Source organism: Aedes aegypti, chromosome 1 (assembly GCF_002204515.2).
Source record: "Aedes aegypti strain LVP_AGWG chromosome 1, AaegL5.0 Primary Assembly, whole genome shotgun sequence".
In the NCBI taxonomy this organism is placed as follows: Eukaryota; Metazoa; Arthropoda; class Insecta; order Diptera; family Culicidae; genus Aedes; species Aedes aegypti.
The window spans coordinates 2079126-3232558 of NC_035107.1; the positions used below are offsets into that span (position 1 = coordinate 2079126).

General features: G+C 38.6%; 7 protein-coding genes, 3 long non-coding RNA genes and 1 other non-coding gene across 16 annotated transcripts; 4 read left to right on the top strand and 7 right to left on the bottom strand.

Annotated features, from left to right (window-relative positions):
- Positions 1–181168: 181168 nt before the first annotated feature.
- Positions 181169–944691, top strand: LOC5571578 (tRNA dimethylallyltransferase, mitochondrial). Its single transcript, XM_021838779.1, has 7 exons — positions 181169–181439; positions 245390–245527; positions 420730–421271; positions 932639–932777; positions 943607–943710; positions 943810–944068; positions 944308–944691. The coding sequence occupies exons 1-7, from the start codon at positions 181302–181304 to the stop codon at positions 944611–944613; spliced, it is 1626 nt and encodes a 541-aa protein (XP_021694471.1). The 5' UTR covers positions 181169–181301; the 3' UTR covers positions 944614–944691.
- Positions 394231–394302, bottom strand: Trnaa-agc. Its single transcript has one exon. It is a non-coding gene; the product is annotated as a tRNA-Ala (tRNA).
- LOC110674719 lies at positions 927980–929008 on the bottom strand. Its single transcript, XR_002499125.1, has 2 exons — positions 928146–929008; positions 927980–928064 (listed from the first exon to the last, which is right to left on the bottom strand). It is a non-coding gene; the product is annotated as an uncharacterized LOC110674719 (long non-coding RNA).
- A 19506-nt stretch (positions 944692–964197) lies between the features above and the next one.
- Positions 964198–992331, bottom strand: LOC5566218 (sodium-dependent neutral amino acid transporter B(0)AT3). Of its 2 annotated transcripts, none has more exons than XM_021838781.1 (10): positions 991702–992331; positions 967678–967741; positions 966921–967201; positions 966259–966863; positions 965956–966203; positions 965791–965895; positions 965347–965550; positions 965124–965281; positions 964806–965069; positions 964198–964743 (listed from the first exon to the last, which is right to left on the bottom strand). In XM_021838781.1, the coding sequence occupies exons 3-10, from the start codon at positions 967103–967105 to the stop codon at positions 964542–964544; spliced, it is 1971 nt and encodes a 656-aa protein (XP_021694473.1). In that variant the 5' UTR covers positions 967106–967201; positions 967678–967741; positions 991702–992331; the 3' UTR covers positions 964198–964541. The 2 variants fall into 2 exon arrangements, with proteins under 2 accessions (XP_021694473.1, XP_001650621.2); XM_001650571.2 differs by having other exon boundaries at positions 967678–968171.
- An 8164-nt stretch (positions 992332–1000495) lies between these two features.
- LOC5566217 (methionyl-tRNA formyltransferase, mitochondrial) lies at positions 1000496–1001938 on the bottom strand. The gene is made up of 5 exons (XM_001650570.2): positions 1001632–1001938; positions 1001364–1001570; positions 1001165–1001303; positions 1000941–1001103; positions 1000496–1000880 (listed from the first exon to the last, which is right to left on the bottom strand). Exons 1-5 carry the CDS (start codon positions 1001811–1001813, stop codon positions 1000528–1000530), a joined length of 1044 nt encoding a protein of 347 aa, XP_001650620.1. The 5' UTR covers positions 1001814–1001938; the 3' UTR covers positions 1000496–1000527.
- A 14520-nt stretch (positions 1001939–1016458) lies between these two features.
- LOC5566213 lies at positions 1016459–1030862 on the top strand. 2 transcript variants are annotated; one of them, XM_021838782.1, is made up of 5 exons: positions 1016459–1016778; positions 1016986–1017103; positions 1017173–1018087; positions 1029124–1029768; positions 1029860–1030001. In XM_021838782.1, exons 1-5 carry the CDS (start codon positions 1016681–1016683, stop codon positions 1029866–1029868), a joined length of 1785 nt encoding a protein of 594 aa, XP_021694474.1. In that variant the 5' UTR covers positions 1016459–1016680; the 3' UTR covers positions 1029869–1030001. The 2 variants fall into 2 exon arrangements, with proteins under 2 accessions (XP_021694474.1, XP_001650619.1); XM_001650569.2 differs by having other exon boundaries at positions 1029124–1030862.
- Positions 1030863–1040044: 9182 nt separating this feature from the next.
- On the bottom strand, positions 1040045–1123072 carry LOC5566229 (rab11 family-interacting protein 5). 2 transcript variants are annotated; one of them, XM_021838783.1, is made up of 5 exons: positions 1121943–1123072; positions 1071338–1071482; positions 1055738–1057309; positions 1041201–1041237; positions 1040045–1040992 (listed from the first exon to the last, which is right to left on the bottom strand). In XM_021838783.1, the coding sequence occupies exons 1-4, from the start codon at positions 1121971–1121973 to the stop codon at positions 1041207–1041209; spliced, it is 1779 nt and encodes a 592-aa protein (XP_021694475.1). In that variant the 5' UTR covers positions 1121974–1123072; the 3' UTR covers positions 1040045–1040992; positions 1041201–1041206. The 2 variants fall into 2 exon arrangements, with proteins under 2 accessions (XP_021694475.1, XP_021694476.1); XM_021838784.1 differs by lacking the exon at positions 1041201–1041237.
- Positions 1123073–1123703: 631 nt separating this feature from the next.
- On the top strand, positions 1123704–1124468 carry LOC110674349. 2 transcript variants are annotated; one of them, XR_002498780.1, is made up of 3 exons: positions 1123704–1123947; positions 1124005–1124329; positions 1124427–1124468. It is a non-coding gene; the product is annotated as an uncharacterized LOC110674349 (long non-coding RNA). The 2 variants fall into 2 exon arrangements; XR_002498779.1 differs by having other exon boundaries at positions 1123705–1123947; positions 1124024–1124329.
- Positions 1124469–1131417: 6949 nt separating this feature from the next.
- Positions 1131418–1132215, bottom strand: LOC110674350. Its single transcript, XR_002498781.1, has 2 exons — positions 1131956–1132215; positions 1131418–1131892 (listed from the first exon to the last, which is right to left on the bottom strand). It is a non-coding gene; the product is annotated as an uncharacterized LOC110674350 (long non-coding RNA).
- Positions 1132216–1132500: 285 nt separating this feature from the next.
- On the top strand, positions 1132501–1138573 carry LOC5566228 (40S ribosomal protein S14). Of its 2 annotated transcripts, none has more exons than XM_001650566.2 (3): positions 1132501–1132630; positions 1132932–1133176; positions 1138179–1138573. In XM_001650566.2, the coding sequence occupies exons 2-3, from the start codon at positions 1132940–1132942 to the stop codon at positions 1138395–1138397; spliced, it is 456 nt and encodes a 151-aa protein (XP_001650616.1). In that variant the 5' UTR covers positions 1132501–1132630; positions 1132932–1132939; the 3' UTR covers positions 1138398–1138573. The 2 variants fall into 2 exon arrangements, with proteins under 2 accessions (XP_001650616.1, XP_001650617.1); XM_001650567.2 differs by having other exon boundaries at positions 1132612–1132706.
- Positions 1138446–1150617, bottom strand: LOC5566227 (dynactin subunit 4). The gene is made up of 3 exons (XM_001650564.2): positions 1150362–1150617; positions 1149094–1150301; positions 1138446–1138941 (listed from the first exon to the last, which is right to left on the bottom strand). Exons 1-3 carry the CDS (start codon positions 1150488–1150490, stop codon positions 1138713–1138715), a joined length of 1566 nt encoding a protein of 521 aa, XP_001650614.1. The 5' UTR covers positions 1150491–1150617; the 3' UTR covers positions 1138446–1138712.
- Between the last annotated feature and the right edge of the window lie 2816 nt (positions 1150618–1153433).

A 1153433-nucleotide genomic window follows, 5' to 3' on the forward strand; every position in this document is an offset into this window, starting at 1 on the left:
AAGATAACTCCAGCTTGCCAACAACAATCAAGGCAGGCTTGGGGAAAATCGCTAGTTTTCTTTTGTTGTGTACTTTCGATCTTTCCTGACAAACATGGAAAAAGGGCCACAGTTTACTATGCACCAAATATTAATTTTCCAATAAGTAAAACCATGCGTTTTTCAATGCTTTATATTCAATCAGTTGAAAGGTGCTCACGTGACATTACTTGCATTATGTGCATAAATTGATTTTCATTCAATTTTTGTCACTTTTGATGAAATGCGAAAATGTGTTTTAATCAGTTACGCGCTTTTTCCATGTTAGTCCAATGTTTGAGATCTGGGCTCACAGTGACAGTTCGTGACAGCGGAATCCCGGCTCACTATGACGTACAGAAATTTTGTATTGGTTTCTCCCTCCCAGGTTCAGACCTGGGAGGGAGAAACCAATACAAAATTTCTGTGCGTCATAGTGAGCCGAGATTCCGCTGTCACGAACTGTCACTGTGAGCCCAGATCTCAAACATTAGACTAACATGGAAAAAGCGCGTAACAGATTAAAACACATTTTCGCATTTCATCATAAGTGACAAAAATTGAATGAAAATCAATTCATGCACATAATGCAAGTAATGCCACGTGAGTACCTTTCAAATGATAGAATTTTAAGCATTGAAAAACGCATCGTTTTACTTTTTCCAATGAAAATTAATATTTATTGCATAGAAAACTGTGGCCCTTTTTCCATGATTGTCAGGAAAGATCGAAAGTACACAACAAAAGAAAACTAGCGATTTTCCCCAAGCCTGCCTTGATTGTTGTTGGCAAGCTGGAGTTATCTTGCAGGTCAAACAAACGTTGTTATATATTTCGTGTGTAGTATCGGTGCCTCCCTCCCAGGTTCAGACTATAGCTGTTGTTATGTATAGGCTACAGGCTATATTATATAGGCTCTTTTGATATCAGAAACCTTACATCTAGTTTTCACTGGAAAAAAGAACTATGACGTTTGATATCAAGATAGCTTATATTAAATTATATCAGCTCTAGTTTGAACGTTGATTTTGATGTTTTTGACATAAAACCAACTCTCCGTAGCTCGTTATTGAAGGGACCGTCGAGGTAGAGATAGCCATGAAAACCATCTTTTACTATGGTTCTATAACTCGATATTGAGATACCGAACATCGAGTAAGGGAGTAATAGTTCATTTAATTCGAATCAAATGACCCTGTTGTAACAAAGAACTTTGGAGAAGACACCAAATGTCGGAAATGCTTCGGTACGAAGTTATTAATTTTGTCCCGCTAGAGTACGTCCCTGGCTCATAGTGGCTTGAGAACACTCCCAAGGTCAATTTCAGTGATCCTTGCAGAGGTTCCAAAACTTCCCACTGTCACCAACTGGAATTGAAGTTGAAACATTAGGCAGGGATAAATTATTCAAGGGGTTCTTCAAAGTAATTTTCCTTAAATAGTTGCTGGATACTATCCTAGGAATGTTTCCAGAAATTGGCTTTTCAGCTTTGACAAAATTAAAAACTGTCATTTTTGGACAAAATAAAAAAAAACCTTTTAATTTTGTTAAGCCATCAACAAGAAACTACAGTCGATCAACCAACGATGTTTCCAGAAATACTTTTTGAGTTTTTTCGATGAAGTTTGCAGAATACCTCCAATAATTGGAATTTGCTCATTATTTTACATGTACCTATATTTCTACTAACATTCCTTCCAGAATTATTCTAGGAATTACTCCGGGTACGACATATTGACGGAGGAGAAAGTAATCCAAGAGAGGCTTTCAATGTTAGATTAGGCGTTTAGAAAAGTTTAGCGAGTATCATCCATGAACTTCTGAAATAGTTCCTGAAAAATATTTATAGCGATTTCGGAAGCATTCAAGAGTTCTTTCTGAAAAATCATCCAAAATTTAACCAGAATTACCTCGTTAGTTTTGATTTGCTACGGAAATTGATTTGTACTAGAGTGATTTCTGTGACTTTGCTAGTCTAGTGATTTTATCCGGATTCTTATGAACATTCCAACAGGAATTCTTTCAACGATGCTTTGGACTTTAATATTAAAGATTTTTTAAGGACTTTAACTAATGTTTCGTCAAGTTTATCACTTCTTGGATATCACAAGGTTCTACAGGGTATATGCTTAGAAAAAACCTGAACAATCCCTTGGAGGATTTCTTGAAAGATTCTGAGGGAATTTTAGAAGCTTCTGTAAAAGATATTGTTGAGAAAAAAATCTGGGAAATTCCTTGGAGCATTTCCTGGAAGAATTTCTGGAAAGTTTTAAGAAAGGATTTAAGCATAAGCATAAGCATTGACGACCGTACAATTCGTAGTTGCTACTCCGTGATCGACCAGAATAATCTAAGTTGTACAAAGAACCAAGAGATGTAGATTTGGAGTAACTTTCTATCTTCAATGTAGACTTTCGAGAATTTCAAACATCAAAAAGTCAATAACGGCGCCGGCCACGTCCTTACGGTCATCGGAGAAGGGAAAGAATGTTAGTGTGGCATCTATTGCTACTAGAGACCGAGATCTCTAAAAACAACGTGAATATATTGTAAGTCGACACTTTTATCGTCGATCCATCCAGAGTTTATTTATTATAATGATAAAATCATGTAAAAGGAAAGGTATGGGGGTTTTAATGTTAATGTGTGACAAGTAGTAGCTCAGAGGGGAGCTTTCCTGAGACTACCGGAAACATAACTTCTGGGTCGACATACTTACTCTTTGCAGTTTTCCGCGAGGCAGGGAATGACCGCACTGTCGAACATAAAAACTCACGCCACACAACTTTCAACACATTTTACATTTATTCCGTGACTTTTCCGGCCTTTACTTGATGATGGGATGGCGACGACGGCTCCTTTGGACCTTGTCCGTTCCCCGGGATTCCGAGTATGGTGACGGACTCGGTCAACGACGTATTTTGCCGGAACATCCCAGCACCAATGGGGGGGAGGGGGCTTGGACGTCCAGAACCGAGTTTTATCCAAAACAGCGGGGCTTCAGGAATTCAGAAATTCGCCATTAGATTCTAGATTCTACAATTCTACAACACTGCTTTAGCTTATTCAAGTAAACCTTATCGGTTGATGGTTGCTCGGTAAGTGAAATGATCTGTCCTTTTAGTCCAGGCCAGTGACCCAAACCATTCGGGTCGACTCCGTGAGATCATCGTGCCCGTTAGACCGTCCATCTTGGTTACTGTCTCTCTGCCCTTTTTGACTACCAATCGACTCTGCGTATCCCTCTAGTGGTGGGTGGAGGAAACTACCATATGTTGGATGGCTAATGGTGACACTCTATAGTAGGCTACTATCACAGAACAGATAGCCATCTTAGAACAAAAAGCAATTTTCGGCTAGAATACGAGGAAATACGTAGAAGAGTAGGCGAATAAAACATTGTTTGCCCCATCGGAATTTAGAGTGCAGGATATTGACGTTAATTTCGTCTAAAATGGTTTCCTTCGCTCGTATAATTTGTTTGACGTTATACAGTCGCCTCTCCAAATCTCGATATCGAAGGGACCATCGAGATAGAGACAGATCGAGGCAAAGAACAAATTTTGGATGAATACTTGATGGAAAAACACTCAGTTGCCAAGAAAGTAATACACAAACAGACGTCATTTCGCGCTCCTAGTTTGTTTTGAATCCCAAAACTTTGGTCTAGTAACCATCGATATTGGTCATATCGACATACGGAGAGAAAATTGAGAACGAAAAATCAACAGAAGCACATCGAGATATGGAGATATCGAGATAAGGAGGATATCGAGATATGGAGAGTGAAAATGTATGCAGACTGAAGGGACTTATGAAATCATCGACATAGGGAGAGATATCGAGATGTAGAACATCGAGATGTGGAGAGTCGACTGTATAAACATTATTGATCTGCCATCACAGTAAGCCTTGAACCTAAATCGGAACATTTGTCAACAAAGGCCCGAAACTTTAAGCATTACAAATATAAACAGTTTTCCCTGATAATTGGCTTTCATATCCTTTTGGATTGGGAAAGTGTAGAAACATGGTATGGCAACTGGTTACATGCTATATGTGGGACCAGAGTTTTTGACATGAACCAACAACTACCAACCTTCTTCAGCCCCTTGCATCGTGTAATGCTCAAGCATCAACCATTCAAGCATGAGCAATCATCAAACAAAATTTCGTTCGAATTAAAGCCAATTCTCATGGAAATCTATGAACGCATTTCAAATTTCATGTGTACCCAAGTAACCATAAGCACTAATAATAAGCCCTTAATCAGCATCATAGATGCGTACATGCATTATAATAGCACCACAAATGCTGACACACCTTATAACAGCACTTCCGCTGCATAGAAACCATATTACAGCATCATTAATGCTTCTAAGCCTGATGCATACAGGCATTAAATAAGCACTATATTGGCTTTATATTCGAATACAGGGCTTGTTTAAATGCCATCCAGTGTTTTGACAGATATACCACGTGCTTTGTGTTTGCATATAGTGGTAAGAGGGAGTCAAACATAAATCTTCTCACTACTACAATTACAGGTTTTATAACGGGGAAAAGTGATAGTTTAAATTGGTCACTTTTCTTTCCAATACTATTCATCTTATGTGGCCGAAGGAGCAAAGGAGCAGGACTTCAACAACTCAACAATACGGGTGTCGCAGGTTCGAGACGCAAAATGAGGAATTTCATCATCATAAAACGAGGATCAAAATGTGGCAATTGCAAGTCCTCAAAAGGGTGAAAACTACCAAAACGAATATGTCTGATACGGAGAAGTACTATCTGTATCATTTTATTACATTTTTTGCATACTATTAGAGGTTTCCGTTTTCATTCATTCATTTATTTACCTCGTGTACCAGTTGCTTGGCTGCGTACGCGAAAGCACAAAATATTCGCCCCAAAAACCTGGCGAAAACAACTGACGTTTCTCACGTGGCCTTATATCAGCATTAGTGGTGCAGAGAAGCACGGTTATATCTTGGCACTATAATGGCACGCTATTTCGCCTTTTCTGGCATTATAATAGCATTATATGCGTATATAAAACTGACATGCATCAAATGATTACCCTATATGCGCATATAATGCTGTTACCGTGCCGCATTATCGTGCTTATTGGTTACTTGGGTAGTGCAATGAAACACGCAGCGGCTCTTCCATCACGATCGCATTAACACTCTCGTGAAGGATGTGGTAGACATTAGTCATTCATTCCTATGAGTTGAGTTTTCTTTATTGTTTTCCACCAAAGGCTTGCTATGATGTAAGTAAAGCAGAAAATATATCTGTCAGTCTGTTGTGCAAGTTTTTAGACGAGTGCAAGATTGATTAATTTATCGTGGTGTTTTGTTATCATATTTCATTGATATAAATGAATATAATTTTATTTTGCACAGGCACCATTAGTTTGAAATGCATGAAAAAGATTTTTCTCCAAATTCTCAGACCGCCTGTCATGGCACGTTATATAGCGCATCAGATTTGCTATCCAGAGGACAATTGATGGCTGACTTTTGATTCATAGCCAGTGAGGAGAAACGATTACCTAATTCTGGTATTCTACCAGATTGCGTTCTCCAAAATTAAAAACAAATAGTGCATTTATTAGTTGTTGTCTCTGGAATTTATGCTAATCGTTGGTAATTTATCTCCACGAATTTCTTAAAAAATGTGGGTCGAAGTGCGGAATTATATCGAACCGATTAGGCGTCTTAAGCTAAGTATGCTGTTTCGCTCAAGAAAAGTAAAGAAATTCCCTGACTGAATGGGTCAAGAAATTGTCTACAGGGAGCCCCCTTTGAAATGACATTTCTTTTCTCAATTGCGTATTGGGATCAAAAATGTGATTTTCTTGACCATTTCTGGGGAAAAAATTTTTCACGCATCGAAATATGCGATTCCTTTTCTTGTCAGTAGGAAACCAGCCTTTAACCGCAATGTTGAGCGTGGATACCAAACTAATCCGATATTTCTAATATGATTTGTGGTTGTATCATAATGGTCGCCAACTCTAAAACTAACTCCACTTCATTGTTTTTTTTTCTCAATATGTACAGAATAATTATTGTTTGTATAACTGATATTAACATGGATGAACATGTGCCTAGTTCAGTCAAAATGTTTCGAGTCAAGAGACAATATAAGAAAAGTATCACTATATTAACCGAATAACTACTCTACATATTCAAATAGGCGAATTAAAAATCAATAGACCTGATGAAGAGAAGTTTTTTTTTGTTTAAAATCCTCTGAATCGCAAAAAAAAATCTGGAGACTCTTGAACAAATACACCAAGCGTTTAGGTCACCTACCATTTATTAAATTTAAAAAATGTAAGTTGTAAAGAAATCTTCCTTTACTCTCTTCTTAGTCGGATCATCAAAGAAAAGAAAGACCCGAAAAAGTTGAGGAAATGTTATCGAATATTATATTCAAATTGTAAAATAACTTACTACACATATTGTTTTATAAGAAAAATAAATTCAAAATCTGGAATATTGTGTGAAATTTGCATGGTATTATTTTCTTAATACAATACTACACAATTGTCAAGTTTGAAGACTAGTGCTTCGTTTGACTTGAAGTTTTCACCACAGCTTATAAATAACTTGACAATCGCGCAGTTGGAAATTTACTCACAAAAAAAACTTTTGAGTTATAACAAAAAACAAATTAAGACGAAAATGCCAATAAATCCTCCTCTGCAAATATGATACATTTGTTGATAATTACAAGTTTGGTAATAAAATTTTACAGTAAAATTGCTTGTTTTCAAAAAATTATATGCCGTTTTTGCTAAATGTTATATTTGCAATAACTGAACAACAATGTGTGTAAAAATAGTGAATTTTATTTCAGGAAAAGTTATGTCTGAGCTACGATTAAAATTTCAAGTTAATCGGAGCACTAGAAGCCGAGGTCTATGCTTCCAAACTTGACCATTTTGTGTTCAGTAACTGTAATTTAAATTTCCGGAAAAATTGCAGATTAACGTTCAAGGCTCCGTCATCGAAATCTTCGCCATCATCGAAACTTCAAAAGCAGTTTTTCTGTTAAAAACTAAAAATTATTCGATGAAAATGTGTTCACTGTATTTCGGTTAGAGAATAAAATACAGTGAACACATTTTCCTGATAATTTTCTTGATTTAAGCCTGATTTGCTACTGAAAAGGAATCGCTAAAGAAATTTCTCGCCGATTCCTTGAAGAAATTTTTCCACAGCAATTCCCATTTGAATACGGCATGAAAATTAACAAGGCAGACTCTTTACTGATGTAAATATCAAGTTTGATTGTAAACATGTGACGTCACTCCTATCGTACCATATACCTTCCGGACCACTAGATCATTTTTTTAAGAAATTTGTTCGTCGTGGATAGGAATGACGTCGTCATGGAGCTGTCAGTTTTCGGAATATATCACCTTCTTAATGTTTGTACATCGTGCATTTGAACTGACATTTCTTTTCAACTGCGTACTGCGATCAGAAAAAAGCGCATTCTTGATCGATTCCATGCAGAATTTTTCCATGCATCAAGATAGACCGAGAAATTACTTGTAAGCAGCAAATCAGGCTTAAGAACGAAAAAACTGCTTTTGAAAATTCCGAAATCAATGACGGATCCTGCCCACTTAAATTAAAGGTAATGGTATTCCTGAAAGATGTAAAAAATGATTTTAACGAACATTTATCTCATTCGTATTTAAATTCAATTCTATAAACTATTGTACGATCTTATTACTAAAACAGGGAGGAAATTCAAAACCATCTATCGTTAGACTTAGACTTAGACTAAATGAAAACATTCCACTTTTTCTGGAGATTACCTTTCTTTTACAACAACCTTGGAGTAGAATTCTCAAAAAATATTTAGACGAGTTTTCTTGTCTAATTCAGTACATTTTTCGAAAACTTTACAGTGTAAAAAGCTTGCCCGCCGCCACCAGGTGCGCTAGTGTTCGCGTATATTTGGGCAGCTGTTTTTGTTATCATCTTTCCCATCTGTTCTGTGCTACTATACTACGGACTAACATGAGATTTATTGACGGAGAAACTGCACGACAATTACAAACACTACCTGCCACTACTTCCACAAATTTTCGATTCAAATTTAAACAAAATCTCAAAAACACTCTACACTGAACTGCGAACAGTTACAAATGTACTAAAAATTATGTCGACTCTTGCAGTGACTCATATTTTGTTAAATTAATTCATTTAAGTAACATTCCTACCGTTGTCCTAATAAAATCACGTTCAATACGTTTGTTTATTTAAAATTAAAGCAAGAAACAAGCTCACCAAATTGATCATCCAGCCTTGATTGAGCAGCTGTAATTACTTTAATCAGCAGACTCATTTCACAAAAGCAAAACATCGCTCCGGCAACGCGACGACACAAAAAAAAAGATCCTCTGGTGAAGATGAAATGAAGCCAAAACTCAAACCCTCTAGAGCACACATCTAGAGAACCAGACAGCGGTTCAAGCCGAAAACCTGATCGATTGGTCCCTTCAGCTCGGTCCGCTGTCCAGCTCTCCAAATCCGTGATCCTAAAAATTTGAGGTTTGTCTTCGATGCATCTTCACTTTCTGCTTGGGCTTTAACGAAGCACTGCCCAGCAGAACGTGTGCATAATAAACCATTTTATTTCCGCTATAGACACTTTTTTTTTCAAAAACTGCAAGAGCCGTTTCACAAGAGGAATCTAATGATTTATGGAGACGATAAAAACGTATTTCTGGAGTACAGGTCGGACTCGATTATCCGGAGCATCGATTTTTTTTTCACTCCGGATAATCGAATCCTCCGGAATCGGATAATGTTTTATTTATATGATGCGGTGGCGTAGCCAGAAATTATCTCTAGGAACAGTAGGGGTCTTTACAAAAAAAAAAAAACAATTTTTTTAGCAGCATATACAAAAACCACTTTTTCAAACCCCCCTGTTCCTAAATACGTTCAAAACTGCAAAACCATTCATGTTGCATATTACAATACCAAATTATCTCAGATTTATGCATAAGAAATGAAAAACAAGAACATCAAAAATCAAATTCCGGATAATCAAGTCTAAAATTCCTGATAATCGAATCCCGGATAATCGAGTCCCCGGATAATCGAGTATCCGGATAATCGAGTCCGACCTGTATTTTTAAAAAGAACTTCATAAAAAACTCCGGCTTAATTTTGAAGCATTTTTTTGGCTGGATCTTTGAATGAAATTCTAGGGGAATTGCTTTAAATAATACCTCAAAGAATTCGAAGTTCCTGAGATTTTTTTGATATTCTTTTGGAGTAGTTTTCATAGGAATTAATAGATTATTGATGCCATTGTTGGTGTTGTTTTTAGAAGAAAATCTATGAATGTTTCTGTAGTTAGTACTGTAAAATTTTTTGGAGTTTTTCTCAGAAATGTTTTTTTTTTATAAAATCTTTGTGTTAATTCCATTGAGAATCTTCTCAGGAAAGAGATCGATGGATCCATATTAGAACTCATGCAAAATTTATCGCAGAGTGACAAAAAAACTACCATGATGTCTGAAGAAATATCTTGAGAATAAATATCTCAAGAAAAAAATTTGGAACAATTTTTTTTGATAAAAATCACATGAAATTCGTGAATGCACTTTTGAGGTTGCTCGCCTTCTCTGATGGAAATCCTGGCTACGCCCATTGAAGGCTGGGTTAACATGCATGAATGCATGCGTGCTTCCGCGCCTCCTGCCAAATCGAATGGACAAACTCGATACATATTATCTCATTTTTTTTAACGAACGGTAAGAAATAACCTGTTTGGAAAGCAATTTTCGCCGTGATGATCACCAGCGGCCACCTCGCGATCGCAACACGCACGCATATTTTCGGGGCCGGCCGCGAGCCCGCAGGCGCAATTGTTGCACTTGTTCCCGTGCCGAACAACAGGTCGAAACCCCTCACCACAGATCGAACATGGCAATCGGCAGCGGACCGCTTTTGAACGGAGCCCTGCCTGCACAGGTGAAAGGAGTTGAGTCACTTTTCCAAAATCGCGATCAGGATTCGGAAGTTCAACGATCTGCGCGAAACTGACTGACTGACTGCCGGATTCGAGTTGGGAAAGTGCATGGACGGTTTAAATCCCTACATGGTTTTATGGGCCAACTAATAACTACCGGCGCACTTCAAAGCGAGATTGGGAAAGGACCCTTGAAGATATGTTAAAGACGTGGATATGAAACATAACGGGAGATAATTGGCGAGTGAGAATTGGATATCATTATTAAGAGCAAATTGGATATCTAGACTGGACATGAACTCAGTTTTACTAAAATATTGGGTTTGGAATGTCATAATTACAGTGTACAGGTTGAGAAATAGTTCTTCTTAATTCGAGTTACAAAAAGGTCAGTGTTTTAGCAAGACCACCACTCGAGCATATAAAGAACTAGGTTAAAAAAGTGATAAGGCCGGAAAGGTCGTTATGAATCGTTATTAAATTCACGACGCGAGCGATGTGCCGTGAAAATGATATGTGCTATAATTTATTTTCTGGAATAAATTTCTGAGATAGAATAAACACTGTTGTAGAAATTCGCTCTTGCCAATTGTATCAAAACAATTCCAGCGAAAATTGGATTATTATCTCGCACGTCTAATGCCCTATCTAGCGCCGAATTTGAATTAGCGCGGCGTGCTGCAAATGGACCACATATTTTATAACACTGACACTAATCCTTTTCAAATTGGTATAAGAAGGAAAAGAAACAACAGTGGTCCTATCTCGAAAAAAAACCTATTCCATGATGAATGATTCCGAACCCAACCTGGAGGAGATAGGTAGCACAAGAACAAGAAAAGAAAACTACACGCAAGACTGCCGGAATCAGGACAAAACAAAACATAAAATTTGAATTTGAATAGGCAACGTTCGATGTTTTTCTTATGCAAAAAGGTACGGGGCTTTAGTTCCGCATCTTTCCGAGTTCTTTTCACGGCATATTTCTTTTTTTTTCGGGGGTAGGATTTCTGCATAATGGCCGAAAGCCGAGAGCCTGCTCCTTGTGGGAACATCTATCTATATTTGGTGAGACGTCGTCGTCGACCATGAAATGGAAAAAAATATCCTGCGTGGAGGCACCTGGTTCGCAGTTTTAAAATTCACTTAGCAACCAACCACACACAACGCAGTGTGCCATGAGAAGAAGCAGAAGAAAACCTTTCATTGCGTCCGTATAGGAAGATGTGTGTCGTACAAGCCGGAGGCCAAACAGCAATAATACAATTACCTCAAGGAGATCGTAGCAGGCTACGATTCCGTCCGCAGGGAAGTACAAGGATAGGGTGGTAGGCCCTGTTCTCCCTCCGGAGTGCTTTCCCCTTTGCCGAATCAGGACAATAGAGAGGACACATACGCTTTCGAGCTATTGAATGATGAAAAGAAAATTTGAGCTGTTTTTGTGTGCTCTGTCTGGGACAAAACAAGAACGGAGCTTGTTTAAGTTTTTAAGATGTTTTGAAAGTGGGGGAAATTTCCGGAAATGATAATCTGGATCGTATTGTTGTTTGTATTTCTCGAGCAGGAGAAATCTGTCGCTGGTGTTGACTTTGGAACACCTTCATAACTTCCGGTAACCTTGAAATGGTGGTTGGTGCACAATAATCCATAAAAAAAGAGACTTGAATTGCGTTATTATTGAGAATAATAATGAAACATACATTTGCTGATAAATCTGTATCAAAATATTATCCCGCGAATATTAGTCGTCATATTTTAGTGGAACTATAACATAAATCGCTTTTTGTTCTCACTATTGCCATTGACGTAGCTAGAATTTTTTTCTGGAGGGGGGCTTGGGGGGCCTAGCAAAAACTTGTTTTACAAAGGTAATGTCAATAGCAATAATCACGATTTTCACAAATTTTGATTTGTGTCATAGATTTGTATTGATTTTATTTATTTGTTATTTTGTTTAATTTCGCGGCACATCAGTGATATTTGTAAATTTCAATTTTCACTACGGAAAAGATTTACCATTTTTGTAATCCAGTCAAAAATCCTTCAAGAATTCAAGATAAAAATGCGATTCTTCCACGAACTTTTCAGGTATTAAAATATGTGCTTTGAAGAGATTCCTCTGAGAATTCCTAATGGGACTGTTTCATGAATACAAAACTACGAACATATAGTTTTCAATGCTTTCCTCAAGAACTTACTTTCCAGTTTTCACTGAGTTCGTTCTGGGATTCCCACGGAAAATTATTCCTAGACTTCCTGATCTCACCAGAAAATTTTTCGAAGAATCTCGAATTGCTTAAAGAAATTTTCTCGAAGAATTCCGCCAGACAATGCATTATAAATTCTTTTAATGATTTCTCCAGGAAGGTCCTCTACGCGTTTATTACACATAAATTTCAAATGTAAGCGTAAATAATCCTCCAGTAGTTCATTAATAATTTGTTTATGGTTTTCAGGAATAACTGAGGATTTCTCCAAAAAATAGTACATAGGACCCTAGGAGTTTCACCAAAAACGTCTTCAAGATCTATGAAGTTCCTAGCGGAATACATTCAACTGTTCTTTCATCTTCCGCGAAAATTCTCAAAGATTTCCTTAAAATTTTCTTTAACGAATCGGAATTTTTTATAGAAATTTTTCATCAGAGTTACAGTTCCATCAAGTATTCCTTCGGGCTCCAAAAATAACTCCAATTTTTTCCGAATGATAATCTCAAGATTCCTCCATGAATGACATTTATAAATGCATCCACTCTCCATTTTTTGTTCAAAAACTACTCCAGGCAAATCTCAATATTTTTTAGAGATTGTTTTACAAACTCCTCTACGGATCGCTCTATAAAAATATATAAAACAATTGAAAGAACTTTATTAATTCTTCTTTTGAGTTTCGCTATTGGAATAAATTTTTGCACTGAAGATTTCGATGTACACTGATAGGCAAAATAAAGTGCCCACCTCACCAGCCAAGAAGACCAAGTCTTTCTTTCGGTCTTGTCGGATTAAACCGCTGGAATGGCCTCCACAAAGCCCAGACCACAACCCCATCGAGAATTTGTGGGCGATTCTCGATGCCAGGGTTGACAAAACTGGTGTTACCAACAAAAATAATTATTTTGAGGCCTTGGAGCGCGCCTGGGAAGAACTAGAACCACAACACCTACAAAACCTGGTGAAAAGCATGTCGAAGCGCCTCCAGCAAGTTGTTAAGGCCAAAAGAGGACACATTAACTATTAAATTGCTTTTTATTTTTCTTAAATCATCTTTTCTGGGATCAAGAAGGAAGTGGGCACTTTATTTTGTCACTATGTTTTTTTTCAATACAAATTGATTTTATTTTTCTTTAAGTAAAACTCTTTTTTTTATCAAATTTTCGTAAGTGCAACTTTAAAAGAATATCAAAAATAAAATATCAAAAAAATTTAAGTATGTTAACTTTAATTTGAACCAAATCAATGAGAGAAAATCGAAAACTGGTAAGGTGAGCACTTTATTTTGCCTGTCAGTGTATTTAGCACAAATTTACCCTTACTTCTTGAAACATTGGATGTTCTTTTTAAATATGAGATCACTATAACAATAGGTATAAAAGATATTGATTTAAAATTTAAATAAATTTCAGCATCTTTTATACATAGGCTGTTCTTTGGAGCTATATTTTTTGATATTTTTTTTCTAGCTGATATGGGGGCGGAAATTGATAACATTGATCTGCTCAAGTTTTCAGCGAAAAGAAAAATCGATAACTGCAGTTATTTCGATGGATTGTGCTGCTTTTCCCTGAACGCTAGTTCTCCGAATGCCAGTTCCCCGAATATTCCGTTTCCCCGATTAACTCACTTCTCCGGATTTTTTTTAGCACTCATAATTGTCGTATCTTCATACATTTCAGGGTGGTGAACGAACTGCCCATCTAATATGCATCCTTCTTTATTTAATTGGCGATTCTTTCGAGTTTTATCGTCCTCAGCTTTTTTGCCAATATGTGTATAGCTGAGAATGACAGAATACTTCCTTCTTTTGATTGCATATCGTTCTTTCTCGTTCACTATCCAGCCACTTAAGACTATTATAGCACCTATTTAAACTGCACCACTTTTGGGGAAACCGGTCATTCGGAGAAATGGATTTCGGGGAAAATTAATTTTTATCAAGTGTTACGTCCAAACTGGGACAAAGCTTGATCTGCAGTGAAATATTCTATGAGCGTTCCCTTTATTATTAACTGCGAACTTTCTTTGTCAATTTACTATTTTCAAATATGTATATCGCAACAAGCTCAAGGATACTCTATGCAGAGCCGTAGCGTGGTCTCATGGCGCCCTTGGCGAACCGACATTTGAGCGCCCCTTGTTTGAAGCTCAAGTTGTTTTTAAATATATTAAGAAAGCATTATATTACCTATAATACGCGAAATTCTAGCGCGACTTATGTAAAAATGGTTCATCAAAATTCTCAAGGATTATGATATTGCTGTTTAGTAAAACTTTGTATACAAACATTCAATGATGGGATAAATTTCTGTAAGAAGTCACACACAGTATACCAAATTTTATTCTCAGAAGGACTATCTGATAGCCCGGAAGTTATTGAATTTTCTAATACATTTCCTGTTAAAATCACTGGGATCTATTGAAATATCAGTATAGTGTATATTCCCTAAGAAATGCTTGTTGCTTTAAGTTTCTAAATTCTTGTCCAATTACTCTATTGTACTTAGTGTTACTTAGTATTATGGCTTTTCACTACTGTTCTCATTTCAATGTCAAATAATTTTTTAATAACTTGATTCGGAATGTTGTGAGAATTGTTCTGAATATTCGATCTGATTCTTGAATAAGATGCTATTCGATTCAGAATCACGTGAGAACGCCCTCCAAAGCTGACTAGGGATCCTACTTAAAATTTTGTCAAAAACTCGCATGGTATTCTATCAAAGTCCCACATACATGCAGGCCCGGATTTGGGGGGGTGCCGAGGGGGCAAATGCCCCGGGCCCCCCGATCAAGGGGGGCCCCGAGAAGGGAAAAAAGTGAAACACAAATCAATGAAATATTTTCTACATCAATGATTTTAAATTTAAAGACATATCGAAAAGGATTTGTAACAGATGTATTATGACATGAAATTATTGTAAAGTAAGTAGTAAATTAAATCGCATGTAACTGAATTTTTCAGTTTCAACGAAAACATTGCAATTCTCTGATGAAAATCATCGAAGTTATATCGAAAACTTTAAAACTCTTTTTGGTTTATTATACAGCAAAATGTCACAGTTTTCTGGAAAGATACTGTCATAATTACAGTACTTTATGTCCTGGAATGATCATTAAAAGACTAAGATACTAAGTAATTCACATTTTTTGTATTTGATTACCAGAGTACTGAAGCTGTTATTATATCAAAAACATTCAAAATTCAAACGGTAACACTATATTTCTTTATTCTACTGTACTCTTGTGATATATTTATAATTTTGTTCTAATATTTTCATAGTTTTGTTTAAATATATCTATATATACCAAAGCCCAGAATTTGCCAAAATGTTTGACCCAAATCTACATTATTTGAATTTAGTTATATATTTAGTTATATATTTTCCCTGATCCCCAAATTACTAGCCCAAGGTGATTTGGATATGGTGTTTGTAAAACTTCCGCTCGAGGACTTTTTACAGAGATTATAACTGTTGTCAACATCTGGGCCATAAAAATTATAAACGTGCCTTTTGAGCCGGCCTTCTGAAGACATGAGCCTTGGGGAAGGCTCAAATAGCTAATTCTGAAAGTTGTTAGTTGACCGAAAGTGTGCTTTTCTGAAAGCAATTGCTTCCTGTCCCCAAATACTAGTTGTATATCTGATTAAAGCAACGCTAGTCAATCGTTTGTTCCTTTACCGTTACAAAAATAAAATTGATTTTTGAAGCGTATAGTTCAATCCAGTCGTGATAGGATCATATTTTTATAATAGTGATGGTGGGAAATCAGAAATTTTCTACACAATAAAATAAAATAGCTTATCGATTTTCTCATTGCTTCAAAAACGATTGTCTTTCAAGTTCAATAAATGAAAATATCGACATCAAAATTGTTTGATTGAGAACGATTCAGCCAATATTCAATCATGATTTATCATGTACACTTTTCAAGTATTTTATGCTGATGATTCATTTTGCGCAACCTAAACGAAGTGAAACTTGCCTATACTAATCGTTTCCTGCTCATTTTGTGTCAAGAGCCCCCTTCAAGAGATCTGAATGTATACCTACGTGGATATTTTAGAAGAGATTTTTTAATGGACATTATGTCCTGGTTTGTGTGATAATATGAGTAATAATTATGTGGAATCCTACTGCTTCAATGTGAATCAGTTCAGAATCCAATTATTGTCGAAATCTATTTACCCCAATTACCGTTTTAAAGGCACTTTACTGAATAAATAGTAAATTAATTGACCAAACTTTTTTTTTCTGCTAGTGCACAAAATACTTAAATTAGAATTTCACTGTTGTTCGCGGCTTCTTTCAAAAGATTTGTGCCTTTAAGGTGAAACAGTTTGGAATCAACTTCTAAGATTGCACTGAAACTTCAAAGGCACAAATCTCGCAAAAAAAGCATCCAATAACAGTGAACTTATTATTTTGGCTTTGTGCACTAGCAGAAAGCTTTAAATAAGAAGATCAGAAACGTTTACCAACTATTTCTCCAGTTTTGTGCCTTTGAAAACGCGAGTAGGGGTACAAGTCCACCATTGTGACGGCTATTTTTGGATTCCGAGATGTTTCACCTTAAGGTGATTATAAAACGAAGCCAAACTTTGAATTTTCAAGTGCACAAGACTGGAGAATCTGACAACAGTTCGCATTGAAAATCAATCAAATAACTTGCTTGCTGGTGGTGACCAATGGGATAAATTTTCAACGCGGAGCTCTGTATGGTTCTCAAGTCTCGTGCTCTTGAAAATTTGAGGTATGGCTTCGTTCTATAATCACCTTAAAGTTTTGATTCAATATTTCATTTGTCTTCTTAACTGTTTCGCCTTGACTTTGAATTTTTGTGTCGAGATCTCCAAATCATTGCTGGAATTGGAAAGTTATTATTTAATGTACATTGATAAGTCTGAGATTTGTCACAGGAGTTTTAAATTAACTATATTTTTAATTTTTCTGCATTTTTTCAAGATTCTTCAAAAATATCAAAATCAATAGAGTAACACTTTTTTCAATTTCTCATATTTCACCTTGTTTTTCTGGTGTTACGTCTTAACTGGGACAGAGCATGCTTTTCAGATAAATGGTGGATGTATGGTGACTCGTTCTTTGTGAGAGGAATGGTTTATTGGAATGAGCAACCAATAAAGGCAAAAAATCCTTTGGAAGAATGTAGAAAATGTCTTCACTAGAATATTTTATCAGAGACTAGTTTTATTGCTAAAAAATCTTTAGGTCATGTTCCAATAAAACTAAACTAAGTGGTGTTCTTATGAGCACTTCCGCAGTATTTACTGAAAGCTATACTTGCCAATTGACCATTTTTTGCATTTGGATTGGATATCGTGTGGCAAGCACGAATATACTGTATGCCCAGGAGAATATAGGTTTTGAACTAACAACCCTCATTGTAGCTGCGCGTTTTTCGCTAGGACTATCTAGGTCCCATAATTTGCATTGTCATGTTTAGAGTTTTTTTTAACTGTCTCTTTGAGAGACCTCCTAATGAAATATGTCTCTTCTAAAATTTTACAAATTATGGCACGCATTTTGGCGCCCCCTAAAGGCTGGCGCCCTTGGCGGGTGCCAACCTGGCCAATAGCACGCTACGGCACTGACTCTATGTTCTGGGATGTAGAGAACCTATTTTTTTCCAAAAAGATCTTCCTACAGACCCGTCACGAGTTCTATTTAGTAATGCTCTCTAACATCACAGCAATTTTTGACATTCATGGGTTGGAAAATCTCTGAACAAACGCCACGCTTGTTGAGAACCTATCAAAAGTTTTTGCTATGAGCTCGGTGGTGTTGATCTCGGTAAAGGCTTCAAAAATGCCGATATTCCTTCTAAGTCAATTATTATGCCAAACGGCCATTATGCAAAACGACCATTATGCAAAACAACTTTATGTCAAACGGCTTTATGCCAAACGACCTTATGCCAAACGGGGTATAATCGAATTTCTGTAACATTTTAATAATGTACCTCAGAGAAAAGCTTTAGTGGTTTCCGAGATGAGCCAGCCTCGGGCTGCAAATCTCGTTAATAAAGATAATACAGTCGCCCCTCCACATCTCGATATCGAAGGGACCATCGAAATAGGGAGAGATCGAGACAAAAAAGATTAACTTAATGAACACTAGATTGAAAATCATTCCGTTACTAGAAAAATAATAAACAAACAAACTTCATTTCGAGTTTTCAAATTGTTCTGAACCTCTTAAATCTAGTCTAGTAGCCTTTGATTATGTTCATATCGACATATGGAGCGAAAATTGGGAACATGAAATCAACAGGAACACATCGAGATATGGAGATATCGTGATAAGGAGGATATCGAGATATGGAGAGAGAAATCGTATGCAGAATGAAGGGACCGAAGCAATCATCGACATAGGGAGAGATATCGAGATGTGGAGAGTCAACTGTAATAATAAAGAAGAAAAATAAGCAAGAATTTTTGTAGTGAATCCTACATGGACCACTTACCATGTAGGATTCACTACAAAAATTCTTGCTTATTTTCCTTCGTCTTTTTAATAGAAAATATTTGGTGTAAAAATGGTTGGAACTTTTACTTTGTAAATAAAATCTAAGATAATATTTTGTATGAACTCGACAGTTTCATGATACTTTGGTACACATATTAATGTATAACGCATTTTCCTACCCTTAAAAATTTTGAAGGGTCTATTATCAATTATTTCGTAGTATTACGGTTGTTAAGAAAATTTTCCGGTTTGCGGTAGCCGCAGAGTTCTACCGTAGCTGTCAAAGTTTTACCGCAGGCTTCGAAATCACTCCATCATTGAAGCAAACAATTTAATCACAGTATGCTTGAAAGAGAAAACGCTATGAAAAATAGCAACAAACAACGATCATCAAGACGGTATCCAAGGTATCATTGAAGCCTACTGATGATTTACCAGTGCAAATCAGTGATGTAACAGCTGCGGTAGCTTTTCGTTGAACCGTAAAACGGAAAGTTTTCCCTTAAATTGTAATACTGTATAAGTTTAACACGAAAATATTGCTAGTATTTTTCAAGAACATTACGGAAGATATATTGTGGTAAAATTTGTAATGTGGGATTTTAATAAATTTAAATCTTAGGAAAGTTTTGCATTACTTTGAATATTTATTGAGGAATTTCTGGTGGACTTTCAGAAATCAAAAACGATTCGTATAAGAATTCTGCATTTTTTCAAAACTATTATAATTCACCTTTTTATAGATTCTTTGAAATACGAAGAAAGGAGCAACAACAAAATGTTAAAGCAGGTAGAGCAATAGATGGACAATGGTACAATGAAAGTTAAGTGATTATTTATAACCTAGATAACCTCTAGAGGTAAATTACAGGATAGTTAAAACCTCTCTAATGAATATACAAATAAAACTAGTTTTTCAAGAAGTTCCATCAGAATCTTCCTTAGAAACTGTTCTTGAAATCTATCCTTCCTTGTCTTCTGGTTTTCTGAAATTCTGCCAAAAGCCTTTAAAATTTCTGCCCTCATATCGCACAAAAATTCAAACCAAGAATATGGATTCTGCCAATAATTTGTAAAATTTCTTTATGAATATCCTAATAAATCCCTTCTCCCTTCCCTGTTATTTTGTTACATGTTTCTCCACAGATTAATTTATGCTTATTTTGGAAGCAAAAGTTTTCCTGGGATTTTTCAACAAATTTTCTCTGAAGATTCGAAGGCACGAGACATTTCAAAAATGATTTCCTTTTCAATTCTTGAATAATCCGGGGATTTGAAGTAAAATTTCTAAAAAAGAAAACAGAAGAATTTTCGACGCAATTTATGTATGTATTTTAGAAATATTTCATAAGAGCTTTTGATAAACTACGCGGATGAATTCGTAATCAAATTTTTGGGAAAACTATTAAAAGGAATTCACAGAAGAATTTCTTGCAGAGCTTTCAGCGAAATTTAGGAATTGACAGAATCAATTATTTTTTTTTTTTTTTTGAGGAATTGCGAGGGAGAACTAAACTTTTGAAAGATTAAGTAACATTTTTTAGGTAAATCCGGGAACATATTTGATCTGCTAATTAAATGTAGACATTGAAGGAATGGTTGTCTATCAGAAGCATTTTGCTTTGAAAGTATGAACAAGTTCCACAATATTACTTGACTAATTTTCAAGAGATTTTCAAAAGTTCTGAAGCCACCCTTCAATATTTCTTGAAGAATTTTATCACACTTAAATTTTATAAAGAATATCGAAAAGGTTTTTGGAAAATTTTGCAACAATTCTGTTAAAAATTAATCAAATAATTTATAAAATAAAACGTTCTTTGGAAAGATATAGTTAAAGAAATAAATGATTCATGCGAAAACACTATGGTCGATTTTGTTACATTATTTCACACCAGGTTAAAATTCTGTCATTCATTTGAAGAAAACTTGACCATGCCGGAATTGTTTGAACGTCAAGCCTTATTTGTCGACAAAAATTCCCGCTTTGTACTGTCTGAGAAATTCCTTTAGTAATTTTATCTATTTATTCAATTATTTTTATTCGGACATTAAAGGTACAAGTTGAAGTTATAATGTATTTTGTGAATTCATCACCGGACACCTCGAGCAGGGTATCCTTCAACATAAATTAGAATGCAGTGAATATGCTGCTTTATGCTGAAACATTATTTGGAGTGGGGTGCAGACCCACTTGGGCACTTCCATGATTCACTTTGGCATGGGGGATTTTTACCGACAGAATTACCTGAACCTTTGCACTGAGAAGCACATAAGTACGACGCATATTGTGAGCTCTGTAGCTTTCAAAAAACCCCACTGCCGAAATGAATCTAAAGTGCCAAGAATAGTATCCGGCTCCCTATTCAGAAAAAAAAAACTTATTTTGGAAATCCAATTTCCAGGATATTGACGCTTTTTTCTACAACGGTATTTTTTATAACGAACGTGTCGAAAAATTGCGCTCATTGCATACAACAAGAAGCTAGTTCTAACAAATAACCATTTGATCGACGGACGGATGGTTAAGCTTTCGGTTGTCGTGCGATTCACCGAAGTCAGAACCGCCACGCTGATGCTGTGTAGGACAAGCGAGGTTTTCTCACTATAGCAACATAAAATAACGTAACTACTGAAAAGATTTTTGTCAATAACAAGAGTTATGTACATCGAATCAAAAGATTTTGCTTAATGTTAAAAAGTTTTTATTTGAATTTTTATTTTTATTATCATCAAAATTCCTGTGGAGGGCCTGGATGATTCTGGAGGGGGCCAGGCCCCCTGGCCCCCCTGTTCCTACGCCAATGACTATTGCTATAATTGGTACCAATGTTGGTACTGATCTCTAGTCAGTCAGATCCCTAGTCAGAAGTTTGGATTGCGCTAACATATGACGACATTTTATAAAATTCACCTGATGTCCTTGGCATCAATCAAGACCAATATAAAGTTTCTATTTGCTTTTGGAAAAAGCACTTAGGGACCGTATACCTTGATACCTTGAATTCATCACATCATAGACAGTAGGCCTTGAAAACCGTGCCATTTTTTATTTCGCGATTGCTTCGATTTTGATGGTACCTTTTTGCCGGATCACAGTACAGCAAATCTCCTTGGATACGCGCCATCGAAAAACGTTGAAATTATGCTGCTCAGCAGATTCAATTACGATCTCTTCATTGTGATTCCATTATTTTTTGGACCGCTTGTACATCATAGCTTAGTTTAGAGATCAGCTAAACTGTAATTTTTCGCAACAACCAGTGCGATACTTTTGCGCATAAAACACCAAGTAAAAACAGAAATGGAATTACCCTTGATTTTGCACCAATTTTGCACGAAATTAATTTTAGCTGCTCGGCATGAATGGTGTGAAATGCAGTCCACAGTCATAGCCAATAAAAAAAATCAAACCGTCCAAAACCCCTAGTGAAAATCCGTTCATCGATCTAATTTTTTGGGCTAGTAAACTTTTACAGTCCGAAGAAAACAACGAGAAAGCGATCCATTACGGAAGATTTAGTGGTTCCATTGTGAGGAGCGGTGCATTCGGTAGTCATCCATCTTTTGCTTCGGCATGTGCGCTCTTTAAATATACATTTTTTATTATTGATCCATCCAAGTGTGGAATTTATGACAACAAAGCAATCAACAAATGAACAGACAACAAAAAAAAAACTGCTATCAAAGCAGGTGACGCCGGTTTTGGGATTCGGGTTCAATTGCCAAGGAAAATCGGTGGCCGTTGAAAAATTTACCAGCTTGCTGAAAAATAATGACTCCTAGGCGTCTGCGAGCATAATGGCCTAACCTCAATCATCGATTTCTCTTTATCGAACTTTTCGCGTCGAAATCTAACCGTATGAACCGGATAAACCGAATTCTCAAGGTTTTCGTCATAGCGTATGGCAGCAAAGCGTTCAATTAGCATGCGTGCCATGGGGAAAACAATTGCTCTCTCGCGCTCGCTGGGAGTCTCAATTGAAGTTACGCCCTAATGATTTGGATTGATTATGAACGGCTAGGTTGATTGGGGCTCCTCGTGGCTCGTGAGGCGTCAATGGCTGCTACGATGGCCAACGGGCATAGAATTTTATTTACGTCGAACAGTTGTAACTGAATACCCATCATCGTTGGCGCATTGCTGCTGATGATACATTTTTTTTCCATTAACGTCACACATTCTTTCCGATGCAGAGCATGGCGAAAACGTTTGATGTGCGATTTTTATGCGTTCTGTAAATGTATTCTAGTTCTGCCAAGCTGAAATAGGCAATCAGTTCTAAATAGCTCGAACGCACTAATAGGTAAATGATCATAAACAAACAGTTGTTGGATAGTTTTATGACGGAGCTCCATAGATCTTGAATGGACCTAGCAAGGCGCTTCGAATGTGCTGTCAGAACTTTACCGAGGCCTTAAAGACAAAAGATTTTAAGATTCTTCAACATTCCCTTTGTAGCTGCAGCTCCGATTTATGGCCTACTTATCCTGTTCCACTGTTCAAAGCAGTAACATCTGCGATGCCTACTGCGATAGTTTTGTGCTTCGAAGGTGATGGAAAATTTCAATTTTATTTGTCGGTCATTAAGAGTGCAGAGTGGATTCGGCCTTCGAAGCGACATGAAAGATAAGTTGGTTCATGGTGTGAATTCCACAACTACCGCCAAGTTCATGAACATTGCCGTTTTTCCTTTCATTTATTTACAAAAAAAAAAAAACATTGACATTAATCTGTGGTTTAGGACTGAAGCAGGATTTCATCAAAAGTAAGATAATTGAAGATTGCCGATTACAGATAATACAAACTTCTTCTATTTTAATTATATCGGGAAAACATACTTCAAGCATTCGAAATAACAAAATTTTTGCATTAAAGCCTGTCCACGATAAATTTCGGACACGGATGGCGGGTGTACCACAGAAAGTTCGAGAATTTTACAGAAAGAAGGATTAACATCCTTGTCAACTGTTTATTTTGTAGATATAACTCTTTTATTCTGAAATAAACAATTGTTTTTGTTGAATTATGAGTAACTTTTTTTTGCTGCCATTATTTGGGTGTCCGAAATTTAACGTGGACAGGCTTTATTTACTGAAATGCAGCACACAGACGACTCAGACTGTTTAACAAACATTGCTTTCGACCCCAAGTTGGGGCTCATTTTGGCGCTATGTTTGATCGTGTGTGAGCTGCTTGACAAACCAATTTTACAGTTTGTGAAACCGATTTCACGATTGGCAAATCGGTTGGATGAAATCAAACGAGTTCGATGTAGCTCACCGGTAGGCGTTTCCCACAATCTCCAATCGATTGTTTTTAGCAAATTAACCAGGGATTTTTTGAAAAAATCCTCAACGAATTTCACCAAAATTATATTCAGAGAATCCACCTGCAGATCTACCATTTATTTCATCAAAAGTTCAAGGAAATCTTGCAGGGATTGTACCAAAAATTTCTACAGGGATTCCTCCAGGCAATGCGCCAGGAATTTCTTTAGAAAAACTATTAAAATTCTTTCATAGATTTCATACGTAATTCTTGCCTTGATTCCATCAGGATTAGGAGTTATTTTAGGGATTTAATCACGAGTTCGTTCAGCAATTCCATCAGGAGTGCTTTAAATATTCTATCATGACTTCCAAGAAGAATTCCATCAGGAGTATCTCTGCGGATTCCATCAGAAGTTCCTTCGAGGATTCCATCTGGAATTCCTCCAGAGATTCCATCAGGAGTCCCCTAGGGATTCAATCAGAAGTTCTTCTAAGGGTTTCCTCTGGAGTTTCTCCTGGGATTCCATCAAGATTTTTTTCAGAAACTCCACCTGGAATTGCTTCAGCAGTTATATCAGGAGTTCCGTAAGAAAAAATATCAAGAATTCCTCAAAGAATTCAGTCAGGATTTCCTCTAGTGAAATCATAAGGAGTTCCTTGAAAAAATCCTCAATGAATTTCATTAAAATTATCGGCAGAGAATCCACCAGCAACTCTACCTGTGATTCCATCAAAAGTTCATAAATTCCTGCAGGGATTGTACCAGGAATTACTACACGGATTCTATCAGGAATTTCAACAGGAAGTGGTGCAGTAATTTCTTTAGAAATTCTACATCGATGGAGTTAAGTTAATTCTCGACAAAAAGCAGTACCACTTCTTCGGCCTGAGCGAGACCAAACTTAAAGTCAGCGCACCCGTCGGACCGATAAAGATTCCAGACTACAACTTTATTCTTATCGGTCTGCAACGACTGCATAAGGCCCCATTCACAAATTTCATAACGCTGAAGGGGGGGAGGGTGGCTGTCTTCAAAATGTTCTTCATTCCTGTGTCTTCAAGACATCTACTAGTAACTTCATTTCTGATCACGATATTGTCTATCTTATCGCCGATACGTAATGCAGCCCACAGACGCTCAGACGGTATGACCAACATTGACTCCGCCCCCAAGTTCGTCAAACCGACTTATGTTGATACAACCGTTTGACGGGCTGTCAAGGTTGGTTGCAGCAACACGATATTTCTTCGCATGTTTTTAGACTTGCCGAGAGTCTAGTGAATATGTGATTATTATTTTTCGAATGCTGTGGCTGTGAGGGAGAATCTTTTCGCGATTTTCTGGCAATAATCGCATTAAGGGAGAGAAGAACTTTCAACATTTAAGTACCGTAATCCGGGGTAACATTGATCATTTTTTTGACTATTTCTTAAATATTTCGTTTGAAAATGCAAATGTTGCCGATTTTATATTTTTGAAACAAGTACTGCCACCCATAGCTCGTGACTATATACTGTATTTTGTTTTTAGAAAGATTTGAGCATGTTTAAAAAAATGTTTTGAGTGACTATTTGATTTAGATGATATGGGGTAACATTGATCATCCATGTAAACAACGTTCGGTAATGTTGAAAATGTCGTTACTTACTTAAATCATGGCTCCTGAAGCCGAATATGAAGGCCAAACGCTTACAAGTAATTTACTTTTTGAGTTATTTTAAAATAAAAAAAAACTTCTCGAACCACAGAATACGCCTAAAGGTAGGCAATTGCATATGGGAATTCTAGAACAGTAATTCGTTAATGTTACCTAATTGAGCATACTTATCAAAGTTTCGACAACGGAATCGTTTTTGGCGATGCCGTTTTTAGTGGGAACCGCATTTCCCTTTTTCATATCGTTTGCAGAACTTATGTGAGACATTAATCTTCGGTCGTGTCATCCTTAACAATTGAAAACATTGTTTCGAAAAGTTGATAAATTTACGCATAAGGTAAACGCAATTTTTTCAAAAATCTTCACATTCATTAGCTTATGAATATGAGAAAGAGGAACACCATTCATGATTTGGAAATGTTCCATCAATAAATGATAATACGATATTGTTATGAGATGAGTCATTGCGATCAATGTTTCCCCGCTGATCAATGATACCCCGGATTACGGTACCGGAAGAAATAAATATTTAGGAGGAATTCCAGTTATAATTCGTCCGAAATATTCCGGTAAAACTCAGAAATCATGACGGGTCTCTTTTGGGAAATATTCTGAGCAGTCATTGATATGGGGATGGCCAAGGGATTTTCTTTTCAAACATTCTATCCAGAATCTTTTAGTCGTTTCCTCTAGTTATTCTGCTTTGAAGTTTTTCCAGGAATCCATAAGCTATACTAATGATTCTACCAAAAGCTCTTCCTGGGATTCTACCACGAATTTTATAAATAATTCCTTTAGAAATTTATCCACAGATTCGACCAGAAGTTTCTCCGGGAAACATTCTTCAGGCATACCTTCAGGTGGAATTTTTCCAAGGATTCCTAAATTATTATGGATTTCAACCACTGATTCCTTCAAAGATCTGTCCAAAAAAATCCCAAGAAATTTCTTCAGAGCTAACTCCAAGGCTGCCTCCTAGAATTCCTCCAGGTTGTTATAACATTTTTTTCAAAGATTTCTCCAGAAATTTCTCTAGAAGTTAGTTCCAAGGATTCCATCACGCGTTATCCAGGAATCGCATCACGAATTCTTTCAGATACTTTTAATCATCACCAGAAATTCCCCCAAGGATTTCACCAGGACTTTTTTAAGGGCTTGCTCCTAGGACTCCTCCTCAAATTCTTCAAGGAGTTACATCAGAAAATCCCCCAGGAATTTCTTTAGCGATTCTTTCTAGCAATTTTTCAACAGATTTTTCCAGGGATCTATACAAATACTTCCCAATGGATTTCTCCAGTGGTTCATCCAATGCTTCCTTCAAGAATTCCACCAAAAAATCCTCCAAAGATTCATTTAAGAATTCCTCCAGCGAATCTTCAAGCATTTCTATACAGATACTACCCACAATTTATCCAAGGATTCATCAAGTTCCTCCAGGGAACCAACAATTCCTCCAATAATTCCATCAGAAAGCCTTTACAGATTTCAAGAGAAATACTGCAAAAAAGTTCATCAAAACTTGATCAGCAGGAATTCCTTTAGAGATTCCACTTGTAAATTTTTGAGAGGATCCCCCAGGTTATCCGGTATTCCTCTAGAGAGAATCTTCAATAAATTCTATTATAAACTCCACCAGTGTTTCCTCCAAAGATTCTTCCTTGCATCTCTGAAGGGACCCTACGAGGCATTCATCTTGGGATTTCTGCAGGAATTACTTCAATAATCTAATATAAATTTCTCCGAAGATTCCTAAAGGAATTTATCCATCAATTGCATCCAGCATTTCTTGAAGGATGTTTTTCCAAGGAATCTACCAGGAATTACCTTAGAGAATCTTTAAGAAACTCCTTCAGGGATTGCTTAAAAAGTTCTTCCTGAAATATACTAAGGAATCTCACCAGGAAACTCTCTAGGAATAAATCTATTGTTTTTTTGGTGATACCTCCAAGAATTTCTAAAAATATATCTCCATGGATTTTTTTTCAGAAATGAAAAAAAATCTTTTAGGTCTACTTTAGGGATTCATCCTGAGGCATTTAGGGGAATGTGTTTTTTGAAACTCTGAGTAAATATCAGTTAACTCCCTGGAGGAATTTATGATAATCTTGAAGCACAATCCTAGTAACATCTTTGAAGTATTTTATGGTTGAACTTCTGGCGAAACTCTGGTAGATTTTTTTGGTGGTAATTCTAGCGAAACTCTGGTGATATTCCCAGTGTTAACGCTAGAGGAACTCCTTGTGAAATTCCTTAAAAAACTTCTCTCGAAAAATTACAGGTGATATAAATAGGGAAAACACTGTTGAAGTATCTGAAGGAATTACTAGAGGAATCTTTATAGGAAATTGTGGTCAAATCGCATAGGAAATTCGTTATTCGCATCCCCGAAGAAACCTTCCAGAGGAATTGCTGAAGGAATTCCTGTTTTGAATCCCAGGAGGAATTCCTGATGGAGTCACTGGATGATATACTGGTAGATTCCCAAATCAAAGGTAAAACTATTATAATAAATTTCTGGTAATATCGCTGGATGGTTCCTGAAAACCCCCAAAAATCCCTGGAGTTACTCCACGAGAAATTCCTTGAAAAATCCGGAGAAATCCCTTAAGGATTTCCGGGACTGATACCTTAAGTATTTTCTAGAAGTTCGGGTAGTATCTCCTCATAAATTTCGAAAAGAATTCATAATAAATTAAACCAGAATTACTCTAGAGGGATTCCTGAAGGAACATTTAGAAGAATTCCTGAAAGAATCCCTGACAGAACTTCTGATGGAATCCCAATAATGAAGTCTTAGAAGTTTTTCTAATGAAATCTATGAAAGAACTTTCGATGGAATCCCTGCAGAAATTTCCAATAAAATCTATTGAAGAACTCCTTCAGATGGAATCCTTGGAAAAACTTGTGATGTAATCCCTGGAGTAATTCCTAATAGAATCATTAGAGAAACTCTTGATAGAATACCTGTAGAAATTGCTTGGTGGAATCTCTGAAGGAACTCCTAAAGGAACCCCTAGAGGAACTCCTGATAAAATCCTTAGAAGAACTCCTGATAAAGTCCTTAGAAGAACTCCTTATGGAATCCCTTGGAAACTCGTGATGAAATGCCAAAAACGACTTCTGTTGTTTTGCCCTGTAGGAATTCCTAATCAAATCCCTATTGAAACTCCTGATAAAATCCTTAGAAGAACTCCTGATGGAAATCCTTGGGAACGCCTATTGAAGGGGAACTCCTGATGGAATCCCTATAGAAACTCTTGATAGAATCCCAGCTGGAATTCCAAGTGGAATGTCTAAAGAAAATGCTTATGAAACCCCTGAAGGAACTCTTCTTGAAATCCCCAGAAGAACTCCTGATGTAATTCCCCGAAGAGATCCTGATGTTATCCCTAGAAGAAACTTCTGATGTAATCCCTCGAGGATCCAGGTGAAATCTCTGAAGAAACTTCTGATACAATCTCTAGAGAACTCCTGATGAAATCTCTAAGGGAATTCCTGTTAAAATTTCTGAAGAATTTAATGATGATTTCTGAAAGAATTCCTGACGGAATCCGGAGGAATTCCTGATGGAACCCTTGTACGGATTCCTAAAGATATTCTTGCACGAACTCCAGATGAAATCATTGGAGGAACTCCTGACGAAATCCCTTGAAGAATCCCCTTTGGAATCACTATAGGAACTCTTGATGAAATCCCTGGAGGAATTCTTGATAAAATTCCTGATGGAACTCCTGATAGAATGCCTGGAGGAACTCCTGATGGATTCCTTGGAGTAATATAAAGATATTGTTGCAGGATATATAGAGGAAATCCTGATAGAATCTCTTGAGGAATTTCGGGTGAAATCTAAGAAGAATCTCTTTATGGCATCCTTGGAGGAACTCCTGATGAAACACTTGGAGGAAATCCTAAATATATTGTTGAAGGAGTTCCTGATGGAATCAATGGAAGAATTTCTGATGAAATTCATAGAATAACTAGTGATGGATTCTCTTGAGAAACCCCTGATAGAATCTCTGAAGGAACTGCTGATGTAATCGCTGGAGAAACTTCTAATGGAATTGCTAGAGGTATTCCTGCTGGAATCCCTGGAGAAGTTCCAGTTGCTATCGCTGTAGGAACTCCTGATGGAATCCCTGGAGGAATTTCTGATGGAACTCCTGTAAGAATCCCTAGAAGAATTCCCTATGATAACCCTATAAGGAGTCTTGATGAAATTCCCCAAGGAATTCCTGATATGATCTATGGAGGAAATCCTGATTGAATCTTTGGAGGCAATTCATGAAATCTCTGAAAGAACTCTGGAGGAACTCCTGATGCAATCCCCAGAAGAACTTTAATAGAAGCCCTAAGGTATTCCAGATAGTATCCCTATAGGAACTCCTGATGGAATCCTTGGAAGAACTCCTATCTATAGATATTCTTGAAGGAACTCCTAATCCTCCTGCAACTGCAACGACGACATGCCAACCGCCAACTCGGTGGTATTTGCATTCCTCTCCAAATGTGGTCCGTGAGACCATCACCAGGATCGCAAACTGGAACGCTTGTTACCTCCGGAACAAAGCTATCGAGCTCGTCGACTTTCTCGAAGAGAAAAGCGTCGACATCGCCATCATCACGGAGACGCACCTCAAGCCTGAGCTGAGCGTCTCCATTCCCAACGAACCTCAACGACGGGTCGGCAACGGCCCTACGACAGGACATCACCAAGCTAACTCGGCGGCACGGGCGGTACATCATCGCTGGCGACCTCAACGCGAAACACGGATCCTGGGGGAACCCCCCAAAAAATCGAAACGGAGTCATCCTGCAGCAAGGCTTGGAGGAGGGCAACTTCAACATCTTGGGCCCGGATACTCCCACCCGGTTGAGCAGATCGGGAGCCCATGCCATCATCGACCTGTTCATCACCAACATGGTAAGCATCTCCCAACCGGTTGTCTACCAAGAACTCAGCTCGGACCACTATCCGGTGGTGGTGGAAGTTGGGTCCTCGGTCAACCAGCATCTCAAGACCCGGCGCAACTATCATCGTGTCTACTGGGACCAGTGTGTCGACACCCACGTCGACTACGAGGTGCGACCCGAGCCAACCGATGACGTTGATCAGCAGCTGCAGGCTATCGAAGAAGCGATCTCCCAGGCCAGGGAACATCACGTGCCGGCAACCCGGCAGGTGAGCAACAACATACCAATCGATAGACTTACTAAAGATTTGATCAGACTTCGCAACACAGGTAGTATCAGCGAACTGGGTTGCCTGCTGAGAAGGCAGCTGATATATGTCGACATTTCGTCAGCTCACATAATCTTGGACGCGACATCATCAGTCCGCATGAAGCTGCCGTAAATGAGCATGCGAACAACTACCATCGGATTCCAAACGACTTCTCGGAGGAGTTGGAGATCACAGCTGACGAACTCTCGACCTATTTAAAACACTCCAAAAACATGAAGGCCTCAGGTTTCGATATTACCATGAACTTGTAACTCAAGCACTTGAGTGTCCAGTTCTACGATCACCTCGTGGTGATCTTCAACCAGTGACTCCGGCTTAGCTACTTCCCATCGTCCTGGAAGTCGTCTTCATCAGGAAACCTGGCAAAGATCCTTCCTCCCAAAAGATAGCTACCTGGTGAAAATAGTGCATAACTATCTGTCAGCGAGGACATTCCGGGCTCACTAAACGGAGCAATTTCCGATGCGCACGACATCATCGCAGGCCCAGGGTCCCCCAGGGTAGTATCCTTGGGCCCCTGCTATTCAACCTGTTCACCTCCGATATGCCCCTACTCCCAGAAGGCGGCGCACTGTCTCCGTTCGCAGATGACACCTCCATCGTCTACAGTGGTAGAGTGATCAGTGCGCTCACGGCAAAACTCCAACGAGGCCTGGATGTCCTGACAGAATACCTCACCAGCTGGAAGATATGTATTAACGCGGCGAACACCCAGGTCATTTTTGGGGTCCACTTTACGTTAATACTTTCAATTATGTTTTTCGGCTACGCAGTCTTAATTTTTACAACGGCTTATTTATTTGCCCGACGTTTCGACACGGGAATTGTGTCTTCCTCAGGGGGTAAGACACAATTCCCGTGTCGAAACGTCGGGCAAATAAATAAGCCGTTGTAAAAATTAAGACTGCGTAGCCGAAAAACATAATTGATTACAACTATACAGTCGATTCCCCACCAGTTAATACTTTCAAAATCAATTTACTTAGCTCAAATGAAGAGTTAGATCAAAAGTGTCTCCGAAAAAGTTGTTCAAAATAGCATTTGATGAGAGTTTGCCGAAGAACGCAGCTACAAATTTCATCAAAGAAAAAAGTTTGAGTCAAAATTTAAACTCAAATAAGAGCCACCCTATTCAATTTTTTTTTCTTAGGAGATGCACAACTCAATTACGAATAACTTCTCTGAAGACATCGAACGTCTAAAATCGACGAGAACAGAGAAAATACTTTTTTCCAGCTAAAATTTCGATTCGGAGCATTATACAATGGTTTGAGTGGGAACAGTCAAGAATTACAATTTTTTTCAATCCTGTTCATTCATGGAAGTTCTGAGGATTAAGCCTAAAATATCATAATAATACCCCATTGTTACCGCTTCAAACAGTAATAATTTTGTTTTCAACTTTGTGCAGAAAAAAAAAACATTTAATTCTGGGGAGATAAAATTAGGCTTATAACCTCCAATTGTCAGAATAGCATTACAAGTATTCCTTTAGTAATTGTGTCAAAGTCATTCGATTAAATATTTGAAATATCTAACATCTGTACCCCATTAACAATGATCCCTTGCCAAACAAACGAGGTGAAGGATTCCTCACATCCCTTTTTTACAATGGACCAATGAACGAGTTCACGAATCTGACGTTTGAGCGGTGCCGAATTCACTGGTTTCCATGGTCACGTAAATAACACGGCACCGCTCAAACGTCAAATAGTGAACTCGTGCATCGGTCCATTGCTTCGCGGACCCCCTGAGTGTAGTATTGTGCTATTGGATTAGATTAGAGTAGGCTATGCTTGAGCATTGTGACAGGAAGGTTCAGAATAAAACATTGTAATTCATCACTCTGAAGACGGAAGAAGTGTTTTCACTTTGCTACATTGGCGACGATTGTTGGAACGGATCCCATTTTGTGCACAAGAATCTTTAAAATTGGCTGTATGCTGTTCGGAGGAACGCCTGACGAAATGGCGGAAAAGGGTAACAGAAAAATCATTGCGATACAGATTTTGTGCTGCGTATGATCGGAACGTATGTCAATTTCAAAACATTCAGAAAGATTATTTTGAATGATTTTCCTGTCGTGATTCGCAATCCCAATTACAGTTAATTTCGTCAATTGAACTAAAAAAATAGTCCAGGTTTGTTTAAGGAAGTTTTATTCAATGTATCACGATGTTATCCAATTCAAAATTTACAATTTTAAAAAGTGAAGGGAGAGAGAAGAGAATATTAACAATATATACAATTTGTCAATCGTTTTCTAGTTCTAATTTTTATGAAAAGTTACTTGATTATTCTTCGTTGTTGGGTTTCTTCTATTAATAAAGACAAACAATTGGGTTTATGTACTTTTTTAACCTTGAAATCTGGCAAATTTAATTATTAATTGAAAAAAAAAAATGTACAAGCAACATTTGTGTGGCTTTGAAATAGATAAACTAAAGCCATCGAGAATGGCGTATAATAGCCATTAATCAAAGTGATAAAATCAAATACTCGATGTGTTCATTAATAAGTTAAAAATGTAAAATGAATCAATTCGATAAACAAACAAAGAAGGAGGTTTCTGTAGTATGATACGTGGAAAACACTTGAATGGTTTTGTTATGAACATGAAAGTAATGAAAAGGCATCAGTTTCATTTAAACGTTACTTCTTCTGCGACGATATACTCATGTGGGCTTCGTAGCCGTGCGGTTAGCGGCGTCAGTCGTTTGGGCGTATTGTGCTACGGAGTGTGGGTTCGATTCCCGCCCCAGTCGGAGAAAACTTTTCGTCAAACGAAAAATTCTTCATTGGTCCACTGGTCGTTGCGTGTGTCCGTTGTCTAATGTTAGTTATGTTCAGTCTGTGCAGCCTCTGGTTGAAGACGGTGTAAATTGTCTTATAAATAACAAAAGAACATTTTCAATGTGCGATTTATGATTTTGCATCATAGGATAGATGTCCTGACAATTTGAAGCATTCCTAATGGAAGTTGTTCATGAAACAGAGTTTTTGCATAGTAAACATTATTGCGTGTTTTGGCGTCACTTATATGGTTTTTACAACGAAGGCAGAAAAGGAGTATTTATATATTTTATCAATTTAAAGCAATGTAATTTACATTCAATCATGAGTTTTATTAATATTTCATTCAAATTATTGTGTGTTTTGAAGAGAATTTTAGTTGTTATAAAAATATGCATCTGGAATTACATCAGAATATAAGAAAACAACAGGACTAAGTTTATTGAAACATTTAAACATTTAAACATTTGCATTTAAAAGCAAATGGAGCAGTAGAAAAAACAAATAGTCTGGTTGCCAGTAACAGCACTTCTGTAAAAAAAATCTGTCGACTAAGAAAAATATCAAAATAAGAAAGGCACCAAAACGATCAGTTCAACGGCATTTTTATATAATGAACAATATATTTATTTAACGTTCTAAAACTAAATAGCGGCTTTCTAACGTTTACAATCTTTTTGTAATTGTTTAATTCTAAAGTTAGAAAACATTCAATGTATAGTAGTAGTGGTGTTATAAATTAATGTATTGTACGTTTTGTTGACGAATAGGTTTTCGAGAAAATTTGCAACGTGGAAAAAATATATATTCACACGTCTTTTTATATGGAAGTTTAGCAGAAGCACGCACCTTGCATTCAATGCACAATCCAACAGTGTGCGTTACAAATGCGTTACATGTTTATTTTGGTAGCTACGGTGCCATCCAATATATGGCTAACATGGTATGATAATATTTTGATGAGACAAAATTATTTAGATGTGAGTCTATTGGAGGGCAAAACCCTCAATAGCTTTCATAATATTACTCTTGCGTTATTCAAGGAGGGAAAGTTTAATTTAAAAAAAGGCTTACAATTTTTATCAAATCTTCTGAAGGTATCAATTTGGACCATAAGTGAAATAAACTTAAAAGATATTATCAGACATGTGCATGACTCAATCATGTGATTATAAATAGTTCGTAAACTCGTGAATACGTTAAGAAGGTGCATAAGGCTATCAAGTACAAATTTAAATTAGGAATTTAAAGAAAGTTGAATTCCTAAAATTTAAAAGAAATTTGACTCGCCGATTGGCGTAATAAATAATGTGAATTAGCCTGCGAATAAAGAGCATAACAAAACAGATGTAAAATAGCTTGACAAATGAATAATTATACTGTCTATGGTCAAACAATAATATAGTTCAAGACTACATATATATTAGAAAATAAGTCCATTTTGCAAACGAAATGAAAGATTGGAAGAAAATATTCGTTCTATTTCAAGAATAAAATGAAGGAGGTTTAATACACGAGCAAGTTATTTATGTTGATAAGCAGAGAGTAAAGGGAATATATTAAGTAATTCCGGTCTACGTGTCCTTATGAAACGAAGAGGATAAACCTGGTCCGTTTCTGTAACAAGAACGGAGGGAAATTCGGCCCATTTCTGAAAAGTAATGCAGGAATAAAACAAATCATCCGGTCCGCTCTTGGAGAGTAAATAGAACATTTTGAATGATTCTGGTATACTTCTCCATAAGAAATGAAGAGGATAAAATAATCCTGGTCCGCTTCCGGTAAAAGAACGCAGGGAGGTCGTGAAAATTTGGCCCTGTTCGAAAGAGAACAGTAAAAATGAAACGTATCATCTTTATAAAGGAAACGATTAAAATAATATAAAAGTATGTTAAATACCAAATAAACGAAGGATTTCAGCCTGCAATTTAAAAGATCCATCTCAGTCCTTTTGGCAGTCCGGTCTATTATGAGATGTAGGAAATATTTTTTCAGTACATCTATGATAAAGGGACATGCAATGAAAATAAAAGTACTACTAGTAGTACAGTTTGTTATTTGACAAATGAAGTTTATTTATATTGTATATCTAGCATTACTAATTCATATAAAATGTGTTCATTTATCTATTTTTGTTAGCATTTTTCGTAGTTTCAAAAGTCTAGTGCGGCATGGATTGTTTAAAGCATTTTAAGCGAACCTCTTTTACAACAATCAAGAACGGATAATGGACAAGATCAAGCATGCTTTGCATAATTGCAGAAATTGAAACGGTAATGTAAAATAAATAATTTAGCAATAAAAGAAAAGAAACAAGTGACTCAATGCAGCTAAGTATACTTTCAGTTTTGACTTATTGATGCTACCGTACACCCCCGTTAATTTGAACGGTACCTCATGCAAACCATCGGGGTTCATTTTTAATTTGAACATCTAGTCACCCTAGAAACGGGTGTCTGGTTACCCCTTTGGCTGTTTTGTTTTGATTCTGCGTTCCGTTTCGCAGAGTTTGAACCATTTTTAATCTGAACGATGTGCAAATTAGCGGGGTACAAATTAAAAAGTGTTCAGATTAAATGTGGTCAAACCAATGGGGGTACCCGGTATATGAAACGCCAAACAATTTTTCGACTGGTCGGTTTCTTATCGGTGTAATTTTTCATGAAAAATATCATCCATTCCGACTTATACTTCATTAAAACCAATCCCATATCTTTTTTTCAGATGTTTTAATTTGCAATTGCTTTGATAAAAAATCTTTGTTTTTCCGATGCTTCGATTGAAATATGGGTTTTCAAAGAAAATGCTTATATGGTCATTTTCCACAAAATTGGCCATAACTCAAAAAAGAAAAAAAAGTACATTAAAAAAATTTCAGCGATATAGCTTATTCATATATTGATGAGCCCTGCCTGTGGAAAAAGTTTCATGAAAATCTGAGACCCTTCGGCCCACTTTGTACGGAAATAAAAAAAAATCCCCTACTTTCAAACATTGTTTGCTTTCCTTGTCCCGATTAATAGTTTTATAACTAACAGGATACGGTACGTTGAATAAATAACAATTGCAAATTACAAAAAAAAAATGGATATGAAGGTGTACTGACCTGAATAATAGGGTAACGACTGTTTATTTTGTTCATAACCGCTAACAGTTGGCGCCAGCGTCAAAAAGTACGGACAACAACCTTTCGAACATTCAGTTCCTCGCACTGGCCGGCGAGCAGCGACACTGATGTTTGTATTCCACTCACTGATCGCGCTACGCTGGATTCTCAAATTTCTCAAACTTCCAACACAAGCGCATGGAAAAATGGTAGCCGAGAGCTGTCAAAAGGTATGGAAAATGATGAAAAACGTAAATTTCTAGCAATAAGGAAACTGTATCGAAAAAGTAGTGATTAGAAATCAAGCGTAATGTGTATAGATAAATTTTTGAACTTAGTTCATCTTCCATGGTGCTTTTTTTGCTTCAAGATTTCGTTTTTACTACCACTGAAAAAGAGCCATCTATTGCCTTTCGCCCTATTCGAATAAGATGTTAGTCAGCCCTAAACCACCACTGTTTGCCTTCCGAATGATCTTGATTTTCTGAACAACTTTGCCGAATACTCCAACTCTCTATCTGATGTGGATCACAAGATAGTACTTTCTTAAAATGCTCAATTTAACATACTGACTAGCGCCACCTAGCGGCAAAATTTCGAACCAAACTGTTCTTTTTATTCATTTTCTGCAATACTCTCATCATCGTAGCGATCCCTAGCATTCAACGAGTATGTCACCCTTCTCTCAAAACATGTTAGCAGACAATTTTACGAGCTGCTTAAGGAATTTGCTCGATATCAGTTTGATTTGATATTCAAATTAGGTACTTATTTTTTTCGATTTCACCACACCCCCACTTTGCCTCTCTTCTCATCCGTCGTGGCGTGTCGTTCGTCTTCGGTGCGATTGCCCTTTCTTTCCCAAATAGCCTTGTGGCGTTTCAAACAGCGATTGCTCTATCAACCCGCCCGCGTCGTTTACTTTTACTACTTTGGGTGATTGCGTTTGAAGTTCTGCGTTTGTCCTTTTTTTTCTCATATGTCCTGCCGGGGCATTGACTTTCTGATGTGCTTTAGGTTGTGATATTCGGGGTCAAATATATGAAACATATCTCTGTGCTTCCAACTGGAGGTCGTAACTTCTGGAATCAAAATTGCGATAGAACAAACTTCAATTATTGGACTTAAATTGCAGACAAACAAAATTGTTATTGGATTACGTTTCTCTATTGGATCTAAATGCATTTCTAAACATTTTGAATTGCAATGCTCATCCTTTGAATGGCAAAGAGGACGAGCTATTTGTACTGCGTTAGTGGCAGTATATGTAACACAAATAATAGTCCTTCTAGCTCATTACTTTAAATTGAGCATAAGAGATCGAAATCTTTTAAAGTTTCATTTACACAAGTCGCTTTATACTTCGGAAAAAAATAACTTTTTCTGTAAGATATTCTCTCAGAGTACTCGCTGTTATGTCCTATTTAGGAGGCTTGTTTCGTGTTAGCTATTTTCTCAGGGTTCTAGTTTTTTTTTACAGTGGATATTTCTGAAAACTCACTTTGTCACCTATCAATTCAGGTATTCGCATTATTTCTGTTATCTTTTCACAAGTCTCCCTTATTTCACTTCCCATTCGAGAAACTCACTTTATCTCAATTCAGGAAGTATCATATTTGAAACCGTAAATCATTTCTTTATGTTATCAGCAAATAGCAATTTAAATACTTGTAAGTCAAGTAACAGTCCGATAACTTCAGGTTTTCCTGTCATTTAACCCGTATCCGACCGGGTTAAGAAAAAAAATTCAAAAAAACCTCGTGAAGCTATTTTCTATCCGATTTGCAAACTTTTTTCACTATATGAAATCCAAACTCTTCTATTTTCCTATGCTGGAGAAAGTGGTCACAAATTTTGCCTGTGGCCGGAGTTATTCCGGTGTCCTCCTGGGTCAAGTCGGGTAAAAATTTGATCAACTTCCTTTCCCGAACAGTTTTATAATACTAAACTGTCATTTAACAACTCAAGTTTTATAGAAACAGTCAATCTTGCAACATGAAACATATTCAAGTGATTTAAGGAGTCACTTTCATGGAAGTTTCCTTGAAAAACTGAAATATGCCTTCCAGAAGATCCGGAACATCCGTAAAAGTGGTCATATCGTTAAAAAAGACTTGGAAAGCCGCGATTTTTTTCATTCTTACTAGTTTTCCACATATATGGACATAACCAATGCTTTGAGTGCTTAAGACCCTATATGGCCATTGGGGGGCTCACCGGAAGATCCGGAACATCCGTAAAAGTGGTCAAATCGTTAAAATTGACTTGGAAAGCCGCGGTTTTTTTTTTCAATCTCACTAGTTTTCAACAAACATGGACATAATCAATGCTTTGAGTGCTTAAGACCCTATATGGCCATTGGGGGGCTCACCGGAAGATCCGGAACATCCGTAAAAGTGGTCAAATCGTTAAAAATGACTTGGAAAGCCGCGATTTTTTTCATTCTCACTAGTTTTCCACATACATGGACATAACCAATGCTTTGAGTGCTTAAGACCCTATATGGCCATTGGGGGGCTCACCGGAAGATCCGGAACATCCGTAAAAGTGGTCAAATCGTTAAAATTGACTTGGAAAGCCGCGTTTTTTTTTTTCAATCTCACTAGTTTTTCACATATATGGACATAATCAATGCTTTGAGTGCATAAGACCCTATATGGCCATTGGGGGGCTCACCGGAAGATCCGGAACATCCGTAAAAGTGATAAATTCGTTGAAAATGACTTGGAAAATAGCGGTTTTTTTTCAATCTCACTAGTTTTCCACATACATGGACATAATCAATGCTTTGAGTGCATAAAACCATATATGGCCATTATGGGCTCATCGGAAGATCCAAATATTTGGAAAAGTAGACAATTCACGTGACTTACCCTACAGCACCACAATTTTTGAAAATTCACTGTTTTCACGTGCCATAAACAGTATCAGGATTTAGGCCACCATGTGACTCTAGTTGACAACTGAGTGGTCCCCTGAACGATCCGGAACGTCCGTAAAACTGGCCTTATCATGGAAGATGTCTTGGAAATTCTCGTGATTTTTTTATTTCACTAGTTTTCTACAATCAAGGACGAAACTAATATTTCAAACGCTTTATGATCAGCTATGGCCACTTGGGGGTTTACCGCAAGATCCGGAACATCCGGAAAAGTAGACAATTCGAAAGTAGAAAAGTAGACGTTCCGGAACATCCGTGAAAAGAAGTAAACATAAAAGACGTCCTGTAAAGTCACGCTTCCTCAAATTTTACTTATTTTTCTATATCTCAGGACGTAGTCAATATTGCCAACATTGTATGACTAGCTATGGGTACTCGAGAGCTCATCGGAAGATGCGGAACATCCGGAAAAGTAGACAATTCACGTGAATCATCCCAGAAAACCGCATTTTTTTGGAGACTCGCTATTTTTGTGCGCTGATAACAGTATCAGTTTCGAACACACCGTGTGACCCTAGTAGCCTAGTAGGATACTACGTAATCCTGGAGACAATCCGGGACATTCCTAAAAGTGGCTTTATCATAAAATCGTCATGGAAAGACTTTTAAAGCATTTTATTTTTAAATTTTGCTAGTTTTCTTTAGTCTAGGACGAAACCAATATTGCAAACACTTCAAGACTAGCTATTGGCACTTGGAGGCTGATCGAAAATTCAGATCATTCGAAAAAGTGGACTATTCGTATAAGTTATATTAGAAAACTCATTTTTTCTATAAACTGATTGTTCTCACGCACATAAACCAGTATCGGCTTCAAGTGCACCTTGATTAGTTCGGACAATCTGGAACATATGCAAAAAATGCAACCGAGATAGTTGAAAACAATTTGAAAAACTTTTTTATTTTCAATAGAAACTAGATTTTATTTCAGTTAAAACTTATATCTTTGCAAATTATGTTTTACAAGATCTTGTATTACTCTTAATGTTCTTAAATTTAAATGCACCGTTTCATTGATTGATTTACACACAATTAATTTTCTCTCCACTGTACATTTGTAACAGATATGTAGTTCGTAGTTGCAGCATCTTCGTTGAGTTTTTCTGTATATTGAGCATCTCGATTCGTGCACCTATTGAGATCAATTCAACCACCTCTAACAGATGCGAGTTGGTGTCGAGGTAAGATGCACGACTTACACTCCGAAGATGGAAGTTCAAATCTGAGTCGGGCGGAAACGTTTATTTTGACTTTTACATAACTTTCAAAATATAAAACTGATCTATTGATATTGTCAATATTGAACAGTAGTGCAAATTTAAGAGCAGAACTATTGATATCAACGTGCTGTTATCTACTGTGAGATCAAAAATAATCATAAACCGCAGAATCGATAGTGTTTGAAAGAGATGTTTTCTTAGTTTTAATACCCTTTGTTATATGAACGATGGAACTTTCAGATTATTCCGATGGGCTGCTTATTGGCCACACAGAGTGCCATCGTGCGTGGTGGCATTGGTTAGAAAAGGGTACTTCGAGCTACTATATTTGCAGCAAATAATACCAGAATAATGAAAACAATGCGGCAAGCTTCGTGAGTACATTCTCAATAGCTTCTAGATGATCATAGATCAGTTTTAGGCGTTCATGCATAAAAAAAGATGGTCACGCCCAAGGTCCAATGTTATCCCGAACGGCAATAATAATAAAGCATTTCAGCTCTATAATAGCACTATATTAACAAGCAGAATGAATGAAAGTGCTTTTTGATTTCTTTGGTGATACTACCTTTCAAAAAATAGTAATTTTCTAGAATGAGTCACTTGCATTGTTTACGTTTCTGGATGTTCCGCATCTTCCGATGAGCTCTAAAGTACCCATACGTCCTGGGATATAAAAAGAAACAAGCAAAATTTGAGGAAGCGTGACGTGATAGGACGTCTTTTATGTTTACTCCATTTTTACGGATGTTCTGGATTGTTCGGGGGACCACTCAGTAACAAACTAAGGCCATATGGTAGACTCGATACTGATGCTGTTTTTAGTGCGCAAAATTAACAAGTTTTAGATAGATTGCAAGTTTTTAGAATGAGTTACGCGAATTGTCCACTTTTCCGCATGTTCCGGATCTTCCGGTAAACCCTCAAGTGGCCATAGCTGATCATAAAGCGTTTGAAATGTTAGAGTTTCGTCCTTGAATGTAGAAAACTAGTGAAATAAAAATATCACGAGAATTTTCAAGACATCTTCCATGATAAGATTGTCCACTTTTCCGGATATTCCGGATCTTCCGGATGGCCATATGTGGTCTTATGCATTCAAAGCATTGATTATGTCTCTGTATGTTGAAAACTAGTGTGATGAAAAAAAACCGCTGCTCTCCAAGTCATTTTCAACAATTTCACCACTTTTACGGATGTTCCGGATCTTCCGATGAGCCCCCCAACGGCCATATTTGGTCTTATGCACTCAAAGCATTGATTATGTCCATGTATGTTAAAAACTAGTGAGATTGAAAAAAACCGCGGCTTTCCAAGTCAATTTTAATGATTTGACCACTTTTACGGTTGTTCCGGATCTTCCGGTGAGCCCCCCAATGGCCATATAGGGTCTTAAGCACTCAAAGCATTGGTTAGGTCCATGTATGTGGAAAACTAGTAAGAATGAAAAAAATCGCGGCTTTCCAAGTCATTTTTTACGATTTGACCACTTTTACGGATATTCCGGATCTTCCGGTGAGCCCCCAAATGGCCATTTATGGTCTTATGCACTCAAAGCATAGGTTATGTTCATGTATGTGGAAAACTAGTAAGAATGAAAAAAATCGCGGCTTTCCAAGTCATTTTTAACGATTCGACCACTTTTACGGATGTTCCGGATCTTCCGGTGAGCCCCCCAATGGCCATATATAGCCTTATGCACTCAAAGAATTGGTTTTGTCCATGTTTGTTAAAAACTTGTGAGAATGAAAAAAACCGCGGCTTTCCAAGTCAATTTTAACGATTTGACCACTTTTACGGATGTTCCGGATCTTCCGGTGAGCCCCCCAATGGCCATATAAGGTCTTAAGCACTCAAAGCATTGGTTATGTCCTTGTATGTGGAAAAATAGTAAGAAAGAAAAAAATCGCGGCTTTTCAAGTCATTTTTTACGATTTGACCACTTTTACGGATGTTCCGGATCTTCCGGAAGGCATATTTCAGTTTTTCAAGGAAACTTCCATGAAAGTGACTCCTTAAATCACTTGAATATGTTTCATGTTGCAAGATTGACTGTTTCTATAAAACTTGAGTTGTTAAATGACAGTTTAGTATTATAAAACTGTTCGGGAAAGGAAGTTGATCAAATTTTTACCCGACTTGACCCAGGAGGACACCGGAATAACTCCGGCCACAGGCAAAATTTTTGACCACTTTCTCCAGCATAGGAAAATAGAAGAGTTTGGATTTCATATAGTGAAAGAAGTTTGCAAATCGGATAGAAAATAGCTTCATGAGAATTTTTTGAATTTTTTTTCTTAACCCGGTCGGATACGGGTTAATCACTCAGGGGACTCACTTTCTGTTAGCTACCCTCTCAGGGGACTCGCTTTTCTAGCTCTCTTGTTTATTTTTTGTAACTTACCCTCTCAGGGGACTTGATATTTTCGTAGCTTATCCTCTCAGGGGACTTGCTTTTTCTGTCGTTTACACTCTCATGGGACTCACTTTCTGTTAGCTACCCTCTCAGGGGACTCGATTTTCTAGCTCTTTTGCTCTTTAGTAACTTACCCTCTCAGGGGACTTGATATTTTCGTAGCTTACCCTCTCAGGAAACTTGATATTTTCTTAGCTTACCCTCTCAGGGGACTTGCTTTTTCTGTCGTTTACCCTCTCAGGGGACTCACTTTCTGTTAGCTACCCTCTCAGGGGACTCGATTTTCTAGCTCTTTTGCTCTTTAGTAACTTACCCTCTCAGGGGACTTGATATTTTCGTAGCTTACCCTCTCAGGGGACTTGCTTTTTCTGTCGTTTACCCTCTCAGGGGACTCACTTTTCTAGCTCTCTTGCTCTTTCGTAACTTACCCTCTCAGGGGACTTGATGTTTTCGTAGCTTACCCTCTCAGGGCACTTGCTTTTTATGTCGTTTACCCTCTCAGGGGACTCACTTTCTGTTACCTACCCTCTCAGCGGACTCGCTATTCTAGCTCTCTTGCTCTTTCGTAACTTACCCTCTCAGGGAACTTGATATTTTCGTAGCTTACCCTCTCAGGGGACTTGCTTTTTCTGTCGTTGACACTCTCAGGGGACTCACTTTCTGTTAGCTACCCTCTCAGGGGACTTGCTTTTCTAGCTCTTTTGCTCTTTTGTAACTAACCCTCTCAAGGGACTTGACATTTTCGTAGCTTACCCTCTCAGGGGACTTGCTTTTTCTGTCGTTTACCCTCTCAGGGGACTCACTTTCTGTTAGCTACCCTCTCAGAGGATTTGCTTTTCTAGCTCTCTTGTTTATTTTTTGTAACTTACCCTCTCAGGGGACTTGATATTTTCGTAGCTTACCCTCTCAGGGGACTTGCTTTTTCTGTCGTTTACCCTCTCAGGGGACTCACTTTTCTAGCTCTCTTGCTCTTTCGTAACTTACCCTCTCAGGGGACTTGATGTTTTCGTAGCTTACCCTCTCAGGGCACTTGCTTTTTATGTCGTTTACCCTCTCAGGGGACTCACTTTCTGTTACCTACCCTCTCAGCGGACTCGCTATTCTAGCTCTCTTGCTCTTTCGTAACTTACCCTCTCAGGGAACTTGATATTTTCGTAGCTTACCCTCTCAGGGGACTTGCTTTTTCTGTCTTTTACCCTCTCAGGGGACTCACTTTCTGTTACCTACCCTCTCAGCGGACTCGCTTTTCTAGCTCTCTTGCTCTTTCGTAACTTACCCTCTCAGGGGACTTGACATTTTCGTAGCTTACCCTCTCAGGGGACTTGCTTTTTCTGTCGTTTACCCTCTCAGGGGACTCACTTTTTATTAGCTACCCTCTCAGGGGACTCGCTTTTCTAGCTCTCTTGCTCTTTCGTAACTTACCCTCTCAGGGGACTTGATATTTTCGTAGCTTACCCTCTCAGGGGACTTGCTTTTTCTGTCGTTTACTCCCTCAGGGGACTCACTTTCTGTTAGCTACCCTCTCAGGGGACTCGCTTTTCTAGCTCTCTTGTTTTTTTGGAATTACCCTCTCAGGGGACTTGATATTTTCTTAGCTAACCCTCTCAGGGTACTTGCTTTTTCTGTTGTTTACCCTCTCAGGGGACTCACTTTCTGTTAGCTACCCTCTCAGGGGACTTGCTTTTTCTGTCGTTTACCCTCTCTGGAATTTTACTTTTTGTTAACCACCCTCTCAGGGGACTCACTTTTCTAGCTCTCTTACTCCTTTGTTATTTACCCTTTCAAAAAACTTGATATTTTTCTAGCTTACCCTATCAGGGGACTTGCAGTTTTGTCGTTTACCTTTCAGGGGACTCTTTTCCTGTTAGCTACCCTCTCATGGAACTCGTTTTCTGTTGGCAACCCTCTCAGGGGATTCGCTTTTCTAGTTCACTTGCTCTGTTGTAACTTACCCTCTCAGGTGACTTGATTTTTTTTGTAGCTTACCCTCTTAAAGAAATAGTTTTTTTTTATAGTTTATCTTCACAAATAACTCGCACTCTGTTAGATTTCCTCTCGAGGAACCCGCACATCCATAGCATACTTTCTTAGAGGACTCGTTTTAATTTAGCTATTCTTTTAGTTGACTTTTTCAGAACAGTCAAACTACTTTTTATTTATCATATTCAATTGATTTATTACCTTTTTGATTTTTTTAACTTCACTCAGATTTAACCTGACAAAGCAAATTAAAAAACTTCTATGTATAAGCATAGAGTATAGATTGATTTTGTTTAATTTTCTAAACAATAAAGCCTTTTAGCTTCTATTTTCTATATCTAATTTCAAGGTTTATAACATCAATGTGAGCATAAGAGATTGAAATCTTCTGAAATTTAAGAACCACCAAGTGCTTTACACCTTCTAATTCTATATTACTGGTTACTGTTACTGGGTACTACTTAAAAATAGTGTTTTTTACGATCTTTACCCTATCCTGATTCTGTGTTACTGGCTATATATGTTACGAAAATACTACTGTGGAAAAAGTGTTCCATGCTCATAACTTTAAAGTGAGTGTAAGAGATCGAAATATTCTAAAGTTTCAATAGCATAAATCACTTCGTACATTCTAATCATATTTTTATGATTATCAATTTGTTTTTGACATGCTACTTCGGAAAAAAAATAAACTTGCTCTCTGTAAGATATTTTCTCAGAGTACCCGCTGTTTAGGTTTACTTACTTCTAAGAATTGTTTTGTGATAGCCATTCCATCACTCTCGCTTTAACAGTGACTATGTCAGAAAACCTTCTTTAGCACCTAACAATTCGGGTATTCGCATTATTTATGCTACCTTTTTTACAAGTCTCGCTTTTCTCCACTTCTCTTTCAGGATACTCACTTTATCTTAATTGCCCTTTCATTATATACAAATTTTGTTAGCTGTATTTTATGTAGCTTATAGTCTCTTTAAAGTTTGTGTTAACTATCCTCTCAAACTACACGCTTTATTTATTTATATATTTGATCTTTTAATTGCTTTTCATAGTAACCCTTTAAAAAAATCTATTTTGCCAGTTACCCTCTCAGGGGACTTACTTTTATCAGATTCTTTCCCAGGAAACTCGCTTTGAACAAAAACAGCCCTCTCGGGGAACTCGCTTGTTGGCTTACCCTCTCAGGGGATTTGCTTCTTCTTTGTAGCTGACTCTTTCTGGGGACTTTTGTTTCGTAGCTTATCCTCTCAATTGATTTCGTTTTTCTAGTGTAACTTGCCCTCTCAGGTGTCTCGCTTTCAGTGAGTTACCCTTTTAGGTAAACGCTCTTTTAGCTTACCCTTTCAGGGTTCATGGTTTGTGTTGACCACCTTCTCATTAGACTATTTTCCTTTTATCTTACCCTCAGAGGGGGCTCATCTAATTTCTGCTACCCTAGGGGACTCTCTATGTATTTCTTGCTACTTTCAACTTTAAATTTATATATTGGTTACATTTTTATTTCTTACTACCCAGATATTTATACATGCTTTTATACTTAAGTGGGTATAGAAAACATTATAAAAATGATTAAAACTAGCATCGTATATTCATAGATTTTTATTTCTTTCAATCCATATCTAAACCATCTCAATTCAAAAAATGTCATATTTGAAACCGTAAATCATTTCTTATTTTTATCAGCAAATAGCAATTCAAATACTTGTAAGTCACGTAACAGTCCGCTTACTTCAGGCTCAAATATATCCCGTATAGATAAATTACATTTTCTCTACTTTCCTTCCGAATGATGTATTGATTATGCATTTTTATATTAATACTAGTTGTCCCGCAAAACGGTATTTGTCTATGGTTTATAAGTCAAGCAGTAGGCCATGCCAAGATACTTTAAGAATTGTGTTTTTTTTACCCTTTTTACAAATGGTTTTCACCAGAGAGCTGAAACAAAACCACGTCGCAGCCCTAATCCATCCCAACAGTGAAAGAATGATATCACCACGTTGAATCGTTTTAAGCTAACTCGTGACAATTCAAATAACATTCCATAGTTATATACATGAATTAATTTATATAATACATATGTGTATCAAAAATCATTTTTTATTAATGTTATCTTGAGATAAATAATTATTTTTGATGAAATCTTGATACCCTGTGAATGTATCTGATTATCATAATTAAATTTCTACAGTGCATAGCTACAAGCTGATATAGAAAGCGTCACATAACAGGTTTTTGAAAAGCGAATATTTAAATCACGGTTTATTTACCATTTGTGAATGCAAATGTCCTAGAGTTGATTGACGATTTCAATCAAATCTGCATAGAATAGTACTATATTACTGCACACAAAATTGACAAAGATCTTTGTCTTTTCTAGAAAACATTGATTCAAACGCGTTTATATAATTATTTAATAACCGTTTCTTTATTTATACTTACAACTTTTAAGAATATATTTTGAATAACTTTCAAATATATTCATATTTTTAAAAATATCTTTTATGATTAAATTATGCTTTCTAAAACTCTAACAATTCCAAAGTTGCAAACGTTTCGAAAAGCTCACAACGCTGCTCGCATTGACAGAATACAGTTGGTAATTAAGAGAGCGGCAGTTATTTGTCCAATCATTGTTGGGTTGTTTTGGTCAACTAGTGTCAGGAATCAAACATTTGTACCTTTTTCATTAACATAGTAGACCAGTGAGTGTCACCATATTCAGTGGTTGCCATGGTCACACGGCACCGCTAAAACTTCAAAGAGAGAACGCTTGCATTGGTCCATTTTGTATAAAATCCTCATTATCTTTACTAATTATTTAAGCGCACACATTATCGAAGTGTTTTTTTTTTATAACACCTACCTTAGACAAACAGGATATAATAAACGGTTGCAAGCATTCGGTTTTTCGTCACTCACGTGTATGCTCGTGAAAAACAATCCTCGGAGTCAATCTTTTAAAAGCACGTGTTACCTTCTTCATTGGGTATATTCATTACCGACACGATCATCTGAGGCAAATAACACTGAAAACTGTTCATTGTAACGGATACTTTCAGGATCCATTTCATTTTCAAATCCTCACAAATTAACAAGAAAAATCGACAAACGGACATTTCCTAACAGGTCCTCAGCTTTGCACGCGTTATTTCCCTCACCTCTGGGAGCAGATGCGCCATGTAGTGACTGGACCTTTTTAAGTAGCCGAATTTAGACACGCTTCCCTTAGAATTTCAATCGAGTTAGACTAAATAATTAACACTTCTTCATCATTATAAAAGCACGTTTATTCTTCCCAAAACACATCAACAAACTAATTCCTCTTTTTCTTACGTAAACCTATGCCTACTATGATCTGATTTGATTTCATTTTCAGTACTAGTTAAACAGTTCATTGGTTCACGAACATATTTTGTTTTAACTATACTCTGCTTCTAACCTCTCATAATCCCTACACTATTCAATTTTCTAACAACTGGTAGCTTACATATTGCAGTTACTGCTGAAACTTATTTGAATCCTGGATCCAAACTCAAAAGAGATCCAAATTTTTTGTTTATCGTAATGATCGATTTGATGGGGCATGTTGGGAAGTTGCAGTCATCATTCATAGGCGTATAAAACATCAACTTTTTTCATCATTTGAAAATTTGGATATGCTTTCTTCGTACTTGCAAACTTGCAACTATGTATTGAGTTCCATCGAATATCCATGTTGAATAAAAGGTAAAACAATACAAACTCTGTTCTACTAAATTTTGATAGAATATCGGTAAGTAATTGGTATTGCATTCTCCATAAAAAAGGTATTCGATCCACTAAGAACGATGAACTCGCACTAAAACGTTTGCCTCGTCATCGCCTTTTTCTCTTTCCGCAATGATGCAGACCAAGCCTAGGCTACATACTGTGACGCACCGGCCATGTCGTCCGTTGCTCCGTCGTGTATTGAACCGCAGTCGATCTTGAAATTCGAGACGATCCACTGTTGATTCAAGCCCGTTCGCACCCCGGCCTACTGCGCCAACGTCTGTCCACTGTCTGCTACACCAGCGTCGATTGCTTCATGTGATTTGATAAACCCGATCACTTTTCTCGCCTGCTCCGTTTATGATCCAAGGAACCCAGTTTCGGTTACACCCAAAAAAAGACGATAGCCCAATTTTTATTACCTTCTGGAACGGACTTTTTCTTTCTCCTCCCGAGGTATCAGTGGCCAGATTCCGGTGTTAATCATAAAACTCAATTAAACTGTTGATTTTAGATAATGTAGCACGTCTCTTCGATTGCTTGGGCCGAAAACGTTCGAACCGAACCGAAGTTAGAAATGGGAACGCTGACGGAGGAATGGGAAAGGGGGAACGATGGGTACCATAAGTCAATAACTGATTCCGGTCACGCTTTTCTGGCCTTCTGGCTGCTTCCTTGTGGATCACGCACGTCTACCACTTCGCCTGGAGTCGTCGTTACAGGTGAGTGAGTTACAGAGCACTTGTTCGCTTCGCAGTTTACTTCGATGGTTCGTTTGCAACAAAGGGCGCCTCCGAGTTTTAAGGTGTCTAGTGCCAATCTTCGCCGAAGACATCGCCAAACGATCGCCGGAATATTTATTCTACCGCACGCAACCAGTTTGCAAATGATGAAAGGATAACGACTCTCAGACGATCAACGGTTTTTTTTTTTCGAAACCCCATCCAAGTAGTCGCCGACACATGCCTATCATAATTCCCGTCATCGACGGGCGTTTCTTATCATCGTCCTGCTCGAAAGAACGATTCTCACTTGATAATGACCGACTTGACTGACTGACTGACTGATGAGTTGATGGGGAGAGAGAGAGAATGAGGGCGAAACGCACCTCTAAACCTTGTTAGACGAAGAGGCCAGCCTCCTCTCGTCACTTGAACGAAAGAAAAAAAAACGATTTTTTTTTTCGGATTTATCAAGATTCCTTTCAATCATTTTCTCGCAATTCGTATCGCGTCTGTACTGCTGCATAGCTTCAGGCAAGCGTCGTCTCTATGGCAATGGCCACGGGGTCAGCCAGACACACCACAGCCTACTAATTGGACAAGTGTCGAACCGTGCCGCTGCCTACGATTCGGAAGAACCCGTAGAGAATCGAAAATGTTGAATGAACTTTGAAGCATATTTTATGCTTCAATGCATGATTTATCTTTTTTAACGTGAACGTTTGCTTCCAGAGTTATTATTTTGTGAATTTTGAATTAATGTAATGGCATTTAGTGATGTGATTTCAAAGGAAAGTTTTGACAAAAATCTCTTAATAATTTTTAGAGGACTAACTAGGAGGAGTTTCTGACAGGAAATATCATTGCACAGTTAATTAATGATCAGGTTGTAGGCAATTCCCATTAATTAACTGTGCAATTTATATGAGCAACGGTCTCTCTCTGCAGTAATCAAAAACACCACTTCAACGTTATAAAAAATTATCTACTAGATGATTTAGATATTCGGGCATCCCTCTCCATTCCCACAACATGATGAAATACAGTGATGACCCGATTTTGTCAGCCCCTCGATGAATTTTAGGCTGACAAAATGGGGAACCTGACAAAATTGGGTAATTTTATTATGTTCCTGTTTTTCAAATTTTGACGCGTTACATGGCTACATGGACTTCTAAGGGGGGAATGGACATTAGTGTGGGACAAAATTTAGATTCTCGCTCCAGTCCTTTTTTTGGGTTGCATTTAGGTCCCATAACAACTGTGCAAAATTTCAGCTCGATCGGTGAAACTATGTTTTAGCGCCAGCCGTTCAAATTTTGTATGGGATTTACTATGGGAAAACTTACTTTTACAAAGAAAAATTGCCAGAGGTCGCCCATTGACCTCTATAAAAATTCTAAACACTCGATCTCGATAGGTATTTTTACGATGAAGAATATTGCCGAAGACCGCGAAACAATCCGACATTTGTGAAAAAAGTGATTCAATGAAAACCTATTGGCAAGGCGACGTTGATTAACACGTAAAGGAATAACAATAATAACAAAATCGGGCAAAATTTCCGAATAGTCAATGCTTAATAACATTTTTCACAAGCATCGGATTGTTTTGCGGTCTTCGGCAATGTTGTTCATTAAAGAAATATCTATCGAGATCTGTGTTCAGAACTTTTGAAGAGGACAATGGGCGACCTCTGGCGATTTTTCTTTGCAAAAGTAAGTTTCCCCATAGTAAATCCCATACAAACTTTGAACGGCTAGCGCTAAAATATAGTTTCACCGATCGAGCTGAAATTTGCACAGTTGTTATGGGACCTAAATGCAATCTAAAAAGTGGACTGGAGCGAGAATCTAAATTTTTTATATAACCGAGTCCCATGCTAAATTGGACATAGCCTAGTTTTTTTTATCAGGGACTCCCACTTCTTATATTGGCAATATGGACTCTTAACACATCATTCACGATTTTCACGCCAAAACGATCATTATACACTACCTTTGCACTGTTTTTGCATGAAACATAAAAGTATGCAATATATCCACCCTATTTTTTTCATAGTAAGCAAAGTGAAGTCCTAAACGCGTCTTGTTTCAATGTTCAGTGACGGGTAATTTGAAGTCATGGAGATTTCCAAGACAACTAAAATGTACGTATAACGAAATCACCTGGAGGCTTTATATGTGCAACATTTCACTTATAAGATGTCGTGAAAAGGCCTTCTACGTACAAAAGTGGAGGCGATATGCGTGCATACATTATGTGATGAATAATAATATACAATGCGAGTGTATAAATTTTCTACCGAACTAACCTGTGATCTTATCCGACTTAACTTATGATAACAAATGTTGATTTGACAGCTGCTACGGAATGATCCGATTTTGTTTGTACGAGTGTACGAGACGAAACAAAATGTACAAATGAACTCAGAAAAGAAGTGTTTTATGCGAAGAAGGTCATCAATCTGACGAGTTTATCCACGGTGTTTTGCGGGTTTGATGTAATTAGTATGAATAAACGAGTTGTAACGTGAACTTTCATGCGATTTCTGGTTGTCTGGGTTACCTATTAAAAATTCTGAAGATTCGATTCGTTGTGGTCCCATTGATATGCAATTTTACTCTGACCAGTAAGACAAACGGAATCAACCTGAGTTCCTAGTTATACATGATCGTTAAATTATCTATGAATTACTCCCAGAACACCAAAATTCTTGAAGAGCTTCATATTGAAATTCCTCTATTTTATTTAGAAACTCCTTCGAAATGGCATAAATAATTGCTTCGATCGAAGCTCTTCTTGGAATAAATATAAACATTATAAATAAAAAAAAACAAAAATTGAGAATCGAACCACGAACCTTTCGATTAAGAGTCCTGTATCATACCACACTACCACTGCACAGTGAGAAAATCGGGCCCCAAAACGCGACTAAATGCAATATCTCAGCTGGGTAACGGTTCCAGGAAATGATTTTGGCCATTCTAGATCGGAAAAAGGCTGCTGAATCGATTGGTGGCGGTCCCATTGACCGGAGACTTCGCCCTGGCCACCTAGAGCCCTGGAATCATCCTGAGTTCCTTACAGCAAGTAGAATTAATGGAACTGAAATAAACTGTCATGATTACGTTTTGCTGCGAAGCCGCACACGAAAATATTCTTACATGGGAGATTTAGTGAAATTAGTGATTGACCGTTATGGCCATTTTATGGTTCCGGAGCAAACCCGGAACATCCGTAAAATTGGAAATATTAAAAAAATATATTCTGATAGTTCCTTTGTCTCCTGTTTGTTAGAAATAAGTATTCTTACAATTCGTATTTAATAATCTGAATGTTTGCCCATTACGGCCATTTTATGGTTCCGGAACTAACCCGGAACATCCGAAAAAATGGAAATACTGAAAAAAAAAATATTTTCTGATAGTTCCTTTGTCTCTTGTTTGTTAGAAAGAAGTACTCTTACAATTCGTATTTAGTAATCTGAATGTTTGACCATTACGGCCATTTTATGGTTCCGGAACTAACCCGGATCTGTAAAATTTTCCATATTGAAAAAAAAGATAATTCATATGTTCCTTGTTGATTAAAATTAAGTATTCTAACATATTGGATTTAGTGATATGAATGTTTGATCACTTTGACCATCTTATGGTTCCGTAATTGACCCGGAACATCCGTAAAATTGAAAAAATGTTCTGATAGTTTCAATGTTCCATGTTAGTTTAAATTAAGTATTCTTAAATGTCGAATTAAGTTATATGAATGTTTGACCATTATGGTTGTTAGATATTAAATTGAACTACCACTGTATCTGAAATCTTACCCAGACTGAAATATTTCAGCCGTCGCACTTCTTTCTATTATTCATTTATGCCATTGAAATACAGTTTAGTTTAGAGCAGAGTACTGATCACATGTGCAAAGTCTCCGTGGTTTATCCGAAAATCGTCATTTTGCCAGCAATTCTCCCATCCCGAAGATTACCACGGCCGAATAGAATTGTCGTTGTCGGTTTATGTGATAGTGCCAAAATACGTCGATCTGCTAGATTGAAGCGATATTCTCCCAACCGTTTGCCCTTCCGCGACCCATTGTCGCTGAGGTTGATGTGAACCTGTATCGAGCAAACGGCCGCATCCCACCCCGTAAGAACCCGTTCCCGTCCTCGCTGTGGCTCCCAAAACATCAAAGTCACTTAGCCACCCGTCCATTGCCCATCATCTGGTGCCGTGACCAGGATTTCTGGTCCTCCCGTTCCCGAACACGTGCACAACATAACCTCCTTTCGATTTCGCTCTCCGTCATAAATCTCTCCGGAGGCTGTAGCTGATTCCTGATTATAAATATACAAGGCCTCTTAAAGAGAGGTACCAGGTGAGTACCTCTCCAACCTGTTTACCCCCAGTTGTGCGGTACTTCCTGGATATTTTTGATCTTTCAGCCCGTCTATCGATCAGCGACTTCGGAACGAGACTCAGCAATGGTCGACGAAAAGCGCTTGAAGGTCAAGGAGGTTAAGCGGCGGAACGCGATCGATGTCTTCGAGCGGATGGACATATTTCTCGCCAGCTATGTTCCTGAGCAACACCAGCGTGAGATTGCTCCTCGTTTGGACCGCTTGGAAAAGGTATGGGAGATTTTTGAAGCCGTGCAGGACGAATGTGAAGAGCTGGATGAAGCGGAAGAATCCGTGCAGAAGAATTTGGAATTACGTGGTCAAGTAGAGGCATTATACTTTCGCGTTAAAGCTGGTCTTGTTGCAAAACTGCCACCAGCACCTGTTCCAGCAGTACCAGGACCTTCATCGGCGCCGATTACTCCGTCGCCACTCGCCAACGTCAAGTTACCCACCTTATCGCTCCCCGAATTCGATGGCGATTTCAATACCTGGCTGACTTTCCACGACACCTTTTTGTCAATGATTCATTCATCGACAGAAATTTCCCAGGTGCAGAAATTTCATTATCTGCGTGCTGCTTTAAAGGGTGAAGCGGCCAGTTCGATCCAGTCGATCACGATCACAGCCAACAATTACGCCGTTGCTTGGGACACGTTGGTCAACCGGTACTCCAACAAGGCCATTCTACGAAAGAAACATATAAGGGCCTTGCTCAAGTACCCCAAGATCCCAAACAACAATGTGGAGGCGCTTCACAAGGTCGTCGATGAATTTCAGCGCCACACCAAAGTGCTAGAGCAGCTAGGTGAGCCAGTGGACTATTTCAGCTCTATTTTGATCGAGTTGCTGGAGGATAAATTGGATGATGCTTCGCTAACAGCTTGGGAGGAGTCGATTGCCAATGATGCACATCTTACCTATGACAAGATGGTCGACTTTCTGCTAAAACGAGCCCGCATTTTGGAGACAATCGCCATAAATCGTCCGCAGCATTCTGTCGCCAAGCCGGCGGCTCATAATTCCGCATCGAAAAAGCCAAATCAACCCCGTATAAGCACTATGGCAGCTGCTGAAATCCCACCGAAGACGTTCCCGATTTGCCCAGCATGTGACAAGCACAAGCACTCAATATTCGACTGCTCTGTCTTCAACGGCTTGGACACAAAAGGCCGTTTAAAGGTGGTTACCGACAAAAAGCTTTGCAGCAATTGCTTCCGCAGCGACCATTTTGCCCGCAACTGTCGCTCCAAATATTCCTGCAAACACTGCTCCAAGCGACACCATTCCATGATCCACCCGGGACCATTCGAGATTGCTTCCGAAGGAAATTTTTCGCCCAATATCGACGCTACGCTGCCCAGCACTTCCAGTGTTACCACCGCAGTGGTAGCAGCACCCGTACCAGAGATTGTGACCACGGCTAAATCATCCAGCACTAATGTTCTCCTCACGACCGTCGTGCTGATCATCGTTGATGTCTACGGCCAAGAGCATATCGCTCGCGCTTTGTTGGACACAGGCTCGCAACCCAATGCAATCAGTGAGCGATTGTGTCAGCAGCTTCATCTCCCCCGAAAGGTTGTCAACGTGCCGATTGCTGGAGTGCACAGTATCGTCACTAATGCGAAACACGAAATTCGGGCAGAAATTCGCTCTCGAATTGCTAATTTTAACGAATCTCTAGATTTCCTTGTTCTGCGAAAAGTGACCCATGATTCGCCATCCATGTCGTTTTCCACGTCACAATGGAGACTTCCCGATAATCTTCCGCTAGCTGATCCCGACTTTCATACTTCCCGAAAGGTGGACATGATTATTGGCGCCGGTCATTTTTACTCGTTCCTGCGGGATGGAAGGTTCCGCTTGCACAACAATGGTCCGTTACTCGTCGAAACGGTATTTGGTTGGATAGTATCCGGGAAATTTGAGGCTATTAGTGATAGCAATTCTCAATTTACAGTTATGTGTCATGCGGCGACCGTAACTTCTATAAGCGATCAGTTAGAAAGGTCTGGTCATCCGATTTCGAAAATTTGCGATCGCTTTGGTGGCTGACATCGAGAAGATGTACCGCCAGATTGTGATGCACGAACAAGATCGTCCGTTGCAAAGAATTTTGTGGCGCTTCGACAGTACGCTTCCGGTTCAAGAGTTTGAATTGAGCACCGTTACTTACGGTTTGGCTCCATCTTCGTTCCTCGCCACACGAACGCTCCTGCAACTTGTCGAGGACGAAGGCACCCCGTTCCTGCATGCAAGCACAGTCATCAAGAAAAACACTTACATCGACGATCTACTCGCTGGAGCCGACAGTATTGATGACGCAATCCAGCTCCGTGAAGAACTCTCTAATCTGCTACAAAAGGGAGGTTTTCGTCTACGCAAATGGTGTTCGAATTCGCTCCCGGTCCTATCCGGACTTCCCTCTGAGCTGCTTGGGACACAGTCGTCTGTGAGGTTCGATGCCGGTGAAATAGTCAAGACCTTGGGAATACGGTGGGACCTTGAAGCAGATGTATTTCGTTTCGATGTGTCTCCCATGGTGAAGAACCAACCTGCTACCAAGCGCAATATTTTATCAGCAATTGCGCAATTATTTGACCCGCTTGGTATCATCGCTCCCGTTGTAGTGCAAGCAAAAATACTAATGCAGCATTTGTGGTTACTGGCTTTAGATTGGGACGACGAAGTATCGCCTGACTTGCAAAGAAAATGGCACCAATTCTGCGAGCAACTTCCACATCTCTCCAACTTCAGCATCGACAGATTTGCGTTTGTTCACGGCTATTGCTCTGCGGAACTGCACTGTTTTGCTGATGCGTCGGAAGTCGGTTATGGCGCCTGCATGTACATCCGCTCCGAGGACCATGAAGGACGTGTACATGTGAGCTTGCTCGCTTCCAAATCGAAGGTAGCCCCTCTAAAACCGTTGAGCATCCCTCGTTTGGAACTGTGTGCCGCTCTGCTCGCCGCCCGCTTATATGAAAAGGTCATCTCTGCGTTAGATATGAAGTTCTCTAGGAGCTTCTTCTGGTCGGACTCAACAATCGTTATTCAGTGGTTGAAAGCCCCCCCGCGGACGTGGCAGACGTTTGTGGCTAATCGTGTCGCCGAAATTCAGGCTCTTTCTCACGGTTCACACTGGAACCATATTTCTGGAAACGAAAACCCTGCGGATTTAATATCACGAGGAATGTCCGCCGATGATCTGGTGAACAGTGAACTGTGGAAATGTGGCCCCAAGTGGCTACGCGAAGAACGGTCGCAGTGGCCCGTTCCAGATATTCAGGAAAAGCGTTTCACTGTTGAAGAATTGGAGATGAAAAAGAATCGCATCTTGACCACCCAAATACTGCAGCCGAACCCGCTATTTGAAAGATTTTCGTCATACCAAACTCTTCTTGGTGTTGTCGGATACTGCTTCCGATTCTGCAACTATGCTCGTAATAAAACTAAGAAGTGTTCCAGCAAAGTCCTCTCCGTCATCGAGTTGCAGAATGCCAAACTAGCGCTTGCAAAGCTAGTTCAACGTGAGGTTTTCCCCGAGGATCTACAACGGTTAGAAAAGGGACAAATGATTTCAAACAAATCCTGCCTTCGCCTGCTGAACCCTTTCATTGACGCCGATGGATTGATTCGCGTCGGTGGCCGATTGAGGCTGTCCAACGAATCTTTCAATGTGAAACATCAGATTGTCATTCCTGGATTCCACCCCTTCACGCAACTACTTTTGAACCACCACCATTGCAAGCTCATTCATGGAGGAGTTACGATGACTTTGTCGGTCGTTCGTGACGAGTTCTGGCCGCTAAATGGCCGGAGAGCAGTTCGGAGTGCCATCCGAAAATGCTACAGGTGCAGCAGATCGAATCCCCAACCCATCCAGCAACCGATTGGCCAGCTACCCGTTGCCCGTGTCACCGCCAACGAAGCCTTTGCGTGCACCGGTGTTGATTACTGCGGTCCCATTTTCCTCAAGCCAGTTCACCGCAAGGCCGCTGCTCGCAAATCTTACATTTGCGTCTTCGTTTGTTTGAGTACAAAAGCGGTCCATTTGGAGTTGGTGAGTGACCTAAGTACGGCTGCATTCCTAATGGCACTTGACCGTTTCGTTTGGCGGCGGAACAAGCCTCAGCATTTGTACTCAGACAACGGTACGAATTTTGTTGGGGCGAAAAATGAACTGCACGCACTCTACACTATGCTTCAATCCGGTCCCGACAACGATAAGATCGCCAAGCATCTCGCCGAAGACAACATCCAATGGCACATGATACCTCCTCGCGCTCCTAATTTTGGTGGCCTCTGGGAAGCGGCAGTCAAGGTTGCCAAGACTCACCTCGTGCGTCAGCTTGGCTCTGCTCTTCTGTCTTTTGAAGAACTGTGTACGGTGCTCATCAAAATTGAAGGATGCATGAACTCTCGACCGCTGTTGCCGCTATCGAGTGACCCGAATGATCTAGGTGCCCTTACCCCAGCGCACTTCCTGGTGAAGAATATGATCCGCCCTCTCCCCGAAGTCGACGTTCGAGATGTGCCATTCAACCGTCTCGGTCAATATCAGGTTCTTCAGAAGTTTTCCCAACTTTTTTGGCATCGGTGGCGAAACGAATATTTGAAGCAGCTGAACTCACTGTACAGGACCAACCCGAAAGGCTACCAGTTAAACGTCGGAGACCTCGTTATCGTGAAAGATGAATGCTATCCCCCTGCCCGCTGGCCGTTGGCCCGCATCATTGAACTTCATCCAGGACCCGATGGAGTGACACGAGTTGTGAGTCTTCGTACGCCGTCCGGAGTTCTTAAGAGAGCCGTTTGCAAAATTTGCCCAATGGAATGTGCTATGGAAGAGTGAGATGTACATTATATTTTTATGGACAATATGTTTGAGTTACGTTTAGTTTAATTTCGCAAATAATTTGCAAAGGTGGCCGGTATTATGTTAGATATTAAATTGAACTACCACTGTATCTGAAATCTTACCCAGACTGAAATATTTCAGCCGTCGCACTACTTTCTATTATTCATTTATGCCATTGAAATACAGTTTAGTTTAGAGCAGAGTACTGATCACATGTGCAAAGTCTCCGTGGTTTATCCGAAAATCGTCATTTTGCCAGCAATTCTCCCATCCCGAAGATTACCACGGCCGAATAGAATTGTCGTTGTCGGTTTATGTGATAGTGCCAAAATACGTCGATCTGCTAGATTGAAGCGATATTCTCCCAACCGTTTGCCCTTCCGCGACCCATTGTCGCTGAGGTTGATGTGAACCTGTATCGAGCAAACGGCCGCATCCCACCCCGTAAGAACCCGTTCCCGTCCTCGCTGTGGCTCCCAAAACATCAAAGTCACTTAGCCACCCGTCCATTGCCCATCAATGGTAATTTTATGATTCCTAAACTAACCCGGAACAACCGTAAATACTCCATATTGGAAAAAAAAATCTGATAGTTCAGGAAGAATGCTAAGAGAAATCTTTGAAAGAACTCCTGGAAGTATTCCTGGAATAAATTCCTGAAGAAACTTCAGAAGAATCCCTGAAGGAAATCCTAGAAAAACAACTGGAGAAATCCAAAGAGTAAAATCTCTGGAGGAACTTGAAGAAATCCTTTAAGGGATTCAAGGAAGAATTCCTGGAAGAACTCCTATGGGATCTCTAGCGGAACTCCTTTAAGAATCTCTCGTGAAACGCTTGGAGGAATCTCTGGAGAAGCTCCTGGAGGAAATTCTTAAGGGACTCCTGAAGTAATTCCCGAAGTAAATCCTGAAGGAAAATAACTCTGAAGGAATTCCCAAAGGAACTCCTGGAGGAATATTTGGAGTAATATTCAAAAGAATACTTGGAGGAACTCCTGGAGTAATTCCCGAAGAACCTCCTGGAGAAATTTCCGAAGAACCTCCTGGAGGAATTCCTGAACGAACTCCAGGAGGAATTCCTGAAGGAACTCCTAGAGAAATTCTTGAAAGAATTTCTGGAGGTATTACTGAAGGAATTCCTGGACAAAATCATGGAGATACTCCTGGAGGAAACTCCAGAAGGAACTCTAGAAAAAAAACCTGAAGGAACTTCTGAGGGAATTTCTTGAGGAACTGGATGAATTCCTGAAAGAACTCTTGGAATAATTCCTGAAGGATATATTTATATTTTTTTTTTTTGATTTGAACTCCTGGAGGAATTCCTTAAGGATCTCTTGGACGTATTACCGGAGGAACACCTGGAGGAATTCCTTAAAGAACTCTTGGTAAAATTCCTGAAGGAACTCCTGAAACCCTGTAGAAATCTCGTGGAGGAATTTCTGAATGCACTCTTAAAGAAATTCCTGAAGGATTATCTTGAAGGAGCTGCTGAAGTAATTCCTGAAGAAACTCCTGGAGGAATCCCATAAGGGTTTCCTAGTGGAACTCTTGTAGGAATTCCTGAAGGAACTTCTAGAATAATTCCTAAAGGAACTCCTGGAAAAATTCCTGAAAGAACCCCTGCAGAAATTCCTGTGAAATACCTGAAGAAACTCAAGTAGAAATTCCTGAAGCTACTATGAGAGGAATTCCTGAAATAACCATGAAGGAATTCCCGAAGGAACTCCTGCAGGAATATTTGGAGTAAAATTTGAAGGAATATCTGGAAGAACTCCTGGAGGAATTTCCGAACAACCTCCAGACGGAATTCCTGAAAGAACTCCTGGAAAAATCCTGAAGAATTTCTGGAGGAATCCCTATGAAACTTCCGGAGGAATTCCCGAAGGGTTTCCTACAGGAAGTCTTGGAGGAATTCTTGAAGGAACTCCCTGATGGAATACGTGTAGGATGTCCTGAAGTAAATCAGTTGCCCGAGCAGTCGTCAGTTGTTTTCCCTCTAGGGTGGTGCGCCTATTTTCTCTAAGTGGTTTTATATAGCCGAGCAAACGAGTGAAGCTGGAAGTTGGATTGTTGCTGCTCAAGGATGACGGATCAATTGGTGAGCTCGTTTCATGCTACTTCTTCTAATCTACAAAATATGTATGACTGCACCTTTAATCGTTACAACGGTGAGACGTAATACGATTTTTCAACAAAATATGAATGATTCTTCACTGTGAGTGTCGACATAAACTCTGATTCATAAATTATTTATGTCTAAATTTTTTTTTCAAAACACCTTTTTCTTTTTACCTTTATTTTTGTAATTAAAAAAGCTTTGAATGGTTCGACACTACGAGTGTAGACTTGGGAAAGGTTCACTTTATTCAACAAACTTTAAAAGGTTCGTCACGTCAAGTGTCGGTATAATTTTTCTCTACATAGACATTGTTCATATCAAATGAAAATATTATATTTACATATAAGCATGTTTATATCTCACCAATAATTATTTATCATGGTCTAATCGCTTATCAAAGTGAATCCTGTGACCTAACGATCCTCCCCATTAACAAACATCCCTCCCAGTAACCTTTGTGGAGATACAGAGGCAAACACGGTCTCCAAATAGAAAAGGTTACACACTAACACATCCTCCAATCCCACCTGACTGCAAGGACGTGGCCGGCGCCGTTATTGACCCTGTGTAAATAGAGGCACTGAATTATGCACATTGAAGAAGATAATGGCCAATCCCAGCCGAACTTCTAGTTGATTCTTTGTGCATTTTCACTGACTTCGGTCAATCACGGAATAACAACCATTGATATGTGTAGTCAGTCTAAGCTAAGCTAAGCTAAGCTCACTGCTAGGTGGATTGATCACAAATTTTTTTTCGTCAAAAGTTGCGTATACCAAGAAACTTCTCCGAACAAACTATATAGCTAAAATCAACGGTTTGGGCGCTATTCAAAAAGCGCATGAAATCGAGAAAAAAAAGAAAAAAAAAGTAAAAAGTAAAAGTTCCATGCCCACTAGTGCCATCTTGGGGTCAAAATCCGAAATAAACGAGGTACTGTAAACAAAAACTGTTGAGTATTGATCTTAAGAAGATTCTTGAGGGATACTTTTTGGTTTGGTGTCGATAGATACAAAATCATAGCACAAATGTTATACAAAGTACAACAGCGCGACAGCCCGAAAGTTAATAAATCTTGTAAAAAACGCCTGAATTATGATAATAAATCCTTGAGCTCGTTAGTGACATAAATGCTTGTTTAGCTTAACCACGTGAGATAGTGCCATAAGATTTTCGGCAACTTCAAGGAACATTGATGTCTATATTTAGTATTTGTTATCTTGATGAACTCTTCTATTTTGTTCGTAAGGATTATCAAACAGCATATAATTTGACTGATGCAGATATGGTTACTCGATGACTTATGTCCAGTAGATCTGTGCACAGAATTAAGAGCATCTCCAGCAGCGTTACAAATTATTTGATGAATTAGAAAAAGTTTATAACAATGCTGGTGATACTGTAAGAGAATAGGAATTTTCTGATTTCAATGTCATTCTAGTCTCAACAATTTACTTATACAGCCATTCCATGAAAAACCGATCTAGTGGGTCTCCGAATTCCGTGAAAATTTGCTATTTTGTTTCTTATCCGAAATAAGGATACACGTATTTTTGGATTTTTTGATTAGGGTGACCATTTCCAAAATAGGGTGACCAGAAAAATCGCGATTTTGCCAAATTTTTATTTTTAAAAAAATTATAACTTTTGAACCGTTTGACCGATTTTCTTTTTGGACGAAATGAAGGCTACAGATTTTGACTTTTCAGGAAAAATATAAAATTTCACAAAAATTGTGTTTTTTACATGAAAAAACTCAATAGTTTTCGTTTTTTCGTGTTTTGAAGGCTTCGGGACCAAAGGGATCGCTGTTCTCATTTTTTCTTGAAAGTTCAGAAAATTTTACGTATACTGTCCAATTTTCAGCGATGTATGTTGTTTAGTTTATGAGATATATTTTTTTGAAAATAAAAAATCAGTAATTTTTTATCGGCACACACTGTAGGTCTCAGCGCATTAGATTTGTAATGTTTAAAAAAAATCATAACTTTTGAACAGCTCAACTGATTTCCAATCTTTTTTTATGAAATGAGAGCTTAAGGTCTCAACTATTCAGAAAAAATAGAAAAAAAATAGAAAACTTTGAAAAAAAAATGTTTACATTACAATATATGAAAATTTCGAAAAAAAAACTAGAAATTTTTATATTTTTTCACGTTTAAATAAATTTTTATCAGATTTTTCAATTTTGTCTGAATAGTTGAAATTTTAAGCTTTCATTCCATACAAAAAGATTGGAAATACATCACTTTAAACTGAAGTACTGACACTTGAATTAAAATAAACCTTAATAATTGAATAACGAGATGAAACAATCCTGAATAATTATACTCTGGGGTGTATGAAACCTGAATCAATTGAATATGAAGTAACTCAGACACAATTCACTTGAATATGAAGATGAATCTTGATATCAGATGAATCGATATGGATTTAATTATCCCTGAAACATTTGAATATGAAGTAAATATGAAGTAAACCCTTGAATATGAATGATTTGATAGATGTGAATCACTTGAATATAAGCTTATCAAACTGAAACATTTGCAAATGAATTGAATCTGACTTGAATCACTTAAATATAAAATGAATCAGTACTGCATTTTTCAAAAATGAAGTGTCACATGACATGAATCATTTGAATACAAAGCGAATCATATCTGAATAAATTGAACAAGAAGTTAATCGGTCCTGAAATACTTGTATATGAAGTTAATCTCACCTGAAACACTTGAATATAAAGTGAGTTGGACATGAGTCACTTGGATATTGAACTAATCAATCCTAAGACATGCACATAAAGTGATTCAAGCATGAATCACGTGAAAATGAAGTAAATCAGCCCTAACCTGCTTGAACATGAAATCATACCTGAAAAAGTGGAAAAGGCACCTACATTCTAGAGGAATCAAACCTGAAGCATTTGAATATCAAGTAATTAAGTACTTGAAATAAGTGAATATGGAGTGATTCAGACCTGCAGCACTTGAATATAAAGCAAATCAAATCTGAATCACTTGGATATGAAGAGAATCAAACATAAATCACTTTAAATAAATCCTAAATCTCTTGAATATGAAATCAATTAGACCTGAATCACTTGTACATAAAGTGAATCAAACTTGAAACATTTGAAAATTAAGTAAATCAAGCATGAATCACTTGACATCATTTGAACATTAAGTGAATCAAACCTGAAACAGTCGAATATGAGTGAATCAGATACGAATCACTAGGCTATGGAGCGAACTGAATCACTTGAATATGAAATAAATCAATTCTGAATCACTTAATAATAAAGTGAATCTAACGTGAAACACTTGCGGGTATGGAGTGAATTTGACATGATTTTATTTTGACTCCATATTCAAGTCAAAAGTAAATTACTTGTGTTGGGAAAATTTTCGGACCTTCTAGTAGAATCGCACGGTTGATGTCCTTGTGCCGAGTTCTTTAAGCTAAGGAGAATTTTTATCAGTAATTGAGAGAGGTTAGGTTTAACTAGTTACTTACAAACTGGTCTCCTGAGTTCTTCTATCCCAACAATATGCTTCCAGTGGTACTCCAGTGGTATAAAACCCTATAGAACAACATACGTAACTATCTTGGCATTAAGGGTAGAATAACTATTAACTTACAACCGATATAATAATCACCAGCAAACGTGAAATTCACTTTATAACAGACTGGTTCTGATTGTGCTAACCTATGCGAAAACAATTCATTTGTATTTCAGGACTGGATTCAATAATTAATAATCTACTACAACTTACAGTACAAAACCCGGGTATTTTAGTCCAATAAAATGCAGAACGATCCAAATACTTTTGTAAGCTTACTATTAACTTCGAGAAACAAATTTAGTTTCAATAAAATATTCCTTCACCTATGACTTGCGAAAAAACATCTTATCTTCCTCATTCCCTGGCATTGATGTATGTCACGCATAGAGACTTACGCATGACTCGAGACATTTCTGTGATGTCAGTTGGTGCGCACACTGCGTGATCGAGGGGTATCACGGTCGGATATTGTATTCAAATCCGCAGTGCTGCTAGCGTTGGCAACATCCCCCGACTCGTAACGCTCCTGTAACTCCGCTTCTGGTTTTGCGTTACCATCACCTTGCACCTGGAGCACTGCCAACTTGGTCGCCGGGCGACGGAACAATCCTCCAGCCAGTGTCGTAAAAATTCAGCCGAATGATACCCGATCAGTGCGAAAACGAACAAAAACAAACTCCGCTATCAAGAAGCCAATCTGACTTCGAGTGCGAATGCGACGACAAAGAGAGTGGGTGCAACACACGCACACATTCAGTTTCACCCACTGTTGGTGTCATTTCAAAATTCAGTTTCACCTAGAGGCACTGAAATTGAAAATTGAATATAACAAATTACAAATGAATTTTATATTACTGGTGTAAGAAAACGGCAATGTGATGCCTCCAGTTGATGAATCATGATTGTCTTTTAATAAAAAAATACAACTTTTGCAATTTGCGGATGTTTTGTGGGGTATTCTGACGGAAATGATTTTTTTCACTAGTGAAACTGAATTTGAATGTCAGTAGTGGATGAGAATTAGTGTAGCAAAAGTAATTGAAAAACTGAATGCACGTTCTACCAGATTCGTGCATGTATTGTCAAACAAACATTCACACAAAGAAGAATTCAACGATGACGGAGCCTACTGAGGATCGGCGTTGTTGACTGTATATTGAAATATGCAGACACTGCCTCCAGCTGTCTGAACCATCGCTTGACGAATGCGACCGTCACTTCCTGGAATGACCGCTACCACCCGGCCTTTTGCCTATCCGTTGCGTTGACCTTCATCCACGATCAGCACAAGGTCGTTCACCCTGAGTTTCTCGGCTTCGTTGAACCATTTGCTTCTGATGGCGATCGTCGGAAGATACTCTTTGATCCACCGCCGCCAGAATTGATCCAGGAGCTGCCTTGCCATGTTCCAATTCGTACGAGTGACCTTCATTGTCTCCACCAACATCGTAGGAGGTTGAGCGATGCCATTTGAGCTCAACAAGATGAAGTGGTTTGGCGTCAAGGCCTCCAGACTCTGGAGTTAACTATAGCTTCAGCTTCCGAAATGACAGTCAGCAAGGTCTCATCGTCCGGATGCCGATCGCTACATAATGAACCGAGTGCCACCTTGATGGATCTCACGAGTCGCTCCCAAGAGCCACCGAAGTGTGGTGCCGATGGAGGATTGAAGACTCATTTTGTATTGGTTTTCGTGAAGCTTTCCGCCAGTTTTTGCTCGATCGCTGATAACTGCTCTCGTAGTTCCCGACTGGCCCCCTGGAAATTTGTGCTGTTATCTGAGTGGATTTCGATGGGCGATCCACGTCGCGCTACAAACCGACGTACTGCCATCTTGCACGATTCCGTTGAGAGTGAATGAGCCACCTCCAGGTGCACGGCTCTCACTGTAAGGCACGTAAACAAAGCCACCCAGCGTTTAACGCAGCTGCGTCTAATCCGGACCAGGACAGGTCCAAGGTAATCGAGCCCCACGTAGGAGAACGGCCGCACCATGGCCGCTAGACGAGACTCTGATAGGGGCGCCATCCTTGGTATCACCGGAACAGCTTTGTCGACCTTGCAAGTCTGGCATTCCTTCGCAACTTGCCTTATTACGGTACGCAGATTGGAGATGTGAAATCGTTGACGAACTTCGTTTAGTACCGTCGCATGATTAGCGTGAAGATATCGGCGATGATACCAGTCAACAATCAGCTTAGTGAGGTGATGATGGCGAGGCAGGATAATTGGAAACTTGAAGTCGTACGTGACATATGGAACTGCGCCAATACGACTATCCACCCGCATCACGCCATGCTCATCCAAGAAGGGTGACAGCTTGTAAACGGTACTTGTCCTTTCAATATGTTTCTTCGGGTTCCCTTCCTTTTGTCTCAGCACGGTTACTTCATCCGGATATGCAGACGCCCGCACGGAGCACCATAGGCTGTTCTCTGCACTCTGTAGTTCTTCTTGGCACAGATATCCCGTCGCTAACTCCTAGGGTGGGTGTACGGCTGTCAACTACAAACAAAGCTCGCCTAACAATCATCTCTCGGGCGGGCCGTCCCAAACAGCGTCATCTCTCATGCGGGCCGACCCAAACAGCACAGGTCGAAACGCGGGCCATGCCAGACAGCAAATGCTGATGCATTTCAACACTCAAACAGCGGGATGCCTAGCAGCGTTGTGAGCTAAACGAATACACCCACAAAACATGAACGGTAGGCGAACCTCGTTGCGTATACTCCCCTGCTAACTCCTGCTTTTTGCTTCTGCGATAACAGTTCATGATGTAACGATGGACGTAAGCCACTGCTCTTAACAAACGTTCCCCCTTGGAAAACTTGCTGATCTGGTAGACATCTTCGACAAGGTGTTCCTGGTGCACCATGCAGGGCCGCAATTCTTCATCCGTCTCCCAAGACTGCGTCGACCTTTGCTCCGGCCATTCTGTTTCAGGCCTGTGAAGAAAGTCAGGTCCACGGAACCATCGAGATGTTACGTCTACGCTGGGACCTTTTCCCCACTTGGTGGCGTCGTCGGCCGGATTATGTTGCGTGGGAACGTATCTCCATTCAGTGATTTCCGTTTTACTTAAAATTTCTCCCACGCGGAACGCCACGAACTGTCGGTAGCGACGATGTTGCGATTGGACCCATGCCAAAGTGGTTTTTGAGTCTGTCCACAATATACGGCGAGCTATCGGGGGCGTATGGTACTCCTTCACCGCTTTAGTTAGCCTCGCTCCCAGCAAAGCGCCCATCAACTCAAGACGTGGAACCGATAAAGATTTCAATGGTGCTACTTTCGCCTTGGCCATCACCAGCGTAACGTGCACCCTTCCCATTATCGTGGCTCGAAAGTAGGCTGCGCAAGCAAACGCTTCCTCATTGGCATCCGTGAAAACATGAAGCTCAACAACTTGAATATACAGTGAATCAAACTCGAAAGACATGAATATAAAGAGAATCAGACATCAATCACTTGGATATGAAGTCAATCAAACTTGAACAACTTGTTTATGAAGGGATTCTAACTTGAATAATTTGAATATGATGAATCATTCGCACATAGGGAGACTTACGGCTTCGGCACCATTCGACTATTATCGGCAACCAAATTTCAAACGCCAAATATACAGTATTTTTATATCAAAACACATCAGTGGAAAATTTCAGATGATTCTTCGCTCTGCCCGCTTCCCGCTGGTGAGATTTCCGAGACTAAACAAACGATATCGCCGGAGATGTCATCAATTCAAATGAGCACGTCACAAAATGGGACTGATTTGGAGCTGCCGAAGAGATTCACCAGCAGTTGTTATGGGAAAGTTGCCGAAGAGATTGAGGCTGCCGACAATAGTCACACTGACAAGGGATGTTCGCAGCGTTGTAAAAACGTTTCCAAAAGCATTTTGACAAGTCTGTCGATGTGAATCGATAGAGGATTGAGTACCGTCAAACGGGGTATCTTGCAACAGGGGTGAAACTTGCAACACTTCGACATATAACCGAATTGATGTTTGTTTTAGCATTTAGTTAAATTATCATAATTTATTCCGCCGTTTATTGACCTTAGATATCCAACAGAAGATTTTGGCGAAGGTTTGGATATTGTTTCTTTTTTCGTTGGTTTGCTTAAGGTGAAAATCATATTACGCATTGGATTGTATGATGTTAATGCTGAAAAACGTTCTTCGTACCACACAAACGGTAGAAATATGTCATTCGAGGCATTTGCTATCAGTTATAGTATTTAGTAGTGAACAAATAGACAATATAAAAATTTTGATATTTTGTCTCTTAAACACTATGAAAATTCAAAAACGTTTTTGACTACCCTAGTGGGGTAACTTGCAACAGCAATTTTGATCTCAATTGTTTGATATTCCTTGTCGTTTGTCTTCGAAAACACATGAATAGGCAAAATTGAACATATATTTGTTCAGCAACATTGAAATTATTGTATCTCAACCAATTCAATACACGTTTGGTACTAAATATAAGAAAATTTACATAAATCTATTGTTATTAGATTAAGTTTGATTTTCTTCATGAAAATAATGGAAAAAATTTCAAATCTGTGTAAGAATCAACTTGCAGATCTGCCATTTAGAACTGTCTGCATGATATATGATGAAAGTTATGTAAAAACACCAATAGTGACCTTTTCAAGACAAATATTTCAATATGTGATACGTTGCTTCGATTTAAATGTGTATAAAAAACAAGTTATGTTAAATAAAACCTAAAATACCATTGTATTAGTACAAAAGTTGCATTAAAACGCATTAATGGCTTTCCAATAACTGCCAAGGCTTATGATATGCTAGAATTTTCCCGTGTGGCCACCCTATGCAATGCAAATGGAGTTTTTAATTGAATTGGTTTAATACTCGTTATTCAATCAATAATAATTTGTTTTATAAGAGTAGAGTAATCTGTTTCTGATTATTGTCATGCTTTTACTGCAGAACATTATTAAATGTTCATAATAACACGATATTGGATACATTTTCAATAGTGTACTTTAGGTAGCACTGTGTGTTGCATGTAACCCCACATCAGGGGTAGCATTAAAAATGCATATTTTTCGTCTCTCCTAATCCCAGAAAACCAAATATTGATAAAATTAATATCGCGTGGCATTTTTTACATGGCGATTAGGGTACCAAATGGTTTTTGTCACACCTGAATCGTCAAATTTTTCATCTATATAGCTTTGAAGTTGAAAATTGTTGCAAGTTACCCCGTTTGACGGTAACGCATAAATGTAAATAGACAAACACGGAATTTGTCTGCTGATGTCCGAGAAAATTACAAAGGAAGCACGGCATTGGCTTAAGCTGTCGAGAATACGTAAGTTCCCCTACCAGAATAAATAGAATATGAGTCAGATCTGATACACTTGAATATACAATTGATCAGACCTGAATCACTTTGACTTAATATGATTCCGTCCCTTAGTCCGTCACTTTCTGAACGGCATTCTGGAGATTCTATCTTATCAAGTTCATAAGGTTTAGGTATCGCTCCAGAACTAGAGTAGAAGTTGGTTTTCATGGCTAGTTTGGAGCGTAGTAAATTCAAGAGATAGAGCTAGTATAAAGTACTCATTTAAACATGATGGCAAAATTATAATTCAAACTGTTTCCTGAATGCCCTTGACTTTCCGAACAACTTTGCCGAAGGCTCAAACTTTTTATGTCATCTGGCTCAAAAGATAGAATTTGTTTCATATATTTAATTAAATATGCGTACTAGTGCAACCTAGTGGCAAAATTAGGAAACAAACGGTTTGCAATTCGGATGTTCTTTACTTTCTGCACGACTTTACCGAAGACTCGAAATTTCTATCTCTTGTGGATCACCAGCTAGAACTAGTTTAAAACTGGGGGATGCGAACAGAAAATCAACAAGCAGCCAGGCTGCTGTCAAACTGAAATTTCCATAAACATGATCAGAGTACGCCTAGAAATGTACACGGAGAAAATGAAGTACTCAAAAGTGAGTTCATTCCACTCAATTCCGGGGGTTCGTGCGTTAACCTAATTTTGGGTTGACGGGGTAGAAGTTGTTTTCATTTGCAGCCGTGCGAAAAAATACATACTGGCTAAGTTCTTTTCACTCAATCGGTAGATCAAATAACTCAACTTCCAGTACTGTGCCACTTACTCAAATTTGAGGTAACGCACTAAGGTTCGGTTTTTGGGTTGTTTTGCTCTTCGCTCTCTGACAACAATAGAAGGAGCGAATGAAATGGGGAGAGAAAAATAACTCAAAAGTAAGTTAAAAAATACTCAAATATGGGTTTTCCGTTTTCTCCGTGTACGGTCGTGGTTTCGACACGCTAACAATTGTTGTACAATTTATGCAACACAAACACCCGCAACTGTTAAAGAATTGTTGTGTTTGGTCCAAATTATGCATAAGTCTTGTACAACCGCTCACAATATGTTTTAAACTAACATACGGCCAGAAACTTTCCGATTAAGTCTATTCATTGGATTCATTTCCTGCATTGAACTGATGGAGCTTTGTGTGAAGTTTTTTAAGTGTGCATTTTGAATGTGGTTTCCTACGAGACAAGCAAACACACAACGGTTAGCACTCGTGGAAAAGATTGTGCTCAATTTGAACAACCTAAATCTTTGAGTCCGCACCCCCTAGGTTTATAATGCTCAATTTTATATGCTCACAAGCGTCACCTGGCGGCAAAATCGCGAACCAAACTATTTTCTTCCCGGATGTCCTTGATCCCCTGAACAACTTTGCTGAAGATCGCTTCTTTGCCAGTCGTAAGGATCTCGTGATATAGCAATGTAAATTTACCTGTTTTGAGGTGATGCTAAATTTTTTGGGGAGTGATTCAATATTCAGCTGAGTGTTGCAATACTTATTTTAGTGAGTCCGTATTTATGACGGATAGTGTATCTAAAATAAGATTTATCTATGAATTATAACCCGATCTGTAAATTAAGTCACAATTATCTACTCGTTGAGAGATTCCCACATCTTGGCGGCAGTATACGAGTCCAACTCTTGCATCTGAATCATGAGTCAGAAGCATGGCTTGCTACGGTGACATATAAACCGTCATCGTATAAGGTAAAAATGTCAAATTATGTACGACTTAATGCACTTGGACTGGTCGGCGTCTAAAATGCATTCGGAGCAAAAGCAGCCACATCGACCAAACCAGTAGTAGTAGCCTAGAAGGTACTGCTCTTCCATCCGATCCAAATGGGCGAATAAATCAACCACAAACAGTTCGTTCCATTACGGTTTCCATACAAAAGCCCAAAAAGCGCCATAACCTTCCCCGACCAGACGTCTAAATTGGAAAATTATTTAAACTATTTTGGCACATTCGCCACTACTGCTCCACGATTTAGATAGGAATACTACCTAAGAGCAAGGCAGGCCAACTTGGATCCAGAGGGTAGGGTGTGCCGTCGTCGGCTTGTAGGAAGGTGTAGTCAGGTACTTAAAGGAGCCATACTTCGCCTAAAAGTGGTAGCCAGCTTCCTCCCAGACAACGACCGTGGCGGCGATGACGACGATTAAGATTAAAAAGTCGTAAAGATAATAGCGTAGCAGTAAAATAAATGAATGTGTAATAGCCATATGTTATTTTTTGTTCACTTCAATGTTTATATGCCGAACATTCTTTCGGTTTGATTGTGCAAATGAAGCATTCGGTTGAAGGTGTACTTTCTCCTTCGAGAAGCAGTAAATTCCTGGAAGCATGTGCAATGCTTCAAGAAGCATTTATATGTTACTCAAGCAATCAGTCAACGATATTTCCTTGCGAAGTTTTTCTTGACACCTTTTAGTATGGTGGAAAAAATGTCATTTAGGTATGTGGTAAATTTATTCACTACATTAGACGCTATATCAATCTCGCATTTGCGCAGCTAAATGACAGGCTGCCCTCAGACCAGTGGTTCCAAATCTTTTTGAAGCTGCGATCCCCTTTGATGTTCTACGAACATCACGAGGATCTCTCGCACTACCGCTTGGGAAACCCTGCCTTAGACTATTCGATGCTTGGGGAAGATCTCTCCAACATTCAACTATAGTCACAGCGCAGTCCGGTTTTCTTCGGACCTTTCTGCACGCTGCACTTTCTTGTTACATGATTCAAGAAAACATGCATTTTAAAAAGGCCCCTTGTTGGTAAATCGCGATCCAACTCGCGGACGCGCGTGCACCCGTAATGTAAGTAACAATATGATCATAGGTTAGGTCTGACAAGATATACACCTTAACCTAACACGGGGCAAAAAGGGAATCTGAAACCCAGGGAAGCGTGATTGCTTTCGCGGAAAAACACAGCACGCGACGAAGAAATTCGCGTTTCCTGGCACAAACACACACCGCACGTGGCCTACTGAGAAAAGCTCTGCCGCGCGCGTCACGCTGCCGAAGGGTTGAGGGAGAAAAAAAAAGCGGTTGCCCTGATATCCCACAACTGGCTGGACTGGCGACGGCTACTGCGATCTGAAGAAGAAAAATAAATGAACGCAAGTGCAATTAATTTGCACTCGAATGTTGATCGTTTTATTAGTGCACCCGTGCGGGAATTGCATCACGCGTAACTATACCTCTGGCTACAAGTGTGTCCACAAGCCGATCGAAGCAGGTCGCGGCTGCAGGCGAACCCCTCTGCACACTGGGGCAGCTCGCTGGTTTAGACGACCAAAACTTACCACTAGCATTCAATAGGAAAATTATCGTATTTACGCAGAATATATCTGCTATGTTGATCCTAAAAACACAAAATTTTCAGTAAAGACTGATCATTGTGGACATCATTATTTTTATATTTTTTGGAATTGGAACTGGAATTGGTTTTCTGTGCATCGTTCTACTACTAACAAAAATCCTCATTTTTTAAACAAATTGTATGTTGCTATACCGATCTCTAGCACAAGGTTAGTGTAGCGATTTATCCATTTATGATCTAATTAGCTAGAATACAATGTTTTCATTTCCAGCAAAAAAGTTAAGTGTAAGGCGTGTTGAAAATTGGTTGAGATTACTAACAGAAAAATTCTAATCTGCGATAAAAGAGCTTAAATATTATCGTTGTTTTATTTACATGATGCAGTGGCGTAGCCAGAAATTATATCTAGAAACATTAGGGGTCTTGAGAAGAAAAATTAACTTTTGACCGGCATACACAAAAAAACCCTTTTTCGAACCCTCCTTCTCTTACCTACGTCCAAAACTACTAAACCAAAATATTGTATATTGCAATACTAAATTATCTCAAAATTATGCATAAAAACTAAAAAACAAGTATATAAAAAATACATTCCGGATAATCGAGTCTAAAATTCCAGATAATCGAGTCTCCGGATAATCGAGTCCGATCTGTAACTCTTTATGGTCGTTTTATTGAAAAATCCCATACTTTTTAAATCATGTTTGCGTATTTACCGATCTACAGCAATTTGTAAACGTTTTTCGATCGGTAATATCAGAATAACATCTTATGAAAATAATACATGGAAAATAAAATCGATATAATTACAGCAGTGTTGCCAGTTTATCGATTAAAATTCAATATGGCGTGGTACTGAATAAGTAACTCTATGAAGGTGTTAGTTATTTTTCATATGAAGAAATATTTAACCTAAGCCTAAAAAATCTACAGAAAGAGTGAAATGGAAAAAAGAGCAGAGGATGATCAGCGCTACCGGTAATTTGCGAAAGATTGATAAATCCAAGGAGATTGGGTAATTTTATTTGAAAAGTATTAGAGAAATGTTTGAATCGCAGCAACAATATTTCGATGATATGCTGGAGACATTCCAAGAGAACCTAATGAGGAATCCTATGCCAAATTTATCAAGGTATTCTCGAGGAAAGTATATAATATTAATAATATATCATCGATTAATGCCTGACGGATTTTTTGAACAATTCCTGAATGCAATAGTGGATGAATATTTGAAAAAAAAAAACCTTATCAAAATTCCTGGACTCAATCGGCTTAGGAATTATTGTAGGATTTTGTGGAAAAATGTCGAAACGATTTTTTTTAAAAACTCTGTAATAAACATTTGTGGAGGCGTTGGAGTGCTCTAGAATTTTTGGACCCGATTCTGAGGAAATTCCTCTAAGCAGCCATTGAAAAATCGCTGGTAGTATCTCTGGAGTCATTTCTGAAAGTATTCAACAAGAAACCACTGAAGAAATTACTAGAATTACTGAAACATTATTCGCGAGATCTAAGAAAAATATCATAAAAAAAACTTGTGGACAAGTTGCCTTATATTTTTTGTAGGTTTTTTTTGGATCCTTTAGAATTTTGCATCAGAATTCACTACAAGAAAATTAAAAAATGACTTTAAAGATAATTTTTATTGAAATAGAGACTTTAAGGACCATAACTAAAAATGAAGACTTGCATTACAACAGTGATCAAGACTTTAAGGTGAAGATAAATCGAAGCCAAATTTCAAATTTTCAAGAGCACGAATCTGGAGAACCGAACACCCGTTTGAGCTGAAAACTTAATCGATTGGTCATTACCAGCTCATGACCAATCGATTTAGTTTTCAGCTTAAACGGATGTTCGGTTCTCCAGATTCGTGCTCTTGAAAATTTGAGGTTTGGCTTCGATTTATTTTCATCTTAAAAGAAAATTTACCTACTTGAGAAATATACTATGTTTCGTGCCTGTTGTCATGTTTGCTCATTTCCTACAAAGTTTATTATTTTTCTATAACAATTTTGTTAAATTTTTTGATTGTTTTTAACTTATCAACTGCTTATGAACGACTCCTAATTGGAGCTGTACTTGCCTTCACCAATTTGGCAATCTTAAGATTCCTGGTCGAAACATGTGTTATGCTGAGTAATTAAAAATCGTTGAGAGGAACATGTCAAATAGCGTTTTGATAGCGGCGCAGCCGAAAATTTTTTGATTGATGAGATTTTGTGTCACAAAACTGACATATTCTACCATCTATTAATGTTTCTAAATAATTTCCCTGAGTATATCCAAAATTCCCTGATAATTCCAGGTTTTTCCAGGTTGAATAAAATTCCCTGATGATTCCAGGTTTTCCAGGTTTTTCCAGGTAGTAGACACCCTGTAGATGGAGTACCGTGTACCTTTCAATTCCGCTCCTAAGTGCTTATCTTTGACAGATACGCGTATTTCGACTACCACTTGCAGTCTTCTTCAGTGTCAGTTACTCGTATCCAGTGAAGAAGACTGCAAGTGGTAGTCGAGACACGCGTATCTGTCAAAGATAAGCATTTAGGAGCGGAATTAAAATGTACACGGTACTCCATCTACTTTCAAGATTCTCTATTGAGATTCTGCCCAGAGGATTCGAACATTAATAAGAATCAATGCATAGGCTCTGTATATTCTTCAAATCATAATTGTTATCTCTACAATATCTCACATTTGTCTTTGACAACTTTTTCTTTGAGCATTCTTAGAATCAGAAATATTATTTTTTTAATGAATAAATTTTTTGAATCGAACAAATGTTGCTTGTAAGCGAATATATCGCCATGTAATAACACAATTGAACAGGTTTCAATAGGTTTTGACCTGGGAGGGAGGCACCGATGTTCCACACGAAATATGATACAAAGTTATTTAGAATTGCAAGAAAACTCCAGCTTGCCAACGACACTCAAGGCAGACTTGATGAGAATCGCTAGTTTTCTTTTGTTGTGTTCCTTCGATCGTTCTGGACAAACATGCAAAAAGGGCCAAAGTTTTCTGTGCATTTAATTTTCGTTTTTATTGGAAAAAGTAGAATAATGCGTATTTGAACACTCTATATTCAATCAGGATAAAAGGTTCTTTTGAGACATTACTTTTGAATAAGCATGAATAGCTTTTCAATCGATTTTTTGTCACATTTGATAAAATGCAAAAATACGTTTTAATCAATTACGCGCTTTTATCATGTTTGTCCATTGTTTTAGATCTGGGCTCACAGTGACAGTTCGTGACAGCAGAATCTTGGCTCACCTTGACGTACATAAATTTCGTATTGATTTCTCTCTCCCAGGTTTTGACTAAAATATACCCTAAACGATCACAAATCACTTCAAAACGTTTTCCAATAGTTTTGAATAGCAGAAACAACATGTTTGTAACGAAAAACTTTAAACAAGTAAGAGTAGAATATTTCTAATGGAAGAAAACAATAAGTGAACTGCACCAGAAATAAATTTTCATGACTATGATTTCATCGAAACAGCTTTCCAAATGATTTCTGATCAATGAGTCGATATTTCTATGAGTAGATTATTTCTTCAATATCATCTCATAGAGGTTTCACAGCTGTTTTTTTTTGTGAATTTGATTATTCTCTGGTTCGAAAAGCAGATAAAGTTATGATTCTCCTATTTTCAAATAACTTTCTATTCAGAATTTGTTCAAATTGTACCACGAGTTCCCACTTTCCTATCTTTGCGACCAGCAACGGTTGTCTTATTAGATGGCTGCAAACGTACGCTTCGCGTAATTCTCTGTCACTCTCGTCTATACCTTCTGCTGGGTTGTTCGTCCAATCTTCATCGTTGCTGTAGAGAAAAGCGGGCCCTATGAACCAGCGACTTTCTACGTTGTACGTTGAACCTTTGCCCTACTTGGTGGCTTCATCGGCAACGTTCACCTTCGTTGAAATCCATCGCCATTCGTCGACAGATGAGAGGCTCAATATCTCGTCGACCCTGAAAGCGACGAACTGGCTGTATCGCCGCGTGTCCGACTTGATCCATGAGCAAACGGTCGATGAATCACTCCAAACAAGCGCGACTCTGATCTGTCCCCGATCTATGATGCGGAAGTATGCCACTGCTGCAAATGCTTGAGCACTCGCGTCCACGAACACGTGTAGTTCCAGGTTTTTAAAACTTTCTGGATCATAGCCCGGAAAATAGCACCGAGGAATACGCTACCCGTCCATCTTCTTGAGTACCTATATCCACTCGGTCCAGCGAGGCGCTATTTCTAATGGGATCTGGCAGTCCCAATCTGTTTCCGTACGCCATACTTCTTGGATGAGGATTTTTCCTTGGATGACGAACGATGCTACTAACCCTAAAGGGTCGTAAATACTCATCACCAATCGAAGCAGTTCCCTTTTCGTGGGAATCTGACTACTTTCCAGTAAGGCTTGCACTTTTTCACAAAACTTCAACGAAAAGGTAAAGACGTCCTCTCGAAGCTTCTCCAGTACACTTTTGTCACTCGACATCCAATTCCGAATGTAGAATCCTGCTCGCCGATGCACCTCGATTACTTCTTTTGCCACTTCAAATGCTTCTTCCGACGTATCGAAACTGTCTACGTAATCGTCTACATAGTGCTTCTTTTTAACTGCAGCGGAACCTCGTGGAATCTCTACTTCATGTTCTGTAGCGTTTAAATTCTTTATGTACTGCGAGTGTGCTGGCGAGCATGCTGCGACAAAAATCGCCACATCAGACACCATGACACTCATCGGCAGTTGCGGGGATTCCCTATAAGGGAATAGCAAAGCGCTACGGTCCTGCTGACGAATCAAAATTTGCAGAAACATCTCTTTGATGTCTGCCGACACAGCCACCTGACGTTCTCGGTATGGAAACAGTACAGACAGCAGTGGAGTAAGCAAATCGGGGCCTTTCAGCAACATTGAGTTCAACCAAAGACAAATTAAAGACCTCCATGTCCCTTGCAGTTGCACAAAATTTTATGGCTCATAAGGTAATCTAGAATGCCGTGAAAAGTGTACTACGATCTGTCAAACTTGGGTACTTTTTGCACTACCGAGGGACCAAATGCAGTACTAGAAGTGGTACCCAATCTGAGCCCGAGTGTGACGGACCTGGTTCAACGAAACGTCGTCAACTTTCGCGGCAGCATCCCAAATAACTCTAACCTTTCCTGGCTTCTTCTTAATCACGACGACTCCAATCGGCAAAAACCAGGTTCGCCGCAAGTCGAATCCTTCCATTTCTGTTGCTGTCGCTTCGTGGATATATCCTTTGACCTTGAAGTCTGCTATTTGACGACGAACGCTGTTCATAAAGGTCTTGTTTCTGGGCTAAACGTTTTTCCAGGCATTTGAAACGTCGTTCTGCCATCGGCCAGCTGTCTGGAAACTCCACATAATCATGCTTCCAGAGCAAGCCCATCTCGAACTTATCACCAGGTAATCGTCGTGTAGTCGCTTCAAGAATGTGCAGCGCCCGTTGTTCCTCTGTGCCTATCACGGCTGGCACAATTGCTACGCCTAAGCTTTCGATGTCGAAAAAGCGGCGGACATACTCGTGCAGATCCCCTAGTGTTGGCTCTGCGATGTGAAGCTGCCTGTGCGTCGTATTTGATTGTGCCTTTCGCAGGCTACCACAAACAGCCAATCCAATTCTCGTCTTTGTAGCAATCGGCTCGTCCAGTTTTCCCTCGCGCAACTTCAATGTAGCTAACAGATGAGAGTTGCTCTGTCCGATCAGGATTCCGGGTTCAGCAGATCTGAAACTTTTCACTGGCAGCTTCTTGAGATGGACACACCTTGCTGCAAGCTCTATGTAGTCTGTAGTCTACCTTGGTAAACCGAGATTGTCTACAGTGTACACCTCTGACAACTTATAGCGCTTGTTTCCTCCGGCTTCGGATATTTCCATCGCTACGACTTCGGCTCCTGCAATTGTCTTGTTGATACCGCCGGTCCATTCAATATGTAACGTTTCTATCTCTCCGTTGACTCCAATAGCCTCCGCGATCGATCGTTCGACGAGTGTCACTGACGATCCGTCGTCGAGGAAACGCGAACGTGTCCACCTTCCCGTTTCTCCCGAACAACGTGACTGGCAGAATGCGGAAAAGCGTTGATGAAGGCAATTGACGATGTACCGTTACCACTGCATTGGTAGCCTTGGCCACCGCTGGCGGCTCAAAGTAGAGCAAACGATGATGTCGCTTCGGGCAGTCGTTGATACCGCAAACTTCACCTTTGCAAAGCCAACGGGCATGGGAAGTGAGGCATCGAGCACAAAGTTTATTCGCCTTCACTGCCTTCCACCTGCCATCCAAATCCAGGCTTTTGAAAGATGTGCAATGCTCAATCTGGTGGCTCCCTGCGTTGCACATCGAGCACGATTTGACATTGATATTGCCAGCATCTCTTTTGTTCTGCTTTCCGTTGTTTGTTTCGGATTTATTGACCTCTTCTCTTCGATTCGCTTTTGGTTGATTCATTGAGATGTGTGTGTGTTCACAAACGATCGCTCTTTCTGACGACTTCGCTCATCTTTTGGAGCTTTCTGCGGGAAGCTCGCAAGCTGGGTGACGCCACTAGCCGCTGAGGATATCTTCGCCATGTATTCGTTGAACACATTTAAGTCCACCATTGGGACTTGTTCCTGATAGAGTGCCCAGCTGAATTTTACTGTAGCCGGCAGCTTATCGACCAATTCTTGTAGCAGAATCGGGTTTGCAAGATGTCTTTCTAGGCCAACCGCCTTCAAATGCCCACAAAGGTTTTGGACTACCAAGCCGAAACTAACAAGCGTCTCCAAACGATCAGGCTTCGGTGGAGGTGTTGCACGAACCTTAGCAATCATATTGTTAACGATCTGTTCCGGTCGTCCATAAACTGTTGTAGGGTGGACAAAACTTGTGGTACCGTCGACGGATGAAGTGAGAAGCTACTGACGAAGTCTTTCGCACTACCCCTTATACTGCGCTGTAGCCGCAGAAGATTTTCCGAATTAGTGTACCCACATGTATCCGTTGAGTGCTGATAACTGCTAATAAACAGCGGCCAATCAATTGGATCCCCGGAGAAGACCGGAAGCTCTTGGTGACCTTGTCTAGCGGCAATTTGTTGAGGCGATGGTGGGGGACACTGATTGCTTACATATGGAGGCACTAGATGGGGGGTTGCTAGTTGCGGGTGAACCTCGGGATGAACGGTGGTGGAAGCGAATGGAATTGGAGCAGGAATATTGATTCTTTCACCAAAGGCTCCAACATTTGCGGTGGTTTCTCGTCGATCGTAAGGTAAACCATCATCAACACAAATTGGAGTAGGAGGAGGAGAAGAAGTATTTGTATTGGACGCGTTCATGGATTCAAACCACGACAACGGAGGGGGTGGTAACGGAGGAGAACAATCGCCGCTTGTTGAATGATCTTCGTTTCGATTGATGATCTGTTGAACATCGTCGTGTAGGTCCCAGTATTCTTTTTCTGCTACACGCCGCAGACGGATGGCTTCGTTTTCACTCTGACAACTCGAATCAATTTGAGATTGTAGCTGCAGCTCCGCCTCACGCAGGCACTGGATTTCACTCTCCAGTTCTGCCACCTGAAGCCGAAGAGCTTCGCATTCTCTCTTGCTTTCCATAAGCTGATCGTGCAAATCTTTTTCCGAAGTGCACATTTGCTCCTTTTCCTCGACAAGCCGCTTCTCGAGAATTTGAATTTGGTTCTTCAAATCTATCCTTTCACTGTCTCGCTTGTTCAGCTGAATACGTAATCCTTCCTCCGAATTCCGAACTAGCTTCAACTCGGCGTTATGTTGCAACTGCAAACTTTTGATCCGATGCACCAGATCGACTTCTCTTTGCCGTCTTTTGTCGATGTCAACCTGATGTTTCACTACAAGTTCCTGCACTACCCGGCGTTCCGCTTCCGTGTGCTGTTGCTGCTGTAACGCAATCTGACTTCGGCCCAGTTGAACGCTCCAACGCTTGTAGCAATGGGAGCCGAAACGATTAATCCTCGGATCTACGCCGGCTGGCGGTAATTCTTCAACCTTCAACTGATCAGTGTAGGGCTGCAGATCAACGAAAGGCAAATTGGATGGTCCTTTGTCTTCATTGTCCGCATCTCCTCCAACGGCGCCTTCCAGAGACACTTCTGATTCATCTCCAATCGTAATGCTTCCGAGCGTGCGTGCGATCGATTTTGCCTCTGATCCTGTTCTTGCAGAGCTCGCTCCATCTCGATTCTTTCACGACTCAAATCCTCCATAAGCTTCTTTTCCTCGTCCAGACGTTTCAGTTCACGATCGATTCTGGCCCTGCGTGCACTAGATGAGCTAGAAATTCCACTTGCTACGCTCACCGTTCTCGCTGGGACAAGCGGATCACCGCTTGGTCTACATTTCTCACACTCGAAAGTAGTCATACGTACCGTAGCCGTGCTGACATTCGCACAGAAGAAATGGTACCACAGAGTACACTTCTGACATTGTACCATGTATTTTTCTGCGTTGTTCGGCCGATCACAACCGACACAACACCGTAACTCACCTCCATCGTTGTCTACCATGGATGGAACGAACGAAACATCCGACGACGCATTCGACACCTTATCGTCTTCACCCGGCGGAGTAGGGTTAGCATTCTCCTGCTGGAAAGCCCTCGTTCTCGACCGAGTCTGCCGCACGTTACTCTGGAGGTTCATTATGATCCGGTTAAATCTTGAATCTGTGCGAACGGATTCTTTCGGAGGTCTAGCAGCAGAACACTCGTTTTAGGAGTAGATTAAGCTCAAAGCTGTAAATAGTAATTTTATTGGCAATCAATTCAACTCTCTTGACTTATATTACGACTCACATTTTAGTCTCCGATTTAACTGTGTCACTACCAATTCGCAAACAGATGATAAATTTAGCTTCAAAAAATGCTATAATAAAAATGTACTATTTAATACTACTTACAATTCAGTTTAATTTCAAACCTTTGTACCTTATTAATTCAGATAATTTCACAATCGATCAAATTAGATTTCTCAATGCAAATAATCTCCTACGCATTCAATTTAAATTGTCATTCCTGAAGATCTCATACTGTCTGTTGACTTTTAGGTAGCTCACCATGGTTCTCAGTAGGGGTGTTCGATACGAGGGGCTGTTGCGGCGAACAGTATCCTCGTACCTGGCCACACGATAAACGAATGCGAAAATGGCATCTTTGACAAAGAAAGCTCTTAGTTAATAACTGTGGAAGTGCTCATTGAACACAACGGTTTACAATATTAAGAAGGTTATATAACCAGCTTTCTACGCTGGCTTACTATAAACTTTGAATCACCCCTTTCTGACATTTCTTGTCAACACTATAATTTTTATGGTTGGATCTAAGTAAGCATTTTTAAGGTGAAGATAAATCGAAACCAAAACACTGATTTTCAAAAGTCCAAATTCAGAGAACCAGATAACGGATCAAGCAGAAAAGATAATCAATTCGCTCACCACCAGCTGGTGAACAATCTATTAAGTTTGCAGCCTGAACCACTGTTCAGTTCTCTAGATTTGTGCTCTAGAAAGTTTAAGGTTTGGCTTGGATTCATCTTCACCTTAAAGTTGAAATTTTTCTGTTGACAATAAAGCAATGTCAAAAATTTGCAGTTCTGATTTTAGCAAATGGATATCTATAAACTTTACATTTCCTATTTTATACTAATGCTTTGATCATTTCAGGTTGAAAAACATAAGTAGCAGAGTTAATGGTTCGGATTGTTGTTGGAGAGAAGAACTGGCATTTCCAACAGTGTTGTGAAGTTGAAATAAATATGGAAATTATTTATCCACAGATCCATACCATTTTAATCCATTTAAGCTTCTACTGGAAGAACTACGTGAACCAGTAAACTAATTCAAAATTTGGAGGATCCTCAAAAAGATCCCAAAAGTTTTATAGCTAGCGTAAAAAGCTGGATTCCGAAAACTGACAGCTAGTTATTCCCTGAGACGAGACTCGCGAAGACGGTCTTCTTTTTCTGTGATTGCTGAGTTTTTTCTTATTCCACTTTGTGTTTATACCAATCATACGCAAACCGTTCAAACCTTCACATGAACCTCCCAGCAAAAAATGATTACGTTTGCATCACACCGAATCATAAATAGCCTTTTGAGTGAAATTTCATGCTAGAAAACGTAGCAGACATTAGAAATAATCAATCTTGTGTTTAGATTTTTCAGCAACTTTCGAAAAAACTGCTCCACCGACTGAGGTTTTTACTAACAGTTTATTTTGAATACAATACTTTTCACTTTTGCAGCCATTAAAACGGTGGGCTGCATTTGACGTTTCGTGAGAGGGGAATCTGGGCTGCATATGACGTTGATATTTTTCCTCTTCGCGAGTCTCTCTCAGCTTCTAACCACTCGTACATAGTGTTGAACTAACAATACTAATCGCAAATTTTGACTACTTTTGGTCACTAGACCTAATAAAAAAAAATACAAAACGGAGCTTGAGCTTTTGTTTAGTTTGTTTACCGGCAAATCGGTCAGTTTTGCTCAAAGTAATAGGGAGCAAGGAGAAGAAAGCAATGAAAACTAGATGGATAGGTACCGTAAGGGAACGGCGAGAGAAATTGGATTGGATGGTGAAGAGTCGCGCACTTGCTACTCTCTAGCGTGTTCTCAACGGACTAAATTTTGTAGTGCTAGCATGCCAAACATCTACCGCAAATCATAAGAATCCTAACAAACCCGAGCTTGTCAGATATTTACTTTATTCGTGTTTTATGAGTTACGCCACTCCTTGCCTATGGATAGTACTAAAGAACTCGGGGCTGAGTGCATGCCGATGTTCAAACCGCTGTTAACAAATTTTCCGAGGCGAGAGTGAGGTACCGCAGGATGATTTAGTTCATTTCACGGCGAAATTCTCTCTCTTTCGCCCTTCAAGAAAATTTTAAAACAATGGTGCCAGTTCCTGTCAATTAGTATTGGCACCGTTGTTTCCCCAGTTTTCCCATAAAAGCGATTATCTGGATGACGTCACCGTGCAATGGGCAATCGGAAGTGGGAGAGTGAGAGATTAGCCCTTTCACGTGAGCATAATATACAGGGCCGCATTCAGGTGAACAATAAAAACTCTTGTGATGGAGTCACAAGCCCAAATTAGGAACCATCGGTTACAAGGATTCTACCGTAGTTATTGAGGGAGTTCCTTTCGAAGCTCCACCGGGAATTCCTTCGGATTTCAATCATGAATTCTCCAGGAATTCTTTCAGAATTCCTCCAGAAATTTCTCGGAGCATCTCCAGGAATTCCTTTGGAGATCCCCAAGTATTTTCTACAGTGTTCCTCCAACATTTTTGCCGGAGCTCTTCTAAAAAATATTACGCAATTCCTTCGGGGTCGCTGCAGGAATCGCTTTGGAGATTCTTTAAGATTTTCTTCAGAGTTCCTCATGGTATTTTTTAGGAGTTTCTCAGGAAATTCCTTCATATAACTGTGGAGGTTGATTCCTCTCCATCGATAATCCGAACTCCACAGTCAGTCGTCGAATTTTATTCAGTGTGTACAAATAATATTACAGATTTGTCTAGGGAACAGGATATACAAAATCTCTCATACCTATAAGTAGATGAAAAACTATAAGGGTACATCCCTATGGGGTTGTACGAACTGGTGACGTAGGACCACGATGGTTAATTTAACTGAATTTGATGTCGTTCTTGTTGCTCGTTTTGACTTCATATTGTTTTCAGTGCTCGAAACTTTCGTGAATATTTATGCATATAACGATTTGCAGCCAAGTGTACGTTTAATCATGTCCCAAATATACATTATCTCTATCCGATGAATTCGTCATATTTATCTATGAAAATGTGAAATTTCACTTCAGGTTGTATGATCATTTTGAAATTATATTAGTAACCTCCTATGAAATATATGATAGCATTGGAAAGAAGTAAGGATTATAATGAAAGCTTTAGTCATCGCTTTGTTGATCTTATGGTTTGAGAGAAATATTATTCATTGCTTGGCAATGTGATAAATAAAGTCGGAAGTCTGTTAACTCTCTTACACACATTTGGTGGCACTGAAAAGAGCCAAAGACTTTGTTAGCTCGGATGCTGTCATAGATGAATCGCACTACAGGATGTTATCAGTTGATTGCCATGGTTAAACGAAGAATCCCCAACGCAAGTGTAGAAATTTGTATAAGTTCTCTGCTTATACGACGAACCAGTTGAATGTTTCGTGGTGTGGATGGCACACATCAGCAACAGGTATTAGATCAAACGGCTGAAGTCGAAATCTGAAAACGTAGCTTAAGTTTGAAATCTTGAGCGACTTGCCTAACGGGCTTGATTCTTGACTGCACCACAGATGAGTTTATCACGAGCCGAAATATCATAAACTAGATGCTGAGGAGCTCTTACCAGCTCGAAAGCGAAAATGGAATGAAACCGAATCCGGCGAAGGAAGCATGCTTTAAACGCTTAGATAAGCAGATGATGCTCCTCCCATTCGTGCTCTTCTCTTCTTGTCGACCAATCTGGAAAATGGGTTTGTGCCAATAATGTGTTGGGCTTAGAATTACTTGAAAATTGCGAAAAATGATAATGCGTGAGAAATTGATCAAACATGAATAGTTGGAATTCTTGACATTTACTAAATATTCTATAGATAGCTATTGATAATCAATAGTTTTCCTTAGTATGAAGGTGAATTTTTGATTAATGCGTGCCAAAATGATGAAAATTGTTCTATCAGAATTTCTCTTCAAAACCATTCTAAATATGACGCAATTTTGTTACATGTGATAATTTTCATAATCGAAATGCTCCCATAAAATATGGCAAATCAAAGACACTGTTGGAAATGCCACTCTAGTTTACATTCGTTGTAAAATGTTGAGCACTCACCTCGACGGCACAGCAAGGCGTCCAAGAATAGTCTCAAATTGTCGTGCCATCAATTATTCATGATAAATTAAATTTTGTACGAAACTGTGAGATTGATTGAGGAATATAAGATGTAATAAGGTCGGGAATATTATTCTTTCAACTCTTTTCCACAAATTTAATGGCCCTGACAAGGGCCGATGGCTTTCTTAGCCTCGATACGGTCACAGATAAATAGCACTCCGGGATTGATCAGTTGATTGCCATGGTCCTTGGATGGCGCACAACAGCAACGGGTAGTGGATTACCGGGCACAAGGCAAAATCTGGAAACGATGCTCATTCTTGAAATCTTGAGCGATTCATAAGTCCGACGCTTGATTTGCTGCTCTTTCCTCTTCGGATCAGCTTCTGGAATTTAACTCCTAACGGGCTTGCTTCTTGACCACCGACCACCAGACGCTGGATTGCTAGCTTGAAGGACGTCGCTGCGCAGGAACGGAGGAGCTCTTGCCAGCTCGGAAGTCGAAACGGAATGAAACCGTATCCAACGAAGGAAGCATGCTATATACCCTTAGATTAGCAGATTATGCTCCTCCCATTCGTGCTTTTCTCTTTCTAATCGACCAATCTGGGAAGTACATATGTGCCAATAATGAGTTGGACTTAGAATTACTTGATAATTGCGAAAAATGATAATGCGTGAGAAATTGGTCGAACATGAATGAAAGGGTTGACAATTACTAAATATTCAATAGTTCGCTATTGATAATCCATAGTTTTCTTTAATATGAAGGTAAATTTCTGATCCATGATGCCAAAATGATGAAAATTGTTCTATCAGAATTTCTTTTCAAATGCATTCTAAACATGTCGCAATTTTGTTACATGTGATCATTTTCGAAATCGAAGTGTTCTCATATAATACGGCAAATCAAAGACACTGTTGGAAATGCCACTCTAGTTTACAATCGTTGTGAAATGTTGATCACTCACCCCGACGGCACTGCAGCAGCGTCCACGAATAGTCTCAAATTGACGTGCCATCAATTATTCATAACAAATTAAATTTTGTATGAAGCTGCGAAATTGATTGAGAAATATAAGATCTAATAAGGTCGGAAATATTATTCCTTCAACTCTTTTCCACAAATTTGATGGTCCTAACAAGGTCCGATGGTAGATATATAGCACTGCGGGAAGTTATCACTTGATTGCCATGGTCAAACGGGAAATCCTCAACGCAAACAGCAACAGCAACGGGTAGTGGATCCACGGGCACGTGTCGAAATCTGGAAACTCGAGCGATTCCGATGCTCGATTAGCAGCAGCTCCTCGGATCAGCAACTCTGGGGGCTTCTGGTATCTGGTTTCTATCGGGCTTGCTTCTTGACCACCGATGCTGAATTTATCACGGGTCGAAATCTGGGAGCGCAGATAAATTTGCGGCGGCGACGACGATGGCTTGGACGCTTCTCCGAGCAGCAGTAGTTTGCCGCTCGGAGAAGCGCCCAAGCCATCGTCATCGCCGCCGCAAATCAATCTTGCGTCTTCCTCTTCCGACGACACAAATTGGACTGTGACGCGGGTGCAAAAGCAAAGCGAGAATGACTCGCCAGATCATGTTCACAGTCCGACCGCAAAAAGAAGACTGAGGGAAGAAGCAGGGACCCGTTTGCTTTTATAGTGGGAAGCGACACCGTCGAAAAGTGCTCGAACGTGATTGGTTGGATAAGAAAGGGGTCAACATTTATCAAATTTTCAATAGTTTAACAACAAAATTCACTTATCGGATATATTACAAACGATGCGTAGATACATTTCTGAGCGAATGATACTAAAATCGTAATAATTGGTTCATAAACAACTGAGTTATTAACGTTCAAAATCTCCCCTAATTTCGTTACATGTCTCATTTTCCGTACTTTTAAAGTGCACCCCAATATAGAAAACAAAGACGTAGTCCTACGTCAAAAACCGAATTTAGTACTATACCATTTAATTCCACTAGAGTTTGTATCCTTTGACAGATACGCGTATTTCGACCTCAACTGTAAGGCCGTTTTCAGGTCGTCTTCAGGTTGAGGTCGAAATACGCGTATCTGTCAATGGATACAAACTCTAGTGGAATTAAATGGTATAGTACTAAATTCGGTTTTTTCATCTACTTATAGGTATTCTACTAAACAGCTCGAAGATTTATTAACTCTCATACCTGTCATTTTCAATATCTTCATAGTTCGTAAAAATCGAACTGTAGAAATGCAGTGTATTTTGATGCATTCAAATGCATTTTCGTCTCACGTAACTTTGAGGGAATTCAACGCTCTATAACTTTATTAAATATGTATATCCTTGATTAAAAGAAATTCTGGTCATGATCTTCGCTCTTTTGAACGATTTTTTTTTTCAAAGTTTAAAAACCATGAAATAAAAACAATGCCGTGAACATCTCAGCATTAAAACCTTTGTTGGTTCGTGCAATGTTGGACATACATTGTCATCAAGTAATACCCAAGGTCTCAAACAAAACAGACCCAGTATAAATTGGATGATCTGTTTTGAAATGAATCAATTTAATAACAAAAACGACCTCTATGAAAAACATAGATAGCGCCACCGCAGTCTTGTGTGTATGACAGAACAAATGTCGCCATGTAATATCCCAAATGAACTAATCTACGATGACGTCACGCTGCAACTTCCAGCGGGAAGAAACCTTTTACTGCGGGCCGTGTTAACGAAAAATGAACGATTTCGCTGCGCATTCATCCACTCAATGGACCGATGCACGAGTTCACTAATCTGACGATTGAGCGGTGCCAAGTTCACTCGTTCCTATGGTCACGTAAATAACACGGCACCACTAAAACGTCAACGGGTGAACTTGTGCACTGGTCCATGTTCATCCGATGAACATTCCTTCACTGGATGTTGGTCCGGATATCATTTTATGTAAACACGGCCCCCATTTACAGCGGACAAGAAAAAGACCGTGGATAAGTCCATACGTGGTGTCTCTTGTTTGATGCGGTGAGTGCCAAAAAAAAAAAAACATACCTTCAATAATGCATTATGCACGGTCAAACATTTATCGTTCATTTTTATGTACATTGATAGCAATCTATTCCAATATTTTATTTTGTATTATGGAGGACATTCAACGCATTTATGATTTTTGCCAATCCTCGAAAGTTCATTGCCATCAAAATATCTCTTATTATAGACAAAATAACGCTTATACATGAGTGGAAATGTTTCCTCCAAAGGACTTTGCTCAATCATCAGAATATCAATTCTTGCCAAACAAAAGTCTTGATTCGAAAGTTCTTGAATATTTCCTCATGACAAATCATACGCTGTAAACTTTCCTGGACATTGCCGGAGATCATCTTCTTCCACGGCAAACAATTCGCTTGAATTTTCCGACAGCGCAGTGCTGTAAACATTCGACACTTTGCGCGACATTCGTTTCGTTGCCATGGTCAGCAAAAAAGTGTCAATTGAATGTCGATGACATTTGCATAAATCATAAGTTTTGCATAGAATTCAGACATCGGAACAAAACAACATGGTTAGTTTGATCTTGCCTGTTAGGGTCAATTCAAATATTACGTAACGCAAAATTAGCCAATTTTAGACCCCCTCCCTCCCCCACGTAACAGTTTTTGTATGAAAAGTTCTGAATTTTTGTATGGACCGTAACATCATGTAAGACCCCCTCCCTCCCCCTGCTGCGTTACGTAATATTTGAACGATCCCTTATGTCGAATGTAGCACACATACAGTGAAAGCAGAACAAAAACAAACAAAACCGTAATGTTTCCTAGCGAAGCTATCGTGGTCAGTGGCATTCGATTGACATTTTTCTTTTCGACATTCGTTTGATCGCTCGTGTTGTGCATGTTTAAGGGAAGCGCTGCCGAATATCAGCGAAAACGTGTGGACTACCGTGATTGCTTACAACACTGGACAGCGGATATTGCCGGGTACCATTTTTCCCCACGGCAAACAATTCGCTGGAATCTTCCGGAAGCGGACATTGCCGGGAGACCATCTTCTCCCACGGCAAACAACTCGCTGAAACTTTCCGGCAGCGGAAAGTATATGTGGCAGCCCTGGCCGGATGTGCGCGAATGCAGACTTGTCAAAATGACATACACTGAAAAAAAAAAATCAAGGAGTGTTGCTCTCTACAGGGGGTTAGGACTGTGCACTCAAGGTTGCTACACAGTTCAAATTTAAAAAATTCAATATAATGGAGAAGCTGAAATTAGATGAAGAGTTGTGTAAGGAAGGAGGTAGCGGAAAGTGGACACACAGGTAACCACCAAAATCACAATTTCTATTACCAACCATTTGAAACCATTTTCCATTCCATCAGGACCCCGCCGTCGATTTAGTGTAGAACCACCGTTTAACCACCGAATTTCTATGACTGCCCTACGCCGTCATAGAGTCATATTCGGGTAGATTCCGGTATGGTCGTTGGCCGAAGACCGATCCGCCGAAGTCCTCCAAACCGACCCGAAGAGAGTGTAACCAGACGTGGCCGAAGCATTCAAGTGCGATAGGAGGACGCCGAATGTCGTTAGCAAGTCATAAGGAAGCAGCGGACAGATGGTGTATCTGTCAGAAGAAGGGGCCCCGAATCAAGTGAATAGCTAGAAGAAGTTTGTAGCCCAAATAAAACTGTTAGAGCGAAAGCAAAAGAGTAGGAGTTTTAAATAGTGAAATGCTTGTGGGTTTTCCTGTAATTCTGGCCACGGTAAATTTAGGTGAGCGTGCCGACCCTGAGGAAGTTGAGTCGGGAAGTCTCTAAGACGTTTCCGATTTACTGACCGATACCGTAGTTCTTTCAGGAATTTCTCCAGAGTTTTTTCTTCAGATTTCCTTTCCTTCCGTCAAAATTATAATATTGAACGGTACTTTTAGTAAACAGCGAAACTATTGATTCACAAAGTCCTGAATAACTCATGGAGCCTAGTTTACTGCTGAAAAGGAAAAGCCCAAGAAATTTTCCGCCGTTTCCTTGCAGAAATTTTCTCCAGCGACTCCAATTTGAACAGATATTCCTTTTCAACTGCGTACTGTGATCAGAAAAAAGCGCTTTCTTGAGCGATTCTTTGTCGAAATTTAGGCCAAGAAATGCCTTATCAGCAGGAAACCAGGCTTACAGCGCGCTGCAGCGGCTAGTGACGGCAGCTAAATGTTTGTCCGTGACTGGTCAAGAAATTTTTTGCTGCAACAATTTCAGGTTCTGAAGAAAAAAAGTTATTTCAGAATAAGAAAATTCATCATTTAAATAATAGTTTGCGAAGACACCAAACCACTAGCACGCATATCCTGAATACTAAAGGGTTTTGACCGTCGAAACCACCAATCTGCCCCAGTGTGCCAGTGTTGCGGCGCGATTGAGTGATTCTACGCGTAGTTTCGCGTCGCTTTTCATACATTTTTATGAGGGTGTTTTTGCGCGCACGCAATTGCCTGTTGTCTGACGCTAGGTACCTGGAAACGATTTACTGTGATCGATGAAAAACTGACCCGACCAATCGAAGGAGGCTAGCTCGAAGAACGGTTTTTTTGTTCTGTATTATTTGTAAAATCGATGTTTAATTCAAATGAAAATTCTCTTTTAATTTGCTTTGAAATTATTTTCTATTTCCCGTATTACAACATTCGAATCATAGTTTACTGCGTAGGCATTTTGTCTGTTTGCTTGGATGATTGTGCATCACTCTATCCTAACACTCGATGCAAACGTGTCAAAGCAAAGTGTGTTGCATTCTGTGCAACATATCAAATTTCAAGGACGAAAGAAATATTCCACTGGGCGACATTACCACGCCAAGGCAAGGCGACCGGTAGAAAGTGTCAAATTCTGTCTACTCCCCCTGTGAAAAATTTCGCTGTGTCAGCGTGTGAACTGAATCGCTAGGATGGTGTTGGGTGGGATTTGTTTTGAAGTTAGGAATCAGCTGTAAAGACGTAGCTGGAACTAGTTTTTGGATTCCTGTTATTGTTTTGACGATGTTTTTTGTGGGGTTTATCTTTTCGATCAAACCTGTCGTTCTTGCACCGTTTGACAAAACAAACTCAAGTAGGCCATGACGACATTGGCGTAGCTAGGATTTTTTTCTGGAGGGGGCCTAGGGGTGGCCTAGCAAATACTTGTTTTCGTATCGTATTCGTATTGATTTCATATGATTGTACCCCGTCTGGCATAAAGTAGTTTGGCATAAGGCCGTTTGGCATAATGAGTGACTTAGAATGAATATCAGCATTTTAAAGCAAAATAAAATGTTAGGTTTTCAACAAGCGTGGTGTTCGTTTAGAGATTTTCCAAGCTATGGATGTCAAACATTGTTGTGACATTAGAGAGCATAAATAAAACTCGTAACGGGTCTGGTGAAAGATCTTTTCGAAATAATAATTATATCTACTTCCCAGAACATAGATTATCTTTGAGCTTGTTGTGATATACATATTTGAAAATAGTAAATTGTCAAAGAAAGTTCGCAGTTAATAATAAAGGGGATGCTCATAGAACATTTTCGCTTGATCGCATGCTCTGTCCCAGTTGAAACGTAACACATGATGGAACTTACTTGGTAAAAGATGGGAAAATTCATTTGCAAAAATTGAAAGCTCTAATCCAAGGTTCTATTATTGCAGCATAATGCAAAAATAGCCTTTATACGAGAGCAGATTATTTTTTGCTTAAAATGTTTAAGGTCTAAACGCAAAAAAAAAAATCTTCTCACTCAAATATACAACACATTTGTAAAGGAAAATATTTGTGGCAAAACTTTCGAACGATTCGATAGTAATTGTAATTTTGGAAATGTACGTCAAAAACACCGTCTATTATCTAAAAAAAAGAAAAAAAATTGATTGAAATAATATTTTTGCAGCATATCTCGAAATCATCAAGACCGTGTGTTTGCTTTTATAATATGTAGGAATATAAGCAGGTTCTAAAGTTATGATAATTCTAATAGCACGGCTTGCAAGAATTGATAAAACGGCATAATATAAAAATGGGTGACAGTTAGCTTTACTAAACTTTATCTTATAACAGTATAAATATAAAGAACAGCCTATTATTAAAAGAAGGCAAAATTTATCACTAAAACTATTTAAAAAAATATTGCGGCGTACTAAAACGAAAAGATATGAAAAATTGCGTTCAGAATTATCGAAGTAACTACAGTACCGTAATCCGGGGTATCATTGATCAGCGGGGTAAAATTGATCGAAATGACTCATCTCGTAAAAAGTTCGTATTACCATTTATTGATGGTACATTTCCGAATCATGAATGGTACTTCTCTTTCTTATATTCATGAGCTAATAAAAATGAAGATTTATGAGAAGATTGCGTTTACCTTATGCATAAATTTGCATGCACAACTTTTCGAAACAGTGATTTTAATGGTTAAGGATGACACTAGGACATGCCCCATATAAGTTCTGTAATCGATATGAGCAAGGAAAATGCTGTTCTTACTAAAAATGGCCGAAAACGATTCCGTTGTCAAAACTATCAAAAGTATGCTAAATTAGGCAACATTGCCGAATTACTGTTAAGAATGTAAAATTCCCTAAGGAAATTGCCTAGGCGTATTCCGTGGTTCGAGGTGTGTTTAATTTTAAAATAACTCAAAAAGTAAATGACTTGTAAGCGTTTGGCCTTCATATTCGGCTTCAGGGGCCATGATTTAAGTAAGTAACGACATTTTCAATATTATCGAATGTTGTTTACATAGGTGATCAATGTTACCCCATTTTAGCTTAATAAAAAAACCGCTTTAAACATTTTTGTAAACATGCTTAAATCTTTCTAAAAACAAAATACAGTATATAGCCACGAGCCATGGCAGTACTTGTTTTAAAAATATTAAATTTGCAACATTTACATTTTCAAACGATATATTAAAGAAATATTCTAAAAAATAATCAATGTTACCCTGGATTACGGTAATCGATTTCTCTTTTCACTGATAATTTGAGCAGATCAATATTATCGATTGACACCCTCATATCAGTTGGAAACAAAAAAATATCTAAAAATATAGCTCCAAAGAACAGCCTATGCAGGTGAAATGTATTTAAATTTAAAATTAACAGTTTTTATACTTATTATTATAGCAACTTCATATTTAGAAAGAACAGCCAATATTTGAAAGAAAGGCAAATTTGTGCTAAATATATCAAAATCTTCAGTGCAAAAATCTATTCCAATAGCGAAACTCAAAAGAAGAATTAATATTTGGAGGAAGGGTAATTTATAAATAAATGGTAAAATGCTATAGGCACCAGCTTTCCTGCTTTAGTTTATTCAAGAGCATATGTTTGTTGAATAAACTGTCATTTTGTATCAATTGACTCCAAAATAAGCCTGATGTTGTCAGAGGAATTCAATAGAAACGTAAAATCGAGTGTCATCTTAAGAAATCCTTGGTTTCAGACTCATTATACCAAAACGACTATTATGACAAACGACCATTATGCCAAACGGCTTTATGCCAAATAACCTACCATCAAATGACCTACCACCTTTCATATATTTCTTATTTCAACAATCTTTCAAGAATTCTAACAAAAAACTTACAAGGAATGTTCTTTGTATTTCTTCCTAGATCTTTCCAGTTATTCAATCATGTGCTTTGAAAAGATCTCTCTGAGAATTCCTACGGGAATTTCTTCATTAATTATATTCGTACTTTTCAGTACTTTCTTCAAGAACTCATTTACTAGTTTTCACTGAGTTCGTCCTGAGATTACCATGGAAAATTATTTGCAGAATTTCTGAAAATTTCTTGAGCAATCTCTATCGATTTGCCTTAAAAACCTCTTGAAGAATTAGATATTACTTCAATTATTTCTCATGGAAGGTTCTCTAGGTACTTATTGCATATAAATTCCAATTGTTAGTTTAAAGTATCCTCCCTTGTTTATTAATAATTTGTTTTGGATTTTCAGGAATTTCTAAGAATTTCTCCAATAAATTCTAGGATTCTCAACTAAAACATCTTCAAAATCACCAAGCAAGGATTCATTCCATGAATTCTTCAGAGAGTTCGCCTACAGTTTTTTGAACTTTGCTTTAGAAATTCTTTCTAAAGTTTCTCTACAGGATTGTTTGAAAAAATCGCAGCAAAAAAATTAAATGGTTGTTCCAGGGGTGTCACTTCAAGAATTCCTCGTAATATGCCACAAGAATTTCATGAGCAATTAAAAAGAATTCAATTGGGAAAATGTTATTCATGATTTCTCAGAGAAGTTCTCCGCAAATCTACCTGGATTTTTTCACAGATAATTTTTTTATAGATTAAATCAAGAAGCAACATCTCGCATTCCTTCAAAACTCCCTCGAATTTTTTTTTATTTTTTTCAAAAATAGCAAATTAAGAAATGTTTTAAGAATTCCAACATTTCTATAAAGTTTCTAGCGGATCCCAAAGATTTCTTAGAGAATTAAATTATTGTTTCCCTAAGATTCTTCCGAAAAAAAAATACCAAAGATTCATCTAAGCATTAACCAGATTTTTTTTTACTTTAAACCGCACTAACGATGTTTTAGATTTTTCTTAAGAAGTTTTTCACCTAATTTACTAAGATTTGGCAATGTATTCTCGAACTTCTAAAAAAGAAATCTCCAGAAGTTCCATCAAGTATTCTTTCAGGTTCTAATAACTCCATTAGGGGGGTCTGTAGCCTTGAGGTTACGCTTCCGCTTCATAAGCGGAAGGTCATGGGTTCAATTCCCAGCCCCTCCACAAAAAAAACCCGTCCAGCCACCAGAAGGACGCCTCACGGAGGATCGTGCTTTGGGGAGCACATCCATCCTCCGTCAGTATCAGATGGTGACTGAGACAAACTGACCCTCTTCACAGGCAGCTAGCCTCGCTAACAGCAGAGCACTCTCCGTGTGAGAGTAAAAGAGTAGGAGAGAGTGAAAAGCAGATGTAAATATAGATAAGTTAAAAATAGATCTGTATCGATAAAGAAGCTACAGATCAAATGATTCCGGGACAGTAGTGGCCACGAGCACAGAGTGCCTTAAAAAAATTATAATAATAACTCCTTTTTTTTTTGAAAATGATAATCCAAGAATTCTATGTTTGAATAATTGCAGCTTAAATAATTCGGAAAAATTTACTAAATTCCTGTCGTAAAATTCACGAATTAAAGCGCAGAATTTCTGAAACTCATTGACAGTGTACCTCACAGAAAAGCTGAAGAAATCCTTGTAGGACTTACTAAAAAAATTCTTGTTCTTTTTTCTACGTCTTTCATAATAGAAAATGATTGGTGTTAAAACGGATGGATTTTTTACTGGAATTATTAGTTACTAAAATCTTACATAATATTTTGTATGAACTCCGAGGTTTCCTGATACAATGGTGAACATATTGATGTTGAACCCATTTTTCCTACCTCTGGAAATCCCAAACAAACTTTTTTGAAGGGTCTATTATAAACTATTTTGTAGTACTGTAGAAGTTTAACGCGAAAATGTAAGATTTTTATGAATTTAAATCTTAGTGGAAACATTTGCATGGACAATAGATGGGTAATGATAAAATGAAAGATAATTTATATTTTTTCTCTAGAGGTAAATTACAGGATTAACACCTTTCTAATGAATTTAAAAATAAAACTCAATTTCTCAAGAAGGTCCATCAGAATCTTCTTCACAAATTTATTATTTTGGAAATACTTCTTAATGACTTTTGATGAACTTCGCGGAAGAATTTGTAATAATATTTCTAGGGAAACTAATAAAAGAAATTCACAGAAGAATTTATAATAGAACTCTCAGTGAATATCTCTGTGTTAGATTTGACAGAGTTAATGATTTTTTGAAGGAATTGCGAGGAGAAACTGAACTTTTGAAAGATAAAGTATGATTTTTCAGGTAAATCCGGGAATATTTTCCGGAATCAATTTGCTAATGAAAAGTAGACATTGGATGTCCACCAGGAATTCGCTTTGAAAGTATGAACAAGTCTTACAATATTATTTGACTAATTTCGAAAAGATTTGCAAAAGTTCTGAAGCCACCCTTGAATATTTCTTGAGGAACTTGTTTTAACTAAATTCTATGAAAAAAATCGTAAAGGTTTTTCGAACAATTTTGCTACCAATCCGTTGAAAATTAATCAAATAATTTATGGATTAATAAGTTTTAATGGAAAATATAGTTTAAGCAATAAATTTATTAATGCGAAAATACTTAAAACAGGTAATCAAAGTCAAAGAGAGCTGGAATAAAACACTGTGATCGATTTTGTTACATTTTTCACACCAGGTTAAATTTCATCTGAAAAAAAACTTGGGCGATGCGAAATTCCTTGAAAGTTAATTTTTTCGACAAAACTTCCCGCTATTTATTGTCTGAGAAATTCCTTCAGTAATTTTGTCCTCTTTTCATTTTTTTTCGGACATTATACGAGTTAATGTACGAGTTAATGAAGTTAATGTATGCATTTCTAGTGAAATCTCATAAGGGAAATCATTATTATCACCACACATTATTTGGATTATTAAAAAAACGAATTTTTAGAAACAAACTTCCGATTTTTTGTACCACGGTGTTTTGAGCAACGGAGATGTCGAAAAATTATACTTATCGCATACAACAAGAAACTAGTTCTAACAGTAACCAATCGATCGACAGCCGGACGGTTAAGCTTTCGGTTGTCGCGCGAGTCTCCAAAGTCAGAACAGCCACTTTGATGCTGTATAAAACAAGCGAGGTTTTCTCACTATAGTGTTGTACAATAGAAAATAACGAAACTACTGAAGAAATTTTTGTCAATAACAAGAGTCATGTACGATTCAGAAGATGTTGCTTTATGTTAAATTTTTTGTTTTTCTTTATTATCATCAAAAATTCTGGGTGGGGCCTGGACGATTCTGGAGGGGGCCAGGCCCCCCTGGCCTCCCCTGTTCCTACGCCAATGCATGACGAAAGTAGTGCTGCTACAATCTGAACCTGAATGTGTTGATATCGACTGTTGCAACAGTCATGAAAATAGAATTTCGATTTGAATTTATACTTCGATTACATGTACTGGGAAAATGATGAAAGGTAAATGCCATGACATAGATATCCAGTCCAATCAAATCAACACCCTTTTGAAGGTTGATTTTGCATTCAAACTTTTCTTCCTCCATCTGCGTACTCGTTAAAAATACACGCGATAATGGCTTAATTAATTGCGACTGGAATAAAATATTTTAATTTCGGCCCATTTAACCGTCTAACGAATTAGGCTTACTACACCGGACTGATCCGAAGAGTTGCAGCTAAAGAAGCTTTCGTGTTCTTTACATTTCACACGATTGTGTACCTCCCCTCCACTGCTGCCCAGCTACTCCCACCCTTCCGAGATGCCTATCGTCTTTAATTAATATGAGCCATATTTTTTCTTAATTGGTCAATACAGCTGTTTTAATTATGCACGCTATAACCTGCCGCACGGAGAAGGGAAGGAATCATCCGCCAGCCGAACTGCTCTGATCATTATCGGGCACGATCGACTCCACTTGGCTTCAGTCCGCCGTCCACCGTCTGAGGGAGCAAACTTTGCAACATTTTTGCCCATTTTCGGACATCTTCAAATCGGTTGGACGGTGGACCATCTCTCTCTCTCTAAGCCCATCAAAATCAATTAAAATTCTTCGCCATCTATGGCCAATGCAGAAACGCACGCGGCAGGAGGCAACCGAACCGGTTCGATGATCACAATATTTCGATACCACCATCCAAATCGTCAAATGCAGAAATTCTCGTTTTTCTACCCTCCTCTAACAACTCATCCAATCGCCATCGCAGCAGCGTATATACCGAAAATTATCACAACCTCATAAATCTCTTGGTTTTAAAAAGGAAAAGTCCTGTTCCGTTGTAACGATCGAAGGAACCTGTTGCACCGTTCAAATTTGCCCAAAACTTCCCCGGAGCGGATTTTCATGTGTGTAGCTGTATCGGGATGAGTAGGCTGTGCGAAACGGAGTCGGCATTGTTCACGCCATAAATTTGAACCAACCACTCTTATTCGGTTGCTATGCGCAACATTTCTGCAGCGAGTCAACCTCGAGATGACGATCGTTTTCAATGGTCCACCTCAGATGATCAGACGAAGTAGGCGGGCGATTGGCGGTTCGCTCCTATTATAACCCACTCTCGCCGTCGTCGTTTCCATTCCGATCTGCGCCAACAGCTTTTTTTCGGACACATTACACAGGGCAACATTTTCCAGGTCATCGAATGCAAACGGAGCTCTGTCTTCAGAACCAGGAAGTGCAGACCCATACTAGCAAAACCCTATTTTGGTTTTTAAAAATATGTTCGAAGTTTGGAGTTACGCCCTTTCCAATTTTCCAAATCTTCAGAATTTTTTTTTTGCATTTGAAAAAAAATGAAGGCTTTAATTTTTGTGTGTATTGTGTTGTAAAGGTTTCATGAAAAAACCGATTGAATAAAATTAAAATCTCGCGGAACATTACTAAAGGACCTATGTACAAATGAGAGATTCTCTCGTTCTCTTTCGATTATAACAGTGGAATACTAAAGATTTTGGGAAGTTTTTCACTATAGATCGAAAGTCAATTTCCTTGACTAGCGTTTCATACAAAAAACGCAACAGAAGAGGTTAATGTGACTCAGTTATTAATGAAAGAGAAAGTAAACAAAGAGAGCCTCTCAATGTTAGATAGGTTTTGACCAGGTGAAACGGTTTTTTTCTCTGCTTGTCATTTTTTTCACATTTCAGATTCAAATTACTTCCGAGCTTTGGCTTTCGATTCCGTGGATTTGATTGGAGTATTTCACTGAGTGTTTGTTTCAAGTGTTGCTGTTCTTTCATCCATTCAAGAGTTTTACCTGTATTTCAAGTTCGCCGTAGAAGTTTGGTTGTTCAAGTTCTTTCTGAAGCTTCGTTTGTTGGGAAATCAATAAGTATACGTTTTATATTCCATTCCTTTATTTTACTTTATATATTCCATTTTCGAACAAATATTTTTATCCCTCGTTGAGTTTCTGTTATGGACACTGATGAGGGTGAGGGGGGGTCAAAAGATGGGGATCAATCAAATGAAACCACTTCATTGAATAAACCTTTTAGAGTGAAGGTTTATCCTTCCACTTTTCCTGGACCATTCGTGGTTTATTTTCGTAAAAGAGAAAAACCGATCAACGTTTTATTGATTTCATCCGAAATTTATAAAAAATACAAATCGGTTAAAGAAATTAAAAAAATTTCTCTCGACAAGTTGAGAGTAATTTTTGGATCGAGAGACGATGCCAACTCTCTTTTGGAATCCAAATTATTTTTTAATTCCTATCGTGTGTATGCGCCTTGCGATGCATGCGAAATTAATGGAATAATTTATGATGAATTTTTGGATTGTGAAGATGTAAGGAACCATGGTTCAGGAATTTTCAGGAACAAATTCCTTTCTCCTGTCGGAGTTTTGGATTGTGTTCGTTTATCGAAACAGTTTTTTAATGGAAATGACTCCAAGTATATCCATTCAAATTGTATCAAAATTACGTTTTGTGGTTCAGTCCTTCCAGACTTCGTAATGATTGATAATGTAAAATTTCGCGTGAGACTTTACTATCCAAAGCTCATGCATTGTGACAATTGTCTTTTATTTGGGTACACTTCAAGTTTTTGCTCCAATAAGCAAAAATGTTCGAAATGTGGAGAGCAACATTCTTCGTCTGAGTGTAATAAACACTCGGACCTTTGTATTTATTGTAAACAAAAACACAATTCTTTGAAAGATTGTGTTGTTTATATTGATCAACAAACTAAATTTAATCAAAAGTTAAAAAATAAAAATGTTTTGTCGTATGCTGAAGTAATGAAATCCTCAGATAACATTTCTTCACCTAATGCTTTTGATGTTCTACCGGATGATGATGGAGTTGAATCATTTGAACAATCATTGAACAACAAGCAAAATAATATTTTTGATGAACCTCAGCCATCAACTTCTTTTGACACGAATTTTCCTCCTATTAAGGCAACTGTTTCTCACAAAAATATTCCAGGTTTTCAAAGAATTGATTCTGATCCCTTATCCAGGACTAATGATCATAAATCAAACAATATTTCAAATGAACAAAACAACGAAAATTCAAATAATTCAATTTTGAAAATTTTGGAGGAACTTGTTGATTTTTTGGAATTGAGCGACTTTTGGAAAAAATTATCAAAATGATTTTACCATTTCTGGCCTCTATTTTGGATAAGTTGAATTCATTTGTTCCCCTCATTGCCTCATTATTCTCATCCTAATGGCTTCAGAGGTTTCCAACAGTTTGAATATTTTACAATGGAATTGCCGTAGTGTTATTCCCAAAATTGATAGATTAAAAGCATTAATATCAAATTTCAATGTAGATATTTTTTGTTTAAATGAAACATGGCTAGGCACATCAAAATTTTTCCGTGTTCCAAATTTTAACATATTAAGAAAAGATAGGGATTCATCATTTGGAGGAGTTTTAATTGGAATTCGTGAGAATCTTGAATTTAAATATTTAGATTTATCTCTTCAATCGCAAGTAGAATATCTTGCTGTTTCTATAAGAAAAGATAATTATGAGTTTTCTATTATTTGTTTTTATCAACCCCCCCGCGAAGTGACAAATAACGCAATTTTCACGTACCTACTTGCAACGTAAACAATGGGGCCATCCACCGCTGCCGGCACAATTTTTCACTAAGGCAGATCGGAATTTTGTTTCGTTGTTGACGGGTGCAAAACAACGAATGGAATGAAATGAAATAAGGGCGAGTCTGATATTTTCGTCTGCCAATGGAAATAAATTTAATAAAATCATCAAGTTTAAGCACCGAATGAACTTAGGGGTCATTCAAATATGACGTCCATAAAGTGTGACAGTCAGTGTCTGCATATTTCAATATACAGTCAACAACGCCGATCCGCAGTAGGCTCCGTCATCGTTGAATTCTTCTTTGTGTGAATGTTTGTTTGACAATACATGCACGAATCTGCATTCAGTTTTTCAATTACTTTTGCTACACTAATTCTCATCCACTACTGACATTCAAATTCAATTTCACTAGTGAAAAAAATCATTTCCGTCAGAATACCCCACAAAACATCCGCAAATTGCAAAAGTTGTATTTTTTTTATTAAAAGACAATCATGATTCATCAACTGGAGGCATCACATTGCCGTTTTCTTACTGGTGTAAAATTCATTTGTAATTTTTTATATTCAATTTTCAATTTCAGTGCCTGAATGTGTACGTGTGTTGCATCCACTCTCTTTCTCGTCGCATTCGCATTCGAAGTCAGATTGGCTTCTTGCTAGCGGAGTTTGTTTTTGTTCGTTTTCGCACTGATCGGGTATCATTCGGCTGAATTTTTACGACACTGGTGACAGTACGTGTATAAGGTATTGGAAAAATCATGACAGATGGGGGAGGGGGTCTAGAAATCCCGAAAAACGATGGACGTCAGATTTGAATCGTCCCTTAAGAGCGCACCAATTCGTTCGGTGAACAGATTAAATGACCTGTTAGTGCTTTGTTTTGCGGGAAAGTAATCCATAATAAATTACTTACAATACAGCCTAACTGATTTTGTGGGTCGCTTTTAGCGCTGGCCGTAACATAAAATAAAATAAAATATCGTGGGCCTCGTGGCCGTGCGGTTAGGGTCGTCAGGCATTCAAGCGCATCGTGTCATGGGGTGTGGGTTCGATTCTCGATTCAGCCATTGAAACTTTTCGTCAGGAATGTTTCTCGGCTTCCAGCGAGAAGAAAACCTTTACTGCGGGCGATGTATACAGAAAAATAAACGATAAACGCACATTCATCCACGCATTGTCCATCTGGTGAACATTCGTGTTGGTGCGGATGTCATTTTATGTAAACATATTTAGATCGGAAAAAAATCGACTAGAAAAGAAGACCTTGGTCCGGTCAATCCAGCTTTTTACGAGCGGTAATGGCTGCTACAAATATGCTCGCTTTCTGGTAGAGATTAAACGATTTGACGTTTAGCTTGGGTCCGTTCAATAGAAAACGACCCAAGCCAAACGACAAATGGACATGTCCCTACCAGAAAACGAGCCTGTTTTCGGTAGCCTTTAGCGCTTTTAAACACCTGGATTGACTTGTCCACCGGTGTGATAAATTTACTCGGTTCAAGAATTTTGACACTTTAGCGGGTCACGCTTTTTAATGATCCCCACGTGTTTCGGTCAAGTGTCAAAATTCTTGGACTGAGTTAATTTAGTGCACCGGTGGGTAAGTCCATATCAAGCGATCCAAGTCAAACGTCAGATCACTAGATCGTTTTTTTGTAAAACTTTTCGTAAAAAGCTGGATAGTTCACCCAATAAGCTTATCTGATTGAAACTTAGACATCTGGTGGTGAGTATAAGAAAAAAAGTGTTCAAAAAGAAAATGTACTGCGAGTTTAAAGCTGGATATGATCTCAGTTTGAATTCAAACTTATAACTACCGTCAAATTCCCATAAATTAATGAACATCGTAAGGGATGATTCAAATATTACGTTATGACGACATTTGCCAATTTAAACCCCCTCCCTCTCTGAAGTTACAGATTTTGTAAGGAAAATTTCAATTTATTGTATGGACCGTAACACTACAAAATACCCATCAACTCCCCCTGTTGTGTTACGTAATATTGCTGTTCGCGTTTGACGTGCAAACCTTGGCTAACTGAGCTTCAAATGCGGTAACACAAAGCAATCAAAGGATACTTAGCAACCATGATCCATATCACCGCCAACCTAGCAAAAAAAAATCAAACTTTGACTTCGCCTTCCTTGTGAAAAATCTTACCGCATTTGGTGTTCCCGCATTTCATAGTTGCATTTCAAACGCACACAGCAATATTTGAACGATCCCTAACAAATTCGTCTTGCTTTGAATTGCCAAGTGGTCAAAAAATAATTTCGTAAACAAAGGATCGGCTACTATAAGCAACTTACATCATGCAGACTACGTCACACCACTATTCAAAACTCGCTCGTGGGCCATACAAAATCTTCCCGATAACCGTACAACTCCTTTCAGAGAATCGCTATTTGGTGATCACTCGGTTATAATGATATTAGAAATGCCAAACAAAAATTGTAAAACTTTTTTTATGTCCATCAAGAATAATTCTAGTTTACGCCCTATTTTGAGCATACTCCATGATTTCATTGAGTTTGACAGTACCACGGACCAAAATTTTTCGGTACACTGACATTGTACTGCAGCTGTCATGATGCTCCCGGGTTGGTTTTTATATTCCTCCAAATGTTAGTTTTTCTCTTCCTCAAATTAAATGTATTATAAACGAAATTCCTTCCCCATTTTATATTTTAGGTGATTTCAATGCACATAATTTTACCTGGGGTAGTGAGAAAACTGATGGTAGAGGTTCTTTAATTATGGACTTAATCGATGATTTTAATTTGAATATTTTGAATGATGGATCAATTACTAGGATTGCTGTTCCTCCTAATAATCATTCATGTGTTGATTTATCCCTGTGTTCAAACAATTTATCAATGCAATCTACATGGAAAATTATAAATGATCCTAATGGTAGTGATCATTTACCTATTATAATTGGAATACAAATTGCTGAACTCAATAATGTATTTCATGAACCATGTGTTCCTGATCTTTGTAAAAATGTAAATTGGTCGAAATTTTCCGATCTTACATATAGTTCATTAATTAACATTGTACATTCTGATTCTCCTATCGAAAATTATAATATTTTCACAAAATTATTGATTGATTGTTAACGGATTTCTCAGAATAGAAAATTTGTTTCTGCCACTACTAAAATAAAACGTCCTTCGTTTTGGTGGGATGATGAGTGTTCCATTTCTTTAAGAAAAAAATCAGATGCATTCAAATTATTTCGCAGATCTGGCTCCAGAAATCATTATTTATTATACTGTAAAGCTGAAGCACAGTTCACAAGAGTTATAAAATTCAAAAAGATAAATTATTGGAAAAATTTTGTTGAAAATCTTGATAAAGAAACTTCATTATCCAAATTATGGTCTGTAGCTCGAAATTTAAGAAATTATAAATCTCCTCTTTCTACGGTTTTGGAATATTCGGAAAAATGGATTGACGACTTTTCTTCAAAAATATGTCCAGATTTTGTTCCTCGTTCTGTAAATTTCAAAACAAATTCTTTTAATTACTTTCCGGAACTTTTTCGTTGGCTGAATTTAATATGGCTTTATCAATTACCAAAAATACTTCTCCTGGTATTGATAACATTAAATTTATTGTGTTGAAAAATTTGCCTGATGAAGGAAAACTTCATTTGCTTTCAATTTATAATTCTTTCTTATGTCAAAACATCATTCCTCTTGAATGGCGATACATTAAAGTTATAAGTATTGTGAAGCCTGATAGAGATCCTTCTTTTGCAGATAGTAGAAGACCAATCAGTTTGTTATCATGTTTTCGTAAACTATTTGAACGAATGATTTTAAATCGGCTTGAATTATGGGCTGAAAATAACAACATTTTTCCATCTTCTCAATTTGGTTTTAGAAGAGGTCGTGGTACTCGTGACTGTGTTTCACTTTTGGCTTCACAAATTCAGCTTTCCTTCAATAAAAAGCAGGATGTTGTTTCAACTTTCCTAGATGTTTCTGGAGCATATGATTCTGTTTTGATTGATTTATTGTTCAATAAAATGAATAATTTAAAAATTCCAAATTTGATTTCAAATTTTTTATACAATTTATTTTCTTTCAAAATTATGAATTTTTTTCATAATGGATGTTCCAAAACTATTCGTTATAGTTATTTTGGTCTTCCACAAGGATCTTGCCTAAGTCCTTTTTTGTACAATTTATTCACAAGTGATATTGCTTCCGTTATACCTAATGGCTGTTATTTGCTTCAGTTTGCTGATGATAATATGATTTCTATTAGCGGCAAAAACAGAGAGATTATTAGACATTTCATGCAATGTGCTTTAGACAATATTGATATGTGGGCGCATGAGAATGGTTTTTCTTTTTCTGTCCAAAAAACTAAATTTATTGTTTTTACAAGAAAACATTCTTCCACAAGAATAAATTTATATCTCAACGGTCTTGAAATTGAAGAAGTTGATGTATATAAATATCTTGGCATATGGTTTGATTCGAAGTTGAATTGGAACACTCACATTATACACATTCAAAAAGTTTGTGCAAAAAGAATTAATTTTCTTCGAACAATCACAGGTACTTGGTGGGGAGCAGATCCTTCTGATTTAATAACACTTTACAAAACTACTATTCGTTCAGTAATGGAATATGGTTGTTTTACATTTGGTAGTGCTGTACAAACATATTTTGTCAAACTTGAAAAAATACAATTTCGTTGCTTGAGAATTTGTTTAAAACTTATGAATTCAACTCATACTCAATCAATTGAAGTTTTGGCAGGTGTCATTCCACTTAAAATTCGTTTTCAAGAATTGAACTGTAAATTTATGATGAATTGTTTTTCTAACAATCATCCGATTATTAATATTTCAAGGTCTTTATTTGAAATTAATCCCACGAGCAAAATATTAGACTCCTTTAATCATTGTTCAGTTGAAAACATTGTTACAATTCCTTGGAATACATTTTATAATTCTAATATCAACATTCATACTTATCAACCATTAATCGACTTGTCTCTATTTTACGAATTGAAACAAGTTCCAAAAATTCATCATTCTAATATTTCAAAATTTTTATTTGAGCGGAAATTTACTGGAATCACTCCTGCACAATTTTATTATACAGATGGTTCTTTGATTCATGATGATGCTGGCTTCGGTGTGTACAATTTATTTTCAGCTCACTTTTTTAAATTACAATCTCCCTGTTCTATTTTCATAGCAGAACTGATTGCCTTATATTTTACGTGCATCTTGATCAAAGATTGCACTCCAAATATATATATTGTTTGTTCTGATAGTTTGACCTGTCTTCATGCATTGAATACAATCAATTTTAATTTAAAACTCATCATGTAATTTTTATGATTAAAAAAATACTATTTGATCTCAACTCTCAAGGATTCGTCATAAAATTCGTATGGGTCCCGGCTCATTGTAATATTTATGGAAATGAACAGGCTGATTCTTTAGCTAAATTAGGTGTGAATCGTGGCGTAATTTTCAATCGTAATATTTCCCCTTCTGAATATTATTCAAAATTTAAAAAAATATCTCTTTCCAATTGGCAAAATTGTTGGAACTCTAGTGATAAAGGACGTTGGTGCCATTCGATTTGTCCTAAAGCAACTCACATTCCATGGTTTAAAAATATGTCAGTTAATAGAAATTTTATTTGTTCATTTTCGAGGTTAATGTCAAATCATTATACTTGCAACAGCCATTTGTATCGTATCAACATCACAGATTCCAATTTGTGCGACTGTGGGAAATCCTATGAAGACATATAGTATTTCATTGCGACAAATATATTTCTCCAAGAAACAAATTAATGAACAGCATAACTAATTTTGGTCTCTCAGTTCCTGTGTCTGTGCGTGACATACTAGGTGCAAAATGTTATCCAATTTTAAAATTATTGTTCAATTTCTTGAATGAAATCTCATATTTTGTTTGATACTTCGTTGTTGCTTTTTTTCTTTTCAATTTATTTTCAGATATCAAAAAGGTTGTTCTTCGTTCCCTGACTGGTTTTTATTCGACTGAATTGACTGAATTGATGCCCTAATTCCATACCTAATTGATGTCCCTTTCAAGACAATGGCTCTGTTATGGTTCGTTACCGTGTGAGCCTTTAGTTTTAAGTGTGTTTTATAACGTTTTGTGAAAAGATAAAGAGGTTTTGTGCCTCTTTGAGAAAGATTTCATAAAAGAAATCACTCAAAGGGGTTTTTCCCTCTTTCAAAATTTTTGTTTAAAATAAATATATAAATAAATGTTAGATAGGTCCTTTAGTAATGTTCCACGAGAAATAAATAAACTTCCTATGTATAAACGGTTGATGCAAGTACGAAATAGTCCTATCTTTCCAAATGACTTGCGAATTAAGTTGGTCTTTCGATTTGAACTAGGAATTTTGAAGGAAAATGGCCCTAGAGCTTAGGAATAGTCTGCCGCCTTCAGTGTATAATTTCGAGAATTCCATATATTATAAAGTCAATTACGGCGCCGGCCACGTCCTTACGGTCATCGTGGAAGGGAAGGAATGTTAGTGTAACATCCATGGATACTAAAGATCGAGTATACCTCTGTATCTGAGAGAGAGAGAGAGAGGAAACAGCTGCGAGCTTTCAAAAGTTATAACGAACCTGTCACCAAATGTCATCGAAAACCTCACATTGGATGGGCAGAGTGCGAAATTTGGCAAATATTAAAATTACTGTAATTGAAATTTCATTTTAAACTGTTGAATACTTACATGCAAATGGGTGTTGCCAAACTGCTGTTGGAATCTTTTGTTTTAAGGTTTTTTTTCATAGTGAAGGAGAGGTGAACTTGATTATAACCTAGATCATATTTATTTAACCGTCGTGCACAACCCAGGAATTGAAGAAAGAAATCAAAGAAGCAAACTGTCAGTGAGCTGTCTCCTCTCTCTCAGCTCTGCATCTTCATTGTTGTCATGGATTCATAAGCTACAAAACCTTGGTAAGTGTGTAACGTCAAACTGTAGCTTGGAAATCACCCATCACGCGGACAACGCTCTGTATCTCTTCTATAACTAATGCAGTTTGGCCACCAAATTTCATGGCTGTCATCTGTCCTCAAAACTCAATCCTTCCAAAATCAGATATAAACCTACAACGCAAAAAGCATCGCGCAGCTCTAGACTGGCTACCAATCCATTTATTGACTTCACAGCCCCAAACTGTAATCACGATTTTTAGGTGATGCAAAGTCCTCTGTTGCAACGCCAACGACAAAGTCAAAATATTAGCAAGGCGGCTGTAAAGACTTTCACTGACGTAAATAAACTCATACACCATGTCCACAATCACAAACTAAAAAAAAATGCTATGCAACTGAGGCGTGACCTTTACACCACATCACACTTCAGTTGTTCTAATTTCACTAATCATCAATTACTATCAGTAGCACTTCACTCTGACAAGGAACATAAGTTTCCATATGGCGGTCCTCAAAACGCGCATTCACCTATTTTTACAATATACATAAAAGATGGCGGTTTTCACAGCACGCATTCCGGTCTCAGCGGTCCTCACAGCTCGCTATTAATCAATTTACAATCGGTCCTCCAAACTCGCTATTAAGGAATTTTCAAGCAGTCCTCACAACTCGCTATTAGTCAAAGGTGGCGGTCCTCACAATGCGCACTTACCCTTTTTTCCGATCTCAGCGGTCCTCTTAACTCGCTATTAATCAAGTTACAAGCGGTTCTCTCAACTCGCTATTATTCCAAGGTGGCGATCCTCACAACGCGCTCTTACCCTATTTACTGATTTTTGCGATCCCTTTAACTTGCTACCGCTCTACAATAAAAGTGAAAGCTGGCAATCCTAACAACGCGCACTTACCTTATTTTTTATGTCAGAAGTTTTCTCGACTCGCTATTATTCAAAGGTGGCGGTTCTCACAACGCGCTCTTACCCTATTTGATGATTTCTGCGGCCCTCTCAACCCACTACAAATCTCTTCAAAAGCGGTACTCTCAAATCGCTCTGCAATATAAATAAAAGGTGGCGGTCCGCATAACGCGCATTTACCCTATTTTCAGATCGCGCACACACCTATTTTTACAATATACATAAAAGGTGGCGGTTTTCACAGCACGCATTCCGGCCTCAGCGGTCCTCCCAACTCGCTATTAATCAATTTACAATCGGTTCTCCAAACTCGCTATTATTCAAAGGTCCTCCAATGCGTTCTTACCCTATTTACCGATTTCTGCGGTCCTCTCAACTCGCTAAAAACCTCTTCAAAAGTGGTCTTCTCAACTCGCTCTACAATATAAGTAAAAAGTAGCGGTCTTCACAACACGCACTTACCCTATTTTCCGATCTCAGCGGCCCTCTTAACTCGCTTTTAATCAAGTTACAAGCGGTCCTCTCATCTCGCTTTTAGTCAAAGATGGCGGTTTTCACAACGCGCTCTTACCCTATTTACTGATTTTTGCGGTCCTTTTAACTTGCTACCGCTCTACAATATAAATGAAAGCTGGCAACCCTAACAACGCGCAATTACCTTATTTTTTATGTTGACAATTATCTCGACTCGTCATTAATCAAGGTACAAGCGGTCCTCCCAACTCGCTATTATCCAAAGGTGGCGGTTCTCACAACGCGCTCTTACCCTATTTGATGATTTCTGCGGCCCTCTCAACCCGGTACAAATCTCTTCAAAAGCGGTCCTCTCAAATCACTCTATAATATAAGCAAAAAATGGCGGCCCTCACAACGCGCATTTACCGTATTTTCAGATCTCAGCGCACAGTGGGACGGATTGAGGTTTTGGGAGGAAAGATGGAGCTCACACCTTCAATTGTGATTTTACGTGAAATTGATGTTCTACAAAGTTTTTCCTATTTTAAAAACAATGTTTTTGGTCGGAACGTAAATTAGGGTGGCCCCTTGTGAAAAAAGATGATCATCGAAACTTTTTTATTTCAAAGAATGTTGGTATAGTTTGTTCTACAAATTTGAAGATCAAAAAGTTTTAGGCTGATTTGACTTAAAAACTTTTTTTCAATTTACGTAAAATCACAATTGAAGGTGTGAGTTCCATCTTTCCTCCTAAAACCTCAATCCGTCCCACTGTGCAGCGGTCCTCACAATTCACTATTGATCAATTTCTGGAAACTTCCTACTCTGAATACTGAAAGGGTCCCACTCTGAACCGTGGAAGGATTTCATTCTGAATTCTGGCTGGCTTCCACTTTGAACCTGGAAGGATTCCACTCTAAATCTTGAAAGGATCCAAATCTAAATGCTAGTAGGGTTCCTCTTTGAACCATGGGAGGATTCGTCTCTGAATTCTGTAATGGAAAAGAGGAAAAAATAGAGATGGAGAGAGAGAGAGAGAGAGAGAGAGAGAGAGAGAGAGAGAGAGAGAGAGAGAGAGAGAGAGAGAGAGAGAGAGAGAGAGAGAGAGAGAGAGAGAGAGAGAGAGAGAGAGAGAGAGAGAGGAGAGAGAGAGAGAGAGAGAGAGAGAAGAGAGAGAGAGGAGAGAGAGAGAGAGAGAGAGAGAGAGAGAGAGAGAGAGAGAGAGAGAGAGAGAGAGGAGAGAGAGAGAGAGAAGAGAGAGAGAGAGAGAGAAGAGGAGAAGAGAGAGAGAGAGAGAGAGAGAGAAGAGAAGACGAGAGAGAGAGAGAGAGAAGAGAGAGAGAGAGAGAGAAGAGATAGAGATGGAGCAGAGAGAGACGAGGAGAAGAGAGGAGAGAGGAGAGAGAAGCAGAAGAGAGAGAGGAGAGAGAGAGAGAGAGAGAGAGAGAGAGAGAGGACGAAGAGAGAGAGAGAGGAAGAGGAGAAGGAGAGAGAGAGAGAAGAGAGAGGAGAGAGAGAAGAGAGAGAAGAGAGAGGAGAGAGAGACGAGAGAGAGAGAGAGAGAGAAGAGAGAGAGAGAAGAGAGAAGAGAGAGAGAGAGAGAGGAGAGAGAGAGAGAAAGAGAGACAGGAGAAGAGAGAGAGTTTATTTTTAATTTCCAAAAATTTCTCCCACATTTTTATCAGTTTTCAGTATACAATCGCCTATTAACGCAAATTTATTGAAAATCATCAATCCATGAAATCACATTCATTGATTTGAGGCCTTTTTGAATTGAAAAGTGTCCTTGGCTAGCGATTTATACAAAAACCGCAACGGAAGATGTGATTATGTGATTGTGGCTAAAATGTTGATTGATGAGAAAGTGATCAGAGAGATTCTCTTAATGCTACTTAGGTCGTTTGAAAAAGTTCATCGAGAACTTTGTTAAGCATGAACACTGAAGTGTTAATGACCATAACAATAAGAAGAATTGTTCGTATGTAATCAAAAATTACAGCAAAGTTACTTGTGTCATTATAGAGCATAGCATGTGATTTTTTTCAAGTTTTGAATGTAGTCATGTTAAAATATTTACGGTTCACAAATCATGACCAAAAATATGAAAAATTACAATTTTTTCGGTGTTTTTGCATTAAAACACTACGGGTAAGTGAGAATAAAGTTACCAAATGTTCACAATAGATGTGCGTTTCATCGTGAAGAGCATTTCGTCCGAAGGTCGCATTGAGAAAAATCTATGAGTTTATTAGATATAGCCGTCCAAAGAAAAAACAAGCTGGAAAATGAAAAGGACGTAACTTCAAATTTCGAACTAATCTTTCTAAACCCGAATAAGGTTTGACAAGCACAAATGTGTACTCTCAAGAACTGCAGTCAGAATTTTGTTCACCTGTGTTATTATCCTTACACTGTGAATCAGCCCAGCAACTGAAAACCGAGCGGAAGGGTTGGTTTGGGACATTATTTATGTTTTATTAAAAGACTCGAAATTGGTCCAGTCGTTAGGTCCAGTTTGGTGGCGACCGCGCGCAGCGCACCAGGAATTTCGCTTCTCCGGTTTCATCCGAGATGCGTTTTTTTTTTTGTTGCTCCTGTCGTCGTTGTCGTCGTCGTTGTTTAAGATGTTAGGAATTCCAAGAGTTTGGCCCACCGGCTTTGTTAATGAGATTTTTGCTCTTTCCTCGTCGTAGCGATTCCGCGAACCTGGATGTTGGTCACTGGGATGTTTCTTTTTCTTGGTATTTGGTTGTCCTGAACGGCGGTGGCAAGCCAATTTTTTCGGCGACACATCATCAAATGCAGAGCGGCTATCCTTTTCGGCGGTTCGACTGCTTTGCGTCGATAAATCTCAGCAAGCGTTGAAAAGTGGAGAGTGAGTGCATAATGTGATTCTTTGCTGCTATTTTGGATGATATATTTTTTGTTTTCGCTCATATTTCTTCGGTCCAATCATTGAAGATTATCATTACCCGCCTAATTTATGTGTGCTTAGTTTGAGTATATTTGCTGGTTTTTGTGTCTCTAAAATTTATCGACTAATACAGAGGAAGGTCGACTAATACGACACTGAAGACAGCCTTGCAGTTGAGATCGAAATACGCGTATATGTCGAATGATACGAACTCTAGTGGAATTAAATGGTATATTACTCAATTCGGGTTTCATTTATTTATAGGTATTGCACCAAATAGCTCAAAGATATACAGTAATGACCCGATTTTGTCAGCCCCCGATTTTGTCTACCCCCGATTTTATCTACCCCAGATTTTAGCACCCTTTTTGACCCGATTTTATCTACCCCCGATTTTAACATCCTTTTTTCCCGAATTTTTCAGCCTTAAATTTATATTTATTTTAATTAGACTAAACACATCTAACTGGCAATATTGGGGGCATAAAGTCAATTATGATCTTGGCCACGTCCATACAATCATCTAAGGATCGAATTTTTGAAATTTGAAATTCCTAATAATTATCCAAGAAACTTATCAATGTTACCTTGGATTACGGTATATAGAAAATGTAAGTAAAAAAATAATGTTTATATTGACAAAATCATAAAACTAAGTCCTTAAGTTAAAATAAAACTTGAAACCAGTCGAAAATTTTTATCCCTATTTTAGCTCTTACCCGATTTTGTCAACCCTAAATGCAGCATGAGGCTGACAAAATCGGGACATTACTGTATTATCATCGTTTTTAAGTTATATATGTTTAAATTAAAAGAATTCTCTTCTCTAAGAGGCAATTTTCATAACCTAGTCTAGGAAATTTAGAAAATTTAGTTGCTGTTGTTTGAAAGGGGCTTTAACCCGAAGGTCATCGTGCCTTTAAAAGAAAATATAGTAGGGTAAATGATGGCTTCGGCACCCTGAGGGTATTTTCGGCAGCACTAACTTATCGTCCTTGTCAACATTTATCTACGGAACAAGAGTTGACTTCAATGTACTCAACATATTCCTTGAACATCTTCCTTGTGAATCTCATCTTTCACATAAATATTATATAACATGGGTTTAATCATTAAATGAAATAAATGCATACGAAATTATCGTCATTCGTGAGCTGCCGAATAAAACAACACAAGAACTGCTGAAGAAAAACTCACGACTTTAAACGGTCCAATTCTCCGCTCCAATCCCATTTTTTTCACAAAAACTACACACCGATCACTTATGCATTATTGAACTTTCGATTTGTATATAAAGAACTCGAAAACACTTAATTTCAATGCTTCAAATCACAAATTAAAATTAATGCACTTTGATTTCCTCGGCAATCACTTTTTATTACTGGACAAGGTTGCCAGGAAACCATATTCAATTGCGGTGTATTTATTATTCACAATTTAAATTCATAGAAAAAGTCAAACACAACTCATTAATTTATTGGAATTAGGCAACAAAGCATGCATTGGTAATAATTGAGCCTTTCAATACTTTCCTTATCTGCGTATTGTAGCGCATAAACATCAATATACTGAGAAACATATGAAACATACGTCTTTTAATAGGTTAACTATTTTGGCAACACTCCTGTTGTTCTACAGGCAATTCGCGACTACGAAGCAAAAAGAGATTTTACAAAGCCCTCGCACCAAAGGAAAACCTCGTAAGGAACTGTCATCGTGTACGTGAAAAAAAGATAAAAACATCTCTCCTTGTTTTTCTCACATAAAACCGAAGAAAACATCAGCAGCTTCGTAGTCGCGAATCAGAGGATGATGTTTATGCGTCAAGTCATAAGTGAATTGATTTGCAAAGGGTCTATTCTGATTCTCTCATACACTGAGAATAATATGAACGCAAATAAATTTCAATTGTAAAGTTTGGATTTTGATCCGAATAAGCCGATCGAACAATATTCAGATAGTGCTAATCATAAACCAACAAAAAATCGTGAAACATCGCAACCGATTTTTTTTATGTTACCATTCACTCTCTCGGTAATAACATGGTGATAGAGCATTCAAGAGCAGCAACCTTTACAGACCACAACCATATCGAGCCATTCAGCGAATAGTTCAATTCACGGTGAAATTATTTACCTTTTGCATTTAAAGAAATTTAAAAAAACTGCGCAAGTACCGTCGTTGGGGGTGAGATTTGGCCAAAAATGTGTAAGTCCTCATTTATTTCTAAACAACTTTCGCAATTTGCATGATATGTTCGGCTAAATAAGAGAATACTTTGCCAATGCTGAACAAATGATTGAAATTCGATTATTTTCCTCTAAATAGGAAACGTACGAAAATTTGCCCAAACTCACCCCTTCGAGGGGATGACCATTTGGCCAAACAAACAACACTCAGGAAAGTGAACTATCGATAAACATAGGAACCCCTTATGAAAATTCGCCACAAGACATCGGATTGAAATTCATAAATTTACGTCATAAAACCGAAATTTGAAAACGACAATAGTTTTCGCGGCATCGTGGAATCGAACCAAGAACCTTGCGATCAATAGGCTCGTGCGCACTCCTCTTTTCTATCGACGCCTTAATGTGGGGTGATGCTAAAACGATACATACAGCTTTCGTATTGCAATAATCGTTCCATCATTCTTAAGGCAAAATATATGAATTTATATCGTCCAGTTCGCTGCATTCTACACGCAGATACGCAATAAGAACAAATCAAGAGAATCGTGTTCCTTTCAAATTTTATAGAGCTTTCCAATATGATGGATGATATGATGGACAGGAATGTGAGATTTCTAAATAGTATTCGTCCAACTAAAAGCGAGATTATCTGTGAAGCCTTAAAAGTGACAATTTAAAAAGGCCTTTTTCAAGCTTCTTTCGATGATTTATTAAAAATAAACTACTAGTTCTATGAATCTAATATTTCGATGGTACAGTTAACATTCATTCGTTGCGCTAAACCTGTAGCCAACTTAGTGCAAGACTTTGACTAATCGGGCTGAGTTTCGAGTTGTCAAATAACATAAAACAAACAAACGAAGCTATACACATTGATAAATTGCGTCTTATGTCAGAAAATGACGTTTGCCTTCGTTTTAGGTGGGCTATAGCCCAACTAACGGGAGCCCAATTGAAACGTAGCCCACTTAAAGATAATGCGACGAACGAATTTCGACTGTAGTTGTAGATAAGTTCAAGGATTACCACGGTTACTATTTTGAGAAGGTGATATATTCCGAAAACTGACAGCTACTTGATGACGTCATTTTATCCATCTCGAACAAATTTGTGAAAAAATGATCTAGTGATCCTGATGGTATATAGTACGAAAGAAGTGAAACCAGTGTGTAGCAAGTGGTGAGTTACAGTCGTCGGCACCTGAGAGAGACTCGCGAAGAGGAAAAATATCAACTTCATATGCAGCCCAGATTCCGCTGTCACGAAACGTCAAATGCAGCCCATCGTTTTTATGGCTGAAAAAGTGAAAAGTATCGTATTCAAAATAAACTATTATTAAAAAGCTCAGCCAGCGGAGCAGTTTTTCCAAAGATGCTGATAAATCTAAACATAAGACTAGTTATTTATAATGTCTGCACCGTTTCCTGGCATGAAATTTCACTCAAAATGCCGTTTTTGCTTCGGTGTGATGCATACGCAATTGTTTTTTTTTTTTTTTTTTTTTTGCTGAGATTGTCACGTGAAAGCTTGAACGGCTTGCGCAAGATTGATGTACACACTGAGTGGAATAAGAAAAAAAAACTCAGCAATCGCATAAAAAGAAGACCGACTCCGCGAGTCTCGTCTCAGGTCGGCACTAACCAGAGGACGGTGTGTCCATCTTTTTCTCTTTTGTGATTTCTTCTTTTCGTAACGACAAAAGTCATGCGTGTTGTTTGAATGCGGACGGATGGTGTGGATCAGGAGCGAATAAAAGGGATAATATTCCGGCGCTCATTTTAAATCAACATCCAGCGGTGGCAGTAACGCGCAGACAGTATTACGCGCAATTCAAACGCTATTCTGAAATACAAATTATCCAATAATTGCGTTCCGTAGATTTTCCTTGCGGAGCACAATATTATGAACCAATTAACAATGACGTCACGCTGCACGTTTTTGGTTAGTTGGTTGGTTCTTGGTTAGAATCGCACCTGCTGCAAGTTTACAACCATGGCATGTCAATTTTCACAGCCGAAATGCTGCCACAGTAAAGCTAAGTATGCTGTTTCGCTCAAGAAAAGTAAAGAAATTCCATGACTGAAAGGGTCAAGAAATTTCCTACAGAGTGCCCCCTTTGAAGTGACATTTCTTCTCAACTGCGTACTGCGATCAGAAAAAAGTGATTTTCTTGACCATTTCTTGGGATAAATTTTCCACGTATCGAGATAGGCGATTCCTTTTCTTGTCAGTAGTAAAACCGGCCTTAAGACTTGATACAAAAAATATTCGATGAAGTAAATGAAAACGAAATTAGGCTGCGTCCATTTATAACGTAACGCTAAACTGTTCAATTTTCTACCCTCTTCCCCTCCGTAACGGCCTTTGTATGAAAAAAAAATGTATGAGCCGCAACATTTGAGCTTACTTCCCACCCCGCTACAGCGTTACGTAATTTGTGGACGGCGCCTTAGTCTGCACAAATTAAGTGGCGTTGTGCATTCAATTTGATTATTTGTTACTGTATTCATAACTGCAACGCTGTTTTCAGTGTAGTCTGTATTTTTCTGCATTGGCCTTTTCAGCGAGTAGAACATATTTAATTTCAGTCATTGTCAACACATGCGAAAAGTAACCAATACATAAGCTTGTTTTTGCACAGTTTTGGATTGCCGAAGTGAACATTTTTGTTGCCGACAATAGTAATTGCATTGCCGATAATAGAACAAGTGCCTCGTGACTTTGGCGAGGAAAAACAGATGATTTAGAGAATAAAAAAGTGTTATGTGTATAATAACCAATGAATAAAGAGTGCTCAAGTGTATTTCAGGTGTCTCCTGCTAATTCCTGTGCTTAATGGTTGTGTATAATTGCCTTTTTCAAAGTCCAGCTGCTTAGATTGCCGAGAATACGTAAGTTCCCCTACCTCTAATTCCCCTACCTAATCTAATTGTGGTATCCTGATGTGCGAGTGTGAGAGAGCAAACGAGTTAGTCTATAGGAGACCGGTAAACTAAGGAGTAGCACATAGTAGCTGCCGTATGAGAAAATGTATTTTAAAGTGTTCAGTGCATATATCATGAGGCCTAAATAATGTATAAGAAAGGATATCACACTAATGATCTGTGTAATCTAGTTTCAGCAATCTCTCATTTTGGAATTCTTCACATTCAATGTCTTCTTTCTTCAGCACAGCATTCTCCGGGAGATATTGCTTCTTGTCCAGGACATGCTGGACGTTAGGACTCTGTTGGCATGAGTATTCAACATTTGGCGTCGATTGTTAACGGTACATGGAGCCACAAATCAACCCACTTTGACTTCTTTTGACGCAATACGGCTGTTCCGTGTGATAACCCAAATTTGGGTAAACTGGAATATACCTATCGTTAGGTAGTTCTCCTTTGACAGCAGCGAAAAAAACAACCCAGTGCCAAACAAAAATTACCCAGCGTTAGCTTTCGAAGTCTCCGTAATGGGTTGAAACAGCCCTGGAACCAGCCTCGTCAGGCCTGATACGCCTGCCAGGAGCTTGCGTTCGTTGGCAATTACAGCAGAGCTGTCATCGATCATTACCCCAAAATGCCAGCAATCACCTACCGAGATAAGCGCCCGTTGCTCGGACTTACGGTTTTTGCCCACCACCACCTCTTGTGATGAAACAGTCCTAGTTTTCTAGACTTCATCCATTCCTCAACTATGGAGATAGAGTGCGCTGCTGGCAACTCTACTTCCTCCATCGATTTTCCATAGACCACTAGGGTGATGTCGTCGGCAATGCCAACAATCTTAACACCCGTCGGAAGGGGCAGCTTCAGTACGTCATCGTACATCATATTCCATAATATCGGGCTCAGGTAACGGATGCTGCTCATTTTATGCTTGATTGTCACCTCAGCTGTCTGAATGACTGACTGGATAGTGTCCAGAGTAGATTTACTTTTCCGAAATCCAAACTGGTTGTTGGACAGGACGTTCGCACCTTCCGTATACGGATTAGCCTCTCCAACAACTTGCCCGTTGTATCTAGTAGACAGATAGGTCTATACGCCGACGGGTTGATGATTTCACAACTTCTGCCAGCAGTGCGCATCGTACCTTCGTGCTGTGCGTACACGAATTCTCTCTGCTCTTGGAAGTTTTCTTAAAAACTACCAAAAGCAATAAATCAGTACTTTTCAGTGCTACATAAACAGTACTTTTCAGTGCTAAAATTAAAAACGGTACTTTTCAGTGCTACTAAAACAGTACTTTTCAGTACTATTTTTCTACTATTGATCCCTTTACGATCCTTGTTTGGACCCGTGCCTTCGATTTTTCGTTGGACCCGTTGGCGAAAGCTAGCGGTGGTAATCCTTCTTGGACACCGTCTCGGGAAAAAACCTCTCGAAGGTCACGTCTTCTTTCGTTTATTAACTAAACATGGTATCAACAACTAACAAAAGGAAGGGTGAATCTCTGAATTCACTACTTCCTTCCAAAAAAGTGGGTTTTAAAACTGTCACTACACGTGGCAAGAATGGAAGAAAGGACGCTTCCCCGGAATGCGAAGTTTCTTCCAAGGGTGAAATGAATAATTGTATCGAAATGAGCAATCAGTTCGATGCTCTAGACAAATTTTCCGAACACCAAATCGAAGCAGCCTCTAGCCCAGGCTCTTTGATTCAAGTGAGGAAGCAAAGAGTGCCGCCTATCGTGGTCAGTTGTTCCGAATTTGCGGGATTTAGGCAGGAGATCTTGAACTCCATTAGGGGAATCAAGGTTTCCTTCCAAATCGCAAAGAAAGGAGACTGTCGCGATTTGCCAGAAACTCTTAAAGATCGTGAACTTCTTCTCAGACATCTTGAAGAGAAGAAGCACAAATTTTTTACTTATGACGACAAAACTGAACGTTTGTTCAAAGTTGTCTTAAAAGGTCTCTCAAGTGACTATAAGTCACCTGAAGAGATCAAAAATGAAATAAATGATTTACTTGGATTTTCCCCAGTCCAAGTAATCATTATGAAAAAGAGAACCCAATCTGGTATTGTACGGAAAGGGCTTTCTCAAGAATATTATTTAGTTCACTTTAACAAAAAAGAACTAAATAATATCAAAGCTTTAGAAAAAGCTAAACTTATGTTCGATGTCCGTGTGACATGGGAACATTTCCAGAAACCTGGAGGAAATTACCAGAACCCCACTCAGTGCCGTCGGTGCCAAAAATGGGGTCATGGTACAAAAAATTGTCGCATGGATGCTAAATGCATGATTTGCGGAGGTTCTTCTCACGCTAAGGACGTCTGTCCAGTGAAGGAAGATACCACCAAATTCATATGCTGTAATTGCGGGGCTAACCATAAGTCCATTTTTTGGAATTGTCCTTCACGCAAAAGGGTCATTGAGGCTCGTGCCAGTCAGATGAAAGATAATATCCGTTACGATAACGGTCGTTTCCGGAATTTGCCTGGTAGAGTATCGAACAATGCTCATTTTTCAGTTAACGATCGCTTGATCATGAATCATACCCATCAGGAAGATCATAATCATGCTCATTCACAAACTAATTTCAATCCGTCGGGTAGCCGTTCGAATCTTTCAATTTCGAATGTATCTACCCACGGTAAATCCTTTGCCGATATCGTAGCAGGAAATTTGAACTCCTCCCCTGTTCGATCCATGGGTACCCATTCTACTTGTTTCAAATCAAATGGAAAAAACCCTATCGCCACAGGTAATTCCGCTTCTTCGTCTACCGGAAATTCTAATGGGAAATCACATGACATGTCTGCCTCTGATTTTAATTTTCTAACTGAACAATTGAATCTAATGATTGATGCAATGTTCAAAGCCACCACTATGACTGAAGCAGTCCAAGTAGGTGTAAAATTTACAAATCAAATTGTTATTGGATTACGTTTTTCTAATGGATCCAAATAATAATTTAAATATTTTAAATTGGAATGCTCGTTCTCTGAATGGTAAAGAGGACGAGCTGTTTAATTTTCTTACGGTTAATAACGTGCATATAGCAGTTATTACCGAAACGTATTTAAAACCTGGATCTAAACTCAAAAAAGATCCTAACTTTTTTGTTTATCGTAATGATCGACTTGATGGGGCATGTGGGGGAGTTGCAATCATCATTCATAGGCGTATAAAACATCAACTGTTTTCATCATTTGAAACTAAAGTTTTTGAAACTTTAGGCGTTTCTGTTGAAACACAGTTTGGTAAATATACTTTCATAGCTGCCTATTTGCCTTTTCAATGCTCTGGACAGCAAGTTAATTTGCTCCAAACTGACTTGCGTAAATTGACTCGCAATAAGTCAAAATTTTTTGTCATTGGTGACTTTAATGCCAAACATCGGTCATGGAATAATTCTCAAAGTAATTCCAACGGCAGAATTTTATTTGATGAGTGCTCTTCAGGATATTTCTCAATTCAATACCCTGATAGCCCTACATGTTTTTCCTCTTCTAGAAATCCATCTACGATTGATTTGGTCTTAACCGACTCTAGTCATCTTTGTAGCCAATTAGTTACTCATGCTGATTTTGATTCTGATCATGTCCCTGTTACATTTCAAATATCCCAAGAAGCGATTCTTAATCCTATCAGCTCCACTTTCAATTATTTACGAGCCGACTGGAATATATATGAAACGTATGTTGACTCTAATCTTGATGTTAACATTTCTTTAGAAACTAAACTTGATATTGACAATGCTCTTGAAACTTTAACAAATTCCATTGTTGAAGCCAGAAGCATTGCAATTCCAAAATGTGAAGTAAAATTTGAATCCGTGATTATAGACGATGATCTTAAACTCTTGATCCGTCTTAAAAACGTGAAGAGAAGGCAATTTCAACGCACTCGCGATCCTGCTATGAAAATTATATGGCAGAATTTGCAGAAAGAAATCAAAAAGCGTTTTGCTCAATTAAGAAACAAAAATTTTGAAAATAAAATTTCTCAATTGGACCCTGGCTCTAAGCCCTTTTGGAAATTATCTAAAATCTTGAAAAAACCTCAGAAGCCAATACCGGCATTGAAAGAGGAAAACAAATTATTACTAACTAATTGCGAAAAAGCTCAAAAACTTGCTATGCAGTTTGAAAGTGCGCACAATTTTAATTTAGGACTTACTAGTCCAATTGAAAATGAAGTTACTCAGGAGTTCGAAAATATTCTCAATCAAGAGAACGTTTTCGAAAATGCCTGGGAGACTGATTTGGATGAAGTGAGAACTATTATTAAAAAATTCAAAAATATGAAAGCTCCTGGCGATGATGGAATTTTCTACATCCTCATCAAGAAACTTCCAGAAAGTAGCTTATCATTTCTAGTTGATATATTTAACAAATGTTTTCAATTAGCATATTTTCCTGACAAATGGAAAAATGCTAAGGTTGTTCCAATTTTAAAACCAGACAAAAATCCTGCAGAAGCTTCTAGCTATCGTCCAATCAGTTTGCTTTCCTCCATCAGTAAACTTTTTGAAAAGGTTATTTTGAACAGAATGATGGCCCACATCAACGAAAATTCAATTTTTGCCAATGAACAGTTCGGATTCCGCCATGGACATTCGACCACTCATCAACTTTTACGTGTAACAAATTTGATCCGTTCCAACAAATCTGAAGGCTATTCTACTGGTCTTGCTCTTCTAGACATAGAAAAAGCTTTCGACAGTGTTTGGCATGAAGGTTTGATTGTAAAATTAAAAAACTTTAATTTTCCAACATACATTGTTAGAATAATTCAAAGTTATCTGACAAATCGTACACTTCAGGTTAATTATCAGAACTCCAGATCTGAAAGACTTCCTGTAAGAGCTGGTGTTCCCCAAGGCAGCATTTTGGGACCAATATTATACAATATTTTCACATCTGACTTACCTGAGTTACCTCAGGGATGTCAAAAATCTTTGTTTGCGGATGACACAGGCCTCTCCGCCAAAGGTCGAAGCCTGCGTGTCATCTGTAGTCGATTGCAAAAAAGTTTGGATATTTTTTCTTCATACTTGCAAAAATGGAAGATTTCTCCTAATGCTTCCAAAACTCAACTAATAATATTCCCACATAAACCAAAAGCTCTTTATTTGAAACCTTCAAGTAGACATGTTGTCACGATGAGAGGGGTTCCAATAAATTGGTCAGATGAAGTTAAGTATCTAGGGCTCATGCTTGATAAGAATTTAACTTTCAAAAATCACATTGAGGGCATTCAAGCCAAATGTAATAAATATGTAAAATGTCTTTATCCCCTTATTAAAAGAAAATCAAAACTTTGTGTTAAGAACAAGCTTTTGATATTCAAACAAATTTTCCGGCCAGCCATGTTGTATGCTGTACCAATATGGACTAGCTGTTGTAATACCAGAAAGAAAGCTCTGCAGAGAATTCAAAATAAAATTTTGAAAATGATTCTGAGGCTTCCTCCCTGGTATAGTACCAATGAGTTACATAGAATATCCAATGTTGAAACATTGGAACAAATGTCAAATAAAATAATAAATAATTTCAGGCAAAAATCGTTACAATCTTCTATTGCCACGATTAATGCGTTATATGTTTAGGTTAAGTTAGGTTAAGTATATTTAAAGCGTTTTTTTCTCTTATAAGCAGGTGAAATCAACTCACCTGTAAAAAATCTGAACTGCTACGGCAAATGAAATGTTATATGTTGTTAACAAAATGTTAATAAAATCTTAAATTTGTTTTACCAAATTAGGATGATAGTGTTGTCTAATAACACAGAACACCTAGATATAAGAAATGAATGTAATGTTTGGAATGATACTAATAAAGAAATTAAAAAAAAAAAAAAAAAAAAAATAAAAAAAAAATTTCTGCCAGCTCTTCTTTTGTCACCGTCGCCACTTCTTCTCCATCATCTGCCGTAAACGGCGCTGGAGGCCATGGGCTTGTGGAAATAAAGGTATTTTTTTAATTATTTTTAGTTGGGTACAAAAAAGCTTCAAAAGCCTGGCCTGTTGTGTGTTGGAACGATGTGGGACTCACGTTAATCATGCTTAACCACTAAAACACTTTCCCTACTGTGCCTCGATCCCCCCCGGAACTACATCAGGCAACTTCATTGGGGGAGGAGTGTGCTCATGCACTTAGTCAATCTCACCATCTAGCTGTTCGATTAGTTTATTTATTCAATTTCCTTTCCTAGGCTGAGTCCTTGTACATTTCTCTTAGCACTGCTCATGAGATCTTGGGCGAGGCTTTGCCCATCCTTCTTACATAATTTCTCCCAGCTTTTCTTCAAAGCTTCATCGGTTTTTGTGTGGTACTGAATGAACATTGTCATAGATCTTGTCTTCCAACCCTGTTATGATGGCTGACAATCAAAAGCCTGTTAAAAGATATCCGAGAATGTAGCAGCGGATTGAACATCAAACGATCTAGTAGGCATGGCACAACTTTGACGCCTCACTCCTATAGTAACGTCAGAATGGAATGAAAGGTTTTTCGTGGGGCTCCCGCTTGCCAACATCGATTCAGAGCTTCACAGTTTTGAATGTTTTTCCGCATTTCTTCAACTTCTTCTTCATTATTGCCCAAAACTTTTCGATCGGATGAAGCTCTGGTGTATTTGGCGGGTTCTGCGAGCATTCCTCTCGCTAAATCTGCCCGTTTATGGTGCCGATTGTAACGAACAGCTTGCTGTACCGTCCGCACTCGCAGATCGCCTATCACAGCAGGCACTTCTTTGCGAATTTGTCCATCTTTCTCTTCCGGAACTGTTCCGGAACCTCCATACGGGACGTACCGACAAAAAAATCGAGGCTGGTTATTTGTTGAGTGTCCGCCTTGATATACATCGTCCATGACGAGACAGCCTGGCTTGACTAGCTACTCACGGTACAGCTTCCGCACACGCAATTTGGCCACCGTGTTTAGCTTGTCAGTCCGGTTTTGCGCCTTCTTGACCTTAAAAACATGTAGCTCAGCCCGCTCCATGGTCTGCTGGACAAACCACTTCGACGAATTGACCTTTTTTGTCACGTCTCGGGTGGAAAGGTTCGGGTAATTCTTACAGTACTGCCTTATGTTCCACGCCTTCTCTGGGTATCCGGTTTCTGTTTTCGCCCGCTTCCGGTGCGCCGCTCGATGGTCTTCGTCTCCTAGAACATCTTCACAACGCGGGACACGGCGGAATGGTCGATTCCAAGCCTTTTGCCGATTCATCTTTGCGACTGACCAGGATTATCGATCACCGCGCTCAAGATTTGCTGGCGTATCTCTTCTTGTTTCGAATGCATCATAAAAACTACTTGACAGATCGCGATAAAACTTTACACACATAAACATAATAACACTCTGAACTAGTATTACCCAAAATTTCATTAATTTTTACTCACGCGATAAAAAGTTACACCCAAAACAAAGCGTTGAATTTTTTTCCGAATCCAATCTTTATCTATCTATTCCTCGCACTGTAATTCTTGTAGATAGAAAGAAGGTCAATATCTAATAGACAAGTTACTGGAGGGTGACAAAAGAAAAGAAAGATGCCATTGGGCTACACGAATACTACTACGTAAAACAATGATGGTTGACAATTTTCTTAACTAAATACCGGTTAGATAATGTAGGAGTACATTTGACACTAAAAAACCACGTGTGCAGTATACAGTACGAGTCGGATTATGGCAGAAATGGTCTGGACCTAGAGGGCCATTGATTTAAACACATTAAATCTTAAAACTATGTACATGTTACTGATAAGTTCCAATGATCATCTCAATTCACCTTTAACGCTTTGTTTGTTTCTGATGATGTTGTTTATAGAGGTTGAGCTGATAGCTTTATTGAACTCTTTGTAAAATCCTTTCAAGAGTAATATGTTGTTTAACAAAATAATTACAGTCAGTTCTCTTATTAGAAACCACCCATATTCCTCCCACGACAGTTTCTCAGTTCATAATCAGCGAATAAAGATGATTATATCGGTTACAAGAAAAAAATCATCCAATTGAAAAATTGTGGCTGATACAATGTGGGTGGCAAAGCTATCGTCACATCATTCGTGTTTCAATATAAACTTTACGGAGCTTATAAAAATAACACATTTTGTTGAAAATGTTGTGCAAAATATGAAGTTGGTGTAGTCGTTTATTGACAAATAAAGGCTTAACAGTCTCTATCCAGCTTTTTACGCTAGCTATAAAACAGAAAGGGGTGATTCAGATTTGACACTTTTTGCCAACAGATTTTATAGTTTGGTCTTAGTAGGCAATATTTTGCGTTTGTTGATTGAAATGTCAAAATTTTTCATTCCTATGTTGTGATGTGTTTTTCGTAATTTGATGTTTATATACTTATTAAATAACAAAATAGCTTTATAAACAAGCTTTTCAAAAAAATGTTGTGAAAAGATCATATTGACTAGACACATTCTTACTGAAACTAACGAGAGGGAGGATAGAATTCATAAAATCCTGAGCATGAACCTACCTCAATACTGAGAGCAATCCTTGAAAAGGAGGAAGAAGTCTTGCAATATCTTGGGCAGGATTTTTACGCAAAAATAGGCAGAATTCTATGACAATATAGGACAGGAGTCTTTGTAGCACCGACATTCGACACAAATATCAAGTAAAAAATCTAGATCTTACCAAATTTTGCGCTGAACTTTTACAAAACTCCAGATTTATGTAGTTCTACGAAGATGTTGAAAAAGCAGAATTGCTCATACACTCAATTTGTTTACCCATCCGACAACATTCTTCTAAAGTTTTGCCTGCGATTCAAAAACGTTTGGCAGGCTTGTCCTGGCTACTTACTGAAGCGGATTTTGCGAAGTTCAAGGCTAATTATGCCATTTGAAGGACATTGTAACATTGTAATGGCTAAATGATGTCGCTAGCTTTGCATTGAGTTGCTGAGGGGTCTACTGCCCAGTGAAATCTTAAACTGAAATCAATTACTTTATTTGTCTTCATCTAATTCCAGTTTAGTTCGGCGTTTCAGTTAGTTAGGCACTTATTCCCCCAACCACCCCCCCCCCCACCCCCTAAAATAGGTAGAAAAATCATTAGAAACATTAATAGTTATTTTGGTTTTCAGGCAACAAGAGTAGAAAAACTCTGACATCACATCGTCAATATTAGAAATTTTCATTTTCGCGTAGCTTACTGAGATTGAGCTATAAAAATTATAGTGTATGCTAGACATGTCAAAAGGGGGTGTTTCAAATATTATAGCAAGCAAGCGTAAAAAGCTGGATACAAACTTTCTAGCTTTTTACGCTAGCTTGCCATAAATTTTGAATTAACCTTTTCTGACATTTCTTGCCGACACTATATTAAATCAAGCTTTGTGTTTGAGTCTAATGTTTACGATTCATTTATTATCAAAAATTTTCAATTAGTATCAGGTGATAAACACGAGAAAGTAATTTTAATTTTTTATAATGTTTTGCCTTTTTCTGGTTGATAATTTATGAGTTCAAAATAGCTAACCAAGCCAAATAATGTCTGACTTCATGACTAACATGTTTGTATAACAGTGGAAAGATGCCACTGGACTCAACAATACGGAGCTATTGGAAAAAAATGTGCCCAAATTTATTGAAGAACATTTGAAATGTTATAATTTACCTACTTCAAGTGTGTGCTCATTAAAGTCTTCTCTATTGATGTGGCTCTATGACTTACGACGTCGTTTGAATATATGATTTGTGATGGACGGTTAAACGTATACCTACATTTGAAAACCGTTTGAATGAAGGAAAATTAATATTCAAATAGCAAGCTAATGATGACCTTATTATTTGGTCTTGTGTATGCACTAGTTTAATTCTGATACAAATTATCGGCGCATCTTTAGCACGGTTCAAACTCCTTTCACTTTGATCTATTTTTCTTTTTTACACAAATCTAGCTTCAAATAATCCTTAAAATCATAAACGAGAATCCAACTCCTTTATTGTGCATTTTAATTTAACTTTAGAATGAACATCGTAAGTTCATCATCGGTGATCTAATGGTTGGTTATCGGACAATAGAAGACATCGTGTATCAACGAAGCTCAAATTAAAATACTGACGATAAACTTTTCCTATATTATGCGACAATGGATAAGCAGTGACGGGACTGCATCTTAAAAGATTCTGCTGATTTATATTTCAAGGATTAGCAGCAGCATTGTTCTGTTATAGGTTAAAACATCAAGGAATTTCTTCAATTTTATCACCTAAACATAAAAAGATATGTATTCAAGTTAATTTTTAAACATTTGAATACGAAAAAATGCAAAACAAGTGAAAATTGTTGACAGTTGAATCAACAAACTGTTGGCAAGAAATGTCAAAATCGAATCACCCCTTGCTGTTTTAAAGCTAGCGTAAAAATCTGAATAGAAGCAAAATGAGTTATCTGTGCGACTATTCCAAATGAATATAGCATGCAAAAATGTACTAGAAAATAATAAACATTTTTATGGACCAATTCACGAGTTCACTAATTTGACGTTTGAGCGGTGCCGAATTCATTCGTTGCCATGGCCACGTAAATAACAAGGCACCGCTCAAACGTCAAATAGTAGACTCGTGCATCGGTCCATAGGAAGACAACATGAAACTTTGAGCGCTATTTTCTCAATGCCTACTGTTTGCGCACATAAGAGCGTCTGCGTGGTAGTCGGAATCCGTCGGACACCTTTCACTCATGGTCGCGGTAATAAGGGAACCTGTGGCAGAATTTATACTCTTCTGACTGTATTTGAACTGTTGAACGGTTATTAACTGTAATGCACTCAATTTTGACCTTTTATGTGATCTTGCTGTATTGACAAAATGTTCAGAACTATTCTTAAGGCAATTGTAGAGCGGTCAATCAACTTTTACTGGAAGTTTTTGTACATAATACTAAGTTTTGGCGGTAACAGTACTGAGTGACTGAGTGCATAACAATTTCATTAGATTTAGTTATGGTTACAGTTCAAAACGAATAGAGCACAACAAAATCTGCTATAATTAATAACCATTTCTAAATATATAAATAAAACTAACAATGTTTATTGAGATAATCAAACCATAGATAACAGCCAAAACAAGAAGGAGAACCTGTGCGAATTCATTTCTTTAGAACGAAACGCAAGTCATGCATTTAATTCGTGAGCCATGGTGCATCTCCCACAAAATTGCACCAGCTACATTGTTGATATTGTGAACAGTGAACCTTCGTATGAGTGAGCTCTGCTCTCGTTCTATAAGAGACAACAAAGAGCGATCAGCCTAGCAGACCCTTATATAGCGCGGTAATAAAATACTGCGGATCGTGAATATATCATGGATCGCTTCAACAACAGATTAAATGACTACTAAATCCTTACCCTATCCCAGTAATCCAATATTCTTCTCATAACAACTGTGGAGATGCAGAGGTATACTCGGTCTATAGTAAAAACGTGTGTCCAATATTCCTTCCATCAAGGAAGATGACCGAAACTGAATCAGATAGCATCGTGCTTGGGAATATCGAGTTAGAGAAGTATCGACTAACAGAGAAATCAAAGTATACTAGATTGAGAGGACTGCGCATTTCATGGAGTTAGGAGAAATAGCGAGATTTTGTCCCCATATTTTAAGTTACAGTTAAGATGGGTGTGACCAGAAATAACGGTATTTAAGCTTTCACTTTTTTTTGTTCAAAAATGCTTCAAGGTTTACCACTAGCTTGAAAGCAGTCTAGATGAGACTGCTAAAAAACGATATACATATCCAACCTACGAATCATACCTTAACTACGTTAACATTATACCACTCTAGAATACCTGAGGAATTCCAAAAACATAGCTTTAAAATTGTCTCAAGCCTGAGGCCCTGCCTGCCTCTGTATCATCACAGAAACCACATAGGAAGTGATTTGATCAGCAAGAAGTTAACTTCCATAAGTGATGTTATTCAATAAACTATTGTCGATTTACATTCCAACAACAATCAAAATCGAATACTTTTGAGAAAATATATAGAGGTTTTTATTTGAACTCCAATAGCAATATCCATAAACCTTTCATAAATGTTTCGATTGTTCCGTGTTTGACATTTATGAACGAACAGCTAACAACGATCTGGCCTACTAGATCCCCGTGAAAACCCATTAGCAACGGAAGATGCTCCATAAAAATTACCATCTGAATAAAAAGACACCCATTCAGGCTGTCATCGAGCGCCGCCGCAGCAATCATAACACTTGTTCAATCCATTTGGATCTGCTTGTAGATAGTCGCTCCCCATAGTTTTTTCTTTGACGGATACATGCTTCATACAATACCGTCGTTTCTGATCCGACAAATATCAATAATATCTCCGACTTTGTATCCCGATCGATTAAGCTTTACGGAAACTACATATAGGTACTAGCCTATGGGCATATGCCTTCAAAAAAAAACGAACTAACAGAAATTCTTAAGAGGACTGTTACGGCATTATAATGACTTACATATTTATTACATACACAAACATGATACACAGGGAAGCAATTCAGTTGTTGGCAGCATAAATTCCAAGCGCACGTTCTCGATGTTTACCCAGAGTTTTATGATCCATTCATTCAAATCAACTTTTTTTCCCCATTCTGAGGCTGAGTGGTTTGTTTATTTATTATCATAATGACTGTTATTTGTTAGGATAAATAGAAGAAGATATGACCCTTCAACCACCAGAAACCATCAGGGGCTTCACTTCTTCCATCTTTGGCACTGTCTGGTGACCCCTCGCCTCAACCAATCGAGCGTTAGTGAGTGATACATTTACGGACGAACTTGATAGCTAAATTTTATCCGGCCATCGAATAATCTATCCAACAACATAGAAGCATAAAATTCACCAGCAGTCGCATAATTAGATGCTCAGCGAATCGTTCGACATGGCCTACTCGTTTTATCATAGACCATGGTCAGTGACTGACGAATGAAAGTCAAAACGTCGCCTTCTTCGCCGCCGCCGCCGAATTCGGTGGAATGGAAAAATGCGAACGACGAAAAAACGGCCTGCTTATCGCATACCCTCCAGCGGAGAATGTAATAAAATAAAGATTTATGTTGAACATCAGCAGCAGCAGCAGCAGCAAGCCAGGCAGGCCAAGCGTGAGAAGGATTCCAAACACTCCGTGCCCGTTGTCATCGTCTTCGTCGTCGTGATAAAATTATCCGGAAAGACTCCTTTCTCCAAGTTTTTGGTTTGTCGGTACAAGTTTTTTTTTTTCGATGTTGAGTGATAAGGTCAGAAAAGGATTTGTTGCCATGCCACCAAACACAGATGTGTGTTCTGGTTTGCTTGTTTTTGTTGGTACGGTTCCCAGATGCCAATCGTGAACAGTTCGAGAAAGGCGGTCCGAAATCCGGTTTCGGCTAGATTCATAAAACGCATATTATTCGAAAAATTCAAGTTTTTGGTCATCAATTTGAGAGCTATGTTGAAAAACAACTTAATCTGCATGTTTTGATATTTACGAAAAAGATATTGATTTCAAATTGAGTTTTTGGAATCTCTAAAGAATTTAGAGATAAAATGGCAAAAAACGGTTAAATGTCCTTTAAGAAGGGCCAAAAACAGTAGGCATATAAACACTTACGCGACGTTTTTTGCTTTTCTACATAACATTTTTTGCTTTTCTACATCGAAAAACAAATGTTATGTATTCTACCCGGAAGTAGACTTTGAAATTATCTTAAATAAGTGTCCTCGACAAACTTTGTCTTGCCATCAAGTAGGCTGTTAGAAAGCGTCATGTAATCTCCCATACAAAATAACACATTATTCTTCCCATTTTTTTTTTCAATTGCTCCGGAGACTTTTCTTTACTTTTTCCTCGCACGAACACAACGGTGAAACAAATATTTCAATCCGTAGCCCCGTTCTCAAACAATTTCGTGATATACACACATCATTCAAGTTTCTAGTCAATTTCAGCAACTATAGAATTCGTCAAACAATTTCTTTGCACAAAACTCCACTTATTTCTCCAGGAATTACTTTTGTATTCCTCTTTTTATTCACATCAATATTTTTTGAAAATTCTTCAAGGAGTTTCTCTAATAATTCCCCAAGGGATTTTTCTATAAGTCGTTTTGGGTGTACCTCAAAGTTGTGTATATTGTTTTTGAATGCCTTTTAATAATCTCTCAGAAGTTCTTGGAGAATTTCTCTCAAGACTACTCAAAACTTTGTCTACGGAATTCTAATGGAGCTTCAAAAACACTATAATTAATTGTCCAAAGAATTCTAGCGGCGAACATAATAGGAAGTTTATAGGGATTCGTTCAAGTATTCGTCTAAAATTAAGATGATAGTCTAAAATTAGGATGATAATCTTTATTATTTTTAATACACATTCTTTCAGATTTGTTTTCGTGCATTCCATCTTGAAGTCGTTCAGGAATTACACTGCGAAACAAGTTTTTTTCTCAAGCACCGAAATGCAGCTCTTTATTTAATTTTTGGTCGCTGAACTCATTGTCGTTTCCAAAAATGTCATAGCAGATATTCATACACTAAAAATATTCTGCACTAGATTTTCACTAATTGTAAAACATATCAATCGACTGTGTAAAACCAGTCACTTCTAACAATTCAAAATCAAATGTACAAACAATCGAAAACTTTGCTCTAGCATTTTTGAGCGACTGGGTAGCAAGAGAGGAGAGAGTCTCTCATTGTTACTTAGGTCATTCTCACGCGAGTTACGCGAGAAATGTGTGTCCTTGTCATGATAGGCAAACCAGTTCTACTAGTGATTCTACTAGTCAATCCTTAACAGAATTACAGGTTTCACACGTCATGTCACCTTGCCAATCGACACGACAGATTCATGTTGAAAAGAATGTGGATCGCCCGAGTGGATTATGTTCAGTGTATTTGGTGCATTATTTATCGATTGACTTGCACTTGCACGCAACTTCCAGGTTGTATAAGCCATTTTACGAGACGTTTCGGAACAGCTGATCGCCGAAACGGCGTCAATTGACAGGAGACCTGGGATTAAATCCAGCGTGATTTTTAACAACGCCTCATCTTACCAAACGAGGACATGGAGAAAATGACAAAAATGAGATCCAAAAATATTCGTTACTGCAACATTACACCTAGTTATTGTATCAGCTACCTCTTTGTTACCCATATTGCACATAAAAAAGCACTTTTGTGATCAGAAATATTTTAATAATTTTTCTCCATTTAAGTTTTCGCCTGGATGAAAAGCTACGCTAGAAATGCGCACAGTCATCAACTAGTGATCCTTTATAGAGAGATAAGCGGAAGTAAAATGGAATGATTTGGCAACAGACCAGCAGTGCTCCGCACCAAGAATAATATTGTAACACGGACAATGACTTCCTCATTGCTATAAAGTGTATTTTGTTTCGTTATAGATCTTTGAGCTACATATTAAAACTAATAAACAGCCGAAAAAATCAAAAACTAAAAATAGCATTGACAAAAATTCAAAAAAGTAAAACATTTCATATTTTTGCTTCATGCAAAATTACTTTTACCGAAATAATTTCAAGCGGATTACATTACTCTTCAAGAAAAGTTCAAAACAAACACAACGCATGTTCGTTTGGCTCACACTTTGACAGCTCTCGCTGCTCGATTGGCTCACACTTTGACAGAAATGCCAGCTTCCGCGAATCTCTCTTATAAAGGATTTCTATCATCAACCATCATCATCGCGAAAACTGACGCCGATGATTGAAAAATCCCAGGTCTCCTGTCATTTGACCAGGCTTCGTAAAATGGCTTATGATGCATTATTTTTCGATTACTTTTTCGAATCGACGTAAGTAACTTTCATACGATTCTGAGAAAATTAATTAAAAAGAACATACAATCAGCTCGCGTTCAAAAACTAGATGGTTTCTATATTTTCCCACAAAAAAAATATAACAAAATTATAAGCCGTTTCATTCAGTTACTTTCGACGTTTTTGTATCAGTGTTAAATCGGCTCAAGTAGTGTTTTGTTTTGATTCGTGGTTAAGTCACTTTTCTCTCCAAACAACGGAGCGGTGAAAGTAGCGGTTGGGTTGCGAATGTTTAAATTCTTACTTACGCCGTTTTGTAATTCCGGAATTGAACGTTCTAAGAGAGAAAAATCTAGTTGGGTAAGAGCGGAACGTGTGGAGTTTCATCTGCGAAACACGTAGGATCGGTAAAGTAAGTTTGTTCAGTTTTCTGACTCTTCAGCGAACTGACACCCGCAGGGTTAAATGAATGGAAAAACTTTCCCGCCTAAATTGGAAGTACGTGGTTTTCGCTGAATAACAGCACTGTATCTGTGTATTAGTGATATATATCAGGAGTCATTGAACACGATGAGTGTGCTTGATGTCTAGCCCATGTACTGTGTTTCGAAGTTGAAGGTTCTGTATGATCAGCGACCGCAGCGCTTATATTTGGAGACATGGGCAGATAATCGCGATAATTGAATTTATATTGAGACAGACAATAAATACAGAAATACATTTTTAGGTTACTAAAGAATATGAATCAACGAAGTGTGTATTACTTCAGTTACTTTTTGATGATTTGGAAAAGTATTTATTGTATCTGACCTTAAAAAAATCATGACGAATCTTGTATGTAGTCTTGATGCCCAAAAATTTGATGACAGCGCTATCAATCCGGGAAATTCTAATCAATTTACGTGTCAGTTATGGAAAGTTGACTGTAGATTGAAAGACAATGTCCTTGGCTAGCGTTTCATACAAAATAAATGCAACAGAATAGTTTAATGTGACTTAGTTCATGTTTAAATAGAAAGAGAGCATATCAATGAAACCAGCATTTTATACAGCTTTGAATTAGAGTTTAAAGGTATTTGCTCGCCTTGCAAGTGATTTTAGTATTTTATCTTTTTTTTTTGTAAAAGTGAAGTGTTAAAGTTTGTAGTTTTAAACATACTCTAATAATCCCTCCCCTAAATTTAATATAAAAAGTGTAGCTTTGAAAACCTGGAGCAGAAAATCAAGACGTGCTGAAACGTTTCTGAGTATGGCATCAGATTCAGCAATTCTCAATTTATTGGAGACAAATAATTTGATCTTTGAGACACACGAACACATTATTTTTGTTCTGCTGGTTTTATATTTTTAGGAAACCATTTCAATAATTGTCGGTAGTGCTTCGTGAAGCCCATGCAGGACAGTTCGGTTTTGCGTCGTCCGATAGATTTTGCTCACGGTTTCGCGCGTGTTTTCGTCGCCAGAGATTTTTTTTCTTGTTTCGAAGCGTCTTGCTGGGTAGTGCTTCGTGAAGCCCAAGCAGGACAGTCCGGTTTTACGTCGTCCAATAGATTTTGCTCACGAATTTGCGCGTGTTTTCGTCGCCGGAGATTTTTTTTCCTGTTTCGGAGCGTCTTGCTGGGTAGTGTTTCGTGAAGCCCAAGCAGGACAGTTCGGTTTTACGTCGTCCGATAGATTTTGCTCACGGTTTCGCGCGTGTTTTCGTCGCCGGAGATTTTTTTTCCTGTTTCGGAGCGTCTTGCTGGATAGTGTTTCGTGAAGCCCAAGCAGGACAGTTCGGTTTTACGTCGTCCGATAGATTTTGCTCACGGTTTCGCGCGTGTTTTCGTCGCCTGAGATTTTTTTTCTTGTTTCGAAGCGTCTTGCTGGGTAGTGCTTCGTGAAGCCCAAGCAGGACAGTCCGGTTTTACGTCGTCCAATAGATTTTGCTCACGAATTTGCGCGTGTTTTCGTCGCCGGAGATTTTTTTTCCTGTTTCGGAGCGTCTTGCTGGGTAGTGTTTCGTGAAGCCCAAGCAGGACAGTTCGGTTTTACGTCGTCCGATAGATTTTGCTCACGGTTTCGCGCGTGTTTTCGTCGCCGGAGATTTTTTTTCCTGTTTCGGAGCGTCTTGCTGGATAGTGTTTCGTGAAGCCCAAGCAGGACAGTTCGGTTTTACGTCGTCCGATAGATTTTGCTCACGGTTTCGCGCGTGTTTTCGTCGCCTGAGATTTTTTTTCTTGTTTCGAAGCGTCTTGCTGGGTAGTGCTTCGTGAAGCCCAAGCAGGACAGTCCGGTTTTACGTCGTCCAATAGATTTTGCTCACGAATTTGCGCGTGTTTTCGTCGCCGGAGATTTTTTTTCCTGTTTCGGAGCGTCTTGCTGGATAGTGTTTCGTGAAGCCCAAGCAGGACAGTTCGGTTTTACGTCGTCCGATAGATTTTGCTCACGGTTTCGCGCGTGTTTTCGTCGCCTGAGATTTTTTTTCTTGTTTCGAAGCGTCTTGCTGGGTAGTGCTTCGTGAAGCCCAAGCAGGACAGTTCGGTTTTACGTCGTCCGATAGATTTAGCTCACGGTTTTGCGCGTGTTTTCGTCGCCGGATATTTTTTTTTCCTGTTTCAGAGCGTCTTGCTGGGTAGTGCTTCGTGAAGCCCAAGCAGGACAGTTCGGTTTTACGTCGTCCGATAGATTTAGCTCACGGTTTTGCGCGTGTTTTCGTCGCCGGATATTTTTTTTTCCTGTTTCAGAGCGTCTTGCTGGGTAGTGCTTCGTGAAGCCCAAGCAGGACAGTTCGGTTTTACGTCGTCCGATAGATTTTGCTCACGGTTTCGCGCGTGTTTTCGTCGCCGGAGATTTTTTTTCCTGTTTCGGAGCGTCTTGCTGGGTAGTGTTTCGTGAAGCCCAAGCAGGACAGTTCAGTTTTACGTCGTCCGATAGATTTTGCTCACGGTTTCGCGCGTGTTTTCGTCGCCGGAGATTTTTTTTCTTGTTTCGAAGCGTCTTGCTGGGTAGTGCTTCGTGAAGCCCAAGCAGGACAGTCCGGTTTTACGTCGTCCAATAGATTTTGCTCACGAATTTGCGCGTGTTTTCGTCGCCGGAGATTTTTTTTCCTGTTTCGGAGCGTCTTGCTGGATAGTGTTTCGTGAAGCCCAAGCAGGACAGTTCGGTTTTACGTCGTCCGATAGATTTTGCTCACGGTTTCGCGCGTGTTTTCGTCGCCTGAGATTTTTTTTCTTGTTTCGAAGCGTCTTGCTGGGTAGTGCTTCGTGAAGCCCAAGCAGGACAGTCCGGTTTTACGTCGTCCAATAGATTTTGCTCACGAATTTGCGCGTGTTTTCGTCGCCGGAGATTTTTTTTCCTGTTTCGGAGCGTCTTGCTGGGTAGTGTTTCGTGAAGCCCAAGCAGGACAGTTCGGTTTTACGTCGTCCGATAGATTTTGCTCACGGTTTCGCGCGTGTTTTCGTCGCCGGAGATTTTTTTTCCTGTTTCGGAGCGTCTTGCTGGATAGTGTTTCGTGAAGCCCAAGCAGGACAGTTCGGTTTTACGTCGTCCGATAGATTTTGCTCACGGTTTCGCGCGTGTTTTCGTCGCCTGAGATTTTTTTTCTTGTTTCGAAGCGTCTTGCTGGGTAGTGCTTCGTGAAGCCCAAGCAGGACAGTCCGGTTTTACGTCGTCCAATAGATTTTGCTCACGAATTTGCGCGTGTTTTCGTCGCCGGAGATTTTTTTTCCTGTTTCGGAGCGTCTTGCTGGATAGTGTTTCGTGAAGCCCAAGCAGGACAGTTCGGTTTTACGTCGTCCGATAGATTTTGCTCACGGTTTCGCGCGTGTTTTCGTCGCCTGAGATTTTTTTTCTTGTTTCGAAGCGTCTTGCTGGGTAGTGCTTCGTGAAGCCCAAGCAGGACAGTTCGGTTTTACGTCGTCCGATAGATTTAGCTCACGGTTTTGCGCGTGTTTTCGTCGCCGGATATTTTTTTTTCCTGTTTCAGAGCGTCTTGCTGGGTAGTGCTTCGTGAAGCCCAAGCAGGACAGTTCGGTTTTACGTCGTCCGATAGATTTAGCTCACGGTTTTGCGCGTGTTTTCGTCGCCGGATATTTTTTTTTCCTGTTTCAGAGCGTCTTGCTGGGTAGTGCTTCGTGAAGCCCAAGCAGGACAGTTCGGTTTTACGTCGTCCGATAGATTTTGCTCACGGTTTCGCGCGTGTTTTCGTCGCCGGAGATTTTTTTTCCTGTTTCGGAGCGTCTTGCTGGGTAGTGTTTCGTGAAGCCCAAGCAGGACAGTTCAGTTTTACGTCGTCCGATAGATTTTGCTCACGGTTTCGCGCGTGTTTTCGTCGCCGGAGATTTTTTTTCTTGTTTCGAAGCGTCTTGCTGGGTAGTGCTTCGTGAAGCCCAAGCAGGACAGTCCGGTTTTACGTCGTCCAATAGATTTTGCTCACGAATTTGCGCGTGTTTTCGTCGCCGGAGATTTTTTTTCCTGTTTCGGAGCGTCTTGCTGGATAGTGTTTCGTGAAGCCCAAGCAGGACAGTTCGGTTTTACGTCGTCCGATAGATTTTGCTCACGGTTTCGCGCGTGTTTTCGTCGCCTGAGATTTTTTTTCTTGTTTCGAAGCGTCTTGCTGGGTAGTGCTTCGTGAAGCCCAAGCAGGACAGTTCGGTTTTACGTCGTCCGATAGATTTTGCTCACGGTTTCGCGCGTGTTTTCGTCGCCGGAGATTTTTTTTCTTGTTTCGAAGCGTCTTGCTGGGTAGTGCTTCGTGAAGCCCAAGCAGGACAGTTCGGTTTTGCGTCGTCCGATAGATTTTGCTCACGGTTTTGCGCGTGTTTTCGTCGCCGGAGATTTTTTTTTTCTTGTTTCAAAGCGTCTTGCTGGGTAGTGCTTCGTGAAGCCCAAGCAGGACAGTTCGGTTTTGCGTCGTCTGATAGATTTTGCTCACGGTTTTGCGCGTGTTTTCGTCGCCGGAGATTTTTTTTTTCCTGTTTCGGAGCGTCTTGCTGGGTAGTGCTTCGTGAAGCCCAAGCAGGACAGTTCGGTTTTGCGTCGTCCGATAGATTTTGCTCACGGTTTTGCGCGTGTTTTCGTCGTCGGAGATTTTTTTCTTGTTTCGAAGCGTCTTGCTGGGTAGTGCTTCGTGAAGCCCAAGCAGGACAGTTCGGTTTTACGTCGTCCGATAGATTTAGCTCACGGTTTTGCGCGTGTTTTCGTCGCCGGATATTTTTTTTCCTGTTTCAGAGCGTCTTGCTGGGTAGTGCTTCGTGAAGCCCAAGCAGGACAGTTCGGTTTTTGCGTCGTCCGATAGATTTTGCTAACGGTTTCGCGCGTGTTTTCGTCTCCAAAGATTTTTTTTATGTTTTCCTGGGTAGGTATTTGGAAGGCACAAGCAAGACGGTTTGTTTTCGGGACGCCAAGAAGTTTTGCTGTCAGTGTCAGTTTTGTGTTCAGTCGAGGATGGATTACCAACTGGTGAGTTCGTTTCATGCTTGTGATAAGACACATTCTCTTGAAAGCGTAACTTTTAAGTAATTTTAAAACAAACTTTGTATGGTTCGTCACTATAAGTGTCGGCATTATGCTTTTTTCTTATTCAATTACAATATACATATATTTTTCTCTTCTTGACATTATTAAAAATTATCTTTTGAATTGTTCGACATTGTGAATGTTGACGTATTTTTTAAAACTTCTACCATATCGAGACAAAATGCACAGTAATACTCATATGTAATTTTTAAACAAACTATGCATAGTTCGTCACTACAAGTGTCGGCATTATTCCTGTTTCATATAATTTAAAAAATATACATGTAATTTTCAGTTTTCGTCATTAATAAAAACATCTTTTGAATTGTTCGACATTATAGATGTTGACGTATTTTTTAAAGCTTCTACCAAAAACTTCTCGAGACAAAAATACAAAACTAGCTTTAAATATAAGTCGTATATTTCCCCCTTGTCCATGGATCGCATCATCGACCAGAGGTGATTCCCAGATCTTTTCCTCCCTCACTAATAAACACCCTTTCCGTGGTGATTGTGGAGATGCAGAGGTATTCTCGGTCTCTAGAAGCAACAATCATTACACCCTAACATTCCTTCCCCATCCCAACTGACTGTAAGGACTTGGCCGGCGCCGTTATTGATCAATTATATTAGATCTGCTAAAATTGCACTTCGAGAGTAAGCGGAAACTCCCATCCCTTATTCATTTGGATCGTAGTGCAATTCTTACCAGTTCCGATCAATCACGGAGTAGCAACCATTGACATGTACAGTCAGTCTATGCTATGCTATGCTATGCTTAGGAAACCATTTTAATAATTGTCTTATTTTATGCCTGGTTAAATTCATCCATGAATTACTATAAATTATCTATTCGATAAATCCCTCCAAAAAAAATTTTTCTAGAAATTTACTCAGGAAATTCTAATGAAATGCAAACTTAGGAAATTCAGGTTTGGATTTTTTTCTGAAAGTTGTCAAACTTCGTTTCCAAATGGTAGAGCTTAAAGTTTTCTGAGCACAACAGATCCACAGTTTTTGCCCGTTTAAATCACGAAAAATTAAAAATTTAAACGAAAGTTAAAAATCGCAGAAATAAAATATCGCTCATTGACAGACGGATGAACTAATGACAGTTCCTATTTGTCGAAACTATGAGTGGTTTCGGTTTATCGTGCGCAGTTAGTTTACGAATGGCACAGGAAACCATGGTGCGAGGATGAACACTAGGTTGCCCGAATTAACATGGTGCAGTTTGTCAATGCCATGTTGTCTAGATACAATTTTTCTTCAAAATGATCAAATATTTTTTGAAAAAAGCTCCAGGGCTCAAAACGTCTTACAAATTTGGTTTTGACGTCAATTTTTAACGACACATCTGCAAATAAAATAACCTCAACATCCCTTAAAAGGCCATTTTTTTCTTCAATAGTATTCGAATATTATCCATGTTATTTTCTCCGCGATGCTATCTGGAAGTTTGCAGAATAACTCAGGTAAATTGAAATTTAAGGATTTTTCCTAAATATTTATCCAAGCCTTCTCGGGATATGCTAGGCATTTCTCAAGGCAGAATATTTAAAATCCTACAACGATTTTAACAACATTTTTTCCAGGCAATTCTCTGAAATTTGAGTTGATGCTTTTAACCCCAGTGATCCATTTTGTGATCAGTTATTTTTATGAAGACAGTTAAGGTGAAACAGTTTGGAATCAACTTCTAAGATTGCACTAAAACTTCAAAGGCACAAATCTCGCGAAGAAAGCATCCCACAACAGTGCACTTTTTATTTTGGCTTTGTGCACTAGCAGAAAGCTTAAAATAAGAAGATCAGGAACGTTTGCCAACTATTTCAACTATTTCCAATGTGAATACTAGAATTTAACTAGAATCCAGGGTGGATCCAGGGCCTACAGTGTAATTCCTGATATTCTAGTGTGGATCTTAGAATTGTTGTGGGGATCATTGCATTACACTGCATCCTGGTATTTTAGTGTGGATCTTAAATGTCTTGAGGAATTCAGTGTGAATCATGATACTGTTAAGTAGATCACAGAATTTCAGAGAGGATCCTGGGGTTCCAGTGTAGATCCTGGGTTTTCAGTATGGATCTTTGGATTCCAGTGTCGATTCTGGATTCAAGTATGGGCCCTGGGATTCCAGCATAGATCTTGATATTCCAGTGTTTATCCTGCGACTCCAGTATGGATACTGAGATTCCTGTGTGAATCTTGAGATTTCAGTGTGGAGCCTGATATTCCAGTGTAGTGAGATCTTATATGGATCTTGGAATGCTACAATATCAGAGTAATAGGAATTCTGGGTTGCAACGGTATTCCAGTGAGGATTTAAGTATTTCAGCATGGATCCTTGGATTCCAGTGTGGATCATGGGATTTCAATGTAAATCCTGGTATGTCAAAGCAGATCATAGGATTTCAGTATGGATGCTAGACTCCCCGGGCGGATCTTTTACTACAGTATGGATTCTAGGATTCCAGTGTAAATGGTGTTTTTTTCAGTGTGGATCCTAAGATTCCAATTTGAATATTAGTATTCCAGTGCAGATTATAGTATTTCAGTGTGGATACTGGGACTGTAGCATGGATCGTGGAATTCCAATGTGGATGCTGGTATTTCAGTGAGAATTCTGACCTTACAGCGGGAAGGATAAAGCAGGAATCACATTACTCCTATGAGAATCTTGGGCTTTTAGTGGCTTTACTGTGGGACTTATGTAGAAATACTGTGAAAATGTTGTGTAGATACTGCGGAAATAGTGAGCAAATCGTTTGAAAATACACTGAGAATCTTAGTGGAATTCTGAGATTCTTCTCCTGTGGAAATTCAATGGAAATTCTGAGGGAATCCTGTATGAATACTGTTGAAATCCTGTAAGAGTTATGTGGGAAACAATTGGAATTCCCGAAAGAATCCGGTGGAAATACTTTGGGAATCATGTAAGTCTTCTATAAGAGTCATGAAGAAATAGAAAAAAATACCAAATTCCGGTCATGGGACTAATCAAATCATATTTCAGAAAATGTTGGTAGTATTATCGATAAATAATAGACATCTGCTTACACAACTGACGACCAAAATCCATGTCCCGAAGGAAGTGGCAAATAAAAAAAAATACCGCGTTTTCATAGTGTAAATTAAGAACAATGGGCAACAAATGGGTGTAAGAACTTAACCAATTTGAATAGATAAATCTCGATTACTTTTTTAAATCTACGTAAGCAACTTTCATACGGTTTAGAGAAAATTAATTAAGAATAATCAAAACTTTTCCTCAAAAACAGTTTTGAAACGAATCTCATTTCTAACATTTTTTCGTCGTGTACATCGCTCGCGGTCAAAAGTCAGGATTTTTTTTTACAATTCAAAATGATTACAAAAGCTTTAGTATTTGCACTGTTATAATCGAAAGAGAGTGAGAGAGGAAAGAATCTCTCATTGCTACATAGGTCTTTAAGTACTTTAGAACTTTAGTAAATTTAAAGTTTAAATTTAGTGATCGATTATTTTGCAACACATTGCTTGCTCTCTTGTCATCAGGTGGTCTCAGTTGACTCAGTTGACATTCATTACCGACGCTATAGGCCTACGGAGCTATGTGCGTCGGCCACGTCAACACAGAGAGAATAATAATGATTCAGTACTAATTCCCCGGCACCCCATTGACATAACATCAACGCTTTCGTGGAGAAACATTTGAAACCCAAATTCCAAGTAGTTGGAAAATTATTTTACGGCGACAAGTTTTTGTGTTCCATCTTCCAGTTAGCTGAAGTGTTTAATCCTTCTGGAACACTCTCGGTCGAAATCGGTCGTTCGGTTGGTTTGGTTGAATGACGCCATCAAAGTGGAGCAAATTCTTTACGACCGCACTGCTACGTGGTACCCGAAGAACTTAAGGCCGATTTGAATTTCTGCCGTCTCGCTTACTCCCGTCCGATTTCAAGGAGGGGAAAAGGTACGGAGAGGGGGCTCATTAAAAGCACCGGCAAACCAGAGGAGAATCGAAACGGCCAAACTTTTCCTTATTCCCGGACTTTGGATGGAACACGACGTGAACACCGAGTAGCAACCCGAGCAGGGAATGAGAACTTGTTGGAAACTATCTAACTAACTCGATCCGAGTTTATAAACAGAATAATTACACATTTTGATAGCACTGTAAAAAATTGAAATAGTTTTTCAGTTATTCGATGTTGCGACAATCCAAAAACAAAATCAAAATTAGTTATCATTATTGGATAGTGATTGTTAAATAATTGTACTTGCAATTCCCGCAACAAAGAAAATAATGTGGCTCATTTGTTGATTAAAGAGAAAGTAAACATAGAGAGCCTCTCAATTTTAGATAGGTCGTTTTGAAAAGTTACGCGAGATTTAATTTGGTAACATTTGGAAATCAGCTTCCGTTCGGGACGCTTCCAGCAAGCAGAATGCAGAAAGAGAGTTTGGCCATGGCCGCGAGTAGGTAGGTACCTGCCGGCAGAGGGTCGATGGTTGTTGGTGCTGCTGCCTTTCGTAGGTATGAAGTATGAAGCGCGTTCGCCCGCGAGTAAGAAACTGCAAATACGAAGAGGTATACGAACTGTTTCAAGGTTATGTGTGCCGAAAATTTTTCGCATTGTTTTGCACTCTGCGGTCGTTCTTACGTTCGCTCTGGGGAGTGGATCGTTTGTTCCAGAGTTGCCAGGGATGGATCGATGGGATCGGTTCCCGGGGTAGAGGTTCTTGGTGCATTCACCGTCACGCAAAACATTTGTCCAATTTCAGATAAATTTGGAATTTATTGCATTAATACAAAATTTTATACAAAAAAAAAAAATATTTTTTTCGCACAGAGGAGAAAATGTAGTTGCGTAAGTGTTTATAATGCAACTGTTTTTGGCCCTTCACAAGGAAGCCTCAAACGACCTATCGCTGTACTCAGTCAACTTTACCTTACTCGATATTGCGTATTTCGATATCGAGTTAGAGAACTATAGAAAAAGTTGGTTTTCATGGCTACCTCGATGATCCCTTGAATCGCATTTGCACTGGTTTTGTGTTCACCATCACCAAATAGATTCCTGGAGATTTTCTTGTTTCATTCCAGTATTCGTATAGAATAAGTACAAGATTCTCGGAGCATTCTAATTACTGGGAACATAAAATGAAAACAAAGATTTTTCAAATACAATCACACCACACTTTTAAGGTCATTAATCACAAGATTCTTATAGAAATTCAGGCAAAACCCTTTTCAAAAAGCTTCTGGTTCACGGGTATCAAATTTAAGTCATATTCTCGGTTTATTTGACAAATCAATTCAGGTATATCTTAATTTTCATTCGGTTTTGGAAAACTATTGATGACAAGTTTTACTAGGGGCCGCGAAACATTTGCAAAATCTCAAAAAGGGCTGCACCTCTGAAAACATTTTTTTTTAATTGTTCCTTCGAAGAATCCGTCTTCCAGGATTTTTTCCAGCTTTTCCTCCGACTGCTTTGCACACTTCTAGAGCTTTTCTCAGAAATTCCCATTTGTATTCTATCAAATGTATTGGATTTACAAGAATCTGTCGAGCAAGCAATAAGATCAGGATCGACTCGGTTTGTCTCAAGTTCGTTGACAATCTATGCAGCTCTGAAGATGCAATGGGAAATAAAGAGAGGTATCTTCCGGAGATTACTGTTGAAACAAATTATTTATTCAGCAGGTCTTACATAAATTTGTCAAAAAATAAACTTATCAGCCAAAAGTCGCTAATAACAATGGGTGTGGCTCATGTCGCATAAAGAAGTTTGGCATAAGGACATTTCGTATAAATCAGTATATCAGTATAGATACCATCGAAGAACAGGCATCATTTTAAGGGCATATAATTCTCGTTATGCCGAATGTCCATTATGACAAACATCCGTATGTGAAATGTCCAACCCCCAATAACAATGGGCACGGATTTTCACCAGACATGTCTCATAGAATCCAAGCAAAAAAAATCAGAATTTTCGACGGTTTTGTCTACGGAATATTCACCTGAAACATTTTAGAATGTTAACCAAGAATCCACACCTTTTTAGTTCTTTGATTTCCAAATCAAGCTAAATGTTAGTCATCGGATCACAAAAATAATGGCTTTTGTGACCATTATTTTTTTTTTTAAAGTTGCTTAACCCCTCTACCGGCAGCTTCATTTTTACCGCCAAAAAAATATTCAAATCACGATAACTTTTTTGTTTCTCGATATTTTTGCACCATTTTTTCACAAGCTCTCAAAAAACTCTTCTAGTTTTAGAATATGTGCCAATATTGCTCATTGGTCATCTGGATCCGAAGATATTCCAAAATTCTTTGGGGGACCGATGCGTAGCCATAACTCACGTAAATATATCAGGATACAGAATTTTTATCGTATTCGGATATTCACTACTCGGAATGATTCATTAATGCGAGTATGTTGTGAAAAAATGAAGCAATTTGGTGCAGCCGTCTTCGAGTAAGGAGTATTTATGATCCTGGTACCACCTGGACAAATAAAGATTTTGAAAACTCTAAAAAACCTCGTATCGTAATTTTCAGATTTCTTCAAGAATACTGAACCGATTTATATGATTTTTTCAGAGTAGCTCCTCATTACCTGGCATTGTATAGTACACATTTTATTTTTTGACAAATTGACCAAAAACAAAATGGCCGCCAAAGACATTTTACATGAGGAACATCGGAATATCTTCAAAACTAGATCAATAATGATTAATATCGACACGGGTCCTTAAACAAGAAGAGTTTTTTGAGGTCTTGTGAAAAAGTGGTGCAAAAATATTGAGAAACAAAAAAGTTATTGCGATGTGAATATTTTTTTTGGTGGTAAAAATGAAGCTAGTAGCAGTGATTTTTTATTGCCAATAGAAGTATTTCGCGCCATCTCGAACAGATGTTAGCAAACCCTCTCAGATTTCGATGATATTTTCTGGATGTGTGGAACTTGACAAAATAGGCCACTTTGCAAAATGTATGTGGACTATCATTTGAAAAGGGCCAAACTTTTTTTTTATTTATTCTCTAACTTTTTGGGTAATAGTTGTCTTCACGGCAAATTGTTACGTTATGGTTTTCTAAATTCTAATTCTAATAGAAGTATATTGCCGGAAGCTAGACTGTAAGTCGCAGACGAAATAGGCCTATCTGTCAAGATAAGCAACACATATTAGAGTATAAAGGTATTTGCTTGCTTTACTAGTGATTTTGGTATTTTATTTTTTGGAAGGGAAGTCCTACAGTTCAATTAGTAGTTTTGAGCATACTCTAATAATCCCTCCCCTGAATTTAATAAAAAAGTGTAGTGAGATATTTACTGATAGGTGGAAGAGCTGCTGCTGTGGAAGAATTTATAGAAGAACTTTATAGCAATCCCCGTTGAACTCCGGTGGTACTTTCGAGGAATTGCTGGATGAAATCCAGGAGAATTTCAGGAAGAAAGGAACTCCTGGAGGAACTCCGGAGGGATTCCGGGAGAAACTCTTAAGGAATTCCGGAGATATTTTAGGACTTTTGAAAAACTCACGGAGGAGCTCTGGAGTGGAGGATTTAGGAAAATTCTCGGAGTTACTCCAGAAGAATTCCCAGGGAACTCAGAAGTATTTCTGAGTAATTACTGAAGGAAATCTGAAGAATTCCTGGAGAAACTCCGATAAAATTCCTGGAGAAACAATGGCGGAATTTTGAAAGAATCACCAGTGGAGCTCCGAATGAATTTTTGGAAGAAATCTGAAGGGATTCCCGGAGGAACTTGGAAGAAAATCCATGTGGAACTCTGAAGAAATTCTTGTAGGAGTTTTAAACAAAATTTGGGGGAATTCCGAAGGATTTGCTCGAGGAACTGCTGAACTTTTTTGAAGAAACGCCGGAGTAATTTCTGAAAGAACTATGCAGAAATTTCTGGAGCATATTCAAAAGAACTCCTGGAGGAACTCCGAGGAACGTCTAAAGGAACTCCAAGGAATTTTTGGAGGAACTCCGAAGAATTCTTGCAGGATCTATGGAATTCCTGACAAAAGTTTTGGAAGAAGTCCTTCCTGAAGCAATTTTTAGAGGTATACCGAAGGAATTTCTGAAAAAAACTCCGAAAGTATTCCTAGAGAAACTTCGAAGGAATTCCTTGAAGAAACTCCGAAGCAAATCTTGGAAGAATGCCTGGAGGAATGCCCAGAGTAACTCTAAAGGAACTCTGATAGGATTCCCGGTAGAGCTCTGGAGAATTTCCCAGAGGAAGTCTGAAAGAATTCCTGGAGAAACTCTAAAAATATTCTCCCGAGGCAACTCTGAATGAACTCCAGGAGGAACTCTTAGTGATTTTCTGGAAAACTCTCAGAATTCTGGATAAATTGCTGAAGAAACTCCGAAAGAATTGCTGGAATAATTTCGGAGGAATTCATGGGGAAAATTCGTAAAAAGTTCCCGGTGGAGCTCTGGAGGAACTTCGGAGGAAATGCTAGATAAAAAGCAGAAAGAACTCCGAAGGAATTTCGGGAGCAACTCAGGAGGAATTACCGGTGACTCTCCGAGTGAATTCCCGGAGGAGCTTTGAACGAATTCCTGGAGGAACTCTGTACAAAATCCTAGAAAAAAAAAATTAAAAGAATTCCAGAAGGAATATAGGAGCAATTCTCCGGATGCGTTGCTGGAAGAACTCCGGAGGCGTTTCTGGAAAAAAAAACTCCGGGGTTATTGCTTGAAGAATTCCAGAGAAATTCCTGGAGAAACTATGGAGGATATTCGAACGAATCCCTGATGGAACTCCAGAAGAACTTTCCAGGAATTATTGGATGAAATCTAGAGCAACCGCTTGAAGAACTCCGGATGAATTTTTGGAATAGCTCTGGTGGAAATTCAGAAGAAGTTACGAGGAATTGCTGGATGCAATCCAGAGGAACTGCCGGAGTAAATCAGGAAGAATTTCTGGAAGAACTTAAGAATAATCCTAGAGGAACTCAGGAGGAAGTCTAGGGGAAATTTCCAGAGAAGCTTTTGAGAATAGAGGATTGAGATTTTTTTTAGAAAATACCCGGAGAAGTTCTTGAAACAAACCACCAGAGGAATGGAATAAATACCCTAAGGAATTTCTGGAGAAGATGCTTGAAATCCTCGAAGGTATTCCTGTGCAAAACCCCTAGAGCAATTCCTGGAGGGAAACTATGAAGGAATTCCGGGTGAAAATCCTAAAAAGGTTTTCTGGAGGATTTCCCGGAGTAAATCCAGGGAGGAATTTCTGAAGAAAATACATGCCCGAAGGGATTCTCGGACGAATGTCTGAAAGAAATCCCCAGAGCAACTCCTAGAGGAAATTGAATGAGGAATTCCTGGTGAAAATTCTGGTACACACTCAAAAAGAGTTCTCGAAAACGTGAACTGTCAAAAATACACCGTTCCCGGAACTAGACAACGAGTTCATATAAAAATGATCTAGTTCACGGCAAGATTTATTGAAGGGAGGTTCAACAATCTAAGCAGTCAGTGGGTGCGAAGTGAGGTCAGCTGCAGGGGAAGTGGAAGTGACAGCTGATTAGCTGGTGGGTTTGTGTACTCTGTTTTTCAATCTACCGTTTCTATGGAATTATTAGGGGTTGTTTTCTGCTAGTAACAGCAGTTGAGTGATAATTTTCTCGCGCGTCCATGAGCCCCATTGACGCAACCAAAACAAAGTCGCCAGCTGTCATTTGTTGATTCAAAATGTCGGAATGAAGAATCTGGCAGATTGTATTTTTGCTTGTTGACGAGTTCATGACTGCTGTTCGCGGATACGAAAACGGTTTTTTTTTTCTGTGTAGGCTATTCGCAGCAACTTCGGTAGAATCCCTGGAAGAGCTCCTGGAGATTTTTTAAGCGGACTTACCTGGAGAAATAATCAAATGATTCCTGGAGGTGTGTTGTATGAATTCCTGGAAAACAATCTTCCCACCTTCCCTCTTGAATCACTCTTTTTTACTTCGTAGAGAAAAAAACCCAAACTGAATTACAAACATAAGTCAAACCAGATTTGGAACAGCTCAAATCTTGATCCAAATCCGACCAAAAATGGACCAAGAAGTTAGCCTGTTCAAAAAAAATAGACCAGAAAACTGGTCTAAAATAAAACTGGAACATCATTTGTAACATCGATGCAAGCTCCAACCAGCGATGTAGATCACCGGTGAAGTTGCCCTTACATTGCAATTTTAGTTCCATTACATGCTCCACTTCCATTTTTGTAGTAGCGTAGCTAGGGGGATTACGCTGTGTGCGGTCCGTACCGGGCCCCGAGTTCATAAGGGGCACCCAAAACGTGATAAATAGGTCATTTAATATTATGAATTTGATTTCCAGAAAACTAACACGTTAGCAAGCACATAAAAATCAGTTTGAAGGTGTCCTTGATCGGCACTGTGTAGGGGCCCCATAATCAATGATATTGATGATTACATGAGCTTAAATACCTATTCAAAATTCATTAATTTTGTAAATCAGACGAAATCTAAATATGCGGGGCCAATAATCATATCTAGAATTGATTTAGAGGTATATTACGGATCATATTCTTAAATAAGCCGATTTTCATTTCAATTATAATTGAAAAAAAAAATCAGTTACCATCTTCGGGAAGTGGTTTGCACATCTTCAAGGATGGTAGCAGATCTCTTTTTAGAGACTTAGTCTCGTTTTTTAACGGAACGGAATCCTGCTTCAAGAGGTTCCCGAGAGACCTTACGAGACTATCATACGATTTTTGTACAGGGTCTTCAAGAATTTCTTTCCAGATTCTTCAAGAAAAAACTTCAGGAATTCTCCTAGTTATTTCTGCAGGTGTACTTCTAGGATCTCCTTCAGAAATTTCTCTGTTTATTCCATCACCAAGTCTCCCAAAAAATCTTCTAGCGTTTCAAGGAATGGTTAGAGGAAATTCGTCGTAATTTGCTCCAGGAAATCCCCAGTTGAAACTTTAGGAGATCTTCAAAAATTTCCTACAGAAATTCTTTCAAGAAAAAAATAACATTCTACAGGGGATTTTCCAGGAAGATATACGAAAATTCTTATGCATGTTCGTTCAGTTATCCTCTCATGATTTTTTTATGTAGATTCCTTCAAGGATTAATCCACATTTACCCTACGAATCGCTCCTAAAATTTCTCCAGGGATTATCCGAGGAAATGAATTTAATACTCTTCCAGAAATTCCTCTTCAAATTCGATCTGGATTCCTCATGAAGCGCCTTTAGAAATTTATCTAAAAATTTCTCAAACAGTTCATACGAAATTACTCTTGCAGTTCATTCAAATAATGTCTCGAATATTTTTTCAAGTACAATCCTCATGGCTTCTACAAAAGTTCATCAGAGGTTCCACATCTGCTAATACCACAGTAAACATTCTAGCAATGATGATTGGATCCAACCAATTTCTCTACGAAATCCTTCAAAACTTTCTCAAGAGCCCGGGAGTTCGTTCAGAGAACAATGTGGAAGTTCATCAAAGGTTACTTTCAAACTTTAATCAAGATTCATTAGATGTTACTATGTGGTTTCCTTCTGAAGTATCTCCCAGATTTTTTAAAAATTCCTCCAAAAATGTCTGAAAAAGGTTGTTGCTCTTTTCTGGAGATATTCTTGGGGGAATGTGTGAAGAAATTCTTTGATGACGTCTTTAGGAAATGTTTCTAAGAACTTCTAGAATAAGTCCTGAAGGAATCTTTAAAAGAATCTCAGGAATAATTTCTGAAGGTTTTTTCTGGACGAAATCTGAACAATAATTTTGAAGGAAATCCTAGAAAACCCGTGGAGAAAATGCTAGGTGATATCTTTTTTAAGACATTTTATCGGGATCGGGTTTAAGATCGGGATTTATCGGTTAATCCGGATTTTGATAAAAGTTTTAAGAAAACGATAGTGAAATAATCCTGGAGTTACTTGGAAAATATCTGAAAAAAGTCATGATGGAATCTCTGAGGTAACTTCTATGGTTATCTTTAGAAAATTTCTACGTTTACTTTTTGAAGGTATCCAAAACGAAATTCTTACGAAATTCGTGTAAATTACAAAATTAATTCCTGGCGAAATCTTAGGAGTTCATTTTGTAATTAAGGCTTTTCCATGTCTATTTTTTACTAGAATATCCAATAAAAGTTGTATATCATTGCTTTCTAGAACTACTTCGCTAGTTAATATTTCAATTTCCATGTCAATTCAAAAAGTCCTCCCCATAATTCTTAGTAAACTAATATATTTCTGAACAAGAATTTAGAAAAGAAGAAATGTAGGCTCATTTATAGTCCTAATTTCGGTACCAAACGCTTAAGTTTAGGCGTTTACTAAAATTTTAAATATTTTTTATTGATTGAAGTCTCAAAAACCTTTTTTTACGGTTTTTTGAGATTTTGTCACACCCCTTGGTTTAAACTCATGTTTTGGGAATATTTTGTTTTCCGTGTCCCTTCCGAAATGTCAGATAGGAACAACCCCACACTGAACGAAATCTCCCGCCATGAATTGAAAGATTTTTGCCTCATACGAGCCCCAAACCTATTATCCGACACAAATAGAATGATTTTCATTGTCTCCAAAATCATTTGTTTACAAATCACACCGAATGAAAATCATCCAGCCTGTAACCGTTCGTCGAATCGTCTAAGAGAAATGCCGCAAACGCAGTGGCTTACGCGCCACTGCACAGTGGTTCGATCTAGAACAAATGTCGGCCAAAACCTCAAACTCTCTTTAAAATAGCAGAAATCATGTAGGGTAGGTGTACCAGTTATGGCCATAGTGGTTCCCTATTCCGCCATACGTGATATCTTGAATGCCTTCACATTTTGAAAAATCTTTTGTGTTTTAGCAGTAAAATAAAGGATAAATCTTGATGTTAAAACATTCAAAAAGATAAAAAGTGTAAAAGTTATCTATATTTTGCATATGGCCAAATAGGGAACCACTATGGCCATAACTGGTACAGTTTCCCTATTTGACATATTTTATGCCATATTGAACTATTATGGACTTTTATATTCGATTTTTTGTTGTTTTGGACTGATAATTAGAATATTCAGGTTTGGACAACACATTTTCAACTTTTTCAATCTTCCCTACAAAATGATCAACTTGGGCAGGCTGGTTCGCAATTATTTATTGAAATTAAATTTTCACAGCATGCCAGGCATGACTTGAATTTCAACATATATATTTGAGTAATTTTTCCATGCACAACTCCAATAGTAAAAGCAACTGGACTAAAGAGCAATGTTTGACAAAAAAAAATATAAACTGTTCATTTAAAGATATGGAAGCTCTACACAAAAACCATCATAAGTAAATATGTTCATCTCGTCTCAATGTCCACTTAATGCCAATTTTTCAAATTGAAAGAAATCCTTACAATGAACTCGTGATTGGGAAAATCACTCAAAAATATATGTCTGAAAAAAAATCTGTGAAAATTTCATGCACATTTGTCCATAAATATCTCAGATCTAATCATGCCTCTATGCAAGTATCATCCATTGAATCAGTTTGAGCATGATTGTCATGTCTATAGCTTCAGTCTGTTATCATACTTGTTTAAAGAGCGTAGGGAATTTTTTTTCCTATTTGTTTTATTTTATCTGGAGGCTGCATATCGAAGGAAATAGTTTCGTTCAACCATCTTAATAAGCCGAGAAAATTTGTGTTATTTTATTTAGTGACAGCTCAAAGTTAAATTCAAGGTAGTTTAATGTCCTATTAACCCTCTAATACCCAAATTTTTATTTTCAATCTAAATATCATTTTTCGTTATCAAAAATCGTTCTAAACACGTTTTGGGCAATGATTTATTTTTATTGGCAAATTTATGAATTTCTATTTTTGATTTTTATAATTTTTATTTTTGAGCATCCCTATTCTTTTTCATTTTTTCTTGAAACCTCTCCTGATTACTGATTTTTGGCAATAATAAAAAATCACATTTTTACGGTACTTTTGAAAATATATATTTTTTTATTTTTTTCTGGAGCATATTTTATTTTCCGTGTAACTAACGGAAAAACAGGTTTGAAATTATTTCAATACCATCAGGCTCTTCTTCCATGATAGGTTGATTGTAGAAAAATATTAGAGATACGATTTTTTATATTACACGTTAAATTAACCCCAGGCATTTGTAGGTTATAGAAGAATACATTTTTTCAAACATTTTTCAAAAATACAAAAAAGTTTAAAAAGTCATAAAAAACTTCTCTTATATGCGTGTTATGAGCCGAGGTTTAAACCAAAAATAAAATCATTTTGATTTCCGAGCTAAAAAAAAAAAATACACAAAATTGCAAAGTGTACCCCGTCTAAAGGCGGGGTTGGGTATTAGAGGGTTAACACTGGGGTTTTTCCTATCTGACATTTCGGAAGGGACACGGAAAGCAAAATACACCCAAAATTTGAGTTTAAGTCAAGAAGTGTGACAAAATCTAAAAAAAAAAATGTTTTTTGGACTTAAATAAAAGAAAAACATTAAAAAATTGAGTAAACATGTGTTTTTGACCTAAACTTAAGCATTTGGCATTAAAATTGGAACAGGCCTCTAGGACCCTATTATCGACGGATTTGTCTGCGGATCACCTGAAACAGTTTTAGAATGTTAATCAAGAAACCACACCTTTTTAGTTCTTTGATTTCCAAATCAAGCTAAAAATTTGTCATCGGATCACGAAAATAATGACTTTAGTGACCATTTTTATGACAAAAAAAAAGTGACTGTAGTGTTTTTTCATTGCCAATAGACGCATTTCGCGCCATTTCGAACAGATGTTGGCAAACCTTCTCAGATTTTGATGAAATTTTCTGGATGTGTAGAACTTGATAAAAATCTGGACTATCATATGAAAAGGGCCAAACTTTTTTTACTTAGTGGTTGCTTTTTGGATTGTCTTCACGACCACGTTATGGATTTCTTAACGCTAATTCTGAAGTATATTGCCGGAAGCTAGAAATTTTCACCATATATTTACTGATAGTTGGAAGAGCTGCTGCTGTGAAACAATTTATGGAAGAACTCCGGAGCAATTCCCGGTTGAACTCCCCGGCAACTTTCGAGAAATTGCCGGATGAAATCTAGAAAAAATGCCGGATGAAATCCAGGAGAATTTCGGGAAGAAAGGAATTCCTGGAGGAACTCTGAAAGAATTCCGGAGATATTTTAGGACTCTTGAAAAATTCCCGGAGGAACTCTGGAGGATTTCTCGGAGGATCTAGGAAAATTCTCGGATTAGCTCCAGAAGAATTCCCAGGGAACTCCGGAGTATACCTAAGGAATTACTGGAAGATCTCTGAAGAATTTCTGGAGAAACTCCGATAAAACTCCTGGAGAAACAATGGCGGAACTTTGAAGGAATGCCGATGGAGCTCCAAATGAATTTTCGGAGGAACTCCAAAGAAAATTCACGTGGAACTCTTAAGAAATTCCTGTAGGAGCTCCAATTTCAAAGGATTTGCTGGATGAATTTCTGAATATATATATATATTTTTTTTTTAGAAACGCCGGAAAAATTTCTGAAGGAACTATGGAGGAAACCCCGGAGGAACTCTGCAGATATTTCTAGCGCATGTTCATAGGAACTCCTAGGAATTCCGATGAATTTCTGAAGGAATCCCAAAAAAAAAAATCTGGAAAAATTCCGAAGAATTCCTGCAGGTTCTATAGAATTCCATATTTCTTTCAAATGATTTGAAAGAATTCGTGGAGCAACTTTTGAAGGTATACCGAAAGAATTTCTGGAAAAACTCCGAAAGTTTTCCTGGAAAAACTCCGAAGGAATTCCTGCAGAAACTCCGAAGAAAATCTTGGTAGAATTCCGAAAAAAAATCATGGAGGAATGCACGGAGTAACTCTGAAGGGATTCTCGCAGGAACTCTGAAGAAATTCCCGTCAGAGGTCTGGAGGATTTCCCAGAGAAAGTCTAAAAGAATTCCTGGAGGAACTCCAACAAGATTTTCCGAGGAATGAATTTTTGGAGCAACTCCTGAAAAATTGCTGAAGGAACTCCGGAAGAATTGCTGGAGGAAATCATGGGGAAACCTGGAAAAAAAATCCTGTTGCAATTCTTGAGCAATTTCTGAAAGAACTACGGAAAAAATCCAAAAGCAACTATGAAGGAAATCCAAAGGGATTCCCAATGGAAGTCTGGAGAAAGAACTCCGGAGGAATTTTGGGAGCAACTCAGGATGAATTGAAGCTCTGAAAGAATTTCCGGAGGAACTCTGAAGGAGTTTTGAAGGAATTCCTGGAGGAGATCTGTACAATTAGCTGGAGGAACTGCTGGATATTTTTTTTTCTTTTAGAAACGTCGGAGAAATTCCTGAGCGAACTATGAAGGACATCCTGGAGGAACTCTGCAGAAATTTCTAGAGTATATTCAAAGGAACTGCGAGGAATTTCTGAAGAAACTCCAAGGAATTTCTGAAGGAACTCCGAAGAATTCCTGGAATTCCGACAAAAGTTTTGAAAAAAATCCAGGAGTAACTTTTGGGGAATTTTTGGAAAAACTATTCCTGGAAAAACTTAATATTTTTGTTATGAACCTCTAGTCGAGATTACTGAAGAAACTCCGAAGTAAATCTTGGAGTAATGCCCGGTGAAATTCTTGGAGGAATGCCCGGAGTAACTCTGAAGGAATTCCTGGTAGATATCTGGAGGATTTCCCAGAGGAAGTCTGAAAGAATTCCTGGAGGAACTCTGAAGATATCCTCCCGAGGCACCCCTGTTGGAACTCTGGAGCAATTCCTCAAAGAACTACGGAAAAAATCCAAAAGCAACTATGAAGGAAATCTAAAGGGATTCCCGATGGAACTCTGGAGAAAATTCGGAGGAAATGGTAGACAAAAACCAGAAGAATTGCTGAAAGAAAACCGGAGGAATTTCTGGAGCAACTCAGGAGGAATTACCGGTGGAGCTCCGAAAGAATTCTCGGAGGAACTCTGAAGGAATTACCGGAGGATTTTTGAATGAATTCCTGGAGGAACTCTGTACAAAATCCTAGAAAAATTGCAAAGGAATTTCTGGAGCAATTCTTGGAGAAACACTGAGGCGTTCCTGAAGAAACTTCAGATGCGTTTCTGAAAGAACTTCAGAGGCGTTTCTGGAAGAACTCCGGAGAAATTCCTGGAGAAACTATTAAGGATATTCGAAAGAATTCCCGATGGAACTCCGATAGAACTTTGCAGGAATAACTGGATGATATCTTTTGAGAATTGAGAATTGAATTTTTTTTTTTAGGAAATCCCCGGATGAGTTCTTGGAACAAATCTCCAGAGGGATTGAATAAATCCCCGAAAAAATTCCTGTGCGAAACCCCAGAGGAATTCCTGGAGGGAATCCCCGGAGAAACTCCTAAATGAAATCCACGAAGGAATTCCTGGTGGAAATCATAAAAAGATTTTCTGAAGGAAATCCTAAGAGGAATTCTCAAAGCAAATTCACGGAGGCATTTCTGAAGAAAATACATGCCCGAAGGAATTCCTAGAGCAAATCCCAAGACGAATATCTGGAAGAAATCACCAGAGCAACTCCTGGAGGAAATCGAAGGAAGAATTCATGGTGTAAATCCTGGAAGGGCACATCGGAGTAACTTCGGTAGAATTCCTAGAACTTCCCCAGAGAATTCTCCGGAGAAATAATCTGACGATTCCTGGAGATGTGTTATATAAATTCCTGAAATTCGCCCGTCTTCCTTTTAAACTCACTCTTCTTCATTTCGTAGACTATCAAGCTACCCTCAGCTTGGCTGTTTCATGGAGAAAACCTCGAACTGATAAACAAACATGTGTCAAACCAGATTTGGAACAGCTCAAATCTTGGTCCAAATCTGACCAAAAATAGGCAGTTAGCCTGTTCGGAAAAAATAGACCAGAAAACTGGTAAAAAAAAAAATTGGAACTGTTGGCGCGTTAACCGAGGCCAACTCCGGTCGCGTCGGGTGGACTGTATATTTCGGAATGAAGGGAATTGACACCACTGATTCTACTAGTCACTTCTCCTTATTTCACTACACTACATTGTTTACACTGTTCACTTCACTTGGGCTTTTACTTTTGGAACACTTCACTTCGATGTATAACTCGCGGCGTTTGAAACAAAACTGACTCACTACGCGAAGGTGCCGCGTATTTATAGCATCGCGCCACGTGTTCTAGAAGCACGTGGAAAAGTCACGATCCGCGTAGCTCGGTCACTCACTCGTAGTAATGGATCTCACGAGTGGTCACTCGGTCACTCACAGAGTTCATTCACTCACTATGGGAACTCTCGACCACAGAGGCGTCGGCGGGGTGGGTCGTGTTGGAGGCTGCACTCGGGTGAGTGCCACGAGTCAAGAATAGAAAGTGGTGTGTGTTTTGCGACGAACTGGAAACGGCATGGATGATTTCAGTCTCACTCTTTCACGGCTCGTTCCGTACGGAACAGGAACATCATTTGCAACACCGGTGCAAGCTCCAATTTATAACATGGTCCTAAAATTTGGACCAAACCAGCGATTTGGACCACCGGTGAAGTTGCCCTCACATTGCAATTTTGAGTTTTATTACATGGTCTACTAAGTAATCATTAAACATTTTCATTAAATTTGTTTAACATCCGAAATAGGTTGCTGAACTTTGTGTAAATTATAGAATCGAGTCCATAGATAGGGTTCAGGGCACTTCCATGGTTCACTTTGGCATAGAGGGTTTTTCTCGGCCGAAATGTTCGAAACTTTGCAAGAAGAAGCACTTCAATACAACGCATATTGTAGCCAAATTAGTAGCTTTCGGCTCCCTATCGGTTATCGTTTCCATTTAGGATTTACTTAGATTATGTTTTGATTAAAATGTTTAAAGCTCTAACGCAAAATATCTTTTCACAACATAATTCAAATGAACAACACATTTTTGAAGGAAAATATTTGTGGCCAAACTTTTGAATGATTCAATATAAATTTTACTTTTGAAAGTGTACATCAAAAACACTGTCTATTATCGAAAGGAGGGAAAATTTGTGATTGAAATAATATTTTTCCAGCATATCTCGAAAGGAGATCTTGTTTTTGCAAAAAAAAAAAACAAATATATGTTGAATATTGACAGGCTCTAAAGTAATTAGTATTCTAACAGCACATCTTGCAAGAATTGATAAAATAGCGAAATATAAAAATGGTTAACATTTAGCTTGACTAAATAATAAAATTAAAAACAGTATGATTATAAACAACAGCCTATTTTTAAAAGAAGGCAAAATTTATGATTAAACCAATAGAAGATTGGACGCCAAAAATTATTGCGGCATAATAAAACGAAAAGACATAAAAAAATGCGTTCAAAATCATAGCTGCTACTTTTCCACGAATGTCAGTTCCCCGAATGACCCTTTTCTCCGAATGCCATTTCTCAGAATGATTCGTTTCCCCGAAAAGTGGTGCAGTTTAAAAAGGTGCTATAATAGTCTTTAGTCGATGGATGGTGAACGAGCAAGAACGATAAGCAATCAAAAGAAGGATTTATTCTGTCATTCTCGGCTATACACATGTTGGCAAAAATGCTGATGACGGTTAAACTCAAAAGAACCGCCAATTAAATAAAGAATGGTGCATATCAGATGGCCAGTTCGTTCACCACCCTGAAATGTTTAAAGTTACGACGAGTATAAGTGCCACAAACTTTTCGGGGAAACGGGATATTCGAGGAACTGGCGTTCGGGGTAACGACATTCGGGGAACTGACATTCCGGGAAAAGTAGCACATTTCTCTTTTCGCTGATAACATGAGCATAACAATGCTATCGATTGCCACCCTTTTGTCAGTAGGAAACAAAAAAATATCTAAAAAATAATGCTTCAAAGAACAGCCTATGTATAAAAGAAGGGTAAATTTGCTTAAATTTCAAATCAACAGTTTTTATGCCTATGATTATAGTTACATCATATTAAAAAAAAAAAACATCCGATGTTCGAAAGAAGGGTAAATAGGTGCTAAATGTATAAAAACCTTCAGTGCAAAAATTTATTCCAATAGCGGAACTCAAAAGAAGAAGGGTAATTTCTGCATATGCTTTAGTTTATTCAAGAGCATATGATTGTAGAATAAAGGACATTTTGTATCAATTGGTCGGTGTTCAGACATACCGGACTAGATTATAGTTTCGTGCTCTAAAGATACGTGAAGAACTCCATCAATTATTAATTCTCCGATGTCTTTTTTGATGCAGATGTATCATCAAATAGATAAGTTTCATTTTAACAGCAAATAATAGAAATATTTTAATATTTCGAATGTCTACGGTACGTTTTACTTATTACTTTTACTTTTTATGACAAACGACTATTATGCCCAACGACCATTATGCCAAACGACCGTTATGCCAAATGACTTTATGCCAAATGACCATTATGCCAAACGACTTTATGCCAAACGGCTTTATGCCAAACGACTTTATGCCAACTGACCTACCACCATTCCATAGTAATTCTTTCGGGGATTTCGATCCAGGACTTTCTCTGGGAATATCAATCACGAATTTCTCCAGGGATTTCATTAAGAAATTCCTTCGGATATTTTCTCCCAAAACTCCTTCGAGGGGTTTTTTTCAGACAATGTATTTGGAGATTTGCTCCAGGAATTCCTCTGGAGATTTGAACCATGAATTACTTCGGAGATGACTTCAGAATTTCTTCGTAGTTTGTCTAGGATTAGCTTTGCTGTTTATCTAGGAATTGCTTCGGAATTCCCCTTTAAATTCCTCCGGATTTCCCTTTGGATTTTTTTTCAGAATACTTGCCGGAAATTCCTTCAGAGCTCCATCTTTCCCCTGGGACTTCCTCAGGAGATCTCCTCCAGGGATTTACCCTAGAGCTCTTCAGTGGTTTTTTTTCAATAGCATTTTCTACGATGATTTCGTCCAATATTTCCTCTGAGGATTTTTCCATGAATTTCTTCAGGGTTTTCCCCGAAGAATCCCTTCGGCGGTTTCCTCCAGGATTTTTTTTTCGGGAATTTACACCAGGGATTCCCCCGGAGATTTTTTTCAAGAATTCCTCAAGGGACTCCCCGAGAAAACTTTCAGGGAAGAAGAATTTCTCTGGGGATTTTGTGCAGACATTCTTTCAGGGATTTCCTCCGGGGATTTAACTGGGAAATTCCTCCTGGATTTTCTCCAGAAATTCTTTCTGGGATGTTTTCCGAGAATTCATCCGGAGTTTTCGTCCGGGAATTTCGCTGGGGATTTACACCACGAATTTCTCCGAAGATTTTTTCCAAGAATTCTTCCGGCGATTTCAACGATTCCTCCGAATGAATCCTCAAGCACTTCTCTGGGGATTTTCGCCAGGAATTCCAAAAGCAAATTCTTTCGAATATTTCAAGGATTTCTCCGAAGATATCTCCAAGAACTCCTCCGGTGATTTTCTCCAAATAATCCGCAAGGGATTTCCAACAGTAATTCTTTCGAGCATTTAGTCCAGGAATTCCTCAGGAAATTCCATTAAGAAATTCCTTCTGTATTTCCTCCAGGAATTTCTTCGGAAATTTTAAGAATTTCTCCGAAGATATCCCCCACGAACTCTTTCGGACATTTTCTCCAGGAATTTTTCAGGGGAATTCCAGTAGCAATACCTCCTGGGATTTCGTTCAGGACTCCGCCTGGAATTCCTTCGGAACTTCACCGAGAATGCCTCGAAATTTCTCCATTCGGGAATAAGTGGGAGCTCCACTGGAAATTCACCAGAAGCTCCGGAGTTTTTTTCCGTAGTTCCTCCATGAATTCAACCGTACTTCCTTCCGGAATTTCCCTGCGAGTTACTCCAAGAAACCCGCTGGCAGTTTTCTACCGAATTCTACCCAGGAGTTCTTCAAAAATTCTTATCGGGAGTTCCATCAATAATTCCTAAGTCTGTCTCCTAGGTTATAGTTCCTCTGGAAATTATTCGATAAGTTCCACTACACAAAACGCCAAGAATCCCAGGATGGATGAACTCTGAATTTCACTTTTTTCAATCATCACCAACATGTTTGTTTTTGTGATCACGTTCGAAATGGATTGGAAAAAAATACAACACCAATGCATGCTCGTGTGGTTTGGTCTATTTTTACTGGTCTTATTAATTTTGACAGGTCCATTTTTGGAATATATTTGGAACAAAAATAGACCACCGGTGAAGTTGCCCTAAGTATTGTCAGGAGGCAGTGTCGTAGCGTGTGAAAGTAACAGCAATATCATCAGTGTTGCCATTTCGTAAAATGTACTATGCAAAGTGGTTTATTTTGTCAAAGTCTACACTTCAAGAAAGTTTTATAGAAATCTGAGAGGATACTGCCAGCTCGGAATACCATTTGTCGCGAAATGAGTCTATGTTAAAATAGGGTCCTAAAGCCCTGTCCCAATTTTAGTGCCAAACGCTTAAGTTTAGGCCAAAAACACATGTTTACTCAATTTTCTAATGTTTTCCGTTGGTTTAAGCCCAAAAAACATTTTTTTAGATTTTGTCGAAGTGTCAGATAGGAACAAACCCAGTGGTCGAGCTAAAACCCCTGTGGTGTTTTTGTCGACTAAGCGAACGTCAAACATGATCAAAAGTGTCAAGGTTCATTTATGCACCTAATTTTTAAATTAAAGTTTAAACATGATATAGCTATTATTTGAGCGGGAAAAATTGCTAAAGTAGTTACAGTAACATGCTTTTTCGTGTTATTAAATAAAAACAAGATTTCATTAAAAATTTTAGGACCCCATTCAAGTTATGTCTGAAGAACTGTACAAATTTCAATAAAATCGGTCCATAAATAACTCAGATCTAACTTATCGCTTTTTAATCGTTTTATTTGTTTTGAAAATATACAGTGAAATCTCAATAAATAGACATTCCTCAGCTTGATATTGTTAATGGATAGTTAAACCATAGTAAATGTAGGTTTTCATGGCTAACCTGATGATCCCTTGAACCGCAATTGAACTGATTTTTAACTTAACTTAACAAACTTAAATTTGTTGAAACAAGAAAATTGAAGTCATGCGAATCACTTCCTGTCGACTGATTCCACATCAGCAGGAATCGCCATTCAAAAACACTAACTTCTTGTTAGAAGACTTTTAATTTATTTATCCCGAAGGTTCTGGATAGCACAGCGTATAGCCTTTGCGGAAGTTTTTTTTTTGCGCATTTTCCATACTCTCTTTCTCGCCGCAAAAAAAAAAACTGTCACACAACATTTAACCAGCATTCATCTTTTTTCTTCCGAGAACTAAGCGGTGAATGGGATGGGAACGATCCTTTCGATCAATGCGTGAACAAAACACCGAAAAAAAGGAGAACGCACAAAAGCATTCCAAACACCACAATTTTGCATGAACTAACGTGTTCTTTCTTGTTCGACTGAATGAAAGGAGAGAGCAGAAAAAAATATGTTTGTCTCATCAGGAATAAGCGGAAGCTCCTCTTATTAGATATCACATTGCGCATTTCATTCATTATTAACGAAGCTTGAATAATCCACCCGGGTGGTGGCATGAGCATTCTCTCAAGCTACGATTTTTATGCAGAGAAAATTGGCATAGATATTAGCAAAATTGAAATCGAGATGTTTCTCGCGTAACTATTCAAAATTCTAACATTAAGAGGGTCTCTTTATTCAATCTATGGTGAAAAACTTCCTAAAAAATAGTATTGCACTGTTATAATCGACAGAAAGCGAGAGAGGGGAGAATCTCTCATTTTTACATAGGTCATTTTGGAAAGTTACGATAGATCTATTTTCTTATAATTGTTAGATTTCAAATTATCCGTTGGCCAATCGGTGAATCAAGACATGCAAGAAGAGTAAAAAGGTTCCCTTTCTCACACTTTCGATTTGAATCCCGGGTGTTAGAATGAAACTACAAGGGCACGAAAAGAATAACGAATAAAATGTTTACTGCTAATCAGTAGCTGGCGTGGCGCAATTCGATCGTAGCAACCCGCTCATATTGGGTTGCTTTGGTTTTATTCGTAGATCTTTGAACATGCCGACTACTGTGATGGACTATCCTTCTCCAATGAACTACCGTATGAAATTTAATCACAATTTCCTGCAAAAGGTAGATAGTATGGTTTGCCAGTCTATCATTTAATATTATATCATAGTTCACCTAGTATTATTACACAGAATTAATCAACGTATTAAGAAAAGAATAACATGCATAGATCTTTTTGAAAACAAGCATGTTAATATCAATTAAAGTAGATTTTTATTCAAATATTTAACTAAACGTAGTTCACGCTTCGGAACATGAACTACATAAATAGGAAGACCGTGCACGAGATTTATAGCATCAAATATTCACAATCACGTTCAAGTCATACAAAGAAGGGGACATTTTCTGACAAGTGATAACCTCACGAAAAACCACAAAGTCTATCAACGCCAACATATGAGCGTGTTTTACTGGAGCAGTACCTACAGTCAAACCTCCATGAAGTCGATGTTCCATTAACCGATATCGACTCATGGAATCAAACTAAAAACATAAAAATCTAGGTTACTATGATGGTCCCTTCGAACCGCTTCCCGAAGAATGTCCATTCCATGGTTCGACATTTCCATGAATCAATGGTCCCTTCAGATATCGACTCACGGCGGTTTGACTGTACTTCGATTGACCGACTGCTCGGAGCATCGGAGAGCATTGGTGGCCCAACACGAAGCCTGTGTCCCAAACAAATATACCGATAACGGACAGGGCAAAAGCCATAAACAATATACCAACTAATCATAAAAGTAAACATAGTTCCCATGCATTATTTATATGTACACCACATGCCACACACGCCTGCCATGATCGTTTTAATGGCTTCGACCTTTTTTTTTTCTTCAACCAACCACATTTTTCACACCGTTGTTGTCGTCGGAGTAGGCTGGCTGCACAGATATCTCGGTCAAATTATATGCACCTTTTCATTCACTCCCAGTCAGTCGCAGCAAACAATGTATCGATATTGTGCACACATTGCATTACCAAGTGAATGGGGTTTCAGTATTTCACTCTTCACTGGGTTTGCATTCGGTAATCAGTACCTTTCTCTACACCTATATAGGTATATCAGACCGACAGTTAATGGCGTGGTTAATGAAATTGATACTACGGTAATTACATGCCTATCACTCTGAGCTAGTAACACCTCAACCCATTCGATCCGGCGTCTCTGCTACCTGGTTACGATCTTCTGGCACTCTGAAGAAGTAGATAAAAGACTGATGGTAATGCAAACAAGCATTTCCGGAAGAGGTTCATCCCTTTTAGCGAACCCTGCATTCCTGCTCCTTTGGTAAACGACACCTTTTGTTACCGGAAAATTTTGGCAGATAACACTGCATTATTAATGATCTTACTTCATGGGCCACAGTTATTTCCTATTGAAACCTTCTTTCCTTAACTAGGCCCTGGGACAATCACTTCCAGTCGCTATGAACGATAACTGGTGCGTAGTCCTGGGGATTTTTTTTCCGTACGGGTTTGGGCCGAAAGGTCTCAGATTTTCATGAAACTTTTTCCACAAGCGGGGTTCATCAATATATGAATAAAAAAAATTGAGAAACATGACACTACTGACACTACTTACTTTGAAAAATCATAACTCAAGAACGAAGCATCGTAAAAACAAAGTTTTTTTTTTATGAAAATGAAAGCAAATTTTCTCAGGAATAAAAAGAAATATTAACTGGAAAAAGTTTTCCACAAAATTTTCCACCGTTGAGAAAATTCGTAAAGAAAAGCCGGAAAAACTATGCTCCAACTCGTGGAAAATTTTCAAAAAGATATTTTTGAGAAGATAATTTTATAAGCTTTGTTTTTTGAAGCTAAATTTTTGAAATGTACTTTTTTTTCGTTTTTGAGTTATGGCCAATTTTGTAAAAAATGTGCAAATGTGCCATTTTGAGCCTTTTCTTTGAAAAATCATAACTCAAGAAAGAAGCATCGTAGAAACAAAGTTTTTTTTATGAACATGAAAGCAAATTTTCTTAGGAATTAAAAAAAAATACTGGAAACAATTTTCCACAACATTTTCCACCGTTGAGAAAATTCGTAAAGAAAAGCCGGAAAAACTATGTTCCAATAAGTGGAAAACTTTCAAAAATATATTTTTGAGAAGGTAATTTCATAAGCTTTAATCGCTGAAATTTTTGAAATGTACTTTTTTTTCGTTTTCGAGTTATGGCCAATTTTGTGGATAATGACCATATAAGCCTTTTCTTTGAAAACCCATATTTCAATCGAAACATCGGAAAAACAAAGATTTTTTTATCAAAGCAATTGCAAATTTTCTAAAACATCTGAAAAAAAAAATATGGGATTGGTTTTAATGAAGTATAAGTCGGAATGGATGATGTTTTTCATGAAAAATTACACCGCTAAGAAAAACTGAAAAAAACTGTTTCTGCCTCAATTTTTCATTACACTGAAAAGGGATTCTTTCTTTTCTATGGAACAAATAAGATTTTTATTATTATTATTTTTAATTAAGTTATATACTGAATAATTGAATAAATAACAATTATTCAGTATATAACTTACATTTCCATCTTAATACTATCTATTTTTTCAACCGGGAAGATTGTCTTTGGTTGCTACCACCAGAAGATTTTCGTTTCTTTGTATTATTAAGAACAAAGCATGCTGTATTTTCTTGGTTTTCATGTGCATCTGAGAATTCACTAGCAATAATGCTTCGTTCGTCTTTTGGTATAAATGAATGATATTTTTTTGTTCCAGGAATTGGAACAAGGTTAGAAAATCTTTCCTGAAGAAATTTTTCAGCCTCTGAATAAACATTTTCAGTTTTTTTTTTTATTGGCCGCCCGTGGATGCACTTCAGTATCGCCAGATCAGCTGCACTTGGGCACAAGCGGAGTATCAAAGCAGCCAAAACGGAAGTAACACAGTTAAATTTAAACCACTGCGATGCATCCCAGCAGCTGCTTTGGCAGTCAGTCTCGGAAACCAAGACTGACGTGGTGTTACTATCGGACCCATACCGAATACCAGCCAACAACGGGAACTGGGTGGCGGATAGGTCTCAACAGTTAGCAGCTATAGGGACGACAGGACGATACCCAATCCAAGAAGTAGTCTCTAGCTCAAATGACGGTTTTGCGATAGCAAAAATCAACGGCGTGTTCTATTGCAGTTGTTACGCGCCCCCAAGGTGGTCGATTGAGGAATTTTCCCACATGGTCGACAGGATGATAGCCGAACTAGCTAATCGGCAGCCAGTAGTGATAGCTGGCGACTTTAATGCATGGGCAGTGGAGTGGGGTAGCCGCTGCACCAATCAAAGAGGCCAACTATTGCTGGAATCCCTGGCCGCTTTAAATGTAGAGCTGGCAAAGGTGGGTACAGTGAGTACCTTCCGCAGAAATGGTGCAGAATCGATTATCGACGTGACGTTTTGTAGTCCTAACCTTTTAGGTACCATGAACTGGCGCGTTGATGACGGTTATACTCATAGCGATCATCAATCGATTCGCTATAGTATAATACCAGGCGGGCGGAAGGCAGCGCGATGTAACTCGACCCATGCCCGAGGATGGAAAACAGCGCGCTTCGACGGCGAAGTATTCACTGAAGCCCTGAGGCGCGAACGGAACACTCTGGACCTAAACGGTGAAGAGCTAGTTGCTGTGATATCACGAGCGTGTGATGCTTCCATGCCGAGAAAAGCCCCTCCTAGAGAGAACAGGCCGCCGGTGTATTGGTGGTGCGAATCAATTGCAAATCTTCGAGCAATCTGCCTTCGGGCTAGACGAAGAATGCAACGCGCACGCACAGAAGCACAAAAAGAGGAACGCGGTGCAGCATTCAGAGAGGCAAAGTTGGCTCTCAAAAAGGAAATCAAGAGTCGAAAACGGGCATGCTTTGAAAGTCTATGCGAGAGTGCCAATTCTAGTCCATGGGGTGACGCCTACAGAGTGGTAATGGCTAAGACCAAAGGAGCCATAGCGCCCCAAGAGAAATCGCCCGAGTTGCTGCGATCGATAATCGATGCACTTTTCCCGCACCATCCCATAAGCCCATGGCCCCCAGCGCCGTATGCGGCAGATGAAGAAGAAGAAGTGGCGAGAGTGAAGAACGAAGAGCTGGCAGAAGTCGTGAAATCATTCGCGTCAAACAAGGCACCGGGACCCGATGGTATCCCGAATGTTGCCTTAAAAGCGGCAGTGAACACGGATCCGGACATGTTCAGAACCACGATGCAACGCTGCATTGATCAAGGAATCTTCCCGGATGTATGGAAGCGACAGAAATTGGTGCTACTACCAAAGGCGGGGAAACCACCAGGTGACCCGTCGGCGTATAGACCTATCTGTCTACTAGATACGACGGGCAAGTTATTGGAGAGGTTGATTCTCAACAGACTAGTACCGTATACGGAGAGTGCGGACGGCCTGTCCAACAACCAGTTTGGATTCAGAAAAGGTAAATCTACTCTGGACGCCATCCAGTCGGTCGTTCAAACAGCTGAGGTGGCAATCGAGCATAAAAGGAGCGGCATCCGTTACTGCGCGGTTGTCACTCTGGATGTGAAGAATGCGTTCAACAGCGCAAGCTGGGAAGCAATAGCACACGCGCTTCACCGCCTCAAGGTACCGGTGCAGTTGTGTAAGCTTCTAGAAAGCTATTTTGATGGTAGGATTCTACTGTATGACACAGAGGAGGGGCAGAAAAGCGTTCGAATTACCGCGGGAGTACCTCAAGGTTCAATCCTGGGCCCGCTGTTATGGAATGCGATGTACGATGACGTACTGAGGCTGCCCCTTCCGACGGGTGTTAAGATTGTTGGCTTCGCCGACGATATCACCCTAGTGGTCTATGGTGAATCGATGGAGGAAGTAGAGTTGACAGCAGCGCACTCTATTTCCCTGGTTGAGGAATGGATGAAGTCTAGGAAACTAGGACTGGCCCGTCACAAGACTGAGGTGGTGGTGGTCAACAACCGCAAGTCCGAGCAACGGGCGCTTATCTCGGTAGGTGATTGCACCATAGAGTCCAAGCGATCCCTTAGGCATCTTGGGGTAATGATCGATGACAAGCTGAGCTTCGCTAGCCACGTTGAATATGCCTGTAAAAGGGCATCTACGGCTATAGCGGCGCTTTCGAGGATGATGTCTAACAGCTCTGCTGTAATTGCCAGCAAACGCAAGCTGCTGGCAAGCGTGGCGCTATCCATACTAAGGTATGGAGGACCAATCTGGTCAAAAGCGCTTATAACGAGAAGAAACCTAAAGCGGTTGGAAAGCACGTACAGGATAATGTGCTTAAGAGTAGCAAGTGCATACCGGACGGTATCTAAAGAGGCCGTGTGCATCATAGCCGGGATGACGCCCATCGGGCTCATCATCAAGGAAGATGCTCAATGCTTCAACCAAAGGGGTACCAGAGGAGTCCGCGACACGTGTAAAGAGGAAACGCTCAGAAGCTGGCAGCAGGAATGGGATAACTCCACTAAGGGTAGATGGACCCATCGGCTAATACCAAATGTGTCAGATTGGTATGGTAGAAGCCATGGGGAAGTGAACTTCCACCTGACGCAGTTTCTGTCAGGACATGGTTGCTATAGACAGTACCTGTATAGGTTCGGGCACTCAGAATCTCCTGCGTGCCCCAATTGTGCTGGTGTAGAGGAAACAGCGGAGCATGTCGTGTTCGATTGCCCCCGTTTCATTGTTGTGAGAGGTCGCATGCTCACTACATGCGGAGGGGACACGTCCCCCGACAATATTATAGAGAGAATGTGTGCGGATGCCGAGTGCTGGAATGCAGTAACTACGGCTGTCACTCACATTATGTTAGAATTGCAGCGTCTATGGCGCGCCGACCAAGCAGTCATTCGGTTGGTTCCTTGTGTAAGTGCAGCTGATCTTTTTTTTTTTTGTTTTTTTTTGTTTTTTACAAGGGGAAAATCTGCAAACAGATCCCCTGAGAAGATAACTCAGGGAATGCGGGGATGACGCACCAACGACGACCCGCTAAAACCAGCCTATGCACTGTGCTTGAGCAATTCATTTAGAATTGCTCAAGTGGTGAACAGTGCATCGACATGACCCTTGGACTCAGACCCTCATCTCCCCGGAACCACCTTACGGTATTTCTTCGGGAAGGGACCAGTGCATATAGCACAACACGTGTAGCAGAAGTAGCCTAGGCAAACTGCTTCTCCTAGCCGACTTAAACAATGTTACAAGGGACCAGCCTCGGCAGGGCTAATCCTCTGCAGCCAACTCTTGGTCGGCGCGCCATAGACGCTGCAATTCTAACATAATGTGAGTGACAGCCGTAGTTACTGCATTCCAGCACTCGGCATCCGCACACATTCTCTCTATAATATTGTCGGGGGACGTGTCCCCTCCGCATGTAGTGAGCATGCGACCTCTCACAACAATGAAACGGGGGCAATCGAACACGGTTCTATCCCGTTAGGCCGAATATCTTTAGGCCGAAGTCCATTAAGCCGAATGCCGTTAGGCCGAAAGGGTCATTAGGCCGAAAATGGCCGAAAGCTCTAATGAACCGTAAGGTCGAATGGGTAACTAACAGGGACAGGTCAGGACAATTTGCATTACCTAGAAGCCGCCTAATGAATGTTCAGGTCGAGTGTTAGCCAAAAAGTAGTAAATGATCAAGTGTTATTTCAGCCTAACGACCCTTTCGGCCTAACGGCATTCGGCATTACAGTATTCGGCCTAACAACTTGCACCCGCTAAGGTAACTGAAAAAGACATTCGATTCGGACAGAATCCTTGAAAAACATTATTCATGAATGATTGGAGCAATAGCTATAATAATTTTTGTACAGTACTGACCCGATTTTGTTAGCTTTTTGACCCGATTTTGTCACCCTATTTAAAATTTGTCAAAAAATAGTTACCGTCATGTTTTACCACGTTTACATTAAAATTGTTGATGATGTTTGATGTCATGCACGCATGGGCGCCAGAGGGGGCAATGGCAATGCCTTTTATTAAGTGTTCAAAATCGATACTACCAATAGAAGTGAGGGGGGAACCTCAGATAAAAAAAACTGGCTACGCCTATGTCCATCGTCCTCTTAAAAGTCCATGTAACCATGTAACATGTCAACACTTGAAAAACAAGAACAATTTTGTCAGTCTAAAATTCATCGAGGGGCTGACAAAATCGGGTCATTACTGTATTAATAACTGGTGTGGAACGGTGGTGTTTGTATGTTACGAAATGGCTTGAGAACGGATGAACGGATTAACTTAAACTTTTCACAGTTGCACTCGACTCCCTGATAATTCCAATTTTTCCAGATAATAGACATATTTGATATTTGGAAAGAATGTACTAATATTCCTCCGAACCATTGTTCAATAGAAAGCTTAAATATATCAAAACGTAGAATAATAGAAAAATAAGAAACTATTACTCACAAACATTGACATAATGAAAAATTGAAATGAGATAACTTTGTCTATAAACGACTCTGAAATCTGGAAGTGTTGGCAATTTACGAGGCATACTGGAGAGGTATTTTTATTGAATCAAGAACAATTATATGAGATTCAAAAGATTCCTCCATGACTTTTGTTCAAAGATTTCTCATGAAAATCGCCCATGATGCAGTACGGAATTTAATAATACATTGATAATGACCTAGCTCTAAATCTACCAAAATATTTTTTTTAAATAATTTTCCATGTTTTTGGATGTTTTTCAGAATTGTTGAATATCTTAGCTTTTTTTAAATTCTTCCAATGGTCTGCAAATATGATCGAAATTGCCATTTTTTTTTTTAAACCATGATATAAATTGTTTATAATTAGTTTTTATAAAATTAATTATTCTCTTCAATTATATATCTGTAGATTTTTCAACTGAAGAATTTTTCAAGATAGTTAAGACACGGAAATTCTTGAGGTTTTGTATGGGAGGACGATCCGCAATATATCTTTAGATGAATCTATCAAAAATGTAATATGGAACTCAAAACTTGTATGCCAAGGATTTATCAAGATAATCATCCAGGAAGAAATTTTGATATATTTTCATATTGTTCTCCTTTCGATTCTTCAAGTAATTCCTTCAATATTATTTTTAGTTTTACGAACGAGATTTTTAACTCTAGGGTAGTTCATCTCGGCATCAACGGTTTTACTTCCAGAAACCGTTTCTCACAGTACACAATGGTCGGAAAAAAAAATAAATTTGGCCAAAACTAGTTTTATTGCCATTATCCATGAAATATGTAAACTTAATATGTTATTTGGCGTTTTTATTGTTTCAGCAGGGGTTATTCACATATTACGTAACATTTAAAAAAAAGTTTTTTTTTTTATTAAAAATTTTATCAAACTGGGCTGAAAGCACAATTTTTGTTTGTATTTGACCGAGTTTGATCAAAATGTGTACGAACAGTGGTCAAATATATTTTAAATAAACTTTGTATGAAAAATATCGTCAAAATATATGAAAATATTGAATTATTCAAATAGATCTAACTTGCAAATCGGCAAGTTTCTGCAAAAAAATTAAACGTTTTTTGTAAGATCTAAGGATGTTTTTTGATGTGCAATATTCGAAATGGAGGCGACATGACGCTACAAGAGTTGTTTTTCAAGTTTAAAATCATCAAAATTACTAAAGTGTAATATTGAATAGTATTAGAACTTCAACCAAATATTTTTTTCCATCTTTATGCTCGATAAACGTGTTGAACCATAACCTTTCAGATAGTGCGTCTCTTTGGGTAAATATTGCATTCCTAAATTATAAATTTTGTACTTTATTTTATTGTAAAATTTTTCAATTTTTTGACTTCAGCCAGTTTGACGTCATAAAAGTCATAGAAATTTAAATTTTAGTTCAATTTCAATTCAGGATCATAATAATATAATACATGAGGTATATTCTAGAATGATAAAAAACATAAAAATCTACAAAAAAAAAATTATGGTAGTTTTGGACGCCCCTTGATATGGAGCCCGAGCATTGTGCAGTACCTCAAATTACCCCAACAAGTCGCCATCAGTACCTCAAGGTATTTTTTAGAATGCATCTGAATCCTGCCAGATATTTTTGCACAACACAAGGAATTGCTTCATCAATAGTTTCAAGAGTTCTAGCAAAGATCTTACTGAGGAGTTCACAGGGATTCCTCCAAGTTTTCGTCTAAGATGGCACCTTCGGGAATACGTTTGAAGAAGTTTTTTCACGTACTCTCCCTTTAACTCGGTCAGGACTTACACTTGGAATTCCGCTCTAGGAATTTTAAGTGCATTTTTGAGTTTTCTATTTTATTCTTGGTAAAACTTGTTCACTTTTTTAAGTTAACTATTTCTCAAGATATTCTTTCTTTAGAAATAGTTTTTGATACTGATAACTCTCTTCTTCAAGAATTCCTAAAATAATACATTTTCCTGACATATTCTCTGAGAATTCCTTCAAAAATTCTTTCATAGATTCTTATAGTAATTCCTCAAATTTTCAATCTGTTATTTTTACAGAATTTACACCTAATTCAAATCTTTATAACATTTTCAGAAGTTCCACCAGAAACCAGATTACCGAAGAATTCCTACAGGAATGTTTCAAGGATTCTATCAGGAATTCCTCTAGGATCCTCTCCAAGCATTGCCTTGGACAGGTATTCCCCAAGTAATTACTCCAGGGATTCTTCAAGGTAATTTGCTTTAATAGCTTCTGATATTGTCCTAGAAATACTTTTTGAGCATATTTAAAGAAGATAACAGAATACCTCCGATGGTTCAAATCTGTTAAGAAATTTCCCCTGTTAATTTTGGAGCTGTTCTTCCCCCTACACTCCTACACATAACTCCAGGACTTTATCATAGATTTTTCTCATAGATCCTAAAGTTTCCCAAAAAAAAAAAAAACAATTACAGATGTTTCGGAAGAATTTAACAAGAAGTACTGCATGTGATACGCATAATTTGAATTCATACAGATATTATATCTTGAACGTATAGAATTTAATTGAATTTAATCCTGTGACGTAAGACAAAGTTTTATGATCTTCGATCAGGAATAATATTAATGATGTATTAGGAATAATTTCGAAGCTTTTGGGACTTCCTTTAACGCTTATTTTTTTTTTTATCGAAAACATCTGAATTCGAAGGGAATTTCTCAACATATTACATCTTAGATTACATAAATTTCCGCGAGGGATATTTTTTTTGGTGAAATGGTGGTGATCTGAGAGAAATTGTTATGTTGTTGGTATAGTTTCTGTAGGTAATTTTGAAAGAATTACAGAAGGTATGCCATAAGAAATATCTGTAAAAATACTTTAAGGATTGAAATCTCTGAAAAATGTTAGATAAAATCCTTGAATAAATTTCATAAAGAATTTACCGAGAAATTCATCGAAGAAAAGATCGATGGAAATTAAAGGAAAATTTATGATATATCCCTTATAAATTAATGTCTAAAGAAATATCTCAAGAAAAAAAAATAGAATAAATTTGAAAGAATTCATTGAAAAAAAAATCTTGTATTGATTCCTAAAAACAATTTGACAGTAAATATCCCTAAATCATCGAGTTATAGAACACAAAATCAATGCAAATGCGATCCAAGGGACTATCGCGGCAGCCACGAAAAAAATAATATGGTTCTTTAGCTCGATATATTTGACTGTATTTTGCAATTTAGAACAATTTATTGCGGCGCTCATTTCAAATCCACATCCAGCGGCGGCGGTAACGCGCAGAAGATATGCGCGCAATTCAATCGCAACGTCAAAATTCAAGAAGGCTTGGATTTTTTCATTCATCAAGGACGCAAATGTTTCAAATTTACTAAATCTGAAACATTTGGTGATTTTCATTATCACTGCGACGGTATATCGACATTTTCAGATAATCGTATTACGTGGATTTATCTTGCAGAGCACAATATGTGTAATGTTTAATTACGCAGCTAAACAAGTTCGGTAATGAAAGAGGGTTGCATAATAATTATTACGCAATTGGATTCAGTTCCATAATACCTAACTATTACAGGTATGTTCCGTTTTTATCATGTTCCGATTTTGTCACGTTCCGATTTCGTCAACAAATTATTCCGTTTTTATCAACACACAAAAATTGATTTTTTTTAATTAGCAAAATGTTTAGAATGTTTACTAACAACTTATTTTGAAGCAATTTGAATATTTTTCAATAGCCTCAGAGTTGAATTTTAAAAATTATGTTAATGTTAAGCACCTACGATACATGGTAGGTGTCAAGTCATATACGATTCAATAAGGTTTGACTCCTTCTTATCCACTAATCAATTGCAGTTTTCAAACTTAGCATGGTCTGTTGGACAAGATTAACCTATCCTTCAACAATCGAGAGTTGCTCTGGCCACGTCCTAGCAACAACTGGAATTTGTGATTAGTTGAATACGTACCTAAGAGAGTTGCAGATAACTCTCCTTTCTCCGATTTATCTTTTCTATAAAAAAATGATAGACATTGGAGCGGTCCTTTAATTACAAAAGACAATTTTGGGCGGTTTTTTGATGATTTTTGATTTTTGGTATGCTTTATGTATGAAAAAAAAAACATAATGTGTATGGCACGTAAGAAATCTTAAACCCATTCTTCCCCTATAACCTTTACGTGATTAACCCCTTTACGTGATTAACCCCTCTTCCGGCAGCTTCATTTTTTACCATCAACAAAATATTCAAATCGGTATAACTTTTATCGATATTTTTGCACCATTTTTTTCACAAGTTCTCAAAAAGCTCTTCTAGTATTAGGATCTGTGTCAAAATTTATCATTGGTCATCTGGATCCGGAGATACTCCAAAATCCCTTGGGGGACCGACGCGTTAATCATAACCTACGTTAATTTCTCAGGCTACAGAATTTCTATCATATTCGGATATTCACTCCTCGGAATGATACATTAATGCGAGTATGTTGTGAAAAAATGAAGCAATTTGGTGCAGCCGTATTTGAGTAATGAGCATTAATGTTTCTGGTACCACGCTGGACAAATAAAGATCTTGAAAACTCTAATAAACCTCATATCGTAATTTTCAGATTTCTCCAAGAATACTGAACCGATTTGTATGATTTTTTCAGAGTAGCTCCTTATTGCCTGGCATTTTATAGTACATTTTATTTTTTTTGATAAATTGGCCAGAAACAAAATGGCCGTCAAAGAGATTTTATATGGAGAATGTCGGTCCCCCAAGGAACATCGGAATATCTTTAAAACTAGATCGCCAATGATTAATATCGACATGGATTCCTAAACTAGAAGAGTTTTTTTTTAAGATCTTGTAAAAATATGGTGCAAAAATATCGGGAAACAAAAAAGTTATCGCGATTTCAATTTTTTTTAACGGTAAAAAATGAAGCTGCCGGTAGAGGGTTTAATGGACGATCTCATATATTTTCAGTTCTTTTTTATGAGGGATGCACTTGGGAATGAACTCAAGAATCGTTCGAGTCGTTTGAGCAACGACTAGAGACATGATCGAGTTTATTTTATTTTTGATAAGACTGTCGACCCCGTCATATTTTGGACATTATGTTCTATGTCTTAAACTTGATAGCATTGCACAAATTATAGCAAACAGCCATTGACTAGATCTTGTTCAACGAGTAGTGGAGGGGTCTAGCAAAACTAAGCAATCTATAGAACATTTTGGAATTTTCATATAATAAGTTTGCATCGAGATAGAGGGTAAAGGGCTGAAATGGCTGACAATTTGAGAAACTGTTGATACTGGACGTTCCTACGTCACGGACGTTACCATCCCAAATTTACTGGGATCATGATCTTTGAGCAGACATGACATACGCTTATTCATAAAAGGGTCTCTTACCAAAAAGTTCAGATTTCGTGATGCTTGTTCTAGAGTTTTTACACTTTTGGAATTGTGTTTGTATGGCACGAAATTGCACAAGAACGGGCTAATAGACTTATATGATTATTTCACTGTTGCATTGGTGAAGTTTTTTGACGTGTTTGAGTGAAGGAAACAATTTGAAAAATTATCTGAAATATTTGGAAGAACAACTGAAAATTAATGTATCGTTTTGAATGGGAGATTGCATGCCATTTTTCAGCAGCCTACTTGAAGACAAAACGTTTAACGTGAACACTAGTATTTAATATTATTTTTACTCAACAAAATAAAAATAAGAACTTTAGGCTAGTATATTGCCGGTCTCTTCATGTTCTAACGTTAGCTAGATGCTTTACGTTAGAAGCTAACTGTTCTAGATTGGCGATTAGTGCATCCCTGTTGAAGTTGGGAGTGATAACTTAAGAATAAAGATCCTCACAATCATTTTTGATAACATTTTGGCAATTCAAAGCACATTGAACAATAAAAATTCATTTTTTTGCAAAACTCCATAACTGCACATTTAATCGAAAATCGGGTGTGGCCAAAAATGCAAAAAAATTAACCTTGGCAAAAAAGCTCTCAGTTGATAACTGCGGAAGTGTTTACAAGAACACTCAGCTAAGAAGATTACTCTCTTTTAGTTGAGATATAATTCCAAAAAGAAGAAGAAGCAGAAGGATGAGAACGAACAGTGGAAAAAGAAGTTGTTTCTCGTATAATATTTCTTGAAAAAAAAAAAAACAATGATCAACTTGACCCACTTCCTTGTAGTTATTTTTACAAATATGACGCACGTTATGATACAAAGGACATTTATGTGATTATCGTTTTAGTATTCTATATTACATTTATTGAAGTTCTAACCAAGAAAACTACAACTATTAATGATTTATTACAAATTTATATTGATTGATAGGAGTCTTCAATCAACTTTCATTACGAACCTATAGGAATAAACAATCTAAATGCTCCGCACAGCTCCTTAACATCAATACTTTGCATTTATATGATGTAAATGTCTATAATCTTGACAAAAATGCAATTTTATTTACAAATTTGAAAAATATGTTGTCTAAGAAAATTATTCCGTTTTTGTCACGGTTCCGTTTTAATCAACTGAGATTTGCCGATCGTGTTTGTTCGGATTGTATGCAGAAACGGCACTTATTTTCTGTAGCAGTCTATTTAGAGCATTTCAAACTGAAATCAATAATTACATTTGTCATACGAATTTACATAAATTTTTATCTGTGACTTACAAATTTAGTTTCACTGCTAGCCTCGTGGAACAATTTCGCTGAACGGATCCAATTTTGCGCAGAAAACGGTTTAACACTAGCCTAGTAAATTAATATTTTAGTATATTCATTTATAATTTTAGATCTAGAGTACTCACTTTGAATTTTTTGCTAACTTACAAACGGTTTTATCTTGCAGTTGCCAAACTTTAGTAGATAGTTTTTATCAAAAATAGTAGTCGTAACCACGTCGTAGTTCACCTAAGCACAAACCATCATTTGAGTATGTATTTTATAACTTTAGCCTTCAAATTCATGAACAACAACTTACTTAATAAATGCCCGTAGATTACCACCAAATTTTAGTTTTTAATTCAATAATTTTCGTCTCAAATTCAACAATTTCCAATAGTTTCATAAAGCACAATTCACATTCAATCTACACACCAAATTTTTATTGCTGTAAACCAGCAAATTTTTGCTGATTTTTTTTGTGCTGTAAATTCAGCAATCGATCCAGCAAAATAAAATTTGCTGATCTGATCAGCAATGCAAATTCTCCTACACACCAAATTTTTATTGCTGTAAACCAGCAAATTTTTGCTGATTTTTTTTGTGCTGTAAATTCAGCAATCGATCCAGCAAAATAAAATTTGCTGATCTGATCAGCAATGCAAATTCTCCTACAAATGACAGCTGGTTTACTGACCATTCAGCAATGTAAATTTCAATTTGCTGAATAATCAGCATTTGGTTATTTGTTATTCTCGTGGGATTCCTTGCTGGTTTCCAGCAATTTCGGGTCGCCAGCTCCCGGTCAATGAATATTTTTAGGTGATATCTGTTAACGATGCCATAAAAACAATGGAAAATGCGAATGTCTTGTATGTAATAAACATTTATTTTTACAAAAAATAAACACAATATTCTGCGCTTTGGGGAGAGGCAAAGCACCGTCTACCGTAACGGCATTGTCACCACCTAGAAATGAACATTTTAATGCTTATCATACAATCAATATCACACTGAATATTTAGTACTTACCATATACGATGTTCCGAAAAATGTACATTAAACATTAATGTTCGAGTAAACATTTTTAAGCTCCATGATGATATGGTAAGTGAGTAAGTGAATTTTTTTCTAGTTTTGAATTTATCGGTTGACAGATAAAACTGTTTGCTGACTCTCGGCAATAAAAATTGCTGATACGAGTTCAGTAATTATGTTTACTGGTTTACAGCAAAATTTCAAATGGATTGCTGGTTATCAATCAAGTGTCATATGAATTACTGAAAACCAGTAAAACTGATGGTGATGACAAGTATCCAGCAAGTTAGATTGCTGAATTCCAGTAAAAAAAATCAGAAATGCTGTACATCAGTAAAATACACACAGTGTGTACACACCAAATTTTCGATCAATCTTCCAGCAATTTCGTTTGCTGAAACCCATCCAGCAATATACTATTTTACTGATGTACAGCATTTCTGATTTTTTTTACTGGAATTCAGCAATCTAACTTGCTGGATACTTGTCATCACCATCAGTTTTACTGGTTTTCAGTAATTCATATGACACTTGATTGATAACCAGCAATCCATTTGAAATTTTGCTGTAAACCAGTAAACATAATTACTGAACTCGTATCAGCAATTTTTATTGCCGAGAGTCAGCAAACAGTTTTATCTGTCAACCGATAAATTCAAAACTAGAAAAAAATTCACTTACTCACTTACCATATCATCATGGAGCTTAAAAATGTTTACTCGAACATTAATGTTTAATGTACATTTTTCGGAACATCGTATATGGTAAGTACTAAATATTCAGTGTGATATTGATTGTATGATAAGCATTAAAATGTTCATTTCTAGGTGGTGACAATGCCGTTACGGTAGACGGTGCTTTGCCTCTCCCCAAAGCGCAGAATATTGTGTTTATTTTTTGTAAAAATAAATGTTTATTACATACAAGACATTCGCATTTTCCATTGTTTTTATGGCATCGTTAACAGATATCACCTAAAAATATTCATTGACCGGGAGCTGGCGACCCGAAATTGCTGGAAACCAGCAAGGAATCCCACGAGAATAACAAATAACCAAATGCTGATTATTCAGCAAATTGAAATTTACATTGCTGAATGGTCAGTAAACCAGCTGTCATTTGTAGGAGAATTTGCATTGCTGATCAGATCAGCAAATTTTATTTTGCTGGATCGATTGCTGAATTTACAGCACAAAAAAAATCAGCAAAAATTTGCTGGTTTACAGCAATAAAAATTTGGTGTGTAGGTTTTGTTTTTGTTTTCCCATTATCTTATCTCTAATCCGATTTGTAGACTGGCGCATTCTCGTCATCCCAGTGGTGTTGACAGTGTTGATAAAAACGGAACATACCTGTACGACATTGCACACACTCAGTGCAGGAAAGAAGGCCGTTTCATGATAGATTGGCGAGATAGAAAAAAAAACAGCCTACTACGACCATAAATCGTAGAACAGTAGTTACAATTTTTTTTTTTTCAAATTTCAGGCACGGCATAAACATTAAAAAGGCAGGCTCTTTACTGATGTAAACATCGAATTTGGTTGTACACATGTGACATCACTCCTATCGTACCATATATCATCCGGAACACTTTTTTCACATTTTTTTTCACAAATTTGTTCGAGATGGATAGGAAAGTCATCGTCAAGTAGCTGTCAGTTTCCGGAATATATCACCTTCTCAATAAAGTACACCGTGATTTTAAGTAAATTTAGCACGGCGGCAAAATTTAAATTAAGTTCATTTTTAGGGGCGAAAGTGTTGTAAAATTTATGAAGGGTAGGTTTATAGATATGCAACTTACCGAAGATCCACGACTTCTTTCAGCGGTTGTAATCACATTTAAATTTTCACTTAGTTTAAAAAGTTTTGAACAATTATATCCTATTATTTCAACACTTTAATCTATTTTCATCTAATGACCCCTGATTGACAAAATTAACTCAAATCCGACGACGGAAACGCGATAAAAAATTCAATTGCCGAACCGTTTTACTTCCCTATCGATAAATTCCTTGACAAAACCGACAAAACAGTGACCGTGGCCTACTGTACCGATTCACAACAAATCCACGTGCATTTTTCGCACTGTTTTGTTTTGATTCCGCGCTTGTGTGACGCTCTCTATACCTATCTCTCCCCGGCTACCCAGAGTCGCTCTCGCTCATTCCACCACGCGACGCCGGCCTACTGCTTTGCGTGTGCACTTGTGATGGTGGTTGTGCGATGTGATGATGGCTTGCTTTGCCGGCCGGCCGCCTCGTCGATTTGACAGTTCTCGTCGCGTGCTTCGTTCGTAGTTGCCGTGGTGATTTTTTCGATTTGAATTTCCCGCAGTCGCGTGTGATTTTTCCGGTGTTTTCCGTCTCGAAAATGGCCACCATGGCCGCGGTTACGCGTGTGAAACCCCTGGTAGTGATTCTCGGCTCGACCGGCACCGGGAAGACGAAACTTTCGATCGAGCTGGCCCGGCGCTTCGGCGGGGAAATCATCAGCGCCGATTCAATGCAAGTGAGTGTTGTTTACTGTTTTTGTTTTTTTTTTTCGCTTGTCCGTTCAACGGGGTGGAATCATCTGTTGGACTAGGAAGCAGCTGGTGAGCCGGCATAGTATCAGCACAGACTGTCTGTGGTATCAGGGTGGTTTGAAGAAGAGGTTTTCTGGGTTTCTGATATATTGCGTAATTGATAGGGTAGATGAATCAGATTTGGTCATTCATCTCCAGTAGGGCAGAGTCTTCTTTGCTCAATGAGAATTTCTTTGGCATAGTGATGCCTACTGTTATGTTATTTTTTTGCCCAAAGTCCAAATGTATGGTAAACTACAATACTGACTACAATTCCCGTAAAATGTATCGTGTTTTTATCCCTATTTTTATTTCGTGAGAACTAATCATACACGCAGCGAACATTTTGCCATACATTTTGCCTTATGAAAGGTGGAGCGATTATTGCAATACGAACGCTTTATGTATCGTAGGCGTCGATAGGCGCGTGGTGTACGCTCGGGCCTATCGATCGCAAGGTTCTTGGTTTGATTCCAGGTTTCCGCAAAAACGTTTTTTGTTTCCAAATTCTGGTTTCTTGTGGCGAATTTTCATAAGGAGTTCTTATGTTTATCGATAGTCCATTTGCCTGAGTGTACGAAACATAGCCGGTACAAAACGAATAAACCGTTCTAAAGTTATGCGCTATCAAACATTTGGCGTCCATTTTTATAGTCAACTATATATATGGATTTACTATGGTAAAACTCGTTTTGCGAGGAAAAATCGCCTGATGTCACCTATAAAAATATGATTGCAGATTTTGATAGGCAATTTTATGATGAATTATATGTTTAGGCAATTTTATGGTGAATTATAAACTTTTTAAAGGCCCAGATAGCCGTAGCGGTAAACGCGCAGCTATTCAGCAAGACCAAGCTGAGGGTCGTGGGCTCGAATCCCACCAGTCGAGGATCTTTTCGGGTTGGAAATTTTCTCGATTTCCCAGGGCATAGAGTATCTTCATACCTGCCACACGATATACGCATGCAAAAATGGTCATTGGCATAGTAAGCTCTCAGTTAATAACTGTGGAACTGCTCATAAGAACACTAAGCTGAGAAGCAGGCTTTGTCCCAGTGGGGACGTAACGCCAGAAAGAATAAGAAGGAAGAACTTTTTATAGTTTATGTCGGCATTTATAAAATCTTATTGAATAAATACATAAAAGTAACATTTCCGTAGTCACGATAAAATGTGTAACATAAAATATCATACATTTAAAATAAAAGCGTTAAACGAGCTCACCAAATTCATCATCCATCCTTGACTGACCAGTCACAAACTACTTGATATCAAACAGACGAGGTTGATAGTCCTATGACTATAGCTTCTGTTTCCCAAGCAGGAGATAGTGGGTTCAATCTCATTGGCATCCCTTTATCCTTATTGTAACATACCTCCTTATAGCTCTTTCTCTCTCTCTGCATCGTCCTTGGTAATTTGATGTAATTATTGAATTGAATTCATTGAAAATCATGAATTGGCTTGATTAGGGGTATCCAAACCCGGCAACATCGCGAACTTTCGGCTCGCCGAAGTTGGCATTGCACAACTACGACATTAAATCTGAAGTTATCACAAATTCTAATTTGATGTTTCGACCATGCCTACTAGGTATTTTGTCATGAAACGGATTGCTGTTTTCTGTTTGACAAAAGTTGAGCGTCACGAAAAAGTCGACTATGCGCAAGTGCCAACAATGATAAATGTGGTTCTACATGTAGACTCAGATCCGTATCCGGTTTGTCCGAAGCGGAGAAGAGTAGCTTCTGTAGGACTTGATGTGGATAACCAGCCAGCGTATGCCGAGAATGAAACTGAATTGAAAAAAAAAAACCGGTACTGTTCATCCAATCAGACCTTGATGATTTGATGAAGGATTTGAATTTTTCAAAGGAGAAATCGGAATTGTTGGAACCACGCTTGAAGGAACGGAACATGGTATCGCCTGAAGTAAACATTCCTGCATAGAGGAGTCGTCATGAAAAATTTGAAAAATACTTCTCTACTGTTTCTGCCACGACATCAATGGTATTTTGGATGAATTTGGTTGGGCGTATAATCCAGCTGAATGGCGTTTGTTCATCGATAGCAGCAAGTTGAGTTAGAAAGCGACAAACAGCCCATTCCGCTGGTTCACGCCGTAAATGTGAAGGAGACGTATGAATCAAAGGCGTTGTTACTCGAACTGATCAATTATAATCAACATATTTGGAAAATCTGCTCCGATTTGAAAGTTGAGCTCGCAAAGAGCACTACGTTCGAACTGATTGGCCAAAACGGATATGGATAAAATTATACTTCCTCCGCAGCACATAAAATGGGACTCTTCACAAATTTTGTGAAGGCTTCGCAGAAAGAGGAGGTCCGGGATCAGTGAAATCGGTGATTCCAAACCTGTCGGATGCGAAGTTAAAAAAGGCGTTTTCGTAAGCCTTCAAATTAAGAAACTGATGAATGATCCTGCGTTCAATATAGTTTTGACGTCGAATGAATCAAGAGCGTAAAAATCTTTTCAGTACGTAGTAAGCAACTTTTTGGGGAACATCGATGTTACGAGGACATGATTCAAAATTTGCTTGAAAATTATGCAGAACTTTGAAAACATTCTAAATATAACATTGGCTTCATCTTTTGCTTAGGCTGGCTTCTATGGTGCTTTTACCCTACTTTAACAGAAATCTTATGTTCTAATGTATGATAGCAAATTTGTTTAGCCGTCATTTCATGCTAAAAGATTAAAAATTGGAGCTATGCACAGCCAAAGTTATCAGAATTTTAGTAATAAAGGTTTTTATTAAACTTAATCTATCTATCTATATAAATAAAAATGGAATGTTGTTTGTATGTCACGAAATGGCTTACGAACGGGTCAATAGATTTGAATGATTCTACCTCCATTTTGTTCGTCAAGGGTTCCGACGTGTTTGTGTGTATGAAAATTCCAAGATATTCACCGGGAAAGTTGGAAAAACGTGTGTGAACGGAACTGTCATTTCGTATGGGACGATCAATATCGTTTTTCAACAGCCTACTTGATGGCTAAACGAAGTTTGCCGGGACCACTAGTATAATAATACAAGTGTATTTCGAAAACGGTTCTACTTTCTAAACTTTCTACATCTTGGACCTCTTTTGGAACCAGCGTACAATTTTACATCAAAAATATAGGTCGGATGGTAAAGTTCATTCAATTTGTTGTATTTTGTAAACTGGTGTTACAATACTCTAAGCAAGCTTAGAATTCGCGAACTTCTCATTGATAGCATTTACAACTTTCTATGAATCTTAGCCAAACATCCCTTCACTCAATACTTCTATTTTTATTGCTAAAGGTATGTTTTTGGCATCCTTAGAAATGAACTTATACCAAAGTTAACCTAACTTTTTAAATATATTTCTTCTCACTTGATATTTTCTTCTGATCGAGAAATGTATGACAATTGATAAGCTTGTTTCAAAGTCAACCAAGACTGTGTGTCCATTTAGAATTAAAACTTTGATTTATCCTAAGATCCAGTCATACAGACAATGGTCAACTTATTTTAGCACTTAAACGACCAACAATAAAATATCGTTTCATAGGCAGGCCCACAAAATTGAACAGGAATTTGGTGTACGTACTTGAAGTCGTTTCAAATGGTACAAAGTCATAATTGACTTATTTTTAGCTTATATTTAAACCGAAAACCTTTTTGAAATATGGGGAAAGAATGGGAGATAACCTGTAATTTAAAGTGGGATTCTCACTGCCCACCCTAATTTTTTTTTTCAAAAGTCACTATTTTAATTCTCCTTTCTGTGAATTTTGATTCTAATATTAGAAATTTTCCAACATGCTACACCAGGATTTCCTTCATAGATTTTTTCATCAATTCCAATTGTCCACCGGTTTTGTCAGTGGTTGCTCTAGCAGATGTTTCAAATATTCCTACGCGAGTTCTTCCAAGAAAATGACCTAGGATGTATTACAGAGTTTTTGAAGAAACTCGTCTAAGGGTTTCCAGGAACCTATTTCTCCAGCCATTTCCGTGTGAATTGCTTCGTGAATTCAGTACTAATAGATTCAATCAGGGGTCTTCCTAAGCCAAGTAGTTAGAATCCGCGGCCACAAAACAAAGTCATGTTGAAGGGTCGATTTCCGATCGGTCCAGGATCTTTTCGTAATGGAAATTTCCTTGATTTCCCTGGGCATAAAATATCATCGTACCTGCCACACGATATACGAATGCGAAAATGGTAACTTTGGCAAAAAAAGCTCTCAGTTAATAACCGTGGAAGACCTCATAGAACACTAAGCTGAGAAGCAGATTTTGCCCCGGGAGGACGTAAAGCCAAGCCATTAAGTTGCTCCAGAAATGTATGTAGGATTTTCTCCAACATTTCAACCATGAATTAATCCAGCAGTTCTTTCAAACATATCTCGAGTAATTTTCAAAGTAAAATCTATAGATTCTTCAAAGTTTCATTCGAGGGTTTACACCAGAAAATACTACAGCAATTATTCCGAACAATTCTTTGCAAGTTTTTTCCTCAAATTCGGGTCAATACTTTTCAAGGAATACCTCCAAAAAAACCTTCAATAGTTTTCTAAGCCATTCATCTACACACTTAAATTATTTTACAGGAATCCGTGAATTTCACCGTAATCTCAATAGCTGAAAAGTACGGTGAAATAATTAACGGAGTACGGTAATTTTTTACAGTTTTCGGTAAAATTTCACCGGAATCCTTTGGATTTCGCGGGAATTACGGTGTTTTATTTTACCGAACTGTTCAGCTGTTGAGATTACGGTGAAATTTAAGTGACAGTTAAGCTTTTATAGAAAGTGCATTGCAGTGAAAAACATTTCCATGGTAAATTATTTAGTTCAAAACTAACTGAAATTTCAGCTTCACATATCATTGGTTTTGTTTTTTTTTGCCATGTACGGATTAAGATTCAAATTAATATTCTGAATCAAAATCCGTACTGCACAAAAATCCCCTCAAACAGTAATTGTGCTGTTCAGAAGCTGCATTTACTCGCTCAGAATATCAAATACTTGCAATCCATTACATCGTGACTAACAGGTGGTTTAAAAATATGTACAAATTTCACTATCAATATGTTGAAAACTATATCCTGTCTTGTTAGCAAATCACTAAGAGTGCCCACAAACTAAATCTCACAAAAATAGGCAATAAAATTTTGAATTTTTCAATTTCAAAATCAAAATTTTTCATTTTGAATTTTTCAGTTTTCAATAAACTTATATTTTGTTAGCATGAACAATAATTTATTACTTATTGTAATGAGATGTGTAATTTTAAAATTGCATAATGAAAAATTAACCAAGTGTTCGGATTTCGATGCTGTACGGATTTCAGTCCCACATGGTAAGTACCTGACAATATTTTGAAAAAAAAAATCTTCGGTGGAATCTTTATACATTCTATAAAATCTTCGAAATCTTCTGAAAATCTTTTGTGATTATTCCCGACAAAAACTTCAACAAATTCTTTTGAGTACTTTTGACCAGTTCTGTTAAACGTCAAAACTTTGAAAAAATTGAATTGCTTATTGCATCAGCAAATATGTCCTGCCAATATTAATTCAGAAATGTCACTAGGGAAAACATTTTCCAATGACTTTTTCCACGGGAATGGAAGATGTTCACAATTTTTAATTGTCAAGGTCACTGCTTCTGATGAATGGTTGAAAGATTTTTGTTAGAATCTTCCAAAGGATGAAAAGTTTTTGTTGATTTTTAGCAAGATGCTTTTTGGAGGTTCGGCATTTGACTTTTTTTTAAAGATAATAAATGTTTTCCAAGAAGATCAATTTTCAGGGGTCCGCGGGATAGTTTAAGAACTTCAAAGGGGCTGCAGCTTCAAAAAGGTTGGGAAGCACTGGTTTAGATGCACATACATTAGCGTTCAATCACTCTTTGCCTGTGCTATTCTTTAAACATATTTTCAAGTTTTTGAACGAAAATAATGATCTTTCAGCGCATTAAGTTACAGTAAGAAGAATTGTAATTATGATAAGCAGTTGACCGAAGGCAAATCAGCATTGCAGATATTAAAGCATTTTGCAGCTTGTAGACGAATATTTGTGATTTTCAGTTTAATAACGAAACCACCAAATTCCCAAATATTGCCTAGCATTTTCATTTGTTATTCAGGGTGTCTACTACCTGGAAAAACCTGGAATTCTCAGGGATTTTCGGCTACACTCAGGGAAATTATTTTGAAACAATAATAAATGGTAGAATATGTCGTTTTTGTGACAAAACATTTCCTGAATCAAAAATTTTTTCGGCTGCGCCGCTATCAAAACAATAGTTGATTTGATCAGTCCTTATAACGGTTTTTTATTAATCAGCATAAACAATGTTTTGACAAGTAATCAGAACTTAAGATTGCCAAACTGGTAGAGGCAAGTACAGTTCAGTTGGGTGTCGTTCATGAGCAGTTGATAAGTTGAAAACACTGAAAAAATACATTTCTCAGAAGCAATTTTTTTTAGAGTCTTAATCATCATTTTAATGCAAAACTCCAGTTTGGTAATGGTCTCTAAAGCCTATATTGTAATAAAAATTATCTCTTAAGTCACTTTTTTGATCTGCTTGCAGTGAATCCTGGTGCAAAATGCTAGAGGTTACAGAGCAACCTATTAGGCGACTATTCCACAAGTTCTTAATGATATTTTTGTCAGATCTCGAGGAGTGCTTCAGGAATTCTAGTAATTTCTCCAGTAATTTCTTCTTGAATGTTCTCAGAAATTTCTCCAGGGAGGCTAACAGCGATTTTGCTATGGATAGGTACAGGAATTTCCTCAGAATTCGGTACAAAAATTCTAGAGCACTCTAAAGCTTCCACAAAAGATTATTCAAATTTTTGTGGATAAAATCGTTTCGACATTTTCCACAAATTCCTTCATATATTTCAGGCATTTTCATAAGTATTTTTTCAATTAATCATCCACGATTACTCTTAGAGTGCGTCGAGAACGCCCGAGAAGTCGTCAGTTTTTTTTTTCTCGGGTTGCGCTTTCTTTGGAGTGTATGGTAAAAGCCCGAGTAATTTTAGTTTGGTTTTTCCTCGGGTCGCGTGCCCTTTTTTTCTGAGTGCTTCTGAGGCCGAGCAAACGAGTGAAGCTGAAAGTGGATTGTAGCTGCTCAATCAAGGATGAAGGATCAATTGGTGAGCTCGTTTCATGCTTTTTTCAAATCTGTAATGTATGACCGCACACTTAATCGTTACATAAATATGATTTTTCAACAAACTATGAATGTTTCGTCACTGTAAGTATCGGCATAAAGTCTTATTCATAACTTTTTTGTTTTATATTTTTTATATAAAATCCCTTACCTATATTTTTATAAATAAAAACAGCTTTGAATGGTTCGGTCTGTTTGTCTGTGCTTCTACACTTCTAGACTTGCAAAACTTTCATTTTATTCAAAAAACTTTGAATGGTTCGCCACTGTAATTGTCGGCATAAGAATATTATGTGATGGTCAAGCCAATCGATTTTTTTTTCAATTTGAGTAAAATATCCTAACAGCTGTAGGAATGTTGCTTTTAGCTACTTGTTCAACAAACTTTGAATGGTTCGTCACTTCAAGTAATGACATTATTTTCTCATATTTGAAAATTGTCCATGTAAATTGAAAATATTACATTCCTAAGTATGTTTATATCTTACAAATAATCGTTTATCATGGTCTAATCGCTTATCAAAGTGAATCCTGTGACCTAACGATCCTCCCCATTAACAACCATCCCTCTCAGTAACCTTTGTGTAGAGGAAAAGACGGTTTCCAAATAGCAAAGGTTACACACTAACATTCCTCCCCTCAATCCCACCTGACTGCAGTCTAAGCTAAGCTATTCTTCCACGATTACTCTTAGGACCTGCTCCAAAAATCCGTCGGGAATTATTCGATTAAATCTATTATGAAGAAGATCTTGATAAATTTAATTCCAGGATTGCTCATTAGGTTCCTACAGTAATTTCTCTTGGAATGTCTCCAGCATATCTTCAAAATATTGTTGCTGTGGTTCAAACATTTATCTAACAATTTTTCAAATTAAATTGCCCAATCTCTGTGGATTATTCAAAACTTTATTCAAAGTTCAGGAATTCTGTCCTAATTTCTCCAAGCAATTTCTTTCAAAACGTCTTGTAGAAAATTATATTAGAGATTCTATTTTTTTATATTTTAGGAAGAATTTCATAAAAAATTTAGCAGGTCTTTCTGGTAAAGATACATCGAAGCACAGCCACGAATTTTCAAGAGTACAAGTCTAGAGAACCAGACAGCCGTTTGTGCTGAAAATTTAACTCACTGGTCACTCGCTGGAGGTGACCCATCGATCAAATTTTCAGTGTGAATGGTTGTCAGGTTCTCTAGTTTTGTGTTCTTGAAAATTCAAGATTTGTCTTGGATGCATCTTCACCTTCAGAGATCCTGTTAGGAATTCAACAAGGCGTACTTAGAACTCACACAAGTTTCATCTTAGGTTACTCCAGGATTGTCTTTCGAAATTCAACGCCGCAGATTTTTTTTATTTCTCCAGAACAATCTAAAAATTTCCTTGAAATTTCGCCGGATTGATGACTTGAAAAAATATTTAATGATTTTATTGAGAAATTTTTCCAAAAAATAAAATTGTAGGAATTCCTGAAGGAATAATTATTATTGTCTTTATTAACGAGACTTTCAACCCTTGGCTGGTTCGTCCCAACTTCCTGAAGGAATTTTGAATTCTTGACGATGCTTTAAACGGGAATGCTGGAGGTAGTCCTAGAGAAATTAATGGAATAATTTGTGGATGGATGATTCTTGATGTGGTTATCTTTAGAAAAAAATCCAGATTGAATTAATGAAGAAGTATAAAACGGAATTCTTGGAAGAATTATTTAGAAAGTTCGTGCAAAATCTCAAAACAAACTCTTAAAGAAATCAGCGGAGTAATATGTTAAAAAAGCTAAAGCAAATCGAGCTGCTATACTTGTCGTAATGTCATAAGAAATTCAAAAAAAAAAAAATGGCATTAGAAATATACTTCGAAAAACGTGTGTTCAACTTTGAAATCAAACTCTCATCTCGTGTTTCCTGATAGGTTTTTTTAGTGTTCACAATTCATTCATTATTTTTTTTAAGCAAGAGGCCATTAAAATTATTATTTGCAATACGATCATACTACCTGCACATACCATACCATACCAGCACTGATTTCCCCAAAGCAAAAAATGCAAAACGCTTTCTAGAAAAAAAAATATTGCAGGTCTATCGCTGATGTCCATACATCTGAATCCAATTTTAAGGGAAAGGATTTTTTTCTTAATTGATTTTCGTGTCAATTAAATAAAAACCACAAAATTATTTGATTTTTTTTCATATGCTTACACGTTAAGAACAAAAAATGTTATTGTTTTATTGAAGCGAAAAATATTTTGTTAAATAAATTTATTTCGCCTTTCATTTGAAAAAAGTTTTTAATCACCATCAAATTAACTACAGTGATACCTCCATGAGTCGATGTTCCATGACTCGATGTTGACTCATGGAACCATACTAAAAACAAAATTTCATGGTTACTATGATGGTCCCTATAAGCAGGTTTGCAAAGGATTGCTGTTCCATGACTCGATATTTCCATGAGTCGATGGTCCTTTCAATATCGACTCATGGAGGTTTCACTGTATTCACATATTTTGGAGAATTTCTTTAACCTGGAATTATTTTTTGAAACCTGGAAATCCCAGGGAAATTCATTTCTGTAAATGAGTAGACACCCTGTTATTAATAAAAACTGAGGAATTGCTTCTCCAGAATTTCACGTGCTCTCTGAGGGTAAATACGGTTGAATACTAAGCCTACACAAAGTTTTGAAGCATCGGATGTTGCATCAATCATCTGTTCAGCGGTCTCATTATGCATGTATATCTACTTGTATGTTTGACAAACTTCCCATCCGAAACTAACTGTTTATTTTTCAGAAGCGGGGAATTTTCAAAACTCTTCGGGAGTCCCAAAATTAGAAAAAAAAACATAATTGTTAAAACAACTTACTGCTCAGGTGTAAGTGGATTGTAGTAATAATAACGAGATGAGGATCATTAAAGAACTTGTTGAGTAACTAGTGGCGGATAAAGGCAATGCGGTCGTCATCATGGAATAGATAAAAAAAAAGATAAACGAAGGCCCACCGACATTTGAGGCAACCCGGACTCATCAGGCCTACGGACAAAACTCTGAACGACTGCAAGGCGACCATTGGTGAGGCTCGTTTGAAAAAGGCAAACCTCATTCTTCCACGAATCAAAGGACCTCTGAAAATTCACAAATCAGGAAAAGAGATGCGAGAAATCTTTTCGGCAGATGAATCTTTTCACCCATAAACTAGCGAAATGGTTAGTCGAAGAACTCTAGAGTATGCCGAATCCCTTGCTCACTAGGTCAGTTAAAACACCCAAAAGTTTTCTCAGAAACTATAAGAGTCAGGAAACATCAAAGATGACGAGTGTTAAGAATAGATAAAATAATGAATCACCCTAATGTATAACATTTAACACCATTGCATATCTCTCTTATCACCTATCCGTCTGATAGTGTGAGCGAAACCAATCAATAGGATCTCTTTTGTATTCCCAATCGGGTCCTGAACGTATTGTATAACTAGTATAGAATAGTCAGTCGAATAAAAATCGCCAAACGAAGAACATCGTTTCTTATCGCCTAACAAACCCTCTATTTCCAAATCCGATACCGAGCCAATCTTGTTCACATTTCGTACATATAAAGTTGGTCCTTCGAGCCGGATCGATTGGCCTCGGTATATTCGTAGTTTTCGGTTCGCGTCAGTGCTTAGTGCTTGTCGTGAAATAAGCAGATCGTGAGTGTCACGCGTTTCAGTGGTAGAAGAAGTTTCGCGTCGGTCTTTCTGTGACGTTATCGGTGGTGATCGTACGGTGCCGTTCGAGCGCGCCGTGAACGCTAAGCGAGCAAAGTAATCGTGATTAGTGTCGAATACGAACGTTCTTGATACAAACGGAACGCCAAAAGAAATCGTGCAAAAGTGATAACCACTTCGATCGGAAATCAGAAGATCAAAAAGTGCACCAAGTGAGTGTGGCGCTAACACGTGGTGTGAGTCGACCGCGTGCTCAGCAGATAGCGTGGCTTTGGTCCGCATAATAGCATCGAAGATAATAGCCGTAGCAACAAAGGCCGATCCCCGCCGGCCGGTCGCCGCACCTTCCGCCGATTGAAGAGGTAAGCGAGTAGAAGCATGCGACTAACCCTTCTCCCAAATTGATTATCATCGTATTGGACAGAGCAGAATTAGAGCATTTTTTCGAGATTTGAGTGCAGTGGTATTGCGAACCATATTAACACGAGGTGGTGGTTAAATATTTCGCGTGAGCAAGTAAAGCTGTTGGTGGTTTGAGAACTACATATTTCGAGAACTATCTGCGACACATATTGCGATATTTCTGCACAATTTCGAACGCTTTCTTTTGTTCTTTTGAAGTGGAACAATGGCTCCGGACTTGCGAGCATTGACAAAGCAAGAACGTTTTTGCTTCGATACGTTGAACAACGTGGCTAAATTTATTGATGGCTATGATGAAGCGCGGGATAGGGGTCGGATCGCGGGTTGGATGGATCGTTTGGAGGGAATTTTCGAAAACTTTTTGAAGATTCGTCTTGAAATAGACTTGCTGCAGGATGAAGATTCACCTACGGCGGAAGAGGAAGATAAGATCAGTCGAGCCTCACGTGATCAATTCGAAAAGATCTACGTGCATGTGAAGGGTTTCCTCGTCAATGCGGAACGAAATGCGAAAGCGATACCATCCACCAGTGCGGGCGAAGGTTTCAGTGGTTCGATTGCCAATCGCACGAACCAAATGGCTCGGATTAAGCTTCCTGAAGTCAAGCTTCCGTCTTTCGATGGCTCAGTAACGGAGTGGCTGACCTTTAGAGACACGTTCAAGAGTCTCATTGATTCTAATCCGAATCTTTCTGACGTGGACAAATTTTCCTATCTTGTCGCATCACTGACAAAGGAAGCTAAGCGGGTGGTCGAATCTATCGACATCACAGATGCCAACTATGCTGTCGCTTGGCAGTCTTTGACAAAGCGTTTCGATAACAAAAAGTTAGTGGTGAAAACATACTTAGATTCGCTTCTTTCCGTGGAACCTTTGAAGCGGGAATGTTATGAATCCCTCTCTCGTCTTATCGACGACTTCGAACGTAACCTCCAGATGATTGAGAAGATGAATATCGACACCAAGGGTTGGAGTGTCTTACTTGCTCACATCGTGTGTTCTCGACTAGACACAGCAACGCTGAAACAATGGGAGAATCATCACAAATCGACAGACGTTCCCAAATATGAGCAGCTGATTGAATTTCTTCGTTCCCATTGCATGGTGCTTCAGTCAATCGCGCCTGGGAAACCGCGCGCCTCTGATCCTCCCCGATCTGATCCAACTAGAGTGCAAAAGTTCAAGGTCAGCAGCGTGCACTCCATAGTCAGTTCTTCCTCGAAACCATGCTGTTTATGTAGTCAGTCTGCCCACTCTCCGTTCAAATGCGATGCGTTCCGCAAGCTTTCCGTGTCTGAACGATACGATTTGGTGAAGAAAAAGTCTCTCTGCATAAATTGCCTGTCCGCTGATCACCAAGTGCGAAACTGTTCATCTGGTGCCTGCCGTGTCTGTAGTCAAAAGCATCACACGATGCTCCACCAACAAGCTCCCAATCGCAATCCTCCCCAACCACAGGTTTCCAAACCGAATCCAAGCCAACCCACCACAAATCAAACTCAATCTCAGATCGCTCCAACTATATCTTCAAACGCAAATCAGACTTCCTCGCAATCAACCCTCGCTGTCGATCCTACGCCTTCCACAAGTTCACTCAGCCATTGCTCTACCTCCTTGGTTGCCAACGTCCGCCATATCCCATCAACCGTGTTGCTACAGACGGCGCTCGTGAAGGTCATCGATTCTGCGAAGAACATCATCTGGGCTAGAGCTTTGCTTGATCCTGCATCGCAGCTGAACATCATCTCCGAAAGTTTGGCTCAACGATTGCAGGTGCAGAAGGTCAAGGAAAATCACAGCGTCGGTGGTATTGGACAATCCTCTACCACTTCCACCCATTTCATTGTGGTCCACATCCAGTCCCATTGTTGCAGTTACCGTACTCCATTGAAGTTTCACGTGTTAAAGGCTGTCACACGGGAACTTCCTTCGAACAATATTGACGTTGCTGATTGGAATTGGCCCACGGATGTTATACTGGCTGATCCCAAATTCAATCATCCCGCACCAGTAGACATGATTATTGGAGTGGATGCTTACTATGATTTGCTTCTCGATGGTCTCATCCGTCTTGGCCCCGGCAGACCGGTGCTGCAAAATACCTTGCTCGGTTGGGTTGTTTCCGGTAGGGTCGGAAATAGTCGACCAGACCCAGAAATTGTTAGCGTCGTCCACGTTTGCAGTGCGCAGAGTCTCGATGAACAGCTGTCCAGATTTTGGGAACTGGAATCCTGTCGGTCTTCCAGCACTATGTCGGTGGAAGAATCGAATTGCGAGGCTCACTTTGTAGCTACCACCACGAGAACTGACTCCGGTCGGTTTGTAGTCGAACTTCCAAAGAAATTGTCCGTCCTATCGTTAATGGGAGATTCGTATGAAATTGCAAAACGCCGCTTCCTCTCCGTTGAACGCCGTTTGCAAGCCAAACCCCAACTGAAGGCTGCTTACTCCGCTTTCATCGAGGAGTACCAATCGTTGGGGCATATGAAGGAAGTAATAGATGTCAGTCAACCCACACCATATCGCCCATATTATCTGCCACACCATTGCATAGAGCGTCCCGATAGCGTCTCCACCAAACTTCGCGTGGTTTTCGACGCGTCCTGCGTCACGGACACCAGCATTTCTTTGAACAACGCCCTAATGGTGGGTCCTGTGGTGCAAGGCGACCTATTCTCGCTGATTCTGCGATGGCGAACTCATCGGTACGTTATTATTGCGGACATTGAAAAAATGTAACGCTAGATCCAGATACATCCCTCGGATCAATGTCTTCAGCGAATTCTTTGGGGAGAAGATCCGTCAGAGCCAATCCGCATTTTTGAACTCTCGACGGTGACTTATGGCACCTCCTCGGCGCCATATCTAGCCACCCGATGTCTTCAAGAACTATCAAAACTGGGTCGCCATTCCTACCCCCTTGCTGCGGAAGTCGTTGGAGAAGACTTCTATATGGACGATCTTATGACTGGAAGCAACGACATCGAATCTGGCAAGCAGTTATGTACACAACTTCAACAGCTGCTGGACTCTGCTGGGTTTCCGCTACGCAAATGGTCGTCCAACTCCCCGGAGATGCTTTCCCATATTCCCGAAGCACTGCGAAGTGAACGGACCGTTTTGGGACTCGATCCCGGTGCTTCTATCAAAACGCTTGGTTCGAAATGGGAACCAGCATCCGATAGTTTTGGTTTCCACGTTCCAAAATGGAAACAGGACATCTGTGTATCCAAGCGGCAGGTTGTTTCGGATTCTTCAAGCCTGTTTGATCCTCTAGGCTTCATAGGACCGGTGATAGTAGTTGCCAAAATATTCGTACAGGAACTCTGGCGAAGCAAACGTTCCTGGGACGAGCCTCTTGAAGACGAACTCCAACAAAACTGGCTGCAGTTTCGATGCGAACTAGCAGTTATCGAGACGATCAACGTTCCTCGTTGGGTTGTTCCAAGCATCGATCCGACTGTCATCGAATTACACGGTTTTTGTGATGCCTCCGAGAAGGCATATGGGACCTGCATCTACATCCGTGCCGTGTCCCCCAGCGGAGAAATATCCGTTCGCTTATTAACCTCTAAATCGAAGCTAGCACCTCTCGGAAACAGCAAAAAGCAAAACAAGATCTGTCTGCCTCGGCTGGAACTTTCTTCGGCGTTATTACTCAGCCACCTGTTTCAGAAGGTCCAAGAAGCACTGAAACTCCAAACGAAGTGTTTTTTCTGGACCGATTCGATGATAGTACTCCAGTGGATCTCATCAACTCCATCTCGCTGGAAAACCTTTGTGGCGAATAGGGTGTCAGAAATACAACATCTGACGGAATGTGGGCTTTGGGCGCACGTGCCCGGAGTTGAAAATCCGGCGGACACCATCTCCCGCGGAATGCTGCCAGCGGAACTCAAGGATTGTGCTGCGTGGTGGAATGGTCCACCGTGGCTCAGTCAACCGAACAGATTCTGGCCTCCCCTAGTCCGCCCAACATTGGAAGACTTCGCTGTAGACGAATTAGAGGAAAAGGTTGTAGCACTACCGATCCAAGCCCAGACGCCCAACCCCATCTTTAGTCTGCGTTCGTCGTATACTGGATTAGTTTCTTTGACGGCGTATATTTTGAGATTTTCCCACAACTGCAAACAACGGAGTCCATCTAATCGGCGAACCGGTTTTCTCCTGGCCGCCGAGTATAAGGAAGCTCTCAGTGTTCTAGTTCGTGTATCCCAGCACGAGTCGTTGAAGGAAGATATACAAGCCATAGCCGCTAAGGGAGAGGTCAAACCTAACTCCAAATTAAAAACCCTTGCACCGATCTTGGAGGATGGAATCCTGAAGGTCGGGGGTCGTCTACGCAACGCACCAGTCTCTGAAACACGCAAACACCCAATGATCTTGTCTTCACACCACCCTTTCACGAAGATGGTAGTTGTCTACTATCATCAGAAGCTTCTTCACGCTGGCCCGCAACTAATGATCGCCAACTTGCGGGAACGGTTTTGGCCACTAAGAGTACGCAACTTGGCGCGTAAGGTGGTGCAAGATTGCATTAGATGCTACCGCTGCAAACCCACGGTTCAGGAGCAACTAATGGGGGATCTCCCCACCGATCGGGTGACTCCCACCTATCCGTTTCTGAAAACCGGCGTTGATCTTTGCGGACCATTATTCTACCGCCATTATGGTCGTAAGTCCCCTCCGGTGAAATGCTACGTCGCCATTTTCGTGTGTCTAGTCACCAAGGCGGTACATATCGAATTGGTGGCGGATCTAACAACGGATGCCTTCATCTCGGCCCTAAAACGGTTCATTGCCCGACGCTCCAAACCGGCCGTCATCGAATGCGACAACGCGAAAAACTTTCAAGGCGCATCCCGCGCGTTAGCCGAGCTTTAAAAGCAATTCAAGTCGCAGCAGCATCAACATTCCGTCAGTTCCTTTTGTGTGGCAGAAGGAATTGATTTCAAGTTTATACCGCCCCGCTCGCCAAACTTCGGAGGCCTATGGGAAGCCGCCGTTAAGTCGTTTAAGAAGCACCTAAAAGCGACCATCGGAACCACCGTTCTCTTCAAGGACGATCTTGAAACCCTGCTCGTCCAGATTGAGAGTTGCCTGAATTCCAGGCCACTCACACAGCTGTCCACTGATCCCGAGGACCTGGAGGTACTTACACCGGGTCATTTTTTGGTCCACCGACCTTTGGTTGCTGCCGCCGTACCTTCGTATGAAGAAGTTCCACAGAATCGACTTAGTCGCTATCAGTCGACGCAAGAATTTGTTCGACGAATTTGGAAGCGCTGGAGTACGGATTATTTGTCCGGACTGCACCCGCGCACCAAATGGACCCGCCAGCGCGACAATATTGCTGTCGGAACCCTAGTACTCCTGAAGGATGAAAAATTACCACCCCTCCGGTGGTGCCTCGGTCGTGTGACACGACTCTACCATGGTGACGACGGGAACGTCCGCGTCGTCTCAGTGAGGACAAAGGATGGAGAATTCAACCGTGCAATAAGCAAGGTCTGCGTTCTTCCTGTTCAACAGTCAGCAACCGCTGAAGATGATGAAGTTCTCGCCAACATGTAACGTTGCTCAATCCCAACAGCGTTTAGGCGCTTATTTGTCTGTACCGTCCGTTTGTTGAACGTAAACTAATGCTTTCTGTCATTTCATGCTGCGCAACTGGGCCCCTTTGTCGAGATTCACCGCTCGGCTGTGTGGTCATCCGATCACACTGGACGTTGTTGTCGAATCCAGACTACGACATCGATGAACTGGCCCCAACATTCCATAGTCAACCGTGTGAACCCTCACCAGGAACACAGAACGGAATCCCTCATCACTTCCGGTGCAACAAATTAGGTTCGAAGGTTCAACGAAGTCGAAGACCAACATCAATTGATCGACCAATCAGAAAATCAAACCCAGTGAACTAGTATTAATTAGCAGATTTGAGCGCCTCGTTAAAATTTGAATTTGTAGTAGTTAAAAATTATTGAAAACCATACACTTTTCAACGGAGGCCGGCTATGTTAAGAATAGATAAAATAATGAATCACCCTAATGTATAACATTTAACACCATTGCATATCTCTCTTATCACCTATCCGTCTGATAGTGTGAGCGAAACCAATCAATAGGATCTCTTTTGTATTCCCAATCGGGTCCTGAACGTATTGTATAACTAGTATAGAATAGTCAGTCGAATAAAAATCGCCAAACGAAGAACAGTGTTTCTCCTCGCTAACCAAACCCTAATTTTCTTATCCGATACCGAGCCAATCTAGTTCACATTTCGTACAACGAGATTATGGTGTATTTCGACGAAGCGGCTCTTTTTCCCAGCATTCCCTAAATCTTCTCGAGGTTTGGTTATTACCCTAAATGACGCATGCAGCATGGAAAGAAAAGGTCAGGACATACAGGAGGTTGCCAAGCTTGTGTATGGACGAGAACAACCTTCAATTTCAAGGAAATTTCTACAAGCAGGCGAAAGGAGTCTCCATGGGAAACCGTCGCTCTCCGTTTTTGTGCGAACTATTTCATGCCGGGTCTTGAGGAAAATGAGATACGCAGCGAGATACGTCGACGACATTTTCAGCGTTATCAAGCGGTACGATCTAGCTAGAATTTTGTATACAATCAACAGCGTACACAAGGATATTGATCTTGATACAGACAGAAACTACTGTTTTTGGATCTACTTGGAAAGTTCATCGTTGAACTTCGAAATCTATAGGAAGCCTACAAACACCCAGCGAGTCATCCCCTACACATCGAAGCATTCATAGAATGCAGACTTTACCCCTAAGTGAGGACGGAAAACTAAGGAACTGGAATATATTTTCGCGACGGCAAGGATCAACGGGTAGAAGAAGAGGTACATAGATAAAAGCCATCATCGACCAAAAGGAAAGACAGTAGAAAAATGTTAGATTCAAGGAACACTTAGCGGAAATGGGAAAAGTTCGGAAGACGAAAGACAAAGGCGATTACTCACGATTTCAAATCTAAGGTGACAGAACATGTCTTTGCAGAAGGGTAATTTAATCATGGACTATGTTGTTAACGTCATTCAGATGTTTATCCAATTACTGCACTCACATTTCAGTCTCTTTATGTCCGTTCGGCTAAGTGCTCTCTCCATATTATCTCAACACTTATCGGTTTGTCTTGTGAGGGATGCGTTGAACTTCCGATCAAACATGACTGCTGCTCTAACATTCAGCTAGGTGGTATTTCAACTTCGGAAAATACGGAAAAGAAAAATCTTGTGGAAGTTTACAGATACAAAAAATGCTATCAAACCGTCTAGAATAGATGAGATGACCATAATCTACAATTGAACAAACAAGATACCACCTTATTTCTAATCAGACTAACAGATGGAACTTAAGGTTACAGTGTAATACTTTATACATACATAATATTATAAATGTTCTCATCAATAAAAGATTGGAATGCAGAGCAAGAAAACGTTCGGTCACAGATCATTTCGGCAGAAATACTGATGTTTTTCGAAAATCGTGTCCCACAGCAGTCCACGCAAGCCACTCGATACCAGCGCATAATGACCGACGCCTTAAATCAATATTTCAATAACCATAAAAAATCTCATATCTTTTTCGAGCGACGAGAGTGCGAAGCTCATCATAAAGCAATAAGAATCACATAAATTTCCACAAAGAAAAATCATAACTGCCGAAGAAAGAAAAGAGTTCCAGGAGGTCCCAGAATTCCCATCATATGAGGCCCACCATTCACCGTAATCGAAACTCATATTCATAAACTACGCCGGCCAAACGGGGAATTACCTGTGAGCCGTGAGAACCGCCCGTTTATGTGTCGAATCAAACTGCCATGCCAGAATAGAATCATAGGTGGCGGTAACGATTAATAGGATTTTAATTTTCAATTTCCCGCGCCTACTCTGATGCCGGAGTGTCAACGGAAAAACGTTGTTTATAAACACAAAAGGTGACTTACCGACCGTCGGCCGTAATGTTCATGTGAACCTTGCGGTTTTATCATTTCGGTTGCAACTGGTTGGTCTGCGGGTCTGGCTGTTTTTTTTATCATTCCATTCCATTAGTGGACAAAAGTCTATGTGTCATTCTTCCCCGCCACCGACCGGTGGTTTTCCGTATGATAATGGGTTATTAAATTGCACTTTCCGCGCGACCGCGCGGTAACAGTAACCCACTTTCTGAAAATTACAACTGTTGGTAAACGGAAGGAAATTATGAATTAAACGATATAATTGACAGGTATGAGAGGCAGTTCGGCGTGAGGGCAAAACGATCGAATTAAGGTCACAACACACTCACATTATGCAACGATGATGGAGGTTGCCACCCAAAACATGGTTGAGAAATCAAGAATCATTTTAGTCGAAGTCATCCCGTCGTCGTGGTGGCGTTATTGCCGGCGAGGATCCAAAATCAGATTCCAAACGTTAACGCATTAACGCAAGGCAGAGGCCAGTCGCGATAGTAATCATCTCATTTCCATGGCTACCATGATTGATAGGCCATTCATTTCGGGAAGGGGATCCATTAGTAGAGGGCCATCACCTAGGGGGCACCCATGTCGATTTAACCAGAATAGTATGCGGAAAATTTTCCCATACTTTTGGATGCGTCCCACTCATATGTGGCATAGTGTATGAAGATACCTTACGCTATTGTTATACAATTTCGATCAAGTCCGGTACATGTAGACCGTACGATAGACGATTTCCGATTCAAATATTTTGTTACATTTCGAGTCCTTCTACATTCAAACGGAACAACGGTTGTTTTTGATTACTGGAACGACCTCCGAAGTAACCCTTTTTTAGGACAATTCAGTTTGAGCTCTGAATTGGGGCATTTGATAGTTTAATTTTCATGATAGAATAGGGAGCCGGATCCTATTCTTGGCACTTTTGATTCGCTTCAGCAGTGGTTTTTTTTTTTTGAAAGCTACTGAGCTCATATTTAGCCACAATATGTGTCGTATTGAAGTGCCCAAGTAGCTCTGCACCCTTCTTGTTATAATTTTAGTTTAACCCCTCTACTAGCAGCATCAAATTTTAACTACAAGAAAATATTCAAATCACGATAACCTTTTTGTTTTTCAATATTTTGTTTATAAGTTTTTAAAAAATTCTTCTTGTTCAAGTTTAAGAATCTGCGTTGATTTTGATTATTGATCATCTGGATCCGGAGATATTCTGAAATCGCTTGGGGGGCCGACGCGTAGTCACAACCCACGTAAATATATCAGCCTTGTAATATCTATACATTCAAACCTCCATGAGTCGACTCATAGAAATATCGAATCATGGAACAGGTATTCTTTGTAAAGCTGTTTCAAGGGACCATCATAGTAACCATGATTTCCAGCTTTTAGTATGGTTCCATGAGTCGATATCGAGTAATGGAACATCGACTAATGGAGGTTTGACTGTATTTATATATTCTTTATACACAAGGCTGGTAGCGAGTCACTTTTTAGTGACTTGGTCACTTTTTTGAGGCCAGTCACTTTAAAGTCTCTCTTTTGAAGCCATTTCAACTAAAGTCACTTTTTTCGTCAAATTTCTGTTTACGCAAGTTCAGATGAAATCAATGAATTCAGATTAGAATAGTCAGACTGTAGTGTAACCGTAACTAAATCTCATGGAATTGTTATGCACTCAGTCACTCAGTACTGTTACCGCCAAAACTTAGTATTATGTGCAACACACTTCCAGTAAAAGGTGATTGACCGCTCTATAATTGCTTTTAGAAATAGTTCAGAACAATTAGTCTGTACAGCAAGATCATATAAAAGACCAAAGTTGAGTACATTACAGTTAATAACCGATCAACAGTTTATGTAGTTAGTCCGTACGCGTCCAGTTTGTAATCGTCCAGATATACAGTGATCGTTCAAAGTCAAGTGAACAGTTTACAGTACAGAACAGTCAATCGAAATACAGTCAGAATACTAGTTGAAGCTAAGTTTTCAATAAATAGCCGTATTAATACAGAAGACATTGTGTGCCAGTTCTCCGTCAAATAAACGTTATTTTGTAGTTCAGTAATTTCGTGTAGTCAATATTGCCACAGTTCCCATTATCACCGCGACCATGAATGAAAAGTGTCCGACAAGATTCCGACCACCACACATACGCTCTTATGTGCGCAAACAAAGTCACTTTTTTCAACTATTTTGAGCTAATTTTCGGGAGAAAATTGTGAATCGGCCTTCTTAATTTAGGCTAAGTTTTAAGTTAACAGGGTGTCTACTACTTGAAAAATCCTGGAAAACCTGGAATTATCAGGGAATTTTATTCAACCTCGAAAAAACCTGGAATTATTATAGGATTTCGGCTATACGCAGGGAAAATACTTCGAACCAGTAATTATTATGGCAGAATGTGTCCTTTTTGTAACACAAAATTTCTTTAATCAAAAAAATTTCGGCTGCGCCGCTGTTATAACTTGACTATTCAGTCAATTCATTTTAAGTTATTTTTAATATTCCGAATAAAATTTGTTTAAATAAGGAAGTAGGACTTAGGATTGCTAAAATGGGAAAGGCAAGTACGATTTCCAGTTCTAGTTGGGTATCTTTCATAAGCATATGAAATAAATAATATTTGTAGGAAAAGATTAAGGCTTACAACAGGTACGAAAAATTGCATATTTTCAGGTAAGCAGATCTTTTTTAAAGGCTTGTATACTATTTAAATGCATATTTCTTAAAAGTGTTTTTTTTTTTTTAGTTAAGGTCTCTTAAGACATAATCAATGTGGTATCTAAAGTCACTTTTTTGCCTTAACCCTCTCATTCCCATGGTAGCTCCAGACTTACTATGGTTCTGAAACTCGATATCGAGATATGAAATATCGAGTAAGGGAGAGTTAACTGTAGATTATGATTCTATACTTATCAGATTAATCTAAAAGTCAACTAATGTTTTAAATAGTAAAAACTATTGGTAAGCAATCAGTTTACTATTGTGAAACATCCAACAAATTTTTGAACTGATTTTGCAAAAAATTGACCCTTTGAAATATTGTTTTTTGAATTACTTTTTATAAAAACGCTTTTTCATAAAGAAACTGTCGATTAAAGTCATCGGAAATAGATGGTTAATCTGCTTGCAATGAATTCTGGTGCAACATTCTAGAGGCTCCAGACAAACCTTCAGATACTATTACGTAACTATTTATCCAGAGATTCCTTCTAGAATACTTTCAAGAACTCCACCAGGAATGCCACCAGCAATTTTTCAATAGAAGCTTAGAGGAATTTCTTTTTAGAGCGTTCCTACCCTACTACCTCCAGTAATTTGCACAGAGATTACTCTGAAGAAAAAATTTCATTATTTCCTCCAGATTACTGATTCTTTTACAGATTTCTTCAATCGCTACTTCTAGGATTATTCCCGCAGGTTCTACAGAAGTTTTTCTCAAAGGTTTAGTACAGAGTTTTCGAAAAAAATCGACATTTTTACAAGAAACCCTACAATAATTCCTACGCCTTTTTTCATTTAATCCAGGCTTTTTCATAAGGATTCTCTCAAAAATTCATCCATAATTACTCTCCGGAATTGCTCAAAACTTACTTAAGGTATTATTGGATAAAATCTTTTGCAAGAATTGCTCGATGAATTGCATCTGGGATTCCTCATTAGATTCCTCTAGAAATTTCTCCAGCATTTCTTCAAAATATTATTTCTGCGGCTCAAACACTTCACACTCCATAGATTCTTTTAAATTTCATTCAAGCTTATACACTAGTTAATACTACAGCAATTATTACAGTTATTGCTCCGACCATTGATGGATAAATATGTTTTTATTATCATAGCGATTTATCAAGAAATATATTCATCAAGAATTCGAGAGATCTTTCAGTGATCCTCGTAGGCATCATCATTATATCTTACACAAGTTTCATCAGAAATTACACTAGGTTTTTTTTTTAGAAACTCCACGCGGATTTTTCAAATTTTTTCACAAAAAAATATGAAATTTTTTCTTGAAGATGAAGATTCCCTGAAGACAACCCGACCAGTGGATTACAAAAGGGTTAGTTTTCGCATTTTCTCTAACAAATATGTTATAATTTTGGCGGGTTGTAGTTAAAATAACAAAAATTAGAACTATACAAAATTGAAACAAAATCTGTCATAATTCAAGCAAAAATATTACACATTATGTTTCAAATCAAATAGAAATATAACTTGTTTTGTTATACAGTTAAACCTCCATGAGTCGATGTTCCATTACTCGATATCGACTCATGGATCCATAATAAAAATCCAATTTCATGGTTACTATGATGGTCCCCTCAAACGGTTCTCCATAGCATTGCTGTTCCATGACTCGATATTTCCATGAGTCGATTGTCCCTTCAATATCGACTCATGGAGGGTTGACTGTATTCCATTACTGAATTATAACAAAATTTGTTATTTTCTTTCCTATCATTTTTTTTATAACAAATTGTGGATTAATTCAGTTTTAAATTAAAACAGCTTTTGTGATTATAACTGATTTTGTTTTAATTGTGTTATAATTTCCTCCATCAACTCAAAGTGCTTCTACCAACAAAAAAAAAAATATTTGTAACAAATCTTGATATAATTTTGTTTTTATCCACTGGTCGGGAATCCAGGATAAGTAACTGGAAAAATTCTTTGAAGATTTCCTAGGGAAATCAATGAAAGAATCAATTGATAAATTTCCGGGGAACTTGGGACTTCCTTGGAAAATGTCTGAAACGATCTTTGGAGCAGTTCTTAATGGAATCATCGAAGTAATTTTTTCACCATGATAAAGAACCAACCAATATAATGATCTTTTGAGCTAAAACCATGGCTCGCATTAAGAAAATTGTAGAAAACCATCCGTGATAAATGTAGGAGAGTATTTTAATGAAACAACGTGGTCTTTCTTAAAAAAAAACAGATTGAATTCATGAAGGTATTTAAACGATTCTTAGAAGAATTACATAAACAGTTCGTAAAAATCACAAAACAAACTCCTGAAGATGTCTTTGGAGCAATAAGAAATTTACGGCGAAACGAAAAGTTACTTGTCGTTATTTCACGAGGAAGTCTTAGAATGTGAATACCTTTCATTAAAATTTACTGATGGAAAATTTCTTCCTTATTCGGCGTTTAAAGGATGCGGTTTAAGCAGTATTTCAATCAAATTCGTCATCATTTTTTATTTGAAATATTGATTAGTCGAAAAAAAAAACGATCAACTGATGGAACATACACTTCATAGTTGCTATTCCGTGATCAATCAGGATAGTGATATTGCACAGAGAACCACTCAGATGAAGCTTGGGTTTTAGCTTATTCTCCATCTTCAATGTACAACAACACTACCATTGATATTTCTCGATTGATAACGGCGCCGGCCACGTCCTTATGTCCATCGGGGAGAGGAAGGAATGTTAATTAGTTAGCCGTTGTTACTAGAAAACCGGAGAATCTCCTGCATTTCCCACAGCTACCTTGGGAGTAGGATTTTTTTGTTAGTGATGGATGAGGTATTCGACCGTATGGATACCACTGTGGTAAGCGATTAAGTCGATATATTTCAATTCTAGCGATAGCTAGAACTGATGATATTTGCCCCATAATGACGCAGAACGATAGAGAAAGATAGCTATTAGGAATAGTGTTACAAATGTGTGAAAGGGACGGGCCTGGGATTAAACCCACGACCTTCTGCTTGCAAAGCAGAAGCGATAGCCATTAGACCACAAACCCCGTCATTTTTTATTTGAAATATTGATTAGTGCATAAAAATGTTGACCTTATTAGGTAGGAGAGCTGGAATTTAAATGGAAACGTGAAATGACAAAAATTTCAATTTTACAAATGTTCCAAATTCTTATTGAAATTTACAATATAAAATACTTTGGTAATATAAAAGACACAAAATTTTTAAAAGATTGAAAATCTACTAAAAAAGGATTATTTACGTAAATATAAACTACCCTGTTTGAAAAAATTCTAGGCGATATCTTGTAATTTTGGAAGCACAATAAAAATGTTCAAATATGGTACTCAACTAGACCTACTATCAGCAGAAGATCGTATGGAATATTCCCAATCATAATTGATATTGATCGTAAAACAGTATACTAGAATTGAAATAAAATTGATTACGGCTTGCTTTTCATGTCACTTTTAGTCACTTTTTCAAGAATCGAAAGTCACTTTTTAGTCACTTATTTCTCAAATTTGGTCACTAAAATAACTTTTTTCGGAACCAATTCTTGCTACCAGCCCTGAATTTATACATTATTTTATATTGTTTCTCATCTTCAATTATTCGATTTTCAAAACAATAATTCAATAAGAGTCTGTTGTGAAAAATGAAGGGATTTGTTGTAACCGTTTTTTAGAAACGCCATTATGTTTGGGATACCACTCTAGCCGTATAAGAATCTTGAAAACATCATATCGTAATTTTTAGATATATCCAAGAATATTTTACCGATTTTGATTTTTTCATTAAATTTTGTATGGGGAATGTCGGTCACCCAAGGAAAATCGAAATATCTCCAAAACCAGATGACGAATGATCAATACCGATGCAGATTCTGAAAACAGAAGAACTTATAAAAAATGGTACAAAATATCGATAGACAAAAAAGTTATCACGATTCGTTTTTTGGTAAAATTGAAGCTTCTGGTAGAGGGGTTAAACTAGTTGTATCGGCAAACGTTGTACGCTGTTACCTCAGTTTTCGAACCAGATCGGAAGTTCGTAAATTGAATCAGTTCGTAAAATGAGCTTTTGCCTTTTGGAGCCTTCGTAAGAAATTCATCGTAAATATTTCAGGAAAATTTGCTTCCTAAGAACATGCTAGTCATATTATTGATTTTTGTGGATCTTTGGATCCTTGTACTACCCCTAAGCATATGCTGTACGGATGAACTCGCATTCATCTGTCGTGTAACGCTCATGTCATTCGTGGCAAAAATCACCAAAGAACACGTAGAAGACCACGTCTCTGCCTCTTTCCCTCATCGGACGGCACACATGATGGACGCGAGCTCTTGCACAGCGATGCTCCGAGCAACTTATTGTTGGAGATCGAAGCCCGCACAAACAGTGATTTTCTAATACTCCAAAGGCACCTAACCATTCATGTGAGTAAACGATGGATTGTAATAGACGAAGTAATGTATTGAGTTGTGTCGATGTTCTTGGACTTCCAAGGATTTCACGGAATATAGGCCTTAGGATCTACAAACAACAGTTGATATTAGGTTATGGCATGGAATCTTAACACTTTATATAAGTATATGGATCAATGTGCTTACCTGTACGGATATTCTTGGTTCTTTGAGGACTCCATGTAATACAGTCTTTAAGATCTACAAGTGTACCCAGTGCTCTAGTAATAGTTTTCAGCTATGTTATATAATATTGATAAGTAAATGTAGTATTGTAATAATAGATAACCATGTTCAGGGCCCCTCAAAAATTTCACGAAATATAGGCCTTAGGATCTACAAGCGTAAGCAGTTGTATATTGATAGTATTTAGTTATGGCATATAATCTCAACTTTTCATATAAGTAAACGGAGTATTGTTTTGATTTATACTGATGTTCTTGGTTCTTCAATGATTTCATGTATTGCAGGCTTTAGCTTCTACAAGGTTCTAGTATTGCAATTTCAAAGATAACTTTCCGTTCTATGGTTGAACAGAAAGTTACCGCAGCAATCACATTGCTGAATTTCTCAAAGCTCCATCGATCAGCTGCTATAATACCTTGGAAACACCTCTAATGGCTGCTGGCTTCTGTTGTTTTCCAAAGCATTGGATTCTACTTTGGTTTCATTCAATGGTACAATGATTTTCAAGCCTGCGGTAGGACTCGGCGGAAAATTTTCAGAAGAACCGTAAAATTATTTTTTAGTTATGAAATATAATCTTAACCTTTCGAAACAAGTTACATTAATTGATTTTTTTGTAAAAATTGACTTCGTTCTAGGTAAGGTTTAAGTATAATTTACTGATCGGGAAGAGCACCCGTTGAACACATCATTTCATCCAGCGTAATAATATGAGTCTACTGGACGTATACGGTTTATCAAACAATCAGTTATTATGCTGGTAGATCTTGTAAATCTTAAGGCATATCCTTCGGGAAGTTTTTGTATAACTTAAACTACCGTTGTGATCATCAATACTCGCAGTAAAATTTTTAAAACTTTTCTGAGCATGTACCAATATTAAAATTCTTCAATATTTAATCAATTGATTACGAATCAAGCCTTCAAACTGTATAGACCATTCTCTCCTAATAAACGTTTTTTAGTTGTTTTGCATCTGCGGTCCATGCGGAAATTGAAGGATCCCTTCGTAATCGATGTAGCCAAGAATGATGTGACACTAGTCGGGAAGTTTGCAGGAGATATAAAAGGATTGTCCCATAAAGGAATTGAATTTCAGATAAAGAATATTGTGCTCCTGCCGGAGAAAACCTGCTCTCAGTGAAAAAGCTCTCGCAGGCTGGAATCGATGTTCTATTTACTGGTCGTGGATGTCAAGATTGTACGGAGTTCAAGAAAAATTGAGAGCTGTCGGCGTGGGATACCTTCCCGGCAACTTGTACCAACTGGTATTGGATGTCGGATCTGTAGCTAATGAAATGGCCACGGGGTTTGCGAAGAAGCTTGAAACAAATGGATTTTTCGATACATGCGTGATGCCCAATCAGTGACGGGAATCGTGCCTCACGTCCGTTGGAACGAGTTCATTCAGACGTGTGTGGCCCTATTGACCCACCGGCCTGGGACGGATCGCGGTACTCCGTATCGTTCATAGACGACTGGACGCATTTCGCTGTAATCTATCCAATCAAGCGCGTCAAGGAGTATGAAGAGATGGCTGCAATTACAAGAAGCGAGGCATTCAGGTACAACCCACAGTAGCTTATTCCCCTCAGAAAAATGGATTAGCTGAATGGTTCAACCGAACTTTGGTAGAGAAGGTAAGAGCGATGCTCATTGATTCAAAAGCTCCAAAGAACCTGTGGTCAGAGTCGGCACTGACTGCGACGTACCTTCTGAACCATTGTCCGACAATGGCAGTGCCTGAAAATGTTACCCCTGCAGAAAGATGGACGAATGCAAAACCGGACCTTGACAAGATAAGGATTTTCGGATGCAAGGCCATGACGTGGATCCCGACTCAACAAAGGAAAAGGAGCCATAATGGGACGAATCCAGATATTGCGGGAAACTCCTGGTCAAAGGCTCTGAAAAGGACGTCCAGCATTGCTGTGGATCATCATCGAGCCATATGTTAAGCGAGATAGACGTCGTTAGGAAAAGGAGAAAGTGTCATGAAACCTTAAAGTTGTGAAAGTAGAAAAGAAGCTTAGCCGTGTGGATTAACCGGAATCATCCAGGTAACAGACCGTCGACGAGAGCCCCAATTGTCCCTACCGCCATTAAAATCCCTATTTGATCCCGAAATGCCTACAGGACGCTTGGCTGTTGTTTGACCGTCCTTGGCGTAGAGCGTAGGCCTCGAAATACGCTGCAGTGCTCCTACGTTACTCTCGAGACTGCGAACGAAGTAGCGTTTTGTGCTGTGGGCCGCGTCTGCAAGCACCATTTTGCCAGCAGCAACGCAACATCGTCAAGCCAAGTCCTGGAAAGGTGAAGACAGGAAGAATAAAGCAGCGAGAGAGGGTCGCGATCGCCGTCCGTCTGTAGAAATGAGTGAACCGGTGGCGTTATAGGAAGGATGAAGGTGTGGTAGCGGAACGAAGAAGGGGCCTCGCCACCAGCAGAATGAAGATGAGAGAGAGTGGAAGGTAGGAGATAGGCAGTAAGAGTTTAAGTGTCGCAAAACTGATGTTCAGATGTTTTCTTGGTCGTGGTTGATCAAGCGCATATGCCGACCCTGAGGCAGTGTAGAAGGTTGTCCCATTGATATCCGGCATCAGTGGGCAATTCATTGGACTCAACACTCAACCTTCCAAAACCTCTGGTGGGTGAAATCAAGCACGGCGTCAGAAGAAAACAACTGGCAGGATACTGGTCATACCACAGAAAGTCCAACCAAAGTTTTTTTTCGATGGTGTAGGGTGGGTCTGAACCAAGAGAACACGCTTCATGTCGATGTGGAGATCCCAGAGTACTTCACCGCTGATAATCGTGTTTGGAACATAGAACTGCGGATCGGCTAGTTCGACCTTCGAAATGCTAATGACAAATTGACGGTGGAATGGTCTTTAACGAGGAATAGCGAGCAGATTGGTCAGCTCCGTCGATATGAAGTTTGACATCGAACTGGAATTCATCAAAGCTCTGCCTTCGAAGGCCTGACTATTTACTACATCGATGTCATGGAGTGTGAATGTCTGTAGTAGAACCATGCTGACCTGGAGTTGGAATGACATGCATTGCTGACTTGGATGTAAAAGATGGTCCTAGTGTTGCCAACGTGGAGCAGGCAACGCTTCATAGAGTTATGACGTTACAACAGGGAGAATAAGCTCTTATTGACTTGGGATAGATCGTGGAGAGATGTGTAGTGCCGATTGCGACACGTTCAGCAGAAGACGGGTGACTTCTGGTTTGGTGACCGTTTCGGAGGCAGTACCAGTACAGCTCCCTTGAGAAATAAGCACTCTTTTATGGCTGATGGACATCTTGGTCTTCTACTCGGTGTCATACGCAACGGCACTAGTGACGAATTTGAGCCTGAGTTTGATCTTGATTGGCTGCCCATGGTTACTACTCCAATATATCCAGATCAGCTGCACTTACAGAAGGATCCAACCAGATAACTGCTTGGGACTTGGGTGATCTTCCATTTTAGACAACAATGACGCCTGTCACGTCAGAATACAGACCAATGAGTGGAAGCGGGAGGAATGATGTTGCATTTAAAACTGGCCCATTGTAGACTGAATGTACCCCTGCATCTACGCCAGTTTTAAACGGAAAGGTATAGGGGTAAGGTGAGCTAGGAGGAGGAGTTCAGACCGACGATTTAAAAGTTTAGCGCCCACCGGCTGACGAACGGGAACGCCTCCAAGAATATGGTCATTCTTAGTATCTACTTCCAGCACAGCCTTCCATATCGATACACCTGGAGATCACCACTGCAGACAGAACAACAAATCCACCACGTTCTGATTGATGAACGGCACTTCTCCGACATTATCGACGTCAGGACCTATCGTGGCGCTAACATCGACTCTGACCACTATCTGGTGATGGTTAAAATGCGCCCAAAACTCTCCGACATTAACAACGTACGATACCGACGGCCGCCCTGTTATGACCTAGAGCGGCTTAAGCAACCGGATGTCGCAACTGCGTACGCGCAGAACCTCGAGGCTGTATTACCGGAAGAGGATGAGCTGGATGAAGTCCCTCTTGAGGACTGCTGGAGAACAGTGAAAGCAGCCATCAACGATGCAGCTGAGGGCAACGTCGGGTACGTGGATCGGAGTCGACGGAACGATTGGTTCGACGAGGAATGTAGGCAGATTCTGGAGGAGAAGAATGCAGAGCGGGCGGTCATGCTGCAGCAAGGGACCCGGCAGAAAGTGGAACGTTATAGACGGATACGGCAGCAGCAGACCTGCCTCTTTCGGGAGAAAAAACGCAGCCTGCGAGGAGATGGAACAGCTGTGCCGGTCTCAACAAACACGCCAGTTCTATCAGAAGCTCAACACATCCCGCAACGGCTTCGTGCCGCGAGCCGAGATGCGCAGGGATAAGGATGGGAGCATTTTGACGGTCGAGCGTGAGGTGATCAAAAGGTGGAACCAGCACTTCGACGAACACCTGAATGGCGCACAGGCAATGACGGTTGAGACAACGGAGGAAATGCTTTCGTCAGTACTGTGGACGATGGAAACCAACCAGCACGTACTTAGGGGGAGGTTAAGGATGAAATTCACCAACTCAAGAGTAATAAAATTGCTGGTATGGACGGTATCGGAGCTGAACTCATAAAGATGGACCCAGAGAGGCTGGCCATTTGTTTGTATCGGCTGATAGGCACAATCTGGGAATCAGATTGGCAAGTTAGATTGTGGGAATTCCCATTGCGGCCTATAAACTTATATCCCAGATCATCTTCCGTACTGTACGGCAAATCCTCTAAAAAATGTCGTGAATACCAGGTCCCAACGCATCACCTTTTCACCGATTTGAAAGCGGCATACGATAGTATCGACCGCGTAGAGCTATGGAAAATTATGAACGAGAACAGCTTTCCCGAGAAGCTCACAAGATTGATACGAGCAATGATGGAAGGTAAGCAAAAGCCTGGATACGATTTTCACGAAATCCACTCAATTTGTTTGCTTCGCTGATGGTATGGACGTTGTCGGCAGAACATTTGAAAAGGTTGCAGACCTGTACACCCGCCTCAAACGCGAGGAATTCGAAGTTGAACTGGTGGTGAATGCATCCACGACAAAGTACATGTTAGTAAGTGGAGCCGAGCGCGACAGGGCTAGCAGAGTTACGATAGACGGGGATACGTTCGAGGCGGTCGACAAGTTCGTCTACCTTGGATGTTTGCTGACGGCTGATAATAACGTTAGTCGTGAAATACGGAGACACATCATCAGTGGAAGTCCGGCCTACTATGGCCTCCACAAGAAGCTGCGGTCAAAAAAGATTCACCCCTGCACCAGATGTACCATGTACAAAACGCTCATAAGACCGGTAGTCCTCTACGGGCATGGAACGTGGACGATGCTCGAGGAGGACCTGCAATCACTTGGGGTCTTCGAACGTCGGGTGCTTAGGACGATCTTCGGCGGTGTGCATGAGAACGGTGTGTGGCGGCGAAGGATGAACCACGAGCTCGCCCAACGCCCAACTCTATGGCGAACCCAGTATCCAGAAGGTGGCTAAAGCTGGAAGGATACGATGGGCAGGACATGTTGCAAGAATGCCGGACAGCAACCCTACAAAAATGGTGTTCGCTTCGAATTCGGTTGGTACAAGAAGGCGTGGAGTGAGAATTAGGTTATACCGTTAGAGTGTAGAACTAGGGCCTTAAAATTTCCCAGATTGCTTTGTTCCACAAAAGACCCTGGTTACTGTGATCAACCTTGCAACTTATAAGACATTGAGATCAGGGGTCGTTTCTCAAAACAATTGCGCATTGTAAAATCCTAATTGAGTTCAGGGATTGGGCCTAACGTTAAGGTGCAACTGGTAGCTCTTTCTCCAAAAAATTTGTCGATATTTGACCAACACAGAATAGTTCCACAATTATAATTTCGATGTTAAGCAAAAGCATGCATCTTTTTGAGCGTTATATAATCGACTAATCGCAAATAACAGGCAATCAAAAATCACCACATCAGAACCCCGTTCCTACGTGATCATTTCCGCGGATGAAACCCATCCGTCAATTATAGTTTTTCCCTCAACCCGATCATTACCACGAATCTCGCCGCGGCCGACTGCAATCCCAACTAGAAAAGGTAGATCAAATTGATTAAAAATTGCAGCCATCATCGATTATTGCGCGCTTTCCGCGCGTTTGCGGGTTCCTATTCCGGATTTGGGATCCGATCGATGTGAAAATCGGAGAAATTCCCACCAAAACGATCGGTATGGAACAAGATATTAATAAATTTATGGTTTTTACTTCTCAATAGGTGAGACCGGCGATTGATTCCCCAACAATAAAAAAAAAAAACTCGATTGCTTCCGCCGGGATCGGCCAGAACACTCAGCGCCCCCAGTTTGTTCCCATCGTCGTCTTTCGGTCGTCGTCGCCGGCCGTCATCGCCTTATGGGAAGTAAAATTAACTGAAACGAATCTCCCAATCAAGTTCTAATCAAACGTATTAAGCTCAATTTAGTCTCCTGCTCGCGTCTTCTTCTTCTTTTTTGTTGTTGAATCTAGTCGGAGATATATGGACACATTTCTCGCAAGATTGAGGTTAAGTGTGTGAATGTGTTGGGAGAACAAGACCCAAGTGCGCGCGCAACGCGGATTCGATTGGCCCTGTTTAGTTCCGAAATCCGATCAAGGCAGGCTTATGGAAGCGCGTTGCTATAGCAACAGCCGTGCCACCAGATTTCATAAACGATTCCACCAGATTGATGAGGCATGGCAGGGCTGGTAGCTGGTCTCGTTTTAAAGACTTGGTCACTTTTTATATGCAAGTCTCTGAAAAGTCTTAATTTTAAATAGAAGCTCTCTAAAGCAGTGGCGCGGGAAGTGGGGAGGACAGGTAGGACATGTACTACGCACGAAAACACCTGGGTAGGACAGTCAAAGGATTGTCCTACCCACGATTCGACAGCAGAAGGGTTGAAAAATAAATTAAACAATTTATCATTTGTTCAATATACATCCAAACTTGATCAACGTCGTAAGACACGATAAGGTATTTGATGGAGTTTCTGCGTGATGAAACATTTGTCAAGCATCTTCAGTTTCTCCTGAAAACTTTTGCGATTAGGGTCACTTCTTTGCAAAGAAAAACAAACTACACAAATTGGCACAATTTTTGGTGTTTATCCATTTGTTATCTACAAACAGATGAGGAAACCAGAATAACCTCTTTGGTTATAGAGGCAAGAAGTTTGGCCTATTTTTGTCAAATTTGTTTAAAAAAGATATGAAAATAAAGGATGTTTATTTTATTTTCATTCATTTACACAAGTTTCTTTTAAGAGATTTGGTCTCTATTTTAATGCAAGTCTCTAAGAAATCTCTATTTTTAATAGAAGGTCTCTAAACTATCTATTTTAACCAAAATGGTGTCTAAAGTCTCTTTTTCCTTATTCTGCTTGCAATGAATCCTGATGCGAAATTGTACAAGCTCCAAGTAACCATCGGAGACTATAACGTGTTCAACAGGCTCTTCAAGAATTTCGTCTCAGATTCCCCGAAGAAAAGCTTTAGGAATTATCATATTGATTCAGTATACTTTCAGGGTCTCCTACAGGGATCTCTCCAGAAAACTTCTAGCAATTTCTCAACTGATTCTCCCAATTTTTTTCCAATGATTTTCCAAAGAATGCTTAGAAAAAATCCTTTAGATGTTGATCCAGGAAGTCCATGAGAACTCCAAAACTACTACCTCCAGTAATTTCCTCAAGTATTACTTTGATTACCAAAACTATCCTAGAATTTCTTATGGATTTTTTTTCACTAATACTTTAACGGAATCCTCCACTTGTTACTCTAGGAGATCTCCCAAAGATTCTTACAGAATTTCTTTTTAGGAAATTCATAATGGTTTAATGCAGAGTGTTTGAAAACAATAGCTCAAAGGATTTTTTTATTTTTAAGAAACCCTGCAAGAGTTTCTTCGCCTGTTCATGTGGATTCCACCAAGAATTCATTCACGTTTTTTCTCAGAAACTGAAAATTCCTAGAGTGATTCTTCAAACAACCAGTTTTACTAAGCATTTATTGAATAGTTTGTCAAAAAAAATCCATGCGATCTTCAAATTTAATTTAAGTTTTTTTTTCTAAATTTCCTTCAAATATTGCTTAAGAAATTTCTATAGAGCTGTTTTTCAAGAAATTTCTTAAGAAAATCCTAAGAAATACTACTCCGAGATTAGAGCGATTTTTAATCAGAGAGCTATTTCAGAGAACCTAGTCCATTATGGGTGACTTAAACAAGTTTTGTAAGAGGTTTATCTAGGATTTCTTTAAAAATTCCTCACGTATTTATTTTTCAGAAAATTTTCTGGTTTTTTCCCAGGAGACATTCCTGGAAGAAAACTTTCAAGATTTATGCTTAATTTCCTGTTTGTTTCAAGAAAAGCAAAAAATCTTTTTACTGAATGGGTCAAGTAATTTCCTACAGGGAGGTCCATTTGATATGACACTTCTTCTTCTCAAAGAATTCATTTTTTGTAGAAATCTCAGATGTGATCTCTGGAGCAATTGCCGAAAGTAAATTTGAAGAAATCTCAAGTTGAAATCTTGCATAAATCCTGAAAATCAAATTTTACAGGAAATCCTTTGGAATTTCTGATGAAGTTATTGATTGAATTAAAGAAAACGTTTGGTCGGGAATATTGGAGGATGTGCCAGAAAAATCGATGGATGAATCACTGGATAAAATCGTGGGTGTATGAACTTCTTGAAAGATCGCTACCAGCTTTGTTAAGACGAAAAGCATTCTAAGTCTTGTGGTAAAGAATCGCATGAAAGTGAGGGGTTAGAAGCAATAAGGGGGGCAGGGACAAATACATTGTTTTAAGAGAATCTATTTAATAGTTTTTTTTACGCATTTTTTTATTCTATACAAGTAGTATGGGAATCAGAAAAAACAGTCTTCTAAGAATGATGTTTCTTTTTCTGCTGAGCGAAAAAATCACCTGAAAATATCGTTAGAACGAATCGTTCAGAATCAAAATGTCACTTACACGCTTTGCGTTTGAGCCTCTAAAATATATATACTTAAAATTTCCAGTCAAGGGTCAACATTTTTCTTTGCTACATTTGCCAATGTTTGTCCTACCCATGGTTTCGAACGTGGACGCGCCTCTGCTCTAAAGTATCTTTTATTAAACCAAAATGGTCTCTAAAATCACTATTTTCCTCATTTTGGTGGATTCTGAGACCCCTATGCGATTGTGCGATATTTGCCAGAAAACCATTCACCAGAAAACTATTCGCCAGAATGACATCTGCCAGAAAACCATTCGCCAGAATGTACCATTTACCAGAATACCATTTGCCAGAAAGTACCATTCCCCATTATTTTTCTTGACGATTTTGATCATGAAATATCTCGGGATACAAGGATGGCCGTCACAATATTGTGCCACTTTTCACATGTTCAAAAGCACTAAATTGAACAAATAGTACGGTAACTATCTCGTTCTTCTGATTTTAAGCTTTCTGCTAGTGCACAGAGCGCAGACAATATAACACTGTTATTCTACATCTCTTGCGAGATTTTTGGCTATGAGGTTTTAATACAATATTCTAAGCTATTTTACCTAGTTTTAAGAAAATTTAATTTCCTGTCACCGCGAGCTGGTCTTCATCAAAATAATGTATTGTACAGAATTTCTCGTACAACTACCAGATTTATTTTGCTTTTCAATGGACAGTTGTGCTACTTTCTCCCAAATATCGATACTTCGAATGTCGTTTCCCTGAATACCCCGTTTTCTCAAATGGCCTATTTCCTCGAAAATGTTTTGACACTCATAATTATCAGAACTTATTGATTATTTCAGGGTGATGAACGTTTCATATGAAATGCACCCTTCTTTTTTGATCAGCGGTTCTTTAAAGTTTCTCCGAACTCAGCATTTTTTATTGTTTTCTTTATCGTTCTAGTTCTAGTTCACCACTTTGTCTTTGAAGATTGTTTCTTATCCATTTTGAACTGCATCTGTTTTGGGGCCGTCCATGAACCACGAGGTCGTTCAAGAGGGAGTAGAAGTGGATGGTTCTATCATAATACCACGATCCATACAAAGTTTGGGTCATTCGGAAGAATGGATTGCAGGGAAACGTGTCATTCGGGTATCTGGCGTTCGGGGAAATGGTATTCGAGGGAACAACATTCGGGTAAAAATAGATCAACATGTTTTTAGTAATAATGGTCACCTAAATTTCAGTACATGAAAAAGTATTCAAAAAAGAGTATTTCCTTACCGCTACTTGACATGGTTTTTGGCGAATAAGAATTCTCCATTCTCCATATATAGGATGTTGTTATAAATTTTACAACTGTAACTTTGGTTTGCGAGTGCAGGCATTCATTACTTTATCGAACGGACGGCACAAATAGTTGTAACATATATCGAAATCTTGTAAATATCCAATGAACTAGCCCTTAAGAAGCAACAAAACTTGTAAGAACAGCTTATAATGAAAAGAAGGGAGCACCACTTGTGAAATACCGTAATTTCGGGTGAAATTGATCATTTTTCACGGTTTTTCTTATCCGTTTTCTATAATGTTGACAATGCCAAACAATTGAATGCAGGAAAACAAGTACGAAGGTGAGTCTCGTTGACTCATGTACCGAAATTTTCTAACAAATGTCATTTTAGTGCTAAGAAATATCTCTAAAATAAAAATCGAGAAATCTCATTTCGGGGTGAAATTGATCACCTGTCAATGCGATTATTGTTAGTTTTCAAACCAACTCTATATAATAAATTTAAGGTCCCTGAATCCGAATATGCTTGCTAAATTCTTAACAATACAATAATTATAGAAATAATGAATAGTTAAATTTCAAGAATTACGCGAAAAACGCCTAAATGTATGCAATTTCCTAAGGAATTTCTCGATACCTAACAGAAATTCAATTATTTCCACCGAATGACCGAATTGGTACGAGTTTTGGTTATGAAATCTGGTTTGGGGATATATCTCAAGCATCCTCACAAACTTTCAGGTTTATACCATGTTCAAATCCTTGTTTAGAACTAGAAGTTTATGGATGATCGTCAATAGTGCACCGCACATGATATTGGAATTTTAAATTATTTTCATAGAAATAAACATTCTTTAACGCAAAACACTTAACAACACACAATTCAACAATAGTTACGACAAACAACGTTTATTCACTGAAGGTTACATTGATATTTGTGCTCCATTAGGAAGAAATAAAATCGAGTGACACGATGATCAATTTCACCCTACTGATCAATTTCACCCGAATTTACGGTATTCCAAACCATAATTCCCTGTAAAACTTAATAATTTAAAATAAAAAACATTCAATTGAAACTGAAAAAAAAAACAGAAAGATGGAATTTAATAATTATAAAATAGCATTATCTCATGCTATAACATCTGTAGAACGATAGTAGCAACGTATATTGAAATCTCGTAAATACTAAATGAATTAGTCCATAAGAAGCAACCAAACTTTGAAGAACAGCTTATGCTGAAAAGAAGGGCGAATCTCTTGTGAAGCCTTTCAAACCATAATACCATTTTACAGAAACAACATATATTAAAAAAAAACTTACTTTACTATCCGTCATGCTAAATATTAAACCTTTACATCAGTAAGCAGTATCCTTTAAACATAGTAAAGCAGCTCTTAATGAATGCAATTGTTATTCTTTTGTATATTTTCTTCTTTCTAGTTCCACGGTCCCTCAGTATTAAGTGTTGCCTTTTCAATTCATATTTATAAAACTTCAAATATAGATGTTGATCGTTGAAAGCTCGAGAAATCGATATTTTTATAATATGTACCTAGTCCAACAATTAGAAAATGGATATTCGAAGCTGGCTCACTTAGTCAACGGTAGATTGTGTCCAAAAGACCCAGTACTTTTTTGAGTATTTTAACCAAAATAATCTCACACATTTTTTAAGGATCTACAATTGCAAACTTGATTCACCTGAACAAAAAATAATAATAAAAATTCTAGGGAATGGTCAATTCTGGGGAATGGTACTTTCTGGCAAATGGTTTTCTGGCAAATATCGCACAATCCCCTATGCGATTATTCTATAAGAATTTATCCTTAGATTTCTCGAGGAAGAGCTTCAGGTATTCTTATAGTTATTTCTCATTGATTTCTTCTGGAATACTTTCAAGTACTTCTCTAGATTTTTTTTCCCGTTAACTCGTTTAGAGTTTTTTTTAGGGTAGTTAGAGGAATATCCTCAGAATTCTTCCACCAATTAATCTAGTAATTACCTTAGCAGATTTTCGAAAGATTATTTAAAGGTTTATTTCAGAGCTTTTAGAATCAATTGTTATGGGATATTTCTGAGAAACTCTTCAAAAATTCCTTCAGAAGTTCCTGTGCCAATTTTTCCAGTTATTCTTCCAGTCATTTTAGATGGATTTGCCTAAGAAAATACTCCAAAGATTATTCCTGGAAATCTATTGATAATCCTTCCAGGGATGGAATGCCTGAGCATAATTGAGACCTTATAAGTTCCCATTTTTCAGACACTCAGTCGCTACCAACCCTGGCCATAAGGTGGTGGCGCTCGACACTGGAAGAACCCATCCGTAATCCGCTCTGGCCGCCCGTCCGGCCGGCGATGATGACGTATGCAGTTTCATGCCTTGCACCTGTTGGCGAGAAATTTTCAAGGGTTGCTTGGATGCTGGAACTCGACCGTTTTTTTTTTTCTTCGCTCACTGCTGCTGCTCGTTCTCTGGCCGGTCCGGCAATGGCTGATGAACTCTTTTGCTTGCGCGCATTTGGATGCCATCTGTTGTTCTTCAATTGGTAATGGGATTCCCAGGGACTCTGCGGGGTCAACTATGTGGCTGCAGTCTGGGACGGGGGATGTAAAATGGTACGTAATTGTTTGATTTTTTTGTACAGTGTCAAAGTACGTCAGCACTTAGATCGGTCAATGTCCAGAACGTGAGAAATGATCGATAAAAATGGTGTTCTAATCTACTTTTGATGAGGGTTCTCTCCGCCTTCCTCCTCTGCTCAGCCATTTCTTCTAATGGGTCGAACAATTTAAGCTAACCAGCGAGCATATTCAAATGAGCTTCTTTCTCTCTGTGACTTCTCTTTCTGAAAAAGATTCTATTCACATTTCGGCTTACCGCGTCTTGCCAGTTGGAAATTCTCCCAACGTCCCAGCCGTACTAAATTCCTCGTAATTATCTCGTTATCGATATCCACAGGTGCAGTCGCGACCCAGCAGTCCCACAAATCCCCGCTGTATTTATTGATAAATTAATTTAGATGAATGGAGAGAAAATTAGATACGCTTGGATGCGGTTTGACTATCTAACAATCTAACGTGCCTGCGCCAACGTGCGAAGAAGATTTTTCTTACAGTGCACGATCCCGGCAGGCCATGAATTTTTAATCAAATAGCCCTAAAAATCAACCTGCCATTCGCTAGTTCGATGCCGCCGATCAATGTGACGCGATTAACAATTCTCGTGGCATTCTTTTCCACCCAGAACAGAGCTCTAAGCAGAGGCCCTATTAAGCCGGACAGTTTGGACACGGTCCGGTCGATCGTCATCATTATTGAGGCGTTCAACTCGTCACTATCATCATCTATCCCTTTCCGAATTTGCTTCGTGCAGCAGCCAGCGATGCCTACTTCGCAGGGATGCCAGTTGTGGTGATCTTTCTTCATTTTGAAGATATTTGGCATTGGTTCGAGTGAAAATAAAATGCTCAAATCTACATTGTTTATTCTCTGAGCGGTTCCACAGAAAATGACAACTTTTTTTCCCAAATTTCATTTTTATATTTTTTGATTTGGATGAAATTTTGCACATGCTTTCTTTATGCCCAAAAATGCCTTTTTGCATCATTGGCTCGCCATTTTGACTCTAGCCTTACTTTTGAGAAGGGCCTAAGAAAAAAATCCCTAATAATTTTCAAAAAATTATAACTTAGAAACGGTTTGTCCGATCAGTTTGGTGCCTTCCGCAAAGTTTTAGGTTATTTTTGGGACTATCTGGAAAAAAAATACACCGTAAAAAAAATGTTGTAATGCAGAAAATAAAGCTTAAAAATCAATTTTCTCAAAAATCATATTTTTGATTTTTTTTATTTTTTCATATGTTAAAGTAGACAAAAAATGAAGTCTTTTGCACAGTGGGTCAAGATGGAGAAATCATGGACAAAAAAGTTATGATTTTTTGAAAAAAGGTGAATTTTTTAAAATGGTCATAATAAACTTTTTAAATATTTTTAAACTCTATTTTATGAAAGTACGCAAAATTTACAACAAAAAAGGTTTGCGGAAAAATCAGGCTAACTTTTACCATTTTAAAGATACAGCGATTTTAATACAAAATTATGATATAATTTTCAATTTTCGGTCATTATAATATAACTTAGAAACGGTTTGTCCGATCAGTTTGGAGTCTTCCGCAAAGTTTTAGGTTATTGTTGGGACTATCTGGAAAAAATATACACTGTAAAAAAAATATGTTGTAATATTTTATATATCGAAAATAAAGCTTAAAAATCAATTTTCTCAAAAATCGTATTTGTGATTTTTTTTTTTTTTTATATGTTAAAGTAGACAAAAAATGAAGTCCTTCGCACAGTGGGTCAAGATGGAGAAATCATGGACAAAAAAGTTATGATTTTTTTAAAAAAAGGTTGATTTTTCAATATGGTCTAAATAAACTTTTTGAATGCTTTTCGACCCAATTTTATGAAAGTACGCAAAATTTTCAACAAAAAAAGGTATATGAGAAAATTTTGCTAATTGCTACCGAAACATTTGAAACGTTTATTATGACCATTTTCAACAAATTCACCTTATTTTTTAAATCATAACTTTTTTGTCCATGATTTCTCCATCTTGACCCACTGTGCAAAAGACTTCATTTTTTGTCTACTTCAACATATAAAAAAAAAAAATCAAAAATACGATTTTTGAGAAAATTGAATTTCAAGCTGTATTTTCGATACAGTAATACCTCGATATAACGTAACCTCGATATAACGTAACCTCTTTATAACGTAACTCGATATAACGTAACTTTTACCTCGATATAACGTAACTTTTTTTTTGACTCCCTTTTATTTTTCCATTTCTTCATTAAAACATAAATTATAAAGTACAATAAACATTCTTCAAGATTCAAACACCAACCAATATTGAATCAGAGCAGTGCAAGCACTAAATACAGTCATACATCGATATCGACTGAGATGTAATATCAATGTGAAAACCAACATTTTGTCATTGCTGTACATTTGTATACATCATACTTCTTTATTTTTGTTGCATTTGTGCTCCCACTGGAATCAAGCCTGCTACTCATTTCAATTTTCTATGTAAACTTTGATAATTATTGATTTAGACTTTGCATTCAAGAAGACTAAATCAAACTCGGATTGAACTTGTGTGTTGACGGGCCACGCTGCCATCGCCAATCCGTATATTTGATTTTATTATTTTTTTTTTTAAATGCCTTAGGAAATATTTAGCTAATGCTTTAGGAGTTGCTACAGATATTCTTTAAAAGATTTCTTTAAAAAATGATGTTTTTCCTGGAATTTCGTCACGGATTTTGACTAGAATCATTCCGAGGATGTCTCCAGAGATTCCTTCAATAATTTCTCCATGGACTCATCTTAAACCCTTCTGATAAGTCATGTATAAAACTTGAAACATTTTGGTTCAATAATGCCGATAGGGATCCACAAAAGTTCCACCAGTTACCCCTCATGATATGCATGTATAAATACTTCTGAAATTTTCTTCAGAAGTTATTCCAGGGATTCTATTTTTTAAAGCGTCCTCAAGGATTCCTCCAAGAGTTTTTAGGGACATTTGATCAGTATTGACCTAACGGATTGGAAAAATCTCATTGAATTCCACCAGTAAATGGTTCAAATATTCCTCCAGGAATTTATCTAGAATATGTCCAAGGGATTGTGGATTCTAGGAATTTTTAAATCAAAGATTATGAATTTCTCCAATAGTTTTTTTTTTAAATATATGTATATAATCTACTGTGTCTTTGATCAAGAATTTCACCAAATAATTTCTCCAAGATATAAAGTGGATTCTACTTCTTCCAAACATTGCGCCTACGATACTTTTTTTTTCTCCGGAGGCTAGAGATGCATAAATTATTCCAGAAATTTTTCCATCGGCCTAAAGTACAATCCAATAATATTCCTGGAATGCTTACTCCAAAAAATCGTACAGGTTTTCGTCTGAGAACCTGAAAACAATCTTCTCGAAATATCTCCAGCAATTTCATTATGAGTTTCTGTAGATTTTTTTTTTTCAAATATTTATGCAAGAACCATTCTATGTACCACTTAAGTTTCTTCAAGGATTCTATGTGGAACGAAATCCTCCATTGATTCTATCAGGAATAGCTTAAGAAAGATCTCTGTTTTTAGTGGGTTCTCTGAGTAATTCTTAAAGTATTCGTCTAGGAATTTTCTTTTGGATTTTTTTTATTTCGAAAATATATTCTGGAATTCGTTCAAAAACTGATCAAGTTTTCCAGATCCACAATAAAGTTCTCCTAGAATACTGCCGATAATCTCACCACGTATTGGTTCAGAATCTTTTCATGGAAAATCCCTCAAGTATAGTTCTTGTTTTTAATGAAGTTTTCTATTGATCTCTTCATGAAATCTCTTATTCGTTTATAGAAGTTTTTTTGGGAAATTTATTCTAAAATTCTGTCAAGAAATTATGAAAGGATTTGTTTTAAGAGTTTTACCACGAGTTCCACAAAACTGCGCAAAACATTTTTAGAGATTTCATATAAATTTAATTCATGAATTTCATTTAAGGTTTCTGAGTGTTCAAGGATTCCTCCAAAGATTTTTCCGGATTACATTTTTTAAAGCATTACTGCAATAGAGACGTAAAAATAAAAAAAATGAAAATGAATAGACAAAAAATAAACACGGAACAATATAGAAATATGTAAGGACTGCAGTGGTGGAAAGAATCATGCCGTTTACGCAAAATGAACCAATATTAAGCAGGATCCACGCTCACACGCTCACGAACCAATAGCGACCGATTTGGTCACAGATTTTTGCATCGGAGAACCAGAACAAAACAAATGTAAAAAGAGCGTGATTGCTGGATGAGCAGAGTCTGCTCACAGCCGTTCTTTTTTCCGTTCCTAGCTATTTATGTAAATAATTGGATGGATTATGATTATAATAGATAGATTACAAACTAATGTACGACAGTATTGAGAAAATTGACCGATATGTGGTGTTATTGTAGAAATATCACAGGGAATCGGATGCGTGATTGCATGTCAAAATAAAATGATGCGATGCCCTTTACAGTATGTGTTCGGGCGATCGTGAGCAAAGAAAGCAAGAACGCAATCGCACAAAATGAACCACTGATGCGGTAGCATTTTTCTGGTGTGCATGAACAGACTCTGTTCACCGTTTTACAGCACTGAAGGACTGTTCATTTAAGGAAGTGGACACGTATTTTTTAAAGCAAACTGTTTATTTTCGAACAAATTCATGAGTTGTTTTGAAATATATGGAAATCAAAGTAATCTCGACCAAATTCACATAAGTTTGATCATTTATTGAGCATTCCTGGATAATGATCTGACTTTTCTCTTGATGCCTCCCATCGAATTCTGCACAACTTTCTTCGTAACTTTTCTTTGTGTTGCTTACCACATTTTCTTGAAAAAATCCATGGAACTTGCTTATCTCCCTTCTTTCTTAAGATGTTGTTTGATTATTGCCCAATATTTCCAAATGGGGCATAGTTATGGGCAATTCGGTAGAATCTGCCATGTTTTAAGAAATTCGACTTTTTCCTTCTTGAACATCTCCAAAGTAGCTGAAGCATAGTGAGCCGATGCCAGCCCTGGCCAAAACAATGGAGGCTTGTTATACTTTCGGTAGATGGGCAGAAGACGTTTTTAAATGCATTCAGTTCTGTAATTTTCGCCGTTGATTGAACCCGTTGTGAAAAATGCAGTACTTTTCATACCACAGGAGCAAATTGCTTGCCATAAGAGTTGTATTTGATCCTTCGACCTTGACGCTTGCTCCTGCGGGGGCGGGCGATGAGGGCAGGATCAAACATGTCGCGCGTCGGTCGGGTGAAGTGAAAAGTGGCGTGATCCGTTAGTTGTGTTTGATCTATTGATCGTATCGCTTGCTCTTGCGAGGGCGAGTGATGAACACTTGTCCGGCGTCCAATGCGATTATCGAATTATTTCGCGAATTCGGTTAGGCGTAATTATATCATGGATCGCATCACCTACCATTGGTGACTTCCAGATCTATACCTTACCCACTAACCCATTATCCTTTCCATGACAACCGTGGAGATGCAGAGGTGATCTCGGTCTCTAGTAACAACGGTAGTCACACTAACATTCCTTCCCTTCCCCGATGACCGTAGGGACGTGGCCGGCGCCGTTAATGACTTTTAAAATTTGAGCTCTCGATTTGTGCACATTGAAGAATGGTAAGCTGATCCCAAGCCCCATTCATTAATTCCCTGTGCAACTTCGATTGTTCTGGTCAATCACGGAGTAGCAACTACGAATTGTACGGTCATCTATGCTTATGCTTATGCTTATGCTTATGCACAGGAGCAAATTGCTTGCCATAAAAAAACTTTTTTCCCAATTTTTTCTGTTCGGATGTATTGCACGTCGTCATAAGCATCTGTTTTCGATACAGTGTTGAAAAATTGGAATTTGGACACTTCGTGATTTAAGCCAAACTTCGGAACGACAGCTTTTCTGAACACCATTTGTGCAGAATAAATCTGCGTGTCGCCATGTTAAACCGACCTATCGCTTGGAGTTTACAACTTTTCGATGTCAACTTTCTTCTGCTGTCAAAATAAACACTTGAGTACACACTGAAACAAAATTTGAATTGTTTCCTTGGAATTTTCACACCAAAATGTTAACAATCGTGTCCACTTTCTTTGATTAACAGTCCTTAAGAGAGACTGAAAATGTCTGCTAGGTCAATAACACCAATTTAAGATCAATTTTCTCATCAAACAATACATGTTGAACGAAATTTAGAAAAGAAAATATTTTGCTTCGATATAACGTAACCTCGATATAACGTAACGGAAATAAAAATCGAGTTACGTTATATCGAGGTATTACTGTATATAAAAAATTACAACATTTATTTTACAGTGTATATTAGACAGTTTCACAAAAATCAAAATGTCTGGGATTTAACCAGTCACCCCCAAGTCCTATTTGCAATACTAAAACAAACTACCAGACAAATTTTCATCCAATTTGGAGAAGAATAGGAGGTGCCTCAAGTCGAATTTGTGTTTTTTGGCTATTTTTTACATATAAAAAATTCTAACGAGAATTTGGAAACACGAAAATCAAAATAAATACCACTAGTTGAACGTATTATTAGTACTTTACAACTTTTGAGAACACTGTATGTCGATTAGAGATGGTTTTGACCTCATAAAATTGATTTCTGTCCATTAAAGTACCTGTAAAACATACATTTCTCTACAGTTTTTGTTCTACGAGATTCTTAACCTCATGCCTAATCATAAAAGTTCAATCGTAGTATTATTCCTTTGTCATTTCTGAACATTATTGTAGTACATCATTTTTGTATCCGAATTACAGATAAATTGTAAAAAATCATCGGAAATACGACATTCCTCATTCCCCTGCATTTAGAGCTGCTGCCAAATGGCGCAATTGCTGACATGTTACAGAACTGAACATAGTAGCTTTGCTTTTTCAATGATGGATGATGATTGAAGAAAACAGCTATCAAATGTCGTCAACGCAGTCGTGTTTCAAACAACATTTGCATTTGATGCCAAGCAATTACAAATGTGCTATAGTCCCGAGGTCAAGCTTCTCGACTACCGATCTTGAGGATCGGAGTTCAATTATGATTATTTTTTTTTTTCGAGTGTAACCAATGTTTATTAATGCAGCAGAGAAAAAGTACTAAAGGTGCAAATCACTACTTGAGCATTTCTATTCATTCACTTAGGAGTGGGAGATTTTTGTGAGTCCTATTGATTAAGACTCAGCCACAAGATGCACTTTTGAACAACGAATCGTGATTAAATTTTTTGGCCTCAAGTCATTTGGTCGGCAAAAAACAACACTCTTAATGAACTCCCGTAATCAAACTCTGATCCTCAAGATCGGTAGTCGAGAAGCTTGACCTCGGGACTATAGCACATTTGTAATTGCTTGGCATCAAATGCAAATGTTGTTTGAAACACGACTGCGTTGACGACATTTGATAGCTGTTTTCTTCAATCATCATCCATCATTGAAAAAGCAAAGCTACTATGTTCAGTTTTGTAACATGTCAGCAATTGCGCCATTTGGCAGCAGCTCTAAATGCAGGGGAATGAGGAATGTCGTATTTCCGATGATTTTTTACAATTTATCTGTAATTCGGATACAAAAATGATGTACTACAATAATTTTCAGAAATGACAAAGGAATAATACTACGATTGAACTTTTATGATTAGGCATGAGGTTTAGAATCTCGTAGAACAAAAACTGTAGAGAAATGTATGTTTTACAGGTACTTTAATGGACAGAAATCAATTTTATGAGGTCAAAACCATCTCTAATCGACATACAGTGTTCTCAAAAGTTGTAAAGTACTAATAATACGTTCAACTAGTGGTATTTATTTTGATTTTCGTGTTTCCAAATTCTCGTTAGAATTTTTTATATGTAAAAAATATCCAAAAAACACAAATTCGACTTGAGGCACCTCCTATTCTTCTCCAAATTGGATGAAAATTTGTCTGGTAGTTTGTTTTAGTATTGCAAATAGGACTTGGGGGTGACTGGTTAAATCCCAGACATTTTGATTTTTGTGAAACTGTCTAGTGTATATTTTGTTCTAGATAGTCCCAACAATAACCTAAAACTTTGCGGAAGACACCAAACTGATCGGACAAACCGTTTCTAAGTTACAGTCATCTCTCCCTTACTCGATATTGAAGGGACCATCGAGTTAGGGAGGTATCGAGTTACAGAACACAAAAGCAGTGCAACTGCGATCCAAGGGACCATCGAGTTAGCCATGAAAACCAATTTTTTACTATGGTTCTCTAACTCGATATCGAGATACGGAATATCGAGTAAGGGAGAGTTAACTGTATATTATAATGACCGAAAATTGAAAATTATATCATAATTTTGTATTAAAATCGCTGTATCTTTAAAACGGTAAAAGTTAGCCTGATTTTTCCGTGTACCTTTTTTGTTGTAAATTTTGCGTAATTTCATAAAATCGAGTTGAAAAATATTTAAAAAGTTTATTATGACAATTTTCAAAAATTCACCTTTTTTTCAAAAAATCATAACTTTTTTGTCCATGATTTCTCCATCTTGACCCACTGTGCAAAAGACTCCATTTTTTGTCTACTTTAACATATAAAAAAATAAAAAAAAATCAAGGAAACGATTTTTGTGAAAATGGATTTTTAAGCTTTATTTTCGAAATAACAAAAAAATACATTTTATTTTTTTTTTTACTTTGTATATTTTTTTCCAGATAGTTCCAACAATAACCTAAAACTTTGCGGAAGACACCAAACCGATCAGACAAATAGTTTCTAAGTTTTAATTTTTTGAAAATTGTTAAGGCTTTTTTTCTTAGGCCCTTCTCAAAAGTAACGCTAGGGTAAAAATGGCAAACCGATGATGCAAATAGGCATTTTTGGGTATAAAGAAAGCATATGCCAAATTTCAGCCAAATTAAAAAATACAACAGTAAACCGACATTCGAATTCAAATGGAACCGCTCCTCTGTATCCTCTTTTGTTCTGTGAATGGAGATTTAACTTCTTCCTTTTAAAAACTAGCATTGAATATTATAAAATGAACATAGTTCAATGCAAAAACATTGATGGTATGTAAGCCAAATGTAAGGGCAACTTCACATTTGGCCCAATTTACAACTTTGGTCCAAATTTTTGGACTCTGTTGAAAATTGGAGCTTGCACCGGTGTTCTAAGTGATGTCTTAATTTTATTTTATACCAGTATTCTGGTCTATTTTTTGGAGCTTGGGCTTTTGGGCTTTTTCGAAGGATTCATCCGGAGATTTCCCTCAGGAAATTCTCCGGGAATTTTTTCCAGGAATTCCTCCGGAAATTCAAAGATTTTTCCGGGGATATCCCTGAAGAGGTCTCGTCCCAGAATTCATCCAGAAACTCCTCTGGCGGTTTGCTCCAGGAATTCCTCTGAGTATTCCCCAAGAACTCCGGGGATTTTCTCCAGGAGTCCATCCGGCGATTGGTTCCAGAAATTTAGCAGGGGGTTTTCAATAGAAGTTCCCCTGGGGATTTCGTCCAGAAATTCTTCCGGGAATTACTTCCAAGAATTGTTCCGGAAATTTCCTTAAGTAGCACCTCCGGAGATTGCTTCCCGAAAATCCACCTGAGATTTCCTCCGGGGATTTTATCGGGGATAATTTCAGAGAAATCATCCGGGGATTTCATCCAGGAAGTTTTTGAGGATTTGCACCAGGAATTTCTCCGGGGATTTCGAGGATTCCTTCGGGGATATCCCCCAAGAACTGCTCCGGGATTCAACGAATCCCTCCCCAAGAACTACACAACAAATTCCTCAGAGAATTCCCAATAGCAATTCCTCCGGGTGTTTCCTTCAGGAATTCCTCCAGAAAATTTTCCGTAGATTTTCCTCTGGACATTTGCTCCAGTAATTCCTCTAGGGATTTCATCCAGTTATTCCTCCGGGATTTTTTTCCATAAATTTCTGCAGGGAGTTTTAATAGATATTCCTTCGGGAATCTCTCCAGGAATTGCTCCAGGAATTCATCCGGGGATTTCCTCCAGGAATTGCTGTGGGAATTTTCTCTAGAAATCCCTTCGGGATTTCGTAGGCTCACCTCCAATAATTGCTCTGGGGATTTCCTTCGGGAATTTTCTCCAGGAATTTATCTGGGGAATTCTCCCAACAACTCCTATTAAGGTTATCACAATGGTTTCCTTAGGGGTCGAGGATTTCCTTCAGGAATATCCTCCAGAAATGCCTTCGAAGAAATTCCTCTTTTTTTCCGAGAATTTATTCGCATTTTCTCCAGAGTTCCTCAAATAATTCCACTACGAATTCTTCTGAAGCTACATTCCCTACATTCCCTCCAAGATTTCCTCCAGAGTTCCCCAGGAAATGTCTCAAGAGTTTCTCCGAGAATTCCTCTATACTTCCTCCGGAAATTCCTCCAGAGTTCCTCGTGAAATTCTTCCGAAGTTCCTCCAGGATTTTTTTAGGTCCTATTAGAAATTGTTCCAGATTGCCTCAAGCAATTCCTCTGGATTTCAACCAGCGATTCCTCGCGATTTCCACCGGAAATTCTTCCAGAGTTCTTTCAAAAAATCCTTTGGGTTTTCGCTAGCGATTCCTCTGGATTTTACCCAGTAATTCCTGAAAATGTTCCTCTGGAGCTGCATCGGGAATTCCTTCGGATTTCCCCCTTAGTTTTTCCAGGAATTTCTCCGGAGTTCGTCAAGTAATTTTCCCGGAGATCCTCTAGAAACGGCTTCGAACTTGCTCCAGAAACACATCCGGAGTTCTTCCAGGCGCTGCTCCGTAGGTGCTTTGCAGATTCTCTAGGAATTCCTTCAGAGTTCCTCCGAGAATTCTTTCGTAGCGTCACCGGTAATTCCTCCAGAAGTTGCTCCAGGAATTCCTGCGGAGTTGTTTCAGTGATTCTTCAGGATTTTATCCAGCATATCCTCCGGAGTTTCTCCAGGGCTCCTCAGGAAATTCCTTTGGATTTCCTTCATAGCTCCTTTTGGAATTATTTCGTAGTTCTGTCAGAAATTCGTCCAGGATTTTTTCAGGATTTCCCTCATGTACTCCTCAGCAGATCCTCCAGTAATTCTTCCGGAGTTCCTACAGCAATTTCTCCGGAGTTTCTTCAGGAATTGTTTAAGAGTTCCTCCAGGAATTCTTTCGGAATTTCCCCAGGGATCCTTTCAGAGTTTGTCAAGGAATTTCTTCGTAGTTTCTCTAGAAATTTCTCCAAGAATTCTTTTACATTTTTTCGCCGAAAATTCCTTCATGGATTCTCCAGGGGCCTTCCTTAGCCGAGTGGTTAGAGTCCGCAGCTACAAAGCAAAGTCATGCTGTAGGTGTCTGGGTTTGATTCCCGGTCGGTCCAGAATCTTTTCGTAATGGAAATTTCCTTGGCTTCCCTGGGCATAGAGTATAATCGTACCAGCCGCACGATATACGAATGCGAAAATGGCAGCTTTGGCAAAGACAGCTCTCAGTTGATAACTGTGGAAGTGCTTATAAGAATACTAAGCTGAGAAGCGAGCTCTGTCCCAGTGAGGACGTTAATGCCAAGGAGAAGAAGTTTCCTCAGCAGATCCTCCAGCAATTCTTCCAGAGTTCTTTCAGCGATTTCTCCGGAGTTCCCCCAACAATTTATTCGGGGTTCCTCCAGGAATTATTTAAGAGTTCCTCCAGGAATTCCTTTAGAGTCTCCTCAAGAAATTCCTTCAGAATTGCTTCAGGCTTTTCTCAAGAAACTTCAGGAATTCTTTCGGAATTTCTCCAGAAATTCTTTCGGAGTTTCTCAACGAATTCCTTCGTAGTTTCTCCAGAAATTTCTTCAAGATTTTTTTTTTAATTTTTTGCCAAAAATTCCTTTATGGATCCTCCAGCAATTCTTTCGGAGTTTCTCTAGAAATTCCTCAGAGTTCTTCCAGGAATTCTTTTGGACATCCTCCAGACATTTTCAGAAAGTTTCTTCCGGAATTTCTTCGAAGTATCTCTAGAAAATATTCCGCCAGCAATTCTTTTGGAGGTCCTCCAAAAATTTCGTTAGAATTCCCGTTAGAATTTTTGTTTCAGAGTTCCTCCAGCAGTTCCTTCAGATTTCCTACGGAAATGCCTATGGAGTTCCCGGGATTTTTTCGGATTTCCGCCATAGTTTCTCCAGGAATTCTTTAGAGTTCCTTCAGTAATTCCTAGGAAATCTTCCGGAGTTCCACTTGGAATTCATCTAGATTTTTACCGCGAAATCCTCCAGATTTCCTACGCGAATTTCTCAAGAGTTTCTCCTAGAATTCCTCCGGAGTTCCTCCAACAATTCCCCGGAAGTTCCTCCAGGGATTGCTCCAAAGTTCTTGCATCGATTCTTCCGGAGTTCCTCAAGTAATTCCTCTGGATTTGATCCAGCAACTCCCCGGATAGAAGTTCCTGAGAAATAGTATCTGTTTAAGTAGTAGAGTCGTAGTGAAGTATCCGAGATAATGTCTGGTAAAATTGCTGAGGGAATTCGTGTTGGAATTTCTCACGGAATTTATGGAGGCATATCCTGGACAAAATTACCTAGAATAGTTCATCATCAATTTTCCGGGGAAATGGCCAGTAAGAATTTCAAAACATTGTAAATCTTGAACACTGGAAGAAATAAGCTGAGTATTTTTGGAAGAATTTTCAGTAAATTTTGATTGCACGTAGCGCCCAGGAAAATGTATGATGAGGATCCCGAGTAGATTCTTATATGAACTGAATAACCCACAATAACTCGAAGTTGAATCCGGAAAAGATTCAAAAGTTTATTTAAAGTATAGTTTTCTGGAAAATCTTGAGAAGAATATGGAAAATGATCTAATTTACAAATTCGATGATTTATTCGATTGAAGATCTGAAAAGAATTTTGTGAATAGTACGTTAATTAATAGTAGAGAATAAGAAGATGGTTTCGAAAAAAACTTGAAGCGAAAACAGAAGAGTCTAAAAACCTGTGCATGATTCTGTGAAAAAAAACTGCAAGATAATTAAGACAAGAATTAGAACCTTAAAAATTAGAACGAAAAACCTTGAAATACAATAAACGATTCTAAAAATAAGAAAGAGTTTAGAGGATTCTTTAGAGTTTTTTTTAGAGATTCGATGGAAAATTCATAGAGTTTAATTCTGAACAAATTCTGAAAACTCTGACTAGAAGAAAACTCTGGCGAAAATTGTCAGTTGATGTGTAATTTAAATCTTGATAGACTTCTGACAGAAATAACCAGTCCGTTTGGATGAAATCTGATGACCGTCCAGTAGGAATTCTTTGAAGAAATTTTGAAACGATTTCTCGTAGAATCTTGTAAGATTTTTTGATGATTGTGAGAATTCCAAAAAAACATTGTTGAGAATTTCGGGCTGAATTCGAGCATTCTGAACTGATTCTGATTAGAACTCCATGGATCTTGTGCCATAATATGATATTAACAAGTATTTCCATAGAATATCTGTTGTTCAGAAGATTCTGTGCAATTCGTATGATTGAGATTCTGAAGATAGTCATCAGTGAGACGGAGCTGATCTAACGATAATTTTGACCCGTTCCATGGTGGATTCTGAGGAGAATTTTTATTTTAGCGTAAACCTCCGAAAATAATTATGGGAATCTTAACAAAATTTTGCATAAAAAGGAGCTTACGTATTTTCGGCTGGTTTATGGTCTTCGTCATGGGGTTTCTCGGCCAAATTTTGGTGTTTATTCTAATAATATTGATGCAAATTTCGATCCCAATACCTTTTAGACATCCATAGCGTCATAATACAAAAAACAAGCGGACAATTCTGTATCAGCACCGAGGAGGCAGCCCCTCTAGCACGATGTAGGCAGCGCAACCCTGGTTAGGTGGCCTATCGAAGACTCTTCACCAACCAAGAATGCAAAAGTAGAGCAAGCCGATACGAATAAAGGACAACGATTGGAAAGTTGGATCGTGGAACGTGAGAACTTTGCATGAACCCGTGCGTGTTGGGCTCCTGGCGCGCGAATTGCGGAATGCCGGCGTGAACGTGGCAGCTATCCAGGAAATACGCTGGCCGAGAACCGGAGAACGTGAATTCCGAGCGGTGGATCGCCAACACTTCATTCAAGTATCAGATCTAATACAGCGGCGTGGAGTTAGCTCCATAGTGATTGGGAAGCAGATAAAGCGAGTTATTCGGTGGAAACCGACCGAATCTTTGTGTTAAGAATGAGAGGCAAGTTCTTTAACTACAGCTTCATTAGAATATATGCGCTAACGAACAAAAAGCCCGATGGGTTGAAGGATGAGTTCTATGAAACCCTAGAAAAGGCCTACGGAGAGTGCCCAAAACAAGGTGTCAAAATAGTCATCGACGACGCAAATGTGCAGATCGGGAAAGAAGACTTCTTCCGATCCATCATTGGAACGTGAAGCCTCCATTTTGTTCCCAGTGATAATAGACTGGGGCTTGTAACCTTCGCTGCTGCTAGTGAAATGGCAATCAGCAATGCCTGCTTCGCACGCAAGAATATCCGCAAACAAACGTGGCGACCCCTGGTTTCAAATAGACCACATGCTGGTTGATGGGCGACATTTATCAGATGTCATGGATATCAGGACCTCTCGAGGCCCTAATATCGACTAGGATCATAATCTCATTGTAGCTAAAGTTGGATCATGTGTGTACGAGGGAGAAGAATAAGTATGCGATTCGCTGCTACTATGTCTGCACAAGGATGGAGACGGACATGTCTGGGTGATCAGGGATGCTGGAGATGTTCAACGAGCGATTCCCTCGCTTTGCGCGCCAGCTTGACTTGAACAAGCTGTACACACGGCAGCGTGCAATTATGTCTCATAATATGCTCATCACTGCAGAACTGCAGAACATCAAGCTGGAAGTGCAGAGGGAAATAGGAGAGGAGAGGGCAAGATCGAGGGATACGTCGAGAAGGAGTACTGTTGGGCTGGATGCATCGATCGCGAGTGAGAGTCGCGATTGCACTGCACTAGGACCGACAGCGGATATGCAACGACAGCAATTACGAGACGAACTAGCGCTCCATATGGGCACAGCAGTAACGCAGTTTCGTGAGACAGACGCCATGTTCCGGCACCGGATACCAAAGCTGCGGTATTCCCACCGGCTGACGCGTGCAGTACGCATCATAAATCAGAATATTCTGCCACAGTACTTGGAAGCCGTGGAGAACCTTTGGGATCTGCAGTTTATCGTGTATTCAGCTGCAGTAGCTGTAGTTACGACGTTGGGATTGCGAACGTGCCCGCAAGGAGAAGATTGCACACGCCCCAACGTACAGAAGCCCGCGCCTTGAGAGTCGGATCGCCACACTGCGGTCATAGGTTGATCAATTAACATAGTACAAGCAGGGGAATCGATCAACGAGTATCAACGTAGTTCGTCATATTGCTGAAATTGTTAGGTCCGCAGAGCACCTAGATCTCAGAGAAATCGACATTACTGAGATCTTGTACACCCATGTACAGCGGTTGAGTGCTTTTGCAAAACGATTGCGACGTTATGGAGAATGTTCGAAGCGGAAGGAACCAAACCAGATGTTCAACATAAACATGAAGGAGTTCTATAACCGCATCCGAAATGACAAGGTCGACTTTGGCGAGGGACTTCCGGGGATTGGCGTGTAACCGCTCAGGATATACGTGAAGCTACCCGGTATTCCAGGAATTTAGCTGCACCAGGACCTGATTTTGTGCACAATTTTTGGTATTAAACATCACAACTATCCATGAACGGATGGCAGAATGCTTCAATACGGGACTAGGAGACCCCACGCTGCTACCGGAATTCATTACCAGGGGTGTCACATTTCTTCTGCCAAAGGATTAAAACACAGCTGACCCAGCGAAGTACAGACCATTAACGCGCCTTCCGAGCCTGTACAAAGTGTTATCGTCGGCAATAGCGAGGAAGGTGCAAAACCATTGCGACGCCAACAACGTGATGACAGAGGAACAGAAAGGGCGTCGCAGAAACACTTAATGCTGCAAAGATCAGGTCATCGTACATGCAGTAATTGTAGGGCAAGCTACCGCGTCAACGAGCAGGAGAAGATTGGGAATATGGTTGAAGGCGAAACGTATAAATACCGCGGATTCTTGCAACTTAGAGGTATTCGCCACACGATGATCAAGAAGGAGCTGCAGGAAAAGTTTTTGTCACGTGTCAACTGTATTCTAAAGAGCTTTCTGTCTGCTGGCAACTAAGTGAAGCCCCTGTTGACGTATAGTTTCAGGGTGGTAAAGTGGACCAAGACTGACGTGGAGGCGATCGAACGAGCAGTAAGAGTGACGTTCACCAAGCACCGAATGCGCCACCCAAAATCGCCCATTGAGAGAGTATTTTATTTATTTATTGTCGTCAATCATGTTTGTAGACCGTTACATAGAATTTCTTATGTGCTAGTTTCACTAATACCTTCAATTTTCCTACTTAAGATAGTGTGTGTAAGTTTTGTTTTAGCTTTGCATTGGACCAAGTGCAACAGGAGGAAGAGGCGTCACCGATATCCAGGAACTATGTGTCTCCCAGATCCGGCAGCTGCGGGCCTATTTCGTAGAAAGCCAGAACCGCCACGAAATTCACGCCCTGCATCTGGTGTACTGCTGAACTGCGACATCAAAACCGTCGATGGGATGATCGCAACGTGGAAGCAGAAGTAGTTGCATGGAACGCACCCCTATCAACTGGAGCTCGAGCACATCGATAAAGTGGCGTTAAACACGTGACTGGTGCAGGGTGACCTCTTCTCCGAAACAGATGGTTTCAGACGTGGAGTGACAGTTCGTGACAGCAGAATCTCGGCTCATCTTGACGTACATAAATCTCGTATTGGTTTCTCCCTCCCAGGGGTAGACTATCGAGTATGTCATTGCCGGCTGTTCAGTACTAGCTGGATCAGCCTATCTCGATCGTCACAACAAAGTTGCCAAAATTGCGCACCAACAGCTTGCTTTTAAGCACGACTTGCTTGACCCGGTTCAGGAAAATAGTTCCCTGGCCACGATCACAGGGTTTGACGGTGCCAAAGTAGAAGGTGCACCATAATAATACCCGTCTGTGAAACATATCACCTTCCCAATACTTTGGCACACCTCCAACGGTTCATGATTCATCATGAAACGGCTGCATTCAGGCGGAGGATCTGTTAATATGTTTCGGCATATTATCAGGTCCTCTTCGAACGGAGGGACCGCCAGAGCTCATTAGTTACTTATAAACCAGTGCTGGTTGTTTGATGTTTCAATTCGTTTACACGAGCTGTAGCATCCTTTGTACTAATCAGCAAAGGTGGTTAAGTTTCGAAGCCAACGTGTGATCAATCGTTTTATAATGCAACATAAGAATGGGTGTTTGGTGGAACTGTGCGTTACACTCGTCGTTATTAAATTTAGTGATTGTGAAGGTGCTAATAGTGATTTTATAATTAAATATATAGTGATGAAAATTTGAAAATTAAGGTGAAGTGATTCTGATAGTTTTGTTAAAAATATAATAATAATGATGTGAACTCTACTAATTTAATAATGGCCATAATACATTGTGCAATCATTTTTCTGAATATAAACTTAATTGCCTAGTTCTTCAAACGTGCATGATAAAAGTATTAATACATAATGACAGCGAGTGCATAAGAATGGATCGAATTGATTTTTTTTTAATGTAACTTTCTTGATCATAGTGCTAAATCGTAGTTTGAATAGTAATGACTCTACAGCAACAAAAATAATGATACATTTAAATTGAATATTTTTAAATTACTTAGTAATGCTAACAGATGGTAATGCTAACAGATTTATATGAAAATGGTGTGATGTGAAAAGTGATATAATAGAAAGTATATCTGAAGTGTATTACGAAAGTTGATGAGTGATAATCGGTGATATACGTGATAGTGTCGAAAATAAAAGTGACGATAGTGAGTGATGAAATGAAATGGGGAATGAGGACCTTTTAATAAAACTATTTCGTTCTTCACTTTAACCACTCTAGTAGCATTTCAGGCCTTATCATAGTTTGATAGTATTTTGAACTACTAGACTGCAAAACTACGGCAAGGGCTGATTGCTGCTAGCGTACACAGTGACCATTTGAGAAACATTGCTTAGGAACGTCTGTGTGATGAACGCAATAGAGGCTTATAAAAGCAAATGCTGGGAAGGAGCTTTTTTTTTTTTTTTTTTTTTTTTTCTTCTAAGCAATGGGGGGATAATCTGCTCAACAGACGCCGTGTGGGGTTAGGGACCATTTACTACATGCAAGCAGTAAACAGGACTACACCCCCGACCCACTAAACCATTTCCATTGCCGCCAAACCCTTCGTCTCTCCGGGACCACCAAGAAGGCATTGCTTCGGGGAGGGGCTATTGCACATCGCATCCTCCAGGTTAGCTGCGTAGCCATGCAGCAACGAACATCGATGACACGCTTAGGGGGGTCCACCAAGGTAGCATGCTGGCGCTTTGCCAGCTTCCCAGGTGGTCCTCACCTCCCGTTGTCCGCTGAAAGCGGGCAGGGTCGACCACTAAGCCCGCGCCCAGCTGCACCGCAGGTATCAAGAACTGATACTGCGGGCTTCGCAATTTGACCTACTGAAGGCTCAGGCCCTATCAGCTAGCACCAGCTGGGATTGCTGACGAAGGGGCCTCCACCTGCCCCGAACAACCAGAGGCTCGTATCCACCCAGTAGGCCGGCGCCACGACAGCAGCGCTACCAGGATGTTCTCCCCGCGGCCACTTAATCGCTGTAAGGGTCGATTTCGACCGTAGGGCACCGGTATGACCTACGTAGCCGACTGCGAACCCTTGGACCACCTGTTGTTTAGCGTCTGCACTAGCCACTCCTCGAGTCCACTCGCCACCTCCTTTGCAGTTCCGAGACGATGTGGGTGATAGCCGATGAAACGGCATTCCAGCCAAACTCGTCTTCACACATCCTCTGGACCAAATTGTCCGGAGTCGTGTCCCGACCGCATGTGGCTAACATGCGGTCACGCATTGTGCGGAAACGCGGGCACACGAACAAAACGTGTTCCGCCGTTTCCTCTAAACCTGCACAAACTGGACATTCGGGAGAACCCGCATGACCGAAACGGTGTAGATACTGTCTAAAGCAACCATGGCCCGAAAGGACCTGTGTCAGGTGGAATGTTAGTTCCCCATGGCGCCTATTGACCCAGATATCTAACCTCGGAATCAACCTGTGAGTCCACACTCCCTTGGTGGAACTGTCCCACGCACGCTGCCATTTGACCATGGAGGCCAGTCTGGCAGTCCTGCGTATGCCTCTTGTGCCGCGCATTTCGAAGCACTCTATGTCTTCCATGATAAGGATACCAATAGGCACCACACCGGTGATGACGCAGAGTGCATCGTGTGACACGGTACGGTACGCGCTCGCAACCCTCAGGCACATTAGCCTATAAGTACTCTCTAGCTTGCTACGGTAGCTCTTGGTACTTAAGGCCGTGCCCCAAGCCGGGCCACCATACCTCAGTATGGACGAGGCGACACTGGCCAGAAGCTTTCGCTTGCTGGCGTACACCGCAGAGCTATTGGACATCATCCGGGACAGTGCCACAATAGCTGTGGAGGCTCTCTTGCAGGCATAATCGACGTGGCTACCGAAGGTAAGCTTATCGTCGATCATCACCCCCAAGTGTTTGACGGAGCGCTTCGAAGTGATCGTGCAGTCGCCTACACTGATCACCGCTTGCTGCACCGACTTTCGGTTGTTGACAACAACCGCCTCAGTTTTGTGGTGAGCCAATTCCAGTTTCCTGGAGCTCATCCACTCCTCCACAATTGCGATCGAGTGGGCTGCAGTCAATTCCACTTCTTCGATCGATTCACCGTAGACCTCCAGCGTAATATCGTCGGCAAAGCCAACGATGACCACACCCGCCGGGAATTTTAATCTCAACACCTCGTCGTACATGACATTCCATAACACCGGGCCCAGGATGGAACCTTGCGGGACTCCTGAGGTTATGTGAAAGCACTTCCGACCCACCTCTGTGTCGTAGACTAATACCCGATTCTGGAAATAACTTCCGAGAATCTTGTACAGGTACTCGGGTATCCCCAGACGCAGGAGCGCATCGGCAATAGCCGCCCAACTGGCACTATTAAATGCGTTCCTTACATCCAGAGTCACTACTGCGCAGTAGCGAATCCCCCTCCTCTTACGCTGGAGTGCTATCTCAGCGGTTTTCTTAACCGTCAGAATAGCGTCTACGGTGGACTTCCCTTTCCGGAAGCCGAACTGGTTGCTTGAGAGACCATTTACACTCTCAGTGTACCTCAACAGTCTGTTGAGGATGATCTTCTCGAGCACCTTCCCCGCCGTGTCAATCAAGCATATTGGTCTATACGCCGACGGGTCACCAGGTGGTTTCCCCGCCTTTGGCAATAGTACCAGGCTCTGCCTCTTCCACGCATCTGGAAATACTCCCTCGTCCAGGCATATCTGCATAGCAGATCTGAACATACCGGGAGCCTCCAAGATTGCGACTTTGAGGGCCAGGTTTGGAACTCCGTCCGGACCTGGTGCCTTCCCCATGCTTAGGGATTTTGCAATCCCTACAAGTTCTTGTTTTAATTATGAATCGTAGTTTACGGCCAACCAGCCGAGTGGAAGTTTAACAACTACCGAAAAGCTAAACATTACATATAATTTGCAATTGGATTAGATGGACAAATTGATGTGAAGATTTGCGAAAAAGTTACACGTCTTCTCAGTGAGAATCGAACTCACGACTCCCCGATCTCTAGTTGGGGCGCGTTAACCACTACGCCATGAGAGGACTCATGAACGCAGCAGTTAACCTGAATTCGATTTCAGCTCAATAATCACGTGGTCCTCTTTCGCAAAGTGCACCTCTTTCGGAAGAATTAGATGCCCATCCAAACACAACGCTTTCTATATATATCCAATGCCTAGCCCGAGAGCGCATTGTTTTTTAGATATAGGAATAGCACACTACACTAGCCAGCAACTGCGCTGGCTGAGGTTTCTATTGTGTGGGCTTCCAATGGGTCGCGACGTTCTCAAACGACCGGTTACGGAACATGAGTCCGTTGCTCGATAAGAGGACCACGTGATTATTGAGCTGAAATCGAATTCAGGCAGGGTTGCGATGGATCTTCTTCGTGAACAATGATCGACGCATCTTCGCGATCCAACATTCGCCAAAATTCATTTTTCATTTTTGCATCACGAAGATCATCGCAAAAAGCGAACGGATGCAACACCGAAGAAGCAAAATGAACACACCGATAAGTGGTTCGCAAAGCATTTTCACTCGTAGGATTAATTTATCCACGCGCTGTTCATTCTCGTGCTTCATTGCAAGGTTGCTTCTTCTCGTAAAGTCAAGCAAACACTCCACGCTAAGCCAGCTCCACGCAGCGCATGTGTTAAAACTACACAGAATGAGTCAACCAATACAGAACTGACTGACTGAGTGAAAATTCTGAGTAGGTCGCACTCATACTGTTAGTTGCCGACGTTTTGGCCTTCGGCTGTCCGGGATCGATGGAAACGGAACTGTCAATGATATCTCGCGTGGCAGCAAACAGTTGGCCGTTGGTAAGATGGGGAGTTTTCTGAGATGTTTTCTAGCGAAAAGCCGGAAGATGGTCGCAAATGCGAATGCTTTTTCCCCATTTGCTTCCGCTTCGGCTATTCAGATGAAAAAATCTCTTAAAATCTTTAAAATTGGAATGTTTTCAGAAGCAAAACAAAAATGGAAACGAATTCCGCATTCCAAGCGTTCCTCCTCTGTGCGCAATTCACTCATTCAGTTTTGTTTACCACCGTTTGCACAAAACTGTGTACAGCCCCTTTGCACAGAATCTGTGCTGCATGAAAAGAGGCCAATTTTGTGCGCTCGGCACTCATTTTTGAGCGGAGCAAGTTTAGCGTGATTGTTGCAAGCCCGCATGAAGATGATCGATATGAATATTTTCCTGTTCTTCGCGAAGAGCAGGCAGCGTGGATCGTATCGTTCACATTATCGAGCGATGGAAAATCACCCGATGATAGCGTCGGGAGAAACAGCGATCCGAAAATGAAACACGAACGAATGAAGCGCCCGAACGGTTGTTTGGGTTTATTCGCAGATTCTGTTTTGATGCCTACGAAAATTCATCGTGCCTCGCGTTTCTGATCGTTGTTCAGCAACATTGAATTCAGGTTAACTGCTGCGTTCATGAGTCCTCTCATGGCGTAGTGGTTAACGCGCCCCAACTAGAGATCGGGGAGTCGTGAGTTCGATTCTCACTGAGAAGACGTGTAACTTTTTCGCAAATCTTCACATCAATTTGTCCATCTAATCCAATTGCAAATTATATGTAATGTTTAGCTTTTCGGTAGTTGTTACCCTACAAGTTCCTCATCGGTTACTCTATCCTCATCGCCAGCTCCAATCCCCGGCTGTCCTACAAATGGAGGCCATGGGCTAGGGTTGTGGCGCGGAAAAAGCCCCTCGATGATCCCCTCCAGCATCTGTGGAGATTGCTCCGTAGGAGCAATTGCACCTCTTGTCTTCGCCATAACGATCCTGTAGGCATCACCCCACGGGTTCACGTTGGCACTCTGACAGAGTCTCTCAAAGCAGGCCTTTTTGCTTGCCCTTATCTCGGACTTCAGCGCGACTTTGGCAGCGGTGAACACCGCCCGTCGTTCTTCACGCTCCTGCTCGGTACGTGCTCGCTGCATCCGCCTCCTGGCCCGTAGGCAGACACGGCGCAGGTTCGCAATTGCTTGAGTCCACCAGTACGTCGGTGGTCTCCCATTTCTAGGGTGGACTTTCCTAGGCATGGTCGCATCGCACGCACGCGAAAGCACCGCTACCAGTTCGTCCCCGCTTAGGCCGAGTAGGTTACGCTCACGATGGAGCGCCTCCCTAAGTACTGGGAAGGAGCTTAGGGCAGATTAAGAGTGCCAGTACTACCCCTATCGCTACCGACAAAAAAAAAAAAAGAGACTTGCTTGACCCGGTTCAGGAAAATAGTTGCATAAAGCTGTATTGGGATCGCGAGATCATAACGGACGTCCTCATCCGTGCCAACCGTCCCGACATTGTAATCTACGACAAAAGGATGAAACGAATTACACTCATCGACATCGCTGTACCGCTGGACCACAATGTTGAATCAACGTTCTCCAACAAGATAGCAAAGTACCACGACTTGGCGGAGGAATTGAAGCAGATGTGGCACCTAGAGGACGTCCGTATAGATCCGGTAGTCTTCTCAGCGAGCGGAATTGTCCCGAAAGCTCTGCTAAGGTCCCTATACTAGCTGGAATTGAAAAAGGACCTATAAAGCATCCAAAAAGCGTTTATTCTTGAAACCTGCAGTATAGTGAGACGGTTTCTGAATCACCACAACGGAGAAGCTCATCCAGCAGACTCATTGGGATAAGTTAAATCGACAAATGAGATCCACAGAGCCTAATACCCTTTGGCCTACAGATTGCCCAGGCTAAGTGAAAGTTTCCAGCATTTTTTGCTGAGAAGTGCCAAAACTCTATAATAATAAGATTTACTACCCAAAAATATTTGCCGTAATACCTACCGAACAATTGGCATTGTTCTGACAGTGCTGCTTCTTAAAAATCGTTTGAATTTAAAGCAAATGATCCATATGACCGTCGAGGAATCAGTTTCGGTCTCAAACATTCCGATCCTTCAGAATCAAAACATCGAGACATGCCAGAAGTTGTACCAGAATATCTCTACCCAGATTTACGAAAAAGATTGATAAAGGCTTATTTTTCTTTGTCAATGTATAATGTTTATTTGGCACTTTTTATTTAATTCATAAAGATAACTAAAGTTCTATCGATGAAACATGATTGAAGAAAATTCCGTAACGTTTCATATCGTCTAATTCAATCCTACAAATACAAATATCGAGAATGACGTTAGGCGTGAATATAGCATAGATCATCACCAACCATAGATGACTCCTACATCCTTACTCTATCGCACTAACCCAATATCCGTTCCATGAAAACTGTGGAGAAGCAGAGGTATAGTCTCTAGTTACAATGGATGTCTAACTAACATTCCTTCCCTTCTTCGAGGCCGTGAAAAACATTGAACCGTTGAACTACGTCAATTATTGTTAATCAAAAGTAAAAACATTTTATCTAGTTTCACAAAGCCATTTGAAGTTGGCAACCCTGCTCCCTGCGATGCGCGACACTGAAACCGAAAACAATGATTATTTAACGATCCGGAATGATTCGTTCGGTAATCGTTCTTCTTGGAAGCATTATAATAATTCTTATTCATCGTCCATTTCCCATTTCTTTTCCTCCCCGACGGACAGGTTTACCGTGATCTGGACATTGTGACGGCGAAAGCGACCAAAGAAGAGCAATCGCAGGCCCCCCATCACCTGCTGGATGTTGCCACGCCGGATCAGGCCTTTACGGTGATCCACTTCCGAGAGCGAGCACTGCCAATTGTATCCTTTTCCAAAGCCTCCCATACTAGATGGGTGTGTAATCGGTTTTTATTCGCGTAAAACAGCGGAAAATGAGCAACGTTTCAGCTCATTCATGAACGAAGCGGACCAGGCAGGGCCGGGACTTTTCGCGTGCCGGGCAGCAATATAAGGTACGTGTGTGGTCAGTAGCCGGTGGTGGGCCGTTTGCAAGGTAGGTAAAAGTTTAATTTCAAGCGTTACCGGCTGCATTTGCCTGCTCGAAAAAACTTCATCTGCTCCGACTTCTTTCTTCTGGGAGTGCTTAAGATATGCCCGGAATAGGGTTGCATATCAGCAGGTTTTCGTTTCCTCTGAATGGGTTCCCAAACGAAACTTCATTTACAACCCTATCGCTCCCATTCTGACTCTGCTCCAACCGATGCGAAACGAATCTCGTTAAATGAAATTGAAATTTTTCAAGGAAAGTGAGTACTCAAGACTTCAAGAGGTTCTACACCCTTCCCTACCGACCGATATGCTCGCTATCAGGGAGTGCACAAGGTGGAGGGCGGGCAAAATTTATTTGCATAATCCATTAAACAGTGCATTAACAGCAGCGCTTCGTCACTGGGCGACCGACCGACACTTCGACCATCCCAGAAGGAGTCATCCAGATCGGGGGTTATGTAGTTATGTAGTTGGCCTTGCCAAAAGAAAATTTATCGATGCTTTCGTTGCATAACGTTGCGGCGTGAGATGCGCCTACTGGGTGCGTGTGTTCCTTCGTTCTTGCCTGTCGCACACAGTTGGCGATGATGACAAATGCCTGATGCCGCATCTTTGCGCGAAAGAGAAGTTTTCCGAGCTGAGCGAGTTTCATTTTATCGTTTCCAATTTACATCTCGTTTTGAATGATGGTTTGAGGAGTCATGCAGGGTTATAAAAGGTGATACTTGAGGAAACATTTTACAGTAAGCCTTTAGAAGTTGAGTTGTAAATCTTGCAATTACCATAACTTACAATTCTTTGGGATACGTTTTATATCCGTTGGGAACGGTGAAGCTAAACTCCAGGATCATGCTTAAGGAGCTGGAATTAATTCAAATTCTTAATTCAAATTGGTCATGTAATGAACTAGCAATGTCAAGACACTGGAATTCCCGTGATCAATTGCTTTTTAACTCGACCAACGAAACCTCAGCGAACTTGTAAGCGTTTTCCACAACATTTTTCAAGTTGTCTTACCCTTACCATGAGAAAGCCGCAGTCAAACCCCTCGCAAATACTGTGGCTTCATACCGTGACAAACCACGATCATAAATTTGGCGGTAGTTATCGTCCGCGTTCTTACATTATAATGCCAGATAAAAAAATTAACAAGTAGCACATAATGAGGAACACTCAGCGCTACATGTGGTTCTTCCGCCAAACCCCACCACAATCAGAGATCATCATTACCAGCCAGCCAGAGCTCCGATGATGTACCGAAATGAAACTAGATTAGCTGTCGTCCTAGCGCGGTGCGGCCACTAAACCCAAAGGCCATAAATCACCAAAAACAAGATTGATACCATATGCTGCTTCGCAGCAAGCACTGACTCAGTAGTAGGCCGTGCCGTTCTAGTGCTTGATTCGCAAATCTACTCGGACAGCACCACGGACTGCTTGGATTTCAGTTAATGCAAACGCCAAAGGGGAATGGGCAAATCGCGAAACGTCTATCGCGAAAAGAAGTACCTCGCAAATCGCACTCGAAGAAGTGCTGCGCGGTGAAAGAGTGGCGAAAATGTGCCAAAGCGAAATCACCGATAAAAGACAGCTTCGCAACGGCGGCGGTTGGGGAATTCCGAAAATATTTCACCATCGAGACGGGCGGTCGGTCAATCCGTTCGCGAATCAATCGCGCGGGAGGAAAAATGAGAAAGGACGGAACGCGATCGGCCTCGGAGAGACAGGTTGGTGATTCGCGAGCAAGCTCACGCGAAAGAAAGGAATTTGAATTCCATCGGCAGCAGTCGCAGCACTTCGGTGACTGCGGGAATCGAAGGAATGTCCGAGTCCAGTCACCCGCTTTTTGATGACTCGATGGCACCACTTTATGTAGGGGGAGATGGGAGTAATTGGAACATTGTGGGCAAAATGCACCATCCTCGATTTGGAAGAATGTTGTGTTTTGGAACGAATTTTTCACCCGAAGTAATAGAACATGTATATGAACGCTTATATATGTACAGTAAACTCTCCATAATTCGATATAGATGGGATCATCGAGTTATAGAACACACATCAAGTGATAATGCGATCCAAAGGAACATAGATGTAGCCATGAAAACCAACTTTCACTATTGTTCTCTAACTGGATATCGAGTAAGGAGGAATTGTGTGTACTTTCTAGGTGCTTTTCAGAGAAAATTCGTAAATAATACTAAAAAAACATTTTCCCACTATTTTCGTTGCAATTTCGTGTGATTTTCTGGATGATTTTTCAAGTCGATGAATAACCGAAATTCTGAAATAATAACCGAGGTACACCTTGTACTCTGCCATAGTTTGTACTTTATGTAATAAAAGTGTTAAATTTGTCCTTAGAAAGCTTACTGAAGGACCTTACATTTAATCAACAAAGAGTAAACTTACAATGTAAGTGTTATCAGATTTTTTTATAATGGGTTACATGCATGTCCTGATTCGCTACTCGCCACATAGTAACGCACTTGCGCTAGTGTCTATGCACGAAAAATCGCTAAAAGGTTACGCGAAAAATATATATATGGCGAAATGCATCTAACGAATTATTTCTCAAAATTGGGAACTATACCGGTTGTACGTAATGGTAATGACTATCACGCCTACCAAATATTTTTTCGATTAGTACAGTTAGTGAAGTTAGAAGCTTTTCCCCATACAAAATGAAATGAGAAAACTTCTGCTGATCAACTGTGGGCAAGAGCAAAGCAGGTAATCCATTGAACGGTCACTCCGATAGCGAAACGTCAAAAGCTCATAGATAAAAAAAATGCAGTTGTCGTTGATTGGTCTAATAAACAATAACACCTGATCATACGCTCTGATGTACAACGTACACACTTAATTTAGAAAACCAAATCTATATTAATTTCCACAGCCGAATAGTCGGCAAAGAAATGTCATGAGATCTTACGAAACAAAAGCAAAGTATCAGCTATTAATGCTTCGTTATTAAAAAATATCTGGGTACATGCTTGGTGTAGCAGTTAGAACCAGGCTTGATAGAAACTCTTCTGCGATGTAAAGAGGAGTCGATTTTGTCGATTTTCTGAGGAGTATAAACTTAACTCAAAATTTTCAACACAGATCCTCAAGCGATTCGAGTGAGAGTGCAAGAAAATGCAAAGAATTTTTCAGGTACTCTTTTTCTCTTTTGTTGCGGTGCTCACCTTTACTCACACTTCAAAAGGGGGGAGGGACGTTTCGCATAAAGACGTTTCGTATAAGGACGTTTCGCAACTTTATGGGTGGACGTTTCGCATAATGGACATTTGGCATAAAGAGAATTATATGCCTTCTTTAAAATGCTACCTGTTCTTATATGAAACTGCTTTATGCGAAACGTCCATTATGCCAAACGTCCGTATGCGAAACATCCTTATGCGAAATGGGTCACCCCCCTTCAAAAGAACTCTTGAGTGTTCCGCCCGAACAAGATAGTCCTCGCGGAGTTGTGATGGCACTCTGTTATGATAGAATTTTGCTCTATTGTGTTTTGTGCTGCATCTTCCTCGCTTGGTTTTCGTTACCTCTCTGCTTAGCATTTTTTCGCTCCCTCGCAAAGAGGAAAAGGCAGCACGCTGCTCTAGAGTCTGTCACCGAACTCTGATGATGTTGAGGAGTATTATCAACCCTAGTTAGAACACATTCCTCTCAAACCGTGGACCTAGTCACTCATGATTGGAAAGTTATATTGGTTGCTTCCTTCGAAAGAGAAGTAAAGTCGTTGGTTCGGAGATGAACAAGCTTAGGGTTAGCCCTGTCCATCATCTCGTAAATATAGATAAGAAACTGACAATATGTTAGCTCAATATCAGTTAAATTTGAAAGACCGAGCTCAACAAATTTCAGCAAATAACAATTTGGTGTGTGAATTTACAGTATGGTAAGGTCCAAATAAAAATAAAAATGCAAATAAGCACACTTTTTTTGAAAATTGATCTATTGAACGACTGTTTATTTGATAAAAACATACTTGTCTATCTGATCATGATTAAGAAGAGCATATAGCAGAATCATGCACTTACGGATCGCTAACAATTATAGATTATTTTGACGTTCAGCTACCGTAAAATAATAATATTTTTGGCATAACTGTCGTAAATTTGGCTTGTCGGGCAATAAACGCGCACCCACTTCATGTTCAACACATCCGACATCGCGTAAATCCGTTTCAAAACTGATCACAGATTCCGCACACACACACATTGGTTCACGTGTTCATTGTCAGTTTTTACACACTCGCTCAAAACCACTGATTATTAAAGTTTTTTACAGTCCAAATTAATTTACTTCCTCAAGTTTATCTATTCTGTACATTCTCCTGCTCAAAAGCAGCAAAATCAGAAAAAAAAATTCAACAACTATCTCGAAATATGTCAATTTACATGATAAAATTACTATTAAATCTAGGAACTTTTATCCGATTCCGGCCATAGACCGCAAAGCAAAATTTCGGAAACCGGCCTTCGATCGAAAATGGACACTTTTATTCAGGCACTCGCGATGATACTTCGGGTAATAAAAAAAAAACGCCCGGATTAAAGGGCGAACACGAAATTATTGCGACACATTCAACAGGGCATAACTTTTCTATCATTGGATAAAAATCAACCAAATTTTGCACACTTTCTCATTGATGTGTATTGTTTACATGCTGTCAAACTCGAAGTCGTGTTTTTCGATTAAACGAAAATGGAGGTAAACCAACGCGAGTGGAGAGAACAAATTATTTCCAAACACCTGGAATTTCCTGACCTGTCGCACCGGCAGTTGGGAAAAATGTTGAACAGTCACCATTCAACTGTCTCCAGAGTGTTGAAGTGGTTCCAGGAGCGGTTGACGTTAGACTACGGCAAAGGAGCTGGAAGAAAACCGGGACCGGAGAACAAAAAGACGGAGGGAATGGCGAAGCGGATGATTAAAGCAAATCCTAACGTCTCAAGCCGTGATTTGGCTAAAAAGATCGGAATGTCGCAGAGCTACGTCCAGAATGCAAAGAAGAGAGCTGAACTATATACATACAAGGTACAGAACTTCACAAACCGCGATGAGCGGCAACAATCAACGGCTAAAACTCGGGCACGGAAGCTCTACGAGAAGATGCTGACAAAATATGGCTGCTATGTGATGGATGACGAAACGTATGTAAAAACCGATTTTAAGCAAATTCCGAGGTTGGAGTTTTTCACCGGCAAGAGCGAGTTCGATGTGGACGATAAATTTAAGAAGATGTAAATGTCGAAGTTCGCCTCCAAATATCTCATTTGGCAGGCCATCTGCTCTTGCCTTTTGCCGTCTTGCAGCAGCACGACGAAGCTCCGCTATTTTGGCCAGATTTGGCATCATGCCACTATTCTAAAAGTGTCCTGGAGTGGTATGAGGCCAATTCTGTCCATTTTGTTCCAAAGGGCGTGAATCCGCCAAACTGTCCGGAGCTGCGCCCGGTGAAGCTGTACTGGGCAATAATGAAGCGGGAACTTCGGAAGAGCAAGGAGACAGTCAAAGACAAGAAGGACATGTTAAGAAAATGGAAAAAATAAACTGAGGAACTGGTACCGGATGACACTGTAAAGACGACTTTGACGATTTGGCATCAAGCGGAAATGCCTTCAATTTTTCACTCAAGGCTCCATTAAGTTTTCTTTTTTTTTAATAAATATATGTATAAAACTACCGTAAAATTTTGATTAGATTCTAAACATTATAAGAAAATTGGCATGACATTTTCGGTGTCGCAAGAAATTCGTGTTCGCCCTTTATTATTTCAGTTCTGTGCGTTTCACATTCATTCTTTCATGTGTGTTAGTGACAAAGGTTTGAATGAAAATCAAAAAGAATACAATTCAAAAAGGGGGGGGGGGTTAACATCAAATTAAGGTGTTTCATAAAATACAAAATCAAATAGTTATCTCTTCTGTCAGTTAACAATTACTAATAACTAATAACTCTGTCTTCTAACTTTTGCTACTTTGGATTGAGCTTATCAGGCTTGTACTGCCGTGAATCGCAAGTCAGTCCCATCTGCATTTTCGTCAAAATTGAGTTGAGTTAAGTTTTCAACATCTTTTCTAATGCTCTTTCTGCTGCACTAATAAAATAACATGATTTGTTCGGAAAAATTAGGAAAAAACAGCAAGTCAAATTGTCCCATAATGAAAAGTAATCGCATATCAGTCCCACTACAGACTTTCACACCGTGGGACACAAAAATGTAACTTGTTTTGATCATCTTTATATTTTTCTCGGAAAGATGTCGTAGTGAAAAGAAAGTTGTGAAAGTTTCATTAAGATTGGAACATGTTTCAATCCTCTGGAATTTTTTTAATATTCGTATGGAAAACGAGTTTGAAAACTTCACAGCCCATTTTCTCAATGCCTACTTTTTACAGATGGGACTGACTTGCGATTCACGGCAGTGTAGCAAAATCGGAAAAACATTCAACAACTATGTCAAAGCATATCAATTACTTTAATATAATGGTTCACAAATAACTCTATCTGGCTTTAGTCCTGCTATTTCGGATTGAGCTTATCAAACTCAAACATCCCATAAGCAGCAATATCATAAAAACATTCAGGAACTATCTTGAATCAGCTCAATTAACTCGTTTTAACGCATTATAAAACAAATCTTTCTGACCTTAGTCCTGCTTTTTGCATTGAGCTTACCAAGCTCAAAGCGTCTGATAAGCAGCAAAATCAGAAAAAAAATCAACTAGGTATTCTTCAACCGATTTCTACAGTTTTTCCAAGAAATCCTAAGGTTTATTCCTGAGCTCTTGAAGAAATTCGTTTAGGAATTTCAGCGAAACAAAAACCCTACAAGAATTAGTACGTTAATTTTTCGTTATTCTGACAGCCATTTCCATATGGTTTCCTTCTAGAATTTATCCACGATTACAATCAGGCAAGGCTGGCAGCAGCAAAGAAACATTCAAAGACTATTTCACTGATTCTGAATTTTTTCTCAAATTTCTCAAGGAAACGCTTCAAGAATTCTGCTAGTAACTTCTACTCCCTACAATAACTATCATTATATACTCGTTTTTTTTTGTAACAAGCAGCATTCACAAGCTTTCTAAGGTGATAAAACTCAAATGTGAAATGTTATAGCTTAGTCATTGCTCGTTCGCTTAGATTCAGTATAGATTCATCGCTGGAAAACATTTTTCATGAATGTTGATTCTGAATACTGAATATTAGCAGTTCCAACTAGTGATCCATAATATGGACCAGTAACTGATTGTTTGCAACAATTATGGATCACCTCAAAACAAAATTCTGCCATTTTAAGCATTGGATTCAAATATGTAAAATATCTGAAAAGCGCCTTCAGGTATTATTTGTTGATCTATTCCAAATTCCTTTCCCTACTGTTCATAAAAGATGTTTTACCTTGTTTCTTGCTCCGAAACTGTTGAAATCAAAGCAACTCAGCAATATTTGAATTTGTATATGGGGCTCTGCACAAAAATCTTTCTGTCTCTTTCACTCTAACTTGAACTTTGTAAACAACAAGGCCAGTAAACGTCAAAATCCCATACCAAATCAAAACAGTGCAATGACCTATAACTGTTTATGTACAGTTAGTTACCATATTGCTATGACCGTTACTGAATAGCAACCATTCCGATATAAATATCCCCTTTTCACCAGCACAAAATTCAGTTCCTAATAGACCACCAGTTTGATAGTGTTACCATGTATTTCTCTTCAGGATATCGGCCTAGTCACGTCATACGCCAAAAAAGTTATTTCGGAGCCAGTGAAAAGTTCTCGAAGTCGTTTCAGCCCCAAGGTATCCAGTGCGAAGAAAGCAGTTTGCCAGTAAAGGCTAAAACCCGTGGAAGTAGAGACCCAGCTTTCGGCGCATACAGTGAAGGAAACCATCACGGAGGACACCCCGGCGGAGGAACCAGCGAGGACCGCTTTCTTGTAGAAGGACGAAAAAGCGAAAGCGCTTCTGGTGGCATAAGTTGCGGACAGCCATCTAGAATACATTCGCGACAAGCAAACCGCAAAAGAGATGTGGACATCGTTGGCAAATACCTACGCTAGAAAAGGTTTTGCAGCTCGATGGATGGATGAAGGAACCCCCCTGGTGGACCATTTCCGTCGGTTTGATGAGCTGGAAGGACAGCTGAAGAACGCCGGTGTCACGGTTACGCAGCTCGACCTGGTGAGCCAGCTGTTTATTTCGTTGCCAGCTAGTTACGATGTGGTCACCACGGTAATACTGCCTTCATACAGGTCACGGCACCCGGAACTGCCACCTGAAGAGCAGTTGCAATTGCTGCGAGGAACACCACGACATCGACAAGTGCCCGACAAAGGAAACCGCGGCGTAGCGATGTGCCAACTGCGGCAGAAACCACCCGGCTACGGACCGTAGCTGCCCCGAGTACACCCGTATTCGACTTATGAACACGGAGGCATTCCCTGCGCTGCTCAACAGCCTGGCAGCCGCCGGATCATTAATCGCTGCTGACAGCCAGCTGGCATCTAACACCGGGAACTACCCACGCCGCATCGATCCCTCATCCGAGGGAAACAAAGAGGTCCTCTACAGTTCTGCCGAGCTGTGGAGTATCTTAACGTAGTTCCGTGGCCGGCTGCTCCGATGCAGAAATCGATTGGATCAAGTTAACGTCCTCAGCTATATGATGTGCAAATATGGGGTCAATTGAGCCCCGAATCCGTATAGCCAACTGGAATGCTCGCTCTATAAGGGCCCCTTGCCCAATACAACATCGATGTGGGTGTGATCACTGAGACCCGGCTTAACGCATCGATCAACTTCTCGCTCCTGGCACACACCATAGTCCGACTCGATCGGCGTATCCCAAGTGGCGGAGGCGGAGTGGCTGTCCGGATCGAGCAGGGCATCCGCTACGAAATTTGTCATCGAGGCAATCGGGATGAAAATCCATGCAGGCAGTGGTGACATCGTACTGTATGCTGTCTACGTTCCTCGACAGTGTACATATTCAATTCTCGGAGGACCTCGAGAAGCTCACCAGCGGAACCGGCTTTGTGGTAGCCGGAGACCTCAACGCTCGTCATACCCTGAGTCGAAACCACACCGGCAACAGAAACGGCAATGTCCTTGCCGACCACCTCACCTCGGGTTCACGACGAAACGGCCAACTGCAGTACCACCCCTGCAGGATGACGTCGGTGGTATTCTCGTATCTCCGCCGGAAAAGGCTGACGCTATCCCCGGCAAACTCGTGCAAGGGCACAATCTCGGTGCGAAAATAGTTAGCCCGCACGAAGCCACGGTGCGGCGAACCATCATTCGACTGGACGAAGTCGATGGCGCTTCGTTCACCGTTCACCGGTCAAGTCAACGAAGACAAAGTACGCTCAGCAGTGGAGCGAGGAAAGAACATGAAGGAAATGGCGGCATCTTCAACCTGGCTTTGAAGAAACTATCAGGCAAGGCGTTCCGTTTTCTAGCGGCAATCTTCACGAGGTGCTTCCAACTGAACCATTTCCCGGCCAGGTGGAAGGTAGGGAAGTTCATCCCTATTTTGAAACCCGGCTAGGACCCAACAGCCCCCACGAGCTACCGGTTGTTGTTGTTGTTGTCGGCAGTCAGCAAACTCTTCGAGCGTCTTTCTCCATCGATTGATGGCACACATCGATGAGCATCAAATCATCGTCCCCGAACAGTTAGGTGTCCGAAAAGGACACCTCACCGTCCACCAGCTAGTCCGAGTGGAGAATATCATCCATTGGAACATGGCGCTTTCCAACAACACGGCCATGGTCCTCCTGGATGTTTAAAAGGTCTTCAACAACGTCTGGCACGACGGTCTCATCCATAAGCTGGTGCAGGAAAACGTCCCAGACCACCTAACTAGGATGGTAAGAAGCTACCTTACTAACAGATCGTTTAGAATCCATCTGGCAGGTGCCTTGTCAACTCACCGAGTATCAACTCACCCCACTCACTACCGGTCCCGGCTTCAGCAAGGTGTGACGGTGTACATAGCGTACCTCACCGCCTGCAAAGTTAAGGTCAACGAGTCGCAGTGCCAAGCCATCCTGTTTCGACACCGTCCCTCGCCCAAACTGCTTCCGTCGCATTATTGCTCCATTCGAGTGAACGGTTGCCCCATCAAATGGTCCGATGAGGTCAACTATCTCGGCCTAACGATGGACTACAAGCGACTGTACCGTGCACATTAGAGTGATGCAAATTTCGAAATTTTTGCTCCCCTATGTTTAAACGATTTATGTGATGGTAACAAGCATCCTCCCAAAATTTTAAATGATTTGAAAGAAATTTGACTGTGTACACGTCATTTGAAGTTTATATGGAGATTACTATGGAAAACTTTTGTGTTCAGCCCTATATCTCTTTGTTATAATATTTTATGGAAAAGTGAACACACTCTTCTCATGCGATATTCTTCCAGCTACAACTTTGCCGAAGACCACATTTTGATTGGACGTCAGGAAAAATTGTAATTCATCATCATAAAGTGGGTTTGCCTTCAGTAAGCTTCACCAACTATTCGGCAGGCAACAGTGGTGCTCCTGGCGGGAAGAATAGATCAAAGTAATCCAGGCTACTATGTTCTACAGCAAAAAAGCAGTGTTGCTCTGAAAGTAGTTAAATGATCATCTCAGCATGGTTTAGACTTTGGAATCAAGAATAACAAATTATCCTTACGTCCCAACAAAATGTGGTCTTCGGCAAAGTTGTAGCTGGAAGAATATCGCATGAGAAGAGGGTGTTTGCTTTTTCATATATTATTATGACGAGCAGATAGAGGACTGAACACAAAAGGTTTGGTTTTTCCATAGTAATTTCCATATAAACTTCAAATGGCGTGTGCACAACCAAATTTCTTCCAAATCACTTCAAATTTTGGGAGAATGATTTTCATCATATTTGACACCGTTTAAGCATAGGGGAGCAAAAAACTTCAGAATTTGCATCAGTCTAGTGCACATACCGACAAATTGAAGAACAGGTGCATCGGGCTCCTGAAATCGCTCTTTCCGTTAATATCCGGGAAGTCCCGGCTGTCCCAACGAAACAAGTTGGCTGTCTGCAAGGCAATCATCACGCCGGTGGTCAACTACGCAATGCCAGTGTGGAGAACGTGCGCCGAAATCCACAAGAAGAAGCTACAGGTGGTCCAGAACCGGCTGCAGCGGATGATACTAGATCAAATCATCGAAATCATCAACGAGCGCGTCGAAGAAACGATTGACAGCTTAATAGCAAATGCCGCTGCTTCAGGTTAAGCAGGTTACAAAATTGAAATCAAACATGATGTACTAAATTATATCAACAGACACACATAAACAGAAAACAAGTACAGGTACGTTCCGTTTTTATCAACACGACGGCTAGCGAGAGAAACTGAATGTTCGAAAGGTTGTCTGTACTTTATGCCGCTGGTGCCAACTGTTAGCGTTTAAGATCAAAATAAACAGTCGTAACCCTATTGGTATATGCTGCTAATTAAACTTTTGGTTTGATACAAACCTTTTTCCATATCCTTGCAACAGGACCTAATCAATGGCTGTTGCTATAATCTGTGCAATGTTATTCGTGATCAAACGTCAACATCCCACCGCAAAATCGCTAGTGTTTGAAGGTGATTTTAACCTCCAAGTTAGTTCTAATACCCTCCGTTGTATAAATTATGGTGGCGCGTCGATCGTCGCAAGTTTCTCGTTAAACAGTCAATACAGTTTGAGAGATAAAAAATAGGTAATGTATCAAATATGACGGGGTCGATTGTCTTATCAAAAATAAAATGTACTCGAATATGTCCCTTGCCATTACTAAAATATTCTTGTTCTCATTCTCAGTTACATCCCTTATAACAAAGAACTGATAACTCATTGATATCTGTCTATCACATTCACATCGAAAATTCTATTATGCCATGTTAAGAAGAAGGAGAGATCTCTACAACTCTCTTAAGTACACCCAAAAGTTGAAACCGTCATTAAAGGCGTTTTCTGCGTCTTTTGATGGCGGAAAAGTGTTCTTCTGAGCGACATGACGTTTTTGAGCGTCTATTGATAGGCAGATAATCCGGTCATTGAGTCGAGCAGTTTTTACGGTACTAATGGGGAAGTACAACTTGATATGCTTTTTGCACCACGCATACCAACAAGCGGGTTTAGTGCTGTGGTATAGTATTTGGTTCTCACGCTCATGACCATGGATCGATCCTGGTTGATGTCGCATGTGTATTTTTTTTTTCATGTGCGTGCATCACCAACACATGTATTAAAAAATAAAACTTCCACACATATGTCTTTTAAGTGCATGTATTGTAAGTATGGAAATACGCAAAAACCGAAACGGTGCAAACCAGATTCGAACCATAATCATCGGATCGACTAGCACATTATGTATCTACTGCTCCAAACTCACTACTGAATTGATGTGTAACCAAAGTCGATGTGGTTTTACGTTTCATATGCATGATTGCTCATGCTATTGATAAACATGTGAACATGTGTTATCCCCAGCAAAATAAAGATATACAGTCAAGTCTCCTGTAAAGCGTTAATCATCGTATGTTGAACAAGTTTAATGTATATTCATAATAATTTATCACCTACCAGAGTAGCCACATTCTCTATTGTAGAACTTACTTAAGGACTGTTCATTATATAAAGTGGACACCTTGTACATGCTATATCTTTATAATGTATCAATAGAATCGTAATCGGTTTTCTGTGTACAGTATCGTTCGACTATTATATTATTGCACGATGGTGTTATAACAAAAAAGCCATCAAAATAATTATAATTCACACGAGTAAGGAACAATGTTTAGAATGGTCAAAGATTGGTAGGTCTGGAGCCAAGTATAATAATTGAGTATACCAAAACACAATTCATTCATAAAAATTCGGATTTTTGGTATGTGAAAAATATTGTTTAAGTTTGAAGACCAGGAAGTTTTTGTCGAAACTTCTTTGTTCTTCTTTGTAAGATCTTATATTTCCATATAAGAGGAAAATAATAGTATTACGATGCACAGAAAACCGATTATGATTTCATTGATAAACTAGCTAACCCAGCGTGGCTAGTCACGTTCCATAAGAATTTTCAAGCCAAAACCTCTTTCAAAGATTAATAATGTTTATGTTCAATTGCAAAATGATAATATGGACAGAGAGATTTCTCTGTTGATAAATATGCCATTGGTGTATAAATAATAAGCTGAGACACGCATGATATTTATGAACGCAAAATCGCCCAAATATATGCTCTAACCATACTCCATTGTTATAGTGTCGTTATTCTGATCTGAAATAATTACAGCCTTAAATGCTGTTGTGAAATATTTCAAAAGTTCCAGAAGCTTCTATAAATTAGAGAGAAGAATCTGACTGAAAATTCTAGAATATTCTATTGAATCCCGATTAACCAGTGCTACAATTTCTGTATAGATCTTTGTGCTGCGATGGCGATCGTCAACGATTTAAAACGAATCGAATTGTAATTAAGGGACTATCGACTAATGAATATATCGAGTTATCGAACAGGAATGCTTTGGAAAGCTCTTTTAGGGGACCGTTATAGTTACCATAAAAAAATATTTTATTTTGCCTTCATAAGTCGATATCGAACCGTGGAACATCGACTCAGGAAGGTTGTGTAAATAAAAAAACAGGAATATTCGGCCCACAATCATGTTTATCTTTCCTTTGCATGTATCTTATTTGTTTTTGAACCTTATATTGAAATGACGAAACCCGTAATGAATCACATTTTCAACTTGCATCGGAATTTAAGTGCGGTCGAACAGCATAAAGTTGGTTTGTTTACATTTTGATTACCGTCCAAGTTCATAAAACCGAAAAACTACAATGATAAAAAGATCGTGACTTCTATACGAATTAGGAAGGACAAAGCTCCGGAAAACTCTAGAACACCCTGTGCAATAGCTGTTATAGTGCTCCACAATTTGCAATAGGGTCCTAAAATGGTTATTGAAATCTTGTTTTCATTTAATAACACGAAAGATCATATTACTGCAACTAATTTAGCAATTTTTCTCGCTCAAATAACGGATATATCATATTAAAACTTTAATTTCTAAATTGGATCCATAAATGAACCTTGACACTTGAGATCATGTTGACACAGGGGTTTTAGTTTTAACACTGGGGTTGTTCCTATCTGACATTTCGGAAGGGACACGGAAAACAAAATACACCCAAAATTTGAGTTCAAATCAAGGAGTGTGACAAAATCTATAAAAACATAAAAAAATGTTTTTTGTACTTAAACAAATGAAAAACATTAAAAAATTGAGTAAACATGTGTTTTTGGCCTGAACGTAAGCGATTGGCACTAAATTTGGGACAGGGCTTTAGGACCCTATTGTAATGTTGTAACATTCAAATGGACTTTTGTAGTGCTCTTAATTTGACTGTTGTTGTGCTCTTAAATTGCTGTTGTATGCTGCTCAATGAAATCTTTCAAAGCGTTACTGACAGACAGAAAACTCTGGGATTTTATATACATGAAAAAAAGATATAGCATAAACAAGGTGTCCTCTTTATAAAATGAATAGTCTTTAAAACATGAAAACTCTGTGGAATCTTTTGCTGGTGCTATTCAAAGAAAACAAGATCACGGTTCTACTTTCACATTGATAAAAAAATATCGATCCAATGCTGATGAATGCTACCCAGAATGAGCCGATTATAAGAAACCGTGCCCCATTTATGGGATTAAATTTTAACCATGGTTTTAGTATAATAGTAAAAGAGTTTTCTATAGATGAATCGATCATTTTGACTCAAGAACAACTTCTGCAAATTGGCTATTAGTTTTTGCAAGCAATTTATTTTAAGAATTATTGCACCGATATGTTGATTTTAGAACAGAACGTTCAGTGGGGAGATTGTAGTAAACCGTTTGGAGAAGTCAAGAGAACATATATACTGATTTTTTTTATCATGAAAAATATGAAAACTAAATTTCATTTTTATATAACGCAATAATCTTTTTTTATCATTTTTAATTTTGACTATCTATGAATTGTGATAGGAATTAGTTGTTCAGGACAAAATTTCATGATGGAGACATTTTCGATAAGAAAGTTTTTCTAAGAACAACTCATGCTGCCCATAAAGGCCCATATTGAAAAAATTAGGCACTGAGAAAATAGCGCTCAAACTTTGAAGTTTTTCTTTCATACAAATGTTTATAATTTTCTATTAGGGGCCGTCCATAAATAACGTAGCATTTTTCACTGATTTTTTACACCCCCCTCCCCTCTCGTACTGTTTCGTCACAAATGCTGATATTTCCCCTTAGAAAATACGTAGCATATCAAGCACCCCCCCCCCTTCTTCTTCTTCTTGGCATTGACGTCCTCACTGGGACAGAGCCTGCTTCTCAACTTAGTGTTCTTATGAGCACTTACACAGTTATTAACTGAGAGCTTACGATGATACTCTATGCCCAGGGAAGTCCAGAAAATTTCCTTCACGAAAAGATCCTGGACCGACCGGGAATCGAACCCAGACACCCTCAGCATGGTTTTGCTTTGTAGCCGCGGACTCTAACTACTCGGCTAAGGAAGGCCCCCCTTTATATTTTTTATTAATTTTCCTCAGTGATAGGGTTGAAACAAAAAATTAAAATTCAGAAGTTCAATACAAAATTTGATATTAATTACTGACTAAAATGTAATGATAATCTAATCTAACAGTATGATATACAGTAGCGCTCGAAAGTAATTTGGAAAACAGTTTCAAATAAACACAGTTCCTGTTACATAATTTTGGTATCTAGTTTCATATAGGCTAAATTGTATTACTTTTGTTGTTGTTACCAAGACAAACAAGTTTACTATTCTTCTTCTTTCTGGCGTTACGTCCCCACTGGGACAGAGCTTGCTTCTCAGCTTAGTGTTCTTATGAGCACTTCCACAGTTATTAACTGAGAGCTTTCTATGCCAATGACCATATTTGCATGTGTATATCGTGTGGCAGGTACGAAGATACTCTATGCCCTGGGAAGTCGAGAAAATTTCCAACCCGAAGAAAAGATCCTCGACCGGTGGGATTCGAACCCACGACCCTCAGCTTGGTCTTGCTGAATAACTGCGCGTTTACCGCTACGGCTATCTCGGTACTATTGCACATACACCGGTTTGCAAATTCCCATAAAACTTAATAAAGTTAGTCAGTTTCTACGTTCAACTACAACGAATATTGGTTTCCGAATGTTTCCAATTTCAACTCGACTAACAGGAGTAATAAAAGTAGATGGCGAACAGTTTTTGTGAGAAATTTGGAAAGAAATATTGTCTAAAACCGAATACTGATGATGTTCCACATCAGTTTGCCGACCCGCCAGCTTGCTGCAGCTGCGAAAATCCGAATCTCTCAATTTCCAACATGTTTAGTGATTCGGAAACAGTATGACGTATCTGCTGATTAAAATGTTATGTTTTGATTCTGCATATAGGTCGCTTTACTATGAGCATAAATACAGTGTATTTGCTAGCATGAAAAATGTTGACAGATGAATCGCTTAGCAATCGTGTATGTAGCCAAATTAAAAACACTGAGTAAAGTGCACATAGAGCAGAATTAAAATTTATTTCAAAAAAATCAAATAAATTGATTTGAAAATATTTTTTAAGACTTAATATGTAGATTATGCGTTTGTCAAGCCCATGCAAAGCAAATCTCGATTTGTTTAGTTTTACAGATACGTCAGATTGAAGAATTACGCTTGAATTCTTTAAAATTTTAATCTCAGATTTCTCGAGGAAAACCTTCAGGAATAATCCTAGTTGTTTCTCCGGAGATTTCCTCTGGGATACTTCCAGGGATTCCTATCAGGATATCTCCAGAAATTCTTCTAGAGACTCCTCTGCCAATTCTCTTAGATATTCTCCCAGAGAAGATAGAAGATCTTGAGTTATTTATCCAGAATTTGCTCCAGGAAACACTATATGAGGACTTTCTCTAGATATGTTGCCATTAATCCTTCAACCGAATTTTGTAGTTGTTACTCTAGGAGATCTTCTAAGAATGTTTACTGTATTTTTTCCAAGAAGAACCGTAACATCAATTTCACAGTTTTTGAAAGAAATTGTTCAGAGGTTTCCCCTCAAACTCGACCCTGTGTTTCATCATAGAGTTCTTCTAGACTTCTCCAGCTCTGTTGTTAGTGAGGCTAGCTGCCTGCGAAGAGGGTCAGTTTGTCTCAGTCACCATCTGATACTGACGGAGGATGGATGTGCTCCCCCAAAGCACAGTCCTCCGTGAGGAGTCTTCTGGTGGTTGCACGGGGTTTTTTGTGGAGGAGCTGGGAATCGAACCCATGACCTTCCGCTTATGAAGCGAAAGCGTAACCTCAAGGCTACAGACCCCCCTATGATATGTCATGTAAACTTCAATTATATGTCATGTAATCGAGCAGGATCCTGAGTGATTACACGACATATAACACATTTTTACATGATTTCAAACTGAAATTTACATGGCATTATGTTTACATCACATAAATGAAGGTTACATGACGTGTAATCTTCATTATTTTTAACTGTGTAGTGGAATTAAATGGTATAGTACTTAATTCGGTTTTTCATTCACTTACAACTGCAGTTCTTCAAAACATTTCTCATAAAATCCCATGGAACTTACAAAAGTGAGAAAAGTTTAAGTTTCCATACTGATTAACACTGTAGCATTTTACCAGAAAATTATACACGTATTTTTTGCTTTTTGTTCAATTATCCCAACAATTTAACAAGCAAATCTTCTAAAAATTCTTCAAGGGTCTATGAGTTCTTCTAGTAAACGGGTGACTTAAAAACTTACACAAGTTTCATCAGAGTTTGCTTTAAAATTTGCTTTAGAAAAGCCTCACAAATTGAACATTTTCTCAAATTTCTGAAAAATTGCATTCACATTTTCAGGCAGAAAAGCCTAAAAAATCCTGGAAGTATACTTGGATAAGTCTTTAAAGACTTCCTTGAGAAATCTTTAAAGGATTACTGTAGGAATTCCTAAAGAAATCTGAGTAATTCCAGGAGTCATCCTTAGAAAAATTTGAAGTTAAAATACTAAAGAAATTATGAAGGACAATTTTTAAGAAACCCCTAGATGCACCTTTGGAGAAACTTTTGGTTGAATTTTTGAAGAAGCTCTAAACGGAAGTCTTAGAGGATGTCCTAGGAAAATCGATGGAAGAATCACTGGATAAAATCTTGGAGGACTCAGGTCTTTCTTGGAAAACATCCGAAAGAATCAGTAAAGACATTGCTGACGATCTCTGACTTAATTTCTGTGGTTATAAATGGCAAAAACCAGGTCGTGTTTTTGAGATATCTAAAACAAAATTCTTTTACGAATTCCTTAGACAAATTCTCGAAGGGATTCCATGGGAAATAATCACTACATGCTTGACCCATAACGCGGGTAGATCACCTTTTCGTGGTGCGTTATGGGGTAAAGATCTACCAGTGAACACTAGTCCTGACTGCTTCAAACGAAGAGAACAGGATGTTACAGTAATCAAAGGAACACTTTTAGTCCTTGTTACATTTTAAACCTTGTTGAAAGTGACAAGTCTCGGTTTTCCCAGTTGCCGAGAATGATTTTGAGACTAGGAAAAAATGAGCCGAATTCAACAATTTGTTTTCTAATCTTTTATTTATTTCGTTCTCTAGTTTGAAGAAGTAAGGACTAGGATTCTGATGCATGGACAATATCGGTGTAATTCCTTGGCTTTATCGAGGGATCCGATTTTGCCTGATAAAGGGGCGCGCCTGTGGAGAGTGCATGCACCACTCTCTTCGAAGGGTGAGAACCTTTCAGTTAGAATCCTTTCCTGTGATCAAGTTAGGAATTACAACTGTAAGAAAACCGAATGCTTTATCACTTCTCGATAGTGACAAAGTAAAACGACATGCACTACACAAAGGACACTGGATATACTACAATAGATCAAATATTGCTCGCAGTGGTTTATGTTCCGAACAGAAAAAAAATCACTTCATGAACTCCTGGAGACATTTAAGACGTGAGCTAGCCTAGTGGTGCAAATTTCACAAATAAAGAAATCCATCCATCTATCCTAGACTGAGTAAATCTTCGGAGTAACATCTGGATCTTTGGGCAAATACTTGAATTAATGTCTGGTGAAATTCCTTTAGAAAATAATTGAAATATTTATCGAAAAACATGTTTTACGACATGTAATTTGAATTGTGAAATATTGTCACAAACATTTGTAAGTATTGTTTATTTCGCCCATTTAGCTGTCTTAAGTATCCACACTGCCCATGGATACCTTTTGAGATTTCTTCACTGAACGTGGGCCAAAAATGAATAGTGCATTATCTGTTCTTGCACAAGTACGCTGTAATCAATAAACTTGAAGGGTTAAGCATACTGTATCACTTGAAGGTTCCGTTTAGTTTACAATGATGATCAGAGCTCTCACAAACGATATAAAAATGAGTCTTCTTATCAAATACAATCAAGGCTTTGTATCAAATACAATTCAGTTGACAAAAACTTAAGCTTTGAAATTGTTCCACCTGTAAATAGCTTTGACATGCATTAAAAAAATGGAAGCTTGAAACGAATTGAAGCAAATTATTTTTTCAATAACTTTTTGTATGTCTGAAATTGGAGTATTTCTTAAACTTTGAATTATTTTGTAGAACCTGAAAAAAACCTGGAAATATCAGGGAATTTCATTTATGTAAACAAGTGGACACCCTGAATAAGAAAATAAATATTGATTTCAATAATTTTTAAAAAAAGAACCGAATTTAGTTCCTAATAAACCATCAGTTTGATAGTGTTACTACGCATTTCTCTTTAGAAACTGATATTCTGTGCAAAATCAACTGCAATACAAATGCATTGAGTTGAAAATCTCTCGAAATTGCACACTGATCCATAATATGTCTCAATTTGATCCATAACATGAAAATTGATACATAATATTGCAGTTATTTTGAAAAGTTTCCATTTTGAGGTAGCCGCCAAGTTCTACCGCAGGCTTGAGAATCATTGTATCATTGAACGGAAACATGTAATCAAAGTATGCTTGTAGAGTCCAAAGCTTTGGAAAACAGCAGAAAACAACAATCATTAGCGTGGTTTCCAAGGTATCATCGAAGCCGGTCGGAACGGAAAGTTATCTCTGAAATCGCAATAATGTTTTCAGAAATCAATAGAATTGTTAAATTTTATGCAATTTTAAAATTCACACACTGCTTTTATATGAATTTTTTATGTTTTCTATGTTGTTTTATTTAATTTAATAGGTTGGATTTGACATTAATTGATCCATAGCTGTGGGTCATAGTAATACTGTTCCATACTGGTAAAATCGCTGTTATACCCTTAGTTCTCCCATCGAACGAACGATCTGCGAATGATTTTTGTTAGTGTTTACTTAGCACTTTTCTCCGCAGAAAAATCAGAGCCATCTATGATCGGCTGCATTTGCACGGTAGGTAATTGGTGCATTTTCCCTCGATTGCTGCGCACTCATCATCCGGCTCTCGTCCGGCGGGTTCGTCACTTAGAATGATTGAACAGTTTCTCTCTCCTGGCTGGCGCAGAGCAGAGACCATTAATCGGTCTGTGATCTCGTTTTGTGTGCCGACGAAGACAAGAAAATTCCCGAATAATGATCACCACTTACTCACTCAGCCGTGCCTAAATCGACAATGATGATTAGCAACTTTTGTGATTTGCCGTTGTTTTCGGTGGTTGTGTTGGTTGCTCATCGCCGCTCGGTCGGTCCAAGAAGTGTAGAGAAAATACGCGAAAATTAGCCCAAATTGGGTTGTTTAGCACACGTTCGGCTTCCTACGTACCTTTTAAAACTGTGTTTTACTGCCTCTGCTCCGCCTACTGCGGAAAATTGACGATTTCATTGATTCGCCCGAAGGGAAAAGTCCGAATCACGGCCACCAAAGTAAGCGTCTGTTAAGGCCATTAACTTAAATTAAAACGTTGAAATATTAAATTCTAACCGGTTTACTGCGATTGGTTAAACAAGTTTCTAAAAAGTGCGCGTCCGACTCATCGACTCGGGAGTCGGGAGTGCGAATCGGCAAATTTCGCAATTAATTGCGTAGAGCTCCGTGATCAATCATCTTATTCGGATGTTCTCCCCCCGATTCTCCGCGATTGAACTGGATACAGTCATACGCAATCCAAAAATAGAACCCCACCCGTCCTCCCTTTTCCACCGCGTTTCCAGGCAGTTGGTTTCCGATTTTTACAACGATTTTTTTTTTCGCGAACCGCGATGCAGTGGGTATCTGTACTGTTGAATCGTTTTTGCTCTTTCTTTTTAAATAAACTGCGAGAGGTCGTTGCACTGGCGTGCCAAAAATTCGCGAAGCCGGCCGGCTTCTGCTCGACTGTGGTGCGAGAAATTGGAATGAACAAATGAGCGAATACTCACTCGCCCAGTTACAAGCTGAACAATCCACTTGGTGGTGAGCTTCTGGTACATTTCAAGTGTAAAACGCAATAGCGGCTAACTAGATCATCTTCAATACCGAATGGTTCTATAGATATAAATTCGAACAAAATCTAGTAACATATATGAGTAATTATGAAAAATGTGCATACATCAAAATAGTCCTAGAAACTTAAGAAACTTGAAAACTAGATCTCGAAGTGAAACTAAAACCTTTCGGAACATCTACCAAGTCGCACACTACGACTACGAGCGATACAGGAAAAAAAAGACGGAAACCCAAATCATGAACAATGAAGAACCAAAACCCCAAAAAAGCGACGACTAAATTAATTTCAGCATTTTGTTAATTGTTTCACGTGTAGATTTAATTTTCAATTTTCTCCATATCCGACTTGCGAGGTAGTCAATAGAGGTTATGTTGCGAAGCTAGGAGGCCGGTAAGTGAAAAACTTGCACAATTTCCGCGTGGATCATTTAGCCAAACAATCTCCAATCGTAATGGCTTCCTGTTTCTTTGGGGGGGGAGAAGCGAGCCACGAACATCTTAATTTAATAACAACACTAGAGCAGTTTTATTCTTTTTTTTTGGTTGGCGAATTTGTTCTATGCTTCTAACACAGTTTCCTCAGTGAATTTCATTGATTTCTATTTTGGTTTTTCATAGCTCGGTTCGAATTAAAAATGTTTACCTTTGTTTAGCATGTTTGGTCATTTCCAGCTAGCTTCTATCCTAAGGTATCTTGGAATCCAAATTCAACAATATACGAATCTCGCGAAAAAAGGCATCACACGACAGTGCAATTTCAATATATGCTTTGTATACTAGCAGAAAGTTTAAAATAAGATCGATTTCGTACGTTCAATATTTCTGCATATTGAAATCGTGGGTAGGGACACAAGTCGGCCATTGTGATAGCCATGTTTGGAGTCCGATATGTTTTACCTGAATGCAGTGTTGAGAAACTCGTGCTCGCGAGTAAAAAAATACTCACTCTCGTACTCGTTTGCGAGTAATACTCACGCTGTGAGTCACTCATTCGTTACTCTAACTCACGCGAGAGTATGACGTCGTAACTCACTGCGAGTATTACTCACGTAAAGAGTAATACTCACAGTGAGTATGACGTCATTACTCTCGGTGAGTGAGCAAGTTACTCTTTGTGAGTATGGTGAGTAACCAATTTCCATAGCAAAATAAAATTGTACATAAGTATGTTCTAATCTAGGTAGAAGACTGTAAATGTAAATAATTCAAAAGGTTTACAGCTGCTGTCGACTTCAGTGTGTATTGTAATATGCAGTTTTATAGTATGGTTGTTTAAACTTTACCGAATTCAGAGCCAGTTTATCAGAATGGATAAACAAGTTATATTGGCGAAAATCCGGTTGTGTTCAAATACTTTCCAGACCAATTTATTTCGTTTAGTGGCATAATATGAATACTTTTTCTGAACGCGTTTATGTTAAATTGAAGTATTAGTAAAAATGGAATAAGGTACCGTGGGGCAAGTGGGTAATGGAAATCGTATAGTTGAGATTCTTTAAATTCTAAAGACTTTAAATTGAAATAAATGAGGTCGTCTTTATTTTTTAACTTGACTCCCACCAAATATAAACAGTATGTTGTCAGAAAACCGGAAAAAAATAAAATTGAAAAGCTAGTGCTGAAGTTGTCGCAAAAAAATATTGCTGGCAACGCTGTTTGGCAGACCAATCAGCGGCTTATTAGTTTTGGCACGAAACTCAGATACGTTTTGTCGAGTCTCTGTCTCAGGTTTTTATTATTGCAGTAGTGCTGCATACCGTAAAATAGAGAATAAAAAAAGTCAATTGGCAAATAAATAAAGCTCATAGTTGATAAATGTGGAAATGCTCATATCATAAGTCGTAAGTCATAAGAATCTGGCCCAGTAGAGGTGTAACGTCAGAAGAAAAGAGCATTTACGATGCAACATGCGCAGCGAAACACCAAACATAAATTACAGCTTCTGATAAGAATAACGTTTTGCGTGCATCAAATAATTTTCAGAATAAAATTTTCATGTTATCATTTGGATAAGGTCACCCCAAGAATAGCCTTACTTATTACTTATTATTTATTTGAGCCATTCGCAAGCTTTTAGAATATTTACAATATTTCAAGTGAGTAAAATTACTCACGAGTGAGTAAATGTTAGTTGAAAACTCACTCACGAGTATGAGCTGTACAACTGAAACTCACGACTGAGTATACTCACGCGAGAATTCAAGCTGTACAACTCATACTCGCGAGTGAGTTTGCAGTTTTCAGTGAGTACTCACGAGTTTCCCAACACTGCCTTAAGGTGTACCGCTTTTAAAGTAAATTGTAATTGTAATTTTTACCTCTTTTAATGTTTGGAATTCTCTGAGCAGAATCTTAATAGAGAAACACCTTGTACCATTTAATTCCGCCTTAATTGCTTATCTTTGACAGATACGCGTATTTCGACTACCACTTGCAGCACTTGCAGTGTCAGTTACTCGTATCCACTCGTCCAAGTATCCAAACTTATTTCAACAATTTGAATGTAATTTTGCCCGGAAGTCATGACGCGAGTGATTTGTGGTAAAAAAACAGAATTTCTACCGTTTTTTTTAATTAGTTCGTTTATTCGCGGCTCAATCGCGTTCAATGCTTTACGGAGCCGGAAATCATTTTTTTACATCATTTACAATTTATTTACTTTTCAATATCAAAATTGGTACGGGAGTACTCATGACAACTCCAGGTTAAAGGCCAACATTTTTGGAAGGAAGGACATGGTAAGGATTGGGTTTAGGGTTCTCTGCAGCTCGACTGTTGACATTTCACGGGATCTCCGTGCAGTTTCTTAGATTGAATTTATGAAAACCATCTGCACGACACAGTAACTTTTTACCGACCCCGAGTTCACTCGCTGGAACTCGCGGACCGGCCTTCGATGCTCAAGGTGGACTGGAACAAACGGCAGACACAGAGACTGGGGGACATCAGCACACGCGGGATTTCGGATTCGTACTAGATTCGTTGTACACTAGGTGGTAGGTTTAACAAGACTGATCTATTTCAGGGATTGGGATCAGCTTTTATAAGGAGACATATTCGAGTGTTAGTAAGGCTAAGTAGCCCGTCATTCGTTTTGGGAACAATGATGACTTTTCAGCTTGTATTTTAAAGTGATAAAACTCAGTCTTGATAGTTTATATTGACTTGAAAAAGTATCACTGTACGCGCTAACATACATAAAGTATTCTGATACTTTTTCAGCTGTGTCAGTACAAAACCAACTGATTTTCTTTGATTCGAAATCGTGAGATGAATTAAGAACAATCATCAACGACGCGTACAAATTTCAATGACGGCCTACTTCGCCGTAAGGTAGTTTATTTTAGGAGTACATTAGTATTACCATAGCACATAGAGAAGTATATAAAGCAAGGAACAATTAAATTTAAGATTTCAAGGATTTGCTTTCTCTTTTGGAAGCTGTATGAATTTACCGTTAGGTGTAACTAAATGGTAGATTTAAGCCTGAGCACAAATTAGAATTCATTTTGATTTGTTTGATATTCAACACCATCCATTTGAGCTGAAAACTCGATCGATTGGTCACTTGCCGGTGATGACTGGTGGTGATGTTCGGTTCTGCAGATCTGTGCTCTTGAAATTTTGGGATTTGGCTTCGATGCACCTTCACCTTAATAAGCAAACACATATTCAATCTCTAATAAGAGAATGTTCACTTAGTAGTAGTGGGTCGCTTTTTAGTGACTTCGTCTTTTTTTCCGACCAGTAGGCGAATTCCGGCGCGTATTTTCTTCGAAGAAAAGAAAATTTTCTTGCTGGTCAGTTATGGAAGAAAATTTCTTCTCTTCGAAGAAAATGTGCGCCGGAATTCACCTACTGGTCTCTAAAGTCACTGAAGTCACTTTTTCAGAAAAATGGTCACTAACTTCACTATTTTCGTGATCTAATCACTATAAAATTAAGGGCTGTGTTAGATTTTCAAACTCAAAAAGCAAGAAATAGATATTTGTCATCTTATGAACAAATATAGTGTGATTTTAAAGTGTCAAGAAAGATAGGGATTCTCAGGCTAACTTTGTGGAAGAATTCAAATGAATATTTCGTATACATCTCCAACGGAAAATCTAAAGAAAAATCTAGGAAAAGAGAATATTCTGGCAAAGCTTAGGAAGCGACTTTTGGATTATTTTCTTGTTGATATATTTGAATAAATTTTGGTGAAAACCAGGACCAATATCTGGCAGACCTGCTGAATTAATTATTAGTAAACTTTCTGCTGCAATAGAAGCAATTTTTAGCCTGCCTTCTGGAAGAACCTCATCAAAACTCCTCCGGAAGGTAAACCAGAGGCGATTAGGAATAACTACCAAAAACATTCAAAGAATTTGTCAGAAACGAGTACTAGTTTCGCTAGAAATCATTTCAGAAATTATATTTTTCCATGATTGGTACTGTTTTTTTCCACGACTTAGATCAACTACTTCTATACAAAAACACATTTCTATAATCAATGCTTGAACAATAATAACTAATCATAAGTGATATCAGAGCCGATTCCCCAAGGTCAAATCCCCCTGTGTAACAAATATGCATATAATAAATAGAGATTCCTTAAAAACGACGGTTTTAGTTATAATCTACGTATTCAAAATTATTCATTTTTAGGATAACAAGTAAAACGTGAGGTTATGAGTCATCACTGAGTGATATAATTGTTTTCAATAATTCATTTACTGAAATGCTTGTTTGAAATGTAGATTTTTTTTAAATATGTATGGCATCATTTTCTTATTACTGACAACATTCATCTCAGAGACGTCCACAAATTACGTAACGCCTCAAGGGGGACGGTATGCTCAAGCGTCCGGACCAGTGATGGAAATGTTTGCATCACAAAGCTCCTCACGAGTGTAAACCAGTCTCGCGAACAGGCATAGTGTGAGTAAATTCGCACTCGCCTGCTCGGAAGAGCATACCAAAAGAACTAGCAGAAAGTTCGCGAACATTTACTCGCGAGTAAACGAACAAGGTGTGATTTATTGTGGTTTTGACTGACGTATCAATTGTATATCCATAAAATCGACAATTAACTACCAGTTTGTATCAGAAATCTCGGAGGGGAAATAGCTTTCTTTCCCAAAAGCACAATTGACTCTGAACACGTTCACGAATCACTTTAGCTTCGTTTACTCGCGAGCACTACATAAGCGGGTAAATCAACATTCTAATGCTCGCGAGCATTTTGTTTTGTTACGACTCATAAAAAATTTGAAAAAAAAAAAAGAATCACTAAAAAGCGTTATGGAAGGGTTAACAATTTCCAAATTTGGCATTATGTAGTAAAGTGTGGCAGCCTAATTCATTTTTTTCATGTTGCCAATCGTGTTCTGGAGTTCCTGTTCATGTGGAAGTAAGGGTTAAATTTTATAGAAATTCTTTAGCTTGAGTTTGTATTTATTGCTTGTCCTTGAATGTTGGATTCTTCCAGGATTTGTTCAGAATGTTCCGAAATTCATCCATAATTTTTCTATAAATTTGCCATAACGTTTTGAAATGTATTTTAACTAGTAAGTTCCTCATAAACAGGAATTTCTCTAAAAATACAATCACGTTATTTTTTTCCGGATTTTATGGATATGATAAACTACGAGTGGAAGGGATCCGGATCCTATTGTGGCACTTTTGATTCACTTCGGCAGTGGGGTTTTGCAAGCTACAAAGCTCATATTTGGCTAAGAGTACCTCTGAACTCTCGCTCAACAATGTTGACAGATTCACACTCAAATCTCAATCAATGAGCTCTCCCGCGAGAGCAAACTCATTAGAGTTCTGCATCGAAAATCTCATGCTTGATTTTTTCGTACAAAATTACTCAATCCGCCACAAATGATTCAGTCATAGAGCCTGTCAAAAACTCGTAAAACCGGTTGTTGTCGTTTACTTCAGAAAGGATTACTATAATTCTGCCAGACTAACAAAAAATAATGCTTTGTGAGAATATACTGTGGAAATATGCGACAATGAGTCAATCAAATGAGCAAACTTATGCGTGAGTTTTTGACTGCTGACTTGCGTGATTGACAACTCACGCTTTAAAAATTTTAATCGTGAGTTATGAGACTTTGAGTTTTTCACAACACTGTCTTTCAGTACCTATAAACTTTAGCTTTAGAAGTTGCTCTCATAAATTGAATTTGTGGGATCAAATAAGACGGATTTCACGCCAACTCGACACGCGATTGGCAGCACCCCTTCAGAATTCAATGAAACTTTCTGGGTGTGAAGACTATGTGAAACTAAGATACTTTGCATACTTTGTTTTTTCAAAATCGGTCTAGACTAACATTTGGAAAGGGTCAAAGTTTTTTTTAACTTTTTTTATAAACCCGTATAACTCGAAAACGTTAAGACCTACAAAAAAGTGTTGTATGAGGGACTGTCGTGAAATTTCCTGACGTTTTAGAGAAAAATATTAAAAAAATAAAAACACATTTTCTACACTGAAAAAAAAAATATTCAAAACTTCAAAGTCGATTTAAAAAAAAAACGGCCACTTCAGATTTTGATCATCCTTAAGCAAAAAGTGTCGTAATTAAATTTACTAAAAGTCGCCCATACATTGCAAATTGGGCATATTTTAGAGAAAAAAGTTTTTCTAACATCGAATTTTTTAAGTCCCAAAGTTTTTTTTTTTACTTATTTTTTATAAACTCGTATAACTCGAAAATGGCAAGACCTACAAAAAAGTGTTGTATGGGGGACTGTCGTGAAATTTCCTGAAGTTTGAGAAAAAAATATTGAAAAAATAAAAACACATTTTCTACACCGAAAAAAAAAATCAAAGCTTTAAAGTTGATTTAAAAAAAACTGCCATTTCAGATTTTGATTAGCCTTGAGCAAAAAGTTTCGTAAATAAATTTACTAAAAGTCGTCCATACATTGCAAATTGGGCAAATTTTAGGGAAAATGTTTTTCTAACTTCGAACTTTTTAAGTCCAAGTTTTTTTTCAAAGATTTTGTTTTAAACCGTCAAATATGATCATGTTTTCAAGTGATAAATGAGTTTGAATCAGAAAATAGATTGTATTTTTTATTGAGAATAGTTAAAAAACGGAATTATACAGTGATTATGTTTTTTAAATGAAGGCAATCAATGGACTTCGCCTCTGCCTATGAGGAAATCAACTCCGTCTAACAATCCGACGGATTTTTATGGTTCTAAAGGTATCACAACAGTATTGCAAACATTGAAAAGTTACAACCTTATCCATATCCCATTAAATTCTCTTCTAGAAAAAGTTTTGTGAAAAATAACTTACTAAACGTACCTGCGTTAAACGCCAGATGAATAAGAAATAATGAATATGTTTGTATTGTTATCTACCTAAAAAAGTTGATAAGCTCATAACTCATGATTTTATTTGCAAATAACAGTCTTCTTTTTTACGAAACAAAAAAGACTCCTTAAAACAAGGTTAAATACTGGTAATTAGCGACTTTTCTGAAAATTATAACGCTGCTCAAGGATATCACTTGAATAATTCCCAATTCTAAATTTATCATAAAAAAGATAATAAATTGGAAAATGTTAGTTTTATGATAATATCAGACCCATCACACAGTAGCAGTTCAGCTATTTATTTCAAAATTGATAAATTTTGTTAAACAAATCAAAAGTTTTTTTTAAGTCAGATGGAGCTGCAGCTCATTATACAATAAAAAAAAATTGTCAGCTTATGTAATTTCAAGAAAATACATGGATTGGAAGCAGAGTGGCACTTTTTGCCACATCCCACGGCAAAGGCCCCTGTGACGCTATTGGTGGCACTCTCAAGCGAATGGCAAAAAAAGCAAGTCTTGCAAAATACTATGGAAACACAATCGCAACTCCGCGAGAACTATTCGACTGGGCAGTGAAACAAACTGATACATGTATCACCAAATTAAATTTCTGTTATATATCTAATGAACAATATGTTAAAATGTCAGAGGAATTGGTGGAATTGTTTGATAAGGTTAAAACTGTCCCTGGTACCCAAAAATATCATGGTTTTATGCCTACTAGTGATACACAAATTGCAGGCAAACGGTATACCAATTCAGAGGATGAACCAAAAATATTCAATTTATTCAGTAAAGCCCAAAAATAATGTAAATATTCATGTGCAGATACTACGTTTTAGGATGTATAGCAATAATAAAAATAATGATGCATGATAAAAAAAACCACGACTTTTTTTTATAAGCATAATATTGACCCTTTCCAGACACCTGTTAAGATTGGATTTGACCAAATATGAAATTAAATATTATTGTGATATCTTTCCAACCATTAAAAACCCATCGGATTGTTAGACGGAGTTCATTTTCTCATAAGCGGTTTGGTGCGAGATCAATTGTATTTAATTAAAAAAAAAACTTTAAAATTCCGTTTTATTTCTTTTAACTACTCCCAATAAAACAAATATAATCTATTTTGTGATTAAAACTCATTTATCACTTCAAAATATGAGCATACTAGACTATTTAAAGCGAAATAAAAAAAAATAAAAAAAAAAAAATTTTGGACTAAAAAAATTTGTTGCTAGAAAAACTTTTTTCCCTAAAATATGCCCAATTTGCAATGTTTGGACGACTTTTAGTAAATTTAATTACGAAACTTTTTGCTTAAGGATGATCAAAATCTGAAACGGCCGTTTTTTTTAATCGACTTTAAAGTTTTGAATCATTGTTTTTTCGGTGTAGAAAATGTTTTTTTTTTATTTTTTCAATATTTTTTTTTACAACTTCAGGAAATTTCACGACAGTCCCCCATACAACACTTTTTTGTAGGTCTTACCGTTTTCGAGTTATACGGGTTTATAAAAAAAGTAAAAAAAAACTTTGACCCTTTTCAAATGTTAGTCTAGATCGATTTTGAAAATACAAAATATGCAAAGTATCTTAGTTTCACATACTTTTGACATCCAGAAAGTTTCATTGAATTCTGAAGGGGTGCTGCCAATCGCGTGTCGAGTTGGCGTGAAGTCCGTCCTCTGTAAAACAAAAATTAGCTAGGCCCCTACAAGCAATACAAGCAAGTAAAAAAGTTGTTATCCAACTTCGTCCAATGTTTATCATACCCATAATTAGTTTCTCATCGTTATAATACGGTGCCATTTCAAAAGAAAATGATTTCAAAAACTATTAGTTGTGGAGCTTCTTCAATAACATAAAAAATAGTGTAATTTTCGGCACTATGGGGCAAAACTGCCACCGAACAAACATCGCATGAAATACTACGTGTAATCAAAATTTATTTATTTCCTATTTATATTACGTACAAAGCAGAGGCTAATTTTGAAGTTTACCGTCATAATGGGATGCTTTATATATAGCAAAACAAAATAACGGTAAAATCTTTATGTAGTTGCCTATCTACAGTACTTATAAATTTGAACTATACCTCTTCTGCACTCCAGAAACCACTACCGGTGCCTCGTTTTAGTGGAATATTATGATTTTGTAGATGATGTTTACATTTTCATAAATTTTACTCAATCATTTTTCGTTTACCAAATAGGTGGAACACTTGCCCCAATCAAACTGGATATCGTATATAAAACTAAATACTTTTTTCGTTCAAATGCCACAACATTTTACACATTTAAATAGTTTGATGATGTACAATGGATTAGAAAAATCTGTTTATAATGTATCTTATACCATGCTTTTTAAATAAAAAATTAATAAAAATCCACTGGAGTTTGGTTGTCTATACAAAAGTACATGAAAATATGTAAAATATAGAGTAATTTTTATCATATTTTGATTATTATATTAAGAATTATAAGGGAACTTGTTGTTAAACTGAAAGAGAAAATATATTTTATCGATTTTTTGAAAAGCAGCGGACTTTTGCACACTTGTCCCAACGATCCTTCTACATAGTTTATTGGCACTTTCGGCCTTCTTCTTATCTTTTTTTTTTTTTTTGTATATCGGTCTTTTCAGCATAGCGATCTCTTTAGTCTTTCGGCTATGTCGGCTTTACGATCCTTTTAAGTCTACTGACCCTTTTAGCCTAACATTTTTGTCTAGCCGGCAGGATATTTATAACTAAGGACCATCCTTTTAAATTTTTTTTTTTTTTGAAGCCTCTTCTAGTTATAGGTTTTTGGTTTGAAATTAATTTTTTTGCAATTCCGTTGCAAATCAATCAACTTTTCATTGAGAAGTTGATCAACATAACGGCCTACTTTTCCTACCTAATAAAACTGTGCTGAAAAGTTCTACTTTTCAGCACTCTTTTCGGTGCTGAAAAGTAGCACTTTTCAATACTGTTTTGGTAGGCGTCAACCGAATAACCCAGTGTCCCAGTCTCTTCATGCCATGCTTATTCTGCGCGGCGTGTGAGCCGAGACGAGTCGTTCTCACCTCGGTTGACGTGATGCGACTAATGTTAATCAAATGGAAGCGAGTCGACTCCTCACTGACTCGTCTTGCCTTACATGCCGCACAGAAAAAGTACAATTGCATCTGATTCTTGAGTTTGTTCTATGTCTGGGGTGAGGTGAGAATTGTCGGTGTCCTATATTGGGGATTTTGCCCTCCAATAGACTCACACCTAAAAAATATTGCCCCACCAAAATATTCTCCCACCATGTTTGCCATATATTGGATGGCGTCGTAGTTAACAAAACCAACATGTAACACACATGTAACGTACAGTGTTGGATTGTGTATTGCATGCAAGGTGCGTGCTTCAGCTAAATTGCCATACAAACAGACGTTTGAGTAATTATTTCCCCACGTTGAAAATTTGTACGACAATCTATTCGTCAACAAAACGAACAATAGCGAGGTGACAATTCTCAACTCGAGCGAAGTGACTTTCCATTTGGTTTACACGGCGAGTCACTTCGCTAGAGTCTACATCCATTGTGCGATCAGGCTCCGACATTCATGGGTACTACTGTGTCACAGCCTACGTGATTGAAAAATACTGAATTGAAACTACGCATGACTATATGCCCATGTGGGTTCTCTTGCAGTGTTTGTTTGTGCTTTTAGAGTTCATCGAGTTGAAACGGCATTTTTTCGAAATAGCAAAAAATGTTGTATGCAACTCGTTGCAAAACTCGATTTTTCAGCACTCGTACAACTCGTGCTGAAAAGATCATCATTTTGCAACTTGTTGATTGTAGAAAAATATAAAAGGTACGATTTTTTATATTACCCGTTAAATGAACCCCAGGCATTTGTAGGTTATATGAGAAAACAATGTTTCAAACAATTTTCAAAAATACATAAAACTTTAAGAAGTCATAAAAAACTTTTCTTATATGCGTGTTTAAGCCAAAACTAAAATCATATTTTCCGAGTTACGAAAAAATACACAAAATTCCAAAATGTACACCGTCTAAAGGCGGGGTTGGGTATTAGAGGGTTAAGTTGTATCTGTCGAATTAAATGCTCTTCAATGGCTATGTTAGGCCCATCTATAATATTACATGTTTAAAGTTAGCTTATCATTCAAATAACGTATAAAGGCTGTATAACGGGAACGGCTTACGATTATTTTACTTTGGGACTCCATGAATTTTATCATTCATAGCACTTATTTCCAACTTAGTCTCTCGTGCCAGTACCGCTAAAGCTATCAATTTAACTACGTTTTGATCATTAGACGCATCCCCGACATTGTCGATATCAGAGCTTGTCGTTGTGCTAACATTGCCTCCGACCACTACCTGTTAATGGTTGAACTGCACCCTAAACGCTTCGCCTTAAACAACCTACGGTACCGATGCTAGCTTCAGTATAACTTTGAGCGATTGAAGCTGCCGTATGTCGTTCAGTGCAACATAAGGCTGCATGTCCGAAAGTGGGAGCAGACATCAACGATGCAGCTCAGAACAGCATTGAGTAACATTAGACAGAATTAACATCAATGATTGGTTCAAAGAGGAGTTCAAACAAATACTCAAAGAGCCGGACTATGCTGCGCGGGCGGTCATGTTACAGCAATGAAATAGTAGATCCGGGAGGAAAAAAAAACGGCTAATGGAAGAAGTGGAGTATTTGGACGGACGAACGTGAGGTGATTGAAGCAACTCATTAATGAAAACATGAACGGTGCTTAGAACACAGGCAATGGGGTCCAAAACAACGGAGGAACTGTCCACGTAGATACTGCGGACGACGGAAACAAGCATGGCTTCACTTTGAGGGAGGTTAAGGATGCCAAGGATGTCTCAAGAAGATCTCCACCGCACACTGGGGCAGAATCGAAAAAAACGCGGATACAACCTGTAGTTCTTCGGAATGAAGATATAGAGGTTTGGTATCTTCAGCGAAAATGGTCCTTTCAATGAAACCGATTTTTTGACATTAAGTCATATATTTTTGTATTATTCGCATAAATGGCTCATATGCCATTTCGGCCAAATGACATTTTAGGTGTATGGTTTCTTCGGCAAAGTTGTTCATTGTTTTATGCTGAAAATTATTGCTGAAGACGTCAAATTTCCAAGGCCTACTATTTTTAAAATATAGACAATTTTTGAGAAAATGGTGCTCAAAAACGTAATATTTGAGTTTTGCATGTATTTTTTCAATTACAATGTCATATATCGCCTATGACTATGTCATTTAGTGGCATAAAGTAGGTCTGGTAAAATTGAATGTTAAAAATAATTTTTTTTTTGATTTTTCAAAGAATATTTCCAAAAAACAGGGATATTGCGTATAGGCCATTCTTGCGATCGGGCAAGCTCGGGCAGTTATTTTCATCATCATCCACTTACGAAAGGTCAGAGCATTATTGTCTATTATTTTCTAGGATATGATATTTAATATATTTTTCTATGCGATCTGAAAGTATGCTAAGCTTATAAAAAGGTTAAAAATTATTCTACATCACAATGAAGCAGTTTTCCAATGAAAACAAAATTTCAAAATAATAATTAACATTCTTGCGGTTCACTGGTAGCTAAATTCACTCAAATATGTGTTATATACATTGCCTTTACATTGCTCTATTAGCAAAAATGACCTAAGCGCCAGACTCATATCAAACCATTCCGGTCGAATGACAATTAAGGTATGTATATGATTTCTTCGGCAAATTTGATCGTTATTTTATGAAATTAATTGCTAAAGTTGTAAAATTTCCAAAGCCCACTATTTTTGAAAAACTGATAAAATTGTTTTGAGTACTATACTCGGTTTCTCCGTACTACGCTCAGTACCGAAGTTTGGCAAACTTGTGTTACACTTGCACTCGTTTGTTTGTTACACTCTCAGTATTTTATATGTTTGAATATTACCTAACCTGTCATCAAATTTAAGGCAAATGGAAGCGAAATGATCGTCTTCATTTCGTCTTTGATCAGAGTGAATGCATCTGTGCATTGCGATAAGTTTTCGTTTTGAAATCATTGGTCAAAATCCAATATGCTACGAGTACTTCATGCACGCGGTATGAATAACTGTCCAACATAGAAAAGCTGTGCAAGGTTTGACATAGTTAACCGCAAGAATATTCATCATTATTTGGAGCTTTTTTAATTGGAAAACTTCTACTTCAAGCATGTTTATAGCTTAGTCAACTTCCAGATAGCATTGAAAAAATATATTAAACATTATGCCCTTGGCAAAAATGGATAAACGGATAGCGATAAAAACACCGGCCCGAACTTGACTGATCGCAAGAATAGCCTATACACAATGACCCTGTTTTTTATTGAAACTTCCGTAAAATAATCAAACAAACAAACAGCTCTATTTCATGCCAAGAAATGACATATGCCTAGATGATATATGGTATTAAAACTGAAAAATAACAAGCAAAACAATAAATATTTTGTACAAAATTTCTTAAAATTTTGTCTGTTTGTCAAAAATAGTAGGCTTCGGAAATTCGACATCTTTAGCAATTATTTTCAGGATAAAATAACGATAAACTTTTCAGAAAAAAAATATAGCTACCTATATATCGAATCGAACGACATTGTTTGACGTAATGAATCTGGCGCTTATGGCATTTTTGCGAATAGAAAATACATAATCAAAGTATGTAATAAATATTTAAGTAAATGTAACCACCAGTAAACCGCAAAGATGTTAATTATTATTATCAACTTTTGTTTTCATTGGCAAACTGCTATAATAATTTTGAAACTTTTTATAAGCTTAGCATACTTCCAGATCGCTTAGAAAAAATATATCGAATATCATATCCTAGAAAATAATAGACAATAATGCTCTGACCTTTCGTAAGTGGATGGCGACGAAAACACTTGCCCGAAATTGCCCGATCGCTAGAATGGCCTATTCGCAATATCTCTGTTTTTTGGAAATATTCTTTGAAAAATCAAACAAAATTTTATTTTTACCATCAAATTTGTACCAGACCTGCTTTATGTCAATACATTTCATAGTCATAGGCGATATATGGCATTTTAATTGAAAAAATACAAATAAAACTCAAATATTACGGTTTTCAGAAAAAATGTCTATATTTTAAAAATAGTAGGCCTTGGAAATTTGACGTCTTCAGCAATAATTTTCAGCATAAAACAATGAACAACTTTGCCGAAGAAACCATACACCTAAAATGCCATTTGACCGAAATGGCATATGAGCCATTTATGCGAATAATACAAAAATATATGACTTAATCTCAAAAAATCGGTCTCATTAAAAGGACCATTTTCGCTGAAGACACCAAACGTTTATCTCTTCATTCCGAAGAATTACAGGTTATTTCCGCGTTTTTCCGATTCTGCCCCAGTGTGCACTGGCTGAAAGGCACGAAACCGAAGGATGGAATGAAGAAATGAATCCTATTCCCTATCTACAAGAATGGCGACGTTTTGATATGTGAGAACTTCCACAACTTCTGCCCACAAACTGTTATCCCAGATATCTTCCGTTGTCTGTCACCTACAATATACCAGTTCGTCGAAAGTTATTAAGTCGACACTACAATTCGTCCGATTTCCGTCAGGAATTATGGAATGGTGTATAGTCTTTTGTGCCTACTGATCAACATTGCGCTAGAAGTTTTTATAGCGGAGGAACAAGTTTCAACAAATCCCGTCAATCTGTTTGCTTCGTGGATGGTATGGACCTAATCGGTGGGGGTGTCCCATAATCATCAAAGTGCAAGAATCTCAAGTTCTTTTGCTGGCGTTACGCCCAAATTGGAACAAAACCTGCTTTTCAGTCTAGCTTTTTAGAGAAGTGTCAATATTCAACCCGAAAAACATCCTCGTCCGTCGGGATTCAAAACCACGATCCTCAGCAAGGTCTTTCCCGCAGCGGTTTTCTTTGTTGCAATTGATTAACACACTTAGAGATATGGACAGACATCCATCGTAGATTAGCCTGCCTGATTTGATGATTGTTATAAGACCTTCTGAGTATTACTATTGGAATTTAGCTGGTATGCTACTTTCACCATATAGAAAAGATAAAGAGGCCTTCCTTAGCCGAGTGGTTAGAATCTGCGGCTACAAAATAAAGCCATGTTGAAGGTGTCTGATTTCGGTCGGTCCAGGATTTTTCGTGATGGAAATTTCCTTGACTTCCCTGAGCATAGATTATCATCGTACCGTAATCCGGGGTAACATTGATCATTTTTTTAGTTTTTCTTAAATTTTTCATTTCATAATACAAATGTTACAAGTTTCATATTTTTAAAACAAGTACTGGCACCCACCGCTCCTAGCTATGTACTTTATTTTGTTTTTCGAAGGATTTAAACATGTTTACATAAATGTTTTAAGTGATTTTTTGATTCAGCTGATATGGGGTAACATTGATCACCCAAGTAAACAACGTTCGCTAATATTAGAAATGTCGTTACTTACTAAAATCAGGGCCCCTGAAGCCGAATATGAAGACCAAACTCTTACAAGTCATTTACTTTTTGAGTTATTTAAAAATTAAAAACACCTTGAACCGCGTAATACTCCTAAAAGTAGGCAATTTCCTCAGGAAATTCTTCATTCGTAATAGTATTTAGTTAATGTTGCCTAAATGAATAAACTTATGAAAAATTTGACAACGGAATCGTTTTCGGCGATGCCATTTTTAGTAACACCCGCATTTTCCTTGATCACATCGTCTTCAGAACTCATGTGAGACATGAATTTTCGGTAGTGTCAGTGAAAATGATAGAAATCATTGTTTCAAAAAGTTGACAAATTTGCGCATGAACTAAACGCAATTTTGGCAAAAACCTTAATTATCATTAGCTTATGAATATACGAAAGAGAGGCACCATTCATGGTTCGAAAATGCTTCATCAATAAATCATTATTTGAACGTTTAACAAGATGAGTCATCCCGATCAATGTTACCCCGCTGATCAATGTTACCCCGGTTTACGGTACCTGTCACACGATATACGAATGCGTAAATGGCAATTTTGGCAAAGAAAGTTCTCAATTAAAAACTGTGGAATTGCTCATTGCTCAGAAGCAGGTACTGTCCCACTGAGAACGTAATGCCAAGAAGAAGACAAAAGACAAATATTAACATAAAAATATATACAAACCACCAAGCTTTAGCATGACCTTCTCCACGTCACCAAATCATCCTAATTCGTCTAAGCAAAATTCAAATTTTATGCATCACTGATCTATCTCCATTCCGGTCGTATTGATCGCCTTCGATTCCCATTATTTTAGTGCTGGTGGTGGGAAAAAGCATCAACTTGAACACAGCAGTGCAAACACCACCCAAAATCTGGGCAACTCGGAAAGCGATAATTGAATTCCGAGAATGAATTTGCGTAATACTTTGTCGCCGTGCACTCTCTCGAATCGTTTTGAGGTAAGAAGCGAGGCCGTTGACATCGGTCCATTCCCAGTAGTTGTGGAATGTGTGGGCCAGAGGGGGTGGGAATTGACCGCCGCTCGCACGCGGGTAAGTGTCTTTATGGATTATGCTAATATATTGATTTTTTTTTCGTTCGTCGAATTCCTATACGACAGGTTTAACGCCTCGCTGGTCCCCTTTTCCTAGGCCGCGGCCGTCTATCTTCTAACAGTGGTTGCCGACTTTATTGAAGTCGTGGTCCCTTTTCAAATTTTACAAACATCTCGAGGACCCCTAGAAATGCATGATCTTGAAAATAAATGGAAATAATCAATTTGTCCGAAGTTTTAATGACAAAGGCTCAATTCTAAATTATTCGATGATGGAAATGTACTAAACCCTTCTTCTTTAAAAATCGTTACAGCTCCCTAAGGATCCGTGTACCACCGATTAGGGAACCACTGCCCTACGCATACCGCTGCGCGATGTGGTGCGATGCGATTGATTGGGTGCGTGATGGGCGGGCGAGCTTAGCCCATAGCAGCGGTCGAACAGAAATTGTCAACTCGCGTTGACAAGTCCCGTGGGGACTCTCGTGGGGAAGAACGGGAATAAATTCCATCGCGATCAATCATTAATCATGTGGTTGTCGAAACAAACGAAATCAAAATCTGGTTCGGGATGGATGGTTCAGCGGGGACACTGTATAGTAGGCCACGATTTTGGATTTCGATAGGAGCGCTGGGGAAAAGGTCGAGGTCAGTCATGGCCTACTCTTCACGTACAGAGGAGGCAGCTGTGTTTGACTTTGTTGTCACCATCAGCATTACAATCGTTTCCATTGTGACCAGTCATGCCGCGAAATGTAAAATTTCTCGCTGATAAGAAGCTTAACTTCCGCGAAAGATTTACGCACAATGAGACGCAATCATAAATTTGACTGGTTCGAACCAGTTTTCGTCTTTTTGAAGCCAGGATTACCGGAAATTGAGGCAGAGCCAGACACAAGAATTGCGTTCGCTACTTGCTAGGGGAACTCAGCCGTGGAAGACATTGTTAAATCGTTATGCATTCATGAAACGGATCACTTTCCAAATCGATTTTTTTACGACAACTGGATCACACTTGTGAATGTCGGTATTATATCCATATATTCGGAGCAAGCACGAACGCTGCGCTGTCATTATGAATACCGTAATTATTCGTGGGTTCTTCGAGCCGCCTTTGCTGCTGCGACCGACGGCTTACTGCGACCGCCGTATAGGGCCAACGCAACGCGCATACATATTTCAAGCGTATAATTAGGGCGGCGGCGACTCTCCATGGTGACAGAGTGCCAATGTTTTACTCCACAAGATCGCACTTTTTTTTTGTTGGTTCATTTGGATTTTGTCTTGCGCGCGGCGACTGCGGCTTACTTGCGACACGTCGGCGTTCGAGTTTGGTAAAAGATATATGTATGGTCACGAGGTGAACTACTTCGGCGGGGGAGGGTTGCGGCAGAAAAGATTGGCATGACAACTTTCGCCTGACGACGGTCTCTGCTGACTGGTTCCTGGTTCGAAGTGGTCTGAGCCGTGTCCCGGAATGAGTACTGCGACCGAAAATGAGGATTAATCCGACGATTCGGACATTGAGAAGGTTATTTGCGGATTCTCTATTAGTAGATGTCGTGACGCAGGTCCTAACTCAATCGAAGCCGAGCTCTTGTTCATGAAAGTGATATTCGTCTACACTCAGTTAAAGCTGTCTATGAATTCCATTGAAAACCCTTAAGAATTTTTGCTTTAACGAAAATATAATAACATCACTAGGTCATGAAAAATGATTATGAAGACTATGATTAATTTCATACGATCGCCGGAGTAAATACAAGTGTACGCTTGAGAGTACCACTAGAAATAAGCATAGGGAAACATTACTGGAGGAATTCATGGTAAACATCTTCAAGGGTTTTCTGGAGGAATCATTGGAAGAATTACTTAATATGGTGAAGTATCTGTTGTATCCCGTTTGGCATAAAATCGTTTGGCATAAGGTCATTTGGCATAAAGCCGTTTGGCATAAAGTCGTTTGACATAATGGCCGTTTGGCATAATGGTCGTTTGGCATAATGGCCGTTTGGCATAATGATTGACTTGGAATGAATATCGGCATTTTCGAACAACCTATCTCATAGCCAAAAATTTTTGTTGGTTCTCAACAAGCGTGGTGTTCGTTCAGAGATTTTCCAAGCTGTGAATGTCAAAATTGTTGTGACATTAGAGAGCATAACTAAATAATACTCGTGACACATCCCAGAACGAAGAGTACTTGTTGCTATATACAGTAGCTATATAGAGTAGCTTGTTGCTATATACATATTTGAAAATAGTAAATTGGCAAAGAATTTTCGCAGTTATTAATAAAGGGAACCCTCAAAGAATTTATTTTTCTATCTTTATTAATAAGATTTTTAGCCCTAGGGCTGGTTCATCTCGGGACCAACGGCTATACTTCCCTTCCGAAGGAAGTCGTCACTGATTTTTTTTAAGTGACTATCTCGGAGATGGGATTCGATCCCAGTTCCTCGGCGTGAGAGGCGTATGTTCTGCACAAAGAATATTTCGCCTGCAGATCAAGCTCTGTCCCAGTTTGGACGTTACACTTGATCAAAATTACTTGGTGAGAAAAGTGAAGATGAAGATCATGCTTTTGCAAAAAGAAATAGTTGAATACTGGCAGGTTCTAAAGTAATTATCATTCTAATAGCATGTCTTCCAAAAATTGACAAAACAGCAAAATAGAGAAATGGTTTACATTTAAAATTTAAACAGTAAAAAAATAAAGAACAGTCTATTTTTGAAAGGAGGCAAAATTTATGATTTAATCAATAGAAGATTAGGCGCCAAAAATTATTGCGGCATAATAAAACGAATAGACATCATCAATTGCGCTCAGAGTCAAGGAAGTGATTGTGCTACTTTTTCCCAAATGTCGTTTCTTTGAATGTCGATTCTCCGAATGATTCTTTTCCCTGAAAGCCATTTCCCCGAATGAACCGTTTCCCCGAAAAGTGGTGCAGTTTAAATAGGTGCTATAATAGTCTTCAGTGGTTGGATGGTGAACAAGAAAGAACGACAAGCAATCGAAAGAAGGATATTTTCTGTCATTCTTGGCTATACACATGTTGGCAAAAATGCTGAGGACGGTAAAACTCGAAAGAACCGCCAATTAAATAAAGAAGGATGCATATTAGATGGCCAGTTCGTTCACCACCCTGAAATTTAAAATGTTACGGCAATTATGAGTGCCAAAAACATTTCGGGGAAACGGGATATACTGGGAACATGCATTCGGGGAACTGACGTTCGGTGAAACGACATTCGAGGAACCTACATTCGGGAAACTCACATTCGGGAAACCTACATTCGGGGAAAAGTAGCACAACCCATATGCAGTAATCGACATCATTTTTCGTTGATATCTTGAGCAGATCAATGTTATCGATTGCCGCCCTTTTGTCAGTTGGAAAAATGTCTCAAAAATATGGCTCCAATGAACAGCCTATGTATAAAAAACGGTGAAATTTATTTAAATTTTAAATCAACAGTTTTAAGACCTATAATTACATCATATTTAGAAAAAAAAAATAAAATGTTTAAAAGAAACGTAAATTTGTGCTAAATATATCAACAACTTCAGTGCAAAAAACTATTCCAATAGCAAAACTCTTCTTCTCTTCTCTCTGGCGTTACATCCCCACTGGGACAGAGCCTGCTTCTCAGCTTAGTGTTCTTATCAGCACTTCCACAGTTATTGACTGAGAGCTTATAATGCCAATGACCATTTTGCATGCGTATATCGTGTGGCAGGTACGGAGATACTCTATGCCCTGGGAAGTCGAGAAAATTTTCAACCCGAAAAGATCCTCGACCGGTGGGATTCGAACCCACGACCCTCAGCTTGGTCATGCTGAATAGCTGTGCGTTTACCGCTACGGCTATCTGGGCCCCAATAGCAAAACTCAAAAGAGGAATTAATATTAGGAAGAACGGTAATTTCGGGATAAATAAAAAAATACCATTGACAATAACTATCCTTATATGAGTCAGTTTATTGAAGAACATATGGTTGTTGAATAAGGTGTCATTTTGTATCAATTGACTCCAAAACAAGCCTGATGTCATTAGAAAAATGCAATAGAAACGTATAGACGAATGTCATCTTTAAAAATACTTGATTTCAGACTCATGATGCCAAACGACTATTATGCCAAACGACCATTATGCCAAACGACCATTATGCCAAACGACCATTATGCCAAACGGCTTTATGCCAAACGACTTTATGCCAAATGACCTACCACCGCCTGGAGATGTCTTAGGGAAGATTTGAAACAGTTCCGTAGGAATTTCTTGTGAAAATCCTGAAAAAAATTCTCCAAATTCCTTGAGGAAACTGATTGGGTTAATAATTGCAATCCGAATTTAGTATTATAGCATTTAATTTCAATTGCAATTTGTATCCTTTGACAGATACGCGTATCAACTGTAAGGCCGTATTTAGTGTCGTGTACTAGACGGTTTTATTTACTCACAGATATTGCACTGAACAGATCGAAGATTTATTACCATATAAGTTTTTCTTGAGCAGTCTTGACAGACTCAAACTCAAATCTCAATCAATGAGCTCTTCCGCGAGAGCAAACTCATTAGTGATCTGCTTCGAAAATTTCATGCGTGTGTTTTTCATGCAAAATCACTCAATCACACTCAAGCCGTCAACAATGATTCAGTCGTAAGTAAAGCCTGTCAAAAACTCGAGAAAATTTAAATGTTGTTTACTTTAGAAAGGGTTACTATAATTCTACCAAACTAACAAGAAATCATTGCCTTGTGTGAGTAAACTGTGGACAATATTTCAAACAGATGAGCAGTGATTTTTTGACTGCTGAGTTGCGTGATGGACAGCTCAAGCATGAAACATTTCAATCGTGAGTTATGAGAATTTGAGTTTCTCACAACACTGTTCTTGTGGAATTTCTGGAAGGTCTTCTGGAACTACTACTGTTGAAATTGGAGGACGAATTTCTCGAAGAATCTTTGAAGGTGCCATAGCTAATTTTGGGAACAATTTCCGTGGAAATCTTCGCAGTAATCAAAGTAGAAACTCCTGAAGGATTTTTTAAAGGATTTTCTCCAAAATTACCCGAAAATTACCAGAGTAATACTTCAAACCATGTCTGAATGACCTGTGGTTGAGTTTTGGTAAAGAATTAATGGTAGATTCTGAAGTAGTTCTTACAAAAATGCTTTCGAGGGACCTGTGCTGAATTTTCTGTGAGAATATCTGGTGATGTTTAAAAATCCTTCAAGAAACACATCAAGATATACTGCAATGATTCCTGCAGAAGTTTTTTTTTCCGAAATTCCATTGAATTCTTTGTGGGTTTTTGGAAGATTTACGGTAGGCAACCTTAAAATATATTTTCTAGGAATTTCTTGGGCAGTATGCTTACTGGAACAATCACTGAAAGAATTGATTGAAAGAACAGCTGGTGCAATCTCTCTATGAATTTCTTGGGAGACACACAGTGCCGCATGGCCGGTCAAAACCTCAATAACTCAAGTTCTCCGAATCATCTGTCCATATTTTTCATAGACTTCTGTGCCATTGAGTGATGATTTCCCTAAATTTGAGATTGATCTGTTGTATCTGATTGTATTCGATTATTGGCAACATCGTAAGTGTAGAAAAGGTAGCAATTTACCTTAAATTTTTCGACTATATTATCTGAATGAAATCATTAACGATTTGAGCTCAACAGGCTTTATTTGAAAACAGTCTTCAGCTTGAGATTTGACGATAACTACCAAATTTCTAATTAAATAAGTTGTTACTGCTAAAAAAATATATTCTACAATTTTTCACAAATTTTTGGTTAAATTTTAAAATTTCATTCGATTTATGTTTGACGTCAAGTGTTTGGTAAATCGAATTAGTCACTAATAAGCAGCAAATGGTCCATACTTTCAGACGTACAACAGTTTTTCTTGCCCCTAAAGGTGAAAATTTCTTCTCCATATTTAAATATAATTTATGTTTTGGACAGTTATTTTATTGTCATGATCTAGGCAATTCCAGCCTAAGGAATTTTGCTGTTGTAAGGTTTTGAAGTTTTCATGAACACGACGAAACACGTGTCAGATGTACAAATTGAAATTGAAACTGCGAAAAAAAAAACACTTGCTACGGTGGGGATCGAACCCACGACTCCCTGTTCGCTAGATGGGCGCTTCAACCTAAAAGCTGTGGAGCCCCTTGAGAGACCTCGACACATACATCGTCGTGTACATGTAGACATCAAAGCAAGAGAGTTGTTATTTTTAGACATCGGCATCGTGCCACAACGTTCGGGGTCTCTCAAGGGGATCCGCAACTTGTAGGTTGAAGCGCCCATCTAGCGAATAGGATGTCGAGGGTTCGATCCCCACCGGAGCACATGATTTCTTTTCGCATTTTCAATGTGTACATTTGACACGTGTTTCGTCGTGTTCATGTAAACTTCACAACATCAAAATCTTATAACAGTATGATTTATGTATGTCATCATTCAAATTTACATCATGCTTTACAATGTTTTATGCAATAAAAGCGCCGGCCTCGTCCTTACGGGGAAGGAAAGGAATGTTAGTGTGACATCAATTGTTACTAAAGACCGAGTATACCTCTGCATCTTCATGGTTGTCATGGGAAGGTGTTTTTGTTAGTGGGAAAGAAGCTTTCACCTATATAAGTGATGCTATTCATGTAACCTCAATTGATATAATATATATCGATATCTATAGTGACGAATCATTCAAAGATTTTGTAAATACAAAAACATCCATGTGTGTTCTGTTTTTCATGTTACGGTCGTTAGGAAAAGAAAGGGATGTTTGTGATATTCATTGTTATTGGAGACTGAGTATACCTCTCCATCTCCATGATTATCCTCTTTTATTAGGGAGGACCCACAAGTTCCAACATATAGTTTTAATAGATAGCCCTCTATCAGTAAAAGAAAATATCGACACTCTTAGTATCGAACCTCTGATTTTTTGTAATTACTTGTAAGCACTTGTAGTGTCACTCATTATTTTGGGTTTTGTGCAACGTAAGAACTATATCAGAATCAAACGACGCGACGCGAAACAGGACTTATCTCTTTAGTTACACGACACTCTTATTTGAATATTTTTGAAATATAAACCTTCTTCATAACGATAATTCAATCCCATAAAAAAACTTTTCTCCCGATTTCTACATATATATAAAATCTAGAAACTCTCGGCTCGAATAATGTTAGCCCTTGTGATACTGAGCAACTTTGCCGAAGACGCTATCTTTCTAAGAGGTCAGGCTACTGAGCTATGTGCAAAACAAAAAGTCCATGCTCACTAGCGCCGCCTATTAGCAAAATTTCGAAACTTTCGGCTCAAATAATGTTAGCCCTTGTGAAACTGAACAACTTTGCCGAAGACGCCATCTTTCTAAGTGGTCAGGCTACTGAGCTATCCGCGAAACAAAAATTCCTTGCTCACTAGCGCCGCCTAGTGGCAAAATTTTGAAACTTTCGGCTCAAATAATGTTAGTACTTGAGATACTGTGCAACTTTGCCGAAGACGCCATCTTTCTAAGTGGTCAGGCAACTGAGCTATGCGCAAAACAAAAATTCCATGCCCACTAGCGCCGCCTGGTGGCGTAATTCAGTATCAGAATGACCACCGCATGTCAGCCTTTGAGCCACTGAACAACTCTTCCGAAGACACCAACCTTCCAAAACATCAGGATCTAGAGATATCATATGTTACAAAATTGTGCATTCTTATCCCTCATGGTTCATATAGTGCAAATCAGAAAAAGCGCCCCTACCGGCCAAGTTCTCAAATAAAAGGATGATCCTCAACTCCTAAAAGTAGATCGTACTTAGCACTGAAACTTCGCCGAAGACAGTACTGTGCTATCTCTTTTGGCATGCGAGATATTCAACAACACCCCCAAAGCCCTGGGTCTCCTATAACGCAGAGTCCTATTACGCCCCCAACCATGTGTCTAATAGGAGACCTGACTGTACAACTTAAATATATGTAAGAATTATCAATATCTAGCCATAATTCTAAGAGTTACAAATGCTCAAAGTTGAAGAATGTGGAAATATTGTCAAAAGAAGCCCCGTTTGACGGTATGTGCAACTCTTTTAAAATAGAAGCATGAAACGAGCTCACCAATCGATAATCCAGCGTTGATAGGGCAGTTGCACATCACTCTCAATTCCATCACCAGCACCCTCAACACACGAATTAGCTATATTTCTTTCGCGCTCGCACAACGCGAACCGGAAAAGATTGATCTTTATTCCGTTGCTTGTTCCGCAGGAATTGAGAGGAAAATCTCCTCAAAGATTTTCTAGCGGAAATACTTTATGTATCCCATGGGCAACTTGCGAAACTATCTTAGTGAAAAGTACTTAAAGACTTAGGGTAGCAACTGCTGAAAAGAATAAATCAAGAATTTCTGGAGAACTAACAAAAATAATTGCTTGAAAACACTGGAAGCATCCCTGAGAGACTGGGAGAATTCATGGAGGAATTCCTGAAGAAGCATGTTAGAAGTTCTCTTCTAAAACCGGCCCATTTTTTACATTTGGTGATCCAAAATGTTCAAGTTTGTGTACGTTCAAAAGCTTCCGTCGAGGTCCTGCATTCGAATGGTCAAACTGATGGACCCCTCGGTAGGCTTACCAGATGAAAATTTATGAAAGGAGGACATTTAGTGTGATTGGCTTTGAAAAAGGAGGACATTGATTTTTTTTTACAAAATTGAGAAATGCTTTGGCTACGTCCTTGCAACAACGTTTTTTTTCTGTAAAATATGGTCATTGGATTGAAATCATGGCCTTCTGTTTAGTAAGCTGACGCAGATGCCATTGATTCTTCTGCAATATCCCAAATCCTAGCAAACCGTATAAAATCAGATATTATCGCACCCAACTGATTCCAGAATTGACTTTAATCCCAAATGATTCACTAGCCATATATTTTTACAGAAATTCAGGATAAGAGTACTCTCGGGGTTTTAACATTCTGGGTAACGATACAGTAAGGGTAACCGTATTAGGTGTGCTTGAGTTCGACGTTATAAAGTATAAGCATATCAACAATACTCCGAAAACAATTCAAAAGTAGTGTAATCTTACAAAAATAAAAACAAAATAAAAAAATCTGAAAACATCTCGCTTTTCAATAAGAACAACAGCGATTTGAATAATAGAAGAATTTAAAAACTTGAAAACTATTGTTTGACCCAATTTTTTTCAAATTGCATCTTCAACAAAGTTTATTCAAGACAGAAATATTGAAAAAAATTAACAAATACAGAAGGAAAAGATGTGAATGGCTATCAAATATTATATTTGCTCACTTTAAAAAAGGAGGACATTTTCAGTCTAAGGGAGGACGGGAGGACACATGATCAAAAAGGAGGACATGTCCTCCCAAGGGATACCATCTAGTAAGCCTACCCCTCGGTAGTTATTGTTGAGGACTCCTCCAGTTTTGACCATGCATGGCAACCAACCTTCAACATTGATATGTTTTTGACAGCCCCTTCACAATGATGGAAAGCGGGGTTGAAGCTTCATTTACAAACATAAAAAATATTGGTGGCCTTATTGGATTTAAGCGGAAAAACTGAATGTTGATGGTGTTCGCAACCTGTGGTGAAAATGTTCACATCACGAAGCACCTCACGAGTGTGAACGAATGCAAAACAAACATGACAGAATCGCGAACAGGCTGGGTATGAGTAAGTTCGCACCCGCCTGCTCCGGATAACATACCAAAAGATATAGCAAAATGTTCGCAAACATTCACTCGCGAGTAACCGTGCAAGGAGTGATTAATTCGGGCATCAGACTGTATAGCCATCATCTACCAGTTCATAATCAAAAACTCTTGAAAACTAGAAATCTCATTTCAGTTTCATTTACTCGCGAGCACGACAGATGCGAGTAAATCAGCACTCCGATGCTCGCGAACTTTTTTGTTCCGGTTCAGCCGAAATGTTCGCCACTTTCCATTTCTGGTTCGTAACCAACAATTTTTAAAGTTATTGGCATCATTGGAAAGCGGATACGATTTTGTGAAACATTTCTTTGACAACTTTTGACTGACAAAATATGCATCTCCGATTTTTACACATTTTATGCAAAGCAGCTTGGCTTTCTAATGATGTAAAAATTTGAAAAAATCGATAGTTACGAACACAATGGAAATTCAGGTTTTACGATGAGCCAAGAATTGTCAAAAGTGGAGGGGTCCTCAAAAAGAGGTTCAATCATAACTACCGAGAGGTCCATCAATTTGATCAACCGGATGCAGTTTTTTTACCTACTCGACATATGCATTTGAACGAGCATAAATTTGAACATTTTGGAAGACTGGGTGTAAATAGTGGGCTGGTTTCAGTGAGAATTACACATGTGCAAACATTGATCTTTAAGGAGTAACATAAAACTTTTCCACAAGGATTTCTTCGGAAGTTCCTGCAGAAAATATATAAGGAAAGACTTCAACATTTTTTCAAGAATTCTTCATGGGATACTTATGGGATTTCGACAAGATCCATCGCAGCGATTTTTTTCGTATTTTAGGATCTTTTGGGTTTGCTCCAGCTAATTTTTCAACAAGAATTTCTTCAAAAATTCACTCCATACGGCTATTCTACAGAAATTTTCGGAGCAATCGCCATAAGAAGTCCTGGAGGTTTATTCAAACATTTCGAGATAAATATCTGATAAGAATCTCTCGAACAGGCTCGTACTGAGCGGTTCCACAGAAAATGACGACTTTTTTTCCCAAATTTCATTTTTATATTTTTTGATTTGGATGAAATTTTGCACATGCTTTCTTCATGCCCAAAAATGCCTTTTTGCATCATCGGCTCGCCATTTTGACTCTAGCCTTACTTTTGAGAAGGGCCTAAGAAAAAAATCCTTAATAATTTTCAAAAAATTATAACTTAGAAACGGTTTGTCCGATCAGTTTGGTGCCTTCCGCAAAGTTTTAGGTTATTGTTGGGACTATCTGGAAAAAAAATTGTAATTTTTTATATATCGAAAATAAAGCTTAAAAATCAGTTTTCTCAAAAATCGTATTTTTGATTTTTTTTATTATTTTATTTGTTAAAGTAGACAAAAAATGAAGTCTTTTGCACTGTGGGTCAAGATGGAGAAATCATGGACAAAAAAGTTATGATTTTTTTAAAAAAGGTTGGTTTTTCAATATGGTCTAAATAAACTTTTTGAATGCTTTTCGACCCGATTTTATGAAAGTACGCAAAATTTTCAACAAAAAAGGTTGTTGGTAGCACAGATGAACGGTGGACGGTTACACTGAGAACCACTGGCAGGCCAAGGAAATCGCGGCCAAGTTGATCGCACTTTGGTATTTAGTCCTTTCTTCTACAGCATTCGCAATAAATTCGTTTCACCTTCAGTCCACTTTATTACTCGAATTAATTCAAATGTTCACTTATACCTTAATTTTTATTTCATGCAAGCTACAATAAATTCACTTTTATTAGAGTTCACTTAAAATTTTCTAATTCACTGCATTTTAATTTTCCGTGTGGATGAACGTCGATGATAGCTCCATGTATCGTCGTAGAGGGATGAAAGAAGAGGATGATGACGTCTCTCGAGGCCTTTTATATACAAGGGATCGGAAGTCTGTTTTTCTCCATCTTGGCATTTCCGAAGGGGCTATTGTCATTAGCTTTCATCCTTGTCGGAGTAATGTTCTCGCACGAGGGAATCGCCACACGTCGCAGTACACAGATGGAAGGAACAGACAAAGTTCTTTCGTGGTGCACGAACAAAGGTATATGAGAAATTTTTACTAATTGCTACCGAAACATTTGAAAAGTTTATTATGACCATTTTCAGCAAATTCACCTTTTTTTAAAAAAATCATAACTTTTTTGTCCATGATTTCTCCATTTTGACCCACTGTGCAAAAGACTTCATTTTTTGTCTACTTCAACATATAAAAAAATAAAAAAAAATCAAAAATACGATTTTTGAGAAAATTGATTTTTAAGCTTTATTTTCGATATATAAAAAATTACAACATTTTTTTTTACAGTGTATATTTTTTTCCAGATAGTCCCAACAATAACCTAAAACTTTGCGGAAGACACCAAACGGATCGGACAAACCGTTTCTATGTTACATTATAATGACCGAAAATTGAAAATTATATCATAATTTTGTATTAAAATCGCTGTATCTTTAAAACGGTAAAAGTTAGCCTGATTTTTCCTTACACCTTTTTTGTTGTAAATTTTGCGTACTTTCATAAAATCGAGTTGAAAATATTTAAAAAGTTTATTATGACCATTTTCAAAAATTCACCTATTTTCAAAAAATCATAACTTTTTTGTCCATGATTTCTCCATCTTGACACACTGTGCAAAAGACTTTATTTTTTGTCTACTTTAACATATAAAAAAAAATCAAAAATACGATTTTTGAGATAATTGATTTTTAAGCTTTATTTTCGATATAAAAAAAATTACAACATTTTTTTTTTTACAGTGTATAATTTTTTCAGATAGTCCCAACAATAACCTAATACTTTGCGGAAGGCACCAAACAAACCGTTTCTAAGTTATAATTTTTTGAAAATTATTAAGGGTTTTTTTCTTAGGCCCTTCTCAAAAGTAAGGCTAGAGTCAAAATGGCGAGCCGATGATGCAAAAAGGCATTTTTGGGCATAAAGAAAGCATGTGCAAAATTTCATCCAAATCAAAAAATATAAAAGTAAACCGACATTCGAATTCAAATGGAACCGCTCTACTACAATGAATAAAAATAGCTTTTGATCCTCTGACTAGCAAAAGTGAAACCTACGATCAATGCGTTTGCTGCACAATCGACTCAGCAGACTTTTCCTTACGAAGCTTAACCTTTGAACAGTCGAGAAATTGTGCAAGAAGGACACCATAGACTTATTCAATACAATTTTTAATCAAATTCAGGCATTGCAGAATTCGTTCTCAATTGATTTCAAAGCACGCTCAAAGCAAACGAAGAAAAACATCGCATCTGTATCGGTCCATGATCGGCAATATTGAAAAAGCTTGATGATGGCAGCTTGATAAATAGCGGCAGCGAAGAAGAGCCCCAAAGAGAGAGTAATGATAAAACCTATCTGTTATCCTCCAGATATAATCAGAGCTGTAGCAGTAGAAGATAAACAGACTCTCATGACTTGTTGCGGATCATCATTGTTACAGAGAGCGATAAGTGAGATATACTCTCAATTTTCTCAGAATTCCCTGAGCATAATCATACAAAACGCTATCGATGCAGATGCAGATTTCATTTGAGATCCTTTTCTGAGTCTTTGAAACTCTTCCATGTTTATTTATTTATTTATTCATTCATTTTAATTAAATATCTAGAAAGAGAGATGGGTCTTGGGTGATTATATTTTCGAATCGTTCTCAAAAAGGCATAAAACCTCACATCTTTTCAAATAACGTTATAAATTAAGTTAGCGTCATTAATCCATTGCAGATCCAAAATCTTCTAGAAAGACCAGGGCTGCTAATCTATCTCATATCGTCAGAAAGTAAGTCGGTTGGCGAATTAAAAAAAAAGTTTTGCAGAAACAGGTCGAAACATCTAGGAGGATAAGACAAATTATTGCGGTTAAATCTTAACATGATCAGAAATTCAGAGATCGCTGTCAAATTTTTGCTTAGTATTAGTTTTGAGTTCTTGCATGCTTCAGGATTCGAAGTGGTTTTACCATTGGACACAGGAAATGACTATTACTAAAGTAAGTTTTAATCGAAAGTGATAATCAATCCGACTGTTCTCATTGGAAAAGTCTTTGTGGAATCTTTTCTATTAGATCTTGTGACGCAATTCCCAAACTCAATCAAATCCAAACTCTTGATCATGGGAGCAGTTTTTACCACTGCCGTGCTAATTAAGTCCATTTTATCAAATTGAAAAATGAAGTGTGTAGCTAATAGTTGAATCGTCGAAATTAAGCATGCTTAGAGAGCCATCAGCAATATTTAAAAATTATTCTCATTTAATACGCTACAATCAGCCGCCGCCGATCGAAGAAGGCTGACTCCCCTTCCCCGCCTCATACAAATCGTTTCGCAACCGGAGAATCGATACAAAGTAAAATTGCAACAAAATGCTTCTCTTTCTCGACGGCTTCCCTCTAATGGAAGTTCCGTTTTTGGCAAACTTGCGTACAGTAGAATGCGTGGCTAAGGGAAGGAAACGAACGACGGGGCAGAAAGGTTCGATTCAAAGTGTAATCGTTTCCCCGGGGGCACGCCGCGGCCAACCCAAACCCCAACCCACTCTCCCGCTGTACCCCTCGGGTCCATGGATCGTAAAACGTTTCCTGTCTAAATTTCAAACTCTGCGCGCATCGCTTGCTGTGGCGTTGTAACGATCTTCGAATCGAATCGATCATTTTTTCTTCTCTGCTTCTCGGGAGCTAAACAAAGAAGCTGAAAAAAAACGATCTCTTTTTTCGGGAAGGAAAGCCTACTTTGTTGGATTTAACACTTTTTTTTTGCTCCACCTGTATAAGAAGCTCTCGATTCAGTATACGGGGGATGGTGGTTCATGAAATCATATCGATCTGAGACGCGCTTAAGCCAGAATCCGAAACAGATGAGAGTAATGCTCTCCGTCCGATCGATGGTTTCGATCCCGTAATTATCGCAGTTTTTCCCTAATTTCAAAACTTCGGACGCGTGGTTCCATAGCTCATGGCCAACCTGATTGGTCAATCGATTCGAAATGGAAATCTGGCGTTTAGCGTGGGTATTTACCAGGGGGGTGAGATCCGTAAAGTAAAACTAAACGTTTTTCGGCTCCGGCCGCAACGAATCAACAAGTGTGAACTCCACAGTACAGTGTTCGCCTTTTTCGTGTGGGAATCGTTTTGGGAAGCTGAAGTTCCGGAATTTGCTGGAGAATTCGGGAACAAGTTGCAGCAACCGTTGTACCGTCATCTGGCACTGAGCTGATTCATTGCGACAGGCAGAAGAAGAATCTGCCATTCATATGTGGGGTGTCGTCGTCGTCGTCGCGCCGTGTCGTGGGAAATTGCTGCGAATTTATTCGTTAATTACACGTTTCCCCACACACTGACATTTTCGAACGCCCGTTTCATTCCATTCAAGAAACGCAATAATGCTTGTCGTCGCGCAGAAAGGAGTAAGGAATCGCAGTCGGCGGCGACGACGACGACGAAGACGATTGTCTGTTCCTTCCGCGAAGAGCTCTTTCACCACTCACTCACTCGAGCCTACTACAGGGCTGGTAGCTGGTCGCTTTTTAGGGACTTGGTCAATATTTTAATGCAAGTGTCCAATTTTTATTCACGGTCTCTAAAGTCCCTTTTTTTACAGTGCAAAATTCTAGAGACTTCAGAGACGCTTACTCTATCATCTTAATACAGTGGGATTCCGTTTTTGGCAACAAAGTTTAAATTTTCAGTTGCCAAAAACAGAACCGTGCCAAAATCGGAACCCATATTTCAAATTTTATTTTTCTATTATTGGTTTTGAAAACATCATTACAATGTTAATACATCATTTTTATGGAATCATAAGGCTTTGAGACCTCGAAAAGGTTCACTTTGAAGTATTTTTCCGAAGGGTTATACTATGCCAGCTTTTTACGCTGACTATAAAACAACAAGGGGTGATTCTGTGTTGACATTCCTTGGCCACAGTTTTTATAGTTCAGTCTTAGTAGGCAGTGATTCTGATTTATTTATTCAAGTGTCAAGAATTTTCACACATTTCAGATTTTTACGTATTTTTATTTATAATAATAACTTGACTATATTTCATTTAATTACGCTCTATTTATATGATTTTAGGTACCCTCCTTGCGTTCATTCACTGGACATCTAAAATATGACAAATCACCGGTGCTACATTAGAATTCCTGGAGACAGACATCGTTTGTTGATACAGCCACTCAGAGCATAATTTTTGTACCGTAACTTTGGAAAGGTTTGGTATCGGAATAAAAGATTTTGGGAGCATTGAGCTTCATCGACACAAAACAAATCGTTGACAAAGTTAAAATAATAGTGGAATAATATTTGTGATTCGATATAGGCTCTTAGAGATATATGCACTATTAAACGCACGGTCTGTCTTAATTTATTTAAGGATCGATCACTTTGAATCGGTTTTAAACATAGAAACAAACCGATGTAAAGGAAAACTGGTCGTATTAAGTCTCCGTATATGGTTAATAAGCACCGTATTATTGCGCGCTACTTGATGTCCTTGGCCTGTTTTCTGTTATATGTTCTCAAGAAAACAGTGATGTCGTATTTTGCTTATCGGATATACCACGAGTGAGGGCGAGAAATGTCGGTCTCGTATAGCGCCGTGCAAATCAAATCGAGAGTCACTTCACTTGACACGAGAATTGTCACCTCGCTATACGAGACAGACAATTCTTACTCGTACAATAAGCCAAAATAAATTGATTCTGCTAGGCGTGCAGCAATATGTTACACTTTCGTTTTGTTTAAAATCATCATTTTTTGCTTTTGAGCGGAATACTGGAACTTAAGGACATTATAAAGCAAAGCCAAATCTGGCGCCTGATATGGCACCTACCGCACCTCTTCGCACTTTCACCCCCTTTACCACGCAACTGGATCGGGCGATCGAGTGCAAGCATATTATGCGAAATAAATTCTCCTTACCTACCTGGTTGTGGCACAAAATTGCTAAAGCTGGCTCGTGCATATACATTGTACCTGCTGAGCCTCCGTTTTTTCATTTAATTCCATTGCTAACAGAGAATTCTTGCGTTTTTAGCACCTTGCTAAAATATGTTTCTTCCAACTTCTGGTTTTATTCTTCTTCGCACCAATCACGTTACACATTTCTATATGGTATATTAACACTCTATAACAAAAGATTCACCGATGAAAATATAATCACTTGAATCGTTGATTTATCAATTTTCCATCACTACAGTTAAATTCACTGCTCAAAACTTAAAATCGCTAGGAAGTGCTTAAACATTTTTACTTCCAATTTCACTCCTACAAAATGTAAACATTCACGACGGCGACTGCTTGCTATCGTGTTGTTTTGTAGTATTGGTGGCTTTCTTAGTAGCGACAGTATGGTTTTACAATTGTATTCATGATATGCTTTCTCCCTCACCAACATTATCACTGTTTGAAAAAAGTGGTTGTTTAACAAATACTTATGCAGTAGTCTACATGGCTTCCTTTTATAATGTCCTTAAGCAGATACTGATACACTAGTCCATTGAGTCCATTCGTACTTCCTTTTTGGCTGAGATGATTACTTTAAATTGCTTGATTATTGACCTAAAAATAGAAGAAAAGCATGAAAGAATTGCAAAATACTATTCCGGAAAACAAGAGTGAAAACGTTCGACAGCAAGTTCATTGTCAACATTGAAACTTATTCACAAAGCTTGCTTTGATTAGGCTATAAAAAATTATAGGTGGGCAATCCAGCTTTTTACGCTAGCTATAAAACAACCAGGGATGATTCGACTTTGAAGTCTCTTGTGTACAGGTTTTATGGCTGGATCTTAGTGGGCCGTGATTCTAGTTTGTTGATAGAATTGTCAAATTGTGTATCAATATTTGTTTCGGATCTTTTCATATCTCAAATCTTATATTCTCATTTCTAATCTTATAAATCATTGCTAATAATTTTTCTTCCAGAAGTTTATAGGCGTCACATGTCGAAATATGCTTCGGTACTATAGATGGATTTGTGAATCAAATGGAACATGTACCTACCAGATTGTTGTGAAATCATCAATATACCACCGTTTCAGGCCACACGCTTTTGATTGTCGTGACCTTCCATAGTCATTATTCATTTTCTCCGCATTAGTGCGACTTCTAACTCTTCAAGAGTTCATAAAAAAAGTCCATGACCTTGTACCATAGAATTCTTTAAATACTTGTTTAATTACTTTTAAATTTTACAAGACGGAGATGGGTGCTGGAATCAGAGAAAGATTGGCAACAATCAATTTGAGTTTAGTCTATGTCAGTATCAGTAGTCCTCTTAGGTTATTTTGTATATGAAATTTTCAACCCTAGGCTGCATCTCAGGATCAACAGCTTTACTTTCCTTCCGAAGGAAAGCGTCAGTATAATCTTAAGGTCATAAGTGACTATCTTAAGGATGATATTTGATCCCGGGTCCTCGGCGTAAGAGGTCCTCTTAGGTATCCTGAGTGGAACTAGGGAATGAAGCACTGCAATAATATTTAGTAGCTATCTGGATAGGTTCACTGTGAGAGAAGGTAGCTGCAGTACGCAAAAGTCGAGTGTATTCAAATTAATTTAAGTTTTTTGGTCTTCGACTGGTGCATTCATCAGATATCTCGGCAATGCACATGACCTTCTTTGGATGTAGCCACCTGATCTGAAAATATTGTAAATTATTAATACAGGTATGTTCTGTTTTTATCACGTTCCGATTTTGTCACGTTCCGATTTCGTCAAAAAATTATTCCGTTTTTGTCAACACACATTTTTTTTTTATTTTCAAAATGTTTAGAATATGAATTAAATACTTATTTTGAAGCAATTTAAATGCTTTTCAATAGCCTCATTGTTGAATTTTCGACATTATGCTAATGTTGAGCACCTACGATACATGGTAGGTGTCAAGTCATATACGCTTCCTATCCACTAATCAATTGGAGTTTTTAAACTTAGCATGGTCTGTTGGACAAGATTGATCCATCCTTTAACAATCGAGAGTTGCTCTGGCCACGTCCTAGCAGCAACTGGAATTTATGATTGGTTGAAAACGTTCTTCAGAGAATTGCAGAGACCTCCTTTTTCCACATGGCATCAAATAATTTTCTATATGAATTTGATAGACATAGGGGCTGTCCATTAATTACATAAGATAGATTTTTGTATGAAAATTAAAAAAATAACTTGTATGGCACGTAAAATATCTCAAATCTCCGTCCCCCCATAACCCCTTACGTGATTAATGGACGATCCCATATTTGTTCAGTTCTTTTGATAATGGATACGCTTGGGAATAAACTCAATAATGTTTGGGCAACGGCAAAAGACATGATCGAGTCTATTTTATTTTTGATAAGACTGTCGACCCCGTCATATCTTGGATATTATCTTCTATCTCTCAAACTCCTTTGATTAGATTCTGTTCAAAGGGGTAGGGGAAGAGATCCAGCAAAACTTAGCAATCTATAGACAATTTTGGAATATCCATATAATAAGTTTGCATCGAGGAATAGGGTAAAGGGCTAAAATGGCTAACAATTTGAGAAACTGTTGATACTTGACGTTCCCAAATTTGCTGGGATCTTGATCTTTGAGCAGACATGAACCCCTTCCCCGTATGGAGACTAAAAAGTTAATTAGGAGTCTTATACCAACCGCCACAAGCTTTTTAATAAAACTTTACTAAAGAGTGTCTTACCAAAACGTTCTAATTTGGTGATGCTTGTTCAAGAGTTTGTACACTTTTGTGTTTTTGATGAACTTCTTTATAAATAAAAATGGAATGGTGTTTGTATGTCACGCCTTAAGAACGGGTTAAAAGACTTACCTACTGTGGTGACCTCCCATGGTTTTACTGGCAAACGGCCAACAAATAGACTCGATGAGCTAGCGGACAGGATTATCGGAACTTAAACGACGAACTGCAACTACGACGGATCTTGACGAACGGACAGGCAAACTGTTTGACTGGACTACGGTGAGATTTTACCAAACTTCAGATGCTCGTCAGCAACGTGGACGGAACTTGATTAACGGTTGGACAACGACAGGACTGATCGGACTTCAGACGGCAGTTAGCGACAGGAACGAACTTCAAACAGGAACTGAAATGAATCTTGATGACGGGACAAACGGACAAAATTATAGAATGAGAACAACGAGTTTTCGTGCTTTCTCTCCAAGATCTCTGTTAAGACTGATTTATTAAATTTCGTTTCCTATACTCGACTCCTAAGATCATCTTTCTTTTCCGCGATTGCTGTGATCAATTATAAATTGTTCAATAGCCATTAATTATATTCCCTACATTCGCCTAATTATCTACTCTCTGTTTAAAAACTCTTCTGAAACTCTATAAAAAAAAATTATACAAAACTATATTCAAAAACTGTTACAATTCTATTCAAAAACTCTATACAAAAACATATCTTTATATTTGGTTGGCTTGCGAATATTTCTCTTCGGTCTTTCCATTCTTTCTTAGTGGCGTTCTTCATCAGATTCCATTGATTGGTCATTCAGCAGCCTTCCACGGTCGTTGATTCGCAACACTAAACTCTTCAATTGATGGAAAATTGTCAAATTCGTTCCTGGCCTGTTTTATATCTTGATTAATCGAATCTTGTCCTGTTTATAAAAGGAAAATATTATTCGTAAAGGCAAAATATGAATTACGCTAAATGATACAAATTTATACCCATTGCTGCATCGAAACTTATCCCTAGTGAACAACCCGTCAATTCTGCTTCATTTGTTTTCGGTTTGTTCATCTCGTATGGCACTAAATTAACATCTTGAATTTTTCTTACATATTGTACTCCGCGTTCGGAGCGAATGACTAGTTTTCCACCTTCTCTGGATAGTACTGTATATCTGTCTTGAGAAAAAGTTGGATCCGTTTTGTTCTTCTTCTGTATTGCTACGATAACTTTATCCCCAACCTTAATTTCTGACTCCCTGGCTCCTCTATGATGGTCCGCATACTGTTTGCTGATTAATTTTGCAACAGCATCTCTATCTTTGATCTCTTCTCTGTCTATTCTCTTCGTTTTTGCCTCCCATAAAGCAGGGAAAATTCCTCTATATTTCCATCCTACTAGGAGTTCAAACGGCGTTACTCCTAATCTTGAGTGTTGCTTAACGGTATTATGTATATGAACGTAATTTTCAAGTGCATTTTTCCAGTTTTCTGCTTCCTGTCTCGCAGCAGCAACCGCTTTAATCAAACCCTGATTTTGACGTTCAACGGCACCGTTTGACTGCGGACAAAGTGGGATCGATTTTCTTACTAGAACCCCTTTGTTTTGCCAATATTCAATAAACTGCTTGCTCTGGAAAGGTGGGCCATTGTCACTTTGAAGAACTAATGGCAGTCCCCAAGTGAAACATATTCTAGTAAGAGCCTGGTTTGTGCTGGCAGCATCAGTCGATTTCATTTCCACTACTGACAAATATCTTGAATATGTATCAACTAATACTAAGAATTCTCCGGACCCACAAGAAGGAATAGACAAAAAGTCCACCTGCAAATTTATCATTATTAGCTTCATTGAAACAAAACAACTTTCATATAAAACTGTTCCATTTTTTTCCAACCTGTAATATTTCCCAGGGTCCTTCTGGAAGCTGTCGACTAACTAATGGAATTGGAGGATTTTTTCTTGAAATAATAAGACATGTTTCGCAGCTTTTTACAAATTTTTCAACATCATTACTCATTCCTGGCCACCAGAAAAATTCGCGCATTATGCGTTTCATTGCTGCTATACCTATGTGACCACGATGAGCGGTCTGCAGCGCTTTTATTCGTAATAAATTGGGCAAAATAATTTTATCGTCTCTGAAAACCTTTGAACCCAATACTCGGAGGTCTTTGGCATGAGCTTCATATTTCTTCAAATTTTCTGGCCAACAGTTACTGTTTAATGCGAGACAAACTGCAACCAATTCCTTGTCATCTTCAGAAAATTGTTCAATATCTCTCCATGTAATATCCAATGTTCCTGCTTCCAATGCGAATAAAATATGCTTATCATTTTCTTCATCAAATGGTTCGTCATGTTGTGAACTCTTAATTAGACGTGATAACGCATCCGCAACATTAGAGTGTCCTGGAATATGTTCTACGTCAAAATCATAATTTTGCAGTCTGAGAGCCCATGCTTCCGCACGAGATACTGCTCGTTTTCCAATTTTGATCCTATTTCCGAAAATAAACTCGTTCGCTTCAGAATCAGTCCTAATGGTGAAAAATTTGCTCATGAGGTAAAAAGAAAATCTTTCAACGGCCCACACCATTGCTAATGATTCTTTTTGTGTTTGTGGATATTTCTTTTCTGATTCTGATAAAGACTTCGATGCACATGAAATCACTCTTGGGACATTGTTTGTATCATATTGGACTAATACTGCCCCTAATCCAACAGGAGAAGCGTCCACAAATAATTCAGTCCTATCTTCAATGCGGAAATATCCTAGTTTCTGTATCATTTTCAAAGCTTGTGTTTTTAGATAGACAAATTCCTTTTCCTCGTTATGACTCCAAAAAAACTTATCAGCCTTGGCCAGATTCCTCAGATGTTCTGTTCATTCGGCTCGCTTGAAGACAAATCTTTCCATGAAATTCATCAATCCCAAAAAACTTTTAACCTCAGACTGATTTTCAGGTCTTCGGAAATCTTCAATAGCTCTCAAATTTTCTTTGTCTGCTCTTAAATCATCATCAGATACTGAGAACCCAAGAAACTGCACACTTTGCTTACCAAAAGCACATTTTGCCTCATTTATACTAACTCCATGTTGGTTGAGACAACGAAGAACTTCCTATATGTTAAAAAAATGTGAAATAATTACAAATTTTGCATTTAAAACAATTATTTTTTTTTTTAACAACCTTGAGATTCTCATCATGTTCAAATTTCGTTCTTCCAAATACAAAGATATCGTCCAAATAGTTTCGACAACCCTTGCATCCTCTCAATACAACGGTTTGTAGAGTTTTTTGAAAAATATCGGGCGCGTTACATAAACCGAAAGGAAGCCGTTTATATCGATAAGTTGCGTTCCCGGCGAAAAAATTGGTCAGGTGTCTTGAGTTCTCATGTAGTTCAACATGGAAGAACGCACTTGTAAGATCGATAGTTGAAAAATATTTTGCACCATTCAAATCTGATAAGATACTTTCCAATGTATATATATTTCTTGATGGAGGCCTGCTCTTGTCGTAAGACAACTGAACGGGTGGTATGTTAAACTTTGGAAACTCTCCTGAACATTTCAATGCTCGAATCTCTCCCGGTTGCAATTTATATTGATCATCTGATGTATTTGAAGGGATGATTGGAACATTCAAACCGATTTTCAGAACACTGTATCGAATTGCAGTGTTTCTTCCTAATAAAGATCTTCCATTTTGAACGACATAAAACTTCTCCATGAACCGAGGACGATCATCAGATATGAACAATTCCGCTACAAACGTTGCAACCACGGGAATCTCACCATCTAATGCATAAGCTTTCAGTTGTTTATCGGAGCCAGATTTCAAGCAATACATGGAATCAGAACATTTTTCTTTTAGGCCAATAAAAGTTTGCTTGTCAACGGTATTAACTTCTGCACCTGAATCGATCAGAAATATGACTTGCAAACCTGCTATAAATCCAATTACTTCTCCTCTGCTAGAGCTTTGTACATATTTTTCCACGCGACAAACACGCTGCTGTAAGCAACGAAAAAGAGAACATTAAAGAATCAAAACTAGAGTATGTTTATTTGCTATGTATATTGAACAAAAACGACATAACATAAAATCTATTCCGTAACAAGGTCACTTACAGCCTCATCTTCGTTACCATCATCCTCATATTCTCGTTTGGAAATCATTGCGATCTTTCGTACTTTTGATTCAGGAACTCCGTTGGACTCACGATAAACACGCTTGGCTGGTTTCACTGATCGACATGCACGTCGAATGTGCCCTTTAATCTGACAATTCCGGCAAATCTTTTCGATGGCATGACATTTCGATGCTACGTAGTAGGTACTCGTGCATCTCCAACAAGCTTTACGATCGGTATAATTTCTGAATGTACTGTTTCGCAAATATCCTGTATCCCGGGTGCTCTGTCTATCTTCACTTGAACGATATTCTTGTTGGGATCCTTGTATACGGTATTGTGGCTTTGAAAAGTGCTGAGGGTTGTCCCTTCTATCCTCCTGATAAGAAACAGCCGCAATCGCCTTAATATGTTGGTGATTTTTCGCGTACATTTCCTCGTTGACTTTCTCTATTTCGATAGCTCTTACTTTGTCCAAAAAATAAGCAACAGACTCGCCTTTCCTTAAAACTTTCCTACTAATTGCTCTTATCTTCAAATTGACCGCGTGTGACTGAATAGTCAACGCAACATTTTCTGCTAATTGGTCGTCAATGAAATCACATAATGTTGCAGCTTCTATAACGCGCTTAACGTAGGAAGTGTCGGATTCTTCTGAATTTTGTGCCAAAGAACGAAGTTTTTGTCGTTGCATCAAGGTGTAGCTACGTGAACCAAAGTAGTTATCTAATCGCTTGATTGCATTAGAAAACGGGTTAGTGATATCGTTAGGCAAATCGTCCATATTAGAAGTTGCACTCAATATATCTAGCAATTTTGGACCGGCTTTGATTTTGAAAATACTCATCTTAATATGTTCTTCAGTAACACCAACCAAATTCATCGATGCTTCCAAAAGATCCTTCCATTGCTCGAATGATTTTTTATCAATATCCTCCTCGCCAGCAACAGGCTTAAATTCCGATACATTCAATGAAGCAAACGATAAATTGTTCATTGAAGTCTGTAATGCTCATTCATCTAATCTGGACTTATTTTCTTGCATCGTAGAGTGCCTTAATTCCATTTCCTGTTGATTATCAAACAGTGATAATTCTGAACAGACTTCGCTATTTTTGTTGACTTGCTTTAATTTTTTGAGAAAAGAGCATTACGTTTCTTTTCCGCTATCAATGCATTCTTCAGAAGCCTTATTTTCTGTTTAGCAGCAACCATTTTTTTTCTACAAAAAGCCAAAACAAAATCGAATAGGAAACCGTCGGTCAACATTGGTTTAACAAATGTATTCCAAATTTTTCATTCACACAAAATTTGTCAAAAACTATTATCGCAACAAATTGTATCACATATTTAGAATCCATTTTGAATTACAAACCAATCAGATATTGATGCATTGTTGAGTCCAAACCCGCTCTGAGGTTTTAGGAAGAATTCGTAAATAGACTTCATACAACCCACACAGAGGTTTGATAGTGAACCATTCATTGAGTCCTTGAGTCCTCATCCACCTACGCAGAGGTTGATGCAGTATTGAGTCCAAACCCGCTCAGAGGTTTTATAATGAATCCGATTGGGGACTTAAAATGTAACTTTATAACCCACTCAGAGGTTTAATAATGAAACATCTATTGAGTCCTTGAGGCCTATCAACCCACGCAGAGGTTGATTATTGAGTCCAATATAGAGTCCAAACCCACACAGAGGTTGATGATTGAGTCCAATATAGAGTCCGAACCCACTCAGAGGTTTTATAATGTATCCGTTAGGAAATTTCAAATGTGACTATATAATCCACGCAGAGATAACGAAACATTAATTGAGTTCTAGCTTCCATCTAATGAACCCACCCAAAGGTTGAAAACATAATCACGAATGAATATTTGAGATTTTACCAAGAGCAATTCAATAAATTAAATTTGAAAAACTACATTTGATTTCCTATTTTGTAAAAAAAAAATATATGTCTAAGCTCCTTTCCAAATTCAAAATATGCTACAAACGTATCACTGCCCAGTGTATTATGATACCACTTGCTTTAACATAATAATACTTTTTATCACAATGACAAACTTTTTCATTTTTTCTTTGCAAATTTTAAACGAAATTATGGTAAATCTTTAATTACTTTATCTTTTCTTTCGTTTGAATTTTGTTCCAAAAATCATAATTTGGTTGGAAAAAAAAATCGTGCTACCACGCTACTATAGTAACTACAAACAGTTGGTTTCCAACCAAACATGTTTTCCATGACAACTGATCACTAATTTTGCATCTTTTCAAAACAAAATTGAAAAAAAAATCGAAAATTTCTTTAAAAACAATATTTTGCAGTTACCTTACACTCGCGTGAAGAAAAATCAGTTTTACTCACTTTTTTTTGAACTTTGACTGCGCCAATGTGGTGACCTCCCATGGTTTTACTGGCAAACGGCCAACAAATAGACTCGATGAGCTAGCGGACAGGATTATCGGAACTTAAACGACGAACTGCAACTACGACGGATCTTGACGAACGGACAGGCAAACTGTTTGACTGGACTACGGTGAGATTTTACCAAACTTCAGATGCTCGTCAGCAACGTGGACGGAACTTGATTAACGGTTGGACAACGACAGGACTGATCGGACTTCAGACGGCAGTTAGCGACAGGAACGAACTTCAAACAGGAACTGAAATGAATCTTGATGACGGGACAAACGGACAAAATTATAGAATGAGAACAACGAGTTTTCGTGCTTTCTCTCCAAGATCTCTGTTAAGACTGATTTATTAAATTTCGTTTCCTATACTCGACTCCTAAGATCATCTTTCTTTTCCGCGATTGCTGTGATCAATTATAAATTGTTCAATAGCCATTAATTATATTCCCTACACCTACATGATTATTTCACTGTTCGTTCTCTGGAATAACTGGAAAAACAACTGAAAACTAATCCGTCGTTTTGTATGGGAGATCGATGCTATTTTTTTAGCAGCCTTCTTGATGACAAAACGAATTTTGACGGGATCATTGTTAAATATTATTTTGACTTAACAAAAAACTAAAACTTTAGGTTAGTTTATTGCCAATCTCTTCGTGATCTAACGTAAAGCTAGAGGCCATGGTGGCGTTCTTCTAGATTGGCGATTAGTGCATCTCTATCGAAGTTTATAGTAATAACTGCAGAAGAAAGATCACCACAATAATTTTATTGATAAAATTTTGGCAATTCAAAGCACAGGAAACCATAGATATTCATTTTAGTTTGGAAAAAACTTCCATAAATGCCATAAAGAAGAAAAAGAAGCAGAAGGATGAGGTTAAACAGTAGAAAAATAAGTTGTTTTATATCTGTCTTGAAAAAAAAAAAAACAATAATCAGTTTGACCCGCATCCTTGTAGTTATTTTTACAAATATGATGCACCTTATGATGCAAAGGACATTTATGTGATTATCGTTTAATATTCTATACTACACTTATCGAAATTCTTACCATGAAAACTAAAACTATTAATGATATATTACAAAACTATATTGATTGATAGGAGTCTGCCTACAATTTTCATTACGAACCAATAGGGATGAACAATATCAATGCTCCTCACAGCTCCTAAACATCAATACTGTGCATTTATATGATGAAAATTGGTATTATCCTAACAAAACTGCAATTTTCTTTTCAAATTTGTAAAATATTTTGTCTAACAAAATTGTTCCGTTTTTGTCACGGTTCCGTTTTTGTCAACTGAAAATTGCCGACCGTGTTGATAAAAACGGAATGTACCTGTATAAATTTTTATTTAAATAAATGCAAAATATGAAGCCCATAGCAGATTATCTAGAATATGACAGCTTAACGTAAACATTTTTTTTTCATCATTCAAGGATTACTGAGATCTAACCATAAATTTTATAGTGAAGGCAAGAAATGTCAAGCGGGGGTGAATCAAAATTTTATAGCGGCCCAGCGTAAAAAGCTGCTAAAAAGCCAGAAGCGGGTGATTCAAAATTTATAGCAAGCTAGCGTAAAAAGCTGGATAGCCCCGTAATGTTAAATCTGGCAAACGTTTTTCTGGTGGCGCCTCAACGTCTTTAATTGTATTTAGAAGCTTTATTTAATTTTTGTATAAAAGGGCCTTGTAAAACCAATAATAGCATAAGTGACCTTTATTCAACTAGACATTTTCTTAAAACTATGAAAGAACACGAAAAAAATATTTTTGTTTTCTTATAAAGACGTATTTACGAATCAAAAGCGCTGGGTATTGCAAAACGGCATTAGTTTTTTTTTAATTGAATGAATATTTAAAATCAGTTTAACTTTTGGACTTAAGCGTAAAATTTGAAAAATTCGGTAAGTTTAGAATTGCTCTTTTAATTTATGTTTCTGATAAAGTAAAGCATTTTATAATGAACGGTTGACTGCAATCAAAATGGCAAACATAAAGATGAGATGATGCATAAATGTGACTTGTAATTCTGTAGAATTTAATTTTTACAAAACTTCTCTAGTTGTTTCGCCATGTTCGTTGCCAATCCTTTGATAGAAGTTGATATTGTCAGTTTGCGCCATCTTATGTAGTATACTGATGCTTTCGACTGATTATAGTTAACACCGGGGGATTTTTCGGCTTTCAGTATAGTGATAGCGATTAAAACGTAATGTTTTTTCTACGCCCGACGTTTCAATGGGCTATGCCATCTTTTTCAAGGGTTCTAAAAAGGTTGAACAAGGCTGAATTTAAAATTACAAATGCACAAATGGAAACATTAACAACTTACAGAAAAATACGTTCTTTGTCTGGTGGTCTATACATTAATTGAAATAATTTTCCATTGAGCTTGATATATGTTTTACACCTACCTTATGAAATCAACTGAAATTTACAGGATCCTGTTATGAAACCTCAAGAACCTTATAGGAATCTTCAGGTTCTTATAAGAAATATACAGAAAAATGCTTGAGCTCTGAAGCATCTTGCCAAGCATCCGCAGGATCTTGCATAGAGTTCTCAGGATCTTGCTAAGGATTTTGCTAGGAGTTAATATCTTGGAATTCCGCTGCGATTTTGCTGAAAATTCTCAAGTCTCCGATGAAAAAACATTTTAAGTTTATTATGATTAGGCTACCACCTCAAATTCCTCTGGGAACCTTTTCAAAACCCCCAAGCTTTCGCCGGAAATATTAAAAAAAAGCCACTATAAATTCACATTATCCCGCTTAAAATTTACAGGACGTCCTAGTGTTTATTAGGAATTACCAGATTTTGGACATAATTCCCCATAACCATTTATACACTTTATAGGATCCCTCAAGAAGCCCTCAGTGTCCAATTGGAATCTGCAGATATCCTCATGAATTCGTTAAAATTTCTGGAAAGTCCCACAAGAACCAAGAACCCCTAAGGATTCTCCAGGGTACAGTTAGGAATCTCATAGACTCAGCTCGTAAGGAACATTTTGATGATGTTGAGACCCGTATCCTTGATTAACAATCTTGTACAGAACTCTGGATCGTCTCTTTACAAATCTAACGCCTTATAGAGTCTATAGAAAAGAGAGAACGTAGCTTTAAATAGATGACGCAGAAAGATCAATATACACACCAATACTGCCGTGAATCGCAAGTCAGTCCCATCTGTAAAAAGTAGGCATTGAGAAAATGAGCTGTGAAGTTTTCAAACTCGTTTTCCATACTAATATTCAAAAAAAAAAAACCAGAGAGTTGGAACATGCTCAAATCTCAGTGAAACTTTCACAACTTGCTTTTCACTACGATATCTTTCCGAGAAAAATATAAATATGATTAAAAATTATTTCATTTTTGTGTTACACGGTGCGGAGATCTGTAGTGGGACTGATATGCGGTTACTTTTCATTATGGGACAATTTGACTTGCTGTTTTTTTTTCTGAATTTTTCCGAGCAAATCATATTATTTCATTAGTGCAGCTGAAATATCATTAGAAGATATGTTGAAAACTGAACTCAACACGACAGAATACCACAGACAACACTCTCATTATTGAAAATAAATTGTAGTTTGGACTGTATTCGCATTTGTCGTGTTATTTAATGAAATTAAAAAAAAAGTTATGATACACGACATTTTGCTGTACTTATTTGTATCTATTATCGCGATGTGTTTTTACATACGCAATGTTTATAAATCCATAATAATAAAGACAGCGAGACAAAATTTATGATTCTAACTCTATGTGAGTCATAGATTTTTCGTTGCTCTTATGTCGGTGCCGGTGCTTTGTTCGAACAAGCTGTTCCAAATCTGAAGCACAGTGTTTTTTTTTTATTGTATCACCTACTGGCAGACTCAAGTGGGCTGGTCATTCAATATGAATGCCTATGAAAAAAGAATGGTCTTAAGTTGAGATACTGGTGGAGATTATTGGTCTCATGAAACGTTGCCTATGTATGACCAATGACCATTCTGAAGTAAATAAGCGCTTAGTCGGCTGTTTGGGCACGTCAGGAGTTAATCATCAATGTTAACTTCCTTTTCCCGAACAGCCTAGATAGCCGTGTAGTGTCGGTAGCGGTTGTTTCAATTGGCTAAGAATTAACACTACGGACTGCCTGTTCCGGTGGTAAAAGCCCATCTCACAGGTGACCCCTAATTCATGTCGCTTTAAGCTTACCGTGCCTAAGAATGAATGGTTAGGGGGGTCTAAAAAAACCTAACCGTAAACGGAGCCTGTGGAGTACCAGGGCGCCCTCTACAGTATTGTGCCCTTCCTGTGCTACCCGGAGCAATGGTGCAGGTGACCTTGTGTTTCTCCGAGACAATCGGCTTCTCTTCTTCAGTCTCAAACCTGAGGCTAAATAAGGGTGGGATTATAAGGATGTTGTAAATTAGTTTAAATTTTTCACCCTTATGGCTTCGCATTAAGCGTTTTTTTTTTTGTTGGGGCAGCAGGGACGACAGTCCAGGGGCTTAACGGACCCCCCCCCCCAGGACCTCTGCGAGTTGGGGAGCTGCCCAGGATGTGGTGAAGTTCGCAGTGGGCTCTGATGAACCTTCATAAAAACCACAAAAATCCGAATGCAACTCTGTCACAGCGACCGGTGCCGCTTAAAGTACCCTAGCCCAAACTAACAGGAGTGCCAACCGGCACATCAGGATTGATACCAGTGAGATCCTGATTATGGCATACTGGTCGCGATACAAACGGACAAGGCATGGAATTACGAGTAGGAGTGCTTCGAGCACATTGGGACCAACGCCAGTACGGCCCCAATTATGTATACTGGCAGCGCACGACAAAGGACAAGTAACGGTATATGTACTGGATAATATGCTTTGAGGCTGACAGCGGCGACATTCTACTCCCTTAGTAGGGTCGGGTGACACTGGCCCGAAACGGCGAGTGGGTTAATGGCGCAGGCTGCCCCCGTCCCGTAAAACCGTGGCAGGCCTTAGAGTACGTTCCAAATCCGTCGCCTGGTTGTTCCAACTGGGCGGGAGTAGGCTCAGATGCCATTACCTGACCTGCGCCGATCTGGCTCTGAACATAGTACCTCATAAAGGACTATGTCAACACTAGCATGGCCTCCCTGCTTGCATAGATAACCATGGGATCATAAAGGCGACTATTCCAGCGGAGATGGATAGCGGCTCTTAGGGGGACCCATAAGAGATGATCAACCAAAACAAACAACCAGCGGAATGTGAAGGAGAGGCTTCTGGACCTATCAGTAACCGGCTAAGGTTCCCGCCAAGGAAGGAGGCGACCAACTTTATTGAAAACAGTGTGGGCAAAAGCCTAGATACTGTGACGACGGCAGGCACTGGCCGCTCCAGTGCAACATGTGTGGTGACCGATGGCCCGGGACTAATCGAGGCCATGGATCGCAATAGGGAGTACCTCCCTAAAATGCAGGTAGCTGCTGAGCAACTTGATGTCATCATCGAGTATGTTAAGAGCAAAACAAATATCAGCAAAGACTTGAAAACAAGTCTACTGAAATTGCGACAATCAGTCCTAGCTGCAAAGCAGGACTACGAGAAAGCCAAGGAACAACTTGGCAAGGTAGAAGGCCAAAAAGACACTAGGTCGTGTCAGACCGAAGTGTTTTCCTTCACAGGCAACGCGAATATATCTGATGATATTATTCGATATGCGATGCGGAAGAGGGAAGCTTCCGGGGATGAATACGTGGCGAAAAGACGTATGGTTGCTAAGGGAAAAGTGACCTACGCGGCCGTCCTCCAGAGCGGAAAAGCTGGCACGAGCCAAGCACCGCGATCAAGAGGACATGGCAACAAAGGAGAGGCCAACACCAAGCCTAAGGCCAAGAAAGCCAAGAAAAAGGAGCCACGGGTTAACCGGAACCAGGCAGTGCATCCACAGGAACCACGGGCGCAAGGCAACAGCAACCCGTGGATACGAGTTGGAAATAAGAAAAAACAGAGGAAACCGAAAACGGAGCCCAAGGAGAGCGCTAAACCGAAAACAGCGAAACGAAGGAATTTAGGCGAAGCCCTCGTTATCAAAACGGAGGAAGCAAAATACGCCGAGGTTCTGAAGGCGATGCGAAGCACAGAGAAGCTATCGCCATTGGGCGCAGACGTGCGAAGCATAAGGCGAACTAGGATTGGTGAAATGATCCTAGTCTTAAAGAAGGACGCCAAGGAAAAGGGTGCAGTCTATAAGCAACTGGCACAAGAAGTACTTGGTGACGAGGTTGATGTAAGATCCCTTACTGCTGAAGCGACTCTCCAGTGTAAAAATCTGGATGAGGTCACCGATGCAGCGGAGGTCTCGGCTGCCCTCAAAGAGCAGTGTGACATCGACATAGCCAGTAAGGCCATCCACCTTAGAAAAGGCCCGCAGGGCACCCAGGTGGCGGCGATCAGGCTGCCGGTCGCAGAGGCCAACAAAGCGAAGAACTTGGGCATACTCAAGGTAGGCTGGTCGGTTTGCCGGCTGAGCATACAACAGCCTCCTGAAGTTTGCTTCAAGTGTTTCGGGAAGGGCCATAAGTCGTGGAATTGCAATGGTCCCGACAGAAGTAAGATGTGCAGAAAATGCGGCGCTGAAGGCCATAGGGCAAGCGATTGTAAGCAAATCGCTAAGTGCCTAATATGTGTCGACAGAGCAGACAACGGACACTTAACGGGCGGACCCAAATGTCCGGGCACAAGCGGAGTATCAAAGCAGTCAAAACGGAAGTAACACAGTTAAATTTAAACCACTGTGATGCAGCCCAGCAGCTGCTTTGGCAGTCAGTCTCGGAAACCAAGACTGACGTGGTGTTACTATCGGACCCATACCGCATACCAGCCAACAACGGGAACTGGGTGGCGGATAGGTCTCAACAGTTAGCAGCTATAGGGACGACAGGACGATACCCAATCCAAGAAGTAGTCTCTAGCTCAAATGACGGTTTTGCGATAGCAAAAATCAACGGCGTGTTCTATTGCAGTTGTTACGCGCCCCCAAGGTGGTCGATTGAGGAATTTTCCCACATGGTCGACAGGATGATAGCCGAACTAGCTAATCGGCAGCCAGTAGTGATAGCTGGCGACTTTAATGCATGGGCAGTGGAGTGGGGTAGCCGCTGCACCAATCAAAGAGGCCAGCTATTGTTGGAATCCCTGGCCGCATTAAATGTAGAGCTGGCAAATGTGGGTACAGTGAGTACCTTCCGCAGAAATGGTGCAGAATCGATCATCGACGTGACGTTTTGTAGTCCTAACCTTTTAGGTACCATGAACTGGCGCGTTGATGACGGTTATACTCATAGCGATCATCAATCGATTCGCTATAGTATAATACCAGGCGGGCGGAAGGCAGCGCGATGTAACTCGACCCAAGCCCGAGGATGGAAAACAGCGCGCTTCGACGGCGAAGTATTCTCTGAAGCCCTGAGGCGCGAACGGAACACTCTGGACCTAAACGGTGAAGAGCTAGTTGCTGTGATATCACGAGCGTGTGATGCTTCCATGCCGAGAAAAGCCCCTCCTAGAGAGAACAGGCCGCCGGTGTATTGGTGGTGCGAATCAATTGCAAATCTTCGAGCAATCTGCCTTCGGGCTAGACGAAGAATGCAACGCGCACGCACAGAAGCACAAAGAGAGGAACGCGGTGCAGCATTCAGAGAGGCAAAGTTGGCTCTCAAAAAGGAAATCAAGAGTCGGAAACGGGCATGCTTTGAAAGCCTATGCGAGAGTGCCAATTCTAGTCCATGGGGTGACGCCTACAGAGTGGTAATGGCTAAGACCAAAGGAGCCATAGCGCCCCAAGAGAAATCGCCCGAGTTGCTGCGATCGATAATCGATGTACTCTTCCCGCACCATCCCATAAGCCCATGGCCCCCAGCGCCGTATGCGGCAGATGAAGAAGAAGAAGTGGCGAGAGTGACGAACGAAGAGCTGGCAGAAGTCGTGAAATCATTCGCGTCAAACAAGGCACCGGGACCCGATGGTATCCCGAATGTTGCCTTAAAAGCGGCAGTGAACACGGATCCGGACATGTTCAGAACCACGATGCAACGCTGCATTGATCAAGGAATCTTCCCGGATGTATGGAAACGACAGAAATTGGTGCTACTACCAAAGGCGGGGAAACCACCAGGTGACCCGTCGGCGTATAGACCTATCTGTCTACTAGATACGACGGGCGAGTTATTGGAGAGGTTGATTCTCAACAGACTAGTACCGTATACGGAAAGTGCGGACGGCCTGTCCAACAACCAGTTTGGATTCAGAAAAGGTAAATCTACTCTGGACGCCATCCAGTCGGTCGTTCAAACAGCTGAGGTGGCAATCGAGCATAAAAGGAGCGGCATCCGTTACTGCGCGGTTGTCACTCTGGATGTGAAGAATGCGTTCAACAGCGCAAGCTGGGAAGCAATAGCACACGCGCTTCACCGCCTCAAGGTACCGGTGCAGTTGTGTAAGCTTCTAGAAAGCTATTTTGATGGTAGGATTCTACTGTATGACACAGAGGAGGGGCAGAAAAGCGTTCGAATTACCGCGGGAGTACCTCAAGGTTCAATCCTGGGCCCGCTGTTATGGAATGCGATGTACGATGACGTACTGAGGCTGCCCCTTCCGACGGGTGTTAAGATTGTTGGCTTCGCCGACGATATCACCCTAGTGGTCTATGGTGAATCGATGGAGGAAGTAGAGTTGACAGCAGCGCACTCTATTTCCCTGGTTGAGGAATGGATGAAGTCTAGGAAACTAGGACTGGCCCGTCACAAGACTGAGGTGGTGGTGGTCAACAACCGCAAGTCCGAGCAACGGGCGCTTATCTCGGTAGGTGATTGCACCATAGAGTCCAAACGATCCCTTAGGCATCTTGGGGTAATGATTGATGACAAGCTGAGCTTCGCTAGCCACGTTGAATATGCCTGTAAAAGGGCATCTACGGCTATAGCGGCGCTTTCGAGGATGATGTCTAACAGCTCTGCTGTAATTGCCAGCAAACGCAAGCTGCTGGCAAGCGTGGCGCTATCCATACTAAGGTATGGAGGACCAATCTGGTCAAAAGCGCTTATAACGAGAAGAAACCTAAAGCGGTTGGAAAGCACGTACAGGATAATGTGCTTAAGAGTAGCAAGTGCATACCGGACGGTATCTAAAGAGGCCGTGTGCATCATAGCCGGGATGACGCCCATCGGGCTCATCATCAAGGAAGATGCTCAATGCTTCAACCAAAGGGGTACCAGAGGAGTCCGCGACACGTGTAAAGAGGAAACGCTCAGAAGCTGGCAGCAGGAATGGGATAACTCCACTAAGGGTAGATGGACCCATCGGCTAATACCAAATGTGTCAGATTGGTATGGTAGAAGCCATGGGGAAGTGAACTTCCACCTGACGCAGTTTCTGTCAGGACATGGTTGCTATAGACAGTACCTGCATAGGTTCGGGCACTCAGAATCTCCTGCGTGCCCCAATTGTGCTGGTGTAGAGGAAACAGCGGAGCATGTCGTGTTCGATTGCCCCCGTTTCATTGTTGTGAGAGGTCGCATGCTCACTACATGCGGAGGGGACACGTCCCCCGACAATATTATAGAGAGAATGTGTGCGGATGCCGAGTGCTGGAATGCAGTAACTACGGCTGTCACTCACATTATGTTAGAATTGCAGCGTCTATGGCGCGCCGACCAAGAGTTGGCTGCAGAGGATTAGCCCTGCCGAGGCTGGTCCCTTGTAACATTGTTTAAGTCGGCTAGGAGAAGCAGTTTGCCTAGGCTACTTCTGCTACACGTGCTGTGCTATATGCACTGGTCCCTTCCCGAAGAAATACCGTAAGGTGGTTCCGGGGAGATGAGGGTCTGAGTCCAAGGGTCATGTCGATGCACTGTTCACCACTTGAGCAATTCTAAATGAATTGCTCATGCACAGTGCATAGGCTGGTTTTAGCGGGTCGTCGTTGGTGCGTCATCCCCGCATTCCCTGAGTTATCTTCTCAGGGGATCTGTTTGCAGATTTCCCCCTTGTAAAAAACAAAAAAAAAAAAAGTAAATAAGCGCGTACGTGAGTCCTTAGTAGTTGGTGAGATTTGGGGAAACATCGACGAAAATGGAGATCTGGAATGTAATCGGTGTGGAGTTGACATGCTTTTCAAGTGACTAAAGCAACAGACACGATAATATTTACAAAAATTTACAATTTTTAATGGTATTGAAAAATGTTGCCAAAAACGGATCCATTTTGTTGCCAAAATCGGGGGGTGCCAAAATCGGAGCATGCCGAAAACGGAATCAGACTGTACTAAGAAATTGCTTTAGTATAGATATAATTCTATTTTTATTCTGGCTGCAATCACCTTCATCTTCTCCCAAAATAGAAAAAAAATGCAAATTGAGATAAAAAACAAATTAATTTCCTGAACACCAGTAAATTTTTTTAAATAAACAATTGAAATTTTCATCATTTAAAAAATTGCTTCGATTAAGCTATAAAACTTATGGTCGGCGTTAAGTCAGAGTGGACCAAGTGACATTTTTCAAGTCTAACGCCTTGTAATTTTAAGCCCCGTTAAAATTTTTGTTCAATATTTCTACACATCTTTGTGTTACTTTCAAACAAAATAATGTGAAGTGGTAAGCATGATAAATCATAATCCAAACCTCTGATAGAACGATTTTTTGATGGGCTATGTGCACTTGGTCCACTCTGACTGGACTCAAGATCACCGTTCAGTGAGTTGGTTCACTCTGACTGAACAATTTCTAGGAAAATAACAATCATCCAACGGTTGCATGGTCAAACTGGGTGCATATCTCAAAGACAAACAAATTATCAAGACCCTTCGACATCAGTATCGTAAATTCTTCAATAACCCATATCTTCTATCAGTGGCATTACGATAGCTTGAAAATTAAGGTTTTGAAGGGTCAGGGCATTGAAGACCAGAAATATTCAAATGTGCGTTCAGTCAGAGTGGATCAAGTGAAAATCGTGTGTACCGACCAATATATACAGGTCCAATAAGCGCCATTCTAGGACACTCCATAGATACACCATAGAACTACCATAAACTTCTATCGGACTCTGAAATTGTCTCAAAAAATGCAATAACTAATCAGTTTATTGCTTTTTGACACTTGGTCCGCTCTGTCTGCACAGAAATTGTTGCAGTTTCCGACCACCCATTCAAATATAGTAAATGGTCAAGAATCAAAATCAAATGCATCGAATTAAGTAATATTTCTGAATTCCTATTGATGGATGAGTAAAAGAATCATTCGATGTTGAATAACCTTTCAAATCTCTTGAAATGTCTTTCATTTCCTTGCATTGCTCAGCGCGCTGATCATTTTCGCTGTTATGGTAATAAGCACTTGGTCCACTCTGACTGCATACTTTTATCGATTTTTATTGACCATCCAAAGTAAATTTGTTACATATCTCTCGCAATTTATAGCGTTTATCAATTCTGATCAAAGTGAAATGGAGGTTAGGTAATTTCACGTCTAACGAAAGAATAATCCAATTTTACCAAATTTTGTACTTGGTCCCCCCTGACTTAACGCCGACCATATAGTGAAGGCAAGAAATGTCAAAAAGGGGTGATTCTCAATTTATAGCATGCTAGCGTAAAAACCTGGATTGCTGGAGGTGAAAAGTCTTGTGAAGAGCATCGAGGAAACCATTAACGAGAAAGATTACGCTGAACTGGAAGCTCGATCGCACGTGCAAAGGCCTGATCGTCCGCCGCGTCACCGATAGCCACTTGGAATTCGTTATGGAAAGGAAAACTGCGAAAAAATGTTGGGATAACCTTCAAAGAACTTTCGACAACCTACTGCGATTGCTAAAGTTGGCTGTGCTAAAGTTGCGAAGTGCTTCGTGAAGTACGATTGTCTCGATGAAGACAGAATTTCGAAACGGAGTTTGCTGGAAAAACTTTTTCGTTCAACTGCTAAAGCTATGGAAAGACAGGGCACAAGCGTTGAGCAGAATTGACGGAAGACAACGAAAGAAAGTATTCTGGAGCTAGTGTAGAATCGCGAAACATTGCGAAATACAAGGTATTTATTTACTTGTACCACCAACAGGCTTCAAAGCCCCAATGATGTCATCTTAAAACTAAACATATTAAAAATTGTCATTCTTACGATCTATCAAAAAACGAACTGAATCTTCGTCGAAGTAGTTGGTGAGACAAGTTGCAATCAAAGAGAGCAGCAACTCTAAAAAGCCTCTGCAGACCATAAGTAACGCCAAACATGTTATGATTAGTTCGTCGAAGGGTAATCTCAGCGTCACGTTATTCCGAAGGGCTCGGGGCTGCACATTTATGTTGACTTGCTCCAACAGGGCAGGGCAATCTATGTGTCCTTGCAGAATAACGGCAATAAACAAAACTCTAGCTGTATCTCTGCGGACGAACAGGAGTTCCAAGCGAATAAGTCTTCAACGGCTTTCATAGCTTGGCAGCCGATAGGGATCCGACCACGGTAGTCTTCGTAATGCAAATCTCAAAAACCTTCTTTGAACGGATTCAACTCTCTCAACTCCATTGTTGTAGTGAGGCGTCCAAACTACAAAGCAGAACTCTAAGACGGAGCGAGACAAGCAACAGTAGAGGGATTTAAGACAGTAAATATCCGAGAAATGTTTAGAAATTCTAAAGATAAACCCTAAAAATGTGGAAGCTTTGTCAACGACGAACGAGATGTGCTGCTTAAAGAAGAGTTGGATATCCAAGATAACTCCCAGGTCCTTAACTTGGTTAACACGCTCTATGTCTTTAAATGAAAGAAATCTGCTGTCATCAGTTGAGCGGATTCGAAGAAAGAGCTTCAGGTCATCTGCGTAAGAAAGCCGTGGTTCTTTGATCACCAGTTTGACATCGTTGAAGTAAATCGGGAATAACAGAGGTCCCAGGTGGTGCTTCCTTCAAAGGGCAAATCGTCCACTGGAAGCATTGATGTGTCGGTGTCTTTTTTTAACATGTTTCCATTGATCAACCCTTGACACTGTTTTTTACACGAATTTGGTCAACTATTTCCAAACAAAACAACATGTTTCTATAATGAATTATAGAACATTTTTGGACGATAATAATTAATCAATAGTGTTATCAGTGGCTATTCTCTAACCCAAAATCCACCTGTTCATGAATTTCAGCAACAAATATGTGCTTTCTATCGTTTACTGTTTACTTTATAATTTAAATTTGCAAAATTAGTCATTTCAGGGTCGTAGATCAGATGAAACGTGAGGTTACGAGTCGCCACTGATTAATGTGATTATTTTCAATAATTCATTTATTGAAATGCTAATGAAATTCTTATTCTTTATGCACGACATTCAACTAATTTATTCTCGAATACGTTAATAATCAATTGTGTTCTGGAGTTATTGTTTATTTGGATTCTTTATTTTACAGAAATTCTGCCACAAATTTAGCATGCGTTTCTATTTTTCGTTTGTTTTTGAACTTTGAATTCTGTCAAGATATTTTTTTCAAAATGTTCTGAAATTTATTCTCAATTTTCGCCACAACCAAACCTTTTTCCTCGATTCATTCCACAGCTACTTCAAAATCTTGCCAGAAAGTTCATCATGTACAGAAGTTTTGTTAAGAATTCTATCACGAGTTTGTTTACCAAAGTTCATGTATTAAATTGTCTATGTTTAACTGAAATCAGAAATATAACCTAGTAACCTTATTTTAAGCTAATATTCGTCTCGTAAATAATGATAAATTAAATCTCGAAAAAAGTTATCTTTTTGACGGTTTATGACAATCAAGTCTTATCTTGGACAGATAACTGTTACGAAAGATTTGAAATTGCTGCAGTTCTCTACATTCTAAACTCGCCTAATATGTAGAGTGATTAATATTCACATTGACCATATTGTCTTTTTTAGTCACTACAATGACTTGTAGTTTTCAAGTCACTTTTAGGCCACTTTTTGGTCACTATTTGGTCACTTTTTTGATCATTTTGGTCACTAAAGTCACTATTATTTTGCTGTCTGACTGCTACCAGCCCTGCTTTCGGAATTTCGTTTGAAGCTTACTTCCAAATTTGTTATAGAGTTTCCTCGGAATTTCCTTTGGAATAACCTGTGGAATTTCCTATGGAGATTTCGGAATTTTATTTAGAAGTTTTGATTGGAATTTTTTACGAAATTTTCCTTTGGGCTGTTTTACGTAATTTCCATCAGAATTTCCGTTGAAATTTTTCGGAATTTACTTTGGAATTTCCTTCGAATTGTTTTTTCGGAATTTTCTTTGGAGTATCCTTTAAAATTCCTTTGTATTCTTCGTAACTTCATATCTCATTTACTTCAGAATTTCCCTTGGAATTTCTTCATGAATTTCTTTCAGTAAGTTGCTTCAGGAAGTTATTTTGGATTTCTTTGGAATTATTTTCGGAATTTCCTTCTTCAGTTCTTCCAAATTTTCTTCGGCGTTTCCTTTGGAATTTCTTTCGGAATTTCTTCTGGAATTGCCTTCGGAATTTCCTTTGGAATTCGCTCAGGAATTTCTTTCCGAATTTTCTCTGGAATTTCCTTCAGAATTTTCTCTAGAATTTCCTTCGAAATTCCCTCTAGAATTACCTGCGAAATTTCCTCTGGAATTTCCTGAGAAATTTCGTCTGGAATTTCTTTCGGAATTTCCTTCAGAATTTCCACTGGAATTTCCTTCGAAATTCCCTCTGGAATTTCCGTTGGAATTCCCTTCGGTATTTCTTTCAGAATTTTCTCTGGAATTTCCTTCGGAACTTGCAAAACTAAATTGGAAAGGTCACTGAGGCTCAATGCTTGATCTCTGAGATGAGTGCATCTGAAATCACGAAGTAGCAAGCGGATTTTGTATGAGACGAGGACTCCGAACTGGTTCAGCTTAGTGAAGTGTTGCATTCCGAATGAAAATCACGCAAAACTTTTCATAAGGACCTTTCTAACAATGAGAGGCTTTCTAGAAAACTCTTTTGTTGTTAACTAAGTTACCTTTACATTTTTCGTCGAACATTACGCAAATATTATGTAGTACCCGACAAACATTTTTACTGAATAAGAGCTGAATAAAACACTCTTAAGCTTATTTCAGCTTAATAAACGATTGTTCAGCTACTAATGTTACTTGGGTAGTCCACACCATAATCTTTCGGTCTGTAGATATTAAGGTTGAAATTTTTACAATGACACCATAATTAAGGAAAGTGGACGAGACTTTTGCGAGAAATCATGGTTTCATACTGTACGAAAAATGATGCACCCTAATGGAAAATGAGAGAAACTCCCTAATGAAATATGTTAACAGTGTCCTACGATGATGTCGCATATCAAATGGAACTAGAGGCGCATGAATTCAGAGGAATTTAAAGCCTCTCTAAACAAAAATGAAGACAATGGCCTACGATTATAAAAGAGGTGTTAAAATACTAAAAGGATCAAATTCAAAATTTCTTGATTTTTTTTAATTTTCGGCAAACACCAATGGAAAATAAGTGAGCCACCCTAATAAAATTTCACGAATCTAAGAAGGAAATGCCCTACGATGATGAAAGAGGTGATAATATACTATTGTTTTTAATATCCCATTCAAATTATGATTTTTCGACAGAAAGGCCCCCCCTAATGGAAAATAAGTCAACCACCCTAATAAAATACCACATATTAAATGTAGGAAATGGCTTACGATAATGTGAGAGATGTTCCAATTCAATATTCAATTAATTTTTTTTTTAAACAAAAAGGACCACCCTAATGGAAAGTAAATGAACCACCCTAATGAAATATCACATATAATATGCTTCCAGTGACCAACAATGATATAGGATATGTTTCAATACTATTGCCTTGAATTTCTCAGCAATTAAATTCAAATCGTTCATTTCAAATTCAATTCACTCCCCCAACTCAAAAATTTACTAAGTCCCAAAAGGTCGATTTTTTTCAAAAAAAAAAAAAAATCCAAATAACACCAGATCTCAACGTTTCATGCATTTCTAAGACATCTGGCATCAAAAAAAAAATCGATTTCGGAAATTTCATGTACCCCCCCTTTTGAGAGATTTTTCATGGGTCAGAAAAGCCAAACTTTGACCGCTTTGGGGGTCCACTTTATGGAGTCCGATTGAGCTCAAATTTTGCATGGGGACTTGGTTTCGAGGAGACAAAACTTTTGAGCACTACCATTTTTTGAAATTCGAAAAATCGATTTTCATTGGCACCCTAATATACAGCTCCGTATGCACGTATAGATATAGATAATGTGAGAGCCGAAATGCTGCAGAGGAAAACTTGAGAGAAACAACATGGCTGGATATGCCACAAACGGATACAGAGTCCCCGTAAGAAGAAACTTTATGAGGGTAGAGATGTCGTTTTTGATGAAAAAACAATCAGCAGAAAATCTTCGACATGTTCAAGAGAATTCGAAGATGAAGTGAAAAACGAAGAATCGCACGCCAATAAAGAACTTTGTTTAGACCCGATGGATTTCGGACCACTTCAATGTGACTTTCCGTTTTGAACATAATTCGGTACCGACGCCCGCAACGGTACAATCTGGAACAACTCAAGCTCCCCGAAGTCGCAACTGATTACGTGGAGAGCCTTGACAGGGTGTCTACTACCTGGAAAAACCTGGAAAACCTGGAATTATCAGGGAATTTTATTCAACCTGGAAAAAACCTGGAATTCTCAGGGAATTTTGATCAAAATCAGGGAAATTACTTTGAGGCAGTAATTCATGATAGAATATGTTAACGACAATGGATTTTTGCGTCATGATCCAGAGCTACCATTATTTGACAGAAAACTCTCTTCACTCGAAAAAAAATTTCGGCTGCGCCGCTCTCATGAGCACTATATGAGCTATTCAATGAAGATCCTTTTAAGTATGAATTTTTATCAGCTTACCAAAACATGATTGATGTTTTTAATGTATCTTTATTTATTTAGTGAAAGATCAACATATCAAGGGCTGGTAGCAGGTTTATTTTAGATACCATTTTTATGCAAGTCTCTAAAAAGTCTTTATTTTTGATAAAAGGAGTCTGAAGTCTCTATTTTAACCAAAATAGTCTCTAAAGTCTCTTTTTTCCATTATCTTGCTTGCAGATAATTAAGATACAAAATTTCTTCTCATATTTCTCGAGAACAGTTTCAGGAATTATAATTGTGGTTGCTCCAGAGATCATCATTCCTCTACCAATTTCTTCAGCAATTTTTCGTAGGATGCTTACAAGAATTTCTCCAGAAATTGCTTCAGGATTGAGCATTTCAACGTTACTACCTTTGGTAATTTTCTCAGGGTATTCCCTGTGAACAAAGTCTATCCTTGGACTTCTTCCAGATACTTTTTCACTAACTTTTCAACCGAATTCTACTAGTGATCCTTTATAGAGAGATAAGCGGAAGTAAAATGGAATGATCTGGCAACAGACCAGCAGTGCTGATTTTGCTCGGCGTCGAGAATAATATTGTAACACGGACATGACTTCCTCATTGCTAAAAAGTGTATTTTGTTTCGTTATAGATCTTTGAGCTACATATCAAAACTAATAAACAGCCAAAAAAATCAAAAACTAAAAATCGCATTAACAAAAACTCAAAAAAGTAAAACATTTCATTTTTTTGCTTCATGCAAAATTACTTTTACCGAAATAATTTCAAGCGGATTACATTACTCCTCAAGACAGTTCAAAACAAACATAACGCATGTTCGTTTGGCTCACACTTTGACAGCTCTCGCTGCTCGATTGGCTCACACTTTGACAGAAATGTCAGCTTCCGCGAATCTCTCTTATAAAGGATTACTAAATTCTACAGTCGTTAATCTAAGAGATATCCAAAGTTTCCCACAGAATTTCTTCCAAGAAAACCCGACAAGAATTTCAACGCCATTTCATCTACGGTTATTCCAAAGAATAGCTCCAAAGTTCCTCGAGGGGTTATTCGAATGAATCTATTAAGAACATTACAAATAATTCCTTATATTCGACCTGTTTTCATTATTAAGTTTCTTTAGATTTTTTTCTAGAAATTTCTCCAGCGTTTTTTCCAAGGAATTTTGGAGTTCATCCAAACGTTTTGAATGAATTCTCAAAAAATCCCCATGGGATATTGAAAAGTTCATTTAAGGTTCCACACCAGTTAACACTCCAACATTTTTTTTTTAAGAATTTCGTCCTGTTTTTTCAGGAGTTCCTTCACAATATCCTGCGAGATTTGATTTTTTCTTTTATATTTTTCAATTATCTTAGCAATAATTTAGCAATAATCTTGGAAATCTTCTAATAGTTCTTCAAGAGTGACTCTTTCTAAAAACCTTTTCCATCAAAGGTGACCTAAGAAATTACATAAGTAACTGTAACAGAAGGTACCCTAAAATTTTCTTTAGGAATACGTCACGAATTTTTCTCAACAATTTCTCAGCATACTGGAAAATTTCATTCAAATTTCCACGAAGAAAACTCCTGGAAGAATGTTCGAGAAAGTTGCGAAAACTTCCTTGAGAAATCTTTTAGAATTAATGGAGGAATTTCCGAAGAAATCTTAGGAGCAATCTCTGGAGTAATTCCTGAAGGTATCCTCAGAGAAATTTGCTGTTAAAATCTTTAAACAAAAATCTAAAGAACAATGTTGTAGAAATTCTTGAGAATTTGGAATCATCTGGAGAAGTTTCTAGCTGAATATTATAACATGTTTTAAACGTGAGTCTTGAAGGATGTTTGTAGAAAAACTGATTGGAGAATCACCGGATAAAATCCTAGAGGACTAAAGGCTTTTTGAAAAATATCTGAAATAATGGAAATAATTATAGGAATTTCTGAAGGAAGCCCTGAAGTATTGTATGTGATATTTTTTTGGAAAAATCTTGATTCTCTTTTGAGATACCCAAAACAAAATATTTGGAGGAATTCCTTAGGAAATTCTTGGAGAGTGAAAATCTCAAAAAAAATATCAATCAATCCCCATCGTAATGTCGTCATAATATATGTTTGTCATTTACTGGCATGTACCAGATTTGTTGGTATGTCGTAGTAATGTCACGAGAAATTTGAAAAAAAAGTTTAAAATATTCTCAGAGAAAAATGTGGTCTGATCAAACTATTCTATCCTGGTTCCTGTTAGGTCTCGTTTTGCTTTTTGATTACTGTTTCGTCTCTTTTTGATTAATTTTTAGTGTCTTTTTTTCTGGAAAGAGGTTTCCAAATTTCCTGTTTTCGAGAAACTCAGTCACCACCAGCCCTGCTTCATGCACAATTTTTAAAATTATTGGAAAATATTCGGTTTCAGAACAAACGATTTTCGAAAAGAATTCTGGAATTTGTACAACTTCAACCTTCTAGTCGTCGCGCGGTTTGCCACCGTCAGAACCACCGTGCTGCTGTTGTGAACGAAAAGCGAGGTTCTTTCAGCGGTGTTGTACAAAATACAACAGCGCGACGACAGAAGTGTTAAATTGAAAATTTCGTAACAATCATGAATAATTTAGAACTTTTCCGAAGGAAATGCGAAAATTCAACATTTATTTTAATTACCACAGTGATATGTTATACGGTCGAACGCGATTACCCAGGGGCTTGATAATTCGTATTTCTATTTCCGAAAAAAATGGATCGGGATCCAAAAGTTTTACGGATTATTTGTATTAATTTAGATGGGTATATGTATATCTACTTAAATATGTAGCAGATGACCGTGTTAATGTTAAGATATTTTAAAGAATTTGGCTTTTATGCAGATCAGAACTGTATGATTGCTTGCTAATACATCGATGAACTTAGTATTTATTTTAAAATATTACCACAAATCCAAATAAAGTTTTACTTTTGCGCCCAGGAAGTTGTCTTAGTTATCTAAACGACCGATGGAAATGATATGTACCATTCATCTGTACTAAAAATACTTTCAAGAAGTAGCATACTGATGCACTTGAAAGTTTCGTTCAGTTCACGGAGCTCCAACAAACGAAATATAATACATCATCATTGGAAAATACAATTCATTTGAATAACATTTAAGCTTTAGTATTGTTAGCATGTTCATATTGTAATATTGGATATTGGAATCGCATCAGCATGCTTTAAATAATGTTCAGAAGTGTATAAATAGCTATTAAATTGAAAATATTTTAAAATTTGTCATTTGTTTGTTTTAGGGCCCTTTTCTTCACCTTCACTTAAGCCATAAACCACGTTAAACCCATATAATTAAACTAGATTTAAGACCTAAGTGGGGGTGAAAAAAATCAAGACAAATAAAATTAGAGTATTTCTGGAACCTGGATTTTTTTGTAAAACCTGGAAATATCAGGGAATTTCATTTCGGTAAACGAGTAGACACCCTGCTTGAAGCAGCAGCGTTGTCGGATGAGGGAGAGCTCACCGAAGCCTCTCTTGAGGAATGCTAGAGTAGAGTCAAAGAGCCATTAAGTTCGAGGAAGGGAGTCAACGGAACGGTTGGTTCAAGGAGGATTGTTAGACGGTTTTGGACGAGAAGAATGAAGCGCGGGCGATAATGCTGCAGCAAGGCACCCGTCAAAACGTAGAACGATACAAACAGAAGTGAAGACAGCAAACCCATCTATTCCGAGATAAAAAGCGCCGCCAAGAAGAGTTGGAGTGCGAAGAGATGGAGCAGCTATATCGTTCTAAAAAAACGCGTATAAGTTCTACAAGAAACTCAAATGCATCTCGCAAAGGCTGTGCTGCGAGCCGAAATGTGCGGGGATAAGGATGGAGGTTTCTTGACGAACGAACATGAGGTGATTGAAAGGTGGAAACAGCACTACGATGAACACCTCAATGGCGTAGAGAACTTATTCAAATGGGTTTGGACAGTTTGGCTACTTGTCTCCATCGATTGATAGCCAGGATCTGGGATACAGAACAGCTAGACCGGAGGAGTGGAAGGAGACTGAATAGACTGATTAAGACAACGATGGATAGTGTACAGTGTTGTGTGAAGATATCGGGTGTGTTATCGGACCCGTTTGAAACACGCAAAGGACTTCGACAAGGCGATGGTTTTTCCTGCCTCCTGTTCAATGTTGCGCTAGAAGGTGTTATAAAACATGCGAGACTCGACCTTCAATAAATCCAACCAGTTTATTTGTTTCGCTGACGACGTGGACATTGTCGGAAGAACGTTCCAGGTGGTTCCTGAACAGTATACCAGGCTGAAACGTAAAGCAGGACGGGTTGGATTGAAGGTAAATACTTCTAAAACGAAATATCTGCTGGCTGGAGGAATCGAAGGCGATAGAAATGATCGACGGAGATAAGTTCGAGGTGGTGGACGAATTTGTCTACCTCGCATCATTGGTAACGTCGGATAACAACTGTAGCAAAGGAGTTCAAAGTCGTATCATTGCCGGAAATCGTGCTTACCACGGACTCCACAAGACCTCAGGTAACCTTAACCTCCGTACTAAGTGCACTATTTAAGTTGCACGACGCTGATAAAACCTGTAGTCCTCTATGGGCATGAGACGTGGACAATGCTCGAAGAGGACCTGCAAGCGCAATGTGAGATTAGCGTGTGTACGCAACTCTACGGTGAACCCAGTATCCAGAAAGTCGTCAAAGCTGGAAAGTTACGATGGGCGGGGCGATGTGAGAATGCCGGACAACAATCCCGCGAAAATGGAACCCTCGAAACCGGCCGGTCCAAGGCGAAGAGGAGCGCAACGAGCTAGGTGGTTTGACCAAATGGAGCAGGATCTGTGGGGCGTGTAGGGCGATCGAGAAACTGGAGGCGAGTAGCCATGGACCGAGTTTTTTGGCAAAACTTTGTGGCTCATGTCATGTCTTGAAGGACGTAGCGCCATCAAAAGTAAAGTAAGTTAGACCCGATGGAGGAAGCGATCGAAAACGAGTTGCACAGTTTGAAAGAAAACGAAACCTGGACTTTGCATACGGAGCCAAAAGAGAATGACAACGGCAACATTGAAAGGTATGAAGCAAGGCTTGGATATTCGCCGAAGAAAAATCATCATAAAATACCGCCGCAGATGCAGATTGGAGAAACGATGGTGTGGACAGGCAATCTATTTCTGGCTTTACATTTCAGGAAACAGAATACAGTAGCTTTCTCATCGACAGAAGCCGAACAAGTCCCTGATATATTTATCAAGGGGCTTCTTTCTCTCCTTCATTCTTTTTCCAACTTATTGGAACATAAACCAAACCACTTCGGAAGTCGAGAACATTTGCAACTCGAAAAGATCTTCGACTGGTGGAAATCAAACCTACGTCCTTCAGCCCAGACAGACCTTCAGGTGCCCAGAGATCGTACAGTTCCGATTCCCCACTGGAGCCGGGCCAGTGTTTTAAGCCTAAGATGCTGCTGAAAAGGAATCGCTAAAGGCATTTCTCGACGATTTCTTGCAGAAATTTTCTTTAGCGACTTCCGTTTAAACTGACATTTCTTTTGAACTACGAACTGCTTTAAAAAGCGCTTTCTTGATCAATTCCTGACAGGAACATCAGGTGCACCAAGATAGGAAAAATTTATTTTCAGCAGAGAATCAGGTTCAACCAGAAATGATCCCAGTATTTCCTCCGATCATTCTTTTGTAAATTTCATCTTATTTATATCGACGTTTTTCGAGGAATTTCTCCAGAAAATCCCGCAGAATATTATTCAGGCTTTCTCGAGAATATAAATTAAGAAATCTTAAAAGCACTTTCAAAAGAAACTCCTTGTAAAGTTTTCGTGATTCTTTTTTTCAGGCATGAAGCAGGCAGGTTGTTTCTATTTTAAAACACCCAGTCGCTACCAGCCCTGCTACTAGGATGCCGAGAGGTTCTTCTGGAAGACCCTTTCATTTGAATCATTTTTATTTATTTTTTTGCTGCCTGCACCGAGTAACCTAGTCGCAGAACTGGTTCAGAACAGTTCCTCGTTCCCCCCAGTAATCCAGCAGACAAATCGCTCGAGGGCCCTTGCGTAAGCCGGCGAAAATTGGCTTAACGAAGAAACGAGACTGAATGAAGAGCGGACCATCTCCACACCACCACTTACCACTTGACACTGGCTGCCAGAATGGGTTTTTTATGCAAATGTGCCCCGCGGAACCAGAATTTCTTGGATCTGCCGTTGCTGTCGACGTCGTAGAGCTACGCCGAAGAATTCCTTTTTGTCAACCCCAACGTAACGCGGACGGGGGGGACCAGAAGAAGATATCGCACCACCGACCGACCGTCGTGAACACATGTTTGAATATTAATACGAGATGACAGAACAAAAAAAAAACGCACACAGTATGCCATGGATGGAACGCTGTTTGCTGTGTTGCTAGGCGACTGAAGTTTGGGCTGGCTAATGGGCATTTAGTAGCGGAATATTACGCGGAATAAAAGAGCAATTAATAAATCTGGCTGCGGTAGGACGGAGTATCGGATTTCGGACGTAATTTTCTAAATATTTGTTGTTCGCTCGAACAGGTATTGGCCGCGAAGGTTGATACGGAGCGGCGTGTGAAAGAAGGTGCGTCACGATTGAAAAACTTCTGAAGGGGAGATAAATCAAGAGTTTGGGGTTGTCAAGGAATTTTTTGTGATGTGTTGTTTTATCCATCATGATCAAAGCAGCTTTTTTGTGTGAATGTCTGCCGTTTGCGAAATATAATACTTCAAAAGCATAGTTTTGAGTAAATAGCAACGCAATTTTATTTGGTAGCTAGCAGGCATGACATGTTGAGGATAGAATTACTCTATGAAGGAGATTAGCCATCAAACGCGTGATAGATTTGAGCAAGGAATCGTCTTTTGCATTCAATCTTCTATCATAATAGAACGCCTTACCGCGCGGCTTTTGCCTTGACGATTCGCTAATCGAAGCAATCATGTGCCATTAACTAAATACATTCAATTCTCCATGACTCGATATTAAAGGGAGTATCGGGTTAGGGAGGTATTGTGTTGTAGAACACGAAACCAGTGCAAATGCGATCCAAGGGACTATCGAAGTAACCATGAAAACCACTTTTTACTATGGTTCTCTAACTAGATATCGGAATACCAAATATCGTCGAGTAAGAAAGAATTGATTGTACTTTCAATTTATATGCAATCCACATGACCTTGCGTAAATGTAGTGGATTACGTGGATTTCAGTAGGCTAGCGAATGCAACATCGATCTCTACACCTTCTCTTCTTTATTCAGCATTCTGACGGGACAGGTGCCATTATTAGCTAGAAACCCATACGTACTTTTCACACGACCTTACAATAATCCTGTAGAGGTTATGCCTTCTACTAGAAAGAAAGTACAGTTAACTCTCCCTTACTCGATATTCCGTATCTCGATATCGAGTTAGAGAACCATAGTAAAAGTTGGTTTTCATGGCTAACTCGATGGTCCCTTGGATCGCAGTTGCATTGGTTTTGTGTTCTGTAACTCGATACCTCCCTAACTCGATGGTCCCTTCAATATCGAGTAAGGGAGAGATGACTGTAGTATTCAATCGCCATAAATAAATTTAAAAGTTTGTTCTAGGAAGTTCGTAAAAAAATCATGTCGTTTTGTCACACTCGGTCCATATCCATATATTTTACTCTTCAGTAGTCGTTGTGTTTTGTATTTTGTAGAGCCAGAAAGAGAGTTAAATATCCAGTTGACGGAAGGGATTAAAGAGATGCCGAAAGGAAACATAAAGAAACCGGGAAAACGGCCAAAAATGTTTAACAAAACTAAGATCCCGCTAATCTACAAAAACGCCTCAGAGAAAAGAATCAAGTGCTAGAAAAGAGATGTACAGAAGACATAGAGAATATAAATCAGGGAAGAAGCCAGAATGAAAGCCAAAAACAGAGAAGCCAATCTATGACAAAATTATGAAAGTCAAAAAGTCGAAAAAACCTAAAATTTTGCTTCATACACACTTAAATTATTTTACCGGAATCGGTGAATTTCACCGTAATCTCAACAGCTGAAAAGTTCGGTGAAATAAATTAACGGAGTACGGTAAATTATTACAGCTTTCGGTAATATTTCACCGGAATCCGTTAAATTTCGACGGATTGGCGGTGTTTTATTCTACCGAACTGTTCAGCTGTTGAAATTACGGTGAAATTCACAGATTCTGGTAAAATAATTTAAGTGTGTGCGAAGGAAAATTTTAGGTTTTTTCGACTTTTTGACTTTCATAATTTTGTCATAGATTGGCTTCTCTGTTTTTGGCTTTCATTCTGGCTTCTTCTCTGATTTATATTCTCTATGTCTTCTCTATATCAATTTTTTAGCACTTGATTCTTTTCTCTGAAGCGTTTTTTTGTAGATTAGCTGGATCTTAGTTGAGAGGCTCTGTTCAATTTCTCTTCAATCAATAATTGAGCCATATTATCCTCTTCTTTGAGTTTTTCGTACGAAACGTTATCCAAGATATGTATAGTGGATCTAACATGAATAACTTCCAAAAAGTTACTCGAGATATGTTTCAGTCGAGAGTCTAAAAAAGAGTCCTGCATAGAACAAATAAAAACCCTAGAAAATCTGGAATTTTATTCAACTTGTGAAAAAAAACTTGAATTCTCAGGGAAATTAATTTTCATTAGGTGGAATATATCCTTTTTGCGACACAATTTTGGTTGCGCTGCTCACAAAACGCTCCTTGCAATGTTCCGTCCTTTAATTTTTCAATCATTTTTTATTTATTCAGCATACAGCGTTTTTAGATTAGTAGAACTTAAGATTGCCAAATTTATAAAGGCAAGTACAGTTCCCAGTTCCATTTCGGTGGCGTTCATGGGCATATAAAACATGATTGAGAACATTACAATTTTTATTTTTCAAAATTTTTTATTTTTCTCGTCTATTCTACAAAAAAAATACACCTTGTAGGGAAGCGCAAACATTACAACAGATACGTAGAAAAATAGATTGCTCAGGCAAGAAAGTCTGTTTTTAGAGTCTTGGTCACTAACTTGGCAAGTGTCTAAAAGGTTTTTTTTTTTTGATGTTAGGTCTCTTAAGTCTTTTTTTTGCCTTAATTAGCTTGCAGTGAATCCTGGTACAACATTCTAGAGGCTCCAGTTAAGCCTTCAGAGACTATTGCACGACTACTCCACAAGTTCTTAATGATATTTTCCTCAGATTCCGGGGAATGCTGCATGAATTCTAGAGATTCCTCCAGATATGCCTTCTGTAATGGAATACTTTCAGGTACTCCTCCAGAGATGCTTGAAGGAATTTTTTTCAGCTTTTAGTCCAGAAAATCCCAGAACACTCCATTCGCTACTGCCTCCAGTAGTTTTCACAGAGATAACTTTGAAGAATATGAGATTAACCAACCTAGCGCTGAAAATCTGAACAATAAATAAAAAATACTCTGAAGTAATCCTAGCGATTATTCCAGGATTTCCTTCACATGTTTTTTTTTTCACTGGTTCTTTCACTGAGTTTTCCATTTATTACTTCTACTAGATTTTCCACAGATTCTGCAGGAGTTTTTCCACAAAAGTTTATTCCAGAGCAGAGTGTTGTTTGATCCTTCGACCTTGACGCTTTCTCCTGCGGTGGCGGGCGATGAGGGCCGGATTAATCGTGTTGCGCGCTGCTCGCGTAGCACGGTGGAATAGTGTCGTGGATCGTAGAACGCGTTAGTAGTGTTTGATCCTTTGATCTTGTCGCTTGCTCCCATGGGGGCGAGTGACGAACACTTGTTCGATGATCAAAGCGTTTATCGAGTAATATCGCGCATCCGGTTAGGCGCATTCATTTCGAATTATATTTTTATCGTTTTCCAAAACGAATCCGTCCCCCATGTACAAACACCCAGTGTTTACTTGTGGAAGTGCAGAGGACTCCTCGGCTTCCATAAAGCAGGTAATACGTCAACATTTCCCTCCCATCCCCCAACTGACCTGCAGTCGGACGCAGCCGGCGCCGTTATTGTTTGTTATAATAATGAGAGCACCAGTACTTACACATTGAGGATGCTACTGATCCCGAGTAGCGTCTGTTGGTTACCTGTGTAAGTACAGCTGTTCTTGCAATAACTTTCATCAGAAATTACGATAGGATTGCTTATAGATTTATTCAGAAATTAAAAAAAAAAATCTTCGGAAAATTCTTAAATATGTCCTTGGCAATTCCATGGAGATACCCCTTGTGAAATTTCTCAAAGAATATCTAAAATACCTAGAAAGAAATAATACTTGAAGGTATTCCTGGTTGAAATAAAAAAAAAATCTCGTACGACAATTTTATAGGAAAACCGAAAAAAATAGTTGTGGCATCATATTCCTGAAGGAAGTTTGCAAAAGAATCACTAAACAAACTTCTGAAGAACTCTTGGCAGTAATACCTAGAGAAATTATTTACTTGTTAAATTCCTTGAGCTTGATTGGCCGCCCGTAGTTGCTTCTCCAGTATCGCCAGATCAGCTGCACTTACACAAGGAGCCATCCAGATGACTGCTTCGGACTAACAGACACCCTCAGTGAATAGGTGCTGGTGATCTTCTATTTTAGGCAAGTTGCGGACCAATGAGGGGAAGGAATTGATGTTGCATTAAAACTTGCCAACTGTAGATCGGCTATACCCCTGCATCTACGCCAGTTCATACGAGAGGATATGGGTATTGGGTGTAAGGCAATTTTATGGCAGAGAGGTTTGTTTTTAGTTAGCAGACTAGACTGCCTGTGAATCAGGCGTAAGGAAAGGCGTGCTATAATGATAAAAGAGTGGTAGCATAGGGAAACGGTTTCTTGTCCTTCTCTGGTTCTAGTTTCGAAAGAATAGATTAAGAGTGAAAGATTGATAGAAGTGAAAGATGTAACTACAATGTACGAGGAAAGGAAGGGCCTGGGACTGAACCCATGACCTTCCGATTATGAAACAGATGCGATAGCCTCTAGACAACCAACTTCGTGAAATTAATTTCCGATTGAATTGAATTTCTGTAATAAAATACATAATAAGTAATACTTTTCGTTTTGTTACAAGTAATGCTTGTCATTATTAAAAAAAATCTGGTTCCTATTTGAAATGTTTGTCTTTTCTTGGTTCATGTTCGATGTTTCTTGTCCCTTCTAGCTCTATAATAATCCTGGCTACAATGATCGATTTGTTCAAGCCTATTTCTGAATTTGCAACTCTTTTTGAAACAGAACGCCAGAACAACTGTAGGAGTTATTCCCTGGGCAAAGGCACAACCTTGTGACCAGCTAGATTGCTGTCAGGTCTCGGAGCTTAAATGTATCTTTACTCTGAAGAGAAAGATGCACACTAGTGGTGCCAATGGTGATGATAATCAAAAGTGTTTATAATTAACACTATTGATTAACATCGCCGTGAACCGATACTTTACATGGTCTATTATGAAGCGGTCCCTTGTTTGTTTTTTCTATACGTATTTTATTTATACTTCCAGACACTCTTCCGGAGCATTATTTTATTATTTTAATGTGCATTAAAACCTCCTAACATTGAAGAAATTGTGCGGCACAGGAACACGAAAGAAGTTATGTGCTGGTAAAACGAATGCCGTCAGACGGCCACTGTCTGTTCTCAGCGCTGATATGTCAATTCTACCGAACGGAATTCGACAATGGAGCATATGCAAAAAGTCATGCAGCTTCGCAGACAAGTTGTGGAACATATCAGAGCAAACATGGACACCTTCTACGAATCATTGGTAGACACTGTCAGCGCATTAGATCATCTTCTTGCAACCGACGTCGTAGATAGAATCGAAGAACTGCTTACGAGGTTGGCAGACACCAATGAATGGGGAGGTCAAGAGTCAATATCAGCAGCTGCCAACTTATTGAACAGGAGAATTGACGTATATTGCGAAGATGGAGACATCATTAGATTCAACAGAAGCGCTACAGCTTACGGGACACTACGAATAGCATATCGAGCAGCGATCGTAAGAAGAAACAGGAGAGGTGGGAGAATCGATCGAGTGCATTACGATAGTGTGGTACAAAGACTACGGCAACTGATCCTGATCCTGAAGCAGATAGTAGGACAGTCGAGGGCACGAATGGTGAAGGAAACTTCACTCCACCTAACACTCAAATTCACAACTTCCAACGGAACGTTATCGAGAACGCATCGCAAATAATTCATAATTCCGAAAACGGCTTCATAGATGTACCGGGAGAAGCCGGCCACAAGCAGCAGCCAATCTTCTTGAGTTGGAATGTCCGAGGATGCTCAGATGGAACCAAAAGAGAAGAAATGGACAGATTATTCGCGCAAAAGAAATACAAATTAATTGCGCTCCAAGAAACACGAATAGCGGAATGCTCCTTGGAAACTAACAACTATTATTGGTTCAATGTCAACATCAGAGGCGAGAAAAATAGAATAGGGGGAGGAACAGCCATCCTCGTTCAAAAAGCATTGCTACAAGAAAACAGGTTTCAGAAAATCGGCGACAATTCGTGTGCGCTAATCGTTGACATATTCGGGTACGAAACCGTTTTCATCTCCTGCTACATTAGAAGTGAGACCAACTACGGCCATCGAAAATTTGGAGCGCTGTCCCGATATATCATTTCATTACCTTAGCAGCTTAAGAAGAATGTCATCATAGCTGGAGATATGAATGCACATATTGGCATTCACGATCAAACTGAAGCTGACAAAACAATAATAGGAAGGAACCTATCGCATCAACACTGCAACGCAAACGGCTTTGAACTGAAAACCTTTCTCCACGGGACTAGAATGAAAAACTATCTTTCATTTAAGCCACTCTCCCTCAGTGACGATTACGTGGACGAATGGAAGTAGCTCCTCTCAGTTGGATCACATTTTAATGACGGTGATGAGCTTCACGAAGTTGCCTCGCATAAGAGCCTTCTACGATGCTACACTTCGTAGTGATCATAAAATGGTAGAGTGTGTGATGGCATATAAGACTTCGGATCAAGAAACATCACAAACTCAGAAAACTATCAACCCCGTAAAGCGAGCAAAATTTAACCTAGAACTGCTGAAAAATGAAGATGAAAGAATGAAATACCAACAGCGCATGGACAGAGCACACCGAAATACCGAAAACATACCTTCGAATCCGGAACAGAAATGGATTGCAATTGAATCGACTGTAATGAAAGCAGCAGAAGCAGTACTCCAAGCATCTAGGTCACCTCCAACACCACGACGAAAGCAAGCACATACGAACCTTTGCCTTGCGAAACAGAAACTAATGGCGAATAGAAATGATCAAAATTTGAAAAATGCGGCAAGACAGGCAGAAAAGGAAAAAAGGCTGGCCTATCAACAACATTTCGAGGAAAAAGTAGATAAGTTTCTTAGAGAGATTGAAAACGAAAACTCTTTGGAACAGATGACGAAAACTTTTCGATTAATAAAATCACACCGGCGGCAACGCGAAAGCAAAAAGCGAAAATATATAAACATTCAGCAATGGGAACAGAAATTATCATCATACACTAATCGAAATGGGGAGCTTAATCTACTTCCTGAAGATGACGGAAGAAGCCCAGGAGCGGAACCGAAGTGGCAAGAAATTCAAGAAATTCTATGGTCGACCAGAAACAATAGCGCTCCGGGGGTGGACAACATGAACAACGAGCCGTTGAAATACGCATCAGAAAATGTCAAGGATGATTTAACGCATCTAATCAAAGAAGTCTTCAGAACAAATGATGTTCCAAAAGCATGGACGAAAACAGTTCAAGTTCCAATATCTAAAGTACCTAATGCCGCAACTGTAGATGACTACAGATGCATCACGCTGTGTCCAGCGGCATATAAAATTTACGCTAAAATTCTCCTCAAGCGTCTAAGAGAGAATATAGATCCATTGCCAAGCTATCAGATGGCATTCCAATCGAAAAGAAGTGCTGCTGACCAGATATTTGTGCTCCGAAGGATCTTCGACGAAAGATGGAGAAAAGGTGTCAAAACAATCATTGTTTCAATTGACTTGAAATAAGCTTTTGACAGAATCGATACCTCAAAGGTGGCAGAAATACTGGACAAACTGGGAGTCCCTCGAGCTCTTATCAATCGCATCATTAAAGCGTCGTCGATTCAATGGTTTAGACAGCGCACTACCACCAGAAGCAAACACAGGGGTATAAAGCAGGGATGTTCGCTGAGCCCAGAACTATTCATTCTGATGTTGCACTACGTATTGAAAGAGCTACAAGGAAGCTGGCCGGAAATTAGACTAGACCATGGAGGCAATATGCGACTTCCATGTATCCTTTGCTATGCTGATGACATTCTATTCCTATGCAATAATGAAGAAAACGTAGAACGCTTATTAGATCTAGTCATTCCACTTCTGGAATCAATAGGATTAGAGATCAATACGAAAAAAACAAAAGTGTTATTGCGTGATCTGTTTGACACTACCAACGTAGCTCCTGATACTACCAGAAAATTTGGAAAATATGATCTGTTGGTCGTCACTATGATGAAATACCTTGGTATTTACGTTACAAGCAGCCTATCAAGAGCAGCAACAACTTCAGAGAGGATCACCAAAGCTTATAAAGCATTCCTTCACCTATGTTCTTTTTCACGGAAGCATAAACTGAAATGGACAACAGTCAAACGTCTATACCATTGCTTAATCACACCGGTGGCTACGAAGACTTCACTATATGAAAAAGAAACAAAAACTCCTTAAGAAGTATGGAGAATGATATGATTCTTACCTTGAAAGAACTTAGCAAAAGAGAAAACGATGGTAATACTGGTCAGGAGACATCGCAAATCCATGCAGAGCCAAATGAAGGAGAAGAGAGACGCACAACTGGACATGACGAGAATCAAGCCAATATCCTAATTCATGGAAACTCACAAGAGACAAGCATAGACCAAGAAAACGAGAACCCACATATTGCTCCAAATTGGTTAAACAACAGAACCATCAACAACAAGATAAGAACGGCGAGGCTCAATTTCTTCGGCCACATAATTGTTGATGATGAAAGCAACACAGTGAACATAGTAGATCCATAGTAGATCCACAGTGAACATAGTAGATCCTTACACTGTTAGTTGACGTTGTGAAATTTGTTAGACAATTAGTTCATTCCCGAAATACACCTTAATCAGTATAGACGTGTTTTACTGCCCTCACTATTCATCAACCAATAGGTTATTGGCCCAGAAAAAAACTCTTAAGAAATAGTCTTGGTGAAAGTTCGGAAAATCGTTATCGGGGGAGTTCCAACAAGATGGGTGATCTGAAGACGTCCTTCGAGAAACTTGGTGATACTAACTACGCGGTGTGGAAATTTCGTATGGAGCTTCTGTTGATTCAAGATGATCTGCTGAGCGTCGTTACTGTAAGGGGAAAAGAGACGGACGACGAGTGATGAACTGATCCAAGAGAGATAGGAAGTACAGTGTTCCGCGAGATATTAAAGCAACCGGACGAACTTCAGTGTTGCTCCGCGTGAAGTGTAATATTTGACGGAAATCCCGTATTATTTCAATATTATTAATAAAAAGTTAATCATTAAAACTTGTTTCAATATCACATGGGGGCTCAACCGGGATTTCCCTCATGTTTTGAGTCGATTTGAGTGTGAAATTAGTGGTGTATGCTTAAATTTGCAAATTTCTGCAAATGGCGTCCGAAAATCTTCGCTTAGATCGAGAGCGGTCATAGCGTCAGAGTCTGTGTGAGGTGTCGGGGACAGAGAAAAGTTCCCTCACCAAAGAGAACGTGGTTTCCGTGAGATTGGAGAATACTCTCCACAGTGCTTTGTGCGGAAGAGTGTGCCTCTGTGTTGGTGAACTGAGGAAGTATACTTTTCATCGAGTGAAAAAACGATCGTTATGTTTGTGCGCGAAGTGCTAACGAGGCTAACAAACCCGCAGCTCCGCGAGTTTTGTTCTGCGAGAAATTTGCCAACGTCCGGCAAAAAAGAGAAATTGATCCGGCGCTTATTGAGTTTCAGTGAAAACAGTCAAGAGGAAACAGTTCTCCATACTGCTAAAGGAATCGTTACATCAACTCCGAAGGCCGACGAAAAGGAATCGGAGTCAGAGATGTCGAGTGAAGATGAAAGTGTGGGTTCGCGAGGCAGTGTGCGTGCGCCTCAATTTACGTTCAATGATATTGGTGACTCCCTCGAACGATTTTCTGGTGAGCGCACCGACAGAGATGTCCACGACTGGCTGGACGAATTTGAGGAAACAAGTGAAAACTTTGGCTGGAGTGATGCGCACAAATTTGTGTACAGCCGCCGACTATTGAAGGGTACGGCAAAGTTATTTGTGAACAGCTCGAGTGGTTTGAACAGTTGGAAAAAGTTAAAAGCTGCCCTCCAAGAAGAGTTTGGTGGCAAAGTGTCCAGTGCTGAGATCCACGAACTTCTCCGGAACAGGAAGAAAAAGAGCGATGAGTCGTTTTTGCAGTACATTTACCATATGCAAAATATTGCAAAACGAGGCCGTATTGAAGAAGAAGCCGTGTGTGAATATGTGGCGAACGGAGTGAACGACATTTCGGTAAACAAGGTGTGCCTGTATGGCGCGAAAACCGTTGCCGAATTGAAGGAACGTGTGAAACAGTATGAAAAAATGAAAATTCAAATGTGTGAACTGAGTAGCCAAGCAGTGAAAAACACAAACACAGGTGGCCGTCAGAAGGAGAAAATGGAATCAAAGTCGAGTGTGAAAGATTCCACTGGCACAGCCAACGTGAGTGACAGTGTGCGTTGCTATAATTGTGGTAGACGCGGCCACTACGCGAATGACTGTGACGGTGAGGCCATAGTAACGCGTCTGCGTCCGCGAACGCGATGCGATCAAAGGATTTCCTGTTGTTGATATTCTGCTTTGCGGGCTCGCACACGCGGACGCGTCGCTCGACGCGTTTACTATGGCAGCGCCCTGATACAAAATCGCAAGGCCCGAAATGCTTCGGTTGTGGAGAGCACGGTCATCGAGCGAAAGACTGTGAGCGGGAGAAAAAGAAAGCCGAAGTAAATGCGCTCTCCGACGGCATGCCGGTGTGTGAGATTCAAGCTGGTGGTTCTGCTCTTCGCACATTATTCGATACGGGAAGCCGACACAACTTGCTGTGTGAGAGTGTGTACGTGAAAGTGGGAAAACCAAATCTGCACCCCACCATGATGAGCTTCAGTGGGTTTGGTGCGGCAAAAACACCAGCTCGTGGTACGGTGGACGTCGATGTGTGTGTTGGTGTGGATAAATTTCCGTCGATGACGTTTTACGTCGTCCCGCCGGGTTGTATGAAATACGACGCCATACTCGGCATGAGTGCACTACAACACATGGATGTGGAAGTGAACCAGAACGGAGTAAACATTAAGAAGAAAGTGGTGGAAAATGACGCTGTAGAAGAGAGTGACATGATGCAGATTTTGAGTGCGTGCGAGCGGGAAAACCTTGATGTGGACCCCCAGTACGCTGATGTGGTGAAAAAGATGATCGCGAACTACCACCCGAAAAGTGAAGTGTGCAGCCGGGTAGAAACGAAGATCATTTTGACCGATGACGAACCTGTTCATTCGGCTCCGCGGCGATTTGCACCAAAGGAGAAAGAAGTGTTGGAGAAAACCATCGACGAGTGGCTGGAATCGGGAATCGTGCGCGAAAGTGTTAGTGAATATACCAGTCCGGTGACACTGGTTCCGAAGAAAAACGGTTCATTGCGCGTGTGTGTTGATTACCGGCAACTCAACCGTAAAATAGTGAAAGATTGTTTCCCAATGCGGAACATAGAGGACCAAATTGATAAGTTGAAAAGTGCGAAAGTGTTTACCACTCTAGACTTGACGAATTCATTCTTCCACGTACCGGTTGAGGCTTCCAGCCAAAAATACACGAGTTTTGTGACGCATATGGGACAATACGAGTTCCTCAAAACGCCGTTCGGGTTGTGTAACAGCCCTGCGAGTTTTAGTCGATTCGTGGTGGATGTGTTTCGTGATTTGATTCGAAGTGGAGTGTTGATCATATACGTTGACGATGCGATTATTGCGACCGACACGCCGGAAGAGAATGTCGCGGCGTTGCGACAAGTGCTGAAGGTCGCGAGTGAAAACGGGCTTCAATTTAACTGGGAAAAGTCGCAGTTCCTGAAAAGAGAGGTCGAGTACTTGGGATACCTGATTAGTGAAGGGAAATACCGGATGTCTCCTGAAAAAATCCGGGCTGTGAAGAATTTCCGTGTTCCGAGTAACGAGAAAGAACTGCAACGGTTTCTGGGACTAACCAGTTACTTTCGGAAGTTTGTGCCGGGCTATGCGGTCATTGCGAAACCGCTGACCGATCTTTTGAAAAAAGACGTGCCGTTCGTGTTCGGTGAAAATCAAAGAAGCAGTTTCGAGCAGCTGAAAGACAGTTTGGTGTCGGATCCTGTGCTAAAAATTTATGATGCTGCTGCTGAGACGGAGGTGCACACCGACGCGAGTAAGGAAGGGTATGGTGCAGTGTTGCTACAACGGGATCACGATGGAAGATTCCATCCCGTTTATTATATGAGCCAGAAAACGAAGTGCGCAGAGAAAAACTACAGTGCTTTTCACTTGGAAGTGCTCGCGGTGGTGAATGCAGTGCAACGTTTTCGGGTCTACTTGCTCGGAATACCTTTCAAAATTGTGACCGACTGTGCTGCTTTCCAGCATACGCTAAAAGGGAAGCATCTTAGTCCGAGAGTGGCCAGATGGGCATTGTTGTTAGAGGAGTACACTTACACCGTGGAACATCGAGCGGGAAACCGCATGCAACACGTCGATGCATTGAGTCGCGCGCCGGTGATGGTTACGACAGGCGACCCTCTAGTGGAAGTGATTAAATCCGCCCAAGGGCGTGACGAAAGACTACGCGCGATCTGTGAGTTGCTGAAATCCCAACCTTTCGAGGATTACGTGGTGACAAGTGATATGCTGATGAAAATTGTGGACGGACGTGAAGTAGTCGTTGTACCGACTGAACTACAGTGTGAAGTGATACGACGTGCACATGAAAATGGACATTTTGGTGCGAAAAAACTGGAAGACATAATCAAGCGGGACTACTACATTCCGCATATCAGTGCAAAAATCAAGAGGCAGATCGAGTGCTGCGTGAAGTGCATCATGGCTGAGCGGAAAAGAGGAAAAACGGAAGGACTTCTTTCGCCGATCCCAAAAGGCGATGTTCCTTTCGATACCTATCACGTAGACCATGTAGGACCCATGGACGCTACCGAGAAGCTCTACAAGTATTTGTTCGTGGTAGTAGATGCTTTCACGAAGTATGTGTGGATTTATCCAACCAAAACGACGAATGCGGCAGAGGTGATTCAACGATTGCGACTTCAGAGTGAGTTATTCGGAAACCCGAGGCGCATAGTAAGCGACAAAGGAACCGCATTCACGTCCCATGATTTCAAGGAGTATTGTGGGGAACAGAATGTGGAGCACATCGAGATTACCACAGGAGTTCCCAGAGGAAATGGCCAAGTCGAACGCGTCAACCAAGTGATTTTGGCCATGTTGACAAAGCTGTGTGTTGACGATAAAACCAAATGGTACAAACATGTCGGCAACATCCAACGCTGGATAAACGGCAGTGTTCATCAGAGTACGAGTGTGTCGCCATTTGAAGCAATGTTCGGCGTTCAAATCCGACATGAAGGCGATATTCGACTGAGCGAGCTACTTGACGAGATAAAGATGGCCCAATTCAACGACCAACGATGCGAGATCCGGAAGAAGGCAAGAGCTGCTATCGAAAAGGCGCAAGATGAACAGCGGCATGCGTACAATCTCCGTGCGAAGCCAGCGACAAACTACGCAGCGGGAGACATTGTGGCCATCAAGCGTACCCAATTCGGACCTGGAAAGAAGTATGCATCCGAGTTTCTAGGACCGTACAAGATCGTGGCTGTTAAGGCGAATAATCGATACGATGTAGAGAAGGTAAGCGGCGAGGGACCAAAGCGGACAACAACTGCAGCGTCCCATATGAAGCTGTATCGGGTCTGGAGTCCAGATCCCTCTCAGGATGACCGAGATGTAAGGGGAAAAGAGACGGACGACGAGTGATGAACTGATCCAAGAGAGATAGGAAGTACAGTGTTCCGCGAGATATTAAAGCAACCGGACGAACTTCAGTGTTGCTCCGCGTGAAGTGTAATATTTGACGGAAATCCCGTATTATTTCAATATTATTAATAAAAAGTTAATCATTAAAACTTGTTTCAATATCACATTACTGAAGAGAAGCCTGAAGATCCACCGGCAGCTTGGACCACGAAAGATGCCAAAGCACGATCGCTGACTGGACTCAACGTTAAAGACAGTCAACTTTCACATATAATTCGAGCGAAAACGAGTAAGCAGATGTGGGACGCGTTACGAACATACCACGAACGGTCATCTTTGGCGAGCAAGGTCCATGTTCTTCGGAAGCTGTGTTCCCAGAGATTGTTGGAAGGAGGAAGCATGTCCGATCATTTGGACGAGATAACTTGCCTAACTAACCGACTAATCGCGATGGGAGAAGAGCTGAAAGATCACTGGATAGTGGCCATGGTTTTATCAAGCTTACCGGAATCGTACGGAAGTCTTATTACGGCGTTGGAGAGTCGGCCTGAAGCGGATTTAACACTCGAATTTGTGAAAGGAAAACTACTTGATGAATGGAGGCGACGCGAAGAAAATCAATCCTTTGAAAAGGTGTTACGAACTGGCGGTGATGAATCAAGAAAATCATCGATGAAGCAGAAGATAACATGCCATTACTGTGGATTGGAAGGTCATTTTCGTCGGGATTGCAGGAAGTTTGCGAGTGACAAGAAAAAGCAGCAGAAACCCAGAGAGCAAAAGGTGAAGTTGGCAGCTAACGATGAAATGGAGATGTGCCTGGCGGCCGGTGAGCAATCTGGTGGCGATCTGTGGCTATTGGACTCTGGAGAAACTTCCCATATGACGAACGATGTGCGTTTCCTGAACAGTTTGGATGTCTCACGAAAAACCGGAATTAGTTTGGCGGATGGAAAGAAAGTCGAAGGATGCGGTGTTGGTACCGGCGTGTTCCGAGGTATGAATGATCAAGGTACAGCAGTCAAGGTCAAACTTTCCGAAGTCTACCATGTACCCACGCTGACCGGACGTCTGCTGAGTGTTAGCAAGATAACGGATGAAGGTTATGAAGTTGTATTCAACAAAACGATGTGCAAGATTGTGAAGGATGACGTAATCTATTTGATTGGAGAACGACGAGGCAGTTTGTACCACCTGAAGGCAGGACCAGAGAGAATTTTGGTGACTGTGGCTGACCATTCCCAGCAGTGTATTCATTTGTGGCATCGCCGATTGGGACACCGGAACTCTGATGCGATTATGCGAATAGTGCGTGAAGAAATGGGAACTGGTATGGCTGTGCAGAGATGCGGAGTTCAATCCATCTGTGGTACGTGCTGCGAGGGGAAACAGAGCCGAGCCTCATTTCCAAAGGAGTCAGAGAGCAGAACAGTGGCAGTTGGTGATCTTATTCATATGGACCTGTGCGGACCGTTTGAGCAGCGTACACCAAGTGGAAATCGATTTTGCCTGGTGATCATCGACGACTATTCTCGCTATACCGAAGTTTACCTGATGCGATGCAAATCGGAAGCAATCCTCAAGATCCAACAGTACGTTAACTTGATGGCAAACCAATTCGGAAGAAAACCCTGAATAATGCGATCGGATGGCGGAGGAGAATTTATCAACGGAAAATTGCAACAGTTCTGTCATGATAATGAAATCCGAGTGCAACAGTCAGCTCCCTACAGCCCAAAGCAGAATGGAGTAGCGGAAAGAAAAAATCGTTATCTGGTTGAAATGATGAGATGTATGCTAGCAGAATCGAAGCTTGAGAAGAAATTTTGGGGAGAGGCCATAGCAACGGCAAACTATATTCAAAACCGTTTGCCGACATCATCGTCAAGCAAAACTCCTTACGAGCTTTACCATGGAAAGAAGCCGTCGTATACCCACTTCCGGATCTTCGGATCAACAGCTTACGTGCACATTCCAAAGCAGAAACGCAGGAAGCTCGACAAGAAGGCAGAAAAGTTGACGTTTGTTGGTTACGCCGAAGGATGTAAAGCATACCGCTTCCTGAATCGAGTGGAATCGAGTAGATTGTTCAGATGCAAAATTCGATGAAACCTTCAATGAGGAACCTGAAGTGATAGAGCATGTCGATGATGACGTAGTAGTGATTTTGAAGAATGATAATCCTATACCTGTCATTGTAGAAGTAGAACCTGAGCAAACTAAGCCAATCGTTAATGATGATGAAGCCGAGCATCCCGAGGAGCTTCAAGATGATGAACCTGAGGGTGAACCCAACTGTGATGCTACCACGCCCAGACGATCATCGAGGCCGAATAAAGGTGTTCCCCCGAAATGGTACGAGCGGATATTTGCAGCTACAGAATGTCAGGAGGAGCCAACGAATTTCGCTGCAGCAATGTCAAGTGACCATAAGGAGGAATGGAAGCTGGCCATGGAGGAAGAAATTGAATCCATCGAAGATAACAAAACGTGGAAGTTAGTTGATTTGCCAGCTGGAAGAAAAGCAATTGGTGCCAAATGGGTCTACAAAATAAAACGAGATGCTAACGGAGAAATTTCAAGATTCAAGGCAAGACTGGTAGCCAAAGGATACAGTCAACAATACGGCGTTGATTACGACGAAATATTTGCTCCTGTAGTACGTCAAGCAACATTTAGAACACTACTAGCTGTTGCTGCTAAGAAAGGTATGTCTGTACGCCAATACGATATCAAGACTGCGTTTTTACACGGCACTCTTGAGGAGGAGATTTATATGCAGCAACCTCCTGGATTTGTGGTCAAAGGAAGTGAACAAAAAGTGTATCGACTGTACAAAAGCCTCTATGGATTAAAGCAAGCAGCCAAAGCATGGAACCAGCGGCTCAATGCGGAACTGGAACGGCAAGGATTTAGACGCTGTGAATCTGATCCGTGTTTGTATGTGAAGCTGGAAAATGGAAAGCACAGCTACGTTCTGGTCTATGTCGACGACATTTTGGTTGCAAGCGAGGACAACAATCTGTTCACAAAGACTGAGAAAGCATAACGAAGAAGTTTTACGCTAACCTCGTTAGGAGAAGTCCACTGGTATCTAGGAATGGAAGTTAAGCGAAATGAAAAGGGAGATTTCTTTCTGAGTCAAGAACGATATATTGAGCAAGTCGCGAAGTCAACTGGTCTGGCAGAAACTAAACCATCAAGAATACCTTTGGATCCAGGATACCACAAGCACGAAGCGAGTGAGCGTCTTCCTGATAACAAGGACTATCAAAAGCTGATGGGTCAATTTCTGTACGTATCCGTGAATACCAGACCAGATATTTCTGCTGCAGTATCCATTTTAAGCAGAAAGACAAGTTGTCCAACGAAAGGTGATTGGGTTGAGCTGAAACGAGTAGCCCGATACCTCATGACGACCAAGAACTTATGCCTGCGGCTAAGTAACACGGAAGCGAACGAAGGACTTCTGGGATTCTGCGATGCTGATTGGGCTGAGTGTCGAGATGATAGAAAATCCAACAGCGGATTCCTGATGAAGTACAACGGAGGGACGATTAGCTGGGCATGTCGTAAGCAAACGTGCGTATCGCTGTCAACGGCTGAAGCAGAGTTTGTAGCACTATCTGAATCAGTTCAAGAGATGATGTGGTTGAAGCGATTACTCTGTGATCTTGATGAACAACTCACCGTACCCACCATTTACGAAGATAACCAAAGCGCCCTTAAGATGCTGGACAGTGAGAAATTCAGCAACCGGACTAAACATATTGATACAAGATTTCATTTTGCACGAGATATGAAGACGAAGCGAGAAGTTGATTTTGTCTATTGCTGTTCCGAAGATATGGTCGCAGATTTACTCACGAAGCCTCTAGGAGCAGTTCGTTTGGGAAAACTGAGGACGATGTCTGGAATCGAGATCATGTGTTGAGGAGAAGTGTTGATGATGAAAGCAACACAGTGATCATAGTAGCCAAGATCCTTACACTGTTAGTTGACGTTGTGAAATTTGTTAGACAATTAGTTCATTCCCGAAATACACTCTAATCAGTATAGACGTGTTTTACTGCCCTCACTATTCATCAACCAATAATAATTAGGAGCACTAATAACGGAATCCTCAAAACGGCATTGGAATATAAAAGTCCGGCGCCGAAAAAAGTAGTCAGGCCAGCATACACCTGGCGAAATTGCATCTGGCAAGACATCGACCGTAGTGGAATCCCTATTGAAGAATGGCATGAAACAGCCACTGACAAATCCAAACTTAAAACAGTAACTAAATCTCTTTACGAGAAAATTGTGGAATCCGAATATGAAGTAAGCGATGAGTCAGAAGGAAATAGCACGGATAGCTCATTACTTCCTTCCGACTTTGCCGGATTTAGCGATGATGATGAGGCATTCATGAGTTCAGACTAATCAATATATATAACATATTAAACAATCATCATTCGTCTTCCAAATTTAGGTAATAAGCTGAATATTGCAGAGTAAGATATAAACAATTTATCATACATCCAAATATACTAAAAACATTCATTTTTGAGTGAAACTTGTGACTAATCTCTATTTATAGGTACCCGTAACTGCAAATAGGAATAATAACTCATGAGAAACAAACTAGGACATAAGTGAGTAGGAACTAATCACTAACACCCCCAACAATGAAAAGGTAAGCACATATACTAGTCCATTACTCTAAAACACTTCTACAAAGGAACAAAATTACCAGAGATTACATAGCTATCAACGAAAATCTACTGCCATTAAAAACTACTAAATTTTAATAATCTGATAGTGTCGGTTAAAGTTTGCAAACAACGTCAAAAACAAATTTCTCTTAATAACAGATCCTAGTAATGACATATTATCGGCGCGATAAAAAGTTAGAAACAGTTTGTTCGTCGAGGTTGGATTTTTCTCTGTTCTAACTACTGACCACCGACCCACAATATCCACCAACAGTGATTTTCGTCCCCTAAATAATATTGCTTAATTTTCTATATAATGGAAGTCAATCTGACGCGTGTTATCTCCGGTCGTTCTTCCGTGGATAAGCTTAAAAACAATTAACAAACAAATTCAAAACTAAATCTGATCAAGGACTATTATCTAGGACGCGTATTCGAAAGTAGTTTCAGCGGTAACAGGTAGCCCAGTGTAAGTGATTAATATGATCTGTACTTGTGAGTGCGGTGTGATGCGCTTCATCGTAGTGCAAAGACTAAGTCTTTTTTTTGTTCTCATTATTATTGCGGTCTTCAGCCCTCGGAGGGATCACCTCAAGAAGACATATGAATAATTCCGTTACTGGTTATGATAATGTTACTAAGAGAGACAGATCGCAACAGTGTCTTCTTGGAAGCCATCTTTCCGTGCACGTCTGGTGAACTGCTTCAGAAGGATTACGTCCCCTTTACTATCTAAAGCAGTGCTTCCCAAACTTTTTGACTTTCGCCCCCTTGAGGGCAGTATTTTTTGGAATCACCCCCCTGAAATATAATTAGAATGTTTGTATTAAACGCTATACTTTGCTGATCTTATCAAAATTGTACCGAAATAGGTCCAATCAAATTGGCGTAATCATAAAACAATAATAATTCTGTTAAAAATATGTCAAAATATATGCATCAAAATAGACATAGTATTATATTCACTGATTTTCTTGTATCAACAAATCTATCCGATGACATATTGTGAATTTCTGATTCACCTTTTCATCCAATGTAAAAATTCATACAATTTTCCAACTACTTTTTACAGCAATATAAAATGAAAAAGTCTTTTTTTGTAATCTATGAGGACTATCATATGTTTTGAAGATCTGAAGGTTTCAATACGATGGTACTCACATATTTCTTCAAGTTTATTTTTTGAAAAGTTATTCACATCATCGGCTATAAGTGTGTTTTTCGTGGGCGCTCGGCTTTGCTGATAAAATTTCCAAAATTTGTATATAAAATATTTTTTTGCTCAAAAAAGTGGTGTTAAAATACAATGTTATAATAAGTAGTGTCGAAAATTTAATAGTGACAACAATTCACACATCACTTGTCCAGTCCTGAAGTTCTGCTAAAAATACTCAAAATTTCATTGTCACATATTTTTTGCATTTAAAATAATTGCAATGTTATCTGTGATTAGTCATTAATCTATAGTTTGGGAATTCGTGTTTAAATTCATATGATGTGAACAATGGAATCCACACATTTAGTTTTTCGCAATTATAAAGTTGTGTATGTCATGCTTCAAAATGCTTATTTTAAAAGCATGACAGATAAAAGGCTCAAAATCACAAACCAGAAAATGTGGAATGGTATAGAGAAGAAAAAATATTTTTCAAATGTATTGAATTATAATCTTCACATAAATTGAGTGTTTCCTTCAAACGTAATTAGTCCTTGTTTCAAATTTACCCCATAGCAACTTGTATTATCGCCCCCTTTGTAGACTTTTCGCCCCCCAAATTCAATTGTACAAAGTTTCGCCCGCCTGGACGTGAAAATCGCCCCCAGGGGGGCGAATTCGCCCGCTTTGGGAATCACTGATCTAAAGTCTAGTTTAGAGCTTGGGACAGTATTCACTGTATGGCTAGCAACATACAAAAAAAAAATAAAAAGAACGCCAGAACAACTGTAGGAGTTATTGAAAGAAGCATCTTTATTACGTCTAGTTTAATTAACTAGAAACTGAACTTAGTTTAGTGGTAACGCCAACGTCTCCAAAGCAAAGCCATGTTAACCCCTTTACTGGCAGCTTCATTTTTTACCGCCAAAATAATCTTCAAGTCGCGTTAACTTATTTGTTTCTCGATATTTTTGCACAATTTTTTTTCACAAATTCTCAAAAAACTCTGCTAGTTTAAGAATCCGTGTCGATATTGATCATTGACGATCTGATTTTGCAGATATACCGATGTTCCTTGCGGGACCGACATTCTGTCTTTGACGGTCATTTTGTTTCACGACAATTCAAAAAAAAAAAAACAAATATGTGCTATATAATACTAATTAATAAAGAGCTACTCTGAAAAAATCATACGAATCGGTTGAGTATTAAGTATTGGAATTATCTGAATAGTACGATACGATATTTTTTTCAGTTTCCAAGATTTTTATTTGGCCGGCATGGTACCAGACACATAAACTCTCATAAGGGGTCATGCACAAATTACGTCACGCTCCAAGGGGGGGGAGGGGGTCAAGCCAAGTGTGACAAGCCTTACAAAATTTTCAGATGACTCATACAAATAATGTGACAAAGGGGGGGGGGAGGTGGTCGAAAAAGTCGAAATTTAGCGTGACATAATTTGTGTACCATCCCTAAGCTCATTCGTCAAAAACGGCTGCACCAAATTGCTTCATTTTTTTACTTATTCTCAATTATTTACTGTTTCGAAGAGTGAATATCCGAATACGATAAAAATTCTTTATTTATTTACGTGAATTATGGCTACGCGTCGGTCCCCAAGGAATTTCGGAATATCTCCGGATCCAGATGATCAATTATCAATATCGACACAGATTCTAAAACTAGAAGTGATTTTTGAGCTCTTGTGAAAAAATGGTGCAAACATATCAAAAAACAAAACTTTGAATATGTTTTTAACGGTAAAAAATAAAGCTGCTGGTAGAGGGGTTAATGGTGTTTGAATTCGATTCCCGGACGAATCGGGATCTTCTTAAGCAGGAACTTTAATTGACTTCTATCGAATAAAAAAAAATAAATAAAACTAATTTATTTGTCTTCACTGGACACAAAGTACCTACCGCACAATATAGGAATGCTTTAAAATGACATAATTGGTCTTTGACAAAGAAAGATTTCAGTAAAAGGTCTCATTGAATACTTAGCTCAGAGGCAGGCTCCATCCCAGTGAGAACGTGAAGCCAAACGAAATTGCGAATAGCATGTCAAGTTTTTGGCCTGAATACTCATACATAGAAACGGTGGTTTCCAAGGCAACCGCATCAAACAAAATCAAAGTTCCATTTAATCACAACTCAACTTTGATCGATCGCAGCAGCCTTTGAATACGTACGCTTCCCGCCAAAATTCGGCTTCCACTTCACTGGAAAAAAATAATAATAATAAACATAAAACATAATGCCTCTTTGTTTGCGGAAGTACGATTCATTCCGTTTGCGAATGAATGAAAATACGCCCAACAAAATCACCACAGGAAAGAACGAAGATCCAATAAGAAAGCCCACCCGAAAAGAGAACTCCAAAACAACTCAATTTCTGGCGAAATAAAGCGCTTCTACAGTTGCTGCTTCTGATGATCGAGCGGAAAAAAAAACTCGAGAGAAGAGCAACAGGTGCCCGAGTGTGAGTATGAGTGTCCCGATCGGAAGTGCAGGACAGAATTATAACAACCTTAAACGGACTTGCGATCCTTCTATGAAAATTATATGGCGTTTTTCTCAATTAAGAAACAACAATTTTGAAAATATTTTTTTTAAGTAGGGTCTTCAAAGCCCTTTTGAAACTATTTAAAATTTTGAAAAAACCTCAGGAGCCAATTCCGGCATTAAACGAGGATAACATATTATTATTAACGGAAAACTAATTACTGCGGAAAAGCTCAAAACTTGCTATGCAGATTGAGAGTTTTGTCGATGTCGAGTCAATGTCGAGTTATATCCATCCTATGTCGACTGTAGATGTAAATCTATGTTATTATTATGTTATAATGAAATGTTCGCAGAACACGTCATAACTAAGACAAACCTTGGTATCAATATCAACAGTTGATATAATTTTAATTTAGTTATCCCTTCCCGATCGGGCATGCGTCGATGATTGCTGCTGTCGAACTAATGGCTCACGAACACCGCTTGGTACGAATTCTAGGTAACCGCACCGTGAAGAACTTCCAGAAGTTCCAGTGCGCGCACTGACTGTTGTTGGAATTTGAATTTCGGCGATTTTGGATTACGACGGCGGTTCTAATTCTCATTCTGAAGGCGCTTCGCTTCTAGCCACGGCGACGGCGAAGACGGTCGGAGCTTGGGTTTCGTTTCGATGGGTAAGAATATTTTAAAATTTTGATAACCTTGACAGAAGTCATTTGCCCGAGAGCTGCTCGCCGTTTTCGCGCTCGCGAGTTTATTGAAATTCTTGTTGGTTGGTTCGGAGGGGAACGGAACGGGAGGCAGGTTGTAACCAAGAAAAGACGTAAATTATTTCGCGGGAAGTTATAGGTGTAGGTTCTGGGTTAAATTGATACACCGAGGAAGCGGTTGGAGAATTTTCTTGTATAGAAAACTCGGTGCAAAGGAAATCGAAATAGATGGAAGCGTAACCTCCTGTTGGAAATTGGATGATTTGATTTGAATTCTAATTGGTTCCTATAGGAAACGAGTTCGTTCTAGATTTGAATACGGGCCCCGGGCGGTTTAAATCCATTAACTCACGGCAGGCGAATGATAGGCAATGATACACACCGAATAGTCTAATCGTTTTTTTGTTTAAGGTCCATCTCGTGTGCTCCACATATAATCGACATGGGCAGTCATAAAGCGTGAATTTGCATTTTACGAGCCCTGCTCAAGTGTCAAAGCGAGATCGTTTGTAGTCTAAGGGAGAACGAAAGCGAAGGACACCGATCGACCCGACGTTGCTTCCTTATGGCTAATTTATTGGCGTTCCAGAAGGCCGGCTGAGATCTTTACTGGTTCTATGGGTTCTGAGTGACGAGAACTGATTGATCAATTCATCTTTAGTGCTATTAAACTTTTCGGTATCTATCTTTGAATTTTACTGATAAGCTAACTTCATTGATAGAGTTTAACCTGCCTGCGGTTTATTAAACGTGTAATATAAAAAGTCGTACCTTTTATATTTTTCTACTATTAACCTATAGCAGGAGAAGAGCTTTGTAGCATTAAAATAATTTCAAACCTGTTTTTCCATTAATTACACGGAATATAGAAATATTCAAAATTTATTATTTTTTAAAGTACCGTAAAAACTCGAATTTTCATTAGGGTTTTGTTCTACTTCGTCGTAAGCGTTACTATTCGTCGTATCAAACTTTAAATGTTCCACTACGGCGGATATTCAAACTTACCTGCAACATAGATTCATTATCCAAGTGTAATTTTGTGAAAGCTGTTATGGTTTGTACACTTGTACACGAAAAATGCAATAAAACTACTGTATTTTGGTAAATAACTTCAGTTTAATTATCCACTTTGCAATTTTTCACCGAAATCGCATGGACGAACACGATTTAAGAGAACTGCTTAGCGATCGACTGAGCCACACCACTTTCCAACACAAGTTTCTTCCCGCCCCCGTGGGTGACTTACTTCGCCGGGCACTTTCAGGGTGTCTACTACCTGGAAAAACCTGGAAAACCTGGAATTATCAGGGAATTTTATTCAACCTGGAAAAAACCTGGAATTCTCAGGGAATTTTGATCACAATCAGGGAAATTACTTTGAGGCAGTAATTCATGATAGAATATGTTAACGACAATGGATTTTTGCGTCATAATCCAGAGCTACCATTATTTGCCAGAAAACTCTTCATTCGTAAAAAAAATTTCGGCTGCACCGCTCTCATGAGCACTATATGAGCTGAAGATCCTTTTAAGTATGAATTTTTATCAGCTCACCAAAACATGATTGATGTTTTTAATGTCTCTTTATTTATTTAGTGAAAGATTAACATATCAAGGGCTGGTAGCAGGTTTATTTTAGATACCATTTTTATGCAAGTAAAAACAGTCTTTATTTTCCATAAGAGGGGTCTGAAGTCTCTATTTTAACCAGAATAGTCTCTAACGTCTCTTTTTTCCATTATCTTGCTTGCAGATAATTAAGATACAAAATTTCTTCTCATATTTCTCGAGAACTGTTTCAGGAATTATCCTTGTGGTTGCTCCAGAGATTTCATCATTCCTCTACCAATTTCTTCAGCGATTTTTCGTAGGATGCTTACAGGAATTTCTCCAGAAATTGCTTCAGGATTGAACATTTCAACGTTACTACCTCTAGTAATTTTCTGTGAACAAAGTCTATCCTAGGACTTCTTCCAGATACTTTTTCACTAACTTTTCAACCGAATTCTACAGTCGTTAATCTAAGAGATATCCAAAGTTTCCCACAGAATTTCTTCCAAGAAAACCCGACAAGAATTTCAACGCCATTTCATCTACGGTTATTCCAAAGACTAGCTCCAAAGTTCCTCGAGGGGTTATTCGAATGAATCTATTTAGAACATTACAAATAATTCCTTATATTCGACCTGTTTTCATTATTAAGTTTCTTTAGATTTTTTTCTAGAAATTTCTCCAGCGTTTTTTCCAAGGAATTTTGGAGTTCATCCAAACGTTTTGAATGAATTCTCAAAAAATCCCCATAGAATATTGAAAAGTTCATTTAAGGTTCCACACCAGTTAACACTCCAACATTTTTTCATGAGATCCTACGATTGTAGTAAGGAATTTCGTCCTGTTTTTTCAGGAGTTCCTTCACAATATCCTGCGAGATTTGATTTTTTCTGTTATGTTTTTCAATTATCTTAGCAATAATTTAGCAATAATCTTGGAAATCTTCTAATAGTTCTTCAAGAATGACTCTTTCTAAAAACCTGTTCCATCAAAGGTGACCTAAGAAATTACATAAGTAACTGTAACAGAAGGTACCCTAAAATTGCTTTAGGAATACGTCACGAATTTTTCTCAACAATTTCTCAGCATACTGGAAAATTTCATTCAAATTTCCACGAAGAAAACTCCTGGAAGAATGTTCGAGAAAAAAGTTGCGGAAACTTCCTTGAGAAATCTTTTAGTATTAATGGAGGAATTTCCGAAGAAATCTTAGGAGTAATTCCTGAAGGTATCCTCAGAAAAATTTGCTGATAAAATCTTTAAACAAAAATCTAAAGAACAATGTTGTATAAATTCTTGAGAATTTGGAATCATCTGGAGAAGTTTCTAGCTGAATATTATAACATGTTTTAAACGAGAGTCTTGAAGGATGTTTGTAGAAAAACTGATTGGAGAATCACCGGATAAAATCCTAGAGGACTAAAGGCTTTTCGAAAAATATCTGAAATAATGGAAAAAAATATAGGAATTTCTGATGGAAGCTCTGAGGTATTGTATGTGATATTTTTTTGGAAAAATCTTGATTCTATTTTGAGATACCCAAAACAAAATAATTCCTTAGGAAATCCTTGGAAAGTGAAAATCTCAAAAAAAGATATCAATCAATCCCCATCGTAATGTCGTCATAATACATGTTTGTCATTTACTGGCATATGCCAGATTTGTTGGTATGTCGTCGTAATGTCACGAGAAATTTGAAAAAAAAACAGTTTGAAATATTCTCAGAGAAATATGTGATCTGATCAAACTATTCTATCCTGGTTCCTGTTAGGTCTCGTTTTGCTTTTTGATTTCTATTTCGCCTCTTTTTGATTACTTTTTAGTGTCTTTTTTCTGGAAAGAGGTTTCTAAATTTCCTGTTTTCAAGAAACTCAGTCACCACCAGCCCTGCTTCATTTTAGAACAAACGATTTTCGAAAAGAATTTTGGAATTTGTACAACTTTAACCTTCCAGTCGTCGCGCGGTTTGCCACGGTCAGAACCACCGTGCTGCTGTTGTGAACGAAAAGCGAGGTTTTTTCAGCGGTGTTGTACAAAATACAACAGCGCGACGACTGAAGTGTTAAATTGAAAATTTCGTAACAATCATGAATAATTTAGAACTTTTCCGAAGGAAATGTGAAAATTCAACATTTATTTTAATTACCACAGTGATATGTTATACGGTCGAACGCGATTACCCAGGGGCTTGATAATTCGTGTTTCTATTTCCGAAAAAATGGATCGGGATCCAAAAGTTTTACGGATTATTTGTATTAATTTAGATGGGTATATGTATATCTACTTAAATATGTAGCAGATGACCGTGTTAATGTTAAGATATTTTAAAGAATTTGGCTTTCATGCAGATCAGAACTGTATGATTGCTTGCTAATACATCGATAAACTTAGTATTTATTTTAAAATATTACCACAAATCCTAATAAAGTTTTACTTTTGCACCCATGAAGTTGTCTTAGTTATCTAAACGACCGATGGTAATGATATGTACCATTCATCTGTACTAAAAATACTTTCAAGAAGTAGCATACTGATGTACTTGAAAGTTTCGTTCAGTTCACGAAGCTCTAACAAACAAAAATACAATTCATTTGAATAAAATTTAAGCTTTGGTATTGTTAGCATGTTCATATTGTAATATTGAATATTGGAATCGCATCAGCATTCTTTAAATAATGTTCAGAAGTGTATAAATAGCTATTAAATTAAAAATATTTTAAAATTTGTCATTTGTTTGTTTTAGGGCCCTTTTCTTCACCTTCGCTTAAGCCGTAAACCACGTTAAACCCATATAATAAAACTAGATTCAAGACCTAAGTGGGGGTAAAAAACATCATAGACATATAAAATTAGAGTATTTCTGGAACCTGGATTTTTTTTTGTAAAACCTGGAAAAACCTGGAAATATCAGGGAATTTCATTTCGGTAAACGAGTAGACACCCTGATTTTCACTATGGAAAACCTTCGTACTTCTTCACTGAAGGATTTCATTACAATCACACGCCGTAAAACTTCAGTGAATCACCAAATTTTACGAAATTCCGTCAACCGCCGCGTATAATTGAGAATGTAAACAAAGTTCAATCCGTCGTACTGAGAAAAAAAAGCTTGTGCGCATCAATGTGTGCGCGACGCTCGACGTACAAATACGGTTCCTTTGATTGTGTTGTTTTCCCTGTCACAGTACAGGGAAAAAAAAAATGCCATAATAATACAGGGAAAAAAAAATGCCATAATTTTACGGTCAAAAGTAATTGTGTTCATATGTTTGGGCTGAATTTTGATGGCGAACAAATAATTTTAAAGGAAATTAGTATATTCCATCATGCTGAAGGAATGGAGGGAGATGCCCGTGGATCTATACATTCTAGTAAAACATTTTATTATAGCGTTGATATGTTGTGTTTTAACCATTCAATACACACAGTGAGCCGTAAGTTGTGAGACGAATCTGGAAATTGATTGCGACGGAGTTGAAAACGATACGACGGACTGAGAATATGGTAAGAGGCAATTTCTTTGCATTATTTCCAAAAAGAGATCAAGATTTATCGAAATGTTATTGTACAATGCTAAAGCCGTTTTGAGAAAGAATTGTTTGGCATCGGTTTGTATCAGGGGATTTTTTTTTATTATCGTACAAATTGGGCCGAAGGGTCTCAGATTTTCATGAAACTTTTTCCACAGGCAGGACTCATGGATGTATTAATAAAAAAAAATTGAGAAAAATTCAGGGTCGCCTATTTTTCCGGAAAACTCAGGTGGAAATTTTTTGTTTTCCCTTGACACTACTTACTTTGAAAAATCATAACTCAAGAACGAAGCATCGTAGAAACAAAGTTTTTATATGAAAATTTAAGCAAATTTTCTCAAAAATCCAAAAAAAAATATGAACTGGAAAAAGTTTTCCACAAAATTTTCCACCGTTGGGAAAATTCGTAAAGAAAAGCCGGAAAAACTATGCCCGAACTCGTGGAAAATTTTCAAAAAAATATTTTCGAGAAGGTAATTTTATAAGCTTTAATCACTGAAATTTTTGCAATGCACTTTTTTTCGTTTTTGAGTTATGGCCAATTTTGTGAAAAATGTCCAGATGTGCCATATAAGACTTTTCTTTGAAAAATCATAACTCAAGAACGAAACATTGTAGAAACAAAGTTTTTATATGAAAATTTAAGCAAATTTTCTCAGAAATCCAAAAAAAATATGAACTGGAAAAAGTTTTCCACAAAATTTTCCACCGTTTGGGAAATTCATAAAGAAAAACTGGAAAATCTATGCCCGAACTCGCGGAAATTTTTTATTAAAATATTTTTGAGAAGGAAACTTTATAAACTTCAATTCTAGTAACTTTTAGGATGTACTTTTTTTTTGTTCCTGAGTTATGGTCAATTATGTGAAAAATGACCATATTAGCCTTTTCTTTGAAAACAAATCTTTGCATTTTTTACAAAATTGACCATAGATCAGATTGGCATAGACGCAATAATATCTCGGATGTGATCCAACGGACATTCTGCGTCATTGATAGAATTGATGCCCATTTCAAATAATTAAATTCGAAGTGGACATTAATACTATTGGTGACGTTCAGTTTGCCTTTTGCTAACCAGAATGATCCGTAGCCACTCTTACTATTAGCTAGCTAGACACATCGTTATCATATACGACGTAGGGAATACTTAGGAACTCTTAGGAAAATGACTAGTAGATTCACTGAGTAGAAATAAGTGGCGACAATCTTATTTTAATATGGTTTTTACATTGCCATAATAAGAAATACCTCTTTTGTAACAGCGGTATAAATAATCTAATTCCAGCTTCATTTTCGCAAAATTTACAAGTAGAAAGTAGGCGTAGTGAAGCATTGCATTTGCCACCGAAAAGTGAATCTTGTAGGAGACTGTAATAGAAGCCTAAGGTAACTTTACTCTTCAATATTCACTATAAAAATGACTATGGAAAGTAAGACGCTGAGATCGATCATTAGGGTACACTTGCTAGTTTCAAAAAATTGTTGAACAGACAAGGAAAGCGACTTTTTTCTTTAAGGATATATGAACGTAATGACCAATAAATACTTTTAACAACAAAAAATGAAATTAACTAGAACTTCTACTAAACAGCCTAATTTTGTTAAGACTTGACGACACTTGACATTTAAGACTCTAATCTTACGTAAAAGACAATAGTAATGAGAATAGCACTTGAATGACAAATTATTCAAAACCATTTCGACTAGACACTACTATTTCAAACAAATTCTACACTACTATTTCAAACAAATTCTAATGGAGCTGCTGATTTTCATAATGCTTCCTTTTCTCAGAAGCAAGGGAATATGGGTACTTTTCAAAAACTACCACGTCACAATACTAATAAAAAACAGTGTTCATGTGGGCGCCATTGACTAGTCCGTCTGAGTATTGGGTATTGGTGATGGTAGAGGGGAAACTTGGCAAAAGCCAGACCGAGGGTTCAGCCTTGACAAGTTAAGCTGTCAGGCAGCTCCAACAGAATACCATACAAAAAAAAAATAAAAAAAAAAAAATGGAATATTAAAATGGACTAATTATGGATGAAATAATGAATAAAAATTCACTTCCTCAAGTGGAATTGGAACCCACGACTCTTGTATGCTAGACGAGCGCTGCACCAACTAAAATGGCTCACTATGATTCAATAACTCTGAAGGTTACAAGTTTCGACAAAGGATATGTCGTTTTTGAAGCTTCCAGGTAATGTAATGTTTGTAAAGATTTCGCCAGGAGTTCTATTTGATATTTTTTTCAGAGCGACGACTCTGAAAACCGTGAAAACTTCAGGATGGTTTAAGGCATTTTCCAGATATTCCTGCAGGCATTTCTCATTAATACCTCGTGGAATTCCATTACAGATTCGTTATGATGATATTCTTTCGAAAATTGCTTGAGAAATTTCTACAATAATTTTAAAATAGATTCATTTAAAAAGTATTTTCAAGAATGATTCTATGAGAAATCCAGCTTTTTACGCTAGCTATAAAACAACGAGGGGTGATTCGACTTTGACATTTGTTGCCCACTGATTTTATAGTTTAATCTTAGTAGGCAAAAATTTGAGATCGTTTATTGAAATGTCAATAATTTTCACTTGAATTGTTTTGCAGCAGCTTTTATTTTTGTGTAGTAATATCTACCTTATTTTTTACCTAATTTTATTCTTTTCATTTGCGGCATAAGTGGACCTTAATTTCACACAAAGAAAGCGTTTCTGTTCAATAATCAATAACATCACTAAACCCTAGCGAGCTCGGCCGTAAGATTTTCGATAAATCTCGTACAAAGTCGTGGATAAATGGGAAAAATAAAGCATATTCAAAAGGCTACAAGACATAATCTGAGTTGTTCAAATGTTGATCGTCGTCAAGGTCCTTGTGTCATTTATGAACAGTACTTTGATATTGCATGACTTGAATCATTCCCGATGGCCGAGGAATTAGCTTTTTTCAGTACTATGATTGGCATTTGTGAGGGACAGTCAATGAGGCTATGCATGCCATAAAACGTTTGACTTTTACTGTGCGTCCTGTTTTCAAGTTGCCCGTAAGAGAGAGCGAGACAACACCAACACACGGCGCACAGTAAAAGTCAAAAGAACAAAAGAATTTATGGCATGTACAGAGGCTCATGTGTTGGATGTAAAAAAGAACATCACAAAGGGCGGAGGAGAGGCAAAGATTGTTTTACTTCCTCTGCAGTCCACACCAACCTAACGAAAAAGGTGTTTTGAATCGTTTCACCCACGCTAGTCTTAGATAGTCTGTGTTGCAGAGAAAGCTCAAAAAATTTCATTAGTATTTAACCTCTAGATATATCCAATTTGTCATCGACGTTTTGTTTAAAACACTCTTGCGTGTAGCTCCATCGGATGATTGATTAGCAGCATTAACCTAAAATGGCAAATGATAAATATTAAGCAGACAATTAGGAAAAAAGTTTTAAAATTCCCATGCCCTTTAACCACGAACTTTGACGCTTCTTTTATAACAACATGAATAAAATCTACATAGCAAAGTTTGCTTTGATGAAACCATAAAAATATTATAGTGTAGGCAAGAAACGTCAAAGAGGAGGGATTCAAAGTTTATAGCGAACTAGCGTAAAAAGCTAGATACATGAGCCTCTGTACGTGCCATAAATTCTTTTGTTCTCATGACTTTTACTGTGCGCCGTGTGTTGGTGCTGTCTCGCTCTCTCTCACGGGCAACTTGAAAACAGGGCGCACAGTAAAAGTCAAATTTTTTATGGCATGCATAGCCTCATTGCCGTTCTACGCAAAATTGTCCTGCGGTCCAATAGGTTTACATAGAATATGGGACAAGAAGGCGTTGAAGGGCAGTACACCCGATTCTGTTTTTTTTTTGTACGGGGGATGCGTACCTTGCAGAAAAAGTTTTTAGTTCAAAATTTCAAAAACCGTGCAAAAAAAAAAGTAACACCATTTCTCGAAGTTTCATGCAAAAGTAAGGTTTTGGCGAAAAAAAATGTATGGCAACTTTTTTTGCACGAAATGACGTTTAGAGGTTGCTCCATCGAGATTCAAAAATATTCTTTCTTTCGTAAAGCCCATAGGTTTTTTATATTTTGCAGGTCCATTGGGGTCCAAAATAATTAACTTGTATGTTTTACACGAAAATTTTGCACACTAACTTTTGGAATGTTTGAAAATCATATTTTTTGTGACATATTTATTTTACTTTAGTTTTTTTTTTTGTATCGTCAAATGTCAAAAGCTAGGGTAGGTGTACCAGTTATGGCCATAGTGGTTCCCTATTTCGCCATACGTGATAATTTGAATGTCTCAACATTTTGAAAATCTTTTTTGTGTTTTAGCAGTAAGATATAGGATATATCTTGATGTTAAAACATTCAAAAAGATGAAAAATGTGAAAGCTATCCGAATTTCGCATATGGCCAAATAGGGAACCACTATGTTCATAACTGGTACACTTTCCCTACATTCAGGGAAATTATTTTGAAACAGTAATAGATGATAGAATATGTGGTTTTTCTGACAGACGATCTTCTTAACCATATTTTTTCGGCTGTATCGCTATTAAAACGCTAGTTGACATGTTCAGTCCCTTTAACGATTTTTAATGAATCAGCATAAACCATGTTTAGACAAGGAATCAGAACTTTTTTCAATATGCTTGCAGTGAATCCTGGTGCAAAATTCTAGAGGCTCCAGAGAAACCTACAAAACCTTTTAGGCGACTATTCCACAAGTTCTTAATGATATTTTTCTCAGATCTCGAAGAATGCTTCAGGAATTCTAGTAATTTCTCCAGTGATTTCTTCCAGTAAAAGTATTCAATTTCAGATATTTCTTCAGATTTTTCAAAAATCCTAGAGCACTCTAAGGCTTCCACAAAAGTTGACTCCAGAGTTTTCGGGAAAAAAATCGTTTCGACATTTTTCTACGAAATCCTACAATAATTCCTTAGCCTAATTTTTCATATATTCCAGGAATTTTCATAAGTATTTTTTTAAATATTTATCCACGATTACTTTCAGGAATTGCTCCAAAAATCCTTCAGGCATTATTCGATGATATCGATTATAAACTTTTCAAAGAATTCTGTGAGGAATTTGATTCCTCATTAAGTTCCTCCAGAAATCTTTCTTTGAATGTCTCCAGCAAAATATTGTTGCTGCGGTTCAAACAATTATTTAACAATTTTCCTAAAAAAAAGTGCTCAATCTCCATGGATTCTTTTAAACTTTATTCAAGGTTCAGGGATTCGGTCCGATTTTCTCCAATTATTTTCTTCAAAACGTCTTGTAGGACATTATTTTGAGATTCCCATATTTTTTCTTTATATTTTAGGGAAACTTTCATCAAACATTTAGGATGTCTTTCAGAGATCCTCGAAGGAATTCAACAAGGCGTACTTGGAACTCACATAAGTTTAATCTGAGGTTACTCCAAGACTTTTTTTTCGAAATTCAGCGCAGATTTTTTTTTTATTTTCTCCAAAACAATCTAAAAATTTTCCATGAAATTTGTATAAATGGCTAGAAAATACATTTAAAGACTTCTTAAAGAAATTTTTCAAATAGAAATAAATGGGATTCCCAAAGGAATTTTGAATTCTTGAAGATACTCTAAACGTGATTGTTGAAGGAAGTCCTAGAGAAATCAATGAAATATGTATAAATGACTTTTTTTTTCAATGGATGATTCCTGATGTGATTGCCCTTAGAAAAATTCAAGATTGAAATAATAAAGGTATATAAAACGAAATTTTGGAAGAAGTACTTAGAAAGTTCGTGAAAAATCTTTGAAATTGTGTGAAAAAAATCTATAATAAATCGAGCTGTTATACTTGTCGTAATGTCATGAGAAATTCCAAAAAGGGCCTTAGAATCTCTTAGTATGTACTTAATATTAACTAACCACTACCAGCCTTGATTTTCCCAATGAAAAAAGGCAAAACACTCTCCAGAAGTCCATACATCTGAATCCCATATTAAGGGAAAGGTATTTTTTTCAAGATCGCATCGACTATTTTTTTTCATATCTCACTTCGATGACTGTAGGCCACTTCAGATCATTTGATAACATTGTGGATTTTGGTGGCAAATAACCAAAAATCACCATATTTTTTATTGTTTTTTTTCTCCTAGATAAATTTATTTTTGAAGATACCTTTCACTTGAAAGAAAAAATGTTTTTAGTCATCTTGAATTCGTTTATTTTGGGGAATTTCTTTAAAACCTGGAAAACCTGGAAGTTTCATTTCTGTAAATGAGTAGACTGCCCATAACTGCATATTTGGCACCAGTGGCGCGGGAAGTGGGTAGGACAGGTAGGACATGTACTACGCACAAAAATACCTGGGTAGGACAGTCAAAGGATTGTCCTACCCACGATTCAACAAAAAAAAACTTTAGTGCAAAGAATTTCACAGAATGTTTGCTGCTCATCCATTTCACGGTGCTCCAATTACCGTTATTATCAAAAAAAATATACCATTCAAGCGGCAGTCAGCAGTTGATTCCTAACGTTGTTCTGCACCTCTGGCCCGATTTTGAAAAAAATCCTTAGGCAGAATTTTGAAATACGCCCTTTTGAAGTTTATATGATAGAAATCACTGAAAATATGCCATTTTTACTTGTTTTTAACAAAGAGATTATACAAAAAATGTAGTTTTGATTTTTTATCTGGTTTGATATATTAAAAAACATTTTCATAAAAAAATCTAGACCGACATTTGGAAAGGGCCAATGCTATGATAAGTTATTACTTATCAACCAATACACGAACAATTATATCTAACAATCTAACGTCTGATAGTGATTTAAGGAAATTGTCCAAAGCATTCAAATATGAATGAATAATTCTTGGACAGGATATGCAGATACGCCCTTTTGAAGTGTATGGAAATAATATTGCATGGTGAATCCCGTTTCATCTATAATCAACGGTTAGGTGCATACATAATCATTATACCTCTGCGGTTGTTCTTATTTCTTTCAATTTAGCAAGTTGCACAAAATTTACACGTACATATATTGTCTAGATTGACATTAGAAAAGGGCCAAAGTATAATTGAAATATATACACATCAATAGCTGAACATCAAAGTTGATCGCAACATTCGAACATTACATATCTGTATCTACATAATTCTATATTCTATATTCTATTCAATTCTATTTAATTCTCTTCTATTCTATTCAATTTTACTCTACTTAAATTTATTCTATTCTGATCCACCCTACTTGTTCTTATACATATTTTTACAAATGCCAATGTTGTAATCAAAAACTGCGCGCAAAAGAATTGAATGATACACTTTCGATGTTTGTTCGACTTTGTAGCGCAGACAGGTCTGTGAAACAGCGTTATCTGACGCCAGCTCATTATGTCAGCCTAGTCCTCGACCAGATGCATTGCAGAAGTCTTTTACATTAAACATGGTGATATGATATTTCGAAGATTTTGTCAGACTCTGCTCTTCCCAACTCTCGACAAACTTGTTCAAATTACCTTTAAAACGAGGATCTAGCTCAAATGAAAAGCATTTAATTCAAAAAGCTTAAATTCCTTAAAATACATAAAAACTATCATATATAAGTAGAAACCCTTGTGAAATAATAATTCAAATCTTCATTTTTATGGATCATATGAGAAGCACGCATTAGGAGTCAGAATCTGTGCAAAGCATTTTTTTTACAGAGCTGGGAGCGCTAAAAAGCCGTACAAATATCGAAAGAGTACCGTTCAAATCTTTTGCGCGCAGTTGGTAATTTTTACAGTGTCTATCTGTAAAAATATGTATAAGAACAAGTAGGGTTGATCAGAGTAGAATAAATTTAAGTAGAGTATAATTGAATTGAATAGAGTATAACAGATTAGAATAGAAGTATGTATGTATGAATATATAATATAGATAAAGATAAGGGATTTTCGAGTGTTCCGGTCAACTTTGATACAGTCGTTGTTCAGCTATATTGAAATGTGTATATTTCAATTATACTTTGATCCTTTTTCAATGTCAGTATAGACAACATGTGTACGTGTAAATTTGGAATCGTTCAAATGTTACGTAACGAGGAGGTTCGGTAGTGTTACGGTTCATACATTTTCCATACAAAAGCTGTAACGTGGGGGAGGAAAGGGGGTCTCAAATTGGAGAATTCTGCGTTACATTTGAAAACAATTTGAATCATTCCTTCTATGCAACTTGCTATATTGAATGAAATAAGAACAACCACAAAAGTGTAATGATTATGTATGCACCTAGCTAACCGTTGATTACAGATGGAGCAGAATCCACCATATCCCATATTCCATATTCCTTCCATACATTTCAAAACGGCGTATCTGCATATCCTGTCCAAGAATTTTTCATACAAATTTGAATGCTTTGGACAATTTCCTAAAATCACTAACAGGCGTTAATATGGTAGATATCATTTTTCGTGTATTGGCTTATTAGTAATAATCAAACAAAGCATTGGCCCTTTTCAAATGTCGGTCGAGAAAAATTTTAGAAAAATGTATTTTTCAATATCTAAAACCATATAAAAAATTAAAACTACAAAATTTTATTATAATCTTTTTGTTTAAACAAGTTAAAGTGGCATATTTCGTGTGATTTCTATCATACAAACTTCAAAAGGGCGTAACTCAAAATTCTGCCTAAGGATTTTTTTAAAAATCGGCCCAGAGGTGCAGAACAACGTCAGGAATCAACTGCTGACTGCCGTTTGAATGGTATATTTTATTTGATAATAACGGTAATTGGAGCACCGTGCATTTGTTACCTAAAAATATATGAGGAAATTAGAACAACCTCACTGGTTGTAAAGGCAAGCTTTTTGGCCTATTTTTGTCAAATTTGTTCTATAAAATTGGCATAAAAAGGATTTAAATAAATATTTTTTAATATGAATAATAACAAAACATGATTGGTAGTAGGTTTATTTACAGAGACTTGGTCTCTAATTCAATGCAAGTTTCTAAAAAGTTTATATTTTTTTATTTTTTTTTTGTCAAAATGGTCTTTAAAATCTTGTTTTCCCTTATTCTGCTTGAATGGGATCCTGACGCAAAATTGTACAGGCTCCAAATAAACCTTCAGAGAATATAATGGGTTCAAGAGCCTCTTCATGAAATTCGTCTCAGATTCCACGAGGAAAAGCTTCAGGAATTATCATAGTGATTTTATTTGATATACTTTCTCCTACAGGGTTCTCTTCAGGAATTCTGGTAAAGATTTTTCTAAAAATTCCCCCTAAAATTCTACCAGCGATTTTTCAAAGGATACTTAGAAGAATTCCTCCAAATTTCGCTCCAATAATCTTTGAAACCTCCAAAGCTTACTTTCAGTAATTTCCTCATTTAAAATTTGTTTTCCAAACTATCCTAGAATTTCCTCCAGATATTTTTCACTAATCCTTAAACCAAATTCTCCAGTAACAACTCATGGAGATCTTCAAAAAACTTCTACAAAATTTCTTCCTAGGAAATTCACAAAGGTTTATTCCAGAGTGTTTTGAAAAAACTAGCTTAAGAGTTTTTTTTTACAAGGAACCCTGCGAGAATTTCTTCAAATGTTCATGTGGATTCCATCAAGAATCCGTCCACGTTTCCTCCCAGAAATCCAAAATTCCTTGAGGGGTTCTTCGGACAAATCTATTTTTTCAAGGGATTCTCCTGCAGTTTTACCAAACATTTCTTAAAAAGTATCTCAAAAAATTCGCATGTAATCTTCAAAAGCTTATACTACAGATTTTTTTCCAGTAAATCCTCCGATCATTCCTACACAATTTTCTAAAGAGATTTTTTCCAATGTTTTTCGAGAAATTCCTATAGAAATTCTGTGGAATACAATCCCGAAATTCGATTGATTTGGTTATCTTTGCAAATTATCTAGAATTTTTTTTAAACCTACCACGAAAGGGTGACTTTAAAACTTACCCTAGTTTCATCAAAGGGTACTCTAGGATTTTCTTTAGAAATATCTCACGGATTTATTTTAAGAAAAAAAATCTTGGCATTTCCCTGGAGAAATTCCTGGAAGAATTTCGGATTTTCTATTTATTTAAGACTTATTTGAGAAAATCTCAAAAAACTACTAGAGAAATCTCTGAAGAATTCTTAGAAGGAATCTCTGGATCAATTGCTGGAGATATCTTTAGTGAAATCCCTAGTAAAAATGCCTAGAATTTGCTGGAGAAATTATTGATTAAATTTTAGAAGACGTTTTGGTCGGGAGCCTTGAAGCGATGAGGAGCCTTAAGATGGGAAAATTTTCTCAAATAATTTTCGATGGAATTAAGATGGTTTCTGAAACAATCTTTGGAGAAATTCCATTTCTGTGGTTTTACTTGGGAAAATTCAGGTTGAATTTTAGGTATCCTAATAAACATCTTGAAGAAATTCATTTGGAAATAATCACTAAATGAATTTTTTTGGAAATTTCCGAAGCAATATCTGAATATTTGTCCTTCCCATGGTTTCGAACGTGGCCGCGCCTCTGTTTGGCACATTCGACAATTTGGACATTTTCGAGTTAATACCGGGGAGAGTCATCAAACTTTCGATCAACATAACAGTCACATTGAGATTATACATGAGCCTCGTAACGTAGTAGCAGCGATATTTCTACCAGAATTATTTTCTGATTATTCACCCAGTATGTGATATGAGTTGTACTAAACTTCAGCCTCAAATAAGCATTTTTGAGTTCTTGGTAATTTTTAGAAACTTTGGTTTCCTCCCATACCGCCATAAAAAGTACACTTGGTATTCCATTTACTCAATGTCTACTTTTGTCGAATGTTACAAATACGCAGTTATGGGCAGTAGACACCCTGGACAAGGTTCTTGGCGAGATTTTTGTTAGATTTCTATTCAAATTCATGGCAAATTTATAATGATATCTTTGCTGTAATCCTAAAGAGAATGAATACTATAATAGATTTCTTGAAAGATCTTTCTGAGAGATCACTGAAATTGTTATTGGTAGATTTATAATAAAGTTTTTAGTGGATTCTAGAAATGATCGTTGGCAGATTCTGCTTGAAATTGTTCGAGGTTGTTGAAAATCTGAGCGAGAAAATAAAAAAAGACCTATTTTTATGGCGATCTTCTGAAATCCTAAACAGATTCATGGGATTAATCATAAAATGGATTCTTGATCAAGCCTTTTCTATATTATGTACTTTCTTGACTATGGTAAAGTTCTTATGAGTCCCCTGACGAGATTTTGTATGGATTTCGGCAGATTAACAACGAATTCTTCCCATCATTTTCATTCAAGCACGACACTAGACAACGGACTAGCATGAATTCTAGGGAGTTAGATACTTCAACAAATATTTTAAAGCTTTATGTCCAAAACTCTTCCAAAATTCATACCTTTTTGAGCTCACATTATTTCATAAATTTAATTAAAAATAATTCATCAATAAGTTAGACCAAGTTCTCCAAATATGTTCACATTTTATGCAATTCGCAGAATTGTCATTCGTAATTTAATTTTTCGGGTTACACGGGAAAAATCCTGGAATTGGCAAACTGATTTTGAATGGACACTCTAACGTTCTCATGTAAAATATGTCAATTCTAAACGGGTCACCCTCACACTGTTCCCATTGTTCCGAATACTTTGGAAATAATTTTACAGCTACTGTACAGCAGAGAGGATAGAGGCTTACGCAATAATTATTCAAAACCTCAATTTTGAACTTCATAGGTTAAAATTAAATGTAGTAAATGCGGTTTTCTTCCGAAGTGAACCAAAAATTCAAATGGTTTTGGTTGATCTATAATAATGTTATGAAATTTTGTGCTATCAGCATAACTACAATTTTGGAAAAATCGGCCATGTAGTGAGTGCAATGAGTAAGAAAAATAATCAAAATAGCTAGAAATTGTAAACCAAATTCCCGTCTTAACAACAATTAAATGTGCCACTAATTTTCCTTCGGTATATGGGAACAAATGTTGGAAGTTGGATTACATTTGTATGATATTCTGCAAAAAATATACCAAATAAGTTGCGTTTCTGTCCGCGGTTAATCTCGAATAACTCGAAAACTCATAAAATGATGTCTTTGGCAAATTTGTTTCTTACAGAATTTCCCATCTTTCAATAAGTTAAGAACAATTCTAGCTATAAGTTTGATACGAGCTCTGATTAAATCTGGGGAATAACAGTGCATGATAAAACCCATCTTAATAAACTTCAACCCTTGGGGACTCTATTGCTCACAGATATTTGGGGATCGTTTATCATGCCAGTAAAATACAACACCTACCCTAATGGTAAATTGACGCGAAATATTGTTTTCTAACACTCTCTGGTGTTTCGAAATCAAATGAGAACAAATTCTGCAATCCCTTCCCATCCAAAAAAAAAAAACAAATTGAAAAGAATTTGAGGATTCTTTTTTAGATGAATCCCTCTGGAATTAAACTTTAACTTTAATAATGCACCAAGTCATTGAAGCCAAGAATCTCACAAGAAAAAAAATAATAAAATCTATCAGAAATACCTGAAAATATTTGAAGGAATTCATAAAACATTTTTTTTTTTGCAAAAATCCTGGATATATAGAAAAGCTCTTGAAAAAACCTTAGAAAATTATTGGAATTTTTTGAAAAATATTTTCAGAGTGATCAATGTATAGACTTCACGAGAATCCTTCACTTTAAAACAATTCTTGGATAAAAATCTTTCAAAGTTTTTATCCAAGAATTATTCCAACGAATTGTCAAATGAATAATAAAATCTATGGGAAATTCCTGAAGGAAGTTTTGAAGAAATTATTGTAAAACATATAGGAACTTCTAAGATTTTCTTGGGGGCATCTCTGTAATTTTAAGAAAAGGCTAACAATAGTATTTTCCTGCACTGAATTGTGCAATGCGGTAATAATCATTATACAACTGAAACCAGTGGTGTAATGATTCATTACGCAACGCTTTCTCACTACACAACTGTTTTGAGAGGCGTAATCATAACACAACAATTTTTTCAGAAATTGTTAAATAATGAATGCATTCCGATATGATTTCTGATACCCTCCAGTGGTTTTCTAAGAAATTTCAAAAAATGTTGCGGAACTCGTTTTTACAGCACTCGTCGTTATTATTCAACTCGGCAAGCCTCGTTGGATAAATTCACGACTCGTGCTGTAAATATCATCATTCTGCAACTTGTTGCGCAAACTACTATTATCTACTATTCAGTCGAAATTATAAATTTTTGTTCGCTATTCCATTTAATTGAATGGGCTACCCTTTTTCAATTTCCAGAAAGATGTCAGAGAGACAGAAAATGCACATGGATAAATTCTAAAAAATTCGTGGATGCAAGATTTCTTGGAAAAGGAACTTCTGAGATGGTTCTATAGGAAGTCCCGGACAAATCCTTGGAGATTTTAAAAAAATATCATGAATTTACGCAACAAGGTACGAAATGAGCCATTATGCAACTGACTTGACTGGTCTAGTAAACTTCCATTGCGTAATGAAGCATTCTTCTACTTTTTCTTCTTGGCATTAACGTCCTCACTGGGACAGAGCCTGCTTCTCAGCTTAGTGTTTTAATGAGCACTTCCACAGTTATTAACAGAGCTTTCTTTGCCAAAGTTGTCATTTTCGCATTCGTATATCATGTGGCAGGTACGATGATACTCTATGCCCAGAGAAGTCAAGGAAAATTTCATTACGAAAAGATCATGTACCGACCGGGAATCGAAACCAGACACCTTCAGCATGGCTTTGCTTTGTAGCCGCAGACTCTAACCAGGCTAAGGAAGGCCCCTCCGTAATGAAACATTACGCAACTCAAACAAGTTACGTAATGAACTCACACTACAGTGATGAAAAACAGCCTATTACGATGAGCAACCGCAGAAATCATTTTTCAACGATTCGCATAGCCCTTCTTGGAGCCAACAAAAGCTTCTGCACAGAAGTCTCATATTCACCTGATCACTTTGCGCCCATTTTCGATTCCCGTGCCTACAGGTGAATAAATAATCATAATCACTCTACACTGGCCTGCTACACTTATTATCAGAAGTGCTGCCCTCCGCCCCACGATCCGTTTCGTTTCGTTTCGTATGACCACCACTGCGCCGCTGTCCATGCCGTAGTTAACCCAAACATCGCATCGGGGCCTAATGTTTACATAAGCACCTTTTAGCCGCTTCCTCCTCATCCCTCATCACCGCCCCTCTGAACTTCTTGTGCCTACTTGTTTCTGCTGCGGCCAACGCGCCTACTCGGATGGATAGGAGGCGCCCCACTTTGAATCGAGTGCGCCATGGATAGCCCACTCCAGGAAAGCAAAACAACCATTATGGAACCCGAGCCAAAGAAGCCTCTGGACGCTTTTTTTTCTTCTTATTTTCAAGAGCAAAACGAAACAGGAAGCCATTTTCCCTTCCTTGGTAGTTGGCTCTTCTTCCAGCGTTGCGTCATCGTTGGTTTGCTTTTCTTTTGTAATATGTATGCTTCCTTCCCTTTTTGTGCCGAAGCGGATGTTTCTGCGTATTTTTCGCGAATTTCTTGGCCTAGTCTGACCATTCTATACCGAGAGTAAAAAAACGCTAGAAACAGTAAAGTTGTTTTGATTTTGCGATGCTACGCACACTTATTCGCTCAAAAAGAATGAATGGCAGCTTCCAGTAAATTATTCAAGATCCGATTAGAATCCCGTTGGAAACGATCGCCCGAAAAAAAAACTAGAAAAGGCACAAAAAGTGAAAGGAAATAGGTCGCGAACAGTTTTATTTCCGACATGAAAGCTTCTAAATGGCAATGAAGGTGCGCGATGCGATGAAAGTAGCGAAAGATCCTAATCGCAGATGGTTAGGGGTAAAAAAAAATCAATTACATTTGCGTGTGGCGTTGAAATGTGTCCACGTAATTTGTGCGATACAGAAAAAAGCCTATTCATCAAGATGTCACTTGTAACTTTGAACGCGCGGAAAAAGTTGCGTGAAATATGAGTACATAGAAGGCTTTTTTACGGGATTAGCCGTTTCGCATTATCGAAAGACGAAATCTTTCTCATGCCATCTCACCATCACTAATGGGACGACAAAAAAGCTTCATTTATACTCAACTTTCTATTGAAATGGCCATTCTATTGAGGTTGAAAAAGCCCATCGCAGTAGCCACGAAAACCCATGCTTACTATGATCCTTCACATCTCAACATAGAAGTGCGAAGTGCTGCAACGGAAATTCTTTATTCGACCATAGTTGAAAGAAAACTGCGACGAAGACAAATCAATCACTGCGCCTAACATCGCGAAAACTTTACCTCTTTTGCCAACGAACGCTTCTTTTTCTCGCGTTTTGCTTCTAATGACACAGTGGGCAAAAATGAACCCAACATGGCAGCTTTTGTTCTATCTTTATTAACGAGATTTTTAGCCCTTGGCTAGTTCATCTCGGGACCAACGGCTTTACTTCCCTTCCGAAGGAAGTCGTCACTATAACCTTTACGTCATAAGTGACTGTCGGGGATGGGGTTCGATCCCAGGTGCTCGGCGTGTCTTTTCTGGAAATATCTTAGAAGATCATGATGGAATGACTTCTGATTTTCTACAAGAATGAATTGATATACCCTCTCAGGGGAATTGATGTACCCTCTTGGGGAAATCGATTTACCCTCTCGGGGTAACCCATTGTGATTTACCTTCACAATGTAATTGATTTAAGTTTTTCGAAGGATTTCGCCAGTGGAACTCTTACAGAAATCCGTGAATCAAGTTAGGTACCTGAAACGACAGCAGTGTAATTCTTTCAATAATGAAAATCTTTCATCCTTTCTATAAGGTACCGTGGGGTAAGTGGATACAGAAAAATCAATAGTCAACTTCATTATTATGTACAGCTAACGTTAATAATGTAATTCAAACTTTTTTCTGTGCATGGCAAATGAGGGACTATTATACTTCAAATCGTCAATTATTTTGATTTTTCTGATGTTAAACTATTGAGCATGAGGGACTTGAAAATTTGCGCCAAATGATCCACTTGCCCCACCATGGTGGGGTAAGTGGATCACCTATAAAAAAACTCTTTTCTAAAAACAAATGTGATGTAATCATGTATAGTATGAATAATATTACTGTCATTCTTGTTATACGTGCTATGTTATATATTTTGATAGCTTTAAAATAAAAAAATCTTTTTTTTTATCAAAATATTATGAAAAATATTTGTACATTAGTTTACACTTATTCGAACAAAAATAAACAGAGTAACTAGAATATTTTGGAGAAAATTCATCCATTTTATACACCTGAGTTATACAAAAGAATTGAGGATTATTCCTAACGATGTTTTCGAAAGACACTCTTAGTTTAAACTATTAATTACATATACTTTTTTTAACATACTGAAATCTTTTTATTCTATTTATGGTAATATTTATATCATCTGCCTAGAACAATCGAAATGGTCAAAAAACGTATGATAATATGCTTTCAGGTGGAGAATTTGTATAATTTGCTCTTTTGCATTTCAGCTTAGAAAAACCAAGAATTTTTCAATTTTCATTTTTTTGTACTAGATTGTACAACACTTTTAGGTGGATTAATTGAAATTTTCTCAGGTCAATTTGGCAAATTCAAGCTAGGAATGAAAAATATAAAAGGAAAACAACACTTGATGACACTAAAGCTTATTCAAACCCGCGTAAGTAGTCTGCCAATATTTGATAACAATAGTTGATCCACTTACCCCATCCCATTACAAAGTGCGGGTAAGTGTACCATGACCAATATGTCTGTATTTATTTACAAAAAATTACATTTTTTTCATTGTGATTCATACAATTAGAACTGAAAAGTCTACCATGTGTTGAAAAAACTAATAGTATTCGATTTTAGGCAGAGATACAATGGATTTTTTATCGACAGAAAACAACTTTAAAATGAATTGATTTTTGCAGTCAACAAGTTTGCTTGTGTTAGTGCACGTGTAGTATCAGTTTTGCAGTAGTATCAGTGTGTACGTGAGAATATAACCTAAAATGAAGCAAAGGTGTGAAAACATTCGGAATATTAATGTATTTATTCTTATTACGGACGAATGATCCACTTACCCCACTGCTACACTTCCCCCACGGTACCTTAATTAGTTTTTACAAAATTAGGGAGAAATCACTATAAATCAATGTTCCATGACTCAGTGTCAAGTGAAGCAAATCGAAACAATCTTAAACCAAGGCTTACTATGATGGTCTAACTTTAATAAGGGTTACTTCTTAAAAACCATAAAATGTCCCTGTTGCGGGAACACAGAGGCACTTTTGCCGAATTCTTTATAGCAGCTCGCAAACTCCGGGTTTTGGGTGCGAATCAGCTTTAAGCTGTAGAAATTTATTTCATTAGATTTAGGATTTACTAATACTTAATACTACTTACAATTTTCGGTTTGACGCATGTTCGAATGGTATTGTTGCCTCTATGCTCTTGATACATAATTCACAACCTGTATTAAAGTTTTAGGTTAGGTAAATGTGTATTTAGATTAAGAAAACAACTGTGATAACTTTTAGCTAACTTACTGTGATAATAATTAGGTTTAGTTCAAATGGAATTCCTCGTGTATGTTCAATACTTTATATCTATTTAACTTTAGGTTTAAGTAAGACTTTTACACTCTTTTGCCTACATTTCAGCATGAGCTGCACTTTATCACCTCAATCAAGTCACAATTCTATCTGTTCTGATCATGGATAGAACTATAGGAGAACAATAATAATATCGCATACAATGATGCAAAATGGTCAGTGCTACCAGCAACAACGAGCTTGAAGAGATTCTGCCAGGAATTCTTCAAGCTGTTACTTCTATGATCCTGTAGAAGTTTCTTTCAGCCATTCTAAAGGTATATTTACATATCCGTGAGTGAAATTATGGATGTTTTATTGCAGAATTTTTCTATTGGAACCCGGGATACCCTGAAGATACTCAAGAAAAAAATGTTAAAAATACCTGGAGGAATCGTGAAAATAAACAAACTTACAGGAAAAGTTCAAATTCTATTCCAAGATCTCATAAAAATTCATTTAAAACATAAAGAATAAGAATTGGTTCAAAGCATTTTAAAGTTATTGAAACTCTATGTGTACCTTCCCTAGTATTTCCCGGAGGAAATTAGAAGGAATTCTCAGAGAAACTCCTGGAGGAAACTTTGAAGAATTCTTGGAGGGACTCCCGTGGAATTATTGGAGGAAAATCTAAAGGTAAAGCTCCGAAGGACTTCCCGGAGGAACTTTGAACGAATTTGAGGACCTCCAAAGGAATTCCTGGAAGAACTACGCAGGATTTGTTGGAAACTCCGGAATTCCTCAAAAAAATCATAGAGGAACTTCGGAGGATTCGGTGAGGGAATACTCCTCTAATAATCGCTCCGGATGCGTTCCTGTGGGAATTCCGATGTAATTGCTTGAGCAAAGGGATGCTTGGGAAAAAAAATCTCCGAAGGAATTTCTGGAGCAAATCCCCGGCAAAATGTTTGGAGGTAATCTACGGAGCAATTTTTCAAGGAATTCCGGGAGAAAAGCCCCGGAATAATTTCTGGAGAAAATCCCCGGAAAAGTTTTTGGGGGATATCTCTGGAAGAATCATTGAAATCCCCAGTGAAATACCTGGAAGAAGTAGTTCTTGGGGGAAATTCACGGAGGAATGCTTGAAATTTCCGGAGGAAGTTCTCTGATCAATTCCTGGAGGAAATCTCTGGATGGATTCTCTGAAAAATCCCCGGGAGGGAATCCTCGGAGGAAATCTCAGAAGGAACTCCTTATGCAAATCCCCAGAGAAATTCCTGTAGGAAATCTCCAAACGAATTCCCTGAAAAAAATTCCCGGAGAATTTCTGGACGAAATTCATACTGGAATTGCTTTTGGAAATCCCCAGAGAAATTCCTGGAGAAAATACCAGGACGAGTTTTTGCGGGATATCCCAGATGAATCAATGGAATTTCTGGAGGAATCCCTTTAGCAAATCTGGTGCAAATCCACAAAGAAATTTCTGGAAGAAATCTCCGGATAAATTCTCTGGAAAAATTCCCGAAGGAATTTATGGAGAAAATCCACGGAATTGAATTTTTGGACAAAATCTCCAAAATAATTCCTGGACGAAATTTCCGGAGGAATTCTCTGAAATCCCCCAAAAAATCCTGGATAAAATCCTAAGAGGAGATCTTGGGGGAAAATCCCTAGAGAAATTCTTGGAAAAAACTCTTCGGAAAAATTTCTAGAGAAAATCCCAGGAGGATTTTTTGGAGACAATCCTCAGAGGAATTCCTAGAGCAAATTTCCAGCAAGAATTCCCGGGTAAATTCTGTGAAAATATTCCCGAAGGAATTTCTGGAGAAATAGTCTGAAGGAATTTCATAATTAAATCCCTGGAGGAATTCCTGGATGAAATCCAAGGAGAAGTTCTTGGCGGAAATCCTGTTTGACACAACAAGAAAATTTTTGCACCCTCACTTCCTAGACTACCAAGCTCACGGAGAAAAATCCGAACTGGTAAACAGACGTGTGTCAAATCAAATTTAAAACAGCTCAAATCTTGTTCAAAATCCGACCTAAGCAATATATATTATATCCCTTTCGGGACGGATCATATTTGAGTGATTATTTCAAAATTTACCTTATAAACTCATCATCTCGTAGAACAAAACATTCTTTATTTTGGCTATTCTATCACTCCATGAACTTTTTGGGGTCAAATTCAGACCAGCACAATTGTGCTGGTCCGTCCCCAAGGCGGTCGATGTTCGAAAAAAAATAATTTTTTTTTTAATTTTTTTAGAAAACTGTTCAAGTCATGCCTTTTTAAAAAAATTTTGGACCCGTATTTTTTTATTTCGTCATTAGGGTGCTCTTTCGTGAGATAGGGTGACCCAAAATTTCAGAAATATTATGTTTTTTTTTAATGTACATTGAAATTAAAAATAAATAATTTGTATGATTTTTTTTTATAAATGGAACGAAAACAATGTACGAGAGATAAAAATACTTCATATTCTCTCTAAGATTCAAAGCATCACGTTTATCGAGATTATTTAAGAACTAGTCTACGTCATATAAAAATGGGTAAACATACATGTGTGAATAACTTGAAAACTAATTGTCTCAATCAAAACGTCTTGGTTTTGCTATGTTTGTTTATATCCTCCTTAATTATGTGGGATTTTTCCTCAAACATAATTATGCAATAAAAATAAAAATTGAAAATAATAATAAACCTTCGAATTGTTTAGTGGTAAACCTATAAATAAATGAACACCGAATTGAGAACTATATTATTTTATTCCACTACAGTTTGTATCCTTTGACTGTTACGCATTATTCGACCTCCACTAAAAGGCCGTTGTCAGAGTCGTGTACTAGACTCGAAAATTAAATAATTTTTTTAGAGACTCCCTCCAACCTCTTTCACTTACATTACCTAACATATACACTATCACTTTTGAAATCACATAGCCCTCCTTCAAATGATGCTTGAGAGATGTTTTTGTTAAGGTTGGTAACATGGAACTAATTTATTTTAAATAACTGGAATCATTCATTTTATTCCTAGAGCTAAAATGGAAACGTCAAAATATTCAGTCTGCGTAAGAAGCTTCCCTAAAAATTCATGTAAATTTACGTCATATGTGCCCGACAGCTTGGACGCTAATTAACAAGAATGGCGCATTTTTAAGTGCAAATAATTAAAAAAATTTCTTCTTCTTTCTGACGCTAAAGAAGCCTGCTTCTCAACTTCTAATGAGCACTTCCACAGATATTAACTAACAGCTCTCTTTGTCAATCGACCAATGTTGCATGTGTATATCGTGTGACAGGTACGATCATACTCTACGCTCAGGGAAGTCGAGAAAATTCCCTTTACGAAAAGATGCTCGACCGGCTTGACTCTAACCTACGACCCTCAGCATGAGCTTGCTAGGTATCTGCACGTTTACCGTTATGGCTATCTGGCTCCCAATATCAAATTTAATTTATTTTATTTTTTACATCGGGTTTTTTTTGCTTAAAATGGAATTTAAGTCATTGTAATACAGTAGAGACCCGATTTTGTCAGCACCCCGATGAATTTTAGGCTGACAAAATGGGGAACCTGAGATAATCGGGACATATTTTTTGTTTCTGTTTTTCAAATTTTAACGTGTTAATATTTGCTTATGAACTACGTTTACGACCTACCTTTAAAGGGGGCGAGGGACATGGGCGCAGTCAGTTTTTTTTTTGTTTATCAGGGAGAGAAAAGCGGCCCTCACAATTTCATTCTCAAATTTCGCGCCAAAGGATCCCTTTGATCGGCAATTTTGCTCTGGCCTAAGACAACCGGCATCAATCTGAATCTTATTTCTACCTAACCGTTGAATTATCTAAGAATTTTTTTTAGGACACCGGAATTCCTAAGAAAAATCAAACGAAAATTTCTTAAGTTTTTTTTTCCAGAATTTCTTTTAAAATGATGGCATCAGTAATTAACTCGAAGCTCTTATTGCAATTCCTTTAAGTTGATTCATAGAATATTTCGACTGGAGATTTCTATGTAAATCTTAAAACATTTTTAAATTCATCCAGAACTGTATTTAAGATTTTTATAGAATTATTTTAAAAGTTTCGCAGGAATTTTATCAAGAATTTGACCTGGAATTGTTGTAAAAAATTGTTTCCAGTATGAAAATTAAAAAATAATATTTTTAGAAACTTTCTTTAGTTTGCGATTTTATTTTGTGTTCTTAGAGGTATTCATAAATGACATTCAATAAAGTCGTGAATAAATATCTGAAATTGTTTCTATACCTATGGGATGATTTAATACTTGAAAGAGGTCTTTGTGAAATTCCTGGTCGAATTATTGAAAAATCTCGTGAGATGATTCCAATCAGAATCCTTCATAATCTTAGCAATTTTGCAAAAAAAACAAATAGAAGTGAAATTAGAGGAATTTCTGAAGGAATCTCTAAGACAGTTTTAAGAGGAGTTTTTGAAACTATTGATGAGTCCTAGGCCAAACTACATTAAGAATACTGTGAGCAAATTTCATCAAAATGTAGTTTTGAAGGGAAACTTTCAAGAGCTTATAGAGTTATTCAAGGCAGAAAACCAATAAAACATTAGAAGCAAATTTTAAAGGAAATCTTCGAGATATTATTTAAAAAAACCCTGAAAGAATGTAACAAAATGTGACGCATGATTTGTGCTCTTGAAAATTCGAGCTTTGGCTTCGATGCATCTTAACCTTTAGTCAAATTCTTAGAGAAATTCATGAATGAACCTACATACCAAATTTCTTTTTCGTGAACTCGGCTGTGTTTTTCGGTTTTTCATTTTTAACAAATGTCATTCATTTGTCGACTACTCAGCTGTGCATACCTCGGAGCATATTGCGGACTGTTGATAAAACCTTCGAACAATTTCAGGCAAGATGTTTTCAAAAAGTCTGATGTTTGGTAGACTTTTTAAGTTTTATAATCTACCATGACGTAACTACTGTATAAATACGAGTGCTAGAGACAATCTTTGAAGAATTCAAACACAAGATTAATTCTCATAGTAAAATTGTTCTTTTGTACAGAGGGAAGGAGGATTGCCATTGCCCTCTCTGGCTACGCCCATGCGTGCATGACATCGAACATCATCATCAGTATTAATGTAAACGGGTACCACATGACGAAGACAATTTTTTGATATATTCAAGATAGGCTGACAAAATCGGGGGCAGACAGAATCGGGGGCTGACAAAATCGGATCAGTACTGTATTAGTTTTTTGTAGTGTGTAGGATTGAATGAACTATGACGGATAGCTTACGTATAACAGGAAATTCAAAAACCCATTTAAAAAGGATTGACAAAATCAGGTAAATAACCATATTAAAGAATGAATTTGATTTTTGAAAATGTTACATACATATGTTCCAGCTAATTTAAAAATTACATAGAACAATCATTTTTTTAAATGTATTTAAATATTTGAAAACTACCAGATTTGAAAATAAAGACACTCACAATGCTTCTAATAAGACAATACAGAAGACAGCTGCAAACAGTAGACTTTTTGGTTTGCCATGAGCTTTTGAAGTTTCGCAATCGGTGTGACCGTTAGATTACTAAGGAAAATGTAAAGCTCGACCATACTCGTAAGTTTTGTTTTCCCTTTCGTTTCGGTTGCATGTACATTTTTAGCTGTCAATTCTACCGTGGAAAGTTTCCTGGAAAGCATTATGTACAATTATAGCCTATAAAGGGAGCATCACACAAATCAACGGACTAGCATGCAACGCCAAATGGCACAATCGTAATACGTATCTGACGAAAAAAAATACTGCAGCGGAAATTGAACCTAAACTTCTTTGATCGATACTGCTAGTTACTTTGCAACACTATACGCACGGCAATAAAGTACAGATTTTTATTTTTAATATATCAGCTTATCTAAGTTTCAAAATTCAAGATTTGGACAATATGTTTTTAAACGTAAAAGGAATGAAACGATATTTTTTATATGAGCGGATAACTTCATACACTGTTTAATAGTTAAGTAGAGTATTTCAAACGCATTTCATACATCATCGAGGATCGAGGATCTTTTCGGGTTGGAAATTTTCTCGACTTCCCAGGGCATAGAGTATTTTCGTACCTGCCACACGATATACGCATGCAAAAATGGTCATTGGCACAGTAAGCTCTCAGTTAATAATTGTGGAAGTGCTCATAAGAACACTAAGCTGAGAAGCAGGCTTTGTCCCAGTGGGGACGTAACGCCAGAAAGAAGAAGAAGAAACAACATATGTGCGAGTAATACCAGCAGGGGCCTTCCTTAGCCGAGTGGTTAGAGTCCATGACTAAAAAGCAAAGCCATGCTGAAGGTGTCTGGGATCGATTCCCGGTCAGTCCAGGATCTTTTCGAAATCTTGGAAATTTCTCTGACTTCCCTGGGCATAGAGTTTCATCGTACTTGCCACATAATTTACGAATGTGAAAATGGCAACTTTGGCAATGCAAGCTCTCAGGTAATAACTATGGAACTGCTCATTGAACACTAAGCTGAGAAGCAGACTCTGTCCTAGTGAGGATGTAATGCCAAGAAGAAGAAGAAGACCAGCATGGGCTGTATACATCAATAGTATGCCATTTAAAGGACTCTGTGGTTTGGAAGCAAATAGTTAGTAAAGGTTTTCAGCTTCAGTTGTCAAATTTCATAAATATGATGGCAGATATTGAACCGGCATACATTGTAGAACACCAAAATGGATTATCGCGTCAACATGGTATTGATCGATTATCAAAGCAAGGGGAAATTCAAAAATTACGTCCATTGTTTTTAAGTCAATCTCAATTCTCCCCATGTTCACTATCACGCTTTTTCTCACATGCACTGTCGCAATTTCATACACCTCCACTCCCCTAAATGATTGTCGTAATTTTTGAACGTTCCCCTAAACTTTTACTTTGTCTTAAACTTTGCTATAGGAGATTTAAAACATTAAATGTGATTCCAAATCTATTTCAAATATGGACGTATAAAAAATACAAGTTTTTAAACCAAAGCTTTGAGTTTCTGTTACATAGTTTTTGAACGGTACATCATCCTTATGATTCGTATGAAATCACTCATTCATGTTTTAATGCAATATTATGCACTATTGTGGACATTAGAACCAGATTCAGTCACTTAATTCGATCAAAATACTGAAAATGAAAATTGGTAGTCTACAACGAACATCGACCGGGTAAGTGCCGGCACCAGCACAATTGTGCTGGTTCCACATTGTCCCTCCAGAAATATTTGCTGTGTGAATCGATTCTCATTTGGTCTTCACCATTTCAAAGAATGACTCTATCACTCTCGATTCGTATCTGTGCATACCTAGAAAAAACGAATAGTTGAAAAGTTGCGACAGATAAAACTTTTTCAATTCTTACGGTGTTTGTTTACATTTTGTTTACCCTGAGCTGGTGTTTTCTATTTACGATGTAAACAAAATCTGTTGTGCTTAATCACAAGTAGCAATGATAATTCAATAATCGAAATCAAAAAAGTTTAGTAAAACAATGATTTATTGGCTAAAAGAATCATTCAATGTGATGGGTGCCGAACAGCACAATTGTGCTGGTTCGTCCCGAAAGGGATATAGGGCTATAGAATACTTACGATAGAGCTAGCTAATCCCTCAAAGGAAAAATCAAATAATATTCTATTTTCGATTACAATTAAATTACAATTTTCACGTCTGAAAACAGCACATCACTATATTTTTTTTAATTCTAAATCCATTTCTATGATATTTGGAGTGAAAGTTCCTTACCTGAATAGCGTTGGGACCAATATAACATTTATAATAATTGTTTTTGAACTGTGGGGGAAATCTTAAAAAAAAAATTTGCCGCACTCGACCTTTTACCCCATTTTATTGAAAACGATCCCGTTTTTAGCCAACGGTTCCTAAAAGTTGCCGTTCTAGGGTCCGTTTTTGCCCACTGTGCAATGGTTGCAATTTTTCTAACCAAATCTCACCCAAAACGCCCTAAGCACTTGCCAACCCAAGCTGACGCCAGGCAGAGCCACCTCAAGTGACCCAATCGCACGCGGGAGGAAAAATCCGTTGAGTCATAATCACTCAGCTCCAGCAGAGTCCCCTCCACTGCCTCCTCCTTTTGGGTCGTGTTGGTTTGGTTGTGAGTAAGTTCTTCGATGACTCTTCTCTCCAAAGTAGGCTAGGCAAGAAGGGAATCAACAAGTGGGAACATTTTCTTCTTCGATTGGCTTCCACAACCCAAGGCAAAGCAAGCGCCTTGAATAAACGGTCTCCCGAGCAGAAGAAAATTGCTTCTGATAACCAATATAACTTATTCAGAACGAATGAGCCCTATATGAGAGCTAAAGATAAGAATAAGATCAGGTATTGCAATACCTTGATACAGTTAATTTTCCCGTACTAGATATTCCGTATATCGAAATCGAGTTAGAGAACCATAGTAAAAATTGATTTTCATAGCTACTTTGATGGTCCTATAGATCGTAAAGTGGCATGTAAAGTTATGTGCAAGTTATTCCTTTCTGCTCGGGCTCCTCCACTTGGGCTTCCATAAACCGTGGAGGAACGTGCGAACCATCATACTCCCAGTCGGTAACAGCCAGAGGACACGATAGGGGAGCTGGACCAGTTCATCGATTCCGCGCCCCCTTAATATGGCCAGCGGAGAACCCCAACTCTGCAGCAACCACGGCGCGTTTTGGATTTCGATGGTAATCAAGTTTGATGAGCACTGGACCCCAAAGAGCAAGCAAGCAGCGGTCCAGCAGCAGAGGCCACTTGAATGGAGTGTGGTCAGAAGCGAACGGGGAGCTGCAAGCAGAAGAGAATTCGGTGGTCCGCGAAGCGACTCCCATGAATGAATGAACTTTGCAATCGAGCGCCTTGGCCTTGAACGATTCCAACGGGCGCCCATAGAGAGCTACGGAAGGAGGAGTAGGCGGTGGCGAGATGATTCAGCGGGGATGAACGGGGGAGCCTTTGAAAAGGGGACGTTGAAAGTCGGTACTGTAGGAACTGTTGCTGCCAACACTGCTCCGCAAAGTAAGCCAATGACGTTTCGACAAAATGTTTTATAGCGATATGTCAGCAGAGTAGTTAATCTTGATCATCAACTCGTAGCAGTACAGTGAAATAGCAGACAAGTATAATTTGAAGATTTTATGCCTTACATTTGAATATTTGCCTAAACTCAAATTTTACTTACAGCTAACAGTTAAAATTAAATAGCCAAATAGTACTAATTAGCTATCACAGAATTGAGCACAGTAAGTCTGAGAAGTTCATGCAAATCATTGTTCTAACCTTAAACCTATTACAGGTATGTTCCGTTTTTATCACGTTCCGATTTCGTCAACAAATTATTCCGTTTTTATCAACACACAAAAATTGTTTTTTTTTTTTATTTTTTAAATCTTTAGAGTATAAACTAAATACTTATCTTTAAGCTATTTAAATGCTTTTCAATAGCCTCAGAGATGATTTTTCGACATTATGTTAATGTTGAGCACCTACGATACATGGTAGGTGTCAAGTTATATACGATTCAACAAGGTTTGCCTCCTTCTTATGCACTAATCAATTGGAGTTTTCAAACTTAGCATGGTCTGTTGGACAAGATTAACCCGACAACAATCGGGCTTGGCTTCAACAATTGAGAGTATCTCTGGCCACGTCCTAGCAACAACTGGAATTTGTGATTAGTTGAAAACGTACCTAAGAGAGTTGCAGAGACCTCTCCTTTCTCTAATTTTTTTTTCTATGAAAATTTGATAGACATAGGGGCTATTCTTTAATTACGTAAGACAATTTTAGCGGTTTTTCGACCCCTTCTTTTATGATTTTTTGTATGAAAATTAAACAAAAATTGTATGGCACGTAAGATATATCAAACTCTCTCCTCCCCATAACCCTTATGTTCAGTTCTTTTTTATAAGGGATGCACATGAGAATGAACTCAAGAATGTTTGAGCAATGACAAGAGACATGATGGAGCTTATTTTATTTTGGATAAGACTGTCGACCCCGTCATACACCCGATTCTGTTTTTGCACGGGGGATGCGTACCGTGTAAAAAAAATACCGTGCAAAAAAAATCCGTGTTATTTCGAGAAACCGTGCAAAAAAAATCCGTGCTATTTCGAGAAACCGTGCAAAAAAAATCCGTGTTATTTTGAGAAACCGTGCAAAAAAAGTTCCATAGGGATTGTTGGAGTTCCGAAGAGATTCTTGGAAATCGATGGAAATCCATGCAATATGGGTATTTTTGGAACGCGGCCGACGCGTAGATGCCGGAAATCGATGTCCGGTGTCAATTGGGAATCCAAGATGGCGACTTCCGGTTTGGGAAAATCATTTGGAATCCATGCAATATGGGTATTTTTGGAACGGGACCGATGAGTAGATGCCGGAAATAGTTGTCCAGTGCCAATTGGAAACCCAAGATGGCGACTTCCGGTTTGGGAAAATCACTTGTAACCCATGCAATATGGGTATTTTTGGAACGGGGCTGACACGTAGATGCCGGAAATCGATGTCCGGTGCCAATTGGGAATCCAAGATGGCGACTTCCGGTTTGGGAAAATCACTTGTAACCCATGCAATATGGGTATTTTTGGAACGGGGCTGACACGTAGATGCCGGAAATCGATGTCCGGTGCCAATTGGGAATCCAAGATGACAACTTCCGGTTTGGGAAAATCACTTGGAATCCATGCAATATGGGTATTTTTGGAACGGGACCGACGAGTAGATGCCGGAAATAGTTGTCCAGTGCCAATTGGAAATCCAAGATGGCGACTTCCGGTTTGGGAAAATCACTTGTAACCCATGCAATATGGGTATTTTTGGAACGGGGCTGACGCGTAGATGCCGGAAATCGATGTCCGGTGCCAATTGGGAATCAAAGATGGCGACTTCCGGTTTGGGAAAATCACTTGTAACCCATGCAATATGGGTATTTTTGGAACGGGGCTGACACGTAGATGCCGGAAATCGATGTCCGGTGCCAATTGGGAATCCAAGATGGCGACTTCCGGTTTGGGAAAATCACTTGTAACCCATGCAATATGGGTATTTTTGGAACGGGGCTGACACGTAGATGCCGGAAATCGATGTCCGGTGCCAATTGGGAATCCAAGATGACAACTTCCGGTTTGGGAAAATCACTTGGAATCCATGCAATATGGGTATTTTTGGAACGGGACCGACGAGTAGATGCCGGAAATAGTTGTCCAGTGCCAATTGGAAACCCAAGATGGCGACTTCCGGTTTGGGAAAATCACTTGTAACCCATGCAATATGGGTATTTTTGGAACGGGGCTGACGCGTAGATGCCGGAAATCGATGTCCGGTGCCAATTGGGAATCAAAGATGGCGACTTCCGGTTTGGGAAAATCACTTGTAACCCATGCAATATGGGTATTTTTGGAACGGGGCTGACACGTAGATGCCGGAAATCGATGTCCGGTGCCAATTGGGAATCCAAGATGGCGACTTCCGGTTTGGGAAAATCACTTGTAACCCATGCAATATGGGTATTTTTGGAACGGGGCTGACACGTAGATGCCGGAAATCGATGTCCGGTGCCAATTGGGAATCCAAGATGACAACTTCCGGTTTGGGAAAATCACTTGGAATCCATGCAATATGGGTATTTTTGGAACGGGACCGACGAGTAGATGCCGGAAATAGTTGTCCAGTGCCAATTGGAAACCCAAGATGGCGACTTCCGGTTTGGGAAAATCACTTGTAACCCATGCAATATGGGTATTTTTGGAACGGGGCTGACGCGTAGATGCCGGAAATCGATGTCCGGTGCCAATTGGGAATCCAAGATGGCGACTTCCGGTTTGGGAAAATCACTTGTAACCCATGCAATATGGGTATTTTTGGAACGGGGCTGACACGTAGATGCCGGAAATCGATGTCCGGTGCCAATTGGGAATCCAAGATGACAACTTCCGGTTTGGGAAAATCACTTGTAACCCATGCAATATGGGTATTTTTGGAACGGGGCTGACGCGTAGATGCCGGAAATCGATGTCCGGTGCCAATTGGGAATCAAAGATGGCGACTTCCGGTTTGGGAAAATCACTTGTAACCCATGCAATATGGGTATTTTTGGAACGGGGCTGACACGTAGATGCCGGAAATCGATGTCCGGTGCCAATTGGGAATCCAAGATGGCGACTTCCGGTTTGGGAAAATCACTTGTAACCCATGCAATATGGGTATTTTTGGAACGGGGCTGACACGTAGATGCCGGAAATCGATGTCCGGTGCCAATTGGGAATCCAAGATGGCGACTTCCGGTTTGGGAAAATCACTTGGAATCCATGCAATATGGGTATTTTTGGAACGGGACCGACGAGTAGATGCCGGAAATAGTTGTCCAGTGCCAATTGGAAACCCAAGATGGCGACTTCCGGTTTGGGAAAATCACTTGTAACCCATGCAATATGGGTATTTTTGGAACGGGGCTGACGCGTAGATGCCGGAAATCGATGTCCGGTGCCAATTGGGAATCAAAGATGGCGACTTCCGGTTTGGGAAAATCACTTGTAACCCATGCAATATGGGTATTTTTGGAACGGGGCTGACACGTAGATGCCGGAAATCGATGTCCGGTGCCAATTGGGAATCCAAGATGGCGACTTCCGGTTTGGGAAAATCACTTGTAACCCATGCAATATGGGTATTTTTGGAACGGGGCTGACACGTAGATGCCGGAAATCGATGTCCGGTGCCAATTGGGAATCAAAGATGGCGACTTCCGGTTTGGGAAAATCACTTGGAATCCATGCAATATGGGTATTTTTGGAACGGGACCGACGAGTAGATGCCGGAAATAGTTGTCCAGTGCCAATTGGAAACCCAAGATGGCGACTTCCGGTTTGGGAAAATCACTTGTAACCCATGCAATATGGGTATTTTTGGAACGGGGCTGACGCGTAGATGCCGGAAATCGATGTCCGGTGCCAATTGGGAATCAAAGATGGCGACTTCCGGTTTGGAAGAATCACTTGGAGCCCATGCAATATGGGTATTTTTGGAACGGGACCGACGAGTAGATGCCGGGAATAGTTGTCCAGTGCCAATTGGAAATCCAAGATGGCGACTTTCGGTTTGGGAAAATCACTTGGAACCCATGCAATATTGGTATTTTCGGAACAGGCCGACGAGTAGATGCCGGAAATCGTTGTCCGGTGCCAATTGGAAATCCAAGATGGCGACTTCCGGTTTGGGAAAATCACCTCGAATCCATGCAATATGGGTATTTTTGGAGCGGGACCCAGCGTTGCCTACCTTCCAGGTTTGTCTGGAATATTCCAGATTTTTTAGGCCCCATTTTACAAAAATCTGGAAGATCCAGATAAAATTTGAAACGAATATGTAAGGTTTTGTAAATAAGGTTCTCCATATGCGAGATAAGCGATCCAAACTTTTCCAGACGAATTTTTAAAAACTTCCAGATTTTTGAAAAATTGACTTGGTATCCCTAACGGGACCGCCGAGTAGATGCCGGAAATAGATGTCCAGTGCCATTTGGGAATCCAAGATGGCGACTTCCGTTTCGGAAAAATTAATACATCAAACAAACTTGAATCTCTCATAATATGATCTCGCCCTAAAATCCATTTGTTACAGAGTATGTTGCTCATTATTTTTAAGGAAATGCATGAACATAGGAAAATACTATCACTATTGTGAGATAGAGGAGGATTATTTCTTCATTAGACTATTTTTAAGAAACGCTTAAATCTATCCGTCTGCTCAGTAACAACAAGCAACTCAGTTCGTTGCCAATGGCATTTAGGGTGAGATTATAAATAAAGTGAGAATTCCTTTAATGATTAGAAAACTAGCAATTTCAAAAAATTTAAGGTTTTTCACACTAGCATCACATGACTCCTGACATCAGTAATTGTACTATGTATGGCAGTTCATAATGTGCCTTACAGTCATCTATATGACGAGTAGGACTCTGCACCCAGTACTGGCTAATGTTATCCGTGTTTCCAAAACATACACTTATTGCAAATAATATTTTTTCAGATTTTGATCAGCTTGAAAAAAAAAACATAAGCAACAAAAAAGTCTAATACTCACAAAAAGTTCCAACAAATAATTTCGTCCCGTAGCTTCCTATCACATTCTTTTTTTGTTTCTGAATAACATGCATTTAATATTCCCCAAAATTGCACCAACTGCTAGTATTACCATACGCGCCTATTTACTTATAAATGGTCGTGTGTTTGCAACGTTTCATAAAGTCATTTTTCTCTATGAGTATCTCAACTAGAGTTTCAATATCTTTTCTCAGGCATTCACGTTGTATGACCAGCCCAGTTAAGTATGCCGGTAGGTGATACACATTTTTCTTCGAATTTGGAAAAGATCATTTGAACTGTTCCTTTTATACCGGGAACCCCCGTTGGTTTGACCACATTTATTCTGAACACTTTTTTAATTTGTACCCCGCTAATTTGCACATAGTTCAAATTAAAAATGGTTCAAACGTCATTTAGCTCATGGAACGGAGTAAAGTGAAATGGAACGCTGTGGATCGGAACAAAACATAACAGTCAAAGGGGTAACCAGAAGTACGATTTTTTGTTATTCGTAGGGTGACTAGAAGTTCAAATTAAAAATGAACCTCTATGGTTTGCATGAGGTACCGTTCAAATTAGCGGGGTTGCATGGTAGTGGAATTACATACATAACGTATTTAAAAGCATACCATAACAATAGAAGCAAACCAAGCCAAATGTCGGGTCTTTTATCTTTTATGGATTCCACAAAATAAATTGCGTATTTGAAGCAAATTTCTATACAAGTGAATTTCATAAGTGTCACATATAATCCGTAAATTTGACAATACCTTGATAAATAAATGATTCACAAGCTGTTTCTATACGCTGTTTCGCCACCATGACAATTGCAAACACAGTAGTAACTAGACTTTATTTTCAATAATGTTTGGCATTAGAAGAAACGATCCAATGTTGCTTAGGCTGGAGTATAATGAGTGCAACATCAAGATTTCAATTAAGCATGAATCAAAATGTTCCTTACGATATCCTGGTGATCCTTATCTAGATCTTGGAGTCTTCTAACTGTATTCTGGAGAATCTTTACAGGATTCTATGTTCCTAATGAGCTTCTAGGAATTTCCAGTAGATTCTTGAAAAACCTGAACGAAATCTGGTTATTTCTTTCAGACATTAGGGGTTTCTTGAGGTATTCTGAAGAGATATAATTAAATTAATTAACTCATTACGCGTGGTAAGGATGGACAAATTATGAGTGAAATTATGAAAAAAATCCACGTACTCGGCTGGGATTTGAACCCAGGACTCTAGTATGCTAGACTAGCGCTTTACCAACTAAGCTACCGAGCCTTTTGGTGAACCAATAACTGAGTTGGTTACGAGTTCTTAGAATTCAAATCCCCACAGACCACGCAGACCCGTTTCATAACCCATATCCATCCATCTCATGTTACTACACACGCTGGCAGAGCGGGAGTCAATTAGTTTAATAACCATGCGGATTGGATTACCGAGCAGCTCAATAGCAGCGTCAATTTAGATATAATTGGTTATTAGAGATGTTTTGCAAAATCTGTCGATTGGAGATTGCTATTGATAGTCTGGCAAGTCCTTAAGAACTTTTGAGAATTTTCAGCAATATCGCAGCGAAACCTTAGAAATCTAAGCAATTTCCTCGAAATTTTTAGCAAGCTCTTGGGTAGACTACTTCAAAGTTGTAGCGGATTTCTGTGGATTGTTAACGGACACCTGAAGATTCTTATCGGGATGTTAAAGTTTCGTAGCGGGATCCTGTGAATATCTTGGATTCCCTATTTCCGGCATCTACTCGTCGGTCCCGTTCCAAAAATACCCATATTGCATGGGTTCTAAGTGATTTTTTCAAACCGGAAGTCGCCATCTTGGATTCCCAATTGGCACCGGACATTTATTTCCGGCATCTACTCGTCGGCCCCGTTCCAAAAATACCCATATTGTTTGGGTTCTAAGTGATTTTACCAAACCGGAAGTCGCCATCTTGGATTCCCAATTGGCACCGAACATCTATTTCCGGCATCTACTCGTCGGTCCCGTTCCAAAAATACCCATATTGCATGGGTTCCAAGTGATTTTCCCAAACCGGAAGTCGCCATCTTGGATTCCCAATTGGCACCGGACATCTATTTCCGGCATCTACTCGTCGGTCCCGTTCCAAAAATACCCATATTGCATGGGTTCCAAGTGATTTTCCCAAACCGGAAGTCGCCATCTTGGATTCCCAATTGGCACCGGACATCTATTTCCGGCATCTACTCGTCGGCCCCGTTCCAAAAATACCCATATTGTTTGGGTTCCAAGCGATTTTTCCAAACCGGAAGTCGCCATCTTGGATTTCCAATTTGGCACCGGACATCTACTTCCGGCATCTACGCGTCGGCCCCGTTCCAAAAATACCCATATTGCATGGGTTCCAAGTGATTTTCCCAAACCGGAAGTCGCCATCTTGGATTCCCATTTGGCACCGGACATTTATTTCCGGCATCTACTCGTCGGCCCCGTTCCAAAAATACCCATATTGTTTGGGTTCCAAGCGATTTTTCCAAACCGGAAGTCGCCATCTTGGATTTCCAATTGGCACCGGACATCTACTTCCGGCATCTACGCGTCGGCCCCGTTCCAAAAATACCCATATTGCATGGGTTCCAAGTGATTTTCCCAAACCGGAAGTCGCCATCTTGGATTCCCAATTGGCACCGAACATCTATTTCCGGCATCTACTCGTCGGTCCCGTTCCAAAAATACCCATATTGCATGGGTTCCAAGTGATTTTTTCAAACCGGAAGTCGCCATCTTGGATTCCCAATTGGCACCGGACATCTATTTCCGGCATCTACTCGTCGGTCCCGTTCCAAAAATACCCATATTGCATGGGTTCCAAGTGATTTTCCCAAACCGGAAGTCGCCATCTTGGATTCCCATTTGGCACCGGACATCTATTTCCGGCATCTACTCGTCGGCCCCGTTCCAAAAATACCCATATTGTTTGGGTTCTAAGTGATTTTACCAAACCGGAAGTCGCCATCTTGGATTCCCAATTGGCACCGAACATCTATTTCCGGCATCTACTCGTCGGTCCCGTTCCAAAAATACCCATATTGCATGGGTTCCAAGTGATTTTCCCAAACCGGAAGTCGCCATCTTGGATTCCCAATTGGCACCGGACATCTATTTCCGGCATCTACTCGTCGGCCCCGTTCCAAAAATACCCATATTGTTTGGGTTCCAAGCGATTTTTCCAAACCGGAAGTCGCCATCTTGGATTTCCAATTTGGCACCGGACATCTACTTCCGGCATCTACGCGTCGGCCCCGTTCCAAAAATACCCATATTGCATGGGTTCCAAGTGATTTTCCCAAACCGGAAGTCGCCATCTTGGATTCCCAATTGGCACCGGACATCTATTTCCGGCATCTACTCGTCGGCCCCGTTCCAAAAATACCCATATTGTTTGGGTTCCAAGCGATTTTTCCAAACCGGAAGTCGCCATCTTGGATTTCCAATTTGGCACCGGACATCTACTTCCGGCATCTACGCGTCGGCCCCGTTCCAAAAATACCCATATTGCATGGGTTCCAAGTGATTTTCCCAAACCGGAAGTCGCCATCTTGGATTCCCAATTGGCACCGGACATCTATTTCCGGCATCTACTCGTCGGCCCCGTTCCAAAAATACCCATATTGTTTGGGTTCCAAGCGATTTTTCCAAACCGGAAGTCGCCATCTTGGATTTCCAATTTGGCACCGGACATCTACTTCCGGCATCTACGCGTCGGCCCCGTTCCAAAAATACCCATATTGCATGGGTTCCAAGTGATTTTCCCAAACCGGAAGTCGCCATCTTGGATTCCCAATTGGCACCGGACATCTATTTCCGGCATCTACTCGTCGGCCCCGTTCCAAAAATACCCATATTGTTTGGGTTCCAAGCGATTTTTCCAAACCGGAAGTCGCCATCTTGGATTTCCAATTGGCACCGGACATCTACTTCCGGCATCTACGCGTCGGCCCCGTTCCAAAAATACCCATATTGCATGGGTTCCAAGTGATTTTCCCAAACCGGAAGTCGCCATCTTGGATTCCCAATTGGCACCGAACATCTATTTCCGGCATCTACTCGTCGGTCCCGTTCCAAAAATACCCATATTGCATGGGTTCCAAGTGATTTTTTCAAACCGGAAGTCGCCATCTTGGATTCCCAATTGGCACCGGACATCTATTTCCGGCATCTACTCGTCGGTCCCGTTCCAAAAATACCCATATTGCATGGGTTCCAAGTGATTTTCCCAAACCGGAAGTCGCCATCTTGGATTCCCATTTGGCACCGGACATTTATTTCCGGCATCTACTCGTCGGCCCCGTTCCAAAAATACCCATATTGTTTGGGTTCCAAGCGATTTTTCCAAACCGGAAGTCGCCATCTTGGATTTCCAATTGGCACCGGACATCTACTTCCGGCATCTACGCGTCGGCCCCGTTCCAAAAATACCCATATTGCATGGGTTCCAAGTGATTTTCCCAAACCGGAAGTCGCCATCTTGGATTCCCAATTGGCACCGGACATCTATTTCCGGCATCTACTCGTCGGTCCCGTTCCAAAAATACCCATATTGCATGGGTTCCAAGTGATTTTCCCAAACCGGAAGTCGCCATCTTGGATTCCCATTTGGCACCGGACATTTATTTCCGGCATCTACTCGTCGGCCCCGTTCCAAAAATACCCATATTGTTTGGGTTCTAAGTGATTTTACCAAACCGGAAGTCGCCATCTTGGATTCCCAATTGGCACCGAACATCTATTTCCGGCATCTACTCGTCGGTCCCGTTCCAAAAATACCCATATTGCATGGGTTCCAAGTGATTTTCCCAAACCGGAAGTCGCCATCTTGGATTCCCAATTGGCACCGGACATCTATTTCCGGCATCTACTCGTCGGTCCCGTTCCAAAAATACCCATATTGCATGGGTTCCAAGTGATTTTTTCAAACCGGAAGTCGCCATCTTGGATTCCCAATTGGCACCGGACATCTATTTCCGGCATCTACTCGTCGGTCCCGTTCCAAAAATACCCATATTGCATGGGTTCCAAGTGATTTTCCCAAACCGGAAGTCGCCATCTTGGATTCCCAATTGGCACCGGACATCTATTTCCGGCATCTACTCGTCGGCCCCGTTCCAAAAATACCCATATTGTTTGGGTTCTAAGTGATTTTACCAAACCGGAAGTCGCCATCTTGGATTCCCAATTGGCACCGAACATCTATTTCCGGCATCTACTCGTCGGTCCCGTTCCAAAAATACCCATATTGCATGGGTTCCAAGTGATTTTCCCAAACCGGAAGTCGCCATCTTGGATTCCCAATTGGCACCGGACATCTATTTCCGGCATCTACTCGTCGGCCCCGTTCCAAAAATACCCATATTGTTTGGGTTCCAAGCGATTTTTCCAAACCGGAAGTCGCCATCTTGGATTTCCAATTTGGCACCGGACATCTACTTCCGGCATCTACGCGTCGGCCCCGTTCCAAAAATACCCATATTGCATGGGTTCCAAGTGATTTTCCCAAACCGGAAGTCGCCATCTTGGATTCCCAATTGGCACCGGACATTTATTTCCGGCATCTACTCGTCGGCCCCGTTCCAAAAATACCCATATTGTTTGGGTTCTAAGTGATTTTCCCAAACCGGAAGTCGCCATCTTGGATTCCCAATTGGCACCGGACATCTATTTCCGGCATCTACTCGTCGGCCCCGTTCCAAAAATACCCATATTGTTTGGGTTCCAAGCGATTTTTCCAAACCGGAAGTCGCCATCTTGGATTTCCAATTTGGCACCGGACATCTACTTCCGGCATCTACGCGTCGGCCCCGTTCCAAAAATACCCATATTGCATGGGTTCCAAGTGATTTTCCCAAACCGGAAGTCGCCATCTTGGATTCCCAATTGGCACCGGACATCTATTTCCGGCATCTACTCGTCGGCCCCGTTCCAAAAATACCCATATTGTTTGGGTTCCAAGCGATTTTTCCAAACCGGAAGTCGCCATCTTGGATTTCCAATTTGGCACCGGACATCTACTTCCGGCATCTACGCGTCGGCCCCGTTCCAAAAATACCCATATTGCATGGGTTCCAAGTGATTTTCCCAAACCGGAAGTCGCCATCTTGGATTCCCAATTGGCACCGGACATCTATTTCCGGCATCTACTCGTCGGCCCCGTTCCAAAAATACCCATATTGTTTGGGTTCCAAGCGATTTTTCCAAACCGGAAGTCGCCATCTTGGATTTCCAATTGGCACCGGACATCTACTTCCGGCATCTACGCGTCGGCCCCGTTCCAAAAATACCCATATTGCATGGGTTCCAAGTGATTTTCCCAAACCGGAAGTCGCCATCTTGGATTCCCAATTGGCACCGGACATTTATTTCCGGCATCTACTCGTCGGCCCCGTTCCAAAAATACCCATATTGTTTGGGTTCTAAGTGATTTTCCCAAACCGGAAGTCGCCATCTTGGATTCCCAATTGGCACCGGACATCTATTTCCGGCATCTACTCGTCGGCCCCGTTCCAAAAATACCCATATTGTTTGGGTTCCAAGCGATTTTTCCAAACCGGAAGTCGCCATCTTGGATTTCCAATTTGGCACCGGACATCTACTTCCGGCATCTACGCGTCGGCCCCGTTCCAAAAATACCCATATTGCATGGGTTCCAAGTGATTTTCCCAAACCGGAAGTCGCCATCTTGGATTCCCAATTGGCACCGGACATCTATTTCCGGCATCTACTCGTCGGCCCCGTTCCAAAAATACCCATATTGTTTGGGTTCCAAGCGATTTTTCCAAACCGGAAGTCGCCATCTTGGATTTCCAATTTGGCACCGGACATCTACTTCCGGCATCTACGCGTCGGCCCCGTTCCAAAAATACCCATATTGCATGGGTTCCAAGTGATTTTCCCAAACCGGAAGTCGCCATCTTGGATTCCCAATTGGCACCGGACATCTATTTCCGGCATCTACTCGTCGGCCCCGTTCCAAAAATACCCATATTGTTTGGGTTCCAAGCGATTTTTCCAAACCGGAAGTCGCCATCTTGGATTTCCAATTGGCACCGGACATCTACTTCCGGCATCTACGCGTCGGCCCCGTTCCAAAAATACCCATATTGCATGGGTTCCAAGTGATTTTCCCAAACCGGAAGTCGCCATCTTGGATTCCCAATTGGCACCGAACATCTATTTCCGGCATCTACTCGTCGGTCCCGTTCCAAAAATACCCATATTGCATGGGTTCCAAGTGATTTTCCCAAACCGGAAGTCGCCATCTTGGATTTCCAATTTGGCACCGGACATCTATTTCCGGCATCTACTCGTCGGCCCCGTTCCAAAAATACCCATATTGTTTGGGTTCTAAGTGATTTTCCCAAACCGGAAGTCGCCATCTTGGATTTCCAATTGGCACCGGACATCTACTTCCGGCATCTACGCGTCGGCCCCGTTCCAAAAATACCCATATTGCATGGGTTCCAAGTGATTTTCCCAAACCGGAAGTCGCCATCTTGGATTCCCAATTGGCACCGGACATCTATTTCCGGCATCTACTCGTCGGCCCCGTTCCAAAAATACCCATATTGTTTGGGTTCCAAGCGATTTTTCCAAACCGGAAGTCGCCATCTTGGATTTCCAATTGGCACCGGACATCTACTTCCGGCATCTACGCGTCGGCCCCGTTCCAAAAATACCCATATTGCATGGGTTCCAAGTGATTTTTCCAAACCGGAAGTCGCCATCTTGGATTCCCAATTGGCACCGAACATCTATTTCCGGCATCTACTCGTCGGTCCCGTTCCAAAAATACCCATATTGCATGGGTTCCAAGTGATTTTCCCAAACCGGAAGTCGCCATCTTGGATTTCCAATTGGCACCGGACATCTATTTCCGGCATCTACGCGTCGGCCCCGTTCCAAAAATACCCATATTGCATGGGTTCCAAGTGATTTTTCCAAACCGGAAGTCGCCATCTTGGATTCCCAATTGGCACCGGACATCTATTTCCGGCATCTACGCGTCGGCCCCGTTCCAAAAATACCCATATTGCATGGGTTCCAAGTGATTTTCCCAAACCGGAAGTCGCCATCTTGGATTTCCAATTGGCACCGGACATCTATTTCCGGCATCTACGCGTCGGCCCCGTTCCAAAAATACCCATATTGCATGGGTTCCAAGTGATTTTCCCAAACCGGAAGTCGCCATCTTGGATTCCCAATTGGCACCGGACATCTATTTCCGGCATCTACTCGTCGGCCCCGTTCCAAAAATACCCATATTGTTTGGGTTCCAAGCGATTTTTCCAAACCGGAAGTCGCCATCTTGGATTTCCAATTGGCACCGGACATCTACTTCCGGCATCTACGCGTCGGCCCCGTTCCAAAAATACCCATATTGCATGGGTTCCAAGTGATTTTCCCAAACCGGAAGTCGCCATCTTGGATTCCCAATTGGCACCGAACATCTATTTCCGGCATCTACGCGTCGGCCCCGTTCCAAAAATACCCATATTGCATGGGTTCCAAGTGATTTTCCCAAACCGGAAGTCGCCATCTTGGATTCCCAATTGGCACCGGACATCTATTTCCGGCATCTACTCGTCGGCCCCGTTCCAAAAATACCCATATTGTTTGGGTTCCAAGCGATTTTTCCAAACCGGAAGTCGCCATCTTGGATTTCCAATTGGCACCGGACATCTACTTCCGGCATCTACGCGTCGGCCCCGTTCCAAAAATACCCATATTGCATGGGTTCCAAGTGATTTTCCCAAACCGGAAGTCGCCATCTTGGATTCCCAATTGGCACCGAACATCTATTTCCGGCATCTACTCGTCGGTCCCGTTCCAAAAATACCCATATTGCATGGGTTCCAAGTGATTTTCCCAAACCGGAAGTCGCCATCTTGGATTTCCAATTTGGCACCGGACATCTATTTCCGGCATCTACTCGTCGGCCCCGTTCCAAAAATACCCATATTGTTTGGGTTCTAAGTGATTTTCCCAAACCGGAAGTCGCCATCTTGGATTCCCAATTGGCACCGGACATCTATTTCCGGCATCTACTCGTCGGCCCCGTTCCAAAAATACCCATATTGTTTGGGTTCCAAGCGATTTTTCCAAACCGGAAGTCGCCATCTTGGATTTCCAATTGGCACCGGACATCTACTTCCGGCATCTACGCGTCGGCCCCGTTCCAAAAATACCCATATTGCATGGGTTCCAAGTGATTTTTTCAAAACCGGAAGTCGCCATCTTGGATTCCCAATTGGCACCGGACATCTATTTCCGGCATCTACTCGTCGGCCCCGTTCCAAAAATACCCATATTGTTTGGGTTCCAAGCGATTTTTCCAAACCGGAAGTCGCCATCTTGGATTTCCAATTGGCACCGGACATCTACTTCCGGCATCTACGCGTCGGCCCCGTTCCAAAAATACCCATATTGCATGGGTTCCAAGTGATTTTCCCAAACCGGAAGTCGCCATCTTGGATTTCCAATTTGGCACCGAACATCTATTTCCGGCATCTACTCGTCGGTCCCGTTCCAAAAATACCCATATTGCATGGGTTCCAAGTGATTTTCCCAAACCGGAAGTCGCCATCTTGGATTCCCAATTGGCACCGGACATCTATTTCCGGCATCTACTCGTCGGCCCCGTTCCAAAAATACCCATATTGTTTGGGTTCCAAGCGATTTTTCCAAACCGGAAGTCGCCATCTTGGATTTCCAATTTGGCACCGGACATCTACTTCCGGCATCTACGCGTCGGCCCCGTTCCAAAAATACCCATATTGCATGGGTTCCAAGTGATTTTCCCAAACCGGAAGTCGCCATCTTGGATTCCCAATTGGCACCGGACATTTATTTCCGGCATCTACTCGTCGGCCCCGTTCCAAAAATACCCATATTGTTTGGGTTCTAAGTGATTTTCCCAAACCGGAAGTCGCCATCTTGGATTCCCAATTGGCACCGGACATCTATTTCCGGCATCTACTCGTCGGCCCCGTTCCAAAAATACCCATATTGTTTGGGTTCCAAGCGATTTTTCCAAACCGGAAGTCGCCATCTTGGATTTCCAATTTGGCACCGGACATCTACTTCCGGCATCTACGCGTCGGCCCCGTTCCAAAAATACCCATATTGCATGGGTTCCAAGTGATTTTCCCAAACCGGAAGTCGCCATCTTGGATTTCCAATTTGGCACCGGACATCTACTTCCGGCATCTACGCGTCGGCCCCGTTCCAAAAATACCCATATTGCATGGGTTCCAAGTGATTTTCCCAAACCGGAAGTCGCCATCTTGGATTCCCAATTGGCACCGGACATCTATTTCCGGCATCTACTCGTCGGCCCCGTTCCAAAAATACCCATATTGTTTGGGTTCCAAGCGATTTTTCCAAACCGGAAGTCGCCATCTTGGATTTCCAATTTGGCACCGGACATCTACTTCCGGCATCTACGCGTCGGCCCCGTTCCAAAAATACCCATATTGCATGGGTTCCAAGTGATTTTCCCAAACCGGAAGTCGCCATCTTGGATTCCCAATTGGCACCGGACATCTATTTCCGGCATCTACTCGTCGGCCCCGTTCCAAAAATACCCATATTGTTTGGGTTCCAAGCGATTTTTCCAAACCGGAAGTCGCCATCTTGGATTTCCAATTGGCACCGGACATCTACTTCCGGCATCTACGCGTCGGCCCCGTTCCAAAAATACCCATATTGCATGGGTTCCAAGTGATTTTCCCAAACCGGAAGTCGCCATCTTGGATTTCCAATTTGGCACCGGACATCTACTTCCGGCATCTACGCGTCGGCCCCGTTCCAAAAATACCCATATTGCATGGGTTCCAAGTGATTTTCCCAAACCGGAAGTCGCCATCTTGGATTCCCAATTGGCACCGGACATCTATTTCCGGCATCTACTCGTCGGCCCCGTTCCAAAAATACCCATATTGTTTGGGTTCCAAGCGATTTTTCCAAACCGGAAGTCGCCATCTTGGATTTCCAATTGGCACCGGACATCTACTTCCGGCATCTACGCGTCGGCCCCGTTCCAAAAATACCCATATTGCATGGGTTCCAAGTGATTTTCCCAAACCGGAAGTCGCCATCTTGGATTCCCAATTGGCACCGAACATCTATTTCCGGCATCTACTCGTCGGTCCCGTTCCAAAAATACCCATATTGCATGGGTTCCAAGTGATTTTCCCAAACCGGAAGTCGCCATCTTGGATTTCCAATTTGGCACCGGACATCTATTTCCGGCATCTACTCGTCGGCCCCGTTCCAAAAATACCCATATTGTTTGGGTTCTAAGTGATTTTCCCAAACCGGAAGTCGCCATCTTGGATTCCCAATTGGCACCGGACATCTATTTCCGGCATCTACTCGTCGGCCCCGTTCCAAAAATACCCATATTGTTTGGGTTCCAAGCGATTTTTCCAAACCGGAAGTCGCCATCTTGGATTTCCAATTGGCACCGGACATCTACTTCCGGCATCTACGCGTCGGCCCCGTTCCAAAAATACCCATATTGCATGGGTTCCAAGTGATTTTTTCAAACCGGAAGTCGCCATCTTGGATTCCCAATTGGCACCGGACATCTATTTCCGGCATCTACTCGTCGGCCCCGTTCCAAAAATACCCATATTGTTTGGGTTCCAAGCGATTTTTCCAAACCGGAAGTCGCCATCTTGGATTTCCAATTGGCACCGGACATCTACTTCCGGCATCTACGCGTCGGCCCCGTTCCAAAAATACCCATATTGCATGGGTTCCAAGTGATTTTCCCAAACCGGAAGTCGCCATCTTGGATTTCCAATTTGGCACCGAACATCTATTTCCGGCATCTACTCGTCGGTCCCGTTCCAAAAATACCCATATTGCATGGGTTCCAAGTGATTTTCCCAAACCGGAAGTCGCCATCTTGGATTCCCAATTGGCACCGGACATCTATTTCCGGCATCTACTCGTCGGCCCCGTTCCAAAAATACCCATATTGTTTGGGTTCCAAGCGATTTTTCCAAACCGGAAGTCGCCATCTTGGATTTCCAATTTGGCACCGGACATCTACTTCCGGCATCTACGCGTCGGCCCCGTTCCAAAAATACCCATATTGCATGGGTTCCAAGTGATTTTCCCAAACCGGAAGTCGCCATCTTGGATTCCCAATTGGCACCGGACATTTATTTCCGGCATCTACTCGTCGGCCCCGTTCCAAAAATACCCATATTGTTTGGGTTCTAAGTGATTTTCCCAAACCGGAAGTCGCCATCTTGGATTCCCAATTGGCACCGGACATCTATTTCCGGCATCTACTCGTCGGCCCCGTTCCAAAAATACCCATATTGTTTGGGTTCCAAGCGATTTTTCCAAACCGGAAGTCGCCATCTTGGATTTCCAATTTGGCACCGGACATCTACTTCCGGCATCTACGCGTCGGCCCCGTTCCAAAAATACCCATATTGCATGGGTTCCAAGTGATTTTCCCAAACCGGAAGTCGCCATCTTGGATTTCCAATTTGGCACCGGACATCTACTTCCGGCATCTACGCGTCGGCCCCGTTCCAAAAATACCCATATTGCATGGGTTCCAAGTGATTTTCCCAAACCGGAAGTCGCCATCTTGGATTCCCAATTGGCACCGGACATCTATTTCCGGCATCTACTCGTCGGCCCCGTTCCAAAAATACCCATATTGTTTGGGTTCCAAGCGATTTTTCCAAACCGGAAGTCGCCATCTTGGATTTCCAATTTGGCACCGGACATCTACTTCCGGCATCTACGCGTCGGCCCCGTTCCAAAAATACCCATATTGCATGGGTTCCAAGTGATTTTCCCAAACCGGAAGTCGCCATCTTGGATTCCCAATTGGCACCGGACATTTATTTCCGGCATCTACTCGTCGGCCCCGTTCCAAAAATACCCATATTGTTTGGGTTCTAAGTGATTTTCCCAAACCGGAAGTCGCCATCTTGGATTCCCAATTGGCACCGGACATCTATTTCCGGCATCTACTCGTCGGCCCCGTTCCAAAAATACCCATATTGTTTGGGTTCCAAGCGATTTTTCCAAACCGGAAGTCGCCATCTTGGATTTCCAATTGGCACCGGACATCTACTTCCGGCATCTACGCGTCGGCCCCGTTCCAAAAATACCCATATTGCATGGGTTCCAAGTGATTTTCCCAAACCGGAAGTCGCCATCTTGGATTCCCAATTGGCACCGAACATCTATTTCCGGCATCTACTCGTCGGTCCCGTTCCAAAAATACCCATATTGCATGGGTTCCAAGTGATTTTCCCAAACCGGAAGTCGCCATCTTGGATTTCCAATTTGGCACCGGACATCTATTTCCGGCATCTACTCGTCGGCCCCGTTCCAAAAATACCCATATTGTTTGGGTTCTAAGTGATTTTCCCAAACCGGAAGTCGCCATCTTGGATTTCCAATTGGCACCGGACATCTACTTCCGGCATCTACGCGTCGGCCCCGTTCCAAAAATACCCATATTGCATGGGTTCCAAGTGATTTTCCCAAACCGGAAGTCGCCATCTTGGATTCCCAATTGGCACCGGACATCTATTTCCGGCATCTACTCGTCGGCCCCGTTCCAAAAATACCCATATTGTTTGGGTTCCAAGCGATTTTTCCAAACCGGAAGTCGCCATCTTGGATTTCCAATTGGCACCGGACATCTACTTCCGGCATCTACGCGTCGGCCCCGTTCCAAAAATACCCATATTGCATGGGTTCCAAGTGATTTTTCCAAACCGGAAGTCGCCATCTTGGATTCCCAATTGGCACCGAACATCTATTTCCGGCATCTACTCGTCGGTCCCGTTCCAAAAATACCCATATTGCATGGGTTCCAAGTGATTTTCCCAAACCGGAAGTCGCCATCTTGGATTTCCAATTGGCACCGGACATCTATTTCCGGCATCTACGCGTCGGCCCCGTTCCAAAAATACCCATATTGCATGGGTTCCAAGTGATTTTCCCAAACCGGAAGTCGCCATCTTGGATTTCCAATTGGCACCGGACATCTATTTCCGGCATCTACGCGTCGGCCCCGTTCCAAAAATACCCATATTGCATGGGTTCCAAGTGATTTTCCCAAACCGGAAGTCGCCATCTTGGATTTCCAATTGGCACCGGACATCTACTTCCGGCATCTACGCGTCGGCCCCGTTCCAAAAATACCCATATTGTTTGGGTTCCAAGCGATTTTTCCAAACCGGAAGTCGCCATCTTGGATTTCCAATTGGCACCGGACATCTACTTCCGGCATCTACGCGTCGGCCCCGTTCCAAAAATACCCATATTGCATGGGTTCCAAGTGATTTTCCCAAACCGGAAGTCGCCATCTTGGATTCCCAATTGGCACCGAACATCTATTTCCGGCATCTACTCGTCGGTCCCGTTCCAAAAATACCCATATTGCATGGGTTCCAAGTGATTTTCCCAAACCGGAAGTCGCCATCTTGGATTTCCAATTGGCACCGGACATCTATTTCCGGCATCTACGCGTCGGCCCCGTTCCAAAAATACCCATATTGCATGGGTTCCAAGTGATTTTCCCAAACCGGAAGTCGCCATCTTGGATTCCCAATTGGCACCGGACATCTATTTCCGGCATCTACTCGTCGGCCCCGTTCCAAAAATACCCATATTGTTTGGGTTCCAAGCGATTTTTCCAAACCGGAAGTCGCCATCTTGGATTTCCAATTGGCACCGGACATCTACTTCCGGCATCTACGCGTCGGCCCCGTTCCAAAAATACCCATATTGCATGGGTTCCAAGTGATTTTCCCAAACCGGAAGTCGCCATCTTGGATTCCCAATTGGCACCGAACATCTATTTCCGGCATCTACTCGTCGGTCCCGTTCCAAAAATACCCATATTGCATGGGTTCCAAGTGATTTTCCCAAACCGGAAGTCGCCATCTTGGATTTCCAATTTGGCACCGGACATCTATTTCCGGCATCTACTCGTCGGCCCCGTTCCAAAAATACCCATATTGTTTGGGTTCTAAGTGATTTTCCCAAACCGGAAGTCGCCATCTTGGATTCCCAATTGGCACCGGACATCTATTTCCGGCATCTACTCGTCGGCCCCGTTCCAAAAATACCCATATTGTTTGGGTTCCAAGCGATTTTTCCAAACCGGAAGTCGCCATCTTGGATTTCCAATTGGCACCGGACATCTACTTCCGGCATCTACGCGTCGGCCCCGTTCCAAAAATACCCATATTGCATGGGTTCCAAGTGATTTTTCCAAACCGGAAGTCGCCATCTTGGATTCCCAATTGGCACCGAACATCTATTTCCGGCATCTACTCGTCGGTCCCGTTCCAAAAATACCCATATTGCATGGGTTCCAAGTGATTTTCCCAAACCGGAAGTCGCCATCTTGGATTTCCAATTGGCACCGGACATCTATTTCCGGCATCTACGCGTCGGCCCCGTTCCAAAAATACCCATATTGCATGGGTTCCAAGTGATTTTCCCAAACCGGAAGTCGCCATCTTGGATTCCCAATTAGCACCGGACATCTACTTCCGGTATCTACTCGTCGGCCCAGTTCCGAAAATACCCATATTGCATGAGTTCCAAGTGATTTTCACAAACCGGAAGTCGCCATCTTGGATTCCCAATTGGCACCGGACATCTATTTCCGGCATCTACTCGTCGGCACCGTTACAAAAATCCGGTCAGAATCCCACGAATGCATATGGAAGTTCAAGAATTACTTTACGAACAACCGTGTTATTTCAAGAAACCGTGCAAAAAAAATCCGTGTTATTTCGAGAAACCGTGCAAAAAAAATCCGTGTTATTTCGAGAAACCGTGCAAAAAAAATCCGTGTTATTTCGAGAAACCGTGCAAAAAAAATCCGTGTTATTTCGAGAAACCGTGCAAAAAAAGCCGTGTAAAAAAAATCCGTGCAAAAATAATCCGTGCAAAAACAGAATCGGGTGTATCTTGGACATTATCTTCTATCTCTTGAAATCGATAGCATTGCCCAAATTATAGCAAACAGCCATTGATTAGATCCTGTTTAAGGGGTACAGGAACGGGCCCAGCAAAACTAAGCAATCTATAGAACATTTTGAAGTCTCCATATACTTGATAAGTTTGCATCGAGGAAGAGGATGAAGGGCTGAAATGGCTGAAATTTGAGAAACTGTTGATACTGGACGTTCCCACATTACGCACGTTACCATCCCAATATGGTCCTAAAATGTTTAATGAAATCTTGTTTTTATTCCAGGCTATCGACATGATGAATACACTATCTTCTATGGTGACAGAGGGCTCGATTGGCTTGTCAGATAGATCGGGCCCAGGACATCCTGTCTACTGCAAATCGCTGCAGTTGATATACTGCCCATACTCGCAATACAGTCCCATTAGGAAAATCATCATGTCGAGAAAAACGCTTCTAAACATAATACAAAACGTTTTCGTATCACCGTTGCTGACAGTAGCAAATTGTGGTGGGATTACTCAACACATTAACATTGTAGTATTATAAAACCTTCAAGAACTACAATATAGTTAAAGTGGTTGCTTTACATATCTTAATCTAAGATTCAATCCAATGGGACTCGTTATCCGAGTATTTTTCTTGAGAAACATAAATATACCCGCATACCAGTCCCATTACGGGGGACTGGCTTACTATGTTTTTACGCAACTTGACATAATCGTTTTCAAGTTTACAGTAGATCTCACGCTAAATCCCAAGGAATGTAACTGCTAAATCCCAAGGAATGTAACTGTTAATACTAGTAAATGTGGATTAAAAATGTCTTTCAAAGTTATTGTACTATTCGGTGGCAACAGTGATCATGCTGAAGACTCTCCTGGATTTTATTTAACTGCAGAACGTGTTCCGGTCGGCCAATCTAGAAAGTTTATTGAATCCACCACGGGGATGTTGGCTTCAAGCAATGCAACAAAGCAATTTTCGGTCAGCATGAAGACGGCAAAGCTATTGAAGATTCTTTAGATATATGTGGATTGTCCTGCTGTATGCCATGAACCACCTTACTTCTTGGTTTTAGAAGTCGCATGTACCTACTTAGGGTGACTGTGGAATCTCTGGCTAGCCAAAAAAATCAACCCAATTTCATGCAATAACAAGTTAAGCCTACCGGAGAGTCCGGTGATCATTGGCCGGAGTATAATAGTAGAGAGAGCAGCAGCATTGACTTAAAGGGAAGCTATTTTGACTGTTTTTGGTTTAGAAGCTCGAAAGCACACATTTCGAATTGCGGTTCTAGAACATCGCAGCAGAAATCATTCTGGGAAAACTTTAATATCACGTAATAATAGATACTTTACATGAATAAACATGATTTGAGAAATTGAAATTTGTATTATTTCTCCTTTTAATAAAAACAAAATACGATGCAAGATTACAAAACTTATAACAGGGCCAGGTTTGCTTCAACTTCTTTGTAATTCACTAATGGGACTATTATGCGGGTACTTTCAATATGGGACGCACATGATTTGGTATTTTTTTCGCATTTTGTCCATACAAAAATGCAATTTTAAGCATGATTTCATAAAGTACGCTAAAAATAAACACCATTCATGAAGTTAACTAAAAAATGGTTAAAATCCATATGGGACTGTTATGCGAGTATGGCCAGTATAGGGCATGTCCATTAGGGTGCGGCTTATTTTTCAAAAGTTCTCAAAACCAAAAATTCGTGTGCTCTACTGAGTTCAAATCACATTAAAAGAGAAACCTCAAAATCTGAGCCAAAAATATTAACATTTAGAGGTGGAGCAAGCGTCTTGAAGTTGAATTTTCAGGTTATAAATAATGACCTTCAGTGAAGTACACATAACTTTGTTATTTTTCAACCGATTTCAAAACTTTTAGCATCAATACCTTCAAAATTGAATTTGTAAAAACTTTGTTGAACACCAAATTTGTCTAAAATCAAAACAAGTTTTAGTTAAAAGTAATTCATTTCAAATTTTTCCTCATTTTACTAAAAAAATTCAACTTTGCTTGAACTTAACTTCATGATTACTCAACCGATTCCAAATCTTTTTACATGCTTTTAAAGCTAATTTAATTGTTTTCAAACCTTTCATATATCACATTTCACTAGAAAAATGTCTTGACCAAGTTATTCAGCAAAAACAGCACAAAAACATTATTTTTTAACGAAAAATGCCAGTTCTGTCAAATCATTGGCAGTAAAATATTGTCTCTTAAGCTGAAACTGATTTTTCTCATTTGTCAAACCTTTGGGAAGGACTTTGCAACAATTTTTAAATAATTTTGAAACAAAATTATGTGTGCATATGTTAAAAAATATATGCACTATTCAACTCGTAATTAAGGCAAGATGCTTTGAATGTTTAAGTTTAATAAAAAAAAAATGCTATTTTCGGCAAAAAAAAACTTAAATAATCCAAAGAAATTTGATTTTTTCATTGGAAAATCTTGTTTTTGGGTAGTTTTTGTTGAATACTTAAGTCAAAAATATTTTTTAGAAAAAAATGTTGTATGTACTGTTTAAAAACAAATAAATTTGCTTCAAAAGTATGTGAAAAGATTTGGAATCGATTGAGTTTTAATAAAGTTATGGTCAAACAAAAATGATTTTTTTAGCAAAATGAGGATAAAAGTATTTTTAACTAAGACAAGTTTTGATTTAAGACAAATTTGATGTTCTACAAAATTTTTATAAATTTAATTTGAAAGAAAATGGTGCTAAAAGTTTTGAAATCGGTTGAAAAATAACAAAATTATGTTTACTTAACTGCAGGTCGTTTTTTATAACTTGAAAATTCACCATCAACACGCTTGCGCCACCTCTAAATGTTAATATTTTTGGCTCAGATTTTGAGGTTTCTCTTTTAATGTGATTTGAATTCAGTAGAGCACACGAATTTTTGGTTTTGAGAACTTTTGAATAATAAGCCGCACCCTAATGTCCATTGCCTGTTTTATTCAATACATGAATACATGAATACATGAAAGAGCATGTTACTGCAACTACTTTAGCAATTTTTCCCGCTCAAATAACGGCTAAGTCATATTTAAACTTTAATTTTAAAATTGGGTCCATAAATGAACCTTGACACTTTTGATCATGTTTGACGTTCGCTTAGTCGACAAAAACACCACAGGAGTTTTAGTTTTAACACTGGGGTTGTTCCTATCTGGCATTTCGGAAGAGACACGGAAAACAAAATACATCCAAAAATTGAGTTTAAGCCAAGGGGTGTGACAAAATCTAAAAGAACATAAAAATATGTTTTTTTCGTCTTGAACAAACGAAAAACATAAAAAAAAATGAGTAAACATGTGTTTTTGGCCTTAACTTGAGCGTTTGGCACTAAAATTTGGACAAGGCTTTAGGACTCTATTTTACTGGGATCTTGATCTTTGAGCAGACATGAACCCCTTCCCCAGATGGAGACTAAAATGTTAATTAGGAGTCTCATACCAACAGCCATACGCTTATTCATAAAACTTTACAAAAGGGTTTTTTACCAAAAAGTTCTAATTTGGTGATGCTTGTTCTAGAGTTTATACACTTTTGTGTTTTTTAGGATCTTCTTTATATATATATATATATAAGAAATGGAATGGTGCTTGTATGTCACGAAATATCTGAAGAAAGGGCTTATAGTCTTCCATGATTATTTCACTGTTGCATTGGTCAAAAATTCTGACGTGTTTGAGTGAAGAAAACAATTTGGAAAATTCTCTGGAATAACTGAAAAAAACAACTGAAAACTAATCTCTCGTGTTTATGGGGGATTGCATGCCATTTTTCAACCTACTTGATGACAAAATGAAGTTTGCCGGTTTGACGGGGCCACTAGTATTTAATATTATTTTTACTTAACAAAAAACTAGAACTTTAGCTTTATTTATTGCCAGTCTCTTCGTGTTCTAACGTAAAACTAAAAAGCGTAACTAACGTAAAGCTAAAAAGATGACGCTGTTCCAAATTGGCAACTAGTGCATCCCTGTCGAAGTTGGTAGCATGTAATAAAAAAATCAAAAAATCAATAAAATAAACATCCCCACAATCATTTTACTGATAACATTTTGGCAATTCAAACCACATTAAACCGTAAATATTCATTTCAGTTTGCAAAACTTTCGTAACATATTAAATCACCAATCGGGTGTGGCCAAAAATGCAAAAAAATGTACCTTGGCAGATCTCAGTTGATAACTGCGGAAGTGTTTATAAGAACACAAAAAGAAAAAGCAGAAGGATGAGGATGAACAGTGGAAAGAGAAGTTGTTTCTTGTATATATATATATTTGTGTAAAACTAAAACTATTAATTATTTATTACATTATAATGATTGATAGGAGTCTGCAATCAACTTTCATTACCAACCTAAAGGAATAAACAATCTATATGCTCTTCACAACTCCTAAACATCAATACTGTGCATTTATATGATGCAAATGTGTATTATCCTGACAAAGTGCAATTTTATTTTCAAATTTGTAAAATATTTTGCCTAAGAAAATTATTCCGTTTTTGTCAACTGAAAATTACCGATCGTGTTGATAAAAACGGAACATACCTGTATCACAGATGTACAAAAGAAATGTTACGGACGATGTTGAAATTGTTCTAAAGGAAGCTTATACCGATTTATGTAAGTACTTAAGATTTATAATTTGATGAACTAAAGTGAACTAAATTAATAAAATTACAGCTTAAAGCTGTCTCGCATCCAGAGAAACGGAGTTTGCGATATGCTGTATAGAAGTCGACAAAGAGCCCCTAAAAACCCCATTTATCGCCGTAACACTCGTAATATCATCATTTATTTCTCGTTCATTAATTTTTCTAATAATTTCTTTGCGGGTTTTTTTCCAGTTCTCCAGGGGTTTATCAAAAATTTTCTCCAAAAATATCTTTAATGACTCTTGCCATCCATTCATCTTAGGACTCCTGTAGGAGTTATACAAGAAAACATCCACGCATTCTTGCACTGATCGCTCCTTATGCAGTAATTATCTCCAGAATCACTGCAGGGAATCATTCAAGAATTGCTCTTATAATTCTCCTACGAGTTCTCCAAGAGAAGCAGTCTCGAAGGTTTTCCAAAGGAAATTTGTATAAAAATATATGTACGAATGTCTGAAAGAGTTTCCTGTGTAGTCTCTCAGAATGCGCTATCATTATAAATAGACAAATTCCTAGAAAAAGAATCTTCAAAAATGTTTTAAAACATTATTGAAATACCTGGATGCAAATCCTTGGATGAAACGTTGGAAGAATCCAAGGAGTAATTCTTGTAGAAATATCGGAAGGAAAATCTGGATAATTATTTATTCCCAATGAAAGAAATTCTACCATAAAAATGGATACCTTTAAGAAATCATAAAGTTATGCTCAGATAAATCACTGAAGGAATTTTCAAAAGAATCTCAAGAAAATTTTTTCTGAGAATTCCTGACAGATTTCCTAAACATATTCCAAGAGGAAGAACTGTATCAAACCCAGGAGGAAATCCTGGATAAATTTCTTGAAGACTACAATAAGTTGGGAAATTCCCGAAGAATTGCCTAGAGGTATTAATTAATTCAAAACTAGTTTTTGGAGAAATCCTTGAAGCTACTTTTGAAGGAATCTCAGGAACGTAGAAACTTCCGAAGGATTATGGAGGTAGAGGTGAGCTTGAAGATTTCCTAGCAGAATCTTTTAAGTGTAACATCTGGTATGGATTGGGGTTCTAAACGGTAATTAAAGATTAATAGCCGAGACGGGCGTCTGCTTGGGTATGTAGTCTGTAGTTTAGAAAGCTGTTGAAGAAATCATGATGGATTGCCATGAGGAAGCTGGACGGATTCCTGGAAAAATCCCAGGAGGAATATCTAACACTTGAGAAGTCCTTGGAAGAACACATAGAACGTTTTCTGAAGGAATCTACAGTTTATGGAGAAATGTTTGGTGTAAATCCTGGTATAATCCCATGAATATTGCCTGGAGAAATCTCTTGAAAATTAATATAGGAATCCCTGAAGGAAATTCAGATAGACGTTCTGAAGGTATCGCTGGAAGTATTACTGAAGGAATTCGTGGAGTAGTTCCTGGAGAATCTAAAGACAAATCACTGAAAAAGTCCATAGAAGATATCCAGGAGCGGTATCTGGAGGGGTTTTTTTTGTAGAAACCCTTGGAAGCACTTTTGGTGAAATTTCTGAAGAAATTCTTGACAGAATTACTGAAGGAAACCTTGGCGAAATTCTTGGAAAATATCTTATGGAATCCTTGGTGGAATTTTAAGAGCAATATCTGGTAAAATTTTTGCAGTAACTTCTGGGGGAATCTCTGGTACAATCGATAGTGAAATCTTCATGTGAATTGCTGTAGGAATCCTTGATTGACTTCCTGGAAGAATATCTTGTGGGATTCCTGGAAAAATCTCTGACGTTTTAACTGGAAAAAATCCTGCAGGAATAACTGGTAGAACTTCTCGAGGAATACCGGAGGAATTTTTGGCGACATTTCCGGAGAAATCACTGACGAAATTTTTGAAGGAACTACTGGCAGAAATAATGGAGGTATTGATGGTGAGAAGTTCCCCAGGTGTAATTTCTGGAAGAATCCATGATGAAATTGCTGGGAAAATTTCTGTTGGCGTTCCTGAGGTTAGTGGTGAAGTTACTGAAGTTATCACTGGTGGGTTAGACACAAGACTACGTTTCATACTAGTTCATACAATTCTCAGCAGAATTCTATGACGAGATACTAGTGGAATTCCGAAAATAATTTCTGATGAAATTCTTGGACAAAAAATTGAAGGAATTCTTTTAGGGATTCCTGAAAAGAAAAAAACATTGAGAAACTCTGAGGCAGACCGTTCTGTGGAGGAATCATTAAAGGATTTTTCTGGAGAAATTGCGGAGTGTTTACCTAGGAATCCTTGGTGAAATTACTTGTGAAATACTGGAAAAAAATCCCAGGGGTAGTTCTCGGAGGAGTCTGGAAAAGATCTGAATTTCTTTCTTGGTGAAATCTTTGAAGAAATGCCTGAAATAAATACTGGAATCCATGTAGAAATTCTCGAAAATATCTCTTATTCCTTGTCGAAATGGTCTTAGAGAAATACCTTAAGTAGCTTATGGATAAATTGCTGAGAGAATCCTTGGGAATTTCAGAGAATTCCTCCGAGAAGAGTCGCCGGAGGAATCCACTATGGGCGGTTGCCATACAGACTGGCGGCCAAAAATATTTTTACCATCTCATGTCGTATTTATGAGTTTTATGATACAAATTTGATGTTTTATTTTCAAGAACAAGTTTTCGAGACTAACTTTTGAATAGGGCCTAAATATTAAACTTTGTTACTTATAATGCATATAAGCCATTTATGCGTTTAACGTTGTGCAAACCATTATAAATATTAAAACTTACATAGAAATGATGATATGAATGATTCAGCGAAATTCAGTTATTTTCTAAATTAGTTTTTAGCTGTTTTCAATAGAAAATGGTTAAAAATATTGGAAAAATTCAAAAAAGGTTTTAAAATTAAAAAAGTGCAAATTTGTGCAGCTAAATTCCTCACAATCCTTTAGTTTACATCTCAAAGTACCCTTGGAACTGAATTTAAGCCTGGGACAACTTGGGACAAAAAAGTACTCGATGTGTTAACTATAAGCTTATTCGATTTTTTTAACCGCTTTATAAAAAAACATCATAAAAGCCACTATTTTGAATCTTTTTTTTATTTTTTTATTGTTTATAGGAAGCTTTTGTTGTAAGCTGGTGTAAAAACATTTTACGTAAGTATTATAGAAAAAAAGTTATATTCATTTGAGTAAACTAGTTTTTGTAAATAAAAACAAGTATTTCTCCATAGGCTCAACTTTGGCACCTCATATCTGAGTGTGCAATGCAAATCATGCCCTAATATTTTGGGGATTTTTTAGCAGACATGTTTACAATGGAATGGCGAACAAGAATTGAAGCCATAGTGGAATCCTTGAAGAAATTTCTGGAAAATTTCAAGATGAAATTTATGGAGGAATTACTGAAATTCCTGCAACATTTTTCGAAGAAAATCTCCTAATTATTTAGCGGTGGAATTTTCCTAGAGCAATTTCTTGAAAAATTCTGGAACAAGAAATCCTTAAAAAAAAATGCTGGAGTCCCTTTGGGGTGTGTTGGAAGAATCCCTGGAAAATTTCTGGAATAGTCCCAGGTGTACCCTTTTCGAAAATATCTGAAACATTTCATGGTGAAATTGCATGCTCTGAACGAGTTTCCGAAAACCATTAAATCATTTCCTGTTGAAATGTTCCTGAAGAAATTCGTTGAGAACTCCCTAAAGGAGCTTCTGGAGTAATTCATTTGCAAATCCTAGGATAAATTTCTAAAATAATGGATCATTGAAGGTAGTTTTTGTCAGTGCTCACCGCATCGAAACAAAAGCGCCACTGCATATGGGATTCAACATTGTGACAGCATTGCTGTTCTTTCAAACGCACAAGGCTACGGTGGCGCTATCTATGCTTTTCATAGCGGCCGTTTCGGTTATTTGCAGAAAGAATTCCTGGAGTAACTCTGAAGGAATTCAGAGAATACCTCGAGGATTCTCGGAGGAATCTCTGGAGGTATTTCTGAAAATTGAATACATATATCTGTTCTGGTGAAATCTTCGAAGGAATTACTGAAAGGCCTGAATTATTTCGAGAAATGCGCGTAGGAAATCTGTGAAGGAATCCTTCTGAGAATTCTTTAACGAAATCTTTGGGAGAATTACTGGAGGTTTCTCCAAAAAATTTCTGGGAAATATTTTTTAAGAAGAAATGAAGAAATCTTTTAAGGAAACTCTTGGAGAAAGTACTTTAATGCCTGGAGAAGTTTTTGTTAAAATCTCTTAAATTAAATTCTCCTTACCAGGAGAAACGTTACTAGAGAAATACGTTAAGAATTATCTCAAGGAGCTCTGGAGGAATTTCCCAAGGATTCCCTTGGGCAAATTCCTAGAGGAATCATTTTGAGAGATTCTTTGGAGAAGTCTCTAGAAGTAGAAATGTATTTATGTTTAGGAAAATTTTTTGAAAGATTCACTTAAATCCTTGGAGGAGTTTTCGTGGTGAAATTGCCCTAGAGACTTGTTTTGAGAAATCTCTGAAAGATTTTCTTCAGGAATACTGTGGAGGTATCTCTGGAGACATTTGCATAAGACATTCCTGGAGGACGCCTTGGGTAATGCCTAGAGAAATCTCCCAGGGATTTTTCGGATGAATCCCTGGATGAATCTTTGGTAGAATTTCTGGAGTATTCTCTGGAGACATTCCGGTGGGTAAAATTTAAACTTATTTTTTTCAAGAAAACCTTGAAGGAATTTCTGGAATACCCTGGAAGGAAATTCTGGAATATATTTCCTGGCAAAATGATCTTAGAAAAAAATGCTGGATTTTGGAGAAAGTCCTGAGAAATTCACTGCAAAAACTCCAGGAGAAATCGCTGGAAGATCCTCTTTAGGAATTCCTGAACAAATTGAAGGAGTATATCTTGGAAGAATCCCTGGAGGAATTCCTGATGAACTTCTAGAGGAATTTCTGGGAGAATTTTCGAAAGAATCATTGGAGAAATTTCAGGAAAATATCTGAATTTTGTTGAGGTGATATCTAGGAAGGAATAACTGAAATTCCTGGAGGAGTTTTCGAAACAATCTATGAGTTATTAAGCGATGAAATTTTCCTAGAGAAATTTCTTGAATAATCGCTGAAGGAGTCTCTAGACGAACTCCTGAAGCCCTTGAATTCCTTCAGGAGTTCGTCTAGAGACTCCTTCAGCGATTAAATCCCTCGAGAAATTGCAGGACTCCCTGATGGAACCCTGGAGAAGTCCTTTTGGGATTTCTTGGAAGAATCTATGGAGAAATCTGTAGAAGGATTCTTAAAAGGAATCTTTGGAGAAATTTGAAAAGTATCTGAATTATGTATATTGGGCAGCCATCCTCGATCATTTTTTTTGTGTATACTGTGATTATGAAAAACTAAAACAGCTCGAAGATTTTTTTAATCAGCAATGTACTAATGTATAACTGTATTTGGCAATAAATAAGTGGCAGCAAACCAAACTATATTATGCGTGACGATTGGGGGTCATGTTAATGAAATTATAACCATTATCCTTTACTTCTAATATTACGTCTCTACTAGGTCTGCTTCTCAGCTCTCTCTCTTCTCTATTCATACACGATTTGCATATTTATAAGCAGGGAAATTTATTTTTCCTTGTTATCATTTTGCAGTTGAACATAGACATTATCAATCTTAGAAAGTTTATACATTGCTTTTCGCTTTAAAATTCTAGAGGTAAGCTAGTCTTACATAATTTCGTGACGGTCTCAACATTTTAGATTTTCAATTGACACCCAGTATATTACCGTAAGACGTAGTTAACGTCAAAATGAGTAGACAGAAAGGCAGTAATCAGGAAAACAACAAAAAGAAAGTTTGCATAAGTATCAAAAAAGAAATATGAAGAATGGAATACAACATAAATGGTAAACCGAGTAATGTGAAAAATGGGACAGGATATAGGAAGATATCTAACATAAATTCCTAAAAATACGAAGAAATTGACACAGGAAGCAGTCAAACCGAGATAAAAGGGACAGAAAACATATGGACATGGAACAAAAAGATAGCAACTAGAAAAGCAGAATCGACAGAAAGACAGACAATGAAGAGACCGTATAATTAAGATGAAGGTGCATCAAAGCTATATCTCAAATTTTCAAAACCGCAAATCTGGAGAACCAAACATCCGTTTAAGCTGAAAACTTGATCGATTGATCACTTGCTGGTAATGACCAATCGATCCAGTTTACGGCTCAAACGGATGTTTGGTTCTCCAGATTTGCGATTTTGAAAATTTGAGGTTTGGCTTCGATTTATCTTCGCCTTAAAGATCCAGTGTTTCTCAGAGACAAATTCTTGGTGGATTTCTTTCTAAATCTTGTTCAAAATGTTCCTTGACAAACTCATTGCAGATTGTCTTAGTCTCCATAACATTCAAGAATCCAACAATTGCGTAGAACAATATTGAATACACATTTTGGGAACTTGGGAAACATTTGACATCACTGACGTAGAGCATTTTGACCAGTCCTGCAGTTTCAACCAGAATGTTTAAAATTTTAGTAACCTCATCGAAATCTGACTGAAAAAATATCATAACTCTAATAATCTACATGGACATCATAACTTCTTTGGAATCATAAAAATCATATCAATATTTCAAAAAAATCACAAGAACTTCAAAAATGTTTAGAGAGAGATGATTCTCAACTAATTCTACAGTAAATTATCTATTACTCGATATTCCGCATCTCGATGGCGAGTTAGAGATTATCAAGTGTAAAAGTGGGTTTTCGTGGCTTACTCGAAAATCCCTTGTAACTCGATACCTCCCCGACTCGATAGTCCCTTCAATATCTAGCTGTGGAGAGTTGATTGTACTTGATTGATACTGTTCTCTTTGTTATATTAATTTGTTATATTATATATATTTAAATATATATATTGAGATTGTTGAATGATATTCGATAGCTATAACTATTTTATTCACATTATTTCAGATTAACAGTTCACATTATTTCAGTTTCCCATCATTTTTCTGTAATGATCCTTAACCAAAAAACCTTAACTACTAGATCGATCGTCTGTTGGCCGAAAACCGGATGCCCATCATAGTAGGCGGAACCAACTACTACATCGAGAGCGTCCTCTGGCAGGTTCTGGTCGGAAGTGGCATCCGTCAGGAGCGCGTCCGGCGTCGTCGCGCGTCTGACGAACTCCAGGTGACAACTTCCGCCGGTGAAGAAGAACCCGAGAAAAAACCAAAACTGACCCGCGATGATACGCCTTCGACCAGTGGAACAGCAGCTGCTGGTCGGCCGGAAGAAAGCAAAAGTGATGACTCTGAGAACGAAAGCGAATCGAAGCGGATCGCGAAGAAAGTGCGTACAAAAGAAAAAGAAGAACGCGAAAGTGAAATTGGTGAAGGTGGTGAAGATTCGAGCCGAAAACCTGAAGCTGCCGCGATAGCAGCAGCTGATCAGGCGGAAAAAGTGTTGCTAATGACAACGGAACAAATGGAACAACTCGAGTCGACGCTTTTGCACGGCGTACTGCGACGGGTGGATCCAGTCACTGCCGATCGTCTGCATCCCAACAACAAGCGCAAAATTGTCAGGTGAGTGGATTGTGATCTTACTGTTGACTTTTACGTCGGTATTTGAATGTCAAATAAGCCGAGAATGCCGGAAAAAAAAGTTGCGAAACTGGTCGTCCATCTTCACAGAATTCCAGAGGCATTTGTTCGCACATCTCCTCCTCCTCCGATTGCGAAGATTCAATTCCATTATAGCAATAACATTGCATTTCTCAAACACCACTCAAACGCCGAGAAGACGCGTCTTGCCTACTACGATCATTCTTATGCGCGACAACCTAATAATAATAATGCTTCTTCCTGTGGCCACCTTTGCCATGGCGACGACAATTTGCTGCCACCAGCTGCCATAGCCTTCTACGGTGCGGCGGGGGAATCCTGTACCTACTATTGCATTAAAATGTTTCCCGTCTGTCGCTCTCGGGTCTCTGCATCGCATGCCAAGAGAGAAGTTGAACCTTCGCCGACTTTTTTTTGTTTCTAGTTCAGTCGGTTCAGTGCTGAGAAATTCCATCTGACAAACCACTTTTGAAATTCATAACATCACCTCCGCTCTGGTCGCCAGGTCTCTCGGTCTACTGGCAGGTTTGGGGTTGCATGGCTTGCGACAGTGGTTCTCAAACATTCAAACCTCGATTCGATTTCGATTCGATTTCGATTCGATTTCGATTCGATTTCGATTCGATTTCGATTCGATTTCGATTCGATTTCGATTCGATTTCGATTCGATTTCGATTCGATTCGATTTCGATTCGATTTCGATTCGATTTCGATTCGATTTCGATTCGATTTCGATTCGATTTCGATTCGATTTCGATTCGATTTCGATTCGATTTCGATTCGATTTCGATTCGATTTCGATTCGATTTCGATTCGATTTCGATTCGATTCGATTTCGATTCGATTTCGATTCGATTTCGATTCGATTTCGATTCGATTTCGATTCGATTTCGATTCGATTTCGATTCGATTTCGATTCGATTCGATTCGATTCGATTTCGATTCGATTTCGATTCGATTTCGATTCGATTTCGATTCGATTTCGATTCGATTTCGATTCGATTTCGATTCGATTTCGATTCGATTTCGATTCGATTTCGATTCGATTTCGATTCGATTTCGATTCGATTTCGATTCGATTTCGATTCGATTTCGATTCGATTTCGATTCGATTTCGATTCGATTTCGATTCGATTTCGATTCGATTTCGATTCGATTTCGATTCGATTTCGATTCGATTTCGATTCGATTTCGATTCGATTTCGATTCGATTTCGATTCGATTTCGATTCGATTTCGATTCGATTTCGATTCGATTTCGATTCGATTTCGATTCGATTTCGATTCGATTTCGATTCGATTTCGATTCGATTTCGATTCGATTTCGATTCGATTTCGATTCGATTTCGATTCGATTTCGATTCGATTTCGATTCGATTTCGATTCGATTTCGATTCGATTTCGATTCGATTTCGATTCGATTTCGATTCGATTTCGATTCGATTTCGATTCGATTTCGATTCGATTTCGATTCGATTTCGATTCGATTTCGATTCGATTTCGATTCGATTTCGATTCGATTTCGATTCGATTTCGATTCGATTTCGATTCGATTTCGATTCGATTTCGATTCGATTTCGATTCGATTTCGATTCGATTTCGATTCGATTTCGATTCGATTTCGATTCGATTTCGATTCGATTTCGATTCGATTTCGATTCGATTTCGATTCGATTTCGATTCGATTTCGATTCGATTTCGATTCGATTTCGATTCGATTTCGATTCGATTTCGATTCGATTTCGATTCGATTTCGATTCGATTTCGATTCGATTTCGATTCGATTTCGATTCGATTTCGATTCGATTTCGATTCGATTTCGATTCGATTTCGATTCGATTTCGATTCGATTTCGATTCGATTTCGATTCGATTTCGATTCGATTTCGATTCGATTTCGATTCGATTTCGATTCGATTTCGATTCGATTTCGATTCGATTCGATTCGATTTCGATTCGATTTCGATTCGATTCGATTTCGATTCGATTTCGATTCGATTTCGATTCGATTTCGATTCGATTTCGATTCGATTTCGATTCGATTTCGATTCGATTTCGATTCGATTTCGATTCGATTTCGATTCGATTTCGATTCGATTTCGATTCGATTTCGATTCGATTTCGATTCGATTTCGATTCGATTTCGATTCGATTTCGATTCGATTTCGATTCGATTTCGATTCGATTTCGATTCGATTTCGATTCGATTTCGATTCGATTTCGATTCGATTTCGATTCGATTTCGATTCGATTCGATTTCGATTCGATTTCGATTCGATTTCGATTCGATTTCGATTCGATTTCGATTCGATTTCGATTCGATTTCGATTCGATTTCGATTCGATTTCGATTCGATTTCGATTCGATTTCGATTCGATTTCGATTCGATTTCGATTCGATTTCGATTCGATTTCGATTCGATTTCGATTCGATTTCGATTCGATTTCGATTCGATTTCGATTCGATTTCGATTCGATTTCGATTCGATTTCGATTCGATTTCGATTCGATTTCGATTCGATTTCGATTCGATTTCGATTCGATTTCGATTCGATTTCGATTCGATTCGATTCGATTCGATTCGATTTCGATTCGATTTCGATTCGATTTCGATTCGATTTCGATTCGATTTCGATTCGATTTCGATTCGATTTCGATTCGATTTCGATTCGATTTCGATTCGATTTCGATTCGATTTCGATTCGATTTCGATTCGATTTCGATTCGATTTCGATTCGATTTCGATTCGATTTCGATTCGATTTCGATTCGATTTCGATTCGATTTCGATTCGATTTCGATTCGATTTCGATTCGATTTCGATTCGATTTCGATTCGATTTCGATTCGATTTCGATTCGATTTCGATTCGATTTCGATTCGATTTCGATTCGATTTCGATTCGATTTCGATTCGATTTCGATTCGATTTCGATTCGATTTCGATTCGATTTCGATTCGATTTCGATTCGATTTCGATTCGATTTCGATTCGATTTCGATTCGATTTCGATTCGATTTCGATTCGATTTCGATTCGATTTCGATTCGATTTCGATTCGATTTCGATTCGATTTCGATTCGATTTCGATTCGATTTCGATTCGATTTCGATTCGATTTCGATTCGATTTCGATTCGATTTCGATTCGATTTCGATTCGATTTCGATTCGATTTCGATTCGATTTCGATTCGATTTCGATTCGATTTCGATTCGATTTCGATTCGATTTCGATTCGATTTCGATTCGATTTCGATTCGATTTCGATTCGATTTCGATTCGATTTCGATTCGATTTCGATTCGATTTCGATTCGATTTCGATTCGATTTCGATTCGATTTCGATTCGATTTCGATTCGATTTCGATTCGATTTCGATTCGATTTCGATTCGATTTCGATTCGATTTCGATTCGATTTCGATTCGATTTCGATTCGATTTCGATTCGATTTCGATTCGATTTCGATTCGATTTCGATTCGATTTCGATTCGATTTCGATTCGATTTCGATTCGATTCGATTCGATTTCGATTCGATTTCGATTCGATTTCGATTCGATTTCGATTCGATTTCGATTCGATTTCGATTCGATTTCGATTCGATTTCGATTCGATTTCGATTCGATTTCGATTCGATTTCGATTCGATTCGATTCGATTTCGATTCGATTTCGATTCGATTTCGATTCGATTTCGATTCGATTTCGATTCGATTTCGATTCGATTTCGATTCGATTTCGATTCGATTTCGATTCGATTTCGATTCGATTTCGATTCGATTTCGATTCGATTTCGATTCGATTTCGATTCGATTTCGATTCGATTTCGATTCGATTTCGATTCGATTTCGATTCGATTTCGATTCGATTTCGATTCGATTTCGATTCGATTTCGATTCGATTTCGATTCGATTTCGATTCGATTTCGATTCGATTTCGATTCGATTTCGATTCGATTTCGATTCGATTTCGATTCGATTTCGATTCGATTTCGATTCGATTTCGATTCGATTTCGATTCGATTTCGATTCGATTTCGATTCGATTCGATTTCGATTCGATTTCGATTCGATTTCGATTCGATTTCGATTCGATTTCGATTCGATTTCGATTCGATTTCGATTCGATTTCGATTCGATTTCGATTCGATTTCGATTCGATTTCGATTCGATTTCGATTCGATTTCGATTCGATTTCGATTCGATTTCGATTCGATTTCGATTCGATTTCGATTCGATTTCGATTCGATTTCGATTCGATTTCGATTCGATTTCGATTCGATTTCGATTCGATTTCGATTCGATTTCGATTCGATTTCGATTCGATTTCGATTCGATTTCGATTCGATTTCGATTCGATTTCGATTCGATTTCGATTCGATTTCGATTCGATTTCGATTCGATTTCGATTCGATTTCGATTCGATTTCGATTCGATTTCGATTCGATTTCGATTCGATTTCGATTCGATTTCGATTCGATTTCGATTCGATTTCGATTCGATTTCGATTCGATTTCGATTCGATTTCGATTCGATTTCGATTCGATTTCGATTTCGATTCGATTTCGATTCGATTTCGATTCGATTTCGATTCGATTTCGATTCGATTTCGATTCGATTTCGATTCGATTTCGATTCGATTTCGATTCGATTTCGATTCGATTTCGATTCGATTTCGATTCGATTTCGATTCGATTTCGATTCGATTTCGATTCGATTTCGATTCGATTTCGATTCGATTTCGATTCGATTTCGATTCGATTTCGATTCGATTTCGATTCGATTTCGATTCGATTTCGATTCGATTTCGATTCGATTTCGATTCGATTTCGATTCGATTTCGATTCGATTTCGATTCGATTTCGATTCGATTCGATTCGATTTCGATTCGATTTCGATTCGATTTCGATTCGATTTCGATTCGATTTCGATTCGATTTCGATTCGATTTCGATTCGATTTCGATTCGATTTCGATTCGATTTCGATTCGATTTTCGATTCGATTTCGATTCGATTTCGATTCGATTTCGATGATTCGATTTCGATTCGATTTCGATTCGATTTCGATTCGATTTCGATTCGATTTCGATTCGATTTCGATTCGATTTCGATTCGATTTCGATTCGATTTCGATTCGATTTCGATTCGATTTCGATTCGATTTCGATTCGATTTCGATTCGATTTCGATTCGATTTCGATTCGATTTCGATTCGATTTCGATTCGATTTCGATTCGATTTCGATTCGATTTCGATTCGATTTCGATTCGATTTCGATTCGATTTCGATTCGATTTCGATTCGATTTCGATTCGATTTCGATTCGATTTCGATTCGATTTCGATTCGATTTCGATTCGATTTCGATTCGATTTCGATTCGATTTCGATTCGATTTCGATTCGATTTCGATTCGATTTCGATTCGATTTCGATTCGATTTCGATTCGATTTCGATTCGATTTCGATTCGATTTCGATTCGATTTCGATTCGATTTCGATTCGATTTCGATTCGATTTCGATTCGATTTCGATTCGATTTCGATTCGATTCGATTTCGATTCGATTTCGATTCGATTTCGATTCGATTTCGATTCGATTTCGATTCGATTTCGATTCGATTTCGATTCGATTTCGATTCGATTTCGATTCGATTTCGATTCGATTTCGATCGATTCGATTCGATTCGATTTCGATTCGATTTCGATTCGATTTCGATTCGATTTCGATTCGATTTCGATTCGATTTCGATTCGATTTCGATTCGATTTCGATTCGATTTCGATTCGATTTCGATTCGATTTCGATTCGATTTCGATTCGATTTCGATTCGATTTCGATTCGATTTCGATTCGATTCGATTCGATTTCGATTCGATTTCGATTCGATTTCGATTCGATTTCGATTCGATTTCGATTCGATTTCGATTCGATTTCGATTCGATTTCGATTCGATTTCGATTCGATTTCGATTCGATTTCGATTCGATTTCGATTCGATTTCGATTCGATTTCGATTCGATTTCGATTCGATTTCGATTCGATTTCGATTCGATTTCGATTCGATTTCGATTCGATTTCGATTCGATTTCGATTCGATTTCGATTCGATTTCGATTCGATTTCGATTCGATTTCGATTCGATTTCGATTCGATTTCGATTCGATTTCGATTCGATTTCGATTCGATTTCGATTCGATTTCGATTCGATTTCGATTCGATTTCGATTCGATTTCGATTCGATTTCGATTCGATTTCGATTCGATTTCGATTCGATTTCGATTCGATTTCGATTCGATTTCGATTCGATTTCGATTCGATTTCGATTCGATTTCGATTCGATTTCGATTCGATTTCGATTCGATTTCGATTCGATTTCGATTCGATTTCGATTCGATTTCGATTCGATTTCGATTCGATTTCGATTCGATTTCGATTCGATTTCGATCGATTTCGATTCGATTTCGATTCGATTTCGATTCGATTTCGATTCGATTTCGATTCGATTTCGATTCGATTTCGATTCGATTTCGATTCGATTTCGATTCGATTTCGATTCGATTTCGATTCGATTTCGATTCGATTTCGATTCGATTCGATTCGATTTCGATTCGATTTCGATTCGATTTCGATTCGATTTCGATTCGATTTCGATTCGATTTCGATTCGATTTCGATTCGATTCGATTCGATTTCGATTCGATTTCGATTCGATTTCGATTCGATTTCGATTCGATTTCGATTCGATTTCGATTCGATTTCGATTCGATTTCGATTCGATTTCTATTTCGTTTGGGAACCCCTGGCACGCGTCGTCTTCGTCACCATCGAGGGAGACTCCACCTACACATTGCCATTCCCGGCCCCGGAATGATCCGTAAAGATGGGAAAAGACTGAAAGTGGTGTATGCTGCTGGCTGTACCCTACCTGCCGGCCATCTCTACCTTCTATCCTCTAGTAGTCTATGCTATGGCATACGAGGCGACGTCGGTGGGTGGCATCAAGCGGAAAAAATGCAGTGCAGCGTCGTCGGTCGTCGGTGAAATGTGCATGAACGATCGCCCACCTCTGCAATATGTCGGATGCTGCACTAAGTTCGCACTGTGGGAGATTCTGCGGCACGAAATCGGTCAAAATACAATGTTAGTATGCGTTTCCCTTAGGATGAATCTCAAAATTAAGAAATTCAAGGTTTGCTTTGATCCAAGCGGAAATGCTTCAGACCCATCGCAGTAGGCCGCAGTGTGCGCGCGTGCTCCCGAGAGGGATAAGAAACGCATAAAAATGCTATTCACTGCATCGCCATAAAGTCATTCCTCGGGACAGCGACACCCGGACAGTGGGATTGCATTCGGGACCGGACCCGGAGTTCACCCGCCGGGACAGACAGAGGGAGCCGCGTGTGTCTGAAATGGTTATTTTGCTCCCGTTTGAGCTCTCGGGTCTGGAAGGAGAGTTTTCTTCCCGGGTGTAGAGTTTTACGTTCCGGAAAGGTTAATAGCATTTTCCTGTTGAGTGTTTGTCCCTTCTTTTTCACTTTTTGGGGGCGCTCTGGTGGAAAAGGTGCATTTTGTCGGACAAGACGAAGGAATCTTGACGTCGCTGGCTGTAGACGCGGCAGTCGTTGTCGTTTTTCCGCATCGTCGTCGTCGTCGACGTCTAGCGATGGAGACTGCGCTAAAACTGAACTGGACAGTCAGACACTCTGAAGTGAGTGTGAATCGTTCGTTATTGCACTTTACTGCTGGGCTGGCATCGGGGAAATATATTCATATTAATGTACAACTTTCCGGATGATTTATGTGGTGCTATGCTGAATAGGGCAATCGATTATTAAAGCAAAGGGCCAAGGATGGATAGGATTGGACGGGTTCGAGTTATTTCAGCTTGAACTTGCAAATGGACGGAGGCAGTTTTATTGCCTCGCATTCATTATCGACGCCTGCTATGTTTTTTTTTTCTTTTCTGAGTACCCCTTACGTTTTTGACCTTTGAGCAGGTCTTGGATCAGGTCAATATTTCATTGACAAATGTATTTTGTAGTTCCAAAGGCCGATTTTAGAATCAGGTTCTGCAAATAGCAAAAATTAATTAATACGTAATTTTAGCTTCACATCAGTTTATTTGCAAACATGGTGCACAATAAGGTACGACTGCTGAAAATTTAGATCTATCATTCAGCATCCGCATACACTCAATCTCCGAATTGCAACTTGAAGCAATATCGAGTGGAGATTCAAGTTTTTGAGCATTTCATAAATCCAATTTGTAGTCCTTGTAAGTAGCTTATGATTCCGTGCAGCTACCAATATAAAAACGATTAAAAACGATCAACTGATGGAACATACACTTCGTAGTCGCTACTCCGTGATCAATCAGGATAGTGATATTGCACAGAGAACCACTCAAGATGAAGCTTGGGTTTTAGCTTTTTTCCATCTTCAATGTACAATCACACTACCCTTGATATTTATAGATTGATAACGGCGCCGGCCACGTTCTTATGTCCATCGGGGAGAGGAAGGAATGTTGATTAGTTAGCCGTTGTTACTAGAAAACCGGAGAATCTCCTGCATTTCCCACAGCTATCTTGGAGGTAGGAGTGTTTTGTTAGTGATGGATGAGGTATTCGACCGTACACGCAAAATAAAAATCTCTTACAAAAATTGCAAGGCCCCACCTAATACAATCTCTGCATAAGAACAATACAATAATTGTATTGTGCCTACCGGCAGCATTTTGTATTATAACGTTTTACTTCATTTTATCCAACACATGCAAACATCCCCCTTCAAACTTAAACGCACGAATCCATGTCTAAAAATAACTTCGATTCTCTTTTGAACGAAGTGGGATAGCATTATGTGATACATCAGCTCCTTCTTATGCTTTCCTTCTTTCGTGTCCAGTTGACATTCGAATACAGTCTCCAATTAGGCGCACTACTACTACGCGAACATTAGAACTTATGAGAATTCATTTTTTGAGGTATTATTGAATATCTCGTATGTGCTAAAAGATAGCTCAATGCTGTCTTCGACGAAGTTTCAGTACTCTTTAGATCTATCTTAAAGAGTTAATGATCATCCTTTTAGTTGAGAACTTGGCCAGTGTTTCCAACATAATTTATATAACTATAATATATATGTATGGGGCCTTCCTTAACCAAGTGATAAAGTCCGCAGCTACCAATTAAAGCCAAGTTGATGGTATCTGGGATGGATTCTCGGTCGGTCCAGGATATTTTCGCAATGGAAATTTCCTCAACTTCCCTGTGCATAGAGTATCACCGTACCTTGCCACACGATATGCGAATGCGAAAAGGGCAACTTTGGCAAAAAAAAGCTCTCACTTAATAACTGTGAAAGTGCTCATACGAACGCTAAGCTGAGAAATTGGCTATGTCCCAGTGGGGACGTAATGGCAGCAAAGAAAGAAAGAAAGGAACATGTACACGCAAGTGGGTAATGGAGTTACCGTTTGAACAATACATTAAAATACCTACCTTGATACCTTGATGGCTACAGCGTAGCATCACGCCATTGCCGGGCGTATTGTAGAGCTCCATCTTCGTCGGTCTTGGGCGAAACTTCTCCAGTTGCCCCGAACGTTTAGGGTCGCCAGGTTCCACTGCGTTCAGCCAGCGTATTCGTGGTCTTCTCCGAAGCCGCCGACCTCTACCTGGTTCCCTGCTGAATATTATTTTCGCAATTCTTTCTTCTGACATTCGCAGTGACCAGCCCACTGAAGTCTGCCGTATTTTACACGCTTGATAATATTCGCATATTTGTACACTTGATACAACTCGTGATTCATGCGTCTGCGCCACACACCATTTTCGAGTTTCCCACCGAGTATTGTCCGCAGCACTTTACGCTCGAAAACACCGAGAGTTTTCCGGTCTGACTCTTTTAACGTCCACGCTTCGTGCCCGTAGAGAGCCACCGAAAGAATCAATGTTTTATACAGGGCGAATTTTGTTTCGGTTTGCAAGCTGCGGGACCTAAGCTGGTTACGTAGTCCGTAAAAGGCCCTATTCGCAGCCGCAACACGTATTTTCACTTCGCGAGAAACGTCATTGTCACATGTCACAAGTGTTCCAAGGTAAACAAATTCTTCAAACACATCCCCATCAAACACTACCTCAGCACTTACACCACCATGCCTGACTCTATCTCTACCTGTAATCATATACTTCGTTTTGGTAGAATTGATGGTCAGGTCTATCCTCGCTGTCTCCCTCTTCAGAGGCACGAAGGCCTCTTCCACTGGCCTGCGATCGATTCCAATCAGGTCTATATCGTCCGCAAAGCCAAGGAGCATGTGCGACCTTGTGATAATAGTGTCATTTCTTTGCACGCCAGATCTCCTAATAGCACCCTCAAGTACAATGTTGAACAGTAAATTCGAAAGTGCGTCGCCCTGCTTCAATCCGTCTAATGTCACGAACGAGGTTGACATCTCGTCTGCGATACGAACACTTGATTTCGAACCATCCAGCGTAGCACGTATCAGCCTAATTAGTTTCGCCGGAAAACCATTTTCAGACATTATCTGCCAAAGCTTATCTGCCATTTCTTTTCACTGAGTCGTACGCCGCCTTGAAATCAATAAACAGATGGTGAGTCTGCAAGTTATACTCCCGAAATTTGTCTAGGATCATTCGCAAGCTAAACATCTAGTCCGTTGTCGAACGTCGTGATTAACGAACATTAAAATACTAACAGTTATATTTACGATTTCTATCAACTTAAGCAGTCCCAAATGAACAATAACATTGATAATATGTGAATAAAAATGTTATGTAATGTTATTCTTGTCAGTCAAGTTTTCTTCTGTTTAATTATGTTCGTTTGAATGATTCGACAACAATATAAATACAACAATTTCAATGTTAAATCTTACATCATGAAACAGCAATTGCATTCCTGCTCTGTACATTTATTATTTATCTGTTATTTGTGTTTACGAAAGTTGGAGATAACGTCGGATAACTTTTTGGAAGAAATCGTTTCTTCGTTTCTTGGAACGGAACCATTAAATAAAGTACTTAGAACCTTTTTCTATGTTAATAACAGGCTTCCCGAAATCTCACGACCGCACCGATGAGACCGTGAGCAATGCGATCGGCTGTCGCATTTCTCTTTGTATTATGGACAGCGACACAAACAGAGCATACACAACTAAACTGTTATGAGTGCGACAAATCGCATGCTCTTAATATTCCAATGTGTCTCACGAAGTTAAATCTCATAGCAACATTGTCGCAATGTGTACACGAGCTTGACTGCACATGTGCTGTTTCATGCGCTATCCGATATGTGACATGTCTCATGCGCTGTTCATGTGATAGGTACTGGTTTCAAAGCTCCAAAAACTTAGCGCGTTATTTTTGTTTTACAACGATTTGAACTGTATGGGGCTCTGCACTGTTTGATTTTGTATGTCATTTTGACTTTTACTGGCCTTGTTGTTTACTTTTTTCATGAAGGAGCGAAGGAGAGCGAATAATTGTTGTGCAGAGCCCTATTGTACGAGACGTTCCATAGTGCGTTGAATGCAAGGAGATGCGAGATAAAAATTAAATCTGTAAAATCAAGCCATTTTAGCAAAGTTGTTCTTAACTAAAAGAGCTGTAATTGACATAAACGACATATTATATAAACATAATCGCAAAACTGTCTCAAGCACCAATTTCATTATTTTCCATGAACAACCCTGTAAGATGTACTTAAATTGCTCATAAAGACGCAAGCAATTATTTGCAAACATGTCACTTTTATTTTTACGCCTATATGCTCAAAAATCGTATATATCCAGTTTTCAATATAAAAATTGAATAAAATCTTGGGAACTACACATATTATTTTATATCATTTTTAACACAAATTTGCTCTGGTGTAGAGTCTGGTAGCCGATACAACATAGAATTAGAAGATTTTATGTTTTTTTTTATTGCATAAAACCCATGTTTATACTTGTGCTGGGTAATGACTGTGCTGCAAATATTCAAAAATCTTCAAAAGTTGCAGTTATGTAGTTGCAACTGTATCTTTCAGACCCCTCAAAGAACACACTTAGAAACAAGTCCCGAACAAAGCTTGAGATCATTTTGATGTTGTAATGTCGCGGATTTTGATAACTCAGTTGGTTGTCATTTTGGTCGTTTTAACGGTTGAAATATCAAAACGGAGAGCAGAAATATGTTCCCGTGAAATCAAATTGAAAACTGTTTTTGCTATCAGTAACAGCCAATTGAAAACAGTTTTGCTATCATTGAGGACAAATTGAGAACGTACTGAGTTATTAATATTATTGTTTGATACCAAAACAAGCCTTCAAAAAGATGAATGCATTATATAGTATATTATCATAGCTTTTAAAGATGAAACAGTAATAATATAAACTGTCACATAAAAAAAAAGATAACAAAACCAAAACAAAATATGATATCGAATATAATAATGTTAAATTGATATCAAATTTTGACATAAACTTGATGCTGAAAACAGGATATGTTTGTATGTTGGATATGTTGAATCGATAATTCAATTACACGTTAGTTTTTCATAACAAAATCAACGTGCTGATTCTTCAGATTCAAATACAAATTATGGTGTTCTTGTCTCATAAAATATATTTACTAACCTTCAGCAACTTCAACTAAACTAACCTTCATGTTTACTTACAGGGATTGAATCCTGAGAAAATTGAGAGAATCTCTCACGTATCGCTCTCTGTAACTATCATAACATGCTGCACATTATGAGAGACTGTTTATCGTATACTGCTACAACTTTGATCAGATTGGGGGGATAGTAGTGCATGATAAAACCCCTCTAAACATGCTCCAAGCCTGGGGGACACTATTGCTATTGGAAGTTCGTGGATTGTTTATCGTGTCAGTAAAGAAAAACGCCTATCCCCAACGGTAAACAAGCGAGAAAAATGGATTTTATCATCGCTCTCTCGTTGGGGCTCTCGCTCGCTGCTTCCATTTATCAGACTTGTTACACCTTGCGATACAATGACGATCGTGGACCGCAACAGATGGGATGTTTTTCTTTGCTTGCTTTGATCGTGCTTCATTCTCAAATGAGAGCGAATTCTGCAACGCCTGTTTACTTAAGATTTTAGTTGAATAGATTGGGACAACAACAATTGAAGTACGTTTCGTCTTCCAAGATTGTTCCGTTTTTTGTTATTCTTTTGTCCCGTTTTTATCCGATTTGCTTATGATCAGCTTAGTCACAGTTTCGTTACTCGAGAAATTTGATGTTAGATGCTTTTCTCCATACAAAATAAAATTAATTTACTTTACAACTGTGGACATGAAAGAAAAATGCAATCCATTGATGAAATCCCATAAGACAAACTGCGGGCCAAATCGCAGAAACAATTTTGTGTAGCGAGCTACTTTTTTAAGTGCACAAATGTTCGCATGAATTCTGATAAAAGTTAATAAATCAAATTCTTGAAATTTGATAAATTTGATTTTTTATTAATAGAAAAAAAATGCTGCTAAATATTTTGACGCTGGATATTTCAAAAGTCCCTTTCGAAATAATGTAACAATCTCTCCAAGAAAATTTTGAAGGGTTCATCGTAATTTTTTGTAGACTGTGAGAATGATTCCTAAAATAAAAAAAAACATTTTCAGAATCCGACTTAGTATTATTCAAAATCCAGCTTAGGATGTTGGAGAGCATGACTCAAAATTTATGAAAATTGTCAACAATCTTCTGCGATTATCCTACTTTGAAAAGATTAAAGAAGGCTTTTCAGTGTGTATTTTAAAATAAATCTGCTAAAATATCTATCATTTAAGATTCTATCGAAATCTTGAATAAGATTACAATCTTGCATAGGATTATAAAAAAAAAAAACCTGTTCGAATCCCACCTGAAGACGTGGATTTTTTTCATGATCTCACTCATAATTTATCCATAAAAATCCACGCGTAATGAGCTTCTTCTTCTTCTTGGCATTAACGCCCTCACTGGGACAGAGCGTGCTTCTCAGCATAGTGTTCTTATGAGCACTTCCCCAGTTATTAACTGAGAACTTTCTTTGGCAAATTTGCCATTTTTCGCATTCGTACATATATCGTGTGACAGGTACGATGATACTCTATGCCCAGGAAAGTCAAAGAAATTTCCTTTACGAAAATATCCTGGACCTACCGGATGTTCCGGATACCCCCAAGTGGCCATAGCTGATCATAAAGCGTTCGAAATATTAGTTTCGTTCTTGAATGTAGAAAACCAGTGAAATAAAAAAAAACAACGATCATTTCCAAGACATCTTCCATGATAAGGCCAGTTTTAAGGACGTTCCGGATCGTTCGGGGGACCATACAGTAGAGTCACATGGTGGCCTAAATACTGATACTGTTCATGGCAAGTGAAAACAAAGAATTTTCAAAAATTGCGGTGTTGTGGATGTTCCGGATCTTCCGGAAGGCATATTTCAGTTTTTCAAGGAAGCTTCCATAAAAGTGACTCCTTTAATCACTTGAATATCTTTCATGTTGCACAATTGCTTCCTACAAAACTTGAGTTGTTAAATGACAGTTTAGTATTATAAAACTGTTCGGGAAAGGAAGTTGATCAATTTTTTACCCGACTTGACCCAGGAGGACACCGGAATAACTCCGGCCACATGCAAAATTTTGGACCACTTTCCCCAGCATAGGAAAATAGAAGAGTATGGATTTCATATAGTGAAAGAAGTTTGCAAATCGAAAAGAAAATAACCCGGTCGGATACGGGTTAAAATCATAAATATTTGATTCGAAAAAAATAGTGTAAAACTAAACTTAAAACTAAAACAGATTGGAAGAATAGTGAACGGGTCAAACATAAGAAAAGTGTTTAAGTTGTGGGTTAGACGCGGCCCGCAAGCCAAACATTGGGCAGTAGCGTGCGACAAAATTCAGATTATCGCTTCAGTTCACTTTTTGGATTGCATTAGGGTCCCATAATAACTGTGCAAAATTTCAACTCGACCAGTGAAACTATAATTTAACGCGAGCCGTTCAAAGTTTATAAGGGATTTATTTTGGGAAAACTAACGTTTACTAAGAAAAAAACGTCAGAAGTCGCAAATTGTCCTCTATTAAAATTCTAGAAATAGCCCTCGATAGGTACTTTTACGATGAAAAACATTGCCGAAGTCCGCGAAACAATCCGACACTTGTGAAAAAAGTTATTCAAGGAAAACCAGTTGTCAAGGTGACGTTGATTATATAATAACAAAATTAGGCAAATTTTCAAATAGTAAATGCTTGATAACTTTTTTCACAAGGATAGGATTACTTTGCGGTGTACTCTTATTGTCAATGTTCTCGGTGATATCGACAACATTCCAGTTCCGAAAATGCTCCTAGAGTACCGATCGGCAGTCGCTCTCCGTATTCTACACATTTGCGCAGCTGCCTCGTACATATGGAAGCCTCATGAGCTAAGTCTCATGAGACGATACATGCGCTACAGTGGCATGCGGTTCACACATTGCTAAATGCGACAAACGATGCAGTCGCACAGCGCTCGGGTTTCCTATGTACGTGCGATGCGACAAACACGAAAAGAGAGAGAAGAGAGAAGTCTCATTTCAAGCGCACATCAAAACGATGATCGTGTGCTTCTTTTCGGTGTGTCTCACAAACAAAGTCTCACGCACTTGAAGCCTGGTTGATAGACCTATACCACATTTTCATGTTTTGAAATGGCTTTACGGGATTTCCATGTGTTCTTCTATATTGGATCTTTTCAATCAACGTCTTCCTTTCATTTGGCTGCCCGTAGAAGACACATTAATATCGTAATGTTTCGCAATCTCTTTTAGAGAAGTTCCATTATTTCTTAAAGCTTTTAAGGCTTTGAGTAAAGTATTCCTTAATTCAGCACGTCCTTTTTTCCTACGATAATTGCAAACTATGTTTACTTACAGCTACCTAAATGATAAACTTTTCACTTGCCCCACGTGATTAAAAAATTGACGGGGTGTCAATCTAGTTATTTTTAGTTCAAGGTCAAATTAATTCTAAAACTTTTTTTATTTCAGTTTAAAACTTTCAGAGAGGACAACTTAAAAATGGTACAATAAATTATTTTCCGTGACTATTTTCCACTGAAAATATAAAAATAAGATAGCACGATGTCAACTTATTACGGAATGATAGTTGACAGGTTGACAATCTTTCCGTCTATTATGCAATAATGGTTGAACAAACTCAGGAAACACTTACCCATCGTAATGATATGAATGGCCTCAAAGGTCTACTCATGTTTTTAAAACGGTAATTCACATATTCAGTAAAATATTCATATTATTTTCACTTACCCCACGCTTCCTTACAAAAGATGCATGGTTCTACCTACTACAATCCTTGCATAAGAATTGTATTGTGGCCGCCGGTAGCTCATCGTATTTGAACGTTTTATACTATTTTTTTTTTCAATACATGCATCCATTCCCTTACAGTGTGTAACGCACGAATCCATATCTAAAAATAACTCCGAATCAGTCGCGTCTCCCATTGAACGCATTCTTAAGACGCGAACTTTAAAACCAGTGAATATGGGATTTCATTGTTTCGGAGGTTTTCAGAGGTTTCATTATCCAATAACTCGTATGTGATAAAAGATAGCACAGTTTCAATAATCAGTACGTTCTATCTTTAAGAATGAAGATCATCCTTTAACCCTCTAATACCCAAATTTTTGTTTTAGATCTAAATATTATTTTTCGTTATCTAAAATCATTCTAAACACGGTTTGGGCAATGAATTATTTTTCTTCGCAAATTTATGAATTTTGATTTTTATTATTTTTATTTTTGAACATCCCTATCCTTTTAAATTTTTTCTTGAAGTCTCTTCTGGTTACTGATTTTGACAATAATAAAAATTTAAATAATAATTTTCAGTAATCTCTCTACCCCCTTCTTCAAATCGAGTTTAGTCAACTATTTTTAGGAGAGGCATGTAAGATTCCAGTAGGGGTGTCAGTGGAGTCAGAATTGATTACTCACTTTTCTGTAACCCTTCTACATCCCCATGATTTTCTGCCTTGTAGGGGTTCCTGTTTGTTGAAAAATTTTCCCATTTGTTTTTTTCTACCTATTATGGTATTTTTGGCCTAGGTAATTTCCGCATTTTGGTATTTCCGCCTTTTGATTTCTTATGATGTTTGAAAATCTGAAAAATTGTATTACATAATTAATGGACAACTCCAAAGGAAATCATATGTTACATATTTGTGGGAGCCCAGATAGCTGTAGCGGTAAATGCGCAGCTATTCAGCAAGACTAAACTGAGGGTCGTGGGTGCAAATCCCACCGGTCGAGGTTCTTTTCGGGTTGGACATTTTCTCGACTTGCAAAGGCATGGAGTATCTTCGTACATGCCACCGATATAGACATGCAAAAATGGTCAAATGGCGAGGACAGCTCTTAGTTAATAACTTTCTCGGGGATACGACTGTGATGATTATGTTTAAATGTGTCCAAAACGTCGGATGAAAACCTTAAATCGATAACCTACAACTTAGTTAATAACTGTAAAAGTGCTCAAAAGAACACTATGCTGAAAAGCAGGCTCTCTCACAGTTGGGATGTCACGCCATACAAAAGAAGAAAATACTTCTGTAAGGTTCATATTGATCTATTTAGAAGCAGCACTCTTACTGGCCAAGTTTTCAGCTAAAAGGATAATCTTCAACTCTTCAAGGTAGGTCGTATCGTGTACTAAAACATGGCCAAAGACAGTACTGAACTATCTTCTAATACATATCAGATATTCTGGGAATATTGTCGAAGATGAAATCCCATATATAACGCTGATATTTATTACGCTCCTCAACCGTGTGACTAATTGGAGACCTGACTGTAGTTACTTCCACTCTCCGGCTTCGCCAACAGCAGCCGGGTGTTGTTTATAATTGTCTTCAAACATGTTCTCATTAAGAGACTGATATAGCCGTGATGGATGGCGCGTCATATGATGGATGATTAGACTAAGACTCCTGGTTCGAATCCCGACCGCGACGGCACAGTCTTTTTGTAATAATTTAAACTCATTACACCTCATGGTTGCGTAATGACGCAGCCAACCTGTTTCTCATGCATCTCGAACTCGGCGCGAACACAAGCGTATTTTTCCGATTTCTTTCGCTTCTTTCCATGTTCTTTGTTATACATTGCCTTGTATTGTCGACCATTACAATTTCTGTATATGCAACGATCTAATACAATTTCTGTATTAGAATCATGCAGAATTGTAATGAAATCTTACAGGCCTGGGTTGCGTGTATGGATACCACTGTGGTAAGCGGTTAAGTCGATTAATTCAATTCTAGCGATAGATAGAACTGATGATGTTTGCGCCATAATGACGCAAAGAGATAGAGAAAGACAGCTATTAGAAAAAGTGTTACAAATATGTGAAAGGGACGGGCCCGGGATTGAACCCACGACCTTCTGCTGGCAAAGCAGAAGCGATAGCCATTAGACTACCAACACCGTCTGGAAACATCAATCGCTCTTCGATGAGCACAAATTTCTTTGACAACTAATGAGATACTACATAACCTAATACTGGTAATTGAATTTTTATAAGAGTAGAGTATTTCACTGTCAGTGCTTCTGAAAATGATGCTATTGTTGAAAAACAAGAAAAAGTGTAAGCACCATCAAAAGCAGTGATAAGTAAGGATATCGGTAATCGCGCTGTTTTTTCTCTTTTGAATGTAAAATTAAATTATATGGAGAATGCTGAAAATGCTTTCAAACATATTGATGCCAAATATGGAATAGCAAAAGATAATTACGATAATTTAAAAGATAAGTTATTTAATTTGGAGTGTAAATTTGTAACGAAGTGGAAGGAAGCTTATCATATTGAAAGGTTGCATAATATTCTGATAGCAATCAACTGTCAAGAGCTGATAAACCCAGAAAAAAATGATGAGTATTGTAAAGCTACTTACCAACAATATTTCAATGTGTATAGAGTAAGGTGGGGCAAAAGTTTGACCTTAGTGGTATAATCAAAGTTTCCAGGAAAACAATAGCAGTTAAAACAAAACAAATACCATACAGTGAACCTTCAACATATTGGCTATAATTTTGCTGAACAAACTTGTGTCCAAATATTTACCTACTTTTAGTTATAACAGTTTCAAAATGTATTGTCTTATTCGAACTTTTGCCCCACCGATGGGGCAAGAGTTCGAATCTAGTGTGGGGCAAAAGTTCGCTGGCTAAAACACAAAATATCGATCCTTTTATGACAGGCATACTTTACACCAGCCGTAAACTTAAGTTTGCCGAAAAATACACACTAAAATTTCATCAAAAAATTGCCCAAAACCGGGTTAATTGTAATATACTCAAAAATAGCAGTTTTTCGCAAAAGTAAGTGGAAATGTAAAATTTTGGTCACAGTTTTCACACGATCAGACAAATTTAACTAAATTTGAAGATAATATGTGGATTTTAGGCAATTTGCAAATTTTTCCGTGTTTTTATACATAGGTCGAACTTTTGCCCCGCTGATTCGAACTTTTGCCCCACTATGGGCCAAAAATTGTTTTCAAGCATTTATGCAAAAACTAATACACCTCAAAGCAACCTTATGATAGGCCTAGAAACGCCCTTACATAAAATATTGAAAAAGATTTTATCTTCAATTGGTTCCATGCAACGAAAGTTTGACCAAAAATTACAATATTAATGCTAAATCTAATTCTTCCAATGAAAAGGATGCACACAGTTCAGGGAAGTAATTATATTTTTGATTATTTTTAAAATTTATAGCTCGAGGAACAAATCTGGACAAATTTTAGATGCAAATTTATCGATCCAATCGTCAGAATATTCTAAAATATTAGAAGGAGAATAATCATAATTTCTAAAATTTCTAGCAAATGGCTCGTTAGGTATATGACCACAATTAGAACAAGAAATTTCGATCAAAATAGGTAAATGATCACCACCATTAGGATCATTGATAATTATCCAAGAAAAAATAAATGACAAAGAATTGGAACAAAGAGATAAATCAATACATGAATGACGGGCAGGGGGAACACCAATTCTAGTGAATGAGCCATCATTAAGTATATTCAAATTAAGTTCATCTACTAATTCCATAATCAAATTTCCTCTCCCGTCAGTGGTGTCCCTGCCCCAAGCTATATTGTGTGCATTAAAATCTCCTAATATGTAAAATGGAGAAGGAATTCTATCCAAAATATTTCTTATTTGTGGTAAAGAAAAAATAGTATTGGGAGGAATATAAAAACAAACAATCGAAAATTCCTTGTTATAATCTTCAATAGTAACAGCAATATATTCTATTGATGAATCAAGAGGTAAATTTCAATTTTTAAACTGAATTCCATTACGAATGCCAATAAGAACCCCGCCAGATGGAATATTCCTATCTTTACGAATAATATTATATGAAGAAATATGTAATGTTTTACATTCAAACAACCAAGTTTCGTTTAAACAAAATAGATCAATACTACGATTTGATAATAATGACTTCAATCTGTCAATTTTAGGAATAATACTACGACAATTCCATTATAAAATATTGAAGTTTTTGGAATTGATTGAAGCCATTAAAACGAAAATAATGAAGAAAAGAGGGATCCAAATGAATTCAATTCTTCAAAAATACAAGCAAAAAATGGTAAACATTTTTTAATCAAATTTTTCCAAAAATCGTTTATATCTAATAAATCTATTATTTGTTCTAAAATATTCAAAACTGAATTATCATTACTGTCATCAAGGTTAGAAGAATTATTAGAATTATCTTTGGATTTTTTATATGTAAATGTTTGATCAGCATCTGTTCTTTGAAAACCAGGAATTGTTTTCGAATTAGAAGAAGTATCGAGTGGAGGGAAATTGTTATCAAAAGATGTCGATAGTTGAGGATCACAATTATTATTATATTTAGATACTAAATTGGCTCTTTTTCTCTTGGTTGGAGGTTTGTAAATAAATTGATTAGAATTGTCATTTGAATTATCATCATCATAATCGGATAATGTTTCATAAATATTAGCAGAAGTAAAATCACCAGATGCTTTTAAATTTTCTGAATAAGAAAAACGATTTTTAATTTTAATTTGTTGATTAAATTTTTGCTGATTAGCTTTGTAAACAGAACAATCCTTAAAAGATCTGTGGTTTTGTCTACAATATATACAAACATCAGAATGTTTTTCACATTCTGATGAAAGATGGGCATCTCCACATTTAGAACATTTAGGCATTTATTGTTCTAATAATTTAAAGTATGTACAAACAAAAGGCAACGAGTGCAGTGCATTAACTTAGGGTAATAAAGCCGCACTGAATAAGTAACATTATCAATAGAAACAAAATCTGGGAGAACAGATCCAGCAAAAGTAATCTTAATACAGTCGGAATGTACATAATTAGTATCATTTCCATTAAAAGATAATTTAGATAATCTATTGCAATCAAGAATTTTTACAGGAGAAATAGATTTGTTTTTGAAAATTCGTAGACCATAATTAATAACATCCTCACAACTTAAAAATTCGTCATACATAACACCACTGATTTCGCATGATTCGCACGGAGCGTATATACGGTACGAATTTGAAAATAAATTTTGATTCGAGAAGCGCATTTGCGTCCCCGCGAGATCCAAAAACTACTCTTTGTCACATTGGTAATTATAACCGCATAACAGTCACACTGAGATTATAAACGAGCCTCATAATGTAACAGCAATGAAATTTCTATCAGAATCATTTTCTGACTATTCATCTAGTATGCGATATGAGTTGTACAAAATATGAGCCCCAAAAAAGCACTTTTGAGTTTCTGGTAATTTTTAGAAATTTAAGTTTTCTCCCATACTGCCATAAAATACAGACTTCTTATTCCATTTACTCAATGCCTACTTATGTCGAATGTTACAAATAAGCAGTTATGGGCAGTATAGTTGGTACAAAATTCCTGCAACTGTTCATAATGTTCTGGCTCATGCTGGTGAAACATTAATTCACTCACCTGCACCTTCAGCTTCACTGGCGGAAGAAGCTGCTGAATGTCAGCATAAACTTTTGTAAAAAAAATAGGATTCGCCATGCAAGAAAACGATCCAGAAAGGCCAACTTGCATGACGTTTTTTTTTTGCGCTTTGCATGAGTCAGATCCATTTTTAAGTTCCATTTGGGTGAGGAAACGAAAACAAGAAAAAGTTTCTGAGAGTTACTGTAGTAGTACGAAACTTTATGATATTCGAGGAATCTAAATGCGCATCATCAATGGAAGTCGGGCCTTCTAAGGCCTCCAGAAGAAGCTACGGTCAAAAAAAAAAAAACTATTATCTCTCGATCATAGTGAAAAACTTCTCAAAAGCTTTAAGGACTGTTCATTTAAGAAAGTGGACACCTAAATATTAGCATTTTGATGTAAAAATTCCATAAAAACAAATAAAATTTTGTTTCAGTGTGATCTCAAGTGTTTATTTTGACAGCAGACAAAAGTTGACATAAAAAAATTATAAATTCTAAACGATGGGTCGAATTGACATGGCGACTCTCAATTTTTTTCTGCACAAATCGTGTACAGAAAAACTGCCGTTCCGAGATTTGGCTTAAATCGCGAAGTGTCCAAATTGATTTTTTTCAACGCTGTGGCCAAAACAGATATTCCTGACGACGTACGATACATCCCAACAGAAAAATTTGGGAAAAATGATTTGGTATGGCAAGCAATTTGCTCCTGCGGTATGAAAGTACTACATATTTCACGACGGGTTCAATCAACGGCGAAAATTACAGAACTGAATGCATTAAAAAATGGCTTCTGCCCATCTACTGAAAGCATACCATGCCTCCATTGTTTTTGCCAGACCTAGCATCGGCTCACTATGCTTCAGCTACTTTGGAGATGCTCAAGAAGGAATAAGTCGAATTTGTAGAAAAATGATCGAATCCATCAAATTGCTCAGAACTACGCCTCATTGAAACATATTGGGCAATAATCAAACGGCATCTTAAGAAGGATGGAAGAGAAGCAAGCTCCATCGATTTTTTCAAGAAAATGTGGTCAGCAGTTCAAAAAGCAGTTCGAAAAGTTCCGAAAAAAGTTGTGCAGAATTTTATGGGAGGTATCAAAAGAAAAGTAAGAGCATTCTCCAGCAATGCTCAATAAATGTTCAAATTTATGTGAATTTGATCGAAATTACGTTGATTTCCATGTATTTTAGGTAAACTCATGAATTTGTTCGAAAATAAACAGTTTACTGTGAAAAACACGTGTCCACTTTCTTAAATGAACAGTCCTTACACGGTTCGAACAAACACGTCTGTGGTTCCATGACTGTTGGTCAAAGCAACCAATGTGTGGTGTATTCATTGTTTATCAAAATGTCACTTCAATGGACCTATGCACGGGTTCACTATTTGACGTTTGAGCGGTGCCGTGTTATTTACGTGACCATGGAAACCAGTGAATTCAGCACCGCTCAAACGTCAAATTAGTGAACTCGTGCATAGGTCCATTGAATGCTGTTGCTGTATGGACCAGTGCACGAGTTCACTAATTTGACGTTTGAGTGGTGCCGAATTCACTTGTTGCCATGGTCACGTAAATAACACGGCACCGCTAAAACGTCAAATAGTGAACTCGTGCATGGACCGATTCAGAGTATTTTAATTACAAACTATTTCTTTCAACTAATTTGTCTTTACTTTTAGGCATTCTAGGAGACATTCTTGGATACCCATCTTTGCAAGCATGTTCAGGATTGTCTTTAAGAGTGACATAATAAAAATGTCGAAGAAATCCTACAGAAAATTCGTTGAAAAATCAAGATCTACAGTCGCCTCTCCACATCTCGATATCGAAGGGACCATCGAGATAGGGAGAGATCGAGACATAGAACCAATTTTTAACAAATACTAGATTGAAAATCACTCCGTTGCCAGGAAAATCAAAAACAAACAGATGTCATTTCGTCTTCGCAAATTGTTTTGAACCTCAAAAATCTAGTCTAGTAACCTTTGATAATGGGCATAACGACATGTGGAGAGATAATTGGGAACGAAAATCACATCGAGATAGGAAGATATCGAGATAAGGAGGATATCGAGATATGGAGAGTGAAAATGTATGCAGAATGAAGGGACCGAAAAAATCATCGACATAGGGAGAGATATCGAGATGTAGAACATCGAGATGTGGAGAGTCGACTGTATATGATTTTAGAAAAACCTTCAGGAAATCTTCCAACCAATGTTGCAGCGATTCCTCCCGATACCCATCTACTGACTCCATTTGAAATATCTCCAGCGTTTCCTTCAAGTTTGCTTTCAAAAAGTATAGTTGAGATTTTATATAATTTTATATGAATCTACCCAACATGAAATTTGAAATTTGATCGATAAATCCTCAAGACTCAATCTAAAAATATGTTCAACGGGTTCTACAATTTATGGCCGTTACTTCCAGAAGTGACCTCACAGATTCATCCTGATGTTTATAAGACAATAACCTTGAGAAACATATAGCATTCCATTCGAGGTTTGAAATTACATATTTCTGCAAATTTACAAAAGGACCTTGTTTCGTTTTTCATCTACAGAAAATTTTATAATCTATAGAAAAGTTACACTAGTAAATATTTAAGGTATTGGCTACATCGCATTGCTATAAAATTATTTTGAGGAAATTACAAAGTTTTCAAGAGTATTCTCCAATGCTTTCCGCTGTTGCTTAGATCGTTCCTTTTGAAATTTCTCTTATTTCTTTTTTCAATAATTTGTAAGAACATTTCTCATAATTATCATAGGGTTTTCAACAGAAAAACCTCTTTAGGATTTTATTCTACGATTACCACTACCAGGCTATTAATCAAAAACATCTAGAAAGGTTTTTCTTAGAATGTAATTTGTCTAAGAGTTCTTTCAGGAACTGATAACTAACATCCAATAGTCAATTCGAAATGTCTTGAGTTAATTTATTTTTAAAAGTATTTGGAATAGAGAATCAAACATTATTATTAGCACTACGTCCTCACTGGGACAGAGCTGCTCCTCAGCTTAGTGTTTAATGAGAACTTCCACAGTTTTTTTTTTTTTTTTTTTTTGTCAAAGTTGACTTTTTTGTATGCATTCGTATATCGTGTGGCAAGTACTATGCCCAGGGAAGTCAAGGAAATTTCCATTACGAAAAGGTCCTAGACCGATTCAGCATGGTTTTGCTCAGTAGCCGCGCTCTTACCACTTGGCTAAGGAATGCCCCAGGACTAAACTTTACAACTCAGGCATGAGGCAGGATCCGTAGTTAATTTCAGAAGTTTCAAAAGCAGTTTTTTTTCGCGTGAAACACAATGAACACATCTTCAGCGAAAAAAAAATCAGTTTGTAACAAAGAAACTGCTTTTGAAGCTTGACATTACGATGAAGAACTCTTGAACGAAACCAGATAACAAAGTTCATTCAAATTTCTTCTGATTCCAAAAAATACTACATTAAATTATCAACATGTATTTCCACAGATAAATCCACTATTGTTTCCTGGAAGCCTATAGAAATTCCGCATTGAATAAATTATTATTATCTTTATCTTTATTATCGAGACTTTCAGCCTGTGGTCATTGAATAAATGCTTCCAGCAATTCCATAACCAATTGGTCGGTATTCAGACAGACTGGTCCAAATATTTTTGATGGTTTCAGGAAAACGTTCCCAAGGCATACGACATATCAAAATATTCACATTATTTGCCGTAGTAATGGGGCTATTTGATGATACAGCTGTATAGAAATAGGATCAGAAAAATTAGAATTGATAGAGTCCTTAACGTATTTTTAGGACGCCAAAATATCATCTAGTCCAGTCGTCTGAACACCAACCAATTGTTCTATACATTCCTCAACGATTTTTTACATAGAATCTCAAGATTCTCAAAGATTTTCTGGCTCATATGAATAATTGTTTGCTCTAGGACATTTAAATAAAGAAGTATCAAGACTTTTATCTAACATTTATTTTTTAGAGAACTTTACAGGCCAGGCGTTCTTACATCCAGAATTGTTCTAGGAGAAATGTTTGATGATATATTACACGAAAATAAGCTAAGAAACGGGCTCTGCTCTTGCTGGGAGTGTGCTGATAAAAACTAGTTTGAATCCACAAAAAACATACTTTTGTAAAATCCTTAAACAATTTGCAAACGTAATCGGGGTGGAAAAATTCACTGAAGGACCTATAATGACTTTCTTGAGTTATTCTAATAGGAATCAGTTGAGAAATTCTGGTAGAACTTCTGAACAAAACTTGGATTTTTTACTAAAAGAATTTAAAAAAAAAACCCTGTTGTGATTAATAATGAAAATCTTGAATAAGAGGATTCCTGAAGGTAAATCGAAAAAAAATCCTGGAGGATTTCTTGAAGGGAAACATTCCTTTAAACTTATTGGGGAACGGGATGACTTACAACGGCGTAGTGGGTTGCAACACATTGTAATTTATTATCATATTTCACTGTAAAACACAAATATCAAAAGAAAATTGGCCATAAATCGGTCTTACAATACCCGTTATCCACAATTCAAGTAATTGATACAATTTAAGCTGTTATTGTAGTTATTTTTACAGATCAAATATAACTCTTGAGCATGTCACAAAAACTGGCAAATTGATCACTATTTTACAACTTTTTGTTGTGTTATCCTGCAGAATTCAAATACTGTCAAATAAATTTCGACAAAACCAGTTTATGCAATTGATTTTTCATTAAATAATATTTAACATATCATAAAAATAGTTTTAATATCAAAAAATTTAAATTACACATTGCACATTTGGGACATCTGAACCCAAAGGTGGAAAAAATGATAACTTTTTTAATAGAAAAATTAAAAATAAGTTTTATAGCTCATTCGAAAGGAAATTTTCTCAAGAATCGATTGGTGATGGTTTCATGTACGTGGGGCAGCTCTAAGATAAGCTATAATGCCCGTTTTGCCCCGACTCCTTGGAAAGATTAGATTTTCATGTTGTTTTGTATAAAATTGTTGCATTGTGTAGCAATGAAATTTCTATCAGAATTATTTTCTGACTATTCATCTAGTACCGTGCACCCCCGTCAATTTGAACGGTACCTCATGCAAACCATCGGGGTTCATTATTGATTTGAACATCTGGTCACCCTAGAAACGTTTCTGGTTACCGCTTTCACTGTTTTGTTTTGATTCTGCGTTCCGTTCCACAGTGTTCCATCTCACTTCACTCCGTTCCATGAGCTAAATGACGTTTGAACCATTTTTAATCTGAACCTGAGACGAGACTCGCGAAGACGGTCTTCTTTTCTGTGATTGCTGAGTTTTTTTTTCTTATTCCACTTTGTGTTTATACCAATTATGCGCATGCTGTTCAAACTCTCACATGAACCTCTCAGCAAAAAATGATTGAGTTTGCATCACATCGAATCATAAATAGCCGTTTGAGTGAAAGTTCATGCCAGCAAACGTAGCAGACATTAGAAATAATTAATCTTCTGCTTAGATTTATCAGCAACTTTGGAAAAAACTGCTCCACCGACTGAGGTTTTTAATAACAGTTTACTTTGAACACAATATTTTTCACTTTTTCAGCCATAAAAACGGTGGGCTGCATTTGACGTTTTGTGAGAGGGGAATCTGGGCTGCATATGACGTTGATATTTTTCCTCTTCGCGAGTCTCTCTCAGAGCTGAACGATGTGCAAATTAGCGGGGTACAGATTAAAAAGTGTTCAGATTAAATGAGGTCAAACCAACGGGGGTACCCGGTATGCGATATGAGTTGTACAAAATATGAGCCTCAAAAAAGCACTTTTGAGTTTCTGGTAATTTTTAGAAATTTAAGTTTTCTCTCATACTACCTTAAAATACAGACTTCTTATTCCATTTACTCAGTACTAGTCACTATCCTGAGATATCGGAAAAACAAAATTTCGATGCCCACTAGCGCCGCCTGGTGGCGGAATTCCGTAGTTCATGATCACCGCATGTTAGCCTTTAATCTACTGAACATTTTTTCTGAACACCATGAGCCTCTATTTTGATTACTTTTTAAGATAAGGACTGTTCATTTTATAAAGTGGACACTTTGTTTATGCTATATCTTTTTTATTTATTGATAAAATCGTAATCGGTTTTCTGTGTATCGTTGACCTATTATTCTAAAATGCTATGAAAATATAAAATCTTTGAAAATGCTTTTGGTTGAAGAGCTAAATAGTTTTTCCAAAAACTCTTAAAAAAGCTGTCCGTCAAAGTTTAACATTATTTTTCGCAAAACAAAAATCCTTATTTTTATGAACAAATTGTATGTTTGTATCCTTTACTATTCTACTAAAGGTAAAGCTTTAAAAATATTAATTATATTCCACCATTCTATGACATAAGGTAACTTTAGTGATTTACCCATTTATGGCCAAATTTGCTGATACACCATCCTTTCACTCCCAGCAAAAGAGAAAAGTAAAAAGCGTGTTCAAAACTAGTTTGGATTACTAAAGAAACTATATTAGTATAAGCGAAAGCTAAATCGTGAGATTAAACCACAGTCTTAAGTATAAATTTTACTGTTTATGGTAGTTTTACTAAAAAGTCTCATACTTTTAAAATCATGTACGCATATTTATCGATCTACAGCAAATTGTAAACAGTTGTCTCCGAATTTTTCAATTGGTAATCTCAGAATAACATATTATGAAAATAATATGTGGAAAATAAAATCGATTTTATTACAGCAGTGTTGCCAATTTTGATGATTGTCAATGTACTTTGATAGGTCTTCTAAGAATACAACAATTGTGTTTCTGTTGTGCTTTGAATGTGACGTGGGGACTTACTAAGTAACTCTATGAAGACGTAAGTTATTTTTCATATTAATACTATATTAGGACTTCCATCAGGACGTACTTTTACACAAAAAATTCTACTCATATCAATTCCCATCAAATTTAAAAAAAAATCTTTAAAAATATAGGGAAAATTGATTTTATTATATCTGTAAAATTGTTGCTCCAAAAATAACTTGATTTTTTCCATCAGACTTCTGATTGATGATGCTTTCGAAGAACAAGCCTTTTTTGAAAATAGAAAATATAAATTATCGAATTTTCCAGCCAATTTCTTACAATCATTGATTTTGATAACCTCAAAAAATCGACCGATCTAATCGTTGTTCCATATTCGTGTGAAATTTAATTATTTTGGAGAATTTTTATTATCACAACATTGTACAATACTAGTCGAACGATGTGCAAAAAACCGATTGAAATTTCATTGATTAATAAGTAAGATACAGCATGCACAAGGTGTCCACTTTATAAAATGAACAGTCCTTAATATCTTATATTATTGATCATCAATAAAAACGGTCATTAATCTGAATTTCGGTCGTAAAAAAAAATTGCAGTGTACAAGAACAAGTGGTAGCCGAAATACGTGTATCTCTAATATCGATAAGCTATGAAAGTGGTATTGAGTGGTACAACAATATATCACAATCTGCAGTATCTTGGATATTGGATCTACTTCCGACAAAGCTGAAGCATGAAGATTAAATATTCTGACCGTTGCATTAGTGATATTTCTTGTTATTTTTTGTACAAATCCATTTCCTTGAATTACGGTAATTGCGTTCTTTATCCAAACATCACGGTCGGCCCTTTTTGCATCCTTTTTTCCCTACCTTCCCTCACCTTAGATGTTCATTTTCACCGTGAGATTTCAAGGTTCCCATCCCCCATCATATCGTCAAGTGAAACGGACCCGGACGGAGAGAGCAAAAAATGACTGACATCATTAGACGAGAGCAGCCTCCTCAAAAGGCCATCATATTTCTTACGCTAATTTATCGGACTCCATTAGAAACGGTTCCAATCCCCCTTCTGATGAACGGATCTATGCGTGTGATGATGTTGATCACTGTCAATCGATTGTCGGCCGGCAGCCGTGATAAATAGTAGGCGCTGGCGCTGACTATGCTCACGATGATAGTGATGATAGGAAGCAAGTATCTCCGATGCGATGATTTGCGATTATTACACCGCCGACGGAGGCGTTGTAATCGGTAGGCAGAATTGGAAGCAGCAGGCTGCGTGATTTACGCTGTTTATGATTTCAATTATGTGTTTACTGTTGTGTGCGCGAGGCGGAGTGGGAAAAAAGGCCTCAGACAGATCTGCCAGACAATTTAATAGGACGCTAATGTGTTGAACCTTGAACGGAGCGGCGCGGAGTGATTCGTAAAACATCCTGAGTTTTTTTTTTTGCGATTGTATTCGGGACGAATAATTATGTCAGGAGATATGATCATGAGCATAAACTTCTATTCGAGTCGTAGCTAAGAAAGCTTAATTTACTAAGGTATCATCGAAGTAGTTCACTGAATCGTTAGATTATACGAGGAATTCTTAAAAATTGTCTCCATAACATAAATTTTTCTCATAGTTTTAAGATTTCTTCGAGTTTCTGGCAAAAAAACACAAGTCTGCTAGCCAGGTTCGCCTTTCAGAACTGTTCAACTTTGCGGACATGCACACCGGACAAAAGTTAACAAGGACCATCGCAAGAAGACAGGAGCGAACCTATCTTCCCTTTTCCTAATTACTCGGTAATGCCCACTCAAGCAGGTTTAATTGCATTCCGAAAGGAAGCACTCACGAGTAGATAGGTACTGATAGCGATCGCAGTAGACTGTGCGAAAGGAAGAGTCTTCCTTTCGTCTCGTGACCATCATGATGCAGCAGCGCCAGCAGAAACGGTTGGAAGTTGTCTTCCGGCCCATCTAAGGAGGCGCTGCTGCCATCGGAAGACCTCTCATGAAAGGAATGTCTAAAATGGGCTCCAAAGCGAACAAAGTTGCATTCGTAGATCGCCCTAACGAGATACACAATTAGCAATCATCAACAGTTTTCACGCTAGCCTTTTTGCCGGTTTTTTTTATTAATGGCAACGCAATAACTTTTGTTCGAATCATTTTTCACTGGAATCGAATACTGAACCTGGAGTAAGTACAATGGGGTGCAAAGTGGCTCGCCTTTTTCTGCATACAATATCACTAGTTTGATTAAGATCCCTAGGCCCGGCACGATGTCAGAGGAGAAACGTCCAAACAGCCACGGAAGAAAGAATTATGAAAGACTTTTAATTAAAGTTAATCAAGTTTTAAGGTCTCTACCCTGTCTCGTTCCGGCACTTCAACGAAACCCCTTCCCCTCGCGGCGGTTGTTCCTTTCTTCCAGACTGACAGACGCACATAGGAGTAACTCGACCTAATTCCTGGTCATAAGTCGATTTTTTTTTTACTTTTTGAGACGCTGCCATATCTGTGTATCTATCTATCTTCTCTCTCTTTTTTGTTCTAGAGAAACAAAAAAAAAGATTGGAGAACCTTGTGCCTTTAAATTCCGCCATAATTGACTATCTTTGACAGATACGCGTATTTCGACTACCACTTGCAGTCTTGTTCAGTATCAGTTAAGCTGTGAGTACACAGTGCGTGCAATGTATGAAAGTTTGTGCAAATTGCACGAATGTTCGCGCGAACTATGAGCGGTTCCACGCGAAATCGTCCATAAAATGCTGAAATCTGACATGTACCATTCCGATTTGGATGAAACTGCGCAGATGTATTAAGTATATGAGACGAAAATTATCTCATATAATTGGGGATCGTTTAGAAACGAGAGTAACTTCTGATAAGGGCGTATGTATTTTTAGCACCACCATTTTAAAAAAATTGTACCTCGGAAACCGTTTGTTATAGAGAAAAAGTGTCTGAGGAGGGATGGTAGACAATCAAATAGGCTTTGTAAAAAAAATATACACTGAAAAAAAAAATACTTTTATTTTCATGAAAAAATCGAAATTAAACCTTTAAACACAAATTGCAAAAAATAGGTATCTTCGATTTTTTTTTTCAAATTTTTTCTGTAAAATTTCAATGTAAAACCAGATGTTTTAAGCACAGTTTCAACATGGTGCAATCTAAAATAAAAAAAAATTTCTAAGAGCAACTTTTGGTGCATTTCTGAAAATTCAATTTCTGGCCGTAGAAAAGACATTTTGATGCTGTAATATGATTCTTTATCCAAATACAATTCAAAATTCTAATATCAATGATCTTCCTATAAGTAACCGCTTCAAGATATTTGGGATTGAATTATATTAATATCATAAAACTTAAGAAAATACGCCCGTTTCTTACATTATTCCAGATGCTCCATCAACAATGTTTCTCTTCCCACATTTATATCCCATCTACTTTTTCTTTGACATTTAGACGGTTGGATGAACTGTTCGAAAGATACAGGATGATTGTTGGAATATTAGATTGTGGTCGAGATGTGACGTACGGCCACGAAACCTAGATAGGAAACGCATATAAAAAATCTAGTTCAAGCACTAAGAGAACAAAGAATTCGTTGAAGTACGTATGTATCGCTATGTACCCGCTAGTGTTTTGAGCGAAACAGAGAATGTGCCCCGAGCGAGCCGAGCGCTTGATCAAATATTGTTTTCATTGCCTCCGTATTTGTCTTGGTGCGTTTGACGGATCATTTTGGAGGGATTGGTGGCGGCTAATAATATTGTTACATATTGTTATTGTTACTTCTCAACAATTCGTTTATTTGTGTAAGTGTCAAAGATAATGTTGATGGGACATTATTGCGCATTTCATTCACCACTGGACTCCGCAGTTAGTTTTTATAAGTGAGGGAAGGAAAATAAAAGTGCGATTCTGCATCCAATCTTGTTGGTGTCTACAGCGCACTCATTCATAATAAATCATAGAATAAGTGCGCTGAAAACACCAACAAGATTTGATGCAGGATCGCACTTTTATTTACATTCTCGCACTTATGAAAACTGACTGCGCAGTCCAGTGGTGAACGAAATACCCAATAATGTGGGAAGAGATTAACGTAACATTGTTGATGGAGCATCTGGAATAATGCAAGAAACGGGCGTATTTTCTTAAGTTCTATGATATTAATATAATTCAATCCTAAATATCTTGAAGCGGTTACTTATAGGAAGATCATTGATAGGGTAGGTGTACCAATTATGGATGCAATATGTCAACAGTAGTAATAAAAATCAAGTTGTAACCGCGTTTCTAAAACGCAAGCATGACTTGTTGGTGTCAATTACTAGTTTAAAGCCTTGCGAATCTGTTGATTTAAACAGTTTTAGTACTAAATTGACTTAAAGCTTCTAAAAATGGATTTTGAAAAGCGTTGTCTTTGTACCAATTATGGCAATAGCGTTCCTAGCATTCGACATAAAAGTGTACCAATTATGGACTATCGAATATTTGCACGAAATGAACTCAAACGTCATGAAGAGCGAATGATAATGCAACGCTTATATGTAATGAAGATATCGCTCATAAAATTTTCCAAAAATTTTGGGTTAAATATATGTTAAATCAATTTTTTGCAATGGGTTCATGGGAGAAAATTAATTTTCGAAAAAGAAGTCAAAATGTAGTGTAAATGCAAATTATGATACAAAACAGCATTAATGATCACACATTACCTTTCCAGTGCCAATTTTTAACGAAAAAAGAGGGAAAATTCAAAAATCGAGTGTCGCTGAAAACCCCTCTCTATCATGAAATTAGCATCTTCCGCTCGCGAACGTTTTCAAACGTGTGATTGAAAAATCTTAGTAATTGAGTACAAAACATGAAGATAATGCCTTACCGAACCGTCCCGTCGTGGAAGTCACCAGTAAAATAGCTTTACTTCTTTTATTTTACTGATCAAAAAATGTAAACAAACCGCCTCCAGAGTATTGCCATAATTGGGCTCTCATACACTCTTTGTACCAGTTATCGACATAGTGGAAATAACACGATTTCCAACTTAAAACAGTAAAATTGATTGCATACCAGCTAAATTTATTCATTTGTTCTCACTAGGTAATATACATTCATCGGTTGAAACAGTTTATCCGGATGAAAACATACATTTCGTAACGGAGGTCCCTTAGCCAACTGCTAAGAAGGTGACATATATGTGAGGCAAAATTTTCAAATGTTCATTTTTCGAAGCTTATTGCACGAATGTTCTTTTCAAGGTTTAGTTACCATCAAAAACAAATAGTTTAATCATTCCTGTGAATATAAGCCATTATAGTCTAGTGAAACAATAAGAAAAATCTCTTTTTGTTCCCACTATTGCCATAATTGGTACTATAGCCATAATTGGTACTTCTACCCTATTAGAATTTTTAAAACGCCTTTTCTATAACCAGAAATTGAATTTTCAGAAATACACCAAAAGTTGCCCTTAGAAAAACTTTTTTATTTTAAATTGCACCATGTTGAAACTGCCCTTCAAACATGGGATATTAATGTGGAAAGAGATAAACGTAACATTGTTGGTGGAGCATCTGGAGTAACTTATGAAACGGGCGTATTTTCTTAAGTTTTATGATATTAATATAATTGAATCCTAAATATCTTGAAAACGACTAGTTTTAGGAAGATCATTGTTATAAGCATTTTGAATTGTTTTTGGGTGAAGAATCATATTACAGCATCAAAACGTCTTTTCTACGGCCAGAAATTGAATTTTCAGAAATGCACCAAAAGTTGCTCTTAGAAAAACTTTTTTATTTTAGATTGCACCATGTTGAAACTGTGCTTAAAACATCTGGTTTTACATTGAAATTTTACAGAAAAAATTTGAAAAAAATCGAAGATACCTATTTTTTTGCAATTTGTGTTTTAAGGTTTAATTTCGTTTTTTTTTCATGAAAATAAAAGTATTTTTTTTCAGTGTATATTTTTTTTACAAAGCCTATTTGATTGTCTACCATCCCTCCTCAGACACTTTTTCTCAATAACAAACGGTACAATTTTTTTAAATGGTGATGCTAAAAATACTTACGCCCATTTTGAACCTCGCCTTATTTTTGAGAAGGGCGTATCGGAAAACACATAGGGGAAGTGGTGGTAAAATGAACAGGGGTGGTAAAATGAACAGGGGTGGTAAAATGAACAGGGGTGGTAAAATGAACACAGTGCCTTTTACCAAGAAAAAACAAATTTCGATGAATGTTTATAACGCACGGAATATTGAGAGCATAAATCTGAGTGTTCGAGTTGATACGTAGGTCAATTGAAATGAAAAAAACCAACAAAAACTGAAATTTTAGTAAACCACGTTTGAAAATTAGAACTGACGTAACTTTTAGCTCAAAAGACTTGAGGTTTTTCAGTGAGGTGTATATCGTTATGATATGATGTCAAATTTGATACCTTTAGAATTCTTTTTGAATGGGTTACAATCATTAATGTATATATTTCCGGTGGGGCAATGAAAATTTTCAGAAATATTTGTTTTGCTCGCGTTTTTTGCGTGGTGTTCATTTTACCACCAACCGCTGTTCATTTTACCCACACAGTGCAGGTAAAATGAACATTTGCATCGCTTTTTGATAGCGATGAAAATATGTGAAAATTTAGCTATTTTAGTCTGAATCAATGTCGCTGCTATAGATTACATCCCTATTTTTGATGTTGTGCAATAGAACTATACCAATTCCTCGTTTTTCTATAAGAAACAAGATGATTTTCTTAAGGTGTTCATTTTACCACCCCTTTCCCTAGGAAATCTTTAAAAAACTGTAACTCGAAAACGGTTTGTCCAATCGATTTGAGATCTTCTACAAAGTTGTAGGTATTGCTTAGAACTATATGGAGAAAAATATGCACGGTAAAAAATAGTTACAGATTATTTTTTATTTCAAAAACAAAATTTTAAAATCGATTTTCTCCAGAAACGCAGTTGCGATTTTTTCTATTTGTTTCGGATATGTTTTAGGGGACAATTTATGTGATTTATTGCACAATGTTTCAAAATGGAAGAATTATGGACAAAAAAGTTATGATTTTTTAAAAAATCACAGATTTTGAAAAAAAAAATCGAAATAGAGGAAAACAATATTTTTTATGTGATTATTTGAAAGTACAGAAAAATTGCAATCGAAAAGTACTTAGGTATTTTTTTTCTAGATTGCATCAATTTCGAGATATACTCATATTTATATAAACTTTTCAAATAAAAAAGAGTAAAATAGGCCCTTTTCAAACATATGTTGTGTTTCTCCATTCCAGAAATATTTTATTTTGATTGAGTGAATCGTAGCTGAATTATTTTTTGTTGGATCAAAACCTATATACTAAAGTATTTAAAAAAGTATGCACGGTAAAAAAAAATATAAACGACATTTTCAAATGAAAACTTGAAGTTCATTGTTCTTAAAAACCGCAAAATTGATGTTTTTAATTTTTGGATATGTTTTGCAGCATATTGTTTGTAATTTCTTGCACAATGCCTGAAAACGAAAATTTTTTGGATAAACAAAAAATTATTTAAATAAATAAAACGAATTTATGAAAACGATATTTTTGGTGCGTTTTAATACATCTTGAACTGATATAACTCATTGCGAAAAAATGATATTTGTACAGCTTCACGCACAACAAAAAAAAAACCTCTGTAAAACGCCTCCTTAATCCACAATATAATGCTGTAGCTTCTTTCGTAGCACGTCAATTTCACATGCAAATAAACGTCACCTACAATCACTGAACAATCACTGTTGATACACCACTAATGCTCTCACGGTTTCAGACTTACCTTATATACTACATAGGTACTTCACACCACGAAGTTTTTGTACCGCATTTTTTTTTTTCAATAAACAGTGATAAAACTTGACAACATAGCGCATTATTTTTGTACCCATGAAGTACTTTAAAAAAAACATCGTTTTTCTTTTATTCATTTACCATGTCCAAATGTATGGGTATGGGAAAAACGTGTTTGTTCATCATACCTACTAACACAGGCAAAAGTGGTGAAAACCCTTGTGGAGCCTGTTTAGTAGAATGCCTGTAAATATACAAAAAGATGAGTAGTACTGTTCTTTTTAATTCTACTATTGTATCCTTCGACAGATACGCGTATTTCAACATCAACTGTAAAGCCGTATTCAGTGTTGTGTACTTGACTTGACTTGGTTTGTGTTGTTGGAATCAAAATAAAATTTTCCGGAATGGAGAAACACGAAACATGTTTGAAAAGCGCCTATTTTCCTTTTTTTATTTGAAAATTTTATATAAGTATGAGTATATTTCGAAATTGCTGCAACCTAGAAAAATTTTACTTAAGTACTCTTCCAATGCATTTTCTGTACTATCAAATAAACACATAAAGAAATATTGTTTTCCTCTATTGCGATTTTTTTCAAAATTTGTAATATTTTATAAAATATAACTTTTTTGTCCATAACTCTTCCATTATGAAACATTGTGCAATAAATCACATAAGTTGTCCCCTAAAACATGTCCAAAAATAATAAAAATCACAGATGCATTTTCATAGAAAATCGATTTTAATTTTTTTTATTTAAAAAATCTGTCATTATTTTTTACCGTGCATATTTTTTTCCAAATAGTCCTAAACAATACCTACAACAACAGCCAAATGTATCCAAAAATAAAAAAAACATCAATGTTGCGGTTTTTAAGAACTATTAGCTTCAAATTTTCATTTGAAAATATCGTTTATATTTATTAGCGTGTTTCAATACTTAAGCATAGATGTTTTGATTAAACGATAAACGATTTAGCTACGATTTGCTCAATCAAAATAATTTTTCTCTGGAATGGAGAAACACGAAATATGCTTGAAAAGGGCCTATTTTTTTTTTATTTGAAAATTTTATATAAATATGAGTATATCTCGAAATTGATGCAACCTAGAAAAAATTTACTTAAGTACTTTTCGATTGAAATTTTTCTGTACTTTCAAATAATCACATAAAAAAATATTGTTTTCCTCCATTTCGATTTTTTTTTTCAAAATCTGTAATATTTTAAAAAATCTTAATTTTTTTGTCCATAATTCTTCCATTTTGAAACATTGTGCAATAAATCACATAAGTTGTCCCCTAAAACATATCCAAAAATACAAAAAATCAAAACAGCGTTTCTGGAGAAAATCAATTTTAAAATTTTGCTTTTGAAATAAAAAATAATCTGTAACTTTTTTTTACCGTGCATATTTTTCTCCATATAGTCCTAAGCAATACCTACAACTTTGTAGAAGATCTAAAATCGATCGGACAAACCGTTTTCGAGTTACAGTTTTTTAAAGATTTGCCATGCATTTTCCGATACGCCCTTCTCAAAAATAAAGCGAGGTTCAAAATGGCGGTCTGAAAGTGCATGATGGCATTTTTGGTTATAAAGAATCTGTATGCAAATTTTCAGGCGATTCAAAATAAACAAAAATAATCGGGTTTGCGAAACGGCGTGGAACCGCTCCGTGGTGTTTTCTTTGCTTCGGGATATCGTTTTTACTACCACTGAAAAAGAGACATCTTTTTAGTTTTGAATATCGCTCTATTGTTCGGAATATCCATTTTTTTTCCTCCAAGAATTCCTCTAAACATTCCTCCAGGGATTTACCAGACATTTTTCTTGAGAATTGTTCTGAATAGTAATTTTTTTTCCTCCAAGAATTCCTCTAGAAATTCCTCCGGAGATTCCCCCATTCCTCTAGTATTCACATCGGAAATAACCTCGAAAATTCATCCAGGAATTCCTTCAAGATTCTTTCCAGACACTCTTTTTCTGAAAATTTTTTTTAGAGACATACCTGGATGATTTCCTGGAGCAATCCCTGACTAGGTGAACCTCTAGAAAAAATATGGACAAATCTATGCAGGAATTCATTGAGGAATCTCTAGAAAAATCCTTAGAGGAACTTCTGAGAGAACCTCTGGTTAAATATCTGAAAGAAACACTCGAAATCGAAGTCTTTGGGAGAATACCCGGCGAAATTTCTTTAGGAATTCCTGGCACTATTTTTGGAGGAACCCATGAAGAGAGTTTTGTGGGGTAACCCGTGAAGGAATTCCTGAAAAAAATGGCTTAAGAAATTTCAGGAGGAATCCTTGCAGAGAATTTCTTAGATGAGCCCAAAGATGAGACTCTGGAAAAAAAATCTGTAGGAATCTCTGAGTAAATTGCATTTGTGGAGGCATCTTTCGAAGGAATTCCTGGAGCATTTCTTTACTGTAGAGGCATCCCTAGAAAAATTCCAAAAATAATCGTTGGAGATTTTTTTTGTGCTTTATTGTAGAGACTTTTAGACCTGAGCTGGCTCATCTCTGCGATGGAGAATTTGCTAATTTTCAGAAGAAACACCAACACCCTGTAGAAAGAATCTCTGGAGAAATTTTTGAAGGAATCCCTGGAGGTTTTTCTAGAAAAAAATCCTGGAGTAATGGAATCGGAACCGCTTTAAAATATAAGGTTGTGTTCGAAGGTTCTTTTTAAAGAAATTCTTTGATTACAGGGATTTTTTTTAGGTCTCAGGGATTCCTCGCTACTATAGAGATTTTAAGGAATTCATGGAAAAATCTCCTGAAGGAATTTCGGCAAACATCTCCCGAAAATTCCTGTAGTCATTATTCGAGAAATCCCTGAGGTAAATCAGAACAAATCCCTGGAGCATTTCTTGAAGGAATCTTTGGATATATTTCTGAAGGAATTAATGCATTAGGTTAAAAGAAGTTTTTAAAGTAATTGATGGAATGGAATACTTGAGGAAACCCCTGATGGTATACTGAATGAATACTTGGAAGAATTCCAGAAAGAGTTTCTGCAATAATCGGAACTGAATTTCCATTACTATTTCAAAGAATCAGACAATTCGGCCGAGAAAAACTACCCATGACTCAGTGAATCCTGGAAGTGCCCAAGTGGTTTTGCACCCCATTATTATTTATTAGTCATAGAAACACCATGTCATTTTGTAAATTAAAACTATCTCATGTTTCTAGGCCACGATTTTGAACCTCTATCAAGTACCAGTTTTCATGACATTTTCAAGATTTATGCTTGATCTGTAAAAATAACTACAATAACAACTTTATTTATATCCATTATTCGAATTGGTCGGTGTTCAAACATACTGAACCAAGTGTTTTTATTGGTTTCAGAAAAATGTATCCCCGGCATTCGAAATATGAAAATATTTGCATTATTTTCTAAAGTAACGAAACCTTTCTTTTTTTATGATACAACTGTATCAAAATAGCAATGGAGAAATCAGAATAGATGGAGTTGTCAACGTTTTTCTAGAGCTCCAAAAAAATACCTAGTCCGGTCTGTCTGAATACCGACCAATTGTGGGTCACAAGCAGGGCTGAGCATTTTCGAAAGCATTATGCGAAACACGAAGGCATGGCTGTGTCGCTTCGATGGTGACGAACAACTGCGTCGCTTCAACAAGAAAGGTGAAATGAAAGAGTAAGAATTTCGTTTCATTTTATTTCAATCCATCAAAATGTTTAAAATTGAATTTCATCTAGCATTTGCAAAAGTAATGCATGTTCGCAGCGGTGAGGCTCCGATTAATGACGCGCGTTGCACAAGCAGCGCGAAAGAAAGGAGAGACTACGCTTGCTGTGATGGAAGGAAAGGTTTGTCGGTTTGAAACGAAGCAGTAGAGTTTCAACTGAAAGGCAATCACGATTCAGTCAGCTGGGGACTGAAAATGCTTTTAATGGAATGAAATTGTACGGCCCTGGTCACAAGTATTGTAGGAGCGATTTACGGCAAATTTTCTTTTGATATTTGCGTTCTATAGTGATATATGATGATTGGCAAGTCACCCACCGTTGCAAGTTATTCCATTTAGTACTTTCAAAAAACATTTCCAATATTTCTTCTTAAATTAGCCCAATGATTTTTTTTGTTTCCAAATTTTCCTTCAGGGATTGCACTATGAATCACACCAGGGATTTGTTCTTCAATTCTGTTCAGGAGTTCTACCAGAATTTCATCCCAATTTTCCTCAACCAATTTCTACTAGAATAAGTCCAGAAATACATTATAGGTCTTTCAATTATTCTTCTATTTCCGATTTGGTTTGGAAATTGTTTTAGTAATTCTTAAAAATCATTACATCCCAGCCAAGATAGAGTCGCCTCTTAGATTAATTTTGTGTTATATAATATCGAACATTTCTCGTAGAACTGATTCTGAAATTGTTCACATGTAAAATTATTTGAAAAATATATGTCAAAATTCTTGAAAATATCCAGTAAAAATGTCCCAGAGCAATTCATTACAAATTCACTGAAGGAAATTCAAAAATAAATCTTTTGATAAGTCTATCTAATATTTGAAAAAAAAATCTGGGAATCTCGAGAAACTTTTATAATAATCTTTAAAGAATGTATAGCCCAATTGGTAAAGGAATGGTTGGAAGTTGTTACTCAATGAGTAGTTAGGCTTCTAGGAAACAGTAGTGGATTTATGCGTAGAAATATATGTTGCGAAATTCATGTAGTATTTTTTTGAATCAGAAGAAATACTTTTGAGAACACGTGAAGAAGTGCTTTGATAGAGCAGTCTTTATGAACGTTAACGTTTAACAATCCATCTTCACTGCTTTTGAAGTTTTTATCATTAAAACTTCAAAAGCAGTTTCCCTGAGACTTGTTCACTGAAAATGTGTTCACTTTACTTCGGTTGAAGATACATATAGAATACAGTGAACACATTTTTAGGTAAACGTTGTCGATCTCAAACGAAAAAAAAACTGCTTTTGCTTTTGCTGCCCCCTAATACCTTTTGAACGAATTTATCCAGTATTCGGGATCTGTAATGTTATATTCTCTATTCAATTGAATTGAATTTTATAAGTGGGTAATCCGTTCTTGAAAGAACTCTTAGAAAAGTCACATCCTACGCAAAATCTTCGTAGATATTTTTACTTAAAGGCCTGGTAGTGGTATTCGTAGCATCAGATCCTAGACTAGCTTTTCCATAGCAAACTCTGGGATAAATATGAAAACTGCTTGGGGGCCCAGATAGCCGTAGCGGTAAACGCGCAACTATTCAGCAAGACCAAGCTGAGGGTCGTGGGTTCGAATCCCACCGGTCGAGGATCTTTTCGGGTTGGAAATTTTCTCGACTTCCCAGGGCATCGAGTATCTTCGTACCTGCCACACGATATACACATGCAAAAATGGTCATTGGCATCGTAAGCTCTCAGTTAATAACTGTGGAAGTGCTCATAAGAACACTAATCTGAGAAGCAGGCTCTGTCCCAGTGGGGACGTAACGCCAGAAAGAAGAAGAAGAAGATGAAAACTGCTTAAAAGAATCATCAAAAAACAGTTTTGGAAGATTTTAGAAGAAACGATTTAAACAACAGCGCGAAGCATTGGATAAAGCACTTGAAAACTTTGTAGATCTGTCGAGTTAATTTTCTAGGAGTGTGATTTATGAATATCTAGAGGATTCACTAGTGTAACTTTTCTCTGTAATATATAAAACTGCCCGGAAATTAAGAACGCAACAAGGATCTCTGGAAATTTGCAGAAATATTCCCATATAAATGTATAGCAAGAAACCTTGAATGATATTCTATATAGTTTTCATGATGATTGTCTTTAACCCGTATAGGCCTGAGTGAAAGCAAAAATTATAAAACCCTCACCGCTCAGCGAATTTTTAATGGATTCAAATGATTTTTTGTCAGTATACTGGCACACATATTTAGTTTCTAGAAGTGGACAGAGGAACGCGGAAATATTCTTGTGGCCGGAGTATTTCCGGTGGATCACTGGGTCAGGTCGGGTGAGAAGGGTACTGTGCGTTTGTGCCCCTGAAGGTAGGCAAATTTGAAGACACAGATAATTTCTGGAATCGGCTATAATGTGGCCACTATATGACGGAATTTTAGACAAATTGCATCAGTGCAAACTTTTTGAGAAACGATTGAATTGGATAACTATGAGTTCTGCATTTGATTAATCCTACAAATGACCGTTTTCAAGTCCAGGGACGCCTCAAACTTATAATAAAGTGGCCAATTTGAATCTGAACATCTGTGCCAAGCTTATGGGAACGCATTTTAGTGCATAATAATGTTTAATTTCTACTTTTCGAGAGATGAAACGGTTTAGTATCCAACAAATCTACTGCCAGTTCTTCTGGGCATTAAGTCCAAATGGCCACATCAGGTATATTTTAAACGGTGCAAAACTCTTAATTTATAATGTTGAATATCAGATCCTAATGATTTATGCAAATTAAAATGATTGTCATTGCAAATAAATAAAGGTAACTTGGCATGTCTCAGAAAATAGCCCTTTTTTACCCGACTTGACCCAGAGACCCACCGGAATAACTCTGGCCACAGGAATATTTCCGAGTTCCTCTGGCCACTTCCAGATACTAGATATGTGGGCCAGTGAACTGACAAAAAATCATTTGAATCCGTTAAGAACTCGCTGAGCCGCGAGGGTTTCCGTTATTTTCTTTCACTCAGGCCTATACGGCCTATTACGGGATGAATCCGTAAAGTCCATGCTTGATTATACTCCTCAACATCATCAGAGCTCGGTGACATACTCTAGAGCAGCGTGCTGCCTTTGCCTCTTTGTGAGGGAGCGAAAAAAATGCTAAGCAGAGAGGCAACGAAAATTGAGCGAGGAAGATGCAGCACAAAATACACCATAGCACGGTAAAAAGACACAAGGTATTATACTCCGAAAAATGACATTTGGCAGTGACGTCATTCCTATCGCAAACTCGAATGAGTGCAACAGAAATCAAGGCCTGCTCTCCTTAGCGATTGTCAAGGCCTGATGCTTGTCGATGGGAATAAAGACACATGTTTTGACGGAAAAGCGATGTTTACACGTGGGAATAGCCTACCTTGTTGTGTATACCGTGCACCAGAGTTAAAATCCATCAAAACATATTGCCGAGGGCTGTCTTGCTCGGGCGGGACATTTAAGAGTTTTTTTTGAAGCGTGAGTAAAGATGAGAGAGAGAGTACCAAACATAATCCTCGCCTTTCTCACTCGAACTGCTTGAGGATCTATGTTAAAAATGTTGAGTTCATATTTTTCTCCTCAGAAAAGCGGCAAAATCGTCTTCTCTTTGCATCGCAGAAGAGTTTCTAAATAAGATACTTTGAATACAGCAACAGCAGCCAATTGAAGTAACATTTTGACGAAACATGATTTTACCACACATTGGTTGCTACCTAGAACGGGACGTGACAGCTCAATAAGACTGCTCTATTGTTTTTCAGTCGATAGCCTTGACGATACAAAAGCCAGTGCTACCAGTATCCTTTTGAAGCAAATCTTGCAAACAAGTTCAAATATTAAGGCTAATAATTTGGTTTTTCTCTTGCACGTTTTATTCATTCAATGCAATAGAGGATGCTAGTATTTTTTAATATCATGTTTATATTCAAAACCAGCGATATTATTGAAGAAAACTAGTATCACGGCCGGGCTTGCAACAATGTGCCCTGTTGTAAACCAACTCGAAGATGTGAAAGTAGGCTTTTGCATAAACGACCAATGAGAAGTGGTCTTTTTTGACAGGTAATAGGGGACTGCACGCCGTGGTTGCTAAGGTAAAATTTTCTATGTGCTTGACGTTTACGGTTGAGACTTAGAAAATTTTTGTCGGCGTTGGTGAAGCAACTTACCTATGCAACGCTTCCTGAGGTTTTTCCTGGGCACATCCACGTGTTGAATGATGTTGATAGGTCTCTATCAGGACAAACGAACGTGATATTTCGGCTATTGCTAATACAGGTAAAGTAGCGGTAAATCGTGCAAACCGCTGATTGGAAATGCTGAAAGTTCGGATGCATCCACGCATTGTGCGTGGATAATTATTGAGAAGTGTGGTACTATTTCCATGCTAAGTACCGACAGGGTGGAGCACGGTGTAATCGGTAAACTTTGCACTACCATATCTTAGCTGATAAGCGTTGAAGACCGATTGAAATTGTATGCAACCATGAATGAGAACCGTACACAAAATTTGCCCATCTCCCGCTTGTTCCATGTAAGTTAGTTATTCCGAAACTGGCTTTGGGCCGTTCTTCGACCATTTAGTTGAGTACTGTCTTCGGGAGAGTTGTACAAGACAGTGCTCGCTTCCTTTCAGGATATGTCATGGTAAGAAAAAATCACAACTACGTGGCACTTGATCATATGGATGCAATCGTTCGTCCAACAGTAAAAATTCGTTGCACCAACATCACATTTTTCCACATACTTTGGGATATTCCTGACTGCATCCCCGAGTGAATCCTTAAGACAATGATGATCATCCTGCGGCCCGGGAGCTGAATGTAGCCCTCGAGGCCCAAGGATGCAGTCCACGGAATATATTTGGATAAAATTCATCGGTTTTTAAAAATGAAGGCATTAGTTTTTGTATATGCAAAATTCTATATTATAATCATATATTATAAATTAGCATAAGAGACCATTGTTTTACTTAAACTTAAATTCAAAAATTTAACATGATCCAATGTAAAATACCCTGTGATTTTTTGTCTATGAAAACAAAAACGATTTTGGTTGAAAAAAAAAAAAACATTTAGCAAAGGTTACCAAAACAAAAATTAACAAAGAATTTCAGAGGTACATTGTACTTTTCTGATAGTTAAGAATATATCTTTACATTCATAGTAGAATGAACATGGTTGCTTATCGCTGATTAAATGCCAAAACTTCAAATAATAATAATTATAAAAAAACATGATAGCGGGCCTAAATATGGATATGAGTCTTGTACTAATATTTTGGGTTATCTTTTTCATATTTTATTGATACAAAGGTATTTCTTTTGTGTAATTATACACCTCAAACCGAAATTTGTGAATTGGTAAATCAAAGTTTACAAAAATCTGAAAAATATTTCCATAAAATCAATAAAACATTTAAAGCAGAACAAATTGAAAGTGATCAGCAGGTTTAAAGTAAAAACGTTTTGAGTAAGATTATATAGGTTAATCACTTCTTGCATGTTAAGATTTATACAGGAACCACAATTTTCTAAGACGTATTACAATCCGTTTACATCTTGAATAATTCATAATCAATCAAGAAATTTAACCTTAGTAAGGACCTTGGGTATTTTTCGACCCATTTCAAAACTCAAATCAATGTAACTTTTGATTGGATTAACCTAGCCATTTGAAATTTTCTGACAATTTACACAACTATTTTTACAAATCCTTCAGGGATTCACCTTGAAGTTTATCTAGAGGAGTGTTCTGAGCCTCAAAAAATACCTTCGGGGATCTTTCCAAGAATTCCCCTAGAAATTCTTCCAGAAATTCCAACGTGAGTTCCTCCAGGAATTTCTTCAAAAATAATCCCAAGATTTTTTTCAGGGATTCCTTCCAGCATTTTTCCAGAAACTTTTGCTATGAAGAATTTTTTGAAGAAATCCGTAGAAAAAATCCTACAGAAATACTTGGGAAAACTTCAGAAGTAGACCCAAGAGGAACCTATAGCAAAAATATTACGAAATCCCTGTAGTATTTTATGGAGGAATCCCTAGAAGATATTCTTTGAGCATATATTGTTATATTTCTGGAAAAATCCCTGGAGAAATTCTTGCCGGAGTTTTTGGAGGGATACCCGGGAAGAACCATAAAAGGGGTTTTCTGGAGTTATCTCTGGAGAAATTTCTGAAGAAACTGTTGGAAAATCTCGGAAGCAATGCCTGGAAAAATTGCTGAAGTAGTCCTTGGAGACATACCTAGACTCATCTTTGTAGAAATCCCTGGAGAAAATGCCTGGAGTATCCTTGGACAAATTTTTGGAAGAATTAGTGTAGATGTTTTGCTGAAGAATTTTCTGACTTTCTTTTTCAGCAAAAAAAAAACCCTGGAATAATCCTTGGACGTATTGCCAAAGTTCTTCCTAAAGAAAATCCTAGGGATTTTTTTGAGAAATTTCTTACTAAATTCTCTGAAGAGTTCCTGGAGAAATAGATACCGTAGATTTTTTTTTTCTATCTTTATTAACGAGATTTTTAGCCTTAGGCTAGTTCATCTCGGGACCAACGGCTTTGCGTCCCTTCCGAAGGAAGTCGTCACTAAAATTTTTTGGTGACTATCTCGGGGATGGGATTCGATCCCAGGTCCTCGGCGTGAGAGGCGTGTGTTCTAACCACTACACCAGGTCCGTCCCCTGAAGATACCGTAGAGATTTTAATAATATTGTGAATGATAAAACGACCTACTGGGTGGCAATGCAACGTTATACAATAAGTTTCTGTAGAAACATTTGGAGGGATCTGAGAGAGTTCCTGGCAAAATCCCTGCAGGAATTATTAGGGATAATCTAGGAGAATTACTAAACAATGCAAAATTGGATGAGTATCAGCAGAATTCCTAAAACAGTTCCAGAAAAATATCATAATTATGAAATAAATGATAATATTGAGGAATTCGTAAAGAAATCTCTGGACACATTTCTCTAATTGAATTTCCTCCAGGATAAACTTTATACCGAAACCACCTTTCTAAGATTGGTTCCGATAGGGCTCTGGGAATTCAGTAATACGTCCAGAAATTCTGCCAGAAGTTCCTCCAGGGATTTCACAGGGGTTCTTTTTTCCCGAGAAGGTTCCTATGGAATTCCTATAGGAATACTTCCAATCATTCCTCCAGTATTTTGTTTGCTAGTATTCCACCTGGAATTTATCCAATAAATTCTCTAGGGTTTACTGCAGAGATCCTTTCAGAGATTCTTGAAGCGATTTCTCATGGTATTCTTTTAGAGATTCCTCCAGAAATTCTTCAAGAGACTTTTCCAAGGGCTCTTCCAATAAAAACTTTATATAGATTCTTGCCAAGATGACCCCATGGATTTGTCCAGGAACTCCTCCAAGGATTACTCCAGAAATTCTTCCAAGCATACTTGCCACCTCAAGGGATTCTACTAGAAATTACTTCACGAATTCATCTAAGGGTTCACTCTTCAGAAATTCTCTAAAAATCGAAAATCGCTACAGGATTTACTACCTGTATTTTTACAGGAAATTTTTCCAGAAAAAAATACCGAATCATTGTAAGTTTCCATTCAGGAAGTCAATTGCAGGATTCTCTGTAGGGATTCCTAATATATCTTTGAACATTTTTTGGAGGATCCTAAGTGAATTAATGTCTGGAAAAATTTGTAAAGTGGAATATCTGGAAATATTCCTGTAGAAATTTCGATAAATTGCTGAAGGAATCCATGCAGGCCTCTCTGCAGGAATCTCTGGAGTGAACGAATAGGGACCAATCGGAACTGATATTAAAATACGGTTGTGATTGAAATTTTTTAGATGAATCTCTAGAGAAATTGTTGTAGAAATTCCTGATGATAGGCTGGAAGGAATCCCTAGATATATCCATGAATAAATCTCTGGAGGAATTTGTGGAGTAATCATTTGAGACATCTCTGCAGAAAGCTCTGAGCAATTTCAAAATATATCACTGGAGGGAATCCTGAAGGAATCACTGAAAAAATCACAAACAAATCCTTGAAGGCATTTCTGGAGGAATCACAGGAGGTTTTCTTTGAGCCCTAGCTGACCCGTTCCCAAAACTGTTGTTGCGGTTGGGTTTTTTTTTAATGTAGAGTTAAAATATCTCTTGACTTTAAGGTAAAATTTAGAAAATTATGATTCATGGACTGATACCAACTGATTTTATTATCAAATATAACTAATTTGGCTGTTTCGAAAACAATTCCGGGTATCCTGATATTTTCCTTGCCGTTTATTTAAATCTGGATAAAATATCATGAATTTTGACCTATCGTTTTATTTTAGTATAAGATGGTTTGAAAATGGTCACACCCTATAGGAACCAGTTGCGGAATATCCCGGCTAAATCTTACTGTTGTAAGAGGACCACTCTTGATCCTTTTCTACATTTGAATAAATAATCATGAAACTTGATCCGTCGTATCATTGCGTATGAATTTTTGAATACGATAACTATCAGTTCCCTCTGAAATAAATTTCAGGTTTGTGTCTATTAAAAGAATTTTATAAACAATCTCTGAAAGAATTTTGTCGTTTTAATTTTTGTTGAAGTATCCTAATAAAAATTTGAAGGTATTTGTAGAGGAAACCAAAAGGAAATTTCTGAAAACAATTCTTGAAGAAAATATCAATGTCTGAAAGAGTTTTTGAAAGAACCTGCAGATATTTTTAACAAAAACATTCAATAAAAAAAACTAAAAAACTTCAATATTCAAATTTGAGATTATTTTGTTCAGTTTTATTGATAATTATAAACTGTTCTATTAGTTGACTGTATAATTCGTTTACATAAAAATAAAAATTAATAAAAATTTCCAGGAAGTAATTACTGGCTTCTTTCAAAACTATTTTTTAATATTGCTTCTGAAGCAGGTTTTTAAAGAAAAGATTTTTTAAGCAAATTTCTCAAAATTTCCTATGGATTATTTTCCGGTATTACTGCAAGAACCGATTAAGAATATGTTTCTCGGATTTCATTAGTAATTAACTCAAAATTAAAAACAATCAAGGAAAATGAAAAAATAAAAACAATCCTGATGGTTGCTGATAGTTTTCAATACGAATCTCAGCATTTCTCATCTAGGAGTTGTTTTAGGAGTTCTAACAGAATTTCTCCCCCGGTTTTTCCTCAAAAAAAAAAATCGAGAAGGATAACTCCAGAAATTTATTATGAGTCCTTCCTAAAATTCTTCCAGTGAATACTTTCTCCAACTCCGATTTGTTTATCTAGGAATTAAAAATAAAACATCTAAAAATTATTGGGATTGGAAAAATCCATCTTATATACGCCAGAAAACATTGCTTAAGATATCTCGAGAAACTGTTTAAACATTTTCAAAGATTGTATAGAATAGTGAGAAAGTGGTGAAAAAATTCCTGAAAGTACTAATGAAATGAAAAATTCCCTATAGGCTTCCAGGAAAAAAATGTAGATTTATCCGGGGAAATATACATTTAGAAATTAATAGAGTATATTTTTTGAATCAGAACAAATACTTTTACAAATTTATGGAGAAGTGCTTCAAGGAAGTTTTCTTCATAATTTCGTAAATATTCCTGAAAGAATCATTGAACAAAAAATATTTGAAGAAATCTCAGCAAAACCCCTGAAGGGATCCACATGAGCATTCTTAAAAGAAACTCAGGATATTTTTTTTGAGAAATCCAAAAATGAACCCCTAAAGTATCCCTAAATAATAGCATCCCTAGAAAAATTCCTGAAATCCGAAAGATATCCTGAAATAATTCAAAGACAAATTTATTGAGCTTGCCTGGAAATTATTAAATTAAAATTATTAAAATTATTGCCTGGAAAAATTATTTGAGCAATTCTAAAAGAGTCCCTAGAGCAACTTCCGAGGGATTTCCTGGGAGAATTCCTTGAGAAACTAATGGAGGTATTCCTTAATTAAAGCAGAGATCCCCAGAAGAATCTTTTTACTACAGGGATCCTCTAAAATTCCTTAAGAAAAATCTCAGCATGAATATTTTGACATTGACATGATCGAATAAAAATTCTTCTTCCACTTGAAATTTAAAAATTAATTGTTGTCCATGTTTTTCCAAATGTTTGAATCAGTTTCAATTTTGCTTTTCTGGGCTATGATGAACGCATAGAATCGTAGAAAATGTCCCCCGCGGATCCAAATACAAATAAACTTATAATAACATATCAGGTTGCCTCGTGGATGGGCTACATCTCGTCCGCATAATTTAATTGTATATCTCACCTATACTAAGCTTGCCAAGATCATACAAAGTATGTAAAAAAAATGTGATGTTGGTGCAACGAATTTTAACTGTTGGACGAACGATTGCATCCATATGATCAAGTGCCACGTAGTTGTGATTTTTTCTTACCATGACATATCCTGAAAGGAAGCGAGCACTGTCTTGTACAACTCTCCCGAAGGAAGTACTCAACTAAATGGTCGAAGTACGGCCCAAAGCCAGTTTCGGAATAACTAACTTACATGGAACAAGCGGGAGATGGGCAAATTTTGTGTACGGTTCTCATTCATGGTTGCATACAATTTCAATCGGTCTTCAACGCTCATCAGCTAATATATGGTAGTGCAAAGTTTACCGTTTACACCGTGTTTCACCCTGTCGGTACTAAGCATAGTACCACACTTCTCAATAATTATCCACGCACAATGCGTGGATGCATCCGAACTTTTAGCATTTCCAATCAGCGGTTTGCACGATTTTCCGCTACTTTACCTGTATTACCAATAGCCGATATATCACGTTCGTTTGTCCTGATAGAGACCGATCAACATCAGTCAACACGTGGATGTGCCCAGGAAAAACCTCAGGAAGCGTTGCATAGCTAAGTTGCTTCACCAACGCCGACAGAAATTTTCTAAGTCAAAACCGTAAACAACAAGGCCACGAAACGTCAAACACTTAGAAAATTTTACCTTAGCAACCGCGGCGTGCAGTCTCCTATTGGTTTCGATTTTGTACTTTGACCAGACACATCTTGTCTTAGATTGCTACGACCCTCATTCGTAGAACCGAATACGTCTTTGCTTGAACAGTTCGCGCGAACTTTGAACGATTTTATTTCGTGCATTACACGCGTATTGTAATCAAGGCTTTACTCGTTTCCAGTGGATTTCTTCGCAGTTACATTTCTCAAATGTTCCGACGTGTTTGTGTGGAATAATACTGCCGTGAATCGCAAGTCAGTCCCATCTGCATTTTCGTCAAAATTGAGTTGAGTTCAGTTTTCAACATATTTTCCAATGCTCTTTCATCTGCCCTAATGATAAAATAAGATTTGTTCGGAAAAAGTAGGAAAAAACAGCAAGTCAAAATGCCCCATAATGAAAAGTAACCGCATATCAGTCCCACTACAGAATTCCGCACCGTGCAACACAAAAATGAACCATGTTTTGATCATCTTTATATTTTCTCAAAAATATATAACGGTGAAAAGCAAATTGTGAAAGTTTCATTAAGATTTGAATCCTCTGGGATTTTTTCCTCCAATCCTCTGGATTTTTTTTGAATATTCATATGGAAAACGAGTTTGGAAACTTCACACCCCATTTTCTCAATGCCTACTTTGTACAGATGGGACTGACTTGCGATTCACGGCAGAATATGTGTGACAAAATTTACCGAGAAAATTAGAAAAACAGGAAAACTGATTTGACATTTTGTGTTGGAATTTTCATAGCCTACTCCATATTATTATTATTATAAGTGTCTTTATTACCGAGGCTTCCAGCCCGTGGCACCTACTCCAAGGCCTTCTGGGTACCCAGGTAACAATTAGAAGCTGCTCAAACGCTTTTATAGCTAATTCAATTCGGCCTTGGTTTGAACAAAAGCTGTTCATAGCCTGCATTCACTGTTGTTCAGCTGTTAAACATCTAATTCTGGCGATTTTATTCAGCCTTAAGCTTAATTGAAGCTATATAGAAGGCTGAATAAAGGTCTAGCATGCGCTTATTCAGGCCTCTTTCAATAACCATAATTCTATTTTTAGAACAGATGGCAACCTTCGAAAGCTTAACGATCGCTTATTCATTCATTATTCAACAAATTAACAAAAAAAATAAAAATAAAAATTATTTACAGGTTTATAGTTTTGAGTTTTATCAACGTAACTAACAATTTCAAACACATAGTGTAGAAAAGTGCTGGAATTTAAAGATGAAGATTAGTAAATATGTGCCATTGAGATTTGAACTGGGATTCGCTGATTTATAACCACTTACCTTGACATCTGCTCCACATGAGTCTGTGTGAAAATCATCACACAAGGTCATCGATGCCGGATTCAGGATTTTTTTCGACAAATGATAGGCCCGTGTGCGTTTACAGCATGTCTGCTTCGGGATGTGAAAATTGTGTTGTTCGATGAAACAGTCTAGAGTTTTGGTACCGGGAGTACTGGTACCGAAAACACCGGTAATACCGACCATTTTTTGGTACCGAAATACCGGTTCTGGAAAGCATTCAGTACCTGTGTTTTCGGTACTAATGAAAATGTTATAATCGCCTGAATCGATAAATTTCTTTACAATATTTGATATGTTAGTTTGGTAAAGTTTGTTGATGGCGAATTTCTAATGTCCATCGTATTACTTAAAGGTTTATTTTAATTATCATCTTTGAATCACTAGGTATGGTTTATCTCTGTACACAAAATCGTTAGAAGCGCACTCATTGTTTGCATCTTGTATACAATAAAAAATGTTTTGGGAGTTTAAAAAAAAGTAGGAGTTTGCTTATTGAACGAAAATTGTTCAGCATATCCTATGGTTACCAACAGGATTATCGAATACAAAAGAAGTTGCTGATGGTGAATATTAAGCTTTCTAGACAACTACAAACAAGGTACAAATTTAAAGAAAGTTTTCAAGATATTGAAGCATTGAAAGATACTTTAATTATGGCACAAAGATTGACAGAAATTCTTCGGAGGAATTCGTGTATTACGAGTCTTTTCAAAGCATAATATTTGTTGACATTTCACGATGCATGGCAACAATTCGAGCAACTTCCGGATGGACACAGATAGAGCTTACTCCGTGTCTGAAAGTTTTGTCATAGAAATACGCACAAATATGGCAGTTGAACATTAAACTTTGAATATGCTTTGCATTGTTAAATTCTACTCTTTGAACGAAAAGCAAGGTGATAACACAGTCAATACATTATTTTGTTTAACGATTTCCCGCAGCACATACAATATTACACAATACATCTGCAACTTTTTCTAATTTCCCATAAAACTATCAACTGTGGATGGTCAAAGTGTATATTTGAATGAATGGTCCACCACGCCAAACAAAACTTGAATTTCAACACATATTTTTGATGAGTTTTGAAGTAAGATAGGTTTACTCATTATTATTTTAGGACCATAATTTGTTAGTGTTATAATTCATGAAAATGAAGAATAAGTTTCAGCAAACTTGTGTTTATTGACGAACTTGAAAATGTTGCAAATATTTTGTATGCTTTATATTTATTGCAAAAAAAATCTTCCAATACCGGTATTTTACCGGTACTACCGGTACTGAGAGTTACAGTACCGTAGAACCGGTACTCGTCAAAAGGGATCGGTACTAGGAACCCTAAAACAGTCTTATAACAATTAATTTAGTGTTCGACCCAATGTAGGTATATATTTCGGTATGTATATTTTTAGCAACTTACAGGTGAACAATTTTTCGACAATGGCTGTTGATTTGATTAAAGCTTTAAATAACCTTTAATCAATATCATTCAGGTTGGCTGAACAAAAGTTAAAACTGTATATGAAAAATAGTTTGTTCAACTCAATATTCAGCTTTGAGTATACTGCAGAATAAGAGTGTTTAATAAGCTTTTCTTCAAATTATTGTTCAGCTGTCACGATGTTCAGCCTTGTACACCATTGATCAGCCAATATTCAGCAAATACTATTGCTGTTCAGCTTTCATTGTTACTTGGGTAGTACGAAGTGTCTTGCTGTAGTAAGATCAGGGGTAAAAGATGAGATTGACAGTTAGGGATGTTCATTCTGTAATAAACCACTAAAAGCTGAAGACGTTGTTTCACTACACTTGCCTATCTATCTTCTATGCAAATAAAAATGAAAAGCTGTTTGTGTGTCACGAGTTGATTCGAGAACATGCCAATGGGTTTGAATAATTCTTCCACTGGTGCATACGTCCATGACTCCGACTTGAGTCCTGAAACTCGGGATTTTCGGGAAGCCAGAATTTAAACCCCTCTAAGAATTCCGACCACGAAATTGATCCTTTTACTCCCATACGCAACGTCTGGTCTGGACGTTGAATATTAAATGTGAAAAAAAGAACCGGGCACGATAGGAAATTTATGCTCATGTGAAACCGATCTCGCTTTCATGTAGGAACGGACATTAAAAGCTTACACTTATGCACCCGGTCGTCTGAGCTGCTGAGCATACCGACATATAGCATAATGTAGGTATATTGCACTCTTTGTGGTCATGCAAGCAATCGGATCCACCTGTTGCATTCTGGCTTCATCCTCCGTGCGATGGGTTCTTCCTCACTTGACTGAGCTCAGCTCCACAAATGAGGTGCAATGTTCACCCTTCAAATGGGGATTGCACCTCGCCGTCGCCCTTTATGCACCCCCCCCTCGATTGCCAGGCGCCAAACCGTTGCCCAAATTTGAAATCCATAAATCTGACAGTTTGACATGTGTTTGTCGCGTTCTAAACTGAAAACCAAAGCAGACAGTTTGTAGCTGCTTAGCAGTAGGCGCTGATGGCGGTCGTTTCTTCCCATATCACAGTCGGCCGTTTTTTTTTTTAATTTTCGGGTAGGCCCTTTCCTCCCACCCCTCCTCTATCGACGACAGCGGCATTAGTAGTTTCCAGGCGTCTTGGATGTCAAATCAAAATCGAAAAAAAGGCCACTATGACGGCTATGGCGGTGGTGACACAGTCCAGAAACCATAAGCAAACAAAAACCCGACCGGAAATGGCGCAGACAAAGTCGCGCGCTTGCAAAATGTGGAATGGCACGGCCCAAAACGGCTGATTTCGATTTGACAATTTGAAAACTATATTGTGCAGTAGTGGTGCGCTATTGGTTTGACAATTGGAGAAGCAGCGACTGGCTGTGCCGGCCGGCTTTTTAATTTATTGTTTTGTGTGAACTTTGATGGTGGCATGTGAGGTGAATTTTAAAGTATCGACGAATCCCTTTCTTCGAACAAAGGAAGACATTTATAGATTGACAAATTTCATTTACATCTAATCGTGCATTGTGGTACAAATGAAGTTTTTTTTCTATGAATTCAATACACAAATAAACAAATTTCAAAATCTTCGAATTTGTTTCTAAATTTAAAATTTTTTCAATGTTATCTTCGATTTTCTCGTCGTAAAATTTGTAGTACATAAAATGATTTATTAAAATCTTGAAGTATCGGGTTGTCACTATTCCGCTTTAGGGAGTTGAAGGATAAAGAAGGTTATTGGATCCACTGTTTTTATATATGGCATCTGAATTCTGAGTATATTTTGCATTGAGAACACCAGCTCTCGCAGGAAGTCTTTCAGACCTGGAATTTTGATAATTAACCTAAAGTGGACGATTTGATAAATAACTTTGGATTTTTCTGTCAATGTAGGTATGTTGAAAAAATAAATTTTAATTTTACAATTAAGCCTTCATGCCAAACACTGTCGAATGCTTTTTCTATGTCTAGAAGAGCAAGACCAGTAGAATAGCCTTCAGATTTGTTGGAACGGATCAAATTTGTTACACGTAAGAGTTGATGAGTGGTCGAATGTCCATGGCGGAATCCGAACTATTCATTGTCAAAAATTGAATTTTCGTTTATGTGGAAAAGTAGGGCTACAAGAGTATTGAATTCAAAAATATCCTGAAGAGCACCCATCAAATAACATTCTGTCGTTGGAATTGCTTTGCGAATTTCTCCATGAATTGAATTTACAAATGATAAAATTTTTTGACTTATTGCTAGTCAATTTTTGAAAATAAGTTTGAACCAAGTTTGAACCAAATAAACTTGCTGTCCAGTGCATTGAAAAGACAAATAGATAGCTTTGAAAGTTTATTTACCAAGCTGTGTTTCAACAGAAACACCGAAAGTTTCAAAAAACTTGGTTTCAAATGACGAAAAAAGTTGATTTTTTTTGTACACCTATAAATGATGATAGCAACTCCACCACATGCTCCATCCAGTTGATCACAAAAAAGTTTGGATCTCATTTGAGTTTGGATCCAGGTTAATTTACCTGATGGGTATGATCCAGCACCAAAATACCGCTACTCACTTAATTAAGGGTTGCTGAATCCATTGCCGTTTTCAGAAATATCATAGCACATCTAGTTTTTGAGATGTTGGCTGTTGAAAATGCAAAAAATGACAATTTCAGCTAACTTGCATGCAAGTTTGCAAGCTTGTAAGGTAATATATTGGCTTAATTTGCCACAGAATTCAAACTTTATGTGTATAACAATACTTATCATCAAAGTTTGTAATACTTTCGATGCGTTTAGAGAATTGTTGTATTTTGCCATATAGAAGAAAGTAAGAATTTTTTATGGAGACTGCAAGCATGTTGAAAAAATTGGTTTAATCGAAATTTAATCGCGCAATTTCAATCAAATTATGTCTGAAATGAAAGTTTAAGTTCTGTTTTGCATGCTAGGTGGATTAGATTAGGATTAGAAAAGTTTGATAAATTGTTCTTTAAATTTCATGTAACATCAATAAAACCAGTGTTTAATACAACTTTGGCGACCTGTAGCTAAAATTTGTGACGTGCTGGAACATTTCTGAGAATGGCACTTGATTCACCAACCCCAAATCTACTAGAGACACATAATTTGATCCTTGAGACACGCAAAAATGTCATTTTTGTTACGCTGTGTTATTAGACAAGCATTCGCTAATGAGCGGTTCCACGCCGTTTCGCAAACCCGATTATTTTTGTATTTTTTGAATCGCCTGAAAATTTGCATACAGATTCTTTTTGACCAAAAATGCCATTTTGCACTTTCAGACCGTCATTTTGAACCTCGCCTTATTTTTTAGAAGGGCGTATCGGAAAATGCATGGCAAATCTTTAAAAAACTGTAACTCGAAAATGGTTTGTCCGATCGATTTGAGATCTTCTACAAAGTTGTAGGTATTGCTTAGGACTATATGGAGAAAAATATGCACGGTAAAAAAAAAAGTTACAGATTATTTTTTATTTCAAAAACAAAATTTTAAAATCGATTTTTTTCAGAAACGCAGTTTTGATTTTTTTTATTTTTGGATATGTTTTAGGGGACAACTTATGTGATTTATTGCAGAATGTTTCAAAATGGAAGAATTGTGGACAAAAAAGTTATGATTTTTTAAAGAATTTCAGATTTTTAAAAAAAATTGAATTAGAGGAAAACAATATTTTTTTATGTGATTATTTGAAAGAACAGAAAAATTGCAATCGAAAAGTACTTAAGTAAATTTTTTCTAGGTTGCATCAATTTCGAGATATACTCATATTATATAAAATTTTCAAATAAAAAAAGAAAAATAAGCCTTTTTTAAGCATATTTCGTGTTTCTCCATTCCAGAAAAAAAAATTTTGATTGAGCGAATCGTAGCTAAATCGTTTATCGTTTGATCAAAACATTTATGCTTAAGTATTGAAAAAAGAGTGCACGGTAAAAAAATATAAACGATATTTTCAAATGAAAATTTGAAGCTTATAGTTCTTAAAAACCGTAACATTGATGTTTTTAATTTTTGAATATATTTTGCTATTGTTGTAGGTATTGTTTAAGACTATTTGGAAAAAAATATGCACGGTTAAAAATAATGACAGATTTTTTTAATAACAGGTGTGATATTGAAACTTTTTTGAAGCAGCCTGATGAATTTGTATCATATTTTACTCGTAACTTGGAGAAACTAATACCTCATGATTTCATCAAAAAAGAGCAAGCTACTTTTTTAAATAACACAAAAAACAATTTGAAAGAAGGTGAATTTGTGGTAATTTGTGATTTTTCGGAAAACTACACAATAAACACAAGAATAAATCTTCAAGATGAAGTTAAAAGCCATCATTGGAATGCTCAGCAAGCTACTTTGCATCCGTTTGTAATATTTTATTGTCAAGATGGCAAAGTCAATCATTTAAGTTTTGTTGTAATTTCAAAAGATTTGCGCCACGATTCTGTATCTGTCAACTTATTCATATCTAAAATGATAGATTTTTTTAGATTGGATCACAAATTAACTGTCAACAAGATATATTTTATGTCTGACGGAGCTGCATCACAGTATAAAAATAGGAAGAACTTTTCAACTCTTGGGCAATTTAAAATCAAATATGATATAGAAGTTGAATGGCATTTTTTTTGCAACATCACATGGAAAAGGGCCATGCGATGCCATAGGAAGGACACTAAAACGTATGGCTACCAGAGCCAGTCTTGCCAAAGAACGTGAACATCCGATAAAAAATGCTAAGGAACTATATGATTGGGCTCAAAATCGGAAAGCAGAGCAGCTTACACAAATCTTCTTTTGTTATTCAACTACTGAGGAATATGACATCATTGCGCAAGAACTTAACCAACTATTTTCAAGTGCAAAAACAGTTCAAGGCACTCAGAAATATCACTCGTTTATCCCTATCTCTGAAACACAAACTCATGTTAGACAATTTTCAAGCTGTGACGATAACAAGAAAGTAGTTAATATAGTTAAGAAATAAAATTGCAGTATATATATAAAAAACAAAAAAAAAAACAACAAAAAAAAACCAAAAAAACTCCTTCTCCATGGTTGTACGATCTTGCCGCGATGAGAGGGCTTTACCCATTAGCCGGGATTAGCCCTGTGGACCAAAGGTACACCGTTGTGATAGAATTACATTTTTAATGCCATGTTTAGATTTACCGTGTATATCTCGGAAGTGATACATCTCAGCTAAATTTTACTTGAGTATTTTTCGATAGAAATTTTTCATATTTAAAAATATACAGTTATTTTCCTGTACTCAAAAAAACGCACCAAAAATATCGTTTTACAAAAATTCGTTTTATTTTATTTTTTTTAATAATTAATTTTTTATTAAAAAATTTTCCGTTTTGAGGCATTGTGCAAGAAATTACAAACAATATGCTGCAAAACATATCCAAAAATTAAGAACATCAATTTTGCGGTTTTTAAAAACAATGAACTTCAAATTTTCATTTGAAAATTTTGTTTATATATATTTTTACCGTGAATACATTTTTAAATACTTTAGTATATAGGTTTTGATCAAACAATAAACAATTCAGCTACGATTCACTCAATCAAAATAAAATATTTCTGGAATGGAGAAACACGAAATATGTTCGAAAAGGGCCTATTTTACTTCTTTTATTTGAAAATTTTATATAATATGAGCATATCTCGAAATTGATGCAACCTAGAAAAAATTTACTTAAGTACTTTTCGATTGAAATTTTTCTGTACTTTCAAATAATCACATAAAAAATTATTGTTTTTCTCTATTTCGATTTATTTTCAAAATCTGTATTTTTTTTTAAAAAATCATAACTTTTTTGTCCATAATTCTTCTATTTAAAACATTGTGCAATAAATCACATAAGTTGTCCCCTAAAACATATCCAAAAATAAAAAAAAATCGAAACTGCGTTTCTGGAGAAAATCGATTTTAAAATTCTGTTTTTGAAATAAAAAATAATCTGTAACTTTTTTAACCGTGCATATTTTTCTCCATATAGTCCTAAGCAATACCTACAACTTTGTCGATCGGACAAACCGTTTTCGAGTTACAGTTTTTAAAAGATTTGCTATGCATTTTCCGATACGCCCTTCTCAAAAATAAGGCGAGGTTCAAAATAGCGGTCTGAAGGTGCAAAATAGCATTTTTGGTCATAAAGAATCTGTATGCAAATTTTCAGGCGATTCAAAAAATACAAAAATTAAATTAAAAAAAAAATCGTCATGTTCGGTAGAATTGCTCTAATTGGAAATGTTCAAATGAATGTTATGTGTTTAATAAACTAAAATGTATTGAGGCAAGGCAAATCAGGTTTTGAGAGGACTTGAATTGATAATGGGAAAGGGCTCCATATCATCCAGCATATTGATAAAGCTGGCGTTAATCAACGCTATAGAATAGTACTTTTAACAGAACTTCGTGGTTTTGAATTCAAAAATACATTGTTCTGTTAATCTTCCAATATCAGGGAGCCCTCTAGAACTTGAGATTGAGAAGAAACTGGTTTGGGAACATTTTTGTATGAGCCCTTTCCTGTACCAAGCCTAAAAGCTTAAATGTATATTTGTTCAAAATATTTTATACATTCTTGAAAAGTACTAAAGCATATTTAGACTATGCGAAAATAGGTCTCTGAAGTCTCTTTTTTTTACACAAAACAGTATCTTAAGTATCTTGTTTTTGCTTTGCAATGAATCTTCATGTAAATTCTGGAAGTTCCAGAGATTACTAAGCTTTTACTCCATTAGTTCTCATATTTTCATCTTCAAGAAGTCTTCCAGAGATTCATTTAGAACTTTCTTCAGGAATAGGTACGAAAACATTTCCATGGATCCCTTCAAGAATTGTTATGAAGATTACTCCAACAGTTCTCCCATGAATTGATCTTATGAATCAATATAAATAAAAATGGAATGATGTTTGTATGCCATGAAATGGCTCGAGTCGTTCACGGATTTTTACAATTTTTTCACTGTTACATTCGTCCAAGTCTCCGTTTCATCTTCCGTGTTTGTAAAGAACAATATTTGTGGAAATCTATCGATAAAGTTTAGAAAAACAAAAAAAAACCCAAATTATGTCTAGTAGATTTCCTTCAAAATTTGCTCCAGCAAATCGTTCAGCAGTGCAATAACGGAATTACATCGAAAACTCGCCCAGAAATTCTTAAATGATTTCCTAGGTAGGTTCATTCAGAAAATCTTGTACCGATTTCTCCAAATATTTCACTGAGTTATCTAGAAAGTATTTTTACACAAGTTCTTCCAGGAAATTGACAAAGAATTATTCCAGCATTGTAGAAATTTGTGTAAAAATTATATCGAAAAATCATATAGGAATTGCTCGAAAAGCTCTCAAAATTTCCCCAACAGATTACATAAATCCTTCAGGAATTATGCCTCAAAAAATATAAGAAATTCTGCCAGAAATTTCATGATAAATTCAACCAGGGATTCCTAAAAGATTTCTTCAGAAATTTGGAGTTTTTCAAAGATTTGAATTTTTATGAAGTGCATTTATATGTTGGTATTGTTTAAAATCACAATATGCTACATCAATCATCCATATAGTTCCTTCAAGAGTTCCACTCGAGATTTTCCAGGGATTCCTTATAGAAGATTTGGGTTTGGAAAATTTTCCAATAACTGTTTCATTAGTTTTTGTGGAAACTCATCCAAGATTTTCTCATGAATCCAGAAAAGATCTGGAGATTTTTTAAATACTTTTCTCTTGTAGGAATTTATTATATGTTTCATCAATGACATCTTTAGGATTTCGTTTTAAAAAATCTTCCGAATTTTTCTTCCCAGGATTCCCTTTAATATATTTTTGAAAAATTTCCCTAGCAAATTCCTAGAGAAATCTTGTAAGAATGCATTGAGGACTTTCTTCTTCTGTATAATTAAAATAGAATCTGAGGGTATCGTTGGAAAAAAAAATCTGGTTGAATTCCTCAAAATACATCAAATGAGAGAAAGTCATGAATTCCTTGGGAAGAAATTTTTAACCAAATACCTGAAAAACATTCTGATGTAATTGATAAAGAAAATCATTGCGTGAATCTGTTGACCCGTTTCCTCGCAAGAGATATATCCTGCGAAAAAACAAAATGTTTTATCAGCTATTATTTAAAATTTGCCTCTTGGATTTTTTTCCCACGAAAACCTCAAAATGTTCATATGAAAATTCGACAATTTCTTTGAGTAAGATAAGAGAAAGATATCCTGAAATATATCCCTGATTGAATTGTACTAGTAATGTAGTAATTCATAAGGATAAAAGTATATAAGGTACCGCGGGGCAAGTGGGAACGAAAAAAACGATAGTTGAAACAAATTGTTCAATAAAATTTTCAAATGTCAATATTTTTCAAATCCAACAACACAATCACGTTTTGGCAACATATTTGCTGGTGTGTGCATGAAACTAATCGAATAATTTAGAAATTGTGAAAACCTTGGAAGAAAGTTTTAGAATGAGCCAATGGACGCAGTTACCTCGCTAAGCGGGGCAAGTGGGACACATCCAGTTTCATGCGTCAATCCGCATCAGTAAGTCAACCATTACAATAATAGGATTGATAAGTCATAGATTTTTAATTTTAAGTACATATTTGATGTACATAAGGGATCAACCATAAAATACGTTACGTTTTAGGAAGAAACCGAGAGGGATTCGCGATAAGGGCCTATCTGACAAATCAATAACAATGAGAAAATAATCAATGAAATTCTCATGTGCAATTTTAAATCCCAATTGGAGAAAATATACTCAAACTTTAACCTTTTCACTTTAATACACATTTCATAAACCGAGTTTCAAAATCCTCATCAATACCACAAACATCTCCTACAATTCCCCTAGCTATTTCGTACTCAAAATTTTTTTAAAGGTTTCGCCTAAAACGTACTCGAGAATGCCAGTATCGCCCAATGTTATGAGCCTGTAATCGATATTATTTTCAGTGTCGCCTATTACTTTTGCGCCGTGTTTACATTCTGGTTTCAATTAAGCCCGCCATGTACGCCTTGTTTATTTTTTGTTTGCAGTGTCGCCGTTTACTCTCGCCGTGTTTTGATTTCGATGCCAGATGCGCCCATCACTTTGATAAACAAAAACACAGGCGTAATCAATAAAGTGTGTGGTTTGGCATGAGGTGAAGTTTCGTCTTCTACAAATTTGCGTTTTTTGAATAGTTAAATTATCGATAGGGGACAAGTTCAAGTGCAGTGAATAGACATTGAAGCTACAATTTCAACGGTATATTTTCTTAAATTGTGTACATTTTGTCAGTTTCGCCTGATTCGCGAATCATTCTAGGGTTTAACCCTTTATTTAATAGTATGTCACCTCACATTTAATATTAACTGAAAATTCCTCAATAAAAGCGTAAAGAGGAATTAAACATGTTCAAAATATATCATTTATAAGTTGTTAATTAAAATGTAGTACATAAACAATCAATAATTGACGAAATTAGAAATATGTTTTGTTATTATTTATATGCATGGCAGAAAACCACCTTATGGGATGGAATTGTTTTCCATCACTACTTAATTTGGTAGAAATAACAAATAAAGTTCAAATAACATAGAACAGTAATCGTTCTCATGATGCATTTCAAATTTCAGCTGTGTGTTTGTTCAATTTTAAAGTCGTATTTCAAAAATAAAAAAAATAATTAAAAAAATAAAGAATAATAACACTTTTCTTCCCTCTTATGCAATTACGTAATATGAGGTTGATCTTTTTTGATAAAAATCATTTGTTTGAATGTTTTAGTGCTACTCTCTAGCAAAATGTATGAAACGTGTACGAAAAGTTTTGATTCTGGTTTTTGTTTTGATAGGTCCCACTTACCCCAGGTACAAATATATTTTGGAGTAAGATAGACCATCGAAAATGTCATATGATATGAAAACAAAATACTGGTTTATCGTTAGCAGTTTGTAATAATACTAAAAATTATAGCTTACGGATGGAAACTCGATTTAAAACACATTTATTTTTTGCGAGTCAATGCAAGACGTGAAACGTGTCACAATTTGTCATGCAAGTTGAAAATGGCGCTGAACTGACAACTGTTACATGAACCACATGGTAATAAAAATAACAATATGTTTAGTACTAAATACATTCCTTGTCATTGTATCTTCAACATCCTAGAAGAATACCCCCATGAAAAACTTTTCCTAGTTGAGCTATGACGAAACGCCCCACTTACCCCGGATTCTCACTTGCCCCGTGGTACCTTACATAAATAGGTTTGAACGAAAATTTTGGAGACTTTTGAAAGAGAATCTACAAAAACGAAATAAATTGTGAAGAATGGAGGACTTCTTAAAAAAAAATCTTTAGGAGAAAGAATCATTGGACAATAAAAGCTTTGAATGTGTCATAATGTTCAAATATATATCAATCGAAATTATGAAGCAAAAACCTTATCATGTTTTTTTTTACCGCGGCAGTTCTACAGTAGTGGCATAGCTTGTACCTACCACAGTGAATTTATTTATCGAAATATATGATCGACACAAAAAGGGAGTATTTGAAAAAAAAACGTAAAAAAAAGCTAAAATATATGTACTTTACATATAAATGCCCCTGCACATTTTTGTCATGTTATATGATGATCTTAGACTAAACAATCTGGCAGCAGTGCTTTGCTAGAAGCTGTCCAAGCTTTTGAGAGAAACTCGTAAAGCTTCTGCGAGTAGCTTTCAAAGCTTCTGAGAGAAGCATCAGAAGCTTCTGAGATAAGCTCCCTGAGCTTCTCAAAGAAGCTTTCAAAGCTTCTCAGAGAAGCTCCTAAAACTTTTGAGATAAACTACCAAAGCTTCTGAGAGAAGCATCAAAATCATATGAAAGAAGCTCCAAAAACATCAGACAGAAGCTTCCAGAGCTTGAGAAAGTAGCTCCGGTAGCATCTGAGAGGAGCTCCTGAAGCTCTGAGAGAAGCACCCATGGTTTCTGAGAAAAGCTCTCAGAGCTTCTGAGAGAAGTTCCCAGAGCTTCTCAGAGAATCTCCAAAAGCTTCTGCGTGAAGCTCCCAAAGCTTCCGAGAGAAGCTCTCAAAACTTCTGAAAGGAGCTCCTAAAGCTTCTGAGAGAATTGAGCACTTCTCTTATTTTTTTAGAAAAAGCTTCCCAAGCTTCTGAGAGGAGCTTCCCAAGCTTCCGAGAAAAAATTTCTGAGCTTCTGAGAGTAGCTTCCCAAGCTTCTGAGATAAATTTCCAATGCTTCCAGAGCTTCTGAGAGAAGGTCTCAAAGTTTCTGCGAGAAGCTCCCAGAGCCTTTGAGAGAAACTCCCAGAGCTTCTGAGAGAAGCACCAAAATCATCTGAGAGAAGCTCCAAAATATTAGAGAGAGCTTGTGAAAGTAGCTCCGATAGCATCTGAGATAAGCTCTTGAAGCTTCCGAGAGAAGCTTCCAGTGCTTCTAAATGAAGCTTCCAGAGCTTCTGAGAGAAGCTTCCAGGGCTTGACAGAGAAGTTCCCAAAGGTTCTGAGAGAATCTCCCATAGCTTGTGCGAGAAGCTTCCAGAACTTTTGAGAGAAGCTCCCAAATCTTCTGAGAAGAGTTCTCAGAGCTTCTGAGAGAAGCTCCCAAAGTTTCTGATAGAAGCCCTCAAAGCTTTTGAGAGAAGTTCCTCAGCTTCTGAGAGAAGCTTCCCAAGCTTCTGAGAAAAATTTCCTGAGCTTCTGAGCATAGCTTTCCAAGCTTCTGAGATAAGTTTCCAAAGATTTTGAGAGAAACTTTCAAAACATTTTAGAGCAGTTTTCCAGAGAGAAGCTTCCAAAGCACCTGAGAGAAGCCAAAGCTCCTCAGAGAAGCTTCAATATCGTCTGAGATAATTTCCCAAAGCTTCTGAGAGAAGCTTCCAAATCTTCTAAGAGAAGCTTCCAAAGCTACTAAGAGAAGCTTTCAGAGCAACATTGGCAACACTGGTAACACTGCTTTGCTCCTGTTAAGGTGAAACAGTTTGGAATCCACTTCTAAGATTGCACTAAAACTTCAAAGGTACAAATCTCGCGAAGATAGCATTCAACAAAGGTTTACTTGTTAGTTTGGCTTTGTGCGCTGGCAGAAGGTCTAAACTAAGAAGATCAGAAACGTGTGCCAATTGCTTCTCCAGTTTAGTGCCTTTGAAAACAAGTCGGCCATTGTGGCTACCATTTTTTAATCCCGAGATAAAAAATAATATAAACCAATTTAAACAGGAACTGTCAAAACTGCTTGTTGCTCTACCCTGAACCTGAACTGTTCTATTTGACTTACAATTTTGCGTAAGTGGTCAAAACATTTTGAAAAGGTTTGTTTGTCATAATACATCCAGTGCATCCATAATACTAGCTTTGATGGAATAATTTTTAAATCATTACTTTACATTCGTGACCCTTAACCATAGATTTTTTTTTTACTTCATATATATTTTCCTGTATACGAAAAATTATGCGTGTTCATATCATTTTGAAAAGCACTATATGTTTATACTTATTTAGGTATGTTAATGCGAAATTATGTGAGTTTCATTACAGAGTGATTCCAAGCAACAGCACCAAAATTTGGTAAATTTTTTAATTCATTTTTTTCTATTGAGCTGAAACTTTGCACAGTTTTCCAGTTCCATCTAAATCGTCATTTTCCGATATCAAATCTTCAAGTTGAGTCACGACTAACTTTTCAAAAGGGTGTATGTGAAAATGGTTCAAAAATATTCAAAAAGCTGCACAGCAAAAACGGTTCGTTCGATTGTTAGACAACTAAAGAAACAAAGTTAGACAACTAAATAAAGATTCCAAAAAAAAATACACACAGTAAAAAAAATTTTTTTTGCATTAAAAAACATAATTTTTGACACAAAAACTCAAATATCTCAATTCTATCGGAATACCAACGTATTTTTTTGAGGGAAAACGGTCCATTACATTAGCTATCTACCATAAAAATTTGGTGATGGTAAACCAATAAACAAAAAAGTTATGACATTTCAAACATGTCACAATTTTCACATTTAGTAGAAAAAAAAAAAATTTTTTCGGTGTAAATTATTACGGGAACCGCAGTTTGTTGCTGATTTTATTGTTAAGGGCCTTGCGTGAATTAAACAAGTCGTTTTCATGTATTCATTAGTATTATGTATATTATATGTATAAATATTATGTATATGTATAAATATTATATGTATATGTATATATGTATAAATTAAAATGAATTAACAGATTACACGAAAATATTTTTTTTTTACCAGGATATTTTTTTTAGAGTATGATCGATGAGTTTCTAAATGTTATAAATAAACTTTAAAAGTTTTGGATTTGGGTATGCGTTATGAGATCATGAAAACATTTTATTAATACTTATTTATTTATTTATTGTTATTCAATTTTTTTACAATATCAAACACTTTTGCATCATTATCAGTACAGTTCGAGTATAGTTTTGCTTTAATTTTATTTTCTGACAATGGAATGAAACAGTGAAATTTTTGGGTTCCTTGGATCGTTTTCGCGTTATTATATTGCTCGCTGAGCTCTGATGCCGTTAATTCGTACTCTTCAGTAGTAGTAAAACAAAATGATAATTTTGTTAAATCTTCTTCTTTTCTGCGATTCGCTCAATCAAATAGTTCTTTTGCAGTTTTAATTGGATGCTCACGTTCTTTGGCTAAACTTGCTCTTGTGGCCATGCGCTTTATGGTTCCTCCAATAGCATCACAAGGACCTTTGCCATGTGACGTAGCAAAGAAATGCCATTCTGCATCAATTCCGTACTTTGATTTAAATTGACATAGGCTCGAAAAATTCTTACGGTTTTTGTACTGCGATGCTGCTCCATCAGACATGAAATATATCTTTCTGATTTCTTTATCCTTATCAACGCGTAAAAGTTAATCATTTTGGCAATTCACAAATTTACAGATACTGAGTCGTGTCTTAAATCTTCGGAAATTACAATAAAACTAAAATGTTCAATTTGCGTACTTCCATTGAAATAAATAACGAATGGATGAATTGTAGCTTGTTGTACGTTCCAGTGATGGGACTGCACTTCATCTTGCAATACAAAGCTATAGTTTTCAGAAAAATCACAAATGACTAAAAATTCATCATCTTGTAATGTATTTTTCGTATTTTTTAAAAAGCGGGATTGCTCTGTTTTAATAAAGTCGTGAGGAATTAAACTTTCTAATTTCAAGCAAAAAAATGACATCATCTACAGGTTTTACAATAGTTTCTAGGTCACACCTATCCGTGGTCACCCATTTCTCAAATGATAACTGATCAATATTATTTTCTTCAAACTCAGCGAATAAAGTATTTTCCAATGATGAAGAATCTGGACAATCCGAACAAGATCGTAGATAGCAATTTGATGTTGTATTTTCACACAAAAGACTACCAGTTAACATTTTAATATCCTTTGATAAATTGATTCTTTTCAAACTATGTAAGATTAGGTCAATATTTTCGTGTGTTGTGCACACACAAACATTATGTGTTCCTGAATTGGATTGCCTTGGACGAAGGCTTGCAAATGAGGAAAAACCTACCTTAATATTTTCGTTAATTTCCTTTCAAAGTAGTCATCATTAATCGTTTTTGGATTGCTTGACGCTTTCCATCTTTTTTTACAGATACATAATCTTTTTGGCCAGGCATAGCTCTACTTACTTCATCGTCTTCAAAATATTGAATTATTTTTTCTTTTGTCTCATCTGTTAATGAAGTACTCGACCTAGCATTTTTGGTTGCAAGACAGTTATTTTTGAATTGTTTTGCCTCTTTTGCTGTATTTCTATTGGTTTTGAACTCATCAATGGCGTCTTGAATAGACCACGAGCTTGGCAGCATCGACAAAATCAATAATTTTTCTTTCCTTGTCGTGGCTAGATTCGAGAACCTTTCCTTCATATTCATAATTACCTCATCGTAGTCTGTATTTTCCACATCCTCAGGTCCTAATTTGAAGAGGTTTCTTCGTACAGCTTCGTTGATTTCACGGTATTTTTTCTCGGGATAATTGACGTAACCCATCTTCGTCCATTTAATCGGAGTCACTTTTATTCCAGCTATCCCTTCGTTGAAGCGTTCGATGTTGACCTTCTGGATGCACTCATCTTCTGATTGATTTGTTGAAACAGATGTCGCTGATGGTACCGTGGCAAGACTATCTGCACTTGGTACTTCTGGTAACTCCTCAGTTGTTGTCGGTGCATCTAGTAATTCCTCAGTTGTTGTTGTTTTCGAACTTCCTGCAACCTGATCAACCGATGATGTACAGATTGCCCGTTTGTCAACGTTTAAACGGCAGGACGTACAAATGCGTAAATTTGTATTCAATGTAGACATTGGAGCATAACTAGCCGCTTTCAGTTTATCTATGGTGCTTTCGGTGAGATTTCGTAGCTCTTTCGAACACTTTTTTTCTGCAAACGGCCTGCAACAGTTGAAAAAGCGACTACTCATGTTGCTCGTTAGATTTTAATAAACAAAATCACTTTTAAGTTTTTACTGACTAGTTGGTGTCGTTTGCTTGACTGAAGAAAAATTTTACAATTAAATCTTTTATAACCATAGTGGTAGTATATTTTTAGCTTTTTCGTGAGTATGTTCATGGTATGTACCTATCATTTTTGATGTTGTTGAAGTTACTCGCTTTCTCCCAAATATGATTAACAAAGTCTATTCTCTACCAAGGCGGGTCTATACCCAGGTGTAATCAGATTTTAACTTTGTGGAGAAAACCAGCGCCGAGAAAACCGACCTGCTTTACGTATACTAGATCACCTGGGTATAGACCCGCCTTGTTCTCTACGAGGTAAACTGTTTGCAGGTAAACTAGTCGTATACCTGTATAGAAAACTTTTTTTGTAGCCTTTGTCTTCAATATTAGATTTCTTATAGGTTTCTTTTATCAAAAGGTTTCAACACTATTGAGAGAATTTTTCTTCAGTTACGTTCAATAAAAAATATGACACTATCAAGACTTTAGATCACAACACTGGATCGCGTCTAACTTTCTAATAGATGCTATAATAGTTATGAATAATTAAATAAAATATCATGAAAACAACTTGTTAACCTCATGTGGTACCCTTAACAAAAAATTCAGCAACAAACTGCGGTCCTAAAAAAAATTAACAATGAAAAAAAAAATTTTTTTTCACTAAGTGTCAAATTTGTGAAATATTTGAAATGTCATAACTGTTTATTGGCTTACCATCACCAAATTTTTATGGTAGATAGCTAATATAATGGACCGTTTTCCCTCAAAAAAATACGTTGGTATTCCGATAGGGTTTTGAGATATTTGAGTTTTTGTGACAAAAATGATGTTTTTTAATGCAAAAAAAATTTATTTTTACTGTGTGTACTTTTTTTGGAATCTTTATTTAGTTGTCTAACTTTGTTTCTTTAGTTGTCTAACAATCGAACGAACCGTTTTTGCTGTGCAGCTTTTTGAATATTTTTGAACCATTTTCACATACACCCTTTTGAAAAGTTAGTCGTGACTCAACTTGAAGATTTGATATCGGAAAATGACGATTTAGATGGAACTGAAAAACTGTGCAAAGTTTCAGATATTTTTGAAATGGTCAATCAGAATCGACTTGCATGCCTCCGTGGAATCCCTCTACATAGAAATGAATTAACAACAATCATCAATGACGCGTACAAACTACTTCGTCTTAAAATTGAAGGCTTTGCAATGCAAAATAGGCCCTCATTGAAGTTTTGCTGTAGATTTTTTTCATTTTTTCTCCTATGAGTAGCGTAGCAGAACAAAAAATATCCTATCGACTGTTTAACAAACAAAGTCTTGTCAAACTCGGTCAAATATCAGGAAAAGAAAAACAAATGTTCAAGTCACGACAATGTTTCAGCACACATGGGAATTTTTTTCCTCACCACTTTGGTCTCATCCCGCCTGCTTCTATCCCACTTATTTGCAGACAAAGTAAGCCACAAAGTTAAACTTCATTGTCGTCTGCCCACCCCAAAGTGTGTACACACCAAGTTAGTAGAAAGCCAGTCGTCGTAACAAATATTTATTAATGTCAATCATAACTTCTTCCACGCTTGCTGTGGTGCATTTGCCGTTAATTACCGTCGACAGACAGTCTCTCTTTATTACTTCTTCTCCGTTTGTCGTCGTCGTCTTCGTCTTCTTCCGCCTACTGCGAGAGTCGTTCCCAAGAACGTCCAAATCGAAAGGATGATGCCACTTTTTCCCCCCACGAATAATAGGGTCAGCTACCTCCTCCATCAGAGAGAAAAAAAAAACCTTCCAGAGAACCGAGGTAAAATGCTACTTCTTCACGGTTCGTAAAACCAAATTGAACCACGCAAACCAATTAACGCGATCCGGGAATGTATCATATAGTCCACACTCCACACACGTATCAGATCGCAGCAGTCTTCTGATGTACATCGCACAATCATAACCGATCGTTCACGGCTTCCGAAATCTCGGTAGATCATGTGGCCTACTACTTGGAAGTCCGAGGCGGCAACGTTTCTGACGACGTTCAACAAACAGACCAATCAGCAGGCCATGGGAAGAGAGATACAGTTCTAATTGACTTTTATTGCGCGCTGTTCGCCTCGTATGTCGTGGCTTTTGACGCGCGGCCGGCCGTTGGGAATTTCTCCGGAACAGAACATCCGCCAAAAATCCCTCGGGTGTGAAAGATGAATTGCAACAATTTGCGGTTCCGGTACCCCGGCATGGCCATATCTGCGAACGTTATTTTCGGCACAAATGGTTAATTCTGTGAGCGCTTGGCAGAGAATTCAGTTCGCTGGCGGTTGCCGGGCAACGTCGCATATGGTACTGTGATAGAGGCAGATAGAACGCAAAACTTTTAGTCAGTGGTTGAAGAATGCGCTATGCTTCCAGAAACTGATAAAAATGTAGTGCACAATTAAGGAGATCGTTCCTATTATACATTACAATTTCATTCAACATCGTCCACGGGCATCAATGGCTACATGGTTGCCATCGAGTGACAACATTGTCAACTCGCTGTCGTCTGTCGGGAAGTTTAGTAAACATTTCGCCGCACGGACAGAAAATCGTGCTGACTAAGTAGCCATATTTGTGAACTATGGCAAACAGACGCAACGGCGGTTGCAATATTTAAAACAGGAGGGTTACTGACTGCATCGCGGCGGCATGGCCTGCTGAGACGTTGGTACGATGGGAAATTAACACGTTTTCGTCTGTTTAATAAACAAAACGGAATGTGGCGAGCCAAAAGCTCACTCAAATCATCCGGCATCTTGAACCCATAAAGCCGGCTGGCTGACTGAACCGAATTGAACTGAGCTGAACCAAACGAATGTGCAACACTGACACTGACACTGTCGTCACTTGCTGATAACCTTGAACTTGGCTCTACTTTTCAATATCGCCACACTCTCCCTCTACTTCTGCAAACGATTGAAAACTCGTGACGCGCCATCCGCTATATGAGGATCGGTCCTGCTCGTGTTGAAGTTCCTTTCACTGCCGCTCGCTCGTGGTTGATCATCGTCATTGGCCATCATCATTCATTAGCATTTCGATTGCGGTGCGACCGCCGCCGGCCAATGTGCAAGGCGTAAAAAGTGCAAGTGCACTCTGACATCCGCCGACTGCGCTATCGCGTTTCGGCAAATCACGCGCTGCTGGGAATGAGGAACTGTCGTCAGTGGTTACTTTGTATCATATTACATATAAGGTTCCTCATCGTTCCGTATCCTCTGGATCCAGACATATTGACATTCGATTTTGATGTCTGTGATTGGGAAGAACTTGAGAAAATCAAAAGGGAGAGAAGATGAGAAGAATTAGAAGGCATAATTCTTGAGTAGCAAAACTGAATAATGGAAGGAAGAAAATTCCACTAATTGTAAAGATTTTCAAGAATCAACACAATATGAACACGTGAAACTGCCATCAATGGAAGATTCTTGAAGACTTTCAGTTCAATATTACGAAAACTACACCGAAAGCCTATAAAAGCGTGCCAAGCTTTTGCAAGTATTGCTATAATCTCCTGAGTGAAGCTTCCAAAGCATCTAACAGAAGCTTTGAAAGTTTCTGATTATAAGCTGAGATGAACTTCCAAAGCTTCTAAGAGAAGCTTCCATAGTTTCTGACAGAAACTTCCATAGCTTTCAAGAGAGCTTCTGAGAGAAACTTCAAATGCTTCTGAGAGAAAATTTACAAAGAATTCGAGAGAAGTTCCCATAGCTTCTTAGAGAAGCTTTTCAAATCATTCGAAAAAAGCTTCAAAAGCTTCTGAGAGAAGTTTGAAAGTTTCGGAAAGAAATTTCTGAGAGAAGCTTCCAAAGCTTTTGAGAGAAGCTTCCAAAGTTTGTGAGAGATGCTTCCAACGCTTCTGAGAGAAGCTTCTGAGAGAATACTTTTAAAAGAATACTTTTGAAATACTATTGAGAAATGCTTCCATAAATTCAGAGAGAAGCTTCCAAAGCTTCTAAGAGACGCTTCCACAGCTTCTGAGAGCTTCGAAGGCTTTTGAGAAAAGCTTCCAAAGCATCAGAGAAAAGCCTCTTGAGTTTCTGAGAGAAGCATCCCAAACTTCTGAGAGAAACTTCCCAAGCTTCTGAGAAAAGCTTCCAAAGCTTCTGAGAAAAACTTCCAAAGCTTTTGAGAGAAGCTTCAAAAGCTTATGAGAGAAACATCAAGATCTTCTGGAAGAAGCTTCTAAAGCTTCTGGGAGAAGCTTCCAAAGTTTCTGAGAGAAGCTTCCAAAGTTTCTGAGAGAAGCTTCCAAAGTTTCTGAGAGAAGCTTCCAAAATTTCTGAGAGAAGCTTCCAAAGCTTCTGAGAGAAGCTTCCAAAGTTTCTGAGAGAAGCTTCCAAAGCTTCTGAGAGAAGCTTCCAAAGCCTCTGAGAGAAGCTTCCAAAGCTTCTGAGAGAAGCTTCCAAAGCCTCTGAGAGAAGCTTCCAAAGTTTCTGGGAGAAGCTTTCAAAGCTTCTGAGAGAAGCTTCCAAAGCTTCTGAGAGAAGCTTCCAAAGCCTCTAGGAGAAGCTTCCAAAGCTTCTGAGAGAAGCTTCCAGAGCTTCTGAGAGAAGCTTCCAAAGCTTCTGAGAGAAGCTTCCAAAGCTTCTGAGAGAAGCTTCCAAAGCCTCTAGGAGAAGCTTCCAAAGCTTCTGAGAGAAGTTTCCAGAGCTTCTGAGAGAAGCTTCCAAAGCTTCTGAGAGAAGCTTCCAAAGTTTCTGAGAGAAGCTTCCAAAGCTTCTGAGAGAAGCTTCCAAAGCTTCTGAGAGATGCTTCCAAAGCCTCTGAGAGAAGCTTCCAAAGCCTCTGAGAGAAGCTTCCAAAGCTTCTGAGAAAAACTTCCAAAGCTTTTGAGAGAAGCTTCAAAAGCTTATGAGAGAAACATCAAGATCTTCTGGAAGAAGCTTCTTAAGCTTCTGGGAGAAGCTTCCAAAGTTTCTGAGAGAAGCTTCCAAAGCTTCTGAGAGAAGCTTCCAAAGTTTCTGAGTGAAGCTTCCAAAGTTTCTGAGAGAAGCTTCCAAAGCTTCTGAGAGAAGCTTCCAAAGTTTCTGAGTGAAGCTTCCAAAGTTTCTGAGAGAAGCTTCCAAAGCTTCTGAGAGAAGCTTCCAAAGCTTCTGAGAGAAGCTTTCAAAGCTTCTGAGAGAAGCTTCCAAAGCTTCTGAGAGATGCTTCCAAAGCCTCTGAGAGAAGCTTCCAAAGCTTCTGAGAGAAGCTTCCAAAGCCTCTAGGAGAAGCTTCCAAAGCTTCTGAGAGAAGCTTCCAGAGCTTCTGAGAGAAGCTTCCAAAGCTTCTGAGAGAAGCTTCCAAAGCTTCTGAGAGAAGCTTCCAAAGCCTCTAGGAGAAGCTTCCAAAGCTTCTGAGAAAAGCTTCCAAAGCTTCTGAGAAAAACTTCCAAAGCTTTTGAGAGAAGCTTCAAAAGCTTATGAGAGAAACATCAAGATCTTCTGGAAGAAGCTTCTAAAGCTTCTGAGAGAAGCTTCCAAAGCTTCTGAGAGAAGCTTCCAAAGTTTCTGAGTGAAGCTTCCAAAGTTTCTGAGAGAAGCTTCCAAAGCTTCTGAGAGAAGCTTCCAAAGTTTCTGAGAGAAGCTTTTAAAGCTTCTGAGAGAAGCTTCCAAAGTTTCTGAGAGAAGCTTTCAAAGCTTCTGAGAGAAGCTTCCAAAGCTTCTGAGAGATGCTTCCAAAGCCTCTGAGAGAAGCTTCCAGAGCTTCTGAGAGAAGTTTCCAGAGCTTCTGAGAGAAGCTTCCAAAGCTTCTGAGAGAAGCTTCCAAAGTTTCTGGGAGAAGCTTTCAAAGCTTCTGAGAAAAGCTTCCAAAGCTTCTGAGAAAAACTTCCAAAGCTTTTGAGAGAAGCTTCAAAAGCTTATGAGAGAAACATCAAGATCTTCTGGAAGAAGCTTCTAAAGCTTCTGAGAGAAGCTTCCAAAGCTTCTGAGAGAAGCTTCCAAAGCTTCTGAGAGAAGCTTCCAAAGTTTCTGAGTGAAGCTTCCAAAGTTTCTGAGAGAAGCTTCCAAAGCTTCTGAGAGAAGCTTCCAAAGTTTCTGAGTGAAGCTTCCAAAGTTTCTGAGAGAAGCTTCCAAAGCCTCTGAGAGAAGCTTCCAGAGCTTCTGAGAGAAGCTTCCAAAGCCTCTGAGAGAAGCTTCCAGAGCTTCTGAGAGAAGTTTCCAGAGCTTCTGAGAGAAGCTTCCAAAGCTTCTGAGAGAAGCTTCCAAAGTTTCTGGGAGAAGCTTTCAAAGCTTCTGAGAAAAGCTTCCAAAGCTTCTGAGAAAAACTTCCAAAGCTTTTGAGAGAAGCTTCAAAAGCTTATGAGAGAAACATCAAGATCTTCTGGAAGAAGCTTCTTAAGCTTCTGGGAGAAGCTTCCAAAGTTTCTGAGAGAAGCTTCCAAAGCTTCTGAGAGAAGCTTCCAAAGTTTCTGAGTGAAGCTTCCAAAGTTTCTGAGAGAAGCTTCCAAAGCCTCTGAGAGAAGCTTCCAGAGCTTCTGAGAGAAGCTTCCAAAGCCTCTGAGAGAAGCTTCCAGAGCTTCTGAGAGAAGTTTCCAGAGCTTCTGAGAGAAGCTTCCAAAGCTTCTGAGAGAAGCTTCCAAAGTTTCTGGGAGAAGCTTTCAAAGCTTCTGAGAAAAGCTTCCAAAGCTTCTGAGAAAAACTTCCAAAGCTTTTGAGAGAAGCTTCAAAAGCTTATGAGAGAAACATCAAGATCTTCTGGAAGAAGCTTCTTAAGCTTCTGGGAGAAGCTTCCAAAGTTTCTGAGAGAAGCTTCCAAAGCTTCTGAGAGAAGCTTCCAAAGTTTCTGAGTGAAGCTTCCAAAGTTTCTGAGAGAAGCTTCCAAAGCTTCTGAGAGAAGCTTCCAAAGTTTCTGAGAGAAGCTTCCAAAGCTTCTGAGAGAAGCTTCCAAAGCTTCTGAGAGATGCTTTCAAAGCCTCTGAGAGAAGCTTCCAAAGCCTCTGAGAGAAGCTTCCAAAGCTTCTGAGAGAAGCTTCCAAAGCCTCTGAGAGAAGCTTCCAGAGCTTCTGAGAGAAGTTTCCAGAGCTTCTGAGAGAAGCTTCCAAAGCTTCTGAGAGAAGCTTCCAAAGTTTCTGGGAGAAGCTTTCAAAGCTTCTGAGAGAAGCTTCCAAAGCTTCTGAGAGAAGCTTCCAAAGCCTCTAGGAGAAGCTTCCAAAGCTTCTGAGAGAAGCTTCCAGAGCTTCTGAGAGAAGCTTCCAAAGCTTCTGAGAGAAGCTTCCAAAGCTTCTGAGAGAAGCTTCCAAAGCCTCTAGGAGAAGCTTCCAAAGCTTCTGAGAGAAGTTTCCAGAGCTTCTGAGAGAAGCTTCCAAAGCTTCTGAGAGAAGCTTCCAAAGTTTCTGAGAGAAGCTTCCAAAGCTTCTGAGAGAAGCTTCCAAAGCTTCTGAGAGATGCTTCCAAAGCCTCTGAGAGAAGCTTCCAAAGCCTCTGAGAGAAGCTTCCAAAGCTTCTGAGAAAAACTTCCAAAGCTTTTGAGAGAAGCTTCAAAAGCTTATGAGAGAAACATCAAGATCTTCTGGAAGAAGCTTCTTAAGCTTCTGGGAGAAGCTTCCAAAGTTTCTGAGAGAAGCTTCCAAAGCTTCTGAGAGAAGCTTCCAAAGTTTCTGAGTGAAGCTTCCAAAGTTTCTGAGAGAAGCTTCCAAAGTTTCTGAGAGAAGCTTCCAAAGCTTCTGAGAGAAGCTTCCAAAGTTTCTGAGAGAAGCTTTCAAAGCTTCTGAGAGAAGCTTCCAAAGCTTCTGAGAGATGCTTCCAAAGCCTCTGAGAGAAGCTTCCAAAGCTTCTGAGAGAAGCTTCCAAAGCCTCTAGGAGAAGCTTCCAAAGCTTCTGAGAGAAGCTTCCAGAGCTTCTGAGAGAAGCTTCCAAAGCTTCTGAGAGAAGCTTCCAAAGCTTCTGAGAGAAGCTTCCAAAGCCTCTAGGAGAAGCTTCCAAAGCTTCTGAGAGAAGCTTCCAGAGCTTCTGAGAGAAGCTTCCAAAGCTTCTGAGAGAAGCTTCCAAAGCTTCTGAGAGAAGCTTCCAAAGCTTCTGAGAGAAGCTTCCAAAGCCTCTAGGAGAAGCTTCCAAAGCTTCTGAGAAAAACTTCCAAAGCTTTTGAGAGAAGCTTCAAAAGCTTATGAGAGAAACATCAAGATCTTCTGGAAGAAGCTTCTAAAGCTTCTGAGAGAAGCTTCCAAAGCTTCTGAGAGAAGCTTCCAAAGCTTCTGAGAGAAGCTTCCAAAGTTTCTGAGTGAAGCTTCCAAAGTTTCTGAGAGAAGCTTCCAAAGCTTCTGAGAGAAGCTTCCAAAGTTTCTGAGAGAAGCTTTTAAAGCTTCTGAGAGAAGCTTCCAAAGTTTCTGAGAGAAGCTTTCAAAGCTTCTGAGAGAAGCTTCCAAAGCTTCTGAGAGATGCTTCCAAAGCCTCTGAGAGAAGCTTCCAGAGCTTCTGAGAGAAGTTTCCAGAGCTTCTGAGAGAAGCTTCCAAAGCTTCTGAGAGAAGCTTCCAAAGTTTCTGGGAGAAGCTTTCAAAGCTTCTGAGAAAAGCTTCCAAAGCTTCTGAGAAAAACTTCCAAAGCTTTTGAGAGAAGCTTCAAAAGCTTATGAGAGAAACATCAAGATCTTCTGGAAGAAGCTTCTAAAGCTTCTGAGAGAAGCTTCCAAAGCTTCTGAGAGAAGCTTCCAAAGCTTCTGAGAGAAGCTTCCAAAGTTTCTGAGTGAAGCTTCCAAAGTTTCTGAGAGAAGCTTCCAAAGCTTCTGAGAGAAGCTTCCAAAGTTTCTGAGAGAAGCTTTTAAAGCTTCTGAGAGAAGCTTCCAAAGTTTCTGAGAGAAGCTTTCAAAGCTTCTGAGAGAAGCTTCCAAAGCTTCTGAGAGATGCTTCCAAAGCCTCTGAGAGAAGCTTCCAAAGCCTCTGAGAGAAGCTTCCAAAGCTTCTGAGAGAAGCTTCCAAAGCCTCTGAGAGAAGCTTCCAGAGCTTCTGAGAGAAGTTTCCAGAGCTTCTGAGAGAAGCTTCCAAAGCTTCTGAGAGAAGCTTCCAAAGTTTCTGGGAGAAGCTTTCAAAGCTTCTGAGAAAAGCTTCCAAAGCTTCTGAGAAAAACTTCCAAAGCTTTTGAGAGAAGCTTCAAAAGCTTATGAGAGAAACATCAAGATCTTCTGGAAGAAGCTTCTTAAGCTTCTGGGAGAAGCTTCCAAAGTTTCTGAGAGAAGCTTCCAAAGCTTCTGAGAGAAGCTTCCAAAGTTTCTGAGTGAAGCTTCCAAAGTTTCTGAGAGAAGCTTCCAAAGCTTCTGAGAGAAGCTTCCAAAGTTTCTGAGTGAAGCTTCCAAAGTTTCTGAGAGAAGCTTCCAAAGCTTCTGAGAGAAGCTTCCAAAGTTTCTGAGAGAAGCTTCCAAAGCTTCTGAGAGAAGCTTCCAGAGCTTCTGAGAGAAGCTTCCAAAGCTTCTGAGAGAAGCTTCCAAAGCTTCTGAGAGAAGCTTCCAAAGCCTCTAGGAGAAGCTTCCAAAGCTTCTGAGAGAAGTTTCCAGAGCTTCTGAGAGAAGCTTCCAAAGCTTCTGAGAGATGCTTCCAAAGCCTCTGAGAGAAGCTTCCAAAGCTTCTGAGAGAAGTTTCCAGAGCTTCTGAGAGAAGCTTCCAAAGTTTCTGAGAGAAGCTTCCAAAGCTTCTGAGAGAAGCTTCCAAAGCTTCTGAGAGATGCTTCCAAAGCCTCTGAGAGAAGCTTCCAAAGCCTCTGAGAGAAGCTTCCAAAGCTTCTGAGAAAAACTTCCAAAGCTTTTGAGAGAAGCTTCAAAAGCTTATGAGAGAAACATCAAGATCTTCTGGAAGAAGCTTCTTAAGCTTCTGGGAGAAGCTTCCAAAGTTTCTGAGAGAAGCTTCCAAAGCTTCTGAGAGAAGCTTCCAAAGTTTCTGAGTGAAGCTTCCAAAGTTTCTGAGAGAAGCTTCCAAAGCTTCTGAGAGAAGCTTCCAAAGTTTCTGAGTGAAGCTTCCAAAGTTTCTGAGAGAAGCTTCCAAAGCTTCTGAGAGAAGCTTCCAAAGTTTCTGAGTGAAGCTTCCAAAGTTTCTGAGAGAAGCTTCCAAAGCCTCTAGGAGAAGCTTCCAAAGCTTCTGAGAGAAGTTTCCAGAGCTTCTGAGAGAAGCTTCCAAAGTTTCTGAGAGAAGCTTCCAAAGCTTCTGAGAGAAGCTTCCAAAGCTTCTGAGAGATGCTTCCAAAGCCTCTGAGAGAAGCTTCCAAAGCCTCTGAGAGAAGCTTCCAAAGCTTCTGAGAAAAACTTCCAAAGCTTTTGAGAGAAGCTTCAAAAGCTTATGAGAGAAACATCAAGATCTTCTGGAAGAAGCTTCTTAAGCTTCTGGGAGAAGCTTCCAAAGTTTCTGAGAGAAGCTTCCAAAGCTTCTGAGAGAAGCTTCCAAAGTTTCTGAGTGAAGCTTCCAAAGTTTCTGAGAGAAGCTTCCAAAGCTTCTGAGAGAAGCTTCCAAAGTTTCTGAGTGAAGCTTCCAAAGTTTCTGAGAGAAGCTTCCAAAGCTTCTGAGAGAAGCTTCCAAAGTTTCTGAGAGAAGCTTCCAAAGTTTCTGAGTGAAGCTTCCAAAGTTTCTGAGAGAAGCTTCCAAAGCTTCTGAGAGAAGCTTCCAAAGCTTCTGAGAGAAGCTTCCAAAGTTTCTGAGAGAAGCTTCCAAAGCTTCTGAGAGAAGCTTCCAAAGTTTCTGAGAGAAGCTTTCAAAGCTTCTGAGAGAAGCTTCCAAAGCTTCTGAGAGATGCTTCCAAAGCCTCTGAGAGAAGCTTCCAAAGCCTCTGAGAGAAGCTTCCAAAGCCTCTGAGAGAAGCTTCCAGAGCTTCTGAGAGAAGTTTCCAGAGCGTCTGAGAGAAGCTTCCAAAGCTTCTGAGAGAAGCTTCCAAAGTTTCTGGGAGAAGCTTTCAAAGCTTCTGAGAGAAGCTTCCAAAGCTTCTGAGAGAAGCTTCCAAAGCCTCAAGGAGAAGCTTCCAAAGCTTCTGAGAGAAGCTTCCAGAGCTTCTGAGAGAAGCTTCCAAAGCTTCTGAGAGAAGCTTCCAAAGCTTCTGAGAGAAGCTTCCAAAGCTTCTGAGAGAAGCTTCCAAAGCTTCTGAGAGAAGCTTCCAAAGCTTCTGAGAGAAGCTTCCAAAGCTTCTGAGAGAAGCTTCCAAAGCTTCTGAGAGAAGCTTCCAAAGCTTCTGAGAGAAGCTTCCAAAGCTTCTGAGAGAAGCTTCCAAAGCTTCTGAGAGAAGCTTCCAAAGCTTCTGAGAGAAGCTTCCAAAGCTTCTGAGAGAAGCTTCCAAAGCTTCTGAGAGAAGCTTCCAAAGCTTCTGAGAGAAGCTTCCAAAGCTTCTGAGAGAAGCTTCCAAAGCTCCAGGATGAAGCTTCCAAAGCATCTGAGAGAAGCTTCAAAAGCTTCCGAGAGAAGCTTCCAAAGCTTCCGAGAGAAGCTTCCAAAGCATCTGAGAAAAGCTTCCAAAGCTTCCGAGAGAAACTTTTCAAGCTTCTAATAGAAGCTTCCAGAGTTTCTGAGAGAAGCTTCCAGAGCTTCTGAGAGAAGCTTCCAAAGCTTCTGAGAGAAGCTTGCAAAGCTTTTGAGAGAAGCTTCTAAAGCTTATGAGAGAAACATCAAGATCTTCTGGGAGAAGCTTCCAAAGCTTCTGAGAGAAGCTTCCAAAGCTTCTGAGAGAAGCTTCCAAAGCTTCTGAGAGAAGCTTCCAAAGCTTCTGAGAGAAGCTTCCAAAGCTTCTGAGAGAAGCTTCCAAAGCTTCTGAGAGAAGCTTCCAAAGCTTCTGGGAGAAGCTTCCAAAGCATCTGAGAAAAGCTTCAAAAGCTTCCGAGAGAAGCTTCCAAAGCTTCCGAGAGAAGCTTCCAAAGCATCTGAGAAAAGCTTCCAAAGCTTCCGAGAGAAACTTCCCAAGCTTCTAATAGAAGCTTCCAGAGTTTCTGAGAGAAGGTTCCAGAGCTTCTGAGAGAAGCTTCCAAAGCTTTTGAGAGAAGCTTCAAAAGCTTATGAGAGAAACATCAAGATCTTCTGGAAGAAGCTTCCAAAGCTTCTGAGAAAAGCTTCAAAAGCTTCCGAGAGAAGTTTCCAAAGCTTCTGAGAGAAGCTTCCAAAGCTTCTGAGAGGAGCTTCCAAAGCTTCTGAGAGAAGCTTCCAAAGCATCTGAGAAAAGCTTCAAAAGCTTCCGAGAGAAGCTTCCAAAGCTTCCGAGAGAAGCTTCCAAAGCATCTGAGAAAAGCTTCCAAAGCTTCCGAGAGAAGCTTCTCAAGCTTCTGAGAGAAGATTCCAGAACAACTGAGAGAAGCTTCCAGAGCTTCTGAGAGAAGCTTCCAGAGCTTCTGAGAGAAGCTTCCAGAGCTTCTGAGAGAAGCTTCCAGAGCTTCTAAGAGAAGCTTCCAGAGCTTCTGAGAGAAGCTTCCAGAGCTTCTGAGAGATGCTTTCAAAGCCTCTTAGAGAAGCTTCCAAAGCTTTTGAGAGAAGCCACTTTAGTTTCTGAGAGAAGCTTGCAGAGCTTCTGAGGAAAGCTCACTGAGTTTTTGAGAGAGGATTCTAGAACTTCTGAGAGAAGCTTCCCAAGCTTCTGAGAAAAGCCTCCTGAGTTTTTGAGAGAATCCAGATTCCAGAGCTTTCTGAGAGAAGCTTCCAGAGCTTTTGAGAGAAGCTTCCAGAGTTTCTGAGAGAAGCTTCCAAAGCTTCTGAGAGAAGCTTCCAAAGCTTCTGAGAGAAGCTTCCAAAGCTTCTGAGAGAAGCTTCCAAAGCTTCTGAGAGAAGCTTCCAAAGTTTCTGAGTGAAGCTTCCAAAGTTTCTGAGAGAAGCTTCCAAAGCTTCTGAGAGAAGCTTCCAAAGTTTCTGAGAGAAGCTTTTAAAGCTTCTGAGAGAAGCTTCCAAAGTTTCTGAGAGAAGCTTTCAAAGCTTCTGAGAGAAGCTTCCAAAGCTTCTGAGAGATGCTTCCAAAGCCTCTGAGAGAAGCTTCCAAAGCCTCTGAGAGAAGCTTCCAAAGCTTCTGAGAGAAGCTTCCAAAGCCTCTGAGAGAAGCTTCCAGAGCTTCTGAGAGAAGTTTCCAGAGCTTCTGAGAGAAGCTTCCAAAGCTTCTGAGAGAAGCTTCCAAAGTTTCTGGGAGAAGCTTTCAAAGCTTCTGAGAAAAGCTTCCAAAGCTTCTGAGAAAAACTTCCAAAGCTTTTGAGAGAAGCTTCAAAAGCTTATGAGAGAAACATCAAGATCTTCTGGAAGAAGCTTCTAAAGCTTCTGGGAGAAGCTTCCAAAGTTTCTGAGAGATGCTTCCAAAGCTTCTGAGAGAAGCTTCCAAAGTTTCTGAGTGAAGCTTCCAAAGTTTCTGAGAGAAGCTTCCAAAGCTTCTGAGAGAAGCTTCCAAAGCTTCTGAGAGAAGCTTCCAAAGTTTCTGAGAGAAGCTTCCAAAGCTTCTGAGAGAAGCTTCCAAAGTTTCTGAGAGAAGCTTTCAAAGCTTCTGAGAGAAGCTTCCAAAGCTTCTGAGAGATGCTTCCAAAGCCTCTGAGAGAAGCTTCCAAAGCCTCTGAGAGAAGCTTCCAAAGCTTCTGAGAGAAGCTTCCAAAGCCTCTGAGAGAAGCTTCCAGAGCTTCTGAGAGAAGTTTCCAGAGCGTCTGAGAGAAGCTTCCAAAGCTTCTGAGAGAAGCTTCCAAAGTTTCTGGGAGAAGCTTTCAAAGCTTCTGAGAGAAGCTTCCAAAGCTTCTGAGAGAAGCTTCCAAAGCCTCAAGGAGAAGCTTCCAAAGCTTCTGAGAGAAGCTTCCAGAGCTTCTGAGAGAAGCTTCCAAAGCTTCTGAGAGAAGCTTCCAAAGCTTCTGAGAGAAGCTTCCAAAGCTTCTGAGAGAAGCTTCCAAAGCTTCTGAGAGAAGCTTCCAAAGCTTCTGAGAGAAGCTTCCAAAGCTTCTGAGAGAAGCTTCCAAAGCTTCTGAGAGAAGCTTCCAAAGCTTCTGAGAGAAGCTTCCAAAGCTTCTGAGAGAAGCTTCCAAAGCTTCTGAGAGAAGCTTCCAAAGCTTCTGAGAGAAGCTTCCAAAGCTTCTGAGAGAAGCTTCCAAAGCTTCTGAGAGAAGCTTCCAAAGCTTCTGAGAGAAGCTTCCAAAGCTTCTGAGAGAAGCTTCCAAAGCTTCTGAGAGAAGCTTCCAAAGCTTCTGAGAGAAGCTTCCAAAGCTTCTGAGAGAAGCTTCCAAAGCTTCTGAGAGAAGCTTCCAAAGCTTCTGAGAGAAGCTTCCAAAGCTTCTGAGAGAAGGTTCCAAAGCTTCTGAGAGAAGCTTCCAAAGCTTCTGAGAGAAGCTTTTAAAGCTTCTGAGAGAAGCTTCCAAAGCTTCTGAGAGAAGCTTCCAAAGCTTCTGAGAGAAGCTTCCAAAGCTTCTGAGAGAAGCTTCCAAAGCTCCAGGATGAAGCTTCCAAAGCATCTGAGAGAAGCTTCAAAAGCTTCCGAGAGAAGCTTCCAAAGCTTCCGAGAGAAGCTTCCAAAGCATCTGAGAAAAGCTTCCAAAGCTTCCGAGAGAAACTTTTCAAGCTTCTAATAGAAGCTTCCAGAGTTTCTGAGAGAAGCTTCCAGAGCTTCTGAGAGAAGCTTCCAAAGCTTCTGAGAGAAGCTTGCAAAGCTTTTGAGAGAAGCTTCTAAAGCTTATGAGAGAAACATCAAGATCTTCTGGGAGAAGCTTCCAAAGCTTCTGAGAGAAGCTTCCAAAGCTTCTGAGAGAAGCTTCCAAAGCTTCTGAGAGAAGCTTCCAAAGCTTCTGAGAGAAGCTTCCAAAGCTTCTGAGAGAAGCTTCCAAAGCTTCTGAGAGAAGCTTCCAAAGCTTCTGGGAGAAGCTTCCAAAGCATCTGAGAAAAGCTTCAAAAGCTTCCGAGAGAAGCTTCCAAAGCTTCCGAGAGAAGCTTCCAAAGCATCTGAGAAAAGCTTCCAAAGCTTCCGAGAGAAACTTCCCAAGCTTCTAAAGTTAAGCTTCCAGAGTTTCTGAGAGAAGGTTCCAGAGCTTCTGAGAGAAGCTTCCAAAGCTTTTGAGAGAAGCTTCAAAAGCTTATGAGAGAAACATCAAGATCTTCTGGAAGAAGCTTCCAAAGCTTCTGAGAAAAGCTTCAAAAGCTTCCGAGAGAAGTTTCCAAAGCTTCTGAGAGAAGCTTCCAAAGCTTCTGAGAGGAGCTTCCAAAGCTTCTGAGAGAAGCTTCCAAAGCATCTGAGAAAAGCTTCAAAAGCTTCCGAGAGAAGCTTCCAAAGCTTCCGAGAGAAGCTTCCAAAGCATCTGAGAAAAGCTTCCAAAGCTTCCGAGAGAAGCTTCTCAAGCTTCTGAGAGAAGATTCCAGAACAACTGAGAGAAGCTTCCAGAGCTTCTGAGAGAAGCTTCCAGAGCTTCTGAGAGAAGCTTCCAGAGCTTCTGAGAGAAGCTTCCAGAGCTTCTAAGAGAAGCTTCCAGAGCTTCTGAGAGAAGCTTCCAGAGCTTCTGAGAGATGCTTTCAAAGCCTCTTAGAGAAGCTTCCAAAGCTTTTGAGAGAAGCCACTTTAGTTTCTGAGAGAAGCTTGCAGAGCTTCTGAGGAAAGCTCACTGAGTTTTTGAGAGAGGATTCTAGAACTTCTGAGAGAAGCTTCCCAAGCTTCTGAGAAAAGCCTCCTGAGTTTTTGAGAGAATCCAGATTCCAGAGCTTTCTGAGAGAAGCTTCCAGAGCTTTTGAGAGAAGCTTCCAGAGTTTCTGAGAGAAGCTTCCAAAGCTTCTGAGAGAAGCTTCCAAAGCTTCTGAGAGAAGCTTCCAAAGCTTTTGAGAGAAGCTTCAAAAGCTTATGAGAGAAACATCAAGATCTTCTGGAAGAAGCTTCCAAAGCTTCTGAGAAAAGCTTCAAAAGCTTCCGAGAGAAGTTTCCAAAGCTTCTGAGAGAAGCTTCCAAAGCTTCTGAGAGAAGCTTCCAAAGCTTCTGAGAGAAGCTTCCAAAGCTTCTGAGAGAAGCTTCCAAAGCTTCTGAGACAAGCTTCCAAAGCTTCTGGAGGAAGCTCACTGAGTTTCTGAGAGAAGTTTCCAGAGCTTCTGAGAGAAGCTTCCAGAGCTTGTGAGAGAAGCTTCCAGAGCTTCTGAGAGAAGCATCCCAAGCTTCTGAGACAAGCTTCCCAAGCTGCTGAGAGAAGCTTGCAGAGCTTCTGAGAGAAGATTCCAGAGCTTTCTACGAGAAGCTTCTCCGGTTTCTGAAAGAAGCTTCCCAAGCTTCTGAGAGAAGTCTCCTGAGTTTCTGGGACAAGCTTCCAGAGCTTCTGAGAGAAGCTTCCAAAGCTTCTGAGACAAGCTTCCAAAGCTTCTGGAGGAAGCTCACTGAGTTTCTGAGAGAAGCTTCCAGAGCTTCTGAGAGAAGCATCCCAAGCTTCTGAGAGAAGCTTCCCAAGCTGCTGAGAGAAGCTTGCAGAGCTTCTGAGAGAAGATTCCAGAGCTTTCTACGAGAAGCTTCTCCGGTTTCTGAGAGAAGCTTCCCAAGCTTCTGAGAGAAGTCTCCTGAGTTTCTGAGACAAGCTTCCAGAGCTTCTGAGAGAAGCTTCCAAAGCTTCTGAGACAAGCTTCCAAAGCTTCTGGAGGAAGCTCACTGAGTTTCTGAGAGAAGTTTCCAGAGCTTCTGAGAGAAGCTTCCAGAGCTTGTGAGAGAAGCTTCCAGAGCTTCTGAGAGAAGCTTCCCAAGCTTCTGAGAGAAGCTTCCCAAGCTGCTGAGAGAAGCTTGCAGAGCTTCTGAGAGAAGATTCCAGAGCTTTCTACGAGAAGCTTCTCCGGTTTCTGAGAGAAGCTTCCCAAGCTTCTGAGAGAAGTCTCCTGAGTTTCTGAGACAAGCTTCCAGAGCTTCTGAGAGAAGCTTCCAAAGCTTCTGAGACAAGCTTCCAAAGCTTCTGAGAGAAGCTTTCAAAGCTTCTGAGAGAAGCTTCCAAAGCTTCTGAGAGAAGCTTCCAAAGCTTCTGAGAGAAGCTTCCAAAGCTTCTGAGAGAAGCTTCCAAAGCTTCTGAGAGAAGCTTCCAAAGCTTCTGAGACAAGCTTCCAAAGCTTCTGGAGGAAGCTCACTGAGTTTCTGAGAGAAGTTTCCAGAGCTTCTGAGAGAAGCTTCCAGAGCTTGTGAGAGAAGCTTCCAGAGCTTCTGAGAGAAGCATCCCAAGCTTCTGAGAGAAGCTTCCCAAGCTGCTGAGAGAAGCTTGCAGAGCTTCTGAGAGAAGATTCCAGAGCTTTCTACGAGAAGCTTCTCCGGTTTCTGAGAGAAGCTTCCCAAGCTTCTGAGAGAAGTCTCCTGAGTTTCTGAGACAAGCTTCCAGAGCTTCTGAGAGAAGCTTCCAAAGCTTCTGAGACAAGCTTCCAAAGCTTCTGGAGGAAGCTCACTGAGTTTCTGAGAGAAGTTTCCAGAGCTTCTGAGAGAAGCTTCCAGAGCTTCTGAGAGAAGCATCCCAAGCTTCTGAGAGAAGCTTCCCAAGCTGCTGAGAGAAGCTTGCAGAGCTTCTGAGAGAAGATTCCAGAGCTTTCTACGAGAAGCTTCTCCGGTTTCTGAGAGAAGCTTCCCAAGCTTCTGAGAGAAGTCTCCTGAGTTTCTGAGACAAGCTTCCAGAGCTTCTGAGAGAAGCTTCCAAAGTTTCTGAGACAAGCTTCCAAAGCTTCTGAGACAAGCTTCCAAAGCTTCTGGAGGAAGCTCACTGAGTTTCTGAGAGAAGCTTCCAGAGCTTCTGAGAGAAGCATCCCAAGCTTCTGAGAGAAGCTTCCCAAGCTGCTGAGAGAAGCTTGCAGAGCTTCTGAGAGAAGATTCCAGAGCTTTCTACGAGAAGCTTCTCCGGTTTCTGAGAGAAGCTTCCCAAGCTTCTGAGAGAAGCTTCCAGAGCTTCTGAGAGAAGCTTCCAGAGCTTCTGAGAGAAGCTTCCAAAGCTTCTGAGAGAAGCTTCCAAAGCTTCTGAGAGAAGCTTCCAAAGCTTCTGGGAGAAGCTTCCAAAGCTTCTGAAAAAAAGCTTCCAAAGCTGCTGAGAGAAGCTTCCAAAGCATCTGAGAGAAGCTTCCAAAGCATCTGAGAGAAGCTTCCAAAGCTTCTGAGAGAAGCTTCCAAAGCTTCTGAGAGAAGCTTCCAAAGCTTCTGAGACAAGCTTCCAAAGCTTCTGGAGGAAGCTCACTGAGTTTCTGAGAGAAGTTTCCAGAGCTTCTGAGAGAAGCTTCCAGAGCTTGTGAGAGAAGCTTCCAGAGCTTCTTAGAAAAGCTTCCAGAGCTTCTGCGAGAAGATTCCAGAGCTTCTCTCAGAAGCTTCCAGAGCTTCTGAGAGAAGCATCCCAAGCTTCTGAGAGAAGCTTCCCAAGCTGCTGAGAGAAGCTTGCAGAGCTTCTGAGAGAAGATTCCAGAGCTTTCTACGAGAAGCTTCTCCGGTTTCTGAGAGAAGCTTCCCATGCTTCTGAGAAAAGCTTTCCTAGCTTCTGAGAGAAGTCTCCTGAGTTTCTGAGACAAGCTTCCAGAGCTTCTGAGAGAAGCTTCCAGAGCTTCTGAGATAAGATTCCAGAGCTTCTGAGAGAAGATTCCAGAGCTTCTGAGAGAAGCTTCCAGAGCTTCTGAGAGAAGCTTCCATAGCTTCTGAGAGAAGCTTCCAGAGCTTCTGAGAGAAGCTTCCCAAGCTTCTTAGAAAAGCTTCCCAAGCTGCTGAGAGAAGCTTGCAGAGCTTCTGAGAGAAGCTTCCAAAGCTTCTGAGAGAAGCCTCCTGAGTTTTTGAGAGAATCCAGATTCCAGAGCTTTCTGCGAGAAGCTTCTCCGGTTTCTGAGAGAAGCTTCCCAAGCTTCTGAGAAAAGCTTTCCTAGCTTCTGAGAGAAGTCTCCTGAGTTTCTGAGACAAGCTTCCAGAGCTTCTGAGAGAAGCTTCCAGAGCTTCTGAGAGAAGCTTCCAGAGCTTCTTAGAAAAGCTTCCAGAGCTTCTGCGAGAAGATTCCAGAGCTTCTGAGAGAAGCTTCCAGAGCTTCTGAGAGAAGCTTCCAGAGCTTCTGAGAGAAGCTTCCAGAGCTTCTGAGAGAAGCTTCCCAAGCTTCTTAGAAAAGCTTCCCAAGCTGCTGAGAGAAGCTTGCAGAGCTTCTGAGAGAAGCTTCCAAAGCTTCTGAGAGAAGCCTCCTGAGTTTTTGAGAGAATCCAGATTCCAGAGCTTTCTGCGAGAAGCTTCTCCGGTTTCTGAGAGAAGCTTCCCAAGCTTCTGAGAAAAGCTTTCCTAGCTTCTGAGAGAAGTCTCCTGAGTTTCTGAGACAAGCTTCCAGAGCTTCTGAGAGAAGCTTCCAGAGCTTCTGAGAGAAGCTTCCAGAGCTTCTTAGAAAAGCTTCCAGAGCTTCTGCGAGAAGATTCCAGAGCTTCTGAGAGAAGCATCCCAAGCTTCTGAGAGAAGCTTCCCAAGCTGCTGAGAGAAGCTTGCAGAGCTTCTGAGAGAAGATTCCAGAGCATCTGAGAGAAGCTTCCCAAGCTTCTGAGAGAAGCCTCTTGAATTTTTGAGAGAATCCAGATTCCAGAGCTTTCTGCGAGAAGCTTCTCAGGTTTCTGAGAGAAGCTTCCCAAGCTTCTGAGAGAAGCTTCCCTAGCTTCTGAGAGAAGTCTCCTGAGTTTCTGAGACAAGCTTCCAGAGCTTCTGGGAGAAGCTTCCAGAGCTTCCGAGAGAAGCTTCTGAGAGAAGCTTCCAAAGCTTCTGGGAGAAGCTTCCAAAGCTTCTGGGAGAAGCTTCCAAAGCTTCTGGGAGAAGCTTCCAAAGCTTCTGGGAGAAGCTTCCAAAGCTTCTGGGAGAAGCTTCCAAAGCTTCTGGGAGAAGCTTCCAAAGCTTCCAAAGCTTCTGAGAGAAGCTGCCAAAGCTTCTTAGAGAAGCTTCCAAAGTTTCTGAGAGAAGCTTCCAAAGCTTCTTAGAGAAGCTTCCAAAGCTTCTGAGAGAAGCTTTCAGAGCTTCTGAGAGAAGCTTTCAGAGCTTCTGAGAGAAGCTTTCAGAGCTTCTGAGAGAAGCTTTCAGAGCTTCTGAGAGAAGCTTTCAGAGCTTCTGAGAGAAGCTTACAGAGCTTCTAAGGGAAGCTCGCAAAGCGTCCAAAGATTCTTTGATTGGTTTCCATAAGTTTTTACGAATGTTTCCTAAGATTTTAAAAGAAGCATTTTGGGAAATTAAGAAAAATTAGAGGAAAATTATGAAAAAATTAAGCTGATAATCTCCTAATTCCGCCTCGCATTTCTCGAATTGATTCTCTATACTTAATAGGAACAATATAAACAAACACCTCCATTGCCCAGGTGTTGGCCCAAATTCAAATCGGTTTCGAATTTAAAATACAGAGAGCCGTCTCAATCTACATACAAAACAATTCGCAGGTAGATACTACACAGCACAGCCATTCGTTGAAGTGATACGCATACGTTTTCTACAAGGTTGAAATTGCTCGCCGTCTGCTAAAAACAAAGCATCTAATTACAGTTACAGTGGCTATTCGCTGATTGGAACATTATCTGCGTTCGCTAATTGGAACACAAATTCAAAGTTGTATCCATCTTTTACGTGATTTGACGTTGACTTTTTTTCAGAATTTTTCTACAATTAGATGATTACTTTATAAATTGTTGATCAATAATCATTGAAATTCAAACCTCGCAATTGAACCTGTCCTGGTCTGAAACAAAGCAACATAATCCTGACAGACATCTTCTTCTTGTTGCTAATCGAACAGATCTCTATTTCGCTACCCGCTCTAGGCCAGGAAAAAATTGGTATTATATTCCCTCTCGGAAGCCGGCACTCGGCGGCAATAAGAACACTCGCACTCGTAGGTACTGTAGTTTGCGTTGCTGATACTAGATCAAGCGAACGCACACCGAAAGGAAAGATAGCCCCCCCCCCCCCTCCTGCTCTGTTTGTATATTCAGATATGCGTATTGTATTCTAAATAATGTCTGTCCTTGACTTGATAAAATTTATGAACCGTACAAGATTCAGTGTCGAGATGAGCAAGACGGCGAGCTGTTTGGGGAAGAGGGGGATCTAAAGGAGAGCTGGCCCGATAATTTCGGTTTCGCTTCTCAGGCTGAAGATGAGGAAGGAGGGGGGCAGGAGCAAGCGGGACTCCGGAATCTAATTTTTTGCGCTTGCCCCTCGTTTCCCAGATATGATTTTTTTTGGAAGCGATGATATGCTGCTCGCCAGCCACACACTAGAGCAGTGTTCTTTTATGTTCGCGCTGGCTGCCAATTGATTGGGAGAGGGCGGGCGGTTTCTTTTATCCAATTTTAAGGTTCCTCGGAGCAAATTCTTCGTAAATCGTCGTTTCCTTTGCCCGTCGTATCGAAGAGGGTTGGTAGGCTATGATTAGGGCTGATTAGTGATTCAGGATGTGTGCGCGCCTAGATGAGCCCCGAAGAGGGAATCGACAGCTTTTTTTTGCTATTATACAACGCCTGCTTCGACGATAAGTGATGATGATGGTGGTGGGAAGAATTTTGGCACGGCCATAGAGTAGGCTCTGAGAGAGGCGCGACTGCAAAAAAGGAAGGTCGCAATTTCCATCGCCTACTGGTGCAAAAATGTTTTATTAGCAGATAAAAGCTTATGAATCAACAACAAAATCGTTTCCTTTCAATAATGACAATAATCTGAAGATAGACATCAGATTGCAGCTTTTTTTATCTTTTCTTGGCTCTCTATTGGATTTACAGTATGCATCAGTATTCTAATAAAATCAATTTGATCAAATTTAAAATTATTTTTCTTTAGGAAATTATCTGCAGACTTGTTGAGACTTCAATTTGGGATTATCTCTGCAAATTCAGTATTTTGTCGGTTATGACGTTCTATTCGTTTTAAATATTGATGTCTTCGGAAAAACTGCTCATTAGTTCAAGGGCTAACGTTGCTTTGCATAGACTGACTCTATAAGTCAATGATTGCTGCTCCATGATTGATCGGAACTGCATTTCGATCCTGTGGAGTTTCAATTATTGATTTACAAGGAATCACCCTCTACGCGATGCACGCACAACTTACCCAGGCAAGTGCCAGTTCACAAGTGGTGGAATGAATGCAAGTGTACAGCACGGTGTACTATATTAAGAAGGTGATATATTCCGGAAACTGACAGCTACTTGACGACGTCATTCCTATCCACCTCGAACAAATTTGCGAAAAAAATGATCTAGTGGTCCGGAAGGTATATGGTACGATAGGAGTGACGTCACATGTTTTCATTCAAACTTGATATTTACATCAGTAAAGAGCCTGCCTTGTTAATTTTTATGTCGTGGTGTACAGGTGACAGTTGCTCTTCACTCAGGAAACCGACTGCTGTGATCAATCCTTTTGTCATACTTCAACGCAATGGATTTTATATATCACAGATCCAAATGAATAAGGAATGGAACGTTGGCCAAGTCCATACAGGCAGTTGGGATGGACAAGGAATGTTAGTGTATAATGGTTGGACCTTCTAAATACCGAGAATACCTCTGCATTTCCACAATCACCACGGAAAAGGTGTTGATTGATAAGTACGATTTTTACTCAAAACTGATTTCCATTTTGGCTCGTGGTGAAAAGATATTGGTAGACGATTAAAGAAGTACGTCAACATTCATAATGACGAACTACTTATTCGAACTACACCTCGCTGAGGTTTCTTCTAGTAATGCCTGCAAGATTTCCTTTCTGAGAGAATGTACATTTGAGCAAGAAATTCTAGCTTCTGGATAAGATTTCAGAAATCTTTCGATAAATATAATGTTAATGGTATGATATTTATATCGGTGATTTCCATGAAGCAGTACCGCAAGTTGTATGCTGTATTAGAGTGATGTAAATTTTGAAATTTTGGCTCCTCTATGCCTCAACGAATTGTAAATAGCATCCTCCCAAAGTTTGAAATAAATCGGGAGAAATTTGACTGTGCACAGGCCATTTGAAGTTTATATGGAGATTACTATCCTTTTGTGCTCAGCCCTCTATCTCTTCGTCATAGTGTTTTATGGAAAAGTGAACACAATCTTCTCATGTGGAATCCTTTCAGCTACAACTTTGCCGAAGATCACATTTTGATTGGACGTCAGGATAAATTGCTATTCATAATCATAAACTGGGTATGCATTTTGCATGCTGAACCAACTGCCCGACAGGCAGGGAATAGGGGAGCAAAAATTATAAAATTTGCATCAGTCTAATGCTGTATGACGAGTTAAATGTGGAAGCTACTGGTGGGATGTATTAATAGGTTAAAAAATCTAATTCTACACAATCTTATCATCGTCCAAACAAGTAAAGTAGAAAGATTAAACATTTTGACATTTTGATTTCTTGGCTTATGTATAAATCCATTTCCTCTAAGTAGACTCGGTAATTGCGTTCTTTACCAAACATCACGATCGGCCCTTTTTGCATCCTTTTTTCTCCACCCTTCCTCAAATTCCGTCGCTATTCGATGACCACTTAGGGCAGCTTCCCGAGTAGAAACGAAAAACTCGTTCCTATCCGTGCAAACCTCAATTGGGTATTGTTCCGTAGTTCAAGTATTATCCACACCTCATTATGTTATTGAGACTATTGTTTAAAACAATTGGAAATACTTCGTTGACGTATTGGCAAATCTATTGAAGACTGCTTGATATTATTTGAGGTATTTTACCTTCTATGCAAATACATCTTCCATTCAAATACATCTTTTTTATCTCTTTTTTAGGTGGATTGATTATCTAACTCATAATACCAAAAGAAACGTCTTATTATATCGGGAAACTTCATCGAAGACACCAAACATCTAGAACCAGTAGTTTTAGAGTTATCTTATTTTGATAGTGAAATCTATGAATGAAATCGCAATGAATGTGCGTAGTTCTTTTTTCCTCTTATGTCCCATCTCTAATTTATCTCTATCCCATCTGTAAATTCTCTAGCCTATCTCTAATTGTTCTCCATTCCATCTCTAACCCCTCTCCATCGCATAATTGACTTCTCGCAATTCCATCTTTATATTCTCTACACTCTTAAAATGGTTTACACGGAGCATGTGTTCAAGTTACACAGTTTTGTGATTTTTTTTTTGACATTTCCATCTCTGTTTCACCTACAGTTTTCCACTCATTTTTGTGTACTAGTTAATGATGTGGATGATGTAAATCAAGAGTGCGCACAAAGATGTATGAAAACCTTGGGCGAAAAAGGGATTGAAGTATAAAGGAGTGTAACTTTAACAAAACTTGAACATATGCTACGTGTAAACGATTTCAGGCGTGTATCCCATCTCTAAATTCGTCTCATCAAATCATTTATTACTTTTCATCGTATCTTTCTATATCATATCATTTGAAAATCCTAGACTATATGGCCAAACTTACGACTAGATTTCGACTTCTACCTTTTCTCTGGCTTATTATATTTTTCTACTCTTTTATTCTACTTCCATTATCCCATTACTGAATTTTCGTTTTCCTATTTCTAGCTTCTAATTATTCCATTTCTAACTTCTCTCAAGCCCATGTCTAGTTTCTCTCCATCTCATATCTGACTTCGCAATTCCCCATATTTAACATCTCCAAGGACTGTTCATTTTATAAAGTGGACACTTTGTTTATGCTATATCTTTTTTATTTATTGATAAAATCGTAATCGGTTTTCTGTGTATCGTTGACCTATTATTCTAAAATGCTATGAAAATATAAAATCTTTGAAAATGCTTTTGGTTGAAGAGCTAAATAGTTTTTCCAAAAACTCTTAAAAAAGCTGTCCGTCAAAGTTTAACAATATTTTTCGCAAAACAAAAATCCTTATTTTTCTGAACAAATTGATTTTTGTATCCTTTACTATTCTACTAAAGGTAAAGCTTTAAAAATATCAATTATATTCCACCATTCTATGACATTAGGTAACTTTAGTGATTTACCCATTTATGGCCAAATTTGCTGATACACCATCCTTTCACTCCCAGCAAAAGAGAAAAGTAAAAAGCGTGTTCAAAACTAGTTTGGATTACTAAAGAAACTATATTAGTATAAACGAAAGCTAAATCGTGAGATTAAACCACAGTCTTAAGTATAAATTTTACTGTTTATGGTAGTTTTACTAAAAAGTCTCATACTTTTAAAATCATTTACGCATATTTATCGATCTACAGCAAATTGTAAACAGTTTTCTCCGAATTTGTCAATTGGTAATCTCAGAATAACATATTATGAAAATAATATGTGGAAAATAAAATCGATTTTATTACAGCAGTGTTGTCAATTTTGATGATTGTCAATGTACTTTGATAGGTCTTCTAAGAATAAAGCAATTGTGTTTCTGTTGTGCTTTGAATGTGACGTGGGGACTTACTAAGTAACTCTATGAAGGCGTAAGTTATTTTTCATATTAATACTATATTAAGACTTCCGTCAGGACGTACTTTTACACAAAAAATTCTACTCATATCAACTCCCATCAAATTTAAAAAATAATTCTTTAAAAATATACGGGAAAATTGATTTTATTATATCTGTAAAATTGTTGCTCCAAAAATAACTTGATTTTTTCCATCAGGCTTCTGATTGATGATGCTTTCGAAGAACAAGCCTTTTTTGAAAATAGAAAATATAAATTATCGAATTTTCCAGCCAATTTCTTACAATCATTGATTTTGATAACCTCAAAAAATCGACCGATCTAATCGTTGTTCCATATTCGTGTGAAATTTAATTATTTTGGAGAATTTTTTATTATCACAACATTGTACAATACTAGTCGAACGATGTGCAAAAAACCGATTGAAATTTCATTGATTAATAAGAAAGATACAGCATGCACAAGGTGTCCACTTTATAAAATGAACAGTCCTTATCCTATTTCTAAATTATTCTCATCAAATTACTGAATTCTCTTTATCTCAATATATCTTAAGAATCTTTTGGATGAGAATGAATGAGTTTTCACTTCAAATTGACGTTTATGAATTTATAATTTTTAAATATTGTTTTAGATATGTGATATGTATATGAGTATTTAGATATTCAAAGCCAGTAATGAAAAATGTCCTCCTTCAGGAAATATCCTAGCCTGGCCCTAATTTCTCTCTATCGCATCTCTAAACCCTCTCCATCTCATATCTGATTTCTCACTTTCCCATCTTCAACTTATCAATATCTTTTCTAAATTATTCTCATCAAATCATTCATTTCTCTCTATTCCATCTCTGGCTTGTCCCTATCTATTCTCTAACTTCTACTATTTTTCTACTTCTATTGTACTCTCTTAATTTCAATATTGATTTCTATATTTCTCTGTTACTTATTTCTATCTCATCTCTATTTTTTATCTACCCATCTCTGACTCTCTATACTATCTCTGAAATTTTTCATTCTCATCTTCATCTTCTCTTAATTCCATCTGAAACTTATCTCTATCATGGGATACAGGATTATCGAGAGGTGAGAAGGAATGTAAATTCAACTATTATATTCATGAATCAACTTAAACTCTATTCTTATTCATTAAAAATTTAAATATAAGGTTTTTCATCCGTCCAAACTGAGAAAAAAAATTGTGTGCATCAATAATGTGTGATGTTTGGAGTAGAAAATGCCTCTTTTGATTGTAATGTTTTCGCTTCACTGTAAGTAGCTGTCACAATGGTTCGATCAAAACGAATGATGCTTTGTTTGGATGTATGTTGATGGCGCTAATGAATTTGAAAGCAAATGCATATATTTCATCATGCAGAAGGCAAGTAGAGGCCCGTTGATCTAGATGTTCTAGTAAAACATTTGATTATAAAGGTGAAGTGTTGTATTTTGACCACTCACTGTGTCACAGTGAGATGTTAGTTGTGAGACGAATCAAAACTAATTGCGACCAAAATGAAAATGTATACGACGAATAGAGGCAACAGACAGTAATAATTTCATTTTACAAAACGATCAAGTTTTAACCTTCCGTCAGTCGCTCAAAAAAAAAAGTTACACCAGCGGTCGCATCGTGTACTGAGTACACGCGGAGCAATTTTGCTTGTCAATCTAAAGCTAGGCAAGATAGAGTATTGATGTCTTCGGCAAATTTCTTCAGTTCAACGGTACCAATTGGTCTGTGGACAAATGAAACTTTGGAAACATCCTCAACTTCCAGTGGCCATCGGATTGTTCCCCGGGGGAACCGGTGAAGGGGATATTTTGCAATGCAACTTCTCGAACACAAATATCTCAGGATCTAGATTGTTTAGCACGATGGTGTCTTCGGCAGAGTTGTTCAGTAGGCCAAGGACTAACATGTGATAGGCCGCTTGTTTCGGAATTCTGCCACCAGTTGGCGCTAGTGAGCATGTAATTTTTCAAACACAGATATCTCAGGATCCCGACTACCTAGAAAGATGCGGTCTTCGACAAAGTTGTTTAGTAGGTCATGCACTAACATATTATAGGCCATCTAACTTGAAATTCGGCTATCAGATGGCGCTAGTGAGTACACAATATTTCAATCACGAATATCTCAGGATCCTGATTTTTTAGACAGATGGTGTTTTGGGCAAAGTTGTTCAGTAGTTCAAGGACTAATATGTGATGATCTATTCAATTCTGAATTCTTTCACCAGATGGTACTAGTGAGCATGACATTTTTCGAACACATATATCTTAGGATCCCGATTACCTAGAAAGTTGACGTCTTCGACAAAAGTGTTGAGTAGGTCAAGGTCTAGCATGTGATAGGCCACCCAACTAGAAATTCTACCACCAGATGGCGCTAGTGAGCATGCTGTATATTGATTGCGGCTATCTCAATAGCGATATTATAGCACGATGGTGTCTTCGGCAAAGCTGTTTAGTAGATCAAGGACTAAACACATGATGTGCCGTTTGATTAGGAATTCTTCCACAAAACGGTGCTAGTGATCATGGAATTTTTAAAACGCAGATATCTTTGGATCCTGATTCCTAAATAAATGTCCTGAGATATCCTCATTACTAAGAAATATAACGTCTGTAGCTAAGTTGTTCATTAGATGAAAGCCTAAAATTTAGGCCTCAATGCGAAGGACCTCAAGTTTTAAAACTCATCCAATAGGTGGCGCTAGTGAGCATGCAGATTTATGATTGCTTATATCTGAGGAACCCGATTACATCGAAAGATGAAGTTTTCAGCTAAATGGATCAGTAAATCTAGTAAAAACTTGTGATGGGCCACATTTGGTTCGGAATTCTTCCACTAGATGGTGCTACTGAGTATGCTATATTTACAACCCAAATGTCTAGGATCGTGATTACATAATCATAAAAATTATATCTTCAGTTGTTTATTTCTGAGACGAGACTCACGGAGACGGTCTTCTTTTTTTGCGATTGCTGAGTTTTTTCTTATTCCACTTAGTGTTTACATCAATCTTGCGCAAGGCGTTCAAGCTCTCACATGACCAACTCAACCATATCTCACATGACCAACTCAACCATAAACTATTGCGTTTGCATCACACCGAAGCATAAACGGGATTTTGAGTGAAATTTCATGCCAGCAAACGTAGCAGACATTAGTCTTGTGTTTAGAATTATCAGCTGTCATGTCTACCTATCTCAAGTGATATTCCTTATGACTCTGGTACCTTTTACTTGTTCGTACCTACGGGATTTCTGAGCTATAAATACTGGCTACCGTAGGCGCAGAAAGGAAACTTCCCGGGCTGTGGACTGATTAACATATTATTAACTAAATTGTTTTTCAGAGCTGACGAAATTGTCGTATATTGTGAGCATAGTTGTTCTTTTGTGAAGCGATTGCTATATTGAGATGAACGAAATTGTTCTTTAGTGTTGACGAAGTTGTCAAATTTAATGTTGAGCAGAGCAGTATGAATCAAATGATTTGAATGTCTTGTTGTAGTCGTGAAATAAATACTTTTAAGTTACAGTTGTGGAATTTGTTGAGTATATTTTCGATTGTTCGTTGTTGGAACGTGAAGGCGGCTTTTCAAAGAGTTGTTAGAAAGTTTCTAAAGGGGAAAGGACTGTCATGATATTCCTTATGACTCTGGTACCTTTTACTTGTTCGTACCTACGGGATTTCTGAGCTATAAATACTGGCTACCGTAGGCGCAGAAGGGAGACTTCCCGGGCTGTGGGCTGATTAACATATTATTTTATTCTTTATTTGCAGGATATAAAATCAGCATCTTTGGAAAAATTGCTCCGTTGACTGAGGTTTTTCATAATAATTTATTTTGAATACTTTTCACTTTTTCAGCCATGAAAACAACGGGCTGCATTTGACGTTTCGTGACAGCGGAATCTGGGCTGCATATTTATTTTTTTTACTTAACTCGTTTATTTCGAAGGCTACTTAACTCGTTTATTTCGAAGGCTCAGGTGCCGTTGGGCAAAAATCTGGGCTACATATGACGTTGATATTTTTCCTCTTCGCGAGTCTCTATCAGGTTTATTCTATTCAAGGCTAAAGTATGTTGTAATAATCCGTTTGTTTCGAAATTATCCCACCAAACGGTGCTATACAGCATGAAAATTCCATAAATAAATACTTCAGAATCTTATCTACAGTCAAACTTCCAGTCGATATTTATGGAATCATCGACTCATGGAACAGATATTCGTTGGAAAGCTGATTGAAGCATCATAGTTACCATGATTTTTGTTTTTGTTTCAAGTATGGTTTCATGAGTCGATATCGAGCTATGGAACATCGACTCATGGAGGTTTGACTGTACATATGGCGTCTTCTGTTCTCTTTACAAACTGTGTTGGATTTTTCTTGAAACTAACAGCTTCCTGGCTCCTATTACAAAAAACCATAAGAAATCTTGGCTGAACTGTGTTTGGTTAGGAATTATATTAATTTTCCTTTCTATATCAACTGCACCAGCAATTTTTATAAAATTCGTTCTCATATTCATTTTTGACATCGTTTTTTCAATAGAATTGCTTTCCGAGTACACGACACTGAAGACGGTCTTACAATTGAGATTAAAATACGCGTATCTGTCAAATCTGTCATCTTTCATTCATCTTAAGGTATTTTACTATACTACTTGAAGTTCAAGATTATCCAGAAAGTAGGGTTATCCACAGAATTTGTTTATATAGAGATGCGTGAATACAGGAATCAAAGAACTTTCAAACGTTGTTCCAATCGAGCAATAGGCCTTTTCACGAGATGTTTCAAATCAACTGATTCGGAAGGTCTTTGAAGTCTTGAATAGAAATGACAGTCCCTTGAATACACCTGTCCTCCACCGATAGAAACGAATGGAAACACGGACCTGTCTCATGAAAAGGCCTGTCCAATGGGTGGCAGAAAGCTGTTACATAAAAATGAAGATGGGTGTGTGTTAGTGCAAAGCGATATGAAAGTGACGTCTCCGGTTATCTCGGTCTATTATGGCGACTCACGGGATGACACGCACACTACAACATTTTTCGAATCACCTCGAATGTGATAGAAGAGTGCATGGTGAGGTCACAAAAAATTCCCCATCTCTGTCATCCACTGCTGGCATTGTTGACATTTTTTTATATGGAGTTTCGAGGTTACGTCAGGCGTGCAACGATCTATAGTCACTGCCTGTGTTGTTTGTAAATAAATTCAAAATGCTCTCAGTGCATCTCTAGTATAATCATATTTTCTGGGTTTGAATTTAAGTCTGGGTCTGATAATTGAAGGGATCATCGACTCATTGTAATATCACAGACAAACAGACGTAACACTCTCATCATTGTCCATCGACCCCCTTTTTAACGGTCGATTTGAAAATGTGGTAGGTGGCCAATCCGCCACTCGCAGCGCTCGCATCGTTTTTGTTCGTGTTAGACGTTTATACACTACCGCCATCTGTTGGCCCGTCGGCCAAACACACCGATTTCAGTATTGGGCGTACATGTCCTCGTGACTATGATTTTGATCGAGATTTGTTCTAAGTGTTACGTCTGTTTGTCTGTGGTAATATCGCGTTATGTACAGTACCTTGGAAAGCTGTTGTTGGGGATAATAACAGTAAACATAAAATTTGAATTTTAGTATGATTCCATGAGTCGATATCGAGTAGCGAAAAATTGACTCATGGAGGTTTCACAATTGGGTTTATTCTACGACTGGCGTGAGGTGACAATTGTCGATGTCGTATAGCGAGGTGACAATTCTCGACTCGAGTGACGTGACTCGCCGTGCAAATCAAATGAAGAGTCACTTCACTCGAGTCGAGAATTGTCAACTCGCTATACAACATCGACAATTGTCACCTCACGCCAGTCGTAGAATTAACGCAAATATACCAGTGCAGCAAAACTCGCCGAAGCATGCCGAAATTAAACGATCTTTTTGTGACTCAGTTTTATAGTCAAATTATTTAGATATTGAAATAGTAAATCATCCTATAACATTGATTTTGTTATATGAACAATGTCATAATTAATGCTTTATCATTACATATTTAGGAAACCCATTGCATTGGGGTCGAAAACAAATGTACCCAAAACCGAACAGTAATTACACAGATAAACAGACGTCACACTCTCATCGCTGTCTATCGACCACCTTTTTAACGGTGTATTAAAAAATATGGTAGGTGGTCAATCCACCACTCGCAGCACTAGCATTGTTTTTGTTCGCGTTTGACGTTTGCTCACTACCGCCATCTGTTGGCCCATCGGCCAAACACGCCGATTTTAGCATTGGGCGTACATGTCCTCGTGACTATGATTTTAATAACAATTGGTTCTAAGTGTTACGTCTGTTTGTCTGTGGTAATTATGTTGTGAAAAATTCGGTTTGCCGATATCTCGGTAGAATATATTCCGAGATTCGATTTTAAAAACTACCGAATTCTCAGCTCTTGGGTTCTTGGCGAAATGTTTCGCTGAGGTCGGAGACATAATGTAAGTGTGTACGGATCTCCATATATCCGGTTCACCGTATCATGAGAATTTCCAAGATGATTCTACCTGTAAACCGCGTAGATATAGTGCGTTTTATGTGAGAACTTCTGTGCGTTTTACGAAGTCTTTTCATGCAAGCATAATCAATGTATTCATCAGAAGTTCGTTCAATGGGCTAAATGTAAAAAAGAAGTTCAATTTTAATCTAGAATTCGAGGATGAACCTTATATCTCTCATTTTATGTTGTGCAAGCCTATTGATTCATTGATAGCGAAATATTTAAACATTTGACAAAACGTGCACTGATAGCCCAAATATCAGCATAATAAGATGTTTAAAAAATAAAATGCTCACTGGCGCCGAATTACATATTTCCAAATATAATTGCCCATAACATGCCAGTACTTTGCTTACTTAATAACTTTGACGAAGACGTCAAGTATTAAAATACTTTGGACTTCGAGATTCTGTATTAGAAAACATTGGATCAGGTCCTCTAGTGTAGCCTGATGTAAGTTTTTAAAGTCTAGCCGCCCACTGCATTTTACATTGAATGTGGAAGAATTTCAAGTATATTTTACCCCTTACAAGTTGGCCCGTGATCAACAACTTCATCAAAGACATCATCTTCTAATCTTTTGTTTTCCTAATCAGGATCCTGAAATATATGCTTTCGAAAAAATACATAAACCGTGTTCTGTAAGAATTTCTAATCAAACGGCACAGCACATGTTTAGTCCTTAATCTACACCATCACCATCATGCTACAATATCGCTATCCTGAGATTGCCGCGATCAAAATACAGCATGCTCACTAGCGCCATCTGATAGTAGAATTTCAAGTTAGGTGGCCTATCACATGACCTATCACCCACTCAACACTGCCAAGAGATCGTGTAATCAGGACGACCAGAAACCCGATTCTTAATGGAAGGTGCACTATACACGATCAAAAAAAAAGATGTACTTAATTTGTAAGACGCTGTTGATATGTGAAATGAACAAATACAATTTACGACACGAATGCACTCTTTGAGTGTAAAGTGTCTTTAATGAACAAAAAAATACTTTTGTTGAAGACGTCAACTTTCTAGGTAATCGGGATCCTAAGATATATGTGTTCGAAAAATGTCATGCTCACTAGTACCATCTGGTGAAAGAATTCAGAATTGAATAGATCATCAGATATTAGTCCTTGAACTACTGAACAACTTTGCCCAAAACACCATCTGTCTAAAAAATCAGGATCCTGAGATATTCGTGATTGAAATATTGTGTACTCACTAGCGCCATCTGATAGCCGAATTTCAAGTTAGATGGCCTATAATATGTTAGTGCATGACCTACTAAACAACTTTGTCGAAGACCGCATCTTTCTAGGTAGTCGGGATCCTGAGATATCTGTGTTTGAAAAATTACATGCTCACTAGCGCCAACTGGTGGCAGAATTCCGAAACAAGCGGCCTATCACATGTTAGTCCTTGACCTACTGAACAACTTTGCCGAAGACACCATCGCTCTAAACAATCTAGATCCTGAGATATTTGTGTTCGAGAAGTTGCATTGCAAAATGTCCCTTTCATCGGTTCCCCCGGTGAACAATCCGATGGCCACTGGAAGTTGAGGATGTTTCCAAAGTTTCATTTGCCCACTGACCAATTGGTACCGTTTAACTGAAGAAATTTGCCGAAGACATCAATACTCTATCTTGCCTAGTTTTAGATTTATAATCAAAATGCTCCGCGTGTACTCAGTACACGATGCGACCACTCGTGTGACGGCCCGGTAAAAAAAAAGTTACACGAGCGGTCGCACTGGTGTACTGAGTACACGCGTAAAAACTTAGGTTAAAAACACGATGTTTTCGAATACTTTGCGTTGATTTTTTCGGAAAATTTCTTCTGTACAAGCAAAAAGAAGAGTAGATCTTGGAAAAGGACCAACACCCGGATCAATTTGAAGAGATTTTCAACGTGTTTTTCGGCTTTTCGCAAAGTGCGTGTACTCAGTACACTAGGGCGACCGACGGTGGGTTAACGAAATCTTTTTGCAGGATGCGAAAGCCGTCTTAGGAAAAAAATGTTTTGCATCGGTTTATATCAGCATCATTCACTGCAATACTGGAAAAATTCTCACTGATCAAAGTTCAATACGGTGGATGTTAGCACATCACCCTATGTGAAGTTTAGAATTAATCCATACCAGAGAACATCATTGAGCATCCACCGAAATTTCGCTCTTTCACCTTAACGTCGCCTACTACCATTCAGCGTCACCTTCCTTCACCGTCTACTTCGGCGCACAAGATTGTGCAAACTATATTTGAACTACGCCCGTTTACCTTCTCCTTTCATCCAATACCAACCAAATCGAACTCCGCACACCAGAATTCCTTCCAGAGAGGTATCCGTTTTCGCTTACCTAGTTTCCGGTCGAGTTGCCGACACTTCGTGGCTCTGCGGGTTCCCGGGACCCTTCGCAGCCATATCGGCAAAGTAAAACTAATTAAATTAACTAGCAAACCGGAGAGAATGGTACTTTTTAACGGTTTCATGTTAAAACTTCACGCTTCTCTTGATCACGTCCCGATCCCGAGCCGAGAGCTGCGCAAGAGGTCTCGCCTCAACGCCAAAGGGGGTAAGGTTATAAGTCGACGATCACGACAACGCCTACTGTACTGAGCACGGGAAGACGATCAGCGCTGGGGAAAGGCGAGAAATAAGACATTAAAGCTGAAATTGCGAAAGATTTGTGGTGGATAAATCACCGGGCCGGCGTTTGCTCCGAATGGGTTCTCTGTGGTTTATCTCTGCGGTTATCCACAGCGGAAAGGAAAAATGCTTATGTTTGTTCAGTTTCAATTTACCGTGGAGAAATACGACCCAAGAAAACTAATTGCAGCCAAACACCGGTAGAACAATTCCTGCTCGGTCATCTTATCGAAGCGTACATCTCCGGGGTCGAAGAGCCGCCACTAATTAGGCCCCCGAAAACCCTTGGGTGAAACATAAATCTCGTGAAGCACCGGCCAAAGCAACCATAAATATTCAATTAGAGCACAGTAGGCTACTTTTCCTCTCATCGAACACCTGCTCGCACGACGATGATGAAAGGCCACAGACTTGGACGAAAAATCATCGTAGCAATCGGGCGTTCTTCAGCTTTCGGTTCCGGTTCAGTGAGCTTCCCGTCCACATGGCACACTCGGATGTAGTTCAGCTACCCAAGCCCCCCTCCACTCTCCAAAATCGCTTCCTCCAATTTCCTCCTTTCTTAGGCCTTATCGGCCGGAGTTGATCAGAATTTTGATGAACTAATTTTCTTTCACTTGCTCGCGGGGGTCCGCCGCCGAACCAACTTTCGTGACTCATCCTGAATCAGTGAACCGGGGACGAAGCAAAACTATTTTACAGGTGGATATACAGGAGGGAAAATTACCAAAAGCGGGCAGTGAAAAATTATTGACCATTTTCGGTAACATGTAAGGCGAACAAAGTCGAAGCGCGTCGCATCGGTTGGACTTATGAATTATTAATCGCCAGTCAACCCTATGACTGTGACGATGTTGTATACTGGACTAAACGGCGAAGTCTAGCATAAATATCGTGTAACCTTGGATTTGGGCAATCGCGCTGTCAAACTATGCAAACCTAGTCGAACAACAGACAACAGCTGGTCTCCTAATGTGCCATCAATTTCGAATAGCTCAGACGGCTTGGCTGAGTTGTGATTTCGTTTACACATAATTATTGAGAAGTTTGTAGACGAATAATTAAGCAGCGGAAAATAGTTGCTATGATGTACCCATACTTGTTCGGTATTTGGAAAGATCTATAATTTAAAATAGAAATGATTTGAAGATTATTATTCAAATATTTCGATCAATTCTTATTCAAAAACGCAAAATGCTCACACATGCGTGGTTTAATCCCCGCAAGATAAGTTCTAATACAAACCACGCTGCCGTAGAACATGAACAGCGCGGTGAAGCTTCTAAGAGAAGCTGTCAAAGCTTCCAAGAAAAGCTTTAGAAGATTCCAAGAGAAGCTTTCAATGCTTCCAAGATAAGTACTTAAAGCTTCCAACAGAACCCTCTATTCTGAGGGCAAATTCCCAAACACGAGGGAGAAGTTTCCTCAGATTCTGGGAAAAGTTTACTAAGCTTCTGGGTGATGCTTCCTTCCTAAGCTTTTGGGAAAAGCTTCTCATGCTTCTAAGAAAAGCATCACTAGCTTCTGAGAAAAGCTTTTTAAGCTTCTGAGAAAAGCTTCCCAAGCTTCCCAAGCTACCCAGAAAAGCTTCCCCCTAGAGAAGATTCAATAGCTTCCTAGAAAAGTTTCCCCAGCTTTTGAGAGAAGCATCTGAGAAAAACTTTCCAAGTTTCGGAGAGCAGCTACAGGGAATCATCCCATCCCGACTAGAGGCATATAACAAAAATAAAATAAAATTTTATCAGAATATGATTTACATATTTTATTATGATATAATTTCTTTAGACACTGTTTTCCACAGAAAATATTAAAACAAAAATATTTCATCATATGTTATATTTAGTTTGAACATGTTCGTATTTGTTTATTTTTACACTTTCATAATAATATTGAACACATATCAGATTTTTTCAGTCCCATAATTCTGCATACTTTTTCACTCTCTATGTCTCCTTAGCTCGATATCTCCCTATCTCGATGTAATTTTTGTTCCCAACTTTCTCTCCGTATGTCGATATGTCTATTATCAAAAATTATTGGACCAGATTAGAACAATTTGCGAAGACGAAATGACACCTGCTTGTTTTTAATTTTCCTGGTAACGGAGTGATTTTCAATCTAGTATTCGTTAAAAATGTGTTCTATGTCTCGATCTCTCCCTATCTCGATGGTCCCTTCGATATCGAGATGTGAAGAGGCGACTGTATATCGAATAATTTTAAGATGAACGCACCAGTTTGAACCTTTTGAGAAACGACTCAATTAGGTAACGGTAACCACGTTTCCTGCATTTGAATGATCCTAAAAATGACCATTTTCGGTTTCCAGGACATCTTAAATTTATTATAAAGTGGCCAATTTGTATCTAAGCATCTGTGACAAGCTAATAGAAATGCATTTTTGTGAACTACTATGTTTATTCTCTAGTTTTTGAGAATTGAAATGTTTTAGTATGTATCAATTCTCTAGCCGGTTTTTCACGAAGCACGTCTGATTGGCCACATCCGGAACATTCTAAAAATCCAAAATTCTTCATTCATAATGTTGACTAGCAGATAATAATGATTTATGCAAATTGAAATGATTGTAATCGAAAACAAATAATGATAACTTAGCATGTCCCAAAATACAGCCCTTTTTTACCAGACCTGACCCAGTTACCCGCCGGAATTACGCCAACCACAGAAACCTCTGGTCTCTTTTAGACACTAGATGTGTGTGCCAGTGTACTGACGGGAAATTTTTTGAATCCGTTTAGTATTCGTTGAGCGGTGATGGTTTTAGTATTTTTATTTTCACTCAGGCCTATACGGGTTAAGAAGATCGTCAAGAATCGTACTACTACTTTTTTCCAAAGATCTTATGAAAACTGGTCAAAAATCTCATCATGAATCCAACAAGGATTTCAACTAGACACCTAGTAATTAATCCGCAAATACTATTTTTAGAAATCCGACACTGATCTCGATTAGAATCCGTAAAGATCTTGAAAAAAAATAGGTGTATCTTGTCTGAAAGCACAAGGATCTCACAAAAAATACTTTAAAAAAATCAGGAGATTTCTGCTAAATACATTTAATCGACAAAAATGTTCTAGTCAGAGAATTATGCTAAACTATTCTCAGAATGCCAATGTTGGCAAAAAATACATAGTTACAAGTTACAAAATACAAGTTTTTTTTTTGCGAAATTATGTCATGCCAATTCAATAATACAACCGTCTGAAGTTTTTCTGGAAATATAATTTAAGTTTGAAATAATGCCACTTTTGAATTTTTTCCATGAAGCCAAGGGATATTGATAAACTGCTCACGATCGTACATTCCGTAGTCAGTTATTGATAGGACGTACTTCTTATCTTCATTTTCCAAGGACACCAGTATCTAATAAAGCTGTTTTGAAAATACATCATTCATAACTTCCGGAGTCATTAAGTGCCTTTTTAACATTTTTTCACCGTGTACATCGCTTGAATTACGCATGTTATCAGCTCGCGTTCAATAATTAGAGAGTTTCTATTGTTTCCCACACAAAATTGATGACACTTTGATGATACACTGTTTTATTCAATTAAAGACTGTATTCGATGAAATTTGGACACACTAAATAGGTCACCAAAAATTTTCCTTGAGCCCGATTCTTTTCAAGCTTTCTGGAAATAATGCACTACTAAATGATTAAGTTTTGACATCATTGGTTTATTGAACCTCTTCTCCCAACCCAAATGCCCGCACCTTTGCCTTGACCCTTTTTATCAGATTTTGGGCAATGACTTGCTTACTTACTTTTAACTGCACTTTCTTTAGTTCAAGTTAATTTTCTATCAGTTTTGGAGTTTTAGCGAACTTTGCCTTCGTGATTGCCCTTTTTTCAATTGGGCGAAGTTCCGGAGTGTTTGGAAGGTTGACGTCTTTTGGTACAAAAACTACATCATTAGATTTGTACCAACCAGTCTAAGACGGTACAGTGAGATCTCAAGAAGGGCAGAAGTTGTTTTTGGAGGCATTCGTCCTTGTAGATTTGCCCGTTGACGGTCCCAGAGGTGATGAAGGGCTGACTCATTTTGCCACATCCGCAGATCGCTTGCCAGACAAGGAATTTTTTGGCGACAGTTTCTTCTTCCGTGCACTCTCCGGAACGGCCAACTTAGAGGAGGCGACGTAGTGTTCCTGTCCTGGCATTAGTTTGGTGTCGGCTCTAATGTAGGTCTCATCGTCCATCACAATTCAGAACGGTTTTGTGAGCCATTCCCTGTACAGTTTTCTTGCACGAGTTTTGGCCACCGAGTTCTGTTTTTCGCTCCGGTTCGTATGGACCTTGTACACATGTAATCCAGAATGTTTCATTTTTTTTTCTATCTTTATTAACGAGATTTTTAGCTCTGGGCTAGTTCATCTCGGGACCAACGGCTTTACTTCCCTTCCGAAGGAAGTCGTCACTACTGAAATTTTTAGTGACTATCACGGGGATGGGATTCGATCCCAGGTCCTCGGCGTGAGAGGCGTGTGTTCTAACCCCTACACCAGGTCCGCCCCTCCAATGTTTCATTATTTTCTGCACAAAACAAACTGAAAATTTCGCCTTTTTCGCAACATCTTTGATCGAAATGTTGGGATAACGCTTAAATTGATTCACAACCATCCTGGCCTTCTCCGGATTTGATGTGCCACGTTTATTGCCACTATCATTTTTCCGCTTGGTTGTCTTACGGTTTTTGAACGTTTTGATCACATGAGATACGCATTGGCGTAGTTAGGATTTTTTTCTGGAGGGGGCCTAGGGGGGGCCTAGCAAATACTTGTTTTACAGAAGTAATGTCGGTCGCAATAATCACGATTTTCACAAAGTTGGTAGTTTTTACAGATTTGTATCGATTTCATTCATTTATAATTTTGTCTCACTTCGTGGCATATCAGTGATATTTGTAAATTTGAGTAGTGTTTGATCCTTCGACCTTGACACTTGCTCCTGCGGGGCGGGTGATGAGGGCAGGATCAAACATGTCGCGCGTCGTTCGCTCAGAGAAATGAAAAAGCGCCGCGGATCGTTAGTTGTGTTTGATCTATTCATCGCGTCGCTTGCTCTTGCGTGGGCGAAAGACGAACACTTGTTCGGCGTACAATGCGATTATCGAATTATTTGGCAAATCCGGTTAGGCATGATTATATCATGGATCGCATCACCAAACTTTGGTGACTCCCAGATCTCTACCTTATCCCATTAACCCAATATCCTTTCCATGACAACCGTGGAGATGCAGAGGTGATCTCGGTCTCTAGTAACTAGCATTCCTTCCCTTCCCCGATGACCGTAAGGACGTGGCCGGCGCCGTTATTGACTTTTAAATTTGAGCTCTCGATTTGTGCACATTGAAGAATGGTAAGCTAATCCCAAGCCCCATTCATTAATTCCCTGTGCAACTTCGATTGTTCTGGTCAATCACGGAGTAGCAACTACGAATTGTACGGTCATCTATGCTTATGCTTATGCTTATGCTTTCATAATAATATTGAACACATATCAGTGCATTTCAATAAGTTATAAAATTAGGAAATTTACTTTTTTCTCTGGACTCACGATTGTTTGATTTTAAATTTTTCATCCATTTCATTTCAATCCTATTCTATATTGTTTCAACATTTACACAAAACGTATACCTATATTGTTGTTAATCATATCATGTTTTTTTTTGTAAATATAACCTAACTTATGATAAAAATGAGTTACTTTGGACGGATTTCACGCCAACTCGACAAAGGGATTGGCAGCACCCCTTCAGAATTCAATGAAACTTTCTGGGTGTGATGACTATGTGAAACTAAGATACTTTACATACTTTGTTTTTTCAAAATCGATCTAGACTAACATTTGGAAAGGGTCAAAGTTTTTTTTTACTTTTTTTATAAACCCGTATAACTCGAAAACGGCAAGACCTACTAAAAAGTGTTGTATGGGGGGCTGTCGTGAAATTTCCTGACGTTTGAGAAAAAAATATTGAAGAAATAAAAACACATTTTCTTCACTGAAAAAAAAAAAAAATATTCAAAACTTAAACTCGATTTAAAAAAAAAACGGCCATTTCAGATTTTGATCATCCTTAAGCAAAAAGTTTCGTAATTAAATTTACTAAAAGTCGTCCATACATTGCAAATTGGGCATATTTTAGAGAAAAAAGTTATTCTAACATCGAATTTTTTAAGTCCAAAATGAATTTTTTATATAAATTTCATTTCGCTTTTAATAGTCTAGTCTGATCATATTTTCAAGTGATAAATGAGTTTTAATCACAAATTAGATTATATTTGTTTTATTGGGAGTAGTTAAAAGAAATAAAACGGAATTATTCAGTTTTTTTTTTTTAAATTAAATTCAATTGATCTCGCACCATACCGCTTATGAGAAAATCAACTCCTTCTAACAATCCGATGGGTTTTTTATGGTTGGAAAGATATCACAATAATATTTAATTTCTTATTTGGTCAAAGCCAATCTTAACAGGTGTCTGGAAATATTATGCTTATGAAAAAAGTCGTGGTTTGTTTTATTTTTATTATTGCTATATATCCTAAAACGTAGTATCTGCACATGAATATTTACATTATTTTTGGGCTTTACTGAATAAATTGAATATTTTTGGTTCATCCTCTGAATTGGTATACCGTTTGGCTGCAATTTGTGTATCACTGGTAGGCATAAAACAATGATATTTTTGGGTACCAGGGACAGTTTTAACCTTATCAAACAATTCCATCAATCTGACATTTTAACATACTGTTCATTAGATATATAACTGAAATTTAATTTTGTGATACATGTATCAGTTTGTTTCACTGCCCAGTCGAATAGTTCTCGCGGAGTTGCGATTGTGTTTCCATAGTATTTTGTAAGACTTGCTTTTTTTGCCATTCGCTTGAGAGTGCCACCAATAGCGTCACATGGGCCTTTGCCGTGGGATGTGGCAAAAAGTGCCACTCTGCTTCCAATCCATGTATTTTCTTGAAATTACATAAGCTGACAATTTTTTTTTTTATTTTTATAATGAGCTGCAGCTCCATCTGACTTAAAAATAACTTTTGATTTGTTTAACAAAATTTATCAATTTTGAAATAAATAGCTGAACTGCTACTGTGTCATGGGTCTGATATTATAATAAAACTAACATTTTCCAATTTATTATCTTTTTTATAGTAAATCTAGAATTGGTGTATCGTTGCTTAGGAATTATTCCAGTGATATCCCTGAGCAGCGTTATAATTTTCAGAAAAGTCGCTAATTACCAGTATTTAACCTTGTTTTAAGGAGTCTGTTTTGTTTCGTGAAAAAGAAGACTGTTATTTGCAAATAAAATCATGAGTTATGAGCTTATCAACTTTTTTTAGGTAGATAACAATACAAACATATTCATTATTTCTTATTCATCTGGCGTTTAACGCAGGTACGTTTAGTAAGTTTTTTTTCACAACACTTTTTCTAGAAGAGAATTTAATGGGATATGGATAAGGTTGTTACTTTTCAATGTTTGCAATACTGTTGTGATACCTTTCGAACCATAAAAACCCGTCGGATTGTTAGACGGAGTTGATTTCCTCATAGGCAGAGACGAAGTCCATTGATTGCCTTCATTTATAAAACATAATCACGGTATAAATCCGTTTTTAAACTATTCTCAATAAAAAATACAATTTATTTTCTGATTTAAACTCATTTATCACTTGAAAACACGATCATATTTGACAGTTTAAAACAAAATCTTTGAAAAAAAAAATCAGTTTTGGACTTAAAAATTCGAAGTTAGAAAAACTTTTTTCTCTAAAATATGCCCAGTTTTTAATGTATGGACGACTTTTAGTAAATTTAATTACGAAACTTTTTGCTTAAGGACGATCAAAATCTGAAATGGCCGTTTTTTTAAATCGACTTTAAAGTTTTGAATATTATTTTTTCAGTGTAGAAAATGTGTTTTTATTTTTTCAATATTTTTCTCTAAAACGTCAGGAAATTTCACGACAGTCCCCCATACAACACTTTTTTGTAGGTCTTACCGTTTTTGAGTTATACGGGTTTATAAAAAAAGTAAAAAAAACTTTGACCCTTTCCAAATGTTAGTCTAGATCGATTTTAAAAAAAACAAAGTACGCAAAGTTAGGGGGGTCTGTAGCCTTGAGGTTACGCTTTCGCTTCATAAGCGGAAGGTCATGGGTTCGATTCCCAGCCCCTCCACAAAAAACCCGTCCAGCCACCAGAAGACGCCTCACGGAGGACCGTGCTTTGGGGAGCACATCCATCCTCCGTCAGTATCAGATGGTGACTGAGACAAACTGACCCTCTTCGCAGGCAACTAGCCTCACTAACAGCAGAGCTCTCTCCTACCTGCTCGGTGTGAGAGTAAAAAGAGTAGGAGAGAGTGTAGATGTAAATATAGATAAGTTAAAAATAGATCTGTATCGGTTAAGAAGCTTCAGATCAACTGATTCCGGCACAGTAGTGGCCACGAGCACGGAGTGCCTTACAAAAAAAAAAAAGTACGCAAAGTATCTTAGTTTCACATACTTTTGACATCCAGAAAGTTTCATTGAATTCTGAAGGGGTGCTGCCAATCGCGTGTCGAGTTGACGTGAAATCCGTCTTTGTTTTCATTTGTGGAGAATAAAAAAATCTCTTGGATTTGTGAACAAAATGTTATGATCATCGTTTAATAATTGAAAAATTGCAAGTGATTATAAATTAACTTGTTGCTATACAATGCCAATATTAAATTGCTTGTTTTATAGTAAAACATACATTTTTCTGTTTTTCTGCGCGGAATATCATGTCTTATAAGAATTTTCAGTTAATTGATCAAAAAACTCGTAACTAAATGAGTTACCCCGTATATTACACAGTCTTACAATTTTGATGCATTGTATCAAAAATTAAAACTGAGTTTGATATACTTTTGATAGATTTAAAACACATTTTATTATATTTATTATACATTTCATATATATTTTGTTATAATTTTAGTTATTTTAATACCATCTTGCATCCAAATTGTATCAACCTATGTTCGCTAAAACCTTTATACCATAATATCATAAGGTGATATAATTTTGATATGTACCCATAGTCGGGAAGCTTCTGAGAGGAGCCACCCATGCTTCTAAGAGAAGCTTCCAAGTATTTTAGGAAAGCTTCCCAAGCTTCTGAGAAAAGCTTCCCAAGCCTCTGAGAGAAGCCTCTCAAGCTTCCGAGAGAAGCTTCCAAAGCTTCTGAGAGAAGCCATCCAAGCTTCTGAGAGAAGCTTCCAAAGCTTCTGAGAGAAGTATCTGAGGAAAGCTTCCCAAGTTTCCTAGAGAAACTTCTCAAGCTTTCTACAGAAGCTTCCTGAGCTTCCCAAGCTTCAGAGAAATAATTTCCAAAGCTTCATGAAAAAGCTATAAAAGATTCTAAAAGAGGCTTCCCAAGCTTCTAAGATTAGCTTCCCAAGCTCCTAAGAGAAGCTTCCCAATATATCTGAGAAAAGCTTTCCAAGCTTCTGAGAGAAGCTTCCAAAGCTTCTGAGAGAAGCTTCTAAAGCTTTTAAGACAACGAAAGCTTGCAAAGCTTCTGGGAGTAGCTTCCCGAGCTTCTGAGAAAAGCTTCCCGAGCTTCTGAGAGATGCTTCCCAAGCTTCTGAAAGTAGCATTCCAAGCTTCAGGCAGAAGCTTTCAAATCCTCTGAGAGAAGCTTCTCAGGCTTCTGAGAGAAGCTTCCCTATCTACTGAGAGATAATTTCCAACCTTCTTAGAGAAGCTTCCCAAGTTTTCGAGGGAAGCTTCCCAAGAGCGGTGTCAATCCTGAATCACTTGAATATGAATCAGATCTGAGGAATAGTGTGTTGATGACCCCTGTCCTATAGGTTTTCCCATAACAGGGGTTCCCACCACGCTTTCAAAAAGTATCACAAGATTTTCACTCATCCATGTGTGTTAGAAATGGAATAAAGAAAGGTTAGAGATGGAGTAGCGAAAAGTTACAAATGAACAGAAGTTTTCCTGAGAAGTAAAAAAAAAATAACTCAAGATTCACAACACGGACCCTCAAATGATTTGAATGAGAGTGTATCAAATGCGAGTTTTTTTTTCAGTACTCTTTCTTTCTTGTTTCTATGCTCTTCCTTATTAATACTTATTGGTAACCTTAACCGCACGGCCACGAATCTCACACTTTAAAATAACTCTTGAGTGACCCGTCCGAACAAAACCGACGACACGGAGCTCTGATGGAGCTCACCTTTTTTGATGGAATTTTCCTCAATTGGGTTTTGTGTCGCATCTTACTTGCTCATTTTCTGTTGCCTCTCTGCTTAGTATGTTTTCGCTTCCCCACAAAGAGGCAGAGACAGCACGCTGCTCTAAAACATGCTACCGAACTCCGGTGATTTCGTGAAGTGTTGTCAAGCCTGGAAATTGGATAGACAAGATGAAAATAGAAACGAGTTAAACATGCAATAAAGAGACAATAGAGGAGTTAAAGATGAGATAAAGAGAAGTCATAGATGGTATAGAGAAAATTTAAAAATGGGATACTGAGAGATAAGAGACGAAATATATAGAAGTTACTCGATTAGTAGATTACAACAAAAATGTATCGCAATTATATCAAAGTTTGTTACAAATAACAAATTTTGTTTTATTTTTGTTAAAAGTTTTATTCAAAATTTTAGTTTATAACATAAATATAACACAATGTGTTATGAAGAATCTGAAAGCCACTACCTAAACATGGTCTGTTTTATTTCAAAACTAATTTTGTTATAATTCATTCATGAGAAATAACACCATGCGTTACATTACAAATCATATTGAGTTCAATTCTTGTTCAAATAATCAGCTTCAAAGTCATCGATGACTATGATAATTTTGGTGGGAAATATAAGAGATCAGTAGCTCTGGATTTTCCAGCTATCAAATTTTTTCTTGCAACGCGTAATAACGTATTTTGTTTAATGTAGAGGAACTTTGTTTTTATTTTTGTTACTTTTACTACTAACAAGCTAAAACACAGCGTAACAAAAATGACATTTTTGCGTGTCTCAAGGATAAAATTATGTGTCACTAGTAGATTTTGGGCAATTTTAAGTATAATTTATCAAACTTTTTTGTGTTTCAATCCACCAAGCATGCAAAATAGGACTTTTCAGTTTAAATCGATTTTTTTAACATGCTTGCAATCTCCATATAAAATTCTTCGTTTCTCTCATATGGCATAAGACAATAGTTTTCAGAACCACCAAAAAATAACAGTTTACCAGCGGAAGAATTATGAACTTTGTTGAAAAGTATTGTTTAACACATGTGGTTTGAATTTTGTGACAAATTAAGAAAATTAATTGCCATACAAGTTGGAAAACTTGTATGCAAGTTGGCTGAAATCGTCAAATTTAGCATATTTAATAGTCAATATCTCAAAAACTAGACGTGCTATGATATTTTTGAAAACGGTAATGGAGCAACTCCTTATTGAATAATTAGTGGTATTTTGGTGCTTGAGACAAAAGCGTGTTCCGCAGTGAAATTTGCTATCTGAGTAACAAGCACTGTAACAATGCTGTTGTAATCCACTGGGCGGGTAGAGATGGGATAGAAAGAAGTTATAGATAAGATAAAAAATCGAGATGGGATAGTGAGAAGTTAGAGATAGGAAACAGAGAAGTCAGAGATAAGGTAGCGAGAATGGGATGGGATTGAAAAGATAATGATGTGAAAGTTAGAAGTCAGATATGGAATGAAGAGAACTTAGAGATGGTCTAGACGTTAGAGATTGATTAGAGATATGATAAAATGAGATCTAATAATTTATAAAGACAAGCTAGAGATGGGATGGAGAGAGGCTAAAGATAATATAGAAAAAGATAAAAATGTGATTAAGAGATGTTAGAGATGAGATGGCCAGAAGTTAGAAACTGGATAGAGAGAAGGTGTAGATATAATTGAAAGAAAAGATAGATATGTTCTGAGATGAGACTCGCGGAGACGGTCTTCTTTTTCTGCGATTGCTGAGTTTTTTTTTCTAATTCCACTCAGTGTTCACATCAATCTTGCGCAAGCCGTTCAAGCTCTCACATGACCATCCCAGCAAAAAAAAAACTATTGCGTTTGCAACACATCGAAGCAAAAACGGCATTTTGTGTGAAATTTTATGCCAGCATACGTAGCAGACATCATAAATAATTAGTCTTGTGTTTAGTTTATTTTGAATACAATACGTTTTACTTTTTCAGCCATAAAAACGACGGGCTGCATTTGACGTTTCGTGACAGCGGAATCTGGGCTGCATATGACGTTGATATTTTTCCTCTTCGCGAGTCTGTCTCTGAGGATAAGTAAGTAATGTCATAGTGAGTAGTGAAATATCATAGATAGAGAGAAGAGATAGAGAGAAGAGATAAAGAGAAGTGGTAGAGAGAAGAGATAGAGAGAAGAGATAGAGAGAAGAGATAGAGAGAAGAGATGAAGAGAAGTGGTAGAGAGAAGAGATAGAGAGAAGAGATAAAGAGAAGTAGTAGAGAGAAGAGAGAGAGAGAGAGAGAGAGAGAGAGAGAGAGAGAGAGAGAGAGAGAGAGAGAGAGAGAGAGAGAGAGAGAGAGAGAGAGAGAGAGAGAGAGAGAGAGAGAGAGAGAGAGAGAGAGAGAGAGAGAGAGAGAGAGAGAGAGAGAGAGAGAGAGAGAGAGAGAGAGAGAGAGAGAGAGAGAGAGAGAGAGAGAGAGAGAGAGAGAGAGAGAGAGAGAGAGAGAGAGAGAGAGAGAGAGAGAGAGAGAGAGAGAGAGAGAGAGAGAGAGAGAGAGAGAGAGAGAGAGAGAGAGAGAGAGAGAGAGAGAGAGAGAGAGAGAGAGAGAGAGAGAGAGAGAGAGAGAGAGAGAGATTAACCCGTTTTTTCCAACTACACGGCTAATACAGATCCTTTTGGAAGTAGCTCTATAGACATTTCACAGAGGTTTCAAAACTTACACAACATTGAAATCTTATGATTCATCATTATTTTTTTTTTCACAATTCGGTTTCAACGATTGCTTACGGCTTTTCTAGAATTTCTTTGAGTATAGGTCTTTAGATCTACAAAAGCTGGGAGGGAGAAACCGATACAATATTTATGTACGTCATAGTAAGCCGAGATTCTTCTGTCACGAACTGTCACTGTGAGCCCAGATCTTAAAGAATGGACAAATATGAGAAAAGCGCGTAATTGATCAAAACACATTTTTGTTTTTGAACATAGTTGACAACAATCAGTTGAAAATCAATTCCTGATAGCACCTCTTAATTTGATCCAATATAAAGTATTGAAACACACATCTTTTTACACTTTTCCGATCAAAATTAAAATTGAATGCGCATAAAACTATGGCCCTTTTCCCAAGTTTGTCCAGAAAGATCGAAGGTACACAACCAACGAAAACTAGCGATTTTTCACAAGCCTGCCTTGATTGTCGTTGGTGAGCGGGAGTTATCTTGCAATTTGGAAAAATGTTGTGTCATATTTCGTGTGTAGTATCTGTGTCTCCCTCCCAGTATAAAAGTAATCAGTGATATTCTGAAGATTGATTGATAGAGGCTTCTTCTCAGCACTTTTACAACAATCAACTAAGAGCTTTCTTAGCCGAAGATATCTTGTGGTATTCACGATAATACTTTAGTCAAGAAATTTTCAATACGAAAACATCTTGGACCGGCAATCGAACCCATGCACCTTCAGCATGGCTTTGCTTTGTGGCCGTGGACGTAACCACTAGCCTTTTAGCCATAGAAGTTCGTTTGATTATATTCTAGAGCTTTTTGAGTATGAACTATAGATTATCAAATCAACGAAGCAACTAGTTTGAAGACTTGCGAATAAGATTAAGGTTCTACTAAGTTTTGAGCCCAATGGACATTTAGGATCATCTAATAGTCTTTAGATCTACCTCGTACCTTGATGGGCTGTCCCCTTCAACGTCCAGGCTTCGTGCCTGTAGAGAGCCACAAAAACAACATCACGACGGTATGGCTCTTCATGCTCAATAAGACACCTGTCTGAAGGGCCAAAAACGAGTGGCGGACCCGTAAGCAGAGACACTTACGCGAAACTTGCAAGGGAAAACTGATCTCCTTCAAAAAGTAAACTCACATAAATAGTCGTGAAATCAATCTTTTGCTTGCCAGAAAGACAGCTGAAATGAGAAGAAGAGCGCGCCCTTGAGTCAAACTATTAATAATAATTAAAAAAAATCCCTATCAGAACAGGCTTTCATATCTACAACTGTAAACAGCAAGTTCTCTAAGTTTTAATAATCAGTTTTACACTTACGTAGGCTCATACAATTACTGGTAAAGCTTGTAGATTTGATGGCCTTCATTCAGAAGAGTATCTCGCGCTACTTTTCAAAAGGACTTATCTAACCTTTAGAGGCTTTCTTTGTTCAATTTCTCTTTAATCAATAACTGAGTCACGTTAACCTTTTCTGTTGATATGCTAGTCAAGGAAATTGTCTTTCGATCTATAATGAAAAACTTCTCAAAGGCTTTAGTATTCCACTGTTATAATCGAAAGAGAGCGAGAGAGAAGAGAATCTCTCATTTCTACATAGGTCCTTTAGTAATGTTCAGTGTGTTCATTGATAACCTGGAATAGTAGCATAAAAATGAGTAAACTTGGAATAAGAACCAAACCTGAAAAAACGCTGCATTATCGGTTGCTGTTGCATCAGCTCCTCCAAGAAGCCAAAAACGCTGATCAGAAGTCAGCCCAGACCCAGAACTCATTTCCCGCCGTGGACGCGCGCGAGCGCCAAAAGGCGTGGGAAAATGCGATAAACAGTATATTTCATTGTTGACGATGCAAATTTCACACGAGCATTCCTTCGCTGCTGATGATGATTTTGTTCGTTCGTCCGTCGTCTCGCCGGTATGCGGCAGTCGCCGGGAAGTACTTTCGCTTTTTTCCTGCCAAATGTTTTTATATATTTTTTCTTGCATTCTGAAGCTTCCTTAAAAATTGCTGCTGCAAGATGTGTCTTATTTACATTTAATTTATACACTTCATGTGTTTTATTTTCGGATGTCTTCCGATTTTTTTTTATTCAGCACCCCGAACGTCTGGTTCCATTAGGAAATTTAATTTTGTTTGATTACTTGGGCGCAGATTCCTCGAAATCTTTTAAAGTTTTTAGTGCCCAAACAGCCGCCCGCATTGCAACCACTTGATGACGCTTTTGCTATGCAAACATAGTGTCGGTCGGTTTCTCAGCTCAGCGCCTCAAACAAAGTTGGCCGTTTTCGTAACATGTTGCGATGTGCGGTTGCCATGGTAACGTCGATAGCTGCGATTTGCGGCGATAAGTGCGCAACGTCGTACGTGATGTCTAAGATCGTAACGAGATCCGTCGCGGGCGGGTCCCATAATGAGCTTGCGGTGTTAATTGTCGTCGTCGTTGCCAAGCCGCACGCGATTTGGATGCTGAGGAATTTACTCGGTGCAAACAGTGACAGATCTCTGTGAATATCATTTCACGCAGTTTTAGGAGCTAATTATCGACGTCACGGCGGATGTCAGAGTCTCCGAGTCTATTGAGAATCAATATTTGCGACAGGATGTCGGTTCGAATATTTGACAAACTTGATGAGCGTGGGATTGTAAATTGGTTTCAAGGACTTGTTGGATTTCTTCTCGAAACTGGCAGGTGCACAGTGGTACCCATGGGTCAAAAATCAAAAACTCAGTCGTTTTGATTTTGACTCTTTTACCTTTCGTATTAAGTGAAGAAATCCTCAATCAAAATGTTTGAAGATATGCCAATGACCACATTTTCATGAGTATTGTTGTTAAATAGCAATTCCTGAAAATTTGTTTCATCAAATATAGTAGAAAATAACCAATAAACGCTTCGTAGAATAAATGGAACCCCTGTTGGGGCGCCTACTTGGACCGCGAATGGAGGCGCGAAGTACATTAGATCTAATATTCCACCATATCTAGTAGGCAACGAAGTGATCGATAATTTTCCTCTAGCAGATCAATTAAAGATTCCGCGAGCATCGGAACAATTGCGTCGTGCTCTCGAAGCACTTGCTTGCTCGTCTCTGCTCAATCAATCCGTTCCACACTATCATATATCGGGTTCAAGAAGCTCGTTCCCGATCGCCTCTCTAATCCGCCTGCTGATTGTTTACCGTAGTTTTTTGTTCTTTCTATTATTCGATCAAGTATGACAACGAGCCATTACGAGCCATCGCCGGGATTGAACTGGAATCGGGGTGCTAGACTATCAAAATTGCCGGAGCAACGACCTGTCCGAGGCGTTCGCCGTGTCCTTGGACACTGATAGTTTAGCCCGGTTCTTGTCGGTGTTGTTCGAATAAAAATGCTAATCAAAATCCATTATCGGCCTGCTACGATCCGAATAGTTTTTTTTTTCTTTTTCGGAATTCAATCGTCATACATTAGGAGAGCACATCGGGTAATCAGACGATTCAAATGAAGAAACCGTTCAATCGATGAGACACATTGGAGAACTTACAGCGCCCCAGACACACAATGATTCAAATTAGGAAGCCGCCACAATTAAATCGAATCGAGCGCCATTTTCCTTCTGGTACAAAATTGTGAACAGAATTTCGGTGCGTGTTTTAAAGCAGCAAAAAACCGGACCCCAGAAACTGGTGCGTACGTATTTAGAAATTCTAATTTTTTTTATAAGCCGTCGCCTCCTTGGATTGTCATCGCAGCTCGCTCGGTCCCTTGGGGAGCTATCAAATCAGCAGCAGCAGTAGGCCTGGCAGGCAGACCTGGCCTCCGCCCCTCCCTCCTCGCGACGACGAAATGAATGAAGTGATTGAATTTATATGTGAATGATACATTCATTCAGTAATTTTCCACTGCGCGTCGGCCCATCTTTTTTCTTGAAGGACGACGCGCAAGAAGTTGAGGGGTGCCTTTTCGGTGCGTGAAGGTACGCGAATGCTCGTTTTTTTGAATAGGATTGGCCTCCTCGATAGGGCTTCCACATATAGTTAGTAGGGCCATTTCGGTGTTTTTCCATGACGTATGTTCTTATTTTCTCGTGGAATGGGCTTGAAGGGTGGTTTTATGGGATTTTTAAGTGCGTGTACGTGAATGTTCGTTTGGTGGACTCGTTATGTTGAAGTAGAGGCCAGTTTATGAAGCTGTTAAGTAGCCGAGCTGAGTTGCAACTTGATATGTCTGTCTTCCACGATGTCCAGAGCTCTTTTTATATCGATCAAACTGAGCTGGAATTTATTTTCGGGGACTAAAATGAAGGTTTGTTGTTCGAAAAAGTTTAACTTAAGATATTTTGCTTTAAGATAACAGCCTTTTTGTTGAAATTGAAATCGAATCGAAATCGAAGCGAAATCGAATCGAAATCGAATCGAAATCGAAGCGAAATCGAATCGAAATCGAATCGAAATCGAATCGAAATCGAAATCGAATCGAAATCGAATCGAAATCGAATCGAAATCGAATCGAAATCGAATCGAAATCGAATCGAAATCGAATCGAAATCGAATCGAAATCGAATCGAAATCGAATCGAAATCGAATCGAAATCGAATCGAAATCGAATCGAAATCGAATCGAAATCGAATCGAAATCGAATCGAAATCGAATCGAAATCGAATCGAAATCGAATCGAAATCGAATCGAAATCGAATCGAAATCGAATCGAAATCGAATCGAAATCGAATCGAAATCGAATCGAAATCGAATCGAAATCGAATCGAAATCGAATCGAAATCGAATCGAAATCGAATCGAAATCGAATCGAAATCGAATCGAAATCGAATCGAAATCGAATCGAAATCGAATCGAAATCGAATCGAAAATCGAATCGAAATCGAATCGAAATCGAATCGAAATCGAATCGAAATCGAATCGAAATCGAATCGAAATCGAATCGAAATCGAATCGAAATCGAATCGAAATCGAATCGAAATCGAATCGAAATCGAAATCGAATCGAAATCGAATCGAAATCGAATCGAAATCGAATCGAAATCGAATCGAAATCGAATCGAAATCGAATCGAAATCGAATCGAAATCGAATCGAAATCGAATCGAAATCGAATCGAAATCGAATCGAAATCGAATCGAAATCGAATCGAAATCGAATCGAAATCGAATCGAAATCGAATCGAAATCGAATCGAAATCGAATCGAAATCGAATCGAAATCGAATCGAAATCGAATCGAAATCGAATCGAAATCGAATCGAAATCGAATCGAAATCGAATCGAAATCGAATCGAAATCGAATCGAAATCGAATCGAAATCGAATCGAAATCGAATCGAAATCGAATCGAAATCGAATCGAAATCGAATCGAAATCGAATCGAAATCGAATCGAAATCGAATCGAAATCGAATCGAAATCGAATCGAAATCGAATCGAAATCGAATCGAAATCGAATCGAAATCGAATCGAAATCGAATCGAAATCGAATCGAAATCGAATCGAAATCGAATCGAAATCGAATCGAAATCGAATCGAAATCGAATCGAAATCGAATCGAAATCGAATCGAAATCGAATCGAAATCGAATCGAAATCGAATCGAAATCGAATCGAAATCGAATCGAAATCGAATCGAAATCGAATCGAAATCGAATCGAAATCGAATCGAAATCGAATCGAAATCGAATCGAAATCGAATCGAAATCGAATCGAAATCGAATCGAAATCGAATCGAAATCGAATCGAAATCGAATCGAAATCGAATCGAAATCGAATCGAAATCGAATCGAAATCGAATCGAAATCGAAATCGAATCGAAATCGAATCGAAATCGAATCGAAATCGAATCGAAATCGAATCGAAATCGAATCGAAATCGAATCGAAATCGAATCGAAATCGAATCGAAATCGAATCGAAATCGAATCGAAATCGAATCGAAATCGAATCGAAATCGAATCGAAATCGAATCGAAATCGAATCGAAATCGAATCGAAATCGAATCGAAATCGAATCGAAATCGAATCGAAATCGAATCGAAATCGAATCGAAATCGAATCGAAATCGAATCGAAATCGAATCGAAATCGAATCGAAATCGAATCGAAATCGAATCGAAATCGAATCGAAATCGAATCGAAATCGAATCGAAATCGAATCGAAATCGAATCGAAATCGAATCGAAATCGAATCGAAATCGAATCGAAATCGAATCGAAATCGAATCGAAATCGAATCGAAAATCGAATCGAAATCGAATCGAAATCGAATCGAAATCGAATCGAAATCGAATCGAAATCGAATCGAAATCGAATCGAAATCGAATCGAAATCGAATCGAAATCGAATCGAAATCGAATCGAAATCGAATCGAATCGAATCGAATCGAAATCGAATCGAAATCGAATCGAAATCGAATCGAAATCGAATCGAAATCGAATCGAAATCGAATCGAAATCGAATCGAAATCGAATCGAAATCGAATCGAAATCGAATCGAAATCGAATCGAAATCGAAATCGAAATCGAAATCGAATCGAAATCGAATCGAAATCGAATCGAAATCGAATCGAAATCGAATCGAAATCGAATCGAAATCGAATCGAAATCGAATCGAAATCGAATCGAAATCGAATCGAAATCGAATCGAAATCGAATCGAAATCGAATCGAAATCGAATCGAAATCGAATCGAAATCGAATCGAAATCGAAATCGATCGAAATCGAATCGAAATCGAATCGAAATCGAATCGAAATCGAATCGAAATCGAATCGAAATCGAATCGAAATCGAATCGAAATCGAATCGAAATCGAATCGAAATCGAATCGAAATCGAATCGAAATCGAATCGAAATCGAATCGAAATCGAATCGAAATCGAATCGAAATCGAATCGAAATCGAATCGAAATCGAATCGAAATCGAATCGAAATCGAATCGAAAATCGAATCGAAATCGAATCGAAATCGAATCGAAATCGAATCGAAATCGAATCGAAATCGAATCGAAAATCGAATCGAAATCGAATCGAAATCGAATCGAAATCGAATCGAAATCGAATCGAAATCGAATCGAAATCGAATCGAAATCGAATCGAAATCGAATCGAAATCGAATCGAATCGAAATCGAATCGAAATCGAATCGAATCGAATCGAAATCGAATCGAAATCGAATCGAAATCGAATCGAAATCGAATCGAAATCGAATCGAAATCGAATCGAAATCGAATCGAAATCGAATCGAAATCGAATCGAAATCGAATCGAAATCGAATCGAAATCGAATCGAAATCGAATCGAAATCGAATCGAAATCGAATCGAAATCGAATCGAAATCGAATCGAAATCGAATCGAAATCGAATCGAAATCGAATCGAAATCGAATCGAAATCGAATCGAAATCGAATCGAAATCGAATCGAAATCGAATCGAAATCGAATCGAAATCGAATCGAAATCGAATCGAAATCGAATCGAAATCGAATCGAAATCGAATCGAAATCGAATCGAAATCGAATCGAAATCGAATCGAAATCGAATCGAAATCGAATCGAAATCGAATCGAAATCGAATCGAAATCGAATCGAAATCGAATCGAAATCGAATCGAAATCGAATCGAAATCGAATCGAAATCGAATCGAAATCGAATCGAAATCGAATCGAAATCGAATCGAAATCGAATCGAAATCGAATCGAAATCGAATCGAAATCGAATCGAAATCGAATCGAAATCGAATCGAAATCGAATCGAAATCGAATCGAAATCGAATCGAAATCGAATCGAAATCGAATCGAAATCGAATCGAAATCGAATCGAAATCGAATCGAAATCGAATCGAAATCGAATCGAAATCGAATCGAAATCGAATCGAAATCGAATGATCGAAATCGAATCGAAATCGAATCGAAATCGAATCGAAATCGAATCGAAATCGAATCGAAATCGAATCGAAATCGAATCGAAATCGAATCGAAATCGAATCGAAATCGAATCGAAATCGAATCGAAATCGAATCGAAATCGAATCGAAATCGAATCGAAATCGAATCGAAATCGAATCGAAAATCGAATCGAAATCGAATCGAAATCGAATCGAAATCGAATCGAAATCGAATCGAAATCGAATCGAAATCGAATCGAAATCGAATCGAAATCGAATCGAAATCGAATCGAAATCGAATCGAAAATCGAATCGAAATCGAATCGAAATCGAATCGAAATCGAATCGAAATCGAATCGAAAATCGAATCGAAATCGAATCGAAATCGAATCGAAATCGAATCGAAATCGAATCGAAATCGAATCGAAATCGAATCGAAATCGAATCGAAATCGAATCGAAATCGAATCGAATCGAAATCGAATCGAAATCGAATCGAAATCGAATCGAAATCGAATCGAAATCGAATCGAAATCGAATCGAAATCGAATCGAAATCGAATCGAAATCGAATCGAAATCGAATCGAAATCGAAATCGAAATCGAAATCGAATCGAAATCGAATCGAAATCGAATCGAAATCGAATCGAAATCGAATCGAAATCGAATCGAAATCGAATCGAAATCGAATCGAAATCGAATCGAAATCGAATCGAAATCGAATCGAAATCGAATCGAAATCGAATCGAAATCGAATCGAAATCGAATCGAAATCGAATCGAAATCGAATCGAAATCGAATCGAAATCGAATCGAAATCGAATCGAAATCGAATCGAAATCGAATCGAAATCGAATCGAAATCGAATCGAAATCGAATCGAAATCGAATCGAAATCGAATCGAAATCGAATCGAAATCGAATCGAAATCGAAATCGAATCGAAATCGAATCGAAATCGAATCGAAATCGAATCGAAATCGAATCGAAATCGAATCGAAATCGAATCGAAATCGAATCGAAATCGAATCGAAATCGAATCGAAATCGAATCGAAATCGAATCGAAATCGAATCGAAATCGAATCGAAATCGAATCGAAATCGAATCGAAATCGAATCGAAATCGAATCGAAATCGAATCGAAATCGAATCGAAATCGAATCGAAATCGAATCGAAATCGAATCGAAATCGAATCGAAATCGAATCGAAATCGAATCGAAATCGAATCGAAATCGAATCGAAATCGAATCGAAATCGAATCGAAATCGAATCGAAATCGAATCGAAATCGAATCGAAATCGAATCGAAAATCGAATCGAAATCGAATCGAAATCGAATCGAAATCGAATCGAAATCGAATCGAAATCGAATCGAAATCGAAATCGAATCGAAATGAAATCGAATCGAAATCGAATCGAAATCGAATCGAAATCGAATCGAAATCGAATCGAAATCGAATCGAATCGAAATCGAATCGAAATCGAATCGAAATCGAATCGAAATCGAATCGAAATCGAATCGAAATCGAATCGAAATCGAATCGAAATCGAATCGAAATCGAATCGAAATCGAATCGAAATCGAATCGAAATCGAATCGAAATCGAATCGAAATCGAATCGAAATCGAATCGAAATCGAATCGAAATCGAATCGAAATCGAATCGAAATCGAATCGAAATCGAATCGAAATCGAATCGAAATCGAATCGAAATCGAATCGAATCGAAATCGAATCGAAATCGAATCGAAATCGAATCGAAATCGAATCGAAATCGAATCGAAATCGAATCGAAATCGAATCGAAATCGAATCGAAATCGAATCGAAATCGAATCGAAATCGAATCGAAATCGAATCGAAATCGAATCGAAATCGAATCGAAATCGAATCGAAATCGAATCGAAATCGAATCGAATCGAAATCGAATCGAAATCGAATCGAAATCGAATCGAAATCGAATCGAAATCGAATCGAAATCGAATCGAAATCGAATCGAAATCGAATCGAAATCGAATCGAAATCGAATCGAAATCGAATCGAAATCGAATCGAAATCGAATCGAAATCGAATCGAAATCGAATCGAAATCGAATCGAAATCGAATCGAAATCGAATCGAAATCGAATCGAAATCGAATCGAAATCGAATCGAAATCGAATCGAAATCGAATCGAAATCGAATCGAAATCGAATCGAAATCGAATCGAAATCGAATCGAAATCGAATCGAAATCGAATCGAATGAATCGAATCGAAATCGAATCGAAATCGAATCGAAATCGAATCGAAATCGAATCGAAATCGAATCGAAATCGAATCGAAATCGAATCGAAATCGAATCGAAATCGAATCGAAATCGAATCGAAATCGAATCGAAATCGAATCGAAATCGAATCGAAATCGAATCGAAATCGAATCGAAATCGAATCGAAATCGAATCGAAATCGAATCGAAATCGAATCGAAATCGAATCGAAATCGAATCGAAATCGAATCGAAATCGAATCGAAATCGAATCGAAATCGAATCGAAATCGAATCGAAATCGAATCGAAATCGAATCGAAATCGAATCGAAATCGAATCGAAATCGAATCGAAATCGAATCGAAAATCGAATCGAAATCGAATCGAAATCGAATCGAAATCGAATCGAAATCGAATCGAAATCGAATCGAAATCGAATCGAAATCGAATCGAAATCGAATCGAAATCGAATCGAAATCGAATCGAAATCGAATCGAAATCGAATCGAAATCGAATCGAAATCGAATCGAAATCGAATCGAAATCGAATCGAAATCGAATCGAAATCGAATCGAAATCGAATCGAAATCGAATCGAAATCGAATCGAAATCGAATCGAAATCGAATCGAAATCGAATCGAAATCGAATCGAAATCGAATCGAAATCGAATCGAAATCGAATCGAAATCGAATCGAAATCGAATCGAAATCGAATCGAAATCGAATCGAAATCGAATCGAAATCGAATCGAAATCGAATCGAAATCGAATCGAAATCGAATCGAAATCGAATCGAAATCGAATCGAAATCGAATCGAAATCGAATCGAAATCGAATCGAAATCGAATCGAAATCGAATCGAAATCGAATCGAATCGAATCGAAATCGAATCGAATCGAATCGAAATCGAATCGAAATCGAATCGAAATCGAATCGAAATCGAATCGAAATCGAATCGAATCGAATCGAAATCGAATCGAAATCGAATCGAAATCGAATCGAAATCGAATCGAAATCGAATCGAAATCGAATCGAAATCGAATCGAAATCGAATCGAAATCGAATCGAAATCGAATCGAAATCGAATCGAAATCGAATCGAAATCGAATCGAAATCGAATCGAAATCGAAATCGATCGAAATCGAATCGAAATCGAATCGAAATCGAATCGAAATCGAATCGAAATCGAATCGAAAATCGAATCGAAATCGAATCGAAATCGAATCGAAATCGAATCGAAATCGAATCGAAATCGAATCGAAATCGAATCGAATCGAATCGAAATCGAATCGAAATCGAATCGAAATCGAATCGAAATCGAATCGAATCGAATCGAAATCGAATCGAAATCGAATCGAAATCGAATCGAAATCGAATCGAAATCGAATCGAAATCGAATCGAAATCGAATCGAAATCGAATCGAAATCGAATCGAAATCGAATCGAAATCGAATCGAAATCGAATCGAAATCGAATCGAAATCGAATCGAAATCGAATCGAAATCGAATCGAAATCGAATCGAAATCGAATCGAAATCGAATCGAAATCGAATCGAATCGAAAATCGAATCGAAATCGAATCGAAATCGAATCGAAATCGAATCGAAATCGAATCGAAATCGAATCGAAATCGAATCGAAATCGAAATCGAATCGAAATCGAATCGAAATCGAATCGAAATCGAATCGAAATCGAATCGAAATCGAATCGAAATCGAATCGAAATCGAATCGAAATCGAATCGAAATCGAATCGAAATCGAATCGAAATCGAATCGAATCGAATCGAAATCGAATCGAAATCGAATCGAAATCGAATCGAATCGAATCGAAATCGAATCGAAATCGAATCGAAAATCGAATCGAAATCGAATCGAAATCGAATCGAAATCGAATCGAAATCGAATCGAATCGAATCGAAATCGAATCGAAATCGAATCGAAATCGAATCGAAATCGAATCGAAATCGAATCGAATCGAATCGAATCGATCGAATCGAAATCGAATCGAAATCGAATCGAAATCGAATCGAATCGAATCGAAATCGAATCGAAATCGAATCGAAATCGAATCGAAATCGAATCGAAATCGAATCGAAATCGAATCGAAATCGAATCGAAATCGAATCGAAATCGAATCGAAATCGAATCGAAATCGAATCGAAATCGAATCGAAAATCGAATCGAAATCGAATCGAAATCGAATCGAAATCGAATCGAAATCGAATCGAATCGAATCGAAATCGAATCGAAATCGAATCGAAATCGAATCGAAATCGAATCGAAATCGAATCGAAATCGAATCGAAATCGAATCGAATCGAATCGAAATCGAATCGAAATCGAATCGAAATCGAATCGAAATCGAATCGAATCGAATCGAATCGAAATCGAATCGAATCGAATCGAAATCGAATCGAAATCGAATCGAAATCGAATCGAAAATCGAATCGAAATCGAATCGAAATCGAATCGAAATCGAATCGAAATCGAATCGAAATCGAATCGAAATCGAATCGAAATCGAATCGAAATCGATCGAATCGAAATCGAATCGAAATCGAATCGAAATCGAATCGAAATCGAATCGAAATCGAATCGAAATCGAATCGAAATCGAATCGAAATCGAATCGAAATCGAATCGAAATCGAATCGAAATCGAATCGAAATCGAATCGAAATCGAATCGAAAATCGAATCGAAATCGAATCGAAATCGAATCGAAATCGAATCGAAATCGAATCGAAATCGAATCGAAATCGAATCGAAATCGAATCGAAATCGAATCGAAATCGAATCGAAATCGAATCGAAATCGAATCGAAATCGAATCGAAATCGAATCGAAATCGAATCGAAATCGAATCGAAATCGAATCGAAATCGAATCGAAATCGAATCGAAATCGAATCGAAATCGAATCGAATCGAAATCGAATCGAAATCGAATCGAAATCGAATCGAAATCGAATCGAAATCGAATCGAAATCGAATCGAAATCGAATCGAAATCGAATCGAAATCGAATCGAAATCGAATCGAAATCGAATCGAAATCGAATCGAAATCGAATCGAAATCGAATCGAAATCGAATCCGAAATCGAATCGAAATCGAATCGAAATCGAATCGAAATCGAATCGAAATCGAATCGAAATCGAATCGAAATCGAATCGAAATCGAATCGAAATCGAATCGAAATCGAATCGAAATCGAATCGAAATCGAATCGAAATCGAATCGAAATCGAATCGAAATCGAATCGAAATCGAATCGAAATCGAATCGAAATCGAATCGAAATCGAATCGAAATCGAATCGAAATCGAATCGAAATCGAATCGAAATCGAATCGAAATCGAATCGAAATCGAATCGAAATCGAATCGAACGAATCGAATCGAAATCGAAATCGAAATCGAAATCGAATCGAAATCGAATCGAAATCGAATCGAAATCGAATCGAAATCGAATCGAAATCGAATCGAAATCGAATCGAAATCGAATCGAAATCGAATCGAAATCGAATCGAAATCGAATCGAAATCGAATCGAAATCGAATCGAAATCGAATCGAAATCGAATCGAAATCGAATCGAAATCGAATCGAAATCGAATCGAAATCGAATCGAAATCGAATCGAAATCGAATCGAAATCGAATCGAAATCGAATCGAAATCGAATCGAAATCGAATCGAATCGAAATCGAATCGAAATCGAATCGAAATCGAATCGAAATCGAATCGAAATCGAATCGAAATCGAATCGAAATCGAATCGAAATCGAATCGAATCGAATCGAAATCGAATCGAAATCGAAATCGAAATCGAATCGAAATCGAATCGAAATCGAATCGAAATCGAATCGAAATCGAATCGAAATCGAATCGAAAATCGAATCGAAATCGAATCGAAATCGAATCGAAATCGAATCGAATCGAATCGAAATCGAATCGAAATCGAATCGAAATCGAATCGAAATCGAATCGAAATCGAATCGAATCGATCGAATCGAAATCCGAATCGAATCCGAAATCGAAATCGAAATCCATCGAAAATCGAATCGGAAATCGGAATCCGAATCGAATTCGAAATCGAATCGAAATCGAATCGAAATCGATCGAAATCGAATCGAAATCGAATCGAAATCGAATCGAAATCGGATCGAAGAATCGAATCGGATCGAAAAATCAATCGAATCGAAATCGAATCGAAATCGAATCGAAATCGCAATCGCAAATCGAATCGAATCGATCGAAATCGAATCGAAATCGAATCGAAATCGAATCGAAATCGAATCGAAATCGGAATCGAAATCGAATCGAAATCGAATCGGAAATCGAATCGAAATCGATCGAAATCGAAATCGAAATTCGAAATCGAATCGAAATCGAATCGAAATCGAATCGAAATCGAAATCGAAATCGAATCGAAATCGAATCGAAACAATCGAAATCGAATCGAAATCGAATCGAAATCGATCGAAATCGAATCGAAATCGAATCGAAATCGAATCGAAATCGAATCGAAATCGAATCGAAATCGAATCGAAATCGAAATCGACAATCGAATCGAAATCGAATCGAAATCGAATCGAAAATCGAATCGAAATCGAATCGAAATCGAATCGAAACGAATCGAAATCGAAATCGAAATCGAATCGATCAATCGAAATCGAATCGAAATCGGAAATCGAATCGAAATCGAATCGAAATCGAATCGAATCGAATCGAATCGAATCGAAATCGAATCGAAATCGAATCGAAATCAATCGAATCGAATCGAAATCGAATCGAAATCGAATCGAAATCGAATCCGAAATCGAATCGAAATCGAATCGAAATCGATCGAAATCGAATCGAAATCGAATCGAAAATCGAATCGAAATCGAATCGAAATCGAATCGAAATCGAATCGAAATCGAATCGAAATCGAATCGAATCGAATCGAATCGAATCGAAATCGAATCGAAATCGAATCGAAATCGAATCGAAATCGAATCGAAATCGAATCGAATCATCGAATCGAATCGAAATCGAATCGAAATCGAATCGAAATCGAATCGAAATCGAATCGAAATCGAATCGAAATCGAATCGAAATCGAATCGAAATCGAATCGAAATCGAATCGAATCGAATCGAATCGAAATCGAATCGAATCGAATCGAATCGAATCGAAATCGAATCGAAATCGATCGAATCGAATCGAAATCGAATCGAAATCGAATCGAAATCGAATCGAAATCGAATCGAAATCGAATCGAAATCGAATCGAAATCGAATCGAAATCGAATCGAAATCGAATCGAAATCGATCGAAATCGAATCGAAATCGAATCGAAATCGAATCGAAATCGAATCGAAATCGAATCGAAATCGAATCGAAATCGAATCGAAATCGAATCGAAATCGAATCGAATCGAATCGAAATCGAATCGAAATCGAATCGAAATCGAATCGAAATCGAATCGAAATCGAATCGAAATCGAATCGAAATCGAATCGAAATCGAATCGAAATCGAATCGAAATCGAATCGAAATCGAATCGAAATCGAATCGAAATCGAATCGAAATCGAATCGAAATCGAATCGAAATCGAATCGAAATCGAATCGAAATCGAATCGAAATCGAATCGAAATCGAATCGAAATCGAATCGAAATCGAATCGAATCGAAATCGAATCGAAATCGAATCGAAATCGAATCGAAATCGAATCGAAATCGAATCGAAATCGAATCGAAATCGAATCGAAATCGAATCGAAATCGAATCGAAATCGAATCGAAATCGAATCGAAATCGAATCGAAATCGAATCGAAATCGAATCGAAATCGAATCGAAATCGAATCGAAATCGAATCGAAATCGAATCGAAATCGAATCGAAATCGAATCGAAATCGAATCGAAATCGAATCGAAATCGAATCGAAATCGAATCGAAATCGAATCGAAATCGAATCGAAATCGAATCGAATCGAATCGAAATCGAATCGAAATCGAATCGAAATCGAATCGAAATCGAATCGAAATCGAATCGAAATCGAATCGAAATCGAATCGAAATCGAATCGAAATCGAATCGAAATCGAATCGAAATCGAATCGAAATCGAATCGAAATCGAATCGAATCGAATCGAAATCGAATCGAAATCGAATCGAAATCGAATCGAAATCGAATCGAAATCGAATCGAAATCGAATCGAAATCGAATCGAAATCGAATCGAAAAATCGAATCGAAATCGAATCGAAATCGAATTCGAAATCGAATCGAAAATCGAATCGAAATCGAATCGAAAATCGAATCGAATCGAATCGAAATCGAATCGAATCGAATCGAAATTCGAATCGAAATCGAATCGAATAATCGAATCGGAAATCGAATCGAAATCGAATCGAAATCGAATCGAAATCGAATCGAAATCGAATCGAAATCGAATCGAAATCGAATCGAAATCGCGAATCGAAATCGAATTCGAAAATCGAATCGAAAATCGAATCGAAATCGAATCGAAATCGAATCGAAATCGAATCGAAATCGAATCGAAATCGAATCGAAATCGAATCGAAATCGAATCGAAATCGAATCGAAATCGAATCGAAATCGAATCGAAATCGAATCGAAATCGAATCGAAATCGAATCGAAATCGAATCGAAATCGAATCGAAATCGAATCGAAATCGAATCGAAATCGAATCGAAATCGAATCGAAATCGAATCGAAATCGAATCGAAATCGAATCGAAATCGAATCGAAATCGAATCGAAAATCGAATCGAAATCGAATCGAAATCGAATCGAAATCGAATCGAAATCGAATCGAAATCGAATCGAAATCGAATCGAAATCGAATCGAATCGAATCGAATCGAAATCGAATCGAAATCGAATCGAAATCGAATCGAAATCGAATCGAAATCGAATCGAAATCGAATCGAAATCGAATCGAAATCGAATCGAAATCGAATCGAAATCGAATCGAAATCGAATCGAAATCGAATCGAAATCGAATCGAATCGAAATCGAATCGAAATCGAATCGAAATCGAATCGAATCGAATCGAAATCGAATCGAAATCGAATCGAAATCGAATCGAAATCGAATCGAAATCGAATCGAAATCGAATCGAATCGAATCGAATCGTAAAGGAGGTTCTCTTCGGATGGGCAGATAGTAAGTAAGCTTTGAGTTAAACTAAAATTGCTTTATTTAACTATTGCTTAAGAAACATGTCTTGTCTGCTTGAAGGCTTGTTGTGGAATGACTGAAGTGTCTGACACGATCGGATGCCTCATCATTTCATGGCCACCTACGGTTTGGCCGATCGCTCACGGCCTCCTATTTCTTCACCCCCTCTCGATCGTGGAGTCCGATAGTTCGACATAGTTTTTGGAAACGCCCGACATCCAACGACTTAGTGAAAATATCAGCGAGTTGGTTCTCAGTCCCGATTGGCTCCACCTTGACGTTACCGGCTGCTACATGGTCCCTTATAAAATGGTGCTTGATATCGATGTGCTTCGCACGCTTGCTCTCCAAGTTCTTGGCCATTCCTATGCACCCACGATTGTCTTCATAAATTGTCACCGGTGTTGTGCCTCGAATGCCAAGGTCGTCAAGCAGTCCAGCCAGCCATATAGCTTCTGTCACGCCAGAACCTAGTGCCACATACTCGGCCTCACTGGATGATGTCGCTACCGTCGTCTGCTTCTTACTTGACCAACAAACAGCGTTCCCGAATATCTGAAATAGAAAACCACTCACCGATTTTCTGTCCTGTTGATCAGTTGCCCAATCAGCATCGGCATATCCAACCAAGGTTTCCATTTGTTCATTGCGTGAGAACTTCAGGGACGTCTGCATGGTGCCCTTCAGGAACCGCACCACCCTCTTCAAAGCTGTCCAGTGTGAAGCATCAGGTCGCTGCTGAAAACGTCCAAGGTATCCTACTGGGAAGCATATGTCCGGTCGAGTAGCCATCATAATGTACATTAAACTCCCCAGTAATTCTCGATATGGTGCTTCTGTTAATTCTGACGTAGCTTGGAATAGCTGCAGGCCCTTTTCCATCGGTGTCTTAGTCGTATTACAGTCTTCCATAGAAAAGTTTCTCAGAATCTTCTTGATACTGGCCTCTTGTGACAGCTCCATTCGTCCTTGCTTCCTATCATAAGAAATCTTCATTCCGAGGAAATGCTTCGCTTCGCCGCAGTCAGTCATTTTGAAATGCTGGGATAACTTTTTCTTCACGTCCTCAATGGTATTTAGCTTCGCTCCAACGATCAGCAGGTCGTCGACATACAGGATCACGTAAATTACGTCACTCCCCCTCTCGTCGATCCGGGTGTACACACAATAGTCGTGTTGCGACCTCTTGAAACCGAGCTTCAACAAAACTTCATTAAGTTTCTCGTTCCAGCATCGCGGGCTCTGCTTTAACCCATACAATGATTTCCGGAGCTGGCACACCGTACCAGTTGCTGCTTGCACCCCATCAGGGACCGCCATGAAAATATTCTCTTTCAGTTCCCCGTGCAGGAAAGCCGTTTTCACATCCATTTGATGAATGTAGTACCCCTTCTGCAAAGCAACTGCCAGAACCACTCGGATTGTCGTCAGCTTGGCCACTGGCGCATAGGTTTCGTGATAATCTATTCCCGGCTTCTGGAGAAATCCCTTAACGACCAGTCTCGCTTTATGACGAACAACGTTTCCATCCGCATCCTCCTTCACGCAGAACACCCATTTGGATTGCAGGAGCTTCACTCCGACCGGACACGGGACATACTTCCATACGTTGTTGGCCTCCATGGATTGTAGCTCATCGCTAATCGCTTCCAACCAGGCGTCACGATCCTCACGATGCTCGATTTCCTTGTACGTGGATGGTGGATCTGAAGATGCGTAAATCACAGAAGCAGTGGATGCTCTAAAACCAGTGAAAAAATCTAATAGCTTACCTGGGAGCTTGCGCTCCCGTTCGCTGCGCCTCGTGGTTGACTCTAAACAGTCTTCACGTCTTTCTTGCGAAGGGAGCGCCCCAGGATTTGATGTATCGGACATTTGTTCATCCGAATCAGCTTCTCCATATTCGCTGTTTGAATCGTTTGCCTCTTCAACCTCAACTTCATCTGCTCTAGTGGTATCCAAGGGCTCCCCCTCTGGCTCATAGAACGTACGAATCACCAGCGGCTGTTTTGCTTCAGCATCGTTGCAGGCAAGCGGAAAACTGTCTTCATCAAATTTGACATCTCTTGCAATAATGACCTTTCTTGACGGCCTGTCCCACAAGCGATAACCATTTGGCGCATAGCCAATCATAATTGCTTCACGGCTCTTTGGATCTAGTTTCTTCCTCAGCTGGTTCGGGACCCACATCATGGCCTTGCAACCGAAAATTCGAAGCTTGCTCAGGTCCGGCTTTGTTTTCGTCCACATTTCCACAGGGGTAACTTTTCCATCGAGCGCCGTCGTGGGACTCCGATTCAGGATGTATGTTGCCGCCATGGCCGCTTCTGACCACATCCGCTTGGGCATCTGGGAATCAATTAACATTGACCTTACCTTCTCAACTAGGGTTCGATTAAAGCGTTCAGCAACTCCGTTTTGCTGCGGAGAGTACGCCACTGTTGGCTGAACTTGGATGCCTCTCTTCTGATAGTATCGCTTCTGCTCATTCGAAAAATATTCGCGACCTTGATCCACCGTAAGCTTGCTGATCTTCGTTTCCCAGTGGGCGGTAACCAAAGCTTCATACTGCTTGAAGCAACTGAAGACTTCACTCTTGCGCTTGATAGGATAAATCATTGCAAAATGGGTCCAATCATCGATGAAGGAAACGAAAAATCTTGATCCATCCCAGGCCGGGGGATCTATCGGCCCACACACGTCTGAGTGAATTCGCTCCAACGGACGAGTGGCTCTTTCACGAACTCCGTCAAACGGCTCACGGCATTGCTTGCCCATCACACACGTATCACAGAACCCTATGCGGTCCACCTTGTTCGTAAAACCGGTCGCCATTTCATGCTTCGCGATGGTTTCCATGGCCTGTTGACTAGCATGTCCCAATCGACGATGCCACAATCGACTTGCCTCCGCCGTGGTGATGTTAGCTTGACCGACGTACCCGACTTCCAGCTCTAGCTGATACAGATTACCTCTCAAGTATGCCACGCCAATGACTTCACCGTTACGCTTGAATTCCGCACGCTCGATACCTCCTCGACCAGTAAACAGGACATCGATTCCGGCTTGAGAAAGCTTCTTCACAGAAAGTAAATTTTCCCGCAAATCCGGAATGAATATAACGTTCTTCATACGGAATTCCTCGTTCTTGTTTGAAAATCCTATCAGCTCTCCAGTAGACTTACCAACCAAGGACACGCCTTCCTTCGCAACTTCTACGACAAACGGTTCCTTCAACTTCCGTGACGACCTCAGAAAGCTTGCATCATGCACAAGGTGGTCACTGCACCCTGAGTCCACACAGAACAGGATTTTACCGCCACTGGACGTCTTCGATTCATCAGATCTTCCCATAAAAGCGACTGCCTTCCCATTACCGACCGCATACCGAGCGTTTCCATCGGACTTCTTCCAGGGACAGTCCTTCTTCATATGGCCGGTCTTCTTACACCGGTGGCATCTTCCAGTGAATTCACGGACAACCTTCTTTCTTTCATTCTTCTTTCCTCCGACGAATGCTGCACCCTTGTCATCAGTTGCATAATCTTGACGATCAATTCGCTTCGACTCTTCAGCGAGCAGCCGCTGCTTCACTGTTTCCAGGGTCAAATTCGCCTCGTCCAGATTTTCAAGTGCGGTCACCAACGGGTCGAAGCTATCCGGTAGGGTCAAGAATAATTGTGACACCAAGTCACTCTCCTCCAGCTTGGCACCTGCAGACTTCAGTTGGCGAACAAGATCATCGAAGGCCACGAAATGATTCCTCATAGAAGATCCCTCCGTCATACGTAATCTTGCCAGCTGCTTCCTCAAAAGGGTTTGGCTGGTCACGGATCGCTTCGCAAATGTCTCCTCAAGGGCCTTCCACATGGACCAAGCGGTATCCTTTTCACGGACTACTTCCAGACATTCATCCGACAGGAAGCCGACGAGCAGCGATTTTGCCTTGCAGCTGGAGCTTCCGCCTTCAATACTGAAGATACTTCCGCCGCATCCAGGTAAAGCTTGACTCGGAACTTCCAATTTTCATAATTTGGACCAGTCAGCTGCGGGATACCGGAACCTTCTTTCATTGAGGGGCCCATAACCTAAAGGAGGTTCTCTTCGGATGGGCAGATAGTAAGTAAGCTTTGAGTTAAACTAAAATTGCTTTATTTAACTATTGCTTAAGAAACATGTCTTGTCTGCTTGAAGGCTTGTTGTGGAATGACTGAAGTGTCTGACACGATCGGATGCCTCATCATTTCATGGCCACCTACGGTTTGGCCGATCGCTCACGGCCTCCTATTTCTTCAAATCGAAATCGAAATCGAATCGAAATCGAATCGAAATCGAATCGAAATCGAATCGAAATCGAATCGAAATCGAATCGAAATCGAATCGAAATCGAATCGAAATCGAATCGAAATCGAATCGAAATCGAATCCAAATCGAAATCGAATCGAATCGAAATCGAATCGAAATCGAATCGAAATCGAATCGAAATCGAATCGAAATCGAATCGAAATCGAATCGAAATCGAATCGAAATCGAATCGAAATCGAATCGAAATCGAATCGAAATCGAATCGAAATCGAATCGAAATCGAATCGAAATCGAATCGAAATCGAATCGAAATCGAATCGAAATCGAATCGAAATCGAATCGAAATCGAATCGAAATCGAAATCGAATCGAAATCGAATCGAAATCGAATCGAAATCGAATCGAAATCGAATCGAAATCGAATCGAAATCGAATCGAAATCGAATCGAAATCGAATCGAAATCGAATCGAAATCGAATCGAAATCGAATCGAAATCGAATCGAAATCGAATCGAAATCGAATCGAAATCGAATCGAAATCGAATCGAAATCGAATCGAAATCGAATCGAAATCGAATCGAAATCGAATCGAAATCGAATCGAAATCGAATCGAAATCGAATCGAAATCGAATCGAAATCGAATCGAAATCGAATCGAAATCGAATCGAAATCGAATCGAAATCGATCGAAATCGAATCGAAATCGAATCGAAATCGAATCGAAATCGAATCGAAATCGAATCGAAATCGAATCGAAATCGAATCGAAATCGAATCGAAATCGAATCGAAATCGAAATCGAATCGAAATCGAATCGAAATCGAATCGAAATCGAATCGAAATCGAATCGAAATCGAATCGAAATCGAATCGAAATCGAATCGAAATCGAATCGAATCGAATCGAATCGAAATCGAATCGAATCGAATCGAATCGAATCGAATCGAATCGAAATCGAATCGAAATCGAATCGAATCGAAATCGAATCGAAATCGAATCGAAATCGAATCGAAATCGAATCGAAATCGAATCGAAATCGAATCGAAATCGAATCGAAATCGAATCGAAATCGAATCGAAATCGAATCGAAATCGAATCGAAATCGAATCGAAATCGAATCGAAATCGAATCGAAATCGAATCGAAATCGAATCGAAATCGAATCGAAATCGAATCGAATCGAAATCGAATCGAAATCGAATCGAAATCGAATCGAAATCGAATCGAAATCGAATCGAAATCGAATCGAATCGAATCGAAATCGAATCGAAATCGAATCGAAATCGAATCGAAATCGAATCGAAATCGAATCGAAATCGAATCGAAATCGAATCGAAATCGAATCGAAATCGAAATCGAATCGAAATCGAATCGAAATCGAATCGAATCGAATCGAATCGAAATCGAATCGAAATCGAATCGAAATCGAATCGAAATCGAATCGAAATCGAATCGAAATCGAAATCGAAATCGAATCGAAATCGAATCGAAATCGAATCGAAATCGAATCAAAATCGAATCGAAATCGAATCAAAATCGAATCAAAATCGAATCGAAATCGAATCAAAAATGAGCTCCATGACGAATGGCGTCCCAAAAAAATTGTTTTTCTCATTTCTACAGACAATTTTCCACTCGAAAATTTCCACGACCAAGTGGACCCTAATTTTGAACCCTTGTCAAAAAAGAGGCTTGTCGAGACAAAAAAAAATTTACCTGCCTCTTATTTACCATACTAAAAGACATCGCGAGTAGAATTTTCCCACAACCCGATTACTGGATCGTGGTAGCCGCGAACGCTTTGATAAATATGCGCTGATATTTCATTGGCTGCGCACTAATTATATTGCCACCACCGCACTGAACGATTATTCATTCAAACTCAAAGCGCCGTTCGAGGGGCCCCCTGCGGTGATGGATCTGTCTGCTCTGGATCCTGGACCCGTTTTTCGCCGTCTAGCAGCTCGCGGAATGGAGACAAGGGTTCGTCTAGTCTAATCTAAGTAGGTAATGCGAACGGCGCGGTCCCCAAACGGTTGCTTGGATACGGCGCAGGTAGACGACGAATCGGCGTATTTCAGGTAGTTCAAAAAGGGTAACTTCGTGGAAGATGGCCCCCTATTTTTGCAGAAAACGTCAAATAGTGAAACCGAATCCGTCGTAATCCGCCATACTCTTTCGACGTGTTCTGTGCGTCGTATGTCATTATGTTTGATGGCACGGTCCGCCGATGATAACCCGCTAATAAAGTGCTATGAATCATTTTGTGGACCATATATTTTTCGAAAACGTTTTCAATTTCGGTGCGGAAAATCATAGTCGTCTACGGTCGATAAATTAGCGCGATATATAAAAAAAACCTAAATGCTAATTCCATACCCTATGATATTTGTTGACCGATAGTGTTGCGAATCTGGTTTTTGCCGGTTGGCCGTCTAGCCGACTAGTTTTGGGACCGATATGGGCTGACTTTTAAATTTGCCTAATTTGTACGGGTTTTTCGGATGGTGGCTGGTGGACCTGTTGCTAGGCAGTCGCCTTGTTTGACAAGTCTGGAAATACGTTTTTTTTTATTCTTGTGGGAACGCTACATTTACAGCGAATAGTTTTCTGAAGAAGCTTGGTATAAAAGCAAGGGCTTCTTCTTCTTGGCGTTTACGTCCTCACTGGGACAGATGCTGCTTCTCAGCTTAGTGTTCTCATAAGCACTTCCACAGTTATTAGCTGAGAGCTTTCGTTGCCAAACTTGCCATTTTCGCATTCCTATATCGTGTGGCAGGTACGATGATACTCTATGCCCAGGGAAGTCAAGGATATTTCCATTACGAAAAGTTCCTGGACCGACCGGGATTCGAACCTAGGCACCTTCAGCTTGGCTTTGCTTTATAGCCGCAGACTCTAACCACTCGGCTAAGGGAGGCCCCAAGAGCAAGGTCGTAGACAGGTTTTCCATGAGGGAGGTTAATCAACCGACGATCTAGTAGGGAATAATTACAAACAACAGTCGCAAATTTCGCGATTCTCGCGGATTTCGCGATTTTCGAAGATTTGTAGCGGATTTGCTACGCCAGTTGCAAAAATCGCGAGTGCATGAAATACTGTCGTGAAAATCGCGGATTTATCAAATAATTAACCTTTCGGTTGTCGCGCGAATTTTTGTAACGCGAGTAGTCGCGCGTTGTACTTTGTACAACACCCTTAGCTTTGCGAATATCCCAGGAGTCTGTCCATTTAGAAAGATGACGTCTCCGGCAAAATTGTTCAGTAGCTCAAGGGCTATCATTATATTTGACAAGAAATTTGGGATTTTGCCACTGGGCGGCGCTAGTGAGCATAAATCTTTTGTTTCGCAGATCTCAGGATCCTGACCACTTAGGAAGATGGCGCCTTCGGCAAAGTTGTTTGGTAACTTAAGGACTATCATTGGTTGAGCTAGTTGATTCAAAATTTTGCCACCAGGCGGCGCAAGTGAGCTTAAAACATTTGTTTCGCGAATATCTCAGGAGCCTGATCACTTAAAAAGATGGCGTCTTGGGCAGAGTGGTTCAGTAGCTCAAATTCTTTCTTTGTTTAATCCTTAAAGTTCGAGATTTTGTAAAATAATGATAGTCACTGAACTTCTGAACAACTTTGCCGAAGGTAACTGTCTAAAAAGTCGAGATCCTGCAGTATCCTGCAGTATCATGCTCACTAGCGCCGCCTGGTCGCAAATCATGCTCACTAGCGCCGCCTATTGGCAAACTTTTGAATCAACTAGTTCGAATAATAATAGTACTTTACTTACTAAACAACTTTGCCGAAGACACCATCTTTCTAAATGGTCAGGATCCTGAAATATCTGCAAAACAAATGTAAAACTTCCATGCTCACTAGTGCCACCTAGCGGTCAAATTCCGAATTGAATGAGGTACCATCAGATAGCACTTCACCTCCAGAACAACTTTACTAAAGACCCCAAGTTTCTATATTATCTGGATTTTGAGTTATACCGATTTCAAAATGTGGTTTACTCGAACCGTAAATAGTGCGTTCATTATTATGCGACTTCCATGTACATTTGTTGATTTTACCGTATTATAATGGGCTATACTGTAAATAAAAACTGTCGAGTACTGCTCTTAAGAAGATTCTTGAGGAATACATTTTGGTATGGTGTCGATGGATAACTTTGTTGCAAAATTGTAGCATATAAATCACAACTGTTGTACAAAGTACAACAGCGCGACAGACCAAAGGTTAATAACGAAATTTCTGTTTTACAAAGAAGAGCCAAACTGTGTTTATATTGAATGTGCATTGTGAATTGTCCAGAAATGGACAGTAAACCTTGTTTTTGCTATCAGTTTGATCGTAATATTCAATTTCATGGAATTTATTAACATTTAGAGGATATTTGGAACTTTTCAAGAAAATAAAACTTACATGGGAAATTGAAACAGATAACGTCGAGTTAGGGAACATCCAGTTAGAGAGCTATCGATTTACATAGGTATCAAAGCATGCCAGATTGAAGGGACCGTACATTCCATCGATTTAGGGGGAATATCGAGATACAGAACATCGAGTAAGGAAGAGTTGACTGTATTTCCTCCAGAGAATTCTGTACAGTTTTAACAGCAATTCGTGCAAGAATTACTGGAGCAGATTCAATCAAAGATTTCGCGAGTAATGTCTCTAGCAAAATATGGTTAGATTCTCCCAAAACTTAAGTTTTTGCGTTTAGTATCATATAGGCGTACCCGTGTGATAGATTTTTCTTCATTAACTTTTGTTTTTTGTATACGAAACTGAATCGATTTTTTTTACGATGCACGAAGATATATACAGCAAAACCTCTTTTAACGCTCCAAAAATTCCAACTAACGCTCCTGCCTGATAAGGAACCAGAGCGGTTCCACGCCAAATCGGTAAACGATGAAACTCGACTACCTTGGATTCAAATGGAATTTTGCACATAGTTTCGATATAATAGAATAAGTTTTTTCCACTGGTGGAGAGACCATTTAAAATCAAGAGTAACTTCTGATAAGGGCGTAAGTATTTTTAGCACCATTTAAAAAAAAATGTACCTCGGAAACCGTTTGTTATAGAGAAAAAGTGTCTGAGGAGGGATGGTAGACAATCAAATAGGCTTTGTAAAAAAAAATACACTGAAAAAAAAAATACTTTTATTTACATGAAAAAATCGAAATTATACCTTAAAACACAAATTGCAAAAAAATAGGTATCTTCGATTTTTTTCAAATTTTTTCTGTAAAATTTCAATGTAAAACCAGATGTTTTAAGCACAGTTTCAACATGGTGCAATCTAAAATAAAAAAGTTTTTCTAAGAGCAACTTTTGGTGTATTTTTGAAAATTCGATTTCTGGCCGTAGAAAAGACGTTTTGATGCTGTAATATGATTCTTCACCCAAAAACAATTCAAAATGCTAATAACAATGATCTTCCTAAAACTAGCCGTTTTCAAGATATTTAGGATTCAATTATATTAATATCATAAAACTTAAGAAAATACGCCCGTTTCATAAGTTACTCCAGATGCTTTTTCTTCTTTTTCCTTCTTCCCCTCCTTAACATCATTCATATTATCATCTTCCATCGTAATACCACAGACAAACAGAAGTAACACCTAGAACATTTTTCACAAAATTCTCTCGACCACAAATACTACCACCATCTAGTGAGCTTATTGAACGAAATAACTTTTTGTGCCACATGTCCAACTGGTGGCGGTAGTGTGAAATGTCAAACACGAAGGAAAGCGAAGCGCGCGCCTCTGGTTGTGAACTTGACAACTGTTGTATTTTAAACTGATCGTTAAATTCGTGGGCGATGGAAATTTATTCAGTGTAACGTCTGTTTGTCTGTGGTAATACTTATATTAATTCTCAACAATATTCCAACGATCATCCTGTATCTTTCGAACAGTTCATCCAACCGTCTAAATGTCAAAGAAAAAGTAGATGGGATATTAATGTGGGAAGAGATTAACGTAACATTGTTGATGGAGCATCTGGAATAATGTAAGAAACGGGCGTATTTTCTTAAGTTTTATGATATTAATATAATTCAATTCCAAATATCTTGAAGCGGTAACTTATAGGAAGATCATTGATATTAGAATTTTGAATTGTTTTTGGATAAAAAATTGCACCGTGTTGAAACTGCCCTTAAAACATGGGATATTAATGTGGAAAGAGATAAACGTAACATTGTTGGTGGAGCATCTGGAGTAACTTATGAAACGGGCGTATTTTCTTAAGTTTTATGATATTAACATAATTGAATCCTAAATATCTAGAAAACGGCTAGTTTTAGGAAGATCATTGTTATTAGCATTTTGAATTGTTTTTGGATGAAGAATCATATTACAGCATCAGAACGTCTTTTCTACGGCCAGAAATTGAATTTTCGGAAATGCACCAAAAGTTGCTCTTAGAAAAACTTTTTTATTTTAGATTGCACCATGTTGAAACTGTGCTTAAAACATCTGGTTTTACATTGAAATTTTACAGAAAAAAATTGAAAAAAATCGAAGATACCTATTTTTTGCAATTTGTGTTTTAAGGTATAATTTCGATTTTTTCATGAAAATAAATGTGTTTTTTTTCAGTGTATATTTTTTTTACAAAGCCTATTTGATTGTCTACCATCTCTCATCAGACACTATTTCTCTATAACAAACGGTTTCCGAGGTACAATTTTTTTTTTAATGGTGGTGCCAAAAATACATACGCCCTTATCAGAAGTTACTCTCGATTCTAAACGATCCCCAATTATATGAGATAATTTTCGTCTCATATACTTATTACATTTGCGCAGTTTCATCCAAATCGGAATGGTACATGTCAGATTTCAGCATTTTATGGACGATTTCGCGTGGAACCGCTCACCACGAGCAGGCATTGCAGAATGCGCTCTCATTTGAGTATGAACTATGAAGCACGATCAAAGCAAACAAAGAAAAACATCTCATCTGTTGCGGTCCACGATCGTAAACGTATCGCAAGTTTTAACAAGTCTGATAAATAGAAGCAGTGAACGAGATCCCCAAAGAGAGAGCGATGGTAAAAGGCGGCATCCACAAATTACGTAACGCTCTAGGGGGGGGGGGGGGTGGGGGTGGGAGTTGGCTCGAGCGTTACGGCTCACACAAAAAAAATTGAAATTTCTCATACAAAAAACGTTACGGAGTGGGATGAGGGGGTCAAAAATTGCCAATTTTAGTGTAACGTAATAAATGGACGCTGCCAAATCCATTTTCTCGCTTGTTTACCGATGGGGGTAGGTGTTTTTCTTTACTGGCACGATAAACAATTCACGAACTTCCAATAGCAATAGTGTCCCCTAGGTTTGGAGCATGTTTAGAGGGGTTTTATCATGCACGACTATCCCCCACGCTATGTCTGAACCAGACAATTATTAAAATCGAATATACATCGGATTTTTCTTGCTAGAAATCAGTATTTGGTCTATATTTTCATTATCGGAAGGTTTTAAAATATTCTATAGGTGAAATTTTGTCCATACATTTTGTATGGGCTAAAATTCGTCTAAAACAGGATTTCATGGGAAAAAATAAAAATTTCACCGATGGAATATTTTAAAACCTTCCGATTATGAAAATATAACCCAAATAATGAATACAAGCGAGAAGAAACCCGATGTACATTCGATTTTTATAATCAGACATAGCGATATTATGATAGTTACAGAGAGCGATACGTAAGAGATTTTCTCAATTTTCTCCGGATTCAATCCCTGTCCACGAGTACCAATGTAGTAATGCGTGTTTTTGGAACGGGACCGATGAGAAGGTGCTGGAAATCGATGTCTGATGCTATTTTGGAATCCAAGATGGCGACTTCCGGTTTGTGAAAACCACTTTAAACCCATGCAATATGGGTATTTTTGGAACCAGACAGATGAGTAGTAGAGATGGTCGGGTTTCACATTTTTCAAACCCGAACCCGACCCGTACCCGACTTAATTTATTCCTTTAAACCCGGACCCGACCCGAACCCGAGACAAAAATTTAAAAGCAAACCCGGACCCGACCCGAACCCGAAAAATTTTCGCTGTTCAAACCCGAACCCGACCCGAAACCCGAGAAAGTTTTCTAAGAAAAACCCGAATAGAACCCGAGTTCGAAAAGATGATAAATTCATCGGTTCTGATGCATAGGGAAGCTTTCCGGTTGTTACTTTGTGAACAATTATCCCCAAACCCGACCCAAACCCGGCAAAACCCGATTTTTTTCAAGCCCGAACCCGACCCGTACCCGATATTTTTTTAACCTTCAAACCCGACCCGAACCCGAACCCGAAAAAATAAAAAGTTTCAAACCCGAACCCGACCCGAACCCGTCGGGTTCGGGTTCGGGTCGGGTTTCGGGTTTGAAAACCCGAGACCCGACCATCTCTAATGAGTAGATGATGGAAATTGATGTCTGCGGCATTTTGGAGTTCAAGATTCCAGCAAGTTTCTAAAAAGTTTTAATTTTTAACGGAAAGGTCTGGTCTCCAAAGTCACTGTATTTTCCTCATTCTGTTTTGGAGTGTATTTTGCTGGCAAATTCAAAATTATTTTCACAAGGATTACTGTGAAAGTTATCCCAGGATTCCTTTCCGACATGTTTTTACTAATTTTTTCACTGATTTTTTCACCAATTGTTACTGCACACTCCGAAAAAAAAATCATGCGATTTTATGTCTTTTGGATGCACATGAAAGAAGCGACCCGAATGACGTGATTTTGTGTCACATTTTTAATACGATGGTGTCTGATTTGGGAAATGTCAATCATAGCGACATCGTTTTCATGTCCTTCATCATGTAAAATTACATTTTTTTTTTCAATACATCTTTCAGAACCCATGTTTTCGTCATTTCATCACTTACATCATGTGTCATTCAGTCATAATGTGAATTACGTCCGGAGTGATTTTCATTATTTTTAAGAGTGTGTACTGGATCTTCCAAAGATTCCTACACGAGTTATTCCCAGAAAATTCACAATGAATCTGTAACGGGCGAATAGATTCGAACCCGAATCGGTTGGATTAACCACTTCGCTTAAGCGCCAAGCAAGCTTCAAGTTTCACTTGCATGCGAAGAGGCGAGATTTGTGTACCCGGCGAGACTCTCAAGGCGAGTTCTTCAAAACGAAAATTCCAACCGAACCGGCGATTCGCTCCACACCACTAGCTCCAAATCTTAAATTTAGACGGGATAATCAATGGGGAACCACTGTGAAAATTAATTTACGCAAACGAACTCACATTATCAAAACTTCTCCCCTCTATCGACAGTCGTGAATTTTCGCATACATTTTTATTTCGGTATTATAAGGGTTAAACTTGCACAACCTATTGTCGGGGTTCTGCTTTACCGACTTTCAGTGTTTAAAAATAACTATAACTGAATTCTTCTACCGGTAGCTACCGTACTATTGTCCCTCTATTTAAATAATTTATTATTCTAGTTATGGAGTATTCCCGTTTATTAACTTCTAGAAAACTTAGAGCTTCTTGAGAACTTTCTGAATGAATCTTTGGAAATCAGATGAAATCTATGAGGTAAAATTTGTAGTTATCCTTAGAACAATTCCAGGTTGAAATTTTCAGGGTAAGGTAGCTAATCAAAACTTTTGAAAGGACTCTTTAGGAAGCTCGTAAAAATAGATAAATTAATTTGAGAAGAACTATTTTGAATGTTATCTGAAGCACACTCTGGGCTTCGGATTTGAAAAATGTGAAACCCGACCAACTCTAGTAGATACCCAAGTAACATTGATAGCTGAATAACAGCTTATTCAGCTAAAATCCTATTTATACACGGAGAAATCAGATTACTCAAAAAATAAGTCCTTAAAACTCAAATTAGGGTAAACTGCATTTAGTGCTTTACCCACGGTTGGGTTGTTTTACTTCTCTTACAACAGCATTGTTGTCAAAATTTGGGTTCTTTTGAGTTTACCTAAATTTAAGCTGGGCAGAAATTTTGTTGCATTTAGTTGTTTTTTTTTTTCGCTGTTGTCAAACAAAAACTACCTACTGAGAGCTACATCCCAGTTAACCCAAATTTGGGGTATCCTACGGATGAGCCGAATCGAGTCAGAAGAAGTCAAAGTTAGGTTGATTTGTGGATCCGTGTGTAGCCTTTTTTCCAGCTGAATAAAATGTTATTTCAACTACCAATGTTATCTGAGAAGTACACGTGTAAATTCTAGAGAGAGGCTTTAGAGATTCCCCCACGAACCCTCTACGAGTTTTTCAGAAATTCCCACAAAGATTATTCGAAGAACAGCTTTAGGAATTCTACTTGTCATTTAACCACAGATTATGTCAGGAATATGTACATTCGGAAAATCCTCCAAGAATCGATAAATAAATTTCTCATGGGATACCTTCAGCGATTCGGCCAAAAATTTCTTCAGTGTCGCTCCGAAAATTAACATAGCAGCCGTTCCATAAAAAACCGATCTAGTGAGTCACCGAATTCCGTGAAAATTTTCTATTTTGTTCCTTATCCGAAATAAGGATACACGTATTTTTGGATTTTTTGATTAAAGTGACCATTTCCGAAATAGGGTGACCAGAAAAATCGCGATTTTGCAAAATTATTATTTTTAAAAAAATTATAAATCTTGAACCGTTTGGCCGATTTTCAATCCTTTTGGACGAAATGAAGGCTAAGGATTTTGACTTTTCAGGAAAAATATAAAATTTCACAAAAAGTGTGTTTTTTACATAAAAAAACTCAATAGTTTCCATTTTTTTGTGTTTTGAAAGCCTCGGGACCAAAGGGGCTATTGCTGTTCTCATTTTTTCTTGAAAGTTCAGAAAATTTTACTTCTACTGTCAAATTTTCAGCGATGTATGTTTTTTAGTTTTTGAGATATATTTTTTTGAAAATAAAAAATCTGTCATTTTTCATCGGCACACACTGTAGGTCTCAGCGCATTAGATTTTTTATTAAAAAAAAAATCATAACTTTTGAACAGCTTAACCGATTTCCAATCTTTTTTTATGGAATGAAAGCATAAAATTTCAACTTTTCAGACAAAATTGAAAAATCTGATAAAAATATGTTTAAACGTGAAAAAATATAAAAATTTCTAGTTTTTTTTTTAGAAAATTTCATATATTTTAATGGAAAAAAAAAATAACTTTTCAGAGTTTTCAATTTTTTTCTATTTTTTCTGAAAAGTTGAAATCTTAAGCTTTCATTCCATAAAAAAAGATTGGAAATCCGTTGAGCTGTTCAAAAGTTATGATTTTTTTAAACATTAAAAATTTAATGCGCTGAGATCTACAGTGTGTGCCGATGAAAAATGACAGATTTTTTTATTTTCAAAAAAATATATCTCAAAAACTAAAAAACATACATCGCTGAAAATTTGACAGTAGACATAAAAAATGAGAACAGCAATAGCCCCTTTGGTCCCAAGGCCTTCGAAACACGAAAAAACGGAAACTATTGAGTTTTTCCGTGTAAAAAACACAATTTTTGTGAAATTTTATATTTTTCCTGAAAAGTCAAAATCCTTAGCCTTCATTTCGTCCAAAAAGAATGAAAATCGGTCAAACGGTTCAAAAGTTATAATTTTTTAAAAAATAAAAATTTTGCAAAATCGCGATTTTTATGGTCACCCTATTTCGGAAATGGTCACCCTAATCAAAAAATCCAAAAATACGTGTATCTTTATTTCGGATAAGGAATAAAATAGCAAATTTTCACGGAATTCCGAGACCCACTAGATCGGTTTTTCATGGAATGGCTGATAGATTCTTCCACGATTTCTCAAAGAAAATTCACAAGTGCTTTACTCCAGAAAACGTTCTGACAGTTTTTCCGCAGAATAAAAATCCTGTAAATCCAGGAAAATTGGCAAACCCCTTAAATCGGCGTATTTATATATAGATTATTTAAAAAAAAAACCTATGATTGTTCAAGTTTTTTTTCTTCTTGGCAATAACGTCTCCAGTGGGACAGAGCCGGCTACTCAGCGTAGTGTTCTTATGAACACTTCCACAGTTATTAACTGAGAGCTTTCCTTGCCTTAGTTGCCATTTTCGCATTCGTATATCGTGTGGCTGGTACGATTATACCAAAGACAAATTAAAGACCCCCATGTCCCTTGCAGTTGCCCAAAAATTTATGGCTCATAAGGTAATCTAGAATGCCGTTCAAAGTGTACTGCGATCTGTCAAACTTGGGTACCTTTTGCACTACCGAGGGACCAAATGCAGTACTAGAAGTGGTACCCAATCTGAGCCCGAGTGGGACGGACCTGATTATACTTTATGCCCAGGGAAATCAAGGAAATTTCCATCACGAAAAGATCCTGGACCGACCGGGAATCGAACCCAGACACCTTCAGCATGGCTTTGCTTTGTAGTCGTGGACGCTAACCACTCGGCTAAGGAAGGCCACAAGTTTTTTTTTTCTAAGAATTTCTATAAAGATCATTACAAATAAATCTTTTGCAACTTCCATAAAGAACTTGCTATCGATTCTTTGAGTTATTGCTCTAGATATCCCTTTAGGGAATTTTTCAAGGAATTCCCATAGATTATTTTTAGGTAATTTGACTAATTATCCCATGGCTTTCTTATGATGTTCCTCCAGAGTTTCCTCCAGGGATTTTAGCATCATTTCATTTATGTATTACTGATGCAGATTCTTCCAAAGCAGGGGCGACTCTTAACCTCACTTTTTACCTGTTCTACGACACTAAAAATCATTAGTTTGTCAAAGTTTCAACTTAATGCAAAAAATGAATGATTGAATTCAACTATTTTAACTATTCCCTATTCATTAGATATAGATTTGTTGTGAAAAATCATGAATTTTTATAAGTAGATCAAGTGTTTTCAATTTTACGATTTATTTCCGACTGATTGAGTAAATGTTTGTGTGTCCTATTTATACTCCTCTACCCTATTCATAATTACAAACAATGTTTTTGTCCCCTACTTATTGTATGCAATATTATGTTGGAATTTTAGAGTAGGGTTCGATCCGTTGAATATGTTGCATGCTCTTGTAGAGCGAGCAACGAAATCTGGATCGTGTCATGTTCGCGTTGAAACCCAGCTATCGTTCATGTGTGCTCACTAGGTCAGTTCAAAATTTGAAAATGTATGAAAATCCTATCTCCCATATATCCCTCACCATCCTTACCATAAAAATAGTGTTCTGTGAAATTTTAAGCTTTCTAGGTGGTAATTTAAAGGTGGCCCATAGACAATGTAGGTTTATATGGAAATTACTATGAAGAAATTTTGAGATATGTTCCAAACACGCTAGTGCTGTAATGTAAGTACAAACTTATTATCCCATAGTAAAAACTCATTCCTCAAACCATAATAAAAAAAATGCTGAAGAGAGACATTCAATCCGACGAATAGCAGAAGAGATATTCATGAGTTTGTTTAATATTATTTAGCGTAATATGGGATTATAGCCCTGCAAACATGTACAAAAATCCCAAACAAGCTCAAAGGGATTTATTTCTTCAGCAACATCCTTCATTAAGGTTTGAAGAATGAGTTTTTAATATCAGATGATAAGTTTCTACTTACATTATAGTACTAGCGTGTTTGGAACATTTCTCAAAATTTCTCCATAGTAATTTCCATATAAACCTACATTGTCTTTGGGCCACCTTTAAATCACCAACTAGAAAGCTGAAAATTTCACAGAACACTATTTTTATGGTAAGGATGGTAAGGAGCATATGGGAGATTGGATTTTACAACATTTTTAAAATTTGAATCGCCCTAATGCTCACGTATTGATTTCAAACATAATTTGAAATTTATTGTTTACCAAAACGAATCCTTTCCCATATCCCAACTCCCAGTGTTTTCTTGTGAACTTGCAGAGGACTCGGCGGTTTCTATAAAGCAAGAACCAGGCATTGCAGAATTCGCTCTCATTTGAGTATGAAGCACGATCAAATCAAGCAAAGAAAAGCATCCCATATGCTGCGATCCACGATCGTCATTGTATCGCAAGGTGTAACAAGTCTGATAAATGGAAGCAGCGAGCGAGAGCCCCAAAGAGAGAGCGATGATAAAATCCATTTTTCTCGCTTGTTTACCGTTGGGGATAGGTGTTTTTCTTTACTGGCACGATAAACAATTCACGAACTTCCAATAGCAATAGTGTCCCCCAGACTTGGAGCATGTTTAGAGGGGTTTTATCATGCAATACTATCCCCCCAATCTGATCAAACTTGTATCAGTATACGATTAACTGTCTCTCATAATGTGCAGCATATTATGATAGTTACAGCGCAGACAGACGTTTAAGCAGGAACAAATTTATTCAAAATTCCTGTGTAAATTCTACCGTGGTGTCACCTAGGGAGCAAATTGCTGCAGTACAGTGACAGTTCGTAAAAGCACGTGGCTTCATCTTCTCGCTTACCACCCAGTCCACCACCCACTGAACAAAAATATCAAAACAATCACTTTAAAAATGATTCACACAATTGTGATATTTTCCCGCCAATTTATTTTACATGAGTTACGATCATTCAAGGGTGTTATACTAGCATGAATCTGAGAGTAAATTAAATGCCAACTTGTGGTAAAAATTACAATGGATTTAATTAACTTTTACCTGAGAAATTATAACCAAAAGGGAACATCACCCACCCAGCGCGAAAAAAAGGTGCATAGTTTTTAGCGTTGAGCACGTGGACTGTGGGAGCGGTTGTGTGTCATGCTGTCAACGATATGTGATCAGGATGGTGGCGGGACGCAAACGCCACTAACGCCATCTGTTAGCTTATTGCCACTTGGCGATTTGTGGCGGCCATGTTTTTACACAAGTGGCTGAGTCTAACTTGAACGTCTGTCTGCGGTTACAGGGAGCGATACGTGAGAGATTGTCTCAATTTTCTCAGGATTGAATCCCTGGCAAGAACACATTAACATTTCTCTCCTATCCTCAAATTGATCTGCATTCCGACGCAGCCGGCGCTGTTATTGTTTGTTAAAATGATGAGAGCACCAGTACACATTGAAGATGCTAATGATCCTGTGTAGCGTCTCTTGGTTCCCTACAGCTGCTCTTGCAATGGGGCACTGCACAAAAATCATGCTCTCTCTTTCACTCCCTCTTGAAATTAGTAAACAATAATGCCAGTAAACGTCAAAATCCTATGCAAAATCAAAACAGTGCAGAGCCCCATAACGGAGTAGCAACTGCGGACGGTTTTATGCTCATGCTGTTTAGCCACTATTTAGATGATTTCAGTTAATAAAGTCACACTCATTTTGCCGCCTGGGCGCTACCAGCTCTGTTTTCAGTTTATAAATACATGACCCCTGGCTACGCTCATTGATGTGCATCGAAGCAGCCACGATCATAAATGGAAGCATCTTCCAACTAGGCTACTATAATCGTAATCTCAATAACTAAAATGATCAGTATTGACCATTGTACGAATTTTTAGATCCCAATGAACTTGTTCATGTGCTAGAATCTAGCAGCTAGATACAATTTGCACGCCCACTAACATCAGCAGGCGTATGGTACAAAAGTTATATATGACGTTTCAAAATAACTCAGCAGTCAAATAACTTCTTCAATGTTACGTTTATTTGAAATCAACCAGCAATGGTGTAAAACATTTCCACCGTATTGCTAGCTACACCCCACTGACAGCCTTTTTTTTTGCCCGACGAATGGTCCTCGAAATCGCGTATCCGTTTCCCGTTGTGAGATTCAGGATCGATTAGCAAGCCGGCATTCCTACTAGCGAAATCACTTACAAAAAATTGATCTTCGTCATTATCTATTGGTTCACACAAGAATTCCATGTTGAGAAACGAACTGAACTCGTCATCTTGAAGTATACTGGGCATTGGAGTATACTTCCGGTGTCGGTTCTTACAATGTTCTGGCCTGGACTAAAGTATCCAGTCAATATTTTTTTGTCAATCAAAACAAAGATGGAAAAAGTTAGTATCGAAGCAAACTGTCAAACCAAAGACAAATTGAAGACCCCCCTTGTCTCTTGCAATAGGGCACATGCAGCCTTTGTTTAGTATGCCCAACGGACCCCTTTGATTTTGCTGGGAAACGTTTCGTAGCGTGTTTCCCGTTTCAAACCGTTACCCAGCAAAATCAAAGGGAGCCGTTGGGCACACTTTTGTTTGCTGCAAGCGCCCTATGGACCGATGCACGAGTTCACTATCTGACGTTTGAGCGGTGCCGTGTTATTTACGTGACCATGGCAACGAATGAATTCGGCACCGCTCAAACGTCAAATTAGTGAACTCGTGCATTGGTCCATTGTCCAAAATTTCATGGCTCATAAGGTAATCTAGAATGCCGTTCAAAGTGTACTGCGATTTGTCAAACTTGGGTACCTTTTGCACTACCGAGGGACCAAATGCAGTACTAGAAGTGGTACCCAATCTGAGCCCGAGTGGGACGGACCTGGTCAAACTGTAATATAAGTTAATGCGTGATGTGTGCAAATGGATTGTGCGATATTTGCCAGAAAACCATTCGCCAGAAAACTATTCGCCAGAATGACATCCGCCAGAAAGTACCATATGCCAGAAAACCATTTGCCAGAATGTACCTTTCGCCAGAAAGTACCATTCCCCAGAATGGACCATCCTCTAGTTTTTTTTTTAAATAAATGCGGATAAATCAAGTTTGCAATTGTTAGAAATAACCTAACCAGAGCGTTCACATTTTTTTTTGAGATTGTGGTCTCTTAGTAAGCAAGCTTCGAATACCTGTTTTGGGTAGTGTGGTTCTAGTATTCCAATTATTGTACTAGGTACAAATGACTTCCTTACTGCTCAAAAAATATAAACTTCTCTGGTATTCATTAATCAACATTTGTAACTTTATAAATATGAATTGACCAGACGTTGTTTAATCCGGAAGGCGCGAAGAAGAAGATCACACAATAGAATAACAATTTCTTTCATTGAAAGCTGCTCTACTATGTATGAAATATACTGCTTAATGATGTAAAGATTCGATATTCTGCATAACGGATAGTAATATAAGTTTTTTTTTAATATAAGTAGTCCAAAGAATTATGGTTTGGAAAATTTCACAAGAGATTCTCCCTTCTTTTCATCATAAGCTGTTCTTGAAAGTTTTTTTTTTGCTTCTTAAGGACTAGTTCAGTAGATATTTAAGAGATTTTGATGTACGTTACAACTATTTGTGCCATCTGTTCAATAAAGTAATTAATGCTTCATTTCACAAACAAAAGTTACATTTACTATTATTGTGCCGTCCAGTGATGCACTGACCGTCCGATGATGAAAGAGGACGAGTCGTGGCCTACTGCTCGTTGATGGGCAACGACCGTTACGAGGCTGATGGATTTGAATCGTTTGTATATCAACAACACACTAGAGATATGTTGCTCAATATGCTATATATATACCACACAATTATCAACTTTCAGGAGTTGTCAGGCAAAACAATCAGTTGTAGAGTTTAAAAGAAAATCCCAATTTTAAAGAATGGAGGAACTTTATTAGCCCCAAACCATATCAAGCAGCAATATACTATTTTTGAATGCTTTTTCATGTAGCAAGGTGTACCGGTATTCGCCATGTACCAGTTATTCGCCACCCCGGATTATATATTATACATAGTTTTACATCATATATGTTGACAACCATTAGTGTTTGCTAAGTTGCTTTAAGATGATACGGAAACATTCTTAGAAACCCCCAAATTTGCTAAGAAAACAATAGAAAACATTTGTGCTCCTTTGCACCTTGTTTCGCCATGCTGTTTCTAATTTGCCACCCTCCATAAGAAATCAACGTAGGTGGCAAATTCAGGAACCGAAATTAAAAACTTGGCGAATATTGGTACACGTGGTCTAGTATTCACCATCCCAATTTCTAATTCAAAAACAAAGTTTCTGATTAGTTTTTATATTTCTGACAGTAATTAAAGCTCTTTTAATTTATGTATAAACAATATTTTTCCTTAGAGTGGTCAAAACTGGTACACCTCCCCTACTGCAATCCTCCCTTGAATGTCACTTTCTCAAACGCCAGCTACTCGAATGACACTTTTTCCCGCAATCCATTCCCCCAAATGATCCGAAATTTGTACGGATCGGGACAGAACAACCCTCTTGTATCCCCTTTAACGACCACGGGGTTTATGGACGGCCTTAAAATAGAACAGTTCAAAATGGATAAAAAACAATCTTCAGTGACAGAGTGGTGAATTAGAAAGAACGATAAAGAAAAGAAAACAAATGCTGAGTTCGGTGAAACTTTAAAGAACCGCAGATCATATAAGAAGGGTGCATGTCACATGAACCGTTCATCACCTTGAAATGTATGAAGTTATGACAATTATGAGTGCCGAAAACTTTTCGGGGAAATAGACCACTTTTGAAAACGTGGTTTTCAGGAAACTGACATTCACAAAATTGGTGTTTGAGGAAACGACATTAAGGGTACCGTAATCTGGGGTATCATTGATCAGCGGGGTAACATGGATCGGAATGACTTAACTCGTAAAAAGTTCGTATCATCATTAATTGATGGAAGATTTCCAAATCACGAATAGAGCTTCTCTTTCTTATATTCATAAGCTAATGAAAGTGAGGATTTTTGCGAAAATTGTGTTTACATTATGCGTAAATTTGTCAACTTTTCGAAACAATGATTTCAATGGGTAAGGATGACACTACCGAAGATTAATGTCTCACATAAGTTCTGCAAACGATATGAGCAAGGAAAATGCGGTTCTTACTAAATATGGCATCGCCGAAAACGATTCCGTTGTCAAAACTGACATAATTATACTCAATTAGGCAACATTAACGAATCACTGTAAATAATATAGAATTCACTTAGGCAATTGCCTACCTTAAGGCGTTTTCCGTGGTTCGAAGTGTTTTTAATTTTAAAATATCTCAAAAAGTAAATGACTTGTAAGCGTTTGGCCTTCATATTCGGCTTCGGGGGCCACGATTTAAGTAAGTAACGGTATTTTCAATATTACCGAACGTTGTATACATAGATGATCAATGTTACCCCAAATCAGCTAAATCAAAAAATCACTTAAAGCATATTTTTAAACATGCTTAAATCTTTCAAAAAACAAAATGCAATATATAGTCACGAGCTATGGGTGGCAGTACTTGTTTTAAAAATATAAAATTTGCAACATTTGCATTTTCAAACGAAATATTTAAGAAATATTTAAAAAAAATGATCAATGTTACCCCAGATTACGGTACCGATTTTTGGGAGAATGTAGCATAACCCAAAAAAAATGCCCACTGAAAAGCAGTACTCGCAGAGACCTTTCCTAATAGTTGTACGAATAATTCTGTGAAATACAGTATTCTCATAAAGAACAGCTCGTGGTAAAAGGAAATGCAATTTCCTCGAAGTTAAAAATAGGTAAAACAGCTTAGAACATTGTATCACAACTTCGTAAGCAAAAATCTTGCAAGAGATGTAGAATAACAGTGTTATATTGTTTCCACACTGTGCCCTGGCAAAAAGCTTGAAATGAGGAGGTACTATTAGCTATTTAGTGCCCTTGAAGTTTTGAATGGGGGCAGTTGTCAGCTATTGGAACGGTCTTCTTTGGATTCCGGGTTGGTTCGCCATGAATTAATTGATCAAAATTGACAATAAAAATAATTCTGGGGAGTGGTTCTTTCTGGCGAATGGTACATTCTGGCAAATGGTTTTCTGGCAAACGGTCGTTTTTGGCAAATGGTTTTCTGGCGAATGTCATTCTGGCGAATAGTTTTCTGGCGAATGGTTTTCTGGCAAATATCGCACAATCTTGATTTTAAATGAGATTTTGACGTTTACTGGCCTTGTTGTTTACTAATTTCACGAAGGAGGGAAAGAGAGAGACAGATTTTTGTGCAGAGCCCCATAGGGCTCTGCATAAAAATGTACCCCTCCCTTTCACTCTTTCATGATATTTGTAAACAACAAGGCCAGTAAAAGTCAAAATCCCATACAAAATCAAAACAGTGCAGAGGCCTATATCATTGTTGAGAAAACAGTTACAAGCAAGTGAAGCATCCCTCGTTTACTGTGGTGTCATCTCGAATTGATTGCACAGTTTTGTTTTGCATGACACCAACATCCGTTTCTCCATAAGAAGAGGGGCGTTTGCGAGTGGGCTTTGCTAACAACACCTTCAAGGTATGGGTTGTATATTGCCGAGGACCCTTAGCCGTTGACAGTTCCAATCATACACGTATCCCGATTTGGGAATTACGATAGATTTGTAACGGATTTTGTTAATAAGTTAACAATTTTGTTTTTTAACAACACAATTTTGGGTGGTTAGTTGTTAAAATTAAAATATGTAAAAGAAAACCTTCATATTAAACAAGATTGTAACAAAATGTATTATTTGTAACGAATTTTGATTTACAGTCAACTCTTCATTACTCGGAAATCTGTAAATCGATATCGAGTTAGAAAACCATAGTAAAAGTTGGTTTTCATGGCTAACTCAATGGTCCTTTGGATCACAGTTGCACTAATTCTGTGTTCTTTAAGTCGCAACCTCCCTTACCCGATAATCCCTTCAATATCGAGTTATGGAGAGATTAATGTAATTGAATTACAATGTTATTGTAATCCATCGCTCGGGCAGGGCAACTGTTTGCAAAATTGCTTCTTGCTATGCAACGGCAGCCGCAGCCTCCTTTGTTTTCCCTGGTTCGTCATCAATTGACTGGCAAATATTGAAGACGAAGACAAAGTTGCATTGCGGGACAAGACCTCCACAAGGTACTTGCAACACTTGAATACCTTGCGGGTTTATTTGCGTGAAGTCTGTCTGTCATCGGTGTCTTTCCCAGGCGTTTAATTTGTACCTTTCCAGTGAGAGGTTTGTTGGATGGTCGCAAACAGAGCGCAAGAGTACATAACCGCGGAGGTCGTCACAAAGGATACGTCGATCAAAACTGCCCTCCAAGGGTCATAAATGTCATACGATTTTGCACCTTGGCCGGTTGATGGGACACTTCCTTTTCGAAAATGACTCAGCTGACAAGAAGCCCGATGATCGAATGTTTCCAAAAGATCAACGGGCATTATCGGACGACATCGCGTCCGTCACGGGCGGCGATTGGTTCAGTCTGAACTGAAGGTGTTTAAAAATAGCTGACCTCCTTTCGGTTCGGGAAAAAAAAATCAACCAGAACTGCGTTTATTCTGGTCAAATCGGACAAGCGGACGATCCCCGAGTAAAGTTGTTAAACATTTCTGACAGACAGCATCATCAGCTTGAGTTGTCTAAACATCATCGCAGCAACCCGGCTCACAGTGGGACGTTCGGTTGCGGAAAGGTGGCCAAAAGTGTTTCGTTGGATATTTACACAAAAAATCTTGTTTTTGCTCTTAAAATTCCTACAAAAAATTCAATTTCGAATTTTGACCAGTTTCTTCCGACCCATGCCCCCGAATTTTGCGGCCGTTTCGAGACACATAGACAGAGAGAGTTCTAGTTCGAGTTCATCACTCCCGGTAGGCAACAAAGACAGTTGGTTTGGATTACATTCTCGCTCTCTAAGGCTGTACGCACACGACAAATGGCAACTGTTCAATAATCCCGCCAGCCAGTCGGCCAGCCAAGTCATCCAACTGGGAAACGGAGAGCTATTTTCAGCATTGGTAACAGAGGTGCGTTTGTTCTGCGAGCAGTTTTCAGGTTGGATAAAAAAAATTAGGGGCCCAGATAGCCGTAGCGGTAAACGCGCAGCTATTCAGCATGACCATGCTGAGGGTCGTGGGTTCGAATCCCGCTGGTCGAGGATCTTTTCGTTAAGGATATTTTCTCGATTCCCAGGGTATAGAGTATCTTCGTACCTGCCACACGATATACACATGCAAAAATGGTCAATCGGCAAAGAAAGCTCTCAGTTAATAACTGTGTGGAAGTGCTCATAAGAACACTAATCTGAGAAGCATGCTTTGTCCCAGTTGGGACGTAATGCCAGAAAGAAGAAGAAGATAAAAAAATAATTCACAAACCGCCGCCCGCGATCACCGCGCGATCGGCTTGATTCGCGAATTCTATGTGCGTAATCTGCTCGCGGCGCTTTTGATGAGATTTTTTTCTGTGATCGCTGATTTCATTATCGTGCAATCAAAATTTGAACCGAGCAAGTGTCAGTAAACGTTAGGTTATCACAACCCATCATGACAGCTGCAGTACAATGCTAGTGTACCGAAAAATTTTGGTCCGTGGTACTGTCAAACTCAATGAAATCATGGAGTGCGCTCGAAATAGGGCGTAAATTGTAATTATGCTTGATGAAAATAAAAAAAGCTTAAATTTTTGTTTGAAATTTTTGATTTTGATGATATGACATTTTAAACCAGTGGTCATCAAACTACAACTCTCGGGAAGGTTTTGTACGGTCCTTGGGAAGATTTTGCACGGCCTGCTAGTGGGGTTTGAATAGTAATATGATGTGGTCCGCATGCTGTAAGCTCTTTATAGTTACCGATCCTTTGGTAGCAAGGTAAATTTGTCTGCGTTTCTCCATATTAGATACAGCAAACTCTCCATAACTTGATATTGAAGGAACCACCGAGTTACAGAACACAAAACCAGTGCAAACGCAATCCCTTAAGGGACAATCGAGGTAGTCATGTTAACCCACTTTCACTATGGTTCTCTAACTCGATATCGAGATATGGAATATTGAGTAAGGGACCGTATTCATGATTATCAATAATTTATGGCAAATTGTCTGTAGTTATCAGCTTGAAATCAGTCTGAGATCATATCCAGATTTTAACGAGCTCCAAAAATTAGCTCACGTTCCTGTAGACTTAGGTCGTTTAAATATTAAACGGTCCCATGGCAAACGTCATACTATTGGATCTACGGTGCGGATTATGAAATGATGAAGAAGGAAGTAACTACAATACAGAGCGATTTATTAACGATGCGAATAACACTGTTCGACAAAAAATTTTTTTTGGCTGGATCAGGGACGCGGTTATATGAGTCTTGAAGTGCAAGAAAAGTGTAGAAAGAGGCCGTTTTCAAATGATTTGCAGCACCCCTGGATTAGTTTTTGACAAAGTTTGAAAATTTTGCATTTTTCATCAAAAAAAAAGCATAATAAGCAAAATATCAATATATTTTCAAATTCAATTATTGAACCATTGAATTAGTCAAATCAATATTTTTAGCCCTAGATCGCTTCAGGGAAACGTGCACCATTTCAGAAGAATATTGGCATCATTTTTATATATGAATTTGGAATGTTAACGATCATTAAACAAGCATACGAGGATGTGCACCATATAAATACTACCTATTTTTCTATTCCACACATCTGGTTCATTATATAATAATTATTATAGGTTCAAGAAGACGCTTGATTATGATTTAATTTTTTGCTCCATTTTATAAAGCAATGAGCAATGCAATCCAGTAACATTTGAGTTCAACAAGGATACGACTACGGAAAATTGATATGTCTGTGATGTGATGTGATGTGAATATAGGGGCTGGTTGGTCTAATAAACTCTCAGCAGAAATACAAAATTTATATAGGTTGGACACTAACATATAAGTGGTCTTACATGCGCTAGTCGGTTTATCAGGAGACGACGTCTGTAAAAAAATGTGATAATATTGTTATTTGCGATTTCTAAATATTTCGATAGGTACTCATTAATAATTGTTTACTTATCGTGACATTCATTTTCCTCGTAATACCCCTAGGAAAATTACAGAATAACATAAAATAGCAACAAATAATTTAGTAATCATCATTATCACATTTTTCGCGAAAGCCGCTCAGGCAGGCATGAGCTCTTTTTGATTCAGTCTGTGCACAATACTAATCATTTGTGAAAATTGATTTAGTGGTAACATGCCTGCTTCTTACTTGTAAGATGAAACAATTTCTCATTTCCGATAATTTTTTATTTTTCGGTTCTAAATTTCACATGTTTTTTGGCAATTTTAATCAATCTTTCAGTTTTGAGATTTGGAATGAATTTCACAAATAATTGCGATACATTCAAAATGAGTAAAACACTTGTTTTTCTATGTCTTCTTGTTTAAAGAAAGAAAAATAGAAATTACGTGAAGTTTCGCAAAATTGTTTATCACAAATGTATGGATAAATTGTTTCTTCACTTAATTGAAAAGCATTTTTACTCGTTTCGAGGCTATGGGAATGGGGGCTCATAAATGGACACGTTTGTCCTTATATGGGAGACGAGTTTAAAATTAACCTTAATGGTCGACTTCTTTATGTTTCCAATATGCTTACAACTAAACCCATTTGAAGAAAACATCCCATTGAACAAGAAACTAACGCTTCATTTGAAAGTTTGATTAAAATTGCCGAAAAATATCTAAAATGTCGAACCAACAAAAAAAAAAGGGAAATGGTTTAACCAGAAATTGTATCATCTTACAAGTAAGAAGTAGGCATGTTACCACTAAATCAGTTTTCACAAATGATTAGTATTGTGCGCAAACTGAATCAAAAAGATCTCATGCCTGCCTGAGTGGCTGTCAAATGTTGTCACAAAAAATGTGGAAATGTTGATTACTGAATTATTGGTTGCTATTTTACGTTAGTCTGTAATTTCTAGGGATATTCTGATAACAAATGGACCTCACGATAGGTAATCTATTCTTAATGAGTACCTTTAAAAATCTTTGGAAATCGCAAATAACATTATTATGACATTTTTCACAGACTTTGCCATCGGCTCCTGATAAACCGACTAGCTCATGTAAGACCACTTACATGTCAGTGTCCAACCTAATTTTGTATTACTGCCAAGAGTTTATTAGACCAACCAGCCCATATAAACATAACAGACACATCAATATTCCGTATTCGTATCCTTGTTGAACTCAAATGTTACTGGATTGCATTGCTCTTGCTTTATAAAATGGAGCAAAAAATTAAAACCTAATCAAGCGTCTTCTTGTACCTATAAAAATTATTATATAATGAACCAGATGTGTGGAATAGAAAAATAAGTAGTATTTATATGGTGCACATCCTCATATGCTTGTTTAATGATCGTTAACATTCCAGATTCATATATAAAAATGATGCCAATATTCTTCTGAAATGGTGCACGTTTCCCTGAAGCGATCTAGGGCTAAAAAATATTGATTTGACTAATTCAATGGTTGAATAATTGAATTTGAAAATATATTGATATTTTGCTTATTACGCTTTTTTTGATGAAAAATGCAAAATTTTTAAACTTTGTCAAAAACTAATCCAGGGGTGCTGCAAATCATTTGAAAACGGCCTCTTTCTACACTTTTCTTGCACTTCAAGACCCATATAACCGCGTCCCTGATCCAGCCAAAAAAATTTTTTTGTCGAACAGTGTAAGTGAAGGTTACAATCGAAACTGAAGATGGTTGCGATTTTCTGTTGTCGCGCTCAGTAGTCAACAGTGTGCCCAGATTGGCTGGGCACCACAGTACTCCCCCTTCCTAGATAAATTCTCACTGAATCCGGAATCTAACGTGATGTCCACTTCTGGTTATTCGATCGGATGTTCTAGGATCGAATGATGGATCAGGTTCCTTAGCGAAGTAGGCTGGTTTAACTCTATCGACTGATACTGTTACAGGTTTACTCCTGATGATGATGGTCAATGTCTTATTGTTTCTTGAGATTACCTCGTATGGTCCAGTGAAAGGTGCTTCCAATGCAGCTCGTACTTTGTCGGTTTTTAGAAACACGTGTGTGCACGTCGTTATATCTTTTGGTATGTACACGTGTCGATGCTTGTCGTTATTAGAAGCTGGACGCGGTTGCAGTGAATTCATTTTCTCTCTAAGATTTTGTACGAATGAATCTGTAGAGCCACTAAGTGAAGGTTTTTCCATCATAGCTCCTGGAATACGTATTGTCGTACCGTAAAGCATTTCTGATGCGGATGATCCTCCTCGAATTGCACTTCTTAAACCGAGCAATACTAATGGCAAAGCATCGGTCCAACTTGACTTGTAGGATTCCAAAGCGGTTTTGAGCGGCCTGTGCCAACATTCGATCATTCCATTGGCTTGTGGGTGGTAGGGAGTAGTGCGTAGTCGTTCTATGCCTAACAGAATAGAAAGTTCCTTTATCAAGTGCGATTCAAATTGTCTACCCTGGTCTGATGTTATTTTCATTGGCGATCCGAACCTTGCCACCCACACTTCAACAAAAACTCTTGCGACAGTTTCTGCTGTCGCGTCGGGTATAGCCACTGCCTCAGGCCATCTGCTGAAGCGGTCTATCATAGTCAAGATGTAGCGCATTCCTTTACATATCGGTAAGGGTCCTACTATGTCGATATGAACATGTTCGAATCGTTCGTCTGGTATTTCGTTTTTTTGTGGCTGAGAACGTGTGTGTCTCGAAACCTTGTTCATTTGACACTCGATGCATGCTCGAGTCCTATTCGCGACGTCTTTTTTAATACCAGGCCAAACGTATTGTTGCAAAATTTGTGCTTGGGTGGCTTTTACTCCTGAGTGTGCCATGTGGTGAACCTGATCGAATATGAATTTCCGATAATAGTGAGGGATGCAAATACGTACCTTACCTCCTTGTTGCTGACAAAGTAATCGCACTCCTAGTCGAGAGCTTTCGAACCTCTTAATGTCGGGATTACTTTTTTGCCAGTTTTGTAGCTGTTCGTCGTTTTCCTGTTCCCTGACAAAATCCATGTGATCAATTGTAGATGGTAAACAAATTGCTTCAATTCGGGAAAGAATGTCGGCAGGAATGTTTTCTGCACCGGCGATATGGACCAGGTCTGTCGTATATTCGCTTATGAAATTAAGCAATCGTTGTTGTCGCGGAGTTGGTTTGTTCACATCTTGCTTGAAAGCGAACGTTAGTGGCTTATGGTCTGTGAAGATTACAGGATTGCGCCCCTCGATGATATCCTTGAAATGTTTCACACCAAGATAGACGGCGAGAAGTTCTCTATCATACAGTGACCCCACGCAGTTGAATCACCCACAATTTATGAATCAGCTGATTTCAAAAGACAAAATTATTATCAAACTTGTCACAAAACATCACAGAATTATTTTTACACATAGTTTCTTATCAGTAAAAATAATTCTGTGATATTTTGTGACAAGTTTGATAATAATTTTGTCTTTTGAAATCAGCTGATTCATAAATTGTGGGTGATTCAACTGCGTGGGGTGACTGTACGTTGAGTAACGTCTTTCACGGTCGCTGAATTTAACCGAGAAATATCCCAATGGTTTCCATGTATCGTCTGATCGTTGTTGTAATACAGCTCCTGCAGCCAAATCGGATGCGTCGACCATAAGTGACAGCTGAGCGTCCGGATCGTAATAATCCAACGTTGTGGCTTCAATTAGGCATCGTTTGCATTCGCGAAAAGCAGTTTCAGCTTCAGTATTCCAGTTGATCAGCGTTTTGTCGTTCTTTTTATTGGACGGTATTAATTTACGTAATGGTATTTCTGCTTCGGCAGCGTGTGGTAGAAAACGTCGATAATAATTTACTAACGCTAGGAAACGCCGCAGTTGTTGTACTGTATTCGGTTTCGGGTACTCTGCAACGGCATTGACCTTTTCGGGAACCGTTCTGCATCCATCGGTGGTGATTAATTGTCCTACGAATCGTACTTCTCTTTTTCCCAGCTGGCATTTGTCGGCATTAATTTGAAGACCGTTCTCTCTTAGCCTTTCGAAAACCGACCGAAGATGATTTCGGTGCTTCTCTTCAGATGACGATGCGATAAGAAGATCATCTAGATACCCAATCACGAAAGGCATATCAAAAAATATATTATTGATAAATCTTTGAAATGTCTGGCCAGAGTTTTTCAATCCAGGAGGCATTACTAGAAATTCAAATAAACCCAGTGGCGTTATGATAGCTGTTTTCTCGACATCGTTTTCGTGCATGGGTATTTGATAGTAAGCCCGTTCCAAATCAACCACAGAAAACACAGTCTTACCTCGTAATGTTTGACAAATGTCGTAGATATGGGGCAGAGGATAACGATCAGCAACGGTGGAATCATTAAGGCGCTTGTAATATCCCACAAGCCTGTATTTCACATCGCCGTTTTGGAGTGTTTTTTGAGCAAGGTGCACAGGACTAGAATAAGGACTTTTGGAGGGCTGGATATACCCAAGCTCGAGGAACAATTTCAACTCTTTTCGAAGTGCTTCGAGTTTACGAGGTGGAAGTCTGCGAAACTTGGAGTGACATGGAGGGCCTTCTGTTTTAATGGTATGTTTAACACCATGCCTGACTTCTTGCTTGGGAAGGCGCGGTCTAGTGACGTCAGAGAACTCACTTAATAGGCCACCGTAGTCGCTACTGCAGGAAAAAGTTTTTAATCCAAAAAATCCTTCATTTATCGAATTGATTTGACCGTATGCTTTGATGTTAGTCATTTTGTCGATCAAACACTCGTCTCGTAGGTCAACCATCAAGTTATAATGTTTAAGGAAATCCGCCCCAAGGATTGGAGAAGTAACGTCCGCCAATATGAAACGCCACGGAAAGTTTCGTCGTAGACCAAATGTTGGCTTGCATATTTCAGTGCCGTATGTAGCAATTCGGGAACCATTGGCGGCATACAAACTCATTCCAGGTATTGGTTTTAGCTTTCTGCACGGCAAAATCGATAGGTCGGCACCGGTGTCGATCAGGAATTTGTAATTTGTTGCTGGATCGTGAATGATTAGACGGGATTGTCGAACCTCGCTGCTTTCGCCCGTCGTCGACTGCAGCTGCCCTAGTTTTTTTGTTTGAACTGACAGGGCGCTCGACAGTTCTTCGCGTCGGCGCCAAAACGCCTGTGGTAGAAACAATACGGATGTTGTTCAAGCGAGCCACTTCGAGTACGTCGTTGCCTGCTGAAACTTCTGTTACGTGATCTTCCTCGCTCTTGACGAAATGCAGCAATTTCAAGGGACAGGTCAGAAATTTGTTTGCGCAATCCCTCCAAGTCAAAGTCCTTGCTGTTGTCCCATGTAAGTCCTGCAGATGATACATTACGGGTTCTAGTTATATCGGAAAGCTTATCAGCCTGTTCGGCGAGTTGCGGCAACTGAAGAGTAGCTTCTGAAACTTTGAGAACAGCTTGCGTAGTTTCGGGGAGTTGCTGCATCCACAAGGATTTAATGATTTTTTCGTCTGTTATTACGTCTCTCGCCAGTTCTCGCATCTCACGTAGAAGCTGAGAAGGTTTCCGGTCACCCAGTTCACATCCGCGAAGTAGCTGCTGCATGCGGTTTTGTTCACTTGAACTGTATTCTCCGATGATCCTGTCTTTGATTGCAGAGTACTTTCCGTCCGCTGGTGGGTCCCGTATGATGTCCGAACAACATGCAAGTATCTCTGAGTCGATAGCTGCTAATACGTGGTAGTAACGAGTATCCTCTCTGATGATTTGACTCAGTGTAAACTGCGCTTCAAGTTGTGCAAACCAGAGAGTCGGATCACGTTTCCAAAACGGTCCGATTTTTATACCGATTTTGTTCACTGCACCGTCAGGAACGTTGTTTACAGCGGCACTACTGTTGCCAGTGGCAGGATTGGTTGCAGCGGCTGCTCTTGCTGCCTGCAGTTGCTCGTGTAAATGAGCGATCTCGTCCTTCAAACGCTGTTCCTCCGCCATTTTGAAATTGCTTTGTGGGCGCCTTGGCGAATTTTCGATGTGTAGATAGTAATTGAAACGGAGATTTGTTAATCAATGTCTGCAGTCCAGTTAGATCACGTCGGGGTCACCACTACGGTGCGGATTATGAAATGATGAAGAAGGAAGTAACTACAATACAGAGCGATTTATTAACGATGCGAATAAGTGAAGGTTACAATCGAAACTGAAGATGGTTGCGATTTTCTGTTGTCGCGCTCAGTAGTCAACAGTGTGCCCAGATTGGCTGGGCACCACAGATCCCTATCAGAAAGTGAACTAAATGTTGGCAATCATTTCAAGGATAATTTCTTAAGAATATTCTGATGGAACTTCTCGAGAAATTAGTTTTTTTTATCATTAGTGAGGGCTTAACAATCTTTTAATTTTTCACCTCTAGAGAAATAATCACTTATCTTTCATTGTCCATCTGTTGTTTTTACTCGCTTCAACATTTAATTGTTTTTCCTTCCTTAGCACAAAGCTTCCTATAGGAACTAGGCAAAACATTTTTATATTTTCCAATCACAACAGAAACTGAAGAAAAGAGGTAAATTGTAGCTTTGAAAATTTGCATAATACTGACACGTACAGCTGATGATTCCTAAAAATCCATTAAGAATTCCTCAATCAATTTTCAGAGTAATGCAAAAATTTCGTCCAAGATTTAAATTCAGTTAAAACTTACGTCACGAATTAAACCATAAGACATCTTTGACAATGTTCTTAAAAATACCATCAATATTTTCACGTTCAACTTCTACAGGTCTAAACACAATAATTAAAAAAAGTCCCTCCAAAAAAGTATGTTTGGAATTTCTGTAGGGTAAAAATTTGTTTCTACATCAATCTGTTCACCATTTTATCATGAAACTTCGGAGTTTATGAAAAATATTTCCTAAGATGATGAGAACAAATATTGTTAATAAAAAAACCATCCGTTTTATTGCCAATCAGAAAAGGTGAAGAAAAAGAATAAAAATTCTTGTAGTAAATCCAACAAAACCCACATAAGCTTTTCTGTCAGGTATATATTCAGGAATTTCCGACAAAACGTTTCAGAAATTCTAGGGTGAGTTCTTGAATGTTTCGACAGGAAATTAGTAAATATATGTTTTACTAGAAAGCTAATATAAATTGGATGTGGATATTTAGTGATTCGTAAAGTTATTTTACAAAGAAATCTCAAAAGAAAAATCCGTATTCCTGTAGTAACTTTTGAACCAAAAATGGAGAATTGATGGATTTTTTAGCACCTGAAAGAATACCTGATGGAATTTCTGAAATTTTTTTTAACGAGCTCAGAAGTGAATAGCAAAATCCTGTAGAGAATCTTCTTTGATTTTTTTTCAATGTCCAAAAGAATTGCTAGTGCTATTGAAATAAAAAATCTGGAAAATATTTGGATCAATTTCTATTGAATTTTTCGGAAAAAAAAAACTCTAAGACGACAACCTAGGAGAAACAATAATATAATTCTCTGAAGAAATCGTTGAGCAAATTGCTATGGAAGTATTTTAGCGGAAGAGTTTTTGAATGAACAATAGAAAGTATTCTGCAATTACCTTAAAAAAATCGATTTATTTATTTTTCTTACGTTGGCATTATTAAAGAAACTTCAAAGTTTTATTTTCGAGAGCGTTTTGAAGGAGTGTTGCTCCTCACACTTCTCACAAATCAATAAATTGATTTTTAGAGAAATCTAAAGAGAATTCTGTGATAACATACATATGGATTCACGAACAACTCCTCTAAGAAATTGCTAAGAACATTTTCACAATTGAATTGCCTAAGAAAATTGTATGGAATCCTTAAAATAATTCAATAGGAAGTCCTGGATAATTTGCGTTACAATTTTTAAAGATATATTTTCTGAAAGATCTTTAGCAAATCTGAAGCTGAAGAGAAACTTTAGAAATAATCTAAAATTAAAAATTGGAAAAACTGTTGCTGAACTGTCTGAAAAATTTGTGTATAGAATTCTTGCTTGGTGAACTTTAGTTTCAATGAGACTCTTAGAGTAGCTTGTAATGTATCTTGGAGAAATCCTCAGTTATTCTATAAAATCCTAAACAAATTATCAAAAAACAATTGGATGATATCTTAAACTAACAATTGATACTTGTATGCAATAAAAACGTAGAAGACCTTCCTGAAGAAATGTTTACAATAATCTCAACTCAGAATAGCCTAGAAATACTGCAAGAACAAAAATTTATTATTGACTACTAATCCCAGGAATGATTTTCTGTGGGACTCCCAGGAGGAACTAAATAAACAATGGTAAATGAGTTTATGGCGAAAGCACTAAAAAAGTACGGAAATAATTATGGAATTCTCAGAGAAATTTCTTAAAACCACATGATTGAATACCTGAAAGTTCATGAAGAAGTTTTCACTGTATTAGACAAAACATAAAGAGTTTCCGTAGTGAAAATTTGAATTTACAAATATTGCTGATATGCAGATACAAATCTATACAAACTACCAAATTTGTGAAAATCGTGATTACGATCGACATTACTTCTGTAAAACAAGAATTTGATAGGCCCCCCCTAGGCCCCCTCCAGGAAAAAACCCTAGCTACGCCAATGAACATAGTCATGCTTAAGGTGTCTGGGTTCAATTAGATAGGATCATTGCGTAATAGAAATTTCCTTAACTTCCATGGGCATAGCGGATCATCGTATCTTCCACACGATATATGACGATAATATGACAATTTTTTGCATAGAAAGCTATTTGTTAATAACAGTGAAAGTGCTCATAAGAACACTAATCAGAAAAGCAAAGTCTATCCCAGTGGAGAAGTTAGTTCGACAAGAAGAAGAAGAAACTCTTATGTTTGATGGCATTCAGAATATGACCAATCATCTAATGAGAGGTATGATTAAATGTCCTAAACATACCACTACGATACGTTACATATACGTTTCCTGAGCATCATTTGAAAATAACCTGTGTGTAATAATAAACATAAACTGGAGAAATTCGATGCAGAAAGCATTATGATTAATTTTACATTATTTTTTTCGCAAATCAAACCCAATATTGAGAACAACGCATTAGTCCTTATTAAATTTTATCACTTCTTGGACCTGGTTTAGTGACTAAAACCAGTGCTGTTGAATGCAAAAATTGAAGATTTCTTCTAATGCTTATGAATCTCAACTTATAATAAGAAGATTTTCAATTGCTGTTGGAAGAAATTTGTTTTAATCTTATTGATTTTGCAGAATTCTGGTCAAAGTGGTATTCAAGTTCTACGGTTCAGATAGATAGATTTATGAGAAAACCACTATTTTTCCTAACATTTCATCTAATCGCAAATTCTCCATTTCAAATTCATAATCCATTCAGTTCCTGAAACTGTTGCCAAACCCTAAACGATCATAAAAACTTGTTTACCGAGCAGTTATCAAATCGATACCGTCCACCCAGTGCCGTAGCGTGCGGTTGGCCAGGTTGGCACCCGCCAAGGGCGCCAGCCTAAAGGGGGCGCCAAAATGCGTGAATCACTCGGTAAAATTCTCAAAGGTGCATATTAGATTAGGGCTTATCATTAGTAACAATTCAAAAAAAAAATAGGACATAATAAAGAAACATTCAAAACAGGTTTTGAAAGGCTTTAACAAAATATGCAATAAGTATTTCAAAAGATATTGTTCATTCCTATATATATTTTTAAAGTTTGAAGTTCAAATAAACACACATAAATTTAGTTTGTTAATGAGAAGAAACAAATTTTTGTATCATTCAGATTTGTATGTATGCTAAAAGTTAGACTGTATGTTTCGATCACTCGTTTTTCTTTAGTAAAATTACAAGAAATATTCTCACAGAATACTGAACATGAATCTAAGATTATCCTGAGTGGGATCCACGGAATTATGGGCAGATTTTCAACAGAAAATTGGGCAAGATTCTCACAGAAACATTTACAAGATTCTAAACAGCAGGCTCTTGCTTTATCTTGATCGGTCTTTCACATAATTCTAGGCGTCATTCTGATATAATGTTGCGTAATTTTTTCATAACTCTAATCAGTTTGTGAACTGCTCTATACCTAGACGAAAATTCTCACACCAGACAAAATTCTAGAATTTGTAATATATTTTTAACTAGTGTTCCCAGCAAACTTCGTCTTGCCATCAAGTAGTCTGTTGAAAAAACGCTATGGATCGTCCCATACAAAATGACAGTTCCGTGCACTCTCGTTTTTTCAACGTTTCCGGTGAATATCCTGGGATTTTTATACACACAAACTCGTTGGAACCCTTGACGAACAAAACGGAGAAAAAATCATTCAAGTCCGTTGACCCGTTCGTGAGCCATTTCGTGACATACAAACACCATTTCATTTTAATTTGTATAGAAATATGTCCTACACTAGCTGAAACTCGTTTGGTTTGAAAAAAATGCGGTGGAAAAGTTGAATGTAACTATTTAGACTTCTTCATTAACATTATTGTTAATATTTGATCTCCTTTCAAGAAGTTTGCATGATTGACATTTTCCATGTTCACCTTCTCTTCCACCGTAAAGGTTCGGAAAAAACTTCCATTTTTCAATATCTCACTGTGAAGAATGCTTTCAATTTGAATGGTAATAGCAATTCCTTGAAAGTAAATTGAAAACTCTTCGATATATTTGAAATATTTTTTTTATTGATTTACAAACAGCAGTTTTGCAATAAAGCTTTAATATCTTGAATAAATCTACGCAAAATTTCAAATAAAAATATTTCCTTTTAAATCCCAGAGAATTTTTTATCCTTTCTCTATGAATTTCCTGAAAAATGATATTTCTATAAATGTCCAAAGAATCTAAACCATCCTATCATATCTCAGAAAATATAACAATTTTTCCTTTACAATTACTATTATGAGGTTGGTCTTTATTTAAGAATCATAATTGTGTAAAGGATTGCTATTGCTTTCGAGTTGTATTTCTGGCATTAGCTCTAAAATTCTTTCCAGTTATTCAGAGCGAAAAGTTTTAAAACTCTGCTTGAAAGTAAATGGTCTGACATGTACAGGAGAATTTCTTTAAAAATTTGCATTTCACCAAAATTTACAAATTTTGTTTGAAACATCTAGTAGAAACTGTACATTTGTTTTTAGCTAAATAAACTCTATATTTCTTCGGAATTTGTCAATGCATCTTTCAGATATTATTCAAAAGTACTCAGAAAATTTTCATAAAAAAATTAAAAAAATACTCATTTTTCTTGCAGGAGATTTAGTCAATAATTTAATATGTTCTGATTTCAAGGAAATAATATAACGATTTTCATAAAAATTCTCGTAGAAATCGCTCAGAATTTATTTTTTTATTTTTTGCTGAGCTTTGATTAAGGGGCGCTGAAATGGAGGTTCGCCAAGGGCGCCATGAAGCCACGCTACGGCTCTGCGTCCACCGGTCGCCCAACTGGACCGTATCGATATGAATCCCAAATCAACCCTAATCAGATGCTTATCGTTCAGGCAGTAATTGGACCCTAATGGCACGCAACTCGATATGATTTCTCAAGTAGTTTTATGTTAGTTTTTTTTTCTCGTTCGTTCCTCGGCACTCAGTAGGCCATGTGGCGGCGAACCGAACACCGGATACATTAGTGCCAAATGGACATGGCGCAGCAAATCTCCAATGGCAACAGAGAATGCTAACCTAACATCGTCACCATTGGCTACGGCGCCGCCATTCTATGATTTATGTCGCTTGTCATGTTGCTCCCCCCCAGTCTCGATTTACGACGGCGTCGAAGGAAGGGCGGTACCATTGGGGCGATGTTTCATTTCCAAAAGGGCTCCAATTATCGAATCGGAGATGGTTATCTGGACGCTTCCTGAATAGGTAATTGTTTAATGTGCCGCGGCGCGACTTGGCGTTTCGGGCGCTCGCACAATCGAGGACACGTCCCCTGGTCGGTTCAAGGTTTCTTCCATTATTGGTCGCAATTGATTACGACAGTTGAATGCGGGGGATGGCAATTTTGAATATAATAAAAAAACGAGAAAGTCATTCTAATGAGTGATATAACTGTCGTTCTACGTATAATTGTCCCATGTTTCAAAATATGCAAACGCAAAAAACGCTTTCAAAGATTTCAACATATTTATGTCTTGGGTAACGTGTGTGATAAGTTTGGACAATTTATTTGCAATAACGGTATGAAGAACAGGTTGTTCATTTGAGTCAAAAGTTGGTGTTATCTCAAAAACATAAATTTGTCTAGGTTAGTAGGTAGGTAGTAGATTTCTATCGGAAAATATGTTTACTTCATACATCATATAAAGCAAAATCGAAAAAATTGCTCTAAAAAGCTCAATTATTGGAATAAGTTCAGTTTTAGAAATTCACTTTTTATAATCAACTTTTTGAACGCTGTCAAATACAGCGGAATTTATACAGAGTACCTTTTTTTGCTCACGTTGCTTCATAAATATGTATAGATTGGGGAGTGTGGACTAGAATATTTGAGTAGTTCAAATTGAACAAAATACTTTCTCGAAAATCACAGGAAATCACATTCAAAGTGCACTCTTAAAATGCTTCACACAAAGCATCATCAATTCGCAGCCGTTTGTAAGCTTTTCTGGTCTTTATATGAAATATATTTGAGAAAAGTTGTTAAAAATTTCTGATTTTTTTCGATATTTTCGAGATTGTTATAAATATTTGTGACTACTTTTCGATAGACTCCTTAAAGTATTTTGACCGATGAAGTTGTGCTCGAATTGTCGCTGCTAATATTCGAATCGATGCCGTCTCTTGTATCGATTCCTTCCTTCGAACACCACAATGTGTTACTCCGTATTTCAGAGATAGCAAGTTGGCTGATAGTCATGTTTTTTTTGTTTAGGGACACCTAAACGGAGAGGGATTCCTCTCAAAATAAATAATTCACGCATTACATAATTTGAGAAACTCTGCTATACATCACGAGCAGGTGGAAAAAGCTGAACAATATCATAATTTGTTGTTCAATCTAAAGTAACTACTGACGATCATAATCAGCTAATGGTTTGTTTGAGATACGAGATAAATGATCAAAATCAATATGCAGAAGTATTGAATCACCTCCTGTTAAGATATTATAAGATCAAACCAATATCGGACAAATTTATTGATTGATCAACAAAACAATATCAAAATACGATCTGACGGATGGCGAAGAATAAAAAACAAAAAATCGACAATCAGCATCGAACACTCGACCTTCAGAACTATACAGAGATGTTGACTTTTTGGTTATGCCTCACAGGGCTGTCCAACGTACGTCCCGCGGTCCGCAACCGGCCAGCGTCTTCATTTTATGCGGACCGCGAAGAGATCGAAGATTCTACTCTTATTTGGCCTGTTGACTTTTTTTAGCACCTTCAAATTAAAACCAAGAAGACTGTTTAGTTTGTACTCTTAAGCTAACATTATAGCTTGATAATTAATTGATTCTTTTTGTCGAATCTTTTTGAATGCTTATTTTAATAAATATTCAAAGCTCTATTTTCAAATTTTAGAAATGCCTGTATGTTTTGCAGCGCTTTTAAATTTTACACATATATCAGACTTGAGAAGATCGATTTCAGATCCATTGTAAAAAAAAAAGTTTATAAGAGTAATTTGTTAGGGTTACAACAAAAAAAAAATCTTCTAGGACTTCCTCCAAAATTTAGTAAATTAATCCCGGAGAAATCATAATCCAATGGCAAAATTGTCAGAAATAATTTCACTGAATCATCGGGCAAATATTCTCACAGAATTTCATTTCGAAACCGCTGGCGAAAAATCTTTACAGCCGTCGGTCTACAGTGGATGTGTCCGTCGCAGGCATCGGATCATCTACACAGAAAATTAGTAATGCCATTATTGCAACCATCGAGTCGGGAGATCGAACGACCACGATGAAACTGCAATTCGTGGTGCTGAGGCAGCCATTGTCGGAGCTGCCAACAACGCCGATAGACATTTCGGCGTGAGAATTTCCCAATGTCAAGTTGGCAGATCCCCAGTTCAGTGTTCCCGGATGTGTTGATCTCGTTATCGGTGGTGAAACATACTGGGAATTACATATAGTACGGGACATTTTTCTGGGCAAAGGTCTTCTCGCTCGGCTACCTGCATTCCACGGTTCTGCTATCTTTCTACTTCCGGCCGATGATCGACTGGAATCCGCTCTACGCAAATTCTGGGACATGGAAAGCATTCTATTAAACCCAGTTCGATCCACCGAAGAAAGTCGTTGTGAAGAGCTGTACGCTGCAACGACTGCGCGCGATGCAACTGGACGATACGCAATGCGCCTGCCATGGGCTGGAGACCCTGAAAAGGTTTTGGGAGAATGCAGATCAATAGCCGATCGTCGCTTTTTCAGCCTGGAACGCCGACTTGCAAGAGATCCTGCAACCAGGGACTCATACAATCGATTCATGGAAGTGTATCTGCACCTGGGCCACATGAAGAAGGTGCCGGAGCCTGTGGATGATAGTGTTCCACACTGCTACATTCCAAATCACGTCGTTTTCAAGGAATCCAACACGACCTTGAAGGTCCGGGTAGTCTTTGACGCGTCGTGCAAGACCTCGTCCGGCTATTCTTTGAACGACACGCTTCTTATAGAACCGGTTGTCCAGCAAGATTTCGACTCCATTTTCTTGAGCAGACGTCAAAAACATGTACAGGCAAGTGTTTCACCATTTCGATTATCTTCCATTCCTCCATTACTCAGATTTTTGATCCTCTGGGCTTGCTAGGTCCAGTCATCGCAAAGTCAAAATTGTTTATCCAGTGCCTGTCGGCGTTGAAGTAGGACGGTGCCAGAGAAACTTCAATACGAATGGACAGTTCCGCACTACGTTACCCATGCTCTCTGAAGTTCGAGTTCCTCGTTAGGTGCTCTCTCCCGGCTGTGACAGTATTCAGCCTAATTTCTTCACCGACGCCTCGTCTATTGTGTACGGAGCCTGTTGTTTTGTCCGCAAAGTTTCGGCGGAAAGAACTCGAGTGCGCCTGTTGACATCAAAGTCAAAGGTAGCCTCGCTGTCTACACACCATTCCGTAGCCCGACTAGAACTCTGCACCACGCATCTGGCAACGCAACTCTTTAAGAAGGTTAAAGCATCGTTAAAAATCAACAGCATCGCCTGATTTCGGTGACTCCAGTACCGTGCTACAGTGGTTGGCTCCTCACCAACCTGGTGTCTAAGGTCCAGAACACTACGCGCACCGACCACTGGAGGCATATCGCAGGCTCCAAAAATCCTGTTGATGATATCTCCCGCGATCTCAACAAAACAGACATCCTAGATTGTTTCCGTTGGTGGAAAGGCCCATCTTGATTATTTTGCTTTTGTGCTGGCTTGTTCTCTCGATACTCCCGCTACAACAAGTTACGCCGAGTGGTGGCGTTCTGCAGTCGTTATCTACATCGTTTGAAGGAGCGTGCACAGCTGCGCCAGTCCAAGTTGGACATCGCTACATTAGCATCCGATCAAAATTACCACTAGTCCCACCACTTACAACCACCGAGCTCCAACACTCTGAACATCTACTCTGCCGTTTAAGACAGCGTGAAATATTCACTGAAGAGATATCGGATCTATAAAATGGCGAACGTGTCGCTAAGTCGTCCACACTCAAGTGGCTGAAACCATCGGCATTCTTCGTGTCGGCGTCTTCTGCGTAACGCCGCACTATCCTTCGACAATAAGCACCCTATCGTTCTGTCCGCCAAACATCCACTGTCTGCTCTGCTGACTAGCAGTTTCTACGTAAGCCCCAACTTCTACGGCCCCAACTCCTGCTAGCCAATCTCCGCCAGAAATTCTGGATCCTTGGAGGCAGAAATCTTGTAAAGTCCGTCTTCCACCAATGCCACACTTGTTTCCGATCCAAGTCCACACTAATCCAGCAGAGGACAGATCTGCCGGTCTCGCGAGTTTCGCCAACGCGTCCGTTTTCCGTGTGCGGGGTTGGCTAATGTGGACCATTCTATGTGAAGTTTATCAGTTCGAAACAGAGGTCCAACAATAGTATATGTGACCATATTCGTCTGCTTCTCATCCAAGGCTGTCTACATTGAATTAGTGAGCGACTTGTCAACTCCTGCGTTCCTAACTGCACTTCGTCGTCTCGTCGCCCACCGTGCAAGGATCGTCGAACTCCATTCTGGCAACGCCACTACCTTCAAAGGTGCTTCACATGCGCTCAACAGAATCTACCGCATACCGAAGATTGAACCGCCGATCGTCGGCGAATCTTTGACTGGTGTTCTGGAAACGAAACATTGTGGAAATTCATTCCATCTAGGGCACCTCTAAAGGCCTCCGGGAGGCCGCCGTCAAGTTGGCGAGAACACATCTTCTGAAGGTCGACGGTAACGTCAATCTAGCCTACGAGGATTTGTTAACCTTGTTTGCGCAAGCCGAGATGTGCCTCAACTCTCGGCCTCTAATGTCGATACCTGATGATCTCACCGATTTCGACGCCAGGACATTTCCTTGTCGGTAGTAATCTTGAACCTTATTTGAAGGAGACCGCCGAAAACCGACTGGATCACTGAGGTTTAACCCAGAACCGTCTGCAGAAGATATGATCCAGTTGGTATCTAGAGTATCTGCAGCAACTACAATCTCGTGCAACTACAGGCTGCAACCCGCCGTTCGCCATCGTCATGATAAAGGAGCAAACTGACCGCTGGGGAAAATTGTGACGCTCTATCCCGGGAAAGACGTTGTCATCCGTGCGGTCCTCAGGACAGCAAGTGCCAGCGAAGTGGTGCGTCCTGTGGCCTGGATTGCACTTCTTCCGTCGCCGAGATCGCCAAAATAGAAACCAGATAAAACAACCCTTACTAGGAGATCTTGCTCGGTGCGCATATGTGTTCCTGCAAAGGTAATTGCAGGTGCAGTAATATACCGGTTTTTTTCTTTGTTTCCGGTAAACGATGATGAACTTTCAACTGGCTTCTCTGCATCCGAAGCAAGAATTGGAATGAACTGAAGTCCCGTGTCAACGCAGTGAAGTCTTCGTCAACGGCAACGATAACAACCCAGTCGTTCTTCCTGAGAAAGTGAAATACGCTGTTATAAATGATTAGATCTGCATATAATTGAGCGATTTGTAACATTCCTATTTTAAGATGACCGGAATGTTGGAGTTATTATTGTATATAGTTTAGATGATTTTAAATATTAAATCAATTGAATTCAAGTTCAAAATGATACGAACAACTCGCATTTCATATGAGTTGTTACGCATGGCGGGAATGAGAGAATTTCTCGCACTAATGACGATGGCCAACGGACCACTCCATAGACCAGATAATCACCAAAAATTGTAAATACTCTGAGTAGCAAAATGTACGTTGAAGTAGAAGCTACGTTCGCTCTTCGTCTCTGTGGTCGGTGGTTGACATTGATTTTATCTCCGGAGCCTGTGTAATCGTTTTCAGTCGAGAAAACGACAAGGTACTTAGAAAATGTCTGTGGTTGGTGGCCTTTGTTCCGCGTGTTAGTGTTTCCATGTGCTAGTCTAGGACTAGCGAAGTAAGTCCTTCGAGACTCGGCAAGGCGATTATCGCCAACTCAATACCTAGTTTGACAGAATCTTAAACGAATTTATTATAGAGTTATGAGCAAGTGTCATTTGAAATTGTGGACATCATTCGAAAAGATTTCATGGTAGGAGTTCAAAATGAACAGTGAGCGAGATTCTGAAGGAATCCTAGACAATTTTTTTGTGAAATGCTGCGCAGAATTTTCACTAAATTTTATCCAAGATTTTCTCAAAATCTTGATCAGGACCTGCACACATTTCTGGTCATGGTTTTCACACAATCTTATGCAGAATCTCGAATAATATAAGGTGGAAATAGCTGAATACTGAATGATTCTTATAAACGGTTGGGTATTATTCTCGCAGGGTTCAAAATTGTGGGTTAGATTCTCCAAAATATCTTGGGTAAGATTATTGCAAAATATCTTACAATATCCGGCAAGATGCTTAGCAGCAATTATCAGTTTTTTTTTTGACAAAAGAGATTTGTTTGCTTTGTAGATTCTTGTCAGATTTCATGCACACTAAAGAAAAACTAATATGTGCTAATATTACAAACATAACGTAAAACATGAAATTACGTAAATTTAGTAGTACAACCACGTCATTTTTGTAAAATTACGTCCAATATGACCCCACAAGTAAATATTTTCAGATGTCGAGCTATCAAATTTAGTTGTACTAAATTTTCGAACATCTTTCCAATATCAGATCGAGTATAAGCTGCAATGAGTGTGACTGTTTTGCCATGTACCCTAGGAATTACAGTGAATTCTTTTGGAACTTTCGAAATGTTTCAAGTATCCCTGTGGATTTCGTAGGAAACACTTTCAAATTTCGAACATTAAAGCGAGCATTAAATGCCAAGAATAATTCAACAAAAACTTAAAAAAAATTACAAGGGGTAGGTACGAGTTTAATTTTGTATCCCATCTATTTTCGTCATATCAAAAATGTTACTCTGGCTTAGTGAGTTTTTTCTTTTTCTAGTGTACACACTCCAAAAAGAAAAAAAAACGTGAACAAATTACCGTCACGTTTTCTTAAACTTCTTTTCATTCATCTAAACACGATCTATTTTACGGTGTATCTTTGCTTACTCGCTAGATCAATGTCAATCACATTTAAAGCAAACAAAACACTATTCCTTCATTACTGTCAGTGATGGAAAGTGGCAAACGCTTCATCTGAACTGGAACAAAAACAAAACCAAACGCTCCCGAGCGTCAGAGCGCTGGCTTACTAGCATCTGTCGACTCCCGAGTAACTGAAGCAAAAAGTGATTCGCGAACGTGTTCGGAGCTGCTCAGAGTCATATTGTACTTTTGGGAAAAAAGCTGCTTACCCTCCGAGATTTATGGTTTTCAAGGGCTTTTGACTACAAACTAGTAGTTTACTATCGATATGATGGTTATACAATTAATTTGTCTGTCAAAACCATAATAAATCACACCTTGCTCGGTTACTCGCGAGTAAACGCTCGCGAGCTTGTTGCTACTTCTTTTGACATGTTCTCCCGAGCAGACGGGTGCGGGCTTACTCACACCTAGCCAGATCCCGAGTCTGTGATGTTTGTTATGCGTTGGTATACACTCGTGAGCTGCTTCGTGATGCGAACTTTTCCAGCACTGATTACTGTGAAGATACTCAACATACTAGACGTAGAACATGCTGTGTTTGTCATGGGATGTAAAGGTAACGGGAGGAATATATCTACAAAACGATTTTCCAAAGTAACAGACTATTAAAAACTGCTTGTTCAAAAATTGTCATTGGCATAGTAAGCTCTCAGTTAATAACTGTGAAAGTGCTCATAAGAACACTAAGCTGAGAAGCAGGCTCTGTCCCAGTGGGGACGTAACGCCAGAAAGAAGAAGAAGAAGAAGAAGAAGTGTAAATGCGTAGATATACAGTAGTGGGACATGCGTGAAAATTCAACAATGGGACAAAATGACTTTGTGTGCTTTTCATACAGTTTCCAAACTAAGTTTATTTTTTGAAATATTTTCTATATGTAAAATAAATTATTTGGTGGGAAAAAGTCAAAACTGATAAAACAAGTAACATTGGACAATTTTGCGTATAACGGAAACACATAAGTGCCTTCGTGGTGGCGAGTTAATTTGCTCTTCGCGTTGATCCATTTTCAGAAACATTGTGGTCAAACCGGGAAGACAATCAGAAATTTCCACGCATAGATACGTACTTATCGGCCACAGCTAGTAGGCCAGAAACGATCGCAGAAGTGTCAAGAGTAGGCAAGCAGAATCACGACACGACGCTAATAGATACTCGCAGTAGGCGGTTTTATCTGATCACCACTCTGGGAGCTGCTTAGCAACATATCGCCGCAGCTCCAATCGTCCCTTGGCTTCGACCGTTAGAATGATCGTCCGGTTGCGTGGCTACATCTGTTTCGACCACATTCTTTTGAATATACGATCGTCGTCTATTTAAACAACGACGTATTCCGAAATAATAAAACCCGACAAATTATGTTCTCTAAAATAGAACCAACACGGATCGGATTGAGACATTGTTCGGAAGAGCAACGAACGTCGAGCAAAACAAAATTCATCAAAAATAAAAGTGGAGATTCTACGCCAAAAAAGCACCAGGAAGAACACCAACATTAGAGGAGAAAGACCACGGCGGCGAAGTCGTGTACGCAGAATACAGTTAGCACGAAAACTGAGGAAGCAACTTTGTTGCGTACGCATCAGCAACGGCGAATCAAAGCAACCGGCAAAACAGTAACAATAAAATGATGATGATGTCAAAATGACTATGCGTGGGTTTTCCGCGCCTTCCATAAACAAAAGAGTAGCAACCTGTGAAAAATGCCTTCGCCCCTTCGCATCACCATGGAGAGAATAATTCGCCGCTGAAAGGGAACTCGCGTGAGTGCGTGCCGTGCCGCCTATGAGGTAATCCCAAGAATGGATTTCGTTTTCAGCAATTTCCAGATTGTTTTGACGGGTGCGTGGGTTTGTCCATTCGGCGGTGCTAACACAAGTTGTTTTGTTTCTTGTTTGTTCTAAATAGAAGCCGCCCATAAATCGCCGCCAAAAATTGTTTGTCACACGACGGCAGCAACGACGACGACAAAGGTGATGTTCTAAAGTCGGAGTAGGAACGGTTTGTCCCTTCGCTCCTCTAGATGGATGACGGTTTGTCACCGCTAATGATGGGCTTTAATTAATCTTGTTGAGTAATCTCGGCAACTTGTTATGTACTTTTACGATCCATTCGCTTCGGTCTGTAGTTGAAGGTTTTTCGCATAAAAATGTCTTGTTCGCAGTACCTACACACTTCCTGGGTTGACCGGGAATGTGTTAATATCGCTTGACATTCATTTTTGTACACAATCGCAATGAAGGAATCATAAGCACATATAAATATCGAATTTTCAACAGATATTCTTTGCCAAACTGGGGCCGCCATTATTTTATGGAATTTAAACAGCCTACTTCGCTCTTGAGAGTTTTTACTACCAAACCTAACCTTAACATAATTCTCACAGTAGGCTTACACTTTTACAAAGCCTTTTGGAACATCTTCTGGAATTACAGCCAAATTTTTCTAACTCAATATTACTTATTCTGATATTGAGTTATACAACCATAGTGAAAGTTAGTTTTCATGGCTACCTCGATGGTCCCTTTAATATTGAGTTGACTGTAGTAATGCATTTTGGCCGAAATGCATGTGCTGAAAATTAGAAAAAAAATCTAATCGCCAACAGCAGGGAAACCCACTGCTGCTGGTGGTCATCACAATTGATTTCCGATAAGATAGAACTGGCGCCAGAAAAATTTGCCAGTGGGTTCCCACCGTTGCAATACGTTTCCTGATTAGAAGGTGACGACGCGACGGCCAATCCCAGGGGCTGATAACCGGGCTACCTGGAATACTGTCGCACCCTGACGATGGTGCTGATGATGACGATGATGACCCTGAGCTTAGAAAAGGTGCGAACTCGGCATCTTGATCGATAGACGAAAAATTATCGAAAGGTGATTAGATGCCGCTCCTGGCAGGTGGGACTTTATGAGGTAATGGGTAATAAACATGATTTAAGGTGTATTTATCGCACGACATTTTGAGTGCCCCTAGAGCAGGGAATTTACTACCGCATTCGGGCCAATGCAGTGAGGATTTGTATTTCCTCTCTTTACTGAATAAGGAAAACGATGTCGAGTGAAAATCCATCCATGGAAATTTGAAATTTATTCAACTCCAATGGATTTACGATGGTCCTTCCTCAGCCGTGTGGTTAGAGTCCGCGGTTACAAAGCAAAGCCATGCTGAAGGTGTCTGGGTTCGATTCCCGGTCGGTCCAGGATCTTTTCGTGATGGAAATTTTCTTGACTTCCCTGGGCATAGTGTATCATCGTACTTGGCACACGATATACGAATGCGAAAATGGCAACATTGGCAAAGAAAGCTCTCAGATAATAACTGTGGAAATGCTCATATGAAAACTACGCTGAGAAGCGGGCTCTGTCCCAGTGGAGATGTTAATGCCAAAAAGAAAAAGAATTGTAACACGACTTTGGTCAACTACTTCTGTACAAAAAAAAAAACACGTTTCTACCGTGTTGATTCGAATTGCCCGATCGCTTCCCAATGTAGAAGATGTTGCCACTGTCCGGCTTTCGAAGCGTTCGTCAATTCGAATCAGCACAGTGTAATGAATGCTTGAACATTGTTTAACGATAATTATTAATCAATAGTGATATCAGGTCCGTCACACTCGGGCTCAGATTGGGTACCACTTCTAGTACTGCATTTCGTCCCTCGGTAGTACAAAAGGTACCCAAGTTTGACAGATCGCAGTACACTTTTCACGGCATTCTAGATTACCTTATGAGCCATAAAATTTTAGGCAACTGCAAGGGACATGGAGGTCTTTAATTTGTCTTTGGTGATATCAGAGGCTATTCCCTAACGTCAAATCCGCCCGCTCATGAATTTCAGCAACAAATACGCGATTGCTATCGTTTACTGTTTGCTTCACAATCCAAGTATGCAAAACTAGTCATTTTCAGAGTCGTAGATCAGATAAAACGTGAGATTAGGAGTCGCCACTGAGTGATATACAGTCAACCCTCCATGAGTCGATATTGAAGGGACCATCGACTCATGGAAATATCGAGTCATGGAACAGCAATGCTATGGAAAGCCGTATGAGGGGACCATCGTAGTAACCATGAAATTTGATTTTCAATATGGTTCCATGAGTCGATATCGAGTAATGGAACATCGACTCATGGAGGTTTAACTGTAATTGTTTTCAATTATTCATTTATTGAAATATTTAGTTGAAATACAGATATTTTAAGTACGCATGGAATCGTTTTCTAATTATTTATTCACAAACTTCACCTAATTCGGATTGTCTCGGTGGTGATCTGGAGTTATTGTTTGTTTGAAAGAGAGGGCCAATTTTCACAGAAATTGTTCCACAAATTTAGCCTGAGTTTCTATTTTTTGTTTGTTTTTGAATTCTGTCTGGATTATTTTCAGAATGTTCTGAAATTCATTCGATTTTTGATACAATTTCGTCTACAATCAAAAATTTTCCCTCGATTTATTCCAGAGGTTGGTTAAGAAATGCTTAAAGTAATTCGTTTTGCAGCGCTACTTCAATATGTTCAATGATTTTTGTATATAATAAATTCCTCATGTTGTGGCCAACAACAAGCCAACGGGGTGCATCATGCCGCACCACATCGGTGGACGAACATGCCTCATGTTGAGGCCAAAAACACTTCAAAACCGCAATTCTGGCAACACTTCATACTCACCTGTCACATATGCTCATTCAGTCATTCAGAAATCATACCTAAAACATACAAATATTAGTATTGAAACGTTAAATTATTATTATGTCACTTACCTCTCGATCTTTCCAGATCGTCTACACATTGTTATTGTTTACCCTTTGCATTGCATCTTTCTTTGACAGTTCCAGAAGATTCTGCAGTAGCCTTTATTGTATAACAGTTAAGCTGAAAGTTCATTGAGCACGTAAACATAATGTTGCCACCCGCTAAAGCACCCTCTCGAACCACCCAACAAGGCGGAGCCCAATGTTATGTGCGACGGCCAATAATAGATCATCATGTATACCTCCACCCACAGAATTATGTAGGCAGCATTACTAGCCCACGTTTCATACAAAGGTATTATTGTCGACATGATTTCATCAACAACTTCATAAAAGCTCAGAAGCACAATTTATTTCATTTGGTAGTGAAAACATGTTTTTTGACCAAAATTATAATCATTTTTCACACCATGCGTGTGTTGTTTACTACTTTTGGCAGTTTTCTCCTCTATTCTCTCGCTTCTCACGGACGGAGAAAGTTGCCATCAATATGCATTTGAATTCTACAGTCAATTGTATTGTATAATATCTTATATTCATTGTATTGTATTATATCTTATATTGCAACAGTTGTGACTTTGTACACCTTTTGAGTGTTATGAAATTGTAATATACGCGGTTGTAGCAATCGTATGAATATCCAAACAATTTTAATTCCAAACATAAAAACTGACATCACTTCCAATCAGTGAGAGCGGCGCATACGATTCATAAACAATGTTGGCTCAATGTATTCGCGTTCCGGTGCTGTTTTCGAGCACAAATTGACGAATATAAGTGGTTTATTGCTCCCAGGAGCATCGTGCGTGAAAAATCAAAGTGTTTCAAGTATCGCATTAGATTTTTGAATTGCTACGGTGAGTAGAAATACGATTAAAAGTGAGTTTAAGAACGGGCACCGAAAAGCCAGCAAACAATATCTCGGTGCGTGAAGAAGGAGTGATTCGGTAGTGCGTGGTATTTTACAACACAAATCACAGCAATAACTACATGTTTGCATTCAAAAACTAATGATTTGTGAAAAACACATTATGGAATGATTTCAGTTAAGAAACCACCCCTCTATAATTAGGTTAGTAACTTCAAATAATCATTTTTTGTGATCGCAATCGAAAACACTGTGAGAAGCATGGGAGGAGGGAGCGAAAAGTGAAGGGGGAGTGAGGTGCCATATTAGAGGCCATTTTGGTACTCAAGGAGATATGTCCTTAAGGCACAATATATTATTGTATGCAACAATAGGATGCTAGAATGTTCCATACAAGCTCTATAGGGAAGAGCGGAGTAAATATGTAAATATGACACCATTACATTCAGTAGCGTAGCTAGAGTTTTCGGGGTCCGGTGCGGATACAAATTTGGGGGCCCCCAAAATAAAGGGATGCACCGCTGTGGTATCGTAAAAATTAGCGACATTAGTTTACACAATAAGATAAAGTAGATTTACTCTTTTTAGTTTTAAATGAGCATGCACCTTCAATATTTTCATGAAAAGAATTTACATTTGGCCGACAATAGCTCACTCTAGAATAGACCTTGAAAATTGTAGTATGCTAGTAATTCCTTGTTGCACTCTAGGAAAAGTAGTAAAATAATCTTGGAACAGGTCAAAAGAAAATTTCTGGTTGTTGTGTTTTTTATGCAATTCTACCTTGCAATTGAAATAAAATGTTTGAAGGAATGGTTGATTTTATTTTATGAGGTATCTCCAAATATACTCACAGAGGTATTATTAGAGAAATAGTTGGTCAAATTCTAGAAGAAACTTTGAAATAAAACTCGCTGTGAAGTAAACATATATTTTTGGAACTCTGCCGGAAGTTTCTTAGAAGATTTTGTTTTTGCGAAACGCCTTGTTATGCTTCTAAAAGAACTCCAGCATGAATATAAGGAGGAAATCTGGAAACAAATCTGGTGGAATCACTTAGAAAAATCTGAATAAAAAAAATATTGCATACACCGCCTGATGAACTGCTTCCAGCAATGCCCAAATTAATTTCAGGACGAATCCAAAAAGGACTGCCTGGAAATAATAGAGGTAGAATTCAAGAGGATCATGGTCTGAGGAATCATCACAAACTACTAAATTAAATACCAGTGCGAGGTTCTAAGGAAAATTTCAATGGGTATATTTAAAACAACAACAAAAAATCATTGTAGAATCCCTGGGGTTGTTTGCAAAGATTTCTTGACGGACTTCTTCGGGAAAAATGTTTGGAGATCTCCTTGGAGAGATTCTTGGTTCAACCTTTGAAAAGCTACTGGAATGATTCCTGAAGGAATTCTTGGAGGATCCTTGAAGCAAAATCTAGATTGCGGTTAAAAAAATAACCTAATTGTCTGCTGAAATTTCTTGAAAATCGTGTAAGAAATAGAAGAGTTTTCCGTACAGCAATACCAAATAGATAATTACCCGGGCGATGGTGAATAACTGAATGATTAAGCTAGCTGTTTACTTAGGTAGATTCAGAGTATACTAACTTATTTGTTATTGGCTCTTGAATAAAGAAAAGCAACTTTTTGTCATTATTCGCTGTTATTATGACGCTCAATTCAACCATGTTCCAACTAGGCAATTAATCAATAACATATTTGGAATTACTTCCGCGTGGTTACTAGGTTTATTAAAACGTTTTTTCGCAGAGGAAGGTATTACTAGAAAACAAACCTTACATTCTAATAATCTGGAGTAATTGATAATGTAAAAACTAAAAGAAATCCAGTAAAAGTTTCTGTAATAATTACAGTAATTAGAGTGTTCAACGTAATTTTGGAGGATGCTCATTTTCATTTATTTAGTTAACATCTACACAGATAACACTGAATCAACAATTTCACGCCACAATACTCGGTTCGTGGCCGCATCTCTCCATCCTCGGTTCTGCCCCACGCTCGCCAAATCGATACGCACTTGGTCCGCCCACCTAGCTCGCTGCGCTCCACGCCTTCTTGTACCAACCGGATCCGAAGCGAATACCATCTTTGCAGGGTTGCTGTCCGGCATTCTTGCAACATGCCCTGCCCATCGTATCCTTCCAGCTTTGGCCACCTTCTGGATACTGGGTTCGCCGTAGAGTTGGGCGAGCTCGTGGTTCATCATTTGCCGCCACACACCGTTCTCCTGCACACCGCCGAATATCGTCCTAAGCACCTGACGTTCGAAGACTCCAAGTGCTTGCAGGTCCTCCTCGAGCATTGTCCACGTTTCATGCCCGTAGAGGACTACCGGCCTTATGAGCGTTTTGTACATGGTACATTTGGTGCGGGCGTGAATCTTTTTTGACCGCAGCTTCTTCTGGAGGCCATAGTAGGCCCGTCTTCCACTGATGATGCGCCTCCGTATTTCGCGGCTAACGTTATTGTCAGCCGTCAGCAAGGATCAAAGGTAGATGAACTCGTCGACCACCTCGAACGTATCCCCGTCTATCGTAACACTGCTACCTAGGCGAGCCCTGTCGCGCTCGGCCCCACAAGCTAGCATGTACTTTGTCTTGGCCACCAGTCCAACTTTTGCTGCCTCGCGTTTCAGGCGAGTGTACAGGTCTGCCACCTTTTCAAATAATCGACCGACGATGTCCATATCATCCGCGAAGCAAACAAATTGACTGGATCTCGTAAAAATCGTACCCCGGCTGTTAAGCCCGGCTCTCCGCATAACACCTTCTAGCGCAATATTGAACAACAGGCACGAAAATCCATCACCTTGTCGTAGTCCCCGGTGGGATACAAACGAACTGGAGTGTTCGCCTGAAACCTTCACACAATTTTGCACACCTTCCATCGTCGCTCTTATCAGTCTCGTGAGCTTCCCGGGAAAGCTGTTCTCGTCCATGATTTTCCATAGCTCTACGCGGTCGATACTGTCGTATGCCGCCTTGAAATCGATGAAAAGATGATGCGTTGGGACCTGGTATTCACGACATTTTTGGAGGATTTGCCGTACAGTGAAGATCTGGTCCGTTGTCGATCGGCCGTCAACGAAGCCGGCTTGATAACTTCCCACGACCTCGTTTACTACAGGAGACAGACGACGGAAGATGATCTGGGATAATACTTTGTAGGCCGCATTTAGAATGGTGATCGCTCGAAAGTTCTCACAATCTAACTTGTCGCCTTTCTTGTAGATGGGGCAGATTACCCCTTCCTTCCACTCCTCCGGTAGCTGTTCTGTTTCCCACATTGTGCCTATTAGCCGGTGCAGACAAATGGCCAGCCTTTCCGGACCCATCTTTATGAGTTCAGCTCCGATACCATCCTTACCAGCAGCTTTATTGTTCTTGAGCTGGTGAATGGCATCCTTAACCTCCCTCAACGTGGGGGCTGGTTGGTTTCCATCCTCCGCAGTACTATCGAAGGCATTTCCTCCGTTGTCCCGTCCTTTACTGCCTGTGCTTTCAGCGCCATTCAGGTGCTCGTCGAAGTGCTGCTTCCACCTTTCGATCACCTCACGCTCGTTCGTCAGAATGCTCCCATCCTTATCCCTGCACATCTCGGCTCGCGGCACGAAGCCGTTGCGGGATTCGTTGGGCTTCTGATAGAACTTACGCGTTTCTTGAGACCGGCAAAGCTGTTCCATCTCCTCGCACTCCGTCTCCTCCAGGCGGCGTTTTTTCTCCCGAAAGAGTCGGGTCTGCTGTTGCCGTTTCCGTTTATAGCGTTCCACGTTCTGCCGGGTCCCTTGCTGCAGCATGACCGCCCGCGCTGCGTTCTTCTCCTCGTCGAACCAATCGTTCCGTCGACTCCGTCCCACGTACCAGACGTTGCTCTCAGCTCCATCGTTGATGGCTGCTTTTACTGTTCTCCAGCAGTCCTCAAGAGGGGCTTCGTTCAGCTCACCCTCTTCCGGTAATGCAGCCTCGAGTTGCTGCGCGTATGCCGCTGCGACATCCGGTTGCTTGAGCCGCTCTAGGTCATACCGGGGCGGCCGTCGGTACCGTACGTTGTTAACGACGGATAGTTTTTGGCGCAGTTTGACCAACACCAGATAGTGGTCAGAGTCGATGTTGGCGCCACGATAGGTACTGACGTCGATAATGTCGGAGAAGTGCCGACCATCAATTAGAACGTGGTCGATTTGCGATTCTGTCTGCTGTGGTGATCTCCAGGTGTATCGGTACGGAAGGCTGTGCTGTAAGTAGGTGCTACGAATGGCCATATTCTTGGAGGCGGCAAAATCAATTAGTCGTAGGCCGTTTTCGTTCGTCAGCCGGTGGGCGCTGAACTTTCCAATCGTCGGTCTGAATTCCTCCTCCTGGCCAACCTGAGCGTTTAGATCTCCTATGATGATTTTGACGTCGTGGCTTGGGCAGCTGTCGTACTCGCGTTCGAGCTGCGCGTAAAAAGCGTCTTTATCATCATCAGTGCTTCCGGAGTGAGGGCTGTGCACGTTTATTATGCTGAAGTTGAAGAACCGGCCTTTGATTCTCAACTTGCACATTCTTTCATTGATCGGCCACCACCCGATCACGCGCCTCTGCATATCACCCATCACTATAAAAGCTGTTCCCAGCTCATGTGTATTGCCGCAGCTCTGGTAGATGGTATGATTACCTCTAAACGTTCGCACCATTGATCCCTTCCAACACACTTCCTGCAACGCTACGATGCCGAATCCACGGTCCTTCAACACGTGATGGATTCTTACCGCGATTTTGGGGCCCCTATCAGCTCGGGGCCCGGTGCGGACCGCACTCACCGCACCCCCCTAGCTACGCTACTGATTACATTGTACTAATGAGTCTAAAAAAACGTGAACTAGAACGTATCTCTCTCATAGTAATTATTCCCTACCGGATCGTATCCGCGGGAACAGTTGCTTTTCGCTCTTGTCTTGTTTGCTACTAGTCAGGCAGAAGTAGAATTTCTTTTTCAAATCCAGAGACAAAATTCTACGGACAGGTAGTGCATACTCTGCTGAACGTTTTTGCCGTAAACATCAACTTTCTAGCCAATCAGATTCTTGAGGTGTAACGGTTTATGATTGCCAAACCAATTCGATCTTCAGTTGACATAGCTCTTGACGTTCTGAGCAACTTTGCGGAAGACACCTACGTAGTATACCGTAACTACGCAAACTCCAAGTATGCTGCCAGCGTGATCTATTTGCAGAATTTTGAATTACTTTTCCTATAACATGTAGTTCTAAATATGTTGACCAATTTTGCTGAAAACACAATACGTTTAGCTAGTCGCCAGCATCTTGAGGGTTAACAATTTATTTCATTTGATTCATTAAATCTTGAAAACTGGCGAGCGTGATTCCAAAACTGGTCCGTCTGTGGTTCCCAACCTTTTTGGAGCTACGGTCCTTTTTGATGTTACACAAGCATCCTGCGGACTCCTAAAAATGAATGTTCTCGAAAATTAACATTTGTGGAAGCTTTCCTGAGATCTTATTATTATTATGAATCGATGGATATCCTTGGCAGACTTTCTTAAGAGTTTCTATAGTTCATCAAAGATAGCATTAGCATTGAGCGATTCACACCACTTTTGTAGATCCGTTACCAAAGTCAAAGAGCAATCAACTGGCTATTTCCTGGAATTGTGAAGGAATGATTTATTGAACTCCTTCTTAAGCATTCTAAGACATCTCATACGTGTATCTGCATGCAGATAATGCAAGAGTTCTGCTAAGGCCATTTGGAGTCCACTAAGTCTACTAAGAATCTTGCTAAACATCTTCTATTATCAACTTCCTTAAGGTGAAGATACATCGAAGCCTCATAATTCAGATGTTTCTAGAACACAAATCTAGAGTTTGTTATGGAAATTTGATCGATTGGTTACTTACTCGCTGGTCATGACCAATCGATCAAATTATTTTGAAATTATTGTATATTGGTTCATTAGGCAACTCTTTAGAGTTACTTTCATGGCTCTCATGATATTGCATAATTTAGGGCAGAAGAGTGAAGTGTAATGGCCCTTGTTAGATTGATGTGATGAAAAGCATATTACGATGAGAAATTGCAGGAGAAATTTACGATGTTTTGAACAAATAATCTGTTTCACTTTTCTATTATACAACAAAAAATCAACTTATCTACTTATCATATTTCTGAAATCCCATCGAAACCACGAATCCCACTAAAGCACATGTATTTTTTTCAAAATGTTAGCAGGATTCGATCCATAGGAATGAAATAAGAAAACCTAACGATACTCATTTCGTTTGAAATATTTGCAAGGAAACCAGTTAACTGAACTCTAACGATTTTTAACCTCTACCGGCCAAGCAGATCTATAACATGTGTGCAAAGCATGCGTAGAAAGAGAAAGAGATGCAGAGCACACAAAAGTCCGTAACGTAACCGCTTAGCACCGAACCCAGGCGGCGAATTAGACCATCGGTGCTAATTAGTCGTGACAATGTTTGTCTTTCAACTGCGGCCACTACTGGAAAGCCCGTCCGGGCAAGAAGACGGGTTCAGGGAGCACCATTAACTGGAAAGCAATTAGGAAAATAGAGCGAAATCCGATTCCAGAAATGCGCTCTCCGGCGTCGTTAGAAAAAGTAAAGAAATGCATTTGAACCTTACGGTACGGTGTTCTTTGATTTATGCATTCCGACCCAAACTAAACTGAGGTATTCTTCCCTTTTCACACCGAAAAGAATGCATCGAGGCAGGCGATGCACTGAAGGCAGAGTTCAAATGTTCGCCCTGTGCCTACTGTGATCTTTGCTGGATGCGACGGGCGTCTTTTCTTCATCTTTGGTGACTGCCGCGCGACGCGGTGGTGAAAGAGTTGTTCAATACGACGACGACGATGACATCGCGACGTCGAAGATGACGCGTCTCCATCGAGGTGGGGTTTCTCGGTGGAAACTTCATACAGACAGCCTCAGTATGAAACTATTCGAAGCGCCTCAAGGAGACCAGGAAAAGTACATAGGATATGCTGGGGCCAAGTTCGTCTTCTGATGGATGGTTCAATTTGGATGCAAAACAAATTATGATTTTTCGGAAATGAAAAATTCAGGATCTTCACTTCGCGTCGAAGTGATAATTGTTCTCCACTGAGTTACTTGTTGAAATACAGTCAACTCTCCCTTACTCGACATTCCGTATCTTGATATCGAGTTAGAGAACCATAGTAAACGTTGGTTTTCATGGCTACCTCGATGGTCCTTTGAATCGCATTTGCACTAGCTTTGTGTTCTATATCTCGATACCTTCCTAACTCGATGGTGCTTTCAATATCGAGTTATGGAGAATTTGACTGTACTATTAATCAATTAGAAACATTCCAGCTCTGATTAACTTATTTTTCGTGAAAAACAAATCAAAGTTACAACATCTAAGTAAAATGATCAAAAATTTAAGTAGGCTATGAGTAGAATTTCGTCTGAGTTTCAACAGACTACTTTGATAACCAAACCGACTGATTTCGGAATTCCGCCCCGCCATACACTACGGAAAATTCCCTCTACGGGGAAGGTTCCGAATCCAAAAATAAAGCTTTCTAGGTCAACCTCGAACATCATCATTTCTTCCCCCCGAGGGTACTTTGACTGCCACCGGGGTCGCCCGACTTCGACGAAGACGACGGGTGCCGCAGCTGATGATGATGTTGGCAGACAACATCCGTCACCCCTCCGTGGTTCCAAGTACACACCTCCCTTACCGGCGGATGACAGATTTCGAAGACGGTTCGAGTGGTTATCTATTGTTATACTTTTCTTCCTACGAACCGAATTGACTCGGGGGCAAAACCAGCCGCCTGATCGGCGGCGGCTTGGAGCTGGGTGAAGACTGACAGATATTTCTAAAACAACAATAAATAGAGGCCAAAAGGGTGATGTGGAGTCATGTCAGGAGCATCGAAGCACTCGTTGAATGTATTTCATACAAAATCGAACGATCTGGCGATGTAATTCTTTTTTTGAGCAACGACAAAAATAGGTTTTCTCTGCTGTATAGTTTATGTGATACACAGATAACTGAATGAAGAAATTATTAGTATGAAGAGTGAGATAAGTAAGACGAAGAAAGTAAAAGGATAACAGATAAGTGAAACAAAAAGAGCTTAAAGTAAGGTAAAATGATATAACAAAAAGTAAAACAGAAGAGAGATAAATTGAAAATGAAAACAAGGAAACAAGGAAAGTGGATAATTTGTTTACCGTATAAAGAGGAATGAATTAATACACAGCAATAAATGAGAGATAAGAAGAGAGAAGGAAGAGAATCATGGAAAAAGTAGGATACAGCAATGCAATGATATCTTAAGACGTATTTCATCAACTTTAACTCTTCTGACCTGGATAGAACCTTCTTGGATCATCTGGACTTCATAATGTCAAGTTGCCTGCCGAATATTTTATAGTTGGCCGTAAATTTTAATCAAAATATAATTCTTCTTCTTGCGATTACATCCCCACTGGAACAGAGCCTACTTCTCAGCTTAGTGTTTATGAGCACTTCCACAGTTATTCACTCAAGCTATATCCGTGTTATCATAAATCTAACTGCCTTGACTAGTCTGTCTATATGGATCCGCTCCATGAAGCGATCATGCGGCCCTTCGGTACAACTTGGTGTACGAGAAAGGGAAGAAGAAGCATTCAGCCAGTGTCATAATTTATCAAAAGATAAATAAATTGAAACCGTTTGCACATGGAGTTGTTACCATGCAATATAAAAAGATAAACACGATTCCGAAAGAAGTGCTAACCAACAAAATCGTTCAGGTTTCCAACATTTTTATTTCAAATGTCAGAGCATAACTCCTCCGTCAAAAACTTCGTCAACGTCGCGTCGCTACGCTCTGGCTCTGCTCTGCAGTCTTTCGTTTGTCAAACATCAAACAACGGACGCACGCACGCACGCATCATACGATGCGAGATGAGAGACGTGCCCCGTAAACTGAAAGTTGCTCTAATTGTTTGCGGAATCAGCTGCTGGGTCTGGGTCCCGGCTGGCGCTTGGGTGTTAAAAACCTACCGAAAAAAGTCGTGCTCAAACATTGCCCAACATCCCACTTCACAACCCGTCGTCGTCGTCGTCATCCATCCGCCACAGGCGCAGTAGGCCGTTTCAAATGGGAATCACACGAACGGGATAGGCGAGGTAGGCCGGGCCATGTAAACGCGCGTTGCTATGGAACCGAGATAATCACCAGGAAAGACGAATACAACATTCGGCACGTTTACACAAGGTTCGATATTTATAAACATTGGACAGGGAGCATCTGGTTGAAAGTACTAATCGATAGGAGATTATTCCTAGAGGCAACTGACAACTTAACGGTTTAGCTTTATGGTGGAAGACGAAGGTTATTACCCTAGTAATAACTTGAAGCGTGTCAACTAGGAGACACTGTCAAAAAGAAACATCCATTAACTAATTAGTGAGATTTTTGCATGGAGTAGGTCTGGTAGCTGGTCTCTTTACTAAGACTTGGTCTCTATTTTAAGCCAAATCCCTATTTCCAATGGAAGTTTTTAACCAAGATGGTGTTCAAAATCACCTTTTTTCTTACCCTGCTTGCAATGAATTCTAATGCAAAATTCTACCCTAATAGACTATAAAGCAACTATTCATCAAGTTCTTCCAGATTTTTTCTTCTCAGACTCTTCGGGGAAAAGCTACAAGAATTATCCTAAAGTTTTCTCCACAATCATCTGGTATACGGTCAGGGACTCCTACATGGACCTCTCCACCAGATGGTTAATCAGCTAACCGACAAGTTGATCGGAAGGAAGCCGATACACATTGCAAGAGACTTCCATACCTGAGCTGTAGTATGGGGCAGCAGAGTGACCAACGCAAGAAAATACATCATACAGGAAGCCTTAGCGAAGTTGGATGTACGATTGTGCACTGAAGGTTCCGTTAGTAAAAGCAGATGTGGAATCGAATCGCGTCAACGGAACCCTGTGGCAAAAATGGGACGAACAACTAGCAAGCGCAAGTGGAAGACGAAAGCTTTTAACAAGGAACTATTAGTTGAGGCACTTCGTCAAGACGGCGATAACGAGGATATCGACGCCACCGAGCTATCTCTCAGGATGGTATCGACTTGTGACGCAACAATGCCGCGAAAACTGGAGCCAGAGAATAGGCCTATTTGCTTGCTTGATACGCACGGAAAACTCCTGGGAAAAATCATCATCAATAGGCTAATGACGTGTATGGAGAGCGAACACGGGTTGTCGAAAATGCAGTTTGGATTCCGCAAAGAACTATCGAAGGTAGACACAATTCCAACCAGTATTCGAGTGTGTTGAGGAAGCGTCGAAGCAGAAACGAAGAGGAGATCGATACTGCGCCGTAGTTACAAAAGATGTGAAAAACGCATTCAACAGAATGCAAGTCCCCCCGACTATCTGTGTATAATTTGAAGAGCTACTTGCAGAGCAGAATCTTGGTGTACGAAACAAATGAAGAGCAGAAGTTAATGCAAGTGACAGCGGGCGTCCTTCAAGGTTCCATTCTCGATCCAACTCTTTGGAACGGGATGTATGTTGGAGTCTTGACACTGCGGTTGCGCAGGAATGATGATGTGATGTGATGTCACTAACGGTGATGGGCGATACGCTGGAAGAAGTGGTGATGTCGATGATGGAAACACGCAATTGAGCGCTGGATGAGCGGAGTCAAACTGCAGACAGCTCACCACAAAACAGAGGTACTGCTAGTCAGCAAATGCGAGGCGGTTCAGCAGATAGAGGTCAACGTTGGAAGGTATGTGATTGCTCCGAAGCGCGTAATGAAGCACCTGGGAGTAATGATCAACGTCCGAATCATGCCAAACTTTGACGGTCCAAGCAGCAGTAAAGGCATCTGCAAGCTAATGTCTCGTCATCGATACTGAGGTATAGAGTTCCTGCTTGGGGCAATGCACTGGAAACAAAACGGAACCGCGAAAAGCTGAACAGAGCGCTTTGGCTGATGGCAGTACGAGACGCGAATGCGTATAGAATGATAACGTCAGATGGTGTATGCGTTGTAGCCGGTATGATCCCCATTTGCATCACTTTGGCGGAGGATATCGAGTGCTACCAATGTCAGAAACGTACGGAAGATGATTAGAGTCGGATCTATGGCGAGGTGGCAGCACGAGTGGGACTGCGCGGAGAAAGGAAGACGGACCCACAGGCTCATCTAAAACCTGTCGATGTGGATGAATAGGAAGCATTGAGAGGTAAACTTCTACCTGACACAGCTCCTATCAGGTCTTAAAAAACTTAGACCTTTCCAGAAAGTCTCATAAAGATTCCTCTAGCGATTGTGCTACTTTTTCCCGAACTCCAGCTCCCTGAATGACCCGATTGCCCAAAAAGCTGCAAGAATAGTCTTCAGTGACTGCGCGGTATACTAGAAAGAACGATAAGCAATCAAAAAAAGGTATATATTGGCCATTTTCGATATGTGTTTATATTGCTATAGATAACGAAGATAACGTAATTGCCGCAAAAAAAATCATTGAGTGTTTTTTGGAGGAAATCTATTAAGAACTCTTTAACGAATCACAACTGCAAAGTCTCCAACTCAAATACTTTTTTTCTACCCTTGCTTGAATTGACACTCACTGGTTAGAATCTTCGTTGATTTTTAATTGTTTTCATACTCATCTTGGCTACACAACAAAAAAAGGCAAACTGCTTGTAACAAGATTGTCAGCTTCTTTTAAACCTGCTGATACTCAATCGCCTGTGAAGCTCGTTAAAAAAACGATGAAGTTCATTCGAGCCAGCTTGACTTTAGCATTTCGCTTCGGGATGTTGCATTTTTTACACGAAGCACACTAAATGCGCGTCAGTATTATTGATTCATGCATCAGATTGTTCATTTCACGTATCACAGCTCTTTTTAATTTACATGAATTTTATTGAACCTCTGTTTTCTAAAACTGAAACTCTTCTGCTTGTGAAGATCTTAAACACAAACAACAAGCAGGCATCGGGGGCGGTGATGCGGTTACTTTGATGGTGGCATAAATGTCTGTGGATTGAGTATACTGAGCATGATTTTATTAGTCCCTGCATTGAACAAAGCCACCACTCATTTCCAGGCAAATTGGCACAGGCACAGTGTTTTAAACGCTCTTTATAAATAGCTCCCTGGATCGGAGAGATAGAGGTATGACGTCTTCAGCAAAATGATCGGTATGACAGGTGTCATCTTTTGACGGTATTTATTTGTTTAATCCTCCCCAAAAAGAGAGAGACGAAATATTTTCCTCACTATCGGCGGCGAGCCTCCCCTTCAGAATCCTTCAGGGGCCTTTCCAAAAGTTTGAATTAGAATAAATACTAAAAAAAAAAACAAAAATTACATGATTTCAACGTGGAGAAAAATCTGCCCAAATTATATGACTCTGATCATTGACAAAAACTCTTTCGTAGTCACAGTGAGAAAAAAAATCTAAAGAATTTCTTAAACAAGAAATAATGGAAGTTTTGGTAAAAAATATGGCTTCATCCATATCAGATCTTTGAAAGGTATTTCAAGCTGGCTCAATATTATTCAGATAGAATTTAATGTGGTGTAAAATATCCAATAAAATCGACCATAGTTGTATTATTCATTTGTTTATTCTTTCATCGATTTTGCTTCGATTTTCGCATGAATAAACTTATTGTTTGAACTGTAAACTATTATTTCCCAAGAAAAGCTATTATGTTTAAAATTCTTAAGAAATTCCATACATTATATACCTAACCTTCAAAAAGATTTGTAACAAATTTTTTGAACCAACCTTTGATATTCTTAGAAGATTTTTTGGTAAAATCATATTCTTCAAGGAATATCACATGGTGACTTCAGAACTTTTGCTACAAATCTCCTGGAAAATAGCCAAATAGTATTGTGACATTCGTTCATACTTTCAACGTGAATTCTTCCTGGAGGCCAATCATTCCTTCTATGTTCATTGTTATCCACAAATTGATTCCGAAATGTGTTCCCGGGTTCAAAAAAAAAAAAAAATACTTCACCATTCAAAAGTTTAAAAAAAAGTTGCTTCCGAAAATTCAGTCAAATCTTATATTTTACTGAAAGTTCTACTTCACATTCCTCTATGCATTCGATTAAACAGTTATCCCAAAAATGTTATTACATGTTGTTTCGTGAACTCTTTCAGAAATATGTGGAGAAATATTTAAGCTAGGTATGCTGTTCCGCTCAAGAAAAGTAAAAATTTCTGCTCAAGAAATGGTCAAGAAATTTCCTACAGTGAGCTCCATTTGAAATGACATTTCTTTTCAACTGCGTACTGCGATCAAAGAAAAATGCTTTTCTTGAGCATTTCTTGCAAGAAATTTCCCACGCATCGAGATAGGCGATTACTTTTCTGTTGAAGTGCATACTTAGCTTTAGAAAAATATCTGGGAAGGCGGAAGGGATTTATGAGGATTTTCATAAAGAAATTTGTAAGGCTCGGCCTAAAAACATTTGTTTAGAAATAATTTTATCAATTATTAGCAGAATTCCTAGAGGCTTATTGGCAGAACTTTGGGGAATCCAAAAGCCAAAAAAGGAATTCTGCTAGATTTCAAGAACAATTTCCGGAGAAAGAAAATTTGTTTTCTTTTTTATTCAATAGTGATGATTTCAGTATCCTGTAATCATTCAGCCCCATTTTTTCTGTTGTGCCGCTGTCTATCTGTTGATTCTATTTGCTTCAATATTTTGTTATTTCTCCTTCTTTTGCATAACACTTTCTTGATGCTTCGTACACAAATCTTATCATACTCCAAAAAGCAAAACTTTAAAAGGAATTTAAAGTAAAACGTAAATTCTTGTGGTTTTTAAAAATCACAGGATTCTTTTATGTATGGTTTCTGGTTTCTGAAAGTCCATCAAGAATTGTTCAACAAATTAATATAATGGCAAAATTTCTTGCAAATAAATTTAATAAAATCTTACATTACGAATTTTACCATCATTGTCCATTATAAAAGAAAAAAGAACAAGAATTGTTGTAGTAAATCCTACAAAAGCAACTTAAGCTTATCTGTGAGGTATATCTTCAAGAATTTTGTCAAAAAGTTTCAGAAATTCTATTCTTGAATTTTCCGGCTGGAATTTACTATTTTTTTTTCCGAATTCTGAAATTATCCGACAAATTTCTTTAGAAGTTTTTTAAATATTTATTTGTATGTGTTACTCTAGAAATTTGATATAAATTGCATTTGAATATAGAGGTATTCGTTGTATTTTTTAAACCAATGATGGAATAAAATAAGTAATTTCTAGCACCTAAAAGAATATTTGAAGGAATTTCTGCTTAAGTAAAATTATTAATAAATTTGATAAAATTGCTTAGAAGAATCGCTAGTGCTGTTGAAGGAAAAAATCTCTGGTAAAATACTTGGATGAATCTGTGGTGAACAGTTGAAAGAATCTCACTAAAAAAAATTATAGAAATGTTTGAATTAAAAAAAATGTATTTAGGTATTTTTGACAATTTTTCGAAATATTATTCTCGAGTTGATTTTTGAAAGGAATGCAGGGAGCAGCATCAAATTTAGTTTTTATGACATCTAAAGAAAGACTTCAAGAAATTTCTGTGAAAAACTTGCAGATAGATCTGAGGTGAACTTTTCTAAGAATTCGCTGAGAACATTGGCCCAATTGAATCCTTTTCAATTTCTTATGAAATATTAAGAAAGATCCTTAGAGTAATACCTGCAGGAATCATTAAATGTTTGTATGCAAAAAGTATTAGATAATTTTTCCTATGAATTGTTCAAGCAATCCTTGAAGAATGTCCAAGAGATTTTTGAAAGATTGTTTGAAGGAATCTGTTGAGAAACTTTAGGAAGAACCTCAAAAGCAATATGTTGAATAATAACTACTAATCCCTGGAATAATTTTCCAAATGTCTGCTCTGAATCAATGAGGAATAAAAGTCTTATCTGCTGTTTTCTGTTATGTTTTGTGTGATCTCGTTTTGATTTATTTTTGTTTCTTATTTTTTCCGACTAGAGGTCTCTTAAGTTCATATTTTCAAGACACTCAGTCACTACCAGCCCTGATGGATACTTTCTCTAGATTACAGTTCGGATTTTCAAAGACACGTGACGAAATGTATGCACGTTTTTTCGTTGCAACAATTTCGCATGAAAATTCGAAATCAATAAAATTAAAATGGAGCAGACAAAACCCATTTGATAAAAAACACACTTCCGCGATGATAGGGAAACAGCTGCAATAATTAACTCATAAATATTTAAGTATGGACCGACTTCTAAATTAGTTTATATTGTGAACGAGACCGTTTTTATTTTGCACCGCATTCATAGTGAATGCATTTTCTATTCGTCACCTCTTTTCGTCGTTTGCAGTTTCCCTATCCCATTTATCGCGAAACGAATCGCGGTCTACCGTCGTCTACATATTTTGACTTTTGCCATTAGGCGGTCAGCTGAACAAACTGTCCGACAAAAAGAAGCTCAAATCCAGTTAATCGAATTAATTTGACCACTTCTCGTTCGGTTCTTCGTCGTCGTCGTATTTTTCCCATGAATAATAATTTCGCCACTCAGACGCTTTTATTGTGGGGCTGTTGCTGCTAAAACCACCTTGATGCACCCAATTTATCATAATTACGACGTCGACGTCGGTGATGACGACGCCAAACTCGACCCTGCTGCTGGCCATCAAAGTAGGCGAGACCCCCCGAATGGCGAATGGTTGCGAAGGGTGGTGGTCGTCATGGGGTTTTTCCTCCTCAAGTAGGCCCCTTTGCTTAAAAGCCAAGAAGCAATAAAGACGTAAAAAATTGGCCACTTTCCAGTTTCGATGAGTTACGCAACGGAAGCGGAACACCTTCCCGCTCCCAAAGACGACCCAAGGGGGAAGGCTAATGAAATTCGTCGACGACGGACGGTTCATTTTGAAATGCATGTCATAAAATATCGATAATTCACATTCACTTTTTGTGCCTTCCCGGTAAGGCCCAATGCAAACGCCGAGAATCGCATGAAGAACCATCTTCCGGCGAATGACTCATTATTATGATACTCGGAAACACCGGAAGACTTTACCTTGGTGCTGCCAATATGCCAACCATTCATAGGCCGATCGGAGTTGGCGTTGGATTTGTGTGGAATGAAGCGCAGCAATAAAAATTTAAATTACAGTGGTCACACTATTATGGGTCACCCACTATTATGGGTCATTTCCATTTGAATTGCATGCAAAACAGAGTGACTAATAATTGTGACAAGGTGACCCATAATACTGTGACCACTGTACAGAACATAATTGTCCACCGCCGTTTTCGATTGAGCCGTCCATATCTAAGACCACCATACGCAAACTAGAGCGAAGATAAAATCGGAAGAGCGATGAAAGGATTTGATGGATGTCGGAATGGTACCACTTATGAAGCGGCTTGGAAGTCGACCGGATCGATTGCAATAAGCGAAATGCGATTTCTGTAAAAGGAAGGGGAAATAATCGACAGTCGTAGTAGGCGGAGATTCAAGTGCCGCGGGAGCCACGCTTTCCAAAGGGAATGGGATGAATCAATGTACTAGAAAGAGCTAAATGCGTTTTAGTTTGGCAATAAAGTTGTGTAATATGTGCGATAAAATTTCCATAAAAATGAACTCAGCCTCAAGGTTTTGGATTCATGATTTGAGCGATTATGGGGTGAAAAAAAATTAAACATTACGAGTTAGTAGATTTTTGCGTTTCAATCTTTAGACAATCGCATTAATGACTTCAATCAGAACATTTTTTGCTAGTACTAGAAAGTCAGCAGAAATTATTAACGCCAAACAATTTTTCGACTGGGGTGTGTCGCAAAAGGTGAAAGACCAATTTAAAAAAGATTGGGAATTTATCTATGCAACTGAAAATGATTATTCAGAGGCTGAAAAATTTCTTCAGGAAAGATTTTCTAACCTTGTTCCAATTCCTGGAACGAAAAAATATCATTCATTTATACCAAAAGACGAACGAAGCATTTTTGCTAGTGAATTCTTAGATGCACATGAAAACCAAAAAAATACAGCATGCTTTGTTCTTAATAATACAAAGAAACGAAAATCTTCTGGTGTTAGCAACCAAAGACAATCTTCACGGTTGAAAAAAAAGATAGTATTAAGATGAAAATGTAAGTTATATACTGAATAATTGAATAAACAAAATAAAAAAAATAATAATAATCTTGTTTGTTCCATAGAAAAGAAAAAATCCCTTTTCAGTGTAATAAAAAATTGAGGCAGAAACAGTTTTTTTTTCAGTTTTTCTTAGCGGTGTAATTTTTCATGAAAAATATCATCCAATCCGACTTATACTTCATTAAAACCAATCCCATATCTTTTTTCAGATGTTTTAGAAAATTTGCAATTGCTTTGATAAAAAATCTTTGTTTTTCCGATGCTTCGATTGAAATATGGGTTTTCAAAATAAGGCTTATATGGTCATTTTCCACAAAAGTGGCCATAACTCAAAAACGAAAAAAAAGTACAATTGAAAATTTTCAGCGATTAAAGCTTATGAAATTACCTTCTCAAAAATATATTTTTGAAAGTTTTCCACTAATTGGAACATAGTTTTTCCGGCTTTTCTTTACGAATTTTCTCAACGGTGGAAAATTTTGTGGAAAACTGTTTCCAGTAATTTTTTTTTATTTCTGAGAAAATTTGCTTTCATTTTCATAAAAAAACTTTGTTTCTACGATGCTTCTTTCTTGAGTTATGATTTTTCAAAGAAAAGGCTCAAAATCGCACATTTGCACATTTTTTACAAAATTGGCCATAACTCAAAAACGAAAAAAAGTACATTACAAAAATTTCAGCGATTAAAGCTTATGAAATTATCTTCTCAAAAATATTTTTTTGAAAATTTTCCACGAGTTGGAGCATAGTTTTTCCGGCTTTTCTTTACGAATTTTCTCAACGGTGAAAAATTTTGTGGAAAACTTTTTCCAGTTAATATTTTTTTTATTCCTGAGAAAATTTGCTTTTATTTTCATTTAAAAACATTGTTTCTACGATGCTTCGTTCTTGAGTTATGATTTTTCAAATTAAGTAGTGTCAGAGGAAAACAAAAAAAAAATCCAACTGAGTTTTCCGGGAAAATAAGCGACTCTGAATTTTTCTCATTTCTTTTTATTCGTATATTGATGAGCCCTGCCTGTGGAAAAAGTATCAGTTGTTTGAATTTTAATAAATCTGTCCAGGTGTCGAGATGAGATAATTAATGTACACTCTATTGTTCACAATTCTAGCCCTAGTCCTAACACTTATTCAATTTCTCTTCTCTCCTTCCTTTCCTTCCTTTCCTTCCTTTCCATCCTTTCCTTCCTTCTTCCTTTCCTTCCTTCCTTCCTTTCCTTCCTTTCCTTCCTTTCCTTCCTTTCCTTCCTTTCCTTCCTTTCCTTCCTTCCTTCCTTTCCTTCCTTCCTTCCTTTCCTTCCTTTCCTTCCTTTCCTTCCTTTCCTTCCTTTCCTTCCTTTCCTTCCTTTCCTTCCTTTCCTTCCTTTCCTTCCTTTCCTTCCTATCCTTCCTTTCCTTCCTTTCCTTCCTTTCCTTCCTTTCCTTCCTTTCCTTTCTTTCCTTCCTTTCCTTCCTTTCCTTCCTTTCCTTCCTTTCCTTCCTTTCCTTCCTTTCCTTCCTTTCCTTCCTTTCCTTCCTTCCTTCCTTCCTTCCTTTCCTCCTTTCCTTCCTTTCCTTCTTTCCTTCCTTTCCTTCCTTTCCTTCCTTTCCTTCCTTTCCTTTCCTTTCCTTTCCTTCCTTTCCTTCCTTTCCTTCCTTTCCTTCCTTTCCTTCCTTTCCTTCCTTTCCTTCCTTTCCTTCCTTTCCTTCCTTTCCTTCCTTTCCTTCCTTTCCTTCCTTTCCTTCCTTTCCTTCCTTTCCTTCCTTTCCTTCCTTTCCTTCCTTTCCTTCCTTTCCTTCCTTTCCTTCCTTTCCTTCCTTTCCTTCCTTTCCTTCCTTTCCTTCCTTTCCTTCCTTTCCTTCCTTTCCTTCCTTTCCTTCCTTTCCTTCCTTTCCTTCCTTTCCTTCCTTTCCTTCCTTTCCTTCCTTTCCTTCCTTTCCTTCCTTTCCTTCCTTTCCTCCTTTCCTTCCTTCCTTTCCTTCCTTTCCTTCCTTTCCTTCCTTTCCTTCCTTTCCTTCCTTTCCTTCCTTTCCTTCCTTTCCTTCCTTTCCTTCCTTTCCTTCCTTTCCTTCCTTTCCTTCCTTTCCTTCCTTTCCTTCCTTTCCTTCCTTTCCTTCCTTTCCTTCCTTTCCTTCCTTTCCTTCCTTTCCTTCCTTTCCTTCCTTTCCTTCCTTTCCTTCCTTTCCTTCCTTTCCTTCCTTTCCTTCCTTTCCTTCCTTTCCTTCCTTTCCTTCCTTTCCTTCCTTTCCTTCCTTTCCTTCCTTTCCTTCCTTTCCTTCCTTTCCTTCCTTTCCTTCCTTTCCTTCCTTTCCTTCCTTTCCTTCCTTTCCTTCCTTTCCTTCCTTTCCTTCCTTTCCTTCCTTTCCTTCCTTTCCTTCCTTTCCTTCCTTTCCTTCCTTTCCTTCCTTTCCTTCCTTTCCTTCCTTTCCTTCCTTTCCTTCTTTTGCTTCCTTTGCTTCCTTTGCTTCCTTCCTTCTGTTCTGTTGGAATCAATTCCTGTAATATAAACATCTAAAAACCTCAGGAGATCCTTTGAGATGTCCTACAAAACTATAGAAAATTATTCAAGCTTCCTTTGGAAATCCTAAAGAACTTTTATAAAAACCTCAAAAACTGTTGGAATTCTTGAAAACCACTTGGAAGAAATGGTACGGTGTGTCTCTTTCTGTTGTGATGTACGCGAGGTGGCCCATTTGGGGCAAGAAAATAGTGGGTTTGTTATCTAATAACTAATTTGTATTTAGTAATAAAAACGTGACTTTATAAATTGTCTACATCACACATAATAATCTTCTACATGACAAACTAGAACGACAGACGTCAACCGATGACAGTCAGTGCTGCCAGCGGAGAACCCAGTGGTGTTCCCGTTAGGGTGGTCAATTGACCCCAACATCTCCCTCCTTAAGTTCGCTGGTAGTCGCTGAACCACTGCGGCGGTCTTCTGTTGCGTGAAGATCGACGAGGGACTTGGATCACTGGTGAAGCTTCGACTGCTGATTGGAAACCAGCTGATGACGCACAATGGGGCAGATCGCTGTTTACGACGGCCAAAACGTCTAGTACTCTTGTTATGCACCCTAGAGGTTTGGTGTATTCGACAAAGTGTTTTGGAGTAACTTGTACTTTATTTTGACACATTCAGATTTGATCTAGATAAGTGAAAACTGATCTAGATCAGTTTTATCTTTTAATAGGAGCGTCCTAGCAAAAAACTTTCTTCTGCAAAGTTGTTCATTGAGGCATTTTTGACATTTCATGACGTCGTTGTTGAGGAGGACGAACTAGTTTCACTTGATGACGATTCTGATGACGAAACCCAAGGTGGTGGTTCTAATTGGGGTTCCAGCGAGGGTGTTGTCTGAACTGGATTGCTAATCGTTGAAGCTACGTTGCACTCATCTAGTAAAATATCTAAGGACAAAGTGTGCTTCTTGCTTGCTCGATGGGTAGTTAAACCTCGGCTTCTGAGCTGGTTGATATGAGAACGGATCAATTTCCTGTTATCGATCCAGACGTTGTACATTACACGGCCGATCCTTTCAACCACCGTTCTTGAAGCCAAAGTACACTTGTTGTTGGCGTAAACCATGGCGTAGACGGCATCCTTAGGAACGAACGACCTGGTTTGTTGACTGGTGTCCGTGTCCGTCGATGATACTTGCTTGCGTGGTGCACGTAGAAGTTCTAGCGAAGTTCTGAGCCGACGATTGTTCATCAGCTCCGCAGGTGATCTTCCATCGGGTGTATTGGGATTCGGAGTGGTTCTGTTGGTGAGTAGGAATATATCCAAGGTGGTTTTGATGGAACCTTCTCCCTCCTGGACCTTTCTGACCGCCCGCTTAAAGGTGTCGACAAACCTTTCGGCCTGGCCGTTCGACTGCGGATGGAAAGGTGCTGTTATAATATGTTCCACGCCGTTCTCGATGCAGAACTCCTTGAACTCGACGCTTGTAAATTGCGTGCCATTATCTGACACTAGGACTTCGGGCATTCGCTTGTTGGCAAACAGGCTTCGTATGAGGTTGATTGTTGCCTTCGAAGTGATGGATTTTGTCGGAAAAATCTCCGGCCATTTGCTGTAAGAATCCACGACGACCAAGTAGTACTCGCCCTCCAATGGGCCAGCGTAATCGACGTGCACTCTCTGCCAAGGAACCGTGGCCATGGCTCTGGTGTTGCTTTTGGCGGAGATTTTGCTGCAGAGGCACAACCGTTGCAATCTCGAACATAGTTGGCTATTTCTTCGTCGAGACAAGGTCAGTAGACAAAACTTCGCGCGATGGCCTTCATTCGTTGAATTCCTGGGTGCCCTTTGTGTAGTTGGTTGAGGCACCGTTGCCTATAGATTACTGGAATGACCAACCTGTCGTTGAACATTATGCAACCTTCGACGATGGATAGCGCTTCTTGACGGTCATAGTAGCGCAGTAGCTCCGGATCCTTGATTTCTGAACGATTCTTCGGCCATCCGTGTTTGACGAAACGGTACACTTTCCGAAGAACTGGGTCGGAACTTGTGGCTTGCTCCACCATCTGGAAACTTAGTGGTATCTGGCTGACTGTGCTGTTGGCTAAGGACTTCAGGCCTTCTTCGAGGGTTGTACAGGCTACCACAAAATTTTCATCGGGCTTGATATGCTGGCCAATTAGACGTGATAGCACATCCGCATTCCATGGAAAAGTCATACGACAGCAAGGTTAGGGCCCAACGTTGAAGGCGGTTAGCTGTATACACTGGTATACCCTTTTTAGACCCGAAGATCCTCAAGAGTGGAGCGTGATCCGTTTGTAGCCGAAAGTGTCGTCCTAAGATGTACTTGTGGAATTTGGTCACTGCAAATACAATCGCCAATCCTTCACGATCCGGCTGCGAGTACTTCTGTTCGGTGGGCGTTAGTGACCTTGAAGCGTGCTGGATAACCTTCATTTTGCCATCAGGACATTTGTGGCTGATAGTAGCCCCGATGCCGATCGACGATGCGTCTGCTGACACAACTATCTCTTGACGTGGATCATAGTGTGCCAACAGAAGATTGGATGACAGGATCGCTTTGAAGTCGTCGAACGCTTTCTGGCATTCTTTCGTCCACTGGAAGGTTGAGGACGACTTGAGAAGTTCGTCCAGTGGGTATCTCAGCGAGCGCATGTTTGGAACAAATTTTCCGTAATAATTTACGGCTCCCAAGAATGAGCGAACTCCAGTAAGATCGCGAGGCGGTGGCATATCCTGGATGGCCTTGATTTTGTTTGGATCTGGGCGAAGTCCGTCCTTGTGGAGCAATAGGCCCAAATATCCCAGTTGCTTTTGTCCAAAAGAGCACTTTTCTGGACGAATCGTGAACCCGAATTCTTGGATGCGTTGGAGAACTGCGTGCAAGTTTCGCTGGTGTTCTTTGGCATCCCTACCGCCGACGATTACGTCATCCAGATAGCCCGACGTGTACGGAATTCCAGCCAGCATTGCGTCTATCAACTGCTGAAATGCTCCAGGAGCTGCTTTCACTCCGGGAGGGAGCGGCTACTCTCCTCGACCTCCATTTGCAGGAAGGCATCCGATAAGTCGATCTGGCTGAATACGGTACAACCAGTCAGCTTCGAGAAAATGTCCTGCGGCAGGCGTAGCGGGTACTGGTGCGGCAGTAGGCGATCGTTTAGGCCCGTTGAATAATCGCCACATATACGGATGCTGCCATTCGACTTCCTCACTACCACAATTGGAGCAGCCCACTCCAAGAAATCCACGGGGGAAATAATGTTCAGGCTTTCCAATCGATCGAGTTCGGCGTTAACGGAGGATAGCATGGCATAAGACACCGGCAGCTTGGGCCGAAACACTGGTTCACACGCTTCCTTCAATGCCAAGCTCACTTTCGTTTTCGTGCAGAGCCCCAGAGTTGGATTGAAGAGTTTGGGGTAGGCCCTCTGCAATTCGCCTGCGTCGACTGGTTCATCACCGCTGACTAGATTGCAAAATGTGTTCATCGGCAATTACCAGAGGTTCAACTTGTCGATGAAGTCGAGACCCAGGAGGTTTAGCGAGCTAAACGTGTCCTGTACTCAACGATTCGTTGAGAGCAACTGTGCAGGGGAACTCAAACTCGAGACGAAGATCATCGCCTGACGCAGTCTGGGCGCTTTGCGTTGTTGGAACTGCTGTAGGCTTACCGATCCTCTCCCACGCCTCCTGCGACACGATGGTGATGTCGGACGCTGTGTCCAACTGGAGACGCACCGGAATATCGTTGAGCTTAACCCAAACGAAACGACGTTTGCTTTGGACACTGTTGACGGACACGACTGTATTGGTGGAAAACTGCTTGCTGGATTTCCGTCCCTTCGCTGATCTCTTGGCACTGGAGCAATAGCCTTCTTTATGCAGGATGCGCACTTGCAGTCCTTTGCATAATGCATCGCACCACAATTCCAGCATGGTGATGCCGGGCCATTCTTCCGTGGCTGCTGCTGCGGCTTCTGTTGATACTGGAACTTACGATGCTCCCCGAACTGCTTCTGGAAAGGCTTCCGTTGTGTTTAACTTCCTCTGATGGCTTGAACTGCTGGAGCTGCCGGATTTTCAATCATGGCCGTATCATTCTTGAGGTTTATCAACCGTTGGCATTCCTCGATAAGCGCATCCAGAGTGACATTCTCGTTGTCCTCGATCTTGCTAAGCAGCCTTGTCCGCACCTCAGCATCGCGTTCGGATTGCAGCCCGCAAACAAACATTAAACATTTAAATTAAGCCTCCGTCATTTTGGGAAGCTCAAATTCCACACACATCTTGTTGACACGGCAGGCGTAGGACACGTAATCTTCCGTGGTCGATTTTGCGATGGTGAGTGTGGAATAGCGCTTCTTCACTGGCGACTCCTTGGTGCCAAAAAGTGCTCGAAGCTTCTCCACGGTCTCCAAGAACGAGAAATCCTTCGGTGTGTTCGGCAGGATGTAGCTGTCATAGCGATAATGTTCCTTGGTTCCTAGCCGACGAAGAAGCAATCGAATCTTGGCAGCGTCGTCGATGCGTTCAGCGTCCTTCGCGAAGAGGTCTTCGTACCTGGCAAACCACGACCCGAATGTGGAGTGAGTATCTGGGTCGTACATAAACTCCTTGATATTTGCAGCCAACGAGTCCAGAATTACTTCTGGATTGGGTGGAACGTGCACTTGAATGGTCTGCATGGCGTTCCGAAAAATCTATTGCTGCTGTAGAACCCCTTGCTGTTGATGGTGTTGGGATTCTCGCTGCTGCTGAAGGATCTGGCTCATTATGGCTTGCTGATGCTGCACTTGTTGTAAGAGTTGCACAATGAGGGCATCGTGTGGGGAGCTATGCTGCGGCTGTGTGAGGTTAGGCTGAGTATGCTGTTGCGGATGCAGTGAAGGATGCTGTTGATGCTGCGGAGGAGGCAGCTGTTGCTGAGGCTGTGATGGAGCATTTGGCGGCTGCTGCTGGAGCGGTTGTCCGTTCTGCGGAGGTAGACCGTTCTGGATTTGCCCGGGTGGAATGACTCCCGGTGCTTGATGCTGTTCCGACATTGCACTGTATGTGCGCTTTCGCCTTTTCCGTGGGGACGTCGCACACTGGGGCAGATCGCTGTTTTCGACGGCCAATACCTCTAGTACTCTAGATATGCACCCTAGAGGTTTGGTGTCTTCGACATAGTGTTTTGGAATAACTTGTACTACATTTTGACATATTCATATTTGATCTAGATAAGTGAAAACTGATCTAGATCAGTTTTATCTTTTGATAGGAGCGTCCTAGCAAAAAACTTTCTTCTGCAAAGTTGTTCATTGAGGCATTTTTGACATTTCTTCGGAAGACACTTACACTCTATCACTGACGTGCATTATGATATATGACAATTTAGTAAAAATAGTCAAAAAATCGATTTTGACTATTTTTTCATACAAAAAGAAAAGTAAAAAAACTATTTTGTCATCAAGTATGAGAAGCTTAACTATTACAAAGTAAATTTACATCATTTATTAGCAAAATTTTCAGATTTAATTATATTTTTGGTAAAAACAGTCTAAAAATAGTGTTTTACAAAACTTTAACTCCTGAAGCGGCAGATGGCGGCAGCTAATTTTTTGTATACGACTAGTCAATAACATAAATTTCATTGTCGCGAAGAAAGAAAAGTGGGGCCACGTGGGGCTTTTTTGTTGTGGTGCTTATATTGCTTAAATTTGAGAATTTTCAAAAATTTATATTTTTTTAAATGTATTTCTAAAACTTATTGCATGTTGACGAAGTGTTTTGAAAAAGTCATCACCAAACTGATATCGTATAATATGGCTTTTATTAGACACAATACTATAATTAATAATCAAAGGATAGATAGAGAGGCAGATATACATATGGGACAAATTATCTTGAATTCCGTTCAAAAGTTTATTGGAACACCAGTTTGGAGATGACTTCTTAAAAACATTTCGTCAACATGCAATATGTTTCAGAAATACATTTGGAAAATATAAATTCATGAAAATTTTCTCAAATTTAAGCAATATAAGCACCACAACAAAAAAAGCCCCACGTGGCCCCACTTTTCTTTCTTCGCGACAATGAAATTTATGTTATTGACTAGTCGTATACAAAAAATTAGCTGCCGCCATCTGCCGCTTCATGAGTTATCCTGGATTTTGAAAAACACTATTTTTAGACTGTTTTTACCAAAAATATAATTAAATCTGAAAATTTTGTAAATAAATGATGTAAATTTACTTTGTAATAGTTAAGCTTCTAATTCTTGATGACAAAATATTTTTTAACAATTTTTTGTATGAAAAAATGGTTAAAATCGATTTTTTGACTGTTTTTACTAAATTGTCATATATCGTAATGCAAGTCAGTGATAGAGTGAAAGTGTCTTCCGAAGAAATATCAAAAATGCCTCAATGAACAACTTTGCAGAAGAAAGTTTTTTGCTAGGACGCTCCTATCAAAAGATAAAACTGATCTAGATCAGTTTTCACTCATCTAGATCAAATGTGAATGTGTTGAAATGTAGTACAAGTTATTCCAAAACACTTTGTCGAAGACACCAAACCTCTAGGGTGCATATCCAGAGTACTAGAGGTTTTGGCCGTCGAAAACAGCGATCTGCCCCAGTGTGCGTCGTGATGAAACTGCCACTGCTTTTTTACTACGCGAAACCGGCGAAACCGCACAAACTTCGAAAAATCTCGTCGCCACTGTTGTGATGTACGCGAGGTGGCCCATTTGGGGCAAGAAAATAGTGGGTTTGTTATCTAATAACTAATTTGTATTTAGTTTTAAAAACGTGACTTTATAAGTTGTCTGCATCACACATAATAATCTTCTACATGACAAACTAGAACGACAGACGTCAACCGATGACAGTCAGTGCTGCCAGCGGAGAGCCCAGTGGTGTTCCGTCAGGGTGATCAATTGACCCCAACACTTTCCAAATAGGGTAACCAATATATTTTGGACCTCTATATATGTTGGACCCCCTGGGCCATTTTCCTGCAAATTTTCCAGTTTTAATCGAAAGACCAATACAATCCGCATGCCATTTGGTCGGCGTTAAGTCAGAGGGGACCAAGTACAAAACTTGGGAAAATTGGGTTATTGTCTCATTAGATGCGACATTACCTTACGTCCGTTACACTTTAATCAGATTTGATGAATGCTGTAAACTGCGAGAGATATGTAATAAATTTACTTTGGATGATCAATAAAAATCGATAAAAGTGTGCAATCAGAGTGGACCAAGTGCTTATTACCATAACAGTAAAAATGATCAGCGCGCTGAGAAATGCGAGGAAATGAAAAACATTTTAAGACATTTGTCAGTTTTTTCGACATTGAATGATTCTTCTACTTATTCTTTAAAAGAAATTAATAAATATTACTTAATTCGTTGCATTTGATTTTGATTTTTAACCATTTACCATATTCGGATGGGTGGTCAGAAATTGCAACAATTTTTGTGCAGACAGAGCGGACCAAGTGTTGAAAAGCAATAAACTGATTGATTATTGTATTTTTTTTGAGTTAATTTCAGAGTCCGATAGACGTTTATGGTAGTTCTATGGTAAATGTTTGGAATGTGCTAGAACCCGCTTATTGAACCAGCATGTTTTGGTCGGTACTCAAGATTTTCACTTGGTCCACTCTGACTGAACGCATATTTGAATATTTCTGGTCTTCAATGCCCTGGCTCTGCAAACCTTAAGCTATTGTAATGCCACTGATTTTGGTAATGACTATATGGATTATTGAGGAATTAACGATACTGGTGTCGAAGGGTCTTGACAATCTGTTTATTTTAGAGATGCACCCAATATGACCATGCAAGGATTAAATGATTGTTATTTTCTAAGAAATTGTTCAGTCAGAGTGAACCAACTCACTGAACAGTGGGCTTTAGTTCAGTCAGAGTGGACCAAGTACACATAGGCCATCAAAAAATCGTTCTATCAGAGGTCTGGATTATGATTTTTCATGATTATCACTTCACATTATATTGTTTAAAAGTAACACAAAGATGTGCAGAAATATTGAGCCAAAATTTAAACGAGTTCAAAAATTACAGAGGGTTAGACTTTAAACTCATATTTCTCAAAATATCAAAAATCTCACTTGGTCCACTCTGACTTAACGCCGACCATTTAGAAAGATAGTACCATTCCGCACTTGCATCAAGCGTTTGTGCATGGAAAATGTGTTTATTTTATCTGAAATTAATTTAATTTAATCGGTTCTTCCATGCAACCGTTACAACACGTTACACACAGAAATTGAAGACGTCAGAAATTTTTCAAATGTAAACAAAAACTTTTTTCTAATTTATGAACTAAAAGCGTAGAATTTCTTCACTTTTCCATTGTCAATCGATTGATTAGACTATGGGCAAGCATATTATACAACCAGTGCCGTGGACTTTGTCGCCAAACGATAAAAAAAAATGCCGGAGGTCCAAAATATATACTTTGAGGGTCCAAAATGTATTGGTGTGTCCAAAATAATGAAGAACAGTGCATCTCAATTCAATTATTTTCGACGTCTTTTGGATCCTACATGACCGTATGGGAATTTTTATCTCGTAGAGGAAGTTTTTCTCTATATTTTGGTATGTTCTCTGACCTGGTTACGCTGTGCAATTAATTAATTGGGACAAAAATGTTAAATCACTTCCTTAGGGGGTCCAAAATACGACCGTTACCCTAAATACCCTAATTCGAAATCTCCACTAGATTCGATCGCTGCCAAATTTTGACCCCATTTTAGGCCATTGAGCACAACCTGTTCTAAGCCTGCTTCGATGGCAACAGAACGATACTGTTCAAAATAAGCAACCCCCAGTCTTGCGCGACCAACGAACGGATGAGACAATCATCACCACCAAAGTAGGCGATGGCCGAAAACTGCGGAAGCAAACGAAAAAAAAAAGTGTCGCGCGGCGTAGGTTGATAATTTGGCACCCGCGGTCAGCCAGCAAATCGCACACAGTTCGTCATCATGGTGGGAAGTGTCGGCGCTGTGGCGCTCGCTCTGTGCGAGAAAACTGTCAGATGACTCTATACCAAACCAACTCTGAACAAGAAAGCGATTACGCGTTCGCATGATCGCGCCCATAAATCTTGCGACACTCCACCCCCATTCCGTTCCGATGGCGGCGGCGGCGGCGGTTCAAATTTTTCTTTCGCACGCAGCCGACTGACCTTCAGACGCGTCGCCAAATTATTACGATGAATTTATCGAGAAGTGGTCATTCCCTAGTTAAAATTAGACCAACTGTGTCCGGTGAAATATATCGTCTGGTGGATTAACATCGCAGGAGGCGGTTCACAGTCAACCCTCGCCTACTCGGTTACGGACTGGAGGAGGGAAAAAAGTTCGAATTTATGGGAAATCGACTGTTGCTTGGACAAACTACAACGCGGAAGTGTCGGCTAATCGTTAATCTGTCGGTTGGGCAATTAAATTGTTGATAAAACAGAGCACACCTCGAATCCGGAGGGGGTTGCGAGGGATGATCGAAATTTTATCCGTCTGACAGGCTGCTATGTGTCAAATGTGTCGTAAATCGTCGTCGCAATCGGAGACCAAGAAGATGCCTATTGGTCGCGGATCCAAGTGACCGTTTTGTTTCTAGGGCAATTTTTTGTTTAACAGTTCATCTGGTTATTCGCACCACCTTCATCGCGAAGCCAGGCAACGGATCGGATGACAGTCGGTGGTGTTGTTGATTGGCGAAATAAACGGGAAACGGAGCCAAAATGAGGGATCGGATGATCGTTGGCCATCGCTTTCCGAAGATCAGTGGAAAATTTGGGTGTTTTGAAAAGCGCCGGAAAATATCACCTCGTTATAGAGGTCGTACGGGGAAATTAATCGTATGAATTGATGTTGTGTAGAAGCATTGGCGTAGCTAGGATTTTTTTCTGGAGGGGGCCAAATACTTGTTTTCGTATCGTGTTTGTATTGATTTCATATGATTGTACCCCGTCTGGCATAAAGTAGTTTGGCATAAGGCCGTTTGGCATATTGAGTGACTTAGAATGAATATCAGCATTTTAAAGCAAAAAAAAATTGTTAGGTTCTCAACAAGCGTGGTGTTCGTATAGAGATGTTCCAAGCTATGGATGTCAAACATTGTTGTGACATTAGAGAGCATAACTAAATAAAACTCGTGACGGGTCTGGTGAAAGATCTTTTCGAAATAATAATTATATCTACTTCCCCGAACATAGATTATCTTTGAGCTTGTTGTGATATACATATTTGAAAATAGTAAATTGTCAAAGAAAGTTCGCAGTTAATAATAAAGGGGATGGTCATAGAACATTTTCGTTTGATCGCAAGCTCTGTCCCAGTTGGGACGTAACACATGATGGAACTTACTTGGTAAAAGAAGGGAAAAATCATTTGCAAAAATGAAAGCTCTAATCCAAGGTTCTATTATTGCAGCATAATGCAAAAATGGCCTATATACGAGAGCAGATTATTTTTTGTTTAAAATGTTTAAGGTCTAAACGCAAAAAAAATCTTCTCACAGCATAACTCAACCATTTGTAAAAGAAATCATTTATGGCAAAACTTCGAACGATTCGATAGTAATTGTAATTTTGGAAATGTACGTCAAAAACACCGTCTATTATCGAGAAAAAAAAAGAAAAAAAAATGTGATTGAAATAATATTTTTCCAGCATATCTCGAAATCATCAAGATCGTGTGTTTGCTTTTATAATATGTAGACATATAAGCAGGTTCTAAAGTTATGATAATTCTAACAGCACGGGTTGCAAGAATTGATAAAACAGCAAAATATAAAAATGGGTAATAGTTAGCTTTACTAAACTTTATCTTATAACAGTATAAATATAAAGAACAGCCTATTATTTAAAGAAATTAAATTTATTACTAAAACTATTTAAAAAAATATTGCGGCGTACTAAAACGAAAAGATATCAAACATTGCGTTTAGAATTATCGAAGAAGCTACAGTAATCGATTTCTCTTTTCACTGATAATTTAAGCAGATCAATATTATCGATTGACGCCCTCATATCAGTTGGAAACAAATAAATATCTAAAAATGAAGCTCCAAATAACAGCCTATGTATAAAAGCAGGTGAAATTTATTTAAATTTTAAATTAACAGTTTTTATAATTATTATTATAGTAACTTCATATTTAGAAAGAACATCCAATATTTGAAAGAGAGGCAAATTTGTGCTAAATATATCAAAATCTTCAGTGCAAAAACCTATTCCAATAGCGAAACTCAAAAGAAGAATTAATATTTGAAGGAAGGGTAATTTCTAGATAAATGGTAAAATGCTATAGGCATCAGCTTTTCCGCTTTCCTAGTTTATTTAAGAGCATATGTTTGTTGAATATAGTGTCATTTTGTATCAATTGACTCCAAAATAACCCTGATGTCGTAAGAGGAATTCAATAGAAACGTAAAAGCAAGTGTCATCTTAAGAAATCCTTGGTTTCAGACTCATTATACCAAAACGACTATTATGACAAACGACCATTATGCCAAACGGTTTTATGCCAAATAACCTACCACTTTTCATATATTTCTTATTTCAAAAATCTTTCAAGAATTCTAACAAAAAAACTTACAAGGAATGTTCTTTGAATTTCTTCCTAGATCTTTCCAGTTATTCAACTATGTGCTATGAAAAGATTCCTCTGAGAATTCCTACGGGAATTTCTTCAATTATTATATTCGTACTTTTCAGTACTTTCTTCAAGAACTCATTTACTAGTTTTCCCTGAATTCGTCCTGAGATTCCCATGGAAAATTATTTACAGAATTTATGAAAATTTTTCGAGCAATCTCTATCGAATTGCTTAAAAATCTCTTGAAGAATTCCGCCAGAGAACACATTAGAAATTCTTTTAATTATTTCTCATGGAAGGTTCCCTAGGTACTTATTGCATATAAATTCCAATTGTTAGTTTAAAGTATCCTCCTTTGTTCATTAATAATTTGTTTTGGATTTTCAGGAATTTCTAAGAATTTCTCTAATAAGTTCTAAGATTCTCAACAAAAACATCTTCAAAATCACCAAGTAAGGATTCATTCCATGAATTCTTCAGAGAGTTCACCTACAGTTTTTTGAACTTTGCTTTAGAAATTCTTTTTATAGTTTCTCTACAGGATTGTTTGAAAAAATCGCAGCAAAAAAATTAAATGGCTGTTCCAGGGGTGTCACTTTAAGGATTCCTCGTAATATTCTGGAAAATGATTGTTTCCCTAAGATTCTGCCGAAAAAAAATGCCAAAGATTTATCTAAGCATTAACCAGATTTTTTTTTTTTGCTTTAAACCGCACTAACGATTTTATGGATTTTTTTTTTTTTTTTGAAGAAGTTTTTCACCAAATTTACTAAGATTTTGCAATGTATTCTCGAACTTTAAAGAAAGAAATCTCCAGAAGTTCCATCAAGTATTCTTTCAGGTTCTAATACCTCCATTTTTTGCAAATGGTAATCCAAGGATTCTTTGTTGGTAATTTTTTGAATAATTGCAGCTTAAATAATTCGGAAAAATTTACTAAATTCCTGTCGTAAAATTCACGAATTAAACCGCAGAATTTCTGAAACTCGTTGACAGTGTACCTCACAGAAAAGCTGAAGTAGTCCTTGTAGTATTTACTACAAAAATGCTTGTTATTTTTTCTACGTCTTTCATAATAGAAAATGATTGGTGTTAAAACGGATGAAATTTTTACTAAAAGTATTAGTTACTGAAATCTTACATAATATTTTGTATGAACTCCGAAGTTTTCTGATACAATGGTGAACATATTGATGTTGAACCCATTTTTCCTACCTCTGGAAATCCCAAACAAACTTTTTAAAGGGTCTATTATCGACTTTTTTGTAGTACTGTAGAAGTTTAACGCGAAAATGTAAGATTTTTATGAATTTAAATCTTAGTGGCAATATTTGCATGGAAAATAGATGGGTAATGATAAAATGAAAGATAATTTATATTTTTTTCTTTAGAGGTATATTACAGGATAGTTAAAAGCTCTTTAATGAATTTAAAAATAAAACTCAATTTCTCAAGAAGGTCCATCAGAATCTTCTTTACAAATTTATTATTTTGGAAATACTTCTTATAGACTTTTGATGAACTTCGCGGAAGAATTTGTAATAAAATTTCTAGGGAAACTATTAAAAGAAATTCACAAAAGAATTTCTAATAGAACTCTCAGTGAATATCTTTGTATTAGATTTGACAGAGTTAATGATTTTTTTGAAAGAATTGCGAGGGAAAACTGAACTTTTGAAAGATAAAGTACGATTTTTCAGGTAAATTCGGGAATATTTTCCGGAATCAATTTGCTAATAAAAAGTAGACATTGGATGTCCACCAGGAATTTGCTTTGAAAGTATGAACAAGTCCCACAATATTATATGACTAATTTCGAAAATATTTGCAAAAGTTCTGAAGCCACCCTTGATTTCTTGAGGAACTTGTTTTAACTAAAATTCTATGAAAAATATCGAAAAGGTTTTTCGAAAAATTTTGCTACCAATCTGTTGAGAATTAATCAAATAATTTATGGATTAATAAGTTTTAATGGAAAAATATAGTTAAAGCAATAAATGTATTCATGCGAAAATACTTAAAATATTTAATCAAAGTCAAAGAGAGCTGGAATAAAACACTGTGATTGCGCGATTTGCGATTTTGTTACATTTTTCACACCAGGTTAAATTTCATCTGAAGAAAACTTGGGCGATGCGAAATTCCTTGAAAGTTAATTTTTTCGACAAAACTTCCCGCTATTCATTGTTTGAGAAATTCCTTCAGTAATTTTGTCCTCTTTTCATTTTTTTTCGGACATTATACGAGTTGAAGTTAATGTATGCATTTCTAGTGAATTCTCATAAGGGAATCATCACCACACATTATTTGAATTATTAAAAAAACTAATTTTTAGAAACAAACTTCCGATTTTTTGTACCACGTTGTTTTGAGCAACGGAGATGTCGAAAAAGTATACTTATCGCATACAACAAGAAACTAGTTCTAACAGTAACCAATCGATTGACAGCCGGACGGTTAAGCTTTCGGTTGTCGAGCAATTCTCCAAAGTCAGAACAGCCACTTTGATCAGGTCCGTCCCACTCGGGCTTAGATTGGGTACCACTTCTAGTACTGCATTTGGTCCCTCGGTAGTACAAAAGGTACCCAAGTTTGACAGATCGCAGTACACTTTTCACGGCATTCTAGATTACCTTATGAGCCATAAAATTTTGGGCAACTGCAAGGAACATGGTGGTCTTTAATTTGTCTTTGCTTTGATGCTGTATAAGACAAGCGAGGTTTTCTCACTGTAGTGTTGTACAACATAAAATAACGAAACTACTGAAGAAATTTTTGTCAATAACAAGAGTCATGTACGATTCAGAAGATGTTGCTTTATGTTAAATTTTTTGTTTTTCTCTATTATCATCAAAAATTCTGGGGGGGGCCTGGACGATTCTGGAGGGGGCCAGGCCCCCCTGGCCCCCCCTGTTCCTACGCCAATGTGTTGAAGACATTGTTGTAGATTAAATATAACCGAGAAAATATAATTTTTTTTTCAAGATTTGCTTTGAATATGGTAGGGTACGGTGTGGTAAAAGCTTCTTTTTGCGATCTCTGTCAACTTTTTTGCTATTTCATCATAATAGGCTGTTTATATCTCACCAATCTGTTATGAAATGGCCTACTTTTTTGCACTGATTTATACAGTGTCGTAAAAGTTACATTACACGACTGATTTCAATAACGTATTAACTCATTACGCAACGCTTTTTTTAATAAGCATTATTGAGTAATGGATTATAACACAACAATTTTCAGAAAATGTGAAATAATGGTAAATGCATGCCTATGTTATAGAGAACGGAGCAGATAGCTATCTCAAAAGTAGAGGAAGAAAAAAAGAAAAAGCATCAAGCATCAAGCATCAAGCTTTAGAACTAGAAATACAGAGATCTGTAGAATTCTACTAAGGACGAAATATTGACCTCCATGTTCCTCACAGTTGCCACATAAGGTATTGCTGTTTGCGTTTTATGTGCAAATCCAGTCTAACTGAGCATCAAATGCGGCAACACAAAGTAATCAAAGGATATTTAGCAACCATGATACATATCACCGCCAACCTAGCATAGAAAATCAATCTTTGACTTTGCCTTCCTTGTTAAACATCTTACCGTATTTGGTGGTCCCGCATTTAATATTTTCATTTCAAACGCACACAGCAATAATAGAGCAAAATCTAGAATGCCGTGAAAAGTGTTCAACGATCTGTCAAACTTGGGTACCTTCTGCAGTACCAAGGGACCAAATGCAGTACTAGAAGTGATACCCAATCTGAACCCAACTACTATGTTTCTATTCGTCTCTGATTCTACTGCTGTTTAACTAGAAACAGTAGAATTTTAACTAAAAAGCTAGAAAGAGCGGTAAAATATTCCAAGAGAATTGGGTTTAAAGATCTATATTCATTGGCGTAGCTAGGATTTTTTCCTGGAGAGCGCCTAGGGGGGGGAGGGGGGTGGGGTTTGAAAATTCTTGATTTACCGAAGTAATAATCATAATTTTCGCAAATTTCGTAGTTTGCGAAAATTTGCGTTGATTTTATCTGTTTGTGTTTTTGTCTCGTATCAGCTATTATGTCTGAATATCAGTAATGCTTGCAAATTACGGAAAATTCGACACGAATGCCACACGTATGGAGAAGTGTCCTAAATAAATATTAATAATAATAATAATAATAATATTTACGGAAAATATCAATTCTTTGTCTAATCCAGTAAAAAAATCCTTCAAGATTTTTTCCAAAGAACTCACGAAGAATATCCCTTTGATGTTCTTGCACAAACTTTTCAAGTATCTGGGATCTCTTCATGAACTATTTCCGTACTATTCCAGTGCAAGAACGCCTTTACTAGTATTCACTCAGTTTTTGCAGGGACTCCCACGGAATAAGTAGTTATTATTAAACAGCTTTTTCCCGGAGTTTCTTTAGACTTTATAATCTGGAATTTTTCGAAGAAACAGAAATCAGATTGCTCAATAGAAGACATCAGAATTTTAAACATTTCTTCATGAAGCTAAACTACGTACTTATCAAACATTTTAATCACAGACAAACAGACGTAACACTTAGAACAAATGTCGATCAAAATCATAGTCACGAGGACATGTACGCCCAATTCTAAAATCGGTGTGTTCGGCCGATAGGCCAACAGATGACGGTAGTGTGCAAACGTCAAACACGAACAAAAACGATGCGAGCGCTGCGGGTGGTGAATCGGCCACCTACCATATTTTTGAACCGACCGTTAAAAAGGTGGTCGATGGCCAATGATAAGAGTGTGACGTCTGTTTGTCTGTGTTTTAATTGTTGAAAATATCATTAAGTTGTTCATTAATAATGTATTAGGGATTTTCTGGAAATACTTAGGATTTTTCTAAGAAATATTACAATAAATACTACCAAAATTGTGTTCAAAAATCTCTCTGAAATTCTTAAAGTCAGGGTGTCGACTACCTGGAAAAACCTGGAAAGTCAGGGAATGTCAGGGAATCCAATTTTTGGCCTGGAAAGTCAAGGAATTTCACTACAGGTCAGGGAAAATTATCTATCAATACTTTATTGCAACATCAAACGAGTTGATTATCTGCAAATTATTGAATACGATAAATTTGTTGGACGAAATGGGTAACCAATCTTAGCTATTAACCATTGGTAATGCGCTGTTATGTATGGTAAAGTAAACTATATTATACTATCTATAAAAAAAATCCTCAGAATTTCGAATTTTGAAAATGTGATGAATAAGGTTTAAGCGCTACTTTAGGATTTTCATTAGGAACTTTCCTATACTGATGTTTAGAATCTCAGAATGAACACAAAACATTCCCCAGATATTCTGGAGATTCTTCTGAAATTCTCCTTAAGTGTTCAATCTGCGATTCTTTGCAATTTGTTATGTCTGGATCATCCCCGCTATCATAAATTTAATTTTATTGACAATTTCATCGGCCTTTTCCAGTGAAATTAAAATTGTAACATTTACCGAACGTTTACCGAATTCTTGTGAGTCGAAATTTTAGTGCTTTTCCCCTGCTCCAAGATTTTTAAGAATCCAGAAATTCTCTAAATAGAATTTCTGCTATGATAGATTGAAATTTTGTGAGATTTCTTGAAGATACTCTTAGAAGAATCGATTATTGAATTCTTGGAGCAGTTCCTCACAGCATTGCTGGAGGCACGACAAGTTTTTATTAGAACAATAATAAATCCCTGAATGATTTTTTAAAGCATCTTTAGCTGAATTCTTCGGGGAAGAAAACCAAGGCATAATTCATATGGAAAGTCCAAAATTTTTATTAAAATAAATAAATTGTAACAAATCTTAGCGAAGAATTATTTGAAGTACCTATTCGAAAAAAAATGAATTCATTTTGAGTGGAAAAAAATTGAGACTCTTGAAAAAATCTTCCTAAGTATTCTTGAAGAAATATTCGCATTAGTTTATGGAGGAATAATGTAAGATTTTCTGTAATAGTTTATGAAATAGCATCTTCTTATATTAAACAAATACATGTATAGAAATACATTGAGAATTTGATATCTTGAAGATTTGAACTGAGTATGATTAGTAAGTAGATAACTCAGGTTTCACTATTTTTTGTTTCATATGAATCTTTAAGCTTTGAAAGAAAACACTCAAGAGATCCGTATAATCATACTAGCTTTAAAATACGCTCTAGAAAATTATCTAACAGTTGCACTCGAGTTAAGTGAAAGCCTTTGCTAAACTGAGCGAAAGCTTTTTTTTATACGACCTATTACGGTCCAAATAAAGACCTTAATTTTCCTTGTAGTTGCTCAAAATTTGACGGCACTTGAAGTAATACATCAAAATCTAGAATGTCGTAGAAAGTGTACTGCGATATGTCAAACTTGGTAAACAAAATGTAGCGCTGAGCCCGACAACTATATTTTTATTTCGTCTTTAAACCAAATTCAGTACTCTGAAATGTTTCTGAAAAATTACTGGATGGTCGGGGAAAGTCAGGGAATTTTATTTTCCAAATTGAATCGACACCCTGTAGAGGATTGCTTGAAAAATTCACAGCAAAAATTATTGATTCTCTCTTGATTTCTCCTAATATTCCACAAGGTTTTCATAAATAATGAAATAAGATTTAACTGGGAAAATGTTCTTAGTGATTTCTCAGAGAAGTTTTCAACAAATCTATCTGCATTTTTTCAAAGAAAATTGTCTAAGTGTTTCTTTAGATTTATCTAAAAATCAATTTGATATTAATCCCCGAATTCATTACCCATATTTTTTCAATTCAATCATTTTAAAGTTTTTAGTGGAATTCTTTCATAAACTCTTCCGTGCAAATATAAAAAAAAATCGAGAAATTTGTTCCGAGAATTCTCTTTTTTTATTATTAAAGTTCAAATTGAATTTGGAAAAATATTGAACTCATATCGGGAAACTCAAGAATTAATCGTAGAATTTTTGGAACTTTCTGACGTCCTGACGATGTTACTCACAGAAAAAGCTTTGGCGTTTTTTGTAGGATTAACTACAAAAAATCTTGTTAATTTTTATCGTCTTTATAATAGACAATGGTTTATGTTAAAACAGATGGAATTATTATGAAGGTGTTTGTATCTTACATTTTGGAAAATGTTTCGCATGAACTCCGAAGCTTTAATATGGCAAATTAATTCAAAAAACTTTTAACTATTGTGGTAGAACTGTAAAAGTCGAAGGTGAAAATATTGGCGGTTTTTATCAAGAACTCTGTTACAAATGTTTTATAACAAAATTCATAATTTAAAACTTGGAGTAAATTTTTGCATAACTTTGAAAATTCGTTGAGGAATTCCAGATGGATTTTCAGAAAAAACAAATTTCTCAAGGAGCTCCATCAGAATCTTCATAATTAAGCCAAAAAGCCTCTAGGAATTCCGCCTTGAAAATGTACAAGAATTCAATTCCAGAATATATATTTTTTGCAGAATTTATAAAACAATTTCTGAAACATTGTTTTAAGGAAGATCTTCACAAATTTCTTAATTAATCCCTGCCCAGTTATTTTGCTAAATTGCTAATTTCGGAAGTAAAAATGTGTCTGGGATTTTTCAATAATTTTTTTCTAGAGATTCAAAGCCAAAAGACATAATTCCTGTAGAATCTGGGGATTCGAAGTAGAATTTACAAAAAAAAAACAAAGGAGAATTTGTAACGTAATTTACAATGCATTTTAAAAATATTTCTGAAGGACTTATTATGAACTTCGCGAAAAAGTTTTTAATAACTTTTTTGGGAAAACTAGGGTCATTTACGGCTTCGGCACCATTGAACTATTATCGGCAACCATATTTCAAATGCCAGATAAACAGAATTTTTTCTTCAAAACACATCAATGAAAATATTCAGATGTTTCTTTGTTTTGTCAGCTTCCCGTTGACGAGATTGCCGAATCTGGACGAACAATTTCACCATAGATGCCATCAATTCAAATGAACACGCCTCAAAGTGCGCCTGATTTGGAGATTTGCCTACAGTTCTTATGGAAAATCTGCCGAAGAGAATATTTAAGGCTGCCGACATCAGTCACACGGATATTGGTTGTTCGAAGCGTTATAAATAAGTTTCCAAGAAAGTTTAAACAAGTCTATCGGTGTGAATTAATAGAGGATTGAGCAGCTCATACATGTAAATAGGCAAACACGTAATTTGTCTGCTGATGTTCGAGAAAATTGCAAAAGAAGCGCGACATCGGTTTGGAAATTCTCCTATATGAAGGAAGACATAATCAACGATTATTTAGAAAAAAAAAATGTTAGGGCAAAGTTTGAACTTTTTCAAGGTTTAGCAATTTTTAGCAAATCTCAATATTATTTGACTTCAACTTTCTAAAAGATTTGAAGCAAAAGGTATAAACCACTCTTCGACATACATTAACGAATTTGATCACTAACATTCTTGAGACTGTAAAAAACTTACTTGGTAAAACGTAGTTTAGAGATAAATTAAAAAGTTCATTCATACGAAATTATTAAAAAAAAAATGAAGCGAAAACAGAGAACGAACATATAGCTGGAATCAAAAATTATGGCCGATTGTTTTGCTCTTTTTTGAAGCCTTAGGTAAGTTCGAAATTCTTTGAAGAGATATGTTTTGAATTAGGCCTTGTTTTTCGCCAATAATTGCAGCTATTTTACGTCTTAGAAGTTCCTTTAGTAATTTTACCTATTTATTACTTTGCCGAGACCTTTTTTATCAATGATTTTTTTTAATGAAATCTTATGGGGACAATCATCATCACCGGACACCTCGATCAGGGCACCCTCCAAGAACACAGGAAATCGTAATTCAGTTAAAAGGCTACACTATGCTAGAACATTTGAAATAGTATGGTTTGTCCTACTCAGAAAATACGAATTGAAGGAACCGATTTTCTAGGATACTGACGCTTTTTAGTATCACATTATTTTGAAACGGAGATGTCGAGCGACAGCAGGACGATTGATTCGATGGTCGCACAATTCAACGCCACACTAATGCCGTGAACGACAAGCTAGGTTTTCCCACTATTATTGAACAAAATAAAAGAACGAAACTACTGAAGAATGTTTATCAATAGATCAGAAAATTTTACTTCACTTTAGAATTATTACATTTTTTTTCATATACATTTTTATTCAAAATTCTGGAGGGGGGGCCTGTTCCTACGCCAATGTCTATATTTTTTCCATTACACATCCTAGGCACTATGTTTAGTGGCTAAACAGTAGGACGTACGTCCTTCGATGCTTCAAAGCAGTGATTATCGTATCAATTGAAGCTCATCGCCGAGGTCGCTCGTCGCCCGCCATCAATAGGCCGCTTCCGTTTCTGATAGTGGCACCCCGTCGTCGTGAATCAAGTCATCCTGCGCCGCAAAAAGACACAGACAAATCAATTCATAAAAAGTCAAAGCCTACCCCTACAATAACTACAATAGGGAACGGGTGGCGTCAGCTGAGCTGTCAAACACGGCTCATCACGCAAACAGCGATTTCCTCTGAGTTCCGCGTACATACTCAACAGATTTGTATGAATGAAGTGGTTTCTTCTTTTACACCACGGCGCGCGCACACAATCCTTCCTCGATCGACCAAAACGCATAGAAAGTGACGCGTGACACGCCATAAACGTCACAAAAGTCGTGTTGCCACCGCAAAATAGCTTAGAATTACACACCCGCCCCTGCTGCCTGCCATCCCGCCGGACCCGAACCTCATTGTACCCGTGTAGCTACAGTATTCAAATTGGTCAAAGCAGGCCATTGTGTGCGCCGCTTCGGGGCCTTCCGACGCTTCTTCCATTCCAAGCGGAGTTTGTGCATACATTATATGGTATTGTCACGGTTCGTTAATCAGCCTGCTCCGAGTATGAGCAGATTTGATAATTGATTTGCGCTTGAGTAAGCTCCGCATTCACCCTCGGTTCATCCAAAACCACAACAAAGTAGCCCGAGGTATGAATGGAAAAAATGTAAATTAAAACCCTTTTCGTCTAACCTAATTTTTCAGGTCATTATTTTTCAGTTAGCTGATCTCGGTTCCGCTCCTGTGATTCGCCAGTAGGCCCATTCCATCCATCCAGCGCCCCGGAGTGTCAAATTTGGGCGCCTCTCGCCTGACAGCCCCGTTCATTTGTCAATTGTTCACCCATGCCCACGCGAGAGAAGGGCGTCGCTCTAACATCCATCATTAAGGTGAAAGTGGGAAACTCTATCGTGCACGGTGTGTCTGGAAACGTTATTACCAAAAAAATTACTGTCAATTTTACAAACACCATTAGAAAGATACGGTATCCTAGCTTCTTCTTCTTCTTGGCATAACGTCCTCACTGGGACAGAGCCTGCTTCTCAGCTTAGTGTTCTTATGAGCACTTCCACAGTTATTAACTGAGAGCTTTCTTTGCCAAAGTTGCCATTTCGCATTCGTATATTGTGCGGCAGGTACGATTATACTCTATGCCCAGGGAAATCAAGGAAATTTCCATCACGAAAAGATCCTGGACCGACCGGGAATCGAACCCAGACACCTTCAGCATAACTTTGCTTTGTAGCCGTGGACTCCAACCACTCGGCTAAGGAAGGCCCCATATACCCATCCTGTATTGTGATCATAAATGTTGTCCATGAAATTCTTAAAAGTTTGTTGTTCAGATCAGAGATGAACTTAATTTTGGCATCTTCTCAGTAAATATTAAAATCTATATGAAAAAAAACTTACAGTTACTTTGGATTATAGTTTCAGATCTGATTCTTTGGTTTTATTCTCAAGTTTAAAATATTTACTTTAGCTTCAATTTCGCTTTATATTTTTTTAACTCATTTGACAAACTTTGCTAAAGAACTTGCTGGTTACATCATTTTCTTATAATTAACATTTGATATATGATTTTTAATAAAAAGTAATTTTCTTTAATTTTTTTTTTGATTTTTTATGTTTTATAATTTATCATTGAAACATAAGAGTGTCCATCCATTCGGGAGATCCAGGAAAAGCGAAAAAAAAACAGGAATAAAATGACCGGGAAACATTTCTGGGACAATTTAAAACACACAGAGAAAGAGAAGTAGAGAGGGCAAATTTTGCCAGGGCTGACGACTGCCTGACAAATTGCACTTTCCAACATGACTCACTTTTGATGAGTTGCTAGAGAAATGGTTTAAGGTTTTTTGAATTGTTCAGCTAATTTCAAGATTTTCTCACAATTTTTGTCCATTTCTTGAGAAATGATTTGTGAATTTTTGGCTGAAGATACTAATCAGATTCAAAGGAGACCTTTTGGAACTTTTTTGAAAAAGTTGAACATTTTTCAGCGCTCCTTTTAGAGGTTCATGATAAGGTTCTTGATGAGATGCTCGATAGATTTATATAAAGATTCATAGCAAATTCTTGAAGGAATTTGTTATGACCTTACTTGTTCAGTTAAATCAATGAATCCACTAGATAAATATTATTATTCTCAAAATTACCTTACTCATAGCCAACTAGTGTGTACATAACAAGAGAAAATAATGAATCAATTTTGATTAGACTATGGAACTTTCCGGGTGTCTACTAACTTGAAGGAGGTCACCGAAGATGCTTTCTATGAATGCTACACAATTTTTGCAGTAGTCTAAACGGGATTTGAAGCAATTATTGAACAGTTACTTGAAAGTTCATTGAAAAATAACTGAAAAAGTAATTAATGGATAATAATGGGCAAATAAGATTTTTAGTTAATCCATGGCTAATTTTTCTAGAGATTTTTAGCAAATTACTAGCAGTTGGTAATCATCTTAATTAAATTATCTTGGTTCTTATTGAAATTACTAATGTTCTGAGTTAGTGGTGTGTGAAGTGGGTAGGACAGGTAGGAATTGTTACAAGAAACTTCTTAAATCGTTAGGAAAACTAATGGAACAATCTTCTATGGTATTTCTGAATGTATCATAGAACGGTTATTTTTAAATTTCAACGATCAGCTCTATATATGTTCCATGAGTATTGCTGGAAGTAATTCATGAGATGTTTTGAAAACATCCATAGAGATTGATCAGAATTTTTTCTTATTTCTTTATTAGTGAGGCTATCAACCACAGGCTGGTTCGCCTACAAGATCAGACAATTCATGACGAATCTTTGGAAGTTGCTATAGATCAATCTAATTGTAAGACCAGTCGCATCGTGTTATACAAAGCCAGCGATTTCTGAACTCTTGACATAATCTATCAAAACATTGCAATAACCTCTTGACGATTTTCAGTCAACAAATTCTTGGCTGATTCTGAATTGCAATAGAAATTTATCGAAGTAGTTGTTAGATAGTTTTCGAAAAATGATATTTTCGGGTCTTTATTTTAATGCAAGTCTCTTAAAATTCTCTTTTTTAATGGAAGTTTTCTAAAGGGGATTTTTTTTTTAATGTCCGTACGGGTTTGGGCCGAAAGGTCTCAGATTTTCATGAAACTTTTTCCACAGGCAGGGCTCATCAATATATGAATAAAAAAAATTGAGAAAAATTCAGGGTCGCCTATTTTCCCGGAAAACTCAGTTGGAAATTTTTTGTTTTCCCCTGACACTACTTACTTTGAAAAATCATAACTCAAGAAAGAAGCATCGTAGAAACAAAGTTTTTTTTATGAAAATGAAGCAAATTTTCTCAGTAATAAAAAAAAATATTAACTGGAAACAGTTTTCCACAAAATTTTCCACCGTTGAGAAAATTCGTAAAGAAAAGCCGGAAAAACTATGTTCTAATTAGTGGAAAACTTTCAAAAATATATTGTTGAGAAGGTAATTTCATAAGCTTTAATCGCTGAAATTTTTAAATGTCCTTTTTTTCGTTTTTGAGTTATGGCCAATTTTGTGAAAAATGACCATATAAGCCTTTTCTTTGAAAACCCATATTTCAATCGAAGCATGGGAAAAACAAAGATGTTTTATCAAAGCAATTGCAAATTTTCTAAAACATCTGAAAAAAAGATATGGGATTGGTTTTAATGAAGTATAAGTCGGAATGGATGATATTTTTCATAAAAAATTACACCGCTAAGAAAAACTGAAAAAAAAGTTTCTGCCTCAATTTTTCACTATGCTGAAAAGGGATTCTTTCTTTTCTATGGAACAAATAAGATTATTATTATTTTTTTTTATTTTATTTATTCAATTATTCAGTATATAACTTACATTTCATCTTAATACTATCTATTTTTTCAATGGGGAAGATTGTCTTTGGTTGCTTACACCAGAAGATTTTCGTTTCTTTGTATTATTAAGAACAAAGCATGCTGTATTTTCTTGGTTTTCATGTGCATCTGAGAATTCACTAGCAAAAATGCTTTGTTCGTCTCTTGGTATAAATGAATGATATTTTTTTGTTCCAGGAATTGGAACAAGGTTAGAAAATCTTTCCTGAAGAAATTTTTCAGCCTCTGAATAGTCATTTCCCGTTGCATAGATAAATTCCCAATCTTTTTTAAATTGGTCTTTCACCTTGAAACTTGTTCTTCAAACACCATTCCTTCTGTAAGATCCGTTACGGGAGCCTTCTGGTTAATCATAACACTACGGAACACGTTTTTGTCTCAAGTACCAAAATACTGCTATTTACTTAATTAATATTTGCTAAATCCATTGCCGTTCTCAAAAATATCATACCACGGCTAGTTTTTGAGATATTCACTGTTGAAAATGCAAAATTTGACTATTTCAGCCAACTTGCATGCAAGTTTTCCAGCTTGTATGGCAATTTGTTCGCTTGATTTGTCACATGTGTAAAATGAATGAACATGTTTTTGAGAATTACTGTTACAGATTACTGTTCTCAAAAATATTTCTTTGGAAATCTTACACGAGTTGGAACATTGTTTTCCCGGCTTTTCTCTACGAATTTTGACAACGGTGGAAAATTTTGTGGAAAACTTTTTTCAGTTAACATTTTTTTCTATTCCTTAGAAAATTTGCTTTCATTTTCATAAAAAAAACTTAGTTTCTACGATGCTTCTTTCTTGAGCTATGATTTTTTAAAGAAAAGGCTCAAAATGGCACATTTGCACATATTTTACAAAATTGGCCATAACACAAAAACGAAAAAAAAAATACCATTTCAAAAATTTCGGCGATAAAAGCTTATGAAATTATCTTCTCAAAGGTTACTTTACTATTTTCTTCAGAAATACCTCACGGATTTTTTTTTTCAGAAACTCCTGGAAGCTATTCTGAAAAAAAAAACATCCAAGACCTACTTTAGAAAATCTCATAGTGGAGGAATTTCTATAGGATTCTTAGAAGAAATCTCTGGAGCAATTGCTGAAGGTATCTTCAGATAAAATTCTAGTTGAAATTTTATATAAATCCTGATTTACAATTGCATGGGAAATCCCTACTAGAACTTCCTGGAGGCATTTCTGGAAATTTAAATTGAATTTCAGAAGATGTTCTGACCAGGAGGATGTCCCAGAGAAATCTATAGATGAATCACTGGATAAAATCTTGGAGAAATTATGATTTTCTCCTAAAAATATCTCAAAGAATTTTTGGAGAAATTTTTAAGATTTTCGAAATAATCTTTGTTTTTTAAGGTATCCTATGCAATTTTTAAAAGAAAGTCGCTTGGAAAATAACCAGCTATCAGCCCTGTAAAGACGGAAAGCTTGCTTAGCCTTGTGGCACTCTTTGCGTTTGAGCCCCTTAAAAATAGTAGCTTTCAATATCCGGTTTAGGAATACATAGGGTTGAATAATATTTGCCAACGTTTGTCCTACCCATGGTTTCAAACTTGGACGCGCCTCTGTTCTGAGCGGTTACGTTATGAAATTCATTATGGACAGTTTCATTATTAACCTTGTTTGGATTACGAACTTTACTGATTCCTGATTTATGATGAAGTTTATCTTTCTTCTGAGTTCTTGGCATTATATGGCAATATTTTTTAAGAATGAATTATTGGTAAAGGATTATTGGGCATATTAAAGCATTGTGGCAATACACCCCAATCTCTTTTTACGACCGTTATCGGGGGGTCGTAAAAAAATCGGTCGTAAAAAAAATCAGGGTTATAATTATGTTTTTGAAAAATGCAACGTCTAGATGCGGAAATACTGATTCGACATATTCGGCAAAGTTGAAGCATGGGTTGAGAACTTTTCAAAATGGCCGTTCAAGTTTTCATATTTTGGTAATAGATGGCAACACTGCTCGATTGTTATCAAAAGAGACAATTTTATGGGGGTGTGATATGCAAATACAAAAAAAAAATTAAAGATAACGATGCCGAATATTCACCAAAGTTGAAGGAAGTGTTGCGAGCCATACAGTCGGCCGAATCAAAAATGTTCATGTGGCTGGCAACACTGTTTAAGAAGAATAAAGTAAAGATCAAAACCATCAAACTTGAGCGGAACAGAAAAATATAATGCTTAGCAACATAGCAATACTCTTCAACTGTTATCCAGTTTTTCATGAAGGGTTCAAATTTTTTTCGTGGCTGGCAACACTGCTTAAGTGAAATTGCGCCAACAGGCAGTACAAGTGTGCATGCAACTATTGTTTTGCGTATATGTCAGGATTCTGACCACTTAGAAAGATGGCGTCTTCGGCAAAGTTGTTCAGTAGCTCAAGGACTATCATTATTCTAGCCAAGAGATTCGAGATTTTGCCACCAGGCGGCGCTGGTGAGCATAGAATTTTTGTTTTCCGGATAGCTCATGATCCTGACCACTTAGAAAGATGGCGTCTTTCTTGCTGTGCCTAATTTCTCTGTCAAGAGCGGTTTTTGACAGCTTTTATGTTTGTCTTGAATCTGCTCTTTCAGCGTTGTTGCCAGCACTGTAGGTATACTCCTCGCTAATTCACCAGTTCAGGCTTGAAACGCGTTGAAATCACCGGCTATGCGACTGGTCTTCGATGTGTGAGCTCTTCAATTAACTTGTCGAGCATCTTGTTGAATTGGTCAATAGTCCATCGCGGGGGTGCGTAGTAGCTACAGAGGAAGACTCCGTTAATTTTGGCTATAACAAAGTGTTCGTCTGCACGATGTACCACTTCTTGGTTCTACGACCATATTGCCACTGATTCTGCGTTGTCTGCTATTCAGTTTTCATCGCCGGCCACGATATGGCTCCGATATGATAGTCACATCGCACTTGGACTCCGCCACAGATTGCCACAGCAAGTGTTGTGCTGTGTAACAGTGGTTGAGATTAATTTGCATTACCTCCACTGTGGTTTAGTAGCAGTCGTGTAGACCGGGTATCGCTGTCCTCCTGTAACGTGGTTGTTACTCTCTCAGTTAGCGCAGATCATATATTTTGGAGACTTTCGATCTGAAGACCTTGTGGCCTTCTTCTCCGCATCTTCTACATAAGTTACCTCTGTCAAGCCCTGTGGTATCGTAACCTTTATTGTAACGCTCAGCGAAATAAATTAAAAAACCATTGCCGGCTTTGGCGTCTAACGCATTGAGCTACTATTAGTAGCGATCATCAGTTAACGAATAAAGATCATTAGTATGTGAGAGACCGAACGTGTTAATCATTACTCTTGATACTGTCGAACGAACTACCGACGGAGAACCTCCTCGTACGAGTCATCGCTTGCTTTAGATCAGGCCTGCCCAATCCTTTTGTCTCATTTTTGACATAAATGGTTGGTGCGTTCGCAGTAATAGTCCGATATGAGAAATTTTTACCTCAAATGAAAACTCTGTTGTATATCTATCAAATCCATGGAGTAAATGTAAAATTTATTTTATATTTTGGGCTACCGATAAAATTTGGTCGAAAAAACTGCCTTCATTTGTCTGACTAACAAAATATTTGATACAAATTCTAATGTTTCTAGCTGTATTGGTCATTTGGCATAAAGTCGTTTGGCATAATGGTCGTTTGGCATAATAGTCGTTTGGCATAATGAGTCTGAAACCAAGAATTTCTCAATAATTCGTATTTACGTTTCTATTGCATCTTTCTGATGACATCAGGCTTGTTTTTAAGTCAACTGATAAAAAAGACACTTTATTCAACAATTATTCACTCTCGAGTAAATTTAAGCATATTAGGAAAGTTGGTTGGTTTGACTTTATTAACGAGATTTTTAGCCCTGGGCTAGTTCATCTCGGGACCAACGGCTTTACTTCCCTTCCGAAGGAAGTCGTCACTATAACTTTTTACGTCATAAGTGACTATGTCGGGGATGGGATTCGATCCCAGGACCTCGGCGTGAGAGGCGAGTGTTCTAACCACTACACCAGGTCCGTCCCCATATTAGGAAAGTTATTGTCGATAGAATTTTATTATTTATCCAGAAATTACCCTTCTTTCAAGTATTAATTCTTATTTTGAGTTTCGCTATTGGAACACATTTTTGCACTGAAGATTTTTATATATTAAGCACAAATTTACCCTTCTTTTAATTGTTCTATTTTTGTTTTTCTAAATAAGACGTTACCATAATTATGGGTATAAAAACTGTTGATTTAAAATTTCAATAAATTTCTCCTTCTTTTATGCATAGGCTGTTCTTTGGAGCTATATTTTTAAAGTATTTTTTTGTTTCTAACTGACAAAAGGGCGGCAATCGATAACATTGATCTGCTCGAATTATCAGCGAAAAGAGAAATCGATTACTGCAGCTACTTCGATGGGTTGTGCTACTTTTCCCCGAATGTCGGTTCCCCGAATGCCATTTCCCCGAACGCCAGTTCCCCGAATATCCCGTTTCCCCGACTAGCCCACTCTCCCGAAAAGTTTTAAGCACTCATAATTGTCATAACTTTATACATTTCAGGGTGGTGAACGAACTAACCATCTAATATACACCCTTCTTTATTTAATTGGCGGTTCTTTCGATTTCTACCGTCCTCATCATTTTTGCCAACATGTGTATAGCCGAGAATGACAGAAACTCTTCATTATGCCAAACGACCATTATGCCAAACGACTTTATGCCAAACGGCTTTATGCCAAACGACCTTATGCCAAACGACTTTATGCCAAACGGGGTACAATCATTAGTTAGATATACCATTAAGCTTTTGTTTGATGTTAAAATTTCTAATATCGGACTGTTTTTGCGAACGCACCATCCATTTATGTCAAAAAAGAGCTAAAAAGGATGGGCAGGCCTGCTTTAGATAGATAGATGAATGTTTTGCAGGCTAAGTCAAACCCAAATCACCAATGTACACGTTCAAAATGCTTTGAATGGGCAACACATCACTATTCTTGAGGTGAAACCATCCAAAAAGAAAGAAATATATTGACTCCAAAACACTATACAATTGTGCACATTTTGTGATTGGTAAATTTGAAATTGTACCTCGTTCGGTATAAAGTCGTTTGGCATAAAGCCGTTTGGCATAAAATCGTTTGGTATAAGGTACAGTGGGGGAAGTGTATCAGTGGGGTAAGTGGATCATTTGTCAATATAAAGCATAAATATTTGAATATGTTGAATGTTTTCGCACCATTGCTTCGTTTTAGGTTATATTCTGACGCCCACACTGATACTATTGCAAAACTGGTACTACACGTACACTAACACAAGCAAACTTGTTTGCTGCAAAAAGTAATTAATTTGAAAATGGTTTTCCATCAATCAAAAATCCATTGTATCTCTGTCTAAAATCGAATACAATTATTTTTTTCGACACATGGTGAGCATTTCAGTTCTAATTGAATGAATCACAATGAAAAATATGTCATTTTTATAAATAAATACAAATAATTTGGACATGGTACACATACCCCTACTTTTTAATGGGGTGGGGTAAGTGGATCAAGAATAATTATCATTTATTGGCAGACTGCTTACGAGAATTTTAAGAAGCTTTAATATCCGCAAATGTTGTTTTCCTTTATTTTGTTCCATTCCCAGCTTGAATTTGTCAAATTGATCATAGAAAATTTGAATTATTTCACCTAAAAGTTTTTTAACCTTTCGGGCATAAAAAAATATAAAAAAAAAATAATTTCAAAATTTACAGGAAACTTTTCGTGGTTTATCTAAGTTGAGTTGTAAAAGAGCAAAATATACTAATTTTCCAATCGAAAGCATAGTATCGTATCTTATTTGACCATATAAATTGCTCTAGACAGATGATAAACATATATTCATAAATAAAATAGAAGGATTACAGTTTGTTATTCAAAAGTAAATGTAACTAATATTTTTAAATCAAGAGTGTTTTTCGAAAATATCGTTAGGAATAATCCTACAATACTCCTGTATAACTTATGCGTATAAATGGATGAATTTTCTCCAAATTTTTCTAGTTACAATGTTTTTTTTTTGTTCAAATTAGTATGAACTAATATATACATACTTTTCATTATATTTTGATTAAATAAAAATACTTTTTAATTTTAAAGTATTAAAATGTAACATTACTAGCACTAATAACTTGAACGAGGGTAATATCATTCTTATTAAACATAATCACATTACATTTGTTCCGAGAACAGATTTTTTTTTTAATGGTGATCCACCTACCCCACCATGGTGAGGCAAGTGGATCATTTGGCGCAAATTTTTAAGTCTCTCATACTCAATACATAACAATCAGAAAATTCGAAATAAATGACGATTTGAAGTATAATAGTCCACAGAAAAAAGTTTGAGTTACATTATTCACGTTAACTGTACATAACAATGAATTTAACTATTGATTTTGCTATATCCACTTACCCTACGGTACCTTAATGGTCGTTTGGCATAATGGCCGTTTGGCATAATGGTCATTTGAAATAATGAATGACTTAGAATGAATATCGGTATTTTCGAAGCTTTTACCGAGATCAACACCACCGAGCCCATAGCAAAAAAATTCGTAGCCTAATAAGTGTGGTGGTTGTTCCAAGATATTCCTAGCTATGAATGGCAAAAATTGTAGTGACATTAGAGAGCATAACCAAATAAAACTAGTGAAGAGTCTGGTGGAAGATCCTTTCGGAATAACAGTTTTCTCCACATCCCAGAATATAGAGTATCGTTGAGCTTGTTTCGATATACATATTTGAATATAGTAAATTGGCAAAGAAAGTTCGCAGTGATTAGTAAAAGGAACGCTCATAGAATATTTCGCTACAGATCAAGCTCTGCCACAGTTTAGACGTAACACTTGATGAAAATTACTTGGTAAAAGCAGGGAAAATTTATTTGCAAAGTATTAAAAGCTCTTATCCGAAGATCTAGGGAGCAGATTATTTTTCGTTTAAAATGTTTCAGACTCTAACGCAAAAAATCTTCTCACAACAAAACTCAAATGAACAACACATTTTTGAAAGAAAATATTTGTAGCAAAACTTTTGAACGATTCAATATAAATTTTAATTTGGAAAGTGTACATCACAAATACTTTCTATTATCGAAAGAAGGGAAAATTTGTGATTGAAATATAATTTTTCCAGCATATCTCGAAAGGAGATCTTGTACTTAAAAAAAAATATGTTGAATATTGGCAGGTTCTGAAGTAATTATCATTGTACAGCACGTCTTGATTGATAAAATAGCAAAATGTGAAAATGGTTCACATTAAGCTTAACTGAATAATAGAATTCAAATTCAAAACAGTATAAAAATAAAGAACCGCCTATTTTTAAAAGAAGGCAAAATTTATGATTAAGCCAATATAAGATTGGACGCCAACAATTATTGCGGCATAATAAAACGAAAAGACATCACAAATTACGTTCAAAAACATCGAAGTGATTGTTGGATGCGGCTTATTTTTCAAAAGTTCTCAAAACCAAAAATTCGTGTGCTCTACTGAATTTAAATCACATTAAAAGAGAAACCTCAAAGTCTGAGCCAAAAATATTAACATTTAGAGGTTGCGCAAGCGTGTTGATGGTGATTTTTCAAGTTATAAAAAATGACCTGCAGCGAAGTAAACATAACTTTGTTATTTTTCAACCTTTTTTAAAACTTTTAGCACCATTTTCTTTCAAATTAAATTTATGAAAATTTTGTAGAACATCAAATTTGTCTAAAATCAAAACTTGTCTTAGTTAAAAATATTTTTATCCAAATTTTTCCTCATTTTACTAAAAATATAATTTTTATTTGACCATAACTTCATTAAAACTCAATCGATTCCGAATCTTTGTACATGCTGTTGAAGAAAATTTAGTTGTTTTCAAACTGTACATACAACACTTTTTTCTAAAAAAAATTTTGACTTAGGTATTCAGCAAAAACTGCACAAAAACATGATTTTTCAATGAAAATATCAGATTTCTTTGGGTTATATAAGTTTTTTTGCCGGAAATAGCATTTTTTCTATAAAACTTAAATATATAAAGCATATTGCCTTAATTACGAGTTGAATAGTGCATATATTTTTTAAACATATGCAAACATATTTTGTTTCAAAATTATTTAAAAATTCCTTCCCAAAGGTTTAACAAATGAGAAAAATCAGTTTCAGCGTAAGAGACAATATTTAACTGCCAAAGATTTGACAAAACTGGCATTTTTTGTTTAAAAATCATGTTTTTGTGCAGTTTTTTCTGAATAACTTGGTCAATACATTTTTTTAGTGAAATGTGATATGTGAAAGATTTGAAAACAATTAAATTAGCTTCAAAAGCATGTAATAAGATTTTGAATCGGTTGAGTAATCATGAAGTTATGGTCAAACAAAGTTGAAATTTTTAGTAAAATGAGGAAAAATTTGGAATAAATTACTCTTAACTTAAACTTGTTTTGATTTTAGACAAATTTGGTGTTCAACAAAGTTTTTACAAATTTAGTTTTGAAGGTATTGATGCTAAAACTTTTAAAATCGGTTGAAAAATAACAAAGTTATGTGAACTTCACTGAAGGTCATTTTTTATAACCTGGAAATTCAACGTCAAGACGCTTGCGCCACCTCTAAATGTTAATATTTTTGGTTCAGATTTTGAAGTTTCTCTTTTAATGTGATTTGAATTCAGTAGAGCACACGAATTTTTGGTTTTGAGAACTTTTGAAAAATAAGCCGCACCCTACTGAATAAGCAATCGAAAGAAGGAGGTATTCTGTCATTCTCGGCTACACACATGTTGGCAAAACTGTTGAGGACGGTAAAACTCGAAAGTGCCACAAATTTTTCGGGGAAGCGAGATATTCGGGAAACTGGCATTCGGGGTAACGACATTCGGGGAAAAGTTGATTTGATGGGTTCAAAGTAACCAAAGACAAATTAAAGACCCCGATGTCCCTTGCAGTTGCCCAACATTTTATGGCTTATAAGGCAATCTAGAATACCGTGAAAAGTGTACTGCGATCTGTCAAACTTGGGTACCTTTTGTACTACCGAGGGACCAAATGCAGTACTAGAAGTGGTACACAATCTGAGCCCGAGTGTGACGGACCTGAAGTAACTGCAGTAATCGATTTCTCTTTTCGCTGATAACTTGAGTAGATCGATGTTATCGATTGCCGCCCTTTTGTAAGTTTGAAACAAAAAATATCTAAAAAATATAGCTCCAAAGAACAACCTATGTATAAAAGAAGGTGAAATTTATTTAAATTTACAATCAACATTATTTATACCTATAATTATGGTTTCAATGAAGGGAAAATTTGTGCTAAATTTATCAAAATCTTCAGTGCAAAAACTTAATTCAATAGCCAAACTCAGAAGAAGAATTATTTTTTTGAAGAAGGGTAATTTCTGGATAAATAATGAAATACTATTGGCAATAACTTTCCTAATATGCTTTAGTTTATTCAACAGCACATGATTATAGAATAAAGTGACATTTTGTATCAATTGAATCCACAACAAGCCTGATGTCATCAGAAAGATTCAATAGAAACGTAAAAAGGAATGTCATCTTAAGTAATTCTTGGTTTCAGACTCATTATGCCAAACGACCATTACGAAAATCGACTTTATGCCAAACGGCTTTATGCCAAACAACTTTATGCCAAATGACCTACCACCAAATTTGACACTAAAATACATAATGAAAGTTCAATGTCCAAATTCGTATCTACATTTTAGAATTTATTTTCAGTTTTTCAAATCACTATTAATTTTATTTCACATGAAACAATGTCAAATTCAAGGATGCAGAATTGATGGTAATATTTTTCGTAAATAAAGATTCCCGACACACCGTGCCTGCCCGGATGATGTTCCTCTTTCAATTGGAGTGCGAACGAGTCACGTGTCACCCACTTCCGTCCGCTGCAGCGGCAGGAGGCAGACTAATTGAAACATCCCACCACCTAATTGACATCCAATTACCAAATGACCGGTGCAATAAAAAGGCATCTCGTTTACGCTAATACAAAAACAAACCTGTGTGCGGTGCGGTGCGGTGCACCTGTTCGATTACGCTACGCCGCCTACTGCTGATGGCGGTGCAATCGAGGAGGCGAGTATGGGAGCCGGCATTTTTTTGTCTCTTCTTTCCATCCTAGTAAACCATGAATTAGGTACGCGAGCACGGGGATGCGAGATTGCAATTGCTACCGAAGTCGCTGCACCGACACAACAGAGAAAAATGAAACAGATTCCGATCAAGAAGAACTAGAAACCCATATCGGAAACCGGGTAGCGCGATTGCAGGGGAACTCCCCCCAAAGCTAGACGATTTGCGAGCGGTATGAGTAAGCCGGTCTACGCTTTTTAGTAGATGCAGTATCTGTTTTTGCGGCGAGGAACGAGGATGGATGAAGCAAGATATCCGATTGATTCACTTTCGATGGAATTATACTTGCTTTATGAACAAATTTATAATGAAGTGAACTCTCTACTAGAAGGTAGAAGGGATTATCTAGTAAGAATGGCCGTTTTTTCAACAGCCTACTTGATGGTCAACCACTGGTTAAACAATTCGAAGACAGGTGTTGTTCTGTCTTCTGTTTTTCCTAACATTCTCAGAATTAGAAAAGATGATTATTTACATGAAATTTTAGAAATTCAAGACATCAATCAATATGAAATTGATTTGTAGATGTCACATTCTTAATTTTTTTTGAGCTTAATCATTCGCCATCATCATTCTTTGCGTATCATATCACTATCATATCACTTTGTACAAATATTTTATTATTTAGTTACTCACATGATATTTTTATTCTATTTACAGGTGAGGCTCTCCAACAACACTTACTGTTCAGCGTTTCGACAAATTGTCAGAGAACAGGTAATATAGTTAAGTATTTTTCTTCATGGAATACCAGATTTTAGTTCAAAATATTCCTCATTAAGGGGACATCCATTAAGTATATCAAGCAGAAAAGTACTATTTTCGATTTTCTCCTTCCTTGTAACTTTTTTTTTCACTGTTGATCGAAAGACAATATCCCTGGCTAGCATTTCATAAATAAGACGCAACAGAACACTTTAATATTGCTCAGTTATTGATTAAAAAGAAAGTAAAAACAGAGAGTCTCTCATTGTTAGATTGGCCCTTTTGAAAAGATACGCGAGATTTGTCATTCCATGAAAAATATTATTGTTTGTTAGCATGATTTTCCTCCGCCTGCAATTGCGAACCGTAAAATCACAAAAACAAACCAAGCGCGCATCAATGCACGTCATGAAGAACAGTTCCGCAGCGACGAGGACGACGGGGCGCATTGGATTGGATGCAATCGGCGAAGAAGCAGAATCGTGTAAAAATAAAATTTATGAATGGAAAATACGCGCAAATCGACTACCATCGGCGGTGGCGGCGTCGTCGTCGTAGTCGGAAACGTGCCGGTCAGCGCCTACTGCAATTCCAACCCCCATTTGACACAGCAGCCTCAAGCGCGATGCGAAAGAGGAAGATGGTGAAAAATGCATCAGTGGGCTTGAGATGGACTAATAGATATTTTGATTTTTTATGATCTAGTTGTAAGGGGCTGTCCATTAATTACGCAAGACAATTATGACCATTTTCAACTTATGGAGGCGCATGCTAGATGACGTTCGATATTTCTCTCTAGAAAATGTTTTAGTGAGGCATTCTGTGCCACTTTCCCCTGCTCTCGGAAAGGACAATATTCGTCTAGTAGCATGCCAACATCGATCGACGATATTTGATTTTGTATGCAAGCGATGCACTCGAGAAAGAATCAATCAAACTCTAACATTTGCACAGTCATAGTTTGTTTTTCTCTCTTCTGTCGGAGTCGGATCCTGCTGATAGTATTGAACATAGTACATCCAAGCATGCCACAGCAATAATTTTGTTTATTGTTTAAAAATGTGCATTTAGGAATACGACATAGTAGACGATGCCGCTGATGGCTGTGATGATGTATCAGACCGAAATATATGATGACCACACGGTCAGAAAACAAATTAGATAAGCGTGGGAGAATATTTCTTGCAGTTAAACTTTTGAAACACAGTCAACTCTCCATAACTCGATATGCAAGGGGCCATCGAGTTGGGGAGATATCAAGTCATAGAACACTGAACCACTGCAAATGTGTTCTAAGGGACTATCGAGGTAGCCGTGAAAACCAACTTATACTATGGTTCTCTAACTCGATATTAAGATACGAGAGATGGCTGCATAACATTTTGAAGAAAAAGTAATTAACCCTGGGATGTAGGAATTTCAAAGTAAACCCTGGTTCAACATGTTGAAGCTCATTTTTTTTTCCAAAAAATGGGATAAAAATAAACAACTATTGTACACACATCTGCCTCACAACCAGCAGAAATAGCCCCTACGTTTCGTGTTAAAGCCGTGTGCCGGCAGATAACCGCGGCCGGCGAAATGTGCATCGCGTGCATCGTTCTTTTCACGCCACCATGCAAACATTTCAACCATCAAAGCAGGCGTCGCCGGCGACCGTGATGCCAGATCTGCGTAAATGTCTACAAATCTATAAAATTAATAAGTTAAGTAAGTTATTAAAGATAGCTTCTGCGTGAGAATAATTGGATTTCCGTAAATTTTATCTACGTAATCTGCAGGACCATATACCTGCAGATTTCGTAGATAAAATTTACGAAAATCCAATTATTCTCACGCAGAAGCTATCTTTAATGATTGTACCCCGTTTGGCATAAAGTCGTTTGGTATAAGGTCGTTTGGTATAAGGTCGTTTGGCACACGGTGTTCTGGAACACACATATTATCGAACTTGCATGAACCTCCGATCTTTTTTCACTAAAAGTTAGCCTTCATAGTCAAAAAAAGCTTGCGGAATATTAAAAAATCTTTCATCGGCAAAAAATTGAAAAAAGTCGATTTTTGTATTTTTATCCTTTTCCCATATATGAATTCATAGGATAATATTATAGTTACACTAATATGATGACTTTTAACGGCTTAATGACCAATTTGACATATCTTTAACATGAATGAATTCTCATATGTTTTAAATTAAGCATCATTTCCTAAATACGCTCACACAATATGACCAGCCCATGATGGTATGCCGATGATGGTATAATGGAAATTTCACTTTTCACTTCAGAAAATCTCATACGAACGATTTGGAGTGCTTCGTGAAGCCCAAGCCTATTTTTTTCAATTTTTTGCCGATGAAAGATTTTTTAATATTCCGCAAGCTTTTTTTGACTATCAAGGCTAACTTTTAGTGAAAAAAGATCGGAGGTTCATGCAAGTTCGATAATATGTGTGTTCCAGCACACCGTGTGGCATAAAGCCGTTTGGCTTGAAGTCATTTGACATAATGGTAGTTTGGCATAATGGCCGTTTGGCATAATGATTGACTTAGAATGAATATCGGCATTTTTTAAGCTTTTACCGAGATCAACACCACCGAACCCATAGCAAAAAATTTTGGTAGGTTCTAAACACGCGTGGTGTTCGTTCAGAGATTTTCCAGGCGAAGAATTTCAAAAAATGTTGTGACATTTGAGAGCATTACTAAATAAAACTCGTGACGGGTCTCTACATCTCAAAACATAGAGTATCTTTGAGCTTGTTGCGAGATACATATTTGAAAACAGTAAATTGGCAAAGAAAGTTCGCAGTTATTTATCAAGGGAACGCTCATAGAATATTTCGCTGCAGATCAAGCTCTGTCCCAGTTTGGACGTAACACTCGATGAAAATTACTGGATAAAAGAATGGATTTTTTTTGCAAAATATCAAAAGCTCTAATCCAAACATCTATCAATGCGACTTAATGCAAAAATAGCCTATATACGATAGCAGATTATTTTTCGTTTAAAATGTTCTAGGCTCTAGCGCAAAAAAAAAACTTTTCACAGCATAGCTCAGATGAACAACACATCTTTAAAAGAAAATATTTGTGGCAAAACTTTTCAACGGTTCAATATAAATTCTAATTTTGGAAGTGTACATCAAAAACACCGTCTATTATCGAGAGAAGGCAAAATTTGTGATTGAAATAATGTTTTTTCCATCATATTTCGGAAGGAGATCATGCGTTTGCCCCAAAAAAAGTATATGTTGAGTATTGGCAGTTTCAAAAGTAATTATGATTCTAATAACACATCTGGCAAGAATTGATATAACAGCAAAATATAAAAATGGTTAACATTTAGCTTTACCATAATCAAATTTGAAACAGTATAAATTTAAAGAACAGCCTATTTAAAAAAGAAGGCAAAATTTATAATTAAACCAAAAGAAGAATAGATGCCAAAAATTATTACGACATGATAAAACGAAAAGACGTAAAAAAGTGTGTTCAGAATCATCAAAATGATTGTGCTACTTTTCCCCGAGTGCCATTTTCCCGAAAAGTGGTAACGAGAAAGAACGATGAACAGTTAAAAGAAGGGAGTATTCTGTCATTCTCGGCCATACACATGTTGGCAAAAATGCTGAGGACGGTAAAACTCGAAAGAGCTACCAACTAAATAAAGAAGGGTGCATATTTGATGGTCAGTTCGTTCACCACCCTGAAATGTATTTAGTTACAACAATTATGAGTGCTAAAAACTTTTCGGGAAGTGGGCTAATCGGGGAAACGGGGTATTCGGAGAACTGGCATTCGGGGAAGTGGCGTTCGGGGAAACGACATTCGGGGAAACGACATTCGGGGAAAAGTAGCACAACCCATCGCAGTAATTGCAGTAATCGATTTCTCTTTTCGCTGATAATTTGAGCAGATCGATTACCGCCCTTTTGTCAGTTGGGAACAAAAAAATACTTAAAACATATAGATCCAAAGAACTGTTAATCAACAGTTTTCATTCCTATAATTATGGTTACATCATATTTAGAAAAAAAGAACAGTTAAAAGAAGGGTAAATTTGTGCTAAATATATATAAATCATCAGTGCAAAAATTTGTTACAATAGCGAAACTCAAAAGAAGAAATAAAATTTGAAAGAAGGGTAATTTCTTGATAAATAATAAAATACTACTTAAAATAACTTTCCCATCATGATTAAATTTATTCAAGAGTGAATGATTGTTGAATAAAGTGTCATTTTGTATCAATTGACTCCAAAACAAGGCTGATGTCATTAGAAAGATTCAATAGAAACGTAAAAACGAAAAATTGAGAAAATCTTGGTTTCAGACTCATTATGCCAAACGACTATTATGCCAAACGACTTTATGCCAAATGACCTACCACCATCTTTAATAGCTTACTGTGGAATGAATTGCAGTGCATTTTTTTCTAGAAATTCATCTTAGTACAATACACTCTAGTATTTTTTTGCCGTGGTATAATAAGGGACAGAGCCTGCCTCTCAACTCAGTGTTTTCAATGAGCACTTTCACAGTTATTAACTAGAGTTTTCAAAGTGCCGTTTTCGCATTCGTATGTCGTGTGGCAGGTACGATGATACTCTATGCCCAGGGAAGTCAAGGAAGTTTCCATTACGAATAAATCCTGGGTCGACCGGGAATCGATCCCAGACACCTTCAGCATGGCTTTGCTTTGTAGACGTGGACTCTAACCAATCGGCAGTATATATGTATGATTTATTGTCACAATTCTATAAGCCTTTTTTATATACGCCCATGCAAAATTTTTGTTCGAATTTAATGTGAGAGTAATGTTATGGGACAAAAGATTCTTTTTTATATTTCTAGCTCAATTGAAAACAAATGTTATAAATGTTAAGGACTGTTTATTTTATAAAGTGGACACTTTGGACATGCAATATCTTTTTAATTTATCAATGAAATCGAAATCGGTTTTCTGTACATCGTTCGACTAATATTGTACAATGCTGTGGTAATAAAAAAGTTACCAAAATAATACGATTTCACACTAATAAGGCACAACGTTTAGAACGGTCGATTTTTGGAGGTTATCAAAATCAAGGAAAATTCGACAATTTATATTTTTTATTTTCAAAAAATGGTTGTACTTAGAAAGCATCATCAATTAAAAGCTTGCTAAAAAATATCAAGTTATTTTTGGAGAAGCAATTTTGCAGATATCATAAAATCATTTTTTATCAATTTTTTTTAAAGAAAAATATCTTAAATTCAAATGGAACTGATATGAGTAGAATTTTAAGGTTTAAAGTACGTGCAGACGGAAGTAATAATATAGTATTTATAATAAAAATAACTTACGCCGTCATAGAGTTGCTGATTTAGTCCCCACGTCATATTTTAAGCACAATAGAAAAACAAATAATTTATTTTCAGAAGACCACTCAAAGCACAATGACAATCATCAAGATTGGGAACACTGCTTGAATTAAATCAAATTTATTTTGCATGTATTATTTTCAGAATGTGTTATTCTGAGACTACCTATCAAAATATTTTGAGAAAAACGCTTACAGTTTGCTCTAGATCGATAAACATGCGTATATAATTTTAAAAGTATGGGATTTTTCAATAAAACGACCATAAAGAGTAAATTTGGTACCCAAGAATGCGGTTAAAACTCAAGATTTTGCTTTTTTTATACATATATAGTTTCTTTAGTAATCTAAACCAGTTTTGAACACGCTTATTACTTTACTTTTTTGCTGGTAGTAAAAAGATGGTGTATCAGCAAATTTGACCATAAGGAATAGATCACTAAAGTGACTCAGCGTCAGGAACTGATGGAATATTATTGATGTTTTAAAAGCTCTACCTTAAGTTGAATAGTAAAGGATACCAACATACAATTTGTTCATTAAATTTAGGATTTTTTTCATGCGAAAAATAATGCTTAAACTTGAGGAACAGTTTTTCTTAGAAGTTTTTGCAAAAACTATTTAGTTCTTCAACCGAAAGCATTTTGTAAGTTTCTGTATTTTCATAACATTGTAGAATAATAGTTGAACGATACACAGAAAACCGTTTACGATTTCATCAATAAATAAAAAAGATATAGCATAAACAAGGTGTCCACTTTATAAAATGAACAGTCCTTATGGTTATGTCGAATACGATTTAAGGCAGAGAATTTTGCATGGATCAGATAAAAAGTGACCCGGAAAAGAAACGTACCGATTATTTCCCCCTATTCTCTTTCATTCGTTTCTCGACTTTATTATAACGCTTAACACGTGCCTTGCTTTGCGCGCCACGGCACACATGCAAACACAGTTTGATGAAGCTCCGCACTCAGCATACACTGCCAAACAACTAATTTGCCCCGTCCACTTGCATGAGCTTCTTTACGTGCCATAAATTCTTTTGTTCTTTTGACTTTTACTGTGCGCCGTGTGTTGGTGCAGTCTCGCTGTCTCTCTCACGGCCAACTTGAAGACAGGGCGCACAGTAAAAGTCAATGGTTTTATAGCATGCATACTATAAAACTCATACAGGTTGATGCAAGATGGAGAGAAAAAGTGCCCACTTGAATGGCAAAGCACATTTTACTTCTTACTTTTGGCGCGGGTAGGGGAAATCAGCCGAGCAATCGAGAGTTTCTGGGGCTGAATGTACGAAGATCGAGAGAGTGAAAGATATGAAAGGTTTGAAGCATATCGCGCTACAGGGAGTGAACTGCTCTTTTTCCGCTCGCTCTTCCTTTGCGAGCCGCTGAGCCATTGAACCAAAGACAAATTAAAGACCCCCATGTCCCTTGCAGTTGCTCAAAATTTTATGGCTCATAAGGTAATCTAGAATGCCGTTCAAAGTGTACTGCGATCTGTCAAACTTGGGTACCTTTTGCACTACCGAGGGACCAAATGCAGTACTAGAAGTGGTACCCAATCTGAGCCCGAGTGTGACGGACCTGATTGAACCATTCAAAAGATCCGGTTCACTTAAATGAGTGATTCGGATCGGATCCGTTCACTAAAAAGAGCCGTTCTGCCCATCTCTAGTTCATAGTGTGGTATTTCTTTTATTTCAACTGTTTTGTCAACGGTTATGTTTGGAAATATTAACTTTTCCAGTAAGTTCGAACTTATGCCCACTTTACTGTGCATGTTTTTTTCATGGTTTATTCATGTTTATGTTAATATTTCCCGATTCTTCCATAAATAATTTCTCATTAAAAACTTTTTAGGTGTTCTCAATGTCCCATATTCAGAGATTGAATCCTGAGAAAATTGAAAGAATCTCTCACTTATCCCCCTCTGTGACAATCATGATTTGCAGCACATAGTGAGAACCTGTTTATCGTATACTGCTACAACTCGGATCGCATCGGGGAGATAGCAGTGCATGATGAAACCCCTTTAAACAAGCTCCAAAAATGGGGGACCTTTTTGCTATCGGATGTTCGGGGATTGTTTATCGTTCCAGTAATATAAAACACCTACCTCCAAACAAGCGAGAAAATTTGATTTACCATATCTCTCTCTCTTCGGGGCTTCCGTTCGCTGCACTGATTCATCAAACTTGTTACAACTTGCGATACATTGCCGATCATGGACCTCTACAGATGGGATGCTTTTGTTTGCTTGCTTTGATCGTGCTTCTCAATCAAATGAGAACGAGTTCTGCAATGCCTGCCCATATCTAATATGTACTCCTATCAGAGAAGCCTCCAGGAGTTTGTGTGGGAATTATACAGACACTTCTCCGAGAATTCATCTAGGAATTCGTTCATACATCTTTCCAGAAGGTTGAAACAAAGTTTCAAAAATATATAAAAAAAATCTGCAAAAATTTTTCAGAATATTTCTGCATTACCTCTATGAACGTCTCCATGAAAATAAAGTTTCTTCAAGAACTTTTCTAGGCATTACGTCAAAAAAAACCTTTAGGAGTTTATCAGCAATAACTATTAGTATTTCCAATGAATTTTCTCCTGCGCTGGAATCCTCGAAGGTCTCAGAACCTTTCTGCAAGAAATTACCCGTAATCTAGGAATATCAGAAAGCTTTCAAGGATTCTCTAGTAGACATTTCGCCACGGATAACTCTTACATTGAGTTCTTCAATGATTATTATAAGAATGCCTTATAAAGAATGATTCAAATTCTTTTTTCACCGAGATGAGCCAGCCTCGGACTGCAAATCTCGTTAATAAAGATAATAATGATAATAATAATTCTTTCAAGCATTCGCCAATTGATACCATCATGTGGGGTGACTTTTTTTGTACAGCAAACTAATACCAGAATAGCGAAACAAACTGTGACAAGCTTCAATAGGTTATAAATAGCCACTAGATAGTTAAAGATTAGTTTTTTGATATTCATACTTGTTATGAGATAAACAAGGGGATGAATTGGAAGGGGCGGTCAAAGTCACACCCTGAGTCCAATGTCACTCCGAACGACGGAACTTGAAAACATTCCTTGAATACATTATGGCGATCGAGGTAGTCCAGAAAAAATACTTCTGAGTAAGAAATTTCGTTAAAAATATGCGAAGGTATTATTGGGAATTCCCTGTATGAATTATTCAATGAATCTTAACAATGATCTCTAAAAGCTTTCCGGAGAAATTCACCCGAATTTCAATTTTAAATCGGTTGCATTGGCTCTTTGAATATTGCTGGTTCGATTACTGAGATAACATTGAGTGTCTGTCAAGAATCTACCTGTAAAAACCTGGAAAGTAAAGGAATGTCATGACATTTCACTAGAGGTCAGAGAAAAATTATCAATAATATACTACAACATCAGAAGAGTTGATTGCCTACAATGTTATCAACTAGGCCAACTCAGCAATACAGTGATCATGATGTTTACATTCAATACGATTTCTGCAGGAAATGAGTAAACCAATCATTCAAAAGAGCAGCTTATCATTGAGAAAACGCTCTTATTCATACTATAGTAAACTCTGCTTTACCACCTATACTTTGCCTCAGAATTTATTGTTTTCTGGAACAAAAAAAAACATCAACAGTGCTCTCCGAACATTTTTTCGACGTTGGCGTAGATCGATTTAAAAAAGTTTAGTTTTAAAGTGATCTAGATCAACGCATTGCCTTATTTCGCAAAAAAATGGAGTTTACTCCATCCAATCCTGCCAAGCTTCACAAGTTCGATCAAAATGTCGAAGTAATAGTGGTATCACGATATGTAGGTTTTTAAAGAATACCATTGATTATAATTTCGAAATTCCTGGAATTTTTTTTAAAATTGCGGACTTAGGGTCCAAGCGATATTCCAGAATTGTATCAGGAGCTTTCTTTCTTTCTTTTTTTCATTTTAATGTTGTAAGGATACATGTACTCAGGAAATCCTCTAGAAATTCTAGAGATTATTTTAAAGATGCCTCATGCAATTCCTTTCTGAATAATTCGTCTTAAAAAAGGCTTTCTCAAGAGCTACTAGAAAGAATTTTATGGTAATCGAGAAAATGATGACCGTACAATTCGTAGTTGCTACTCCGTGATTGACCAGAATAATTGAAATTGTACAGGGAAGCAACAGATTAGGATCTTCAATGTACGTTTTCGAGGACTCTGAAATTAGTGATGTCAACAACGGCGCCGCTCACGTCCTTACAGTCATCTGAGCAGGGAAGGAATGTTAGTGTGACATCCATTGTTAATAAAGACCGAGTATACCTCTGCATCTTCATGGTTGTCACGGGAAGGAGTTTTGTTATTGGGAGGGCTTAAAAGGCGATTCATGTATCCTGTTTTTTTTTGTTAGTGTTTTGGAGATGTTCATTGAAGATGGGTTTTCAGCCTTTTCAATTCGCAGAGCACTTTTGGAATAAATTCGGTACGCGGAGCACCTTTTCGTAACCATCACTCCGTTTCAAATCTATAAAATGCACGCTTAAATCTACTCTATAATTCCTACGGAAATCGTGAAGTAAGGTTTATGTTGGTCAATCTTAATTAATTTTGATTTTATTTTCAAATTTTTATCCTAATCAAAAAACATTTGTTTTATTTGATTGAGCAAACTAGTTTATTTCAAAGTTAAAAAGTGACAATTAGGCATATAAATGAAACCATATTTGGGTTTTCGATAAGTTTTTCAAAATTCGTGGCTTTGAAATGGCAGGATAGCTTTGGTTGCGATATTTTTTATTTTTCAAGCCTTTCAGGCCTTTCTTATTTTCTGAATTCGTTATTTTGATGAAACTTGTAAAATATCTTTTATTTTCTATCACGGAGTCAAGGTTTTGATTATTATAGAAATGTCGTATACCGTGCTGCTTCGAAATTCGGGCACTGACTTTTTCAAGGTATTTTGGAACTGAATTTCAGTTTCAATTTTTTTCGCTCAATATCCTTGATTATGACGTCTTCTATGCTCTTCATCCATAAATGTTGATGAAATAATAACTCTTGGGAATTTGGGTCCAGGATTCGAAGCATCAGGGCAATTCGAATCAACACACTACCTCAGATTTTTTCTCAACGACATCATAGAGTTTAAATCCAGAGTGTAATGAGCACAACAAGCTACACACTTAGTTACCGTAAAATGGGGTGAAGTTGATCACTTTAGAGCGATTCTGTGATGTAACTCCTAGTAGAATGCATGTATTATCATCCAAATATTTTTAAAACATGTACTGGTTGGATACCTTTCGAATTATACAAACGTAATTTCGACGAAATGTTCTCTTCATAACATAACGGGGTGAAGTTGATCAATTATTGCGATAAGTTTCCTAAGATAAAGAGATATGCTATTCATTAAATTTGGGGTCACTGAATCTGGATCAAGCCTCAAAAATCTCACAACTTAATGATATATCGGTCAATTTTAACATTTAATGTTTTAAATTATGGAATACACCACATTAAACGCCTAAAGGTATGCAATTTTCTTCAAAATTAGCAACTCACGCACAAAAAATATGTTTTTTACTCCGAAAATGATTGTTTATAAATTCAAAACTGGATGCACAGAACATATCTGGAATGTATGAAACAGTCTATTTAAATGGCGTCTTTGTATAGCCTTGTCAATAATCGATTGTTTGGAAAAGAACCCTTCAACAGTTTATCAAACATTTCCTAAAAAGTCTGTTTTTCCATGGTATAATTATCTTGATAGTGAAACATAATTTAGGATCATCAAGAGCAACCATCAGGTAATACGACGCCACAAAAACTGTGTTAATTGATTTCGAATCATAGCTCTCTTGACAGTTTATAGATGTGGGTACGTGAATGGTCAACTTCTCCCCACTGATAAACTACACCCCGAACTACGGTACCAATGGCTTTTACGGCGAGAGCATAAATGTAGCAAAAATATTCTGTCGAGAAAAATTGGATTTTTTTCAATTTTGAAGGTTGTTTTGCACATTAAATTCAAGAAAACCCAGTTTTGCGTATTTCGACCTCAACTGTAAGGCCGTCTTCAGTGTCGTGTACTAGACTCGACTTGAAGAAAACCATCGTATGCACACATTATATATTGAAACTAGGTATAAACGTAATTCCCTACCCATTTTTTTTCTGTAACAATCATCTGATAGTTTCTGATGGTAACCCTAAGTAATTTTCTGGATGAGCCCATGTATTGAGCTTGAGCTTGAGCTCAATTGGTCGCCTGTGATTGCTATTCCAGTATCGCCAGTTCTGCTGCACTTACACAAGGAACCAACTAGATCAACGTTTCCAAAACTTGGCTTTCGCGATCCCCCGATCTGTCAGCGCCTCGCTTTGCATGCACTACAAAAAGCGAGGTGACGAGACGTTGCACAGTTGCGCATGGCCGGTCAAAACCTCAAAAAATCATGTTCTCTAATTTATTTGGTATTTTTTTATAGACTTCTATACCATTGGGTGACGATTTCTCTAAATTTGAGAGTGATCTGTTTTGTTTTCGATTTTTAACAGCATCGTAAATACGGGGAAGTCAGCAAAATTGGACTGCTTAAGATTCATGCACTATGGTTCACCTAGCAAAATTCAAACAACTATCTATCTCAACTATATCATAACCGATTTAAGCTTAATAGGCTTAATTTGAAGGCATTGTCTTAGATTTGGCTTTAATGCCATAAATTTTAACACCTTAATGTGGATATTTGTACCAAATAATGTTTTTTGCAATCTTGCTTCAAAATTTTGATAAGTTTTCAAAACTTTGTCCGTTTTATGTGAAGTGTTTCGAGAAAAGGAGTCACTCACTATGAAGCAGCAAATCATCCATACTTTTTGACGTGCAATAGCTTTTATTGCCCCTTTTTGCCCCTAGAGGTGAACATTCTATTTTCATGTTTCATTATAATTTTTCTATTTCATCATTCAAATCTGTGCAATGTGTCATAAATCGTTTGAAACTCTGCTGAAACTACTACAAGGAACTAAAATATGTGTCTCTAGTTCAAGTTTATACACAAATTTCTGCATTTCCACCATTTTTTTTTTTTTTTTGTAATTCAAGCCTTTATATTCGGTTGAATGAAAATACTTAATTTGGACGAATTTCACTGAAAATCGAATTTTCAATTATTTCCACCGAGATGATATCTGATGTCCAAAATAGTTAAAAGATTACCATTATCGAACGATTTGGGCCGTTTTTGCGGTTTTGTCCGACCTTTGTATGAAGGCCCGCCACTGTGCGTTGTGGTGTCTCGAAATCAAAGCTTGGAAATCGATGAATGTTTGGGACACTCTTAGTGTATAAATGCTGGATTTTCTATTGTTATGCAACAATAACGCCTACCATGTCAGAATGCCAGACCAATGAGCGAAATGGGGAGGAATTTGCATTTAAAACTGGCCCACAGTAGACCGCATATACTCCTGCAACTGCGCCAGTATAGGGGTAAGGTAATTTTATGTCAAAGATGCTTACGTTTGGGGAAAAGAGTTTTTGTCCACCTCCGTTTCTAGCGATGACTATGCACGAATAGTTTGTGTGATAGATTGAGAGTGGAAGATAAAAACAAGTTTGAACCCATGACCTTCTGCTTACGAAGCGGTAGCCATTAGACCACCAACCCAGTCATGGACGAGCCCCTATATTATTTACATTAACCCTCTAATACCCAAATTTTTATTTTCGATTTAAGTATTATTTTTCGTTATCTAAAATCGTTCTAAACACGTTTTGGGCATTTATTTATTTTAATTCGCAAATTTTTTAATTTTGGTTTTTGATTTTTATAATTTTTATTTTTGAACATCCCTAGCTTTTTTCATTTTTTCTTGAAGCTTTTTCTAGTTGTTGATTTTTGGCAATAATAAAAATTTTAATTGTTACGGCATTTTGAAAAATATTAAATTTTTAATTTTTTTTCTGAGCGAATTTTATTTTCCGTGTAACTAACGGAAAAACAGGTTTGAAATAATTTAATTACCTCCAGGCTCTTCGTTTGTGATAGGTTAATCGTAGAAAAATATAAAAGGTACGATTTTTTATATTGCACGTTAAATGAAGCCCAGGCATTTATAGGTTATATAAGAATGCAATTTTTCAAACAATTTGTAAAAATACAAAAAAGTTTCAAAAGCCATAAAAAACTTTTCTTATATGCGTGTTATGAGTCAAGGTATAAGCCAAAAATAAAATCATTTTGATTTCCGAGCTACGAAAAAATACACAAAATTCCAAAGTGTACCCCGTCTAAAGGCGGGGTTGGGTATTAGAGGGTTAACAAATCTTTTGAGGATTTCTTGAATAATTCATAGCGTTAGCGTTAGCGTTAGCGTAGTTACGGTATACTTCGTAGATTGGATACTAGCAACATTCATGTTTCTTTTTAATAATCTCATCCTGACTACTTTCAAGAACAAGGCAGGGGAGTATACCTTGTTCAAATCATAAACAAGAATACTAAAAGCATGAATATCGCTATTCCCGGCCACGCCCATCTTTACCGTAACTTGGGATAGGGGAAGGAAATGTTGATGTAGCACTTACTTAATGAGAGGCCACCGACTCAGCGACACCCTCATAAGTGCTACGGAGTTGGAGGTTGGGGAAGGTATATTGTCAGGATTCGCCTAGAAAGCTGGCGATAGACCATATATATTTGTTGTTTAAGCGTTTTCAAATTAATCTTTTGAATGCCGGCAATCAAAAGAGAAAACAATAGCTTATTTATAGTATAAATAGTATTTCGCGAAATGCTTGTGGATTGTGCAGTAATATTTTTGCTCAATAACCAGTAAAAAGCAAAACCGATCCCTCCAGGGTCATCGGATTGTATAAAATAACGATACGCGTAAAAAAAATCACGCCCATTGAAAAACTGTACTGGGTGGTACTGTATTTTTAGATAATCGAAAAACGAAAGGAAGCGCGTTCGAACTAAACACCCTGGGATAACACAGTCGGTTTTTCTGCTCAAAATTATACGAAAAGCAGAATCGATCCCTCCAGGGTCATCGAAGGGTTAAAAAGCATCCACAACCGATTGTTAGTTGCGTAACACCCGCCCGGACAGAATGCGCAATCTGAACATAATTATCAAACTCCGAAAATAACATTTTCCGTTCAAGAAACGATCAGAAGTTCCACGACGCGGACAAAAACGATCCGGAAGGCTCACAAAAGAAAAAGTATCATACTGGAACAAACTCACCGGATTGATTCTCTAAATTTATGTGCTGCCTGTCACTTCCGGATGGTTCGGTGAACTTAGGGCAGCCAAAAACCAACAGTACTGAGGACACAAATCAAACAAATCACTTTTTCATTTTTCACTTTTCACTATTCCATTTCTGAATGTAAAAACTGTCCTGCTTGGGCTTCACGAAGCACTACTCGAGGATTTCTTGAATAATTCATCAACAAAAATTACAAGTGACATTTATTAAGAAGCTTAGGTAAAAATTTTTAGAGGTATTCTTACTAGAATCCCTGTAGAATTTAGGGATGAACCTCTCAAGTATTAATATTGGTTTCTTCTTGTGATCTCCACACGATGTCAACATTTCTTATAATCGATGTAATATGTACCCTTCATTTTTTCGCCAAGGATAAGAATTGTGGCATTTCACAACTTGAGATTTTGAAAATATACAGTCGGATAAATTTTTATTTTATATGTAAAGTTTTAACCCTCTCTTTCCCATGGTAGCACAGGTGATCCACCGATTTTCAACGAACGCGGGCTAAACCGAATTGGTACGAGTAGCTCAATAATAATTGGAATAAATTTATACGCTCATTTGTCTTATCAAACATCGAAATAAGTGACCTAAGGGTCAAACTATTGAAAAAAACAATCAACTAACTATTTAAAAACAATCATTTTTTTTTATTGTGGTTTTGAATAATATAGCTTATTTTGAACATCTTTTGTTCAAGCATTATTTTTAGAAACGCCATTTTGATGGTTAAATTGTCGAAAAAAGTTGTGGGAAAGAAAGGGTTAACAAATATGATGATCGTTTTCAAAAAATCACATTCCAACCAGATCAGAGCCTGATTCTCAGCTTGCTATTTCACGAGCATTTCCAAATTATTGATATCGAAACTTTCTGTGAAAATTGACCATATTTTGCATTTATATGCCATGGTCTCCAAACTGAAAAAGGTGATATATTCTGTCAAATGCATCAATTTCGCAAAATTTTCCAAATTTTTTTATAGAACTTTTTGCATTTCAACATTAAAACAGAGTAACAACAATTTAACAATTGATTGAACAATGGGGATTTTTAAAATTTCGATGTCGTCATCCAGTACTGTGAAGGTTAATGAATGACCTACATATTGACTATCAGTGTATGTTCCTAAATATAATTCTCGATTACTTTTTCAAATCGACGTAAGTAACTTCCATACGGTTTTGAGAAAATTAATTCAGAAGAATCACAACCTGTTTTCGAAAACTGTTTTAAAATGAATCACCTTTTTGACATTTTTTCGAAGTGTACATTGCTTAAATTTTGCATACAATAAGCTCGCATTAAAAAACTAGGGAGTTCTGTTATTTCCCACAAAATTTTTATTACAAAATGATAAGCCGATTTATTCAATTACTTTCGACGTTTTTGTACCAGTGTAAAATCGACTCAAGTAAAGTTTTGTTTTGATTCGTGGTTAAGTCACTTTGTCTCTCCATACAGCGGAGCGGCGAAAGTAGTGGTTAGGTAACGAAAGTTGAAAATCTTACTTTCGTCGTTTTGTAAATCCGGAAAGTAAACGTTCTAAAAGTGAAAAATCGAGTTGGTTAAGAGCAAAGTGTGTAGAATTTCGTCTGCGAAACTCGTAGAATCGATAAAGTAATTTTGTATACTCTTTTGATTTGAGTCTGTTTGAACAAGTTTTCGAGAATTGTTTGTCAGAATGTTCGCGTCCATGTTGCGTAAATCTGGCATCACTGGCCGGCGAGAGTTCGTTCACTGGATCGAAGCAATAATGGAAGAGGGATCCATCCCCGTCTTCGTCGTCGTCGTCGTCGTCTGGCGGGATCGTGGCATGGAATATGTGCGGCAGAACGCAAAACCACAATAAATGTTCGGAATGAGGTGAACAATCATTTAAATCGACTCGTCCAGATTCTCACACTTCCATTTTTCCACCTCCGACAAACCACTGTCGATGATAATTTTATGATGTCGGGCCGTTTTTGCTTTCGGTTGTTTAATTTTTATGGCTAAACCAGTTTTGCGGCGTAGCCGGAAGACATTTGCGAGCATATTGAGTTAGTGGTCCAGTTTGCGTTTTTTTTTTATCGAGAATTTGTGTCCCGATTCGCCAACTGAGTCACCTTGGCCAACTGGCTCACACTCGGAGGAAAAATTCCTTTCCGTCATGGGAAATTCTTCCCGAACAAAACGGCATACCGCTGGCTTTGCACTTTGCAGTCTTCCGGCAAGTTCGCTTTCCACCGCCTCCTGCTGCTGCTGCTGTTGCGAGAGTTCGGTTGGTTTGTCATAACCTGGCTTACGTCATCCCCAACGTTGGGCCGGCCGGCCGGTGAGGGTAAGGATGGTAGTAGGCGATGAAAAATCGATTTTCATTGTAACAGTTTTCCTCCGCTCAAGGACGACTTGATGCTGCTCATATTACCGGCGTTCGGCGCTCGGCACTCGGCGGATGGCGTAAGTAGTAAGGGAAAACCTTGACGCCCAACTACCTTCCACCAGATATCCGAGCCGAGCCGAGCATTGAAATGAGGGAAAGATGGGCGATGGTGACGTTACGTAACTTGCTCTTTGACTCCCGATGACGACGGATCAGTGAAGCGAAGCAAATGTGCAACTTTAGCTAATGTTATAGTTAACGAAGTCATATACCTACCTAGCTTGAAACTAGTCCATTGACGCTTGGGACTGCGAGAGTGTTCATAAAAAATCTGTTTCATGCGTAAGTGCGGTTACCTTCCACTGCGGGATAGTTGCGTCATCGGGAAAATGTGACTCGGCTCCACATCAAGGGTGGTGCCAGCGAAAAGTGACGTGACGCGAGGATGTTCTACAAGAGCATACGTGCTTTAATTTCAATATGAAGTGTTGATAGCTGGAGGTAATTGTCATTTTGATCAGTTTTCGGTGGTATTGGATGATTAGATAATAACTGAACAGAGATCTCACTAGGAGAAAACACCTAAACTTCACTGTATTTGGCGCAATCGAGTCTGTACCCTTTCTTGTCGATTGAATATATGAGGCCATCCGACAAACCGGTAGGCATTTCTTCGTCCTCCCATACTTTTAGAAATACTCGGTGGATCGATTGGTAAATCTGCTCACTTCCGTGCTTGAGAAGCTCGATCGGGATCTCGTCTTTCCCAGCAGCCTCACAGTTCTTTCCTATGGACGGTGGTTCCTCAGCTCGACCTTCGGAAGGGGTAGCCTCAGTACGTCATCCATAACATCGGGCCCAGGATTTAACCTTGAGGTACTCCCGCGGTGATTCGAACGCTTCTCTGCCCCTTATCTTTGTCGTACAGCAGAAGCCTACCATCAAAATAGCTTTCTATAAGCTTACACAACTGCACCGGTACCTTGAAGCGGTGAAGTGCGTGGGCTATCGCTTCCCAACATGCGCTGTCGAACGCATTCTTCTCATCCAGAGTGACAACCGCGCAGTAACGGATGCCGCCTTTCAAAATCAGAGCAAGGGCCACAGTTAGGTACGTCAGCATCAGTCAAAAACTTAATCAGTTTCAGAATCTATTCTATTCTATTCTATTCTAAGTGCTAGCACAGCCAATATTGAAAAGCATCCTGGAAATACTGAAATTTCTTTCAGTATTTTCTTGTCAGTATTAATATTTGCAGCATATCAATGATTTGATACAAATATTAAAATGGCCAGGCCCACTGTGCAGACTTGGTTTTGAAGATAATTCAAAAGATCACGGCGATCAGATTATCCACTTATGAATAATATGATGAACGTAAACATTTGAATTGTGTTAAGGTAGAAACGGGGACATCCGTACCAACCGTTTCATTTAGGGAGATAGGCAAAATCGTTGGAAGTGGCGTTGCTAAGAAAGTTAATGCGCACTCCATTATTGTTTGTCCTTTTTCTAGGATGGGACACAGGTATCCCGTATGTCCTGGCTCTAAAGCCTGGGCTTAAGCGCCATTACTCGCTTTCTGAAACGAAAATAAAAGTTACTCTGATCCCCATCCCGTAAAACAGCAATTTTTGTATGTAAATTGAAAATGAACACACACAAAAACGCCACTAATCCTCAGAGTGGCATTTTGGACCACTTTCCCATGTTTGTTTTGATATGCAACTAAAACTTAAAATAATTATAATAAAAATCAGAACAATCTCACTCAGTTGATCGAAGGCCACGGTGGAACTGTCAGCGCTATGTAAGCTTCCATCTGCTGCGCTTCCATCCCCTTTCACTCATGCCGGAAAGCGCTCACGATCGATCACACGCCAGGTGCATATTTATTCCACTTTTGCCAATTCACTTTTTTTTTGCACTAACTTTTTAACTACTGATTTTTATTTCATCAAATTTTGCAACGCAAAACTTTGTTTCGGAAAGAATTGTTTCAAAGCACAAGCTGAATTCCGAAAAATTCCATAACGCGGAACCGAGGTAAACGTGACAGAAAATTCAAAACGCAGCTGCTCGCGCGCACGGCTGGCTGCGATCCAATCTGTTTCAGAATCGGAACTAAAGTCAGAATCAGACCAGTATCATGGAGATCTGGAGCAGCTCTGAAGCAAAACTGTTTATAAGAAGACTTGAAGGAGATACGAAGTTCAGGGCAGGACTATAGAATATTTAGATCAGATTTGAAAAAAAGAATATGGAGACATGAAGAAGACGTGAAACACATGGGATCAAATGAAGAAAAGATCTGTGACAGTTCTTGTACAGATCTGATGCAGACAAAAAGAAGATTTGGAAAAAAAATCTGAATCAAATCTTTAGAAAAGCTGGAGCATTTCTGGGGGAAAACTCGAAGCAATTCTGAAGTATATCATCCGGATACGCATCGTGTTGAACCTGTCTCCACACAGTGAACTCCGCTTCACGTATTTCCTCACGGCTCAAAATTTAAATAGACTGCAAAGGTTCGCATAGAATTTTCCGCGTGCGGTTTTCGAAGAACCGACGTACCAATGCTATTCCTCATGAGACTCTGCCAACGGCAGTTCGCGTTGAGGCCAATATTCTTCAAGGTCGTAAAGAACTTTTGGTCCAGAAAATCAGCAGATAGTGGGTTCAATATTAGGTCCGTTTTCCCCACTTAGTAGCTACGTCCGCAACGTCGGAACCTCTCGTCACTCCTTAATGTCGGTGACTTCCAGGATTTCGCCAACCCTGAAGGCTACAAATTGTGGATCAGACTGCAACCAAGAGACTTCACTGTTGTGATTGGAGATAACGGTTCTCATCAGACGAGCTCCCATCAATACGACATTCAATGCCGAATCTCGAAGCCTCCATTAGCGTGGACAGTCCTAACTTCGTTCACCAGCTCTACTGCTTCGTCAGCTGTATCTACGCTGTTCTATTAGTCGTCAACATAGTGGTTGTCCTTCACTGCAACAGCCCCCATCGGAAAATCAGGCTGGCGTTAGAATTCAAGTTTTTTAGAAATTGTAGTGAGCACGGTGAGCAGGATGCACCAAAAGTAGCTACATCCATCACAAATACTTGAACTGGCAGCGAATATCTTCTTAACACCGCCGGGAGTTAAGCGAGTTGATCTGGTCCTTTTAATAGCACCGAATTGAGCGATATCCCATGCACCGTCGATGCCGCATCCCAAACTACGCGTACCTTATCTGGTTACTGCGGGTTAACGACGACACCCAGGGGCAGGTATCAAACGCTCTTTGGATCCGTGTCTGTCAGCTCTTTGTCCTAAGCTACGTTCTGTTGCTTCACATTACAGTACAATTCTAGTGATATCTGTAGCCTTTTTTTTTTCATACATTGTAGACGACACTCCGCCATTGGCCAGCTATCCGGAAATTCAGCCTGATCGTACTTCCATAAGAGACCCGTTTGCAAACGTTCGCTAGAAGTCCGAATTGTAGTAGCCTCGAGGATTTCACGAGAACGACGAACTTCAGAGGAGTCCAAAGCAGTTGGTGATGACACTCAAGCTCCTTTCACACGGAAGAAATCCTTCACCAAGTCGTGAAGTACCATATCACTAGACTGGTTGCACTGGTGAAGTACGTGGGGAGCTAACTCGTTTTTGGATCCGCAATTCCTCCAAAATACAGCCCAGCCAATGCGAGGTTTTACTGCCACTGACTCATCAATTTTAGCGTTGTTTTTACCTAGGTGTTTTCTAGGCCAACTAGAATTCCGGGAAGTGCATTATCGTAACTTCTTAGGGGAAGTCCACGCAACTAAAATCCGTCACCGTTGCGTTGTAACACTACTGACCGCTGTGACCAACACGTTCATGTAATCTGCGAAGGCTCGTAGATCTGCAACCAGTACACGCTGCTTGTAGAGTGTCCAATCTAGCAGGAAGCTTTTCCCCAAGTTCTTGGAGTGGGACTGGTATAGCTAGATGCATCTACTGGGAAGAAACACACGATCGTTTATGATAGCATATAAGATTACAAAGCTGGAGGCGATATACGTACATTTTGCATACAGCCTTATGGCACAGCTCACGGCTTGTCAGTTATTGTAGATTCCCCGAGTCATACTAGACGGTAGAGGAAAATAAGAAGAAATGCCACTATGGGACATCTCAGGCACTCATAAACCAAAGGAGGGTGTGTTACGCTGCTTGGATATACAAGGCCTGACCGTGAAGGATTTAACGGGATTGAAGCTGAATGCAGATAGGGACTGAACTGATTTGGTGGAATCATCGTATTATTTGCCACGCTGCTTTGAGGAAACTGGCTGATTGTGAAAAACTTGGCTGATTGTGAAAATAACCCTTGTAGTGCCCTCACTGATTGTCGGTGGTCCCAAATTACCGGCTACCCTTGCCTGAATTTTCGGTCGGTTCACGCCATAACGAATTTTCGGTCGGTTGTTGACGCCATAACGGACGCTGCAATGGCTTCTAGAAACGCTTCTGGTACTCTTTCCGTCCTTCTCTAATCGAGCTTGAAGCAGCTGATACTTTTTATCAATGAAATGCTTCGCCAGTGCCATTGGATCGGCAATGGCTTTTTCTCTCTTCCTTTTCCAGTTTCATTGCCATTTCCTGCATATTTTTTTCTGGATTTTCTCTCTCTGCCAGTAATTTCGCACGCATCTCTCGTGCTTCCGCTAGACGTTGTATGGCGAACCTCAACTTGGCTTCCTGTGCACTAGCCGTTGTCGATACTGACGCTGCAGGCGATGCCGAACAGAAAGCACAGCAATACGATCTGCTTTCATCGGAAATACTGTCCCCAACCCCTGCGCATTTGAAATGGTACCAGTGGTTACAACCGTTGCACTGGGCCATTCGGCTTCATTTGGCTCATCTGGTTGTTACGCACGACATCTTTTTTTTTTATCTAATCGTTTATTTAGCAGGCTCAAGCGTTCTTAGGCATTACGGAGCCGGATTATATTGATTTAATTTGCAAAATCATGGAACTAGGTTAGTTTCGAAGAACCGTAAAACTCGCGATTTAGCCGAGGTTAAGGAGTACAATCAATTTTGGATACCTACCTTGATACCTTGATGGCTACAGCGTAGCATCACGCCATTGCCGGGCGTATTGTAGAGCTCCATCTTCGTCGGTCTTGGGCGAAACTTCTCCACAGCACTTTACGTTCAAAGACCCCAAAAGCTCTCCGGTCGATCTCTTTCAACGTCCAAGATTCGTGGCCGTATAGAGCTACCGGAAGAATTAGAGTCTTGTACAACGCGAGTTTGGTCTTCGTCTGTAAGCTTCGGGACTTAAGCTGGTTACGAAGTCCGTAAAAAGCCCGACTCGCAGCTGCAATACGCCTTTTAACCTCGCGGGTAACATCATTATCGCAAGTCACTTCTTCACACACACACTTCTTCAACTACTTCAAATATATCACCACCTATCACCACCTCACTACCAACATCACCTATGGGCCCTCGATGTCTACCAGCGACCATGTACTTTGTCTTCGTGGTATTGATAATGAGCCCAATTCGCGTTGTCTCTCTTTTAAAAGGTACGTACAGTTGTGTTCAGAATAATAGTAGTGAAAGCCGATTTTCATACAAAATGCTCAACTTTGGCATGCTGTAACTTTGTTTCCATTTGAGCAATCGGCATGAAATTTTTGCTGTGAACTACAAATATACTCAATTTCATTATCACAAGATTTGAAAATTTTCACACTACCGGCTGAAAAGTTAAGCACCAGGTGAAATCGCTCAAAATAATAGTAGTTTTAATAATTTAAATATCTGCTGTATTTTGAGTTTTTGAATTTTTCTTTTTTCATTGTTTCAACAATTTTCACCCAAGCTGTAAATGTGTAAACAAGCCAATTTTTTAAAAAATTGTTGCTGAACAAAAATTTACAAAAGAAAAACTACTATTATTTTGAGCGATTTCACCTGGTGCTTAATTTTTCAGCCGGTAGTGTGAAAATTTTCAAATCTTGTGATAATGAAATTGAGTATATTTGTAGTTCACTGCCAAAATTTCATGCCGATTGTTCAAATGGAAACAAAGTTACAGCATGCCAAAGTTGAGCATTTTGTATGAAAATTGGCTTTCACTACTATTATTCTGAACACAACTGTATGCCTCTTCCACGGCTCGGCGATCAATCCCGATTATGTCGATATCGTCCGCAAAACCAAGGAGCATATACGAACGTGTGATAATAGTGCCATTCCTATGTACGCAAGCTCTCCTTATTGCTCCTTCTAACGCTATGTTGAACAATAGGTTTGAAAGTGCATCGCCCTGCTTCAATCCGTCTAAGGTTACGAAGGATGTGGAAATCTCATCCGCAACACGTATACTTGATTTCGATCCTTCCAACGTTGCACGAATCAGTCTAATCAGCTTCGTCGGAAAGCCATTGTTGCGTCCACCGCAATAGAACAGTAAACTACTGCACAATTAATTCCGAACACAGTTTGTTAACACTACACTCCACTCACTCACATATCAGTACATCTCATTAAGAGATATAATCTCCTGCTCTCAAAGAGTACCTACAAGATCAACCACCGATCGATCACACGAAAATCAATCCAGTAGTTAATATCGCACTTCTGACCCGTCCGGTTCAATATACACCGTTGTAGAAAGTTGACGAAGTGAAGTTCTTTTTTCTCCCGACCGAAAACCCGCAGTGAAGTGGTTTTCCCCCCCCCAAGAACCAGTGACCTATCCCGGATTGTTCCGCTCCGCCGTTGTAGGCAAAGGACCTGTCGAAGAGGATTCCCTTGCGTGGACAGCCATGTTCCATCATTATTTCCCACAACTCGTTTCTTTTAACTGAATCGTACGCCGCCTTAAAATCAATGAACAGATGATGAGTCTGCAAGTTGTACTCCCGGAATTTATCGAGGATCTGTCGCAGGGTAAACATTTGATCCGACGTCGATCGGCCCTCACGAAAACCAGCTTGGTATTCGCCGACGAAGGACTCTTCAGGCGGTCTCAATCTGTTGAACAGAATACGCGACATTATTTTGTACGCCGAATTGAGGAGCGTTATTCCTCGGAAATTGGCGCACTCCAATCTATGCCCTTTTTGAAGAGAGGGCAAATGAGGCCATCCATCCAGCTAGCAGGCAGTTCTTCTTCCTCCCATATCCTTAGTAGTATATGGAGAATTATTCTATGCAGCTGCTCACTACCGTGCTTGAGAAGTTCGGCCGGGAGCTCATCCTTCCCAGCAGCCTTGTTGTTCTTCAGCTCTTTAATCGCCTTCTTAGCCTCATCTAGAGATGGAGGCTCCACAGCTTAACCGTCGTTGTCGATGTTCATTCTGTTCTCCGATGCTCTATCGTTCCCTCCATTCAGTAACGTTTCGAAGTGCTCTTTCCACCTGGCAGCCACCATCGTTTTATCTGTCAGCAAATTACCTTCACGGTCGTTGCACATGACGGGAGACGGCGCTGACTTTCTCCGCACGCCATTGACAGTTTCATAGAATCGTCGCATATCGTTCTGTTCCATACAGTTTTGCGCCTCGGCTATCACGTTCTCATCAAACTCTTTTTTCTTCCTGCGATGGATTCGCTTTTCGGCTGATCTTGCTTCCCTGTACCGCTCTCTGTTCAGCCTGGTACCAGACACTAACATGCGACGTCTGGCAACGTTCTTCTCATCCGTCACCCTCTGGCACTCCTCGTCGAACCATCCGCTACTGGGGCGTCTTCGAGCAGTACCTATCACTTCTCGCTCTGTTTCACTCACCACTCCATGGATTGCATCCCATAGATTGTTGAGGTTTTCGCTCACATTGACCTCACTTATCCGCTTTTGGTGGTATTCAGCTGCAACACCGTCTGTTGAGAAGCGCTGGATATTGAATCGCATTGTTCGCTTTGGTCTTGAGTTCGCTACAGTTGATAACCGCGATCGAATTTTACTGACAACGAGGTAGTGATCCGAGTCAATGTTAGGACCCCTGAAACTCCTAACATCGATGACATCTGAGAAATGTCGGCCATCCACCAGAATATGGTCTATCTGGTTGCAAATATCACCATTTGGATGCCTCCAGGTGTGCTTCCGAATATCCTTGCGTGCAAAGTAGGTGCTGCAGATGGCCATCCCCCTGGCAGCAGCGAAAGTCACTAGTCGTAGGCCGTTGTCATTGGTAACGGAGTGAAGACTCTCCTTACCGATGATCGGACGGAAAAAGTCCTCTCTTCCGACCTGCGCATTCGCATCTCCGATAACGATTTTCACGTCGTGTTTTGGGCACTCTCCATAGGCCTTATCAAGGCCTTCATAGAACGCGTCCTTCACGTCATCAGGTTTGTCGTTCGTCGGTGCATAGATGTTGATCAGGCTGTAGTTGAAGAATTTGCCCCATATCCTCAGTACACAGATTCGTTCGCTAATCGGTTTCCACTTCATAACGCGTTTCATCTGCTTCCCGATCACTATGAAACCGACTCCATGTTCTGCCTTATCGCCGCCGCTGTGGTAGATGTTATATTTGAACTTAGTGTTGGCGATGGGATCAACCGCCCGGAATTCACGTTCTCCAGATCTAGGCCACCGCACTTCTTGAATGGCGGCCACGCCCACTCCAACCTTCTGCAGTTCACGAGCCAAAAGGCTCGCTCGTCCGGGTTCATTTAACGTCCTGACATTCCAGGTACCAAGTTTCCATTCATAGTCCTTATTTCGTTGCCAGGTCGGTTGCCGAAAATATCGTTCGTTATTTCTTCTTTCTCCATTTATCGTGGTAGGTGAGAAATTCGATATGCTACCTTACCGGGGTTGCGCTACCTACATCACGTTGATGGGGCTGCCACCTTAGGTTAGTTGACGTGATACAACATTTCATACTCAGCCGCTGGATACCAGAACAGACGCTGTTTGAGCCGCACCTCCTGGTGAACAGACGCTCAGGACGCACCTCCTCAATCTAGCTGATGTCAGAAGGACAACAGTGCCCAGGTTGCACTACCAGCTAAGTACGCAACCCTTAGCTGGCGGTCTTTGTCATCGTTAGACCCGAAAAAGCGTGAGGTAGGGACTTGCGAGGACCAGAACTATGTTGGACGCTCCTTCCTGGTTGTCGACTCACCATTTTACAACCCATATTTTGGTATCATTCCAAAATTAGGTATTGTTCAGTTGTCAATACCTGAATTTGGTATTATAATGGTATTGAAAAAAATCTTTAAAACAATTAAAAATACTTCATTGAGGTATTTAACAGCTATTGAGGTCTGCTGGAGGTATTGAACTGCTATTGAAAAATTTCTTTTTTATATGAAAATCCATCAAGTATTATTGAAATATTACAATACCTGATCTAATTATCAGTTTGGTGTTCGTAGAATAGATATTGAAATATTATTTGAGGTATTTTACCTCTTATGCAGGGCTCATTTATACCTCATTCAGGTCGTAAGTATTGAAAAGTAACTGGTATGGAATACCTTAGTTTGGTATTCAGAAGTTATTTTCTTCTGCTCGGATGTCACACTAATATACCTTCCCCGTCCCGTAAGGACGTGGCCGACGCCCTTATTGACTTTTTCATGTTTGGAGTTCTCGGAAGTGTACATTGAAGATGGAAAGCTACTTCCAAGCTACATCTGTTGGTTCTTTGTGCAACTTCGATTATTGTGGTCAATCACGGAGGCAGATATGAATCAAATTTGGAAAAGTTCTGAAGAAGATCTGGATGATATCACGGAACAATTAGCTCCAGAGCAGATTTGGAGAAGAATATTGCCAGATCTGGAGTCCAAGAGTTTTAACCAGACCAAGAAATCAGATGTGGAAAACATATTACATTGTTCTGATGCAGATTTGAAGGAGTTTTGGGGAAGGTCTTGAGCGGATTTTAAGAGTTCTGGCAGATTTGGAAAAAATCTGGAGCAGTTTTTAAATAGTTCGGAAGATCCTGAGTAGATCTTGATGTCATCAAGATGGAGCAGACCTGAATCTGTAAGGGAGAAATGTTTGGGAAGGTTCCATTAGATCCTGAGCATATTTTGAGAAGTTCTGGAAGATCTTATAAAAATCTGAGAAAGTTCTTAATCAGAGGTGGAAAAGCTCTATAACAGTTCTAGCAATCTGGTGCAAATTTTAAGCAGATCTTGAACAGATTCGGGAGCTACCTGAAGATGTTCCATCAGATCTAAAAATAATCTAGAGCACATCTCAAGTTTTTTTTTTTCCTGAAGAAGATTTAGAGGAGTTCTTAATTTTTATTGTATAATGAAACGAAACTCTTAACTAGGAGAAAACTCCTGCATTAATTTTGTTAGGGTTCCTGGAAAACCATCTATTTCTAATAACTCTAGAGTAAACTCGTGTGGATTTTTTTGGTAGAAATCCTGTAGGAAATTTTGGAACGTAACTCGAGGTACTAGCGTTGAAGTGGTTGAGGATTTCTTAGAGCAAATTCTGGAGAATTTTATGTAAGAATCTTTTCAAAATTGCAAGATAAATTTCTGGACAAATTCCTAGAAGAGTGTCTGCAATGATTCCTAGAGGAATCTTTAGAAGTATTCCGCAAGATATGGATAATATACCTCCCGGATGAGCAGCAGAGAACCCTGATCCCAATCCCTCCCATGTCCTTCCTTCAAAAATTGTGACCACTAACCTCGAGTTGCCACGAGTACCCTGGCTCCATCCCGTACTAATTTTGGTACTAAAAAGTGAATAAATTGGTAATACGCTCTTCTTGGTTATGCGACCTTACCGCGATGGGAAGGCATAATCCATTAGCCCATATGATGGAAACCAAAGGCGTAACCTGTAGTGGTGGTATCGCATTTTGGCATTTGTTGCTTAAAGCCGCGTCATAATTCATATGGCCTAGACGCAATAATATCTCGGATGTGATCCAACGGACATTCTGCGTTATTGATAGAATTGATGCCCATGAATGAATATTACTCTGAGGAAAATGACTAGTAGATTCACTTAGTAGAAATAAGTGGCGATAATCTTATTTTAATATGGTTTTTACATTGCCATAATAAGAAATACCTCTTTTTTAACAACGGTATAAATAATCTAATTCGACCTTCATTTTCGCAAAATTTACAAGTAGAAAGTAGACGTTGGGAAGCATTGCATTTGCCACCGAAAAGTGAATCTTGTAGGAGACTGTAATTGAAGCCTAAGGTAACTTTACCCATAAGTATTCACTATAAAAATGACTATAGAAAGTAAGACGCTGAGATCGATCATTGGAGTACACTTGCTAGTTTCGAGAAATTTTCTTTAAGGATATATGAACGTTATGGCCAATAAATACTTTTAACAACAAAACATGAAATTAACTTGAATTTACTACTAAACAGCCTAATTTTTAAAGACTTGACGACAATTGACATTTAAGGCCCTAATCTTACGTTAAAGACAGGAGTAATCAGAATAGCACTTAAATGACAAATTATTCAAAACCTTTTCGACTTGACTGTATAAGTAATGACACTACTTCACTACTATTTCAAACAAATTCTGATGGAGCTGCTGATTTTCACAATGCTTCCTTTTCCCAGAAGCAAGATAATATGGGTATTTTTCAAAAACTACCACGTCACAATACTAATAAAAAAACAGTGTTCATGTGGGCACCATAGCCTAGTCCGTCTGAGTTTTGGTCCTGGTAGAGGGGAAACTTGGCAAAAGCCAGACCGAGGGTTCAGCCTTGACAAATTAAGCTGTCAGGCAGCTCCAACTGAATACCATACAAAAAAGGTGAATAAATTGTAAATAGTACAAAAAATGAATTTCGGCTCCGTAAAGCGTTAAACGCGATTGAGCCTGAAATAAACAAACTAGTTAAAAAAAAGGATACGGATAAACCATATAAAGATTTTTTTCTTGAAAAATTTGAGACATTTCAGAAGATCCTGTGGAATAGTCGCGTAAGAGACTTCAGAGAACAGTCTTTGAAAAGAAGATACTTGCTTTACAATTGAAGTGACCAAGTGATATCTTGAGAAAACGCAGTAGGCCGCGCCGCGAACGGTTGTGTTTTCGGCAGTTGAAGTTGTCACGTGTTTTTCGCGTTCTGCGTGATGGATTTTTCGGATTTTCGCTGATGGTTTGGCTGGTGCTACGGCACCCGAATAGTTTTTTTGTGATAAGTGTGATTCTGATGAAATATTGCAGTATCATCAGTTATATAGTTCTAACATTTGATAGTGCCATTTAGTACATTGTTATGTTGAAAAGTATACGGTTTAAATTGTGAAAACGCTTCGGTTATGATTATTGTGCTAGGTGCTAGGAGTGATTATTTCAATCCAGAATCAATTGTCCAGTTTGTATGGCTTACAGTAAAGTGATTGAAATTAATTGTGGAAAACGTATCTTTATTCGATGGTAACTCTTGGATGGATCGCATGACAAACGGAATGATTTGCTTTGATCTGATTAGGTGAGTTTGTTCCAATTAAAGTACTAATTTTCAATGTTAATGGGTAGGGTCTGGGAGGGAGAAACCAATACAAAATTTATGTACGTCATAGGTAGCCGGGATTCCGCTGTCATGAACTTTCACGGTGAGCCCAGATCTCAAAGATTGGACTAACATGGAAAAAGCGCGTAACTTCGCATTTCATCAAAAGTGACAAAAATGGAATGAAAATCCATTCATGCACACAATGCAAGTAATGTCACGTGAGCACCTTTCAATCTGATTGAATATAAAGCACTGAAAAACGCATCGTTTTACTTTTTCCAATGGAAATGAATATTTAGTGCATAGAAAACTGTGGCCCTTTTTCCATGTTTGTCAGGAAAGATCGAAAGTACACAACAAAAGAAACATAGCGATTTTCCCCAGGCCTGCCTTGATTGTTGTTGCCAAGCTGGAGTTATCTTGCAGTTCAAACAAACGTTGTTTCATATTTCGTGTGTAGTATCTATGCCTCCCTCCCAGGGTAGGGTCATTTTGTTTTCTCGTTTCAGAGAGTGAGCAATGGTGCTTAAACCAAAGGTTATTAGCTTGGGCACAAGGACAGACAGGTGCATGGAGTGACAAATTTCTTAGCTATGTCACTCCCAACAATTTAAGTCCGGTCGTATCACTCGCTTATAGTGAATTCTAGACCTTTCCCTCCCTGTCATTGAACACCTTGACATATATGGAGGCGTCGGTAAGTCACTGGCTTCTCTTCAAGTAGGTGTCATATCGTCGCTATCCTTCCCTTTCCTCGTAACGGAGAAGATGGGCGTAGCCAGCAGTGGAAATTGTAACTTTTCATCTCTAACTTCCAATTGAACAGCTATTTCATCCTAACCACACAACTTGTATTACAATAGTGACCAAGTCTCTGAAATGAGACCTGCAGTGGATATAGAGAAGTTCTGAGCAGATCTGGGGAATATCTAATGAAGCTCTTGAGCAATTCGACAGTTCTTGATATAAACCGGAGCCAATCTGGAGAAGTTCTGAAGCAGATCTGAAGATTATCTTGAGGAGGCAATTAGAGTTCTCACGTTCCAGGGCATCCAGGGTGCGGCAATGGACATGTGTCAGTTCTGGTGCAGATCTAAAGCAAATTCGAAACAGATCTGTAGATCTGACCTTTACTAGATTACTAGTGGATATGAAGAAGTTCTACGGTAGGTCATGAGCAAATTTGCTGAAGTTTTAGGCAGCTTTTGAAAAATTCTGGATAAGGTCTAATGCAACTCAAAGAAGAGTTAGATAAACTGTAGAGCAAAACTGCAATGGATCCATAGGAGATCTAGAGTACTTTAAGAGTTGAACTGCAACCTATTTAGAGTTGTGAGGCAGATTTGAAGCAGTTAGCTTAGTATAGCATACTTTCGTTGTAGATTTCGCCAGAATCTACAGTAACATAGACCTGCTTTTTATGAGGCAGATTTGAAGCTGTTCTTGAGATAATCATAAGCGGATCTAAAATAATTCCTAAGCAAATCTAGGAGGAGATCTGTTGCAAATTTTGACAGATCTCGAGGAGAACCGAGACAGATCTATGGAAGAACTGCAACGGATCAGGGAGAAACCTGAAACAAATATGGAAAAAATGTAAGATCAGGATCAATTGATCTGAGTGCCCTAACTCCATCTCCCTAACCGTAGATATTTAGAAATTTGGCAAATTTCGAACGCATAGATCACACATTTATCGTGATAAATATTTCCCATCAATATGATCCTATTAGACAATAACTTAATCACTGCTCTTTTGGTTAATCTGTGCGGTGTAGTATCACAATTCCACGTATCAGCATTCCTCGAAGGCAATCGATTACCAACGACCTTAGAAAAGAAAAAAAACGAATCGCAATTCACATGAATGCAAACACAGCAGGTGAGTGTTTCACATATCCCTTTCACCACTAATCGCCAAACAGTCTCAACCTCCATTACCCTTTAATCGCTCATCGTCGCTGGTCGTCATCACACGATAGTAGGAGACAACCTTTCCAAGTATGCATCACCTCAGCAAGAAATTGAAACCAGTTTCTCAAACACCATCCCTCTGTTGAGCTGTGAGCCGGCAGTGGTTTTCCCCGTGCTTCAGTATGCATTTCTGAAGAATGCAAATCGCGTTATGTACCTATCTCGCAAAGCTAAGTCTCGGCCTACCCGATCAGAAGTTTATGTCACTAGTGATCGCGGCAGACTTTGTCTTGTCATCAAGTAGGCTGCTGAAAACGTTATGAAAAATTGCGATACAAATTGACACTTGAGTTTACTTCCGTTTTTCGTGCTATTCTGTTTTTCCTGACATACAAATACCATTCCGTTTTTATTTAAATAGATATAAGATAGAAGAAATGTTGACATAATTGTGTCTTAATTTTGTTATGCCTTCCTGATCGGGTAGATGAGAATAGGACGAACGTTTGACCGACCATCGCAGAATGACTGTATCGTGATGAGGCATCAAATCATGCACCAGATGCAATCTGAATGCATTTCGTTGATTAGTTTGTGCAGTTTTTTTTTCTTTGCTAAGGGGGAGTCCCAGTCGACGTTCACGTGAGACATTCCTACGAGCGGAATGATCGCGTTGGTGTAAAAATAGTAACTTCATGATTCTGTACTTTGATCCGAGGAGGAATAGGGCCAACTGTGATGACGACGGTGACTTGGATTGTTTCGTTTTTTTTTTCTAGGTGAGCAAAATTACAGCATTAGTGGACATCACAGTAGGCGCGAAAGTGCGTATCGGAGACTTCGAGTGGGGGGCTGCGTGAGCGCGGAGTGACGAAATCAGTGCTGAATTCCCGTGTCTGCCCCCTGTCAAATCAAGGGAGATTAATTTCTAATGAGTGAGCTTTGATTGCGAACCGGTTGTTCCCAGTTTCCCAGCGGTCCAGTCTCGTCTGGTGCGTGTCGTTGATGGATAAATTAAAGCCAGAACCGGACCGGAATATCGCCGTGCCCCGTATGAATGAAAATTACGGAACGTGTGAGCTTGTTTAGATTGCTCGGCGGCTTATCGATTGATTCATGACAGGTTGTCAACTTATAATCGCTCTCGTTTCGTGTTTTTTTTTATGGTTTCGACTATTCATGTTTCCGGATAGTGGAATGACCTAGAACTAATGAAGTGAAATAGAAGTTATCCCTTAACTGATAAAGCAGTACTGCGAATTGCTTTTTCTATTAATACTTTATCAAATTACAAGCATCAAGATAATCTACATTTTTATTCTTCAATTGCGTAGAAGGAAATTCCACTACGTATCAACCGGAGTCTGAATTCCACTGGAACCCCCTTTCCCTATATTGCACTCTTTCTATGACACGACCGGATTAGAATACTAATGAGCACGGAATACTGCACCAATTTGAATATTGCAAGTGGACGTCGGTGTTTCCCTCATCTTCCGGAATTCCGAACGCGGAAAAATTACGCCATTCTCGTCCGGTCCGGACAATTTAATTACACATACCGACTTTACAGCCGTAACGTGAGTCTTTTTTTTGTACAAGAAAACTGAAGCCATTCGCCCATTTCAAACGGCACGAAAGGGTTGCATGACATCTGTCAGAAAACTGTTTGCCAGAATGAACCTGTAGTGACCTCTACTCTTGGTGAATAAATTTTATACAAAATTATGTTATATAATGTAAGAATATTGGTAACAATAGGCCTTTTCATGTGACAGATCCGTCTATGCATTTGTTTACATCGGTGGAGGACCGGTGCTAACACGGGTCTGTCATTTTCATAGAAGAACTGTCAAAGTTCTTCCCGATCAGCTGATTTGAGACGTCATGTGAATAGGCCTATATATATAAGGTTGAAAAACTGTTTTCTTCTTCTAATTAGTCATCTCTGTTTCCATCAGTATAATTCATACGATCTGTTATAGTTTTAACTGTATCTTGTTATTGTCACTTCGCCACCAAACCGGATCGTGCCAGCGAGACTCGCGACGCGCCTCAACTCGTCGCATTTTGAAATCAGTTTTTTAGTGTGGCGCTGCATTCTTACGAATTTTATGAACACAGCGCACTATTCACATATTAGCTGCGACGCTCGGGGCCCGTGAAAACAATAATTTTAAATAAGTGTTGGTCTTGATTTCTACCGGATGCATAATATGGTCCTGAAAAGATAAAAGTTTATTTAGTATTGTCATAATAGCCTTCCGCTTTCCGTGATAACTTCCGTGTTTGATCAAAATCTGTTGGACATTTGTGCTTATATTTTTTTTAACTGCAAATAACTGGCTATGATGTCCTAAATGTTAAATTTTCACGGAACGGTCAAATCTTATGTTATTAACTTTATATATTTTCAAAATGCTACGAGTTTCCGAAAACTGATTAAACTAGTACACTTCTTCATACTTCCAATTCCATATTACTGACTAGCAGTGTTCCCAAGAAGCTATTTTGGAAAGTTTTCCGACTCGGAACATTGATGATCAATATCATCTGTAGTTTCAATAGTACAATAATTTTTATATATTTAAATTCAAAATATAACTGGCTACCTCAATCCCTAAAATTGTTGCTTATGGAAGAATTTTCTAGGCTCAGAACATCATAACGCACAAAAAAGATCTTAATCTTCTGAAACTTAAATGGAAAAAAACTAATCAAACTTGCCAGTTCTATATTACTAACTATCTGTGTTCTGAAAATGTGGCTTGAAGCTTTCTAGGCTCAGACTTCTATAGTTTCAATTACACAATCGATTAACTAGTTCTATCTTATCTTATAATACTTTTGGATACGTTTTCAAGAATCACAACATGAAAGTTAGTATATGAGATCAAAATGTTTTAAAGTTTGAATGATGTATACTGATGTCTACTTTAATAATATAGAATCATGTTACTGGCTGTATGTGTTCTCAAAATTTTGCTTAAAGTTTTTCATGTTCACAACATAATGTAAGCTTAATAGATCATAAATTTCTAATGTTTCAATGGTACAAACGATTTATCTTTTCTAGTTCTATATTACTATCTGTGTTCTCCAAATGGTACTTTGGAATTTGTTTTTCAGAACAACAAAGATGGCAAAATAGATCGTAATTTTCTGAGGTTTCAGTGTTACAAACGATTCAAACTGTCTAGCTCTATATTATGTATTGGCTTCCATAGAATCCTCATTGGCTACCATTATCCTCAAAATTATCCTCAATTGTACATACGACTTACTAGTTCTATATTACTGGCTATTTTAATCTTTCTGGTTCTATACTACTGGCTATGTGTGGTCTCATATACTGCTTGTAGGAAGAGTTTTCTAGGCTCAGAACATCAAAAAAGAAAAAGAGTTTTAAAATTTTTGAGATTTCAATGATACAAATGATCGGTGTTTAGATTGAACTATGTACTTTCAGATGACTTATTTATTTAATTTATCCTTTCGGGAAACATTCTTTACTCTAGCTTACCCAATAAGCACTTATTTCAGAGTGACTAACTTTGTATAGACCACCCTCTTAGAAAATTCACTCAAATTATTTTTAATCCTACTCTGTTAGGGGGCTTCATTCTGGTTTACCCTCTCAGGGGACTTCTTTTTTTATTTTATCTCATCATCTCGAGAAAATTGTCTGTTCTAGTTTACTTTCTTAGGGGACTCATTTTGCTCTAGCTTTCTCTCTTAGGGAACTCACCCTGTTTGATGTTATAGTATGTCATTCCTGGGGATTTGCTGAAATTATTTTTCGTTTTAACTTACCTTCTCAAAGGACTTTTTTAGTTTACCCTTTCAGGGGATTTATATTTTTTTTACCTCTCAGGGGACTCATTCAATTTAATTATTCCTCTCAAGGAACTATGTCATCTTAACTTATCGGGAAACTCTTTTACTCTAGCTTATTCACTCAGGAGATCCACTCTATGTAATTGTATCATCATTGTATAATCTATCCTCTCAGGGAGTTCACTATTATTTTTCATTTAGGCTTACCCTTTCAAGGGGATTTTTTTTTCCTTGCTTACCCTCTCAGGGGACTCTTTTTGTTTTGCTTACTCTCTCAGGAGACTATTTTGTTTTACTTTTTTTTTTATTCTCTTTTTGCTTACCCTCTCAGGGGACTATTTTTTTTTGCTTACTCTCTCTGGGGACTCTATTTCTTGGCTTAACCTCTCAGGGGACTCTTTTTATTTCTACCCTCTCTGGAGGCTTTTATGTTTTGACTACTCTCTCTGAGGATTTTTTCCTTGCTTACCCTCTCAAGGGACTTTTTCTTTTTGCTTACCCTCTCAGGGGGCTCTTTTTTTGCGTACTCTCTCAGAGGACTGTTTTTTTTTTTCTTTTTTTTTTGCCTACCCTCTCAGGGGACTATTTATTTTCTGTTAACCCTTCAGGGAATTTTTTGTTTTTTTTTTGCTTACACTCTCAGGGGATTCTTTTCCCCTGCTTGCTCTCTCAGGGTATTTATTTTGCTTACCCTCTCAGAAGAATTTTCCTATTTGCTTACTCTCTCAGGGGACGCTTTTCTTGGCTTACCCTCTCAGAGGACTCTTTTTCTAGGCTTACCCTCTCAGGGGACACTTTTTTTTTACTACCCTCTCAGGGGACTTTTTAATGTTTTGATTACGCTCTCAGGAACTTTTATTATTTTTCAGTTTACCCTCTCAGGGGACTCTAATATTTTGCTTAACCTCTCGAGGGGACTTTTCTTATTTTGCTTACTCTCTCAGGGGACATTTTCCTTTCTTACCCTATCAGAGGACTCTTTTTTTTTGCTTACCCTCTCAGGGGACTTTTTCATTTTGCTTACCCTCTCAGGGGACTCTTTATTTTGACTACCCTCTCAGGGGACTTTGATGTTTTGATTACCCTCTCAAGGGACTTTTATTATTTTAGTTACCTCAGGGGGCTCTATTTTTTTTTGCTTACCCTCTCAGGGGCAGAGCTGGGAATGGTAATAGCAGTAGGCTTGAGTTTTCGCGAAAATCACGTGGCTCTTCTAATGCAGTAGTTCAATATTGTGAATCTCATCAAGTAGCCAATGTTGGGTACATGGATTTTCTAAATCAGTAGTGTCATTGAAGACTGTAAATGCGGGAAATGCAGCGGGAAATAGACCATTTTTCTACAGTAGTTTTGGGTTGCCTTTAGCAACTGGTGTTTTGCTTTTTTCAAAGCATTTTGGCTACAGCAGCGATACGCGTGAGATTCACTGGCTCCGCTGACTGTGATTTGCTACGCTTGCCTACTGTAGTGTGAATTTCAGAACACTTCCCAACTCTGCTCAGGGGACTCTTTTTCTTGGCTTACCCTCTCAGGAAACTCTTAATTTCACTACCTTCTCAGGAGACTTTTATGATTTGATTACCCTCTCAGGGGACTCTTTTTCTTGACTTACGCTCTCAGGGGACTCTTTTTTTTGACTACCCTCTCAGGGAACTTTTTCTTTTTGCTTACCCTCTCAGGAGACTCTTTTTCTTGGCCTATCCTCTCAGAAAACTCTTTTTTTGACTACCCTCTCAGGGGACTTTTTTTTTTTTGCTTACCCTCTCAGAGGACTTTTTTTGTATACCCTCTCAGGGGACTTTTTTTTTTGCTTACCCTCTAAGGGGACTTTTTCTTTTTGCTTACCCTCTCAGGGGACTCTTTTTCTTTGCTTACCCTCTCAGGGGACTTTTTTTTTGACTATCCTCTCAGGGGACTTTTATGTTTTGATTACCCTCTCAGGGGACTTTTATGATTTGATTACCCTCTCAGGGGACTTTTTCTTGGCTTACCCTCTCAGGGGAATCTTTCTTTTTTGACTACCCTCTCAGGGGGCTTTTTCTTTTTGATTACCCTCTCAGGGGACTCTTTTTCTTTGCTTACCCTCTCAGGGGACTCTTTTTTTGGCTACCCTCTCAGGGGACTTTTATTTTTTGATTACCCTCTCATGGGACTTTTATGTTTTGATTACGCTTTCAGGGAACTTTTATTATTTTTCAGTTTACCCTCTCAGGGGACTCTATTATTTTGCTTACCCTCTCAGGGGATTTTTTTTATTTTGCTTACTCTCTCAGGGCACATTTTCCTTTCTTACCCTCTCAGGGGACACTCTTTTTTGCTTGCCCTCTCAGGGCACTTTTTTTGCTTGCCCTCTGAAAGGACTTTTTATTTTCTTATTTTTTTGCTCACCCTCGCAGGGGACTCTTTTTTTTGCTTACCTTCTCTCTCACACTTATTTTAATTTATCCTCTAAGGGAACTATTTTATTTTATCCTCTCGGGGAACTCTGTCTACTCCAACTTACTCTATCATGGGACCTCTTTTCTTTTACTAACTCTCTCAGGGGACTTTTTTTTTCTTGCTCTCAGGGGATGTATCTTTTTATTTAATTTTATCCTCTCGGGGAACTGGTTTCAGTCTAGCTTACCCTCTCAGGGACTTCACTCTGGGTAATTTCATAACCTATCCTCTCAGGTCATCCGTTCAAATTATTTTAAATTTTAACTTACCCTCTCAGGGATTTTTTTTTGTGTCTTAGGGGTCTGTTTTTATTCTTTCAGGAGGTTTTTTAATCTAGTTCACCCTCTCAGTGACTCTTTCCTTTATTTACATTGATTTTATATCAGCTTTGTATAAAATCAATTGATAAATATCGAACCATTTAACAACAAAATTTAATCATACCTTAATCATGATCATTTCCTTCAATTACTTCTTAGTCACATATATGTTATAACCCTCTGTTTGCATCAGTGATGCATTATAAACTGAACGCAAGCCAAAAGTGAACGGAGCCCGAGCCAAATTTGCACGAGAACGCAGTAGACAATAAACTTCCGAGCAAGAGCCAGCCGCTGCTCAAGAACGGCCCGTTCAGTTCACAATTTAGATTGAAGCTCTTACGTGAGAAATTGTCTTAAATTTTCATGAACAGAAAAATCATACTGCTTTTGCTGTTTTGAATTTCTAAACATAACATTGACATAGATTTTTGTCGTGTATCAGTCAAAGTCAATTGGGTTCATTTTTTGGCTCGTACGGGTTCATATTTTTGAACTGCTCAATGTTCAAGCCTACTTGATCGCAGCGTTCAAAAAATTGAACTGGAACGCGAACTGAACGCGTTCAAATGCATCACTGGTTTGCATAAAAACTAAAATGTGTTTTTTTGCACAAATAAGCTCCATTTTCTTTATTTTATTTTTTTGAATACTGTATTTATTTATTGTTTCTGTGAATGTGTTAAATGAATATTGAATTTATTTTTAAAAATTTAATCAACGCTTTTTTTTGCATTTGCGTATTGCGAATTACATTATTCAGTAAAACTCTTTTCTTTAAACAAAAATTTGTTGCTTTAGTAATCGCTCGCCTCGTATATATGCATTACACAATCAACATGCTTTATGTCCTAAACTATATTTATTTTTATAACTATGGTTTTATCACAGAATACGCAACACTTGATTTTTTTGTACTGAGGAATAGCACTCATTTCTAATGTTTGGAAGTTGGCTTACGGCCCACCCGTGGCGCTTGTATAGTTTTTTCTTACAAAACATTGTATCATCATTAAATTCAGAGTGGCAGTGATCCGTAAAAAAAATCAAAAAATTTCGAACTACCATAGTAAGCCATGCTTTTGCTGTTTTATTTACAAAATGAAAAAATAAGGAAAATCATTACCATAGTATTGATTATTACTCGCACAAATGAATAATAAAGACACCTTTCTTATTTATTAGTCCAATAACATAATTTAACTTTTTTATTTGTAGTGTCTGTTGTCAGCCGGCTAAGACCGTTCACGGTCCATCTTGCCTAAACGTCTAAAATTGTGTATGGAAACGGTTGCTGTGCAACCACCACGCATTTTGCTAATAACACGAGTGACCTTCTTCGTTGGATACATCCTTTTATTAACATGTCAAACAAAAGCTTGAAGCAAAAATAGGCTTTCATAACTAATATTTTCCGCAGACAACTATTTTGAACACCCCACACAAATCGAGGACGGAACATTAGGTCTACTCTTTGGTCCACCTGGACGTCACTTATCAGATTTTTTCCTTTTTGGGAGCTGATGTACAACCGTACCAACTGCGCCATGTAGTGACCGGCATTCTTATAGAGCCGATCTTCCTTCCAAATCAGAGTTCACTTTCCCGATCACGATTTTCTTTAAATTTCATATGAATTTTAATAAATAACTGACGCACTTGTTCGATCATTATCAAAACACATTTATTCTTCCCGAAATACATCAACAAACTGAATCCTTTTTTATTTGAAAATATCTGCCTACTATGATTTGAATTGCATTGCTTTTCTATACTGGCTTAACAGTTCGTTTGCCCTCGCACATATTTTGTTTAAACTATATTTTGCTTCTAGACACTCATAATCCCTACAGAACCATTCCCCAGAAAGACAATTTCCCAGAAAACATACTCCATTACAATGATTTGCACTGCAATACTTAGGAGTGTAAAACACTGTAAATTATTATTATAACAAATTATTACAGTATCATACTCTCTTAACAAAATTGGCATAAAGTCGGACTCTTCTGGATTAACATAAATGTGTGTAATTTTAACACATGTTGAAAACCAGATTTTTTGCTGATTTATGCTCCATTTCTATGAATTTCATTCGCATTTTTTTATCGACAATCATTTGGTAGACCATTACAGACTGGACTCGGAAAAAATGAGACAAACAAAAATGATCACCAAAAATTCATTTAAAATCGGATACTTCTCAAATTTCCAGAGATTAAATAACTATCTATAAGCTATCTTTCGGTATGATATATTTATTGATTTTCCTCCCCCAATCTGAATGCTTGTACCTAACACTGCTCATGAGATCTTTGGCGAGGCTTTGTTAAACAATTTCTCTCAGTTTTTCTTCAAAGCTTCATCGGTTTTGAATGTTTTTCTGCTTTTCTTCAACTTCTTCTTCATTATCGCTCAAAACTTTTCGATCGGACGAAGTTCTGGTGTATTTAGCGAGTTCGCCTCCTTCAGGACCACATTAACGCCCTTCGCTTCGTACCAATCCATTACAGGCTTGGCGTAATGGCACGAAGCGAGATCCGGCCAGAACAGCGTGGGACCACGGTGAGAGCAAAAGAAAGACAGCAAGCGCTTCTGCAAGCATCTCGATAAATCCGGTTGTAACGAACGGCTTGCTGTACCGTCCGCACTCGCAAATCGCCTGCCACAACAGATACTTCTTCGCCTATTTTTTGCATCTTTCTCTTCTGGAACTTTTCCGGAACCTCCATGCGGAACGTACCGACAAAAAACTAGAGGCCGGGGATTTGTTTGGTGTCCGCCTTGATGTATGTCTCGTTGTCCATGGTTTGACGGTACAGCTTCCGCGCACGCAATTTGGCCACCGTGTTTTGCTTGTGAGTCCGGTATGGCGCCTTCCTAACCTTAAAAACACGTAGCCCAGCCCGCGTCATGGTCTGCTGGACGAACCACTTCGACGAATTGACCTTTTTGGCCACGTCTCGGGTGGAAAGGTTCGGGTTATTCTCAAAGTACCGCCTATGTCTTCCGCGCCTGCTCTGGGTATTTCGTTTTCGGTTTTTTTTTTGCGACTGATTATCGATCACCACGCCCAATATTTGCTGACGTAGCTCTTCTTGTTTCTTGAAATCTACTTGACAGATCGCGGTTTGCACACATAAACATAACACTCTAAACTAGTAATACCCAAAATTTCATTAATTTTTACCCACGCGATAAGAAGATACACCCAAAAGAAAGTGTCGCATATTTTCCGAGTGCAAATTTATGTTTTGAATACAATTTGTTAGATTAGAAAAATGCTTTTTCAAGCAAGTTTTTGCTTATCAATCACACCACTGCCTTTGTTATAATACGATAATCATTTCATTTAAAGGCGTAGTTCGTTCTAAAACTGTTAATATGAAACAAGGTTCTATTTTTTAGTAAACGACTGGGAGCAGTGAAATTTAGGTGTCCTAGAAATTCTGGAGAGTTTACCTAATTTGCTATGCATTATGCAGCCCACAGACGGTTTGATGACCAACATTGACTCCGCCCCCAAAGTTTGATCAAACCGATTTATGTTGATGCAACCGTTTGACCGACTGTCAAAGTTCGTTGCAGCAACACTATATTTCTTCGCACGTTTTGAATGATGTCGGCAAGTATAGTGGATATGTTATTATTATTTTCTCGGATTCTGTGGCTGTGGAAGGAATGTTTTTACGATTTTTGGGCAATAATGTAGTAAGAAAGAGCAGAACTTTCAAAATTTTGGTACCGGGAGAAATGGATATTGATGAGAAATTCCAGTTATAATTTGGACGAAGTATTCAGGCAAAATTCTTAAATTATGAGGGGTTTCTGTCGGGGATTATTCTAAACCGTCATCGATATGGGAATGGCTGTAGGAATTTCTTTAAAAATCTATCTAGAATTCTTTTGTGGTTTCCTCTAGTTATTCTACTTTGGAGTTTTTCCAGTGATTCCTTCAGAGATGAATCCAAAAAGTTCTTAAAGATAATCCTAACGAAATCCCTCCCAAGAAGTTGCTACGGGAATTCCATTAAAAATTTCACCAGGAATCCTCCACCTCCAAACCTATCAAAAATATTCCAGCTTTACCTAGAAATTCCTTCAGCAAATCCTTCAGGGATTTCTACACTATTTCCACTAGTAACTCCTTCAAAAATTTCTACAGAAATACATGCGAAGATTTACTTCGAGGAACTCTTACAGTGATTCTACTACTATTTCTTTCATTTTTTTTCGCTCACAACCTAGAGGCTTAACATACTGTAATGAGAAGTATGCCCCTATGAGTTGTAAAACTCCCATGTATTGGAAACTGCACTTATATGATTCAGGCATTATAAAAAAAAGATCAAAACTCATCGAATGAAAATTGCGCCCAATGGTTCAGACATTATGACAAACTCTTGCACCACATTCTTGAAAGATTAACATCATCTGATGCACATTGTACCCCTCCTATTCTGGAAAATGGTTGGAAAATTTGTTCCGCCCACCTCTGAATAGTGTAAAATCATAAAATGTAAATTGCGCCCTTGTGATTGAAGAAAAATGAAAAAAGCGCCAACCTTCTAGAAGAGTAATATCCTCAGTACTATCATGTGCAACGTATTCCGCCGCATACATTCTTAGTGTTTCGGATGATTAGGCAGTTTTCCGCCCTAAGGGGTGGGCTTAAACTATTGTATGGAAATTGCGCCCCTGTCAACTATGGAAAAATTGATTTATACAACTTCCACGAAACACCTATGAGAAAAATGTAATGCATATGGTGCCCTTTTGATGTTTCCGTCTACCTCCAAAATGAGTGAAATTATGTAAAAAATGTTGCGCCTGTTCGATCAAGGTTTATGAAAAAAAAAATCCGCCTACAACCTCGAAGAATAATGTGATGAATGAAGAAAAATATGACATTTTTTTCTTCCACTACTAAATAGAGTTCTTCAAAATATGAAAACTGCGCCCCTAAGTTTAATGGAATATATTTTGATCATAAAATTTGCGCCCCTGTGATCCAGTTCTAATGATAAATTTTATCATCCACTACTCTAATGTGTTCTATTTTCTGATGACAAGGGCGCTCTTACGATAAAAGAAAAATAAATAAGATTGTTCGCCCACCATCCTAATTGAAATCAATCATGTTATGACAATTGCGCCACCCCATAACAATCATGTTATGATCCCCTCTCCGCCAAAAATCTTCAACTACTCAAAAAAAAATTATTACTGAAAATCTATGATCCCAACCACTACTGTAATCCAATGAGAATTGCGCCCCTTTTATCCAGGAGTTTGACAATTTTTTCGCCCACCTCTTCATTGTAAAATATCATCTTATGAAAATTGCGCTCCCATGCTTCAGGAATCATAGAATTTTTTTATTTACCACTCAAAAGTATTGTTTTATTTTATAAAATTTCGTCCAAATTATAAAAGAACCTTCAACCTCCTTCCATAGATGTGTGACAATTTTTCCGCCCATCTCCGCTCATTGAGTTAAATCATGTAATGAAAATTACGCCCATTGGATTTAGGAATTATTACCCTTTTATGTCAGCTTCCTCTTTTGAATTAATCATATGACAGGAACCACGCCCTCAAGATTCTTGAATTCGGTATTTTTTTCTATCCGTAATTGAAATTTCCTCGACTTCCCTGGGCATAGAGTATCATCGTACCTGCCACACGATATACGAATGCAAAAATGATAAATTTGGCAAATAAAGCTCTCAGTTAATAGCTGGAAGTGCTCATTGAACACTAACTATCACACAGGAATTATCACAATTTTTCCGCTCAGTTCTTAGTTGTATAATTGCATGCGAGGAAAATTGCGCCCCTAGGGGTCAGGAATTGCGGCGATTTATTTCACTCACTTCCCGAAAGGGTTTCTCTCCGTCCACCTTACTTAATGAAAATTGCGCCCCTATGCTTCAGGAACAATAGTATTTTTTTTTAATTCAATACTTAAGAATATTCTTCTATCATATAAATTTTGTCTCAATTATATACGAATTACATGTGAAAATTCTCCTGACTCCTTTTATGGAATGTTGAAAACTGCGCACCAATCGTTCGTGAATTGTGAAAATTTTTCCGCCCTACTCCACTCATTCAGTAGTATCGTCCAATTAAATTTGCGCCCCTTTGATTCACTAATTATAACTTTTTTCCGCCCGCTTGCTCAATTATATGATCAAATTTTGATCATATAATGGAAATTGCGCCCTTTTGATACTGGAATTCTGACACCTTTTTTATTCACTACTCAAAAGTCTGCGATCATCTCCTCATTAAATAATCTGCAGCAATGAAAATTGCGCCCCATAGGGCACCATAGTTTAAAAATTTTTGATTTTTTTCATTTCCTTTTAGTAAGGGTTTTATCATGTTATGAAAATTGCGCTCCTATTATCCAGGAATAGTGACAATTTTCCAGCCCAACTACCTTTATTGAATTGTATCGTATAATGAAAATTGAGCCCGTATGATTTGTGAACTATCTTCTCAAAAGAGTTTTATTATTCATTGAAAATAGCGCCCTCCAGATCTTGGAATTATGATATATTTCCGCTTACCTCCTAATTATATAAAATAATGCAAGGAAAAGTTTCGCCCCTAGAGGTCAGGAGTTCTAACGATTTATTTCACTCAATTCCCTTCTCATGGAAATTGCGATCCGGCACGGCAATCAGAGGAGGACTGCTTGCCTATAATTAAGGAATTATGACATTTTTCTCGTCCACTTTCCTTTATTGACTGGTATCATATAATTGAAATTGCGCACTTTTGATTCTGTGATCTTGACCTATTATTTTATCCCATATACAAAATTCCACCCCTATTATCGAGGTATTAAAACTAGTTTTTTTGTCCACCATTCCATTGAATAATTTTATGTTACGAAAATTGCGCTTATATACTAGGAGTTATTGCAATCTTATCATGTAAGGAAAATTATGTACATATTGTTAAAAAATTATGACATTTTTGCAGCCCACCTAGAGGAGTAATATCATATCGTAGAATTTGCGCCCATTTGATTCAGGGATAATGAAAAAAGAATCATTCACTTCTTTATTGGGTTCTATTTTCTAATGAAAAGAACGCTCCTGTGATCCACGAATAATGAAATTATTTTTTACTTCCTTTTATTATGTAATGAAAAATTCCTTCCTTTTATTATGTAATGAAAATTGCGTTCTTCTGGTTGAATTATTATGACAATTTTAAAAATATTCTTTCATTTAACTAAAATTGCGCCCCCATTGATACCATCCACTTATCAATGGGTTACTATAATTTTATGACAATTGTGCCCCTATTGTCCAGGAATGGTGACAATTTTTCGGCCAGCCTCTCATAAGGGTTTTATCATGTTATCAAAATTGCGCCCCTATTATTCAGGAATTATGACAAATTTTCCGCCCAACTACATTTTGAACAGTATCGTATATCGCAAATTGAATTCTTATGATGCGGGATTTAACTTCTCAAAAAGGTTTTATTATTCAATGCAAATAGCGACCTCAAGATCCAGAAATTATGATTTTTTTCCGTTTACGATCCAATTGTAAATGCATGCAAGAAAAATTGCGCCCCTAGAGGTCGGAAATTCTGACGTTTTTTTTTTTCACTCAATCCCCCGAGGATTCTTCCAAAGAAACTTCAATAAATTATTTCATAAATTCCTCCATTGTTTCATAGAAAGATTCTTCCTTATATCCCTAAAGGTAAGCTACGAAGCATTCGTCCTGCGATTTCTTCAGAATTTACATCAAGATCTATCAGAAGGTCCTCCTTAACGATTTTTTTCTATCAATTCCTTCCAGTATTTCTTGAAGGATTTTATCCTAGGAAACCACCAGGAATTACCTTATGGAATCCTTCAGGAACTTCTTCAGGGATTGCTTTAAAAGTTCTTCCAGTGATATATTGAGGAATTTCTCCAGGGAAATCTCTGGGACTTTCTCCAGTGATTTCTTCGGTGATTCCTCCTAGGACTTCTGAAGAAATTGTTTTTTTTATTCAAAAATAAATGTTCCAGCTCCAGGTGTTACTTCAGGAATTCAACCTATAGGTATTCAGTGAAATGCTTTGTTAATTCTCTGAGTAAATATCAGTGGAATCCCTGGAGGAATAGTCTTTTGGAACTTTCCAGAAGCTTCCTGCTGGATTACCTCGACTAGAGAAAGTGAGTACTAGTTCAATCATTCGCGGAATTCCTGGTAGCTATTCACTCGCGGAAATATTGGTGGTTTTTCTGGTGGACTCTTTGGATTTTTTTTTGGTTAATTCCATGGAATAATTTCTGATAACCCTGAAAAAATTCTTAGAAGAGAAATCGTAGTAAAATTTTGAAGTATCTTCTGGTAGATTTTTCTGATGAAACTTCTGGCAAAACTCTAGTGATATTCCCAGTGTTAACCCTGGAACAACTCCTTTAAGAACTCTTCTCTTGGAAAATTACTGGTAAAACAATCAGAGAAAATACTTGTGAAGTCACTGAAGGAATTACTGGTGGAATCTTTATAGGAAATTGTGGTCGAATACCTTGAGAAATTCGTTATGAGATCCTTGGAAATCATTTGGGGGAAATCCTTGGAGATTTTTCCAGAGTTTTTTGGAAGAGCCTCTGGGTTTTTTTTGAATTCCCGGTAAAATCACTGAAACAGTGTTGCTGGAGTTTCTAAAATTTCAAGTGGGATCCATATGATAATATAAGCTGGAATACTTGGAGGTTTTCCTGATGGGAACCCTTGAGAAATAATTGAGCGAATTCCAGATGAAATCCACGGAGGAACCTCTGGTAGAATCCCAGGACGATTGACGTGGGACGATTTTTATATGGAATCCTAGAGGAAATTCTAGCGGAATTTTCGAAGGACTTCCTGAAAGAATTCTTGGAGGAATCCCTGAAGGAAATCTTTTTTTTTTTTGAATCCCAATTAGAACTCCTGATAGAGTCACTGGAGGATAAACAGGTGGATCCTTAAATTACTGGTGATATGCTTCTAAAAAATTTCTGGTAAAATCCATGGAGGTATACCTGGTAACCAGAATCTATGGAGATATTGCAGGAGGAATTCTGAAATTAATTCCGGGAGGAAATCCATTGTTTTCTGCCAAATGATTCATTCTAAGGATCGGTTTCTGACAAACGATTTTCTGGCAAATGTCATACAATCCACGAAACGAATAAAAATAGTTCTTTATTTTTAATATCCGTAGTAGGCGACCATTTCGATTCTTTTGTTTTCATTTCGAAATTTGTCGCCTACTGGGACGATGATGATGGCGCGTGAGTTTGCGGGAGGTTGTGCGGAAATGTGCGTGAAAAACCTCAAGTAGCGACAAATGAAGCGATAAATTTTCCCCTCCCCACCTTCCGCAGCTAAGAATCTGGGGCGGCGTGCCTTAGCGACAATCCCACATCCGAGTAGTCCGTTCAAGAACGTGATCTCTTCTGTATAGGATGACGGCGGCGAGGATTGCTACGATTTGCGTTTCCAACCAAGAAGGCGGAGGAGAGGTGGGAGAAAAAGTCTTCATATACGCAGTAGTGCGTTGTCGTCGTCCATCTCATGGGCTGAAAGGAAAAGAAATTAATTCCCGGCAATGTGGTTATACGAAGGCGAACACAATTAAAGATCAAGATGGTGTCATTTAGAAAGTTGGAAAAACGACGGTGGGCGATGGGAGCCGTAAATATAGTACAGGCAGCTGGGGAACAACTTTGAGATATCATACTCTGGTAGCTGCTTCGCGTTGCTCGGGTGTGTCAGAGCGGGATTCTATTGTCGGGAATGCACGTTATTTATAGGTGACAGATTGCCACGGATTGCCCTCCGCTCCTACCGGTTTTGTGGTATCTTTACTGTTCTGTTCTGTTCTGGCAGCCGAACTCCGTTGGCTTCCGTTCAAGGGTCATTGGCCCTCGCGTCGGAGTACGAAACAAATTGGCGGTTGGTCAACGTGATTTACGATGCGATTAACTGTCGATCAAACTTTCTTGGGATATTTTCCTTAAAATTCTACCGCACTGTTGGACAGCTAAAACATTTAGAATAGAATTGCTCTATGTTCAACGGATCTTATGACGTAGGGGGTTCACTTCTTAATTGCTAAAGCAGTAGCTAAAGTGCTAAAACTTATTGTACACCTAAATATATTTTTGAAAAAAGTTCTAGACACGGAAAAACTTCTTTTAGGAAAAAACAATGAATTGTTAATCTCTTAATTGTCCCTTGGCTATTAGTTTTAAGAGATTCAATTTAAAGCAGTTCAGCGGATCCATGTTTCGAAATTATACAAGTCATAGTCAACAGTAGGCTTAGGCGTCAAAGAATGGCTACCAAAGTTAAATACATGTCTACTGTGCTTGACAGTGACAGTAGGAGAATAGATTATCAACGTTTAATATCTATAACAAATCTTGCAAATCAATTTGGAAATTGAAAACTTTTGATTAAAAAGCATTTGTGGAATCCAGAGACCTTGAAGAACTGTACAGAGATATTTCTGGAGGCTTTTGTAGATATTTATTTCTGAAAACCGCTGTGGAGACCTTTTTGTAGACCTCTGTATAGACCTTTACGGAGTCCCTAGATGAAAGGGTATCCGGTCATTTGGCCGAACGCCGTTTGGCCAAATGCCGTTTAGCCGAATGCCATTTGGCCGAACGGGGCGTATGGCCGAATGCCGTTTGGCCGAATTACGAACAAAAAAAATTCAAATTACTACATTACTTATGTGTAAGATTCTTAGGTGTTACCCAATAATTAATCAGCTAATTAATTGACTTTAATGATGTGATGGGACGTCATATTTGTCACTATATAAGTGCTCAAAGAGAATGATACAATTGACCCGTGATTTAGGACTAAGTTGTGAACTCCACTCATTGCATCAAGACTCAAAGCTCATAGTTGTTTCATCTGTGGCTACCAACGGTATGATAGGGTTCCAGTTTTTTAATGATTTCATTAGAAGTTTTTCCTTCTTTTAAGCATAGGCTATTCTTTCGAGCTATACTGGGCAGCCTATATTTTATTTGGGAATTTTACCTTCTTTAAATCATCAGTGTTTCTTTGTTGTTATACTAATACAAAAATTATTTGTATCGCACTTGCCTAAATTTTCATAAGAGATTTTTTCTTCTTTTGATCATAGGCTGTTCTTTCTGATTCTCCTCCAATATTAGGATTGCAACGTGTGAGCAGAGCTCTGCACCGTTGCTTGCGTATAGCAGTAAACCGATTGACTCGGTGAACAATTACGTGGAAAAAGCTCACAGTTTCTCCGTTGTAAAAAGATGAAGCCCAAATTTGCGATTACTAGAATTATGAAATAATTTACTTAATACGATTCGAGGGATCGAAGCAATCCAGTCCTGCAGCAGGACTAATAAGTCGTGAACCGTTTCAGTTACTGTCAAAAGCTGACTGTTCATGAAAATCAACACTTTAGGAGTATACCCCATTAGGCATAAAGACGTTAGGCATAAGGACTTTAGGCATAAGTATGTTAGGCATAATGGACGTTAGGCATAAAGACATTAGGCATAATGGATGTTAGGCATAAAATACGTTAAGCATAATGGACGTTTGGCATAAAATAAGTGGGTGTGTGCTATTCAAAACTCTTCTCATATCGATTTTTCGGGTTCATTGTTCGGGTCCATTTACAAATTCCATTACGTTGATGGGGGTGGATGGGTGTCCTTCACGATTGGGCTACTTTCCCCGAATGTCATTTCCCCGAATGACCCGTTTCACCAAAAAGATATTTGGCGAATATTGCATATTGCCAAAAATACCGAGATCGGTGAAACTCGAATGAACCGCCTATCAAACAAAGAAGGGTGCATTTCAGATAATCAGTTTGCTCACCACCTTGAAATGTATAAAGATATGACAATTATGAGTGCCAAAAACTTTTCGGGGAAATTTTCTATTGGAGGAACCGGGGTTTTCAGGGAACTGGCGTTCTGGGAAACGACATTTGGGGAAAAGTAGTACAACCGTCCTTAATATGTAACAGCTCATAAAAAATAGTGAAAAATTCACACAAGAAGCAATTGATTGTTTATAAATCACTATTTTCGGTGTTATGAAATTTGACAATGAATCCATTATCGCAAGATATGCAAGAAGATTGTTGTCATGATCATTGTTATCATTCGGAAGTCTGGCTCAGTCCATTATTGTAAGTATCGATTTATATTTGCGATGTGCAAGTGTTATTTAATTCTATGATGTTTAGTTTGGAGAGTATATAACATTTTTTGTTATATATCTCTTACATAGTTACGTTGATTTTAAAGAAAGGAATTCTTCCATATAATTGTTAGTACTTATAATACAAATGATTTTCGTGAAGACAACAATCTAGAGTCAAGCCAAAAAATCATGTTATGATAGGCGGCATTCTCTTCGACAATAATATTCTGGTAGTGTGACGCCAATAAAAACGTTAAATTCCCACTCCGAGTCTGATCATTAGTTTAATGTAGTGAAAACAGTTCCTTTGCCTCTTCTGTCAACAATTTTCGATGATTTTCAAACAATTTTGATCAGCCACATATGTGAGCATTGCCGAAAGCATTTTGAAAACATTTGAAATTCATCGAATTAGAAAAGTAAAATTTGATTTCAAAGTCAATTTAACAGTCAAGTTTAAATTAAACATAGCACAGTATTCAGCATATAGCATGGCATGCATTTTTTGATGGAAATAGTTGCATTTACAATTCCAGTAACTATAAGAACAGCAAGAATCCACAAAACAACATATTATTGGAAGAAGGTCTTTTTCTTCCAGTCAATAAATTGATCGTATAAGTATAAAGAATAGCCTATGATTTAAAGAAGGGAAAATGTATGATGGGAGTATTAAGAGGAATAATGGCATTAATTACTGAATAAGTATGTCTCGAAAGAACAGTTAATAATAAAAGAAAAAAAAATTGCTGATTAAAACATTAGCAGCACAAACTCCAATAATGTTGTCGTCAGTATAACTATGAAGAACAGCCTTCAATTTAAGGAAGGGATAATCTCTGATGAAAAATTCGCCAATAATATGTGTACAACCAAACTCAAAAGATTAGCAGCAGTTACAACGTCGTTCTTATTCTTGGCATTACGCCCCAACCCAAGTTCTTAGCTAAATGTTCGAGGAGAACTTCCATAGTCATTAACCAAAAGTTTGCTTTGCCAAAATGGCCATTTAGCATTCTTATTTGTGCACGATACATGAATACGATTCTACTTCATGGCCAAGGATCCTGGATCAACTTGGAACCGAACTTGTCCTAGAAATTGACATCAAAGGATTCACAATTATGGGACATTATGCCAAAACACTGACTACAAACACAATGCAAAAACTTCTGCTGGCAGCTATTACCGCTAGCAGAAAAGTGAATACTTGCTTACATTTAGGATGTTCTTCTATCAGAACTGACTGTTTGTTGAACTAACATCAAAGAGCCAATTATGTGTATATCAATAATAATTAACCTTCTTTAAAAATAAGTTGAATAAGTTCTTCGAAACTCACTACAATAACATGCTAACTGCAATTCACTATTGTTTCCTATTTCGGCCAAACGGCATTCAGGCAAAATGGCATTCGGCCAAATGACCAGGAACCAGGTGAAAGACCTGTAAATACCTTCGAGGATATTTTTGTTAAGACCTTTGTGGAGGTCTCTGTGGAGACATTTAGATTAACTTCTGCGTTCACGGATTCTCTCGTGGCGTAGGGGTAATGCGCCAAATCTAGCGAACAGGGAGTCGTGAGTTCGATTCTCCCTGAGAAGACGTCTAAATCTTTCACAAATTACACCTCAATTTGTCCAATTAATCAAATTGCAGTTAGTTTGTCGAAAGTTGTCCAAATCACTCGCGAATAACTAATGAAAATGGTCTATTTTATTATTTAACTAATACTTTTTGCATTAAATTCGATATAATTTGAAAATGGCTACTTCTAGAGAAATTATTCATATAATCATTATGGATCCGAATAATTTCAAGATTATTATTGTATCATCAGAACGTATTAATTTTGACAAAAAATCCAAAATTTCGAAAACTATCCAAAAGTTGTGCTTAGAAAAACTTTGTTATTAAAAATTTCTCCATCATGAAACTTGGTCCAAACATCTGTATACTATCAAGATTCTATGGTGAAAATTTCTAAAAATAATAAAAATGGGGTTTTTGTGTAATTTAAAATTTAAGTTCTATTTTTGAATTGTTCATGAAAAAACAAAATATTTTTTCAGTGTATATTTTTTTCTTGTAGGTCAAACGGTTTACTACAACTTCTTCATAGAACATTTTTAGAGTTTTTCAAATAAGTTGCATGCAAAAACGTATAGGCCATTTCAGTAAGTTATTCTCGAGTCAAATTGATCGATTTTTCTATGCAAAACACTTATTGTATCATACTAAAAACATGTGAAAAATTTACTGCAAATCGAAGATGACCATGACCAGAGTTCTGTGACTGACCGATTTGACATGGAATTCGTCAATATGCGATATATCATCAACCAAATCTGCTCTGTTTGTATAAAAATGGTGGTTATTTTGAATTCAGATATCTCAAATATATTAGAATATAAGTCAGGCACACTTTGACACTTGGAAGATAAAATATGGCGTAGTTCGGAAAATTGATAAGTTTTTGCAAGAACTTGCAACTTTTTGAGTAAAATCATGTTGAAAATTGACAATATTTTTTATCCAAATTTACAATTTTCAATTGAAAACATTTTTTTTATTATACAGCACATGCATGTTACCGAATTTGAGTGAAGCGTGGTGTTTGAAAAGAAACATTGTACTAGTTTTACGTAAATGGTAAAAAATTTCAGTAGTTTTCACATTTTTTACCATAATTTTGTTACTTGAAGTCCTAGAATTTTGGTGTTTTAGACAACTTGTATTTTTACACTTTCTAAAACATTTTCGAAAACGCGAATGCTCCGGGACGCGAAATGAAAAAGTTTACATAGCAGCGCCACCTATATCGTCAAATTAAAGAAAACAAACGAAGATAAGTCTCAGAAGATACCAACTCCAAAAATGCACTCTAAAGCGCTAAAGGTTTTATCTGGCTAAATTCTGTTCCTGGCCCAGTGTGCAGCGTTTGTTTGTGAAAGTGCAGAGGACTCTTCGGCTTCCATAAAACAAGTAACACGTCTACATTTCCCTCCCATCCCCAAAATCCCCTGTTGGTTCCCTGTGTAAGTACAGCTGTTCTTGCAATAATGGAGTAGCAACTGCGGGCAGCCAATCATGGTCATGCTCATACGTTTGCTAAAGATTCCTTCACAAATTCTCCCAGGAATTTGTCCAGAACATCTTCCTAATATTTTCAATCGATTCTTAGATTCAAATTCTCCTAAATTTGATCTAGGGAGTCCCGTACCACTACAACACGCCACAAAGGTTTATTGTACAGTTTAAAAAAATAGGGAATTTTCCAGAAAACCCTAAAAAAAATACTCTAGGTGTTCCAACTTTTCCAAATTTGCTTCATATCTGCCAGATCTTTCCTTCATTTGATCCCATGTGTTTCACGTCTTCTTCATTAGGTTTCAAGATTCTGGTTCCGATCTTCTCCAAATCTTCTACGGATCTTCGAATCTTCTACAAATCTTCCTATAAACAGTTTCGCTCCGGAACTACTCCAGATCTTCATGGATTCTGTTCTGATTCTGAGTTCAGCTCTGACACTGAAACTGATTACGTTTCAGGCTGATGCTGACTTTGACAGTGGCTCTAGCTCTGATTTCGAGCAATGGATCACGATGACTGTAGCCAAAGATGGTTAATAGGAAAAAGATAACCGATTTCTGTCTTTTCTAGGCGACATGAACAGCGCCGCTCTGATGAGTCAAAAGCTAACTAATACGTAACGTTCTCCTAGTGGCCACCAGATGTCGAACCGTTCGTTTATAACATTCACGCTTTGAAGAAGTTACACAGCTCACACGGGGTAGCTTGATATTGTCAATCATCTCTGAAAGCCATAAAATGTACAAAAAAAAAGAAACCAGTACAAAAGATTTTTAACATGTGTAAAAGATACACAAATTTTGTGTTGGTCCAGAAGAGTCTGATTTTGTGTGAATCGTATTCAATTCTGTATAGCTTTTTTCGAGCGTGTTTTTTTTTATTTCGTCCTCTTTATCATCGTTTTTCAAATGCACGGGGTGTGCTGGGCAGTTTTTTGGAAAGCCCAAACAAGACGCTTCGTTTTCGGTTCGCGGGTTTTGCTGGGCAGTATTTTTTTTTTTTTGGAAAGCCCAAGCAAGACGCTTTGTTTTCGAGATGCCGGGAGTTTGTTTTTCGTTTGGCGGGTTTTGCTGGGCAGTATTTTTTTTTTTTTTTTGAAATCCCAAACAAGACGCTTCGTTTTCGGGACGCCGGGAGTTTGGTTTTCGATTCGCGTGGTGTGCTTAGCAGTGTTTTGGAAAGCCCAAGCAAGACGGTTTGTTTTCGGGGCGCCGAGAAGTTTTGCTGTTCGCGCTGTGTGAGTGCGAAAAGATATTCGTGTTCCGTCGAGGATGGATTACCAACTGGTGAGCTCGTTTCATGCTTAAGATAACACATTTTTTCATGAAAGCGTTACTTTTTTGTAATATTCAATCAAACTTTGTATAGTTCGTCACTACAAGTGTCGGCATTGTCCCTGTTTTATACAATTCTAATAAACATATAAAATTTTGGACATTACTTAAAATATTTTTTGAATTGTTCGACATTATGAATGTCGACGTTTATTTTAAAACTTCTACCAAAGACTTCTCTTGTTGAGGCATAAATGTTCAATAATACTTTTATGTAATTTTCAAACAACGTTTATTTTAAATATTCTACCAAAAACTTTTTGTCACTGGAAATAAGTAGTATGACGTTTCATATCAAGATAATCTATATAACGTAATATCAGCTCTAGTCAACTGCAGATCTACTAAACAACTTCTCAAGAACTGCTTCAAAACTGCTTCAGATTTTTCTCAGCTATGATTCCAACATGTTCCAGAACTTCTACAGATCTCTGTCATATTTTTTAACTGCCAAATCTACTTCAGATGGGCAAATGGATTCAAAATCTACGCAAGATCGGCTTAACCCGTATAGGCCTGAGTGAAGGCAAACGAAAATAAAGTCTCTTCATTCGGTGAATTCGGTGAACGGATTTTAATAATTTTTTGTAGGTATACTGGCCCACATATCTAGTTTCTAAAAGTGATCAGAGAAAGTTGAAATCGCCCCTGTGGCTGAAGTTATTCCGGTGAGTCACTGGGTCAAGTCGGGTCAAAAAGTGCTATTTTTCGGGACACGCTCATTTTTCTTGTTTAAATTGAAATAAAAACCACACCATTTTGCACAATATTCTTTGTTTTAATACTGAACACTACAAACAAAGCTTTTGGGACCATCTGGAGTGCATCGGATTTGACAATTTGAGGCTTATTCCTACATAACGCTGCGAATGATATAAAAATACTATCTTATTTTTTTCGATCATGAAAGCACGATGTTTTGGCTATTGTATGTTCAGCAAAGTTACTCCATAAATTATATCCTATTTTTCTAAAAAATCAGTTAGATGCAATATCCACCAAGGGGTGATACACAAATTACGTCACGCTTAATTTGGTGGTCTTTGAGTACTCCCCGCTTCTACAAGATTTTTTATGGAAATTTTTAAGATTTTTCACTCTTTCCATTACCCACTTTCCCTTCACCCGAGGCGTGATGTAATTTATGCATGACCCCCTAGCTGGGAGAAATAATTCTATATATTTTACTAGTGAATATAAGAAAATTGTTTTCTCAGGAAAGTTGTAGGAAAGATGTAGCAAACATTGTTAGACACAACTTTTTTGAATACACCGAATGTCTATGTATTGATAATTGTGTATATTTTGGGGAGTTTTTTATGGAACACTCCCTGATATGTGTTCTCTTATGATAACTTTTTCTATTGATTTTCTACAATTTTCAAATGTTCTAATATTTTGTTTGTCTCACCAAATCGCGTGATTTGATGAAATACGAATATTATTATCTGTAAGGGGCGGTCCACAAATTACGTAACGTTCTAGGGGAGAGAGGGAGTAGGCTCAAGCGTTACGGCTCATACAAAAATTTAAAACTTTTCATTCAAAAAGCGTTACGGAGAGGGGGGAGGGGGTCAAAAAATCTCAATTTTAGCGTTACGTAATAAATGGATGCCGCCTTATATATATTCAGATTCCACTAATTTTACTTAGTGATCCTTTATTTGAGAGATAAGCGGAAGTAAAATGGAATTATTTGGCAACATAGCAGCAATGCTGAGTTTGATCGGCGTCGATAATAATATTGTAACACGGATTGACTTGGTACTAAAAAATGTATTTTGTTTCGTTATAGATCTTTGAGCAACTTAATATCGTACTGACAAAAATCCAAAAAGGAAAATATTTCACATATTTTGCTTTATGCAAAACAACTTTCACCGAAACAATTTCAAGCGGATCACATTACTCCTCAAGAAAAGTTCAAAACAAACATAACGCATGTTCGTTAGGCTCACGTTTTGACAGAAATGACAGCTTCCGCGTATCCCTCTTATAAAAGATCACTAATTTTGCTCTAGTAAACGAACTGGTTTAGTAGAAGCATGTTTCAACATGCGCATATTTGAGTATATCTATAGTTCTATAGTATCAAATGCCATCACAATAACTTTTATCCACAATTTTCTGAATGTGAAAATTATACTCAAGATATAATTTCTTATATGATAATTTTTTATGCAAACCATGTCACCATCTTACGTTTTGACTTGAAATCCAATTCCATAATCTAAAGTTATAATATTGGTTATATAAAGAATTCTAACATGATTGTCTCAAATTGTGGACACCTTACTGGAGGAGAGTCATTTTAATTTTATCGAAATCTCAACAGCCACTTTTATTGAAAGTGGGTGCCATTTCATCCATCAAAAAATACTTGTATATAAGCTTGTACAGGCATCTGCATCTGCATCTGCATCTGTGGACCAATGCACGAGTTCACTCATTGATGTTTGAGCAGTACCGTGTAACGAGTAAATGTGGCACCCCTCAAACGTCAAATTAGGGAACTCATGCATTAATGCATATAGGAAAGTTTTTCTTCGAGTTATTTCAATTTGATTTATTTATTTTTTATTAAAATTATATTTGTTATAGGTAATGTACCGCTTCGAGTGTACATTAAATCTAAACCGGGAAAATACGGTATAAAAGTATGGTGCTGTTCATGTGTCGATTGCCAGTATATATGTAATCTGCAAATTTACACCGGAAGAGTAGGAACTAAGCCAGAGAAAGGTCAAGGCAGCAGGGTTGTAAGAGACTTGATTAAACCATTTTCAGGAGCCCGCGGGAACTCACGATGGATAATTTTTTCACGTCACGTGAGTCGCCTCAACAAGCCTGATCTACCGGCAAATTTCGCTCAGTCTAAAGGGCGCAAGCCAAATTCTACATTGGTAGGCTACAATGGAAGGAATATCCTTACATCGTACATTGACGGAAACAAAAAGAAACCGGCGGTTGTTCTTACATCGACTGTACCTCATCCGGATGTACCAGGCGAGAAACCGGCTATTATATCGCATTATAATTCTACAAAGGGGGCTGTTGACACAGGTGATTTTATCACACGGAAGTCAAACTGTGTAAGGAAGACAAGAGTGTGGACGAAGAAGATGGTTAGTTTATTCAAATTACGATACCCACAACTATGCAAAAACAAATATTGGCGATCTGATTTTTTGAATGAATTGTGCAACGAAATGATTCTAGACAACGTAAGAGCCAGGGAATCTTCCAAAAGGACGAAGCACAAGCTGAGGGCTCAGTTGCATAGTTTTGCTTCTAGATCTTTTGCGGATTATGCAAAGCTTTGCAATTGTTGCTCTCAGCCGTCGAGGACTATGAAGAATTGTAGCATTTGCTCGAAGACAGTATGCGTGGAACATTTTGACGAAACAAAATTAACGTTCTGCAAGAAATGCTTTCGAAAACAACAACCCCCCATTTTCCTGAAATCAAACGGTAAAAGATCTCGTAGCCGAAAGTTCAAAAATGATCGCTAAACTTCAAATAAATGCGTTCATTGAGAGAGAGAGAGAGAGAGAGAAAGAGAGAGAGAGAGAGAGAGAGAGAGAGAGAGAGAGAGAGAGAGAGAGAGAGAGAGAGAGAGAGAGAGAGAGAGAGAGAGAGAGAGAGAGAGAGAGAGAGAGAGAGAGAGAGAGAGAGAGAGAGAGAGAGAGAGAGAGAGAGAGAGAGAGAGAGAGAGAGAGAGAGAGAGAGAGAGAGAGAGAGAGAGGAGAGAGAGAGAGAGAGAGAGAGAGAGAGAGAGAGAGAGAGAGAGAGAGAGAGAGAGAGAGAGAGAGAGAGAGAGAGAGAGAGAGAGAGAGAGAGAGAGAGAGAGAGAGAGAGAGAGAGAGAGAGAGAGAGAGAGAGAGAGAGAGAGAGAGAGAGAGAGAGAGAGAGAGAGAGAGAGAGAGAGAGAGAGAGAGAGAGAGAGAGAGAGAGAGAGAGAGAGAGAGAGAGAGAGATTTGTGTATTCAAGAGTTTCTGCAGCGTCGTCCTGAACAAATCCGGGAATGCCAATATCGCGGTTTTTAGTGCTACATTGGGGATCCCATCCGGACCGGGAGCTTTCTTCACCTTCAGACCCTTCGCCACTGCTAGTAGCTCTTCATTAGAGATTCGCACACCTCCGGGTTCTTCTTCCTCATCTTCGTATGGCGTAGGCAGCCACACTTTGGGTCATGATGCGGAAACAGACCTTCCACAATAATCCTCAACTTGTCTGGACATGTTTCGACTGATGTCGCCGGAACCTTAAACTTCGCCATCACAATACGGTAGGCGTTGCCCCAAGTGTTTTCTTCGGCTTCTCGACATAGCTCCTTGTAACAGCTGGACTTGCTCCGCTTAATCTCTTGTTTGAAAGCAGCTCTAGCTTCACGGAAAGCGATTCTCCGTTCCTCTCTCTCTACTTCGGTTCTTGCTCTCTGGACGCGTCTTCTGGCTCGGAAGCATGCAGCACGGAGGTTACTAAGCGTCTCATTCCACCAGTACGCTGGGCGCCTTCGGTTCCTAGGCTCCAATTTTCTCGGCATCGATGCATCACAAGCCGTTGCTACCACTTCTGTCAACTCTTCTGCGTCAAGGTTCGCCCTACTGTATGTTCGAAGCGCCTCAATAAACACCTCCTTGTCGAAGTCCTTTGTCTTCCACTTCCGCTCGTATGTCCTCATTCTCATCGGCGCTGGGGAGATTCGCCGGCCGATGCTGTAGAGAATCGCCTGGTGATCACTGTGGGAATATTCCTCGCTCACCCTCCAATTCATGTCATCCAACAACAATGGGCTACAGAACGTAACATCGATGATGGACTCCCGACCGTCTTTACGGAATGTACTGACAGCCCCTTCGTTGCACAGCCTCACATCTAGCTTCGCCAGAGCTTCGAGTAAGCTGTACCCCCTGGCATTGGTCAATCTGCTGCCCCACTCTACGGCCCAGGCGTTAAAATCTCGTCCTATGACTACCGGCGTTCTTCCCACCAGCGTATCTGTGAGCAAATCCAACATACTATTGTACTCTTCGTCTGTCCATCTCGGAGGCGCATAACAGCTGCATACGAAGACTCCGTTGACTTTGGCAATAACAAAGCCGTCGTGTGAGCTATCGACTACTTCTTGAATGGGGAACCTGCCCATCACCTGTGTTGCCACCATACCTGCTCTATCAGCCACCCAATTACCGTTTTCGAGGGGAACCCGATATGGCTCCGCAATTATTGCTACATCGCACTTGGTTTCTGTCGTGAACTGCCACAACAGTTGCTGTGCAGTGTCGCAATGATTGAGATTCACTTGCGTGATCTCCATCCTTATTGGCCCGCCTTCGCTTTTTTATACGCCGGGCATTTGAAGCCTCCCGTCGGATGATCGTTTCCGTCCTCCGGCATGCATAGCAGGCACCTAGTCCGCTTTGTATAGTCCCGAGCAACGTGACCATTTCCTCCGCAATTCCAGCATAGGTCGGACCTGTCCGGGTCCTTACAGTTTCTCGACTGATGGCCGAATCCCCTGCATTTGAAGCATCTCTCCATTTGCTTGGCGACTCTAGGTACCAATCTCAGCGGGCACACCGACCAACCAACTTTGATCGTGCCTAACGCCACCAGTTTGTTGGCAGCATCCACTGGCAACCGGATTGCCGCCGTATGTGTGCCTCCATACGACTTCCTTATCCGCATAGACATCTGTCCTTCTAGGCTACACTGCTCGGCCAGTGCCCACTTCAGGTCTTCTTCCGTCGTGATCTCATCCAGATCTCTGCACTCGACCACTGCCTCCTGTGAAAGAGCTCTAACGTTGGCCTTGTCACCCAAGGATTTGGCGATGAGCTTCTTGTACGCCGTGCTCTTGACGGAGGGGTATTTCTTCAGAACGAAGATCATGTCGCCCTTCTGCGTGCGCCGCGTTTTGACAATGTTTTCGCCCAGTTTCTTTAGCTCCGGATCTTCCTTCACTCTTTTGAGGAGCGCAGCGTACGTCGTTCGCTTCCACGACCAGAGCATCACCCTTGTACCTCAGCCTAGGAGGTTGACGTGTTTCTTTCTTCTTCTGTTCCGGATTCTTTCCTTCCTTCACTTTCCGGTTTTTCTTCTTCTTCTGCTGACTTCCGACGATACGGCCGATTCATTTTCGCGCGCTCGGAGTGTATTTCGGTGGCTTCGTTAGTTTGCCCAGTGCTTTGCAGAGGCTAGAGCAGAGTGCGTGGTCTTTTGATTTGGTTGCGTGTTCCGATGGAACGCGCGACGGAATCAAAACAAAACGTGTTCGGTTCGCGTCATTCGAGTGCGGACAAAAAAAAAACGACAATAGTGCGTGGTCTTTTGATTCGGTTGCATGTTCCGGTGGAACGCGCAACGGAGTCAAGACCAATCGTGTTCGGTTCGTGTTGATCAAGTGCGAAAAGCTTCGTGTTCATCCAAGGACGAAGTACTGGTGAGATCGTTTCATGCTTATGATAATTCATTTTTATCGTTGCTATAAGTAGCTTTTATTTTATTTTCAAACAAGCTATGAATGGTTCATCACAACAAGTGTCGACTTTTTCGCGTTTCATTCAAACTGAATATACCATTATGTTTTCGTCATTGATCAAAATAACCTTTGAATAGTTCGACATTATAAATGTCGACGTAAGACATTTTTTTGTTGCAACGTAATTTTTTTTTAAATTTTATTTTAATTTTCAAACATACTTTGAATGGTTCGTCATTACATGTGTCTACAATACCCTTATTTCTATTGCATACACTTTTAAAATACGCAATTCTTTCTGTCTTCGTCATTACCAAAAATAACCTCTGAATGGTTCGATATTATGAATGTCGATTTTTTTCATAATTTCTCTCAATATATTTTTACTGCGATACAAAAATGCAACACTAGTTTTAAGTTTCGTATTTTCCCTCCTAATCCATGGATCGCATCACCGACCAAAGGTGACTCCCAGATCTTTTTCCTTCCTCACTAATCAACCTGTCCCGTGATGATTGTGGAGATGCAGAGGTGTTCTCGGTCTTTAGAAGCAACGATCATTACACAATAACGTTCCTTACCCTTCCCAACTGACTGTAAGGACTTGGCCGGCGCCGTTATTGATCAATAATATGAGAGCTGCTAAAATTGCACTTCGAGAATATGTGGAAAATCTCATCCCTTATTCATTTGGATCGAAGTGCAATTCTTACCGGTTCGGATCAATCACGGAGTAGCAACCATTGACATGTACAGTCAGTCTATGCTATGCTATGCTTCTTCTGCTGACTTCCGACGATACGCCATTCACCTTCACTTCCAGCATATCTCTGGTTGTTGACGCCTTTCTTCTCGTTTTTGTGCTTGTTTGCATCCTCTTGTTCTCCAGATGATTCCCTGATCCTTTTCTCCGAGCGGGTATTTTGGTGACTTCTCGGCGTCTCCTGAACATCCGTCGTAGGTCGTTCCGCTGCTTCCGTAAGAGCTTTCTCAGCCGTTTCCCATTTTTCTCGCTCATTTGCTCTTAGGCTCTTGAGCACATAAAGATCTTTTTCTTTTTCTAACTCTAGGCTTACTTTTTATCTCCAAAATTCCAGCATCACCTGCTTCCTGGCTCTGGGTTTGCGCTACATTTGCAATATGATTTTGAATTTCTTTTCTGGTTCTGATTTTGGGTCATATCTTTTGGCTTTATAGATTTGCTTCGTGATTCTGGTTGTTCTGCCTTGTTCCATTTTAGGCTTGATGGTAGTGCTAGCTTTTACTCAGACTTTGGCTTCAATTATAGCTCTAGCACAGGTTTTTGCTCCTTTTTTAATCTAAGATCTATAAAAAACTTAAAACTTAAAGATTTTCTTTAAGCAATAACAGATTTTTCCTCCCCATTACATATCGGATCCCATATTCATCTACAGTCAACGCTCAATAACTCGATATTAGAGGGACCATCGAGTTACGGAACACAAAACCAGTGCAAATATCGAGTAAGGGAGAGTTGACTGTATTGAACAGTTTTGCTCATATAATATCTGGATATAATCTCGATATCTGAATATACTATGTTCCCCTCCAAGCATCTTCTGAACTTCGCTTTGTTCATCCCAGTCGCCAGTTTTCCATTCTTTCCCATAATAAACCTTGCAGCGACTGAACAAAGGAAAGTGAAAAATTTGATTAAAAATTCATTAGACCGCTTCCTTTCCTGGTCGTACCCCTGCGGTAGTGGCAGGAAATACTGCGTCTACCTTTCGGAACAACTCCGACGCTTCTTGTTCATTGACACCGTCAAGACGTTGCTTTTGTTTCTGCAAACCCGTTGGGCACGATTTGGGAACTTTAATTCCCAGCAGAGATTTCCTGGCTTAATTTGGGATGTTAACACTTGCTCGAGGTTTTCCATCGCTAATTAAATGCAGACGAATAATACTTCTGAGAACCAGTAGCAGAAAACCGGGAACTAAACTGTCACCACGATCATAACCGTAGGTAATAATGTCCGTCTGGCACCATGACTCGCGGCAATCGTAGCAATCTGTGAGACAGACGCGTCTTCGCCGCCTTCTTCATCAGTTCTTGGGTTGCTACGATCGGTTTCTCCTCGGACGCGTCAATGAAGTCCGTAACCAAGCAGCAAACCGACCCGACATTATTATTACTGTTTTGGTGGAAATCGTAAAACTCATGAACCGGCAAACCACATCACAGACCGTAATGCTCTCCTCTGCTGCCGATGTCTCGAGTGCGATTCTCGAGAAAGACCTCCGTGAGGAATCAAAAATCTATTAGGTCGTAAAAGAAGCAGAGGTGAGATTCCTTCGAATGGTTTTGCTAGCTACATAACATCTAGTGTGCGGTTTTATTTTATTGTTTTTTACCGCGCGAGCCGAGACACCCACAACATAAGGGTTTTATTGCCAGTCTCACAGAAGGAATGTCCGACTCGACCAGTCATGGGCAGTCTAAGAAAGGGTGCATCACCAAATTTACAACTATTCCTGTTTGAATACGCCCCTGATCGCTGTAATTCAGAGGATTGTTTAACATCGTCGTAAAACTGTAGTTTTTTTCGCGTCTGAGCCGGAATCAGGAAATTAGTCGATTCGATTGTTTATATTGAACTGCCAGCGGTGTGAAAGACTTGTAATTTTTCGAAATCCAGTTCAAAGCTGTGAAGATTGTTTGGCAACGATCAGGGCTACTTTCGTTTAGGGTAGATGCATCGAGTTAGGAAGGTATCGAGTTACAGAACACAAAACAAGTGCAACTGCATCCAAGGGACCATCGAGGTAGCCATGAAAACCAACTTTCACTGTGGTTCTCTAACTCGATATCGAGGTACGGAAAATCGGGTTAGGGAGAGTTGACTGTATACACATAGCATTCCTTAGTATGGCGATCACTGGTACACCTACCTAGGGTTGTCGCAAGATCTCAATTAATCGATTAGTTGGTAATCGATTATAGTCCAAGAATGCCGTTTATCGACCACGATTAATCGACTAGTATTTTTCGATTAATCGAAATAATCGACATTTTTTTCTGTAAATATGAGTTCTTACTGCTATAAGGTACACCGGAGTAAGCTAAAACGGGTCGGGCAAGCACAATGTTTCTGTAGTAAAATTCTACATTTCATGTAACCCCAGCCGTTTCAACTTGCCCGAAATTTAATTGATAAACAGTTTCGAGAATTGCTCCCAATAGATAAATCCTTGTAAATACGGATCAACGTACACTATGATTGTAGGGAATAATTCAAAGAATTTGTAAAACAATTCGTACCTATAAGAACCACTTGAATGTTTACAGGATTGTAACAAAATTTTAGGGATATTTTTGAATGAGTTTCTGCACGATTTTCAAATGAACTTTTGGTTCATTTTTCAAGAATTTTTAATACCTACTGAAAGTATTTAGATTGACTCGGGAATTTCTAGCTCAATTCGGCGATATTCAGTTTTCTCAGGTAAGCTCTGTTTAGTTCCTTCAGAATTTTCTACCTTCTGAATATTTTTTTTCAAAAATCTGCTAGGAGCAAAACGGCAAAGATTAATAGAATTTTATATTATTATTTCATTCGTTTTTATTTTACATTACAACCTAGCTATCCCGGCATACTGCGCGTTTATGGGCGTTCATTCTACAAATGCATCATGGGCGTTCATTCTACAAATGCATCAGTGAAAAAAAAAATGCAAATCCTTTGACCCGTTGGACCAGGACTAGTTTAAGACTGGAACTTTTTAGTTCATTCCTGAAAAAGACACCAAACTGGAACCAGAAAAAAACAATAAAAAAACAAACAAAAATAAACATAGAGAAACTTAACAAGAAATAGGGGATATGAGATCGATTCTGCATAAAATCTGACAAGGAATTTCTTCAAGAGTATCTTGATGATTTTTTTGCATTTCTCGTGACATTACAACAACTGTTACTTTTCGTATTATTTTGTATGCATTTTGTCATGATTTTCACTAGGAATTTCATCTGAATATAAATAAGATATACCAGTCATTTTTCTAAGGATGCCTCCAGAGAAACATCAAGGATTTGTTCAGAAATAATTAGTAAATGAAAAACCGAATTTAATTCCACTACAGTTTGTATCCTTTGACAGGTACGCGTATTTCGACCTCAACTGTAAGGCCGTCTTCAGTGTCGTGTACTAGACTCGACTTGGAAATTTTTAGATTATTAATTCTAATAAAGTTTTAAATGACAAAAACAAGACGCACGGTAAATAGTCACATAGAACGGTAAGAGGCGATCTTAACATGACATTTGTAAACACAGTTTTTGAATAATTTTTTGTTATGCATAACAAATTTTAATTTTTTTTCCCTGCGTGCGACGCTTCGTATTGGTATACTAGTTCGCTTTAAATTATTAGGAAAAAGTATGCAATTATTTGAAGTGCAGATCTCTTTTTAAATACACGAAAATTAAATCATTGAAAGAATTTCAATAATAAAATAGGGGAGAATATTAATGGAAACTTCTGGCAGAATTCTTGGAGTAAGACCTGGATATTTCCCCTTTTCCTAATGAAACCTGGATATTTTTTTGATGTTCTTTGTTAAGGTTTTTCACATTATGCATTTAGGACTAAAATGGTCAATGACCTTGAAACAATTGCAGCAGGAATTCTACCATGGACTCTTTTAGGAATTCCACCAGGGATGCTACCGACAGTATTTCTTTTAGGGATTACTCCCAATTGGTGAAATTATTCATGCTTCCAAAGATTCTTCCCAAACATATTTTTAAATTGTTTCTAGATCGCTTTCAAAGATTCCTCCATGCATTCTACAAGGATTTGTTCCAGATATTTCTCCCAGGCTCCTTCAGGATTTTTTACAGAAATTTCTCCCAGAATTTATCTCAAGATTCCTCACAGAACTCGCTTGAAAAAATTCTCACAAGAATTCTCAAGGAGTTCTCTAGAAATTCTCATAAGATTCCTCCAGCAAAACTTCCAAGGAGTCCTCATGAAACCCCTCCAAAGATGCCTCCATGAATCCTTCAAGAAATATATGTTGGAATAATTACAGGGAATTATTCTAGACTTTGCTTCAGAAATTCTCAGTAGATTTTTTCAGTTATTTCCTTCGCGATTTTTTTAAAGTCCCCTAGGCATTTTGTGTCAGCAGTTTTAATTTTTTACCATAAAGACATATTTAAAACGCTATAACTTTTTTGTTTCTCAATATATTTGCACCACCACAAGTTCTCAAAAAACACTTCTATTTTAATAATCTGTGGTTTTGATCATTGATCATCCGGATCCGGAGATATTTCAAAATACCTTGGGGGACCGATGCGTAGCCATGACCCACGTTAATACCTCAAGTTTTTTTTCTTATTTTCGGTGATTGGCTTTTCATAACTTTACTTTGACAAGAGTCTGTTGTGAAAAAAATGAAACCGATCGGTGCAACCTTTTTTTTTTTTTTGAATAATAATAAGCTTTTATGTTTTTGGTACCACTCTGGCCGTTACAAGATCTTGAAAACTTAAAAACATCATGTATTGACTAAAAACAAAATGGCAGCCTAAGAAATTTTAAATTTGAAATGTCGGTCCCCCAAGGAATACCGGAATATATTTCAAACTAGATGACTAAGGGTCAATACCGACACAGAATCCAAAAATATTGAGGAACAAAAATGTTATCGCGATTTGAATATTGTTTTGTGGTGAAAATATGAAGCTGCCGGTAGAGGGGTTAAGAATTATGCTTGGAATTATTCAAGTCGTTTCGGTTTTAATGCTACAGATTTTCTTCTTCAGATTTTGCTTAGAATTTTTTTTGGGGGATTCCTCTAAAAATTCTTGCAAGTATTTAAATAATTTATCCAATTCTTCATAAATGGCTCCAGTAGAACTTTTAAAGATTGCTTTTTATCCTTCTGGAATTTCTTCAGAGATGGCTGCAAGTATTTTGTTTGAAATTCCTCTAGGGATTCCTTCAAGAATTCTTTTAGAAATTTGGTTAGGGATTTCTCCAACCATTGCTTCAAAAATATTACTTGGCTTCTCCAAAACATTTCCTGTGGTTCTATCAAGAGTTCCTCCAGGAATTTCATCAGGAGTTCAAAAATTCCTCCAAGAAATTCTTACGATTACCCTTTATAAATTTATCCAGCGATTCCTCTACGCCTTATTCTAGGAATTGTTTCAGATTTTTTCCAAGCGATTCTACCTATTTTTTTACAGTTATTCCTCCTAAAATCGGCCAGAACTTTCTTAGGTTTTTTTTTCAGGAATCCCTTATTTGTTCTTGCAAGATTTCCATGAAGTCTACGCTTAATTCTTCAACAAAATTATCCTGAAATTAATTCTGAGGTTTCTTTAGTAAAAAAAAACACTGGTATTATTCCTCAAATTCTTCGAAGAATGCCTGTAAAAATTCATCCATTACATTGATACATCTGAAAACTCCTCTTGAAATTGACAGTTTTTTTTTCTTTCGGAATTTCTCCAGTTATTTCTTCTGTTTTCTTCAAAAATTTCCTCAAGATTTTTTCCTGGAATTCTTTCAGTAAATACTCCAAGAATTTCTGCAAGAAATCCGAGGAAAAGCTTTTATTAGGTATCCTGTTTGAGATCGTAGAAACTCTTAGTAACGCCTGGAGAAATTTGTGAAGGAATTCTCGCAGGAATCCTAATAGGATTTTTTGGGGGAATCCCTTGAACAATTTCTAGAAAAAATTAGGAGGAATCTGTGGACGGCTCCTGGTGGAATTCTTGGAGGATTTTCTGTAAGGATTCTTAGGGAAAATACTGCAGGTGTACATAGAGGACGTCGTGTACGGTTTCATGAGGGTTTTCTTGTAGAGCGTTCCATAGGAATCCCAGATGGAAGTGATAGAGAAATATTTTGGAATGTTTTTTGGGAATCGCTGGTGATTAATTCGACATTATTTTTTGCTTTTTTTTTCTTTTTGAAAAATGCCTGGAGGAGTCTTGGAATGTATAAAAGCGGTACTGTAGCAACTCCTGGAGGAATCTCTATAAAAATTCCCAATTGATTGCTTGAAATAAAATTCGGGACAGTCTCACCAACTTCGTGGATAAATTCCAAGAATTCTTTGCAGAAATGCCTGATTGAATAACGAAATAATTTAGGAAAGAATCCGTGAAGAAATTTCTGAAGCAATATCTGAAAAATATGAAGTAATCTCATATTCGAGCTTCATATTGAATTCCTAGAGACATCTACAGGTATTACACAGCTATAAATATTCCTAGAGATCTCTATAAAAAAATCTTCGCAGTGTGGTTCCTGGAGCAGTTTTTGGATTGATCTATGGAAATATCCATACAAGTTTATTAATCTAGGAATTCCTGGATAAATTGCCGGGAGAATCACTCTGGAAATTTGTCATACAATATTTGTTAAACATTCTGCAGAAATATCTGTAGCTCTATCTGTACCGATTCCATGGTCTCAGTAATTGGTCGCAAGGGTTCACAGTAATTGGACGCAGCTTTCTTTGCCAAAGTCGCATTTGTATATCGTGTGGCAGGTACGATGATACTCTATGCCCTGGGAAGTCAAGGAAATTTCCATGACGAAAAGGTCCTGGACCGACCGGGAATTGAATCCACATACCTTCAACATGACTGTGCTTTGTAGCCGCGGACTCTTAACACTCGGCTAAGGAAGGCCCCAAAGATCTACCAGAACCGATATCACATGGCCAAAACCAATCGTCCACGACTTGATGCTCTTGTGAATCAGAATAAAAATGTGAGCCATACACGTTTATGAAATTTTTAACATAGGTGTATACCACTTCCTTTTGTACATGATAAATTTTACAAAAACTGTTCCGAACTCTATACTAGGGTCTCATACATTTTCATTAGAGCGAAAAAAAAACTAAATTCGGTTCAAAAATAGATTTTTTAGAGCGTTTAATAGCATTGTAGCGCCGCTTCTCGATGTCACTGAAAGATTTTGCAGCATGGATATGTTCTTTTTCTAAAGTTAGTTAGATTTTAGAACTATCTCTTTTCAGTGGCAATGTCCAAAAATTACCCCGATGTACAAAGAAAGCAAAAACAATCTATGAGAATTTTTGATAAATAAAAACATTCATTAAGAAATGTGGGAGAATCTCAAGAGATACTTTTAACAGACCAAGAATACGCTGAAAGTGGAGGTAGGAATCTTTCCAAAAGTGAATTAAGAAAATAAGCAGAATATTTTACGCTTCCCGCTGTATAGTGTAAAACAGGTAAAACATGTAAATGGTAGTAAAAATGTGTAGCGTGGGTAATGACTCAATGATCCATGGCCAATTAATTAAAAAGAATATACTGCTGTGAATCTCAAGTGAGTCCCATCTATCCATCCAAACGAATACTAAAATAAGTTCAGGAGATTGAAACATGTTTGGATATCAATGAAACTTTCTTAATTTGCTTACCATTCTGATACCTTTTGAGATAAATATTAAGGTGAAGATGCATCGAAGCCAAACCTCAAATTTTCAAGAGCACAAATCTAGAGAACCAGATAGCGGTTTGAACAGAAAACTTAATCGATTGATCACTCGCTGGTTTTCAGCTTAAACGGCTATCCAGCTCTCTAGATTTGTGCCCTTGGAAATTTGAGGTTTGGCTTCGATGCATCTTCACCTTAAGATGATCAAAACACCGTTAACTTTTGTATAACACGTTACAAAACTATGCAGTGGGAATGTAACGAGGTTACATATCATTATGTGACAATTAGACTTGGTGTTCTTTCTACAAATTTTACCGAACAAATTTTGTAGTCTCGCTAGTGTAGCTGAAAGATCATAGGAGTATACACAGGACTGAAACGGCTGTCATCCGCGAACAACTGAAGTGAAGCCAAAAAATTGGTGCTGGAGAAGGTGCTGATTTGTCAGCTCGTCCAAAAATACCGTTTTAGGCACGAGACACACTCGTTTTCTAATGCGACATTCATATTTTACCTATCAATCTGGTGTTGAATGTGTATTACTTTATCCAGTTTTTCTGTATTTGCTAGATAATTAAGCCACATTTTATTAGGTACAACGATAAACGATTATCAATAGTAAAATGTTTTTCTCATACGACATTTGTCGCTTCCGCACGGAGTTTGATGAGGGCAAAGCCTAAATTTGTTTACTCCATCACTAGCGCCACACAGATGGTGGTGAGCTTCAAGAACTAGCTCTTTCTTCAGGGGGTTGGGAATATATGTTGAAAACTTGTATAAACTAAAATTGTACAAAAATGCAGATGGGACTGCCTTGCGATTCACGGCAGTATAGGACTATAGGACTGTGTTTATCGAACAATTCTGGCACCGATGATCTTGGAAAACGACGTGTTTTACAGGAAAACATATCCGTAGTTTGAATTGGACAATTTATTTGGAAAAATTGACAAATAATCGACCGCAGTTAATCGATTATTTCGATTATTGAGTTAGCCAGGTATCGATGAAAAATTAATCGATTAATGAGCCGATTAATCGATTAATCGAAATAATCGATTAATTTGCGACAACCCTACATCTTTCCTAACGCTTCTAGATATTTTTCGGAAGAATAATTTGACCGCAGAAACGAACGAACTCACACAGAACTTCCCGTGTCTCTCTCTGGCAGTCCAGTCAAGTGCGCGCAGAAATATCGGCGAGTGCGGAAACGAAAAAACCAGCCGGAAGCTCATTAATCATTCTGGAGCTGGCGTTCCGTTTCACTTTCTGGCTGGATGACCGATGGCAACCAAAGCTGTAAACATATCGCTTCTTCTTCGTCTTCCAGTTTCTGTCTGCGTCATCATCATCATCAACTTCATCGTAGTCGCCGTCGATTTTCGTAACGTTGCAGTCAGCTGAGTTTATTGGCCAGAGAGGATGCACCATGCATCCAAGTATGCGCTGTGTATAGCTTATAGGAACTTCCTGTTCGCAGCCAGCTGCGATTCGCGTGCTGCAAACCGATCACGTGCTAAATCTTCAAACGTTTCAGGGTGGTATTCACCTTTCTCAGAAGTAAATTCTATTTTATTCTCGAAAAAAAAAACGCACTGCTAAACAAACCGAACAAAAGCTCGGGATGCGGAAAATTATTCTCGCCTAACCGTTTCTCAGCTCATCATTTGCTTTATAGTGTCGTAAAAGTGAAGGCTGCGCGCAAATGTGATTATGGTTTCTGGTTCAGTACCGCAACTGACCTACCGCCTGCTACGATTTAAAACCTTCCTACACGGGGAGACGGCCCCCGAAGAAAACCGGGTAAATTGATGATTAAACTTTCATAAATATTCAATTTATTGCATGTTTTAATTTAGCATCTCGGCGAAACGGTCTCGAACTTGCTCGTTGGTTCATTCATTCATTCATTGCTGCCAACGGCCACGAAACGTCCATAAGTTACGGGGGAAAAGTAATCACAGAACTGCGTAGACATAAACCGGGAAGGGGGAGGGAGAGTTGATCGCACTCGTAGAATTTTAATGCGATTTGGTTGGCGAACTGAGCAATATCCAGCCCCCAGAAGTGGTTTCGCGGCAGTCAGGTGGATTGTTCTGCTGGTTTTGGGCAGCCGGCGACATCCTCTTTCTTTCTTAAGAATTTGATCAATCAGTGAATGATAAGCAATCGAACAAAGCAAGTACAGGAATATTGTCATTCGATTGATCTGCGTGATTGATTAGATAAGCTACATTGAAATTCAACTGATTATTCCAGTTTCTTTTCTTTTCTGTACACTCCCAAAAAATCATGTGAATATTTAAATCTTCTAGATTCACATAAAAAAGCGAGTTGAATGACGTAAATTTGTATACCTGTCCCCAAAGGAGCTGCTCAACAAACTTCCAAAGTAATACCAAAATTTTCTCCAAGATTTAAATTCAGTTAAATCTTTTTCTTCAGTAAAATCTTTTATTGCATGGAAACATAGAGTAGATATTGACACTTAGATTGATTCTTAAGCTAAGTATGCTGTTTCGCTCAAGAAAAGTAAAGAAATTCCTTGACTGAAAGGGTCAAGAAATTTCCTACAGAGAGCCCCCTTTAAAGTGACATTTCTTCTCAACTGCGTACTGCGATCAGAAAAAAGTGATTTTCTTGACCATTTCTTGGGAGAAATTTTCCACGCATCGAGATAGGCGATTCCTTTTCTTGTCAGTAGCAAACCGGCCTTTAAGTGTAAATGAAATCAAAACAAAGACAAATCCAGGAAGCAAATCTAGTATCTAAGAGCGTATTAAGAGTGAAAGAGCAGATCTAGAGCCAAAATGTACTCTTTGGCTCTAGATCTGCTAGAGGAGAAATTAGATCTGGATAAATAGAGCAGATATAGACACATAGAATCTAATACCAGAGAGCCAATTTACGGACAGAGAGAAGTTCTTTTCTTTATTAAAGTGTTTTTTAACTTACGGCCGAAAACGGCGAAAACAAGTGCAATCCACGTGCCTCGAACGGCAAAACAAATCGCCGTCAGCCGGCTCCCCTGCTGATTTCATTCAACGTCTTAGTCGTCTTAGTAGTGTGGGACGTGGAACACGGTGTGACAGAAAGCAGTCGTTTCGAAAAATAAAAAACAAGTGCGGAAAAGTTTTGGGTGTTTTTTTTTTTTAAATTATTGAAAGTGGTTGATTGGTAGCTTGAGCGAATTACAGTGCGTATCGTGTGAGTGTGCTTACAGTGCGGCACAGAATTATCTGAACGCCCGATTATTTTCCCACGTTGAAGGAGTAAAGAAGGTAGGATCTCTCCTCTTTTTATCTTTTTTGCTCATTTGGGGTAGGTAACGGGTGACCGTTGCCAGTAGGAGTATGTTCCGACGTGAGAAAACATGGCGGCCGCTAGTAGCTGCGACCTAGGTGGGTCCGTTAAACGCAGACTCCCGGACCCAACGAACCAATTTGGTGAGTTGACGTTCTTTCAGCTGTCCGGAAAGAACGGAATTCCACTTCCGATCAACCCGTTCGTTACCGGAAAATCGGTAGAGGCATGCGCAGGTGGATCAATTGAGAGCGCGAAGTCCGAAGCGCAGGGTTCGAAATACACTCTGCGAGTTCGAGACCCAACTCAAGTCGCCAAGCTGCTTAAGCTAACAAAGCTAATTGACGGAACCGAGGTGGGAGTTATCCCTCATCCGAATTTAAATGTCAGTAGGTGTGTCATCTCCTGCATCGATTTGATCCAAATGGAGGAAAAGGACATCCTACAGGAAATGATTAGCGAGTAGGTCATCCGTGTGCAACGGATCACCCGTAACGAAGGAGGCAGAAGGGTGAATACTCCGGCGTTGATCCTTACTTTCTGTAAGACAACGTATCCGGAATATCTGAAAGTCGGCTTACTACGCGTTCCTACCTATTTTCCCAACCCAATGTTGTGCTACGGCTGCTTCAGCTACGGACACACTCGCGTTCGTTGTGCTGGCCCACAACGCTGCGCGAATTGCTCGCAGAACTTCCATGGGGAAGAATGCAGTGAAGCTCCGTCGTGCCGAAACTGCAAAGGTGACCATCGTTCAACAAGTCGTCAATGTTCGGTGTATAAAAAAGAAGTGGAAGTGATCAAACTAAAAGTGAGCGAAAACTTGAGTTTCCTGGAGGCCAGAAAACGCGTGGAACAGCAAGGAGGTAGTTACGCCCAGGTAGCTGCACAACAGAACGTCTTTGAAAAAAAGCTGAAGGAGTGGCTATGTTGGCGAAGGATAAGGAGATAGCGAAGCTGCACGAGGAAGGTAAACGGAAGGACGAAAGGATCGAGCAGATGATGGCTTTCATCAAGCAAGTCAAACAACAATCGAGCCAAGAGAGAACCCACCACGTGAGTGAAACCGTCGTCGTTGAGAAGCCCCGCCACAGCCGAGAGCAACGAGTGGTCCAGTCGACGGCTGGTTCAATGACACGGTCAAGAAACAACTCCCCGGCCGTTCAGGTGACAAAGCGCAAAAACCCCAAAATTCGTCTACCCCAAACCAGCCACCTCGCTAGACACCAGCCCGCCTCCGAAGAAGACCGCACCCACTACCCATGACCTAACTCAGATGGAGTATTCCGGCGAAGAGTCTGAGTTATTAGAGACACCCCCTAACCAGCATCTTCGATAACCCCACTCTCGAACAACGTTCGGAATACAACGACGACCCTCGCACAAACACGGACAACGAGACTTTTCGGTTCGGAAGTAGAGAAAGTGTAGTACCTCTTCCGACGCAAGTACGGCAGGCTGAAGGAGTCATCCGGGACGTCTTACCCCAACCCGTTGATGACGAGTTCACCTCCGTAGCCGATGGAATCCCACACGACACCCACCAAACCACATCAACCGCTGCAAATCCCAATCGATACCAACCAGCATCAACCTAGCACCTCGTTTTCAACAACCATCTCTCCGACGATACTACACAAAGTCTTTCCCCAGTGCCGGTGTTTCTGGAAGCAATCGTGTAGTAGTTTCGGCAAGGCTGGCACTGTGGGACAAGACGTCCCACAGGTCAGTCTATCTAAATTCCCATCGCAAACGGTTGCTGCTGCGCCTGATTATCTTTCAGGGTACACCGCCTCACCACCATCTCCCGGAGAAAACCCTTCGAGTGTTCATCGCAGAAACCTTACACAAACGCTTCCCCAGTGCCGACTGTTGTCGGTATTGGCAGAACTAGTGTAATGGTTTCGACAGCAGCTGGTACTGTGGGACAAAGCGTCCCACAGGCAAGTGACAGTTTGGTTCTTTCGTCGTCAGAGGCTACCGCACTCCCTCTTTCTCCCACAAAAGACCCACCGTTTCGAAGAACATCAAGCTCGTCATCCACCACACGATCACGGATAGTCGTTCCGGGTACTGCTTCGCCCTCCAGTGGAATATCCGTGGTCTACGGGCCAACAGCAGCGAGCTAAAGCAGCTCATCTCCGACCTCGAACCGTGTGTTGTAGCTTTGCAGGAGACCAAGGTGAACCAGACTATTGTTCCGCCAGACTTCGTCGGTAGAAACTACACGTTGCTGCTACAGTCGAGGAACGCCAACTACTGGCAACATGGTGTAGGCCTTGCTATCCGGGAAGGCATACCTTTCGAGCGTTTACAAATCGACACCAACTTGCACCTCATCGCTGCACGCATCTTCGCACCTATCCAAATGACCATGGTCTCGGTGTACATCCCACCGAGTGCAGTCCATTGTCAGACCGCATTGGGAGATCTGTTTGAGTATCTAGAGGGTCCGGTTCTTCTTCTCGGGGATTTCAACGCGCACCAGTCAAACGCACTTGGCCGATTCGTTGCCGAAACAACGCTGGACAAACAACTGGTGATCCTGAATGACGGCTCCTCCACTCGTATCGACCTGGCAACGGGTAACACCTCAGCAATTGACGTGTCCATCTGTTCTGAGAGTCTGGCGCGAAAGTTCACGTGGCGGACCTTGTCCGACACACACAACAGCGACCACTTTCCGATAACGGTGTGCATCCCCGGATGGTCCAATTACACAGCGTAACAAAAATGACATTTTTGCGTGTCTCAAGGATCAAATTATGTGTCTCTAGTAGATTTGGGGTTGCTGAATCTGGTGCCATTCTCAGAAATGTTCCAGCACGTCACAATTTTTAGCTACAGGTCGTTAAAGTTTTATAAAACACTGGTTTTATTAATGTTTGCATGAAATTTAAAGTACAATTTACCATACTTTTTTGTAATCTAATCCACCAAACATGCAAAATATAATTTGAACTTTCATTTCAGACATAATTTGATTGAAATTGCGCGATTAAATTTCGATTAAACCGATTTTTTCAACATGCTTGCAGTCTCCATACAAAATTCTTCGTTTCTTCTATATGGCAAAATACAACAATTCTCTAAACCATCAAAAAATAAGTTTTCCGTATCGAAAGTAATACAAACTTTGATGATAAGTATTGTTATACACATAAAGTTTGAATTCTGTGGCAAATTAAGCCAATATATTAACTTACAAGCTGGAAAACTTGTATGCAAGTTGGCTGAAATAGTCATTTTTTGCATTTTCAACAGTCAATATCTCAAAAACTAGACGTGCTATGATATTTCTGAAAACGGCAATGGATTCAGCAACCCTTAATTAAGTGAATAGCGGTATTTTGGTGCTGGAGACAAAAACGTGTTCCGCAGTGTTATCGAACAACACGACAGAAGTGGCTGTACGACCAAGTTGATTGGCCGTTATACGAACGCCTCATAGCGGAAACCATTCGCCCAGATGTCGAATGGGACGTAGAAAGCTTCACTGAGAAGATAATTGCAGCAGCGAAAAAGTCTATCCCTCGTTCCAGTGGCCGTGTTGGACCGAAAGCGGTACCATGATGGTGCCCTGAGGTAAAAGCGGCAATTCGCCAGCGGAGAAAATGTTTGCGATCCCTTCGACGCCTTCAACAGCGCGATCCAGATCAACCCGAAGCATTGGCGAGCTTCCAGGAAGCTAAAGCAGAGGCGAAAAAAGCGGTCACCCAAGCAAAGCAGCAATCGTGGGAAGATTTCGTGGCAAAAAAATCACCCAGCAGCACGACGACCGAACTGTGGAATACAGTTAATACATTGCGTGGCAACCGACGAGAGTGACCGGTGGTACTTAAGAAGTCGAACGGATTTACAGACAATCCTGAAGAAGCAGCGGAAGAACTGGCGAAGTATTACAGCGAGAGATCGGCAACTTCAAGCTATCCTCCATCGTTCCAGATGGCGGAATCGGCAGCTGAACGGGAGTCCATGGATTTTTCGCCCAACACTGGCGATGTGTACAACATCGACATCACCCTAACCGAACTTCTGTGGGCTCTCGACAAAGGGCGAGGCTCCTCAACAGGGGATGATTCTAAAAGGTACCCTCTTCTTCAACGTCTCCCTCGGTCTGTGAAGATGACGCTTCTTGAGGTCTTCAATGGAATCTGGCGAAGTGGCGAGTTCCCTGCCAGCTGGCGAAACTGCCAGGATTCCGGACCGGCTGCCTTCCGGCCAATATCGCTCACCAGCTGCATGGCGAAGCTTTTCGAGCGTATAATCAATCGTCGTTTAATTACAGAGTTAGAGTCGAGCGGTCGACATGACAAGCGCCAGCACGCCTTTCGTACAGGACGTGGCACCGACACCTACTTTGCCGAGCTGGAGAGATCGCTTCCAAATATCGACGAACACTGCCTCATGTAGAGTTCAGGATATTCAGGATTCAAAAGGATACCAATCACAGAATAACGTAACACAGCGTTTTACAATTTCACTCCGATTTATTTCGTAAATCTTAGGAACAACCTGATTGCTTGTCCTTTAGCTATCACTCACCGTCACTAACTAACTCTACTCAATCATCGCCTACTTCGATCATACTCGCCTAATTACGCATCTGCTCGTATCCTACAATCCTCCCTTACTTTAATGATTTTAATGAGCAATATAATCTCGGTATCTCTTCGGTTCAGCTGTCACTCGCTTTGTGCGTTTTTGATTCTCCTTAGATTCTACCTGTCTTTCTTTCCTCTCAATTTCCATATTTCTTCTGACATCTACAGATTCTTCTAAACACGTTTCACTTCCACAATTCTACTCTTGCATAACCTCTGCTTCATGACTCTGTTTCTCATATTCTTCATCTGATGCTGCTGCAGTCGCAATCTTTTTCAAGTGCGCCACGTTTTGCCTATATTCCTTTCCTGAATCACATGATCGAATCGTTGTATCTCCTCCAACTTTACGTATGACTTTGAATTCTTCTGGTGAATAATCAGACTGCAATTTATGCGCTTTTTTCATTCTTTTCACCACTACTCGGTCTCCGATGGTAATTTGACTTTTAGTAGCAGATCTTTTAGCGTCAGTATAGACCTTCTGTTTTTCCTTGTGCATTGCATCTCGCTCCATAATTTCTTCGTCCATTATTTCTTCAAATGGTACCCCAGGTAGCTTATTCCGGATCTTTCTTCCAAACATAAGTTCTGCTGGTGATTTTCCCGTGACGCTGTGGTTGGTTGAATGGTATGTTAGCAAATATTTTCGTAGTTCCAACCTCCAATCCTTTCCCAAGTCTTGTGCTATTCTCAACCTTTTCAAAATGGATCTATTTTGGCGCTCAACTTCACCATTCATTGCCGGCCAATATGGAATAGTGTTGATTATCTTGATGCCATTGCTTTCACAAAATTCATTGAATTCATCACATTTTTCGCTGAACTGTGGTCCATTGTCGACGCGCAATGTTCTTGGGAGTCCAAAACGACTAAATACAATGGCCAACTCCTTTGTTGTGTCTGCAGCTGTTATTTCTTTCATTTCGCAGACTTCCATATATCGACTATAATAATCAACTATCACTAACAAATGTTGACCCTCCGGCAATGGTCCCAGGAAATCGGCAGCCAAATCTGTCCATGGTTGATTTGGAAGCTCACGTCGAACCAATGGTTCAGGCGGATTTGGTGCTGATACCAATGTACAGCCTCTACAGTTTTTCACAAATTTCTCAACGTCTTGATCCATCCTAGGCCACCACACATTAGTTCTCAAATGACTTTTCATCATATTTATTCCTGGATGTCCTTCATGAGCAATCTCAAGGACTCTGCTTCGCAGTGAACGTGGAATAACAATTCGATCGACTCTTAGTAAAACCGCATCAATTGAACACAGTTCATTTGCTATCACGCGATATGATAGAGGCAATTCCTCAGAATTTGCATTTGCCAGCAGTAATACAACTTCGGAAATTTCAGAATCCTTCTGAGATTCTTCCTTGATTTCACTCCATTTTAGAGCAAAAGTAGATCCAGCTTGCATGGCTATTTCTCGAATTGCGATTTCTTCGTCAGGATCAAATGCACTCGGTTTTACCGTTGCCAGACGAGAAAGACAATCAGCAATGTTCTGATTACCAGGAATATGCACAACATGGTAATCAAACGCCTGTAGACGTAGTACCCACCGCTCAATTCTTGCAAACGCCTTCGAACGAGGGGTAAACAAGTACTCCAAAACCTTACAGTCAGTCATGATAGTGAATGGTTTACCATACGAATACATTTGAAACCGCTCAACACTCCATACTAATGCCAAAGCTTCCTTTTCAGTTTGGCAATGTCTTCGTTCCGTGTCTGTTAATGACTTAGACGCAAAACAAATGACTCTACGATCTCCGTTTGTATTTTCCTGAAGCAAAACTGCTCCTAATCCTGACGGACTTGCATCTGCTACCACTATTGTGTTGTCGCTTACGTTGAAAAATCCCAATGTTGATGCGGAAGCTATCTTTGCTTTAATAATTTGAAATGCAGTCTCGTGCACATGAGTCCATTTGAATGTTGTTTCTTTCTTTGTGAGATTTCGAAGAGGTTCGGCAATCGTCGCGAGATCCGGAATGAATTTGTTCAAATAATTGGCTAGACCTAAGAAACTTCGTACTTCTGATTCACAAGTGGGAGATCTGAATGACGAAACTGCATTCAGCTTAGTTTGTAATGGACTTATTCCATCTTCAGAAATGTGGTGTCCCAAAAAATCAAGCTTGGAAACCCCAAAAGCACATTTATCCCAATTTAGTTCTACGCCTCTTTCTTTGAACCTATTAAGAACCTAAAATTAAATTTACGTAATCCATATTTTTATTACATCGAAACATTATAATGAATTTCAGAGTTCTACTTTCTTCAAATTTCTGTCTTGAATTTCACTCGTTTCTCCTTCAACGATAACATCGTCAAGATACCAACAGGTTCCCTCGCATCCTGACAGCATCTCTTCCATGATACGCTGAAAAATCTCCGGTGCAGTCACTAGGCCAAACGGTAGACGCTCACTTAACTCGACCTGATGGAATGCCTCGCGTATGTCCAGTTTACTCCAGATTTTCCCTTTTCCAAGACGCGCAAGATATTCCTCAACCATAGGCATCGGAAAATGTTCTCGCAGTACTGCTTGATTCACTCGCCGTAAATCCAAACAAATCCTCGGTTCTCCTGACACTTTTCCGACTACTACTAACGGAGACACCCAGGTAGCTGGCCCTTTCTTAACCTCGATAATGTCACGATTTCAAAGCTGCTCAAGTTTCTGATTCACTGCCGCCTCCATTGGAATCGGCACTCTGCGCAAAGGTTGAAACACCGGCTTGACATCTGGATCCATTTCGATAGTCGCCTCAGCTCCACTGATTTTTGCGAATGGCTTCTGCTCCATGCTGACGTTGTTTGCATCTAATCCCACCTTCAGTACGCCTAAATTCTTAGCCGTAAGATCTCCTATAATATCCTTCTGTCCACCCTTCACTACGAAAAACTCCGCTACTATTGATCTACGTCCGATACTGACTTCTGCTTCAAAAGTTCCGATGACATCAAGAGGTTTATCGCTGCCGTATCCTTTCAAAATGCGTGATGATCCCCTAGTAGATTTCACAACCTTCACATTTTGCGTCTTCATCATTTCCCATGTTTCTGCTCTTATTAAATTCGCATCTGCACCTGAATCGATCAAAACCTTGATTTGAACACCGCCTACAGCTGCATCCAAAACATTGGTCTCATTCCCTCCGTAAAAAGCATAGTAAACTTTCTCGTCGTTAGTTGAATCTCCTTCATCTGACATCTTGATTGACTCGGACAATTTTTTCGACTGTACAAACCTTCTATGGAATCCTTGATTTTGGAAAACTGGCCTTGCGTTTTCTGCAGACAACCTCGTAATGGCCCAGCTGTTGACATCGACGACATGGACGACCTCGAGCAGGACATTCACGAGAATTGGAGAAATGTCCCGTTTGCCCACACGAGAAACACGATGTTTTGGTGTTTCTCGTTGGAAACTGTTGGGCAACTCGTCGGTTAGACACGGTTGATGTTTGATTTCTCCCTCCATCGAATTTAGCAGTCGCTGATGATGGTTTCTCTCTTCTTACAACTTCGTATACCGACGATTCTCTCATCGGATTGTTGACTTCTTTTAGCTCTCTCATTTGTTGGTCGGTGTCTTCGATAGTGGCCGCAATTTCCTCGATTTCCTTCAAGGAACGATCACGCTTCAGGATGGCCTTACGCAACTCATCCGATCGACAATTCTCAACGACAACATCGATTAAGTATATTTCCTTCAGTATCTCGCATACATCTGCTGAATATTTTTCGAAACCACAGTTCAAACTTTGTTGACGAAGTCGAACAATGTAATGAGAAAATTTTTCGTTGACCTCTTGTTTCAGCTTACGAAGCTTCCGACGCTCTATCACATTCTGCCTACCAGCTTGGAAAAAGGAATCAAGTAGCTCAATGGCCAAATCGTACACCTTTGGGTTCAGAGTAACCAACGGCGTTTTAGCATGATCTGGTAAACTGCAGAAAACTCGTTGCAATTCTACACCACCCAAATGCAATAATTTTGCGCGCTTCTTCTTCTGGTCGGTTAGGGATCGTTCAAATATTACGTAACGCAATAGGGGGAGGGAGGGGGTCTTACATAGTGTTACGGTCCATACAAAAAAATAAAATTTTCCTTATAAAACATGTTACGTGGGGGAGGGAGGGGGTCTGAAATTGGAATATTTTGCGTTACGTAATATTTGAATGATCCCTTATATCGAATGCCTCGAAATAACATTCAAGGGACCACTTCCAGGTTTCCCATTCTCTCGAGAGTTTCCCCTTTTCGATTATATCACAACGAAACGGTGCAATTTGGCGAGGTTCCTCCATCTGTAACATTATTTTAGTATATCAAATACAATACGAGAGTTTTTATTTTATTGGTCGTTTGAAAATACCGGATGATGGCTCTTGTGCATACCAAAAATAGTGTGCATAACAAATAGTACATAACATTGTTAGTTTACAAAAACTAACTGTTTTAGTTTAATTCATTTTAGCTTGACTCGAGGTTTCAATGCAGAAAATATGAAAGGGAGAGGGAGCAGAACAATGTGAGCACGACAAGTTTGAGAGACGCCCTAGCGAATGAAGAAGAAGCAACGAAAAATTTATTAAAGTTTCCACAGGGCTTTACAAAAAATTGTAATGAAACAAGAATTGTTATGAATTGTAAATTTAAAACCACTTCAGTTCGACACGAATGCACCCTGGTGTAAAGTGTCGTTAATACAAAAAAAAAAACACTTGACAGAGAGAAGATTTGGAGCTAGTGGGAATCGAAATTAAAAAGATTAGAATAGCTCACCGCTGAGTCAAGAGTCAAAAACTAGACTCTGAGCAGAATACAGCAATGTCAGAATATAATCAGAGCAAGAGTAAAACTGGAGTTGGAGCTGAATCTATGAACAAAATAAATTCAATACTGAACTTAATTTAAATAAAAATACTAGAAAGAGGGAGTAATGTGAGGAAGTAATGAAGTGTTATTGAATTATCCATTCAGGCAACATAGTATGATAAGCAGGCTTAGAAAAATGCCTGCATGGAAACCAAGAAACAAACATACTGTCAGTTATTGGTCTAATCTTAGCTCGCAAAGACGTTTTTAAGAAAACGGCTTCAAGTAACTACAATGGCGTAGTTGGTAGAGACGAGATAATTTGAAATTATCGAACAGGAGTAAAAGGGAAATATAATGAAATATTGATAAAATGAAATACCTAGTAGTCTCCGACGGACATGGGCGGAGATGAAAGGCAAGCGGTTTCTGGTGGAAATAGACAGAAAACCGAGAAAAAATGGTCTCTGGTGGACAAAGACAACCTATAGTGTTAGACCTAGAGCTAGGTCAGATCCCAGAGATCAGATTCTATTGGTAGAGAGTAGATCTAGCATCATAAAGCAGGTTTGGAGTGAAAGAAAAGATTAAGATCCCTAGAACATTTAACCCTTAAGGTGAAGATGAATCGAAGCCAAACCTCAAATTTTCAAGAGCTCGAATCAGGAGAACCGAACATCCGTTCAGGCTGAAAACGTAATCGATTGATCACTAGCTGGTGGTGACCAATCGATTAAGTTTTCAGCTCAAATGGGTGTTCGGTTCTCCAGATCCGTGCTCTTGGAAATTTGAAGTTTGGCTTCGATTCATCTTAACCTTAAAAGCCCGAGACGAACCTAGAATTTTTAAATGGCCACAATTCGGAGACCAATAGATCAATTATTTTGAAATAAATTTTGAAGTTAATGCGGTTACAATTCTTGGGAGAGGCACCCCCCTGAGCCCTCCCTCTTTTTAAGGTAATGGAAAAAAAACGAGGACACGAAGGGTCCAAAATTGGCCTCAAATGGATATCTCATCCAAATGAGCTAGAAGGTTGGTGACTTCGACAAAATTATTCAGCAGATCATGGGCTATTTGGCGATGAAAAGTTTGATTGAGAATTCATCCCCTAGGTGGCGCTAATGACAAATTTTCTTCAATCGTCTGTATCTCAAGATTTTTATCAACTAGAAGATTGGTGTGTTCGATAAAGCTGTTCAGCAGATCAAGGGCTATCTGGCGGTGAATAGTCTGATTGGGAATTTATCCGCTAGATGGCGCTAGTAAAAAAAAATATCCAATCTTTTATACCTCAAGGTGCCTTCGGCAAAGATGTTCGGCTGAGTGAGGGCTATCTGGAGGTGGAAAATGATGGCGCCAGTGTATCTCATTTATCTCAAGATCTTCAACAAAGGGGCTTTCTTGTGGTTGAAAATTTGATTAAAACTGGTGCTAGTAACAAATTTTCTGCAACCTCCAGTATCTCGATATACTGGTAAAAAAAGCTTCATGACTTACGATGGAACCTAATTGAGAAATAATTGGATAGATGGCGCTACAGTCATCTCTCCACTTTATTAAAAAAATATATATAAATCCATGTATATGTCAGTTTTCACTTCAGACTTCCTTTATAGCCTTTTGAAGCGTAGTTGCATTGATTTCATGTTTTATTATGTATGAGGCACACTTCATAACTGTATGAGCAACGCATTGCTAATAATTTCTGATTGGCCTTTTATTGGCACCGATATTTTTCACCTCCAGATAGCCCTCAATCTGCTGAATATCTTTGCCGAAGATACCAACCTTCTAGCTGATAAGGATTATGAGGTACAGATGATTGAAAAAAAAATTGTTACTAGCACCACCTAGCGGATAATTTCTCAATTAGATTTTCAATCGCCAAATAACCCTTTATCTGCTGAATAACTTTGCCGGAGACATCGACCTTCTAGCTCATTTTGATGTTGAGATATCCATTTGAGGCCAGTTTTGGACCCCTTGTGGGCATTTTCCGTTACCTAGAAAAGGGGGAGGAGTCAGGGGGGATGTCTCACCTAAGGTGTATAAGACCAACTAACCTCATTTATTTTAAAATTTATTTCAAATTAATGGATCTACTGGTCTGCGAATTGTGCCCATTTAATAAACAAGGTTCGTCTTGGGCTTTTAGGGGTTAAGATGAGCAGATGGTTATCTAAAGATAGTAGAACTACTACCACAGAACAAATCTCGAAACAGTGATCATATTTAGAGCCAAAACCAAATTGAAATTAAGAAAGCTAGAATAATAGAGCAAATTCTAGAACAGGTTTAGATCTAGAGAGATTTTTAAATAAGAGTTAGAGAGAAGATCTCTTTGAAGCCAGAATGCGAATCTAGAGACAGAAAATAGATCAGAGATATATAGCTGATCTATGAGCCAAAGAGTGGAACAACAACCAGAGAACAGATGTAGAGTCAGAAGACATTCAGAGCCAAAGGGATATTCCAGAGCTTATGAGAGGATAGAGGATTTTGTTATAGGGTGATTATTACTTACCGTTGCCTATATTCGTCGTATTAATTTTCATTTTGGTCGCAATATCCTTCGCAAAGATATCTCTTTCCACTCCTGCAGCATTGTGAAATATATAGATTTCCCTGAAAATTTATTGGCGCCATCAAATACAGCCCAAACCTAGAAGCACAATCCCTATTGGCCGAACAATCATGACAGCTGCCCACAGTGCAGCGAAAACACCACAATCAAAGGAACCGTTTTCTACACCGAACATCACGCACACATTGATGCACACATGTTTCTTTCTCAGTCCGACCGATTGGAAACTTTGTTAGCATTTTAATATTATGCGGTCGTTGAGGGAATTTCCTAAAATTTCGTGAAATTCTTCAGTGAAGATGTACAAAGATATCCATAGTGTAAATAAGTGTCCGGTGACGAGTCACATAGAAGGGCGGGAAGAAATTTGAATCGTAATGTGGCTGGCTCAGTCGATCGCCAATCAGATTTCGCTCGGTACGTCTTCGTCCATGCGAATTAGGCGAAAATGTACAAAATGGATAATTGAACTGAAGTTATTTATCGAAATACAACATGTTGATTGCATTTTTAACGTACAAGTGGACGAGCCACAACTGCTTTCATAAAATTACACTTTGAAAATGAATTTTTATTGTTGGTAGGTTCGAATATCTGCTTTAGTGGAACATTTTAAATTTGATACGACGAATAATAGCGCTTATGACGAAGGAAAACGAAGCCCTTGCAGATTTGGTAAAAAGACCTAGAGAGAGTCTCAGAGTATAATTTAGAGAAAGACATCTACAGTCAGAGAACAAATTTAGGTCATGGGAATAAGCCGTAACAGAACTCTTGACCGATCCCGAAATTTCTAAAGCTCGGTTCAGATAAATGTTGTAAAGAACTTATGATAGAATCGCTGTAAAATTCATCTATTCATAGATTTGGTTAAACCATTTTGAGTATTGTTTTACTCATTAAGGATTATATCGGTGTCCGGCCATTTGACCGAACGCCGTTTGGCCGAATGCCGTTTGGCCGAATTACGAAGAAAAACTCAAATTGTCTCAACGCTGAACGTGGCCCAATAACTAATTAATTTGTTGATTTGTATGATTTGACGGGACGTCATGTTTGTCACTATATGAGTGCTCCAAGAGAACGATAAAATTGATCCGTCAATTCAGGACAAGACTCTAAGCCGCGCAAGACTCTAAGCCGATGGTTGATTCGCATCTGGGTTACCAACGGCGTGCTAGAGTCTCAAATTTCATCAGAAATTTTTCCTTCTTTTAGATATGGGCTTTTCTTTCGAGTTATACTGGTTTCACCACCATCGGCAATAATTTAGCTTATTTTTCTATTGGGAATTTTGCCTTTTTTAAAACATTGGCAGTTTTTTGTAGTTATATTAATGAAACGATTATTTGCATTACATTTGCTTAAATTTTCATAAGAGATTTTTCCTTCTTTTGCTCTAAGGCTGTTCTTTTGGGAGTGATGCGAGTCCTATTAAAAATATTTTTAGCACTGGTGTTGAATAAGGTGAGATGTCATTTTTCCCCAAGATTAAAATAGCAACGTGTGAACTGATTTCTTGCGTATAGCGAATCGGTGAACATTACGTAAAAGAAGCTCGCTCTTTCTTCGTTGTGGAAAGAAGAAGCCAAAACTTGTGGTTGCTAGAACTATGAAATATTTTCTTCAGTATGATTCGAAGGATCAAAGCAACCCGGTCCAGCAGAAGTACCAATAAAGCTAAGTATGCTGTTCCGCTCAAGAAAAGTAAAAAAATTCTGCCCAAGAAATGGTCAAGAAATTTCGTACAGTGAGCTCCATTTGAATTGACATTTCTTTTAAACTGTGTACTGCGATAAAAAAAAATGCTTTTCTTGAGCATTTCTTGCAAGAAATTTCCCACGCATCGAGATAGGCGATTACTTTTCTGTTGAAGTGCATACTTCGCTTAAATCATAAACCGTTTTAGTTACTGTCAAAAGCTGACTACAAACGAGATGTGAAAACTCCGCTGGCAGCTAGTACTGCAAGCAGAGAAGTGAATAATTGCTTACATTTAGGATGTTCTTCTTTCAGCAGTAGAGTAAAGTGGGGCAAAAGTTCGAATGGGGCAAGAGTTTCTTTTTAAGATTTCAATCTCAAATCAAATCAAAACTTAGAAATGTCATGATGGTTCGAATGCTATTCAAGTAAGAGACTTCCACTCCAAATATCATAAAAATCGATTGATATTTGGAAAAGTTATGGCAATTTGTTGTTTTTCGACGTAAATATTGTAATATTTGGTCAAACTTTCGATGCATGGAACCAAATGAAGATAAAATATTTTTCAATATTTTATGTAAGGGCGTTTCTAGGCCTATCATAAGGATGCTTTGACGTGTATTTGTTTTTCCATGAATAGTTGGAATCAATTTTTGGCCCATAGCGGGGCAAAAGTTCGACCCATGTATAAACCCACGGTAAATTTTTCAAATTTCCTGAAATCTACATATTATCTTCAAATTTAGTGAAATTTGCCTGATCGTGCGAAAAATGTCACAAAAATTTTACATTTTCACTTTGTTTTGCGAAAAACTGCTATTTTTTGGGTGTATTACAATTAAACCTGTTTTGGGCATTTTTTTATGAAAATTTAGTGTGTATTTTTCGGCAAACATAAGTTTACGGCTGGTTTAAAGTATGCCTGGCATAAAAGTATTGATGTTTTGTGTTTTAGCCAACGAACTTTTGCCCCACACTAGATTCGAACTTCTGCCCCACCGGTGGGGCAAAAGTTCGTTTAAGACAATTAGTTTTGAAACTGTTATAACAAAAATGGGTAAATATTTTGACACAAGTTTGTTCAGCAAAGTTATAGCCAATATGTTGAAGGTTCGCTGTATGGTAGTTGTTTTGTTTCGTCTGCTATTATTTTCCTGGAAACTTTGATTATACCACTAAGGTCGAACTTTTGCCCCACCTTACTCTAAGCGTTTCACTAAAGAGCCAATTATTTGAAAATCAACGATGATTTATCTTTTGCTTAAGGCTAAGTAGTCCGTCATTCGTTTTGGCAACCATGATTACTTTTCAGTTTGCATTTCAGAGTGATAAAACTCAGTCTTGATAGGTTATATTGACTTGAAAAAGTATCACTGTACGCGCTAACATGCATAAAGTATGTTGATACTTTTTCAGCTGTGTCAGTGCAAAACCAACTGATTTTCTTTTTATTCGAAATCGAGAGATAAATTAGCAACAATCATTAACGACGCGTACAAATTTCAATGACGGCTTACTTCGCCTTAAAAATAAGCTGAATCAGTTCTTTGAAATTCATTACAAATGCATGCTGACTGTAGTTCACTATTGTTTTCAATTTCGGCCAAACGGCATTCGGCCAAATGACCCGGAACCGTTATATCTAAAGCATGTATGATCTTAAAATAAAGCATGCATATCTGATCACCAGTTGATTTTTCAAATTTCTAAATCTATGACTGCTTTCAAGTACAACCTCGGAGGGTGAGCTCAAGGCAATGGAATTTCACCGAAACATTTTCCCGCTTCTTTTACGAGGCCATTTTCCGATCTGATTGACATCTCGTTGCGTTGTCGAGAAGGGGAAATCTCGGCCTGCTACCTGGTGACGTGGTTTTTCAGCGCATTCCGCCTACTCGGATCCAATAGGTAGTTAGTCGGTTCAACGCCCGCACTCTGCCAATATAAACAATCTCACGTCTGTCGGAACGGAGCGAATATTTCCGCGCAAATCTGCGAAAACCTTGCGAAAATCAGTCCAAGACCGCGTCGCCGATGCCGAAGCCAACTGTCACACGTTGGCGTCGTACGAGCGCGCGGAATTGACGACGGCTTGTACACGGAGACCCGCGACAGGCTCTGTCAATGTCCGTAATGGGTGGAAAATGGGAACACTTTTACTGTTTCTCGACGATAGAGGACAGAGGACACCGAGACGGATCTAAAAATAGCGACACGGTTGCGCTTGTACGGTATAGCTATCTCCTAAAACAAGCCGAAAGAGCCGTACCCAGAGGCTGATGACATTTGTACACACATTTCTTCGACACCGTCTGGGCTCATCCCGTGTACCTACGACTCCTGGCCACGGAACGACGCCCGGTCAGACGACAGCAACAGAGGCGAACAGACGTAACACTTGAAATAACTTCCTTCAAAATCCATAATCCATTCAAGTAACCATTAGCACTTATAATAAAACCTAAATCGACATGAGAAATGTTTACAGGCATTACAACAGCACTAAAAATTCGGATACGTCTTTTGACAGCATTTCATTGCTTAGAAACTCTTTTACTGTCCCATCGATGTTTCTAAGCCTGATGCGTGTAGGCTTTAAATAAATATAGTGTATATTCGCATATAGAGTTAAGATAGATGTATCACGAGGTTAGTGTGCTAACATGCAACAAATGACTACACTATATGCGCATTTATTGCTGTTATCGTGCTAACTGGTAACTTGGGACTGCACTGAATCATCAGGCGCTAGGGTGAAACGTCAAACACGAAGGAAAAATATGGCACCGCCTCTGGTTGTCAAGTTTGAGACGCAGGAAATTTGACAAGATCGTTAAAAGCATGGTCGAAGAAAATTTCGTTAGTGTTACGTCCATTTGTCTGTGACAGCGATGTCGCTTCTAAAACTTTTCCGACTGATGTAGGAAAGCGAGCGAGTAGATAGGTACGAAGCGCAGATTGAGATGTCATGTAACATTTGTCATTGTCTAGCACGCTTCGAGGGCGGGGTCATTAGCAACAATCTTTTTTTTTTCTGTTCCTTGAATTTCACGCGCCGAAGATGTGGAGAGCGTTTCCCAAAAGGAAAATCCATTAAACTTCCGTGTTCCATAGGGTGAAAAGTTACGTAACCAAGTTTTGCAGTAAACTCCCAGAACCAATTGCAGCGCATTGACGCACTCCTATCGAAAGCAAAGTAGCCCATAAACGAGTTTGAATCAATACGGCGGGCATATGCCCTTTTCCGTCCCTTCATCAAAGCAGGCGGCGTGGCGCGGGAGGGTGTGGGCAATGGAAACAAAAACAAAAATTTATTACCACTGACGTTTATTGACACTAAAAGGGAATTTTCCCGCTCCTTCCGCCTTATTATTGTTCACCTCGTCCGATCAATTCTTGACGTAATAGCAGGGAACGACCTTCATCCCCTGGTTTGCTTCCTGGAAATGTGTGCAGCACCCAACGGAGCAATGAAATTATTTGATTTACGCGAATAACCACACAATGTTTTTACGATTTGCTATTTGCGAGCCTGTCATTCATTGCCATCTTGGAATGCTTTCCCCTACGACAGGGCTGGTAGCGGGTGTCTTTTTTTTAGCGACTTACCCATAACTCTCTTTTCGGTGGAATATAACTAAAGTTTCTTACTTTTTACCAAAATGATTTCAAAGCCACTATTTTTTTGTTTCTGTTTGTAGTGAAACCTACAACCCAGTAAACACACCATCGTATATGATGGGATATAAGAGTACAAATGTGGAGGCGATATACGCACATCTTGCACACAGCCTTATGGCGCATGTACGTATATCGCCTCCACATTTGTACTTTTATGCGCTATCATATACGAGTTTGTGTTTACTGGGAAACATCTAGAGAGCGTAGCATAACATAGACTGACTGTGCATACCAATAATTGCTACTCCGTGATTGATCGGAACTGGTAAGAATTGCACTTCGATCCATAAGAATGAGGGATGGGAATTTCCGCTTACTTTTGAAGTGCACATTTCAGCAGCTCTTACATATTATTGATCAATAACGACGTCGGCTAAGTCTGTAAGTCTGTCAGTTGAGATGAAGCAGGAATGTTAGTGTGTAGTGATTGTTGCTACTAAAGACCAAGGATACCGCTGCATCTCCACAACCACCACTGTTGAATTGTATTAAAAACATAAATTCGATTGAAAATACAATGAAAAACATACCTGAGAAGTTATTCAAACTTGATATAACTTATTGGTGATAAATTGAGATATTTAACAACATTTATATAAAAGTACTGTATCACAAATTATCAGGTGTCATATGATTCTTTTTTTTTCTTCATTAGTATCATTCCAAACATTACATTAATTTCTTATATCTAAGTGTTCTGTGTTATTAGACAACACTATCATCCTAATTTGGTAAAAAAAATTTAAGATTTTATTAACATTTTGTTAACAACATATAACATTTCATTTGCCGTAGCAGTTCAGATTTCTTACAGGTGATTTGATTTCACCTGCTTATAAGAGAAAAAAAAAACGCTTTAAATATACTTAACCTAACTTAACCTAAACATATAACGCATTAATCGTGGCAATAGAAGATTGTAAATGTCATATGATTCTCTTATACGTTAACTAGGAGGGTATTTGATGACATTGTTATGTGCGGGTTTAATTGTTTTGAATACATTATTGGTTTTTTGAAAACGTATTTTTTAAAACAGTCACATTGATATGGTGTCGCGTTACGAAAAACGGCTATTTTTTGACATAGTAAAATAAATACTTCTTGTAGAACTCTCATATTTTGAATTCTGTTCCTACTCGTCAAGATACGTGTTTCCATAAAAAAAGATTTAAAATCGACCCATTCTTCAAAAAGTTACACTAGGTGCAAAGTTTTGGTGTCGCGTTATGTTAATTTTAACCGTAAATTTCCAATACAAAACTACAATTTTGAAAAGGCTCGTTCTCAGCCACGCTTCAACCGATTTTCGAAATTTTTGGCTTTTAGCTGAAGGAAATAGTTTTAGTAGCGTATAGCATTGGTTCCACCCCGCTGGAACCCTTCCCGTTTTTGTAAGATATGTATATGAGTACTCCTTTTTTTTCTCAATTTTCACTAAAAGCTGATCAAATAGCTCTGGTTTTTTAATAAACTCGTTGGCTAGTAACCCAAATCTTATCCGGTACCGTTCAGTGAAGGAATACTCTCTTACATGTTGGGGAATACTTGACTCCGATGGTAAACAACGTGGTTCTCCGGTGGCTAATCAGGAAGATCTGTAAAAACGTTCAATTCATGAAAATAATCCGAAACAGCAGCGTTTTTTGCAAACTCATCAGAATTCCTTATTATAGAACGCAATAGATAATTTGAATTGTTTGTGGACCTAGGTGATCATAATAATGGCATCTGAAAGATCCGAAACATCATGGGAGGGAGAAACCGATACAAAATTTGTGTACGTCATAGTGAGCCGAGATTCTGCTGTCACGAACTGTCACTGTGAGCCCAGATCTTAATGAATGGACAAACACGAAAAAAGCGCGTAATTGATCAAAACATATTTTTGCATTCCAACAAAGTTGACAACAATAGGTTGAAAATGAATTCCTGCCTACCCAAAAACAATGCCACGATAGCACCTTTTAATTTGATCGAATATAAAGTACCGAAACACGCATCTTTCCAATCAAAATTAAAATTAAATGCACAAAAAACTATGGCCCTTTTTCCAAATTTGTCCAGAAAGATCGCAGGTACACATCAAAAGAAAACCAGCAATTTTTCACAAGCCTGCCTTGATTGTCGTTGGTGAGCGAAAGTTATCTTGCAATTTGGAAAAGTGTTGTTCAATATTTCGTGTGTAGTATCTGTGCCTCCCTCCCAGGTCAAAACCATCGTTTATGTTGTATAATAATGAATTTTGGCAATCAAGGTGGTCTTGATGTTCTATAATTATGATTTTTGACGTGTTTGAAAAAAAAGTGCAATGGTCTACACAGAATGAAAAATCCATGTAAATTTCAGCGTAAAATCATGCACATAAAGGGAATACCAGATATGTCACAAATTTGCATGTCATATCGTGTAAAATTACAATAACATCATGTAAGTTTCCGCTATACATCGTGTATTCTAGCATGGGTTCTAACCGGTTACACGATAATTCGCATAAATTTATAAGACATTGAAGTAATTTTACACGATGTGTTATGTAAATTTGCGATAAATCTGGCATTCCCTTTATGTGCATGATTTTACGCTTAAATTTACATGGATTTTTCTTTCTGTGTAGGTCATCTATTACGTTATATAATAAGGAATTCTAATTAGTTTGCAAAAAACCTGCAGCTGTTTAGGATGATTTTCAAGAACTAATAATGTTTATGGATATTGCGGATTTTCCAGTGAATGAGGTTGCTTACCATTGAAGCCAAGTAGTCCCCAACATGTGTGAGGCTATTGCTATAGCTATAGCTATAGGCTATAGGATATATCCATTCACCGACCGACACCTTTCTGATAAGTTTTGGGTTGCTTCTAAATCAGACCAAAAACCAGAGCTAATTGATCAGCTTTGTGCAAAAAAAAAACAAAACTAAGAAAATATATATTTGCATCTCACAAAAACATGGAAGGTTTCAGACGAATTGGGCCAATGCTTAAAGCTAGTACAACTATTTTCATTCAATAAAAGCTAAAACAATCGGTTCGATAGTTGCTGGAAACAAGCGATTTGAAAATTGTAAGTTCGTCCTGACATATTATAAGTTTAATTATATTCACAATTTCGGCTAATAATCTGGTCTACTAACTCTTCTGTGCGACAGAATTCCATGATAATCAGACTACTTTTTAGAAATCATAAACGTCCTCACAATTTAGCTAAAAACATGATCATCAAAATACTATATGGATACGTTGAAATATGATTGGCGTAATATCAGGTTCAGCTACACCCCTGTGCGGCAAAATTCCGTGTCCTTCAGACCACTATTAGTGAATTCTAAACACCTACACTCTAAATGTCCTCTATAATGTAGTCGGAAACATCATCTCCAAAAATTATCAAATAGATGATTACCTAATTTAACCCAAAAGCTAAATGCAATTACCCCACTATGAAACAGCTCTACAGATTTTTCGTCCACCATTTGGAAGCTATTATGGTCTTCTACTAATTTTAGAAACAATATTCTTGAAATACTTTATTGAAACATTTGAATAATTTTGCCTATTTATTAGATCCATTAACGACGGTTTCACGCGTGTTTTCGTCGCCGGAGATTTTTTTTTTCCTGTTTTGGAGCGTCTTGCTGGGTAAGTATTTGAGATGGCCCAAGTAAGACGGTTTGTTTTCGGGACGCCAAGAAGTTTTGCTGTCAGTGTCAGTTTTGTGTTCAGTCGAGAATGGATTACCAACTGGTGAATTCGTTTCATGCTTATGATAACACATTTTTTCTTGAAAGCGTAACTTTTATGTAATATTAAAACAAACTTTGTATGGTTCGTCACTATAAGTGTCGGCATCATGTTTTTTTCTTATACAATTTCAATCCAGGTTTTTACGCTAGCCATAAAACAACCAGGGGTGATTTGATTTGGCATTTCTTGCGTACAGATTTTATAGTTAAATCAAAGTAGGCAGTAATTCTAGTTTGTTGATTGAAATGTCAAACATTTTCACAACATTCGGAACGTACTCAGGAGCTTCATTTGAAATCTCTCATTTGTTTCATATTTGCTTTTATAACTAATATCTTTCAAATAATTTTAGGTTTTTCAGGAGGATTCTAAAGAATGCATCGTTTTTGGTCCAATGCTGTAAAAGTGGCCTCCATAGAAAAAATCTTTTGTCGTCGTTGCCAACAGTAAACACAATGCTTCTGCTGTAGATTCCCGACGTTCAAGATATAGCACAAATTCACATTTTGTTGAGCACGTAAAGAAGCTTCCGCCGTGCATTGCAAATTCTATTATTCAATAGTCACACATATTTTTTCATAATTGGATCTAATAACAAAAGTTGCGATTAACCCAGATCAACATTTGTTCATGGAATCTTGACGAAACTATTTAGGTTTACGATTTGGGTTCTTATCTTCATAAATATCCAATAAATGATCGGAAAATGTGAAAGATTGCTATTGAGAACATTTGGTTAACCTTCGCCACAAAATAGGGCTGTTCAAATACTTTGTAGTTAGGGTTCTTTACAACATCATGCTACAATAATGGATGGCTAAGGGAGCGAGAACCTCCAAAATCGTACAAACAGAACAGATTAATGTAGAAAAATATTATTCGCACACTACACATTGGATGTTTCCAAGTTTTTCCCAACTACTTTTCAAACCAGATTATCAAAAAGTGATCAAAGATGTTTCTTGCAGTGAAAGTGAATGTTGAATCCTTATAAACTTCAATTTGAAGTTTCTTCAACACGAGTGTGAACCAAAGTCAAAAATTCCTGATGGCTTTCCTTTGTACATCGACCTAAAATAGTAAAACGATCAGAATTATATAATCAATTTCAAAAGGATCGATTTCCATTTCCAAAAACATAACATTGCAGGATTGACTTTTCTATGGGGCACTGCACAAAAATCATTCTCTCTCTTTCACACTTACATAAAATTAGTAAACAACAAGGCCAGTAAACGTCAAAACCCCATGGACCAATGCACGAGTTCACTAATTTGACGTTTGAGCGGTGCCGAATTCACTGGTTGCTATGGTCACATAAATAACACGGCACCGCTAAAACGTCAAATGATGAACTCGTGCAAAGGTCCATACAAAATCAAAACAGTGCAGAGGCCTATGCCAACATAACAATTTTTTCAATGCCTTGCTTGCTTTGATCAAACCATAAAAATTATAGTGTGTGCAACAAATTTCAAATGGGGGTGATTCAAACATTTATGGCATGCTAGCGTAAAAAGCTGGATATACATATATTTTTCTCTTTTTGACATTATTAAAAATTATCTTTTGAATTGTTCGACATTGTGAATGTTGACGTATTTTCTAAAACTTCTACCATATCGAGACAAAATGCACAGTAATACTCATATGTAATTTTCAAACAAACTATGTATGGTTCGTCACTACAAGTGTCGGCATTATTCCTGTTTCATATAATTTAAAATATATACATGTAATTTTCAGTTTTCGTCATTAATTAAAACGTCTTTTGAATTGTTCGATATTAGATGTTGACGTATTTTTTAAAGCTTCTACCAAAACTTCTTGAGACTAAATTATATATATATATATATATATATATATATATATATATATATATATATATATATATATATATATATATATATATATATATATATATATATATATATATATATATATATATATATATATATATATATATATATATATATATATATATATATATATAAGTCGTTAAATAAGACTAAATTATATATATAAGTCGTATATTTTCCTCTTGTCCATGGATCACCTCACCGACCAGAGGTGACTCCCAGATCTTTTCCTCCCTCACTAATAAACACCCTTCCCGTGGTGATTGTGGAGATGCAGAGGTATTCTCGGTCTCTAGAAGCAACAATCATTACACTCTACCATTCCTTCCCCATCCCAACTGACTGTAAGGACTTGGCCGGCGCCGTTATTGATCAATAATATTAGATCTGCTAAAATTGCACTTCGAGAGTAAGCGGAAACTCCCATCCCTTATTCATTTGGATCGTAGTGCAATTCTTACCAGTTCCGATCAATCACGGAGTAGCAACCATTGACATGTACAGTCAGTCTATGCTATGCTATGCTATTTATTAGATCCATTAACTCCACTGTGATATTCAATTTCAGCTAGTTCTGACAACCATAAACGTCTGCCTGTCGCCTTGACCGAAAGTATACTTTTCAAAGCACATTGTTGAAAGGTTTACTAATTTTATTTCACAGTCAAATTCAACCACTCTACCATGTATCAAAATTGAAGATTATTTGCTCCGCCTTCCGAAGGTTCTGAACCGGAAACATTCTCAAAATACTTAATAGGAACATCTAAAAAATATTGCAAAAAATTAAGTCACATTTCTATGGTGACCCCAAGCGCAGCATTTTTCACGGAAACAGTTAATTAATTTTAGCCAGTTTCTGATCAAATTACACCACTGTGAAGCAAAATGTCGGATGTATTGAACAAAAAATATTACTGAATAGGGCAGGTGTACCAGTTATGGACATAGTGGTTCCTTATTTCGCCATAAGGGATTACTTGAATGTTTTCACATTTTAAAAAATTGTGTGTGTTGTAGTAGTAAGATTTAAGATATATCTTGATGTTTAAACATTAAAAAAGATTTAAAATGTGAAACTGATCGGAATTTCACGTATGACCAAATAGGGAACCACTATGGCCATAACTGGTACACTCTCCCTATACATTTTTTTTGAAACCTGAAACCAACATAACCGATTTGGTCAATAAAAATAAAAAATGATTTTTGCGTAACGTGACACCATATGCAGAACCCTGTTGGATGATAAACGTAACGCGGCTCACATAAAATGAAATCAATGATATTCTGTCATTATTCAATGTTTCCTTCCAGTTTGAAGTCACACTCTGGTTCTTGTTAATACATAGAAGGATTGCCTAGAACAAACCCGGATCGTAAAAAATATAGCAGGGCAGATATAGGCGATTACAGAGTGATGTTTGAAAAAGTGCATTTCAGCGATGGTGTCGCGTTACGAAAAGCAACTGCTTTTAGCTATCATATATACAGTGTAAAGTTTCAAAATGAATATCACAACATCAAGTATGTTTAATATGCATAATATAATACCTGTGTTGTAACCCTCTTCGGAATAGTGATCTGAATCCACAGTTAGAACAACGCACAAGACACTTCCATTTATTCAAAGATCGGTTTATTGCACTAAATACAGTTTTATTGCTTATTCTAACTTTATTGCACACTACAGATTCACAGAATATTTCTCAGTGGCCAACTGCGCTCAGAAAAGTCTAAGTAACGAATAAATTAATCTAATCTACAAATTGAGCATGATGGCTACTTTCTTCTCGGGTTTCTTTATATTCGTCTCGGCTATATTCGGGCAGAAGTCGTGTGTCCCGGAAAAGCTTTCGGTTTCTAACAGTTTTAATGTTGTTAAGCATTGTAAACTACGCTACAGCAGCATGATGTTGTTACGCCTACCTACTATACTATTTTTCAACCGGAGAAGTAACAACCTGTTTAATCACATGGTCATAAGGCATATTCCCGAGAACAGGCCTCATTTGTTAATAAAAGTCGGTTCCTCGTGGTGTCGCGTTACGCTGGAATGTGTCTAATATGTCCGTCTTTTAAGTTATTCTTCTAGTTATTTTCATAGGGACTTCTTCGTGATTTCATCCATGGCTTGTCTCAGAAAACGCTGAAAAATTTCTTCAGGGTTTAATCGAGGAAAATCTCACAGGAATTTCTCAAGAAATTCGACCAGAAAGTTCTCATTCAGTTCTTCCAGAAAATTGTGTAAGTATTTGATCCACGAATTATTTCTGCAGCTCTTCCGAACAGTTTTGGAGTCATTTCTCCAGTGAAATCTCCTTTGAATCCTCAAAATTTCATCTAAGGTTTTGTATCTGCATAAATTACAGCAATTATTCCGATCAATCACACATTTCTTTAAGTATTCCATTCGATGTTTTTCAGCAATTATCTAGAAATTCCACCAACACTTCCTAAGGAGTTAAGTATTTGTTTAGAGATCTTTGCAGAAGATCATCAAGAATTTCTAAAGAAATTTCAATAAAGATTACTATACGATTTGTAGTAATATCTCCCGGTTTTTTTCTCACAAATTTCTCCAATATATTGTAAATTTAGAACCCTATCGGACGCGACGATTTGTAATCGTCCCCGGTGAAACCGTCGCCAAAATCGTCGCCAGCTAAGCACTGCTGTGAATTTGACGTTTCACCAGTCTTACCAACTTAATGGCAAATCACCTCCTTTGATTTATTTTCTGGCATTTGACGTTTCACCAGTCTTGCCAACATAAAGGCATATCACCTCCTTTGATTGGTTTGCTGGCGACGATTTTTTCAGTCTGTTCGAAAGTTGGCGGCGCGTTTTGTTGCGAATGAAACAAACAATATTATGCTAAAAATATCCTAGACAACGTCCTGGAGACATATCCGGGAAATGGCTGGATCTTACTTGAAAAATTCTAGAAATAATGGAAGGCTTCCTATAGAAATCTTATGAGACATTTTTGGAGCAGTTCCTTAAAGTTACCTTTAAGATATTCTTCGATGGAATTCTCAAGAAATTCTGAACGAGAGTTTTTGACAAAATCTTAAGTATTTGCAATCCTAATCCAAGGCGTTTTGCAAAAATTACTGCTTTACTGAAATCCTAAAAAAAAATGCTGAAACCCAAATTTGCACGGATTTTAGTGAAAATGAATAAGTTGAGTTTTGGATGCATGTGCAGCTATTTAAGGGGACACGGGAGACCGTGTTATTTTCCCTATCTTTCGTCTCACTCTAACAATAATCATCAAAACTTTGTGGAAGCAAATCTCGAGTTTTAATGAACCGATGAACTTGGACTTGGACTTGGACTTGGACTTGGACTTGGACTTGGACTTAGATTTCGATTCGATTCGATTTCGATTCGATTTCGATTCGATTTCGATTCGATTTCGATTCGATTTCGATTCGATTCGATTCGATTCGATTTCGATTCGATTTCGATTCGATTTCGATTCGATTTCGATTCGATTTCGATTCGATTTCGATTCGATTTCGATTCGATTTCGATTCGATTTCGATTCGATTTCGATTCGATTTCGATTCGATTTCGATTCGATTTCGATTCGATTTCGATTCGATTTCGATTCGATTTCGATTCGATTTCGATTCGATTTCGATTCGATTTCGATTCGATTTCGATTCGATTTCGATTCGATTTCGATTCGATTTCGATTCGATTTCGATTCGATTTCGATTCGATTTCGATTCGATTTCGATTCGATTTCGATTCGATTTCGATTCGATTTCGATTCGATTTCGATTCGATTTCGATTCGATTTCGATTCGATTTCGATTCGATTTCGATTCGATTTCGATTCGATTTCGATTCGATTTCGATTCGATTTCGATTCGATTTCGATTCGATTTCGATTCGATTTCGATTCGATTTCGATTCGATTTCGATTCGATTTCGATTCGATTTCGAATCGATTTCGATTCGATTTCGATTCGATTTCGATTCGATTTCGATTCGATTTCGATTCGATTTCGATTCGATTTCGATTCGATTTCGATTCGATTTCGATAATTTCATTTCCTTTCGATTTCGAAATCCAAGAGCAATTTCTGTAGTCGTAGTTGGTACAATTTCTGATTAAACTTCCATGGAAATTCTTGGAAAAAATCCAGCACGGTCACTCCATAATTTGAACATGAAATTAGTAAACCATTTACAAGGACTGTTCGGCACAAATCATAATAGGTAAAATAATATTTTCTGAAAAATCTATTGTGTAATCATCAAGCAAATGACTACTCACGTGACATCTGACGGCAAATCCACCGCCTACGTTGTCCCATCGTCACCCGACAGCTTCGCCTTCTTCGATTTACTCTGGACGCATTTTTTGTGCTTGTTGGATCGCAAATGCAACTGCCACTGGTACTCGCCTACTATGGTGCGCTGGCAGGTGTCGCAAAAGAATGACGTTTCCTCGTTCAAACCTTCCCGCGCGGTGGTCATTTTGGGCAGCGGTTGCTTCGATGGTGTTTCACCCGCCAGGATTGCTTCGACCACTTGTTCGGCTTGGATGTAAACATTTTCCTTCCACTTGGCGACGTCGGTCGAGTCCAACGCGTAAATCGGGGGAACCTGATGAGTAAAGACAAGGATGACACTACATATATAGAATCATAGTGATACATTTTCGCATCGATATATGGAGTGGTTCTTGAGATTTGCTTCTTGAAATGGATAGGGTGATTATGATGACGTCCCGTGCGGCCTTAATGTCTGAACATGTAAAAATATATTTTTCTTTTTGAATTCTCGTATGTATTCTTAACTATCTAATATAGTAGATGAATGTTGGAGTTTGTTTCTCAACTTGAAACTAAGTTTGTATATTGGGGTTTTGCCAGCTATTTGAAAATCTGGACCATTGTGGGACAGATTCTTTGAAAAATTTTCATGGATACACTAAAAATTCGATTTACGAGGTCTGTTTTTTACGTAAATTTTACTTACGTATCTTTTATTTACGAAGTTCGTAAATTGAATAATCGTATTGACTCGTGGAAAATTTTGTATTGGAATGATATGTTTCGTCTAAATAATGTGATTTCTTTTAAACTTTTGCTTCGAAGCACAGTTGAGACGTGTTTAATCTATGAAATATCAATACATCGTATTGATCAGACCCAAAACACACACACAAAATACACTGGAGTATAGCTACACTCCAAGCATACAACCGTTATCTTCTTCTTTCTGGCGTTACGTCCCAACTGGGACAAAGCCTGCTTCTCAGATTAGTGTTCTTATGAGCACTTCCACAGTTATTAACTGAGAGCTTTTTTTGCCGTTTGACCATTTTTGCATGTGTATATCGTGTGGCAGTAACGAAGATACTCTATGCCCTGGGAATCGAGAAAATTTTCTTTACGAAAAGATCCTCGACCAGTGGGATTTGAACCCACGACCCTCAGCATGGTCATGCTGAATAGCTGCGCGTTTACCGCTACGGCTATCTGGGCCCCGTGATCTATGAAGCTTTAATAATCTTTGCATATGCTAAATATATTATATATTATATATGTTAGATAAGTAAAGAGCAATATGTTGCTTTTTTAATGTGGGTTTGTACACAAATTATGTCACGCTCAATATTGATATTTTCGACCCAACCCCCTCCCCCCCCTTGTCACGTGTTTTGTATGAGTCCTCCTAAAATTTTGTCAGACTTGTTACACTTGGCACATTATTTGTGCATGACCGCTGTATTGTAGTGTCGTATTCAAGTGATGTTCCGAGCTGTCCATGAATTTCCTGGAATATAGATCTTCAGATCTACATACCTAATACGTGATATAGTGACGTATATTGATGCAGTACGTGCATTAAGTAGTTCGATGAAGAAAGCTGAATAAAGTCATGAAATCTAAGACGAGTGCGTCGGAAAAACTGTTTATGGACATTCTGGGTTATCAAAGAGCTTCATAAGGTCATCAAATCTACGAGCATAATTTGTCAGATATTCAAGAGTTTAGAATTATACATCAAACTATGTGAAGAATTTAATCGCAATTCTTGCTTAATGTTTATGTCTATAAGATCTACCAGCATAATCACTTTTGATTTGATAAGCAATGCACGTCCAGTAGACTTATATAATTTAGCTAGATGAAGGTTTGAGTACAACGAGCACACTTCGTTTAGTAACATGTTGGGTAGTACGGTAGTAATACAGCAAGGAAATACAAGAACACTCCTGAGAAGGCAGAATTCCCTTGTGAGGGTGAGTCATTTCCCCCGAGAGGGTAAATCAGTTCCTCAGAGTGGGTTAATCAATTCCCCCGAGAGGGCAAATCAGTTCCCCTAGTGTGTGAATCAATTCCCCCGAGAGCGTAAATCAATTCCTCTGAGAGTGTGAATCAATTCCCCCGAGAGGGTAAATCAGTTCCCCAGAGAGCAAAAACTTTCGTATACTCCCGTTACATTTAATGAAGAGTTATTATTAAAAACCATCATAATTGGCGATCAAAAGTGTGGTTAGGTTGCGAAAGTTTTTCAAATTGAAATAAATATTTACAGTTTCCTGTGCCTTAAATTGCAAAAATCTTGTCAGATAAATGATTGTGGTGATTTTTCTTCCAAAGTTATCACAAGAAATTTTGATTAAGATGTATTAATCCCTATTCTAGAAGAGCGCCATCTACGCATCTGACCAGCTTATCCAACGAGAATTTAAGAGAACAGTCTATTTAAGAAAGAAGGGCAAATTTCTGGTGAAATGCTTGCATATATGACGTGAATAATTAATGTAACAACATGATGCTATGGCACAACCAATATTTATAAGGAAGGAAAATCTTTGTTAAAAACAAAGTTGAAATATGAGCACCACCAAGAAGTCCATATACCAGTGAGCATGTAGGGTTGTCGCAAAATCTCAATTAATAGATTAGTTCATAATCGATTACAGTCCAATAATGCCGATTATTGATAACGATTATCTAACGATTGATAACGATTACTAGTAGTAATCGATCACCGTCGTTGGGGGTGACAATGGGTCAAAAAGGGATATGTGCGATTTATTTTTTGAATAACTATCGCAATTTAACACCAATAAACTTCAAATATGGTGTGTATGTACTTTGATGGTACTTTAACAACTGTTCAAAAAATTAAAGACAAATATTTATTCACAGCGGCACCACAAGTGAATGAAAAATGACCCAATCTCACCCCATAGAGGGAGTGACATTGGGTCCCTGTAATTGAAATAACTTGTATTTGAGAATATGATTTCAAAACCATTCACAACTGAAAAATATTGACAAAAAACGATGCAAACAAGACAAAAAGATATCTTAGATGTTTCACAAGTATGGTAAACCCACTTAAAAGAAAGATTATACTGAAAATTGAGGAGCTATGAGAAAAAATATGTAAACCCAACATTTACCGTCAAGTTTACATAAATTTTCTTGGTTTTCCCTCAAATTGTCTTCAAAGTCTCATCCCCATTGCTATAAATCCCATTCAGTTTCCCCAAAGATGCACTGAAACAGTGATTATTTTAAACCTTCGCTAAATAGTTAAATTTCGGTGCGACATTCCACGATCAATAAATTTCAGGCAGAAGTTGACGTCATAATCCCAGTATTTCAGCGATCCAACTCATTTGTACTTCCGTGAGATGTTTCTATCATATGAAAACACTGATAAATAATCAAATTTAGAAAAAAACACCCTTTTGATAAAAAATTACGATGTTGCTGCGCACGAAACACAGTTGCTGGTTTGAGAAGTTGTCAAAAAGCGTTGCATTGTTATTCAATGCACGGAATACTCAAGTAGAATTGTTTGATGTTTAAGAGATGCTGTATTTAGAGAGAATAAACACATCTTAATGAAAATAGAGAACACCCGGCACCGTAAAATGTCAAAAAAGTGGACTTGGAATTTCATTTACTATCGTTCTTACTTGACCCAATCTCACCCCCATTTTCAATGTTTTAGACATCGTACCGAAAAAAATGATTTTTTTTGTGTGGGAAAATCAAACACATTCCGGAAAATACCTGTGATGTGTAATGAAAAGACTTTCAACATTCTACTAATACAACGATAGAGGCTAGAGTATTGTACAGGAGAAATTTAATGTTGTAAATTTTATCTAGTTTCAACATGCAAGTTTATTGATGTAGTAAACAAAAACTACTATTTCTTAAAATGTATATTGTTATGAATTACGTGTAATAATATGTTCCCTAACATATGAATTATTAATTTTAGTAATATCAGCGTTATTAGCTGAAATATTTCACAAAACATATTTTTCCGTTTTGACCCCATCTCACCCCCTAGACCCATTGTCACCCCAATCGACATTTTTTATGTGGAAAGAAGTTCTTACTGCAATAGGCATCACTATTATCAATGTAACTCTCATTTTACCGAAATTAAATTGAACAACAATTTTAAAAATTGTTCTCAATAGATAATTCCTTGCAAATACAGATGTACTTGCACGATAAAATTTCACTCAAATTATAAATGCAAAACCAACTTTCAAACCATGAATATGAGGTATTATTTAGTAAATCCTTTATGTTTTCCAATTTCATTCAAACTAAGATGATTTTCAGCAAATTACGGATAAATTAGTTTAACCTATTGTCTAAATTTATACCGTGTAATAATTGATCGGTTATGCAGCGTTATTCCTTCTTCTATTTTACCATTATTTCAATAATGAAAACTACTGAACTTCTACTAGAACTGACCCATTGATGCAGAACGTATACAAACCCGGAGTTTTAGGAGTTGTATGAGTTTGTAGGAGACCCGCTCACATACCAATTCATGACAAGGGCTTGATTATCTTGAAAAAAGGAACTTTGAATCAGGAACCAAAATATTAGGTGCAAACAAGAAACAAAACCGGAATTAAACTTAAACTTTTTTTGTTATAGAATGGTTTGATGAGTTTCTCGTGGATTATTTCTTGAAACCATTGAGCACTCGAACGCTAGTATCTTCATAAATTTCCAAAGATACTCTGAAAATCCTTCTTAGAAATTATCTCAGGGTTTTATCCAGATATTTTCTACTCCGAATTTTTGTTACTCTAGCAAATCTTTCGAAGATTCCTACAGGAGTTTCCCTTGGATTTCATTTAGGATTAAGAACGATATCATGAGATATTTTCAAAACAAAATTTCCATGCTTTTCAAATTTTCATTTACTGGCCTATAAAATGAAATACCTTTACTTACTGAACAACTTTGCCGAAGACGCTATCTTTCAAAGTGGACAGGCTCCTGAAAACAAAAGTTTCATGCCCACTAGTGCCGCCTGGTGGCGGAATTCCTAATCTGAATGTTCACTGCATGTAAGCCCATGGTCTCCTTAACTACTTTGTCGAAGACGGTTTCTCTATATTTGATATAGATCACGAGGTGTATTATTAAAATTTTGAAGTATTCCAATACTAATATCTTTAGCAATATTAGAAATTCTTCCGTATCGACAGAATTAGTGAGTGTGCTTCAAAAGATAAAGAGAATTAACTTCTTAAGAAAATCCATCCATGTACATTTCACATCATTATTTTGTATTTTTTATGTCTTATAAAGTTTCGCTATTTATTTCCATATACAATCTTTATAGGAATTTCATTCAGTCTGAATTCGGGTAGCTGGAGTTGACCAATAAAATCGTTAGATATTTGGAGTGACAGCCTAATAGTTCTGTGAAAGCAACAAGGAAATATCTTACAAAGTTGTGACTAAGAAGTTAATTTTCCTGACAATTCTGAAGGAATTTAAACCCTTGACGATATTTAGTAATAAAACATTACGGAAAGCCTTCGGAAAAATCTGCAGGGCAATTTTATAAAAAATGTCCTGGTAAACGTAATTTAATCCTTAAAGATAGTTTCAAAGATTTTCAAAGAAATATCAGAAAGAACATTTAGGGAAATCGGGGGTAAATCTATCAAAGAATTCTTGAAAGAGAACCAGGAGCTTTCCCCTTATGCTTAGAGAGTAAATTGTCAAAAACTTTGAAACGCTATAGAAATCCATTTGAATCGATTTTCATTATTTTCGCTTCAATGAAAATATATGTGACGCTCTAGTGGAATACTTAATCGTATTTTTAGGTTTGACCATTCTGGACACAAGGGCACCTGAATCCTATTTCAGAAGGAAACGACCGTCATCACTAAAACTTAAATTTTGCTTCTTTGATTTGATGGTAATTGTTTGAGTGAGAAAAAAGAGAAAATAACAAGGCCTCGCGCGTTACTTAATATCACAAAAATATCATTCGACGGATAGAAATACATGTTTTTCAAATCCAGATGTCAAAAGACGCAAAAATGTCGGCAATATGAACGCAACTGAAATGGGCTCTAAAAATTCCTCCTGAGATTGCTCCAAAAATTACTCCAGTAATAACATCAAGAATTTCACCAGATATTACTTCCATAAGAGGCCCTTCTAAAAATTTTATCAGCGTAACCAGGGACAATTCCAGAATTCCTAGAATAGCGCCAAGAATTCCACTAACGATTCTTCATGGAATTCCAGGTTCTCCACTACAAATTCCACCAAGAAGTGCTTCAGGAATTTCGTAAAGGATTTCACACAGAATTTTACCTTTGCTTCATGCTTCCAAAGATTTCGCCAGAACTTCTATTTTAAATTTTATCCCAGGCTCCTTCAGGATTTTTCCTAGAGATTTCCCCCGGAATTTCTTCTGAAATTCCTCAAAAATTCACCTGAAAATTAGAACTTATGAAGGATTCCTTCAGGAAATTCTCTATAAATATTAATGAGATTCTTCCAATAAAACATTAAAGTATTCCTCCTGAAATCCCTCCCAATCTGTCCTACACGAATTCTTCAAAAGTTCCAGAGTATCCTTCAGAAATTCTCATATGTAGTTCTCGAGGAATTTCTCAATGGATTTTTCCAGTTATTTCTTCTGGAATTTGTCAGGAAGTATTCAAAAGATCTTGCTAGGAATCATTCATGTTGTTTTTATATTCATTCCACAGAATTTAAGGATTTTCCTACGAATTCCTTCAAAAATTCTTACAGGAATTCAAAATATGCCTACAAAGTGTTCATAATATTTTTTTCCGGTAATACTTCTTGGCATTATTTATGGACTTCCTTCTTAAATTTCTTCAGGGAAGACTGTAGGTCTTCAGCTCCAAATTCCTCCATGGAGTTCTTTAAAAATTCTTCTAGAAATCACTCAAAAAATTTCTCATTTGATATATGAGAAAAATTCTGGAGTAATTTCTGTAGAAAACTATGGATGGTTCGTCACTATTAGTGACAGTATAAACTTTTTTCCTCTTTTATATTTTTTTTTTTAGATACACACCTCTTCTTCTATGTATGTGTCACGATTATTAAAAATAACTTTTGAATAATTAGACATTCAAAAATGTCGACGCACTCATAGATAACTATTTAAACTGAGGTAAGAACGTGGTCGATGCTGTTATTGACATTACTAAGTTTGGAGTTCCCGAAAATGTACATTAAAGATAGTATAGGGTAGAATCACCGGTTTTGGCCATACGCCAGTTGTAGCCATAGTGTCTTATACACCATTCTACATAACCAATCAGCATGAAACCTTTTGTGTTCAGTAGATCATATTCCCAGGGGGCCCAGATAGCCGTAGCGGTAAACGCGCAGCTATTCAGCAAGATCAAGCTGAGGGTCGTGGGTTCGAATCCCACCGGTCGAGGATCTTTTCGGGTTGGAAATTTTCTCGACTTCCCAGGGCATAAAGTATCTTCGTACCTGCTGCCACACGATATACGCATGCAAAAATGGTCATTGGCATAGTAAGCTATCAGTTAATAACTGTGGAAGTGCTCATAAGAACACTAAGCTGAGAAGCAGGCTCTGTCCCAGTGGGGACGTAACGCCAGAAAGAAGAAGAAGATCATATTCACATGATAGAGCTACATTCATTTGCTCGTCCAAGTGTATTGAAAACATAAAAATAAAACTCATTTTCCTTATGAACTGTATTCCAATACACCTAATTTGGCCAGGGTACTCCTAATTTGACCACTTTTAAAATAAATCAATGTGATTGGCCAATTTAGGAACCGATGTGAAATCTAGCGTTAGCGTTAGCGTTAGCGTAGTTACGGTATACTTCGTAGATTGGATACTAGCAACATTCATGTTTCTTTTTAATAATCTCATCCTGACTACTTTCAAGAACAAGGCAGGGGAGTATACCTTGTTCAAATCATAAACAAGAATACTAAAAGCATGAATATCACTATTCCCGGCCACGCCCATCTTTACCGTAACTTGGGATAGGGGAAGGAAATGTTGATGTAGCACTTACTTAATGAGAGGCCACCGACTCAGCGACACCCTCATAAGTGCTACGGAGTTGGAGGTTGGGGAAAGTATATTGTCAGGATTCGCCTAGAAAGCTGGCGATAGACCATAAACATTTGTTGTTTAAGTCTTTTCAATTTAATCTTTTGAATGTCGGCAATCAAAAGAGAAAACAATAGTTTATTTATAGTATACCCATTTTGATTCATATTAGGAACCGATGTTAAATCTCTGGCCGAAACTGGTTCCGATGGCCTATATATGCCAATGAAATTTTCAAAGCAAAAAAATGGTTTTAGCTCAGTTTTGATATTTTACATACATAAAATAGGTTGAAAGCTTGCATTTGACATATTTGTATTTAGTATAAAATCGGTTTCCCATAAATTTTTTATTGACATTTTATCTCAGGCTAGCCAAAACCGGTGCTTTTACCCTACTACTTTCAAGATGTATCTGTTCGTTCCCTACGAATTGTACGGTAATCAATGCTCATGTTCATAAAATTCGAGCCATACAAGCGTATGAAATTTTGCGTATGGTGTGGTTGTCTGTCTATCCCAGACAACCAGAAATCGCATGAAAGTTCACGTTACAACTCGTTTATTCATACTAATTACATCAAACCCGCAAAACACCGTGGACAAACTCGTCAGATTGATGAGTTTCCTCGCATAAAACACTTCTTTTCTGAGCTAATTTGTACATTTTGCTTCATCCCGTACAATCGCACAAAGTAAGTCGAATCAATCCGTAGCAGCTGTCAAATCAACATTTGTTATCATAACTTAAGTCGCAAAAGATCACAGGTTAGTTCGGTAGAATATTTATTCACTCGCATTGCATGTTATTATTCAACACATAATACATGCACGCATATCGCCTCCACTTTTGTATGCAGAAGGCCTTTTTACGACATCTTATGAGTGAAATTTTGCACATACAAAGCTTCCAGGTGATGTCATTTTACGTACATTTTGGTTTTCTGGGATTAAAGCGAGGAAATTAAATCAATTTAAGTAAATGGATTTTCATAGACCGTTTCTTAAAAAGAAAGGAAAAGTCATGTCATTTTAGGTTCTCATCTAATTTCTCTACAAAATTATAGATTGGTCAAATTGAAAAATTGTCCAATTTATAATTTGAATCTATTAAATTCAATTGTTCGAAATGAACCTCAATGTACAAAACTAAAATTCTAAGAGAATTTTAAGACATATCTTTTATACATTCTTTTAAAAATGTGGGAGAACCTCAAGAGGTACTTTGGGGCGAACCTCGAAGAAGACGATGGAAATTGCGGTTGGAATCTGGAATAAAAATACATGGCTAAAACAATGTTTTGAGTTGCGTAATGAATCATCACACAACAATTTTTCAGAAATTGTAAAGCAATGGTGAATGCATTCCGATACAATTTCTGATACCCTCCAGTGGTCTTCTACGAAATTGCAATAAATGTTGCATGTAACTCGTTGCAGAACTCGATTTTTACAGCACTCGTCGTAAAAAAAACTTCTAAGACTGCACTAAGTCATGTTAAAGCCTTCTTAAATCTCAACTGTCTGATGCATGTTATTGGAATGCAGTCAGCGTGTGATTATCAATATCATTATGTTGATAATGATAATCATGTAGTGAATTATGAGTTAATCAGAACGCAAACATAGAAATGGCAAATATTCCTCTCGTAGAATTATCTGACTACCGTATATAGCATATTTTCTCATGCTTGCCCTTCCACTGGGACAACTATGCTGCATACAACAACTGAGCTACACAAAAAAGCTTTCAATTTTTAAGCACTTATTACTTACCGTTTTCTGCATAAGTACAACTGATCACCCACGACTAGCTTTATCATAACAATGCATTCTAATAAACACGTAGTTAGATAAATAACGGCACGAATTTTGTAAATTGCATTGCATCACAAAATCGAATCTTCTAATTTGTTTACCTTTTTGACAGCACTAGCTTTCCTGAGTGCATTAAGTTCAAGCCAAGGCTCCCAAAAAAAAACTATTTGTCTTTGTGCAGAACAAATAGTATAATTTAAGAATATTTTAGCCAGTGAAGGATTTTGCGCATGGATTCTTAAGATCAAAAGCGCTTATGAATGATTAACTTGCTCAAAATAACCACCAATTGATCTTAATCCATCCCAGACAAGACCAGCTAGATTTAACTGGATGGGATCCATTTTTATTGTCGCTGTTTCGGGTTGATTGTGGCGCGTTGCTGTAAATCGAAAAATTTTATGTCATTTCACCAGTAAATTTTTATTGGCAGGAATTTCACGCGATAGTAAGGAAGTTTTCTGCCATGCAAAAAATGATTTATTTTAACTGATTTTAATGAATCGGCAGACATCATGATGGTTTCAATATTAACCCGTATAGGCCTGAGTGAAAGCAAAAATTGTAAAACCCTCACCGCTCTGCGAATTCGTAATGAATTCAAATGATTTTTTGTCAATGTACTGGCACACATATCTAGTTTCTATAAGTGGACAGAGGAACGCGAAACTATTCCTGTGGTCGGAGTTATTCGGGTGGATCACTGGGTCAGGTCGGGTGAGGAGGGTACTGTGCGTTTGTGCCCCTGGAGGTAGACAATTTTCAAGTCACAGATAATTACCGGAATCGGTTATAATGTGGCCACTAGATGACGGAATTTTAAGAAAATCGCATCAGTGTAAACCTTATGAGAAACTATTGAATGGGATAACTATGAGTTTTGCATTTGATTAATCCTACAAATGACCATTTTCGGGTCTCGGGACGCCTCAAACTTACGATAAAGTGGACAATTTGTATCAGAACATCTGTGCCAAACTTATGGAAATGCATTTTAGTGCACAATTATGTTTGATTTCTATTTTTCGAGAGTTGAAACGGTTTAATATCCCACAATTATATAGCCGGTTCTTCCGGACATTACGTCCGAATGGCCACATCCGATATATTTTAAGTGGTGCAAAACTCTTAATTTATAATGTTGAATATCAGATCCTAATGATTTATGCAAATTGAAATGATTTTCGTTGCAAATGATTAAAGGTATTTTGGCATGTCCCAAAAAATAGCCCTTTTTCACCAGACTTGACCCAGTGACCCACCGGAATAACTCCAGCCACAGGAATATTTCCGAGTTCCTTTGGCCACTTCTAGAAACTATATATGTGGGCCAGTGAACTGACAAAAAATCATTTGTTTCCGTTGAGAATTCCCTGAGCGGTGAGGGTTTCAGTATTTTTGCTTTCACTCAGGCCTACACGGGTTAAAAAAGGTTATGGTTTATAAACAACTTGTTGGTTGATGTTTGTTCAATCATAAGCTCTTAACATTGGTTTTATTTCGTGTCATATCGATATCGGATATCGTCAAAGATTCAATACCGCTAGATGAGCTCAATAAGGCTATACAATAGCTCTTATGAATGTTTTATAGTATACTACAAGGGTAAATGTATTCATACGATACAAAACTAAGAAGTTTTGAAACGGTTTTAAGGTATAGTCTTAACAACATCCTGTATTGTGGGCCTTTTCGGGCTTAACGAAGTTTTATCAGAGTTTTATTAAGGTTATTAAGACCAATAAGTTCTAAAATGAGTTTTAACGATATGGTGGTAACAACAGCTTGTAGTAAATGAAAAAACTAAAAATGTTACTTGGGTACGCAACTGATTTCATTTGTTTAATGACTATTGCAATGAACGGAGCCGAATTCACTCGTTTCCATGGTCACGTAAATAACACGGCACCGCTCAAACGTCAAATTAGCGAACTCGTGCATTGGTCCGTACTGCATGAATCAATGCAGGAAAGTAGGCCGTTTCATGACAGATTGACGTGATGAAAAACAGCGATGAGAAATTGTAAAAATAACTATTTCTAAATCACTCAGTCGTTACCAGCCCTGCAAAACAACGACGGTGGCCTCTCCGATCCTACCAATGATGATTTGAATAATTTATGCTGAATACATACCGCGCCGTTCTCGGAATCATAGAAACCTTAATCACCGGCCAACCAAATAAAACAGGGCCAATCGCGGATCCATATCTACCTTTGTTTGTTACCTGTTAGTTAGTCGCGACTCGTCACCTTTTTTTTCGGGACATACGGGCAGACAGCGCCCAGACGGAGGCGTTTCATCAACAGACAAAGCAGGCCATGGGCCAAATTCATCACGCAAAAAAAAAGAGTTACGATCCGCGGCGGCGTTAATCGCCAAATAACGGCCCAGACGATCCCTAACGACGACTTGTTTCGCATAAAGGAAAAGGATAACCGCTACATATCAATCTGCACCGCGTCTACCTGAATAGTTGAATGATCCCGCCGCGGACAGAAACTGGTCGCGGTCAAACCGTCTAGCCGCTACTGCCCTCGGGGGAAGTAGTCTGTGCCGCGTCCTGGCGGGTCCCTCTACCTGAGCGCTGGTCCAGATCATTGTCAGTTTGGTAGTTTGAAAGACGGACAAAAAAAATTCAAAGCGAATGCAGTCCGTAAATTGAAGGATTGTCCAAACTCAAGGCTCGCAATGTGCAGCAGCGCGCAAAGGTTGCTTTGTTGATGAGCTAAGTGTGCGGTGATCGAGATGACATGCAAAGTCCGCGATTTGTCTTCTGCGCGGGACGGCTAATTATACGGCCGGAGAGTGCACGATTCGTTAATTTTAGGATGGTACCTTTTACAGGAGGCGTCGTTAGGATGGAGATTTCCAGCCTCGATTGGAGCTTCTTTCAGGTAATGTTCAGTATTAGGTAAATTGAAAACAAATCTCGAATAAGGAATTTGTTTTGAAGGATTAAAAAAGTTTTACTGTGGGTTGATTTCATTAAAAGTATCTATTGTCGTTCTAACACTGAACCGAACAGCGACTTCCAAAACTTTCATTTGCTGTCTTTTTTACACGTTTTTGCAGTTATTTTCCAATAATTTATATCAGATGAGCGGAGAAAATTTACATTCCGCAATACCCTCGACCGTCGGGATTCGAACCTACGACCTTCAGCAGGCTCGTTTACCGTGATGGCTATCTGGGCCCAGAGGTTACCTAGAGGATGAATGTCGTCTCTCCCAAAAGAAGAGTAGCTTCTTTTAAGAAACAAGAAAATCAGAAACAACTTCAAAACTACACTCGCGGGAATTCTCTTTATCAAAAACTGAGGAGCCAAGCCTTACTACCAGTATCTGTTCCCTCGGAACCTGAACCCAAACATTTGTAAGATCCTCTAAATAAAAAAGTTGGCAAAGATGTCTTTTAAAAGCTTATAGATTTATGGATTCAGAGAAAGAAAGATTATGTTTTGGAAAATTTTCTTTTTGAATTTGAGAATTGCAGCAGTAACTTTCAAGCTTTCTCAGAAGCTATGAGTTCCAGAAGCAAAAAGCTTGGAAAGTACAGTCTCGGAAACAAGGAAAATTCATTCTCGAAATCTGTATAGGCACCCCTTTATAACCTAGAAAGCATATCTTCTAGAAATTGATAATTTGTTCTTCTAGGGAATGAATAGCATTCTTAAAAAAAAGCTTCAACACTTCTGTCACAAGCCCTAAAAGTGGGAGAGGCTTCTGTTTGCCAAAAACTGAGCAGCTTTTTTTTCAGTTTCTGGTCTCTCGGAATAAAAAAGTTTGGCAATGCTCAACTTCCAAAGTTGACAGAGATTTCTTCTAAAAACTAATAGATTTATGTTTTCAGAAAAAGAAAGATTCTACTTTAGAAGCCTGAAAACTTTTCTTTCGGAAGCTGAAGATTTTTTTCTACAAGAAGCAGTAACTTTTAAGCTCTCTCAGAAGCTTTGAGACTTCTTTTCCGAAAGCTGAAAAACCTTTCCTTAAAAGCACGAGAGCTCCCTATGTCCATCTCTATGATCCAGACAACCAGAAGTCGCAAAAAAAAAATGAACGTAATAAATCGTTTACTCATACAAACTATATCAAACCCGCAAAACACGGTGGATCAAATCGTCAGATTGATGAGTTTCCTCGCATAAAACGTTTTTTCTGAGTTCATTTGTACATTTTGTTTCGTCCCGTACATTTGTACAATGTAAGTCGAATGAATCCGTAGCACCTGTCAAATCAACATTTGTTATCATAAGATAAGTCGCAGAAAATCACAGGTTAGTTCGGTAGAAAATTTATAGACTGGCATTGTTTGCTATTATTCATCACATAATATATGCACATATGTCGCCTCCACTTTTGTACGTAGAAGGCCTTTTCGCGACATCTTATAAGTGAAATTTTGCACATACAAAGCCTCCAGGTCATTTCGTTATACGTACATTTTGGTTGTCTGGGGATGGAGTTGTTCTACCGGGTATCCTACCTAAATACTAACAGGCTCTTTTACTGAAGTTGAAATGCTCAGGTTACAAACAGCAACATATGAAGGGATCTTTTCTGTCAGAAACAAGGGCTGGAAGATGTTTCTTCCTATAATTGAAAGCCGTGTCAGAAACAGGAAAGGTTTATTTCTGTGAAGCTATTTTCCCGCAAGTTAAAAGGTTATTTTTCCAGAAGCTGTTACTCTTTTTTTATGAACTGGTCATTTTCTGTCTCGTTAAAGCTTATTTTTAGAAAATTCTTCAACCAATTTCAGTACCAAATCCCAAAAGTAAGAGAGACCTCTCATAAAACCTGCAAGCCGTTTATCCCAGCAGATTCTTTCAGAGCTGAAAAACTTTTCTTCCGAATATTATGGACAGTATTAATACAGGCTAGGAAGCTTCTGTTTCAGAAGCTGAAGAACTTCTCTTGTAGAAACAAGAAAGCTTCTTTTCCAGAAGCATTCTCTCAAAAGAATTTCTCCTAGAAGTTTTGAAGCTCTTTCTCAGAAATTACAAAAATACTGATTTTGAAAATTTCTCTCACATTAGTTGAAGTTGAAGCAACAAAATATGACAAAAGCTCTCTACCAGAAGAAGAAAGTAGAGGACTTCTCTTACAGAAGCTGGGAAGCTTTCCCCCTGAGCTGTTAATCATTTTTATCAAATTCGATAAATCTTTTCAAGGGCTTCAGAAGGAGGACAGCTTTTCTCCGCAAACAGGAAAACTTCTCTGAATCATAAAAGCTTCAGTTTTAAATCCCAACATATTCAATAGATAGGCAAAAGCTTGAAAGAGTCTCCTCAAGATGCTAGAATGTTTTTGCCCAGAGTTTGGAAACTTTTCGTCAAGAAGCTGGATAGAATCACTCAGAAGCTTAAAATTATCTCTTCCAAAAGCGAATCGGTTCTACCAGAAATGAGATAGTTTATATTCCAGAAACTTGACAAATTGAGTATCAAACTCTCTCACGGAATCTCAAAAGCTCCACGCCGAGGACCTGACATCAAATCCCATCCCATTTATAGTTACTTACGACGTTAACCCTTAAAATCCCGGGATGAACCTTGAATTTTCAAATGACCGCAATTCGGAGACTAGTAGATCATGACCCCTCCCCCTTTTCTAGGCAATGCTAAGTTGGTATCTTCGGCAAAGTTGTTCAGTAGATCAACTGCAGTATGAAGATGAAAAATCTGATTGAGAATTCATCCGCTAGGTGATGCTAGTGACACATTTTATTCAATCTGCATCTCAAGATTCTTATCATCTAGAAGGTTGGTGTCTTCGGAAAAGTTGTTCAGCAGATCAAGGGCTATCTGGTGGTGAAAAGCATGATTGTGAATTATCCCGCTAGGTGGTGCTAGTGCTAAATTTAATTCAATCGTCTGTACCTCAAGATCCTCATCAGATAGGAGGTTGAACAGCTTTGTCGAAGACACACCCTTAGCGCGAAAATCCTCAATCAGAGTATTCACAACCAGATAGCCCTAGATCTGCTGAATAACTTTGTTGAAGACACTATCCTTCTAGCTCATTTTGATATTGTGATATCCGTATAAGATCGAGTGGTCCGTGTTTACATTTTTCCGTAACCTAGAAAAGGAGTTTAGGGACAAAACGTCGAATGTCAAAAGGTCGAAATGACAAAACGTCGAAAGTAGTAAAATTTAACAATGCTTTGGAGTTGTTTGCCAGGGTTCTCTTTTCCCTTTGTGGTTGTGCGTTTGGCACATAGTGATTTATTTATTCTTTTAAATCTTTCAAAATAAAATTTCAATTTCTTCCAATTTTCTCTTTTCTCCCATACAAAATGACAGATTAGTTTTCGCCATAGTTTTTGAATATTCTGGAGATGTTCCTAAACTTTTTCTACGCACGAACACATCGAAGTCCTGATCGAATGCAAGTGTGAAAGTATTATGGAAATCTGACGACCCGCTTTCAAACCATTTCGTGACATACAAGCACCATTCCATTTTTATTTGGATAGAAGATAAATTATTCTACTGGTCCCCGAATTGTGGCCATTTAATAATTCAAGTTTCGTCTCGGGCTTTTAAGGGTTGAAGAATTTACTGCTGAGATTTCTCTAAGATTTTCCGTTAATGGATTCTATTCAGAAATGCTTCAACAATTGTCTTAATAGTAGTCGCCTGTGATTTTTTAGAGATTTCTCCAAAAAATGGATACGAGTAACTGGTACTGAAGAAAATTGCAAGTGTTATCCGAAATACGCGTATCTATCGATAGATAAGCAAATCTAAAGCAAAATGAAAACTACTCAAATCTACTTTTTTGTTCTCTTCATTCTGCTCAGATGAAAAAGAGCAAAAAATCGTACTCGATAATTATTGGAGCAATGTATCTAGAAAATCTTTCCAGTGTCCTAATGTGACTTACATTAGTTAATCGTTGCCTATCTAAGGATTTTTTCAAACAAACTCTAAACTTTTTATTAACAATAGCCTAGCAGAGTTTCGGAATTAATTATTTGAGAACTTCTCTAGGATTTTCTAAATATACCCGATTCTATTTTTGCACGGGGGATCCGTACCGTGCAAAAAAAGTTTTCAGTTTAAAATTTCAAAAACTGTGCAAAAAAAAAAGTAACACAAATTCTCGACGTTTCATGCAAAAATAAGGTTTTGGTAAAAATTTTTGTATGGAAACTTTTTTTGCACGGCCGTGTAAAAAAAATCCGTGCAAAAACAGAATCGGGTGTACACGCTCAAAAAAGAATTCTGGAAAACGTGAACTGTCAAAAATACGCCATGAACTACCACAAATGGTCACATAAACATGATCTAGTTCACGGTGTATTTTTGTTGTTGACGAGTTCACGTCTGCTGTTCACGGATACGAGAACGGATTTTTTTCTGTGTAATACCTAAATAATGAAGAATCTTATTTGACGGCTGAGGAGCATCGTTAGAGAATTTCTTGGTTGAAATATTGGTCGACACTGGAGGAAATTCCAAAGAAGTCTCGGGATAAAATTATAAATAAATCCCAAAAAAAATCCTAAGAAAATGACCATGAAAAAAAATATGAAGAAATTTCAGAAAAAAATCCTGTAGGAATATTTTAATTCTTTTGGAGACATTACTGGGTGAATTCTGTGAGAATTCGTCATGAAAATCTCGGAAGAATTCCTTAGCAAATCCGTGAAAGCATTATGGATGATTTTTTGGAGGAATCTTCAGAGTGATACCTAAAGTAAACGTTGAGCAAATTCCTGAAATAAGCTTTCTAATGGAGTTCATAGAGAAAATTAATAAAAATACTGTCACGTAGTGCTTCATAGAATCGTTAAAACGTCTTAGAAATACGCTTACTGAATTGTCTGGCTTGATCCTCTAACAAATTATTCTAAAAACTCTTATAGTAAATGTTTCCTGATTGCTTTCGGAGCTTAATCTGTGTATTGGTTCCTATTTGGTATCCTCTTAGGAACAGTTTAGTCTCTTTATTTTCAGCCTCCAAAGTTCCTATTTTTTAGACACTCACTCGGTAGCAGTCCTACTTCCGGTGGATGCTAGACCATAACCTTCTCATTTACCTAGCTCTTTGATATCTATCGGTGAGTTGCTGGCCTGTTTCTAAGTTGATGTGCTTAGATACCCGAGCAGAAGAAAATAACTTCTGAATACCAAACTAAGGTATTCCATATCAGATAATTTCCAATACTTACAACCTGAATGAGGTATGAATGAGCCCTGCATAAGAAGTAAAATACCTCAAATAATATCTCAAGCATATTCTACGAACACCAAACTGATAACTAGATCAGGTATTGTAATACCTCAATAATACTTGATGGATTTTCATATAAAAGTGAAATTTTTCAATAGTAGTTCAATACCTCCAGCAGACCTCAATAGCTGTTTAATATCTCAATAAAGTATTTTTAATTGTTTTAAAGATTTTTTTCAATACCATTGTAATACCAAATTGAGGTATTGACAACTGAACAATAACTAATTTTGGTATTATGCAAAAATATGGTATGCATAAGTTATTGGGGAGTTATTTGTTCCTCCTCGGGTAGTCGTGTCCGGTAATGGAAGCTTTCATGGCTTTTCAAGTATGACTCACGATTTGATAGTTATCCATTCCCAAATAGTCTACCATAAGCAGTTGGCATACGAATGAAAAAGTAGTACCATATAGTATCCACTCTAAATTAGCCGTGGGGCAGAAGTTCGTTTGGGACAATAAATTTTAATACTTTCATAACTAAAAATGGGTAAATATTCTGACATAAGTGTGTTCAGCAAAACTATAGCCAATATGTTACACTATTTGTAAAATTATAGATTATTCCACTATTCTAATCTTTTCCCTCTTCTCATCCTGCCAACATTATTGTATTAAAAGCTTACATTGCATGCAACATAAGCATGCAAATCTTAAACACATTTCACATTATATCTGGTTAAGGGTGCGGTATTCAATCTACAAAATACTTTAAATATTTTCACTCATTTTTTCAGGTTAGTTGCTGAAATCTTTGCCTCAAATCACAACTAGGATTATCCAAATGATTCTCGTAAGTAATTAACTAAACCGTTTACGTTATGATTCTCCGGAAGATACGAAAATTGAATTATTACTCAGTCTTCTGTAATATAATTCTAAATTATAGATTTTCTTAAATTTGATTCTATATTTCAACAACGACGCAATCCGACAGTAGGCTAGATGTATTCCTTGACAACAGTCGGTCGATCAGAGCAGGCGTTGATGTTGGATGTCCAGTGACGCATGGTTCATACGGCACCGTGGTAAATCGTGGTTACTAGACCAAATTTCATTTTTATTTGAAACAATGTTTTAGCTATGATTTATTGTTTCCGCAAAGTGGCTCGATTGCAAACATGGGCCGCAAAACAACTGGGCACATATTGATTCGGGCGTTACCGAACCGAAACTAAGAGATCCGTCCCAATGGCAATGAGACGTCTTGCGGTGGTTTGAGTTATGACAAATTGATTAACTTCTTAGAAACCGGGCGGCACAGCATTGAATTTTGGGCCCTCCGCAACGCCACGTCCAGCGGCCCAATTTATGTTGCCCTCCGAGGAGAACCCGCCTCGCCATCTTGCCAGCCGCGTCACGTCACCGGTTTATTGATTCATAAAAGACGCGTCTCAACCCCGGCGATTAGTCATAGTTCAGCAGCCTAAATTGACCAGTGAGTGGAACACAATTTGCCACTAATTAAGCCGTTAAAAGGAATTCGCAGCACATATGTGGGCTTTCCGCTCTTGGGCATCTATATGTTCGCGCTCATAGTTTTAACCTACGGGCCAACCAGAGGCAGATCGTTACTCGCTGATAAGAGGTCTAACGTTGTCTCGAGGTCATGAAAAAATTACAACCACTCTCGGTTGAAACTGGATATAGGTATAAGGCCGCGGCGAATGGTGGCGAAACGACCTGTGAGAAAACCGTGCGCAGTAAGCTGTGAAATCTATCGTTTAGGCTCGCATTACGGGTAAGACGTTGGAATCAACTGGTTCGATCCTTATCGCAAGGAAAGCAAAAAAAAAAAAAACGAGCCAATCTTTTCCGCTTACCGCGGATCAGTTCGTACACACAGTAATCCGATATGGGGAATTGGTTTTCTTTTCTGCTTCGAAAACTACAACACAACTCTAAATAAAAATGGCGGGGAAAAGTACTCCGCGGCATTGCGAGGTCTCTAATCGTAACAATTGAACCACCGAACGTCGTCGCAGCCAATAATTTAGCCTCCACGTTCGATCGCTAAACGCTTTTGAGATCGCAGCCGGCCGTGAGATGGAATAGCAGGCCAGGCGGCGTAATTTATGCCGCACGCATAACTAAAACATAAAACAAGCAACCTTTGGCTGCGGGAACCAATCGAAGGTGGTGGTAGACAGCAGCGCGGCAAAGTGGTATGGGGACGGTCCTAAATGTCAAAATTTTATGCACGCAACGCCGCCGCCGCCGCCGCCGCCGGATTGGACAACCACTCTTGAAATTTGAACCCCAATTATTATAAACGGATGGACCACTTCGATCGGCAATCGGACCAATTGCACAATGGTCCGAATCGAAAAATTGGCAAAATAAAACTTTTTTTCTGCATTCGTTGATTTTTGGGTGTGAATTTTCAATCTAATTTTTTTGATTGAGATAATATGTTGTTATGTTATTCAGCATACTTTTAGGAAATGTATTATGAATAACTTTATTGAAGACACTTTCAATTTAACAAAAAAAAAATATATATACAAAATATTTTTTCTACCTTTTTTATTATGGATGAAACAATGACTCATATATTTGCTGAAAATTGCATGTTTTTAATCCTTGTAATTTAAAAATACAAACATTTTTTTTATGAAAAACTATGAAATTTTAAGATTTTAATAACTTATAGAGTTCATTTGATAAATTGTATCTTCTAGTGGAATTTGAAAGGCTATACATGGGACAAATTTTCTGCAGAACCTGCAAGAGCTTCATTTTTTTTAAATGAATTAAAAATTCCCTTAAGACACTCGAAAATCTCTTATTACTGACAACATTTAGAAGTTAGCAGCTTATTGGCAACGTTGTAAGTTTTAAATTGATGTCTGTATTCGTCCAAAGATGACCATGGGAATCAAATCTGGATCATTTTGAATGTAGGTTACCATTTTAGGTTCAGTTTTGGTTCCTAAAGATTAATCCATCGAATAATAAAGCTAAAATCATTGATGATAAAATCTGTGCATCCCATCATTTTAGGTTCTGTCCAGTAGCTCCGGTATTTGGTTCCAGTATTTGAATTCATGTCATCAAGAAACAACTATCTTGTGAACTAATTAACTCATTAAGCTAGGTAAAGATGGATAAATTATGAGGTTGGATTAGAACCCCCGACTCTAGTATGTTAGTCGAGTGCTTTACCAACTGCGTAGAAGGGTCTGCGTGAACCGCTGGGATTTGGATTAGAAACTTATAGCCTCCTGAGTTATTGGATCACCAAGTTGGTCGGTAGCTCAGTTGGTGTAGCACTTGTCTAGCATACAAGACTCGAGGGTTCGAATCCAACCTGAGCACGTGGATTTTTTTTTCATAATTTCATTAATAATTTATCCATCTTTACCATGCGTAATGGGGTGATCAATTTAAAGTTCGCGCGGATTGGTTACCAAACAACTCAATATATGTGTCAAAATTAGGCTGATACAAATATTAATTTTCTTTTATGTCACCCCCCCCTTCAAAAATCCGAAAATTTTGAAGGGGAGAAAAAAAAAGATTCATAATTTTTTGAACAAAGGTTAGGTTTTTATCAATTTTTAAAGTAAAAAACAAGTAAAATAATGATCCAGAGGACGTATGAAAAAAGTTTAACAATATCGTTGAAAATAAAAATTCGAAAAATAACTTTTTTTTTATTTTTCATTTTTTTCTTCCTTATTTATTTTTATCCCCCCCCTCGTACCTTCCGAGTGGTCTCGGACATAAAAGAAATTTAATATTTGTATCAGCCTTATTATCTAAAACCAAACAAAAGCAAATTTGGAAGAAAAACTTATTATGAGAAACATTCCAAATCAGTGATCAATTGTCATCCAAGCAACAAAGACATGGTCATCTCCTATTCTTGTTGCAACAATTCCATCCCGCAACATCAGTTTATCACTACTAGATTAGTATATCACAATGATCGATCACCACGCGCGCAGCGATTTTCTGGACTTCGCATTGCAAATTTCGAGAACTTTCTCTGTGTTGGTAAAGATTATCACATTATCGAACAGCATCCATGGAACAAATTTGATTCAATGTTCCAAATATAACTTAAAGGTAGATCGGCGGCTAAATTCGAGTCGATCATTATACCGGAACTATGATTCAATTACAAAGTTCAACTAACCTACCAGAATTTAGATGATCATCCTGGAAGCATTCTGTTAAAATCACTGAGAGGTTTCTGATGCGATCCATAGAAGGTTTTCTGATTAAAATCCTGGAAAGACTCTGAAGAAAATCATAGAAAAATTACGATGAGTGGATATTTTTTATGTAAACACTCAAAAGACTTTGATTAAAATCCTGAGAAATAAGAATCCTGAGCAGATTCTGATTCAAAAATCTCATAAGAATTCTGTCATAATTCTCATCAGAATTAAGGATATTCACCAAAGCCCATTGAGAATTATCAACAGAATCCTCTTAGAATTTTCATCAGAATTCTCTTAGAATTTAACCAGAATACTCTCTGGATACTAGTGAAAAAAAATCGTAGGATTCTGATCGAAACACTCACAGGAATCTCATCAGAATACTCTTGAGATTCTCAATCTTCTTAGAACTCTCATCTGAATCCTTCAAGAATTATCATCAGAATCTTTTCAGAATTCTCATTCGAATACTTTCAGCATTTCATCAAAAATCTCTAGAATCTCATCAGAATACTCTCAAGATTCTCAATCCTCTTAGGATTTTTATCAAAATCCTCTTATGATGCTCATTAGATTCCTCCATGGATTCTCATCAGAATCCTTTCAGGATCGTCATCAGAATTCTCCCTGGATTCTTATCAGAATCCTCCCAGGATTATTATTAACATGTTCTTTGGATTCTTATCACAATCTTCGAAAGATTAAGTATTAGTATCCTCGCACGATTCTTATCAGAATCCTCTCATGTTTCTCATCAGAAACTCTTAAAATTATTTCTCAGTATCCTTTTTAAAAGCTCTTCAGAATATTCCATCCAGAATTCCATTCAGCATCAATTCCTTCTAGTATTCACATCACAATTCTCCCAGGATCCTCATCAAAACCCTTCCAGGATTCTCATTAGAATCCTATCAGTATGCTCATTGGCACACTCCCAGAATGTGAGTGATGGATCTATATCAAATCATCCCTTATCAGAATCCTCCCACAATTCTTATCAAAAACTTATCAGGATTCTTATCAAAATCCAGGCAAGATTCTCTTAGGATTCTCACCTAAATCCTCTCAGGATTCTCATCAGAATCCTCTTAAAATTTTATCAGTATGCTTCTGCTAAACATACTCTAAATTCTCTTCAGCATATTCTAACGCTCCTCATCAGAATTCTCTTTAAATTCTCCTTACAATTTTATTAGAATTTTCATCAGAATCCTCTACTATTCACAATACTCTCAGTATACTCACAAGAATACGAATGATGAATCTAAATAACGTAACTCTCAAGTCCTCTCTACTACCAGAAGATTTTCCTGTGACAACCATGAATATGCAGAGTCTCTAATAATAATGGATATCATACAACAAGCATGTCCTGTTTTATATTTACAGAATCATTGAATGGTTCGTCGCCAGAACTGTCGATTTATTGTATCAGTCTTCATCATGGTAATTAGATGACTTTTCAAATTGAGGTTACATCGCATCACTTGCCAAGGCGAACCCGAATTGTGTAGCTTCTGAAGCCTTCCCACTAACAAATACTTCTTTCCGTCACAGCCACGAATTTACAGAGGTATACTCGGTCTTCGTTAATAATTGATGTCGCATTACTATTCCTTCCCTTTCTCGATAACTGTAAGGACGTATCTGGCACCGTTATCGACTTTAATGTAGGTATGGAATTCGCGAAAATGTACACTGAACATGGTAATGATCCCAAGGTTCGTCTGTTGGCTTCTTTTGCAATTTCGATTATTCTGGTCAATCACGGAGTAGCATAGCAACTACGGACTGTACGGTCAACATTCAACTTAGCTCAGCTTGTTTTTAATTCTTTTGCCGAGATCCGCACAACCAAGCGGTCAGCAACTGAATTTCAACTGATAGGTTGATGTACTAATTTCCATCATATTAAGCTTTCATCAGTGAGAACCTGTAATTTTCCTAATTTGGCAATGAATGATGCTGATATAAATCGATGCCAAACAATTCTCTCTCTAGACGGCTTCCGCATTGTGAAATAAGATTTTGATAAATCTTGATAGGTTTATTGGAAATAATGCAATGAAATTATCACCTTCCGGTGCCTACATACGTCGTATCCCTTTTTATTTCGGTCGCAACCAATCTTGATTCGTCTCACAACTAACAGACAACGGTTCAATGTGATACAGTGAGTGGTCAAAATACAACACTTGAACGTTATAATAAGATGTTTAACTAGATTGTTTGGATTTTGAGGCACCTCCCTCCATCAAAATATAGCCAAAACATATGGGTAAGCAAAAGGAACCGTTTTCACATTGCTGTTACAATTTTTTTTCTTAGTCAGAACGAAGAAAAACTTTGTTTGATCGCTAATCCAATTTCGCTCGGTACGTCTTCGTCCTAGCGATTTCGGAGAAAAATGCAAAGTGGATAATAAACTAGAAGAACCATAACAGCTTTCATAACATTACACTTAGAAAATTAATTTATGTTGCAATTAAGTTTGAATATCTCTCGTAGTGGAACACTTCAAGTTTTATATGACGAATAATAGCGCTTACGACAAAGCAGATCGATGTCTTCAGAGAGATGGTTGGGTTGGTCCTTATCAAGCTTAAATTTTTAATCAAACTTTTTTGTTTAAGATAGTTTGCGGTTGCGTTCTTCACAAAACTTTCGGAAAATGTTGTTATGAACAACTTTGTTGAAGACACTTTTGATCTAAATCTTCATTTGAGCTTGTTCAATCGATTCTCAAAGTTCAAATTTGTTCAGGCGTTACCGCAAAAAAAAATAGTTTCTTATTGTCTAAGTTTTTTTATTTTCAGTTTTACGTGAATGTGATCTTCAGAAAAGAAAATAATGAGATATATTTTTGCTGCACTTTGCAAATTTATAATTCTTGTCCATTGAACATTAGAAGCAAATTACTCATGGAGTTGATTCGATAAAGTGTTTCTTCTGATGTCAATTTGGAAGGCTATATAAGAGGTATAAAATATATAAAAAATTCTTGCAAAATTAAGTTCTCAATTTATTCTGAAATTCAAACATTCAAATTTGGAAATCAATCCCGGTTGATGGATTGTCAAGACTCCAACAGCTGAGATCTCGGTAATTATTTGCCGAATCTCGGTAGCGTTCGTCGATACCACGGTAAAAAAAATTGGTTTGCCAGGGCCGGTAGCGGCTGGGTGCTTTGAGGAGCCCAAAAAATGGCCAAATACGAACAAAAAAATCATACAGGAACCAAGAAAATTTAAATAATCTAAACAGGACTGTGTGTTTTTTTTTTTTTTTTCATTTTTTCCAGGGACTTCATCATACACCTTTTCAGGTATTTTCCAAAATTATTCATTCATTGATTATTTAACGGCCTCTTTTAGAATTTTTAAGAAATAACTTCAGAGACTTGTGGTGAAGTTCGTTCGGAATTCCTCCAGATTCTGTTTCGCATGAAGATTCTGAAGTACCGTAAAACGGGGTATCTTTGATAATGCGGGTAACTTTGATTGTGCGGGACCCACCACATACTAAACGAAATAAGATAATATCTGTTAGTCAGTTCAGTAAAACGAATGCAAAAGTGGAGAATATTAGTATGACACTTCATGTCAGAGCTATTTTCATTTGATCCGAGAACATTTCAGACTTTATATTCGAATATTAAAAATTGATGCAACTTTAGCAATTTCGAAACGTTTACAAACAATCTGTTCTAAGATCACTATTTGATGTAATATTGAATAGTTCGTCTCTTATATTTCAAAACCTAGTAATAATAGAACTTGAATATGATCTCAAATCTCTTACCATTTTTGTAATCTAAGTTAAAAATTTCCATGGAACGTTAAACGCATAGAGATATGCAACGCCCTATAAATGTTACGTAGTTCATTACATTTTGTTCGGTTTATACTCCATTATCAAAGTAACCCCAAAACAGAAACTTTCGATTATATGAAAAATTATAGATCCACTCAAAATAAATCTTTTGGCAATCTATCAACTCAACAATCAATAGCTAGGATGTCAGTACTTGTTTTAAAAATATTAATAAAAATTCTTTGGAAAAAGATGCATGAATTTTAAATTTTTCTTCGAAAAAAACTATCAAAGTTGTCCCGTTTTACGTTTTAAATTCAGTCATGCTTCAATCGATTTCGCTACGGTATCGTTTTACCAGAAATGCCTCCATGGATTTTAAGAATTCCAAGACTTCAACCGAGAATTTCTCTATAGACACTCTGGATCCTTCTATGACTTTTTGTAAAGTCCTCCGTTCTTTCCCAAAAACCTTCTCAAAGATTTTATCCAGGAATTTGTCCAGACAATGACCAAGGACCTTTTTGCGACATTTTCGGAGAAATGCCTGAACAAATTCGGAGAGTATCGATCACTAAAACAAACCCAATAGTAGTCTATGATGAAACTTCTGGAAAATCATTGATGAACTCTTGTGAGGATCTGTGAAAGAACTTTCCTAACTTCTAAAGAAGCCTAACGAACACCTCTGCATCTCCACAATCGCCACGGGAAGGGTGTTCACAAGGTACACAAGTAGAAGGAAAAAGATTTGGGAGTCACTTTTGGTCGGTGATGCGATCTTACTCAAATTATCTTAAGATGAGTTTTGCATTTTTGTTTCGCGGTGAGATGATATTGGTAGAATTAAAAGAAAAAATGCGTCAGCATTCATAATGTCAAACTATTCGAAGTTATTGTTAGAGATTATATAATAGAGGTATAAGGGTTTGTACCGACGCTTCCACGAACCATCCATTACACAAAACGTTATATTTACACAATGAAACTTTGTTATCATAAGCATAAAACGAGCTCACCAGTTGGTAATCCTCGGCTGCTCAGGAACATCTTTTCTTACTCCAGAAATGTCATTCATTTTTTAGATTCCAAGCTTTCAACCAAGAATATCTCTTAGGATACCTTTACAAATTATTCAAGATTGTCCTCATATGATACTTTGCATACTTTGTTTTTTCAAAATCGATCTAGACTAACATTTGGAAAGGGTCAAAGTTTTTTTTACTTTTTTTTATAAACCCGTATAACTCAAAAACGGTAAGACCTTCAAAAAAGTGTTGTATGAGGACTGTCGTGAAATTTCCTGACGTTTTAGAAAAAAAATTGAAAAAATAAAAAATATTTTCTACACTGAAAAAAAATGATTCAAAACTTTAAAGTCGATTTAAAAAAAGATTTTGATCATCCTTAAGCAAAAAGTTTCGTTATTAAATTTACTAAAAGTCGTCCATACATTGCAAATTGGGCATACTTTAGAGAAAAAAGTTTTTCTAACATCGATTTTTTTAAGTCCAAAATGAATTTTTTATTTTATTTTTATTTCGCTTTAAGAAGTCTAGTATGGTCATATTTTCAAGTGATAAATGAGTTTTAATCACAAAATAGATCATATTTGTTTTATTGGGAGTAGTTAAAAGAAATAAAACGGAATTATACAGTTTTTTTTAATTAATTCAATTGATCTCGCACCAAGCCGCTTATGAGAAAATCAACTCCGTCTAACAATCCGATGGGTTTTTTTTATGGTTGGAAAGATATCACAATAATATTTAATTTCTTATTTGGTCAAAGCCAATTATAACAGGTGTCTGGAAAGGGTCAATATTATGCTTATGAAAAAAGTCGTGGTTTGTTTTTATTTTTATTATTGCTATATATCCTAAAACGTAGTATCTGCACATGAATATTTACATTATTTTTGGGCTTTACTGAATAAATTGAATATTTTTGGTTCATCCTCTGAATTGGAATACCGTTTGGCTGCAATTTGTGTATCACTAATAGGCATTAAACAATGATATTTTTGGGTACCAGGGACAGTTTTAACCTTATCAAACAATTCCATCAATTCCTCTGACATTTTAAAATATTGTTCATTAGATATATAACAGAAATTTAATTTGGTGATACATGTATCAGTTTGTTTCACTGCTCAGTCAAATAGTTCTCGACAATTTTTTTTTATTTTTATAATGAGCTGCAGCTCCATCTGACTTAATAATAAAAATAACTTTTGATTTGTTTAACAAAATTTATCAATTTTAAAATAAATAGCTGAACTGCTACTGTGTCATGGGTCTGGTATTATAATAAATCTAACATTTTCCAATTTATTATCTTTTTTATGGTAAATCTAGAATTGGTGTATCGTTGCTTGGGAATTATTCCAGTGATATCCTTGAGCAGCGTTACAATTTTCAGAAAAGTCGCTAATTACCAGTATTTAATCTTGTTTCAAGGAGTCTTTTTTGTTTCGTAGAAAAACAGACTGTTATTTGCAAATAAAATCATGAGTTATGAGCTTATCAACTTTTTTTAGGTAGATAACAATATAAACATATTCATTATTTCTTATTCATCTGGCGTTTAACGCAGGTACGTTTAGTAAGTTTTTTTTTACAAAACTTTTTCCAGAAGAGAATTTAATGGGGTATGGATAAGTTTCTTACTTTTCAATGTTTGCAATACTGTTGTGATACCTTTCAAACCTTAAAAATCCGTCGGATTGTTAGACGGAGTTGATTTTCTTATAGGCAGAGGCGAAGTCCATTGATTGCCTGCGTTTAAAAAACATAATCACTGTATAATTCAGTTTTTTAACTATTCTCAATAAAAAATACAATCTATTTTTTGATTCAATCTCATTTATCACTTGAAAACACAATCATATTTGACGGTTTAAAACAAAATCTTTGAAAAAATAAATTTCAGTTTGGGACTTAAAAAATTTGAAGTTAGAAAAACTTTTTTCCCTAAAATATGCCCAATTTGCAATGTATGGACGACTTTTAGTAAATTTAATAACGAAACTTTTTGCTTAAGGATGATCAAAATCTGAAATGACCGTTTTTTCAAATTGGCATAATCGACTTTAAAATTTTGATTTTTTTTTTCAGTGCAGAAAATGTGTTTTTATTTTTTCATTTTTTTTTTCTAAAACTTTCTTAAATTTCACGACAGTCTCCCATACAACACTTTTTTGCAGGTCTTATCGTTTTCGAGTTATACGGGTTTATAAAAAAAAAATAAAAAAAAACTTTGACCCTTTCCAAATGTTAGTCTAGATCGATTTTGAAAAAACAAAGTATGTAAAGTGTCTTAGTTTCACATAGTCTTCACACCCAGAAAGTTTCATTGAATTCTGAAGGGGTGCTGCCAATCCCTTTGTCGAGTTGGCGTAAAATCCGTCAAATATGATTCTGTCATGAAATGTTGGGAAAGTTTCTTAAACCTCTCAAAGGAGATGTTCCATTTTTTGGATTCATAAACAAATATATAAGAATATTCAGCTAATCTATTAATGATTTTGCACTAAGATTTCTTAGAAACATTTTTATTCCTATGTTACTTCATGATAAATTCTGCCGATTTCAAGGGTTTTTTTTGCGTATAGGTATGAACTTGACAATATTCGATAAATTTTCCTTTAATCGAGTGTCTGAGTAAAAATCTTCGAGTGGTGTCTAAAAAAACTCTTTCAGATTATGAGCGAAATCCAAATTAAAATTTTAGACGTATCTTATAATGAATTAATTCAAACCATCGAGATTAAAATTGGATCCATTGTTAATTTCTTGATGATTTGTTAGAGAATTTTTGGTACAATTTTGTAGTGATTCTTTGTAATAAATAAGTTTATGGTGTAGGCAGGTCCGTCCCACTCGGAATCAGATTGGGTACCACTTCTAGTACTGCATTTGGTCCCTCGGTGGTGCAAAAGGTACCCAAGTTTGACAGATCGCAGTACACTTTTCACGGCATTCTAGATTACCTCATGAGCCATAAAATTTTAGCCAACTGCAAGGGACATGGAGGTCTTTAATTTGTCTTTGGTGTAGGTTTTTCCTTTAATTATCGTACATAGTATGAACCAAGAAAGCATTTCTAATACACCTTCTTTTTGAAGATTTTAAGAAATTTGTGAAGGAACTACTAGTAGGATTTGTGGAAAATATTCAAAGGAACACTGAGAGAAATTTCTTGAAAAAATGTCCAGTAGAATACTTTTGAGTGGTGGATTTTTCAAAAAATGTTATGCTTATCATTTTCATTCCTGATAGAATATCCATGCGGAATGTTTAGCATGCTCTTGCTTTTCGTGGTTTTGTAGGAATTTCGGGAATTTCAAGAATTGCCAAAAGTTATTTTTGCGATTTGAGAACATTTGTGTAGAAAATCCGATAGAAAAATTTGGAAAAATAGAGTAAAAGATAATTTTTACCTCCTTGAAAAACTCCAAGTGAAATTGTTATTACTGTTTCATCGAAGTACAGGATGAATTTTTAGTATATTTTTTAAAGGTGGTAGGTCATTTGGCATAAAGTCGTTTGGCATAAAGTCGTTTGGTATAATGGTCTTTGGAATAATGGTCATTTGCCATAATAGTCGTTTGGCATAATGAGTCTGAAACCAAGAAATTCTTAAGATGACATTCGTTTTTACGTTTCTATTTAATTCTATTGACACTTTCAACAATCATATGCTCTTGAATAAACTAAAACTTTCCTAATATTATTGCCAATAGTATCTGTTCATACAGAACTTACCCTTCTTTAAAATATTAATTCTTCTTTTGAGTTTTTGGAATATAGTTTTGCACTGAAGATTTTGATATATTCAGCACAAATTTACCCTTTGTTCAAACGTTCTATGATTGTCTAACTAACTGACAAAAGGGTGGCATTCGATAACATTGATCTGCTCAATTTATCAACCAAAGGAGACATCGGTTACTGCAGTTACTTCGATGGGTTGTTTTCCTTTCTCCGAATGTCGGTTCCCCGAATGTCGTTTCCCCGAACGCCAGTTCCCAGAATATCCCGTTTCCCCGATTAGCCCATTTCCCCGAAAAGTTTTTAGCACTCATAATTGTCGTAACTCTATACATTTCGGGGTGGTGAACGAACTGGCCTTCTAATATGCACTCTTCTTTATTTAATTTGACGATTCTCTCGAGTTTAATCGTCCTCCGCATTTTTGTGTATAGCCGAGAATGACAGAATACCTCCCTCTTTTGATTGCTTATCGTTCTTTCTCGTTCACTATCAAGAGATTGTTAATGATTTAGCACAGGGTGTCTACTCGTTTACAGAAATGAAATTCCCTGATATTTCCAGGTTTTTCCAGGTCTTGAAAAATAATTCCAGGTTTAAATATTTCTCAAAAATACATAAATGATTGATGTATAGTTAATTGAAAAAAAAAAATTAGAAAATATATTTTCGAAGATTGGTATTTTTGAAAAAAAATGTAACCATAAATTTCAAAGTGTTTTTTCCTTCTAAAAACTATCTGTTTTATTCTAAACTTTTAGGCAACATAGGAAAAAGCATGAAAATATTAGTGATTTTTACTTGATTTCCACGAATGATTTATATCAAATGATCTGAAAATGCCGTTAATCATCAAAGTCAGATAAAAAACAGTCCATTCGAACTTAAGGAAAAAATAGCCTTCTTTTAAAATGAAATTAAGATCAGACATCAGCGACGTACCCGGAAGAAAGTTTTTTACCGATTGATATCTTGGAAAACTCAGTGCTGGTAGCGACTCATCGTCTTGAAAATAAGAACTTTAGAGACCTCTTGCTTGGAAAAAGAAACAATTATCAACCAAAACGAGGTATCACATGAATTAGAATACAAAAAGAAACCTAACAAGAACCACGACATGAAAGTTAGATTCCTAAGTTTAACAGATGTTTTTTATAAGATTATTACTAAGACCTTTTTGTAATTCCTCGTGACATTACAAGTATTACTGCTCGTTTAACTGGTTTCCTTCATATTTTATTTCGAAGATCTCTTCAGGAGCTTGTTTTGAGATTTTTCACGAACTTTCCAAGTAACTCTTACAAAAAAAAAACGTTTTAAATACCTTCGAAAAATTAATATGGAATTTTTCACAGAAAATACTTCGAAGATTCCATACAAAGAACGTTTCAGACATTTTTCAACAAAGCATCAAATTCGCCAAAAATATTCCATTGATTTCCCTAGGACATCCTCCAACATTTCCGATTAAAGCACCTTCTATAATTCGAAACTCCTTCAGGAAAACCTTTTCAAATACAGGAATATCTCCAGAGAAATGTTAAGAAAAATTTTCAGATGGTTTTGGAGAAAATTGTTAAAAATATTTACGAGGAATTTCTAAAGAAAATCCTAAAGTAACCTCTATTGAAACTTGTATGAGTTCTAAATATATCTTGATGAATTTCTACAAGCATCTCTAAAAGAACTCCTATATTTTTGATAAAATGATTCTTAGATTTTTTTTTCTTGATAAATTGCTAAGATAACTACAACTACAATTTCTGAGTAATGTCGTACAAGACGTTTTGAAAAAAATCTTCGATGCAATTCGGACTGAATCCCTGAAAAAACTATCTATGAATGATCGGAGCGATAACTGTAATAATTGCTGTAGTATTAAGGTGATTATAAAACGAAGCCAAACTTTGGATTTTCAAGTGTACAAGACTGGAAAATCTGACAACAGTTCGTGTTGAAGATCAATCAAATTGCTTGATTGCTGGTGGTGACCAATGGGATAAATTTTCAACGCGGAACGCTGTTTGGTTCTCAAGATTTGTGCTCTTGATACTTTGAGGTGTGGCTTCATTCTATAATCACCTTAACTGGAATCTTGGAAAGAGTTTTAGGCCATGGAGATTTGGAAATTTTAATTGATTTCTTTTAGAGAAATCTTTGAACAACAGCAATAATATTTTGATGAAATGTTGGAGTAATGCCGTGAGAAAGTTCTGGAGGAGGAATCCCAGTTCAAATTTGACGATTTCTTGGAAAAATTTATAATATATTTCATCGAACAATGCCTGAAGAATTTCTGGAGCAATTCAAGAGTGTAATCGTGGATGAATTTAAGAAAAGAATCCAAATGAAAATGCCTAAAATAAATGAAAAATCGGCGTAGGAATTGTAGTTTCTTGTAAAAACGTCAAAACGATTTTTTTTTTTTTTCAAAAAATCGGGAATAAAAAAAATAACCTGAAGGATCTGTGGGAAATCTTCTAGAAGTAATAAAAAGAGATATCGGTGATAATATCAGTGGAACAGCATATTGAGGAAATTTTGGGATAATCAGTAGGATTTTTTTCAGGGTTATCTCTGTGAAAATTACTACAGGTATTTTTTTAACTCTGGAAAAAAACGTTTGTGGAAGCATTTGAGTGCTCCAAAGTTTTCTGAACCAAGTTCTGCATAAATTCTTCTAGGCATCATTGAAAAATCGCTGGTAGCATTCCTGGAAGTATTCCAGAAGAAAATTGAAAGAAAATTTGGAATGCTTACACCTATGTTTCATATGCTCATGACAACTTTCATGCGACACCCAACTGGAACTTTACTTGCCTTTCCCAACTTGGCAATCTTTTTGCTTCCATGTCTAAATTATGATTATGATGACGGAGCGTTGAACGTTAAAATAATTTTAAACCTGTTTTTCCGTTAATTATACGGAAAATAAAAACAAATCCAGAAAAAAATAAAAATTTGATATTCTTGAAAGTACCGTAAAAATTTAAATTGTTATTATTGCTAAAAATCAGTAACTAGAAGAGGCTTTAAGAAAAAATGAAAAAGGATAGGGATGTTCAAAAATAAAAATTATAAAAATCAAACACCAAAATTCATAGATTTGTGAATAAAAATAAATCAACGCTCAAAACGTGTTTAGAACGATTTTAGATAACTGAAAATGATATTTAGATTGAAAATAAAAATTTGGGTATTAGAGGGTTGATTGCGGCGCAGCCGAAAATTTTTTGATTGAAAATATGTTGTGCCACAAAAAGGACATTTTCTACCATATTCTACTGCTTCAAAATAATTTCCCTGAGTATAGCCGAAATTCCCTGAGAATTCCAGGTTTTTTTCCAGGTTGGATAAAATTCCCTGATAATTCCAGGTTTTCCAGGTTTTTCCAGGTAGTAGACACCCTGTAGCACCTATTTAAACTGCACCACTTTTGGGGAAACCGGTCATTCGGGGAAAAGCGTCATTCGAGGAACTGGCATTCGGAGAAACGACATTCGGGGAAAAGTAGCACAATCACTTCGATGACTCTAAACGTCATCATAAATTTTGCCTTCTTCCAAAAATAGGCTATTAATTATATTTATACTGTTGTAAATTTTATCATTTAGTTAAGCTAAATGTTAACCATTTTTATATATTGCTGTTTTATCAACTCTTGCAAGAATTTCTGTTATAATGATAATTACTTTTGATCCTGACAATATTCAACATATTTTTCTTTTGCAAACGCATGATCTCCTTCCAAGATATGCTCCTTTCAAGAAAGCTTAAAAAATGTCGATATTCATTCTAAGTCAATCATTATGCCAAACGACCATTATGCCAAACGGCTTTATGCCAAACGGGACACAATCTTTTTAAAAGTTCCGAGATGTGCTGTAATAATAAACGAAATGTGCCTGGAAATTGTTTCCTGCTAAATTGTCGATTCGGACCATTGTGGAACGGGGCAGCTGGGGTGCTGGAGAATCGGATTAGCCGGCTAACATTGTTCGATTGGTGCGCGGTCAATCAGCTGATCTCTCTTCATGCCCATAAAAACCGGTCCATGAACTGATTGACGACGAAGAAGGATCCGAACACCGCGGCGAGGATGATGGCAGGAACAACCGTGCGAACCAGTTCTCCAGCCGTAGGTAAGTAATCTTCCGCCGTGGCGGTCGGTGGCGGTTCCATTTGCAATAAGTGTGTGTTGTCGTCGATCGAAGCCTTGATAAGGATGCCGCCGCCACCGCCGCCGCGAATCGAGAAGCGGTTAGTGATTGCGCGACAGGTTTGCTGCCCAAGAGACCCTCGGGCGCGATATCGAAAGCTCTCTTTCAGCGACTAATTTATTTATTACACACCTCGCTCGGGCCCAGCAACCGGTCCACTGAAGGCTCTCGAAATGACCATTATGAGACAGTCCGCATAGTTGATTAGGTTTGTTTGGATTGGATTATCGGGGAGTATGGGCCCATACCCGTCGATGAACAAAAAAGTCGTCTGATGCGGTGTGGTCGAATGGTCGAAAAAGTCGTACGATATGAACACGAAGGGGGAAGCAGAATCGGTTGATCTCCCCCTTGCATCGCGGAGAGCAATCTTGGTTTCGCATATTAGATTATGAGAAGAAATAAATTAGACATCAAGATATACGGGCAGTCAGCGTGGCAGACGGGCCAAAGTTATGAAAGTCGGGCGGCATTTTTTTTTTCTTTCGGATCGCAGCACCCTGGGGAGTCTTTTGTTTACGAAACGGGAGTTGCGGAAATCGAAATCGTAGTCGGCTCTGTGCGTGCCAAGAGTTGCTGTTGCTAACGGCGCTCGATTTGATGTTGATATCATAGGAGAGAGGTACGCATATGCGCCATATCGCAGCATGCGTTGGGAATTAATGTCGATTTTTCAAATTTGCTGCTTTATTATGGGAAGAAGTTGTTTATGCGAGTTTTACTTGCAATATACGGGATTTAACGATTTATTAAATTGGATTATGTTTCCAGTTATTCTTTTATTTTTAATTAATTAATGGTTTATTTAAGATGCATAGCACTATAACGGCTATTTGCATCTACTCCAGAGAATATAACGTTAAAATACATATGATATACAAAAACATACTTAAGCCTAATGATTAATGCTACATGTTATTTTACATCAAATTTCATTAGAAAGTTTTGATTCCTTTAAGAATTTGGATATTAACACTGTATTTTCTTCGGATAGTTGCATATAGTGAACAAGAATCTACTAAAGGTTCAACAGTAAGTGCTGTATTGCAATTTGAACACTGTGGAGGATCCTCACGCTTAAAAATATACTCATGAGTTATTTTCGTGTGACCAATTCTTAGTCTAGCTAAGATAACCGAGTCTTTTCTTCGTGAGCAATTTGAGGTGCTCCATTGGGATATTGTTGGTTTAATTGACCGTAGTTTGTTGCCCTCCAATGCTTCCCAATAGTGTTGCCTTGTTTGTTGTTTTATTGAAACAATCAAATCATTGTGGCTTCTTTTGCCAATTGATCGGCAATTTCATTATCTGAAATACCCACAAAAAATGTACGATTTTATTTATTCTACGGATTGTCATCAGAAGATTTTGGATGTTTTGGATTAATGATTGTTCAGAAAATGGGTTCTGTAGCGCTTGGAGTGAACTCATTGAGTCTGATATAATTAGGTATTTGTAATGAGATTGATCATCGAGAGCGTATTCAATTGCACTGGTTATAGCCATCAATTCTGCGGAGAATATCGAGGACTGGTTCGATAGACGTATTTTCTTGGTGTGAAGTGTACTGTAAATAGCACATCCAATGTTATTGGCGTATTTTGATCCATCAGTATAAATAAAATAGTATCCTACGTACTCAGATATTTTGAGTGAAAACTCCTTTTGGAACAGCACTGGATTTGTATTCGATTTCTGAGTGCTTGCCATTGAGTAATCAATTTTTATTTCACCAAGTGCCCACGGAGGTTCGCGGTGATATCCCCGACTATAGATGTTTTCAGTATTGATTTGGAAAGTCGAACAAAGTTTCTTAAATCGATATATAAAAGAATTTTTGGCTTTTGTTTGGGTCAAATGGTCTGTACTCGTAATTTTGTTATTTAAAGGATGGGAATGTAAAGTTATTACTTTTATTCCGTAAACCAGCGTTTGAATATCTCTTCGGTATGATAACGGTAATATACCTGCCTCAGAAAGGATACTTACAGTAGGACTTGTCCTATAAGCTCCTATTGCCAATCTGACACCGAGGTGGTGAACAGGATCTAATTGCTTCAAGCGTGTTGCAGAGGCTGAGTTGTATATGATACTTCCATATCCTAATCTCGACAATACTAATGCATTGTGCAGTGTAAGAAGAGTTTTTCTACTAAAGTCGTGTTAGAAAGAGTTCGATTATCTTCACAGCTCCCATGGATTTCGCTTTGGCTTGTCTTATATGGCAATTCCAATTAAGTTTTTTATCGAAGATCATGCCTTAAAATTTGTGGGTATCTACTACTTCGATAGGTTGATTATATAGCGTTAGTTGAGGATCTTGGATGCAGCTGGTCTTCCGGCAGAAATGGATAATCTTAGTTTCATTAACTGAGAATCTGAAACCTGTTTCTTCACTCCAACGCTCTAGTCGATTCATGGTAGATTGTAGGTTTCTTTGAATTTCTAATAAAGATGATCCTGAAATATACGCTGCTACATCGTCTGCAAACCTAATCTTTTTAACTCCATTTGAGATGTAATTTGATAAAGAATTGATGGCCACTAGAAATAAAGTCACGCTTAGGACTGATCCCTGTGGGACGCCGGACTCAAAAATTTTGACGAAAAGGTATTACCAACTGCTACTTGGAATTTTCTATCTTGCAAAAAGTTGTCGATGAAATAAAGCATGTTTTCTCGAATCCCGTACGTTGAAAGGGTTTTTAGAATTTTGAACTTCCAAGTAGTATCATAAGCTTTTTCAAGGTCGAAAAAGACACAAACCAAATGTTGCTTATTCGAAAAGGCTTCTTGTATGTCGTTTTCTAATATTGTTAAATTATCCAGAGTACATCGATATTTTCGAAAACCAGATTGGCAGCTATCAATGAAGGCACTTAATTCAAGGTACCATGTAAGACGTCGATTCACCATTTTTTTCAAAAACTTTACATACACAACATGTTAGAGAAATAGGCCGGTAGTTTGTCGGATTTAGAGGGTTTTTGTTCGGCTTTTTAATGGCAATAATTATTGCCTCTCTCCATTGGTCAGGGAACACTCTTTGGTTCCACACAGTTCGAACGAAACGTGTAAATTTCTGAGACATATAATGCACACAATCGGAGCGTGGAAAATCATGGATATTTACATGATATGTCATGTAAACTTCAATTATATGTCATGTAACCCATCAGGATTCTGTGTGATTACATGACATATAACACATTTTTACATGATTTCAGACTTAAATTTACATTACGTCATGTTTACATCGCATAAATGAAGTTTACATGACGTGTAATCTTCATTATTTTTACTGTGCAGATTCTGTTTAAAGTTTGAAGTAGATAGTAGTAAGCATCAAATGGAAGGTTTTTCAACATATCATAATGGATATTGTCTGGACCAGTAGAACTTCCCTTACAACTCTTTAGCGCAATCTGTAACTCCTGCATCGTAAATTCTTTATTAAGATCATCTTGGTCGATTTCGTCGTACAAGATAGTTTCGTTGACTTCAAAATCTATCATTTGTTGCCTGAATTCAGGTGAATAGGCCGCTATACTTGACGTAAATGCAAACTGTTTGCCCAATTCTTCAGCGATTTCATTCGGCGAATGTGTTAATCCTGAGCTACCTTTTAAGCATGTTATACCTTGGAAGCTAGTTTTTCCTGAAATTTTTTGTACCTTCGACCAAATTTCGTGTAAAGGTGTTGAGTTATCGATAGATGATACATACTTTTGCCACGATTGTCTTTGGCAACGACGAATAACGCGTCGTGCTTTCGCTTTTGCGATTTTGTACGCTTTGTCTGTCTCAGAATTAAAAGTGCGATTGAATTCTTTGAGCGCTTTATTTCTGGCTTTAATACAATCAGAGACCTTGCTGCACCACCATGGTGGTTTACACTTTTTGACTATACTAGACGTTTAAGGGATCGTTTGTTCCGCTGAATGTAAAACGCTAAAAGAAAAGTGGTCTAGTTGGTCTAAAGGAGTTGATGGATTTTGCTCATCTAATGTAGTAGTTACTACATTCTGGAATGTATACCAGTCAGCAGCCGACGTTATCCAACGAGGGCGTCTCGAAGAATTGATAATCCGCGTGAGTGGTGAAATTAAAATTGGGAAATGGTCACTTGAGCATAGATCAGTGCAGTGTTGACCAGACTCATTTCCCCGAAATTCGAATTGTGAAGACTGTGCGTTGTATTCCTGAAATGGAGGGGGAGGTGGTTGGGCTTGAGTGTTGCACATGGGATCCGACAGTTTCGATCTCGGTGGGCCGCAATTCAAGTTTCGGTGAAATGATTCGCACTCACTCACTCATTTCATTTCACCGAAACTTGAATTGTGGCTCTCTGGGATCAAAATTGATCGATTTTGTGTGCAGTACTCAAGCTTAACCATCTGCTTTTCTATCTTAGGAGGATAGAGCATGGTTGTAGTAGTTCGTGGCTTCGTAGTTCGGAAAATGTTATTTTCGGGGAAATGAGTCTGAGCAACACTGCCGTGCACTGGATCAGTGTGTACCATCCAATTAAAATGTCTTGATAAACAAAACGAATGAACTATCTATGGCTGAGAAACTATTGTGCGCCACGCTGAAGTGGGTTGGTGAACCGTCATTAAAGATGTTAAGTTTCCAGTCATTAATTGTCGATTCAATCATTCTTCCCCGGGCATTATTCAACTCACTACCCCATATCGTATTATGTGCATTACAATCAGTAGTTACTAAGAATGGACTCGCCGACTGTTGAATGAAGTCATCTAACTGTGATCTTTGTATCTGCTGATCTGGAGGTAGATACAATGAGACAAGTGTGAATTTAAGCGGGTAATAGGGAGCCGGATCCTATTCTTGGCACTTTTGATTCACTTCGGCAGTGGGGTTTTTTGAAAGCTATAGAGCTCATATTTGGCCACAATATGCCTCGTACTAAAGCGCTACTCATTGCAAACTTTCAAACAATTCGGCCGAGAAAAACCCCCCATGCCAAAGTGAATCATGGAAGTGCCCAAGTAGCTCTGCACCTACATTCTTACTGCTACAGCTTGTAGATCAGTATTAAGTTCTAACTCTCTTGAGTGAAATCCTTCTTTGAGGCAAATCGCTACTTCGTCCGAGGCTCGCATGTGAAATTGGTCTAGTTTATGATATATTGAGTAATTTTTAGGCGTAGGTTTTCGGAGTGATTAAAATAAGTCTCTTAGATACAAATTGCAAAGGGGTTGAAGTTACTTATTAACAATTTAAGTTCATTGAAATTGTTGTAGAATCCATTTAAATTCCGCTGTAATATGCAACTAGGGTATCCGTCCTATTATAGAGGACTTAAGCACGGTGTTGAAATTAAAATCGTATTGCAGTGTGCAAAATCTTAATATTATTGTATTTTGTAATGTTAAGTGTTAAAACTATCCTTTATCTGGAGTATAGTGAAGTAAAAAAGTAATTTTTGGAATCATACATACATTTTTTTTTTTTTTTGATATAAGTCTGAAGCTCTTCCTCTGTCCTATTTTTGCGGTATTTTGTCCTGTTATTGCGGTAGTGCCGTCCTATTATTGCAGTATACCAAAAATCATAGATTTTGTTATATTCAATATACATGTTGGGATTATACCTTGCACACCCCTAAACATAGCTACATGCTTTCTCTTTGGTGTACGGCCACAGGATCGTTATGGGAGAGAGAAGGTAAAAGAGCGTCTGAACGCAGTTCATAATCGAGAGTTGTAAAGAACGGTTGCATTTAGATTACGTGAATATAAATGTGAAATTAAAACAACGCGTTGCAAAGTATTCGATATCCGAAGTTCTCATCCATAAACGCGTATCCTTTCGGGAAAGTGCGGTTATTAAGGAAATTTCCCACATACATTCAATATCACACAATGTTCGAGCATTGAATTTATGCTCCCTCCATGTTAATGACCCTGCACGGTACTGTCAGTTTGTGTGACTTTGGACATATCTATGAGGAAAACTAATTCATTACTCTTTGTCACGATTCGAGAACAAATCATCAGAATCGAATGATTTTCTCCCGGTTTTGTCGTTAAAGTGAAAAGACAAGGTTCTTCCATCTGAGACCACTAGTCGCTTTATAAGAAATGAATTTGTTGACTTAAGTATAACCTACAATTTTGATGCTTTTAAAAATATTTTCTACTAGCAACACAATTTTAAATCCTTGCGATCATCTTATACCTTATATTCATATTTATATTTATTATCATCTTATATTCAACGTATTTTTGGCATGTGTTCCAGTTTTTAGTCAGTTTACGTGATTTTTTGGTAAAAGATTGTGTTTATTTGCAAAATATTTGTAAATAAGAGGAACTACAGGGTAAAGATACACATAAATCTTTTGTTTGACTAAATAAATGTATGTATAATTCAAAACTATGTCCCTAATTAATATCCTAATAATATAATCAATGTTCCCAGCAATTACATTTAAAATGTCTATTGAAATATCGAATTTTTGAATGAGATTTACAGATACCGCAATAATAGGCAAAAAGCTATTTTCGTTGTCCTATTATTGCGGTGTATGCTTTTTCTCAAAGATATAGAAGTTTTATTCAAAATTCAATATATATCATGTAACTACAACCATACTGAACTGATTTACCCGCTACATATAATTGTTTTGGTTCTAAACATAAAAATTTAAGCTTATGAAAACCCGCCCGTAGATAGAGAGACTGGTTAAAAATATAGGCTTTTCTTGATGCATCATTTAAAACTGTTCTTCCAATGATCAAAATCGTTTAATTATTAAATCATTCATCTGGTACACCTTGGGAATACTATAAGCTTTCATCATCATCAATAATATCCATAGAAAATAGAGTTTTCGATTAATAATGAGGGTTTAATTCTTATACCGCAATAATGGGCAAATTACCCTATCCATGGTTGTAACGAGAAATTGTCCAAGAGATGTGTAGTGTTATTACAAAGAATTACATTGTGTTGTCACTGAATTGCTCTTCATCGATATTGATCGATTGTGTAATAAACTGTGAAAGTATGCTGAGATTGTTTGATTCTGTTATAATGTTAGTCGTGTTAGAGTTAGATATTTTCTTTTCATTTTCGTTAGATGTGTTATTGGTGGTGTTAGTACTGTTTTTCATTATTGGGATACTGGGTTGGTTTGGAAAATGTTGCTCCATACTTGGTGGTACGCCGTTGTGGTCATTGAGATTGTTATCTCTCTCATTTGTTGTACAGATGGGTATTGATGTATTATCGGAGGTCCTCGTAGAATTCATCTGAGTGCTGCTGATTGCTCGGCTTGCTACCGGGCGTTGTTGATTTGGTCGATGGTTGGATGAGTTACGTTCTGTTGAGGCGATGTGATCTTCGTTTGAACGATTGGTCATTTCATTGTTCTTTCGTTGATCTTCTTCATTGTGCTGGGATTTGAATAGGCTAGAAAACGGTTGCCTCAGCCTGGGAGGATTAGGGTCGGGTGCTTGTAGTCTTCTATTTTGTCTGGCTTCGCGATATGTTATCTTCTCGGTGACCTTCATGCGTTGAATCTCTAATTCATCTTTGTAGACAGGGCAGTCCTTTGACAAAGTGTGATGATCTCCACGACATACGACGAATTTCAACCCTTGTTGACACTGGGTCTTGTCATGATAGAGGTTAGCACAATTGGCACACATTTGGTTGCCTTTGCAAACTGACCTCTTATGGCCGAATTTCAAACAGTTCATACACCGTAGTGGTGGAGGAATGTACTGCTTGATTTTGCAGCAATGGAAGCTAGCGTCGATCGAGATTGGTAGATGCCCAAGGTCGAACGTTAAGATGAACACTCCGGAATTTTCGAAATCACCTTTTTTGTTGCGACGCTGAACCCTTTTCACGTCAGTCACGTGTTGGGAGCTCAGCTCATCAAGGATCTCCTCATTAGCATGCATTTTGAGATCAGGGTAAAATATGGTTTCGTGAGAGCTGTTCAAGGTAGGGTGTTCGGAAATTTCGATATTGATGATTCCTCCAAAAACCTTTTGCTTCTTCAGTTTCTCTGCCTGTTGTCGGTCAACGGTCTTGAGTAAGAGGCCGCCATCTTTCGTCCTAACAATAGTAATATTCGGGGTTATGTTGTTCATTGCCTTCCTGATGAAAAACGGGGATACCGTTTTCATTGTTTCGTCCTGGTCCGTTCGCTTCAGGGTCAAAAAACGTGGTCCATTGTAACTGTCCATTTTCATCAGCTTTGTGAACTGGATCTCCTTTTGCGTCAAACGATTCGCTGTTCGTTTCTTCCCATTGTTGCCACGACTGCTTTCTTTTGTTGTCCATTCCAACTCTTGTTGATCTATATCCAGGCCGTTATACCTGGAGCCAAACGCCTAAGATGCCCCCTCCTCCGCCGCCTGAATCCTCTGCCATGTCACCCACCAGTCCGCAAAACTATTTGTAACGATTTGCTTCAACAACCACTAATTTAATTTGTATAGGGTCGCCGCGGTTTAAAAAAAAGGGCTTTAGCTTGAAGAGCGCACGATGAAACGATGTTTCCCACTCAAAAGCTTCAACCAAACTGTCTTTTATTTTTAAATCCTCTCAGGAATCATCCCCAAAAATTCTTAAAGAGTTTATAGAGGTTGCTAGGAGTTCGGAAGTAGTTTCCTTGGTTTTCATTCTGGGAAGTTTTATAAGAGCTTGTTTATCGCATACTTCTACAGCTTCGACAAGATCGGGGAGATAGAAGTGCATGATAAAACCCCTCTAAACAAGATCCAAACCTGGGGACACTATTGCTACCGGATGTTCGGTGATTCTATATCGTGCCAGCAAAACAAAACACCTGCCCCCAATGGGTAAACAAGATAGAAACAAGGATTTTATTATCGCTCTCCCTTTGGGACTCTCGTTCGCTGCTCTTATTTATCAAACTTGTAACAACTTGCGATACATTGTCGATCATGAACCGATACAGATGCTGTGGTTTTTTTCGCTTGCTTTGATCGTGCTTCGACATCAATTAGAGCGAATTCTGCAATGTTTGCACCCAAGGTCCTGTTGCCTGGGATTCAGAAGAGCCCGCGACGATCAATCTGATTGTACAGTAGAAGCATTAACCTAAGAATGCTAATGTCGCTACTGTTCGTGTTACCAACATCTAGTTTGCCACGCGCTGACAGCTTGAGTACCGGTCCTCAAAGTGTCAAATAAATTTTAAAATCATCCACTACAACATGGCATCGAACAAACCATTAAAAGATACATTTAAAGGTGATAAAAACTAATTCAGTTTAGTGAGAACAGCGCCATTAGCGTTCTACTACTAATATTTCTATTGATTGTACGAAGTAAACGTACTTTCAGTAGAAGTAGATCTGATGCTGATCATTGATGAAATGCAAAAGCAAAGAAGATTAAATAAGTTATTCTGCGGAGACCACTATTAACGTTTACATGACGTATTGTCTTTGTTTGAGAAATTCCGTAAGATTAATTCTCTGAATCCGACTTTTTGAATTAGTTAGGCTATTGATCTTCAGCTGACATCATCTGGACAAACGCAGAGAAATCCAACTTCCTACTGTTACAATACGCAAATCGCCAAGTGACGCTGACCGGTGTTCCCGAAATGTCCTTATATTCAATTCCCGAGTCCAATTATCGTTTTCTTGCCATCCAAATTCAATAATTACCGAAACCCACCCGCCGCCGCCGCCGGCCGCTCCAAACGAGTTCGGTCTAGTGTCCCGTGTCCGTGTCAGGTGGTACACGCGCTACAGAGCACACGCCTACGGAGGGAAGGCAATCAATCAAAATCCCAGTTCTTTCTATTAACGGTAACGGAAGCGGCGCGACGGAAAACTGCCAAATTCTAGCGCAAGATTCCAAACCACAACGCAACGCACGCCCAACTTCTCTGGTCCGGTCCAAGCAGGCGGCGGCGGCGGCGGCGGCGATGCCGATGATGATTGACAGCTTGCTACGTCCAAACAATCACCGGTAATCATCGTTTGCCGGCCCGGCCCGTATGTGTACTTGGTTGATGTGTGGTGACGATGAGGTGTCATTCGCCCAATCGAGGGGCGGCGGCCTACTATGTTTTAACTGTGACATCCACATGTGACCGCGTACAGTGCCCGTGTACCTGTCTGCAATGTAGGGCAAAGTAAGGCAAAATGCACTCATGGAGTAGAATGGTACACCCAAGTAACCACTGGCCTATTAATTTGTCATTTTAGACTTATAAGGCTGATATACTGCATACCAGCTATATAGTAGCACTACATTAGGGCTAATTAAAGTGCTATTTGGTTACTTGAACAATGTACATTTTAATGAAATTAATATTTTTACCATGGCTACTTGCATCCGGTTTCTCGATCGATCGCCACATACTTCCAAGATCTTGTTCCACTTGGTCAAACTACCTAGCTCGTTGTGCCCTTCTTCGTCTTGTACCGGCCGGATTTGAGGTGATCACCTGACCCGCCCATCGTACCCTTCCAGCTTTGGCGACTTTCTGGATACCGAGTACCGTAAATTTGCCTAAACTCGTGGGTCATCCTACTTGTCCATACGCCGTTTTCACATACTTCGCTAAAGATCGTCCCAAGCTCACGTCGTTCAAAAACTCCTAGCGCTTGCTTCGAGCATTATCCACGTTTTATGCCCGTAGAGGTCTTAAGGGGGCAGGATCCGTCATTGATTTCGGAGTTTTCAAAAGCAGTTTTTTCGTTCAAAATCAAGAAAATTTACAGGAAAATGTGTTCACTGTATTCTATTGTCCAACCGAAACACATTTTCATCAAATATTTTTTAGTTTTGAACAGAAAAACTGGTTTTGAAGTTTCGATGATGACGATGATTACGATGACGGAGCGTTGATCGTTAATAGCGTCTTGTACATGGTACATTTAGTACGGAGGTGAAGTTTACCAAACCGCAAAGTCTTGTGGAGTCCATAGTAAACACGACATCTGGCAATTGTACGTCAGAGGGATGATCAGAGTCAGAGGGAGTTACCAATGATCTGAGGTGGACAAATTCGTCCACCACCTCGAACTCATCTTCGTCGATCATCACACGTCTGCCTGCTCTATCGCGCTCGGTTCCTCCAACCAGCAGATATTTCGTCTTCGTCGTGTTTACCTTCAATCCAATCCGTTCTTCTTCCCGTTCCAGCCTGGCATACTCAGCAATAACCTGACCGGTTCTTACCAATACCATCCTTCCCAGCTGCTGTTGTTCTTGAGCCGATGAAGCCATTCCTCCTCCTGCTGCCTTGGTCTTCCGCCTCTACACAATTTAGGTGTTCATCGTAGTGCTACTTCCACCTTTCAATCACCGCACGATCGTCCGTCAAGTATCTTGCTGCTGCATCATCACCCGCGCTACATTCTTCTCGTCAAAAACCGTTTGACACTCCTCGTCGAACCAATCGTACCGTCGATTTCCTTCCACGAACCCAATGGCACCCCCTGTTGCGCTGTTAATGGCTGATTTGACACTACTCCAAAAATCCTCAAGAATGGCTTCTGTGAGCTCGGTAGCGGGTAGCTTGAGTCGTTCCATATTGTACCGTGGCGGGCGTCGGTATCGAATGTTGTTCACAACTGATAGTCTTTAGCGCACTTTTAACCATCATAAGGTAGTGGTCCAAATCGATGTCTGAGTGTCATTATATATACATATAAGCATGTTTATATCTCACAAATAATTATTTATCATGGTCTAATCGCTTATCAAAGTGAATCTTGTGACCCAACGATCCTCCCCATTAACAAACATCCCTCCCAGTGATTCCCTCTAGTTGATTCCTTGTGCGTTTTCACTGACTTTGGTCAATTACGGAATAGCAACCATTGATATGTGTAGTCAGTCTAAGTTAAGCTAAGGGGCATACCAGATTCCAGTAGGGACGTAACATGGGAGCTTGTTGAGTAATTATTTTTCTATTTCCATGTTTAACAATTGAAATTCTAATTTTAAATCTCTTTAAATCCTTTTCAAATGAATTTCTTCCTTTCCATTTTGATCCCCTATCACTTCCACTTAAGGTGAAACATCTCGGAATCCAAAGATGGCCGGCACAATGGCCGACTTGTGACCCTACTCACCTTTTTAAAAGCACTAAACTGGAGAAATAGTTGGCATACGTTTCTGATCTTCTTATTTTAAGCTTTCTGCTAGTGCACAAAGCCAAAATAAAAAGTGCACTGTTGTTGGATGCTTTTTTCACGAGATTTGTGCCTTCAAAGTTTTAATGCAATCTAAGAAATTGATTCCAAACTGTTTCACCTTAAAAGGTTCTAGAGAAATTTATTAGTGTCCGAGAGGGTTTTTGGGAAGACAAAAATTATGTTCCAGGGCTGTTCTAATGATTTTCCGGGAGGAGGCATACCAGATTCCAGTAGGGGCGTGCGGGAGAGCTGTCACGTTAATACTATGTTAAAGCTCTTAAAATTCGTTTTGAATTCATTATGACCCCCAGCATACCAGAGCGTAAAAGGCAAACTTTCTGATAGTACACTTCTCTATATCCTTTCAACATCCCTCATTCTCAACAATTCGAATTATATTTCAAATCTCGTCAAATTGTCTTAAACTGCAATATGATTTATCCCCCTTCTAATATGACCCGTTTTTTAACCCCCCTTAGATTAAATAGAAGAGATTAATCATGCCCGAGAGGGTTTCAGGGGAACAAAAATTCAGTTCTAGGTCCGTTTGAGGAGTTTTTCAGGGGAGGAGAATACCTGATCTAGTTGGAGTAGAATTGAACACAAATTTTCATGTAAAACGATTGTTGATATCTATTCTAGTGCGAAAGTTTTTGATATTTTTCTTATTAAAATTTTGGTTTTTCAAGGCATTTTATGTAATATACTATTTGGATTTGTTTTTTATATGCCTTTCAAACATATTTTTCATGTTTGCCACAATCAGAGGTATTCTCATTCAAATTAAGCGTATTTTTGCAAGAAAAACAACGTCATAGGATCCACACTGAAGTACAACCAATCACACTGGAATCCCAACATCCATATTAGAAGTCAAGTATCCACGATTAAGAAACACAATCCACACTGGAATCCCGGGTTCCACACTAGAACCCTAGGATTCAGACTGATACACCAGGATTCACATTGCAATCCCAGGATCCACACTAGATTCCCAATATCTACACAGAAACCCAGGATCCAATCTTTAATATCAAAATCCACACTAAAACCCCAGGATCCACACTGGAATATTAGGATCCACACTGGAATCCCAGCATCCACACTAGAGACCCAGGATTCACACTGTAGTTCCAGGATCTACACAGGAGTCCCACGATGCACAATGGACTCTCAGGGCCCACACTAGATACCCAGGATCCATAATGGAAACGTAGGATCCACATTGGAATCCCATGATTTACGTTAAAATTTAAAAATCAACACTGGAATACCAAGATCCAAACTGTAACTCCTGAATCTACACTGAAAATCCAGCATTCACACTTGAATCCCAGAATCTACATTGGCTTCCCAGGATCCATACTGAAATTATAGGATCCACACAGGAATATCAGAATCCACACTGGAATCTTAGCATCCACACCACACTGAAATCCAAGGATTCTATAACTCGATATCGAGATACGTAATATTTAGTAAGATAGAGTTGACTGTTCTCAAGGGCTGCACATAGAGTGTCCATCCCGGGACATCCCGGGACAAAAAATCCCGGGATTTGACAAATTTCGGGATTTCCCGTTTCCCGGGATTTTATTTCTGACATCCCGGGAATCCCGGGATTCCCGAAATGTATGTAGAATTTGATGAAAACCACTAAATTTCAATGAAAAACAATGACATTTTTCCTCACTTTCAACTTTATTTGATAAAGTAGAACAGCATAATGAAAAAGAGACTAAGCGAATAATTATTTTCATGAAAAGATCAATTTATCAAGTAAGAAATACATATTTTTAATTGACTAGTTGCAATGCTTTAATGCTTTTCTTTTCAACATTACTCGTTTTTACAAGCCTATGCTGAGGTAACAAATTTGAAAGTACACCAAAACTGCCGCAAGCCTAAAAACTCAAGTCAGTACCATCTGTAAAAAGTAGGCATTGAGAACATTCTCTGAGAAGTTTTCAATCTTGTTTTCTATACAAATATTCAAAAAAATTCAGTAGATTGGAACTTATTTCGATCTCAATGAAATTTTTATATTTTGTGTTTCACTTCGTTACCTTTCCAAGAGAAATGTAAAGATGACCAAATAACGATTCATTTTTATATTACACGATGCAAAAATCTGCAGTGGGACTGACATGCGTTTACTTTTCATTATGAGACAATTCGACTTGGTATTTTTTCCTAATTAATTTTTCCTTTACTGAAAAAAGTGCAGCTGAAATATCATTAGAAGATATAATGAAAACTGATATCAACTCAATTTTGACCAAAATGCAGATGGGACTGACTTGCGATTCACGACAGTAAACTTCAGTCAATAAGTTTCAGTAATTAACTTTTAGTATGATCTACAATACCTTCAATCAATTCTTTAATCGTTTATTTTGTTCTAAAGTTTTTATGACTTTGCTTTAAAATTATGACTTAAGTTTTATCATACTTCCATTAATAGGTGTTATAGAGAATTTGAAAAGATCCATAGCAAACCCGTAAGTAGTCAAGCTAAGCTTTGATTTTTGTTAGGTTATTTCATAAGAATAAGAAAGTCTTATCTGAAATGTGATTTTCTATAACAAACATATTATTCTGAAAAGTTACATTATCTGTTTATTACATTGAACACAATCTGTTCATCTCATTGAAAAAAAAACATGTATTGTTAAATTTGCACTTCCATTTCAACCAAAATGCTAGTTTTATTGAAAATATGATAAATCCCGGGATCCCGGGATTTCCCGGGACAATCATAGATTTTTGTCCCGAATCCCGGGACGAGCAAAATGGCCGGGAAATGGACACTCTAGCTGCACACTTTGGCATATCGTTGTTTTCGACGGCCAAAAACTCTGGATACTCTAGGTAGGGAGCCGGATCCTATTCTTGACACTTTTGATTTACTTCGGCAGTGGGGTTTTTTAAAAGCTACAAAGCTCATATTTGACCACAATATGCGTCCTACGGAAGTGCTTCTTATTGCATAGTTTCAGATAATTCGGCCAAGAAAAACCCCCCATGTCAAAGTGAATCTTGGCCCAAGTGGTTCTGCACCCTATGCATCCCAGAAGCAGTGTTGCGAAAAACTCATTTTCTCACAACTCACGCTTGTGATTTTTCTTGCGTGAGTTTTCAATCACGCAATTCAGTCAAAAAAAACATGGATGAGTTGGCTCGCCTTTTTGACTCACTTTCTCGTTGTTCCACAGTTTACTCACACACGGTAATAATTTCTTGTTAGTCTGGTAAAATTATAGTAGTCCTTTCTAACATAAACAACAACATTCGGGTTCCACGAGTTTTTGCCGGGTTTTGTGACTGAATCATTGTTTACGGTTTGAGTTGATTGAGCTGATTTTGCATCAAAATCTCAAGCGTGAGATTTGCGAAGCAGATCTCTACTGAGTTTGCTCTCACGGGAGAGCGATATTGATTGAGATTTGAGTGTGAGTCTATCAACACTGCCCAGAAGTTTGGTGTTTTCGTTAAAGTGTTTTGGAATAATTTGTAGGGTGCAGAACCACTTCCATGATTCACTTTGGCATGGGGGATTTTCTTGGCCGAATTATCTGAAACTTTGGCCAGTTAACTGTATTTCTTTCCAACTAAAAGCCACTAGAGTTGCTTTTTCCAGCAAAATGGTCTCTGAAGTTTTTTTTTCGGAAAAAATGTTACTAAAGGGACTATTTATTTATTTATTTATTCATTTTTAACAAAAATTTGGAAGAGGAAAAAACCCTTTTGAGTGATTTATTTTTCCAAAATACTTCTCAAAAGGGCGCAAAACCTCTTCATCTTTTCGAAATACGTTATAAAATAAGTAAAACTAATACTAAAGGCCCAACCGGAAACAATCCATAACCGAGCCAATATCTTGAAGGAAAAACATCAATCAGCAATAGTTGAGGGACAAATATGTTTCTTGAACTCTGAAAAGAAAATTTGAAAGGCAATATCAAATAATATAACGAATTTCATTTAAACATTCAAAAATAATTTTCATCATAACAAGAGATTTACTACCAAGAATATCTCGAACCGATGTAGGTACAGAATGATTTAATTTTTGAAAACTATCAATAATTTTTCTCCTTGGTATAACATACGTCTGACAATGAAAAACAATGTGATCAATGTCTTGATAAGATGTACCACATTCACATAGATTAGAATCTACAATATTAATACGAAATAAATGACTATTACAAATATAATAATTGGACATGAGCCTTGAAATAAGACAAATAAAATTTCTGCCAACAGATAAATTTTTAAACCAGGGTTTTTTATCCACATTTGAACATATGGAATGACACCAACGACCTTTATCACTTGAGTTCCAATCATTTTGCCAAAGGTTGATAGAATATCTTTTTAATTTTGAAAAATATTCTGAATAAAATATGTCACGGTTGAAAATAATGCCACGAGAAGCACCTAGCTTAGCTAAGGAATCGGCTTGTTCGTTACCTAAAATTTGACAATGTGCTGGAACCCAGACAAATTTAATGATGAATCCTCGAGTATGCAGATCATATAAAAGCTTGCGCAACATTAAAATTAAATGATGTGATTTAGAATTGAAACTAACGGATTTAATAGCATTTAAGCAGCTCAAGCTATCAGTACATATCATATAAATGTTTGGAGAACATTCCTTGATTAAATTACATGTAAAATATAAAGCACACAATTCGGCTACAAAAATAGAACAAGGGGATTGCAGTTTAAAAAAATGTGTGTTATCAACATGATAAACACCAAAGCCAGAATTATTATTGATAAAAGATCCATCCGTGTAAAACATACATTGAGAATCAAAATCATCAAACTTTCGCTCAAATAATAATTTAGCAAATCGCGAAGACTCATTAATTGGAATTGGTTTTAATTCCATTTGTAAAGATATATCAATTAATGGATGAAAAGAATGAACATTTATATCACAATTATGAAAAATATTGGAATAAAATGGAACAATATTTTCCGTAGAACAATAATCAAATGCTGTTATCATTTTACATGTTGGATTAATTTCTTGTAAATCTTTTAGTATAGCAATTATTTGATGATTATTATTAAAACATTGAACTAGGAATTTACAATTTAACTCATTAAAACGAATTTTGAGAGGAACAACTCCCGCTAAAACTTCAACCGATTTAGTATGAGTGGAATTCATTAACTTTAAACAAATCCTTAAACAGCGAATTTGAATTTTTTCATGTTTTGAAAAAAATGTTTGACTAGCACAACCAAAAGTAAAACATCCATACTCCAAAACTGAGCGTATTGTAGTATTGTAAAGAGTTATCATATCAGAAGGATGGGCACCCCACCAAGTGCCAGTAATGATACGAAGAAAATTGATTCGTTTCGAACAAATTTTCTGAATGTATTTGATATGTGAATTCCAGTTCAATTTAGAATCAAACCAAATACCAAGATATTTATACTCATCTACTTGTTCAATTTCAAATCCATTAAGGTATAAATTTACACTTATGGTGGAATATTTACGTGAAAATATAATAAATTTAGTTTTTGGAACTGAAAAAGAGAAACCATTATTAAAAGCCCATAATCCAATATTATCCAAACAAATTTGCATGTAATGTCGAATAATTTCTCTGTTTTTTCCACTAACAGAAATGACCTTATCATCTGCAAATTGATAAAAATAACATCCATTTGGAATTACAGCTGATATATCACTAGTAAATAAATTATATAAAAAAGGACTTAAGCAAGAACCTTGAGGTAGACCAAAATAACTAAAACGGACCATTTTAGAAGATCCATTATGATAAAACTGCATTATTTTGAAAGAAAATAAATTGTAGAGAAAATTAGATAAAATGGGAGGAATTTTATAATCATTCATTTTTTGAAAAAGTAAATCAATAAGCACAGAATCGTATGCACCGGATACATCCAAAAAAGTGGAAATAACATCCTGTTTTCTATTGAAACATAATTGAACTTGAGATGCTAAAAGTGCTGTGCAGTCACCGGTTCCACGACCTTTTCTGAAACCAAATTGAGAAGTGGATAGAATTTCATTCTTTTCAGCCCATAACTCAAGGCGATTTAGAATCATTCTTTCCATAAGTTTACGAAGGCAAGACAGTAAACTAATTGGTCTACAACTATCAGCCAGCGAGGGATCTTTACCAGGCTTTAGTATACTAACTACTTTAATTGAACGCCATTCTAACGGTAAAATATTTTGCAAAAGAAAACAATTATATATTGAAAGTAAATGAACTTTTCCTTCATATGGTAAACTTTTAAGAACAATAAATTTAACATTATCAATACCCGGAGCAGTATTGTTAGTTATAGATAATGCTAAATCAAACTCATCTATTGAAAATGGAGAACAAAGTTCAGGGAAAAAATTGATGGTCTGTTTGTTTTTAAAATTAATATTACAAGGAACAAAATCAGGACAAATTTTATGTATTGGGAGTAGAATTGTCATGATTTCTTAAATTTTTTGCAACAGTCCACAATTTTGATAAAGAAGTTTCTCTATCAAGATTTTCAATAAAATGTTTCCAATAATTCCTTTTCTTGAATTTAGTAATACGAGTAAACATAGCTTCCTCTCTACAATATAACAAATAGTTTTCTCTAGTACAAAAGCGACGAAATTTTTTAAAAGCATCTGATTTGGTTTTCAAAGCGCTAGAACAATCTGCATCCCACCAAAATGTAGGACGCCTATTCTTTTCAATTTTAGAAACTGACTGTTTTTTCTGTGATTTTTTGTAAACATTTTATTAAAATTTTTATGAATTGATTATATTTTTCAATTGGAGAACAAAGGTCTTCTAAATGTATCAATGAAGTGGACATCAATTCAGAAAATTTCATCCAATCTACAGTTTTTGAAAAGTCAGGAATGTGAGAATTATTTGAATTTGCACTACATGTTGAACCAGCAACTTGAATAAAGATTGGAAGATGATCTCTTCCATTTGGATCATTTATTGTTTTCCAAGATGATAAGAAAGCTAAATTACTTGAACATAACGATAAATCAATACATGAATTTTGTAATGGTGGCACAGCAACTCTCGTGTATGAACCATCATTTAGAATATTCAAATTGAATTCATCAATAAGATCCATAATTAACAAACCACGACCATCAACTTTATCACTTCCCCAAGAATAATTGTGGGCATTAAAATCACCCAAAATAAAAAAGGGAAAAGGAACATTATCTATAATCATTTTCACTTCAGATATTGAAAAAGACGAATTTGGAGGAGCATATAAACAAATAATACAAAAATTAATATCATTGTGTTTAACAGAAATTATAACATGTTCAAGTTGTATGTTTAATGATAAATTCAAATACTTAAACTCAATTCCTCTTCTAATACCAATCAGAACCCCTCCAAATGGAATATCCCTATCTTTCCGAATAATGTTAAAGGATTGAAAACATAAAGCTTTCGAATCAGTTAACCATGTTTCATTCAAACAAAAAATATCAATGTTGTTATTTGCAATCAAAACTTTTAATCTATCTACTTTAGGAATAATGCTTCTGCAATTCCACTGTAAAATATTCAGAGAACTTTTATTATTATAAGCCATTACGAAGAAAATAATGAAGCAATAATTGGTCCGAATGAATTTAATTTATCAAGTATTGAAACTAAAAATGGTAAAATCATGTTTATTATTTTCTTCCAAAAATCACTGAAACCCAATAGTTCTACTAATTCTTCCAAAATACCTAACATTGAATTATCATCTTTACAATTTTTTTTTTCATATGAAGAATTAGTATTTGCATTAAAATCATTATTTGGTGGATCAAACTCAACACGTTGAAATCCTGGGATTGTATTAGAAGTGGAAGGAATCAAACAAGGAAAATTTTTGTCAAATGATTTTACTTTAGTATTATGACTTTCTAGAGGTTGACTAGATGATTTGAGAATCCTTTTTCTTTTAGGGGGCGGCTTGTAAACAAAATTATCTGAATTTAATGAGTTATCCTGTTCATCATCAAGTAAAGATTCATAAACATTAGGATTTGAAATGTCTTTTGAATTTTTCAAAATCTCTGAATATGAAAATTGATTTCTATTTTTAAGTTTTTGATTATGTTTTGATTGATTACTAATATATACAGGACAATCCTTCAAGGCAATGTGTTTCTGATTACAATAAATACAACATTCTGAATGTTTTTTACAATCGGATGATAAATGGGATTGTGCACATTTCGAACATTTAGGTTTATTCGAGCAAAATTGAATAGTGTGTCCAAAAAGGAGACAACGTTCGCAGTGCATCAATTTAGGATAATAAAGCCTTACTCGAAAAATAACTCCATCAACTTCAAGAAAGTCCGGAATTACTGATCCAGCAAATGTAATCTTAATGCAATTGGAGTGAACATATTGAGTTCCTTTGTCATTTAAAAAAAGCTTAGATAATCTGTGGCAATCTAAAACATTAACAGCCGAAATAGCTTTATTTTTGAATATTCCAATGCCGTGATTTATAATATCATTGCAATCTAAAGTTTCATCATATATAACACCATTGATTTCGCAAAAATCACATGGTGCGTATACACGATAAGAACCAGCAAAAATTTGGGACTCCAAGTCAAGAGAAACTTTTTTGATTTCTTTGACAGACGAGTATTTTTCATATATTTTAGCCGAAATCAATAAAACATTGATAGGCTTATCTTTTTTTCTAAAAAATACTATAAAGGGGCCAGAAAATGATGTAGGATAAATTTTAATTCGCGTTGCCCTTGTAACAGAAGATGGTCCTGGTGGAGGATCATCTTCTTTTGAGCCAGAATCTTTATCATCCACATCCATAGCCGTGGTAGTAAATATCAATTTAAAAAAAAAAAACTAAACTAACAAACGTAACAAACTATAACAAAAATGATACTTATCAAAATTTTGAAAAGTCAACTTGATCCGGGAAAATTTCAACTTCAAAATATCTTGAAATTATTCTCCACACAATAAAACGTCCAACTTCTCGCGCCACACAAGAAATCTTCTTCTTCCGCGCCACACAGGTTGTCTTCTTCTTCCGCTCCACACAGGAAATCTTCTTCTTCCGCGCCACACAGGTTGTCTTCTTCTCGCGCCACACAGGAAAAACTTCTTCTTCTGCGCACCACACAGGAAATCTTCCGCTATCGCACCCACAGGAATCCAAGTAGCAGGGATCTTGAAAATGTCAGCCGATGCAAAAACAACGTCTTACCAGTTCAAGGCCTACTACAGCAATACACTAAAGGGACTATTTTCGTGATCTTTTCAAACTTAAAAAACAAGAAATAGATATTTGCTATATATGAAGACAAATATAGTATGATCAATGTGTCAAGAAAAAAGGAATTCCTGAAAAGCTTCCTGAAGGAACGCAATTCTTAGAAAAGTTTCTGGCAAAACTTCGAAAGCGACTTCAAACTGAATCGGCTGGCTGAAATATTTTAATTTTACGCCAAATTGTAAACCAGAACCAATATCTGACAGACCTACTGAATAAATTACTAGTGAACCTTCTGTATTGATCTACGACTATAGAAGGAACCTTAAACCTGCCTTCTGGAAGAACCTTATCAAACCTCCTCTGGAAAACATAGACGCAGTGCTGCAATATCTTACGACTCCCACCAACCCCATTGGCGTTATGATTATGAAATTTGTGAATAAACCTTTTCAAAAGTAATAACAAAATATTTGATTCGGAAATAGGGAGTCGATGCCGGTTATGGACCCTTTGCGTATAATGGATCCCCTACAGAAAAACATAAAATTAACACTCGAAGCAACTTTATTCCTATGAAAATCCACCGGGGGAACTTCGATTACATTGTTAGACAGCAGTTTCAGGCAAAATATTTGGTTTGAGACGCATAAATACAGATATTTGAACAGTTTTGTAAATGAATCCACACAAGAGGGTCCATAATACGCATTTCCAGGTGGGTCCATAATAGGTTCGTCGGCAGCGAGCCGGATTACATGGAAATCAAATGGAGGGTCCATAATACGCAACGTCAAATTTGTAAACAATCATATTATGGACCGCGGGAGGGTCCATAATAGGCATTCGGACAACAGTTTTTGAAATGCATATTTCGCTGGAAAAATCGAATGATTTTGTATGTTTCATAGACGTGCTATGAAGTAAAGACATTGAATTTGTTGTTAGACTCCACAAAACGTATATGCTTCTGAGATATCATTGCTGAAAAGCGTCTAGAATGATTCTCAGCTACTAAGGGGTCCATTACTAGCATTGAAACCCTAGTAAATATTGTAAACTACTGTGGCAATAGAGAAATAAAAAAAATAGATTTGATTACGAGGTAATTTAATTCCGCGCTAATTTCTTATCTTTGACAGATACGCGTATTTTGACTACCACTTGTAGCCTTCTGCAGTGTCAGTTACTCGTATCGGATACGAGTCCTGACACTGAAGAAGGCTACCAGTGGTAGTCAAAATACGCGTATCTGTGAAAGATCAGCAATTAAGGCCCATACGCAATGATAGTGGAACGGCAACGGAAAGCGGAACCGGTTCAGCAGCATGAACTATATCATGTTTGTCGACTCAGACTAGGTTTAATTTCATTCTTTGGCAGCTCAGTCAGGACGGTGTGATTCATGCTAGCGAACCGGTTCCGTTTTCCGTTGCCGTTCCACTATCATTGCGTTTGGGCCTTTAGGGCGGAATTAAAAGGTACAAGGTACTCCATACTACTTTTTTGTTTCTCTATTGAGATTCTACTCAGAGGAAAAACATAGTTTATTAAAATATAATTATATCTCTGTTAATTGCGATTGAGCCTAATTTGACATTTTGAACCACTTTGCCCTGCTGGTGTACTGTACCGACCGTGTAACCCGCACGGATAATTTCGCATTGCGGTGAAGGCGAGTCAACTCCTGTGCTGTATATGATGGGGGTGGGCGGCCGAATCGCCAGACGATGGACGACGACGACGATACAAGATCATTTGGCACGAGAAGAGAACAAAAATTGTCGCGCACCCCGAAAGTGGGTCAACGTCTAGTTTAAAAATATCGGCCTACTTTACGCAGTTCTCTGAGACACGTTTTGATCGCAGTAGGCTTGGATAAGAGGGCCTACTAGAAAAAAAAAATCCGCGTTCATACGAATCAATCCATGGGCCCACACAAGCGAATCCCCGCAATCAATTACGACCCCGCCCCGCCGGGGGAAAAAGGTGCGAAATTTTAAATTCTTTGTGAAATTTCGCACACACGCGCCACGATGATAAGGCGATACAAGGTGCCACTTGGAAACAGAGTAACAAAAGACGCACAAATTGATTACCACCTGATTTTTTCTAAGGCGGCGCTGCGTTTAGATTGTTGGGTGCGTTGCGCGAGACCAAGGTTAATGGCCGCGGCGCCGTGAAGCGAGAAAATTAGAACCTATCACCACCTATATCATATCGTAACGGTAGCAACCGGGCGAGAGCAGTAGGCGCTGGACTTTCTTGTGCGTTATCATCCTATGCGTCGTATGACATAATTTTATCGTCTTTTTTGTTTGATAGTGATGACATAATTTACCTGTCATGCTATCTCACCATGTAGCGTTGATACTGAAGTATGATTTACGGACTTTGTTGCTGAAATAGATATCGGTTACAAGATAGTAGGCAATCTAACAGCTGAAATATTTGGTACATAGTTGGCAAATTGATTGTCGCATTGTCGCCCTTTTAAGAAACATTAAAGAGGAGTTAAAAATGATTCTTGGAGCATAATTTAATTATTAGTAGGAAGTTCCGAATGACTCTCTAGTTGAACTTTAGAAAACTGTTCTTGTAAAAATGGTAAGAGAAATTATGAAAGAGGGTGTAAAGACTTTAATTTTTGTTAACTGACGAATCCGCAGTGAATATTATGTTTTTAATGACCTGATAAAAAAAGGTTTTTTCAATTCATTTATTAGAATCATTTCAAACATTACATTAACTTCTTATATCTAGGTGTTCTGATAGCCAGCTCTCAAGCCAAGTCGTGACATGAAAACATTATTTGATTCTTAATTATATAGAAGATTTTTTCCAATGTTTCACCATTGGATATTCTCTGTAACTCATTAGTATTATACAAGAAAAGGAGCTTCTCTAGATGAGAATTCATTGGGCGCATTTCTCCAAGGTTTTGTCATGGAATTTCTCAAGAGAAATTATGCAGGTAATAGTTAAGAGATTTTTTTTACGAAAATTCGTCCAGAGAATGCAGTAACTCCTTAAATGATTTCTTTGAAAATTGGATCAAGAAATAAGTCAGTCATTTTTCAGGAATTCTTCCACAGATTCATTGAGAGATTCTTACGAGAATTCTCAAAGAGCCTCCTCCAGGATTCTACCAGCGATTTCTCCTGCTGTTTCTCAAAATAATGCCTCATTTTTTTTCCAGACCCTCTTTCAAGGATTTCTTTACGGCTATTGCTCAAGAATTTTGTGTTGAAAAATTCCACCATGAAATAATTCAGAGATTCTTCCAAGGATTTCAGTAGTTCCTTCAAATATTTCACCTAGACATAGTTCAAACATTTTCCAGAAATTTCTCTACGGTTTCCTCCAGAGATCTCTCCGAGCACTGCTCCTGGAATTTGTCCAGAGTTCTACGAGGGATTCCTCCAGGAATTACTTCTACAAAAAACTCCACTAGGGATTCCTCATGAGAATCCTGCTGAGATTTCTTAAGACATTTGTCTATCAAGTCCCTCAGTTTCTGAAGGATTTTGTCTAGAGAAATTTTGCCTGGAAATTATTCAGAGATATTTATTTAAACTTCCCTAGGTATTCCGTTGTTTGCTTGAAGGATTTCTTCAAAAATGTCATCAGGAAATAATTCAGATATCCCGAAGATTCCTTAAGAGACTGCTCCAGGGATCTACCAAGGGTTCCTCTAGGTTTCTACCAAGAACTCCTCCAGGAATTCCTTCTGCAATTTTTCCAGGAATTCCTCTAAAAAAATCTTCACTTTCCAGGTATTTATTCAAGGATTTCTCCAGAGACTCCTCCCCAAATTCTTCCACAGATTTCTCCAGAGATTCTTCCAAGAAATCCCAATTTATCGAGGAATTCCTTGGAAAATTTCACCGCTTAATAATTCAGAGATATGTTTTTTTGGAAAAATCCTCCAAGCATTTCAGTAAATTGTTCATTAATTGATTTCAACTCGACATAATTCAGATATTTTCACAAAAATTTCTCCAAGAATTCTTTCGTGAATTCCCCCTAGAGTTCCTCTAGAATTTCTTCAGGGATTCCTCCAGGAGTTCTTCCAAGATTTACTCCTTCAATGTGTCCAGGGATTCCTAAAGAGGATCTTCCAGGGATTTCTTCTGGAATTTTTCCAGGGATATCCTCAGGAATTTCTTCAAAATCCACATTAAAAATATCTCGAAGTATTTTTCCTTAGATCATTTTGCCAGAAAATAAGAGCTATTTTCGAGAATTTCTCCGGATAACTACCTCCAGGTTTTTTCCAAAGAATTTTTTTTTTACCAAGAATTAATTACCCCACCTGGAATTCCTCCAGAGAATACTCCAGAAATTCTACCAAAGATTCATTCAGGGGTTCTTCTGAACATTTCCACGTAGATTCCTTTAGGGATTCACCACGGCTTCCTCCAGGTATTCCTCATGCAAATGTCGCCAGGGATACTACTACTGACGGATTCCATGTCAAATCGGTCAGTTACAGAACTCGACCATCTTCGATTTGGATTTTATTTTGCACATGTTTTTGGTATGGTTGAATATGTGTTTTCCATAGAAAAATTGATCATTTTGACTCAAGTGTAACTTTTGAAAATAGCCTATAAATTATTGCATGCAACTTATTTGAAAAATTCTAACTCCGAAACTGTTGATTTTAGAGAAAAATGTTCTATGAAGAAGTTGTAGTGAACCATTTGGACTACTGAAAAAATAATTTATTTATTTTCATAGAAACATCTAAAATAAAAGTTGAATTTTAAATTACACAAATACCCCATTTTTATTATTTTTTAAATTTTCACCATAAAATCTTGATAGTATAAAGATGTTTAGGACAAAGTTTCATGATGGAAAAATTTTTAATAAAAAAGTTTTTCTAAAAACAACTTTTAGTCGATTTTCAAAATTTTGATTTTTAGTCAAAATAAATACGTTTTGATGATACAGTAAGCATCTTGAAATGATTCTAAGCAATAATTATTGTAAAAATAATTTCCCTAGAAGTAGCCATTTGCGAATTATATCGAGTTTAATGCAAAAAATATTGTTTAAATATTAAAATAGGCCATTTTCATAAGTTATTCGCGTTTCTCCATTAATAATAATACGTTTTCGAGAGCTAAGACCATATTTCTTTCCACTTACTTATTTTCATTGATGGAGAATCACGAATAACTAATTAAAATGGCCTATTTTAATATTTAAACAATATTTTTTGCATTAAACTCGATATTATTCGAAAATGGCTACTTCTAGGGAAATTATTTTTACAATAACTATTGCTTAGAATCATTTCAAGATTCTTACTGTATCATCAGAACGTATTTATTTTGACAAAAATTCAAAATTTCCAAAATCGACCGAAAGTTGTTATTAGAAAAACTTTTTCATTGAAAATTTCTCCATCATGGAACTTTGTCTCAAACATCTGTTTACTATCAAGAATCTATGGTGAAAGTTAAAAAAATATTAAAAATGGGGTATTTGTATAATTTAAAATTGAAGTTTTATTTTTGATTTTTTTTATGCAAATAAATAAAATATTTTTTCAGTGTATATATTTTTCTTATAGTCCAAACGGTTGTAGTGTTCTTCATAGAAAATTTTTATCTAAAATCAACTGTTTCGGAGTTAGAATATTTCAAACAAGTTGCCAGCAAAAAATTATAGGCCTTTTTCAAAAGTTACATATGAGTCAAAATGATCAATTTTTCTATGGAAAACACTTATTCTAGCATACCAAAAACATGTACAAAATTTAATCCAAATCGAAGACTATCGAGCACGATTTTTATTGTTTTCGACTCATTCTGTATGGAATTCGTCTACTACTACTTGGCATTAACGTCCCCACTGGGACAGAGCCTGCTTCTCAGCTTAGTGTTCTTATGAGCACTTCCACAGTTATTAACTGAGAACTTTCTTTGCCAAATTTGCCATTTTTGCATTCGTCTATCGTGTGGCAGGTACGATGATACTCTATGCCCAGGGAAGTCAAGGAAATTTCCATTACGAAAAGATCCTGGACCGACCGGGAATCGAACCCAGACACCTTCAGCATGGCTTTGCTTTGTACCGTGGACTCTAACTACTCGGCTAAGAAAGGCCCCCACGTGTCGCCAGGGATATCTCCACAGTATTCTTCAAGAAAATCCTTCAGGGATTTCTCAAAGGACTTCTCTAGGGAAATTTCACACGAAATAATTCAGAGATTGTTTCCAAAACTCCTCCGAAAAAATCCTCCAAGAATTCCTCAAGAGTTCCTTCAAATATTCCTCCAAGAATTCCTTCTGCAATTTCTCTATTTTGCAATTGCTCTAAAAAAAATCACAAAGGAAATTTGTGCAAGGGTTCCCTCAGGAGTTCCTACAAGAATTCCTTCAGAGATTTCCAAACGAATTTCTCTAGTAACATTTCCCCAGGTAATATTTCATTTTCGAAAATTTTTCCAGAGGTTACAGTACTTCCATCAAGAAATATTTCAGATATTTCCCAGAAATTCCTCTAAAGACACCTCCAGTGATTCTTCCAACGATTTCTTCAAAGAATTCTCAAAGGGATTCCTCCACAGGTTTCCTTGAGAAACTCTTACAGGGATTTCTCGTAATAATGCAGATATTTCAGTAATTCTTTCGAAGATTTCTCCAGGACAGATGTCTGTATGTATATTCTAGATATTTTTTCAAGGATTCCTCCGAGAATTCTCCATAAGATTCCTTCAGAGTTCCAGAAGGGATTCCTCCGGGAATTTATTCTGCATTTTTTTTTCTAAAGATTCCTCCAGGAAAAATTCACCATGAAATGTTTCAGATATTTTTGAAAAGCGTACACCTGAGACTTTTCCAATAATTCTCCAGAAATTTTTCCTATAAATCCCAAAGAAATTTCACAGAATTTCATTGACTCCTTCAGGATTTTTTCAAGGAATTGCTCTAGGGAAATTTCACTGCCAAATAATTAAGAGATTTTTTCTTAGAAAACTGTTGCAGGGATTGCAGTTATTCCCTTTTCCAGAAATTTCTTCAAGGGTGCCTTCCAAGAGCTCTGTAATTTTCCAAGGATTCCCTCAGCAATTTCTTCTTAAGCTAATTAATGTATTCTTCATAGAATCTCTCTAAGATAATTTCGACAAGGAATAAGAGATAACTCTGAGAACTTCTACATAAATTCCTGGATTTCTTCAAAATCAAAGAAAAAAAATCAAAAAGTAAGAAATTCAGATATTTTCCAGAAATCCCTCCAGGACTACCTACGGAGGCTCCTCCAAGAATTACCCCTGGGATTTCTTCAAGAGTTTCACCGGTAATTCCACCAGTAAACACTCCACAATTCCTCCAGGAAATTCCTTCAATGATTCCTCCAGAGAACGGTCTTTCTAAAAGTTTCTCGATGGATTATTTTCATGAATTCTTTTAAAGCTTTCTTCAAAAATTTCTCCAGATATTCTTTCTAGAATTGCACTTTTATCTCGTCAAGGTATTCCGCTGAAAATTGTATGAACTGTGGTCATTTGCCAAACACACCAGTGATAACTTCAGTAACATAAACTACAACAGATTTTTTTTTTTTATTTCTGCCAGTCATTCCTTTTGGAATTCCGCCAGTAATTTCTCCAGGAACTTTGCCAAAAAAATAAAATATCCTTCAAAAATTCCGCCGGTTATTCGTTCAGGAATTTTTCCAGAAAAACTGACAGAGATTTCTCCAGGAATCCCGCAAGGTATTCTTCCAGGAAGTCATCCAAGGGTTTTTGCAGCAATTCACATCAGGATTTCACTATCAGTTGTACTATGGATCCCTCTAGAAGTTCCACCAGATATTCATGCATAAATTCTACCAGGTATTCCTATAAAAATTCCACCAGGGATCCCATAAGATATTTTCCAGGAAATTTGCCAAGGTTTCCTTCAGTAATTATGCCAAAGATTGCCGGGGATTGCTTCAAAAATTCTGTCAGAGATTTTTTATTTCCAATTCTTCCCTAGTGTCATCAGGAGTTCCGACAGGGATTCCAATAGACAAGTTCTCATGGATTCCTATGAGAATTCTACCAGGCATTGCTCCAGGAATAGCACCAAGGAGTTCTCCAGGAATGCAGCCAGTGATTCTTTCAGAAATTCCACCAAAAATGCTTCCAAGCGTTTGTACAAAATATTTCTCTTCGGATTTCTCCAGAAATTTACCCCATCCGATACCGCTCTTGAATACTGTTGCGACGCGTTTTGGACCAGCCTAAGAAATGATCCGGTCTAGTCGCGAGCATAACCGCAACATGACAGTTTGCATAGTAGTAGTGGTAGGTGAAGGAGAGAGATGGCGAACAAACCTGTCGATGTGTAGATAGTAAAGGGTAGAGGTAAATAAAAACATAAGGGCCATAAGTAAATAGAGGAATTTCGCCATTTCGAAACTAGATAAAAAGTTTATCATTCAGTGAGTGGAGTTTATTTACTTAAAATATAAAATATCTGGATGGTAAATAGTGCGGACGCTGGAAATCAACGGTTAGAGTTTGAACAGGGAATCCGTGAGTACAACCTGAAAAAGAAAAGATGAAAATTAGTGAGAAATTAAATGTAAACGTTACTTACCTGCAGGCTTGGTAAAACCAAAAATTGTCGACGAAAACCTGTGCTAAGACTGTCGTTCTGCAATAATATAGACTGTAAGTAGAATTGAAATCAGTGGATTGAGAAAATTAGCAATATTATAGTTTTATTTGTGATGTTATTCAACAGCAAAAACACCGTTTGAAATCCGGTGAAACTTAGGGTAGTTGGACCATAGTTGGACATCAATACTACGGATCGGAAGAAATTTATTATTTCGCCCTAAAAGCCATTGGCTATCAATGGCTTTTTTTCATCTTTATTAACGTGTTTTTTAACATTATGTTAGTTCAACACGAAACTATCAATGACTTTTAGGGCGAGTTCATAAGTTATGCGTGAAGTATACTGTGGCAGCAAAGTTGATGCTTTTCTACAAAACCGCAGATACGACGCGGCATACGTTTCCGCCCATGATATCAATTTTCGACGCTTTCGCTTAAGCGCCAGTACGATGAATCGGTCCATTTTTTGGTCTAATTTTTTTTATCAAAAATGGACCTGTCAAAATTAAATAGACCAGAAAAAGACCAAACTGCACGCGCATGCATCGGTTGTTGTATTTTTCGATCCATTTCGAATGTGATCAACAAAACAAACAAAGAGTATTGAACTACCAAAATTCTAAAGTTTTTTGCCGGAAGCTAGAATTTTTCGCCTGATATTTACTGATAAGTGGAAGAGCTTCTGCTGCGGAATAATTTATGGAAGAATTCCGGAGCAAGTTCCGGTTTAACTCCGGAGGAACTTCCGAGGAATTGCTGGATGAAATCCTGAAAAATTTTCTGGAAGAAAGGAATTTCTGAGGGAAATCCGGAGGGATTCCAGGAGGAACTGTGAAGAAATTCTAGGACTCTTGAGAAATTCCCGGAGAAATTCTGGAGAATTTCTCGCAGGATCTAGGAAAATTTTCGGAGTAGCTCCAAAAGAATTTCTAGAAAACTCCGGAGTATTTCTGAGGAATTACTGGAGGAACTTTGGGCTTCGTGGCCGTGCGGTTAGTGTCGTCAGGCAATGAGCGTATCGTGTCATGGGGTGTGGGTTCGATTCCCGCTGCAACCCATTGAAACTTTTCGTGAGGAATCTTTCTCGGCTGTGCCATTGGAGCATGCTTGTCCGTTGTCTAGTGTTAAGTTACAGTCTGTGCAGCTAAATGGTTGAAGACAGTGTCCGTGTCTTTTTTAAATTCCGATAAAATTCCTGAAGGAACAATGGCGGAAATTTGAAGGAATTACCGGTGGATCTCCAAAGGATTTTCAGGAGTAACTCCAAAGAAAATCCATGTGGAACTCTGAAGAAATTTTTGGAGGACCTTTAAAACAATCCTCCAGGAGCTCCGAAGGATTTGCTGGAGGAACTGCTGAATATTTTTTTTGAGAAACTCCGGAGAAATTCCTGAAGTAACTATGGAGGACATCCCGGAGGAACTCTGCAGAAATTTCTGGAGCATATTCAAAACAATTCCTAAAGGAACTCCAAGAAATTTATGGAGGAACTCCGAAGAATTCCTGCATGATCTATGGTGGAAATCCGGTGGGCCTCCGAAGAAGTTCTCGGTGGGGCTCCAAAGGAATTCCCGGCAACATTTTTTAAAGAATTCCTGCAGGAACTTTTAGATGAACACCGAAGAAATTCATGGAAAAACTCCAAAAGTATTTCTGGAAGACTCCCGAGGAATCCCTGAAGAAACTTCGATGCAAATCTCGGAGGAATTCCGAAATATGTCTTGGAGGAATTTCCGGAGTAATTTTGAAGAAAAATCTCGCAGAAACTTTGGAGGAATTCCCGGCAGAGCTCTGGAGGATATCCCAGAGGAAGTCTGGATGAATTGCTGGAGGAACTCCGTGGGAATTGCTGGAGGAGCTCAGTAGGAATTACCGGTGAAGCTCTGAAAGAATTCCCGGAGGAACTCTGATCCTAGAGAAACTCCAAAGGAATTCCTGGAGGAACTATGGAGCAATTCTTGGAGAAACTCTAGAGGCATTACTAGCTGGAGGAAATCCACGGATTAATTTCTTGTGGAAATCCCATAAGAAATTCCCGGATAAATTTCCTGGGAGATTTTTTGGAATAAATCCTGGTGCAAATCTTAATAGGCATTCCTGGGAGAATTCCTTGGAGGAATTCCTGGAGCAAATCTCCGGAAGAGTTTCAGCAGGAAATCCTCGGACATGGTTCTGGTCTCGAGTATCATTAATTGCTGAATAACAGTTTAATCAGCTGAACTTTGCTGAAAAGTGATTTGTTCAATACTTATTCAGCAAAAACGTTTATTGGGTCAGAAATCTTCAGAGCAATTCCTGGAGGAAAACTCCGGAGGATTTTCTAAATGAAATCCCCTGAGGAATTTCTATAGGAAATCCCCTTTGGAATTCTAAGAGGAAATCCACGGGGAATTCTTGGAATTGATGGCAAATATCTTCGGAAGAATTTCTGAAGAAAATCCACAAAGGATTTGCTGGGGTAAATCCCCAGAGGAATTTCTGCAGGAATATGGTGCAAATCCACAGAGAAATTCCTGGGTTCCTGGAAATCCCCGCATGAATTGAAATCGTCGGAGAAATTTCTTAATGAAATCCCCACATAAATTGCTATTGGAAATCCTCTGGGGAATTCGTGGAGAAAATTTCCGATCGAGTTCATGGAAAAAATCTTTGGAAGAATTTATGGGGAAAAAACCCGGAGAAACACATGGAGCAAATTTCTGGAGGAATTCCTGAAGGACATGCCATGGTGAAATTCCTGGTGGAAATCCCCGAATAAATTTTCTGAATAAATCCCCGAATGAGTTGCTGGATAAAATGTCTGTAGGTTTTGGAGGATTTTGAAACAGAATTTTTCAAAGGTAGAAATGCTTGAAGCTTTAGGTGAACATTCAGTGGAATTACTAGGTAGACTTCAAACAAATCCTGGAAGAAGTTTTTAAGGAATTTTCTAGAAGAATTTCTATGAAAATTCTGAGAGAGAAGTATTGCTGATTTTTTTTTTTTTAATCTCGTGAGATATTTTGAAGACCTTTTGAGCAATCTCACAGAGGCATTTCTTGAGAGAACTTATATAACAATTCTTGAAGAAATGTTGGTAGAATTGTTGGAAGAATTTTTTTCCAAACCTTGGTATGAGTATTCGACAATGAAATTTCACAGAAAAAATACACAAGGGATACTTGTTTTTAATTATGTATCGTGGTTTACGGCTAACCAGCCGAGTGGAAGTTTAACAACTACCGAAAAGCTTTTCGGTAGTTGTTATTCAAAATATTTTCCGAGAGATTTAAAAACCGTGTACAGTAGTTCCTGGAAAAACACTTTGAGGAACATGGACCAATCAATTGGGAATATTTCGACCAAATCCCTTAAGAAATTCTGGCTCTCAGTTAGTCTGTATTTAACGCACGGTGAAGCTAAAAGAGGTTTGTGATCAATTGGTGAGCTCGTTTCATTCTTTTTTTTTCAAATCTGTTATAAATGTATGACTACACATTTTATGTTGTTTTATTGAGTTTTTTAAGGTCTTCCGGGTGAACACCCCACCATGTTCCGGTAATTGTTAGTAGAAAATTGATCCTTTGTTGGCATTTTTCTACCAGGGGTTCACGAAGTGCATTTTGAAACAAACCAGAACCCAAGATATTTTGAAGTCAAAGACTGGTCGATGTCTATTCCCAAAAGCTTAAACTTTAGTTGGGCTGGATTCCGCTTCCTAGAAAATACAACCAGTTGAGTTTATTTTTGCGGCGCAAACTCGATCCCTAAATTACTAGCCCAAGTGGGTAGATTATCAAGGGAATTTTGCAATGGTCATTGCAAGATTTCTGCTCATGGGTCCTCCGTAGAGACCACAGCGTCATCTGCAAGTTGTCTAAGCAGGACCGTCCCACTCGGGCTCAGATTGGGTACCACTTCTAGTACTGCATTTGGTCCCTCGGTAGTGCAAAAGGTACCCAAGCTTGACAGATCGCAGTACACTTTTCACGGCATTCTAGATTAACTTATGATTTTGGGCAACTGCAAGGGACATGGAGGACTTTAATTTGTCTTTGGTCTAAGCGTGGCTTCCTAATAATTGTCAATGCCTTTAACATACAAATTATAGAGAAAGAGACTTAGACATGACCCTTAGAGAAAGCCAAGTGTTTCGGACAACAAATTGTACAAGAAATTATACAATATTCCAGGTAGTCAAGTATTGTACAGGTTTTCTAACAATATTTCTATGGAAACTGAATTAAATAAGCACTCATCAACCAGAAATACAGAAGCCAGTTGCTTTTTGTCCGCGAAGGTTAGTTGAATATCTGATGTAAGCAACGATAGGCAATCGTTTGTTTGAAAGCCAAATTAAGTACTGGAAAGCATATTGTTTTATTTGACCCAGTGGTCGAGTAGCGACAGGATCATTTTTTCTAACAATTGATCGGGCGGATTTAAATTGTGATCAAACGCTAGTTTCCAAGGTTTTTGAATAGTAATAGGGCGATATTCAAAACTGAAAAGGCAATAGATGGCTCTTTTTCAATGGTAGTAAAAACGAAATCCTGAAGCAAAGAAAGCACCATGGATAGCGTTGGGCGATTTTGAATCGATGCTCCGAAAATCGATGTTTTCATTCCGATTAATCGATTTTTTGAAACGATGTTTGAAACACTCAAAATCAGGTGAATCGATTCTCTTTTTTCGATTTTTTAATTCGATTCATTTGGTTATTTATCAATTATATTTCTTAATGAGTTACTGAAAAAACAAATTTTGAATCAGCCTTGAAGTAGTAAATCTGCTCAATTGATTTTCAAAACTGATTTGATTGAAAGATGTTGAAATTGAATGCAAATGCATTTGGTCTCATTTCAAACATCATAAATTTCAATTTGCATCCGATTCGAATCGATTCGAAAACATCGATGTAAGGATTCTATTAAATCGGTGAATCGATTCGGCAGTTCAAATGTGAATCAATTCAGTAACATCGATGTTCTGGGCAAAATTGCCCAACGCTACCCATGGAACATGAACTAAGCACAAAAAGTTATGTATTCACATTACGCTCGATTTCTAATCACTACTTTTTCGATCCAGTTTCCTAATTACTTGTAATTCACGTTTTTCATTATTTTGTTCCATTTCGCTTGTGTTGGAAATTCGAGAAATTTGAGAATCCAGCGTAGCGCGATCAGTGAGTGGAATACAAACATCAGTGTCGCCGCTCGGCGGCCAGTGAGAGAAACTGAACGTTTGAAAGGTTGTTGCCTGTACTTTTTGCCGCTGGCGCCAACTGTTAGCGGTTATGAACGAAATAAACAGTCGTTAGTAACCCTATCACTGATCGGGTTAGCTACCATTTGGAGGTTGAGCTCCCAAATTTTTTGACTAAGTGAAATTTTGGGACACCCTAATACTAAGTCAGTTTGTTGCTCAATTCAAAGACTTGACAAAAAACTTTGTCCTGTGTTCATCGTCTGCTTTTCAGGCCAATTCTGATCACATAACTCTCCTCCCAACTTCCGTATCACTTGTGAGGGTGTCGTTGAGTCTGTTGTCTCTCATTTGGTGCCACATCAACATTTACTCTCCCTATCCAAATTTATGGTAAAGATGAGTATGGCCGGGACTAGCAATATTCATGCTTCTAGCTATTTATTAGCTTCCTTGTTTCACACACTTGCCAAAACATCTGCTAAACGTTTTCTATGGCTTTATCCTTATGCTTACCAGTATCGTTCCAAAATATCCCCTAGCACTCATGAGAAGTCATAGAGTCAGTGTTGATAGACTCACACTCCAAATCTCAACCAATACGCTCTCCCGTGAGAGCAAACTCATTAGAGATCTGCTTCGCAAATCTCACGCTTGAGATTTTGATGCAAAATCAACTCAATCAACTCAAACCGTAAAAAATGATTCAGTCGCAAAACCCGGCAAAAACTCATGAAATCCGAATGTTTTTGTTTACGTTAGAAAGGATTACTATAATTTTATCAGACTAACAAGAAATTATTGCAGTGTGTGAGTAAACTGTGGAAATACGAGACAATGAGTCAAAAAGGTGAGCCAACTCATCCATGATTTTTTGACTGCTGAGTTGCATGATTGACAACTCACGCATGAAAAATCTCAAGCGTGAGTTGTGAGAAATTGAGTTTTTCACAACACTGCATAGAGTCCTCTGCATCAAAAAAAAAATTAAAGAATGTCTAGCGCGAGACTTATCGGTGGAATTGCTGGAAGATGTTCCCAAAGTAAGGTACGAAAATTCGCTAAAAAGTTCAATGAAATTTCATTAAATAAATAATTAACTTTCTGAGAGATTGAAAAAAGTGCGAACATCTCAGTGAGACTTACTCATTGTTGAAATTTTATTATCAATCTCTTCAGAAATTCGAAGTGAAATATTTGAAAAGAAAACTTCTAAAAAAAATTTTGAAAAAAGCTCATAACTCCTTAAGAGATTTTTCAAAGAATTTCGTTAGAAGTTTGGAAAAACACTTTGAGGAACATAGACCAAAACATTGAAGACCCAACTGAGAAAATCCTGGTACATTTTTAGCAAGAATTCCTGCAAGCCCTATGTATTGTATCCAGTGTATTCCAATAAGATTTTTGAAGGAATTTTTAATTTTTAGAGACATTTTCTTGAAAAATGTTTGATTAGATCTCATTAGCAACGTCTGGAGAAATTTCCAGTGGAATTTTTGGATAAATTCTTGAAAGAACCTTTGACGCAAATTCTGGAAGAAGTTCTGAAGAAATTCCTAGCGGAATACCGAATTCTTGGAGATTTTTTTTTGTAGAAATCGTCGCTGATTCTGACAGAGTTCATAGAAGACCTCCTTCAAACCCTAGCAGAAACTTTCTTTACAAATCATGAAGGATTTTAAGGTGTCATTATGTAAAGGAATTTCTCATACCAGTTTCTATTAGTGATCCTTTATATGAGAGATAGGCGGAAGTAAAATGGAATGATTTGGCAACAGACCAGCAGTTCTGAGTTTGCTCGGCGTCGAGAATAATATTGTAACACGCATATGACTTCCTCATAACTAAAAAGTGTATTTTGTCTCGTTATAGATCTTTGAGCTATATTTCCAAACAAATAAACAGCAGAACAAATCAACAACTAAATATCGCATAGACAAAAACTCAAAAAAGGAAAATATTTCATATCTTTTGCTCTATGCAAAACAATTTTCACCGAAATTATTTCAAGCGGATTACATTACTCCTCAAGAAAAGTTTGAAACAAACAATACGCATATTCGTTTGGCTCACCCTTTGACAGTTCTCGCTGCTCGATTGGCTCACACTTTGACAGAAATGTCAGCTTCCGCGAATCTCTCTTATAAAGGATCACTAGTTTCTATATACGAGCTTAACACTTACGTGCCTGACATCCAATAAGATCACATGCCGGTTTGTTCTGGATACGCGGTTCCATTAAGAAAGTGGCCATTATAATCTAGCTTGCGACATATCGAACTTCATTATTACTAAAACCATTCTGAAGCAAGACAGTTCAAACTTTTGGGATGACGCTTTCAATTCCTTTCTGTCTCAGAATAAGTCAATAATGGGGCTCTGCACTGTTTTGATTTTGCATGGGATTTTGACGTTTACTGGCCTTGTTGTTTACAAGTTTTGTAAAGGGATAAAAGAGAGAGAAAGATTTTTGTGCAGAGCCCCATAAGCCAGATTAAATTCTCTTTTTCCTAATGATTACTTGGACTTGGGAAAATCCAAGTAAATCATTTATTCCGTTTTTGATCTCTTCAGGCGTATGATAGTCATTTGAGAGACCTTTCAAAACGACCTTGAACAAACGTTCAGTTTTGTTGTCATAAGTGTAACATTTGTGCTTCTTTCTTCAAGATACTTCTAGCGTAACATTTGAAAAGGGCCTATCTGCAAAACGTAAACATTGAGAAATTCTCAATTGAAGATTCCGTACCATATTTATAATTCCTATTTTAAACCCATTCGCATTTTTACTAGTTTCATACCTGTGTTCGACACCCATTAAAGTCTGTTGCGTGGCCCATTATGTTTCTAATCTCAAATAACACAACAACTCGTAAAAATTGTTGAATTCAAACATCATCGGCAGAAAGGCCTTTTTATGAATCTTCAAACCAGTTAGGCCCTTTCAGTTAGGCCCTTTTATAATTTGCTAATTTTATTGATTTTTGAATTGGTTTGCATAAATCTTGAACAAAATTTAGCGATTATGTGAAAAAACACTATATAATAGCTAAATATTGGAAATTTTCGGTTGAAGATTCAGTACCATATTGATTATTCCTATTTCAAACCCATTCGCTTTACTAGTTTCATACTTGGGGAAGATTCAAAAATGACGTCCATCGTTTTTCGGGATTTCTAGAACCCTTCTACCCCCTCTGTCACGCTTTTTCTAATACTCAATCCATACACTGTCACATTTTCGTACATCCCCCCATTGGAGGAGGCCCCAATTGATGGACGTCATTTTCGGATAACCCCTTGTGTTCGACACTTATAATGGTCTATTACGTGGCTCACAACGATTTGAATTTGAAATAGCACAACAACTTGTAAAAATAGTTCAATTCAAACATCATCCGCAGATAGGCCCTTTTACGAATTTTCAAACCAGTTAGGCCCTTTTTGAATTTGCTAATTTTATTGATTATTGAAGTGATTTGCATAATTCTTCGACAACATTTAATGATTTTGTGAGAAAACAACACAATATCATACAAGCTAAATATTGGAAACTATTCTATACAAAATCAGCAACATATTGATTATTGATATTTCAAACCCATTCACTTTTTTTTACTAGTTTTATACTTGTGTTAGACACTCATTATGGTTTATTACGTGGCCCAGAACGTTAGTAATCTCAAATAGCATAACGACTCGTGAAAATGGTTGCATTCAAATATCATCAGCAGTTAGGCCCTTCAATGAATCTTCAAACCAGTTAGGCCCTTTCAGTTAGGCCCTTCGATTGGACATGGTTTCACTTAGGCCCCTCCAGTTAGGCCCTTTTATTAAACATAGTTCCAGTTAGGCCCTTTTGGAATTTGTTGATTTTATTGCTTATTGAAGTGATTTTCATAGTTTTTAAATAAAATAAAGCGAGAGAAAAACAATGTAATAGCTAAATGTTGGATATTCTCGGTTGAAGGTTCAGTACCTTATTGATTATATCTATTTCAAACCCATTCACTTTTTTACTTATTTTATACTTGAGGGCCTTCCTTAGCCGAGCAGTTTAAGTCCGCGGCTACAAAGCAAAGCCATTCTGAAGGTATCTGAGTTCCATTCCCGGTCGGTCCAGGTTTTTTCGTGATGGAAATTTCCTTTACTTTCCTGAATATAGAGTTCCTTCGTACTTGTCACACGATATACGAATGCGAAAATGGCAACTTGTCAAAGAAAGCTATCAGTTTTATAACTGTGGAAGTACTCATTGAACACAAAGCTTAGAAGCAGGCTCTGTCCCAGTGAGGACGTAATGCCAAGAAGAAGTATAAGAAGAATTCTTGCAGGGCTGCTACAAAAACAAACGAATTTGTTTGTGTGAAAATGACTTTTGGAACTCAATCCACAACTAGAGGCAACAAATAAAAATTAACAAATAAAAAATATTCAAAATTTTTAATGTAATTGATTTTTTTTTTCAGGATACAAAATCAGTTTTTCAACTAACTTCGCATTAAGATTATGATAAAACTAGTAAAAAAGAGAATGGGCTTGAAATAGGAATCAATATAGTACTGAATCTTCAATAAAGAATTTTTATTAATCAATGTTGATTTTCTCACATACCTAATCGATTGATTTTGATCTAAAACTTTGAAAATCACTTCAATAATCAATAAAATTAACAAATTCCAAAAGGGCCTAACTGGAACTAAGTTTAATAAAAGGGCCTAACTGGAGGGGCCTAACTGAAACCATGTTCAATCAAAGGGCCTAACTGGTTTTCAGACTCGTAAAAGGGCCTATCTGCCGATGATGTTTGAGTTCAACCATTTTCACGAGTTGTTTTGTTATTTAAGATTAAAAACGTTATGGGCCACCTAGTAGACTATTATGAGTGTCGAACACAAGTATAAAACTAGTAAATAGGAGAAAGGGTTTGAAATATGAATAATCAATATAGTACTGAATCTTCAATAAAGAATTTTCAATATTCAATGTTGATTTTCTCACATAATCGATTGATTTTGGTCTAAAACTTTGAAAATGTATTCAATAATCAATAAAATTAACAAATTCCAAAAGGGCCTAACTGGAACTATGTTAAATAAAAGGGCCTAACTGGAGGGGCCTAACTGAAACCATGTTCACTTAAAGGGCCTAATTGAAAGGGCCTAACTGGTTTGAAGACTCGTAAAAAGGCCTATCTGCCGATGATGTTTGAATTCAACATTTTTTACCAGTTTTTATGTTATGTTAGATTTAAAACGTTATGTGGCCCAGTAATAGGCTATGAGTGTCGAACAAAAGTTTAAAACTATTAGATAGCAATGAGTTTAAAATAGTAACAATCAATATGTTACCGAATCTTCAATCGAGCATTCCTCAATTTTTACGTTATGCTGATAGACCCTTTTCAAATATTTCACTAGGTTCCATTATGTGAGAAAAACACTATACAATGGCTAAATATTGAAAAATATGGAGGAAAATTAAAAATGCACGGAAATGCCAATCTGATTTTGATGGAAATTTTCAGTTAGGCCCTTTTATGACCAGTTAGGCCCTCTTAGTTTTATCATTTTCAGATAGGCCCTTTTAGATTTGAATAAAATTACCATTAATAATGCATTTTGCATGCCCGTAAGAGTATGTAGGAGTAATTTACGTAAAAAATGATACGAATAATGAATAATCAAGTTTGTTTACATTTTGCAGTTAGGCCCTTTTCAAATGTTACGCTAGACTTGAGAAGAAGTTCGCGATCGTTAAGAGTTTCCGGCAAAACGCGACAGTCTGCTTTCTTTACGATTGGGAAGAAAACCTTTATTCCCCTAATGGAGTTCAAGATCTCCTGCCTTAAGGCAAAGTAGGCCATCTTTGAAATTTGTACGCGTCGTTGATGATTGTTTCTAATTCATCTCACGATTTCGAATCAAAGGAAATCAGTTGGTTTTGCACTGACACTGCTGAAAAAGTATCAGCATACTTTATGCATGTTAGCGCGTACAGTGATACATTTTCAGGTCAATATAAACTATCAAGACTGAGTTTTATCCCTTTGAAATGCAAGCTGAAAAGTCATCATTGTTGCAAAAACGAATGACGGGCTACTCAGCCTTAATCCTCCAAATTCGGAAGAACGGATCACGATTGGTGGCACTCTTTGTTTCCTCATTTGAATCAAAGAGCCTGGGCCAGAGGTTGCTTCGATTTGGTGTTCGGAAAATGTGTCTGAAGCATCGAATTGATTACTCATTTCGATGCAATCATCAACATTAACCATTTCACCCTTGGAAGAAAGAACGCATTTCGTAGAAACGTCCTTTCTTCCACTTTTGCCACGTTTAGAGACAGTTTTAAAATCCCCCTTTTTGGAAGGAAATTGTGAATTCAGACATTCAACCCTTCCTTTGGTTCGTAGTTGCAACCATATTCTGTGAATGAACGAAAGATGAAGCGAGCTTAAATATGATGTTTTTGACGAAATCTCGATTAATCAATCATAGCAATTCAATGTAAAAAATGCAAAATTTTCAAGAAATTCATTCTCGCCTATTAGTATGCTGACTTAGGAATCCATCTAGTTCTGATAGTGACTAGTCCATCCACTGACTGAAATGACTAATCAAATTGTATGCAATGTCTTTATCGGTCTCCTTTCGAAACATTTCGACAAACCAATTCAAAATCATTGGGCACAGCTTTTCCATGCCTACTGTTGTAGATGCCCGCCCCATTGGGCGGTTGACAGCCAATTTGTCATTTTCGAAAGGGGGGCCAATCATTGCGATGACAGCCTATCTCGACCTGATGGAAGAAACAAAATTTTCCCTTATATGGTTTTTATATCACCAGTTGTGTAAAATATGTACTGCTAGTAGTTGAAAAGACAAAAATTCTAAGAAAATTTCAAATCCTTCAAATCAAATCAAATGTTATAAATATAACAAAATCATTACAGAATGTGTTTCAAGGATGTTACAAAATAACAAAATTATTGCACATGATGTTACCATTCATAATTTAGGATGTTATTTACAACAAAGTTACTAGTACACTCAACTCTCTCTTACTCGATATTCGGTATCTCGATATCGAGTTAAAGAACCATAGTGAAAATTGGTTTTCATGGCTACCTCGATGGTCCTTTGGATCGCATTTGCACTGGTTTTGTGTTCTATTACTCGATATCTCCCTAACTCGATGGTAATTTTCAGATAATTTCCTGGAATAATACCAACCTTTTACCGTTCACGCACTATGGCTACTCAGATAGCAGAAAATTTACCACAGTGAAATTCACAGTCCCCGCTTCGAAACATTCCTCCTATGCCACCATTAACTCCAATACATCCATGAAATTGCCAAACGGGTGGAGATGATGTTTTCGTCGATCCACCTCTAGATCACTCGGTCGAGGTAGTTCCAGCTCAACTTCCTGCAGTCCCAGATTTCTAGTGTCTGGTTCATCCGTTCCGGCCGTTCGAAAAAAAAAAAACAAAATCAGAACCAGAATAAAAACAAACATTCAGAATGACATTTCTGTCAAATGCCCACAGGGCTGCTGCAAATTTACGTTCGAGCAGCATATTCGAGCAGTTTGTTTGGAAGATGATATTGGAGCTGTCAAAAATGTATGGAAATATCACGTTCCAGAAACATGATATTGGCCCAATATCACGAAAACCGCTTGTATCATGATACAACTGCGTAGTCTGACCATAGCTCAACAACTCGATGGTCTCTACAAAATATGTAGAGTTATAGAGTCTATAATATAGACAGTTGACTTACCATGTCAAAAATATAACAATCCAGTTATAAATCTGTAACAGAAGTTTATAACAAAATGTCATCTTGATAACAAAATTATATCAATTTCTACTGTTGTTAACTGCTGTTGGTAGAAAATTGTGTGACAATCTTGTTATGTCATCCTGGTCGGGACCGCTATCGGCACCGGCCCGATCACCCAACTGGAGTTTGTTGGCAGTTTCCACTGGCCATTGGTGGTGCTTTCGGAGAATTGGTTTATTATTTGTTTGTATTGTCAACATTGAGCAGCAATCGCCATGCCACCCAAGATTAGATTTTCATCAAAATGGTAGGGCCCCGCATCGAAGGCGGCTTTGTAATAGTTCACTCGTTGGTATCATGGCAACGCAAACGGCAGAATGATTTATCGCCGGCCGAATTTTCGTTCGATTCGATTGTGAGCAGCTGTTCTAATTGTGAGCGGTTCGCCTCGTAAATGGTTGTTTTATTGCTTTTGGTTTCGTAATGACGACGACGACGACGACTTGGATGGCTTGTCGTGGTCCGTGTCGAACAACGTTTACCTTTCGAACGAATCAATCATCAGGATTTAGTCGACTGATTTGTCACTTCCGGGCTCTTCGAGAACTCCTCTTGAAAGTCGCTTCGTCTTTATCGTCGATGAAAATCTAAGGAGGCCATCTCCCGTTTTGGGAAGTATAATAATATTCCAACCCGGCTACGTTTGCTATGATTCTACGCACCTTGTCTTGTCATGAGAATCCATGGCCTACTGTCAGTAGTGTGTTTGTTGAAAGTCATAGTCTCAAGTAGCTCATTTTGGTCGGTCGTAACCTGTAATTATCAATCAATAGGCAAATGAAGCCCAGAAAAGTGCTTACTCTAAACGATACAACATTTAAATATTTCACGCGTAATCGAGCAATTTGAGCCCCACCCCCCTCTCGCCTTCCTCAATTGCTTGCTGCTGCCGTTTGCACGCACACGTCGCTCATTCATGAAAAGACAACAATGGGCCTACTTCTTTGTGCTTCAACATAAGTCTCCACTAAACATCGAAATCCATGGTAACGAACCTGAGCAGCCAGAGGCGGGGGATATCAGGAGTTTCAAGTATTGGTCTTTCGGTCGAAGTAGGCGCGGGAGGGCGGGGCGGACAAGTCTGATGATCATGGGCGTAGCGCTGGTCTATGGAAAGATAAATGCGAATCAAAAAATAATCTTCTTGAGCTGTTTGATTTTATCTAACGAAACATCATCTAGGAAATATCTTTTTTGTTAAATAACCTAATGGATCGCTAACAGAAATCCTGGCTACGCCCCTGCTGAGGATATTGAATAAGTTGCAAAAACCAGCGCTGCTCGTCTGAAAGCCTTCAGACGCGTCTAGCAATTCAATTTTTGGTGGTACGATTGCTTCTTCGTTGCGTCTGCCGTCGATCGGGGGGACCTCTTCTTCTTCTTCTTCTTCTTGGATCGCCGTCGTCGTCATGATGGTGGTATTCCTCTTCCCCGAAACGGACGGTGCGTAAATACCGGCCGGCCGGCCAACCGTTTCGGTCGATAAAAAACCATCCGTGCGATGCAAACGGATGGTGCAAAAAGGTACAAATTGGTTAAACACGATCATTCAATACCGCGTCACTCGCCGCGCTCCCTCGCCTACTTGGATGGACCCGACCGATGCGATGTTGGACGATCACGATCTTCGCCACCAGCGCCGAGAGATGGAGCGAAAAGATCTCGCATTAGGCCCCCCATATCACACACACGCACACTTTTTTCTCTCTATTGTTCCTCTAGGGGGGTGGGCATGGGTTGTGCGGTGCGTTTGTGACCCTGATTTTATGTGGTAACCCGTGGTCCTTCATCCCCCATCATCGTTAGGACGTCTGTCTGGTCTGGTCTGGTCGGGCTTTGGCTTTGGCAGGGCAGCCAGCTCAGCGCAGGTCCGAAGTGAAACCTTTGGCGAGACGAATGATCGAACGAATACGCACTCTTCGCGTCACAGACAAATGGATAAACCTTTTAATGAAATACAAATGCAGTCAACTCCCCTTACTCGATATTCCGTAACTCGATATCGAGTTAGAGAACCATAGTAAAGGTTATATCACCCTTTGAAGTTTGGTCCGGAGGGTTGTCACCTCGGTCCGTTTCTTTTCCTGTTATACATGAACGATGTTAATTTCATACGCCGATGACTTGAAGCTGTATTGGACGATAAAGCAACCGGAAGGCGCAATTTTTCTACAACATGAGTTGGAAGCCTTCGCTGAATGGTGTCAAATAAATCGAATGTCGTTGAACGTGTCAAAATGTTCCGTTATATCATTCAGCCGCAAACATGCACCTTTCCATTTCAGATATTTTCTAGCAGGCACGCAACTTGAGCGCGTATCAACAGTTAAAGACTTTGGCATTCTCCTGGACTCCTAAAGCCTAAAGGCTTTATACAGTTCGATAGTGCGCCCTACTCTGGAATATTCGTCAATAATCTGGTCTCCGTACTATCAGAATGGAATCAAACGTGTTGAGGCTATTCAACGCAAATTCGTCCGTTTTGCTCTACGCCACTTCAGATGGAGAGATCCGCTTAACCTGCCCAGCTATGGACCAATGCACGAGTTTACTAATTTGACGTTTGAGCGGTGCCGAATTCACTCGTTTCCATGGTCACGTAAATAACACTGCACCGCTCAAACGTCAAATAGTGAACTCGTGCATCGGTCCATGGTAGCCGATGTCAGCTAATCAAATTGGAGTCACTGGTGTCGAGACGTAACGTAGCCAAAGCCTGCTTTGTTGGAGATCTCCTGCAAGGCAACATCGACTGCTCCACACTGCTCAGCTGCTTGGATATCAACGTACGACGCCGCAATCTTCGAACTCATTCGTTCATCAACATACCTTCTGCCAGAACAAACTACGGTTTACAGGAACCGATGCGTAGCATGTCTCGAGTATTCAATATGTGTTATCATGTTTTTGATTTTAATGTGTCGCGTGAAACAAATTAGTCTAGTTACCGTCGAGTTTTGTGCTAATTTTTGTAATCTTGGTTTGAATATTTTAGTGTTTGTATTTTGTTTAAGAAACAAGGGTCATTGGGGTTATGTTTTACCTGTTGACTAATAAATAAAAAAAAAAGAATTCAATCTCACATATGTTCCTTACTATCCTTACTATAAAAATAGTGTTCTGTGAAATTCGCAGCTTTCTAAGTGGTGATTTAAGGTGGCCCAAAGACAATGTAGGTTTATATGGAAATTACTATGAAGAAATTTTGAGGTATGCTCCAAACACGCTTGTACTGTAATGTAAGTACAAACTTATTATGCCATTGTGAAAGCTCATTCTTGAAACCATAATAAAGAAATTTGCTGAAGAGAGTAATTCAATTCGACAGATAGCAGAAGAGATATTCATGAGTTTGTTTGCTATTATTTAGCTTAACCCCTCTACCGGCAGCTTCATTTTTTCAGCACAAAAATATATTTGAATCGCGATAACTTTTTTGTTTCTCTATATTTTTCCACCATTTTTTCACAACTTCTCAAAAAACTCTTCTACTTTTGGAATCTATGTCGGTATTGACCATCGGTCAACTGGTTTTAAAAATATTTCGGTGTTCCTTGGGGGACCGACACTTCCCATATAAAATTTCAATATGATGTTTTAAGAAGTTTTCAAGATCTTGTTACGGCTAGAGTGGTACCAAAAACATAAAAGGTCATTGCTCAAAAATAGTTACACCGATTTGTTTAATTTCTTCACAATAGACTTTCATCAAAGTTTAGTTTTGAAAAGCGAATAACCGAATATGAGAAAAAATCTGTAGCCAGAGATAATTACGAGAGTTATGGCTATGCGTCGGTCCCCCAAGGAATTTTGGAATATCTCCGAATATAGATGACCAATGCTCAAAACCGATACAGATTCTGAAAATAAGAGAGTTTTTTGAAAAGTTGTGGAATTTTTTTTTCAAAAATATTGAGAAACAAAAAAGTTATCGCGATTTTAATATTTTGAAAAAATTAAGCTGCCGGTAGAGGGGTTAATATGGGGTTATAGTACTGAAAACAAGTACAAAAATCTCAAACCCATTTTAGCCTCATGATGTTAGTTTCTGATCTTTTCATAAGCACTGTGCCATAAAGAAAGTAACATAAAAAAATATAAGATTTGAAACCTTTCAAATACCATCCAAACATGGGGCAAGTACATTACATGCCTTATAACAAGGTTTATCACATGCGAAGCCCTCTACTAGTTAATTCGAATAACTGAATTTGTGTTGTTTGAAAGGGGGATAAGTCACTTTTGTAACGAGTAAAATGAGAAATCTCGCATAACTTATGATCTCGTCCTAAAAGCCATGCTTGTTATTACTGAGCAAACGAATAGATTTACACTTTTTTCACAATGCTACGACGAAGAGAAGATCCTCCTCTGTCTCCCAGCGGTGACAGTTTTTATTTTGGTCCGTTTATTTGCTTAATAACAACGAGCTACACACTCGGTTATCAATGGATTTAAGGATGAATATACATAGAAGCCAAACCTCGAATTTTCAAAAGCACAAGTCTAGAGAAGCAGACAACCGGTAACTCACTGGTCACTCGTTGGTGGCGACTAATCAATAAAATGTTCAACGCAAAAAGTTGTCAGGTTCTCAAGATACAAATCTACAAACAAGCTCTTGAAAATTCGAGGTTTGATATTGATGCATCTTCACCTATTAAAAATATTTCCTAATAACTTCTTACATCATTATGACCAATTTACCAAGGTTTTTCGTGGACAATAACTAAAATGACGTTTGAGACATTTTTGTAATTATGCGTATATCATATGTCATATATGCTTATTACAGCTCTTTTGAGTAAGAACAACTTTACCTTCCAAGCCAAGGTGTTCAAATGGTTTGATCTTGCAGTTTGTCCCGTATCTATGTATGTTCAACGCAATGTGTGTCGGTAAAAAAACACATATCCATGAATACTTCACACAAAATAAAAAAAAAATGTTCTGGACCCCCCGACCGATTATTTTGATTTTGGTCGCAAATGAAAGAGCAAAGTCTAATTGTTTTTAGTTCGAAATTTCAGACTTACCTATTTTTTTGTAGTAAAGTTACTCCACAAAGACACCGTGAGTTACTCTAGCTAGCAGATGTTCCAAAAAACATTGCAGTTCTTACTAGAAAACCTTTAATGGTTTATTCCAAACTTGTATAAGAAGTACATTTAGGGATGTTCCCAGGATATCCTGCAAGAATTCCTCAAGGAGCTATCACGCGGAATATTTTCAGTTTTTTTTTTCAGCCATTTCCATATAGATTCCTTCATAAATTTATCCACGATTTGTTCTCAAGCATACCGCTAAAATTTAGCAGGTACTATTCCAGGAAATCCATAAAGAGCTCTTCCAAAAATTCTTCAATAGTCATTCCTTTTTTTTTCGTCATTTAATCTAGAAATAACTATTGCAATGCGAATCATATTTTTTTTTTTTGAAATTTCTCATCGTAATAGGCTGTTTTTCATCACGCAAATATGTCATGAAACGGCCTACTTTCCTGCACTGAAGTGTGCAGTGCGGGAATAGTCATTAGGCAACTGAAACTAGTGTTGTAATGATTCATTACGCAACGCTTTCTCTTTACGCAACTGTTTTGAGTTGCGTAATCAATCATATCACCACAGTTTTTCAGAAATTGTAAAATAATGGTGAATGTATTCCGATATAATTTCTGATGCCCTCAAGTGGTCCTTCAACGAAATTGCAAAAAATTGTACTTAACTCGTTGCAGAACTCAAATTTTACAGCACTCGTCGTAATTATCCTACTCGGCAAGCCTTGTAGGATAAATTTACCACTCGTGCTGTAAAAATCATCATTCTGAAACTTGTTTCGTAAACTACTATTTCATTACTTATCTAATAATGCGTAACGCCAAAATGAATAATGTCCTAAAAAAAATACTTGAGAAACTTCTCAAATGTTTTCTGTGGAACTTCCTGAAGGAGTGTTGAGAGTAGTTTTTGGAATAATTTCTAAACATACAAAAAACTACAATTGTTGAGAAAATATTAAGAAATCAGTGGAGGTTTCGCTAGAGACTGAAAAACTGATGGTGGAATTATAGAGGTTATAATGAAAAAAAAAACAGTTTTTAATCATGATTCTATCTTGAACAAAATTCTTGAAGGATTTCGTTATAGAGGACGTTAAAAAATTAAGAATAGCAATTTTGAAAAAATCTCTGGATTACCACCTAAAGAAAACCTCGGGATATTTTTTTTTCTTATCTCGTTTATTTGGCAGGCTCAGGCGCCGTAGGGCATAACAGAGCCGAAATCCTTTTTTTTTTTACATTATTTATATTCTGCACTTATTTTAAAAACTATGTTAGGTTTGGGAAGTTTCAAGTTGAGGAATACATTTGTAACAGGAAAGAATTTTTTTCGGAATTTCTTAAGCTAATTAGACTACTAAGCTGATGAAGCTTGAAGGGACAGGTTGTCCAGATCTGTAATGAAACTAAACAGAAACGGTTTGTGGGAGACACGACGAGAAGAGGACAATTTGAAGGGGAAAAAGAAAGACAGGGAACGAACGACAATCAACCACGGATATAGATACGCTTCAAAAACAGATAAATAAAATTCACATATTCTAAATCAAGGCCCGCCAACACTTCCCTGACAGGTTTCTGCTGTTTTCCTTGGATCCGGAGAGTTTCAGTCGTTTCGGATCTGATGCCACGATCCCCATACGACATGTTCGATATCCTGGTAAGCCACGCCCCAGGCACAGAGATTGCTTTCTGAGAGCCCAACATGGTAGGTATGAGCATTTAACGAATAGTGATTGGACATAAGCCGACACATGACACGAATGAAATCATGGCTCATGCCCAACCCCTTAAACCATGTTTTTGTCGACACCTGTGGAAATATGGAATGCAACCATCTACCCATTTCTCCGTCTCTTCATTTCTGTTGCCAGCTGATCAAGGTCTCCCGACGGGCCAATGCAAAAAAATCATCGAAGGCGATTTGACGCTCGTAAACATCGCCTTCTTTAGCGCCTACCTTAGCCAGAGAGTCCGCTTTCTCATTGCCCGGAATGGAGCAATGGGACGGGACCCAAGCTAGGGTAATAGTGTAAGAGCGCTTTGACAAAGCACTCAATGCTTGGCGTATTCCATTCAAGAAGTATGCTGAGTGCTTCACCGGCTTCATTGACCGGACAGCCTCCAGAGAGCTTAGACTTTCGGAAAAAATTAAGAAGTGCTCGGGTGAGAGAGGGAGGGTGGGTTGGTTAAATGGCTGGGCATGGCGTACCATTAGTACCTCGCGTACCTGCAGGAATAAAATAGACCCCTTTGTGCGGTCCTTAGCCTCTTGCCCAGCAACTCCTATCCCTACCTCCTCGTGGTACTGGCCGGGGTACAAGTAACATTTGATGGTCGTATGCTGACAGGGAAGGGGGGGGGATGCTTTTGCTTTTGCTGGAGCGTCTGTACTCCATGTTAGGAGTGGCTCACAACAGCGTCTGTTCCCCATGTCATGGGCGGCTGATCATCGTCCGAGTGCCAGAGAAGGACTCTAAGCTAAACTGCGCACTATGGCCCTCCGAACATTTAGGGGGAATGGTCCTCCGGAAATCTAGGAGGTTGGTGTCAGGCCCTGCAAGCCAACCGTAAAAACACATCAGCACAGGAACGTCAACGAGAGAATACGGACCGGAACAATCGGCAAAGACCACAGCGACGAAAAAGGACTAGCGATTGGAAACTCCGTACGTGGAACTGCAAATCTCTCAACTTCATTGGAAGTACTCGCATACTCTCCGATGTACTTAAGACCCGCGGTTTCGACATCGTAGCGCTGCAGGAGGTGTGCTGGACAGGAGCATTGGTGCGAACGTTTAGAGGTAATCATACCATCTACCAGAGCTGCGGCAACGCACGCGAGCTGGGAACAGCTTTCATAGTGATGGGTGATATGCAAAGGCGCGTGATCGGGTGGTGGCCGATCAACGAAAGAATGTGCAAGTTGAGGCTCAAAGGCCGATTCTTCAACTTCAGCATCATAAACGTGCATAGCTCTCACTCCGGAAGCACTGATGATGACAAGGACGCATTTTACGCGCAGCTCGAACGCGAGTACGACCGCTGCCCAAGCCACGACGTCAAGATCATCATAGGAGATTTGAACGCTCAGGTTGGCCAGGAGGAGGAGACCGACGATTGGAAAGTTCAGCGCCCACCGGCTGACGAACGAAAACGGCCTACGACTGATAGATTTTGCCGCCTCCAAGAATATGGTCATTCGTAGCACCTATTTCCAGCACAGCCTCCCGTATCGGTACACCTGGAGATCACCTCAGCAGACAGAATTGCAAATCGACCACGTTTTGATTGATGGACGGCACTTCTCCGACATAACCGACGTCAGAACCTATCGTGGCGCTAACATTGACTCCGACCACTACCTGGTGATGGTGAAACTGCGCCTAAAACTATCCGTCATCAATGATGTACGGTACCGACGCCCGCCCCGGTACAATCTCGAGCGGTTGAAACAACCGGATGTCGCCAATGCGTACGCGCAGCATCTTGAGGCAGCGTTGCCGGATGAGGGCGAGCTCGATAGGGCCCCTCTTGAGGACTGCTGGAGGACAGTCAAAGCAGCCATTAACGACGCTGCCGAAAGCATTGTCGGATATGTGGATCGGAGCTCAATAAACGATAAGCTCGACGAAAAGTGCCAGGAGGTTTTAGAGAAGAAGAATGCAGCGCGGGCTGCAATGCTGCAGCATGGTACGCGGCAAAACGTTGAACGATACAGACTGAAGCGGAAACAGCAAACCCGCCTATTCCGGGACAAAAAGCACCGCCTGGAAGAGGTGGAATGCCAAGAAATGGAGTTGCTGTACCGTTCTCAAGAAACGCGGAAGGTCTATCAGAAGCTCAACACATCCCGCAAAGGCTTCGTACCGCGAGCTGAGATGTGCCGGAATAAGGATGGGAGCATCTTGACGGACGGATGCAAGGTGATCGAAAGGTGGAATCAGCACTACGATGAACACCTGAATGGCGCAGAGAACACAGGCACAGAAGGTCAGAGCAACGAAGGCGATGGCTACGTCAGCACAGCGGACAGCGGAAACCAACCAGCTCCCACGATGGGGGAAGTTAAGGATGCCATTCAACAGCTCAAGAACAACAAAGCCGCTGGCAAGGATGGAATCGGAGCCGAACTCATCAAGATGGGCTCGGACAGGTTGGCCGCTTGTCTGCACCGGCTGATAGTCAGAATCTGGGAAACGGAACAACTACCGGAGGAGTGGAAGCAAGGTGTTATATGCCCTATCTACAAAAAGGGCGACAAACTGGAGTCTGAAAATTATCGTGCAATCACCATCCTAAACGCCGCCTACAAATTGCTATCCCAGACTCTCTTCCGTCGTCCAAAATACTAAAATAGTTTGTTTCTTGTGTAAAGTTACGCATGAATTATTTTGCAATGACAGAACTGCTTTTGATAAGCACATTAACATTGATTTATATCACTAAAAATGTCCCACATACATTCCGTTGAACAATGTTAGTAATTATTTTAATTTTTTTCAGGGACGTATTATGACTCTGTTTCTAAAACTACATATTCACGATAAAATCAAATGCGCATAGTTTTTAAACTCAACTAAGGTGTTTGATCTCACTTTTCTTGTTCAACATTTCCATGCGATTTATTATTTGATAGCGTCTTTAGCACTGTAGGGATTGAGAGAAAGGTACTATAGAAGATATCAAATAAGTAGCAGTGCATATAGTTCCAGTAACATTGAAAAATTAACACGTCAGTCTTGTAAAGTGTTTTGAGCAATGAATTTGTGCTGGAATTGCTCTTGGTGCGATCTGGCTGATCCAGTCTAGATTAGCTTGGGCACTATTGTGCTCTGCAAGAGAAATCCAAGGAATTCGTTTATCTGAAAATCTCGATATGCCGTCGCTGTGATAATAAAAATCATCAAATGTTTTAAATTTGGCAAATTTGGAACATTTGCGTCCTTGCAGAACGGAACAATCCAAGTCTGTTTGAAATTTGACGTTGCGTTTGAGTTGCGCGCATATTATCTGCGCGTTACCGCCGCCGCTGGATGTGGATTTGAAATGAGCGCCGCAATACAATGGCACAGTTGGATGGTGTGTTGCGATCCTAAACATTTAAATACTCGGCCTAGAAACTGAAGAAAATCGATGCATTTTTCGTTCTATTTCAAGACAAACAATTGAAAAGGCCTCATCTCCAAAAAGTAAACAAAGAGAAAAACGCAATCTTGTTTTGTCAAACAATAATTCAAATTTATATTATAAATTTTAGCATTGCATGTTATTTTATCATCCAGAATATCGCTGTACAAATTGATTTACAACCATGAATATTCATTAGAGTAAAGTGGGGCAAAAGTTCGAGTGGGGTAAGAGTTTCTTTTGAGAATTTCTAGCTCAGTTCAAAACAAAACTTATAAATGTACTGGTGACACGAATTCTATTCAAGTAAGAGACTTTCACTCCAAATATCATAAAAATTGATTGAGATTTGGAAAAGTTATGGCTGTTTGTTGTTTTTCGACGTGAAAATTGTAATTTTCGGTCAAACTTTCGTTGCATGGAACCAAATGAAGATAAAATCTTTTTTAATATTTTATGTAAGGGCGTTTCTAGGCTGCTTTGAGGTGTATTAGTTTCTACATAAATGCTTGGAATCAATTTTTAGCCCATAGTGGGGCAAAAGTTCGAATCGAAAAGATCGCAGTAGGCGCAACCCGCGAGCGGTCGTGTTTTGTTTTGCTCCGCGTTATTTTTCGTGCTCTCGTTTTTTTCTGCGATTTGTCCGATGATTTGGCTGGTGCCACGCCATCCGGATTCAATTCGGAAGTATATATTGGAAAAACAACGTGAATAATCCTTCCAGGCGCGTTCAGAGTGATGTTATTTGGCTGATTCTTACTGGGTTTGTTAACATTGTGCACCCTCGTGTTTTTTTTTTCGCCGTCGCGCTTGTATCGCGGCCGACGGCACTACGTCTCAAGGACAGATGGTCCGAAAATAAAAATAAATGATGTTAAGTGGTTACGTTATATAAAATAAGTGAAAGTAAGAATTAGAAATGGTGGTGATAAAACATGTTCGAAATGTGATCTGGCAACGACAAATGGTATATGCGTCACAAGGAGGAGGAAATGGATGCCACCCAGAGGAAAAAAGAAGAAGAAGAAAATCGATTGCTGATTGGATTTGATGACACCGCCGCCTTGGATGGATTTTGGTGAGATTGTTCTGATTACATATTTATTTATTGCTACTTAAAAATTAAATACGCGCCAGTTTCGAAGTAAACATCTTCGAAACAGGAAGTGTGTATGTATTATCATTATCCATTTGATAACGGTTATACATACATGCGGGGCTTGTTGTTAGTGAAAGTGACTTCTGAATGGACGTGTTTCTCCAGCCATTCTGAAATGGGTCACTGGATCTGCAATAGAGCTATCACCTTCTAACTCCCGGACTGAAGCTTTTTGCAAAAATGTACTACATTTTTGCTGAAAACTTTTTTCCATAATACCACTGCCGGACAGTGGGGGTTAGATGGATCACACACACACATAGTGGGGCAAAAGTTCGAATCAGCGGGGCAAAAGTTCGACCCATGTATGAAGTCACGGAAAAAGTTTATGGCTGATGTAAAGTATGCCTGTCATAAAAGTATCGATGTTTTGTATTTTAGCCAGCGAACTTTTGCCCCACACTAGATTCGAACTCTTGTCCCACCGGTGGGGCAAAAGTTCGTTTAAGACAATCAATTTTGAAACTGTTATAACTAAAAATGAGTAAGTTTGTTCAACAAAATTATAACCAATGTGTTGAAGGTTCACTGTATGGTATTTGTTTTGTTTCAACTGCTATTGTTTTCCTGGAAACTTTAATTATACCACTAAGGTCGAACTTTTTCCCCACCTTACTCTACTATCATTTTTGACAAAAATCCTACTGAAAATATGAGTTAAAGGAAATGAGGCTTTTATTTCATAAACAGCTACTAAGCCCTTTTCATTTGTGCCCATAGACGCCGACCGACGCTGATGAGGCTAGTGAGTTGACGTCTTTGTTTGCTCTAACAGTCTAACATGTGTTGAGGCCTTCTAGTTGTGGCTTATTTTTTCACCATCTTCAGATGTGGCCTTCTGAAAATCATTCAAAATTTATGATAAAATACGATAATTGAAGTGTAGAAGAGTGTTACGTGGTAAAGCAGGTACATGAGATCTCTGCAGCAAGAGATTCGTGCGGTCGATTAAATATGTGATTTATTCAATCATCGTCATCGCTAAATATAATCTATGTGCTAAGCGAGAGTGTCGTCGAGCAATTATATAGAAATATTTCAATTGAACGTTATTTGTCATGCAATTGTAATCAAATCCTAATTAGCGGGAAATAAGATGGGGCCTTTTAGAAAACTGATTTTTTTTTCCACTTTCATGCATATTTTTGTATGACTATTGTACGTTTCAGTAAGAATAGGCTCTTATACACTTAAATCAGCAGAAACCCGATTTGTTTACAGTTTGGACTTGAGGCCTTTTCAATTGTTGGTCTTGATTTAATACCTAGTCCTTGAAGCCATACTCCACTGCACTGTGACGTCACGCATCAATTTTGATAGGTACTGGTCCTGTTGTTTACAGTTTGGACTTAATACTTTTTTCGAATCATTCTTAATTTCGTGAAAGTTTGCTGCGGGGAGAGGTCAAATCCACTGCAGATACCCACGGATCGTATTATTCTATCTTCCTACCGTGGAAAATCGTCACCATCAGCATGCTGGTGATACAAATGCGAAGATGAAAAAATGATGGAAAAAACGACTAAGTCCGAAACGTAAACAACAGGACCAGCAGCTGTCAAATAAGTGAGGTTAGGCTCGTCATATGCAGCGCTCTATTGGTAACCAAGCATGCAGTTTAGTCCAAGGTATCTAAAAGGGAGGTAATACGATATGTCAAATTGCTGAAACCGCCATAATGGAAAATCATACGACAGCTGGATACTTTGTTTTCATGGAATAGTCCAGCATGCCATGAAATATAGTCTGCTTTTTTCTGTTCACAGTTTGTTTTGTTTTGTGTACCAACTAAAACGTCAATATTTTACTATTGTACAGAAATCAGTTGGAAGCTTTCTAGGATAATGAAGTTCTTTTATAAGTAACATAGTAAAATCAAGAGCATACTTCACGATCTATTGGCAAAAAGGTAAATGATAATCTGACGCATTTCTGCAGATATTAATCATCCGTATTCGGTATCTTTCAGAGCACCTTAAATTGGCTTTGTCAAACTAATGCTTTGGATTGCCTAAATCGAAGAAGTTGCATCGGACAGAGATAATCGGAAAAACTAGAATGTTGGAAAATTTCACCGAGAAGCGATTGCGAAAGATGAATGCCAAAAAACGACACGATCAATTGAATACTGTTTGGATCATTCCATTGGTTCAACAATAAAATAAATTTGTTTCAACACCGTTAGTCTTAAAGTTGGTTGGTTGGTTTGGTTTGACTTTATTAACGAGATTTTTAGCCCTGGGCTAGTTCATCTCGGGACCAACGGCTTTACTTCCCTTCCGAAGGAAGTCGTCACTATAACTTTATACGTCATAAGTGACTATGTCGGGGGATGGGATTCGATCCCAGGTCCTCGGCGTGAGAGGCGAGTGTTCTAACCACTACACCAGGTCCGTCCCCACATAGTCTTAAAGTGTTTTATCCTGTTTTAAGATTTTAATCCAGGCAAAAAAAAAGGAGTTGCAATAACGCCTTTAATGAATGAATTGAAACTATATCTAAATCGACACAGAAAACTTAATTATAATACAATTTACAAATGATTTACAATTGTGGCTCTTTTCGCTTAGCAGAATGCATTGTATATTTCCATATTGCTTGCTTGTTCCGTGATGACCGACCATCGTATTGGTCACATGACGATAATCACAATTGGATTCGCTGTCAACCGTTCGGAGATTGATGAAGAACCACATTACGGTTTTTAGTGTTGGCAACCGTATTCCCGCAATCTCTATTGGATAAAAAATGATGGCGTCTAAAATAAATTAATTTGATTTAATCTTAGAGACAATGAAACTTCATCCTGCTTGCCTTCACTTATGAGACACGTAACGATCTTGCGATAAACATCTCTACGGATACGAAAGAAACTTATGGATGAATACAAAAACAAATCGACCAGCTCGCCAGCTGTCACTTTTTACCCCCTATCGGTTTACCACTCCCCGCATCCAGTGACTGCTTAGATTGTTGTACCTGTACTTTCAATATACCTTGTAGGTCTTTCAGAGCAAATGAATGGATTTACATGTTATTTAGCAATGTTATGATGAAAAGAAGATCCTCCTCTATCTTCCAGTAATGTTAGTTTTTATGTAAGTTCATTCATTGGCTTGAAAACAACGAGATACACACTCGCTTACCAATGGCATTTAAAGCGAGATCAGAAGTTATGCGAGAAATAGTGACGTCATATTTTTGGAGCTAGTCGAATGATATGATGTGATGAAAATGGTTGTTGATATTAGGGCCCATTCACAAATTTCATAACGCTGAAAGGGGTGGGTGGGTGTCCCCGTGATGTTACGGCTCATACAAAATTTGTAGAATGTTCATACAAAAAGCGTTACGAAGGGATGGGTGGGTGTTGGAAATAGCCATTTTTGGCGTTATGAAATTTGTGAATGTGGATTGCTTTGATGGAATTCAGAGGTTACGATGTAGGTATTTTTAAGATTTGGTTTTGATGCTGTAAAAAAGTGAGTCATGTAGTCAAATACATCAAGACAATGCTTGAACTCTCTCGAGAGGGTAAAGCAATTCCCCTGAAAGGGTGAATCTATCTTCCCTAGGGGGAATAAGGAATGTGGAATGAGGAATGAGAAATGCGGAGTAAGGAATAAAGAGGGAGGAATGAGGAATCAGGAGTGAGGAGTGGAGAGTGAGGAGTGAGGAATGAGGAACAGTGGTGGAAAAGTTCGCATCACGATGCAGCTCACGAGTGTATACCAACGCATAACAAACATCACAGATTCGCGAACCGGCTAGGTGTGAGTAAGTCCGCACCCGTCTACTCGGGAGAACATGTCAAAAGAAGTAGCAACAAGCTCAGGAACGTTTATTCGCGAGTAACCGAGCAAGGTGTGATTTATTATGGTTTTGTCAAACAAATTAATTTTACAACCTTCAAATCGACAGTAAACTACTAGTTTGTAGTCAAAAACCTTGGAAACCATAAATCTCGGAGGGGAAGCAGCATTTTTTCCCATAAGCAAAATATGACTCTGAACAGCTCCGAACACGTTCGCGAATCACTTTTAGCTTCGGTTACTCGGGAGCACGACAGATGCGAGTAAACCAGCGCTCTGACGCTCGGGAGCGTTTGGTTTTGTTTTTGTTCCAGTTCAGCAGAAATGTTCGCCACTTTCCATCACTGGAATGGAATGAGGAATGAAGAATCAGGAGAGAGGAGTAAAGAGTATTGCGTTAGGAATGAGGAGTGAATAATGAGGAATAAGGAGTAATGAATTAGGAGTGAGGAATGAAGGGTAAATGATTTGGAATTCGGAATGAGGAGTGAGAAGTAAGGAATAGGAAATTATGAGTGAGGAGTGAGAAGTGAGGGATGAAGAATGAGGTGTGAGGAATGAGAAATGAGAAGTGATGAGTGAGGAAAGAGGAATGAGGAGTGAGGTAGGAATGAAGTGAGGAGTAAGGCATGAGGAATGATGAGTGAGGAATGAGGAATGGGGAGTGAGTAGTGAAGAGTAAGGAGTGAAGAATTAGGAATGAGAAGTGCGAATTTGGAATGATGATGATGATGATTAGGAGAAAGAAATGAGGAGAGAGAAATGAGAAATGAGGAGATAGGAGTGACCAATGAGGAATAGAGAGTGAGGAGTGAGGGATGAAGAGTGAAATGGTGAATGAGGATTAAGGAAAAATGAATGGAGAATGAGGAGTGAGGAATGAGGAATGAGGAATGATGATGATTATGATGGTGATGACCATAATGGTGTAGAAACAAAATTTTCTTCTTTTTTTTTTGGAACACATGTCGGACTCGATTATCCGGAGTATCATTTTTTGTTCAATCCTGATAATCTTATTCTGCAGATAATCGAGTCATAAAAAAATAGAATTTGCAACAGGGATGGCACAAATATCCCATCTGGTGGGGAACGTACCTTTGGAGCCGGCTTTCTGATACCTGGTGATGCAGTGATGTAGCCATTCATTTCAAGGGAGAAAAGAGGTATTGAGAGCAAAAACAAATTTAAAATAACTATATTGAGTACAGTTCAAAATTTACTTAAACTTGACCTGCTCTGTTAAACTAAGGGGTCATCTATAAATTAAATCACATCACCAAAAATGAGAAGCGTGATAATCCATAAACATGACGTTGTATCCAAAAAGTGTGTCACAGAGGGGAGGAGGGAAGTTTCAATGGCAAAGTTTTGCATGAATACAAAAACTTTTTGTGTGGGATCTAATTATGGTAATTTATGAACGTTCCCTTGTGTGATGCTTTTCGTTTGGCCTCCCTAGCTATATGATCAATAGGCATTTATCTACCTTTCGATTTCTGCCTCAGCCTGGAAAGATTTTTGCGTGTAATATCCTTCGATTGTGCTAAGGCCTGAATCTAATGCCGAATCTTTTGAAGATTCCTCAGCATATATCAGGCATAGGAACCTTATGGGATATTCCTTGATAAACTTCTATTCAAATCTATGACGCATTCGTGGGAAGTTACAAAATAAATCCTCCAGAAATTATAAGCTAATTCTTTTCGACTTATCAACAATGACGAAATCATTAGTGGTGGCTACGAGTATTCATTGACAGTTTCCACTTAAAATTGTAAGGGAATGCTTCGAGAACCAAATTTTATGATTAATTCTATCTAGATCTCCAGCATATTGCTATGGTAATCTACTAGCTAGATATTGACGAGCTGAGTTTATCTCACAAAACTGACAAGTTATTTTTCAGTGACAGATTTTTGTTAAATTTTCACTTGACTTCTTAACAAATATTTATAAATTGTTTCTTTTCAAATCATTGGCGGAAATATTGAGATAATATTGACGAACTGATGGGTAAATCGATGATATTTCTATATAGTTTGATATGCATCTTACCAAGAAAATTTCAATGAGTACAGTGATAATCTTTAAAAAATATCGCCAGGAAGACTTCAAGTAACTCAAAACACTTGTTGCTGCAAATCACCTACTCGTAAATTCATCGAGATCACAAAAAAAAAAAACAAGGATATCGCGTTAAAATAATATGGTATTCATGACTAATAGCCCAATAAAGCTGTTGACTATCGATTTTATTATCAATTGGACACGAAAACCTTATAAAGGGCGTAATAAAACCTAAAATATTACTTAATCAGATTTTTTCTGAATCAAATCTAATTACATCTCAACTGGGACATAGGCTGTTTCTAAGCTAATTCCACTATGAGCATTTTCACATTTATCAGTTGAGAGATTTCCTTGCCATCGATGCCTACTCAAGGCAAGAATATTTCATTTTCAAAACCCAAAAAGATGCTTCCGTTTGTCTGTGACGCGACCCCGCTTTCCAAAGGCCACTCCACCAGCTCACTCAACACTGTTGTCGCGTCGCGTTGCGTCTCCCGAGGGGGGTTTCAGCGTTGTCAAACCGTTGGTTACCTCGCTCTGAAGTGTTTAGTGCGTCTAGCTAGAGGTACAACATTCCTTTACACCTTTCTGTATCGCGTCTGTTCAGTGTAAGTCACGTCGCGAATGTTGCACTATGGGAGGGGTGGTTGCTAATGGTGGATAAAAAATGAAACCAATCACTTCAGATTCGATGTTATGATACTAAACGAGCGAATTAATAGAGAATTCGAGGAAGAGACCAAAAATGCTAGCCGGAGTCGCATGAATTTACTGTTATACAAAATGAAAAACATTAGACATAAAATGTTAAAGAAAAAATCAAAATTGTTCGGGACTTCTTCCAGGATTTTCGTCAAAATTTTATTCATGAATTCACCTAGAAATGCCTCCAGATATTCCTAAAAAAAATCCTTCGAAAATTCTTACAGCAACTCCTGCAAGAATTCAGTTGAAACTTCAACAAATTGTGTCCGAAACTGTACTGGACATTCCACCCAAATTTGGTTCAGCATTGGAAAGTTCTGCACAAACTCCTTAAGAAATTTGCCCAGTAATGCTAAGCGATAGAACTTCGTCAAAAATTCGTAACAAACATCGTCATCAAGAAGTAATACGTAAATCGTTTGGTTCAGATTGCAAAAAAAGTTTGGATATTTTTTCTTCATAATTGCAAAAATAGTAGATTTCTGCTAATGCTTTCAAAACTCAACTTATGATATTCCCAAGGATATTCCCACATAAACCAAAAGCTCTTTATTTGAAACCTTCAAGTAGACATGTTGTCACGATGACAGGGGTTCTAATAAATTTGTCATATTAAGTTAAGTATCTTGGGCTCATGCTAGATAAAATTTTAACTCTGAAAATACCTATTGAGAGCTCTCAATCTCAAATGTAACAAATGCTAAAAGTAACAAATTTGTAAAATGTCTGTATCTACTTATTAAGAGAAAATCAAAACTTTGTCCTAAGTCGATTTCCCATAGTGCACCAATACGAGCAATTTGTCAAATTTTCCATTCATTCAAATTGATATTTCGGCAACTTCACCCGCCATTGATTCCGCCGTGTAACGAATCGAGGCCGGCAACTAGGTACATCGCCGATTCGAGTGCACACTACTGAGTTCGTTACTGTCATTTGGTTTTATTGTAGCTACGAACGAGCCAAACTTAAGTAAAAATGTGCGTGAAGATTTCCTTTTGTCTTGACCGGATTACGCACCCCGGTCGCACCGGCACGTCCATCCCTTGAAAGCCCCGACGACCATCCGGCGAAGAAGAGGCGCAATCAGCCAGCCAGACGGACAAATAGAGATCCTAGGCCTCGACTTCGACGGAGACAGGCAAGGGGTACGAGTATCGGGCCAAAAGTGGTTTCCTTCACGCGTGAATGGATTCGTGGCCGCGCCGAACACAGTCAGTCAACGGTTGCTTGGATGACAGACTACAGGGTGTCCGCAAATTACCCGAACAGCAAAATATTGAAAAGATGATGTCGCATTGAAAACAATGAAAAATCAATGTCCATGTACCTTTTATAATACATCTATTAGCTAACGCAAAATACAACTTTAAATAACTTCGAATTAATTGCTTGTTACTGAGAAAGCCAAATTTAAACATTTTGGGGGCGATTTTCCTGAGGGCCGCTAGTCATACTGGAGATATGTTATCCCTTAAATCTAAAAGAGATGAATCCAAATGTCCTATTATTATTTGAAGTAACCTACAATTTAGTGGTTTCAAGTTAGACTGGAAATAGAAAATTATACGGTTCAAATTCAATGAGTGCTATGGACATTTCTCTTCCGTCATAAAGCTAAAAAAACAGCTCTTTTTAAGACACCCCAACACATTTGACTTGGCTTTACAAATATTTGAATTCTGAAATGTGTCAAACTTACTTCTTAAGAATATAATAAGCTAATGGTTAAAACCATGCAAGAATATTGAATTAATCATGCTTGATTGTATAGAGACATGTCTTCAAAGTTTGTACGGATAATTTGCGGACACCCTGTACCTTCGCGATTGTTATTATTGCTGTAATGGACGTGTGTAATGTAACGAGCAAGAAAAGAAACGGCCTACTGCGCTGCGATGGATACGCAACTGTGCGTAAGCCAGTGCGCCATCGCCACGGTTGTCAAGGGGGGTTGCGAAAGTTTTCGAAATCTAATATTTTTCGCCAATGATTGCATCAGTTTTGGGTTAGATTTTGGGAGTTTCGGTTGCCAAGCGAAGGCTCTTGCGCCGATAAGATACCGGAGGCGGAATTGCCCTGATGTGTGTAGCAGGTGCCTCTCGGCGGGTCGTGTGCTTTATGACCCGTGCAGGGGTGCCCTGAAACGCGAGCCCAGATTGTATTCTCGTGCGTGCTCTTATCTATTTGGGTTATCGCACACTTACGGGTGTTTAACGTTCGGGAGATGGAATTTCGATGTTTTACAGCGACGATTGTTTTATTAGCTGCCTGTCACTCACCGAGCGGCAAGAAGCTCGCTGATGATAAGCGCGGGGAGTGCGCGTCCAAAAAGGGACACGTAGTCAGGAAGAATTATTTACATGATAAGCAATCGCGTTATCAGTCATTAAGATGGGCGTCTCATATCAGCATCACACGGGAATGTATGATGATGGAATGCATTTTTTTGTCACAATTACAACTTTCGGGAAAAGCTGATAAAGCGGTAGTCTTCGTCAGGTGGTTACGTAATTTCAATTTAAATTCTAACCTGTTATCTGTCGCGAGATTTTAGAAACTTGACAACGCTATTGCGATGACAACCACCCACGTGACCATGACAACCGTTACTCTAGGACCACTGCGATAAAATCGATAAAATAAAGAGCAAACTTCCAGAGCTTTGACAATTAGTACAATTCGCATGTATACGCACCTATCAAGGACACGACCATCATCATCTGGTACGCAACAAAAGGGCTGACATAATTCTATTTATAGCCTCGCACTTATTCTTGTTTGTTTCCTTCGTCAAATAGTGTAAACCGGGTTGCCTTGGCCGCGCTATCGGCCACTTCCCTATTTTGTTTTCCCTTTATTTGATAATACCGGCTCCGGTCGTGGGCGTAGCCAGGTTTTCCGTTAAGGGGAGCAGTGGAGATCATTCACGAATGTCAGGCATAGAAGATCGATTACAATCTCTACACCCTTTTTGCACCTCGCACTTGCTACTCGGTTTTTGCAAGAACAACTATGCTTGCACAAGGAATCAAAGGATGCTACTAGGGACTGGTTGCACCCTCAGTGTGCTAGCATTGGAGTTCCCATTATTTATTCTAAAAAATACCGATACCGGCTGCGTTCGACTGCAGGTTAATTTGGGATGGAAAGGAAATTTTTACATATTACTCGCCTTAAAGAAGCCGTTGAGTCCTTCTTCCAGAAAACACTGAGCGTTTGGAAAATGCGAAAGGGTTGTATTAATAGAAATATTAGTAGTAGAACGCTAATGGCGGTGTTCTCACAAAACTGAATTAGTTTATTATCAATTTTACTGTATCTTTTAATTGTTTGGTCGATGCCATGTTGTAGTGGATGATTTTAAAATTTATTTGACACTTTGAGGACCGGTACTCAAGCTGTCAGCGCGTGGCAAACTAGATGTTGGTAACACGAACAGCAGCGACATTAGCATTCTTATTTTAATGCTTCTACTGTTGTATCACAGGATTCGTCTTGGTAAACTTTAATATTTTACTATTTTTTACCAACATAATCATAATATCCAAATTTATGACATTTATTAACATTTGGTGAATATCTGACAATTTTTGTGAAACTATCCAATTAGAGAGGTATACTTCCATGGGAAACTGAAACAGTATCGAGTTAGGAAACATCGAGTTAGAGAGGAATCGCCTTAAAGGCATCAAAGTATGCTAGATTAAAGTGACCAAGCATGCCATCGAGTTAGGGGAAATATCGAGGTACAGAATATCGTGTAAGGGAGAGTAAAGTTTCAGACATTTCGGCCAAGAAAAACCCCCCATGCTAAAGTGAATCATGGAAGTACCTAAGTGGTTCAGCACCTTATTTTCCAGAGTAAACATCAACTACTACTCCAAGATTCAAATAATTTCATCCAGATAACTTCTTAAGAGATTTATGCAACCATTTCTCAAAATTTGGTTTATGAACTCCTCAAAACAGTGAGAATATTCTCCTCATAAGGTTTTCTTGGAATTCCTTCAAGCATAATTTAAATAACTTCTCTATAATTCCGTCCTGACTCATAAAATTCGTCCTCTACATAAAATTTGCCAAGAATGTTCCGAAAAAAATACCGTTTTTTAAGGGATTTCTTCTAAAAATACTCCAGAATTTCCTCCAGGGATTCCTCTAAGGATTTACTCAGAATTTTCTCTAAGAATATTATTTGCAGATGTTTGTGGAATCCAAGAAACAGTACTTCGAGAAATTTGTTCCGAATTCTGCAGAATTATTTTAATAATTTCTTCTAGGGTGCTCTTACATAGAATTTGCCAAGAATGCTTCAAAATTTAATTCCGGAGTTTTTTAAGGAAATCTTTCTAGAAATACACTACAGATTTCATCAGGAACTCTCCAAGCATTTTTTTTCGAGATTTGTACAGGATTTTCTCTAAGATCATCATTTGCAGAAAAGTTGTGAAATCTTCCAAGTAGTATTATGAGAAACTTCCCTTGAATTCTGCAGATTAACTTTAAGTTAAGTTAAGTAATGTATCCTTAAAAGAATTCCTGTTTGAACATTTGGAAGAATAAGGAGAAAACGTTTTACAGTACTTCCTTGGAAATGACCAGATTAATTCATGGGCAAATGCTTTAGACAAAATTCACTATATTTCCTAGAAGTAATGGAAATATAACAGAGAAGGTACTATTTCGAAAATTTTCCGTACGAACTCTTGAAAATTTTCGATGTATGGTAAGAATTTTTGTGGAACCATTTTGGATTTTTTTAAGAACTCCAAAAACTTTTTTTTTTTTATTTTTTTTTTTTTCTAAGAACATTCCAGAGAATTGTATGGCGAAATTCCTACAAAAAATCTTTATATAATGTCCCAGAAAGTATGGGCGCTACTTTTATTTGAGTCAAAATACCAAACTGAGAGCAGAAAAATGTTCCCTCGGAATCAAATTGAAAACTATTTTTGCTGTAAGTCACTGCAGTCATAGCAAATCAAGAACTGTTTCTGCTGTTTTGGAAAGCAAGTTGAAAACCAACTGAGATATAAATAAAGTGTCCACACAACCAATATTGAAAAGTTTCCTAGAAATACCAGAATTTCTTCTAGTATTTTCTTGTCAGCATTAATATCTGCGGCAAATCGGAAATATGATACAAATATCAAAATGACATTCCCACCTGGTGGGAATTTTGGTTTGGTTTGGGTTCATGATGTATTTTCTGGGCATTCCATGCATTCAGATAACTCTGGGCTTCCGACAGAAACTCAAATTATTCCTGTTGCAATTCTTAGAATCCATTGGGCTTCTGATATTTCGGTGTTATAGTGTTATATTTTTTGTTTTCCAATAAATGACGTAGATACTCGGTGGGGATTTTTAATTTATGATATAGGAAAGAAACTTTGATTTATGAAATATATCAAAAAAGTTATGAAATATGAAAAAGTCCAGGCATTCCTAGAGGAAAACTTGAAATTCCAGAGAACCTAAATCCAAAAATTCCTGAAAAATTAGGAATCAATTGAAAGCCTTCTATAAGATCATGTAAAAAATCCTAGGACTCCTTCCACGATGATCCGAGATATTATATTCAAACTCCACTAATTATCGAAATTACAGCATTCCCACAGAAATCTCAAAATGCTCACCATAAAGCAAGAACATCGATTGGAATTTCTACGGAAATCGCAAATTGCAATCACACATTGAAAACCCAGCATTTCTCCCTTAACTGCAGGGTTTCTATTCATGCAGCAGGATTCTTTTTGAAATATTCGGAAATCTTTCAAATTCCCTGGATAGTGGATACTGGATAGTGGTCCTTCCTTAGCCGAGTGGTTAGCGTCCGCGGCTACAAAGTAAAGCCATGCTGAAGGTGTCTGAGTTCGATTCCCGGTTGGTCCAGGATCTTTTCGTAATGGAAATTTCCTTGACTTCCCTGGGTATAGAGTATAATCGTACCTGCCACAAGATATACAAATGCGAAAATGGCAACTTTGGCAAAAAAAAAGCTCTCAGTTAATAACTGTGGAATTGCTCATAAGAACACTAAGCTGAGAAGCAGGCTCTGTCCCAGTGAGGACGTTAATGCCAAGAAGAAGAACTGGATACTGATCAGAATCATAAAATTTCCAACAAGATTCCAGATTGCCATTTTTATAGAAACATTACCATAAAACCAAAATATCCATCGAAACAACAGAATTCCTACCGATCCTACCGAAATCTCAAGCCGGTTTCATTTGAAATCACAGAGCTTCTAACGGAATTCTAACGAATCCAACCAAATTCGTAAGAATTGCTTCCAGAATTCGAAAACTCAACAAGAATTCTCCTCAAATTTTAAAAAAATTCTTAAGAAATTAGAGCAGTCTTACCAAAGGTATTGAACAAAGGCTACTGAAATATCCAACCGGAACCCAAAAATTTTCGCCGAAATTCCAGAATTACTTCAGGAATCGATATCTTTTATAAACATTTCATCACTTTTTCGAATATATCAAGATTTCTTTCGATACCACAGCATTTTCTATGGAATCAGAAGATTTTCTCCAATGAGTTTCGGAATTGCAGAATTCCCAATAAAACGTCAGAATTCTTTTCGGAATCCAATAATTCTCTACAAACCAGAACTACTTATTTCCGCTGAAATCTCAGAACTCGCATCGAAATCTCAGAATTCTTGCCGGAATCCAATGATTACATCTGGATGGCCAGAACTCACAACACGCGCCGTAATTTCTGATTACCAATAAATATAAGAATTCATACAAGAGTCCAGAACTTTCATGAAAATCCAGATTTCACAAATTCACAAAGGAAATCTGACAGTTCCTACAGGATATTCATAAATCTCTCCACAATCCTTCCTTCTAACCCAAAACCGCATGGAATTCAACCGGAACCCCCAAACTTCCCTAAATATTTAAGAGTTCATCTCAATTACCGAATTCAACAATACTTTATAAATCTTCGGCATTTTTATCTACATCTTAGAATACCATTCATAAAACAAGAATTTCCATTGAAATACCACAACTTCCATCAAAATTTCGAAGTCCCATTGCAATCTCAAAATTCATATCGGAATCTTAGAGCGCCAATTTCTGATTTCTGATTCGCCAATTGGAATCCAACATTCTAAAACAAAAAAATAGAAGCCACCAGAAATCACTGCAATACCTTACTACCTGGGAGGGAGGCACAGATACTACACACGAAATATGAAACATTTTTTTTCCAAACTGCAAGATAACTCCAGCTCGCCAACGACAATCAAGGCAGGCTTGAGAAAAATCGCTAGTTTTCTTTTGTTGTGCACCTGTGAAATGCAAAAGCATGTTTTGAATAATAACGCGCTTTTTCAATGTTTGTCCACGCTTTAAGATCCGGACTCACAGTGACAGTTCGTGACAGCAGAAATCTCGGCTCACCTTGACCTTGAATTTTGTATCGGTTTCTCCCTCCCAGCTTACTACCATTGGAAATCCAAAGTTTCTCTCGATTTCAACCTTTTTCTACCGGAATTGTAAAATCGTAGAAATAACAGGAATAATTCTTTTCGGAATCTAAGGTTTTTACGGATTTCTCTAAAAACTTCGAAAGATGCTGCGATAACTAATGTGAACACTCCAGATCACCAAGCACAGGCTGCGTCAGGGCTAGCATGGAGACTCTCCATTTAACGATCAAATCATCAGTACCTTCCTGGCAAGGTTATTGGCGTTTCCGTCTGTTTTTAGACATCCTGCCTAAGACTGCATCAGCGAAGAGAAACCACATCAAATTACATGCATTTTAACACAGATTTATTTGAGTACTTTTCAGAATTCATTATGATTGATCCGTGGCACATCATCTTTTGTGCATATAATAAATAAGTTTCAAGAGTTTTTAGCGGAACCTGGTCTTTGTGCTCTGGAGTGGCCAAATCTGTTTGTAGCGATTTTATTCTTTATTGATTGGTAAGTTCTCTCGAATTTACAAAGATTGAGATGTCGCACGGTATGTTTTGGATATAAAACTAGAATGGCGGTGCCCTGTACTTTGAAACCAAAATTATCTTTTGGTTATTGAATTTGAAATTGTTCTATTGAATGGAACTGGAGAGCCAAATCAGTTGATAACAAATTGATTCTTCATTTATTACCCTCGAATTCTCGAATATTGAGACGTCGCACGGTTGGTTTTGAACATAATGCGGAAATGTCCCCAGAGGGGCCCTTGTGCAACCTGTACCAGGAGCTCTAGAATGTTCTCCCGAATTCATGAAGATTTGGACGCCACATGGTATGTTTTGGACACGAAACGGAAATGTCCCCAAAGGGGCCCTGGCGAAACCGACTACGGTGTTCCGAAACTGTCCACTAACTCAAATTATGTTTAACTGATGACAATCGATTATTATCTTACGTTTTATATAAAAACTTCGGTGTTGTAAAAATTATCACATTCCCAAAATTTGGCACACTCGTGATCCCAATACAATCCGGAATATCTCCGGTATGGTTTCGAATTCAGCATTGTCCAATTGTGACAAATAACTTGTACCTTTTTAAAGTCAACTGAAGGTTATTTCAAAAAAATCGAATGGAAATTGACGAAATGGCAGCTATTTGAAAAAAGCCATGTCGGAGGTTGGTAACGTAAAGGTTAATCAGTTATTTAAAACACAAACTTGAATTTGTTTTTTGAATGCTGCACGATAATGTGTCAATTCTTGATTTTCGTATTAATTTTTGGATTCGCTTTGAAGGTTTGGACAATAATGGGCTTTGGTACCAATTTGGGCAGTATTTATAGCAAAATTGAAAGCTGTTTGCTTCTGAATATCAAGTATAGCCGGTTGCTGCGGTGCAATAAGCAGAAACAAAACCTGAAGTGATAATTATAGAAACTCTTTCATAAATTAAAAGAAACCTATCTAGATGAATATAAAAAGAACTCCCAGGTGTAATTTCTTGAGGGATATGTGGATTGTGGATCTATCCACTTTGATATATTCCTGAATGAATTTATTTCAAGATAATTTGACAGATCCTTGATGACGTTATGAGTTTAAGGTGAAACACTTGGAAACCAACTTCGAATTATGCTTCATATCTTCGAAGGCATTAATCTCTCGAAGAAAGCCTCCACCAATGGTAAACTTTTTATTTTGGCTTTGTGCACTAGCAGAAAGCTTAAAACAAAAAGATCAAGAACATTGTTCTACTATTTCTTTGATTTATTGCTTTGGAAATCTGAATAGGGGTTCATCTTTGGATTCTAATATATTTTTCCTTAAGTACCTTGTATCTGAGATCTGAGCTTTTTATTTAAAATTTGATTTGTCTAAGCTACAGGAGCCGTCCATTGGAAACGTTAGACAATTTTGGTGGCTTACCAAATCCTCTCCCTTAGAATTTCGTACAAGAAAAAGGAATAATGAGTAAAAAAAATCAAAGCTCCGTCACACGGGGCTGCTTTTGATTCCGGGGGCTACTTTGGACACTCACGTTATTGATTTATTTGCAACATAAATATTAGCTATTTTGTGTTTTCAGGACTTTTATGAACCAATGTATGCTCTACAATCAGACATGAAAAGTTTTTGGAACAACATCAACAATAATAGGATAAACAAGAAAATTTATTAAAAAAAATAGTAACACATGTTCACAAGGCACGAAACATTTGCTATGTAAACATTGTTCGAATTTTTCACATATCGTGGAAAGTTGTTGAGAGCGTCACAAAACTATGGAATTATCATGTTTCACAGAAATTTGTGTTAATTTTATTTTGAAAATTGTAGTTTTACAAAAATAATTGATCAAAGGTCCTAATTTTCCGACTTTCATTTTATTTAAAGTGTTTGTTTGTATATTTTCAACACAAAAAAAAAGTAAACCAAGGATTCAGAAAAGTTAATAGTCATAAAACACATATAGTTCAATACGTATAAATAGTAAACGCACAACATATTCCTTAAAAAAAATCTCGGTAATATTTTGAATTAATTCGTAGTACAAAGCAATTGCATCCTTCATCTGCGAAAAAAAACTACCTTTAAGCCATCTAAAAACTATTGAGATTCAAAATACTACTAACAAAAGTAAAATTAAAATTGTTTGCGATCTTGCGAAATTTGGAGTTCAGAATCGTTGTTGGCAAGCGGGAGCCCCACGAAGAACCTTTCATTCCATTCTGACGTTACTATAGGAGTGAGGCGTTGAAGTTGTGCCATGCCTACTAGATCGTTTGATGTCCGATCCGATGCTACATTCTCGGAGTTCAAGATCTATGACAATGTTGTTCGAAGACAAGATCTATGACAATGTTCATTCAGAACCACACATCCTCCCTCTTCTCAGGAAAAAATTGAAGTGATGAGTTTTCACATCGTTTTTGTCATGACGAAAGCTTCTAGGAATTCAGGGAATATCTTCTACATCGCTAAGAACTTCACTGATGTATACTGCCTCATATCTCTACTGTTCACTTGTACATGTGACTTTGAAACATTTGTTCGCTGAAGGATACCCACACAATCAGAACGGCGTTGAAATTATTGATCGGTTGAATGTCATTCGATTCATTAGAAACGGCAAGCTAATTCTATACAAAGACATTTCCAAGACAAACTCATTTTGGACAAAATATTGCTAATAATGGACTGCCATATACGTGTTCTACAGAGTAGCATCACGTTTGACTTTCATCGTGTTATACATTCAATTCGCCGTACTTCCACGGAAATACTCACTCAGACTTGATTGACTTTTGTTACTTATTTTGATATAACATACCTTGATCTTTTTGAATGTAAATGGAAGTTACCACACATCATTGGGTTCACATATCTTGTTCTTTAGATACATTTTCGACCGCCAGTCGCACATGCATGTGAGCATCACATTTATTAGGAACCAATTTGCTAACAACATCAATAATACTTGCTAGGAACATGTATACAACCACCAGTCGCGATAGCAAGTGTACACCACCATTGCTTAGAGCAAATATACGACCACCAGTCACGCTAACAACATCAATAGCACTTGCTAGGAACAAATATGCGACCACCAGTCGCGCTAACAACATCAATAGCAGTTACTAAGACCAAGTAGGCGACCACCAGTCGCGGTAGCAAGTGTACACCACCATTGCTTAGAACAAATATGCGACCACCAGTCGCGGTATGGTATCGCGTTAATAACATATATTTTTTATTGCGACAATCAGTCGCTTAGGGTTTCTTATTATTTCAACCACCAGTCTCATTGTGAACTTCATTTTTTTTTTCATGGCATCAACCAGTCGCATTAAGGACATATTTTTTTTATTTTTTTTTTTCATTACGACCACCAGTCACGTGAAGGATATTTTTGTGAAGACAATTTCTAGTCTTTTTTGTATGTATGGATTAATACATTCTAACTGCCACTGTATTATTATTATTAACAGTCTTTTTTATTTTTCTCAAAACAATAGTCATATCCGGTCCGTCCCACTCGGGCTGGATTCCACTTCTAGTACTGCATTTGGTCCCTCGGTAGTGTAAAAGGTACCCAAGTTTGACAGATCGCAGTACACTTTTCGCGGCATTCTAGATTACCTTATGAGCCATAAAATTTCGGGCAACTGCAATAGACATGCAGGTCTTTAATTTGTCTTTGGTCATATGATTCATGATACTTAAGAGGCAAAAAAAAGTACATTAAGCAATAATCAGTTCGATCTCACCGATTATTAATGCAACTTTCATAAAAATCCAACCAATCAGTCAGTTTTACATTCAAGCTTTTAGGCAAAAATAGCTGGATACGTAATGTTCTGAAGCAAATATGAAAGACAATAGTCATTCACCCTCACCAACATTTAATTGTCAATCGATTTATTTCATTTTACAAAAATATAGCCACAATAAATCTTTTTTTTTTTGAAAATTGGTAAATAGAAATACATATATTAAGACAAGCAACGATAAAATCGACACACACAATTTAAGCGAAGTTTTATTATTACTTGTATATACAATTAGCAGAATTTTAAATGCTACCAAAATTTTCGAACGGGTTAAATTACTAACTTATCAAATTGATTTTACTAATTTTGCACGGAAATATCTAATCGACTCCTGTGGAAAATATAGTTAGCTCTAAAATGTTCATCCCGATAAACTCATTATTGTTTTCTATAATCTAATGCAGTAAAATATGTTCCGTTATTAGCAGGATCAGCTATGGAGAAGAATTTGGAATTTTCAATATAAGCATAATTTTGAATTGATGTAATTATTCCGATTCTGCTGAGCTGATAACCTTTGTCAATTGTGTGTACAGCCGACCAACACTGCTTAACTTCCTTCGGAAGGGAAGTGAAGCCGTTGGGCCCGATATGAACTAGCCTATAATTCTCAAAATAATGAAAAGAAAAATCAAGCGGAACAAAATATGCTTTTCGAATGTACTCTTGCGCAACTCAAACTGTTAAGGAGATGCTGGTTTGTATAGAGCAAGCGATGTTGTTTCAACGTTTAGTGCAGCGGCTAACTATCTCACCTTGTCTCCTCAGTCAGCCATAGTTTTTAACTGTTCTCAGAAAACATGAAAAATCTACTTACAGATGTATTCGTTTTTTTTTTCAATCTACCTATTCCAGACTGAAAAATCACTCCAAAATCACTTTTCAAACACTGACTTTCACCCGCTTGCTAACAAATCCAGGCTCTCGAGGAACACGAAAATAAGTTTTAAATTCTGGTAGGATCGCCAAATGTGGAGTTCAGAATCGTTGTTGGCAAGCGGGAGCCCCACGAAGAACCTTTCGTTCCATTCTGACGTTACTAAGGAGTGAGGCGTTAAAGTTGTGCCATGCCTACTAGATCGTTTGATGTCCGATCCGATGCTACATTCTCGGAGTTCTTTCAACAGGCTTTTGATTATCAGCCATCATAACAGGGTTGGAAGACAAGATCTATGGCAATGTTCATTCAGAACCACACACGAAACATTATTCTTATACTTAATGCATTGCACTTTTAATAAAAACTACTTTTAGCAGCAGTATGCGGCGCCGCCATCTTTTCGAATCCAACATGGTCTAAGCAACCGTTGAATACTCAAATGCATTTCAATGCGGATACTCAAAAGATCTTGGCTGCTGTCAAATCCATTAGGTGGGATTAGGGTTGTCATATACGTGACTTTTAGTTACAGGAATTAATTAGATCCTGCTACATATCATTCATATCGTCGTAGTACTTGGTAGTTGCATCATTTGTTTATAACAACTCAAACAAACAAGCATTCGTAGCTGACAGTTTCATTTAAAAAGAAGTAAACTTGAAATTTCATACTGGAAATTAAAAACTATAAACAGCATATTTTGCGGAAAAGTGTTATAGTATTTTCTCGCGCTTTACAATTTTCTTTATTATGTTTATCAACGAAAAACGTTCAACAACATCATAATAGACGATAATCAATAGAATTAGTCCAAAATGTATGCGAAATGATCATTTTATTATCAAATTGTATTGCTTTCTAAAAGTGTCCAAAGTAGCCTCATTTTTGTCTTGAAGGACACATATTTTTCGCTATTCAAGTAATTTTCTTATTTTTTGATGGATTTGCTTCATATTTTGCACATTTGTGACGTACATATACAACTTAGATATATGCAAGAATAATCGAAATCTATCCATAATTCTTAGAGCTACAAATCCTCAATGTTGAAGAATGTGGAAACAATGCCAAAAGAAGCCCCGTTTGACGGTACTTCCGAAGGTGCTATCTTGGACGAATACTTGGAGAAATCCCTATACACTTCCCACTAGGTTGCTTGCTAGAATTCTCGAAACAATCACTTGCGTTTTGAAGAAAAGTCTGACAGGATTCCAGAGCTGGATTCTTGAATGTGTCTTGAGAGTAATCCCTTGTGAATTTTGGAAGAACTTCTGAAAACAATCCTTGATTCCTTGATGAAATCTTCGAAATATTCAAGGATGAGTTCATTTCAAGATAATTTGACATAAACTTTTTGAATTCCATAACGAATTTTGGCAGATGTCACGCAAGATCCATTGCGTACTGTTAATCTTCTTCTTCTTCTTGGCATTAACGTCCTCACTGGGACAAAGCCGGCTACTCAGCGTAGTGTTCCAAGAGCACTTCTACAGTTATTAACTGAGAGCTTTCTTTGCCTAAGTTGCCATTTTCGCATCCGTATATCGTGTGGCAGGTACGATGATACTCTATGCCCAGGGAAGCCAAGGAAATTTCCATCATCACCGACCGGGACTCGAACCCAGACACCTTCAGCATGGCTTTGCTTTGTAGTCGCGGACTCTAACCACTTGGCTAAGAAAGTCGTACTGTTAATATCCTTAGAATTATTCCTGATAAGATCTTTCAAAGAAGCCTGTGGACGTGGATGCCAAATTTTTTTCAAGAAATCTCTCATCACACAATATCTGGTCCATTTTTGTATGAAACGTTAAACTAATAATTTCTGCAGGCAAACCTAAAATAGTTGTTTGCAGTATTCCTTTGAGGAATCCGTCAGAAGTTTTCCAATAAAATGTCTCGGGATTCCTGTAGATTTTTTTTTTCGTGAGTTGATTTTCGTTATCCTCCGATTATTTATCCTATTAAATGAAAAAACTTCAAAAATACATAGCATAAATATATAAATTTTATCGTAACATTTGTTGCAAAAAATCCTCTGTAAACTACCCCAAAGATTTCTCTATTTTTGTCCTGGATTCCTCTTAGTACTTTTCTAACAGAGAAATTAATAACTGGGCGGAGAATATTTTCACTTTGTTTATAACTAACATATGCAATAACTATCAATAATTGAGGTAATTCGAACAGTAATTTAGTGAGCGTGTCATCCTGTGAGTCGCCATAAGAACCTAAGCTAATCAATGACGTCACCTTCGTACCGCATTTCACTAACACATATCCATCGTCTCTAATTCGTAACATTTTTTCAAGGCTTCTTGAATTTGACAGTTCAATTGGAATCAATGGTTTCAGAATTCTGTGAGTAATGATGCAAATGGCGCGTAATTCAACAAGATAATTTCTTTCTTAAATTATAAGGCAATGGCATTGTTTACTTTTTTATCTCCAATTCAAAACCATCTAAAACTGTAAGGCATATGTATGAAAATTTTAAAATTTATCAAAAAAGGACTCCAAGAATTATTCACAAAGTTAATAATGACATAATTTTACATATACATTAATTCTGAAGACCATTTTTTCAAATTCAAACAAAATATTATAGCAAATAAGTCAATGCTTCGTCAGACAGGGGGGGGTCAAGCCGGCCACCCCCTGTTTCCCCTCTGGCTACGCCCATGCCTCCACCCGAAAGCAACTGTCATCGTCGTCATCTGACAAGCCCAAGGACATCTCTCCGCGGTCCGAAAACCCGAGCCGAAATTGAAAAAAAAATCTTATCAGGAGCTGCCCGTCCAGCCGACCGACGCCAACAATCCGGAAAAGATTAGTTCTCGCACTTGCGAAAAAAAAAGCTGCCACCCCGGACTGTCGTCAAGATCAATCGGAACTTGGGAATGAGACTGCACGGGGGAACCATAAGGTAGCGAGCGAGTGGGCCAATTAATGAGGGGGTAGCAATTGGGAGTGAATTATGGGAAGGCGACGATTAGATAGCGCGGAATAAAACGCAGTGCGGAAAACAAATGCGAAGATTTCGCGTTCAAATTTTTGTTTGCTTGTTGAGTAAGGTGCATCAGGAGGCGCGCAAAATGTTTGGCGATTTTTTTTATTCATCGGTTTACTTATCACCCGCTAAGCAGGCTGGCGTCGCCACAGCTTGCGACAGTTGCGTGATTGGTATTTATTTTTCGCGCATTTGGAGGAATCTTAGCAGGCGTCGTCTAGTGCGACTCAGAGCTCAGACGACATTGTTGCCAAGTAGATAACAACTGATGCAATACGATGGACAATATGTGATATAGAAATAGAGCGGTGCGCCGTTGGTGATGACTTTTCTTTGGGCCACCGTAATTTTTTCGCTCACGCGTTAGAGAAACCAAAAGCAGCGTCGTTTTTCCACTGAACTAGTTAGTTAGTTAGTCTCGACTGAGATTCTGTTGAATCTTGACTAAGATTCTGTTGAATCTCGACTGAGATTCTAATGAATGTCGACTGAGATTTTATCTAATCTCGACTGAGATTCTGTCGAATCTCAACTGAGATTCGTTTGAATCTCAAGTGAGAATCTTTCGAATCTCAATTGAGATTCTTTCGAGTCTCAACTCAGATTCTATCGAATCTTAAGAGAAATTCTTTCGAATCTCAACTCAAATCCTTTCAAATCTCAACTGCGATTCTATCGAATCTTGACTGAGATTCTGTCGAATCTTTACTGAGATTCTGTCGAATCTCGACTGAGATTCTGTCGAATCTCGGCTGAGATTCTGTCAAATCTCGACTGAGATTCTGTCGAATCTCGACTGAGATTCTGTCGAATCTCGACTGAGATTCTGTCGAATCTCGACTGAGATTCTGTCGAATCTCGACTGAGATTCTGTCGAATCTCGACTGAGATTCTGTCGAATCTCGACTGAGATTCTGTCGAATCTCGACTGAGATTCTGTCGAATCTCGACTGAGATTCTGTCGAATCTCGACTGTGATTCTGTCGAATCTTGACTGATATTCTATCGAATCTCGACTGAGATTCTGTCGAATCTTGGCTGAGATTCTGTCGAATGTTCAAACGAATCTCAGTTGAGATTCATAGTAATCTCAGGAAAGATTCGACAGAATCTCAGTCATCTCAGTTGAGATTCAAAAGAATCAGATTCGACAGAGATTCTGTAGAATCTCGACTGAGATTCTGTCAAATCTCGACTAAGATTCTGTCGGATCTCGACTGAGATTCTGGCAAATCTCGACTGAGATTTTGTTGAATCTCGACTGAGATTTTGTTGAATCTCGACTGAGATTCTGTTGAATCTCGACCGAGATTCTGCGGAATCTCGACTGAGATTCTTATTTTTCGAATCACGACTGAAATTATGTCTAATCTCTACTGAGATTCTATCGAATCTCGACTGAGAACTGTCGAATCTTGACTGAGATTCTGTCGAATCTCGACTGAGATTCTGTTGAATCTCGACTGAGATTCTGTCGAATCTTGACTGAGATTCTAATGAATGTCGACTGAGATTTTATCTAATCTCGACTGAGATTCTGTCGACTCTCAACTGAGATTCTTTTGAATCTCAACTGAGATTCAAAAGAATCTCAGTTGAGATTTATTTGAATCTCAACTGAGTTTCTTTTGAATCTCGAACGAGATTCTTTTAAATCTCAACTGAGATTCTTTTGAATCTCAACTGAGATTCTTTTGAATCTCAAGCGAGAATCTTTTGAATCTCAATTGAGAATCTTTTGAATCTCAACTGAGATTCATTTGAATCTCAACTGAGATTCTTTTGAATCTCAACTGAGATTCTTTTGAATCTCAACTGAGATTCTTTTGAATCTCAACCGAGATTGTTTTGAATCTCAACCGAGATTCTTTTGAATCTCAACCGAGATTCTTTTGAATCTCAACTGAGATTTTTTTGAATCTCAAGTGAGAATCTTTTGAATCTCAATTGAGATTCTTTCGAATCTCAAGTGAGATTTTTTCGAATCTCAACTCAGATCCTTTCAAATCCCAACTGCGATTCTGTCGAATTTCGACTGAGATTCTTTCGAATCTTGACTGAGATTCTGTCGAATCTTGACTGAGATGCTAATAAATGTCGACTGAGATTTTATCTAATCTCGACTGAGATTCTGTCGAATCTCAACTCAGATTCTATCGAATCTTAAGTGAGATTCTTTCGAATCTCAACTCAGATCCTTTCAAATCTCGACTGAGATTCTGTCGAATCTCGACTGAGACTCTGTCGAATCTCGACTGAGATTCTGTCGAATCTCGACTGAGATTCTGTCGAATCTCGACTGAGATTCTGTCGAATCTCGACTGAGATTCTGTCGAATCTCGACTGAGATTCTGTCGAATCTCGACTGAGATTCTGTCGAATCTCGACAGAGATTCTGTCGAATCTCGACAGAGATTCTGTCGAATTTTGACTGAGATTCTGTCGAATCTCGACTGAGATTCTGTCGAATCTGGACTGAGATTCTTTTGAATCTCAACTGAGATTCTTTTGAATCTCAACTGAGATTCTTTTGAATCTCAACTAAGATTCTTTTGAATCTCAACTGAGATTCTTTTGAATCTCAACTGAGATTCTGTCGAATCTCGACTGAGATTCTGTTGAATCTCGACTGAGATTCTGTCGAATCTTGACTGAGATTCTGTCGAATCTTCACTGAGATTCTAATGAATGTCGACTGAGATTCTGTCGTATTTCAACTGAGATTCGTTTGAATCTCAACTGAGATTCTTTTGAATCTCAACTCAGATTCTTTTGAATCTCAACTGAGATTCTTTTGAATCTCAACTACGATTCTTTTGAATCTCAACTACGATTCTGTCGAATCTCAACTCAGATACTATCGAATCTTAAGTGAGATTCTTTCGAATCTCAACTCAGATTCTTTCAAATCTCAACTGCGATTCTGTCGAATCTCGACTGAGATTCTGTCGAACCTTGACTGAGATTCTAATGAATGTCGACTGAGATGTTATCTTATCTCGATTGAGATTATGTCGAATCTCAACTGAGATTCTTTTTCAATCTCAACTGAGATTCTTTTGAATCTCAACTGAGATTCTTTTTCAATCTCAACTGAGATTCTTTTGAATCTCAACCGAGATTCTTTTGAATCTCAACTGAGATTCTTTTGAATCTCAAGTGAGAATCTTTCGAATCTCAATTGAGATTCTTTCGAATCTCAATTGAGATTCTTTCGAATTTCAAGTGAGATTCTTTCGAGTCTCAACTCAGATTCTTTCGAGTCTCAACTCAGATTCTTTCGAGTCTCAACTCAGATTCTTTCGAGTCTCAACTCAGATTCTATCGAATCTTAAGTGAGATTCTTTCGAATCTCAACACAGATCCTTTCAAATCTGAATTGCGATTCTGTCGAATCTCAACCCTAATTCTATCGAATCTCAACTCATATTCTATCGAATCTTAAGTGAGATTCTTTCGAATCTCATCTCAGATCCTTTCAAATCTCAACTGCGATTCTGTCGAATCTCGACTGAGACTCTGTCGAATCTCGACTGAGATTCTGTCGAATCTCGACTGAGATTCTGCGGAATCTTGACTGAGACTTTGTCGAATCTTGACTGAGATTCTAATGAATGTCGACTGAGATTTTATCTAATCCCGACTGAGATTCGTTTGAATCTCAACTGAGATTCTTTTGAATCTCAACTTAGATTCTTTTGAATCTCAACTGAGATTCTTTTGTATCTCAACTGAGAATCTTTCGAATCTCAATTGTGATTCTTTCGAATTTCAAGTGAGATTCTTTCGAGTCTCAACTCAGATTCTTTCGAGTCTCAACTCAGATTTTATAGAATCTTAAGTGAGATTCTTTCGAATCTCAACACAGATCCTTTCAAATCTGAACTGCGATTGTGTCGAATCTCAACTCATATTCTATCGAATCTCAACTCATATTCTATCGAATCTTAAGTGAGATTCTTTCGAATCTCATCTCAGATCCTTTCAAATCTCAACTGCGATTCTGTCGAATCTCGACTGAGACTCTGTCGAATCTCGACTGAGATTCTGTCGAATCTCGACTGAGATTCTGCGGAATCTTGACTGAGACTTTGTCGAATCTTGACTGAGATTCTAATGAATGTCGACTGAGATTTTATCTAATCCCGACTGAGATTCGTTTGAATCTCAACTGAGATTCTTTTGAATCTCAACTTAGATTCTTTTGAATCTCAACTGAGATTCTTTTGTATCTCAACTGAGAATCTTTCGAATCTCAATTGTGATTCTTTCGAATTTCAAGTGAGATTCTTTCGAGTCTCAACTCAGATTCTTTCGAGTCTCAACTCAGATTTTATAGAATCTTAAGTGAGATTCTTTCGAATCTCAACACAGATCCTTTCAAATCTGAACTGCGATTGTGTCGAATCTCAACTCATATTCTATCGAATCTCAACTCATATTCTATCGAATCTTAAGTGAGATTCTTTCGAATCTCATCTCAGATCCTTTCAAATCTCAACTGCGATTCTGTCGAATCTCGACTGAGACTCTGTCGAATCTCGACTGAGATTCTGTCGAATCTCGACTGAGATTCTGCGGAATCTTGACTGAGACTTTGTCGAATCTTGACTGAGATTCTAATGAATGTCGACTGAGATTTTATCTAATCCCGACTGAGATTCTTTTGAATCTCAACTGAGATTCTTTTTCAATCTCAACTGAGATTCTTTTGAATCTCAACCGAGATTCTTTTGAATCTCAACTGAGATTCTTTTGAATCTCAAGTGAGAATCTTTCGAATCTCAATTGAGATTCTTTCGAATCTCAATTGAGATTCTTTCGAATTTCAAGTGAGATTCTTTCGAGTCTCAACTCAGATTCTTTCGAGTCTCAACTCAGATTCTTTCGAGTCTCAACTCAGATTCTTTCGAGTCTCAACTCAGATTCTATCGAATCTTAAGTGAGATTCTTTCGAATCTCAACACAGACCCTTTCAAATCTGAATTGCGATTCTGTCGAATCTCAACCCTAATTCTATCGAATCTCAACTCATATTCTATCGAATCTTAAGTGAGATTCTTTCGAATCTCATCTCAGATCCTTTCAAATCTCAACTGCGATTCTGTCGAATCTCGACTGAGACTCTGTCGAATCTCGACTGAGATTCTGTCGAATCTCGACTGAGATTCTGCGGAATCTTGACTGAGACTTTGTCGAATCTTGACTGAGATTCTAATGAATGTCGACTGAGATTTTATCTAATCCCGACTGAGATTCGTTTGAATCTCAACTGAGATTCTTTTGAATCTCAACTTAGATTCTTTTGAATCTCAACTGAGATTCTTTTGTATCTCAACTGAGAATCTTTCGAATCTCAATTGTGATTCTTTCGAATTTCAAGTGAGATTCTTTCGAGTCTCAACTCAGATTCTTTCGAGTCTCAACTCAGATTTTATAGAATCTTAAGTGAGATTCTTTCGAATCTCAACACAGATCCTTTCAAATCTGAACTGCGATTGTGTCGAATCTCAACTCATATTCTATCGAATCTCAACTCATATTCTATCGAATCTTAAGTGAGATTCTTTCGAATCTCATCTCAGATCCTTTCAAATCTCAACTGCGATTCTGTCGAATCTCGACTGAGACTCTGTCGAATCTCGACTGAGATTCTGTCGAATCTCGACTAAGATTCTGTCGAATCTCGACTGAGATTCTGTCGAATCTCGACTGAGATTCTGTCGAATTTTCACTGAGATTCTGTCGAATCTCGGCTGATATTCTGTCTTCATGGCGCTTCATGACCTAACTCAAATGTAACAAGACAATTTTCGCTTTAATCGCATTATGTTATTTTGGTATTTGCTTTATATAAATGTACACTTTTTCGGTGTATAATGCATGTATCGAGTAATATCACCATTCCGGTTAGATGTGAATGTTTCATGGATCGTATCACCAAGCATAGGTGACTTTCAGTGGGAAAAAAATTCACTAACCCAATATCCTTTTCATGAAAACTGTGGAGATGCAGAGGTATACTCGGTTTCTAGTAACAATGGTTGTCTAACTAACATTTTTCCCCAAGCCCAATTAATTGAATCTTTGTGTTACTTCGATTTTTTTGATCAATCACGGAGTAGCAGCTACGATTTGTACGGTCATCTATGCTCATACTGTTAACATTTTCCTTCCCACTCAAAACCCCATTTTGCATGTTTATTTTCAACTGTCACAGTCAGATTGTGCTCCCAAAATAATAATTAATCTTTTCGGAACTGATTTACGATTGTGCTCTGTCAGTGACAAAACTGCTGATCATACACAAAATACACGCTTTCCCCCTTCAATTCCCCTCGCCTAAACGCCACTATCACACCACTCCAAGTTTCCATAGTGAACGAAGTGGCCGAGCTTGAAGCCGAGGCCTACTGATGTGTCTCTGCTCCATTTGTCCATTCAATTTTCATTCATAACTCTCCAGTTAAATCCCACCACGAATGGGTTAGTCGGAGACGCGAGGAGGAGGAGGAGGTGCGTGGAATGCGAAGGAGCCCCCAAAACAAAATACTGAATGGAAAAGTTTGAATGGAAAAATTTGAATACCGAAGCTCGCGCCTGCTTTGCCTTGGCTCTACGATTATCATTGGCGGCGGGGCGGCACACGCACACAGGCCTACTGCGATCAAGGGGCCCATCATAATAGCCATAGCTTCTCCTCCTGCAAGCCGATCCTCGTAAATTAGAACCGTTTATTCACACCACGACCCGTGTAGCTTCGTTCTCACAGTCGTCATCATCACCATCATCTCAATCTCGAGTTGAAGTCGTATAACTGGTAAGATCATTACCGAAAAAGTCAAGGTCAACGAGAAATTTAATAAATTTCGTAAAGGGTTCCGTCCCGTTGGTTGGTTGGGATTTATTTACGACTACGCAATGTTTTGCGAGCGATTGTAATCATTACAACGACTGAGAGGCAGGCGCGAGACCTTCGGCCAGGTTGTCGACCCTATATGCCCAGATTCGGCTAAGGGCGGTTCGCTCAAGGCTACTAGATTTCACCACATCATGTAAACAATCTTGTGTCATTCTCGTCTGCGACTCAACAAGAGCGAGGGGAAAAAAAAGTTCTAGGTTTGTGGAAAACATCTAACCGACGGTCAATTGACACTGGTTATTAGCAGGCTTATGCAACTTCTTCCCAGTGCGGATGACAGCTCACCGTTGGGGTTATATACAGTAACTAGAATTTTTATTCGAACAAGTTGGTAAAACACTATCAAATTACTTTAAAACTTAAAACACTTTATCAATAATGAAAGTCATATATGTCATCTGTTATTTGACAATCATAAACTGTTTTCTTTTTACTTTCATCTTTGGAAATGGAAAAATATTTAATTTGTGTCGAAAATTGACCTCATTCCCTATTCATACACCCATCAAAATTCAAACATGCAACTTTTGAAACATAATTTTAAATGCTCTAAGTATATGATTGCTCAAGTTTTTATATCAACGTGTAGTTGTATTAGACTACTTTTTGACAATTTATAATCAATTTCGCGGAAAATATCTGCAACTCATTCTGTATTTCCAAAATTAATTAGTATAAAACCAGTTTAAGAATAGCTACGAGTGAACGTGGATATCGTCAACTTAGGGACTGTTCATTTAAGAAAGTGGACACGTGTTTTTTACAGTAAACTGTTTATTTTCGAACAAATTCATGAGTTTACCTAAAATACATGGAAATCAACGTAATTTCGATCAAATTCACATAAATTTGAACATTTATTGAGCATTGCTGGAGAATGCTCTTACTTTTCTATTGATACCTCCCATAAAATTCTGCACAACTTTTTTCGGAACTTTTCGAACTGCTTTTTGAACTGCTGACCACATTTTCTTGAAAAAATCGATGGAGCTTGCTTCTCTTCCATCCTTCTTAAGATGCCGTTTGATTATTGCCCAATATGTTTCAATGAGGCGTGGTTCTGAGCAATTTGATGGATTCGATCATTTTTCTACAAATTCGACTTTTTCCTTCTTGAGCATCTCCAAAGTAGCTGAAGCATAGTGAGCCGATGCTAGGTCTGGCAAAAACAATGGAGGCATGGTATGCTTTCAGTAGATGGGCAGAAGCCATTTTTTAATGCATTCAGTTCTGCAATTTTCGCGCGTTGATTGAACCCGTCGTGAAATATGTAGTACTTTCATACTGCAGGAGCAAATTACTTGCCATACCAAATCATTTTTCCCAATTTTTTCTGTTGGGATGTATCGTACGTCGTCAGGAATATCTGTTTTGGCCACAGCGTTGAAAGAATTCAATTTGGACACTTCGCGATTTAAGCCAAATCTCGGAACGGCAGTTTTTCTGTACACCATTTGTGCAGAAAAAAAAATGAGAATCGCCATGTCAATTCGACCCATCGTTTAGAATTTATAATTTTTTTATGTCAACTTTTGTCTGCTGTCAAAATAAACACTTGAGATCACACTGAAACAAAATGTTATTTGTTTTTATGGAATTTTTACACCAAAATGCTAATATTTAGGTGTCCACTTTCTTAAATGAACAGTCCTTATACTATAGAAACTTGTTTGGTGTAACAATTATGACAAATCGCTTGTCCAAAATGCTTTTAGTGGTCTGTCAACTCTGGCACAGCCTACTCTTTCTTGCTCGAAATTCCTTATTTCGATATCGAGTTAGAGAGCCATAGTAAAAGTTGGATTTCATGGTTACTTCGCAGTAGCGTAGCTAGGGGGGTGCGGTCCGCACCGGGCCCCGGGTTCTTAGGGGCCCCGAGATCATGGTGAAAATTTCTCATTGCATTAGAAATTGAGTTTTTCACAAATTAAAATTTATGGGGGCAAGGAAAATAAGGTTTGAAGGGGCCCTTAATTGGTAATAAGTAGGGGCCCCTATATCATCTAGTATATTGATAAGGGCAGCGTTTATTTCAACACTATAGAATAGCACTAGTCAAAAGACAATCGTGGTTTTGGATTAAAAAATACCGTCAAACGGGGTAGCTTAGGGTGTCTACTACCTGGAAAAACCTGGAAAACCTGGAATTCTCAGGGAATTTTATTCAACCTGGAAAAACCTGGAATTCTCAGGGAATTTCGGCTACACTCATCAAAACCATAAATCAACCGCTATCAAAACGCTGAACATGTCAGTCCATTTAACGATTTTTAATTAATCAAACTGGTAAAATGAAGTACAGTTCCAGTTGGGTGTCGTTCATGAGCAGTTGATAAGTTGAAAATTTAAAAAAAATACAAAATTGTTTTTTCGCCCATTATACAAAATAAATCAACATCTGGTGCAAAACTCTAAAGGTTTCAGAGAATCCTACAAAACCTATTAGACGACTATTCCACAAGCTCTGAATTTTATTTTTCTTATATCTTCAGAATGCATCAGGATTTCTAGTAATTTCTCCCGTGATTTCTTTTTGAATACTTTCATAAATTTCTTCAGGGATGCTACATGCGATTGTTCAATGGATGTTTCGAGGAATTTCTTCAGGATTTGGTCCAAAAGTCTTAGAGCGCTCTAACGCTTTCACAAAAGTTTATTCGTTTCGACACTTATCCACAAAAACCTACAATAATTCCTAAGCCGATTTTTTTATTTATTCCAGGTATTTTCATAAGGATTTTTTTTTAATATTCATCCTCGATTACTTTCAGGAATTGCTCATAAAATTCTTCAGGCGTTATTCGATGATGTCTATTATAAAATGTTCAAAGAACTCCTCGATAAATTTGTTTCTAGGATTCCTCATTAAGTTCCTCCAGAAGTTTCTCTTGGAATGTCTCCAGCATATCATCAACATATTGTTGCTGCTTTGATATTTTTTCTGTAAAATTTCCCATTCTCTCATAGATTTTTTAAAACTTTATTCAAGGTTTAGGAATTTGGACCAAATACTTCAATTATTTTCTTCAAAACGTCTTGTTGAACATTATTTGGAGATAATATTTGTTTATATTTTAGGAAGAACTTCATCAAACATTTAGGAGGTCTTTTAGAGATCCTCGAAGGAATTCAAGGAAGTCGTACTTAGAACTCACACAAAATTACTCCATGATTATTTTTCAAAATTCAACGCAGATATTTTATTTTTATTTTTCTTTCAAAACTAACTAAAAATTTTGCTTGAAATTTTGATAAATAACTATAAAATATATAAAGATTTCAATGAAAATTGTTCAAAAAGCAAAATGGAGAAATTACTGTATGAAGTTTTGAAGATACTCTAAACGGAAATGCTGGAGGAAGTCCTAGAGAAATTAATGGAATAATTTTGGGATGGATGATTCCTGATGTGGCCTGGGACACGATTATATGAAAAATTTAGGTTCTTGCTCCAGTTCACTTTTTGGATTGCATTTAGGTCCCATAACAACCGCGCAAAATTTCAGCTCGATCGGAGAAACAATATTTTAGCGCCAGCCGTTCAAAGTTTGTATGGGATTTACTATGGGAAAACTTACTTTTGCAAAGTAAAATCGCCAGAGGTCGCCCATTGACCTCTATAAAAATTCTGTACCCAGATCTCGATAGGTATTTCTACGATGAACAGAGATTGCCGAAGACCGCAGAGCAATCCGATACTTGTGAAAAAAGTTATTAAGCATAGACTATTCGGAAAATTTGCCCGATTTTGTTATTATTGTTATTCCTTTACGTGTTAATCAACGTCGCCTTGCCAATAGGTTTTCATTGAATAACTTTTTTCACAAGTGTCGGATTGTTTCGCGGTATTCGACAATGTTCTTCATCGTAAAAGTACCTATCGAGGTCTGTGTTCACAATTTTTATAGAGGTCACTGGGCGATCTTTGGCGATTTTTCTTTGCAAAAGTAAGTTTTCCCATAGTAAATCCCATACAAACTTTGAACGGCTGGCGCTAAAATGTAGTTTCTCCGATTGAGCTGAAATTTTGCACAGTTGTTATGGGACCCAAATGCAATCCAAAAAGTGGACTGGAGCGAGAATCTAAATTTTGTCCCACACTAGTGGTTGCCTTAGAAAAATTCCAGATTGAATTAATGAAGGTATAAAACAATGTTTTTGGAAGAATTATTTAGAAAGTTCGTGAAAAATTTCGAAACAAATTCCTAAAGAGATCTGCGGAGTAATACGTGAAAGAAATCTATAGTAAATCAAGCTATTATACTGGTAATGTCATGAGAAATTCCAAAAAGGTCCTAAGAATTATACATAGAAATATGTCTGTTCAATGTAGCAATCAAACTCTCATCTCGTGCTTCCTGTTAGGAATCTCTTATTATTCATAATATGTGTATGGTCTTGTTTTTTTTAACTAGAAGTGTCGAAAGTAATTATTTCTAATACCATCATACTACCAGCCTTAATTTCCCCAGAGAAAAAAATGCAAAACGCTCTCCAGAAAAATATTGTGGGTACGTCAATGAAGTCCATACATCTGAATCCCATTTTAAGAGATAGGATATGAGAGTGGCCCTTTCAGATCATTGGATAAACATTCTTGTTTTTTTTTTTTTTCCTAGATAAATTTATTTTCGAAGATACTTTTCATTTGAAAAAAAAATTAAATCATCTTAAATTAACTATTCGTATGTTTTTGAAAATTTCTTTAACTTGTATCTATTTTTTGAAACCTGGAAAACTCAGGGAATTTCATTTCTGTAAATGAGTAGACACCCTGAACAATTTTCAACTTCAAAGCTATATGGATGAAAATTTTGAGGATACAGATGAGACAAAATCCATCTGGTACCCTAATCGCCACGTAAAGAATACCACGCGGTATTAATTTTGTCAGTATTAGGTTTTCTGGGATCATGAGAGACGAAAAATATACATTTTTAATGCTACTCCTGATGTGGGATAACATGCAACACACAGTGCTACCTAAAGTGCAATATTTAAAACTTAACCTATATCGTGTTATTATGATCATTTTATAATTTTCTGCTCTAAAAGCATGACAATAATCAAAAAAAGGCTACTCTACTCTTAGAAAACTAATAATCATTGATAGAAATATGAGTAAAAAAAATAATTCCATTGAAAGCTCCATTGGCATTCCATAGGGTGAACACACGGGGAAAATTTAGTGTATCATAAGTTTTGAAGTTATTGGAAAACCATTGAAATGTTTTAATGCAACTTTCCTACTAATACAATGGTATTTTAGATTATACTTCACATAACCTATTTTTATACATATTTAAATCAAAGCAACGTATCACATATTGACATGTATGTCTTAAAATGGTGTCTGTTGGTGTTTTGAGTCACATAACTTTCATCATACTTCATGCAGAAAGTTCCCAATGGCAGATCTGCAAGTTAATTTTCATACAGATTTACAAAATTATTCATGTTTCATGAAGAAAGTAAAACTAAATATAATAATAATGCGATTCATGTAAATTTCCAAATATTCAGTACCAAACGTGTACTGAATTGATTGAGCTGCCAAAATTTTAATGTTACTCAACAAATATTTGTTCATTTTTCCCTTTTTATCTGTTTTCGATGACAAATGGCTAGAAATATCAAACAATTGAGATCAAAATTGCTGTTGCAAGTTACCCCACAAGGGTTGTCAAAAAAGTTTTTTTTTTAATTTTTATAGTGTTTAAGCATCAAAATATCAAAACTCAAATGATTTCTTAAGATATACTAGAAGAAAATTTTTCTTAAGATATACTAGAAGGAACTTATTTCGAGAAATCGTACAAAAAATCCTCAAAAATCTCTCATCGCAATTTTTCAGAAATACTTTCAGCCGTGTTTGGAACCTATCTTTCAATAATTACCCCACTGATTATCCCAGGAACTGCTCCATCAATTCTTCAAAAGAATTAACATTCCAAGAATTCTCATAAATTTCTCCATAGAGAATGACTACTTTCAAATATTTCTGAAATTTTTTTCGAAGTAAATTGGATTACTACTTGGATTCTTGAATTTGAAAATTTATGTAGTGTTAAATACCACAAAATCCTACAGTAATTATTCCTGTAGCGCCTGACAGTTCCGCTCGAGATTTTCCAGGGGTTACCTCTAGCAAAATTTGGTTGGGTAATTTTCCAATTATTTAATTATTCGTTTCTCTGAAGACTTATCCAAGACTTTCTCAAAAGTTCAGATGAGTTCCGGAGATCTTTGGAAGACTTCTCTCTTTTACGAATTTATCAAATCATGTAGTTCATCAACGATTTCGTTTGGAATTATATCTAGTTTTTTTAAGGGGTCCCATCCAAAAACAATTTGAAAAATTGCCCTAGCGACTTCTTGGCCGCATTCCTTGGAAAAGTTCTAGTTGAGTTTTTCAAGGTACCTCGAACGAAAGTTCTTGGGAAGTCTGTAAAGAAATCTTTGAATTAATAGTTGAAGCATACTTTTATCAAATACCTGAATAACATTCTGATGAAATTTCTAAATAAAATTAATAAATCCCACAGAATCTGTAAGACGCTTTGTGAGTTGTCTGGTCAGATTGCTTGAGGAATCATTATCGAAATGTGGTTCCTGTTCAGTCTCATCTTGGTTTACTTTTTCTGGCATGAGGTCTCTAAAGCTCCTATTTTTTAAACACATACCCGCTATCAACCCTGAAGTGGTTCTAACTCTCCATTAACTGACATTTTGATTACTTAAAATAAATTGAAAAGGATTTCAACAATAAATGACCACAAGGTCCATTATTTACAATCCCAAATATTAATATTGATTTAAAGTATATTATTGTTTCGATAAATTGACTAGTCAATTGGAACATACCCCTATTAGAAAAGGCCCCCGAATATGACCCCGCACAGGGCCCCGAAAACCCAAGCTACGCCACTGCTACTTCGATAGTCCCTTGGATCGCATTTACACTGGTTTTGTGTTCTTCAACTCGATACCTCCCTAACTCGAGTGTCCCTTTAATATCGAGTTGTGGAGAGTTGACAGTATTTGAATTTTAATATAAATTCGAAGAAAACAATGAATATGGAGATGGCATCGAAGATATGATGCTATAGGCAGCAAGAATTTGTTTATTATAGAACTAAGTTTGCAATTTAAATTTCTTGTCACAGACTAGTTGAAAACTTGCCCTTTTTCTTTTTGTTCAGCAAAAAAAAGGTATACATTCATTGAAAATTACACTTAATAAATTTAGAGATGACAAGAACTGTTTGTCATTGTTGTAAAGTATAAAAAAGGAATATATTTTGGCCGAAACTTTTTCAATATCTACAAATATTCTTCTTAGTTATCTCTTATCTATTATCTACAATACATTACTAGGGCAAATATATAAATACGCTTCAAAACTTTGTTTGTCAAGGTTTGTTGAGACTAATTAGTTCTAAGATATGATTGTAACAACAGCTTGTAAAGAGTAAAAAAACTTAAAAAGTTACTTGGGCCCTGTACGAATATGAATCTAAGTCCCTGTAGCTTTACATTTGCGCACTGTTTATAATGGGAAGAATATTTTGGGGTTTGGTTGCGGTGGCAGTGGAGGTGGCGCCGTTGGACCGCAATTACCACCAATGAGCTCACCAGGAAAAAAAATCCAACCGACCGCTTCAAACACCTCACCATCAGCACACCAAGAGAGAGAGATACACGGCCTCCTAATCGTGTAATCGTTTGTGCGATATTATTTCTAGGTTTTAAAATTCTCAAGGTTAGAAACGACCTACCGGTTGTTGCTCTCTCTCGCTATATCTCACACCTCGCTCTCGCACTCACCCCCTGGACTCCTTCTACTACCGCCGCCGCCGCCACACACCATTGGTCATCGGCGCACATATATTCGCCTTCCGCCTTCTTCCAAAACCCCCGTCGCGTCTCGCGTCGCGAGCAAACGTTGTCCTAGGCCCAAATTGCTGCGTCTAAAATTCTAATCCAAGCCGGCCGGTTGGTATAATCTGTCGTCATGGTACCGTGGTGGTTGGTTAGGATTGCGCTGTTAGATCATTAGACCGAACTACGTTAGGCCGAAACTTTCGAAACTTGACAGGAACTAGATTTGTTTCCCTCTCTTATCTTCTTTTTTTAAAGGCTATTCTTTCTTATGTTTAACTCATTCGATCTAACAAACTTCGATCTTATATACTTCGACATAATGATCCGGGGTTCGCGATCATCGCATAGCCCACCATGGATCACGTCCTAAAAGGCAGCGCTATCGTCTCATGTTGCACGCTGGTCGATCTTGATGACGATGATGATGGCACGGCAGTAATGACGAGACGAGTTAGACAAAAATGTGCGACGACTGCCAAAAAAGCCAACCAAGTAGGCCAGACGTTTCCAAACTCCGGTCATGAGCAAATGCGGTCCATGAGTTCGTGATGAGCAACATCTTTTCTATTTGAGAACAAGTACACTGTACAAATGTCCAAATCATGGAAGGAGCTGCGAAACCAGATTCTTATCACCTGAATTTTGAAATTTTCATCGGAATATAGCATATTCAGGCAGGCATCTTGTAGTGGCTGTGCCAACGTTCCACCAAAATGGGATATCAGAATTTTACTACGAGGCTGGGAAATCCAGCTAGAATCGGACTGTCTCTGACAAAATTCCTGTGTATTCGACATATTCATGTATTCCTGTATATTTAGTTAAAGATTTTACTATTCTAATTTTAATTTTAACGAGCTGTCCGAATATGAAGCAAAAGTGAGATGATGTCTCTTATTCCGGACATCATTAAATCATTGAAAGGGCACATCGTTCTATTTATTCAAGCTTATTCAAATTGTACAATTCAAATTTAAAGCTACCATTCGAAAAAAAAAAAGGTTTTATTATTATTATTATTATTTATTTTTACTAAAATTTTGAAAGAGGGAAAAACCCCTTTGAGTGATTTCTAGTGGAAATCTTTCTCAAAGAGGCACAAAACCTCTTTATCTTTTCAATAAACGTTATAAATCAAACTTAAAACTAAAGGCTCATACGGTTACAAACCATAACAGAGCCAAAATCTTGAAATATAGCCATCGGCGTTAAAATAAGAGGGTCATCGGAAGCCAGTGAGGAAGAGAGTCAAAATCGAATCCGTGATATCTGAAAATAAAAGTAAAAAAAAAGAGTATCAAACCAAATATGAAATCTCATTCAAAAACTGAAATAAAAGTTTCATTACAGGATACCATTTTGTACCAAGAATATCACGTACAGATACAGGAATAGGTTGACCCAAATCTTCTATATTGTTGATTAATTTATTTCTAGGAGAAATGAATTTTTGACAATAAAATACAATATGATCGATGTCTTCATAAAATTCCCCACAATCACACAAATTGGAATCTATTATGTTAATGCGATATAAATGGCTGTTACAATTATAATGATTTGACATCAATCTTGAAAAAGAGCAAATCAAATTTCTACTTGCTGGCATATTTTTAAACCATGGAAAACGATTAACCTTAGGACAAATAGAATGACACCAACGTCCTTTGTCACTTGAATTCCAACATGTTTGCCAATCCAAAAGAGATTTAACTTTCAATTTTGGATAAAATTCAGAAGGTAGTATGATACGGCTGTAAGTTATTCCGCGATGAACACCAAATTTAGCTAACGTATCTGCCTGTTCGTTACCATAAATTTTACAATGAGCAGGAATCCAAACAAATTTGATGATAAATCCTTGAAAACTGAGTTCAAGCAATATTTTTTTCATTAATAATATAATATAATGAGTTTTGAAATTGAAATTATTTGTATTCAAAGCCTGGAGACAACTCAAACTATCAGAACAAACAATATAAATATTTGGTGTACAATCTTTCATTAAATTGCACGCAAAATAAAGAGCAATTAATTCTGCTGAGAAAACAGAACAAGGAGATTGCAATTTAAAAAAATGACCAGAAAATAAATTATAGACACCAAAACCTGCGATTCCTTCAATCAATGAACCATCAGTATAATAAAATTGTGCGGGAGTAATTCCATTGAATTTACGCTCGAACAAAATATTAGCAAAATGAGAATGTTGAAATTTTGGAATTTGTTTCATTTCATAGAATAGAGACAGGTCAATTAATGGTTTGTATGAATGAATGGAAGTTTTTGAATTATGAAAAGCATTCGAAAGGATTGGTTCAATATTTTCTGTAGAACAATGAACAAAGGAATCTAACATTTTGCTCGTAGGATTAATATCAAATAAAGATTTCAAAATATCAATAAGAGGATGATTGTTTGAAAAACAATTCATCACAAATTTGCAATTTAATTCTTGAAAACGAATTTTCAGTGGTAATATGCCAGCAAGAACTTCTATTGATTGAGTATGAGTTGAATTCATAAGTTTCAAACAAATTCTCAAGCAACGAAACTGTATTTTTTCAAGTTTGGTAAAATATGTACGTACAGCGCTCCCAAATGTGAAACAACCATATTCCATTACTGAAAGAATAGTAGTTTTGTAAAGTGTAATTAAATCAGAAGGATTAGCGCCCCACCATGTACCTGTAATTACACGAAGAAAGTTTATTCTTTTTGAACAAACTTTCTGAATAAATTTAATATGAGCATTCCAGTTCAATTTAAAATCAAACCATATACCAAGATATTTATATTCATCAACTTGTTCAATTTCAATACCATTTAAATATAAATTAATCATTGAAGTCGAATATTTTCTCGAAAATATTATATATTTTGTTTTTTGAACTGAAAAAGAAAAACCATTTTCATGAGCCCATAAACCAATATTGTTCAGGGCACATTGCATAAAATGTCTTATAATTTCTCTATTTTTACCACTGATAGATATTACGTTATCATCAGCAAATTGTAATAAATAACATCCATTAGGAATAATCGAAGCAATGTCACTTGTGAATAAATTATACAAGAAAGGGCTTAAACAAGATCCCTGTGGAAGACCAAAATAACTATAACGAATTATTTTGGATTTTCCATTATGATAAAAATTCATGATTTTGAAAGAAAATAAATTGCATACAAAATTTGAAATTAAATTTGGAATTTTCAAATTATGCATTTTATTGTATAATAAATCAATTAAAACAGAATCATAAGCTCCAGAAACATCCAGGAATGTTGACACAACATCCTGCTTTTTATTGAATGAAAGCTGAATTTGTGAAGCTAAAAGGGCAATACAATCACGAGTACCTCGACCTCTTCTAAATCCAAATTGAGAAGATGAAAAAATGTTATTGTCCTCGGCCCATAAGTCAAGGCGATTCAAAATCATACGTTCTAATAATTTCCGCAAACATGACAATAAACTAATGGGTCTTCTACTATCAGCGCATGCAGGATCTCTACCAGGTTTGACAATATTAATAACTTTGATGAAACGCCATTCAAAAGGAATAATATTTTGACAAAATAAAGCATTATATATCGAAAGTAAATGAAGTTTTCCTTCATAAGGTAGATTATGAAGAACAATAAATTTAATGTTGTCAATACCTGGAGCAGTATTTTTGGTTATTGATAAAGCCATGTCAAATTCAGCTAATGAAAAAGGATTACAGAGTTCAGGATAGTAATTGATTGAATTAGTTTTGTAATTAATGGATGGAGGAACAAAATCAGGACAAATTTTCGAAGAAAAATTATCCATCCATTTTTCTGAATATTCTAAAATAGAAGGAGGAGAAGAGTTGTAATTTCTCAAATTACGTGCTACGGACCATAAAGTTGACAATGAAGTCTCTCTGTCCAAATTTTCAACAAAATTTTTCCAATAATTTCTCTTTTTAAATTTAGTAAGTCTGGTAAACTGTGCTTCAGCTTTGCAATATAAAAAGTAATCATTTCTGGAGCCTGATCTGCGAAATAGTTTAAAGGCTTCAGATTTGTTTCTTAAAGAAATGGAACACTCATTATCCCACCAGAACGACGGTCGATTTTTTTTTAAAGTTTTTGAAGTTGGTTTATTATATTGAGATTTTTGTAAACAATCAATTATTAATTTTGAAAAAATATTGTAATTATCAATTGGAATATCTGAATTGCTAATATTGATTAATGAAATAGAAACAAGATCAGAAAATTTAACCCAATTAACATTTTTACAAAGATCAGGAGTAGAAGCTTCATAAAATGTTTCAGTGTCTGCAGAAGTTTGCATTACAATCAAAATTGGTAAATGATCACTACCATTTGGCTGATCAATAGTTCTCCAAGATGATTGCATTGATAAATTATTTGAACATAAAGATAAATCAACACAGGAATGATTATTAGGAGGCACAGCAATCCTAGTAATCGATCCATCATTAAGAATATTTAAATTCAAATCATCAATCAAATCCATAATTAAAGAACCTCTACCATCATTTTTTTTACTACCCCAAGCAAAATTATGCGCATTGAAATCACCTAATATATAAAATGGTGATGGAATTTCATTTAAAATACTTTTAATTTCTGATAAACTAAAACTTGTATTTGGAGGGATATAAAAACATATAATTGAAAACTCATGCATTTCCTTTCTAATCGTAACAGCAACATACTCTATTTGCGTTTGAAAGGATACATTTATATATTTAAATTCAATATTGTCGCGAATTCCAATTAAAACTCCGCCAAATGATGTATCTCTATCTTTTCGAATAATATTATATTTAGGGATACGAAAAAATTTAGCTGTACCTAACCACGTTTCATTCAAACAAAATACATCTATATCGAAATTAGTCAATAAAACTTTTAATCTATCAATTTTTGGAATAATACTTCGACAATTCCATTGTAAAATGTGTAATTTTTTGGGATTGAACGAAGCCATTAGAACGAAAATAGAGAAGAAATAAGGGGAACAAATGAATTCAATTTATCTAGAAGGGAAGCCAATAATGGTAAAATCAATTTGATTATTTTTTTCCAAAAATCACTCAATCCCAAAAAATTAACAATTTCTTCCAAAATATTCAAAATTGATTGATTAGAACTTTCATTGTTTTTATCACTGTCAATATTGTTCGAATTTTGATCATTTTTGTTAGTTGAATGGATAGAATCAACTCTTTGAAATCCAGGAATATTATTAGAGGGACCAAGGGGAGGGAAATTCGTTTCAAATGAAGTAGATGGTTGAGGTTCAAAAAACAAATTTTGGTTATTTGAAGATTTATTAGAAATTTTTTTCCTCTTACTAGGAGGTTTATAAACATAATTATTTAAATTTTGTGATGATTCAATCCCAACATCATCATTCAAAACATCATATAAATTGTAAGATGAAAAATTTTCAGTGGATTTTGTTATTTCAGCGTAGGACAATATATTTTTATTCCTAATTTTTTGATTGAATTTGGATTGATGGTCAATGTAAACAACACATTCTTTCAAAGAATTGTGTTTTTGTTTACAATAAAAACATAGATCCGTGATTTTATTACACTCGGATGACTGATGAGGTTCTCCACATTTCGAACACTTCTGTTTGTTTGAACAAAAATTTGAAGTGTGTCCGAATAGAAGACATTTATCACAATGCATGAGCTTTGGATAATAAAGTCTCACGCGAAATTTTACATTGTCAATCATAACGTAATCCGGAAGAACTGAACCGGAAAACGTTATTTTAATACAATTTGAATGAAGGTATTTTGAATCATTTCCAACAAAAAATAATTTCGATAAGCGAACACAATCCAGAACCTTAACAGGAGAAATGGATTTGTTCTTGAAAACGCCTGAACCATGGATTTTGATATCTTCACAATCCAAGGTTTCATCGTAAATAATTCCATTTATTTCGCAAGCATCCGAAGGAGCATAAACGCGATAGGAATCGAAAAATAGTTTGGATTCAAGAAGAGCGTTAGCATCATCTCTTGATCCAAAAATTACTCGTAATTTGTCGAGCGAAATTTTCTTGATTTCTTTAACCGAAGTGTATAATTTATATAACTCAGAAGAGATCAATAGAACATTAATAGGTTTCTCTTTTTTACGAAAGTAAACTACGTAAGGTCCAGGAAAACTTGATGGATAAACCTTTATTCGAAAAGGTTTATTCGATGAAGAGGAATCATCAGAAAGAACGTTTTCTTTTGATCCCTCTCCATCATCAGTTTCCATAATGGAAACTCAACAATTAGCAATTAGAATTAATATGTAATACTTAAGAGAATAGAAAAATATAGAAATAAAGTAAAAACAAATACTTAACAAACTTCAGGTGAATCAAACTGCAACCAATACCAAGATGGCTTCAAGCTTGAAAACTCCAAATCGAATAACGTCCTCTTGACAATATACTCCTTCCGCGCCACACAGGAAATCCTTACTACTTCCGCACCACACAGGAATTATGTTCTCCAACGTCCTTTCAGAGGCCACACAAATGGTTAACGTCCTCGAATAAGTACTCCTACCGCGCCACACAGAGAATCATCTACTTCCGTGCCACACAGGAAAACAAACGCTACCTCGAACCTCGAAGTTTTCTTGAAACTCGCCGTTCAGGCAATCTTGTTCTTCTTCCGCAACACACAGGAGTCGTAATTCCAAATTCTTGAAAAAATTTCTCTGAAAAGAGAAAAAATGTCAGATGGAAAAAACAACGTCTTACCCGTTCAAGGCCTGCTACAACAATGAAAAAAAAAAAAAAAGGTTTTCATAGCTTGATAACTTTGAGTTATTATATCCCTTTCGGGACGAACTAGCACAATTGTGCTGTTCGGCACCCATGACATTGGATGATTCTTTTAGCTAATAAATCATTGTTTTACTAAACTTTTTTGATTTCGATTAATGAATTATCATTGATACTTGTAATTAAGCACAAAATCTTTTGTTTACACCGTGTTTAGAAAACACCAGCTCGGGGTAAACAAAATGTAAACAAACACCGTAAGAATTGAAAAAGTTTTATCCATCGCAACTTTTCAACTATTCGTTTTTGTTAGGTATGCACAAGTACGAATCGAGAGTGAAAGAGTCATTCTTTGAAGTGGTGAAGACCAAATGAGAATTGATTTACACAGCAAAGATTTCTGGAGGGACAAAGTGGGACCAGCACAATTGTGCTGGTGCCGGCACTTACCCGGTCGATGTTCGACGATTAAGTTTAGGCCAGAATCACATGTTTACTCAATTTTTGTATGATTTTCGTTGGTTTATGGCCAAAAATATTTTTTTTCAGATTTCTGAGATTTTTTCACACCCTTTGGTTTAAACTCAAATTTTGGGTGTATTTTGTTTTTCGTGTTCCTTCCGAAATGTCAAATAGGAACAACCCCAATGTTAAAAAGATGAGCCCCTGTGGCGTTTTTGCCGACTCAGTGAATGCCAAACATGATCTAAAGTGTCAAGGTTCAAATTTGAACCTATTTTTGAAATTTAATTTTAAATGTGATATAACCGTTATTTGAACAGGAAAAATTGCTAAAGTGGTTGCAAGAACATAAAAGAGTATGTCTTATTAAATAAAAACAAGATTTCATTAAACATTTTAGGACCCTATTAGCGACTTGTATGAAGGCACTCTGCATAGATTCTGAAATCGCTCAAGGAATCAAAATTGGTCGAACAAAAGCAACGGCTATAATAACCAACGTGATTGGAGCTGGACACCATCAGGATTTAATCCAAACATTGGCAAGTACACCGTTCACACTAATTGCAGATGAGTCAACTGACATTTCTAGCAAGAAGACACTAGCGTTGATAGCGAGAACTTTTTATTGGGATGAAAAGGACAAACTGGTTGTCAAAGATCTTTTTTATGATCTGATGGAAGTAGTTGAGACAGACTCCAGAACATTATATGATACAGTGGTTGAACGGTTCTACAAAGATAGCATTCCATATAAAAAAAAAATTGATTGAATATGCATCCGATGGCGCCAATAATATGTCAGGTGCTGATAAATCATTAAGGGCATTCTTGAAAAATGACTGTCCCTTCTTGTTTACTTTAAAATGCACGTGTCACAGTATAGCGCTGTGTGCTTCTTACGCTTGTCAGAATATTCCGGAATTTGTCGAACATATGTGCAGGAACATTTACAGTTATTTGAATTGCAGCCCATTACGCTCAAGCAAATTTGAAGAAATTCAATCTTTGCTAGAGTTAAAACCACTTAAGATGTTGCAGTTATGTGCGACGCGATGGCTTTCGCTGCAAAGTGTAGTCGACCGAATTTTGGACAGATACGAGGCATTGAAAATCTACTGTGGGTTTGTCGTGAACACGGATCGCGTTGAAAAGCCCAAAGTAATTTCAACAACCCAATGACACCATTGTATCTAAATTTCTTATCATACATTCTTAATTTCGTAAATAAGTTAAACAAACTGTTTCAGAGCGAAACCCCAGAAATACATACATTATATACATCTCTATCGCGGCTTAATCGAACATTTCTTGATAACTTTATGAAAGCTCAGTACTTATGTCACTTAAAAGATTTGTATTCGGTCAAATTTGAAAATGAGAATTTTGAAGATCTTAAGAACATTTACGTTGGAAGTAAAGCCGAAATGCTAATTAGGGAACTTTTAAACTGTTCTAAAATATCAACTGATGATGTTAATACGTTCAAAATAAATGTGCTAAATTTTTATGTTACACTGTCGCGTCAAATTTTAAAGAGATTCAATTTCAAAGATGAGGTTTTGAAAAATCTTTCGATTATTGATCCTTCGAACATTGTTCAGCGTAAACACGCTTCAATAGTCCCACTACTAATGAGCTTCCCAAACATTAATAGTTCACAAGCAGTTTCAGAGGCAGACAATGAATTTCGCGAGATTCGGAATGTGGATTTTAGTTCGTTTCCAAAAGAGGTATTAAGCGATACGGTTGAATTTTGGCAGCACATTCTTAATATGAAACGATCAGATCGATCATATGCTTTTGCTCAGCTTCGAAAGTTCATACCGTGTATGTTAATTCTACCACATTCGTCAGCTAGTGTCGAAAGACTTTTTTCAGATTACAACTTGAACACAAATAAGTTAAGAAATAGATTGAATGCTAACACTATGCGAGGAATCTTATCGACTAAAAGTTATGTAAAGATTAACAAAGAAGAGAGTGTTCTTGTTCAATTTTCGAATAACATTAAAGCTAAGTACAATTGTACAATGTATAAACAAGGAGTCGATGATTCCGTAGCCGAATAAGAGTTTGTTAAATAAATGTGTAAAAACGTGTTTTGGTCTATAAATTATCGAATTTCTATGTGGGGAACCCGGGTAGCACTGGCTGAGGGAAAGTTGTGCAGTTTTAACATGGTATTCAAATGGTGAAAAAAAGTGGAAATGTCATGGTAAAATAGATGAAAAACATATATCCGAACGTAGAAAAGAGCAAAGTCGCGAGTGCAAGTTAAATTTCAATTGGAAAATGTATAAAAAGTTAATAATTTAGAATTTTAAAAAGTGGACTTGATGTGAAAAAAATTATCGATGACAGCATGCGCGGGGAGAAGTGATAAGTGTTTGAGTGAACGCGGTCTCAGTAGTAGTGGTAGTGAAAGGTAGGAAGGGTGGAAGTGATGTGGTGTGAGAGATAAGTGTGTGGAGAATTGCTGCTTGCGAGGCTTACCCACACCAACAGACTAAAGTGATCTCTCGGAAGGGGGAAAGAGAGGCGGGTATGAGCAAGATGATGGTACGATTAGAAAACTGGGCATGTACAATGGTGTTCAATTGGAGTGTTGCATATTGATACAGTGCCCGTTTGATTTTCGCAACTTTACCGTTCGATCTTCATTTCGGGAAACCCAGCAAGCGGGTACAGTTTTCGCATAAGCAAAGTGTTCTGGCCTTTTTTTTCGATTTTCGAGAAGATCAGCAAGTGGATCCGATTTTCGTATCGCCCTATCGCAGGAGTGGGAGTTTGTTTTTTTCCCGGGTTTTGAACAGTTTCGTAGTAACTCGCATAAATAATACTCAATATTTAACGGTGGAATAGTTCGACGACATCGTTTTGACGACCAGCTACAAGGATAAAGAAAACCGGTGAGATCTTTTCATGATGAATTGTATTATTTGATTATATTTCCAATGTTTCATGCATTTTGGGTTGGGTGGGACCATCAGGGCATCCGATTGAAGCGAGATGGATAGGAAGAGTGAAACTGTCAACTTCCTATTGCCAACATTTCGTGGAAAAAGGGCGGGCTCTTCTTCCCATCTATTGGGTCTTTCTGACAAGCAAGGGCTTGATTGTACGACTGTTTGTGTGAACTTACTTTTGGAAGGAGATTCTTTTTCCCTTACGGGCTTCGCGTAAGTGTCTCTGCTTACGGGTCCGCCATTCGTTTTTGGTCCTTCAGTCAGGAGTATGATTGAATACAAATAGTCATACAATCTTGAACAAATTGTTTTGTTAGAACAGGCCATTGCTACCGGTGGATACCTTGCTACAATAGATGGCAGCTTATATCATCATCATAAATTATCGAATTTCTATGTCTTATAAAATTCTCTTCCCTGTATATGAATAAAAAACATGAAATTTATGCAGTTTCTAGAGTAACTATAAAAATCGAATTTTTGTTTGATTTGGGTTGACTTATTTTTACTTATTTTTGCAGTTCATTAATCTTTTGTGTTTTGCCAGATTTTGCCAGACTTTTTATTTCTGGCTTGCAAGACATTCTCAAAAAAGTAATGGCAACCCTGGTTGAAACTGAAATCGCAAATCTTGTAAATGCTGATCCACAATCGTCGAAAGCAGTTCTACAGTCCTTCGACATCTCAGACAGCGAGATGGAAAACAGCAATCGACGAAAGCAGTGTGAGCTCCGCGGTGCCACAAATTCAACTGAGAGAAGTACTGCCAGTACTGTTGGTAGTATGGACACTCACGAGACTATGGGAGACCAACAGGAAAATTGGCGAGAAATAAGATCGAAACGAGTGGGTTCTCCGAGATTAGCAGAAACATCGAAAATTGAAGCCAAACGACAATCTCGTTCCAGACACCGATACAAGTAAAGCTTAACGTTTTCATAGGTAAGAGCATGTATATGTTCAGCCAAAGCACTCACAGATTCTACCAATCTAAGATATTATTTCTCCATTCTTCCGTATGCCACCGAGTACTGATGCCATCCCGTTTTTCCTGCTGTAAACCGCGTCAATCAACCTTTCCATTCATCCGTTTCTTCTATGAATTTAAGGAGTTATAAGATAGCAACCATCAATATAAATGCTATAACTAATGCTACGAAGACCGAAGCCCTACAACTATTCATCCGTACTGCAGAGCTTGACGTGATATTTCTTCAGGAAGTTGCCAATACGAGTCTACAACTATACGGTTTTCAGCTTTTCTTCAATATCGATGAGAGGAAAAGAGGTACAGTAATAGCAGTCAAAAGAGGGTTTCGATGCCACGATGTTCAACGAAGCTTAGATGCACGAGTAATTTCAGTTAGAATTGGCCAAGTAACGTTCGTCAACATATACGCTCCCTCTGGTACAAACCAACGTAGAAACCGTGAGTCGTTCTTCAACAGTACCGTTGCGCACTATATTTACAATTTGACGGACGCAGTTGTGGTTGGAGGCGATCTCAATTCCGTGATCAATAGAAAGGATGCTATAGGATCCAACTCGCACAGCCCAATGTTCCAACGACTGATACAAGCCGGTAATCTGATCGATAGTTGGGAGATACTGAATGGATCAAACGTAGAGTATTCACTCGTAAGGCATGATTCATCATCAAGAATAGATAGAATATACGTAGTAGAGTGGTTCAAAAAATCGTTTTTGCTCCACACCGCTCATTCGATTCTAGATCAAATTCTGAGTGTCCCCCCAAAATTTGAGCTCATTTGGATGAAAACTGAGACTGCACAAGCCCTTCAAAGCTTATATGGGAATTACTATGGGAAAAGCTAGCAATTCATTCAATCGGTCATAGTGTTTGCCCATGTGCTCTTGAGGATTAGTGCTACGTTGATACAGTGAGATACATTCATCAGCTACAACTTTGCCGAAGACCATTTTTAAATCGGACGCCCCAGTAATTAGTTATTTATTTTTGTATGAGTTGTAAAACTTTGGCTTGATGATTGGGCAGTTCTGCAGGCATCACTGGATATATGCAGTAAAACATAGTAGCCATGATTTGTGCGTGCTATTTTTCGCGCCAGATGCAGCAATGTTGCCTGTTCAGAAGTGAAATGAGCACTGTTGAAGAATTTGTAACTGGATATAAATCAATAACTAATTACTGAAATGTCCGATTTGAAAACGGTCTTCGGCAAAGTTGTAGCTGATGAATGTATCACACAGTATCAACGTAGCACTAATCCTCAAGAGCACATGGGCAAACACTATGACCGATTAAATGAATTGCTTGTTTTTCTCATAGTAATTCCCATATAAACTTTAAAGGGCTTGTGCAGTCTCAGTTTTCATCCGAATGAGCTTAAATTTTGGGAGGACACTCAGAATTTGATCTAGAATCGAATGAGCGGTGTGGAGCAAAAACGATTTTTTGAACCACTCTATTACGTAGGTAAGGATATGAGCACTTGGCTACATACTAGTCAGTTTGTACCCCTTTCTTTTACTGACCACAAAGCTTTTGTTATACGCATGGTATTACCTGATCTGGGAGCAAACACAGGTCGTGGAATTTGGCGTTTTAAACCACAGATTCTCGATGATCCAGCGGTTACGCAAGAATTTTCCATGAAATGGTCGTATTGGACGAGAGCAAGAAGAAATTATCCGACATGGATGAATTGGTGGGTCTCTTACGCCAAACCCAAACTCGTCTCCTTCTTCAAATGGAAAACTTCGCTCTTCAACAAGGATTTTCGTGACACCATGGAGCTCTACTATACCCTTTTGAAATCTGCATATGATGACCTTTTTGGCCATCCCGAGCAGTTACAAACTGTAAACAAAATCAAGGCTCAAATGCTGCTCCATCAACGAAAATTCTCGGCGAATCAACACTCCAAAATGAATGTTTCATTGGTGGCGAAAACACTACGATATATCATGTTGGTCAATCGAAAAAGCGAAAATCTGAAACGTGGTTGAAAAAACTGGAAGACAACCCGAGAAGGAACAAATAACTCCCCAATAACTTATGCATACCATATTTTGGTATCATACCATAATTAGGTATTATTCAGTTGTCAATACCTCATTTTGGTATTATAATGGTATTTGAAAAAACAATTAAAAATACTTCATTTTGGTAATCGATTGCTCTTGAGGACTGCTGGAGGTATTGAAAAATTTCACTTTTATATGAAAATCCATCAAGTATTATTTAGGTATTACAATACCTGATCTAGTTATCAGCTTGGTATTTGTAGAATATGCATAAGGTATTATTTGAGGTATTTTACCTCTTATGCAGGGCTCATTCATATGTACCTCATTCAGGTTGTAAGTATTGGAAATTGTCTGGTATGGAATACCTCAATTTGGTATTCAGTAGTTATTTTCTTCTGCTCGGGAACGGCCGGATTATAATTGCACATGCGGATATTAAGGAACACGTGACCAAATATTTCGAAGAGTTGTACACGGACGCTGAACTAAACGGTAACCAACACCTAGATTTTCACCCAATACGGAAAATACCGGACAACAACCTTTGGAACAGTAAGCTGACGGACAGAGCAACAGTCGAAGAAGTACGGGAAGCCATAAAAAATAGCGCATCGAAGAAGTCACCTGGCATCGACGGACTACCCAAAGAGTTTTATTCGAAAACCTGGCACATCATCTCCTCAGAAATCACGGCAGTGATAAATGATGCGATAAGTGGAACGATACCAAAGCAATTCATGGACGGTGTAATAGTTCTCGTTAGAAAAAAACAAAGCCGACCAACCGTGAATGGATTTCGACCAATTTCGCTGTTGAACGTCGATTATAAAATTGTAGCTAGAATTCTCAAGCAACGAATGGTAAATATTCTTCCTCTCGTGCTATCCAGCAATCAAAAATGCTCAAACGGCAAGAAAAACATCTTCGCCTTTGACAGAGTGCATCAAAACTTTTTGAAGCGAACCATGACAGAGATGCAATTTAATCCAAATTTCACACAGCTTGTTGGCAACATTATGGCCAATAGTTTTTCTAAGATACTTATCAACGGTTCCTTATCCCGGGAAATACAGATTCGGCGTTCAGTTAGACAAGGTGATCCTCTGTCAATGTTTTTATTTGTGATCTACCTCCAGCCGCTTCTGGACAAAATCACCCATTTATTTCCCAACGCAATCATGAATGCATACGCCGACGATGTATCAATGTTTGTGCAAAATGAGAGAGATTTGATTGCTATCATGGATATTTTTTCTGACTTTGCAAATGAAGCTGGAGCGATTTTGACCACTGCGAAAACCGTTGCACTTATGATAGGCAATGCCAACCTTACAACTGACAGTGAATGGCTGACGATTGAAAACGAGGTTAAGATCCTAGGAATACAGTTTTCGAGCAACTTTACTAGGACAGTTGAGCTAAATTGGAGCTCCGTGCTACTCAAGTTTCAACGAGCACTGTGGATGAACAACGTGCGAAATTTGAATCTGATTCAAAAAGTCATACTGCTAAACACATACATTTGCTCCAAAATGTGGTACATGGCTTCAGTTCTTCCACTGCCATACAAATTTGCTGGGAAATTCATATCAAGAATCGGATCTTTTTTATGGTATGATCAAAATTCAGCAAGAATTCCTTTCGAAACATTAACGCTTCCGAAAAATAGAGGAGTGCTAAATCTGCACTCACCGGCGATTAAATCCAAAGCATTGCTTGTCAATCGCATGATAAGTCTGGCAGAACACCTTCCTTTCTTCAATCGGTTCTATGCATTGAACGCTAATCCTCCTTTCGTGAATGGTGTTCCTAGAAAGTTTGTGCATATAAGGATCACCATACAGGAGACCACTTGTAGAAACTAGATATGTGTGCCAGTATACTGACAAAAAATAATTTGAATCCATTAAGAATTCGCAGAGCGGTGAGGGTTTTAGAATTTTTGCTTTCACTCAGGCCTATACGGGTTAAGAACGTTTTCTTAGTTTATAAATCATGTTACGTTATATCGAGATAAAAATTACGTTATATGGAGTCACGTTATAAAGAGGTTACGTTATATCGAGGTATGACTTTGAGACATAGTAGTCGGATTAAAATTGGGTACCATTTCTAGTATTGCATTTGGTACCTTGGTACTGCAAGTACCCAAGTTTGACAGATTCACGGAATTCTAGGTTTGGCTCTATTACCGTATGCGCCATAAAATTATGGGCAACTGCAAGGAATATGGAGGTCATTATTTCGTCTCTGGTTACACGCCAAAAACGTGATCGTGGGTATAGAAAAATCAGTCGAGAACCGCTGCGCTGTGGTTCGCCGCCGCGCCGCATCATGATCCATACGTGCTCGCTATGTTCTTCTATTGCCTACTTCTAAACCGGCAGCCAGTGGCGAAGAAACCGCAAAACTCATCAAAATGCTCTTAATGTTGCTGTCAATTAGTTCTCCGGTTACGCTTACCAACTCATAATTTGGACGGTTGGATTGTTTTGCGCGAAGTCGTCCGGATGAAACCCGACCGACAGACCGACCGATCGTCAGACCGTGGTAGTTTTGGCGCAGTTTATTGCCCAAGTCGTCGGCTGCCTCCCGATGATGCTCTAAGTTCGATAAATTATGATCTGTCCCGAATGGCTAATATAATATTTAGCTAGTAATTGGCCCGACATGGTCGTTGGAACTTTACTAGAGTGCGTTCGATTGGTTAACATTTGTTACAGTCATCATCGAAGGAGGCGGGCAGGCGCATAGGCAATGAGGGGCAAACGGGCAGCGGACCTTGGCAGAAGCGCTTGACCCCGATTGGCCCAGCGAGAGAACTGGATAATTGGGATTCTAAGGCAACGACGATGATGTTTCGGTCGGACAGGTGTGCGCGATCGTAAAGTTTCAAGGTTTCTTTTTTTTCGCGACTTAGAATACGATCTGGAGCTGGGTATAAGATTGGGTCGAACAGGTGGAAAACGGGTAAACAGTAGGAAGTGATCGGTTATCAAAAAAATAAATGGATCACTAGATGACTCAATTGCGACGGTCAAGTTGGCTATCTGAAAGAGTTATGGAAAACTACCAACAATCTTTCTGGGTCTACATTCCTCGTTTCTACATCATTCAGAATTCTAAGAAATGTATTCAAATTCTCATCCAGCTAAGCCAAGTGACGAATCGGCTGTATACTACATTTCGTGGAACTTGCCCACGATCTCCAACTGATCTCGCTGTGCCACATCATCATCATCATCCTCATACTCGAAACGGTACCGACATACCGCAACCCTTTGAGTGCCCTTTTTTTTGCTTGCCAACTCTCTAATATACACAGCACGCCGAGAGGCATTCCATTGGCATTTGCTTTATTATAAGAGTACGACGCTGTGTCTTGTCTAGTCTAGTCTAGACCTGTTTAGACACGACGGATTCCCTTTCACATACCAAAGCCGACCAGCCGCGGATCGTATGTTCGTATGATTCTCGCTTTCGTGGCACTTTAGCCCTGGCTAATTTGCCTATATGCCTCGCCATACGACAACACCTTCACCGTTTACATTTCAATCGTAGCAACCCATTATTGCGCTTATCAAGATTTATCCGAACCAAAATAAAAAAGAGTAGGTACTGTCGAGCGTCGTTAATGCAGATTACCATGGCATACTGCGGTGCTCGATGGCTCCATTCCCTACATTTTGACCATTAGCTGTGTTTCTGTTTGCTAAATACAAGCATTGGGTCAAATTTGTTTAGAACACGGATGGAGAGAGGAACGGCCGTAAATCCCGAAAAATGGTGCTAAATCGGCTTTTTAAACCATTCTTCCTGGGCTGCTATTATTTCGCTTTTATTGCTCACCTTGATCCGAAAAATTTTTTGATTCATACATCCGCACGCAAAGCACGCGTACTTACGCATAGCTAAACACATTCAAATGTCTAAACGCCGGATCGTGGTTTTTTTCCATTCAGAAAATATTAAATCCCCAGCTTCATTGCGATTCATACGCCGTATGTTTATTATTTATTTCGGCGTTGTTATTATTATTGTTGTTGTTGTACCTTGGGGAGGCACGGACACAAACACACATGCCCAGCGATCATCACGGGCCGTGTGATCAAGTGGGCACACCACCAACATAGCAGGCGCTGAAGAGATCACCACCTCGAGATGTTCGCTCACACCAACCAACGGCCGGTTTCTCATAGCAACCCATAGCAGCTCACCGGCCGGGTCGAGGTCTGTGCCGCGAACGATCGTTCCTGATCGCGATTATAACCACCAGTGATTTTTTTTCTACGTTAGTGTACGCAATGTATTGCTACGCCCGCCAGTTTCCCGCCAAAATACCGGCGTCCAAAGCGGCCATGTTTAAATCACATACATGGCCTGCTGTGTATGCTACAGCGGCAACATATGTTGTACATAGCGGCCACCTCAACACCATGGCAACCGCGAAAATCTCAGAGAGAGTGCCACGACTTTAGAAAGAGACAGCGATAAGGGAGGGTGGGAATGTGTGAGTCACCATTTAGCGATTGAATTTGATCATTCTTTCATACAATTCCTATAAGGAAGTTCGAGTTATATACAAGCTTTTCGTCAACTCACAGCAATAAATAACCCTGATAACGATAAGTTCGTTGAACAATATTAGAAAAAAAAAAATGATTGAAATTGATGGTGTGAAACCACCCAACGCTCATTGAGAGCATAGAGAGAGAGAACCCCAATTGCTCCACCAACATCAAATCAATACATCAATCGCATGTGAGGGGGGTTTCGGGGGGTCATACCGAAAGGGGTAAGCGAGACGTTCCCACAAGTCAGTTTGTATATAAACAAAAATTGCTTGTTTCCCAAGAGGTGAATTGATGGCGCACCAATACACCTTAGGGGGGAGGCGATTGGAATTTTTGCTGCGTGGACACCCAATAAGAATATATTTTAGCTAGAAGCAACGTAAACAACGGTTGTTTAAAGAGCAAGGTGGTATTTTTTCCCTCTTGTCACACACCGGTCCGATAGTGTCTTGGCTGGACCTTTTCCGATGTTGATCTATTGCCTTCGGGCTTGACGTGTGAGGTCAGCTTTCTGTTTGAGAACCAAGCTTTTAGCCCGTGTTGACCTTGATTTGCATTATATAAGTCTGCTTTAAAACCATTAGAATATTACCTTGAATTTTGCTAGGGTGTGTCACTCGATCGTGGTAGTATGAGCATTTCCTTTTTACATAATAGAGTCAACTCTCCTTACTCGATATTGAAGGGACCATCAAGTAAGGAAGGCGTCGAGTTATAGAACACAGAAGCAGTGCAACTGCGATCCAAGAGACCATTGAGGTAGCCAAGAAAACCAACTTGTACTACACACTAAGAAAAAATCCTTATATTCCATGTGACGTTAATTTCATGGTGAGCAAAATACTCGATGTAAAAAGTTAAATAATTTACGATTTCATGACATTTGAACTGAACGTATTTTACGTCATTCTTGTAAAATTACGTTCAATGTGGATGAAAATTTTTGGGATCCGAACTTCCGTAGGATAACCTAAATTTGGGTTAACTGGCATATATGTAGCTCTCATTAGGTAGTTTTCGTTTGACAACAGCGAAAAAAAAACAACTCAGTGCAAAAAAAAAATCTACCCAGCGTTGGCTCTCGAAGTCTCCGTAGTGGGCTAAAAGAACTTAACTTTAGATAAACTCTTAAGAATCCAGGTTTGGCTTATTCCACGGACCTTCGACGCTGGATCGGCGCGTCTTTCTCTCTGTTTTTGACAACATTGCTGTTGCGAGAGATGCAAAACAACCCAAGCGTGGGTGAAAACTAAATCCAGTTTGCCCAAATTTGAGTTTAAATGAGCTTTTTATTTAGGTAGTCTGATCTCTCCGTTTCCGAGACACAAAAACAAAACAGAAACACGGCCGCAGGTGACTAAACGTTCAAATATAAAAAGAACCGTGAGATTTCGTTCAAATTAGCGGGGGTGCACGATATAAGATTTATATGCACTTTACATCAATTCTGTTCAGAGAATTGTCTTATCTTTATTGTCTTGTCATTATCGATAGTTCTGTCTGAAATTTGGAAAAAAAACGTTATGCTTTCCATAAGAGAAATAAATTAAACTTGCTTCTACCGATAACGAGATATTGATGATGTATAGGTTCGTAAAGATATAGAATCATCAAAATAGTTTTTTATGCAACAAGTTGCAAAATGATGATTTTTTCAGCACGAGTCGTATATTTATCCAACGAGGCTCGCCGAGTTGGAAAAATACGACGAGTGCTGAAAAAATCGAGTTTTGCAGCGAGTTGCATACAACATTTTTTGCTATTACGAAAAAAACCGTTTAATCGGGTTGTATCTAGGATCACAAACATATTTTAAAAGAACTCACGTGGTCATCTAGGCGTCGTACAGGCTCAATATTTTTTCCAATCAGGTAGGCTGTGATACATACATACTACCTACATGACTGTCACACATTTTCACGCTTTATTGATAGCTGAGAGAGACTCGCGAAGAGGAAAAATATCAACGTCATATGCAGCCCAGTTTCCCCTCTCACGAAACGTCAAATGCAGCCCACCGTTTATATGGCTGAAAAAGTGAAAAGTATTGTGTTCAAAATAAACTGTTATTAAAAACCTCAGTCGGCGGAGCAGTTTTTTCCAAGGTTGCTGATAAATCTAAGCAGAAGATTAATTATTTTCAATGTCTGCTACGTTTGCTGGCATGAAAATTCACTCAAACGGCTATCCAAGGGGGTGGTCACTCTACGCAGTGTGCCTAGCGCAGCTGTGGAACATTTTGGCGCACTGACTGGCACAGCGTTTTAAAGTGGGTTGCTATAAAAATCATATTGAACTGAAATTCCCATCTCAGCAATCATTGAGTTTTTTGAGCTGTTTGCCTTGTATCAAACACGAAAAATGTTGACATTAGGACTTCTGTTTGAGAAGGACCTCGTTACATGTATTAATTTAACATTAATGAACTTTCTTCTTATTTTAGAGCGAAGCACCATGTTTGTCGCCTTTTACTTTCGTATGTTGACAGTTCAGTGAGATGGCGTGACTGAACCGGTCCCGCTGTCATTGCGTGCGGACCTTTTAGAGTTGCACCAAATCAGCAGAACCCACATAACTGTAATGGAATCGACTTTGCTCAAGTCCTATACCAAATTAATATAGAATAAAAACTTATATTAAAAGATAAATATGGAAAAGCGTCAGGGACCTTGTTATCAGCTCAGCAACGGGGGAAAATGTAGGGAGATCTGGGGAAAAAATAATCAGTGCCTTTCCTCACTTGAGCTGTTATACATAGAATTTTCCCCGAATAAATACCGTAAGGTGGTTCCAGCGAGAAAAGGGTCTGAGACCAAGGGTCTGTGCATTCTGTACACCACTTGAACAATTCAGCGAGAATTGCTCACTTACAGTGCACCTTTCTTCCCTTTATGGACGTCCCCGTACCTAACCGTAAACTCTCCGTATTGCTGTTCCCGTGTTGTCTTGGAAGTTGTGTGGACCAAGTCCTAAATCTTCCAATTGAAGTCTTACATATACATGATCTGTCTTCTAATAGGTTTTCCGTGCGATAATGTGAAACGTATCCCAGAATATGTAGCATCGTCCCCTAAGAAGCACTTCCGAAGGATCGATGGAAGTTCAGAGCATCTCATACTTGTAGAACGAGAGATAAACAAGAAAAAAAAATACAAATCTCAATGCTTGCTGAGAACGATTTTCCGTAATTTCTGTTCATTGAATTTTATGGCATGCTGCTATTATAGCACGTTCGGCAGGCTTGGCGCACTTTGGCGCTCTAAAGGCACAGCTGTGCCGACTGAAGTGCGTAGAGTGACCACCCCCTTGCGGCTATCTATGATTCGATGTGATGCAAACTCAATCATTTTTTGCTGAGAAGTTCATGTGAGGATTTGAACAGCATGCGCATAATTGGTATAAACACAAAGTGGAATAAGAAAAAAACTCAGCAATCACAGAAAAAGAAGACCGTCTTCGCGAGTCTCGTCTCAGATTGATAGAAGCGTGGATGTGATCAAGATTTAACAGATACTCAAGGACAGGCCAGGTAAGATGCTGCATGCAATTTAATACCAAACTGTACACTCACTATTCATGTCTGCAGGCATCGAATTTTATGGGAATTAACTAGATCATCGTTTCCAGAGCTTTGCTTTCGCGACCCCCCGACCTCTCGTCGCCTCGCTCGTTTTATCACTAAAAAGCGAACTGGTGAAACGTTAGGGGGTCGCGAAATTCAAGTTTGGGAAGCTAAGAACTAAATAACTCAACTACTTCATCTTTGTCTTGCTAGGCGACCCGATGCCGAATCTGATTCGCCCACACGAATGGTACTCGGAACGTCCAATGGATGCAGGGCAAGTAGTTTGTCATTGGTAAATACAAAACAATTAGAAGGATGGCTGCATAAGCCATTCAGATATTTAGTTGGCGATTCTCAAAACAGTGCTGAAAAGTGTTACTTTTCAGTACCCAAAACAATGCTGAAAAGTAGCACTTTTCAGTTCTGCTTCTTTTGTTAAGAAAAGTAGGCCATTATGTTGCTCATATAATTGATAAAAAGTAGGCTAATAAGCAACGGAATGGGGCTCTGCACTGTTTTGAATTTGCATGAGATTTTGACGTTTACTGGCCTTGTTGTTTACTAATTTCATGACGGAGGGAAAGAGAGAGGCAGATTTTTGTGCAGAGCCCCATAGCAAAAAAAAGTTTTTGCAATTTCTCATCGTAATAGGCTGTTTTTCATCACGCGAACTTGACATGAGACGGCCTACTTTCTTGCACTGATGTATGCATTGCGGGATAGTCATTACGCAACTGAAACCAGTGCTAAAATGATTCATTACGCAATGCTTTCTCATTACGCAACTGTTTAAAGTTGCGTAATGAATCTTAACAAAACAGTTTTTCAAAAATTTCAAAATAATGGTGAATGCATCCCGATATAATTGGTGATACCCTCAAGTGGTCTTCTACGAAATTGCAAAAAATGTTGTACGTAACTCGTTGCAGAACTCGTGCTGTAAAAATCATCATTCTGCAACTTATTCCGTAAAATACTGATTTAAATACCCTTATTTGTGGTGAAAGCTCTCACTTCCCTCTCTAATCTGTGTTTTTGATGTAAATTTGAGAAAATCTTGAACGACTTAGTACAATACAAATGTTTTTTTGAAAGCTTCAATTTTTCAAGAAAACTTGAATGTAAAATCCCAACATATTATAAAATTTCTCTTTATTCAGACTTTTTTGTTCTACCAAGTACAATGAAACAGGCGTAAAGTGAGCGTCTTTCACTTACATCTATTTCAGTCTCCTGATTGAAAACTGTTGGGGGTTTCAAGCATTACACAGTTAAAACATAAATGTAAATTTAAGTTTATTTTCATGCACATATTTGGAGCATGAAAATAAACACAAATTTTAATCTGCGTATAGATTTACACAACTTGAAAAAAGATGAAGTCTTGTATTTTTACATGTCGTTTAAATCTACTTGATCGGCAGCATGCGGATTTGTTTGTTATTGCCCTTTCCCATTTGTTCCTTTAATTTGATTTCCTCCATCAACATCATGATACAACGAACGGAAATCAGACACAGTACACACATATTTTATTTTGATTTTTTGACGATTTTTTAGTAATGACGTAACTATACATATTGAAGGAATTGCTTCATGGTATCTTCAGCAAAGTTGTAGATTTTAATGAGATGAACAAGTTTGCTGTTGACAGTTTTTGTGTAACGCTATCAGATTTTGAGATAACTAGTTTTGAATTTTTCGTCAAAAATTACACTTTAGTTAAACCGTTATTACTTATAAACTCGTGATTGGAATTTTTTTCAAAAATATATGTTAAAATTCAAGTCATATCTGATGTTCTGTGAAAATTTCATTCGAATAACTAAGATCTAGCTTACCAAAGTTGGTCATTTTGTATGGAAAATCGAAAAAGTTGCAAATGTTCTGCCCAACACTGTATATTGCTTAGTCGTTTATTTATAGTTTTGGATTTTTTATCGACTTTGTAGTGTTTGCTACCGAATGAATTTGAGGTCGACAACGTTATATGAGTTATTTTCAAAATGAAAAACACCTCAAACTGGAGAATACCTCTACAGGTAGACAATTCCTAAGGAAATTCTTCATTCTTCACAATAAATTTTCAGTTTGGCTGAATTCGACCTTATTATCAAAATATTGGTAAAGAAATCGTTTTCGGAGATTACATTTTTAGTAAAAAAAAAACAATGAAAGGAACTCACTTGTTTTCAAAATTACCAAATTTTAGTAAATAATGACTATTTTCTATCTACCTCTTTTTCATACTGTAGGGAATTTTATTCCTGTTTGTCAATTCGCCTGGGTTGAAGTATTGCTAAGCTTCAACCCAGTCGAAATTACAGTTAGTGTAAATATTCACAGAGGAATGAAAGATAGGCTGTTAGAAAATAGTCATTAATGCTTAAACTTTCGTAGTTCTGTGAATATTTTTATTTCTAAGTGTACATTGTTATAAGCTCATGCATATAAGAAAGCTATTCGTGCATTAAAATTGTTTCAATGAAAAGCGATAATTCATACTTTTTACTGGGAGGGTAATTTTGATCTATGTTATGCCGGGGCCCAGATAGCCGTAGCGGTAAACGCGCAGCTATTCAGCAGGACCAAGCTGAGGGTCGTGGGTTCGAATCCCACCGGTCGAGGATCTTTTCGGGTTGGAAATTTTCTCGACTTCCCAGGGCATAGAGTATCTTCGTACCTGCCACACGATATACGCATGCAAAAATGGTCATTGGCAAAGTAAGCTCTCAGTTAATAACTGTGGAAGTGCTCATAAGAACACTAAGCTGAGAAGCAGGCTCTGTCTCAATGAGGACGTAACGCCAGAAAGAAGAAGAAGTTATGCCGTTGTTTAATGATGCCCCGTTTTACGGTACAAGTAAATGCATTTCTGTATTGAATTGTTTGGGAGTCGTTCAGAGCTATAATCGGTCTCTAGTAACAATGGTTGTCTAACTAATATTCCTTCTCTTCCCCGATGACCGCATTGGGCATGTCCGGTGCCGTTATTGACTTATAAGCTTTTAACTCTCGACTTTTGTTCATTGAGAATCGTTAGCTAATCCCGAGAACCATTCATTCAATCTCTGCGCATCTATGTTTGTTCTGGTCAATCACCGAGTGCAACTACGAAGCGGTCATCCATGCTCCGCGCAATATTGCCGAGCTCTGCGGTAGTCCGCAAAGGTTTGCGAAAATCCATGCTGGTCTGTCAAGGTCTATAAAGGTCCGCCAAGGTCCGCAAGGTCTACGAAGATGCAGCTCAAACGCCAGTGAAAGTGGTGAAGTTCTACAAAGTTCGAAGATTGTGTTGCAAAAGATTTACGAATCGACGAAGGTTGATAGAGGTAGACCTAAGTGAATACCTTTGTTGAGAGCTCTATCTTGATCTCCGTAGGGATCTTTGGATAGAACTCTTCAAAAGACTTCACTTTTGCCAAAACGTATGTGGAGGCCAAGATGCTGAGAACGATGCTGGAAAGGTTCTGGCTGAGCGGAGGAATAGGTCGAAAGGAACTCGAAAGTCAAGATGTGCTTGGAGAGCGGCGTAGTTGACAAAGACAAGGATAGATAACCAGGAGAAGCTCGAGGCTAGGAGCTCAAGAAACCAAATAGCACTTTAATTCGTCCTGTGTATTAATATAGCGCTATTTAAAAAATATATCAGCTGTATAAGGTTAAAAACGCTAATTAGCAGGCTAGTGGTTACTTGGGAGGAGTTCGGTGCCAGAAGGAGCTTAGAAAACAGACAGAGCTCAATGGCAGATGTGCGGTTTGGAGGTTGTGTGATGAGGAGGAACGTTGGAGAGCAGGTACATCACACTCCCTGCAGTGGAGATGTCTTTGGGTAAGAGTTGTAGAGGAAGTGCTTTGAGCGAGAAGGTTGTAAACGACGCAGGAAACGCCTGGAGAACACTGAGGTCACTTCGATGAGGGACGAAGAGTCAGAACCTCAACGGTAGATTCTGAACAGGTGAGAACGCGGCTGATCGGGGAACGAGTTCGGAAGAGCTAGAGGAATATGATAGCAATGAGGAGTTAGGATTGAGGTGCAGTTGACGAGAATGGTGCATAATAAATCTTCGAGCTGTTTAAGTAGATGAAAAACCGAATTTAGTACTATACCGAATTTAGTACTATACCAAGCACATCTTGACTTTAATTCCACTAGAGTTTGTATCCTTATACGTATACGTATACGCGTATTTCGACCTCAACTGTAAGGCCGTCTTCAGTGTCGTGTACTAGACTCGACTTGAAGAAAACCATCGTATGCACAACTTTATATATTAAAACTAGGTATAAACGTAATTCCCTACCCGTTTTTTATAAACTTAAAATTTATGAGCTTTTAGGTACATTCCATCCCTCTTTTGTTTGAACTTAAAATGCTGGAAGGTACATCACGGGAACGATTAGTAGGTACCAAGTTGAATAGCCATGTATTGCCGTTGCCGTTGTCTCTGTGGAGTAGCGTCGTAGGTACCTGTTTGCAAATTTCCAGACTCTCCGCCACATCCAGTTTCCAAGGAGAAGAAACATTTCTCAATAGGGGTATTCACTTAAAGCTGCGTAACTAAGGTTCTGCGTAATATTGGCAAAAGAAATATTTCAAATGAAATAATTCCATTTTTGACTGTGATTGTTGACAAATGACGAAATTATAATCTAGTAACCCAACCAATGACGTTTGGCTCTGCACTGTTTTGATTTTGTATGGGATTTAAACGTTTACTGGCCTTTTTATTTACTAATTTTATGGCCGAGCAAAAGAGAAAGAACGATTTTTATGCAAAGCCCCATTGTATAAACTCAGTCATATTTCATAAAATTTTGTGAATTTTTGTTCGTAGAACCCATAAATTATTGCTGCCCGAGAAGGATCGGAACCCTCCGCTGTTCAAGAAGAACATCTTGGCACCGAACCAGATCGTGACCAAGTGCCGTTTCTGGTACTTCTTGTGGCAGCAGCGTAAACTCGAGGAAACCACCGGTGAAATCGTTTCGGTCAAGCGCATCCTGGTAAAGACTCCATTAGTCAGGGTGGCCAGCAAAATCAAGATTTGGAATTCCCGGTTTTCTCCCGATATTTTAAAAATTTTCCCGATTGTGACATTAATGACAAAATAAAAACCTACAAAATTTCAACAAATTTTTACCGCGTTTATTGTTGACCAAAAACAAATTCACTGTCTCTTACGTTCTAGATTCTTCAAACGCTCATCTATCAAAAATGCTTCTTTTTGAGCATCCGCCAACAATCGTGCCTTCTTTGCCCCGAGCTCTTTCATCAGGCGTGTAGCATCTCGTTTACGTTGTATCTCCTTATCCGATTCCGTTTTTTCTGCGTTCCTGGTACGACTTATACCTTCCATACGCATTTCTTGCGTATTGAATCATCGATTTGTCGATACAGTCAGGTCTCCTATTAGACACATGGTTGGGGGGCGTAATAGGAATCTACGTTATAGGAGACCCAGGGCTTATGGGATTTCATCACTTTGGGGGTGTTGTTGAATATCTCGTATGCCAAAAGAGATAGCTGTCTTCGGCGAAGTTTCAGTGCTAAGTACGATCTACCTTTAGGAGTTGAGGATCATCCTTTTAGTTGAGAACTTGGCCGGTAGGGGCGCTTTTTCTGATTTGCACTATATGAACCATGAGGGATAAGAATGCAAAATTTTGTATCATATATCTCTAGATCCTGATGTTTTGGAAGGTTGGTGTATTCGGAAGAGTTGTTCAGTAGCTCAAGGGCTGACATGCGGTGGTCATTCTGATACGGAATTACGCCACCAGGTGGACATGGAATTCTTGTTTTGCGCATTGCTCAGTAGCCTGACCACTTAGAAAGATGGCGTCTTCGGCAAAGTTGCTCAGTACCACAAGGGCTAACATTATTTGAGCCTAAAGTTTCAAAATTTTGCCACTAGGCGGCGCTAGTGAGCAAATAATTTTTGTTTCGCGGATAGCTCAGTAGTCTGACCACTTAGAGAGATGGCGTCTACGGCAAAATTGCTCTGTATCTCAAGAGCTAACATTATTTGAGCCCAAAGTTTCAAAAATTTGCCACTAGGCGGCGCTAGTGAGCAAAGAATTTTAGTTTCGCGGATAGCTCAGTAGCCTGACCACTTAGAAAGATGGCGTCTTCGGCAAAGTTGCTCTGTATCACAAGGGCTAACATTATTTGAGCCGAAAGTTTCAAAATTTCGCCACTAGGCAGCGCTAGTGAGCAAAAAATTTTTGTTTCACGGATAGCTCAGTAGCCTGACCACTTAGAAAGATGGCGTCTTCTAAAAGTTGCTCAGTATCACAAGGGCTAACATTATTTGAGCCGAAAGTTTGGAAATTTTGCCACTAGGCGGCGCTAGTGAGCAAAGATTTTTTGTTTCGCGGACAGCTGAGTAGCCTGACCACTTAGAAAGATGGCGTCTTCGGCAAAGTTGCTCAGTATCACAAGGACTAACATTATTTGAGCCGAAAGTTTCGGAATTTTGCTACTAGGCGGCGCTAGTGAGCAAATAATTTTTGTTTTGCGGATAGCTCAGTAGCCTGATCATTTAGAAAAAAAAAGTTTTCAGAAAAGTTGTCTAGTACCACAAGCACTAACATTATTTAAGCCGAGAGTTTCTAGATACAGTAATGTCCCGATTTTGTCAGCCCCATGTTGCATTTAGGGTTGACTAAAACAGGAAAAAGCTAAAATCGGGAAAAAAAATTCGACTACTTTTTATATTTATTCTTATTCATAGACTTCGCTTAATGTTTTTGTTGATGTTTACAGCGTTTTTTATATTTTTGTATGAACCGTTATAATATACAAGATCCCTAACGTAACTGTATTCTGTGACAACTGTGATACAAAGTGAATTCATACTTTGGATGATCGTATAGACGTGGCCAATGTCACACCTGACTTTTTACAATATGGTTGTACCTAATATTTCCTCATTAAAATAATGTTTTTTTTTTTGAAGGTTGACAAAATCGGGTCAAAAGGGTGTTAAAATCGGAGGTAGACAAAATCGGGTCTAAAAAGGTGCTAAAATCGGGGGTAGATAAAATCGGGGGTAGACAAAATCGGGGGCAGACAAAATCGGGTCATTACTGTATTATATATACGAAGAAATCGGGAGAGAATATTTTTTTTTATAGAATTGAATTATCGTTATGAAAAAGAAGGTTTATATTATAAAAATATTCAAACAAGAGTGTTGTGTAACTGAAGAGATAAGGCCAGTCCTAATTATCTCATTAAGATTATTAGCGAATTGATTTCCCAATTTATAAGTAATGACTGACATTCTGACCTAACTTCATTTCTATCCAATCCATATCTTGGAAAATGTGGAGTTCATTCAATGACGAAATAAAAATAAAAATACATATTTTTTCTTTGGTTCATATAAATAGCTAACGATCACACATTTAAGTAGTAAACGGATCCTCGCTCTTTCTCATATCAAAAAAATGATCAAAAATTCGCCCAATCCGTCGAAAATACTAGGAAATTAGCCACACTTTTATCCAAATGTAAAATATAATTAGGGACAATGGAAATTCGCGGCAAAATTCTTGAAATTTCGCAAGTGACCAAGGCGATAAATTCAAAATTTCGCGGCTTTGTCGCGGTCCCATATTTTTGGCCATCTTTTACATACAAATTCACATTTCCAGTGAAATTTTCTAAAAATATGCAAATTTCGTGGAATTTAATTAAATACAGTTTTTATTTTACAAACTAAGATTGTAAGTTTGATATTAGAGTGGTAATGCAAAGTTTAAAACGAAAGTAGCAAGCCAGAAAGACGTCAAGCTTAACTAAACGGTTATAACATGTTTCATGGAACTTCGACTTCAAGATGAATAAACCATTTTCCTAAGTAAAAATCTGGATTTATCTGTGATTTTCGTATAAATTCTTCAATGTTTATTTAATTCGCGGCATTTCGCGGATTTTTCTAAATTTCGCGGAGAAGGCCAAATTTCGCGGCTTCCGCGAAATCGCGAATTTCCATTGTCCCTAAATATAATGTATGTATTTTTCTCTAGGCACTTTTACTTAAACGTGACAATGCCAGAAAAATCGATAGCCCTTGTCATACTGAACAACTTTGGTCAGGCTACTGAGCAATCCGCAAAACAAAAAATATTTGCTCACTAGCGCCGCCTAGTGGCAACATTTCGAAACTTTCGGCTCAAATAATGTTAGTCCTCGTGATACTGAGCAACTTTGCCGAAGACGCCATCTTTCTAAGTGGTCAGGCTACACAGCTATGCGCAAAACAAAAAATCATTGCTCACTAGCGCCGCCTAGTGGCAAAAATTCGAAACTTTGGGCTCAAATAATGTTAGTCCTTGTGTTAATGAGCAACTTTGCCGAAGACGCCATCTTTCTAAGTGGCTCAGCTATGCGCAAAACAAAAAATCATTGCTCACTAGCGCCGCCTAGTGGCAAAATTTCGAAACTTTGGGCTCAAATAATGTTAGTCCCTGTGTTAATGAGCAACTTTGCCGAAGACGCCATCTTTCTAAGTGATCAGGCTACTGAGCTATCCGCGAAACAAAAATTATTTGCTCACTAGCACCGCCTAGTGGCAAAATTTTGAAACTTTAGGCTCAAATAATGTTAGCCCTTGTGGTACTGAGCAACTTTGCCGAAGACGCCATCTTTCTAAGTGGTCAGGCTACTCAGCTATCCGCGAATCAAAAATTCTTTGCTCGCTAGCGCCGACTAGTGGCAAAATTTCGAAACTTTCGGCTCAAATAATGTTAGTCCTTGTGATAATGAGCAACTTTGCTGAAGACGCCATCTTTCTAAGTGGTCAGGCTACTGAGCTATGCGCAAAACAAAAATTCTTTACTCACTAGCGCCGCCTAGTGGCAAAATTTCGAAACCTTCGGCTCAAATAATGTTAGTCCTTGTGATACTGAGCAACTTTGCCGAAGACGCCATCTTTCTAAGTGATCAGGCTACTGAGCTATCCGCGAAACAAAAATTATTTGCTCACTAGCACCGCCTAGTGGCAAAATTTTGAAACTTTAGGCTCAAATAATGTTAGCCCTTGTGGTACTGAGCAACTTTGCCGAAGACGCCATCTTTCTAAGTGGTCAGGCTACTGAGCAATGCGCAAAACAAAAATTCCATGTCCACTAGCGCCGCCTGGTGGCGTAATTCCGTATCAGAATGACCACCGCATGTCAGCCCTTGAGCTACTGAACAACTCTTCCGAAGACACCAACCTTCCAAAACATCAGGATCTAGAGATATCATATGATACAAAATTTTGCATTCTTATCCCTCATGGTTCATATAGTGCAAATCAGAAAAAGCGCCCCTACCGGCCAAGTTCTCAACTAAAAGGATGATCCTCAACTCCTAAAGGTAGATCGTACTTAGCACTAAAACTTCGCCGAAGACAGTACTGTGCTATCTCTTTTGGCATACGAGATATTCAACAACACCCCCAAAGTGATGAAATCCCATAAGCCCTGGGTCTCCTATAACGTTCTGGTGTGTCTTATAGGAGTGAGCGTAATAGGAGTGCACGTTATAGGAATGCGTTTAATAGGAGACCCGACTGTAGTAACGTTTTTAACTCCCCCAGCTACCATTACCGCATCGTACACTACGCGTTGTGCAACCAGGCTCACCTCCATTTGGTTGACCACGAGACACTCTTTGTTTATCGAAAACCCTCTTTCAAGAGTGGCGTTTCCATGGCTTAGTATGAGGAGCTTTTTGACAAAGATAGTAAAATTGGGTAGCTCTGATGGTGAATTATTGATTGCATCCAACCAAAATTTGTCCAACCGAGTGTCCTGTCGCCCAGTGTTGATAGACTCGCACTCAAATGTCAATCAATACGCTCTCTCGAGAGAGCAAACTCATTAGAGATCTGCTTCGCAAATCTCACGCTTGAGATTTTGATGCAAAATCAACTCAATCAACTCAAACCGTAAAAAATGATTCAGTCGCAAAACCCGGCCAAAACTCGTGAAACCCGAATATTGTTGTTTACGTTAGAAAGGATTACTATAATTTTACCAGACTAACAAGAAATTATTGCCGTGTGTGAGTAAACTGTGGAAATACGAGACAATGAGTCAAAAAGGTGAGCCAACTCATCCGCGATTTTTTGACTGCTGAGTTGCGTGATTGACAACTCACGCATGAAAAATACCAAGCGTGAGTTGTGAGAAATTGAGTTTTTCACAACACTGCTGTCGCCTAAAACTTCCGGCAGCAGCTTTGGTTGTTGGTAATTCACAAAGAGTTGAGAACTCTCGCTTGACTTTGTCTGCAACAATACCCGAGAGATGATTTTTTGCCACAAGATGTTCTAGACAGCGATCGAGCCGTTTTGTGCACAGATCTGGAGAATTCCTCAAAAATTGAGGATTGAGGCAAGCCAGATATCTGGTTAGAGGATACCCAAGTGGAGATCTTTCAATCATTTTTTCAATGAAACCTTTGAAAAATGCCTTGCAATCGTTTTTGAATTGTAGAAATTTCTACTCCGATATCTTTCCCTTATTTTTGCTTTCAAGTGATTTTAGTACGGCTTTTGTTGCAAAACCGACGTCTACTTTTGCTGAAGACAAGAAATTATTATCCTCAAGCGAAATATCCGTGAGTGCATTTGACTTTTCCTTCAATATTTCTGGTTTGATTGCTTTCCCCATCATAAGTCTGAGCAGTTCAGTAAGCTCGTCATAAAGAAATGGAGCCATTGGAGCCTCAGACTGGAAATTCTTTAAAAACGGTTCGACATTTGCCGCTGCAGCAATGAAAAAGGTGAGCTTTGCTTCGAAGAATGGATCATTAATAGCTTCAGTTATTACCTCGAATACCTTTGATTTGATCACGGCAGGGAAACTTCTCTTGAAATCGGCACTCGATTCTTTGATTTTTTTTTGTCGTTTTGATTCTTCACGGCTCGTACATACGTTTTTAATGAGGGAAACATGTCCTTTGCCCTTTTGGCTACCGATTGGTTCTCAACCCACCTAACTGCACAAAACTTCAAAGGAAACACATCCGAATCCGTTACAGCTGTGAAATCGGCTCGACGAAGTGAAACATTTTTAAACAAATTGTACAAAGCCAACAAGAAATCCTCAATCCGCCATTCAGTTTTCTTCATTCCGTTCTTGAACGCGTTGTGCGTGACGTGCAAACCGCAGCTTCCAATATTAAGCAAATCGAAATCAACGCCCCGCTGTTCTTTCAGTTCGACATTCAAATTCTGTTGAAGGCATATGTTCACGTTCGGACCGTCCATAGAAATTTGAATTATCTTATCAACCCAGACAACCAGAATGTACGTATAACCAAATCACCTTTTGCGTTATGCGATGCTTACATGAGCAAAGTTTCACGTATAAGACGTCGCGAAAAGGCCTTATACGTACAAAAGTGGAGGCGATATACGTGCATATTTTATATGATGAAACATAACATGCAATGCGAGTGTGTAGATTTTCTTGCGAATCAGTCTGTACTCTTATGCGACTTAATTTATGATAACAAAATTTATTTGACAGCTGCTACGGATTGATCCGACTTACTTTGTACAAGTGTACGGGATGAAATCGAATGTACATATGGACTCATAAAATAGCGTTTTATGCGAGGAAACGCATCGATCAAACGATTTCATCCATCATGTAGTGCGGGAGTGATGTAGTTTGTACAAATAAGCAACTTTGTTCGTATACTGCTATGCGACTTCTGGTTGTCTGGGAAGAAGCTTAGGACTTGTAGACAAACAATCTTTCAAACCTTTCAGTATGTCCTGCGCTCTTGTTGATGTAAGAAACACGGAACCCAAATATCTGCTTGTTACACATTGTATTTCATCACACCAAAAACGTACGCCCACATCAAGCTGCTGACGCTGGGATATTTTATTAAGCGTTTCATCGAATCCAATGACGATTTCCGTGCAACTTGCCAGCCGTTTTAATAAGCCTTCCGAAAAAAAATGTGGGGTGGGTAATGTCTTTTACATTACCGCGGGGTTGACGTAGAACTACGATGGTTAATAATTTTATTTGTCATGTGTATGAATTTGTAAGTGTACTAGTTTTGTGTTGTTATTGATCGGATGAAGTTTTCAGAAGTTAACTCTTTTCGGACTCATTTTGGTAGTCCTGAAAAGAACCATTTGTCGTTCTGTGGTTCCGAGAACCAGTGTTTGGTGTTCCAGGAATAATGCCAGATGATTGAATTTGTTTGTTTGGTCGTTGCTTCCATGTGTTGCTTGGTTGGGTGATCGGTTTCTGGCTCCAGCTGTAGTTCGCCAAACTCCTCCAGTAGATTAGATGTTTGATAGCTCGGGTGCTTCGATCGTTAGAATCGATAGAATCGGTCCAGTGCTTTGGTTTGTAGCAATATCCATTGCATGAGCATGTTTATAACGAAGGAAGCATGTTTTATAACTTCAGAATAGCAGATGATGCTCCTCCCTTTTGTGCTCTTCGCTTTCTGATCGACCAATCTGGGAAATGGGTATGTGCCAATAATGTGTTGGGCTTGGAATTACTTGAAAATTGCGGAGAATGCTAATGCGTGAGAAATTGGTCGAACATGAATTGCTGGAAAGGTTGACATTAACTAAATATTCAATACGCGCTATTGATAATCAATAGTTTTCTTTATTATGACGGTAAATTTCTGATCCATGGGTGCCAAAATTATTACAATTGTTCAATGAGAATGTGTTTTCAAAAGCATTCTTAATATCGCAATTTTGTTACATGTGATAATTTTGCTAATCAAAGTGTTTCCATAAAATATGGAACATAAAAGGCGCTGTTGGAAAAGCCACTCTATTTTACAATCGTTGAGCACTCACCCCGACGGCACTGCAGCAGCGTCCGCGAGTACAATCTCAAATGGTTGAGTCATAAATTATTCATGACAAATGAAATTTTGTATGAAGCCGTGTGAAATTGATTTAGGAATATTAGAAGTTATAAATAAAGTCGGAAATATTTCTCTTTTAACTCTTTTCCACTAATTTGATGGCTCTGAAAAGAACCGATGGCTTTGTAAGCTTCGATGTTGTTACGGATAAATAACACTGCTCGGACCAGCAAAACTCAGGGGGCTTCTGGTATTTGCCCCTAACGGGATTGCTTCTTGACCACCAATGATGATTTTATCACGAGTCGAAATTTTGAAGCGCGGGTCAACAGCTCCTCGGCCGATGAAATTTGCGGCGGCGACGACGATGGCTAGCAAACAAGCGGTGAACCATAAAGCGAGAATGACTCGCCCGACTGTGTTCACAGTTCGACCGCAAATTCACCTGTGGACTGCTTCCTCTTCTTCTTCTAGGCGACGGCAGCGGTGATGGCTTTAGCTTCGGACGGCATCTTCTCTCGCTCGCTCGACAGTTTGATTTGAGCGAAGCAAGACAAACGGGGGCGTCCTTCGCTATCGATGTCTGTGCCTGAGAAGCACGCCCGGTCAGAGCAAGCCGATCTGTCGCCTGCTGAGATGCGAGCCAATCGGAGAGTGAAAAGCAAATGACGTCAAATTTTCTCTAGCCACCCCTATATATAGATTTGCTTGAAATCAACGTTCTATTTTAAAACAGTTATTAAACTATTTGGACAGGTATGTGGGATTCAGTAAGTAAACGACATGAAGCTTTGATGTCTTATCTTTCGATTGAGGTGCTAATCAAGAAATTTCGTTAAGCCAGCGAAAAGTTATAAACGTTTAAAATATTTCATGCCAGCGTAACGCTCTCGGTTTTGAAATTCCAATTTAACTCCTGTATAGAGAAGAAAGACGTACTTCTACGTCAATAAGTTTGCTGAAGACAGTTTTTGTGTAGGGCTATCAGATTTTGAGATAAAATGTTTTGAATTTTTCGTCGAAAAGTACACTTTAGTCAAACCGTTATTACTTATAAACTCGTGATTGGAAAAATTATTCAAAAATATATGTTAAAATTCAAGATATATCTGATGCTCTGTGAAAGTTTCATTCGAATCGGTCCATAAATAACTGAGATCTAACTTACCAAAGTTGGTCATTTTGTATGGAAAATCGAAAAAGTTGCAAATGCATGTGAATAAGTTGGGGCCTACCTTAGCCGAATGGTTAGAGTCCGCGGCTACAAAGCAAAGCCATGCTGAAGGTGTCTGGGTTTGATTCCCGGTTGGTCCAGGATCTTTTCGTAATGGAAATTTTCTTGACTTCCCTGGGCATAGAGTATAATCGTACTTGCCATACGATATACGAATGCAAAAATGGAAACTTTGGCAAAGAAAGCTCTCAGTTAATAACTGTGGAAGTGTCATAAGAACACGAAGCTGAGAAGCAGGCTCTGTCCCAGTGAGCACGTTAATGCCAAGAAGAAGAAGAAGAATAAGAAGATGTGAATAAGTTCTCAGTTTATTCGACAAACCAGCTAAATATATCATGGGTGCACAACAGCAACAGGGTAGCGGATCACAGGGATTTAGTTGAAATCTGGAAACGTAGCTCAATCTTGAAATCTTGAGCGATTTCACAAACCGGATTCTGGATTAACAGCTCAGCAGGATTCTAGAAGCGAGGTACTTCTCGCTAAGCAAGTTCGGAGGAGCTCTTACCAGCTCGAAAGCGGAAATGGAATGAAACTGAATTCGACGAAGGCAGCATGTTTTATAACTTCAGAATAGCAGATGATGCTCCTCCCTTTTGTGCTCTTCGCTTTCTGATCGACCAATCTGGGAAATGGGTATGTGCCAATAATGTGTTGGGCTTGGAATTACTTAAAAATTGCGGAGAATGCTAATACGTGAGAATTTGGTCGAACATGAATTGTTGGAATGATTGACATTCCCTAAATATTCAATACGAGCTATTGATAATCAATAGTTTTCTTTATTATGAAGGTAAATTTCTGATCCATGGGTGCCAAAATTATTACAATTGTTCAATGAGAATGTCTTTTCAAAAGCATTCTAAGTATGTCGCAATTTTGTTACATGTGATAATTTTCCTAATAAAAGTGTTCCCATAAAATATGGAACATAAAAGGCGCTGTTGGAAATGCCACTCTATTTTACAATCGTTGTGAAATGTTGAGCACTCACCCCGACGGCACTGCAGCAGCGTCTGCGAGTACAATCTCAAATTGTTGAGTCATAAATTATTCATGACAAATGAAATTTTGTATGAAGCCGTGACATTGATTTAGGAATATTAGAAGTTATAAATAAAGTCGGAAATATTTCTCTTTTAACTCTTTTCCACAAATTTGATGGCTCTGAAAAGAACCGGTGGTTTTGTTAGCTTCGATGCTGTTACAGATAAATAACACTGCTCGGACCAGCAAAACTCAGGGGGCTTCTGGTATTTGCTCCTAACGGGAATGCTTCTTGACCACCAATGATGATTTCATCACGAGTCGAAATTTTGAAGCGCGGGTCAACAGCTTCTCGGCCGATGAAATTTGTGGCGGCGATGGCAATGGCTGGGTGAACGCAAACAAGCGGTGAACCACAAAGCGAGAATGACTCGCCCGACCGTGTTCGCAATTTCTCCTGTGGACTGCTTCCTCTTCTTCTTCTTCTAGGCGGCGGCAGCGGCGATGGCTTTAGCTTCGGGCGGCATCTTCTCTCGCTCGCTCGACAGTTTGAATTGAGCGAAGCAAGACAAACGGGGAGGTCCTTCGCTATCAATGTCTGTGCCTGAGAAGCACGTCCGGTCAGAGCAAGCCGATCTGTCGCCTGCTGAGATGCGAGCCAATCGGAGAGTGAAAAGCAAATGACGTCAAATTTTCTCTAGCCACCCCTATTTATATATTTGCTTGAAATCAACGTTCTCTTTTAAAACAGTTATTAAACTATTTGGACAGGTATGTGGGATTCAGTAAGTACACGACATGAAGCTTTGATGTCTTGGCTTTCGATTGAGGTGCTAATCAAGAAATTTCGTTAAGCCAGCGCAAAGTTATAAACGTTTAAAATATTTCATGCCAACGTAACGCTCTTGGTTTTGAAATTCCAATTTCACTCCTGTATAGAGAAGAAAGACGTACTTCTACGTCAAAAATGGCGCCAAACCATGAGTAATGAGATACCCAATCTTTGTGCGTCCAAGTTCAAGCTTAGCAGCTATTTCGCTATCCGGAAACATTACAGAAAACAAACTGACCTGTTCTCCAGGACCTCTGTTTGAATTGTGGGTAATGATGGTTTGTAGCGCCCATAGAATTTCAGCAGTTGTTACTTTGTCGCTTAAAAGGTATTTTTTCATCAAACCTGAACCGGTGTCGGTAGCGCTGGAGCAAGGGGTGAGATCTGGCGACGGTTTAGCACCACTGTCTAAAAAAACATATCGATAATTGTGTAAGTCATAAAATTTCACTCTGGTGTTGTAAAGAGCTCATCCCAGAAAACACTTACCAACTACTGATGGTTTACTGCCGCTAACAACAGCAAACGAACTCATTGGTAGGACAGTACGCCGAACATTTACTTCTTGTTGATGTTTTTTGCCCTTTTCATGGCTCGAAAATGCCATTTTCCCCATAGTATCGATCTTGAAGGATTTTTTACACCATTCGCATTTAGCTGATTTTTTGTCCTGCGCATCAGCGGCACACCATGGAAACAACTCCTTGTATTTGGAAGAAAATGTCGTGGACATTATGGCTACTTTTTAGAACAATTGTTTTTCAAAACAGAATCACTTCGAACTGCAACGAAAAAGAATCCACTTTTTCTGCTATAGCACTGGTTGACTAATCACCTCTTCCTTTCCTTGCTGTTTACGATTGCATTTGTCTATTCCGTCAATGCATAAGAACAAAAAGGAATTAAGGAGACGACCAGTTTCTTAAATTTTAGCTCGAAACACTGTGGAGAGTAAATATTGACATTTATACATAGAAGACGTAAACAGGAACAAATGGAAATGGAACTTTTAGAAAGGGTTTTGCTTTGAAGTCGAACATTTTATGAAATTCGATCAAATTGTGTAAATGCAAATAAAAAAAATACTCTTTTGCATATTCACACCCAAGATTCTCAAATGTTAGGCGCTTTGTCTAAGGAAAAGCTTTATTTCCCGGTGGTCGTTAGAATTCCCGTATATTTCCCGTTTTTTTCCCGGTGTATTTAAATTTCCGTATATTTCCCGGTTTTCCCGATTTCCCGGTGCGCTGGTCACCCTGTCATTAGGTACTCGTCATGAAATTTGACATCTGCCTGCGCAACGATTTCGGCTCCGATACGCATAAAGTATTATCTTTCAGTGCTACAGCGACACGGTTTCGCCAGGTCCGTCCTTCCCACTTGGGCTCACATTGGGTACCACTTCTAGTACTGCTTTGGTCCCTCGGTAGTACGAAAGGTACCCAAGTTTGACAGATCGCAGTACACTTTTCACGGCATTCTAGATTACCTTATGAGCCATAAAATTTTGGGCGACTGCAAGGGACATGGAGGTCTTTAATGTGTCTTTGGTTTCGCGTCATCGTACAATAGAAATATTAGTAGTAGAACGCTAATGGCGCTGTTCTCACAAAACTGAATTAGTTTATTATCACCTTTTCATTTTATCTGAACCATTTTATCTAATATCAGCTCTTTCGAAAGCTTCGTACAAATGGAGAGAATGCTCCTTCAAATGATTTTTCAGTGCCTAAATTATTGACCGAAAATAAGGTGTGAACATGCGAAACTTGAGAATCGGAATCTTCTAACTTTTCTTAATCTCCAAATTCATATCGAGCTTTTGGACAGATGTCTATTTTTATTCGAATCCTAAGTAAGATCCTGAAATTCAAGGCAAGAATTTGTAAACTCCTAGCGAGCTACTTAAGAGTTCTTGTGGATGTCCTCCTGAAGATTTTTATCGGGTTTCATAGTGGCACCCTATAAATTTCTTTTGTGCACTGATACATAGTTTTGAGAACCACTTCTTGGTTACAAGAGCCACCAGCTAGAACAGCTGTTATTCAGACACTTTCACAAAATGATTAATTGGGCCAGGTCTATAATCCCATTTTAATCAAAGTACAGATAATTTTCTGTTGCAGACTTTTGGGTTATTATTTATTTGAATGTTTATTTATCTTGTGATAATAGTTGTTATGACGACGAACGCATTCTTCGATCGATTTTGTATCGATTTTTGACAGTTGGAAATGTTTCATGTGCAGTTTACACAATTTTGTGAAAGATTTGATATAATCAAATAACCATGATTTACGCAGCGTTTTACGCTGTTAAGTGAATACCCTTAATATATTGATATCGGCCGTCGTAATTGTATGTCCTTCTGAAAAGATATATTCTGCCACCTTAGATTTGAAATCGTATGTCATCCCCTTGTCTATCGTCTTCTGAGCTCTTCTTATTTCCACTAAGTGTTCCTTGAATCTAACCTCGAGAGACCGCTTTGTTTGACCAACGTAGACGACCTTACAGCTAAGGTCGAAATACGCGTATCTGTCAAAGGATACAATCTCTAGTGGAATTAAATTGTATAGTTTTCGGTTTTTCATCTATTTAGAATGGTGCAGCTGACCAAGAGAAGCAGGAATTCGGAAGCTAGGAGGAGCTCGGTGCCAGGAGGGTTTCAGAGGACAGATACACTCTTAAAAATAATGGAAGTTACTGTGGACGTAATTCATAGTATGACTGAATGACACATGATGTATATGAGAAAACGACACAAAAATGTGTCCTTGAAGAAGTATTGAACAAAAAATGAAAATTTACGAAAAGATCCTCGACCAGCGGGATTCGAACCCACGACCCTCAGCATGGTCATGCTGAACAGCTGCGCCATTACCGCTACGGCTATCACACACCCTGCTGTGGAGATATCTGTGGGTAAGAATTGTAGAGGTGCTGACCTGGTAGCGAGATCAGTAACTAGCCTGCGGTTGGTACGGATAGCCTGGTTGTTTTGTATAGTTTAGTTTTTTTTCTATCTTTATTAACGAGATTTTTAGCCCTGGGCTAGTTCATCTCGGGACCAATGGCTTTACTTCCCTTCCGAAGGAAATCGTCACTATAACCTTTTATGTCATAAGCGACTATGTCGGGGATGGGATTCGATCCCAGGTCCTCGGCGTGAGAGGCGTGTGTTCTAACCACTACACCAGGTCCGTCCCCTTCAAGTATAGTTTAGTTTATTTTCAACAGATCCACCAACACCAACAATTTAACATTGTCTTGTAGATTGGTAAAAACTTGGCACATTTGATAAAAATTCTTATGAAAATACTTCCTGGAAACAACGTTATTCTCAACCTTGTCGTATAAACAACTATACTTTTAGTCCAAATATATCCCCACCGGCTGGTTGGATGGCCTCATCTGCCCTATCTACAAGAAAGGGCACAGACTGGAGTGTGCCATTTACAGAGGAATTACCCTGCTGAATTCGGCGTACAAAATTGACCTGCGATCGATTCCAATTAGGTCTATCCAGCTTTTTACGCTAGCTATAAATCAACAAGGGGTGATTCAATTTTGACATGTCTTGCGTACAGATTTTATAGTAAAGTCTCAGCAGGGAATGATTTTATTCTGTTGAAGGAACTATCAAAATTTTCCGCTTGATTTGTTTTGCAGCTACACATTTCGTATTCAACTTTTTATATTTACATATCCCATTTTCTTCTAATCTTAAATAATTTTGTATGGTTTTAGGAAATCAATGATTAGGATCCATCGTAACTCATCTGGTGTGAACGAATTTCCAGACAATTTTTGGAAAATCGTGTTAATTGGTGAATGTGGATATTGAGCGCTTTTCTATGGAAGTAATGCACTCTAAGATGGCAACCAAATTGTCCGCTGATTTTCGTTTTTCATGGGAAGCGCTTGTCTATATGCTTACGACCTTAGTCTACGTTATCAGACGACCTAAACACATAGCGCCAACTTCCACACATTTGTGATAGGTTTGGCAAAGAAAGCCCTCCCAGAGTTCAATATTACATTGTTATTTTTTTTCTATTCTTACAAATGTTGCGTTTGGGCACTATTATTGACGATAGAGCCAAATGGAGTTTCAAATAACAAAAAAGAAAACCTGCCGTTAATTTCCATTAACATTAACAGAATAGACTGCTAGCCATAGACAATTGAAATTAGTTTTTGTGGCAATCAATGATAAATATCGTCCTACATTCAGGCTTAGATGGTCTTGTGTGTTAAGAGAGCATGTGGGAGCAATAAATATAAATCCGTGGATAATTGAGTACTCAATGAATACATTCAGAAATTACTCCGGAGATTCCTCCTAAAATTGCAGGAATTCTTTCGAAAATTCTTCAATAAATTGTCCAGTTCTCAAAGAACTTATCAAAGGATGTATCTAGAGATATTTTCAGCAATTGTTGTTGTAACTTCTCTGAAACAATTCTATGAAGTTCTCCTAAAGGAATGATGAAACTTCCGCAGAAATTCCTTATGAACTCATGCAGGCGTCCTTGAAAGAACTCCAGGTTCCATAGTTCAGTTTCCTTATTCGATTAGTAGTAATCCTGTTTAATGTACCTAAAATAAATAAAAAACCAAATGAAATTATAACAAGAATGTACTAATTTAAACTTCATGGTAAGTTTTTTGGTTTTGGTCTCCTGGAAACACGTTTATCAACATCGACAACATCAAAAATTTGTTTCGGTGCAGAGGTTGCTACGATCCAACTATAAACAAATTATAGTGTGGGCAAGAAATGTCAGAATTGATTCAAAATTTATGGCATACTAGCGTAAAAAGCTGGATAGGTCAATTTGTCAGTAAAGTTGCCTAGTTTGGTCCAAAAATAGAAAAACTCTTATGAAGAAGCGAATCAAAAGTACCGGGAACAGGATACATAATTCTCATTGGAATAATAATGTCTTTCAATATATTATTTTCTGCTTTCTTCACAGGGCACTCGAGGTATTCCAGCATGAGGGCCAACCGCTGAGCCGTATCCTGGAGGAGCAACGCGGCCTCTCCGATGGCTGCAAACTGGGTGGACCACTGCGGTACCGTAACGTTGTGTTATTCTGGCTTCGCTGCGAACAGGTTTGTAGCCCATCATTTGTTTGTGCAGTCACGATTGCTTTGCAGCTCATAATTGCAAAGCTGTAGAACTCATTCCCCTCGAAAAAGTATCACAATATGTGCATACATGCAATTCCAAATGGTTTTCATTATTTCGATATCTAACATGAAATAGCAACAATCATCAATGATCCATACAAATTTTGCAAGACTGTGTGCCTACTTAGTCTTAAGGCTAAGTAGCCCGTCATTCGTTTTGGCACCAATGATGACTGTTCAGCATGCATTTCAAAGTGATAAAACTCAGTCTTGATAGTTTATATTGACTTGAAAAAGTATCACTGTACGTGCTAACATGCAGAAAGTATGCTGATACTTTTTCAGCTGTGTCAGTGCAATACCAACTGATTTTCTTTGATTCGAAATCGTAAGTTTAATTAGCAACAATCATCAACGACGCATACAAATTTCAATGACGGCCTACTTCGTCTTAAGGGGGCAGGATCCGTCATTGATTTCAAAATTTTCAAAAGCAGTTTTTTCGTTCAAAATTGATAAATTTTCAGGGAAATGTGTTCACTGGATTCTATTCTCCAACCGAAACACAGTGAACACATTTTCATCGAATATTTTTTTTTGTTTTGAACAGAAAACTGCTTTTGAAGTTTCAATGATGACGATGACGGAGCGTTGAACGTTCTTCTTCTTCTTCTTGGCATTAACTTCCCCACTGGGACAGAGCCTGCTTCTTAGCGTAGTGTTCTTATGAGCATTTCCACAGTTATTAACTCAGAGCTTTCTTTGCCAATGTTGCCATTTTTGCATTCGTATGTCGTGTGGCAGATACGATGATACTTTATGCCCAGAAAAGTCAAGGAAATTTACATTACGAGAAGATGCTGGACCGACCTGGAATCGAACCCAGACACCTTCAGCATGGCTTTGCTCTGTAGCCGCGGACGCAAACCATTCGGTTAAGGAAGGTCCCAACGTTAAGCCTTATTATTAACTGATTAAGATAAAAGTTTTGATACCAACAAAGTCTGAGTTGCACCACCGCAATGCCTACTTAGTTTCGAAAGAATCGATGCATTTTAAGTAAAATAATCGGCTAATTCACTTGGCGCCAGTAGCACACGGAAGCCAGGCACGATTTCTCAAGTGTGACACATGATTATAATCTGGACAGATTATGAAGATAACCGTGAGTGAGGCGCGTGTGGGCAGTGCAAGCTTATCAATACGAATATAATCCGGACAAATGATGCAAGCGGATTATCACGCGGGATGCAAACTGTGCTTACATTGTGACACATTATTGTCCAACAAGGTGAGATAGATAAAAATTACGTGGCTCAGAAACAGTTTCGGATTTGGGCTGGCGCTTTCCCCGTAGACAGCTTTAATTGAGTGCAACTCAAATGAATTTCACAAACCAGTAAATGATGCGTTTCAACCTCTAGGAAACCCTTATGCCGGCAATTTGAGGAGGCGGAAGCGATTCGCTCAGCGAATCCAAAACGGTACCGCAAAAGCTAATAAAAGTGAAATTAATCTCATCTGATGGTGTGAAAGAGTGCAGGGTGGATTGCTGGATACAATCGAAGCAACCCACGAGATCCTGTATGCAACTTGCACAATGCTAGCCACCTACACGCGATTCTGCGATGGCCCCAACTATATGAACGACGTCAGAGCCGGAGACTACTAGATCGGATCCCAGTATGCGTTGGTGGTGGCAGAAAAAAAAGCATGAATGAAATTTTCTTCCAAACGAGTACAACCGCCAGCTATGCAGCGTGAGTAATTGGTAAATAGTCGTTGGCACGACGACGCGGCCTGCCTAGTTGGCGGAATGATTCATTCATAAAATCCGGTCGCTAACTATTGAAAAACAACTGTGCATAGAGTGCAGCATGTAGCTTGTACCGTGCACACGAAGAGCTAGCACTACATGGACGCCCACCATGCCATTCGTCGTCTGTCGTTGACGTTCAGATGAAACAAGCCTTCGAAGTTACATTCGGAATGGATGGATGAATGAATGAGTGAATGAATGAAAAAAAAACACGAATAAACGGTTTCCACCTCTGCGCTCTGTTTATCTTTTTTCCTGACCCCGGCCAACAATCATGGGAATGTTTTGATTGTTTCGGACGAATATTAGGGCAGGGGAGGTGGGAAAGGGCACAGAGACAAGAACCTACGACAATACGTATTGCTGCAGCAGTCGTCTGCAGATCATCAACCGACCGCCACAACGCCGTAGTCAATGATAATGATGACGGTAGTGCTGCCAATCGTATATAGTAATGATAATATCGCGTTCAGTCAGCAGTTACATAGTTAATCTTCATCACGATGACGGCTCGCTTTGTGTCACTGTGTCATGGCAGGGCGGTTGAGTGACGAGATGACGACGACGACTGACGACAAAAACAGATCACTCGACCGGTCTATCGCAAATCATCTGTTTTGAATGAGAATCGCAACAACGTGCAAGCTCATCGCCATCCGGAGTATTGTGCTGTTTTTAGGCCCTAAAAAGTTTATATACGCTCGACCTAGATTTGATAATCTCAATGAGTAGTAAAATTAGGTGGAAATATTTGAATGTATTCAAATCAGGGCTTATCACTTCACCATCTTAGCAATCGTTGTAACAGCTGCTACGGAAAGTTAGAAAAATAGGCCCACTTAGATGATTTTCGATAATCAAATTGTTCGGCCTTTAATGATTTAGTATTGATCTAGTAGGCGAACATGTACAGCTATCCTTCGATGTAGGAGATTCACGTCGACAGATTCGACAGAGATTAGGAGATTTACGGCCAGAGATTCGACGGAATCTCGTCCAGAGATGCAACAAAATCTCGTCCAGAGATTCGACGGAATTTCGTCCAGAGATTCGACGGAATCTCGTCCAGAGATTCGTCGGAATCAAGTCCAGAAATCGACAAAATATCGTCCAGAGATTCAACAGAATCTTGTCTAGAACTCGACAGAATCTCGTTCAGAGATTCGACAGAAACTCGTTCAGAGATTCGACTGAATCTCGTCCAGAGATTCAACGAAATCTCGTCCAGAGATTCGACGGAATCTCGTCCAGAGATTCGACGGAATCTCGTCCAGAGATTCGACGGAATCTCGTCCAGAGATTCGACGGAATCTCGTCCAGAGATTCGACGGAATCTCGTCCAGGGATTCGACGGAATCTCGTCCAGGGATTCGACGGAATCTCGTCCAGAGATTCGTCGGAATCAAGTCCAGAAATCGACAGAATATCGTCCAGAGATTCAACAGAATCTTGTCTAGGACTCGACAGAATCTCGTTCAGAGATTCGACAGAATCTCGTTCAGAGATTCGACGGAATCTCATTCAGAGATTCGATGGAACAACAGAATCTCGTCCAGAGATTCGGCAGAATCTCGGCCAGAGATTCGGCAGAATCTCGTCCAGAGATTCGACAGAATCTCGTCCAGAGATTCGACAGAATCTCGTCCAGAGATTTGACAGAATCTCGTCCAAAGATTCGACAGAATCTCGTCTAGAGATTCGACTGAATCTGGTCTAGAGATTCGACAGAATCTCGTCCTGAGATTCGACAGAATCTCGTCCTGAGATTTGACAGAATCTCGTCCAGAGATTCGACATAATCTCGTCTAGAGATTCGACATAATCTCGTCTAGAGATTCGACATAATCTCTTTCAGAGATTCGACGGAATCTCGTCTAAAGATTCGACCGAATCTCGTCTAGAGTTTCGACCGAATGTCTTCTAGAGATTCGACCAAATGTCTTCTAAAGATTCGACAGAATCTTGTCTAGAGATTCGACCGAATGTCTTCAAGAGATTCGACTGAATCTCGTCTAGAGATTCGACCGAATCTCGTCTAGAGATTCGACCGAATCTCGTCTAAAGATTCGATCGAATCTCGTCTAGAGATTCGACCGAATCTCGTCTAGAGATTCGACAGAATCTCGTCCAGAGATCCGAAAGAATGTCGTCCAGATATTCGAAAGAATTTCGTCCAGAGATTTGGAAGAATCTCGTCCAGAGATTGAAAAGAATCTCGTCCAGAGATTGAAAAGAATCTCGTACAGAGATTTGGAAGAATCTTGTCCAGAGATTCGAAGGAATCTCGTCTAGAGATTCGACGTTACCTCGTCTAGATAATTCTACAGAATCTAGGATTTAGAGATTCGACAGAATCTCGTCCAGAGATTCGACAGAATCTCGTCCAGAGATTCGGCAAAATCTCGTCCAGAGATTCGACAGAATCTCGTCCAGAGATTTGACAGAATCTCGTCCAAAGATTCGACAGAATCTCGTCTAGTGATTCGACAGAATCTCGTCCTGAGATTCGACAGAATCGCGTCTAGAGAATCGAAAGAATCTCGTCTAGAGATTCTACAGAATCTTGTCTAGAGATTCGACAGAATCTCGTCCAAAGATTCGACAGAATCTCGTCCAAAGATTCGACAGAATCTCGTCCAGAGATTGGACAGAATCTCGTCCAGAGATTCGACAGAATCTCGTCCAGAGATTCGACAGAATCTCGTTCAGAGATTCTAAAGAATCTCGTCCAGAGATTCGACAGAATCTCGTCCAGAGATTCGAAATAATCTCGTCCAGAGAATCGACAGAATCTCGTCCAGAGATTCGACAGAATCTCGTCCAGAGATTCGACAGAATCTCGTCCAGAGATTCGACAGAATCTCGCCCAGAGAATCGACAGAATCTCGTCCAGAGATTCGACAGATTTTCGTCCAGAGATTCGACAGAATCTCATTCAGAGATTCGACAGAATCTCGTCTAGAGATTCGACAGAATCTCGTCTAGAGGTTCGACAGAATCTCGTCTAGGGATTCGGCAGAATCTCGTTTGGGGATCTCGTCTAAAGATTTGACAAAATCTCGTCTAGACTTTCGACAGAATCTCGTCTAGAGATTCGACAGAATCTCGTCTAGAGATTCGACAGAATCTCGTCTAGAGATTCGACAGAATCTCGTCTAGAGATTCTACAGAATCTTGTCTAGAGATTCGACAGAATTTCGTCCAGAGATTCGACAGAATCTCGTCCAAAGATTCGACAGAATCTCGTCCAGAGATTCTGAAGAATCTTGTACAGAGATTTGGAAGAATCTCTTCTAGAGATTCGACGTTATCTCTTCTAGATAATTCGACTGAATCTAAAATCTACAGAATCTCGTCTTGAGATTTGACAGAATCTCTTCTAGAGATTCGACAGAATCTCGTCTAGAGATTCGACAGAATCTCGTCTAGAGATTCGACAGAATCTCGTCTAGAGATTCGACAGAATCTCGTCTAGAGATTCGACAGAATCTTGTCTAGAGATTCGACAGAATCTCGTCTAGAGATTCGACAGAATCTCGTCTAGAGATTCGACAGAATCTCGTCTAGAGATTCGACAGAATCTCGTCTAGAGATTCGACAGAATCTCGTCTAGAGATTCGACAGAATCTCGTCTAGAGATTCGACAGAATCTCGTCTAGAGATTCGACAGAATCTCGTCTAGAGATTCGACAGAATCTCGTCTAGAGATTCGACAGAATCTCGTCTAGAGATTCGACAGAATCTCGTCTAGAGATTCGACAGAATCTCGTCTAGAGATTCGACAGAATCTCGTCTAGAGATTCGACAGAATCTCGTCTAGACATTCGAAAGAATCTTGTCTAGAGATTCGACAGAATCTCGTCTAGAGATTCGACATAATCTCGTCTAGAGATTCGACAGAATCTCGTCTAGAGATTCGACAGAATCTCGTCTAGAGATTCGACAGAATCTCGTCTAGAGATTCGGCAGAATCTCGTCTAGAGATTCGACAGAATCTCGTCTAGAGATTCGACAGAATCTCGTCTAGAGATTTGAAAGAATCTCGTCTAGAGATTCGACAGAATCTCGTCTAGAGATTCGACAGAATCTCGTCTAGAGATTCGACAGAATCTCGTCTAGAAAAGTCGACAGAATCTCGTCTAGAAAAGTCGACAGAATCTCGTCTAGAAAAGTCGACAGAATCTCGTCTAGAAAAGTCGACAGAATCTCATCTAGAAAAGGCGACAGAATCTCGTCTAGAAAAGTCGACAGAATCTCGTCTAGAAAAGTCGACAGAATCTCGTCTAGAAAAGTCGACAGAATCTCGTCTAGAAAAGGCGACAGAATCTCGTCTAGAGATGCGACAGAATCTCGTCTAGGGATTCGGCAGAATCTCGTCTGGGGTTCGGCAGAATCTCGTCTGGGGATTCGGCAGAATCTCGTCTAAAGATTTGACAAAATCTCGTCTAGACTTTCGACAGAATCTCGTCCAGAGATTCGACAGAATCTCGTCCAGAGATTCGACAGAATCTCGTCCAGAGATTCGACAGAATCTCGTCCAGAGATTCGACAGAATCTCATCCAAAAATTCGACAGAAACTCGTCTACAAATTCGACAGAATCTCGTCTACAAATTCGACAGAATCTTGTCTGGGGATTCGGCAGAATCTCGTCTAAAGATGCGACAGAATCTCGTCTAGAGATCTAGAGATTGGACTGAATCTCGTCTTGAGATCTAGAGATTCGACAGAATCTCGTCCAGAGATTCGACAGATTCTCGTCCAGAGATTCGACAGAATATAGTCCAAAGATTTGACAGAATCTCGTCCAGAGATTCGACAGAATCTCGTCCAGAGATTCGACAGAATCTCGTCTAGAGATGCGACAGAATCTCGTCTAGGGATTCGGCAGAATCTCGTCTGGGGTTCGGCAGAATCTCGTCTGGGGATTCGGCAGAATCTCGTCTAAAGATTTGACAAAATCTCGTCTAGACTTTCGAAAGAATCTCGTCCAGAGATTCGACAGAATCTCGGTTAGAGATTCTACAGAATCTTGTCTAGAGATTCGACAGATTCTCGTCTAGAGATTCGACTAGAGATTTGACAGAATCTCGTCTAGAGATGCGGCAGAATCTCGTCTAGGGATTCGGCAGAATCTCGTCTAGGGATTCGGCAGAATCTCGTCTAAAGATTTGACAAAATCTCGTCTAGAATTTCAACAGAATCTCGTCTACAAATTCGACAGAATCTTGTCTGGGGATTCGGCAGAATCTCGTCTAAAGATGCGACAGAATCTCGTCTAGAGATCTAGAGATTGGACTGAATCTCGTCTTGAGATCTAGAGATTCGACAGAATCTCGTCCAGAGATTCGACAGATTCTCGTCCAGAGATTCGACAGAATATAGTCCAAAGATTTGACAGAATCTCGTCCAGAGATTCGACAGAATCTCGTCCAGAGATTCGACAGAATCTCGTCTAGAGATGCGACAGAATCTCGTCTAGGGATTCGGCAGAATCTCGTCTGGGGTTCGGCAGAATCTCGTCTGGGGATTCGGCAGAATCTCGTCTAAAGATTTGACAAAATCTCGTCTAGACTTTCGAAAGAATCTCGTCCAGAGATTCGACAGAATCTCGGTTAGAGATTCTACAGAATCTTGTCTAGAGATTCGACAGATTCTCGTCTAGAGATTCGACTAGAGATTTGACAGAATCTCGTCCAGAGATTCGACAGATTCTCGTCCAGAGATTCGAAAGAATCTCGTCCAGAGATTCGAAATAATCTCGTCCAGAAATTCGACAGAATCTCGTCCAGAGATTCGACAGAATCTCGTCCAGAGATGCGACAGAATCTCGTCCAGAGATTCGACAGAATCTCGTCCAGAGATTCGACAGAATCTCGTCCAGAGATTCGACAGATTCTCGTCCAGAGATTCGACAGAATCTCGTCTAGAGATGCGACAGAATCTCGTCTAGGGATTCGGCAGAATCTCGTCTGGGGATTCGAACGAATCTCGTCTAGAGATTCGACCGAATCTCGTCTAGAGATTCGACCGAATCTCGTCTAGAGATTCGACAGAATCTCGTCCAGAGATTCGACAGAATCTCGTCCAGAGATTCGACAGAATCTCGTCCAGAGATTCGACAGAATCTCGTCCAGAGATTCGACAGAATCTCGTCCAGAGATTCGACAGAATCTCGTCCAGAGATTCGACAGAATCTCGTCCACAGATTCGACAGAATCTCGTCCAGAGATTCGACAGAATCTCGTCCAGAGATTCGACAGAATCTCGTCCACAGATTCGACAGAATCTCGTCCAGAGATTCGACAGAATCTCGTCTAGAGATTCGACAGAATCTCGTCCAGAGATTCGACAGAATCGTGTCCAGAGGTTCGACAGAATCTCGTCCAAAGATTCGACAGAATCTCGTCCAGAGATTCGACAGAATCTCGTCCTGAGATTCGATAGAATCTCGTCCTGAGATTCGATAGAATCTCGTCCTGAGATTCGACCGAATCTCGTTAAGAGATTTGACGGAATCTCGTCAAGAGATTCGATAGAATCTCGTCAAGAGATTCGATAGAATCTCGTCCAGAGATTCGATAGAATCTCGTCCAGAAATTCGAAAAAATCTCGTCCAGAGATTCGATAGATTCTCGTTCAGAGATTCGACAGATTCGACAGAATATCGTCCAGAGAATTGATAGAATGTCGTCCAGAGAATTGATAGAATGTCATCCAGAGATTCGACAGAATCTCGTCTAGAAAATCGACCGAATCTCGTCTAGAGATTCGACCGAATCACGTCCAGAGTTTCGATAGAATCTCGTCCAGAAATTCGAAAGAACCTCGTCCAAAGATTCGACAGAATCTCGTACAGAGATTCGACAGAATCTCGTCCAGAGATTCGACAGAATCTCGTCCAGAGATTCGACAAAATCTCGTCCAAAGATTCGACAAAATCTCGTCTAGAAGTTCGACAAAATCTCGTCTAGAGGTTCGACAGAATCATCCAGAAATTCGAAAGAACCTCGTCCAAAGATTCGACAGAATCTCATCCAGAGATTCGACAGAATCTCGTCCAGAGATTCGACAGAATCTCGTCCAGAGATTCGACAGAATCTCGTCCAGAGATTCGACAGAATCTCGTCCAGAGATTCGACAGAATCTCGTCCAGGGATTCGACAGAATCTCGTCCAGAGATTCGACAGAATCTCGTCCAGAGATTCGACAGAATCTCGTCCAGAGATTCGACAGAATCTTGTCCAGAGATTCGACAGAATCTCGTCCTGAGATTCGACAGAATCTCGTCCTGAGATTCGACAGCATCTCGTCCTGAGATTCGAAATAATCTCGTCCTGAGATTCGACAGAATCTCGTCCTGAGATTCGACAGAATCTCGTCCTGAGATTCGATAGAATCTCGTCCTGAGATTCGACAGAATCTCTTCCAGAGATTCGACAGGATCTCGTCCAGAGATTCGATAGAATCTCGTCCTGAGATTCGACCGAATCTTGTCCTGAGATTCGACAGAATGTCGTCGTGAGATTCGATAGAATCTCGTCCTGAGATTCGACAGAATCTCGTCCTGAGATTCGACAGAATCTCGTCCTGAGATTCGACAGAATCTCGTCCTGAGATTCGAAATAATCTCGTCCTGAGATTCGACAGAATCTCGTCCTGAGATTCGACAGAATCTTGTCCAGAGATTCGACAGAATCTCGTCCAGAGATTCGACAGAAACCCGTCTAGAGATTCGACAGAAACTCGTCTAGAGATTCGACAGAATCTCGTCTAGAGATTCGACAGAATCTCGTCTAGAGATTCGACAGAATCTCGTCTAGAGATTCGACAGAATCTCGTCTAGAGATTCGACAGAATCTCGTCTAGAGATTCGACAGAATCTCGTCCAGACATTCGACAGAATCTCGTCCAGAGATTCGACAGAATCTCGTCCAGAGATTCGACAGAATCTCGTCCAGAGATTCGACAGAATCTCGTCCATAGATTCGACAGAATCTCGTCCAGAGATTCGATAGAATCTCGTCCAGAGATTCGATTGAATCTCGTCCAGAGATTCGATAGAATCTCGTCCAGAGATTCGATAGAATCTCGTCTAGAGATTCGATAGAATGTTGTCTAGAGATTCGATAGAATCTCGTCTATAGATTCTGATAGAATCTCGTCTAAATTCGATATAATCTCGTCTAAATTCGATAGAATATCGTCTAGAGATTCGACAGAATCTTGTTTAGAAAGTCGGCAGAATATTCGACAGAATCTCGTCTAGAGATTCGACAGATTCTCTTCCAGAAATTCGACATTATCTTATCTAGAGATTTGATAGAATCTCCTCTTAAAATTCGACAGAATCTCGTCTGGAGATATGACAGAATCTCGTCTAAAGATTCGACAGAATCTCGTCTAGAGATTTGACAGAATCTCGTCTAGAAATTCGACAGAATTTCGTTTAGAGCTTCGGCAGAATCTCGTTGAAAGTGGTTGGCATTGTCTTACATTAAAAATTACCATTTTATTTTCTCATTCGCCATCTTGGATTTGAAGGCCAGTAGGCGTGTTTCGACGCATAATTTCTTCGAAGAAAAGAAAATTTTCTTGCTAGTCTCATGTACATGGGAAATCCCGTAGAGTATGGGAACAATTATGCGGGTCAATTACAGTCCTAAATGGGGGGCTAGCTGTACTTGCACTTTCCATTTTTCAATTGAACCATCAAAACCGCAGCTTTGTGGTTTTCCATCCAATAAGAATGATTGGCTCCATAATCACAGACAGAGTGCCAACGATGTTTTGTTGTCATCCGGCGGCCTCGTCGTCAGCCGGTGGTGGTGACTTTTGATATTCGATCCGGTGCAAGTCATTTTCCAATATATGTACAATCAAGTCTCGTTAAAAACGTCGATGAATATTGCTGCATGCCTTCGTTCACACGAAAGATTAACTTTCTTCTCATCTCCTCCTCCTCTGGCTCTCCGCGCGCTGTTCATTGACAGGAAACGCTCAATGCCCGACTGGACGCTCGAGTGGATTCGATGGTGGCGCAAGGCCTACTTGCCGAGATAAGACAGTTCTACGAGCGCTTCGTGAAACCCTACGAGTAAGTACTTGACTGAAATCATCCACAGCAAGCCGTGGGAAATAGCAACCAATCGCTCATTCGTGCATATATGCGCCTACTTTGTTGCTTTCGTTGCAGGGATAACGACTTCCATCAAGGCATTCTGCAGAGCATTGGGTTCAAAGAGTTCGTCGTTTACCTGGAGAAGTACGATCGGGAACACGATCAACTGATCACCGACTATATGCGGGGACATTTGGGCGCGGAAGGAAGTCCTCCGGAAGGACTGCCATTGCTCCAGAAGTGCCTCGACAATCTAAAACTGGTGACGCAACGTTATTCCAAGAAGCAGATAAAATGGATAAATCATCGATTCTTGGGCAACTCACGTCGGGAGGTAATAAAAATATGTTATGCTACGAGAATCGGTACAGCTGGTGCTTAGGAGCACGCTTTACGTGACACGGTTTGATTTCCCATTTTCCCCTGTGATGCCCAACCTGATCTTCTCTGCAGTGGGCAATAAAGGGAAAACCATCAAACATGTCCCGTTGCGTGTCCGAACTTTGCTGGGCATCGATTTGATTGCCCTTGTTAGCGTGTCGGAATTGAGTCATCCTTGTCTTTACTCATCAGGTTCCCCCGATTTACGGGTTGGACACGACCGACGTCGCCAAGTGGAAGGAAAATGTTTACACCCAAGCCGAACAAGTGGTCGAAGCAATCCTGTCGGGTGAAACACCATCGAAGCAACCGCTGCCTAAGATGACCACCGCGCGGGAAGGTTTGAACGAGGAAACTTCGTTCTTTTGCGACACCTGTCAGCGCACCATAGTAGGCGAGTACCAGTGGCAGTTGCATTTGCGATCCAACAAGCACAAAAAATGCGTCCAGAGTAAATCCAAGAAGGCGAAGCTGTCGGGTGACGATGGGACAACGTAGGCGGTGGATTTGCCGTCAGATGTCACGTGAGTAGTAATTTGCTTGATGATTACGCAATAGATTTTTCAGAAAATATTATTTTACCTATTATGATTTGTGCCGAACAGTCCTTGTAAATGGTTTACTAATTTCATGTTTAAACTATGGAGTGACCGTGCTGGATTTTTTCCAAGAATTTCCATGGAAGTTTAATCAGAAATTGTACCAACTACGACTACAGAAATTGCTCTTGAATTTCGAAATCGAAAGGAAATGATATTAAAATCGAATCGAAATCGAATCGAAATCGAATCGAAATCGAATCGAAATCGAATCGAAATCGAATCGAAATCGAATCGAAATCGAATCGAAATCGAATCGAAATCGAATCGAATCGAATCGAAATCGAATCGAAATCGAATCGAAATCGAATCGAAATCGAATCGAAATCGAATCGAAATCGAATCGAAATCGAATCGAATCGAATCGAAATCGAATCGAAATCGAATCGAAATCGAATCGAAATCGAATCAAAATCGAATCGAAATCGAATCGAAATCGAATCGAAATCGAATCGAAATCGAAATCGAAATCGAAATCGAATCGAAATCGAATCGAAATCGAATCGAAATCGAATCGAAATCGAATCGAAATCGAATCGAAATCGAATCGAAATCGAATCGAAATCGAATCGAAATCGAATCCAATCCAAATCCAATCCAAATCCAATCCAAATCCAATCCAAATCCAATCCAAATCCAAATCCAATCCAAATCCAATCCAAATCCAATCCAAATCCAATCCAAATCCAATCCAAATCCAATCCAAATCCAATCCAAATCCAATCCAAATCCAATCCAAATCCAATCCAAATCCAATCCAAATCCAATCCAAATCCAATCCAAATCCAATCCAAATCCAATCCAAATCCAATCCAAATCCAATCCAAATCCAATCCAAATCCAATCCAAATCCAATCCAAATCCAATCCAAATCCAATCCAAATCCAATCCAAATCCAATCCAAATCCAATCCAAATCCAATCCAAATCCAATCCAAATCCAATCCAAATCCAATCCAAATCCAATCCAAATCCAATCCAAATCCAATCCAAATCCAATCCAAATCCAATCCAAATCCAATCCAAATCCAATCCAAATCCAATCCAAATCCAATCCAAATCCAATCCAAATCCAATCCAAATCCAATCCAAATCCAATCCAAATCCAATCCAAATCCAATCCAAATCCAATCCAAATCCAATCCAAATCCAATCCAAATCCAATCCAAATCCAATCCAAATCCAATCCAAATCCAATCCAAATCCAATCCAAATCCAATCCAAATCCAATCCAAATCCAATCCAAATCCAATCCAAATCCAATCCAAATCCAATCCAAATCCAATCCAAATCCAATCCAAATCCAATCCAAATCCAATCCAAATCCAATCCAAATCCAATCCAAATCCAAGTCCAAGTCCAAGTCCAAGGCCAAGTCCAAGTCCAAGGCCAAGTCCAAGTCCAAGTCCAAGTCCAAGTCCAAGTCCAAGTCCAAGTCCAAGTCCAAGTCCAAGTCCAAGTCCAAGTCCAAGTCCAAGTCCAAGTCCAAGTCCAAGTCCAAGTCCAAGTCCAAGTCCAAGTCCAAGTCCAAGTCCAAGTCCAAGTCCAAGTCCAAGTCCAAGTCCAAGTCCAAGTCCAAGTCCAAGTCCAAGACATCTTGTGATATCACATAAAAACCAAGAAACCGATTTTTATTTCATAGTACAGATTTATTTCCTTTTGAGAATTGCTTACATCTTAAAACCACGTTTGAACGTAAAATTTTCAGTGATGTTACGCAGAGTAAATATATATATGTACGTTGACGGCGGAAAACCCAGGATCATCAAAATCACATTTCAATTAGGAGCCCAGTTTACCATCGTTTACGGCAAAATTGCTTGGTGAAAGTGATTCTCTTCTACCACGGTTAAAACCAATCAATCAAACATTGTTTTAAGTGGCAACCATTTGATGAAAACAAACCAGAACGGAACATTGGGGTAGCACGGTATCACGTTTCCCCTCCTCCATTGCAATTTGCTTCATTTTCCTCGGTTATCCTAACGTTATGTTTCGTACTGGCTCTTGCTGGCTGGCAGTCGATGATCTCGGTTTCGTAACGAATCTTTTGATTTTAATTAACTACACTTCTTCAATTAGCTTATTTTCCCTTGGTTTTCCCATTCCTCGTTGCCTCGTTCTGCCCTATAATAGTTTAGCTCTTTGGTGTGTAAATATTAACCTCACTACATCATAACGTGTGTGTTTCCTTATTCGTTCGCCATTCACAACTAGGCTAATCGTTTTTCTCTTCGTGTGTCTTCTTTGGCGCCTAGCAGCCCTATTCCTAATGTGGCTTTGCCGCAATTTTTCCACCGTCCATCAGCGATAATGATTATGGGTGCTGTTTCTGTTTGTTGGCTTGCTCTGTCTTGTTGTAGGCCGTTATTGTTTTGGATTTGATTAATCTCCTGCTAAATTGAGTGTAGATATTATTGTCGCTAGTTGTCGGCCTGTTGGCAAATTAATGCCTCGGGGGAGGCTGGCTTTTAGTATCCAAGGAGACGTGCGAACTTCGTTTGCCAGCGTTAATGTTGGCGCACGAGGCCGCACAGTAGGCTTTGAGATGTTTGCTGGCATTGCCGGTAACGATGGTGATTTTGTTTTGTTTAGGAGGAAATTGAATTGTAATTTTTAAGAACACCATGTAAATTAGGAATGCTAAATGCATGATTTGCGGAGGTCCATCGCTGATCGTTACCATCGTTTCCGCCATCGCCAACATAACCGCGGCAAACCAAGTCCCAACCGTCCCCTTCTGTGCCGTTCTTTCTCAACAATCCAAACGTGTAGGCCACTCATAAGTAGTCATCAAAATCACATGGCACGCTGCGATAGCACATAAATCGATTAACACATTGCTTCATCGTTTGCTTGCTAGGCTGTGCTGCTGATACACTTTTAGTTGGCCATGATTACAGGACGACATAAATACATATGTTGGTCGCAGCAGGCGGTCTAAGAGCTGTGCTAAGAGGACATAATTATCGACGCACCGAGAGCGAAAGCAGATAGCGGGGTGGAAAGAGATAGATGGCGCGCGAGAAACAGATATATCGCGCTTTTGGAAAGTAATCTGATTAACACCAGGCCGAGAAATATTGTGATGCCAGCCTCCATCCATCCGTCGACCCCACTACTCTCATCGCAGATTTATGCGCCAACATTCATTTTTCTCTCCTATCTTTTCATCTACATAACTAACCGTTTCAACAGACGATAACGTAACAATTACTGTAATCAAACATTATCACCACGTAACTATGCGTTACTGCAGTCGTAGAAAGACGGAATCGATTGCGCGTTATCAGACGTGAAAAAAAAACGAAGGTAAAAGGTTTCGGAAAATATCCAGTGCGTGCGTGCGTACTTTAATAATAGGCCTTTGGCATAATAAGGTCGCGTATCGGCGGTGTTTAAAATATGTATAAATTACCAATCAAGTAAAAGTCAAGCCCTTCGCCCCTTTCATCAGCTTACGTACCTATTCCAATCGGGGAATTGGAGTTTTGAACAAGTAATAGTAGTAACAGCCACGTGTAATGATTCCTTAACTTTTGATGAACATCTATTATAATAGTTTACTCCACTTCCCTCCTTCTGTCTAGGACTTTCTTAAGAATATTTTTTACAACATTTGTATATTGCCTTTCGGTAGTCGATCGCTGATTTTTCCCTTCCCTAACATTGGTAAATATGCATCTCGGTGGTGGAAAAATGGCTTTTCCTCTACAGGGGTATGAGGCGTCACAGTTTTCGCTTTTCTCATTTCTCGACTACACTATACTACCGTAACTTGTGCTAATTAGAGTGGGTTAAAATAGTTCTGTAAACGCGGGGTATAGTATACATGTTATTCTTCTTCTTCTTTCGGAAAATCCGTGAAATGAAAGCCTGTCTGTCGGGGACGGGGAAACCAATCTCTCACTATGGTTTTCGGATTTTTAAGCTGCTTTGGATTACCAAACGTTTTGATATGAGAGGGTAGCCACCACACGGCGATGGCTCTGTTACAAGTTACTCCTAAAGTTAACCCACTTGTTATGCTGATTTTTTTTTTCTCTTGTATATAAGTATAATGTTGTGTTAGGTATAATTCTGTCAATAAGTTTATAGTCTTTGATTTCTGCCTTTGATTTTCGGTCGAAACTACGATTAACATGTACATGGAGTGCGTGTGTGATTTTTAGAGGAATTCTTCATTTTTCCCAGAATGTTCCTTTCCTAAATACTAATCCCGTATTCGCTAAAAGGTGTTTAGTTTTATTGTTTTATGCTTGAACGAATCAGGTGAGCTTATGCACTGGAACAAATCGAATATAAAAAATGATATGTTGGCAAGTGTAAAGTTTCAATTGCAAACATATTTGGCCACTGCATCTCGTTAGTCATCTCTTACTAAATTAGTTTATTTTATTTTTTTTATATGAATTTAGAACATGTCTGTTGTGTAGATCGCAGTAAGCCACGCGTGCGTGCAGACGTGTTTCAAACCAACTGTCACGATTTTTCTCCTCTCCTCGTATAGACCAATCCAGTTGCCTGCGTAGTAGTGCAATGTTGACAAAATTTTCTTTGTTTGCTGTGAGAACTGTCACAACATTGCTTTTGTTTGCTGTGAGAATCCAAATATAAACAGAATTGCTGCAAAACAACCACTTCCTTGTTGACCTGCCGTTGACCAAAAGCTCAATGACGTCAAACAAACATCGATACGTTTTTATTCTGAGGAAATCGAGTTGTGTAAGATTGATTGTGCGTTGGTGTTCGTGGCAGTTTGCTTGGGGACCTCTATACTGAGGCAAAAATACTTAGGTTTTCCATAAATCATGACTTATGAACCAACTAAATGATGGTTTCATTGAACGCTTAACCATTTCCAAAATGGGATCATAAGTTTCATAAGTGAGAGCTTTGAAATGTTTAAGAACCATATCTTGAAATTATTTTCCGAGCAATCACTAAAGGAACTGCTCCGCTTTCGATGTTGGATGCAAGTTAATCGATATCCGATCACATGTTATCATAACATGTCAATTTTTGATCACGCCTGAAATAAAAGGCAAACATAATTAACGAATGATAATTTTAATTAAGGAATTATCATTGCGTTTAATACTAAGTTTCATTGATTGACTTATGAATTTTGGTAATGTAATTTTTCATCAAAATCATAAGTAAAACTTAAAAATCTCAACAATAATCGTTGTGGCGCTAAATCATAATTATTCCTTAAGAAATTATTAAGTTTTTTTGCCTCAGTGTATAATTTAAATTCGGCTGTCGAGTTTGCAATTCGGTTGGTGCAAGAACAAATTCCCAATGGATTTGAATTATCTATAGATAATTGGCGTATACGCCAATCTTATAACTGATCAATTAGCTGTTGGTGAAAAAAAAATCAATCATAATTGTGTTAAAAGTGAACACTTGTCAAATAATAATTCTAGAAGAAGCGAAGAAACGTTATGTTCATAATTCTATTCCTAATTGCTATTCAAATGGCGCCTTTTGTAAAACAAGCTGGAAGTCACCCATTTGGATAGCAACATTCATGGATAATTTGATGAGTTTGTTCCGATATACTCTTAAAAGATGTTTTTTTTAAATCGAGAACTGGAGTTGATTAATTTTATGTTATTTATTTAAAACTATTGCATGGGAAGGTCTTCATGTCATTCCAGAGTGCGAGAAAAGGCGCTTAAGCCAAGGCACTTGAGCCAGGGCATACCTGTGTCCCACCCCAAGAAAAGGAGAAGCAACACATCTTCCTCTTCTTGGTAATACGTCCTCACTGGGACGAGCCTGCTTCTCAGCTTAGTGTTCAATGAGCACTTACACAGTTAATAACTGAGAGCTTCCTCTGCCAAGGTTGTCATTTTCACATTCGTATATGGCGTGGCAAGTATGATGATACTGTATGCCCAGGAAAGTCAAGGAAATTTCCATTACGAAAAATCCTGGACCGACCGAGAATCGGACCGAAAAGATATTCGTATTCAATCGAGGATATGCTGCCAACTGATGAGCACGTTTCATGCTAATGATAACAATTTTTTATCGTGGCAACGTTACGTTTATGTAATTTTCAACCAAACAATGGATGGTCGACTACAAGCGTCGACATAAACCCTTGTTGCTGTTTCATATTATTTTGATATGAACATACTTTCCTTTTCCGTCATTATCAAAAATAGCGTTTAAATAGTTCGAAATTATGAATGCCTACATACTTTTTTATTCTTCTACCAAAATATACAAATATTTTTTCATCACGAGAAAAAAAAATAACTAATTTCAAGTTAGAGTACTATATTTCCTCTTCATCCATGGATTGAATCACCGACAAAAGATCTTTTTCCTCTCTCATTAATCAACACCCTTCCCGTGGTGATTGCGAAGATACAGAGGTATTCTCGGCCTGTTGAAGAAACAACCATTACACACTAACATTCCTTCCCCATCCCAACTGACTGTGAGGACTTGGCCAGTGCCGTTATTGATCAATAATATAAAAGCTGATAAAATGTGCACTTCAAGGATAAAGGGGAAAATCATATCCCTTTTTCTTTCGGATCGAAGTACAATTCTTACCAGTTAGATCAATCTACGTTATTTGTTCCGCGGTCCATAAGGCTTGCATAGAACATGGGACAAGTAGACGAAGAACGGCAGTACAGTCAGTGTGTACTATGCTTCCGTTGTAGGATGGGGCGAATTTATGATACTGCGGAAAACTCTAGGTCGAGGGTTATGAAAAGGACATCCACCATTACTATGGATCATTATCAAGCTAAAAGTGGAACATGATAGACGTCAGAAGACAGTTAAATTGAGTTTACGAATCTAAACCAGAAAATTTGAGTTCAGTGGTGTGTGGTATGCATTAGATCGCTTGTCGATAGTGTACAGTGTACTGAATGTATACACCTCAATTGTCAACAAGCTTGTGAAAACTCGACATGAGATATATCGACAGACGCTCGACATAACATCGGCGAGCCCGCCAAGACGCCTAGCAGCAACAGCCTCTTTCTCGTTCGACAACTCCAACTGGTAAGACCTCTTTTTATACGGCACGTTATCTCAGCGCTGGGTTTATTCCTTTCACGCGGAAGTACACAAGTGGTAGACAGTGATAGGAGTGACAAACTCCGGAATATCCAGGTAATAGTCCCTCGACCAGAACCCGTTCGCACCCATCATTAAAACACCACCCCATTTGTTCTCCAACTACCCGCAGGACCCTTGATGATACCCTTAGTGTTGTCCTTGGAATGCCCTTGCCCATTGCCCTGGCGTATAGCGTAGATCGTAAGAGTGCGCGAAGAGGACTGGAAAACCTTGAGTGGTCCTACTGCCTCGAAGTATACTGAAGTACATGCCTGCAGGCGAAAAAGTGCTTTGGGCAGTGGTGGAAAAGTTCGCATCACGAAGCAGTTCAGGAGTGTATAGCAACACATAACAAACATCACAGACTCGCGAACTGGCCAGGTGTGAGTAAGTCCGCACCTATCTGCTTGGGAGAACATGTCAAAAAGGGTAGCCACAATCTCGGGAACGTTTACTCGCGAGTAACCGAGCAAAGCGTGATTTATTATGGTGTCGACAGACAAATTAATTGTATAATCATCAAATCGATAGTAAACTACTAGTTTGTAGTCAACAACCCTTGGAAACCATAAATTTCGGAGGGGAAGCAGCTTTGTTTCCCAAAAACACCAATATGACTCTGAACAGCTCCGAACACGTTCATGAATCACTTTAGCTTCGGTTACTCGGGAGCACGACATATGCGAATGAACCAGCGCTCTGACGCTCGGGAGCGTTTGGTTTGTTTTTGATCCTGTTCAGCAGAAATGTTCGCCACTTTCCATCACTGGTTGTGGTAAACCGTTCGCCGACAAAGGGACTGTCGGTAACCCCGGAGCAGTTTTCTGGCAAGCGGCTGGATGTGTCGTATCTACGCATATTCGGAACCAATATGATGGTGCATGCACCTAGGGAGAAGCGGATGAAATGGGATAAGAAGTCCGAAGCGTGTATTTTCGTTGGCTACAGCGAGCCTCCAAGGCGTACAGGGTGTACAACAAGGTGAGCAATAAAGTGTTTGTCAGCAGGGATGCGATATTCCTCGTTAAATGCCGGAACGCAGCGAGACGCCAAGTGAGCCAGAAGTCAGCATGGAAGGAAGTGAGCTGGTTATCCAGAGGGAACCAGTCGAGGCTGACAATGCATCCGATGGCGCTGCGAGTGGCGAGAATCCGTTGAACGAATAGATCTATCGGTGAGGAGCAACAACCTTCCGTGCTCCCTCCACAGAGGACCCACAATTGTTGGTAAGGCGCAGTGCGAGGGATCCTAGGCAAGCTGTAATACATTTCCTGATAGCGTTTTACAACCCGCACAGATAAATTATTTTTGATTGCACAGATAAAAACGGGGATCGAACCGGAGACATTTCTCAAGTCAATCACCGGACATAACAGCGACAGATGGAAGCAAGCGATGGTGGCGATGAGGCCCTAGTGTTGAACGAATCCTATCTGGTCGACCTGCCGAGCGGGCAGAAACCAAAGTCTACAAGGTGAAGACAAATCTGGATGGAACTGTGAAGCGATACAAAGCCCGTTTGGCAGGCTTCTCTCAGGTGAAAAACGTCGTACGGACTTCAAATTTTTAACTTTTTTTTTTCTTACCTATACTAGCACTTGAATGATGAATGATGAATTTATAACATTTCGCATTATCGCGAGCTAAACAAGGAACTGATTTCCAAATTTCAAATGAAGGACTTCGGTGTGGCCAGCAAAATTCTTGAAATACGAGTGACCCGAGTGATGCTCGATCAAGAGAGCTACATCAACGATTTGCTGCAGCGATTCAATGTTGCCAATAACAACAATGTCGTGGCTGCTCCTGCTGATCCGAACCAGAAGCTAATGAAGGAGATGTGTCCCCCAAATTTCAATCGCGGTCAACATGGTAAACCAGTTCTGCCAAAATGCAGGAACCGCACCGCAGTAGGCTTCTCCCATAGCAGTGCAGTAGCGTACAACACAGTATCAGCCTACTGCCATTCAACTGATTGTTACTCGTGTAGCAAAAGGCCCAGCGATAGGCATGTTGAAGCAAGTACCCGTGCGCTTTGCTCTTTTATATCTATCTATATCTATATCTATTTATATCTATCCGTACTGCTTCCCTATAAAAGGGAAGCACAAATTGAATGTAGGGGAAAGTTGGGCAGTTTGGCCACCTTAAGGAAAAGTCGATAAAAGTGCTGAAAATATTATGAATTTTTCGAATGTTTGCATGATTTCCAACAATTTTCAGATAAAGTTCACGGATAAATGATTGATTTTTTAAAATTTGTCATTTTTTGAGTCGATATTTTACCTATGGGGTGATATGAGCAGCCCATTTTTGATTGGAAAATAATCTCCTCTATCTATATAAATAAAAATGGAATGGTGTTTGTATGTCACGAAATGGCTTACGAACGGATCAACGGATTTGAATGATTCCTTCTCCGTTTTATTCGTCAAGGGTTCTGACGTGTATCCCAGAATATTCACCGGGAAAGTTGAAACAAAAAAACGAGCGTGAACAAAACTGTAATTTTGTATGGGACGATTAATAGCGTTTTTCAACAGCCTACTTGATGGCAAGACGAAGTTTGCCGGGACTACTAGTATAAACTAAAAATTCAATCATGTTGTTACTACACTTGAAAGTTATTAGCATTTATGAACACTTCGTGCAAGAAGATATTGTCGCGCCGCCACCAAACCGGATCGCGCCAGTGAGACTCGCGACGCGCCTCAACTCGGCGCATTGCGAGTCAGTTTTTTAGTGTGGCGCTGCATTCTTACGATTTTATGAACATAGCGCACTATTCACATATTAGCTGCGACGCTCGGGGACCGAGAAAATAATAATTTCAAATAAGTGACGGTCTTGATTTCTACCGGATGTACAATATATTTTTTTAAGAACATTCTAACAGTCAAACATCATCATTCTGAAATGATGAAATCTCGATTACTTTTTCAAATCGACGTAAGTAACTTCCATACGGTTTTGAGAAAATAAATTCAGAAGAATCACAACCTGTCTTCTAAAACTGTTTTAAAATGAACGACCTTTTTAACATTTTTTGCCGTGTACATCACTTAAATTTAGCATACAATCAGCTCGCGTTCAAAAACTAGGTAGTTTTTATTATTTCCCACAAAAATAATTATAACAAAATGATAAGCCGTTTCATTCAGTTACTTTCGACGTTTTTCTACCAGTGTAAAATCGGCTCAAGTAGCGGCGAAAGTAGCGGTTAGGTTACGAAAGTGGAGAATCTTACTTTCGTCGTTTTGTAAATCCGGATATTAAACGTTTCAAAAGTGAAAAATCGAGTTGGTTTAGATGGTTGGTTTGACTTTATTAACGAGATTTTTAGCCCTGGGCTAGTTCATCTCGGGACCAACGGCTTTACTTCCCTTCCGAAGGAAGTCGTCACTATAACTTTTTACGTCATAAGTGACTATGTCGGGGATGGGTTTCGATCCCAGGTCCTCGGCGTGAGAGGCGAGTGTTCTAACCACTACACCAGGCCCGTCCCCAGTTGGTTTAGAGCGGAACGTGTAGAATTTCGTCTGCGAAACACGTAGGATTGATAAAGTAAGTTTTTTAACTTTTCCGACTTGAGTCTGTTTGAATAAGTCTTCGAAAAATTTAAAAGAGCCATTCGGGGCAATATGGGCAGTTTTTCGAAAATCATTTATTTATTTTTCTTTGAGTTTTGAACACTGACTTATAACATTGCTGTTGCTTCATTTCCTCATAAGCTTTGGGGTTGCGTATTATTTTAGATGATATTTCAAGAATGTATGCAGTTTTCAGGGGGTGCTCATTCCACCCCATTGCACAATGGTTCGAGGGCGGCCAAAACCTCAAAAATCAAAGTTGTTTTATCCGAACAGTAATATTTTTTTCGACTTCTTCTGTTGTTGACACTTCTGTTGTTCGAATCCAAAGTTTAAAGCAAATTCATTGGAGTTTGAATTTTTTACAGCTCCTTGAGTGGACCGTGCACATGATTTTTCAAGAAAATTTATATTTACGATCCATTTTTCACAAGCTATTTATGAATTTAAAGAGAGCTCAAGCCGCAATGGTATCTTCAGAGAAGTTGTTTTTATATACATAAAGCACACCTTAGTTGAATAATTTTTTTATTATATTCATACAAAGTGAATAAAGGTTAAAATTGTTCAAAAACATTATTTTTTATAAAAGTACCCTAAGACATTAGCAGCCCGCGAATGCCCGCGATGAGAATAAGTTCATTCGAAAGCTAAAAACAAGAGCTTTCAGGAAAGGTACAAATTATTTTGCGAAAATTTGCGATAGACCACTTTCAACGCGTTTGAAGGTGTACGGAGTGCAATTATAATTAAATAATAATAATCCTGTAATACGCTAGTACGTGCATTGCAATCGCAGTAGCCATGAATTGTATCCCGACCCGAGAAAAAACGAAAAACTCGCTTCAATCTTCTTTTTTTCTTTTTATTTCTGGTGTTACGTCCCAATTGGGACAAAGCCTGCTTCTAAGCAGGCAGGTGTTCTTATGACCACTTCCGGAGTTATTAACTAAGGACTTTCTATGCCGATTGACCATTTTTGCATGTGTATATTGTCTGGCAGGTACGATGATACTTAATGCTCTTGCAAGTCGAAAAAAAATAATTTGGTGTTATACCTTAATTAAATATAGTCTATACCTTTATTTGATATTATTATGATATTGAACTACCTTGAATTTAAATTTGAGCTGTCACTAAATAAAATAACACAAATTATCTCGGCTTATTAAGATGGTTGAACGAAACTATTTCCTTCGATATGCAGCCTCAAGATAAAATGAAACAAATTGGAAAAATCATTCCCTGCGTGGACTTGCTTTAGCTGTTAGAACAAGTATAATAACATACTGAAGCTAAAGACATGACATGCTGAAACTGTTTAAATGGATGATACTTGCATAAAGGCAGGGATAGATCTGAGATATTTATGGATAAATGTGCATGAAATTTTCACATTTTTTTTTTTAGACGTCACATGAATTTCAACATATATTTTTGAGTGGTTTTTCGAATCACGAGTTCATCGTAGTGTTTTTTTATAAATTTGAAAAATTGGCGCATTTTATAAATAAGGTGGTCATTAAGTTGTGCATGGAAAAATTACTCAAAAATGTATGTTGAAATTCAAGTAACGCCTGGCATGCTGTGAAAATTTCATTTCAATCCGTCAATAAATAACTGCGAATCAACCTGCCTTAGTTGACCATTTTGTATGGAAGATTGTAAAAGTTGAAAATGTATTGTCCAAACCTGAATATTCTAATTATCAGTCCAAAACAAGAAAAAATCGAAAATAACAGTCCATAATAGTTCAACATGGCATAAAATATGTCAAATATATGATTTCAGCTATTTTAAAGAGAGTTTGAGGTTTTGTCCAACATTTGCTCTAGATCGAACCACTGTGCATTGGCCAAACCGCCCCGACTACCCCTATGTTGTGTGTATCTCTAGTATCCCTCACCGATCAAGAGCACTGCCTTTCGGTGATGGGCAATAAACAGTGAAATCAACCAGTATTGGAATGTGTTGTTTTTTCATCGCCCGGAGTCCCGTCGCTTAAACAAAAATCACAACGTAGGGCCGTCGCATCCTGGACGAAACAACTGCTGTATTTGAAAGGTATGAAGTCGTAAAAATAATGTGGCAAAATCTCGAATTTCTTGGCTGAAATAGCCCTTGAGCTGCTGAACAACTTTGTCGAAGACGCCATCTCTCTAAGTAGTCAGAATCCTGAGATACCGTTTTGCATCGAAAGTTTTTGACGTAGGACTATGTCTTTGTTTTCTATATTGGGGTGCACTTTAAAAGTACGGAAAATGAGACATGTAACGAAATTAGGGGAGATTTTGAACGTTAATAACTCAGTTGTTTATGAACCAATTATTACGATTTTAGTATCATTCGATCAGAAATGTATCTACGCATCGTTAGTAATATATCCGATAAGTGAATTTTGTTGTTTAACTATTGAAAATTTGATAAATGTTGACCCCTTTCTTATCCAACCAATCACGTTCGAGCACTTTTCGACGGTGTCGCTTCCCACTATAAAAGCAAACGGGTCCCTGCTTCTTCCCTCAGTCTTCTTTTTGCGGTCGGACTGTGAACACGGTCGGGCGAGTCATTCTCGCTTTGCTTTTGCACCCGCGTCACAGTCCAATTTGTGTCGTCGGAAGAGGAAGACGCAAGATTGATTTGCGGCGGCGATGACGATGGCTTGGGCGCTTCTCCGAGCGGCAAACTACTGCTGCTCGGAGAAGCGTCCATGCCATCGTCATCGCCGCTGTAAATTTATTCGCGCTCCCAGATTTCGACTCGTGATCGGTGGTCCAGAAGCAAGCCCGTTAGGAACCAGAAACCAGAAGCCCCAAGAGTTGCTGATCCGAGGAGATGCTGCTAATCGAACGTCGGACTGGTGAAATCGCTCAAGCTTTCAAGAGTGAGCATCGTTTCCTGATTTCGACTTGTGCCCGGGGATCCAATACCCGTTGCTGTTGTGCGCCATCCACGTCACGAACCATTCAGCTGGTTCGTCGTATAAGCAAATTCCCCGTTTGACCATGGCAATCAACTGATAACATCCCGTAGTGCTATTTATCTGTAACCGTATCGAGGCTAAGAAAGCCATCGGCCCTTGTCAGGGCCATAATATTTGTGGAAAAGAGTTGAAGGAATAATATTTCCAACCTTATTACATCTTATATTCCTCAATCAATCTCGCAGCTTCGTACAAAATTTAATTTGTTATGAATAATTGATGGCCCGTCAATTTGAGACTATTCGTGGACGCTGCTGCAGTGCCGTCGGGGTGAGTGCTCAAAATTTCCTAACGATTGTAAACTAGAGTGGAATTTCCGACAGTGTCTTTGATTTGCCATATTTTATGAGAAGACTTCGATTACGAAAATGATCACATGTAACAAAATTGCGACATGTTTAGAATGCTTTTGAAAAGAAATTCCCATTGAACAATTGATCATAAAATCAATAAAAATCATAATATTGGCACCATGGATCAGAAATTTACCTTCATATTAAGGAAAACTATTGATTATCAATAGCGAACTATTGAATATTTAGTAATTGTCAACCCTTTCATTCATGTTCGACCAATTTCTCACGCATTATCATTTTCCGCAATTATCAAGTAATTCTAAGTCCAACTCATTATTGGCACATACCCATTTTCCAGATTGGTCGACTAGAAAGAGAAGAGCACGAATGGGAGGAGCATAATCTGCCAATCTAAGGGTATATAGCATGCTTCCTTCGTTGGATCCAGTTTCATTCCGTTTCGACTTCCGAGCTGGCAAGAGCTCCTCCGATCCTGTGCAGCGACGTCCGCACCTGCTGACCTCCAAGCTAGCAATCCAGCGTCTGGTGGTCGGTGGTCAAGAAGCAAGCCCGTTAGGAGCTAAATTCCAGAAGCTGATCCGAAGAGAAAAGAGCAGCGAATCGAGCGTCGGACTTATGAAATCGCTCAAGATTTCAAGAGAGAGCATCGTTTCCAGATTTCGCCTTGTGCCCGGTGATCCACTACCCGTTGCTGTTGTGCGCCATCCACGGACCATGGCAATCAACTGATCAATCCCGCAATGCTATTTACCTGTGACCGCATCGAGGCTAAGAAAGCCATCGGCCCTTGTCAGGGCCATCAAATTTGTGGAAAAGAGTTGAAAGTATAATATTTCCGACCTTATTACATCTTTTATTCCTCAATCAATCTCACAGTTTCGTACAAAATTTAATTTGTCATGAATAATTGATGGCACGACAATTTGAGACTATTCATGGACGCTGCTGCTGTGCCGTCGGGGTGAGTGCTCAACATTTCACAACGATTGTAAACTAGAGTGGCATTTCCAACAGTGTCTTTGATTTGCCGAGCATTTCGATTATGAAAATGATCACATGTAACAAAATTGCGACATATTTAGAATGGTTTTCAAGAGAAATTCTGATTGAACAATTTTCATCATTTTGGCACCCATTAATCAGAAATTCACTTTCATACCAAAGAAAACTATTGATTATCAATAGCTAACTAGAGAATATTTAGTAAATGTCAAGCATTCCAACTATTCATGTTTGATCAATTTCTCACGCATTATCATTTTTCGCTTTTTTCAAGTAATTCTAAGGCCAAAACATTATTGGCACATACCCATTTTCCAGATTGGTCGACTAGAAGAGAAGAGCACGAATGGGAGGAGCATCATCTGCTAATCTAAGGGATTAAAGCATGCTTCCTTCGCCGGATTCGGTTTCATTCCATTTTTGCTTTCGAGCTGGTAAGAGATCCTCCGAACCTGCTTAGCGAGGAGCACCTCGTAGCCAGAAGCCTGCTGAGCTGTTGATCAGCATCTGGTTTATGAGATTTCGGCTCGTGATAAACTCATCTGTGGTGCAGTCAAGAATCAAGCCCGTTAGGCATCATTACTACTATTATTAGACAAATCGAGCTTTCGGCTTGTGGTATCGCACAAGATTTCAAACTTAAGCTACGTTTTCAGATTTCGACTTCAGCCGTTTGATCTAATACCTGTTGCTGATGTGTGCCATCCACACCACGAAACATTCACCTGGTTCGTCTTATAAGCAGAGAACTTTATTTATCACATTGCCAAGCGATGAATAATATTTCTCTCAAACCATAGTATCAACAAAGCGATGACTGAAGCTTTCATTATAATCCTCGAATAACTTCCTATAGACACATTGCTGTTAAATATTCTTTAATTAGAATTACTTTGATTTTGCTTCAGCATGCTGAACAAGCCTCAATCACTACTGTTCTTTCCAATGCTACCTTATATTTCATAGGAGGTTACTGATATAATTTCAAAATGATCATACAACCTGAAGTGAAATTTCACATTTTCATAGATAAATATGACGAATTCATCGGATAAAGATAATGTATATTTGGGACATGATTAAACGTACACTTGGCTGCAAATCGTTATATGCATAAATATTTACGAAAGTTTCGAGCACTGAAAATAGTATGAAGTCAAAACGAGCAACAAGAACGACATCAAGTTCAGTTAAATTAACCATCGGGGTCCTACGTCACCAGTTCGTACAACCCCATAGGGATGTACCCTTATAGTTTTATAGTTTATGTAATGTTTAAGCGATTATTAATGTCAAATTTATTAACAAATCGATTCTTTGGATTAACAACACGGGTAGAAATCAGAATCCAAAAACAAGATTATGACTCATGATATCATGATTCTAGTGTGTTTTCATCTTATGAAAATACACCATGATTTGGACTCATGATATCGTGAGTCAGATTGCCGTAACGCAACACAGGCGTTAGATTTTTGTTGCTGATTGCTCGGAATCATGATTCAAATGCCAAAAATGCTGAGTCGCGCATCCGTTTATGATCGATAAAATAAAAAAAAGTTAAAAATATCATACATTGAGATTCGAGCCAAGAACCTTCAGATTGTAAGCCACGTACTCTACCACTCAACCACTTTGTTATCTTGAATTAGGAGTGATCTATACGAATGAGATGAAGCAGAGTGCGCCGCTTAGTGTTTTCACACTGGATGTTACGCTTATGAGGAATCATGATTATGACTCCAGGAACCATGATTTGTGATCCTGATATTATGACCTAACCAATTTATGAATTTCATGATTTGTAAATCATGGTGTGGGGATCAGATTTTTATCCGTGAAGTGTTGATGCATCGCAGTAGGCTTTTAAATCGCTAAAATAATCTCCGTTGATTTTAATCTCTGGTAAACAATTTGTTAAGATTGGTGCCCGGTTGAAATACCATTAGACTTGATATCTTATATTCGTTTCTGTTCCATTTAACGCGATAAACAGCATAAGAAAAGTGCATTCGCGTCAGCAGCTAGTGAAATTCACCGGATTATATGTTAAAATATTGTTTAAAACAGTTAAATGTCTGCGTCCGGAATACGAAGCATGATTCTCAGTTGCTTCAAAAGCCGGATTCCATATGGATAAATGTGCCTTTATATTTAATCAAAAAATAATTGAAAATGAGTGAAACAGTTCTTTGGTGGTATCGGAAGTGTTAGGAATCTCTCAGTTCCAAAATTTGTGAGTGTGTTTTTTTTCTTCTGGTGCATTAATTATCTAACAATGTTATCTAACAGTTTATTCCTAGATGCTGTATGTTGATGAACCAGAGGCAGCAATCGGAGAGAGTTGTTCAAATTTCCCGCAACGTTCACCTCATTTTTGAATGCTTATTAACAAACTAGTGGTCCCGGCAAACTTCGTCTTGCCATCAAGTAGGCTGTTGAAAAATGCTATGAAGCGTCCCAAGCAAAATGACAGTTCCATTCACACTCATTTTTTCAACTTTCCTGGTGAATATCTTGGGACTTTTATACACACAAACACGTCGGGACACTTGACGAAAAAAGCGGAGAAAGAATCATCTAGATCTGTTCTCCCGTTCGTAAGCCATTTCGTGACATACAAACATAACTCCATTTTTATTTATATAGATGTAACTAGAGCTTGTACGGATAGCTAGTGAAATAAGTTTCGATAAAGTGCAGAAAATAAGCAATTTCATTTCGATTTGAATGAAATATTTACAAAATTTTTGAATATACTAGATAAACAGATGTGTCCGGAATTTGAATCAGTTCTAAAATACTGTCCGGAATTTGAAGCAAGAGTCACCATGGAAATTTTAATATTTTAGTGACTTTAAATATTGTAAGTGTTTGTTCATAATAGCAAATAATAATCTAAAAACGTTGTGAAAACGCAGTATAGCTTGAGTATGTATGAATTTGCCTAAAATATTATAGTTTGGAAAAACACTCCTTTTGAGGTGTCCGTATTTCGAAGCAAAACGGTATACGTAATACAAGAGTTTGATGTTCGCTAGCGGAATTCCGCATCTCAATGTTAGCCCTTTATCTACTCAAAAATTTTGCGTTATGTCATAGGGTGATGTGCTAGTATCCATCGTATTAAGCATTGATCAGTGAGAGCTGAAATTTTCCCAGTATTGCAGTGAATGATGCTGATACAAACCGATGCCAAACAATTCTTTCTCAAAACGGCTTAAGCATTGTACAATAACATTTTGATAAATCTTGATCTGTTTTTGGAAATAATGCAAAGAAAATGCATCTTATCGTATTCTCAATCCGTCGTATCGTTTTCAACTCCGTCGCAATCAGTTTCCAGATTCGTCCCACAACTTACGGCTCACTGTGATGTATTGAGTGGTTAAAACACAATATATCAACGCTATAATAGAATGTTTTACTAGAATATATAGATCTACGGGCATCTCCCTCCATTCCTTCGGCATGATGGAATATACTAATTTCCTTTAAAATTCATTGTTCGTCATCAAAATTTAGCCCAAATATATGAACACAATACCTTTTGACCGTACAATTATGGCATTTGCTCACAGTACAGCGAAAACAACACAATCAAAGGAACCGTATTTTTACGTCGAGCGTCGCGCACACATTGATGCGCACAAGCTTTTTTTTCTCAGTACGACGGATTGAACTTTGTTTACATTCTCAATTATACGCGGCGGTTGAGGAAATTTCGTAAAGTTTGGTGATTAATTGAAGTTTTACGGCGTATGATTGGAATGAAATCCTTCAGTGAAGAAGGTTTTCCATAGTGAAAATAAATGCCCGGCGAAGTAAGTCACCCACGGGGGCGGGAAGAAACTTGTGTTCGAAAGTGGTGTGACTGATGTCAATCGCTAAGCATTTCTCTCAAATCGTGTTCGTCCATGCGATTTCGGTGAAAAAGTGAAAAGTGGATAATTGAACTGAAGTTATTTATCGAAATACAGTAGTTTCATTGCATTTTTTGGTGTACAGGTGGACGAATCATAAAAGCTTTCACAAAATTACATTCGGAACATTTGGAATACCCGCCGAAGTGGAACATTTTAAGTTTGATACGACGAATATTAGCTCTTACGACGAAGTAGAACGCAACCCTAACCATCTAATTTGATGACTGGTTACGATATTGATCATTTATTAAAACGGTTGTCAATCTGAATTTTGGTGGTTAAAAATAACCGTCGTAAAAAAACGATCGTAAAAAGAAATAGGAGTGTAATTTTAACTGTCATACACCTAATCTGGCCAGGGGGGGGGGCCTTATTTGGGACTCCCATAATGTTATTGGCCAGTTTAGGAATTAAAGCCATAACAAAACGGCTTGATTCATATTACGGACACTTAAGACCTCATCAAGAAGCATATATAATAAAATATTATTTATGATTCCTTAGCTTTACAAAGCTTTGAAACACTTAGCTTTTGAATGGCGTGTAGAGGTTTCGATTCTTCAACTTGAATAATCTATATAAATAAACATGGATTGCTGTTTGTATGTCTCGAGTTAGCTTAATAACGTTTCAAAATATTGTTTCATTTGGTTAATCCGATCAAATGTAGCACATATGCTCACCCGGTTCGTCCCTCAACCTTAAAATGTATAATTTGAATATGTTAGCTGATAATTCCTTCAACCACACGCTAGACTAGTCTAATTGTCCTTCTAACTAACTATTGTCACGTCTTCGCTGCCACATTATCCACCTTGTAACACCTTGTTACAGCTTGACCCAAGAATCGGACAACGCTTATTGTCTTCTAGGTAGGCTATTCTCCCATCTCGTCACCCGCTTCCCTCTCTGAGTTTACTCCTCTTCCTCATCCAACGGTTGCTCCCGCGGTCCATACGTTGGGCAGCACAAACCTTCCGCTCCGTCCGGTCGTATGCAGAACAACGATATTTCGATGTCTGTCGGCTCGTGCGGCACGATTCCGTGCACGTCCCGTAGCTCGGCCGTCGGGAACCACGCCGGTTCCGAATCCTCAATCACGTTGATGCCACATAACCTGAAAAAAAAATCGAAGGATTAGGTGGGGAAGCTTGTGCTACAAGCGCTGACGATGCTTACCGACAAATCGCCACTCCGGGAATCCAAATGATCGATACACCAACCAACAGTATGGCCACCACGATACACCAGTGTGGCCACTCCAGTTTGTCGGTGTTGCCAGTGAGGGCGTTCCATCCGGGGTAGCTGCTGCCCTCGGACGCCAGCTCGATGAAGGACGCTACCAAAATGGTCATCATGGCGATCGGCGAGATGTACTTCCAGCAGAGCATCCAGTACAGGTTCGGGCGGGATCCCGTCATCAGCTCGATGTCGTCGGCGAACCTGGAATAGTTCAGATTTTAGGTTTTCGAAATGTTAAGTTGTTCGACGGCAAACCTCTTGATTCCATAGATGTAGCTGACGCCAATGCACTCGAAGAAGGCGATGATCAGCAGTGTGTAGTTTCCTGCGAAGCTGTCCATCAGCTGGAAGATGTAGCTGCCTGCGCCGTTTGCGAAGCACATGGACAGAACGCTGCACGATAGGCAGAGAGCCTGAAGGAAAGATCAAGAACGATCGATAAGGTTCAACTAAGTGTAGATGATTCCTAGTGACTCACCCCAGTGATAACCTCTTTCGGAAGGTTGGGAAACAGCTTCATGTCTACCAGCGATGTGGTGACGCCTTCCAGTGTACCAAACTGCGAGTCGATTCCCAGCGTGAACAGCATCATGAAGAACAGTACCGCCCAGAACTGTGCCGCCGGAAACTGGTTGATCGCTTCCGTGAAGATTATGAATGCCAGTCCCGTACCGGATGCACTCTGCAAAAGCATGTTGATCAGTTAGAACTCTTTGAATCACTTCAAATGGGTAACTAGGACTACGTAGATACATGCAATGAATAACTACAGCGAATGTACAGCAATAATACAGATTACAGATATTCAGCTAGCCATGATGTAGGGCATGAGTAACTCCGACGGGTAACACATACACATATCCACAAGTAACATTGAACAACAACAACGGGGCTACAATTTGGGTAGACGGTTTGTGTTTACGTTTTCGAGCTCCTTCTGCAAATCGCAAACCGGCAGATCCGTCGTTTTGTTCGCGGCTATCAGCGCATCGCGTTCGCTCACGCACGAATCGAATATCGAAGTAGCCTGAAAGAAAGAGAACGGTTACTTGGATTGATCGCAGCAGCCTCTGGGTTTTGGACTAACCTTGAAACCGATCACGGAGAATACGACGACTCCTGCGAACATCGAAGTGCTGCAATTGGTGAAGGACACCACCAGCGCATCCCGGTAGCAGTTGTTGTTTGCAGGATTGTACGAGCTGAACGCGATCAGTCCGCCGAATGCTAGACCTAGGGAAAAGAAGATCTGTGTGCCGGCCTCAAGCCACACCACCGGTTCCAAGATCGACTCCCAGCGAGGCGTGAACAGGTGCATGACGCCATCCGCAGCTCCTGTGGAAGAAATTCTAGGTCAACGTGCGTTACAAGACTACGTTTCAAATCTTACCCTTCAAAGTGATCCCGCGGAAGAAGAAAATGATCAGCACAACGTACGGGAAGATGGCCGTCACGTAAACGATCTTGCTCGACTCGGTGATCCCTTGGACCATACACATGTACACCAAGAACCATGCGGTGATCAACGCTATCGCGACATTGTAGTTGATCGCTTCCGGTTCGTCGACGCTAGGCGAAGCCCTCAACGTCTCCCGGTACCAGTAGTACTTAGTCGGCGACGATACGACACACTCCGGTTCAATGTCGTAGGTGAAGTTTTTGTACAGTCTCTTGGGACATTCTGCCCACGGCAGCGGAGACTCGAAGCTATGCAGTAGGTAGATCAAGCACCACGCTATAATTGTATTGTAGTATAACGCCACTATGTAGCTGACGAAGGCGGACGATATCCCGATCCCTCCCAAGTACGCTGACACCTCGTGCCAAACGCCGATCGCACCCTTCCGCAACCGTTGACCGATCGCCAACTCAAGATAGAATATCGGAATTCCCTGAAGCAATAACATCACAAAGTACGGAACCAGGAAGGCTCCTCCCCCATTCTTCTGCGCTAGGTAGGGAAATCGCCAAACATTACCCAATCCGACGGCATACCTGGAATACGATCACTCGATCAATTCCCATTGAAACGTCTCTCGAACATACACTTACCCGATCGTGGCCAACAAGAAGGTCCACTTGCTATCCCAGCTTTCGCGTTCGTCCTCCGGCCGTTCCGGCACAACTGCTTCCTCCACAACGGTATCGATAACGGAAGTCTGCGACGGAAGCTTCCCTGGTGGCACTCGAGTAGTAGGCGGTGCCGAACTAGGACCCAAATCCAGGATCCTCCCCATCGGCGGATCATCGTCAGAGATGAACGCCTGATTGGTTGCTCCGTACACGACATTGCGATTGCCATTCTCAGCTCGAACCAGACGACTTCGGAGTTCCTGCGATTTCCGTCGAAAAAGCATAAATGAAACAACAAGCAATTTTGTTCAGTGCCAAATCAAACAATCGTTTATTTCGTATGTGTCACAGGGAAAGTACTGAAAACACCAGGTCTGGGATGAACCACTTCCGCTTTCTCTAGAGGGCGCATGGCAAACCGGCCGACAACTCGATTCGACGTCCCCGGAAAAGACGGCCAAGACGTATCCAGGTTCAGCTCCGCAAGCTTCGTCAAATTATCCGATGGTCGCCTTGCATAACCAGTCATTTGATACATTTCCGAAATTTTCTTCTGTGTAGCTGCCTTAATCGCAACCACTTCACCCCAATTCCCGCCGTAGTTGGTTCGAGCCTTCCGGGCCGCTTCTACCAGTGCCCGGTGCCATTGGTCCTCTAGAACGCGCGTCCGTTGTGACATCCCTTCTTCAACATAAGCTTCAAAATAACAAAAAAATCAACGCCTTCTCTGACTCACCCTCAACTCGAGCTCATCCAAGCTGCGAACCGTGGCCTGCTGAATCAAATCCCGCGAGCTCTGTCTGCGAAAAAGATGCGCCGTATTGGCCATGTTATTCGATTGAGCAACTCCTCGAAGTCTGTCTGTTTGTCTGTGGGTGTTTGTCGCTGTTTCACACTTCTACCTCTTTCAATCTACGGGTTGCACGCGTGCACCAAAATCTTGCAGGGAAACACAAGACAGAACGAAGAAATCGAACGTGCAGCTGTACTCTAATCGACACACGGCTGGTAAGGACGGTCTCCTTCGTGGGGAGGATGGTGCTAACGGTGCTGGTGCGCTAGTGATGGTGCTTATTGTCCGCAATCACAGTCATTGATATCGCATGGCATTTGGGTGAGAATTCTTGTGCGAAAGTGCAAACAATAGTGTATTGTGCGGTCAACAGTGTGCAAAGGCGTGCTCAAAGGCTGCTGTAAGGTGCTTGTGAAAGACGGTGCTTACGATCAGTGCTTGACCAAAATGTTTGCGTAGAAGAGAAACAGTTAATTTATCGGTATGTTGTGATGCGCTCACAGGAAGTGGAGGAATGTGTAAATGGTCAAACAAAGATAAGGTAATCTGATGAAAAAATATCATGAGAAATATACGTTTCCGACGAGTTATTCCCATTTTGATTTGGCATACCCACAGTTTTGTAATAGTCAATACGACCGAAAAATTACAATCTCTGAACTCTACTTAATTTACGGATTTCCAAACTTTAGGTTTCAAATTGTCCAAGTACCGTAAACGGAGTGTTTGATCTCTTGAACGCTCTCTCGCCACGTACCAAACGAGAGAGTAAATATAAACATTCATAGGGCTCCTCGATTGCAATGTGCCACGAACTGTTATGGTTCGTAAACTGTAACACTCTCTGAATATGGTTCGATCAGCTTATTCGGATCGAAATCCAAACATTGTCCACTAGAGTGTGTATCCTTTGACAGATACGCGTATTTCGAGCTCAACTGTCTGTAAGGCCGTCTTCAGAGTCGTGTACTAGACTCGACTTATGCAAGTTCCTAATTTAAAGTGTGTTAAAGTGAACTCGCCAGAAGTTTTAAGCCGTTACATAAATAGAAAATTAAAAATGTTAAATTTATGAGCATTTTGTGGAACGTCAAATTTGTCTTAAACTTTAGCTAATATCAGTTCAGTATCAGTAGACTTCTACATTTTCGATCATTTTCCTAATAATGATCCTTGTTTGGTAATAACATCGTCAATACTATAACCTACTAATAACCGATTCCAAATCTTTCTACATTATTTTGAAGATAATTTGGTGCTTAAATAGTTGAAAAATTGTTTTAATTTGTTGTCTAACAAAAATACCTAAACACATAAAATTGAAAAGCCATATTTTACAAACTTTTGCCAGTTAAACGTTAATCTATCTATCTATATAGACATCAACTTCATGTATCTTATCCTAGATTGGTCAATCAGAAGAAGGCGAAGAATACGAAAGGGAGAAGCATCGTCTGCAATTCAAATTATGTAAAACATACTATCTTCGACAGATTCGGTTCATTTAAGGGACGAATGACCTTCTGATTAAAATCCCTCTGTAACAACAACAGGATTCGGTTCATTTCATTTACACTTTCGAGCTAGTAAGAACTTCTCGTGATAAACACAGTATAGCTAGTAATATTTTTTAATGTGCTTACCACATGCTTGCTATAATCTCTTAATTCATCTCGTAGCATCATACAATATCTGATTTATCACGAATAATCGACAATACGACAATTTGAGGATGGTCCGAGAACGCTGCTGCAGTGCCGTCGGGATGCAATAACAGCATAATGCTCATCTTGTACATTCCTTGCCAAGACATCAATTTCATATAGCCTTTTTCTCAGATTAACGCAATAGACAACATGTAGAAAAATCAATTCAGATCAATAGTTGCTCATTACAATTGGTCAAGAAACAGTTTATTGAACAGTATTTAAAATCTGTCGCAATTTTAATACATTTTCCAATTTCCGTACTCGAGAATTTTGGAAGCGGGGGCCATGACTGGTCCTGGCAGGAATTTCATTAACAACTCTTTGGTAAAGCATAAATTTTCCGAGGAAAATTCTGCTAAAAGTGAACTTTTTCAAAACAACTCTTTTTGATTGGAATATTTATCAACAACTCTTTGTCAAGTAAAATCATCCTAAATAACTCTTTGCTCCATCGCCAAACCAAACCATTTCATTGAATTCATCAAGTACAAGCAGGGTTGCGATGGATCTTCTTCGTGAACAATGATCGACGCATCTTCGCGATCCAACATAGAGGTCCCCAAGCAAACTGCCACGAACACCAACGCACAATCAATCTTACACAAGTCGATTTCCTCAGAATTAAAACGTATCGATGTTTGTTTGACGTCATTGAGCTTTCGGTCAACGGCAGGCCAACAGAGAAGTGGTTGTTTTGCAGTAATTCTGTTTATATTTGGATTCTCACAGCAAACAAAAGCAATGTTGTGACAGTTCTCACAGCAAACAAAGAAAATTTTGTCAACATTGCACTACTACGCAGGCAACTGGATTGGTCTATTCGCCAAAATTCATTTTTCATATTTGCGTCACGAAGAACATCGCAAAAAGCGAACGGATGCAACGCCGAAGAAGCAAAATGAACACACCGATAAGTGGTTCGCGAAGCCTTTCCACTCGTAGCTTTCATTTATCCACGCGCTGTTCATTCTCGTGATTCATTGCAAGGTTGCTTCTTCTCGTAAAGTCAAGCAAACACTCCACGCTAAGCCAGCTCCACGCAGCGCATGTGTCAAAACTACACAGAATGAGGCAACCAATGCAGAACTGGCTGACTGAGTGAAAATTCTGAATAGGTCGCACTCATTCTGTGAGTTGTCGACGTTTTGGCCTTCGGCTGTCCGGGATCGATGGAAACAGAACTGTCAATGATATCCCGCGTGGCAGCAAACAGTTGGCCGTTGGTAAGATGGGGAGTTTTCTGAGTTGTTTTCTAGCGAAAAGCCGGAAGATGGTCGCAAATGCGAAAGTTTTTTCCCCATTTGCTTCCGCTTCGGCTATTCAAATGAAAAAATCTCTGAAAATCTTTAAAATTGGAATGTTTTTATTATGTTTTCAGAAGCAAAACAAAAATGGAAACGAATTCCACATTCCAAGCGTTCCTCCTCTGTACGCAATTCACTCATTCAATTCTGTTTACCACCGTTTGCACAAAACTGTGTACAGCCCCTTTGCACAGAATCTGTGCTGCACGAGAAGAGGCCAATTTTGTGCGCTCGGCACTCATTTTTGAGTGGAGCAAGTTTTGCGTGATTGTTGCAAGCCCGCATGGAGATGATCGAAATGAATATTTTCCTGTTCTTCGCGAAGAGCAGGCAGCGTGGATCGTACCGTTCACATTATCGAGCGATGGAAAATCACCCGATAGCGTCGGGAGAAACAGCGATCCGAAAATGAAACACGAACGAATGAAGCGCCCGAACAGTTGTTTGTGTTTATTCGCAGATTCTGTTTTGATGCCTACGAAAATTCATCGTGCCTCGCATTGCCGATCGTTGTTCAGCAACATAGGCCAGGAGAAGTGGATGAACTTGTCATTCATTTTTCTGTCAAATCTCATACAAAATCTACTTTTTCTTTGACAGAAATTCACTCTAGGTGAACCACTTCCCCTGGCCTATGGACTGATGCACGAGTTCACTAATTTGACGTTTGAGCGGTGCCGAATTCACTCGTTGCCATGGTCACGTAAATAACACGGCACCGCTCAAACGTCAAATAGTGAACTCGTGCATCGGTCCATTGAGTACAAGAATATGAATGGTAAGGAGAGGCAGATGGTGTATATTTCGCTGGCATTAGTTTCCAACAGGTCGCCGGTTGGCGCTGACTACTAATCCGTCCACTGAATGATTTTCAGTTGTTGCTCTCTGGTTCCGTTCGCTACTCGCACACTGCTGTGGCTTTCACGCGCTCTTCTTTGCTGCTCCGCTGCTTGATCCGTTCGTTATGCCGTTCGATTTGTGAATGAGCTGGGAGCAGAACAACCAGTGGTTTTATTTGCTCGAGCTCCGTTCACCGATGGCGAGTGGTGGGGTTCTCGCTTGGTTGTTTCGTCACTCTGTTCGCTACTCGCACGCGATTGGTTATTGCTTTCGCGCTATTTTCGTTGATGGTGTGATTCTTCGCTGAGAAAAAAAAACTGAAACTCTTTTGATTTTTCATGCAAAATGACCAACTTTGATAAACTATATATCAGTTATTTATGGACCGATTTGAATGAAATTTTCACAGAATATCAGACATAACTTAAATTTTAACATATGTTTTTGAGTGATTTTTCCAATCACACGTTGAAAAGCAGTAACGGTTTGACTAAAGTGAATTTTTTGACGATTTTTTATAATTAACATAACTAAACATATTGAAGGAATAGCTTCATGGTATCTTCAGCAAAGTTGTAGATTTTGACGAGATGAATAAGTTTGCTGAAGACAGTTTTTGTGTAAGGCTATCAGATTTTAAGATAAAAAGTTTTGAATTTTTCGTCGAAAATTACAGTTTAGTCAAACCGTTATTACTTATAAACTTGTGATTAGAAATATTATTCAAAAGCATATGTTAAAACTCAAGTTACATCTGATGTTCTGTGAAAGTTTCATTCGAAAATATTTCCATAAATAACTGAGATCTAACTTACCAAAGTTGGTCATTTTGTATGGAAAAGAATAGGTTGGGGCCTTCCTTAGCCGAGTGGTTAGAGTCCGCGGCTATAAAGCAAAGCCATGCTGAAGGTGTCTGGGTTCGATTCCCGGTCGGTTCAGGATCTTTTCGTAATGGAAATTTTCTTGACTTCCCTGGGCATAGAGTATAATCGTACCTGCCACATGATATACAAATGCAAAAATGGAAACTTTGGCAAAGAAAGCTCTCAGTTAATAACTGTGGAAGTGTCATAAGAACACTAAGCTGAGAAGCAGGCTCTGTCCCAGTGAGGACGTTAATGCCAAGAAGAAGAAGAAGAAGAAGAAGATGTGAATAAGTTCTCAGTTTATTCCACAAACCAGCTAAATATTTCATGGGTGCACAACAGCAACAGGGTAGCGGATCACAGGGATTTAGATGAAATCTGGAAACGTAGCTCAATTTTGAAATCTTGAGCGATTTCACAAACCAGATTCTGGATTAACAGCTCAGCAGGCTTCTAGCAGCGAGGTACTTCTCGCTAAGCAAGAGCTCTTACCAGCTCGAAAGCGGAAATGGAATGAAACTGAATCCAACGAAGGCAGCATGTTTTATAACCTTGGAATAGCAGATGATGCTCCCCCCTTTTGTGCACTTCGCTTTCTGATCGACCAATCTGGGAAATGGGTATGTGCTAATAATGTGTTGGGCTTGAAATTACTTGAAAATTGTGGAGAATACTAATACGTGAGAAATTGGTTGAACATGAATTGTTGAAATGATTAGCATTCCCTAAATATTCAATACAAGCTAATGATAATCAATAGTTTTCTTTATTATGATGGTAAATTTCGGATCCATGGGTGCCAAAATTATTACAATTGTTCAATGAGAATGTCTTATCAAAAGCATTCTAAATATGTCGCAATTTTGTTACATGGGATAATTTTCCTAATCAAAGTGTTCCCATAAAATATGGAACATAAAAGGCGCTGTTTGAAAAGCCACTCTATTTTACAATCGTTGTGAAATGTTGAGCACTCACCCCGACGGCACTGCAGCAGCGTCCGCGAGTACAACCTAAAATGGTTGAGTCATAAATTATTCATGACAAATGAAATTTTGTATGAAGTCGTGAAATTGATTAAGGAATATTAGAAGTTATAAATAAAGTCGGAAATATTTCTCTTTTAACTCTTTTCCACAAATTTGATGGCTCTGAAAAGAACCGATGGCTTTGTTAGCTTCGATGTTGTTACGGATAAATAACACTGCTCGGACCAGCAAAACTCAGGGGGCTTCTGGTATTTGCTCCTAACGGGATTGCTTCTTGACCACCAATGATGATTTCATCACGAGTCGAAATTTTGAAGCGCGGGTCAACAGCTCCTCGGCCGATGAAATTTGCGGCGGCGATGACGATGGCTGGGTGAACGCAAACAAGCGGTGAACCACAAAGCGAGAATGACTCGCCCGACCGTGTTCACACGCACACAACGCAAATTCACCTGTGGTCTGCTTCCTCTTCTTCTTCTAGGCGGCGGCAGCGGTGATGGCTTTAGCTTCGGACGGCATCTTCTCTCGCTCGCTCGACAGTTTGATTTGAGCGAAGCAAGACAAACGGGGGCGTCCTTCGCTATCGATGTCTGTGCCTGAGAAGCACGCCCGGTCAGAGCAAGCCGATCTGTCGCCTGCTGTGATGCGAGCCAATCGGAGAGTGAAAAGCAAATGACGTCAAATTTTCTCTAGCCACCCCTATTTATAGATTTGCTTGAAATCAACGTTCTATTTTAAAACAGTTATTAAACTATTTGGACAGGTATGTGGGATTCAGTAAGTAAACGGCATGAAGCTTTGATGTCTTATCTTTCGATTGAGGTGCTAATCAAGAAATTTCGATAAGCCAGCGAGAAGTTATAAACGTTTAAAATATTTCATACCAGCGTAACGCTCTTGGTTTTGAAATTCCAATTTCACTCCTGTATAGAGAAGAAAGACGTACTTCTACGTCAAAAAAATCGTAGGGATTGTTTTGAAGTTACGCCTTTTTGATTGTATAAGTCCATAAATTCAAAGGAAATCTGAGATATTTGAACGGATTTTAATTGGAAGTGATTATCAGAAATATATCATCAAAATTAGGTTCAAAGTAGGTGTTTGTTTTGTAACCTGCGGGCGGAGTTTCGTATAAGATGGTGTTATAAATTTTGAGTTACGCCCTTTTTGAAGTGTAACTGCAACGTAAGCTAATTTTAAATAGATTATTTGGGCCCATTCACAAATTTCATAACGCTTTAGGGGGTGGGTGGGTGTCCTAATTTTGTTACGGCTCGTACAAAAATTGTAGAGAATCAATACAAAAAGCGTCACGAGGGGGTGGGTGGGTGTCCAAAATGACCAATTTCAGCGTTATGAAATATATGAACAAGCCCATTTAAGCATTCTAATACCGATAAGCATGTTCAATGAGACATTGCACTGGCCACAAAGTATTTCACAATTGACTGATTTTTCATAGGCTTTTGTATTATTAGTCATAAAATATTGTTATAACTCAACTAGCTGCGCCTCGGCTGTTCTGGCTAACTTTTACTGCCCCAGAGCCTAAACCTCAATTGCTAAGTACGGTGGGATTCCGTTTTTGGTAACAAAGTCGAAATTTTCAGTTGCCAAAAACGGAACCCGTTTTTATAATTTCAAGAATATCATTTGAACGTTGTAACATCACTATTATGGAACCAAATGATGACCAGACCTTCCAACGGTTCACTTTAAAGCAGATTTCATTGGGATATGGCTATACTATAAACTTAAAGACCCGTCATATTAATTGTAATAGACGTTCCACACACTTTTCATTACTGAAGTATCTTCAGTTAGTTTCATAAGCTTTATGTATACTATTTGTACACATATGCCACATAAAATCAATAATTGCATAAGTGTCCTTTATTCATTTATTTATATTTCCTTAAAATAGAGAAATATTGCCACGAATTCTGAGGATATCGCTTTGAATTTTAGGATTTCGCTGAAATACTTATTGCTGAAAATGCTAAAGTCTACGATAGAAAATTTCAAAAGTTCATGAGGATAACCCCTAGCAATCTCCAAATTCCGAAACCTATTCAGAATCCACAATATTTTGCCAAAATGTTTAAAATACAACTAAATATTTACATTATTTCATTAGAAGTTCACCGCTTGCCTCAGAAATCCTAGGAGTTTACAAGGAATCGCCAGATTTCGAACAGCATCCCCTAATAGCTAATTATACATTCTCAGAAGCAATGCACGATAGGATTAGTCAGAATCCGCTAACAAATTTCAGAAGCTACATACCATAGGATTTTGTAAGGAATCTCCAGATCCCAGTTATCAAATTCCTAGACCCAGCTAGGGATTACCACGATATCATAAGGAACACTTTGATCATTTCATGCGAACGGCATCCTTGATACAAATCTCGATATGACAAACAGTCTGAGCACCTTAAAATCTGAAGGTTTAAAATGTTGGATCGTTTCTTTAAAAATCGAACACCATACAGAGTCTCTATCGTAACCATCACGCGCTCTTATGACTTTATTGAGAATGAAGTGTAGTTTAGACTGTGTTTGCGCATGTCAAGGTGGCGCTATAAATGGCGTATAGAAGAAGTCGGTGGAACATTTGTTTCTTTAGGTTTTGTCGAAGTTGTGGATTACACTTTTGAAATTTACTTAAATATCAGTTTAATTAAAATACGTATTTTATTTTATGAAATTTCATTAAAATTGAAAAGACACGATGTTTTTTTCTTGGTTTGCTTTTATTGTTGTGGTATGCTTTTACATTCGCAATGCTAGTAATTCCATATTTAAAAGAACAGTGAGTTGAAAAGGCGAAATGAAATTTATGATAGAAACGCTGTGTGAATAATAGACTTTTTATTGCTTTTGTGTAAGCATTGTACTTTGTCCAAACGAGCTGTTTCAAATCTATAAAAAAAATAAGTTTTTTATCACCTATCGGCAAATCCAAGTGGGCTGGTCATATAACGTGAATGCCTGCGAGGTTGAATTTCTAGTTAAGATACTCATAGATAATGATGACTTTAAGAAACTTTGCGAACTCATGACCATCTCGAATTGAATAGGCGCGTACGGGACCTCTATCAGTTGGTGCGACTTGGGAATATCGATAAAAAAATGAGTTCTGAAATGCAGTAGGCGTGAAGCTGGCTTGTTTTTCAAATGACTAAACCTAAAGACACAATAATATTTACAAACATTTACAAATTTTAATACTATTCAAAAATGTTGCCAAAAACGGATCCATTTTGTTGCCAAAATCGGGGGGTGCCAAAAATGGAGCATGCTAAAAACAGAGAGTGCCAAAAACGAAATCCCACTGTAATGCACTATCAGCGGTTTTCATATCGTGCTCCACGGAGCACTTGGTGCTCCGCGAAGCTTAGCCGGTGCTCCGCGACAGTTTTGAAATCACGCTGACAACTTGTTCGCAAGAAAAACTGTACTCTAAACAGTTTTAGATTGTTTTAAATAATTGATCTTCACCATAGGGATGGTACACAAATTATGTCACGCTAAATTTCGACTTTTTCGACCCCCTCCCCCCCCCCCTTTGTCAGGTTTTTTGTATGGATCCTCCCCCCCCCCCCCTTGGAGCGTGACGTAATTTGTGCATGACCCCATATGATGTTTTCGATGTTAAGGTAGATTAATATTGAAACTTTCAACGCATATCCACATCGACAATCTAAGGTACATGCGACTACGATAACCATCGAAATTTTGAAATCTCCATACAAAATTAGAAATATTTCACTAGTTTAATCAATATTAAACATATTTTCGATAGTGTTGAACGTAACCACCCATTCAGACACATTATAAAAGGCCTAAAGAAGAAATGAATCGCTACATAAACTCGCTCAGTTTTTCAGCCTAACAAGACAAGTCGGAAAACATCCCTTTGGAATAGTATTATAATATATAATTCGTAGAAGTTTGGCTTGCTTTCTTTTGGTTCCAATACAATTTGTATCGGTACGTTTCGCTTAAAAGCAGATTTTTGTCACTTGTACCTTTGCTTTTTAGCCCCTCAATTTAAATTTAAAAATAATGTCAAAATAATGCTAGATTGATCTAGGAGTGTGAAAATTACATATTTCAAACGGAGTTATGGTGAAGAACAGGTGCTCCGGGCAACAATTTTATATCAAAAAGTGCTCCGTGAGCCAAAAAGGCTGAAAATCCCTGCACTCTAGACCACTATCAATACGTTTGTGATCATATAGCATACATTACAACATTTAGATTTTTAACAAATCTATAATTTTACCTGTGGCTTTCCCAGTCTTTTCGATCTCACATACACGTAATAGTCCTGGATAAATACAATAATGAAAGAATTGTGTAAATCAATTAACCCATTCTCAAATCACCTCGTGAAAAGTAAGCCTCAATACTTGAAATACGTTTAAGAAAAGTATTCAATATTCAGTATTGTTTGGATTTATTGATTTTGAAACAGAGCTTAATTTTACATGTCTCCCTTAAAAATCAAAACTCAAATCAAACCTCTCTTGAAAAGATCCTACCCCATAACACGGAATTTAATTTCCCCGAGAGTCATCACCCTGAACGCATCATTTATGCTGAATGCTATTGTCCCGAATAAAATAATATAATTACCTTGAATTACATTGCCCCGTGATAATGCAATTCGAATTAATGCCATTCTAGAAAATGAAACACGAGGTTATGGTCTTCAGGTTCATGGTATTTGGGGTAATGGAATTTTCCAATAAACAAAATATGTTCTAAACTTTGCACTTTTTTTTCTTTGATCTTATTCCATACCCTGCTATCCATAATCGAAAACATAAGTCCGAAAGTATTATTTGACGTCAATTTGCGCTTCGATATACAACATGAATTGCATGTTCAACAATCTGGAGTTCATTGCTGTAGGGATTATGAGAAGGGCAAAAGGAAATATAATAGAAAAAGATAGAAACATAGAACAGATTTGAATGAGCGGAAGGCGAAGTAAAGGGCTTTTGAATCGAAGTAGGCTGTTAAGAAAATTTCAAATTTCGAGACTCAGTTTGTTGGTTTGGTTTGAAGGATTAAAACGTGTTTTAGTATAAAAATCCCCTGAGAGGACAGGCAAAAAAAAAACAGAGAGTCCCCTGAGAGGGTAATCTTAAAAAGCCCCTGAGAGGGTAAACAAAAAAAAAAAGTCCCCTGTGAGGGTAAGCAAAAATAAAAAAATCCCCGGAGAGGGCAGGCAAAAAAAAACAGAGAATCCCCTGAGAGGGTAATCTAAAAAAGTCCCCTGAGAGGGTAATCTTAAAAAGTCCCCTGAGAGGGTAAGCAAAAAAGTCCCCTGTGAGGGTAAACAAAAAAAAATAAAAATAAAAAGTCCCCTGAGAGGGTATGCAAAAAAAAACAGAGAGTTCCCTGTGAGTGTAATCTTAAAAGTAGCCTGAGAGGACAAGCAAAAAAAAAAGTCCCCTGAGAGGGTAGCATAAAAAAAGTCCCCTGTGAGGGTAAACAAAAAAATGAAAATAAAAAGTTCCCTGAGAGGGTAGGCAAAAAACAGAGAGTCCCCTGAGAGGGTAATCTTAAAAAGTCCCCTGAGAGGGTAAACAAAAAAAGTCCCCTGTGAGGATAAGCAAAAATAAAAATCCCCTGAGAGGGCAGGCAAAAAAAAAACAGAGAGTCCCCTGAGAGGGTAATCTAAAAAAGTCCTCTGAGAGGGTAATCTTAAAAAGTCCCCTGAGAGGGTAAGCAAAAATAAATAAATAAATAATTACAAAAGTCCCCTGAGAGGGTAAATAAAAAAATATAATACAAAGTTCACTAAGAAAATAAAAAAAAGCAAAAATAAATAAAAAAAAGTCCCCTGAGGGTGTAAGAAACAAAAAAAAATATAATAAAAAGTCCCCTGAGAGGGTAAGCAAACAATAAAAAAAACACCTAGAGGGTAAGTGAGTGAGTGAGTGAGCTGTCTATAAAAGGGTGGTTTATACAAAAATTAATCACTCGAAAAACTAGTGCTTTGAGAGGGTAAGCTAGAGTAAAGAGTGTTTCCCGAGAGAATAATATGGAAAAACATCTCTGACAGGATAAATTTAATAAGTTAGTACCTTGAGAGGGTAAATTAATAACCATATATTTTGAAAGTATGTCTAATAAAATGGCGTGTCTATAAAGGTTTATAAAACAAAGTTGTTATAACGAAAGAAAAAAAATAAATCTAAAATATTTATTAAATATAAATATTAAAAGTTAAACAGATTTTTCAAGAAACACAAATAACGATTGAAAAATTATTATATTATATAACTAAAATAAAACGAAGCGAGAAGGTCTTATGTAGTTTACTTTAATTATTTAATTGAAAACAAAATCTAAAAAAAACGCAATTGTTTGTATTTTTTTTAGAAAAATGAACCGGAGTGTGATCAGCGAATTAGCAAGGGCGTTAGAGAAAGAAAAGAAACGTAATGCTTTACTGGAAGCGCAGCTTAATACACGTAACAGACAACCTAATTGTTTCGAATGGATCGAGGAACCCAACGTTGGGGACAATTTCTCTGAAGGTTTTATGGGTCGAAACTCTACGATGCGGGAGTCTTGACAGGAAACTACCCGTAACGCAAACGATGTTTCCATTTTCAATTCAATATCTTTTGCTTCCCTGAATATCACTGAATGCAGACCTATTGAAGGCAAAGACGAGATTGATAGAAAGTCTTTCGAGCGGTGGCGAGAACTTCTTGACGCCTCCATGGAGTTTGCGGGAGTCGTCGACGAATTTTCAAAAATGAGTATATTCAAAATAAAAGCGGGGTCGAAGTTAATGGAAGTGCTAGATAATACTAGTTCACAGATAGATGATCCGGACGTTACGGTGTATCCATATTCAAATGTAATGAGTCGATTGAAGAAACATTTCAATTCTCGTGACTACGTCCTGCTGCAGCGTCAAAAATTGCGATCGATGGCCCAGAATAAAGAAGAATCAGACCTGAACTACGTTAAAGGGCCCATTCACAAATTTCATAACGCTAGAGGGGGTGGGTGGGTGTCCCAAAGATGTTACGGCCCATACAAAAAATGAATAATATTCGTATAAAAAGCGTTACAAGGGGGTGGGTGGGTGCCCAAAAAGGCCAATTTCACCGTTATGAAATAAATGAATGAACCCAAAAGAGTAGCTGCTGTTGCAAAACTATGTGATTACGCAACAGATCAGTTGATGGAAAACGTCGCAGCTGTTGTACAGGCGCAGGCGCTCAACATTAAGGTGCGTGAAGCTGGACGAAAAGTTATGAGAAAAGGCGGCACTCTTTCTGATTTTTTCGATAAAATTCGTGGGATTGAAATTGAAAAACTCCACGAAGAGAATTTCATTCGCAATCATAGAGAGATCAAACGCGATAATCAGGAAATTGCAGCTGTACGGTATGATCATCCTTCGGTCCCTCAACTCCGGCAACATCCGCAATTCGTATCGAAGCCTCTCAGAAGCTCCCACACGGCGGCGAACAATCAGTTCAGAATGACAGGAAGCTATCGTGGAAGAGGCGGAGCACAGCGTGGTATGAACCGGATTTCCAGCTCTGGGCGAAAACCATGTTGGAGATGTACTGGGAGCTTCCACGGGCCTCAAGAATGTCATGCTATCAACAAAGTATGTCGCAACTGCCAGCGTTTAGGACACATTGAGCGTGCCTGTCGTCAGTTGCCACAGGTTTCTACAAGAAAACGAATAATGTTTGATGAAAAGGAACTACCTTCTCCGTCAAAGCTAAGGAAGGTGGCGATGATTACCACGGATCAAGAAGTAACCGACGAGGAGAAAGATACAGTAAGTGTTCAGTAGTTTTGTGAACAATTCCGTTTGTTTCTTGAAACAGTATTGTGACAGCATTCTCAAATAAACATTTGAATTCGACACAATCCTTTACCGTTTTATTGAAAAAGTAAATCACTCGACCCCTTGTTTGGTTTTCAGAAAAAAAAAACTGATGGCAATGAGATAAGTTACACTGAGACAGCGGTAAACAGTTCTTTTGTGGAGAAAAAATGTTATGATCTTGATCAGGGTTGGGAAAAAATCTGAAATTCACTCTACAGTAGTCAAACAAAGCCAATCACAGTCAGCGAAGCCAGTGAAACTCACGCCCATCGATGCTGTAGGCAAAGAGCCTTGAAAATTGCAAAACACCCGTTGCTAAGGGCAACCCAAAATTACTGTAGCAAAATGTTCTATTTCCCGCTGCATTTCCCGCATTTAGAGCCTTCAATGACACTACTGATTTAGAGAAATTCATGTACCCAATATAGGCTACTTGATGAGATTCACGATTTTAAACTACTGTAGTGAGAGAGCCACGTGATTTTCGCGAAATTCAAGCCTACTACTATTACCATTCCCAGCACTGATCTTGATCGAGTAAATGTCAAAGAGGATGAAACAGTTTACTCTTCAGATTGTTTCATCAACTCCGGCAAGTCTGAAAATATTGTTGGTGTGGTTGCGGGTCATCCTGTAGATTTTTTGATTGATTCTGGAGCAGAAGTCAACACGGTTAGTGATCACGTGTTTGATCTGTTGATCAATGACAAAAGATCTAATGAAGCCTTGTTTGACCTAAAAATGGGAGCTGACAAACCCTTGAAAGCATACGCGTCGCCCGGAGAAATTTTAGTAACTGCTTCATTCGTTGCCGAATTATTCATATCTGAAGATCGCCCCCGATATCTGGAAAAATTCTACGTAATTCCAAATGCTAGATCGTTGTTGGGAAGAAACACTGCGTTGCGATACAGTGTACTACAGCTAGGACTCGATATTCCAGTGCTCGATCATGCTGCTCAGGATGCATACAAGCTGTTTCCCTGCGAGATATTGACACTGTCTGTTGTAGGCGAGTTTCCCAAATTCAATGTTCCCCCAGTATCGCTAGCCTTTGACAAAACAATGTCACCATCACGTAACGTTTTTACAAATATTCCACCAGCCTTTAGAGAGGAATCCCAGCGAAGATTAGGGGAGTTGTTAGAATCCGGAATAATAGAGCGAGTTACGAGTGAAATGGATGTCTCATTCTGTTCGTCACTCCTCGTAGTACCAAAAGGAAAAGATGATATGAGGCTAGTCGTAGATCTCCGAGGACCAAATAAGTGTATAATACGAACTCCATTCAAAACGCCCACTTTGGAATCAATTGTTTCCAAGCTTCATGGAGCATCATATTTTTCAACGATTGACCTGTCAAGTGCGTTCTTTCATGTTGAGCTTAACGAAAATTCAAGACACCTCACAAATTTTTTCGCCGGTGATGCCACGTACCGGTTTAAGAGATTGCCATTTGGGTTGAGTAATGCCCCGGATATATTTCAGGAGATAATGCAAACCATAGTGTTGGCTGATTGCCCAGGCGTTATCAACTACCTGGATGATGTACTTGTTCATGGAAGTACGCTGGAAGAGCACAACGAGAATTTAGAAAAGGTGCTCTGTCGATTACGTGAACATAACGTTGTGTTAAACGACAAAAAGAGTCAATTTGGAAAAGAGTCGGTGAAATTCATTGGGTACCGATTTTCTCGCGACGGTATCAGCGTTGAAGATGATAAGTTGAGAGCATTAAAAGAGTTTCGTACACCAGAGACAATTCTGGAAGTAAAAAGTTTTTTAGGGCTTTTGAACTTCTCTGAGCGTTTCATTTTTAAAAGAGCAGATAAGACGGAGTATCTCAGAACTCTTGCGAAGTCCAGCACATTTTATTGGACACAGAATGAAGATAAAGAATTTGAATTCCTAAAGAACGAAGCGTTGAAATCCATCAAAATGCTCGGATACTTCAATCATGACGATGAAACCGAACTGTACGTAGACGCATCCCTGATCGGTCTCGGAGCAGTTCTCGTGCAGTATGGCAAGAATGGAGATCCAAGAATCATAGCGTGTGCATCAAAAGCCTTGACGTCTGTGGAAAGAATGTATCCTCATACACAGAAAGAAGCCCTCGCCATAGTTTGGGGTGTTGAGCGCTTTTCGTACTACCTCACGAACATAAGGTTCACAATCCGTACTGACTCGGAAGCGAATAAGTTTATTTTCGGAAGCGATCATAGAACAAGCAAGAGAGCAATGACACGCGCAGAGTCCTGGGCGTTGCGGCTTCTTCCATATCGATTCGATATCAAGCGAGTACCTGGATGCTCGAATATCGCCGATGCGCTTTCCCGTTTGATTAGTAAAACGCAGGTCGATGAACCGTTTGACGAGGAAAATGATAAACATATTCTATATGCATTAGATGCTGTTAACATGAACATCTCGTGGACAGATATCCAGCTGGCATCAGAAACAGACGATGAATTGAAGGCGGTAAAATGGGCAATGATTTCAAAAAAATGGCCAGAACACTTGCGACGTTATGAGATTCAAGAAAATGATTTAAGAATTTTGGACCCAATGGTCTTCAAGGGAGACAAGATCATCCTTCCGAAAATTCTTCGTACCAAAGCGTTAGATATTGCACATCAGGGACATATCGGAATAGGAGCAACAAAAAGAATTATGAGGGAGTACTTTTGGTGGCCGAACATGAGCAAGGATACAACGGAGTTCATCAAAAGCTGTCAGACTTGCTTAATGATCTCGAGAAAAAATCCGCCTATTCCGTTATCAAGTCGAATGCTTCCGAGTGGACCATGGGAGATCTTACAAATAGATTTTTTGTCAATACAAGGATGTGGAACTGGTCATTTTCTCGTAGTCGTTGATTGTTTCTCCAGATATCTACACGTTGTAGAGCTCAAAAATACTGACGCCAAGAACACTAACGCTGCTCTGTGTCGAATTTTTTTGACATGGGGTCTGCCTTCGGTCATACAAAGCGATAATGGTCCTCCGTTTCAAGGAAGTGAGTTCATCCAGTATTGGGAATCCAAAGGCGTGAGAGTACGCAAATCTATTCCCTTGTGTCCACAGACAAATGGTTCTGTAGAAAGACAGAACCAGGGAATAATAAAGGCAATTGCGGGAGCTAAACAGGACAATAAGAACTGGAGAAATGCGTTAGAAGTTTATGTTCATTCTCACAATACGTTGAAGCACCACTCTCGATTGGGCGTTACACCATTTCAATTAATGGTGGGCTGGAAGTACAGAGGTACTTTTCCTTGTTTGTGCAAGGCAGCAGCAGAAGAAGAGATAGACCCTGAGAAGATAAAAGAAAATGATGCAGTTGCGAAGCTTATCAGTAAAAAGTATGCAGATAAACGAAGAGGAGCCAGATACACCGATATTGATGTTGGTGATAAGGTCGTAGTAGCAATACATCAACGAAACAAAATAGACCCAACATTCTCGCAGGAAACTTATACTGTATTAAAAAGAGAAGGTGCAAAGGTGGTTATTTGCAACGACAACGGAGTTCAAATGACAAGGAATGTACAGGACATCAAACGTGACTCAAGAATTCCCATTGATTTGAAGGACAATGTTCAAGATGACGATTTGATGAATAACGATAATGAAGAAGAAGGAAGAGGGAAAGACGATCAAAAACACTCCGAAATGCAAACTAACAACAATATACGTGACGAGAACCGGCAAAGATCAATTGATCGAAGACCAGCAAGGGAATCTCGAAAACCAGAAAAATTCAAGGACATGATTTTATATAACATTTTTTGCGATGTGTAGGGGTAGTGAAGAATGTAGGGATTATGAGAAGGGCAAAAGGAAATATAATAGAAAAAGATGGAAACATAGAACAGATTTGAATGAGCGGAAGGCGAAGTAAAAGGCTTTTGAATCGAAGTAGGCTGTTAAGAAAATTTCAAATTTCGAGACTCAGTTTGTTGGTTTGGTTTGAAGGATTAAAACGTGTTTTAGTATAATCCGTGTGTTGTGAGTTTTGTGGAAAGAAATGGCCGGTCACTACAATTGCTTCACCAAACTATCAAGAATACTGTTGTATCGAACGTTTAAAATCGACGAGAACAGTGAAAGCACTTTTTTCCGGCTAAATTGTCGATTCGGTCCATTGTGCAATGTAAACATTAATCGGTAATATTGAAAATGTCTTTACTAACTAAGGCCGAAACCTTATAAGCAATTTAATATTTGGATTGTTTGGAAATTTAAACACCATGAACCACGTAATCGCCCAAAGGTAGACAATTTCCTACGAAATACATACACTGCATACACTGAAATGAATGGTATCGTAATTCGCACGACATCATTATAGTAAAATTTACAATGAACCAGTCTTCCCAAACGAACACCGAACACGTTGGTTCAGGCGGTTTCGTACTCTCCTTGCACTCTGTTCTCGTGTGCAAACCGAAACTCTCGAACCTGAACCTAAACCCAAACACATGTAAAGTGAACATTGGCTCGAACGCCGGTTCGAAAACCGGCAACCGCGGTTCAAATGTTGGTGCAAATCTTCGGTTGCATCCGAGGTTCAGAGCAATGACACAAACGGACAGGCAGAAAACAGTTGATATCTACGCTTAGCAATTTCTACTTAGGGATGGTACACAAATTATGTCACGCTAAATTTCAACTTTTCCGACCCCCTTCCCCCCCCCTTTGTCACACTTTTTGTATGAGCCCTCCGAAAATTTTGTAAGGCTAGTCACGCTTGGCTTGACCCCCTCCTCCCCCCTTGGAGCGTGACGTAATTTGTGCATGATCCCTTATCTTGTCTTGTTGTATGATTTGGTAAAGTCCTTAGTTTTTTCATAGAGTTACCGCCAAATGTTATTTAAGGTATTGATCTTGGTTGTTCTGCTTAAATAAAACATTTATTCAAGCCCCAAGGGTCTTGCGATTTGAACCAAGAAATTTTATATGGTCGGTGTTTAGCCAGACTGGACCAAGTGTTTTTTTTTTGTGCTTTCAGGAAAATGTAGGGGACCTTGGTGTAAAACGCGCCACCCTTGTTTTGAACGAACGACGTGCTTTGGGATGCTGTTTTTCACCAGAGATAATGGAAAATATATTAAAATGCTTCTCTATATATATTTTTAAGTGTTTTCCTGGCAAAAATCGTGAAAAACTCAAAAAAACGTTTTTCGCTGTTTTCGTTGTAATTTTGTGTTATTTTCTAGGCCATTTTTCAGGACGATAAATAACAAAACTTTTGAAACTATCACCGAGAATAGACTTGTGCACTCCCATAGTTTGTATTCATGGCGAAAAAAGTGTTGAATTTATCCTTAAAAAGCGTATTGAAGGACTTAAAGTTTAATCAACTCGTGGGGCAAAACGGCCACACCTATTTCATAACACCAAAACAGCCGTTTGAATTCAAATTCCAGCAAACGTAATGCCAAGCTGTAGTTACGTGCCAATTTGAACCTTACAAATGCACATTTTTCGAATCGGCATGTACACTGTAAACTCTTCATTACCCTTTAATGTGGAAAAAATACCCATTATTTTCTGATATATGAAGACGTCAAAATAAAGGGTAAATTATTTTTTCGAATAATGGGTGTTTAGTACCCTTATAAAATATTCCGGCCATTTACTCTTTAATGGGTGAAAATTTCCTTGCAATTTAAGGACAGGTTTATTGCGGCGCTCATTTTAAATCCACGTCCGGCGGCGGCGGTAACGCGCAGATAATATGCGCGCAATTTAAACGCAACGTCAAATTCCAAGTAGGCTTGTTCCGTTCTGCAAGTACGCAAATGTTCCAAAGTTGCCAAATTTGAAACATTTGATGATTTTTATTATCATTGCGACGGCATATCGAGATTTTCAGATAAACGCATTCCGTGGATTTGTCTTGCAGAGCACAATAACTTCTCCCTCAGATCCTGCACAAGATATAATAGTTTATGTACACAAGCCCGTAACAATTAAATAAAAACCAGAACAGCCAGTAATTTCAAGGTATGTGCATTCAAATGATTTTCCTATCGTGTTCTTACTATGAAAACAATCAAATTTCACAGGATGTTTGCTCGAGAGTTCTGATGCCAAGTCTCGTATGCTTGTCCCGCTGCATATAACCTCCGGTAGCAGCAGTACTAGGCCAGCAAGTCAGCTTTTAATAAATAATGCTGCCGCATCGGACTAAATTCAATAAAATGTTTTTATGGTCATAGTTTTCAATTGATTATTTATCTTAGAAATGAAACATTAAAATCGATTTGCATTTCTATATTTCAAATAGAGTAAATTTTACTCTGTTTCTTAGAAAAATGTTTTTGGATAAGGGGTCGTCCATAAATGACGTAGCTTTTTAGGGGGGAGGGGGGGCTTCACGAATTTGTGACGATGTGTGACGAGGGGGAGGGAGGGGCCCTAGCAAGTGGACGTAGCATTTTGAATCACGTCGGTAAAATAAGAGGCGCTGAAAAAATGACACAATTATTTTTTTATCAAACTTCTTTTTTCATTGTTTGACTTATAAAGTTGGGTTCTAAAGTGATGTGAACATTATATTCATGTAATAGTAAATTTATTATTTTTAAATAAATTTAAATATAGATAAATTAATTAAAAATCAAGGCTTTAACGACTTGGAAAACATTGTTTTAGTTTTATTCATATTTTCTGTTAGAGCATATTTCTTTAAAAAACATGTGTTCGTTTTGGCAAATATTATATTAAAACAAGATATTCATTCCGTGAAATGTGCTCTCAATGTTGCAAAAGATCTCCACCCAATCAACTCATCGATTTGTTTTGATATATCAATGCTCTTGATGGAATAGCCTGAATAAAACTTGATGGAAAAGCCTGTACAACAGATTTGAGTGTTATCGACATTGTTCTATCATTCAATTTTCTTAATAACTCGGTAATTTGAAGAAAGATTATTTTTAGTATTTATTTGTTTCGTTATAGTTTGTGTAAGATTGTTTTAGTATGGGGAACGATAATGAAGTTAAGCTGAAATATCAATAAAGTTGAATAACTTACAATAATCGCTAAGATTTTCTGAACATTTCAAATACTACAAGTGTAATCTTTTCTACATCTGGCACCTGATTGCTAAATGGATTTGAATTTTGATGAAAATGACCAACATCCATTTCAAATCAAATATATCTTATCTTGATCACTTTCCTTGAAATCTATTTCCTAACAATGAATAATTAAAAAACGATTCTCTAAAATAACTAAATTTCTTTTCAATATATTATAAAATCTATTGTACCCTAACTCGTTACTGTTAGCTTCATCAATCCAATCAAAGATTTTTCCTTTTTTCTATATTTTCAGCTGTAAACTAATTTTTCATGGTAACAACAGCAAAAGTAATACAATTTAGCCAACAACTTAAACAGGAAAGTTCATTTAAAACTGTTTTCCAAATTACTTTTGAGTGCTACTGCAAATCAAACATTTATTCGTTAGATTATCCTCACGTTTCAGTCAGTAATTAATATCAAAATCTGAATTGAACTTTTGAAATCCAACTTTTTTTTTAACCCAATTGCTAAGGAAAACAAATAAAAAAAATTGTAGGGGGGGGGGTTGCTTGATATGCTACGTATTTTCCAAGGGGGTATCAGCATTTGTGACGAAATGCTACGAGGGGGAGGGGGGTGTAAAAAATCAGTGAAAAAATGCTACGTCATTTATGGACGGCCCCTAATGGGTAAAATTCACTCGTTAATGTGACGTACAAGCCGTTTATTCTTTAATGAGCAAAGGCCCTTTACCCTTTTTATGAGTTAAACTAGTTTCTTTCAAAGAGGGTACTTTTGTACCCTTTAAAGGGTACTTTGATCTTACAGTGTATACTATAATCGAACAATAGGCCTTTTCATGTGACAGATCCGTCTATGCATTTGTTTACATCGGTGGAGGACCGGTGCTAACGCGGGCCTGTCATTTTCATAGAAGAACTGTCAAAGTGCTTCCCGATCAGCTGATTTGAGACGTCATGTGAATAGGCCTATAACATCTGATCAAACGCCCTTATGTATGCAACGTATTTGCAAGCATGATTGCGCATGCGTGCGCGCGAGCGACTAACGCCGAGATCAGGTGGCGCGTTTTACCCCGCAGAAAATAAAAATGCAGATAAGCAAGAATTTTATAAAAAATGATTTAAACACTCCAGAAAAAAAGAAAATGGATGTCTGTTTCTACCATTTGATAGAAAACATGTTTGTCTATGAGATGATGAATAGAAAAAGGCTTATAATAATGTTCTTCATAGCTAAAACCGCTTCCTTCCTTAGAGGGCGCGTTTTACCACCAGTTACCCTACTTCAACCATTAGAAATACCAAGATATTTGCATTATTTTTTGCTATATTGATTCTTATTTATTTAAAGAACCATCTGTAACAAAATTGCATAGGAAAAATAAGAACTTATGGAGCCGATGGCGTATCTTTACAAGGTCAAAATATTATCTAGCCCGGTCTGTCTGAACACCGACCATATATGATCGTAGAAATTTATCCGCGTGGATTTCAACCGTTCCCTGTCTGCCTGCTTTGTGTCATTATCTGAACCTAAGTTTGAACCGAAGTACACATGTACCGGGTTCGGTTTCACGGAGCCGCAAATCAACCCAACTTTGTCTTCTTTTGACGCAAATCGGCTCTTCCGTGGGATAACCCAAATTTGGGTTAACTGCTATATACCTATCATTAGGTTGTTTCCATTTGATAGCGGCAAAACAAACAACTCAGTGCAAAAAAAATCTACCCAGCGTTACCTTTCGAAGTCTCCGTGATGGGTTAAAACAACTTAACGTTAGGTAAACTAGAAAGAACCCTAATTTAGCTTATTCCATTGAACTTCGACGCTGGGTCGGTCCGTCTCTCTCTGTTTTTGACAACATTGCAACCCGACCGTGGGTAACAACTAAATGCAGTTTACCCAAATTTGAGTAAAAATAACTTATTTTTTGGGTAATCTGATTTCTCCGTGTTGATACACTGGTACCAAAGTTGCGTTCCTGTTCATGGGAAGACTACAATGAACAAATATGGGCAAAATTACTGCAAATTCAGTTGAATTGATTGACATTTTATAATTTAAGAATAATTGAATGTAAATTTAAGAATAAAAAAAATCTCATATACAGTTTGACATTTTAAGGTTTAATCCACCATCTCAAAATAAATAAGAGAAAATTATTGTTTTCAAAATTGAGTTGTCACTTCTACAACATCTATAATGTAAAACTCTCTAACTCCGCAGTAAATTATTCCTATAAGTTCAACGATTGTTTCCTTCCATAGTCCGTTTTTTTTTGTTTTTTTTTTTGTTCATGAAATGTGGCGCATCTACCAAAATTATTCTCTGCTCTAACGGAGATCTATTAATCCGGTGATAAGTTTACATCAATATGTAATTTTATGTTTCTGTTTACTCAGTTCTTAATTGTAGCATACAATTTGTATGTATTACTTTCTGCGGCGAATAGTTCTATTACTGACTCTATGTACCTATGCAATATCGTATTACGTGCGGATCAAAAGAAGTTCCTTTTTAATACAGTTAACTTTCGTTCGTTGCACTCAATCTGTAGCCCACCTAGTGAAATACTTCCACTAATCGGGGTGAGATTTTAGCTGTCAAAATATTAAATACAACAAAAAAACAGTGTTTTTTGTTTGCAATCTAACTATTGATGATTAATTGAAAACTAGATTTCGTTGGTGCCAACATTATTCCTATATCCATAAAATGTAAATCTCTCTATGGGGCCACTACTCGGAACTATCGGAAATGGCCAAGACAACGTACAATTTTCCATATCCCAACCACCGCTGCGCTGAGACGGAAGGATTTAAAAGCTATCCAATTAATATCGTAGCCACTAGCCGGACGAAAGAACGACAACTCAGCAGGCGAGCATCCATCTCCTATTTGTTACTTATATCCTTCACAAATAGGACGTTTCTCTTTCGCATTGTATTGCACGGCTCTCTAAGTAGGCTGTTTACGTTTGTCCTATTTTTTCCAAAGCCTACTGAATGAATCCCAATGGATATGAATTGAATTGCAGCATTGCTTTTGTTTTCCCGCTTCTGTCCCATTATCAGTTCTCGTTCAGGGAATAGACACTGGTGAGTTTATTTCTCACCCTGGAAAAATCGATACTCAGGGATAAACGAAACAGTAGCGACAAATAAACATAAATCGTTTGATGTGAGGATGACACGAAAAGTGATTAAAACGACTTTCATTGCAATGAAAATGAATCAACAGCGAGTGAGTTTGCTGTGACGCGATAATTGTGGGTGGAGGAAGGAAGAAAATTCAATTGAAACTCTTTCATTTACCGTCACTGGCGAAGTCGATGAATACCCTCATCAAGATGCTCAATGACAGCTTATAATACACACTGCTTTTCCATTGACGATTTGCCACCTCCCGAATTACGGGGGAACCACCTACACGCGAAACGGATCCTCCTCTTTTCCTTTATTCACTCTCGCAAGAAGGTGACAACCCCTAGAATTATGTAACACGCTCAGCGCCACTGCCACTGCTTTTCGCCTAGATGACTGCTGAACAAGGGGATGCTCTTTTTCTTCGAGTGTTGTTTGCCAACGCCAGGTCAATTTAGCGGAAAATCGATGCTAGTGCCGTCCTTGGTTCAGTTCCTTCCGGGGTTTTGTAATCCTTCAGAATTTTAATCACCGCACACCACAACCCACACCCACAAATCCGTTTTCCACGGCGTTCTGTATGCACTCTCACACCTTTCTAATGACTTTTTGGATGGCTTTTGAAACACTAATTCCTGGGAGTCTCACTCCAGTGCTAAGTGGTATTCCGCCCTCCGACAAAAGTCCGCGGTCACTCCCGAAAAAAGGTCTCGGATCCGTTCCGTATTCCTGAGCGATCGCTTTCGCTCAGTAGCCAGCGTACGAATGAATGGAAGACGAATTCTGAATGGAGAAATAGCTCTCGCGCCTGAATGTATGTATGGCGGTCACCCAACAGGTTCTCTCGCTCTTCTCCGCTGATATCGCGGAGTATTCGCGCGTTTTGCGTTCTGATACCGTTCTCCAGTTGCATGTATAGAATACATTCTGGCGTTTGTTTGGGCAATCGAACTCAAGTGACTGTCAATGTCATGTGTCGTCCGGGGAACGCAGGGACAATTGGCTGCGATACGGTGGTGCCTTAACACTTCAGTAGTCATGCTGTTGCATTGAGAACAGCACAGATGAATAAACCTTTTCAGAGATCTGATTGCAGATTTACCCCTTGTAATAAAAAAGATAAAAAAAAACATCGCGTTTTATACGCGGCATCAGTGTGGTGTTTCTGGCGGTGGTAAACTGCTCGACGTTTGTAAGGTTAAAAACTATTATTCCCAAAGGTACGAGTCGGCCATTGTGACCGCCATCATAGGATTCTGGGAGGTTCCACCTTTAAAATGAAGTGTTTTGAGCTTCGTAATCGTTAAATGTCGTCTAGCATTTATTGTTAATTGACACTGTGTTGTCGCTAGTTAAACATATTTGCCCAAGGAATCAATAAACCATTTATCTTTCTTTCTCTCTCTCTCTCTCTTCTCGTCTACACTCACTTCGTCTTTTTTGTATCATCTTCATCCTCTTGTCTATCTTAGCCCTCTCTTCGTATTCTCTTTATCTTTTCGTCGCCATCTTTTTGTCTTCTTTTTTCATCTTTCCTTCATCTTCTCCATGTTTGTCTCTTATCACAGTTTTCCTTGTCCTTCTGTTAATAGTTTTACTAGTCCTACAACGTCTCTAACAGGAGTTGAATTCTAAGGGAAATTAGAGTATCGCTCTCTGTAACAAGTATGATCCGTAACACATCATGAGAATCTGTTCATCGTCTACTGCTACAGCTCTGATTGTATCGGAGAGATAGCAATGCATGATAAACACCATCTCAACAAGCTCCAAAGAAGCGAGCACTATTTCTATAGGATGTTCGGAAATTGTTTATCATGCTAGTCAAGTGAAAAACCCTCCCTCTATATAAAGTATGCGATGAAAATGGGTTTTATCATCACTCTCCATCTGGGGCTCTCACAACTGCTATTTATCAAGCTTGTTACAACTTGCGCGAATCATTGCCGATCATGGACCGATACAGATGCGATGGTTTTCTTCGCTTGCTTTGATCGTGGTTCGAAATCAATTGAGAACGAGATCTGCAACGCCTGGTTTCTAACTTTAAGAAAGAGCTCTTTGTCTTACATCGCCTTTCTGTGCGTATTTCATCATAAAAATGTGTCTCTTTCATCTCGTTTTTCTTACATTGTTGCTATCTTTTTCTTAGATGATTGTTTTCTTTTGTATAATCAATCTTTTTTTCGCATCTTTGTACACTTGATACAACTCGTGATTCATGCGTCTGCGCCACACACCATTTTCGAGTTTCCCACCGAGTATTGTCCGCAGCACTTTACGCTCGAAAACACCGAGAGCTTTCCGGTCTTACTCTTTCAACGTCCACACTTCGTGCCCGTAGAGAGCCACCTGAAGAATCAATCAGTGGCGACTCGTAACCTCACTTTCTACCTGTTCTACGACTCTAAAAATGGCTATTTCGACAAATTTAGATTATAAATCAAAAAGTTAATTATTGAAATCGTCTTTTCTAACAAATCTCTACTCATTACATGCAAATTTGTTGCTGAAATTCAAGAATATTCGTGGAACAGGTAGATTTGAGGTTAGGGAATCGCCACTGGAATCAATGTTTTATACTGGGCGAATTTTGTTTCCGTTTGCAAGCTGCGGGACCTAAGCTGGTTACGTAGTTCGTAAAAGGCCCTATTCGCAGCCGCAACACGTCTTTTCACTTCGCGGAAAACGTCGTTGTCACATGTCACAAGTGTTCCAAGATAAACAAATTCTTCAACAACTTCAAACACATCCCCATCAAACACTACCTCTGCACCACCAAGCCTGACTCTATCTCTACCTGCAACCATGTACTTCGTATTGGTAGAATTAATGGTCAGGCCTATCCTCACTCTCTCCCTCTTCAGAGGTACGAAGGCCTCTTCCACTGACCTGCTTTCGATTCCATTTAGGTCTATATCGTCCGCAAAGCCAAGGTCGCATGACCTTGTGATAATAGTGCCATTTCTCTGCACGCCAGATCTCCTAATAGCACCCTCGAGTGCAATGTTGAACAGTAAATTCGAAAGTGCGTCTCCCTGCTTCAATCCGTCTAACGTCACGAACGAGGTTGACACCTCGTCTGCGATCCGAACACTTGATTTCGAACCATCCAGCCTAATTAGTTTCGCCGGAAAACCATTTTCAGACATAATCTGCCAAAGCTCATTTCTTTCCACTGAGTCGTACGCCGCCTTGAAATCAATAAACAGATGGTGAGTCTGCAAGTTATACTCCAGGAATTTGTCTAGGATCATTCGCAAGCTAAACATCTGGTCCGTTGTCGAACGGCCCTCAAGAAAACCAGCTTGATATTCGCCGACGAAGAGGCGGTCTCAGTCTTTTAAACAGGATGTGCGACAGAATTTTGTACGCCGAATTCAGCAGGGTAATTCCTCTGTAATTGGCACACTTCAGTCTGTGCCCTTTCTTGTAGATAGGGCGGATGAGGCCATCCAACCAGCCGGTGGCCAATTCTTCGTCCTCCCATACCTTCAGCAGTACTCGGTGGATCGACTGGTAAAGCTGCTCACTTCCGTGCTTGAGAAGCTCGACCGGGATCTCGTCCTTCCCAGCAGCCTTACAGTTCTTCAGCTCGCTGACAGCCTTTTTAACCACTCCTATGGTCGGTGGGTCCACAGCTTGATCGTCATCATCTATGTTCATCCTGTTCCTCGCTACATTTCCATTCTCACCGTTCAACAATTGCTGAAAGTGCTCCTTCCACCTGGCAGCCACCGCCGTTTTATCGGTCAGCAAATTCCCTTCTCGGTCATTGCACATGGCGGGCACTGGTACGGTATTGTGCCGCGAACCATTGACCGTTGCATAGAATCTCCGCATATCATTCCGGTTCATACTTTCTTAAGCTTCAGCTACCGTCGTGCGGGGTGACATTGGTCCATAAGGGTGACTTTGGGCCAAGATTTTTACAGCAAACTAAAACCCGAATAATAAAAACAATGTAGCATGTTGCAATAATACGTTATAAATAGCCACTGAATGGTCATGGGTTGGTTTTTTGACACTCACATTAGCCATGAGATGCATCGAAAAGGGCGGTCAAAGTCACCCCCTAGGCCCAATGTCACCCCGCACGGCGGTGCCACACTTTCTTCGTGCTGCCTTTTCTTTCTGCGGTGGATTCGCTTTTCTTCGGTTTCCGCTGCCCTGTACCGCTCTCTGTTCTGTCGGGTACCGGCCACAAGCATACGGCTTCTGGCGACAATCTTCATGTCTGTCACTCTCTGGCACTCTTCATCGAACCAGTCGTTTCGTCTCCGTCGTTGACCGGTGTCGATCACTTCCCGCGCCGTTGTTGTCACAGCTTCGTGGATAGGGTCCCACAGGCTGTCGACGTCTCCAGCAACGTTGATTCTTCCCAACTGCTCGTCTAGTCGCTGACGGTACTGCGCAGCTACCTCATCAGTCGACAAGCGTTGTATATTGAAGCGCAGCGTTCTGTTTGTTGTGGAACTCGTGACGCTGGATAACCGCGCACGAATTTCAGCTACAACGAGATAATGATCCGAGTCGATATTAGGGCCTCGGAAGGTCCTGACATCCATGACATCTGAGAAATTATGGGATGTGGCCGTAGGTCGGACCGAAAGCAATAAAACAACCTGATTCCTAGACGGTCAAATTATAACTAACTCAATTTATTGCAATTCAAAAATACATTTAAAAAGTCATGGCATGCTGGGGTTTTCAGTCGCATCAACTTCAACACTCCTCCTCGACGGTAGAACTCCAGCTGCCTCACGGAATCTCGTCAACTTCAGGTTTGCCAACGGCTTAGTTAGCATGTCGGCAACCATCCTGTCCGTCGGACAATACTGAACGGAGATCTTTCCTTCTTCCTTCATTTGTCGGACGAAATGGTACTTCGTGTCGATGTGTTTCGACCTGTTGTTGATTCTTCCAGATTCCAACTGCCTCATACAAGACTGGTTGTCTTCGTGGATACGAATCGGTTTCGTCACGTCCACAGCAAAATCGTTCAGCAAGCGATTGATCCACTGCAATTCTTGGCAACACTCAGCGAGCGCCACAAATTCCGCTTCGGTGCTGCTCAACGCAACACACGTTTGCTTCCGGGATGCCCAGTGGATTGGTCCACCACCAAACGTAACCAGGAATCCGGAATTCGACTTCCGAGTTTTAGCATCACCGGCCCAGTCGGCGTCGACGTAAACCTCCATCACTGCTCGTCCTGGTCCCAGTACAAGCTCGTGGTCTTGGGTGTGCTTGAGGTAACGGAGGATCCGTTTTGCCTCCATCCAATCTGCCTGTGACGGGTTGCTTACCGATCGCCCAAGAATCGATACGCTGACCGCGATGTCCGGTCGGGTGTTCACTGCCACGTACAACAAACCACCAATCAAGCTGGCGTACTGGTGATTGTTCGGCAATTTCTCACTCTCCTCCTTTTGTTGCAGGTGGCCAGGGTCCAAAGGAATCTTCGACGATTTCGCTTCAGTCATCCCAAATCGCTCCAGCAACTTCTGAATGTAGACTCGTTGGTTTAGAGAAAACTGCTTCTTGGTGCGTCGCACTTGGATGCCCAAGAAATGCCGAATGTCTCCCAACGATGTCACCGTGAAGCTACGGTTTAATGCTGTCATCAGTTCGGCGTACTCCTCCTCAGTGTGACAAGCGATGACCATATCGTCCACATATATCACCAGATAGGTGAATTGCTTGCCTCGTTGCCGAACGTACAGACACGGATCATTTGCTGATTGCGTGAACCCTAGTTGCTTCAGCACGCCATCCAGCTTCCGGTTCCATACGTGTCCCGCTTGCTTGAGACCGTACAGGCTCTTCTGTAGCAAATATACGACGCCTCCACCACCCACTTCGTAGCCAGGCGGTTGCCGCATGTAAATCGTTTCGTCCAGATCACCGTGGAGGTAGGCCGTCTTGACGTCCGCATGTTTCACTATCATGCTCTTCGGACTGGCCATTGTAAGCAACGTTACCTGCCGCACCACGGGGGCAAACACCTCGTCGAAATCCGTGCCAAACTTTTGGGAAAATCCTTGCGCAACTAATCGAGCCTTGTACTGCGCAACGTTGCCGTTCTCATCGAGCTTGCGTTTGAAAATCTACTTGCTGCTGACTGGCTTGCGATCAGCAGGCAGATTCGCCAGCTTCCAGGTACCGTGCATCTTCAACGACTTGATCTCATCATCCATTGCAGCACGCCACTGTACTGCCTCTGGACCGTTGATTGCTTCAGAGAAACTTCGCGGTTCCGCCACAAACTTGCGCGCCATACCGGTGGTCTCCCGGAATCGAGCTGGCAGCTGTCCTTTCGTGCTTCGATTTGAACGCCGGAGGGGCGTCTTCTCTTCTTCGTTGCCATCATCATCGAGCACATCTTCAGACGGTGAATCATAATGTGAGGAGTTTGATTCGCTCTCCTCCTGAACCGACGCGTCATCGTCGGATTCATCTTCCACAACTGGTTGTGAAAGCACTGACTCGTACTCCACCATCGTCGCTGACGGTGACCTCGACGTCGAATCATTGTTCTCAACGTTGTCTTCCATCTCCACGAAGCGTACATCACGGCTGATGACCACTTTCTTCGTTGCTTGATCGATGAAGCGGTACGCCTTGTGGCAGTCCGAGTAGCCAACGAAAATCAACTTTTCCGCCTTCGGTGCCAACTTGCTTCGCTTCTCTTTGGGAATGTGAACGAACGCAGTGCACCCGAAAATGTGCAATCGTCCGTAATCCGGTTTCTTGCCAAACCACAGCTCGAACGGTGTCCTCTCGACGGACCTCGATGGCAGCATATTCTGCAAATGAACGGCCGTGTTGACCGCTTCCGCCCAGAACTCGTAGCCCATCTTCGCGTCGATCAGCATGCATCGAGCCATCTCAACGATCGACCGGTTTTTCCTCTCCGCGACTCCGTTTTGCTCCGGTGCATACCCAGCCGTGTACTGGGAGCGATTCCATTTTCTCGGTAGAACCGTCCCAAACGCTTCGATTTGTATTCGCCTCCCTGGTCGGAACGAATAACGGTCGGACATCTTCCAAAACGATTCTTGACCATACTCACGTAATCTTCTATTACATCCGCAGCTTCCGCCTTCTTCTTCAGGAAATACACCACGGTGTATCGGCTATGGTCGTCAATCATCGTGAGGAAGTACCGCGAACCACCCGGCGACGCGGTATTCATCGGTCCACAGATGTCCGTGTGGATGATGTCCAGCACCTTCGCAGATTAACGATGATCCTTTCTCGAAAATGGCAGCCGAGCTATTTTACCTTCGACGCAGCACTCGCATGTTTGGAACACGCCACATTTCTGAATGCTCACGCCAGTCGCCAAATCATCACGCACCGCTCGATGTATCGCATCAGGATCACGGTGGCCTAATTTGCGGTGCCAGTGATGGATGCAATCCTTATTGTGGTGTGACGCAACCATACCACGCTGCTTGGTAGCCAGCTGGTATAGCCCACCAGCTTTCTTCGCAACCGCTGCGACAGCACATTCACGTTGGATAACGCAACCACGGCGATTGGAGAAAATCACCTCGGCTCCCTTGGCGACCAATCTTCCTACCGAGATAAGGTTCGACTCTAAATCTGGAATATAGAACACTTCGGACAGGATTACCTCTTGCTGCTTACCTTGTTCGTCTTGGCAAAACAGGCGCCCAGATCCGACACCTTTCACCAACGTCTCGTTTCCATCGGCCAGCGTGATGGAAATTCCCGAAATTGGCTTCAGCTCGTCGAAAAACGAACGGTCACAGTACCAACGCTGTCGTCAGGGTATCGAACGAGTCGGGCATGCTCTTCAGCACCATCGCTACCTTCAGGCTAGGTTCCAGGTCTTGTCCAGCATTCGCGAGACTTGCGAACAGCTCCTCCATGTGGAAAAGATGGCCCTCCATGTTCCCGTCGTCGGCGTACTCAGATTTGCACAGCTTTTTCAAGTACGACACGCGAGTGCACATCGTCGTTTTCTGGTGATGTTTTCGCAACGCTTCCCAGGTCTCCTTGGCGGTCTTGCAGTTCCGGATCAGCGGGTGTTGGCTGTCATAGACGAGCAAAACGATGGTGGCCCGTGCTTTGGCGTCTCCTTCCTGCCACGCGTCCGTCAGAGGTTCGGGGGCGGCCTCCGCAACGTGTTTCCACAGGTTTTCGCGCACCAACAGCATCTCCACCTTGAATTGCCAGCATTCGTAGCCGCCGCTCTTCAATTTCTCCAGGCCGAACATGCTTCCATCCATACCGGGAACGTTGAAAAATCTTGATTACGGGGTGAAATTTTTTCTTCTCGAATACTCTCTCGAACTTTCTACTAAATGGCCCATAACCTATGGGATGTGGCCGTAGGTCGTACCGAAAGTAATAAAACAACCTGATTGTTAGACGGTCAAATTATAACTAACTCAATTTATTGCAATTCAAAAATACATTTAAAAAGTCATGGCATGCTGGGGGTTTCAGTCGCATCAACTTCAACAGAAATGTCACCCATCAACCAGCACGTGGTCTATTTGGTAGCAGGCATCGCCACTCGGGTGTCGCCAGGTGTGTTTGCGGATATTCTTTCGTGCGAATCCCTCTAGCAGCAGCGAAGGTTACTAGCCGCAGGCCATTATTCCGTTACCAATGAATGAAGACTTTCCGTTCCAATGACGGGTCGGAAGAAATCTTCTTTCCCGATCTGCGCATTTGCGTCGCCGATGACTATCTTGACGTCTTGTTTTGGGCACTATCCGTAGGCCTTATCCAGGCTCTCATAGAACTCTTCCTTCATGTCATCGGGCTTATCTACACGATATACAAATGCGAAAATGGCAACTTTGGCATATAAAGATTTCAGTTAATAACTGTGGAAGTGTTATTAATCACTTAGCTGAGAAGAGGCTCTGTCCCAGTGAGGACGTACTGCCAAGAAGAAGAATGTCATCTTCACAAAGAGGCGTTCTATATTGAACTATTATTTTATTATTCACCTAACTATCGTAACACCCTATCAGCTGGCGCCAACTTACTGAGAAATCCATTGTTGAACTCCTGAGCATTCATCACTTTCTTCCCTCCGATGGACAACTGCTCAATCAGTACAGCGCTTCCATCTCGACAGCCCACTCGTAACCACTTGGTCCTCCGGCAGTATTGAATGTGTCCTATTTCTAGCGGGGCTTCCTGTTCCGTCACTGGGTAACTAAGCTTGAAAATTTTTACGGGGTCATTTCCCAGCCGCGAGGTAAGAGGTTTGTACGAGTACAAAGACCGATACATATCGTAGACCTGCTTGGCAGTCATTTCAGTCCACCGAATTTCGCAGAAATGTGCGTCAATTTTGGGAGCTGAAATTAATTGGGATGTTATCTAGATTGCAATAAGTTAGATAACAATGACGATTTTACCATAAGTAGCATCCTGGCTATTCTGCGCTTTCAGCGCAGAGTAGTACTGATCCAAATTCTCAATGCAATGGAGTAAGGTTGAGGCCCCGATTCCGGCCAGCTGACTATGAAGTTCCGGCATCAGCATATGCTCCGTTATAGGGACATGTCTCTGAGTAAGTATCTGTTTTAAACGACTTTTGTAATACAGGGGCAACCAATAGGATTCAGTGTTTCAAATTTACCTCTCCGACATCGAAATGCTTAGGTTTGATCTTCATTATAGTGATTCCCGTTTCCGTGTCACCATTCCGGATGGCGTGCACAATCGGGGCAGCTCCTCTCAGCTTAGGTAACAGACTAGCGTGGACATTTAGCATCCCTCTGGAATCGAATGAATATCTTTGAAATATCGAATACCTATTTTCACAATAATTCACTCACAATCTAAACGTAGAAATTAGCAATTCGGGAATAAGATGCCCAAATGACACCACGACTCCTAGGTCGAAATCCTCCCCAACCGCTGGTCTTCGCAGAGGCCAATCATGTAACGGCAACCGTTCGCTTTCCGAATACAGCCTCAATGGATTCCGTTTGGCTTTGAACGATGTGACGACCTCCAGGGACGATACCTTGCCGTTGGACTTCCTGAAAGATCCGTAAAACATTATTCCCTTCTGTTTTAGTCACTTTCCAGAATCATCCTTACAAGCTTTCATTGAGGACTTTCAAGCTGGGCAGCGAAAAGTTGTCCGTTCCGAAGAACAGAATCCGCAATCGGGAAGCGCTGGGTTGTGAACTGCATTCGCGGACCGGTACAGTGCGATAGGAATAAGGCAGTTTTCTACGGAACTCGAATATATTACGGCACATGCTGCTAAGAATTTTCATTAATTTTTATGCTAAGAAAAATGCTTGATACACGACTGTTTGGCGAAGAATGTATGAATGAAATTGGTTTGAAAACAGCTGATTTACGATCAAAACAAACTAACGTAACATGTGCACGGTGGGAAAAACTAGCTTCGCTTTTTGACAGGTTACGCACGGAAAACCAAAATGTACACGCTTATTCTGATTCAATTAAAATTTACGGACACGGTTAAATTAAACAATTCAAAGTTGAGATATCCGAAAAATATACTTATATTTTTCTAAGTTTTAGGTTTTTTTTACTTATTTTCATAGTACACACTAACTTGAGCTCGGCAACTGCGGCACCGCCGTGTGCTGTTTATTAAGCGCTCGGTTTTACCGGGACAAACATTTTAAAAAATCCGAGATTCGTCGAACAAAAATAATGATTGTAGATCCGGCAAGCTCTAATAAAATAGGAGCAAACGCCAAAGTAGAAAAAAGAGTTTTCACCGTTATAATCATCAGTGCTACTACAAATCTGAGACCTGATTACGTGAATCTGATGAAAAGCCATCATCAGGGTGGTTCAGTCGCAACATTTTGGTAAGAAGGTAGCCATATGATCGAGTCCGTTGAGTACTACAAAATATTTTCTTTGTTAAATCTCTTTTTGGACGATGGAACGATTCGCGTCGGCGGACGACTGCGACATTCAAGTTTACCATACGGCGTTAAGCATCAGTGGGTCTTACCTAAGAATGATGAAACCATCCAACGGTTGATTCAAGTGATACATCGTGAGAACCTATACATTGGACCGTCGGCGCTGCTGGCCCAGCTTCGCCGGCAATTTTGGATCCTGGGAGCCTGTTCTGCTGTACGCAAAAACACATGTTTACCCAATTTTCTAATGTTTTCCTTTCCTTTGGTTTAAGTCAAATTTTGGGTGTAATTTGTTTTCCGTGTCCCTTTCGAAATGTCAGATAGGAACAACCCCAGTGTTAAAACTAACTTAATTTGTTTTCCGTGTCCCTTTCGAAATGTCAGATAGGAACAACCCCAGTGTTAAAACTAAAAGCCCTGTGGTGTTTTTGTCGACTAAGCGAACGTCAAACATGATCAAAAGTGTCAAGGTTTATTTATGGACCCAATTTTTAAATAAATATAAGCTAAGTATGCTACCACAATGATAACCAATTTTGCATATAAGTACTGCGCAGTGCCTTCTAGATTGATTGTGGATGTTCGTTAAGCGTGTAGCAAATTTGAAATTTCTCATTCATCACCAACACGCGTAGGGTGAAAAATCAATTATCGTCAAAGAGGGTCTAACTTTGGCTTTTATGTTTTGAAAAAATAATTTAGCTTATTAAGCTAGGTATGCTGTTCCGCTTAAGAAAAGTAAAAAATTTCTGCCCAAGAAATGGTCAAGAAATTTCCTACAGTGAGCTCCATTTGAATTGACATTTCTTTTCAACTGTGTACTGCGATCAAAGAAAAATGCTTTTCTTGAGCATTTCTTGCAAGAAATTTCCCATGCATCGAGATAGGCGATTACTTTACTGTTGAAGTGCATACTTCGCTATAACCGTTATATGAGCGGGAAAAATTGCTCAATTAGTTGCAGTCTTTCGTGTAATTAAATAAAAACAAGATTTCGTTTAAAATTTTAGGACCCAATTTTCGTGAGCCTCCGGCAAGCGCAGCACACTAAGATTCCGATGAGCTGAGAGACGGTTTGGTTGGAGGCCCGTCAGCAGGCTTGATAATGCTCCTCAACATCATGAGAGTTCGGTGAAAAACTCTAGAGAGTCACCAAAAAATGAGCGAGGAAGATGCAGCACAAAACCTAGGGGAACGACACTCATCAGTTTCGTTTTAATTTTCGTGGGATATTCCCCCATTGAATTTCAGTTTCCAAGTTATCTCCAAATTAATTCCATTTTATCGGATTTTTCACATTTTATCCATTTTCGAAGTTTTTACAAGTTTTTACTGATTTTCTGACTTCTGATTATTAAGGCCCAAACGCAATGAAAGCGGAACGGCAACGGAAAGCGGAACCGGTTCGCCAGGATGAACTATAACATGCTAGTCGACTTAGTGTTGGTTCACCTTCATTCGTTGGCAGCTCAGTCGAGATAATGTGATTCATGCTGGCGAACCGGTTCCGCATTCCGTTGCCGTTCCGCTATCATTGCGTTTGGGCCTTTAGTTTTCACAGTATAGCTAAGTATGCTGTTCCGCTTAAGAAAAGCAAAAATTTCTGCCCAAGAAATGGTCAAGAAATTTCGTACAGTGAGCTCCATTTGAATTGACATTTCTTTTCAACTGCTTACTGTGATCAAAGAAAAATGCTTTTCCTGAGCATTTCTTGCAAGAAATTTCCCACGCATCGAGATAGGCTATTACTTTTCTGTTGAAATGCATACTTCGCTTAAGCTATCAGTACACACTTTGTCAAGTGTGCAAATATTTGGCTATTTGACGTTTCAGACGGTTGCCTAACGTTTGCCGTTTGCCTATTGTTTGCCAAAGGTCAGTACACGGTGGACAAACATTTGACAAACTCTTATTTGTCCATGTTTGCCACTCGAGAACTGAACGGAGTTGCAAAGTTGACCAAATAAAACTTGTTTTGGCATACTTCTGCAATATATATTTCCTCATATCTTCAAGTATTGGCTATTACAAAATTAGACAAATATTTGCACATCAATGTTTGTGCAAATATATTTGGTCAGTACACATATGACAAATGAATTTGTCAAAATTTGGCAAATATTTGCACATTTGGCAAAGTGTGTACTGATAGCTTAAGTCGTCAGTACTTGTTTCCCAGTTTGTTAATGGTCCTAATTCTGGTGTAGTGATAGTTAGATCTATGGCGGATGGGTTATAGTTTAAGTCTTCCCACCTTGTCGCTATTCCGGTGTTTAATAGTATTATGTCATGGTTTTCTATGAGTTCAGTAATTAGTTCTCCTCTTCTGTCTATTTTGTTAGATACATTATCCCAAGTTGGATGATGTGCATTTAAATCTCCTCCCAGGAATACTGGGGTTGTGCTGTTGTTTATGAAGTAAAAAAGTTTTTCTAATGGTCCTTTAACTTCGTTAAATGGCGTATCTGGTGGAATGTATATTGAAATGAATATTATTGGATGTTTGGTGTTTTTAATTATTATTGCTGTTAGTTCTAAGTCTATGTTAGGAAACGTTAGTTCTTCATAAACCAGTGTAGGGTGGACTAGGATTCCAGTTCCCCCATAACCGTCTAGTCTACAGTTTTTTATGAAATTGTAGTTGAGAAATTTGTATATCTCGTCTGGCTTAAGCCAAGTTTCTTGAAGAAGAAAGATGTGAATGTTTTTTTGTTTTTAGGTATGTTTTGATTGTTTCTCTTTTATGTAATGGTCTGATACTATGGATGTTTAGTTGGGATATGATGAGATCACCTAAAAAGCAATTGGGTCCTAAAATTTGTAATGAAATCTTGTTTTTATTTAATAACACGAAAAAGCACGTTACTGTAATTACTTTAGCAATTTTTCCCGCTCAAATAATGGCTATATCATGTTTAAACTTTAATTTAAAAATTTGGTCCATAAATGAACCTTGACACTTTTGATCATGTTTGACGTTCGCTTAGTCGACAAAAACACCACAGGGGTTTTAGTTCGACCACTGGGGTTGTTCCTATCTGACATTTCGTAAGGGACACGGAAAACAAAATACACCCAAAATTTGAGTTTAAGCCAAAGGATGTGACAAAATCTAATAAAAATGTTTTTGGGCTTAAACCAACGGAAAACATTAGAAAATTGAGTAAACATGTGTTTTTGGCCTAAACTTAAGCGTTTGGCACTAAAATTGGGACAGGGCTTTAGGACCCAATTACCCATAATCGTGTCTTAACTAAGGATTATTACTTTTTATTGTGTGAATTAGTTAGTTGAATGAAATTCTGTATCATTGACGCTATCTCGATTAGTAGTACGTCTGATTCAATTTTGTTATCGTTATTCTTGTCTGTGATTTTTTCGAAGATGTGTTGTAGTTGTTTCGTTAGATTTTCTTGTTCTGTTTTTAGTTTTTCTGTGTCTGTGACTTTATGTGGATTGTTTTCTATCACATGGACTTGTTCAGGATACGTTTCTGGTGTTGGGAAGGAGTTTTTTTTGTATTTCTTGCCTGGTCTTTGAGGGTTTGGGTCTAGGGTCGTTTGTCATGTTGTTAATGATTTTCCTGTAGTCCACTTTCGTCGTATTTGTTTGATTAATTCGTCTAAATTGTGCGTTAGTCCTACTGGGTTGTTCCAACTGTGGGAATTCAACGGTAGACTCGAGTAAAACAAATCTGTTAGATGTTTTGATGTTCGTTTTTGGATAGAGTTGTTCAGCTTCGGGGAAAGTCATTTTGTTAACGGTCATGGCTACATTAATGTGTTCCATTCTGATTCGTTCTGGGCAGTCTTTGTTTGTGGGGAAGTGATCTCCTCCACAATTTCTACATTTTGGTGTTAGGTGTTCTTCGTCGTGTGTATGGTTCTCTGTTACATATTCTCCGCATTTAATACATGTTTTTTTTACTTTTACAGGCTATTTCTTTGTGACCGAGTCTCCAACATTTGGTACAAATTTTCACTGGGTAGATGTAGATTTCTGGCTTTTCGAGTACACCGTAGATGCATACTGTTTCGGGAAGTTCTGGTCCCTCAAAAGTGATTTTTATCGATCTTGTGTCTACTAGTTTGGAATTCGGATCTTTTGGTTCACTACGTTTTTTAATTCGTTCGATTCGCGTGATTTTTTTGGCTGAAATTGTGTTGTCTTTTTCCGTTAGCGATATTGGTACGTTTTTTATTATTCCGGTAGTTTCGAGCAACATTCGCGGAATGAAAGCTTTGTAGTTATTGTTTTTTAGCGTTTGTGTTGAGTTTAGTATTTTTTCGGCATCTATTGGGTTTTTGTAGATTAGCTTGTAACGATATTGACCTGCGCGTTTTAGTTCTGTGAACTGATTAAGCCCTATGTCGTAGAGATATTTCCCTGCTTCCATGGGTTCGAGCAACTTTTCACCTTCTTTGATTGAAATCAGTTCAATAAAGAGGACATTGTGTTGATTGTTTTGGATCCACATGATTTGGTCTTTTTTGTTTGTTTGTTTTGAGCTGTTTGTGAATGGTACTTTTTCGGTTGTTGAGTTTTTGTTGGTATTTGGTTGTTGGTCATGATTAGTGTTTTTGGTTACTTGTTTTTGTGGTTGTGATCGTGTGTTGTGCTGTGATTGTGATTGTGACTGTGATGTTTTTAGTAGTTTGTTCTGTTTGTCTTGATGGGTGGTATTTTCCCTACGTTTTCGCTGTTGTGTTTCGTTTTGTGTTTGTAGTTCTTGTTCTGAGAATCCCTCAAAGGAATCTTCATCGTCCGTGCGGGGTAAAGAAGTCTCCATCCATTCCTTACCTTTGTCGGGTGGCAATTTGGGGTCGTCTGTCTGTGTCGCCGCCATGTTTGGTGTCAGCCAAGCATGGGCTTGGCGTCTTTTTTCTCTGTACTTAACCTAACTTATACCAAAGCCTGATGATTTTTTCTCTTTTTTTTCTATTTACAACTACAGTGGGATTCCGTTTTTGGCAACAAAGTAGAAATTTTCAGTTGCCAAAAACGGAACCATGCCAAAATCGGAACCCATTTTTTGAATATTATTTTTCAACTATTATTTTTGAAAACATCATTAGAATGTTATTGGATCATCCTTATGGAATCATAAGGCATCGGGACTTCGGAACGGTTCTGCTCGAAGCAGATTTCCGGAGGGGTGGACTATGCTATGATTCTATAACCCCGTAATGTTGATTATGGCAAACCTTCTACATAGTTTTTATCGCTTCAATGATTTTTAAAAGCTTTATCTACGCTATTTGTATATGTGGGTCATGTAAAATCAATAATCGCATGAGTGACATTTGTTCAAAGATTGGACTTTTCCTTGAAACTTTGAGAGAATACAAAACATGAAAAAATGTATTACCGTATTCTTTCAAAGTCGTACTTACAAAACAAAGGCGATGAGTATTACAAAACTGCATGAGTTTTTTTTATACAATTTAATGAAAATTAAAAATCAGTTCAACTTTTGGGCTCTAGCGTAAAATTTGACACACTTTGGTGAGTTTAGAATAAATTTATTTTCTGTTAAAGCAAATCATCTCATAAGGAATGGTTTACAGCAGTCAAAAGCACAAACATAAACAAGCACATTACAGGATACTGCTTTGAAATCTCAAGAGCCTGATAAGCGTTTTTGGGTGTTTGTAAGGAATCTACGCTAGGACTCTGAAGCATATTGGTAAGAATCCGCAGAATCACGCTTAAAATTCTCAAGATCTCGCATAGGGTTTCGCCTCGATATTGCTGAAAATTCTCAGGTCTCCGATGAGAATTTTCAAAAATTCATTAGGCTACCATTATCACTAACCGAATGCCACAGGAAACCACCTTCTCAAAATCTACAACATTTCGCTAGAACTACAAAAAATACCCCTAGAAAACCATTATCTCGCTAGGATTTCACAGTACGCCCTAGAAATCTTAAGAGTTTGTTGGGCATCAGATATTGGACATAATCTTCAATAACCAATTATACATTCTCAGGATTCCGCAAAAACCCTCAGTGTCCATTAGGAACATGCAGACATCTTCAAAAATACGTTCAAATTTCTGAGAAGTTCCCTAAAACCAAGAATCCCCTAAGGTTTCTCCAGGGTAAGTTAGGAAACTCATAGACTCAGTTTGTAAGGATCCTAATGATTATTTTATGAGGCCCATATTCTCGATAAAAAATATTTTATAGAATGTAGGATCGTCTCCTCACAAATCTAACGTCTTACTTAGTCTGTTACAAATATGAAATGTAGCTCTAAATAGTTGCCGCAGAAAGATCAATATACACACTAATACTACAGACAAAACATTTAAACACTCTCAATCGTATTTATCGCACGTTTCACTGATGTTATTGACAATAAAATGTTGTGCGCACATTCGTCATGGTGGCGGTATTAAACGGCACTTCGAAATAATATAAAAAAATGAAATACAAAATAATGAGATGAAATTTATGATTAAAACTCTGTGAAGTCATAGACTTCATGTTGCTCTTGTGTCAGTGCTTGTGCTTTGTTTAAGTGTTCCAAATCTGAAGAAAAGTGGATTCATTAAGTGTATCACCTACTGGCAGGCTATTGTGGGCTGTTCATTCAGTAAGAATGCCTGAGAAAAGAGGTTTTTCTCTAGTTGAGATACTGATGGAGATTAATGGCCTCATGGAACATTGCGAATGCATGACCAATGACCATCCCGAAGTAAATAGGCGCGTACAAAATCCCTTAGTAGTTGGTGGGATTTGAGGGAATATCGGCGATAATAGAGCTCTGGAATGTAGTCGGTGTGCAGTTGACTTGCCATTTAAATAACTAAATCAGCAGACACAATAATATTCACAAATATTTACAATTTTCAATGAAATTAAAAAATGTTGCCAAAAACGGATCCCTTTTGTTGCCAAAATCGGGGGGTGCCAAAAATGGAGCATGCCAAAAACGGAGCATGCCAAAAACGGAATCCCACTGTATTGACTAACACTACGTAACACTATTTCACTTTAAATTTAAAATTCACGATAACTAATGCAAAATATTAATTAAACGAATTTAAAAATCAATGGATTTGATTTGGAAAAATTTTCTTCTCGCACGCGGTTTGAGGACTTCACTACACTTGACGCTTGGTTAGACGATTTGCTCTTGTGGTGTGCCTTCGGCGACGGCTTGGTGAGGAATGCTTGAGGTTTTTCAGTGAGGTAAATATCTTTATGATATTGACGATCTTGCACCTAATGCGACTCACAGACAAATAAAATTGTCACATCAAACAATGTTCACACTGCCCCTTTTTTGCATACAGGCATGGGATCGTTTTATGCAACAGTTTACCTATGGTTTTGTTTTGAAAAGTGTCGTTTTTGTTGTTGTTTAAGTACATTTGAGAAATCTTAAATCTATATAAATAAAAATGGAAAGGTGTTTGTATGTCACGAAATGGCGTGAGAACGGGTGAATGGAATTGCATAATTCTTTCACTGTTGTATTCGACAGGGGATGCGCCGTGTTCGTGCGGGGAAAAAGTTTAGGAAAGTTGTCGGGATAGTCAGAAAAACGGGAGAAAACTAATCTGTCATTTTATATGGAAGATTTCATGACATATTCCAACAGCCTACTTGATGGCAAGACGAAGTTTGCCGGGACCACTAGTTTGAAATAAAATTACTCAGTTGTCAGCCGCCGCTCGATCGGATCGGTCGTCTTTTTGCTGCATAGCAGCCAGTGATATCGTGCATTGTTAACCACGCTAACAATGGCCTCCACACGAAGAAACACACTGGTGATCGATTTCAGTGTTTTACCAGTTAAACCAAACGCTGGGGCCATCGAGAAGTTTCTGAAAAACAGTCTGGAGATTGAGATGGCATCCATCAAAAATCTTCAGCTACACACCATTAGGAATAGGGTCCTAAAATGTTTAATGAAATCTTGTTTTCATTTGATAATACGAAAGAGCATGTTACTGCAACTACTTAAGCAATTTTCCCGCTCAAATAAAGGCTGTGACAAAATCTAAAAAATATGTATAAAAAAGGTTTTTGTACTTAAACAAACGAAAAACATAAAAAAAAATGAGTGAACATGTGTTTTTGTCCTAAACTTAAGCGTTTAGTACTGAAATTGGGACAGGGCTTTAGGACCGTATTGACTTTGAAGTCTGACTACCGTCGCATTGAAGTCTCCATATAGTGGTTTTCACTCCCAATGGTATGGGTGCCCTAGTGTAGATGTAGTTGTGAACCTTAGAGGAAAACAATATGCACTCTGTCTCGAAAAACACCCATAACCCGGGTATAAATCTTTCAAATTGGGTTATATTTCCATATGCATTTTGATGAGTCTGGAAAGCGTGTGCAAGTTTCTTTGAGGAAAACAAAAACAAACTGTGTATGACGAGCGTATGCTAGTCTACGTGTGTTCAAATGTCACTAAGCTCTATAGTGGTTATCACGCTCAATGGTATGGGTGCCCTAGTGTAGATGTATTTGTGAACCTTAGAGGAAAACAATATGCACCCTGTCTCGAAAAACACCCAGAATCCGTTTATAATTTTTGCAAATTGGGTAATATTTCCATATGTATTTGGATGAGTCTGGAAAGCGTGTGCAAGTTTCTTTGAGGAAAACAAAAACAAACTGTGTATGACGAGCGTACACTAGTTTACGTGTGTTCAAATGTCACTAAGCTCAATAATACAGTAATACTAATACAGTGGGGATTCGCTCGTTGGGGGTCCGCTACATGGAATGACTCGATAGTTGGATGTTCGCTGGTTGGAAAAAATGGCAATTAATAAGCACTCGAATGTCAGGAGAAGATGACAAATTGACTTTGAAGTCTGACTACCGTCGCATTGAAGTCTCCATATATAGAACAAATGTGTATGTATATGTGCGTTTCGTGACGATTTGCGCTCCAGATGCGTTAGTCTGGAGCATTTTCACCAGCTGTCAGTCGTTCAAACTAATGGGTCATATTCGTTAGATGGAAGGCAGTCGTATTCCAACCAGCGAATCCCCGTTGTATTCACAAATTTCATAACGCCGGTAATGACCATATCTGACACCCGCTCACCCCTTCGTAACGCTTTATGTATGTAAATTCCGCGAATTTTGTATGAGCTGTAACATTTTCAGAACACCCAACCACCCTTTTCAGCGTTATGAAATTTGTGAACAGGCCCAAAGTCTAAAAATCTGCAAAACTCAATAAATCGTCCCTCGACACACAACATCAAGTGGAAAAAGCTTGCTGATTCATGGTGCATCCTGTTGGAATGGGGTACCTCATGCAGCTAACATGAAGCCTACATTGACGTCCTTCAAAACTGCTCTTAGAAGATTAGTCTAAAAACAAATTTGTTAATCGTTCCTAATTTTTCAATATCGTTGTTTTCAATGGGTTACATGCTTGGCCTGATTTATTGAGGATTTTGCCCTCTAATAGACTCACACCTAAATAATTTTGTCACACCAAAATATTCTCCCACCATGTTTGCCATATATTGGATGGCGTCGTAGCTAACAAAACCAACAAGTAACGCACATGTAACGTATTATGTTGGATTGTACATTGAATGCAAGGTGCGTACTTTTATGAAAGTGCCATAGAAACTGGCGTGTGAGTATTAATTTTTCCACGTTGAAAATGTGCACGGGAATCTATTCCTCAACTAAACGAACAATACTACTCACCACATAGTAGCGCACTTGCGCTACTGTCTATGCACGAAAAATCGCTTAAAGGTAACGCGAAAAATATTTGTGTGGCGAAATGCATCTAACGAATTATTTCTCAAAATGGGGAACTATTTCCGAAAAAATATTTGGTACCGGTAATGATAATGACTATCACGCCTACCAAATATTTTTTCGATTAATGCTTTCATTTAAGAGAAATTTGAAGTTAGATGCCTTTCCCCATACAAAACGAAACGAGAAAACTTCTGCTGATCAACTGTGGGCAAGAGCAATTCAGATAATCCATTGCTTTTGTCCTTTGTTAGTTTTCAATAGTACACTTTAGCCAGGTCCGTCGCACTCGGGCTCAGATTGAGTACCACTTCTAGTACTGCATTTGGTCCCTCGGTAGTGCAAAAGGTACCCAAGTTTGACAGATCGCAGTACACTTTTCACGGCATTCTAGATTACCTTATGAGCCATAAAATTTTGGGCAACTGCAAGGGACATGGAGGTCTTTAATTTGTCTTTGCTTTAGCTTTAATTGTAACTTGAAATTTGTATTACAGTGGGATTCCGTTTTTGGCATGCTCCGTTTTTGGCATGCTCCATTTTTGGCACCCCCGATTTTGGCAACAAAATGGTTCCGTTTTTGGCAACATTTTTGTATACCATTAAAATTTGTAAATTTTTGTACATATTATCGTGCCTGTTGCATTAGTCATTTACATAGCAGGTCAACTACATACCGACTATATTCCAGAGATCCAATTTCGTCAATATTCCCCCAAATCTCACCAACTACTACAGGCTCTCGTAGGCGCTTATTAATTCGGGATGGTTATTGGTCGTGCAATCGCAACGTTTCATAAGGCTATTAATCTCCACCAGTATCTCAACTAGAGACCAATCTCATTTCTTAGGCATTCATACTGAGTGACCAGCCCACTTGAGTCTTCCGCTGAAAAAATTTGTTTATACAGAATTCTATACAAGGTATTTAATCAAATATACGGGTCTCATAATATAATCAAAATGTTCCTTACGAGATGGGTCTATGATTTTCCTAATTGTACCCTAGAGAATTCTTAGGGGATTCTTGGATCTTAAGGGGCTTCTCAGAAATTTTAACGGATTCTTGAGGAGTCAGCAGATTCATAGTGGACACTGAGGATTTCTTGTGTGATCCTGTGTATATATAATTGGTTATTGGGTATTATGTCCAAAATCTGGTGATTCCTTAAAAAATCTTAAGATTTAGAGTAAATTTCTTGCGGGATAATGTGGGTTTTTAGTGGTATCTGGCCAAATCTTGGGGATTTTGAAAAGGTTTCCAGATGAATTTGAGGAGTGCAACTAGCCTAAGAATAATAAACTTTTGAAAATTTTCATCGGAGGCTTGAGAATTTTCAGCAATATCGCAGCGGATTGCTAAGACGTTAATTTTTGACAAAACCCTAAGCGAGATTCTGTGAATTCAAATCCTAGCGTTTTCCTGTAAATTCTTTACGAGCACCTGAAGATTTCTATCAGGCTTTTGAGGTTCCATAGCAAATAGTTGTAAAACATTTATAAAGTTCAATTAAAACTTATTTCAAGTTAAAATGATAAAAAGCTGGTTTGTGTACTTTACAAAATCATGGACCGCATTTATGAATCTTGCAATGTAGTTGTTTATGTTTCCCCTTTTGATTGCAGTCAATGGATCAGTAAAATAACTAAAACGGCCGCTATGGAAAGCAAAGATAGCGCCACCGTAGCCTTGTGTGTTTGACAGAACAGCAATGCTGTCACAATGTTAAATCCCATATACAGTGGCGCCTTTGTTTCGATGCGGTGAGTACTAGCAAAGACTACCTTCAATGATCCATTATAAGTTATGCAATACTTTACTGTATCAGAAACATAAACTAAAGGAGCAAATCTAAACACACCGAATTTTTTCAAATTTTTTGCTTAAGCCTAAAAGTTAAACTAATAATTGATGTTCATTCAATTAAAAAAAAAACTCATGTAGCTTTGTAAATACTTTTTTGTAAGAATACAGTAATACAGTGGGATTCCGTTTTTGGCAACAAAGTCAAAATTTTCTGTTGCCAAAAACGAAACCGTGCCAAAATCGGAACCCATATTTTAAGTTTTATTTTTGAACTATTGGTTTGAAAACATTATACTGCTTCGCGACTAAAAATGGGTCAACCAACGTGCGAAGTTTGATTTTTGACCAACTTCGCCGCGTCGCAACTCGATTCTCAATAGTGCGCATAATACACACGGTGAAGGGCATAGATGCGCACTATAGCGAAATGACTCGCGACGCGGCGAAGTTGGTCAAAAATCGAACTTCGCACGTTGGATCACCCGTTTTTAGTCGCGAAGCAGTATATTAGAATGTTATTACATCATCCTTTTGGAACAATATGGCATCGATACTTCGTAACCTTTCACATTGAAGCAGTTTTCCGTAGAATTGTACTATGCTATGAAACTATCCCCGTAATGGAGATTGTGGCAAACGTTCTACTACTTTTTATCGCTTCAACGTCTTCAATGATTTTCAGAAGCATTATGTACACTATTGTGTCATGTAAAATAAACATTCGCATAAGTGACTTTTATTCAATAACTGGACATTTTCTCAATAATATTATGTATCCGGTAGAAATCAAGAGCAACATTTATTTATAATTATTGTTTTCTCAGGCCCCGTGCGTCGCAGCTAATATGTGAATAGTGCGCTGTGTTCATAAAAATCGTAAGAATGCAGCGCCACACTAAAAAACTGATTTCAAAATCGCGCGAGTTGAGGCGCGTCGCGAGTCTCACTGGCGCGATCCGGTTCGGTGGCGGTGCGACAATAACATGAAAATCCATTCAGATGCTCAGAAACAATGAGCTACACACATGGTTAGAGCATCTTTAACGGGGGCGACTATTTGGGTGATTAAAATGATCACCCCCAGAGTTGTCATTTTAGTTTAGTCACTCATTCTCACACCGGTGGCTACCATATTTAGTAACTCGTTACCGTACCGGTCGTTGCTTTTTGGGTTAACATATGAGTTGTGAAAATAATGGTGATCAATTCAGGTTGGGAATTTTTGTAACTCTGCTGGAATATCTATTATATTCTGGTGCGGAATTATTAGAATTCCATCGGAAATATTTGAGATTGTTTATGAATCCAACTGGATGCTAATTTGATTGGAACCCTTGTCAATTCTACCGGAATCCTTGTAAATCCTACAAGAAATATTGCAAATTTGACCATCATTATTTTGAATCTGACTGGAATCCTTGGGATTCCGACTGGAATTCCAGTCAGAATCCCGAGGACTCTAATCTGAATCCCGAGGATTCCAGCCGGAATCCCTAAGATTCCAGTCGAAATCCCGAGGATTCCAGACGATATCCCAAGGATTCCAGCCGGAATCCCGAGGATTCCAGTCGGACTTCCAAGGATTCCAATCGGAATCCCAAGGATTCTAGTCGGAATTCGGAGGTTTCTAGTCGGAATTATAAGGATTTCAGTCGGAATTCAAAGGATTCCAGTCGGAATCCCAAGGATTCTAGTCGGAATCCCAAAAATTCCAGTCGGAATCCCAAGGATTCCAGTCGGTATTTTTATCAAAATCTCTTTCCATTCCAGTCAGAATCTCGAGGATTCCAGCCGAAATCCCGAGGATTCCAGTCGAAATCCCGAGGATTCCTGGCGGAATCCCGTGGACTCCAGTCGGAATTCTAAGGATTCCAGTCGGAATCCCAAAATCCCATAATACTCCGAAATCGATAAATTCTTACGAGGATTTTCGAATATTTCATAAACTTCTATCGGATTTCCAATAATTGCATCAGATTCCTAGTATTGATATCAAAATCTTGAAGGTTTACCCGAATTCCCAAAATTTTGAAATTTCTACTTCATGCGCATCATGCATCAGATTTCCAAAACTTTAACCAGAATTTCATATCCCACACCGTATGCTTGAATTCAAATCGAATAGCAGCGCAACTATCGCGCTGCTAAATTTGCTCACCCGATGCTTTCCGAAGGCAGCGCTGTCATTTTGCTACCCCGGTTAGCAGCGCCCGGTACGGATCAGCGTAATGATACTGCGCTATGTAATTTAGTTTAGTCGCGCACCGTTACGGCTGCTCTTACCAATTGCTTTTAGGGCGAGATCAGAAGTTATGCGAGAAATATATTTATTTTTTCATACAAACCAGCACCACATTATTTTCCAGTGTAGGTCGCCTTGACATCATTATCTGATTGGTTTCAGTTTAGCGTGCCGTCTGACCGCCGCCGAGTGCATCCAAAAATGCATTTCGATGCATTTTGTTGTGACAGCTTTCCCAACCGACGGAACGCGCGTTTGTCTCGCCGAGAAGTTTTGCTACTCGCAGCAAGTGCAGTGAAAAAAATAGTGACCATTCAAGGTGAATAATCGTGAAAACTAGTCTTCGAACTCGGCTTTACCTGTGAAATTACCTAATAGGCAGAGACAATTGATTAATGGGTGGTAGCCAGCGATAGGGACCCCATTAATATTCGGATATGCTTTCGCTGGAATTCGTCGCGACGACTGTCGTGCCGGTAATGGCGCTTCTGTTCGTTGGGGCCATCGGATTTGCGAATCTGTTTCACAACGTGCGGTAAGTGGATTAGAGGAACAATCGTGTGGATGTTTTATGCTTTGGCCAAAGAGCTTGAAATTGTGGCGCCAAAGGTTTTCTGGGAGGCTGTAACGGATTCAATTCCGAATCAACATAACCTCAGCCTCAGCTGAGGTAATGTTTGTCATGGGGAGCGTGGGATAAAATGCGTCAAGCAAGTCATTAGGTCATTTTTATTTTTTGCAGAAAGCGATTCCCGATACGCGTCAATTGCTGGTTTTGCAACACCAATACCAGAGTACCTTACGAGAGCAGCAATTCGTGGTACTGTCCAAGCTGTACCCAGTACAACGGATTCACTGAGGTGATTATCTCTTTGTTTCACAGTTGTTACCGAAATTTTGATTAATTTGAATCCACTATCGAAAAATAGGATGGCGACTATAACAGGGAAATCCCGGCCCAGTACCAGAGCAGGTTGAATCCCCAGGCCAACATCACCGACGACGACAAGATCAGCTACTCGGCGCCGCACAATGGCCTGTGCTTCGGCTGCAACCGCAATCAGGAACTGAAAATCCACCAGCTAGCTTCGTTCGTTCCGGATGTGGAGGACAATTACGACGAGGAGGTCGAGGAGTACAAACGCCAACTGGAACAGGTCTACAAACTGTGCTCTCGCTGCGAAAGAGTCGTCAAGCGTACCTTGAATGACGTAAAGCGAAACATCCTCGGTTCCAAGCTTGCCCAAATCGGAACCAAAGGCCTGAAAGTGTTCGACATGCACATGAAGGAAAGTGACAAGCAAAACTCGATTAGGCGGATGAAAAACGTGGCCAATGTGTGCCTGGGAGCGATTACAATGCTGCTACTGATGAGGGTTTTTCAAATTGGATCCCAGCTCGACCTGAGTAGAAAGCGACTGGAATCGGTATTCGGTCCGGAAGTGATGCAGGCAATACTGATCGTGGTTTCGTATTTAGTGGCATTCAAGGATACTCTGCTTGCCCAGTGGAATGGAATCATGGAGCAGCCCACCATCGTAGATAGCGTCAATCAACTGAAGTGTGCCAAAAATGTCCTATCGCTGTATTGGAGTGATAAAATGGATTTCCCGGAAAGGTTTTCCGATGTGTTCCGCGAAAGTCCGGAGGTTGTAGCAGTCCCGCGGCATGTCTTATCAAATATGGCCCTGATTGGTCTTTCAACGATGCTGCTGACTATGAGGTTACACGTTGGAAACCTGAAGCCGGCGGTTGTAATCGTGTGCAGTTTGATTGAAATTGCGCTCAAGTCTGACTATACGCGCCAAATTTGCAACTTGCAAACTTGGCCTGATTGGATATGGGTAAGTTATAATCCTTCGTTTCAATTGGTCATGTTTAGACAATTGGTCGGTGTTCAGACAGACTGGACTAGATGATATTTTGGCCTTGTAAAGATAAGTTTACCTACTCATCAAATATGATTCTTCCGATGCTATTTTAATATAGATGTTACATCAAATAAGGTACCGCGGGGCAAGTGGGTAAATGGGGTAAGTGAAAACAATTGATATATTTTACTGAATATGTGAATTAACCCTTCAGTCGTCGCGTGGTTGGCCACCGTCAGAACCACCGCGCTGATGCTGTGCACGATAAGCGAAGTTTTTTCATCACTGTTGTACAAAATACAACAGCGCGACGACTGAAGTGTTAACGTTTTAAACTCATGCGTAAACCTTTGAGGTCATTGAGAACATTACGATAGGTAAGAGATTTCTGAGATTTTTCAGCCATTATTGCATAATAGAGTGAAAAATTGTTAACCTGTCAACTGTTACTCCGTAACAAGTTGGCGGCGTACAATCTTATTTTAATGTTTTCAGTGGTAAAAAGTTGCGGAAAATAATTTCCTGTACCACTTCTTAGTTGTCCTCTGTGATAGACCTGTGCGCCGCCGCGCCACGCCGCCGCGCCACGCCGCCGCCGCCGATCAATTTTACGTCACGCCGACGCCGAATGAGGCATCGGCGGCGCGCCATACGCCGATCAGCACTTCGCCGCCGATTTTGTATTTTCACGCCGATAAATAATTAGGCTCGCAAAATTTGATAATTTTATTTTAAAAAAATGCTTTACAAAATAATTCAATAATGCTTAATGCTCCCATAGGGATTCTTACAGAAATTCATCAAGGAAATAATCAAAGAATTCCTCCATGTATTTCTTTGGGAACTTCAGGAATTTATCTATCAACTTCATCTTGAAACTTTCCAGAGATTTTTCAGGGATTTATCCCAGAATAGATACACTGATTTCTCCTTGAACTTCTTCATAGATTTCTGTACGAATTCCTTCATATATTACTTTAGAATGCTTACAAGACTAGCATTTACTCTAAGAGTGCTTACACAGATTCCATCGGTAAGCTTTCAACGAATCTCAAAAAAATCTTCGATAAAAATCAATTGATTTTTTTCCAGTAGTTCCTCCAAGACACTACTCAGGGATCTTTATAGGAGGATTATCAAATATTTCTCTAATAATTGAAGCAAATATATGCCCAGGAATAATTGCCAAAGAAGTTTTTTTAAGTTTTCTCAATTATGCTTGTTTTAGGAAACCCTCCAGTGATTTCTTCCTAAATAATTTGACAGATATTTCTAAGGTTCCACTGGCGTTTCTTATAGAACTGATTTGAGATGTTATTTTAATTCCTTCTCGGAAATTTTATTTTTCTTTTCGGGAAACTGAAGCAATTCTTCTAAATATGCTCTCATAAAAAACTTCAAAGATTTACCCTTCAATCTTTTTTGAAAACAATCGTGTCTTAACAAATAATGCAGGGATTTCTAAAAAAAAACAGACTCATATTCCGAACACTCGCTTTTTGTATGGCGATTCGGTTGAAATGCTTCGCTGAAATATGTCATCGAATTACCAGAAAATGGCAGTCAATTGCAGTTTAATTTAAACACATTCCAATCTATTTAAGACCTTGGGAGTAGTGATGATTCTCTAGTTAGAGGTCAGCAAAACCAGCTCAGATAAATTTATTTGCGGAATTTTTCATTTGAATACGATTTATTCGCGCTGTTCGAAATTTGAATCAAGGTGTTCGGAATATGAGACAAAATGAACACAGTGTTCGGCATTTGAATCAAAATGTTGTTCCATACTTTTACATAAAAACAATACTAAACAAGCTTAAATGAACATTTTTTTCGGCACACCCAACAACTAACAGTCAGACTTTACAAAGAAACTGAAATTAACACAAATATCATCTAATTTATGCTCATGCGATGCATTTGAAGTCACTGTTTGCTTTAAGTGTTCGGAATATGAGTCAAAACGGTACACTAATTTCTCCAATTATTTGTTTAAGAAACACTTCAGAAATTCCGTTAGTGATTACTTCGAACGTTGTTATAAGGATTTATCGAGAAATTAATGCAAAGATGCCTTCAAGATTTCTGCCAGCAGTCTGGAATTCTCAAAGGATTACATGGATATAGGATACCTACATTTTTCTCAATCGCATTTGTGAGTAGGTAATCCGTTAAGAATTACTATTGAAATTTGAAATCCAATCTCCCAGAGTTTCTCCAGTAATTTCCACATGGATTTTCTCCATCGACTTCTCCCGGAATACCACCGAAGATAATTCTTCGATTCTATCCGTCAAATTTTGACAACAATTCTTTCAAAATATTTCGTAACGAATTTTGAAGAAACAATTGGTTTTTGTATGGTGGCTATGTAAATTTCTATAAGCGCAACTGTATTTCCAATGTAAATTATTAATGAATTGCGCTTGTTTTCCATCAGAAAAAATGTAACAACAGTGTTTTCACAAGCTAAAAACTTTTTAAACCCAAAAATATAACGTTATGCACATTTTTATCGTTCTTTTCGAGCGGTTGAATGATAGATTTCTAAACTTGTTATTAACTTGGTTTACTTTTATTGAACTAGAAATTCTGTTAAAAGAGAAAATAATAACAATTTTCTTATGAAAAAAAATGATTACCAAGTCAATAACTGGTTCAGTTTTTCATTGTCGCAAGAGTTTCGGTTGTTTTCCATAGTAAGTATACTGTAATTAATACAGTATTATTTGCTTAATTTCAATCGGCGAAAATATATTGTGTTTGATGGAAAAAAATGATGTGCTAATTGGAGATCCACGCACTACAAATATTCCTTTTAGAGCTCCTGCAGAATTGTTTCCAGGATTCATGCAGCTAATTTACAAATTTCTTCGCCTTCCACGTGCATAAGCAAAATATCGCTCATAATACCGCATGTAAATCTGTTCGAAAATGATCCTAATGCACTAGTTTATGAATTACTCAACATTGATACTTCAAAAAAGTGGAAACTATGTTCCTTCTCCAAGTGTTCTTTTTTTCAACGGGATTTTTTTTAGAACTGAACCAGAGATTCGTTTAAGAGCTGCCTCAATAACTACTCAAAACATTTTCTATGGATACTTCAATATACTTTTTTAGGCAATACTCCTGAAGATCTTTCAGCAAACTCTCAATGCGTTTCTTCAGAGATACGTCCAAAAACTATTCTAGGGATCCTGCAACGATTACTTCTAAAATACTAACTTAGGATTTGACCTAGAACTCCTTCAGTAATACTTATAATGTGGCGCACCAGATTTTTTCTTGTATTTCAGAAGGCGTTCCTTCAAAGTTTTCTGCAGAACACCTTCCAAGCAAGTCTTTACTAGCACATATATTCCTGTTGGAATTGCAATAAGGCCCTTGATTTTTTTTTCAGGATTACTTTGAGAATTCTTCAAACACTCATGCAAGAGTTCTTCGAATAGTTTTCCCAAAAGTCCAGCGAAAAATTTCCAAAGATTCCCCGAGAAATCACACACATTTTTCTGTGGTAATTTCACCAAACATTCTTGTGAGTTCCTTTCTGGTTCGTCGAGTATTTTTCCTGATTCAAAATTATTTTCTCAAGGATTCGTCCAGGAACTATTTTTAAATTTTGTCCAAACATTGATAATAATGATTTTTTTTTTCAAATATATTAGATTAGTATCCTACCAGGGGATGTTTCAGGTATTTTCCACCAAAAATATTTCCATAAGTTTTCTTGAAAGGATTTCACCATAAATTTCTCCAAGTTTTTTTTCTTCAGGGTTTGTTGAAAATATTTTTTTCAGAGATTTTTAAAGATTATTCCAGATAAGCGCATATGGGACAATAATTCCAATCGCTATAATTTAAATTATTGTGATAATACATTAACTTTTTCATCGTTTTAATTGTAATTTATATTTATGCACACAAAATTATCTAGCATTCAACGCGAAAATATTTAGCATGATCTTGGGGTTTGGGTTGTGGGTTCGAGTCTAGAGGGTTTTTTGACGTAATTTTCTTGACATTTTAGGACATAGAGCCTTTCTTAGCCTAATGGTAATATCCCCGCCCGGCTAGTTCAGGATTTTTTCGTATATAAGGAAATAGCCATACTTTTCTTGGGCATAAAGTATCGTTGAACCAGCCACACGAAACACTAATACCAAAAAGGGCAACTTTCGCAAGGAAAACTTTTACTTACCAACTGTGAAAGTGCTTGTAGAAAACTAAGCTAAGAAGTAGGCTCCGTAACTCCGGAAAAAATATGACAAACTCAAACATTTTTATGTCCAATTTTCTCCACGCCGATGCACGCCGCCGCCGCCGAAACTTGTTAATGGCGTGACGCCGATGACGTCGCCGCCGCCGGTATAAAAATGCTCTTACGCCGCCGCCGATTAAAAATATTTCGGCGCGCAGGTCTACTCTGTGACAGTTTCAAACTGCAATAAAAAAAAATTTAGAATTAATTCGACGTAGACCTAAAAATAACTAAATTTAAACACCGTCAGTTTTCTTATCAGGTGGGGCAAGTGAAAAGTTTATCATTAGAGATTGAATTTGTGTTTAGTAGCGAACGTGCTGATAATTCAAGAAACACTATACTCAAGCGTTAAAAGCTATTAGAAATCATGGAAATTCTCTAAAAGATGTTGCCAAACATTACAATATCAATATGTCTACTTCGGGCAGCCAATTAAAAGGAAGACGTTGACTGAAAAGTTGCAATATTGGAGAACACACGGAAATCTCGTGGAATGTCTATGTAAAGCTAGTTCTAAACATAAAAATGGGGTATAGGTCTATCCACATAAAAAAGACCCTAAATACGTTATTGAAGGATTCCGTTTGATTTCTCCCGAAGAGTTATCCGACGTCATATCCGACTTTCTCAAAAACAAATAACGAGCGGTAGAAATTCTACAGAGCAGAAATGCAATTGCTGTCCTATAATGTAAGAACTAACATTGGAAATGTTGCAGTTATAATATTGTCGAATCATTTCAACTAACATAACTAAACAGAAGAAAATTGAATTGAAAAGAATAACATTTTCTTTGTTTACATGTTACTTATGTTATTGTTCATTGGGAAACCTTAACAAGTGTTAAAGCTAATAGAAATCGTGAATATAACTGTTTGTTTTTGAATTTATTGCTCAAAACGGTAAACTTTTCACTTGCCCCACTTTTGTAAGGAGACATTTTTCAAAAACTTTTTCTGTATTTTTTTCTTCAATTTTTCATAAAAATCAATTTCAGCATGCTGCTTATATATGGTGGGAGTCAAGCTAAAAAATATACACAACCTCATTTGTTTCAATTTAAAGTCTCTAGAATTGGAAGAATCTCAACTATGCGAATTCCATTACCCACTTGCCCCACGGTACCTTAGACAAGATCCGCGAATCAAGGTTACCACGGAGCGAGTTGGTAAATGGGGTTAGTAAGCTAGTAGCAGGTCTCTTTTTAGAGACTCGGTCTCTATTTTAAAGCAAGTCTCAAAAAAGTTTCGTCTTTCTAGTGAAAGGTCTCTTAAGTCTCTGTTTTAAGAAAAATGGTCTTCAAAATCACTATTGTTCATCTCCATGCTGTGAATCGTGATTCTAAATATCCAACCAGGAATTTCCACAGGGATTACTCTTTTTTTACAAAATGCTATTCCTGTATTTCCTTTTGATTTTCCATCGATTTTTCAAAAGAAAAGGTTTCTCTCCACTTCTTTTTTTATCGTGAAATTTATTGTGTTGTGTATGGAATTTAACATGGTCAGTGTCTGCAAGTGGCACACAAGAGCGACAAGACCATACGTGACCTACTGTGTAACCTTAAGGACAAGGTTCCACCGGACGAGGAATCTGGAATATACCGGATTCTTTGTACGGATTGCCCCACTGTCTAAATAGTCCAAACTCGCCGAAATTCTCCCGACTATTCTTACACAATTTTCTTCAATGATTTTGATCAATGTTTTTTAAAGAATGCTTCCAGAAAATCCTGCAGAATTTTTGACACCTTTAAGACTTCCTCATAAGTTAACAATTAGTCATAACAATTCCTTGCTATTGCGTTGAATCTACGCCGAATGAAGAAGCCTTCTCCATTGGACCCGGTCCTGGGCCAATCGCTTCCAGTCGCCCTGAACGTTAAGCGACCTTAAATCCTCCTCAACTGCAAAAAGCCATCTGGTGCGCGGCCTTCCACGGAGGCGACGGCCTCTTCCTGGTTCCCAGCCCACCGCAGCCTGCCGTGTTTTATACGCTTAACAATATCCATTTCATTATAGACTTGGTATAACTCGTGATTCATGCGACGCCGCCATTGTCCAATTTACCGCCGAGTATTGTTCGCAGCACTTTACGTTCAAAGACCCCAAAAGCTCTCCGGTCGACCTCTTTCAACGTCCAAGATTCGTGGCCGTACAGAGCTACCGGAAGAATTAGAGTCTTGTACAACGCGAGTTTGGTCTTCGTCTGTAAGCTGCGGGACTTTAGCTGGTTACGAAGTCCGTAAAAAGCCCGACTCGCAGCTGCAATACGCCTTTTAACCTCGCGGGTAACATCATTATCGCAAGTCACTAGAGTTACAAGGTACACAAATTCTTTAACTACTTCAAATATATATCCACAACCTATCACCACCTCACTACCAACATCACCTATGGGCCCACGATGTCTACCAGCGACCATGTACTTTGTCTTCGTGGTATTTATAATGAGCCCAATTCGCGTTGTCTTTTTTAAAAGGCACGTATGCCTCTTCCACGGCTCGGCGATCAATCCCGATTATGTCGATATCGTCCGCCATACCAAGGAGCTTATACGAACGTGTGATAATAGTGCCATTCCTATGCACGCAAGCTCTCCTTATTGCTTCTTCTAACGCTATGTTGAACAATAGGTTTGAAAGTGCATCGCCCTGCTTCAATCCGTCTAAGGTGACGAAGGATGTGGAAATCTCATCCGCAACACGTATACTTGATTTCGATCCTTCCAACGTTGCACGAATCAGTCTAATCAGCTTCGTCGGAAAGCCATGTTCCATCATTATTTCCCACAACTCGTTTCTTTTAACTGAATCGTACGCCGCCTTGAAATCAATGAACAGATGATGAGTCTGCAAGTTGTACTCCCGGAATTTATCGAGGATCTGTCGCAGGGTAAACATTTGATCCGACGTCGATCGGCCCTCACGAAAACCAGCTTGGTATTCGCCGACGAAGGACTCTTCAAGCGGTCTCAATCTATTGAACAGAATACGTGACATTATTTTGTACGCCGAATTGAGGAGTGTTATTCCTCGGTAATTGGCGCACTCCAATCTATGCCCTTTTTTGAAGAGAGGGCAAATGAGGCCATCCATCCAGCTAGCAGACAGTTCTTCTTCCTCCCATATCCTTAGTAGTATATGGTGAATTATTATATGCAGCTGCTCACTACCGTGCTTGAGAAGTTCGGCCGGGAGCTCATCCTTCCCAGCAGCCTTGTTGTTCTTCAGCTCTTTAATCGCCTTCTTAACCTCATTTAGAGATGGAGGCTCCACAGCTTGACCGTCGTTGTCGATGTTCATTCTGTTCTCCGATGCTCTATCGTTCCCTCCACTCAGTAACGTTTCGAAATGCTCTTTCCACCTGGCAGTCACCATCGTTTTATCTGTCAGCAAATTACCTTCACGGTCGTTGCACATGACGGGAGACGGCACTGACTTTCTCCGCACGCCATTGACAGTTTCATAGAATCCATATAGTTTTGCGCCTCGGCTATCACGTTCTCATCAAACTCTTTTTTCTTCCTGCGATGGATTCGCTTTTCGGCTGATCTTGCTTCCCTGTACCGCTCTCTGTTCAGCCTGGTACCAGACACTAACATCCGACGTCTGGCCACGTTCTTCTCATCCGTCACCCTCTGACACTCCTCGTCGAACCATCCGCTTCTGGGGCGTCTTCGAGCAGTACCTATCACTTCTCGCGCTGTTTCACTCACCACTCCATGGATTGCATCCCATAGATTGTTGAGGTTATCGCTCACATTGACCTCACTTATCCGCTCATCCAGCTTTTGGTAGTATTCAGCTGTAACACCGTCTGCTGAGAAGCGCTGGATATTGAATCGCATTGTTCGCTGTGGTCTTGAATTCGCTACAGTTGATAACCGCGCTCGAATTTTACTGACAACGAGGTAGTGATCCGAGTCAATGTTAGGACCCCTGAAACTCCTAACATCGATGACATCTGAGAAATGTCGGCCATCCACCAACATATGGTATATCTGGTTGCAAATATCACCATTTGGATGCCTCCAGGTGTGCTTCCGAATATCCTTGCGTGCAAAGCAGGTGCTGCATATGGCCATCCCCCTGGCAGCAGCGAAAGTCACTAGTCGTAGGCCGTTGTCATTGGTAACGGAGTGAAGACTCTCCTTACCGATGATCGGACGGAAAAAGTCCTCTCTTCCGACCTGCGCATTCGCATCTCCGATAACGATTTTCACGTCGTGTTTTGGGCACTCTCCATAGGCCTTATCAAGGCCTTCATAGAACGCGTCCTTCACGTCATCAGGTTTGTCGTTCGTCGGTGCATAGATGTTGATCAGGCTGTAGTTGAAGAATTTGCCCCGTATCCTCAGTACACAGATTCGTTCGCTAATCGGTTTCCACTTCATAACGCGTTTCATCTGCTTCCCGATCACTATGAAACCGACTCCATGTTCTGCCTTATCGCCGCCGCTGTGGTAGATGTTATATTTGAACGTAGTGTTGGCGATGGGATCAACCGCCCGGAATTCACGTTCTCCAGATCTAGGCCACCGCACTTCTTGAATGGCGGCCACGCCCACTCCAACCTTCTGCAGTTCACGAGCCAAAAGGCTCGCTCGTCCGGGTTCATTTAACGTCCTGACATTCCAGGTACCAAGTTTCCATTCATAGTCCTTATTTCGTTGCCAGGTCGGTTGCCGAAAATATCGTTCGTTATTTCTTCTTTCTCCATTTTTCGTGGTAGGTGAGAAATTCGGTATGCTACCTTACCGGGATTGCGCTACCTACATCACGTTGATGGGGCTGCCACCTTAGGTTAGTTGACGTGATACAACATTTCATACTCAGCCGCTGGATACCAGAACAGACGCTGTTTGAGCCGCACCTCCTGGTGAACAGACGCTCGGGACGCACCCCCTCACTCTAGCTGATGTCAGAAGGACAACAGTGCCCAGGTTGCACTACCAGTTAAGTACCTAACCCTTAGCTGGCGGTCTTTGTCATCGTTAGACCCGAGGAAGCGTGAGGTAGGGACTTGCGAGGACCAGAGCTATGTTGGACGCTCCTTCCTGGTTGTCGACTCACCATTTTACAACCCATTACGATTACGACGGATTACGACAGATACGAAGTTTATTTTTAACTCTTGTTTAATAAAAGAGCAAAAGATTGTTTACATTTCAACTATAACCTACTCCACTCCGTAGCAAGTTGATGGCATGCAGTCTTATTTCAATATTTGTTGTGGGAAAAAATCGCGAAAAATAAGTTTCTTTACTTTTAAGGGAAACTGAAATAAATAAGTTGTAGAATTAGCTCAACGTGGGCCTCAATTTTACGCCAATTTTCTAACCACGTGAAGTTAGTGAAAATTTTCTTATTAGAGATTGAATGTGTGTGAATGAATGAATTGTCTTTATTATCGAGACTTTCAGCCCTTGGCTGGTTCGCCTTGAATGTGTGTATTTTAAGGGCTCATTCACAAATTTCATAACGCTGAAGGGGGTGGGTGGGTGTCCTCATGATGTTACGGCTCATACAAAATTTGTAAAATACACATACAAAAAGCGTTACGAAGGGGTGGGTGGGTGTCGAAAATGGCCATTTTAAGCGTTATGAAATTTGTGAATAAACCCTAAGAGCATACACAGCCATATGTTAGCAAGGTTCGCAATTTATCATTGAATAACAGAACGTGCTGAATATTCAAAAAACACTTTATTCATTGTGTTGAAGCTTAAGAGAAATCATGGAGCTTCACAAAATTATGCCATCAATTCTTTACGAAATCACTCCACAAATTCTCCCAGGAATTCGTCCAGAATTTGCTCCAGAAAATCTTTGTGCACTCCAGAAATTTTCACATACTGTTTCTTTTCGGGATGAACCACTGCGAACAGTTTTCTTTGATCTTTTGTGGTATGGACCGATGCACGAGTTCACTATTTGACGTTTGAGTGGTGCCGTGTTATTTACGATACCATGGCAACGAGTGAATTCGGCACCGCTCAAACGTCAAATTAGTGAACTCGTGCATTGGTCCATACCCTGTGTGGTGTCCTTTGTTTAGTGCATGTCGTTCTACTCCATTACTATGGACCAATGCACGAGTTCACTATTTGACGTTTTAGCGGTGCCGTATTATTTATGTGTCCATAGCAACCAGTGAATTCGGCACCGCTCAAACGTCAAATTAGTGAACTCGTGCATCGGTCCATTGAGAAATAATGAAGTAGTCGTTTTTTATACAAACGATACCGCTATTTATACCTTTTGGAGAAAACAGCTTGTCACTATTAAACTCTCAAAAGCGCGTCCCTTAATCAGGTTCGGTCACTAAGCTGATTGAATGATACTGATTATGACCATGCATCGGTACTCCAGCGTATCAAATTATTGCTTCTACTTATAAGGTTCAAAGTCGTTTTTTGAAACTGTGAACAGGTTTCATCGCATGAGACATTTAGATTCCTTGAAACAATAAGCTTATTTTAGAAGTTAGGAGGTCTGCTACTCCACTGATTCGGAATCGTTTCCCTCCTAGATATCGAAAGATAAACTCTTAAAACTCGAAAAAAAACTTGTCTCATGAGTTAACTTGAAAGTTGACCCAATCACCCAATAAGGAATCCCAATCACCCCCCCAAACATACCGTCTTCCGAAAACCAGTAAAAACACATGGTCCAGTCTGATTACACACCGACCAATAATTGGAAAACTATTGTAGGTACTACATTATTAAATTCTCGTTTCAGTTGCTGCCGGCGTCGATCTCATTGCTGGCGGCCCTCGGTTGCATCGGAAAGACGGCCCCCAAGGTGAAGCCCTCGGACGACGTCAACTCCAGTTTTCACAAGATCTACTCCCAGCAGGGAAACGATGCCGACTGCTCGGAAACCATCGATGACAGCAGTTCCATTCTTCAGGATGCTTCCATCTGCTCTCGAAAGGAGTACCAACAGGAGAAACCATCGGGAAACAACATGAGTGCCAAATCAATGGACACGACTAAATCCATTAGTCCCTCTGTTCTCAGTGCTTCCACTTTGCGGCCTTTCCTCGATACCTCGTTCAGCAGTCAGATCTACTCGCCCAGATCCCACTATGGTGGGTCAGCTTTGAACGTAAACCGGCTGAATTCCACCTTCCATGAACAGTCAATCCGCAGTGTCAGTCGCTCTAGCCTCTTGGGTCAAACTCCGTCCGTTTCGGTGGACAATTTCACCACTGCCATCGCTGGACCGAACGAATCCTCCCTGGGGTACGGTTTCAGCAAATACGGCTTCTCCACAAATTGCCTCAACAAATCGACTCTCGTGGAGGAAGACCGCTTCGGGGACGACATCGACCGGTTGAGTATCAGTGGCCGCATGTCGGTTTCCCGGAAAGATCTCACAATGGTAAACAATCCCTTTACCACGCATCACGTTGACCGCGATGACGGGTTTTCCCTGCGCCAACGGAAGGTAACGCTCTCTCCTCCCCAACTAGGTACCGTAGCGGAGTCCGGAAGTTCCTGGATCGCTGGTGGCTACTGGGGAAGCTCTCCGCAGAAACAAGGCGGCGAAAACCCACACGACGCGACACTTACCCATCCCTACATGTCGCGCACGTCGTCTCAGAGTTCCGGCTTTGAATCTCAACCAACACGGCGTCCAACGCCGGAAGAACCTCCCGGCGTTGAGCTCGACCGGGTATCACTTTTCTCCGAACCGGCCGGGATCTTTGCCTCGAATGCGAGTAGCGTATCGGCCGCCTTCCAACAGCCAACCCCTCGTCTGAATCAGTCCTTCCATCTACCGCTGCCACAATCCTCGCCGATTCCTTCCTCCCATGGGTCGTTTTTCAGCCGTCCGTCATATCACTCGACCAGCGGTCGAAGTCTCTTCGGTGAGAGTAACCTCTTCCAGCAGTCCCATCACTTAAATTCACCACAGGTTCCGTCCCTAATCTTTCCGCCGCATCACTCACACACGCCGGTTTTTGGTAGCGCTTCTCACAACCCCTCGTTCAATCATGGAGCCGCCCTGTCAATGGGGTCTTCTTCCTTCTCCTTGCCAGGACATGGGATGGGACCAAAGGCTGGCGTTCGGCGTAGTCTGCTGAATCTGAGCAAACTTGGAGGGGTAGCGGAGGAGCAGTGAACTCAAAAGGATAGATCAATTATTTCATTTGTTTTTGCCTAATTTTGTTTTTAACGTTAAGTTCGGATAAGGTCGCTCTTTTTATGAAAAGCTCTAAACAATGATGTTCTTTTTTCGTGTGATATTTAGACTGATAAACGATACAGCGTTACTCCGAATGATATTTACTGTGTTATAACTACTCTACTTATATCAATAGCCCGGAACTGCCATAACGCAACTAGTTACTAGTATATGAATTAATAGGTCGTAAACTATTAACTAATACTGCCTACTTTTCAGAATAAATAGGTAACGCAGCTGTAAAATTATATGATAATTATGAAGAATAAAGATAACTGTTAAAATAATACCTTTTTCAGGTTTTGTCTAATGTCCGAATGATCCTTCTTGTAGCAAAACCCAGTCAGGGTTATTCTGCATGACTAAACTAGAAATACACCCCCAATACTCTGCTCTTTTTGCGACCTTGTATTAGACAATCGGCCGCCCTCCGTCAGCCTCAAAACTGAGACTAAATAAGGGTGGGACTTAATAAGATGTCGTTTCAGTCGACTCTCCACATCTCGATATCCGAGGGACCATTGAGATGTGGAGAGATCGAGACAAAAAATATATTTTTTATGAATATTAGATTGAAATGATCACTTACAAGAATTCGCTTTATGCGTTTTACACAATGTAGGTATACTGTGCTATTACAAATTTGGTAATTTTAGTACCAAATACTCACTTTTTACATGTTCTACACATACTCACTGATGTGCTGAAGGACCGCGGTTTCGGCATCATAGCAACGACGAAATAAAGACTTCCTTTGTTTTTAGAGAAGATCTTTGTTGAAGACATCTGTATTCCTCATACAGCCAACTCTCCTTACTCGATGTTTCATATCTCGATATCGAGTTAGAGAACCATGGTAAAAGTTGATTTTCATGGCTAACTCGATGGTCCCTTGGATCACATTTGCACTGACGCAAACATAGATTCCGACAATAACTTTGTGATGGTTAAAGTGCGCCATAGACTTTTCGTCGTGAACAACATTCGGTACCGACGCCCACCACGGTACAATCTGGAACGACTCAAGCTACCCGAAGTCGCAACTGATTACGCGCAAAGCCTTGAAGCAGCGTTGCCAGAAGAGGGAGAGCTCACCGAAGCCCCTCTTGAGAACTGCTGGAATAGTCTCAAAGCAGCCATTAATAACGCAGCGGAAGGTGCCATTGGGTTCGTGGAAGGAAATCGACGGAAGGGTTGGTTCGACGAGGAGTGTCAGACGGTTTTGGACGAGAAGAATGCAGCGCGGGCGATGATGCTGCAGCAAGCCACCCGTCAAAACGTGGAACGATACAAACAGAAAAGAAGACGGCAAACCCATCTATTCCGGGATAGAAAGCGCCGCCTGGAAGAGTTGAAGTGCGAAGAGATGGAGCAGCTGTATCGTTCTCAAGAAACACGTACGTTCTACAAGAAACTCAATGCATCCCGCAAAGGCTTTGTGCCGCGAGCCGAAATGTGCCGGGATAAGGATGGAGGTATCTTGACGGACGAACGTGAGGTGATTGAAAGGTGGAAGCAGCACTACGATGAACACCTAAACGGCGCAGAGGAGGAAGACGAAGGCAGCAAATGGCTTCATCAGTACGACGGATGAGGGAGACGTGCCAACTCCCACAATATGTGAAGTTATGGATGCTACCAAACAGCCCAAGGACAATAAAGCAGCTGGAAAGGATGGTTTTGAAGCGGAACTTATTGAAATGGGTCCGGACAAGTTGGCTACTTGTCTGCACCGATTTATAGCCAGGATCTGGGATACAGAACAGCCAGCGGAGGAGTGGATAGAGGGACTAATATACCCAAAAATGGTGGCAAGTTAGAAAGTGAGAACTGTCGAGCGGACACCATTCTTAACGCAGCCTATAAAGTGCTTTCCCAGATCATCTTCTACCGTCTATCGCCGCTAGCAAGCAGATTTGTGGAAAGTTATCAAGCCGGTTTTGTGGACGGGCGATCGACAAAGGCATATTCCCACCAGTTGGGATATTTGTGCCATCGCCATATTTGAGCCTAAAGCCTGTCCACGTTAAATTTCGGACACCCAAATAATGGCAGCAAAAAAAAGTTACTCATAATTCAACAAAAACAATTGTTTTTTTCAGAATAAAAGAGTTATATCTACAAAATAAACAGTTGACAAGGATGTTAATCCTTCTTTCTGTAAAATTCTCGAACTTTCTGTGGTACACCCGCCATCCGTGTCCGAAATTTATCGTGGACAGGCTTTATTTCATCATCTACCCGATGGGAGAAGAAAGGGAAGGGAAAGATGGTAGGAAATATGAGTGGGATCATTTGAAGAGGGAAGATCGCATAAGTGAAAAGAGAGCATGTAGCTCCATACCACAATGGGTTCGAACAACGCCCTTAAAAGGGTACTGCAAAACGCATGAGCGTAAAGAGAGCCTATAGCTCAATACCACAGCCGGTTAAAAATAACAGAATGTCCTGAAGATTCAGGCTTCTGAATTCAGTTTCACTTAATGAGTGTTTACCAAGTAATTGTAATCGCATTTGCACAAAAACTGGACAGTTACATATCATAGGTGATACGAAGTTCCATAATTGGAGTCAAAACTATCACACACAAATGAGTCAGCACGCTGAATATTTGCCAGAGGCCTGTCAACGCTCTGACCAAGAGACTGCAATTCTGCTTTGACAGATTTGTTAAATACTTCGCCACCCTTGGAGATGGCTCAGTAATGTACACTTTTGTTTGACGACACGACTCGAAACTATTCCAATATTGCTTGTGTTGAGTTGCCCAAGAATTGATCTAAAGCTCAGGGCCAATGAAGTCATGCGATGCTCCTTCGCGAGCTAGCTCATCAGCCAATTAATTGCCAGCGATGGAAGAATGGCCAGGTACCCATACAAGGTTTACAGAGTTGACTGAATGCAGTTCCTCAATTTGCGTTCGACATGCGATAAGAAGCTTCGACCTTGAGTTGGCCGACGCAAGAGCATTTATAGCAGCCTGACTATCTGAACAGAAGTATATGACTTCACTCATTACGCGCTGCTGAAGTGCTGAAAAACGGAACAGTGTCTGCCAAGTGAGTAAAACTATGTCAACCTTAGCTCACGACGATATACACCTGCACCAGTTCTACCTTCAAGATGGGAGCCTTTAGTATTACATACTATATTGTTTGATATACTTTTTTTTCAAATAGCCAGACGTCCACTCTTCCTGTGAAGGGAATTATGTAGTAAATGTCCTGTAAGGAAAGTGACAATCAATTGTGAGATCACTTGGAGCAAGGACAATTTTGTCCCAATCCACCAAAAATGGAAACAACGAAGTGGCACAACGTCGAAAAGAGCCTCAAGCGTTGTCGTGGGAGTCGTAGAGAACACACCAGACATCGCCATCAAGCACATCTTTTGGAGGTGGCCCAATTTGGATTGGATTGTTCTCACTTCGCTCTTTTGCCACCACATAAGACAGGGCTGCCCAACGTACGGCCCGCGGGCCGCATCCGGCCCGCGACCTCTTTTTGTGCGGCCCGCGGAGGGATCGAAGATTCTTCTCAAATTTGGCCCATTGACTATCCTACCAACCTGAAATTAGAAATTACTTAATTTCCAATTTAATATCAACCTTATAATTTATTTAAATTGTTTTGTGTCCTTTAAATCTTCTTAGCTACTTAATTTTAAGACAAGCTTTTTACAAAATCTTGAACAGGGTTTTTTTAGAATTCTGGAAACGACTATCACGGATAACATCGGCACAGATTTTTTACCAGTATTCCATAGACTTCTAGCCTGAATTTACTGGAAATACTTTTTAGCAGTGTTGATAGACTCACACTCAAATCTCAATCAATATGCTCTCCCATGAAAGCAAACTTATTAGAGATCTGCTTCGCAAATCTCACGCTTGAGATTTTGATGATTTCGCATTTTTTTTTCAATCAATTCTAACTGTAAAAAAAGATTCAGTCGCAAAACCCGTCAAAAATTCGTGAAACCCGAATGTTGTTGCTTACGTTAGAAATGATTAGTATAATTTTACAAGACTAACAAGAAATTATTGCCGTATGTGAGTAAACTGTGGAAATACGAGACATTTAGTCAAAAAGGTGCGCCAACTCATCCATGATTTTTTTAAATGACAACTCACGCATGAAAAATCTCAAGCGTGAGATATGAGAAATCGAGTTTTTCACAACACAACAGTGCTTTTTAGCACTCTCAACGTTTTCAAGGTTGCATTTCGAAATGATTTTTGAGTGAGATTCTGAAGGAATCCTAGGCACGACTCTAGTAAAATCCTGGAAATTCTGACCAAAATTTTCGTAAAAGCACATTTTGGGTCGGATTCTGACAAAATTAAAAGAATAATTTCTATAAAATCCAGAGCTTTATTTGCACAGAATTGAAAAAAAAATTGGAGTTGATTCTTCAAAATATTCTGCAAGAGATTATTAAATAGTTTTGAAATAAACTCTCACAACATCCAGCAGAATGACTAGCAGGAATTTTCTGTTTCCCGATTTCTTCAAATAAAATTTACTTCATCAACTGATTTTTGTCAGATTTTATGAACTTCATTTATTTACTTTTGTCACACTTTAAGCGAATATTTGTTTTTTTTTTTAATTTGGCCCGCGACACGAAATTATTTTTGTGATTTGGCCCGCGGTTCAAAAAGGTTGGGCAGGCCTGACATAAGACATCCATATGCCAATATTGGTAACAACTGTTGTGTAAATCTATTTGAATACTTGGGTTTGAGGCCCGAGGTTTTACCAAAGGTTCGCCGGCATTGACCAAAGGCTATGATCAGTCACATTAAACTCAGTTCCAAAAAGACATAAAGGTCGAATTCCATCGCGGTTTTGTCTTTCCGTAAAAAGAACAATACTCGCGGAACATTACTAAAGGACCTATGTACAAATGAGAGATTCTCTCTTCTCTCGTTCTCTTTCGATCATAACAGTGGAACACTAAAGATTTTGGGAAGTTTTTCACTATAGATCGAAAATCAATTTCCTTGACTAGCGTTTCATACAAAAAACGCAACAGAAGAGTTTAATGTGACTCAGTTATTAATGAAAGAGAAAGTAAACAAAGAGAGCCTCTCAATGTTAGATAGGTCCTTTAGTAATGTTTCGCGAGAATAGATGTGTTATTCGGGTTAACCAAAAGGCCATATTGGCGAAACCAACTCTCGACAACTTGAAGAGCACTTTGCATCAGGTCGAATAGGGTGCTTAAGCATATACCAACTATCAAAGCTAGATAGTCGTCGGCAAATCCATAAGTTGGAAAACCGCAATTATTAACCTTTCGTTCGTCGCGCGAATTTTTGTAACGCGAGTAGTCGCGCGTTGTACTTTGTACAACACCCTTGGTTTTGCAAATATCCCAGGAGTCTAACAACTTAGAAAGATGGTGTGTTCGACAGAGTTGTTCAGTAGCTCAAATTCTTTCTTTGTTTAATCCTTAAAGTTCGATATTTTGTAAAATAATGATAGTCCCTGAGCTTCTGAACAACTTTGCTGAAGGTGCCTGTCTAAAAAGTCGAGATCCTGCAGTATCTGCAAAACAAAAAGTTCATGCTCACTAGCGCCGCCTGGTGGCAAAATACCCTATTTCTTGGCTCAAATAATGATAGCCCATGAGCTACTGAACTACTTTGCCGAAGGCACTATCTTTCTAAGTGGCCAGGCTCCTGAGATATCTGCAAACAAAAGTTTCATGCTCACTAGCGCCGTCTCGTGGTAAAATTTTTAATCAACTAGCTCGAAAAATGACAGTCCTTAACTTACTAAAAACTTTGCCGAAGACGACATCCTTCTAAATAGTCAGGATTCTGAAATATCTGCAAAACAAAAATAAATATTCCATGCCCACTAGCGCCACTTAGCGGTCAAATTCCGAATTAAATGAGGTACCATCAGATAGTGCTTCACCTCCAGAACAACTTTAATAAAGACCCCCGCGTTCCTTATCTGGATTTTAAGATATGACGATTTCAAACGATAGCCCGAAGGTTAAGTTGCCTCAGTATCTACGATATTCCACAAAAGTGGTGACAAGATTTCCCCTTGGGGGCATCCACAAGCACTCAATTTTCTAATCGCTGCTTGACGCAATGTCGAAAAGAGATGTCGGTTTTTGAGCATTTGATTAATTCAATTGCGAATCATTGTAGTCAGCCCATTGTTCCGTGCAGCTTTCAATATGGCATCCCAAGACACGCTATCGAAGGCACCCTCAATATCCAAGAAAACACCCAAGCAGGATTGCTTCTGAGCGCATGCTTTCTCGATATCGTATACAACTTTGTGTAAAAGAGTAAAGCCTGATTTGCTGCTGAACAGGAATCGCTAAAGAAATTTCTCGCCCATTCCTTGCAGAAATTTTCTACAGCCACTCCCGTTTGAACTGACATCTCTTTTCAACTGCGTACTGCGATTAGAAAAAAAGCGCTTTCTTGATCAATTCCTTGCAGGAATTTCTCATGCATCAAGATAGGCCAAGAAATTACTTGTCAGTAGCGAATCAGGCTTAAGCGAAGTATGCACTTCAACAGAAAAGTAATCGCCTATCTCAATGCGTGGAGAATTTCTTGTAAGAAATGGCCAAGAAAAGCATTTTTCTTTGATCGCAGTACGCAGTTGAAAAGACATGTCATTTCAAATAGAGCTCACTGTAGAAAATTTCTTGACCATTTCTTCCGCAGAAATTTTTACTTTTCTTGAGCGGAACAGCATACTTAGCTTTAACAGTGGACTTTCCAGGTTGGCAAGCATGTTGATTGACATGAAGAGGCATGTTTGCCAAATAAACATCACGGATGTTTATCGATAATGCGTTCCACACATTTCAGAAGAAAAGAGGTCAGACTGATTGCCCTAAAACTCTTCGCTTCTTCATACGACGCACGTCCTCCTTGCGAGATAAACTTTACAGAACCACGAGCTTGCGCAACTCTACGGTGAACCCAGTATCCAGGAAGTCTCCAAAGCTGGAAGGGTACGATGAGCGTTATACGTTGTGAGAATGCCGAACAACAAATGGTGTTCACCTCGAATCCGGCCGGTATAAGACGAACAGGAGCACAACGAGCTAGGTGGTTTGACTAAGTGGAGCAGGATCTTGGAAAAGTGGGGCGATCGAGAAACTGGTGGCTAGCAGCCGGAAGCAGGAAGTAGCAGGAAGAGTCTAGTACACGACACTGAAAACGGCCTTACAGTTGAGGTCGAAATACGCATATCTGTCAAAGGATACAAGCTCTAGTGGAATTAAATGGTATAGTACTAAATTCGGTTTTTTCATCTACTTATAGGTATTCTACTAAACAGCTCGAAGATTTATATTGTGTATTATTATTTATATTTCATATTGTGCTGGTGTGTAGTAAGTTATTTCTGCTACATGTGTTAAGTGCTGTATGCACTGGCCCCTCCCCGAAGAAATAGCGTAAGGTGGTTCCGGGGAGATAAGGGTCTGAGGCCAACGGTAATATCGGTGCACTGTACACCACTTGAGCAATTCAGCGAGAATTGCTCACCTACAGTGCATGGGCCGGTTTTAGTGGGTCGTCGGTGATGCTGCATCCCCACACTCCTTGAGCTACCTTCTCATGGATCTGATTGCAGATTTCCCCCTTGTTAAAAAATTGATCAGGGACGACAAGTTTTTTTTTAAATGAACCTAACAAAATTGATTAGAGATTGCGAGAAAATGTCGGACTATCACTCCACTTCATAAATTTCACAGGATCCAGTCAAATTATTTGTTTCGCTGATTATACGGATGGACAACCTTGGATCTTTGCTAACGACGATCAGCCGTGAAACATGGAGTCAATCAGTCGTGATATACGGGGACGTGTCATCGCTAGAAGTCGGGCTTTATATCGGCCCCAGAAAACCTGCGGTTCTAATGCACCGTTTATAAGTTCGTATGAGGATTCTTCAAGGGACAATGTCAACTGTCGTTTAGGTTCCTCAACCGTTGTGAGGTGCAAAATCCTTTGGTAATTGGCAATTTTAAAAGCTAATCGAACGAAATCCTCAAACAAAATTTATGACACTGTACTATTCGTACATGGTTCTGGAGGTTAACCCTTCTTGGAATGTCCCCTATCATGGTTGCTTCTCTGCTTCTGCTGTAGTTTTTGATCTGACCATGAGGCATGAAATCCGTGGAATTCCAGATCAGCTCCGATCGGAGCACATTCCCAAAATTTTTACAAGCAAGTTCGGTCACGTCAATTGCGACAGAACGTTTTACACTGATGGGTCAAAAACAAATGATCCCACTGGATTTGGTGTATTTAATGAATTTCATAGCGCCGCCCATAAACTTCAAAATCCTTGCTCCGTATACGTCACAGAACTAGCGGCTATACATTATACATTAGAGCGAATTGCCTCTCTTCCCTCTGATCAGTACTTCATTTTTACGGATAGCCTCAGCTCCATAGAGGCTATTCGATCAATGAGGCCGGTAAAGCACTCCACGTATTTCCTCCGCGAAATACGATCTAAACTGAGTGCTCTATCTAATCAATTATATACCATCACCTTGGTTTGGGTCCCATCTCATTGCTCCGTTCCGGGCAATGAGAAAGCGGACTCTCTTTCTAAGGTGGGCGCTATGGAAGGCGATATTTATGACAGACAAATCCTTTCAACGATTTTTTCTCAATTGCTCGTCAGTAAGCCTTGATCAGTTGGCAACAAAAATGGGATGCAGCAGAATTAGGCCGATGGTTACATTCCATTCTCCCACAGGTATCAAAGAAACCATGGTTTAAAGGGTTGGACCTCAGTCGAGACTTTATCAAGGTGTCATGTGTCGACTGATGTCCAATCACTACGCTCTAGGCTCGCATCTCCATCGAATAGGGCTCACCAATAGCAATCACTGTAGCTGTGATGCAGGCAATCAAGATATTAATCACGTGGTGTGGGAATACCCCGAATACGACTTTGTCAGATCTGTTTTTAGTGCATCTCTCAGAGCCCAAGGGAAACCAGAAAAGGAAGACATTAGAGATGTGTTGGGTAAGCAGGACCTTGTGTATATGGAGCTTGTGTACAAATTTTCGAAGCAAGCCGAAATCCATATTTGATTCCTCCGTCTTGTCGTTTGTTCCTCCACCTTGTGCCCCCTCGAAACTCGCTTGTCGCTTGTCGTTACAGGTTTTCGTTCTGTCCACTCGAAGTTTGACGAGCTGCAAAGATGCCAGAATACCACGCTGCTGACGGAATGATCCCTCAATCCTATCCTTCCCTAAAATATTGTTCTCCTTAATCTCGACTTATCCGCGAGTTTTACGATTCCCCGAAGCTAACCTTAGATATTAATAATCAAAACGAAATGTAAAAAAGATTTCAAATGAATTCGGCTCCGTTATGCCTGCTGGCGCTTGAGCCTTGTAAATAAATGAATAAGTAAAAAAAAGGGACAATGTCATCATAAATAACGCTCAACCGTTTTATTTTGCTTCATAACTCAACTCTAGATAAATGTATTTCCGAACTTACTGTTAAATCAATATAATAATGTGTATAATTGCCTGCGTCTGGTGTACCTGTACCTTCATTCAGTAGCAGTAATAAAGTTATCTAGTCTGCACTGTCAAGACTCGCACAATAGGCATACAAAATAGGCGAATGATTCCAGTGTTGTTCATCACGACCATCGCCCCGATTGAGAATTTTCCTTCGCGAAACTTTACGGGAACATAAAGTGCGGATTATGGACCCAGATCAATCATCAATACAATTCAGCTTTAAAGGTACGATTTGTATATTTTAGTACGATACCAATCTCGGGCGGCATCAATAAATACAAGGCCTTCTGCGGTACGAGGGATTTGATTCAGTTTCTAATTTTCGAATGACGCCACAACTGAGCTGGCGGGTTACTCTTATTATTTTTAATGTGTATATTATCGTGTATGTATATTCGATATAACAATTACAGAGTGGATAATTGTTGCACAGTGTAAAAAATATATTCATTTAAAAAAGTGATTGGTAGGTGTTGATTAAAAAAACAATCTTCGAAATTTACAATTTTACTATTTGTTTTTTTTTCTGAGTTTTTTTCTTAAGAATGTCTTGTATAATAAAGAAATATTGTCTTTTCATAGTTTTCGTCTAAAATTTAAAAGAAAAACTCAACGATCAGGGAAAGCACTTGTACAACCTAAGACAGTAGTGGTGTAGGATTTTAGAATAAGGAATTTCAAAGGCTATGCTTACCGCGACACGATGACAATCAGTTCTGTTGTTAGTATAGGTAGTAGTGGACGATTAACATTCGTTAACAATGTGTGGGCGTGTAGCGCGACGGTCACCACTTAAGGTACTCAGACTACAGATAAACGCACTCCATCAGCTGCTGGCTCAAACTGCTGTAAGGAAGAAGGGCAAATCATCCACTGTAAGTAGAGAAATGAGGTGTGAATCCGGTTTAAGTCACGCAGGCTACAACACTGATAGACTAGATGTTGGAGGAGTGTTAGAATTGGAAAGTGTGATGTGCTGAACATGTTGAGATTGACTTTATAATCTCTCGTGAATCGATGTTAAAAACAGATGATAATAAATGAGGATGCGAAATCGGTTGTTTATGTACATAAAAATTACCCCGTTCTATTCCTTAAGATAGCTAGCTCTGAGTAGGCTGAAAACGAGAAAAAAGCAATTCAAAATTAAAATCATAACACACATAAAATATATACATAACATATTAGGGTAGGGTTGAAGGGTATGATAAAACAAGAGAGAAGGTCATTTGGCATGTTTCTTTTTTTTGGCGAATTGACCATTTGGGGAGCGGATCATTTGGCATAAAGCCATTCAGCATAAAGTCGTTTGGCATAAGGTCATTTGGCATAATGGACATTTGGAATAACGGTCATTTGGCATAAACAGAATTATAGGGTGTTCCAGAAAGTATAGGCACGACTTTGGTAATGAAAATCATAGTACTTTTCCAAACAATCAAATATTGTTATATTTTTGTATTTTTCTGTAGACTATTTCAACCAGCATCTGTGATAAATTTGTTTGGTTTAGTGATCGTTTACATTGAACATTTTTTTTTTAGGAAAATCAATTCTTACGTGGTCAGCACAGATCCTACATTTTGTTTTGGTTGAAAAATAACTAGTTAAATATGTTTTTATCAAAATATTTTGCCGTGGTGAGTTCAAGTACATTGTAATAAGGATGTTTTACAAAAAAAAAAAACATCACGAAGTTATGACTCTTCTTCTTCTTATTTGGCTTTACATCAATTATCTTGATAAAGCCTCGCCAACAATATTTCGCCGATTCCCTCGGTTCATGGCCGCTTCTCTCCATCCTCGACTGTGACCCACGCTCTCCAGGTCCTGGTGTACCTGGTCAATCCACCTAGCTCGCTGCGCCCCACGCCTTCTTGTTCCGACCGGATTCGTGGCGAACACCATCTTTACAGGGTTGTTGTCCGGCATTCTTGCAACATGCCCTGCCCAGCGTATCCTTACAGCTTTAGCTACCTTCACGATACTGGGTTCGCCGTAGAGTTGAGCGAGCTCGTGGTTCATCCTTCGCCGCCACACGCCGTTCTCCTGCACGCCGCCGAAGATCGTCCTTAGCACTCGGCGTTCGAATACCCCAAGAGCTTGCAAGTCCTCCTCGAGCATAGTCCACGCCTCATGCCCATAGAGGACTACCGGTCTTATGAGCGTTTTGTACATCGTGCATTTGGTGCGGGGGTGAATCTTTCTTGACCGCAGTTTCTTCTGGAGCCCATAGTAGGCACGACTTCCGCTGATGATGCGCCTTCGTATTTCCCGACTAACATTGTTGTCAGCCGTCAACAAGGATCCGAGGTAGACGAACTCGTCCACCACCTCGAAGGTATCCCCGTCTATCGTAACACTGCTTCCTAGGCGGGCCCTGTCGCGCTCAGTTCCGCCAACCAGCATGTACTTTGTTTTCGACGCATTCACCATTAGCCCGACTCTTGTTGCTTCGCGTTTCAGGCGGGTGAACAAATCTGCCACCGTTTCAAATTTTCTCCCAATAATATCCATGTCGTCCGCGAAGCAAACAAATTGTCCGGATCTCGTGAAAATCGTGCCTCGACTGTTAAGTCCGGCTCTCCGCATGACACCTTCAAGCGCAATATTGAACAACAGGCACGAAAGTCCGTCGCCCTGTCGTAGTCCCCGCCGAGACTCGAACGAACTGGAGTGTTCGCCCGAGATCTTAACGCAGTTTTGCACACCGTCCATCGTTGCTCTGATCAATCTTGTGAGCTTCCCGGGAAAGCTGTTCTCGTCCATGATTTTCCATAGCTCTATGCGGTCGATACTATCGTATGCCGCCTTGAAATCGATGAACAAATGGTGCGTAGGGACCTGGTACTCACGGCATTTCTGGAGGATTTGCCGCACGGAAAAGATCTGGTCCGTTGTCGAGCGGCCGTCGATGAAACCTGCTTGATAACTTCCCACGAACTCGTTTGCTATAGGTGATAGACGACGGAAGAGAATCTGGGATAGCACTTTATAGGCGGCGTTTAGGATGGTGATTGCACGATAATTTTCACACTCCAGTTTGTCGCCCTTTTTGTAGATAGGGCATATAACGCCTTGCTTCCACTCCTCCGGTAGCTGTTCCATTTCCCAGATTCTGACTATCAGCCGATGCAGACAAGCGGCCAACCTGTCCGGGCCCATCTTGATGAGTTCGGCTCCGATACCATCCTTGCCAGCGGCTTTGTTGTTCTTGAGCTGTTGAATGGCATCCTTAACTTCCCCCATCGTGGGAGCTGGTTGATTTCCGCTGTCCGCTGTGCTGACGTAGCCATCGCCTTCGCTGTCCTGACCTTCTGTGCCTGTGTTGTCTGCGCCATTCAGGTGTTCATCGTAGTGCTGCTTCCACCTTTCGATCACCTCGCGTCCGTCCGTCAAGATGCTCCCATCCTTATCCCGGCACATCTCAGCTCGCGGCACGAAGCCTTTGCGGGATGTGTTGAGCTTCTGATAGAACTTCCGCGTTTCTTGAGAACGGTACAGCAACTCCATCTCTTGGCATTCCACCTCTTCCAGGCGGCGCTTTTTGTCCCGGAATAGGCGGGTTTGCTGTTTCCGTTTCAGTCTGTATCGTTCCACGTTTTGCCGCGTACCATGCTGCAGCATTGCAGCCCGCGCTGCATTCTTCTCCTCTAAAACCTCCTGGCACTCCTCGTCGAACCAATCGTTTCTTGAGCTCCGTTCCACATATCCGACAACGCTTTCGGCAGCGTCGTTAATGGCTGCTTTGACTGTCCTCCAGCAGTCCTCAAGAGGGGCCCTATCGAGCTCGCCCTCATCCGGCAACGCTGCCTCAAGATGCTGCGCGTACGCATTGGCGACATCCGGTTGTTTCAGCCGCTCGAGATTGTACCGGGGCGGGCGTCGGTACCGTACATTGTTGATGACGGATAGTTTTGGGCGCAGTTTCACCATCACCAGGTAGTGGTCGGAGTCAATGTTGGCGCCACGATAGGTTCTGACGTCGGTTATGTCGGAGAAGTGCCGTCCATCGATCAAAACGTGGTCGATTTGCGATTCTGTCTGCTGGGGTGATCTCCAGGTGTACCGATACGGGAGGCTGTGCTGGAAATAGGTGCTACGAATGGCCATGTTCTTGGAGGCGGCAAAATCTATCAGTCGTAGGCCGTTCTCGTTCGTCAGCCGGTGGGCGCTGAACTTTCCAATCGTCGGTCTGAACTCCTCCTCCTGGCCAACCTGAGCGTTCAAATCTCCTATGATGATCTTGACGTCGTGGCTTGGGCAGCGGTCGTACTCGCGTTCGAGCTGCGCGTAAAATGCGTCCTTGTCATCATCAGTGCTTCCGGAGTGTGGGCTATGCACGTTGATTATGCTGAAGTTAAAGAATCGGCCTTTGATTCTTAACTTGCACATTCGTTCATTGATCGGCCACCACCCGATCACGCGCCTTTGCATATCACCCATCACTATGAAAGCTGTTCCCAGCTCGCGTGTGTTGCCGCAGCTCTGGTAGATGGTATGATTACCTCTAAACGTTCGCACCAATGCTCCTGTCCAGCACACCTCCTGCAGCGCTACGATGTCGAAACCGCGGGTCTTCAGTACATCGGAGAGTATGCGAGTACTTCCAATGAAGTTGAGAGATTTGCAGTTCCACGTACCGAGTTTCCAATCGCTAGTCCATTTTCGTCGCTGTGGTCTTTGCCGATTGTTCCGGTCCGTATTCTCTCGTTGACGTTCCTGTGCTGATGTGTTTTTACGGTTGGCTTACAGGGCCTGACACCAACCCCCGGAGGACCATTCCCCCTAAATGTTCGGAGGGCCATAGTGCGCAGTTTAGCTTAGAGTCCTTCTCTGGCACTCGGACGATGATCAGCCGCCCCTGACATGGGGAACAGACGCTGTTGTGAGCCGCTCCTAACGTGGAGTACAGACGCTCCAGGTTTGCAGAAGCAAACCCCCCCTTCCCTGTCAGCATACGACCAAAGTTCCCACCGGGGGTTGGTTACCCGATCTTCCCCAAGGTTACTCGTACCCCGGCCAGTACCACGAGGATGTAGGGGTAGGAGTTGCTGGGCAAGAGGCTAAGGACCGCACAAAGGGGTCTATTTTATTCCTGCAGGTACGCGAGGTACCAATGGTACGCCATGCCCAGCCATTTACCGCGCCAAAGTTATGACTCATCAGGTACTTTAAATAATAATAAAAATAATAGGTACATTTCAGATTTACGAAAGTTTAATCCCTATTCTCTTGGATAGGCAACTTTAATTTTTGATTTATTCATGTTTTTACGTAAATATAAAGATTTGTTTTTTGACCATTTTCATATCGACCATGGCTAGAAGAGGATTTTCAATTCCAATACAAATTTTACATGCTTAAATTTAAAATTTCAATCTGAATAAGTGATAGTCCGATCAATTATAATATCGTCGCTGATAAATATATTTTTGTCAGATTTTTATTATACGCACTTTATGACACAGAACAAATTTTATAAAACAAAGGCGCTCAAAAATAACGCGATTTGTGCAAGACTGATAAGAGATACTTCAAAGAAATGTTACGTAATCAACACATTATTAATTGAATTATTTATTAAAAAATCATAATCTACTCTTGTTGGGTACAGTAATCAAATGTGTAAAAATCAGATTTTTATCTTCACTAGTCTTGAAATGGTGAAGTCGTGTCCATACTTTCTGGGACACCCTATGTATCCCTTGCCTGTTTGGCATGACATGGAGAACAACCTACTTGAAAAAAAAGGAGAAGGTCAAGTTAAAAAAAATCTTATGATTTTTGTATAAACATATAGGGTAGAAGATGTCATTATCGCTATAGTACCAATTATGTCAATAGTAGAAAAAGGTAGGGGAAGATCCCCCAGTACCGGACACTTAAGCCACTAAATTCATAATTCGAAAAATATTGATTTTATGGGCGTGTTACCCATTTATGATAAATATTATTATTTTTATAGTGTACAAAAATAAATTTGAAAATATAAATATGAATTTTGACACTGCATTTTGATGATGAATTTTAGTACCAAATTGATCGATCTCGAAAGGTGGCACCCAATACCGGACACGATCTGGAAATGCCTCGAATTCTGTAAATTTGAACATCATTGAATGTGTACACTATAGGAATAGTTTATAATTACCAATTCAATGCAATTGCAACATTTACAAGAATAATTTGAGTTTTTCTTAGTTTGCAAGATGCCCATCAAAAACCTCTTTCATATATGATGAAAAATAGCACATTTTACGATGATGTTCTGAATGTTCATTCTTCTTAGTTTTATTGCATGTTTGATACCATGATCGATGGAACCCATGAAAAATGAAGGTATTCTGAGACACTGATGCAATAATTACAAAGATATCATATAACAAATCATGCTGTCCGAAACTGAGGGACAGGAGGTGCTTAACCAAAATTGTAATCTGTCCATATTTAGTTCAATTATGGTACAAAATACATTCATACTATCAAATTAGGAATATCTTCGATCATGCTTACGGGATTCAAACTATTTTTTTCATATTCAAAATATTTACTAAATAGGCTCAAAATTAAGTGAACACGTCAATTTTTTAAAGATTTTCAAACTTTTCTACTTTTTAAAAAAGGCATGCATATTTTAACCTTTCGGTCGTCGCGCGAATTTTTGTAACGCGAGTAGTCGCGCGTTGTACTTTGTACAACACCCTTGGTTTTGCGAATATCTCAGGAGTCTGACCACTTAGATAGATGACGTCTTCGGCAAAGTTGATCAGTAGCTTATGGGCTATCATTATTATAGATAAGAAATTCGGGATTTTGCCACTAGGCGGCGCTAGTGAGCATTAAGCTTTTGTTTCCCAGATCTCATGATCCTGACCACTTAGAAAGATGGCGTCTTCGGAAAAGTTGTTCGGTAACTCAAGGACTATCATTGTTTGAGCTAGTTGATTCAAAATGTTGCCACTAGGTGGCGCTAGTGAGCATAAAACATTTGTTTCGCAAATATCTCAGGAGCCTGATCACTTAGAAAGATGGTGTCTTCGGCAGAGTTGTTCAGTAGCTCAAATTTTTTCTTTGTTTATTCCTTAAAGTTAGAGATTTATTAATATAATGATAGTCCCTGAGCTTCTGAACAACTTTGCCAAAGGTGCCTGTCTAAAAAGTCAAGATCCTGCAGTATCCGCCAAACAAAAATTTCATGCTCACTAGCGCCGCCTGATGGCAAAATATCGTATTTTTTGGCTCAAATAATGATAGTCCTTGAGCTACCAAACTACTTTGCCGAAGACACCATCTTTCTAAGTGGTCAGGCTCCTGAGATATCTGCAAACAAAAGTTTCATGCTCACTAGCGCCGCCTTGTGGCAAAATTTTGAATCAACTAGCTCGAAAAATGATAGTCCTTAACTTACTAAACAACTTTGGCGAAGACGACATCCTTCTAAATGGTCAGGATCCTGGAAAATCTGCAAAACAAAAGTAAAACTTCCATGCCCACTAGTGCCATCTAGCGGTTATATTCCGAATTAAATAAAGTACCATCAGATAGCGCTTCACCTTCAGAAAAACTTTACTAAAGACCCCAAGTTTCTATATTATCTGGATTTCGAGATATGACGATTTCAAACTGTGGTTTCCTCGAGCCGTACATAGTGCGTTCATTATTATGCGACTTCCATGTACATTTGTTGATTTTACCGTATTATAAAGGGTCATACTGTAAATAAAAACTGTCGAGTATTGTTCTTAAGAAGATTCTTGAGGAATACATTTTGGTTTGGTGTCGATAGATATCTTTGTTACAAAATGATAGCATATAAATCACAACTGTTGTACAAAGTACAACAGCGCGACAGCCCGAAGGTTAAGGATGTGTTATTCTACGCAAACATTAGTCTACATAAAAGCTTTGTTTTCTACTAATACACCATCTTGATTGGACCATGATTTCTCAATGTTTCGACTTTGTCCGGTATTGGGTGCTGTCCGGCACTGGGGGATCTCCCCCTATTTATGTTATTGCTCCAATGTTCCAATGAGCTCTCTCGTGAAAGCAAACTCATAAGAAATCTGCTTCGAAAATCTCATGCGCACAACTAGAGGCGGCTTCACTCATTCAATTCATAAGATTTTTAAACAAAGTGCATACTGGGGAGATAGAATAATATCTTCCTTACAATCTTATGATGAAAATAGTGTTCTGTCAAATTTTCAGCATTTTATGTGGTGATTTAGAAGTGGACCAATGACGAAGAAGGTTTTCAATGAAAATGGCGAAAAATGTTCCAAAACCGTTAGAACGGTAATATAAGTAAAAACACTCAAATTTAAAGCTCAATCATATATCCATGATAATAAAAAAAAGCTCCAGATAGCAACTCAATTCGACTAATGGAGAAAGATTTGCTCTCATTTAGCTCTATTCGAGATTATAGTTCAGTTATATTTCTGCAAAGATCTCAAACAAAATACTGTTCTGAAATCCAATTCGAATAACTTAAATAATTAAGGATTCCAACTGCTGGCATATTGATTTGTCTTACCGCTGTATTTTTGTAATATCTAAAAACACGTATAGGGATGAATAGGGAATCAACAATTCAACAATCATTTAAAAATCATTCGTTTGTCTGTCGTATGCATGTTCCAAATTAAGGAGTTGGGACAGAGCGCCAGAAAGAAACAGAAGAGCGTTTTGGCCAATCCTCCAACAATCTCTAAAGGTTTTCTTTGGGGAAAATCTGGAATAATCCCTTGGGAATATATAACAAACGGGAAAGTGATCATAAATAAAATACCATGAAATATTCCTACAGGCCATAAGAAATCTCTGGATGAAATCTTAAAGCAATTCTAGTATTCCTGGAGGACTAACCGGATGTATCACTGGAAACATTGAGAAAAAATACCAACAAGAGTTTTGGATTCTCTCCTAACGATGTTAATAAAGGAATCCCTTTAAGAATATCAGGAGGAATATTTGTTGGAATCACTGGAGGACATCCTGAGCAAAAACGAAGTAAAATAAACTCGGGTAATCTTGAGCACAAACAAACAAACAATTTCAATACCTATTCCAGAAAAAAAAATCCATTACAAACTCAACCTTTTCGAGAATCATTCATAAGTTTCTACGTGGTTTCCTAATTCTATGTGCATTTCGTAATAAATGCCTTAACTGTTCCGCCAGAATTTTCTCTATGCACTTCTTCTTCACTTATAGAAAGACAATTGGAGCAGCTGTTCTAGCAGCATTTAGTTAGAGTCTTGTGGTTAAGAGATGCTTTTAAGAATTATTCCTGAGATTTCTTCCAAGATTTATGGTAGGGTAGAAGCACCGGTTTTGGCTGTAGCGCTAATTGTAGCCATAGTGGATTGAACAAAGTTTTACGAATTTGTTCAAAGTATATTGGAAACAATTTATTATTCTACAAATTCTAACTGCTCTACCTATCTAATTTGGCCAGCAAATTCTTAAGTTGGTTACTTCCGTAAGAAACCAATGGGACTGACCAATTCAGAAACAAAAATGACTGAAACTGGTTTTGATGGCCTACATCAACCAACGCTTATCCTGGTCCCGTTAGTGTGGACGTCTCCCATACCGGAACTGGCGGAAAACACTCGGCGCTGGAGGAGACCTTAAGAAGGAAGTTTCATACCTACGCCTGCAACCCTGAACGACGTGGGAGTCAAGACTCAAGACTAGACTGGCCCTAAAACCAAAATCTGTTAAAACTCAACGGGGCACCCCCTAGATATGTGCCTTAGGGTAAGAAAAAAGCGCTCACAAAATTTCAACTCGATTGGTTGCTCCTCCAGCTGGCGCATTCAATTTGAAGTTTGTAGGGAATGTTCGTTCCAAATATATTGAGAATTGACCCAATGTCACTGTTTCGTTCCGTATACTAGTTGATCGCGTTCAATTGAGCCCAGAATGACAAATACACTAGTTGATACCCAAATGAACACAATTGCAGAAGGTTGTATCTAGGTTTAAGCTCGTTTTCATTAACATTTCAGTTATTGAAAGTTAGGCTTAGATCAGCCTCCCGTACAGTCACATATAGGCATGCGCGTTGTGTAGCAGCACGCTCAGCGTCATAGGTGGCTATGATGCGCTTAGTGGCTATGTTGAGGACATACATAGCAGTATAGCATGAGCTTAGCAAATCTGCTTCAAATAGTTAAAACACCAACTTTATCAATTTTAATCATGATACAAGCTTCTACAATATTGTCTGCTATGGTATCAAGTAGTGTTTTTGACAATCTGGGTGCAATTGAACGCGATCAACGATTTTCCTGAACCAAACATTCGATGATGCGCTGAATCCCATATGTTTGAGCTGAAAATCCCATATTAATCTCAATTCAAATGCGCCAGCTCATGGAACGACCAAATGAGCTGAAACTTTCAGGAAGTCTTCTCCTAACTCTAAGGTATAATTCTGGAGGGTGCCCCGTGGAATTAAACAACTTCAATTTTCTCCCATACTAAGCTGGGCCAGTCTACTCAAGACGAGTCAAGACTTTCAAGGACTAGGGACGCGTCGGGCTCTACCCGCTACCCCAATAGACGACGTGGGAAGCGAAGCTACATTCACGCAAGGAATCTTCCAAGCTCCAACAAACAATCCTATTCAGATGACAGAACAAGTCGACTATCGGATCCTGTCAACCCTTTTTTCCCGCCGCCGAGACACTCCTGCATATGGTGGATTCAACTCCCGGACCTGCCATATGAAGCGCTCTGCCTTGTTTGTGGAATGATAACATTCGTTATCAAATTCCATTCGCCAATAGTAGCTACTCCGTTCCAGCATTACCAAAGCCGGTAAAGTTCTGCTTACAGTGGAACATCAATGGCTTCTTCAGCAGGCTAGGCGACCTTGAGATCCTGATAAGCAACGACCCACTGCTCTACCCACTGAGATCAACCGGATCACAATCGAATAGCTCAACCGCTTCCTCGGTGGCAAATACGTTTGGACTCTGAAGCGAATCGGCAATATCCGCCGCTCTGTCGCTCTCGGAGTGCTAAAATCGATTCCGTTCGCCATTCTCAACATCGATTCTGAACTACCAGTAGTCGGAGTTAAGCTCCAGGAAAGTATTCCAATATCTGTAGCTTGCGTCTACCTACCTATATGCGAATATAGGTACTTGATCCACGCTGGGAGGTAAAAAAATGCATTCAACTCCCGGAACCAAGAATGGTCATCGGTCACCTCAACGCACAGCATCCTGCCTGGGATTGCTTTCGTATAGACGCTAGAGGCAATAGTTTGCTTGACTTCTTCGAAGACAATGATATCGCTATTCTTTATTCAACGGCAATCGACGTTTCAGCCGTTCCCCGTTGGGAGCCCAGTCAACATTTTGGTTGGTATAACTTTTGTTATACATCATTCTATATGAATCAATTCAATCGTATAGAATGCACGAAAAGGCTATATACCTACCAAAGTGGAGGCTACATGCGTACTTGGCACGACTTTTTCGGACTTTCTGCGATCAGGTATACGATGCCACAAAATTTGGATGAAAATAAAAAAAATGTTTCCAGCGAGTCTCGAACGCGGGACCTCTGGATCAGGAATCAGGCACCTGACCACTGTACCACCAAGGGTAACATAACATTATCTTTTTTATTTGACAATATTAATATATGTTTCATGTACAGCGACACATACTTTGTTGTTCTTTGAGGCCCATCGTCAGCATATGCCAAATTTGGATGGCAATTTTTGCTAAGTTATTGCGATTTCATACGATGCTTTCTGGATTGATATATGATCTGTCAGTTTATATGACATAACGCAATTCTATGTTGCACTATTTACGACATGTTTTGTTGTCAACACAGATTGTCGTTTATGAATCGTATTGGGGATTTATATACAACTTGTATTGACATTGATAACGCTTAATATGTCATCTTGTGTGATTCTGATTTTGGACGCATGAATATGTGATTTTGGATGGACATTCTTATACGATACATGATTCACTGGGAGTCCAGCGGTATGCTAATGCTGCCTCTTACGGAAGCGATCACCATCCTATACAAATCTCGGTAGCCGCTGAGTCTCCCATCACAACTAGACGATCCCACTAGTTGTATGACCAGGCAGACTGGGCCGCTTACAATAACAACATAAAGGTTTCCGCACTCAAATCCGAGTTCTCCACCGTCCTCACCTAAGCGGCAAATGTTCCAATCCCGAAAACAAGCAATAAGCCTGGCCGGAAGGCATTCCGTTGGTGGTCTCCAGATATAAAAAAGCTAGCAAAGCCCGCAGAAAAGCGCTTCATGTCGTCAAAAGAATGGAGCTTGATCATCCTTAAGGGGGCAGGATCCGTCATTGATTTTGGAATTTTCAAAAGCAGTTTTTTCGTTCAAAATCAAGAAAATTAACAGGAAAATGTGTTCACTGTATTCTATTCCCCAACCGAAACACAGTGAACACATTTTCATCGAATAATTTTTAGTTTTGAACAAAAAAACTGCTTTTGAAGTTTCGATGATTAACGCTACACAAACAACAGCCGATCTTTGATGCCCTTAGTGGCAAACGAATCGCCGCTCCACCCACACTCATTATCGATGGAAACCTTACTACGGAACCAACGGCTGTAACGAATGGTCTTGGCAAATACTTCGCCAATTTTTCTGCCTTTAAGGTGAAGATGAATCGAAGCCATATCTCAAATTTTCAAGAGCACAAATCTGGAGAACCAACCACTAGTTTGAGCTGAAAACTTAATCGATTGGTCACCACCAGAATGTGACCGATCGATTAAGTTTTCAGCTTAAACGGATGTTTGGTTCTTTAGATTTGTGCTCTTGAAAATTTAAGGTTTGGCTTCGATTCATCTTCACTTTAACAGCTACGATCCGGAGCGACCGATGACATAGTCAACTTCAATGTACCTGAGAGCAACATCCAACTTTCCATCAACCAAGCAGGTAGGAGAACTGCAATACGCTCTAAACTATCCCGAAACCCGCAAATCAAATGCGAGAATCAGCAAGCTACCGACCAATTTCCCTCACTTGCTGCCTTTCGACGGACTTGGACGCCTTTCGTCCTAGAAAAGCTGGTCAGCTGAGGCCTTTCCAGTCATATTCTGCATTTTATCCGAAATTTTCTGACAAACCGTTGCTTCAGGTTAGTCATAGGAGACACAAAGTCTGCATCCTTTAAGAAGAATACTGGTGTTCCGCAAGGATATCGGTAATCCTGTTCTTGGTTATGATGGACGGCGTTTTCTAAGATCTCCCTACCGTAGTCCAAATATTTGTATACGCGAACGATATACTAATAGTAGTGTCTGGACGGACAATCGCAGCTACACGCAGAAAAGACCAAGCAGCCGTCTTTCGAGTAGGCAAATGGGCTGACTCCGTTGATTTTTCTATGGTGGCTTCAAAGAGCATTCGGTGCCACATATGCTCATCCAGGCATGGCATAGGGTCAGTGGATCGTCATCAATAACCAAGCTATCCCTGTTCGTGAGACAGCAAAAGCAAAAGGTCTTCGATCGTGGCCTTACCTTCAAGCCCCACTGTGAAGCAGTCAGGGCCAACTGTCGTAGCCGCCTCAACTTACTAAAATTATTACCACTGCGTACGAATAGTCTTGGATCTCCTCTCGTCCACTTCGGCCGACGCAGCTTGCTTCGGGGCTGGCTTCCTTCCCTTCCGTTACGTGATTACTTTTACGCGTTGTACGAAAGCGATCGCTTTTGCGGAGAGGACCGCTGGAAACGGCATAACCCTGTTACATTTTTTTTTGTTGATTGTTGAATGTTAGTCCATTTGCGTTAAATCACTAAACAATGTTAAGGCTAAGTAGCCCGTCATTCGTTTTGGCAACAATGATGACTTTTCAGCTTGCATTTCAAAGTGATAAAACTCAGTTTTGATAGTTTATATTGACTTGAAAAAGTATCACTGTACGCGCTAACATGCATAAAGTATGCTGATACTTTTTCAGCTGTGTCAGTACAAAACCAACTGATTTTCTTTAATTCGAAATCGTGAGATGAATTAGCAGCAATCATCAACGACGCGTACAAATTTCAATGACGGCCTACTTCGCCTTAAAAGGCCCTAAGCCAATTGAGTGGAACCTTACAAAGGTATAACAATTGAATACTCGGAGAAAGCACATTGTTTGTGACGTGTTCAAATAGCCCGAAAGAAGGCGAATTCAATATAAGGGTGCCCTGTAAGAGATGGAATCCTAGATAAAAAACAGCTATGAGAACAGAATTTGTACCACTGTCGACGAAAAGCAAAAAAAAAGCTTATTAAATAAAAACACTTGTATTTACCAGAGATTTTTTTGGAGGCTTGCATTACAATAGTGGCCAAGTCTCTAGAAAGAATCATGCTAGCAGTCATGGGATAGCTTGACTTTTCAACATCTTCAAACAAAACCTGCATCTTAGTTAGCTCAGATTACAATTCAGAGATGACAGATTCCATTTCCGTTTTATCGACTTTCTAGGCATAGTACCGTAATCTGGGGGCAAATTGATCACTAGGGTAAATTTGATCAGGTCGGTACCAAAAAGCATTTCCTTTCAAGGATGCTTTTTACTTCGTTGCCATCACAGACATTCAATGTTTTCTACTTTATAGATGTCTAATGATGGTTTTAAACTATTTTTTTTTATTCAGGTCAGTTTTGCATAGAAATATTTACAGTTTTCGAAGGTGTTAGCAATACTGTTGGAAACGTCGGTACTAAACAATCCACTGGTGCTAAGCCTGCATGCAAACTTTGAGTGTTAAAAATGTTGTGTAAGCTTCAGTGTGAACTGCTGAACTCATTTCTGAAATCGTACAGCATTACAAGAATAGTTTTTTTGCTTGTAAAAACCGTTTATTGTTGAATAACGTGCTTATTTCAAGGGAAATTGCATAAATTTAGGCGTATTATGCAGATTTACAAAGTTTAATTTTCCAATAAAATGATGATATATATGAGTTGTACAAATTTAGACATCAGTTCAGGAGATCCAAATTTAGTAGATAGGGAAATTTTACATTCTAAAATATGCATTATTATATAGTAATCAATTTCGCCCCAATGTGTCATTTTCAATTTTTTATATTAAAACTAATTTTATGAAATGTTTAATTTTATTTCATAAAAAATCGATCACATAAACTGATAGAGATTAATGAAGTACTGATTTTACCGAAATATTTTTTTAAATTTTTGAATTCCAAAGGAAACTATGACAAAAAGTTGTGGAAAAGTGATCAATTTGCCCCTGGATTTCAGTAATTACAAATACATACGCATGCGTTTGTAAGCAATAGAAATCTTATCAATTAATAACTTTAGACATGCTTATAAGAACACTGCATTAAAGCTACAGTCGAAGCTCGTTATTACGTCTCTTGAAGTATATTTCAGTGTTATAATCATTCTCTACAACGACTTTTCTCTATTACGACGGTCCCTTGCGATGTCGTTATAACAAGCTTCGACTGTATATGTTATATATCTGTGGGGTCAAGAAAAAAAGAGAATCACACTCCCTCAACCAAACAAACACACTCTCCCCAAAAAGGAACCAACCGTCCCATGCAACTCACCTCTTGGTAGGGTTCGCCTTCTGGTACGGATTCTGCAGTATCCGCGGTTGGCATTCCATCACCTTGAGCAGCAAACTGTCCAGGTAGTCCTCCAGCTCCTTCACCTTCTGCTTCTGGTAGCTGACCTCGTTCTCCAGATTGTGGGCAATCTTCATCATGTCCTCGCGCGTCTTGCCCTCGTACTTGGCGAGAATCTCCGGCGACACCTCCGTGACCAGTTTGCTCTGTCGCGCCGTCAGGAACGCCATTGGCAAATCGCCCGTTCCGTTGCTGCCGTTCTCGCCCCCGATTATGATCCGCTCATTCACGTGGTGCTTTGTACCATTCAGTTGCTTCCTGCTGCCGGAAAGGTTCTCCATCGATTCCGCTCGGTGGTCCTTGATGAAGTGTTTCAGCTTTTTCGTGAACGAACTGCTATCTTGTTTCTCCAACTTCGGGGAAGGTTGGTTGATCGATTTGCGACTGTTGCTCATGCTGTTACTGGTTATGGGAGCGTTGTTGATAATCAACTTATCACTAACCTTGCTGATGTCCTGTGATCCGACCCGGGGGAGAGGTTTCGGTTTATCGTATCCTTCCGAGTCTTCCTTACTGGACTTATCAGTGAGCATTGGAGAAGTCGGAGCAGTTACTGACGTTGGTACCGGAGGTGGTGCCTCTTGAGGTGCTTTCTTCTGATGTTGGTCTTCATCTTCCTCCTGTTGCACGGAGAGCATTACGCGTGAACTTTCCCAAGATCTTCTTTTCAGTGAATCTGTGCTACCGATGTCTAAGTGTTTACCGTAAAGCTTCTGTTCCCATTCGTCGACCTTGGCTGGAGGGGCTGCTTCGGGGTCATTTTCCGACAGTAACCTCGGCGGTTTCGACGGAGGCAATGTAACCGATTTATGCTTCCTCGTCTCGTCTGGCGTTGAAGCGCTTGATTGTGTTGTGGATTTTGGCAACATGTGTCCTGCACCGCTTTGGGCGCGAATGTTCAACGAGCTTCCCGAGCTTTTATGTGAGAGATTGTCAAATACAAATTCATCTTCGTCTTCGCTGATCACACCGGGATCCGCGTCTCCGAAGGTTTGACGTGATTGTCTGGACTGTAATCCACTGGGAGTACCGATACTTGAATAGCTGCCCGTAAAAGACCCATCATCAGCTGCCGGGTCGATATCCTTATTTTTCTTTTTCCCAATCCCACTTATGTGAACCTTTGAACCCAAGGATTTGGCAAACTTCTTAAGACTCTTCCGCTTCTCAATAGCACCAATACTAAGCAAGGAACCTCCAACGTTGGACGCCAGATTGCTGATGGAACTCTTGTTCTTCTCTTTTTTGCTAAGATCCGTCAACGAGCCAGCCTTGACGGTGAAAGCTATCCGAACTTCCAGCTCCCCGCGTTCCTTCTTCTTCTCCTTGCCCGGTTTACTCTGCAGCTTGAACCATCGGGAGCGTGGCCGTTCGTACACGTCCATCTCGTTGAGGGGAAGCACAACCTGCCCCAGGAACTCATCGATTCCCAACGTGTTGTGGTGGAGGGCTGTGAGAACCAGCTCCGCCCGATTGCCTTGCGATGGGATTTGCCTGAAACGGTTGAGGTAGATGTTTAGAATTCAGAAAATTAAAAAAATAGGTATGTCCGCCTCCCTGGGCTTGGGAGTATATTTTCAAGGGAACGATAATTTTAGACATTTGATCGCTGTATTTTGTAGTGTTGATTAGAAATTCAATGTTTTTCAAGTTTTTATTATAATAGTCATGTATTTAACTTCTGATTTAATGATTGTGGTCAAACTTCTGCATAATACAGCGATTATTCTTCGAAGTTTTCTATACTCCGGGTAAATATAATTTCAAGCTGGTGTGTAGATTAAAAACTGAAGGTGAATTATGAGCACAATTAGATCCTTGAACGTGCAATGTGGAGTAGTATATGGGAATGCCATAGACGGTTTGTAATCTTCTATGACATTCCCATATACTACTAAGTTTTTCGAGACCCAATAGGGCGCGTGCACCGGGTTGCGGATGAGAGCAAAGGAAGATCAGTAGCATCCACTTAAATGATAAGACAAAATGCAGTTCTATGACGAGGTGACGTAATCTCAAGTAACGATGGTTTGTGTATTTAACCTTCATCCAGCAGACATACTTTTCACAACTACACTTTTTAATATTAAATTTTCACAAGCCAAAAACACACTAAACGTATATCTCAAGACCTAGATTAGCTAGAAGGTTGGTGACTTCGGCAGAGTTGTTCAGCAGATCAAGAGTTATCTGGCAATACCAAAACTAGTTGAGAATTTCTCCGCTAGGTGGCGCTAGTTACAAATTATCTTCAATCTTCTATATCTTAAGATCCTGAAGGCTGGTGGCTTCCGCAAAGTTGTTCAGCAGATCAAGAGCTACCTGGCAATAGCAAAACTGGTTGAGTATTGTAATACTATAAAAGACCTCACTCACTGGGAATTTTGGCCTTGATATTAGTTTTCATTTAATAAATAGAATAAGATTATTGATGCATGGATAGCAGCTTCACTGCAGTAATAAGTTGAATACCATCAATTTCCTATATTTGACAAAGTTTGGAAGACAACCAATGAGTTTGTATTTTTGAGGAGTTGAGCTTTGACTTCGATTCTTTTTTACATTAATTTAACATCAAAGTCCTTAAACGACAATTTTTTTAAATATTGGTTTATTTTCATTATTGAAAATGCTATTGAACATTAAATTACTTAGTTCGTAGGATCTAAAATAATAAATAGAATTGTTTGACCTACCAATTCATTACATTCTGCAGCAATATTAGCATTATTGTGTGAAGTCCATTCCATTCATTTATGGTGTTGGGTATTACACCATCCTATTTTCCCTCTCCCATATTGTCTGTGTGGCCAGCATAGACTATTCAGGCATTACCCCTCCTATCATTGGATTGACTTGCTTTGCATATACATATACACCCGATTCTGTTTTTGCACGGGGGATGCGTACCGTGCAAAAAAAGTTTTCAGTTCAAAATTTCAAAAACCGTGCAAAAAAAGTAACACCGTTTCTCGACGTTTCATGCAAAAATAAGGTTTTGGTGGAAAAAAATTGTGTGGAAACTTTTTTTGCACGGCCGTGTAAAAAAAATCCGTGCAAAAACAGAATCGGGTGTACATGGATATACATAGGCTTTGGATTGACTTGCGCTCTTATTGCCTCACTAAATGCTGCAAAATGAAAATATCTTAAGTTCGCCTAATCGGCTTGAAGTAAAGATCATAACCTCCTTAGCTCATGTCGATCAGTAACGCCTTTACGTGCCTTTTTGAAGCTGTATGGTTAGTACTACGGTTGAAAAAGTATAAGAGAGTAAGAAGGCACTAAGACCCATCTATTTGTCGTATGTAGAAAGCTATTACGAATCAGTGGAGTTGCGGATCTCCTACTTAATATTCCTGGAATAAGATACCAAAATGTGTCATACGATAAAACTTAGAAAAAATACTTCAGACATTATAAGTAGAAGCAATAATTAAATACACTACGGTGCTCCCCTGACCGTTTTTATCAGAAAAAAATCTCCATCTCCATCAAATCACCAGTCGTATTCTATAGCTAAGCTGCATGTGTAGGCAAAATAAAAAAAAAACGTAGGGCTCGTTTTGTAGCTACGCCCTTTTGATTGTATAAGTCCACAAAATCCAAGGAAATCTGAGATATTTAGACGGATTTTTATTGGCCGTTATTATCAGAATAAATTAACCACCAACATTTGGTTCAAAGTAGATGTTTTTAGTTATTTGTTACCTCTGGGCAGAGTTTTAAATTAGCAGATCGTCGAAATTTTAAGTTACGCCCTTTTCGAAGTGTAATTATTAAAATCACTAAATTTAAAAAGATTGATTAGGTATTTTAATACCGGTAAGCATGTTCAAATGTTTTCAATGTCACATGGCATGTAAATGTAATGTCAAAGTCTTTCACAATTGACTGATTTTTCATAGGCTCAAGCGATACAAGGCATTACGGAGCCAATTTTGTATTGTTATTATTGGTCATAAAATATTGTTATAACCTAGCTAGCTAACGGCTGTTCTGGATAATTTTGTACTGCCCCAGAACTTAAACCTCAATTGCTGAGTAATGCACTATTGGCCAAACTATGGCACTCTAGATCACTATCAATACTTTTGTGATCATTAGTAGCATACAAAACAACAATTAGATTTTTCACAAATCTATAATTGTACCTGTGTCTTGCCCTTCCTTTTCGATCTCACAAACACGTAAGAATCCTGGATAAATACAATAGTGAAAGAATTGTATCAATCAATCAACCCATTGTCAAGCCAACTCGTAAAGAGTAAGCCTCAATGCTTGAAATACGTTTGAGAAAAGTAAGAAATATTCGGTAATGTTTGGATTCATTGTTTTTAAAATCATAACACTTGCAGAGCTTAATTTTACATGTCTTCCTTGTCCCGAATTTTTAATTACCTTGCATGACATTGCTCCGTGATAATTGAATTCGAAGTAATGCCATTCCAGGATCTGGAACTCGGGGTTGTAGTCTTCAGGTTCATGGTATTCGGGGTAATAGAATTCAGAGGGGTGCAGTTTTAAATAGAACTAACTTCCAGTTTTTGATACCGGAAAATCATATTTTTTCTGTAGCCGTGTTGGTTACCTACTAATCTATCTACCATAACATTTGATTGGGTTTGAATTCTACACAAGCTGATGATTTATCTGTGAACTTTCTTTTTTTTTCGATCGCAAACTGTGCCTGTGAAGTTAACCCTCTAATACCCAACCCCGCCTTTAGACGGGGTACACTTTGGAATTTTATGTATTTTTTCGTAGCTCGGAAATCAAAATGATTTTATTTTTGGCTTAAACCTTGACTCACAACACGCATATAAGAAACGTTTTTTATGACTTTTGAAACTTTTTTTGTATTTTTGAAAATTGTTTGAAAAATTGTATTCTTATACTAGTGGTCCCGGCAAACTTCGTCTTGCCATCAAGTAGGCTGTTGAAAAACGTGATGAATCGTCCCATACAATATGACAGTTCCTTTCACGCTCGTTTTTCCGACTTTCCCGGTGAATATCCTGGGATTTTTATACTCACAAACACGTCGGAACACTTGACGAACAAAACGGAAATATAATCATTTAAATCAGTTGACCCGTTCGGAAGCCATTTCGTGACATACAAACACCATTCCATTTCAGAAAGTGCATTTCTGGTCTGCTGAAAATTGCCGGTGTGAGCGCTTAAGTTAACCCCCTAAAATGGTAGTTTTTACCGCACATTTTTTTTTCGTGTGCATTCTGACGTGGCAGGCACCATTGTCGCCTAAAAGTAGAAGATCACCAGCACTTATACACTGAGGGTGTCTGTTAGCCCCAAGCAGTCATCTGATTGGTTCCTTGTGTAAGTGCAGCTGATCTGGCGATACTGGAGTAGCAACCACGGGCGGCCAATCAAGCTCAAGCTCAAGCTCAATATAAAAAATCGTACCTTTTATATGTTTCCACGATCAACCTATCACAAAAGAAAAGCTTGGTGGTATTAAAATAATTTCAAGCCTGATTTTCTGTTAATTGCACGGAAAATAAAAATATTTCCAGAAAAATATTAAAAATTTAATATTTTTAAAAGTACCGTAAAAATTTAAATTTTTATTGTTGCCAAAAATCAGTAACTAGAAGAGGCTTCAAGAAAAAATGAAAAAGGGTAGGGATGTTTAAAAATAAAAAATATAAAAAATTAAAAACCAAAATTCATAGTTTTGCGAATAAAAATAAATCATTGCCCGAAGCGTGTTTAGAACGATTTTAGATACCTAAAATGGTATTTAGATCGAAAATAAAAATTTGGGTATTAGAGGGTTAAGACTCACCGCTACTATAATTATTGGTTGACCATAAAGACGTTTCGCATAATGGATGTTTTGCTAAAGCAGTTCCATAAAACAACAAGCATATAAAGAAGGCATATAACAGGCTTTTGAAAGAAGGCTTATAATTTTCATTATGCCAAACGTCCGTACGCGAAATGTCCCATCAATGAATTTCGGGTACTAATCCAAAAAGAAAGCCGATGAAGAAAAATCGTTCACAGCAGATACGCCTGTATGATACTAAACGCAAAATTTGTACTACACAGTTCGAACGAAACGTGTGAATTTCTGAGACATATAATGCACATAATTGGAGCGTGGTATATAATGGATATTTACATGATATGTCATGTAAACTTCATTTATATGTCATGTAATTCAGCAGGATTCTGTGTGATTACATGACATATAACCCAAATTTACATGATTCCAGACTTGAATTTACATGACGTCATGTTTACATCGCATGAATGAAGTTTACATGACGTGTAATCTTCATTATTTTTAACTGTGTATAATTCGGTTGAGTTATGAGGTTTGTTTAGTTGCTAGAGACAGTGTTGCATTTGAACGCGTTCAGTTTGCGTTACAGTTCAAATTTTTGAACGAGGGATCAAGTAGGCTTGAACATTGATCAGTTCAAAAATTTGAACCCAAAGGAGCTGAAAAAATGAACGCGAAGGAAACATTGTTTTCAGCATAGTGTTTCCGCATTTCGGTACAAATCTTTTGGTAATTTTGCTATTCAGTTTTTTTTTAATTATACCTGCTGACGTTTTGCCTTCCAGTTATTTCGATTTTAAGTTTACGGCCTTTTGGGATAGGATTTGACCCAGAAACTCCAACTCACCATGGAACACAACATTTTTTGAACAAATGTACACGTTGGGGACTAGCAAATCATATAAAAGTTATACCATAAATGTAGAATATTGAGAGATACTATCTCTGATTGTTAAAATTTACAAATGGTAAAATTTATTTCCAATGTAGCATTACAAAATTTTATCAGAGTATGGTATTGTAACGACAAGACCCATCACTATGGCGACACTGCCACCGAACAACAGATCCACTTTTCATCTGTACACGATTGACGGTTGATGACTAGCAGAATCACTGTAGAGATACAAAAGAGAAGTGTATCAGCAAGAATATCGTGCACAATTGAAGTGAGCAAAATTATTTGATAACGTAAAGTGAATTTGATAACCTAAATAGAATTCAATAATTATATATCTACTATTTACAGTTCTTAAACCTATCTTACGGTAAAACTTAAACCTAGCTTACATTATTCAAACAAATTGTTTCCATATAAACGAAGTGAGTACGATGAACTACATGCAAACTTGTTTAGAAGCTAAGATATTGTATTTACAGAAATCAACTGAAATTAGTCTGTAGTCGTTAGATACGACCCTTCCAAATTTCAAACAGTACACCAAATATGTAAGCCTTCTTGAGTTATATGCAATCCCTATGACTAAATACAATTTATTTTTAGCTTAAAGCGCACATACCACAACCTCGTGTTTGCTATTGAGACTTGGTGAATCTAACTCCACAAAATCTTTAAGATATTTGGTGTACTGTTTGAAATTAGGAAGGGTCGTATCTAACGTCACCGGATTTAATTGCAAGAGATGCCAACGACCCGACTCCGCAGACGAACAGATGGTCGCATGCGATATATGCCAAGAGTGGGAGCATTTCAACTGCGCTGGCGTCGACGGAAGCATAAAGGATCACCCGTATGTATGCTGTATGTGCAAGCCTAAGAAAACCGGTACTAAAGCCAAAGAGTCGTTGAAACCGCCGGAGAAGAATGACAAGAAGTCGTCGAGGACATCGTCGAAAAAGGCAGGCACGAAAGCAAACCCAGCGCCTTCCAGCGCGAGTTCCGCTACTCGGATGGCCATGCTGGAAGCGCAAATGAAACTTATTGCGGAGCAGGAATTACAGCAGAAGCAGGATCTAGAGGCGGAAGAGGAATTGAAGAAGCGTGAAATGGAAGCGGCCCAACGGCATCTAGAGGAGAAAAGGAAGCTTTACGAGAGGAGAAAGAGATCTTAGAGAAGCGTAAAGTCACAGACAAACAGACGTAACACTTAGAACAAATCTCGGTCAAAATCATAGTCACGAGGACATGTGCGCCCAATGCTAAAATTATTATATTTGGCCGACGGGCCAACAGATGGCGGTAGTGTGCAAACGTCAAACGCGAACAAAAACAATGCGAGCGCTGCGGGTGGCGGATTGGCCACCTACCATATTTTTGAATCGACCGTTAAAAAGGTGGTCGATGGACAATGATGAGAGTGTGACGTCTGTTTGTCTGTGGTAAAGTTATGAGGCAGCAATCGATGGAAAAGAAGAACGAACTTTTAAAGCAGATGTCCGAATGCAGCAGCAAGTCCGGTTCGAACGTAGATTCGATCGAGAAAGTGACATCGTGGCTGGCCAAACAAGAGGACCTTCCACCACACTCCGAGGCACACGTTCAGCCAAGTATGCCGTTCCCCACGCTGACACAAACAGCTGCCAGCACATCAATGCAACAACCAAATGCAATTAGGGAAAGTGTACCAGTTATGGCCATAGTGGTTCCCTATTTGGCCATATGCAAAATTTGGATAACTTTTACATTTTTAATCTTTTTGAATATTTAAACATCAAGATTTATCCTTTATTTTACTGCTAAAACACAAAAGATTTTTCAAAATGTGAAGGCATTCAAGATATCACGTATGGCGAAATAGGGAACCACTATGGCCATAACTGGTACACCTACCCTAGTTCGTCAGTTCCCGGTCAGATGTCCGTTTTTGCAACTGTGCCGAACTGTTCCATGCCGCCGGCGAGATTTCCCACCTTTCCGCCAGCAGTTCAATCCAACGTTCCCATGCTTCACACGCCGCCTATTACGGCCCATTCGTCGCAGTCTCCGCTGATACCCGTTTCAACAGCTACCGTACATGTGTCTCAGCCGGTACGAAGCGTTTTTCCACCTCTCGTTCAACCAACCGCATTGATGTCGGCGCTGAATCAGCAACCCTATCCGTCGATGATCGCTCCAACAGGCAACGAAATCGGTCAATCGCATCCTTATTCGCAAGCACCCGCATCGTCCGCAGTCCCAGCAGTACTGGACACTAACCAGTTAGCAGCGAGGCAAGTCCTAGGGAAAGATTTGCCCAAATTAAGTGGTCGTCCGGAGGACTGGCCACTCTTTATCACGATTTTCGAGCAGTCAACGTTAGCGTGCGGATATTCCGACGTAGAAAATCTTATCCGCCTCAAGAAATGTCTTGAAGGCAATGCGCTGGAATCCGTACGTAGCAAGCTTCTTCTTCCCTCCAGTGTGCCACACGTTGTTCAAACTTTGCGCACTCTGTACGGTAGACCCGAGCTGCTGATCCGGTCCTTACTGGAAAAAAATCACCAAGTTCCGACTCCACGGTACGATCGACTGGAAACGGTAATAGAATTCGGTATAGCAGTGCAGCCGTTGGTGGATCACCTTGTTGCCGCAGGCCAGAATGTGCATCTCTCAAACCCTGCTCTCATGCAGGAGTTGGTAGAAAAATTACCGGGCACGATGAGAATGGAGTGGGCAGTGTATAAGTCTCGTCTTCCGGTAGCTACTCTACAATCCTTTGGGGATTTTATGTCTGGAATGGTGACTACAGCCAGCCAAGTTTCATACGAACTTCCTTCTCTCGACCGTTCCGGTAAAAACGACCGATCAAGAGCTAGAAACAAAGGAGTCATACAAACTCATTCCACTGGACTCGTAGCCGCTTCAACACCAACTACCTCCGTCATCAAGATCGGAAAACCAGCTAAACCGTGTGCTTGTTGCAACCGAGAAGGGCATAGACTGGTGGAATGCAATCGATTCAAGTCTCTGAGCACAGACGAACGATGGAAACTGGTGGAGCAGAGAAGCCTCTGCCGCACTTGCCTTAACAGCCACGGTAAATGGCCATGTCAGTCATGGAAAGGTTGTGAAGCCGAAGGTTGCCGTCACAAACATCACACGCTTCTCCATGGTGCGATTGCGAATTCACAATCTGGAATGTCTGCTAGCCATCTGTCAGCTGGGCAATTCTGTATGTTCCGGATAGTCCCAGTGGTGTTGCACGGGAAGGGCCAAAAGCTTTTGATCTTCGCCTTCATCGACGAAGGCTCGTCAGAAACCCTCATCGAAGACGCAGTGGCCAAACAGGTAGGTGCACATGGACCAACCGAACCATTAACGTTGCATTGGACGGGGAACGTCTCTCGAGAGGAATCTAATTCGCAGCGAGTACAGTTGAAAATTGCTGCGAAGAATAGCGAGTCTATTCTCGACCTTCATCATATACGCACAGTAAGCTGTCTTGTTCTACCGTCACAGACGCTGCGTTACGGAGGCATGGTTCGACGTTTTCCACATCTAGGCGGCCTTCCTATTGAGGATTATACAAATGTTCAACCCAAGCTGCTCATTGGGTTGAACAATCTTAGTTTATGTGTACCGAGAAAACTACGAGAAGTGTGGTCCCCACGACCCGGTCGCCGTTAAGTGCCATCTCGGTTGGAGCATATACGGCGGAGTTTCTGCCAGTGCGATTCGAAGTGTGGCTGTGAACTTTCACGCTGCTGCTCCATCAGATCCGGATAAATTGCTGAATGAACAGCTGCGCGATCATTTTTCCATCGAGAACAACATATCTGCTAGCATGGAAGTAGATTCGGAGGAAGACAAACGTGCTAAAGCGCTCTTAGAGTCCACCACCCGACGAATTGGCCAGCGATTTGAAACAGGCTTGCTCTGGAAAACAGATGCGATAGATTTTCCAGACAGTTACGCCATGGCGCTACGCCGCCTGCTTTCGCTAGAACGCAAGCTTCGCCAGGACCCAGAGCTTGGTGAGAGGGTAGTACAGCAGATACGCGACTACGAACAGAAGGGATATGCGAGTAAAGTTACAGAACAGGAATTGGCGTCCAGCGATACCAAGCGAACCTGGTATCTTCCTGTAGGGGTCGTTGTCAACCCCAAAAAACCCAACAAGCTTCGGTTAGTATGGGATGCAGCGGCGAAAGTCGGCGATGTGTCCTTCAACTCTAAATAATCTCCTCAAAGGATCCGATCTGTTGACACCGCTGCTGGCCGTGCTCTCTCGCTTTCGGCAGTATCCAGTGGCAGTCACGGGTGATATAAAAGAGATGTTCCACCAGATCAGGATACGGAAGGAAGATCAGCAATCCCAACGCTTCCTTTGGAGGGAAAATCCAACTGAAATGCCACAGATCTACGTTATGGAAGTTGCCACGTTTGGTTCAACGTGCTCTCCAGCTTCGGCGCAGTTCGTTAAGAACCTCAATGCTAAAGAATACGCGAACCAGTATCCTCGGGCCGCGGCGGCTATCCATGATAACCACTACGTGGATGATTACTTGGACAGTTTTCAAACAATTGAAGAAGCTGTCCAGGTTGTTGAGGAAGTTAAGTTCGTCCACTCGATGGGCGGTTTTGAACTTCGCAACATGCTTTCCAATTCTGTCGAAGTACTGCGAAGGATTGAACAGCGCCCAGGAGAAAGTTCCAAAGACCTGTTGGTAACACGCGGCGAATCTACGGAGTCTGTACTTGGAATGCGATGGATACCGACGGAAGATGTGTTCACCTACACGTTTGCCCCTCGCGCTGATCTACAAGCGGTCCTAGAAGAGAATCACGTACCGACAAAGCGGGAGGTCCTGAAAGTGGTGATGAGCTTGTTCGATCCGCTTGGCTGCATCTCGTTTTTCTTGGTCCATGGAAAGGTGCTCATCCAAGATACTTGGATTTCTAAGATTGGCTGGGACGACCCAATTGGTGATAGCAGTTTGGAACGATGGAAACAATGGACTGGGCTCTTTGGTCAGCTACCTTCGCTGAGAATTCCTCGGTGCTATTTTCGTGAACCCTTCCCAAGAAACTTCGATCAACTACAGCTACGCCAGCGAATCTGCGTTTTCTAGTGTAGCATACTTTCGGCTTCCAGTAGGGGAGCAGATCCAGGTAGCGATGGTGGCTTCCAAGACTAAAGTAGCCCCTATCAACACCATTTCCATTCCGAGGCTGGAACTGAAAGCTGCTGTTCTCGGAACTCGTGTTCTGGAATCTATAAGAGCACATCACACTATTCCAATTGCAGAATCTTTCTTGTGGAGCGATTCCAAGACAGTACTTGCTTGGATCCAATCGGAACATCGTCGTTACCACAAGTTCGTGGCGGTTCGCGTGGGGGAGATACTGCTTTCTACCGACGTAAACAGCTGGAGATGGGTACCGTCTAAAATTAATCCGGAAGACGAAGCCACCAAATGGAAAAATGGACCCAATCTGAACTCGGACAGTTCGTGGTTTCGTGGTCCTAGTTTCCTGCAGCGAGATGAAAATTCCTGGCCGAAACTACTACAGAGCTTGGCCACCACCCAAGAAGAATTACGTTCTGTCCATCTGCATCGGGTTTCGTTTTCAGTCGTGGATGCTTCACGATTCAGCAAGTGGAACAGGATGCTAAGGACGACTGCATTCGTGTTGCGATACGTCGACAACTTAAAACGCCGGATAGAACGTCGTCAACCAATCAGTGGAATACTCCACCAAGAAGAATTGGCGAAGGCAGAACGTTTCTTTTTGAAAACTGCACAGGCTGAGGCATTTCCTGAGGAGATCGCCGCACTCAAGACAACCCAAGGTGCGCCGGAAGCACGGCACTGCGCTGTTTCGAAATCAAGCTGTATCTACAAGCGTTGGCCCTTTCTAGACGAGGAAGGAGTTCTACGAACGCGAGGAAGAATAGGCGCGGCCCCCTTTGTTCAGTATGAGGCAAAATACCCTGCGATTCTGCCCGAGAAACACCCGATTACGGCTTTGCTAGTCGAATCGTTCCATTGTCGATTCCGCCATGCGAACAGAGAAACTATCACCAATGAAATGAGACAACGTTTCGACATCCCAAGGCTCCGAGTTTTGGTAAGTCGGGTAATGCGAGATTGTACCTGGTGCCGTGTAACGAAAGCAGTTCCCATTCAACCGGTAATGGGACCAATGCCGGAGGCTCGCCTGAGATCCTTTGTACGACCATTCACACATGTGGGTCTAGATTACTTTGGTCCGGTCTTCGTTAAGGTCGGTAGGAGTCAGGCAAAGCGGTGGGTGGCACTTTTCACCTGCCTTACCATCAGGGCAGTTCACCTTGAGGTTGTCCATAGCCTCAGCACCGTATCGTGTATCATGGCTATTCGATGATTTGTTTCTCGACGGGGCACCCCGGCAGAATTCTACACCGATAACGGTACCTGTTTTCAGGGCGCAAGCAAGGAACTGGCTCGGGAAATCCAATCCCGTAATGAAGCAATCGCACTTACGTTTACCAGCGCCCACACAAAGTGGCATTTTATCCCACCTTCGGCACCCCACATGGGCGGGGCGTGGGAACGCCTTGTGCGATCAGTAAAGGCAGCAATTGGAACCATATTAGATGCACCTCGTCGTCCGGATGACGAAACTTTAGAGACAATTCTCTTTGAGGCGGAAGCCATGGTTAACTGTAGGCCATTGACCTACATGCCTCTGGAGTCAGCCGACGAAGAATCACTAACTCCAAACCATTTCCTCCTCGGAAGCTCTAATGGAGTAAAAATTTCGCCGACGGAACCAGTACCGGAACATGCAACGTTGAGGAATAGTTGGAAACTTGCCCAACATATCACCGATCAATTCTGGCGCAGGTGGATCAAGGAGTTCCTACCCGTGATTGCAAGAAGATCTAAATGGTACGAGGAAGCAAGGGACCTACAAGTTGGTGACTTAGTTCTGGCCGTAAATGGCAACTCGAGAAACCAGTGGATTCGTGGTCGTGTCATCCAAGTCTTTCCTGGAAGAGATGGCAGAGTTCGACAAGCTCTAGTGAGGACAGCTACAGGAGTATTCAGGAGAGCAGCAGTGAAACTAGCGGTTCTTGACGTTGAGGAAAAGTGTAAACCAGACGACGAACTAGTGGAGACCCCAGACCCTCGCCATGGTTTACAGGTGGGGGTATGTAACGACAAGACCCATCACTATGGCGACACTGCCACCGAACAACAGATCCACTTTTCATCTGTACACGATTGACGGTTGATGACTAGCAGAATCACTGTAGAGATACAAAAGAGAAGTGTATCAGCAAGAATATCGTGCACAATTGAAGTGAGCAAAATTATTTGATAACGTAAAGTGAATTTGATAACCTAAATAGAATTCAATAATTATATATCTACTATTTACAGTTCTTAAACCTATCTTACGGTAAAACTTAAACCTAGCTTACATTATTCAAACAAATTGTTTCCATATAAACGAAGTGAGTACGATGAACTACATGCAAACTTGTTTAGAAGCTAAGATATTGTATTTACAGAAATCAACTGAAATTAGTCTGTAGTCGTTAGATACGACCCTTCCAAATTTCAAACAGTACACCAAATATGTAAGCCTTCTTGAGTTATATGCAATCCCTATGACTAAATACAATTTATTTTTAGCTTAAAGCGCACATACCACAACCTCGTGTTTGCTATTGAGACTTGGTGAATCTAACCCCACAGGTATAATTACTTTTATAGCACATCATGTTGCAACAAGTTTTAACATATCTTTTTACAAAATTGCTATAGTTCGAACGAAATGTTAGCTTCGTTTATCATTACAGCAAAATTATATAATATCTTGCCTAATTTATGATCTCGTCCTGAAAACTATTGGTAGCCAAGTGTGTAGCTTGTTGTTACTGAGCAAACGAATGAATTAGCACGTTATTTAACAATGCTACGATGAAGAGAAGATCGTCCCCATCTCCCAGTGGTGATAGTTTTTATCTGGGTCCATTCATATGCTTAAAAATACGAGCTACACACTCGGATACCGATGGCTTTTAGGGCGAGATCATAAGTTATGCTAGTTATATTGTTACTATAAGTGTACCAATATCCTAAATGATAGGGGCGTCCCAAATCCCGGCGAATACTTGTTTTTAGCGAAGTATGCATTTCAACAGAAAAGTAATCGCCTATCTCGACGCGTGGGAAATTTCTTGCAAGACATGCTCAAGAAAAGCATTTTTCTTCATTTTTCATTTTTCTCAGTACGCAGTTGAAAAGAAATGTCAATTCAAATGAAGCTCACTGTAGGAAATTTCTTGACCATTTCTTGGGCAGAAATTTTTACTTTTCTTGAGCGAAACAGCATACCGAGCTTAACCGTACAAAACCCCTTTTATGTCAGTCACTAAAAAAAAAATGCTTACATATTGAAAAACATTTACACAAAAATGAGTTGAATATATGAAGTTTTTACTCATATCGATTTTTACTCAAAGTTATGATTGCTACAAAATATGTTACAATTTTGAGATGATGTAGTACAAAATATTTGTTTCCGCATCATTATGCATCTCATTTACCACAACCGCTCTACCAAAAAATGACCGTAACTAAATAACATATATAACTAAGCAACGGTTCAAGCTGCAAACTTGATCGGTGGGTCACCATCAGCGTTTGACCAATAGATTAAGTTTTCAGTTCAGACTACTCTCTGATTCTCTAGATGTATGCTATTGAAAATTTGTGTTTGGCTTCAATGCATTAAAATGTTGACAGTTTTAGCTAGTCACTACATTACTTACAGCTCACACTCCTCGTGCCATTCGACGGCTTCCGGTGCCTTATCCTTGACCGACGTCTGGTACTTCTCCTTGCCGAGTGCGATGATGACGAAACAGTTGTTGGTTCCATGTTTTCCTTTTATCAGCAGGCCTTTCGCTCGTTGGACTGCCATGGCGACGGAAGAAGTTTTCAAAACGACGGAAACATGAAAGTAAAAAAAGAAGAAACAAAACGAAGCGTAAGTATATCATAATGCTCTGCGAATCTGCATTCATTGTGTTACGAAATCATCGGTAGCGGGGCAGATGCGATCGCATTAGTTTGGGAAAAATCGCGAATCAAGCTGTATTGCTCATATGCTCTTTGCTGCTTCTTTTGGCGTAATTGAAATATGTGAGTCATTAAAGAGTTATTAAACGAACGAAGAAAAAAATCCTCCGTTTTCTTCTGTGTGAGACCCCAAACTGTTTCTCCACAACAAAACACCTCGCCTTCAGCCATAATCATCCCCATCAGATGTTGGGAAGTATCGAACGAAACTGAAAGTGGGCATATCGCAAATCTTTGCGTTCGGCAGTGTACCGGTTCGCCGCCTGCTGTTCGGCTTTGTGATCGAACCGGTAGTGCAATCAGATTGCTTTGGATGGGATTCCCTAACTTCGACCTAACTGAACACCAGGAGAACGGTTCATGCTGATCGTAGCACGCGGTGCTTTTCTTCCGCTTCGTACGCGAGCAATGGGTCAGTCAATCGTCGAACATTCTCTAACTACCTAATAGGTTTAATTAAATTAACAACGCGCTTCTAATTGGCGGCGGTCTGCGGATCTAAAACAGTGTCGGAGCAGCGGATAGTAGTCAACGTGACGTACAGCCTCTACTCTAATTGTTGACCTCTCCTGCTATAAATTGATTTCTATTTGGAGAAGCAAAAATTAGTGCAGAAAAAATGGTGAATATTTATAAGTAACTAGTAGTCCCGGCAAACTTCGTCTTGCCATCAAGTAGGCTGTTGGAAAACGTCAAGAAATCCCCCATACAAAATGATACCGTAGTCTTCTCCCGTTTTCCACATTATTCCGGAGACTTTCCTGAACTTTTTCTTCGCACGAACACGTCGCATCCCTTGTGGAGGGCAATAGTGAAAAACTTGCGTCAATCCGTTGACCCGTTCTTGAGCCATTTCGTGACATACAAACACCACTCCATTTTTATTTATATAGATTTGTACTACAGACAACTCAACTATGTTTTTCACTCCTGTGGGGCAAGAAGGGATATTCCTTAAATTATATTTTTTTTAACTATCGATGGTTTCCCATTGATACGTATTGTAACTCCATTCTCAATTTGAAGATATAAATGGATTACCCATTTTATTTTACTTGAAATGGAAGCAACACATATGAGATACGACTACTTTACAAGATTCTGTCTGAATCAGTACGCTCAAAAAATAGCAAACCACCCACTCGAATACCAAAAGCTTTGACCCCTTATCATAAATTGCACGATATTCTTCTTATTATTATTATATCTTCATTTCAGCTTGAAATCGTGGGCGTTTTGCTTTTATCTGTAAACTTTCCACTTGTCGACAATGCGATGAATCAGTATGAAAGCCGTTTCATAGGTATTTGCACAAAAATCGCAGATATCACTCTTTCCTTATCGCGGAATCACGTTAATTAAAGTCTTATCCTGATGTACAATTGCATCGGGTATAAGTTTCTAGCTTTGTTAAGTTTGAATGTGATTCTCTACCAATGTTTTTGTCTTCCGAATCTCAATATAAGGGTCAACAATTAGTTCACAAATAATGAGTGAATCATTAACCTAATGGATCACTCAAGGGAACTCCACATTCAAACAACGCAATGGCGCTTCCGTGTTAGGAATTTGCCGTCGTGACAGTATTTCTGTTTGGCAAACACACAACCCTATGATGGCACTATCTATGCTTTTCAAAGTGACCGCTTTGGCCATTTTAATGATGAATTTATGCGCGATATTTTTGTTCAAAACCTAAACCCAGGAGATCTTATTATCAAAATTGAATTGAATACCAAAGCAACTCAGTAGGCGGCGCAGTGAATTAAAGACGCTAATAAATCATCACCCTCAAGTTTGAAACAATTGTTTTTTCAAGGCCTCCTGTGTTGCATTTTTTCTTCGTTTTCTCACTCATTCGTCCAACATCTCCAATGAGGAGAAATTTAATCATGACGAAAAGGCCGGTCCAACTATATGACAGGTGCTGAGGCGTACTTGAAAAATGAAAAAAAAAAAATGTCGAGAAAAAATTGAGCCATGTTGTCGAAACATCGTCGTCCGACGTCGCCGCATCCAATGCCACAGGAAACTGGGTACGAGAAGTGAACGAACCAAAGTACGAGACACAAAATTATCGAGAGTAAGTTTGGATTGGTAAAATGAGACAATTTGGTGTTGGTTTTATCAAACTTAGTAATTATAAATGTACTTTCCCATCAAACGAACCTCGAATAGAAAGTCCCACAACTGCTGGTCCAGATCACACTTATTTTGCTTAAAGAAAACGCTATTCAAAATGCTTATTTACACGTTTAATTTTGTGTGTAAACCGATTTAAGCGTGCAAACTAACCGTGTACCGAAGAAATAGAACCACATCCGTGGATTGAATCAAAAATAATGCGGTAACGGCTTTTGGTGTGACGAGCATCATCCCAGTGACCAGTCGTTGAGTAAAAGTGAAGCCAATTTGCAAGTCCAACATCGAAATCAGTGTAGAGGACAATTAAAGTCGTAAACACTACTTTCAGGAGAAAGCAGTTTAGCTCACTGTTATTCGACCAATGGTTTTTGCTACTCTTTTACGGAAGCTTATGATTAAGTCAATTTCCCACAATCGTTGACGGAAGCAAAATTATCACAACGCAGATCGTTTTCTGAGACGGATAGGGAGTGTTAAAGCGTTTGGATAGTTATAAAGCAAGATCAAGTTTCATATTGCGTAAGAGCATGACATTGGATATCTTGCGCGAGGAGATTCGCATGGCTCATCAATCGGTCAAAGTAGGCTGTGGTGTGCTTGCCTGCAGACCTTCGACATTTATATAAAGTACTAATCCTCTGATCTTTCCACCAATTTGCTTCATTTCATAGCCTCCTATGGCGGTCATCGAATGCCCGAACAGTTTTAGTACCGCAATTTTTGGCGTATTGCGCACTCACGGCAAACTTGGATCGAACCGCCCCCAATGGTTGTCCACAATCACCGCACGCTGCGGGACCACGTAATAAATACAGTTGAAGTGAAAGTGTTTATTAGTTGGTTGGCGTTGTTGTGGATTCCGTTCCGTTTGCATCCGCAACAAACAAGTGGGAAAAATTGGAGAACGGAGAGATTGACTGTGAGGAGGTAAATTTGGTTCCGAAAAAAGAGCGCACCTGGTTGGCATAGCCGCTGTCGCTTTTTATGACGAAGCATCTGCACTTATGTATGACGGAACCCACGCTTTTACTGCGGTGCTGTTCGAAGTATTGAGGCGCGGGATTTAAGATCGGTTGTGCTTGTTTTGGAAACGATTACGTTGTGATGCTTTTTTGTACCGGCACAGCCAGGTTTCGATTGATCACTTTCTTACAATATTGCACAATGAGTCAGGACCGGAAGTTAGTAAAATAAATCTAGATCCAGAGGGTATTATCCGTAAATTGAGAGAGATATCCCCTAAAACATCAGCTAGGTGACAACCTGCTATGACCAAAGGGTAATGAAGTAAAAATTTTCCCATTTCGAGTGGGACAAAAGTTTTTTTTTAGGATTTCTAGCTCAAATAAAAACAAGTGTTATAAATGGCATGGTGGTTTGACTGCTATTCAAGTAATAGACTTACACTCCAAAACACTTAACTCCGCTCAAACGTCAAATAATGAACACGTGCGCAGCGATTTTCAGTGCTTCCCATAGCAATTTTCGAGAACTTTCTCAGTGTTGCCACATTGCCACATTATCGAACAGCATCCATAAAACAAATTTGATGTTGTGTTTAGAATAACTGATAAATCGCAAGTTGAAAACCTTGCAACAATATTGCCCCTTTTGATTGTCATGACATTTTTCTTTTGATTGTACAGTTGACTTATAGAATCAGTGGCGCGAGAAGTGGGTAGGACAGGTAGGACGTGTACTACGCACAAAAATACCTAGGTATGACAGTCAAAAGCTTGTCCTACCCACGATTTTACAAACAAAACGAGATCAGCAGAAAGCTTTAAAATTAAATTAAACTATTTATCATCTGTTCAATATACATACAAACTCGATGAGCCTTGATTACACAGTGCGCGCAATGCACGAACGTTCGCTCAAAAAGTTCGTTCAATATTCGCGCGAACTGTTCGAGGTTCTGTATGAACGAACTGTTCGCCCATATATTACACGATTCGAACCAACAAGTCTTTGGTTCCATATCTGATGGTCGTAGCAACCAATGTGTGGTTTACTTATTGATCGTCAAAATGTCACTGCTGATGTTGCTGTTATTAAGGGGTCTATTTTATAAGTCGAATCGATCAAAATGACTCGACTGGAGTCACTGTCGACCGAAAAAATCGCTCGACTCAGCTCTGTCACTCGAGTTTTTCGACAGTTGTCACTCTATGTGACTGGATTACTATGGGAGTCGACGGGTGACATCTGAAATATGAATGCTTGCTTTGATCGACAAGGAATACAGACGAGTCACATGAATCTGCTCGCTTTATAAAATAGACCCCTAAAGTATATTATTATAAACGATTTCCATCAACTAAACTTTCTATATTTTCAGATATGAATTGAAAATATTTCTCAAGAATATATAAGTCATCTTTCCAGGAGTATTTTCGAGGAATTCTCCCATCATAAGATGAATACAAATCCTTCCAAAGATCCATGCAAGAATGTACTGGATTGTTTTTAGGAATCACCCAATAGAAATTTCAAGGATAAGACTTCATCGGAAACTCAAGAACTTCACGATTCATAGAAATTCCTTGAGGACATCGTCAATGTTGCAACATATCCTCCCATTACTGTATACAGATTGCTTACTCAATTTTATCAGCGTTTCCAGGTTTTACTGGGGAATTTACATATTTATGACAATCTTTCAGGAATTCAGGAATCGTTTCTTCAGAAATTACTCATTAAACATTTTTCGTATATTTTTTAATTTTTCTAGCTTTTACTTAAAGATTTTGTTCTACGATTATTTTAATACCTTTATCAGGCTTCTGTTCAAAAATGTAATTTGTATTTGGAATAGAGAATCAATATTGCTGATATAGATTTTTTTATGATATTATGAAGAAAACTTCCTTGAAGCACTTCTTCATAAGTTTGAAAAAGTATTTGTTCTGATTCAAAAATAATACTCTATAAATTTTTCAATATATATTTACCCGAAAAAAAACTACAATTTTTTCGTGGAAACCTATGGGGAATTCTTCGTTTCATTAGTACTTCCAGGAATTCTTTCACCACTTTCTCAACAAATAATTCTATACAATCTTTGAAGATTTTTAAACAGTTTCTCGAGATTACTCAATCAATGTTTCCTGGCACATATAAGATGAATTTTTCCAATCCCAATAGTTATTAGATGTTTTTTTGCTTTAAATTCCTAGATGAATAAATCAGAGTTGGAGAAAGTATTCACTAGAAGTCTTTTAGGAAGGACTCATAATACATTTCTGGAGTTATCCTTCTAGATTTTGTTTGTGAAAATACAAAGAAAAAATCTGTTAGAACTCCTGAAACTCGTAGATGAATACTATAAGAAATTAAAAGAAAATGTCCTGGTGGGATTCGTAGTGAATTACCTGAAAACTACCAGCAATCATCAAGATTGTTTTTATATTTTATTTTCCTTGATTGTTTTTAATTTTGAGTTAAATCTAATGAAATCTGAGAAAAATATGCTGAATGGCTTCTTGCAGTTATACCGGAAAAAAATCCATAGGAAATTTTAAAAAATTTCCTTAAAAATCTTTTCCTTAAAAATCTGCTTAAGAAGGAATATTAAAAAGTATGTTTGAAGGAAGCCAGTAATTACTTACTGGAAACTTTCATATTTTTATGTAAATGAATTATACAATCAACTACTAGAACAGTTTATAATTATCAAGAAAATCCTCAAATAATTTCATATCTGAACAATTTGAAGTTCTTAGTTTTTTTCTTTTTGAATGTTTTCGTTAAAAATGTCTACAGGTTTTTTTTTCAAAAACTATTTCAGACATTGCTTTAGATTTTCTTCCAGAATTGTTTCCAGAAATTTCTTAATGGTTTCCTTTACAAATATGTACCTTCAAATTTTCATTAGGGTACTTCAACAAAAATTAAGATTGTTTATATTTTTTTAATGGGCGCACTGGTACCTGAAATTTATTTTAGAGGGAACTGGTAGTTATCATATTCAAAAAATTCATACGCAATGATACGACGGATTTAATTTTGATTATAAAATCAATTGGTATCATTCCATGAATCATAATTCATAAATTTTACTTAAAGTAAAAAGATATTTTAACTCTACTTTTTTTCAAAAACTCAACCACAACAGCAGTTTTGGGATTGGGTCAGCAAGGGCTCAAAGAAAACCTTCTGGGATTCCTCCAGGAATGCCTTCAAGGATTTCGAATTGCTCAGAGCTTTCTGCAGAGATGTGTCAAACGATTACTCCACAAATTCCTTCAGAGATTTATTCATGGATATAACCAGGGATTCCTCCCAGACTATCATCAGGAATTTCTACAACAATTTCTCTAGCGATTCTTCTAAAAAAAAACTTTCGATCGCAATCGCATTTCAATATCAGTTTCGATAGGGCCCTATTCGTTTACTTCAGAGATGTCTGCATGGATTCCTTCTGCAATTTAACGAAATTTCAACAGGAATATTTCCAGAGATTCCTCTTTATAAATTTCTCCAGAGATTACTTCACAAAAATCTCTACATATGATCCTCCAAAAAATGTTCAAAGGATATTTCAGGAATCCCTCCAGAGAATCCTGCAATTGACTTCTTCAATGAAAACTTACAGGGATTTGCTATTTGTTCTGGAAAAAATTCCCTAGGAAAAATGCAGGTACAGGTATGTTCCGTTTTTATCAACACGATAGGCAATTTTCAGTTGACAAAAACGGAACCGTGACAAAAGCGGAATAATTTTTTTGGACAAAATATTTTACAAATTTTGTAATAAAACTGCAGTTTTGTGATGATAATAGATAATTTCATAATATAAATGCAAAGTATTGATGTTTTGGAGCTTTGATTAGCATTAAAATTGTTCAGTCAAATAATTCCGTAATAAATTTGATTGCAGACTCCATTCAATCAATACGATTATGCGATAAATCGTTAATAGTTTAAGTTAAGGGATTTTTGCAGAAAAATATAGACACAGCATTCTTCAGCAAAACATCTACAGTAATTCTTCCAGGCAATTTCCCCAGGGATTTTTACAAAGATGAGTCTAGATATGTCTCCAAGGACTTCTTCTGCAATTTATCCAGGCAATGCTTCCGAGATTTTCCGAGATTCAGTAATTTCTCCAGAGATTACTTTTGGAAAAATTTTCTGGCTTTTCAGTCTATTTTAACAATTTAAAACAACTGTTTGGTTTCTTTCTCCGACGTTTCGGTCCTTATTGGACCTTTATCAAGGACTCGAAGTTTTATGTTGTTTTTCGTCTCCAAAGATTACTCCAGAAAACCCTTTTTATGGTTTCTCCACAAGTTGTTCTAAGGGTTTTTTCTTTCTAGAATTTCTCCAGAGATTTTTCCTGGTATTCCTTCAAAAACTCCGGCAATAATTTCTCCATGGATTTTTCCAGAGATTTGACCAAATATTCTCAAAGAATTTCCTCTAGGAATTCCTCCATAAAATACTACAGGGATTTCTTAATATTTTTGCTACAGGTTCCTGGATTTTTTCCAAGTATTTCTGTAGGAATTTATCTACGGATTTCTCCAATGTTCATGGAAGTAGTTTCTGGAAAAATGCTTGAAGGAAACCCTGGAAAAATTTTTGGGATTATTTCCGAAGAAATTCCTGGAGGAATTCACGTTGGAATTTCTGGAAGAATTTCTAGAGGAATTCTCGGAAAGATCCACGATGTGGTAGAATCTTTGAATATATACGATTTGGTAGGTTCTTTGAATATATACGATGAGGTATAGTTTGATAAAAAAAAATTAAACAAGAAAATTGTGCTTATTCTATGTACCGGGTAAGGGAAGTCGAATTGACTGAGGTGACGAAAGTCGGCTTGCTTCCATTTAAAATCAGCTTATCTCGACTCGCAGAACAAGCCTGGATGAAAAGCAGCATGACACATCAAAAACGCAAGAGGTTGATTAATATGTTGGTAAAATAAGGTCCATGAAATTAAAAAAAAAATCGCTAACTGCGTATAGATTGTAGGTAAAATGGTTGATTTTTGAATTCTTCAATCCCTTTGTGTATTAGTGGCAAACTGCTAATCTCGAAGATAATCGGATCAAATGTTATACCTTATTTCCATACTATTTAGATACAACTACTTGTTCTGTCCATATGCTTTCTGTTGCAATTAAACATTTTCGACCAAACGTCATTCGACTAAATGTCGTTCGATCAAATGTCATAGATTCAAAATTACATTTTTTTTTCGTACATCTTCAAGGGCACGTTTCACCGCTTACATCATGTGTCATTCAGTAATAACGATAATTTCATCCACGATAATTTTCTTTATTTTTAAGAGTGTGGTGTTTCTATAACTAATATGAAATAACACCTACCCCTATTTTATTTTACGAAATTGTAGTAAAAACTTTTTTATTAGAATACCCTCCTACGCGTGGTGACTGTTGTACCCTAAGTTGTACCTTACCATTCAAGAAATTTATAGTTCTAGAAAGTGGAATACTTTTGTTGTAGTCTACTTCATAATCCAAGGGGTAATAATTCATCAATCACCTACAAACAGTTTGTAGAAAGATTGTTAGATATAGATATTATAATAATAGGGCCTTGATTATTAGTATTATTTATATTATATGAGTATTATTTATAGGTATTGCACTTAACAGCTCGAAGATTTATTTTTAAAAACTCATTTAGTTCCTTACAAATAAGTTATCAAAATTCTCTTGTATTGTTTCGATTGTAAATAAATCAAAAGCAACACTTGACAAGTGCTACTAATAAAAAATATCAAAATTACAAGTATTTCAGTACCAATTATTGCGGAAACTCTTTCTGAAATTCTTTACCACTAGAGTTTTCCTCAAGTATCCTATTCCACCAAACACTTTAAAAACTTTTTTAAACCTAATGCATTGAAGAAGTCGTGAGATTTCTTCAGGAATATCTCCAAAGATTTCTTTATATATTACTCCAGTGATTCCAGTATTTTCGAAAGCGGTTCCGATAGAACAAACATTTCTTTTCTTTCAGGAATTTCTCTAGAGACACCAACAGGGATTCCTTCTACAATTTTTTTATAGATTCTTCCAGAGGCTCCTCCGGAGATTCTTCCAGAGGCTCCTCCGGAGATTCTTCCAGAATACTTGCTACAGGGCTTCTTTCAGATATTAAACCAGAGATTCTCACAGAAGTTCCACTAAGGATTTGTTTTGGAGATTCCTCCATGAAATCCAACAGGGATTTTCGCATATTTTTTCTAGAGGTTCCTCTAGACGGGAATTGCCTCAAGAGTCCATCCAGGTATTTTTAAGAAAATTATCCAGATTTGTCTCCAAAAAATCTTTAAAAAATATCAAATATCTAGGAGAATTCCCTAAATAAATTCTTGAGGTTATTTCTGATGCAATAAATGGAAGAATTCATGGGGAAACCTCTGGAGGAATTTCTAGAGGAATTCTTGGAGGAATCCTCGGAAAAATGGATATTCAGAACAATTCTCTCGAAAGATTTCTGGGTGAATCCCTAAAGGATTAGGTACCTCGATGATCCTTGGAGTAATTCTTCTGTGACAATTCATGACGAAAAATATTGAGAAATTCGTTAAGTAATTACTTACATAATCGTTGGAGAAATCCTGGCTTAAATTTCTGGAACAATGTTTGGAACAATCCCTGCATGAATTCATGAATAAATCTACGGAATTATAATTATAATACATGGAGTAATTTCTAGAGTGCTACCTAGGAACCTCCCTGCAAGTAGCCCTGGAGGAATTTCTAGAGAAATATCTTTTATAATCCTAAGAAGCTGTAGGAATTGCTGGAGAAACTTGTTGTGGCAACTTTGCAAGAATCTCTACAGAGATTTTTCAAGAGGAATCTTTCGAGTAATCTCCAGAAAAAAAAACAAGAGATATCTGAAAAATTCTTGGAAAAAATCTATGGGGGAATCTCTGTACCAGCTGCTGAAGAAATTCTTGGATGAATCTCAATAAAAATATTGTCGGAGCAATCTATAGCGGAATCACTGGATTAATTCCTGCAGGAGCTCCTCCTCTCTAGAGAACCTTTGGAATAATTCTTGGTGAAATCCAGGAGGAACTCCTAATAGAATTCCTGGAGGAATTGTTTAACGTACTCCTGGAGCCACATCTGAGCCGGTCTGAATAAATCGGGCTGCAAATGAAAGTTCTTCTTGGAGGAATCTCTGCAAAATTCCCTGTAAAAACCGCTGTATGTCTGTCGAGATTATCTTGGAGGAATTTCAGGTAGAATCCCTGGAGAAATGTTCGAAACAAATCGTGGAGAAATCTTTGAAGTCTGCTTTTCGACACCAATGTTATTATTTATCAATCTATGGCGAAAGAATAATTCCCACTAAACAACTTTCTATGGTTGCTATGCAACACAAGTTCGACGAACCAACATGATTGAATGCACGAATATGTTTCTAAAAGATGTTCGCTAGTAGTTCGTGCTCATATTACACAGTTCGCGCGAACATTCGTGCAATTTGCACAAGTGTTCGTGCATTGCACGCACTGTGTAATCACAGCTTTACTCTTATGGAGGGCAACTAACTGCAATAATTGCTAGGTACAAGAATTTTTTTAACCGTTAGCAAAACAAATGGAGCAATCCTCTGTGGCATTTCTAAATAAATCATTCATTCAAACATTCCTGGTAGTGATTCTTGAGAAGTTTTTGGAACATCCGTAGAGAATTATCAGGAAATTATTTAAGAATGAATTGATCTTTTACCAGTTACATCGTGTTATACGCAGCACGAGATTGATGGTATCAATAGTTCATCCAATAGATGTACATATATACATGACTTTATTTTTAGAAACTTGGTCTCTATTGAATGCAACTCTCTAAGAAGTCTCTATTTTTAACGGAAGGTCTCTAAAGTATCTTTTTTTTTATTAACCAAAATGATCTCTTAAGTCTCTTTCTTCCTTATTCTGCTTGCATTGAATTTTGATGCAAAATGGTACAGGCTCCAAAGAAACCTTCAGAGACTATAAGGGTTCAACAGAATTTTCGAGAATTTCGTTTCAGATTGTCCGAGGAAAAGCTTTAGGAATTATCACAATGGTTTTATTTAGAATACTATCAGTGTTTCTTACAAGGACCTCTCCAGAAATTCTGCTAGAAATTTATCTACCAGTTCTCCCACAAATTCCCCCGGCAAATTTTTCGAAGAAAGCTTAGTAGAATTTTTCCAGGATTTGTTCCAGGAAGTCCTTAAAAACTGCAACGCTAATATCTTTTGTAATTTCCTCAGGTATTACTTTTTTTCCAAAGCTTCTTAGAATTTTCTCAACATATTTTTTTATCAATCCTTCAACCGATTTCTCCAGTTTTTACTCTAGGGGATCTCCCAAAGATTTCTACAGAATTTCTTTCGAGGAAATCCAGAAAGGTCAATTCTAGAGTGATTGAAATCAATAGCTTAAGAAACCTTGCAAAAATTCCTCCGCCTGTTCATGTGGATTCCTACAAGAAATCATCCACGTTTCCTCCCAGCATTCCAAAATTCCTTGATGGGTTCTGCGAACAAATCTTATTTTTCTATGATTTTTTCCAGTATTTATTCCAAGTTTTACTCCTGCAGTTTTACAAACATTTCTTCAAAAGATTATAAAAAAAATCCCAGGCTATCTTAAAAATTTTATAAAAGTTCTCACACCACTTTAAACTACAACATTTTATTCCAATAATTCTTCCGATCATTCTACAGAACTTTTGTCTAATGTTTTTCGAAAAATTTCTGCGAAATCTTCTGAAACTCCCTCAAAAGGAGTTGTTTCAAAGAGAAATTCCTTGGGTATTTCTCTGGAGACATTCCTGGTACAAACCCTGAAAAAAAAAACTTTCAAGACTGGCTTGAGAAATTACAAAGATTTACTTGAGGAATTTCTGCAGAAATTTCTGGAGTTATTCAGCAATTTCTAAATCTGGTACCTTTAGAGAAATCCCTAGTAAAAAACTTTTTAAAATCCTGAAAGACAATTTGAAAGGATATACCCAGAAATTTCTGGAGATGCTATTGATTGAGTTTTAGAAGATGATTTGACCGCGAATTTTGGACGTTGTCCCAGAGAAATCGATGGATGAATCACTGGATAAAAGCTTGGAGGAGTTAGGAGCTTCTTGAAAAAAAAAGTTCAAAGAATGTTTGGAGGAACTCAGATGATTTCTGAAATAACCATTGAAGAAACAAACATCGCCTGAAAATATCGTTAGAACGCTTGGAAACAATAAAATTTCCTATTCAACTCAAAACCGACCGAAACTTCACTAACACCCCTTTGCGATTGAGCTTCTCAAATATATTTACTTTCAATTACCAGTTTAGGGTTAACATTTTTCTTAGCTTCACTGTGAACAATATATTTGCCAACGATTGTCCTACACATGGTTTCGAACGTGGACGCGCCTCTGTATAGAATAATCGAGTTATAGAATATATCGACACAAAAAATCGATTGAACAAATTTCCAATACAATCCGTGCACCAGATTCCGCTCATTTAAGGGAAGTTATGAGTTCAAATGTTTATTATAAAATAATTATTGTGTCAATACTATTTTTATGCCACTATGCGGCTCCAAGTAAAGGTAATCAGCGGCAAAATAAAAAGAATTTGAAAAACTTTCATAAAAAATATTAAATTGCATTTGTTACTGCATCTAAGTGTTCCTATTTCCGCTCACGGTAAACTGATTGCGTGACGAACTTACTAAAAATGCATTATTTCGATTTTCTTTATTTATACTGATATTTTTTCTATGGTCGAACCATAGCTACTACTGCAATAAAGAAGGCTGTATACTAAAATCGACATTTATTTAAAAAAAATATATATTTTTGCATAAGCGGTTATTGGAACACACAAAAATACATAGTGTTCCAATAACCACGAGGTAGTGTGTTTTCAATATTAAGAAATATTTTATCAAATGAATAATGTCAGACGACTTCATTCGAAAGTATTTAATATTGCTAGGATATATCCGTGCGAAAAATATTGGTTTTTGACACGAAAAATCAATGTTTACACTAGTGTGCGGATATAGATACATGAGCGGATACTGGTGCACTGATGACATATATGATCACTTCTGTAGACGAATTCCATCCAGAATGAGTCGAAAAAAATAAAAATCGTGCTCGATAGTCTTCGATTTGGATTAAATTTTGCACAAGTTTTTGGTATGATAGAATAAATGTTTTCCATAGAAAAATTGATCATTTTGACTCAAGTGTAACTTTTGAAAATGGCCTATAAATGTTTGCATTCGACTTATTTGAAAAATTCTATCTCCGAAACTGTTGATTTTAGAGAAAAATGTCCTATGAAGAAGTTGTAGTGAACCGTTTGTACTATAAGAAAAAAAATATACACTGAAAAAATATTTTATTTATTTTAATAAAAAATTCAAAAATAAAGCTTAAATTTTAAATTACACAAAAACCTTATTTTTAATATTTTTTTAAATTTTCACCTTAGAATCTCGATAGTAAACAGATGTTTGGGACAATGTTTCATGATGGAGAAATTTTTGTTAAAACTTTTTTTCTAAGAACAACTTTTGGACTATTTTCAAAATTTTGATGTTTTGTCAAAATAAATACGTTCTGATGATACAGTAAGCATCTTGAAATGATTCTAAGCCATGATGATTATATGAATAATTTCTCTAGAAGTAGCTGTTTTCGAATTATATCGAATTCAATGCAAAAATATTGTTTAAATATTAAAATAGGCCTTTGTTAGTCTTCAACTTCTATTCATGTTGTATCGATAAACATAATCATGAATTGTTTGTAGACGACTCTATTGTACTTAGATTTGAATTGAATTTGTATTGAACTAGGAAATAGACAGTTGAGACGAAGTGAGTGACGACCTGTTAATTATACTGTTCGGCGTAATTTGCAGTTCTATCGATCTATGACATATTTTCGAGGATTCATCTGAAATTCTAAAATCAACACTACAACATCAAGCCATTCAAGACCAGGACGTTAGGCAACAATTTGCCGTTTCGATTGTGTTGTTCACACATGGCCCTCTGTTAGTTTTCAACTTCTATTAATTCCTCTCATCGCTCGCTTGCAAATCTATCCATCATATTATTTTATTACTTTCCTTGCTCGCTTCCACTTTGATTAGTATCGCGTTCACCAAAAAATAAAATAAATAAATGCATATAATGATAAAGTGATGCGGTGATTGAGCTTTGGAAAAAAAACATTAGATGTGGAATAATAGAAAGCAATGAGAGATAGATAGATGCCAGTGGTGAATCCCCAACCTCAAATCTACCTATTATGCGAATCGAAATTCATGAATCTTTCTACAACAAATGCGCATTTGTTGCGAGGTATCGAGTTGCCCCTGATAGATAAAACTACAGAGCATATCGAAGATAACTGGAATTAAACAGAAAACCTTCTGCTTACAAAGCAGACTATCAACCCAATCCACATCTGTTTAATTAATTCAATAAATGGACATTTAATTACAGATAGAGGGGACACCAACAAGAATTAACCGATAGTCCTTCACTAATTCAGTAAAACGATCTAAGTCATGTTCCAACAATTATTCTTATACCTAACAGTTACAAGACTTTAAAACGAAGAAGACACCAACTGCGTGTCGAAAATTCGGCAAGTAACAAACCTCGTTTTATTCTTTCATAATACTGTGTAGCCGTAAAACCCAAACGTTTATTATTAAAAATGGGTGAATATTCTGACATTAGTTTGTCCAGCAAAATTGAACCCAATAAATTGAAGGTCCACTGGGTGGTATTTATTAATTTTCAATGATTATTATGATGTTTCTGATAATAGTGATTATTCCACTAAAATCCAAATGTTGCCCCATCTCAACCTATGACAAAATAAACTAGAAGCTTCAGATTTCCCAACTTCGACTCATAAATCTATTACCCTCAAGAGCATTCTTCCAAAGTCACTGCGAGAAAGTTTCCAATGTGTCAACCATCTCCATTCGAAAGTTTTTAAATGCCGACACAGCTCCAGGCTATGCCAGCTACAGGACAAATTTAGTGCAACACAGGTGAGCTATTCACTAACATGCGTGGTGACCGACGACAACTACCGGCCTACAGGCATCATTGTAAGTAATCGTAGTAGGTGAGGCTATTTTTGTTGCTAACCGCAACCATCTAACCTACCAGTAGCATGCCATCATTTACGTAGTAGGCATAGCTGTAGATCACTACAATAAAAACAACATAATGAATCGTTTAATTTTACATAAGTAGGCCATGCCCGAGGGATGGGCAGACAACGCCTGATCTGCCGCCAACCAGCTTCCTGGGATGCGGGAAAGTAGGGAAGCAATGTGCAAAACTCTCCTACTCCTCATTTCACACTGCAGGCGTCGAAGTCCGAACAGAAAGATTTTTTTTTGCTCCGAACCGCGCTTTGACGGTTCCCGTTACTTTTCAGCGTTTGGTTACGATTGCACATATCCGTCCAGTGGCGAACGGCCCTAGGTTTTAACTATTCGGTCTGATTACGAAGATTGATTGATTTGAAACGATGCTTTAAGTTCATTGGTAGAGTATTAGCTAAAATATCTCCTGATTGAAACTGATTGTGTATCATTAATCCCTTCTGGTTTATGTATACAAGAAATTAAAATATTATTTTCATTTCTTGTATTCATAAACCAGAAGTGATGAATGATACATAATCAGTTTCAATCAGGAGATATTGCATTGATTTCGCCGTCTGTACAATAATGTTAAAATTATTCTGGAAAATACTACTACTTTATTTAAGATTATGAATTTTGTATAGCAATTGTCTCTCGAATGGCAGTAGCTAAGTAGATTGGCCAAGCTTACTGCGATTGTAATATATACTCGACCATCCCCAATGTCTACTCGAAGCGCGACGCCGTCAGTTTGTTTTTGATCGTTTTCGGCCTGCTTAGCTTAACGATCATTCAGTGCATTGAATACCCGCACAGTAGGCAAGATTACGCCAGCTTTTTTGAATGCGATAGGTACTGACGGACGAGTGGCGGCAGCAGCGATGATGATGGCAACAACGTTTGACGAGACTTTTTTGCAGGCAGATCGCGTGAGTTTTTCCCGCGGCGATCACGAAACACACTTACTTAGACACCCACAGTTTGCAAAGCACACTTTCAGAGGTATATCCATAACACTGCTCTGAGCAAAGTGTTGCTGTAAATTCCATTTCAACGAATATACAAATAACACTTGTACCATAAAGAGATGCACTGGAAGCTGAACGGTGTGTGCATCGTTTAATTACAGTTCCGATCCGATTCGACCCATTGATTCGAATCGAGCCATATGTGACCTTGAGGGCGTTGGAATGAACATACTAACACATAAATCAGTAAAAGTTTCAGCCAATTCCATCTTGGGCTGTCGATCTAATTGGCTTTGTTATCACCAACATATGTGTTGTTGGATTAGTTAATCAAAATCTCAATTCCATAGTTCACCTTTAGGGGTTAAGCATTGTCGTATAGACATGATTATTAGTATTTACTTTGAATTGGTTGAAAAAGGTATAGATTGATTGTGGCGTTGAATGAGAGACGTTGTATTGAAATAATGACATCACCATTCTAACGATCAACATTTTATGGCTGAAATACACTAATTTAGCAGGGTTGGCTTCGACGACATTATAAATTGGCATTTGGACAAATTTAATTTAAATGAATTTAGTATTATACCATTTAATTCCACTAGAGTTTGTATACTTTGGCAGATACGTGTTTTTCGACCTCAACTGTAAGGCCGTCTTCAGTGTCGTGTAGTAGACTAGTAGAAGTATTAGCCGTAGAACTAGAGTTTTCAAATTTCCCGGGATTTGATTTCCCGGGAAACGGGAAATAAATTTGCCATTTCCCGGGAAATCCCGGGATCTCGGGAAATTTTTAAAAACGTGAATATAAAGCAAATTTGATGATTTTTTTTTTTAATTATTCGTATTTTTGTTATATGTTTGTTTTTTTTTATACCAGTAAACTTGTATGGTACCTACATTCTCTTTTTGTAAGTAATTTATTTATGTTTCTCAAAAAAATCTATTGATTTCGTTGTGTACGCTTGGCTTCAGAACAACACAAATTATGATATTGAGTCCATGTGGAGATCATTCTTGACAAATCGTATGAAGTTCAAATAATATGTACAGCACGGACTTGATTATCCGGGACTCGATTATCTGGACTTTTAGACTCGATTATCCGGAGTTTGTTCTTTGATATTCTTGTTTTTGAGATTTTATGCATAAATTTGAGATAATTTGGGATTGCAATATACAATATTTTGCAGCTTCGGATGTAGGTAAAAAAGGGGTTTGAAAAAGAGGTTTTTTGCGTACCGGTCAAAATAATTCTTCCCAAGACCCCTAATGTTCCTAAAAATAACTTCTGGCTACGCCACTGCATTGTATAAATTAAACAACCAAAAAAGATAATATTCAAGTTTTTTTTAAAGCAGATTTTAATTTTTCTTTTAGTGATTCGATCATTAGGAAGATTTGATTACCCGGAGTGAAAAAAAATCGATACAACGGATAATCGAGTCCGACTTGCACCAACATTAATTCAAACCTTTCAAGCACTAGAATAAAAACCAACTAGAGTCTAACGATTGAAAATGTTACGGTTAATCCATGAAAACTTTATGATCGTACTCAATTCATGGATGATCCCTCGAAAAATCCAGTAATTTGTATAGCATATAATCTATTTTGGAAAAATTAACATATCGTCAAAGAGCTATCCATTTTATCAACAACTATTTGATTACAAATAAACAACAAGTCAATATCGAAGTATAACTAGTGATCTAGTAAGGTCATTGGTTAGAATGATATGAAAAATAAATTATACGATAGTTTTGGTTTTAAAATGGATGATCTATCCTCTTTTAATAGAAATACCCGGGAAATATAGAAATCCCGGGAAAACGGGAATTCCGGGAAACAGGAAATCATTTCCCGGGAAACGGGAATCCCGGGAAATGTTCCCGGGATTGAAAACTCTACGTAGAACGCCAATGTCGTGACTGTTCGTGTGACCAACATCTAGTTTGCCACGCTCTGACAGCTTGAGTACCGGGTCTATAAGTGTCAGATCAATTTTTTCGACCAAAATAAAACATTCTCTACAACATGACGCTAAACAAGCAATAAAAAATTTCAACAGTAAGTAATAATAAAATAGTTCTGATTTGTGATTACAGCGCCACTAGCGTTCTACTACTTATATTTCTATTAGTAGACTCGACTTCGAGTTGGAAGGATTGAAGATACTCAACCACAACCGGCTCAAAAGACAACCGGCGATTTTCAGCAAGCCTTGATTGTCGTTGGAAGGCTGGAGTTATCTTGCAGTTAAAAAAAAAACGTAGTTTCATATTTCGTTAGTAGTATCTGCAAGCATTGGAAAATTCACTCACTCACTCGAACGCCATTGATAAAAAATAGCAAAAAAAAAAATTGCTGCTACCGAGCATTCAGTGATAGCTGAACCGTACTGGGTGGAGTGTAGCATGAACATGTCGAAACCGATTGTGTAAAAGCGAGAATCGGTAGGAACGCGAAGAGAAGTGAATACTAAAACACTTCCCGACTAGCAGATCATATCAAAATTATATTACAAATGTATCATATTGAGTTATCAATATCTCCCGTTGATGAAATTTGGATATGATGTATTATTGTCCAATGGTTCATAACAAGATTATAGTATCGGACATATAAAATGCACCAAAGCCGTTTTCCAATACAAAATAGTCAACTTCCGAGAGCTATATCTCCGCCATTTTTCAACCGATTATTTTCATTTTTTCTGTGACGAACTACAAATTACATCAATTTTCGTATATTGTAAAAATAGTGTAAAAACTCTTGAAAACTAAGTGGATACGAGTAACTGACACTGAAGAAGACTGCAAGTGGTAGTCGAAATACGCGTATCTGTCAAAGATAAGCATTTAGGAGCGGAATTAAAAGGTACACGGTACTCTATCTTCTTTCAAGTTTCTCTATCAAAAGCTTGTTCTTATGACAAAGTTTTTATTTTCTTTTAATAAGGGGATAGAGGCATTTTACATATTTATTACATTTGGCTTGAATGCCCTCAATGTGATTTTTGAAAGTTAAATTCTTATCTAGCATGAGCCCTAGATACTTAACTTCATCTGAACAATTTATTGGAACCCTTCATCGTGACAACATGTCTACTTGAAGGTTTCAAATAAAGTGCTTTTGGTTAATGTGGGAATATTATTAGTTGAGTTTTGGAAGCATTAGGAGAAATCTTCCATTTTTACAAGTATGAAGAAAAAATATCCAAACTTTTTTGCAATCGACTACAGATGACACGCAAGCTTCGTCCTTTGGCGGAGAGGCCTGTGTGGATCAGAATTTTAGCATTCATCATTATAGAGCGGTTCCATTTGAATTCGAATGTCGGTTTACTTTTGTATTTTTTGATTTGGCTGAAATTTGGCATATACTTTCTTTATACCCAAAAACACCTATTTGCATCATCGGTTCGCCATTTTTACCCTAGTGTTACTTTTAAGAAAGGCCCAAGAAAAAAAGCCTTAACAATTTTCAAAAAATTAAAACTCAGAAACTGTTTATCTGATCGGTTTGGTGTCTTCCGCAAAGTTTTAGGTTATTGTTGGAACTATCTGGAAAAAATGTACAATGTAATAAAAATGTTGTAATTTTTTTATTTTGAAAATAAAGCTTAAAAATCTATTTTCCCAAAAATCTTTTTTTTATATTTTAAAGTAGACAAAAAATGGAGACTTTTTACAGTGCGTCAAGATGGAGAAATCATGGACAAAAAAGTTATGATTTTTTTTAAAAAAAGGTTGATTTTTTAATATGGTCTAAATAAACTTTTTGAATGCTTTTCGACCCGATTTTATGAAAGTACGCAAAATTTGCAACAAAAAAGGTGTATGAGAAAATTTTGCTAATTGCTACCGTTTCCGAGATACAGCAATTTTAAAATTAAATTTACTGAAAATTAACAACTTTTGGTTGATTTCGGATTTTTCGAGTTGATAAAATAAATACTATTTTTTTTTCTGAAAGCATTTTATTTCATGTTCTTATACAATAATGGAGCGTCCTATTTTGATACAGATTTCTTACTTTTTCATAATGTTTACAATTTTTTTACTATAATTACAGTTTGAAAATTGCCTAACTTCTATTTTATCTACGGAAACTGGAATAAATGAATGGTATTTTTGTGTTCCCTGAATAGTTATTGCTTTCGAATATTGTTCATTAAGCTGCTCCTTGATATGTTCATACTCTGTTGTAGTTGCATAAGAAAAGAAAATTTGCGTTAGTTGCTCCTCCTTTCGCTTTTGAGCCCAATCAAATAATTCCTTGGCATTTTTGATGGGATGTTCACGTTCTTTAGCTAGACTAGCCCTTGTAGCCATGCGTTTTATTGTTCCCCCTAATGCATCGCAGGGCCCTTTGCCATGCGATATTGCGAAAAAATGCCATTCAACATCTATATCATAGTTTTTCTTAAATTGGCAAAGACTACAAAAGTTCTTTCTATTTTTATATTGTGATGCAGCTCCATCGGACATAAAATAAATTTAGTTCGTTTCCACTTTATTGGTGTTTTTCGGTGACTTCACCAAAAAACACCAATAAAGTGGAAACGATTAAGAGAACGGTGATCAAAACCACAGCAAGAATAAATTTAGTTCAAATTATTTATTTTTGAGATAAATAAGTTAACGGATATAGAAAAATGCCGCAAATCTTCGGAAATTACTGCAAAGCTTAAATGATTAAGCATGCCGTTTTCCTTAAAATAAATCGCTAATGGATGAATAGTTGCTTGCTGCGCATTCCAGTGATGACTTTGGACTTTATCCTGAAGTACAAAAGTGAAATTTTCTGAAAAATTGTAAACGACACGAATCGCAAATTTTAAATTGTTTATTAAACTGATTTTCATCTGCAAATCCTAGTTCAACTAATTTGGCAATATTACTTTCCGTGAGATTTCGGTAACTTTTTGAACACTTTTTTGAAAACATTTACACCACCTTTGTTGATGGTGTTCATTTTATACTTCATTGTTCTAAGGTATCTTTTACTTTTCACTTGATTATCACTTGCTTGTCTCTTTGCTGCATCAGCTCTTTTTTATACCAACATGGGTACGTGAATCAACTATCAGGTACGTTTCTGTCCGACCACAAAAATTTACCAACGTGCTGTACTTTAAGAAAACATCAGGTATATTTGTGTGAGACAACTGGGCACGTTACTCTTCTACTCATAAAGCTTTTGTTTTCGAATGGAAATATTTCATTATCTTAAATCGATATAAATGCATTTCACGTATTGATATTCGTTATTTTTTAACTTTTAACATTTTGTTCTATATTTTCTTGATAATTACATATCAAAATATCACAATGTTGAATGTTGGAGTTGTGTTTCGTTAAAAAAATAAATAAATCATTTTTACAGGGCACATTTTTTATTTCGCCTCATACCATGAAAAATTACCAAATCAATATTTTTTCAAACATTTTAGTCGAAAATTATCTGCTCTTTCAGACAATGAACAAATTTCTAGGCTTATGAGCCTCGAAAAACATTCGAAAATGACCAAAATTGAAAATTATATCATAAGTTTGTATTAAAATCGCTGTATCTTTAAAACGGTAAAAGTTAGCCTGATTTTCTCGTATACCTTTTTTGTTGTAAATTTTGCGTACTTTCATAAAATCGAGTTGAAAAACATTTAAAAAGTTTATTATGACCATTTTCAAAAATTCACCTTTTTTAAAAAATCATAACTTTTTTGTCCATGATTTCTCCATCTTGACCCACTATGCAAAAGACTTAATTTTTTGTTTTCTTCAACATATAAAAAATAAAAAAAAAATCAAAAATACGATTTTTGAGAAAATTGATTTTTAAGCTTTATTTTACAAAAATAAAAAATACAACATTTTTTTACAGTGTATATTTTTTTCCAGATAGTCCCAACAATAACCTAAAACTTTGCGCAAGACACCAAACTGATCGGACAAACCGTTTCTAAGTTATTTTTTTTTTTTTTGATTATTAGGATTTTTTTCTTAGGCCCTTCTCAAAAGTAAGGCTAGAGTCAAAATGGCGAACCGATGATGCAAAAAGGCATTTTTAGGCATAAAGAAAGCATGTGCAAAATTTCATCCAAATCAAAAAATATAAAAATGAAATTTGGGAAAAAGTCGTCATTTTCTGTGGAACCGCTCTATAACAAAATTATATCACAGGTTTTTATGATAATAGGACATGATATAATTGTGTTTTATTGTATAAAGAATGATATCGCGAACCCAGTTAAGCGTGTTTATATCATGGATCGCATCACCAAACATTGGTGACTCCCAGATCTCTACCTTATCCCACTAACCCAATATCCTTTCCATGACAACTGGGAGATGCAGAGGTATACTCGGTCTCTAGTATCAACGGTTGTCAAACTTACAATCCTTCCCTTCCCCGATGCCCGTAAGGACGTGGCCGGCGCCGTTATTGACTTTCAAAATTTGAGCTCTTGGTTTGTGCACATTGAAGAATGGTAAGCTAATCCCAAGCCCCATTCATTAATTCCCTGTGTAACTTCGATTGTTCTAGTCAATCACGGAGTAGCAACTACGAATTGTACGTACATATGCACATTGCAAATTTGTTGAAAAAGTGAAAAAAATGAACGTTTACCTTAGAGTGTTCAACAGTTAACCTTCGGGCTGTCGCGCTGTTGTACTTTGTACAACAGTTGTGATTTATATGCTATCATTTTGCAACAAAGATATCTGTCGACACCAAACCAAAATGTATTCCTCAAGAATCTTCTTAAGAACAATACTGGACAGTTTTTATTTACAGTATGGCCCTTTAAAATACGGTAAAACCAACAAATGTACATGGAAGTCGCATAATAATGAACGCACTATGTACGGTTCGAGGAAATTACAGTTTGGAATCGTCATATCTAAATTTCCAGATAATATAGAAACTTGGGGTCTTTATTAAAGTTGTTCTGGGGGTGAAGCGCTATCTGATGGTACCTCATTTGATTCCGAATTTGACCGCTAGGTGGCACTAGTGGGCATGGAAGTTTTACTTTTGTTTTGCAGATATTTCAGGGTCCTGACTATTTAGAAGGATGTCGTCTTCGGCAAAGTTGTTCAGTAAGTTAAAGACTAGGGTGCCGGTGCCATTAGTGGACTACCTAAGCTATAAAAAATCATAACAAAATAACGAAAAGCCTTTACAGAGATCTTTTGGCGTCAACAGAAAGATTTCTACCTCTTCTATATGGGAAAAATATAAAAAGAGTGATAAAACTAATTTTTTAACATAAAATCGCATGAGCCACTATTGGTACACGTGTTCCAGTAGTTGCGCTAGTGCTCCAGTAGTAGACGTTTGGGAATTATACAAGGAATTTTAAACAAAAAGGCAAATTTTTACACAGGTTTAGCATTTTTCCCTTCGAACAGCAACTAATATCTTTCGAATGAAGCATTAAGAACATCTCTGGGACTTTTCTTCATTTTTATACATCCATTTTAAAATCTGCTTCCATCCGTTGATCCACTACTGGAACACGACGGCAACTATTGGTGCAAGGGAGCAAATTTTTTGCGTAAACTTAATTATTTATATGACTTTTTGATGAAATAAAAAGCTGAAATTTGTCAAATCGACTAAACTAGAGGCGATCTATCCACCAAAAATAGCACATGTCGTTTTTATCGAAAAATGTACGTTTTATTTCATAGTCCAATCTACTGGTACATTACAACCATTGGTACCGGCACCCTATCATTTTTCGAGGTAGTTGATTCAAAATTTTGCTACTAGGTGGCGCTAGTGAGCATGAAACTTTTGTTTGCAGATATCTCAGGAGCCTGACCACTTAGAAAGATAGTGTCTTCGGCAAAGTAGTTCAGTACCCAAGTAAGGGGTCGTCCATAAATGACGTAGCTTTTTGGGGGGGAGGGGGGGCTTCACGAATTTGTGACGCTGTGTGACGAGGGGGAGGGAGGGGTCCTAGCTAGTGGACGTAGCATTTTGGATCACGCCGCTAAAATAAGAGGCGCTGAAAAAAATGACATACAATTTTATAATCAAACTCCTTTTTTCATTGTTTGAATTATAATATATCATATGAACAGAATTGATAAAATTGTAACAAAATTTTAGATTTTCTGTAGTGCAATATATTCATGTAATAATAAATTTATAAATAAAAAAAAATTAATAAATTTATAAATAAATAAATAAATTAAAAGATAAATAAATTAATTAAAAATCAAGGCTTTGACGACTTAAAAAACATTGTTTTAGTTTTATCCATATTTTCTGTTAGAGCTTATTTCTTAAAAAAAACATATGTTCGTTTTGGCAAATATTACATTCAAACAAGATATTCATTCCGTGAATTATGCTCTCAAGGTTGCAGAAGATCTCCACCCAATCAACTCATCGATTTGTTTTGATATATCAATGCTCTTGATGGAATAGCCTAAATAAAACTTGATGGAAAAGCCTGGACTACAGATTCGAGTGTTATCGAAATTGTTCTATCATTCAATTTTCTTAATAACTCGGTAATTTGAAGGAAAATTATTTTTAGTATTTAATTGTATCGTTATAGGTTGTGTAAGATTATTTCAGTATGGGGAACGATAATGAAGTTAAGCTGAAATATCAATAAAGTTGAATAACTTATACAATAATCGCTTAGATTTTCTGAAAATTCCAAATATTACAAGTGTAACCTTTTCTACATCTGGCACCTGATTGATAAATGGATTTGAATTTGGATAATAATGACGAATATCAATTTCAAATCAAATATATCATATCTTGATCATTTTCATTGCAATCTGTTTCCTCACAACGAATAATTAAAAAAAACAATCCTCTAATAACACTAAATTTCTTTTAAACATATTAGAAAATCTATTGTACCCCAACTCGTTACTGTTAGCTTCATCAATCCAATCAAAGATTTTTCCTTTTTTCTTTATTTTGAGCTGTAAACTAATTGTTCATGGTAACAACAGCAAAAGTAATACAATTTAGCCAAAAACTTAAATAGGAAAGTTCATTTAAAACTATTTTCCAAATTACTTTTGAGCACTACTGCAAATCAAACATTTATTCGTTAGATTACCCTTACGTTTCAGTCAGTAATTAATAGCAAAATCTGTATTGAACTTTTGAATTCCAATTTTTTGTTTTAACCCAATTTCTAATTAAAACAAATAAAAAAAATTGTAGGGGGGGGGGGGGGTTGCTTGAAATGCTACGTATTTTCCTAGGGGGGATATCAGCATTTGTGACGAAATGCTACGAGGGGGGAGGGGGTGTAAAAAATCAGTGAAAAAAATGCTACGTCATTTATGGACGGCCCCTAACCAAATAACACTTTAATTCGCCCTCCGTGCTAATATAGGGCTTTAATAGAGCTGACATGCCCTATATTAGCTGTATAACAGCCCTATAAGCCCGAAAAGACGAATTAGCAGGTTGTGGTTACTTGGGTAGCTCAAGGGCTATCATTATTTGAGCCAAGAAATAGGGTATTTTGCCACCAGGCGGCGCTAGTGAACATGAAATTTTTGTTTTGTTTCCTGCAGTATCCGGCAGGATCTTGATTCTTTAGACAGGCACCTTCGGCAAAGTTGTTCAGAAGCTCATGAACTATCATTATTTTGCAAAATCTCAAACTTTAAGGATTAAACAAAGACAGAATTTGAGCTACTGAACAACTCTGCCGAAGACATCATCTTTCTAAGTGATCAGGATCCTGAGATATTTGCGAAACAAATGTTTTATGCTCACTAGCGCCGCCTAGTGGCAAAATTTTGAATCAACTAGCTCAAACAATGATTGTTGGATTTCGAATTCGGACCTCTTTACAGAAAACGCACTGAGTTCAGTTGTGCCGTAAATCTTAAAGCTAGAGATTGATTTATTAAGTAGATGTTCAAAATTCAATAAACTTACAATTTGGTCGCCCTTCTTTCTGTTACAGCGTAAATCCAACAAATATGGCCAGTTCCGGGTAGGACTCAAGCGTAATTGGTGAAACCTGACCTAATAATCATAAACCTAATAAGTTCACTAGTAATTGTATAACAAATCGAACAACTTACAATGCTTTCAAATTACCAACTCAGCCTCAGCCGGAATTGGAGGTTACACTACCGAGATGTGGAAATCCTAAACCTAAACAAATTACATTTAGTTCATATTGCGAAACTTGATCAAATTGCACTTACTGAACAATAACTAAATTCAACTGGAAAATAGACTCGATTCTTTCGATTTAGTAAAGCAAATTCAATAACTATATATTTGTTAAATTCACGATGTTTGTCTAACAACTCTTTATGATGACTTTCAATTTTGATCTACGCTTGATGAAGTTTTGCGCTCTCCTCTTTCACGTATCTCATGACAGCTCTGCTGAGGTTCATATGCTGTCTCGTGGAACCTTTTTCTAGCAGTGCTGCCAGGATTGGCAACAATGATAGTCCTTGAGTTACCGAACAACTTTGCCGATAACGTCAACTTTCTTAGTGGTCAGGATCATGAGATCTGAGAAACAAAAGTTTCATGCTCACTAGCGCCACCTAGTGGCAAAATCCCGAATTTCTTGACTGTAATAATAATAGCTCTTAAGCTACTGAAAAATTTTGCCGAAGACGTCATCTTTCTAAGTGGTCAGACTCCTGGGATATTCGCAAAACCAAGGGTGTTGTACAAAGTACAACGCGCGACTACCCGCGTTACAAAAATTCGCGCGACGACCGAAAGGTTAAACAAAGATAAGAGTTTGAGTTTCATCATTGCAAACAACTCTGTAAAACATTGTATTGTTCTTACGTTGGTTTTACCACATTTAAGCCAGGTATGCTGTTCCGCTCAAGAAAAGTAAAAATTCCTGCGGAAGAAATGGTCAATTTTCTTCAGTGAGCTCCATTTGACTCCAATTGACATTTCCTTTCAACAGCGTACTGCGATCAAAGAAAAATGCTTTTCTTGAGCATTTCTTTCAAAAAATTTCTCACTCATCGAGATAGGCGTTTACAGTCGAAGCTCGTTACAACGACAACTTTTATAGTGACAAAAGCGACATTTTTCGGTCCCTTGAAAAATATTTTGATTTCACTATTTTCTATAGTGACAATTCCCTATTACGACGGTCCCTTGCGATGTCGTTATAACAAGCTTCGACTGTACTTTTCTGTTGAGGTGCATACTTCTCATTAATTGGAACACTTTTTAACATACACCCCGCTAATCCTAGCATAAGAGTCACATTGAGATTATACATGTAGTAACAAGAGACCTAGAGCGGCTCAAGCAACCGGATGTCGCAGCGGCATACGCACAGCAACTCGAGGCTGCATTACCGGAAGAGGGTGAGCTGAACGAAGCCCCTCTTGAGGACTGCTGGAGAACAGTAAAAGCAGCCATCAACGATGCAGCTGAGAGCAACGTCGGGTACGTGGGACGGAGTCGACGGAACGATTGGTTCGACGAGGAGTGCCAGGAGGTTTTGAAGGAGAAGAATGCAGCGCGGGCGGTCATGCTGCAGCAAGGGACCCGGCAGAACGTGGAACGCTATAAACAGAAACGGCAACAGCAGACCCGCCTCTTTCGGGAGAAAAAACGCCGCCTGGAGGAGACGGAGTGCGAGGAGATGGAACAGCTGTGCCGGTCTCAGGAAACGCGTAGGTTGTATCAGAAGCTCAACGCATCCCGCAACGGCTTCGTGCCGCGAGCCGAGATGTGCAGGGATAAGCATTCTGACGGACGAGCGTGAGGTGATCGAAAGGTGGAAGCAGCACTTCGACGAGCACCTGAATGGTGCTGAGAGCACAGACAATGAAGGACGGGACAACGGAGGAAATGCCTTCGTCAGTACTGCGGAAGATGGAAACCAACCAGCCCCCACTTTGAGGGAGGTTAAGGACGCCATTCACCAGCTCAAGAACAATAAAGCTGCTGGTAAGGATGGTATCGGAGCTGAACTCATAAAGATGGGTCCGGAAAGGCTGGCCATTTGTCTGCACCGGCTGATAGGCACAATCTGGGAAACAGAACAGCTACCGGAGGAGTGGAAGGAAGGGGTAATCTGCCCCATCTACAAGAAAGGCGACAAGTTAGACTGTGAGAACTTTCGAGCGATCACCATTCTAAATGCGGCCTACAAAGTATTATCCCAGATCATCTTCCGTCGTTTGTCACCCGTAGTAAACGAGTTCGTGGGAAGTTATCAAGCCGGCTTCGTTGACGGCCGATCGACAACGGACCAGATCTTTACTGTACGGCAAATCCTCCAAAAATGTCGTGAACACCAGGTCCCAACGCATCACCTTTTCATCGATTTCAAGGCGGCATACGACAGTATCGACCGCGTAGAGCTATGGAAAATCATGGACGAGAACAGCTTTCCCGGGAAGCTCACGAGACTGATAAGAGCGAGGATGGAAGGCGTGCAAAATTGTGTGAAGGTTTCAGGCGAACACTCCAGTTCGTTTGGATCCCACCGGGGACTACGACAAGGTGATGGACTTTCGTGCCTGTTATTCAATATTGCGCTAGAAGGTGTTATGCGGAGAGCCGGGCTTAACAGCCGAGGTACGATTTTTACGAGATCCAGTCAATTTGTTTGCTTCGCGGATGATATGGACATCGTCGGCCGAACATTTGAAAAGGTGGCAGACCTGTACACCCGCCTGAAACGCGAGGCAGCAAAAGTTGGACTGGTGGTGAATGCGGCCAAGACAAAGTACATGCTAGCTGGTGGGGCCGAGCGCGACAGGGCTCGCCTAGGTAGCAGTGTTACGATAGACGGGGATACGTTCGAGGTGGTCGACGAGTTCGTCTACCTTGGATCCTTGCTGACGGCTGACAATAACGTTAGCCGTGAAATACGGAGGCGCATCATCAGTGGAAGTCGGGCCTACTATGGCCTCCAGAAGAAGCTGCGGTCAAAAAAGATTCACGCCCGCACCAAATGTACCATGTACAAAACGCTCATAAGGCCGGTAGTCCTCTACGGGCATGAAACGTGGACGATGCTCGAGGAGGACCTACAAGCACTTGGAGTCTTCGAACGTCGGGTGCTTAGGACGATCTTCGGCGGTGTGCAGGAGAACGGTGTGTGGCGGCGAAGGATGAACCACGAGCTCGCCCAACTCTACGGCGAACCCAGTATTCAGAAGGTGGCCAAAGCTGGAAGGATACGATGGGCAGGGCATGTTGCAAGAATGCCGGACAGCAACCCTGCAAAGATGGTGTTCGCTTCGGATCCGGTTGGTACAAGAAGGCGTGGAGCGCAGCGAGCTAGGTGGGCGGATCAAGTGCGTATCGATTTGGCGAGCGTGGGGCAGAACCGAGGATGGAGAGATGCGGCCACGAACCGAGTATCGTGGCGTGAAATTGTTGATTCAGTGTTATCTGTGTAGAAGTTAACTAAATAAATAAAATGAATGTAGTAACAATAGTAATACTAAGGAATCGATTGAATAAGATTCTTCTTGCCTGAGCTTACCTAAACGTTAGTCTGTTCTTAAACAATTAGAGCCTAAAAACGTATGGAAAACAGCAATTTTGTTAGGTTTGAGATCTTTTCGTAATGGAAATTTCCTTGACTCCCGGGGCACTAAATATCATCGTTAATGCCGCCTCACGATATACGAATGCAAAAATGACAACGTTGACATGTGCTCTAAATTAGGGATTTATCAAATTAAGATGAATAATCACGTACAGGGGTCTTTGTTGGTCATGTGATTATGATCAGGGTTATGAAGAAGCTCTTCTGAAGATATCTGGGTTCAATTCCCAGACGGTCTACAATCTTTTTTGTAACGGAGATTTACTTGATCTCTTCAGGCATAAAATATCAATGAATGTGGGAGTGAAATTAGAACACTAAGCAAACAAGTAAGCTCTGATCCAGTGGATGTCCGTAATGGCATTAAAAATAATAATAAGAAGAAGAATCGCGTTAGATTCGGCACTGTTCCAAGTTTTAATATGGTTAAAGCTATTCATTTTAAATGCCCAATGAATGGGCGGCAAAGTCGTTCCTCACGATACGAACAATCCACGCTTTACCTCTAGCAATCCGTCAATGCTCGCATTCCTATTGCAGGCTAGATAGAATGACCCGGCCATTCACTCACAACACTATACAATACTATCGGCATCGCACAAAAAATCAGACGACTTCGTCTACTGCACCGAAAGGTGAAACGAAAGAATGCGCCGCCCGGCCGCCTTTTCAAGTCCGTGCCAAGCCGCTTCACACGCTGATAAATTATTAAATTGGATTTATAATAACTCACTATCTATAGCCACATCAACTTCCTTCAGTCACGAAGAAGATTCTTGCGACACTAACTTTAGACTTTTGTAGGTGGATACACTAAGGCGTTTCGTTTTTAGATAAGTAACATTATATAGGCAATCTTACAGTTCTTGTAGTAGTCAATAGTCAGTCAGTCAGTCAACAACTTTCTCGGCGTTTGTGAATTTTTATTACAATGACCAAATCGCCCGTACCCCTTTTCCAATTGCCTGAAGTTCAGCCATCTCCATTGCGCGACGTCGACGCCGCCAACTACGATGACGACGAAGGCAAAAGTATCGCTGCTGCTCTGCTGCTTGTTGCTCAAGGCCGACTTTGTTCACTTGGGAAGGTGCGCCGCCAAAGTTTTCTCATTAAACACATTCCGAGTCGCTCGCTTGCTGCGATTGGCGCACTGGACTGGACGGATGGTTCAAGGCGGCAGAAGCAAAAATGTTTGCTCGGAAAACATTAATATTTTTCTCTTCGTTATTGTTTTCCAACGCAATCGATTGAGTCAGAACAAGAAGTCGTTCAAAAATTGTAATCCGCTGCCCTTCGAGGAGGTGTTCAGAAAGGGGCGATGAGTGCAGTTCGGTCGAACACATGTTAGCACACTCGTCGAGAAGATAAGTGCGTGCACGTCATTGCAGATCTTGGCGAAATCTACTGTAAAAGTAACAGTGGCTTATCTTCAGTTTGTTCAAATTTCTATGCTATGATGTGGCGTTCTACAGCGAGATTGCACTATCAAACAACGATACCGTTACGTTTTACCTTTTTCTTTATCTACACTTCACTAAATCGTTAAAACGAAGCTGAAAGCGGATGAATACTAAATAGCCAATTTAAGCGCCGTGCCAAATTTGTAGCCAAACTCCAATTGGGTTATAAATTCGATTCGATCAGTAGGCTTTGAAACTGAAAGAAGCGGTGATAGAAAGTTTAGCGAAGGAAATGAGAAAGTTAATAGAAAAAAATGCTGTGATTGCTAAACAACGGTAGATTGCATGCTTCTATCTTGAGCTCAATAGAATAGAAGGCTTTTCTTGTATTGCTTGTTTATTTGAAGCTCATTCCTACATGCAACGTTTTACAGAACCCAAAATCTTATTATGCACGTTTCGGTACATTAAATTCATTGACTTTTTGAGAATCAAAAATTAATACAGGACGGAAACCAGGCTACATGTAGCAAGCAATGAAAATTATATTCATGTAGGGTAAGTGTTCCCTTAGTCGTGGGTGTTCCTATAGTTGCGGTAGTGCCGTTTTCAATGATTTTATTGCATTAGCCACAGAACCGATACTGCCAATCGACGTATTGGCTTGTTGATACACGGAATAGTTGAAAACAGCGTCCAAATTGCTTGAAAACTGATGAAAATCACTAAATTTGCTAAAATTGTTCTTGCTTGTACCAATAGTTGCGGTAAAGCGTTCCTATAGTGGAGGATCCCATAAGAAAACAACGGATACCGCAACTATAGGAACACAAATTAAAAATATACCGCAAGTAAAGGAACAGTGTACCAATAGTGGAGGTATTATTTTTCACTGACATGCCGTGGATTACTACGATGAAATCATTTTTCTCGTTAAGTCAATGGTCGTTACTTCCCGTTACAACATCAACATTAGCATTAATTGCGCTTCTTGAATTAAGGCGGTTAAATGAAGTTCATTTGCGCTCAGTACCTCCACTATTGGTACATCTACCCTACATGGTAGAGATTGGGAAATAAGGTGCACTGCAACTTATACAGGCTCAATATCTTGAAGCAGATTATCGATAAGCTCGTTTCGTTGACTTCAAATCTATCGGTTCAACGAGTATACAATTCACAAAACAATTAAGCCTGTAAAAAAAAAGAACTACTTAAAATGCTGATTAATTTCAATCATTTGAATATTGTTTTTAAGTTAACCCTCGATAATTTTACCACTAAAAATCTGTCGCTTTTGCTGGTCGCAAAACTCTGCCAAAAGTCGATAATTCCTAGATGATATTAGTTGAAACTCTTCTTGAAGTTTAGCTAGTAGTGCGATAATAAATTATACAAAACTAGTTGTTTGGTATTCAGACAGACCGGACTACATGGTATTTTTGCCTTGTAAAAGTCAAGAGCTTCGTCAACCATGATTTTTCCGATGCTTTGTTTCATCAAATAGATAAGTTCCTTTATTACATCAATTAATGCAAATATTTTGTTATTCTAAAAGCTTTTCCTGAAATTATTTAAAAGCACTTGGTCCAGTATGTCTGAACAACAACGATTAGTTGTCCCAGCAAACGTTGTATTGCCACGCAGCAGGCTGTTCATAGAAACTTTGTTATATCCTATACAAAATGATCATTTCGGTGTTCTCAAATTTTTAGACGGATTTTCTCACTAGCGTAAATAAAATAGTTTGGTGTTTCGGCTGATCAATTTTTATATTAGGTTTTATGAAAGCAACTTAGTTGAAGTGATCAAATGTGGATAGTGTTCAAAATTAATGAAAAATGTGTACAACAGTCAAGACCGAAGCTGAACGGTTAACAGTGTGTTGGAAGTATCAAGCTTGGTGACTTCGAGAAAAAGCAGTAGGACAGCTACTAAGGTTTCGATGAATGGAGCAGTGTACCCCTAGCGGACATTCAATTCCTGTTCAGACACTTCAAAGTGTTCGGTGAGAGCTTTCCATTTACCATCTTTTAATTTAGTAGAAGACTAGTGATAATGGTTTTAAGTTGATGATCAATGGTCTTGGCTTACTAAAGTAAATTTCTATATAATGGGAGAGGGACAATTTGTTTTATTCGTTTCAGAGAGCGAGTAACGGCGCTTTAGCCGAGGCTATAATGCCAGGACAAAAGAAAGTGTCCCATCCCAGGAAACCGATCTCAACAATGGAGTGTGCATTAACTTTCTTAGCAACGCCACTTCCAACGATTCGATCTATCTCTCCCTGAATGAAACGGCTGGTACGGTTGTCCCCGTTTCTTCTTTCCTTAAATTGAAAAATTTTCGTCTATCACGTTGTTCATTCGTGGATAATTTGATCGCCGTGATTTTCGCAATTACCTTCAAACCCAAGTCTGCACAGTGGGCCTGGCAATTTTAATACTTGTATCATATTTTCGATATGCTGCAAATATTAATGCTGACAAGAAAACACTAGAAGAAATTCTGGTGTTTCGAGGATGCTTTTCATTATTGGCTGTGCAAGCACTTAGATTAGATTAGATTAGATTTCGGTGTTCTCAAATTTTTACTAACTATGTCGATGAATTTATTCAACATTTTCCTCGCACGAACACATCGGTGTCTTAGGCGAATACAACAATGAAGGATTTATGCAAATCTTCTTCTTCTTCTTCTTCTTTCTGGCATTACGTTCCCACTGGGACAGAGCCTGCTTCTCAGCTTAGTGTTCTTATGAGCACTTCCACAGTTATTAACAGAGAGCTTACTGTGCCAATGACCATTTTTGCATGCGTACAGTGAGTCACAGTGAAAATCGTCCACTCTCATATTTTCCTTTCAAAGCTCTGTTATTATTGTATATAAAAAAGCTGTGGTTTTCTAATTCATACAATTATTTGCATACTTCCATTACTTCATTGTGGCACTGTTTTTATAAATATTAAAAACAAAACGGAATTGACAAATAATAAAGTAAATTTAAACCTTCAATATAAGTCACGGTGAAAATCGTCCACCGATATCAATTTATAGTTAATCTAAAAGAATTATCAATTTTTCAGGTGTCAACCCATGAACTAGTATCGAGTAGGTAAGCCTTTGCTCTTCAAAACTTCCCTGGGACGATTTGGCATAGATCGCACAAGTTTCTCAGTTTAAGTTTTAGCGATCTTAATCCATTCAATAGTAAGCGCACTTTGCAAAGTATATCTGCTCGTTATTTGATGTTTCCTGATTTAAACATCCAACAGATGCCACAAATTCTCGATAATGTCGAGATTTTGAGATTGTCTCAGCAGATTGATGATTGAAGGGAATTTTTTTCATCAAGCTTTCGGTTTTGCCGCTGTATGTTGCAGATTTTTATCCTGGTGGATGTAATGCCCATTTTTTTTAAGATAAGATAGATACGTAAATTAAAAGTAATTTTTTACGCTAGGCTTTCGATTCGTCTTCAGTGAATCAAGATAGACGTATTGAGCCATGATCCTGTCGATAAAGTGCAAGTTACTAACATCAGATGCTGGCATGAAGCCTCAAACCATCACGGAACTACTACCATGCTTAGCAGTTTCACAATGATTTTTCATTTTCAGGTCTTCATTTGGTTTCCGCCAAACCATAACCCTGTCGTCAGATCCAAAAATATTAAATTTGCTCTCATTTGTGAATAGTAAGTGCTTCCAGAAGTTGACATCATTTCCAACGTGTGTTTCTGTAAACTCAATATGACATTTCACGTACTTCGGTGATACAAACGTCTTCCGACTTGCAACTCGGCCATGAAACGTTATGTTTTCGAAGCACTCTACGCACAGTTTCTGGCTTTATGAGATACTTTTTTTCCGAGATACCTGCTTTCTGAGATACTTTTTCGCTTCAATTGCTAGTTTCGGTGCACTTATCTTGGGGTCAGCATTAACCTGGCGAAGAAGCTAACACCCAACCGCTCCATTGATAATTTTCTTCAACGATGTTTTTGTAGCGATTTATTATACTCTACACGGTAATACGCCTTTTTCCAACAAATTTGGTGATTTTCAGTTTATTTTTGCCATTTTTGTGTAGTTTTATCACAAGTTTTCTTATTTCTTTTTATTTCGTGCCATTTTAATGGAAATACTCTAAAAAACTAAACCTTCCTTATTCTTGCATAGCAAACCGTGCTTGAATGTATGTGTGTGCAGGAGTTAAAGAAATGATATGAATGAAAACTGTATAATATTACCCCAAAAATCATGCATAACGGCAGGGTGGACGATTTTCACTGTGACCTTGTTATTGATTATTTTTACAAATTTAGAGCTTAATTTATTATTTTAATATTCGATGACTTGAATTGCATACAATTATCAAGACCTTTGCCGAAGTATCGTAACGAGCCATTAAATTTGAATTCTTGTTTTATACATGAATAGTACGAATTACTTTTCTGGCAATGTTCAACGTGGACGATTTTCACTGTGACTCACTGTATATCGTGTGGCAGGTACGAAGATACTCTATGCCCTGGGAAGTCGAGAAAATTTCCAATCCGAAAAGATCCTCAACCGGTGGGATTCGAACCCACGACCCTCAGCTTGGTCTTGCTGAATAGTTGCGCGTTTACCGCTACGGCTATCTGGGCCCCTATGCAAATCCTTTAACCCATTCTCAAGCCAACTAGGGACATGCAAACACCACTTCATTTTTAATTACCGTTTTGCCTCAAGCTCCGAACACTCGACTTTTTCTGACAATTTTTCAAGACAACCACTCGAATTTCTTCACAGAATGATCAATTATTCTATAATTCTCGCGAAACATTACTAAAGGACCTATGTACATATGAGAGATTCTCTCCTCTCTCGCTCTCTTTCGATTATAACAGTGGAATACTAAAGCTTTTGGGAAATTTCTCACTACAGATCGAAAGGCAATTTCCTTGACTAGCGTTTCATACAAAAAACGCAACAGAAGAGGTTAATGTGACTCAGTTATTGATCAAAGAGAAAGTAAACAAAGAGAGCCTCTCATTTGTACATAGGTCCTTTAGTAATGTTTCGCGAGAATTCAAGTCCTCGTCATTTGAAAGTTGTAAACATATTAATTCTTACCTCTGAAATCGCCACTGTTCATGTTCATGTTCGAAGACAAAACGGTGTATAGATTTTTACCAAGAGGAAACAAATAAATCTTTTAACAAGTATCCAGCTTTTTACGCTTAGCTTGCAAGCTTTGTATTGAAGAAAGTTTTTTGTTGTTGACGATTCAATGTCAGAATTTTCCAATCGTGTTCTCATGTAATCGAAATAGTTGAACTATTATCAATTTTATATATTTTTTTTCTGTATATTTTAGCTTCGGAGCAGGAGCTGCTAGTAACCAGAGCTTCAAATTATACGCTCAAACGTCTTTAAAATCACCAATTATGCGGACTGGAAGAGCTTAAATCTCTTTTCAACATTCCGATGATTATGAAAAAGATCTGAAGGATATAGAGCGTATCGTCGGGCCAAAATTGATAGCGAACAAGTTATATTTTCTTGTCAGTTATTTTTCCTGGCATAATCATTTTTCAAATCTCTCAAATGCTTAAATATGTTAGGTCTGAACAACTACCGAAAACTAAACATTACATATATTTTGCAATTGGATTAAATGGACAAATTGATGTAAAGTTTTGCGAAAAAGTTACACGTCTTCTCAGTGAGAATCGAACTCACGACTCCCTGATCTCTAGATCAGTGAGTTCGATTCTCACTGAGAAGACGTGTAACTTTTTCGCAAAACTTCACATCAATTTGTCCATTTAATCCAATTGCAAAATATATGTAGTGTTTAGAACTCGGTAGTTGTTCAACTTCCACTCGGCTGGTTGGCCGTGAACCACGATTCATAATTAAAAACAAGTATGTTAGGTCTGGTTAACTCAGACCTCCCAAAAATCCACAGCTCCTTAAGGATTCAACAAACAAAAAAAGGATTCAACAAACAAAAAACAATGTTCATTAACCCCTCTACCGGCAGCTTCATTTTTACCGCAAAATTCAAATTCAAATCGTTGTAACTTTTTTGTTTTTCAATATTTTTGCACCATTTTTTACAAGCTCTCAAAAAACTCTTCTAATTTAAGGATCTGTGTCGATATTAATCATTGGTCATCTGGTTTTAAAGATATTCAGAAATTCTTTGGGGGACCGACCCGTAACTAGAACTCCTAGTTAATTTCTCAGGCTACAGAATTTCAATCGTATTCGGATATTCACTCTTCGAAACAATACATTAATGAGAGTATGTTGTGAAAAAATGAAGCAATTTGGTGCAGCCGTCTTTAAGTAATGACCATTTAGGTTTCTATAACCACGCTGGCCAAATAAAGATCTTAAAAACTTCAAAAAACATCATATCGTAATTTTTAGATATCTCCAAGAATACTGAACCGATTTGTATGATTTTTTCAGAGAAGCTGCTTATTACTTAGCATTATATAGCCCACATTTTATTTTTTTGATAAATTGATCAAAAACAAAATGGCCGCCAAAGACATTTTATATGGAAAATGTTGGTCCCCCAAAGAATATTGGAATATCTTTAAAACCAGATCACCAATAATTAATATCGACACGGATTTCTAAACTAGAAGAGTTTTTTGAGGACTTGAGAAAAAATGGTGCAAAAATATTGGAAAACAAAAAAGTTATAACGATTTGAATATTTATTTTGCAGTAAAAAATGAAGCTGCCGGTAGAGGGGTTAAATTATATTGGGCATCCACAGAAATAAACTAAGATTTGTAACGTTATTTTGTCTAAAACATAATTTCTCTCTATAATTCGAAGTCTCTACTATTTGGTCGGGTGGCAAACTTACTCAAGTTATGTATGATCTTTTGTCAATAGCATCGCAACATATGACTGGCACTAAGAATTTGTAGACTGGATAATCCTTATTGGAAAGGTTTATAAGAGTTAAAAGGGATGCTCCGACAAATTCAGCTTATATGAGTCTTCTAGAATTGTCTCTCCATTTCAGATAATCATTCAACTTTTAATGCGGCAAGTATCCTATTTTAGTAAATTTTTCAACCTCTGTCGAAGATAGTACACCACCTGGGCACCTAAAACATAAAAAATACATATAAAGTTCTTGAAATAGTAAAAAAATAAACCTAATTGTTAAGTATTAATACGGAGAGAATCATAACAAATATTGACCTATGCACGGATTCACTATCTGACGTTTGAGCGGTGCCGTGTTATTTACGTGACCATGGCAACGAGTGAATTCGGCACCGCTCAAACGTCAAATTAGTAAACTCGTGCATGGGTCCATGGACCGAATTCACTCGTTGCCATGGTCACGTTAATAACATAGCACCACTCAAACGTCAAATAGTGAACTCGTGCATCGATCCATTGTGAAAATTTTTGACAATCCAAAAATAAACTCAGATCATGACCTACCAAGACTTTGCTATAAAAACGTTGGCAAGAAAGTCAAATTACCCCTTGCTGTTTTATACACACTCAATCTGTTCGGTAAAAATAACTGGGTTTTTGAACTACCGAAAAAGTCTGTAAACTAAAAAAAATGCCAGAAATCGAAAAACAGAGATTTTTTACTGAAATTTTGCAGAGGGCTTTCTTTTTATATCATATATCGATAAAAAATAAAACATGGTGAAATTTGCTTTTCAATTACGCGTGGCGACAGTTTTCATTTTACTGACTTTTTCGGTAGTTCCAAAAACCAGCAAAATTTTACCGACCACAGTAATTTAATCTAAGTGTGTAGCCAGCGTAAAAAGCTGGATAACCAAAAATAAAATATTAGAAATTTGACGTATCTCTTTTTTGGTGGTTTAATTTCAACATTATTAGGGTACCTATAATGATTTTTTTTTTCATTTTTGCAGAATTCCTGGTAAAATATGCGGCAGAATTGAGGACCAGACAGGGGTGAAAACAGAAAGAAACCTAACATGAACCAGTCGAAAAGAGTTTGTTTCATCAAGAAATCTGATTAGATTCTTCTTCTTCATGGCATTGACGTCCTTACTGGAACAGAGCTTCTCAGCTTAGTGTTCTTATGAGCACTTCCACAGCTATCAACTGAGAGCTTTCTTTGCCTAAGTTGCCATTTTCGCATTCGTATATCGTGCGGCAGGTACGATGATACTCTATGCCCAGGGAAGTCAAGGAAATTTCCATTACGAAAAGATCCTGAACCGACCGGGAATCGAACCCAGACACCTTCAGCATGGCTTTGCTTCGTAGCCGCGGACTCTAACCACTAGGCTTAGGAAGGCCCCCATTGATTAGATATTTTTTCCAAGAATATTTTCAAGACTTTTCTTGGGAATTCATCCTAGCATTATATTTATTAAAGTTACGTCGCTACTAGGGTAGAGTCTGTTTTATGATTTGTTCCAGGATATTGATCAAAAATTTATTCGGATATTTTCTCAAACTTCAGATATTACTCCGAAGATTTCTTCAGGATTTCATTTCGTGATTTTTTACAGACTTCCTAAGGAATTTCTCCAAGAATTTAGTTTTAGATATCTTTCAGAATTCAATCAGGATTTTTTAAGGAGGATTATGAAATATATTTCAGTGTTCATAAAGAGGAATACTAAGATACTTCAAGAAACCTTCCAGATCCATCCAGGAACTTATCCAGTGATTCTTCTATCGATTCCCTTGGTAAAATGAAAAAAATAGCCGAGCTCAACTGAGCATGTGTGTCTAAGATTCCAAGCAGGAATTTCTCCAAGGGTACTTTCAAGAATTACTTCACAAATTACTAGGAATGATTCAAAATACTTTCCAGTAATTTTTCAGAAGTTAATGGACAATCTTTTGAAAAAAAATCTGAAAGTAATTTTACAGGAAATCTCCTACAATTACTCTGAAAGAACTCTTACGGCTAAATTATAATAATCAATACTACTTTTACAAAACCCAACCTAGAATTCTGCCAAAAAATCATTTCAGCCATTCCAGTCATCATTCAATGATTCTTCCGCAGACATTTTTGAAGAAAGTCCCTAGTCCTCCAAGAGTTTTATCTAGTAATTCTTCTGTCGATTTTTAAAGGACTTTTTCCAAGTTGCCCGTTCAGAACATCTCCAAGAACTCAACTAATAATTTCTCAAAAGATGCCCCCAGTGATTTCTTTGTATAAAAATGTCGTTTGTGATTTTTTAAAGATTTCAACAAGAAATATCTCTAAGGATATCTTCGGAAATTACTCAAGATTTCTTCTTAAATTTCTTCAGTTATTTCTCCAGAAAGTTATCCAGAGAATCCCTTAAAGAAATATAACATACATTGTTCCAGGATTGTCTACATATTTTCAGAAAATATTGTACATATATTTGAAAAAAAAAGTTTCGTAAGAATTCATGAAGTAACGTCTAATGAAACTTGTGTAAGTGCTAAAGTAATTTTTGATGAACTCTTTCAAGAATCTCTGTAAGAACACTTGGACTGCATTGTATTAAGGTTGTTTTTAAGGATTTCCTAGATAAATTGCTAAGATCATCGAAAAAATAAACGAGCAAACCCTTGGATAATATTTTGCAGGATTTTCTAAAGAAATTTACAATAAACACAGGATTGCATATGATAAGGTATAGAAGTACAAATGTGGAGTTATATGCGTAAATTCTGCATGCAGCTTTATGACGCATTTACGTAAATCACCTCAACTTTTGTACACTTATTCGCTATCGTATACGAGTTTGTGTTTACCGGGTTCCTTGGAAAACATTGGACAAACTCCATGAAAGAAATTGTGTAATTGTATAATTCTTAGTGATGTTTTTTTCGAAAAATTTTTGGAGCATTTTCTGGGAATAATTCTTATGGTGTTTTACAAACCATATTTAAACAAATGTGTGGGTCCAGATAGCCGTAGCGGCAAACGCCCAGCTATTCAGCATGACCACTCTGAGGGTTGTGGGTTCAAATCCCGCCGGTCGTAAAGAAAATTTTCTCGATTCCCAGGGCATAGAGTAGCTTCATACCTGCCACACGATATACACATGCAAAAAATGGTCAATAGGCAAAGAAAGCTCTCAGTTAATAACTGTGGAAATACTCATAAGAACACTAAACTAAGAAGCAGGTTCTGTCCCAATTAAGACGTAACGCCAAAAAGAAGAAGAAGAAGGAGAATTTAAGCGAAATCCTTGAAAAGCGCTGAAACAGTACAACAGTTGATCACTTGAACAGAATATGACAATGACGAGTAATTACTGTGTAAATTATTAGCAGTAGTAGCGTTGGAGTGCTTAAGGATTTTTGAAGCAAACTTGGAGAAATTTCTTTAAGCATACCATGAAAAATTACAAGAAGAATTGATGGGCGAATTTTTGAAAAAAAAAACTATAAGAAATCTTAGAACTTTTTCCTCGAGAAATCTGAAAAGAAACTTTATAACAACCTGTGAAGATTTATTTGAAGCCTTTAGAATTCTGCACCAGGATTCATTTCAATCAGAATATAGAAAAAATGACTTTAAAGATCATTTTGTTTAAAATAGAGTCTTTAGAGGCCTTCCATTAACAAAAAAAGAGGCTTTTTTTTGACTGCGTCATTGATTAAACCTCTTCTCTACCATGATGTTTCTCAATGTAGGATAAACATAAATGGAAAAATAGGAAAACATGCTGCTGATTGTAAATAAATAGTTATTTCTCGAAAACAAACCTAGTTTATCGATCCTACGTGTTTCGCCGACGAAATTCTACACGTTCTACTCTAAACCAACTCAATTTTCACTTTTATAACGTTTACATTTCGGAATTACAAAACGACGTACAGTTGTATTCAGAATAATAGTAGTAAAAGCCGATTTTCACACAAAACACTCAACTTTGTCATACTGTCACTTTGCGTCCCTATGAGAAATAGGCATAAAGTTTTGACAGAGAACTGCAAATATGCTCAATTTCATTATAACAAAATTTAAAAATTTTCAAAGCACCGGTAACCGAAGCAACTAAAAGTTCAGATAAAAGGGCATGTTTTAACTTAAGCAGTTCACTTTTTTCAGTAATTAACCTAATTTCAGTTTATATGAAGTTCATTTCAGTTGCTTATGTAGCATGTTAGTAGGGAAGCAGTTCGATACGAACTTTTTCTGAACTTTCTAGCTGTTGATAAGTGCATGAGTTACTTTTTCGAGAATTTGGTTCTGTTAGTATATGTTGTGTTCTCTTAATCAGCGTAATTTTTTTTGGTAAAACTTAAAATCTACTACAATTGAACTGTTGAGTTCACTGCTTATGGTGAAGATGAATCGAAGCCAAACTTCAAAATTTCAAGAGCACAAACTGAAAGAGCATAACACCCGTTTGAACTGAAAACTTAATCGATTGATCATCACCAGCTAGTGGCTAATCGATTAAGTGTTATGCATAAACGGATGTTTGGTTCACCAGTTTTGTGTACACTAAGCTCTTACGGTGAACTTCACCGTAATCTCAACAGCTGAATAGTTCGGTGAAATAAAACACCGTAATTTCGTCGGAATTTTACGGATTCTGGTGAATTTTTACCGAATACTGTGAAAATTCAGCTGTTGAGATTTCACAGGAATCCGTAAAATAAGTTAAGTGTGGGCTCTTGAAATTTTGAGGTTTGACTTCGATTCATCTTCCTCTTAAGTAAAATAAAACTATTGGTAAGCACCAGGTAAAAGAAAAGTAGCTTTTGTTAGACCCATTCAGACAAGAAATTTATTAACTTTCCTTGAGCTCCTAAAGCTATGTTTTTAAGCCTGATTTGCTGCTGAACAGGAATCGCTAAAAAATTTTCACGCCGATTCCTTGCAGAAATTTTCTACAGCGACTCCCGTTTGAACTGACAGTTTTTTTTTTAATTTCTTTATTAGTATCATTCCAAACATTACATTCATTATTTCTTATATCTAGGTGTTCTGTGTTATTAGACAACACTATCATCCTAATTAGGTAAAACAAATCTAAGATTTTATTAACATTTTGTTAATAACATATTACATTTCATTTGCCGTAGCAGTTCAGATTTTTTACAGGTGAGTTGATTTCATCAGCTTATAAGAGAAAAAAAAAACGCTTTGAATATACTTAACCTAACCTAACCTAAACATATAACGCATTAATCGTGGCAATAGAAGATTGTAACGATTTTTGCCTGAAATATTGATTATTTTATTTGACATTTGTTCCAATGTTTCAACATTGGATATTCTATGTAACTCATTGGTACTATACCAGGGAGGAAGCCTCAGAATCATTTTCAAAATTTTATTTTGAATTCTCTGCAGAGCTTTCTTCCTGGTATTACAACAGCTAGTCCATATTGGTACAGCATACAACATGGCTGGCCTGAAAATTTGTTTGAATATCAAAAGCTTGTTCTTAAGACAAAGTTTTGATTTTCTATTAATAAGGGGATAGAGACATTTTACATATTTTTTACATTTGGCTTGAATGCCCTCAATGTGATTTTTGAAAGTTAAATTCTTATCTAGCATGAGCCCTAGATACTTAACTTCATCTGACCAATTTATTGGAACCCCTCTCATCGTGACAACATGTCTACTTGAAGGTTTCAAATAAAGAGATTTTGGTTTATGTGGGAATATTATTAGTTGAGTTTTGGAAGCATTAGGAGAAATCTTCCATTTTTGCAAGTATGAAGAAAAAATATCCAAACTTTTTTGCAATCGACTACAGATGACACGCAGGCTTCGTCCTTTGGCGGAGAGGCCTGTGTCATCCGCAAATAAAGATTTTTGACATCCCTGAGGTAACTCAGGTAAGTCAGATGTGAAAATATTGTATAATATTGGACCCAAAATGCTGCCTTGGGGAACACCAGCTCTTACAGGAAGTCTTTCAGATCTGGAGTTCTGATAATTAACCTGAAGTGTACAATTTGACAGATAACTTTGAATTATTCTAACAATGTATGTTGGAAAATTAAAGTTTTTCAATTTTACAATCAAACCTTCATGCCAAACACTGTCGAATGCTTTTTCTATGTCTAGAAGAGCAAAACCAGTAGAGTAGCCTTCAGATTTGTTGGAACGGATCAAATTTGTTACACGTAAAAGTTGATGAGTGGTCGAATGTCCATGGCGGAATCCGAACTGTTCATTGGCAAAAATTGAATTTTCGTTGATGTGGGCCATCATTCTGTTCAAAATAACCTTTTCAAAAAGTTTACTGATGGAGGAAAGCAAACTGATTGGACGATAGCTAGAAGCTTCTGCAGGATTTTTGTCTGGTTTTAAAATTGGAACAACCTTAGCATTTTTCCATTTGTCAGGAAAATATGCTAATTGAAAACATTTGTTAAATATATCAACTAGAAATGATAAGCTACTTTCTGGAAGTTTCTTGATGAAGATGTAGAAAATTCCATCATCGCCAGAAGCTTTCATATTTTTGAATTTTTTAATAATAGTTCTCACTTCTTCCAAATCAGTCTCCCAGGCATTTTCGAAAACGTTCTCTTGATTGAGAATATTTTCGAACTCCTGAGTAACTTGATTTTTAATTGGACTAGTAAGTCCTAAATTAAAATTGTGCGCACTTTCAAACTGCATAACAAGTTTTTGAGCTTTTTCGCAATTAGTTAGTAATAATTTGTTTTCCTCTTTCAATGCCGGTATTGGTTTCTGAGGTTTTTTCAAGATTTTAGATAATTTCCAAAAGGGCTTAGAGCCAGGGTCTAATTGAGAAATTTTATTTTCAAAATTTTTGTTTCTTAAATCGGCAAAACGTTTCTTGATTTCTTTCTGCAAATCCTGCCATATAATTTTCATATCAGGATCACGAGTGCGCTGAAATTGCCTTCTCCTCACGTTTTTAAGACGGATCAAGAGTTTAAGATCATCGTCTATAATCACGGATTCACATTTTGGAATTGCAATGTTCCTGGCTTCAACAATGGAATTTGTTAAAGTTTCAAAGGCATTGTCAATATCAAATTTAGTTTCTAAAAAAATCTCGAAAACGTATTCAAACAGACTCAAATCAAAAAAGTATACAAACTTACTTTATCGATTCTACGTGTTCCGCAGACCAAATTCTACACATTTTGCTCTAAACCAACTCGATTTTTCACTTCTAGAACGTTTACTTTCCGGATTTACAAAACGACGAAAGTAAGATTTTCAACTTTCGCTACCTAACCACTACTTTCGCCGCTCCGCTGTATGGAGAGACAAAGTGACTTAACCACGAATCAAAACAAAACACTACTTGAGTCGATTTTACACTGGTACAAAAACGTCGAAAGTAACTGAATAAAGCGGCTTATCTTTTTTTAATAAAAATTTTGTGGGAAATAACAGGAACTCCCTAGTTTTTGAATGCGTGCTTATTGAATGAAAAATTTAAGCAATGTACACGGCGAAAAAATGTCAAAAAGGTGATTTATTTTAAAACAGTTTTAGAAGATAGGTTTTGATTCTTCTAAATTAATTTTCTCAAAACCGTATGGAAGTTACTTACGTCGATTTGAAAAAGTAATCGAGAAATGTTAACATCAAGATTAGAGTCAATATACGTTTTATATATATTCCAGTCGGCTCGTAAATAATTGAAAGTGGAGCTGATAGGATTGAGAATCGCTTCATGCGATATTTGAAATGTAACAGGGACATGATCAGAATCAAAATCAGCATGAGTAACTAATTGGCTACAAAGATGACTAGAATCGGTTAAGACCAAGTCAATCGTAGATGGATTTCTAGAAGAGGAAAAACATGTAGGGCTATCAGGGTATTGAATTGAGAAATATCCTGAAGAGCACTCATCAAATAAAATTCTGCCGTTGGAATTACTTTGAGAATTATTCCATGACCGATGTTTGGCATTAAAGTCACCAATGACAAAAAATTTTGACTTATTGCGAGTCAATTTTCGCAAGTCAGTTTGGAGCAAATTAACTTGCTGTCCAGAGCATTGAAAAGGCAAATAGGCAGCTATGAAAGTATATTTACCAAACTGTGTTTCAACAGAAACACCTAAAGTTTCAAAAACTTTAGTTTCAAATGACGAAAACAGTTGATGTTTTATGCGCCTATGAATTATCATTGCAACTCCCCCACATGCCCCATCAAGTCGATCATTACGATAAACAAAAAAGTTAGGATCTCTTTTGAGTTTAGATCCAGGTTTTAAATACGTTTCGGTAATAACTGCTATATGCACGTTATTAGCTGTAAGAAAATTAAACAGCTCGTCCTCTTTACCATTCAGAGAACGAGCATTCCAATTTTGAACTGACAGTTCTTTTCAACTGCGTACTGCGATCAGAAAAAAGCGCTTCATTGATCGATTCCTTGCAGGAATTTTCCATGCATCAAGATAGGCCAAGAAATTACTTGTCAGTAGCGAATCAGGCTTTAACATAAAATCCGAACTTTGTCCTAAGAACAAGCTTTTGATCTTCAAACGAATTTCGAGGCCAGTCATGTTGTATGCTGTACCAATATGGACTAGTTGTTGTAATACCAGGAAGAAAGCTCCGCAGAGGATTCAAAATATAATTTTGAAAATTATTCTGAAGCTCCATTCCTGGTATAGTACTGCCAGGTCCGTCCCACTCGGGCTCAGATCGGGTACCACTTCTAGTTCTGCATTTGGTCCCTCGGTAGTGCAAAAGGTACCCAAGTTTGACAGATCGCAGTACACTTTTCACGGCATTCTAGATTACCTTATGAGCCATAAAATTTTGGGCAACTGCAAGGGACATGGAGGTCTTTAATTTGTCTTTGGTACTGCATCGCCTTCCCGATTATGAAAATACATCAAAATAAGAATGATGGTGAACATTGAGAGCACGTAATGTGAGAGGTACTTATGAATAGAACTCTCATATATCAAAGTTATTGCCTAATAATAATAATATTAGTCTTATAAGGCTGGCAACTGGTATAAATTATTGCTACATAGTTTGATAGGCTTAATAAGTTGGATGGATAGGATGGCGATGGGCCGTAAAAGAGAGGATAATGCGTGCATTTTATTGTGATAATTGTGGGCCTCATGGCCGAGCGGTTAGTGTCGTCAGGCAGTTAAGCGTTTCGTGTCATGGGGCGTGGGTTCGATTCCCGCTGCAGCCAATGAAACTTTTCGTCAGAAATGTTTCTCGGCTGTGCCACTGGAGCATGCTTGTCCGTTGTCTAGTATGAAGTCTGTGCAGCTAAATGGCTGAAGACGGTGTCCGTATCTTTTTTTTTATAATTTATTATACTGTTTTAATCACGATTGTTCTTGTAAGAGTTTTGAAACACATCAATAAGATTGTGTGATCAAAGATGTTTGACAGTCTGAAATGCCTGAAAATGTTTTCCAAATAAAGCTAAGTATGCTGTGCCGCTCAATAAAAGTAGAGAAATTGCAGGTGCGAAGTGGTCAAGAAACTTTCTACAGAGAGCTCCATTTGAAATGACATCTCTTTTCAACTGCGTACAGCGATCAGAGCAAACTGTTTTTCTGGAGAATTTCTGGCAATAAATTTCGCAAGCAACTAGATAGTCGATTACTTTTCTTTTCAGGTGAATAATCCCCATAACTCGATAATTTTAATTAGCAAATTCATTAAACATTTAGGAGAATATTTTCTGATTCTGATGAAGGCAAGTGAGCGGTTCCACAGAAAATGACGACTTTTTTCCCAAATTTCATTTTTATATTTTTTGATTTGGATGAAATTTTGCACATGCTTTCTTTATGCCCAAAAATGCCTTTTTGCATCATCGGCTCGCCATTTTGACTCTAGCCTTACTTTTGAGAAGGGCCTAAGAAAAAAATCCTTAATAATTTTCAAAAAATTATAACTTAGAAACGGTTTGTCCGATCAGTTTGGTGCCTTCCGCAAAGTTTTAGGTTATTGTTGGGACTATCTGGAAAAAAATATACACTGGAAAAAAAATGTTGTAATTTTTTATATACCGAAAATAAAGCTTAAAAATCAATATTCTCAAAAATCGTATTTTTGATTTTTTTTTTATATGTTAAAGAAGACAAAAAATGAAGTCTTTTGCACAGTGGGTCAAGATGGAGAAATCATGGACAAAAAAGTTATGATTTTTTAAAAAAAGGTTGATTTTTCAATATGGTCTAAATAAACTTTTTGAATGCTTTTCGACCCGATTTTATGAAAGTACGCAAAATTTTCAACAAAAAAGGTATATGAGAAAACTTTGCTAATTGCTACCGGAACATTTGAAAAGTTTATTATGACCATTTTCAACAAATTCACCTTTTTTTTGAAATCATAACTTTTTTGTCCATGATTTCTCCATCTTGACCCACTGTGCAAAAGACTTCATTTTTTGTCTACTTTAACATATTAAAAAATCAAAAATACGATTTTTGAGAAAATTGATTTTTAAGCTTTATTTTCGATATATAAAAAATTACAACATTTTTTTTCCAGTGTATATTTTTTTCCAGATAGTCCCAACAATAACCTTAAACTTTGCGGAAGGCACCAAACTGATCGGACAAACCGTTTCTAAGTTATAATTTTTTGAAAATTATTAAGGATTTTTTTTCTTAGGCCCTTCTCAAAAGTAAGGCTAGAGTCAAAATGGCGAGCCGATGATGCAAAAAGGCATTTTTGGGCATAAAGAAAGCATGTGCAAAATTTCATCCAAATCAAAAAATACAAAAGTAAACCGACATTCGAATTCAAATGGAACCGCTCAAGTAAGAGTTTAGTAAGAGTTAGAGAAAGTTTGTGCATAACTATAGATGTCAGTTTCAACAGAAGTTAAGAATAGTTGTGGCGTTGTCATTTTATAATGAAATTATAAGAGCGATTCTTGGAAGAATCCATGCTCAAAAATATTCAGACATTGCTATGGGATGTGGCCGTAGGTCGGACCAAAAGCAATAAAACGACTGGTTTGCTTGACGTCAAATTACAACTATAACTCTGACTTATTCAATTTCAGAATACAGAGGAAAAGTCATGGCATGCTGGGGTTTTTAATCGTATCAACTTCAACAATTTCTGCCTTTCTATTCAGGTATTCGTCTTAATTCTTACAGATAGTACAGAAAAATTACCTAAAAATACAGTCAAAAAGTTTATCTATACTTGGGCCGCTGTTTTTTTTTTTCAGAAGCAGCAACATTGTACTTATTAAGTATTATTTTATTTTATTTATTAACTGATAAGTCACTATCGATATTATCATGGCCTAAATTCACAGTGAGTGAAGCACTTTATAGTACTAGAACACCATAGGAGATCGCATTACATTACCTAATCATTGAACGGCATTTTTCATTATTACCTATTTAAAGTAGATGCCATTGATCTCCCTTTGCTCCTATCCGCAACCCGGTGCACGAGCCCTTTTGGGTTTCAAAAAGGCTCGTAGATCACAAACCGTCAATGACGTTTCCCTCATTCTCTGTTTGTAACCTTCTCACCAACTTGAAATTATATTTTCCAGAAGTATAAGTGATTTTGATTAATTATAGCTGTATTATGCAGTAGTGCACTTCTAATAAAAAATACTAACAAAAGCGATCAAATATCTAAAATTATCGCTCCTTGGGAAATATAACCCCGAGACCAAGGAAAAGACATGAATGAATACTGGATAAAAATTAGATTTAGAACGACAGGAGAAAAAATTTCAGGATATATCGAACAAAATTTAATTCGAATTACTTTTAAACTCCTGGAGAAAACCTTCGATGGTTTCTCTGGAAGAACTTCTTTAAAATTCTAAAGACTCTTCGGAGTAACAAGTGAAAATATAATAGTGCAACATTGAGAACAATCCCAGTAGAAATCACTGAAGGATTTCCTAGAAGAAACTCTGAAAGAAATCCATTTAACAGCAATCGACAATCATCTGGAGGAAAGGTTTTTTTTTCAGGGTTTGAGTAAAAGAAAGAATTGTGATTTAAAACTGATACTGTACTTATTGCTCCCACCTCATTAGCCTCAAAGCTTATCAAATTTAAACAATCATAGAAATATCAATGTCTTTCAATGCGATTACTCACCAGTAACTTGTATATGTGTTGGACTCCACATTTTGTTTCCGAGATCTGTTCCTCCAGCACAGGTGATGCGTCAGCAACCTCTGGCGTCCACGTTATCTGCAGAATGTTCCAATGCTCCTTCAGGAGTCCCGCTAACTGCAGCTGTAGTCTTCCCCAACCATAAACCACTAGCACTAACTTTTCACCAAACGCACTTCCGAAAATATTTTGCAAATTTTTTCTCTCAACACGGTTCACCGATTCCTCCGCAATGAATCCCCCTCTAGGTAGATGACTTTGTCGTCGTCTGGTCGGATTTCACTGATGACGAAGCCACCCAAACGGACGAATTCCGCACAGCGATACCCGAGTTTCACTCGCCCGCAGTAATAATCGCTTATAGAGGGCAGGAGGAACCAGCCAAGCAAATAGCAGCAACACCAGCTAGCCTATAGAGGCTGGGCAAATACTTTGGGAGATTTCCACCGCCGTTCACTCTTTTGCCAAATGGCCAGTCAACCATTCAGCCTTCCCGTTTCACTATTGGACGCCTTCCGTAGGTTGTAATTTGTTAACACTCCTCCTGACAGACACCAACCAATCTTCCAACGCAATTTCTAGATTACTCGCACTGATCAGACCCCGAACACAAAACTGATCCGTATTCAACACATTCTGATGTAGGACAAAGACTCAGTCTTCCAGGATGACACGAAATTCCGAAAGCAAATAATGAGTGACTCACCGACCGCGGAGTGAAATAAATCGAAAGGTGTAGAAAATAACACAAACTAATGAATAATCACGAGACCGTCAACGGGACGAAACAACACAAGAAATGCGAACGGAACGAAGTGATGGATCGAACTGCCAGAGAAGTGCGCTGGCCACGACACGACGGACAGTCGAAATCAAACGGAGAAGAGAAAACAGATGCGATTGATCCACATAAAGCTGGAATGGTTCCTGTATATTTTTTTCCGGAAATACGATTGTTCGTAAGGTTCACTGTTTGTCTGATATACGGTACTGAATGAGAACAATATTTTGCACTTATTACAACTAAATTATTAATATTTATACTAAATTCTGAATATATTTAAGAAACAAAAGTAAAATACTTTTCAGAGTTCACGGGAAACTGAAAACTATAAAAGAAAAACAACACACGTTAACCGTCACTGAGCGTCACAGAAGAATCGTCAGGAAACGTCAAACTGCCACACTGAAGCAAAAGCATTTCTAAAAATTAGTGTGATGCAAATCTCGCCTAACAATTAAATAAAAGGGCCAATCCTCAGTTCGGTAATTGGGTCCTAAAATTTTTAATGAAATCTTGTTTTTATTTAATAACAAGAAAGAGCATGTTACTTCAACTACTTTATCAATTTTTCCCGCTCAAATAACGGCTTTATCATGTTTAAACTTTAATTTTAAAATTGGGTCCATAAATGAACCTTGACATTTTTGATCATGTTTGACGTTTGCTTAGTCGACAAAAACACCACAGGGCTTTTAGTTTGAACACTGGGGTTGTTCCTATCTGACATTTCGGAAGGGACACGGAAAACAAAATATACCCAAAACATGAGTTCAAGCCAAGGGGTGTGACAAAATTTAAAGAAAGGGCTCATTCATTTATTTCATAACGCCAAAAATAGCCATTTTTGACACCCACCCACCCCCTTGTAACGCTTTTTGTATGAAAATTTGGCAAATTTTGTATGAGCCGTAACATTATGAGGAAGCCCACCCACCCTCTAAAGCATTATGAAATTTGTGAATAAGCCAGGGGGTGGGAAACTCGGCTCACTTGAAATTGTGCCGAAATGTGCCGACTGTGCGAGAGTGAGCGATCAAATTAATATGTCACATTTGTCTGGTTGCACTGCAAAAACTGGCAACTATGATCGTTTCATGACAGATCTTTTTTGTTTATTTTTAAAAACTTCTGAAGCAACAACTGCAGTCTGAACAGCTTTTAACTCGACGGAAGCCGCTATTAAATTTTCTGAACATATTTTCGGTAAGTTTGAAGTACAGTTGTGTCTCAAACAACACATTACAACCTAATTATTAACAGGATTAATACAACGTTTCAGTCCGATGGTAGGGGAATCGTGTGGATGCCCACTAGGGCAACGGATGTTCAAGGGATGATTGCTGATGAAGAGATGAGGAAGTTCGGAACCATATTGAGAACCAATCTGCCCCTGTTTTATGAACTTCGATCAAACTCTTCAATGTCGTCTTAATCTACAATGCCACCGGAATCGATGACCTGGCAAGGATACTGGATATTACCAGACACGTAGTGATCGAGAAATGCGAGATCCTGGGCGGGATAGTTTACAAGATGGTACAGTGGCCTAAATCCAAATTCGTACAGGGCATTGATTTCACATCAAGTAGGTAAAAAGCTATGATATATCGAATATTTTATTATTATTATTATTATTTTTATTTCATATTTTTCCTTAACTTATACAATTTTATGGTATTAAGGGCTATTACTGAGATGTGGATTACCTTACAGCAGTGATATTGAACATGTTTAAACATTAACAATTAGGCCAAGCAACAAAAATTGACGAATAAGCAAAAATATACAGAAAAAAAACCTTAGAAATTACATGAAGGAAATGGACAGAGAGAGAAAAAGCCTAATAATATAGTATCACAGTTCTAGATGACCAATTTCTTGTATTAGGGGATTGTCAGAGGCGAAGCAACTAAGGCGAAATTTTGGCATCAGTCTTAGGAACCAATCGTCTACCAGCTCAATTTTGGCAAGTTGATGAACTTCATCGATGGGATGAGACGGGTGTAGATTCAGCATCATCTTCAGTAGGCGATTTTGTTTCACCTTAATTTTCTTCCGGTGACTTCGGGCACAGTTGGACTACGCAGGAAAACCGTACGTAAGCGTGGGCCGAAACACGGTTTTGTACAGTAGCAGCTTGATGTTGGGGTCCAAGCGAGATCGTCGGTTTATAAGTGGGTACAATGTTTTGATGAGCATGTCACATTTGCGAAGACAAGAGGTAACGTGAGTTCCAAAATTAAGCTTTTTGTCTAAGGTTACTCCCAGATACCCTACGGTATCTGGTCACGGGATATCTATGCCCCAAAAGATCAATTGATTTTGGGGCATGTCTCGGACTTCTTCGGCGAGTGAAGAATATTGCTTGGGATTTTAGCGCATTCACCTTCACCTTCCATTTTTTGTGGTATTGCTGGATAGTCTCTTGAGCTCGTTGAAGATTTTTCACGATTGCTTGTGCATCTCGATCGGAAGTTAAAAATCCGGTATCATCAGCGAAGCAATAGTAATTAACTCCATCGATTTTGGCGAGGTCAGCAGTAAAAATGTTGTACAGCGTTGGGCTCAACACCGAGCCTTGGGGAACACCGAAAGGCACTCCCATACGATCTGATGTACAGCCGTTCACCATGACTGCTATCGAATATAATTATCAAAAATTATAAACTGTTTCTATTCACATCCAAATTTGTTATTATGAAAAAGTATTGATTAAGTTTCTAAAATTAACTCAACTCCATATTCGTACACCTATCAAAATTCAAATACAGCACTTAAAACACAATTTCAATGCTCTCTATGATTATTGAATAACATCATTCAGTTGTGTTAGAGTATATTTGGATAATTTATGAGTGAACATATTTTGAGCATAAACAAATTTATGAAAAATACAACTTGTTCAATGATTTTTGTTATTTATAAAATCCACTAGGTCGAACAGTAACGCATTTTCTTGATTAGTTTTATGAATGAATTTTAATATTGTACAACACATTTAAGAATAACCATAATCCTTCATTTCAACAGAAACTATCTCAGTACTCACGAATGTCGCTCTTACAATGGATCCATCAACAAATATGTAAGCTAACTGTTAGACTTATTGGATTGTATAACCAAAATTAGCTAAAAAGGGGTATTTTCCTGGCAGTTGTAGTAAGTTTATCATCATCTGTTTTGAAATCTCATTCAAAATTGCTTAAGTATTCACTTTTTGCAGAAAAACCGAAGGTACGTGGAATACTGAGGAACAACAAAAAGTTCAGACGCCGCAATCATCAGCTCCTGCGTATAAGTGACTTCCGGATGCTGATATGTCCTTGCGGAAGCCTTCAAATACCAAGCTTATGATACCGCTGCGAAGTTTTGACGAGCCAACAGCGCGCAAATGCTGTTTCAATCCAGGAGGATGAATCCTAGCGGGGAAGTTCAGGGTGGTTCCGGTATAGTCAGATTAGGATTTACTACATAAATCGAGACCGCTCTGTCGAATTCATAACTTTTTTATTATCATTTCGATGTTTTTAACTTTAAAAGGAATATTTCGCAAATAAATTAAATGGCAATTAAATTACATCATTTGCTTCTTTTATTTTCAACCAAAATTTGTAAACAAATGGCTACTACTTTTTATTCTCGTTGCAACTGTTTCGGTATACAGAAATAAAACACGCGTGCTCTGTTACGCTAGAAATCTTCAACTAACTTTATTCAAGGGGTCCAATAATAACGCTTTGCTTACATGTAGTTAAGGGGCTTACCGAAGTAAAATTACATCGATTACAAGATTACAACATCTTCCCTTTTTCAAACAAAGAAAAGTAATTAACTCATAACGTAATCTTTGAACTTAGTAGGCATTTTAACTTCTCTCTTTGGTTTGTTCATCCTCTCGGGTTGTGGTGTCATTTTCGTGACAGGTGTCCCTAAATGTTTTCGGTTCGGTGAATGAACGGCAATTGCTGGTGCTTGCTTGGAACTTTGGTCGACTGATTGTGTCTCTAGCAAGGCTGTGTTCCTCCAAGCATCGCCAGGTGTTTCTGCGGAGGGTAATGAAGATGATAATTGCAGAGAAACATTTGGTGTTGGTTCTTCATGCGGATTCGATTCAGCGATAGGAAAACTAGAACCCCCAACATTCCTCGGTTTTACGTGTACCACATCCCTCCTATACGTCGTCCCGTTTCTTTCTACCAAATACGAGCGTTCACTGAGCTTATTCTTAATTTCAGCTGGCACCCAAGTTTTAGAGACATCCGGATTTAGTTGAACGAATACAGGATCACCAACCTCAAGAGAAGGGAGTCGGCGAGTTGACTTGTCGTACTGGTACTTCACCTTCCTTTTATTATCCTGGATAGCTTCTGGTACATTCTGAACGATTCTTGGCATAAGGTTCGTGGCAGACATGGGAACCTCACACCTCGTGCTCCGAGAGAATAACCTGCATACCGGGCTGGATCCAAGCTTGTTCGGTGTGTTTCTCCAGTTCAGCAGCATCAGCCATAAGTCCTGCTTCGAATCTTCAGCCTTCTTAATAAGCTTTTTTGCTATCTTTACAGAAGATTCGGCCTTCCCGTTCGCTTGTTGGTGGTACGGCGAGGATGTCACATGCTCAATGTCCCATTCTTTGGTAAATCGTGCCATCTCACTGTTGACGAAATTGCTCCCATTATCGGTCAAAATCCGTTGTGGTTTTCCATGCCGCGAAAAATTCTTCTTGCAAACATCCACCATTGTGTGCATCGTAAGATCTGGTAGCAAATCCAGTTCAAAAAAATCGGAAAAGTGATCTACCGTTACAAGAAAATATCTTGCCTTGCCCTTGTATGGAACCGTCAATACATCCATTGATATAAACTGGAATGGATGCACAGGGACAGGGTGCGTTTGCATAGGTGGCTTGCATTGGGATGCAGAAAATTTGGCACAAGTGGCACAAAGCGAGATGGTGTGCTTGATGTGATTCGACATTCCAGGCCAAAATATGTTTGCTCGTGCCAACTTGAGCGTTCCTTCTACACCAGAATGAGCGATGTGAACTCGGCCAATCATGGAACGCCACAATATTGGAGGAATAACTATCTTTTCATTTCGGAATACCAACCCGTCTTGGGTCGCCAACTCATCTCTATACTTGAAATACATTTTAGCATGACAAGGCACCCCATCAATGGATTTCGGCCATCCTCTGCGAATATACTCGGTCACACACTGAAGTCCTTCATCGTTAGCAGTATGGCGGATAATTTCAGAAATTCGTTCGCTGGAGATGTTAAGGCAATTTTGCAGTTGTACTTCTTCAACCCCAGCAAGAATTTTGTACACATGCTGCTTTGCCATGATACCATTGCTGTCAGAGTCGCTAGGTGCTCTTGATATGGCATCGGCCACTACATTGTCCTTGCCTTTGACAAATTGCAGAACCAAATTATACCGCTGCAAGGCCAGCAGCATGTGTTGCAAGCGCTTTGGTGCGGTGAGCAGAGGTTTTTCAAAAATGTTCAATAGCGGTTTGTGATCAGTTTTGATAATGACCTTGGGGTTACCAACGATCAACTGATCAAAGCGTGTACAGGCAAATACTATCGCCAGCAATTCTTTCTCTATTTGAGCGTAACCCTTTTCAGTTTTGGTGAGCGTTCGAGAAGCATATCCGACGACGCCCTTTTGCTGGTATACGGCTACACCCAACCCTTGGCAGCTGGCATCGCATTCTATTAACAACGGTTCGGTACGGTTATAATATTGCAATGCAGTGTGCTCGGAAATAGACTGTCTTACGTTATCGAACTCGGTCTTCTCCTCAGAAGTCCAGCGCCAAGTTGCATTTTCAGGAATGAGCTTCCTCAGAGAAACAAGTTTACTGCTCAAATTAGGAATATACCTCGCAAGGTAATTAGCCATGCCCACAAATCTGTGAACTTCTTTAGGTGACGTTGGCGCAGGGTAGTTTTGTATGGCTTCAATTTTCCGCATATCAGGTTTCAGTCCTTCGGAGGTAAGGACATGACCAAAGAAGTTGACGGACGTTTGGCACAAATTAAGTTTTGTAATGTTGAGTTTCACACCATTACTTCGAAGACGTATCAACAGATTTTCCAATCTTTGGTTATGACATGCCAAGGCTTCTTCAAAGTTATCCCCTGTTCCGATTATTAAAATATCGTCCGCCAAACATTCAATACCTTCAAGTCCCTGTAGCGCTTCTTGCAATTTTGCCTGGAATATTTCCGGCGCTGAGGAGATACCAAAAGGCATTCTGAGCCACCGGTAGCGCCCGAATGGGGTCCAAAAAGTAGTAAGCTTACTACTGGCTTCATCTAATACTACCTGCCAGAAGCCCTTTCTGGTGTCAACCGTTGAAAATATCATTGCTTTTCCGAGTTCTGGTAATATTTCATCCAATGTTGTAAACTGAAGGTTTGGACGCTTTAGGGCTTTATTTAGAGGAATGGGATCCAGACACAAGCGAAGAGAGTCCGACCCAGGGGTATTTTTCTTCACTATAACTAAGTTACTCACCCAGTCGGTGTGTTGGGACTCCTTCTGAATGATTCCGTCCTGAACCAGCTGATCTAACTTTCGTCGGAGATCCTCTCTGAAGCCAATTGGAATGCGACGGGGTGTCTGAATCACTGGCTTCACGGTTTTGTCAATTTCTAACCTGACGGTGCCTTCCATTTTCCCATATCCTTCAAATACATCCTGATAGTTTCGCACGATGTTTCTGGCTTCTTCTTGGTACTTGTCTAGCACTTGATACGCAGCTGAATCACGACGAACGGTGTTGCAAAAATTGACCAGGCCAAGGGTGGTACAAACTGCCACTGATAGCAGCGGTGGATGATTTATGTTCACCACCTGGAATACCATCGTGTATCGCCGGCCCTTATGCTGACACTGCACTTCAATTTTTCCCAGGACTTCGATCGAGGTGCCGTTGAAGGCTCGCAAACGGCACTTGGAAGCTTTCAACTCTGGATCAACTTCTCCTGACAATTTTTTCAGCCAGTCAATTCCGATTATACTAGCGCGGGCACCAGTATCCAGCTCACAGCAAACATTTTTCCACACGTTTCCAAACTTCAGTGAGAGTTCAGCCAAAACCGCACCTCCTGTGGCAGAATTATCCATAATTTTCCCAATCACAGTTTCTTCTTCTTCTTGGATCCAGATCTCTCGTTCTTCATCGTCATCAGCAGCCCGGATAGACCTCGCTTCCGATGTTGTTACCGCATTCACTCTTCTACCTTGCTTCGGCCTTCCAAATGATCCACTCGATTTACAGTCCTTTTGGAAATGATTCCTGCCACCACACTTATCACAACGTTTTCCAAAGGCCGGGCACGATCCTCGTTGGAAAGGATGTCTGCCACCACAAAACTTGCAAACTTGATCGGTAACCTTGTTGACTTCCACCGGCGGTTCCAAAGACAGCTGCTTTGAATGTCGTGCTGTAATTTCTTCCATCCTGCAAAGGTCGATGGCTTTCGTCAGGTTCACATCTGGCATGGTCAACATTTTCGCTTTCAAACTAGACCACTTGTTCGACGTCACTATTTTAAACACCATCATATCCTGCTCCAATGGACCAAATCGACACGGTTTTCCCAGCACCTTCAAACGACTCACGTATTCGTCGATTGTTTCTGTCGGAATCTGGATCGCAGAGAAAAACTCCAGCCGGTCAACAATAATATTTCGAACTGGCACTACCTTGTTCCTGATTGCTTCTAATACAGCTTCCGGAGACGATTTCTGCTGCTCACTTAACTCGAAATTGAAGTAACGCTTCAGTGCATCCGTTCCAACGACTGACAACAAAAAACTGACTTTCTTCTTATTTTCGGTTTCAGGCCAGTCGTTCATGCCGACAGCGACTGCATAATTTTTCCAATTGGATTCGAAGAAAGTAAAGTTCTCCTCCATATCTCCTTCCAAGCAAAGTGGTGGTGGTAACGGCACTGATTGGGAAGTCATATGTGCTGGTGACGCTGGATTCGGGATGGTTATCTGGAAATTTCCCATTCGTTCCGCCCAATAGGCGAAAATCTGATTTTGCTGCTTTAGCAGCTGCGCAATTTCTTCCGCCATTTTGATGAGGCTTGCAATGCTTTCGACCGCGATATTTATATACGTATTTCGCGCCGCAACTACGAAAAACTCGAACAACCGACGATTTATCGATTATATTGATCGCAAATCTGCTCAATTAACTTTTATTAGGCAGATTTCTCCACTTCTGACACCATGATTCGGTATACCAGAAATAAAACACGCGTGCTCTGTTACGCTAGAAATCTTCAACTAACTTTATTCAAGGGGTCCAATAATAACGCTTTGCTTACATGTAGTTAAGGGGCTTACCGAAGTAAAATTACATCGATTACAAGATTACAACAGCAACCATGAGGATAGTATGTATTACTATGCCGTTTTGCTGTCAAAACATAGTAGTCATAACCACCGTTTTGTCGTTCTAAAAACGAAACATGTTCTGCAAAAATCAAGTGGTAGTGTGGTTTTAATTTGACCCTTGATATAGTCAGCGTTACCATGTCTTTTTTATCAGTGTACAGGTGACATAGTAATGGATCGGTGATTGGGTTTAAATGTGATTGAATAAAATGCCATATTTGTATCCCTCAATGTACCGATACATGGTGATTTTAGATATCTAGCAATAAATTTGTTATTGTGCATACAATGTGACTGTTACTAACAATTTGAATTCGTTTGTTTTCATATATTTAAATCATTATGTAAAATCAGAAATTAGCAAACACTGACACACGACTTTTTATACGACTCCTTCGTAGCTTCCTCAGCTCCTTTGCCTATACTGCCGCAACATAGAACCACGGATCCATATTTAGCATCTCTTCCGATGGATATACCGCATGCCTGTTGTCCCTCTGTCTGTCTCTTTCAATCTTTTGGTTCATCATCAGCGGAGACCTACTAGGGCCAATCTTTTTCAGAGAAGTGGCATGCTTGCGGAGGAACGCGATCGTTGTTTGTCAATCATTGTCCCCTTGGCGGTCTCTTCAATTTATCGATATACAGATGGTAGAGCAGGGGATTGACCAATTCGGGAAGCTCGTTCGGAATCTTCGATAGGCATTCGATCATGTTTCATAGTCTGTGAATTGAATGGAAATTATATAATACATCGTCATATACTTCTGAGGGGGAGGGAACCTACTTGATAAAGTGCTAATAAATCTGAACCGTTTGTGCACATAGAAGATGTTTGGAAACAGGAAGCCAGTTGCGTTGAATATCTTTTTCTCGACGGCAGTATTAATTTCTTCAAAACAAACAAACTTGAACCGAACAACCAACAACAAAATTTCAGCTGTCAAATCTAATCGTGTGCAGAAAAAGAAGAAAAAAAGAAATAATTGGAAGGGTGCCCAGATGTGCGGTGCTGTGCCGAATAATGTGCCGGGCACAGTGAGCCGAGTTTCCCACCCCCTGGATTACTCAAACCATTTTTAACAATCCAAAGCTTTGAATTTATTATTGTCCAACATGAAAGCTACTGTTTGTGAAACATTGACCTTAACAGATACAAGAAAATTACTGTTTTGAATGTACGACAAACTGTGTTTTTCTATGCGGGAAGATCGGATGAAGAGAAAGTGATCTTGTTAGTTACGCCCTTATTCTACCACACTCTTATTTTTTGTAAACCGTGCATATGTTCAGTTTTCCGTGCACAAGAAAGGCCTTTTCGCCAACAGTTTCCGCTTTCCGCGCGTTCCATGTCAAATCGCAAACGTCAGTGACAGCCCGAAAAGCTCTTTCCGAAACGTCACCGGGCAACGAGCCTTTTCTACACTTCCGTTTCTCCAAAGCAAAACAGAGAAATTTTAAGGTAAAGCAAAATTTCGTGAATTTTAGTTGTTTTTTAAGTTGTTAGTTCAAAGTTTGGTGTGGAAAGTGAAAAGGAAGTAAGCTATTTACCGAGGATGGACGATTCGATGGAGGTGGCTGGTTTTTGAACGGGAAATCGGGCATAAATTTGTGATAGTCGTACCATGCATGAACCGCCGCTCGTCTGTCACCCTTCCTCGGAATAACTTTTGACAGGAAGCTTCTCCCTAACCTTGCAACGAACAAAGTTTTGGACCACTGAAATTGGTTGTTAATTGCGGATCTTCCCTTTATCATTTTAGCTAGCAGAATGGCTCCCCGTAAGAACAAAACCGTAAAGGAAGAGGTGCAGGTCTCGCTCGGTCCCCAGGTCCGCGAGGGTGAGATCGTCTTCGGAGTGGCTCACATCTACGCCAGCTTCAACGACACCTTCGTCCATGTCACGGATCTGTCCGGCAAGGAAACCATCTCCCGCGTCACCGGAGGAATGAAGGTCAAGGCCGATCGTGACGAGGCTTCGCCCTACGCCGCTATGTTGGCCGCTCAGGTGAGTTTATGGGGATTTAGATTCGATTGGGGTTGAAGACGTTGGACACAATAGTTCCTAAGACTAGGTACCATAGGCTTCAGAATTAAAACGAGTAGTTTAGGTCCGGTTGTGCAACTATCAGAACGAGATTATTTTCCTAAAAATAGAGATATTCCAGAAATTTGTCCAATGATTTTACGAGGAATTTGTGCAAGATTCCCGCTTTGAACATCTGCAAAAATTCAATCAGTAATTTTTCCAGAAATGCGTTTAGCAGGGCATTGACAAATGATCGATTCTTAAGGCTAAGTAGCCCGTCATTCGCTTTGGCAGCAATGATGACTTTTCAGCTTGCTTTTCAAAGTGATAAAACTCAGTCTTGATAGTTTATATTGACTTGAAAAAGTATCACTGTACGCGATAACATGTATAAAGTAGGCTGATACTTTTTCGGCCATGTCAGTAAAAAACCAACTGATTTTCTTTGATTCGAAATCGTGAGATGAATTAGAAACAATTATCAACGACGCGTACAAATTCCAATGACGGCCTACTTCGCTTTAATTTCATCCTTCTAAAAAGTCTGTGAAGGTCTTTGAAATATCTTTTTCAGCCAAAATTGCCTCAAGTCACTTTTCTGCTTGCAGTCAATCCTGGTGCAAAATACTATAAGCTCCACAGAAATCTTTAGAGGCGATTACGGTAATTCTTTACGAACTTCTCAAATTCCTAGAGAAAAAGCGTCATAAATTCTTCTAGTGTTTACTTCAGACTTTTCTTTTGGAATACCTGTAAGGACTCGTCCAACGATTTCTCTAAAATTTCCTCTGCCAATTGTCCAAGGAATTCGCCCAGAAGTTGCTCCAGCAATATTCCAGAGGAATTCCTTTAGAATTTGCTCATTGACTTGTTTGTGAGCACTACAATGTAATTCCAGTAATTTCCACAAGTATTACTCTGAAAGGTTTTGTCAGGTTACTACTCTAGGAGATCTTTCAATAAATCTTACAGAAATACATCCAAGAAAGTTCTTGAAGGTTTATTTTAGACTGCTCGTCGATATTTTTTTAGGTTTGGACTCGTTTGTTGCAATATTGACTTCTTCTACTATTGGAAATAGGTACTTCGACGGAAAAGACTATGTTGCCCACTTTAACACTATTTTTTGATTATTGTTCAGTAGTATATATGTTATAAAAAGGGCTAGTTTCTCCTTCCCGCTGGCTTATATAGTCAAACTTAAGTCCATGATTCAATTTTGTATACTTCGTCAAAGGAATCTCACGCATTCGGGAGATATTTGCGACACGAATGTTTGTTTCAAAATAATGCACCTACTTGTTGGAAGTAACATACAGAACCAAATTATAGTCTATGTTGACAACTGACAGTACTGATGTTATCTCCAAGTTAAATTTAAAATTAAAATATATTTTTACTAAATAATAGTCGCGTTCAAATCGTATACAGCCGCGATTGATTTCTTTATCTAAACTAAAGTTGGTCATTAAAATTAACATTATGTCATAATCTTACATGTACGTGAATGAGAATCATAGAATGTGCATATTGTAATTTTATATTTTGTCGTTCCAGTCGTATTTCAAGTTTATTTTGTTATATTCTGTAAGAAATTAATCTCCTTTTTTGTCTATTCAATAATCAATCTCAGCTTTGTATCATGAATGTCTTACTTTTCATAGTCATTATGATAGTGGACAGTTAGTTCTTTAGATAATGAATAATTAAGAGTCACGTTAGCCTTGTGAAACTAAGATATAAGAATTGATTGTCGTCAAATAAGATTGTCGTCACTTATTACTACTCAGTGATTCTACTAGTCATTTTGTTGAAAGCAATATTCCCTATTTCGATATGATAACGTTGTGTCTAGCTACCTAATAGTTAAAAGTGGCTACGGACCATTCTGGTTAGCGAAATGCAAACTGATCGTCACCAATAGTATTAATGTTTGTGTGAATATTACTCTGGCATTTCTGTCGGGAAGACTGAATTTTTTGAGGGCTTTTTGATAATTTTTTGGTGGAAATCCGGGCAAAAGTTAGGGAACGATTTTTGGCTGAACTTTTAAGCTGAGGTTTTTGTTGATGTTTTTAACGCCAACCAAGACGAATTTGTGAATGAAAAGATAGTTTCTACAATTATATTGGGCTGTACATAAAAAAAATGTCTAACCTACCTTTTGAAAGAATCACCCGAAAGAGATTAAGCGATCAAACAGATTAATTATTGATTTCCTTAAGAAATAGAACCCGGATTTTTTCGGGAGTTTCTGAAAAAATGTTGACATTTCCCTAAAAAAAAAATCTTCCATAATTCTTGGATAAATACATGGCAGAACTTCTTGACGGGGTTGGTAATCTAATGGCTACCGCTTCTGCTTCAAGTTCATACAAGCCCGTCCTTTTCCTCGTACTTTGTAGTTGTATCTTCCATTTGCTTCTATCTTCCACTCTTAATCTATCACAGTTGATCTTTTCAGTTCATATTTGCTAGAACCAGAGACTGACAAAAACGCCGTTTCTTACGCAGTCTGCTAACCAAGCAGCAAGCCTCTCTGCCATAAAATAACCACCCCTACACCTTCCCGCAGAAACTGGCGTAGATGCAGGGGTATATCCGGTCCACTGTGGGACCCAGTTTAATGCATCATCAATTCAATGCTTCCTTAGAAGAATGGTTGGGACGGATTATTTGAGGTATTCTTATCTCCTTTTTCTTATCTATATGTTATCTCCTGGTTCTTGTTTGGTTTCCTTTTGTTTCTGTTTGCTCTGTTTTTGGTTCCGTAATCCGGGGGCAAATTGATCACTTTTTCACAACTTTTTGTTATGTTATCCTTTATAAATCAAGTATTGTCTAATTTATTTCGGTAAAATTTATTTATTTATTTATTTATTTATTTCGTCAATCAATAGTAGACTACACATTTGCTTAATTCTATGTTGTATTATATCTTAAGGAATTAAAATATTGTCTTAGCTTCGTTCGCGACATGGTCAGATCAATTTCTGTGCAATGCTGATTATGAAGAGACACAAATCAGTACTTCATTATTCTCTATCAGTTTATTTAAACTGTTTTTTTTTATGAAATAAAGTTTAACATTTCATAGAATTAATTTTAATATCAAAAATTGAAAATGATCCATTGGGGCGAGATTGATCACTATATAATAAAGCATATTTTAAAATGTAAAATTTCCCTATCTACTAAATTTGGGTCACCTCAATCTGAAAATGATGTCAAAATTCTTACTCTTCTTTTTTTTTAGGGATTTCTTAAAATTCTGTACTCTCTGTTGTTGAGGATGTCTTCATATCCAAGCAGGAAATTCTCTAAGGAATGTTTCAGGAATTCTTGTGAACACTTCTCCTGGTTGAAGGTCGTAGACACAAAAGTCAATTTGGACAAATTGAGATGTAAAATTGTGAAAAATAATAGAACCGTTCTGGTGGGCTTCGATCCCACGACTCCCAATACGCTAGACTGGGCGCGTTATTTTCAAAACACCGTCGGTTGGTTAAGCCGTAACAGACATGACAACCCTAGTTGAGTTCTCCTGGTTCCTGTTTGTTTTTTTTTTGTTTCCGTTATCGTTTTGGTTCTTGTCTGGTCTCTTCTTTCAGACATGTGAACGTTGAAAGTTCAGTCGTTACCAGCCCTTCTCCAGGGATTTCTTAGGATTCTCTACTAAATTGTTGAGGATGTCTTCAAATCCAAGCCATAAATTCTCTGAGAAATGCTTTAGGAATTCCTCCAGAAATTAATTCGACAGGTTTTTCTAAAGTACCCTCTGATGTAATGTGTGTAACTTCTATAGTAGTCGTTAATGAACCCCTACAAGGATATCTGTAAGAACTTATGGATTTCCTAGATAAATTGCTTAGATAATTGAAAAAAATCAATAGCCTATTTTTTCAAATTTTCAAATTTTGTTTCTGAAAATATACTGCAGGATTTTCTGGAGGAATATCGAACGAAAACCTTGAAGAAATGTTTGTATAAATTACTGGAATAATAGCTGTAGTATTAAATGGGGTGAAATCTCAAATGAACTCTCGTAGAATCAATGGAAAAATCACTCGAGAAAGGTTAGTAGGAACTACAGGAGTAATCCTTGAATGAAATGCTGAAAAAGATCTCAGCGAAATTTCTAGAGGAACTACATGAGGCATTCCAGGTTGATTTATTAAGGAACTCCTGCAAAGGTAATAGATTTTCTCTAATAATGCCTGGAGAAATGTTTGGAAGGATTCTGGAAGTAACCGTGGATTAGGAGTTCATATGTAAATGTAAGTTATACTTAAACTGAAAAAATCGGAGTAGACATTATTGTAGGGTTCCTTGAAATAATCCTTGATCGGATTTCCATTTAATAAAGAAGTATTCTAAAGTTGTAGAATTTATTACAAAGAACTCCAGTGTTGAAGATTTCCTACAGAGTATCAACTGGAGAAATCGGCAAAAAGGATTAGTGAAAAACGTGTAATCATTGTGGATATTACTGATGGTAGCGTTAGCTGCTCAAGGATTTTCAGGAGCATATTTCGGAAGAATTCCACTGAAACATCTTTGAGGAATCTGTAAAGAACCTGTTAAATAGAAGCGTTATAATTTCTAAAGAACTCTTTAGACTTGTTTTTGCACAAGCGGCCATTGAAAGTAGAATAAAAAAAAAGTCCAGTTCTTAGATAATTTTGGTTAACAAAGATACTTTAGCGAACTTTCATTAAAAATAGAGATTTTTTAGGGAATTGCATTAGCATTGTGACCATGTCTCTAAAAAGAGATCTGCTATCATTCCTTGAATGTTCTACGCTAGTCACAATGATCCTTGTCAGGTATCTTTAATTAATAACCGGAAGTTTTTATAGTTAGAAAATTTTTTGAGCTGATGAATAGTAAAAAAACTAATAGACTTTATTACTTCGTTAAATGTAGTCAAAGGTAATCCATTCCTAACGCATTGTTTCCTACCTTCCCCTGTTCTTTGCAGGACGTCGCCGAGAAGTGCAAGTCCCTGGGAATCACCGCCCTGCACATCAAGCTGCGCGCCACCGGTGGTAACCGCACCAAGACCCCGGGACCCGGTGCCCAGTCCGCCCTGCGCGCTCTGGCCCGTTCGTCGATGAAGATTGGCCGCATCGAGGACGTGACCCCAATCCCATCGGATTCCACCCGCCGGAAGGGAGGTCGCCGCGGTCGTCGTCTGTAAGGCATACACCCTGGCGTGGTTCCTTTTCCTTGTTTTTTGGGGGTTTTCGCATTAGAAGAAGGCAAACATCAGCTGCTACTACTGCTGCTCATGCAGGAGAACTATTTCGAATGTGCGAAAAAGTGCGGAGATTGTTCGTATTGAATGAATAAATTCGGATAATATGAAAAACTAAAGCCAGTTGTACCAATTGATTACTGCGAAAGAAGCGGATAACTTTATTTATTAGGATTAAATATGAATGATTACAGCATTAAATAGTTTATTATAAATAATTGAGTGTGCTTGCTAAGACAACGCCCATTTCCAAGGGATTTAAGACGACGCAGCTTCCGATAGCTTTCCTAGTTTGACAAACACTCGGGTAGTGAGCGCCTGTTTTTGAGGTCCCTTCGTGGGAGTGCTGCTCTTCTCTACGACCGTGTTAACGTACGTGTACTGCAATGAAAATCCTATGACAATCTCGTTGTCAGCGTTGCAATCCTCGTTCGGTTGAACGGCCAATTTCATCGCGATTTGGTTCGCCTTACGCCATATAATGAACCTGAAAGAGAAATTGTCTCAATAAGCGTGTTTTCCACTAGAAGGACTGGTAGCAGCCTGTTTTCAAAGGCTTGGTCAATGTTTTAAGGTGAAACAGTATGCAATCTAACTTCTAAGATTGTACTAGAACTGCAAGGGCACTAATCTTGGATAATGAAGCATCCAGCAAGGAGGAACTTTTTATTTTGGCTTTGTACCCAAGCAGAAAGCTTAAACTAAGAAGATCAGGAACGTTTGCCTACTATTTCTCCAGTTTAGTGCCTTTGAAAATGCGAGTAAGGTCACAAGTCGGATAAAGAATCACTAGTCAGGGCTGGTAGCGGTTGAGTGACATAAAAATAGAAGCATTAGAGACCTTATGCACGAAAAAGGTAAACAAACAGGTTTTTTTTTTGGAATTCCTCATGACATTACGACTAGTACCTGTGTTTTTGTTCAAGCGGGCTGGTCACGACCATGTGTCTTCAAAACTGGGACTTTAGAGTTCGCATCTTTGAAAAATAAGAGCAAATAGAGATTGAACAATAATCTAAAAACGACTCCAAAGAGACCACATCTAACAAGTAGAGTTTTCAATTTTCCCGGGAATTGACTTCCCGGGAAACGGGAAATAAAATTATCATTTCCCGGGATCCCGGGAAATTATAAAACGTAAAAGTTATGCTAATTTGATGAAGTTTTTTGAAATAATGTCTTATTTTATGTATGTTTTATTTTAACCCATTGCATTTACACGATTGGTTCTCTCTTTTTATGAGTAATTTATTTATGTTCCTTCAAAAATATTTGCTTCGTTTTTTGCTAGGCTTTTTAACAAAAAAGTTTATAAAATTAAGCAAAATTAGATGTGGAGGTATCGTATGAAGTTCAAATAATATTTACCAACATTTAATAAATCTTTACAAAACTAAAATAAAAAACAAACAAGTAGAAACCTTGAAAACTTAACAATTCTACTCAAATCATGAAATAGATTATTCGAAAATTTCTTTATATTGTATTACCAACTAGTTGTCCCGGTAAACGTTATATTGCCAACCAGTAGGCAGTGAAGTAAGCCATGTAGAAATTACCTATAAAATGTCTGTGAAATACATCCCGTTTTGTTCCCTTTTTTCGGTTGGTTTTCACCAATATTTTAACTCACAAACACATCGTATCTCTTCTAGTGAGGACATTGTTTGGTATGATATGAAAAGTAAATTGTGCGATAGTTTTTAACTGAATATACATGGTCCATTTTGTATTTCAATAGAGCTTCCCGGGAACTACAGAAATTCCGGGAAACAGAAAATCATTTCCCGGGAAACGGGAATCTCGGGAAATCTCAATTCCCGGGAAATGTTCCCGGGATAGAAAACTCTACTAACAAGGCACTTCACTAAGGATATTTCTGAGTGTTGTTTTTAATTCCTTGTATTTTGCATATTTTTCCATGATACTCCCCAAAAATTTCATCACAAATTAATTAAGGTGTTTGGTCAAAGTTTGAGAAGATTTTTTTCAGGAGTTCATTTCAGCTAGACCTGTGCGCCGCCGCGCCACGCCGCCGCCGCCGATCCATTTTACGTTACGCCGACGCCGAATGAGGCATCGGCGGCGCGCCATATGCCGATCAGCACTTCGCCGCCGATTTTGTTTTTTCACGCCGATAAATAATTCGGCTTGTAAAATTTGATAATTTAATTAAAAAATGCTCTACAAAATAATTCAATGTTGCTTAAGGAATTCCTATAGGGATTCTTAAAGAAATTCATCAGATAATTTATCCAACAATTCTATGTATTTCTCTAGGGACTTCAGGAATTCATCAACTCTATCTGGAAACCTTTCAGAGATTCTTTAGGGATTTATCCTGGAATACATACACGGATTTCTCCTTGAACTCTTTCAGAGTTTCTTGTTCGAATTCTTTTAAATATTACTTTAGAATGTTTATAAGACCAGCAATTACTCTAAGAATGCGTCAGTAACCACTCAATGGATCTCAAAAGAATCCTCGATAAACATCAGTTGAATTTTTTCCAAGAGTTCCTCTAAGACACTACTAAGGAATCTTTATAGGAGGTCTTTCAAATATTCCTCAAATAATTGAAGCAGGTATATACCCAGAAATTATTGCAAAGAAGTTTTTCAATATTTTCTCTCAAATGTTTGTTTAGGGAATCCTCCAGTGAGTTTTTCCTAAAAAAAATTTTTATATTTCTAAGATTCCTCTGTCGTTTCTTGAAGAACGGTTTAGAGATTGTTTCTCCATTCCTTCTCGGATTTTTTTTCGAGGATCTGTGAGAATTCTTTAAAATATTCTCTCATAAATTACTTTAGAGATTTACCCTCGTCTTTTTTTGAAAACAATCGTGTTATAAAAGATAATCCAGGGATCTCCTAAACAAAATCTTGCAGGAATTCTTCTATAAACCTACAAAAAGAACCCTTCCGGAAGTTCTACATATGTTTCTGCACTCATTCCTCCAATTATCTATATAAGTAACACGTCAGAAATTTCGTTAGTAATTACTTCGAACGTTGTCATAGAGATTCATCGAGAAATTATTGCAAGGATTTCTTCAAGAATTCTAGAAGCGAAATGCAATTTCTCAAAGGATTACATAGATATATGCTACCTACGTTTCTTCATCGCATTAACGAATATGTAATCCGTTAGGGATTACTCTTTCACATGCTTCTTCTCCATCGACTTCTCCTGGACTACCACCGAAAATACTTCTTCGACTTTATCCGTCAAATGCTCATCTAATTTTTTTTTTCCAAGGAAAATACTTTAAAGGTTGTTCCAGGATTATCTAGTAAATTCTCCAGGATACTGTAATATCAAAAAATCAAATCAAAAATCAATTTTCTTTCAGAATTGTTTCCAGCTAATTCACAAATTTCTTCATCTTTTACGTGCATAAGCCAAATATCGCCTATGTAAATCTGTTCAAAAATAATCATATTGCACTAGTTCATAAATTTCTCCACATTAATCCTTCAAAAAAAGTGAATCTTCTAAAAATACTTTCTCTAATAGTTTTTCCAAGTATTCTTCAAGTTTTTTTTTTTCAACAGGAAATTTAACCCTCTAATACCCAACCCCGCCTTTAGACGGGGTACACTTTGGAATTTTGTGTATTTTTTCGTAGCTCGGAAATCAAAATGATTTTATTTTTGGCTTATACCTTGACTCATGACACGCATATAAGAAAAGGTTTTTATGACTTTTGAAACTTTTTTGTATTTTCAGAAATTGTTTGAAAAATTGCATTCTTATATAACCTACAAATGCCTGGGCTTCATTTAACGTGTAATATAAAAAATCGTACCTTTTATATTTTTCTACGATCACAAACGAAGAGCCTGGTGGTACACTGGAAAACATTCTGTGGTAAAAATTACTATTGTAGCTGACTACGCCCATTCTTGAAACTACCATGGAATTTCAGACCAATTTACTATGTTTACGGTACATCCCACCACATTCCTGGTACATTTGACAGAAAAAAAAAAATACAACAATCTCATTTCGACAACAGGCATGGTAAAATCAAGCGCATTTCTGGTCTGCTGAAAATTGCCGGTGCGAGCGCTTAAGTTAACCCCCTAAAATGGTAGCTTTTACCGCACATTTTTTTGTGTGTATTAAAAATTATTTCAAACCTGTTTTTCCGTTAGTTACACGGAAAATAAAATACGCTCCGAAAAAAAATTAAAAATTTAATATTTTTCAAAATAACGTAACAATTAAAATTTTTATTATTGCCAAAAATCAACAACTATAAAAGGCTTCAAGAAAAAATGAAAAAAGCTAGGGATGTTCAAAAATAAAAATTATAAAAATCAAAAACCAAAATTAAAAAATTTGCGAATAAAAATTAGAGTGCCTGTAAACAAGAGTGACGTCATGTTCCAGTTTTGACAGGTCTCCTACTCGATTGGAACGCGGATTTGTATGGAAATGACAGTTCGCCGCTGTTCCAATTTTGACATTGACGCCACTCTTATCTAGATCCACTCTGATAAAAATAAATAAATGCCCAAAACGTGTTTAGAACGATTTTAGATAACGAAAAATAATACTTAAATCGAAAATAAAAATTTGGGTATTAGAGGATTAATCTTGTTTGCATTTTTTTTAACTAAACCAAATATTCAATTAACAGCCACTCCAAGGACTACTCAAACCATGGATGGATACTTAATTATACTTCTTTAGGTAATACTCCTGAAGATCTACCAGCAAATGCTCAATACGTTTCTTCAGGGGTTCGTCCAAAACATCTCTAGGGATTCTGCGACGATTTTCTTCAACATATGGACTAAGGATTTATCTCAAAACTCGTTCGGTAGCACTTACAATGATGCTCATAAGATTTTTTTTCTTGTATCTCTGAAGAGGCTCCTCCTAAATTTGATTTTTTTACATGATTACTTTGAGAATTCTTCAAACATTCGTGTAAGAACTTTTCGAAGAGTTCTCCCAAAAGTCTAGCAAAAAATTTCCAAACATTCTTCTTATACAAGTTTTCCAATAAATCATATACATTTTTCTGTGGTAATTTCTCTAAATATTCTTCCGAGATTCTTTCAAATTCTTCGAATATTTTTCCTGGTTCTTAATTATTTTCTCAAGGATTCATCTACGAAATATTTTTAGATTTTGTCCGAAGATAAATATCAATGATTTTTTAAAGTCTATTTGGTTAATATCCCATCATGGAATGTTTCAGGAATTTTCTACCAAGACTATTTTCATAAGTTTTCTTGAAAGGATTTCACCATAATTTTTTTTGAAAGGATTTCAGCATTACTTTCATCATAAAGTTTGTTTAGGGTCTGTTGCAAATATTTCTTCAGAGATTTTTAAAGATTCGAGAGAAGCGAATATGGGATATCAATTTCAATCGCTGTATTATATGAATTTTTGTGATGGTGCATAAACTGTTACATAGTTTTCATTGTAGTTTGTATTCATGTTCCCAAATTTATATAGCGCTAAACGCGATTTCAAATTTTCGGTATGATCTTAGGTGTTGGGTTGTGAATTCGAATCTCAACGCTAGATATTTTTTTTTAATTTTCTCGACATTTCAGGGCATAGAGTATTCCGGAGGGCTTCCTTAGCCTAATGGCAATGTCCGCCATGCCGAAGGAGTCTGAGTTCGGTCCCCGGCCAGTTCTGGATTTTTTTTTTCGTATAGGAAATGTACACTCCCGTGCAAAAGTTTGGGTTCACCCCCTCAAAAACATACAAAAGTGTTCTGTCCATATCTCTGTGATTACACGTCCAATTGAAACTCTTTAAGCCGCATTCGAAAGGCAAAGAGTTATTCTTACTTCGTATGTATTTTTACAAAAACATTTTTTGAATTTTGTATACTAATTTTTTACTTAAAATTGTGACATTTTTCAAAAAACACACTGAAAATTCATATTCAATTTCCTTAGCATTGGGTCGACCAAAATTTTAAATCAAAGTGTCATTAGAATCGTAATCTTATATTCTTTGAAGAGACCCCACGAAATTTTTGCGGAAAAATCTGGAAAGTAGTCAAAATCAATGAAACAGTCAGTCAAGTCATCGTGCAAAAGTTTGGGTTCACCTGATCCGCATGCACATCATTTTTGTCAATATCTCTGCCATTTTTCAACCGATTTTAACAGTTTAAAGCTTTTTTGAGCGCAAATAATGGCGCGTACATGATCGGTTTGAGATTTCACAGATTTAGGTAAGTTCAGGTGAACCCAAACTTTTGCACGATACACCATACTGAGGGGTGAACCCAAACTTTTGCACGATGACTTGACTGACTGTTTCATTGATTTTGAATACTTTCCAGATTTTTCCGCCAAAATTTTGCATCGAAATGAAATCGAAAAAGATTGTCGCTCGGTACCAATTAGAGCATAATTGGAAACTATCAATGCTTTGTTGTAAAACGAAATTTCGAATTCTGGTTTACATCGATTGTGACGCAGTGACGGTTCGAATCCATGACCTCCCACCGTCGATGAGTCAAGTTTACCATTGCTGACCACATGATGAAGTTTGGAGAGGTAATCTCCATTAGAAATGAGAAGTGGAAGCACTAATTTCCCAGTGTTTCAAACGGAGTGCGAGTATTCAGGATGAATTTACTTCGAGAAATTCCATCGTTCATCACTATAGAAAATGAACTTACTATATTCTCTTATATCGGCCAGTCCAAATCATACCGCCAGAAGATGCGATACGGCAGCAAAACCGGTTTCACTGGCATCGACAAACGTATGTAACTCGACTTTGCAGTTGGAAATATGTTCAAGGTGGTAGCACCGAGGTACCTGTATACTTTCAACTCAGGAAGCACTCGTAGCCAGGTTTGCCACTTCAAAAACAAAGTATCGTTGATTTCCTCGTCCCATTGGATTCCAGAACGCCAATTTTTCTGTACTAAAACCATCAAGTAGATGGTAGGCAATGAGGCCTAGCGGATCAAAAATCGACATAAATATTTTCAGTACCTTCCGTTTTATCGGTCGCCTTTGGCCTGTTGAATGCGCTTTGTCGTAGCGGGTCCAGCCTACTCTATATGTGAACGTGTCCTTTTCAGTATACCAACAAAGTCCTAGGACTTTCTCAGTTGTAATCTCAGCAGACAGATCAAAATTCTTTATCTTCGCACCTTCCTCTCCTTTTGACCGTAGGACTGCTGAAGGCTTGCTTATCCAGTTGCGGATCTCGAACCCGCTTTGGGAATGGATGTTTTTTACTTGCTGCCTCTTCTTCCGTCTTTACGCTCACCAACATGTCGTCCACGACACTGTAGTACAATGCTAACGTGGGCATGCTCCAATCCAGTCAACATTCATGGCTGTGCACAGTGTTCCTTCATCATCTTGACATCCAGAGACTGCCGTGGTAGCTGTAGCTCCTTTACTGTTCGCACCTCATCAAGTTTGAACTTCTTCGCTCCGTCGTACGTGCCTGCGATTGAAAGACTGATAACACGGGAATCTGTCTCGCAACGCTCGGTGCATATTATGGTTATGTCGTACGTGTCCTATCCTAATAAAGTCTTATGTCTTCAATTCGTTACTTACGTTTAGTATAGTGATCCTTTATATAAAGGATCACTAGTTTAGTCCCTTTAACTAGTCGTTTCGTCTGTCTTTGTCTTAGTAGCAATGGTTTGGAAAACTGGGTAATTAGATACAGATTAATGATTGATCGTAAAAAAACTTCTTGAAATTCAGCCTTACCGGTCTTATAGTAATTCAGGTTCAAACTCTAGGTTAGAAATATTTCAAAGATTATCAAATTAGTCGGATAGGCAATTAATTTTAAGTACAAGGTTGCTGTATTGAAGGTGCGCGCTGGCAACTATGTGTTCGCCAACAGGTACTGTAAGGGAACGGCGAGAGAAATTGGGTTAGATGTTGAAGAGGGCATACCATATGAAACAGTATTACTTGAAAGGTCCTTCTTTGTGGCTAACGTTTCGTTTGGGAACGGCTTGGCGTGTTGTTCGAATAACACTACCAAGCCAACCAAAAGGAAGGCGGTTTCAAGTGCCCTAAAACTGTTTGGTGATCTAGCAGGTTCTATCGAGCGGTGGCTTATATTTGGAGAATCATTTCACAGTCATGGATGGTTTGTTTCCAAAGCTCTTAAGGCTTTTCTACTGAAGTATTATCAGAGTTTACTATAGAATTTGTCTTAGATATACAGTCATCTCTCCCTAACTCGATATTGAAGGGACCACCGAGTTAGGGAGGTATCGAGTTACAGAACACAAAACCAGTGCAACTGCGATCCATCGGACCATCGAGTTAGCCATGAAAATCAACTTTTACTATGGTTCTCTAACTCGATATCGAGATACGGAATATCGAGTAAGGGAGAGTTATCTGTACCTCTTGCAGTTTTTGAACATCTTCTCCAATAATTTTTGAATGTCAGGGTTAATAGTCTATGTCTAATGGCTATCGTTTCTGCTTCTAAGAAAGAGGTCGTGTGAGCAATCCCAGGCCCGTCCCTTTCTCATATTTGTAACATTATTTTTCAGAAGCTTCTTCTTCTTCTTGGCATTAACGTCCTCACTGAGACAGAGCCTGCTTCTCAGCTTAGTTGGGTTCATTCTACGAGTGGCGTGAGGTGAGAGTTATCGGTCTCGTATGGACCGATGCACGAGTTCACTAGTTTGACGTTTGAGCGGTGCCGAATTCACTGGTTGCCATGGTCACATAAATAACACGGCACCGCTAAAACGTCAAATAGTGAACCCGTGCATATGTCCATAGCGAGGTGACAGTACTCGACTCGAGTGAAGTGACTCTCCATTTGATTAACACAGCGAGTCACTTCACTCGAGTCGAGAATTGTCACCTCGCTATGCGAAACCGACAATAGAGTGATGCAAATTTTGAAATTTTGGCTCCCCTATGCTTAAACGACTTTTATTATGGAACATAGCATCCTCCCAAAGTTTGAAATTAATCGGAAGAAATTTGACTGTGCACTAGCCATTTGAAGTTTACATGGAGATTACTATGGACAACACCATCCTTTTGTGTTCGGCCCTCTATCTCTTCGTCATAATGTTTTATGGAAAAGTAAATACAATCTTCTCATGGGAAATCCTTTCAGCTACGGCAAAGTTGTAGCTGGGAAAATTTCACATGAGAAGAGTTTTTTTTTCACTTTTCCATAGATTATTATTTCGAGCAGTGAGAGGACTGAACACAAAAGCTTTGCCTTTTTCATAGTAATTTCCATATAAACTTCAAATGGCGTGTGCACAACCAAATTTCTTCCAAATCACTTCAAACTTTGGGAGAATGATTTTTATCATAATTGACACCGTTTAAGCATAGGGGAGCAAAAATTTGCATCAGTCTAACCGACAATTCTCACCTCACGCCACTCGTATAATAAACCCAAGTGTTCTTATGCGCACTTGCACAGTTACTAACTGAAAGATCTTGCCAAAGTTGCCACTTTCGCATGCGTATATCGTGTGGCAAGTACGATAATACTTGCCCAGGGAAGTCAAGGAAATTTCCATTACGAAAAAATCCTGGACCAGCCGGGAATCGAAACCAGACACCTTCAGCATGGCTTTGCTTTGTAGCCGCGGACTCTCACCACTCGGCTAAGGAAGGCCCCCTTTTTTCAGGGATGTGTACAATTCCCTGGATACATCCCTGAAACAAATCCTGGATAAATTCTTTAAGTACATCCTCGAGAAATCTCTCACATAATTTCTGGAGGAATGAAGTTTAGGAGAAGTATCTGAAGTAATTTCTGAAAATATCCTTAGGAAAGTTCCTGGTTGAAATAAAAGTAAAAAAACCTGAACGACATTTTTGAACAAAATCAAGGAAATTATCGCTAGAAAGATTACTGCTTGAAATCATGGAGATCTCTTAAACGAAAAACTTAGACGAACTGTTAGCGAAATCGCTTGATGAAGTCTTGGAGGACTTATGGTTTTCTTGAGAAGTTTGTGAACAAACGTTGGACGAATTTCTAAAAAAAACTTGGTTTTCTCTAGAGTAATTTTTGGGGTTATTCTCTAAAACAATTCCGGTTCAACTTCCCAAGTTATTTTGAACGAAATTTCTAAAGAGGCTCAAAAAATAATCAAAAATAATGGATTTCTGAAGCAAACTTTAGACAAACATTCGAATTAGTTTATGATGTAACCGATGTAACTTCTGGGATAAATCTTGAAAAAAAGGATGCAGTAATACTTAGGGGTCATGCACAAATTACGTCACGCTCCAAAAGGGGGAGGGGGTCGAGCCAAGTGTGACAAGCCTTATAAAATTTTCGGAAGACTCATACAAAAAGTGTCGAAAAAGTTGAAATTTAGCGTGACATCATTTGTGTACCATCCCTTATAGTAATATCACGAATAGTACTTTAAAAAAAACGTTAAGAATATCCATGGAGAAATGTCTGGCAGGATTCTCTGGAAAATTCTCATGAAAACTCCTGTCCCCAGGTTCCTGTTAGGATTATTTTTGTTTCTTGATTCCTGTTTAGTTTCTTTTCAAGCCTCTTTTGGTGCCTGCTCCTTCTCTTATGTGATAACTTTTTTCAAGCATGAGGATTCTAAAATTCCTATTTTCAATTTTAAGCCCTGCCCTAGATCCCGCATGCTCAACTTACTTGGGATCCTCCTGCTGAGATTGCACCACTTCATCGAACTCGGCCGAATCATCGCGATGATTGATAACGAACGACGAATCCGGCAGCCTGAAGCTGCCATTGACCTTCGCCTCGACCATCCTCGGATCCTCCATGAGCGAAGCCTGTTTGGTCAGGCTGCTGGTACTCAAACCGCTTATCATCAGGGAAGACGAAGCACTACTACTCTCGGCGGCCAGTTTGAGTTCATCGATCATTAACTGCTCTTCGGCTTCCATTGGAAGTTCCATAATCGTAATGGTCATGTCATTTATCGTAGGGTTTATGATTTTAAGTGTTAGGAAAGAATCTTGGCCCTTGATTAGGGGCTCGCAACGGACGAATCTCACTTCCGGGACGTGATAGGTTGCGAACATGGCGATACGGTACTTGATCGAGCTGGGATTGTATTCCGATTTGATGACGTTATGATCGCACTGCCGGCAGCGCAGAGATCGCTTTATCGAGAGCAACTTATGCTGTGGGAACAGCTTGTTAACCGTGACCGGCTGTTTGGCCGGATGAGCCAAGCGCTGCTCCAAAGTGGATATTTTCTTCAGGGTCAATTCCTTGGTGAAGATATCTGCCGGAAGACCGTCGACCGTTTCACTCGCAACGGATTTGTTGATCGCCAAAGGTGCGGACTTAAGCTGAGCTTTGCTATCAGCCCATCCCATTTGGCGCCGGATCATGGCCACGGTCAACCCGGTACGGTCCGTCATGCTGGGAAATTTGCTCTGCTTGGGAGTCTTTCGCCGCCACAGTTCCTGTTTCTCTTGCTTCTCGTGAAGCACAACCGATTGGTAATGTTCTAGCAATAACGCAAATCTAGTCGCATTCGCATACTCCGGTTCTGGCCACTGTCCCGTGGCAACGGGCTGATCCGGAATGCCCACATCCCTTGTATTCCAGCGACAGTGCAAGCAAGACAGATAGTACAGCTTTCTGGCAATTGGCTTCCCCGGAGAAGGCTCCGGAGTGCTCTCCTTCTTGACGCCATTCCCACCAGCATCGCTTTCCGTTTTAACCGCTTCCGGAGCTGGAACCTGGATTATCGTATTCGCCGCCCGAACCGAAAGCGTATGCTGACAGCTGGGACAGTTGAAGCAAGTGTTGCACCGGTTTTTCCGGATTTTGGCCTCGGACGACGGAATGTTCTCCAGACAGTTGGAGCAGAAATGCGAGTCCACCTACAAGAGGAAAAATGACATCATCCATCGGGAAAGTAATGGAGCTACTTCAACAATTACCTCATGACAAACGCAGAATCCACAGCGGAGCTTCATGCAGTAGCGACAGAAGTACAGCTTTGTCAGCGGGTTCAGCAGCCCGCACACGCACGCATATTCGACGACGTTGGGTAACATGAAAAATGCCATTTTTTCGTTTCGTTTCGAGGGAATTCAGTGAAAATTTTAAGCGTAAACACTTTCTTCTGGTGAAAAATTTTACTTTCACGACGACGACGATTTTTTTTGTTTTGATTTTTACGAACTGTCAAACTCATGACGCGCGATGCTGGATTTATATTTCCAAAGGGTCTAATCAGTATTCATTTGGTGAGTGTGGGCGCCGCGTGAGCGCAAGGCAAAAATCTCGCCGAAAATGAACATATCCAATTTTTGAACGGATCATTAAACTTTTGTAACCACCGTAGTCTTGTATGTTTGAAATAACAGCGATGCTGTCATAATGTAAAATCTCTAATACGCAGAGTCTATGAATGGAGAGTTACGCAAAGAGAACTGGCAACAAATTCCTCAATAGGTCGTATGAATAAACTGAGCAAAAGCTTTTACTTTACTCAAATCCATCTGACAAATCATTTTCTTGAGCATTTACTCAAGTCGGTGTGATATAAAACATTTGAGCATTTGAGCATTTACTTTCCGAACATCCGAATTCGTATGAATAAAGCTTGAGCTTGAGCTTGATTGGCCGCCCGTGGATGCACTCCAGTATCGCCAGATCAGCTGCACTTACACAAGGAACCAACCGAATGACTGCTTGGGACTAACAGGCATCCTCAGTGTATAAGTGCTGGTGATCTTCTATTTTTAGGCAACAATGGCACCTGCCACGTCAGAATGCAGACCAATGAGGGGAAGGGGGAGGAATTGATGATGCATTGAACTGACTCCCACGTAGACCGTATATTCCACTGCATCCACGTCAGTTCATGCGGGAGTGTATGGATTGGGGGAAAGGCATGGCAGAAAGGTTTGCTTTTGTGGTTAGCAGACTGCCTATATATCAGGCGTAAGAAAGGCGTGCGCGTGGAAGTAGGAAGCGTTAGGGAAACGGTTTCTTGTCCGTCTCTGGTTCTAGCGTTTGCTATGAACGAATAGTTTGAGTGTGATATATTTAGAATGGAATATAGAAGCAAGTGAGAGATATACAACTACAAAGTACGAGGAAAGGGACAGGCCTGGGATTGAACCCATGACCTTCTGCATATGAAGCAGAAGCGGTAGCCATCAGACCACCAACCCCGTCATATCCCCGTCCCTATCCGAATTCGTATGAATAAAGTGGCAAAAGCTGAGTAGATGCCCAGAAAATTCTGAGTCATGCTTATCATGCTCAGTTGAAAATTTGTGAAAAAAGAAGGATGTGTTTCCACGGATATTGATTGACCGCAATACCAATTTTACTAATACCTGCAAAAAGGTAAATTTTTTACACATTCCGCTTCTTGATTATCATTTTTATATGAAACACAACACTATGAAAATGAACCCTAATGCTCTTTTTAGATGAAAAAGATTTAGCAAAAAAACCAGGCATAACAGAATCAAATTTTTGGAGGATAACCTTAGGGTTCATTCATATATTTCATAACGCCAAAAATGGTCATTTTTGATACCCACCCACCCCCTCGTAACGCGTTTTGTATGGATATTTTTCAAATTTTGTATGAGCTGTAACATCTCAAGGACACCCACCCACCCCCTTCAGCGTTATGAAATTTGTGAATAGCCCCCTTAAAGAATTCAACAGAGATTTCTTTCGGAATTCTTAAATACATACTTCTTTCAGGTATTTATCAAACACTTTTCCAGATCCTTTTCAAAGAATTTCTCCAAAAACTCATCTGTCTTCCAATATGTTTCTTAATATTACAAGGAAAGGCCCAAACGCAATGATAGCGGAACGGCAACGGAATGCGGAACCGGTTCGCCAGCAAGAATCACACCATCTCGACTGAGCTGTCAATGGATGCAAGTGAGCCAACACTGAATCGACAAGCAAATTATAGTTCATGCTGGCGAACCGGTTCCGCTTTCCGTTGCCGTTCCGCTATCATTGCGTTTGGGCCTGAACTATTTATTTATGAGAGGTTCCTCCACCCACTATTCCAAAGATGGTAGGATTCTTCTATGAATTCAATTAATCACACATCCATAGGTTTCTCTGAAAATTGTCAAAGAATTTCTTCAAGCTGTTCTGTCATGAATTTCTACATAAATTACACTTGGAATTCTCGGTAATCAGATTTTTTTTTCTCTCTCAGCCAACTCTTCATAACTCTATATTGAAGGGACCATCTACTTAGGGAGGTGAGGTATCGAGTTAAAGAACACAAAACCAGTGCAAATGCGATCCAAGGGATCATCGAGATAGCCATGAAAACCAACTTTTACTATGGTTCTATAACTCGATATCGAGATACAAAATATCGGGTAAGGAGAGTTGACTGTACTGTATTTTAGAATATTTTTCATTATTCTTAACGATATTTCTTTACAGGTGATTTATTTTAGTTAATGTTTTAGGATTCTGATATAAATTTTACCACAGTTTTCGTCAAAGAGGAATTAATTAAGAGATTATTAATCAGGAATTTATCCAAAAATTTGCCTTCCTCTCACCTGCAACTAAAATAAGCTAAGCTATTTTTTCAGAAGTCCCTCTTGTGTTTTGTCTGGATACTCTGAACCTGAGACGAGAGTCGCGAAGACGGTCTTCTTTTTCTGTGATTGCTGGGTTGTTTTCTTATACCACTTTGTGTTTATATCAATTATGCGCATGCTGTTCAAATCCTCACATGAACTTCTCAGCAAAAAATCATTGAGTTTGCATCACATCGAATCATAGATAGCCGTTTGAGTGAAATTTCATGCCAGCAAACGTAGCAGACATTAGAAATAATTAATCTTCTGCTTAGATTTATCAGCAACTTTGGAAAAAAACTGCTCTACCGACTGAGGTTTTTAATAACAATTTACTTTGAACACAATACTTTTCACTTTTTCAGCCATAAAAACGGTGGGCTGCATTTGAAGTTTCGTGAGAGGGGAAACTGGGCTGCATATGACGTT

Coding starts and splice junctions, on each gene's coding strand:
- LOC5571578 (XM_021838779.1), top strand. CDS start 181,302: ATGGCCACCATGGCCGCGGTTACGCGTGTGAAACCCCTGGTAGTGATT. Junction 943,711..943,809: donor CGCTTCGTGAAACCCTACGA/GTAAGTACTTGA, acceptor CTTTCGTTGCAG/GGATAACGACTTCCATCAAG. Junction 944,069..944,307: donor TGGGCAACTCACGTCGGGAG/GTAATAAAAATA, acceptor TTTACTCATCAG/GTTCCCCCGATTTACGGGTT.
- LOC5566218 (XM_001650571.2), bottom strand. CDS start 967,770: ATGGCCAATACGGCGCATCTTTTTCGCAGACAGAGCTCGCGGGATTTG. Junction 966,864..966,920: donor TTCTTGTTGGCCACGATCGG/GTAAGTGTATGT, acceptor ATCGTATTCCAG/GTATGCCGTCGGATTGGGTA. Junction 965,551..965,790: donor TGCAGAAGGAGCTCGAAAAC/GTAAACACAAAC, acceptor ATGCTTTTGCAG/AGTGCATCCGGTACGGGACT.
- LOC5566217 (XM_001650570.2), bottom strand. CDS start 1,001,813: ATGAAAATTCTTAGCAGCATGTGCCGTAATATATTCGAGTTCCGTAGA. Junction 1,001,571..1,001,631: donor AAAGTCCTCAATGAAAGCTT/GTAAGGATGATT, acceptor CGGATCTTTCAG/GAAGTCCAACGGCAAGGTAT. Junction 1,000,881..1,000,940: donor TAGCCAGGATGCTACTTATG/GTAAAATCGTCA, acceptor AATTAATTTCAG/CTCCCAAAATTGACGCACAT.
- LOC5566213 (XM_001650569.2), top strand. CDS start 1,016,681: ATGCTTTCGCTGGAATTCGTCGCGACGACTGTCGTGCCGGTAATGGCG. Junction 1,016,779..1,016,985: donor AATCTGTTTCACAACGTGCG/GTAAGTGGATTA, acceptor TATTTTTTGCAG/AAAGCGATTCCCGATACGCG. Junction 1,017,104..1,017,172: donor AGTACAACGGATTCACTGAG/GTGATTATCTCT, acceptor ATCGAAAAATAG/GATGGCGACTATAACAGGGA.
- LOC5566229 (XM_021838783.1), bottom strand. CDS start 1,121,973: ATGTGGAGTCCAACACATATACAAGTTACTG. Junction 1,057,310..1,071,337: donor TGGCACGAGGAGTGTGAGCT/GTAAGTAATGTA, acceptor CAACCGTTTCAG/GCAAATCCCATCGCAAGGCA. Junction 1,041,238..1,055,737: donor AAGGCGAACCCTACCAAGAG/GTGAGTTGCATG, acceptor TCTCGTTTTCAG/CCTACTCAGAGCTAGCTATC.
- LOC5566228 (XM_001650566.2), top strand. CDS start 1,132,940: ATGGCTCCCCGTAAGAACAAAACCGTAAAGGAAGAGGTGCAGGTCTCG. Junction 1,133,177..1,138,178: donor CCGCTATGTTGGCCGCTCAG/GTGAGTTTATGG, acceptor TGTTCTTTGCAG/GACGTCGCCGAGAAGTGCAA.
- LOC5566227 (XM_001650564.2), bottom strand. CDS start 1,150,490: ATGGCATTTTTCATGTTACCCAACGTCGTCGAATATGCGTGCGTGTGC. Junction 1,150,302..1,150,361: donor GATTCTGCGTTTGTCATGAG/GTAATTGTTGAA, acceptor TTCCTCTTGTAG/GTGGACTCGCATTTCTGCTC. Junction 1,138,942..1,149,093: donor TCTCAGCAGGAGGATCCCAA/GTAAGTTGAGCA, acceptor TTTCTCTTTCAG/GTTCATTATATGGCGTAAGG.